General features: G+C 46.9%; 2 protein-coding genes across 3 annotated transcripts; one reads left to right on the forward strand and one right to left on the reverse strand.

The window, feature by feature from the left end:
• Positions 1–13,251: 13,251 nt before the first annotated feature.
• On the forward strand, positions 13,252–974,228 carry GLP1R (glucagon like peptide 1 receptor). Its single transcript, XM_069236652.1, has 12 exons — positions 13,252–13,429; positions 24,407–24,514; positions 303,331–303,449; positions 365,779–365,885; positions 527,615–527,768; positions 536,780–536,939; positions 752,590–752,650; positions 798,402–798,471; positions 840,237–840,325; positions 906,887–907,025; positions 930,501–930,542; positions 973,454–974,228. The coding sequence occupies exons 1-12, from the start codon at positions 13,252–13,254 to the stop codon at positions 973,589–973,591; spliced, it is 1,365 nt and encodes a 454-aa protein (XP_069092753.1). The 3' UTR covers positions 973,592–974,228.
• A 126,437-nt stretch (positions 974,229–1,100,665) lies between these two features.
• On the reverse strand, positions 1,100,666–1,117,361 carry SAYSD1 (SAYSVFN motif domain containing 1). 2 transcript variants are annotated; one of them, XM_069236327.1, is made up of 2 exons: positions 1,116,831–1,117,361; positions 1,100,666–1,102,397 (listed from the first exon to the last, which is right to left on the reverse strand). In XM_069236327.1, the coding sequence occupies exons 1-2, from the start codon at positions 1,116,987–1,116,989 to the stop codon at positions 1,102,062–1,102,064; spliced, it is 495 nt and encodes a 164-aa protein (XP_069092428.1). In that variant the 5' UTR covers positions 1,116,990–1,117,361; the 3' UTR covers positions 1,100,666–1,102,061. The 2 variants fall into 2 exon arrangements, with proteins under 2 accessions (XP_069092428.1, XP_069092429.1); XM_069236328.1 differs by lacking the exon at positions 1,116,831–1,117,361 and adding an exon at positions 1,116,198–1,116,810.
• Positions 1,117,362–1,153,433: the final 36,072 nt, after the last annotated feature.

Below are 1,153,433 nucleotides of genomic sequence, written 5' to 3' on the forward strand. Positions count from 1 at the left end.
AACCCTTGGAGTCACCTTAGGTTCTGGGTTCAAGAGATGCAGGTCCAGTCCTTCCCGCCCAGCCAAGAACGCAGCAGGTCAGTACAGCATGGCAGCAGTCCTTCAGAGCAGTAGTCTAGCAGAGTGGCAGTCCTTTCAGCAGCACTGCAGCCCTTCTTCCTGGTGCAGTATACAGAGGTACAGAAGTGTACTGAAGGTTGGTGTCTGAGGTCCAGTATTTATACCCAGTTGTGCCTTTGAAGTGGGGAGAAGCTTCTAGAGTCAGGCATTTGAAGTGGGCAGGTGCCCTGCCCTCCTGGCCCTGGCTCGAGCCTAACTACAGGGTGTATGCAGCCCTGTGTATAGAGGCAGGGCAAAGCCTATTCAAGTGTAACTGGGGCTGTGCCCAGCTCCATGCTCCCATCCTGCCAGAAATGGCCCTTCCAGGCACACCTAAGCTCCCTATTGGGTTTAGCTGCCTTGGAGGCATGTACAAAGCACAACTGTCAACTATACCCAGTCATGTGACCAGAGACAGGCTGCAGGCACCAAATGGCTAAGGTAAGAAAATGCCAACTTCCTAAAAGTGGCATTTTCAGATTTGCAGTTTAAAATCTGACTTCACCATAAATTAGAATTTTAAATTGTGATTCCAGAGACACCAAACATAAATGATGTATCTCTTCCCATTTGGAAATTACACTTATAAATTGTAATAAGGCAACTCCAATGTTATCCTATAGGATAGATAGGCCTTACAGTAATGAAAAGCAAATCTAAGAGTTTTTCTCTACTAGGACATGTGAAACTTAAAAGTACATGTCCTGCCTTTTAAACACATTCTGGATAGCCCATGGCCCACCCTAGGGGTGCCTTATATGTATTAAAAAGGAAGGGGTAGGATTGGTAAAAAGGATACTTTGCTAGGTTGAACTGGCAGGTTAAAACTGCACATAGTGGCTGCAGTAGCAGGCCTGAGACATGTTTGTAAGGCTACTTAAGTGGGTAAAACATACATGTAGCTTAACTGTGCAGTTGTTCGTAAGCCTATGTAACCATGGTTTAGGGAGTGAGTGACCATACACAATGGTCAGCAGTGGTAAAGTGCACGGAGTCTCAAGACCAACAAAAATGAGATCAGCAGGCATGATGAGATCAACGGAGGAGTAAGGCAAAAGGTTTGGGGGGCGACCACCCTAAGGCTGACAGGTCTCTTCCTGTTATTGCAACCCATCATCAATTGTTTTCCCATCCCTCTGCCTGATCCCTTGTTGTTCCCTACTTGGTTCCCTGGCCTACACACTGATGACTGCTCTTCTTGTGATTCGCTGACACACCTTGAACAAGCTACTTGAGGAAAACAGCAGAACAGCTGTTCTAGATATACAATAGAAATAGCTTCTGTGCAAGTAATATGTACCAATATTAGTGTGACATCTTCCAGAACATATGGAACAGGGGTCTAGCATGTTTTTCGTAGTAAAAGCTACTTATGGTCACAATGAATATCATCCCGAGCTACTAATAGTATTAGAGCTGTAATAGTGACCAGATCAGTCAAGATTACATTAGTAATCCGGCCATTCAAGATTACAAGGCAGGATCACCTCAGTGCATCGGCCAGGGTAGCCAGCAGTGATGGTAAAATGCTTTGTTAGTTTGGAATGCCCTTTACATAGGTAATACATAATAGCTATAGCTTCAATGCCCCTAGCACCAACTAATGCTATTAGAATTACTATTATTTTGGGCACTCAGGTATTTTTCTACAGCCACTATTTTATGAGTTCTGAAAATACACATATTTGCATTTTGAATACACAATTTTCAATTTTGGTATACATATATTAATTCAGCTAAGCAAAAGCTTCTAATTGGACTTCGAAGAGCTACTTTAATGTAACTGGAGAGCTGTCAGGAGCTCATAAGATACTTGTTGGAGAAGCCAGATAGAGAAGTTTCTCACCATCATAACCCAGATTTGACATATTAGTTTAGGACACAGAAAGCAAGTAAAAGCACGTAAAAGTCATTAGACTTTCATAGTGAAAAGACAGATTCAATATGTAAATATGAACTATTAGTTACGAAGCATATGGGAACTTCTCCAGTAATAAGTCTGCAACTTTCCATGTACTGGGAACCAAGAACCCCACTGAAGCATTTGACTCTGTCAAGGTTGCGAGGCAGCACAATCCAGGACGTACTCACGGGAGGTGGTATGGGCCAGTACCCCACACCTCTGGCACACAACAGACAGCTGCCAATAAATCTTTGTCCAGTCAGTGCTTTTTCTAATATAAAGGAAAAGTACTTTATTAAGGATATAGCACTTAATACTAAGGAGCATCGCCCCCCCTCCACTCCCCCTGGCCAAGAGCCAGGCGATAAAAAATAAAACGATAGTTGACTATTGTTTTATTTTTCATCTGCTGGCTCGGCCAGCAGTGCAGGGAGGGGTGGGGCTGCATCATGGGAGGTGGGGGGGGAGGAGAGAGTGCACCTAAGTGTGCATGTGAGTGTTGTCGGCTATCTCAGGCCGGCCAAACACACATACGCACTTAGGTTTCTCCAGCCTGGCTGAGAACCTGCACAGACCCCAGGGCTGTGTCTGAGCGGCAGTCCGAGTCTCTCAGGCCAATCCTGGTGCAGCTTTCATGCTAGGTTTAGTATGAAAGCAGCACCAGGACTGCTGGGGAGCCTGTGCCCCAGTGAATGGTGGGACACTACAAGAAGAGGACCGATGAGCTAGGTGGCAGGACTCAGAGGGAACGAAGGGAAAGGGAAGTTTTATTTTTTATTAATTTTTTCTCATTGTTTCCCTCATCCCCCTCCCCCCATGCTCCCCCCCTTTACATGTGCAGCGCCCACCGCTGGAGTCTTGCTGCTTATTTTGGTTCCCAGGGACTCTGTGGATAGAATACCTGGCAAAGCACAGCTTGGCTCAGTTGCATAGATTTCTTCAGTGCCTCCTGGGGAGATGGACTGCCCCAGGAGGGCCAGTAGCAAAATGTGGAGGGATGCAAATGTGACCCCAAAGGACATTATCCTTTGCTTTGGTCATCAGGGAGATTGGAGCCCATGGGGACATTTGATGCAGGATACAGGAGGAGACTATGCACGTCTGATCTTGGTTGCTCCCCCCGCAAGGGACCAAGGGTTTTCCTTTGTTTTCTCTAGCCCCATAGGGCAGATTTGGATGCTTTTGGTGTCCCTTGGCTCCTGTTGGCCAGCTCTAACCTCCAGGAGTGTTAGTTTTCAGCCTCTTGGCCTCTTAAATTTGCTTTTAGGAGCTGGATTTTTACATTGCTGATCCTTGCTACCTGTCTCCTATTTGTGAACCTTGCAACTCTCCTAGGCTCGGGGTCTTTCTCAGTAGCACCCCGAAGATGCAAAGGCAAAGCCCTCTCTGTGCCTGCACTATCCAGGACTCATTTCCCCTTTCTGGCCTCTTACGGAGCATCTGAACCCGCCAAAGTCAGGGTTTCAATGCTCGGAGGTCACATTCTGGCAGGACCAGCCCACAAAAGATTCAGGGGAGCCCTCCAAGGCCCCCCCAGGTCCATTCCGCTATTGTCCCCAGAGGTTGTAAGGGGGCAGTGCCACTAGCCCTGGAAAATTAAATTGTAGTCCTTGGGTACCATACAAAGTCAGTAGTCCTTGAATCCATCCTTACTGTAAGGGTCAGGTGTCTCCTCTCTTTCAGCTGGACATTACTCTGGCATCGCTCTCCCCACTGTTCTCTAAAGTCTCTCCCTTCTCAGGGGTTTGAAGTGGGTGTGTAAAGTTCAAGAAGGTAGTGTAAGTACGGATTATGTTTTTGGGGAGGTGACTGCCCACTTCAAGGAACAGTCACAGCTGTTGTCAGGGTGAACCATCAAAGTCTCTAAATAACATGAGCTCAACCCTCTGGAAGCCCTGGCACAGAGCAGTCAGGCTTAACTAAGAGGAACATGTGTAGCATATATGCAGTACCAAAACAGTAATAAAGTAGGAACGCAAAACAATAAAAATAGAAAAATAGAGAAGATTTAATAAACAAAATGACACCAAAATGACAAAAACCCAGTAAGTGGAACTGGAGATAGACATTTTTAGGTTTTAAGTAGGAATAGCTCCAAGAAGCATAAAGTGCCAATGATAGTCAATGGTTGAGGTAGACCGGAACCTAGGTGCAATTTGACGCTGACCCTGATGGAGTGCAGGTCGCATACACCAACTAGGTTCAACCTAGTCAAAAATTTTACATTTTGACTTTAGTCCTTTAAGTCCCAATCTACTACAGGTGTATACTCTTAAAACCCTTCAGGACCTCAGGAAAGGCACTGACAGACCCACGGTGTGTCAGACAGAGGCCGACAGCAGGGTCCACTTCAAATCCAGTTGCCACTGGTCAGATAAGTCATTTCAGATACAGGCCTCATGTAGATTGTTGTGTCCTTGTAATTTTAGGAGGTTAGCCTTATGACCCTTAGAGTCCATTTCTTTGTCCTGGGAACAAGAGAGTGCATGTCCAGTCCTTTCAGGGTTGGAGACAGCAGGTTACGTTTCTCTTCTGATCTTCCTTGGTTCTAGGCGTGTTCTGAAGTGGGTGCCTGGAGATGTCACATTTATGCCTGGCACAAGCTAGATGGTGGGAATGACTTCCTGCATACCCTAACCAATGGGATAAAAGTTCCGGGGACGAACCCTACCAACATTGGGCATTTTCAAAATGGTAAAAGTCTTCAGCAACACTAAGCTTGAGCTGGGGTATGTGTGGGGAGTGCACTGCGCTAATCCTGGTGTCCTCCCTCGTCTATTACTGAAATCCAGTTAGGGACAATTACTGTGTCGACAATAAACTCAGAGACAGAAGTCTGATAGAACAAAGCAGGGTTTTCCAGCAACCAGAGAGTAGTGGATAGACAAGAATTGTTTTAAAATCCAGTTTCCTATCCTTCAAAGTGTGCCCCCAGTGCTCTATGTAAAAGCCCAGTAGGCCTGTCAAGCAAGATTGGACACTGTAATGTAAAAAGGAGACCCACTGTGATTGAAGCCTGTCTGTCTGTGGGGACAAAGGGAAGACACTGTTGTGGTGTCAGCTAACATTTGCCTGTGACAGCAGAGGCCTCTTTGAAATTAGTACACATCCTGGGTCCAACCCCAATGGCCATCCTGTCAAGGAAACAACATTACCTCCCCACACTCAAGCCTTTGCCCTCTGCTCCGGGAGCGGTTTTCAAATATTGACTGGCAGAAGTAGGGAAACGAATGCAAATTTAGGCTCCAGGAACTTCAGACATGGAAATGGTAACTTTCAAAAAGGTATGTCCTTAATATTTATTAGAAATCCAACTTCACTTTTGAATTGGATTTTTAATAACTATTGAAAATAGTTGTTTAATTATTTTTCTAGCTATTCTCATTCCTGAGATAGAGTGTTAGGATTTTTAAGCTGTATTCTGGTTTTTCAATTAGGACAGCTAGGCCTGCCACCATGAAAAATTGCTTTTGGCTGTGGGTCACTGTAAGGACATATTATCATTAAACTCCTACATGTACTCCTTTTAAATACCATGCACCTTGCGTTATGGGTGGTGTTGGAAATGGCCCTCTTTACAGGGCCATCCAAAATGTTTGCCTTGCTCCTCCTACTTTCTCTGGATTTTGCATGTTAACCATTGTTAACATTGCTAAAGTGCTTGTGCTCTCTCCCTAAAACATGATTTGATTGCCATGTACCCGATTGTCATATTTAATTTACATGTAAGTCCCTTGTAGAGTGGCATACCCTATACCCAGGGCCAGTAAATTAAATGCTACCAGTGGACCTGCAGCACTTATTATGCCATCCACTTAAGTAGCACTTTAAAACATGTCCCAACCCTGCATTGCAGCCTGAAGGCAGTATCCCACTGCCATGTCGACTTGCATTTAAAACCCTTTGCCAAGCCTTAAACTCACCTTTTATTACATATATTTTATCCCTATGGTAGGCCTTAGGTATCCCATAGGGTAGAGTGCTATGTAATTAAAAGGTAGGACATGTACTTTTTTGTTTTACATGTCCTGGTAGTGAAAACTCCCAAAGTTGTTTTTTCACTGCTGTGAGGCATACCCCTCCCACAGGATAACATTGAGAATTCCTTATTATATTTAATACACTGTAATTCCAAAACCAGAGGTGGTAGATATGTTATGTTTGGTATCTATGAACTTGTAATGATAAACCCTTTTTAAGTCTGATTTATCATTACAAGTTTGAAAATGCCACCTTTAGAAAGTTGGCATTTTCCTGCCCTTGGCCCTGCCCTGCCCTGCCTTAGGTCACATGACTGGGTGTAATTGACAGTCGAGACTTTGTGAATTCACCCCAGATAGTCACACAATAGCAGGATTAGCAGGGCCTGAATGGGCCATTAACTGACCTGATTGGGGGGCAGAGCTCACACAGCCCAACTTACACCTGAATAGGCTGTGCTCTGTTGCCACACAATAAGCTTAATGATCCTGTATTATCAGTGCAGGCAGCTAGGAGCCAGTGCAGGGGATGCAGGAAATTCCTAGAACTTCAGAGAACCCTTCTGGACATATCACCCAATTTCTAGGAGTAGGGCACCAGGATATAAAAAATAGGGCTCTCAGAACTGCTTCTCAGTTCACTACTTGACCTGCGGAAAGGCTCTCAGAGGGCTCCTTGTTGCTGTGACTTCCTGTGCACTCTACGAGTCTGCTTCTGTACCTGGAAGGACTGCTTTGCTGCCTGGAGCCTGCCTTGAACCTTCAGAGGCCAGTCCTGCTGTGGAGCCCTGCAGCTTCACCTGCACCCAGGACTTCAGAAGTGACTCTAAGGGCTAGTTTAGCTGGCCTCCTGTTCAGAGCCACAGGGACATAACAGGCTCCCACCATCTTGAACCTGCACCTGGACCCAGCCTGAGTACGTCTTGAACCCCCAAGAAGTCTCCACCCACTCCTGGACCCATGGTTGTGGTGCTGAAGGTGCCCAGGTGGCCATTATTTTAAACTGAGGGCTTCCTATTTTGAACTTTAAACTTTAAAAAATCATAACTCCAGTTCTACTAATTGGATGTTGGTGATTTTAGTTGTCAAATAGTTTTTTTTAAAGTTTCTCTATTTTTCTAAATGGGTTTGGGATTTTTAATATGTTGTATTTTCACTGTGTTGGTGTTTGTGTACTGCATAAATACTTAACACATTGCTTCTAAGTTTAGCCTGACTGCTTTTGATGCCAAGCTACCCAGGGTTAAGCACAGGTTAAATTAGTGACTTTTTGTAGTTCACCCTGCAAAGGATTGTGGCTGTTGCTTGGCCAGGGCTCACCCCCAGTCAACCAACAACCCAATTTCCCACAGGTGTAATGCTTACATATGGGTGACATTAGTTGTTTTAAAGGGAGTGTAAGAAAGTTACTCTTTTTGCATGTTCATCCCCATGTTTTTGGACTGATGCTGTTGGTTTTTGGACTCTGTGCACTGACTTCCTCCTAACGAGGCACAGTGCATGTTTTCTGACCCCCTTAAAACTTGTCAAATTGGTTAAAATCCTTGATTGGCACATTTAACTTACCTATAAGTCCCTAGTATATGACACCCCATGTGCCCAGGGCCTGTAAGTTAAATGCCACATGTAACTGCATCACCTGTTGTGCCATCACTAAAGTGACCATGTACAGCATGACTTTAGACCTGTCAAAATCCCCCTTTTGATAAGCATAAATAGTAGCAACTCACCCTTAAAGTAGGCCTTATCTGCCCTAAGGCAGGGTGCATTGTATTTAAATATAGGGCACGTGTAATTAATGTTTTCATATGTCCTTACACGGAAAAAGGCCCCAAACCCATTTTTTACTTGAACAAGGCTGGCTGTGCCACATAAAATACTAGATCACTTTATTACACGTAATAGAAGCTAACTTTAGATTGAACTAGCTAGGAAAATACTTCAAACACTCATGTCCATAGTTAAAAAAAAACAACTTAATGATAAAATTAAATGTCTATTTTCTGTCTAAAGCCTCTGGTAGCTTTTTCAAGGTTAATTCGCAACTATCACCCGGCAGCTTGCTGGCTCCTGTGTGGAGGTGGGAATGGCTCCCAGTAAAGGGAACAAAAAGGCCTTGAGTGTGAGGAGGCGTGACCTCCTTCTGACAGGATGGCCTAGGAGATGTGCCCACACACTGCACAAGCTTCAAGGGGCATCCCCTGTCACTGGCAGATGTACCTAGGCCTGCCCTTTCCATTGTCCAGGTAGTCAGTTTGGCACCAATCCTAGTAGGGGAAAACCTTTTTTTTAGACCTGGTGTGCAAGGGGAGTTTCTCATATCCCTAGACACACCTCAGGGGTGTGTCCAGAGCGCTGCCCTGGGGAGGAAAGATTATGCCTTGTTGAAGCTTAGCAGAACAGCGCACCGTGGGATTGTTTAGGGCCAACTCTTCTGGAAATTATGTCAAAGTAGATAGGGTTGCTCCAGAGAACCGATTGGTCAAGCAGTTCCCCAACTACAAGCTACTGCCAACCGCTAATGTGGCACTCCTGAGTATCTTCTGCAGAACACATCTTGACCTGTGGAAGACAGATGAAGGACTGCACCTGCTGTTAACCTTGTGGAGAGAGACTCAAGGGACTGGACCTGCTCCCACTTGAACCCAGGACAGAGACGCGGACTCCGAGGGTCAGCTGGCTGACCTCCTGTTAAGCTAAAGGACCAAAAAAGCTGCAAGAATCCTAGTTTTTCCAAGAGCCCAGCTGAGCAGTTCTAACTGGGTTTGCTCTGAACCCTGCTAGTGGTTTTGGGAGAGTGAGTCCTAACCCCCAAGTGGTGCTCACAAGGTCCCAGCCCCTTTGCTTGTGTTAGAGTGTACTTTTCTGACTCTATAATCTGCACAGCTGGACACTTAAATATATATTTTTTAACTTTTCCTCCAGAGAACCAGCGGAGACCAGAACAGAACCCGCAGCCATGGATGCTGAATTGCAGGTCAAATTCACTCACCAGTTTCTCCAGCTGAAAGGGCGAAAGGAGGTCAACTTCCACAAAAACATTTAGCTCCAAACACAGAGGAATTTCATCAAGGTCGACATTGAACAGCATTTGACCGCTGACGAAACCAGCTAGAAAAATAATTAAACAATTATTTGTTCATTAAATTTTACTCTATTTTCACGATGGAAGTGTGATTTTTATTATGGTATGTTTTCTCTCTTATAACTCTTTTGGTACTGATAAATGCTTTACACATTTCTCCTAAGTTAAGCCTGTGTGCTCTGTGACATAGTTTCCAATAGTTGAGCTCAGGTGTAAATTACTGAGGCCTAATTGGATGCACAGAGTTGTGGCATTATTACTTGGTGACTTACATCCCCTCCCCTTTCACATAATATTACACTTTTTGACAGGGAGGTTTAGAGCTGCTAGAAGGGCTCCAGACCGAAATGGAATTTTTACACTGCTAGAGTCATGTTACACTGGGAGGCCTGCAGCCATGCTTGCACTGCCACTGTAGTGGACGGCCCAATAAGTGCTGCAGTCCTCTATTGGCATTTAGCTTACAGGCCCGGGGTACAATTTGAACCATATACTAGGCACTTATCTGTAAGTTAATTATTCCACTAACGGGTATGCAGTTCAACCACGTTTAAACTGGGAGCACAGGCACCTTTCTGGTTAGCAGGGGTAAAGAGCACAGAGTTCTAAAACCAGCAAAAATATTGGGTCTATCAATAGGCAAAAAAATACGGGGGTGACCACGTAGAAAAGTCAACTTTCCTACAGGTGGGCACTTCTGCCCAGTCCTAGAGTGAAACATCATCACTCCAACCATGCCCCAACCCTTGTTGGCAGTATTATGTGTTATTCTATCATGACAACCTAATTGTCTGCCGTCATCTTGAAAATTATACAGATATAAAATAATCCTAGAAGGGATTAGGGTTACCTCCTTCAGCCGTTGCTGGATATTTGTATATAAAAGGTTGGGTGTTTTTGCTTGACCTTGTGTAGTATTTTTTCTGTGTCCATTGATACCTGTCAATATGTTCAACTGTTTCAGCACTCAAATGTGTGTTTTTCTGTGTACATGGTACCTGTAGTCCGAATACCTGTGTGCATTTGTGCCTTAAGGTATGTTGATTTGTGTGTCTTTATCAGCACATGTAGTTGTTTTCCTATGCATCTGTATGTCAGTGTGTGTGTGTGTGTGTGTGTGTGTATGTGCACGTGCGTGCGCATGAGTGCCTGCAGGCTGGTTTTACTGTTTTAATGTGGTTTGCAAAGGGAGGAACTATCTGAGTGGTATGCAGGGTGCCTCTCTGACCCATCTTCCCACTTAGCCAAAGCGACCTTTCATGCCCCAATAAGATGTCTTCTGCCATGTCCTACAAGTGTTGTCATCAACCTACGTGAGGGCTCGGTGAGCGGAGCAGAGGTTTCTGGGCAGTCGGTGGAAGCTCAGGCGGTTGTTAAGGTAGGCGAGTCCTAGGTCATGGAGGGACTTGGAGACGTGCGTTAGGAACTTGAATTGACATCTCACCTGGACGGGGAGCCAGTAGAGGTTTCTTAGGTGCTGGGAGGTGTGGGTCCTTTTGAGCAGGTTGAGGATCAGTCTTGCTGCTGAGTTCTGGCATTATTACTTGGTGACTTACATCCCCTCCCTTTCACATAATATTACACTTTTTGACAGGGAGGTTTAGAGCTGCTAGAAGGGCTCCAGACCGAAATGGAATTTTTACACTGCTAGAGTCATGTTACACTGGGAGGCCTGCAGCCATGCTTGCACTGCCACTGTAGTGGACGGCCCAATAAGTGCTGCAGTCCTCTATTGGCATTTAGCTTACAGGCCCGGGGTACAATTTGAACCATATACTAGGCACTTATCTGTAAGTTAATTATTCCACTAACGGGTATGCAGTTCAACCACGTTTAAACTGGGAGCACAGGCACCTTTCTGGTTAGCAGGGGTAAAGAGCACAGAGTTCTAAAACCAGCAAAAATATTGGGTCTATCAATAGGCAATAAAATACGGGGGTGACCACGTAGAAAAGTCAACTTTCCTACAGGTGGGCACTTCTGCCCAGTCCTAGAGTGAAACATCATCACTCCAACCATGCCCCAACCCTTGTTGGCAGTATTATGTGTTATTCTATCATGACAACCTAATTGTCTGCCGTCATCTTGAAAATTATACAGATATAAAATAATCCTAGAAGGGATTAGGGTTACCTCCTTCAGCCGTTGCTGGATATTTGTATATAAAAGGTTGGGTGTTTTTGCTTGACCTTGTGTAGTATTTTTTCTGTGTCCATTGATACCTGTCAATATGTTCAACTGTTTCAGCACTCAAATGTGTGTTTTTCTGTGTACATGGACCTGTAGTCCGAATACCTGTGTGCATTTGTGCCTTAAGGTATGTTGATTTGTGTGTCTTTATCAGCACATGTAGTTGTTTTCCTATGCATCTGTATGTCAGTGTGTGTGTGTGTGTGTGTGTGTGTATGTGCACGTGCGTGCGCATGAGTGCCTGCAGGCTGTTTTTACTGTTTTAATGTGGTTTGCAAAGGGAGGAACTATCTGAGTGGTATGCAGGGTGCCTCTCTGACCCATCTTCCCACTTAGCCAAAGCGACCTTTCATGCCCCAATAAGATGTCTTCTGCCATGTCCTACAAGTGTTGTCATCAACCTACGTGAGGGCTCGGTGAGCGGAGCAGAGGTTTCTGGGCAGTCGGTGGAAGCTCAGGCGGTTGTTAAGGTAGGCGAGTCCTAGGTCATGGAGGGACTTGGAGACGTGCGTAAGGAACTTGAATTGACATCTCACCTGGACGGGGAGCCAGTGGAGGTTTCTTAGGTGCTGGGAGGTGTGGGTCCTTTTGAGCAGGTTGAGGATCAGTCTTGCTGCTGAGTTCTGGACCGTCTCGAGTCTTTTCATTAGTGCAGTGTTGGTACCCGCATACAGTGCGTTGCTGTAGTCCAATGTGCTTGTGATGAGAGCTTGCATCACTGTTTTTCTTGTGTTGAGTGGGAGCCACTTGGAGACTTTGCGGAGCTGGTGGAGGCAGGATGTGGTGACTGCATTGACCTGGCGTTTCTTGGAGAGTTTGCTGTCTAGAATTGACACCGATGTTGCAGGCATGTGGGAGGTCTTGCATGTGTGTGTTTCCAGGCCTCTGGGAAAGTGGTCGTGGTTGAAGATGGTGGTAAGCTGGAGGTTGATCACATCGCTTGCTAGGTTGAAGAGTCGGTGAGGGCAGGGGTCGTTGGGTGCCCCCGAGTGGATGGAGTTCATGAGGGCGTTTCTGTTCGGTGCACTGAGTGGGTGGATGGTGGCCATGGTGGGGGTGGTTTCGGGGCAGTCAGCACTAAGAGGGTCAAAGTTTCTGTAGATGGTGTCAATCTTCTTGTGGAAGTGATTGGCGAGGGTGTCACAAAGGTCCTGAGAGGGGGCGTGGAGTTGTCTGTGGCTTGCAGGCGGGTGAACTCATTGACTATAAATGAGTCCTTTGGTGTGGTCGGTGCTGGTCTCGATCCGGCGTGTGAGGGCCTCCTTCTTGGTGGCTTCGAGCTGGTGGTGGTAGTTGTTGAGGGCCGTTTGAATGTGGCCGGTCTAGGTGTTTCTGGTAGCCCGCTACTTTCTTTCCAGTTGTTTGCTCACAGGTGATCCAGGCACTGAATTTCTCTACTGCCAGGTTCAGGTCTGCGGTGTCATTGGGTAGGGTGGTGCATAGGGCGTGTTCCCTGTTGTGTTGGGTGACCTTAGTCCAGCTGCGGTTGGGGACGCTGTGGTTGTTCGGGGTGGTGTGGTGAGGCTAGGGAGAGCAAATGCTGTTGTGGCCCCAGGAGATCTTGTAGGGGTTTTTGGAGACCTGGAATGGAAGAAGGAGCCTGGGCAGACAAGAGCCTGGCAGTGCCTGGCTGGTGAGGCAGCATGGGGAGCTGGCGGTAACCTGCTAGATGTAGAATTACAGACCTCAATAATGTTATCACATGTGCCACAAGTGGCATCATGTGCTCCAGAATACCCTCAAATGCCCCATAGGTGCCATCATAGAGTTGATTCCCACCACCAAATGTTACTAAAGTCCCATAATGGTTTCCTAATATGTTCCAAATTGACTCACATGTGGTCACGAAGAGTCTTGTATTGCTCCAAAATCACCCCTATTCCAAGAGTGCTGTCTTTTGCGTGAAGCCGTCACGCAACAAGAAGGGCACATTCAACCCTGCCATGTCTCTAGGCACTATTGACAAATAATAGATGTTATTGTAACACAACGCAATGGTACTCATCGACCTTGGAAGGATGAAACGCAGAGTGGTTCTACGGCGGTTTGAAACTGTGACCGTAAAGTCAATCAGACATCCCAGGAGAGGTTGTTTTAGTCCACGGAGCCACCAGACCCAGCATCTAGGGTGCGACACAAAAGCCACGGTGAACCCCAAAATGTCATCCAATGGCAAGTATGCTGTCTTTTGTTTGACATCCGTCATCACGTGCCCAATAAATGCCATCCTGTGCACCAGAAACAAAACTGTAGGTTTGTAAAATACTATTGCATGCCATTTTATTATATTAGCATTGGTTTTAGAACCTTGCGCAGAAACCATTGGTTACCATGGCAGCCCATCAAGGGACCATTCAAAGCTCCCTTTATCTAGTATTTTCCTTCCAATCACAGGTGGACGAGGTGAAGGCTTCCTGCCTATATTTTCATAATTTAAAATCTTTCACAAAAGCTAAGTATAATGCAGCGTTAGAAAAGCCATAACATTTCAGCCTCATTCATGAAAAAACAACTTGTCTTTCTGTTCTCAGTGAAGGATTCATAGCCTGCTCTCACAGAATTTGTGTATTCTGAAACATAATATTTATGTTTTATAATAATTTGATGAGTCAGAGCTACCTTAAGTAAGGCAAATGAAAAAATAAAAAACCAAGGGCCAGAGTTACAAGGATCTAGTGCCTCCTTGCGCCATATTAGCGGATTATTATTTTTTTAACGATAATGTGGCTCAAGGAGGCAATTTTCACAGTGCCATCAATTTTTGACCCCTTGCGCCACATTATGCATGCGTCAGGTATAATATATGCAAAAGGGGCGTTCCCCCGTTAGGAAGCCCAAAAAAGCTACAAGATTTCACTGCGTCATTTTTGGTGTCATTTTTAATGCCTGCTCAGAGCAGCCGTTAAAATGACGCACCCATTGAAATCAATTGGCCTCCTTGCACTTTGCTACACTAGTGTCAACATATTTGATGCTAGTGTAGCAAAGCGCCATAATAGCATCAACAATTTTGTTCCGTTAGGTGGGGCAAGGGTGATGCAGGAAAAGTGACGCATCAGTACTGATGCGCCGCTTGCTTGTAAATCTGGCCTGAGTCATTACCCGAGAAAGGACAAACCAAGTCCTGACTGTTTCCAATAGTGGGGCCTCTATTTAACAACATGAGTGAAACGTCTTTGCCAGTACAAAGTCAGTACATCACAAACTGAGAGGCTAGGTTTATAGTTTTTTTAGCTTTTGGAAAAACATATCAACTTTAAAACATAATTTTCAAAACGACAACTTCCTCAACTTATTTCTAAAAAATACTAGTTTTTGACAGCTCTTTGCTCTCTGCACTATCCAGTACCGGGAAGCTGGCCATTCCACATCTACTTCCGGTAGTAAAGAGATTCGCTCTCTCTGCTCTGTAGTAAGTACACTATTTACTCCGCGGAGTGTCTGGCATTGTGCTGAAACAACACCACTTTTGCAAATGGACTGCGTCAATCTAAACTTATTGTGCGATTTATGGTCCCTTACCCATCTTTTTTATAATACGCAGGGCCACTGGAATTAAGCGATTGTGCGACTGTGGTCTTTTTTGTATAATTATAAATTTGACACATAATATATCATCTGCTTCATAAGCTGCAGTTTTTAACAAAAAAATTGTTTCTAGCTCAAAGGGTTAAAATACGACTAAAATGCAGTGACACAATAATAAAGTAATGCTATAACAAAACGTGCTGCATTACGCCACATAAGTTTCCTTTTCTTGCCACATAATTTATTCAACCCTGCTGCATAATTTGGCCCTCTTCTGCTGCATAAATCCAGTGGCCCTGATAATACCCAATTTACTAGATAGAGCTTTCCAGCACACATTTTTATAGTAGCAGGAATGGTTGGAGCCTGAGATGCTGAACACAGAAGATTTTGTGTGCATTGTCCGGTTAAGGGTTAGGGAAAACGGAATGTCACACTTGGGCCGACCATAGAATTTGGGTAGCACCAGTGAACACCCTGTGAAGTTTTCCTTTTGTTGTTCACAAAGTTATTGCACATTCTTGCAACTTCAGGCAATATGCCTAGGACCTCACGGTTTTTGGTCAAAGCCACCAAAATGCAAGTTGCCAGGTTCTAAGGGCCACACACGTACAAGAGATTTTAGCGGTTGCACACAGGGAATCGGGCCGTTTGTGACCGCTAAATAGCCTTTTCATATGTACTAACCCTACTTTGTGATTTGGTGACCTATTACTGAATCGCAAAATAGGGTTTGCGAGTCGGTATTAGGAAGGGGAGTGTTAAGAGCGTCCCTTCCTAATAGCGAGTCGCAGGGTCATGTATGAATATTTCCCGAGTGGAATGCTGTCACAAAACATTCAGATTTTACCGGCTCTGTGAATGGGGCGCAAACATTTTTTAAAGGCAGGAAGTGGTCCCATCTTAAAAAATGAAAAGAAAACAACACATGGGGACGCCCAAAGTATACCTTGCCTTTAATCAAAAATAATTAAGATAATTGTCCATTCAACTGACCAGGGCTCTTGCTAGAAAAAGGCCAGTTGGAGCATAATGTCTCAAATACTTAATGATTAGCCAGTATATCTTTGTTTCCTCTCAATACAAGTCTGTGGAACCTAATCACGTGACAAAAAACGTGTTACTTTCAGCAATAATCTATCTATTCAGCAGGTGGTAGGGCCGTCTCCTAGGAGACGCAAAAGGCATCCTTGAGGAGAACATATAATTCCTATAATACAATGCCAAGCGCAGTATTCTCATAAAATCGTGCTTTCTGTTGACAGATTTGAAAGCAAAATTACACTCCAGAAATGTACAGATGTACAACTTTAAATTGCATGGTTTCTAAGCCTACTACAACCATAAAAATTAGCAAACTTGCTCAAAGCTACTGAATTTTAAACCAATGTCAAAGGACAACTATATTTCATTATTAATTATTGATACATTATTTGTCATATATGTGTACAACATCAGTACTCTAATGGATAGGAATATATGAGTATAATGCCGTAGGATTATATGACTGTGTTTTCCCACCTCCCCTTTATTCCGAGAGGAAACATTCATTAAACAATTCAGGTGAAAAATAGCGTTATCAGTTCCTTTTTACATCTTTGTTGGTATATATATATATATATATATATATATATATATATATATATATATATATATTCATCATTGAAGATGTCATAACTGGTGTAATATGTGGGGTAATTACCAGTGCATGGCGAGGGCACAAGTTATAGTTTCTTGAGATAATTATAAGTGTTGAATTACTATGGTTTTACGTGCGTAAAATCTGAATCTAACTATAACGTCCCTATAACCTTTGTTTTTTAGTGAATTTCCAAGTTTAAAAAAAATTCTATTTCCTAACTATAATGTCTCTGTAACGTTAGTTTTTTTCAGTGAATTTCTACGTAACTTAATGCTATTCCCTAACTATAACGTCCCTATAACCTGTTTGTGCGAGTGGGAGTGTTAGTGGCTGTGTTGGTCTGTGAGTGGGTGTGTGAGTAGCTATAGATGTCTGTACTTGGGTGTGTGTGTGTGGTGTGTGTGTGGTGTGTGTGTGTGAGACTGGCTGTGTGGGTCTGTGAGTGGGTGTACGAGTGGCTGTAGGGAGGGTGTGAGTGGGTGGGTGTGTGACTGCCTCTGTGGGTCTGTGTGTGTGAGTAGTTTTTTGGGTCTCTGAGTGGGTGTGCGAGTGGCTGTATGGGTGTGTGAGTGGTCGTGTGGGTGTGTAAGTGGTTGTGCAAGTTAGTTTGTGAGTGGATGTATATTCTTTAGGTCAAGCATAGCAGCGTGCAAGTTCTGCTTTTCTGACGTGTTGGTATGTATCTGGGTTTTAACCACACCCACCGCACGCCCATCACTATCACTCGTTCTGGGCTTGCCTTTCAAAAATCTTTTGTTATCATTGGTAAATGCTTAACATTTGTCCCTCCATGGGACGGTTGTATTACCGCCTTGGCCATCGACCCTGTTACATGGAAAATTGCACTTTTGCTGATAATTTTGACTGCGAATTAACTTCTTTTTCCTTTGGTGTCTTCTTTGCGCTCATGCTCATGGTGGCTATGGCGCTTTGAATCAGCTCACTTATGTCACCTGTTTTACTTTTTTTATTTTCAGTTTGTGTGGCAAGAAAAGTCCATTTAATAAATTTACAACACTAAAAGTTCTAACTTGAGCAAAGGCAAGACCCATTGCATTGCAAATGCTTGTTTTTAACTGGGATCTGGATCCGCGGATCTGCCGCGGATTCACAGGAGGGTTGCGCTTAGCACCACGTTGGATCTGCGTATCCTCACTCACCCCAAACATTTTGTGGGCAATTCCTTGCTAATGAAGGGTCTCTCAAAGACCCCTCCATTAGTCCTATGGGGTCAGGACATCTCTACCCTGACCTCTTATATCCGAGTTAGACTTTATTTCCCCTCCCCCTCAGGGACCATGTCCAAATTCACAAATGGCAGATGCAATTTTTCTCTCAGGGTGTGGCCAGCCAATCATGGCACTGCTGTTGTCACGTGGATCTGCCAATCCAACACAGTGGATCCACAATTGATCTGCATCTCTAGATATACATAAATCCTTTTTCTTTAATAACTCCAAAACTACTGAACAGATTTGCATCAAATTACAAAAAGCACTCTTTCTGACCAAGATTCAGCCTTCTGCCAAATTTGGTGAAATCCAGTTCAGGGGTCCGGGCTGTATTATGCCTAAAATCCCTTTGGGAAATTACATTGGGGAAAATGTGTTTTGGTACCCCCGGCCCACTCTTGACGCATCACCCTGAAACTTTCCAGACAAAAGCTGAAGTGATTGGCAAACTACTTCTGAAAATTTTGTGAAGATTCATCAAACTTTGCCAAAGTTATTAGCTTCTCCTATGGGAACTAGTTCCTAATTAGAACATTTTATATATATATATATATATATATACACGTACACACACATATATGTATATATATATATATATATATATATATTCACTGAAAAAAACAAAGGTTACAGGGACATTATAGTAGTCTCGTACAACCATAGATATTCAGCAGTTGTAGTTATAGTTCTTTTGAGTAACTATAATTCGCACCCTAAGGTAACTATAACTCGTGCTCCCACCTTGCACAGCTTTTTCTTTAAAAATTTGACTGCTAATGTTTCATTTATACTTTTAAGGATGATATAGAAGTTGTCATGACTGCTGTAATATCTGGGGTAATTAGTAGTGCATGGCAAGGGCCAGTCCCAGCAGTAAACCCCTATAACAACCCAGCCCCACATGGACCTACCTCTGCAGGCCTATCTCGGCCCTGGGGACCCCATTCCCCACGGCCCAATCTAAATATTACATTATTTTGGGGAGGAGGGCCTCCCTTCCCAGGCCGATCTTGGCCGTAGGGACCCCATCACTCGAAGCCTGGCCTAATTTTTTTTTAGGGGGGCACACACCCCCCCCCTCTGCAGGCCGATTTGGCCCCAGGGACCCCACTACCTGGGGCCTGGCCATGTGACCTCGTTGCCCCAGGACACCTAGTCACAATGTTGGAGACCATGGGGGGAGCCTGAAGGCCCCTACAGTCACAGCTGGCTCCCTGCTTCTTGTGGGAGCCAACATTGCAGTCACAGAGAGGGAGCGGCTCCCTCTCTGCGAGAGCAAGCATTTTCTCTGTCTCCCTACCTGCATCTCCACGGGCAGGAAGACAGAGGAAACCTCTGCTCGCAGTGAGGGAGAGCTGATTGACAGCTCTCCCTCGCTGCGAGCAGAGTGTTTGGTGTGACTTGGTGGGAGCTGTCAAAGCTGCCTCCAAGCCACGGCAAACATCTATGTCCTGTGAGTGGGGACCTCAGGACATAGCAGGAGCTGGCCCTAGGGTGTAGTGGTCCCCAGGGGGGCTAAACTGGCCCCTCCAACGTAATTAGTCCCAGGGAGGTGGCGGTCCCCGGGGCTGCAGGGGGGCTACGTGGCCCTCCCGCATACAATTACAGCAATGCCCTGGGGCGGTGGAGGTCCCTGGGGTTGTGGGGTGGGGAAGTCACGCAGTACCCCACATACAATTACAGAAATGCCCCGGGGAGGTGGTGGTCCCCGGGGCTCGAGGGGCCACAACGGACTCCCTTCATTCTTTTATTATAGCCCCAGGGAGGTGGTGGTCCCTGAGGATGCAGGGTGCCGTGCGGCCACCCTGCACAGATCTAAAGTTTAGCCTTGGGGAGGTGGTGGTCCCCAGGGTTTGGGGGTCTGCAACGGACCCTCTTCATTCTTTTATTATAGCCCGGGGAGGTGGTGGTCCCTGGGGATGCGGGGCCACGTGCCCCAGCACTCAATATGTTAAAAGCCCTGCTGGGGAGGTGGTGGGCCCCAGGGCTGTGGGGGGGATAGGCAGCCCCCGCACTCGATTTGATAAAAGCCCAGGGAGGAGTCATTTCCTGGGCAGCGGGAGTGGGCGCTGCTCTGTTCACTTACTATGTCCTAGGTTTGGTAAGGACACAGAAGGGGCATATTGCTCATGCATCTATGCCCACACATACAGTATAGTGCACCCTGCATTAGGGCCAGAAGACCTGCCATAGGGGTGACTTACCTATATTGCATGCAGTGTATAGTGGACAGGGCACACAGGCTGTGTGCCATGTCGAGTTTGCATTTTAGGTTTGCACCAGGACACTTAGCCTGCACTGGCAGTGCTGGGTGTATCTGGATGCAGGGCCCTTGAGGGTGGCACAATCTGTGCTGCTGCCCTCAGGGGCCTACCCTTAGTGCCCCATAGGGTACCTAAGTACCATCTCCTAGGGACTTATAGTGGCTGCTAAGGGTGTTGCTAATTGTGCCAATTCATCACAACAGTTTTGGGAAAGAGATCTGGTCCAGGGAACCTGGTTAGCAGGGGCCCTGGGCACTAACAACTTTGAGGCCACATCAAATACCAGACAAAAAGTGTGGGCTAACCATGACAAAAGAGGCCCTCTCTCACAGACCTTTGATTATTTCGTGCAGACTCAATTTTGTGTTTTGGGAAGGGAATGCTCTCACGGACCATCATGCTAATGGCAGGCACTGGGCCATTTAACTGTGTCTCTGAACATATCTTCACTATATATTCTTTAGGGTATCATTGTTCCTTCCTATTTTACCTGCAGACTCTGAGTGATAAGTGCAATGAAAATGCTGATTGAAAATGCTGATCTACCCCTACGTCTTTGCAAACCCCCTGCACTATTACTGACACAAAGTGTGTTCCATGTTTACTACTGATTTGGTTCAGTACCCCTAACTGAGGGATAAAATCTCTGATCAACTGCTTAGTTACTGTGATGCCACCTACACAGGTAAATGCTTCCAATCACCCTGAGAACTCACAGGCTATCTCTGGGCATACAAATGATCTGCACTGTTAGGCATCTGTATAAAATCCATCTGGATGTGCGTGATGGGGCACCATCGTCAGCAGTGGGCATTAGTGAGTGGTAGGGGTGGCCCTGAACCTTTTTCTGACACTGTGTGACAGGCAGATGGCACAGGACTGGCAATATCTCTGGGCGATGGACAAAAAGAAGGGTGTATACCTATGGGTGCCTGTGGCAGGTATCATGCCAACCATACCAACTTGGGGTTCTCTTTGATACAACCTGCTTTGGGTAGGAGTAGACATTTCAGTGTGTCTACCTGTCCAGTGCTCTTTACACCCTCCCATGGTCCCTTTTACATTGCTGCTTGATCCAGAATTGTTTTTGACTTTCAGGGGATAGCTCCTGCAATTGACACAGATCTGTTATTGTTGATACAGGAAATAGATCAGTTCTCACAACATACATAGCGACATCAGAAGATTTAGACAGTGCAGTGTTCTTGGCAGCTGAATCAGCTAGGGCATTGCCCCTTGAAACATCGTCATGCGGGTGCTGGTGTGCAGTGCACTTCATCACTCTTACCTTTTCTGCTAATTGCAAGACATTTAAAAGGTTTGGACATATCGCCCATTTTTAATAGGCATGCCGGCTGAGGTCATGAAACCCCATAGCAACCATAGGAGCCCAAAGTCATGCATCACTTCAAGCATGTACTCTGAGTCTGTGTATAGAGTAACATCTTTTCTTTAGCTAGGATGCAAGCTCGAGCGACCACAATAAGGTCTTCAAATTGCGTTGATTTCACAATGGATAAACAACAACTCTCCACAACCAACAGCTAGGACACCCTCATCGTTTGTGAGACATAATCCATTCACAAAATATGTAAACTCACAGTAATGGGTACATTAGTCAAATCAATATGGACTTTAGCAGCCAGAATCAAATCATGGGTCTCTCCACTGTCACTAGTGGACATTAGCTAAGCAGGGTTCAAAGCGGGACAATGGCCAAATGCAATATGGAAAGCAGGCAGCAACAAAATTTCACATTGAGACAGTCGGGTGGTGGAGAGGTACTGGGTTTTCGCAGTAAGCAGGAGCGTAACCACAGAATGGGACACAGCAACAGTTAAAGGGGAACTCACACAGTATTTTCAGATGCTTCATCAAGATTTTCTGCCCCTACCACAGACCATAGACATGGTGGTAGCCCAGCCGCAAATGTGCCAAAGTTTGAAGATAAATCAGCTATGGGCTTTTTCTGATCCCCATGTATTTCTACCAGCAGTCCAAGTGCAAAACCATTATGTACATGACTGTGCAATAAAAGGTTTTACAGAATCAGAGAGCTTTAAAGAGAACGTACAAATCACAGTTTCTTTAACTTTTGAAAATGCTTTTTCACCTTTACTAAAACCACTGCAAGGGTCCAGGAATATATTTTCGAACATCCAGTTGCAAAGGCTTTGCTATTTCAGCGTAGCCCAGATCTACTGTTTACAGCTCCCAATCATTCCCAGAAAGCTAGGTACTTGGGAGACAGTTGCAGGATGGGGCAACTTGTGCATGGCTTCAGCTCGTTCAAAGGACAGGTAGCGGTTAGCAACAGAGATTTCATGACTAAGTTATTGCACTTAAGAAAAGCAGAACTGCAGGGTTTTTTTTCTCTTGAAGTCTTGTGCCATTTATTAGCCAGTTCGGTGAAGAGATGGACTGAATCCTCCTTGCGCTGATCTAGAATAACAGATACCAACAATCAATCATCTGCATATTGGAATAAAGTAGAACCCAGGAGGAAAATCAACATGTCAAAATCATCTTTCAGAACCTGTGAAAAGATTGAGGAGTCTCTGTAAATCCTTGCGAGAGTTGGGTCCACAAAAGTTGAGACCCTTGGAATGTGAACGAGAGGAGATACTGACTTTCCTCAAATATGGGGATAGAGAAGAAAGTAGAACAAAGGTCAACCACAGTGAACCAATAGACGTTTGTGGAGATGTAAGAAAAGATGGTGGCAGGATTGTGGATCACCGGCACACTTGGGATAACCAAGCTATTAATAACCCACAGGTCCTAAATAAACCTGTACATGTTGGCTTTCCCCAACCTTCACCTTTATGGGTTCCATCACACAGATGAATCCCACATTGTGGGGCTCTATGGACCACAATGTGGACAGTACCTGTGAAACCAATTTGGTTAAATCAGGAGACATAGCAACCTTGCCCACTTTCCCATTGCAACTCACATCCAAGTGCATGTACCTTACTTTCTTGTTGTTGGGGTATACTCAAAGACACTCCTTCTGGGGCACAAGACACAAGACAAGTAAGTTACATTCTCAATCATCTCCTATCCGGATGACATTTGTGTGCACTCTTTTTAACAACGCATTAGCCACAAACAATTGTAAGCCATGCAAGCAAGAAACACACAAATGATAAGCACGATAAGACTTTACCTATTGGTTCAATACACGGTCATACTTTTAACAAATTCACCAGGTCCAGTAAAAGGGTGTTCTCTGTCCCAGTTCCCATGGAGAAACTTCTCCCTTGCTTCTGGTGTCTGGGGTCATCATGTGGAACTCGGTCCAGCACTCCGCTGACTTCTTTCTGTTGGGGCTATTCCTGCGGTCACATGCACCATCTGTTAAACAATATGTAACACGTTGGGAGGCCTAAAGTCAAAATAGCAAGCAAATTGTGTTACAGAAAGTTGCTACTTTCAGCAAAGATGTATCTAATGAACAGGTGGCACTCTCTTAAGCGCAAGACGTCCTTAAGAAGATAAATACAACAGTAAGCAATTATTCTCCTAAAATACTGCTTCCATTTGCTAAGTTTTAAAACAAGGTTGTACCCCTCAGAAATGTGTGAATGTACAACCATGAATAACATGACTTCTGGGCCTTCCTAAAACCATGAAAATTAGCAGACATGCTTAAAGCTACTAGATATTCAAACCACTATGAAACAACAACCATATCCGAGTATAAATTATCATTCTTTGTCATATATCTGTAAAACAATAATAATCTAATGCATAGGAATATATGTTTAGGTTTTCGCAGCGTTGTATCTAATTAACCAGGATGAGCTAATGGGAGGCAGGAAAAAATATTTGTGAACAAAATACGTCTGTAGTTCACTTTAGTTCTGCGTTAAAGATGCGTGGACGTGTACTCCCCTGAATAGTGCAAAATAGTAATTTCTCAAGACAATCCAATATAAGCCAATAAAGCTACTTTCTGACCACAAGCTTCACTAGATCACAAGTTGCTGCAAAACATAAAGTTCATCACATCACTAGTTGGATTCCGCCAATCGTAGAGCGACCATTTCTAGAGTTGGTGTGTACCGAAAGAGAAGTAGCTGACTTTCCTAATCGCATGGTTAGGATGATGGGTATCGCTATGGTACAGGTCAGCAGATCAGCTGCTGAAAAGAGACATTCAAATTTCAGGTTACAAATTCAAGAACTATTCATGGTCTGAAGAGCGATTGTTGAGCTGAGAGCCTTGAGATGAGGGATATCTCTGAGAGACTGGGAGAGGATGCTCACACCAATGTGACAATGAGAAAAACAGATCAGTGACCAAGGGCGGTGACCAAGACGGACAGACAGAAAATCCTATCCTCCTTCTGTTTCTTTCCCACAAGCCCATGTTGCACATGTGTTAATGATGTATTTTCCTTGGGTTTAACATCCATATTAAACTTTACTGTCTCTATGATGGGTTTTCAGTTATTATCCACTGTTCTCTCTTCCGCAGGCAGGTTCTGTAACAGGACATTTGATGATTATGCCTGCTGGCCTGACGGGGTGCCCGGGACCTATGTGAACGTCAGCTGCCCTTGGTACCTGCCCTGGGCCAACACAGGTAAGGGTTCAATTCAAAACCTCGGCCGACAATGGCCATCATGACCTTCTTTGCGTTTGCATTTGTACCACAAAATGGCAAATGGACACAGCAACAGCTCAGACTACTCAAGGGGCTTAAATGTTTGAGAATGGTCAAGCACCTTGTTTTTAAATAGACCCACATATCCCACTTCTGCCATTTCCTTCTGCTGTAAATAACAAATGTTATTCTCACCCAGATTATATTATTCATTTTATCAACCAGACAATATAAAAAAAAGACTTTGGGCCGGATTTAAGAAAAGTGCTGTTGCCCCCAGTGCAGCACCACTTTTCTTGCGCCCCTTAGTGCCCCCCTAATGCCACCATGTGTGTGCCGTATCGACGATTCGGCGCACCATGGTGCTAGTTAGGGAAACTAGCTTCAACAATTTTCACCTTTGCAGGAATACCGCCAAAAATGTTGACACTAATCCTGCAAAGCCCATTGAGGCCCATTGTAAACAATGCTGTGCCTTCTTTTAACGCCTGCTCTGAGCAGGTGTTAAAAATGCCGAAAAAAATCACGCAAATAAATCTCTTCGATTCCTTTGCACCATTTTTTAGGTCCCCCTTAAAGGGTGAAGGCATAGTGTAGCACACGCATAATTTGGCGCCTCGTTGGGCCATATTAGCATAAAAATAATGATGCTAATGTGTCGCAAGGGGGTGCTGGGACTCTTAAATCTGCATCTTCTTTTCCAGGATTCAAACTTATAACCTTTGAAATATTGGATTTGTCAGCAGTGAACATTTAGCTCACTGACCCATCCTCACAGCGGGTGTGGTAGCCTTCTACTATCCTAGAGGGACATTGCATTTGTGCTATCCAGGGTTGATTATGGTAAAGTCTCGCTGGCAGTCATTCCCTCTGAAGGCCACCCATCAAGCAACTGCACGGTTGACCACTCAACCGGGTCTGGTAAAGATGTTATAAAACCACAAATAAATACATCAATAAAGATAGAAATTCCTACGTACATTTAACAAAGCCCTGGTATACTGACACCCTCCCCAACTCCAAAAAAGTATACATCTGACATCCTGCCATCCTCCACATCAGTCCAAAACATTACCAACCACAAAATAAAAAATATACCTGCCACCCTGCCAACTCCTTCCACTACTCTCTGGATCTCCGCTTCCCATCACCACCTGATGGCGTGTTCTCTGCTGTCACTATGGTTGAACAGCGCCGGGCAGACACGGACAGCAGCTCGGTGAAAGCTGCCAGGTCACAATCTGTGAAGACCTAAGATCTGTGTTAAACGCCAGACTATTGACCTCCCCTCCAATGTCTTCAATGGGTCACCGGAGATCAGGGGAATAAATACCACTGTATTGTCAAAATATACATAGGTAGGTATCATTTACTATTTTAACTTCACACCTTTGTACTTTCTAGATTTATGTAATCAACATGTATAGATGTGGAGTTGAGAAAAACTATAAGAATAGTAAACTTATACTTATCTAACAAACGTATTCTCAGCTCCTCATCTGTGTATCTTGAGGACATGTAACATCAACAGGTGTAGATTTGAAGTTCAGAATAGTAAACCTATACTTACCTAAATAAACTTATTGTTACCTCCGCATCTATGTACCCTGAAGAGATGAATGGTCAACATGTGTAGATTTGAAGTTAAGAATAGTAAAACTATACTTACCTAAATAAACTTATTGTTAACTCTGCATCTATGTACCCTGAAGAAATGCATGGTTAGCAGGTGTAGATTTGAACCTAAATAAACTTATTGTTAACTCCACATCTATGTACCCTGAAGATATGTATGGTCAACAGGTGTGTGTATGAAGTTAAGGATAGTAAACCCATACTTACCTAAATAAACGTATTGTTAACTCTGCATCTATTTACCCTGAATATATGTATGGTCAACAGGTGTGTGTTTGAAGTTAAGAATAGTAAACCTATACTTACCTAAATAAACTTATTGTTAACTATGCATCTATGTACCCTGGAATTATGCATGGTCAACAGGTGTGTGTTTGAAGTTAATAATAGTAAACCCATACTTACCTAAATAAACTTATTGTTAACTCCGCATCTATGTACCCTGAAGATATGCATGGTCAGCAGGTGTAGATTTGAAGTTAAGATTAGTAAACCTATACTTACCTAAATAAACCTATTGTTAACTCTGCATCTGGGTACCCTAAAGATATGTATGGTCCAAAGGTGTGTGTTTGAAGTTAAGAATAGTAAACCTATACTTACCTAAATAAATGTATTCTTAACTCTGCATCTATGTACCCTGAAGATATGCATGGTCAACAGGTGTAGATTTGAACTTAATAATAGTAAACCTATACTTACTTCAATACACTTATTGTTAACTCTGCATCTATGTACCCTGAAGATATGTTTGGTCAACAGGTGTAGATCTGAGGTTAAGAATAGTAAACCTATACTAAACTAAATAAACTTATTGTTACCTTCGCATCTATGTACCCTGAAGATATGAATGTTCAACAGGTGCGAATTTGTTAACTTCGCATCTATGTACCCTGAAGATATGCATGGTCATCAGGTGTAGATTTGAAGTTAAGAATAGTAAACCTATACTTACCTAAATAGACTTATTGTTAACTCCGCATCTATGCACCCTGAAGACATGCATGGTCAACAGGTCTAAATGTTAAGTTAAGAATAGTAAACCTATAATTACCTAAATTAACTTATTTTTACCTCCGCATCTATGTACCCTGAAGATATGTATGGTCAACAGTTGTAGATTTGAAGTTAATAATAGTAAACCTATACTTACTTAAATAAACTTATTGTTAACGCTGCATCTATGTACCCTGAAGATATGTATGGTCAACAGGTGTAGATTTGAAGTTAACAATAGTAAACCTATACTTACCTAAATAAACTTATTGTTACCTCCGCATCTATGTACCCTGAAGAGATGAATGGTCAACATGTGTAGATTTGAAGTTAAGAATAGTAAACCTATACTAACCTAAATAAACATATTGTTAACTCTGCATCTATGTACCCTGAAGATATGAATGGTCAACAGTTGTAGATTTGAAGTAAAAAATAGTAAACCTATACTTACCTAAATAAACGTATTGCTACCTCCGCATCTAAGTACCCTCAAGATATGTATGGTCAGCAGGTGTAGATTTGAAGTTAAGAATAGTAAACCTATACTAACCTAAATAAACTTATTGTTAACTCTGCATCTGTGTACCCTGAAGATATGTATGGTCAACATGTGTAGATAGGCAGTTAACAATAGTAAACCTATGCTTACCTAAATAAACGTATTGTTAACTCTGCATCTATGTACCCTGAAGATATGTATGGTCAACATGTGTAGATATGCAATTAAGAATAGTAAACCTATACTTACCTAAATAAATGTATTCTTAACTCTGCATCTATGTACCCTGAAGATATGCATGGTCAACAGGTGTAGATTTGAACTTAATAATAGTAAACCTATACTTACTTCAATACACTTATTGTTAACTCTGCATCTATGTACCCTGAAGATATGTTTGGTCAACAGGTGTAGATCTGAGGTTAAGAATAGTAAACCTATACTAAACTAAATAAACTTATTGTTACCTTCGCATCTATGTACCCTGAAGATATGAATGTTAAACAGGTGCGAATTTGTTAACTTCGCATCTATGTACCCTGAAGATATGCATGGTCATCAGGTGTAGATTTGAAGTTAAGAATAGTAAACCTATACTTACCTAAATAGACTTATTGTTAACTCCGCATCTATGCACCCTGAAGACATGCATGGTCAACAGGTCTAAATTTTAAGTTAAGAATAGTAAACCTATAATTACCTAAATTAACTTATTTTTACCTCCGCATCTATGTACCCTGAAGATATGTATGGTCAACAGTTGTAGATTTGAAGTTAATAATAGTAAACCTATACTTACTTAAATAAACTTATTGTTAACGCTGCATCTATGTACCCTAAAGATATGTATGGTCAACAGGTGTAGATTTGAAGTTAACAATAGTAAACCTATACTTACCTAAATAAACTTATTGTTACCTCCGCATCTATGTACCCTGAAGAGATGAATGGTCAACATGTGTAGATTTGAAGTTAAGAATAGTAAACCTATACTAACCTAAATAAACATATTGTTAACTCTGCATCTATGTACCCTGAAGATATGAATGGTCAACAGTTGTAGATTTGAAGTTAAAAATAGTAAACCTATACTTACCTAAATAGACGTATTGCTACCTCCGCATCTAAGTACCCTCAAGATATGTATGGTCAGCAGGTGTAGATTTGAAGTTAAGAATAGTAAACCTATACTAACCTAAATAAACTTATTGTTAACTCTGCATCTGTGTACCCTGAAGATATGTATGGTCAACATGTGTAGATAGGCAGTTAAGAATAGTAAACCTATGCTTACCTAAATAAACGTATTGTTAACTCTGCATCTATGTACCCTGAAAATATGTATGGTCAACAGGTGTAGATATGCAATGAAGAATAGTAAACCTATACTAACCTAAATAAACATATTGTTAACTCTGCATCAATGAACCCTGAAGATATGTATGGTCAACAGGTGTAGATTTGCAGTTAAGAATAGTAAACCTATACTTGTCGAAATAAAGTTATTGTTAACTCCGCATCTATGTACCCTGAAGATATGTCTGGTCAACAGGTGTAGATATGCTGTTAAGAATAGTAAATCTATACTTACCTAAATAAACTTATTGTTAACTGCACATCTATGCACCGTGAAGATATGTATGGTCAACAGGTGTAGATTTCAAGTTAAGAATAGTAAACCTATACTTACCTAAATAAACTTATTGTTAACTCCGCATCTATGTACCCTTGAGATATGCATGGTCACAGGTGTAGATTTGAGGTTAGGAATAGGGAACTTATACTTACCTAAATATATTTTTTCTTAACTGCACATCTATGTACCCTGAAGATATATATTATAATGCTATGTAGATATGGATTTAAGAATAGTACATCTACAATTACCTATGTACACTTACGCTGATGCAACTGTGGTATTCTGGAGAGACTAGTTTTGAAGATCGATGTTAAAATTCGATATTCTGGTAGTACACTGTAGAGAGTAGAAATTCGAAAAACTGCACTTGTATGTATACCCCTATGTTTGGGTGTAGATTGTCAAATTTTGGGAGTTCACAAATGTTTTCAAGAGAACTTAAAACATTTGAATTTTCATTTATTGTAAAGTGAAGCCATTTGTGCATGTGTGATTGCAGATAATGTACAACCGTGCATGAGTAAATGGAATTCTGTTAGCTAAACTGTACTTTTTCCTGATATTGCCCTACATCTCGCCATTTTGCTGGGAGTTCCATCCCCATACCTGTCCCACAGATAGGCGTACTCCTGCCCTTGGAGACATAAATCTGTGTCTTTGGGCCTGATTTAGATTTCAGCGGAGAGGTTATTCCATCACAACGATGATGGATAGCCTGTCCATGTAGGAGGCTGGACTGGCTTGTAGTGAGTACCAAGGGGTACTTACACCTTGCACCAAGCCCAGGTATCCCTTATTAGTGTAGAGGGGTGTCTAGCAGCTTAGGCTGATAGAAAAGGTAGCTTAGCAGAGCAGCTTAGGCTGAACTAGGAGACGAGTGAAGCTCCTACAGTACCACTAGTGTCATATGCACAATATCATAAGAAAACACAATACACAGATATACTAAAAATAAAGGTACTTTATTTTTATGACAATATGCCAAAGTATCTCAGTGAGTACCCTCAGTATGAGGATAGCACATATACACAAGATATACGTACACAATACCAAAATATGCAGGAATAGCAATAGAAAACAGTGCAAACAATGTATAGTCACAATAGAATGCAACGGGGGCACATAGGGATAGGGGCAACACAAACCATATACTCTAGAAGTGGAATGCGAACCACGAATGGACCCCAAACCTATGTGACCTTGTAGAGGGTCGCTGGGACTGTAAGAAAACAGTGAGGGTTAGAAAAATAGCCCACCCCAAGACCCTGAAAAGTGAGTGCAAAGTGCACCGAAGTTCCCCAAAGAGCACAGAAGTCGTGATAGGGGAATTCTGCAGGAAAGACCAACACCAGCAATGCAACAACGATGGATTTCCAGACGAGAGTACCTGTGGAACAAGGGGACCAAGTCCAAAAGTCACGATCAAGTCGGGAGTGGGCAGATGCCCAGGAAATGCCAGCTGTGGATGCAAAGAAGCTGCCACTGGATGGTAGAAGCTGAGGATTCTGCATGAACGACAAGGGCTAGAAACTTCCCCTTTGGAGGATGGATGTCCCACGTCGTGAAGAGTCGTGCAGAAGTGTTTTCCCGCAGAAAGACCGCAAACAAGCCTTGCTAGCTGCAAGGGTCGCAGTTAGGGTTTTTTGATGCTGCTATGGCCCAGGAGGGACCAGGATGTCACCAATTGCGTGAGGGGACAGAGGGGGCGCCCAGCAAGACAAGGAGCCCTCTCAGAAGCAGGCAGCACCCGCAGAAGTGCCGGAACAGGCACTACAAAGTGGAATGAAATGGTGCTCACCCGGAGTTGCACAAGAGAGTCCCACGCCGCCGGAGGACAACTCAGGAGGTCATGCAATGCAGGTTAGAGTGCCGTGGACGCAGGCTTGGCTGTGCACAAAGGAAATCTTCGTGGAGTGCACAGGAGCCGGAGTAGCTGCAAAACACGCAGTTCCCAGCAATGCAGTCTGGCGTGGGGAGGCAAGGACTTACCTCCACCAAACTTAGACTGAAGAGTCACTGGACTGTGGGAGTCACTTGGACAGAGTTGCTGAGTTCAAGGGACCTCGCTCGTCATGCTGAGAGGAGACCCAGAGGAACGGTGATGCAGTTCTTTGGTGCCTGTGGTTGCAGGGGGAAGATTACGTCGACCCACAGGAGATTTCTTCGGAGCTTCTGGTGCAGAGAGGAGGCAGACTACCCCCACAGCATGCACCACCAGGAAAACAGTCGAGAAGGCGGCTGGATCAGCGTTACAGTGTTGCAGTAGTCGTCGTTGCTACTTTGTTGCAGTTTTGCAGGCTTCCAGCGCGGTCAGCAGTCGATTCCTTGGCAGAAGGTGGAGAGAGAGATGCAGAGGAACTCTGCTGAGCTCTTGCATTCGTTATCTAAGGAATTCCCCAAAGCAGAGTCCCTAAATAGCCAGAAAAGGAGGTTTGGCTACTTAGGAGAGAGGATAGGCTAGCAACACCTGAAGGAGCCTATCAGAAGGAGTCTCTGACGTCACCTGCTGGCCCTGGCCACTCAGAGCAGTCCAGTGTGCCAGCAGCACCTCTGTTTCCAAGATGGCAGAGGTCTGGAGCACACTGGAGGAGCTCTGGGCACCTCCCAGGGGAGGTGCAGGTCAGGGGAGTGGTCACTCCCCTTTCCTTTGTCCAGTGTCGCGCCAGAGCAGGGCTGAGGGATCCCTGAACCGGTGCAGACTGGCTTATGCAGAGATGGGCACCATCTGTGCCCATGAAAGCATTTCCAGAGGCTGGGGGAGGCTACTCCTCCCCTGCCTTCACACCTTTTTCCAAAGGGAGAGGGTGTAACACCCTCTCTCTGAGGAAGTCCTTTGTTCTGCCTTCCTGGGCCAGGCCAGGCTGGACCCCAGGGGGGCAGAAACCTGTCTGAGGGGTTGGCAGCAGCAGCAGCTGCAGTGAAACCCCAGGAAAGGCAGTTTGGCAGTACCCGGGTTCTGTGCTAGAGACCCGGGGGATCATGGGATTGTCTCACCAATGCCAGGATGGCATTGGTGGGGCAATTCCATGATCTTAGACATGTTACATGGCCATATTCGGAGTTACCATTGTGAAGCTATACATAGGTAGTGACCTATGTATAGTGCACGCGTGTAATGGTGTCCCCGCACTCACAAAGTCCGGGGAATTGGCCCTGAACAATGTGGGGGCACCTTGGCTAGTGCCAGGGTGCCCACACACTAAGTAACTTAGCACCCAACCTTTACCAGGTAAAGGTTAGACATATAGGTGACTTATAAGTTACTTAAGTGCAGTGTAAAATGGCTGTGAAATAACGTGGACGTTATTTCACTCAGGCTGCAGTGGCAGGCCTGTGTAAGAATTGTCAGAGCTCCCTATGGGTGGCAAAAGAAATGCTGCAGCCTATAGGGATCTCCTGGAACCCCACTACCCTGGGTACCTCAGTACCATATACTAGGGAATTATAAGGGTGTTCCAGTATGCCAATGTAAATTGGTAAAATTGGTCACTAGCCTGTTAGTGACAATTTGTACAGAGGGAGCATAACCACTGAGGTTCTGGTTAGCAGAGCCTCAGTGAGACAGTTAGGCACCACACAGGGAACACATACATATGGGTCACAAACTTATGAGCACTGGGGTCCTGGCTAGCAGGGTCCCAGTGACACATAACAAACATACTGAAAACATAGGGTTTTCACTATGAGCACTGGGCCCTGGCTAGCAGGATCCCAGTGAGACAGTGAAAACACCCTGACATACACTCACAAACAGGCCAAAAGTGGGGGTAACAAGGCTAGAAAGAGGCTACTTTCTCACAGTCCACGGTTATCTAAATCCCATCAGGGACATCTTAAGGATTATGGGGGCCCTAGGTGAAGCTTATTTTGGGGGCCCCTGTTTGGAACAGCTTTGAATTGATGTTCCAGTGTCAGCCCTTTCATGTCCTCTTTGCCCAAGTCACTGGCAGAGCGCAGGCACGCCATCCAGATTCTAACTGTGTTGACATCTAGTATTCAGGAACAGCCCACTAACACTGCTGCAAATAATCCCTGTGACACCCTCCCATTCCTCATATGTGAGGTCCTGTTTTGATCTAAAAGAAATCTTTTTTATAAATGTTATATGAAACATAAACATACAGAATGCCTGTGGTAGACTCATGCCATCACCCAACCAAGAATAAATTAAAGAAAAACGGTATTTAAATCTATCTACAGGGAGTGCAGAATTATTAGGCAAGTTGTATTTTTGAGGATTAATTTTATTATTGAACAACAACCATGTTCTCAATGAACCCAAAAAACTCATTAATATCAAAGCTGAATATTTTTGGAAGTAGTTTTTAGTTTGTTTTTAGTTTTAGCTATGTTAGGGGGATATCTGTGTGTGCAGGTGACTATCACTGTGCATAATTATTAGGCAACTTAACAAAAAAAAATATATACCCAGTTCAATTATTTATTATTACCAGTGAAACCAATATAACATCTCAACATTCACAAATATACATTTCTGACATTCAAAAACAAAACAAAAACAAATCAGTGACCAATATAGCCACCTTTCTTTGCAAGGACACTCAAAAGCCTGCCATCCATGGATTCTGTCAGTGTTTTGATCTGTTCACCATCAACATTGCGTGCAGCAGCAACCACAGCCTCCCAGACACTGTTCAGAGAGGTGTACTGTTTTCCCTCCTTGTAAATCTCACATTTGATGATGGACCACAGGTTCTCAATGGGGTTCAGATCAGGTGAACAAGGAGGCCATGTCATTAGATTTCCTTCTTTTATACCCTTTCTTGCCAGCCACGCTGTGGAGTACTTGGACGCGTGTGATGGAGCATTGTCCTGCATGAAAATCATGTTTTTCTTGAAGGATGCAGACTTCTTCCTGTACCACTGCTTGAAGAAGGTGTCTTCCAGGAACTGGCAGTAGGACTGGGAGTTGAGCATGACTCCATCCTCAACCCGAAAAGGCCCCACAAGCTCATCTTTGATGATACCAGCCCAAACCAGTACTCCACCTCCACCTTGCTGGCGTCTGAGTCGGACTGGAGCTCTCTGCCCTTTACCAATCCAGCCACGGGCCCATCCATCTGGCCCATCAAGACTCACTCTCATTTCAACAGTCCATAAAACCTTAGAAAAATCAGTCTTGAGATATTTCTTGGCCCAGTCTTGACGTTTCAGCTTGTGTGTCTTGTTCAGTGGTGGTCGTCTTTCAGCCTTTCTTACCTTGGCCATGTCTCTGAGTATTGCACACCTTGTGCTTTTGGGCACTCCAGTGATGTTGCAGCTCTGAAATATGGCCAAACTGGTGGCAAGTGGCATTGTGGCAGCTGCACGCTTGACTTTTCTCAGTTCATGGGCAGTTATTTTGCGCCTTGGTTTTTCCACACGCTTCTTGCGACCCTGTTGACTATTTTGAATGAAACGCTTGATTGTTCGATGATCACGCTTCAGAAGCTTTGCAATTTTAAGAGTGCTGCGTCCCTCTGCAAGATATCTCACTATTTTTGACTTTTCTGAGCCTGTCAAGTCCTTCTTTTGACCCATTTTGCCAAAGGAAAGGAAGTTGCCTAATAATTATGCACACCTGATATAGGGTGTTGATGTCATTAGACCACACCCCTTCTCATTACAGAGATGCACATCACCTAATATGCTTAATTGGTAGTAGGCTTTCGAGCCTATACAGCTTGGAGTAAGACAACATGCATAAAGAGGATGATGTGGTCAAAATACTCATTTGCCTAATAATTCTGCACTCCCTGTATTTAAGAACTACTCAAGGGCATCAGGGTAGGACTCTGCAGAACAGAGCTGGCTCTATCAGGGGATCCATGAAAGACTGGGGCCCGGGGCCAGAGCCCACTTTGCCCAGGCCTTAAAACGTCTCTGAATCCCATAGGATATACTGGGATTTATATTTCGGCAGACGGACTATCCATCACCGTTGTGAGCAGCAACCCGTCTGCCAAAATCTAAATCAGGCCCTTGTCTATGGTGTGATCAGGGCATGTAAGTTTTACAATACCCGCAGATGCACCAGTTTGTGGGTGTGCACAAACTTTGCAGGGCTCGCCACTCTCCCAGCCCACACAGCAAATTACTGCCACATCACAGCATACCAGACAAGGGTCATGTTATGAGTAAAACGATTACAGAGTTGCATTTCGTGAATTGCAAAAGCGAATAGGCACTTGTAAATGTTGTACCATTTAAGCTGAACTTAACTTGTGCAATGACTTTGTGAACTATGTCCAGTATTTTTAAAATACATACAGGTAGAGATGTGAAAAAGGTAACAACCTTGTCACTGTCACGTGGGGTCAAAAGGTGTGTAATGTCACTTCCGCAGCATTTACATTAATTATTTTTACAAAGTATTTTTATACCAAGAAATCAAAACGTATTATCTACAGCAAGCAAGGGCAGTTTGTTCATTCTTCAAACCTGCACCATCAATTATCTACCGAATTATATGTTTTAACACATCCATGTTATCCCCTAAAGGAAGTTCCTTTTAATACAAATTATGAATATGTAAAATCCATAAAAATACTTTCAGAGCAAATCTACAATGCTGATGGAAAAAGGAGGGATTTAAACAAATTAGCAATGTCCACCTCTTCTTTGATAAATGAGAATGAATGGGCACTGAGGGGGCAATGAAAGCTATGAATATTCAGTTCTATAACTGATGAGATATTTGATAAATGAGGCTACAATGGAATCTGCTAGTTCTAACAGATGTTTCAAAGAAGACAGGAATATTCATAAATTAGGTAAGTGTGGTTCTTCGCAAGGTCACTGCATTCTCCTTATGCTGGTCAGCCTATAGATTATTTGTGTGTGTATTTATTGTGGCTTGTGTAGCGTTGATATATGGCCTTGCAGCCACTTCGGGCGCTTGATTACACAGGAGTTTATGCTGTGGGTTATCACTTACAGAATGGGTAAGTGTCAGCGAGATGAGTTCATATTCTGCTGTATTGTTTCAAGATGTCGGAAATGATTTCAGAATTTCTGCAGCGTTTTAGCAAAGTGTTATACAAAGTTAATGAGATACTGTATTTATCACTGGGGAAAAAGACAAAGGGCCTGATTTAGATGACGGTGGTGATGGTCCTGCTGTCGAGTTTTTGACTGCAAGCCCGTCCGCCGCTTTGACAGTCCGCCCACTATATTTAGATGTTGGTGGTTCAATAGACTTTAACCTGCCCGAGTACCTCCGACTCCTCCATGCATTCCCATCTGCTGCACTGGCACCATAGGAAATTAGGGCGGTACTCCAGCCACACTTACCGCTGAGCAGATTTGGATGTGCCTTACCACCAAGCAAAAATTGGCGGTCCAACCTCCACTTCTGACTTGGCAGATTGGTGGGAGGAAGGGGTTAAAAACTCACCTTTCCTCACGATTCCACTTCCGTTTCTGACCCTCCATTGCTGCTGCCACAGGACCCCGGAGAATGCACAACCCACCCCCCCCCCATCGCTGGACATGACAGTAGGTAACCCGTATTGGCTGTGTACTTTGGGGGGTCACTACACATGGACACAGGACCACTGCAGACATATACATGTCACAGTAAATTCTTTTAATTACTGTACATGCAGATGTCTAGGACACAGGTGGATCAGACATGGATGGGGACACACTGGTACACAAAACATATCGGACACATACACAACTGTCATTATGGTGCCAGTATTCATTGGCAAATGAATGCTGCCACCACAATGATGGTACATTCACACTTGTCAACTGTGTCTATGGGCCTCATTACAACCCTGGCGGTCAAAGACCGCAAGGGCTGTTCTGGAGTTTGTACCGCCAACAGGCTGGCGGTACAAACTTGGGGATTACGACGGCGGCGGATGCGCCGCGGTCGCACCGCCGGGGCCGGCGGTTTCCCGCCACATTGGTCCCGGCGGTTGTAATCCCCTAGGGCAGCGCTGCCCAGGGGATTACGAGTCCCCCTCCCACCAGCCTTTTCATGGCGGTAGGAACCGCCATGAAAAGGCTGGCGGAAAGGGGAGTCGCGGGCCCCTGGGGGCCCCTACACTGCCCATGCCTTTGGCCTCCTGCCACGGCCCCATGGAGCTTTTCACTGTCTGCAAAGCAGACAGTGAAAAGCGCAACGGGTGCAACTGCACCCGTCGCACTGCCGCAACACCGCCGGCTCCATTTGGAATCGGCTCCCTTGTTGCGGCCGACATCCCCGCCGACCCAGCGGGGATGTCTTAATGGCCACCGCGGGGGTGCGGCCACATTGGCGGCCGCACGGTGGATACCACTTTGCGGGCGGCGGTTGTAATGAGGGCCTATGCGTGCACACTGCAAGGGGACCTGTACCTGTCATGTTGTGCTTCGAGTTGTGTGTGTCAGTAGGTACGTGTATGTGTGTGCGATGCGATTGGCTGGGTGAGGTGGAGGGAGGTGTAGTGAGTGATGTGGTTGTGTCAGTATGTATGCCACTTGCATATGGCATGGATGTTGTTGTGTATGTTGTGTTGTGTTGTGTGTTGTGTTGCTGAGTGCAGAATTTAGGTGCATGTTGTTGTATGGTGGTCACTATCATGATGTGTGCAATGATGCTTGTGTGTGTTTCTGTAGGTGAGTATGTAGTTGTGGTTTTGTCATTTGTGGATGCAGTGTCACTAGTGAGTGCATGTTGTGCGATGGATGTACAGGTAAGTGTGTTTACTGTATGTGCACGTTGTGTTGTGATGGGATGGCAATGGATATTGGTGTGTATGTGGTGTGTTGTGTCGTGTGTGATGCAAGGGGATGCATGTGTGAAGGGTGGAGTATGTGTGTGTGACTTACCTGCATTCCACGGCCACTGCCATTGTCCAGTGTCTATTGGGTCCAGAGATGTCCTCCCCATCAACAAACCGCCAGCAGTATACCACCTATCCAACTGTAACATATAAATACTTCCTGTAGGAACCTGCCTTCCTGACTGCTACGGAGCACACTCCATCATGGCGGTCTTCGGCTCAGCCGCAATACATTGAAATACGGCGGGTGGAACACCGTCAACTTGACGGTCTTCTCTGGTCCGCCGCTGTCGCAGCTTGGCAGTAACACCATCAAGATCTAAATCAGGCCCTTAGATTTTGGTGGCTGGGCTACTCTGTCACAATGGTGATGGATATGCCATCCACCGAAATATAAATCCCATTATTTCCTATGGGATTTATATTTCGGCGGATGGGATATCCATCACCGTTGTGACGGAGTAACCCGTTCTTCAAAATCTAAATCAGGCCCAAAGTTAATTAGAGGTAAAGAAGAGATTAAAAAAGGAACAAGATCTTGGAGAAGTCGAGGGTGGAAGGTAAATGAAGGATACACGTGCAACAGGCGCAATCTATTTTTTTTGTTTTTATAAAAAGTTCCCAAAGTAGTGTTTTAAATATTTTGCTTGAATTTCTTGGTGCAAGCCCCACACCAGTAGTGAAGGGGCGGCATTGGTAGATTCACTGTGCAGAGCGGACAGTCATCCATTTGGCAGGGGCTGGGCTACTGCCCCCTCCCTTGTGGGTTTCCCAGCAACTTTTGCCTCCCAGAGAGGTTTACAGCTGAGGTGTCACTGACCGGAAGTGGTCATTAGAAGGGGACGGCTGGTGCAGGGAAGTGAAAAGGCTGAGCAGCCCCTGGGGTACCCTCTTTGTCCCCCGAGGCCTGGCAATGTACAGATCGCTGAAAACCCACTCCCATGGTTGAAAATTACAAATAATAGTAGTTAAGTGCTAGACTGCCCTTTAGTTTATTATCTTCATGAGGGATTATTTTGGTAGGGGGCTGGTTAGAGGGGGGATTGGCCTGCTGGTGGTCCAGGCCTTCTAGCCCTACCTCTGATATTTCTTGGGGTGTGATTGAATCATCATAGAGTGACCCGGGAGGGACAATGCATTAAGCGGTTCCCGGGTTTTTGCCTAATTAGATTGAATGTGTCACTCCGGTCAACATTGCCTGAATATTTAATAACCTTTCTCTTTGTTTCAAGTGATCCAGTGTGGCCAGGCCCCTGGGCCTCTACTGCTCCAAGCCGGATGTAAATAGAAAATGTGTACAACCTGTGAATGCTTGTATCTGTCCTAAGATGTTCATAATAAGCAAGGATCCATGTGATGTGTTATTGTGTTGTCCTGTTACCCTGCTCAGTGTTATGTTCTTATGAAGTAAACTTTGCTACATCCTACTCCAATCGAATTATCTGCATCTCTAATTTTGGTGGGGGTATGTGGCGGGTGAGACAAAGGCATTGCACGAGAAGGCGCACTATACTTAGAGAACAATGTGGTTAAGGTGAAGGCATAGAAATTAGCACATCCTGTCAATCACTGTGACATAATCTATGGGGTCAATATCATGGTGTGTCAACCCATACTACTCCTCAGCGGTCAATACAACATCGATGCTGCTTTGTTGCATGGGGTGATCACATAACTAACCCAGGTTACGGGAGGTGCAGTGTTACACACTTCTTACCTGGGGTGGAGGACCTTGTGCTCACCTGCTTCTTCTGGACCTCCAGCACCCGCATTCGTATGAAACCCACCAGGTCACAACCTGGGGGTGATCACCTCCACCTTCCCGCCTTGCCCCACTGGACTCCAGTACTGCTGTAAGCACAATCAACTATGCATGTTCTGCTCATTCCTGGTCAGCTTGAGAAGCCATTTGGTCGCCTGGTCTTTCCATTCTTTGGTTCCGAATGCCACATGGCCACAGGGCGCTGTGCAAATGATTCACTGCCTCCCACCATTCTAAAGTATCAGTAATGTCGTGAACACCATGAATGATGGTGGCAGGGCCCCTTATGAACCACATCATTTTTTTAAAAAGGTCAAGAATTGCTCTGAATAGCAGAAACTGTCCAGCCAATGTAGCATTTTATAGCCTCAGGGTCTGAAATGTATAAAGTTCGTCTCCATTTATCAGATCTTCTATTGTGGTCACCTCTGGTCCCTCCCACACAGCCTGATCTATTCACTCTGCCAGGCTAACAATGCCGCGTAGTGCTCACAGAGGTGGCTCAAGAATGTTTGCTCAAAGCGGTGCCTCCCCCAGTTCCTCTATCACACAATTTCGTTAGACACGCCTCCTGGAGTTATGCATCACCAATACCTTGTTTATGGAGATATGTGTGTATTTTATACCATTTGACCTGGTTGACTATCACCTTAAGGTTCCATGTAAGGAACTTGTAGGTGTTCGGAAAAGCCACAACAGGGCTGTACTACTTCACCCAATACCAATATTGGAGCCTCACAGGCTCATAACTCACTCTGATAACAGTAACAGCCAGCCATCTTGCAGCCACCGCATCAGTGTTAGGTTCTTGGTATTCACATACCAATGGTCTTTCACAGCAACTCAAACTAGTACAACATTCAAAACACAATCCAAAACAGCTCCCTCCGCAGGGCACAGCTCACAACTACCGCTCCCTCACTTTAAAGCAGCTGAAGTTTGTGTAGAGCATATTTAGGAAGATCAAGTTTTAATGAGCTGCAATAATTTAATTTTGGACCAACGTCAGCTTTTATCGCAGGAAATGTGTATTATGCAGAATGACTGCTAAGAGTTTTCCCAGCTGCTGGAGATTAAGGAAGCATTTGGTGGCCAGTACTGTAATTTGTGATGAACAATCCGATTTTGTGTCAAATATAAACCCCGACTTCTGAACAGCACTCCTGTTACTAGGAATGTTTCTAGGGAGGATGGGCATCAGTGATTTTTCCATGTGGTTGGTGACCTACCTACGATCAGGACTTCTGCTTTATCAGGATTGAGTTTAAGACGGTTATTCTTCATCCCTCCGGGCACAGCTGATGTGTACTTATTAAAAGTATCTTGGGGTGGGGAGACATTCCCGTCCATCCTCAGAAAAATAGGAGCATCATCCTCATAGGTCATCATGTCCAGGTTGGAGGGTCTAATAAGGCATTCTAATGGAGCCACATACACATGAAATAATGGGGGGGCTAGGGATGAACCTTGCGGGACCTCACATTTCAATTTAAGATCTGTTGAAGTGAGAAGGGGCATAAAAGACCAATTGACTACAGTCTTGGAGAAAAGATTTCAACCAGTCAAGCACTAATTCTTTTAACCAGCCTCAGCAAGTGTGGAATGAGACAGTATCAAAAGCTGCGGATAGGGCCAATGAGGTCAGAGTCACTGGTCCACTTCTATGATTGCCCATACTCAAGTGGTTCATGGCTGCTAAAAGAGCCACCTCCGTCTCGTGGTAGGCTCTGAAGCCTGTTAGTCATCCAGGCTATAAAGTCTGTTAATAAACTGTGATAATTGACTGTTCAAATGTTTTAGCATCTGTAAACCTAAGTGTTAGTAAGGACATTGCTCTATAATTATTGCATAAGGATGGGTCGCCAGATGGCTCCTTTAGTAGGTGTCTGACAGTTGCTCTTTTCCAGCCCCTGGAGACTGTCGCAGTTAGGAATGCGCTGTTGTTAATTTCAGTCTTCCTAGGCGCTATGCTCTCTATAGCCAGATGACCGATATTGTCTCTACATGGAACTAACAATGAGCGAGACTTAAGGTTGAGAGCAAACTTACATTCTCTGGTGTCTTTTGTGATTGAACCAGCTGTAGCCTTTTCAGAATTGGCAGCATGTACGTTACTGGTTTGTTGGGTTAATGCCTGTGCCATAAAGGAGGCCAGAATACATCAATCCCCAGATGGACTAGCCTCCATGGGCAATGCAAAGGAAAGGGGAATCCCCACTACTGGCTCAAAAATGTGCATCAAGAACAGAGAAACTCAGAAGAAGCTACGTTGACTCATGGCGGTCTCTCAGTGTCTGCATCAGTTTCTTGGTCTGTGGTGGTACCTGGCGTCATTGCACCTGAGTCGCTCACCTGTGAAGAGGAAGTCTGCTGGTAGATACTCACCACCACATTTGCTTGTTCTGCCATCACCTGCTTCTCCAAAGGGCTGCGCCCACACCTTGATCTCCATCCTTTCTACCTCTGTTTTTTGCTGCAGTAGGGCTTCTGCAAATATCCTGCCAGCTTCAGGCTGACTCCTCTCTGCATCCCTGCGCAGACTTCATGGCCAGCCAGCTCCTCATCCGCGGGCGTGGTGTAAACAGTGACTACTTAGCAGGAATGCCACATCTGGGAGGGGGCAGGAAATGATGTCAATGCAAAGGGCTGCCACAACAGCCAATGGTGAAGTGGATTTTCATATGAGGGCCTCAGGAAGAGAAACCATTCATTCCCAGAGTCCTCACAGACATACGCCTGTGTCCACAGCAGGATGGACACCTGATTCCGGAATAGGGAGAGAAGAGGTTCCCTATTGAGGTGCATTGTAAAGGGGATAGCAGGATCCTTCAACAGAAAAAAGACTTGGGTCACCCACCACAGCAGGCCCAATAGCATATCCTGCAACACAGCTCAGTGCTTGACGGGGCATCACCCACCATGATTCCTCAGGATTATAGCACAGAGGAGAGAACCGCAGAAGCACACGTGGGTCCACCATGTTACCCTGTCATGTTCCAAACTTCAGAAATGTAGACCCCGCAGTATTATATTGTGGAAAACATCTCCAGCAGATGGGGTAGCCGAGGGGTGGCGGGTGTTGGGTGAGGTGATGATAAGTAAGAAAGGTGGCCTTGGATTGGTGACATGGGAGGAGGTGAGTAGAGTCTGAGCTATTGACAGCCAGTTTCCCTTCCCACTGGAGGGGAGGTCCCTGTGAACAGTGGCGGGGCATGAATAGCTGCACTGCCTTCCGCCAGGCAGGCTGAGTGCGACCAACACCTGCCAGGGCACTTTCAAAGAAAATTGTGAAAACAAAAGAGACAAAACGGTGTATTTTATAGCAGAATATTGAGCTAAATTGATTAGAAAGACACGTTTTGAAGGTCATTCTGTGGAAGTAGTTACAAAATATTTTACAATGAAGGCAAGGCGCAGTAGGGTTTGTGGGCAATGGGTTTTCTTGCTGTCATAGATAGATCCCGTGTTCACTGCACCAGTGGACCCAAGCTACACCCGAATAAAGAGCCCTGAACAGGGTGTAACCAGCCTGGTGTTCAGAGAGGACCTGGCTTGGCAGCTCGGGCTGCACTGTTCCCAATGGAGGAGGACGAAGACTTACTTACAGATGGCTGGGTCCATCTGGACCAGTGGGTTTGATGCCATCTCGAACGAGTGCCAGTCGTTGGATTTATTGTAGGGATCCCTCATCATCTTTTGTGTGTGTAATAGATGTGTTTGTATTGCAGCTTGGAAGAATTTTCATTTTTTAATATTGACAAATACTGCACTTCTTGCCTATGTGGAATCTTGGAATGACATCACCTGGTCCCTGTTCCTGGCCCTGTGTTTCTCTGGGTGAGTTTGACATGTTCCCATGTGCCCTGATACAACATGCTTTGTGAGAGAAGGACCCATTCTTTGTGTGGCAGTAATGACAGCCTACTCATGTGCTAGAGAAGAAAAAACACATATCCCGAGACTGTTAAACCTCACAGAAAGGGAGAGAAGCCCACACGAGTGGGAGGAATAACGCAGATTAGGCCTGCAGACAATTCAGTGATTGATTTCAGGCAGTACATGTTTGGGGGCCGACAAAGAACATAATGACATGCATTAGCGCAGTAATTACTACAGTCTCGGACGATAATTGGAGTCATTATTTCTTAATTTCTATTTGTGTTGCTGACAGCAGAAGAAAGAGGCGAGCGCGTGCACGGTGCTGTAGAGGGGTGTGCTTTGCTGACCCTGGGAGAGTGATGGCTGCCGGACAGGCCTCCTCTTCCACCGGGCATTTCCAGGGCGGGCTGGAGCACAGGGGCTGCTGGAGCCCTGCTCTGCCCGCATGAGGGTGCCCTGCATGCCAGAGCCGCCTCTTCTCGTCACTGGCCCTGATTCTGCCACGTCTAGAAGTTAAGCAAAAGTTGTGCACCTCTGTCCTCCATACACCAAGGTGTGCCACACCCCAGCACGCGTGCCACGCAAGATACCCGAGCCAGATGCTGCCAGGAGCAGATGCCTCTGGGGGAGAGATGAAGCAGCCGAGGGCGGGTGGGTACACGGTGGTGAGAGTAGAATGCGGGCAGAGTGCACGTGCATGGCACAGGCTGGATGAGGCTTTGTACAAAAGGCCATTATTTGCTCGGGGTTCCCTACATTTCCCGCTTGGTTTTGCCGGCTCTAGGATTCTGTGTGCTATGAAACTACTCATCTGTGCCACAGCACATGTGCTGTTCCCTTTAGTATATAACAGGTTACCCCCGATTGGCTTAGGGGGTACCCCAAGTGGCTTATTTTACTTTCTAGAAAGGCCATAGTAACTTAGCACAGATTATGCACCAGTGTCGTGGACGTTTAAGATCAAATGTGACAACAGCTTGTATTTACACATCCTACATGCATGACTAGAGTGTGTGGCCTCACAGAACACCACTGGCCTCTGGCTGGACTGCAGTCCATCCGCTCGGAAGGATAAGGGTTCTGCTGTTTGAAAATCTACTTTTAAACATTTTATACATTGGCATAAACATCCCTTTGTGTACCTTGTAAGCCAGGACTGCTTAATGTATGAATGTAGACATTAAACAGACAACAGTCCCAAGGCCAAAAGCTGACAAAACTGTATGTTATTCTGCAGGCCAAACTTCAAGTCCTAATGTGAATAACAATCGCTGTTCGAGTCAGTGTAGGAATATCCTAGAAACGTTAACTTTTAAGAAGTGTATTTTTGTGCTTGTTCACATCAAACTGGAATTAAAGCTGCTTTGCCTGGCTATGTCCATCCAGAAACGGTGATTCCTGTCGCAGATTAGGTGTGACTGCCCCACCTCTGAGGGGGCAGTGGAGCTGCCTCTAGGAGCAGGCAGGCTGGGCTGGGGTAAACAGTGGCCACTTAGCAGGGGTTACTCATCTGGAGGGGGCAGGGAAAGATGGCTCTGCAAAGGGCTCCACAGCAGCCATTGGTGAAGTGGATTTTCCAAACGAGAATCTCAGGAAGACACCATTCATCCTCACAGACACTTGCCTGTGTCCACAGCAAGAGGAACAAGCATTTGCAATGCAATGGGTCTCGCATATTTCGAACAAGTTAATTGTCATGTTTTGACAACAGCGCCCACCAGAAAAAACAAAAAATATGAGTGAAAACTGAGAAAAGATGACTTAACCTAATAAAAAAAAGTTAGCTTAAACAAATAAAACTGTACAATTTTGTGCCTGCTGGGCCCTTTTTTGCCAGTCACAAGCCTTGTTTGCGGGCACTCGAAGTTAGAACAAAATAGTACCTCCATCATATCAGGAGCAGCGGACGGGCACTAACTGAGTTGAAATCAATTAGTGCTTGATCCCTGCTCCACACCAGGAACGGAAATGATGCCAGATGTGCCTTGACGAATTACGAGGCTGTAAATAAGAGTGCCACGCAAACCAACAAATGGTGAGCAACAGGCGGGCTCCAAGCCCTTTACTGATCACAACAGTGTCTCGCATACAAGACGCATGCACAAGCGCACGCACCCGCAGGCTCAACCCTAGAAAACTGATTCCAGAGCAGAGAGAATGTTCCATCATTTCATTTAGGGTGTGTCTGAGAGGGGATACCAGGCTCCTGCGAGGGAAATAAGACGTGGGTCATTGTGAATGGGGCATTCTCAGAGCCTGTACAGCAAAAGGAGGACGGAAGTGATGTAAAATGCCCAGTTTTTTTCAGACTGGCTGGTGTGTCCTCTACTTGAAACTATATAATTAAATACTGTTCCAGTAGAGTGAGTTTCTGTTATTTACATGTAGTTCAGGAGGAGTAAGAACTCAGCAAGCTGAATGGAGGTTTAATAAGGAGGCTGTGGTTTTTCAGACTCTGAAGCCTGGCCAGTTAAGGGGTGTCAGAAGGGGTGTTTCAGTGCTAGCTTGTTCCTTCCCAAACCCTCTGCCTCCTTCGCAGTCAGAAGGGCTGCAGATGGCAGTGCCCTGCAATGCGTAAAGAGCGGTGGCTGGTACCCAGCTGTGGGTCCGGGTGGATCTGGGTAAAGAGGGGATAAGGGCGAGGAGACCCCTAAAAAGAGACGCAGAAGGAACAGGAGATGGAGAGATAGGCACACGATGTCTGTTCCTGTCTCTCTCTCTGTCTCTGGGTTGCACATGCACCATCTCAAGCTTCCCTCACACAAGTCATGGTACAAGCAGCAGCAAGGCAAGTTTCATTTTTAGAGAAAGTGTTGCATTGTGTTGCAAAAATATATTTGTGTAGCGCCTCACACCCCATTGCAGGTCGCCGAAGCGCATTATCAGGCAGGTATCAGGATACACTGTGGAGGAGCGTGTGGTTGGGAGTGTGTTGTATTTGTTGTGAACCTATCTGGAAAATATTTTTCTGTTTTACATGTGTGACCAGAGAGGTGCACTTATCTTGTTGGGATATAGCGCTTACTGGAGAGACGGATGAGGAAATGTGAGAAAACATTGACAAAAAGCATAATTGTAAGAAGCTACCACTTATAATTTACTCTGCAAGTTCTTTGTTATCTTTTTGTTTTTCCATATAATTTTTTTTAATCCACTTTCTGTGCTAACTGTACCTGTAGGGCCTGTGGCTTGTGTGAGTTTTGCGAGCAACAGGGAAGAGAGAGAAGCAAAAGATGATGTAGAGATCCACCTTGCGGTCACCCACTGCGGGTTCGTAAACCTCTAGAGATGGTCAAGGGCATACAGTGGACCTGCAAGGATGGACTCCATCGGAGCCACTGTCGGGTACCAGTTATGTGAGCTAGATCTCTGCGGCTAGTAATTGCCTGTCCATGGTGGCACCGAGCGGCTGATGATGGTGGAATGAGAATACAGCATGGCCAAGAGCAGTTGCGTCAGCTATGGGTGCTTTGCCAGGGCCACTGGCGTGTTTAGGTTTTATGTCCCCTGTACTGAGTGCACTTGGCAGCTGCAACCTCTAGGCCAGAAGAAGACCTCATGTAGTTATCCAGGACCTGTGGTGACTCTTGGACAGTGTGTGTTGGATGGATCCTGACTGATCGGGTGTCATGTTCCAGGGACTTTGGTCACTCCTGGGTTTAGTGCTTTGTAGTGATTAGGACATTTGTTTAATGTTGATATGAGAGAATTCACCTACTGGTATTTTCTTGCAGGAGTAGCTAGTGTTTGACTCTATTCCCTCAGTTTTAGATGATCTTTCATGTTTTGTGCTGCGGCTTGCAATGGAGTCCAGTTTTTGTCGCTTATATGGAGAAAGATGATCCTGGGTGGACATTTATTTAGGGATTGACTGATTATGTAGCAGTAAATCAGTGCTACATGTGTCCTGAAATTCATTTTGCAGTAGAGCATCCCTCCTGTAGACCCCCGGGGTCTGGTGGCTGAATGAGCCAGCTCTGTGTTGGGGGTCCACTGTGAGAGGGTATAAAACACACTCTTTACTTTCACAGGACCGTATGTCAGACTGTTTCCCACATGAAATGTTTACACCAAGGAAACAAAATCAGGTTGTGAGGATCAGTACTTGGGTAATGAGAGTGAAAGTACATTTTCAAGTGGCCTGAAGATTCCTGTAAATATTTTATTTCACTGTGTATGCTTCTCGAGAAGAAACATTAGCATTTTATGTCTGCTTCACCTTGGGCGCGATGTTTCTGAGAATGGCTTCTAGCTCCTTGACTGCAAAGAGGAACAGTGCTAACTTGACTCCACAATACACTACGTTATTCACTTTGCGCTGTGGAACCAACAAATCCAAGCGTGCTGAAAAGGTTGTCCAACTTCCCCCCATTGAGGTGCCCATCCCTAGGAGAGTGTCTGGGCACCAGCTGGTAAGTAGCACTCATGCAGGGAGTGCAGGGTCTCTGGGCATCCTTGAGTACAATTCATTTCACCCACTTTATGGTGATGACTCCTTTCCATGATTAAATCTGTTCTGCACAACTTACAATATAAGTTTCAGCCACAAAAATATCTGATGATCGCCGGAGGCAGCGTGGTAAGTCAGCACTTAGAACAGGTCTGCAGAGAGCACTTTATAATGGTCGCAATCCAGGCGCCTGGGTTTGAGGAGCTGTAGGTACCCCCTATTCCTGTCGGGGCGAGGACTGGGACTGGATGCTTAGCATGAAGAAGCGAGTTCTGATTGGTTGTTTTGATGCAAGTAAATACCTGTCACGCGCAAGTGAGTATAAAAAGCTTTCCCACAGCTAAGAACATGTAAGAAAAATACAATGGGTGTCAGGGATGCCCACATGGCCTGTGGCACATGCTCCAGTGCCTGCTCAACAGATAATTCACATTTTTACATTTTTACCACTATGTTTCATATGACGTGATGCTGTGAAATAAAATGTGGGTTTCCAAACTGGAATATCTTGTGCCATCTGGGGATAATCAATATCCCTCCAGGCATCGATATTTCTCGCTTTTGTACCTAGATGCATCATCCAGTAAAGGTGAAAATGCACAGTTATAAATGGCACTTGGCAAACCAAGCAGAGGGTACTTTGTAGAAAAGCAGAAATCCCCATCTTTGCAGAGTTGGTTCATATTCCAGGTTTAGTATTAACTCAATTCACATCGCATAGTCTGTGGAAAAGGCCCTACTTCCTACCGAGGTTTTTTGACATTGAACAATGTGTCATGGGATGAGGCCGGAGCAGTCAGTGTGTACCTCAGTGACGTCATAAGGGCTACAGAGCCAGGGACTAGCTTACAACACATCAGTGCCTGGTACTGACGTGCAGGAGCCACCCGTCCACAAGCGCAGAAGGCAAGGCGCGTCATGAGATGCCATACACGTGACACACAAACATCCCTGCCCACCCAGCCCCCCTGACCACCTCTATTGCTCTTTAATCTCCCACACACAGTGCCCAGATGTGCTGCTGAACTGTTGGCTGAGGTTGCAATGCAGATGCTAGGGAGGGGCTGACGGGGCCCAAGTTTGAGGCTCTGGGGCCCAGTGTGGTAGACAGGGCTGAGTGGTGATGCGTCTTACCCTCCAGGTGCAGGTGCCAGGCCCACACGTCCCAAGATGTAGCAATGCCAATCGGTCTTGCTTTGCCAATACTTTGGGTCGCTGCTATTGGCTTATTTTACCAAGGCAAATCCATGGACTGTTAAAGATGTGACTAGCTATTGTGTCACAAATCGATCTACATCATTTATCAGCGCATTAATGACATTTATTTTTATCTTGTTTCCAGTATGCTGCGACAGCTTCCTATATCCAGTAATGGATTGCTTTGTACAGATTCTTAACCAAAATGTATATTTTGTCAACAGTTTCCTACATCTCATCAAACTGATGTTCTCACTTGCACTGGTCCTTGTATGGTCTGGGAAATATGTGAGCATCTAGCGAGGGGCTTTGGCTCCACCCACAACTTGGGAGCCAGGAGTACATGTTTTGATTGGGAAGAAGTTGTGTGCTTCCACAAAAAAGTGCTTAATTTCAATGCAGCTATGATCATTTTGTTAATCGTTCCAGCTGCCTAAAATTGAACTTTCAAGGGCACAAACATAACATTGGACTGCTATTAAAACATCTGGGATAACTAGATATTTCTTTCCTCAGGCAGCAACACGGATGGGAGGAGGGCAGTCACTAACCTCCATGGACATTTAGGTCTGAGTGCCAGTGCAACTCTCACTTGATCTTTTAAATTACACCAATATTATTGCACAGTTTTTTGCTTCCACACAAAAACATAACTATTCCCAAGCAATTTACTTGTGTTGCTCACATTACCTTACACAGTCCTTTAAAGCCAGATATACTGCCACTGCCAGTGCTTCTTTAATATAATTTAATATCTGTTTTGGGGTACTCTTTAACTGATAATATTTAATATTTATTGTAATCATTTGATTAATACAATAAATTTACTACTAACTTAAATCTAAGCTATCGGCCAGCGCTAGATGTTTTTCAAATGTGCTGCATTGGCAAAAACAGTTTCAGCAGCTAGCCATCTTGTAAGTCCATTGGTTAAACTTTCAAAATGACTGCCCTGTTGTGGGGTGGGATGCAACAATACGTATGAAAATGTAATGTTCCATACACCCAACATGGCTGTTACATGGAGTTTACACGCAACGTGCCATCCATCTTGAATGTGTAGAAAACAATATTTTCTATACTTTGAAGTTGAAGTAAGCCCAGTAGTGATGAGTGGTGGACGGTGGCAGCAGGGGAGGGGCAGTGGGGGGGATAGACAGATGGGGAGGGGACAGATGTGGAGGAGGGGGAGAAGCAGAGAAGGGGGCAGAGGACCAGAAACTGAGCTGCAGCAGCTGTTGGTGCCTGAGACGATGGAGAAAGCAAGACTGGGGGGTGGGAAGATAGCAAAGGGTGGGGGTTCAGCCACAAGGGGAAGCGTGAGCACATGCTTGCAAAAACTATAAGAAAAAGGAAAGTGCAAGGAAGGAGCAGCATGGGCCGCATTATACAAAGTGCCCCGCTTTATGTGACCCTACAGATAACGCTGGCATACATACAGCGCCAGGGCTATCACCAGAGGGTGTTCTCTCATTTGCCAGGGGGCGTTGGCCCCGTCCATATGAAAAAATCCCTTTGCCTGTGCGCAGCGCCGTATTATAGACGTGGGCACAGAGGCAAAGAAGCACTCAGGAGGCCCGCTGCACCCACCTGCAAGGTGATCTCTAATCCCCCTTAAAAGTGCAGGCGTGTTGCTGCCTGCACAGTGAAACACGTAGCGGCTGCTTCAAAGCCGATCCGTTTTTCGCGTGAGTTCACAGCTGCCCTGGTGACAGCGTATTCCGTGTACTAGGGCGCACTTTCTCTGTTTGACCCAGTGCACCTGTTTTAAGGTGTGCTGTGGTGCAAACAGAGAAAGTGCACCCTATGTGTGATAGGGCCCACGTATGCGCAGTGAGTGGACAGAGAGAGAAGTGGGCTGGAGGAGAGGAATAAGCATGTAAGCGTGGTCTATGCAGGGAGAGCAGAGGACGGAACAGAACATGCACTTCATGGAGTGCTGAGGGAGAATTAAGAACAACTCCTGGGGGAGGCATGCAGAGGAATAGGGTTGAAAGCCCTGAAATAAAGATCAGAGAAGTGAGATGGACAGTCATCCAGTCTTGTAGCAAGGCCACAGAGGATCCCTCTCGTAGTACATTGTTGTGGAGGGATCGCCTTTAGCGCCCTCTCCCTTCCCAGCTTTGCATTTCAATATATTGGCCCTTGGAATAAGGGGACCGGGGCCAGGGCCAGTCTTAGCTGGTGGCACCCGGTGCAACAATCATTTTTGGCGCTCCTCCCCCCCATAGCCTTCTTCTCGGATTCCCTCACTACCACCTGGCAAAAGTGCCCCTCATCTTTCCATAGCCCCCCTTCTCTCACATACATTTAATTTGTTTTAAAGCACTGGTAAAGGCTGGCTTTACTAATAAGAATGTATATTTACCCAAACAAACCCTTTTTAGCAGCATAAAGAATAGAATGAAATACTGGGGGAAAAACATAACTTCCCAGCCTATCTTATGCAGTTTGCGTGCAGCTCTTTGATGGCAGTTCAATAGTCACTGTTCTATATCAGGGCTGTATTTTACCAACTGTTGTAACAAAAATAATCTCTGTGACAAACGCAGTAACCTACTCGGCTACCCACATAAAATACAGATCTGTTCTTTGCTGCAGGTAGATTAACCTCCATGCTACTTTGTGGCGAGTCAAAGCTGCCACCAGACAAAACCCGATCTCTGTCTCTAACAGGAACATTACTCACAAAAGTTATCTTCACATTTTTATTGCTGCCTGAAACCTGGACACACAAGGAACTCTGCAGCAAGTGTTTTTTAAATCTAAGTTGTTGCTCAACACAGCGCCCCCCTGAGGTCAGATTCCCCCTTCCAGGTCAGCGCCCGGTGCCACTGCACCAGGCGCACCACCCTAAAGCCGGTAAGCTCCTCTGGCTGCCCCCTCGTGTGTGACAGCCCTGCAGTGCCTTTCACCTCAGGTGGCATTCCTTCCCATGCCGTCTTCCTTCTGCACAAAGGTCTGACTTTTCAATTTTTTAAAAACACATTTTTTGGTTACAGAAGGGCAGCGCCACACTTTGTATGCAAGGAAGCGCCTGCTGTTAATTCCCTTTTATTGTGCAGTGACCTCGACCCCCCGGAGAGCGACCATCTTAATGCACATCCTGAACAAGAAGGCACTAAAGGCAGCCGTGCCCTCCTGACGGTGCCAACTTACTTAACATGCAGACAGCTCCCTGCACCCTTACATGAAATGCAGGGAGCTCCAGGGCTGTGATAATATATAGGGCCAAAACATAGAAAAGCAGCACACTTGATCACACAGGGATAAATATATGGAGTTTCTTTAGCATTTTCCTGGTCAATTCTTGGCAATTAGTCTTCAGAGCATCTCATACGGTAGAACCAAGGAGGTTTATTGTGCATTTAATTATCCAATATATCTAAAGGCAACTGCTTAAGGAACAATGGGAAGGAACAAGCCCAACTAGGCTGTTAATATTGTGTAGAGAACACAAACCTGTGCATGAAATATGGCACTCACTGTTACCAGCAAAAATACTGAACTCATATAAAAACAAGCATTTGCAATGCAATAGGTCTCTCATATGGTGAACAAGTTAATTGGAATGCGCCATATAATGTTAAGTACGGCGTATTTCTCCCCTTTCCCTATCACGCAGTACAGAACATCACTGACTTGCTGCGTGATTTTTGTTAAATATCACCCCCCCGAAGTGTAATGGCACTTGCACCCATTTTCACAAGAACACTGTGATCTATTGTATCAAAAAGGGCCAAAAGTCAAGCCCCCTCAGACACTGGGTAGAGGTGTGTCAGTCACAAATTGGCCATCACACATTGCCTGACTTAAATGCCATTCATGACATATGATAATCAGTATTTAGCCGGCCACTGGGAAAATAGTGAATTTTCTCTGCTATGTATCCAGCCGCAGGCTAAATAGAGTTTTTTTATTTTTGGGCAGGTGGCCCTGCAAATAGCAGAGAAACGTGACTGTTAACCTAGCCACTCGCAAAAGAAGAGGTTATTTACTATTTGGCTGTTGGCCCTGCAAATAGCAGAGAAACTTCACTATTTATCCGGTTGTCAGCTAATTAATACAGATTCAGCACTGGTTGGCCAGCACCTATGCAAATAGCAGAGAAACTTCACTATTTATCCGGTTGTCGTCTAATTAATACTGATTCGGCACTGGTCGGCCAGTACCTATGCAAATAGCAGAGAAACTTCACTATTTGTCAGCTAATTAATACAGATTCGGCACTGGTTGGCCAGTACCTATGCAAATAGCAGAGAAACTTCACTATTTATCCGGTTGTCGTCTAATTAGTACTGATTCGGCACTGGTCGGCCAGCAGCTATGCAATAGCAGAGAAACTTCACCATTTATCCGGTTGTCGTCTAATTAGTACTGATTCGGCACTGGTCGGCCAGTACCTATGCAAATAGCAGAGAAACTTCACTATTTATCCGGTTGTCGTCTAATTAGTACTGATTCGGCACTGGTCGGCCAGCCGCTATGCAATAGCAGAGAAACTTCACTATTTATCCGGTTGTCGTCTAATTAGTACTGATTCGGCACTGGTCGGCCAGCAGCTATGCAATAGCAGAGAAACTTTACTGGTTAACCAACAGATAGCTAAATAGGAGAGACTCTGCGCTGTTTGCCTAGGAAGCATACAAATTGCAAAGAAACTTCACTATTTATCCGGTTGCTGGCTAAATAGTAGCGATTCTTCAATGTACGACCAGCTACCATGCAAAGTGAGGAAAAACCTAATTTTTTACCTGGCAAGTGGCCAAATAATAGAGATCATGTACTGTGTGGCTGTTCGCCATGCAAACAGCAAAGAGCATTTGGTATTTACCTGGCCTTTGCCTAAATAACAGACATTTTGAACTGTTCACCTGCTGAATGACTAAATAACAAACTTTATGCACATTGGGGGAATATTTACAACCCCCTTGCGCAGCCAGTGTGTCACTTTTTTTGACGCTCCGGCAACGCGGAGTGCAGATCCCTATCTATGAGACCACACAAAGCCACTTTGCGTGGCTTTTCATGGCCTCGTAGCTATGGTGTAAGGCAACGTAGTGCAAGTCGCTGCATTGCCTTACACTGCATCAAGGGGGTGTTCCATGGGCGCTGCTCTGGCTTTTCCCACGCAACACCCATGGGTTTTGACGCATTCCCAGATTTACAAAGATGCGTAAACCTGGGAATGTGTCAAAATCATGCACCTCCCCAGGGGAGGCGTAACAAGGAGAATATCTCAATTTCCGCTTGTTTTTCATTTCTATGCGTGCTGCGTTCTGCAGCACGCATAGAAAGAGGAAAAAGCCTCCAGGGATTGTTTTTTTATAGGAAGATACCCATTCCTGCACAACAACGCAGAGACCCTTGCATGATGGTGCAAGGATGCCTGCGTTGGCGCTTGGCACCAAATTGTGTGCTGGCCGAAAGGAAAGGAATGCACTATATTTCGTAAAAATGATGCAATCTGGCCCTTTCAAAATGGCATAGGGCAGCACAGCAAAAATACTAGCAGTGCTGCCGTATGGCAATTTGTTGTAAGTAAGCCCCTTTGTTTCCAGTAGCAGTCCAAATTGCCAACAAACTTCACTCTTTACCCAGCTAGTGGCAAAATAACGGACAGTTCGCACAATTTGGTCAGAGGCCATGTAGATAGCACATGAACTCCAGAAGACTGAATGCAACATTTGGCCAGTATCCATGCAGACAGCAGGAAAAAAAATGATTACATACCCGGCTGCTGTATTATGTATCTATGTTATTATGCCTAGCGCAGATTTCAATAGGCCCTTACCACCTGGTAGAATTGCAAACAAAGAGTGAACACAATTGTTACCCATCTACTTATGCAAGTTAGTGCTTAAATTATATAAATGTGCACCCACACAGTACTAACTAATGGGTCTAAAGAACCCAACAGCCATCGAAGAGATTTTTGGGAATGTACCTGGGCCAGATGTGGGATTACCAAATGGTTCCATGTTATAAGAAGACCTCCTTTTCTGTCCTGAGTTTTCATGCAACAAATTAGTGCATTCTGGCATTAGTAATTCTGGATCGATTCAATTAAAGAAATCAGAATAAAACACCTCTATAAATGATTTGTAAAAGCAAAGGCCATAGCTGGAAAGTTGTATCCCAGTGATAGGGCGCCATCTGATGTCTGGAGTGATCTTTTCAAAATAGCAACAATTGCATATGTCCCTTTATTTAAGCGATCAATGCAGTACAAGTGAGGGGCTTCATTCCACTCTCACAGCAGAAGGAAGAAAAGCTATATTTCTTAAAATAAAAGTAAAATCTATGTATCTCGCCAAATGACACTCAACGGTTTTGTCGGGTGCCTTTGTAGCTCTGTTCATATGTATCCTATGTATCCTGGAATCGCAAATGGGATTCACCAACAGTGTCCTTCACTGGTTCTCCTCCCACCTTTCCAACCAACTCCAGTTTGTTCACATGGGCACCTCCAAAAGAGCCCATCACATTTGGAGTCCCCCAGGGTTCCCTGCTGTCTAGTGTCATCTTCAATATTTACATGGAGCCGCTTGGTGCTCTACTCACAGATCACAGCAAAAAGAACAGATGACGGACGGAATGCTGAACAATGCAAACATTCACCCCCAGTCACAAAGTTCTGGGTTTAATCCATCGTTTCTTTGACCACTACACCACCCCAGTTTGGACCCAGCCGTATGAAATTCAGTCTTGACCCTGTTCCCCATGGGGTATCACCCTTCATCAGCTAGGCTAGCTTGAATCTAGTGGCGCAGTGAGCACGGGACCCACGTCTTGGCATACCCTTCCCACTTAGGGCAACAAAAGTAAAAAGAACAGATGATGGACGGAATGCTGAGCAATGCAGACATTGACCCCTAGTCGCAAGGATCTGGGTTTAATTCATCATTTTTTGCTTGTTTCTGGTCCAGGAAGGACCTGGCCTGGCAGTTCGGGCTGGACTGTTCCCATGGGGAGCAGGGTCAAGACTGAGTTGCATATGGCTGGGTCCAAACTAGGGTGGCGTGGTGAGGAAAAAAAGGATGGATTTACTCCCAGATCTGTGACTGGGGGTGAATGTTTGCTTTTTTCAGCATTCCGTCCATCATCTGTTCTTTCTACTCACAGGTAACAGCATTGAGATTCACCAATATGCCAATGACACTCAGCTGTACTTAAAAGTCCCCTCTGCTTCAGACATCCGATGCTTCAAACATTGCTTATACATCATCTAGACCAGGATGTTCAGTGTCTGCCGGAAGCTCAACCCAACCAAGACCAATTCCTGTTATTGGCAAAGAACAACAAGCAAGATACAGTATAAACATGACTTAATGACATGCACTTTGATGATTTCGAACCACAACTCTCACTAAATGCCAAACCGTGTGGAGTCACCTTGGACGCCGACCTTTTACGCAAAACAAAAGTAGGGCAACCTGATAACAGTTCTCTCTTCTAAAGAAAGTCAAACTGGTTCTTCCAGGAAGCAACTTCAAAACTGCTGTTCAAGCCCTTGTACTCTTGCACCTGGGTGGTGGTAATGCGCTACTACATGGCCTCCCAGACTCCACACTGCATCATTTAGGGACATCCTATAGGCCCCAACATCCAGGATCTGAAGAAATATGATCGCACCACCCACAACCGGAAGGAACTCCATTGGCTCTCCATTTTGCCAGCCCACACTGTCTTCAAGACCACCTGCATCATTTACAAAGCCATTACCCCCTCTTATCTTGCAAACATACTCACCATCTTTGGTGGTTCTTAGCACACGCTGCAGACTAAGAAGTGTAAAAAAATAAAAGAAAAACCTGCAGCAGCCCTTCTCCACCTCTGGATCCACAATGTGGAACGACTTCGCTGTATCCATCAGGACCGCTCTAATGCTGCTCCAATTTAGGAAAGAGTTGAAGACGCATCCCTTAAAGAACATTGAGTCACAATGCGTTAACCATCCACAACTCAGCTTCCTCTCATAATTCTTACCGAATTTAATCTTGCTTTTGACCATGGACCATGCTCTGTTGCCTTTTGGCTAGGAATGAGCTATAGAAGCACCATATAGATATATTCATACATACATATATAAGTTTGACTGTGTATTAGATATGACTAAATCATTGCGTGGTTGGTAATGACTTTGTAATGGAGTCTAATCCCTTTAAAAAGAAGTGTCAGAGATCGCAAATCAAGGATATGCTCTTTCTACTCTGATTTCCAAATATGGGAGTCTTAAAAGGCAGCACTAGCTTTATAGACCTGTTGACACAGTTAGTGTTCCTAACTAGTCGGTGCAGATTATTTTCTTGTAAAATACCTCATACATTTTTAACACAGAGTGTAACACTGACTTCAAACAACCGGGACTACAGAGTCAACAAATGAAGCCACATAGGGGTCCTGCCACTGAGTCTCAGTGCCTCCTATATTTCCTGCATGTAAATAAGATACATACAGTCTTCCACCAGGCCTCCTTCTGTATCCAGGAGACCAGCAATGAGATGATCTTCCTCCGGAAGTAAACCATCCTTTTGCTGTTCTGTTGTTCGAGGCCCTGATGACTGGGGGACACCCAAATTGTACCCATTCTTAGAGAGTTTGGCTATTTGCCCATCACCCCAGGACATATGGGTATAGGTACTAGAAGCATCAGATTACTATTGCATGGCCGTTGGTTCCCACAGCATATTCTTGCTGTAGTGATACTATTTTGATTCACTCTCTTTTCAACATAGATTATTTTTTTATCAGATTATTATTGATGTATATGTATTCATTTACTTTCTGAGTATGGTTTCTATATGTCTGCATTTATTGTACTTTTTATGTATTGGCCTATTAATGTTGTCATACGTGTAAGAAATTTTTGATTTGATCATATTGTTCATTGTCGTCTAGTTTGACTGTGGTGTGCCTGAATTAGAATATTAGTGTTTTATAAATTTATAAAAAATTTTTTTACTTCATTATTATTTGCCTATTTATAGTATTTAATTAAAGTTTTTCTTGTCGTGATTTTGTTCCCAGTTTTTTCGTGTCATTATTTGATTCTGTCTAGCAGTCCGGCATCATTTCCTTCAATGATCTTAATTTATCAGTCTTCATTTATTAGTCCCTACAGGGCGTTACTTTTGAAGATTATTCGATCTTCAGACAATATATTATTATTGGAGCTCACGTCGTAGTTTCTCCTACTATTGCATGGCACAAGACTTTTAAAGTGTGTCACTGTGGGAAGATGTGGGGACTTTGGTTATTAGCTTTCAGGATCTCCAAGCTGTGGTCTATTGCCTTCTTCGTGTATGGAAGCTCAGTGTGTGTGGTTTACGGATACGGAGTGAAGGGTGATGTACATTTGATCCCTGGTGCGTGCTGCACAAGTTGGTGACCCTCTAGTGGTAGGCTGTCTTAAGTTCTTAAGTCCATGACAGGCCTGCACTTACTGCATCCTAAGCCCACATCATCGAAACTGGTTGAAATGGTGGATGAGGAGAAAGCTGTGGACGTATTCCCTTTGTCGCATTAGGTTTTCTCCTGCATAGTGAAACCCAGTAAACTTGTGCTTCCTATGTTGCTATTGTTTTCCGAGGCAATGAGAAGATATGGCGAAGGCAACCTGACCTGGAATCAACAAAACAACCTTGAACACCCTTGTCTGACCAATCATTCTTGTCTTCAGAATCCTAGAAACTTGGACACCAAAAGAAAGAAGAAATTCTGCAGGATTGTACTAATTTGCTTTGCAAGATTTGGACAGCCTTCTTGTCCACGATTTTTGCCCAAAGCACATCTGGGTCGCCAGATCAAAACAACCCTTTTTGTTCTGCTTGGTTGCAGTTGAGTGGCCTGTGTGGGAAGAATGAGGTATTATGCATTAGGTGGGAAATGTGCGCTAATCATTTCATTGCAAACTCATGATTGTGTTTAAGCATGAAGTGCGGCAGAGTTGTAAGAGAAAAAGAGTTGCATTTTCAGACATGTTCCATCTTCTTGGTGTTTGTCTTTGCTTAGTAGGCTGTGAGTCTAAAGTCCAGCCTGTATCTAAAGTATTCGGTCTCACATGGGAACTTCCGAAGAATGGTCCAATTGTGTGACAACAATCTTGAAGGTGCGCTTATGCATGGAGAGTAGCAGAAAAGTGTAAGACAGAGTGGGTCAAATTTGTGGATATGTATCATCCTCTAATTTGTGTGTGATCATCTGTGTTGGAACAGCAAGGGCTATCCCTCTAATATTAACCTGAACTATACCGTGCAAATGAGACGGTGACAATGAAGTCTGCTCCTGAACCAATTACACTGCTGCATATCCATAGTGACTCAGTTCTTACCCAGTGACCTTTCGGGTATCATGGCAGGCAATATTAGGTTATAAAAACTGAGAATACTTCCTTAAAAAAGATTGATACTATAATGGCTGCTCTTCAGACATCAGCCTGCATGCGTAGCATATTCAACTTAAATGCTTGGGAAAGAACATTAGAAATTAAGAAATCATTGATGTGGAATTCATATACACACCTACATCATCACCAGTTGTCGAATATATAATCTGCAGAAGTAGAAATCAAAGCTTTGTAAAATATTTATTTTTGTTGTGATTTCTAATACTCTACTCACAAACACAAAACTTTCTAAATTAATGTGACATTATTTTTTATTAAAATAAAATGAGACAATTTTTAACTAATTCTTCACAACACTTTTAATAATGATTAACTCATATTTGTTTTATTTTTTAACATTAGGTCCTTGTTTATTTTTTCAATTTAAACTTCAGAAAAATAATGTTTGTTCTATTTAATATAATTCAGTTAATTAAAAATGTAATTAAAATTACATTGATAGTGCTGTACCATTTGTTCTTTGTTTCTTTGTTCTACATTTAAGATAAATATATATCAGTAATTTATATTTAACATAATAATAGCTTTACTGATTTATTATAAAGTTTAATAAACTTTTAAACATTTCTTTACATTTCACCATAGGAAGATCTCCACACGACTGTGGAGTCTCCCTGCGGTAAAGTATATGCATTAGTAATTATTAAAATTGATGTAAAAAAGTAATTAAAAGTGATGTAATTGTATTGTAGTAAATATTACTGTTACATTAATTTATTAATTTAAGAAAGCTGTTGCAATATTTTATTTGTAGATAATAAATGTTTTATTTTTTAGATTTTCTTTTAACATTATTTATATTTATTTATATTGTTAACTATTTTAAAAATGTAGTTTCATTTAACATCATTCCCTCTATGTTTCTATAGGAATGTGTTGCAGTACCAGTGGTTGGCCGACTGTGGTGCTGGACCTCTCCAGTTCTGAGCTGAGGCAATTAACTACTGTTTTGGGGCTCTTTTTGGCTGTTGTAACTTTAAACTTGCAGATGTGAACAACAATAGACTTACTATTTTGTGGGTGGGTTCATGTCCCTCCTTAAGCCCCTCTCCAGCCATTCCTAAACCTCTCCTTACTATCCATAGGCCCCTCCGTGACCCTCCTAAACCCCTACTTAAATTTCCCTAATCCACCTCCCATTTAGTAGTATTTATGACCGTTTTTCCAGCCACTCCCCATGGACCCTCCCACATTTACTACTAAGACGTAAACATACACTTGTGTGAATTTCCCTATAGAAAAGTATAGGGGAGGTAGAGGTGTAGATTTACACTTTTAGGCTTATGAATCGCATTTGTTGTGCTTTAGTAGCAGGGGCGCAGTTTCGGGGGGGGCTGTTTGGGGTGTTACACGCCACTGATAAATGCATTATCTGGTAAATAGTTGGGTACAGGTGATTTCAGCTGGTAATAGCGCAGTGTCGGATTTTTACATTCACACAGTCAAAAACATACACACACTCTCTCCCTCTCTCTGTTTGGAAAGTCTTCAAAAATGTTTGCTATTTTACAAAATATTGTTTTCTCTCACTTAGTGCCCCTACCAAAGAGCATTCCTCTCCCTTCCCATTGCCCCTTGTCCCCTCTTGTGCGCCTTGCCGGACACATAGTGTATTTTAACATTGCATATTAGCGTGATTGTTGGAAAATCTGAATCCCACCCCCCCACTAATCTGACTGATCAAGCTGCGCCGCTGTTTAGTAGACTTATTGTAGTACTACTAAGTATACATCAAAATAGTTTGTGAACAGGCCTCATTATGTTTATATTCGTAGTTAATGCAAATCATTTTACAGCATACATAAACTATAACAACACTTCATAGAATTTAAAGTACTGCTGTAGTAGGTACACACTTTCTGGGTTTGCAAGTATCAGTGGGGTAACAAAGGCCCCGCAGCCCTGTGGTGTGTGGGGCCCCTGAACGCTAGGGGGTCCCCTCAGCACAGTACACTGGGCACGGGTGGCAGGCCCCTGACTGGGTCCAGTAGGCAGGGGGCCAGGTACTTTGCAGGGGTGCCCCCTCAAATTTTGTTACGCCACTAGCAAGTATCCATTGCATTCTGTACAGGGGTGGCGTGTAATATTGACATCATATGCATGAATAATTTTAGACTGCAACTTTCTCAATGGTGTTGTCAAATGGTAATTACAGGCACTGGGATGCGCTTAAACGTCACACCGTGTGACGGTCGCTCATAGAGGGATCTCTGAATCACTGGGGTGGATTTTTGTGATGAGGTAAGTGTTTGTGACACCTCTTTGAAGTCATTAAAGTGTCTGAAGAAAGACGGCTAACAGCCACAGTCCTTTAGAGTAGAATTTAAACTGCAGTTGGGTCTCGAAGCAGACGGTTTGTTGTTTCTTTCTACAGGCTCACATCCACGGATTGCATGATCTCTCAAAAAACCGTTGCCCACTATATTCCCATAAGCCTGCATCATGAGTCGGTTCCCCACAAACCATAAGGTCACTGCGCCCCTAAAGCCCCGCCCCTAGGAAACCAAGGGCTGTACCAGAAACTCCCATTCTCCTCCGCACATTTGGAGGGGTGCCCCTCCTAACAGAGACGGGGGGAGCTGTGTGCTGAGGCTCTTCTGTGGTGGGGGTTGGGAATCAGAGAGGGTAGTGGGCAAGGCTGGACTGGCCATAAAACTGTAAACTTCGCACTTGTATAGCGCACTACTCACCCATTAGGGTAGCAAGGCACTGTATGCATACCGCTGTGGAACCCCTCCTGGCTTTTCCCTGTGAGGGGCCCACTCCTGGAGAACCCCAGGGTGAAGCCAGGTATCCAAGTGCTATCAGGGCCATTGTGGAGATTAAGCAAGCTATTGCCCAGAGTTACAGAGTGGGACCCATTAATTAGATCAGGCACCAAGGCAAGAATTATCTGGTCCAAGGGAATTGAGCCCAAGACCCACTGAGGCGGGAATTGAACCCTGGACCCAGGCCAGATCTCTGCATCAGGGTCTGCCGCTCTAACCATTGTGCCACACTTCTCCACCGTAACAAGCATCAGACGTTTTCTCAGTAGGCTGGAAGAGTGTGGGTTCCCTTTTGTTTCTGGGGGGGCGGTTTTGTAGCAGCGCAGCTGTTTTAGAAGCACTGCAGAGTTCCTTGTATACCCAACACTTACTGTGCAGTTCAGAAGTTACAATCATAATCTAGCACAGTGAGCTATGAGCTGCCATCAAAAAGCTGTATACACACTGCATGGGACAGGTTAAAAGTTATGTTTTTCCCCCAGACTTTAATCAATCTAATTATGCTAAAAATGGTTTGTTTGGGTAGAAATAATTTATTAGTAAAGTCAACCCTAACCACTGTTTTACTTTCTGAATCCTGAGTTTAAGCTTCCCCAGACCAAGCATTCCTAAAAAATGCCCCCAGGAAGGATGATATGTGAGTTCTACACCTTGTGGACCCCTACGTCCTATGTAACATTTTCTATACCCTGATTTACACACGTAGTATGCTTCATTGTCTCTGTATGTGTGCGTGATGTAAAGTCACCTAACACCCTACGCTTGTAAGAGAGGCGCTATAAAACAAATGAAATACTGCAGATAGCAGTGGGGCGACGCTCCTCCACCTTAGCGTAGGAGCCGCCGCTGGGGTGGGGGGAACCCCCTAGCCCCGTTGTAGTGGTAGGCTCACTCACTATGCACCCTTTGGGGGCTCTTTGGGTTCCCAGTCCGGCCCTGGTAGTGAGGGGTGCATCGAGGGTGAAGAGGAGGAGAACACGGTAACTTCACATCCCAGGTTATATTTGCCATTACTTCCTTTCACGTTGCCTTTTTAAAAAGTTTAACACTTTAGCCCTGCCTTTTTTAAAGTATCCCCCATCCTCGTCACCACTCTTCTTCCTTCTCTCATGTTCACTTCCTGCTGGAGGTGGGCTAGACAACAAATTAACAGGATGAGCCGAACCAGAGCAGAGCCAAGGCTTTGGCTTGGCTCTCGGAGCCCATGAACGAGCCAAGCCCTGAACATGTTTGCAATGTAAATCATACAACAAACATCACAGGCCATTTGATGAAGGCAACTCACAGTTTAAAAATTGTATTTCTTTCACATGTGGACCCTTTGACTGAGAAGCACTTATTAAAAGTTAACTTAAAGCCATTCTGGCTCCGCCTCCACTCTGGCAACAGCACCACTAGTGAACTACGAGGCAAGAGAGTTGTCACGTGAGCCCGGCTTGTGGCCTAATTTCTTATAGAGAGAGCAACATTATAGTCTATACAACCAAACGCTTTGGTGGTCATTAGGAGTCTGGCGGTCACTTGACTGCCAGACTCAGGGTGGCGGTCAGACCGGCGCCAATGCGGCGGTCGGAGCACCACATTATAACCAAGGTGGTCGTGCCACGGTCAGACCATCAGCACTGCCGGTCTGGCGGTTGCGCAGTCCTAATCTGCCAGGGCGGGGCTGCAAGCAGCGCTGCCTGGGGATTACAACCTCGTTCTCCGCCAGCGAACAGGCTGGTGGAGAACGGATACAGGTGGACTGCCGATGCACTGTGCATGGGCAGTACAGGGCTCCCCCTGGCTAACACCCTCACAATGTTCACTGTCTGCGATGCACCCTGCATCCAACAGCATTGCCGCTGGCTCAACTGCGAGCCGAAGAGAATGCTGTAGGGTGTTTCCCGCTAGGCCAGCAACTCAGGTTTCTGCCTGCCGACCTAGCGGGAAACTCTTGGGCCCGGCGGGGAGGTAGCAAATATGGCATCAACCTTCCCGTCAGAAGTTCGGTGGATGGCCTAAACTGTCCACCGAACTCATAATCAGGCCCAATATGTTTTTTTACAGCTGGTATTCGGAACTCGGGTTTGTGAAGGTGCTTTCATTTTCGATTGCAAAGAAAAAGCAGGATAGGAAAAATGAAATATTTGCCCAAGAGCACACAATTTAGTTAAGTGGGGAAGCTGAGATTAACGTAGGTTTTCTAATTTCACTTTCTACAAATCAGCCACTAAATGGGTACCTAGGGACTCCCCTGTTACCTCAAATGCTTCTGCTTTGTTTTTACCGCTTTGTACATAAGGGTAGAGCGATCTTTGCAGGCAGGAGGCACATGAGAGCTTGGATCGTCATGGGCTAGAATTTCCCACAGGACTTTGAGCTGAGACAGAACAAGGCTTCAGGCTCAAGTCTGCCTCGAGCTTTTAGAGGCTCGCCCATCCCTACCTCCGACACTCTACTCCTCCCTGCTTAGCAGCTGAAAGGACCTCTGAGTGGTGTAAGCGCTACAGAAGGAGCTACTGCCATGAAGTGACCTGGGTGCACGTCAGGTCGAGGTCGGTCACGCCTCTAAAGCAACTTTTCATTCAGGCAGCCCTTTAGTATGGAAGCTGAGAAAGATCGGTTGTACTCATCTTTAGCATGGCTACTTAAACGTAAAAATGTACTTAAGGGAGTAAGGCATATTTATGCGGGTAGATTACAAACACTGACACTCATTGAACTACATAATGTCCAAACTTTTCTGTTGCACCTCAGAAGTCCAATGTCACATAAAGCCTTAACCGGGCCTGGCAAATTAAAAACATTTAAAATGCCTCCTTCTTAGCTTCTGCTCAGGAAAGGATCAGAGAGCTTTCTCTTTTATAAGCATCTGGAAGTGTAAACCTGGTGAAATAATCAATGCTTAATTTGAGCCGGTGGTTTTTGGTTGCTCAGCACAGGCACTTAATTGCCAGCACCAGTACTTATGACAGTCTGCCACATGGTGGCACTGTTTATCTAATTTAGAGATAAGCACCACCAGAGTTTCATATTAATTCAAGATACATTAATAATGAGTAACACCTGCCACCCAAACCATTCTTATAGCTGCGGAGCCTGGAATAGTCTGAATTCTCACACTTGTAGAAGTGTGATGTTAGTAATTCTTTTGGTACATAATTGGCAGCAGTGGCAATGAGTGGTTCAGGATGCAGTGGCCTCTTGACGTGGGTCCTGGCACCTAGAGGTTTACAAACTAAGCACTGGAAATAATGCAGATATCTGGGCTTTCGCTGCCCCTCGCCAGCTTGCGGTTGCCTGGTGCAGCTGTTTTCCTTTGCTGTGCCTGCTGAAGTGGCAGTCCTGGGGCTGGCAGGGACTTGTTGGTGCACCGCTCACCACCACACGTGCTGCAGTACTGGAGTACTTCAAATAGCAGATGTTATCAACCCCTGAAGAATGAAAGCCCACAGTGGCCCTGTGACCTGGCTCACAAGTGACCCTGTGTCCCTGCTTCTTGTTTTGACCCTTCAAACATGAATTTAGTGGAGTGCGCGTCGGGGGTGCAAAGGGGCATGGCTAAACACATGTGTTCACACCTGGATCCCGCAATAAAAACTTTGAAAGGTGGAGTGCTAAGCATTACCATAAACATTCTGAAAAGATGTAAATATTGCGAATGAAAAATATATTCTATATACAAATATTTGTTAAATCCAGTATTTGCCATTTTATTTTCATTAGAATAGCCTTTTGGCAAACAGAACAGTGCCCTTGATAAGCCTGGTGTCACAGGTCGTGATGGCAGCCACAAAACCCCAAAGTAAGGAGGGTTTAAGAGACGCACTTCCGGTATACTCCTCTCCCTGCCTTCATCCTGAGCCAAGCTGGAGCCTGTTGGGCTGAGGGTGGGACAGAAGTCACCCTGTGATGTCACTGTGCATCCAGAGGCGGGTGATGTCACTTCCGGTGCCTCTGAGCTGCTGCTGAGTTGACAGGCCTGCATTAGGCGGACCGATGAAGTGAGGTCCTTGCTGGAAGAGGGGAGGGCAGCACGGAGAGGGAGGGCAGGCCACTTACAGTGTGCAGCTGGAATGGTGTGCTTGCTGCAGAGATCTGTGTTTTGTCCAGCCACAGTTGTGACGTAACATAACGTAGCCTATAGGGTTAATGCGCCTGCTGCGAAGCACAGCATGTAACATGCAGGTCACAAATTTGATGTTTATGTGGATCGCCCAGTGGGTTACCACTTTTGTCACAGAGGTCCATTTGTTACTTGAGGTTTGTAACTTTCAGTCCTTCTAATGGAGCACAGTGAGCTATGAACTGACATCAAAGCACAATAAGCAAACTGCAAGGTGGGGGTTTAGAGCCTTGTTTGTTTCTCAATATTTTGTTCTTATAAGATTGCTAATAAGGGTTCCTTTGGGTAGTAATAAATTCGTATTAGTGAAGAAACACACACACTGTGTTACAGTGTAAATCCTGAGTTTGTCTTTCTCCAAAGGGGCCAACTTAGAGTTAGGAACGGAGGGTACCCTCTCTGCCGAGCTGAAGGCCCCCCGCCTCGTTTAGAGAGGGTGGACTTTCATTACGTTGACGCGGAGACTGCTCCATCCTCCCCACTGACATAAACCTCCGACGGCCTGACGGAGCAAGAGCCGTGGGAGGTTCGCCAAGTGTCCGCCCGCCTGGTTTAGAGCAAGCCAACACGTGGCCAGGTTTCACTGTCCGTCGCCACCAAGTAAAACCTGAAATGTGATGGGCAGTGAAACTATAAAATGTCTCTTCATCACTGGAAAAAGCTCCCGTGGCAAGGGAACATTATTTTTTTTATTTTCCAAAACAAAATCCCACTTTGGTTTTTTGTTTAGAGAAATAAAAAAAACTTTGTATGTCCGGACCGTTAAACGTACAATGCGTTGACAGGAACTGCCAAGACGGCCGTTTCTGCCAATGCTAGAGATGTACACTGGGCTGGTGGACATCTCAAAATGTGGCGGACGTGGACTCCGCAGGGTGAAGGAGTACTTTACTCCGTCACCCTAATGGAGTACACACCCATTCGCCAAACTCTAAATCAGACTGCAGGTTCTCTTAACATATACTGCCTACCAGTATGGATGGCATGTGACCCCCAACAGCCTGTAGGCCTCATTGTCTTATATAACATTTCTTATATATTGATTGACACACTTGTATTGATTAATTGTGTGATGTAGAGGGATCTGACATCCTACATTGGGATAGATAAAAGAAATGTAGGAGCATACCTATCAAAGTTTTGCATCACCCTTGTGCCACACAAGTTAGCACAAGGGCGATGCAAAACCTAGAATGATATTTACCAAGCCACGCAAGGCCACCTTGCGTGGCTCTGCGTGGTATAGTTGATCTGGAGTAACGCAAGGCAGCGCAAGTCACTGCCTTGTGTTAGTCTGCCCCAGGGACGTGTTGCATGGGTGGAGCGGGGGTGTTCCAATGCATCCACCCATGGATTTTGACGCATTCCCAGATTTACCAAGACTGATACATCTGGGAATGTATCAAAATGGTACGCCTTCCCAGGGGAGGTGTAACTAGGAAAAATATCTTTATTTCTCCTTGTTTTTTCCTCTTTTAACGTGTTCTGCATTCTGCAGCGCACGCAGAAGGAGGAAGAAGCTTCAGAGGACTGTGTGAAGGAAGGTGTCTTCCTGCTCAAAAACAATCCTGTCTGCAAAGCAGGCAGCCTTGCACCATGATTGAAGGATGCCCGCATTGGTGCTAGGCAGCAGTTTGTGTGCCAGCGCAGGCTGAGAGGTGGATTGTGCTGTATGATGTTAAATACGGTGCATTCCTGCCCTCTCCCCTTCACGCAGCGCAGCTCAGCAAGGTGTCTTGCTGCATTGCGTTGCATGAAATAATGATAAATATGGCCCTAAATTAATGTGAGGTGGGCTACGTAGAGATGATGGGCAACATCGAGGGGGGTAGGGAGGGAATCAATGCAGAAGTCATTTGCGGGTTGGGGACACTAACTAAGAATGTCACACCAGGCCTCACCAGTGCTAAAGCCGGCACTGCCTGTATCAGAATGGTTCCCCCTGCAGCTCCTTGAAGGTGTGCTCGAAGGCGCTAGCACTTCCCGTTGCCTCTCTGTTCCACAGTATGTAAATATGCATGAAGGGATTCTAGCAAGGCGATCTCTCTGGACATGTCATACATGCATCGATTGCGTTCAGAAACGCATTAGCCATGCATGCCTCTGTGTGCACGTGCTGGTATGGGGGGGTCGTCACTAAGGTTTCCATCCCAGGTAATCATTGACCATGCATGCCTAAATATGCCTAGTCATTGGTACAGATGACATTGCTGAACATGTATGAGCTGAGACAGCTTTTCTAACCCCAAAAATATATTCTCTATGTGTTACTTGTTGGGTTTAGAAAACTGGGTAATTTTGTTGTGTTTTACCCTGTGCTGAAACCAATCATGGCGTGTACTCTTAGTTTACGTCCAGGGGCGTAGCTTGGTGAGTAAGATTGGGGATGTGGGGTTGTGAGCTCCAGATTCCCCAACAATCAGGCCGGCACATAATGTTAAACCACATTAGGGTACACGAGAGGGGCTTAAGGGGCAGCAGAAAGGGACAGGAATGCAGATTGGTAAGGGTACTGAGAGAAAGCACAATATTTTGTGAAATAACCAACACTTTTTAAGTCGTTCCAAATTGAGAGTGGGAGAGAGTGTAAGGGTTTTTGTCTGTGTGTGTCCAAAAAGTCCTGGTGAAATCCAACAGACACTGCCCATACTCGACTGAAAGCACCTGTACCCAACTATTTATCACATAATACATTTATGAGGGGGTCTAACACCCCAAACATCCCAATACTTCCCCAACACCTGAAGCTATGCCCCTGTTTACATTACTGCTTCCCAAACCGTACTCGTGACACGTTCTGCCCTCTTACCCCTAGGCTGTTCACTAGGAGTGCAAGTGTGTGAGCACTCACAAGGTCACCACCGTGTGCACACTCTGGCCACACCCACTCCTGCAGAAGATTTTTTGCCCACCCGTGATTTTCCCAGTATATGTTTTCCCCCAGGAAGAACCTGGTGAGGAGAGTGGAGAAACAACATTCTATTTTGAGGTTTGAATCATGGAAAGTTGGAAACCTGCGGTTTTCCCATGTCACTCAACTGTGTCCGCGTGACATAACTCAACCCAACAAATTAACACAGACAGACTCTGCTTTACTCCAGTTCTACGTACCTTGAAGATATTGTCATGTGGAGTTGTATATAGTAAAACTTTAATTACCTTGCCTTCGTGGTATTTTTGTCCTCAATATTCTTGACACAATATTTTGTCCCACAATATTTTTGGTTTCTATATTCTGTGTAAACATCATCCAACATGCACTGCTCAGCATTGGTGGGTGGAGTGGGGCATGGGATATATGAGTCCCGCATTATCAGTAAATCATGCATTGGAGCAAAATTGTTGAGCCCAGTTCCCTCGCCTCTTGCTATGAACCCTTATATTTAAGAAAGATTCCAGATTATGTGAATCTCTTTGTAATACCTGAATTATATATCTTAAGGCTCCTTGTGAGACACTTAGGGCCTGATTTTAAAGTCGGTGGAGGGGAATACTCCCTCACAAACATGACTGATATCCCGCCTGTCTTATTACGATTCCCATAGGATATAATGGGATCATATTACGGCGGACAGGATATATGCCATGTTTGTGATGGAGTAACCCCCATCCACCACTCTAAATCTGGCCCTTAGATTAATAATATGTAATGCACAATTTATTCCGCAGTAGTGTGTGTATGCAACAGCATTTTCCTTGTGGAATATAACAAGAGATGAATTTAATTAAAAAAACAAAAACTAAAACTATGGGCCAAATTTAAGAAAAGTGTCGCTGCATTATGTGCAGCGCCACTTTTCTTGCGCCCCATAGCGCCCCCCTAACACCACCATGTGTGCGCCATGTTTAACGTTACGGTGCACCATAGCACAGGTTAGGGACAATAGCGTCATCATTTTTTACACTATTGTAGTACATTGCAGGATTAGCACCAACATTTTGGTGCTAATCCTGGAAGGTACATAGGAGCCCATTAAGGATAATGATGTGCTCCCTTTTAACGCCTGCTCTGTTCCTGCGTTACAAAAAGCTGCTAAAAACGGCGCAGTGGAATCTCATAACGGGGGAACGCCTCCCCTGTATACATTATGCCTGGTGCATGCATAATTTGGCTCAAGGGGTTACAAAGTGGTGCAATGCATGCCACATTAGCCTCATAAAAAATGACACTGATGTGGCGCAAGGAGGCTCTAGGCCTTCTTAAATCTGGGCCTATATGTCCAAGAAATGGTTACTTTACAAGTAGTTTCAATTATTTCTTATCATCCTGTTAAAGATCTGAGGTACTAAGCCCAGAACGGGTGATTTCAGGATGACTGGATGAATTCTGATTTAAAGGGCTCAGGCACAGTTTAGGTGCCACCCAAGAGAGTGCAAAGGTTGTGTAGAAACATCACTTGTGCCTTGATAATGTACTCTTAGCAAAAGGTATCTTCAGACGAAGGGGCAGAGAGGGTCACAAAGACATCCACTCCAAGACATAGATCATTTGAAGGGGATGGTTTCACTCATACCTGCAAAGGCCTAGATTTTCCCCCTTTGTAAACGTTGCACATTTTACTGGTCTCCGTTCATCTCCACTGGAGTGAAGTCCATTTCCACCCTGTTAGAAACCAGCCAAGCCCAGCACGACGGCGCTGTCACTCACCGTACTTGTGTGTTTACTTCACAATTCCGCACCAGAGTCATTCCTGCACAAGGACATCTTAAGGATTTTGGGGGCCCTGGGCCACACTTACTTTGGGGTCCCTGTTAAGAGCAGTTTTAAATTTTTGATCCAGTTTCAGCTCTTTCGTGCCCTCTTTGGCCCGGTCACTGACACTGCACAGACACACTGGTCTAGATTCCAAATCTGTTTACATCTAATATAATACTTCAAATAATATCTGTGACACCTATCAGTTCTCATATGTGAGGTCCTGACACTTTATGGCTGTTGCATGTCTATGATTGATTCTCACACATTTTCTACATCTGTTGAAGAATTATTCAAGATCATGAGGGCAAGACTCTGCAGAACAGAGCTGGCTCTAATTGGGGGCCCCTAAAAAGCCGGGGCCATGGGCCAGACCCCACTTTGCCCGTGCCTTAAAACGTCTCTGCCTACACAAGCCTGGATTTTGCGGGGATTTTCTCTGCAGGTTGACATGACGTAGAATAACCTTCATGAGGTCATTTACACCCACGTGGTAGAACCAGGTGCAAATACTTAGAGTTTGACACTGAGGGCCTGATTACAACCTTGGCGGATGGGATACTCCATCACAAACATGACGGATATCCCGCTCGCCGTTTTACAAGTTCCATAAGATATCATGGAACTTGAAATATCGCCACGGTCGTCATCCGGTCGAGTGTGTTTTGTACCCTACAATGATCTCAGTGGTAGTGACGGGGAATAGTGTGAACAAATGAAGGGAAGGTCTGTGGAAAGACGGGAGCAAGTGACGTTCCACTTCAGTAAGTGATAAAACTGGCACAAAGGCAGTTTGTAGTTTTATTTCCACATATGCCCAACTTACCTTGTAAATATTTTCTGCCAAGAGAAGGTTTTTCAGAACTATTTGTTCATACACAGGGCTTCTGGAACAATGCGATTGGGCAGCCGCAGCAATTTTCGCATAATTATAGCTTTGCAGCATTTGCCACATAATCCATCTTCTGCCACATAATCTACAGATTTAAAAAAAAAATTAAAGTTTGTATCTCAAACGGTTCAAAAGCTACTAAAAATGCAGCGACACGTGTAGCTGCGCAGTGCAAGGCCCTTTACAAAACTGGACTCGTCACCTTTCCATTGCTTATTCGTATAATTGGGTGTGAAACTGGTACATATGAAGTGCAACAAATTCCCAGGTAGAGTTACCAAATTAAAAAATGATGAAATAATGTGCCGCATTATGCCGTATAATTTGTCTTTTTTGCTGCATAATTTGCTCCTCCCTGCCGCATAATTTGGTCCTCTCCTGCCGCATAATTCCAGTGGCCCTGTCTATACATAATAAATTGCGGCAGAAGTCATGATTTTCTTACCAATGTCCTTTGGTAAATGTGTTTGCCAACCACGCTATGTCTGGTACGTTTTCCATACATATTTCCAAAGGTTGAAAAAATGAAACATCTGAATAGTATTTATCATGATATCTTTCATCAGAATTTCATCTGAATTTAAAGAATGTATTTGTTTCACTAGCTGTTTTGACTTGTTCGCTGTATTGTACTGACGGATGACATGTCAATTCTAGTTAAATTGCCAGATTAACATATACAACTGTGACATATGTTGTCAAGGACACTTTGTCGTGAAGAAGGCTTCAGAAACATCTTAGCATCTGTCTGGTATCTGTTGTGAGATGAATGTGGAAGCCATCTCTGCATCAGCACAGGCTGTCCAGAATGCAGGGCGCCTCCCCTCATGGACCTTAAATGAAATGTCACAGATTGAACTCGTGTCTGGGAGAGGATGGCCCAACCAGCCTGGCTTCTGTTCTGCTCTGTAAAGCAGGTTCATTCTTGACTGGATGACAGCCCTGAAGCTGCAGGCTGTCTCAAAAACCTCCAGAAAGTTTTAATATTTATATGGTAATGTGGATCAGATTTATTAAGACAAATCTTTGTCTGGGAAAGGAGAACTGGAGATATTTGTTCATCAAGTTTGTGATCTTGCGCTATAAAATGTTGTTCACTCTGGTCTGACGTCTCCTTCCGCGAGGAACCAGTAGCGCTCCTTTAATGGTCTTCTGTCTCGTACGTCTCACGTCCAAGCATCACAGGTCCTCTTGGAAGGACATCACTCTGCTACCCGGTTGTGTCTTGTGTGCAGAAGGGCGCGTTTGTTGGGAGCAAGCTGGGCAACCTTACCGCCTTCGGCTGGGCCAAACAGGCCAATATGTCCTAAACAATGTTCTGACAGTATCTTACTGACCCCTCCCCCTCCCTTAAACATCTCCCGCCCCAACATTTGACCCCATTACCCAGGTTTCCCAAAACAATGACAACAACTCCCAAAGTTATGGCTTAAGGATTCCATGTGCTCCCCTTTCTGTCTCCTGCCTGCCCTTGGACCAGGTCCTCACCATCCATACCTCTTTCTTTTTCTCTCCACCCCTACTTCCTCTGTTCCCCTCTTTCGTAAACGTATCTGTCTCCATAGGCACTGGATGTAGGGGTGGGGGTGCTGCAGCACCCCCAAAATAGCTATGCTGGAGTACAGAAGGTGAAAAAGCAATAAAGATGCCTTCATATTTTGCTTTTATCTTGACACACTTTGTGGTGTGTTCAAAGACAGAGGTCAAATGTCAGTCTGCCTTCTGACAGGTTGCTGCTTATTCTTTTAACATGGAGATTGGTGTTTATCATATTTCTCTAACTGCAAATTTAGAGCATTTTGTAAGTTAAAATATCCGACAATCTTGCTGGGGTACAGGAAGTGATAAGGGAAAGACTGTAGATGTCAGTTTTATTTCTCACACACAACAAAATGAACACACATACACATGAACTGTACAAATATTGAAAATTATATCAGCGATTAAGAAAATACACACAAAGTCTATGTTTTGTCATTCTGAATTGTGATTAAAACAAAGATTTTTAATTGAATCAAAATAAATCAAGACTCTCTACTTGGTGATGAGCAAACAATAAATATTTGCTGAACATTATAATTTGTGGGCTATGGTTTTATCAGTGAAACTGCATTTGAGGGCAAATTTTGTCGTCATTTCAGTGGAAAATGTGCTGTCTTGAAAAGTAATAGTTTTGCAAAAATATGCTCCAATATGCCTCCCGCTGCATACCACATCCTTAATACTGTACTGCTGAATGGGGGTGGCTCATTTGCTACAGTCCCTATGACTTCAATGATCTAACATTGGTGACAGCACCACCACCCATAAATTGTTCCAGCACCACTGTGTGTCTCTCTCTGTCTTTGTGCCATCAAACTGCTTGGCCTCAAGTGGCAATACTTACTTGAACGCTTCCCACCTGCCCTGCCTGTTCCCAACTTGTTGCCTGTACGAAGGTGGGTGGTGGGCCTTTGCTCCGGCGATGTGGAAAAAAGTGTTTCCCTTCACGCCCAGCATAGTGACACGTTAGGGCGTCACTCCAACGCTTCCTTCTTCTCCAAAACTCCCCTGGTACAGAGGGCGTTTGTGGCACCTCCACCTGAGACCCACTGTGTCCTACAAAGGCAACCCAGAAATCTTCATTGATGTGTTCCTGCTGTAGGACACGGTGAGATCTTCAGAGCCAGCTTGTGATCCAGGCAGAAAAACCCCACATTCTGGACAAATATTAGCAAGTCACGAAAATGCTTGCCAATATGGGAAAAAAGGCAAAACCAATTTCCAGTTAATTAAGAATGCAATATACATTTTAGGAATATACAAGTGCAAATAGAGATTTTTAAGGAGTGTCTAGCAGTGATGGCCTCCTACCCCTAAGGCCACTGCCAATTTAAATCACAGGAGCTGAAAAGCAGTGCTGTGTGATAAATATCCAAGAAGGTTGTAGAGCAAGCACAAGAAGACCTATCCACTGCTCAACCAGCAAGAAAAATAACACAAACAAACATTGGCAAAACCAATGGGTTTGACATATAACTGAAAAGACAATCCAGCCCCCAAAAGCTTTGTAAATGCTTGTAGGTTGTTAGCGGGAAAGTGGTAGCTACCCACAAGAAGCAGGAATGTGCCGAAGAGTGACTCAGCAGCAGGGGGGACCGAGGCTTGGTGCCCCTGAGGAAGACGGCTGCAGGAGAGCGGGTGATGAAGGCAGGAGTGTACAACAGGATGTTTTTGGTTTTTAAAAATATATTTTTATTAACATTTCACTGTCTTACATACAACTTGTAACATCAACTGGTTCCCGTTCAGTTCACAGTCTTCATTGTTAATAGCACAGCGAGCTACTGCATGCTCTAGGATTTACAACATATTGTTCTTTTTCTGTGTGTGACTTCGGAGTAAACGTTCCGGGATGCCTAGTTCGTTTAATTCTCTTGGATACTCACTCTTTCCATGTGCATGCCGTGAACCCAGTTTGTTTGTGTGTCTACATAACAGTCTTAACTAATATTAACTATTATTTTAACGTGATGGCGCTATTGTGAGTAGGTGACTTCAATCGCTGGGATGGGCCCTTTTCCTTCTCCACCGGAGTCGGGCTGGTACCACCACCAATTTATCGTCTCCGCCCGCTCAGTAGTGGGTAGGTGGGCCTCTGGGTCGGGTCTATCTACGCCCTATCGCGCTCAGTTCGGTCCCGCTGCCTCCTCCGCTCTTCCCTCTCGTGTGGCCCCGGCCTCACTCGGCGTCCCCTCCACCACTGGTGTTGTGTCTACCCTGTCCTGCTACCCCATTCCCCGGACCACTGTTCATTCTGGCCCTTCTGTTATTGCCCCCCCTCCCCTTGCCATGCTGTCCCATCCCGTCAGTATTTCTTCCCATGCCGGTGCAATAGGGGTTTGACGTAGGCCCCGCGCTTCCTCACTCTTTAGTACTTGAAGTTCGGCTCTGGCCCACTTCGTCACATCGCGCCTCCACTCACTCGTTGCAGGGCACCTGGGGGATTTCCAACCCATTGTGATCCGTCTCCTATAGAGAACCAGAGCTAGGTCCAGGAAGCGCCCCTTCACCTTCCCAAGTGGGAGACCCGTTTTTAGACCAAGTAAACATGTAATTGGGGACAGGGACAGTTCTACCTCCAACACTCGTGCCACGTCAGCTAGTACCGCGACCCAGCCTTGCTGGAGTTCTGGGCAGCTCCACACCATGTGTTCAAAGTCCGTGTTCACGTCCTCGCACCTGGGGCATGTCTTGGGGGCTCCACCGTAAATTAGCGACAGCCGGTGTGGGGTAAGGTACGTCCTATGTATATAATTGTACTGAATATATCTCAGCCGAGTGTTTCGGGAAACTGTCCGGGGATATGCTAGTGCCCTGGCCCACTCCGCGTCCGTTAACTCCCTTCTCACTGTCCTTTCCCATCTCTCTCTCTGGGGCTGCAGCGAGTCCAATGCTTCCTCATTTTGGGCCCTGTAGATTTTAGCAATTAAGTGGGTGTCCTCCCCAGATGTCAATAGGAGGTGTAATACCCTGTGGGTGGCAGGTTCTGCATTAATCGTTTCCCAGTGTTCTCTTAGGGTGTGTATTAGCTTCCAATATAAGAGGAACTGTCCCCTTGGGACTCCCCCATCTGTTAGGTCAGAGAAGGATCTCAGCACACCCTCCCGGAACAGCTCCCCTACTGTCTCCACGCCAGCTTTCTTTCAGGGTCCCAGCCCCCTGCCCGTCGGACTCATCCCATCTGCACCCTCCCCCAGCACCGAAAGCGGTAACGCTGGGGAGTATGGTGGTCCTACCCCCACTCTTCTCGCGCATCTCTTCCAGCATGCTGCAGCTACTCTTGTCATCAGACTGTCTGCCTGAGGGGTCATCTTTCTGTTTATCATGCGTGCAATAATCCGCTCTATTCCCACCTCTCCGTGGGTGGTGCTCCTGTCCAGTTGTCCCTTTCCAACTAGCCACCCGGATACCCATTGCAGTTGGGATGCCAAGTAGTAGAACTCCAAGTCTGGGACTCCCAGGCCACCCGAGTGGGTCGGCCTGCAGAGGGTCGAGAGTGTTGTGCATCTGCGGCCATCGTCCCATATAAGTTCCCTGAGCAAAGTGTTTCATTCACGGAACCACGCCGATGGGATCAGCAGCGGTAAGTTCGCGAAAAATAAAGTAGGCGGGGTAGTGTTATCATTTTAGACAATGATACTCTGGCCATTATAGTTAGCCTCAAGGAGCGCCAGAACCTCACAGAAGCGCGCAGGGAGCGAAGTGCCCTACCAAGGTTACCGTCACGCAGGTCCCCCACCTCGTGAAACACTTGTATACCCAGTCCTCGGGGCCCAGCCCACGTCCCTCGGGCACGAGGCGGGGCGTTCGCAGCTCGGTAGTATGGGGAAAACAAATGTTTTGTCTCTGTTTAGGTGCAGTCCCAACAGAGTTCTAAAACGCTCCAAGCCACCCAGGGCCCAAGGGAGTCCAGTCTCTCCGTCCTTAAGGTAGATAAGTATATCGTCTGCGTATAGGGAAATGACATGCTCTAATTGTCCCCACTGTACCCCTTTTACCCATGCCGTCCCCTCGCAACTGGGCCGCCAGTGGCTCGATGGCCAGGGCGAATAGTAGTGGCGACAGAGGGCATCCCTGTCTGGTGCCCCTATATATTGGGTAGGTGTCAGATACCGTCCTGCCCGTCCTCACCCTATCCAGGGGGGACGCATATAACAAGTCCACTCATTTTACCCAACCCTCACCCAGCCCCATTTGTCTCATCACTGCTCTCAGATAGTCCCACCTGACCGAGTCAAAGGCTTTTTTGAAGTCTACTGCAAGTAATACTCCCGTTGTGGGTTTCTCTTCCCTGGGCATATGCAGGACAGCGAAGAGGCGCCTTAAGTTGAGGGAGGTACTTCGATTAGGGACAAACCCATTCTGGTCCTCATACACCAGCGTGGGTATGTGGCTAAGCAACCGGTTGGCCAAGATCTTGCTGAGTATTTTAAAATCGCTATTCAGCATTGACAGAGGGCGAAAGTCGGCAACCGAAGCCTCCTTAGATTTCGACTTGGGCAGAGGGACCACCAATGCCTCCCTCAGTGTGCCCGGTAGTTCACCATGGTTCAGTGCCTCAGTGTACATTTCCACCAATCGGGGGGCCAATAGAGTTCCGTACCTTTTGTAAAAGTCCATGGGTAGGCCGTCCGTCCCTGGGGTCTTCCCAGGAGCTAGTTGTGATATAGTGTCACGCACCTCCTCCACCGTCACCGGGCCCCCTAGCTCATCCCGCTCCTCTTTTGTCAGCGTTGACAAGGGGAGTCGTCGCAAGAAACTATCAAGGGCGGGAGCACTAAGTTCACCAGGTTTCCTATATAAGTGAGTGTAGTGTTCTTTGAAAGCATCATTTATAGAGCCCGGGCTATCTCTTCTCTCCCCCTCCTTGTCTAACACACTCGTGATAGGCTCCCCCTCTCCTCTTGGCCTCGCCAGCCATGCCAGCATTCTGCCTGATCTACCCTCCTCTGAATGTAGTGAAGCAAGAAATTTTTGCATATTGTGGCACCGGAGTTGTTCTTCAACCTGGGAATGGGCTCTCTGTGCCTGGGCATATCCCTCCCTCTCCTGTTCGTCTGCTCCCTGTCTCCGCTCCCCCTCATGCATTTCCTTCTCTAGCCTAGTCAGTTCCCGTTCAAGTGTACGTCTCACCCCGGCTGTCTGTCCCATACAGTACCCCCTGGTCGTTACTTTAAGAGTCTCCCACTCTGTGGATCTAGAATCGGTGGATCCCTTATTAATTTTAATATGGTCAGCTAGGTAGAGGCGAAGGTCGTCTCTGTATACCTGGTCTTCTAGGGCAGCAGGGGCCAGTCTCCACATCGGAATGGGGGGCATATCCTCCGTCACTCTCCAAGTCAGTAGTAAGGGGTTGTGATCAGACAGAGTACGTCCCAAATATTCAGAGTGGGCCATTCCCTGCACTAGGGAGGCTGTGCAGACCACTCTATCTATTCTGGTGTGCACTCGGTGGAGGCCTGAATAGTATGAGTAATCATTGTCATTAAGGTGCTGTTCACGCCAGACGTCCACCAGCCCCCAGGTATCCAACCACTCTCTTAGCTTTTTGGCTACCTTACATGTCGTTGCCCCTGGTAGTGGTGGGGTAGATCGGTCCAGGTCTATATCCAGCACGCTATTGAAATCTCCCTCAATTAATAGTCCTCCCATTCACTGACGCGTGAGGTGACCTGATAACCGAGTCATGAAAGGGACCTGATCTTGATTGGGGACGTAGATACAACTCAGGACAATTGGTGTACCATGTAATCTTCCGTCCACGACCACAAACCTGCCTTCGTGATCAATGTTAGTGGATTCTGCTTCAAAGGGGACCCCAGCGCGTACCCAGATCAGCACCCCCCTGGCAAATGCCGAGTATTCTGTGGCGTACACCTGTCCTCTCCATCTGCGCCTTAGCTTTTCCACTTCTCCTTTTGCTAAATGAGTCTCTTGCAGCATCGCCACCTGAATGCCCCTTCTCTTTAAGTAGGACAATATTTTATGTCTTTTAATTGCCGTCCCCATCCCCTGCACATTCAATGTTAGTAGGTTATAGTCTGCCATACAGGTATATTAGTCGCATTACAGCCTTTCCGGCCTGCCCCCGTGGTCAGCATCCCCCTGAGTCTTACTGGATGTCTAACACTGTCCAGCCACATCTCCCAAAGCGCCATCAGAACTAACAATTGCTTGACCCAACTCCCCTCCCCAGGGTGCCTTTCAAACAGAAGGTTGCCCAAAAAACTGTGCAACCGCCCGGAGGGGCCTCATAATCACACTCCTCCCTCACCTCGGGGCCATATTATGTGCTCAGTTATCCAAGTTCGTCCGCCGTCTGCGGGGCCACCCTCGGGCCCGTACCGAGCAGCCCGAGCCCTCCGCCGAGGGCACCGCCGTGTCATCCGATTCTCCGCCCGAACCCTCCGGGAGTGACTCCTCTCTGCTCATGGAGGCAGCTGCCTCCAGTGCTGCCTTCTTCCCCATTTCCTTCTGCGACTGAGTTGGCGCCAAGTGGGGGCGGTTCCTGTTTCCCCGTCTTCCCGAGCCACGGCGGGCCCTCACTCATGTGACATCCCACTTGGGTCCCACGGGCCTCCAGCTATTCCCACGCCTCCTCGGGGGTCTGGAAGAATGTGGTCTTACCGTCCAGGACCACTTTCAATCTGGCCGGGAAGAGAAGCGAGTATTGGATTCCCTCTTCCCTTAAGGCCCTCTTAACTGCCAGGAATGAGGCTCGCTTGGTCTGGACATCCAGCGTGAAGTCCGGGAACAGTGTCACCTCTCCGTTCGCCACCTTAAAGGGGCCTGGCCCTCTGTAGGAGAATGTCTCTGTCTCTGTAGTGCAGCAGCCTGGCGATCACCACGCGGGGAGGCTGGCCCGGGGCGATAGGTCTCGAGGGCACCCGGTGCGCTCGTTCCAGAGTGTAGAAAGGGGTCAGGCTCCCGGTGCAACAGCTGTGCGCAACCACTCCTCAAGGAATTCCGTCATATTCGTGCCCTCCGCCCCCTCCGGAAGTCCCACCACTCGCACATTATTCCTACGGCTTCTCCCTTCCGCATCCTCTGCTCCAGGCGCACAACCCTGTCCGTGAGATACGTCACCTCGGCCCTTAGATCTTTTTGCTTCAGTGCAATTTCAGCAAGGGCGTTCTCTGTTTCCTTTACTCAGTCCACCAGTTTGTGGTGGTCTGCCCTCAGTAGTCCTACTTCAACTGCGACCTGATTGATGTTGCATTGTAGCGTTGTCTTTGTATCTTCAATTGCACCCAGGATCCTGTCTAAGGTGTCCTGTACCTTGGCTTGTGGAGGGTCCTGTGCTTCCCCCCTTTGCGTTCGGTGGGTGTTATACTGTCCATGGCTTTACTTTTATGTCGGTTCTTGGGGAACATTGAGTATTCAGGGGGTTGCACCGCCTGGGCCGGGGCGATGGGCAGACTATTATTGCGGTTTCTCCTCCGCCCGGCTCCTCCCCTCTTAGTCCAACCCGGGTTGGGTTGTGGCCTCTGGCCTACGTCTTCACGGTCTGCTGAGATGCCGCTCAATTAGTCACCTGCATCTAGAAGGCCCTCTGCGTGCTCAGCAAGGATGTGACACTTCCCACCAACTGGCCGTTTCCGTTTACCAGGGCTCGGCGAAGGGCCGGTGCCCCTGCGCTCCCTCTTGTTCTGCGCCGGCGGACGCTCCTGCCCGGGGCCCCCTGCGGTCCACCGAGGTTCTTCTCCTGCTGCCTTCGCTTGGGGGTCCCACCGGGGCCGCTGCTCAACTCTAGCTGTGGCGCCAGGGGAGGCGACGTGTTTCGCTGACTGTTCTGTGCTGGCGCTGCCTCTCTGGATTCCCACTCAGATCGGGTGTGCCCCACCTGGGTCTAGCCCAGGGTCTTCTTTACTTTGGGGGCGCTGGTGTGTCCCGGGGGGCCCCACCACCCCTGTTCTTGTGACTTAGTCCAGCGCCTCCAACTGCCATGCTATTTGGGCTCCCCAGGCCCCTCTCCTCACCTCAAATGCCTGGCCCCACCGCTCGCCTAACAGCTGAGGGTCCCCTCCTCCTATTCCAGGCCAGGGGAGCAGTGCGCTGCGCTCACCCTGCTAGGGGGCACCAGATCCGGGTACCCGCTGCCGCTCCCAGCCAGTCAGTGCCGTTTCCGTCGTTTCCACTGCGCCCAGTAACTTGCTTCCGCGCCCCGCGGGCGCCTGTCCACGTTCCAAACACCAGCCTCCCCGCTGTGCAAAGGCCGCTGGCTCCTCACGCCGCCAGCGCTATCGGGATCCTCTCGGCAGGGTCCGGGCTATGCTCCGCGGCTCCGCGGCTCCCCGCTCAGCACGTCATCGGTTCGCCTCGGGCCAGGCGAGCAGTGCGCAGCGCTCACTCCGCAAGGGGGTAACGGCCTCAGCCGCTTGCCGCCGTCCCCGGCAAGTCAACGCCGCCTCAAGTGTCTCCGGCGCGCTCAGCGGCATGGTTCCGCCCCACGCAGGCAGCGCGTCTGTACTTTAGTCCCCAACCTCCTCACGCGGTCCAGGCCGCCACCTCCCGGGGTCTCCAGCGCACTCAGGACCCACTCAGCAGCGCCCAGAGCGGGCTCCACGGCTCTCCCTCTCGCCCCCTCAGACTCCTCCGCGGTGATGCCCCGGGACCAGGCTTCGGACTCGCAGATAAATTGCAGGCCCCTCCGGAGCGAGAAAATCAAGCGTGCACCATCTTTAGTCGCCCGGCCACGCCCCCCTACAACAGGATGTTGAAGTGGTGGCTGGAGTAGGGAGGTAGGATGGTCCACGAATGTGAGTGATGCAAGATGGAAGTGGTTTACACAAGAGGGGAAGGAGGGAGGCTGCAGGGGGAGCTGCGCTTCTGAGACATGATGGATTCATGGCGGGGGGGACAGGGTTGGACATAAGGAAGCTGCTTCGGGAAAGCAGGAGGAGGCAGGAGAGGGACAGCTGTAATAGCACACAAGGCTGTTTTGCGGGAATGGTGCCAGAATTTTGTATCTTAAATTTTATTTACACAAATATTGCTCCACTGGAGATGATAATAAAATGTTACACCCAATGGTACAACATTTTTGTACCTAGTATTTCTACTACAGTCATTATGTCTGGCAATATTACTGCCAAGCATATTTTGATGATAGGTTTACAAGACAGAGATAGTGGCATATGTAATAGCTATTGTAAGGTGTGTTACCTGTGAAGCAGAGGAAATGGCAAATCACGCTTTAAACAGCACAATAGATCTTACAACTTGTGGGAAGAGGGCTAGGACATTGATGAAAGAATGGGTAGGGGGAATTAGATAGAACTTTAGAGAGACAAACACAGCATTCAGCAAAGTCAGTGAGCGCAGCACATCTGTCATGGAAGGAAATTGACAGTAAAGTTAACTAACTCACTCTTCAGAAACCAACAAACTCCAACATTATCTTGGCAGAAGTCCAAAATGTCAGCGATACACAAAGCTAGAAAATATTTATAATAAAAGTTAAGAAAATTGACACTGTATACAAATGATGCAACTGCATTCTTCAGGCCTTGTCAACCTTGGGAGCAGGGGTGAACTGCAGAAGAGGAGTTCTATGGAGTATCCACTTCTTCACAGAAGAGAAGGTCTGTAGATTGAGAAAAGAAAATGACCCTTTTCGAGAGTCTAGGTAGGTAAGAGTGCTGTGCATGAACTAGCATACAATTAACTAAGGACCAATTTAGTACCACTGATCCCAGCCATCTATCTTCAAGTACCCTGAATGGTGATCACCCAAACAATAAATGCGTTTACCTGTACCCACCATCATGATTCATGTCCACCACAAGGCAACAGTCACTTAGAATTTGCCGCTAATCTGCATTATTACAGATATTCCATTTCCAGTCCGCGGGGTAGGCCAAGACGTTTCCCCTAGAAGGAGATGGGCATTGTTCCTTCTTCCGCATACTGTTGTTGAGGCTTGCAGGTTGTATTTATTTTACCAAAAAGCAAGCAGACCTGTCGAAAAAGTAATTAAAAATACTTTTTCTTTAGTCTTAGTCAAGGTTAACAGAAAAGTTTCAGAAGAATCACGAGATGCGGATGTGTTGTGGAAAGTAACATGTCCTGCTTTCATACTGAATAAGCAGATCACCCAGGCATGAAATCCCAAGTTTACCTAAGCGAGGCCCATCACATCCTGCAGTTTTTCCTTTCACACTCCCTGTGCCCCAGGCTTATTGTTCACTTTAAAACCACCATTCACTTGGCAGTCAGCAAAAGAAAAGCAAACACCCATCACCATGTTAAAAAAATAAGTAGCAATTTGTCAGATGATATAGCCTGCCATTTGACCTCTGTCTTTTAAGAACAATATATGTGATGAGATAAACACAGAAGTTAAAAACATCTTTATTTATTGCTCAGACTTTCCTGACCCACCAAAAATTGGCTCAGGACGCACAGTTTGGAAAACGCTGCACTAAGGTGTTGGTTCCCGCAAAACCATCACAAGTACCAACATAGGCGAGCTGCCAAAGCCACACAGCCTGGTAGGATGCAAGTTACAAGAGGGAGCAGCACCCCACATCCGTGTCCCACAACACCCCACCCGCCGAGGAAAGGACACACAGAGGACTCAGGGAACACGCCTCCTGCAGCAGTCTGCATATGTATTTACATACAGACCCCATGAACGTCTGCTCACCAAAATATTAGCGGTAGTGGAAGTGACATCACGCGCCCTTTGACCTTCAATTCCACACTCACTTGTTCTTACACATGCACACATTATACTTAAACACATACTCTCTCTCACATAAACACAACTCACCAGCCACCACGCACACTCACCCGCCACCACGCACACAACACACATTTACACCTACACACATACTCTCTCTCACATAAACACAACTTACCCGCCACCACGCACACAACACACATTTACACTTACACACATACTCTCTCTCACATAAATACACACTCACCCGCCACCACGCACACAACACACATTTACACTTAAACACACACTCTCTCTCACATAAACACAACTCACCAGCCACCACGCACACTCACCCACCACCACGCACACAACACACATTTACACTTACACACATACTCTCTCTCACATAAATACACACTCACCCACCACCACGCACACAACACACATTTACACTTACACACATACTCTCTCTTACATAAACACAACTCACCAACCACCACGCACACTCACCCGCCACCACGCACATAACACATTTACACTTACACACATACTCTCTCTCACATAAACACAACTCACCCGCCACCACGCACACAACACACATTTACACTTACACACATACTCTCTCTCACATAAATACACACTCACCCACCACCACGCACACAACACACATTTACACTTACACACATACTCTCTCTTACATAAACACAACTCACCAGCCACCACGCACACTCACCAGCCACCATGCACACAGCACATTTACACTTACACACATACTCTCTCTCACATAAACACACACTCACCCGCCACCACACACACAGCACACATTTACACTTACACACATACTCTCTCTTACATAAACACAACTCACCAGCCACCACGCACACTCACCAGCCACCATGCACACAGCACATTTACACTTACACACATACTCTCTCTCACATAAACACAAGTCACCCGCCACCAGGCACACAACACACATTTACACTTACACACATACTCTCTCTTACATAAACACAACTCACCAGCCACCGCGCACACTCACCCGCCACCACGCACACAACACACTTTTACACTTACACATACTCTTTCTCACATAAACGCACACTCACCCGCCACCACGCACACAAATGTAAAAAATTTAAATTAGCACTTGTATAGCGCACTACTCACCCGTTAGGGTCTCAAGGTGCTGTACTCATACCGCTATGGAACCCCTCCTGGCTTTTCCCTGTGAGGCGCCCACTCCTGAGCACCCCCAGGGTGAAGCCAGGCATCCAAGCGCTGTTGGGGCCGTTGTGGAGATTAAGCAAGCTATTGCCCAGAGTTGCAGAGTGGGACCCATGAATTAGATTAGGCACCGAGGCGAGAATTATCTGGTCAAGGGGAATTGAGCCCAAGACCTGCCGAAGCGGGACTTGAACCCTGGTCTTAAGCCAGATCTCTGCTTCAGGGTCTGCCGCTCTAACCATTGAGCCACACTTCTCCACACACATTTACACTTACACACATATTCTCTCTCACATAAACGCACACTCACCCGCCACCACGCACACAACACACATTTAAAAGCACTTTTTTTTACTTACCTCAGCTACCAGGGAAGGCTATATTCCGGCTAACTGTCCTCCATTTGTATTACACTAACAGTGAATAATGAAATATTATTCACTGTTAGTGTAATAAAAACTTTGGGGCCAGGGGGTCGCAAAAACAATGCCAGGGATCGCAAAGAGCAAGCCGACCCCTAAATGAGGTCCATGAGACTCTCCTTACCCAGAGCTACCGACGCCTTTCAGTAGGCATGCAAAGGACTGAGGGTACTTTATAATAAAACATCCATCCCAGCCCTCTCTCTCTGCTCTCCTTACTGACTGAACGGGGCATGCTGGGAATTCTCCAACATGACACCTTCATGGACATTGATGGCAACAGCTTCACATCCAGCCAAATGGACTTCCTTTTTACTTTTTGAAAGGAGTTGGCAGCGCTGGGCAAAGTGGGCTCTGGCCCAGGGCGCCAGCCATTCAGGGGCCCCATAATAGAGCCAGTCCTGTTTTGCAGACAGTCCTACCCTGATGACCTTGAATGATTCTTAAACATAGAATGTTTTAAATACTGTTTTTTTTTCATTTATAAATGCAGTATTTAGGTTTTTCAACAACATGCAAAAACCATAAAAATGTTTTTATTAGATGGAAATAGGACCTCATATATGAGAAATGTAAATGGGTTGCAGAGATTATTTCCAGTTTAATCACAGAGCTGCTGCTGTGTTGAAATGTTGAAAACACACATCACTGGCCCTGAATATTACATGTAAACACATTCTGAGTTTGAACGAGTGTGTCTGTGCACCGTCGGCGACCTGGCCAAAGAGGGGATGAAAGAGCTGAAACTGGATCATAAATTCAAAGTTGTTCTGAACAGGGCCTCCCAAAATATGTGTGGTCTGGGCCCCCGAAATCCATCAGATGCCCTTGTACATGTTTGCAGCTTTACTCTTGGACAAGTCAGTACACATGCCCAGTATGTATTTTGGACCGGGCTGCAAGGTTGCTTTGTCTGATGCACTCCTGTGTGTGATGCCACTTACAGGACAATCGAGAACCACAGTGACGGTGATGCTTCTGTTGTGTCTGCAGTAAACAAGCAACTTTCACCCCCATCCTTAACAACAGGAAACCCTGCGTAAAATCTTAAAAACCCATATAGCCTGCCTACAAAATCCAGACCTTGCTCTGATTGACAAGTCAAGGAAGAGAGCAGAACACACATCATCTCAGTCCTGACAGCTCCCACCGCACCAGGAATCAACACTGCCAAGTGAGAATTAACTCTCTGGTTGAGACACGTCACCCCTACATAATGAGAACGTCAGCACTGTGTGCTCCTAACAGCTTTCATATTACACCTTGAAGAACCGTTTCTAACAAGGTGCTCTAACGTACAGCATCAATTTTAGGACATCCTCATTCCTCACTCCTCATCCCTACTTCTCATTCCTGCTTCTCATCCCTGCTTCTCGTCCATCATCCCTACTTCTCATCCATCATACATCATCCCTACTTCTCATCCATCATCCCTACTTCTCATCCATCATCCTTATTTCTAATCCCTGCATCTCATCCCTGCTTCTCATCCATCATCTCTACTTCTCATCCCTGCTTCTCATCCATCATCCCTACTTCTCATCCGTCATCCATCATCCCCACTTCTCATCCATCATCCCTAATTTTCATCCATCATCATTACTTCTCATCCCTACTTCTCATCCATCATCTCTACTTTTCATCCTTGCTTCTCATCCATCATCCCTACTTCTCATCCATCATAGATTATCCCTACTTCTCATCCATCATCCCTACTTCTCATCCATCATCCTTATTTCTAATCCCTGCATCTCATCCCTGCTTCTCATCCATCATCTCTACTTCTCATCCCTGCTTCTCATCCATCATCCCTACTTCTCATTCATCATATATCATCCCTACTACTCATCCATCATCCCTACTTCTCATCCATCATCCTTACTTCTCATCCCTGCGTCTCATTCCTGCTTCTCATCCATCATCTCTACTTTTCATCCATGCTTCTCATCCATCATCCCTACTTCTCATCCATCATCCCTGCTTCTCATCCATCAAACATCATCCCTACTTCTCATCCATCATCCCTACTTCTCATCCATCATCCATCATCCCTACTTCTCATCCATCATCCTTACTTCTCTTCCATCGTCCCTGCTTCTCATCCCTGCTTTTCATCCATCATCTCTACGTCTTATCCATCAAACATCATCCCTACTTCTCATCCATCATCCCTACTTCTCATCCATCATCCCTACTTCTCTTCCATCATCCCTACTTCTCATCCCTGCATCTCATCCCTACTTCTCATCCATCATCCCTGCTTCTCATCCCTGCTTCTCATCCATCATCCTTACTTCTCATCTATCATCCCTGCTTCTCATCCCTCATTTCTGCTTCTCATCCCTACTTCTGTTCCATCATTCGACTTCTCATCCCTTATCCCTGCTTCTCATCCCTACTTCTCATCCATCTTCCATCATTCCTACTTCTCATGCCTCAGCCATCATCCCTACTCCTCATCCATCATCCCTACTCCTCATTCCTCATCCCTCAGTCATACCAACGCATTTTCAGTTTTATGAAACACACCTTCACACTGATATATATGAAACTGAAACCAGAAACCTTCTTGGTTGATCTGTAGATGACCTCTATAACCCTTTCTCCAAGAGCTGATTTATGGCCCAGGCTGAGGCTCCTTGTATTTCCCAAACCAGCAGAGCTTTCTGCAGAGGCCTGTGTAAACAGAAAAACACTTAGTTAACTAAAATGAAATACTGTGCAGCCTTGAATTCACTAGTAACAAACACACAGTTGCATTTCCTCTCCTCCCTCTTCACCCATCATGTGCAATGAGGAGGCTGTTTTTCACTGAAATAGAATGCAGCTGTCTCTCATAACTCTGATTGGCTGTTCCCAACCAATCTGTGTGAAGGTGTGTTTCACAAATCTGAAAATATGTTGGTATGACTGAGGGAGGAGGAATGAGGAGTAGGGATGATGGTTGAGGAGTAGGGATGATGGCTGAGGCATGAGAAGTAGGAATGATGGATGAGAAGTAGGGATGAGAAGCAGGGATGATGGATGAGAAGTAGGGATAATGGATGAGAAGCAGGGATGATGGATGAGAAGTAGGGATGATATATGATGAATGAGAAGTAGCGATGATGGATGAGAAGTAGGGATGATGGATGAGAAGCAGGGATGAGAAGTAGAGATGATGGATGAGAAGCAGGGATGAGACGCAGGGATGAGAAGTAAGGATGATGGAAGAGAAGTAGGGATGATGGATGAGAAGTAGGGATGATGGATGAGAAGTAGGGATGATGGATGATGGATGAGAAGTAGGGATGATGTATGATGGATGAGAAGTAGGGATGATGGATGAGAAGCAGGAATGAGAAGTAGGAATGAGGAGTGAGGAATGAGGATGTCCTAAAATGCATGGCGTACTAACGAGGGATATCTACCCTGTTCAAAACCAACAGTGCGCCCGGGTGTCTGCGTCCTGACGCACGTGTGCCCGCGATGGAGCAACATCATGGGCTGGTCTGTGTGAACCAGCCTCTGTTTTCAATCCGTGTATCATGTGCTGGTCTGTGTGAGCCAGCCTCTGTTTTGAATCGACAATCTCATGTGCTGGTCTGTGTGAGCCAACCCCTGTTTTCAGTCAGCGACCCCAGGGGCTGGTCTGTGTGAGCCAGCCTCTGTTTTCAATCCATGTATCATGTGCTGGCCCGTGTGAGCCAGCCTCTGTTTTCAATCCATGTATCATGTGCTGGCCTGTGTGAGCCAGCCTCTGTTTTCAATCCATGTATCATGTGCTGGCCTGTGTGAGCCAGCCTCTGTTTTCAATCCATGTATCATGTGCTGGCCTGTGTGAACCAGCCTCTGTTTTCAGTCGGTGATTTCATGGGCTGGTCTGTGTGAGCCAGCCTCTGTTTTCATTCAGTGACCTCATGGGCTGGTCAGTGTGAGCCAGCCTCTGTTTTCAATCCATTACCTCATGGGCTGGTCTGTGTGAACCAGCCTCTGTTTTCAATCCATGTATCATGGGCTGCTCTGTGTGAACCAGCCTCTGGTTTCAATCCAGTGTCCTCGTGAGCTAGTCTGTGTGAGTCAGCCTCTGTTTTCATTCAGCGACCCCAGGGGCTGGTCTGTGTGAACCAGCCTCTGTTTTCAATCCATGCATCATGGGCTGGTCTGTGTGAACCAACCTCTGTTTTCAATCCATGCATCATGGGCTGGTCTGTGTGAACCAGCCTCTGGTTTCAATCCAGTGTCCTCGTGAGCTGGTCTGTGTGTCAGCCTCTGTTTTCATTCAGTGACCTCATGGGCTGGTCAGTGGGAGCCAGCCTCTGTTTTCAATCCATTACCTCATGGGCTGGTCTGTGTGAACCAGCCTCTGTTTTCAATCCATGACCTCATATGCTGGTCTGTGTGAACCAGCCTCTGTTTTCAATCCATGATCTCAGGGGCTGGTCTGTGAGAACCAGCCTCTGTTTTTCAATCCATGACATCATGGGCTAGTCTGTGTGAACCAGCCTCTGTTTTCAATCCATGACCTCATATGCTGGTCTGTGTGAGCCAGCCTCTGTTTTTCAATCCATGACATCATGGGCTCATCTGTGTGAGCCAGCCTCTGTTTTCAATCTGTGACCTCAGGGGCTGATCAGTGTGAGCCAGCCTCTGTTTTCAATCCAGTGCCCTTCTGAGCTGGTCTGTGTGAGCCAGCCTCTGTTTTCAATCCGATCCGTGACCTCATGGTCTGGTCTTTGTAAGCCAACCTCTGTTTTCTATCGGTGACCTCATGGGATGGTCTGTATGAGCCAATGTCTGTTTTTAATCAGTGGTGTTAGTCTGCAGCAGTGAGTCCATTTCTGTGTTTCTTCTGCAGGTTTGAAGGCCCATGCAGGTCTTCTGTGGAATCATATGCTGCTGCAGTGCTTGATTTGTAACATGATGAGGCCTAGAACCTAAATCACTGCTCAAAAGACAGCAGAAGTCCCAGTGCCAAATACCAAGGCTGTGTAGTCCTGGATCCATCTCAGGCCTCTTTAATTCACTTTAGCAACACAAAAGAATGATGGACGGAATGCTGAACAATGCAAACACTCACCCCCAGTCACAGATCTGGGTTTAATCCATCATTTGTTTGTTCATCATGCCACCCCAGTTTGGACTCAACCATATGCAAATCAGTCTTGACCCTGTTCTTCATCAGAACAGTCCAGCCCGAAATACCAAACCAGGTCCTCACTGGACCGGAAACAAGCATCGTGGGACAGGTTTCACCCCCTCATCAACCAGGCTAGCTTGAATCCAGTGGCACAGTGAGCAAGGGACCCACGTCTGGGCATACCCTTCCCACTTAGGGGAACTTTAGCAACACAAAAGGACGATGGACGGAGTGCTGAACAATGCAAACACTCACCCCCAGTAACAGATCTGGGTTTAATCCATCGTTCTTTTGCTCACCATGCCACCCCAGTTTGGACCCAGCCATATGCAAATCAGTCTTGACCCTGTTCTTCATGGGAACAGTCCAGCCCGAACTGCCAAGCCAGGTCCTCAATGGACTGGAAACAAGCATCCTGGGACCGGTTTCAGGGTTTCACACCTCATCAGCCACGGGACCCAGACGTGGGTCCTGCTTCCCATGCCACTGGATTCAAGCTAGCCTGGCTGATGAGGGGTGAAACCCCGAAACCGGTCCCAGGATGCTTGTTTCCAGTCCAGGGAAGACCTGGCCTGGCAGTTCGGGCTGGACTGTTCCCATGGGGCACAGGGTCAAGACTGATTTGCATATGGCTGGGTCCAAACTGGAACGGCATGGGCAGCAAATAAACGATGGATTTAGGCCCAGATCTCTGTACTGTGGGTAAATGTTTGACATTGTTCAGCATTCCGTCCATCACTTGTTCTTTTTGCATTTGTCCCCCTAAATGGGAAGGGTATGCCCTGTTCTTTTTGCATTTGTCGCCCTAAGTGGGAAGGGTATGCCCAGACGTGGGCCCCGTGCTTCCCATGCCACTGGATTAAAGTTAGCCTGGCTGATGAGGGGTGAAACCCTGAAACCAGTCCCAGGATGCTTGTTTCCAGTCCAGGGAAGACCTGGTCTGGCAGTTCGGGCTAGACTGTTCCCATGGGGAACAGGGTCAAGACTGATTTGTATATGGCTGGGTCCAAACTGGAATGGCATGGGCAGCAAAAAAAGGATGGCTTTAGGCCCAGATCTATGTCCGGGGGGTGAATGTTTAACATTGTTCAGTATTCCATCCATCACTTGTTCTTTTTGCATTTGTCGCCCTAAATGGGAAGGGTATGCACAGATGTGGGTCCTGTGCTTCCCATGCCACTGGATTCAAGCTAGCCTTGCTGATGAGGGGTGAAACCCCGAAACCGGTCCCAGGATGCTTGTTTCTAGTCCAGGGAAGACCTGGTTTGGCAGTTCAGGCTAGACTGTTCCCATGGGGAACAGGGTCAAGACTGATTTGCATATGGCTGGATCCAAACTGGAATGGCATGGGCAGCAAAAAAACGATGGCTTTAGGCCCAGATCTCTGTCCAGGGGGTGAATGTTTGACATTGTTCAGCATTCCATCCATCACTTGTTCTTTTTGCATTTGTCGCCCTAAATGGGAAGGGTATGCACAGATGTGGGTCCCGTGCTTCCCATGCCACTGGATTCAAGCTAGCCTTGCTGATGAGGGGTGAAACCCTGAAACCGGTCCCAGGATGCTTGTTTCTAGTCCAGGGAAGACCTGGTTTGGCAGTTCGGGCTAGACTGTTCCCATGGGGAACAGGGTCAAGACTGATTTGCATATGGCTGGGTCCAAACTGGAATGGCATGGGCATCAAAAAAACGATGGCTTTAGGCCCAGATCTCTGTCCGGGGGGTGAATGTTTGACATTGTTCAGCATTCCATCCATCCCTTGTTCTTTTTGCATTTGTCGCCCTAACGTGGGTCCCGTGCTTCCCATGCCACCGGATTCAAGCTAGACTTGCTGATGAGGGGTGAAACCCCGAAACCGGTCCCAGGATGCTTGTTTCCAACCCAGGGAAGACCTGGTCTGGCAGTTCGGGCTAGACTGTTCCCATGGGGAACAGGGTCAAGACTGATTTGCATATGGCTGGGTCCAAACTGGAATGGCATGGGCAGTAACAAAACGATGGCTTTAGGCCCAGATCTCTTTCCGGGGGGGTGAATGTTTGACATTGTTCAGCATTCCATCCATCACTTGTTCTTTTTGCATTTGTCACCCTAAGTGGGAAGGGTATGCCCAGACGTGGGTCCCGTGCTTCCTGTGCCACTGGATTCAAGCTAGCCTGGCTGATGAGGGATGAAAGCCCAGAACTGGTCCCAGGATGCTTGTTTCCAGTCCAGGAAAGACCTGGCCTGGCAGTTCGGGCTGGACTGTTCCCATGGGGAACAGCGTCCAGACTGATTTGCATATGGCTGGGTCCAAACTAGAATGGCATGGGCAGCAAACAAAACGATGGATTTAGGACCAGATCTCTGTACTAGGAGTGAATGTTGGGATTCAAGCTAGTCTGGCTGATGAGGGGTGAAGCCCCGAAACCGTCCCAGGATGCTTGTTTCCAGTCCAGGGAAGACTTGGCCTGGCAGTTCGGGCTGGACTGTTCCCATGGGGAACAGGGTCAAGACTGATTTGCATATGGCTGGGTCCAAACTGGAATGGTGCCACTGGATTCAAGCTAGTCTGGCTGATGAGGGGTGAAGCCCCGAAACCGGTCCCAGGATGCTTGTTTCCAGTCCAGGGAAAACCTGGCCTGGCAGTTCGGGCTGGACTGTTCCCATGGGGAACAGGGTCAAGACTGATTTGCATATGGCTGGGTCCAAACTGGAATGGCATGGGCAGTAAAAAAACGATGGATTTAGGCCCAGATATCTGTACTGAAGGTGAATGTTTGACATTGTTCAGCATTCTGTCCATCACTTGTTCTTTTTGCATTTGTCGCCCTAAGTGGGAAGGGTATGCACAGACGTGGGTCCCATGCTTCCCATGCCACTGGATTCAAGCTAGCCTTGCTGATGAGGGGTGAAACCCCGAAACCGGTCCCAGGATGCTTGTTTCCAGTCCAGGGAAGACCTGGCCTGCCAGTTCGGGCTGCACTGTTCCCATGGGGAACAGCGTCCAGACTGATTTGCATATGGCTGGGTCCAAACTGGAAAGGCATGGGCAGCGAAAAAAACGATGGATTTAGGACCAGATCTCTGTACTGGGAGTGAATGTTGGGATTCAAACTAGCCTGGCTGATGAGGGGTGAAACCCCAAAACCGGTCCCAGGATGCTTGTTTCCAGTCCAGGGAAGACTTGGCCTGGCAGTTCGGGCTGGACTGTTCCCATGGGGAACAGGGTCAAGACTGATTTGCATATGGCTGGGTCCAAACTGGAATGGCATGGGCAGCAAAAAAAACGATGGAATTAGGCCCAGATATCTGTCCGGGGGGTGAATGTTTGACATTGTTCACCATTCCGTCCATCACTTGTTCTTTTTGCATTTGTCGCCCTAAGTGGGAAGGGTATGCCCAGACGTGGGTCACGTGCTTCCCATGCCACTGGATTCAAGCTAGTCTGGCTGAAGAGGGTTGAAGCCCCGAAACCGGTCCCAGGATGCTTGTTTCCAGTCCAGTCCAGGGAAGGCCTGGCCGTTCGGGCTGGACTGTTCCCCTGGGGAACAGGGTCAAGACTGATTTGCATATGGCTGGGTCCAAACTGGAATGGCATGGGCAGCAACAAAACGATGGATTTAGGCCCAGATCTCTGTACTGAGGGTGAATGTTTGACATTGTTCAGCATTCCGTCCATCACTTATTCTTTTTTCTCTTTAATTCACTGCCGGGGGCTCTCTGCCCCCTTCTCTCACATTGCAGGTTCCTGCCTCCTCCCTTGTTGATGGTTTTTTCATCTTCTCTTCCTCGTTCTTTCCTATTTGTGTGTTTTCCCCTCTCTTGCTCTCAGGGATGTATAATAAGGAAAAATGAGTGCCTGTGGGTCCCTCTGGCAACCACAGGCTCAAATTAAGCACTGGGTTGTAATGCAGGAACTGTGCTTATCAGTGGGTTGTGTCATTGTTTCTTTCAAGACAGTTCTCCCTCTATAAGTGACCCTACCAGGCACAACAGTAGTCACTGAGTTTACGTTATGGTCCCAGGTCAACAGCCTTCATTTCTTCCGATGGATTCCACAGGCTGTTTTGATGAGCACGGCAACCGGTACATCATCTCCGACCAAGGTTCCCAAAGATTTGGATGCCTCTGCCTTGTAGGATTCGTTTAGTTGTATTTTCTGCTGACTTCCCACAGTAGTGATGGCCAGTTGTTGTTTCCTCTGGCTTCAGATTGCTATGGTGGCATGGGTCAGGCTTTGACTGGTTCCCCTGACTGCCAGTGCTCACCTTCACTCTGTCCTTCGTTGGGACAACTGGAAGTTCACCCTCGACCGTCAGTGGATTTTCAAGGCATCTTCTCATCATGGGGGTTGGTGGTTATCCCTCAACTGGTCCAGTCTGTGTTCCTGTGCTCCTTCTGAAGATCTCTCTTGAGTAGGGAAACATTGAATGCTTCAGCACTGTCTGTCCCCTTGGGTGATGGGTTTATTCTTGGCCGGCATTGGGAATGCCTGGGTGGATTCTGACTCCTTTTACGCAGTATTGGAATAATTTAGAGGTAATCTCCTTGAGCCATTCAGTTCTTGCTTCTACACATGATCCCTTCCCCTTTAAAGCCGTATGCGGTGGATACTGGATCCAGTGCGCTCATGAAGTACTCAGAGGCGGTCCTGAAGCATGCACCAGTGCACCTCAGACTGTATCTGCTCTGTGTTGGGTAGAGGGTAGAGGGCAGAGGATGCCCTGATGACTGGGGATCACACAAATGAGAGGAAGAGGGAAGGAAATCTGGCACAGGGAGGATGGGGGTTCCCTCACAGAGATGGTGTGGTGGAGAAGGTGGAGAAGGCTGGTGAGAGGGTGTCATCCGAGTGGCTTATCAGAGAGTTCAGCCACAGGAACGTTACCTTGCAATGAGGAGTTGCCTAAAAAGAGGACTCCTCAGTTCCTTCTGGGAGTGTGGAAGGGAAGTGGGATTCTGTTAAGCCCTGGGTTCATAGAAGAAGGCTTGACGTATCTTACTTATGCTTCTTGAGTGGTCTCATGTTCAGGCTGGTGATCCCACTGCCTTGTTTTGTGTGGATTCCACTGGAAGTCATGACCTTGGTTGGCAGGTATCGTTGGGTGGTGGCACTGACTGCCGTGGACACGGTGCAGTGGTGGACTGGTTGGACACAAAGGCTACCTAATTTACAGCTAATTCCCTATGCCCAACCAGCCAAGGGTGGGCAAAGCTTTTAAAAGTCATGTAGAAGCCATGTGCCAACACTATGGCAAGCCATGTCCCAGGCTAACGCAAAACTGTCTAATAGTCATAATACATTCATATAATAATTATAATGGCCACAATCCCATGCCCAGCAAGGGGTAGAATACTTTGCTTGCTAAATACAAATTAAGGCCCAGCAACTGACCCTGTAGCTTCTGGAAAACCTGAAGTCATCAATCGACAGGTTGCATTTCTAACACACACTGACTTCACTTGTCGATTGAGGCAGGTCTTGCTTAACCCTGCTGACCTTGGCGGGTAAGGGTGGGGTGAAGGAGAATATATATATATATATGTATGTATGTATATATATATATATATATATATATATATATATATATATATATATGTGTGTGTGTGTACATATATGTATATGTATGAATGTATATGTGTGTGTGTGTATATATATATATATATATATATATATATATACATATATATATATAGTGGGTTAGCCCCCTTCAGTCCTTGGTTTCATGTGTTTTTCATGGTTTGCCATTGCACACATTTTCTGTCAATCAAGGCCATGGCATTTTGTGGATGGTTACCTTGTCCCAGGTGTGTACATATTTGGCTTTGGTGATGGGGCATTGAGTAGTCCTTTTGTTGGGCTACAGCAAGTGAGCGGTTCTTGAAATACCTAATTTACTTACACAGTGACACTTTAATTACTGGCTTTTGGTTTAGGAAGTATTTGTTGTTTTAATGTGTTCCCTTTTCATAAAGAGACAGCCTATTCACTAATCAGCCTTCCATGTTAATTTATTTTACTGTTGTAAGATTTGAAACTTTTGTGTTCACAAACTAAAGGTATGCACACACATCTGACTCTCAAACATGAAATGAAAATACGAGACATTTTTCATATGTATCTACTATACAATATTTTGCGGCTTATGCCTTTGTCAGTTCAACATTTACAACGCAGACTTCATCTTCTGACTGGTTTCGCACCACTCTTCTTCTTGGGTGCGCCTCAACTCTACAAGTGCAGTCTATTCTGCAAAGAGGCCCCAACCCTAAATTCCCCGATGTGCCCTAGATTTTGCTTCAGGCATGAATCTAGGACAGCTGAGGGCAGCAAACACAGAGTTATTACACTACTTCGAAACCTTCACCTAACACAAATGCAAACCTATTGGCTTTGCCAATGCTTGTTTAAATTTGCATTGTCAATTTATGGACGGCACATTCTCTCTCGCTGTCTGCGTGCTCACTTCCAGTATATTTACTTGGGAATTTGTACCATAATGAACCTACATTGTTTCCATTTTCTCATTTTTTCTGAAATTGCACTTTGGATTAAACATATTATTTTTATAGTATAATCAAATGCATTTCCTTCTGGCTCTGTAGTTTTTATTACCCCTCTCACTGCCAGTGCCTAAATCAATGTTTGTTTTTCAACACATTGCAGACTAGTAGCCTGAAAAAACATATGGAGCCGGCTTGTCTCTCTCGAGCTGATACTAAAGTACGCGCCCCAACTTCCAAATGTTTGTTCATTTCTGCTTTTTGTACCACGTGTGTTTAATAAGAGTATTATGTATTCCGGCAGAAGAATACCAAAGCCTCCTATTATTTCTGAATGTACATTTTAACTATTGGATTTTTAATGTACGAATATGTTATCTTGTAAAAAAAACTGGACAGTTTTTATGCATTCTAACATAACAGAAAATGTAGTCATGTTGTTGTTTCTGACTGCAGGGAACTCTAACAGAACTCTAGCAAGAATATTTAGACCCTGGTGTTAGTGCAGAAGCCGATGCAATGGTATTTGCATTTTTTTTTTTTTCATTAGCGCCCAGTTAAAGCTAAGCACATGGTGTCACTAAAATTAGGTATAAATGTCTCTCGAAGGACAGGACATTTGCCACAGATCCAGGTTTTTTTAGTACCATTCCAGACTGCGTTCTGTAGTGGCCTGGGCTATAAGGTGTCTACAGTTTCTGCTTTGTGCGTTTCTCTTAAATAAATTGTAAAGCTGTTAAAATACAGTGGCAGATTACGTTAAGAAATGGACCCCTAGACAAGAACCCCCTGTAGATGTATTGTCTTGAAGCTTCGATCTTGTCTGCTTGTTCTGACTAAGCCTGAATGAATGACATGAAGAGGATAGTTTATTTATCTAGGGGAAGAAAGGGAAGAGAAGGGGACATTGAAAAATTGTGGGAAAAGGAAAGACCGTGTGAAGAAGTGAGAGAAAACAAGAATATCTTAGACATGTTCACAGTGAACATCAAAAAGTTGCTTGAAGAATCCTTGTACTGCAGCTAAAGGATTCCTATCATCAGGTGTAGGAGGCTGGACTGGCTTGTAGTGAGTACCAAGGGGTACTTGCACCTTGCACCAGGCCCAGTTATCCCTTATTAGTGTATAGGGTGTCTAGCAGCTTAGGCTGATAGATAATGGTAGCTTAGCAGAGCAGCTTAGGCTGAACTAGGAGACGAGTGAAGCTCCTACAGTACCACTTAGTGTCATATGCACAATATCATAAGAAAACACAATACACAGTTATACTAAAAATAAAGGTACTTTATTTTTATGACAATATGCCAAAGTATCTCAGAGTGTACCCTCAGTGAGAGGATAGGAAATATACACAAGATATATGTACACAATACCAAAAATATGCAGTATAGTCTTAGAAAACACTGCAAACAATGTATAGTTACAATAGGATGCAATGGGGACACATAGGGATAGGGGCAACACAAACCATATACTCCAAAAGTGGAATGCGAACCACGAATGGACCCCAAACCTATGTGACCTTGTAGAGGGTCGCTGGGACTATTAGAAAATAGTGGGAGTTAGAAAAATAACCCTCCCCAAGACCCTGAAAAGTGAGTGCAAAGTGCACTAAAGTTTCCCCAAGGACATAGAAGTCGTGATAGAGGAATAATGCAGGAAAGACACAAACCAACAATGCAACAACAATGGATTTCCAATCTAGGGTACCTGTGGAACAAGGGGACCAAGTCCAAAAGTCACAAGCAAGTCGGAGATGGGCATATGCCCAGGAAATGCCAGCTGTGGGTGCAAAGAAGCTTCTACTGGACAGAAGAAGCTGAGGTTTCTGCAGGAACGAAAAGGGCTAGAGACTTCCCCTTTGATGGACTGATCCCTCTCGCCGTGGAGAGTTGTGCTGAAGTGTTTTCCCGCCAAAAGAACGCCAACAAGCCTTGCTAGCTGCAAATCGTGCGGTTAGTGTTTTTGGATGCTGCTGTGGCCCAGGAGGGACCAGGAGGTCGCAAATTGTGCCAGGAGGTAGAGGGGACGTCGAGCAACAGAAGGAGCCCTCTTAGCAGCAGGTAGCACCCGGAGAAGTGCCAGAAACAGGCACTACAAGGATGCGTGAAACGGTACTCACCCGAAGTTACACAAAGGAGTCCCAGGTCACCGGAGACCAACTTAGAAAGTCGTGCAATGCAGGTTAGAGTGCTGTGGACCCAGGCTTGGCTGTGCACAAAGGATTTCCGCCGGAAGTGCACAGGGGCCGGAGTAGCTGCAAAAGTCACGGTTCCCAGCAATGCAGTCTAGCGAGGTGAGGCAAGGACTTACCTCCACCAAACTTGGACTGAAGAGTCACTGGACTGTGGGAGTCACTTGGACAGAGTTGCTGGATTCGAGGGACCTCGCTGGTCGTGCTGAGAGGAGACCCAAGGGACCGGTAATGCAGCTTTTTGGTGCCTGCGGTTGCAGGGGGAAGATTCCGTCGACCCACGGGAGATTTCTTCGGAGCTTCTAGTGCAGAGAGGAGGCAGACTACCCCCACAGCATGCACCACCAGGGAAACAGTCGAGAAGGCGGCAGGATCAGCGTTACAGAGTTGCAGTAGTCGTCTTTGCTACTTTGTTGCAGTGTTGCAGGCTTCCAGCGCGGTCAGCAGTCGATTCCTTGGCAGAAGGTGAAGAGAGAGATGCAGAGGAACTCTGATGAGCTCTTGCATTCGTTATCTAAAGTTTCCCCAGAGACAGAGACCCTAAATAGCCAGAAAATAGGGTTTGGCTACCTAGGAGAGAGGATAGGCTAGCAACACCTGAAGGAGCCTATCAGAAGGAGTCTCTGACGTCACCTGGTGGCACTGGCCACTCAGAGCACTCCAGTGTGCCAGCAGCACCTCTGTTTCCAAGATTGCAGAGGTCTGGAGCACACTGGAGGAGCTCTGGACACCTCCCAGGGGAGGTGCAGGTCAGGGGAGTGGTCACTCCCCTTTCCTTTGTCCAGTTTCGCGCCAGAGCAGGGCTAAGGGGTCCCCTGAACCGGTGTAGACTGGCTTATGCAGAATTGGGCACATCTGTGCCCAAGAAAGCATTTCCAGAGGCTGGGGGAGGCTACTCCTCCCCTGCCTTCACACCATTTTTCAAAGGGAGAGGGTGTAACACCCTCTCTCAGAGGAAGTCCTTTGTTCTGCCATCCTGGGACAAGCCTGGCTTGACCCCAGGAGGGCAGAAACCTGTCTGAGGGGTTGGCAGCAGCAGCAGCTGCAGTGAAACCCCAGAAAAGGCAGTGTGGCAGTACCAGGGTCTGTGCTACAGACTACTGGGATCATGGGATTGTGCCAACTATGCCAGGATGGCATAGAGGGGGCAATTCCATGATCATAGACATGTTACATGGCCATATTCGGAGTTACCATTGTGAAGCTACATATAGGTAGTGACCTATATGTAGTGCACGCGTGTAATGGTGTCCCCGCACTCACAAAGTCAGGGGAATTGGCCCTGAACAATGTGGGGGCACCTTGGCTAGTGCCAGGGTGCCCTCACACTAAGTAACTTTGCACCTAACCTTTACCAGGTAAAGGTTAGACATATAGGTGACTTATAAGTTACTTAAGTGCAGTGTAAAATGGCTGTGAAATAACGTGGACGTTATTTCACTCAGGCTGCAGTGGCAGGCCTGTGTAAGAATTGTCAGAGCTCCCTATGGGTGGCAAAAGAAATGCTGCAGCCCATAGGGATCTCCTGGAACCCCAATACCCTGGGTACCTCAGTACCATATACTAGGGGATTATAAGGGTGTTCCAGTAAGCCAATGTAAATTGGTAAAATTGGTCACTAGCCTGTTAGTGACAATTTGTACAGAGAGAGCATAACCACTGAGGTTCTGGTTAGCAGAGCCTCAGTGAGACAGTTAGGCCCCACACAGGGAACACATACATATAGGCCACAAACTTATGAGCACTGGGGTCCTGACTAGCAGGGTCCCAGTGACACATAACAAACATACTGAAAACATAGGGTTTTCACTATGAGCACTGGGCCCTGGCTAGCAGGATCCCAGTGAGACAGTGAAAACACCCTGACATACACTCACAAACAGGCCAAAAGTGGGGGTAACAAGGCTAGAAAGAGGCTACTTTCTCACACAACCCCCCCCCCCCCAAACGAAGGACAATAAGGCTAACCTTGGCCAGTTGAGACTTTATTGTCTAAGTGGTGATAAGTAGAGAGTAGCTCTGCAATAGACTGGTTACTCCCTTTATCATCCACTATATGGTTACTTCCCTGTGGGGATGTAAACCACCCTGTTTGAAGTTTTTTAGCTAAGCAACAATGTGAAGATGTATTTTCAGAGTTTCTATCAGTAAGTTTTAGTTTAGAGCAGTGGGAATTGTCCACTGAACCTATTTGTAGTGATGGAAATGCCAGACAGGGATGCTGTCTCAGAAAAGCCATAGCTGGGCAAAAACTTTGTCCATATGGCTGGAAGAGAGAACAGGGATGCTGTTTCTCTTGAGTTGGAGCAGGGCAGGGATGCTGTCCTATGAGCTCCACACTAGGGCAGGGATGCTGTCCTAAGTGTTGTGAGGCAGTGCAGGGTTTCTGCACTAAAGTTTCTCTGGGAGGGTTGGAGGGATGCTCCATGTTAACTAAAATGGTGCTCTTTTTGTCACCAATGTTAGTTATCCCACAGAGAGGTACTTCTACCTCAGGGAGTCCAGCTTTGCCAGCTGATGATTCCCTTGGAACAGGTGCCACCCCAGGAGAGGTTTCTCCCACCACAGGAATGGTATCCTGAATGGTAGGGTGGTTAGGGGATACTGTGATACCCTTTTTACCTGTTGATGGAGAGGGATCCTGAGTTTTCAGACCTTCTCTCCTTTGCTTTTTCATTTCAGTAGAAATGAGAGGGAACAATTCCTCTGGGATGCCCAGCATGGCTGCATGGGCATAAAACTCTACATCAGCCCAACCTGAGGCCTCTAGGTCATTACCTAAGAGACAGTCTACAGGTAAGCTAGGTGATACCACCATCTGCTTAGGGCCAGTAACTCCACCCCAACCAAACTGAATTATAGCTAAGGGAAGAAACTTAGTGGAGTTATGGACATCAATAATCTTATACTGTTGTCCAATGATGTGTTGATCAGGGTGCACTAGGTTTTCAGTCACCAAAGTGATACTGGCACCTGTGTCCCTGTAGGCCAAGGCCTCAACACCATTTATTGCAACTGTCTGCCTGTACTTATCCATTGTAAGGGGACAAGCAGCCAGTGTGGCAAGGCCAATGCCACTAGGTGTGACAGAAACTGTCTTGGGACTGACTACCCCAGTTTCTACTATGGACCCATAAGTGAACCCAACTACACCCTTAACTTGACTGTTGCCAGCAGTCCCACCACTAGTACCACTACTGCTAGGGGCACTAGAGCTTGATGTATTAGTGGTGGTAGGCTCAGGGGGTTTACCTGGACAGGACTTATCCCCTGGCTTATGGCCTCTATTTTTACACACAAAGCACCAAGGCTTTTTAAATTGTGTAGGTTGAGAAGAAGAGGAAGAATTTGTTTTATCCCCACCCCCTGAAGAGTGTTTAAGATTTGAAGTGGGATCTTTGGTTTTACCCTTATCCCCATGCTTATCTTGAGATTTTTCACCATCTTTCTTCTTATTGTTCTCTTTGTCACCCCCTGTATGAACTTTTCTGTTCACCCTTGTTCTGACCCATTTGTCTGCCTTCTTTCCCAATTCTTGGGGAGAGGTCAGATCAGAGTCCACCAAGTACTGGTGCAACAAATCAGACACACAATTATTAAGAATATGCTCTCTCAGGATCAAGTTATACAGGCTGTCATAATCAGTAACTTTACTGCCATGTAACCACCCCTCCAAGGCCTTCACTGAATGGTCAATGAAATCAACCCAGTCTTGTGAAGACTCCTTTTTGGTCTCTGTGAACTTTATCCTGTATTGTTCAGTGGTTAAGCCATAACCATCCAGGAGTGCATTCTTAAGAACTGTAAAATTATTGGCATCACTTTCTTTCACAGTAAGGAGCCTATCCCTACCTTTTCCACTAAATGATAGCCATAGGATAGCAGCCCACTGCCTTTGAGGGACATCCTGTACAACACAGGCCCTCTCAAGTGCAGCAAACCACTTGTTAATGTCATCCCCCTCCTTATAAGGGGGAACTATCTTATGCAGATTCCTGGAATCATGCTCTTTTGCAGGATGACTATGGGGAATTCTGCTGCTGCCACCATGGGTTTCTAAACCCATCTTCTGTCTTTCCTTCTCTAGTTCTAAAGACTGTCTATCCAAATCCAGCTGTTGCTTTTTAAGCTTCAGTCTGGTTTGTTCCACCCTCAACTTATTGAGTTCCCTTTCTAACAATCTGTCATCAGGGTTGATGGGAGGGACATTCCTAGATACAGAGGTATGATGGGAATGAACAGAAGGAGACCTGTCCCTTACAGAGGGCACCCTAACAGCTTGGCTGACAGTGTAATGTGAGAGCACATCATCTGTATGATGTGACTCCACCTCAGTAACAACTATGCTAGACTGTCTTGTAATGGGCAGGCTAAGAAGTTTCTTTCCTGAACCTTTTCCTGGGGGAGTCCCTGGATCAGATTGGGAACCATTAGCTACTTTTTCAACAGATGGGGCACTTTTAGCCTTATCCTGTTCTCTAAGCATGTTAAGTAACAATTCCAAGGAAGGATTCTTTCCTACACTCAAACCTCTCTCTATGCAGAGACTCCTTGCTCCTTTCCAGCTAAGGTGATCATATGCAATCTTGGACAGATCAACATTTTGGCCTGTGCCAGACATTTTTAGAGAGAGTTAAAGTGATAGAAAAAGAGAAAAAAGTTTGTCAGAGCTTTTAGAAAGACAGAGAAAAAACTTTTTAAACTTTTTAGAACTTTTTGAAAGTTTAGAAGTACTTTTCAGCACTTTAGAAAAGAGTGAAAATAGGAAATGCAAAACTTTTTAGTTATGTGTACACACACTGAACTTGTTTTGTATATTTTTCTCTTATGAAAAGTACAATGACAAGAGTGGTAAGTAGTCTCAAAGCACTCATCCCACCGCTGCACAACCAATGTAGGAGGCTGGACTGGCTTGTAGTGAGTACCAAGGGGTACATGCACCTTGCACCAGGCCCAGTTATCCCTTATTAGTGTATAGGGTGTCTAGCAGCATAGGCTGATAGATAATGGTAGCTTAGCAGAGCAGCTTAGGCTGAACTAGGAGACGAGTGAAGCTCCTACAGTACCACTTAGTGTCATATGCACAATATCATAAGAAAACACAATACACAGTTATACTAAAAATAAAGGTACTTTATTTTTATGACAATATGCCAAAGTATCTCAGAGTGTACCCTCAGTGAGAGGATAGGAAATATACACAAGATATATGTACACAATACCAAAAATATGCAGTATAGTCTTAGAAAACAGTACAAACAATGTATAGTTACAATAGGATGCAATGGGGACACATAGGGATAGGGGCAACACAAACCATATACTCCAAAAGTGGAATGCGAACCACGAATGGACCCCAAACCTATGTGACCTTGTAGAGGGTCGCTGGGACTATTAGAAAATAGTGAGAGTTAGAAAAATAACCCTCCCCAAGACCCTGAAAAGTGAGTGCAAAGTGCACTAAAGTTCCCCCAAGGACATAAAAGTCGTGATAGAGGAATAATGCAGGAAAGACACAAACCAACAATGCAACAACAATGGATTTCCAATCTAGGGTACCTGTGGAACAAGGGGACCAAGTCCAAAAGTCACAAGCAAGTCGGAGATGGGCATATGCCCAGGTAATGCCAGCTGTGGGTGCAAAGAAGCTTCTACTGGACAGAAGAAGCTGAGGTTTCTGCAAGAACGAAAAGGGCTAGAGACTTCCCCTTTGGTGGACGGATCCCTCTTGCGGTGGAAAGTCGTGCAGAAGTGTTTTCCCGCCAAAAGAACACCAACAAGCCTTGCTAGCTGCAAATCGTGCGGTTAGCGTTTTTGGATGCTGCTGTGGCCCAGGAGGGACCAGGAGGTCGCAAATTGGACCAGGAGGTAGAGGGGACGTCGAGCAAGACAAGGAGCCCTCTTAGCAGCAGGTAGCACCCGGAGAAGTGCCAGAAACAGGCACTACGAGGATGCGTGAAACGGTGCTCACCTGAAGTTACACAAAGGAGTCCCACGTCGCCGGAGACCAACTTAGAAAGTCGTGCAATGCAGGTTAGAGTGCCGTGGACCCAGGCTTGGCTGTGCACAAAGGATTTCCGCCGGAAGTGCACAGGGGCCGGAGTAGCTGCAAAAGTCGCGGTTCCCAGCAATGCAGTCTAGCGAGGTGAGGCAAGGACTTACCTCCACCAAACTTGGACTGAAGAGTCACTGGACTGTGGGAGTCACTTGGACAGAGTTGCTGGATTCGAGGGACCTCGCTCGTCGTGCTGAGAGGAGACCCAAGGGACCGGTAATGCAGCTTTTTGGTGCCTGCGGTTGCAGGGGGAAGATTTTGTCGACCCACGGGAGATTTCTTCGGAGCTTCTAGTGCAGAGAGGAGGCAGACTACCCCCACAGCATGCACCACCAGGAAAACAGTCGAGAAGGCGGCAGGATCAGCGTTACAGAGTTGCAGTAGTCGTCTTTGCTACTTTGTTGCAGTGTTGCAGGCTTCCAGCGCGGTCAGCAGTCGATTCCTTGGCAGAATGTGAAGAGAGAGATGCAGAGGAACTCTGATGAGCTCTTGCATTCGTTATCTAAAGTTTCCCCAGAGACAGAGACCCTAAATAGCCAGAAAAGAGGGTTTGGCTACCTAGGAGAGAGGATAGGCTAGCAACACCTGAAGGAGCCTATCAGAAGGAGTCTCTGACGTCACCTGGTGGCACTGGCCACTCAGAGCAGTCCAGTGTGCCAGAAGCACCTCTGTTTCCAAGATGGCAGAGGTCTGGAGCACACTGGAGGAGCTCTGGACACCTCCCAGGGGAGGTGCAGGTCAGGGGAGTGGTCACTCCCCTTTCCTTTGTCCAGTTTCGCGCCAGAGCAGGGCTAAGGGGTCCCCTGAACCGGTGTAGACTGGCTTATGCAGAATTGGGCACATCTGTGCCCAGGAAAGCATTTCCAGAGGCTGGGGGAGGCTACTCCTCCCCTGCCTTCATACCATTTTCCAAAGGGAGAGGGTGTAACACCCTCTCTCAGAGGAAGTCCTTTGTTCTGCCATCCTGGGACAAGCCTGGCTTGACCCCAGGAGGGCAGAAACCTGTCTGAGGGGTTGGCAGCAGCAGCAGCTGCAGTGAAACCCCAGAAAAGGCAGTTTGGCAGTACCAGGGTCTGTGCTACAGACCACTGGGATCATGGGATTGTGCCAACTATGCCAGGATGGCATAGAGGGGGCAATTCGGTGATCATAGACATGTTACATGGCCATATTCGGAGTTACCATTGTGAAGCTACATATAGGTAGTGACCTATATGTAGTGCACGCGTGTAATGGTGTCCCGCACTCACAAAGTCAGGGGAATTGGCCCTGAACAATGTGGGGGCACCTTGCCTAGTGCCAGGGTGCCCTCACACTAAGTAACTTTGCACCTAACCTTTACCAGGTAAAGGTTAGACATATAGGTGACTTATAAGTTACTTAAGTGCAGTGTAAAATGGCTGTGAAATAACGTGGACGTTATTTCACTCAGGCTGCAGTGGCAGGCCTGTGTAAGAATTGTCAGAGCTCCCTATGGGTGGCATAAGAAATGCTGCAGCCCATAGGGATCTCCTGGAACCCCAATACCCTGGGTACCTCAGTACCATATACTAGGGGATTATAAGGGTGTTCCAGTAAGCCAATGTAAATTGGTAAAATTGGTCACTAGCCTGTTATTGACAATTTGTACAGAGAGAGCATAACCACTGAGGTTCTGGTTAGCAGAGCCTCAGTGAGACAGTTAGGCACCACACAGGGAACACATACATATAGGCCACAAACTTATGAGCACTGGGGTCCTGACTAGCAGGGTCCCAGTGACACATAACAAACATACTGAAAACATAGGGTTTTCACTATGAGCACTGGGCCCTGGCTAGCAGGATCCCAGTGAGACAGTGAAAACACCCTGACATACACTCACAAACAGGCCAAAAGTGGGGGTAACAAGGCTAGAAAGAGGCTACTTTCTCACATCAGGCACAAATGTTTTTTTCATAAAAAGCTTTTTATTGGTTTTATGCAAGACACGGAAACTTCATAACCAGAAGTTCCCTTCTGACAGATCCAATAGATGCACAGTTCTCAAATATGGTGCAGTCATAATCGTCTAGTTACATGGCATTGTCTTTTAAGGCATCACAAGAACCCTGTTGTCTCTACTGATAAATCTTCCCACCAGGGCCCCATATTTTCTTTTATCCGGACATCTCTGGACCAGTACACCGGCTTGTCTGCTTTGAAGCACCTGTCCATGGCCCGTTGCCCGGTCAGTGTTTACCCAGGTGCCGGGCACCACTGGAGGTTCCACTCTGGTTTGTAACAACTCATCACTCTCAGGTGCCAGGCAGAGCCTGTGCTGCTTTCCCTCATACATCTGTGCTGGACAGTCAGGGGCAGTGGTTTCCCTCAGCAACCAGGTTTGGCCTGGTCTTTCCTTTCTCGGGGTCCTTTGTCTTCTTACATTTAAGATTAATATCACCTTTCATTAGGTCCTAACACACTATAATTCCTGTACATTCATTTAGGCCTTCTTGTCCGCTCCTTCAAACTGACTTCTACTCCAATCAAAGTCCTACTTTTGCAACTCTACAGTCTTTCTTTTACTTTTATCAATGGTGTTTAGGTCTGGCTGGACAGCGCTGCTGTCTTATGTCCTATTGTTACTAATTCTTTAAAATATACATCTAGCAGGCTTTGGCTCCACCCTGAGGAGTATCCATTTCACTTCACAATATTATTGTAAAGTCCCAAATCCTGGCTCCATTTTGAACACATTAAATTAGCCTTTACGCCTTTGGTCCACATTCATTCAGCGTGCCCTTACCGTCCACAGAACTTCTGAGGGTGTCAATTCATCGGAACACTGACTTTGCTGTCACGTAAGATGACATAAGTCTGATACGAGCTACACAACAGCTGCTACTCAAGGTTTGACAGAAGAAGAGTAGAATTAACATGTAGACCAAGTTAACGAATTGTCATCATGCTGGTCTAGACCAGTAATGTCTTGGATTATTTGAAAGTCCTCCAATGTAGGCCAAGTCAAGACCCTTGAATTGTCCACTGATTCCGAGAGGTCTTCACACCAGATTATAACAAGAGGTCCTGCCAGACTGTCGTAGCATCCACTCTTACGCTGAGAGTTGATATAGAGAGGAGAGGAGCTAAGTCCAGATAATCGTGTTTTTTTTTCTGAGAGGACACTCTCTCCCAACTGAAGTCTGATAACCACAGCTGATCTGCTGTAACCAGGTATGCCATTTACTGGGTCCCATGAAACACTTGAGGTAAATTAGTTACCCCATGCTCTCATAGTGTAGCGCACAGAAGTAGACTTTGAGGTGGTAGGCTGCTAGGAGCATTCTAAAAATGTTAGAAGTGTTTATTTTATTCTTGCTGCTATCAAAATGCATTAGTGCTGTTTTAATTATATTCTGTGAGGTTATTATTCATGTAGTAAGCAACAGGATGAGACTGTTAAAATAAAGGATATATAAATATATATAGTTACTTCTGTTAGTGAAGTGCTAGAGCGTGATGTTCTAAAGAAAAAAAATGGATTTGAATTACCACTGCATTCCTGGATTTGAATTACCGCTGAATTCCTGGATTAGAATTACCACTACATTCCTGGATTTTAATTACCGCTGCATTCCTGGATTTGAATTACCACTGCATCCCTCAGCCATGTAGACTATGTAGACCTGTGCCAGGGTCCCAGGTTACGGAACAATATTGCCAGTTTCTTGTGTCATTGCAGCTACTACGGAGTGCTTCATTTATCATTCATGAGGGACTATATTACATCTCAAAATTATTCTGAATCATCACACGCTAAATTCTTTATTCCGTAGGATGCGTTCTATAAAGTAGGCAATTGTTTTTTGTTTTTTTCACTGCTACAGGCTTTTTAAAATGTTTACTCGGAACCCAAAATGCATGCCAGATCTATTGGCTTTGTCATTGCCTGTTATGTAGTGCAGACTTGAGGGGAAGCTTTACATACCAACAAGGATGCATGGCCTGTGCGTAGGGTCACATAATACAAGCAGGGTTATATATACCGTTGGGTAAAGAATGTTAAATCACTTTGAAGAGGGGACAGGTTGGCCGGCGGGGGGCATCAGTCCTTGGGTGTTTAGCAGATCGGAAGAAGAGTGCCTTGTGGTCTTGCAAGGACATGCCACACACTTAAAGCATAGGAAGCGATGTTCTGTTTCTGTGACCCTTATTTCAGTCTTTGCAATAGAGGGTCTACATACCCCTCTGGAGATGGTGATCCTTCATGCCAAGGACATGGCGGAAGGGTTGTCGTGCTCTTGAGGAGGTTCCAAGAACACTCACTCTATCATCTGAAGGTCACTCTGCTCTCTTGATGATCCATCGAACACTCTAGAGATAAATATGCAGTCCATGTTGTGGATTTCATGAGCCAATCAAACCATTTAACGGGCACTGCTTAGCTCGTGGACCAGGGAGCTGCCCGGTAGGCTGGTGCGAACCCCTATTTTCAATACACAAGATGACACTGTCTAGCTGATATTGTGCCTTGAGAACACCAACAAATTCAGAATGTTACGCGTCAGAGATACCACGATGAGATGGAATTCATGAGTGTCACCATGAGTCTACGGTTCAAAAGGGCGTGTGTAGAATGACTAGTCAGTCAGAGAAGGCTGGACTGACCTAAAGAGGCCAGGACAGGCAGCTGCGAGCCTCTGTACAGCATGTGTTGACCTGTGGCTGGCAAAAGGTGTTTGATGTTGTCTTGAAGGGGTGGGCATAAGAAATTCCCAGCAGCCTCTCTTTCTGTTATACTAAGGTAAGGAGATTATCTGGCATCTTGCAGTTGCATACTCCTGAGAAGAAACAAAATGTGACATCCAGCCCAAATTACAACCTACACAAACAACAACTCCTGAGTAGAATTACACAGACCAGAAGCAATCGCAAAGTGTCTACCACCGAGCCCCATAAACAGCAACATTGAAACGGTTTAGCCAGCGGCTGGCACTGATCACAATTTTTGGATTTTATCATCTACCTAGACCAGGGATCTTCAAACTACATCCCACAGGCCACATCCGCCCTCCACAGGTTTTTATTCAATGATCAAAGCAAATATATATCCAAGAATAATAACTAGCTGGCACGTTAAAGCATTGTGCCGCTTCTAAGCACTCCAGAGCTAGTGGAAACCAGGCCTGAGCTCTCCAAAGGGGGGTCACCAGGGAGATTACCACTTTCTGTCAGCGAACCTGGGACAAGACTCGAGGGATCATGCTGAAGGGAGGAAATGCATATCCCCGATGTAGGGACCAGTCCTGAAGGAAGGCATCCGTGGCTGCTGCTTCCGGATCTGGTCTCCAACTGAAAAATAACAGAAGATGACAGTTCAGTCTCGAGGCAATAAGGTCGATGGAAAACGGGCCCCACAACTGGTGGAGGTGAAGAAACACTTCTGGGAGGATTCTCCAGTCTCTGCCATCCGCAGGTATCTGGAGTTCCAGTCCGCCACAGTGTTGTTCACTCCCGGAAGGTGTTCCGCAATCACTGAGATGCAGTGCTGAAGACAGAATTGCCAAAACTCTTTGGCAATCTGCGCAAGAATCTGAGATCTCATACCACCCAGTTTGTTCACATACCTGACTGCAGATATGTTGTCCATTCTCAAAAGAATGCAACAATTTGATTTCAGGGGCGACAGACTCCGAATCGCAAAGGAACCGGCAAGTAGTTCCAGGCAGTTGATGTGGAGGTGAAGTTCCTCCTGCGACCAACGACCTCCTGTTGTCAGGGAACCGCAACGAGCTCCCCAGCCCTATCTGCTGGCGTCCGATTCCAGAATCACATCCGGCGAGGAGCCGAATATTGCCCGTCCATTCCAGGCTTCCATGTGGTTCAACCACCACAAGATCTCTGATTGAGCATCCGTCGACAGAGGAACCTTGTCTGAATAAGAAAGGCCCTTCTGAAGGTGAGAAATCTTGAGACGCTGAAGGGCCCTGTAGTGAGGGGGACCCGGAAAAATGGCCTGAATCGAGGAGGATAAAAGACCTACCATCCGGGCTAAGCTCCTCAAGGACACACTCTGTTTGGATAGAAGAAGTCTCAACTCTTTCTTTATATTGCAATCTTCTGGGGAGGAAGAATCAAAAGAGTTTTCACTGAGTCTATTTGGAATCCTAAGAACTCCATCTGTTGGGAGGGAATGAGGCAAGACTTGGGTTGGTTGATCAGAAAACCCAGATTCTGAAGTAGATTGATTGTCCAAGACAAGTGATCTTGCAGGACTAACGGGTCCTGGGCCATAATTATCAGATCGTTGAGATAGATGATTAGGCGAACTCCCTTGCTGCGCAGGGATTCCACTACTGGTCTCATCACCTTGGTGAAGCACCAAGGAGCGGATGAAAGGCCAAAAGGGAGAACCTGAAACTCGAAGCAGTGGTTCATCCAGAAAAACTGAAGAAAGCGTTGATGGGGAGGAAAGATAGGAATGCTTAGGTAGGCGTCTTTTAAATCTAGACGGACCATCCAATCTCCGTCCTGTAGGATGTCTCTTAGGAGGTGGATTCTCTCCATTTTGAAATGCCTGTAAACTATCCAGGCATTGAAATCCTTGAGGTTTCGAACCAGTCTTGAACTGCCACCCTTCTTGTCTACTAGAAAGATGGGGCTGATGAACCCTCTCGGGTGGGGATTTGAAAGGCAAATAGCTCCTTTCTTGAGAAGGGAGCGAATCTCTGAATCTATTACCTCTTGATTACGACGGGAAGAATGAAGAGGGGGATGGAAAGAACGTTGAACTGGGGAAAGATAAAACTCCAGCTTGAAACCCTGAATGGTCTCTAACACCCAAGGGTGCTTGGTTATTTTCTTCCATTCTAATAGACATGTTTGGATCCTGCCCCCCCAGAATTACATCTGAGAAAGGAATGAGTCTCACCTGAAGTGGAGGCATCCTGGGAGGATCCTTGCTGTCCCTTATAAACGTTCTTGCGGAAGCGGGTTCTCCCTCCACGTGGGCAAGAGGGGTAGAAAGTGGAATCCGCTTGTTGGTCTCTGTAGTACCCCCAGCCACGGGCGAAGGAATAGCATCTGGGGCCTTGATAGTAGGAGCAGCCTGACAAGCGACCCCGCATACGTCCGGCCCTCCGAAAAAGAGTCTCTCTGAAAACCTTTTTTAGAGATAACTGAGCCTTGTCCATGGAATTAAAGGTAGCTGCAAACTTAGACAAATCCTTAATGAAAGGAGCACCCGGAGAGGAGACCTTGGGCTGCTTGACCTGCTTCAGAGGAAGCCAGTTCATTGAGCTGGGGATCAATGCGCATTAGGATAGAGCGTCTTCTTTCTGTTGAGATCGTAACGTTTGCATTACCCAGGAGGCAAATAGATCGTTGGGCCCAACCCACTAGGATATCAGGGTCAATGGGGGTGTTCGATTCTTTAGAAATGAAAGCTACTTCTAGAATCTTAGTTAGTGGGCCCGCTAGGTCAAGCAGTTTGTCTTGACACGATCTCCATGCTCGATCTAGGCCCTTCTTGGGGTCCTTTGCCCACTTCTTCATGAACGTGACCATCGTGGGATCAATGTCCGGCGTGTCAGTGACCTTTCCCTCCAGATCTGGTCTAGGGCATTCTGCACGTAGTCTTGCCCTTACTTCCTTGTCACAGCTAGCTCTAATATGCTCTTGCATGTAAAGTGCCACCTCAGGGGGAAGGGTCCAGTTGGAGGATCGAGGGTGGACAATGTCCTCCGGTTTGAAGTTGAGAACTTGAGGAGTCTTGGAGGCCGGGTTCTTAACCTTGTCAGGCCTTTTTTGTGCTTACTAGGGCCCGGCAGCCCACTCCTAGCAGAGTCAGATTCTGAATCTGAAGAGGAATCCGAAGAGGATTGATCAGACGACTGATCTGAATCCTGGGCCTCCTGAGGTTTGGCAGAACTATAACCATGTTCGTTGTGAATGGAGGTGGTTAGTTTGTCAAAGAGTTCTGAATGAGCCCATTTCTTTAGTTTAGATTTGCCCTTGGAGGTAGAGGGGAGGTCTTGATGTGTATCTTTATGGGCATCTTCAGCCGGGGGAATGGGAGGAAACCATCCCTTCTGGCGAGCAAAACTTTCAAAATGTTGTGTAAGGGGTCCCAAGGCTTTAGCCAAAGCCTTATTCACAGATAGCTGAACGCTGTTGTCCAAGGCACCCACAATGTTTTCTTCCAAAGAAGTGGCGTCGTCGCCAAAATATTCCTCCTCCTCATATGAAAATGAGTGAGCCATCTTGATAGACAGTATGGGTAACTGTGATCTGGGGTAGTCAAAGACTACAATCAGGGGGAGTGCGGGACCCCAGCAGGCTAGAAGGCACCAGAATAAATATATAACGTGGAGGGAGCAGCCTGCAGCACTCTAGGCAGAGCCTACGCAAATTATTTCAACCCTGGGCCGACCAGATGGCCCCAGGGCATCAGGGAGCACAAATAATCCTGAAAGGGTGTCAGGATGCTGAGTAGCCGGCTCAGGGAATGCAGCGCTGTCCCAGGGGAACGGAAGAGAGGCAAAATGCTCAGAAAATGCAGCGTTGCCCAGGGGAATCAACGGAGAGGCAGAATGCCTCTAGCGCGCGATCGTTCCTCTTGGCAGACCGCCAAAACCTTGAAAATCAAGGTAATGGGTGAAAATAGGACGGAACGTGTGTGCGTGCGTGCGCGCGTGCGTGTGAATTGCCGGTACTCAGGTCCAAAGGACCGGTTAACTACGGGCAGAGCCTCGTAGAAAACAGCTCCCGCTCCCACTCCACACGATGGTGCCAATAAACGCGAGCGTGCGCTAATAAAGTAATGTAAATCACAAGTAAGCAAATATATTGGAAAAGCACTTAACTGGCTGCGGCAGCAGCAAAGAAAGAGGAAGTTCATTATCCTCGTTGGGTTATATATGTATGGACAGTCTATGGTTATGACGTATTGTATTGAATGTTGGGATATGTTTTGTTTTTGATACTCTCTCCTGATTGGCTGCTGTAGTAGTAAAGCATAGAGAGAGAAGCATAATACGAAGCCTCCAGTCCTGAAATAGAATCAGACGCCACTCGAATGCCTGGGACCCCCCGTTGCCTCCTGACTGCTGTAAGGCTGTGCAAGAACGGGGTTTCCGCAAGGCAAGAGTCAGGCACTAGACCCCAGGACTCCTGCTGTGTTCTGTGGCTGCAGCTGGACCCCCCCTGTAATGTATGGCGCCCATTCACCGTCATCATCATTTATTCACTGTGCTTCTACCAGGCGAGGCGATCTAATGCTTAAAAACACCAGAACAGAAACGCAGTTTCCAGGTTTAGGAAACATCATTTCTCATCCTCCTGATAAATGGAAGCTGCATATTTTGCTCTTTCAGCAGCCTACTGTGGGAGCACTGCATGCACCAGGGCTGGCCTCCCTCTTACAGGTGGAGACAAAGGGGGGCGCCTCTAGGGGGGTGCGAGAGGTGCGGCTGCACTGGGCACTGACTTGGAAGGAGCGCACTGACCTCAGGGGGGCGCTGTGTTGTACAATAACTTACGATCTAAACCACCTGCTGCAAAGTTCCTTGTGCGTCCAGCTCTCAGGCAGCAATAAAAACTTCAAGACAAATCTTGAGATTCATGTTCCTGCTTGAGAGAGAGAGAAATTGAGTTTTATCTAGTGGCAGTTTTGACTCTGTAAAGTAGCGCAGAGGGTTAATGTGCCTGCTGCAAAGAACAGATCAGTATTTTATGTGGTTAGCTGAGTGGATTAGTGAAGCCAGCCTTTACCAGCGGTTTAAAACAAATGATATGTATGTCAGAGAGGGGCTATGGAGAGATGAGGGGCACTTTTGCAGGGTCGTAGTAAGTGAATCCAAACACGTCATCGGCGGGGGCACCAAAAAAGATTATTGCACTGGGTGCCACCAGCGCTAAAGCCCACCCTGAGACAAAGGGTTCCTGCCACAAGATCTTAGTCATCCAAGACTGGTGGCCAGCTTTTTTTGGTACTTTGCTACAGTAAAATACAGTGGTTTATGAAAAAGCGACCATGAAATGAACTATAGTGTGCACTGGTAACCAGGGCTTACGTCTTAGAGTAGATGTGCTGTAAGATATCCCTGGCAGGGTGGTGGCTCCCGAGCCACGGACTGCTGCAGACTCTGAAGTCTGCAGAGGGCATCTTCAGTACTGCCCCCTCCACTGACAAAGAGTGGCAATCATCACACTTGGCCCCAATTATGCCTCTACTGGGCTCGGCAGGTAGTAAACAGGCTCTTCTCAAAAGTATGAAGGGACAGTTATACACAAGACAATTGCATTTACTTCAGTACACACTGCCATCCAGGAATCAATGCAGAGTCCTGCGGCATTCAATTTACCTTTAGAGGCACCTTCTGTGCATTTTATTCCTCATTACGTCCACCCACGCTTACATCATTTTGAAATCTCTTTTGCGCTGGTCCCAAATCTTTCTCAGGGTTCCTCGGTAGGCAGAAAATCATCTTTTTGTCGCCTCCACCTATAGTGAGTGTAGTAGTTTTAGAATGGCTTGATATATACATTAAAGAAGGCTTCAGGCATTCCACAAAGAGCTTGTCCTCCTCAGGGCAAAATTTGCCCACTTAACCCTATCCTACCATGCTGATCACTCATGAATGAGCGGTACCATCTTCTGGCCAGTTGCAGTACTCCGGGGACTCCCTTCCATCTGTGCAGATCGATTAGGTGGCCAAAGGTTTCGAAGGTGGCCGAGAGGTCTGGCACAGTGGTTCCCACCCTTTTGACTACTGTGGAGCCCCACTTTATCATTACTGAAACCTGGGGACCCCACTCACACTGAGTCATTAATGGAAGGAGGGGACCCCGCCTATACATTGTCGATGATTTGAACCGCAAAACAATACACAAAAAATCAAGCATTTCATCAAAACTATACACAAATGATAACACATTTTATTTAATGTGCAAACAAATCAAAATAATTAAAGTTGAAGTTTGGAGCTTTACTAACTTCAGTTGAAGCCACACATTGTCCATATTATTATATTATATTCTGTTTGATGCACTTGCACTGCTCCCACAAATCAATCTGAGGTAAACTAATTACATTTTTTAGCTTCCAATTTCAAATTCCTTGACATTTACAGTACGTTTTAACATTTTCAGTTGTACATTTGGCCATTTTGTTTATATACACTTTAATAACCTGTTAATATTATTTAATTTTCTAAGCAGTTGCGGACCCCCTGAGGAGGGTTTGCGGTCCCCCAGTGGCCCCCGGACCACAGGTTGGGAACCACTGGTCTAGCAGAATCGGGACAGCAGGCTCACCCTCTACTGCCAAAGGTATCCAAAGTGTCCGAGAGGTCTAGCAGAACCAGGAGAGCAGGGTCACTCTTGATTGCCAAATGTATTGAAAGTGACCGAGAGGTCTAGCAGAATCAGGAGAGCAGGGTCACCCTCGACTGCCAAAGGTATCAAAGGGGCCGTGAGGTCTAGCAGAACCAGGAGAGCAGGGTCACCTTCGACTGCCAAAGGTATCCAAGGGACCGTGAGGTCTAGCAGAATCAGGAGAGCAGGGTCACCCTCGACTGCCAAATGTATTGAAATTGGCCAAGAGGTGCAGAAGAATCAGGGAATCAGGTAAGACATTAAACGAGTTTGTCTGTACATCAAGTAAGGCAGGTTCCTCCACTCTACTGAGAGGGAAGCATGATTTCTGTGCTTCTAGTATTCTGTAAGCCAAGGAGTGATGTTGCACCCTTATATCACGAATGTGGATCTCAAACATCGGGGATTCTTCTGACGATCCACATCTGAAATGTGCAGACAAAAAAATGTGGGTTCCATCTACTGCTAGTTCATTTGCCTCTGGCATTAAGCAAGAAATCACAGGCAGACAAGGAGGAGCTGGCTCGTCTAAAACAAGCTCCCGAGGGCAACTACTTGGAGTTGAAGCTTGGCCTGATGTCTGTACTATTCTTTGAACCAAGCCATAGATGAGTGCTTAATTTCAGCCGGTGGTTTCCAGCGCTGGGCACCGGCACTTAATTGTCAACACTGGCCCTTATCGCAACCAGCCACATGGTGGCGCTGTTTATCTAATTTTGTGATGAACACAGCAACAGTTGCTTAAGAACTCTATATACATTAAAATGACTAATACAGCATAATATAACAGAACACAGGAGCATGAGGTAGGTAGGCCGCCTTGTGTGAAAACAAGGTGTGTAGGCGCTGTGGGCCATGTGGGACTGGAGCGGTGCCCGGCTGCAACTTAAGTCTTCTTCAGGTGGGTACTAGCTTCACCTCGAGAAGGCAGGCTGATTATGAGCCCACCGGACCAGATAAGGTGTCGCCTGGAGCGTCCGGCACCAAATGAGGTCACTTCCATCTGAGCTACAGCGTGAAAAAGTTCTAGCTGAAAAGGAGTGTGCACAGTGTGATCCCACAACAAACAGCACTAGTTCCAGAAACTGGAACTTTATTAAAACCTTCTTGCAGCTCACACCACCTAAAAGCTTTGCCCTTGCACTCCTTTCAGCAGTGATATCAATGCGCTTGCAAACAGGCTGACAAAGCACAACTACCATAGGCCAGAGGTTGATAAGGGGCCGCCATTGAACCCCCCACACTCCACCGTTGTCCTTCTCACGAATATTTCTGATGTTGACTGCTTGCAGTACAAAATAAGTTCTTTTGTCGCATTCAATTAAGTTTTGGGTGGCAAGCGTGGAGAAACTTCTGCTGAAATAATTGCTTCTCAAAGCCATTTTTGTCTGCAAGAATTTCTCGAATTAGCCTATTAGCGGATAAGTCTTTTCCAATTACCCCTGCTTAGGATTGCTTTCTACAGATCTGGCGGGCTCCCAGCAGGCGCGCGCGGCCCCCGCGCAGCGAGGTCAATAGTTAGAGGCGACCTTAATGACGCCATCTATCAACCCGTAAAAGCACGCGCTGGGACGCGCCAAGAAGCCCCCGCCCAGGGCCCACAACCCGTTATCGCCAGCCAATGGCGCTGCAAATACTTTATTAGCCGCGGTGGAACTTATTCTTCTGCTAATAGCAACATTTAATACTTTTTTCCCTAACAAATTCAATCTACTGTCCACGTTTTTGCTGCGTCTGGATAAACACATTTGTGGAAGGCGCTCCTCCAGGCCGCCCTCTAGAAGAAATAATTACAATTTATCTTCGTGGAAAAGGACAACATATCACAACCGGTTACTTTTTATGTGAAGAGGAGATGGGGGGCTTTTTGGGGGTGGTGGACCGGTACGGCTGGACCCTGACGGGAGGGAGCTCTGCTGAGCAAACGGTCCTCAAAAAGTGGTACATTTCGGAGCTCCCCTTGGCACCAGTTTAGTCAACGTTTTGCTTTTTCATACACAGTTTGACATTAAGGTTTTTTGTCGGCAGATTGTACCACTGTGAGGCCTCCTGCAGTGCTTAATTTGTGCTCGTTGTTTCCGGTGCTGAGCACCAGAACTTATTTTTGAGGGCCGGGGCTTAGTCTTCTGCCTCAAGCATTTGCTGCGAGCAAAAGACACATATGGGACAGACGGAGGAAGGGAAACACGAAAAAGCGTCGTAAAGAGAAAAAGTAGAAAGCTGCTAGAGTTAGCTGAAGGGGCAGGGAGTGGCTGTAAATGGATTGAAGAGGCCCAAGAAAACTTCAGGATTACTCCGCCTCAGTATTCTGTGTTCACACATTTAATTGCAGCAGCCGCATGTTTAAGAGGAGGGCTTTGGGCACCAGCACCTTTTTATTTACAAATTAAGCACTGGCCTCCTGTAGTCCTATTTCTACTCTGCACCCCTATGTTCGTGTGTTAAATGGTTGGGCCGGTTCCATCGTGCCAAGTCCCCCCTGACAGAAGCGTGCCTGCCATGCACAGAGTGCACATGTGTAAACACTTTTTTACCCTGCCTCACCCCCTCCACCATTTAAGGACTTCCCCCTTTCACCTGGACCTGCCTGGCACAGTGTTCACATCTAGTGCTTATACACAGGCAGGGAGCTATATACACGACCGCCCCGTCATCCTTGGTTGCACATTGTCCCCTATTAGCTCACCAGGACATCCACAGTAGTGTAAGAAACCGCGAGAGGACCCCCTTGCAAAGTATAAGGATGGGCCCCCATCCGGACCTACTCAGGCGCTCCCAGGCCCGAGTGCTGTGCTGAGTCCCCCCCCCCAACCACAGGGGCTGCAGGGGCCTTTGTTACACCACAGGACAGCCGTGCGCTCTGACCCATGTGTCTGAGCTCTGGGACCAGTTTCAGTTTGTGGAGACCCCCTGTGAGTCCCCACCCGGAAGCATGACAAGCAGGGCACAAGTCCTACAAAAGAAGTGGGGGACTAACCAAGTGAGGCAGCATGCAAGTGACATCATGGTGCATGACATCACGGCGTGTGACATCACCCATGGCCTCCCAAGGAGTGGCATTAGATCTGAACACCTCAGACATATGTTTAGCAGTTGTGTCACAACTACATACAAGTGTGTTGCAAGGTTTAACAAGTGAGATTGTGCTTTGTTGTTGTGCCAAAAAAGTCATGCAACCCTGACACAAGATCTGGGCCTCAATTTATGCATTTATTTTATGAAAACTCTGCCCAGCTGTGGATCACAGTAACAATGAGGGTTAATGTGTAATATGCAGATGACAGAGTTGTATTTCATGCAGATAGGTAAGTGGGTTATTGCTTTTAGCACTTAGATCCTTTTGTAACTTGCAGTTCACAACTTGTAACCCTTTAATAAAGCACAGGGAGCTATCAAGGACACGTGACTCCCACACCGTGTAGCCCTCGCTGTGTTATGTAACACATCCTGTACATTGATTTACACACACCATTTACTGTGAATGTATAATGTTTACTTATGATGTAAAGCGCTCGGACACCCTGCATTGGGATGAGTAGCGCTATAAAAAATAAAGCACAATAGTGGTATTTAAATTATTTGTGAAATACTGGGACAGACCAACACATCAGGCATTCTTACAGTGCATGCATATCTCTTATATACAGGACTGGGCAAAAAGATAACCATGCCTCTCTTAAGCACAGGTTAAGTGGTAAGAAGATGTGTGCATTTGTTTCCTCCACTGCAGCGAGGTGTGAGGCCCCAGACAGCATCCAGCCAGGATAATCAAACAAAGGGAGGCCTGGTGGCCCTGAAATTTCGGTCTTTGTCCCGGGCCAGCAAGAATTTAAGATAAGAAAGCCCTCTCCTGTCCTGCTTGTTGATGCTCAGAACCAACAAAAGCACGTGCAGGTGCTGCTTATAGTGCGTGCAGGCGCTGTTTAAAGTGTGTGCAGGTGCTGCTTATAGTGCGTGCAGGCGCTGTTTACAGTGCGTGCAGGCACTGCTTATACTGTGTGCAGGTGCTGCTTAGAGTGCGTGAAGGCGCTGCTTATACTGTGTGCAGGTGTTGCTTAAAGTGCGTGCAGGTGCTGCTTATAGTGCGTGCGGGCGCTGCTGAAACACTGGGACGAATTCACCATATTTTACTGGGGCCCTAGTTCTTGGCAGGGTGGATGGCGTCCACTCTGTTAAAATAGTGGGTGGACACCGTCCACTCACGTGTACCCCCAACTTGCGCCCTGATGACAAGTAAGTATCTGGAAACAGGTTCAGACGTGTACTAGCGCTACTTTGTATGTGAAAGCAGCGGCGGCCACCACAAATCTCAAGGGGAGGGCTGGGGGTAGGGACGGACAGGGGCGATAAAAAATAATTAAAAAACCGTACCTCTTTTTCTGGTGTCCCAGCATTCACTGGGGCACCAGCGCATTCTCCCCAGCAATCCTGGCGCTGCTTTCATGCTAAACCTAGCATGAAAGCAGCATCAGGATTGGTCTGAGCGGCTTGGAGTGCTGTTTAGACACATCCCTGGGGTCTGTGCAGTTTCTTCAGCCTGGCTTTTCAACACAGCCGGGCTGGAGAAACCTAAGTGCACATGTATGTTAGATCCGGCTTAAGACTGCTGGCCAAACACACATGCACACTTAGGTTCACTCTCTCCTCCTTCCTCCCACATCCCGTAGCCCCTCTCCCTGCACATGCCACTGGCTGAGCAAGCCTCTAAAAGATAAAACAATAAACAAATATCATTTTATCTTTCAGCTCCTGCTTAGCCAATGTGGCGACACACCTTCACCATTGTAGAGGGGCTGCCCCTGTGTGAAAAAACTCTAGGAAGCTGTTCTGAACCAGCACTGGCCATCGCACACAGTGCACTCATCATCAAAGACTGAGGTGACCAGATTTTAAAAACCTAAATCTGAGACGTTCCACAAACATAAAAGTAGGACTTGACTCAAATGATAGCACTGCTCACCATAGAGTGACAGAAAATGAGGCGATAAGGGAAATTAAATGCAACTTTTACACAACATTATCTGTAATACTTTCTGATAAGGCTGCAAATGACAAGCTGTTCACCTTCTCTGTAGACATGGCCGTGTACTAAATTCACTGAAATTGCCGTAAGAGTTGAAAACCTGAGCTGTCCCTGTAAATCTCGTACACCCAGTCACCCCAACTGTGACTACATTTCACCCCATAGCAGGACTACAATGGTGCATCTCACAAACCTATAAAACAGATTATAAATTAGAAAGACAAGATCATCCTTGCAGAAATTGTGCTTTTTGCTCCATTTCAGAAAGCTGTGCTAGCCAAAAGAAGACATTAGGGAGACCTCAAGTTGCCCCATGAGTAGCCCAGTCTAGTCTTCTTTGCATTCTGGGAGTTGTAGTTTTGTGCTTATAAAGCTACAACAAAACTGAATGTGCAGAAAGCAAATGATAAAACCACAATGTCTAAGTGTAAATAGGTGGCTCAGAGAAAGAGGGGAAGGTAATGTATACATTTACTAGGATCCACAATAAACCTATTTGCTTTGCCTACCATACAGAAATGAAAAGAAAGCATAAGGGGTCTTTTTTTAAAACAAGACATAGCATTAAAGTTGTGTCACCTTCCCTCATATTGAAACAAACATAGGGGCATATTTCTTAGAAAGTGGCACCGTGTGGCTGCACTGCCTCACTGGGAAAAGGCCGAAATGTGCCGTACTTAAGGCATACAGTACATTCATGACATTTCCCCTGCCTAGCGCCAACAGAGGCACCCTTGCGCCATGGTGCAAGAGTGCCTGCATTGCATGCAAGATTGTTTTTTTGCAGGAAGGGGCACCTTCCTGCACAAAAACAATCATGGGAGGCATATTCCACTATCTTTTTGTGCTGCAGAATGCAGCACACATAAAAAGAGGAAAAACAAGGAGAAAAAAAGATATTTCTCCTCGTTACGCCTTGTTAAGATTTTGGCTAATTTCCAGATTTACAAGTCCTTGTAAATCTGGGATTGCATCAAGATCAATAGGAATTGTATGGGAGCACCCACTGCAACGCCCATGGAACGCCTACCCAGGGCAGAGTAAGGCAACGCAGTGATTTGTGCTGTGTTGCCTTACTCCATATTTTTAGAACCACGCAGAGTGGCTTTGCATGCGTTCAAAAATCTGACTTAGAGGTTTTCATCATGCATATACCATGTTGTGTGGTGCAATTGTGACACAACTCTCCCATAAATATTCCCCATAGTACAAACAGGTGTTTTCATGGAATAACCCCTCTCCTTTTCACACATGCTGTGATGAAGCCGAGGGGGGAGGTGCTGAGGGTCTCCTATGATGCCTGTACGCCCCCCTTTACTTCCGGCCGTGTGACGCAGCAGCACAGCAGGGGACCCTTCTAAACACCTGTAAAACAATTCTACCAAATTATAAAACAAGGTGCGGCCAAGCACTGCCCCAGCGTCTGAAAGCCTTCTCATGCCATTCACCCCAATGGCAAAATAGAGATTGCCCGCATACCACTGACTCCAGAGCTTCAAACACCAGGCCATCAACCGCACAGTTTAACAAGCATTGGCAAAGACAACAGGTCTCGCCTTTAAATGGTGAGTCATCTTACAACATCAGTGCATTCTGGGACTTGTAGTTTTCTGCAATAAATGCATGGTGGCCTGGTTGTGACTGAATGTGTCTTTTTGAACAGTAATTAGAAGTACAGACTGAGCTGCAGTCTTCACTATTGCACGTCTTTGCAATGCTTCATTCTTGGAACTTTTCATCATAATGTTTTCAAGGACGACTTTCTCATTTAGTTAATGTATTGCAGTGACCAAGTGGTCATGTCAAATGCGAAGGGCAGGCTGAAAATAAGTGTTTATGAAACGTCGTTTCAAAGACATATGCTGGAAATATTTCAGTGCAGGCTTCCAAGATAATGGGATATTTAGCAAAGTAGTATTATTTATATATATGGGTCGTGCCACACTCTCCTCCCTGCTTTAAATCTGTTAGCCTGCTGGACAGATAGTTCAATGAGTTTAATGCTCATCACTTGACAAAATGCTGATTTGACAGGTCACAAGTTCAGGACCTAGCAGGCCGGCTAAGCTGAGCACCATAAACTGGGGAATAGGGACATCCGCTATCTACAGCACATGGAGAACGCACATTATTACAAACAAATGCATGCCAAATGTTCTCAGATGCTAATGCAGGTGAATGGAGTTAGGAGACCCTGCAGAGAGAGTCACAGACGGTGCAATCTTGTGTCCCACGATCAGTCGCGGCTCGCGGTGTTAAAGGGGGTGGGGCGGGACGACGCATGTGGGGGGGAATGCAAGGGGGGTGCCGGGGGGAGAAATATTAATTAAAAATAAAAAATAAAAAAAATAAACTTACCTGACGCTGCGTCGCGCCGCAGCCCGCTCCTCTACTGGCTACAGGAAGGCACAGGCTAACAGCCTGCCCTGCGGCCATCGTGACGCTGCTCGGAGCAGCGTCGAGATTGTCTGGGAGCGCCCAGCCAGGGCGCTCCCAGACAGACTGGAAGCCTGCGCAGTCTCTCATCAAGACCAGCAACCGTGTGGCTAGGCTGGAGAGAGCCCTGTGCGCATGTGTGTTTGGCCGGCCTGAGACGTCCGGCCAAACACACACGGGCTGGCCAAACACACATGCGCTCTGAAGGTGAGTGCTAAGCACTCCCCCTCAATATTAGTCACCCCCATGGCCCGGCCCCTTTACAAGGAAAAGATAATCAACACTGTTTATTATCTTTTCCTTGTAAAGGTTTTTGCTGCTGCCACTGCTGGCGGGGGGGGGGGGCGAAAGTCCTCCGCCCTCATGGAGGAGCCGCCCCTGCCCACGATATCGGCTCCTTTTCCACTGTCACCCGGTGAGGAGACAATATTACACGGTGGTAGACAATAATCAAGGCCACTGGAATTATGTGGCACGAGAGGGCCCAAATATGCCACAAGCTTGAGTAAATTATGCAGCAAGAAAAAGCCAATTATGCGGCATAATGCCGCACATTTTGTCTAGTATTACTTAATTATTTCACCATTTTTAGGGTCAAGAGCAAATCGCTCTATCCCTGGTGTAATCTCTCTATGGGCTTGTTACCATGCCCATGTCACTCCCATCAGTTTCATTGGTTTGTGGGCTTGCCTTTTAAAATTTGCTTGATTTAATTAGTGAAAGGCATGCATACGTCATGCCATTTCTAGTGATTAGCCCTCCCCGAACACACCAACCAACTACTGAAAACATACAAGGCTCAATGAGTTCCCATTGGTTTCTGGACTACTTTTTCACTTTATTTAGCAGCGCGATCTTGCTTGCCAGTAGTCGAGCGCTTTGCATGACATCGACCCTATTACATGGATAATTGCACTTTTGCCAGTTATATGGATAATTGCACTTTTGCCGATACGTTTCACTGCGAGCAAAATTCTGTTTCCTTTTGTGTGTATGCTTTGCGCTGATGGCGGCTGTCGGCTCGCTTATGTGAAACTTTTATTTTTCAGTTTATGTGGCAATAAAAGTCCGGTTAGTTATGTGAAACTGTTTTCATTTTCAATTTATGTGGCAAGAAAAGTTAGGAGATTACAATGCTAATAGCTCGAGCTCGAGCAAACACAAGGCCCATTGCATTGCAAATGCTTGCTCATCCTGTTAAGACTGTCTGGGTATTAGCTGCACCATATTAGAACCTGTTTAACATCCAAATATAGAAATAAGGAACAGAAAGTTGACCAGTCAACCTTTGTAAGGGGCCTTCCACCTCACAGCAACTCCTGTCGCTGCATTTTTAGTAACTTTTGAACTGTTTCAGCCTAAAACAATTTTTTTTGTTAAAATCTGCAGATTATGCAGCAGATGATGGAATATGTTGCAAATGCAGCAAATCTATAATCATGTGAAAATGGCACAACCACATAATTTCAGTGGCCCTGACGATAATGGTTGAAAACCCCTGCAGAGAACATTTCCAGCTCACATCTGCCCCCCGGGGCCCTGCTGGGGTGGTCCGACCGCCACATTAAAACCCAGGTGGTCAGACCACCAGGGTTCCACCAGCATCACCAGGTGGCCTGGCAGTAGCCATGAAAAGGCTGGCAGAGCACAGGTGCAGGGGGGCCACGTGGGGCCCCTGCACTACCCATGCACTTGGCATGGGCCTCCCTTCCCAGCACCATCGCAATGTTCACTGTTTGCAGACAGTGAACATTGCGAGGGTGCTGGTGCACCCTGCAGCCTACAGCGTTGCTGCCGGCTCGATTACGAACTGAAGACAATGCTGTAGCCTGTTTCCCACTAGGTCAGCGGGCGGAAACTGAAGCTTCCACCCATCAACCTAGCAAGGAACTCTTTATAACTCCAGTGGGGAGGTCGCCGTGAAGATGGGACCCACCCTATCAGGAGTTTGATGGACGGGCTTTCCCGTCCGCCAAATTCTTAATTAGGCCCAAAATCAGGTCCTTTGTGTGTTCAGTTAAAGTCCGCAGCAGGACATAAAATTTACTCTGCAGTGTCAAGAGACTCTGGCGGAGTGTAAGCTGCACTTTACAAACAGCCCAAAATAATTAAATATAAAGCTCACCAGCAGACAGATAAAGCTGCCTGTGGCGGAGAACTAGAAAGCAACACAGTCCAAACCATTTTTTCCTAATATCTCAACCTTTACAAAGAAACAATGAGCTTCAAGAACACAGGTCCACCAGTGTTCCTGCCCCAATTTACCATGAAATAGATATCATGGCACCAATAATTGCCCCACTGATAATTTTGGCAAATACTTGCATTGTGCAATACCTTCCACCTACTTCTCTTCATAGAAAACTGTCATCAGGTGCAGACTGAGCTGAAGTGCATTTTAGTCGATTTTGATTTTCACAACAAGGTTAATTTAAAGGTTAAAATCATTTAAACTGCATTGTAAGCAAGGAGCAGAGTTATTAGAGGTGCTAAGCCATTGACCCCTCTGATGAGGCCAGACTCCTCTCAGTCCACTGAGACCGAGGATTTCTTTATCCAGCACTGCAGGAAGGATACAGATTCTCTCTCTACATCTGTGGTTCTTAACCTTCTACCTCTGAGGACCCCGACTTAATCACTACTGGAAGCCGGGGGCCCCCACTGAATTATTATTGGAATTGGGGACCCCCACTGAGTTATTACTGGAAGTCAAGGAGCCACTAAATGATACTCAAACAATACAGAAACAATCATTCATCCAACAAATACACAAATGCTGAAATAATTTAATTCACAATCATATAAAACAAAACTGTAATTTTAAGAGGCGGTTTGGAGAGTTTCTAAATTCAACCGAGGCCACTCATCAACCGTACTCTATTCTGTATGATGCACTTGCACTGCTCTCACGAATCATTTTGAGGATATTTACTTCATTTTTAGCCTCCAATTTCAAATTTCTTCACATTTACAGAAGATTTTAAACTTTGAAATTGTATGCTTACCTTCTTTATTTATATACACTTTATTGATCAGTTAATATTATTGAATTTTCTAAGTAGTCGCAGACCCCATGAGTAGGTTGCACGGACCCCCAGGGGTCCCAGACCACAGGTTGGGAATCACTGCTCTGCATGAGGCAGGGCACAAACCTTTCATGCAAGAATGAAAGTCGGTGGAGAGTCTTTTCTCAGGTTTGCGACAAGACGATATCCGCGGATAGAACTTCACAGAGGAATTTGCACCTGTAACTAAGGTGGACTTATTGATGGAGGGGTTGTCATTCAAGGGAGTTATTCCTTTAGAAGAAGCTTATCCTGATGATGCCGTAGACATGAAGGTCTAGAATCAGTGAATAGTACTTCTTCAGCACAGACTTTGAGATTAAGAAAATCACGTACGCTTACTACACAATTCAGTCTCTCCTACAGGACCATCAGTTGCTGCCAGATCAGTTTCAACAGGGAGCTGATTTCACTTCAACTTTATCAATCATGAAACGGCTAGTACATCTTACATGGGATATATCTTCTGAGTTATTACATGTAGCATCACGGTCAGCTATTGCAGGAAGAAGATATGTATGGATGCATTCTTGGAAGGTAAATGCATCCCAGTGGTCTATGTTAATACGTCTGTCACTTTCAGAGAACAAATATTTTTGGTCCAAACCTTGAGGATTCAGTTACAAAAGTCATTTAAAGACCAAAAACTCATAGCTCCAGTGTGACCTCCATTCAAGGATCACTGATTTGCATATAAGAGAGCATTTACTCCATCCTCGGCCCCCAAATCACAGTTTGCTCTTTAGATGAAGGAGTCGTGTCTAGGGGACCCTTCATCAAACAAATTCAGGTTTTACCCATAGTCAACCTAAATTCCTCCTAAAGCATGACTTTAGGCCTCAACTTCGGAGGCTTTGGTTGGTGGACAACTGATTTTATTCAGTTTGGAAGACCTAAATCATGGACAATTGGGCTCTGAAGGTCATACTTGAATGATAGCAATCAATTTCTTGTCTTCTCTGCTCCAGTAGATTTTTTTTGGCAGACGCCAATGTCTCAATGACTTCTTCATTCACAGGCACTGGTAAGGGACACTCGACAATTTGTAAACAAAGCAGCTGATGTACCAGTTCCACTCAAAAAGAGGTATATGAGAGAAATGCCAGTCAGGGGTTGCCAGGGGTCGCATGCCCCTTGCGACCCCGGGCACGGGCTTTGCGACCCCTGGCCCTCATTGTGACCCCTGGCCTCAGAGGTGGCAAAATCAGTGCCAAAAACACAGGGGCAGCTCCACATTCCAAATTTTCAGCATGTTTTACTTTATAATAATAGTGAATATTATTCTGTTCTTCACTATTAGTGAAATAAAACATGGAGCACACCTAGCTGGCACAGAATCTTTTGTGCTAGCTGTAGTAAGTAAAAATATGTTTAAATGCATGTTGAGTGTGTGCTTACAGGTGAGCGTGTGAGCATGTGTCTATATGTTTAAGCATGTGGGTGAGAGTGAAAGTGAGTGAGAATCAGGGACTGGTAGTGAGTGAGATTGTGTGAAATTTAGGCCCCAATTGTCTATTCTTTGATGGAAGGCACTGCAGCACAACAGATGCTGTGCTGACTTGCATCAGAGGGAGAGAGAAGATGCAGCTTATCGACGAAGAGGTGCATTGTTTCCCTCCCTGTGCGATGATGCTCTTTTGGCAGCCATGCTCCAATGCACCCACCCTTGCTCCGTAGTGCAAGGGTGTATCCCTTCTGAAGCATAGGTTTTGCATTGAAAGGGGTAAATTGCAGTACAGCTATGCTTCAAGGCTTTTCCCACCTTCATGTGTGCTGCACAACGCAGCACACACGCAAAGGTCGAAAAACGAGAAGAAATGACATTTCCCCTCATTATGTCTACCTCAAGAAGTCGTAAGATTTTGGCACAACTTCTTCTCTACCAATGTTTGTAGATAGGGATTTGCTTCAAAACTCATAAGTGATTTATGGGAACGCCCATGAACCATCCATGGAACGCCTAATTGATGCAAAATAATCAAAGCAGTGCAAAGCGCAATCTGCGTTACTTTAGCACAGTATTCCATGCGCATCAGGATTTGCATTGGATTTTAAATCCCACCCTAACACTGCGCACCAGATTTACATCACAAACGTGAGCAAACCCAGTGCAAAGAGTTAATAAACCTGGGCCTTGGTGTCAGTAAGAGTGCAGGTGAGTGAGATTAAGAGTGAGTGCGGGTGACTGAGAATGACTAAGAATGTGTAAAGGGGGTGTAAGAGGGTGTGAGAATGATGTTGGGGTCATATGACATGCCTTCCTGGAAAAATTGTGAGTCAAGGGTCAAATGATGTCTGTAGATCGGCGGCGGCTCATCCACTGATTTTGGTACACTCATTTTGGACTCAATCGGACTTGATGATGGGTAAAGTTAGCACTTTTTCTAGAGCACTGGGCGTTGCTGACTCTATGAAGAAAGAGTGGTTTATTGTAATGAGTGCACCCAGTAATTCCTTCTCTTTAGGCATTAGCTTTATTAGATAATGTATAGGACAAGTGAGATGGCTGAGGAGGCAATGGACTGGTTACTTCCCAGTAATCTTCAATCTTACTTGGCCACCCACCACCCTCCTCATAAATAATACAAGCTGGGTGACCAGCTTATTTTCCCTTTATTCTTTAACTGGCAGTAGAGGGGGGCTCTGGGTGTAGGAGGCTGGACTGGCTTGTAGTGAGTACCTAGGGGTACTTACACCTTGCACCAGGCCCAGTTATCCCTTATTAGTGTATAGGGTGTCTAGCAGCTTAGGCTGATAGATAATGGTAGCTTAGCAGAGCAGCTTAGGCTGAACTAGGAGACGCGTGAAGCTACTACAGTACCACAGGTGTCACTTGCACAATATCATAAGAAAACACAATACACAGTTATACTAAAAATAAAGGTACTTTATTTTTATGACAATATGCCAAAGTTTCTTAGAGTGTACCCTCAGTGAGAGGATAGGAAATATACACAAGATATATATACACAATAGCAAAAATATGCAGTATAGTCTAAGAAAACAGTGCAAACAACGTATAGTTACAATAGGATGCAATGGGGACACATAGGGATAGGGGCAACACAAACCATATACTCTAAAAGTGGAATGCGAACCACGAATGGACCCCAAACCTATGTGACCTTGTAGAGGGTCGCTGGGACTATTAGAAAATAGTGAGAGTTAGAAAAATAACCCTCCCCAAGACCCTGAAAAGTGAGTGCAAAGTGCACTAAAGTTCCCCTAGGGACAAAGAAGTCGTGTTAGAGGAATAATGCAGGAAAGACACAAACCAACAATGCAACAACTGTGGATTTCCAATCTAGGGTACCTGTGGAACAAGGGGACCAAGTCCAAAAGTCACAAGCAAGTCGGAGATGGGCATATGCCCAGGAAATGCCATCTGTGGATGCAAAGAAGCTTCTACTGGACAGAAGAAGCTGATGTTTCTGCAGGAACGAAAAGGGCTAGAGACTTGCCCTTTGGTGGACGGATCCCTCTCGCCGTGGAGAGTCGTGCAGAAGTGTTTTCCCGCCGAAAGAACGCCAACAAGCCTTGCTAGCTGCAAATTGTGCGGTTAGCGTTTTTGGATGCTGCTGTGGTCCTGGAGGGACCAAGAGGTCGCAAATTGGACCAGGAGAGAGAGGGGACGTCGTGCAAGACAAGGAGCCCTCTCAGCAGCAGGTAGCACCCGGAGAAGTGCCAGAAACAGGCACTACAAGGATGTGTGAAACGGTGCTCACCCGAAGTTACACAAAGGAGTCCCACGTCGCCGGAGACCAACTTAGAAAGTCATGCAATGCAGGTTAGAGTGCCGTGGACCGAGGCTTGGCTGTGCACAAAGGATTTCCGCCGGAAGTGCACAGGGGCCGGAGTAGCTGCAAAAGTTGCGGTTCCCAGCAATGCAGGCTAGCGAGGTGAGGCAAGGACTTACCTCCACCAAACTTGGACTGAAGAGTAACTGGACTGTGGGAGTCACTTGGACAGAGTTGCTGGATTCGAGGGACCTCGCTCGTCGTGCTGAGAGGAGACCCAAGGGACCGGTAATGCAGCTTTTTGGTGCCTGCGGTTGCAGGGGGAAGATTCCGTCGACCCACGGGAGATTTCTTCAGAGCTTCTAGTGCAGAGAGGAGGCAGACTACCCCCACAGCATGCACAAGCAGGAAAACAGTCGAGAAGGCGGCAGGATCAGCGTTACAGAGTTGCAGTAGTCGTCTTTGCTACTTTGTTGCAGTGTTGCAGGCTTCCAGCGCGGTCAGCAGTCGATTCCTTGGCAGAAGGTGAAGAGAGAGATGCAGAGGAACTCGGATGAGCTCTTGCATTCGTTATCTAAAGTTTCCCCAGAGACAGAGACCCTAAATAGCCAGAAAAGAGGGTTTGGCTACTTAGGAGAGAGGATAGGCTAGCAACACCTGAAGGAGCCTATCAGAAGGAGTCTCTGACGTCACCTGGTGGCACTGGCCACTCAGAGCAGTCCAGTGTGCCAGCAGCACCTCTGTTTCCAAGATAGCAGAGGTCTGGAGCACACTGGAGGAGCTCTGGACACCTCCCAGGGGAGGTGCAGGTCAGGGGAGTGGTCACTCCCCTTTCCTTTGTCCAGTTTCGTGCCAGAGCAGGGCTAAGGGGTCCCCTGAACCGGTGTAGACTGGCTTATGCAGAATTGGGCACATCTGTGCCCAAGAAAGCATTTCCAGAGGCTGGGGGAGGCTACTCCTCCCCTGCCTTCACACCATTTTCCAAAGGGAGAGGGTGTAACACCCTCTCTCAGAGGAAGTCCTTTGTTCTGCCATCCTGGGACAAGCCTGGCTTGACCCCAGGAGGGCAGAAACCTGTCTGAGGGGTTGGCAGCAGCAGCAGCTGCAGTGAAACCCCAGGAAAGGCAGTTTGGCAGTACCAGGGTCTGTGCTACAGACCACTGGGATCATGGAATTGTGCCAACAATGCCAGGATGGCATAGAGGGGGCAATTCCATGATCTTAGACATGTTACATGGCCATAATCAGAGTTACCATTGTGAAGCTACATATAGGTAGTGACCTATATGTAGTGCACGCGTGTAATGGTGTCCCCGCACTCACAAAGTTCAGGGAATTGGCTCTGAACAATGTGGGGGCACCTTGGCTAGTGCCAGGGTGCCCTCACACTAAGTAACTTTGCACCTAACCTTTACCAGGTAAAGATTAGACATATAGGTGACTTATAAATTACTTAAGTGCAGTGTAAAATGGCTGTGAAATAACGTGGACGTTATTTCACTCAGGCTGCAGTGGCAGGCCTGTGTAAGAATTGTCAGAGCTCCCAATGGGTGGCAAAAGAAATGCTGCAGCCCATAGGGATCTCATGGAACCCCAATACCCTGGGTACCTCAGTACCATATACTAGGGAATTATAAGGGTGTTCCAGTAAGCCAATGTAAATTGGTAAAATTGGTCACTAGCCTGTTAGTGACAATTTAGAAAGAAATGAGAGAGCATAACCACTGAGGTTCTGATTAGCAGAGCCTCAGTGAGACAGTTAGTCACTACACAAGTAACACATTCAGGCACACTTATGAGCACTGGGGCCCTGGTGAACAGGGTCCCAGTGACACATACAACTAAAACAACATATATACAGTGAACAAGGGGGGTAACATGCCAGGCAAGATGGTACTTTCCTACAGAACCCCCCCCCCCAAACGAAGGACAATAAGACTAGCCATGACCTGATGAGTCTTCATTGTCTAAGTGGAAATATCTGGAGAGTCCATCTGCATTGGAGTGGCTACTCCCAGGTCTATGTTCCACTGTATAGTCCATTCCCTGTAGGGATATGGACCACCTCAACAATTTATGATTTTCACCTTTCATTTGTTTTAGCCAAAGTAGAGGTTTGTGGTCTGTCTGAACAATGAAGTGAGTGCCAAACAGGTATGGCCTCAACTTCTTCAGAGCCCAGACCACAGCAAAGGCCTCCCTCTCTATGGCAGACCAACGCTTTTCTCTAGGGGTCAACCTCCTACTAATCAAAGCAACAGGTTGATCCTGGCCCTCAGAATTAAGTTGTGATAGGACTGCCCCTACTCCTAATTCAGATGCATCAGTTTGGACATAGAATTTTTTAGAGTAACAAGGGCTTTTCAGGACAGGTGCAGAGCACATGGCCTGCTTCAGCTCTTCAAAAGCTTTCTGACAGTTTGCTGTCCATAATACCTTTTTAGGCATTTTCTTGGATGTGAGGTCATTAAGAGGGGCTGCAATGGAGCCATAGTTCTTAATGAACCTCCTGTAATACCCAGTGAGGCCTAGGAAGGCTCTCACCTGAGTCTGAGTGGTAGGGGGAACCCAATCAATAATTGTTTGGATTTTCCCCTGAAGTGGTGCAATCTGTTCCCCACCAACAAGGTGTCCCAGATAAACCACCTTACCCTGCCCTATCTGGCACTTTGAAGCCTTGATAGTGAGGCCTGCCTTTTGCAGGGCCTCCAAAACTTTCCATAGGTGGACCAGGTGATCATCCCAGCTGGAGCTAAATACAGCTATATCGTCCAAATATGCTGCACTGAAAGCTTCCAGCCCTTGCAGGACTGTATTCACCAACCTCTGAAAAGTGGCAGGTGCATTTTTCAAACCAAAAGGCATTACAGTGAACTGGTAATGGCCTCCAATGGTTTAAAATGCAGTTTTAGGTTTAGCATCTTCTGACAATTTGATCTGCCAATACCCTGCAGTCAAATCAAAAGTGCTTAGATACTTGGCAGATGCCAGTGTATCTATGAGCTCATCTGCCCTGGGTATAGGGTGAGCATCAGTTTTGGTTACCAAGTTGAGACCTCTATAGTCTACACAAAACCGCATTTCCTTCTTTCCATCTTTGGAATGGGGTTTTGGTACAAGTACCACAGGAGAAGCCCATGGACTTTCAGAGTGCTCAACCACTCCTAGTTCTAACATTTTCTGCACCTCTTGCCTTATGCAGTCCGTGACATGGTCAGGCTGCCTATAGATCTTACTTTTGACAGGTAAACTGTCTCCAGTATCTGTAGTGTGCTCACACCAAGAAGTGGTACCTGGCACAGTAGAGAAGAGTTCAGAGAATTGATCTAGGAGATTTATGCAATGGTCTTTCTGCTCAGCAGTAAGACAATCAGCCAAAACTACACCTTCCACAAGAGCATCTTGTTCTGTGGAAGAGAAGAGATCAGGTAGAGGATCACTGTCTTCTTCCTATCCCTCATCAGTTGCCATGAGCAGGGTAAGATCAGCCCTGTCATAGTAGGGTTTCAGGCGGTTTACATGGAGTACCCTAAGGGGACTCCTTGCAGTGCCTAAGTCAACTAAATAGGTGACTTCACCCTTTTTCTCAACAATTGTGTGGGGACCACTCCATTTATCTTGGAGTGCTCTTGGGGCCACAGGCTCCAAGACCCACACTTTCTGCCCTGGTTGGTACTGAACCAAAACAGCCTTCTGATCATGCCATTGCTTCTGGAGCTCTTGGCTGGCCTGAAGGTTTTTACTGCCCTTTTTCATATACTCAGCCATCCTTGATCTGAGGCCAAGTACATAGTCCACAATATCCTGCTTAGGAGCTTTTAAAGGTTGTTCCCAACCCTCCTTTACAAGTGTGAGTGGACCCCTAACAGGGTGTCCAAAAAGAAGTTCAAAGGGGCTGAAGCCCACTCCTTTCTGGGGTACCTCCCTGTAGGCAAAAAGGAGGCATGGTAACAGGATATCCCATCTCCTGCTGAGTTTTTCAGGGAGACCCATATTCATGCCTTTGAGAGTTTTATTAAATCTCTCCACCAGTCCATTTGTTTGTGGGTGATAGGGGGTAGTGAACTTGTAAGTTACACCATACTCCTTCCACGTGGCCTTTAAGTATGCAGACATGAAATTGCTTCCCCTGTCTGATACTACTTCCTTTGGGAAGCCCACCTTGGAAAATATTCCCAGGAGGGCCTTTGCAACTGCAGGAGCTGTAGTGGTCCTTAAAGGAATAGCTTCAGGATATCTTGTGGCATGGTCCACTACCACCAAGATGAATCTATTGCCTGAAGCAGTAGGAGGGTCAAGGGGGCCAACTATGTCAACCCCTACCCTTTCAAAGGGAACCCCAACCACAGGCAGTGGAATAAGGGGTGCCTTTGGAGTGCCACCTGTCTTGCCACTGGCTTTACAGGTTTCACAGGACTTACAAAAATCTTTTGTGTCCTCAGACATTCTAGGCCAATGAAACAAGGGAACAAGTCTGTCCCAGGTTTTCATTTGTCCCAGATGCCCAGCTAGGGGAATGTCGTGGGCAAGAGTTAGGAGGAACTTTCTGTACTCCTGAGGAATCACTAATCTCCTGGCAGCTCCAGGTTTAGGATCCCTATGCTCAGTGTACAAGAGGTTGTCCTCCCAGTAAACTCTGTGAGAGTCACTGACATCACCATTAGCCTGTTTGACAGCTTGCTGTCTTAGACCCTCTAATGTGGGACAGGTTTGCTGTGCCACACTCAGCTCCTCCCTGGCAGGCCCACCTTCACCCAAAAGCTCAGCAGTATCTGCTTCCAGCTCCTCTGGTGTAGGTTCTGCACATGGAGGGAATTCTTCTTCCTCAGAAGTAGAATCCACTGTAGAGGGAGGGATAGTAGGAAGTGTTTTGCTTCTACTAGCCCTAGCTTTAGGGAGCACTTGGTCCATTGTTCCAGGATCCAAGCTTCCCTGTCCTTTTTGCTTTTTGGCCTGAGCCCTGGTTAAAGCAAAAATATGCCCTGGGATGCCCAGCACTGCTGCATGGGCCTCCAACTCCACATCTGACCAAGCTGATGTCTCCAAATCACTTCCTAGTAGACAGTCTACAGGTAAATCTGTGGCTACCACAACTTTCTTTGGACCAGTAACCCCCCCCAGTTAAGATTAACAACAGCCATGGGGTGGCTAAGTGTGTTGTTGTGAGCATCGGTTACTTGGTACTGGTGACCAAGTAGGTGTTGTTCAGGGTGGACCAGTTTCTCTATGACCATAGTCACACTGGCTCCAGTGTCCCTGTAGGCCTGAACCTCAACACCATTTATTAGGGGTAGCTGCTTGTACTTATCCATATTAAGGGGACAAGCAACTAAGGTGGCTAAATCAATAGCCCCCTCAGAGACTAACACAGCCTCTGTGGCCTCCCTAACAAGGCCAACCCCAACTAAGTTACCAATAGTGAGCCCAGCTACTCCCTTGGATTGGCTATTAGTAGGTTTGCTCCCACCACCACTGCTATTAGTAGGGACACTAGGTGTAGCAGTAGGGGTTGTAGTGGTAGGAGGCTTGGTGCTTTTCTTTGGACAACTGGGATCTGTTGTCCAATGGCCTTTTACTTTACATAAATAGCACCATGGTTTCTTTTCTTTGTTTTGATTAAAGGAGGATTTGGACCCACCACCCCCACCAGAGTGTTTTTGTGGGCCTGATGAAGACTCATTTTTAGATTTGTCCCCACCCTTGTCAGAAGACGTACCATCCTTCTTTTTGTTGCCATCTTTGTCACCCCCTGTATGAACTTTTCTGTTCACCCTTGTTCTGACCCATTTGTCTGCCTTCTTTCCCAATTCTTGGGGAGAGGTCAGATCAGAGTCCACCAGGTACTGGTGCAACAAATCAGACACACAATTATTAAGAATATGCTCTCTCAGGATCAAGTTATACAGGCTTTCAAAATCAGTAACTTTATTGCCATTTAACCACCCCTCCAAGGCCTTCACTGAATGGTCAATGAAATCAACCCAGTCTTGTGAAGACTCCTTTTTGGTCTCTCTGAACTTTATCCTGTATTGTTCAGTGGTTAAGCCATAACCATCCAGGAGTGCATTCTTAAGTACTGTAAAATTATTGGCATCACTTTCTTTCACAGTAAGGAGCCTATCCCTACCTTTTCCACTAAATGATAGCCATAGGATAGCAGCCCACTGCCTTTGAGGGACATCCTGTACAACACAGGCCCTCTCAAGTGCAGCAAACCACTTGTTAATGTCATCCCCCTCCTTATAAGGGGGAACTATCTTATGCAGATTCCTGGAATCATGCTCTTTTGCAGGATGACTATGGGGAATACTGCTGCTGCCACCATGGGTTTCTAAACCCAACTTCTGTCTTTCCTTCTCTAATTCTAAAGACTGTCTATCCAAATCCAGCTGTTGCTTTTTAAGCTTCAGTCTGGTTTGTTCCACCCTCAACTTATTGAGTTCCCTTTCTAACAATCTGTCATCTGGGTTGGTGGGAGGGACATTTCTAGATACAGAGGTATGATGGGAATTAACAGAAGGAGACCTGTCCCTTACAGAGGGCACCCTAACAGCTTGGCTGACAGTGTAATGTGAGAGCACATCATCTGTATGATGTGACTCCACCTCAGTACCAACTATGCTAGACTGTCTTGTAATGGGAAGGCTAAGAAGTTTATTTCCTGAACCTTTACCTGGGGGAGTCCCTGGATCAGATTGAGAACCATTAGCTACTTTTTCAACAGATGGGGCACTTTTAGCCTTATCATGTTCTCTAAGCATACTAAAGTAAGAGTTCCAAGGAAGTATTCTTCCCTACACTCAAACCTCTCTCTATGCAGAGACTCCTTGCTCCTTTCCAGCTAAGGTGATCATATGCAATCTTAGACAGGTCAACATTTTGGCCTGTGCCAGACATTTTTAGAGAGAGTTAAAGTGATAGAAAAAGAGAAAAAAGCTTGTCAGAGCTTTTAGAAAGACAGAGAAAAAAACTTTTAAAACTTTTTAGAACTTTTTAGAAAGTTTAGAAGTACTTTTCAGCACTTAGAATAGAGTGAAAAGAGGAAATGCAAAACTTTTTGGCTATGTGTATATACACTGACCTTGTTTTGTATATTTTTCTCTTATGAAAAGTACAATGACAAGAGTTGTAAGTAGTCTCAAAGCACTTATCCCACCGCTGCACAACCAATGTAGGAGGCTGGACTGGCTTGTAGTGAGTACCAAGGGGTACTTGCACCTTGCACCAGGCCCAGTTATCCCTTATTAGTGTATAGGGTGTCTAGCAGCTTAGGCTGATAGATAATGGTAGCTTAGCAGAGCAGCTTAGGCTGAACTAGGAGACGTGTGAAGCTACTACAGTACCACAGGTGTCACTTGCACAATATCATAAGAAAACACAATACACAGTTAAACTAAAAATAAAGGTACTTTATTTTTATGACAATATGCCAAAGTATCTTAGAGTGTACCCTCAGTGAGAGGATAGGAAATATACACAAGATATATATACACAATAGCAAAAATATGCAGTATAGTCTTAGAAAACAGTGCAAACAACGTATAGTTACAATAGGATGCAATGGGGACACATAGGGATAGGGGCAACACAAACCATATACTCCAAAAGTGGAATGCGAACCACGAATGGACCCCAAACCTATGTGACCTTGTAGAGGGTCGCTGGGACTATTAGAAAATAGTGAGAGTTAGAAAAATAACCCTCCCCAAGACCCTGAAAAGTGAGTGCAAAGTGAACTAAAGTTCCCCTAGGGACAAATAAGTCGTGTTAGAGGAATAATGCAGGAAAGACACAAACCAACAATGCAACAACTGTGGATTTCCAATCTAGGGTACCTGTGGAACAAGGGGACCAAGTCTAAAAGTCACAAGCAAGTCGGAGATGGGCATATGCCCAGGAAATGCCAGCTGTGGATGCAAAGAAGCTTCTACTGGACAGAAGAAGCTGATGTTTCTGCAGGAACAAAAAGGGCTAGAGACTTCCCCTTTGGTGAACCGATCCCTCTCGCCGTGGAGAGTCGTGCAGAAGTGTTCTCCCGCCGAAAGAACGCCAACAAGCCTTGCTAGCTGCAAATCGTGCGGTGAGCGTTTTTGGACGCTGCTGTGGCCCTGGAGGGACCAGGAGGTCGCAAATTGGACCAGGAGAGAGAGGGGACGTCGAGCAAGACAAGGAGCCCTCTCGGCAGCAGGTAGCACCCGGAGAAGTGCCAGAAACAGGCACTACGAGGATGCGTGAAACGGTGCTCACCCGAAGTTACACAAAGGAGTCCCACGTCACCGGAGACCAACTTAGAAAGTCGTGCAATGCAGTTTAGAGTGCCGTGGACCCAGGCTTGGCTGTGCACAAAGGATTTCCGCCGGAAGTGCACAGGGGCCGGAGTAGCTGCAAAAGTCGCGGTTCCCAGCAATGCAGTCTAGCGAGGTGAGGCAAGGACTTACCTCCACCAAACTTGGACTGAAGAGTCACTGGACTGTGGGAGTCACTTGGACAGAGTTGCTGGATTCGAGGGACCTCGCTCGTCGTGCTGAGAGGAGACCCAAGGGACTGGTAATGCAGCTTTTTGGTGCCTGCGGTTGCAGGGGGAAGATTCCGTCGACCCACGGGAGATTTCTTCGGAGCTTTTGGTGCAGAGAGGAGGCAGACTACCCCCACAGCATGCACAAGCAGGAAAACAGTCGAGAAGGCGGCAGGATCAGCGTTACAGAGTTGCAGTAGTCGTCTTTGATACTTTGTTGCAGTGTTGCAGGCTTCCACCGCGGTCAGCAGTCGATTCCTTGGCAGAAGGTGAAGAGAGAGATGCAGAGGAACTCGGATGAGCTCTTGCATTCGTTATCTAAAGTTTTCCCAGAGACAGAGACCCTAAATAGCCAGAAAAGAGGGTTTGGCTACTTAGGAGAGAGGATAGGCTAGCAACACCTGAAGGAGCCTATCACAAGGAGTCTCTGATGTCACCTGGTGGCACTGGCCACTCAGAGCAGTCCAGTGTGCCAGCAGCACCTCTGTTTCCAAGATGGGAGAGGTCTGGAGCACACTGGAGGAGCTCTGGACACCTCCCAGGGGAGGTGCAGGTCAGGGGAGTGGTCACTCCCCTTTCCTTTGTCCAGTTTCGCGCCAGAGCAGGGCTAAGGGGTCCCCTGAACCGGTGTAGACTGGCTTATGCAGAATTGGGCACATCTGTGCCCAAGAAAGCATTTCCAGAGGCTGGGGGAGGCTACTCCTCCCCTGCCTTCACACCATTTTCCAAAGGGAGAGGGTGTAACACCCTCTCTCAGAGGAAGTCCTTTGTTCTGCCATCCTGGGACAAGCCTGGCTTGACCCCAGGAGGGCAGAAACCTGTCTGAGGGGTTGGCAGCAGCAGCAGCTGCAGTGAAACCCCAGGAAAGGCAGTTTGGCAGTACCAGGGTCTGAGCGACAGACCACTGGGATCATGGAATTGTGCCAACAATGCCAGGATGGCATAGAGGGGGCAATTCCATGATCTTAGACATGTTACATGGCCATATTCGGAGTTACCATTGTGAAGCTACATATAGGTAGTGACCTATATGTAGTGCACGTGTGTAATGGTGTCCCCGCACTCACAAAGTTCAGGGAATTGGCTCTGAACAATGTGGGGGCACCTTGGCTAGTGCCAGGGTGCCCTCACACTAAGTAACTTTGCACCTAACCTTTACCAGGTAAAGGTTAGACATATAGGTGACTTATAAGTTACTTAAGTGCAGTGTAAAATGGCTGTGAAATAACGTGGACGTTATTTCACTCAGGCTGCAGTGGCAGGCCTGTGTAGGAATTGTCAGAGCTCCCTATGGGTGGCAAAAGAAATGCTGCAGCCCATAGGGATCTCCTGGAACCCCAATACCCTGGGTACCTCAGTACCATATACTAGGGAATTATAAGGGTGTTCCAGTAAGCCAATGTAAATGGGTAAAATTGGTCACTAGCCTGTTAGTGACAATTTAGAAAGAAATGAGAGAGCATAACCACTGAGGTTCTGATTAGCAGAGCCTCAGTGAGACAGTTAGTCACTACACAGGTAACACATTCAGGCACACTTATGAGCACTGGGGCCCTGGTGAACAGGGTCCCAGTGACACATACAACTAAAACAACATATATACAGTGAAAAATGGGGGTAACATGCCAGGCAAGATGGTACTTTCCTACACTGGGGGAGTGAGGGGGTTGCCTCATTTTCTAGGGGAGGGAGCAGAGAGCGCACAGGAGGAACAGGAGGAAGCTTTTCTCTCAATGTCTTGTCCCTGGGCTCCTCTGATCCTGAGTTTGAATCGACGACGGCAGCCTGCTGCAATGGGATGCCTTGGAGAGCCTCTGGAAGTCTTTGTCCTTGACAGTGAGGAGCTCTGGAGCTTTCAGCGGGACAAATCAGCGCAGTCAGCCTGGTTCGTGAGTTGGCGATGATGGCTTGACTCTCCACATGGAGCCTTTCTTCGGGCTTGCAGGTGACGTCTTCCAGCTCTGTTGTGCAGGTTGCTGATTCCACTCTTTTTCCTCTTAGTCAGTATTTCTTTGCGGAGCCTTGAGAGTGCAGCAGGTGCAGTCCTTTTGAGTACAAGCCTTCTGTGATGCAGTCCTCCCCATTTAGTTCCAGGCAGTGTTCTGCGGAGCTCCTGCAGCTCTCCCGTATTTATTCTCTATTCTGGACTGACAAGAGGAGGGCATCCCAACCAATAGGAGTGAAGTTACCTTGCTCTGCTCTGACTACTTTCTGCAAAGACTGGCATATTTTTGACCCAGAATGCACTGTTCTTCAAAAATCAAAATGTAGAAATTCTCTTCTTGATGTGTGTGTCTGTGTAACCAAACCCAAAGGTGTGGCTAACAACTCACTGCACTCCCCTTGCAGTCCCACTCCTAATCTAATTAGGGGGCTCCCATCTTCTGGTGAACAAGGAAGTGGGGGCTGGCCTGGGTCCTTTGACGTTTGTTCTCCTGCCTTTGAAGTCCAACTTATCTTCCCAGCCCACTTCCTCTCCCTGGTTCCTCTGTGAAGCAAACCTACTACCACCAAATGGCTGTATTGTTGCAGTTCCAGGCCTCTTCACAACTACTCAGGGAGCAGCTTGGCTGAGCCTGTCAAATGCTGACCTATCAGAAGGCTGCCACAGGGCTGCTTTAGGTAACTGCAGCTCTGAAACTGCTTTCCTGTAATAATTATAATAAAGCAGACCTTGGCAAGTTGTTGGATTTACTGCAACCATTATTTTCACACTTCAAATGATATTGCTAGCTAGCTTCAATCAAAAGTTAGACTTTAATACGTTTAATAAAGCCTTCCCATGTTAGCCTATGAGGCTAGCAGCACTATAATAGGGGAAAATGACTTTGGCTATTTCTTCCTTACCAGGGCATATAACATATATTTTATATTGTCCCTTCTTTTTATGACAATGCACCATACCCTTGGGGCACCTAGGACAGAACTTAGGTGTGACTTTAATGTAATCAAAAGGTCGTTTCGGACTTTGGAAGTACTTTTAATTCCTAAGTGAAATTTCAACACTGGAGTGGCTCACAATAGGTTGCCTTGGCCAATTAGAATAATACCAATAACCATATATCTTTAGAGCGGTGGTTCCCAACCTTTTGACTTCTGTGGACCTCCACATTATCATTACTGGATCCTGGGGACCCCCACTGAATCATTATTGGAATCTGGGGACCCCCCACTGAGTCAGTACTGGAAGCTGAGGACCTAATCTGTTAATCTTATTGGATTTTCTAAGCAGTCACAGACCGCCTGAGGAGGCTTTGCGGACCTCCTGGGGTCCCCGGACCATAGGTTGGGAACCACTGCTTTAGAGGACAGAGCACTGGCAATGGGCTTGGTGAGACGAGAAGGTAGTGGTGATGTCCATGTCTTGTCATGTGCACCCAGTCCTAACCTCTATCTCCCACAATTCCAAGCTCCTTTTGCAGCAAAGCCTTTCTCAGGTTACTGCAAACCCTCTGCTGCCTTCTTCCGCCTCTATGAGCTTTGTCCCTTCTCCGTGCTACTCCCCTACAGAGACGTGGATTCCTCCACTCTGGCCAAGCTACAAATTGCTTCGCTCCCACCTTTATGGGGGCGCACAGATGCATTTATGGAAATTCTGGACATAAAAGTTTTCAGTTCCAAACAGCCCTGTATGGTATCTCAACTTCAGGAAGAGGAGTGAAAGCTTCTCTTTGTGTTTCCAGCTGTTGCCACTCCCTTCTCAGATGGCAAATCCCCACCGATTGGCCATTGTCAACACGACTCCCGCCTTCCTGCTGCCAGTGGCCAAGCCATCGTCGTGCAGTAAGAGATATGACGCAAGCCAGTTCTACGCCAGTTTACTCCCAGGCAGCACAAAGTACGTTTTTATAAAGTTACTTTTCCATTAACAGTATCAAAATTCATATGTTCACTATTTTATTAGATTTTTTTAAAGTACGTGAAAAATAATTTTGATTGAAACCTCTATTATTTATTCATTGCATGATAAGCCCCTTTTATTTATAATTAGACCTGTTTATGGAAAATATAGCCTTGTCTGAACAGCAACAAACAGCTTTTTGTGTTGCTCACTTGGGGTACTTATGTTTCCTTTATATGTTGCATGCCCCACTCTTATACTTTAAGCATCTAGTTTTGCAGCTGCACAAGACACTCTTTAGGAGTGACGTAGCTTTTCTAAAAATTCAGGATTTCTATATGACAAAGGCAATTTACTTTCCATTTGATACTGCAGTGTTTTTGCACTTCAGCCAAGCCAGAGCACAGTGTTGCTCTCTAGCGCTATATACATATCCGTGGATGTTGTAAGTACACACATGATGTTTAACTTCTACACCAGGGTGCATTTTTATACCACCTATCATAGAACTACTGGAAAATTATACAAGCTAGTTAGGTGAAACCATTTCACAGTATATGTCTTACTTGGTGGTACACAGATCAGCAGTTTCGAAGCACAGAGTACTAAAAGCAGGAGACCAAACAGGAAAAAAATAGAGCACCACTGCAAAAGTGATGTTCTTCTTCACATGTATACACTGAGCAGCAAACCTGCATTAGCGCAGGTTTGCGGCAAAAAGTATAGCGCCGGCTAGCGCCATTCCTAGATGCCGGCCGGGTGCCATATTTAAGGAATGGCGTTAGCTGGCGCTAAGGCCCTGTTAGCGTCCTCTTAAAGGACGCTAACAGGGCCTGGGAGGCATCGGAGGAACCGGGGCTTGTGCGCCAAATTATGGCGCTACACTGTTTAGAGGCAAAAAGATTGCAGAGAATGTGGTTGTCACCGTTCTCGCATGCCTCGTGCTCGTGATGTCGCACGCTCTTGTTATTTTACATAGAGGCATTTGAGAACGGCAACGGTGGAGAAACAGTTGTGGAGACTGACGGAAAAACTGCACGTCTCCCTTGTATGATTATGTACCTTATGGATATGTACCTTATGGAATAAAGCATACTTTGTAATCCTCAACTGTGTTAGCGGAATCTTTACAAAATTGGCGACGAGCGGCGAAACCACCTACCCATTGCGTCGAACAAGATCGCACCAGCCTCCTCAGGGCTGTGTGAAGTTTATGCGGGTGATTTTTCTTTCGGATGCTCCGTTGTTCCGGTGAGCCACTTAGAGTCATTTTCTTTCAAAGCCTTGAAGACCGCACGTAGCTGGTAGCCATTTTGAATTGGGAATTGGGAATCGGCATACAGTGGAAACACGTCATTCCGACGCGCAGCAAGCAGCCATTTTTAATTGGGAATTGACTTATAAGCGATGTTTAAACATGTCATTTGACTTATCTCTGCCAATATTCGACACTAATAAAGCTAATCAGATCATGGATAGACATTACACTGGGGATTCGTACTGTGACATTAATAAGGTGTTATAAGGGGTTATTTTTACACAATTGGAAAAACTTCAAGTAGGGAGACAGTGCAGACACAATGGCTTCGAACAACCCATGGAACTTTTCACCTCCTCAACCATTCGTTCCTGTTTCTGGCACACCTATATTAAAATGGGAAGAGTGGTGTGAATATTTCAAAAATTATATCTCTGCCATTTAGGACGAAGAGGAGCTTTCTGTTGGAAAAAAGTATAGGATCCTTCTACATTGTTTAGGACCAGGAGGTTTGAAGATTTTCAAAAACATTAATAAGAAACCTAGGCAAGCGGGTGAAGGCGACTTGTATGTGAATGCGCTTGAAGACTTAGATAACTACTACAGACCTAGAGTCTGCATAGCTGTGGATCGCTACAAGTTATTTCATTGTAAACAAGGGAAGGATGAACCCGTAGAGGATTATGTATCTGCCTTAAAGAATTTTGCAATTAATTGCAGATTTGGTCAACTACATGATGAGCTTATTCGTGATCAGATCGTTATGCAATCGTCTAACTCGAACATCCAAGATAATCTATGGGCCAAAGGAGAAAGCTTGTTGCAAGAAGTCATTGATATTGTGGAAAGGGCAGAATTGACTGGAAGGTGTGCGAAGGAGGTTTTAAATGAAAATAAAAGTGATTAAACCATAATCGCAAGAGTGAAAGGAAGAAAATTCACCAGAGAATTTAAAAAGAAAGGCACAGGGAAAACAGGAATTGAACAGAAAAATTATCAGTCAGACGATAAAAGGAAGTGTTACAGATGTGGCAGTTATGACCACTTGGCGAACGATAAATGGTGTCCGGCAAGGAAGCAGAAGTGTTCGAAATGTGGAGTTATGGGTCATTTCCAAAAAGTGTGTCAGAGGAAAATTGGAAATTGCAGCAAGGTGTTGGAACTAGAAGACACTAACTCTTCAGATGAAGATGATTTAAACATGTGTATTTTATGTGTAAATTCATCAGATGAAGACACAATTTTGTGCATGGAACAAGAAGAAAAAAATAGAATGAAAAAAACCAAGTTGTGAGATCGTTTTGGGAGGAGTGACTATACGCATCGTAGTAGATTCTGGGTCTCCATATACTATTATTAATCAAAATGTGTGGGAAAGGAATCTCAGACATATTGTGGGTGAAGAGTTATGTTTGCCAGACATAACAATTAAGACATTTACTGGCGAAATCATTGAATTGTTAGGTTTCAAGAAGTTGAAATTCCAATACAAAGACAGAGAAACAATAGGAAAATTGTATATTGCAGTAACAGGTCCCTCTGTTTTGGGCTGAATCGATCAGAGAAAATTGGGCATAGTATTGGATCCTAAGAATCCTGATCCAGTATTGTCTGTACAAACAGGGTTAGGAATTGGTCAACTAGTTCTACAGAAATTTCCTAACGTATTTACGGGAAAGATTGGAAAAATGAAAGGCTTTATGCATCTCATTCATTTAAAAAAGGATGCATAAAGTAAGAAACATTCCCATTGCTTTAAAGGAAGATGTCAAATTGCAATTGGATAAATTGCAGGAGGAGAAAATTATAGAACCCATAGAATCATCAGTGTGGGTGGCCCCATTGGTTGTGGTAAAGAAGGCCAATGGGAATTTACTATAATGCATCGACTTGAGAGATCTTAACAAGAACATACTAGTTGATCAATTCCCCTTACCACATATTAATGAAATGCTGTCACGTACTAGAGGAATGAAATGGTTTTCTTCCATTGATTTAAAAGCGGCTTATCATCAGGTATAGTTACATCCCAGTAGTAGGGACTTGACTGCTTTCGTTACACCCTTTGGGGGTTACAGATTCAGGAGGGTACCATTTGGTTTGGCGTCAGCGGCCGCCATGTTCCAGAGATTAATGAGTTCAATTCTTGCGGGAATTGATAATACAATGGTCTTTCAAGATTATATCCTTATAATGGGGAGGTAAAAAGATGATCACGATCAGACCTTGTTAAGAGTACTAAATGTGTTGGACGAGAAAGGTCTGACGGCAGAATTCAGTAAATGCAAATTTGCATGTGACCATGTCAACTACTTGGGGCATGTAGTATCCGCTCAAGGGATTAAACCAAAGGAAGAGTTATTGTCTGCGATAAGTAAGGCGCCTAATCCTCAGAACAAGGATGAGGTCCGTGCTTTTCTAGGTTTGGTAGAATTCTACTCCAAATTTGTCAAAAACCTTTCTACAAAAACGTATAGTTTAAGACAATTACTTAAAGCAAGAAACAACTTTGTGTGGACAGAGGCGTGTCAAAATGCTTTTGACATGTTAAAAAATGATATTTGCAATGCACCACCATTGCAAGGTTTCGATTCAAGTCTTAAATGTGTTATTACAACTGATGCCAGTTGCAAAGGAATTGGAGCAGTTCTTATCCAAGTTAATAAGAAAGGCTATGAAGATACGATTGCCTTTGCCTCGCGTTCACTAATTCCTACTGAAGAGAAGTATTCAGTTATTGAGCGCGAAGCACTTGCATGTGTATGGGCACTGGAACACTTTAGACAGTATGTGTTGGGAACTACAGTCATCTTAAGGTGTGATCACAAACCACTAGTGAAAGTTTTAACCACAAAGGGGTAGTATAAGGCTTCTCCAAGGCTAGCGAGAATGTCACTACGCTTGTTTGACGACAACTATGTGGTGCAATACTTACCTGGAGTGAAGAACATTGTTGCTGACTTCTTAAGTCGCATGCCCTTGCCATCCAAGAATATCAAAGAAGATGTGAAAGAGGATATGTGGGTGGCTATTGTGGATAAAGGTACATGTCGGGGCATTACACAGGATGAGTGGAATACAGAACAGGACTTGGATGAGGCGATGAAAGAATTGGGTGTCATGATTACTAAAGGGTGGCCATTAAAGAAAATGGTTAACAAGAATTTGTAACCTTTCTGGGAAGTAAGGGATGAATTATCCATGGAAGAAGGTCTATTTCTTAGAAATGGGAAGGTTATACCTCCTATCACCTTAAGGAAGAAAATTCTCGAGATTTGCCATGAAGGCCATCTAGGCATTGGTTAGACAAAGAATAGAGTGACGTATTGGTACTGGTGGCCGGGGCTAGATAAGGAGGTAGAAAAGATGGTGAGAGATTGCCATGTTTGTGAGAATGCGGACAAGACACAGGTGACGTTAAGACCGCCTTTACATCCTATTCCTTCCCCCAACAAGACTTGGGAAAGAGTAGGTATTGATGTCATGGGACCCATAGTAGAAGACGATAAGCAGACCTTCCTACTAGTACTTGTGGATAATTTTTCAAAGTGGCCGGAGGTAGGAATTGTAAGGAAAGCTGATGCAAGTAGTATCATTAAATTTATGGATAGAATTTTCGTAAGAGAGGGTTTACCAAAATGTATTGTGTCTGACAATGGGCCACAATTCACGTCATCAGCTTTCCAAGATTATGTAGGGAGGAATGGAGTCAAACATCATACCACCTCGATTTACCATCCGGCGGGTAACGGTGCTGTCGAAAGGTTTAACTCAAAGGAATGATTCAATTATCTAATTGCAATCATTTAGATTGGGAAACAGAATTATGGAAAACCTTGTGGGCTTTTAGGATTACCACATGTACTAGTACTAATGCAAGTCCATTTGAACTCATGAGGGGTAGGGCTCCCATGTCAAAGGATAATGTAGGTTGGCTCAAAGCTGCCAAAAGGGTAGAATGGAGTCCTGAGGAAGTGAGGACAAATATTGAGAAAGCTCAGGGTAAATATAAGAGGTATTATGATGACATCCACAAGTGTAAGGAGTTTAGGTTATGTGTTGGCGATGCTGTGAGAGTCAAGAGCAATAAACACACAATTAAAGGTAAAAGTAAATGTTCTCCCTAGAGAGTAATTGCAGTGTACAATAATTCAGTGAGACTCAGTGATGGTAAAGTGTGGCACGTATCTGCATTGTCAATGTGTAAGGGTACCAGAGTTCACTCGGGAAAAGAGAATAGTTTTCTGAAGAGTTATAAGTGGAAAGGATGGTTAGAAGGAAAGGATGAGAGGAGAGAAGAACATGACTATCAACGTCAACATAGAGTTGATTCTGGGAGCACTAGTGATTGTTACCTTCTAACTGGTGACCTATGGTCATCTAACAGTTCTAGTGGCTCTAGCGGCTTGGAAGGAATTCCCAGTAGGAGTGGTAGATGGAGTAGATTTGGCAGGTGAATCGTGAAACCATAGAAGTTTGATGACTATTATTCTTAAAAACATTCTTAGAAACAGTTTATTTGAAACATGTTCAACTGTTTTTGTTCATAGGAATATGTTATGTTGTTTATTTTCATATTGTTTTCCATTGTAAAGAGAGAAGATATGTGGTGTATGCAGAGAATGTGGTTGTCACCGTTCTTGAATGCCTCGTACTCGTGATGTCACACGCTCTTGTTATTTTACATAGAGGCATTCGAGAACGGCAACGGTGGAGAAATGGTTGTGGAGACTGACGGAAGAACTGCACGTCTCCCTTGTATGATTATGTACCTTATGGATATGCACCTTATGGAATAAAGCATACTTCGTAATCCTCAACTGTGTTAGCGGAATCTTTACATTCCTGTCTCAGTAAAGACAGGAGCCATGCCCACCACCCCAGTGGCCATGCCCAAGGGACAAATGTCCCCTGGGCATGGCCATTGGGGCCAGGGCCTTGCAGGGGGCCCCAAGTCAGGGTCCCCGAGCGGCATTGAACAGAAAAAAAAATACCTACCCGGACTTACCTTCGGATGGATCCACTATCTGTGGGTGACCTCCTGGTTTGGGTAGGGGTGTCTTTTGGGACAGGGAAGGGCACCTGTGGGCAATTTCCATGGTCTCCGACGATGGAAATCTACCTCCAGGTCCCCTTTGGCCTGCCCATACCAGGCGGTAAATAATGGCGCTAAGCCTGCGTAGCGCCATTATTTAAGGCCCTCCTCTTCCCGTGCGTGATTTTTGCACGGGAGGATAAATAAGGCGCTAGGGCCTTTGAGGCATTTTTTACGCAAGGTAGTTTTCCGAAGGCAAAAAATGTTGTTAACTCCAATATTTTGGTGCTCGACATGTCTAGCGCCAAAATATAAATATGGAGTTAAGTTTGAGCCAGATTTGCGTAAAAAAAATGACGCAAATCCAGCACAAACAGAGTATAAATATGGGCCTGAGAGTTTGCTGATTTTGCCTTTATCAGCTAATTGGTAAGATAAGGAAAGAAAGTGTACCCAGACGCCTATGGGAGATTGCCACTCGCCTCAAAGCTCCCCAACGTGCTAAAGGCACTCAGCCAACACATCAAGCGTTTATATAGTCACAGAACTCCTTTAGGACTTGTAGAACTTCAATTACTTACCCCCATATTGTATGCATTGTACAAGACCAGTTATGGGAGCCCCACAAGCAATTTTCTCCCAATGTTTGGTGTCTTGTTACTGTCTTGTTGCTCGCCTGAGCTATACGACTTTTTTAACACTTCATTTATTAATTTTTAGAGAATCAGTAACACTAACATTAACTTAAATACTTCAAATGAAATAAAGCAAAAATAAACTAAGGGGCATATTTACAATAAAGTGGAGCATTGGTCCCGATGCGCCACTTTTCTTGCGTCGCCCCTACCCCACGTAACGACACCCCGGTTGCGCTGTATTTACAATACGGTGCACCAGGGCGGTTGTTAGGACAATAGCTTCAACATTTTTTAAGCTATTGTGGCGCTTTGCTGCACAAGCATCAAAAATGTTGACACTAGTGCAGCAAAGCACAGGGAGGCCCATTGAATATAATGGGTGCGTCATTTTAATGCCTGCTCTAAGCAGGCGTTACAAATGACAGGAAAATGGCACAGTGGAATGTTGTAAATTTCACTGAACCATTTTTTCGGGCCTCCCTGCATCAGAACACCACCCCCCCTTGCATACATTAGGCCTGACGCAGGCATAATGTGGCGCAAAGGTTTACAAAGTGGTGCAATGCAGGCATTGAGCCACTTTGTAAATATGGCGTGGAAGAAAGATCTCCTTAACGCCACCTTGGCGTAAAAAATAATAATGGTAGGGCGTAGGGAATTGTAAATATGCCCCTCAGCTTCAACACAAAAGCCACCTAAAGTACATCAAATGGATTTGATACGTTTTTGCAGGTTCACCAGAAAATGCCTCTGAGTATTAGATGCCCAGAATGCTCTGGAAAGCGCCGGGTGAAACCAACTCACCAACCTGAGCCAGGAAGGCTGGCAGAATGTGACTCATGCCCCACCTTCGGCATTCTTGGTGACAGTCAGTCCTGTGAGGCTGCAGGATTCGCTTTATTATTACTCGGATCCAGAGCCTGTTTTCCCCATGAATGAACACACAAAAGAAATCCACACTATCGATTTCAAGAGGCTTTATTAAAATGTAATACCATGATCTAGTGCAGACTGCATGAATATATATTATTAGACAAATAAACATTTTGTAATTAAAGAGGAGATTAAACAGCTTTTCGAAACGAGCTGCAACTTTTTAGATAGCCTTCATTAAATCAAAGAAGGCCATTACATGATGAAACCAGCCTATCATGACCTCCCTCCTGCTAGATCTATCTTAGCACCAAGGTGCCCCTCTGAGTTTCCCAGAGGCTTCAACATACATTCCTTGGCTGGATAACAATGTTGTCTCCATTCAGCTACTGTGCTTTCAAAGGTCACACCTTTACTATGGCGTTCTGAGCTGTGAGACGCACAGATAAGTCAGGCTCCAGGAGGCGGTGGGCTTCAGCTAAGATGTCTTCAGTGTGCAGCTCACTTGGAGCTCCCAAGAAAGGCTGTTGATACCTCTCCACAAACATACTTTTGCATCAGACTTAAATATCCTTTTCGTGTTTTATGAAATGCCAGATATTGTATTAATGGCGGAAAATGCAAGAAATAGCATATTGTTTTGCACACTTACCACAAATGTACTAGATAGTGTAACTCACATTAAAACATGAACTTAAGAAATGTATGCACCGTCAGTCTTTAGTAAAACAAATGTTATATGAATAAGATGCACAAGTCATACTAAACAAAAGATGCTTTTATAATGTGACATGCATAATAAATTAAATGCAGTGGGGCAAAAAAACAGGAAATGCAAAACATACGTCAGGTTGAAAAACCTTTCGTGTTTCGTAAATGGATAAGAACTGGGTTTCTCTTCAGATAAGCATTGAAGTCCGACCAAATGTTGGGTCATGCAGCCTACATCAAACATACAGTAGGTTTCCTCAAGTTCAGACTCACCAGGTCCATGAAGCAATCAGAAAGTTTTAGGAACCGGACTTCAAAGTCATCCCACTGGTCGCCACCTCTTAGCTATGTTGGCCACGTAGAACAGAAAAGAACTTCTGGTCGAAGTCTGCAACTGGAACAGCCCCCAAAGCCACGTCTCAGGCTTCATGCTCAGCTAGACTCATCTTAGACACACCTGTACAATCTGTGCCTGGACACAACCATGTTAGGTGCCCCACACTCACAGGCTCATCAGACAAGGACAACATAGCCCTGGTGCAGGCGTTTAAAATGCAGCGATTTATAGGGCAGCTTCTTTGTTTACAAGCAAGCCTTGGCCAACTGCTGCTCAATCGGGTTATCCCAAACTTGATGGGATCCTTGAACACTGAGATGATGAGACCTCATGAAAGTAGCAGAGATTCAAGTGCTCAGAGGGCTTAACATAGTGCTACAAACTGGATTCATCTGGTGCCTTCTAGAAGGTATGGAATATTTTCTTAAGAAAGTTACGTACACGAAAATATTAAAACATAGAAAGTGGAAACACTGTTGTGTGGATCTGAATTGTGATGTCACTCTGGAATGTATATTTATTGGTGGGATATGGAATGTTGGGAAAGAGTTCGAGGGAAGGCAGCACTGAAGTGTGTTGTCTGCTGTATGCTTCCCTGCTGGGGTCATACACTTCTTCAATAAAGACTACTTTTTACAAATACAAGGATCTACAGACCATCCTTACAGATTATGGTGACAAGCTGGCCCAGACACTGAATCTATGCGTTACTTCAGGCATTGACCACAGATTCCCTAACGTTTTGCCAATGTCTGATCAGCACATCCAACGACTACCGACTACCTTGATCTCTGCCTATTTTTATGGTGCCACTGAAAAACATTGCGAGTACTTTAAATTTATCATATGCTTGAACGGTTCTTGTTCTGACCGGACAACCGTTAACGACTGTAGCACTTGTGCACCGGTTTCCTGCATGCGCAAGGCTTCACGTGCACCACCCTCAGTGCACATCGTCTCCAGCTCCACTGTGAAGCAGGCGGTGCACGTTGTGCATCTGCGGAGATGCACATGCCTCATCTAGCCTGCAGCATTCCAGTGACGCATGCAGGATAACCTTCACGCCTCATTTTGTACGTGACAAGGATTTCCTCCATAATTCCGGCTCGTAACCATGGCGACACTCGACGCCTCTCCGTAAGCATGTCACAAGGAAGTTGCCAAGTAACTAAGGGGGCAGACACGCCTCTTTATATTAAATATATGCTTCACAGGTTGTTGGCACAAGCTTATCATAGTGCATCAGGAATTTCACCACATGTTCCACCCTCAGCTCCAGCTCAGCGTTACGCACGCTATACATTTACGACGAGTGAGACTCCACATTTCTTTTCTTACGGGAACTTAAAGAAGTCCTGGACATTTCCTGCCACAAACATATCTCCAATCACCTCAGAGACCTCCAGTTGCTTCCTATCGAGAAAAGAATTAACTTCAAGCTCCTCGTCCACGCTTACAGGGCCCTCCACGACCTAGGACCCGGCTACCTCAACCAATGCATCACCTTCTACTCCTCCACCAGACCTCTCCCCTCCACTCAACTAGCTTTAGCCACAATACCCCACATACGGAAGACCTCGGCAGGAGGAAGATCATTCGCCTACCTCTGGCCAAAGAGCTGGATAACCCTGCCCCTGCACCTCAGGCAGTCACCATTGATACCGCAATTCAGGAAGGACCTTAAAACCAGGCTCTTCAACTGAAGCTAAGAGGACAAACCCCCTTAGCGCCTTGAGACCCCTATGGGTGAGTAGTTGTGTTTTATAAACCCTGATTTAATTTGATTTGATTTTGTGATTGCTCGTTAAAATGGCAAGAATGGTGTGAGTACTTCACAAATTATTTATCTACATTAGATGACGAAGAAGAATTTACGCCTGAAAAGAAGAAAAGAAATGTATTACATTGTTCAGTTCCTTCTAGTTTAAAAATATACAATCATATGGAAAAAAGATCAACTCAAGGGAATGTTTATGTAATGCTTTAGAACATTTAGACAAGTATTTTGCTCCAACTAATTGCACTGGTGTAAACCAATACAAATTATTTTACAGAAAACAAAAGCAAGGGTAATCCATTGATAACTACGTAGCAGTTTTAAAGAATTTGGACTTACATACCGTTTTGGTCCCTTAATTAATGCACTTATTCAGGACCAAATTGTCATGCAATCTACCAATTCAGTTATTCAAGAAAATTGGTGGGCAAAGGGCGAATCTCCACTACAAGAAATAAATGATATTGTAAAATGCGCAGGGTTCACAGGCAGATACGTCCTAGCAGTACTTGCTGAGAACAGCAAAGATTACAATGTGGACACGTTGGCTAAGCCCCATGAAGTTGTCCAAGTCATCAAATAAAGTAAGAAACACAAGTACGAAGATTCAACACGTATGAAAAGTATGGGCAATGACCCAAAAGAAAAATTCTATAACAAGGGTAGTTTGAAGGAGGTTAAATGTTTCAGATGTGGATTCTCAGGACACCTTGCCAATGGCATAAAAAGCACAGCTAGAAGGCAGCATTGCACAGCTTGTGGCATCATTGGCCATTTTAGAAAAGTATGTTGAAAGGTCAAAAGCGGGGCGATAAAATTACTAGATGATGAATCTAGTCAAATTCACAGTCCAGAGACGAAGTTGACAGTACCGTTTGTGCATTTTGAGTGTGGAAGCCAAAGGAGCACATCGTAGAAATGGGGATGAAAAACATAGTAAGAATGTGCTGAATGTGGAACATGATGTGTTACCGAAGGCATACTGAAGCAAACCCAAATGTGAAATATCTATGGGTGGGGTCCAAATATTATTAAAGGCCAATTCTGGTTCTCTGTATTCCTTGATTAATAAAAGTGCATGGGACAAGAAGTTCACACCTGTGTTAGGGAACGATCCTTCACCACCGGATATGTCTCCCAAGAGTTTTACAGGTGATACCCTTAATATACTGGGATACAGGAAGCTTCTCTTTGCTTTTAAAGACAGAGAAGCATTGTGTAAACTTTATGTATCTGACATAGGACCATCTGTCCTGGGCTGGTGGGATCAGGACGAACTTGGGATAGTACTAGATCCCAACAGTTCTGAACCCGTCTGACCATAAGGGACCTAAAGAAGCAAGTTAATGACGATTTGATATCAATTTATCCTGAAGTATTTTCTGATAAATTAGAGTGCTTAAAGGGATTCCAACATAAAATCATATTAAAGGATAAAGCAGTACCGTGTATACATAAGGTCAGACAGAGTCATTTAAACATTAGAGATGAAGTGAAATCCCAACTGGACAAACTGCTAAGTGCAGGAATCATAGAGTCTGTAGAATCTTCTGGCTGGGTGGTACAGATGTTAGTAGTACAACAGGCTAATGGAAAATTACGCCTTTGCGTGGATTCAAGAGATCTAAACAGAACTATCTTAGTGGACCAATTTCCCCTTCCTAAGATTCATGAAATGTTGTCAAAAACTAAGGGAATAAAGTGGTTCACCACCTTAGATGTAAAATCTGCCTGCCGTCAAGTCACACTTCATGCGAGCAGTCGCAGATTTACTGCTTTTATTACACCATTCAGATGCTTCCAATTTGTCCGGGTTCCCTTTGGATTGGCTTCCGCTGCCTCTATGTTTCAACGCCTAATGTATTTAATATTTAAGGACTTAAAGAACGTATTGTTCTTCCAAGACAACATTTTGATAATGGGAAGAGATAAGGAAGACCATGATGCTAATTTGTTTGGGGTGTTGGGAAGATCGAAGGAAAGGGGGTTGAATGTGGAATATAGCAAATGTACGTTGGCCAGGGCTGAGGTATCATATTAGGGCATGAAATCAGCAATAGTGGAATCCTGCCTAAGGCTTCCTTAGTGAGGGCAATACAAGATGCCCCTGCTAGCAAGGAAGGTGTCAGAGCATTCCTCAGTTTAACTGAGCTTTACTCTAACTCCGTCTAAAAACTTTCAAGTAAAACTTTTCCTATCAGACAACTAATCAAAGATACGTGTGAATTTGTGTGGGCGAACTAATGTAATGAAGCTTTTATGTCAATTAAGAGTGACCTCGCATGTGCCCCTCCCTTACAAGGTTTTGACCAGAGTTTACAAAATGTAGTTACCAGAGAGACAAGCAGCAAAGGTCTTGGAGCTATTCTCTTTCAGGTTAATTCACAAGGTAGGGAGTATGTCATTGCGTTTGCTTCACGTTCTTTGTCCCCGCCTGAACATACATACTCAGGGATAGAATGAGAAGCTTGTGTGTGGGGCCTACACCATTTCAGACCCTTCATCTGGGGGCTCTCCAGTAGAGTTAGGCAGTGACCACAAGCCACTTACGAAGGTACTAACCTGCAAGGGTCTGTACAATGCTTCTGGTCTCGCACAAATGCCCATAAAACTATTAGAATACAATTCTGTTGTCAAATATGTTCCCAGTGTTCAAAACAAAATGCAGATTTTCTCAGTTGCATGCCAGTACCAGGACAATCTTGTGATGGGGAAATAGCAAATGATGAGCAATTTGAAGACTTCTGTGTAGTCGACATTTGTGAAGACTTTAGTTGTGTGAAAAAGGGTGAGTGGAAAGAAGCCATAGAAAAAGATTTGGTTTTACAAAAGATTTGTGATTGGGTAAGGTGTGGATGGCCCAACGAAAACAAAATGGATGATGACACACGTGCATTCTGGGAATTGAGAAATGAACTATCTGTAGAGGAGGGAATTGTATTGTGCAGTGGGATAGTGATTCCACCAATCTCCCTAAGAGATAGAGTATTGGAGGTTTGCTATGAAGGACATTTGGGTACTGCGAAAACCAAAAGTAGAGTAAAAGAGTGTTATTGGTGGCCGGGAATTGATGTGGAAGTGGAAAGGAAGGCAAGGGAGTGTGAATTGTGCAATGATTCTGAAAAGCCCCTGATTACACACAAGCCACCTCTGGTAGCTATTAAGACACCTAGCATGCCTTGGGAGTCGTTTTGGGTTGGATATAGTTGGACCTATATCAAACCACTCCAAGGAAAAATATCTGGGTAAGCTATGATGATTTCGCCAAGAGGCCAGAGACTGAAATAGTCTGCAAGGCTGATACTAACAGAGTGGTGAGTTTTGCAGATCAGCGAAGGAATACAAAAATGTATCATCACAGATTCTGGTCCGCAATTTGTAGCAAGTTGTTTGAAAAGTATTTACATAGAAATGCCATTATTCACAACAAAACACCTGTTTATCATCCTGCTGGGAATTGAACAGTCAATGTTGCAACAGTGTTATAAAAACAGTATTCAATTGGCCGAATGTGCAGGGAAATGTTGGGAGAAAGAACTATGGAAAACTGTGTGGACATTAGAGTTACGCCATATTTGTCCATGGGTCAAACTCATGAGGGGAAGACTTCGGTTGAGGAAGGACAATGTGGGGTGGATGGGCAATGCTTCCCGAAACAGTCAAACATAATTTGGATAAAGCAAAAGAGAAGTATAAAAAATATTATGATCAAATATCCAGTTGTAAATTGACGCCTGTGAAGGTGGGAGATCTAGTAAGAATAAAAAAAACAGGGATATACATAAAAGGGGAAGGCAGGTTCTACGATCATGTAAGAGTTGCAAAGGTTTTTTTGTAATTTAGTTTTGTTAGAATATGGCAGGGTCTGGCATTTAAGCAGAGTACCACTTTACAAAGACCAAGGTTCCCTAGTGGAACAGTTGACACATGAGGGCACGGTACATAACATTAAGGATTGGTTGTACGAGGAAAATGAAAACACACAACGACATAATGATAGGGATGAAGGAACGACTAATGTATCCCGGGAGGTTAACCCAAATCTAACTGTTAATACTTCTAGAAGAGAGGTTCAAGTCCCTGGCAGTGTTAAAAGTGGAAGATTTGGCAGAATAATTCACAAATCTTCTAAATTCAATGACAATGTACGCACCCTGTTCACCTGTTGTCATTATTCCGCTTCAGCATCGATTCTGTTCAAGTGAATTCGAATGGGCTGGATCACTCCCTAATCACCAGAAATATAGACCTCTCTGTACATAAGCCTTAAACATGTCTCATCATGTACCTACACTCTCAACTGAGCCCACATTGCATTAAAAAGTGAACACCACTTATCTCAACAGATGTTTGAGGTCTGCATTTATTCAGTGTCTCACCCCCTAATCTCCAGATCCCGGGGGCAGAATGGGTGGGAAGAGGACGGAAAGCACCAGTTCTGCACATACATAAGAGTGATCAGATAGCATCACAGGTAGTATATCACAGCTCGATACATACCTAGTGCAGTAGTCACTCTGAATGATCATATGAGTGATTTAGACCATTTGTAAGTAGTCCTCCCATCACCTTTTGTATGTTTCATATTCATATTATTGTGCAGTGCCTGAATTAGGCTGGGCAGAACTCGCAGGGTTTCACCCCATGGAATTCCACGAAGTTACACAAAACTTGGCGAGATTCCACGGATTTCCTCAAGCAGACAGAATCGGACATGTGGAGTTCTTGCACTGATTTTTAGTTCCAGAAGCTTCTTCCATACTGTAATCAGAACGAATGGCACCATGCAGCGCACCCGAGGGCACTACTTCTTTCTGCGCTTGAGTAGATTTTCTACTCGAGCGGCAGCATTCTCAACGCAAATGGATGTGACCTGCCTCAATTGCCCGCTTTGAGAAATCTCACCATGAAACATTCTAGCACCGAAAATCACACCAGGGGATGCAAATTCTCGCTTGTCAACTTAACATTGGCCAGGCGCATAAGAGAAAAAATTCTACACACGCAGCTATTTGTGGAGATTTACCGGAACTCCACGGTCGAAGTGGAGCAGGCAAAACTCTGCAAACTCCGCTGGTGGAACAGACTTTTTTGCTCACCCTTAGCATTAATTTAAAGAGAGAGTGGATTCCAGAGTTCTGAGACCTGATCAAATAGAGTTCACTGTATAGTATATTTCTTAGATTTCACTGCTCTGTCTCTGACAGAAACAAATACATACTAAGGTATTGCATAGGGCCGAGATCTTTTGAGCTCCTTTCATGTGCTAGTCCTATACAACATTTCTTTTTATTAAATGTATCACATTCTCGCTAAGTTATTAGGTGTAGCCTTTAAGACTGCTTCACTGTCTCACCAGACTATTGTTTTTTCAAACAAAACATAATTAATATACACAGAGGGGTTTTGAGGCAGTGGCCAACTCCCATTGGTCTGTTCAGCTATCATTTATGTTTTGCTTGCACCCACCACATCAAACAGCATGAGGCAGTAGTCAGCCCTCTTCAGCCACTGGTGCACTTCAGTTTGAGTAATAGCATCTGGCAGATCCACATGTGAACATCCATCAAACATTAGTTCACTTCACTTCCTGAACTTGTGGCTAGGGCACAAGTTGGTGGTCCCACTACTTTCACAGGATGGATGCCATCCCCCATGCCAAGAAGTTAGGCCCCAGTGAAATATGATGAAATCGTTCCTGTGTAATTTTCAGACATTGGGATACTTTCAGTAGCACCTGTCTGCTTTCCGTTCCGAGCAGCAATGTTCAAATGGCAAGAGGGCTTTTTTATGTTAGATTCCAGCTGGGCCCAAAGCAAAGGTCGAATTTAAGGGGCCATCAGCCCTCCTTTTGTTTGAGTATGGTCCTGGCTGGGAGCCATCTGGATCTTCACAAGTAGATGCCAATGCAATGGAGGGGAAACAAAGGCACAAGCACTGAAGAGAAACAATAATTTGGAGACAAGCTTTTGTCTTTGTTCAGTTCATGTATATAAGAGATATGCATGCATTGTAAGAATTTCAGATGTATCGGTCTGTATGGGTATTTACACAAATAACAATTTAAATACCACAATTTTGTTTGTATTCAATACTTTTATACTTTTTTGTGTGCAATAAATCACGTGTAGACTTTGTACATTGACAATAAATAATGCAAGTATGTAAATCAGTGTACAGTATGCTTCACATAGGACAATGTGGGTTACAAAGTGTGGGAGTCACATATCTTCCTTCATAGCTCACTGCGCTAGATCAGAAGAACTCAATTTATGAACTGTAAGTAATAAAAGGATCTCTATGTTAAAAGCAGTAAACCACTTACCCTTCTACATAAAATAAAAATCTGTCATTTGCATGTTACACGATGTGCTTTGCAGTAGATACATTGACCCTCGATGCTACTTTGGGTCAAAACTGTGACCATACAAAACAGAGATATCTCCAGCAAGTGCATTAACCGCCATAGTTATCCTACCATTATTATGACTCCCTGAGATTTACTGGGCACACAAAGATCTCTGCAGCAGATGCTTTAACCCCAGAAGATATTTTAAAATACATCCTCTGCAACCAATCAAGCCAGAAAAGATTTACTGTCATGTTTCTCCTTGTTGCCAATTTCTGTGTTGCAGTGTTAAAGTAAAAAAGATAAATGTATAAGCTGACTGTCAGACTGCTTTTCACGATCCTGCCCCTTGTAACGCCACCCCCTTTCATAGCCACACCCTGACCCCCAATTTATAGGTTCCCAAAGTATAGTTTTTCTAATTCCAGCACTGCAGTAAAGATCACACACAGGGCAGTGGCAAGGCTGGAAAACGATTTCAAGCCTGCCTCACATTCGCCCTGTGATTTTTTTTATCATGCCCTGCGCTAGAAGTCTGGAAGAAATTAGCAGGAAAAATATAGAAAAATGTCCACCCAGCAATTCTCGCAGAATGTAGCGTGCTAGTAAACCAGAAGATCAATATTTGTTGCACACCTTTTAAAAAGATGTGCAGCCAGAATGTTGGTCTTTTTGTTTGTAAGCCCCTTCACCTGCTTTAGCATCCTGCACCTTCTGTTCCATTGGAGCTGGAGCACACTCTGCACACAGACAGAAACAGAAAGAAACCAGACGGAGATTGCTAGTCCAGAGGAGCCGACTGTACCCAGGTCTTCATTCCAGCGCTTGGTAAGTACTACTGTCCCAGCCAGAAGTCACCCCATCCCACTGCAAAAGAAATGCTGCATCTTATCTTTGGACAAAATGCTGCACGTGATGGAGCATCTACCAGGCATGAGGCCTGATTCCAAGGAAAGATTTCTGACCCCAAATGCTGGGTCCAACGGTACCATTACAATCGCCCAGCTTCCAGCCTTACTTGCAACCACTAACAACTTTAGAAGTGGGTGAGCTAACAAATGACAGGAAGAGTCCATGTAGGACCTGAGCAATGAAACTGCCAAAAAATCCATGCAAGAAAATATGCAACTGTGGTATAGTTAAAAAAAGTGCAGTTTGTTAAAATACCGAGTGTATCACTGCATTAAAAGGCATTTACTGAAAGTGACATCTTGAATTTAGTGTGAACTTAGAAACATTCATGTCTCCTTGCTTTGACAACAATGCTAATAATACACTAGGAGGTAAGTCATTTGTCGAAAACACCCTAAATGTGACCTACATTTTCATTGTGCCTGGAGCAACATTATAAATATACAAAACAGTAATGGATGGAATGCCTCAATTAATCGCAGCCACTGGAAATCGCATGGGCTGCATTCCATTCCATTGTTATTTTGCACACCATGCCACCTCAGTTTGGACCCAGCCATATGCAAATCATTCGTGACCCTGCTCTAATAGGAATAGTCTAGTCAAACTGCCAAGCTAGGTCCTCCCTGAACCAGAACACAAGCAACCCAGGACCGGTTTCGGTTTTGCCCTAATTATGGGCTGATCAGCTCGGTTCCATTGACACAGTGTGCACAGGACCATCATCTGGGCATACCCGTCCCACGTAGGGAGGCACATAAATATACAGAATAGTGATGGAAGGAATGCTTGATGTGGGTCCCAGACTCACTGTGCCACTAGAACCAAGCTTTACCTGGCTGAAGAGCTCTAACTAGGGTGAAACCGGTCCTAGGTTGGTCAAGCGGGGAAGCCGAAATTTACCTAAGTTTCTGCTTTCACATTGTGTAATTCTGCCACATATTGGGCATTGCTTTCTTTCCCCTGTTTTACATCAAAGGCCAATGCTTTGTCTTTACTTCATGGCGCATGATGTTAGAGTGTGGGTGGCAGACAGAAGGCACTTGCAAGTCATTTTCCATTTCCACATATATGTGGCTAGAATCTTATTATACATGGAGCAACATTATAGTCCACTGAGGTAAACACAAGAGAGATTTGCCTCGGCTCACACAATTTGGTCGTATGTAGAAGCCAAGATTGATCCCAGGTTTTCTGATTTCATATTGTTTGATTCTGCCACTAGAAGGACATATTTTTAAAGCTATTTATTTCATCTATATGGAAATGTGCTGCGCATGGAATAGTGCTCCTGGTGGAGGGGGCTGGTGGCAAAGTTCATTTACTCAATCCTTCAATAAAGGAAGATTTACACTGACAAAAGGCAACATTATTTTATGTGTAGCTTACAAAAGCGTGAGTCTTCTTCCTAAAACAGGCGTGTTGGCACATATACTCCTTGTCCCTTGGCTTCATAATGCAATTCATGATCTCTGCAAGCATGCTGGATGGTTTGCAAACATAGCAAGGATTAAGCTCACCTCGTGTCCCATGCCTTCGCCACTGATCTGTCTGAAAAAGATTCAGCACTGTTTTCTGCAGTTCCTAGGGTCTCACTCCAGCCAATGTACCTATTTCCGAACTTTAGATGTTCCTAATTCTGCTGTGTGGTTTTAATTATATTAGTTTTCCACAATTGTGAAAGTTTGGGCTGGTGTGGCTTTGAGTATCTGCATGCTAAACATAAGTCTGTGCAGGAGTAGACTTTTAACTTAAACAGCTAAATGATCAGTTCACCACTCTGTTCGATATTTTACTTTGTATATTTAAGCTTTTTACAGAACTATAATTCTCCCAGTGTTTTATATATATTTTACTGAAGTTGGCCACTTGATTCTTGGATGCAGATAGGTTCTTTCTGTTTTATGGGTGGCAAGTGCTGGCTGTCCAAGTACCCAAGGACTCTGGCTACTCTAATGGCTGCAGAAACAGCTGTCTAGCAGGCCCCTCAAAAAACTGCAGTGTGTGCATTTTGTGTTAGTGTCTTGATCCGTGCAGGAGATTCTCTCTTAAGGGTTCAGAGACTATATTGGCAATGGTGGGAATCAGATTAGAGAGCAACTGCAACCTGTTCTGAAGGCAGTAAACTCACTACCAATGACTTCTAGTGTCCTTCACGACCATGAACTTGATGACGTCAGCCATATGACCCTATCTTGGTATCACACGCCTTTCTTCACTGATGTTCATAGATCTCACAGACCCTCCACTGCCTCTTTGGAACCCACTGCCATATGTTAACAGATGGCTGACTGTTCATCGACATATGCATGATACTCAGTATAACATGGTCCATAATGGTTGAATGTATAAATTTGCAGAATATCCAGTTATAATTTTATCTCTCACAGGCAATATCATTTTCCATGCTCAGAATGCCAAATGCAGTGTGCAGCTTGAATTTTTTGTTGATAATGGTCAAAGTGTGCTAATAGTGTCATTGCATATGAGGGTGCTATGTTTAGTAGGTTAATATATTTTAGAGGTTTAATATTCAGAATTGTGGTTTCTAGTATTTTAAACCAATGCATGAACTTTCCTTTGTTCTTGGTGCCAGGTTTAGTGTTCCTAGCTTGTAGCACTTAGTGGCTTGTTTACTCTAGCTAACCCAACACCAAACCTCATTTACATTTGGGCTGCTAATCCCTTTAGACAGGGAAGTCAAGTCATAGGCTTACGTATTGATCAGCTTTCATTTGTTAAATCTTGTAATGCTCTCAAATGTACTCATGATCGACCTTCTAAATATATATGTGAGATCTGATGTCACTTGTGATGTCACGTCGTGTGAAGTCCTGGGTTGTGATGCCACTTCCCGTGATACCACGTGCAGTGTCACATGCTATGATGTCACTTGCATACTGCCTAACTTTGTTAGTACCCCCACTTTTTTTAGGACTCGTGCCCGGCTGGTAGAGTAGTCACTCTGCATTTAGGCAGGTTTCTCTCCCAGTGGCAGTGCCTTCCCCAATTCTTAACACATGCAGTGGCAAGAACATGTTTTTTTGCATTCTTTGACTTTCAACTAAGCATATGGTGGACATAGGGCCAGATGTACGTAGATGCAATTTTGCATTTCCTAAATAACGATTCCATAGAAATTGCTATTTAGGAAATACAAAATGATACGTATCAAAATATCAATTTTCTAATAGCGATTCCTATAAAATAGGAATCACTATTAGGAAATCGCAAATAAGAAATCCCATTGCATTTGTTCCAATGGGCTGGCTTTGCATTTCTGAAATAGCAATTTCCTATTAGGAAATCGCTATTTTGGAAATGCAAAATCAAGGATGGCTATGGGCAAAAGGCCCTCCACAATCCACCCCAAAAATAGTGGTGCACATGTAGAGCACACATATGACCTAGGGGCATGTGTCTGCTCTATTGCACTTTTAAAAAAAGCATCTTTGGGTGTTTTTTTTTAATTGCACTTGGTTACCATGGACTTGGAGTCAATGTTAATTGCATTTCCTAAATGCCCAATTTTAATTTAGGAAATGTTTTGTACATCTGAATAGAAATCGCATATAGGTAATCCCTGTTAGCGATTTCCTATTTAGAGGATCGCAAATTGCAATTTCTACTGGGTAGAAATCAGTTTGCGATTTACTAACGGGCTTTGTACATCTGAAAAGCCCATTTAACATTTCTTAATGGCCTGAAATAGCCATTACAGGGCGCGCTCAGCGGTTTCTGGACTCTTTCCATGCAATCAAGCCAGTTTATTACCTGCATTTCACATTTAGTCACTTCAAGAAATGAGTTACCAGTGTTTGTTATTCGTGTGTTACTATGAGCAATGAACCCATTTGCATAGAAAGAGAGAGAGAATGTTAGTTTAGCACAGAAAGAGATGCATGGATCTCTTTTCCAAACACAACACAAGCATTGTGGTTTCCTATAGCCTCCGATGTCCTGCAGTTATATCTTTGAAGACCAGCGTCTGACACAGCTCTTTGCTCTTTCTTTTCATCATGTTTAATCTTTTTTTAATATATATCCCTTCCACTACAGTTTGCAGTGACATCCTGATTTATTCCCAGCCATCAGTCAGGACAGGCCACTTAAGGACCATGATGACTATCTCTGTCTGTGCCCGAGTATGCCTCTAAGAGACCAGAATTGAAAGTAGAGTCCCTAAAATGGATCTGACATCCACTAAAAAAGGGATCATTTCGCAAAAGGTGTTAAAAAAAGATACCAGTTCGGCTGAGCTGCGCGGGCATATTTCCAAAATACAGCGGATTGCAGCGGAACATTTATTTGCCTGATTTCCCAACTGTCACGAACTAATTCAGCAGAAAAGGACACATTTCTTCTTCGGATCGCGCTGATTCTTTAAGGGCCTGACAAAGTTTGGTGGACGTGGTTACACCGTCACAAACGTGATGGATATCCCATCCGCCGTATTACGATTCCGTTATAGCCTATGGAGATCGTAAGACAGCCGATGGGCTATCCGCCATGTTTGTGACGGAGTATTCCACCCGCCAAACTCCAAATCAGGCCCGTAGTTTCTTTTTCGCGCCATACTTTTTCCTCTTTTTGCTTGGCGGTTCTGTGCGTTCTGTCTGTCTTTTGATATTAAAGACGTATTAATTTTAGAAACCAGTATGTAGCAGATCTGTGTCTGCGATCCTTCCATCTCCATGGGCCAGGAGGGGCAGCGGTCCCTTCCTCCATTATTTTCCATGTGCCAGTGGTTCACCATATATAGTGCTGGACGTACTACAAAAGTGTAAGTTACTACAAAAGTGCAGTTTGTGAATACCGAAAAGTAGTACATTTATTCAAATTCAACACTCAAATCAGGTCCATAGCGTTATCGTTCATGTTTCTCTTTCAGTCACTACAGCAAATAAAAGAAGCAAATGAGTCCATTTTCATGAGCACGTTTACTTAAAGGACAGTTAGCGCAGTTGTAAGGGGTTGGTTACTGCTTCCCAATCTCTGCAAACCTAGAATGTCCAGAGACCCTACAAGCAGAAATAAGGAGTCCTGCCAAAAGAGCTGTAGCACACAGCTCTCTCTGTCCTAACAGCACCGATTGACCCTATTGCAGTGTGTGAATCAGGCATCTGCCTTTGCAAGAGCCTGCCCTGCTGCTTCAGTTAAGGTTTGTCCTGTCTACTTTCTCCAAGAAGCCCATGACTTTCATTATGAATCACGACCCACAGAGCAGGGCCATCGTAGCTCTCTTCAGTGAGTTCTTGGGGGCTTACTTATTTATGATTCAGTAATGCAGTGCAGTGCACCAAGCCACCTTGCTCTGCTGCGTGACAGGGAAAGGGCAAGAATGCTCTTTACTTAAAACAATACAGCTCATTCCTGCCTTTTCCCAGCACAGGAGCACAATGTGCACATGGTGCAAGGGTCCCTGCATTGTAAGCAGAATTGTTTTTATGCAGGACAGGACATTTTCCTGCACAAAAACTTTCTCCTGCGGCATATTCCTCTTTCTCTGTGTGCTGCATTTCGCAGCACACATAGAAAGAGGAAATCACATGGAGAAATAAACATATTTCTCGTCGTTACACCTCACCTGGGGAGGTGTAGAAGTTTTGTTGCATTCCCAGGTCTACCATGTGTGGTAAATCTGAGAATGCATAAAAAAATTCCATGGCTGTTGCATGGGGACACCCACGCACCACCCATGGAACGCCTCCCTGGGGCGGTGTAACACGACGCAGTGATTTGCCCTGCATGCGTTACTCTGGATTCATCAAGCCACTCAAGGCCCCGCAAGGTGGTCTTGTGTAGCTGGATTAATCACATTTTGTAGTTACACTGCGCATGCACCACATTGCCTGGGGCACGAGCGACGCAACTCATTTATAAATAAGGCCATCAGTTTGTAGGCTTCCCAGACAATGTTTTTGCAGTCAGCTTTTGGTGGCAATTCTCCATGTACAATGTGGGTCAGTTTGTGCATCTCTGTGTCTGTAACTATGTCTGTATGAATGATGTCTCTGTATGTCAAACATTCACAGATATAAAAAGACCAGATTGATTGTCTTTGTCATTGCTGGTTTTTTAAAAGCAAAGTTTTGATATAGTTTTACTATCCATTTACAGATGAAAGTCGAGTGGAAGTTAAAATTGCTTTACAAAAAATATTGACATTTTTAGTTCCCACCTGGCCAGAGAAAAGCCTATGAAACATTTGGTTTCCAGCGGGGAATTGAAAGGGAATTGGATGCTTCAGTTCAAAGCCTTTGAGAGGATAAAATTATTAGGCTGAGTTATATATTAGTATTAAGCTGCCTTGGGGAAATATGGTAGATGTCCAACAAGCTAGGAGTGCCGACAGGCTTCGACTGGACACGCAATCCTTCAGAAATTCCAAAACTTTATGGCAAGCTTTCACAAGAAACTCATGTGAGAAATTGTATTATTGTTTGAGGGGCTAAAACCCTGCTCAAGCATCAACCACTATCCCTGTCAGGGTGAACCACAAAATGTCACTAAATTATCCTGTGCTTAACCCTCTGGTACCTTGACACAAAAGCAGTCTCACCTAACTTACAGGCAAGTGTGAAGTATTTGTGCAGTACAAAAGCAATACTTAAGTGAAAATACAATGCAAGAAAAATCTGAAACTAATTTAGAAAAATAGATTGTGATAGCATAAATATTTTGAGATCAAAACAACAAGAATCCAATCAGTAGAACTGGAGATGTGCAATTTAAAAGATTAAGATAAAAGTATCGCCAAAACGTGTGAACGGCCAATTGAGGATATCTGGTCATGCTGGACCAGGACGAAGTCACACAAGGCTGACCGGGATGGAGACAAGTTTGGCTGCTGAGGATTGTACCTTATACTCTTGGTACACGGTTTGCGTTGTGTTACTTTGCTAGGCTTGGCGTCATCTGGCAGTGGTTACTGTGAAGCTGCACAGTGAGGCTGCATGGTGTTTTGCATTAATCAGCATCACTTTCTATTAAGCTGTACAACGACACTTTGTGTGGCTTTGCATTGCCTCACGCCAGATTTGGCGGAACCTTCAGTTAGGCTAGGAGAAGTTCTCTCTGATGCAAATCAAGGTCTAGGACCTCAGGAGCCACCTTTGTGGGATCAGGAACTCACTCCAGCCGAGCCAGCAGGGCTCAGGCAGGTCTAGTGCAGATCCAAGTGGGTACAGTGTAGCAGGTCAGTTAGGCAGTTGCAGAGAGGACCATGGAGCTTGTTGTGTCCTTGTAGCTTGGAACAGGAAGTCAGCCACCTGACCGCAGAAGCATGCTGAGGAGGGCATCTGAGGGTCTTATTTTTATATATGGTGGCAGCTTTGAAGTGGGAAAAACTACTCATGATACCCACACACACACACACACACACAGATGATTCTGAAAGTTCTCTACTTCCTGCCCTGGTCCCAGGATCACTGTGATAAAGCTCTGTGTTAGTGCGGAGGCAAACCCTGTTAAAAGGGCAAGTATAGTAGATGACAGCTCTACTGCACCCATCTTGTCAGGATGGCTCATCTTGCCCACACCCAGTCCCTCTTTGTAGCACTGTTTGGAAGGAATATATAATGGCTAACTGCCAACCACGCCTAGTCATGTGACCCAGGACACGGGCTGCAGGCACCAGATAGCTGGCACAAGAAAATGTCAACTTTGTAAAAGTGACATTTTCAGAATTGTGACTTTAAATCCAACTTTACAATTAAAGAGGGTTTTAAATTACAATTCTTTAGAGCACAATCACCTTAGCACTAGTTAGTAGTGGTAAAGAGTACAGAATCCTAAAAGCCTTCAAAATCAGGTTCAGAAAACAGGAGGGGTGAAGACAAAAAGTTTGGGGGTGACTCTTCAGAGAGGATCAGGTCCTCCTAGTGTGAGGGCAAACACCTCCCATGATATCTTCAAAAAAGTACATATGTTTCACCTTTCTCAATGCCACTTGCTCTCTTGAACGCTGAATGAAAAAATATTCAAAGTCATCTTGATATTTTGAATCATAAAATCCGTGAATCTGTGGAAAGATGCTGAGAATTTTATTCCTGTGCCTTGATTGCTTGGAATATTTTTTCAGGTGAACTCCAAAGGTTTCTTTTTCCTTAGACTGCATTCCTCTGTATTCAGCTGTATTTTGCCTAGATAAAATGAGTTATACCTTGTTTCATTACTTCCTATGTAAGTCGGTCTGTTCCTCACTGGGTCTGGTTCATGCTATGTAAAATTGCCAAATAAGTAAATATATAAATGAATGAATAAGACTACAGAGCATTCGCTATACCTGCCCATTAATGTGGTACAGTTTCAAACATCTGGTTCTAAAAATAGGAGGTTGCACATTATTTTTGGTGTGACTTGCATCTGAAGGGTAACTAGTAATTCATTTTGCTTTTCGAGAAGACTCAGTTTTCATTGTGATGTGCAGATGAAATGTGATTATCCTTGTGCGTTCCCTTGGAAATACCGGCACAAGGTGATAGGCAAGTTATATGCTGAGTATTGTTGAGAGATGGCTGTTATACTCCCATTGGAACTTAAATCTTAGCTTTCCACTTGCACTAGTGAATCAATGGTTCAAGAAGAAGCAGATGATGTGATATTTGGAAGTGCCATTTGAAAGTGAGGGCCGAGCGAGTTCCTTGAATTATTGGACCACTTCAGTCTGTAATGCCAGGTCTGGTATCTTATGGGCCTGATTCACAAAGTTAACCTAGAGTCTAATTCACGAAGGTACTTATGTGTAGTAAAGTTACGAGTGCAGAGACTCCGCACTCGTGGCGGAGCCTCCGGACTCTGGGTGGAATGTTCACACTGAAAACTGCAGTGAAGAGATTCAAGTGCAATGAGAAAGCACACACAAAATGGGGGGAAAGCAAGGAGAAAGCACATAAAAAAGGGGCAAAAAGCAAGGAGAAAGTAGTGGAAAAAATTAGGGAAAAGCAAGGAGAAGGTGCACAAAAACAGGGGAAAAGCAAGGAGAAAGCAGTGAAAACAAGGGAAAATCAAGGAGAAGGCACACAAAATGTGGGGGAAGGAGGAAGCACACAAAAATGGGGAAAAGCAAGGACAAAGCAGTAAAAATGGGGGTACAGGAAGGAGAAGGCACTCAAAAAATGGGGCACAAGGCAAGATGAAAGCAGTGAAAATAAGGGAAAAGCCAGGAGAAAGCACGCAAAAAATGGAGGAAAAAGCAAGAAGAAAGCACACAAAAACAGGGAAAGAGCAAGGAGAAAGCAGTGAAAGCAAGGGAAAAGCAAGAAGAGTACAGCCAACAAACAGGGGGAAAATCAAGGAGGAAGCAGTGAAAAGTAGGGAAAAGCAAATAGAAGGCACACAGAAAATGGGGTAACAAGCAAGGAGAAGACAGGCACAAGAGCGATGCAGCAGCAGGGGGAGTGCTGGGCCTGGAACCTGCTGGGAACACTCCCCATTAGTCTTAAAATGCATGGGAACCTGGGACTGCAAGACAAAGGTGTAGTCTACTATAAGAGAACTGGTAGATGTCCAGCGATGAGAGAAATTGCATTGTTGTGCATGCCATTCCACAGGCGGACGGGGCAATCCAGAAGAACCCTAGAGACGCACATCTATCCCATAACACAAACTGGTCCAAAGCTTTGCCCTGAAGATTCGTGGCCTTGGCTCCCCATTGGCTAACACAACAGCTAGTCCCATTGCATCTATTTATGCTAGGCCAGAGGTCCATCTGCTTCTCACTGCTCTGTGACTCCCCGCGTCCAGCAGAGGTGTGAAAGTTTTAGCACAGAAGTCCCCTGCTCTGTTATAAAGGAGGCAAACAGTTTTTGCAGTGGCCGTTCCTGAGTGAGGAGAGTCACAATAACATACCACACTCAAAATGCCATTGCTAAAGCCAATTGGTTCGGCCTTAGCAAGCTAGTGCGATGGTTACATTTGTAATTCTTTTTTATTGCAAGTCAATGCCATTTTATTTTAAGTGTAGGAAAGTTCTCCTTTTTGACCTGGTCACCCCCAAACATTTTGGACAGATTCTGGTGGTTACTGACTCTTGGCTGTGCCCTGGGTACTGCTTACCAGTCCCAGGGCCAATGCTCTGTGTAAAGTAGATATGCAAATTTGGCTAATTATAATTGGTAGTATCAACCTACCAATAAGTCCCTAGTATATGGTATGGCCTGTAGGTTTAGGCACCCCAGCATAGATAGTGCACACATAGGTGCACTGCTGAGGTGCCCAGCATTGTTTTAAGTGCAGGCCTGCCTTGCTGGCTGCTTTTAAACTAAAGTTATATGCAAATTCGACTTAAGAATTAAAAGTACTTCCAAAGTCTTAACCTACCTTATTTTTACATGTGTCACCCCTAAGGTATGCCCTAAGTGCCTCTAGGGTTGGGTGGTACGTAACTATAAGCAGGGACCTTATAAAAATTGTTTTATAAGCCCTGGTGAGGTAAAATAGCCAAATTTGTTTTTCCGTCACTGTAGTGAATGGTCTCCACAGGCTAAAATGGGGAGTCTTTATTTTAATTAATAGAGTACCAATAGGAGCCAGATATTTCGAGTTTGGTATCAAACTGAATGTTATAATAAATACTACAACTTGCCATTGTTGGATTTAATATAACTAGTTCAGGGAAAGAGTTTTTAAACTCTACCTGAAAGTTGCCAACTTCAGCTCTGTAGTGCCCTTCTATGATTGGCCAGCCTCTGGCAGCCTGGCCAGGCTGCCTTGATGAGGTGTGAAGGCCTAGGGTGAACACAAAGGATGTGCCTGGGGTGAGATCTGTCTCAGCAGATGGTGAAACAGTATAGGGGTAGACATCCAAACTGGTCTTCAAAGGCAGGGAAGGACATTTGGTGCAGCTCACGACCTCCACCACTTCCTGCAACCCCAGACAATTAGGCGCCCTCTTGATTAGATTAGGAGAGGGGTATGTTTAGAATTTTTAGCCACACCAGTGGGTGGGCTCAGCTAGATATCTCCAAAAATCAGTTTCAGCCATGTTGAATTTATGAAGAATGTTGCTCCCTGGGATTGATTTTGCTGCACTTCCCAGGAAGTGATCATCAAAGGGGGAAGGAGCCTGTCTGTGATTGGACAGTCAGGCCCCCCCTACTTTCCACCCCAGGAGCAAGCTTAAATATGGCAGAGCTGCACTCTTACCTCAGATCCCTCCAAGGAAGAACATCAGAAGAAGAAAGACTGCCCTGCTGGACCCCTGACCTGCACCTGGACACTGCACTCTGAAGGACTGAACCAGCTGCACACTTGGGCTTGACCACAAGAAGGACTTTGCCTGGCTTCACCTGGTTCAAGAAGGGACTCCCTGCTTGCTACAGGTGAAATATAGCTAACCGAGTCCCTTGCATCAAAGCCTGAAGAAACTGACCAGCTGACCACTGTCCAGTGGTCATTTTGGAGTTTGAGCCAGGCGCACACTGGGAGTTGGAGTCATGGCCCCCAAGGAGCAACTCAGAGCTTCTGGAACCTTGGGGTGAGCTGTGGACTCCTAAAGGACCTTCAAAGACCTTTTGGTAGAAGATCCAGAAGTTTGGAGAACTTTTGGATAAAAGCTCCATAGAGGGACCGACCCACCGTCGAGAGTTGACCGTGACCCTGCCTGATTTGCAGGTTTGTCCTGCTGAAAAGCTCTGGAGGCCCAGACTTCCAGGATTTCACTGGGGGGTCCTGGAAAGGCAATCCAACAATGTCAACTTGAAATCGGCTTGCTGTGGAGGGTCATCCGATGTCGGAGAGAAAAAGCTAAAAAGTTGACTGGGACTTCCAGCACAGTGTATCTGAGGAGGGCTCCAAGGATGTCGGAGCAAGATTTAGCTTTGGCCCAGACGAAGATTTTTATTCTGAAAAATGATCTACGTCCGAACGTAGAAATCTTCACGAAGTCTCCGGTGACTCGTATCCCAAGAGGGCTCCAGGAAGGTCGGATTAGATTGGTGATGTCGTCCCGCTGAAGAAAGTCTTCAAGAAAATGACTAAGTCCAAAGGTAAACTTTTGACCGAGGGCTGCCGCTTTATGTAGCTGAGCAGGGCTCCATTCCGGTCGGCCTGAAACTTTGACTTTGCTCTGGTTGAGGTGCGACCAGATGATCACAATGGCGCTTTTTGTTTCTTTGCTCTAGAAAACAATAATTCTTTACAAATTCATATCTCCAGTTCCCCCTATCTGATTTTATTTGTTTTGGTATCAAATTAAAGATAAAAATAGTCCCTATTTTATAAATAGATTTTGGATTTTTAAGCTGTTTCCTGTGTTTTATTTTATTACTGTTTTGTAATACTTGAATGCTTTACACCTTGTCTCCTAAGTTAAGCCTTGTTGCTCGTTGCCAAGCTACCAAGGGTTGAGCAGGGGTTTATTTATTGAGACCTAACTATACCTAGAGGGAGTTAGTGGCCTATTCCTAAGTGTAGGTACTTACCTGCCCTTACCAATAATCCAATTTCCAACAAAAAGAAACTATGCCACCTAAACATATTGGCCATGTGCTTGCAATAAAAATTTTGAATGAACAAAATAACCACTGTATATAATTTTAATGTAACACTACATGTGCCTTTCAGCAGCCAGGTATTCATAGAACGGGTACAGCAAATCTTTCTAGGTTAATGGCTAAATGCATATAATATGGAAAGAAATGGTACTACTGTAGGAAAGTACCATCTTGCCTGGCATGTTACCCCCATATTTCACTGTATATATGTTGTTTTAGTGTATGTGTCACTGGGACCCTGCCAGCCAGGGCCCCAGTTTTCATAAGTGTGCCCTGTATGTGTTCCCTGTGTGATGACTAACTGTCTCACTGAGGCTCTGCTAACCAGAACCTCAGTGGTTATGCTCTCTCTGCGTTCTAAATTGTCACTAACAGGCTACTGACCAATTTCACCAATTTACATTGGCATACTGGAACACCCTTATAATTCCCTAGTATATGGTAGTATATGGTACTGAGGTACCCAGGGTATTGGGGTTCCAGGAGATCCCTATGGGCTGCAGCATTTCTTTTGCCACCCATAGGGAGATCTGACAATTCTTACACAGGCCTGCCAGTGAAGCCTGAGTGAAATAACGTCCACGTTATTTCACAGCCATTTACCACTGCACTTAAGTAACTTATAAGTCACCTATATATCTAACCTTCACCTGGTGAAGGTTGGGTGCAAAGTTGTGCCAAGCCAAGCTGCCCCCACATTGTTCAGGGCAAATTCCCCAGACTTTGTGAGTGCGGAGACACCATTACACGCGTGCACTGTACATAGGTCTCTACCTATGTACAGCGTCACAATGGTAACTCCGAACATGGCCATGTAATATGTCTAGGATTATGGAATTGTCCCTCCAATGCCAGTCTGGCATTGGGGGGACAATTCCATGATCCCTCGGGTCTCTAGCACAGAGCCCGGGTACTGCCAAACTGCCATTCCTGGGGTTTCACTGCAGCTGCTGCTGCTGCCAACCCCTCAGACAGGTTTCTGCCCTCCTGGGCTCCAGCCAGGCCTGGCCCAGGAAGGCAGAACAAAGGACTTCCTCAGAGAGAGGGTGTTACACCCTCTCCCTTTGGAAATAGGTGTCAGGGCTGGGGAGGAGTAGCCTCCCCCAGCCTCTGGAAATGCTTTGATGGGCACAGATGGTGCCTATCTCTGCATAAGCCAGTCTACACTGGTTCAGGGATCCCCCAGCCCTGCTCTGGCGCGAAACTGGACAAAGGAAAGGGGAGTGACCACTCCCCTGACCTGCACCTCCCAGGGGAGGTGCCCAGAGCTCCTCCAGCGTGCCCCAGACCTCTGCCATCTTGGATTCAGAGGTGTGCTGGCACACTGGACTGCTCTGAGTGGCCAGGGCCAGCAGGTGATGTCAGAGACTCCTTCTGATAGGCTCTTACCTGTGTTACGAGCCTATCCTCCTTCCGAGGTAGCCAAACCTCCTTTTCTGGCTATTTAGGGTCTCTGCTTTGGGGAATTCTTCAGATACCGAATGCACGAGCTCACCAGAGTTTCTCTGCACTTCTCTCTTCACCTTCTGCCAAAGGATTGACCCCTGACTGCTCAGGACGCCTGCAAAACGGCAACAAAGTAGCAAAGACGACTACTGCAACCTTGTATCGCTTCATCCTGCCGTCTTTCTCGCCTGTTTCCTGGTGGTGCATGCTCTGGGGGTAGCCTGCGTCCTTCTTGCACCAGGAGCTCTGAAGAAATCTCCTGTGGGTCGATGGAATCTTCCCCCTGCAACCGCAGGCAACAAAAGACTGCATCACCGGTCCTCTGGGTCCCCTCCCAGCACGACGAGCGTGGTCCCTGGAACTCAGCAACTCTGTCCGAGTGACTCCCACAGTCCAGTGACTCTTCAGTCCAAGTTTGGTGGAGGTAAGTCCTTGCCTCCCCACGCTAGACTGCATTGCTGGGTACCGCGTGATTTGCAGCTGCTCCGGCTCCTGTGCACTCTTACAGGATTTCCTTCGTGCACAGCCAAGCCTGGGTCCCCGACACTCTAACCTGCAGTGCACAACTTTCTGAGTTGTCCTCCGGCGTCGTGGGACTCCCTTTTCTGACTTGGGGTGGACTCCGGTTCACTCCTCTTCTAAGTGCCTGTTCTGGTACTTCTGTGGGTACTGCCTGCTTCTGTGAGGGCTCCCTGACTTGCTAGGAACCCCCTCTGTCTCCTCATCCAAGTGGCGACATCCTGGTCCCTCCTGGGCCACATCAGCATCCAAAAACCCTAACCACGACCCTTGCAGCTAGCAAGGCTTGTTTGCGGTCTTTCTGCGTGGGAACACCTCTGCAAGCTTCTTCACGACGTGGGACATCCATCCTCCAAAGGGGAAGTTCCTAGTCCTCTTCGTTCTTGCAGAACACCAAGCTTCCTCCACCCGGTGGCAGCTTCCTTGCACCCTCAGCTGGCATTTCCTGGGCATCTGCCCTCTCTCGACATTGTCGAGACTCTTGGACTTGGTCCCCTTGTTTCATAGGTACTCAGGTCTGGAAATCCACTGTTGTTGCTTTGCTGGTGTTGGTCTTCCTTGCAGAATCCCCCTATCACGACTTCTGTGCTCTCTGGGGGTTGTAGGTACACTTCACACCTACCTTTCAGGGTCTTGGGGTGAGCTATTTTTCTAACCCTCACTGTTTTCTTACAGTCCCAGTGACCCTCTACAAGCTCACATAGGTTTGGGGTCCATTCGTGGTTCGCATTCCACTTTTGGAGTATATGGTTTGTGTTGCCCCTATACCTATGTGCTCCTATTGCAATCTACTGTAACTTTACATTGCTTGCATTACTTCTTTTGCTATTACTGCATATTTTTGGTATTGTGTACATATATCTTGTGTATATTTGGCATCCTCATACTGAGGGTACTCATTGAGATACTTTTGGCATATTGTCATAAAAATAAAGTACCTTTATTTTTAGTATATCTGTGTATTGTGTTTTCTTATGATATTGTGCATATGACACCAGTGGTATAGTGGGAGCTTTGCATGTCTCCTAGTTCAGCCTAAGCTGCTCTGCTATAGCTACCTTCTATCAGCCTAAGCTGCTAGAAACACCTCTTCAACACTAATAAGGGATAACTGGACCTGGTACAGAGTGTAAGTACCCCTTGGTACCCACTACAGGCCAGGCCAGCCTTCTACAACTACTGGCTTAGAATTACTATAGCCTGAAGTCATGGTACAAGGATGTTTAAATATAATGAAAAAAGATAAAAATGTGAAGAAACAAATTTGCCAGAGCAATGTCTTGACCCACTAGCCCTTACACGGAAATACACTTTTCTGGGCAGATATGCACATTTCATCAAGAAACAACACAGTGTAAGAAAGCCAATGGCTGAAGTGGGCTGACCCGTTGCCCAGGCTTTAATGAGCGGAAGCAAATTGTAAATGACATTTGAACAGACCAATGTATGAAGAGGACTGACCCAAATACCCCTTTGTACGTATGTACATATTGTTACTCACTTTATGTGACGTGAGGCTGGCAAGATAGCTAACGCTGCCTCGAAGGCAGACTTAAAAAATTACGGAAACAGAAGTTTGTCATAGGGCTCCTTAAACTCAGGGCCACTGGAATTATGGGGCAGGGAAGGGCATATTATGCTGCAGGGTTGAATATATTATGTGTCAAGAAAAGGCAAATTATGCAGCATAATGCTGTACATTTTGTAATATTATTAGTTTATTATTTCATAATTTTTAACCTTGGTAGCACTATATGGACATTGGTTACACCTCATTAGTACCAGTTAACATCCAGATATTGCAGTAAGCCATAGAAAAGTGACCAGTACAGCTTGGCAAAGGGCCTTCCACTGAAAGGAAACACATAACACTGCATTTTTTTTAACTTTTGAACAGTTTGAGGCAGAATTTTTTTTTTAACTTAAAATCTGCAGATTATGTATTATGTGGCAAATGCAGCAAATATATAATTATCTGATGTAGGAGGCTGGACTGGCTTGTAGTGAGTACCAAGGGGTACTTGCACCTTGCACCAGGCCCAGTTATCCCTTATTAGTGTATAGGGTGTCTAGCAGCTTAGGCTGATAGATAATGGTAGCTTAGCAGAGCAGCTTAGGCTGAACTAGGAGACGTGTGAAGCTACTACAGTACCACTTAGTGTCATATGCACAATATCATAAGAAAACACAATACACAGTTATACTAAAAATAAAGGTACTTTATTTTTATGACAATATGCCAAAGTATCTTAGAGTGTACCCTCAGTGAGAGGATAGGAAATATACACAAGATATATATACACAATAGCAAAAATATGCAGTATAGTCTTAGAAAACAGTGCAAACAATGTATAGTTACAATAGGATGCAATGGGGAAACATAGGGATAGGGGCAACACAAACCATATACTCCAGAAGTGGAATGCGAACCACGAATGGACCCCAAACCTATGTGACCTTGTAGAGGGTCGCTGGGACTATTAGAAAATAGGGAGAGTTAGAAAAATAACCCTCCCCAAGACCCTGAAAAGTGAGTGCAAAGTGCACTAAAGTTCCCCTAAGGACAAAATAGTCGTGTTAGAGGGAAAATGCAAGGAAAACACAAATCAGCAATGCAACAACGATGGATTCCTGACTGAGGGTACCTGTGGAACAAGGGTACCAAGTCCAAAAGTCACAAGCAGCTCGGAGATGGGCAGATGCCCAAGAAATGCCAGCGGTTGGTGCAAAGAAGCTCTTACTAGGCTGAAGAACTGTGAATACTGCAGGAACGACAAGGGCTAGAGACTTCCCCTTTGGAGGATGGATCCCCCACGCCTTGGAGAGTCGTGCAGAAGTGTTTTCCCGCCGGATGGACGCCAACAAGCCTTGCTACACGCAAATCGTGCATTTGGCGTTTTTGGACGCTGCTGGGGCCCAGGAGGGACCAGGAGGTCGCAAATTGGACCTGCAGAGAGAGGGGACGTCGAGCAAGACAAAGAGCCCTCACTGAAGCAGGTAGCACCCGGAGAAGTGCCAGAAACAGGCACTACGAGGATGCGTGAAACGGTGCTCGCCGAAGTTGCACAAAGGAGTCCCACGTCGCCGGAGACCAACTTAGAAAGTCGTGCAATGCAGGTTAGAGTGCCGTGGACCCAGGCTTGGCTGTGCATGAAGGATTTCCGCCGGAAGTGCACAGGGGCCGGAGTAGCTTGCAAAGTCGCGGTTCCCAGCAATGCAGCCCAGCGAGGTGAGGCAAGGACTTACCTCCACCAAACTTGGGCTGAAGAGTCACTGGACTGTGGGGGTCACTTGGACGGTGTCGCTGGATTCGAGGGACCTCGCTCGTCGTGCTGAGAGGAGACCCAAGGGACCGGTAATGCAGCTTTTTGGTGCCTGCGGTTGCAGGGGGAAGATTCCGTCGACCCACGGGAGATTTCTTCGGAGCTTCTGGTGCAGAGAGGAGGCAGACTACCCCCACAGCATGCACAAGCAGGAAAACAGTCGAGAAGGCGGCAGGATCAGCGTTACAGAGTTGCAGTAGTCGTCTTTGCTACTATGTTGCAGGTTTGCAGGCTTCCAGCGCGGTCAGCGGTCGATTCCTTATCAGAAGGTGAAGAGGGAGATGCAGAGGAACTCGGCTGAGCTCATGCATTCGTTATCTAAAGTTTCCCCAGAGACAGAGACCCTAAATAGCCAGAAAAGAGGGTTTGGCTACCTAGGAGAGAGGAAAGGCTACTAACACCTGAAGGAGCCTATCAGCAGGAGTCTCTGACGTCACCTGGTGGCACTGGCCACTCAGAGCAGTCCAGTGTGCCAGCAGCACCTCTGTTTCCAAGATGGCAGAGGTCTGGAGCACACTGGAGGAGCTCTGGACACCTCCCAGGGGAGGTGCAGGTCAGGGGAGTGGTCACTCCCCTTTCCTTTGTCCAGTTTCGCGCCAGAGCAGGGGCTAAGGGGTCCCTGAACCGGTGTAGACTGGCTTATGCAGAATTGGGCACATCTGTGCCCAACAAAGCATTTCCAGAGGCTGGGGGAGGCTACTCCTCCCCTGCCTTCACACCATTTTCCAAAGGGAGAGGGTGTCACACCCTCTCTCAGAGGAAGTTCTTTGTTCTGCCATCCTGGGCCAGGCCTGGCTGGACCCCAGGAGGGCAGCTGCCTGTCTGAGGGGTTGGCAGCAGCAGCAGCTGCAGAGAAACCCCAGGAAGGGCAGTCTGGCAGTACCAGGGTCTGTGCTACAGACCACTGGGATCATGGAATTGTACCAACAATGCCAGGATGGCATAGAGGGGGCAATTCCATGATCATAGACATGTTACATGGCCATATTCGGAGTTACCATGGTGAAGCTACATATAGGTAGTGACCTATATGTAGTGCACGCGTGTAATGGTGTCCCCGCACTCACAAAGTTCAGTGAATTGGCTCTGAACAATGTGGGGGCACCTTGGCTAGTGCCAGGGTGCCCTCACACTAAGTAACTTTGCACCTAACCTTTACCAGGTAAATGTTAGACATATAGGTGACTTATAAGTTACTTAAGTGCAGTGTAAAATGGCTGTGAAATAACGTGGACGTTATTTCACTCAGGCTGCATTGGCAGGCCTGTGTAAGAATTGTCTGAGCTCCCTATGGGTGGCAAAAGAAATGCTGCAGCCCATAGGGATCTCCTGGAACCCCAATACCCTGGGTACCTCAGTACCATATACTAGGGAATTATAAGGGTGTTCCAGTAAGCCAATGTAAATTGGTAAAAATGGTCACTAGCCTGTCAGTGACAATTTGGAAAGAAATGAGAGAGCATAACCACTGAGGTTCTGATTAGCAGAGCCTCAGTGAGACAGTTAGTCACTACACAGGTAACACATTCAGGCACACTTATGAGCACTGGGGCCCTGGGTTACCAGGGTCCCAGTGACACATACAACTAAAACAACATATATACAGTGAAAAATGGGGGTAACATGCCAGGCAAGATGGTACTTTCCTACATCTGAAAATCGATGTGGCCGCACAATTGCATAATTCCAGTGACCCTGCTTATCCTCAAGTGCCACAAAGAGCACGAAGGGATTTCTAGAGAACATATTATTTGTTTTGAAGTCAAACTCAGGCTAGCCTGTCATAACACTGACTGTCTAACCTTTCACCTTTTTTGAGAACCTGGAAGGGTGCAGTGAATTCTTTTCTTGATGCAAATTAAGCAGACCTTCAGAACCCACAGAGTAAATGGAGAGACCCTGTGCTTTCTCCTACAAAAATATTTTGGGAAACATTTTTTCAATTTTGAATGAGCTAATGGTGAAGCTGTTGTCTATCAGTGTCTCTTTGTTTTTGAAAAAAGAACCCACTTGGTGCTCATTCTGTGGTCAACATTTTGGATCAAATAATTGACACTAACGCAGATATGCACCAAAACGTTTAGCACCGGCCTTCACCATTTCTGTGCACCAGCCAGGCACCATATTTATGGAATGGTGCAAGCCAGTGCAAAGGGTGGGCTAGCGTAAAAAAAGATTACGTTAGTCGTGTGGGGCTGGTGCTATGAAAGAAGGGGGTTTTGCACCAAACAATTATGTTAGGCAGGTTAGAGTAAAAAAAATGACTCCAACCTGCCTAGAGCCATTTTCTGACGCAAAACCTTATACCACATGACTCATGTCTTAGAAATGATAAAGGTCATGCCCACCACCCCAATGGCTAGTACAGGGGCCCAGGGTCCCCTGGGCATGGCCATTGCACCAAGTGCCATGTAGGGAGTCCCAGTTCAGGGCCCCCTATAACACTTTATAAAATAAAATGCAATTCTTACCTGTACTTACCTGAGATGGGGTCCGCCATCATCCGCAGTCCCTCTGGTGTGGGGGGTCACTGGGGCCTGGGGAGGGCACCTGTGGGCTTATTCCACGGTGTTTCACCATGGAAATAGGCCGACAGGTCCCTTAATGCCTGCCCTGACCAAGGTGTTAACAAATGGGGCAAAGCAAGCTTTGCACCATTTTTGACCCCTCCTCCCCCCTGTGCACCATTTTTGCATGGGAGTATAAATATGGCGTTAAGGCCATAAAGTAATTTTTTGCACGGGAGCACCTACCTTTCATCTCATTAAGGCAAGGTAGCTTTCCACTTCCAAAAAATTACTTTAACTCCATAAATTTGGAGCTAAATGGGTCTAGCAGCAAAGTATAAATATGGAGTTAGTTTTGCCCCAAATTAGAGTAAAAGAATGACACTAATTCGGTGCAAACAGAGTATAAATATGCCCCTTGGAGCTTCCATTTAAGGTCCTGGACGTAAGCTGGGTTCAAGGCAGCAGGGAGGAGCCATGAGTAGAAGGTGACTAGCTTATTTTCAGGTTCATAAGAGAAAAATTAGCAATATGCTATGGAAAACTCTATTGATAAAAATTACCATTTAGAAACTAATAAGAGGATCACAGAAGGTGGATGAAATTACAGCTGTCATGTCAACAAGCGCAAAATATATTGGTGATGATGTCATCAAGTGTAAGATGCCATAAGAATAATGTCATCTAATGGAGGCTATCATATTTACCGGAGATATATTTTCTGTTCATTTAATACACACGGTAAATGAGAGTATTTACCTTGTATTGGTTTTGCAAACGGAATATCCTCCCTGGACTAGATGATTTGGCAAGCATCACACAAAAACGGCACGCTAGGACCTCTAGTGACGCGCAGCCTTGGTACACCAGTGTGCTAAGAATGCTTCTTTATAGAACTCAATTAGCAGAAAATAATTACATGTTAGAGCAAGAGATGCAGTATTTATTGCAATATAACAATAGGTTTCCTGCAAATTAACAGAACTCTTTTTTTACTGAATCTGCTCTCGCGGAGCACATAGTCGCTGTAGCGGTTCTCGCTTTGTTTCACCGTGGGCTGCAGCTGAGCTGAGCTGCGCCACATGCAAGGATACAAAGAAACATACAGAATGAGATGTGTTGTGGACACAGCGCCCTCTTACAGTGACAAATATATTTCCTTCCCACCAGGGGCGTAACTTGGTCAGTAAGATTGGGGGGGTGAGCTTCAGATTCTATGTCAGGACCGAAGGCTCTGATTATGCTTCTCTTTCTTTACTCTTTATTTTTCAGCAGCCAATCAAGTAAAGTTGTTCTTTTCTTAAAAATCTTATTTACTTTTATCACAGGTACAAACATATTGATGTGGCGCTGTACACTAAAACACAACAATAGGCTTCCAAAATCGCTCCTTTCAAGTTAGGACTCCTGTGTTCACAGCTTAATAACTTTGAAGGAAGGCCACAGCATGACGAATTGTCGTCAGGTGGATAAATTTTAGCGTAATAAGAGTCAGATTGTATGGCACCATGTACCTTTCATCACTCGGAATAATCTGGTCCATGTGGTTGTATAACAGTGTCTAGGCGTCTCCTAATTAATACCTTGCACCCAGTGGTCAGGGAGCATCACCCCGCCACTTTCTGATATGTCGGTGTTGCCCTCTCCCATCTGCGCCTCGTCCTTTTTTGTGAGAAAGTCCTGGTACGGGTCCGATATATCGCGTGGGCAGCTATAGCTTGGCAAGAGTTTGCTATACAGGTCTGACTGTAGATTACAATATGCCATATCTCTATGCCATTCATGTAGGGTGGGCAGTAAACCACGTGCCCAGCGCATTGCCAACCTGAGCTTTGCCAACATCAAACCTATAGCGGTCAATCTTCTGGTAGCAATTGATATCCGAGTAGTGCCAAAAGCGGGTCTGGATTGAGGCACTCCCCAAAATTTTACCCATTTCGCAGAACATATCATACGAAAAATGTGATACTCCCGGGCAACATTTTCCATGACCACCTCTCAGTCACATGCCCAACCATAGAGACCCAGCTGTATATAACCCTTGTTTCATCTAAACAGCTTCCTCTTTCCTTGCTGCTTCGCCGCCAGTTAAGTGCATTCCTGTGTCTTAACATTTGCATGACTATTGTTGTTTTATTGTAATGCTATGGTTCGTTAATGCCTTGCAAAGGTCTAGATATGGCCCTCCTTAGGAGCGCTAAATTTTATGAACTGTATTTTGCTTACTGTATTTATATATTTTCTGTGCTCTCATCATTTTGTATCTCTTTTAAAAGAGTGACAGCTGCGCGATTCTCAAGGGGGCGTTCTTCCTCCCTGCAGGGCGGTATGCCACCTTTGCTTTCATTAAATGGCGGGGGAGAAAAGGAGAGTGAGGACGTGCAATGGCTCATCGCACAGTCCTCTTTCTCTCATCACTGTTTGGGTACTCGAGCGCATGTGCTACTCGCTGGACTTCCAGTCCCGATGAATGCGGGCTCATTGAATTGCCCGGAACACGGAGGAGATGCACGTGACTGTCTCTAGCCCTGGCCCTTTGATATTCCCCCCATGTCTACGCCCTGAGGTTTTGCCTTTCCCTCACCCAGGGTTGAAATTATTTTCATAGGCTTTGTCTAGAGTCTATTGGGCAGATCCTCCCTCCCTACTTTACTATATCATTATACCATAATAAACCACCTTGTGGTTTCTTCTCTTGATCTGCCTTAGGGGTTTCATTTGCATACTCCCCCTTATTGTTCCTACTGTGTTTGGCTTTGCCTTTCTCTTGCCTTTGGTCCCTACCTCCTGAGGTGTGAATCTCTGCCTTGCAGCCAGTGATGATGTCTGAATATGAGGAGGAATACGTGGAGGATTATTACTATGATGACCCTTCGGGGTCCTTGGTGCAGGACCTTGTAAAAGCGCCTGATGCTGGGTTGAAGCAATCTGTAAACAGAGCCCTTGTGAAGGCGATTAGGCCCCTAAAACATCACCTATATGGGTTCACAAAGTAACAGGGATGGATTCCTCCCCTTCCTTTACACAGTGGCGACGTCCCCTCAGCCTCTCAGGGGCAGAAAAAATCAATGAACCATGAAGGCCCCTAGCGGAAGATTTTGAGAAATTGGCGCAATCGCTAGCGAAGGATTTTAACTGTAGTGTTACTTCTGACCCGATGAACGCTGATCAGCAGGCTGATTCAAGCTCATCCTCATCTTCCCACAGCTCATATCAAGGGGACGGCCCTGGTCCTAGCAAGTGCAAAACAAAGACACATCATTCCAATGTGGTGCAGCAACCTAAGGTCTTTACCTTTGAACCCAGTGATATTATTAACCCTAGATGTACTGTGTGGCTTCCTCCTCCTGAGGTAGTGGATTTACTTATGTGCAGGCTCATATCTGACAAGGTTTTGAAAAAGATGTCAGATCTCAGCTGCGATCGGAGTGCCCTAGACTGCACCCCCCCAAGCAAGCTCACGGACACCCCAGAAATTGATCCTACCTTAGTAACATACCTGAAAAAGTTCTCCAAGGACCCTAAGAAAGGATTTGATCGGGTCTGGCGGAGCTGCCAGGATAAATTGCTGTATGTTTCTGGCCCTCTAACAAAAATCATGGAATTAAGTTACCACACTAAGTAATCACAGACCCCTATCGACCCCGACGTCTTAGTTGGATAGGCCAAACTAGCTTTGTGTCTGCTGGGAAATGCTAATTGCGGTATCTCCAGTGAGCATCACCAAGCCATTCTTTTTAAACTTGACCCAAATCTTATGGACCTCGCTACTTCAGAATCTGGTCCCATAGTTTAGGGCCTGTTGTTTGGCTTACCAGATGCTTCAGGAGGGGAGTGTTCAGCCGTGGCTTCCACTAAGGCCCGCAATGAGGTTTCTATCACAAGGGAAGAGGAGAAAACCAAGATTCCTCTTACAATTACACCTTCTACCCTTCCTGTTCCAGAGCTGGTTGTTTCTGTTCCCAGAAAGGAAGATTCAGAGGGCCACAAGGCTCCTTCCAGGAGTTTGGATCTACAGGTGAGAATAATCCCATTTTCATTTCATTTTCCAGAGGTGATACTGAGGAACAGGACCAGGTTGTTTGTTCACAACTGGTGATGTGTGACTCAAGATCCTTGGGTTCTCAAGACGGTACAGGGTTACAAGTTAGATCTTTACGACTCACCGGTTAAATCTTCCCTCCCTCCTGAGATGTCTTTTTCCCAATGAGATCAAGGCTTAATTTCATAACAGGTGCCCGATCTATTGCACAAGGGCGCTATAGAAGTGTTGCATCCCTAGCCAGGTGATTTTCTCAGCTGCATATTCTTAGTAGAAAAGAAGGGAGGCGGGTCCGGACTGGTACTGAATCTGGAGGATTGGTTGGTCTGGGTCTGGTACTGTCACTTCAAGATGGAAGGTATCTATCTTTTAAGAGATATTCTTCAGGAAGGGGACTGTGTGGACAGAATAGATTTAATAGACACCTATCTAACAATTCCCTATATTCCCACCTCATCTGCATTTTTTTCAGCTCATCTGGCAAGATTGTTGTCATGAATACAAAGTCCTCTCTTTTGGTCTTTCGTTTGCTCCATGGTGCTTCACAAAGACCATGCCACCGGTAGCGGAGTCTCTGAGAGCCCGAGGATTTAGTCATAATGTTTATCTAGCCGACATCATCATTGTGGCTCAGTGTCCTCAATTGGCTCTTACCCATGTAGAGTGGATGATTCTTCCGCTTCCATACCTGAGTTTTCTCATACACTCTCAGAAGTCAATCCTGGTTCCATACCAGCGGTTGGAGTTTTTAGGTTTCCAAGAGGATTCCATTCTCTCCCAACTGATGCTTTCTCCCCTGAAAGTTCGGAACATCAAGAAAGATTTGAAGTCGATGTTAGGCAAATTAGTTGTATCCTTGAGGTTGATAGCCTGCATCGTGGGCCTTTTGGTCTCATCAATCCAAGCCATTTTCCTCAGTCCTCTCTATTACCGGGCACTTCAAAGGCTCAAGATTCAGCATCTCCAAAAGGGTCTCAGTTACTCAGGACAGATTCCTCTGTTGGAAGAGGCGATGCTGCAAATGTCCTGGTGGTTAGCCCACATGGAGACCTGGAATGATAGGGCGATGTTTGGGTCAATGCTGGAGCTAAAAATAGAGTCCGATCCTAGCCTAGGGGTTTGGGGGGCTCGATTTGGTCTGATTTCCATGGGGGGGTTGCTGGTTCAGAACTAGATCTCCATATTAACTGTTTGGAACTCTTAGCAGGTTCCTTTGCGATCCGGAGACTGTCCCCCGAGAAGACTGATTGTTGCATACTTCTTCGTAAGGACAACATTTTGGGGGTACGATATGTGAACAAGTTATGAGGAACAAAGTCTCATCTGCTTGTGGAGATAGCCAAGGATTTTTGGCATTTCTGCCTCCAACACCAGATTTTAGTGGTAGCGGAGTATCTCCGGGTTGGAACAACGTGGTGGAGGACTGGGAGTCCTGGCATCTTCGGGATTTCAGCGATTAGAGACTTCACCCGAATACCACGTGATTCACCATCTTTGGGGACCGTGCTATATAGTCCTGTTTGCTTCATGCCTCAGATGACAAGTTCCAAATTGTTTCAGTTGGCATCCAAATCCGGAGGCCCAATCCACTGACGCATTTCTGCAGGATTGGTCCCCCTTTCTGGGTTACGCCTTTCCCCTTTCATAATGATTCCCAGGGTTTCGCCACAGTTGAGACATTAGAAGGCAGAGTTGATCTTGGTGACTTTGCTGTGGAAAGCACAAGCATGGTTTCTGGTAATTCTTCTGTTGGAACCTCCTTCTGGATCTAGAGGACCTTGCTCATCCACTCATTATGTCGGAACACCGCTCTCTGGTGGCCTGGAGACTTTCCGGGAACGTTGGAGTCTCCAGGACCTTTCTCAAGAAGCTAATGTTTTAATCGGCCAAGCTTGGTCCTCAGGCACACACAAGCGATATGCATCCACGTGGAGCCATTGGTGTAATTGGTGCCATGAATAGAGGACAGATCCCATTGAAGCAGATTGTTGTCTGGTCATACATTTTTTGCCCTCTCTGGCCACCGTGGGAATGGCGTATCGCACTATCAACAATTTTAGATCTTCCTTTTTGGCAGGCCATTTGCCTATCGAGGGTAGGCCAGTTGGGGAACAGCCCATCGTGTGAACGTTGTTGAGAGGTATTCAAATGGTTAACCCTCCTCAACCCAGATAGTCGGTATTAGGGGAGCTAATGTGGTTCTGCGATTTTCAGATTCCTGGCCAGAAAATAGGTATCTTTCTAGGAAGCAGATTTCTGCCAAACTTACCATGCTTTTTGCTTGATCTCTTATAAACATGTGTCCGATGTACGGTCTTTGGATTTGGCTGGAGGAGTATTCTCTCTGGAAGGTGTGACTTTTTCTAATTCATGACGGACTAAATATAATTCCAGGTCAGTATGTTATCCAGCTTTTCCTGATAACTCTAAGCTTTGCGTGGTGCACTGTTTGAAAGTGTACAAGGTGAGTACCGTTGAATTTTACCCTGATATGGGTGGTCAATTGTTAATCGTTTTACAGAAAGTTTTTCGACCAGTTTCTTCTGCTACTCTGGCCAGATGGATGTGGTAGCTCTTGAGTGAGGCAGGTATTGATACATCCGGATTTGGTGCCCACTCTGCTTGAGGGGCTATGGCCTCCAAATGGTTTACTTTCGGTTCTTGTTTAGACAACATCCTAAAGGCGGCTGATTGATCATCAGAGTCTAAGTTTAAGTCATTGTATTACAAACCTGTTGTAGATGTGGCTTCTGTGGTGATGGCTCAACTTTAAACAGGCATAATCGGAGCCTCCGGTCCTGATAATGAAAAAAAACAATTCTAGCATTCTCAACAAGAATATTCAATTCTATTAAGGACACTGAGGCGAGAATTATCCCACCAATTTACTTGCATGTTGTTCTGTACATAGCCATATATTGTTTTTTGCTAAATCGATGTTTGAAATTTTTCCCCTCCCTGATGCCGTTAAGTGATTACTTTATTGTGTCCTTTTTTGGGACGAGTGTTTATGCCTTTAGTATTTTTACTTCCTTATCAGGGAATGAGAACAAGTGAATTGTGCTGCATCGAGGTTCTGGATGTCTGGGAATGTGCATTACTGTCTCCTGTATTTTCCAGGGGATGCTCTTGTCTGCTGTTGGTGTCAGTAGTCATCAGGTTCCTGAGATTTAAAGTCATTGATGCAAGCTCCCATTGGAGCTGTCTGTGAGCTGTTCCTGTTGTTTTTTTGTCCTGTCTTTCCAGGGTCTCAGACTGTTTAACTGTTTTGATGGACTTGTGCAAAGAAAGAGGAAGCAGCTTAGATGCACGAAGGGTTATATAGGGCTGGGTCCCTATGGTTGGGCATGTGACCCAGAGGTGGTCATGGGAAATATAGTGTTGTTAAACTTTTACTTGATTGGCTGCTAAAAATTGAAGAGTAGAGAAAGATAAGCATAATTCTCGCCTCCGTGCCCTTAACAGAATTGAAAATTCTTGTTGCGAATGCTAGATTTTTTTTTTATTTCCCAGCAATCACACTGGTGAAGTGGGTAAAATACATTATCTGAGAAGCAGGAAACAGGGTGGGCTTTAGGGGAAGTGGAAGCCCTATGCTTTTCAATATCTACAGGGCCCCGATAGCCAAGATCATCAAACAACACGGGCTAAACATTTTCTCCTACGCCGACGATACCCAACTGATCCTCTCCCTGTCCAATGAACCTGTAAACGCCAAGAGAAATTTCCATAATGGGATGAGAGCAGTCGCCACCTGGATGGAAGCCAGCTGCCTCAAACTTAACTCAGACAAGATGGAGACCCTCGTAATCGGCTCCACCACTTCTGCCTGGAACAACTCTTGGTGGCCCACCACACTGGGAAACGCCCCCGCTCCCAAGGACCACGCATGCAATCTAGGCATCATCCTGGACTCCTCTCTATCTACTGTATGTCCCGCCAAGTCAATGCCTTCTCGTTGTCATGCTTCCACACCCTCTGACTCTTTAAAAAGATTTTCAAGTGGATCCTCTCTGACACAAGGAAGACAGTCACCCACGCAGTCGTCACTAGCAAACTGGACCACGACAACACACTCTATGCTGGCATCACCAAGACACTACAATCAAGACTACAAAGAATCTAGAATGATGCAGCCATAGTCATCCTGGACATCCCCTGAAACAGCCACATCTCCTCCCACCTCAGAGACCTACACTGGCTCCCAGTCAACAAGCACATCACATACAAACTCCTGATCCACACCTACAAGGCACTGCACAACATAGGACCGGCATAACTCAACCACCCCCTCGCCTTCTACGTACCCAACAGACAACTCCATTGTTCTCATCTCGCCCTCACAGCCTTTCCCAAGATCTGGAAAAGTACAGCAGGAGGAAGACACTTCTCCTTCTTCACAGCACAGACATGGAACACGCTACCTCTCAAACTCAGGCAGACCACATCACTGAAGCAGTTCAGGAAGGACCTCAAGACCAGGCTCTTCGATTGATCAGCACGCCCGCAAACAGAGCCTTGAGACCCTACGGGTGACTAGCCGCGCTTCAGAAATCACTGATTGATTGCTTGTCAACAATGCGTTTCAAAGGTGCTTTGCAAAAACATGGCAAAATCTTTTTATATATCAAAATGCTGATTTCTTTGTTTTATAATATGAGACTGGAATTAAATGGGCTGGTGGGTGGGTGGGGCCTTCCAAAATGCAGGAGGCGAGATTCTGAAGAGACGGGAAACAACGCTGAAGGAGAGCGCTCTGAGCTCAAACAGTAGGAACAATAATAAATGAAGAATTAGAATGTTAGTATTCAAGTTGTTTGAGGAGCTGGAGCAAGAAGCTGTATGTATAAGATCCTTAAACAAAAGGTGTACCTAAAGCGACACAATTTGTGACACATTGACTTCACAATTTGGTGACAATTATATAGGGGAAGAAAAACACGTCAACATACAATATGGTACTGTTCATAAAAGTAACAAAAAGGGGTAAAGCAAGCTTGTCGAGCTGAAACTCTGTGATAAAGAGACTGATGGGAGTAAATAGAGCTGTAACTTATCTGGCAGGCAATATGATCAGTGCATGGGGAGTTGAAGTGCAGTCTTCCCTTTAGGACAATTTATAAACTCGGAAAGAAATTGACTGCTTGACCCATGACTGGTGAAACTTATTGTGTGTTTCAACATCACTCAGATGAGCCCAACTACTAACAGATGACGCAAGGACAAGACTGAAGCAAAGAACCCCAAAGGTCATAAAAAATGGCATTAGGCGGTGCTGTGGCGGCCATCTTTAAAGGTTTGGCAAAGCAGTGAACCAAGCTCAATTCTCCATAAAAACAACATAGAAGCAGTGTGGAGGTGGCGAACTTGGAAAGTTGGGAAGGTTTTCATAAAGGTGCACGGATTGCATGTTGGCAATAAGTGAAACAGTGTGAAACAGCAGGTACGAAGAAGAAGGGTTAATCTTATCGCAAGAAATCAGTGACATGCACACCATAGTGTTTGAAAACTGCATTTTATCTATTTATTCCAAGTCAAGTCCATCAAGAGAGCGGTGATAGGCACACCTTTATAGTTGAATAGTAATCAGTACATTCAAGTTAATCCCATAAAACGATTGGGGATAGGCACACCTCAACATTTAGCAACTGTGTGTTATTCAGTTTTCGTAGCAAATTGATCTTTCTTATTTTAAGACAAAGGGATAGCTGCTTTGAATTTGTAGGTTGCAAGCTATTAAGGATGTAGGAAAGTATCCTCTTTCTTGGCATGGTTACCCACATTTTCTGCCTGATGTCAGCATGTGTCCACTAGGATCTTTCTAACCAGGACACCAGTGGCTATGCTCTCTCTCCTCCAAATTCTGTGCTTATTGTTAACACCCCATATTTGGCATACTGGTGCCCCCATGTAAGTCCCTAGAATATGGTACCCAGGGCGTTGGTGTACCAGGGGATCTCCATGGGCTGCAGCATGTATTATGCTACCCATGGGGAGCCCATGCAAACCTCTCTGAAGGGCTGCCATGGCAGCCTGCATGAAAGGGTGCATGCACCCTTGTCACTACAGGTCACTGAAAGTCACCCCTATGGTAGGCCCTCCTAGCCCAGAGGGCAGGATGCAAGTGTCTGTGTGTGAGGGCACCCCTGCACTAGCAGAGGTGAGCCCACGAGCTTCAGTTCGATTTTCCTGGTCTTCGCGAGTGCGGGGACGTCATTTTATGTCTGTACTGGACATAGGTCACTAACTATGTCCAGCTACATAATGGTGACGCCGAAACCTAGGCATGTTTGGTATCAAACATGTCAGAATCATACCCCAATACTGTTGCCAGTATTGGAAGTATGATTCCATGCACTCTGGGGGCTCCTTAGAGGACCCCCAGCATTGCTCCTACCAGTCTTCCAGGGTTTTCCGGGCAGCCCAAGCTGCTCTCACCCATCAGACAGGTTTTTTTCACTCCTGCTGCTTGAACAGCTCAAGCCCAGGAAGGCAGAACAAAAAAATTCCTTTGGGAGAGGGGGTTACACCCTCTCCCTTTGGAAATAGGTGTTACATGGCTTGGGAGGGGTAGCCTCCCCAAGCCACTGGTATGCTTTGAAGGGCTCATTTGGTGCCCTCCATGCATAAAACAGTCTACACCAGTTCAGGGACCCCTAGTCCCTGCTCTGGTGCGAAACTGGACAATGGAAAGGGGAGTGACCACTCCCCTGTCCATCACCACTCCATGGGCGGTTCCCAGATCTCCTCCAAAGGGTCCCTGGGTTCTGCTATCTTGAAACCAAGGTAGGCAGGGGCCTCTAGGAGCACCTGAGTGGCCAGGTCAGGCAGGTGAAGTCAGAACCCCCTCCCGATGGGTGGTCACCTGGCTAGGCGACCAATCCCCCTTTCAGGGCTATTTAGAGTCTTCCTCTGGGGCAAGTCCTCAGATTAGGCTTGCAAGATTCCAGAAGGACTCCTCTGCAACCTCTGCTTTGACTTCTAGCCACAGAAACTGTGACTGGACCCTCCTGGAAATTACAATCTGCACCCACGACGAAGACTCTGCTTGCAAAATTGTTTCTACTGCTCCTTCCAGCTTCTGCGACATTTCCATGGCTGTACATCCTCTGAGGGCGGCAAGTCTTCAGTTTGCATGAGAAGGAAGAAGGAACCTATCTTGGAGTTTAGGAGTCACTCCCCTGCATCCCCAGGCACAAACTGCAACGACAACTGGCTGCGTGGATCTCCCCTCATTCTGAGCTGCGTGAATCCTGCATTATGCTTGGTGGCCCGGAGTAGTCCTCTTGGTTGTTTCTGCCGACTCTGTCCAACTTTGGTGGAGGTAAGTCCTTGCCTTCCCACACCAGACAGCACCGCGATTCTTGCAGCTACCAAGCCTTGTTGGCATCTCCTCCAATGGATCTTCATGCCCCTTGTGGCCCCAGCCCCCAGCACTCCTTCCTGCGACACACAGCCCTCTGCGTGGTTGTCCTGCGGCGTGGGACCATTCTCCAGTCGTGCTGCATGGGCCCTTCTACGACTTCTGTGTCCCCATCCTGTGGGACTCGTGTGGGTGCTGCCTCTGCTCCTCTGGACTCTCTGTGTCGCTGAGGGTCCCCTGTGACTACCCCTCCTGGGTTGAGTCCTTTTGGGCCTTGCTGGTCCCCACCAGCTCCACTTTCCGCCAACCACAACATTTGCCTTTGCCAAGGCTTGTTGGTGGAATCCTTGCACTTGAACCCGACTGCAATTCTTCTTCCAGCGTGGGATGTCATCTGCATTCTTCAGGAACTCTTCACCAACTCCAGGGCTGCAGTGCTGACCGTTACATCACCGACGACCAACTCCTGTAACCCTAGACTGGTCGGTAGTGGCACCTGCTCCCACTGGTCTCTTCTGTGACTATTGGACTTGGTCCCCTTCTTCCACAGGTCTTTCTCTTCTGGAATCCACCACTGGTTTCTTGAAGTCTTGGTGTTGCATTCTCTTCTTCTTCTTTCTTTTGGGTGGTTTGGGGAAAATCCAACAACCTACTCCTTCTTGGTCGCTGAGGGGCGCTGTGGTACTTACCCCCAGCTCACCTCTACACATCCTACATACCTATGTGGGGGTCCTGCATTTGCATGCCATTTTTTTTGTATATAGTTTGGGCTTCCCCTAGGGTTACTGTTGTCTAATTGCATTTGCACTGTTTTCATACTTTTCTATGCCTATTTTTGATTGCTAGTGTACATATTTAGTGTGTGTACTTACGTCCTATTGTGGAAGTGCCTTTTAGTAATTTTGGTACTGTGTCACTAAAATAATTTATCTTTATTTTTGTAATACTGTGTGGTTCTTTCATGTGTGTAAGTGCTGTGTGACTACAAGTGGTATTGCATGAGCTTTGCATGTCTCCTAGATAAGCCTTGGCTGCTCATCCACAGCTACTTCTAGAGAGCCTGGCTTCTAGACACTGACTACACTATACTAATAAGGGATACCTGGACCTGGTATAAGGTGTAAGTACCATAGGTACCCACCATACACCAGGCCAGCCTCCTACACCTGTTCATGCCATTACAATGCACTTAGGCACTGTAGTTCCTGTCCCACCTGGGCTCACGGTGTTGGAGTCTATTTACAAAGTCCAGTGGGATATCGCATCCTGAGCAGTGGTAGAGTCTATGTACAAAGTTCAAAGCAGGTGCATCAGGAGCAGTGGGGAGTTCACTAAAGGAATTTCTTGGAGGGCATTCAGGCTCGAAGGATAGCAAACCTTCAAAGACTGAGGATGACCTGGATGAAAAAGGCGTCATCCTTGAAGGCCTTGGGGCATCCTAAAGTCTGCTAATAGAACAGCTTCAGGCTTCCCTCTCGTGCCAGGTCTCCATTGCACAGGATTCTCCTCAAGGCCCCTTTTGCTGGACTTTGCAGGGCCTATCGCTGGCTGAGCGAAGGTGTCGTAGAGGAACAGTCAACAGGACCACATCCAAGTCGCGCTTGGAACCACAAGGATGGTTGTCTCAGGGTCTGTGTGCTCTGGCCGTCAGGACTCAGGTGCCTGTATCCGATATTCTTTGGGTGACCAATCTCCACTGCCTCTGACACATCTCTCTAGTCTGGATTCTACTCTCACTGGAATTCCCTTGAGGCCCTTTCCCCTGGATTACCACAGGACTGCGTGGGCTGTGCAAGCCTCTAGTAGGCTGCACAAAGGGGGTCGCTGCAGCACTCCCTACAGAGCCACGTCTAAGCCTTGTGCAGCTCCAAGATGGATAGTACAATGGATGAGTATGCTCTCTACAGCAAGTCTCAGGATCACGGGGGCTCACAGCAGATTTCCAGATGGTCAGCCTCCTATGCTGCCAGGGATGCCTTGTTACCTTTGAGTCTTTTTGCTGACATAATGCTTCATTCTGTTAGTGTAATGCTCCTTAGGTGGTTCGGGTGATGCACCTGGTAAGGCTGATGATCTTACTCTCTGATACTTTGAACAAAAGGTGGCGATGTCTTTCTTGGAGAAGGGATGACTTGAGGGACTTCGTAGCCATGTGCAGTTCTTGCTCGGTGTGTGCAGCTGGCAGCAGGGAAGCTATTGATGTCAAGAAGCCAGTGACAGGTGGCTGGACGGTTGCACTGAGAAGCGTGGGGCCTGGACGCGGTTTGTGCGTGCTGGTGGATTACAGTTGGTCCACCCCGCAGAGCTGTCTTCAGTGACGTCTGTTCACCCCGGTGGCTGGCTTGTGTTGATGGATACCCTCTCTGATGCTGGCACGAGTCCTCAGTCCGATCGCTCTTCTCCCTTTTCTCTGGCACACATGTGATGTTCTTGATCTTCTTTGTGACAGCCTGTCACACACCTCTCTTCTTCGATCCTTCACGACATGGCGCTGTGCTACGTTCCTCTCTCCTCTCCTTTCTATTCTTGAGGTGGCATTGTGCCATGGGTCGCATGTTGCATCACAGGGACTTCTCGCTGGTTGTGTGCTGTGTAGGAGGCTGGACTGGCTTGTAGTGAGTACCAAGGGGTACTTACACCTTGCACCAGGCCCAGTTATCCCTTATTAGTGTATAGGGTGTCTAGCAGCTTAGGCTGATAGATAATGGTAGCTTAGCAGAGCAGCTTAGGCTGAACTAGGAGACGAGTGAAGCTCCTACAGTACCACTAGTGTCATATGCACAATATCATAAGAAAATACAATACACAGATATACTAAAAATAAAGGTACTTTATTTTTATGACAATATGCCAAAAGTATCTCAGTGAGTACCCTCAGTATGAGGATAGCAAATATACACAAGATATATGTACACAATACCAAAATATGCAGTAATAGTGTTAGGAAACAGTGCAAACAATGTATAGTTACAATAGGATGCAATGGGGACACATACGGATAGGGGCAACACAAACCATATACTCCAAAAGTGGAATGCGAACCACGAATGGACCCCAAACCTATGTGACTTTGTAGAGGGTCGCTGGGACTGTAAGAAAACAGTTAGGGTTAGAAAAATAGCCCACCCCAAGACCCTGAAAAGTGAGTGCAAAGTGCACTAAAGTTCCCCAAAGGACTTAGAAGTCGTGATAGGGGAATACTGCAGGAAAAACACAAATCAGCAATGCAACAACGATGGATTTCCAAACGAGGGTACCTGTGGAACAAGGGGACCAAGTACAAAAGTCACAAGCAAGTCGGAGATGGGCAGATGCCCAGGAAATGCCAGCTGTGGGTGCAAAGAAGCTGCTACTGGACAGTAGAAGCTGAGGATTCTGCAGGAACGACAAGGGCTAGAGACTTCCCCTTTGGAGGATGGATCCCCCACGCCGTGGAGAGTCGTGCAGAAGTGTTTTCCTGAAGAAAGACCGCCAACAAGCCTTGCTTGCTGCAAGTCATGCGATTAGCGTTTTTGGATGCTGCTGAGGCCCAGGAGGGACCAGGATGTCGCCAATTGCGTCTGGGGACAGAGGGGGCATCGAGCAAGACAATGAGCCCTCTCAGAAGCAGGCAGCACCCGCAGAAGTGCCGGAGCAGGCACTACGAAATGGAGTGAAACGGTGCTCACCCGAAGTTGCACAAAGGACTCCCACGCCGCCGGAGGACAACTTAGGAGGTCGTGCAATGCAGGTTAGAGTGCCGTGGACCCAGGCTGGACTGTGCACAAAGGATTTCCGCCGCAAGTGCACGGAGGCCGGAGTAGCTGCAAAAGTCGCGGTTCCCAGCAATGCAGTCTGGCGTGGGGAGGCAAGGACTTACCTCCACCAAACTTGGACTGAAGAGTCACTGGACTGTGGGAGTCACTTGGACAGAGTTGCTGGATTCAAGGGACCTCGCTCGTCGTGCTGAGAGGAGACCCAGGGTACCGGTGATGCAGTTCTTTGGTGCCTGCAGTTGCAGGGGGACGATTCCGTCGACCCACGGGAGATTTCTTCGGAGCTTCTAGTGCAGAGAGGAGGCAGACTACCCTCACAGCATGCACCACCAGGAAAGCAGTCGAGAAGGCGTCAGGATTAGCGTTACAGAGTTGCAGTAGTCGTCTTTGCTACTTTGTTGCAGTTTTGCAGGCTTCCAGCGCGGTCAGCAGTCGATTCCTTGGCAGAAGGTGAAGAGAGAGATGCAGAGGAACTCGGATGAGCTCTTGCATTCGTTATCTGAGGAATCCCCAAAGACAGAGACCCTAAATAGCCAGAAAAGAGGGTTTGGCTACTTAGGAGAGAGGATAGGCTAGCAACACCTGAAGGAGCCTCTCAGAAGGAGTCTCTGACGTCACCTGCTGGCACTGGCCACTCAGAGCAGTCCAGTGTGCCAGCAGCACCTCTGTTTCCAAGATGGCAGAGGTCTGGAGCACACTGGAGGAGCTCTGGGCACCTCCCAGGGGAGGTGCAGGTCAGGGGAGTGGTCACTCCCCTTTCCTTTGTCCAGTTTCGCGCCAGAGCAGGGCTGAGGGGTCCCTGAACCGGTGTAGACTGGCTTATGCAGAAATGGGCACCATCTGTGCCCATGAAAGCATTTCCAGAGGCTGGGGGAGGCTACTCCTCCCCTGCCTTCACACCATTTTCCAAAGGGAGAGGGTGTAACACCCTCTCTCAGAGGAAGTCCTTTGTTCTGCCATCCTGGGCCAAGCCTGGCTGGACCCCAGGAGGGCAGAAACCTGTCTGAGGGGTTGGCAGCAGCTGCAGTGAAACCCCGGGAAAGGCAGTTTGGCAGTGCCGGGGTCTGTGCTAGAGACCCGTGGGATCATGGGATTGCACCAACAATGCCAGGATGGCATAGAGGGGGCAATTCCATGATCTTAGACATGTTACATGGCCATATTCGGAGTTACCATTGTGATGCTACATATAGGTAGTGACCTATATGTAGTGCACGCATGTAATGGTGTCCCCGCACTCACAAAGTCCGGGGAATTGGCCCTGAACAATGTCGGGGCACCTTGGCTAGTGCCAGGGTGCCCACACACTAAGGGGGTGATTTGGGGCCAGGGTCGGCGGGAGCACCGCCAACAGGCTGGCGGTGCCCCGCAGGGCATTCTGACCGCGGCGGTTTGGCCGCGGTCAGAAGAGGAAAACCGGCGGTCTCCCGCCGGTTTTCCGCTGCCCTTCGGGATTCAGACACCCCATACCGCCATCCTGTTCCTGGCGGTTCGCCCGCCAGGAACAGGATGGCGGTATGGGGTGTCGTGGGGCCACTGGGGGCCCCTGCAGTGCCCATGGCAATGGCATGGGCACTGCAGGGGCCCCCGTAAGCGGGCCCCACTTTGAATTTCACTGTCTGCATTGCAGACAGTGAAATTCGCGACGGGTGCAACTGCACCCGTCGCACCTTCCCACTCCGCCGGCTCCATTCGGAGCCGGCTTCCTCGTGGGAAGGGTGTTTCCCACTGGGCTGGCGGGAGGCCTTTTGGCGGTTGCCCGCCAGCCCAGTGGGAAACCCAGAATAACCGCAGCGGTCTTCTGACCGCAGTGCAGTATTCTGGAGGGGGGAACTCTGGCGGGCGGCCTCCGCCGCCCGCCAGAGTTAGAATGACCCCCAAAGTAACTTAGCACCCAACCTTTACAGGGTAAAGGTTAGACATATAGGTGACTTATAAGTTACTTAAGTGCAGTGTAAAATGGCTGTGAAATAACGTGGACGTTATTTCACTCAGGCTGCAGTGGCAGGCCTGTGTAAGAATTGTCAGAGCTCCCTATGGGTGGCAAAAGAAATGCTGCAGCCCATAGGGATCTCCTGGAACCCCAATACCCTGGGTACCTCAGTACCATATACTAGGGAATTATAAGGGTGTTCCAGTAAGCCAATGTAAATTGGTAAAATTGGTCACTAGCCTGTTAGTGACAATTTGAAAGAAATGAGCGAGCATAACCACTGAGGTTCTGGTTAGCAGAGCCTCAGTGAGACAGTTAGTCATAACACAGGTAACACATTCAGGCACACTTATGAGCACTGGGGCCCTGGCTGGCAGGGTCCCAGTGACACATACAACTAAAACAACATATATACAGTGAAAAATGGGGGTAACATGCCAGGCAAGATGGTACTTTGCTACACAACCCCCCCCAAACGTAGGACAATAAGACTAGCCATGACCTGATGAGTCTTCATTGTCTAAATGGAAATATCTGGAGAGTCCATCTGCATTGGAGTGGCTACTCCCAGGTCTATGTTCCACTGTATAGTCCATTTCCTGTAGGGATATGGACCACCTCAACAATTTAGGATTTTCACCTTCCATTTGTTTTAGCCAAAGTAGAAGTTTGTGGTCTGTCTGAACAATGAAGTGAGTGCCAAACAGGTATGGCCTCAACTTCTTCAGTGCCCAGACCACAGCAAAGGCCTCCCTCTCTATGGCAGACCAACGCTTATCTCTAGGGGTCAACCTCCTACTAATAAAAGCAACAGGTTGAACCTCAGAATTAAGTTGTGATAGGACTGCCCCTACTCCTAATTCAGATGCATCAGTTTGGACATAGATTTTTTTAGAGTAACAAGGGCTTTTCAGGACCGGTGCAGAGCACATGGCCTGCTTCAGCTCCTCAAAAGCTTTCTGACAGCTAGCTGTCCACAATACCTTCTTAGGCATTTTCTTGGATGTGAGGTCATTAAGAGGGGCTGCAATGGAGCCATAGTTCTTAATGAACCTCCTGTAATACCCAGTGAGGCCTAAAAACGCTCTCACCTGGGTCTGAGTAGTAGGGGGAACCCAATCTATAATAGCTTGGATTTTCCCCTGAAGTGGTGCAATCTGGTCTCCACCAACCAGGTGTCCCAGATAAACCACTTTCCCCTGCCCTATCTGGCACTTTGAAGCCTTGATAGTGAGGCCTGCCTTTTGCAGGGCCTCCAAAACTTTCCATAGGTGGACCAGGTGATCATCCCAACTGGAGCTAAAGACAGCTATATCGTCCAGATATGCTGCACTAAAAGTCTCCAGCCCTTGCAGGACTGTAATCACCAAGCTCTGAAAAGTGGCAGGTGCATTTTTCAATCCAAAAGGCATTACTGTGAATTGGTAATGACCTCCAATGGTTGAAAATGCAGTTTTTGCTTTTGCATCTTCTGATAATTTGATCTGCCAATACCCTGCAGTCAAGTCAAAAGTGCTTAGATACTTGGCAGATGCCAGTGTATCTATGAGCTCATCTGCCCTGGGTATAGGGTGAGCATCAGTTTTGGTTACCTGGTTGAGACCTCTGTAGTCAACACAAAACCGCATTTCCTTCTTTCCATCTTTGGAATGAGGTTTTGGTACAAGTACCACAGGAGAAGCCCATGGACTTTCAGAGTGCTCAACCACTCCCAGTTCTAACATTTTCTGCACCTCTTGCTTTATGCAGTCTCTGACATGGTCAGGCTGCCTATAGATTTTACTTTTGACAGGCAAGCTGTCTCCAGTATCTATAGTGTGCTCACAGCAAGAAGTGGTACCTGGCACAGTAGAGAAGAGTTCAGAAAACTGACCCAGGAGATTTATGCAATGGTCTCTCTGCTCAGCAGTGAGACAATCAGCCAAAACTACACCTTCCACTAGAGCATCTTGCTCTGTGGAAGAGAAGAGATCAGGGAGAGGGTCACTCTCTTCTTCCTGTCCCTCATCAGTTGCCATGAGCAGGGTGAGATCATCCCTGTCATAGTAGGGTTTCAGGCGATTGACATGGAGCACCCTAAGGGGACTCCTGGCAGTGCCTAAGTCAACTAAGTAGGTGACTTCACCCTTTTTCTCAACAATTGTGTGGGGTCCACTCCATTTATCTTGGAGTGCTCTTGGGGCCACAGGCTCCAAGACCCACACTTTCTGCCCTGGTTGGTACTGAACCAAAACAGCCTTCTGGTCATGCCATTGCTTTTGGAGCTCTCGGCTGGCCTGAAGGTTTTTACTGGCCTTTTTCATGTACTCAGCCATCCTTGATCTGAGGTCAAGTACATAATCCACTATATCTTGCTTTGGAGCTTTTAAAGGTTGTTCCCAACCGTCCTTGACAAGTGTTAGTGGACCCCTCACAGGGTGTCCAAAGAGGAGTTCAAAGGGGCTGAAACCCACTCCTTTCTGGGGTACCTCCCTGTAGGCAAAAAGGAGGCATGGTAAAAGGATATCCCATCTCCTGCAGAGTTTGTCAGGGAGTCCCATAATCATGCTTTTGAGAGTTTTGTTAAATCTCTCCACCAATCCATTTGTTTGTGGATGATAGGGTGTAGTGAACTTGTAAGTCACACCACACTCCTTCCACATGGCCTTTAAGTAAGCAGACATGAAATTGCTTCCCCTGTCTGATACTACCTCTTTTGGGAAGCCCACCCTGGAAAATATTCCCAGGAGGGCCTTTGCCACTGCAGGTGCTGTAGTGGTCCTTAGAGGAATAGCTTCAGGATATCTTGTGGCATGGTCCACTACCACCAAGATAAACCTATTGCCTGAAGCAGTAGGAGGGTCAAGGGGGCCAACTATGTCAACCCCTCCCCTTTCAAAGGGAACCCCAACCATAGGCAGTGGAATAAGGGGTGCCTTTGGAGTGCCACCTGTCTTGCCACTGGCTTGACAGGTTTCACAGGACTTGCAAAATTATTTTGTGTCCTCTGACATTCTAGGCAAATGAAACAAGGGAACAATCCTGTCCCAAGTTTTCATTTGTCCCAAATGTCCAGCTAGGGGAATGTGGTGGGCTAGAGTTAGGAGGAACTTTCTGTACCCCTGAGGAATCACTAACCTCCTGGCAGTTCCAGGTTTAGGATCCCTTGCTTCAGTGTACAAGAGGTTGTCCTCCCAGTAAACTCTGTGTGTGTCACTGACATCCCCATTAGCTTGTTTGACAGCTTGCTGTCTTAGACCCTCTAGTGTGGGACAGGTCTGCTGTGCCACACTCAGCTCCTCCCTGGCAGGCCCCCCTTCACCCAAAAGCTCAGCAGTGTCTGCTTCCAGCTCCTCTGGTGTAGGTTCTGCACAGGGTGGAAATTCTTCTTCCTCAGAATTAGAATCCACTGTAGAGGGAGGGATAGTAGGTAGTGCTTTACTTCTACTAGCCCTAGCTTTAGGGAGCACTTGGTCCATTGTTCCAGGATCCAAGTCACCCTGTCCTTTTTGCTTTTTGGCCTGAGCCCTGGTTAAAGCAAAAATATGCCCTGGGATGCCCAGCATTGCTGCATGGGCCTCCAACTCCACATCTGACCAAGCTGATGTCTCCAAATCATTTCCTAGTAGACAGTCTACAGGTAAATCTGAGGCTACCACAACTTTCTTTGGACCAGTAACCCCCCCCCCCCCAGTTGAGATTTACAACAGCCATGGGGTGGCTAAGTGTGTTGTTGTGAGCATCGGTTACTTGGTACTGGTGACCAAGTAGGTGTTGTTCAGGGTGGACCAGTTTCTCTATTACCATTGTAACACTGGCACCAGTGTCCCTGTAGGCCTGAACCTCAACACCATTTATTAGGGGTAGCTGCTTGTACTTATCCATGTTAAGGGGACAAGCAACTAAGGTGGCTAAATCAATAGCCCCCTCAGAGACTAACACAGCCTCTGTGGTCTCCCTAACAAGACCAACCCCAACTAAGTTACCAAAAGTGAGCCCAGCTACTCCCTTGGATTGGCTATTAGTAGGTTTGCTCCCACCACCACTGCTATTAGTAGGGACACTAGGTGTAGCAGTAGGGGTTGTAGTGGTAGGAGGCTTGGTGCTTTTCTTTGGACAACTGGGATCTGTTGTCCAATGGCCTTTTATTTTACATAAATAGCACCATGGTTTCTTTTCTTTGTTTTGATTAGAAGAGGATTTGGGCCCACCACCCCCACCAGAGTGTTTTTGTGGGCCTGATGAAGACTCATTTTTAGATTTGTCCCCACCCGTGTCAGAAGACTTACCATCCTTCTTCTTGTTGCCATCTTTTTCACCCCCTGTATGAACTTTCCTGTTCACCCTTGTTCTGACCCATTTGTCTGCCTTCTTTCCCAATTCTTGGGGAGAGGTCAGATCAGAGTCCACCAGGTACTGGTGCAACAAATCAGACACACAGTTATTAAGTATATGCTCTCTCAAGATCAAGTCATACAGGCTTTCATAATCAGTAACTTTACTGCCATGTAACCACCCCTCCAAGGCCTTCACTGAATGGTCAACAAAATCAACCCAGTCTTGTGAAGACTCCTTTTTGGTCTCTCTGAACTTCATCCTGTACTGTTCAGTGGTTAAGCCATAACCATCCAGGAGTGCATTCTTAAGAACTGCAAAATTATTGGCATCACTTTCTTTTACAGTAAGGAGCCTATCCCTACCCTTTCCACTAAATGATAGCCATAGGATAGCAGCCCACTGCCTGTGAGGGACATTCTGTACAACACATGCCCTCTCAAGTGCAGCAAACCACTTGTTAATGCCATCCCCCTCTTTATAAGGGGAAACTATCTTGTGCAGATTCCTAGAATCATGCTCTTTTGCAGGATGACTATTGGGAATACTGCTGCTGCCACCATGGGTTTCTAAACCCAACTTCTGTCTTTCTTTTTCTAGTTCAAAGGACTGTCTATCCAAATCCAGCTGTTGCTTCTTGAGCTTCAGTCTGGTTTGTTCCACTCTCAATTTATTGAGCTCCCTTTCTAACAATCTGTCATCAGGGTGGGTGGGAGGGACATGTCTAGAAACAGAAGTATGATGAGAATTGACAGAAGGAGACCTATCCCTTACAGAAGGCACCCTAACAGCTTGGTTAACAGAAACATCACTTCTACTGTGGTGAGAAGGAATACTCTTGCTAGGATGTGAGACAACACTATCTGTATGGTGTGACTCTACATCAGTACCAACTATGCTAGGCTGTCTAGTAATGGGCAGGCTAGGAAGTTTCTTTCCTGAATCTTTTCCTAGGGGAGTCCCTGGATCAGATTGGGAACCATTAGCTACTTTTTCAACAGATGGTGCCCATCTGGCCTTATCTTGTTCTTTAAGCATGTTAAGCAATAATTCCAAAGAAGGATTCTTCCCTACACTCAAACCTCTCTCTATGCAGAGACTCCTTGCTCCTTTCCAGCTAAGGTGATCATATGCAAGTTTGGACAGATCAACAGTTTGGCCTGTGCCAGACATTTTTAGAAAGAGTTTAAGTGCCAGAAAAAGAGAAAAAAGTTTTCAGAACTTTTAGAAAGACAGGAAAAAAAACTTTTAAAACTTTTAAAGAACTTTTTGCAAGTTTAGAAGTACTTTTCAGCACTTTTAGAAAAGAAGTGAGAAAAGAAATGCAAAACTTTTTGGTTAGGTGTACATACACTGAACTTGTTTTGTATATTTTTCTCTTATGAAAAGTACAATGACAAAAGTGGTAAGTAGTTACAGAGCACTTATCCCACCACTGCACAACCAATGTAGGAGGCTGGACTGGCTTGTAGTGAGTACCAAGGGGTACTTACACCTTGCACCAGGCCCAGTTATCCCTTATTAGTGTATAGGGTGTCTAGCAGCTTAGGCTGATAGATAATGGTAGCTTAGCAGAGCAGCTTAGGCTGAACTAGGAGACGAGTGAAGCTCCTACAGTACCACTAGTGTCATATGCACAATATCATAAGAAAACACAATACACAGATATACTAAAAATAAAGGTACTTTATTTTTATGACAATATGCCAAAAGTATCTCAGTGAGTACCCTCAGTATGAGGATAGCAAATATACACAAGATATATGTACACAATACCAAAATATGCAGTAATAGTGTTAGAAAACAGTGCAAACAATGTATAGTTACAATAGGATGCAATGGGGACACATAGGGATAGGGGCAACACAAACCATATACTCCAAAAGTGGAATGCGAACCACGAATGGACCCCAAACCTATGTGACCTTGTAGAGGGTCGCTGGGACTGTAAGAAAACAGTTAGGGTTAGAAAAATAGCCCACCCCAAGACCCTGAAAAGTGAGTGCAAAGTGCACTAAAGTTCCCCAAATGACTTAGAAGTCGTGATAGGGGAATACTGCAGGAAAGACACAAATCAGCAATGCAACAACGATGGATTTCCAAACGAGGGTACCTGTGGAACAAGGGGACCAAGTACAAAAGTCACAAGCAAGTCGGAGATGGGCAGATGCCCAGGAAATGCCAGCTGTGGGTGCAAAGAAGCTGCTACTGGACAGTAGAAGCTGAGGATTCTGCAGGAACGACAAGGGCTAGAGACTTCCCCTTTGGAGGATGGATCCCCCACGCCGTGGAGAGTCTGCAGAAGTGTTTTCCTGAAGAAAGACCGCCAACAAGCCTTGCTAGCTGCAAGTCGTGCGATTAGCGTTTTTGGATGCTGCTGAGGCCCTGGAGGGACCAGGATGTCGCCAATTGCGTCTGGGGACAGAGGGGGCGTCGAGCAAGACAAGGAGCCCTCTCAGAAGCAGGCAGCACCCGCAGAAGTGCTGGAGCAGTCACTACAAAATGGAGTGAAACGGTGCTCACCCAAAGTTGCACAAAGGACTCCCACGCCGCCGGAGGACAACTTAGGAGGTCGTGCAATGCAGGTTAGAGTGCCGTGGACCCAGGCTGGACTGTGCACAAAGGATTTCCGCCGGAAGTGCACGGAGGCCGGAGTAGCTGCAAAAGTCGTGGTTCCCAGCAATGCAGTCTGGCATGGGGAGGCAAGGACTTACCTCCACCAAACTTGGACTGAAGAGTCACTGGACTGTGGGAGTCACTTGGACAGAGTTGCTGGATTCAAGGGACCTCGCTCGTCGTGCTGAGAGGAGACCCAGGGTACCGGTGATGCAGTTCTTTGGTGCCTGCAGTTGCAGGGGGACGATTCCGTCGACCCACGGGAGATTTCTTCGGAGCTTCTAGTGCAGAGAGGAGGCAGACTACCCCCACAGCATGCACCACCAGGAAAGCAGTCGAGAAGGCGGCAGGATCAGCGTTACAGAGTTGCAGTAGTCGTCTTTGCTACTTTGTTGCAGTTTTGCAGGCTTCCAGCGCGGTCAGCAGTCGATTCCTTGGCAGAAGGTGAAGAGAGAGATGCAGAGGAACTCGGATGAGCTCTTGGATTCGTTATCTGAGGAATCCCCAAAGACAGAGACCCTAAATAGCCAGAAAAGAGGGTTTGGCTACTTAGGAGAGAGGATAGGCTAGCAACACCTGAAGGAGCCTATCAGAAGGAGTCTCTGACGTCACCTGCTGGCACTGGCCACTCAGAGCAGTCCAGTGTGCCAGCAGCACCTCTGTTTCCAAGATGGCAGAGGTCTGGAGCACACTGGAGGAGCTCTGGGCACCTCCCAGGGGAGGTGCAGGTCAGGGGAGTGGTCACTCCCCTTTCCTTTGTCCAGTTTCGCGCCAGAGCAGGGCTGAGGGGTCCCTGAACCGGTGTAGACTGGCTTATGCAGAAATGGGCACCATCTGTGCCCATGAAAGCATTTCCAGAGGCTGGGGGAGGCTACTCCTCCCCTGCCTTCACACCATTTTCCAAAGGGAGAGGGTGTAACACCCTCTCTCAGAGGAAGTCCTTTGTTCTGCCATCCTGGGCCAAGCCTGGCTGGACCCCAGGAAGGCAGAAACCTGTCTGAGGGGTTGGCAGCAGCAGCAGCTGCAGTGAAACCCCGGGAAAGGCAGTTTGGCAGTGCCAGGGTCTGTGCTAGAGACCCGTGGGATCATGGGATTGCACCAACAATGCCAGGATGGCATAGAGGGAGCAATTCCATGATCTTAGACATGTTACATGGCCATATTCGGAGTTACCATTGTGAAGCTACATATAGGTAGTGACCTATATGTAGTGCACACATGTAATGGTGTCCCCGCACTCACAAAGTCCGGGGAATTGGCCCTGAACAATGTGTGGGCACCTTGGCTAGTGCCAGGGTGCCCACACATTAAGTAACTTAGCACCCAACCTTTACCAGGTAAAGGTTAGACATATAGGTGACTTATAAGTTACTTAAGTGCAGTGTAAAATGGCTGTGAAATAACATGGACGTTATTTCACTCAGGCTGCAGTGGCAGGCCTGTGTAAGAATTGTCAGAGCTCCCTATGGGTGGCAAAAGAAATGCTGCAGCCCATAGGGATCTCCTGGAACCCCAATACCCTGGGTACCTCAGTACCATATACTAGGGAATTATAAGGGTGTTCCAGTAAGCCAATATAAATTGGTAAAATTGGTCACTAGCCTGTTAGTGACAATTTGAAAGAAATGAGAGAGCATAACCAATGAGGTTCTGATTAGCAGAGCCTCAGTGAGACAGTTAGTCATAACACAGGTAACACATTCAGGCACATTTATGAGCACTGGGGCCCTGGCTGGCAGGGTCCCAGTGACACATACAACTAAAACATATATACAGTGAAAAATAGGGGTAACATGCCAGGCAAGATGGTACTTTCCTACATGCTGCATCTCAGATGGTGCATCGCCTTCCGTCCCAGCCTCTTGCAGGCTTAGTCCTGTCAGATAGGACTTGATTCCTTCTCCTCGCAGACCTCTCGCAGGTCCTGTCCCATCCAGGAAAAACTTCTTGGTGCACTGCTCCCTGACTGGAGGGTCGACTCTTCCTTCCTCCTGTCTTCACTTGAGCACGCAGCACTTGCGCCTTGAGACTGCGCCGTTATAGCACTTGCTCTAGCTTCCATTTGGGTGTACTTGGCAGGGGCGGTCACTTCTCATGACATGCTCACTGTAAGGCCAAAAGTGGCCATCTGGTTGGGGTGTGGCTGGTTGGCGCGGCCTCGTTCTCTCAAACATTTTGTCTCGGTCCATAAGGGCTCTCTCTTTCACTTGGGTTCCTGTCCGTTCCATCTGGTTTGATGGTGCAGCCCTCTTTGCACCTCTGACATTGTGTCTTCCTCCGTAGACACTCTTTTTGTTGGTGCTGTTCATGCCTGTTCTCTGGGCCTATGGTGGTGTCCTTCTCCAGGGGGGCTGTACTAGCAGTGCACATTCTCCTCTTGCCCTACGTGGGCATTGCAGCCATTTTAGGCTATGCTGCTTGGCTGGGGCTTCTTTGGGCATAAGCAGCTTCTCTACAGTGGTTCACAGTCTCTCCTCTCAGTCCCTAAGTGCTTTTGAACAGGACAAGGTGCCTTAGGCAATAGATGGGTCATGCTACAGTCACTGCTCTGTATGTTGCTGCCAGCTTCTTGAGGCTCGGGCCATTTTGGACTATGAGGCCTCCGGTATCTCAGAAAACATGGGTGGGTCTTTCAATAGAGGTGCAGCTTCCCTTATTCCTGCACACGAATCTTGACTAGCAGGATTGACGTTGGTTACCTCCTCTTACCCTTGAGACAGCAGTCAGGTGGCCGCAAGGGGTGTGTTGTGGTCTCTCGGTGGGCCCGCATCTTCCTTTTTCATACCACCATGAGCTGCGGCTGCAGTCTCCTTTTTAGAGGCTGTGGCTCCTGTTGTAATCTCTCTGTGGGCTTTTAACCATGCCCACCGCACACCCATCAGTTTCATTGGTTTGTTCGCTTGCCTTTTAAAATTCCCTTTATTTCATTAGTGAAAGGCATGCATACGTCATGCCTTTTCCAGTGTTTAGCCCTCCTCGAGAGCACCAGTAAACTACTGAAAACATATGAGGCTCTGTGTTTTCCACATGGCTTCTGGACTACTTTTTTTTTTTCTTTTCTATGCAGCGTGATCTCACTGGGCAGTAGTTGAACGCTTTGCATGGCATGACCCTGTTACATGGATAATTGCACTTTTGCTAGTTACATGGATAATTGCACTTTTGCCAATACGTATGACTGCAAGCGAACCTCTGCTGCCTTTTGTGTGTCTCCTTTACGCTCATTGCGGCTGTCGGCTCATTTTCATTTGCGGTGACAGAAGACGGTCATCTGTGGGCAAAGGGTGCTCTACGCACTCATTGTTAGTGGCAGGCAGCAGGGCGGCTTGTCACTTGGATACATTTTAGCCCAGTCAGGGCCGAGGTGCAGTGCAGCAAGGGTCCTCCAGGTGAAGCTGTAGCCACCATCCTCGCTCTGCCAACAACGGCCATTGCCCAGTCGGGCTGTTGTGGGGTCTTCCATCTCCTTTCTGCAGTGGCAGTCACTCGGCAATCATGGGCCACACGGGGGTGGAGACTGCAGACAGGGGACTGAGGCTCGCAGTGCAGGCGCCTCATGGAGGCATCTCTCCCCATGCCGATGCAGCCGCCCACATGCCACACAGGTAAGCTGTCTTTTCAACTGTGGCCACTGCAGCCTTATCAAGGCTGCAGGCCATGCCTTTCCTCGCAGGCTTCAGGCTATTTATTGCAGGGGAAAGGGGGGATGCACTGTCACAGGGCTTGTCCTCAGCGGGCGCGGCCTTCTTGTTGTGCCTGTTGGATGCGTGCAAATGCCTCTCACACGTCATTAGTAAAGACGTTTTATCTGCGCTCTCTTCTTCCCTAGGACTCTCTCTCATGGCCCATGGGTCTGCGGGCCCTTCGCCCGACCTGCAACCACATCACTGAGGTCACAGCAACCTAGACAGTCGGTCAACTCTCTTACTCGTGGTACAGACCGCATCTCGGAATGGCACTTCACCCACCTTTTCGCCGCCGGGCAGTATATGGGGGTTCTCCGCTTTTGGGGGAGGGGCAGCACTAGCCAATAAGTTGTCTCGCTGCAGGCAAGCAGGTGCAGGGGCCTCACCAGAGATGCCATGCTGGGTGGCCATCTTGTCGCCCTACACTGGTGGATGTCGCACTGGCCGTGGGTGCGGGCGTGCCTTACATGGAGACTACTCTTCCCCCGTGATGACCAGCAAAGTGTTTGTCAGCACGCATGTGGGTTCGGACCCACTTGTCGCCATGGTTGTGTTTGAGAAACATTTTCAGAACAAAGTGAAATTACATAAAATGGATAGCAAACCAGGGGTTATAGGGGAATTCTTATTAAAATGTTGGGATATTTTGAGACATTTCTAGAATTACAAGTTAGATATATTGTGGGAAAAGTTTTTGGTTCAGTTAAACACAATGATTAACTAGGATGGCTACATGAAAAGTTGGTGAGTGTTACTCTAAATAAAACAAATTCTAGCTTATGCAACAAGAATTTTCAATTCAATTAAGGATACAGAGGCAAGGATTATGCTTCTCTTTCCATGCTTTATTATTTTCCAGCAGCCACTAAAAGTTTATTAAAACACTACACTTCCTAATAAACCCTTTTAGTCATGTGACCAGTCATAGAGAAGTCCCCCTATATAACTCACTGACTGCAGAACACTTCCTCTTTCTTTGCTCCATGAGAGAGAGTTAGCAATCGGAACCTCCACAGAAGTCCATAAACTCGAACAGCAACAACTTCAGCTCCAAAGAGAACTCCTAGGGTAACCAGTCTCTAAACATAGACTTGTTCCTGGATAACAGGAAACTCAGACCAACTGTCCACAATGTGGCCCCTTTAAAAAGAGATCAGAAGGGATGTCGATCCTTTGTCTCCTTGTCCTTCAGGAAAAATGAAAGTCTCCGATCCACTTCGTAACAGACCACAGGTTTATCTTCGAGGAAGACAAACACCTCCAATCATAGATTTCCTCAGTTCCTTTTCTGATCATAACCTGGAAATCCAGAAGAAATAAGAAAAACATAATATCCAGAATGATATTAACAATAGTATCACATAATTCAAGTGGAACTCTCATTGAAATACAGCGAAATATAGGGTGAGTTAACATCATACTATCTGATACACAAGTGAAGACCCAATATTTAACTCATACGTTGAGCTGAAGGGTGGGATAATCCTCACCTCCGTGTCCTTAATAGAATAGAAAATTCTTGTTGCGCAAGTTGAAAATGTTTTATTTTGTGTCAGGATCGGAGGCTCTGATTATGCTTGTTTAAAGCTGATCCACCACAATTGAAGCAATATCCTCAATAGGTTTGTAATGGAAAATCCTGAAAGCTGACTTTGTTGACCAGTCAGCCGCCTTCATGAGATCCTCCAATCGGGACCCTAAGGCAAAGGATTTTGATGCCATGGCTCCTCTGACTAAATGCATGCCAAAAATGTCACTTCCAGCTTCCGAAAGCAACTATCGCATCCATCTAGCCATAGTGGCAGCCACCGCTGGGTTAACAGATTTTTGAAGAGCAACAAGCACCCGTCCTCCAGGATCTCTTCTAAATTCACTTGTAGCAGGTTCATATGCTTTGAGGCATTGCACCACACACATTTTAGAATTATGGGCAAATGCTGGATAGGAAATAGTCCTAATGTTAGTCTTAGGCCATCACGAAATGGAGAAGGAAACCCCCTCGGGTGAAAAAACTCTGCCACCTAAATCCAAACCACTGACATCTGCAACTCTTTTACAGGATATGACACACAAAAGCATGGCCAGTTTGTCCGATAACTGCTCACAAGAAAGGTATATATTCTCCTGCAATCTCTCTAGGAAGGACAAAACCATATTAACATCCCTAAGGGAAGAGGATGATGGCTGTGGTGGTCTAGAAAAATGAATGCCCCTCATAAGTTTACATGCAACCGGGTGCTCACCCACTGGCCTGCCTGAAACAGGTAAGTGACCTGCCGAAATGGCCAACAATAGTTGTTAACTGACATTTAGGCAAGCCCAAAGACCACTAACGAAGCCAGAAAGTTAATCACCAGATTGACTTCAGCTTTAAAGGGGTTGGAATCATGTTCTGAACTTCAGTGCACCCATCTTCTCCAAGCTGAAGCATAACGTTTATGGGTGCCCGAGGCCCATGACTGATTACTGTAGAAGGAAGTGTGTGAAGAAATGCCTGGCATTTGCCAATGACTCCTGAAACCCTCCTTGCTACTAAGCGTAACTGGCCCGTCTATATCAAAGGGTGAGGGTTCCCCAGTGGATCCAGTAACAAATTGTGCCAGATGTGGATGGTCTCAAGAAAGTTCCAGAGCTACATGGAACCATGATTGTGGCCTCCAAAGAGGAGTCACCAAAATCATGTCTGCTTGCTGACAACGTACCTGCTCCAGAACTCTTGGAAGTAGGCTGAAAGGAGAAAAAGCATAACCCACATGGTTGGACAAATCCTGAAGAAATGCATCCATGGCTTTTGCCTCTGGATCGGGTCTCCAACTGAAATACCTGGGTAACTGACGATTGAGACGAGAATGCACAGTTGAGCAAGGACCCCACCGTCGATTGATCCAATGTAACACTCGGGGGTGCAGCTTCCAATCGCTGCAATCCAGAAGAAATCTGGAGTTCCAGTCTGCCACTGAGTTCTTCTGTCCTGGAAGATATTCCACAATCACAGAAATCCAGTATCAAAGGAAAAAGTGCCAAAAATCCTTGGCAATCTCTGCCAGTAACCGTTATTTTGTACCACCCAGTTTGTTGACATATTTGACTGCTAAGATGTTGTCTATCCCCAGCAGAATGCAACAATCTGTCCAAAGGGGTGATAGCCTCTTGATCGCAAACGAGCCCACCAGTAACTCCAGACAGTTTAAGTGGAGACGGAGTTCCTTCTCTGACCAGTGACCCCCTGTGGTCAAGGATCCACAACGGGCTCCCCAGCCCTATCTGCTGGCGTTCAAATCCAGAATGCATCTGGCGAGCTGCCAAAAATCGCCCCCGTTCCAGGCCTCCATATGTTTGAGCAACTACCTCATCTCTGTCCTGGCCTCCTCTGATAGGGGAATTTGTTCTGAGTAAGACAATCCCTTTTGGAGATGAGAGATTTTGAAGAGCTTTGTAGTGGAGAGCTTGATTAGATGACACCAAAAGCCCCACCATCTGCGCCAAGCTCCTCAGAGAAATAGACTGTTTTCTCAGAAGCAGTTGTAACTCCTTTATTTATATTGCAAACTTTCTGCGCAGTAAGAAGCAACTGTGACTGCACTGATTCTATCTGGAAACCCAGGAAGTCCATATTCTGAGATGGAATTGGGCACGATTTGGCTTGGTTGACCAGAAATCCCAGATCCAGCAGCTGAACTGTCCAATACAGCTGAACTGTCCAATACAGGTGCAGGGTCAGCACCCCGGATCTTGGGCAAGGAGAATCCGATCATCAAGGTAAACAATCAAACTCGCTCCCCTGGCGCGATTGGACTCCACCACTGGTCTTATCAGTTTGGTGAAGCACCATGGGGCTGATAAGAAACCGAAAGGGAGGACTTGGAACTCAAAAAATTGGTCTAACTAAAGGAACTGCAGAAATCGCCGATAAGGGGAAAAAATCGGAATGGTCAGATATGCATCTTTTAGGCCCAAACAGACCATCCAGAGTCATGGTGGATGAAATCATCAGGGTACAGCCACAGCTGTTCAGGTCCAGCAAACCTCGATAGCCAGGAAAATGGAGTTGTGGCAGAGAATCGTCTACAGGTCAACACAGTAGGCAACCATCAATGCACAAAGGAGGACATCAGGAAGAGGTGGAACAACCTTGGGGGGAAGGTGCGTTCCATGGCATCACAACACCAGATCACCGTGCACAAGACTGGCGGTGGGCCCCCACCGCCTCCCCCACAGTTCACATCTTGGGAGGAGAAGGGTCTTACACATTCTGCATCCTGAGGGCTTGAATGGAATACCAGGCATAATGGACTCTGGTAAGCACCCATAACTACCATGGCACACAGTTGTCGTGTCCTGCATGCTTCCTTACCACCCAAGTACTCACCAATCCACTGTATGTCTCACCACACCTCCCACCTATACACCTAATGCCCCTCTCCTGCATGCCACACCTCCACCCAACCCAACTGCCCACACAGCCCTTGGCAAAGGCACGCATACCATTGGATAATACCAGCACAACCACTCCCCAATGCACTACCCATCTACGTGAAAACCTGCAATGTCCACATCACATCTCTTGCATGTATGACTGAGGACTACTACATGGCAATGACAGCAATGCAGTGGCACAGCACAATACCAAACGAGGCTAAACACAGCTACAGCACTGTGACTAATCGAATTGGCCACTAATTAGGATCCACAACCCAGAAAATGACCCACCATGGTATGGAATATAAGATGGCATACTCCATGCACAACATGCACAGACAGGACAATTAACCTTGCATACTCACATACCCTCCTCCTAGTGGGACACCATGCTGCAATGTTCAGCCATTTCCTCTCACAACTAGCAACCCTGAATAATCACTAGCTAACAGTGCAGAACAGTCATGTGAAGGCAGTACCAGAACCCATCCACAGAGCCGAAGTTACTAAACCTGAATGGCATCAACCAAAATGGAGTATACTACACATGTCACAGACTACTATCTACCACCAATGGTGTGCTGTGCAGCATCTGTCATTGTCATTGCTGGGAATCATGTCAAGCCACTGTATACATATGATAAAGAGATAACCAAACACATGTTCAATATTTAATTATGTCTCTCACTCGATCCACAGGTACCCCTGCCAGTGCCACCATGGAGAGGATACCAGAGACTGCCAGCCCTCCTCAGGTTGAAGGCCCAAGTGAGGACAACTCTTCTGGCTGTCTGGACACTGACAACCTACCTGGGACACCTGGTCAGTCTACAACTCCCTGCCTCACCCTGCCCACATCAATCCCCCCCAACCCTGTGGCTTCTACATCACAGCCAACCCTTTGTCCCCAAACCTGTGTCCCAAGGACTGTTTAAACTATTGCATGCCCCACAGTACAGGGACCTGAGTCGACCCCTAACACTCCAGACAATGAAGGTCCTGTAAACACTGGAAGTGGGCATACGGTTCCAGGGGCATGGGCACATGGTGGCAAGGGGCAGGGGAGGGAAGCTGTGGGCCAGAAAATGGGGCCCCCAAGGGACTCTACTGATGAGGAAACCACCTCCCAAGTCCTGGGAGCATACCAGCAATCCCAGGACAGGATGGGCCAGATCTTCACCATGTTGGGGGAAAACCAAAGGCTGCAGAGAGATTACCACCAGGACGTCATGCAGCAGTGGCTGGCAGACAGTGCCACCATGGCTCCCATTGCAGGGGTGCTGAGGGACATCTACACCACCCTGTGTGCTTCCTCCATCCACCAGCAAGCCCCTTCCGCTAGCAACATAACATCTGAGCCATCCGCATCAGCGGCAGCAAGTGGAATGGTTGCCGTGCCAGGGGAACCACAACCCTTAGACACCCCTCCCTCTGTAGCTGACAGAGGACGTCCATCCAGACATCTGGCTGGAGCAGATGCCAAGACCCAACCCACTGCCAGGAAGTGATCCTCACCTGATTTGGCTCCCTTGTGTGCCACTGATACACCGTGTTGAATGTTCAATGACATTACTCCATCTCCCCTATTGGCACATGAACACTGGACCTGTGAAACCAACAGCTGTACCTACTCTGATGGTTCCATCCACCATGACCTCACTCATCACCTGCTGGACAATGTATGCACCAGAATTTTTTTGTCACAATTTCATTATGTGCACAATAAACACCATGGAACACAGGTACTGTATATGTGTTGTCATTAAAACAACAACAAAGGTCATGATTGCTAAATTTGATCTGGTTATGCCCCCTTACATCCAGCAGGCAGTGTAATGGACAGCAGAGGGAGGCATCCTCAGGAGGAGACACAATATAACAGATATGCCCCAGGACAGATGTCAGAGTGTCACAAATCCAGGGCACACAAGGGCATAGTCAGTATTCCAACCTGCAAAAAGACAATGGCGGAGAGTACCATCAGGATGCAAGCCATGGAACCACACAAAGCACATATACAGCTCATAGATGTTGTGCCCTGTGTTGAATACCTCCTAAGCAGGGCCCCCAGATATTATCTATAAATCACCAGTCACTGATCATTATTCACAAATCACGTTAGCTTCCATCTGTCATGTACAGCCCTCAATTCTGTAATCATTTACCAATGGCTAATGACTATGAATGCCTCAAGCCATGGGTGGCAGTGGCACATAGTTAAGTACCACAGTCTGTGGGTGGAATGACATGAGAACAGGAGAATGCAGCAAACATAGCTCAATACTGGTCTGTACATTGGAGATGTGAATGTAGGAAACTGCAGGGAGTACACTTGTTAGAGTTGAGACACTTTTACTGTACACCTCCACAACACACACATAGGGGTAGGACCACATTACACCCCCACTGATGAGTCAACTCAGGAGGACTATTGTCAGCAATTAATGTGGATATACAACACTTGCTAACCCACACTCAACGTACCTGTATGTCACTGAAAGTACTCATTGATGAGTGCAGTCCTAGAGTCAGCTGAACCTTCCTCCTCTGCCTCCTCATCACTTGCCATGTCAGCATTACCAGCCACTGGTCCAGCTGCCTCACCCTCATAAGCTACCAATGGTATCTGATGTCTCAGGCTAGATTGTGGAGCATGCAGCAGGCTACTATTATCTGGCATACCTTTTCGGGCGGGTAGAGGAGGGCACCTCCAGATATCTCCAGGCACCTGAATCTGGCCTTCAGGAGGCCAAATGTTCTTTTGATTACACGCCTCATCCTCCTGTGGGCCTTATTGAAACGGAGTTCCCCTTCTGTGGCAGGGTACCTCATTGGTGTCAACAGCCAGGGAAGGTTAGGATAGCCAGAGTCACCTGTGTTGAAAAATGGAAGACCAGTGAAATTACATGTACAGCGCTAGGGAAGAATGTGATGACAGGTGACATAACAGTGAAACATCTTCATATGCATACATACCAAGGAGCCAGGCCCTCTCTGTGTGTAGTCATGCCATCATGTGTAGGGCATTGCTGTTCCTCAAGATGTAGGAGTCATGCACAATGTAGGAAGCTGGCCTGGTGTGTGGTGGGTACCTATGGTACTTACACCTTATACCAGGTCCAGGTATCCCCTATTAGTGTAGTGTAGACAGTGTATAGAAGCCAGACTCTCTTGAAGTAGCTGTGGATGAGCAGCCAAGACCTATCTAAGAGGCATGCAAAGCTCATGCAATACCACTATAGTCACACAGCACTTACACACATGACAAAACCACACAGTGTTACAAAAATAAAGGTACTTTATTTTAGTGTCACAATACCAAAAATTACAACAAAAAAGCAATACTCCCTTAGGAGATAAGTAACACACTAAATATGTACACTAGTAATCAGAAATAGGCATAGAAAAGTGTAGAAAAATGTGCAAATGTAGATAACCAACAGTGACCTTAGGGGGAGCCCAAATCATATACTAAACAAATGGAATGCAAATGTAGGACTCCCACCCAGGTAAGTGGAATGTGTAGAGGGGAACTGTAACACAACACCCCCCAGCGACCACGAAAGCAGGAGTAAATCACTGGAATTTCCGCAAACCACCCAAAAAGAAGGAAAAGAAGACACCCAGACAATACTGCAAGAAACCAGCGATAGATTCCTGGAGATGAAGACCTGTGGAGAGAGGGGATAAAGTCCAAGAGTCACAGTAGAGTCCAGGAGGGGTAGGAGCTACTATCCACCCAGCTGTACTTGCAGGAGTTGCCCAACGGTGATGAAGAACAGGTCAGCACTGCAGCCCAGAAGACTGGAGAGAGTTCCTGACGGATGCAGAAGATGTCCCACGCTAGAGTGAAGATTGCAGACTGGTGTCGGTGCAGGAATTCCAACAACAAGCCTTGGCAAAGGCAAACTCACTGTTAATGGAAAAGTGGTGCTGCCAGGGACCAGCAAGGCTTAGGAGGACTCAACCCAGGAGGGGGAGTCAGAGGAGACCCTCAGCAACACAGAGAGCCCACTTGAGCAGAGACAGCACCCACAGGAGTCCCACATGACAGAGACACAGTAGTCACAGAAGGAGCGCATGCAGCACTACAGAAGAGGATCCCACACCGCAGGAGAAACATACGGAGGGCTGTGCTTTGCCCCCAGAGTAAGACCCTAAATAGCCCTGAAAAGGGGATTGGTCACCTAGCCAGGTAAGCACCTATCAGGAGGGGCCTCTGATGTCACCTGCCTGGACAGGCCACTCAGATACTCCCAGAGGTCCCTGGGAACCTTGGATTCAAGATGGCAGAGGTCTGGGACACACTGGAGGAGCTCTGGGCACCACCCCGGGGTGGTGCTGGACAGGGGAGTGGTCACTCCCCTTTCCATTGTCCAGCTTCGCGCCTGAACTGGTGTAGACTGGTATATGCAGGGAGGGCAACAAATGTGCCCTTCAAAGCATATCAGTGGCTTGGGGAGGCTACCCCTCCCAAACCATGTAACACCTATTTCCAAAGGGAGAGGGTGTAACCCCCCTCTCCCAAAGGAAATCCTTTGTTCTGCCTTCCTGGGCTTGAGCTGTTCAAGCAGCAGGAGGGCAGAAAGCTGTCTGAGGGGTGGCAGCAGCTTGGGCTGCCCGGAAAACCCGGGAAGACTCGTAGGAGCAATGCTGGGGGTCCTCTAAGGAGCCCCCAGAGTGCATGGAATCATACTTCCAATACTGGCAACGGTATTGGGGTATGATTCCGACATGCTTGATACCAAACATGCCTAGGTTTTGAGTTACTATCATGTAGCTGGACATAGGTAGTGACCTATGTCTAGTACACAGGGAAAATGGCGTCCCTGCACGCACAAAGTCCATGAAAATGGCACTGGACTCAGTGGGGGCACCTCTGCTAGTGCAGGGGTGCCCTCACACACAGGTACTTGCACCCTGCCCTCTGGGCAGGAGGACCTGCCATAGGGGTGACTTACAGTGACCTGGTAGTGAAAGGGTGCATGCATCCTTTCATGCAGGCTACAATGGCAAGCCTGCAGAACATGGAATGGGCTCCCTATGGGTGGCATAATACATGCTGCAGCCCATAGGGATCCCCTGGTACTCCAATGCCCTGGGTACCTATGTACCATATACTAGGGACTTACATGGGGTACCAGTATGCGAAATGTGAAATGAAAAAGGTACAAGTTGTGTTTTAAGGGAGAGAGCATAATCACTGGGGTCCTTATTAGCAGGATCCCAGTGAACACATTGAAATACACTGACAACAGGCAGAAAAATAGGGGTGACCATGCCAAGGAAGAGGGCACTTTCCTACACACAGACCCTGGAAACTTGGCTGTGACTTGTGATATGTACTGGTGTGCCAGACATACCACTTGAACATTTATGGAGTGGTAGTTCTTCTTGTTCTCATACACCTGTTCATTGGCATTGGGAGGGACCAGGGCTATATGGGTGCCACCTATGGCCCCTATCACATGAGGGATGTGTCCCATATCATAAAGGTCTACCTTCACATAGGCCAATTCCGCACGTTGGGGGAACCTGATGTAGCTGTCCGGGTGTTTCAACAATGCACACAGTACATCCTTCAACACAAGACTGAAGATGGGGTGAGACATCCCTGCCGTCAAGCCCACTGTATTCTGAAAGGAGACTGTGGCAAGAAAGTGTAGCACTGACAGGACTCGTACTGTGGGAGGGACGCAATAGGGATTGCGTATGGCTGGCAAGAGATGCGGCTCCAACTGTGTACATAGATCCATGATGGTCTGACAATTGACAATAGGTCTGGATGACATGCCTATCCTCCATGGTTGCAAAGTCAACTAGTGGACGGTACACTGGTGGTTGTCTCAATCTCCTCATGGCAGGATATCTAGAGGAGAGAATGTACATTGAGAAAGGCATTTGACACATGTAAGCAGAACATGTCAAAAATGCACACACCTAACACTGTAGGACATGCTTAGCACTGTTGACATATACTATTACGGCCATGCAGAAGTGCTTTGAACACACTCATTGCAGCACATTGCTGTACATGTAAGTCATATAGGAAACGTATCACATGTGTAATGTACCATATATGAGAGACTGAGCTGTCCTGCACTTATCAAAAGAATAGTAATGGGATATACCAATATAGTGCCATCACCTATGTGCCTCTGAGTATCTGAACATGCCCATCATCAGATATACTGCCACATCACGTCACTGTGTCAGGCATCGCACATTTCTTTGCACTACCATGATGACACTACATAGGCATACTCCGCCATTTGGGCGAATATGTGTATGGTGCAGTTATTTTGGCACATCAATGTATTATATGTGCACAAAATGGCAGCCTCCTGTCCTGCTGCACTGGACAGTTGGAAGTGACCTAAGTCTGCCGGCGTATGTCATCAGGGCGGTAGGCAGTCGTAACCATAGTGCTACTTGTCATTGGTTAACATTGCTGCCTATGGCAGACTGAGGCCAATGGCAATGACTTCTGGCGGTGACGGTCCTGTACATGGCAGACGTGACCACCATGTTCTACAGCCTTGCTCATTTGACTCCTAACACTGTTGCTAGCAAGATCTCCACAACCTGAGCTGCTGTGTACTGTCTCTGGGAGACATCATGCCACCTCCTGCAGGTGATAGGGCCCCAGCCTTCACCCCAGAAGAGCTGGAGAAGCTTGTGGTGGAGGTCCTACCCCTGTATGAACAGCTATATGAGGCACCAGAGGAGCAGGTGAGTCCAATGCCATAGTCATGTGTGATAGGGGCTGCGTGTGACGGTGAATCGTGCAAGTGTACCGGTGGGGGAGTATATATATGCAGTGGGCATTAAGTGAAGGCGTGTGAGCAGACAGGATAGTATGTGTGGGCACTTGGTGAGTCAGATGTGTATAGGCCACTCCTGTTGGTATGGTACCAGTGTACATTACATTCTCCTTTTGTCTGTGTCATCCATGCAGGTGAACGCCCATCCAAAGAAAGGGATCTGGCGTGCCATCGCCAAGCAAGTGCGGACCCTGGGGGTCCAAAGCCGGCAGAGCACCCATTGTTGTAAGGTAAGAGGACCTGAGGTGCTGGGCACGGAAGACCGCGGAGGCCCAGCTGGGGATGTCCTCCTAATGAGGGAGGGGTGCCCGTCAGACCCTGACCCCCCTAATGGCCAGCATTTTGGCAGTGGCCTACCCTGAGGTGGATCGGCGTTTGAGGGCAGCACAGCAGCTACAAGGGGGTGAGTACTGACTGTATCCTGGGACTTGGCTTGGGTTGTATGGGATTAGCTTCCTCAATGTAGCTTATATGGTAATGTAGTAAATGCAGCATGTATGTAGACTAGTGGGAATGGCTAGTAACCACCCGACCTGAGTATAATTTGTAGATATGTTTCGTTGGTTTGCTGTCAGTGGATGTACATCTCCCATATCAAGACATCTCCATGTCTGCATTGTGGAGATGGTCTAATGACATTGACACGTGTGACTCCATCCTGCCTTTTCTATGGATGTGAGATTGTGTATCACTCTACCCATTGAGTATGACCTGCTCCATCCATCTGCATTTGAGCATTTGTGGCTCTAAAGTGTCAGTCCACTCCCATCTGTATAGCACACCTGTATAAGGAACTGTGCGACTCTCGTTTTATCACAGGGACTGTATACATCAAGTACTGGTAATGGTATTGACTCCATGTCAGGCAACCAGTACATTACCACCACATGTATGGCCTGCATAGGACTGGACTAATGCCTTGATACTTGTATCACCATATATTGGTCATCTGCTATCTATAGGGTATGTGGAGGCTGCTAAAGTAGGATATTGTGAAATGTATGTTTGATGTGGTGTAATAGCAATCATCAGGCATTTCTAAGTGCTAGACTTGTGGGGTTGAAACCTTGAACCCAAGAGGATAGTATTAGAGGTGGTAAGTGCCTAGGCAGACCTCGTCATTGTCAATATGTAATGTAAATGCCATGTGTGCCAATGCCCTAGCAATTACAGTGCAACATAGCTTAGTTGTTGCCTATATCTTGTCTCACTGGTTACTTGTGGGCACATGTGATGGAGTGGGACAACAACTGATACCCTTGGCCTAGCTGAAGTGAGTGATTAGGACAGGATTGTGTATTATATGACTTATGAGATGGTGATGTGAAATAAGTGTTGTATTTTCTCTCCTGAGGCTGCCCTATATAATAGTGGGATGTGTTGTCAGTGCAAAGGCAGTGATGTTGGTCCATATGTGCATAATGCTTACATATATTTACCAGCTGAGATGTGTATTGTCTGGACTTAGGTACATGTATTCACAGTTCTGAATTGGTGTGAGTGAAGGTGGTATTAACATGTTGTGAATTCCTACTTGTGAAACTGCATGTGTGGTGGTATTGTATGTGGACCATGATGTCCTATGTGTGTTCCTGAAGTTCATCAGTTGTGACAGGGTTGGCATACAGGGGTGGGTAGTAGTAACATGTTGTGACATGATGCAGGAAATGTGTATTGACACCTGAGATAGCCTAGCCAGGATATGTATTGTCACAGATGTGCATGTTTACATGTTTGTATGTGAGGTATATGTTAACCCTCTCTCTCCCTATCTCTCTCTCTTCCTCCCTCGGTCTCTCTCTCTCTCTCTATTTGTGTTGCATCAGCATTGGCAAGCGAAGGAGAAGGGGCACAGGCGAGTGGGGATACTGCTGGCCACGGGACCCAGAGTGCTGCTACCAGCGGCAGCGAGGGACCCAGTGGCACGGAGGGTGAGGATACTGCCACGGGGAGACTGGATCAGCCACGTCATCCTCGGAATCCTCCTCCAGTGGACACTCCCTAGGGGTGGCGGACCCTTCTGGGACCACCCTAGCACCATCTCAGTCCGCCTCCCCCTTACGACCACCACCCTCCCTGTAGCTCCCCACCCAGTAGCCTGTGCCCCCTCACCCAAGAGGGTGGGCATCTTCTTCGCTGCAGGCACCTCTGCCTCTGCTCCGGTCAGCCTTGCTGCCCTCAGTGAGGAGGCTATTGATCTCTTGATTTCCATCTCAGTAGGTCAGTCGACCATTGTGAATGTCATCCACAGACTGGCAGCTCAAGTCCAGCAGAGCAATGCGTTCCTGGAGGGCATTCATGGTGCACTGGCTGGCCTACAGAGATCATTTCAGGCTCTGGCCTCCACACTGACGGCAGCCAGTCACCCTCTGTCTACCGTCACCCCTCCACCTACCTCTTCCCAATCCTAAACCCCTCTTCCCAAACCCAGCCAAAGCACACAGACAGACAAGCATGCATCCACCTCAACATCTAAAGATAGCACGGAAAAACACAAGCACCAGAAGATCCACCAATGGCATGCACAAAAACAACACCCACCTGCAGACACACCTACATCCACTACCTGCACAGACTCCCCTCCCACCCCCACCTTCACAGATACTACACCAGGCACAACTGCAGTCACCTAACCAACATTCATTGATCCAGCCTCAACTCCTATCTTACTCACCACATCAGCAGGCACCACAACCACCGACACACCCACATGCAGCACATCTTCCATACCTGCAGACACCACCCCAACAGACTGACTCACCCATCTAGCATGGCATCTTCCAGCACCCCCCCCCCCAAGACACATAAACACTCGCACTTACCCACCCAACAAACACCGAGCACACACAAGCATTCCTTGCATGCACATGCACCCAAGACATCCACCAAAACACCTCCTACAACCACTCCCTCTGCCTCAACTCCCAGACCTTTTTGCCATGACCGCCCGTGTGTGTAAGAAGCATTTCCTCTCTGAGTTTTCCCTGTTACTCCTCTCCCACCCTGTGATCCCCCCAAACAGCCTGTGTTCCTCCCAAAGTCCAGCCCTTCCACCTCCAAGTCATCCCCTGCCCCCCACTAGTACCCATGCCCCTCCCCCTGCCAAGAAGTCGACCCCTCCCAAGTGTTCCCAGCCCTCCCCTAAAGCTCTCCCTAAGCCCCCCTCCCAAGACCAAGCCCAAGCCCAAAGACCTCCCCTCCGAAACCCAAGACCAAACCCCCCCTGTAATCCCTGAGGTGCCTGCGTGCCCCCTTGATGCCCCTACCCTGTGGAGGTCATATAGCAGTCAGGAGTCATGTAGGGGCACACAGAATTGCCATTTGTGCCTTTAGCACTTTGAACTGGCCAGTGGCCTTCTCTTTGTACATTGTTATTTATTTATTGCCATATATATATATATTTTTAATATATCTCGGCCAACCAGTTGTTGGTTCAATGGTAACATACTTGCCCTGCCTTTCTTTCCACATGGCTGTTTTGTTTTTGGCTGCTTTGGTTTGTGTGCATGTGACGTGTGTGTGTGTTCGTTGTGCTAGCTGTTGTGTCTGGACAGCATGTGTGGGTGTGGCCCTGGCATTTGACCCTCTGTGATGGCTGTGTATCGTTTGTGTTGACATGTGTAATGGTGGTGTTGTGTGCCCTTGTGTGGTTGTTGGGTGCGCATGCGTTGTGTGTTGTGTTAGCGTGGTATGATGTATGCTTCGTCGTATGGCTGTGTGATTATGTATATTGGGTGTAACGTGTTGTTATGTGTTGTAGTATGTATGTGGTGTCATGTGGAGGTGTGTGATGTGTTTGCTTGCCAAAGCGTTTGTGTTGTTGCAGTTGTGGTGTAGTTGTGTGGATCGGTGGTATTGTGTATTGTTGTGTGGGACTGTGCCTGTGCTGTGTGTCTGCGTGTTGGTGTGTGTATTGTATGTGTGTGTTGGAAGTGGTGTGTAGTACGGGTGTGCATGTGCGTATGAGGGTGTGTGGTTTCGTGTGTGTGTCGCCGTCGCCAGCTGTCCCGAATATGTATGTTGTGTGTGCGAGTGTACTTTGGGTTTTCCCTACAGTGTCAGGTAGGTGTGTGTACTCATGGTTGTTGTCATCGTCGTCGTCGCTGGTTCCCGAGTCGTTGTGCGAGCAGGAGCAGTGGGAGGACGTGCAGTTCAGGTTCCAAGGTGGCCCCAAACAGGTATGTGTTCCAGAAGGTGAGCGCCTCCTTTTATAGAGCTGGCGTCCAGGGTTTCCGTGCAGGTGCGACCTTGACCAAACATTGGCGATGTGCAGCTTCATAATATGTCCAGCGAGAACATGGTGTCCGCTGGCCTGAAGGTGCCTACCACCGTCTGTGGCGGCATGACCACACTTGCGGTACTGGCGGTGGTTTGGCTGTCTTCTGTTGGGAAGACCGCCATGGTCATAATTTGGCGGCCTTCTCCGCCGGCCCGTCAGTGGTACGATCGCCGCCGCCAACATGGAGGTCTTGGTACCGCTAAACTCGTAATGACCCCATGTATGTGCTTTTGGGCAGGGGCTCAACGAAGTGTTACACCTCACTAATAAATGTATACTGGAGTAAATGCTCACTGTGCCACTGGAACTAAACTACACCCAACTGAAGAGCCCCAACCAGGATGAAACTGGACTTGGGTTGCATTTGTTCTGGTTCAGGAAGGAGCTGGCCTGGGCTTCAGGCTGGACTGGTTTGCATATAGGTCCAAACTGAGGTGACATGGTGCCTAAAATAATGATGGACTGGGCTGCTGCCATGAGTAACTAGTAGTGGCTGAGATTAATTCATGCATTCCACTCATCACTTTTTTGTATACTTCAGTGTGACATCTTAGATGGGACGGGTATGCCCAGCCTTGGGGTCCTTGCTCACTGTGACATCGGAACCAGGCTACAATTGACAGGATTTGGGATGCTTGTGTTCCAGTTCAGATAGGAACTGACCTGGCAGTTTGGCCTGGACAGTTCCTATTGGTGCAGGGGTAAGACTGGTTTGCATATGGCTGGGTCCAAACTGGGGCGGCATGATGGGCAAATTACGATAGACTGAGATGCAGCCTGAGTAATTACCACTGGCTGAGATTAATTCAAGCATTCCACTTATCATTTTATGTATACTTCAGCGCTCCCATATTAAGTTAAAAAAAAACTTGCCATTTGACTTCATCTGTTCCAACAAATTTGGAAACAGGGTCTATGTAGTCAGGCGACTTCTAGTAGAGTGCAGAATGTCTCCCTGACTATCCACGAGGTTTGCCAACATTCTTGGAGCAACTGTCATTTATGTAGATGGTGGACAGAAGGCCAGTGGCTGTGAGGCTATGACCCCACTCCAGACCACTTCCTCTTCTGTGCATTGAGTGACTGCAATGCACAGGACACACACTGCATCATGCATGCATAACTGGTTAGGTCCAAGGACACAAAATGTATGTATGTATGTATGTCGGATTTATAGAGCGCATTCCGGCTCACGAAGAGCATCGAAGCGCTAGTATAGAAGGTGAGAAAGAAAAACAACGCCAAGGAACCACCCAAAGAAACAGACGATAGAAGGAAAGAAGAATGCCCGGGAAGAAAAAACCCAGAAAGAAACGGAGGCTATCGGGGAAAGAGACATGTTTTGACCAGTTTCCTGAACCTTAGGTAGCAGGGTTCTTGCCTGATATTCAAAGGAAGGGAATTCCAACATTTTGCTGCAGCCACGGTAAACGCTTTATCACCCCATTTGGCTCTGTAGGTGCGAGGGACCTGAATTCTATAGGCATTGGAAGACCTAAGATTTCTCTTAGGAACATGCCAGCAGGGCCTGGTGGTGAGGTATCGAGCACCAATCCCATGAGCTGCTTTGTGAGTCAGACAGAGCGATTTTAAAATGATGCGCTGAGCCACCGGCAGCCAGTGTAGTTGTTTAAGGCTCCCTCTAACTGATGCCCAACGAGAGAGGTTAAGAACCGCCCTAGCAGCCGAATTCTGGACCAGTTGCAACTTGTTAATCAAAGCTTTGTCCAGGTTAAGAAGTAGGGCATTAACATAATCTACTTTCGACTTAACCAATGCTAAAATAGCAGAAACTCTCCTTTCATGTTGGAGATAAGGAAAGATTTTCCTGAGCATTTTAATAAGCCATAGACATGTCTTTAAGGTGTGATTCACCTGACTTTTGAAGGATAAATGATCATTAAAAAAAATACCCAAATTCCTGCTGAGGGTAGTGGGAACAGGAAGGGTACCGCAATCTGTGGGCCACCAACGTGGATTCCATTGCTCTTTTCCCAGCCGAAAACAGAGAATTTCGGTTTTGGTGGCATTAATTTTAAGCCAGTTAGTCTTCATCCAATTGCTGACTGCTTGCATACAATTGTTGAACCGATCCGCAACCTCCTCCCAGGTCTTATTAACTGGGATAATGAGCTGAGTATCATCCGCATAGGAGGTCGGGATAAATCCAAAGAATCAAATCAAATTTGCCAGTGGGGCAACAAACACGTTAAACAAAGTAGGACTCAAAGAAGACCCCTGCGGAATCCCGCAGGGTAGTAAATAAGGTGTAGATCTAAAATTACCACAACTAACAGTGGTCCATCTGTTGGTCAAAAAAGATTCCAGAAGCTTAAGGGCTCACTCTCTAATCCCTACTTGATAAAGGCGGGACATCAATAGATGAGGGGAAATGGTATCAAATGCCGCCGATAGATCTAATAATACTAGAAAGATCCCTAGTCCTTTGTCTGCCAATCTCCGAATAACATCAGAGGATGAAATAAGGGCAGTCTCCGTACTGTGCGCCTTTCTAAAACCATGTTGAGAGGAGTCAAGGCCTCCCACTTCCGCTAAGAATTCTACTAGTTCCATATTCAAGACTTTGTCTATAATCTTTGCCAGAAAAGGAAGAAGCACTATTGTCCGTAAATTGTCTAGATCCTGGCTATCACCATCTTGCTTCTTTTTCAGGGGAACAACTATGGTCTCCTTCCATGGAGAGGGATAAATCCCAGAAATAAGAACCTCCTGAAAAATCGGAACTAAAGTCCGAGCCATCAGGTCTGGAGCCAATTTGAAAATAGAAGGGGGACACGGGTCCAGAGGGGAGCCCGACTTTATTTCAAGAATCATCTTTCTGATACTATCTTGAGTTGGGATATGAAAGTCAGATAGGACTTTACAGCTAGCTTTAGAATCCGGGGACGCCACTAAAAGGAGTTCCCTAGAAACCTCATGAGGAAAAAAATTAGCATGTATTTGGAGAATTTTGTTCTCAAAGTGCCTAGCTACCTTATCGCAGAACTCCTGGGAGTTTTCCAGATCGGATGGCCTATGATTGCAAAACTGGTGCAGTTGGGGTTATATGTAAGAAAATGAAGCACAAATATATTGTGCAAACTAAAGATCGCGGCCAGAATATTGATTACCAAACTATTGTGAAGGTAAGTGTACATAGGGAAGAGTTGATTCACTATTCTTGACTCCACATCTACGTACCTTAATGATATGTATCATCATGGTGCATATAGGGAGCTAAAGTTCCTGTACAAATAAGCATGTGCGCTCCTTGTTTTCATTTTCTCATTTGGACCGAATGGGCTGTTTCACTCTGCAGGGGATGTAGGTCACAAGTCCCTTAATGTGCTCTGCATGTTTCTGACATTGTTCTACAACAGAGTGCTTCCACTAGAGATACACCCAATCTAGTATCTTTTCATCATGAGTGGCTGCTGCAGATCTCTCAGGTTTCCCAGGACCGTACGTGAATAGCTCACCCCAACCACGTTTTTTACTGAAACCACTGAAAGGCAACCACCTTCTGTGTGGGCCACAAAGTAACATGTCAGCAGTCCTATACTCTGTAGGGGCCCGAGGAGGGTGACCACCAATTCTCAGGATAGTAAGAGCAAAAGGAATGGTTCTGGTGAGCGGTGGTGGGGAGCTGTCCATGTGTGCGATGTGTCAGTGTACCATGCAGCAAAACAAGAGACCACATTCACTGACATTTGTTGCACAAAAGCTAGTCACACATCAGGTGAATTCTGGACATTTGGGGCTCCCATACTCAAGGCATTTACATTGATCTCTGTACCTCAAAGAAGGCATTCCAGCTTCCTAACATTATGCACTTACTACATCTGGAGAACAGGCCAGGCCTCCAGATGGTGCACTGCTTCTTGCCATTTGAGAGTCCTCTAAGGGTCCGTGGCTTATATAGGGGTCATTATGTTGTCCTTATAAAAGCTATGAAGCCTTAGAGGCCTCTGAAATTACAGCTGAAACACGTTGACACAAAGGATGCTTAGATAATTATATCATGTGGCATCCTCATTATCTTTCTTTAATCTTACCAGAGGCTCCCTACACTCCCCTACACAACAAGACATATACAAGTGCATCCTCCAGTCAGCCCATCTGGGTATCTAGTGTATCGGGATAAGACCGGATGATGAAGCATGTCACTAATGAACACCTGGACTCTATCCACTTAAAGGTAGAGAAAAGTCTCAGGTTATAATTGAAAATCTTCCAGATTGTCTGCAACATAACCTCAAATATGATTATATTTTTGTTCTCTATTCTAGCTTGGTGAGCTCTAACATTTGGAGATCCTTTACTCTTGAGTACCATATGGAAAGGTATGATACCAATCTGTGCCAGCAGTCAGATTCTCTGGGCAGCCTGGGCTCCTTGATTTGATAGGAGTTAGTTTACAGATGCGTGGGGTTCTTCCTCAAGTGGGTGGGTCCTGGAGAGTTTGCTCCTGGGTTCTGCAGGTCGACTCTCAAGATGCACTCAGCATGCTCTAGATTCAAAGTAGTGAGCTTCTTTTTTGCTGGATGTGCTTGTGATTAATTGTCACAGTGACAGAGTGGAAGGTCCCACCCAAGTTTGCTTACTTCAGTGATTCCACCAATGACCAACAACCAATGAGCACAACACTAGTTAACTACTATTCAACTAAGGAAACTTGAGCAACGGTGTATTAACAACCTAGCAGATCCTTTTGCCATGTGCCAAAGAACAGTAATGGGTTGTTTTCTGAGCCCAATTCCAACTTTTTATGGCGAAACACCGAATAATGAATGAAAATCATGTTTGGAACAACAACGTTCTTTTCACAAGGCACTTGGAAGAAATGCCGGGATAGAGCGCTGGGGGAGCAGGGATCTCAGTTCGGTTATTGGTTTATGAGAAAAATATACCACTCCTCAGGTAGAAATCCCTGCTCTTCTGGTTCTTCTCCTCGGGCCAATAGACCTTTGACGTTGGCTGAGATTAACCAGGAGCTGTACGTCACATTAAATTATCATCACAATCTCTAGTCTAGTATGAGTTAAAGGGTTTTATAAGTCAAATCTTTGGGTACATCATCTTTTTCAAAGTCATCATAGAAATTCAACAACATTAGTTATTAGTTGTCAATAATCATATAAGTAATCAAAAAGTCAATATAAATGCATTAAGCTTGTTCCACGAAGGAAAAAATCCCTATGCTAGAAATTAGAAAGTAAAGGTGTCAGTCTCAGAATCCCATTAAGGAGTTTTGAATTTGACCGTGACCAATGAGCATAAAGTTTTAGCATCAAATATCACCTCAATAACTAATCAAAGCAGAACCTCTCATGAAGAGAGGTTCAAGAAACTGAATAGAGTCGCAGCCCACAAAAAGGCATGAGCAGAGTGGTCTGTGAATGAAAGGGAAGGAATATGGAGTAACCTGCTCCAGGAACACGCGCTATTATGGACAACACATATTTTCAGTGTTGCAGTTCAAGTTTCTTCTTTCTTCAGTCAGCCAACCAGCTTTCGATTCCCTCAAGGCAATGCTTTCACTCTTCTCACCAGGTGCACAACAGTCCACAGACAGCAAGGTCGAATGAAACAATTCATGTCAAATACAACGTACCGTTTCCTTTGCTTTCATATAATGCATTACCTTTAGAAATGCTACATCTTTGCGTGTGAACGTCTTACTGACATCACTAAATTACAAATCTCTATTCAATAGTTAACAATGGTCTTTGTAAAAGTGGAAAGAATGGCAGAATGGAATGAAAACATTGTGTGTAACTATAATTCATTATGAATAACGACCATGGGAAGGCCAGGAAATAAACATTTTGTGTTAGATCAGGATTCTTTAGTCATGTCAGCTTGTCAGAAAATGTTGCTTTAACTATTCAGGCCTAGTACAAGTAAATATATCTGGCTACTACAATTTTTGCATTTAAACACATTTATTTTTCATTGAAGAAAACCTGTTTATTCTCCACAATATTATAAAATGTCATTATTTTCTCAACATTGTAAAACGCACCAGCAGTGCCAGTGCTTGAAAAGTATGATTGTAAACCACTGTTGACAAACAATTTACAGTTAGGGGCTCATTATGAACCTGGGGGTCTTGTGACCTCCAGGTTCACGGATAGAGGTCGGACCGCCCCCAATGCGACGGTCTGAGTGCCATATTACGACCGCAGCAGTCGTGCCTCGGTCGGACCGCGAGCACTGTCAGGATTAGTCGTCCCAGCGGTCTGGCGGTCGTGGTGGTCCTAATCCGCCAGGACAGCGCTGTAAGCAATGCTGCCCTTGGGATTACAACTTTGTTCTCTGCCAGCGATTTCATGGTGGTAGCACTGCCATGAAAAGGCTGGCAGAGAATGGGTGCAGGTAGCATGGGCAGTGCAGGGGCCCCACTGGCCAGCACCCTCCCAATGTTCACTGCCTGCAGACAGTGGATACTGCGAGGGTGCTGGTGCACCCTGCGCTCTACAACATTGCAGTCGGCTCGATTACGAGCTGGAGACAATGCTGTAGGGTGTTTCCCGCTAGGCCAGCGTGTGGAAACTCAGGTTTCCGCCTGCCGACGTAGCGGGAAACTCATAATGGCCCCATTGGGGAGATAGCCACATTTGCGTCAACCTCCCCATCGGAATTTCGGTGGCCGGCTTAAACCGTCCACTGAAATCATAATGAGGCCCTTAACTTGACCATCAAAGTGAGGTCCTAGGATGCTCCAAACAAACACTGAATGGGAAAAAAAAAAAAAAAACAACTACCAAGGATGTGAGAAACAGATGCATCATTTTAAAGAAAAGCTGCCTGTTTGAGCTGGGGAGGGTAACATGAGACAGGGGTAGATTGCTGCATGAGAAATGTGTAGGTGCCAGCGGTCACCTTCCCAACAGTGGTTTGCTTGCATGCTCCTTCGTTCGCACAGTCAAGCAGGCGTCGTCCTTTCACAACTGTCGTCATATTTTTTGGTGTAAAAAATATTACACTGATTGTTTTCACATGTTGCTTTGGAACTCATTTTTTAAATTATTTTAATCTTAACATGCTGAGTAAATTATCCTCAATCCTCAACAGCCCAGGCTGTGAAGAACACAGCACGCCAGGAAGAGCGGCCATTATCTGCATGTGATGCGCAATAAAAGCTCATTATGTAATAAACATGGCCCGCAAGGGCCTATTTCATGGAAGATGAAATCTGAGGTGATAAATGTAAATCATAAAAGCCAGCGGTATGGTGTAGTTACCATATGATGGTTTATTTAGTTCTGTGCCTCCTAGCTGGTTAAAGCAGGGCACACATATCCTCCCTCCGCCACGTTGTTTAGCACCGGGGATACTCCACTGTTTGCAAGACCAGAGGCTATCATTATGCATAATTCTTTACTATACCACACCTCAGCAGCACCTTTAAGGAATGCATATTTGCAATCTTTTGGCACAGGGCATCGCTGTAAGGATACTTGCTGAGCTGCCCTGCATCAAAAGAAAAGGGCAGGAATGGGCAGTATCAATGAGATACAGTGCATTCCTGTCCTTTTTCCCTGCGCTGGTGCACAATGGGCTTTTCAAGAGAAGCATCCTTCCACCATGGTGCAAGGGTTTCTGCGTTGCAGGGATGATCGTTTTTGTGCAGGAAGGGGCACCTTCATGCCCAAAAACAATCATGAGAGGTGTTTTCCTCTTTCTATGTGTGCTGCAGAATTAGGAGAAATAAAGGTATTTCTCCTTGTTGCGTCTCCCTTATCCCTCCCTATTGCAGGGTGAGGCAACGCAGCGCAAGTCGCTGCGTCGCCTCAGTCCATATTTACAAGGCCTTGAAAAGCCACGCAGGGTGGACTTGTAGATATGGCCCGGCAGTGTGCGTTGCCAGACTATCACCAAAAATGACGTTCCAGAATCGCCATGGGGCTTGTAAATAAGTCTCTGAGTATGGGAGCATGATTGGTGTGTTCAATTCGTCACTATAGTAAATAACCTGTTTTCTTTTAATTTTAAATCAGGTGTGAAAAGTAACTTTTGGGCAGAGCTTCAAGTGTGACGAAAAAAGTGTGGCCCTCTAAAAGGAGCCTGGTCTATGTGATGAAGGGTGTAGCTTAAACATGCAAGCTTTATGGTGCCTCAATGCACTTTCTGTTACTCATCCAAATACATAATGCAACTGACATACAACTAAAATGAGCCAGGACTGTTGGCTTTGTCAGTGGTTATTAGCTGGTCAAAGTAGAGGAGTAACAACAATTATTTTGTTGTAAATATTGAGAATGTCTCAATTCTGAATTGGGAGCCTATGAGTTAAACATTACTGAGGGCTCTGGAAAGGGTAGTGGTCTTCAGTCACACCAGATATGTTCACTTTATGTTAAATATGTACGACCTGTTTCTCTCTATGTCTTGTCCAGCAACATCCTAGACCTCATATCTGGCAGGCTTAGGTAAGCAGGATAATGTTGTGACCAGAGGAGATGCTCAGATGCCTCTTTTACAGGGGAGAGAAGGCTTCAATTAAAGAGGCAGTGACGCCCGTTAATGAAGGTAAGAAAAGAAGAGTGACTTCTGAGGGTGGATTTTGGTCGCCCTCACTGAGGAAGAGTGAAGAAAGGGAGAGAACTGCTATGAAAAGAAAAAGAAAAGAGAAACATATTAATATGGACAATATGGAGAATGCACTGTGGTCCTTGCACCTCGCCAAGAGTTATTCATGGAGCCACAAACAGAATTAAGGCCAACTTTGGCATAAGAGAGAAGCAGATCTGTCCTGAAGATGATTATGACTTTGAAAGCATGGAGGAAATTATGAGAACTTGAAGTTTGATGTATACTTTTAAGACCAGAGATTATGGTAAAATGAATAAGGAGTTCTCAGAGGAAGGAGAGAGATAACACTTGAAAGGTTCGGTCAAGAACCAAGAGGGTAATTGTTTGTTAACCCTTGCTCCTTTCTTCATCTGTTATGTGTAGAGTGCTCTGCACCTTCATCCTGGTGAGGAGGATATGTATCCAACCGTACTTTCCAAAGATCCCAACGAGGAGGATGTGTTAGAGGATTCCAGGCAGCCACAGGTTTCTTCCTGCAACGTGAAAGGTCTTGAAGAGGCCAAGCTCACCAAAGCAGAGCTCAGTTGAAGTCAAATACACAAGATGTATGTGAGCTGAGCATTTGGTTTTATCCTTATAAGAGTAGGCGGGAGGTTGAAACTGTATTATCAAGCCTAGGAAGGGATAACAAAAGAGCCAAGGGAGTTGGAAACGGTACAAGGATACAAAGTAAAATAGCAGGAAATTCCTTGACAGAAGAAGTTGCACCTTTTGGAAGAACAGAGATTACTTGTAGGCCTTGTGATTTAGCAGATGTTTGCAAAAGGTGTGATTGTAGACGTTCAGGATTACAGAAAGGCTTAAGTCACTGTTCTTATTTTGGTAGAAAAGAAAGACAGTGGTTGGAGACAGGTGATACATTTGTGTAAGCTGGAGAAATTTGTTCTACATAGACGTTTCAAAGTGGAATGGATACATCTTTTGAGAGACATTCTTCAAGAACTTGATTGGTTTGCAAAGCTAAATTTAATGATGCATACTTCACAGTTCTCAAGGCAGAGGAGATTCTGGTTTTTCTGCAGCTTCGATACCTAGTCAGACTATCATTTTGTGAGTCTACCTTTTAGTCTGTCGTCAGTGCCATGGTGGTTTACAAAAGTGTTAAAACCTCTTATGGCATATCTGGGATCAAGGAGTGTGAGGTCAATAGAGTTTTTATCAAAATCATTCTGGTTATGTCTCAAAAAAGGGAGGAACTTCTGTTTCACGTGGATTAGATGCAAAGCTTACTAGAGAAGTTGGGTTTTTGTAATAAACATGGAGGAGTCTTTTGTGTTCCACCTCAGAACCTCAGGTTCTTCTCATTTCAGGTGGATATTCAAAGGTCATTACTGAGGTTCCCTTCAAAGAAGGTTTAGAAAATAAAACAGGAATTTTCTTTGGTTTTGAGGAAGGATATGTTTACCTCACAGACATAATAGGTTTACAGTCTGCTTCAATTTAGGTTGTTTTTCTTGAATCTTTATATTACAGGGCCTTGAGGAATTTGAAAACAATGAGATTGTACGACGGTCTATTGTAATAAGGGAAGAGTTCCACTGGCTGTTAGAGAATTTGGGAGCATAGAACTGTAGAGTTATTTTTGGAACAAGTTCAACGTTTGTGATAAAACACACGCAAGTCTGACTGGTTGGAGAGCTTAAAAAGGACACAAGAAGACTGGTTGCAAATGAAATATGGAGGAAAAAAGAATACATATCAATGGCTTGAAATTCCAAACAGGTTATTTTGCACTGGCCATCTTTTTAGGGAAAGATGGAAATTGTTCATTGCTGATGAGTAGGGACAATATGACTTCAGTTCGTTACATAAATCGTTTACGAGGTTTGAGTTCAAAAGAGATGTCAGAATTGATGAAGGAGTTTCAGCATTTATGTATTAAGCGCAAGATAGATATTAAGGTGGACTATATGCCACACCTGCAGAATCAGGTAACAGACTGTAACTCAAGGTATCTGAGAGATTGCAGCAAATTGATGCTGAGTCGAGCAAGGTCTCAAACGCTTCAGAGGATGCCTGGTCCGCTTGAAGTGTATCGTTTTGCATGAAGGCTGATAGCACAGTTTGAAACATATTTCAGCTGGAAGCTGTATGCAGATGATTATAAGAGCTCTACAGATGGGCTGTAGGGAAGGTGGACAGGTGATATTTGTAACTCGGTTCTGGGAGTCTCAGCCATGGTTTCCGGGGGCTTTGTAATTGGCAGTGCAGGAATCTTTTTTCGCTTCCAGTAAACCGTCTTTTGCAAGGAATAGTCCAAGCCCCTTGATATACCTCCATAAAAAAGCTACCTCAACCTTTACCGAAAGCAAAACCGAGCAATAATGCAAAAACGCATGAAAGCAAAATAAAGCAAACTTAGCCCTGCATCACTTTAAAGTATTTTTATAGTTGACTACAGTTGAGGTATCATCTCGAAATCCAACTAGACGCTGTTTTTTGCTGTCTGCTTATGCAAGGCTGGATGAGGGGGCTCCTTCACGGGATACATCTATTTAGTGTGCAGTTGTTTTTCACAGCTACTGCCCATAATGTGTCTTTTTTGTGCGTGTGCACTTAACAGTGATTCTGCCCATGCTGAGCCTGCCCGCATGCTGTGTCGATCTTGTTTGAGGAAAACATCAGTACTACTTCTGGACCTGGAATTGTGTGTGATTTTATTTATTTAGGAGTTTTGTCAAAGTGTCAGATGAGAACCTTGAGGCTAAGGTGGCCACCTCACTCCTTGCCATCACCAACACTGGTTTCAATCCTGGACTTTAATGTGCAACCCAAATCTACTCTGTATGGTGTAGTCATAGTTGCTTCCAATGAGTTAACTAGACAAAGACACCATTGATTTGTTGTTTTAATGCCAAGGACTGGAAACAGTGCCCATGGTGATATGAAGAGAGGTGGTCACTCTACTTGTAGCTACAACAAAGCTCTGGAGGAGGCTCAGCAGCTTGGGTATCTTAGGGTGGTACAGGATAAGTTCAACGGTGTTGTGAAGTGACCCTATTCAGTAGTTCAATAATACTCTCTTGTCTGAGATCAGCAGGATGCCTGTCTTGCGAGTTCAGTCTTCATGTGTTTTCTGATATTCCAGAGCTTGTGGCCCTGGATACCCAGGAATCTGCCTCAAAGTTTCTGTCATGTGATTCTTTTGTTGGGTTATTTGACGGTCCATTGATTGAAGGCTCGTGGTTGGAATGTAATGCATGGCTAGCATCTGAAGCTAGCTGGTTTCTTTGTTCCAGTCCGTCTTGGGAGTGATGGAGATCATTTTAAATATAATTCCACTTTACACGTGAGCCAATGAAGGGCTCTCAAGGCCAGTTTCACAAGGTCATTTTATCAGAGGCTGCATCAGAGTTTCGATCCATTGGTTTGTAGACTTTGGGCTTGATTTAGAGTTTGGCGGACGGGTTACTCCATCACAAACATGACGGATATCCCGTCCCCCGTATTACGTTCTCCATAGGCTATTATGGGATCATAATGCAGTGAAAGCGATGCCCATCACTTTTATGACGGCGTAAACCCCTCCACTAAACTCTAAATCAGTGTCCCTGTAACCTATCGCCAAGCTATTTTGGGACCTCAGTGTAGAATTTGCTCTGCTGCTTGTGTTGTACGTTTTGTATCTGTCTGAAGTTAACAATGGTGCCTCCTAAACGGTACCTCTTGATAGGCATGCGTGAAGCTCGCACTGTAGCTGCTGGGGCTCCTCCCGTCCCCTGGAGGAGAAACCTGCTCTGTTGGTGCCTTTTCCATTGCATCCTTTTGCAAGCGTTGAAGTGATCTCTATGGTCCACGGATCATTTAAACTGGGCAGGAACTCAACGTTTCCAATAGTTGAGCCGCTACTGGCTTAGCCATCAAAAGCTCACTTCTGACACCAAAGGAAATGGAGGCCACCCAATTAGGGGATTCCCTATATAGCCATTGCGGCTGGATAACCGTGACCCAGAGAGGGCATGAAAGCAGTCCCGGGTAGAAATGCTCCCAACATTGACCCTGCTGCATTGGGTACATTAGTTTTAAGTTATTTTTGAAGATTTTTGTAGGTCTAGCTGATCATATGTCAGAGCTGTTTTAAGGGAATAGTTTAACTAAAACTTGAATGAGGCCTTTCATTTCAGGGGCAGAATAGGTTTTCCTTTGCCTGTACTGCTACTGCTGAAATGCCTGCTGATAGGTGGGGTAAGTAGTAGTGGCCCACTCAAGGCACCTTGCACTGGGGCCCACTAAGGTTTTGTTACACCACTGTCCAACATCAGTATGACAATTTATTGCAAAGTGTTTGTGAAAGACCACCTCTGTAAATTGCTTGTAGCTGCCAACATTGGAAAGGGGGTCATTCAGTCAAATAAAAATAATTCTCACAGTCTTTCAGATATGAATCCTAGGTTTCTGCTTCCCATGCCAAGAAAATTCATTACTCAAACCCTAGATGAGTTTCTGTCTGTACCAAATAAGGCCCATATTTATACTTTTTTATCGGCGCAAACTTACAAAACACAATTGTATATTGTAAGTTTGCGCCGTATTTGCGTCAAAAAATGACGCAAACGCGGCTCTAAAAAGGTATAAATATGGGCCTAAGTCTGAAATTTGACATGCAAAAAATAATCCTTGTTTTGCGGCTGACCTTGCATTATGCAAGTTCAAAAACTGCCAAATAGAATGCCAGTGTTGTGGGTCACAGAGTGAAGAAATAATATTGAAATTTAAAAGGAGTCAAAAAATATTATAGGAAAATCAAGCTGACCAATCATGTTCCAGGAATCATCCAAGCTAATACGGTGCACTCTACTAGTCTTTGCAAACAATATCCAACCTTCATGTTAGGGGCAATTGACAAAATCAGACAAGATATTGAAGTTGAGACCATTATCCAGCCTATCAACTAAAACATCTACCTTCCAGACGTTTTTGGATGAATGAATGAATTTCATCCAATTTCCAAGACACTTCTAACTGAAATTATAAAGAAGCTGTCCTCCAGGCTCCCCTTTGGACACATGTCATGCAAATCTTCAGGTAGAATTAGCCTTCATCCTGACTGAAGAAATTCAATGTACATTTTCCAGCTGTCTTGAAACAGTAGTAGTCCAGGTATCTGGAAAAAAGAGCGATCAACCCCCTGCTAAAAAAAAACCTTCATAGTCTATGTAGATTCAAGCAATTTTTGGACAATATGCCTTCTTCCCTATCAAGCCAGTATTTGAAAGTGAAACAAACTTGTGTTTGCCTAGCTACAAGAATTTGTTGACTATAACGATCTACTGGAGTGTCAGCAAGCAAGGCTCGTCCAAGTTCTGTTACTGAACTTGTAGTGGTCATAGTACTTGATACTTTACGAAGACTGATGGATGTCAAAGGCCCAGGGGCACTTTTTCTGATAGGCGTATCAGCTGGATTTGACACACTACAAAAAATATCCTGATTGCCAGGCAACTGATATCTGAATCAGAGGGGCAGCCTCACCATCGTTGAATTCAATTTTGAGCAAATGACAACAAATGCACCCTTCTCCTATTTGCCTGTAGAGATAAAGTTTGGAATTCTCCATGGTTCAATCCCACCCCCTCTTCTTTTTAATATGTATATTTATCCCTTCTAATCTTTAACATCAGCATCATCAGAAATAAAGGTTTTTCAGTATGCTGATGAATTTTGATCTGTCTCCAAACACCCACCTGATCAATGAAACAGAGGGCCTGATTTACGTGACGGATATCCCATCTGCCGTATTATGATCCCCATAAGATATAATGGGATCGTAATACGGCGGACAGGATATCCGTCACGTTTCTGATGGAGTAACCCCATTGGCAGACAGCCCTGCGTTCATGACATGGTGGATGTCTATGAATTTTCTAAAGTGTAATTCAAGCAAAATTAAACTCTTTCCAAAATTAAAGCAGATCTCCTCCATTGGGTTGAGGCCCCGGACCGTCCACCTACTCCTTCCACTATTATTCGATGTCGCAATGTCAGAAGAGCAGACCCAAGAGATCAGAGGGCCAGATGTAGCTCTCCTTTCAGGCATCCACAGCTGGCTGGGGAAGGCAAAAGAAGGGAGAAAGACATTATCCTGTTCGAAGCTTGGCAGAGGAAGGCGGCCTTAGGCGCCCATCCTCTGTAACCTGCAGAAAGACACACTCTTGTATTAAAAATACACTTGAAAAACAGACAGATCTTCACCATGAAAACACCCTCAGCAGCGGGTGAAACAAAAACTATTTGGGACCGGTACACTGCCATTTCCATAAGTTTGCATGGACCCGTTTGTGATGGGTGGGATAATGGGTGCCATTTTATAGTGGGTCCACTTTGTCCCATTTTCTTCACTTGTCTTAAAAAGCGTCATGTACTTAACAAGGAATGATTTAAGACTGATTTAAGGGCCAGAAATAGAGTTCACCGGACAGGGTACTCTGTCACAAATGCCATTGGCATAGCCAGTGTGTCATGGTGTGTCATTGACCCTAGTGCAAGGAAGGACATTGGCCCTCTGGATCCTGTCTGAGTTGTAAAAGACATCAGGATTCAATGAGCCCCTCAAGTCTTTAGGCCCCAGTGTCATTGCACCTGCTGCACGAATGAAAGCTACGCCTCTGACTGAGCACCCTGTGGGCCAAACTCTAACACCTCTCCCTCAATTGTGAGTCAGGCAGACCATTAGTTTTCTGACAGAGGTAACACAGCAGGTTCTGCCTGTGAGAAAGTAGCCTCTTTCTAGCATGATTACCCCCACCTTTGGCCTGTTTGTGTCAGTGTGTTTCTACTGTGTCACTGGGATCGTGCTAGTCAGGACCCCAGTGTTCATAGTGAAAACCCTATATGTCAGTGTGTTCATAGTTTGTGGCCTAATGTGTGTGTTGTCAGTTGTGCTTAACTGTGTCACTGAGGCTCTGCTAACCAGATCCTCAGTGCTTATGCTCTCTCTGCTTTTAAGGTTGTCACTATAGGCTAGTGACTCAATTTACCAATTTCAATCGGCACACTGGACACCCCCTTATAAGTCCCTAGTATATGGTACCTAGGTACCCAGGGCATTGGGGGTTCCAGGAGATCCCTATGGGCTGCAGCATTTCCTTTGCCACCCATAAGGAGCTCAGACAACCCCTTTCACAGGACTGCCACTGCAGCCTGTGTGAAATAGTGCACACATTATTTCACAGCCATTTTCACTGCACTTAAGTAACTTATGTCACCTATATGTCTAACCTTCATTTACTGAAGGCTAGGTGCAAAGTTACTAAGTGTGAGGGCACCCTTGCACTAGCAAAGGTGCCCCAACACAGTCCAGGGCCAATTCCCTGGACTTTGTGAGTGCGGGGACACCATTACACGTGTGCACAACATATAGCTCAATACCTATGTGTAGATTCACAATGGTAACCCCGAATATGGCCATGTAAGGTGTCTAAGATCATGGAATTGTCCCCCCATTCCAAATCTGGTATTGGGGAGCCAATTCAATGCATCCTGGGGGCTCCACCATGGACCCCCAATACTACCAAACCAGCTCTCTGAGGCTGGCACTGCAGCTACAGCTGCTGCCACCTCACAAACAGGGTTCTGCCCCCCTGGGGTCTGAGCAGCTCAGTCCCAGGAAGGCAGAACAAAGCATTTCCTTTGAGAGCAGGGTGTTTCACCCTCTCCCTTTGGAAATAGGTGTTACAGGCTGGAGAGGGGTTGCCTCCCCCAGCCTTTGGAAATGCTTTGAAGGGCACAGATGGTGCCCTCCTTGCATAAGCCAGTCTGCACCGATTCAGGAACCCCCAGTCCCTGCTCTGGCATGAAACGCGACAAAGGAAAGGGGAATTACCACTCCCTGTCCATCACCACCCCAGGGGTGGTGCCCAGGGTGGTCCTCCAGTGTGTCCCAGACTTCAGCCATCTTGTGTTCCAAGGTGTGGGGACACTCTGGAGCCCTCTGAGTGGTCAGTGCCAGCAGGTGATGTCAGCGACCCCTCCTGATAGGTCCATACCTGATAAGGTAGCCAATCCCCCTCTCAGGGCTATTTAGGGACTCTCCTGTGGGTTTCTCTTCAGATTCTACTTGCAAGTTTCCAGCAGGAATCCTCTGAAACTACTACTTCATCCTCTGACCTCGAATCGACCGCAGACTTCTCCAGGAACCGCTGTAACAGCAACAAAGAATCCAGAAGGGATTCTTGTTCACCCTGCACAAGAAGGACAGACGAAATCTCCCGTGGAGTTGTGGAGTCACTTCCCGGCTCTTACGGCCATCTTCTAAGTTGACGACCGGTTCTCTTGGACCCCTCTCCTGGTGATGAGCATGCTCCTTGGAACACAGGTGATGGACCCCTTCGACACAGACTGTCCTAAGGTCCTGCTGTCCAAATTTGGAGGGGGTAAGAGCTTGCCTTCCCAGTTAGCGACTGTACCCCTGTGCACCGCATCATCTTCACCTCCTGAGGCCTCTGTGAACTATTTGCAAGAATCCTTCTTGCACAGCCTGGCCCAGATCCCCAGTACTCTATTCTGTGACACTCAACTCGCTGAGTTGTCCTCCGGCGGCGTGGGACCTTCTTTTGTAGTGCTGCAACAACTGTAATTTGCACCTTCTTTGTCCCCATGTCCTGGGACCTCTGTGGGTGCTGCCTGGTCATCTGTGGGTTCCCTCCAGTGTTGGGAGCCCCCTCTGCCTCCTCAGTCCAAGTTGAGGCCTCCAGGTCCCTCCTGGGTCCAGACAGCACCACTTTGACACAAAACGCAATTTTGCTTGAACCAAGGCTTGTTGGACGAATCCAGTGCCGAAACTCACCTGCATCCAACATCTCTTCGTGGGACATCCATTGCATCATGCAGGAACCCACAGCCATTTTCCTTTGGTGCATTTCTGCAGTCTTCTTCCAACCGGGGACTCTTCTTTTGCAGCCTCTTCTAGATTGGCAGGGGCTCCTGTCCTTCCTGGAACTTCTTCCGACTTCTGGACTTGGTCTCCTCTCTTTGCAGGTTTTCAGGTCCAGGAATCCACCAGTTGTTGTTTGCAGTCTTGCTTGGTTCTTGCAATAACTCTAATCACGACTTGAAGTGTGTCCTAAGGAAACTTCCAGTACTTTACTCCTACTTTCCTGGGCTCTGGGGTGGGGTATTTTACTCACCTTTGTGGTATTCTTACTCTCCCAGCGATTCTCTACACACTACACTTATCTAGGGAGGAATTTGTGATTCGCATTCCACTTTCTTAGTATATGGTTTGTGTTGCCCCTAGACCTATTTTCTCCCATTGCATTCTATAGCATTTCCTATTGTTTGCAATATCCCATGTCTAATTACTTACCTTATTTTGGTGTCTAGTGTATATATTGTGTGTAATACTTACCTCCAGAACGAGTATTGCCTCTAAGATATTTTTGGCCTAATACCTAAATAAACTACCCAAATACCCAAATAAACTACCTTTATTTTCGGTAACACTGAGTATTGTCTTTATTTGTGTATAAGTACTGTGTGACTATAAGTGGTATTGCATGACATTTGCATGTCTCCTAGTTCAGCCTAAGCTACTCTACTATAGCTACCTCTATCAACCTAAGCTGCTAGAACACTATTACTTCACTAATAAGGGATAACTGGACCTGGTATAAGGTGTAAGTACCCAAGGTACCCACTACAAACCAGACCAGCCTCCAACACCTCCATCAACAAACCTACTCCAATGACACCAGAGTAGAGGACGTCGGGGTAAAGTCATCAGACCTCCTGCTCTATATAAGACAAATTATGTGAGGGATTTGTTTCTGTCGGTCACTGCCAGTAATAACCTGGCAGTCATGGACAGATGAAAAACTCTCTGGGTATGGATGTAATAATGATTTTCTTTTTCAAAATAAACTTGCACTTTGGGAGTTTGATTTTGAAAAACAAACTGTTTGGTGGTCAGCCAATGAAACTGGCAGCGACTGTCCACCAAAATGTTTGTGCCCTCATAGGAAATGCAGAGGCAATGGTTTCCTTGAAGGTACAGAGATCACCGCTGGACCAGCAGCGATCTCTGAATGTGGCCACCCCGGCTGATGGAGTAAAAAAAAACGGACACCATATTAGGTGAGTGATGGTCTTGCTGGCACTTCCATTATATCAACAGAATTTAACTTGCATTAAGAAACAATTGTCTAAAAGCCTAAAAATACACACACGCACACACATATACACATACCTATTTTATGTAAAAGCATCAATTGTACCAGAAGCCCCTGGCAATGAAGTGGACTACTTATTGTGCGGCTGTGCACATTGTGCAAAAGCAGAATGGCATCAATCATAGTCAGCTAGCTAGTGACTGAAGTGGGCTGCCCCTTTGCCCCATGCTGCAAGCTGTGGTGGGCGGAAGCAAAATGTGAATGAGAGTACAGCAGACCAATAGATGAAGAGGGCAGACAGAAGCCCCGTCAGTATGTAAAGTATACATGATTCTATAAGAAACAAAAGGTCCTGGCTAACCCCTGCCTATAAACAGCCTGGTTCCTTGCAGACCTCTGCCCCACTGATCATCCCTCATGTACAGAGGGTTTATGGGGCAGAGTAGGCACACTTGGGCAAGGTGGCATACTCTGCACAATCTTACTAGCAGCTCCTAGGAAAAGCCCTGGATAATTTTGGAAACATATTACACATGTTGAGGCATGTGATGGCAGCTGTGTAAATGCTGATGTTTTCGTTTTTGGTGCAGTAACTGTGCTTGACCAGTGATTGGTAGAGTGTTGATAAAGGCCACTGTGCCTGGCACTGTAATTAAACTGATGTTATTTCTCCAGGGATGCTGCATCTATGTTTTCCAGTAGGGCACACTGTCAGTAAAGCATCTCTGGCGAAAATACCTGTGGTTGCTGTGGCCCCAGTGTTTGTTTTGAGGCAAATATGTTCTGCTCTGGAGAAATACCGTACAGTAGCATATGTTCAATCAGGATGCTTAATCCTTCTCTCATCAGATTTCTGCATTTGTATTTGAGAAAAATGTTTTTATTAATCTGTCAAGCACTCTCTCACTCACCCAGGGCACTGTGGGGCTGATTTGTAAAGACTTAAGTTTGCTTCACTGTCTCGTCCTGAATGTAACATATGGAACGAATTGAAAAATAACAACACAAAAAGTCACAATCTAAAACATCTGTGCTCAAAGTGTGGAGATGGCAAGCTGCATCCAATAAATAGGTCCCTAAGGTAAACAAGCATTAGCAAAGCCAACAGCTATCACTTTTTAAAATACCATATTTGAATGCCCCTGAACGGCTGCACTCACACTTACCCATTGCAGGCTTCAGTGCCTTGAGCCACCCCAGGGCCCTTGTGCGGGAGAGATACAAGTCTTTGCTGTACCTGGCTGCAGTGCTGCCGCAAGCTGTCACTCCAGGGCCTTGTGCGGGAGAGATACCAGTCTTTGCTGTACCAGGCTGCAGTACTACTGCGAGCTGTCACTCCAGGGCCTTGTGCGGGAGAGATACCACTCTTTGTTGTACCAGGCTGCAGTACTACTGCGAGCTGTCACTCCAGGGCCTTGTGCGGGAGAGATACCAGTCTTTGCTGTACCAGGCTGCAGTACTACTGCGAGCTGTCACTCCAGGGCCTTGTGCGGGAGAGATATCAGTCTTTGTTGTACCAGGCTGCAGTACTACTGCGAGCTGTCACTCCAGGGCCTTGTGCGGGAGAGATACCAGTCTTTGCTGTACCTGGTTGCAGTGCTGCCGCAAGCTGTCACTCCAGGGCCCTTGTGCAGGAGAGATACCAGTCTTTGCTGTACCTGGTTGCAGTGCTGCCGCAAGCTGTCACTCCAGGGCCTTGTGCGGGAGAGATACCAGTCTTTGCTCTACCTGGTTGCAGTACTGCCGCAAGCGGTCACGCCAGGGCCCTTGTGCGGGAGAGATACCAGTCTTTGCTGTACCAGGCTGCAGTACTACCGCAAGCTGTCACTCCAGGGCCCTTGTTCGGGAGAGATACCAGTCTTTGCTGTACCTGGTTGCAGTACTGCCGCAAGCTGTCACTCCAGGGTCCTTGTGCGGGAGAGATACCAGTCTTTGCTGTACCAGGCTGCAGTACTACTGCGAACTGTCACGCCAGGGCCCTTGTGCGGGAGAGATACCAGTCTTGGCTGTACCTGGTTGCAGTACTGCCGCAAGCTGTCACTCCAGGGTCCATGTGCGGGAGAGATATCAGTCTTTGCTGTACCAGGCTGCAGTACTACTGCGAACTGTCATGCCAGGGCCTTGTGCGGGAGAGATACCAGTCCTTGTTGTACCAGGCTGCAGTACTACTGCGAGCTGTCACTCCAGGGCCCTTGTGCGGGAGAGATATCAGTCTTTGTTATACCAGGCTGCAGTACTACTGCGAGCTGTCACTCCAGGGCCTTGTGCGGGAGAGATACCAGTCTTTGCTGTACCTGGTTGCAGTGCTGCTGCAAGCTGTCACTCCAGGGCCTTGTGCGGGAGAGATACCAGTCTTTGCTGTACCTGGTTGCAGTACTACTGCGAGCTGTCATTCCAGGGCCCTTGTGCGGGAGAGATATCAGTCTTTGCTGTACCTGGTTGCAGTACTGCCGCAAGCTGTCACTCCAGGGCCTTGTGCGGGAGAGATACCAGTCCTTGTTGTACCAGGCTGCAGTACTACTGCGAGCTGTCACTCCAGGGCCCTGGTGCGGGAGAGATATCAGTCTTTGTTGTACCAGGCTGCAGTACTACTGCGAGCTGTCACTCCAGGGCCTTGTGCGGGAGAGATATCAGTCTTTGCTGTACCAGGCTGCAGTACTACTGCGAGCTGTCACTCCAGGGCCCTTGTGCGGGAGAGATACCACTCTTTGTTGTACCAGGCTGCAGTACTACTGCGAGCTGTCACTCCAGGGCCTTGTGCGGGAGAGATACCAGTCTTTGCTGTACCTGGTTGCAGTGCTGCCGCAAGCTGTCACTCCAGGGCCTTGTGCGGGAGAGATACCAGTCCTTGTTGTACCAGGCTGCAGTACTACTGCGAGCTGTCACTCCAGGGCCCTTGTGCGGGAGAGATATCAGTCTTTGTTGTACCAGGCTGCAGTACTACTGCGAGCTGTCACTCCAGGGCCTTGTGCGTGAGAGATATCAGTCTTTGCTGTACCAGGCTGCAGTACTACTGCGAACTGTCACTCCAGGGCCCTTGTGCGGGAGAGATACCACTCTTTGCTGTACCAGGCTGCAGTACTACTGCGAGCTGTCACTCCAGGGCCTTGTGCGGGAGAGATACCAGTCTTTGCTGTACCAGGCTGCAGTAATACTGCGAGCTGTCACTCCAGGGCCTTGTGCGGGAGAGATATCAGTCTTTGTTGTACCAGGCTGCAGTACTACTGCGAGCTGTCACTCCAGGGTCCTTGTGCGGGAGAGATCCCAGTCTTTGCTGTACCTGGTTGCAGTGCTGCCGCAAGCTGTCACACCAGGGCCTTGTGTGGGAGAGATACCAGTCTTTGCTGTACCTGGTTGCAGTGCTGCCGCAAGCTGTCACTCCGGGGCCTTGTGTGGGAGAGATACCAGTCTTTGCTGTAGCTGGTTGCAGTGCTGCCGCAAGCTGTCACTCCAGGGCCCTTGTGCGGGAGAGATACCAGTCTTTGCTGTAGCTGGTTGCAGTGCTGCCGCAAGCTGTCACTCCACGGCCTTGTGCGGGATTGATACCAGTCTTTGCTGTACCTGGTTGCAGTACTGCCGCAAGCGGTCACGCCAGGGCCCTTGTGCGGGAGAGATATCAGTCTTTGCTGTACCAGGCTGCAGTACTACCGCGAGCTGTCACTCCAGGGCCCTTGTGCGGGAGAGATACCAGTCTTTGTTGTACCTGGTTGCAGTACTGCCGCAAGCTGTCACTCCAGGGTCCTTGTGCGGGAGAGATGCCAGTCTTTGCTGTACCAGGCTGCAGTACTACTGCGAACTGTCACGCCAGGGCCCTTGTGCGGGAGAGATACCAGTCTTTGCTGTACCTGGTTGCAGTACTGCCGCAAGCTGTCACTCCAGGGTCCTTGTGCGGGAGAGATATCAGTCTTTGCTGTACTAGGCTGCAGTACTACTGCGAACTGTCACGCCAGGGCCCTTGTGCGGGAGAGATACCAGTCTTTGCTGTACCAGGCTGCAGTACTGCCGCAAGCTGTCACTCCAGGGCCTTGTGCGGGAGAGATACCAGTCCTTGTTGTACCAGGCTGCAGTACTACTGCGAGCTGTCACTCCAGGGCCTTGTGCGGGAGAGATACCAGTCTTTGCTGTACCTGGTTGCAGTACTGCCGCAAGCTGTCACTCCAGGGCCTTGTGCGGGAGACATACCAGTCCTTGTTGTACCAGGCTGCAGTACTACTGCGAGCTGTCACTCCAGGGCCCTTGTGCGGGAGAGATATCAGTCTTTGTTGTACCAGGCTGCAGTACTACTGCGAGCTGTCACTCCAGGGCCTTGTGCGGGAGAGATATCAGTCTTTGCTGTACCAGGCTGCAGTACTACTGCGAGCTGTCACTCCAGGGCCCTTGTGCGGGAGAGATACCACTCTTTGTTGTACCAGGCTGCAGTACTACTGCGAGCTGTCACTCCAGGGCCTTGTGATGGAGAGATACCAGTCTTTGCTGTACCTGGTTGCAGTGCTGCTGCAAGCTGTCACTCCAGGGCCTTGTGCGGGAGAGATACCAGTCTTTGCTGTACCTGGTTGCAGTACTACTGCGAGCTGTCACTCCAGGGCCCTTGTGCGGGAGAGATATCAGTCTTTGCTGTACCTGGTTGCAGTACTGCCGCAAGCTGTCACTCCAGGGCCTTGTGCGGGAGAGATACCAGTCCTTGTTGTACCAGGCTGCAGTACTACTGCGAGCTGTCACTCCAGGGCCCTTGTGCGGGAGAGATATCAGTCTTTGTTGTACCAGGCTGCAGTACTACTGCGAGCTGTCACTCCAGGGCCTTGTGCGGGAGAGATATCAGTCTTTGCTGTACCAGGCTGCAGTACTACTGCGAGCTGTCACTCCAGGGCCCTTGTGCGGGAGAGATACCACTCTTTGTTGTACCAGGCTGCAGTACTACTGCGAGCTGTCACTCCAGGGCCTTGTGCGGGAGAGATACCAGTCTTTGCTGTACCTGGTTGCAGTGCTGCCGCAAGCTGTCACTCCAGGGCCTTGTGCGGGAGAGATACCAGTCCTTGTTGTACCAGGCTGCAGTACTACTGCGAGCTGTCACTCCAGGGCCCTTGTGCGGGAGAGATATCAGTCTTTGTTGTACCAGGCTGCAGTACTACTGTGAGCTGTCACTCCAGGGCACTTGTGCGGGGGAGATATCAGTCTTTGTTGTACCAGGCTGCAGTACTACTGCGAGCTGTCACTCCAGGGCCTTGTGCGTGAGAGATATCAGTCTTTGCTGTACCAGGCTGCAGTACTACTGCGAACTGTCACTCCAGGGCCCTTGTGCAGGAGAGATACCACTCTTTGCTGTACCAGGCTGCAGTACTACTGCGAGCTGTCACTCCAGGGCCTTGTGCGGGAGAGATACCAGTCTTTGCTGTACCAGGCTGCAGTAATACTGCGAGCTGTCACTCCAGGGCCTTGTGCGGGAGAGATATCAGTCTTTGTTGTACCAGGCTGCAGTACTACTGCGAGCTGTCACTCCAGGGTCCTTGTGCGGGAGAGATCCCAGTCTTTGCTGTACCTGGTTGCAGTGCTGCCGCAAGCTGTCACACCAGGGCCTTGTGCGGGAGAGATACCAGTCTTTGCTGTACCTGGTTGCAGTGCTGCCGCAAGCTGTCACTCCGGGGCCTTGTGCGGGAGAGATACCAGTCTTTGCTGTAGCTGGTTGCAGTGCTGCCGCAAGCTGTCACTCCAGGGCCCTTGTGCGGGAGAGATACCAGTCTTTGCTGTAGCTGGTTGCAGTGCTGCCGCAAGCTGTCACTCCACGGCCTTGTGCGGGATTGATACCAGTCTTTGCTGTACCTGGTTGCAGTACTGCCGCAAGCGGTCACGCCAGGGCCCTTGTGCGGGAGAGATATCAGTCTTTGCTGTACCAGGCTGCAGTACTACTGCGAGCTGTCACTCCAGGGCCCTTGTGCGGGAGAGATACCAGTCTTTGTTGTACCTGGTTGCAGTACTGCCGCAAGCTGTCACTCCAGGGTCCTTGTGCGGGAGAGATGCCAGTCTTTGCTGTACCAGGCTGCAGTACTACTGCGAACTGTCACGCCAGGGCCCTTGTGCGGGAGAGATACCAGTCTTTGCTGTACCTGGTTGCAGTACTGCCGCAAGCTGTCACTCCAGGGTCCTTGTGCGGGAGAGATATCAGTCTTTGCTGTACCAGGCTGCCGTACTACTGCGAACTGTCACGCCAGGGCCCTTGTGCGGGAGAGATACCAGTCTTTGCTGTACCAGGCTGCAGCACTGCCGCAAGCTGTCACTCCAGGGCCTTGTGCGGGAGAGATACCAGTCCTTGTTGTACCAGGCTGCAGTACTACTGCGAGCTGTCACTCCAGGGCCTTGTGCGGGAGAGATACCAGTCTTTGCTGTACCTGGTTGCAGTACTGCCGCAAGCTGTCACTCCAGGGCCTTGTGCGGGAGACATACCAGTCCTTGTTGTACCAGGCTGCAGTACTACTGCGAGCTGTCACTCCAGGGCCCTTGTGCGGGAGAGATATCAGTCTTTGTTGTACCAGGCTGCAGTACTACTGCGAGCTGTCACTCCAGGGCCTTGTGCGGGAGAGATATCAGTCTTTGCTGTACCAGGCTGCAGTACTACTGCGAGCTGTCACTCCAGGGCCCTTGTGCGGGAGAGATACCACTCTTTGTTGTACCAGGCTGCAGTACTACTGCGAGCTGTCACTCCAGGGCCTTGTGCGGGAGAGATACCAGTCTTTGCTGTACCTGGTTGCAGTGCTGCTGCAAGCTGTCACTCCAGGGCCTTGTGCGGGAGAGATACCAGTCTTTGCTGTACCTGGTTGCAGTACTACTGCGAGCTGTCACTCCAGGGCCCTTGTGCGGGAGAGATATCAGTCTTTGCTGTACCTGGTTGCAGTACTGGCGCAACCTGTCACTCCAGGGCCTTGTGCGGGAGAGATACCAGTCCTTGTTGTACCAGGCTGCAGTACTACTGCGAGCTGTCACTCCAGGGCCCTTGTGCGGGAGAGATATCAGTCTTTGTTGTACCAGGCTGCAGTACTACTGCGAGCTGTCACTCCAGGGCCCTTGTGCGGGAGAGATATCAGTCTTTGCTGTACCAGGCTGCAGTACTACTGCGAGCTGTCACTCCAGGGCCCTTGTGCGGGAGAGATACCACTCTTTGTTGTACCAGGCTGCAGTACTACTGCGAGCTGTCACTCCAGGGCCTTGTGCGGGAGAGATACCAGTCTTTGCTGTACCTGGTTGCAGTGCTGCCGCAAGCTGTCACTCCAGGGCCTTGTGAAGGAGAGATACCAGTCCTTGTTGTACCAGGCTGCAGTACTACTGCGAGCTGTCACTCCAGGGCCCTTGTGCGGGAGAGATATCAGTCTTTGTTGTACCAGGCTGCAGTACTACTGCGAGCTGTCACTCCAGGGCCTTGTGCGTGAGAGATATCAGTCTTTGCTGTACCAGGCTGCAGTACTACTGCGAACTGTCACTCCAGGGCCCTTGTGCGGGAGAGATACCACTCTTTGCTGTGCCAGGCTGCAGTACTACTGCGAGCTGTCACTCCAGGGCCTTGTGCGGGAGAGATACCAGTCTTTGCTGTACCAGGCTGCAGTAATACTGCGAGCTGTCACTCCAGGGCCTTGTGCGGGAGAGATATCAGTCTTTGTTGTACCAGGCTGCAGTACTACTGCGAGCTGTCACTCCAGGGTCCTTGTGCGGGAGAGATCCCAGTCTTTGCTGTACCTGGTTGCAGTGCTGCCGCAAGCTGTCACACCAGGGCCTTGTGCGGGAGAGATATCAGGCTTTGCTGTACCTGGTTGCAGCACTGCCGCAAGCTGTCACTCCAGGGCCCTAGTGCGGGAGAGATATCAGTCTTTGCTGTACCTGGTTGCAGTACTGCCGCGAGCTGTCACTCCAGGGCCTTTGTGCGGGAGAGATACCAGTCTTTGCTGTACCTGGTTGCAGTACTGCCGTGAGCTGTCACTCCAGGGCCCTTGTGCTGGAGAGATACCAGTCTTTGTTGTACCAGGCTGCAGTACTACCGCGAGCTGTCACTCCAGGGCCTTGTGCGGGAGAGATATCAGTCTTTGTTGTACCAGGCTGCAGTACTACTGCGAGCTGTCACTCCAGGGCCCTTGTGCGGGAGAGATATCAGTCTTTGTTGTACCAGGCTGCAGTACTACTGCGAGCTGTCACTCCAGGGCCCTTGTGCGGGAGAGATACCAGTCTTTGCTGTACCTGGTTGCAGTGCTACTGCGAGCTGTCACTCCAGGGCCCTTGTGCGGGAGAGATATCAGTCTTTGTTGTACCAGGCTGCAGTACTACTGCGAGCTGTCACTCCAGGGCCCTTGTGCGGGAGAGATACCAGTCTTTGCTGTACCTGGTTGCAGTGCTGCTGCAAGCTGTCACTCCAGGGCCTTGTGCGGGAGAGATACCAGTCCTTGTTGTACCAGGCTGCAGTACTACTGCGAGCTGTCACTCCAGGGCCCTTGTGCGGGAGAGATATCAGTCTTTGTTGTACCAGGCTGCAGTACTACTGCGAGCTGTCACTCCAGGGCCTTGTGCGGGAGAGATATCAGTCTTTGCTGTACCAGGCTGCAGTACTACTGCGAGCTGTCACTCCAGGGCCCTTGTGCGGGAGAGATACCACTCTTTGTTGTACCAGGCTGCAGTACTACTGCGAGCTGTCACTCCAGGGCCTTGTGCGGGAGAGATACCAGTCTTTGCTGTACCTGGTTGCAGTGCTGCCGCAAGCTGTCACTCCAGGGCCTTGTGCGGGAGAGATACCAGTCCTTGTTGTACCAGGCTGCAGTACTACTGCGAGCTGTCACTCCAGGGCCCTTGTGCGGGAGAGATATCAGTCTTTGTTGTACCAGGCTGCAGTACTACTGCGAGCTGTCACTCCAGGGCCTTGTGCGTGAGAGATATCAGTCTTTGCTGTACCAGGCTGCAGTACTACTGCGAACTGTCACTCCAGGGCCCTTGTGCGGGAGAGATACCACTCTTTGCTGTGCCAGGCTGCAGTACTACTGCGAGCTGTCACTCCAGGGCCTTGTGCGGGAGAGATACCAGTCTTTGCTGTACCAGGCTGCAGTAATACTGCGAGCTGTCACTCCAGGGCCTTGTGCGGGAGAGATCCCAGTCTTTGCTGTACCTGGTTGCAGTGCTGCCGCAAGCTGTCACGCCAGGGCCTTGTGCGGGAGAGATATCAGGCTTTGCTGTACCTGGTTGCAGCACTGCCGCAAGCTGTCACTCCAGGGCCCTAGTGCGGGAGAGATATCAGTCTTTGCTGTACCTGGTTGCAGTACTGCCGCGAGCTGTCACTCCAGGGCCTTTGTGCGGGAGAGATACCAGTCTTTGCTGTACCTGGTTGCAGTACTGCCGCGAGCTGTCACTCCAGGGCCCTTGTGCTGGAGAGATACCAGTCTTTGTTGTACCAGGCTGCAGTACTACCGCGAGCTGTCACTCCAGGGCCTTGTGCGGGAGAGATATCAGTCTTTGTTGTACCAGGCTGCAGTACTACCGCGAGCTGTCACTCCAGGGCCCTTGTGCGGGAGAGATATCAGTCTTTGTTGTACCAGGCTGCAGTACTACTGCGAGCTGTCACTCCAGGGCCCTTGTGCGGGAGAGATACCAGTCTTTGCTGTACCTGGTTGCAGTGCTACTGCGAGCTGTCACTCCAGGGCCCTTGTGCGGGAGAGATATCAGTCTTTGTTGTACCAGGCTGCAGTACTACTGCGAGCTGTCACTCCAGGGCCCTTGTGCGGGAGAGATACCAGTCTTTGCTGTACCTGGTTGCAGTGCTGCTGCAAGCTGTCACTCCAGGGCCTTGTGCGGGAGAGATACCAGTCTTTGTTGTACCAGGCTGCAGTACTACTGCGAGCTGTCACTCCAGGGCCTTGTGCTGGAGAGATCCCAGTCTTTGCTGTACCTGGTTGCAGTACTACTGCGAGCTGTCACTCCAGGGCCTTGTGCGGGAGAGATACCAGTCTTTGCTGTACCTGGTTGCAGTGCTGCCGCAAGCTGTCACTCCAGGGCCCTTGTGCGGGAGAGATATCAGTCTTTGTTGTACCAGGCTGCAGTACTACTGCGAGCTGTCACTCCAGGGCCTTGTGCGTGAGAGATATCAGTCTTTGCTGTACCAGGCTGCAGTACTACTGCGAACTGTCACTCCAGGGCCCTTGTGCGGGAGAGATACCACTCTTTGCTGTACCAGGCTGCAGTACTACTGCGAGCTGTCACTCCAGGGCCTTGTGCGGGAGAGATACCAGTCTTTGCTGTACCAGGCTGCAGTAATACTGCGAGCTGTCACTCCAGGGCCTTGTGCGGGAGAGATATCAGTCTTTGTTGTACCAGGCTGCAGTACTACTGCGAGCTGTCACTCCAGGGTCCTTGTGCGGGAGAGATCCCAGTCTTTGCTGTACCTGGTTGCAGTGCTGCCGCAAGCTGTCACACCAGGGCCTTGTGCGGGAGAGATACCAGTCTTTGCTGTAGCTGGTTGCAGTGCTGCCGCAAGCTGTCACTCCAGGGCCCTTGTGCGGGAGAGATACCAGTCTTTGCTGTAGCTGGTTGCAGTGCTGCCGCAAGCTGTCACTCCACGGCCTTGTGCGGGATTGATACCAGTCTTTGCTGTACCTGGTTGCAGTACTGCCGCAAGCGGTCACGCCAGGGCCCTTGTGCGGGAGAGATATCAGTCTTTGCTGTACCAGGCTGCAGTACTACCGCGAGCTGTCACTCCAGGGCCCTTGTGCGGGAGAGATACCAGTCTTTGTTGTACCTGGTTGCAGTACTGCCGCAAGCTGTCACTCCAGGGTCCTTGTGCGGGAGAGATGCCAGTCTTTGCTGTACCAGGCTGCAGTACTACTGCGAACTGTCACGCCAGGGCCCTTGTGCGGGAGAGATACCAGTCTTTGCTGTACCTGGTTGCAGTACTGCCGCAAGCTGTCACTCCAGGGTCCTTGTGCGGGAGAGATATCAGTCTTTGCTGTACCAGGCTGCCGTACTACTGCGAACTGTCACGCCAGGGCCCTTGTGCGGGAGAGATACCAGTCTTTGCTGTACCAGGCTGCAGCACTGCCGCAAGCTGTCACTCCAGGGCCTTGTGCGGGAGAGATACCAGTCCTTGTTGTACCAGGCTGCAGTACTACTGCGAGCTGTCACTCCAGGGCCTTGTGCGGGAGAGATACCAGTCTTTGCTGTACCTGGTTGCAGTACTGCCGCAAGCTGTCACTCCAGGGCCTTGTGCGGGAGACATACCAGTCCTTGTTGTACCAGGCTGCAGTACTACTGCGAGCTGTCACTCCAGGGCCCTTGTGCGGGAGAGATATCAGTCTTTGTTGTACCAGGCTGCAGTACTACTGCGAGCTGTCACTCCAGGGCCTTGTGCGGGAGAGATATCAGTCTTTGCTGTACCAGGCTGCAGTACTACTGCGAGCTGTCACTCCAGGGCCCTTGTGCGGGAGAGATACCACTCTTTGTTGTACCAGGCTGCAGTACTACTGCGAGCTGTCACTCCAGGGCCTTGTGCGGGAGAGATACCAGTCTTTGCTGTACCTGGTTGCAGTGCTGCTGCAAGCTGTCACTCCAGGGCCTTGTGCGGGAGAGATACCAGTCTTTGCTGTACCTGGTTGCAGTACTACTGCGAGCTGTCACTCCAGGGCCCTTGTGCGGGAGAGATATCAGTCTTTGCTGTACCTGGTTGCAGTACTGCCGCAAGCTGTCACTCCAGGGCCTTGTGCGGGAGAGATACCAGTCCTTGTTGTACCAGGCTGCAGTACTACTGCGAGCTGTCACTCCAGGGCCCTTGTGCGGGAGAGATATCAGTCTTTGTTGTACCAGGCTGCAGTACTACTGCGAGCTGTCACTCCAGGGCCTTGTGCGGGAGAGATATCAGTCTTTGCTGTACCAGGCTGCAGTACTACTGCGAGCTGTCACTCCAGGGCCCTTGTGCGGGAGAGATACCACTCTTTGTTGTACCAGGCTGCAGTACTACTGCGAGCTGTCACTCCAGGGCCTTGTGCGGGAGAGATACCAGTCTTTGCTGTACCTGGTTGCAGTGCTGCCGCAAGCTGTCACTCCAGGGCCTTGTGCGGGAGAGATACCAGTCCTTGTTGTACCAGGCTGCAGTACTACTGCGAGCTGTCACTCCAGGGCCCTTGTGCGGGAGAGATATCAGTCTTTGTTGTACCAGGCTGCAGTACTACTGCGAGCTGTCACTCCAGGGCCTTGTGCTTGAGAGATATCAGTCTTTGCTGTACCAGGCTGCAGTACTACTGCGAACTGTCACTCCAGGGCCCTTGTGCGGGAGAGATACCACTCTTTGCTGTGCCAGGCTGCAGTACTACTGCGAGCTGTCACTCCAGGGCCTTGTGCGGGAGAGATACCAGTCTTTGCTGTACCAGGCTGCAGTAATACTGCGAGCTGTCACTCCAGGGCCTTGTGCGGGAGAGATATCAGTCTTTGTTGTACCAGGCTGCAGTACTACTGCGAGCTGTCACTCCAGGGTCCTTGTGCGGGAGAGATCCCAGTCTTTGCTGTACCTGGTTGCAGTGCTGCCGCAAGCTGTCACACCAGGGCCTTGTGCGGGAGAGATATCAGGCTTTGCTGTACCTGGTTGCAGCACTGCCGCAAGCTGTCACTCCAGGGCCCTAGTGCGGGAGAGATATCAGTCTTTGCTGTACCTGGTTGCAGTACTGCCGCGAGCTGTCACTCCAGGGCCTTTGTGCGGGAGAGATACCAGTCTTTGCTGTACCTGGTTGCAGTACTGCCGCGAGCTGTCACTCCAGGGCCCTTGTGCTGGAGAGATACCAGTCTTTGTTGTACCAGGCTGCAGTACTACCGCGAGCTGTCACTCCAGGGCCTTGTGCGGGAGAGATATCAGTCTTTGTTGTACCAGGCTGCAGTACTACTGCGAGCTGTCACTCCAGGGCCCTTGTGCGGGAGAGATATCAGTCTTTGTTGTACCAGGCTGCAGTACTACTGCGAGCTGTCACTCCAGGGCCCTTGTGCGGGAGAGATACCAGTCTTTGCTGTACCTGGTTGCAGTGCTACTGCGAGCTGTCACTCCAGGGCCCTTGTGCGGGAGAGATATCAGTCTTTGTTGTACCAGGCTGCAGTACTACTGCGAGCTGTCACTCCAGGGCCCTTGTGCGGGAGAGATACCAGTCTTTGCTGTACCTGGTTGCAGTGCTGCTGCAAGCTGTCACTCCAGGGCCTTGTGCGGGAGAGATACCAGTCTTTGTTGTACCAGGCTGCAGTACTACTGCGAGCTGTCACTCCAGGGCCTTGTGCTGGAGAGATCCCAGTCTTTGCTGTACCTGGTTGCAGTACTACTGCGAGCTGTCACTCCAGGGCCTTGTGCGGGAGAGATACCAGTCTTTGCTGTACCTGGTTGCAGTGCTGCCGCAAGCTGTCACTCCAGGGCCTTGTGCGGGAGAGATACCAGTCTTTGCTGTACTTGGTTGCAGTACTACTGCGAGCTGTCACTCCAGGGCCCTTGTGCGGGAGAGATATCAGTTTTTGTTGTAGCAGGCTGCAGTACTACTGCGGGCTGTCACTCCAGGGCCTTGTGCTGGACAGATACCAGTCTTTGCTGTACCAGGCTGCAGTACTACAGCGAGCTGTCACTCCAGGGCCTTGTGCTGGAGAGATACCAGTCTTTGTTTTACCAGGCTGCAGTACTACTGCGAGCTGTCACTCCAGGGCCCTTGTGCGGGAGTGTTATCAGTCTTTGTTGTACCAGGCTGCAGTACTACTGCGAGCTGTCACTCCAGGGCCTTGTGCGGGAGAGATACCAGTCTTTGCTGTACCAGGCTGCAGTACTACTGTGAGCTGTCACTCCAGGGCCTTGTGCGGGAGAGATCCCAGTCTTTGCTGTACCAGGCTGCAGTACTACTGCGGGCTGTCACTCCAGGGCCTTGTGCGGGAGAGATACCAGTCTTTGCTGTACCAGGCTGCACTACTACTGCGGGCTGTCACTCCAGGGCCTTGTGCGGGAGAGATACCAGTCCTTGTTGTACCAGGCTGCAGTACTGCCGCAAGCTGTCACTCCAGGGCCTTGTGCAGGAGAGATACCAGTCCTTGTTGTACCAGGCTGCAGTACTACTGCAAGCTGTCACTCCAGGGTCCGTGTGCGTGAGAGATATCAGTCTTTGTTGTACCAGGCTGCAGTACTACTGCGGGCTGTCACTCCAGGGCCTTGTGCGGGAGAGATACCAGTCTTTGCTGTACCAGGCTGCAGTACTGTCGCAAGCTGTCAGTCCAGGGCCTTGTGCTGGAGAGATACCAGTCTTTGTTGTACCAGGCTGCAGTACTACTGCGAGCTGTCACTCCAGGGCCCTTGTGCGGGAGAGATATCAGTCTTTGTTGTATCAGGCTGCAGTACTACTGCGAGCTGTCACTCCAGGGCCTTGTGCGGGAGAGATACCAGTCTTTACTGTACCAGGCTGCAATACTACTGCGAGCTGTCTCTCCAGGGCCTTGTGCGGGAGAGATATCAGTCTTTGTTGTACCAGGCTGCAGTACTACTGCGAGCTGTCACTCCAGGGTCCTTGTGCGGGAGAGATCTCAGTCTTTGCTGTACCTGGTTGCAGTGCTGCCGCAAGCTGTCACTCCAGGGCCTTGTGCGGGAGAGATACCAGTCTTTGCTGTACCTGGTTGCAGTACTGCCGCAAGCTGTCACTCCAGGGCCCTTGTGCGGGAGAGATACCAGTCTCTGCTGTACCTGGTTGCAGTACTGCCGCAAGCTGTCACTCCAGGGCCCTTGTGCGGGAGAGATATCAGTCTTTGTTGTACCAGGCTGCAGTACTACTGCGAGCTGTCACTCCAGGGCCTTGTGCGGGAGAGATACCAGTCTTTGCTGTACCTGGTTGCAGTGCTACTGCGAGCTGTCACTCCAGGGCCCTTGTGCGGGAGAGATATCCGTCTTTGTTGTACCAGGCTGCAGTACTACTGCGAGCTGTCACTCCAGGGCCCTTGTGCGGGAGAGACACCAGTTTTTGCTTTACCTGGTTGCAGTGCTGCCGCAAGCTGTCACTCCAGGGCCTTGTGCGGGAGAGATACCAGTCTTTGTTGTACCAGGCTGCAGTGCTGCCGCAAGCTGTCACTCCAGGGCCTTGTGCGGGAGAGATACCAGTCTTTGCTGTACTTGGTTGCAGTACTACTGCGAGCTGTCACTCCAGGGCCCTTGTGCGGGAGAGATTTCAGTCTTTGTTGTAGCAGGCTGCAGTACTACTGCGGGCTGTCACTCCAGGGCCTTGTGCTGGAGAGATACCAGTCTTTGCTGTACCAGGCTGCAGTACTACGGCGAGCTGTCACTCCAGGGCCTTGTGCTGGAGAGATACCAGTATTTGTTGTACCAGGCCGCAGTACTACTGCGAGCTGTCACTCCAGGCCCTTGTGCGGGAGAGATACCAGTCTTTGCTGTACCAGGCTGCAGTACTACTGCGAGCTGTCACTCCAGGGCCTTGTGCGGGAGAGATATCAGTCTTTGTTGTACCAGGCTGCAGTACTACTGCGAGCTGTCACCCCAGGGTCCTTGTGCGGGAGAGATCCCAGTCTTTGCTGTACCTGGTTGCAGTGCTGCTGCAAGCTGTCACTCCAGGGCCTTGTGCGGGAGAGATACCAGTCTTTGCTGTACCTGGTTGCAGTACTGCTGCAAGCTGTCACTCCAGGGCCTTGTGCAGGAGAGATACCAGTCTTTGCTGTACCTGGTTGCAGTACTGCCGCAACCTGTCACTCCAGGGCCCTTCTGCGGGAGAGATACCAGTCTTTGCTGTACGTGGTTGCAGTACTGCCGCAAGCGGTCACTCCCGGGCCCTTGTGCGAGAGAGATACCAGTCCTTGTTGTACCAGGCTGCAGTGCTGCCGCAAGCTGTCACTCCAGGGCCTTGTGCGGGAGAGATACCAGTCCTTGTTGTACCAGGCTGCAGTACTACTGCGAGCTGTCACTCCAGGGCCTTGTGCGGGAGAGATATCAGTCTTTGTTGTACCAGGCTGCAGTACTACTGCGGGCTGTCACTCCAGGGCCTTGTGCAGGAGAGATACCAGTCTTTGCTGTACCAGGCTGCAGTACTGCCGCAAGCTGTCACTCCAGGGCCTTGTGCGGGAGAGATACCAGTCTTTGCTGTACCTGGTTGCAGTACTACTGCGAGCTGTCACTCCAGGGCCCTTGTGCGGGAGAGATATCAGTCTTTGTTGTACCAGGCTGCAGTACTACTGCGAGCTGTCACTCCAGGGCCTTGTGCGGGAGAGAAACCAGTCTTTGCTGTACCAGGCTGCAGTACTACTGCGAGCTGTCACTCCAGGGCCTTGTGCGGGAGAGAGATCAGTCTTTGTTGTACCAGGCTGCAGTACTACTGCGAGCTGTCACTCCAGGGTCCTTGTGCGGGAGAGATCCCAGTCTTTGCTGTACCTGGTTGCAGTGCTGCCGCAAGATGTCACTCCAGGGCCTTGTGCGGGAGAGATACCAGTCTTTGCTGTACCTGGTTGCAGTACTGCCGCAAGCGGTCACTCCAGGGCCCTTGTGCGGGAGTGATACCAGTCCTTGTTGTACCAGGCTGCCGTACTACTGCGAGCTGTCACTCCAGGGCCTTGTGCGGGAGAGATACCAGTCCTTGTTGTACCAGGCCGCAGTACTACTGCGAGCTGTCACTCCAGGGCCCTTGTGCGGGAGAGATATCAGTCTTTGTTGTACCAGGCTGCAGTACTACTGCGAGCTGTCACTCCAGGGCCTTGTGCGGGAGAGATACCAGTCTTTGCTGTACCAGGCTGCAGTACTACTGCGAGCTGTCACTCCAGGGCCTTGTGCGGGAGAGATACCAGTCTTTGCTGTACCAGGCTGCAGTACTACTAGGAGCTGTCACTCCAGGGCCTTGTGCGGGAGAGATATCAGTCTTTGCTGTACCAGGCTGCAGTACTACTGCGAGCTGTCACTCCAGGCCCTTGTGCGGGAGAGATACCAGTCTTTGCTGTACCAGGCTGCAGTACTACTGCGAGCTGTCACTCCAGGGCCTTGTGCGGGAGAGATACCAGTCTTTGCTGTACCAGGCTGCAGTACTACTGCGAGCTGTCACTCCCGGGCCTTGTGCGGGAGAGATATCAGTCTTTGTTGTACCAGGCTGCAGTACTACTGCGAGCTGTCACCCCAGGGTCCTTGTGCGCGAGAGATCCCAGTATTTGCTGTACCTGGTTGCAGTGCTGCCGCAAGCTGTCACTCCAGGGCCTTGTGCGGGAGAGAAACCAGTCTTTGCTGTACCTGGTTGCAGTACTGCCGCAAGCTGTCACTCCAGGGCCTTGTGCAGGAGAGATACCAGTCTTTGCTGTACCTGGTTGCAGTACTGCCGCAACCTGTCACTCCAGGGCCCTTCTGCGGGAGAGATACCAGTCTTTGCTGTACCTGGTTGCAGTACTGCCGCAAGCGGTCACGCCAGGGCCCTTGTGCGAGAGAGATACCAGTCCTTGTTGTACCAGGCTGCAGTGCTGCCACAAGCTGTCACTCCAGGGCCTTGTGCGGGAGAGATACCAGTCCTTGTTGTACCAGGCTGCAGTACTACTGCGAGCTGTCACTCCAGGGCCTTGTGCGGGAGAGATATCAGTCTTTGTTGTACCAGGCTGCAGTACTACTGCGAGCTGTCACTCCAGGGCCTTGTGCTGGAGAGATCCCAGTCTTTGCTGTACCTGGTTGCAGTACTACTGCGAGCTGTCACTCCAGGGCCTTGTGCGGGAGAGATATCAGTCTTTGCTGTACCAGGCTGCAGTACTGCCGCAAGCTGTCACTCCAGGGCCTTGTGCGGGAGAGATACCAGTCTTTGCTGTACCTGGTTGCAGTACTACTGCGAGCTGTCACTCCAGGGCCCTTGTGCGGGAGAGATATCAATCTTTGTTGTACCAGGCTGCAGTACTACTGCGAGCTGTCACTCCAGGGCCTTGTGCGGGAGAGATACCAGTCTTTGCTGTACCAGGCTGCAGTACTACTGCGAGCTGTCACTCCAGGGCCTTGTGCGGGAGAGATACCAGTCTTTGCTGTACCTGGTTGCAGTACTGCCGCAAGCGGTCACTCCAGGGCCCTTGTGCGGGAGAGATACCAGTCCTTGTTGTACCGGGCTGCAGTACTACTGCGAGCTGTCACTCCAGGGCCTTGTGCGGGAGAGATATCAGTCTTTGTTGTACCAGGCTGCAGTACTACTGCGAGCTGTCACTCCAGGGCCTTGTGCGGGAGAGATATCAGTCTTTGCTGTACCAGGCTGCAGTACTGCCGCGAGTTGTCACTCCAGGGCCTTGTGCGGGAGAGATACCAGTCCTTGTTGTACCAGGCTGCAGTACTGCCTCAAGATGTCACTCCAGGGCCTTGTGCGGGAGAGATACCAGTCTTTGCTGTACCTGGTTGCAGTACTGCCGCAAGCTGTCACTCCAGGGCCCTTGTGCGGGAGAGATACCAGTCTCTGCTGTACCTGGTTGCAGTACTGCCTCAAGCTGTCACTCCAGGGCCTTGTGCCGGAGAGATACCAGTCTTTGCTGTACCTGGTTGCAGTACTGCCGCAAGCTGTCACTCCAGGGCCCTTGTGCGGGAGAGATACCAGTCTTTGCTGTACCTGGATGCAGTACTGCCACAAGCTGTCACTCCAGGGCCCTTGTCCGGGAGAGATACCAGTCCTTGTTGTACCAGGCTGCAGTGCTGCCACAAGTTGTCACTCCAGGGCCTTGTGCGGGAGAGATACCAGTCCTTGTTGTACCAGGCTGCAGTACTACTGCGAGCTGTCACTCCAGGTCCTTGTGCGGGAGAGATATCAGTCTTTGTTGTACCAGGCTGCAGTACTACTGCGAGCTGTCACTCCAGGGCCTTGTGCGGGAGAGATACCAGTCTTTGCTGTACCAGGCTGCAGTGCTACTGCGACCTGTCACTCCAGGGCCCTTGTGCGGGAGAGATACCACTCCTTGTTGTACCAGGCTGCAGTACTGCCGCAAGCTGTCACTCCAGGGCCTTGTGCGGGAGAGATACCAGTCCTTGTTGTACCAGGCTGCAGTACTGCTGCGAGCTGTCACTCCAGGGCCTTGTGCGGGAGAGATACCAGTCCTTGTTGTACCAGGCTGGAGTACTAACGCGAGCTGTCACTCCAGGGCCTTGTTTGGGAGAGATACCAGTCCTTGTTGTACCAGGCTGCAGTACTACCGCGAGCTGTCACTCCAGGGTCCTTGTGCGGTAGAGATACCAGTCCTTGTTGTACCAGGCTGCAGTACTACTGCGAGCTGTCACTCCAGGGCCTTGTGCGGGAGAGATATCAGTCTTTGTTGTACCAGGCTGCAGTACTGCCGCGAGCTGTCACTCCAGGGCCTTGTGCGGGAGAGATACCAGTCTTTGTTGTACCAGGCTGCAGTACTACTGTGAGCTGTCACTCCAGGGTCCTTGTGCGGGAGAGATATCAGTCTTTGTTGTACCAGGCTGCAGTACTACTGCGGGCTGTCACTCCCGGGCCCTTGTGCGGGAGAGATACCCGTCTTTCTTGTACCAAGCTGCCGTACTACTGCGAGCTGTCACTCCAGGGCCTTGTGCGGGAGAGATACCAGTCTTTGTTCTACCAGGCTGCAGTACTACTGCGAGCTGTCACTCCAGGGCCCTTGTGCAGGAGAGATATCAGTCTTTGTTGTACCAGGCTGCAGTACTACTGCGAGCTGTCACTCCAGGGACCCTGTGCTGGAAAGATACCAGTCTTTTTTGTACCAGGCTGCAGTACTACTGCCAGCTGTCACTCCAGGGACCCTGTGCTGGAAAGATACCAGTCTTTGCTGTACCAGGCTGTAGTACTACTGCGAGCTGTCACTCCAGGGCCTTTGTGCTGGAGAGATACCAGTCTTTGTTGTACCAGGCTGCAGTACTACTGCGAGCTGTCACTCCAGGGCCCTTGTGCGGGAGAGATACCAGTCTTTGCTGTACCTGGTTGCAGTACTGCCGCAAGCTGTCACTCCAGGGCCCTTGTGCGGGAGAGATACCAGTCTTTGTTGTACCAGGCTGCAGTACTGCCGCAAGCTGTCACTCCAGGGCCTTGTGCGGGAGAGATATCAGTCTTTGTTGTACCAGGCTGGAGTACTACTGCGAGCTGTCACTCCAGGGCCTTGTGCGGGAGAGATATCAGTCTTTGTTGTACCAGGCTGGAGTACTACTGCGAGCTGTCACTCCAGGGCCCTTGTGCGGGAGAGATACCCGTCTTTGTTGTACCAGGCTGCAGTACTGCCGCAAGCTGTCACTCCAGGGCCCTCGTGCTGGAGAGATACCAGTCTTTGCTGTAACAGGCTGCAGTACTTTAACATGGTACTATCTTGTAGGCTTCCACCAAAGCCCTCTCTGATTCAGGATACCAGAGAATCCATTAACTGGCCAAATGTACTTCAGTGTCTTTAGTTGAAAATAAGAAGCAACAGTTGCATATAATGTCAACTGTGCTTTTATTTTGAGCACAGCAATTCATAGGATGTGACTTCGGCCTGTAAATTTGCATAATTACTTTGCAAGTGTAATGACTTCAGCATGTGGTGTATGGCCTAAATAAATATCTCAACATTGGTCTATAATTGTAATAGTCACATAGAGTATTTAGTGCATACTGTGTATGTTTTTCATGAAGTCACCCTACTATTTATGGGCAGTGTCAGTCACTTATACTTACAAACTATGTGCCCACTCCTGAAGGACCAGCTCCTTAGCTCTTTCCTAGAACATGCAGATGATGGGGATGAAGATGGCTGATGGCAGGAAAGGGATGTGAATGGGAGTGACAAGACGGGGATCGGGAATGAATGGCAGAAGCAAGAGAGTACCATGGAGGACAGGAGTAGATTGGACAACTTGGGGCAATATACCCTTCCATGAAATGCCAAAGGCTTACTAGACCACCTATCCAAGCAAAAGCAAGCCATGGAAGCCTACAAAAACATGCTTTACATGGGCTAACCAAAATTCAACATTCTCTTCACCATTTGTTTTGTGTAGACAATTTTTAAAGCACTGGTAACATAAGGTCGCTCAGACAGCTAAAGCTGTCTGTAGACATACCTAAAAAGGAAACTTTCCCAAAGTGATTAATAGTAGAAACAACATCCTGTAGGTAATCCAGACTTATGCCTTCTATACTCCATAACGTTGATTCAAGGATCTGAAGATCAACTCGTGGAATTCTTTGAAGGGTATTTTAATGTCTCAAAGGCAGAATTATGAACCGGCCTACTTTCAGTTTGTTCTTGCCCACCACCCAAACTTGACACACACCCAATCAGTGTGAGGTCTGTTTTACGCATGCACCAAATTAACCCTTCCAGATACGGTACCAGAAATAGAAGCTTGTCAGCTGATCAAGATGCTGTCGGTGAAGCTGATCTGAAGAGTATGATTCTGTCAGTTCCTGGCTGCCCTCTTCTCATTCCAAACACCCTGTACTGATAAAGACCTGCCTTGTCTTCCACTACCCAGACCTTGGACTACAGAGTATCTCTAGGATCCTTTATACCTGCTCCTGCAAGCGGATGTCCTCACTGAATTCAATGACAAGCTCCAGATGTCCACATGTGACAATCATCTGTTTGTCAGATACACTCAACTCAAGTCAATGCATGAGTGTCCTTTGTTCCTACTAGCTCTCTTCCAAAATTTTTTCAATAATCCAATATTTCAAGGCTTGAATGAAACAATTCTTCGCTATGAAGCACTCTCTGTGATAAAGAAAGATTCCTGAAACAACGATGACCTTTAAGCGAGTCGCATTTATTGGAGCACTCATACACGCTCCTAACGAACAAAACGCTCCTTATCGTCTCCAATCAGAATGCGTTCCATTCACAACATTCTTAGTTCTACACCTTGTCATAAACATACTATTACACTCTCCCTCAGACTCTTCCTTTCCAAAGACCTGAGATCGGAAACTGTCCCATGGATGACAAGCGGGTCCTCGGCAAGCAAATCATGCAACTCATAAGAGCTTGTAATTACAAGACATATCTGTTGTAATTGACATTAGAACACTGGAATGTTGAGCACTTCATTGAAGACAGTGGAGTGCTCTGGGCCTGTAATGGCTGGTAGAAGCCCGGATCATCAACATTCCAATGTTTGCCTTTCTCAGCTGTTGCTGTGAACAAAGGCCCCACGGAGCCCCAGGGGATTTCAACCCCCGCAGGCTCCGTGAGGCCTCTGTTTTACTATTTTGACTGTTTTACTCATTAGAACTTTCTGCCCTCTATGGGCGGAATGTTCTAATACTCTTATAGCCTGTCGTAGCTGGGCTATACCGGCCTTGTTAACACTGGAGCGGGCCCCTAATGGCCGGTATAGCCCGCTACAACAGACTATAAGGCTATAACCCACACGGTCCAGCGCTCACATTCAACATTCTAACATTGAACATTCTAAAATGAATCAAACAGAAAGACTGTCAATTATAACAATACCTAGCTCTCAGCATCCCCCGCAGTCCTAGAATAAAGTAACCATGCTTCTCTTGCCCAGATCATGATTTGCCCAATACAGACAAACGGGTGCCGTCCACACACATTTCAGCCAAACATTCACAGCCACATCGCGACCCATCCTGAGCAAGGTAGCATGATGCCATTTATGTCTTTAGGAGCACACCAACCTATCTCTGAACCATCCCTGTTGACTCCTAATTACCAGGTGCATGATATTGTGTGCCTCTCAGGGTCACCCTCCTACATCACTTCATGCATCAACAGAAACAGCCCAACCAGGGTCCTCAGATCTTCCTACTCCCAGGCATTTCCAGCTTTTCAAAAAGTCCCTTTGGTACCCAAGTTAAGCCAACCTTCCTCTGCCCTCCCCCCACCACTGTAGACTGAAGAAGGCTTCAAGTGCTTCAGACAAAATGTGAAAACCCCTCTTTTCAATCTCACTGGTTAAAATTATTGCCCCTGGAAAGCCACAAGCATACCTTCCCCTCGTCCACGCCTGTGCACCCCCTCACGGTCCCCTGCACTAGGAAGTGACTCCACATCTAAACCCATAAATAAATAAAAATCAGTGGTGTAGAAAACTTGAGGGGACCCCCCTGTAAAGTACAAGGAAGGGTCCCCCTGCGGACTTATTCAGGAGCTCTCAGGCCAGGGTACTGTGCTGAGGGGATCCTCTGAAGTTCTGGCCCCCCCGCACCACAGCGGCTGCGGTGGCCTTTGTTACATCACTGAATAAAATGCATATATGAAAAAATGGAAGCTGAAAACGTGCTGGGCTGTCTAGCCATACATCATTTAGAATCTTCTCCTTGTTTTTATTTTTGTGATTTTATTTGAGATTGTATTTTTCTCTTCATTTATATTTATTGCGGTACGTGTACCATTTTTTTTGCATAGTACCCTTGCACCTGTGGGCAAGATTGCACTAAATAAGCAGGTATATGAAAAGCGTGTAGGACCTGATTATGAATTAGGAGCAATTTGTTTAACATTATTTGTCGAGTGCAATAAATAGCACTTATTATGAGTTGCATCCTTGAATGGGGAATAACATGCAGATTTTGGTCCTTAACGCGCCAAATCAAATTCAGCATATCCTGTTATGTACTGGGCATTTTTTACCTGATAAATGTTGCCAGTTTTCCCCTTCATTGCAGTTTTTATCGCACCTTGTATATATTATGTGTGATAAAACCACAAAACTCATAATTCCTGCATGTTACAAGGGATTACAACACATAAAAAATGTATCCAGCAACTCGTAACGAGGTCCTAAGTGAATACAGTGGGGGCAATTCAGAGAACTATGCTAGGTACAGAACAAAATCAACTGCACATTACTTTGACTTATAAGAATTTCAGATAAGGAAACTTAATTCCACATAGTTCCTGAATTCCGCAAGCATATTTTGCACATTGCAAAATCCTTACGATTTTAGGGTTATAAATATTAACCCAAGTCACTATTGTAATCACTACTATACATATACATGTGTAAATTAGGACAAAGATCTCGTGCACACGAATTCTAAGAGAATGTCTGTAAATAGGCACAAAGGCCCTCATTACAAGATGGCTGGAAGAGACTGCGCGCTATTAACCACATGTAAATCTGACGTCACAGTCAGAATATATCAGGGGTGATAAATACCCCAATAACACGTTTCTGGGGATACCAAGAGTATGTTGGTGTTACTGCATGCTCCAGTTAATACCAGGAATGTTCCCCAATATATTTCGGCGGGGTTGACCGGTCAATGCTTATCACAAATCTCCTCGCTGCGATAGTGCGTTGACAGCAGTTACCAACCCTATCGCAATTAACTGGGCCTTTTACAATAAGAGCCTTCATGTCCTCCTGCGTTGTGCAGTTGATACATTTTACTTCAAGCCTTTGGACGTATAACTAAACACATGCACAGAAGAGGATTCAAGTGAGAAAAATAAAAGACCAGACCTATAACCCTAATAATGCCCAAGAAAGTCCCTTCACCTCTATGTACCAGTACGCGCAAATATTAATTTTTTTTGTCCTGAAATTGCTTTATTCTTTCTGAAATGTATTTGATTTGCTGTCCCTTGGCTAGGTTCACGCTGTACAAATAATACATACATACATACATATATGCATTCAAACATACATACGTACATACATATACGTGCATGCATGCATATATGCATACATATATGCATTCATACATACATATACATACATGCATACATGCATGCCCGCATACATACATAGATACATACTGATATAAGAATAATTCTGCAAAGATTTTCAGTGGATAGACGGCATATACTGATTATAAATATAACAGAAACAAGCGAAGAGTTTTTATAATCATCAATGATTAAAAATAATATTTAGTCGCCCAAGGATTCATATTTTGCAGGAAGAAGCGGCTGCCCTAATCCTTTCATCCCAGATGTGCCCAATTATTCACGGCCATTGGTCCTCTGAAGCAGATGCCGCCTGCTCCACCAATCGCAATGCACGTGCCGCTGGCCTGCTCCCAATTATGCAAATCACGCTCGGGGTCAGAGGTAAGGAGCTAATACCCAGTGGCAATGGTAACTCCCGAAATCTGATTAAGGAGGGGGGGAAGGGGACTGAATTTATACAGCCCCCCCACCCCCTGCTTTGGACAGGCAAACGTCCTCAGAAGAGATTATGCGAGGTGTGGACAAACGTGATGGGAACCGTAAATGTGCGAATAATCACCCAGGAAAATAAAATGTCATTTCTCACCCTTGAAATATTGAAGACAAACAATAAATTATGCAACAAGACAGCTGAGGAACTGGGGCGGCAGATATTGTATATGCCTGGAGTATCTTTATGGCATACATTGTGAAGAATATTTACGGGAAGACAGGCACTGAGATCAACGCTTCCTCGGCCTCTCTGGGCAGTGAACCAAAAAGTGTATTTTCAAATAAAACGGTGCCCTATAAATATGCAAATGAATTCAAAAGTGGAACTCATGCAACATAAATATGTGGCAAGGATTGTGTAGATTGGAGTCTCCACACTTCATCACGTTTCATTGTAGCACATATTCTGTGGCTACATTTCTGTCTCTTCATTTGTGTATCGCCAAGTGCCACCCAATATTTTGCCTATTTCCACACTCTTTTTGTATTGTCTGTCGTTCGCCTCTCCTCCAGTCTCATGGCTTTTTTATCTCACTCTATGCACTTCATCTTGTTTGATTGTACTTATTAGTTTTCATGCCCCACGCCAAGCACCCCACTGTTCTGTTGTCTCTTTCGGTACATTTTCACTGACCGCCGAGTGAACTAGCCATACACTGCACCATAGCAGTGCCTTACCGGCTCCAAGGAGACCCGCACCGCAGCTGTACGGGAGAAGTATTGAAGGTCAATCAATCAATCAATCTTTTTTTGTAAAGCGCAGCTACTCAGCCGTGATGGTCTCAAGGCGCTGGAAGGTACCCCGCCAAAGCCTTGTTTACTGCCGCACATCCCACAAAAGCCTTGTCTACTGCGTCACATCCCGCCAAAGCCTTGACTACTGCCGCACATCCCGCCAAAGCCTTGTCTACTGCCGCACATCCCGCCAAAGCCTTGACTACTGCCGCACATCCCGTCAAAGCCTTGACTACTGCCGCACATCCCGCCAAAGCCTTGTCTACTGCCGCACATCCCGCCAAAGCCTTGTCTACTGCCGCACATCCCACTAAAGCCTTGTCTACTGCCGCACATCCCGCCAAAGCCTTGTCTACTGCCGCACATCCCACCAAAGCCTTGTCTACTGCCGCACATCCCGCCAAAGCCCCCGCCAAAGCCTTGTCTACTGCCGCACATCCCGCCAAAGCCTTGTCTACTGCCGCACATCCCACTAAAGCCTCGACTACTGCTGCACATCCCGCCAAAGCCTTGTCTACTGCCGCACATCCCGCCAAAGCCCCCGCCAAAGCCTTGTCTACTGCCGCACATCCCGCCAAAGCCTTGTCTACTGCCGCACATCCCGCCAAAGCCTTGACTACTGCTGCACATCCTGTTCAAAGCCTTGTCTACTGCCGCACATCCCGCCAAAGCCCCCGCCAAAGCCTTGTCTACAGCCACGAATCCCGCCAAAGCCTTGTCTACTGCCGCACATCCCACCAAAGCCTTGTCTACAGCCGCGAATCCCGCCAAAGCCTTGACTACTGCTGCACATCCTGTTCAAAGCCTTGTCTACTGCCGCACATCCCGCCAAAGCCCCCGCCAAAGCCTTGACTACTGCCGCACATCCCGCCAAAGCCTTGTCTACTGCCGCACATCCCTCCAAAGCCTTGTCTACTGCCGCACATCCCACCAAAGCCTTGACTACTGCTGCACATCCCGCCAAAGTCCCCGCCAAAGCCTTGTCTACTGCCGCACATCCCACCAAAGCCTTGACTACTGCTGCACATCCTGTTCAAAGCCTTGTCTACTGCGTCACATCCCGCCAAAGCCTTGTCTACTGCCGCACATCCCACCAAAGCCTTGTCTACTGCCGCACATCCCGCCAAAGCCTCGTCTACTGCCGCACATCCCGCCAAAGCCTTGTCTACTGCCGCGCATTCCACCAAAGCCTTGACTACTGCTGCACATCCTGCTGCAGCACAAGTCGGTAAAGGAAGTGGATATTTATCTGGCTGCTGGCCAAATAGTGTATAATCTCTGCTATTTTCCAGGCGGGCAGCAAAATAGAACATAATCTGCTATTAAGATGGCTGCCAGATCAATAGCTGAGACTTCACTGTTTATCCAGCGGCAGGCTGAATTGTAGAAATCATGTACTATTTGACAGGCGTATCGATAATACTGTGAAAGAGGTCTTGTTTTAGCTGGGCACGAGAAAAAGGGGACTCAAGGCAGTGGCAGGGTGGCGGCCATCTTGTAATAGGGTGCAGGAAAGTGTGTGAAGCATTTGAATTCAAGTGCACGGACAAACGTATGTATAAAGGTAAGACCATTAGTTAAGCTAAATTGTTTACAGATAAACAGACAGTAAACTACATTTTGAATGAATGTTTATAGAATATTAAAATAAGACATGCAGGAACCAAACTTCTGTTCCAGGCGGTTCATGCTAAGTACCACACATCTTGAGTTAGTGTTAGAAAGTACCATCTTGCCTGGCATGTTACTCCCATTTTTTACTTGTATGTATGTATGTTTGTTTTTGCCCGTGTCACTGGGATCCTGCTAGCCAGGACCCCAGAGCTCATAAAGTGTGCCCTGTATCTGTTCCCTGTGTGGTGCCTAACAGTATCACTGAGGCTCTGCTAACCAGAACCTCAGTGTTTATGCTCTCTCTGCTTTTAAAATTGTCACTGCAGACTAGTGGCTAATTTTACAAATTCTGATTGGCACACTATAACACCCTTATAATTCCCTAGTATATGATACCTAGGTACCCAGGGTATTGGGGTTCCAGGAGATCACTATGGGCTGCAGCATTTTTTTTCCACCCATAAGGAGCTCAGACAATTCTTACACAGGACTGCCACTGCATCATGAGTAAAATAAAGTCCACATTATTTCACAGCCATTTTACACTGCACTTAAGTAACTTATAAGTCACCTATATGTCTAAACCTCACTTACTGAAGGTTAGGTGCAAAGTTACTTAGTGTGAGGGCACCCTGGCACTAGCCAAGGTGCCCCCACATCATTCAGGGCAAATTGCGGGGACACCATTATACACGTGTGAACAACATATAGGTAACTCTGAACATGGCCATGTAACATGTCTAGGATCATGGAATTGTAACTCCAATACCATTCTGGTATTGCTAGGACAATTCCATGCATCCCCGGGGCTCCAGCATAGAGCCCGGGTACTGCCAAACTAGCTCTCCGGGGTTTTCTCTGCAGGTACTGCTGCTGCCAACCCTCAGACAGGTTTCTGCCCCCCTGGGCCCAGTCCCAGGAAGGCAGAACAAAGGATTTTCTCTGAGAGAGGGTGCTACACCCTCTCCCTTTGGAAATAGGTGTTAAGGGCCTGAGAGGAGTAGCCTCCCCCAGCCTCTGGAAATGCTTTGAAGGGCACAGATGGTGCCCTCCTTGCATAAGCCAGTCTGCACCGGTTCAGGGATCCCCCCAGCCCTGCTCTGGCGCAAAACTGGACAAAGGAAAGGGGAGTGACCACTCCCCTGACCAGTACCTCCCAGGGGAGGTGCCCAGAGCTCCTCCAGTGTGGCCCAGACCTCTGCCATCTTGGATGCAGAGGTGTGAGGGCACAATGGAGACCTCTGAGTGGCCAGTGCCAGCAGGTGACGTCAGAGACCCCTCCTGATAGCTGCTTACGTCTCTCTGTAGCCAATCCTCCTCTGAGGACTATTTAGGGCCTCTCCTGTTGGTTTCTCACCAGATAACAAATGGAAGAGCTCACCAGAGCTCCTCTGCACTTCCCTCTTCGACTTTTGCCAAGGACAGACCGCTGACTGCTCCAGGACACCTGCAAAACCGCAACAAAGTAGCAAGAAGACTACCAGCAACATTGTAGCGCCTCATCCTGCCGGCTTTCTCAACTGTTTCCTGGTGGTGCATGCTCTGAGGGCTGTCTGCCTTCACCCTGCACTGGAAGCCAAGAAGAAATCTCCTGTGGGTCGATGGAATCTTCCCCCTGCCAACACAGGCACCAAACTTCTGCATCACCGGTCCTCTGGGTCCCCTCTCATCTTGACGAGCGTGGTCCCTAAAACACAGGAGCTGGATCCAAGTGTCCCCGACAGTCCAGTGGCCCTTCTGTCCAAATTTGGTGGAGATAAGTCCTTCCCACGCCAGACAGTAAACCTGTGTACTGTGTGAACTGCAGCTGCTAGGGCTTCTCTGCACTTTTGCAAGACTTCCTTTGTGCACAGCGTAGCCCAGGTCCCCAGCACTCTGTCCTGCATTGCCCAACTCACTGAGTTGGACTCCGACTTCGTGGAACCCTCTTTTGTTGTGCTGAGATGACCGCCATGCTCAGAACTTCTGAATGCCCGCTCAGGTGCTTCTGCACGTGCTCCCTGCTTCTGCATGGGCTCTCTGTCTTGCTGAGTGCCCCCTCTGTCTCCTTCTCCAAGGGGCAACCTTCTGGGCCTTTCCTGGCCCTGGCAGCACCCAAAACCTTCAACCGCGACTCTTGCAGCTAACAAGGCTTGTTTGCGATCTTTCTGCATGGAAACAACTTTGCATCCTGTAGCACTCTGTGGGACATCAAATCAAATCAAATCATTAACATTTATAAAGCGCGCTACTCACCCGTGCGGGTCTCAAGGCGCTAGGGGGGAAATAGGGGGGGTTATCGCTGCTCGAACAGCCAAGTCTTTAGGAGTCTCCGGAAAGCGGAGTGGTCCTGGGTGGTCCTGAGGCTGGTGGGGAGGGAGTTCCAGGTCTTGGCCGCCAGGAAGGAGAAAGATCTCCCACCCGCCGTGGAGCGGCGGGTGCGAGGGACGGCAGCAAGTGCGAGGCCAGCGGAGCGGAGGGGGCGGGTGGGGACGTAGAAGCTGAGGCGTCTGTTGAGGTATTCCGGTCCCTTGTTGTGGAGGGCTTTGTGTGCGTGGGTGAGAAGACGGAAGGTGATCCTTTTGCTGACTGGGAGCCAATGCAGGTGTCTCAGGTGTGCGGAGATGTGGCTGTTGCGGGGTACGTCGAGGATGAGGCGGGCCGAGGCGTTTTGGATGCGTTGCAGGCGGTTTTGGAGTTTGGCGGTGGTCCCGGCGTAGAGGGTGTTGCCGTAGTCCAGGTGACTCGTGACAAGGGCGTGGGTCACGGTTTTTCTGGTGTCGGCGGGGATCCAGCGGAAGATCTTGCGGAGCATGCGGAGAGTGAGGAAGCAGGCGGAGGACACGGCGTTGACTTGCTTGGTCATGGTGAGAAGAGGGTCCAAGATGAAGCCGAGGTTGCGGGCGGGCCAGTTTTCTTCACTGTCTTCCTCGCCTAACAAGCCAGGAAGACTCTCCCAGGGTTGGGCTGAGTCTCCTGGGCGTGTGGGCTGGGGGGGGGTTGTGTGAGAAACTGGGGCTGATTGCAGAGGCCCCCTAACTTTTTGCCCCCATTTTCCACTTTATGCTGGTGTTTTCCTGACTCTGATGGTGCCCTGGGTACTGCTAACCAGTCCCAGGGCCTGTGCTCTGTGTAAAATGGATATGCAAATTAGGCTAATTATAATTGGCTAAGTTAACCTACCTATAAGTCCCTAGTATATGGTAGGGCATGTAGGTTTAGGGGCCACAGCATAGGTGGTGCACACCTAGGTGCATTGCTGAGGTGCCCAGTGTCATTTTAAAAGCAAGCCTGCCTTGCTGGCTGCTTTTAAATTAAAGTTATATGCAAATTCGACTTTGGAATTAAAGGTACTTCCAAAGTCTTAAACTACCTTATTTTTACATATAAGTCACCCCTAAGGTGTGCCCTATGTGCCCCTAGGGCTGGGTGCCATGTAACTATAAGCAGGGACTTTATAAAAGTAGATTTATAAGCCCTGGTGAGGTAAAAACAGCCAAACTCGTTTTTCCCTCATTGAAGTAAATGGCCTTCATAGGCTAGAATGGGCAGACTTTATTTAAAATTTTAAAGTCTCCTTAAATGTTACATACCAAGAATTTGGTATCAAATTGATTGTTATAATAAATCCCACAACTTCCAGTTGTTGGATTTAATATAACTAGTGCAGGTAAAAAGTTTAGACTTTACCTAAAAAGTTGCCAATTTCAGCTCTGCATTGTTTTTGCTGCTGTGCTCTGATTGGCCAGCCTGCAGCAGCTTCTGCCAGGCTACTTTAATGAGGTGTGAAGTGGCCTGACTTCACACAAAGGAATGTGCTTGGGGGAGAGAATCTCCCCTCAGCAGATGGGGAAGCAGGAAGGGGGAGGGCTGCCAAACTGGTCTTCAAAGGCAGAGAAGGACATCTGGAGCACCCAGCAACACCCCCACATCCTGCAACCCCAGACAGCTAGGTGCCCCCTTGATTAGATTAGGAGAGGGCAGGAGAGGGGTGTGTTTATGATTTTTAGCCACACCAGTGGGTGGGCTCAGCCAGATCTCTCCTCTAAAAATCAGATTCATCCATTTTGGATTTTTAGAGACTGTTGCCTTCTGGGATGGATTTTTGCCACACTTCCCAGGAAGTGGTCATCACAGGGGGACGACCCTGTCCCTGATTGGAGGACCAGGGCCCCCCTGCTTTTCACCCAGGAGCAAGGATAAAACTGGCAGACCTGCACCCACGCCTCAGATCCCTACCAGATTTCAACAAGAAAGGAACTTAAGGAGAAGAAGGACTGCCCTGCTGGACCCCTGGCCTGCACCTGGAACCTGCACTCAGAAGGACTGCACCAGCTGCACACTTGGGCTTCACCACAAGAAGGACTTTGCCTGGCTTCAACTGGTTCAAGGAGGGACTCCCTGTTTGCTACAGGTGAAAAATTGCTAGCCAGAGTCCCCTGCACCAATTCCTGAAAGAAGCGACCAGCTGACCACTGCCCAGTGGCCAAAAAGGAGTTTGCGCCAGGAGCATTCTGGGAGTTGAAGTCCGCACCCCCAAGGACCATCACAGAACTTCTGGACCCTTGGGGTGAGCTGTGGACCCCAAAAGAACCTTAAAAGAACATCTGGGTGAAGCCCCAGAAGTTTGGAAAAGATTGGAGAAATTTTGGAAAAAAGCTCCATAAAGTGACCGACCCGACGCGGAAATTCTAGACGGCTTGCCTCAACCGCGACCCGGCCTGACTTCGTGGTTCGTCCCGGTAAAGAAAAACATCCAAAAAAGAGACTAAGTCCGAACGTAAAAAGTTGACCGGGACCTTCCAGCCATCGTATCCGAGAAGGGCTCCACGGACATCGGATCAAGATCCAGGTTTACCCCGGTCGAAGGATTTTCATCTCGAAAAAACGACTAAGTCCGAAGGTAAAAATCACCACCAAGGAAACCGACTTCGCGTATCCGGACAAGGGCTCCAGGAGGTCGGATCCAACTGGCAGGTTCGTCCCGGGGAAGAAAAACATCGAAAAAGAGACTAAGTCAGAAGGTAACTTTTTAACCGAGGCCTCCCGCGACTTGTAGCCGAGCAGGGCTCCATCGCGGTCGGCCTGAAAGTTTGACTTTGCCCCGGTCCTGGTGCAACCAGATGACCCGATTGGCGCTTTTTGTTTCTAAGCGCTAGAAAATAATAATACTTTAAAAATTCATATCTCCGGTTCCCCTGAACCGATTTTAATCGTTTTTGTGTCATTTTAAAGATAAAAATATAAGCTATTTTTATAAATTGGTTTTGGATTTTTAAACTGTTTCCTGTGTTTTATTTAATTACTGTTTTGTGATATTTGAATGCTTTACACTTTGTCTCCTAAGTTAAGCCTTGACGCTCGATGCCAAGCTACCAAGGGTAGAGCTGGGATTAATTTACTGAGACCTAACTGTACTTACGTGGAGGTTTGTGGCTTGTTGCTAGGTGTAGGTACCAACCTGCCCTACCAATAACCCATTTTCCAACATAAATCTTCTGACCAAAGGAGAAGTTCCTGGCACCTTCCGTTGTTGCAGAATCTTTGGCTTCTTCCACTCAGAGGCAGCTCTTTTGCACCTTCATCCGGGGTTTAGTGGGCTCCTGCCCCCCGTGGATACTTGTGTGACCCTTGGACTTGGTCCCCTTCCTTTGCAGGTCCTCAGGAATAAGTCTTCAGTGCTGTGCAGTCAGTTGTTGTCTTTGCAGAATCCCCTATCTTGACTTTACTGTCTTTCTGGGGTACTAAGGTAACTTTACTCCTACTTTTCAGGGTCTTGGGGTGGGGTTTCTTGGACACCCTTAGTGTTTTCTTACACTCCCAGCGACCCTCCATACAGTACACTAGGCCTGGGGTCCATTCGTGGTTCGCATTCCACTTTTGGAGTATATGGTTTGTGTTGCCCCTAGGCCTATTGTCTCATATTGCATTCTATTGTGTTCTACAGTGTTTGCACTACTTTTCTAACTGTTTACTTACCTGATTTTGGTTTGTGTGTATATTTTGTGTATTTTACTTACCTCCTTAGGGAAGGTATCCTCTGAGATACTTCTGGCATATTGTCACTAAAATAAAGTACCTTTATTTTTAGTAATCTGAGTGTTGTGTTTCTTATGATATAGTGCTATATGATGTAAGTGGTATAGTAGGAGCTTTGCATGTCTCCTAGTTCAGCCTAAGCTGCTCTGCTATAGCTACCTCTATCAGCCTAAGCTGCAGGAACACTACTAATCTACTAATAAGGGATAACTGGACCTGGCACAAGGTGTAAGTACCACAAGGTACCCACTATAAGCCAGGCCAGCCTCCTAAAGTTGGTGTCCACAACAGCCCTCTTCTATTGTCATGCATTACTAGCACATTAATAGCTTCTGTGTGCTACAATGTGCAGGCGCACAGTGTGCAGAGTGAGGGAGCCAGAGTGTGAGCCAGGCCCAGGAAAGGTGGGTTGCTATGTGGAGTTCTTCTCCTGGCTCAGGTCGGCTCATTTGTTTACTTAAATTAAATTGTAACAAAGTACCATTAAATCAGTAGCAACTTACTGGTCCAGCCCACCCTCTCCTGCCCATGGCATGGTTCATTAGCATGGTTGGTCAGGGGGAACTGGTCAGACCCCCAGTGCTCCTATGGTGTGTGAAGAGTTGTTTCTGTTGCCCGGGCCGACCAAGAGCAGGAGTCTTCCTGGCCCGGGAGCCGGTCGGTGGTGGCCCCAGCCAGGATGACTTCATGCTTAGTCAGCTATGCACTATTCTCTACCACTGAGTATCCTGCTGCTGTAGAGCGTGAAGCACCCTGAGCGGCCAGGCCTCCCAGGGCAGTACTAAGAGCACCCACCGCCTTTGCACTGGTAAGAATCTAGTTCATGGACACTCACAAATATTTTTCTGGGGGTCAAAAACGTATGTCTGTGATATGACTGAGTGCTGCACTGATGCCAACAGGTGGTGATTGGGGTTCTGGGGGAGTGAGGGATTGGTGGTAAACTGGGTGTAGATGAAGCAAACCATATACATCTAGTTGCTGAATTGCACAACGTGAAACCAGAAAACCTGGGATTAATCCTGACCTCCTCACTTAACGAAATTGTGTGATCCTAGGCAATTGTTTTATTTCACTTTCTCTCCTTTTTCTTCAGTATCACATATAAGAGGACCTAAAAAAACATTACATCAGGATGCATGCTGTACAAAAACGTCTCCTTAATAAACTATAATGTTGTTCATGTATCATAGGAAACCAGTCACCCAAAGAGTGGTCATTACAACTGACTTGCCTCTTAGGGGCAGATTTAAGAGCCCCTGGCACCTCCTTGCACCACATTAGCGTTATTTTTTTTAATAAAAAAGGGGCCAAAATCACTGCAGCAAATTTACAAGGTGGCACAATACATGCATTGTGCCACTTTGTAACCCTTTGCTCTGCATTATGCCTGTGCCAGGCATAATGTATGCAGGGGCAGGGCGTTCCCCCATTTGAGGGGGGGTGGGCGAAAAAATGATGCAACGAAATCTAAGAGATTTCTTTGCGTCATTTTGTTTGGCACTTTTAACGCCTGCTCAGAGCAGGCATCAAAAGGAGGCTTCCATTGTTTACAATGGGCCTCGGGTGCTTTGCAGGATTAGCATCAAAATATTTGACGCTAATCTTGCAAAGCTCAGAACTAGTGTTGAAAATGTTGATGCTAGTTCCCTAACTACCGCCATGGTGCACCTTATCTTAGCTGTAGTGCACACATTGTGGCGTTAGGGTGGTGCTAAGGGGCAAAAGAAAAGTGGCGCTACACTGGGTGCAGTGCCACTTTTTTTAAAACAGGCCCTTATTTCACTATCAGCGTTGTTATCAGGCTGTGGGCGGGGAGAATTAATGTTTCTAAATTCATGTTTGAAAACTATCACTTTAAAAATACTTCTCAATACAGTGATATAATCTGAGGTACTAAGGTGAAATAGATCTGCATATTAATGAAATACACCTTTTTAATGTTAAAAACACTTTGGGGGTGATTCTTACTTTGACGGGCGGCGGAGGCCGCCCGCCAAAGTACCGCCGTCAGAACACCGCTGCGCGGTCAAAAGACCGCCGCAGTAATTCTGAGTTTCCCGCTGGGCGGGCGGGCGACCGCCAGAAGGCCGCCCGCCCGCCCAGCGGGAAACCCCCTTCCACGAGGATGCCGGCTCCGAATGGAGCCGGCGGAGTGGAAAGGGTGCGACGGGTGCAGTTGCACCCATCGCGATTTTCAGTGTCTGCCATGCAGACACTGAAAATCTTGGTGGGGCCCCCAGGGGCCCCACGACACCCGTTACCGCCAGCCAGGTCCTGTCGGTCAAAACCTCCAGGACCAGGCTGGCGGTAAGGGGGTCGGAATCCCCATGGCGGCGCTGCCTGCAGCGCCGCCATGGAGGATTCCTCAGGCCAGGGGAAAACCGGCGGGAAACCGCCGGTTTCCCTTTTCTGACTGCGGCTTTACCGCTGCGGTCAGAATTGGCCTGGATGCACCGCCAGCCTGTTGGCGGTGCATCCGCGGTCCCCGGCCCTGGCGGTCCATGACCGCCAGGGTCGGAATGACCCCCTTTATCATATTTTTCACTTTTGCTGCAAGATGTCTTTAAAAATAAAACTGTTCCAAAAGCTAAGCAGTGCTGCACACCGTTTTTACTTCCTTTCCTTAACTTCAATTAGTCTTTAAATAAGCGTTTGTTTATTTAACATCCTTTTGATGTCAGTGCTGATTGGAGTAAAGAGTAGCCCAGTGCTCCTGTTGACCAGAGGACCACATGCAAAGGTCAGGAGGGCTGCATGCGGCATCAGCATGGGGAGTGACAGGAAGTCAGCCGCTGGTGCACATGTGCTCTCCAAGCCCACAGGCACAAGGCAACCTGCAGAAATGAGCTGAGAGAAGGTGTGTCTTAGCCCGGACACTATGCTATGGAACTGGCCTCGGAGGAAAACATCTGGTGCAGGGTCACAGTGGGTGCTGCACTCCAATATGTGATTGTAAGACTTCAGTGCTGGACCTGGTCCTTCTTAGGGGATTTCCCTGAAACTCTTTGTTTTTCCTCCCAGTTTTTTTCTGACTCTCTTTGCGTGTAAGTACAGTGTGAAAGTGTGTGCGCACTTCCTACATATGTTAGAAGTGGCACCTATCACTATGTGCACACGCTTGCTTATTTGTGTTCTCATATATATACTGAGCCTGGCCCAGCGTACCTGGATGTGCCCATTTGCAAATTGGTGTTGTCATGTATATACTGAGCCTGTCATGGCTTACCTATATGTGCACACTTGCACAATAGTGGTTTCATATATACTGAACCTGGCACAGCTTTCCAGCATGTGCACACTTGCACATTGATGTTTTCATATGTATACTGGGCCTGTCACAGCAGGGCAGTATGGGCTCACTTGCACCTTTGTGATGTTCTTAAAACTTTTGTCCAGCCGGCCTCTGCAGGCTTGTGCGTGCGCCAGGGCACAAGTGCCTAGGGAGTGAAGATTAGCCATGTGTGTTTTCACTGCCATTGAGAGCTGCTTTTCTCATAGGTTATTAAGGGGGAAAGTTTACAATTAATCCTGGCTGCAATAGTGAATCGCAGTGGAGCAGCCTCATGATGTTTACTATCATTGGATTCACATTGACAAAACCTTTCCAGTGGCAGAGGTGGCGTTGTCATAAGACCTTGGCAATGCCACTTCTCGAAAGTGGCCATTCTGTGTTCCAAAACCCTTTTTGTGTACCATTTTAATTCAAGCTTCATTTCTTTAGAGGCTGGGGCAAAACATCTGTGCATTCCCCAGCGACAGCTATAAAACGTACGACCTCTGGCATTTGAGGGCTTGGCTGGATAGATTTTAGTGGGAGAGGTTTTAACACTTGGCCCCTCGGATCCAGGTCATGACCCCAGTGAAGATTAAGATCTGCATTCCATGGTCCTATGGCATACAGGATTGAAATCTAGGGGAGACATCTGTGGTTCACAGAGGGACCCTTTGAACCAGCCCCCTTCAAATGGCACACTTCAGTATAACTACAGGTATCACACTTCAGCAACTTAGAGATACACTTGTAGCAACACAGGATGGAGACCCTGAACTGTGTGATGCACACTGCCAGGGGAATTTGTTGTGCACAGGATTATTTACTTCCCTGAGGAGGGACCGCGCACCCTTCCGGCATTGTGGCTGACCTTGGCACACTGCTTGCTGCAGTGTGGCACTCTAAAGTGTGCTCTCCATGGGCTTGTTGGCTTACCCCCTGTTCTTTGTGGAAGTCTTAGGGTCATCAAAGACCTCCTGCAAGGGACTGACGCCTTCTACCTCTGTCATCTGGAGAGCGGTGCCCTCCTAAGCGTCTATGGTACGTCATCTGCTGGATTCCACCGGGTAGCAGCAGTGTGAACGTAGGATTCAGTGTTGCACCTGGAGACCAGATTTTCCTGGTGTGGTGCCTTCAGTGTACTTCCCACATTCAAGGAGTGTGGCCCTTCATCGCAGGGCTATGACAGACATAAGCGTCTGGTTGTGAGCAGATTCGCCAGTTGCGGGACCCAGCGTGGCCCACTTTTGTTGAGTGTGACGGATTTCTCTCCTGCAACACCCAACTGCATGCTCATTGTGTGCGGTGTCCATGTCATTGGTTGTGACCCTTGGGGGTGGGGGCGTACCCGGAGCAGTGCCACATTCTACCTCATGCAGCACTTCTGAACTTACCTCTCTGTGTGTGTGACCGGACCCATCTGGTGAGGCTCACGTCACAGCAAAACAGACATTGTGCCTTATTCTAGGGAGATACAGGATTGGAACTAATCGGTTGCTTGGAATTGTCTGGTGTGACTCAAGTCATCACGCACCAGATGCTGTGCCTCATTCCAGGAAGGTACTGCATTGGTAACTTTTCATGTGCAAGCAGAATTGTCTGGTGCAACTTGTCATCACACACCAGACATTGTGCCTCATTCCAGGAAGGCACTGAATTAGTCACTTTGCGAGTGCAATCGGACTTGTCTGGGGCGACTGAGGTCATCGTGCACCAGACATTGTGCCCATACCAGGAGGACATGAAAATTGGTAACTCTGTGTGGGTGACCATCACGCACCCAACTTTGTGCTTCCTTTCAGAGAGGTCTGGATTTGGTAACTCTTGGTGTGCAACCAGGACGCCTGGGGTGGCCCAAGTCTTTGCGCCCAAGACATGGTGCCTGCGATCCCGGGTAGGCGTGGAATTGGTAATTATTATTGGTATTGGTAATTATTTGTGGATTAGAGTGTCTGGCTTGGCTAGATGCCACTGTGAACTTTGTGTCTCCTAAGGTGATCCCCCCCTGTGCTTTGTAGACTGGGCTCATGCCCGAAGGCCAGTGTGGAGACCCCTCAGTGAACTTCCTGAGTTGTGGCCAAACCTCAATTGTTCGACTGCTGCCTTATCAGCCATTCTCTCTCTCTTTCCCCTTCCTTTGCCCCAGGATCCTGAATAAGTGTAACCACAGACTGTGAGCGGCCTAGAATCCGGAAAGGCTACATCTTTTCTTCTGGGGGCGGTAATTGGTTGGAGGGTGGAGGAAGGTTTGGGTTTGAGAGGAGTCTGCGAACTCAATGACAACTCACCTGCTGAGTGTCAGAGCACCGCATTAGGGTGCTCAACGCGAATGTGTGCAAGTGCATGTATACTAGCCTGCCTGATACCCGTGGCACTGCGTAGCGGTGCAGAACAAGAGTGTGGAGTGATTCCCTGGGAGTAACTATACCGCACGGTGGGGGAGCCGTCCACATTAATTATTATTGCGGTTGCTATTGAGGTTTACTATGCAGCCTAGGCTGTAAAGGTATATTAAAAGTGCTGAGATTCTCTGTATGTACACATTGCTGCCCTCATTGGGAACTGGATGCATCCCATAACTGCGATTGAATAGGGGTCGATCACTATGGTGGGCCTCTTGCTGCCAACATGGTTGCACTGCATGAGGGTGCTGGGAGGGAAGGTATTACTTTTCTCGCATGTACATATTGCTAATTTCATAATAACACAGTTGGGCCTAGTACTACTAGCTATATTTCTAACTTTGATCGATGCCCAGATTTACATGATGTTCGTATTGTGTTAACTAATGTGTGTGATGAATAGAAACTTTATTTACATACACCTCGTGTAAAGTCTCTTTTGTGTTGCTCAGTGTAGTTGTTGTGTGGTAGTGCTGTAGCAATGCTTTAGACATTGCTGTGAGAAAGTAGCCTCTTTCTAGCAGGGGTACCCCCATTTTTGGCCTGTTTGTCAGTGTGTTTGACTGTGTCACAGGACCCCAGTGCTTATGCTCTCTCCCCCTAACATTTGGTTGCTGGATACTGTTAACACAGTATTCCACTCATAACTGGCATACTGGTGCCCCCTTATAAGTCCCTAGTATATGGTACCCAGGTACCCAGGACATTGGGGTTCCAGGGGATCCCTATGGGCTGCAGCATTACTTTTGCCACCCATAGGGAGCCCATGCAAAGCCTTCTACAGGACTGCCAATGCAGCCTTTGTGAAATGGTGCATGCACCATTCCACAGACATTTACACTGCACTTATAAGTCACCCATATACCAGGTCTTCCAACCCTCAAAGCTGAGTACCAGTGTGTGAGGGAACCCTGCACTAGCAGATGTGCCCCTAGGTTGCCCAGGACCATTTTCCCGGACTTTGTTAGTGCGGGGATGACATTTTACGTGTGCACTGGACATAGGTCAATACCTATGTCCAGCTGCACAATGGTAACTCTGAATATGGACATGTACAGTGTCTAACATCTTGGAAATATACCCCAATGCTGATTCTAGCATTGGTTGTGTAATTCCACACACTCTTGGGGCTCCACAGTGGACTTTCAGAACTGCCATACCAGCCTTCTGGGGTTTTCCAGGCAGCCCCAGCTGCTACCACCTCACAGACAGGTTCCTGCCCTCTTGTTGCTCAAGCAGATTAAGCCCAGGAAGGCAGAACAAATTATTTCCTTTGGGAGAGGGGTGTTACACCCTCTCCCTTTGGAAATAGGTGTTACAGGCATGGAAGGGGTAGCCTCCCAGGGCCTCTGGAAATGCTTTGAAGGGCACAGATGGTGCCCTCCTTGCATATTCCAGTATTCAGCAGTTCTGGAACCCCAAGTCCCTGCTCTGGCATGAAACCAGACAAAGGAAAGGGAAATGACCACTCCCTTGTCCATCACCACCCCAGGGGTGGTGTCAGAGCTCCTCCAGAGTGTCCCTGGGTTTTGCCATCTTGGATTCCAAGGTGGTGGGGCACTCTGGGAGCATCTGAGTGGCCAGTGCCAGCAGGTGATGTCAGAGCCCTCCCCTGATAGGTGCTTACCAGTGTAGCTGACCAATCCCTCTTTCAGGGCTATTTAGGATCTCTCTCCTGGGTGTTTCCTCAGATCTGGATTGCAAGACTTCAGCAGAAATCATTTGCATCCGTTATTTCACCTTCTACTGACAAAACTGCATCTGGACCCTCCAGTAACTCTACAAACTGCAACAAAGAAGCAAAGACGACTTCTGCAACATTATATGTTCAGCTCCTGCCAGCAACTGCAACTGTTTCCAGGTTGTGCATCCTCCGAGGACTGCTTGTCTTCAGCCTGCACCAGAAGAATGAAGGAAACTTCCTTGAAGTGAAGGAGTCACTTCCCTGCTTCAGCAGGCACCCCTCTGCAGTGACGACCGGTGGCTTGGGTCCCCTCTTCTGAAGAAGTGCGTGTATCCAGCAACACAGTTGGTGGACTGATGTGGTCCCGACGGTCCTGAAGTCCAGCTGTCCAACTTTGGTGGAGGAAAGAGCTTGCCTCCCCGCGCAAGACAGTACCCCTATGAACCACATGTTTGGCAGTTGCCTAGGCTTTTTGGCATCCTTCTACGAAGTTCTTCGTGCACCATGCAGCTTCCGTCCCCAGCACTCTATCCTGCGATGCATAGCTTCCTGAGTGGTTCTCCGGCGGTGTGGGATCCCTCTGTGTAGTGCTGCGTGGGCCTCCTTTTGCACCTTCTTTGTCCCCATGCTGTGGGACTCCTGTGCGCGCTGCCTGGTCTTCTGAGGGCTCTATGAGTTGCTGAGAGCCCCCTTTATCTCCCCCTCCTGGGTAGAGGCCACCAGGTCTCTCCTGGCATGCAGCACCATTTTCTCCTAACCGCACGTTTTGCATGTGCCAAGGCTTGTTGGCGGAATCCAGTGACGCAATCCAGACTGCAATCATCCATCTGGCATGGGACATCATCTGAACCAACCAGAAACCCACATCTGTCTTCTTGGGTGCAGTACTGACTGTTCTTCTTCACCGGTGTTTCTTCTTTTGCACCTTCATCCGGGTTAGCAGGGGCTCCTGTTCTCCCTGGACTCTCCAGTGCTTCTTGGACTTGGTCCCCTTCTTCCACAGGTCTTCAGGTACAGGAATCCATCATTGGTGTCTTGCAGTCTCTTCTGGTTCTTGCAAAATCTTCTATCACATGTTCTTGTGTGTTCTATGAAACGTACTGTGATTTACTCCTGCTTTTGTGGGCTCTGGGGTGGGTTATATTACTTACCTTTGGTCTTTTCTTACACTCCCAGCTCCCCTCTACGCACTGCACTTACCTTGGTGGGAAACCGACTTTCGCATTCCACTATTTTAGTATATGGTTGGTGTTCCCCCTAGGCCCATTTCTAACTATTGTGATTTTCACTATTTGCATTGTTTTCTGTTTTTACAGCTATTACTGCATTCTAGTGTATATACTGTGTATATTACTTACCTCCTAAGGGAGTATAGTCTTTATTTTCGTAACACTGACTATTTTCTTTCATGTGTGTGAGTACTGTGTGACTACAGTGGTATTGCATGAGCTTTGCATGTCTCCTAGTTAGGCCTTGGCTGCTCATCCACAGCTACCTCTAGAGACAGCTATGCACCTCAGCCATGCACTGCACCACTCATGCTATTCCATTACAGAGGTGCACATGCACAGCTGTGCTAATGCACCTCAGCCATGCACTGCACCACTCCTGCTATTCCATTACAGAGGTGTACCTGCACAGCTATGCTTATGCACCTCAGCCATGCACTGCACCACTCCTGCTATTCCATTACAGGGATACACACTTATACAACTATGCTAATGCACCTCAGCCATGCACTGCAGCACTCCTGCTATTCCATTACAGGGATACACACTTATACAACTATGCTAATGCACCTCATCCATGCACTGCACCACCCCTGCTATTCAATTACAGAGGCACACATGCACTGCTATGCTGATGCACCTCGGCCATGCACTGCACCACCCCTGCTATTCAATTACAGAGGTTCACATGGACAGCTATGCTAATGCACCTCAGCCATGCGCTGCACCACTCCTGCTATTCCATTACAGAGGTGCACATGCACAGCTATGCTAATGCACCTCATCCATGCACTGCACCACTCCTGCTATTCTGTTACAGGGGCACACATGCACAGCTATGCTGATGCACCGCAGCCATGCACTGCACCACTCCTGCTATGCTAATGCACATCAGCCATGCACTGCACCACCCCTGCTATTCCATTACAGAGGTGCACATGCACAGCTATGCTAATGCACCTCAGCCATGCACAGCACCACTCCTGCTATTCCATTACAGAGGTGCACATGCACAGCTATGCTAATGCACCTCAGCCATGCACAGAACCACTCCTGCTATTCTATTACAGGCATACACACTTATACAACTATGCTAATGCACCTCATCCATGCACTGCACCACCCCTGCTATTCAATTACAGAGGCACACATGCACTGCTATGCTGATGCACCTTGGCCATGCACTGCACCACCCCCGCTATTCAATTACAGTGGCACACATGCACAGCTATGCTGATGTCCCTCGGCCATGCACTGCACCACCCCTGCTATTCCAATACAGAGGTGCACATGCACAGCTGTGCTAATGCACCTCATCCATGCACTGCACCACTCATGCTATTCCATTACAGAGGTGCACATGCACAGCTATGCTAATGCACCTCAGCCATGCATAGCACCACTCCTGCTATTCCATTACAGAGATACACACTTATACAACTATGCTAATGCACCTCATACATGCACTGCACCACCCCTGCTATTCAATTACAGAGGCACACATGCACTGCTATGCTGATGCACCTCGGCCATGCACTGCACCACCCCTGCTATTCAATTACAGAGGTTCACATGCACAGCTATGCTAATGCACCTCAGCCATGCGCTGCACCACTCCTGCTATTCCATTACAGAGGTGCACATGCACAGCTATGCTAATGCACCTCAACCATGCACTGCACCACTCCTGCTATTCTGTTACAGGGGCACACATGCACAGCTGTGCTGATGCACCTCGGCCATGCACTGCACCACCCCTGCTATTCAATTACAGAGGCACACATGCACTGCTATGCTGATGCACCTCGGCCATGCACTGCACCACCCCTGCTATTCAATTACAGAGGCACACATGCACAGCTATGCTGATGTCCCTCGGCCATGCACTGCACCACCCCTGCTATTCCATCACAGAGGTGCACATGCACAGCTATGCTAATGCACCTCAGCCATGCACAGCACCACTCCTGCTATTCCATTACAGAGGTGCACATGCACAGCTATGCTAATGCACTTCAGCCATGCACAGCACCACTCCTGCTATTCCATTACAGAGATACACACTTATACAACTATGCTAATGCACCTCATCCATGCACTGCACCACCCCTGCTATTCAATTACAGAGGCACACATGCACTGCTATGCTGATGCACCTCGACCATGCACTGCACCACCCCTGCTATTCAATTACAGAGGTTCACATGCACAGCTATGCTAATGCACCTCAGCCATGCGCTGCACCACTCCTGCTATTCCATTACAGAGGTGCACATGCACAGCTATGCTAATGCACCTCAACCATGCACTGCACCACTCCTGCTATTCTGTTACAGGGGCACATATGCACAGCTGTGCTGATGCACCTCGGCCATGCACTGCACCACCCCTGCTATTCAATTACAGAGGCACACATGCACTGCTATGCTGATGCACCTCGGCCATGCACTGCATCACCCCTGCTATTCAATTACAGAGGCACACATGCACAGCTGTGCTGATGTCCCTCGGCCATGCACTGCACCACCCATGCTATTCCATTACAGAGGTGCACATGCACAGCTGTGCTAATGCACCTCAGCCATGCACTGCACCACTCATGCTATTCCATTACAGAGGTGCACATGCACAGCTATGCTAATGCACCTCAGCCATGCATAGCACCACTCCTGCTATTCCATTACAGGGATACACACTTATACAACTATGCTAATGCACCTCATCCATGCGCTGCACCACTCCTGCTATTCCATTACAGAGGTGCACATGCACAGCTATGCTAATGCACCTCAACCATGCACTGCACCACTCCTGCTATTCTGTTACAGGGGCACACATGCACAGCTGTGCCGATGCACCTCGGCCATGCACTGCACCACCCCTGCTATTCAATTACAGAGGTTCACATGCACAGCTATGCTGATGCACCTCGGCCATGCGCTGCACCACTCCTGCTATTCCAATACAGAGGTGCACATGCACAGCTGTGCTAATGCACCTCATCCATGCACTGCACCACTCATGCTATTCCATTACAGAGGTGCACATGCACAGCTATGCTAATGCACCTCAGCCATGCACTGCACCACTCCTGCTATTCCATTACAGGGATACACACTTATACAACTATGCTAATGCACCTCATCCATGTGCTGCACCACCCCTGCTATTCAATTACAGAGGCACACATGCACTGCTATGCTGATGCACCTCGGCCATGCACTGCACCACCCCTGCTATTCAATTACAGAGGTTCACATGCACAGCTATGCTAATGCACCTCAGCCTTGCGCTGCACCACTCCTGCTATTCCATTACAGAGGTGCACATGCACAGCTATGCTAATGCACCTCAACCATGCACTGCACCACTCCTGCTATTCTGTTACAGGGGCACACATGCACAGCTATGCTGATGCACCGCAGCCATGCACTGCACCACCCCTGCTATTCAATTACAGAGGTTCACATGCACAGCTATGCTGATGCACCTCGGCCATGCACTGCACCACTCCTGCTATTCCATCACAGGGACACACTTACACAGCTCTACCAATGGATCTCAATCATGCCTCCTAGCACCGTTTCTGGGATATATGCACACAGCTATTCCAGTACACATACATCATGCCCTGCTGGGAGCCTTTAATTACCTGCTCTGACCTCACGCACAGCTCTGTCAATGCACATCAATCTGGCCCAGGATATTGGCTGATAGTGAGTCTCTTTTTTCTTTACTGATGGCTTTAAACTCTGACAAAGACCACTTCAAACTGTTTGCAACATTTGGCATTGTTATCTCCAAGAATGGGAAACATGTTTCAATCTGTGTTCATTCTCCATTGCAAATATAAAATCCAATCAATCGTCATGGGAAAGTGGTAAGTACGTGACGTGGCTGCTGACAGCGGTTTACCCCACTAATGTCCAATTTAAAGGACTCTTGATGGGCGATGATAATCCCCTAAGAACCCGTCCAACTAATTTCAGTGCTAATTTCAATGTGAATAGTAAAGCACATTGGGTTTTTACAATAAAAACAAGACAAATATTAATATAAAACCATGTAAGATTGTTAAGGGATTTAAATCATTGCAGAAGAAAAAATGTAATGCTTCAAATCAGTCAATTACGCATTTTTAATAAAAAAATAGAGTAGCTCAGAATAAAATATAAATAATAAAATAGAAGAGCAAAATATAGTTCAGCTCAAATAAAACAAGTCATAAATCAGAGGTCAGGCCGACACAGTTTCATCTCTTAAAATCAGGGACAAGTGAGCCCAGAACCCTCAAGAATAGACTTCTTCTATAATGCAAAATAAAATGAAAAACATACACAAATGAAATTATTTTAAAATCACGGAAACTGGAACGATCAGGCTAAAGGGAGGCCAATACAGTTTCTGGAATCACATTATTCCCACAGGTTCACATAATGCGGTCCCCTCCCTGGTGCACGTCAATAGTACAAATATTGCGGATGGGCTTACTTCATCACAAGTGTGACGTATATCGCATCCGCTAGATTACAACCCCATTACATCCTATGGGAATCGTAATATGGCGAATAGGATATCCTTTACTTTTGTGAGGGAGTAACCAGTCTGCCACACTCTAAATCCGTCCCTAAATTTTTATAACGTTCATGACCCTCCTTTTGAGCACGTTTGAGTACACAGTTCATTTTTAACTTTGTATGGAAGCCCTAATGCTAGTTTGGGCTTCTTTTTAAGATGGAATTGTACTTGCTTAGTGTTTCAGACCTAGCAGTCCAGCAGCACCCGAAAGCAGCAGCAAATTGGGTGTGTAGAGAGACAGGTGGCATCCTTGCCTCCGAGAGTTGGGCAACTACATAAGGCAATTGATACTACAGGGCACAGTGCTTTGGGCACTTGCAGGAGGTAAATTTGGTGAAACACAGTAATGGTGCTTCTGTGGAATAGGGTAAGTGAGTGCAGGAGACAGGTAAGTAATGGATCTGGGTAAATAATGGGGGAAGTGTATATTAACTCAGCTGTCAGCTGAATAAACACATTTTTACACTATTAACCCAATGAGTGGGTTTCAGGCATAGATTCTTATTGGTCCCATTTCATGAGTGGCTCCTTCAGCCACACAGACAATTTAGATACTGACCTAATGTATCTTGGGAATTGTAGTTTCTTTTTTGACATGCTCGGCAGTGTAGTACATGGACTTGTTCTTTAGCTATTTTAGCCATATTTTAGACACGTTATTTTAGCAAACTAGGCCTGCCGTTATGCACTTTAGCCCAGTTACATTTTATTCAGCATCGCTTTATTTTTCTGGAAATAGCCACATTTGCGGTGTTGTTTTATTTTCTCTATCTAGTTGTTCTTTTGCCTAGGAAAGCATTATGTTCTTAGCAGGACATTCATTTCACTTTGTGCTTTCCTCAAGGCTACAGTCAGATAGGGTTCCTGGCAAAAGTGGTATGCTGTGTATCCAACATTCACAGAAACACATATATTCCTATGTGGGGACCATTTCTTAGAATGTCAACTGTTTTATTATAAAAACACTCCTTTGCCCCATGCACGTTAGCGGGAGATTCCAGCCAGATGACCCGACTGCATGCTGATTGCCTCGCTACAGCTGCTTGCTTAGACTGCCGAAACCCTGGCCTACACAGGCACTGTGTCTCTGTAGACTACAGGCTTCCTTACTCGGGTATGAGGGATGATGTCTTCCCAGGCGGGAAACCTGAAGTGCAGAATAGGGCTTATCATGCTGTGCTCTAACATAGATTAGGTAGGAGAACTATATATCACTCCTAGTGACAGTATGGTGGGACTGTTTTTGTGTTTCACTATTCTTGTCACAATCTTCAGATGAGGAGCTGCTAGTTAGCCGGAAAACCCGGATTAGGCCGACAGGTGTCACATGGTGCGGGATCAGACTCAGTCCCCCGCAATACAAGTGATTCTACCACCCAAATCCAGTAGCCTCATTAGGATAGTGAGAACCTATGCGACATGGTGCCCCCAACGTTTGGTCAGACACTAATTTTCAGATCCTCCTAAGTATCTCAGTCTCACTAAAGGCTAAAAGACACCTCGATTCTGTATACGGAGATGACCGTAGTATTGAGGATTTCCTCCTCAGCTAAGTAGGTAGGACCTATCTAATGCTGTAGGTTGTTCAAGCTTGAACCTTAAAAGGAACAATCCCCACTTGGTGTCCTTACCTCTCAACAAATACCTTTTTAGCATTACCATGGCGATCCGCAATGGGTAGCAATTGCAGTAAACATGCGACCACCCCTCAGCACATTTATTGGCAAATGGCCTCACAGGCCAGGGGGGCAGTCACATTTGTTGTTGAGGCTCATCCAGCCTACAGAACAGAAATCTTTTATTCTTGGGTCACTTTTCCAGCAGTTGGTGGGAACACAAATACATTTCATCACTACACACCTGCAAACGTACCTGCACAAAACAGAGCTTATGCATATTTAGAAATACCCTTATCTTATCAAGACCATAACAATTGGCTTGATGGTGCCCTACCATGTACAATATTACACGTTAGGTTAGGTCCTCTGAGCTATGATGGCCCGGCCTGGCCTTTATTGGTCACATATACACCGCACCCCGATGCAGCAACTTCAGCGATAGCTGAGGTTCGCCGCTTACATACAGAGCTCACTGAAATATACAGACTGTTAGTACAGTTTGTAATGCAAACATTAAATACTAACCCAGCACGTGCTGCCCCGGCGCAACCACACGCAGTTACGCCAGGCATTAACCCTGCAACTGGCCATTCGATCATGGGTAAAGTACCTGCCAAACAGGAGGAAATTCCGTTCTGATTAGCTAAAAAAAAAAATAATGCGCTGGAGTTTTTCCTCATACGGGTTCTCAGGATAAACATAGACTTCTCACTATGTGCTTGTCATTTGGGATGGTTCCCATTGTAGATAACTGCAACACATGGGGCTCAGTATTTGCCACGCTCTACACTACCGCACTCGGTTCACCAACACCTGCCAATCTTCCGGAGGTGTTAAAACAAATTCAAGATGAATATGGGCTGCCCCGGCCCTAGATTTGGGGATGCAATTAATGGGCAATTTTGCCACTGTGTTTTCAATCATATTAAGTCATCTTAACGGGGAAGCAGTTGCACTAGCAGTGTGCATGCGGCTCTGGGACGTTCATGTACAGGATCAAGAACTTGACCTGCCAAAGATTATTGCTGAGACCTATTCCAATAGTATTGGCTCAGCAAAAGAAATCTATCTGGAAGCTAAAACACAGGAAGCCAAGGCCCAGGAGGTGGACCATTAGGAGAGCTAGGATGATCAGAGTTAGGAGATCCAGGACAAGAAGAACCAGGACCAGGAAGACCAAAGTCATGAAGACCAGGCTGACCAAGGCGAGAGGGACCAGAAACAAACAGAGAAGGAGGAACAGAAGCAGGAGAAAACAGTAGGGATCCCTGCTTAAAGATAAGAAGGACCAGATGGATGGGGAGTAGGGGAATGAGGACCCAGTGAACTATGGCCCAAAGGGACAGGCAGGTCAGGGCTTGGAGGAACAAAAGGCCCTAGACCACCAAGATAAGGAGATCTAAGAGGGTCAAAGAGCATCGACCTGGATTAAGGGGATGAAGAGGACCAGGGCCAGAAGTAGCAGACACTGGAGGGCAGACCCAAAAGGATCACTTGCAAGCGAACAATGGAGAGGAGGAGCAGGACTACAGAGATCAGATCAAGGGCAGTCAGAGGCAGAAGGACCAGGCCCGGTAAGACCACAATTAGGAAGGACAGGGCTAGCAGGAAAATGAGGCTCTAGATCAACAGGACCAGGAGGAATAAAAAGGGCCAGGAAGGGCAGGCCAAGTAGGACTTGGATAAGAAGGTCTCAGAGAAAATATCGAGGAGGAAAAGAGATGGTTGCAGACTGCACAAGCAATTTTGGAATCAAAGTTTGCATTAGTTAATAGTAGCTCAAAGATTTTCTCAGCAGAATAACTGGATTTCACTATATGCTAATCACATTGTGTTAATACAATTATTCATATAAACTGCAACAAGGAAGGACAGGGCTAGCAAGACGAGGAGGCCGTAGAACAATAGGACCAGAAGAAATAGAAAGGGCCAGGAAGTGCAGGCCTCGTAACACCTGGGTAAGAAGGTCTCGGAGAAAAGGTCAAGGAGGAGGAAAAGATGGTTGTAGACTGTACCAGTCTTTTTTGACCAGGAGTACCAGGGTCAGGGGGGGAAGGACAAGGAAGACCAGACCTAAGAAGACCACTGTTAAGATGACCATGGCAGTGGGGACCATGGTCAGAGGGGCAAGAAGTTAGAGCAAGCAACCAGGAAAGCAGGAGGAAGACCAGCACTAGAAGACCTAATCCAGGAGAACTAGGCAATGGACTATAAGAACTAAGAAGACCATGATTACATTGACCAGGAGGACCAAGAGCAGAAAGATTAGAAACAGGAAGACCAGAGAGCTAGGTAAATTAGGAGGACCAAGGGTCCAGAATTAAGGTGAGGAGGATGAAAAGGACAGGGACCAGAAGCCTGTGAAACAGGAGAACCAGAATACAGAGGACCACGGACAGGAATACCTCGGAATGATGCCCAGATGGATCAGGACCAGGAAGGCAAGAACCCAGAAGTCCTGAGGCTATCTTGAGCAGTAGGTCCTGGGCCATCAGAACTAGGAAAAGTCAGTAAATCAGTGGTTGACCACGACAAATTATTGCAGAAGCACGAAGACAATGAGCAGGAGGGCTACAAGAACAAGGACCAGAAATGTTGGGACCAAATTGAGTAGGACTATGAAGAACATGACCAGGAGGACAATGGCACATAGAACCAGGACACCAGGATAAGCAGGGTGGGTAAGGCCAGTGAGACCATAACCCAGGGCACAAGGATGATCTCAGCAAAGGGGCTAGGTGGAGGAAAATCAGCTGACCAGGAGGACTGGAAACAGGGCTAAAAAGTCATGAAGATCCGGCTATAGGGGACCAGGACCCATAGCACCAATCTGTAGCAGGACTGGGATGAGACAAATTACCTGTAAAAAGGCAAATTAGTCAGGATAACCAAGAGATCTGGACAAGGGTGGCCAGGAGCTACAGATCCAAATTTATCAAGCTCAGGAGGACCGGAACAAGAAGAACAGATACAAGTGTGCCAGGAATAGTGGGTACAGTACCAGGAGGACCAGAAGAACAAATACTAGTATGACCAGGACATGAGAGGTCAGATGAAGCAAGGGGACCTCCGGGACCAGGACCTATGGTACCAGGACAAGGAAATAAAGGCTGAGGAGAGCCAGGGCAAGGTGGCCAGGACCAAGAGGATCAGAAATGTATAGTGCAAGGTGAGTCCAAGACTGGGGGAACCACAACAAGCCAGAGGACAAAGTTTATGATGACCATCATGAGAGAACAAAAACAAGAAGGACTACTAGGACCAAGATCCGATTAGGATGGACAGAAGGACCAGGATTATAAGAACTGGGCCCAGGAGAGTTGAAACTATAAGGACCAGGCACAAAAGGATCAGATCCAGTAGGTACAGAAATACAAGTAGGACAAGGACTAAATGTCCTTCTCTGGTTTCCTGGGAATATTGTTTCTTATTCCAGTGATATTCAGTTCAGTTAGATGTAGTCCCATTTCCTCACAAGTAGGAAATACATTATCCATGATTTGACTGATGGTGGGGATTAGCTGACACCTCCAGATCCTCCCGTCCTTAACCTTCCCCAGAAAATTCTTCCCTGTCCTGAGAGAAAGAAGAGGCAGTGGTCATTTCTGTGGCGTGCTGCCTGACTGTTTATCCTCGCACTTACGAATGACCTCCTTTTGTTCCTTTGGTGATTCATGCCTGAGAGACAGAAGAGGCAGTGATCATATCTGGTGTGTAGCCTGAATGCTTCCCCTCCCCCTTAATAATAACCTTCTTTTATTCCTTTGGTGATTCCTACCTGAGAGAAAGAAGATATGTATGAGGCAAGGACCAAACTCGGTATGCCCAAGAATGGAGCCCTGGTACCATATAAGAACTAACTCAAGGGTTCCGTGAGTCTGTTTTGATACAAGCCTATGCATTCAATCTGAACTTGTTAGGATTTTTGTAAAACAAATAACATAGTGTAAAACAGTTACAAAAGCCTTTTTCTGTGATACAACAAATGATTATTTGTTCATTAAAATCAAATACATTTTCTCCCGGTACTAACTCATATAAATATGAGTGAAGCTGGTGCAGTGCTCAAAAGTGCAAGTGAGGTGAAAATCAATACACATTACACATTCAGGGATGTATAATGTTTAATAAAAGTTTAAGCCGATCCTGTGTACTCCTCTGTAATATCACAAACACCAATCCCTAAATGTTGTGATGTTTCAACCCTTCAAGTTATCCCTGATGATCTCATCGGGGTGTGAAGTGGCACCATCAACCCCCCACACCTCGTCTTCTGAGCAACAGTCCCCCTAATCCAGGAGTACTAGACAATGGAGAACTAAGAAGACCAGAATTACATGGACCAGGGGGACCAGTAACATAAAGATTGGAAACAGGAAAAATAGAGGCCTAGATAAACTAGGGGAGGTGGACCAGGAGGATCAGGGGACCAGAACTAAGATAAGGAGGATGAAAAGGGCTAGGACCGGGAGCCTGTGAAACAGGAGAAACAGGATCCAGAGGACCAGGGACAGTAGTACAAGGGGCATTCTCACAGAGGATAGCTAGCTTGTTAGCAGTCACCAAATCAACCTGCATCATCTAATGGCGTCGTCCCACAGATCATCTACATAAATGGCCAATGCTGCACCCAGAACTTGCGGTCTCATGCTACACACATACTTCTGCTTTTTAACTACTAGCCTTTCTCTCTTTCTTTCGTTCTATTGTGGCCAGTATATATATATATATTGCAGTAAGTCAGGGATGAACCATTTGGCATTTGTGATGCATTATGCCTTGTGTTTTTAACTCATATTTTCTCATGGTCCCTTATGTTATTATTTTCCTCTTTATAATAGCTCTCTCTCAGACTCCCGTATTGTTTTGTGCCCTGATGATGATTTCTGTATTTAGGCAGGGATCGAAACGCCTTTGAATGTAACATGGACATTCCACATACTGTATAGTATTTTGACGGGCCGTGTTGTTCGATATACATGGTGTTCATGCTTTATCGCTTGTTTACCACATATGTGAGAGCACTGAGCATGTTTTTTAATTAGTACCCACTGCGCTGTTGTTTTTATGAACAGTGCCCTATCCTCTCATTCTCTGCTCTTAGCCGTGCACTTTGAGTTGGCTCCTAGATATATGCCTTCCTCTGGAGAATTCTCTTTCTGGATATCAGTTCTGAGTAAGTAGAATTTAGCTTTTCAGCCCTGAACCCCAATCTTCACCAAATCCAGTGCCAGACCAGTTACAACTGGTCAGCTGGTGTGCTTCACAAGAAGAGTCCCTGGGTGCTCCTGAGTTGTCCAATTGAGCCAACCATGGGAATCAGTGATACTGAAACTTTTGTAGAACTAAACACACAAGTTTTGGTTGGGATGGGTCACTCTTCTACCCACAGTTCAGCAGACTCTATCTGCTTCCAAGTCCTGCACCATGAACGTTTGTAGGTCTGGTTATCCTTGTCTTCTGAGACTTACATCTGTGTTCCAGTCAGGGCTCAGAAGCAATCTGGCCCCACACAGACTTCACCCTACTTCACAGACTGAAGTGTTCTGTCAAGCAAATGATAGGCAGAAGTATATCTGTCTTCATTCCAATCAAATCCAGCATTTTTCACTGAACTACCATCAGACATAGCGTGTAGCAGAGGTGGAGGAAACCCTTTATTGCAATTCCCAACAATGTATTACAGCTTCTCCATTATAGCTCCTTTACAGCTTCTTCGTTATGGAAAAGACCCCACTACGTGAGTGTCCGTTCAAGTTTTAATTTTGTAAACCAGTAAGGCCCTGCTCTCAACCCCCATGGTGCCCAAACTCCAGCGTGCACTGCTTTTGGCCGTGTACAGTGTGGGTTGGGCGTAGAGCTTAGTCTGTGGTCAGGTTATGCACCTAGCCCAACCTCCCCCGCCACTGGGCATGACTGACCATGTCATGTAACACTATCAAAGTTGTCATTTTAAGAAAGGCAGACCCACTGGCTTTGTCAAAGGCTCAAAATAGCAAAATAATTGTGGCAGGGCCTATTGGCATTATCAAGGGGTCAGCACATCACCATGTAAAGTAGCCATATTTGTTTTGTGAAAAAGTCACTAATACCATAATCAAATGGATATGTCTGTAACTCATACATTGCAATGTTTAATAATAGTGATTATGATTTAATGTTTTCAATAAAGCCTTTGTAAGAAAACATTAACATGTATTGAGTATTTTTGTAAATATTTTTCATGCCACAAAGGGCATGACTGACCATGTCATGTAACAATATCAAAGGTGTAATTTTAACAAAGGGAGACCTACTGGTTTTGTCTAAGGCTCAAAATAGCAAAATATGTGTGGCAGGGTCTAATGGCATTATCAAGGGGTCAGCACATCACCATATAAAGCAGACCTATTTGCTTTGTGAAAAAGTCTCTAATACCATAATCAAATGTATATTTCTGTCACTCATACATTGCAATGTTTAATAATAGCAATTATGATTAAATGTTTTCAATAAAGCCTTTGTAAGAAAACATTAACATGTATTGAGTATTTTTTTTACATTTTTCATGCCACAAAGGGCAACCATAAAACCAACCACTAGAAGCTCCTGCACTCCAGCTGAAGCGCATGCAGCTCCAGCTTGGAGTGCTTTAAAAAATATGGTAAGCTCTCGAAGGGTCATAGACTCAATGACACAGGAGACTTAGGCCCTCATTATGAACATGGTGGTCTGGGCCGCCATGCCGGCGGTGGCGGCAAGGCAGCCCAGACTGCCATATAATATACATGGCAGAACCGCCATTGGAGTAACTCCGCCACCGCCAGGTTTCCGCCGCCAGGCAGCCTGGTGATGGCGGAGTTACATATGCTGCTGCACCCGCCGCACTGCTACGTTGCTGCTGGCTCCATGTGGAGCCGGCATCAATCTACAGGCCCTGCATTCAGCTGGGCCGGCTGGTGGAAACCCTGCCGGCCCAGCTGAATGTACATTATGTGGCCGGTGGGGTCTTCTACTCGCTGACGGTCTTTTGTTTTCCCGCCGAGTTCATAATGAGGGCCTTACTGTGTTTTTTAATGTTGCTCAGGGGCTGCTGCACTCCCTGAAAACCTCCACAACAGTACAAAAGATGTTTGTTAATGCCACTGCCACATCTAAGGGCACCATGAGCAAGAAAATATATCATTTATAAATAAATGCCTAAGGTCATTATGGGGCACTCCTTACTGCAGCAGGGAATAAGAAATCAGTGGCTCCTCCCTCTTATTCATTATTAATTTTTTAATATGTGTTCTAAATTTTGCGAGTTCCCTGGTGCCCTACTGGGGGAACAGCACTATTGTCTAATGTTGGAGACAGAAGGGGGAGCCCCAAGGTCCCAACGGACCCTGCTGAATCCCCATTTTTTTTTTAGCACACAGTCCCCCATGGCCCACCAACGGAACCCAGAACATAATACTTGTTTGGGGCTGCAGGCCAGCCTAGGGCCTCCATAGCCACTTATGTTCTCGGTTGGTGCCTGCTGCTAAAGCTTAGTATGTAATATCTCTGTGTGCGGCAGCCATGGTGCTGTTTAGCCAAAACGGCTCTGAAGAATTTCAGGACCGTAATTCTAATAAAGAACATAGAGTTACTGGCAAAAAAAGAAAACGATCTTTCAGTGTTTCAGGGAAAGGTAACAGCTAGACAAAAAAATTGGAACTACCTTTTAAATAGCAAATGTTTTTCATCTTTCGTATCTTCAAAAGTCTATCCTTCTCTGCTAGTAATACTAAAGCAAAGCAATGTTAATACCAGCGGGTTGAAGGCTGTAATATGGTGGTATGCTGGTAGAAATTAACCAATTTTTAAAGGATGTGGTGAGGAGGCGTATGGAGGCCTTATGGGAAAGCAAAGGAGGACTGAACGAGGTGGGCAAGGCGGGAAGAGTTCCATGACCAGGTCCCAGCCAGATATTCTGAGAAAGTAACTGTGAATTGCTCTGTCTTAGTCTGTGTGGACCTTTTACTACATGAATATGATGATCTGGGCCTGATTTAGATATTTGGGGACAGGTTGCTCTGTCACAACAGGGACGGGTATTCCATTGACTGAAATCTATGTGCTATGGAATTTAGATTTCAGTGGATGGGATATCCGTCACTGTTGTGATGGAGTAACCCATCCACCAATATCTAAATCAGACCCCATGTCTTGTGATGTATATGTCTCAGATATGCTGGTAACCACTGACAACCTCTTGCCACTCAAAACCTTGTAAAGACTCCAGGTTCATTACTCAAGTGAATACATGCAGATGTGCTGTGGGCTGGCTGCTTTCAGCTATTGCTTATAGAAAGTGTCATGGACATAGGACAGCCCTTCAGTGTTTGGAGTTGTAGGGGCATATTTATGAGCTCAGGGCTCCACCAGAGCATCACTTTTTGTGAACAGTGGAGCAGACTACAAACTCATATATATGAGGCCACGCAAAGCATGGATGTGGAGTACGGCAAGGCAGCGCAAGTCCCTGCGTTGTCTTTCTCTGTGCCAGGGAGGGGTTCCATGGGCGATAGATGGGTTTTCCCACGCAACACCATGAATTTTGACGCATCCCCAGATTTACAAAATCACATAAACCTGGGTAAGCGCTAAAACCTTATCCCTCGCAAGGTGAGGTGTAACAAGGAGAAATATTTTTATTTCTCCTCGAGTTTTCCTCTTTCCATCATGGGCCAGGCAACATAGGGAAAAGAAGTGTGCCCTGTCGCTGGCCCCAGGAGGTTTTCTGACAATGCGAAGAAGCATCGGGCCAAGTACCTCCAGGTCAGACTGCGGGTGGCAATGTTGGGATTATCATCTGTAAAAAAGAGTTTATGCATCCCCTACATGAAGATTTTTAATACTATCTCTTTTTCACATGTGTGTCTGTCACTGACATTACAGCTCACTCTGTACAGAGCTGTAAAATGTACTCTGGTCCTTGGCAGAAGGATGGATGGGCTGTCAGTGGGTGAGGTTAACAACACCTTGGAGGAGGCTTGGCCACAAGTGCTTCTACGTGCTTGGATCCAAGTGTCTGTCACATTGCACTTGCCATAATCCTTTGAGTCTCATGTTTATTTATTACTCAAACAAGATGCATCATATTTCAAAAACCAATTTCACACATACCAGAAATGATTCAGTGGGGGAGGAATCATAAGTTGAACAAATTGTGAATTTGCAGGAAGCGTTACAGAGATTCTACAACAGACCTTGTTGCTCCAGGCTCAATTCACCATTCTAAGGATCAATTTATTTACATTATTTTAAATGAAGGATTTCATTCAGAAAAATTACATCTGGAAGGCAGACAAGAAGATAGCTTATACGAGTTATGTTAATATGTTTTTTGTTGTTGTTGTTTTATAATTGTTATTAAAACATTGTTTAACAAATTTACAACTATTAATTTCAAACAGCCATGATACAATATGACCTTCAGGCTTTAAAAAATCACTGGGGATTCCAGGAAAGTTCAATGTCAGACACGCGAGTCACCTCGAGGGGCGACACTTTTTACGCAATATTTTGTGATGTTTCGTGTATAGAATGTATCAGATCCCCATAAAACTTACTTTTGCTTCAGGAAGCAAAGCTGATTAGCTACTTTCACAAATGTGCACTTTCAGCTCTACTAAGACCAGTAACGAAACTTGAGGTGGACCGCTGCAAAGTACATGGAGGGGGACTCCCCAGCCCACCGCCTAGCATTTTTTCCCACCGCCACATTTTCCAGTGGCGTAACAATAGCCCCCACTACCCCCCGCGCTGCAGTGGGGGCCCCGAGTATAAGGTGGCCGCTCTCAGCAGCACTCAGTCACACACCTAGTACAGATTGGTACTGTGCGCGGGTGGAAGGGCCCCTGGCCTTGAAGCTCCAGAGTGGGTGGGGTGAGGGTGACCCCCACCATGTTTCTTGCAGGGGGCCCTATTTAGTTTTGTTACGCCACTGAAATTTTCTGCTATATTGTGAATGTGTACTGCGCTAAGGGGGCCCTCTGGAGATCGGGCCCCCCCGCACCGCGGGGGCTGCGGGAGCTAATGTTACATCACTGACTAAGACCCCTGTGCTCTTCCCAGACATGCCCCTGGACTCCTCCAGCATGCTGCTCCTGTTCATAAAATCACCTGTGTGTAAGGGAAGACAGGGCTGGCAGTGCATGCAGGGCGGCTCCATCCACCCAGCTTATTCTTATCCCTTGTCTCCTACAAATCACATGGTTTTAAGGAGGTGGATTGGATGTTAGAGGCGTTTCTGTGCTCGCCTTGCTCCCTGTAGAGTCACATTCCACTTATTCCCATTTACTTCTCCAGAAAGTAAAAACCCAGCACCAGGTTCAGGTGACAGTGCACATTAAAAGATTATACAAATAAATACTGCAATTAGGCCTGGGCGTAATTTTAATTATGCTGGAGTAGTCAGAGTAATTTTGCTAATTTCTTGTTACTCTTTCACAGGGAATCGCCAATAAAATGATTGCAGCTGCTCGCGTAATTAAAAATAATTTGGGGGACAACAATCCTAGCAAATCCTAGCACCTTTAACGACCGCTCACTATTTGTGTTCTGCTGCATTTAGTGCTATTTCTTAACACAAAATGCATCTTCGCGTTCATTTTGGATGTGAGGGTGCATTTGCGCTCGAACCCATTTTGGACTTGAGGAGGGCATTCTAGGAGGTTCTTAATAGGAATGGCATGTTAGGTTATTAAAATGGAAATACTTCCCATGCACTTTGCTTGGTAAAATGTAGAAAATACATTGTTTTAAAATTCAACAAAAATTATATAGAAATAAATAATTTATCAAATAAGGAATTCTGGTGCAGTCATTTTGCATCCAGAATTACCAATATCATAGGCATTGGTAATTTCAGGATGCAAAGGTGTCCTGGTAATACATTAAAGCATTCCACATTCTCAGTAAGAATGCACTAAACCTCTTTAGAGAAGGTATATTAAAAGTAGTTATGTCAACTAAGCCTTGGCTCAACCAGTCTTGATTTTCTTGGTGTTCCATGTGAAGTTGGTCAATGCATGTCTGTCCTTTTGTCCCCGGCAGTGCTCCACGGACGTGTCTACCGCTTCTGTACTGTGGAAGGAACATGGCTGCTGCAGGAAAATTCTAGTAAACCATGGAGGAATCTTTCTGAATGTGAAGACAGGCCTCTAAAGGTAAGGGTAGTTTTTCTGCTTCAAGTTTAACATTTTGAAACTGGTTCTTTTGAAACTTTCCATGATATCCCCACACTTTTACTTACACACACACACACACACAATCTCCCTCTCTCTCTCTCCATATTAACGAGATTTCTGTGGGATGGAGGGGCTCCTCGTGTATCTTTGGCCACGTGCTTCATATCTACGTATGAGGGTGGTATAGCTGCGGCAGACCTATACTCGTATTATGTGGCTTCACACTCGCTCGTCATTAGTGACTGGTGGAGTGGCCATCATAGCAATCCTGCCTATGCCACGGAGAGGTGGACGATGGGGGAACCTCCCTACTTGGTCTCTTATACAGTAATTCAAAGCGTAATGACTTCCCCCGGCGACACTGGTGGTGATTAGTCTCTGGCGTGAGGCCCACCGACGAATGGGACTGTGGGGCTCCCTTACAGAAATTACACCCTTATGGCACGGGGCGGTCCTTCAGCAGGTGGCTCAGTTGGAGAGCTTCAGGAGGTGGAACATGATAAGGATTACGTTTTTAGGAGATGTTATGAATGGGCCTCATTTAAAATCCTTTCAGGATTTGTAGAATGAATACCATTTGCACCGCACCCAGTTTCACAAATATCTGCAGTTAAGAGATGCCCTATTGCAGGGTTCTGCAAAGTCGGTCCTGGAGAGCCTGGTCCATGCCAGATTTTTAGCATATCCACATTTAGAAAAAAGATGTTTCAGAAATCTACAGTTTTCTAAATGTGGATATGCTAAAAATCTGGCATGTACCCGACTCTCCACGACCGACTTTGCAGAACTCTGCCGTATTGCAATACATTAGGCCTTTAACTACGCTACTGAAATACACACCCTTGGAGTGTAAGCTATTGCAGGGGATATGGGAGCGCACAAGATATCCAGGATATATCGCTCTTTGCTAATTAGCTCACACACCATAGATGCTCTGAAGCGGTCCTGGGAGAAAGATAATGTAAGTTTAGATGACGATGACTGGGCAGAGGCAATACGGTCGCTTCGTCAGGCGGCTGTCTCCACATGCTTACTCATGATACAATTGAAATATCTCCATAGAGCTTATTATACTAGGCAGCGCCTTTGGCGCATGGGGGTGATAGCCTCACCGCATTGTCTTCGATGCCCGGGGTCAGAGGGTACATTTGCAGACACGGTGGGGGAGTGACCCAGGTTGAAATCATTCTGGAAAAGGGTTATAGTATGTCTTAGTACTGTTTTATTACTACATGTACCATTTGGCCCCAGATCAGCACTCCTGCATGTGATTGAGGGTGTCGGTAGCAGATATCAGAGGGCATTGTTGCTGTTGGGCCTCACCATAGCGAAACGGGACATATCTAAAGCGTGGAAAGCAGTGTTACCCCCTGTGTTGAGCGTTTGGAAGCGCGGCCTGGACCTCTGTATGGCTTTAGAGATCCCTGTATATCAGGCACGGGGATGCCCGCAGACACATTCTAAGATTTGGCAGCGATGGGCGGATTATAGGGGTGTACTTCTGCCCCCGGTGCGGGTGCCTCCATCAGGAACTGATGTATTAACTGTTGCTCTGCAGTAGCTACATTACATGTATGTATTCCACTAACCGCGTTACATATAAGATATGCTGGGGCTGGGTGGGGTGGGGTGAGTGGTATACATGCAGTTTAAGTTTATGTTTAGAAAAGACACACTGTTGCATTGCATTGTGAATTTGTATTATACTCATCTAGCTGCGGCTGGAGTATGTTGGATACTCAAGAAAATATAAAAAAAGCTAAGCTATCACAACTATCACCCATTTTTCTCACATTCAATTTTGTATCTCATACATATACTGTATACAGAAAGCAATCCTTTTTTATGGGTGAGCACAAAGTGCTCCGTCCATTCTGTAATCTCTCTTTGGGCTTCAAACCACGCCCATGTCACGTCAGTCACTTACATTGGTTTGTGGGCTTGCCTTTTAAAATCTGCTTGCTTTCAGTTGTGAAAGGCATGCATACGTCATGCCTTTTCCGTGTTTAGCCCACCTACACAGCACTGGTAAAGTACCAAAAACATAGAGGCTCGATGTTTTCAGCCTGGAGTCCGGACTACTTTATCTGTTTATTTTCCACGCAGAGCCATCACGCTGCATTTTACATAGCGCGATCGCCCTGTGTTTGTTTTTGCTTTACACCGCTAGTAGCTCTAACTCGAACAATTGCGAGACCCGTTGAATTGAAAATGCTTGTTTAAGTTTGCCCTTGAACAGTACATGCATGCATATGTACATAGAAGCCTTTGAGCCAGCCCTCTTCCTTCATTGATCCATTCAATATCAGCCACATTTTGCCAGGTTTACTATTGTTAGTTATTCTGGGAATGTGCCAAAACCATGGGTGGTTGTGTGGGAGTTTCCAAGCCAAGTGGCTCTGTGTGGAATAGTCTTTCTCACTTAGGGGCTTGCTGTGCTGATGCGAGAGCAGCACAAGCCCTAAGTAAATCTGAGCCCTGGTTTCCCCATCCACGTGGGATGTTGTGGCCTGGAAGGATGCAGGCGGTGCCCCTCCCTTTACCTGAGTCAATGTGTGCACTTGCCCCTGAAGCCTCCTTACCTCAAGGGGAGATCAGTTGTGAAAAGCACTGTGACACTGTGACCAGCAAAAGGTCTGTGAACGATGTAAATAACCTTCTGCTCAAGACCATGATTAAGGTTCTGGCAAGCTATTTTTAATAACTTTTTACTATTTTGATATACAAAACCAAACTACAGGCAAGGCCGGTGTTCAGCTTAACTGTGGTAGTGTTTCCCTGAGTGGCAATGCCATTAAACGGTGCATTGTTCACCAGACAGCGTGAAACTGCCCATTTCAAGTCTTAGACTATTAGGGCACCTGGGGGAGTAACTGCCCCCTCATCAGCTCCCTTCATTCATGTATTAAACATGCCCCTTAGGGTCCGTCCTGGTACTAAGTGCCCCCACAGTCCATTCCCGCACATCCTGTTCCATTTTGAGGCAATGCACCCTGTCAATAATAACTGCAAAGTGAGGCTCCATTTTGCCTTTCCAAGACTATAGGGAGCAGTTTTTAATAATTTAAAAAATGGGTAAATAACTTGGACTGTACAAATCACATGTTCCACGGATCCTGTCGAGCTGCATTACCCGGATTCTTCGAATTTGAAGACAGCTCCTAACAGTGAAATAGGATGTTTTCTCCACGTTATGCATTTAAAAGCAGCTTTTTTAAGCATGCCACAGTGGGAAAACATTTACTTCAATGTTCTTTCCTGGAATTAAACTTTCTGAAACTGCACAAAACTATTGTACACACCGAATTGCCAAAGTATCAAATATGTAACTTTCCTGGAAAAAGAAAGGGTTTCTTGTTCGGTGCAGTGGGAGCCTGGTTCTCAGAGCTCAGCTCTCCCAGGGGATAACACACCATCAGTCCAGGGCATGAAATATGAGTGAGATGCAACTGAGAGGTGTGTTTCCATTCACTCGTGTTGCCACTTACTATGGGGTCCTAGTGTATTTCTTTACTCATGGGCGCCCTGTGAGGCAATGAGGGTCACATCATGTAACGCAAAAGTTTAAGTTCCATCGGCGACCTGAAGGTAAAAGACATCTTGAGGTGCAGAGAATCTCGACTGTCGTGACTTGGGATAGATCGGTGTCTGTCCAACTCTCCTTCAAGAGGAGGCGACCTACGGGGCTCTTGGCACTTTCTGTTGCAGCAGCTATGTCTAGGGGAGAGGATGTGGCATGAGGGCCAGAGCAGTCGACTTTAGACCTGGGCAGCCAGGTTCTAGTTTCGGCGTCGGCTCAACACCCTGTGATTCTGGGCAGATCAATGTAAATGATGCTCAAGTAAAGCCTTGTTACGCCTCTGGCGGAATGGTGTAGCATTCCATCTCATCCCCAGGTTCACTACCGTTAGTAAATCTGGGAAGGCACAAAAATCCATGGGTGGACGCGTGGAAATGGTCACACTCCACCCATGGAAAACCTCCCCAACACTACCTTGCGGTACTCTAGATTTATTAAGCCAAGCAGAGCCACCCAAAATATCACCCAAGCCCTTGCATTGCCTTGTGTCACTTGCGTGATGCAGGGCAACGCAAGGGCTTAGTAAATCTGGGCCTATATTTCCAGTGACCTAGCGGCCATCTTGAATGAAGAGCAAGCAGTGTTCTCACCAATGTCCGGCAGATAAAATACAGGAGCGTTAATAATCTGTTATTGGTGTACTGATTCCGGCAAGGCGCTTGACATATCACAGGCCTGATGTACTGTTCTCTGCACCTTCAGACACTGCACTGGTGTACCCTGCAAACAGCCACCCACACTGCACAGTGCATGATGCACTAGTGTGTTACGCTACAAAAGGAGCGCTGTATATGTGCGGCCCTGTGACCCAAATAAAGCCCCTGTGGGTGGCCACAGAATCGAGTTGTTATTTTGTTTTAGTTTTATTTCATTAAAGTTCCTTGAAGCTGTTTGTCCAATAGAAATGCATGCCCAAAATGAGAATGTTCTATTGGGGCACCATGGAAGTCTGTGAAAGGATGAACACATTGTGGAATAAGTAGTTGAGATTTGGGGGCATGCAGAGCTGCAAGGTGAGGAAGTCAGTCAATAGTGTAATGCATCCTAGCAGAAAACGTCCTAGTTAGAAGTTCTTCTGAGCGCAGTGTTCAATATTTCTACGTCTGTTTGAGGGCAGCTCACAGTGGCTACTGTTTATTGAGCTAGAGGAGGCCTCTTCACAAAGCCAAGAGTGTAATACTTCCTTGAACTTCAAGTGCTGTCTCCAACATGTCTACTCAGATTAAACCCCACTGTTAGGTTTCTAGAGTTTTCCACCTAAAATTCTCATTTTTTTCTGAACGCTCTTTAATGCAGTTCTAAGTAGTTAGTATGTCCCTTTTGAAACTTCAAATTGTCTTTGATTTGCCAAAAGTACAATTGTTGTGGCCTCTTGCTATCTAATGCATTCTACCCACTACTTTAGTGTTCCGTGCTGCTCAGCCCGTGAGTGAGGTCACTGTATGGTTGGAATGCTGAGAGTGTTTGCGCTTGGATGAGTGGACAGTTGGAGTGAGAAGGGCTGAGCGGTGGGATGCTGCTCCTGGTGGGGCCTTATCTGTAACCTACAACTAAGCTAATAAACCTACTTCTTTTATAACCCATGAGTAACCATCATTGATTGCACAAATTCCATCTCAATCCAGAAAATAAGAATTTGATAGTTCAGTTATAACCTTTAGGGGACCCCCACATGCTGGTGTCCCCAGAGACCTTTCAGGGCAAGCTAGCATCCTTTCAATTTCCTCGCATCCCAGAGTACCTAACACTTCTGCTACCAGACTGCTTCTCCTGGGTTCCATAAATCTGGATATATAGCCTACAATACTAGGCAGAGAGGTACCGCTGTTCCTGGGCCCGCACTAGGGGACTAGATAACCAGTCCTGGAAGCAATCTTCAGACCAGGAGAGACATAGACAGGCAACCAGCTCTCATCAGCTCTGCAGTGTTTTAAGCAACTCAAAAAAGTAGACAGTTCACCCCGATTAGGCATCTATCAGGAGAATATTTACTTTCAGTGGGTATTTAATTTCCTGAGCAATCCACTCGGTTTTTCCCACGTTAGACAACCGCTCAACGTTTTCTACAATGTGCAGAAGACCTTTATTTGGAGTTGACAAGACTTTATGCCACACACCATTTCTTTCCTGCCCCAGCTTGAGTGGCATTTGACACATCAGCTAGGACCACAGGGGAGCCAATCCACTGTAGTGGTGTCACTGTGAGATGACTATGGTCTCAGCAAGAGACGCCTAGTCAGATTGCTCTCGCCTCAGAAGTATCAACATGATGGGTTGTAAGAGGATGGTTACTGGGACGTTCACAGAAGGTCTTCCCATGAGCCACACTTTCTTCGTGTCACTAACCGACTAGTTAGACATCAGTTTTCCAAAACCGTGAAGCTGTTATTAGCACAGGTTGTGGTTTGGCCAAATCACGCTTGTGAGGGTTTGCAACTAGAGTCCAATATCCTGTACAAACTTTTAAAGCAGTCCTCACGCTTCCCATCAGAGGCAGGATACTCCAAACACCCATTAGACAAGCATTGGCACAGCCAGTAGGTCTGACTTTGGTCACCAGCCATTAGCAATTCTTGTATTGTTTTTATGGTTTTTGAAAAGCTCCATTGTTTAGAAATCTGCCTAGCCGTCATCAAATCAATACAAAAAATGGCTCAAGGCAAAACTGTTTTGTCTTCAAAAAGTACATATTACCATAGTAACTGCTGGCACTGAAGGGAAGTACTTTGTGTGTGGATGTACTCCTTCTGAAGGGGTAGCACGCCGTAACTCATAGAGAAGTGGGCTGAAGCATTTGCCTCTCGGCACATGGGAGTGGATGGGGGAAATATGCTAATGACACAATCACAGACTAAAGGATAAAGTCTGGCTGAAAACTCCTTTCAGTAACTATGTTATACCTAGTTTAAGTAAAATAAAAAAATCTTGGCTAACACAGACCTAAAAAGCCAGATGGTTTGGTGTTGGCTGCCACCCTCTTCCCTTAGAGAAAGAAGGCAAGAAAGAAAACAGGCAAGAAAGACGGGAAGAAAGAAAGGAGGGATGGATGTAAGGAATGAAAAAAAGAACGTAAAAAGGAAGAAAGGCAAGCAAAAAGGCAAGAAAGACAAAAAAGGAAGGAAGGCAAAATTGGAAGGTAGGCAAAAAGGAAGCAAGAATGGAAAACAAAAAAGACAATTTGAAAGGAAGGCAATAAGGAAGACACAAGACAAAAATGGAAGAAAGAAGAAAATAAAGAAACACAAGAAAAAAGGAAAAAAGAAAGTAGGCAAGCAAGAAAGAATAAAATAAAAGAAAGAAGAAAGGAAGGAAAAAAGAAAGACAGAAAGGAGGAAAGGCAAAAGGAAATGAGGCATAAAAGGAAGAAATAAGTAAAGACAAAAGGAAAGAATTCAAAAGAAAATGAAAAAGAAAGAACGAGAATGAAAGAAAGAAAGAAGTAAAAAAGAAAGAGTTAATGAGAAAAGAAAGAGTTAATGAAAAAAGAAAGAAAAAAAGAATGAAGGAGAGAAAGAAGGAAAGAAAAAACAAAAGATGGCAAAAAAGAAAAGACGGCACGAAAGGAAAGAAGTACAAAGGAACAGAGGGAAGAAAACAAGAAGGAAAGAAAGAAGAAAAGGAAAGAAAAGAAAAAGGAAAGGCAAGAAAGAAGGAAAGAAAAAATGCAAAGAAGTAAAAAGAAGTAACGAAAGAATGAAAGAAGGCAACAAAGAAGGAAATACGGAAAGGAAGCTGGTGAAAAAGAAAAGATGAGCGAAGGCAAAAAATAAAAAAGGAAAGAAAATAGGCAAAAGAAGGAAAGACAAAAGGAAAGAAGGCAAAAAAGAAAGGGAAGAATGAAAGAAAGAAAGGTTAACAGAAAGAAGGCAAAAAGAAAAGAAGGAAGGAAAGGAGACAGGAAAGAAGGGGAGAAGGAAGGAAAGAAAAAAGGAAAGATAACATTTAATAAAACAAAAAAGAAGGAAGGAAATAAAGAAAAAGTAAGCAAGAAGGAAGGAAACAAGACAAAAAGAAAGAAGGGAATAAAAAATGAAAAAGGAAAGAAGGCAAACACAAATGAAACAAAACGTGGATAGAGAGGAAGGTGGGGAATGAAGAAACAAAGAAAGAAAGAAGATGGAAATAAGGAAACCGAAATTACACCCCACCTACATTTAAATAAAAGTGTTACAAGTGTGCTGCAAATTTTACATGAAGACGTTTGGTTTTCTTCCTGGGCAAAGTTTATTAAAGAATGATTGGCGAAACCCAGCCCAGGACTACAATATATTATGCTGTGAAACAGCAGCAGTCATATGAACAAAGGCCAATTCCGAAGGAATCTACAACAGCATTGACAAGGGACAGGAAATAATAAAGCTGAAATGTGTCCTCTGCTCACATAAAGAGCTGTTAGAAACAGTGGCACTGAAGGGAACTACCTTGTGTGTGGATGTGCTCATTGTGAAAGAGCGAAATTAAGTCACTCAAAGTGAAGTTGACCAGTGGCTTAAGTAGGCTGTCCCATATTTTTGTGGGAGGAAGCAAAACGTGAATCACAAAGGAACAGGCCAATGGATGAAGAGAGATGGCTCAAAGCCCTTTATGTAAGTAGATTATACAGATTATATTAGTAAAATCAAAAAGTCTTCGTTAACCCCAGGCCTAAAAAGCAGTGGGGCTCAAATAAATACTATGTGCTGATCCAAGATGTGATTAACAATATTGCAAGCAGGAGGGGGCGTGGCCAACAAGATGGCCGACCGGAAGCATTAGAGTGCTCCCGACCCCGGCATCTAAGTCCTGCACCATCCTGCCACCCTGAGGCTCTGCAGACCCGGTGGTCCGGTGGATGAGAGGTGGGGGACTGTTGTGATGGCAGAGTGAAGGACGAAAACGCCGAAAACAAGCCGCGGAGCCGCACCTGTGATGAGTGCCTGACTTCAACACGGCAGCTGCGACAGTGGTTGTGGGCTGGGCCTTCAACATTTAAGGCCCGGGCCCGTAACAGGTGCGCTGATTTGGAAGAGCCTGGTGGGGAAAACCTGATGTGAGGGAAGCGACCCGTTTTGTTGCTTCCTACCTCCCCCCATGCGACGGCACCAGCACAGGCTACGAGGGCCTGGGCGTGGAAGACCACCTGGTGCAGCCTATTGAACCACAGTGAGAGGTGCAGTGAAGGCAAGGGGGGGCCAGCAGAGAGACAGTGGTGCTTATAACTGCGCAGTTGTGGCAGCGTAGGGCGCCCAATTTTGCGTTTAGCCCCGTGAAGCATACCAGAGTCTGGTGAGATATTGTGCTGTGCTGGGGGAGAGGGCTGAGGAGCTCCGGGGGTAGCTGAGGCCCTGTAGTCAGGCCAGTTGCAGTGGACGCGGTCGCCTCCATCTCACTCCCCCTCCCCCTGATTGCCCCAGAGCCAGGAGATGGGTACTTAAACTTTGTGCTGCCCGCCTGAACAGGAAGGTACCTGAGGAGGTGCCAGAGACAGGACCCCAGGAGTGGGCTGTGCTGGACTCGCTGGCTGTTTGGCGCTCATATGACGGAATTGCTTTCTTGCCAGCTGTGACACGACAAAACAAGACTACCAGTGCCTGTGGGATCGGCGGAGTCTGGTGCTTTGAAATTTGCACAATATGGGCAAAGACAGAACAAACAAAGGCGCACAGCAAACCAGGATGGACCAATATACTGCTCAGAGCGCAGGAGGGAGCCTGCAGAAAGACTCACCTGGGCCCACGGATAAGGGAGGTGAAACCACCGGAGCCCAGATCTTGGCAGCTATTGAGGCGTCTGTACAGGCGGTGCAGATGCAAATTGCTGCTATGGCGGTAGATGTTAACTTATTCAGTGCAGTTTTGAGGGTGGTGGCTGAATGCTCGGTGGCCACTGAGCAGCAAGTGACTTGCATACAGACCGACATAGATACGCTGAAAGCCACAGTGGCCATCCTTGAGGCTAAAACACGGAAGGTGGAGGTGTGGGTTGAAGATGCAGAGGAGAGGACAAGGAGATGCAACTTACGAGTAGTGGGCTTCCCGGAGGGAGTGGAAGGGAAGGCCTCGGAGGCCTTTCTAGAGTAGTGGATCAAAAAAAACAATTCCCACTGCTCCCCTATCGCCTGTGTTTGTGGTTGAATGGGCGCACAGGGCCCTTGCCCCCCCTCCACCGCTGGGAGCTCCCCCTAGAACGATTATCGCCAAGATTCTCAACTATAGGGATCGAGACATTATCTTACAGGAAGTGCGCAAACACGGAGACCCAACCTATGAGAGTCACACTATACGGTTCCTTTTGGATTACACTAGGGTGGTACAGCTCCAAATGCAATCGTACATAGGTGTTAAACAAAAACTGAAAGAACTGGGCTACTCTTATATGCTGCTATACCCTGCCAAGTTGAAGGTCCTTCATGCAGGCCGCTCGCATTTTTTCCTGACACCCGAAGCAGTCTGGGACTGGTTGGAACTGAGAACTGGTGAGGAGCCCCGGAAACCCCGCACAGAGGGATTCGCGGGGGGGCCAAAGGGCAGTTGACTCGGAGGCCACTGCACGCAGGAATAACAGGTGCCGCCACACCAGCCGAGGAGTCAGGGTAAGGGTGCCCCCGGATGGCACCCTGAGTCTGGAACGGAAGAGACAGGAGCGTGAGGAGGCCAGATTATTAGTGAAATTTGTCACTTCGGAGGTATTGTCGCGCTCTGGATCACCGCGCGGTGAGGATGGCCTGACACCAGACTCGGACATTGCAGATACCTGAGAGATGCAACCAAAACGCTGATATGGACTGCTAGATCTGGACCCATTCCAGGCTTGAAAATATTGACCCCACCTTATTCAAGCTCTTCTCTCTCTTGCTCTTCCCCCCTTCTTTCCTACTATGCTACCTACCGGTGCTGGGGGAGACGGGGACTCGAGATGGTCACAATGCAAGGGGTGGGGGCGATCTAATTAGCATGCTCCCCCATTTTCTGCCGCAGCTGGCCGTGCCCCTTACCTTCTTGTTGTTTATAATCTTTTTGCAGTAATAGGTCACTATATTTGGGTGCAGTGTGTGCGTGGTTTGGATGGTTGTGTGAGAGGCCTTAGAGAACTACTTGCACGTTGACCGCACCATCTTGAACAGTTCCTTGCTATCAAGTGGGGGTAGTGATTCACACTCCTTCTCCTCTGGATTCTAGAGTTGGTAGTGGGGAGCACACATGGATTGAGCAGACATTAGTTGTGGGAGATGTTTCCCTGGGAAGGATTGGGGATGTTGAATGTGGTTCTGAGTTGTAGTTGGTGTTCTGTTTTATACACATGGGGTACTGTATGCATTGTGAGGAAGAGAGGACATGGAGTTGCACTAATAAGTGCGTGTTGGACCGGAATACACGATTGGGGTGGACACGGACGGGGTGGGGTGGGATGTGGTGGTCGGAGGTGGAGCTGTGACTGTTGGACGACATACCTCAGGATGAGTACCTTAAAGCAAATTGTTACATGGAATGTAAGGGGGCTGAACTCTTTTGTAAAGCGTTATAGAGTACACACCTACCTTAGACGAATAGACACCCAAATTGCCCTCCTACAGGAGACACACTTAATGGATAGTGAAGCATAAAAACTACAGAAAAAGTGACAGGGACAGTTGTACTCGGCGACCTATTCCTCTTATGATAGGGGGGGTCTCTGTCTGGGTTGCCCCTGGGGTGCCTTTCCACTTCAAAAGCCTAGCAGCAGACGTAAAAGTCCGCTATGTATTCTTGGACGGAGAATTGGATGGGTGCAAACTCTGCATCCTGAATATATACACCCCCAACTCGGATGATGAAGAGTTCTTTAAAACACTGCAACAAGAATTAGTACCCTACATGGGAATGTCCGTCATCTGGGCAGGAGACTTTGTGTTCTGGATGGCACACAAAAATAGGAGCTATTTGGAATAGGCTGGATAGCTAAAGGCAGCGATTGTACTGTGAGGGAGACCCCTCGGGGCGCATGCTGGCTTGGGTACGCGAACGGCCTATACCAATAATCCTGTCACTTCAAGGACTGTCCAGGGAGAGGAATTTGGGACAAGTAAATGTGAATCTACTTTTACGGGATCACCTGTAACACATATACAATTCGCCGAAGAGCGAAGATGGCGCCCAGATGTGCAGGTATTTTGACGGGCTCCAAATTCCCCAGCTTATTGAGGCACAGTCTGAGGAGCTAGAGAGGGAAGTAATGCTAGAGGAGCTACAGAAAGCTTTAGGGGCCATGGTGCACGGTAAAACGTCAGGCCCGATCGTATACCAACTGAGTTTTACTGTGCATATTCTGCAACAGTTCTCTCCTGATTACTGGAAACATTCAGCGCAGCCCACGGTGAAGGCTTGCTGCCAACACACATGAGGGAAGCACTGATAGTTATGATACCAAAACCAAGGAAGGATCCGGTGGACCCTGGCTCCTACAAGCCACTATCTATGCTCAATGTCGATGTAACAGTACTTGCAAAAGTACTGACAACCTGTCTACGGCGAGTTGTAACCCATCTAGTATGGGATGACAAATGTAGATTGTTTCCGGGTAGGGTAACCCATATGAATTTGCAGAGGTTATCTCATGTAACACATGAGACGTGCGACTCTGCAGCACACGCCATGCTAGTGGCCCTCGACATAGAAAAGGCGTTTGATACCTTGTCCTGGGACTACCTGTGGGAGGTGCTATGTAGAATGGGCATTGGATTAAAATTCCTGTCATGGGTGCCTCTGCTGTATACGGCGCCGTGGGCATGGGTGTGAATGTGGATGATAGTATCGGATTCCTTTGACATTGAACGGGGCACACGGCAGGGCTGCCCACTGTCGCAGTTGCTGTTTGCGTTGGCGATGAAGCCTCTGGCCATACAACTGAGGGTAGGCTTAAAAAGGTGCGGCATAAGGGTGGGGACCAGAACGCACATCGTATCGCTGTATGCAGACGATGCCCTGGTGCAAGTTACTGACCCGGAATGATCGATTCCGCTTTTGTTACAGATGGTGGCTGACTTCGGAGGGATATCTGGCTTCCAGGTCAATCGTCGGAGCCCCATGGCGTGGCTGACAAAAGTTGAGGCGGCAGCGCTGCCGCCGGTAGGGTTGACATGGGATACCGAGTCCTTTCAGTACTTGAGCATGCAAATAGCCCACTATCCCCAACTTCAATAGGAATTGAACATGGGTAGAGTAATGGATGGCGTCCGAGCCTCTGTTCATTTTTGGATTACCCTCCAACTGTCGGCAGTGGGCAGAATTGCACTTAGTAATATGGTTTTACTCCTGTCATGCCTGTATGTTATGCAAAATTCATTTTATGAGCTTCCTTCCTCTCTGTTTCGACAGATTGATAACTGCTGCCATCCTTAGTCTGGGCAAGTAAGAGATGCAGAGTCAAGGTCTTGAAGTTAGATTTAGCCGACGAGGGATTTGGGCTACCCGACCTCCACCTATACTACATGGCGGGCTTGCTGCAGTAGGCGACCATGTGGTGCAGGGATACCCCCAACTGGGCAAAAGAATTACTAGAAGGTTCTATAGGTATCTCTTGATTACCAGGCTTGCTCATGTGCAGAGCTAGACTACCGCGAGATATCCCCTACCTAGTGTCGCCGGTGGTGCGGATGTGGGAGAAGGCTGTCACACAGGTGTTGCAGAGGGCGCCATATGCATGCCTACTTCTCCTCTGGTGGATTCCCCTTTTGCTAGAGTCTCCGAAGTACTAGATTTTTCAAAATGGCGAGCAGGAGGATGTAATAATGCTGGTGATTTATACAAAAGTGGCGCATTTGTCATGCAAGAGGAGGCTGAGACCCTCTTTGGAATTGACCAGGGCCAATTCCTACAATACGCTAGCCTATCGTGGACGGCTCAGGAGATTTGGACTTTCTTTCCTACGGAACCCACAGAATTCCACTTCGCGAAGGCTATTATAGACCTAGGATGCGATTGTGCACCTACAAGGCCCTAAAAAGAGATAGACAGATTTATATAAACGGGATGAGAGCTATGTGGGAGGCGGACCTGGGATCTCAGCTTACTGATGGGAAGTGGAATAGGGCCTGCTCACTAATGCCAGATTTAAACGGATACATTTTTACTATTTACACAGTGTATATCTGACACAGGAGCACCTTCACAGACTATTCCCAGCACGTTCTGATGGATGTGCTCGATGTGGTGCGACCGCTGCCAATTTTGAACACGTCACATGGACATGTAACTCTATTCTACCTTATTGGCGCCAAATAGTGCGAACACTGAGAGTTGTGACGGCTGTGAAATTGCAGGTAACAATGAGCCATTGCTTGCTGGGCCTCCTCCCAATTCCTAAAATAGGGCGCAAAATGGCATTCAGACTTGCGCAGCTGGGGCTTGTTTTGACTAAGAGGCGCATTGCGATTCGATGGGCAAATCCGACCCCTCCGACACAGGAGGCGTGGTTAACTGACCTCATTAAGTCGGCAACTGAGAAGGAAGGTCACCTCCATAAGATACGTATGGATGCAGAACGAGATCTGGAAGTCTGGTGTGGTATGATCGAAGGGCTGCCTGGTGAGCCTGTGAGGGAATATGGGGACACCTCGGCTGATGAACACCAATAACGAAGTGTGAGTACTAGTATGCACTTTTGGGCGGTAAAGTGGAGGCTTCAGATATGTGGTTGAGTGTGTCTGAACGATGATACGCCCCCTCTCCTGTCTGCTCTGACCTACCTTCCCTCGGCTCCCTCCGCTCCTCGTTCGAACCGCTTAGATAGCCAAGGATTGGGTTCGGCTGACCCAACATAGGGTCTAAGCTGCCTAGATATTGTTGACTGGTCCAGTGGTATGCAGCAGCTGTTCTCCCTTCACGTTTGTATCTGGTAATCTGCACTACAATATCACAGTTTAATTTTTAATTGTTAAAAGTTAATATACTATGCACTGTCTTTGCCCATTAATACTGTAGTCGCGCCAAAACATTGTATAATTACTGTTGTATTGCTCGACCATATGTTTTGTATTGTAACATACCGGAAACGACTGCGAATACGAATAACAGAGTCGACATGGAATAACGTTCTATTCGATGGAACGAGATAAGATGTATGATTTTTGAAGTGAGAATATCATACGGTGCAAACATGAAAAAAAAAAAAACAATATTGCAAGCCAAAGGGTGAAGGTTCTGTAGTAAGGGAAGTCAGTGTCTTCAAGAGACTGATCCAAAGCCCCATTAAAGTGAGTATAAAGCACACTATGTTTACCATGAAAGGTGCATTTGCCCTTCAACATCAAACCAAAAGCACAGGCCAACAATACCATGACGTAAGGTCTGGGTGACAATGCAAATCAGTACAGCTGTCTTATTTTTCCGTCGCCAACCTGTGGGGCTTGATTTTGTACGTTGATTGAGCACATGCTTCATGGCCGGAATGGTGGGGGCTGCTTTTGTTACTGGGGGGCAGTTTTGTAGCAGTGCAGCAGTGTTAAAAGCACTGCAGAGTACCTTGTATATCCAACAGTTTATCGTCAACAATAAAAGTGCCAAGATACCACTGGTTATTAATGTACCTGCTGGCGAGAGATCGGAGTTCTGTCTAGTGGCAGTTTTGTTTCATCTAAGGTAGCTCAGAGGGTTAATATGCGTGCTGCAAAGAACGTGTACTATTGAGATTATTGAACAGTATTATGTGCATAGCTCAGTGGGAAAATGCTTTTATCATAGAAAGCCTTTTGTTACGGAGCAGTTCCTAAGTTACAAACATAATCTAGCACAGTGAGCTATGAGCTGCCATCAAACAGCTGCTTGCAAACTGCATGGTACAGGTTAGAAGGCCATGTTTTTCCCAGTCTTTAAGTATCCTAATTTTGCTAAAAGTCAATCCTAACTACTGTCTTACATTCTGAATCCTGCGTTTATGCTTCACCACACCAAGCACTCTTAAAACATCTACTAGTATGGATGACGTGAATCCTACACCTTGTAGTCCCCTTTGTCTTATGTAACATTTTCTATACACTGATTTACACACATATGATTCATTGTCTCTGTATGTGTGCGTGATGTAAAGCGCTCCAACACCCTACGCTGGTAAGAGAGGCGCTATAAAACAAATGAAACACATGTAAGAGAGAGGCTATGGAGAGATGGGAGGCACTGTTCGAGGCTGATGGTGCGGGAATCATTGAAGAGCCCCAATAATGGTTTCCGTATCCTGGTACTCTGCAAGGTCATCATTTACTATGCTTTGTAAGCTAATACAACTGAATATATAATGAAAAATGTATTGTGGAATGCACCGTTTTGCCATTGTTTTCCGAATTCTCTTGGAGGGGAGAACCCTCTAAGCCTCATTGTAGTGGTCAGGCTCGCTCGCTATTACCCTATGGGGGCTGGTCTAACAAACTTTGCCAGGGCTGCTTTGGGTTCCCAGTCTGATCCTGACATGCATACATGCCAATAGACCTGATTCAGGTGGGAGACTGCTAGAGATGGGATCTCTCGCTGGCAGTCAGTTTACGCCCTGTCCAAGTAGGGACCCTCAATCTTGTCAGGGTAAGGGAGTCACACACCTAAGATAACCCCTGCTTACCCCCTTGGTAGCTTAGCTCAAGCAGTCAGGTTTATCTCAGAGGCAATATGTAAATTATTTGTACACACACACAGTAACACAGTGAAGTCACCACAAAAGCACTCAACACCAGTTTAGAAAAATAGCCAATATTTATCTGCATTAAACAAGACCAAAACGACAAAAATCCAACATACACAAGTAGAGATATCACTTTTTAACGTTTAAAAGAGTCTTTATCCTGAGAAATCAGTGGTTGTATCCTTATAACACACAGTAACTTGGATGCATCAAAAACAAATTAGATGGGGGCAATGGGTCAATACTTTTCCCGCCGGACGGGCGATGCATAGATTCTTTTCCCGCCGGGTTGGCGATGCGCCAATTCTTTTCCTCGCAGGAAAGGCGATGCGTTGAATCTTTACTACAGTGCAGTGTCGATGGAGAAAATGACATCTAAGTGTGATACGTGGAAAATCCAGATGCACTGCAAAGATAAATCCGCACTGAAGCAAGAGATGCATCTAATTCTTAGCCGCGAGTCAGGAGCTGCATTGATTTTTCAGCCGCTAAACAGGTGCTGTGCCGAATTTTCTGCCGCAACAGACCAGTGCATGGATTTTTCTTCTATTGACCAGCTTCCACTTCCAGGAACTGGATTTGGCACCACTTGGCAAGTCAGGACTCTTAGCAGAAGAGCCCAGGCACTGTCAGATGGTCTGTGATGTCCCTGAGTCTTCTTAACAGGAGGCAAGCTTAGTTCAATCCCTTTGAGAGCTGACAGGCCAAACAAACACTCTGGTTTTTAAAACACCAAGCAGCTTTGTTTTGGCTGTCTTTCACCTGAAGTTACCTTTACTTCAACGGACAAAGCGATGAGGAAAATAGATTCCCTTGATTTGATTTTCAAAATCTCCCACTTTTTGGTTCTCATCTATTGGCATGGTTCATTATGCAATACTTGAATACAAGGAGAGCTTGGAAAACTTAAAACATCACTATTTATTATTAGAGTTTAGTAAATAGTTCATTGGTTTATTTAAACATTTTAGAATTACTAAAATAAGAACCTGTTCTATGGTAATGCTAAACACAACTGGCCACACTTGTAAAATCAGTGTTTAATCCTTCGGGTCTTCGAGGACATAGACTATTCATCAGCTTTCCAGTGAACTGCTTTTTATTATGCAGCACGCAAAATAATTTTGTGAGCGGTGTACCCTGAGCACGTCAAGTGACCTCATCCCATGCAGTGACTACAAATCCAGGCTGGGGGTCATATCTGCAAGCCTCATGCGCCGCCGGTGGGTCACTTTTTGTGATGCACCGGTGGCACATAGTACAGACCCATATCTACAAGGCCACGCAAAGCCACTTTGTGTGGCTTTTCATGGCCTTGTTGATATGGAATTAGGCAATGCAGTACAAGTCCCATTGCTGCCTTTCTCTGCACCAAGAAGGCGTTCCATGGGCACTGCGGTGGGTTTTCTCACGCAAAACCCATGGGTTTTGATGCAGTCCCAGATTTACAAGAATCAGTAAGCCTAGGAATGCATCAAAACCATGTGCCTCCCTAGGGCAGGTGGAACAAGAAGAAATATCTTCATTTCTCCCCGTTGTTTCCTCTTTCCATGTGTGCTGCAGTCTGCAGCACACATAGAAAGAGGAAAATGCCCTCTGTATTGTCTTTGTGCAGGAAGGTGTCCTTTCAGCAAAGAAACAATCCTGCCAACAGCACAGACACATTTGCACCATGGTGAAAGGGAGCCTGCGTTGGCGGTAGGCAGCAATCTGGGCGCCAGCACAGGGGGAAAGGACAGGAATGCACTGTATTTTGTAAATATGATGCATTACTGCCCTTTCAAATTGGCGTGGGGCAGCGCAGAAAAAAAACCTAGGGTGCTTCCCTACGCCAACTCCTTGTAAGTATGCTCCTTGGTCTGTAAATAACTTCTAGACAAAACCCATCGCAATGAAACAGAAGAGACCTGAGAGGAAAACCTGCCATTTTCCTTTTTCTAGGATAGTATCTGCCTGTAAAGCTTGATGCCAGAGCCGTCTGGTCTTTGAGAAAGAGAGGACAGAAAGTGGCCTCCCTGACACATAAATAAAGCAGATAGAGAGGATAGATGTGCATTTAGATCGGCGCCCGGGGTGGGCCAAAGCAGCCATTCTGCTTTACAGCCTTCTGACAGAGATTATGGACAAACCTGCTGCTGATGCCATCCAGCCAAAAGCCACAAAAAGGATGTTTCAGATGGCTTGGGAGGAGCATTAGGAATCTGGAAGATGAAAAATGCATTTAGTTTGCTTGCCGGCTACCAGGGCTGGACTGGGGAATCAAAGGCGGGCCTGGCAAAAATGCTCAAACCAGCCCCGCGCCGTTCAGGTGTAGCTCGCCCTTTCCATCCATCTACTATCCATCCATCAATCACCATCCATCCTCTCCTCTCTCCATTTCTGATCACTTCCGCTCTGCCTTCCCCCCTTCTCCATGGGCGTAAATTCACCACAATGCCGGGGGTAGCGGAAGTGACGTCACACGCCATTTCATCTTTACTTTCACCCACACACACATGCCTACACAACCACACATTCACTCACACACACTCTTTTACATAAGCACAGTGTTACCCGCAAGCATGTGCACAACATACACTTAAAAGTGTTTTTTTCTTACCTAGCTTCCAAGGAAGGTCTTGTTTCAGCTAACTGTACTCCATTTTTTATTATAATTGTAATTTAAATTTTATTATTTATATCATTTACTGTTAGTGTAATAAGAAACTGATGGAAAACAAGGAACTGGAGGCCCAAGCAAGGACCATAAGGGGGAGCTGCCCAGTGTTCCTGGCACTGATTTTAGCAACCCTGAGGCCAGGGGTCGTAGAGGCACTACCAGGGGTCGCAAGGGGCAAGCTCGGGGTCACAGCTGCGACCCCTGACTGATGCCCATGCCTCTCTACCTCTTTCACTTGAAGCCTCCTGCTGCAATTAACTTTGAGGAGCTGGGGCAAGTGACAGAGGCACCTGGAGTGGCCCTGGGCTTTCAGAAAGGGGCTGTTTATGGGTCCAGCCCACTGGTGAAATGCCCAGAGGGGTAGAACCCTGTCCGACCCAGCCTGCGACAATGGGTGGGCAGAAACGTAACCACCCTATGCAGGCTGTTTATCAGTGAAAACTGAGCACAGTAGGAATGAGTTGCTAACAGGTAATCAATAAACAGTGTGTGATAATCAATAAACAGTGCGTGGCACGCTGAATGGGGAACGGGGTTATGCCTTAATACCATATCCCTGTGCACACGGCTTTAGGGCAGTGCGACTGGTGCGGCTGCACTGGGCGCTGACCTAGGTGGGGGAGCTCTGAACGCGGGGGGTCTGTGTTTAACAACAACTTACGATTTAAGCACGCCTGCTGCAGAGCCCCTTGTGCATCCAGCTTTCAGGCAGCAATAAAAATGTCAAGATAACTCCTGTGATTAATGTTCCTGCTAGAGAGAGAGGTGGGAGTTTTGTCTAGTGGCAGTTTTCACTCGCCATAAAATAGCGCAGAGGGGCAATAAGCCTGCTGCAAAGAGCGCGTAAGGCGCATATCACAGATGTGTATTTTATGTGGACAGCTCAGTGGATTACTGCTGTTGTCACAGAGATTCTTTTGTTACCACAGTTCATAAGATACAACCCTAGTATAGAACACTGACTGTTACAGACTGTCATCGGAGAGCTGCCGGCAAACTGCATAAAATAGGTTAGGATGTTATGTTTTTTTTTCCCAGTCTTTCATTATCTTTTCGTTATACATTCTTATTTATTTACCAGCGCTTTAAAACAAAAGAAATGTATGTGAGAGAGGGGTTAGGGAGAGATGAGCAACACTTTTGCCCTGTTGTAGTGAGGGAATCCGAGGAGGAGGTCTGGGAGGGGACACTAAAAAGGTTTGTCGGACTGGGCGCCACAAGCATGTGGCGGGCCGACTATCGATGAGCTGGCCCAGCAGTACCCCGGGGGCACCATCACGTCCGGAGTACATGACCCGGAAGTTGTCCATCCGCCAACCACTCAGGAAGCATCTCCGATAGAAGAAGGGATTTTTAAACCCATATCGGGATGTGTTCGAAAGAGGAGACTGTCCGCAGCGACAGCACCAAAGGAATTGGCACATCGCGAGGCCGAACAGCGGAGAAGTGCAGCGGATGCAACAGCGGCGAACGACGTGCCATACGAAGCGGCAAAGAAGGAGAAGACGCCAGGAGAAGGAACACGAAGACGGCGACCCACCCCTCGTCCCAGCATCCAGGTGGAGGAACAGGAGGCAGCAAGGCCAGCAGACCAGCCACACTGGGAAGAGCGTGGCCCTGCCAGGTAAGGTCCTAATATAGAACGAGGGAATAGAAAACAGCAGGACAGGCAGGAGGACAGTATCAGACAAGGCTGGTTATTTTTCTTTGGTTACTTTTCCTTTATTTTGGGGTGTTGATATTTGGTTTCCTGTCAAGATCGTTATGCAGTATAATAACGGCTGTGGAGTGACAGCACAGAAAAAAGTACTATAACTAAAGAAAGTGAAGAGTGATGTCAAACTCTAGCTTTCATTTTTGTATTTTTTTTTTGTGGTTTCTGAATATAGCGTTTTGTCTGAAGTATTAGGGGAATAGGAGGGAAGCAAACCAATCCCCTTGACCAAACCACAGAAAAGAGGAAAGGACAGAAAAGGGTAGAAGATACCATAGAACCAGGAACAGAGACAGGAAAAGGCAGAAGAATACACAGTAGAAGAAAAGAAGACAAGGGAAGATAGAAAACGAGAAAACACAGTACAAGAACTAGAAGAGACGAAGAAACAGTAAGAGGAGAACAGAAATAAAGCAGAGCAAGACAGACCAGGGAACAAAGGGATAATACTTACCTGTCCACTAACAGTCTTTTTCTTCTTCTTCTCCCCATGCGCCTCCTGAGACACCATCTGGAAGGAAAAGAAGAGAGAAAATGAAGACCCCATGAGCCCTCAAAGAAGAACAAGGAGAGGAAAAGACACATACGACAAAAGAAAGAAAGAACAACACAATAAACTACTAGTAAACAGAAAAAACTAATAAAGAATATATAGAATATAACTACTGGCTGTGAGTCTCCCTTACAGTGGCCCTGTGACAATGGTGTCAGAAGTGGGATTTTATTTTGACAATCCCAGAACGTGCAGGGTAACCTAATGGAAGAAAAACCATCCCTTGCTGATATGATAGCCCACTTAGCCGAAGGACAGAGGCACCTCCAGTTGGTTTGGGAGGAGCAATTAAAGGAGTCTCAGGAAGAACGAGAAGCGTTGCAGACTGCATTAAAGTCAGGCCACGATTATTGCGAATAACCAACTGGTGCATGAAACAGCTATTGGGAAGTTAACAGAAACCTTAGCCAGTACTAGGGTACACCCCAATGTTCCAAGCAGTGTCCTCCAAAAATATCAGGACAATGAAGATCCGGATTCTTTCTTCACAAATTTTGAGAGGGTCGCAAGTTCGGCCAATTAGCCAACAGACAAGTGGGGACAGTACATTGCTCCGTTATTAACCGGCAATCTGCTGGCGGCGTATCAGGCCGTAAACCCAGGAGGAGTAACCCCATACAGCGAAATTAAGAAAGCCATTCTTGAACGAGTAGGTCTGGAGCAACAAAGCTATAGAGTTTGGTTTTGTCAGACAAAGTGGACACCACAGGAAAATCCTTGCACCCTTTATTATAGAGTATACCATGCGGCAGGAAAATGGGTAAATCCCGCAGAAACCTACAAAGACGATATGTTTGAAGCTGTGGCTCTGGAGCAATACCTAGACACCCTCCCACCCACTACAAGAAACTGGATCAGACAACATCCTGACCTCAATAACCATACCGCTATAGATCTCGCAGATGCCTTCCACCAAGCTCCTGAGTTTAGGGGGTCTTATCCTAAAAACAATCCTGTACCCTCACGGGCCTCTACTCCTAAACCCCTCCTTGCCAAACCAGTACCAGGTTCTAGTACGGAAAGATCCAGTAACCCTCATCCTCCCTCCTCCAAAGAATTCATGACAGGTCCGCAATGGTTCCATTGTGCCGAATGGGGACATATAGCAAGACACTGCCCACTCAAGAGAGAGAAGGACGGACCTATGGAGATAGGAATGACATGTCTTATGGCTAGGACACAACATGGCAAAGTATACCACCTCCATGTTTGTAAACAAGGAGAGGAGGAGCATACTTATTGATTCTGGGTGCAGTCAAAGTGTGGTGAGTCAGTATATGTAGAACCAGATCAGTGGGGCCCGAATACCCAGGTATTAATTACTTGTGTACATGGAGACAGGAGAACCTACCCTGTTGCCACTATAGAGATAAATTGTAGAGGACAAGAGGAATACCTTCCCATAGGTGTGATTCCAGCTCTAGAGGAAGATATGATTATAGGGACAGACTATGAAGCCTTTCCTCAACTGCTTACCTCTGCAAATCAGGATAATCTTCCTGTGTCTTGGTGGGAAGAAGCTCCCTTTGTATCCTCCAACATAGAGGGATGTAGCCCAAGAAGGAAACTCACTAAAACACAAAAACACAAGCAAAAGCAACTATATCAAAAAGAGACCGCTAATCCCAGCACCCCTTCACCTGAACTTCCAAATACCATAATGTCCATGGCAGGACAATTCCGGCAGGCACAAAGAGAAGATCCTACCTTGAAGAATGCGTTGGAGATAGCGTTATCGCCTGATAACCCGTCGGTAGGTCCTACGTTTAAACTCACCAATGAGTTACTGTATAGAGTGTATCCCGACTCCACTAATCGGAAACCACAGTTGGTAGTTCCCCAAAGCTATCAGGAATAAGTACTCCACTTAACTCACGGGGACAATGGTGAGGGTCTCCTAGGTAGGGAGAAAACTGAGGAGGCTATAATCAAACGATTCTATTGGCCAGAGGTTTACAGCCATATTAGAAAACATTGCCAGGTCTGTCCAAAATGCCAGTAGATAAACCTATTCCCGATCGCACCGTTCCCCTTCAACCGCTTCCTATAATAGAAGTCCCCTTCACAAGAGTAGGAATGGATTTAGTGGGTCCTTTAATCCCTTCTGTAAAGGGGCACCAATATCTATTAGTCATAGTGGATTACGCTACCCGGTATCCTGAGGCCATTCCACTGGCCGACATGACCACCAGCACCATAGCACAGGCCATGATAGAGGTCTTTTCTAGAGTAGGCTTTCCCAAGGAGATCTTTACAGACCCAGGAACTCCATTCATGTCCAGGCTAATGTCCGTGTGTCAAACACTAGGGATAAAAACAAATCAGGACATCAGTCTATCACCCTCAAACAGATGTCTTGTGGAGCGCTACAATAAAACTATCAAAACTTTACTGAGAAAGATCATTAGTGCCTCAGGAAAAAACTGGGAGAAAAAAAGTGCCCCTAGTGCTATACGCCCTCCGAACCCGTATACAGTCATCCACAGGACATAGCTGCTTTGAGCTTCTTTTTGGTTGACAGCCCCGTTCTTTATTAGACATGTTGGCAGAACAATGGGAGAAGACGGAGGAAGAAATTAAGGACACAATACTATTAAGTACCTAGGGTATATCATAGGACATGGAATGATGAGGCCACAAATTGAAAAAGTACAGGCTATCACACAAATACCCCTTCCCCGTCGAAAGAAAGACATCAGGGCTTTCCTGGGGACGGTAGGATATTACAGGCACTTTATTCCTCATTTCTCGGAAGTAGCGCCCCCTCTCACTGATCTATTGGAGAAACATAAACCCAATCACATCAACTCTCTCTCCGACATTGAACAATACAGCTTTCAACAGCTGAAACACCTCCTGATCACTGAAACTGTGGTGTGCTGTCCTGATTATCCGAAACCCTTCCAGGTCCAAACAGATGCCTCCGATCAAGGGCTAGGTGCAGTGTTGTCCCAGAAGGATGAGAATGGAACCTATCACCCCATAGTATATCTGAGTCGAAAACCTTTACCCCACGAGAAACAATATCCGACCCTTGAGAAGGAATGTCTCGCGATCAAATGGGCTATCGAATCCTTATGGTATTACTTATCAGGCCGCCCCTTCACCTTGCTTACTGATCACGCTGCCTTAACCTGGTTGGCACGCCATAAGGATACAAGGCCCGTGTACTCCGTTGGTTTTTGTCACTTCAATCTTTCTCCTTCCAGGTTCTGTATTCACCAGGCTCCCTTCTAACTAATGCGGATTATCTATCCAGATATCCTTCTGGCATGTGGCTCCAACAGCCACTGTCTAAGGGGGGTCTATGTGCCGGGCCGAATATCAATGAGCCGGCCCAGCAGTACCCTGGGGGCACCATCATGTCCGGAGTACATGACTCGGACATGACCGCCAACCACTCAGGAAGCATCTCCGATAGAAGGAGGGATTTTTAAACCCATATCGGGACGTGTTCAAGAGAGGAGACCGTCAGCAGCGACAGCACCAGCAGAAACGTCACATCGCGAGGCCCAACAGCGGAGAAGTGCAGCGGATTCAACAGCGGTGAACTACGTGCCATATGAAGCAGCAAAGAAGGAGAAGACGCCAGTACCAGGAGAAGGAACGCGAAGACGGCGACCCACCCCTTGTCCCAGCGTCCAGGTGGAGGAACAGGAGGCAGCAAGGCCAGCAGACCAGCCACGCTCTGGGGAGAGCGTGGCCCTGCCAGGTAAGGTCCTAATATAGAACGAGGGAATAGAAAACAGCAGGACAGGCGGGAGGACAGTATCAGACAAGGCTGGTTATTTTTCTTTGGTTACTTTTCCTTTATTTTGGGGTGTTGATATTTGGTTTCCTGGCAAGATCGTTATGCAGTAGAGTAACGGCTGTGGAGTGACAGCACAGAAGAAAGTACTATAACTAAAGAAAGTGAAGACTGATGTCAAACTCTAGCTTTCGTTTTTGTATTTCTTTTTTTTTTTTTATTGGTTTCTGAATATAGCGTTTTGTCTGAAGTATTAGGGGAATAGGAGGGAAGGAAACCAATCCCCCGACCTCGACTAAACAACAGAAAAGAGGAAAGGACAGGAAAGGGTAGGAGAAGATACCACAGAACCGGGAACAGAGACAGGAAAAGACAGAAGAATAGACAGTAGAAGAAAAGAAGACAAGGGAAGCTAGAAAACGAGAAAACTCAGTACAAGAATTAGAAGAAAAGAACAAATAGTAAGAGTAGAACAGAAAAAGGAGAGCAAGACAGACCAGGGAACATAGGGATAATACTTACCTGTCCACCAACAGTCTTTTTCTTCTTCTCCCCATGCGCCTCCTGAGACACCATCTGGAAGGAAAAGAAGAGAGAAAACGAAGACACCATCAACCCTCAAAGAAGAACAAGGAGAGGAAAAGACACATACGACAAAAGAAAGAAAGAACAACACAATAACCTACTAATAAACAGCAAAAACTAACAAAGAATATATAGAATATAACCACTGGCTGCGAGTCTCCCTTACGGTGACCCTGTGACACAGCACTACAGCCAGCCTTATCCAAGCCCTCTTCTCACCGGACATTTCACCTGCTAAGAGCTCATGAAATCTCCTAGTGAAAGCTAGGCAGAAAGATGGGGAATCACCGCAGAATCATCTACGGTTACTCTGATTTCTGTTGTGATTTCCCATTTCTCTTGAGATTCTCTGGGTTTCCCCACATCCTTACACTATTATTTTGCGGGATTGATAATTTTGCGGTCAGTGTTCCCAACATATCTGTAATGGAGCCCTTTGTATTTGTGTAATTTGTCTAGTATGGGTCAGCCATTGACAGGGCCTCCTAGCAGCAAAGTCTATCACATGAGTAAAATCATTGGCTTTGTTGATTAATCACAGGTTTTGTTGCTTTTTTATAAAACTGATTTTGTACTTTGTGTTTTTTTTTTTTGTGCTTCGGAATTATGCCACAGAGACGTATACACCTTTCTAGAGTGGTAGCCTCGTCTGCCTTTCAAGAATGCATGCTGAACATTTAAAAATAGACCAGGAACTTGTAGTGTCTTGGGAGTTTTATGACGGAACCGTTTTGTCTCCGAAGGGACTGCGTAGAAGTGTGTCATAGTTGTTAGAGCGGAATGCAATGAATGCTTGGTTTGCAATGTTTAATTTGCGGTTACACGCAGAAGAATAAAGACATGTAATATTCATCTCCATGTGTTGTGTAGTCATTGGTGGGTACCCAGGCAAAGGAGGCCGCTACAAAACCAATGTAATATGCATTCACATAAAAGAATCATTTCAAAAACAGATGCATTTGCCATCCTTAGCCTTAATGGTTGATATTAAATTCTCCAATTACTACCTTAAATTAATCCCCATTCTTAGTCTAAGAAAGGGATGTCTCATGGCTGGATTTGGGAAAAGGGTCGTACATTTTACAGTGTTTGGGAAGCCCAGGTACTCCAGAGTCAATGCTTCTGATGCTTTCTCATCTAGATTAGACTCAGGCTTTCCAAAGAAGCAGATTTGTACCCTATGGAATAGGAGGAAGAGATGATTTTTCTATGTTGGATCAATGTCTCTACTGCAGCCGTCGAGGATGTTCTGGAGACAAATCCTAGATAGATTATGTAACATCAAATGTCTTTATACTTATTAGGAATTTAAGAGCTTGGCATGTTGCTAAAGTATCCTAGGAGCATAGACCTAGCTCATTTCGGACAGCTTGTTCATTGCACAGCTTGATACATAGGACTTCTTTCATAACCAGGTCTCCAACCTCAGGATATTTTAACCACCCCATGTATCATTAACATTTCACAGCCATGCAGCACCTTTGGTACAAGTTTCCCTGCAGTTGCTTTTACCAGAGCTTTCGTGGAAACCGCCCCATACAACTTACTGAAACAAGACAGAGAGACCAGGGAGACAGAGGCATTCAACCTTGATTTCCTGCAGGGTGAACTCCATAAGCCTGAGGTGAAAGCCAACCCCAAATGTTGTTCTTCCTTAACGATCTCCATATTCGCTCCTGCTAGCCACCATGAGCTCAGGATCTTTTTGGACAGACCAACATATTTTTTGTTTTGTGAAAGGGTTGAGTATGTTGGGCCCTCCATTCAGGATTTCTCCTTCAGACACATGCATTTGCCATACACTTTTCACCATATACATAAATCAGGCCTGACTCATTTATCATTGAAAATGTGTCTACATTTGTAGTTTTGCGTGTAGTATTTAGTTATGTGTGCGGGCCGAGGAGCGTTGCCTGATTGAGTGCTATTTGTGTGCACTGCTTAGTTCTCCATTTCAAGCTCACACCACCTCCCTGGGTCAGCATTGGACTACTCTGCCTTGCTATCAAGAGAATCAAGGATTGAAATAGGTACTCGGTCCTCAGTTTAAGGACTCGGCCATGGAGGCTCCATGACACCAGGGATAAAAGGCCCCCATTTATATACTTGGGCCCAGGAACTCCTGATTGCCCAGGGTCTCCATAACTGGATTTCTCACGGGAACTCTAAGGGCTTTGTAGTAACACATGCACATTAGATAATATCCCCTGAAAGGAGAGAATGAAAAATAAAGGAAATCCATATGTATGTACATACAAACTGATAGAAATGTTTCCTGCATGTCTAGATTTCAAATGTTGGCATGTGAGACTAACCGGGGTGAGGGAAGTCCTGCATACATATATGATGGAAGGTCAGACATGCATGGCATGCAATGATGGTTAGGCACTGGGCTAATTCCTTGTTATTATTTTCAGTGTAGACTTAACAAACCCCTGAAATGATCTCTGCTGCTTTTTATTTCTCATATATTTATTCCACTATTATAGCTGAATATCTTCTTACCAATCACAAGATTTCCAAAGCAGGCACCAAAGGTCTAAGATCACTATGCTGAAAACAGCCATATTTTCAGTTTTTTTAATACAAGTGACTGATTTATTTCTAGCCCAGAGGTGCAAAGATAGGAGAGCCTGAGCCAGATCAGATATTCAGAATAACCACTGACCATGTATGTGAGTTCCACAAACATTCATCATGTGTCAATGAATCTCATGTGCATAATCTGAGCAACTGTCATAGATCTGACCCTCCTGTGCCTACGATGGACATCTCCGCTAGGGCAGAAGGCAATTGTGAATATATGTACATGAAGAATATTTAAGAAACTTGCGACAACCTACAGGAAGTAGTTTTCTGACATACTCAGACTTCTTATCTGGTTCTGAAATGTTTACCAAAAACATGGTCATCCAACAATTGATTGGGCAGAGTTATTTCCATGGCTTCTAGTTTCACAGCATTATTCTTCCCTGGCCCTGTGAACATAATCCATAGGGAGGGTGAAACACAAATGCATAACTGCATATGTATGTGAAAGCTGAATATCTCCAGCTGCCTCCATCATAGAAAAATAATCCCATGAAACAAGTACATATTACATTTTAGAATCTATGAAGTTCTTAGCTTAGTTCAATGGAAGTCATAATAGGACATGTTTTATGAAGGGGTCAACTTGTCTTATGTGTCCTTGCCATAAAAGATACATTATTAACCAGGCTATCTACCATTCTATAATCAGCTCCCAATGCTTTTGTGATTTTCGACATTTGTTTTTACCTCTGTTGTAGTTGGAGATTCACAAATATAGTCTCACACTCTGCAATGCTCTGTTGAAATTGGTTTATGAGGACCAACCCACAATTCCTACCTTTTAGGAAAGGTTTCCTTATTCATAAGTGTATGAAACTGGGTTATTGGTTGAGGGGGGAGGGTGGGGACCCTACTTAGGCAGCAACCACAGTCCTTGTCAGGGTGAACCACAAAAATCATTAAATTAACCTGTACCTAATGCTGTGGTAGCTTGGCACAAATGCAGTCAGAATTAACTTAGAGGCACTGTGTAAAGTATTTAAGCTACACATAAACAGTAATAAGGTGAAAACACAAGACAAACTACATCTTAAACAAGTTTAACAAATTACAGAACATTTTATATTTTTATTTTAAAAAATGGCATCAAAACAAATCCAATCAGTAGAATGGGAATTATGAATTTGTAATGTTTTTAATGTTTTTAGTGAAATCAAAGCACTTAAAGATCCTAAAAAATCAAAGCACCAAATGTGGGTATCTGACCGGGGCAAAGTCAGACTTTAAGGCCGACCATGATGGTGTTGGATACAAGGAGTGGATTGGGTCTGGCCTCGTCTTTCCTTTGGACTTAGAAGAAGTTTGAAGAAAAAGACCTGGAGAAGGTAGAGTTCAGCAGGGCAAGACAGCAGGCTGTGCCGAGGAGGAGTTGTGGTCGTCGGGAAGCTGCTGGACGAAGTCTCGGTGAATCCGTCAATGAAGCCAGGAAAAAGGTCCAAGTGGGAAAAGCTGGATTTCTATGCCAAGGAGGTTGTCGTAGTAGATGGGAGGCTGATTGCCGTCAAGCCCAGTGAAGATTTTTTTCTTCAGACTTTTTGGGAAGTCGAAAAGCTGCCAGGAGGATGAAACTGCAGGCTGTAGCCAAAGCGGGCTGCACAAGGCCGGATACCGTCACCGAGAGGTCCTGCTGAACAGAATTTGCTGCTGTGGAGAAGAATGTGGTGAGAGCTACTGCAAAGTCAGGCTCACTGGCGATGCATGCTGGGCAGATCACCTGCAAGTAGATCCCAGCCTTCTGTCAGTTCTCCAGGATCTTTTTGGTGAAAGATTGTCTAAATTCCGGGTTTCCAGGTTAGGCAGGAGCTGCACCTCCAACACCACTTCCATGGGCAAAGACATGGGGGCACCACCTGGGGGGAGGGGTTAGATCTCACTCCATCAGACTGAGTGCATAGTTCAATGCCGCAGGAGCTTGTTATATACCTGTAGCTCACACAAGAGGCCAGCCAACTAGGCCTAGGAGCCGCTTTAGGTGGTCCTGGGTTCAAGGAAATGGTCCAGTCTCCTTCGAACAGCAGCGCAGTACTCTGATAGTAGCAGGGCAATCCTCTTGTGGCTAGGCAGTCATTCAAAAGTCTCCCACAGCTGCAGGAGTGTACTGAATAGTTGTTCTGAGTGTCCAGTATTTATACCTGGTGCCAGTCATGTTGGCGGGGTACACCCTGTCCTACTACCACATTTGGATTTGGAAAGTGCTTTTGTTCCCCTGCCAAGGCTCCGAGTAGCCTGGGGTGATAAAAGGCTAGTGTCAGGGTCCTGTGCATATGTTGGGGGGAAGCCCTTTGAAGTGTAAGTGGGGCAGGGAACAGCTCCACTCCCGGCCATCCTGGTAGGATGGCCCATCCTGCTCACACCTAATCCTCTTTTGTGATACTGTCTGGGAGGAATAACCAAAGCCCAACAGCAGAGCCATTCACAGTCATGTGACCCAGGATACTGACAGAAGGCAGAGATGTTTAGAACAAGAAAATTACAACTTTCTAAAAGAGGCATTTTCGAATTGCGACTTAAAATCAGGCTCTACCATCGTGCCCATCCTGCCTGCATTCAGATCTACCCCTTTCATTGCCGCAGCTTATCCTACATTTGGATCTACCCCTTTCATCGCCGCAGCCCATCCTGCCTGCATTCAGATCTACCCCTTTCATTGCTGTGGCTTATCCTACATTTGGATCTACCCCTTTCATCGCCGCAGCCCATCCTGCCTGCATTCAGATCTTTCCCTTTCATCTCTGTAACCCATCCTGCCTGAATTCAGATCTACTCCTTTCATCGCCGTGGCCCATCCTGCCCACATTCCCACCTACCCCTTTCACTGCTGTGACACATCCTGCTTAAATTCAGATCTACCCTTTTCATCACCACGACCCATCCTTCTGGAATTCAGATCTTTCCCTTTCATCTCTGTAACCCATCCTGCCTGAATTCAGATCTACTCCTTTCATCGCCGTGGCCCATCCTGCCCACATTCCCACCTACCCCTTTCACTGCTGTGACACATCCTGCTTAAATTCAGATCTACCCTTTTCATCACCACGACCCATCCTTCTGGAATTCAGATCTTCCCCTTTCATTGCCATGGCCCAGCCTGCCTGCAATCAGATCTAACCCTTTCATTGCTGTGACCCGCAACTCATCCTGCCTGCATTCAGACCTACACCTTTAATGGCTGTAGCCAGTGGCTCATCTTGCCTGTATTCAGATCTACCCTTCTCATCGCGGTCAATCATCCTGCCTACATTGAGATCTACCCCTTTCATCACTGTGGCCCGTGGTTCACCCTGCCTGCATTCAGATTTATCCCTTCCATCGCCGTGGGTCATCCTGCCTGCATTTGGATCTACTCCTTTCATCGAGGCGGCTCCTCCTGCCTGGATTCAGATCTACACCTTTCATCACCGTTGCCCATTCTGCCTGCATTCAGATCTATCCCTTCCATCGCCGCTGCCCATCCCACCTGCGGTCAGATCTACCCCTTTCATCGCTGCGGCCCATCCTGCCTGCATTCAGATCTACCCCTTTCGTCGCCGCGGCTCATCCTGCCTGCATTCAGATCTACCCCTTTCATCGCCGTGGCTCATCCTGCCTGCATTCAGGTCTACCCCTTTCATCACCGCGGCTCATCATGCCTGCATTCAGATCTACCCCTTTCATCGCTGCGGCCCATCCTGCCTGAATTCAGATCTATCCCTTCCATCGCTGCGGCCCATCCCACCTGCGGTCAGATCTACCCCTTTCATCGTTGCGGCCCATCCTGCCTGCATTCAGATCTACCCCTTTCATCGCTGCGGCCCATCCTGCCTGCATTCAGATCTACCCCTTTCGTCGCCGCGGCTCATCCTGCCTGCATTCAGATCTACCCCTTTCATCGCCGTGGCTCATCCTGCCTGCATTCAGGTCTACCCCTTTCATCACCGCGGCTCATCATGCCTGCATTCAGATCTACCCCTTTCATCGCTGCGGCCCATCCTGCCTGAATTCAGATCTACCCCTTTCATCGCTGCGGCCCATCCCACCTGCGGTCAGATCTACCCCTTTCATCGTTGCGGCCCATCCTGCCTGCATTCAGATCTACCCCTTTCATCGCTGCGGCCCATCCTGCCTGCATTCAGATCTACCCCTTTCGTCGCCGCGGCTCATCCTGCCTGCATTCAGATCTACCCCTTTCATCGCCGTGGCTCATCCTGCCTGCATTCAGGTCTACCCCTTTCATCACCGCGGCTCATCATGCCTGCATTCAGATCTACCCCTTTCATCGCTGCGGCCCATCCTGCCTGAATTCAGATCTACCCCTTTCATCGCTGCGGCCCATCCTGCCTGCATCCAGATCTACCCCTTTCATCGCTGCGGCCCATCCTGCCTGCATCCAGATCTACCCCTTTCATCGCTGCGGCCCATCCTGCCTGAATTCAGATCTACCCCTTTCATCGCTGCGGCCCATCCTGCCTGCATCCAGATCTACCCCTTTCATCGCTGCGGCCCATCCTGCCTGCATCCAGATCTACCCCTTTCATCGCCGCGGCTCATCCTGCCTGCATTCAGATCTACCCCTTTCGTCGCCGCGGCTCATCCTGCCTGCATTCAGATCTACCCCTTTCATCGCCGTGGCTCATCCTGCCTGCATTCAGGTCTACCCCTTTCATCACCGCGGCTCATCATGCCTGCATTCAGATCTACCCCTTTCATCGCTGCGGCCCATCCTGCCTGAATTCAGATCTACCCCTTTCATCGCTGCGGCCCATCCCACCTGCGGTCAGATCTACCCCTTTCATCGTTGCGGCCCATCCTGCCTGCATTCAGATCTACCCCTTTCATCGCTGCGGCCCATCCTGCCTGCATTCAGATCTACCCCTTTCGTCGCCGCGGCTCATCCTGCCTGCATTCAGATCTACCCCTTTCATCGCCGTGGCTCATCCTGCCTGCATTCAGGTCTACCCCTTTCATCACCGCGGCTCATCATGCCTGCATTCAGATCTACCCCTTTCATCGCTGCGGCCCATCCTGCCTGAATTCAGATCTACCCCTTTCATCGCTGCGGCCCATCCTGCCTGCATCCAGATCTACCCCTTTCATCGCTGCTGCCCATCCTGCCTGCATCCAGATCTACCCCTTTCATCGCCGCGGCTCATCCTGCCTGCATTCAGATCTACCCCTTTCATCGCTGCGGCTCATCCTGCCTGCATTCAGATCTACCCCTTTCATCGCCTTGGCTCATCCTGCCTGCATTCAGAAGTCTTGAAGATTGGAGAAGTTACCTCTTCTTCACTTGAAATCACTGCAGACCCAGGGATCGTACTACAAGCCACTCTGGGCCACCTGCCACCTACCTTATTATTGTATTAATCATAATTATTACAATAAATATGAAATAACATCAATTAGAAGGAATGTCCAAAATCACAATTTATGCAATACTTAAAAACCAATATAAGGAGAAAAATTTAGTTAAGATAGTAATGAAGATCACAAGTGATGAGTATAATTAAGAAATCTGTACTAAGTACATCACTTTCAGTGGAAGTAGAAGAGTGCCATGCTGTGGCTGAAGGTTGCCAGGGTCCTGTTTCTGTTGCCGGGCCCCAGCAACATGTATCTGCAACAAGAGGCCTTCTTGGTAGAATAATATCTTGAGGTTTCTATCACCCTCCACCTAGCCTCTGTCACCACAGCTTCCTCCTCCTTGGAGAGCAGCATCCAGTGCTTAATTTGGAGGAAAGGTACGTTCCAGGGCCCTCGTCAGGAGGCCACTGCAGCTTGTGCCTCCTGTTGCCCCTGCCAGCGCTGCTGTTACAGACCACCCAAAGCTATGACAATGATTCGGACAGCAGGTATTAGTAATTGTTATTGTATATTGAATTAAAAAACAACTGTTGTTCTGCTCATTTCAAAATTAGACAGACAGCGCCACCATGTGGCAGACTGTCGCAAGTGGTGGTGTTGATAATTAAATGCTGCTGCCAAGCACCGGAAACCACCGGCTCGAATTAAGCACTGGCAGAATCTCATCTGAAGAGTCCTGGACATGCCTTCCTGTCCAGCCTTACTGGTCTCCTGACTTTGGGTTTCATTAGCAGCACCCCATGTCCCCACAGAAGAGCACCCTATCTGCCTGCACTCCCCATCCACCCAGGCCTTGTGCAGAGAGCCCATGTAGTGGCGTAATGCAAAATTATGTCCCCCCCTTTGCAGAATGTAAAGATGTCCCCCTTTATTCTCCCATATCTCACAGAGGTTCGCTGGTCTTTGGCGAAATTGGGCTTCCCTGAATGGTCGAGGCCCCCCTGAAGGTTTGGGGCCCCCTCTGCATCACAAGGGCTTCAAGGGCCTGTGTTACGCCCCTGCGCAGCAGTACATGTCCACCGTGACTAACACTCCTTTTTCTAAAATCATAAAGTTCAATATTTTGTTTTCTATGTTTAAAGATCTGTATTACTTGCAATGAAAGGCTCATGTGGTCGAAAATGTTAAATTAACTTAAAACACAAAGTTACATCTAATGTGCCAGTCAGAGAAGAAGTGTGCAAACCTGTGCAGAGACGTTTTAAGGCAGAACAAAGTGAGCCAGCTCCCTTGTGTAGAGAGTCTTTCTGTGGTGACCTTGACTAATTCCTAAATGGATTGCTTTAAATACCATTTCCTTTCATTTATTTTTAATGTGGGTGATGTGTGAGTCTATTAAAGATAGTTTGCAGAAAATGTTTGTTTTTGTTTCTTGCAACATCCATAAATAAGCTTTGCTTAGATCATAACAAGACTTCACAGAAATGGAACGATATCACAGAGATTATTTGCAGTAATATCAGTGAGCCATTGAATACAATGGGCCCTTATGTACTCTGCAGGAGTAGCGCCGTATTTTAAATATGACACACACATGGTGGCAGTGGGGGGCGCTAAGGGGCGCAGGGAAAGTGGCGCTGCACTTGGTGCAGCGCTACTTTTCTTAAATCAGCCCCTAAATGTTTATACACCTCTAGCTAATCAAGCCAGTGTCAGGCCTGGCACTGAACAGGACCAGTTCGTGACATGATTAGGCATTCTAAGGGTGAATTCAGCTCTCACGGCCTCACGTCTGCGTACGTTTTCCTTCCCCTTTGAAATATTGCTCATTGTTTGCTGAAGACCCGTCACAGGCCCAAGGAAGGATGGATAGACTGAGTCATAAAAATAAACAGAGACATAAGGAGGGGAAGCCAAGGAGACAGCTGGATAATGACACAATCTGCTAATTGGCACATTTCACACTTCCATAAAATTCAGTGTCTGGGAATTGAGCTCATAAATTAAAGCAGCAAATATAGCGTGTCACCATAATCTGCTCCTTTCATGAATCTCATCTGTCGTCTCTTCTGCTGGTCAGCTCACGGTATGGGACTCACCTGTCTGAATGTGCACTCAAGGCTTCAGGGCTCACCCTCTAGTTGAGTACTGAACATGCCTAGAGGTCATGCTTGATGCTGGAGAACTGTGCACTGGAAAGTGGGAAACTTCATGTGGCGACGTGAACTTTAAAGAGAGAGACAGGCAATGAACATCACATTCTGTATCTAGTGTCATAACGAAAGGTACATGTATGTATGTATGTATATGGTATATGTTGGAAATGGCCCTTTTTGCAGGGTTATCCCTAAACTTTTTGTCTCCTTCCTCCTATCTTTTCTGACCTGTTTTTGTTGGGTTTAGGACTCTGGGCACTTTACCACTGCTAACCAGTGCTAAGGTGTATATGTTATCTATGTAAATTGTATTGGTGATTGGTTTATCCCTGATTGGCATATTTGATTTACTAGTAAGTCCCTAGTAAAGTGCACTAGAGGTACCCAGGTCCTGTAAATCAAATGTGACTAGTGGACCTGCAGCACTGGTTATGCCACCCACATTAGTAGCCCTGTAAACAGGGCTCAGGCCTGTCACTGCATCATCTGTGAGTGTAGTCTTGCACTGCCAATTCGACTTGGCAAGTGTACCCACTTGCCAGGCCTAAACCTTCCCTTTTTATTAATGTAAGACATCTCTAAGATAGGCCCTAGGTAGCCCCGTGGGCAGGGTGCACTGTATGTTAAAGGTGGGACATGCACGATGTGTGTTACATGTCCTAACAGTAAAATACTGCTAAATTCGGTTTTCACTATTGTAAGGCCTATGTCTCTCATAGTTTAACACGGGGCTGCCTTTAAATAACTTTAAATTGGAGATTCCCTTTGGGAGCAGATGGAAATTTGAGTTTGGTGTCTCTGAACTCACAATTTAAAATTACATATTTTTCAGTAAAAGTAGTTTTTTAGATTGTTAGTTTGAAAATGCCACTTTTAGAAAGTGGGCATTTTCCTGCTTTAACCATTCTGTGACTCTGCCTGTTTGTGGATTCCCTGTCTGAGTCAGCTTGACAGTTGGGCTGTTTGTCTCGCTGTCTAAAGGGTATTCACAAAGGGAGCTGGGGTGTAGCCTGCATATCCTGATGAGCCATCTATGCTAGAGTGGAGGGAGGAGTGGTCACTTACACCTGAATGGGCTGTGCCTGCCCTCTCACAATGCAGTCTCCAACCCCCTGGTTAGTGTCTGGGGCCTGGCCTGGGCAAGGCAGGATCTTGTAAACAAGAGAGACTTCCCCTTTTAAGTTTACCAAGTTCAAAGACAGAAATGGGTATAAGTAGTGGACCCAAAACCCCATACTTTAGATTTCTTCCAGATCACTTCTGGAGCTAAGAGGAACCTCTGCCAAGGAGAAGAGCTGAAGAGCTGAGGAGAAGTGCTGCCACTGCCTGTGACTGTGCTTTGTTGGGCTATCCTGCAGTTGCTGCTTCTGCCTGTGAAAGGGGACAAAGACTGGACTTTGTGGTATATTCCTACTTGTGAAGAATCTCCAAGGGCCTGAGTTGAGCTTGCCTCCTGTTTTGAAGTCTCAGGGCCATGAAAGACTTCCTCTGCTAACATCTGGACTCTCTGATGAGACTTCTGCCCTGCCAGGTGGCATCCTATCCAGTTCCTGGGCACTTGAAATGTGAAGTTGGCAGACAAGAGCTGAAAATCCACACACAGAACGCCGTACGGGGACATTTTCGATGCACCACCTGCAACGTGACTGAGAAATGACGCACCTCTGGCTTGGTGGCTAAAATCGACGCTCCACCTGCATCACGGCTGGGAGATCGACACATTGCGGCTGGAGAAACGACATGCAACACCCGCTTGTGGCTGCTGATAACGACGCAAACCCCATGCAGCGCGTTTTCTAACAACATGCAACAGGATTTTCCACGGATCGTCCCTGGGCGTTAAAGGCAACCCGATTCTGTGTGGATCCGAGGTGGTCCATCCGGAAATCAGCATATCAATCTCTTGCGAGGGAGAGAAACAACACATCGCCGATCTGACCAGAGAAGAAACAATGCATGGCCTTTCTTGGGAGGAAGGAATCAACGCATCACTGCCTTTTCTGATGCACGCTCACCCATGTGGCTTTATTTTTTACGCTAACTAGGTACTTTGTGCAAAATCATTGTTTCCATTGTGTTCTATGTAGTAAGACTCATATTCTTTTGAAAATTCATATTTTAACTTGTGTATGTTGGATTTTTGTCATTTTGGTCTTGTTTGATTCAGACAAATATTACATATTTTTCTAAACTTGTGTGGTGTCCATTTAGTAGTGTTTTCACTTTATTAGTGTGTGTGTTGGTACAAATACTTTACACATTGCTTCTGAGATAAGCCTGACTGCTTGTGCCAAGCTACCAAGTGGGTAAACAGGGATTATCTAAGTGTGTTTCTCCATTGCCCTGACTAGAGTGAGGGTCTTTGCTTGGACAGGGGGTAACCAGACTGCCAACCAAAGACCACATTTCTAAAAGTATATATAGCTTGAACCGAGCCCAAAGACAGTGGAGCTCTATATATGTCAGATGCTGTAGAACTGTGCATTGGAAAGTGGGAAACTTTAGGTGGTGATGTGAACTTTAAAGAGACAGAGAGACAGACAGACAATAAACGCCACATTCTGTACATAGTGTCACAACTGAAGGTGTATGTATGTATGTATATGGTATATAGAGAGTAAATAGCCCAAAGGCAGTGGAGAATTGCACATGCCTGATGCCGACAGAACTGAGCATTGGAAAGTGGGAAATTTCAAGTGGTGATGTGAACACAAAACACAGAAAATGAACGCCACATTCTGTACTTAGCCTTATAGCGGAAAGTGCATGTATGTATATGGTATATGTAGCGTGAACCTAGCCCAAAGGTAGTGGAGCGCTGTGCATGTCTGATTCCAACAGAACTGTGCACTGAAAAGTGGGAATCTTCATACGGCGACGTGAACTTTAATGAGGGAGACACTGAAAATGAACGTCACCATCTGTTCATAGTGTCATGGATGAAGGTACATGTATGTATGTATGTATGTATGAATTTATGCATATGGCATATATAGCATGAACCTAGTCCAAAGGCAGTGGAGCGTTGTACATGCCTGATGCTTCTTACTGGATTATACAACATGCTTGAAGGAAAAGTGAGTGTTGGTGCATAGACCGCGATGGCTGCATGTGAGAGTGAGTACCTCTAGGCTGTGAGTTCTGTGTGCCATGATGCCTTCTTCCCCAGGGTCTTCATCCTTGCCTCTTCTTCACTCTCATTCCTTCTCCTGGTTCAAACACTCCCTTCTTACCAACCAGTTGAGCATTCACACTTGTCTAATCGCGATGTACCATCACCCCATCTGATGAGACAGCCTTTTTGGAAACTGTCATTCCTTTCTCAAGAGTTCTTCCTTATTCCATCTCTTGTGTTCCCCATTTTTTCTCTTTGCTGGACTTTTATTTCCATCTCATTCTCCACTTTAATGGTTTGAGGTGGGTTAAGTGCTGCACAAAAGCAAATGATGTGACATAGCATAGCATGACATGGCATGTCAGCAGGCTATAGCTTGATGTAACATAACATAGCATGTCAGCATGTTATAGTATGATGTAACAAAACACAGCAGAGCATGTTGTAACAGCAGAGGTTCCTTCCAGCCTTACTCATTGTACCCAGATGGAAAGGAGCAGGCTTGACCCTATTCTGATAAGTTTTTGGGTTCGAGGCTAGCCCCCAACTTTGTTCAGCATCAATATGGAACTGCTGTGAAACCCACTTGAGGCCGCAGATATCAGTACATTTGTGACACCCAACTTTATCTCACAGAATCATCCGCATGGTTGGATGTCTCATCGTCTCCTCAAGCGCAATCCACCCAAACCTGAGTTTCTGTTTGTTAATGTTCCTCTCCGCATCAGTTCTTAGCTCACTCTTTAACCCAATTTAAACATCTGAGCTACCATCTCTGCATGGATGGAACTTCTGGGCTTCTTGCCTGATTCCGCCCTTTCATTTAAGGCTCACATCAGAAAACTGAGGTCACCCTCCATCCCAGGCTCCGACTTGCGTTCCATGGGTCATTCGTACGTCGTCTCCTGATTGGATAACGGAAATGCTCTCCTCTCATGCCTCCCTGCTTGCTCCTGTCACTCACATCTGTCCATAAAGATGCCACTTGATTTGTCAGGGCATCCCACTGATCTGACCATACTGCCTTTTCCTAAAGCAGATGTTCTGGACCATCCTAAACATTTAGTAGAGAATCTAAAGGTCACTGTCGGCTGGTGGGGGCCAGAAGACATGACCTACTTCTAGTAGATACTCTGAAAGTCTGTCTTGTCAAGGTGTCTACTGAGATCATATTTGCCTCCCAAAACAAAACCTCTTTGGTTCCAGAGTTTAGATTGCCTCACTCCTCTTCTAGGTTTGGGAAAACCAAAAACTAGGCCCAAATTTATGGATGGCCTTTTTTGGTCATTTTTCTGACACTAATGTTGCATTAGATTGCCAAAAACACTGCGCCATATCTACAAAGTGGCACAATGCATGCATTGTGCCACTTTGCAACCCTTTGTGCCACATTATGCATGTTGCATGTATAATGTAGCCAAATGGAGCGTTCCGGCTCAAGGAGGCCCGCAAAAATAGTGCAATAAAACCTACAAGATTTCATTGTGCCATTTTTGGCATAATTTCTTATGCCAGCTGAAAGCAGGTGTTAAAAAGACACACCCGTTGGAATCAATGCGCCTCCTTGTACTTTGCTCCACTAGCGTCAGAATTTTTGACGTTAGTGGAGCAAAGCACCAAAATAGCGTAAAAAATTATGATGCTATTGTTCCTGATACCGCTATGGTGCGCCGTATCTTAATACATGATGGTGTTAGGAGGGCGCAAGAAAAGTGGTGCAGCACTATGCGAAGCGCCACTTTTCTTAAATCTGGGCCCTAATTTCCTCTACTTGGAATTCCTAACATTTAGTTAACTAAATTTGAACCCACAGGTCATCTTCATTTCACCCTTTACCTCAAGTAATTTGTGCGTCCTTTTTTCATGTTAATTTAGGATATTCACCTATATCTCTTTCAGATATCTCATTGAGGGATGCGTCAATGTTTGTGACCATAATCTGGTTTCAAAACTTTGAAAAATTACAGCCGCCCGAGAAGGGGTGGAAACATACTCACAAAGCAAAAGGGGTCCTGCTGGGAGCCCTTACCCTCTGTGAATATAACAGATAGTTTATTGGGGAGTAAATGGTGATCCAGGGGACCACTGCCAACTCTCAAACAAACTTTATAAACTTAATAAACTTTTCTTTGTAAATGCAGTCCTGTTACCTTTAAGGAAAAAGGTCTGCATTTGAAAAAAGAACAGACAGGGTAGCAGATGAATTTCCCACTCTGGTTAGACTTGTTCAGCCATCTTCCCCAGCAGCGTCTGCTCCGTGAAATACTGCTATGGAAAATCTGGCAAAAATTAAGGCACATCTAAGTAACGTCTTGCTAACGTGTGGAGCAGCACCCCCATCATGTTATAGAGGCTACTATGTTGGTACTTCTACTTGTAAGTTACGTTTTTTCTGCCCACTTTTGCTGATGAAACCTCTGCCAATAGTAACAGAGGTTAGGGGATTCTCAACTGAGCCAAAGTGACTCTCCATCTAAATGGCTCCCCCAGTGTAGGATGCAGCCATCTCTTCAGAGAATCACTGCCTCCTTGTGGTGTACTCTAAGGGCCAGATGTAGTAAGCCGTTTGCATGGTGCAAACTGCAAAAATCGCAGTTTGCGCCATGCAAACAGCCTTCTGCGATGCACATTCACAATTTGCGAGTCGCTACCGACTCGCAAAATGTGAATGCGACTCGCAAATAGGAAGGGGTGTCACACTGGTGGTAACTCATTCGCAAAAGGGAAGGGGTCCCTATGGGACCCCTTCCCCTTTGTGAATGTTGCCCACAAGGTTTTTTCAGAGCAGGCAGTGGTCCAATGGACTGCCTACTCTGAAAAAACAAAAACAAATGGTTTCGTTATTTTTTTTATTTTGCAACTCGTTTTCCTTTAAGGAAAACGGGCTGCAAAATAAAAAAATAAAACTGCTTTATTTAAAAAGCTGTCACAGACATGGAGGTCTGCTGACTTCAGCAGGCCACCATCCCTGTGAGTGCAGGGACTCGCTATGGGGTCGCAAAATGCGACCCACCTCATTAATATTTATGAGGTGGGTCTTTGTGACCCCATAGCGAGTCGCAGACGGTGTCTGAGACACCGTTCTGCATCCGCATTTGCGATTCGGAAATTGCAAGTCGCACAGACTCGCAATTTCCGAATCGCAAATGAGGAAGTTGCTACATCTGGCCCTAAATGTGGTAGATCTTTATCCACCCCCTTAGAGGCGGAGGAACGTTTGCAACAACAGTGAAAATAATTTAGTTCCACTAAACTCTAGATTAGGCCACGTGACTTCTAATGAATTTGTTTGACACTTACATTAAATCATTGAAAAATTTCATGAAAACATGACGTTAGGCCTACCAGCCTTCTCCCAATCTTTTGCCTGTTTGCCTCACATTTTTGCTGTATCGTTTTGTTGGCCTTGGGACTCTGACCACTGCTGACCAGAGTAAAATGCAAATGCTTCTCCCCTAAACATGGTAACATTGATGTATACACAATTGCCATTTTTAATTTACTTGTAAGTCCCTTGTAAAGTGGTGTACCTTATACCCAGGGCCAGTAAATCAAATGCTGCTAGTGGGCATGCAGCACTGATTGTGCCACCCACTTCAGTAGCCTTTTAAACATGTCTTAGGCCTTGCAGAGTTTGTGTGTGCAGTTTTACTGCCACTTCGACTTGACATTTAAAACTTCTTGCCAAGCGTTAAACTCACCTTTTATTACATATACATCACCCTTATAGTAAGCCCTAGTTAGCCCAGAGGGTAGGGTGCTATGTAAGTAAAAGGCGGGACCTGTACTTTTAAGTTTTACATGTTCTGGTAGTGAATGACTCCCAAAGTTGTTTTTCACTCCTGTGAGGCCTATTCCTCTCATAGGCCAGCATCAGGAAGTACTTAATATACTATTAAGCTGTACTTCCTGATCAGAAAGGAGCAGCTTTGTCATGTTTCATATCTTTGTAATGCTAATGATAAATCTTCTTTACTAGTAAAGTCAGATTTAACATTACTATTTTATAAATGCTACTTTTAGAAAGTATGTATTTCTCTGCTATTACTGCTCTGTGTGCCTTACAGCCCGTCTCCAATGCATGTCTGAGGTAGGTGACAGCTACACTTTTTGCATTCCCTCTAGATAGCCGCACACACAGGAAGGTTATGTGTGTCTGAGCACTCATCTGCATTCATATGCCATTTGATGGGTCTTACTGGACAGGACGGGTTGAGGTGAGCTGACATTTACACTTGAATAGGGAAGTGCCTGTTCCCACACAAAGGGCTGATTAGCACCTACTGATAGTCTAGAGGCAGGACTGGGATGAAAGGATCTGTGCACTTCAAGGAGCTGTTTAGAAGTCACCTCCACTTCAAAGGCACATTTTGGTATGAGTACTGGACCTGGAAAGAACCCTGCTGGAGTAAGGACTGCTGTGCTGTAAGGATTGCCACTTTGCCTGGACTGAATAGTCTGAGGAATTGCTTCTCTGCTTTGTTGAGCTGCCCCGCTGCCTGCTGATCTCTGCCCAGCTGAGGACAAGGACTGGACTTATCGCACTTAAACCTAGAGTGGCTCCAAGGTTTTCTGAAATTTCAGGGACACAAAAGACTTCTTGCAACTCTCCTGGTGCTGCTGGACTCTCCCATCTGTGAGTCCTACCCTTGCGTGAGGTGCCCCCTCCAGCCCTATGCCTCATAAGTGGATTCGGCAGCTGCTTTCTGCAAAAACCGATGCATCGTTATCACTGCGCTGGTCAGAACCAACATATCACCCTTCAATGCAGAGGCTATTCAGCGACAGCGGCTCTATGTGGCCCGATGATGACATTCTGCGAGGCCCGCGGATAATGCATTGCCTGTATTTCTGTGGAGTCCGATGACAATGTAGTGACCTGGCTGCGTGGAAAAGATCGCCGCATCGTGCCCTCGGCGTCAATACTTTGCTCCATCTAAGGTAATTTTTTAGTGGACCCTGTGTGGATTCTGTAACCAGCCTACCCTTCATCGCAGTAGCCCTAAACTTTGGATTTGCACAGGTTGCTCGCAACCTCAAGTAACCTTTTGACCGCTAGTGACTTCTAAGCACTATTTTTAGTTTATTCTTTAAAAATTCCTATCACAACAGCTTCTTTACTCAGATAAATATTCTCTATTTTTCTAACCCTGTGCGAAGACTTCTGTGTTGTTTCATTGGGTTAGTGTGTGTGTGTTGCACAAATACTTTACACATTGCCTCTTAAGTTAAGCCTGACTGCTCTTTGCCAAGCTACCAAAGGGTGAGCACAGGTTAATTTAAAGTGTCTGACTTACTCTGAGTAGAGTGGTGGTTCCTGCTTGTACAGGGTGCATAATGACAACCAGAAACCCCATTTTTAACACATGACGTAACATATGAGGCTTTATCCTTAGAATGCATGAGGAGCGGTTAGTCTGATTAAAAAGAAAACAGGAAATCAGTGACTTATTTAGTTTCACAAAATTATTTTTGTAAGGTTTCATGACCAAATATCACTTGGTCAGATTCTTAAATCAAAAATTAAAAATAAATGCCAAATAAAAAACTCTCCACAGTTATCTAGTCAAGAGTGCCTGCCTGTCTTCTGTTACAAGGAAAACAGATAAACTGGCAAAGACCCATTTTAGATCAAGAATGTTAAATATAATTTGTCTGTTAAAACTATTGTGTGGACAAAATAATGGGGCACTTACTAATGGGTCAGTACAAATGTTGTGATGGCACGAAAACAATACCAACCCATTTACACTAGTTTCAACCTACTGCATCTATTTTAATAAGACAAATCAAGTTCTAAGGCACACTAGAATATTAATTTCCCTAAACAGTAAGTTGAATTGTTATCAGTTTGGGTTTGAGAGATATTGTCCAAAAGTTGCATTCTGAAACAGCCACTTTATCTGACTAGTTGTGATACAAACAAACTGAACAGTCTGGTAGTGTTGGTGCGCTTTGCTTTGTGCAAATCCGGGGCCCATAATGCGCTCCATGACGAATCTTAATTTATAACTGAGGCTAGCCTCAAAATCAATACATTCCAACAACCTGAAGCACATTAGGCTCCATAGGGAAGACAGAAAGTGGCTAGTTTTTAAACCATGAAGGTTTATTAAAGGGTTAGCAAAGTTACATACTTAAATCATCAATTTGGTTATAAATCAATAATCAGTATGTGAAAGCATCAATGGATATATAGTTCAAAGCATTTCAAAGTCCTAAACATAAAAGTGAATTATTATATATATTATAAAGATATCTCAAAGGGAAATTTAGTAAACTCTGTTCTCCCATAAAGAGAACACCCTTCTCTGCTGAATCTGGGAAAGGTTTTGCTAGTATGTCAGAAAAGAAGGGTTCTGCCAAGGGATCTAAAAGGCACCCGCAGTCTCGCCTACTCAACATTAACTTAAAAAGTACAATTCAAACCTTTGATAGACCTACACGTGGTTCCACGTAATGGACAACCAGGTTTGACGGTATAAACCCGTTATTTTCTCAAGCTCCTACACAATAATGCCACTCTAAGCGTCCTTGAAACTTACAGTGAGATACATTGGATCAAGCTGTGCTTTGCAGGTGCATTGAAACAGCTTGTTAGTACATACTACAAGCATCACTTAAAAACACATTCCACATGAGAACATGAACAAGGACACATTTGCATTGTAAATGCAGAATCAACTTCTAACGGAATAAAGACAGTCACCTGATGTGATACAATATGGTAACCAGATGTTATCCATTTAAAATACAAGCCTACATTTGCTATGGGTCCAAACATGAATAATGCACAATCAATATACTTGTGTGTTACATGCTAATGAAGGGGCGGCTGGTACCCTTTGAAAGTCGTGCGGCGAGTGAAGTGCCCCACCACTTCCCAAAAAACAAAATAACGCCTCATCCCCAAAACTCCATAGTAAACCACCCCTCCCTTCAAAAGGCCAAAATAAAATACCCTGTCCCTCTAAAAGTCTAAATAAAAACATAACCACTAACTACAAAATAAAACACAACCACTGTACTTACATGTGTTACACATTTCAAATAAATTAAATAATACTTACCCATGGGCTGCGCATCCTCCTCAGTGTTCTTCTGCTCCAATGCATGAAGAGCTCCACTAACCAATCCAGATGCTGCTCTCATGCTGTTAACCAGCATAAAAGAAGCGCCTGGATTGGATGGAGCACTCTGGCTGGATGCTCCTTCAGGCCCTGGAGGCGTGTGCCTCGTCTCCACCCAGCTGTTTAAGACAACTGGGTGGAGAGCTTCAAAGTGCGCATGTCACTTTAGCCGGTGCAAAACAGTCAGCCAAAGTGACATGCGCAGTGTCCAATCAACACTGCTTCAGTCCGCCATGCTGCCAGTCTGCAGCAGAGGACATGCCCCGCATGTCTCTGGGCTTGGGCTGCTGCAGTGCTCACATTGGTAAAAATAAAATGCCAATGAAATCTTTTCATTGCCATCACATTTTTTCTGTTTGACTTGCAGCAGGTGGGGGGGGGGCAGCACCAGTAACAACTAAATTATCAGCTTTAAATCAATTACTGCAAGCACTGGAGGCCGCCTGCCAAAGTAACCCCGTCGAAAGACCGCACCGCAGTCAAAAGACCGCGGGGGTCATTTCCACTTTCCCGCTGGGCCGGCGGGCGACCGCCAAAAGGGCGCCCGCCGGCCCAGCGGGAAAGACCCTGCAACAATGAAGCCGGCTCCGAATGGAGCCAGCGGAGTTGCAGGGGTGCGACGGGTGCAGTAGCACCCGTCGCGATTTTCACTGTCTGCAAAGCAGACAGTGAAAATCTTAATGGGGCCCTGTTAGGGGGCCCCTGCACTGCCCTTGCCAGTGGCATGGGCAGGGGCCCCCAGGGGCCCCACGACACCCGTTCCCGCCATCCTGGTTCTGAGGGTGTAAACCGCCAGAAACAGGCTGGCGGGAAGGGGGTCGGAATCCCCATGGCGGCGCTGCAAGCAGCGCCGCCATGGAGGATTCTCCGGGCCAGGGGAAATCCAGCGGGAAACCTCTGGATCCCCTTTTCTGACCGCGGCTTTACCGCCGCGGTCAGAATGGCCCTGGAAGCACCGCCAGCCTGTTGGCGGTGCTTCCGTTGCCCTCCACCCAGGCGGTCATAGACCGCCAGGGTTGGAATGAGGGCCTAACTTTACCTTTGTCAATACTGAAAAGTAGTAAAGTTGGACTTTTGGTCTAAGTTAGACTTTTTGTCTAACTTCACCTTTGTGAATGAAGCCCATATAAAAATTCACAAGCTCATTATATGCAGCATATCAAGTTAACTGCCAGTGTCTCAGAGCTTGAAAGTACAGTCAATGGCTACAGGAAGTGAAGTGGGTTTAGGATCAGTGGTGTAGCTCACCAAAATAAAGATACTGTGCTACCCGTGGGGCCTGCAAGCTCTGGGTCACCTTCTCCACATTCACGAGGGGCCAACTTTGATGATGATAAGGGCACAGAAAGGGGCGCATGCTGACAGGCAAAAAAAGTTTGCTCAGGCTAAGCACGCCTTACTTGACCCGGCATTTTGGCAATTCATGCGTGTGTTCGGCCACAACAATAGCAGCATGGCTGATGAAGAAGCAAAATAATAAAAGTTGGTGTAAAGGGGAGTGTGCTTGCCAGGCATGGTCACAATTCAGCTCATCTGCATCTACAGCGATAAATGTCTTGGACTCTGGTCAGGGGTAGAGAAAGCTCCAAGTAGCTGTGTCAGTTCCTCTGAGCTCCTTTGTCTGGCTGTGGCCTTCCAAACAGACAAAGCCAGGAGAAGCAGCCCAGGTCAGCAGAGCATCAACGTGGCTCTACAGCTTGTTCCTAGCATTAGGAAACAGGCAGCACTCAACTTCATGCTCCAGAACCACCAACAGCAGCAGGGTCCACTCAGGTCAAGGTCCAAATGTATTCACCAGGCTGGAAGAAAGCTCCATCTTGTATGTTCTAGTTCAGGCAGTTGGGTACCTCCGACTGCTAGTAAGAGGGCTGATATAGATATTGGCGGATGGGTTACTCTGTCCCAATGGTGACGGATATTCCATCCGTTTAAATCTAAATCAGATAGGAAATATTGGGATTTAGATTTCGGTGATGTGATATCCATAACTGTTGTGATGGAGTAACCTTTCAGCCAATATCTAAATAAGGCCCAAAGTCTGTGGTTCCTCTAGGGTTACAATAAAAAGTAATTGAGGCTTGGTCACAGTCCTTTGAATGCTTTGCAATGGACATGGTCTACATGCAGATCACCAGCTCCAACCTTTGGGGGTTGGTATAGTGGGACATCTTTGAGGGGCGCTACCTTAAGGCTGCCCTGTATGCAAAAAACAGCACAGGAAGAAATTGTGGGGGATATAATGTCCTCTGTAAGCAGTATACATTCTCCATTGTTTACCTCCCATTCTTCTTTGAAAAGTTTTTGTTCTTGCTATGAGTTACATTTGTGAACATCCAAGAACAAAAAAGATTACAAAATAAAGATTAATAAACACAAATGGGCCCCCATCTGCCCTAAACCTCAGGGCTTAATTTACGTGGCTGGAGGGGAGACCATGGTGGAGTTTGCTTGTGCACAGTTACTACACAGCCATGACCAAAAAAAGCTTCCACCAGCCAGGATGTGAAGAGGGGTTAAGGCAGACTGCCCACTCGAGGCCCCATTGTGGGGGATACTGATAGAGCGTTTCAGCCTAATAAATTACCTGTGCTTTGAACGCTCTTGGGTCGATGAATCTTTTGACCAAGTGGGACTCTCTTCACCCGAGATCAATCAATTTAATCTATTTAATCTAATCAATAATCAATAACGAACATAGGCAATGCCCTGATCAACATAACACTTAACAATTAATCCAGAAAACATTTCGGCGAACCATGACCTTTCGGTCATGAATAACCACACCAGTTTATTCAAAGTTAATGAATTTATTTCCCTATATTAACAAAGCTAGCACAATACAGATGTGTCTTAACACCAAATGATATATGTAAATGAACATTAATAGCTGTCCATAACGGCGGAAAAGATGCAATCTATGCAGCATTTGAATAACAATGCATTCAATAATAGCAACGCAAACTACTAAAACTATAATCTGTAATGAGCTAATTGCATACATTAGTCAGCATAACAAGGTCTCAAATTGCATCGTGCATCAAAAAGAATCCTCATCTAACCTCAAATTAGCATCAGCATGTGGGACTTCATGCAAAAACAATTTAGCAACATTAATTTGGAAAACTCCTAGCTAGGGCTCTTATCAAAAATCAGCAGTTGGTTACCTAAAAGAAACACAATGCAATTGTACAATTTCCTTTCATATTTACCAATTTCAATCAGCATTCAAGGAAGTCTTCGTCTCACAGGTATCGTTTTCGATCAGCATGGGACGGGGCAAAGGGGGCAGGGTGGACGGGGCAATTGCCTCACAGCGGCAAGATGAACTACTACTTCATGCAAAAGGGACAGATCAAAGTTAAAGTCTCTAGGGCAAGAATTTCTTAAAGTCTCTTTCTCTCGATTAGAGAAAGCATCAAAGTCTCATTCAAAATGGCATCGAACACCAATTGGCATCGTAGAAGATGGCAAAATGATGAGGTCGGCAAGATGGGCCATGATGTCTGCAATGTTCTGCAAAATGGCGGGTATCGGGCTACTTTCTTCTCGTGCACCAGGTTTAAATAGACAACAGTTCAAATCCAGTAGGGTCTTCCATTGGAGGGTTCATAGGTTGGCTTCAAATTGTCCAATCAAAAACAACAGTTCTCAAGCTTCTACCTAGGCATACATTATCCTTGGAGACCGGTACGTAAGTTGCAACATATTATACCAATTAACTCACTTTCAGAGCTTCCATTGTCCGCACCTGCAGATTGACCTTGGAGCAAAGAAGAAGATGCCAGGCTGGCACGAAACCTTAAGATAAGCATGTGAACGATCTCAGTGGAAAAGTACAGCTTCAAGCAGAAATACACGTTTATTAGCACATTGGAAAAACACGAGCATCTAAATCGTGAAACAAGGCAACTAGGCCGAAGCCTCCACTAAAGTTATGCTAAGTTAAAACATTTCAAACAAGCAAATACGGTTATGTCGGATTAGTACGATTCTAATACATTACGTTATATAAAGCACGCTTCTAAATGTTGGCGAACTACTCTAAGGGCACATTTTGTCCCCGTACAATCTTCGTTAGTTCGGTTAAAATCACACTTGATTATTGCAGCACTACGTTTATGCACTAATAAATGTAAAACCTTCATTTCCGCGTCATCAATCCCTCCTCTGATGACTACTTGTCATCACACAAAACTATTCCCACAAATTTTATTCCATTAAAATTCTGTCAGTTCTCTTTTCCTTTTAGTTCCCCTTGTTCTTGCTTTGTATTCTTCTGCCATTCTTTTCATCATTTTCTCTTCCTTCCTTCTCTTAATTCTTTCCATTATCATTACTATTCCCCTTTTTATTCCCCAAATCCCAAAAATGCAAATTAGTACTATTAGTATTCCCTGTATTATTTTTAGTAATATTCCATTCTAAATGCCACCAAGCCAATTTCCCACTGAAGCAATTCCCTTTCCAACCTTCTCCCAAACTCCTGGTTCTTTCAGTTCCTTCAAGTCTGCACTCTCTTTTGTTAGATTAGCAAGCATTGTTTTAATCTTCACACTGTTGTCCGGTATATACGTGCAACAGTGACGCGCACCAAGCATTTTGCAAACGCCGCCATCCTTTGCTATAAGAATGTCTAAGGCAAGCCTGTTTTGAAGAGTCATAGCTCTTTCTGCTGCAAGTTCAGCATCCATCAGGATCATAGCACCTGAAAACTTTGTCAACATGTTATCCACTATAGTAGACAACTTTCTTATTTTGATGGAATTCAACACAACTCCTAGTGAAGGAATCATGGCTCCAAATATATCTCCTACCACAGCAGCTGCGGTCTCTCTTTTCTGGATACGATGGGATCCAGACGTCTTTGGAATCATTGATAGGTCATCCAGTTGATAAACCTTTGGGAACACTATACCCAAATAACATCTCCCCCACCACCCTTTTGGAAGACGATAATAGGCATTATGCCCACAAATGTAATATACACCAGGTATGACAGGGTCAAGTCCGTTCAGCATGAATGTCCATTTGGCTTTAAAGATAAACGTATGTTTACATTCACTCGCTCCTACGAAAATGTTATCATAATAAGATTCACCACGATATATACAAAATTTCCCTACATGCCAAGCATCTAAAGCTATTCTTCCTTGTGTTTTTATTGCGGCAAAAGCATAATTATCTACTGAAGTCCTCTTACTTAGCTCTTTTTCTAATTTCGCATTCATTTGTGCTCTTCTATCATCTGTGCGATCTAAAAAGCTTATTTCTACTGCAGTGAGTGAGCATGTAAGGTTTTCCCTATGTGCGTGAGCTGTTTCAAAAGGTTGCATTGGCTCGAAAAATTCCCTCATTATTTTAGCATCCCAATCTTTAGCAATCTGGCTTAGCTGCGTTATTATAGGAACATATGCAAAGGTAACATCATAATTTGAATAAAAATACTGTATGTTAGTCTGACCATAAAATCTAGAAGTTACTATACTACATGTAATCCCGTATGTAAGAGGCATGTGGTGATAAGTCACCCCTTCCTTTACCGATGTCGGTATCTGTGTACACACATAACAATCTTTCGCGTCCATAGTCTCAACATATTCTGTTAGTAGGCGATAGAAAACATTATACGAAAGCTCCTTCTTATCATGTAAGTGTCTCTCATCTAATTCTAGTCTTTTCAATGCGGTTAGTTCAGTGACAGTAACAGGAGCAAAAGTAGAAGCATCAATTTTCTCATTCTCACCCTTTCCACGTGTAGCAAGCACTATTGCCATTATTATTAGTACACATGCAGTTATCAAGCCTATACACGCATATTTAAAATATTTCACTCTACTGTTTTGTGTAGCCATGATCTGTATAGAATCAGAGAGCTAGAAGCACTTATAAAGAAACTATTTAGCAATTTAGTTACAAAGCTGAACGAGCGCAATGTTCACACAGTTTTCTTCAGGAGCCCAGTCACTTATCGGTTAGCAGCATTTGTCTCAATTCGGCAATAACTCAGTCCTTTTTTTTTTTTTTTTTTTTTTTCAAAGTTCAATCAATAACTCAGTCTTTTATCAGTTCAGCAGATGTCTCATCCGGTTTAGATTGTAGCAAGCAATGTCATTTATCACCCTTTCAATCAACAGTGTCCATAAAACTTTTCTTTTCTATTGGTATCTCTTCTTCTTCGTTCTCGAGGCTTAGAGATACAAATTCGTCAGTCCAATCGTCATTGACTGCATATGCCCATTCTGGACCAGAATATCTCCTGTTTGGTATCCTTTTCCTTTTCAATATTGCATCTCTCTTTGATTCTGCTTCACTGGTACTTTCCTCTTTGGCCAAGTCTTTTCCTTCACTTGATGTCGGTGCCACGACAGACACTTCCTTTCTTTTCTCTTTCACTTTTGGCCTTTCTCTGTCGTTCAATTTTTCTCTAGTTCTTAGTTTTATTGGTGATATACTTAGTCTCCTCTTTGCACCGTGTCCACTTGATGGACCTGCGATCTCTTCTGTGGAAGCTTGAACAGTTTCGTTCTGTTCCGCCTTGTCCCCTCCTTCTGGGGAATCAATCAAGTTCTCTTTTTCTTTTTCTGTATCGTCTGCTTCTGGGAAAGCCCTCCTCTGATCAGGCTCTCCTGCTTCTTCACTCTTTCGAGCCCTTCGTCACCGTTACTTTCGTCAGGCTCTTTATCACTTTCAGCTGCTTCAGGCTCTTTGTCACCTTCAGCTGCTTCAGGCTCTTTGCTACCCTCAGCTGCTTCAGGCTCTTTGTCACCTTCAGCTGCTTCGTCGCTGTCTGAGGTTTCTCCTTGGTCTTCCCCAAGTGAATCGGTCGTTTCGTCCTCAGAGAATATCTCTCTCTCTCCTGTTTCTGCCTGTTCGCTTCTAGTTCTGTTTTGCTCTGTCTCAGCGCTCAGCACTTTGTTATCAGAAACTGGCAGTTTCAGCGCTTCAACTTCCTCATCTGTGGGACACAACACTTTCTTTGTATGACTGGCGTGAATCCAGTTGGGAACTCCCGCACACTTCGCAGCGGTAGTGGTCGTCAGGATCACTTGGAAAGGGCCTTTCCAACGGGGTTCCAGACACGACTTCCTCACGTGCTTCTTTATCACGACCCAGTCACCTGCTTTCAGTGTGTGTCCTGGACCTTGGATCGGTGGCAAGGTGGTTGCTTCCACCTGGTGAGAGAAAGAGCGAACCACGTCAGCCAGACCTTTGCAGTAGTCTAATACCATATCATCAGTAATATTCAAAAGCGCGTTTGCGGGAACTGCAGGAAGTCTCATAGCCCTGCCCATGAGAATTTTGTGCGGGAACAATCCAGTCTTTCTGTCAGGGGTGTTTCTCATTGACATTAACACCAAAGGCAATGCGTCAGGCCATTTCAAATTTGTCGATGCACATATTTTCGCCATTCTTGATTTCAGTGTACCATTCATCTGCTCCACCAGTCCTGAGGCTTCAGGGCGATAGCTACAATGCAGTTTTTGCTCAATGTTCAGCGCTGCGCAAAGTAACTTTATTACCTCGTTATTGAAGTGACTTCCTCTATCTGATTCTAAAGAGATCGGGAATCCGAAACGTGGTATCAACTCCCTCAACAATAGTTTTGCAACTGTAAGGCTGTCATTTCTACGTGTGGGGTATGCTTCAATCCAGTGACTAAAAATGCACACAATCACCAACACATACTTCAGACCTCCATGCACAGGCATCTCAATAAAGTCCATCTGCATTCTGCTGAACGGGCCACTCGCCCTACCAATGTGGCTCGCGTTCACAACCGTTCCCTTCCCTGGGTTCATCTGCTGACAAATGACACATCGATGGCAAACTGCTTCTGCAGCTTGACGGAATCTGGGGTTAAACCAATCAGTTTTGAACAATCTTATCATGGCATCTCTCCCTAGGTGAGCCTGCCCATGATAGAACCGCGCTAGCTGCGATAAGAGACTATTTGGCAAAACAAATTTTCCCTCATTTGAAACCCATAACTCATCTGGTCTCTTTGTACATTGTGACTTAATCCAGGAATCTCTTTCATCCTCCCTGACGCTATTCTGTAATGCTTTTAGTTCATCCATTGTATCCACGACCTTCAAGGCAAATGCTTCAGCTGGTTCGAGTTCTGGTTCGCTTATCAAATTCCATTCATCCCTGAGCAATATACAGTTCAAGGCACAAAATCTTGCGACTTGATCCGCATATGCATTTCCCAGAGAAACATAGTCCTGTCCTTTTGTATGAGCACTACACTTTACCACTGCAATTTCGGCTGGCATTTGAATGGCGTGTAACAATTCCCTTATTCTCTCCCTGTTTTTCACTGGGGACCCTGAAGAAGTCAGGAAACCTCTCTGTGACCATAGTTGCCCAAAGTCGTGCACAATTCCAAACCCGTACTGACTATCAGTGTAAATGGTAACTTTCATCAATGTAGACAATTGGCATGCTCTTGTAAGGGCTACAAGCTCTGCTACTTGTGCGGAATAAACTCCTTGGAGCCAGGATGCTTCCAAGACACCTGTTACAGTACATACAGCATATCCTGCTTTCAAAATTCCCATCCCATCTCTTAGACATGAACCATCAACAAAAACAATTTGGTCATTTTCATCAAGCTTAGTATCCTTAATGTCAGGTCGAGGTTTTGTGCAAAATTCAGTCACCTGAAGGCAGTCATGCTCGACGTCTTCAGCGTTCTCAATTTCAGCATTTTCGCCAGGAAGCAAGGTTGCTGGATTCAACGTAGTGCACCTTTTCAGCTGCACATTCGGTGAGCCCAGAATTATTGTCTCATATCTTGTGAGTCTTGCTCCAGTCATGTGTTGCGTTCGGGAGCGGGTCAATAGTATCTCGACTGAGTGAGGGACCATGACTGTTACTGGGTGTCCAATCACTATTCCTTCACTCTGAGTGAGGCTGATACCAACTGCTGCTACGGCGCGCAAACACCCTGGAAGTGCTGCTGCGACCGGATCCAAAGTAGCTGAAAAATACGCTACTGGTCTGTTTATGCCACCATGGGCTTGGGTCAAGACAGACAAAGAACATGCATCACGTTCATGACAAAACAATGTGAAAGGCTTTGTGTAATCAGGCATACCTAAAGCTGGAGCCCTGCACATGCATTCTTTCAATTCAATAAAAGCATCTATCTCATCTCCTTTCAGCTCAATTTGATCCAAGGCATCCTTCTGGGTCAGTTTCAGTAAAGGCTTGGCTAGAGTTGAGAAGTTGGGAATCCACTGGCGACAGTAGCTCACCATTCCCAAAAACTTCCTCACCTCCTTCCTTGTCTTTGGTGGACTCATTTGAAGTACATTTGTTATTCTTTCCTTCATTATTCTCCGTGACCCTTTCTCTATTTGATGACCCAAGTATTTTACTTTCTTCTGACAGAACTGCAACTTGGAAGGAGACACCTTGTGTCCATTCCTTCCCAAATGGTTCAGTAGAACAATGGTATCGGCTGTGCAGCCACTTTCGGTCTTAGATGCAATCAGTAAGTCATCGATGTATTGTACTAGGGTTGACTCGAATGGCAATTCTAATGCTTCCAAGTCTTTCTTTAGAATCTGATTGAATATTGACGGTGACTCAGAAAACCCTTGAGGAATTCGACACCAATTGTAAACTCTGTCTAAGAATTTGAAACAAAAGAGAAATTGGCTGTCCTCATGAAGAGGCACCGAAAAGAATGCTTGTGACAAGTCAATAACTGAGAACCACTCGGCATCGCAGGGGACTTGAAACATTATCACAGCTGGATTCGGTACGACAGGGCAACATTTAACTATAATGTCATTTATTTTCCTCAAGTCCTGCACTATTCGGACCTTTCCACTTGGCTTTATTAGTCCCATGATTGGTGAATTACATGGACTGCTTAACACTTCTTTCAGTACTCCCTGTTTTACAAACTCGTCAATGAGTTGGGCAACTTTCATGAGGGTGTCTTGTGCCATGTGGTATTGTGGGGTCTGAGGAAAGGTTACATTGGGTTTTACAGTCACTTTCACTGGTTCCACTCCTTTCATCAATCCCACCTCTTTTCCTGTCATATCCCACACTTCCTTTCCGACTGTTTCCCGTAATTCAGCTGGAATATCTTCTTCAGTTATCATCGGGAAAAGGTTAATCAGAGGATACTCTTCATCGACAGTTTCCATCTCATCCCCTTCTACACTGTCCTCTTCTTCCCCATCACTGCTCGTCTGAATTCTAATTCCATTGTTCGAACACATAATCGAACATCCCAATTTGCACAATAGGTCTCTCCCTAACAGTGCTATCGGGCTTGAGTCACATACCACAAATTTATGTAACCCTTGATAGTTACCAATGCTGACTGGTACTGGATCTGTTATTGGGTTCGTCAGGTGCCTGTTTGCTACTCCCACCACTTGAACTGTTTTCCCTGAGAGTGGCAAATTTGGTACTTCAATGCTCCTAACAGTTGAACGTGTGGCTCCTGTGTCGACCAAGAATGAAACACTATGACCCATAACTCTTCCCTCCACATATGGGCCCTTTTGATCAACTTCCAAGGATGCTGCAAGCACACAATTTCCCTCCTCATCTGAACTTTCACTCTCCCATACATTGTTTATTCCATTCTCACTGTGTAATGGGAACTGTTGTACTGTGCCATTTGTACTCATCACCTGACCCGAGACCTGTGGAGGAACCATCACTTGCTGCTGACTCATTGGTGCCAAAGGTATTTGCATTTGCTGATTAGGTACCATGGGAAACTGCTGTTGCATTGGCTGCATTTGCGTCATCTGCATATGGGGCATCTGCATCTGCTGCGGCTGCATGGGCTGTAATCCCCGCAGCTGATTTATGGTCTGAAAATTTGGGTTTGGACCTCTCATTTTCGGTCCCCTCATTGTCTGGAATGCATTGACATCATTGTTTTGCTGACCAACACCTGCACCTTCCTGCACCACCATCGGACACTCGCGTTTCCAATGACCGACGATTCCGCACACGTGACACGGCATCACCCTTTTCAATGCCTGCACACCATTCGGAGTCACAACAGTGTTCAAATCCGGACCATTATTCCCAAAACCTCCTCTGCCTCTGCCTCTCGCCTGTGGCTGAAACATCATAGTTCCCTGCGGCTGCGGCTGCGGTATCTGCTGTTGGAACCCTTGCAGCCTTTGCAGACCTGTCTGAGCTGCTTTAAGTTGCATCATCATCACTTTCTCTTTCAACCTTTTCTGTTTCACTTCAATTTCGTCGCTACAGTATTTCGCATAATTCAACACCTCATCAATCGGTTTCGACTGCCAACAAATCAAATGCGTCTTTATCATCTGACTTATCTCTGGTCTCAGCCCTTCCACAAATCTAAACACGAAATGAAGCATGTCCTTCGCCTCTATTGTTTCCGTGCCACTGTAGTTCTTGAACGCCTTCAACAACCTCTCATAGTAACCATGAATCGACTCTTTAGCCTCTTGGGCAGTTCGATCAATCTTCTGCCAATCCACATTTTTCGCGGCAACCTTCGTCTTCAAATGCTCAATCACCTTATAGTACAAGCTCATCACCATAGGTGATGGTGCACCCGTATCCCTGTCTCTCTCTGGTTCACTTGTCGGCCAACCTACAGCTCTTTTGCAATCCTCCCACAAATCTGCCGGAACCACAATCTCAAAGAGGGTGTTCAGGTCTTCCCAAAGACATTTTGCAAGCTTCACAAACCTATCAGTCTGTTGATACCATTCTATCGGTTTCTCTCTCAGTTTGGGAAAATCATCCGTAAAAGACTGAATGTCGCTTCTGTGCCACGGTACATGTATTAATTTCCCCCCTGCTGTCTCCCTCATTGGTAACATGGTTATTGCATCACTACTCTGTGGCCTTTTCTCATTGTGCTCTGGAGCACTGTCTTTCTTCTTTTCCTTTCTCTTTACCCATCTGCTTTCCCATTTGTCTAAGCACCTCCACACTTGGGCACTCTGCAGCAATTCTCTAAGGTGCGTTTTCATGCCTGCTGACCTCATGTGTTCAAAGTCTATGGTCCCGAAATCCAATCTATAGCTCCTGCTCAAGTGTTTTGTCTTGTCTATCTCAACCCCGTTTTTGTCAGCTATTTCTTGCAACCTTCTATGTACCTTGTTCACTTCTCTCGTAATCCTGGGACATAGATACCTCAGCTCTTCTTCCGAGTAGGACTCTAACCTATTCACACCCATAGTCCCTTCCACCAATTCTTGTGCTTCCATGTTCAACCTGACCCTATTCAGATAGTCTTCTCCCTTCCCACTGGCTGAGCTTTGTGTGGAATTCAGACTGTTGAACCACTGTGTCAGCTGTTGCGCATTCAACCCCATCAGTGTAGCATTCACATCAACTGCCATTGATGATTGCGGCAACTTTTCAGTGTTCGATGATAGCGGTATCATCAGTGGGGGACTCGACCTCACCACTGTTGACTGAGCACATATGGGACTAAACTCCATCAAGGACCCAGATCCAGTTGGCAGAGCCGCTATCGGAGTTGTCTCTGGAGTGTTTTGAATGCACCTCCTTTCCATCCCACTCTGCACCATTGATCCTTGACTGCTCATACCTGAGTTAGGCTGAATGTACAAAGGTACCGGTGGACCTACAGTAATGGGTAGGGATATCGCATCTGCGTTCTGTCCATTCCCCATGTTCTGAGACATGTTCATTCCCACACTATGGGTCATCATTGCCGGCATGCCCATCTGACTCCCCGTCATCTGAGCATGTGCGGTTCCCCCCTGCATCTGCTTTTGAGGAATCAAAAACTGGGTTGATTCAGCTTGTGCCAATGTTGGGTTGCGACCATTCTGTACTCCCATTACGGTTGGATCTAGGATCATTCCCGTACTGTTGTCACTGCTGTAGTACCTTGGGACCTGCGGCTGATAATTTTCTGCTGTTTTCAATATCGGCACATCTGGATATATTCTCCTAACCTGCGGTATCTGCGGGGTGAACAGTAAACTCGGGTCCTTAGATCCCGATGGCGTTCCTGAACTCGGAGTTTCATTATTCTGTACCGGTGCCAGAGGGGCAGAACTGGTACTTGGACCTTGTCCACTCTCTGCATAAGGTGGTGGACGGTCGTTCAGCAATTGCATGATTAACTCCTCATCCTCTAACTCCTCTTCTCTTCTCAACTTTTCCTCGTCCTCTCTATCTTTGGAACACCTCCTGTTTGTCTTACAGGTAACTTTCTTGCCTGTCGTCTCTTCTTCCTTAGCAATTGCGGGAAACAATTTTATCCCCTGCAATACATCTGACCTCCACACCTTCTGTGCATTATCCCACCTAGCGTCCGCTAGTGTCTTTTCTACCTTTCTTATCCTGGTCTCGAACTTATTTTGCTGTTGCTGTCTAGCCATTAGTTCCCAAATCGCTAGAGCCTCAAACTGTGCTGGCCTTGGAGGTACCTTCATGTCGTACATCGCGAATCTCAAATTCTCTAGGATCCTTATATTGAATGTCCCATGGATCGGGAACGCTACGCTCCCATGTTTCTCTGTCAGCTTGTGCCATTGCTTTAGCCAAAGGCACGGAGCTACCCCTTTTTCCTCCATTACAATGTAAGCTGGTGTACCTTCGGGTGGCGTCTCCTCTCCTACGCTCGCTTTAATGTAAGACTCCCCCTTCATCGCACTCTTTAATGCTTTAAAAAATTTCATTTTCTCGTCTTTTATTTCACAAAGTTTGTAATCAATAAGTGACTTTGATTCCCGGAATACTCTTCGCTTGCCTTTCCCCTTCCAATCGGGCCCCACGGACTGCGTCCAATCCGTGCGCGACCCTTCTCTGCAACCAACCTATCCCAGCGCGGCTCCTAGTGACGTCACACTCACACACACTGCGGCTGACAAAGCCTCACGGCTAGTCCTCCTTCACTCAGCTCCTCTCGTAACAACTTCTGGCATGTATCGCGAGCAACCAAATAATAATAAAACAGATCTGTCGGTTTACTACAGGAAGGGTAACACAATCGCTTCAGGACCTTAGGGATTTTTCACTAGCCTCGGCAGTTATTCCATCTTTCTGGGTCCCCACTTTCGCAAGCAAATCTGACCCGCAGACTCTGCTCTCAACTTGTCAATGATCTATTCTAGTGCACTTAGAATTTTGTCAAAGCCCGAAGTCGAAGTTTTCTTTCACTCCCTTAACACACGTACCGACTCGTTGACCACGCCCGGTCGACCTATTAAACCGACCAGACCACAACATAAAACAAGTGTCTCATACACTTTTCAACTTACTCCGGAGTCTCTTGACCTCGCAGGGCCCGTCTCAACAACAACAACCACGTGGACCTTTTTCTGCACAAAGCGCCACATGCACATGAAGTTCGACGACTTCCCTACTCTCACACTCGGAGTCGCACCTCCGCTATTCTCTAAAATCCTCGCAACCTTTTCAAACAATCTGCGGCAATAAGCTGTGCAAGCGCAAAACCCTAACTTCACTCATACCGTCACTAGTACCGCCAACGCCGATTTCACACCTCCATTCTCTCCATTCGCAAGCTCCGAGATCCCGGGAAAGTCGCGGGGGACCTAGCCCATCATCATTTTCTCAATCTGTTTTACCCAAGAAAATCTAATTCAACACCATATACCTCTCGAGCGGGGTCCCAAAAGTCTAAACCGTCCTCTGCTACCATCTACTGATAGAGCGTTTCAGCCTAATAAATTACCTGTGCTTTGAACGCTCTTGGGTCGATGAATCTTTTGACCAAGTGGGACTCTCTTCACCCGAGATCAATCAATTTAATCTATTTAATCTAATCAATAATCAATAACGAACATAGGCAATGCCCTGATCAACATAACACTTAACAATTAATCCAGAAAACATTTCGGCGAACCATGACCTTTCGGTCATGAATAACCACACCAGTTTATTCAAAGTTAATGAATTTATTTCCCTATATTAACAAAGCTAGCACAATATAGATGTGTCTTAACACCAAATGATATATGTAAATGAACATTAATAGCTGTCCATAACGGCGGAAAAGATGCAATCTATGCAGCATTTGAATAACAATGCATTCAATAATAGCAACGCAAACTACTAAAACTATAATCTGTAATGAGCTAATTGCATACATTAGTCAGCATAACAAGGTCTCAAATTGCATCGTGCATCAAAAAGAATCCTCATCTAACCTCAAATTAGCATCAGCATGTGGGACTTCATGCAAAAACAATTTAGCAACATTAATTTGGAAAACTCCTAGCTAGGGCTCTTATCAAAAATCAGCAGTTGGTTACCTAAAAGAAACACAATGCAATTGTACAATTTCCTTTCATATTTACCAATTTCAATCAGCATTCAAGGAAGTCTTCGTCTCACAGGTATCGTTTTCGATCAGCATGGGATGGGGCTAAGGGGGCAGGGTGGACGGGGCAATTGCCTCACAGCGGCAAGATGAACTACTACTTCATGCAAAAGGGACAGATCAAAGTTAAAGTCTCTAGGGCAAGAATTTCTTAAAGTCTCTTTCTCTCGATTAGAGAAAGCATCAAAGTCTCATTCAAAATGGCATCGAACACCAATTGGCATCGTAGAAGATGGCAAAATGATGAGGTCGGCAAGATGGGCCATGATGTCTGCAATGTTCTGCAAAATGGCGGGTATCGGGCTACTTTCTTCTCGTGCACCAGGTTTAAATAGACAACAGTTCAAATCCAGTAGGGTCTTCCATTGGAGGGTTCATAGGTTGGCTTCAAATTGTCCAATCAAAAACAACAGTTCTCAAGCTTCTACCTAGGCATACATTATCCTTGGAGACGGGTACGTAAGTTGCAACATATTATACCAATTAACTCACTTTCAGAGCTTCCATTGTCCGCACCTGCAGATTGACCTTGGAGCAAAGAAGAAGATGCCAGGCTGGCACGAAACCTTAAGATAAGCATGTGAACGATCTCAGTGGAAAAGTACAGCTTCAAGCAGAAATACACGTTTATTAGCACATTGGAAAAACACGAGCATCTAAATCGTGAGACAAGGCAACTAGGCTGAAGCCTCCACTAAAGTTATGCTAAGTTAAAACATTTCAAACAAGCAAATACGGTTATGTCGGATTAGTACGATTCTAATACATTACGTTATATAAAGCACGCTTCTAAATGTTGGCGAACTACCCTAAGGGCACATTTTGTCCCCGTACAATCTTCGTTAGTTCGGTTAAAATCACACTTGATTATTGCAGCACTACGTTTATGCACTAATAAATGTAAAACCTTCATTTCCGCGTCATCAATACCAAAGGAGATATCTCCTTCTCTTGGCACACCAGGTCTGCAATTTGAGGTGTCTCTATGGCTCAAACTCCAAAAATGTTGGCCACAAGCAAAAATGCAGCTGAGCCATGCGACAAAAGCTGAAGGTGCGATGAGTTGCAAAGCCATCTGGTGTGGTTCTGGCCTTTTGTCACAAAACCAGGGTACTGAGTCGTATTTAGCCTACTGCCTCAGTGTTCGAGAACAAGGCTGGTCAGTATTGAAGCTTCAAGAAAGGAGAGGCTTGAATAACCATGTGTCTTGTCTTTGGTTCTTTCAGAAACCTCCTGAAGAGTTGCTGCTGTCCCTGTCTGTCATCTGGACCATCGGGTATGCACTCTCCTTCTCGGCACTAATCATAGCAGCGGTGATCCTGCTGGCATTCAGGTACCAGAGAAACATGTCTGAACCTAGCATCTATGGTCTTTGAATACTACACTGGGACATTTGTAACCTGCAATGCAGTCATTGCACTTACTCGGTTGTAACATACATTTCATGTGCATTTTTATACAATATGTACAATATATTGTCTATACTCACCTGTACAGAACTTGTGAACATTTGTAGAATATACTTTCTCAGATTAACACACGAAGAAAGGAAAATAACAAACCTTGTTTCTTGCTCCTCCGGAAGAACTTGTGCATTCCATGACTTGTCTGCTAACCCCTTTTTTGACACTGTTTGACACTGAACTTTCCCTAGGCCAGTGCATGCCTAGCAGTCTGCTCAAAAGAGGTAAAGAGGTAACCAAGTGCAAACTTGGCTCAGCTTTAGTATAGTGTCCTGAGCGGCAAGGCAGGAGTAGATGGGTCTGGCAGTGGATTGATGCAATGCTTGATTGTCTTCAACAGCTTTCTGTTTCTGTAAGTGGCTTCATTGATGGTGTTGCAATGTACTTTGCTTCCACTTATGTTGTGAGCTGTCTCTCTGCTGAGCGGAAGGACTTCAGTATCAAGAGATCCTCAGGAGTTATGTTTTTCTTCCATTTTCTTTCTTTTCTCCCAATGAATTGTTTATTCTTATCAAGGTCCTCAGACTTCTGTGGTGCTGAAGGCTTTGTCTTGTGTGTTGTAATTGGTGTGTGGATGTTCACCTAGATTTCCATACAATTGCTGAAGTTGTTCGAAGGTGTCAGACATGGAGTGACAGAGATGAGTACAAGCATTAAGTTGTCTATGGAGAAGTCTTTGAAGGGTCTGAAAGTTTGGTCTCCTCTTTTGTGTTTACCTTGGTTTGTGGTGAGGATGCTAAGCATGGAGAAAGGACTAGCAAAAGTGGTGGTCCAGTAGAGAGGTATGGGTGGTTTGCACAGGATTGTTGGTGGTATTGAGAAGGCAAGGCTGATAATGTCCTTTGGAGAGGGTTGGTTATGTGATGTTCTGTACTATGCTGAATGTATTAATGAGGTCGAAGGGGTCTTTTTTTTCAGCTTGTGATGCCTAGGAGGTTGAGGTCACCCAAGAGGGTGGCATGGGCTTGCTGGATGGACAAGGTGGTGAGGAGATCTATGAATTAATCAATGAACTCCTTGTTCTGCCTGAGGGGGGCTTGAAGATGAGATGAAAGTTGATAGTCTGGGTTATAGGAGGTCGGCAATGGCATGCAAGCAGCTCCAGGGTGTTAAGTGTTACTAGTGTGCCTAGGGTGCAGGACGAGGACGAATTATGGATGACAGCAAGGCCTACTCCTTTCCTTTTGTGTACGGTCCACACAAAGGATGCTGTAGCCTTTGGGAAGAACGTCTAGGATATGCAAAGATGTGAGTGGGAAACATGTTTCTGATTGGGTTTATGTGGTGTGCAAATGCTGTTTGAGTGACTGAGTTGTCTACGTCTGACTGTGATTGTGTGGGTGAAGAACACTTTATCTTGCCTTGTGATTCTCAGTAGAATGGGGGTCTGGCCCCAGGCCCAAACAGACGATACCATTGTCTGTGTCTGCCATTTGCTGGGAATTGCCAGTGTAGGAGGCTGGACTGGCTTGTAGTGAGTACCAAGGGGTACTTGCACCTTGCACCAGGCTCAGTTATCCCTTATTAGTGTATAGGGTGTCTAGCAGCATAGGCTGACAGATAATGGTAGCTTAGCAGAGCAGCTTAGGCTGAACTAGGAGACGTGTGAAGCTACTACAGTACCACTTAGTGTCATATGCACAATATCATAAGAAAACACAATACACAGTTATACTAAAAAGAAAGGTACTTTATTTTTATGACAATATGCCAAAGTATCTTAGAGTGTACCCTCAGTGAGAGGATAGGAAATATACACAAGATATATATACACAATAGCAAAAATATGCAGTATAGTCTTAGAAAACAGTGCAAACAATGTATAGTTACAATAGGATGCAATGGGGACACATAGGGATAGGGGCAACAAAAACCATATACTCCAAAAGTGGAATGCGAACCACGAATGGACCCCAAACCTATGTGACCTTGTAGAGGGTCGCTGGGACTATTAGAAAATAGTGAGAGTTAGAAAAATAACCCTCCCCAAGACCCTGAAAAGTGAGTGCAAAGTGCACTAAAGTTCCCCTAAGGATAAAGAAGTCGTGTTAGAGGAATAATGCAGGAAAGACACAAACCAACAATGCAATAACAATGGATTTCCAATCTAGGGTACCTGTGGAACAAGGGGACCAAGTCCAAAAGTCACAAGCAAGTCGGAGATGGGCATATGCCCAGGAAATGCCAGCTGTGGATGCAAAGAAGCTTCTACTGGACAGAAGAAGCTGAGTTTTCTGCAGGAACGAAAAGGGCTAGAGACTTCCCCTTTGGTGGACGGATCCCGCTCGCCATGGAGAGTCGTGCAGAAGTGTTTTCCCGCCGAAAGAACGCCAACAAGCCTTGCTAGCTGCAAATCATGCGGTTAGCGTTTTTGGACGCTGCTGTGGCCCAGGAAGGACCAGGATGTCGCAAATTGCGCCAGGAGGTAGAGGGGACGTCGAGCAAGACAAGGAGCCCTCTCAGCAGCAGGTAGCACCCAGAGAAGTGCCAGAAACAGGCACTACGAGGATGCGTGAAACGGTGCTCAGCCGAAGTTACACAAAGGAGTCCCACGTCGCCGGAGACCAACTTAGAAAGTCGTGCAATGCAGGTTAGAGTGCCGTGGACCCAGGCTTGGCTGTGCACAAAGGATTTCTGCCGGAAGTGCACAGGGGCCGGAGTAGCTGCAAAATTCGCGTTTCCCAGCAATGCAGTCTAGCGAGGTGAGGCAAGGACTTACCTCCACCAAACTTGGACTGAAGAGTCACTGGACTGTGGGGGCCACTTGGACAGAGTTGCTGGATTCGAGGGACCTCGCTCGCCATGCTGAGAGGAGACCCAAGGGACCGGTATTGTAGCTTTTTGGTTCCTGCGGTTGCAGGGGGAAGATTCCGTCGACCCACGGGAGATTTCTTCGGAGCTTCTAGTGCAGAGAGGAGGCAGACTACCCCCACAGCATGCACCACCAGGAAAACAGGCGAGAAGGCGGCAGGATCAGCGTTACAGAGTTGCAGTAGTCGTCTTTGCTACTATGTTGCAGGTTTGCAGGCTTCCAGCGCGGTCAGCAGTCGATTCCTTGGCAGAAGGTGAAGAGAGAGATGCAGAGGAACTCGGCTGAGCTGTTGCATTCGTTATCTAAGGAATCCCAAGAGACAGAGACCCTAAATAGCCAGAAAAGAGGGTTTGGCTACCTAGGAGAGAGGATAGGCTAGCAACACCTGAAGGAGCCTATCAGAAGGAGTCTCTGACGTCACCTGTTGGCACTGGCCACTCAGAGCAGTCCAGTGTGCCAGCAGCACCTCTGTTTCCAAGATGGCAGAGGTCTGGAGCACACTGGAGGAGCTCTGGGCACCTCCCAGGGGAGGTACAGGTCAGGGGAGTGGTCACTCCCCTTTCCTTTGTCCAGTTTCGCGCCAGAGCAGGGCTAAGGGGTCCCTGAACCGGTGTAGACTGGCTTATGCAGAAATGGGCACCAAAAGTGCCCATGAAAGCATTTCCAGAGGCTGGGGGAGGCTACTCCTCCCCTGCCTTCACACCATTTTCCAAAGGGAGAGGGTGTAACACCCTCTCTCAGAGGAAGTTCTTTGTTCTGCCATCCTGGGCCAGGCCTGGCTGGACCCCAGGAGGGCAGATGCCTGTCTGAGGGGTTGGCAGCAGCAGCAGCTGCAGTGAAACCCCGGGAAAGGCAGTTTGGCAGTACCAGGGTCTGTGCTACAGACCACTGGGATCATGGGATTGTGCCAACTATGCCAGGATGGCATAGAGGGGGCAATTCCATGATCATAGACATGTTACATGGCCATATTCGGAGTTACCATTGTGATGCTACATATAGGTAGTGACCTATATGTAGTGCACACATGTAATGGTGTCCCCGCACTCACAAAGTCCGGGGAATTGGCCCTGAACAATGTGGGGGCACCTTGGCTAGTGCCAGGGTGCCCTCACACTAAGTAACTTTGCACCTAACCTTTACCAGGTAAAGGTTAGACATATAGGTGACTTATAAGTTACTTAAGTGCAGTGTAAAATGGCTGTGAAATAACGTGGACGTTATTTCACTCAGGCTGCAGTGGCAGGCCTGTGTAAGAATTGTCAGAGCTCCCTATGGGTGGCAAAAGAAATGCTGCAGCCCATAGGGATCTCCTGGAACCCCAATACCCTGGGTACCTCAGTACCATATACTAGGGAATTATAAGGGTGTTCCAGTAAGCCAATGTAAATTGGTAAAATTGGTCACTAGCCTGTTAGTGACAATTTGAAAGAAATGAGAGAGCATAACCACTGAGGTTCTGATTAGCAGAGCCTCAGTGAGACAGTTAGGCATCACACAGGGAACACATACCTATAGGTCACAAACTTATGAGCACTGGGGTCCTGACTAGCAGGGTCCCAGTGACACATAACAAACATACTGAAAACATAGGGTTTTCACTATGAGCACTGGGCCCTGGCTAGCAGGATCCCAGTGAGACAGTGAAAACACCCTGACCTACACTCACAAACAGGCCAAAAGTGGGGGTAACAAGGCTAGAAAGAGGCTACTTTCTCACACAACCCCCTCCCAAACGAAGGACAATAAGGCTAACCTTGGCCAGTTGAGACTTTATTGTCTAAGAGGTGATAAGTAGAGAGTAGCTCTGCAATAGACTGGTTACTCCCTTTATCATCCACTATATGGTTACTTCCCTGTGGGGATGTAAACCACCCTGTTTGAAGTTTTTTAGCTAAGCAACAATGTGAAGATGTATTTTCAGAGTTTCTATCAGTAAGTTTTAGTTTAGAGCAGTGGGAATTGTCCACTGAACCTATTTGTAGTGATGGAAATGCCAGACAGGGATGCTGTCTCAGAAAAGCCATAGCTGGGCAAAAACTTTGTCCATATGGCTGGAAGAGAGAACAGGGATGCTGTTTCTCTTGGGTTGGAGCAGGACAGGGATGCTGTCCTAAGAGCTCCACACTAGGGCAGGGATGCTGTCTTAAGTGTTGTGAGGCAGTGCAGTGTTTCTGCACTAAAGTTTCTCTGGGAGGGTTGGAGGGATGCTCCATGTTAACTAAAATGGTGCTCTTTTTCTCACCAATGTTAGTTATCCCACAGAGAGGTACTTCTACCTCAGGGAGTCCAGCTTTGCCAGCTGATGATTCCCTTGGAACAGGTGCCACCCCAGGAGAGGTTTCTCCCACCACAGGAATGGTATCCTGAATGGTAGGGTGGTTAGGGGATACTGTGATACCCTTTTTACCTGTTGATGGAGAGGGATCCTGAGTTTTCAGGCCTTCTCTCCTTTGCTTTTTCATTTCAGTAGAAATGAGAGGGAACAATTCCTCTGGGATGCACAGCATGGCTGCATGGGCATAAAACTCTACATCAGCCCAACCTGAGGCCTCTAGGTCATTACCTAAGAGACAATCTACAGGTAAGCTAGGTGATACCACCACCTGCTTAGGGCCAGTAACTCCACCCCAACTAAACTGAATTATAGCTAAGGGAAGAAACTTAGTGGAGTTATGGACATCAATAATCTTATACTGTTGTCCAATGATGTGTTGATCAGGGTGCACTAGGTTTTCAGTCACCAAAGTGATACTGGCACCTGTGTCCCTGTAGGCCAAAGCCTCAACACCATTTATTGAAACTGTCTGCCTGTACTTATCCATTGTAAGGGGACAAGCAGCCAGTGTGGCAAGGCCAATGCCACTAGGTGTGACAGAAACTGTCTTGGGACTGACTACCCCAGTTTCTACTATGGACCCATAAGTGAACCCAACTTCACCCTTAACTTGACTGTTGCCAGCAGTCCCACCACTAGTACCACTACTGCTAGGGGCACTAGAGCTTGATGTATTAGTGGTGGTAGGCTCAGGGGGTTTACCTGGACAGGACTTAACCCCTGGCCTATGGCCTCTGTTTTTACACACAAAGCACCAAGGCTTTTTAAATTGTGTAGGTTGAGAAGAAGAGGAAGGATTTGTTTTATCCCCACCCCCTGAAGAGTGTTTAAGATTTGTAGTGGGATCTTTGGTTTTCCCCTTATCCCCATGCTTATCTTGAGATTTTTCACCATCTTTCTTCTTATTGTTCTCTTTGTCACCCCCTGTATGAACTTTTCTGTTCACCCTTGTTCTGACCCATTTGTCTGCCTTCTTTCCCAATTCTTGGGGAGAGGTCAGATCAGAGTCCACCAAGTACTGGTGCAACAAATCAGACACACAATTATTAAGAATATGCTCTCTCAGGATCAAGTTATACAGGCTGTCATAATCAGTAACTTTACTGCCATGTAACCACCCCTCCAAGGCCTTCACTGAATGGTCAATGAAATCAACCCAGTCTTGTGAAGACTCCTTTTTGGTCTCTCTGAACTTTATCCTGTATTGTTCAGTGGTTAAGCCATAACCATCAAGGAGTGCATTCTTAAGAAGTTTGTAATCATTAGCTTCATTTTCTTTTACAGTAAGGAGCCTATCCCTACCTTTTCCACTAAATGATAGCCATAGGATAGCAGCCCACTGCCTTTGAGGGACATCCTGTACAGCACAGGCCCTCTCAAGTGCAGCAAACCACTTGTTAATGTCATCCCCCTCCTTATAAGGGGGAACTATCTTGTGCAGATTCCTGGAATCATGCTCTTTTGCAGGATGACTATGGGGAATACTGCTGCTGCCACCATGGGTTTCTAAACCCAGTTTCTGTCTCTCCTTCTCTACTTCTAAAGTCTGTCTATCCAAATCCAGCTGTTGCTTCTTGAGCTTCAGTCTGGTTTGTTCCACTCTCAATCTATTGAGTTCCCTTTCTAACAATCTGTCATCAGGGTGGGTGGGAGGGACATGCCTTGAAACAGAAGTATGGTGAGAATGGACAGAAGGAGACCTGTCCCTTACAGAGGGCACCCTAACAGCTTGGCTAACAGAAACATCAGTACCACTGTGGTGAGAATAAATGCTTTTGCTATGATGTGAGACAACACTATTTGTATGGTGTGGCTCTTCATCATTACCAACTATGCTAGACTGTCTAGTAATGGGCAGGCTAGGAAGTTTCTTTCCTGAATCTTTTCCTGGGGGAGTCCCTGGATCAGATTGGGAACCATTAGCTACTTTTTCTACAGATGGGGCACTTCTAGCCTTATCCTGTTCTCTAAGCATGTTAAGTAACAGTTCCAAGGAACGATTCTTCCCTACACTCAAACCTCTCTCTATGCAGAGACTCCTTGCTCCTTTCCAGCTAAGGTGATCATATGCAAGTTTGGACAGATCAACATTTTGGCCTGTGCCAGACTTTTATAGAGAGAGTTAAAGTGATAGAAAAAGAGAAAAAAGTTTGTCAGAGCTTTTTAGAAAGAATGGAAAAAAAACTTTAAAAACTTTTTAGAACTTTTTAGGAAGTTAGAAGTACTTTTCAGCACTTAGAAAAGAGGAAATGCAAAACTTTTTGGTTATGTGTATATACACTGAACTTGTTTTGTATATTTTTCTCTTATGAAAAGTACAATGACAAGAGTGGTAAGTAGTCTCACAGCACTTATCCCACCGCTGCACAACCAATGTAGGAGGCTGGACTGGCTTGTAGTGAGTACCAAGGGGTACTTGCACCTTGCACCAGGCCCAGTTATCCCTTATTAGTGTATAGGGTGTCTAGCAGCATAGGCTGATAGATAATGGTAGCTTAGCAGAGCAGCTTAGGCTGAACTAGGAGACGTGTGAAGCTACTACAGTACCACTTAGTGTCATATGCACAATATCATAAGAAAACACAATACACAGTTATACTAAAAATAAAGGTACTTTATTTTTATGACAATATGCCAAAGTATCTTAGAGTGTACCCTCAGTGAGAGGATAGGAAATATACACAAGATATATATACACAATAGCAAAAATATGCAGTATAGTCTTAGAAAACAGTGCAAACAATGTATAGTTACAATAGGATGCAATGGGGACACATAGGGATAGGGGCAACACAAACCATATACTCCAAAAGTGGAATGCGAACCACGAATGGACCCCAAACCTATGTGACCTTGTAGAGGGTCGCTGGGACTATTAGAAAATAGTGAGAGTTAGAAAAATAACCCTCCCCAAGACCCTGAAAAGTGAGTGCAAAGTGCACTAAAGTTCCCCTAAGGATAAAGAAGTCGTGTTAGAGGAATAATGCAGGAAAGACACAAACCAACAATGCAATAACGATGGATTTCCAATCTAGGGTACCTGTGGAACAAGGGGACCAAGTCCAAAAGTCACAAGCATGTTGGAGATGGGCATATGCCCAGGAAATGCCAGCTGTGGATGCAAAGAAGCTTCTACTGGACAGAAGAAGCTGAGGTTTCTGCAGGAACGAAAAGGGCTAGAGACTTCCCCTTTGGTGGACGGATCCCTCTCGCCGTGGAGAGTCGTGCAGAAGTGTTTTCCCGCCGAAAGAACGCCAACAAGCCTTGCTAGCTGCAAATCGTGCGGTTAGCGTTTTTGGACGCTGCTGTGGCCCTGGAGGGACCAGGAGGTCGCAAATTGGACCAGGAGAGAGAGGGGACGTCGAGCAAGACAAGGAGCCCTCTCAGCAGCAGGTAGCACCCGGAGAAGTGCCAGAAACAGGCACTACGAGGATGCGTGAAACGGTGCTCACCTGAAGTTACACAAAGGAGTCCCACGTCGCCGGAGACCAACTTAGAAATTCGTGCAATGCAGGTTAGAGTGCCGTTGACCCAGGCTTGGCTGTTGTAGGAAAGTACCATCTTGCCTGGCATGTTACCCCCATTTTTCACTGTATATATGTTGTTTTAGTTGTATGTGTCACTGGGACCCTGGTAACCCAGGGCCCCAGTGCTCATAAGTGTGCCTGAATGTGTTACCTGTGTAGTGACTAACTGTCTCACTGAGGCTCTGCTAATCAGAACCTCAGTGGGTATGCTCTCTCATTTCTTTCCAAATTGTCACTAACAGGCTAGTGACCATTTTTACCAATTTACATTGGCTTACTGGAACACCCTTATAATTCCCTAGTATATGGTACTGAGGTACCCAGGGTATTGGGGTTCCAGGAGATCCCTATGGGCTGCAGCATTTCTTTTGCCACCCATGGGGAGCTCTGACAATTCTTACACAGGCCTGCCACTGCAGCCTGAGTGAAATAACGTCCACGTTATTTCACAGCCATTTTACACTGCACTTAAGTAACTTATAAGTCACCTATATGTCTAACCTTTACCTGGTAAAGGTTAGGTGCAAAGTTACTTAGTGTGAGGGCACCCTGGCACTAGCCAAGGTGCCCCCACATTGTTCAGGGCCAATTTCCCTGACTTTGTGAGTGCGGGGACACCATTACACGCGTGCACTACATATAGGTCACTACCTATATGTAGCTATACAATGGTAACTCCGAATATGGCCATGTAACATGTCTATGATCATGGAATTGCCCCCTCTATGCCATCCTGGCATAGTTGGCACAATCCCATGATCCCAGTGGTCTGTAGCACAGACCCTGGTACTGCCAAACTGCCCTTCCTGGGGTTTCACTGCAGCTGCTGCTGCTGCCAACCCCTCAGACAGGCATCTGCCCTCCTGGGGTCCAGCCAGGCCTGGCCCAGGATGGCAGAACAAAGAACTTCCTCTGAGAGAGGGTGTGACACCCTCTCCCTTTGGAAAATGGTTTGAAGGCAGGGGAGGAGTAGCCTCCCCCAGCCTCTGGAAATTCTTTCTTGGGCACAGATGTGCCCAATTCTGCATAAGCCAGTCTACACCGGTTCAGGGGACCCCTTAGCCCTGCTCTGGCGCGAAACTGGACAAAGGAAAGGGGAGTGACCACTCCCCTGACCTGCACCTCCCCTGGGAGGTGTCCAGAGCTCCTCCAGTGTGCTCCAGACCTCTGCCATCTTGGAAACAGAGGTGCTGCTGGCACACTGGACTGCTCTGAGTGGCCAGTGCCACCAGGTGACGTCAGAGACTCCTTGTGATAGGCTCCTTCAGGTGTTGCTAGCCTATCCTCTCTCCTAAGTAGCCAAACCCTCTTTTCTGTCTATTTAGGGTCTCTGTCTCTGGGGAAACTTTAGATAACGAATGCAAGAGCTCATCCGAGTTCCTCTGCATCTCGCTCTTCACCTTCTGCCAAGGAATCGACTGCTGACCGCGCTGGAAGCCTGCAAAACTGCAACATAGTAGCAAAGACGACTACTGCAACTCTGTAACGCTGATCCTGCCGCCTTCTCGACTGTTTTCCTGGTGGTGCATGCTGTGGGGGTAGTCTGCCTCCTCTCTGCACTAGAAGCTCCGAAGAAATCTCCCGTGGGTCGACGGAATCTTCCCCCTGCAACCGCAGGCACCAAAAAGCTGCATTACCGGTCCCTTGGGTCTCCTCTCAGCACGACGAGCGAGGTCCCTCGAATCCAGCAACTCTGTCCAAGTGGCCCCCACAGTCCAGTGACTCTTCAGTCCAAGTTTGGTGGAGGTAAGTCCTTGCCTCACCTCGCTAGACTGCATTGCTGGGAACCGCGACTTTTGCAGCTACTCCGGCCTTCGTGCACTTCCGGCGGAAATCCTTTGTGCACAGTCCAGCCTGGGTCCACAGCACTCTAACCTGCATTGCATGACCTCCTAAGTTGTTCTCCGGCGACGTGGGACTTCTTTGTGCGACTTCGGGTGAGCACCGTTTCACGCATCCTCGTAGTGCCTGTTTCTGGCACTTCTTCAGGTGCTACCTGCTGCTAAGAGGGCTCCTTGTCTTGCTCGACGGCCCCTCTACCTCCTGGTCCAATTTGCGACCTCCTGGTCCCTCCTGGGCCACAGCAGCATCCAAAAATGCTAACCGCATGATTTGCAGCTAGCAAGGCTTGTTGGCGTTCTTTCGGCGGGAAAACACTTCTGCACGACTCTACAAGGCGAGAGGGATCCGTCCTCCAAAGGGGAAGTCTCTAGCCCTTTGCGTTCCTGCAGAAACCTCAGCTTCTTCTGTCCAGTAGAAGCTTCTTTGCACCCGCAGCTGGCATTTCCTGGGCATCTGCCCATCTCCAACTTGCTTGTGACTTTTGGACTTGGTCCCCTTGTTCCACAGGTACCTTAGATTGGAAATCCACAGTTGTTGCATTGTTGGTTTGTGTCTTTCCTGCATTATTCCTCTAACACGACTTCTTTGTCCTTAGGGGAACTTTAGTGCACTTTGCACTCACTTTTCAGGGTCTTGGGGAGGGTTATTTTTCTAACTCTCACTATTTTCTAATAGTCCCAGCGACCCTCTACAAGGTCACATAGGTTTGGGGTCCATTCGTGGTTCGCATTCCACTTTTGGAGTATATGGTTTGTGTTGCCCCTATCCCTATGTTTCCCCATTGCATCCTATTGTAACTATACATTGTTTGCACTGTTTTCTAAGACTATACTGCATATTTTTGCTATTGTGTATATATATCTTGTGTATATTTCCTATCCTCTCACTGAGGGTACACTCTAAGATACTTTGGCATATTGTCATAAAAATAAAGTACCTTTATTTTTAGTATAACTGTGTATTGTGTTTTCTTATGATATTGTGCATATGACACTAAGTGGTACTGTAGTAGCTTCACACGTCTCCTAGTTCAGCCTAAGCTGCTCTGCTAAGCTACCATTATCTATCAGCCTAAGCTGCTAGACACCCTATACACTAATAAGGGATAACTGGGCCTAGTGCAAGGTGCAAGTACCCCTTGGTACTCACTACAAGCCAGTCCAGCCTCCTACAGCTGTGCACAAAGGATTTCCGCCGGAAGTGCACAGGGGCCGGAGTAGCTGCAAAAGTCGCGGTTCCCAGCAATGCAGTCTAGCGAGGTGAGGCAAGGACTTACCTCCACCAAACTTGGACTGAAGAGTCACTGGACTGTGGGAGTCACTTGGACAGAGTTGCTGGATTCGAGGGACCTCGCTCGTCGTGCTGAGAGGAGACCCAAGGGACCGGTATTGCAGCTTTTTGGTGCCTGCGGTTGCAGGGGGAAGATTCCGTCGACCCACGGGAGATTTCTTCGGAGCTTCTAGTGCAGAGAGGAGGCAGACTACCCCCACAGCATGTACCACCAGGAAAACAGTTGAGAAGGCGGCAGGATCAGCGTTACAGAGTTGCAGTAGTCGTCTTTGCTACTATGTTGCAGGTTTGCAGGCTTCCAGCGCGGTCAGCAGTCGATTCCTTGGCAGAAGGTGAAGAGAGAGATGCAGAGGAACTCGGCTGAGCTCTTGCATTCGTTATCTAAGGAATCCCAAGAGACAGAGACCCTAAATAGCCAGAAAAGAGGGTTTGGCTACCTAGGAGAGAGGATAGGCTAGCAACACCTGAAGGAGCCTATCAGAAGGAGTCTCTGACGTCACCTGTTGGCACTGGCCACTCAGAGCAGTCCAGTGTGCCAGAAGCACCTCTGTTTCCAAGATGGCAGAGGTCTGGAGCACACTGGAGGAGCTCTGGGCACCTCCCAGGGGAGGTACAGGTCAGGGGAGTGGTCACTCCCCTTTCCTTTGTCCAGTTTCGCGCAAGAGCAGGGCTAAGGGGTCCCTGAACCGGTGTAGACTGGCTTATGCAGAAATGGGCACCAAAAGTGCCCATGAAAGCATTTCCAGAGGCTGGGGGAGGCTACTCCTCCCCTGCCTTCACACCATTTTCCAAAGGGAGAGGGTGTAACACCCTCTCTCAGAGGAAGTTCTTTGTTCTGCCATCCTGGGCCAGGCCTGGCTGGACCCCAGGAGGGCAGATGCCTGTCTGAGGGGTTGGCAGCAGCAGCAGCTGCAGTGAAACCCCGGGAAAGGCAGTTTGGCAGTACCAGGGTCTGTGCTACAGACCACTGGGATCATGGGATTGTGCCAACTATGCCAGGATGGCATAGAGGGGGCAATTCCATGATCATAGACATGTTACATGGCCATATTCGGAGTTACCATTGTGAAGCTACATATAGGTAGTGACCTATATGTAGTGCACACGTGTAATGGTGTCCCCGCACTCACAAAGTCCGGGGAATTGGCCCTGAACAATGTGGGGGCACCTTGGCTAGTGCCAGGGTGCCCTCACACTAAGTAACTTTGCACCTAACCTTTACCAGGTAAAGGTTAGACATATAGGTGACTTATAAGTTACTTAAGTGCAGTGTAAAATGGCTGTGAAATAACGTGGACGTTATTTCACTCAGGCTGCAGTGGCAGGCCTGTGTAAGAATTGTCAGAGCTCCCTATGGGTGGCAAAAGAAATGCTGCAGCCCATAGGGATCTCCTGGAACCCCAATACCCTGGGTACCTCAGTACCATATACTAGGGAATTATAAGGGTGTTCCAGTAAGCCAATGTAAATTGGTAAAATTGGTCACTAGCCTGTTAGTGACAATTTGAAAGAAATGAGAGAGCATAACCACTGAGGTTCTGATTAGCAGAGCCTCAGTGAGACAGTTAGGCATCACACAGGGAACACATACCTATAGGTCACAAACTTATGAGCACTGGGGTCCTGACTAGCAGGGTCCCAGTGACACATAACAAACATACTGAAAACATAGGGTTTTCACTATGAGCACTGGGCCCTGGCTAGCAGGATCCCAGTGAGACAGTGAAAACACCCTGACATACACTCACAAACAGGCCAAAAGTGGGGGTAACAAAGCTAGAAAGAGGCTACTTTCTCACAGCCAGGCAATGGGACACCCTGGAAAGTTGACAGAAGTAGGGGGAAGGCAGGAAGTGATGTCATTTCTTGTGTAGATGCATGATCGGAAGGGCAATGATGTCACTTTCTGTGCTGGTGGATGATGGTAAATTATGTCCTCTTTCTTGACTTTTTTGTTCGATGACAATTTTGGTGGGAAACCAGTGATATCACTTTTTGTGCAGATAGATGATGGGAAATGCAGTGGTGTTGCTTCCTGTGCAGATGGATGATGGGGAATGAAGTCCTCTTGCTTGGCTTCCTCTTTTAGAGATGGTTTTGGCTGGAAACCAGTGATGTCTCTTCTTGTGCAGATAGATGATGGGAAATGCAGTGGTGTCACTTCTTCTGCAGACGGGTGATGGGAAATTTAGTTTTTTTGCTTGATTTCATTTAATTTTGCTTTTGGTGGGTAACCAGTGATGTCACTTCCTGTGTTGATGAGTAATGGGAAATGCAATGACATCACTTCCTGTCAGATGGATGATGGAAGTAAGGCACCTGGGCAACTTTTCGAAAGTTGTTCATATACTATACACACTACCATCAGTAAGAGTGAAGACCGGATCCCTCATTTGTGACCCCATCCCTATAGGCAGGGGCATGCGCCAGGGATGCCTGTTATCCCCGCAGCTGTTCTCACTGGCGGTGTAGCCTCTGGTGGCACACCTTCGTCGATTGGGTCAAAAGTGGGGCATACCCCTTGGAGACTGTACCCACTCTGTCTCTCTCTATGCTGATGACCTTCTAGCCTATCTGACAGACATAACGCACATCCATGAGTTGATCACTTGTGCTCTTGTTTAGTTTGCCTTTCTAACAGGCCTTCAAGTCAACTGGGCCAAATCTTAGCTCTTCCCACTCTACCCCCATGCCTCGAATCCTGGGATAACCTCAGTTTCATCTCTATTAGCCTAGCAGCCCCACATGTTTAGAAACCTGGTTCTCCAAATATATAATTCGCCGATGGACCTCCTGGAGGGCAACTTGACACACGCAGTCACATCTCTACATGCCCAGATGTCCTTCTGGCAGACCGTGCCTTTATCTGTGGCGGGCACAGCGGCATTATTAAAGAAGTGGTATTCCCAAGACACCTGTATTATTTTGTAAACCTGCAGCTATATGTCCACACTTCCTTTTTCCGCTCTTTCGAGAGAATAATCAGGAACTTTATATGGAATTCTTCTAGATGCCATGTATCACTCATTAAGCTATAAAAACCCACGGATTGGAGAGGCCTGGCGATCCTCAACTTTGAGCACTATTATTTAGCATCACAACTTCAGTGGGTTGCAAAATGGCTCGCAGCCCTGCAACTCACAGACACTGCTATACTACTAGCGGCATGGACGCTGGATAAGGTCCTTAGGTTGTTCCGCTCCTGTGCTCAGCCCTAGCATCCCCAACCGACTTTAGGCATGGCCTAGTCCTCCCAAAATTGTTCACACCTTACGCCCTGACGCTTCTGGGAACCAACAAGGAAATCACTTCACCACTGTCTTGGAACTATCCGCGTGAACTGCAGCAGGGGTCCAATCGATGAGCGACCTCTCAAAAGACGGAACACTCCTGTCCTATGATGCACTAGTGGAGGAGGCTGGCCTTCCCCTGGCCATTTCCTGCCACACCATCGCTTGTCCGAGAACTTCGACGCAAGTGGGGGGACATTACCAGCGAGCCCCAGTGCACTCACATCATGGGCCCGAGACGTCATTTGGTGCGCTGGTTAGCTGGATCACTAGGAACACACGCAGCCCCAGCGCTCACATCCCTGCATGAGCGGGGAAGCCAAACCTAAACCGCCCCTGCTCCGATAAGTAGTGGTTTCCCATACTAGAAAGCCCCGCCCAGATACCGCGAAACACACGGATCTGACTGATCCAGTTATGTATAGTACACAGGGCCTACCTTACTCCATCTAATACAAACAGATACTTTAACTGCGTAATTGCCGCCTACCCGTGCTGCAAGGGAGTGAATGCGGACATTGTACACATGCTCTGGGCTTGCCTCAGTTTACTAGCCTACGGAATGAGATAACATGCTGTTTAACACGATGCACTGATAGCACATTATCTAACAAGTGGGAAGTGTGCATACTGGGTGTATATATCAGAAAGAAAAATATAGGCCTCATTTGTGAAAAGTGAGCACCGCCTTTTTGTCATTTTTTTACGCAAAAGCGGCGCAAACTTACAAAATATAATTAGACTTTTTAAGTTTATGCCGCTTTTGTGTCAAAAAATTATGCAAAGGCGGCGCTAACTTTGCATAAATCAGGCCCATAATGCTGCGTCTCCCTTCATTGATTTGGGATTCATTTTATCGAAACAGCTATTCACCTGCAGATGGAAATCCTCCGATTGACCGCACCCCGTAGCTTGTCTACGATCACTCACAAAGTGGGTGCAGACTGAGAGCCTGATTACAACTTTGGAGGAGGTGTTAATCTGTCCCAAAAGTGACGGTAAAGTGACGGATATACCACCAGCCGTATTACGAGTCCATTATATTCTATGGAACTCGTAATACGGCTGGTGGTATATCCGTCACTTTACCGTCACGTTTGGGATGGATTAACACCTCCTCCAAAGTTGTAATCAGGCCCTAAGTGTGGCATTACCCAGGAAGGACGCTATGGGATTACGCAGGCGCCCCGCTGCCAGTAGCTGGGACACCATACTGGCAGGCCTTTACACAGACATACCTGATGCATCCCAACGGAGAGTCTCCCAGCAGCTGCGTGCTGACTCTATAGATGGGGATATTTAAACAGACTGGCACTCTGTCTTGGCCTATTACGCCCTGCACACAATGAAAAACATGGCCCTATAGACTAACTTGACTTCTGTACAGGGGTGGCGTGCTGACACGAACATCCTTTTCTTGGACAGCTGTGAGTGACGTGTAGCTATGTGGGGTTTAGCATGAGAGTTAATGTTGTATAACCTCCCATCCCAGTTTAGTTGGTCCATGACGGTCCCACCAGTTCCACACACTGATTATTGCACACTGTTAGAACCAGCACTCAATAGATGTCGTCTCTTAGTGCCAACTGCAACAAGGACTGCAATTGCTCTGATTGCATACCTCAAGCATTCCATCTAGTAGAGTATAGCTTAAGACCTGCTACCTCAAGCATCCCATCTAGTAGAGTATAGCTTAAGACCTGTACAGACTATCTGGGTATAATTTCATGCGGATGCCAATCGCTGAAGATCTCATGACTGGTCCGCTCCTATGATCATGACGAAATGTTTTGAACAAACTGTTCAGACACGTGGTCATATTATGATGCTTTATTGCCATATATATGTATACATGTAGTCTTGCAATAAGAAAACTTCCACAAAAAAGCAATAAACATATTTGAACAGTCTCAGGCTAGCTTCCTGATGCAAAGGGCCCAGAGTGGGCAAACATACCGTTGACATCAGACACCAGTGAAAATACCACAGAGGACCACTTCAGGAAGAAGAATGCCCTTTTCATGAAGAGGATCCAAGTGGCAGCTGCCCAGCAATTTCCTCCAATGAACCTCACACCTTCAAGTCTTGTGGAACAGTCAAGGGTGGTGCTGGTCTAGTTAAAGAAAAATATGGTCCTATTGGAGGAATGCAAATAGCCAATCATAAAACACTTCTCACACTCAACACACGAGCATCATTGTAAGAAAAATGAAAGTGACAGGGAGTACTTTCTGGATAAGGGCCTTTCTAAAAATGAAAATCTCCTACAGGACCGGCAGTTCTTACCAAAATGTGTGTTTGGGATAGGAGTAAGGAAGCCCCCTGCAGATTTCTGAAGCCAGAATGTAAACCAGAATGCTTGATGGTGGCACCTCTGGTAAGTCAGGAGGCCATACCTCAGCAGTGTGACTAGTGACAAAGACTCCTTGTAAATCCCAAGTCACAGCTGATCGTTCAAACCTGGCTTCCGCTGTCCAGGGTTAAACAAACCTCAACACTTGCTGACTTAGTGTATCCATAAGGAGAAGATACCTCCTCAGGGAGGCTGACTCCATTGCTTATTCCCACTGACTACCTGGATTGCTTAATGACTTTCTCACCAAGACAGTGTGGTCCTTTTTTGCAGTATGCTATAGTACAAGGGATTTACATACTAGGTTAGTTTATAAAATTATTTATATGTGTGCTTTGCCTGATAACAGATGTATTAATACTTTTTTTTTTTTTTACAAACTAGTGTGAACAATTCACAAAGCTGTCTAAACATATTTTAGGTGGTTGTAGAGTTGTATGGGATTGATGTGACGCGTGTTGTGTGGACAGAAGTGATTGAGGACTGAAATGGTTTATAATAGTAGGGCCTGCAGATAGTGTTGTCAATAGAGGAACAACAAATTATATTTCTACACTGTTGCAATTAGAGACGTTTATAAAGACTGAGTGCTCGGATCTGAAAAGCAATCTGAATTAAAAGACACAGTGAATGTACTACTAATGCAGGGTCAGGTCTGCAGGTGAAATTGCATCTGCACTCGGGTAGAATCTCCACACTTGGGGCAGAATCCTTACCCCAAATGCAGAGATTCCACTCTGCACCTAGAGTGGATTCTCTGCACTCGGAGTCAGACTCTCTGCACCCCGAGTGGAATTTCTGCACTAGTGGATCTCTACTCTGAGTGCGGAGATTCCACCCCGAGTGCTGACGTAAATATCCTACTCGTAACTTACCTCTGTGATTACTGAAAAATCGTAAACTTAGACTTTTGGTCTAAACTTAGACTTTTAGTCTAAATTTAGACCAAAAGTCTAAGTTTACCTTTGTGAATCAGGCCCATTGTTTTCTAAAATCATTTTATAAAGAGGAATGTAATGTTTAAATCGGGTCCGGAGGAGTCTTTGAGCCATGTTTCAGAATTAATCACAGTATCAATATTATCATTGATGAGAATATCTGCTACTTAATATTATCGTTGACGAGAATTTCTGCTATTCAATATTATCATTAATTAGAATATATGCTATTCAATATTATTGTTGATGAGAATATCTGTTATTGAATATTATCATTGATGTGAATATCTGCTATTCAATATTATCACTGATGAAATATCTGCTATTTAAAATGATCATTGATGAGAATATCTGCTACTCAATATTATCGTTGATGACAGTCTCTGCTATTGAATATTATCACTGATGAGAATATCTGCTATTCACTATTGTCAACAATGAGACTATCTGCTATTGAATATTATCAGTGATGAGAACATCTGCTATTTCAAGGCCATGTTTGGGGAACAAACAGACTTACGGGATGGCAATTTGAGCAGACAATAGGTGTCAGATAAAGAAATATCATCCTGAGAGCTGGAGATGTCTTAATGGCTCTTGGTCTCTTGTTATGTTATGTTATATTGATTTGAATAGCGCACTAATCACCCAGGATGGTATCCAGGCACTTGAATCTATTGGTCTCTTCAAGGGACAATAAAGGAAATATGGAAAGGGATACTTACCAGTCAAGAGGGTTTAAGGGCCAGAGGTACATAGTTATGGTTACATTTCAGGCACAGATGGACATAGATGAACCTGCCTTTGGTGAACATTTGCGATGACACTGGTGCGCCCCCTGCTTTTGTGCATTCAGCACCATTTTGTGGATCCCCAGCAGGAGAGAGAAGCCACTGTTTGTGCCTTGCTTTTTTCCCTGGTTATTTCGCCCCTTGGGTGCTCCCCCTCGCTCCCCCTTGCCGATCTCCCCCTGCCGCTGCCTCCCTGCGGCCCGCCCCCCTCGCGCCCCCATTCGCCGCTCCCTCCCGCCTCCCAGCTGCTCCGACCTCCCCCCTCCCTTCTCAATGGCTGGCGCTGCGCGTCGCGAGTGAGCGACCTCTGACCTGATTTAGGTCTAGAGCTCGCCCCCCACGTCCGCAGCACCACCCTGCTGTCTCGTGCCCCTGAACCCTGCCCACGCTGCTGCTAGCGTGTTCGAGGCCCGTGTGCCACTTTTCGCCGTCCTGTTAGTGTTTGTTCTATTTTTCAGCGCCTCGCCTCCTTGCGCTTTTGCCCCCGTTGTGCCCCTTCTGACTGCTGTACCCCGATTGTAATTTGTGCCATAATTGTATTTGGTGACTGTTTGTAAAGTTTTCCTTACTGTTTGTGCCTTGCTTTTTTCCCTGGTTACTTCGCCCCTTGGGTGCTCCCCCTCGCTCCCCATTGCCGATCTCCCCCTGCCGCTGCCTCCCGCCTCCCAGCTGCTCCTCCCTCCCCCCTCCCTTCTTAATGGCTGGCGCTGCGCTGGCTTCAGCGACACCATCTCCGACCTCGCAAGCACCCACGCTCTCGCATCTTCAGATTACATCCTCCTGGGAGACCTCAACTTCCACCTGGAGAACAACAATGACGCCAACACCGCATCACTGACCACCAACCTCTCCAACCTCGGACTCCGTCAACTGGTCAACACACCCACCCACATTGCCGGCCACACCCTTGACCCACTCTTCACTGCAAGCAACCACATCTCATTCAGCCACACCTCCGAACTCCACTTAACCGACCACCACTGCGTCCATTTCACCTTCAAGAAAAACACCGAACACCACCGCACCCCACTACTGCCTCACCGCCACTGGGGAAAAGTCACCGAAGACCAACTAGCCAGCACCCTCGACAAAAACCCACCACCCGACCCCACCGACCCGGACTTCGCCGCCATCAACCTCCAACAATGGATCCTCAACTGCGCCAACATCCTAGCACCACTCAAGAGACCCACCATCAACCAAGAAAATTAAAAACCAGCCTGGTTCACAGACGAACTGACCACCTCCAAACGCACCTGCCAGAAACTCAAGAAAAAATGGATCCTCAAGCGCACACCCGACAACCTTGCTACCCTCAAGGAAGCCAACCGCGAACACCACCAACTGATCCGACTCACCAAACGCTCCCACTTCACAGAACGCCTTAACAACAACGCACACGACTGCAAGGAACTCTTCTGCATCGTGAAGGAGCTCTCCAACCCCAATGCCAACGTCAATGACGTCCCACCATCCCAGAAACTCTGCGACGATCTCTCCACCTTCTTCTACCAGAAAATCGCAGCCATCCACGACAGCTTCAACACTGCACTTCCACCTGACCCCACCCCCAAGAACTCCTCCCACGCTGACCGCCTCACCACCTGGACCCACGTAGACGACGCCGAAACACTAAAGACCATGAACTCCATCCACTCAGGATCTCCCTCAGACCCCTGCCCACATCACGTCTTCAACAAAGCCGACGTCACCATCGCCCCCAAACTCCGCAAGATCATCAACCTTTCCTTCGACACAGCTACCTTCCCGGACAGCTGGAAGCACGCAGAAATCCAACCCCTCCTCAAGAAACCTAAGGCTGACCCCAACGATCTCAAAAACTTCCGACCGATCTCCCTCCTCCCTTTCCCAGCGAAAGTCATCGAAAAGATCGTCAACGCACAGCTCTCCCACTACCTCGAAGACAACTCCATCCTAGACCCCTCCCAATCCGGTTTCAGACGCAACCACAGCACAGAGACTGCACTCCTCGCCGCCACAGATGACATCAGACAACAAATGGACAACGGCGAAACTTCAGCCCTCATCCTCCTAGACCTCTCCGCTGCCTTCGACACGGTCTGCCACCGCACCCTACTAAATCGCCTCCACGAAGCCGGTATCCAAGACAAAGCCCTCAACTGGATCTCCTCTTTTCTCTCCGACAGAACCCAGAGATTCCGACTCTCACCCTACCGCTCCGAAGCCACCAACCTCATCTGCTGCGTCCCCCAAGGCTCCTCGCTAAGCCCAACGCTATTCAACGTCTACATGGCCCCCCTCGCACAACTGGCCCGTCAGCACAACCTCAGCATCCTCTCCTACGCCGACGACACCCAGCTCGTCCTCTCCCTGACCAAAGATCCGCACAACTAAACTCCGACAAAACGGAAGTCCTCATCCTCGGCCGCTCCCCCTCAGCCTGGAACGACTCTTGGTGGCCCACCGCCCTGGGACCCCCACCCACCCCAGCCAGCCACGCACGAAACCTCGGCTTCATCCTCGACTCCGCTCTCACCATGACCAAACAGGTCAACGCAGTCTCTTCCTCCTGTTTCAACACCCTCCGCATGCTCCGCAGAATCTTCAAGTGGATTCCAACAGGAACCAGAAAGACAGTGACCCAAGCCCTCGTCAGCAGCAGACTCGACTACGGCAACGCACTCTACACAGGCATCCCAACTAAAGACATCCAACGTCTCCAACGCATCCAGAACGCATCCGCCCGCCTGATCCTCAACATACCCCGCCGATGTCACATCTCCCACCACCTGAAGGACCTCCCTTGGCTCCCCGTGGACAAGAGGATCACCTTTAAACTCCTCACCCACGCACACAAGGCACTACACGACACCGGACCCACCTACCTGAACAGCAGACTCAACTTCTACGTTCCCTCACGCCAACTACGCTCTGCCAACCTTGCCCTCGCCATCGTTCCCCGAATCCAGCACAAGACCTCTGGCGGCAGATCCTTCTCCTACCTCGCCGCCAAGACCTGGAACTCACTCCCGACCTCACTACGCCAGGCCCAGGACCTCCTCACCTTCAGGAGACTCCTCAAGACATGGCTCTTTGAACGATAGCAGCTACCCTTCCCCTCCCCCTAGCGCCTCGAAACCCTAACGGGTACATAGCACGCTTTATAAATCTATTGTTTGATTGATTGATTGATTGAAGAGGAGGCAAGAGCCATTTCTGGGCACTGGGCATACTGCTCAGGAGTCCAAAGATTAAAAGAGCAAAGCTAGGTAAGCCGACAGAATCCTACAAGTGGAATTAAAACAATAATTAGTTTTACTTACAGGAGGAAAGAGTGCTAGGAATTCAGCCGACCCGTCAGAATATCTCTTACTCTTACAGGACAAAGATAAGGGATTCCTCCAGTAACTTGCAAAGTAAGTATACACACGAACCTTTGCTTTCTACAATAATTAATACTTTTGAATTATGAATTTGAATTTTCATCACTATATTAATGAATAATAGGGAAATGTAATATTCTTAGAGTGAATAAAATATAGATCACATTGTTCATCAAACGTTATCTCACCAGGTAATCAATAAGTCACTATTTGAGTGACAGCATCATATTTTTACAGCACTCCACTTCCTTTGGCTAGGTTGGCACTGTACAAATACCTTATGCATACGTTAATACATGCATAGCATTATTCAGTTTGTTGTCGAGTAGTGTAATACCCATGCAGACTTACAGACCAAAGGGAATTCTTTCAGTTATAAGCCTGAACAGACAGTATGCCTCTTGTTAGAAATGGGGTCTCTAGTTGGCAGTGGTTTGCACCTTGTCCAAGTCGGGACCATCATTAAGGGAATCACACAGCTAAGATAACCCCTGCTCACCTCCTTGGTAGCTTGGCACGAGCAGTAAGGCTTATCTCAGAGGCAATATCTAAAGTATTTGTACACACACACAGTAACACAGTGAAAAATACCACAAAAGTACTCCACACCAGTTTATAAAAATAGCCAATATTTATCTGAGTAAAACAAGACCACAACAACAAAAACCCAACATACACAAATAAAGATATCACTTTTTAAAGGTTTTAATGAGTCTTAAATCATGGGAAACAAAGATTGCATCTTTTTAGCAAAAAGTACCTGGGATGCGCCAAAAACAGAAAAAAAAGTAAAGCAATGCATCAGTTCCTTTCTGCGAAGGGGAGGTGATGTGTCAATTCTTTCCTCGCGTGAGAGGCGATGCAGTGGTTCCTTATTGGCAGGGGGGGTGATGCGTTGATTCTTTCCTCGCAGGAAAGGTGATGCGTTGATTTCAGACATGCAGCCTCGGCTCCTTACTGTGGTGCGGGATAGATGAGAAATTGATGCCCCAGGGACAATGCATGGAAAATCCAAATGCGCTGTGTTAATGGAGCCGCGGTGAAAGAGTGAGGAAGAACATAGAGGCGAGCTGACCCAGTAATTGGTGACAGTCCCTCTGCTGCTCTAGGGTCAGAGCAGGGGAGAGATTCACACCTTCCACTGACCCATCCTGCTCTTTGTAAGACAGGAGGTCAGGGAGAGGCTCACTCTCCTCTTCCACCCCATCATCTGTGACCAAGAGCATGATCAACTCAGACCTATCAAGGTGTGGCTTGAGGCAATTCATGTACGGGACCTTCAAAGGGTTCCTAGGAGTCTGCATGTCCAGAACCTTCAAAGGGTCCCTAGGAGTCTGCATGCCCACCAGGTAGGTGACATTACTCTTGCGCTCCTTCACCTCAAACGGCCCAGACCAACGGTCTTGGAGAGCACAGGGCTCAAATGGGTCAATGTGAGAAAGTAGCCTCTTTCTAGCCTTGTTACCCCCACTTTTGGCCTGTTTGTGAGTATATGTCAGGGTGTTTTCACTGTCTCACTGCGATCCTGCTAGCCAGGGCCCAGTGCTCATAGTGAAAACCCTATGTTTTCAGTATGTTTGCTATGTGTCACTGGGACCCTGCTAGCCAGGACCCCACTGCTCATAAGTTTGTGGCCTATATGTATGTGTTCCCTGTGTGATGCCTAACTGTCTCACTGAGGCTCTGCTAACCAGAACCTCAGTGGTTATGCTCTCTCTGCTTTCCAAATTGTCACTAACAGGCTAGTGACCAATTTCACCAATTCACATTGGCATACTGGTACACCCATATAATTCCCTAGTATATGGTACTGAGGTTCCCAGGGTATTGGGGTTCCAGGAGATCCCTATGGGCTGCAGCATTTCTTTTGCCACCCATAGGGAGCTCTGACAATTCTTACACAGGCCTGCCACTGCAGCCTGAGTGAAATAACGTCCACCTTATTTCACAGCCATTTACCACTGCACTTAAATAACTTATAAATCACCTATATGTCTAACCTTCACCTGGTGAAGGTTGGGAGCAAAGTTACTTAGTGTGTGGGTACCCTGGCACTAGCCAAGATGCCCCCACATTGTTCAGGGCAAATTCCCCAGACTTTGTGAGTGCGGGGACACCATTGCACGCGTGCACTATACATAGGTCACTACCTATGTATAGCGTCACAATGGTAACTCCGAACATGGCCATGTAACATGTCTAAGATCATGGAATTGTCACCCCAATGCCATTCTGGCATTGGGGGAACAATTCCATGATCCCCCGGGTCTCTAGCACAGAACCTGGGTACTGCCAAACTGCCTTTTCAGGGTTTGCACTGCAGCTGCTGTTGCTGCCAACCCCTCAGACAGGTTTCTGCCCCCCTGGGGTCCAGGCAGCCCTGGCCCAGGAAGGCAGAACAAAGGATTTCCTCTGAGAGAGGGTGTAACACCCTCGCCCTTTGGAAATAGGTGTGAAGGCTGGGGAGGAGTAGCCTCCCCCAGCCTCTGGAAATGCTTTGATGGGCACAGATGCTGCCCATCTCTGCATAAGCCAGTCTACACCGGTTTAGGGATCCTCCAGCCCTGCTCTGACACGAAACTGGACAAAGGAAAGGGGAGTGACCACTCCCCTGACCTGCAACTACCAGGGGAGGTGCCCAGAGCTCCTCCAGTGTGCTCCAGACAGCTGCCATCTTGGAAACAGAGGTGTTGCTGGCACACTGGACTGCTCTGAGTGGCCAGTGCCATCAGGTGACGTCAGAGACTCCTTCTGATAGGCTCTTACCTTTCTTACTAGCCTATCCTCCTTCCTAGGTAGCCAAACCTCCTTTTCTGGCTATTTAGGGTCTCTGCTTTGGGGAATTCTTCAGATACCGAATGCAAGAGCTCACCAGAGTTCCTCTGCACTTCTCTCTTCACCTTCTGCCAAAGGATCGACCGCTGACTGCTCAGGACGCCTGCAAAACCGCAACAAAGTAGCAAAGACGACTACTGCAACCTTGTATCGCTCATCCTGCCGCTTTCTCGCCTGTTTCCTGGTGGTGCATGCTCTGGGGGTAGCCTGCCTCCTTCTTGCACCAGGAGTTCTGAAGAAATCTCCTGTGGGATGACGGAATCTTCCCCCTGCAACCGCAGACAACAAAAGACTGCATCACCGGTCCTCTGGGTCCCCTCTCAGCACGACGAGCGTGGTCCCTGGAACTCAGCAACTCTGTACAAGTGACTCCCACAGTCCAGTGGCTCTTCAGTCCAAGTTTGGTGGAGGTAAGTCCTTGCCTCCCCACGCTAGACTGCATTGCTGGGTACCGCGTGATTTGCACCTGCTCTGGCTCCTGTGCACTCTTCCAGGATTTCCTTCATGCACAGCCAAGCCTGGGTCCACGACACTCTAACCTGCAGTGCACAACCTTCTGAGTTGTCCTCCGGCGTCGTGGGACTCCCTTTTGTGTCTTCGGGTGGACTCCGGTTAACTCCTCTTCCAAGTGCCTGTTCCGGTACTTCTGCGGGTGCTGCCTGCTTCTGTGAGGGCTTCCCGCCTTGCTGGGCGCCTCCTCTGTCTCCTCATCCAAGTGGTGACATCCTGGTCCCTCCTGGGCCACAGCAGCATCCAAAAACCCTAACCGTGACCCTTGCAGCTAGCAAGGCTTGTTTGCGGTCTTTCTGCGTGGGAACACCTCTGCAAGCTTCTTCACAACGTGGGTGTAGGAGGCTGGACTGGCTTGTAGTGAGTACCAAGGGGTACTTGCACCTTGCACCAGGCCCAGTTATCCCTTATTAGTGTATAGGGTGTCTAGCAGCTTAGGCTGATAGATAATGGTAGCTTAGCAGAGCAGCTTAGGCTGAACTAGGAGACGTGTGAAGCTACTACAGTACCACTTAGTGTCATATGCACAATATCATAAGAAAACACAATACACAGTTATACTAAAAATAAAGGTACTTTATTTTTATGACAATATGCCAAAGTATCTTAGAGTGTACCCTCAGTGAGAGGATAGGAAATATACACAAGATATATATACACAATAGCAAAAATATGCAGTATAGTCTAAGAAAACAGTGCAAACAATGTATAGTTACAATAGGATGCAATGGGGAAACATAGGGATAGGGGCAACACAAACCATATACTCCAAAAGTGGAATGCGAACCACGAATGGACCCCAAACCTATGTGACCTTGTAGAGGGTCGCTGGGACTATTAGAAAATAGTGAGAGTTAGAAAAATAACCCTCCCCAAGACCCTGAAAAGTGAGTGCAAAGTGCACTAAAGTTCCCCTAAGGACAAAGAAGTCGTGTTAGAGGAATAATGTAGGAAGGACACAAACCAACAATGCAACAACGATGGATTTCCAATCTAGGGTACCTGTGGAACAAGGGGACCAAGTCCAAAAGTCACAAGCAAGTCGGAGATGGGCAGATGCCCAGGAAATGCCAGCTGCGGGTGCAAAGAAGCTTCTATTGGACAGAAGAAGCCAAGGTTTCTGCAGGAACAAAAAGGGCTAGAGACTTCCCCTTTGGTGGACGGATCCCTCTCGCCGTGGAGAGTCGTGCAGAAGTGTTTTCCCGCCGAAAGAACGCCAACAAGCCTTGCTAGCTGCAAATCGTGCGGTTAGCGTTTTTGGATGCTGGTGTGGCCCAGGAGGGACCAGGAGGTCGCAAATTGGACCAGGAGGTAGAGGGGACGTCGAGCAAGACAAGGAGCCCTCTTAGCAGCAGATAGCACCCGGAGAAGTGCCAGAAACAGGCACTACAAGGATGCGTGAAATGGTGCTCACCCGAAGTTACACAAAGGAGTCCCACGTCGCCGGAGACCAACTTAGAAAGTCGTGCAATGCAGTTTAGAGTGCCGTGGACCCAGGCTGGGCTGTGCACAAAGGATTTCCACCGGAAGTGCACAGGGGCCGGAGTAGCTGCAAAAGTCGCGGTTCCCAGCAATGCAGTCTAGCGAGGTGAGGCAAGGACTTACCTCCACCAAACTTGGACTGAAGAGTCACTGGACTGTGGGGGTCACTTGGACAGAGTTGCTGGATTCGAGGGACCTCGCTCGTCGTGCTGAGAGGAGACCAAAGAGACCGGTAATGCAGCTTTTTGGTGCCTGCGGTTGCAGGGGGAAGATTCCGTCGACCCACAGGAGATTTCTTCGGAGCTTCTAGTGCAGAGAGGAGGCAGACTACCCCCACAGCATGCACCACCAGGAAAACAGTCGAGAAGGCGGCAGGATCAGCGTTACAGAGTTGCAGTAGTCGTCTTTGCTACTATGTTGCAGTTTTGCAGGCTTCCAGCGCGGTCAGCAGTCGATTCCTTGGCAGAAGGTGAAGAGAGAGATGCAGAGGAACTCGGATGAGCTCTTGCATTCGTTATCTAAAGTTTCCCCAGAGACAGAGACCCTAAATAGCCAGAAAAGAGGGTTTGGCTACCTAGGAGAGAGGATAGGCTACTAACACCTGAAGGAGCCTATCAGAAGGAGTCTCTGACGTCACCTGGTGGCACTGGCCACTCAGAGCAGTCCAGTGTGCCAGCAACACCTCTGTTTCCAAGATGGCAGAGGTCTGGAGCACACTGGAGGAGCTCTGGACACCTCCCAGGGGAGGTGCAGGTCAGGGGAGTGGTCACTCCCCTTTCCTTTGTCCAGTTTCGCGCCAGAGCAGGGCTAAGGGGTCCCCTGAACCGGTGTAGACTGGCTTATGCAGAATTGTGCCCAACAAAGCATTTCCAGAGGCTGGCGGAGGCTACTCCTCCCCTGCCTTCACACCATTTTCCAAAGGGAGAGGGTGTCACACCCTCTCTCAGAGGAAGTTCTTTGTTCTGCCATCCTGGGCCAGGCCTGGCTGGACCCCAGGAGGGCAGATGCCTGTCTGAGGGGTTGGCAGCAGCAGCAGCTGCAGTGAAACCCCAGGAAGGGCAGTTTGGCAGTACCAGGGTCTGTGCTACAGACCACTGGGATCATGGGATTGTGCCAACTATGCCAGGATGGCATAGAGGGGGAAATTCCATGATCATAGACATGTTACATGGTCATATTCGGAGTTACCATTGTGAAGCTACATATAGGTAGTGACCTATATGTAGTGCACGCGTGTAATGGTGTCCCCGCACTCACAAAGTTCAGGGAATTGGCTCTGAACAATGTGGGGGCACCTTGGCTAGTGCCAGGGTGCCCTCACACTAAGTAACTTTGCACCTAACCTTTACCAGGTAAAGGTTAGACATATAGGTGACTTATAAGTTACTTAAGTGCAGTGTAAAATGGCTGTGAAATAACGTGGACGTTATTTCACTCAGGCTGCAGTGGCAGGCCTGTGTAAGAATTGTCAGAGCTCCCTATGGGTGGCAAAAGAAATGCTGCAGCCCATAGGGATCTCCTGGAACCCCAATACCCTGGGTACCTCAGTACCATATACTAGGGAATTATAAGGGTGCTCCAGTAAGCCAATGTAAATTGGTAAAAATGGTCACTAGCCTGTTAGTGACAATTTGGAAAGAAATGAGAGAGCATAACCACTGAGGTTCTGATTAGCAGAACCTCAGTGAGACAGTTAGTCACTACACAGGTAACACATTCAGGCACACTTATGAGCACTGGGGCCCTGGGTTACCAGGGTCCCAGTGACACATACAACTAAAACAACATATATACAGTGAAAAATGGGGGTAACATGCCAGGCAAGATGGTACTTTCCTACACTCCTTTAATCAAAACAAAGAAAAGAAACCATGGTGCTATTTATGTAAAGTAAAAGGCCATTGAACAACAGATCCCAGTTGTCCAAAGAAAAGCACCAAGCCTCCTACCACTACAACCCCTACTGCTACACCTAGTGTCCCTACTAATAGCAGTGGTGGTGGTGGGAGCAAACCTACTAATAGCCAATCCAAGGGAGTAGCTGGGCTCACTATTGGTAACTTAGTTGGGGTTGGCCTTGTTAGGGAGGCCACAGAGGCTGTGTTAGTCTTTGAGGGGGCTATTGATTTAGCCACCTTAGTAGCTTGTCCCAGGTGTTAGTAGCCTATCCTCTCTCCTAGGTAGCCAAACCCTCTTTTCTGGCTATTTAGGGTCTCTGTCTCTGGGGAAACTTTAGATAACGAATGCAAGAGCTCAGCCGAGTTACTCTGCATCTCTCTCTTCACCTTCTGATAAGGAATCGACTGCTGACCGCGCTGGAAGCCTGCAAACCTGCAACATAGTAGCAAAGACGACTACTGCAACTCTGTAACGCTGATCCTGCCGCCTTCTCGACTGTTTTCCTGTCTGTGCATGCTGTGGGGGTAGTCTGCCTCCTCTCTGCACCAGAAGCTCCGAAGAAATCTCCCGTGGGTCGACGGAATCTTCCCCCTACAATCGCAGGCACCAAAAAGCTGCATTACTGGTCCCTTGGGTCTCCTCTCAGCACGACGAGCGAGGTCCCTCGAATCCAGCGACTCTGTCCAAGTGACCCTCACAGTCCAGTGACTCTTCAGTCCAAGTTTGGTGGAGGTAAGTCCTTGCCTCACCTCGCTGGGCTGCATTGCTGGGAACCGCGACTTTTGCAGCTACTCCGGCCCCTGTGCACTTCCGGCGGAAATCCTTTGTGCACAGCCAAGCCTGGGTCCACGGCACTCGAACCTGCATTGCACGACTTTCTAAGTTGGTCTCCGGCGACGTGGGACTCCTTTGTGCAACTTCGGCGAGCACTGTTTCATGCATCCTCGTAGTGCCTATTTCTGGCACTTCTCCGGGTGCTACTGGCTTCAGAGAGGGCTCCTTGTCTTGCTCGATGTCCCCTCTCTCTGCTGGTCCAATTTGCGATCTCCTGGTCCCTCCTGGGCCTCAGCAGCGTCCAAAAACACTAACCGCACGATTTGCAGCTAGCAAGGCTTGTTGGCGTTCTTTCGGCGGGAAAACACTTCTGCACGACTCTCCACGGCGAGAGGGATCCGTCCACCAAAGGGGAAGTCTCTAGCCCTTTTTGTTCCTGCAGAAACCTTGGCTTCTTCTGTCCAATAGAAGCTTCTTTGCACCCGCAGCTGGCATTTCCTGGGCATCTGCCCATCTCCGACTTGCTTGTGACTTTTGGACTTGGTCCCCTTGTTCCACAGGTACCCTAGATTGGAAATCCACAGTTGTTGCATTGCTGGTTTGTGTCTTTCCTGCATTATTCCTCTAACACGACTTCTTTGTCCTTAGGGGAACTTTAGTGCACTTTGCACTCACTTTTCAGGGTCTTGGGGAGGGTTATTTTTCTAACTCTCACTATTTTCTAATAGTCCCAGCGACCCTCTACAAGGTCACATAGGTTTGGGGTCCATTCGTGGTTCGCATTCCACTTTTGGAGTATATGGTTTGTGTTGCCCCTATCCCTATGTTTCCCCATTGCATCCTATTGTAACTATACATTGTTTGCACTGTTTTCTTAGACTATACTGCATATTTTTGCTATTGTGTATATATATCTTGTGTATATTTCCTATCCTCTCACTGAGGGTACACTCTAAGATACTTTGGCATATTGTCATAAAAATAAAGTACCTTTATTTTTAGTATAACTGTGTATTGTGTTTTCTTATGATATTGTGCATATGACACTAAGTGGTACTGTAGTAGCTTCACACGTCTCCTAGTTCAGCCTAAGCTGCTCTGCTAAGCTACCATTATCTATCAGCCTAAGCTGCTAGACACCCTATACACTAATAAGGGATAACTGGGCCTGGTGCAAGGTGCAAGTACCCCTTGGTACTCACTACAAGCCAGTCCAGCCTCCTACATTGGTTGTGCAGCGGTGGGATAAGTGCTTTGAGACTACTTACCACTCTTGTCATTGTACTTTTCATAAGAGAAAAATATACAAAACAAGGTCAGTGTATATACACATAGCCAAAAAGTTTTGCATTTCCTCTTTTCACTCTTTTCTAAGTGCTGAAAAGTACTTCTAACTTTCTAAAAAGTTCTAAAAAGCTTTAAAAGGTTTTTTCTCTGTCTTTCTAAAAGCTCTGACAAACTTTTTATCTTTTACTATCACTTTAACTCTCTCTAAAAATGTCTGGCACAGGCCAAAATGTTGATCTGTCCAAACTTTCATATGATCACCTTAGCTGGAAAGGAGCAAGGAATCTCTGCATAGAGAGAGGTTTGAGTGTAGGGAAGAATCCTTCCTTAGAACTGTTAATTAACATGCTTAGAGTACAGGATAAGGCCATAAGTGCCCAATCTGTAGAAAAAGTAGCTAATGGTTCTCAATCAGATCCAGGGACTCCCCCAGGAAAAGATTCAGGAAAGAAACTTCCTAGCCTGCCCATTACTAGACAGTCTAGCATAGTTGGTAATGATGATGAGCCACACCATATAAATAGTGTTGTCTCACATCATAGCAAAAGCATTTATTCTCACCATACTGGTAGTGATGTTTCTGTTAGCCAAGCTGTTAGGGTGGCTTCTGTAAGGGACAGGTCTCCTTCTGTCCATTCTCACCATACTTCTGTTTCAAAGCATGTCCCTCCCACCCACCCTGATGACAGATTGTTAGAAAGGGAGCTCAATAGATTGAGAGTGGAACAAACCAGACTGAAGCTCAAGAAGCAACAGCTGGATTTGGATAAACAGACTTTAGAAGTAGAGAAGGAGAGACAGAAACTGGGTTTAGAAACCCATGGTGGCAGCAGCAGTATTCCCCATAGTCATCCTGTAAAAGAGCATGATTCCAGGAATCTGCACAAGATAGTTCCCCCTTATAATGAGGGGGATGACATTAACAAGTGGTTTGCTGCACTTGAGAGGGCCTGTGTTGTACAGGATGTCCCTCAAAGGCAGTGGGCTGCTATCCTATGGCTATCATTTAGTGGAAAAGGTAGGGATAGGCTCCTTACTGTGAAAGAAAATGATGCTAATAATTTCCAAGTTCTTAAGAATGCACTCCTGGATGGTTATGGCTTAACCACTGAACAATACAGGATAAAGTTCAGAGAGACCAAAAAGGAGTCTTCACAAGACTGGGTTGATTTCATTGACCATTCAGTGAAGGCCTTGGAGGGGTGGTTACATGGCAGTAAAGTTACTGATTATGACAGCCTGTATAACTTGATCCTGAGAGAGCATATTCTTAATAATTGTGTGTCTGCTTTGTTGCACCAGTACTTGGTGGACTCTGATCTGACCTCTCCCCAAGAATTGGGAAAGAAGGCAGACAAATGGGTCAGAACAAGGGTGAACAGAAAAGTTCATACAGGGGGTGACAAAGATGGCAACAAAAAGAAGGATGGTAAGTCTTCTGACAAGGGTGGGGACAAATCTAAAAATGAGTCTTCATCAGGCCCACAAAAACACTCTGGTGGGGGTGGTGGGCCCAAATCCTCTTTTAATCAGAACAAGGAAAAGAAACCATGGTGCTATTTATGTAAAATAAAAGGCCATTGGACAACAGATCCCAGTTGTCCAAAGAAAGGCACCAAGCCTCCTACCACCACAACCCCTACTGCTACACCTAGTGTCCCTACTAATAGCAGTGGTGGTGGGAGCAAACCTACTAATAGCCAATCCAAGGGAGTAGCTGGGCTCACTATTGGTAACTTAGTTGGGGTTGGCCTTATTAGGGAGGCCACAGAGGCTGTGTTAGTCTCTGAGGGGGCTATTGATTTAGCCACCTTAGTTGCTTGTCCCCTTAATATGGATAAGTACAAGCAGCTACCCCTAATAAATGGTGTTGAGGTTCAGGCCTACAGGGACACTGGTGCCAGTGTGACTATGGTCATAGAGAAACTGGTCCACCCTGAACAACACCTACTTGGTCACCAGTACCAAGGAACCGATGCTCACAACAACACACTTAGCCACCCCATGGCTGTTATTTATCTCAACTGGGGGGGGGGTTACTGGTCCAAAGAAAGTTGTGGTAGCTTCAGCTTTACCTGTAGACTGTCTATTAGGGAATGATTTGGAGACATCAGCTTGGTCAGATGTGGAGTTGGAGGCCCATGCAGCAATGCTGGGCATCCCAGGGCATATTTTTGCTTTGACAAGGGCTCAGGCCAAAAAGCAAAAAGGACAGGGAAGCTTGGATCCTAGAACAATGGACCAAGTGCTCCCTAAAGCTAGGGCTAGTAGAAGCAAACCACTTCCTACTATCCCTCCCTCTACAGTGGATTCTACTTCTGAGGAAGAAGAATTCCCTCCCTGTGCAGAACCTACAACAGAGGAGCTGGAAGCAGACACTGCTGAGCTTTTGGGTGAAGGGGGGCCTGCCAGAGAGGAGCTGAGTGTGGCACAGCAAACCTGTCCCACATTAGAGGGTCTCAGACAGCAAGCTGTCAAACAGGCTAATGGGGATGTCAGTGACTCTCACAGAGTTTACTGGGAGGACAACCTCTTGTACACTGAGCATAGGGATCCTAAACCTGGAGCTGCCAGGAGATTAGTGATTCCTCAGGAGTACCGAAAGTTCCTCCTAACCCTGGCACATGACATTCCCCTAGCTGGGCACCTGGGTCAAATGAAAACTTGGGACAGACTGGTTCCATTGTTTCATTGGCCTAGGATGTCTGAGGACACAAAGGAATTTTGTAAGTCCTGTGAAACCTGTCAAGCCAGTGGCAAGACAGGTGGCACCCCAAAGGCACCCCTTATTCCACTGCCTGTGGTTGGGGTTCCCTTTGAAAGGGTAGGGGTTGACATAGTTGGCCCCCTTGACCCTCCTACTGCTTCAGGCAATAGATTTATCTTGGTGGTAGTGGACCATGCCACAAGATATCCTGAAGCTATTCCTTTAAGGACCACTACATCACCTGCAGTGGCAAAGGCCCTCCTGGGAATATTTTCCAGGGTGGGCTTCCCAAAGGAAGTAGTATCAGACAGGGGAAGCAATTTCATGTCTGCATACTTAAAGGCCATGTGGAAGGAGTGTGGTGTAACGTACAAGTTCACAACACCCTATCATCCACAAACAAATGGACTGGTGGAGAGATTTAATAAAACTCTCTAAGGCATGATTATGGGTCTCCCTGAAAAACTCCGCAGGAGATGGGATATCCTTCTACCATGCCTCCTTTTTGCCTACAGGGAGGTACCCCAGAAAGGAGTGGGCTTCAGCCCCTTTGAACTTCTTTTTGGACACCCTGTTAGGGGTCCACTCACACTTGTAAAGGAGGGTTGGGAACAACCTTTAAAAGCTCCTAAGCAGGATATTGTGGATTATGTACTTGGCCTCAGATCAAGGATGGCTGAGTACATGAAAAAGGCCAGTAAAAACGTTCAGGCCAGCCAAGAGCTCCAGAAGCAATGGCATGATCAGAAGGCTGTTTTGGTTCAGTACCAACCAGGGCAGAAAGTGTGGGTCTTGGAGCCTGTGGCCCCAAGAATCAAATCAAATCAAATCAAATCATTAACATTTATAAAGCGCGCTACTCACCCGTGCGGGTCTCAAGGCGCTAGGGGGGAAAAAAGGGGGGGTTATCGCTGCTCGAACAGCCAAGTCTTTAGGAGTCTCCGGAAAGCGGAGTGGTCCTGGGTGGTCCTGAGGCTGGTGGGGAGGGAGTTCCAGGTCTTGGCCGCCAGGAAGGAGAAAGATCTCCCACCCGCCGTGGAGCGGCGGGTGCGAGGGACGGCAGCAAGTGCAAGGCCAGCGGAGCGGAGGGGGCGGGTGGGGACGTAGAAGCTGAGGTGTCTGTTGAGGTATTCCGGTCCCTTGTTGTGGAGGGCTTTGTGTGCGTGGGTGAGAAGACGGAAGGTGATCCTTTTGCTGACTGGGAGCCAATGCAGGTGTCTCAGGTGTGCGGAGATGTGGCTGTTGCGGGGTACGTCGAGGATGAGGCGGGCCGAGGCGTTTTGGATGCGTTGCAGGCGGTTTTGGAGTTTGGCGGTGGTCCCGGCGTAGAGGGTGTTGCCGTAGTCCAGGCGACTCGTGACAAGGGCGTGGGTCACGGTTTTTCTGGTGTCGGCGGGGATCCAGCGGAAGATCTTGCGGAGCATGCGGAGAGTGAGGAAGCAGGCGGAGGACACGGCGTTGACTTGCTTGGTCATGGTGAGAAGAGGGTCCAAGATGAAGCCGAGGTTGCGGGCGTGGTCTGCGGGGGTCGGTGCGGTGCCGAGGGCCGTGGGCCACCAGGAGTCGTCCCAGGCGGACGGGGTGTTGCCGAGGATGAGGACTTCCGTTTTTTCAGAGTTCAGCTTTAGGCGGCTGAGCCTCATCCAATCTGCGACGTCCTTCATACCCTCTTGTAGGTTGGTCTTGGCGCTGGCGGGGTCCTTGGTGAGGGAGAGTACAAGTTGGGTGTCGTCGGCGTAGGAGGTGATGATGATGTCGTGCTTGCGTACGATGTCGGCGAGGGGGCTCATGTAGACATTGAAGAGTGTCGGGCTGAGCGATGAGCCTTGAGGTACGCCGCAGATGATCTTGGTGGGTTCTGAGCGAAACGGAGGGAGGTAAACTCTTTGGGAGCGGTTAGCGAGGAAGGAGGCGATCCAGTCCAGGGCCTGGCCTTGGATCCCGGTGGAGCGTAGGCGGGTGATTAGGGTGCGGTGACAGACGGTGTCAAAGGCAGCCGAGAGGTCGAGGAGAATGAGGGCGACTGTTTCACCGTTGTCCATCAGGGTTCTGATGTCGTCTGTGACTGAGATGAGGGCGGTTTCCGTGCTGTGGTTGGTTCGGAATCCGGTTTGTGAAGGGTCGAGCAGGTTGTTGTCTTCCAGGAAGGTGGTCAGCTGTTTGTTGACGGTCTTTTCTATTACCTTGGCTGGGAAAGGTAGAAGAGAGATGGGGCGGAAGTTTTTCAGGTCGCTTGGGTCAGCCGTAGGTTTCTTTAGTAGGGCGTTGACTTCAGCGTGCTTCCAGCATTCGGGGAAGGTAGCAGAAGAAAAAGAAGAGTTGATGACGGTCTGGAGGTGCGGGGCGATGATGTCGTCGGCTTTGTTAAAGATGAAGTGCGGGCAGGGGTCCGAAGGGGCGCCGGAGTGGATAGAGTTCATGATGGATTTGGTTTCTTCCGTGTTGATGTGGGTCCAGTTGTTGAGGGTGATGTCCGGGGAAGCGGGTTCAGTGGTGTATGGTTGGGTCTGGTGTCCGAAGCTGTCGTGGAGGTCGCTGATCTTGCGATGGAAGAAAGTGGCGAGGGATTCGCACAAATCCTGTGAGGGCGTGACGGCGTTGGCGCTGGCGCTGGGGTTGGAGAACTCTTTGACGATGCTGAAGAGTTCTCTGCTGTTGTGGCTGTTTTTGTCTAGTCTGTCGGTGAAAAAGTTCCTTTTGGCAGTGCGGATCAGGTGGTGGTGTTCGCGTGTAGCGTTCTTGAGGGCGGTCATGTTGTCCGCGGTGTGGTCCTTGCGCCAGGCCTTCTCAAGGGCACGACAAGTTTTCTTTGATTCTTTGAGGGTGTCAGAGAACCAGAGAGGTTTTTTGGTGTTGGTCTGTCGATGCGTGCGTTTGAGGGGAGCAAGGTTGTCAGCGCAGTTGGAGATCCAGTTTGTGAGGTTGAGAGCTGCGTCGTTGGGGTCGGTGGTGAGGGTGGGTTGGTTGGCGGCGAGAGCGGAGAAGAGTTGCTCTTCAGGGATCTTGTTCCACTGTCGACGAGGGGTGGGTTGAGTGCGGAGGTGGGAGGTCTCGCGTCGGAATGTGAAGTGGACGCAGCTGTGGTCGGTCCAGTGTAGGGCAGAGGTGTGGCTGAAGAAGACGTGTTTGCTGGCGGAGAAGATAGGGTCGAGCGTGTGTCCGGCGATGTGGGTGGCGGTGTTCACCAGTTGTTTGAGGCCGAGGTTGGCGAGGTTGTCGAGCAGGGTGGTGGTGTTGGGGTCGTTGTTTTGTTCCAGATGGAAGTTGAGGTCGCCTAGGAGGATGTAGTCCGGAGAGGCGAGGGCGTGCGGGGAGATGAAGTCGGCGATGGCGTCGCTGAAAGAGGCGCGAGGTCCGGGAGGACGGTAGACGAGGGATCCTCTGAGGGTGGTCCTTGGGTCGGTGCGAATCTGAAAATGCAGGTGTTCAGCGGCGAGGGGGGGGTCTTCGGTGGAGGTGGTGACGCTGATGGAGTCTTTGAAGATGATGGCGACACCTCCTCCTACTTGGTTGGTGCGGTCTTTTCTGGAGATCTTGTAGCCTTCGGGGATGGCGGTAGCGATGTCTGGAGCAGAGGAGGCGTTCATCCATGTCTCCGTGATGAAGGCGACGTCCGGGGCTGTGGAGTCCAGGAGGTCCCAAAGTTCAACGGCTTGCTTGTGGACGGAACGAGCGTTGATCAGGATGCACTTGAGGTGGTTGATGGCGCGTGGGCTTGTGGTCGTGGTAGTTGCGTGGCGGAAGATGCGTTTGCAGGAGTTGCAGGCGAAGGGTCCATGGGTGCGTTTGGGGTGAGCTAGGAAGCAGGTTTTGGAGCGCCCTGGGTTGAGGGCGTGGAGGGTGGTGGGGTCGTAGCGGATCAGCGGGGCTTGGGGGAGCTGGGGACCAGGGGTCGTGGCGCTGGGCGCGGGCCAGGCGCGGACGGGCGCAGACGGGCTCGCCTCTGGCGCGCCTCCGGCGCGGTCGCGCAGCGGCCGCCATAAGAGGTAGGAGGGGGGGGAGGGGTCAGCTGGGGGCGAATGGGAGCTGGGGGGCGGGGGCGTGCAGGAGGTCGCGGCGGGAAAGCGCGAGGGAGGGGGGGGGGACAGGGACAAGAGCACTCCAAGATAAATGGAGTGGTCCCCACACAATTGTTGAAAAGAAGGGAGAAGTCACCTATTTAGTTGACTTAGGCACTGCCAGGAGTCCCCTTAGGGTGCTCCATGTCAACCGCCTGAAACCCTACTATGACAGGGCTGATCTCACCCTGCTCATGGCAACTGATGAGGGACAGGAAGAAGACAGTGATCCTCTACCTGATCTCTTCTCTTCCACAGAACAAGATGCTCTTGTGGAAGGTGTAGTTTTGGCTGATTGTCTTACTGCTGAGCAGAAAGACAATTGCATAAATCTCCTAGATCAATTCTCTGAACTCTTCTCTACTGTGCCAGGTACCACTTCTTGGTGTGAGCACACTATAGATACTGGAGACAGTTTACCTGTCAAAAGTAAGATCTATAGGCAGCCTGACCATGTCAGGGACTGCATAAAGCAAGAGGTCCAGAAAATGTTAGAACTAGGAGTGGTTGAGCACTCTGACAGTCCATGGGCTTCTCCTGTGGTACTGGTACCAAAACCCCATTCCAAAGATGGAAAGAAGGAAATGCGGTTTTGTGTAGACTATAGAGGTCTCAACTTGGTAACCAAAACTGATGCTCACCCTATACCCAGGGCAGATGAGCTCATAGATACACTGGCATCTGCCAAGTATCTAAGCACTTTTGACTTGACTGCAGGGTATTGGCAGATCAAATTGTCAGAAGATGCTAAACCTAAGACTGCATTTTCAACCATTGGAGGACATTACCAGTTTACTGTAATGCCTTTTGGTTTGAAAAATGCACCTGCCACTTTTCAGAGGTTGGTGAACACAGTCCTGCAAGGGCTGGAAGCTTTCAGTGCAGCATATTTGGACGATATAGCTGTCTTTAGCTCCAGCTGGGATGATCACCTGGTCCACCTATGGAAAGTTTTGGAGGCCCTGCAAAAGGCAGGCCTCACTATCAAGGCTTCAAAGTGCCAGATAGGGCAGGGTAAGGTGGTTTATCTGGGACACCTTGTTGGTGGGGAACAGATTGCACCACTTCAGGGGAAAATCCAAACAATTATTGATTGGGTTCCCCCTACCACTCAGACTCAGGTGAGAACCTTCCTAGGCCTCACTGGGTATTACAGGAGGTTCATTAAGAACTATGGCTCCATTGTAACACCCCTCTTAATGACCTCACATCCAAGAAAATGCCTAAAAAGGTATTATGGACAGCAAACTGTCAGAAAGCTTTTGAGGAGCTGAAGCAGGCCATGTGCTCTGCACCTGTCCTGAAAAGCCCTTGTTACTCTAAAAAATTCTATGTCCAAACTGATGCATCTGAATTAGGAGTAGGGGCAGTCCTATCACAACTTAATTCTGAGGGCCAGGATCAACCTGTTGCTTTTATTAGTAGGAGGTTGACCCCTAGAGAAAAGCGTTGGTCTGCCATTGAGAGGGAGGCCTTTGCTGTGGTCTGGGCTCTGAAGAAGTTGAGGCCATACCTGTTTGGCACTCACTTCATTGTTCAGACAGACCACAAACCTCTACTTTGGCTAAAACAAATGAAAGGTGAAAATCCTATATTGTTGAGGTGGTCCATATCCCTACAGGGAATGGACTATACAGTGGAACATAGACCTGGGAGTAGCCACTCCAATGCAGATGGACTCTCCAGATATTTCCACTTAGACAATGAAGACTCATCAGGTCATGGCTAGTCTTATTGTCCTTCGTTTGGGGGGGGGTTGTGTAGGAAAGTACCATCTTGCCTGGCATGTTACCCCCATTCTTCACTGTATATATGTTGTTTTAGTTGTATGTGTCACTGGGACCCTGGTAACCCAGGGCCCCAGTGCTCATAAGTGTGCCTGAATGTGTTACCTGTGTAGTGACTAACTGTCTCACTGAGGTTCTGCTAATCAGAACCTCAGTGGTTATGCTCTCTCATTTCTTTCCAAATTGTCACTAACAGGCTAGTGACCATTTTTACCAATTTACATTGGCTTACTGGAGCACCCTTGTAATTCCCTAGTATATGGTACTGAGGTACCCAGGGTATTGGGGTTCCAGGAGATCCCTATGGGCTGCAGCATTTCTTTTGCCACCCATAGGGAGCTCTGACAATTCTTACACAGGCCTGCCACTGCAGCCTGAGTGAAATAACGTCCACGTTATTTCACAGCCATTTTACACTGCACTTAAGTAACTTGTAAGTCACCTATATGTCTAACCTTTACCTAGTAAAGGTTAGGTGCAAAGTTACTTAGTGTGAGGGCACCCTGGCACTAGCCAAGGTGCCCCCACATTGTTCAGAGCCAATTCCCTGAACTTTGTGAGTGCGGGGACCCCATTACACGCGTGCACTACATATAGGTCACTACCTATATGTAGCTTCACAATGGTAACTCCGAATATGGCCATGTAACATGTCTATGATCATGGAATTTCCCCCTCTATGCCATCCTGGCATAGTTGGCACAATCCCATGATCCCAGTGGTCTGTAGCACAGACCCTGGTACTGCCAAACTGCCCTTCCTGGGGTTTCACTGCAGCTGCTGCCAACCCCTCAGACAGGCATCTGCCCTCCTGGAGTCCAGCCAGGCCTGGCCCAGGATGGCAGAACAAAGAACTTCCTCTGAGAGAGGGTGTGACACCCTCTCCCTTTGGAAAATGGTGTGAAGGCAGGGGAGGAGTAGCCTCCCCCAGCCTCTGGAAATGCTTTGTTGGGCACAGAGGTGCCCAATTCTGCATAAGCCAGTCTACACCGGTTCAGGGGACCCCTTAGCCCTGCTCTGGCGCGAAACTGGAAAAAGGAAAGGGGAGTGACCACTCCCCTGACCTGCACCTCCCCTGGGAGGTGTCCAGAGCTCCTCCAGTGTGCTCCAGACCTCTGCCATCTTGGAAACAGAGGTGCTGCTGGCACACTGGACTGCTCTGAGTGGCCAGTGCCACCAGGTGACGTCAGAGACTCCTTCTGATAGGCTCCTTCAGGTGTTAGTAGCCTATCCTCTCTCCTAGGTAGCCAAACCCTCTTTTCTGGCTATTTAGGGTCTCTGTCTCTGGGGAAACTTTAGATAACGAATGCAAGAGCTCAGCCGAGTTCCTCTGCATCTCTCTTCACCTTCTGATAAGGAATCGACTGCTGACCGCGCTGGAAGCCTGCAAACCTGCAACATAGTAGCAAAGACGACTACTGCAACTCTGTAACGCTGATCCTGCCGCCTTCTCGACTGTTTTCCTGTCTGTGCATGCTGTGGGGGTAGTCTGCCTCCTCTCTGCACCAGAAGCTCCGAAGAAATCTCCTGTGGGTCGACGGAATCTTCCCCCTGCAACCGCAGGCACCAAAAAGCTGCATTACCGGTCCCTTGGGTCTCCTCTCAGCACAACGAGCGAGGTCCCTCGAATCCAGCAACTCTGTCCAAGTGACTCCCACAGTCCAGTGACTCTTCAGTCCAAGTTTGGTGGAGGTAAGTCCTTGCCTCACCTCGCTGGGCTGCATTGCTGGGAACCGCGACTTTTGCAGCTACTCCGGCCCCTGTGCACTTCCGGCGGAAATCCTTTGTGCACAGCCAAGCCTGGGTCCACGGCACTCTAACCTGCATTGCACGACTTTCTAAGTTGGTCTCCGGCGACGTGGGACTCCTTTGTGCAACTTCGGCGAGCACCGTTTCACGCATCTTCGTAGTGCCTATTTCTGGCACTTCTCCGGGTGCTACCGGCTTCAGAGAGGGCTCCTTGTCTTGCTCGACGTCCCCTCTCTCTGCTGGTCCAATTTGCGACCTCCTGGTCCCTCCTGGGCCTCAGCAGCGTCCAAAAACGCTAACCGCACGATTTGCAGCTAGCAAGGCTTGTTGGCATTCTTTCGGCGGGAAAACACTTCTGCACGACTCTCCACCTCAAGAGGGATCCGTCCTCCAAAGGGGAAGTCTCTAGCCCTTTTCGTTCCTGCAGAAACCTCGGCTTCTTCTGTCCAGTAGAAGCTTCTTTGCACCCGCAGCTGGCATTTCCTGGGCATCTGCCCATCTCCGACTTGCTTGTGACTTTTGGACTTGGTCCCCTTGTTCCACAGGTACCCTAGATTGGAAATCCACAGTTGTTGCATTGCTGGTTTGTGTCTTTCCTGCATTATTCCTCTAACACGACTTCTTTGTCCTTAGGGGAACTTTAGTGCACTTTTCACTCACTTTTCAGGGTCTTGGGGAGGGTTATTTTTCTAACTCTCACTATTTTCTAATAGTCCCAGCGACCCTCTACAAGGTCACATAGGTTTGGGGTCCATTCGTGGTTCGCATTCCACTTTTGGAGTATATGGTTTGTGTTGCCCCTATCCCTATGTTTCCCCATTGCATCCTATTGTAACTATACATTGTTTGCACTGTTTTCTAAGACTATACTGCATATTTTTGCTATTGTGTATATATATCTTGTGTATATTTCCTATCCTCTCACTGAGGGTACACTCTAAGATACTTTGGCATATTGTCATAAAAATAAAGTACCTTTATTTTTAGTATAACTGTGTATTGTGTTTTCTTATGATATTGTGCATATGACACTAAGTGGTACTGTAGTAGCTTCACACGTCTCCTAGTTCAGCCTAAGCTGCTCTGCTAAGCTACCATTATCTATCAGCCTAAGCTGCTAGACACCCTATACACTAATAAGGGATAACTGGGCCTGGTGCAAGGTGCAAGTACCCCTTGGTACTCACTACAAGCCAGTCCAGCCTCCTACATTGGTTGTGCAGCGGTGGGATAAGTGCTTTGAGACTACTTACCACTCTTGTCATTGTACTTTTCATAAGAGAAAAATATACAAAACAAGTTCAGTGTGTGTACACATAGCTAAAAAGTTTTGCATTTCCTCTTTTCACTCTTTTCTAAAGTGCTGAAAAGTACTTCTAAACTTTCAAAAAGTTCTTAAAAGTTTTTAAAGTTTTTTTTCTGTCTTTCTAAAAAGTTCTGAAAACTTTTTTCTCTTTTTCTATCACTTTAACTCTCTCTAAAAATGTCTGGCACAGGCCAAAATGTTGATCTGTCCAAACTTGCATATGATCACCTTAGCTGGAAAGGAGCAAGGAGTCTCTGCATAGAGAGAGGTTTGAGTGTAGGGAAGAATCCTTCCTGGGAATTGTTACTTAACATGCTTAGAGAACAAGATAAGGCTAGAAGTGCCCCATCTGTTGAAAAAGTAGCTAATGGTTCCCAATCGGATCCAGGGACTCCCCCAGGAACAGATTCAGGAAAGAAACTCCCTAGCCTGCCCATTACTAGACAGTCTAGCATAGTTGGTAATGATGGAGAGCCACACCATACAAACAGTGTTGTCTCACATCATAGCAAAAGCATTTATTCACACCACAGTGGTACTGATGTTTCTGTTAGCCAAGCTGTTAGGGTGCCCTCTGTAAGGGACAGGTCTCCTTCTGTTCATTCCCATCACACCTCTGTATCTAGGAATGTCCCCCCCACCAACCCTGATGACAGATTGTTAGAGAGGGAACTCAATAAGTTGAGGGTGGATAATCAATAATTGTTTGGATTTTCCCCTGAAGTGGTGCAATCTGTTCCCCACCAACAAGGTGTCCCAGATAAACCACCTTACCCTGCCCTATCTGGCACTTTGAAGCCTTGATAGTGAGGCCTGCCTTTTGCAGGGCCTCCAAAACTTTCCATAGGTGGACCAGGTGATCATCCCAGCTGGAGCTAAAGACAGCTATATCGTCCAAATATGCTGCACTGAAAGCTTCCAGCCCTTGCAGGACTGTGTTCACCAACCTCTGAAAAGTGGCAGGTGCATTTTTCAAACCAAAAGGCATTACAGTAAACTGGTAATGTCCTCCAATGGTAGAAAATGCAGTCTTAGGTTTAGCATCTTCTGACAATTTGATCTGCCAATACCCTGCAGTCAAATCAAAAGTGCTTAGATACTTGGCAGATGCCAGTGTATCTATGAGCTCATCTGCCCTGGGTATAGGGTGAGCATCAGTTTTGGTTACCAAGTTGAGACCTCTATAGTCTACACAAAACCGCATTTCCTTCTTTCCATCTTTGGAATGGGGTTTTGGTACCAGTACCACAGGAGAAGCCCATGGACTGTCAGAGTGCTCAACCACTCCTAGTTCTAACATTTTCTGGACCTCTTGCTTTATGCAGTCCCTGACATGGTCAGGCTGCCTATAGATCTTACTTTTGACAGGTAAACTGTCTCCAGTATCTATAGTGTGCTCACACCAAGAAGTGGTACCTGGCACAGTAGAGAAGAGTTCAGAGAATTGATCTAGGAGATTTATGCAATTGTCTTTCTGCTCAGCAGTAAGACAATCAGCCAAAACTACACCTTCCACAAGAGCATCTTGTTCTGTGGAAGAGAAGAGATCAGGTAGAGGATCACTGTCTTCTTCCTGTCCCTCATCAGTTGCCATGAGCAGGGTGAGATCAGCCCTGTCATAGTAGGGTTTCAGGCGGTTGACATGGAGCACCCTAAGGGGACTCCTGGCAGTGCCTAAGTCAACTAAATAGGTGACTTCTCCCTTCTTTTCAACAATTGTGTGGGGACCACTCCATTTATCTTGGAGTGCTCTTGGGGCCACAGGCTCCAAGACCCACACTTTCTGCCCTGGTTGGTACTGAACCAAAACAGCCCTCTGATCATGCCATTGCTTCTGGAGCTCTTGGCTGGCCTGAACGTTTTTACTGGCCCTTTTCATGTACTCAGCCATCCTTGATCTGAGGCCAAGTACATAATCCACAATATCCTGCTTAGGAGCTTTTAAAGGTTGTTCCCAACCCTCCTTTACAAGTGTGAGTGGACCCCTAACAGGGTGTCCAAAAAGAAGTTCAAAGGGGCTGAAGCCCACTCCTTTCTGGGGTACCTCCCTGTAGGCAAAAAGGAGGCATGGTAGAAGGATATCCCATCTCCTGCGGAGTTTTTCAGGGAGACCCATAATCATGCCTTTGAGAGTTTTATTAAATCTCTCCACCAGTCCATTTGTTTGTGGATGATAGGGTGTTGTGAACTTGTACGTTACACCACACTCCTTCCACATGGCCTTTAAGTATGCAGACATGAAATTGCTTCCCCTGTCTGATACTACTTCCTTTGGGAAGCCCACCCTGGAAAATATTCCCAGGAGGGCCTTTGCCACTGCAGGTGATGTAGTGGTCCTTAAAGGAATAGCTTCAGGATATCTTGTGGCATGGTCCACTACCACCAAGATAAATCTATTGCCCGAAGCAGTAGGAGGGTCAAGGGGGCCAACTATGTCAACCCCTACCCTTTCAAAGGGAACCCCAACCACAGGCAGTGGAATAAGGGGTGCCTTTGGGGTGCCACCTGTCTTGCCACTGGCTTGACAGGTTTCACAGGACTTACAAAATTCCTTTGTGTCCTCAGACATCCTAGGCCAATGAAACAATGGAACCAGTCTGTCCCAAGTTTTCATTTGACCCAGGTGCCCAGCTAGGGGAATGTCATGTGCCAGGGTTAGGAGGAACTTTCGGTACTCCTGAGGAATCACTAATCTCCTGGCAGCTCCAGGTTTAGGATCCCTATGCTCAGTGTACAAGAGGTTGTCCTCCCAGTAAACTCTGTGAGAGTCACTGACATCCCCATTAGCCTGTTTGACAGCTTGCTGTCTGAGACCCTCTAATGTGGGACAGGTTTGCTGTGCCACACTCAGCTCCTCTCTGGCAGGCCCCCCTTCACCCAAAAGCTCAGCAGTGTCTGCTTCCAGCTCCTCTGTTGTAGGTTCTGCACAGGGAGGGAATTCTTCTTCCTCAGAAGTAGAATCCACTGTAGAGGGAGGGATAGTAGGAAGTGGTTTGCTTCTACTAGCCCTAGCTTTAGGGAGCACTTGGTCCATTGTTCTAGGATCCAAGCTTCCCTGTCCTTTTTGCTTTTTGGCCTGAGCCCTTGTCAAAGCAAAAATATGCCCTGGGATGCCCAGCATTGCTGCATGGGCCTCCAACTCCACATCTGACCAAGCTGATGTCTCCAAATCATTCCCTAATAGACAGTCTACAGGTAAATCTGAAGCTACCACAACTTTCTTTGGACCAGTAACCCCCCCCCCCAGTTGAGATAAACAACAGCCATGGGGTGGCTAAGTGTGTTGTTGTGAGCATCGGTTCCTTGGTACTGGTGACCAAGTAGGTGTTGTTCAGGGTGGACCAGTTTCTCTATGACCATAGTCACACTGGCACCAGTGTCCCTGTAGGCCTGAACCTCAACACCATTTATTAGGGGTAGCTGCTTGTACTTATCCATATTAAGGGGACAAGCAACTAAGGTGGCTAAATCAATAGCCCCCTCAGAGACTAACACAGCCTCTGTGGCCTCCCTAATAAGGCCAACCCCAACTAAGTTACCAATAGTGAGCCCAGCTACTCCCTTGGATTGGCTATTAGTAGGTTTGCTCCCACCACCACTGCTATTAGTAGGGACACTAGGTGTAGCAGTAGGGGTTGTGGTGGTAGGAGGCTTGGTACCTTTCTTTGGACAACTGGGATCTGTTGTCCAATGGCCTTTTATTTTACATACATAGCACCATGGTTTCTTTTCCTTGTTCTGATTAAAAGAGGATTTGGGCCCACCACCCCCACCAGAGTGTTTTTGTGGGCCTGATGAAGACTCATTTTTAGATTTGTCCCCACCCTTGTCAGAAGACTTACCATCCTTCTTTTTGTTGCCATCTTTGTCACCCCCTGTATGAACTTTTCTGTTCACCCTTGTTCTGACCCATTTGTCTGCCTTCTTTCCCAATTCTTGGGGAGAGGTCAGATCAGAGTCCACCAAGTACTGGTGCAACAAATCAGACACACAATTATTAAGAATATGCTCTCTCAGGATCAAGTTATACAGGCTGTCATAATCAGTAACTTTACTGCCATGTAACCACCCCTCCAAGGCCTTCACTGAATGGTCAATTAAATCAACCCAGTCTTGTGAAGACTCCTTTTTGGTCTCTCTGAACTTTATCCTGTATTGTTCAGTGGTTAAGCCATAACCATCCAGGAGTGCATTCTTAAGAACTTGGAAATTATTAGCATCATTTTCTTTCACAGTAAGGAGCCTATCCCTACCTTTTCCACTAAATGATAGCCATAGGATAGCAGCCCACTGCCTTTGAGGGACATCCTGTACAACACAGGCCCTCTCAAGTGCAGCAAACCACTTGTTAATGTCATCCCCCTCCTTATAAGGGGGAACTATCTTGTGCAGATTCCTGGAATCATGCTCTTTTACAGGATGACTATGGGGAATACTGCTGCTGCCACCATGGGTTTCTAAACCCAGTTTCTGCCTCTCCTTCTCTACTTCTAAAGTCTGTCTATCCAAATCCAGCTGTTGTTCTTGAGCTTCAGTCTGGTTTGTTCCACTCTCAATCTATTGAGCTCCCTTTCTAACAATCTGTCATCAGGGTGGGTGGGAGGGACATGCTTTGAAACAGAAGTATGGTGAGAATGGACAGAAGGAGACCTGTCCCTTACAGAAGCCACCCTAACAGCTTGGCTAACAGAAACATCACTACCAGTATGGTGAGAATAAATGCTTTTGCTATGATGTGAGACAACACTATTTATATGGTGTGGCTCATCATCATTACCAACTATGCTAGACTGTCTAGTAATGGGCAGGCTAGGAAGTTTCTTTCCTGAATCTTTTCCTGGGGGAGTCCCTGGATCTGATTGAGAACCATTAGCTACTTTTTCTACAGATTGGGCACTTATGGCCTTATCCTGTACTCTAAGCATGTTAATAAACAGTTCTAAGGAAGGATTCTTCCCTACACTCAAACCTCTCTCTATGCAGAGATTCCTTGCTCCTTTCCAGCTAAGGTGATCATATGCAAGTTTGGACAGATCAACATTTTGGCCTGTGCCAGACATTTTTAGAGAGAGTTAAAGTGATAGTGAAAGATAAAAAGTTTGTCAGAGCTTTTAGAAAGACAGAAAAAAACTTTTTAAGCTTTTTAGAACTTTTTAGAAAGTTAGAAGTACTTTTCAGCACTTAGAAAAGAGTGAAAAGAGGAAATGCAAAACTTTTTGGCTATGTGTATATACACTGACCTTGTTTTGTATATTTTTCTCTTATGAAAAGTACAATGACAAGAGTGGTAAGTAGTCTCAAAGCACTTATCCCACCGCTGCACAACCAATGTAGGAGGCTGGACTGGCTTGTAGTGAGTACCAAGGGGTACTTGCACCTTGCACCAGGCCCAGTTATCCCTTATTAGTGTATAGGGTGTCTAGCAGCTTAGGCTGATAGATAATGGTAGCTTAGCAGAGCAGCTTGGGCTGAACTAGGAGACGTGTGAAGCTACTACAGTACCACTTAGTGTCATATGCACAATATCATAAGAAAACACAATACACAGATATACTAAAAATAAAGGTACTTTATTTTTATGATAATATGCCAAAAGTATCTCAGTATCTCAGTATGAGGATGCCAAATATACACAAGATATATGTACACAATACCAAAAATATGCAGTAATAGCAAAAGGAAGTAATGCAAGCAATGTAAAGTTACAGTAGATTGCAATAGATGCACATAGGTATAGGGGCAACACAAACCATATACTCCAAAAGTGGAATGCGAATCACGAGTGGACCCCAAACCTATGTGAGCTTGTAGAGGGTCACTGGGACTGTAAGAAAACAGTGAGGGTTAGAAAAATAGCCCACCCCAAGACCCTGAAAAGTAGGTGTAAAGTGCACCTATAACCCCCAGAGAGCACAGAAGTCGTGATAGGGGGTTTCTGCAAGGAAGACCAACACCAGCATAGCAACAACAGTGGATTTCCGGACCTGAGTACCTGTGAAACAAGGGGACCAAGTCCAAGAGTCGCGACAATGTTGAGAGTGGGCAGATGCCCAGGAAATGCCAGCTGAGGGTGCAAAGAAGCTGCCACCGGATGGAAGAAGCTTTGGTTTCTGCAAGAAAGAAGAGGACTAGGAACTTCCCCTTTGGAGGATGGATGTCCCACTGTAGGAAAGTACCATCTTGCCTGGCATGTTACCCCCATTTTTCACTGTATATATGTTGTTTTAGTTGTATGTGTCACTGGGACCCTGGTAACCCAGGGCCCCAGTGCTCATAAGTGTGCCTGAATGTGTTACCTGTGTAGTGACTAACTGTCTCACTGAGGCTCTGCTAATCAGAACCTCAGTGGTTATGCTCTCTCATTTCTTTCCAAATTGTCACTAACAGGCTAGTGACCATTTTTACCAATTTACATTGGCTTACTGTAGGAAAGTACCATCTTGCCTGGCATGTTACCCCCATTTTTCACTGTATATATGTTGTTTTAGTTGTATGTGTCACTGGGACCCTGGTAACCCAGGGCCCCAGTGCTCATAAGTGTGCCTGAATGTGTTACCTGTGTAGTGACTAACTGTCTCACTGAGGCTCTGCTAATCAGAACCTCAGTGGTTATGCTCTCTCATTTCTTTCTAAATTGTCACTAACAGGCTAGTGACCAATTTTACCAATTTACATTGGCTTACTGGATCACCCTTATAATTCCCTAGTATATGGTACTGAGGTACCCAGGGTATTGGGGTTCCAGGAGATCCCTATGGGCTGCAGCATTTCTTTTGCCACCCATAGGGAGCTCTGACAATTCTTACACAGGCCTGCCACTGCAGCCTGGGTGAAATAACGTCCACGTTATTTCACAGCCATTTTACACTGCACTTAAGTAACTTATAAGTCACCTATATGTCTAACCTTTACCTGGTAAAAGTTAGGTGCAAAGTTACTTAGTGTGAGGGCACCCTGGCACTAGCCAAGGTGCCCCCACATTGTTCAGAGCCAATTCACTGAACTTTGTGAGTGCGGGGACACCATTACACGCGTGCACTATATATAGGTCACTACCTATATGTAGCTTCACCATGGTAACTCCGAATATGGCCATGTAACATGTCTATGATCATGGAATTGCCCCCTCTATGCCATCCTGGCATTGTTGGTACGATTCCATGATCCCAGTGGTCTGTAGCACAGACCCTGGTACTGCCAGACTGCCCTTCCTGGGGTTTCTCTGCAGCTGCTGCCAACCCCTCAGACAGGCAGCTGCCCTCCTGGGGTCCAGCCAGGCCTGGCCCAGGATGGCAGAACAAAGAACTTCCTCTGAGAGAGGGTGTGACACCCTCTCCCTTTGGAAAATGGTGTGAAGGCAGGGGAGGAGTAGCCTCCCCCAGCCTCTGGAAATGCTTTGTTGGGCACAGATGTGCCCAATTCTGCATAAGCCAGTCTACACCGGTTCAGGGACCCCTTAGCCCCTGCTCTGGCGCGAAACTGGACAAAGGAAAGGGGAGTGACCACTCCCCTGACCTGCACCTCCCCTGGGAGGTGTCCAGAGCTCCTCCAGTGTGCTCCAGACCTCTGCCATCTTGGAAACAGAGGTGCTGCTGGCACACTGGACTGCTCTGAGTGGCCAGTGCCACCAGGTGACGTCAGAGACTCCTGCTGATAGGCTCCTTCAGGTGTTAGTAGCCTTTCCTCTCTCCTAGGTAGCCAAACCCTCTTTTCTGGCTATTTAGGGTCTCTGTCTCTGGGGAAACTTTAGATAACGAATGCATGAGCTCAGCCGAGTTCCTCTGCATCTCCCTCTTCACCTTCTGATAAGGAATCGACCGCTGACCGCGCTGGAAGCCTGCAAACCTGCAACATAGTAGCAAAGACGACTACTGCAACTCTGTAACGCTGATACTGCCGCCTTCTCGACTGTTTTCCTGCTTGTGCATGCTGTGGGGGTAGTCTGCCTCCTCTCTGCACCAGAAGCTCCGAAGAAATCTCCCGTGGGTCGACGGAATCTTCCCCCTGCAACCGCAGGCACCAAAAAGCTGCATTACCGGTCCCTTGGGTCTCCTCTCAGCACGACGAGCGAGGTCCCTCGAATCCAGCGACACCGTCCAAGTGACCCCCACAGTCCAGTGACTCTTCAGCCCAAGTTTGGTGGAGGTAAGTCCTTGCCTCACCTCGCTGGGCTGCATTGCTGGGAACCGCGACTTTGCAAGCTACTCCGGCCCCTGTGCACTTCCGGCGGAAATCCTTCGTGCACAGCCAAGCCTGGGTCCACGGCACTCTAACCTGCATTGCATGACTTTCTAAGTTGGTCTCCGACGACGTGGGACTCCTTTGTGCAACTTCGGCGAGCACCGTTTCACGCATCCTCGTAGTGCCTGTTTCTGGCACTTCTCCGGGTACTACCTGCTTCAGTGAGGGCTCTTTGTCTTGCTCGACGTCCCCTCTCTCTGCAGGTCCAATTTGCGACCTCCTTGTCCCTCCTGGGCCCCAGCAGCGTCCAAAAACGCCAAACGCACGATTTGCGTGTAGCAAGGCTTGTTGGCGTCCATCCGGCGGGAAAACACTTCTGTACGACTCTCCAAGACGTGGGGGATCCATCCTCCAAAGGGGAAGTCTCTAGCCCTTGTCGTTCCTGCAGTATTCACAGTTCTTCAGCCTAGTAAGAGCTTCTTTGCACCAACCGCTGGCATTTCTTGGGCATCTGCCCATCTCCGAGTTGCTTGTGACTTTTGGACTTGGTCCCCTTGTTCCACAGGTACCCTCAGTCAGGAATCCATCGTTGTTGCATTGCTGATTTGTGTTTTCCTTGCATTTTCCCTCTAACACGACTATTTTGTCCTTAGGGGAACTTTAGTGCACTTTGCACTCACTTTTCAGGGTCTTGGGGAGGGTTATTTTTCTAACTCTCACTATTTTCTAATAGTCCCAGCGACCCTCTACAAGGTCACATAGGTTTGGGGTCCATTCGTGGTTCACATTCCACTTTTGGAGTATATGGTTAGTGTTGCCCCTATCCCTATGTTTCCCCATTGCATCCTATTGTAACTATACATTGTTTGCACTGTTTTCTAAGACTATACTGCATATTTCTGCTATTGTGTATATATATCTTGTGTATATTTCCTATCCTCTCACTGAGGGTACACTCTAAGATACTTTGGCATATTGTCATAAAAATAAAGTACCTTTATTTTTAGTATAACTGTGTATTGTGTTTTCTTATGATATTGTGCATATGACACTAAGTGGTACTGTAGTAGCTTCACACGTCTCCTAGTTCAGCCTAAGCTGCTCTGCTAAGCTACCATTATCTATCAGCCTAAGCTGCTAGACACCCTATACACTAATAAGGGATAACTGGGCCTGGTGCAAGGTGGAAGTACCCCTTGGTACTCACTACAAGCCAGTCCAGCCTCCTACATTGGTTGTGCAGTGGTGGGATAAGTGCTTGAGACTACTTACCACTCTTGTCATTGTACTTTTCATAAGAGAAAAATATACAAAACAAGGTCAGTGTATATACACATAGCCAAAAAGTTTTGCATTTCCTCTTTTCACTCTTTTCTAAGTGCTGAAAAGTACTTCTAAACTTTCAAAAAGTTCTTAAAAGTTTAAAAAGTTTTTTCTGTCTTTCCAAAAAGTTCTGAAAACTTTTTTTTCTTTTTCTATCACTTTAACTCTCTCTAAAAAATGTCTGGCACAGGAAAAAATGTTGAACTGTCCAAACTTGCATATGATCACCTTAGCTGGAAAGGAGCAAGGAGTCTCTGCATAGAGAGAGGTTTGAGTGTAGGGAAGAATCCTTCCTTAGAACTGTTAATTAATATGCTTAGAGTACAGGATAAGGCCATAAGTGCCCAATCTGTAGAAAAAGTAGCTAATGGTTCTCAATCTGATCCAGGGACTCCCCCAGGAAAAGGTTCAGGAAAGAAACTTCTCAGCCTGCCCATTACTAGACAGTCTAGCATAGTTGGTACAGAGGTTGAATCACACCATACTGATGATGTGATCTCACATTATGCTGGTAGCCAAGCTGTTAGGGTGCCCTCTGTAAGGGACAGGTCTCCTTCTGTTCATTCCCATCATACCTCTGTATCTAGAAATGTCCCTCCCACCCACCCTGATGACAGATTGTTAGAAAGGGAGCTCAATAGATTGAGAGTGGAACAAACCAGACTGAAGCTCAAGAAGCAACAGCTGGATTTGGGTAGACAGTCTTTAGAAATAGAGAGGGAAAGACAGAAGTTGGGTTTAGATACCCATGGTGGCAGCAGCAGTATTCCCCATAGTCATCCTGCAAAAGAGCATGATTCCAGGAATCTGCACAAGATAGTTCCCCCTTACAAAGAGGGGGATGACATTAACAAGTGGTTTGCTGCACTTGAGAGGGCCTGTGCTGTACAGGATGTCCCTCAAAAGCAGTGGGCTGCTATCCTATGGCTATCATTTACTGGAAAAGGTAGGGATAGGCTCCTTACTGTAAAAGAAAATGATGCTAATAATTTCCAAGTTCTTAAGAATGCACTCCTGGATGGTTATGGCTTAACCACTGAACAGTACAGGATAAAGTTCAGAGAGACCAAAAAGGAGTCTTCACAAGACTGGGTTGATTTCATTGACCAGGCAGTGAAGGCCTTGGAGGGGTGGTTACATGGCAGTAAAGTTACTGATTATGACAGCCTGTATAACTTGATCCTGAGAGAGCATATTCTTAATAATTGTGTGTCTGATTTGTTGCACCAGTACTTGGTGGACTCTGATCTGACCTCTCCCCAAGAATTGGGAAAGAAGGCAGACAAATGGGTCAGAACAAGAGTGAACAGAAAAGTTCATACAGGGGGTGACAAAGATGGCAACAAAAAGAAGGATGGTAAGTCTTCTGACAAGGGTGGGGACAAATCTAAAAATGAGTCTTCATCAGGCCCACAAAAACACTCTGGTGGGGGTGGTGGGCCCAAATCCTCCTTTAATCAGAACAAGGAAAAGAAACCATGGTGCTATTTATGTAAAATAAAAGGCCATTGGACAACAGATCCCAGTTGTCCAAAGAAAGGCACCACAGCTCCTACCACTACAACCCCTACTGCTACACCTAGTGTCCCTACTAATAGCAGTGGTGGTGGGAGCAAACCTACTAATAGCCAATCCAAGGGAGTAGCTGGGCTCACTTTTGGTAATTTAGTTGGGGTTGGTCTGATTAGGGAGACCACAGAGGCTACTTTAGTCTCTGAAGGGGCTATTGATTTAGCCACTTGGGTTGCTTGCCCCCATAACTTGGAGAAGTACAAGCAACTAACCCTAATAAATGGTGTTGAGGTCCAGGCCTACAGGGACACAGGTGCCAGTGTCACAATGGTGATTGAGAAACTGGTGCACCCTGAACAACACATACTTGGACACCAGTACCAAGTAACCGATGCTCACAACATAACACAAAGCCACCCCATGGCTGTTGTAAATCTCAACTGAGGGGGGGGTATCTGGTCCAAAGAAAGTTGTGGTAGCTTCAGATTTACCTGTAGACTGTCTATTAGGGAATGATTTGGAGACATCAGCTTGGTCAGATGTGGAGTTGGAGGCCCATGCAGCAATGCTGGGCATCCCAGGGCATATTTTTGCTTTGACAAGGGCTCAGGCCAAAAAGCAAAAAGGACAGGGAAGCTTGGATCCTGGAACAATGGACCAAGTGCTCCCTAAAGCTAGGGCTAGTAGAAGCAAACCACTTCCTACTATCCCTCCCTCTACAGTGGATTCTACTTCTGAGGAAGAAGAATTCCCTCCCTGTGCAGAACCTACACCAGAGGAGCTGGAAGCAGACACTGCTGAGCTTTTGGGTGAAGGGGGGCCTGCCAGAGAGGAGCTGAGTGTGGCACAGCAAACCTGTCCCACATTAGAGGGTCTCAGACAGCAAGCTGTCAAACAGGCTAATGGGGATGTCAGTGACTCTCACAGAGTTTACTGGGAGGACAACCTCTTGTACACTGAGCATAGGGATCCTAAACCTGGAGCTGCCAGGAGATTAGTGATCCCTCAGGAGTACAGAAAGTTCCTCCTAACACTGGCACATGACATTCCCTTAGCTGGGCACCTGGGTCAAATGAAAACTTGGGACAGATTGGTACCATTGTTTCATTGACCTAGGATGTCTGAGGACACAAAGGAATTTTGTAAGTCCTGTGAAACCTGTCAAGCCAGTGGCAAGACAGGTGGCACTCCAAAGGCACCCCTTATCCCACTGCCTGTGGTTGGGGTTCCCTTTGAAAGGGTAGGGGTTGACATAGTTGGCCCCCTTGACCCTCCTACTGCTTCAGGCAATAGGTTTATCTTGGTGGTAGTGGACCATGCCACAAGATATCCTGAAGCTATTCCTTTAAGGACCACTACAGCTCCTGCAGTGGCAAAGGCCCTCCTGGGAATATTTTCCAGGGTGGGCTTCCCAAAGGAAGTAGTATCAGACAGAGGAAGCAATTTCATGTCTGCATACTTAAAGGCCATGTGGAAGGAGTGTGGTGTAACTTACAAGTTCACAACACCCTATCATCCACAAACAAATGGACTGGTGGAGAGATTTAACAAAACTCTCAAAGGCATGATTATGGGACTCCCTGAAAAACTCCGCAGGAGATGGGATATCCTTCTACCATGCCTCCTTTTTGCCTACAGGGAGGTACCCCAGAAAGGAGTGGGCTTCAGCCCCTTTGAACTTCTTTTTGGACACCCTGTTAGGGGTCCACTCACACTTGTAAAGGAGGGTTGGGAACAACCTTTAAAAGCTCCTAAGCAGGATATTGTGGACTATGTACTTGGCCTCAGATCAAGGATGGCTGAGTACATGAAAAAGGCCAGTAAAAACCTTCAGGCCAGCCAAGAGCTCCAGAAGCAATGGCATGATCAGAAGGCTGTTTTGGTTCAGTACCAACCAGGGCAGAAAGTGTGGGTCTTGGAGCCTGTGGCCCCAAGAGCACTCCAAGATAAATGGAGTGGACCCCACACAATTGTTGAAAAGAAGGGTGAAGTCACCTACTTGGTTGACTTAGGCACTGCAAGGAGTCCCCTTAGGGTGCTCCATGTCAACCGCCTGAAACCCTACTATGACAGGGCTGATCTCACCCTGCTCATGGCAACAGATGAGGGACAGGAAGAAGACAGTGATCCTCTACCTGATCTCTTCTCTTCCACAGATCAAGATGCTCTTGTGGAAGGTGTAGTTTTGGCTGATTGTCTTACTGCTGAGCAGAAAGATAATTGCATAAATCTCCTAGGACAATTTTCAGAACTCTTCTCCATTGTGCCAGGCACCACTTCTTGGTGTGAGCACACTATAGATACTGGAGACAGTTTACCTGTCAAAAGTAAGATCTATAGGCAGCCTGACCATGTCAGGTACTGCATAAAGCAAGAAGTTCAGAAAATGTTGGAACTAGGAGTGGTTGAGCACTCTGACAGTCCATGGGCTTCTCCTGTGGTACTGGTACCAAAACCCAATTCTAAAGATGGAAAGAAAGAAATGCGGTTTTGTGTAGACTATAGAGGTCTCAACTTGGTAACCAAAACTGATGCTCACCCTATACCCAGGGCAGATGAGCTCATAGATACACTGGCATCTGCCAAGTATCTAAGCACTTTTGATTTGACTGCAGGGTATTGGCAGATCAAATTGTCAGAAGATGCTAAACCTAAGACTGCATTTTCTACCATTGGAGGACATTACCAGTTTACTGTAATGCCTTTTGGTTTGAAAAATGCACCTGCCACTTTTCAGAGGTTGGTGAACACAGTCCTGCAAGGGCTGGAAGCTTTCAGTGCAGCATATTTGGACGATATAGCTGTCTTTAGCTCCAGCTGGGATGATCACCTGGTCCACCTATGGAAAGTTTTGGAGGCCCTGCAAAAGGCAGGCCTCACTATCAAGGCTTCAAAGTGCCAGATAGGGCAGGGTAAGGTGGTTTATCTGGGACACCTTGTTGGTGGGGAACAGATTGCACCACTTCAGGGGAAAATCCAAACTATTATTGATTGGGTTCCCCCTACCACACAGACTCAGGTGAGAGCCTTCCTAGGCCTCACTGGGTATTACAGGAGGTTCATTAAGAACTATGGCTCCATTGCAGCCCCTCTTAATGACCTCACTTCCAAGAAAATGCCTAAAAAGGTATTGTGGACAGCAACCTGTCAGAAAGCTTTTGAGGAGCTGAAGCAGGCCATGTGCTCTGCACCTGTCCTGAAAAGCCCTTGTTACTCTAAAAAATTCTATGTCCAAACTGATGCATCTGAATTAGGAGTAGGGGCAGTCCTATCACAACTTAATTCTGAGGGCCAGGATCAACCTGTTGCTTTTATTAGTAGAAGGTTAACCCCTAGAGAAAAGCGTTGGTCTGCCATTGAGAGGGAGGCCTTTGCTGTGGTCTGGGCTCTGAAGAAGTTGAGGCCATACCTGTTTGGCACTCACTTCATTGTTCAGACAGACCACAAACCTCTACTTTGGCTAAAACAAATGAAAGGTGAAAATCCTAAATTGTTGAGGTGGTCCATATCCCTACAGGGAATGGACTATACAGTGGAACATAGACCTGGGAGTAGCCACTCCAATGCAGATGGACTCTCCAGATATTTCCACTTAGACAATGAAGACTCATCAGGTAATGGCTAGTCTTATTGTCCTTCGTTTGGGGGGGGGTTGTGTAGGAAAGTACCATCTTGCCTGGCATGTTACCCCCATTTTTCACTGTATATATGTTGTTTTAGTTGTATGTGTCACTGGGACCCTGGTAACCCAGGGCCCCAGTGCTCATAAGTGTGCCTGAATGTGTTACCTGTGTAGTGACTAACTATCTCACTGAGGCTCTGCTAATCAGAACCTCAGTGGTTATGCTCTCTCATTTCTTTCTAAATTGTCACTAACAGGCTAGTGACCAATTTTACCAATTTACATTGGCTTACTGGAACACCCTTATAATTCCCTAGTATATGGTACTGAGGTACCCAGGGTATTGGGGTTCCAGGAGATCCCTATGGGCTGCAGCATTTCTTTTGCCACCCATAGGGAGCTCTGACAATTCTTACACAGGCCTGCCACTGCAGCCTGGGTGAAATAACGTCCACGTTATTTCACAGCCATTTTACACTGCACTTAAGTAACTTATAAGTCACCTATATGTCTAACCTTTACCTGGTAAAGGTTAGGTGCAAAGTTACTTAGTGTGAGGGCACCCTGGCACTAGCCAAGGTGCCCCCACATTGTTCAGAGCCAATTCACTGAACTTTGTGAGTGCGGGGACACCATTACACGCGTGCACTACATATAGGTCACTACCTATATGTAGCTTCACCATGGTAACTCCGAATATGGCCATGTAACATGTCTATGATCATGGAATTGCCCCCTCTATGCCATCCTGGCATTGTTGGTACAATTCCATGATCCCAGTGGTCTGTAGCACAGACCCTGGTACTGCCAGACTGCCCTTCCTGGGGTTTCTCTGCAGCTGCTGCTGCTGCCAACCCCTCAGACAGGCAGCTGCCCTCCTGGGGTCCAGCCAGGCCTGGCCCAGGATGGCAGAACAAAGAACTTCCTCTGAGAGAGGGTGTGACACCCTCTCCCTTTGGAAAATGGTGTGAAGGCAGGGGAGGAGTAGCCTCCCCCAGCCTCTGGAAATGCTTTGTTGGGCACAGATGTGCCCAATTCTGCATAAGCCAGTCTACACCGGTTCAGGGACCCCTTAGCCCCTGCTCTGGCGCGAAACTGGACAAAGGAAAGGGGAGTGACCACTCCCCTGACCTGCACCTCCCCTGGGAGGTGTCCAGAGCTCCTCCAGTGTGCTCCAGACCTCTGCCATCTTGGAAACAGAGGTGCTGCTGGCACACTGGACTGCTCTGAGTGGCCAGTGCCACCAGGTGACGTCAGAGACTCCTGCTGATAGGCTCCTTCAGGTGTTAGTAGCCTTTCCTCTCTCCTAGGTAGCCAAACCCTCTTTTCTGGCTATTTAGGGTCTCTGTCTCTGGGGAAACTTTAGATAACGAATGCATGAGCTCAGCCGAGTTCCTCTGCATCTCCCTCTTCACCTTCTGATAAGGAATCGACCGCTGACCGCGCTGGAAGCCTGCAAACCTGCAACATAGTAGCAAAGACGACTACTGCAACTCTGTAACGCTGATCCTGCCGCCTTCTCGACTGTTTTCCTGCTTGTGCATGCTGTGGGGGTAGTCTGCCTCCTCTCTGCACCAGAAGCTCCGAAGAAATCTCCCGTGGGTCGACGGAATCTTCCCCCTGCAACCGCAGGCACCAAAAAGCTGCATTACCGGTCCCTTGGGTCTCCTCTCAGCACGACGAGCGAGGTCCCTCGAATCCAGCGACACCGTCCAAGTGACCCCCACAGTCCAGTGACTCTTCAGCCCAAGTTTGGTGGAGGTAAGTCCTTGCCTCACCTCGCTGGGCTGCATTGCTGGGAACCGCGACTTTGCAAGCTACTCCGGCCCCTGTGCACTTCCGGCGGAAATCCTTCGTGCACAGCCAAGCCTGGGTCCACGGCACTCGAACCTGCATTGCACGACTTTCTAAGTTGGTCTCCGGCGACGTGGGACTCCTTTGTGCAATTTCGGCGAGCACCGTTTCACGCATCCTCGTAGTGCCTGTTTCTGGCACTTCTCCGGGTGCTACCTGCTTCAGTGAGGGCTCTTTGTCTTGCTCGACGTCCCCTCTCTCTGCAGGTCCAATTTGCGACCTCCTGGTCCCTCCTGGGCCCCAGCAGCGTCCAAAAACGCCAAACGCACGATTTGCGTGTAGCAAGGCTTGTTGGCGTCCATCCGGCGGGAAAACACTTCTGCACGACTCTCCAAGGCGTGGGGGATCCATCCTCCAAAGGGGAAGTCTCTAGCCCTTGTCGTTCCTGCAGTATTCACAGTTCTTCAGCCTAGTAAGAGCTTCTTTGCACCAACCGCTGGCATTTTTTTGGGCATCTGCCCATCTCCGAGTTGCTTGTGACTTTTGGACTTGGTCCCCTTGTTCCACAGGTACCCTCAGTCAGGAATCCATCGTTGTTGCATTGCTGATTTGTGTTTTCCTTGCATTTTCCCTCTAACACGACTATTTTGTCCTTAGGGGAACTTTAGTGCACTTTGCACTCACTTTTCAGGGTCTTGGGGAGGGTTATTTTTCTAACTCTCACTATTTTCTAATAGTCCCAGCGACCCTCTACAAGGTCACATAGGTTTGGGGTCCATTCGTGGTTCACATTCCACTTTTGGAGTATATGGTTTGTGTTGCCCTATCCCTATGTTTCCCCATTGCATCCTATTGTAACTATACATTGTTTGCACTGTTTTCTAAGACTATACTGCATATTTTTGCTATTGTGTATATATATCTTGTGTATATTTCCTATCCTCTCACTGAGGGTACACTCTAAGATACTTTGGCATATTGTCATAAAAATAAAGTACCTTTATTTTTAGTATAACTGTGTATTGTGTTTTCTTATGATATTGTGCATATGACACTAAGTGGTACTGTAGTAGCTTCACACGTCTCCTAGTTCAGCCTAAGCTGCTCTGCTAAGCTACCATTATCTATCAGCCTAAGCTGCTAGACACCCTATACACTAATAAGGGATAACTGGGCCTGGTGCAAGGTGCAAGTACCCCTTGGTACTCACTACAAGCCAGTCCAGCCTCCTACACTTACTGGAACACCCTTATAATTCCCTAGTATATGGTACTGAGGTACCCAGGGTATTTGGGTTCCAGGAGATCCCTATGGGCTGCAGCATTTCTTTTGCCACCCATAGGGAGCTCTGACAATTCTTACACAGGCCTGCCACTGCAGCCTGAGTGAAATAACGTCCACGTTATTTCACAGCCATTTTACACTGCACTTAAGTAACTTATAAGTCACCTATATGTCTAACCTTTACCTGGTAAAGGTTAGGTGCAAAGTTACTTAGTGTGAGGGCACTAGCCAAGGTGCCTCCACATTGTTCAGAGCCAATTCCCTGAACTTTGTGAGTGCGGGGACACCATTACACGCGTGCACAACATATAGGTCACTACCTATATGTAGCTTCACAATGGTAACTCCGAATATGGCCATGTAACATGTCTATGATCATGGAATTGCCCCCTCTATGCCATCCTGGCATAGTTGGCACAATCCCATGATCCCAGTGGTCTGTAGCACAGACCCTGGTACTGCCAAACTGCCCTTCCTGGGGTTTCACTGCAGCTGCTGCTGCTGCCAACCCCTCAGACAGGCATCTGCCCTCCTGGGGTCCAGCCAGGCCTGGCCCAGGATGGCAGAACAAAGAACTTCCTCTGAGAGAGGGTGTGACACCCTCTCCCTTTGGAAAATGGTGTGAAGGCAGGGGAGGAGTAGCCTCCCCCAGCCTCTGGAAATGCTTTGTTGGGCACAGAGGATTCTGCATAAGCCAGTCTACACCGGTTCAGGGGACCCCTTAGCCCTGCTCTGGCGCGAAACTGGACAAAGGAAAGGGGAGTGACCACTCCCCTGACCTGCACCTCCCCTGGGAGGTGTCCAGAGCTCCTCCAGTGTGCTCCAGACCTCTGCCATCTTGGAAACAGAGGTGCTGCTGGCACACTGGACTGCTCTGAGTGGCCAGTGCCACCAGGTGACGTCAGAGACTCCTTGTGATAGGCTCCTTCAGGTGTTGCTAGCCTATCCTCTCTCCTAGGTAGCCAAACCCTATTTTCTGGCTATTTAGGGTCTCTGTCTCTGGGGAAACTTTAGATAACGAATGCAAGAGCTCATCTGAGTTCCTCTGCATCTCTCTCTTCACCTTCTGCCAAGGAATCGACTGCTGACCGCGCTGGAAGCCTGCAAACCTGCAACATAGTAGCAAAGACGACTACTGCAACTCTGTAACGCTGATCCTGCCGCCTTCTCGACTGTTTTCCTGCTTGTGCATGCTGTGGGGGTAGTCTGCCTCCTCTCTGCACCAGAAGCTCCGAAGAAATCTCCCGTGGGTCGACGGAATCTTCCCCCTGCAACCGCAGGCACCAAAAAGCTGCATTACCGGTCCCTTGGGTCTCCTCTCAGCACGACGAGCGAGGTCCCTCGAATCCAGTGACTCTGTCCAAGTGACCCCCACAGTCCAGTGACTCTTCAGTCCAAGTTTGGTGGAGGTAAGTCCTTGCCTCACCTCGCTGGGCTGCATTGCTGGGAACCGCGACTTTTGCAGCTAATCCGGCCCCTGTGCACTTCCGGCGGAAATCCTTCGTGCACAGCCAAGCCTGGGTCCACGGCACTCTAACCTGCATTGCACGACTTTCTAAGTTGGTCTCCGGCGACGTGGGACTCCTTTGTGCGACTTCGGATGAGCACCGTTTCACGCATCCTCGTAGTGCCTGTTTCTGGCACTTTTCTGGGTGCTACCTGCTGCTAAGAGGGCTCCTTGTCTTGCTCGACGTCCCCTCTCTCTCCTGGTCCAATTTGCGACCTCCTGGTCCCTCCAGGGCCACAGCAGCGTCCAAAAACGCTAACCGCATGATTTGCAGCTAGCAAGGCTTGTTGGCGTTCTTTCGGCGGGAAAACACTTCTGCACGACTCTCCACGGCGAGAGGGATCCGTCCACCAAAGGGGAAGTCTCTAGCCCTTTTCGTTCCTGCAGAAACCTCAGCTTCTTCTGTCCAGTAGAAGCTTCTTTGCACCCGCAGCTGGCATTTCTTGGGCATCTGCCCATCTCCGACTTGCTTGTGACTTTTGGACTTGGTCCCCTTGTTCCACAGGTACCCTCGATTGGAAATCCACAGTTGTTGCATTGTTGGTTTGTGTCTTTCCTGCATTATTCCTCTAACACGACTTCTTTGTCCTAAGGGGAACTTTAGTGCACTTTGCACTCACTTTTCAGGGTCTTGGGGAGGGTTATTTTTCTAACTCTCACTATTTTCTAATAGTCCCAGCGACCCTCTACAAGGTCACATAGGTTTGGGGTCCATTCGTGGTTCGCATTCCACTTTTGGAGTATATGGTTTGTGTTGCCCCTATCCCTATGTTTCCCCATTGCATCCTATTGTAACTATACATTGTTTGCACTGTTTTCTAAGACTATACTGCATATTTTTGCTATTGTGTATATATATCTTGTGTATATTTCCTATCCTCTCACTGAGGGTACACTCTAAGATACTTTGGCATATTGTCATAAAAATAAAGTACCTTTATTTTTAGTATAACTGTGTATTGTGTTTTCTTATGATATTGTGCATATGACACTAAGTGGTACTGTAGTAGCTTCACACGTCTCCTAGTTCAGCCTAAGCTGCTCTGCTAAGCTACCATTATCTATCAGCCTAAGCTGCTAGACACCCTATACATTAATAAGGGATAACTGGGCCTGGTGCAAGGTGCAAGTACCCCTTGGTACTCACTACAAGCCAGTCCAGCCTCCTACAACCTTACCCTGCCCTATCTGGCACTTTGAAGCCTTGATAGTGAGGCCTGCCTTTTGTAGGGCCTCCAAAACTTTCCATAGGTGGACCAGGTGATCATCCCAGCTGGAGCTAAAGACAGCTATATCGTCCAAATATGCTGCACTGAAAGCCTCCAGCCCTTGCAGGACTGTGTTCACCAACCTTTGAAAAGTGGCAGGTGCATTTTTCAAACCAAAAGGCATTACAGTAAACTGGTAATGGCCTCCAATGGTTGAAAATGCAGTTTTAGGTTTAGCATCTTCTGACAATTTGATCTGCCAATACCCTGCAGTCAAATCAAAAGTGCTTAGATACTTGGCAGATGCCAGTGTATATATGAGCTCATCTGCCCTGGGTATAGGGTGAGCATCAGTTTTGGTTACCAGGTTGAGACCTCTATAGTCTACACAAAACCGCATTTCCTTCTTTCCATCTTTGGAATGGGGTTTTGGTACAAGTACCACAGGAGAAGCCCATGGACTTTCAGAGTGCTCAACCACTCCTAGTTCTAACATTTTCTGCACCTCTTGCTTTATGCAGTCCCTGACATGGTCAGGCTGCCTATAGATCTTACTTTTGACAGGGAAACTGTCTCCAGTATCTATAGTGTGCTCACACCAAGAAGTGGTACCTGGCACAGTAGAGAAGAGTTCAGAGAATTGATCTAGGAGATTTATGCAATGGTCTTTCTGCTCAGCAGTAAGACAATCAGCCAAAACTACACCTTCCACAAGAGCATCTTGTTCTGTGGAAGAGAAGAGATCAGGTAGAGGATCACTGTCTTCTTCCTGTCCCTCATCAGTTGCCATGAGCAGGGTGAGATCAGCCCTGTCATAGTAGGGTTTCAGGCGGTTTACATGGAGTACCCTAAGGGGACTCCTTGCAGTGCCTAAGTCAACTAAATAGGTGACTTCACCCTTTTTCTCAACAACTGTGTGGGGACCACTCCATTTATCTTGGAGTGCTCTTGGGGCCACAGGCTCCAAGACCCACACTTTCTGCCCTGGTTGGTACTGAACCAAAACAGCCTTCTGATCATGCCATTGCTTCTGGAGCTCTTGGCTGGCCTGAAGGTTTTTGCTGGCCTTTTTCATGTACTCAGCCATCCTTGATCTGAGGCCAAGTACATAATCCACAATATCCTGCTTAGGAGCTTTTAAAGGTTGTTCCCAACCCTCCTTTACAAGTGTGAGTGGACCCCTAACAGGGTGACCAAAAAGAAGTTCAAAGGGGCTGAAGCCCACTCCTTTCTGGGGTACCTCCCTGTAGGCAAAAAGGAGGCATGGTAACAGGATATCCCATCTCCTGCGGAGTTTTTCAGGGAGACCCATAATCATGCCTTTGAGAGTTTTATTAAATCTCTCCACCAGTCCATTTGTTTGTGGATGATAGGGTGTAGTGAACTTGTAAGTTACACCACACTCCTTCCACATGGCCTTTAAGTATGCAGACATGAAATTGCTTCCCCTGTCTGATTCTACTTCCTTTGTGAAGCCCACCCTAGAAAATATTCCCAGGAGGGCCTTTGCCACTGCAGGTGCTGTAGTGGTCCTTAAAGGAATTGCTTCAGGGTATCTTGTGGCATGGTCCACTACCACCAAGATAAACCTATTGCCTGAAGCAGTAGGAGGGTCAAGGGGGCCAACTATGTCAACCCCTACCCTTTCAAAGGGAACCCCAACCACAGGCAGTGGGATAAGGGGTGCCTTTGGAGTGCCACCTGTCTTGCCACTGGCTTGACAGGTTTCACAGGACTTACAAAAATCTTTTGTGTCCTCAGACATCCTAGGCCAATGAAACAAGGGGACAAGTCTGTCCCAAGTTTTCATTTGTCCCAGGTGTCCAGCTAGGGGAATGTCGTGGGCTAGAGTTAGGAGGAACTTTCTGTACTCCTGAGGAATCACTAATCTCCTGGCAGCTCCAGGTTTAGGATCCCTATACTCAGTGTACAAGAGGTTGTCCTCCCAGTAAACTCTGTGAGAGTCACTGACATCCCCATTAGCCTGTTTGACAGCTTGCTGTCTTAGACCCTCTAGTGTGGGACAGGTTTGCTGTGCCACACTCAGCTCTTCCCTGGCAGGCCCCCCTTCACCCAAAAGCTCAGCAGTGTCTGCTTCAAGCTCCTCTGGTGTAGGTTCTGCACAGGGAGGGAATTCTTCTTCCTCAGAAGTAGAATCCACTGTAGAGGGAGGGATAGTAGGAAGTGGTTTGCTTCTACTAGCCCTAGCTTTAGGGAGCACTTGGTCCATTGTTCCAGGATCCAAGCTTCCCTGTCCTTTTTGCTTTTTGGCCTGAGCCCTTGTCGAAGCAAAAATATGCCCTGGGATGCCCAGCATTGCTGCATGGGCCTCCAACTCCACATCTGACCAAGCTGATGTCTCCGAATCATTTCCTAGTAGACAGTCTACAGGTAAATCTGTGGCTACCACAACTTTCTTTGGACCAGTAACCCCGCCCCAGTTGAGATTAACAACAGCCATGGGGTGGCTAAGTGTGTTGTTGTGAGCATCGGTTACTTGGTACTGGTGACCAAGTAGGTGTTGTTCAGGGTGGACCAGTTTCTCTATGACCATAGTCACACTGGCTCCAGTGTCCCTGTAGGCCTGAATCTCAACACCATTTATTAGGGGTAGCTGCTTGTACTTATCCATATTAAGGGGACAAGCAACTAAGGTGGCTAAATCAATAGCCCCCTCAGAGACTAACACAGCCTCTGTGGCCTCCCTAACTAGGCCAACCCCAACTAAGTTACCAATAGTGAGCCCAGCTACTCCCTTGGATTGGCTATTAGTAGGTTTGCTCCCACCACCACTGCTATTAGTAGGGACACTAGGTGTAGCAGTAGGGGTTGTAGTGGTAGGAGGCTTGGTGCTTTTCTTTGGACAACTGGGATCTGTTGTCCAATGGCCTTTTACTTTACATAAATAGCACCATGGTTTCTTTTCTTTGTTTTGATTAAAGGAGGATTTGGACCCACCACCCCCACCAGAGTGTTTTTGTGGGCCTGATGAAGACTCATTTTTAGATTTGTCCCCACCCTTGTCAGAAGACTTACCATCCTTCTTTTTGTTGCCATCTTTGTCACCCCCTGTATGAACTTTTCTGTTCACCCTTGTTCTGACCCATTTGTCTGCCTTCTTTCCCAATTCTTGGGGAGAGGTCAGATCAGAGTCCACCAAGTACTGGTGCAACAAATCAGACACACAATTATTAAGAATATGCTCTCTCAGGATCAAGTTATACAGGCTGTCATAATCAGTAACTTTACTGCCATGTAACCAACCCTCCAAGGCCTTCACTGAATGGTCAATGAAATCAACCCAGTCTTGTGAAGACTCCTTTTTGGTCTCTCTGAACTTTATCCTGTATTGTTCAGTGGTTAAGCCATAACCATCCAGGAGTGCATTCTTAAGAACTGTAAAATTATTGGCATCACTTTCTTTCACAGTAAGGAGCCTATCCCTACCTTTTCCACTAAATGATAGCCATAGGATAGCAGCCCACTGCCTTTGAGGGACATCCTGTACAACACAGGCCCTCTCAAGTGCAGCAAACCACTTGTTAATGTCATCCCCCTCCTTATAAGGGGGAACTATCTTGTACAGATTCCTGGAATCATGCTCTTTTGCAGGATGACTATGGGGAATACTGCTGCTGCCACCATGGGTTTCAAAACCCAACTTCTGTCTTTCCTTCTCTAATTCTAAAGACTGTCTATCCAAATCCAGCTGTTGCTTTTTAAGCTTCAGTCTGGTTTGTTCCACCCTCAACTTATTGAGTTCCCTTTCTAACAATCTGTCATCAGGGTTGGTGGGAGGGACATTTCTAGATACAGAGGTATGATGGGAATGAACAGAAGGAGACCTGTCCCTTACAGAGGGCACCCTAACAGCTTGGCTGACAGTGTAATGTGAGAGCACACCATCTGTATGATGTGACTCCACCTCAGTACCAACTATGCTAGACTGTCTAGTAATGGGCAGGCTAGAAAGTTTCTTTCCTGAATCTTTTCCTGGGGAGTCCCTGGATCAGATTGGGAACCATTAGCTACTTTTTCAACAGATGGGGCACTTTTAGCCTTATCTTGTTCTCTAAGCATGTTAAGTAACAATTCCAAGGAAGGATTCTTCCCTACACTCAAACCTCTCTCTATGCAGAGACTCCTTGCTCCTTTCCAGCTAAGGTGATCATATGCAAGTTTGGACAGATCAACATTTTGGCCTGTCCCAGACATTTTTAGAGAGAGTTAAAGTGATAGAAAAAGAGAAAAAAGTTTTCAGAACTTTTAGAAAGACAGAAAAAAAAACTTTTTAAACTTTTTAGAACTTTTTAGAAAGTTTAGAAGTACTTTTCAGCACTTAGAAAAGAGTGAAAAGAGGAAATGCAAAACTTTTTGGTTATGTGTATATACACTGAACTTGTTTTGTATATTTTTCTCTTATGAAAAGTACAATGACAAGAGTGGTAAGTAGTCTCAAAGCACTTATCCCACCGCTGCACAACCAATGTAGGAGGCTGGACTGGCTTGTAGTGAGTACCAAGGGGTACTATCACCTTGCACCAGGCCCAGTTATCCCTTATTAGTGTATAGGGTGTCTAGCAGCTTAGGCTGATAGATAATGGTAGCTTAGCAGAGCAGCTTAGGCTGAACTAGGAGACGTGTGAAGCTACTACAGTACCACTTAGTGTCATATGCACAATATCATAAGAAAACACAATACACAGTTATACTAAAAATAAAGGTACTTTATTTTTATGACAATATGCCAAAGTATCTTAGAGTGTACCCTCAGTGAGAGGATAGGAAATATACACAAGATATATATACACAATACCAAAAATATGCAGTATAGTCTTAGAAAACAGTGCAAACAATGTATAGTTACAATAGGATGCAATGGGGACACATAGGGATAGGGGCAACACAAACCATATACTCCAAAAGTGGAATGCGAACCACGAATGGACCCCAAACCTATGTGACCTTGTAGAGGGTCGCTGGGACTATTAGAAAATAGTGAGAGTTAGAAAAATAACCCTCCCCAAGACCCTGAAAAGTGAGTGCAAAGTGCACTAAAGTTCCCCTAAGGATAAAGAAGTCGTGTTAGAGGAATAATGCAGGAAAGACACAAACCAACAATGCAACAACGATGGATTTCCAATCTAGGGTACCTGTGGAACAAGGGGACCAAGTCCAAAAGTCACAAGCAAGTCGAAGATGGGCATATGCCCAGGAAATGCCAGCTGTGGATGCAAAGAAGCTTCTACTGGACAGAAGAAGCTGAGGTTTCTGCAGGAACGAAAAGGGCTAGAGACTTCCCCTTTGGTGGACGGATCCCTCTCGCCGTGGAGAGTCGTGCAGAAGTGTTTTCCCGCCGAAAGAACGCCAACAAGCCTTGCTAGCTGCAAATCGTGCGGTTAGCGTTTTTTGGACGCTGCTGTGGCCCAGGAGGGACCAGGAGGTCGCAAATTGGACCAGGAGGTAGAGGGGACGTCGCGCAAGACAAGGAGCCCTCTTAGCAGAAGGTAGCACCCGGAGAAGTGCCAGAAACATGCACTACGAGGATGCGTGAAACGGTGCTCGCCGAAGTTGCACAAAGGAGTCCCACGTCGCCGGAGAACAACTTAGGAGGTGGTGCAATGCAGGTTAGAGTGCCGTGGACCCAGGCTGGACTGTGCACAAAGGATTTCCGCCGTAAGTGCACGGAGGCCGGAGTAGCTGCAAAAGTCGCGGTTCCCAGCAATGCAGTCTAGCGAGGTGAGGCAAGGACTTACCTCCACCAAACTTGGACTGAAGAGTCACTGGACTGTGGGAGTCACTTGGACAGAGTTGCTGGATTCGAGGGACCTCGCTCGTCGTGCTGAGAGGAGACCCAAGGGACCGGTAATGCAGCTTTTTGGTGCCTGCGGTTGCAGGGGGAAGATTCCGTCGACCCACAGGAGATTTCTTCGGAGCTTCTAGTGCAGAGAGGAGGCAGACTACCCCCACAGCATGCACCACCAGGAAAGCAGTCGAGAAGGCGGCAGGATCAGCGTTACAGACTTGCAGTAGTCGTCTTTGCTACTATGTTGCAGTTTTGCAGGCTTCCAGCGCGGTCAGCAGTCGATTCCTTGGCAGAAGGTGAAGAGAGAGATGCAGAGGAACTCGGATGAGCTCTTGCATTCGTTATCTAAAGTTTCCCCAGAGACAGAGACCCTAAATAGCCAGAAAAGAGGGTTTGGCTACCTAGGAGAGAGGATAGGCTAGCAACACCTGGAGGAGCCTATCAGAAGGAGTCTCTGACGTCACCTGGTGGCACTGGCCACTCAGAGCAGTCCAGTGTGCCAGCAGCACCTCTGTTTCCAAGATGGCAGAGGTCTGGAGCACACTGGAGGAGCTCTGGACACCTCTCAGGGGAGGTGCAGGTCAGGGGAGTGGTCACTCCCCTTTCCTTTGTCCAGTTTCGCGCCAGAGGAGGGCTAAGGGGTCCCCTGAACCGGTGTAGACTGGCTTATGCAGAATTGGGCACATCTGTGCCCAAGAAAGCATTTCCAGAGGCTGGGGGAGGCTACTCCTCCCCTGCCTTCACACCATTTTCCAAAGGGAGAGGGTGTAACACCCTCTCTCAGAGGAAGTCCTTTGTTCTGCCATCCTGGGCCAGGCCTGGCTGGACCCCAGGAGGGCAGCTGCCTGTCTGAGGGGTTGGCAGCAGCAGCAGCTGCAGTGAAACCCCAGGAAAGGTAGTTTGGCAGTACCAGGGCCTGTGCTACAGACCACTGGGATCATGGGATTGGGCCAACTATGCCAGGATGGTATAGAGGGGGCAATTCCATGATCATAGACATGTTACATGGCCATATTCGGAGTTACCATTGTGAAGCTACATATAGGTAGTGACCTATATGTAGTGCACGCGTGTAATGGTGTCCCCGCACTCACAAAGTCCGGGGAATTGGCCCTGAACAATGTGGGGGCACGTTGGCTAGTGCCAGGGTGCCCTCACACTAAGTAACTTTGCACCTAACCTTTACCAGGTAAAGGTTAGACATATAGGTGACTTATAAGTTACTTAAGTGCAGTGTAAAATGGCTGTGAAATAACGTGGACGTTATTTCACTCAGGCTGCAGTGGCAGGCCTGTGTAAGAATTGTCAGAGCTCCCTATGGGTGGCAAAAGAAATGCTGCAGCCCATAGGGATCTCCTGGAACCCCAATACCCTGGGTACCTCAGTACCATATACTAGGGAATTGTAAGGGTGTTCCAGTAAGCCAATGTAAATTGGTAAAATTGGTCACTAGCCTGTTAGTGACAATTTGGAAAGAAATGAGAGAGCATAACCACTGAGGTTCTGATTAGCAGAGCCTCAGTGAGACAGTTAGTCACTACACAGGTAACACATTCAGGCACACTTATGAGCACTGGGGCCCTGGGTTACCAGGGTCCCAGTGACACATACAACTAAAACAACATATATACAGTGAAAAATGGGGGTAACATGCCAGGCAAGATGGTACTTTCCTACAACTGGTTACTCCCTTTATCATCCACTATATGGTTACTTCCCTGTGGGGATGTAAACCACCCTGTTTGAAGTTTTTTAGCTAAGCAACAATGTGAAGATATATTTTCAGAGTTTCTATCAGTAAGTTTTAGTTTAGAGCAGTGGGAATTATCCACTGAACCTATTTCTAGTGGAGAGAATGCCAGACAGGTATGCTGTCTCAGTAAAGCCATAGCTGGGCAATAACTTTGTCCATATGGCTGGAAGAGAGAACAGGGATGCTGTTTCTCTTTAGTTGGAGCAGGGCAGGGATGCTGTCCTATGAGCTCTACACTAGGGCAGGGATGCTGTCCTAAGTGTTGTGAGGCAGTGCAGGGTTTCTGCACTAAAGTTTCTCTGGGAGGGTTGGAGGGATGCTCCATGTTAACTAAAATGGTGCTCTTTTTCTCACCAATGTTAGTTATCCCACAGAGAGGTACTTCCACCTCAGGGAGTACAGCTATGCCAGCTGATGATTCCCTTGGAACAGGTGCCACCCCAGGAGAGGTTTCTCCCACCACAGGAATGGTATCCTGAATGGCAGGGTGGTTAGGGGATACCGTGATACCCTTTTTACCTGTTGTTGGAGAGGGATCCTGAGTTTTCAGGCCTTCTCTCATTTGCTTTTTCATTTCAGTAGAAATGAGAGGGAACAATTCCTCAGGGATACACAGCATGGCTGCATGGGTATAAAACTCTACATCAGCCCAACCTGAGGCCTCTAGGTCATTACCTAAGAGACAGTCTACAGGTAAACTAGGTGACACTACCACCTGCTTAGGGCCAGCAACTCCACCCCAATTAAGCTGAACTATAGCTAAGGGAAGAAACTTAGTGGAGTTATGGACATCAATAATCTTATACTGTTGTCCAATAATGTGTTGTTCAGGAGCCACAAGGTTTTTAGTCACTAAAGTGATACTGGCACCTGTGTCCCTGTAGGCCTGAGCCTCAACACCATTTATTGTAACTGTCTGCCTGTACTTATCCATTGTAAGGGGACAAGCAGCCAGTGTGGCAAGGCCAATGCCACTAGGTGTGACAGAAACTGTCTTGGGACTGACTACCCCAGTTTCTATGATGGACCCATAAGTGAACCCAACTACACCCTTAACTTGACTGGTGCCAGCAGTCCCCCCACTAGTACCACTACTGCTAGGGGCACTAGAGCTTGATGTATTAGTGGTGGTAGGCTCAGGGGGTTTACCTGGACAGGACTTATCCCCTGGCCTATGGCCTCCGTTTTTACACACAAAGCACAAAGGCTTTTTTATGTGTGTGGGTTGAGAAGAAGAGGAAGAATTTGTTTTATCCCCACCCCCTGAAGAGTGTTTAGGACTTGAAGAAGGATCTTTGGTTTTACCCTTGTCCCTATGCTTATCCTGAGATTTCTCACCATCTTTCTTCTTGCCATCCTTGTCACCACCTGTATGAACTTTTCTGTTCACTCTTGTTCTGACCCATTTGTCTGCCTTCTTTCCCAATTCTTGGGGAGAGGTCAGATCTGAGTCCACTAGGTACTGGTGCAACAAATCAGACACACAATTATTAAGAATATGCTCTCTCAGGATTAGGTTATACAGGCTTTCATAGTCAGAAACTTTACTGCCATGTAACCACCCCTCCAAGGCCTTCACTGAATGGTCAACAAAGTCTACCTAGTCTTGTGAAGACTCCTTTTTGGTTTCTCTGAACTTGATCCTGTACTGTTCAGTGGTTAAGCCATAACCATCTAGGAGTGCATTCTTAAGAACTGTAAAATTATTGGCATCACTTTCTTTAACAGTAAGGAGCCTATCCCTACCCTTTCCACTGAAAGATAGCCATAGGATAGCAGCCCACTGCCTTTGAGGGACATCCTGTACAGCACAGGCCCTCTCAAGTGCAGTAAACCACTTGTTAATGTCATCCCCCTCCTTGTAGGGGGGAACTATCTTGTGCAGCTTCCTAGAATCATGCTCTTTTGCAGGATGACTATTTGGAATACTGCTGCTGCCACCATGGGGTCAAAACCCCAACCTCTGTCTTTCTTTTTCTAAGTCAAATGCTTCCCTGTCTAGATCCAGCTGTTACTTTTTAAGCTTCAGCCTGGACTCTTCCACTCTCAATCTATTGAGTTCCCTTTCTAACAATCTGTCTTCAGGGAGGGTGGGTTGGGCATGCCTCGACACAGAAGAATGGTGTGAATGGACAGAGGGAGACCTGTCCCTAACAGATGGCACTCTAACATTCTGGCCTACAGAAGTAACACTCCTACTGTGATGGGAACTCACATTAGTACCAGCCATGCTAGGTGGCTTGCTAGGGGGCAGGCTGGGAAGGTTCCCTTCTAACTCTCTTACTAGGTGTGCCCCAGAGTCAGAGTGTGAACCATCAGCTAATTTCTCAACAGAGGTGCCAACTAAGGTCTTATCCTGTTCAATGAGCATATTAACTAACAGTTCTCTTGAGGGATTCTTCCCTACCCCTAAACCTCTTTCAATGCAGAGACTCCTTGCTCCTTTCCAGCTAAGGTGATCATATGCAAGTTTAGTCAGATCAACAGTTTGACCTATACCAGACATTATAGAAAAGGTTTAAGGGACAGAAAAAGAAAGAAAAAAAAGTTTTCAGGTCTTTTTAAGGAACAGAAAAAAACTTTTAAAACTTTTTAAGAACTTTTTGAAAGTTTAGAAGTAATTTTCAGCACTTAGAAAAGGAGTGAGAGAAGAAAAGCAAAACCTTTTGGTTAGGTGTACATACACTGAACTTGTTTTGTATATTTTTCTCTTATGAAAAGTACAATATGACAAAGTGGTAAGTAGTTGCAAGTACTTATCCCACCGCTGCACAACCAATGTAGGAGGCTGGCCTGGTTTGTAGTGGGTACCAAGGGGTACTTACACTCTGCACCAGGTCCAGGTGTCCCTTATTAGTGTAGAGGGGTATCTAGCAGCTTAGGCTGATAGAAAATGGTAGCTTAGCAGAGCAGCTTAGGCTGAACTAGGAGACGAGTGAAGCTCCTACAGTACCACTAGTGTCATATGCACAATATCATAAGAAAACACAATACACAGATATACTAAAAATAAAGGTACTTTATTTTTATGACAATATGCCAAAGTATCTCAGTGAGTACCCTCAGTATGAGGATAGCAAATATACACAAGATATATGTACACAATACCAAAATATGCAGTAATAGCAATAGAAAACAGTGCAACCAATGTATAGTCACAATAGAATGCAATGGGAGCACATAGAGATAGGGGCAACACAAACCATATACTCTAGAAGTGGAATGCGAACCACGAATGGACCCCAAACCTATGTGAGCTTGTAGAGGGTCGCTGGGACTGTAAGAAAACAGTGAGGGTTAGAAAAATAGCCCACCCCAAGACCCTGAAAAGTGGGTGCAAAGTGCACCTAAGTTCCCCAGAGAGCACAGAAGTCGTGATAGGGGAATTCTGCAAGAAATACCAACACCAGCAATGCAACAACAATGGATTTCCAGACGAGAGTACCTGTGGAACAAGGGGACCAAGTCCAAAAGTCACGATCAAGTCAGGAGTGGGCAAATGCCCAGGAAATGCCAGCTGTGGGTGCAAAGAAGCTGCCACCGGATGGTAGAAGCTGTGGATTCTGCAAGAACGACAAGGGCTAGAAACTTCCCCTTTGGAGGATGGATGTCCCACGTGGTGTAGAAGCTTGCAGAGGTATTTTCGTGCAGAAAGACCGCAAAACAAGGCCTTGCTAGCTGCAAGGGTCGCGGTTAGGGTTTTTGGATGCTGCTGTGGCCCAGGAGGGACCAGGATGTAGCCAATTGCGTGAGGAGACAGAGGGGGCGTCCAGCAAGACAAAGAGCCCACTCAGAAGCAAGCAGCACCCGCAGAAGTGCCAGAACAGGCACTACGGAGTGGAGTGAACCGGAGCTCACCCGAAGTCACAAAGGAAGGTCCCACGACGCTGGAGGACAACTCAGGAGGTCGTGCACTGCAGGTTAGAGTGCCGGGGACCCAGGCTTGGCTGTGCACAAAGAAAATCCTGGAAGAGTGCACAGGAGCCGGAGCAGCTGCAAAACACGCGGTTCCCAGCAATGCAGTCTAGCGTGGGGAGGCAAGGACTTACCTCCACCAAACTTGGACTGAAGAGTCACTGGACTGTGGGAGTCACTTGGACAGAGTTGCTGAGTTCAAGGGACCTCGCTCGTCGTGCTGAGAGGAGACCCCGAGGACTGGTGAAGCAGTTCTTTGGTGCCTGCGGTTGCAGGGGGAAGATTCCGTCGACCCACAGGAGATTTCTTCAGAGCTTCTAGTGCAGAGAGGAGGCAGACTACCCCCACAGCATGCACCACCAGGAAAACAGCCGAGAAGGCGGCAGGATCAGCGTTACAAGGTCGAAGTAGTCGTCTTTGCTACTTTGTTGCAGTTTTGCAGGCTTCCAGCGCGGTCAGCAGTCGATTCCTTGGCAGAAGGTGAAGAGAGAGATGCAGAGGAACTCTGATGAGCTCTTTCATTCGTTATCTAAAGAATTCCCCCCCAAAGCAGAGACCCTAAATAGCCAGAAAAGGAGGTTTGACTACTTAGGAGAGAGGATAGGCTAGCAACACCTGGAGGAGCCTATCAGAAGGAGTCTCTGACGTCACCTGCTGGCCCTGGCCACTCAGAGCAGTTCAGTGTGCCAGCAGCACCTCTGTTTCCAAGATGGCAGAGGTCTGGAGCACACTGGAGGAGCTCTGAGCACCTCCCAGGGGAGGTGCAGGTCAGGGGAGTGGTCAATCCCCTTTCCTTTGTCCAGTTTCGCGCCTGAGCAGGGCTGGGGGATTCCTGAACCGGTGTAGACTGGCTTATGCAGAGATGGGCACCATCTGTGCCCATCAAAGCATTTCCAGAGGCTGGGGGAGGCTACTCCTCCCCAGCCCTGACACCTTTTTCCAAAGGGAGAGGGTGTAACACCCTCTCTCTGAGGATGTCCTTTGTTCTGCCTTCCTGGGCCAAGCCTGTCTGGCCCCCAGGAGGGCAGAAACCTGTCTGAGGGGTTGGCAGCCGCAGCAGCTGCAGTGAAACCCCAGGAAAGGCAGTTTGGCAGTACCCGGGTCTGTGCTAGAGACCCGGGGGATCATGGGATTGTCTCCCCAATACCAGGATGCATTGGGGGGGGGCAATTCCATGATCTTAGACATGTTACATGGCCATGTTCGGAGTTACCATTGTGAAGCTATACATAGGTAGTGACCTATGTATAGTGCACGCGTGTAATGGTGTCCCCGCACTCACAAAGTCCGAGGAATTTGCCCTGAACAATGTGGGGGCACCTTGGCTAGTGCCAGGGTGCCCACACACTAAGTAACTTAGCACTCAACCTTTACCAGGTAAAGGTTAGACATATAGGTGACTTATAAGTTACTTAAGTGCAGTGGTAAATGGCTGTGAAAAAACGTGGACGTTATTTCACTCAGGTTGCAGTGGCAGGCCTGTGTAAGAATTGTCAGAGCTCCCTATGGGTGGCAAAAGAAATGCTGCAGCCCATAGGGATCTCCTGGAACCCCAATACCCTGGGTACCTCAGTACCATATACTAGGGAATTATAAGGGTGTTCCAGTATGCCAATGTAAATTGGTGAAATTGGTCACTAGCCTGTTAGTGACAATTTGTATAGAGAGAGCATAACCACTGAGGTTCTGATTAGCAGAGCCTCAGTGAGACAGTTAATCACTACACAGGTAACACATTCAGGCACACTTATGAGCACTGGGGCCCTGGGTTACCAGGGTCCCAGTGACACATACAACTAAAACAACATATATACAGTGAAAAATGGGGGTAACATGCCAGGCAAGATGGTACTTTCCTACAACTGGTTACTCCCTTTATCATCCACTATATGGTTACTTCCCTGTGGGGATGTAAACCACCCTGTTTGAAGTTTTTTAGCTAAGCAACAATGTGAAGATATATTTTCAGAGTTTCTATCAGTAAGTTTTAGTTTAGAGCAGTGGGAATTATCCACTGAACCTATTTCTAGTGGTGAGAATGCCAGACAGGTATGCTGTCTCAGTAAAGCCATAGCTGGGCAAAAACTTTGTCCATATGGCTGGAAGAGAGAACAGGGATGCTGTTTCTCTTTAGTTGGAGCAGGGCAGGGATGCTGTCCTATGAGCTCTACACTAGGGCAGGGATGCTGTCCTACGTGTTGTGAGGCAGTGCAGGGTTTCTGCACTAAAGTTTCTCTGGGAGGGTTGGAGGGATGCTCCATGTTAACTAAAATGGTGCTCTTTTTCTCACCAATGTTAGTTATCCCACAGAGAGGTACTTCCACCTCAGGGAGTACAGCTATGCCAGCTGATGATTCCCTTGGAACAGGTGCCACCCCAGGAGAGGTTTCTCCCACCACAGGAATGGTATCCTGAATGGCAGGGTGGTTAGGGGATACCGTGATACCCTTTTTACCTGTTGTTGGAGAGGGATCCTGAGTTTTCAGGCCTTCTCTCATTTGCTTTTTCATTTCAGTAGAAATGAGAGGGAACAATTCCTCAGGGATACCCAGCATGGCTGCATGGGTATAAAACTCTACATCAGCCCAACCTGAGGCCTCTAGGTCATTACCTAAGAGACAGTCTACAGGTAAACTAGGTGACACTACCACCTGCTTAGGGCCAGCAACTCCACCCCAATTAAGCTGAACTATAGCTAAGGGAAGAAACTTAGTGGAGTTATGGACATCAATAATCTTATACTGTTGTCCAATAATGTGTTGTTCAGGAGCCACAAGGTTTTCAGTCACTAAAGTGATACTGGCACCTGTGTCCCTGTAGGCCTGAGCCTCAACACCATTTATTGTAACTGTCTGCCTGTACTTATCCATTGTTAGGGGACAAGCAGCCAGTGTGGCAAGGCCAATGCCACTAGGTGTGACAGAAACTGTCTTGGGACTGACTACCCCAGTTTCTATGATGGACCCATAAGTGAACCCAACTACACCCTTAACTTGACTGTTGCCAGCAGTCCCCCACTAGTACCACTACTGCTAGGGGCACTAGAGCTTGATGTATTAGTGGTGGTAGGCTCAGGGGGTTTACCTGGACAGGACTTATCCCCTGGCCTCCGTTTTTACACACAAAGCACCAAGGCTTTTTTATGTGTGTGGGTTGAGAAGAAGAGGAAGAATTTGTTTTATCCCCACCCCCTGAAGAGTGTTTAGGACTTGAAGAAGGATCTTTGGTTTTACCCTTGTCCCTATGCTTATCCTGAGATTTCTCACCATCTTTCTTCTTGCCATCCTTGTCACCACCTGTATGAACTTTTCTGTTCACTCTTGTTCTGACCCATTTGTCTGCCTTCTTTCCCAATTCTTGGGGAGAGGTCAGATCTGAGTCCACTAGGTACTGGTGCAACAAATCAGACACACAATTATTAAGAATATGCTCTCTCAGGATTAGGTTATACAGGCTTTCATAGTCAGAAACTTTACTGCCATGTAACCACCCCTCCAAGGCCTTCACTGAATGGTCAACAAAGTCTACCTAGTCTTGTGAAGACTCCTTTTTGGTTTCTCTGAACTTGATCCTGTACTGTTCAGTGGTTAAGCCATAACCATCTAGGAGTGCATTCTTAAGAACTGTAAAATTATTGGCATCACTTTCTTTAACAGTAAGGAGCCTATCCCTACCCTTTCCACTGAAAGATAGCCATAGGATAGCAGCCCACTGCCTTTGAGGGACATCCTGTACAGCACACGCCCTCTCAAGTGCAGTAAACCACTTGTTAATGTCACCCCCCTCCTTGTAAGGGGGAACTATCTTGTGCAGCTTCCTAGAATCATGCTCTTTTGCAGGATGACTATTTGGAATACTGCTGCTGCCACCATGGGGTCAAAACCCCAACCTCTGTCTTTCTTTTTCTAAGTCAAATGCTTCCCTGTCTAGATCCAGCTGTTACTTTTTAAGCTTCAGCCTGGACTCTTCCACTCTCAATCTATTGAGTTCCCTTTCTAACAATCTGTCTTCAGGGAGGGTGGATTGGGCATGCCTCGACACAGAAGAATGGTGTGAATGGACAGAGGGAGACCTGTCCCTAACAGATGGCACTCTAACATTCTGGCCTACAGAAGTAACACTCCTACTGTGATGGGAACTCACATTAGTACCAGCCATGCTAGGTGGCTTGCTAGGGGGCAGGCTGGGAAGGTTCCCTTCTAACTCTCTTACTAGGTGTGCCCCAGAGTCAGAGTGTGAACCATCAGCTAATTTCTCAACAGAGGTGCCAACTAAGGTCTTATCCTGTTCAATGAGCATAATAACTAACAGTTCTCTTGAGGGATTCTTCCCTACCCCTAAACCTCTTTCAATGCAGAGACTCCTTGCTCCTTTCCAGCTAAGGTGATCATATGCAAGTTTAGTCAGATCAACAGTTTGACCTATACCAGACATTATAGAATAGGTTTAAGGGACAGAAAAAGAAAGAACAAAAAGTTTTCAGGTCTTTTTAAGGAACAGAAAAAAACTTTTAAAACTTTTAAAGAACTTTTTGAAAGTTTAGAAGTAATTTTCAGCACTTAGAAAAGGAGTAAGAGAAGAAAAGCAAAACCTTTTGGTTAGGTGTACATACACTGAACTTGTTTTGTATATTTTTCTCTTATGAAAAGTACAATATGACAAAGTGGTAAGTAGTTGCAAGTACTTATCCCACCGCTGCACAACCAATGTAGGAGGCTGGCCTGGTTTGTAGTGGGTACCAAGGGGTACTTACACTCTGCACCAGGTCCAGGTGTCCCTTATTAGTGTAGAGGGGTATCTAGCAGCTTAGGCTGATAGAAAATGGTAGCTTAGCAGAGCAGCTTAGGCTGAACTAGGAGACGAGTGAAGCTCCTACAGTACCACTAGTGTCATATGCACAATATCATAAGAAAACACAATACACAGATATATTTTATGACAATATGCCAAAGTATCTCAGTGAGTACCCTCAGTATGAGGATAGCAAATATACACAAGATATATGTACACAATACCAAAATATGCAGTAATAGCAATAGAAAACAGTGCAACCAATGTATAGTCACAATAGAATGCAATGGGAGCACATAGGGATAGGGGCAACACAAACCATATACTCTAGAAGTGGAATGCGAACCACGAATGGACCCCAAACCTATGTGAGCTTGTAGAGGGTCGCTGGGACTGTAAGAAAACAGTGAGGGTTAGAAAAATAGCCCACCCCAAGACCCTGAAAAGTGGGTGCAAAGTGCACCTAAGTTCCCCAGAGAGCACAGAAGTCGTGATAGGGGAATTCTGCAAGAAATACCAACACCAGCAATGCAACAACAATGGATTTCCAGACGAGAGTACCTGTGGAACAAGGGGACCAAGTCCAAAAGTCACGATCAAGTCAGGAGTGGGCAAATGCCCAGGAAATGCCAGCTGTGGGTGCAAAGAAGCTACCACCGGATGGTAGAAGCTGTGGATTCTGCAAGAACGACAAGGGCTAGAAACTTCCCCTTTGGAGGATGGATGTCCCACGTGGTGTAGAAGCTTGCAGAGGTATTTTCGTGCAGAAAGACCGCAAACAAGCCTTGCTAGCTGCAAGGGTCGCGGTTAGGGTTTTTGGATGCTGCTGTGGCCCAGGAGGGACCAGGATGTAGCCAATTGCGTGAGGAGACAGAGGGGGCGTCCAGCAAGACAAAGAGCCCACTCAGAAGCAAGCAGCACCCGCAGAAGTGCCAGAACAGGCACTACGGAGTGGAGGGAACCGGAGCTCACCCGAAGTCACAAAGGAAGGTCCCACGACGCTGGAGGACAACTCAGGAGGTCGTGCACTGCAGGTTAGAGTGCCAGGGACCCAGGCTTGGCTGTGCACAAAGGAAATCCTGGAAGAGTGCACAGGAGCCGGAGCAGCTGCAAAACACGCGGTTCCCAGCAATGCAGTCTAGCGTGGGGAGGCAAGGACTTACCTCCACCAAACTTGGACTGAAGAGTCACTGGACTGTGGGAGTCACTTGGACAGAGTTGCTGAGTTCAAGGGACCTCGCTCGTCGTGCTGAGAGGAGACCCCGAGGACTGGTGAAGCAGTTCTTTGGTGTAGGAAAGTACCATCTTGCCTGGCATGTTACCCCCATTTTTCACTGTATATATGTTGTTTTAGTTGTATGTGTCACTGGGACCCTGGTAACCCAGGGCCCCAGTGCTCATAAGTGTGCCTGAATGTGTTACATGTGTAGTGACTAACTGTCTCACTGAGGCTCTGCTAATCAGAACCTCAGTGGTTATGCTCTCTCATTTCTTTCCAAATTGTCACTAACAGGCTAGTGACCATTTTTACCAATTTACATTGGCTTACTGGAACACCCTTATAATTCCCTAGTATATGGTACTGAGGTACCCAGGGTATTGGGGTTCCAGGAGATCCCTATGGGCTGCAGCATTTCTTTTGCCACCCATAGGGAGCTCTGACAATTCTTACACAGGTCTGCCACTGCAGCCTCAGTGAAACAACGTCCACGTTATTTCACAGCCATTTTACACTGCACTTAAGTAACTTATAAGTCACCTATATGTCTAACCTTTACCTAGTAAAGGTTAGGTGCAAAGTTACTTAGTGTGTGGGCACCCTGGCACTAGCCAAGGTGCCCCCACATGGTTCAGAGCCAATTCCCTGAACTTTGTGAGTGCGGGGACACCATTACACGGGTGCACTACATATAGGTCACTACCTATATGTAGCTTCACAATGGTAACTCCGAATATGGCCATGTAACATGTCTATGATCATGGAATTGCCCCCTCTATGCCATCCTGGCATAGTTGGCACAATCCCATGATCCCAGTGGTCTGTAGCACAGACCCTGGTACTGCCAAACTGCCCTTCCTGGGGTTTCACTGCAGCTGCTGCTGCTGCCAGCCCCTCAGACAGGCAGCTGCCCTCCTGGGGTCCAGCCAGGCCTGGCCCAGGATGGCAGAACAAAGGACTTCCTCTGAGAGAGGGTGTTACACCCTCTCCCTTTGGAAAATGGTGTGAAGGCAGGGGAGGAGTAGCCTCCCCCAGCCTCTGGAAGTGCTTTGTTGGGCACAGAGGTGCCCAATTCTGCATAAGCCAGTCTACACCGTTTCAGGGGACCCCTTAGCCCTGCTCTGGCGCGAAACTGGACAAAGGAAAGGGGAGTGACCACTCCCCTGACCTGCACCTCCCCTGGGAGGTGTCCAGAGCTCCTCCAGTGTGCTCCAGACCTCTGCCATCTTGGAAACAGAGGTGCTGCTGGCACACTGGACTGCTCTGAGTGGCCAGTGCCACCAGGTGACGTCAGAGACTCCTTCTGATAGGCTCCTTCAGGTGTTAGTAGCCTATCCTCTCTCCTAGGTAGCCAAACCCTCTTTTCTGGCTATTTAGGGTCTCTGTCTCTGGGGAAACTTTAGATAACGAATGCATGAGCTCAGCCGAGTTCCTCTGCATCTCTCTCTTCACCTTCTGATAAGGAATCGACTGCTGACCGCGCTGGAAGCCTGCAAACCCGCAACATAGTAGCAAAGACGACTACTGCAACTCTGTAACGCTGATCCTGCCGCCTTCTCGACTGTTTTCCTGCTTGTGCATGCTGTGGGGGTAGTCTGCCTCCTCTCTGCACCAGAAGCTCTGAAGAAATCTCCCGTGGGTCGACTGAATCTTCCCCCTGCAACCGCAGGCACCAAAAAGCTGCATTTCCGGTCCCTTGGGTCTCCTCTCAGCACAACGAGCGAGGTCCCTTGCATCCAGCAGCTCTGTCCAAGAGACTGCCACAGTCCAGTGACTCTTCAGTCCGAGTTTGGTGGAGGTAAGTCCTTGCCTCCCCACTCCAGACTGCATTGTTGGTAACCGCGACTTTTGCAACTTCTCCGGCCCCTGTGCACTTCCGGCGGAAATCCTTTGTGCACAGCCAAGCCTGGGTCCACGGCACTCTAACCTGCATTGCACGACTTTCTAAGTTGGTCTCCGGCGACGTGGGACTCCTTTGTGCAACTTCGGCGAGCACCGTTTCACGCATCCTCGTAGTGCCTGTTTCTGGCACTTCTCCGGATGCTACCGGCTTCAGAGAGGGCTCCTTGTCTTGCTCGACGTCCCCTCTCTCTGCTGGTCCAATTTGCGACCTCCTGGTCCCTCCTAGGCCTCAGCAGCGTCCAAAAACGTTAACCGCACGATTTGCAGCTAGCAAGGCTTGTTGGCGTTCTTTCGGCGGGAAAACACATCTGCACCACTCTCCACAGCGAGAGGGATCCGTCCACCAAAGGGGAAGTCTCTAACCCTTTTCGTTCCTGCAGAAACCTCAGCTTTTTCTGTCCAGTAGAAGCTTCTTTGCACCCGCAGCTGGCATTTCCTGGGCATTTGCCCATCTCCGACTTGCTTGTGACTTTTGGACTTGGTCCCCTTGTTCCACAGGTACCCTAGATTGGAAATCCACAGTTGTTGCATTGCTGGTTTGTGTCTTTCCTGCATTATTCCTCTAACACGACTTCTTTGTCCTTAGGGGAACTTTAGTGCACTTTGCACTCACTTTTCAGGGTCTTGGGGAGGGTTATTTTTCTACCTCTCACTATTTTCTAATAGTCCCAGCGACCCTCTACAAGGTCACATAGGTTTGGGGTCCATTCGTGGTTCGCATTCCACTTTTGGAGTATATGGTTTGTGTTGCCCCTATCCTTATGTTTCCCCATTGCATCCTATTGTAACTATACATTGTTTGCACTGTTTTCTAAGACTATACTGCATATTTTTGCTATTGTGTATATATATCTTGTGTATATTTCCTATCCTCTCACTGAGGGTACACTCTAAGATACTTTGGCATATTGTCATAAAAATAAAGTACCTTTATTTTTAGTATAACTGTGTATTGTGTTTTCTTATGATATTGTGCATATGACACTAAGTGGTACTGTAGTAGCTTCACACGTCTCCTAGTTCAGCCTAAGCTGCTCTGCTAAGCTACCATTATCTATCAGCCTAAGCTGCTAGACACCCTATACACTAATAAGGGATAACTGGGCCTGGTGCAAGGTGCAAGTACCCCTTGGTACTCACTACAAGCCAGTCCAGCCTCCTACATTGGTTGTGCAGCGGTGGGATAAGTGCTTTGAGACTACTTACCACTCTTGTCATTGTACTTTTCATAAGAGAAAAATATACAAAACAAGGTCAGTGTATATACACATAGCCAAAAAGTTTTGCATTTCCTCTTTTCACTCTTTTCTAAGTGCTGAAAAGTACTTCTAACTTTCTAAAAAGTTCTAAAAAGTTTAAAAAGTTTTTTTTCTCTGTCTTTCTAAAAGCTCTGACAAACTTTTTTTTCTTTTACTATCACTTTAACTCTCTCTAAAAATGTCTGGCACAGGCCAAAATGTTGATCTGTCCAAACTTGCATATGATCACCTTAGCTGGAAAGGAGCAAGGAGTCTCTGCATAGAGAGAGGTTTGAGTGTAGGGAAGAATCCTTCCTTGAACTGTTAATTAACATGCTTAGAGTACAGGATAAGGCCATAAGTGCCCAATCTGTAGAAAAAGTAGCTAATGGTTCTCAATCTGATCCAGGGACTCCCCCAGGAAAAGATTCAGGAAAGAAACTTCCTAGCCTGCCCATTACTAGACAGTCTAGCATAGTTGGTAATGATGATGAGCCACACCATATAAATAGTGTTGTCTCACATCATAGCAAAAGCATTTATTCTCACCATACTGGTAGTGATGTTTCTGTTAGCCAAGCTGTTAGGGTGGCTTCTGTAAGGGACAGGTCTCCTTCTGTCCATTCTCACCATACTTCTGTTTCAAGGCCTGTCCCTCCCACCCACCCTGATGACAGATTGTTAGAAAGGGAGCTCAATAGATTGAGAGTGGAACAAACCAGACTGAAGCTCAAGAAGCAACAGCTGGATTTGGATAGACAGACTTTAGAAGTAGAGAAGGAGAGACAGAAACTGGGTTTAGAAACCCATGGTGGCAGCAGCAGTATTCCCCATAGTCATCCTGCAAAAGAGCATGATTCCAGGAATCTGCACCAGATAGTTCCCCCTTATAAGGAGGGGGATGACATTAACAAGTGGTTTGCTGCACTTGAGAGGGCCTGTGTTGTACAGGATGTCCCTCAAAGGCAGTGGGCTGCTATCCTATGGCTATCATTTAGTGGAAAAGGTAGGGATAGGCTCCTTACTGTGAAATAAAATGATGCTAATAATTTCCAAGTTCTTAAGAATGCACTCCTGGATGGTTATGGCTTAACCACTGAACAGTACAGGATAAAGTTCAGAGAGACCAAAAAGGAGTCTTCACAAGACTGGGTTGATTTCATTGACCATTCAGTGAAGGCCTTGGAGGGGTGGTTACATGGCAGTAAGGTTACTGACTTTGAAAGCCTGTATAACTTGATCCTGAGAGAGCATATTCTTAATAATTGTGTGTCTGATTTGTTGCACCAGTACTTGGTGGACTCTGATCTGACCTCTCCCCAAGAATTGGGAAAGAAGGCAGACAAATGGGTCAGAACAAGAGTGAACAGAAAAGTTCATACAGGGGGTGACAAAGATGGCAACAAAAAGAAGGATGGTAAGTCTTCTGACAAGGGTGGGGACAAATCTAAAAATGAGTCTTCATCAGGCCCACAAAAACACTCTGGTGGGGGTGGTGGGCCCAAATCCTCTTTTAATCAGAACAAGGAAAAGAAACCATGGTGCTATTTATGTAAAATAAAAGGCCATTGGACAACAGATCCCAGTTGTCCAAAGAAAGGCACCAAGCCTCCTACCACTACAACCCCTACTGCTACACCTAGTGTCCCTACTAATAGCAGTGGTGGTGGGAGCAAACCTACTAATAGCCAATCCAAGGGAGTAGCTGGGCTCACTATTGGTAACTTAGTTGGGGTTGGCCTTGTTAGGGAGGCCACAGAGGCTGTGTTAGTCTCTGAGGGGGCTATTGATTTAGCCACCTTAGTTGCTTGTCCCCTTAATATGGATAAGTACAAGCAGCTACCCCTAATAAATGGTGTTGAGGTTCAAGCCTACAGGGACACTGGTGCCAGTGTGACTATGGTCATAGAGAAACTGGTCCACCCTGAACAACACCTACTTGGTCACAAGTACCAAGTAACCGATGCTCACAACAACACACTTAGCCACCCCATGGCTGTTGTAAATCTCAACTGGGGGGGGGTTACTGGTCCAAAGAAAGTTGTGGTAGCTTTAGATTTACCTGTAGACTGTCTATTAGGGAATGATTTGGAGGCATCAGCTTGGTCAGATGTGGAGTTGGAGGCCCATGCAGCAATGCTGGGCATCCCAGGGCATATTTTTGCTTTGACAAGGGCTCAGGCCAAAAAGCAAAAAGGACAGGGAAGCTTGGATCCTGGAACAATGGACCAAGTGCTCCCTAAAGCTAGGGCTAGTAGAAGCAAACCACTTCCTACTATCCCTCCCTCTACAGTGGATTCTACTTCTGAGGAAGAAGAATTCCCTCCCTGTGCAGAACCTACACCAGAGGAGCTGGAAGCAGACACTGCTGAGCTTTTGGGTGAAGGGGGGCCTGCCAGAGAGGAGCTGAGTGTGGCACAGCAAACCTGTCCCACATTAGAGGGTCTCAGACAGCAAGCTGTCAAACAGGCTAATGGGGATGTCAGTGACTCTCACAGAGTTTACTGGGAGGACAACCTCTTGTACACTGAGCATAGGGATCCTAAACCTGGAGCTGCCAGGAGATTAGTGATTCCTCAGGAGTACAGAAAGTTCCTCCTAACGCTGGCACATGACATTCCCCTAGCTGGGCACCTGGGTCAAATGAAAACTTGGGACAGACTGGTTCCATTGTTTCATTGGCCTAGGATGTCTGAGGACACAAAGGAATTTTGTAAGTCCTGTGAAACCTGTCAAGCCAGTGGCAAGACAGGTGGCACACCAAAGGCACCCCTTATTCCACTGCCTGTGGTTGGGGTTCCCTTTGAAAGGGTAGGGGTTGACATAGTTGGCCCCCTTGACCCTCCTACTGCTTCAGGCAATAGGTTTATCTTGGTGGTAGTGGACCATGCCACAAGATATCCTGAAGCTATTCCTTTAAGGACCACTACAGCACCTGCAGTGGCAAAGGCCCTCCTGGGAATATTTTCCAGGGTGGGCTTCCCAAAGGAAGTGGTATCAGACAGAGGAAGCAATTTCATGTCTGCATACTTAAAGGCCATGTGGAAGGAGTGTGGTGTAACGTACAAGTTCACAACACCCTATCATCCACAAACAAATGGACTGGTGGAGAGATTTAATAAAACTCTCAAAGGCATGATTATGGGTCTCCCTGAAAAACTCTGCAGGAGATGGGATATCCTTCTACCATGCCTCCTTTTTGCCTACAGGGAGGTACCCCAGAAAGGAGTGGGCTTCAGCCCCTTTGAACTTCTTTTTGGACACCCTGTTAGGGGTCCACTCACACTTGTAAAGGAGGGTTGGGAACAACCTTTAAAAGCTCCTAAGCAGGATATTGTGGATTATGTACTTGGCCTCAGATCAAGGATGGCTGAGTACATGAAAAAGGCCAGTAAAAACCTTCAGGCCAGCCAAGAGCTCCAGAAGCAATGGCATGATCAGAAGGCTGTTTTGGTTCAGTACCAACCAGGGCAGAAAGTGTGGGTCTTGGAGCCTGTGGCCCCAAGAGCACTCCAAGATAAATGGAGTGGTCCCCACACAATTGTTGAAAAGAAGGGAGAAGTCACCTATTTAGTTGACTTAGGCACTGCCAGGAGTCCCCTTAGGGTGCTCCATGTCAACCGCCTGAAACCCTACTATGACAGGGCTGATCTCACCCTGCTCATGGCAACTGATGAGGGACAGGAAGAAGACAGTGATCCTCTACCTGATCTCTTCTCTTCCACAGAACAAGATGCTCTTGTGGAAGGTGTAGTTTTGGCTGATTGTCTTACTGCTGAGCAGAAAGATAATTGCATAAATCTCCTAGATCAATTCTCTGAACTCTTCTCTACTGTGCCAGGTACCACTTCTTGGTGTGAGCACACTATAGATACTGGAGACAGTTTACCTGTCAAAAGTAAGATCTATAGGCAGCCTGACCATGTCAGGGACTGCATAAAGCAAGAGGTCCAGAAAATGTTAGAACTAGGAGTGGTTGAGCACTCTGACAGTCCATGGGCTTCTCCTGTGGTACTGGTACCAAAACCCCATTCCAAAGATGGAAAGAAGGAAATGCGGTTTTGTGTAGACTATAGAGGTCTCAACTTAGTAACCAAAACTGATGCTCACCCTATACCCAGGGCAGATGAGCTCATAGATACACTGGCATCTGCCAAGTATCTAAGCACTTTTGATTTGACTGCAGGGTATTGGCAGATCAAATTGTCAGAAGATGCTAAACCTAAGACTGCATTTTCTACCATTGGAGGACATTACCAGTTTACTGTAATGCCTTTTGGTTTGAAAAATGCACCTGCCACTTTTCAGAGGTTGGTGAACACAGTCCTGCAAGGGCTGGAAGCTTTCAGTGCAGCATATTTGGACGATATAGCTGTCTTTAGCTCCAGCTGGGATGATCACCTGGTCCACCTATGGAAAGTTTTGGAGGCCCTGCAAAAGGCAGGCCTCACTATCAAGGCTTCAAAGTGCCAGATAGGGCAGGGTAAGGTGGTTTATCTGGGACACCTTGTTGGTGGGGAACAGATTGCACCACTTCAGGGGAAAATCCAAACAATTATTGATTGGGTTCCCCCTACCACTCAGACTCAGGTGAGAGCCTTCCTACGCCTCACTGGGTATTACAGGAGGTTCATTAAGAACTATGGCTCCATTGCAGCCCCTCTTAATGACCACACATCCAAGAAAATGCCTAAAAAGGTATTATGGAGAGCAAACTGTCAGAAAGCTTTTGAGGAGCTGAAGCAGGCCATGTGCTCTGCACCTGTCCTGAAAAGCCCTTGTTACTCTAAAAAATTCTATGTCCAAACTGATGCATCTGAATTAGGAGTAGGGGCAGTCCTATCACAACTTAATTCTGAGGGCCAGGATCAACCTGTTGCTTTTATTAGTAGGAGGTTGACCCCTAGAGAAAAGCGTTGGTCTGCCATTGAGAGGGAGGCCTTTGCTGTGGTCTGGGCACTGAAGAAGTTGAGGCCATACCTGTTTGGCACTCACTTCATTGTTCAGACAGACCACAAACCTCTACTTTGGCTAAAACAAATGAAAGGTGAAAATCCTAAATTGTTGAGGTGGTCCATATCCCTACAGGGAATGGACTATACAGTGGAACATAGACCTGGGAGTAGCCACTCCAATGCAGATGGACTCTCCAGATATTTCCACTTAGACAATGAAGACTCATCAGGTCATGGCTAGTCTTATTGTCCTTCGTTTGGGGGGGGGTTGTGTAGGAAAGTACCATCTTGCCTGGCATGTTACCCCCATTTTCACTGTATATATGTTGTTTTAGTTGTATGTGTCACTGGGACCCTGGTAACCCAGGGCCCCAGTGCTCATAAGTGTGCCTGAATGTGTTACCTGTGTAGTGACTAACTGTCTCACTGAGGCTCTGCTAATCAGAACCTCAGTGGTTATGCTCTCTCATTTCTTTCCAAATTGTCACTAACAGGCTAGTGACCATTTTTACCAATTTACATTGGCTTACTGGAACACCCTTATAATTCCCTAGTATATGGTACTGAGGTACCCAGGGTATTGAGGTTCCAGGAGATCCCTATGGGCTGCAGCATTTCTTTTGCCACCCATAGGGAGCTCTGACAATTCTTACACAGGCCTGCCACTGCAGCCTGAGTGAAACAACGTCCACGTTATTTCACAGCCATTTTACACTGCATTTAAGTAACTTATAAGTCACCTATATGTCTAACCTTTACCTGGTAAAGGTTAGGTGCAAAGTTACTTAGTGTGAGGGCACCCTGGCACTAGCCAAGGTGCCCCCACATTGTTCAGAGCCAATTCCCTGAACTTTGTGAGTGCGGGGACACCATTACACGCGTGCACTACATATAGGTCACTACCTATATGTAGCTTCACAATGGTAACTCCGAATATGGCCATGTAACATGTCTATGATCATGGAATTGCCCCCTCTATGCCATCCTGGCATAGTTGGCACAATCCCATGATCCCAGTGGTCTGTAGCACAGACCCTGGTACTGCCAAACTGCCCTTCCTGGGGTTTCACTGCAGCTGCTGCTGCTGCCAGCCCCTCAGACAGGCAGCTGCCCTCCTGGGGTCCAGCCAGGCCTGGCCCAGGATGGCAGAACAAAGGACTTCCTCTGAGAGAGGGTGTTACACCCTCTCCCTTTGGAAAATGGTGTGAAGGCAGGGGAGGAGTAGCCTCCCCCAGCCTCTGGAAATGCTTTGTTGGGCACAGAGGTGCCCAATTCTGCATAAGCCAGTCTACACCGGTTCAGGGGACCCCTTAGCCCTGCTCTGGCGCGAAACTGGACAAAGGAAAGGGGAGTGACCACTCCCCTGACCTGCACCTCCCCTGGGAGGTGTCCAGAGCTCCTCCATTGTGCTCCAGACCTCTGCCATCTTGGAAACAGAGGTGCTGCTGGCACACTGGACTGCTCTGAGTGGCCAGTGCCACCAGGTGACGTCAGAGACTCCTTCTGATAGGCTCCTTCAGGTGTTAGTAGCCTATCCTCTCTCCTAGGTAGCCAAACCCTCTTTTCTGGCTATTTAGGGTCTCTGTCTCTGGGGAAACTTTAGATAACAAATGCATGAGCTCAGCCGAGTTCCTCTGCATCTCTCTCTTCACCTTCTGATAAGGAATCGACTGCTGACCGCGCTGGAAGCCTGCAAACCTGCAACATAGTAGCAAAGACGACTACTGCAACTCTGTAACGCTGATCCTGCTGCCTTCTCGACTGTTTTCCTGCTTGTGCATGCTGTGGGGGTAGTCTGCCTCCTCTCTGCACCAGAAGCTCCGAAGAAATCTCCCGTGGGTCGACTGAATCTTCCCCCTGCAACCGCAGGCACCAAAAAACTGCATTACCGGTCCCTTGGGTCTCCTCTCAGCACGACGAGCGAGGTCCCTTGCATCCAGCAACTCTGTCCAAGAGACTGCCACAGTCCAGTGACTTTTCATTCCGAGTTTGGTGGAGGTAAGTCCTTGCCTCCCCACTCCAGACTGCATTGTTGGTAACCGCGACTTTTGCAACTTCTCCGGCCCCTGTGCACTTCCGGCGGAAATCCTTTGTGCACAACCAAGCCTGGGTCCACGGCACTCTAACCTGCATTGCACGACTTTCTAAGTTGGTCTCCGGCGACGTGGGACTCCTTTGTGCAACTTCGGCGAGCACCGTTTCACGCATCCTCGTAGTGCCTGTTTCTGGCATTTCTCCGGATGCTACCGGCTTCAGAGAGGGCTCCTTGTCTTGCTCGACGTCCCCTCTCTCTGCTGGTCCAATTTGCGACCTCCTGGTCCCTCCTGGGCCTCAGCAGCGTCCAAAAACGCTAACCGCACGATTTGCAGCTAGCAAGGCTTGTTGGCATTCTTTCGGCGGGAAAACACTTCTGCACAACTCTCCTCGGCGAGAGGAATCCGTCCACCAAAGGGGAAGTCTCTAACCCTTTTCGTTCCTGCAGAAACCTCAGCTTCTTCTGTCCAGTAGAAGCTTCTTTGCACCCGCACCTGGCATTTCCTGGGCATTTGCCCATCTCCGACTTGCTTGTGACTTTTGGACTTGGTCCCCTTGTTCCACAGGTACCCTAGATTGGAAATCCACAGTTGTTGCATTGCTGGTTTGTGTCTTTCCTGCATTATTCCTCTAACACGACTTCTTTGTCCTTAGGGGAACTTTAGTGCACTTTGCACTCACTTTTCAGGGTCTTGGGGAGGGTTATTTTTCTAACTCTCACTATTTTCTAATAGTCCCAGCGACCCTCTACAAGGTCACATAGGTTTGGGGTCCATTCGTGGTTCGCATTCCACTTTTGGAGTATATGGTTTGTGTTGCCCCTATCCCTATGTTTCCCCATTGCATCCTATTGTAACTATACATTGTTTGCACTGTTTTCTAAGACTATACTGCATATTTTTGCTATTGTGTATATATATCTTGTGTATATTTCCTATCCTCTCACTGAGGGTACACTCTAAGATACTTTGGCATATTGTCATAAAAATAAAGTACCTTTATTTTTAGTATAACTGTGTATTGTGTTTTCTTATGATATTGTGCATATGACACTAAGTGGTACTGTAGTAGCTTCACACGTCTCCTAGTTCAGCCTAAGCTGCTCTGCTAAGCTACCATTATCTATCAGCCTAAGCTGCTAGACACCCTATACACTAATAAGGGATAACTGAGCCTGGTGCAAGGTGCAAGTACCCCTTGGTACTCACTACAAGCCAGTCCAGCCTCCTACATTTGGTGCCTGCGGTTGCAGGGGGAAGATTCCGTCGACCCACAGGAGATTTCTTCGGAGCTTCTAGTGCAGAGAGGAGGCAGACTACCCCCACAGCATGCACCACCAGGAAAACAGCCGAGAAGGCGGCAGGATCAGCGTTACAAGGTCGAAGTAGTCGTCTTTGCTACTTTGTTGCAGTTTTGCAGGCTTCCAGCGCGGTCAGCAGTCGATTCCTTGGCAGAAGGTGAAGAGAGAGATGCAGAGGAACTCTGATGAGCTCTTTCATTCGTTATCTAAAGAATTCCCCAAAGCAGAGACCCTAAATAGCCAGAAAAGGAGGTTTGACTACTTAGGAGAGAGGATAGGCTAGCAACACCTGGAGGAGCCTATCAGAAGGAGTCTCTGACGTCACCTGCTGCCCTGGCCACTCAGAGCAGTTCAGTGTGCCAGCAGCACCTCTGTTTCCAAGATGGCAGAGGTCTGGAGCACACTGGAGGAGCTCTGAGCACCTCCCAGGGGAGGTGCAGGTCAGGGGAGTGGTCACTCCCCTTTCCTTTGTCCAGTTTCGCGCCTGAGCAGGGCTGGGGGATTCCTGAACCGGTGTAGACTGGCTTATGCAGAGATGGGCACCATCTGTGCCCATCAAAGCATTTCCAGAGGCTGGGGGAGGCTACTCCTCCCCAGCCCTGACACCTTTTTCCAAAGGGAGAGGGTGTAACACCCTCTCTCTGAGGATGTCCTTTGTTCTGCCTTCCTGGGCCAAGCCTGGCTGGACCCCAGGAGGGCAGAAACCTGTCTGAGGGGTTGGCAGCCGCAGCAGCTGCAGTGAAACCCCAGGAAAGGCAGTTTGGCAGTACCCGGGTCTGTGCTACAGACCCGGGGGATCATGGGATTGTCTCCCCAATACCAGGATGGCATTGGGGGGGGCAATTCCATGATCTTAGACATGTTACATGGCCATGTTCGGAGTTACCATTGTGAAGCTATACATAGGTAGTGACCTATGTATAGTGCACGCGTGTAATGGTGTCCCCGCACTCACAAAGTCCGGGGAATTGGCCCTGAACAATGTGGGGGCACGTTGGCTAGTGCCAGGGTGCCCTCACACTAAGTAACTTTGCACCTAACCTTTACCAGGTAAAGGTTAGACATATAGGTGACTTATAAGTTACTTAAGTGCAGTGTAAAATGGCTGTGGAAAAACGTGGACGTTATTTCACTCAGGTTGCAGTGGCAGGCCTGTGTAAGAATTGTCAGAGCTCCCTATGGGTGGCAAAAGAAATGCTGCAGCCCATAGGTATCTCCTGGAACCCCAATACCCTGGGTACCTCAGTACCATATACTAGAGAATTATAAGGGTGTTCCAGTATGCCAATGTAAATTGGTGAAATTGGTCACTAGCCTGTTAGTGACAATTTGTATAGAGAGAGCATAACCACTGAGGTTCTGGTTAGCAGAGCCTCAGTGAGACAGTTAGGCATCACACAGGGAACACATACATATAGGTCACCAACTTATGGGCACAGATGCTGCCCATCTCTGCATAAGCCAGTCTACACTGGTTTAGGTATCCCCCAGCCCTGCTCTGACACGAAACTGGACAAAGGAAAGGGGAGTGACCACTCCCCTGACCTGCACCTCCCAGGGGAGGTGCCCAGAGCTCCTCCAGTGTGCTCCAGACCTCTGCCATCTTGGAAACAGAGGTGTTGCTGGCACACTGGACTGCTCTGAGTGGCCAGTGCCATCAGGTGACGTCAGAGACTCCTTCTGATAGGCTCTTACCTTTCTTACTAGCCTATCCTCCTTCCTAGGTAGCCAAACCTCCTTTTCTGGCTATTTAGGGTCTCTGCTTTGGGGAATTCTTCAGATACCGAATGCAAGAGCTCACCAGAGTTCCTCTGCACTTCTCTCTTCACCTTCTGCCAAAGGATCGACCGCTGACTGCTCAGGACGCCTGCAAAACCGCAACAAAGTAGCAAAGACGACTACTGCAACCTTGTATCGCTCATCCTGCCGCTTTCTCACCTGTTTCCTGGTGGTGCATACTCTGGGGGTAGCCTGCCTCCTTCTTGCACCAGGAGCTCTGAAGAAATCTCCTGTGGGACGACGGAATCTTCCCCCTGCAACCGCAGGCAACAAAAGACTGCATCACCGGTCCTCTGGGTCCCCTCTCACCACGACGAGCGTGGTCCCTGGAACTCAGCAACTCTGTCCAAGTGACTCCCACAGTCCAGTGGCTCTTCAGTCCAGGTTTGGTGGAGGTAAGTCCTTGCCTCCCCACGCTAGACTGCATTGCTGGGTACCGCATGATTTGCACCTGCTCCGGCTCTTGTGCACTCTTCCAGGATTTCCTTCGTGCACAGCCAAGCCTGGGTCCACGACACTCTAACCTGCAGTGCACAACCTTCTGAGTTGTCCTCCGGCATCGTGGGACTCCCTTTTGTGTCTTCGGGTGGACTCCGGTTTACTCCTCTTCCAAGTGCTGGTTCCGGTACTTCTGCGGGTGCTGCCTGCTTCTGTGAGGGTTCCCTGACTTGCTGGGCGCCTCCTCTGTCTCCTCATCCAAGTGCCGACATCCTGGTCCCTCCTGGGCCCCAGCAGCACCCAAACCCCTAACCGTGACCCTTGCAGCTAGCAAGGCTTGTTTGCGGTTTTTCTGCGTGGGAACACCTCTGCAAGCTTCTTCACGATGTGGGACATCCATCCTCCAAAGGGGAAGTTCCTAGTCCTCTTCGTTCTTGCAGAAACCAAAGCTTCTTCCATCCGGTGGCAGCTTCTTTGCACCCTCAGCTGGCATTTCCTGGGCATCTGCCCACTCTCAACATTGTCGCGACTCTTGGACTTGGTCCCCTTGTTTCACAGGTACTCAGGTCTGGAAATCCACTGTTGTTGCTTTGCTGGTGTTGGTCTTCCTTGCAGAAACCCCCTATCACGACTTCTGTGCTCTCTGGGGGTTATAGGTGCACTTTACACCTACTTTTCAGGGTCTTGGGTTGGGCTATTTTTCTAACCCTCACTGTTTTCTTACAGTCCCAGCGACCCTCTACAAACTCACATAGGTTTGGGGTCCATTCGTGGTTCGCATTCCACTTTTGGAGTATATGGTTTGTGTTGCCCCTATACCTATGTGCTTCTATTGCAATCTACTGTAACTTTACATTGCTTGCATTACTTCCTTTTGCTATTACTGCATATTTTTGGTATTGTGTACATATATCTTGTGTATATTTGGCATCCTCATACTGAGGGTACTCACTGAGATACTTTTGTTATATTGTCATAAAAATAAAGTCCCTTTATTTTTAGTATATCTGTGTATTGTGTTTTCTTATGATATTGTGCATATGACACCAGTGGTATAGTAGGAGCTTTGCATGTCTCCTAGTTCAGCCTAAGCTGCTCTCCTATAGCTACCTTCTATCAGTCTAAGCTGCTAGAAACACCTCTTCTACACTAATAAGGGATAACTGGACCTGGTGCAGAGTGTAAGTACCCCTTGGTACCCACTACAAGCCAGGCCAGCCTAATACAGTCAATCAGCAAAAAACCTTCTGGCCCGGTTAAAACTCAACTAGTGTGGTTATCTGGTCATACCAGCATTTCATATCCTCTTGGCTAGCTTACCGATTCTCCTGGGTGAGTTTCTGGAAGCGGGCTGTCTGGCCCCTGAAGGCAAGCATGCAAATGAATACATCCTGGGGTGGCTTCTTAGGAGCTTGCTCCCAGCCCTCCTTCTCCAAACTGAAAGGGCCTCTCACAGGGTACCCATACAGAAGTTCAAAAGGGCTAAAGCCAGACCCCTTCTGCTGTACCTTCCTGTAGGCATACAACAGGCATGGTAACAGGATGTCCCACTTACGCCTCATAGGTTCTGAGAGACCCATAATCATGTCATTCAGTGTACTTTTGAAACTTTCAACCAACCTATTGCTTTGGGGGTGGAAAGGCGTGGTGAACTTGTGGGTAACACCACACGCCTTCCATATGGCTTTCATGTACAACGACCTAAAATTGGTACCCCGGTCAGATACCACCTCCTTGGGGAAACTCACATGGCTAAAGATCCCCATAAGTGTCCTACTCACTGTGGGTGCAGTCACTGTTACTGGATAGCTTCCAGATGCCAAGTGGCATGGCCCACCAAGACTAGGTTAAACCTGTTTCCCATGGCTGTTTTGGGATCCAGAGGCCCCACAATGTCAAAGCCCACCCACTCAAAAGGGGTGTTCATGACTAGGGGTGGGTGGTGGACTTTGCACCGCCCACGGTCTAGCAAAGTTTTGCCACTCCGTGCTTCACTTGGCGCATGGAGTTTGGCAGCAAAACTCTGCTCTGTCACATGGTGAGTTCAGTTTACTGGCACCTCCTACCACCCTTAATTACCACTCCATTGGGACTTCCTCCTCCTCCATCCTTCCTGCTTCTTCTCAGAGGGTATGCCCTCACCATTGTTGATCAATCACAGAGCGCAGTGGCGCATCACTTGATCTCTGAACTCAGCAACATAGCAACAGTTGGAGTTGACAGCAACCGTCGCATAGCTACCATGCATGCTGACATCCCAGACCCTGAAGTGGAGGAGATGGCGGACACCCCCTTGCCCTTTAAGGCCCTGCACCCGCCCCTGGCCTCCTTAGCCTGCCTCTCCCTCCGAGAAGAAGCCGACCCTGATACCTATACTGAGGCACCCATGCCGCCTCTCCCTCTGAGAAAATGCTGCTCTTTTTGGCTGGATGCTTGTTCCGGCGCCAATACTAGGGCTGCCCCAGGCCTCGGGCTGCTTGATGCGAAGTGGCGCGAGACCCATCTCTCCGATGTAACTTTATCTTCCCCTCTGGAAGGATGGGGGGCTCTCTGGCTTCAGCTGGAACCCTTTACAGTTATGTTGTGCATTCAACAAGGACTTTCGTCTTAAGGTAAGGTTTCTGGCAGCAACAACTCAATGTTGATTGAGGGGAGAGGTTAATGGGTGTTATTTGACTGATGAGACCCGGCTTACTTAAGCACGAGCTAAGAACACTCCACATCGCTCCCATTGAGCATGTCTAAAAAACACATTTCGTCAGTTACCATTGCAGTTATCAATGTATACTCTAAACCATAAGTATGAGTTTTCTGTAACCATTGTTTGAATCAAAAAGCACGACAAAGCAAATATAATTTGCATTAGTAAAGCATATTCTCTCAGAGCAGTGCGCACTGTAATGTAATCAGTATCTGTACCATGAGCATGTGCAGTTTTGATCCTGCTAGGGAAGATTAGTGTCCACTGTTTTGGGCATGTGTTCTTGGAGTATAAACTGACACTCCACGCTTTGTTCACACATAGGAAGCTGTCCGTTTTGTAGGTTTTAGTAAACACCGCAGACTTTTCAGTGTTTACTCAGCTTGAAGTAAACAGTCATGCTGGTGAGTGGGACTCCGCCACTCCACGGAATTGGGCAGAGTTTTTAGCTAAGTCTGTGGAATTCCACAGAGTGCAACTTTGCAAGTTCCGCCCAGTACTACTCACAACAGGAAATGGTTAAAGAGTAGCCTTGCACCTTTTCCCAGATTTGCCACTCGCCTGGCAGGTTTGACAAGTCCTGCAGAATGCATATGAGGTCTTCCTCATTTAGGGCCAATAGAAGTGGGTAACAAGCCTGTCAAAGGTCCTGTCCTGCCCCAACTGACCTGCCAGTGGCACATTATGAGTCAGATCCAGTAGCAAGGCTCTGAAAACCTGCGGTCCCACCGGCACATGGGCTGCCCCAGGTTCACCAACCGTAGGCTCGCTATACAGAAGATCATTCTCCCACTAAATCAGGTGAAATCCAGAGGCATCACCAGCTGCCTGGGCCTCAGCCTGTTTCCGAAGGCCCTCAAGAGTGGGGCATGCTTTCTGCACTGCGCAGAACTTATCCCTGGTGGGGCCTCCTTCCCACTGCCAATGGGTCAGCTCAGATAGGTTCCCCACTTTGCCTCAGGTTCAGCCTCTTCCTGGACCGTGGGAATCTCAGGCAAGGGTTTCCTGTGCCCCTTGGTCCTCCCCCTCCTGGCAGGCACCCGGGCCACTGTTTCAGGCTCCAGCTCCTTCTGATCACCCTCTCTGGCGGCCATGGACCATGTGGTCATGCATGCCCACTCTGGCAATCCTAACATCTCTAAGTGCAACCTGAGCACCACCTCCTTCCAGGAGGTATGGCCCATTTCATTCCCTAGCAGACAGTCATTAGGCATGGATGGACTCACAGCTACCCTCAAGGAATCTGAGACCACCCACCCTTCAAAGGGAACCTGAGCTACCAAGCATTGGCGCTCACTGTTGACTACTGCTACAACCTGGTGGGCCACATTAGGGATTACCTGCTCCTCAGACACCAAATGAGAGCAGATAGTTGTCATACTAGCTCCTGTGTCTCTCAGAGCCTCTACCCACATCCCATTGATGGTCATCCACTGCCTTTACTTTTTAGTGTGGTCAGGCATGAGGGTTCTCTGGACCACCTACCCTCACCCAGGGAGACTAGGGTCAACTAGGCTGGCTCCTCACCACTAACTGGGGCCAACTCCTCCCCAATCGCTGCACTTGCCACTCCTAGTGTTTTCCCACTGGTGGGGAGCTGTGCCTGCTTGGGACAATTAGGAATCCCCCAAAATGCCCTTCCTGGCCACAGGTGAAACACTTCAGGGGTCCCTTCCCTGCATGCTTTCCTGAAGGGAACCAACTTTTCTTTTGAACGGAGGGTTGGGAATCCTTACCCTGAGAATTGGTTTGGGACCCTTTTGAGAACTCCTTGCAGTTATCCTTGTCCCATCCCTCCTTCTTCTGTCGGGGACCCTGCCCACCCTTGGCTGAGTCTCCCACATACAACTTCTTTTGTACCCTGGTCCTGAGCCGGTAGTCCATCTTCTTGGCAAGCATCGCCGGGTCAGTAAGCTTGCTGTCAATCAAGTGCTAGCACAGCTCTGGAAAACAAGGACTAGTGCTCCCATGCAATCAAATTGTACAGCCCCTGATAGTCTGTTAACTCACTGCCCTTCACCCAACCATCCAGTGCTCTGCAGAAAGAATCAATATATTCCACCCAAGTTGGGGACCCAAGCTTGGTACCTTCCCTAAACTTTACCCTATAACTCTCTGGGGTGAGACCATACTTCCTGGTCAGGGCGTCCTTCATGGCTGGGTACCTCATCTGATCCTCTACTTTTAAGGCCAAAAAAGGTGTCCCTCCCCTCCACTGAGAAATACTTCCACAGGCCTGCCCCCTCATCTCTCTCAAAGACCCCATGCATTCTCAATGACACCTCATGACCCCTGAACCACTGCTGTATGTCATACCCCACAACAAAATCCTTCACCACACACTTGGGTATATGCACCTTTCCCTCAGACAGCTCTGGAGAACCTATGCTACCATCTGTGCGGGACCTGCTTTTTAGATCCAGCTCCTTCAAGCTCAGGTCTTGAGCTAAGAGCATTGCATTCTCCTTTATGGCGATTTTCTCTTTCTCTGCCTCTCTTTTGAACCTGACTAGTTCCAACTAAAGCTCCATCTCATGCTTCATCTTGAGCTTCTCCAGCTCCATTTGGAGCCTCCCGCCTGTCCTCCAGCTCCTCTGGGGTCAGACCTCTTGAGAAAACTCTGCTGCTTGCCCTGAAAGGTGCTCTACTCCAAGGCAGATCCTGATTCTCTATCAAATCATCCTGCAGGTTTTTGTTCTCTCCCTCCACAATAGCATTCTCCTCCCCTGTATGCTCGTCAGCCTCCTTTGCTGCCAACTAGGCCCTCAACATTTTTTGCAGCTCCTCATTTTTATTGAGGCCTTTAACAGTACATTTAAGCTCCTTGCGGAACTTTTTGAGCTAAGGCACCAAATAGGTCTCCAACCTCTCCTGCTCAAACACCAACTCTGCAGCTCCACTGATGGCTCACCAGACTGAGACATGATTGTGAATCAAAGTCAAACGTTGCAAAAAGAGAAAAATCTAACCAATACGTTAGGGTGTAATGGTCTGCGATATGGAAGTAGTGTACACCAATCACTGTATGTAAAATACAAATCCAAATTCTATCCTCACCGCTGATCACCTATGTTAGAAATAGGGTCTCTAGTTGGTAGTTGTTTGCACCCTGTCCCAGTAGGGACCCTCACTCTAGTCAGGGTAAGAGAATCACACAGCTAAGATCACCACTGCTCACCCCTTTGGTAGCTTGGCACCTCAAAAGTACTCCACAACAGTTTAAAAAAATATATAATATTTATTTGAATAAAACAAGATCAAAATGACAAAAATGCAACGTACAGAAGTAAAGATATTACTTTTTATAGGTTTCAATGAGTCTTCATCCATAGGAATCAATAGTTGTATCTTTTTAGTACAAGGTACGTGGGATGCATCAAAAGTGCGGGCCGCAGGGGAGGTGGGATGCCGAAAAGCAAAGTGATGCATCGGTTCCTTACTGCACAGGGGAGGTCATGCATCGATTCTTTCCTCACAGAAAAGGTGATGCTTCGGTTCCTTATTGGCAGTAGAGGTGATGCGTCAATTCTTTCCTTGCTGAAAAGGCGATACATTGATTTCCGAACACTCAGCCTCTGTTCCTTACTGCAGTGCGGGGTCGATGAGATATTGACGCCCTAGGGATGATGTGTGGAAAATCCAGACGCGGGCTGTGTTGATGGAACCGTGGTGAAACAGGTGCTGCGTCTATTTTGCAGCCGAGAGACAGGTGCTGCGTCAATTCTTCACTCGTGGGACAGGTGCTCCTTCGATTTTTCTGCCGCAACGAGTCAGTGCATGGATTTTCTCCTTCAGGTCACCAGCTTATACTTCCAAGAGCCCAGGGCCTGGAGTTGGCACCAGTTGGCAAGTCAGGACTCTCAGCAGAAAAGCTCAGGCACTGGCAGATGAAGTCTTTAATGTCCCTGAGACTTCTTAACATGAGGCAAGCTCAGTTCAAGCCTTTGGAGAACCTTAGAAAGCAGGATGTAAAGTCCAGTCCTTCCACTCCCCGGACAGAAGCAGCAAGCAGCAGGTCAGCACCACAATGCGGCAGTCCCTCCTATGGCATCTAGTTCTTCTTCCTGTCAGTCCTCAGTCCAGAAGTGTCCTAACTTTGTGGGGTCAGAGGTCCAGTACTTACACCCATTTCTATCTTTGAAGTAGGCAAACTTCAAAGAAAAGTCTTTGTTGAGCACAAGAACCTGCCTTTCCTGTCCTGGCCCCAGACACACTCCAGGGTGTCGAGACTGCTTTGTGTACATAGCCCTATTCAGTTGCAAGTGTCAGCTCCTCCCACCACTCTAACTCAGGAAGACCCATCAGGATGTGCAGGGCACACCTCATCTCCCTTTATGTGACTGTATAGAGTGAATTCACAAACAGCCCAACTGTCATCCTGACCCAGACATGTATTCCACAGACAGGCAGAGGCACAGAATGGTTCAGCAAGAACTGGCCCACTTTCTAAAAATGGCATTTTCAAACTTACAATTTAAAAAACAGCTTCACCAAAAGATGAATTTTTAAATTGTGAGATCAAAGACACCATCTCTATCTGCTCCCAATGGAAAATTACACTTAAAAGACACTTTCAAGGCCATCCCCAAGTTAACCTATGGGAGGGATAGGCCTTGCAAGAGTGAAAACCGAATTTACCAGTAGTTCACTACCAGGACATGTAAAACACACCAGTGCATGTCCTACGTTTAAAATACACTGCACCTTTCCCATAGGTCTGCCTGGGGCCTACCTCAGAGGTGACTTACAAGTAGTAAAAGAAACGGTTTGGGCCTGGCAAGTGGGTACACTTGCCAGGCCAAATTGGCAGTTTACAACTGCCCACACGGTGTAGGAAAGTACCATCTTGCCTGGCATGTTACCCCCATTTTTACTTGTGTGTCAGTTTGTTTTGCCTGTCTCACTCGGATCCTGCTAGCCAGGACCCAAGTGCTCATAGTTTGTGGCCTGAATGTGTAACCTGTGTGTTGCCTAACTGTGTCACTGAGGCTCTCCTAACCAGAACCTCAGTGCTTATGCTCTCTCTGCTTTTAAAATTGTCACTGCAGGCTAGTGATCTTTTTCACCAATTCTGATTGGCACACTGGAACACCCTTATAATTCCCTAGTATATGGTACCTAGGTACCCAGGGTATTGGGGTTCCAGGAGATCCCTTTGGGCTGCAGCATTTATTTTTGCCACCCATAGGGAGCTCAGAAAATTCTTACACAGGACTACCACTGCAGCCTGAGTGAAATAATGTCCATGTTATTTCACAGCCATTTTACACTGCACTTAGGTAACATATAAGTCACCTATATGTCTAACCCTCACCTAGTGAAGGTTAGGTGCAAAGTTACTAAGTGTGAGGGCACTCTGGCACTAGCCAAGGTGCCCCCACATAGTTCAGGTCAATTTCCCCAGACTTTGTGAGTGCGGGGACACCATTACATGCGTGCACTACATATAGGTCAATACCTATATGTAGCTTCACAATGGTAACTCCAAATATGGCCATGTAACATTTCTAAGATCATAGAATTGTACCCCCATGCCAACCTTTGTGAGTGCGGGAACACCATTACACACATGCACTACATATAGGTCAATACCTATATGTAGCTTCACAATGGTAACTACAAATATGGCCATGTAACATTTCTAAGATCATGGAATTGTTCCCCCATGCCAAATCTGGTATTGGGGTGCCAATCCCATGCATCCCCGGGGCTCCAGCATGGACTCCGGGTACTGCCAAACTAGCTCTCTGGGGTTTTCTCTGCAACTAACGCTGCTGCCAACCCCTCAGACAGGCTTCTGCCCTCCTGGGGTCTGGGCAGCCCAGTCCCAGGAAGGCAGAACAAAGGATTTCCTCTGAGAGAGGGTGTTACACCCTCTCCCTTTGGATATAGGTGTTAAGGGCCTGAGAGGAGTAGCCTCTCCTGGCCTCTGGGAATGCTTTGAAGGGCACTGATGGTGCCCTCCTTGCATAAACCAGTCTACACCGGTTCAGGGATCCCCCAGCCCCTGCTCTGGCGTGAAACTGGACAAAGAAAAGGGGAGTGACCACTCCCCTGTCCATCACCACCCCAGGGGTGGTGGCCAGAGCTCCTCCAGTGTGTCCCAGACCTCTGCCATCTTGAATGCAGAGGTGTAAGGGCACAATGGATGCCTCTGAGTGGCCAGTGCCAGCAGGTGACGTCAGAGACCGCTCCTGATAGGTGCTTACCTGATTAGGTGGCCAATCCTCCTCTGAGGGCTATTTAGGGTCTCTCTTGTGGGTTTCTTGTCAGATAACGAATGCAAGAGCTCACTAGAGTTCCTCTGCATCTCCCTCTTCGACTTCTGCCAAAGATCGACCGCTGACTGCTCCAGGATGCCTTCAAAACCGCAACAAAGTAGCAAGATGACTACCAGCAACATTGTAGCCCCTAATCCTGCCAGATTTCTCGACTGTTTCCTGGTGGTGCATGCTCTGAGGGCTGTCTGCTTTCACCCTGCACTGGAAGCCAAGAAGAAATATCCCGTGGGTCGACGGAATCTTCCCCCTGCTAACGCGGGCACCAAATGTCTGCTTCACTGGTTTTCTGGGTCCCCTCTCATCTCAACAAGCGTGGTCCCTGGAACACAGGAGCTTGATCCAAGTGACCTCGACAGTTCAGTGGTCCTTCTGTCCAAATTTGGTGGAGTTAAGTCTTTGCCTCCCCACGCCATCCAGTAATCCTGTGTACTGCGTGAACTGCAGCTGCTAGGGCTTCTGTGCACTTTTGGAAGGAATCCTTCGTGCACAGCATAGCACAGGTCCCTAGCACTCTGTCCTGCATTGCTCAACTTGCTGAGTTGACCACCGGCTTCGTGGGACCCTCCTTTGTAGTGTAAGGACGACTGCCTTGCTCAGATTTCTTGAATGCCTGTTCAAGTAGTTCTGCGGGTGCTGCCTGCTTCTGCATGGGCTCTCTGTGCTGCTGAGCGCCCCCTCTGTCTCCTCCTCCAAGGGGCAACCTCTTGGTCCTTCCTGGGCCTGGGCAGCACCCATTTTCTTCAACCAGAACCTTTGCAGCTAGCAAGGCTTGTTTGTGGTCTTTCTGCGTGGAAACAACTCTGCATTCTCCAGCACACCGTGGGACATCTTCTGTGCAAAGGAGAAGTTATTGGCATCTTCCGTTGTTGCAGAATCTTCAGCTTCTTCCATCCGGAGGCAGCCATTTTGCACCTTCTTCCAGGGTTTAGTGGGCTCCTGCCCCCCCGGACACTTTCGTGACTCTTGGATTTGGTCCCCTTCCTTTACAGGTCCTCAGGTCCAGGAATCTGTCTTCAGTGCTTTGCAGTCAGTTGTTGTCTTTGCAGAATCTCCTATCACGACTTTAGTGTGTTTCTGGGGAAGTAGGGTAACTTTACTCCTACTTTTCAGGGTCTTGGGGTGGGGTTTCTTGGACAACCGTAGTGTTTTCTTACACTCCCAGTTACCCTCTACACACTACACTAGGCCTGGGGTCCATTTGTGGTTCACATTCCACTTTCTTAGTATATGGTTTGTGTTGCCCCTAGGCCTATTGTGTGCTATTGCGTCCTATTGCACTCTACAGTGTTTGCACTACTTTTCTAACTGTGTACTTACCTGATTTTGGTTTGTGTGTATATTTTGTGTATTTTACTTACCTCCTAAGGGAGTATATCCTCCGAGATATTTTTGGCACATTGTCACTAAAATAAAGTACCTTTATTTTTAGTAACACTGAGTATTGTGATTCTTATGATATAGTGCTATATGATATAAGTGGTATAGTAGGAGCTTTGCATGTCTCCTAGTTCAGCCTTGGCTGCTCTGCTATAGCTACCACTATCAGCCTAAGCTGCTAGAACACTACTAATCTACTAATAAGGGATAACTGGGCCTGGCACAAGGTGTAAGTACCATCAGGTACCCACTATAAGCCAGGCCGACCTCCTACACACGGACACTGCAGTGGCAGGACTGAGCCATGTTTACAGGGCTCCTCGTGTGGGTGGCACAATCAGTGCTGCAGGCCCGCTAGTGGCATTTGATTTACAGGCCCTGGGCACACATAGTGCACAAGAGTACTACTCAGAAGTGTTGGTACTCTCCTATTAAAAGTATTGCTGCCCCGCTGAGAGCAGCAGGTACTCTCCCTCTCAAATTTAACAAGTGCCTGTACTCAGTACTCCGCAGTACCTGTCCATTTAAAGTACTACCCTCGTGAGCTGGTTTCACTGCCTGCTACTCACTAGTTCTGGAGAGTTTATACTCCTTTTTCTCCTTTATATTTCAGAGGATCAAGTGGGGGTTACTCACCCGGAACCCCATCTTTTCAATATCCGGGTACGACAATGCTTTTGCTTGAAGTACACAGGAGTGCATTAGTTTTTCTTACTTTTTGACCCTTGAAGCCCATTAGCAGGGAGCTCAGAACCTATTACAGGGTCATTTTGCAGAACAGCCCAGCCTCTGCACTGCTGACATGCTGTCGGAAACTGAAAAACTACCCTTCGGCTCAAGCAGCTCAGGAGAGATGTGGCAATTTGTGCACACACAACATTCTGCCAGTCTGCACAACATAAAGCTAAAAATAGCCTTACTTTTATTTTCAGGCTTGGTGCTCAGGTCCAGTGCACCTCTCTTAAGTAAGCATAACTTTTTGTAAAATGTATTTGTTAAAATAAGATAATTGGGAAAACAAAGTCACACCTTTTTCGATGCTCTACACAAACCGTGGAATGCTAGCGAAGTGCCATTACACCTGTGCAACAAACCTCGAGATGGCGTCCACTGATCCCTGAGAGCTGGGGGGGCACATGGCGCCTCGGTCGCCTGCAATAAACCTGCCGCCCCCGTCGAGCCAGGAGGTGCAGGGGCTGCTTAATGCCTCTGAACGGTTCTCTTACCTCCATTTCCTCGAGTTTCATTTGATTTTCTGATTGCCTTTCTGTCTTCAGGGGCACAAGACCAGGCTGGGGGCGCCGCAGGCAGAGTCAAGTACAGGTGTTCTCAAGCCTAATGGAAATCTCTTGTCACATTTGCAGCACTGATCATTCTGCATGTGCAGCTAACTGGACATCAGTCGTCTGCCCCTGAAGTTCTGGGAACAACTAAGATCTGTCAGCCAGCGCTGGGCTGTCAGTAGGCTAGCATTAACGCCTGTTCTTTACGGCTTGCGATACCCATTGTGTCGTGTGAGCTTGAAATCTAAGGGTTGACAAATTCTGGACGTGGTGAGGGCTCTAGGAGGCCAAGTTGTGCAGTAGCCTTACAGCCAGCTCTCACACCAAGAGACCTCTCTCACAACAGAACAACAAGAGACGGGCATTACCTTTCAGGTGTCATGTATCTTCAGGTTCTGCGATCAGTTGTCACGACACAACACAGCACCAAAGTTTAACTTAAAAACTATCATCACCTTCGAGGTATGTCTGGAGAGGAGAATCCTCCAGTGATCTTGGAAGAGCGTGGGGGTTGGTCGAGGACCAAAAAACGATCAAAGTTTAAAGGGATCACAAAGAGTGTTGCTCGATAGAGCCCCATTTCCAGTTGAATGCAAAAAGAACAGACGATGGACAGAATGCTGAACAAATCAAACCTTCACCCCCAGTCAGATCTCGGTTACTCCATCATTTTTTTCGCTCGCTACACCATTCCAGTTTGGACTCAGCCATGTGCAAATCAGTCTTGACTCTGCTCCCCATGGGAACAGTCCAGCCCGAACTGCCAGGCCAGGTCCTCCCTGGACCAGAAACAAGCATCCTGGGACCGGTTTCAGGGTATCACCCTTCATCAGCCAGGCTAGCTTGAATCCAGTGGCATAGTGAGCACGGGACCCACGTCTGGGGATATCAAGTGCACCTAGGGCAACAAAAGCAAACAAACACAAATGATGGACTGAATGTGGAACCAATCAAACATTCACCCCCCAGTCACAGATCTGGGTTTAATCCATCAATTCTTTTGCTCACCATGTCACCCCAGTTTGGACCCAGCTGTATGCAAAATCCATCTTGACCCTGTTTCCCATGGGAACAGTCCAGCCCGAACTTCCAGGCCAGGTCCTCCCTGGACCAGAAACAAGCATCCTGGGACCGGTTTCAGGGTATCACCCTTCATCAGCGAGGCTAGCTTGAATCTGGTGACACAGCGAGCATCCAGTTGAGGCATCAATAAATAAATCATTGGTGCTACCACAGCACGGGTGCATCGTCCATGCTCCCTGGATCCAGTAACATAACTCATAGGTGACGAGGACTAATGGAGACTTTCAGAGATGCCGGCATGTGATGAACGGCAGTCGCAGCTACCCTGCGTGCGCAACAGAGCAGACATGAGCGGCTCCATTTGTTATAACAAAATGTTGTTTTTTACTGAAACGTAACAAACGCCTTAAAATGGAATTTTGAAATGAAAGGTATAGAGACGAAAGGATACAGAGAATTGTTAAAGCAAAAGCATCATTAGAACACAATAGATTTTACTCGCTCCCTATTTCCTGAACTTGGCCTTGATCAAAGCTCTGCATTGACTTTGCTTTTTCAAGACACTGTTTGTTTTAGCAAGAGCAATACATGCACTCCTGTCCCCTGTTTCTCCTTTTAACAATCACAGCTGCCCCAGTGCTCAGTGTGCAGGGCTGCTGGCGTGTGTGGCAGGGATTTCCTGGTACGTTCCATACATTACATACGCAGACCTAATTGTGTGCCAGCATGAAGGGCACTAGCATGTTAAAGTACGTATGTGCAAGACTTAGGGCCTAGGGAAATAAAATTCTAAATAGTGATTCCAAGGTGTGAAAGATCACCCTATTCATTTAGCTGCAGGTTGCCTTCAGTCACACTAACAAAAGTAACACAGCAGAAAGACATACTCTCTTGTCCTGCATGCAGTGATTAGCACTGCAGGGTCATCTGGCTTTGCAGAGAACACGCGTGAAAATAGGGGGGCTGCAGAGTTCTTTTTACAGTTACTTGCCTTTTAAGGTCCAACTGCATTAAAAGGATTGTTCATGTTCTTGTTCTGAAGGGCAGATATTAGAGCCTGCACAGACCCCAAGAAACGTGGGAGTGATAGACACAAACTACATGTATAGACTGATTACTAGAGGGGACATGACAGATCCTCAGTTTCCTACTGCAGGCCTGACAGCTTCCTGACTATGCAAGGATAGTCACATGGTTTGGCATATTGTAGTTATGGGGATTACTAATAGTTCATACAAGGCGATACCCCTGAGGCTGCTAGGGAGAGATCAGACTAATCTATCAGGGGAAGTACGGATGTGTGATGTAAAATGTTTGGGTTTTCCTGATGTTTTACACAATAACTGCTGAGAGTACCATTATAATTACCATCAATCTGATACATAAGATTTATGTGGTAATAGTACATACTAAATATCCCTATAGAGTAAAATACCACCAACTGTGCGCGTCTCCAAGAACTACCATCACCTTCTAGATATGTCTGGAGAGGAGAATGCTGCAGGTATCTTGGAAGAGCCTGGGGACTGGACCAGGAACTAAAACCATTTAGAGCTCAAAGGGTTCACAAAGTTGCCTTCATCTTCACCATCTGGCAACTCTCTTGGTGACCCTAAATTATGACCTTCTCTTTCACCCTGGCTAAAGTAACTTTGAACCTTGGGGTTCAAGGTCACATTATTTCATTATTTAGATGCTACTGTTGTAAGGGTTTCCACAAACGTGATTTCTTTAAGTTAGAACTTTAAGAAGGATTTAGCCCTATATATCTCCTAGTATCAATATTCCTGTAGTAAATGCTCTGGTCCAAGATGGACTGGGCTGAACTATGCCAATGCACTCTATCTTGCTGCCCTTGAAAATTTTCTCCATCAATTCCAGCTTATCGAGTTAAGCAGCACTGGGTGACCAAGTCAGGTATATGTGCCAACTTGACTTCACTGCTGAGAGAGTCACTTTGGCCCCACATCAGTTTTAGGATCACCTTTAAATCTCTGATGCTTCCAGGGGCCAGGGTTGGGGTCCGCACATCCAGTATAACGTATGTATAGCTCCCCTGCAGATATGGGTTTCTCTGGCAGGATTGTCTGGTTCATAACACTCTGAATCTGTATGAGCCCAACTTGTCATAGAGAACAGTGGGAAACACCTGTCCGTAAACCTTTCTTTTCTCCGTAGGGAGATTAACATGTATTATCCTCTTCGGCTCAAGAGATCGAACCGGATATGCCCTCCTAACCCGGCAGATTTAGAACACTGTGTTTAAAATTTGATTTCTTAAGGCTGCCTGTGGCTTTAAAACCAACCAGATTAGTTTAACTGTCCTGATGGGTACACTTTATCTCATCATTGTGACATGTTAATCATTAAATTGTTCCTTTTTAACTAAATTGGTTTGAATATTTTTCCACATAAAACGTTGCTTTTCCTCCTGCCCACTAAGGCTGCTGCTTTATCTGACACCATTCAATTGTGCAAAGTCTTTATCTGCCAATACTTGTGTGTGAAGTCTCTTCAGTAATCCCTCTGAGGTCTAAGAGCTGTGGGCACTCAGCTTCCAAGCACATTTTTCAGGCTACTGACCTTTTTCACTTTACAGCATTGAATTACTGTTTCTCAGGATATCACTCCTTTTATAGATTTTATTGATTTTTAAATTTGTGACGTGATAGCCCAGATTGGAGCGGTGGAGAGGTTGTGATTATTGCACGGTGAGCTGTTAATTGAATAAAGCCCCATTTGCCCACAGCTGGGACCGAAAGACATTAGCAGTAGGACTAAACGTTGGTGTCAAGCAGTGATTTTTATTTTTTATCTCAGTCAATAGACCACCTCACTCTGCCTCTAGCCATCTCTAGACTTTGGTAAAGAAAATTGCAGTGTTCACCCTCCAGAAAGAAAACCTTATTATCTCACTGGACTTTAATTTATAGTTCGATTCCCCAGTTGGCTCCACCCAATGTTTGTTTAATGATCTCTTCCATGGACTAGCCGGCTGGCAAAACCTTTCACCTTATAGGTTCCCGTTAGTCTAAAATCTCAAGTAGCCTATTTAGAGGTTCTGAAACTTGAATGGGGGAAAACATTAAGATCCCAATATTAGAACCTCGCAATCTTTTATGTGAAAGCAGCCTGTGCTTATAAATAAAAAATAAACAAAGGCAAGCAAGCATTGTTCTTTGAATTTCTCAATCTGGCTCCCAACCTAGCTAATACATTTTCAGTATTGTCTCGTCCTTCTCCCATTACCTGTATGAGATGTGGTATGATTTTTTTAAAGATAAAAGGGCCTGATTTAGATGTTGGCTGATAAGTTACTCCACCACAAAAGTGATGGATATCCCATCTGCCGATATATGAATCCCATAGGATATAATGGAATTTATATTTTGAAGGACGAGATATCCATCACCTGTGTAACGGAGTAACCCATCCGCCAATATCTGAACCAGGCCCCAAATCATCACAATGAGTGAGGCTGTTCTGAATGACAATATTCACAGGCCAGGTATTACAATCAGTATTGCACAAGAGGCCCTAAAACTCACCTTCTGATCTTATTTCAGCAAGAATTCTGAAATGTCTTCTTATGCAGAAGTTGATTCTTCTTAAACCTTTGTTGCTAGGCCCACTTATGCATGGTACTTTTCCCTCCGTCTGGAAATCAGTGATTGTTAAATCAATACTGAAGAAAACCCACATTTGACCCTTCTGATCTGGGCAACTTCCTCCCAACATCCCTTGCTTCCATTCTCAAGTGAACTTCTATAAACACTAGGTCTACTCCAATTGAACATAGTTCTCTATTTGATGTGTTTCAAGCAGGATTTCGACCGGGACACAATACTGACCCGGTGGTACTAGCCACTGTGGATGATCTGAGGAGAACTGTTACCCCACAAGAAGTTGGAATTCTGACCCTGTTGTATATTTCTGCAGCTTTAATACTGTTGATCATAACATTATATTCTCCACTTTGGAAGAAGCTGGATATTGAGATACTGTCCGCCAAAGGGTTAAGGTCCTGACATAGAATTCGGCAGGCGGGTTACTTCATCACCCACGTGACATATATCCCATCCGCCTTATTATGAGTGTATTATATGCTATGGCAGTTTTTTAAAGGTGAAAGGGATATCCATCAGTGACAGTGAATCCATCCGCAGAGCTCTAAATCTGACCCTAAGTCTTTTCATCCTGATAGAAATCAACAGATGAGGGGGAGTCTCCTTTTCACTTAGGTTTGAAACCACTTACCCACAGGGCCCCTCAAGGATCTGATCTGTTACCTTTTTAGTTAAATTTGTTTCTACGCCCTCCTGCATCACTTCAGTACAGGCTGGGCGACAGGCGACAGGATTTTTGCTGTTCCTCGTTTTGGAAAAGAACATCCACCTGGACAAGATCATTTCCGTGTTGCAGTTCGTTAGTGGATGTCAATAATTTTTTTGCCTTTGAATTCGGCAAAGACTGAATTCCTGGTGGTGCCTTCATCTTCACGATCTGGCAGCTGCTTTGTCACCCTAAGTTATGAACTTTTCTTTCACCATGGCAAAAGTAGCTTTGAACCTGAAAGTTCATGGTTAGATTGTTTCGTTATTTAGACGCTAATGTTGTAAGTTTCCAAAAATTGTTTTCTTCAACTTTTGAAAGGATGTAGCCCTATATTCCACCTACTATAAATGGGCTAGGTGTACAAAAGGCCTTTTGCATTTCTTAACGGGCCGAATCGCAATTTTGACCGATCAAGAAATGCAAAACAGGCTTTTCCTATGTACAGCGGCCTCTAGGGAATTGCAAAATGCAATTTCTACCCTATAGAAATCACATTTTTCGATTCCCTAAATAGGAAATCTTGGGCCATGAACGAAGCATTTTCTGAAAGCAAAATGAGCATTTAGGAAATGCAAATACCATTGACTTTAAATCGATGGTAACCATGTGCATTTTTAACAAAGCACCTGTAGGAAAGTACCATCTTGCCTGGCATGTTACCCCCATTTTTCACTGTATATATGTTGTTTTAGTTGTATGTGTCACTGGGACCCTGTTCACCAGGACCCCAGTGCTCATAAGTGTGCCTGAATGTGTTACCTGTGTAGTGACTAACTGTCTCACTGAGGCTCTGCTAATCAGAACCTCAGTGGTTATGCTCTCTCATTTCTTTCCAAATTGTCACTAACAGGCTAGTGACTAATTTTACCAATTTACATTGGCTTACTGGAACACCCTTATAATTCCCTAGTATATGGTACTGAGGTACCCAGGGTATTGGGGTTCCAGGAGATCCCTATGGGCTGCAGCATTTCTTTTGCCACCCATAGGGAGCTCTGACAATTCTTACACAGGCCTGCCACTGCAGCCTGAGTGAAATAACGTCCACGTTATTTCACAGCCATTTTACACTGCACTTAAGTAACTTATAAGTCACCTATATGTCTAACCTTTACCTGGTAAAGGTTAGGTGCAAAGTTACTTAGTGTGAGGGCACCCTGGCACTAGCCAAGGTGCCCCCACATTGTTCAGGGCCAATTCCCCGGACTTTGTGAGTGCGGGGACACCATTACACGCGTGCACTACATATAGGTCACTACCTATATGTAGCTTCACAATGGTAACTCCGAATATGGCCATGTAACATGTCTATGATCATGGAATTGCCCCCTCTATACCATCCTGGCATAGTTGGCACAATCCCATGATCCCAGTGGTCTGTAGCACAGACCCTGGTACTGCCAAACTGCCCTTCCTGGGGTTTCACTGCAGCTGCTGCTGCTGCCAACCCCTCAGACAGGCATCTGTCCTCCTGGGGTCCAGCCAGGCCTGGCCCAGGATGGCAGAACAAAGGACTTCCTCTGAGAGAGGGTGTTACACCCTCTCCCTTTGGAAAATGGTGTGAAGGCAGGGGAGGAGTAGCCTCCCCCAGCCTCTGGAAATGCTTTCTTGGGCACAGATGTGCCCAATTCTGCATAAGCCAGTCTACACTGGTTCAGGGGACCCCTTAGCCCTGCTCTGGCGCAAAACTGGACAAAGGAAAGGGGAGTGACCACTCCCCTGACCTGCACCTCCCCTGGGAGGTGTCCAGAGCTCCTCCAGTGTGCTCCAGACCTTTGCCATCTTGGAAACAGAGGTGCTGCTGGCACACTGGACTGCTCTGAGTGGCCAGTGCCACCAGGTGACGTCAGAGACTCCTTCTGATAGGCTCCTTCAGGTGTTAGTAGCCTATCCTCTCTCCTAGGTAGCCAAACCCTCTTTTCTGGCTATTTAGGGTCTCTGTCTCTGGGGAAACTTTAGATAACGAATGCAAGAGCTCATCCGAGTTCCTCTGCATCTCTCTCTTCACCTTCTGCCAAGGAATCGACTGCTGACCGCGCTGGAAGCCGGCAAACCTGCAACATAGTAGCAAAGACGACTACTGCAACTCTGTAACGCTGATCCTGCCGCCTTCTCGACTGTTTTCCTGGTGGTGCATGCTGTGGGGGTAGTCTGCCTCCTCTCTGCACTAGAAGCTCCGAAGAAATCTCCCGTGGGTCGACGGAATCTTCCCCCTGCAACCGCAGGCACCAAAAAGCTGCATTACCGGTCCCTTGGGTCTCCACTCAGCACGACGAGCGAGGTCCCTCGAATCCAGCAACTCTGTCCAAGTGACCCCCACAGTCCAGTGACTCTTCAGTCCAAGTTTGGTGGAGGTAAGTCCTTGCCTCACCTCGCTAGACTGCATTGCTTTGAACCGTGACTTTTGCAGCTACTCCGGCCTCCGTGCACTTCTGGCGGAAATCCTTTGTGCACAGTCCAGCCTGGGTCCACGGCACTCTAACCTGCATTGCACGACCTCCTAAGTTGTTCTCCGGGGACGTGGGACTTCTTTGTGCGACTTCGGGTGAGCACCATTTCACGCATCCTTGTAGTGCCTGTTTCTGGCACTTCTCCGGGTGCTACCTGCTGCTAAGAGGGCTCCTTGTCTTGCTCGACGTCCCCTCTACCTCCTGGTCCAATTTGCGACCTCCTGGTCCCTCCTGGGCCACAGCAGCGTCCAAAAACACTAACCGCACGATTTGCAGCTAGCAAGGCTTGTTGGCGTTCTTTTGGCGGTAAAACACTTCTGCACGACTCTCCACGGCGAGAGGGATACGTCCACCAAAGGGGAAGTCTCTAGCCCTTTTCGTTCCTGCAGAAACCTCAGCTTCTTCTGTCCAGTAGAAGCTTCTTTGCACCCACAGCTGGCATTTCCTGGGCATCTGCCCATCTCCGACTTGCTTGTGACTTTTGGACTTGGTCCCCTTGTTCCACAGGTACCCTAGATTGGAAATCCATCGTTGTTGCATTGTTGGTTTGTGTCTTTCCTGCATTATTCCTCTAACACAACTTCTTTATCCTTAGGGGAACTTTAGTGCACTTTGCACTCACTTTTCAGGGTCTTGGGGAGGGTTATTTTTCTAACTCTCTCTATTTTCTAATAGTCCCAGCGACCCTCTACAAGGTCACATAGGTTTGGGGTCCATTCGTGGTTCGCATTCCACTTTTGGAATGTATGGTTTGTGTTGCCCCTATCCCTATGTGTCTCCATTGCATCCTATTGTAACTATACATTGTTTGCACTGTTTTCTAAGACTATACTGCATATTTTTGGTATTGTGTATATATATCTTGTGTATATTTCCTATCCTCTCACTGAGGGTACACTCTAAGATACTTTGGCATATTGTCATAAAAATAAAGTACCTTTATTTTTAGTATAACTGTGTATTGTGTTTTCTTATGATATTGTGCATATGACACTAGGTGGTACTGTAGTAGCTTCACACGTCTCCTAGTTCAGCCTAAGCTGCTCTGCTAAGCTACCATTATCTATCAGCCTAAGCTGCTAGACACCCTATACACTAATAAGGGATAACTGGGCCTGGTGCAAGGTGCAAGTACCCCTTGGTACTCACTACAAGCCAGTCCAGCCTCCTACATTGGTTGTGCAGCGCTGGGATAAGTGCTTTGAGACTGCTTACCACTCTTGTCATTGTACTTTTCATAAGAGAAAAATATACAAAACAAGTTCAGTGTATATACACATAGCCAAAAAGTTTTGCATTTCCTCTTTTCACTCTTTTCTAAGTGCTGAAAAGTACTTCTAAACTTTCTAAAAAGTTTAAAAGTTTTTTTTCTCTGTCTTTCTAAAAGCTCTGAAAAACTTTTTTCTCTTTTTCTATCACTTTAACTCTCTCTAAAAATGTCTGGCACAGGCCAAAATGTTGATCTGTCCAAACTTGCATATGATCACCTTAGCTGGAAAGGAGCAAGGAGTCTCTGCATAGAGAGAGGTTTGAGTGTAGGGAAGAATCCTTCCTTGGAATTGTTACTTAACATGCTTAGAGAACAAGATAAGGCTAGAAGTGCCCCATCTGTTGAAAAAGTAGCTAATGGTTCACAATCTGATCCAGGGACTCCCCCAGGAAAAGATTCAGGAAAGAAACGTCCTAGCCTGCCCATTACTAGACAGTCTAGCATAGTTGGTAATGATGGAGAGCCACACCATACAAATAGTGTTGTCTCACATCATAGCAAAAGCATTTATTCACACCACAGTGGTACTGATGTTTCTGTTAGCCAAGCTGTTAGGGTGCCCTCTGTAAGGGACAGGTCTCCTTCTGTCCATTCTCACCATACTTCTGTTTCAAGGCATGTCCCTCCCACCCACCCTGATAACAGATTGTTAGAAAGGGAGCTCAATAGATAGAGAGTGGAACACACCAGACTGAAGCTCAAGAAGCAACAGCTGGATTTGGATAGACAGACTTTAGAAGTAGAGAAGGAGAGACAGAAACTGGGTTTAGAAACCCATGGTGGCAGCAGCAGTATTCCCCATAGTCATCCTGCTAAAGAGCATGATTCCAGGAATCTGCATAAGATAGTTCCCCCTTATAAGGAGGGGGATGACATTAACAAGTGGTTTGCTGCACTTGAGAGGGCCTGTGTTGTACAGGATGTCCCTCAAAGGCAGTGGGCTGCTATCCTATGGCTATCATTTAGTGGTAAAGGTAGGGATAGGCTCCTTACTGTGAAAGAAAGTGATGCCAATAATTTTACAGTTCTTAAGAATGCACTCCTGGATGGTTATGGCTTAACCACTGAACAGTACAGGATAAAGTTCAGAGAGACCAAAAAGGAGTCTTCACAAGACTGGGTTGATTTCATTGACCATTCAGTGAAGGCCTTGGAGGGGTGGTTACATGGCAGTAAAGTTACTGATTATGACAGCCTGTATAACTTGTTCCTGAGAGAGCATATTCTTAATAATTGTGTGTCTGATTTGTTGCACCAGTACTTGGTGGACTCTGATCTGACCTCTCCCCAAGAATTGGGAAAGAAGGCAGACAAATGGGTCAGAACAAGTGTGAACAGAAAAGTTCATACAGGGGGTGACAAAGATGGCAACAAAAAGAAGGATGGTAAGTCTTCTGACAAGGGTGGGGACAAATCTAAAAATTAGTCTTCATCAGGCCCACAAAAACACTCTGGTGGGGGTGGTGGGTCCAAATCCTCCTTTAATCAAAACAAAGAAAAGAAACCATGGTGCTATTTCTGTAAAATAAAAGGCCATTGGACAACAGATCCCAGTTGTCCAAAGAAAAGCACCAAGCCTCCTACCACTACAACCCCTACTGCTACCCCTAGTGTCCCTACTAATAGCAGTGGTGGTGGGAGCAAACCTACTAATAGACAATCCAAGGGAGTAGCTGGGCTCACTATTGGTAACTTAGTTGGAGTTGGCCTTGTTAGGGAGGCCACAGAGGCTGTGTTAGTCTCTGAGGGGGCTATTGATTTAGCCACCTTAGTTGCTTGTCCCCTTAATATGGATAAGTACAAGCAGCTACCCCTAATAAATGGTGTTGAGGTTCAGGCCTACAGGGACACTGGAGCCAGTGTGACTATGGTCATAGAGAAACTGGTCCACCCTGAACAACACCTACTTGGTCACCAGTACCAAGTAACCGATGCTCACAACAACACACTTAGCCACCCCATGGCTGTTGTTAATCTCAACTGGGGGGGGTTACTGGTCCAAAGAAAGTTGTGGTAGCCACAGATTTACCTGTAGACTGTCTACTAGGAAATTATTTGGAGACATCAGCTTGGTCAGATGTGGAGTTGGAGGCCCATGCAGCAATGCTGGGCATCCCAGGGCATATTTTTGCTTTAACCAGGGCTCAGGCCAAAAAGCAAAAAGGACAGGGAAGCTTGGATCCTGGAACAATGGACCAAGTGCTCCCTAAAGCTAGGGCTAGTAAAAGCAAACCACTTCCTACTATCCCTCCCTCTACAGTGGATTCACCTTCAGAGGAAGAAGAATTCCCTCGCTGTGCAGAACCTACACCAGAGGAGCTTGAAGCAGACACTGCTGAGCTTTCGGGTGAAGGGGGGCCTGCCAGGGAGGAGCTGAGTGTGGCACAGCAAACCTGACCCACACTAGAGGGTCTAAGACAGGAAGCTGTCAAACAGGCTAATGGGGATGTCAGTGACTCTCACAGAGTTTACTGGGAGGACAACCTCTTGTACACTGAGCATAGGGATCCTAAACCTGGAGCTGCACGGAGATTAGTGATTCCTCAGGAGTACAGAAAGTTCCTCCTAACTCTAGCCCACGACATTCCCCTAGCTGGACACCTGGGACAAATGAAAACTTGGGACAGACTTGTCCCCTTGTTTCATTGGCCTAGGATGTCTGAGGACACAAAGGAATTTTGTAAGTCCTGTGAAACCTGTCAAGCCAATGGCAAGACAGGTGGCACCCCAAAGGCACCCCTTATCCCACTGCCTGTGGTGGGGGTTCCCTTTGAAAGGGTAGGGGTTGACATAGTTGGCCCCCTTGACCCTCCTACTGCTTCAGGCAATAGGTTTATCTTGGTGGTAGTGGACCATGCCACAAGATATCCTGAAGCTATTCCTTTAAGGACCACTACAGCACCTGCAGTGGCAAAGGCCCTCCTGGGAATATTTTCCAAGGTGGGCTTCCCAAAGGAAGTAGTATCAGACAGGGGAAGCAATTTCATGTCTGCATACTTAAAGGCCATGTGGAAGGAGTGTGGTGTAACTTACAAGTTCACAACACCCTATCATCCACAAACAAATGGACTGGTGGAGAGATTTAATAAAACTCTCAAAGGCATGATTATGGGTCTCCCTGAAAAACTCCGCAGGAGATGGGATATCCTTCTACCATGCCTCCTTTTTGCCTACAGGGAGGTACCCCAGAAAGGAGTGGGCTTCAGCCCCTTTGAACTTCGTTTTGGACACCCTGTTAGGGGTCCACTCACACTTGTAAAGGAGGGTTGGGAACAACCTTTAAAAGCTCCTAAGCAGGATATTGTGGATTATGTACTTGGCCTCAGATCAAGGATGGCTGAGTACATGAAAAAGGCCAGCAAAAACCTTCAGGCCAGCCAAGAGCTCCAGAAGCAATGGCATGATCAGAAGGCTGTTTTGGTTCAGTACCAACCAGGGCAGAAAGTGTGGGTCTTGGAGCCTGTGGCCCCAAGAGCACTCCAAGATAAATGGAGTGGTCCCCACACAATTGTTGAGAAAAAGGGTGAAGTCACCTATTTAGTTGACTTAGGCACTGCAAGGAGTCCCCTTAGGGTACTCCATGTAAACCGCCTGAAACCCTACTATGACAGGGCTGATCTCACCCTGCTCATGGCAACTGATGAGGGACAGGAAGAAGACAGTGATCCTCTACCTGATCTCTTCTCTTCCACAGAACAAGATGCTCTTGTGGAAGGTGTAGTTTTGGCTGATTGTCTTACTGCTGAGCAGAAAGACCATTGCATAAATCTCCTAGATCAATTCTCTGAACTCTTCTCTACTGTGCCAGGTACCACTTCTTGGTGTGAGCACACTATAGATACTGGAGACAGTTTACCTGTCAAAAGTAAGATCTATAGGCAGCCTGACCATGTCAGGGACTGCATAAAGCAAGAGGTGCAGAAAATGTTAGAACTAGGAGTGGTTGAGCACTCTGAAAGTCCATGGGCTTCTCCTGTGGTACTTGTACCAAAACCCCATTCCAAAGATGGAAAGAAGGAAATGCGGTTTTGTGTAGACTATAGAGGTCTCAACCTGGTAACCAAAACTGATGCTCACCCTATACCCAGGGCAGATGAGCTCATAGATACACTGGCATCTGCCAAGTATCTAAGCACTTTTGATTTGACTGCAGGGTATTGGCAGATCAAATTGTCAGAAGATGCTAAACCTAAAACTGCATTTTCAACCATTGGAGGCCATTACCAGTTTACTGTAATGCCTTTTGGATTGAAAAATGCACCTGCCACTTTTCAGAGGTTGGTGAACACAGTCCTGCAAGGGCTGGAAGCTTTCAGTGCAGCATATTTGGACGATATAGCTGTCTTTAGCTCCAGCTGGGATGATCACCTGGTCCACCTATGGAAAGTTTTGGAGGCCCTGCAAAAGGCAGGCCTCACTATCAAGGCTTCAAAGTGCCAGATAGGGCAGGGTAAGGTGGTTTATCTGGGACACCTTGTTGGTGGGGAACAGATTGCACCACTTCAGGGGAAAATCCAAACAATTATTGATTGGGTTCCCCCTACCACTCAGACTCAGGTGAGAGCCTCCCTAGGCCTCACTGGGTATTACAGGAGGTTCATTAAGAACTATGGCTCCATTGCAGCCCCTCTTAATGACCTCACATCCAAGAAAATGCCTAAAAAGGTATTATGGACAGCAAACTGTCAGAAAGCTTTTGAGGAGCTGAAGCAGGCCATGTGCTCTGCACCTGTCCTGAAAAGCCCTTGTTACTCTAAAAACTTATATGTCCAAACTGATGCATCTGAATTAGGAGTAGGGGCAGTCCTATCACAACTTAATTCTGAGGGCCAGGATCAACCTGTTGCTTTTATTAGTAGGAGGTTGACCCCTAGAGAAAAGCGTTGGTCTGCCATAGAGAGGGAGGCCTTTGCTGTGGTCTGGGCTCTGAAGAAGTTGAGGCCATACCTGTTTGGCACTCACTTCATTGTTCAGACAGACCACAAACCTCTACTTTGGCTAAAACAAATGAAAGGTGAAAATCCTAAATTGTTGAGGTGGTCCATATCCCTACAGGGAATGGACTATACAGTGGAACATAGACCTGGGAGTAGCCACTCCAATGCAGATGGACTCTCCAGATATTTCCACTTAGACAATGAAGACTCATCAGGTCATGGCTAGTCTTATTGTCCTTCGTTTGGGGGGGGGGGGTTGTGTAGGAAAGTACCATCTTGCCTGGCATGTTACCCCCATTTTTCACTGTATATATGTTGTTTTAGTTGTATGTGTCACTGGGACCCTGTTCACCAGGACCCCAGTGCTCATAAGTGTGCCTGAATGTGTTACCTGTGTAGTGACTAACTGTCTCACTGAGGCTCTGCTAATCAGAACCTCAGTGGTTATGCTCTCTCATTTCTTTCCAAATTGTCACTAACAGGCTAGTGACTAATTTTACCAATTTACATTGGCTTACTGGAACACCCTTATAATTCCCTAGTATATGGTACTGAGGTACCCAGGGCATTGGGGTTCCAGGAGATCCCTATGGGCTGCAGCATTTCTTTTGCCACCCATAGGGAGCTCTGACAATTCTTACACAGGCCTGCCACTGCAGCCTGAGTGAAATAACGTCCACGTTATTTCACAGCCATTTTACACTGCACTTAAGTAACTTATAAGTCACCTATATGTCTAACCTTTACCTGGTAAAGGTTAGGTGCAAACTTACTTAGTGTGAGGGCACCCTGGCACTAGCCAAGGTGCCCCCACATTGTTCAGGGCCAATTCCCCGGACTTTGTGAGTGTGGGGACACCATTACACGCGTGCACTACATATAGGTCACTACCTATATGTAGCTTCACAATGGTAACTCCGAATATTGCCATGTAACATGTCTATAATCATGGAATTGCCCCCTCTATACCATCCTGGCATAGTTGGCACAATCCCATGATCTCAGTGGTCTGTAGCACAGACCCTGGTACTGCCAAACTGCCCTTCCTGGGGTTTCACTGCAGCTGCTGCTGCTGCCAACCCCTCAGACAGGCATCTGCCCTCCTGGGGTCCAGCCAGGCCTGGCCCAGGATGGCAGAACAAAGGACTTCCTCTGAGAGAGGGTGTTACACCCTCTCCCTTTGGAAAATGGTGTGAAGGCAGGGGATGAGTAGCCTCCCCCAGCCTCTGGAAATGCTTTCTTGGGCACAGATGTGCCCAATTCTGCATAAGCCAGTCTACACCGGTTCAGGGGACCCCTTAGCCCTGCTCTGGCGCGAAACTGGACAAAGGAAAGGGGAGTGACCACTCCCCTGACCTGCACCTCCCCTGGGAGGTGTCCAGAGCTCCTCCAGTGTGCTCCAGACCTCTGCCATCTTGGAAACAGAGGTGCTGCTGGCACACTGGACTGCTCTGAGTGGCCAGTGCCACCAGGTGACGTCAGAGACTCCTTCTGATAGGCTCCTTCAGGTGTTAGTAGCCTATCCTCTCTCCTAGGTAGCCAAACCCTCTTTTCTGGCTATGTAGGGTCTCTGTCTCTGGGGAAACTTTAGATAACGAATGCAAGAGCTCATCCGAGTTCCTCTGCATCTCTCTCTTCACCTTCTGCCAAGGAATCGACTGCTGACCGCGCTGGAAGCCTGCAAACTTGCAACATAGTAGCAAAGACGACTACTGCAACTCTGTAACGCTGATCCTGCCGCCTTCTCGACTGTTTTCCTGGTGGTGCATGCTGTGGGGGTAGTCTGCCTCCTCTCTGCACTAGAAGCTCCGAAGAAATCTCCCGTGGGTCGACGGAATCTTCCCCCTGCAACCGCAGGCACCAAAAAGCTGCATTACCGGTCCCTTGGGTCTCCTCTCAGCATGACGAGCGAGGTCCCTCGAATCCAGCAACTCTGTCCAAGTGACCCCCACAGTCCAGTGACTCTTCAGTCCAAGTTTGGTGGAGGTAAGTCCTTGCCTCACCTCGCTAGACTGCATTGCTGGGAACCGCGACTTTTGCAGCTACTCCGGCCTCTGTGCACTTCCGGCAGAAATCCTTTGTGCACAGTCCAGCCTGGGTCCACGGCACTCTAACCTGCATTGCACGACCTCCTAAGTTGTTCTCCGGCAACGTGGGACTTCTTTGTGCGACTTCGGGTGAGCACCGTTTCACGCATCCTCGTAGTGCCTGTTTCTGGCACTTCTCCGGGTGCTACCTGCTGCTAAGAAGGCTCCTTGTCTTGCTCGAAGTCCCCTCTACCTCCTGGTCCAATTTGCGACCTCCTGGTCCCTCCTGGGCCACAGCAGCGTCCAAAAACGCTAACCGCACGATTTGCAGCTAGCAAGGCTTGTTGGCGTTCTTTCGGCGGGGAAACACTTCTGCACGACTCTCCACGGCGAGAGGGATCCGTCCACCAAAGGGGAAGTCTCTAGCCCTTTTCGTTCTTGCAGAAACCTCAGCTTCTTCTGTCCAGTAGAAGCTTCTTTGCACCCACAGCTGGCATTTCCTGGGCATCTGCCCATCTCCGACTTGCTTGTGACTTTTGGACTTGGTCCCCTTGTTCCACAGGTACCCTAGATTGGAAATCCATCGTTGTTGCATTGTTGGTTTGTGTCTTTCCTGCATTATTCCTCTAACACAACTTCTGTATCCTTAGGGGAACTTTAGTGCACTTTGCACTCACTTTTCAGGGTCTTGGGGAGGGTTATTTTTCTAACTCTCACTATTTTCTAATAGTCCCAGCGACCCTCTACAAGGTCACATAGGTTTGGGGTCCATTCGTGGTTCGTATTCCGCTTTTGGAGTATATGCTTTGTGTTGCCCTTATCCCTATGTGTCCCCATTGCATCCTATTGTAACTATACATTGTTTGCACTGTTTTCTAAGACTATACTGCATATTTTTGGTATTGTGTATATATATCTTGTGTATATTTCCTATCCTCTCACTGAGGGTACACTCTAAGATACTTTGGCATATTGTCATAAAAATAAAGTACCTTCATTTTTAGTATAACTGTGTATTGTGTTTTCTTATGATATTGTGCATATGACACTAGGTGGTACTGTAGTAGCTTCACACGTCTCCTAGTTCAGCCTAAGCTGCTCTGCTAAGCTACCATTATCTATCAGCCTATGCTGCTAGACACCCTATACACTAATAAGGGATAACTGGGCCTGGTGCAAGGTGCAAGTACCCCTTGGTACTCACTACAAGCCAGTCCAGCCTCCTACAGCACCTGAAGATGCTTTTTTATAATGCAGTAGACCACACACATGTCCCTTGGGAATATGTGTGTTCTACACGTGCACCACTATTTTTGGGGTGCATTTCGGGGGGCATTTTACCCATACCCATCCTTGATTTTGCATTTCCCAAATAGGAAATCGCTATTTTCGAAATGCAAAACTGTCCCACTGGCACAAATGGCATGGGATTCCTTATTTGCGATTTCCTAATAAAGATTCCTACATTGTAGGAATCTCTATTAGGAAATCGGTATCTTGGTACATAGCGTTTTGTATTTCCTAAATAGCGATTTCTATGAAGTCGCTATTTAGGAAATGCAAAGTTGCATCTACGTACATCTGGCCCCATATTCCTGTAGTAAAGGCTCTGGTTCAAGATGAACTGGGCTGAACTATGCCATTGCAATGTATCCTGTTGCCCTTGAAAAATGTCTCCATCAATTCCAGCTTATTGAGCTAAGCAGCACGTTTGTTGACCAATCCAGCTATATTTGCCCACTTGACTCCACTGCTGAGATATACACATTGTCTCTAGGATCATCTTTAAATCTATGATGATTGTACGTAGGGCTTACTTTGCCAGTGTGTAGGAAAGTACCATCTTGCCTGGCATGTTACCCCCATTTTTCACTGTATATATGTTTTTTTAGTTGTATGTGTCACTGGGACCCTGGCATCCAGGGCCCCAGTGCTCATAAGTGTGCCTGAATGTGTTACCTGTGTAATGACTAACTGTCTCACTGAGGCTCTGCTAATCAGAACCTCAGTGGTTATGCTCTCTCATTTCTTTCTAAATTGTCACTAACAGGCTAGTGACCAATTTTACCAATTTACATTGGCTTACTGGAACACCCTTATAATTCCCTAGTATATGGTACTGAGGTACCCAGGGTATTGGGGTTCCAGGAGATCCCTATGGGCTGCAGCATTTCTTTTGCCACCCATAGGGAGCTCTGACAATTCTTACACAGGCCTGCCACTGCAGCCTGAGTGAAATAACGTCCACGTTATTTCACAGCCATTTTACACTGCACTTAAGTAACTTATAAGTCACCTATATGTCTAACCTTTACCTGGTAAAGGTTAGGTGCAAAGTTACTTAGTGTGAGTGCACCCTGGCACTAGCCAAGGTGCCCCCACATTGTTCAGGGCCAATTCCCCGGACTTTGTGAGTGCGGGGACACCATTACACGTGTGCACTACATATAGGTCACTACCTATATGTAGCTGCACAATGGTAACTCCGAATATGGCCATGTAACATGTCTATGATCATGGAATTGCCCCCTCTATGCCATCCTGGCATAGTTGGCACAATCCCATGATCCCAGTGGTCTGTAGCACAGACCCTGGTACTGCCAAACTGCCTTTCCTGGGGTTTCACTGCAGTTTCTGCTGCTGCCAACCCCTCAGACAGGCTTCTGCCCTCCTGGGGTCCAGCCAGGCCTGGCCCAGGATGGCAGAACAAAGGACTTCCTCTGAGAGAGGGTGTTACACCCTCTCCCTTTGGAAAATGGTGTGAAGGCAGGGGAGGAGTAGCCTCCCCCAGCCTCTGGAAATGCTTTCCTGGGCACAGATGTGCCCAATTCTGCATAAGCCAGTCTACACCGGTTCAGGGGACCCCTTAGCCCTGCTCTGGCGCGAAACTGGACAAAGGAAAGGGGAGTGACCACTCCCCTGACCTGCACCTCCCCTGGGAGGTGTCCAGAGCTCCTCCAGTGTGCTCCAGACCTCTGCCATCTTGGAAACAGAGGTGCTGCTGGCACACTGGACTGCTCTGAGTGGCCAGTGCCACCAGGTGACATCAGAGACTCCTTCTGATAGGCTCCTTCAGGTGTTGCTAGCCTATCCTCTCTCCTAGGTAGCCAAACCCTCTTTTCTGGCTATTTAGGGTCTCTGTCTCTGGGGAAACTTTAGATAACGAATGCAAGAGCTCATCCGAGTTCCTCTGCATCTCTCTCTTCACCTTCTGCCAAGGAATCGACTGCTGACCGCGCTGGAAGCCTGCAAAACTGCAACATAGTAGCAAAGACGACTACTGCAACTCTGTAACGCTGATCCTGCCGCCTTCTCGACTGTTTTCCTGGTGGTGCATGCTGTGGGGGTAGTCTGCCTCCTCTCTGCACTAGAAGCTCCGAAGAAATCTCCAGTGGGTCGACGGAATCTTCCCCCTGCAACCGCAGGCACCAAAAAGCTGCATTACCGGTCCCTTGGGTCTCCTCTCAGCATGACGAGCGAGGTCCCTCGAATCCAGCAACTCTGTCCAAGTGACTCCCACAGTCCAGTGACTCTTCAGTCCAAGTTTGGTGGAGGTAAGTCCTTGCCTCCCCACACCAGACTGCATTGCTGGGAACCGCGACTTTTGCAGCTACTCCGGCCCCTGTGCACTTCCGGCAGAAATCCTTTGTGCACAGCCAAGCCTGGGTCCACGGCACTCTAACCTGCATTGCACGACTTTCTAAGTTGGTCTCCGGCGACGTGGGACTCCTTTGTGTAACTTCGGGTGAGCACCGTTTCACGCATCCTTGTAGTGCCTGTTTCTGGCACTTTTCTGGGTGCTACCTGCTGCTGAGAGGGCTCCTTGTCTTGCTCGACATCCCCTCTACCACCTGGCGCAATTTGCGACACCCTGGTCCTTCCTGGGCCACAGCAGCGTCCAAAAACGCTAACTGCATAATTTGCAGCTAGCAAGGCTTGTTGGCGTTCTTCCGGCAGGAAAACACTTCTGCACAACTCTCCACGGCGTGAGGGATCTGTCCTCCAAAGGGGAAGTCTCTAGCCCTTATCGTTCCTGCAGAAACCTCAGCTTCGTCTGTCCAGTAGAAGCTTCTTTGCACCCACAGCTGGCATTTCCTCGGCATCTGCCCATCTCCGACTTGCTTGTGACTTTTGGACTTGGTCCCCTTGTTCCACAGGTACCCTCGACTGGAAATCCATCGTTGTTGCATTGTTGGTTTGTGTCTTTCCTGCCTTATTCCCCTATCACGACTTCTTTGTCCTTTGGGGAACTTTAGTGCACTTTGCACTCACTTTTCAGGGTCTTGGGGTGGGCTATTTTTCTAACCCTTACTATTTTCTAATAGTCCCAGCGACCCTCTACAAGGTCACATAGGTTTGGGGTCCATTCGTGGTTCGCATTCCACTTTTGGAGTATATGGTTTGTGTTGCCCCTATCTCTATGTGTCCCCATTGCATCCTATTGTAACTATACATTGTTTGCACTGTTTTCTAAGACTATACTGCATATTTCTGGTATTGTGTATATATATCTTGTGTATATTTCCTATCCTCTCACTGAGGGTACACTCTGAGATACTTTGGCATATTGTCATAAAAATAAAGTACCTTTATTTTTAGTATAACTGTGTATTGTGTTTTCTTATGATATTGTGCATATGACACTAAGTGGTACTGTAGGAGCTTCACTCGTCTCCTAGTTCAGCCTAAGCTGCTCTGCTAAGCTACCATTATCTATCAGCCTATGCTGCTAGACACCCTATACACTAATAAGGGATAACTGGGCCTGGTGCAAGGTGCAAGTACCCCTTGGTACTCACTACAAGCCAGTCCAGCCTCCTACATTGGTTGTGCAGCGCTGGGATAAGTGCTTTGAGACTACTTACCACTCTTGTCATTGTACTTTTCATAGGAGAAAAATATACAAAACAAGTTCAGTGTATATACACATAACCAAAAAGTTTTGCATTTTCTCTTCTCACTCTTTTCTAAATGCTGAAAAGTACTTCTAAACTTTCTAAAAAGTTCTAAAAAGTTTAACAAGTTTTTTTCTGTCTTTCTAAAAAGTTCTGAAAACTTTTTTCTCTTTTTCTATCACTTTAACTCTCTCTAAAAATGTCTGGCACAGGCCAAAATGTTGATCTGTCTAAACTTGCATATGATCACCTTAGCTGGAAAGGAGCAAGGAGTCTCTGCATAGAGAGAGGTTTGAGTGTAGGGAAGAATTCTTCCTTGGAATTGTTACTTAACATGCTTATAGAACAAGATAAGGCTAAAAGTGCCCCATCTGTTGAAAAAGTAGCTAATGGTTCACAATCTGATCCAGGGACTCCCCCAGGAAAAGATTTAGGAAAGAAACTTTCTAGCCTGCCCATTACTAGACAGTCTAGCATAGTTGGTACTGAGGTGGAGTCACATCATACAGATGGTGTGCTCTCACATTACACTGTCAGCCAAGCTGTTAGGGTGTCCTCTGTAAGGGACAGGTCTCCTTCTGTCCATTCTCATCATACTTCTGTGTCTAAAAATGTCCCTCCCACCAACCCTGATGACAGAATGTTAGAGAGGGAACTCAATAAGTTGAGGGTGGAACAAACCAGACTGAAGCTTAAAAAGCAACAGCTGGATTTGGATAGACAGTCTTTAGAACTAGAGAAGGAAAGACAGAAGTTGGGTTTTGAAACCCATGGTGGCAGCAGCAGTATTCCCCATAGTCATCCTGCAAAAGAGCATGATTCCAGGAATCTGCATAAGATAGTTCCCCCTTATAAGGAGGGGGATGACATTAACAAGTGGTTTGCTGCACTTGAGAGGGCCTGTGTTGTACAGGATGTCCCTCAAAGGCACTGGGCTGCTATTCTATGGCTATCATTTAGTGGAAAAGGTAGGGATAGGTTCCTTACTGTGAAAGAAAGTGATGCCAATAATTTTACAGTTCTTAAGAATGCACTCCTGGATGGTCATGGCTTAACCACTGAACAATACAGGATAAAGTTCAGAGAGACCAAAAAGGAGTCTTCATAAGACTGGGTTGATTTCATTGACCATTCAGTGAAGGCCTTGGAGGGGTGGTTACATGGCAGTAAAGTTACTGATTATGACAGCCTGTATAACTTGATCCTGAGAGAGCATATTCTTAATAATTGTGTGTCTGATTTGTTGCACCAGTACTTGGTGGACTCTGATCTGACCTCTCCCCAAGAATTGGGAAAGAAGGCAGACAAATGGGTCAGAACAAGGGTGAACAGAAAAGTTCATACAGGGGGTGACAAAGATGGCAACAAAAAGAAGGATGGTAAGTCTTCTGACAAGGGTGGGGACAAAGCTAAAAATGAGTCTTCATCAGGCCCACAAAAACACTCTGGTGGGGGTGGTGGGCCCAAATCCTCTTTTAATCAAAACAAAGAAAAGAAACCATGGTGCTGTTTATGTAAAGTAAAAGGCCATTGGACAACAGATCCCAGTTGTCCAAAGAAAAGCACCAAGCCTCCTACCACTACAACCCCTACTGCTACCCCTAGTGTCCCTACTAATAGCAGTGGTGGTGGGAGCAAACCTACTAATAGCCAATCCAAGGGAGTAGCTGGGCTCACTATTGGTAACTTAGTTGGGGTTGGTCTGGTTAGGGAGACCACTGAGGCTATACTAGTCTCTGAGGGGGTGTGAGAAGGTAGCCTCTTTCTAGCCTTGTTACCCCCACTTTTGGCCTGTTTGTGAGTGTATGTCAGGGTGTTTGTCACTGTTTTCACTGTCTCACTGGGATCCTGATAGCCAGGCCTCAGTGCTCATAGTGAAAACACTATGTTTTCAGTATGGTTGTTATGTGTCACTGGGATCCTGCTGGTCAGGACCCCAGTGCACATAGGTTTGTGGCCTATATGTATGTGTCACTGGGACCCTGTCACACAGGGCCCCAGTGCTCATAGGTGTGCATGTATATGTTCCCTGTGTGGTGCCTAACTGTCTCACGGAGGCTCTGCTAACCAGAACCTCAGTGGTTATGCTCTCTCATTACTTTCAAATTGTCACTAACAGGCTAGTGACCAATTTTACCAATTTACATTGGCTTACTGGAACACCCTTATAATTCCCTAGTATATGGTACTGAGGTACCCAGGGTATTGGGGTTCCAGGAGATCCCTATGGGCTGCAGCATTTCTTTTGCCACCCATAGGGAGCTCTGACAATTCTTACACAGGCCTGCCACTGCAGCCTGAGTGAAATAACGTCCACGTTATTTCACAGCCATTTTACACTGCACTTAAGTAACTTATAAGTCACCTATATGTCTAACCCTTACCTGGTAAAGGTTAGGTGCAAAGTTACTTAGTGTGAGGGCACCCTGGCACTAGCCAAGGTGCCCCCACATTGTTCAGAGCCAATTCACTGAACTTTGTGAGTGCGGGGACACCATTACACGCGTGCACTACATATAGGTCACTACCTATATGTAGCTTCACCATGGTAACTCCGAATATGGCCATGTAACATGTCTATGATCATGGAATTGCCCCCTCTATGCCATCCTAGCATTGTTGGTACAATTCCATGATCCCAGTGGTCTGTAGCACAGACCCTGGTACTGCCAAACTGCCCTTCCTGGGGTTTCTCTGCAGCTGCTGCTGCTGCCAACCCCTCAGACAGGCATCTGCCCTCCTGGGGTCCAGCCAGGCCTGGCCCAGGATGGCAGAACAAAGAACTTCCTCTGAGAGAGGGTGTAACACCCTCTCCCTTTGGAAAATGGTGTGAAGGCAGGGGAGGAGTAGCCTCCCCCAGCCTCTGGAAATGCTTTGTTGGGCACAGAGGTGCCCAATTCTGCATAAGCCAGTCTACACCGGTTCAGGGACCCCTTAGCCCCTGCTCTGGCGCGAAACTGGACAAAGGAAAGGGGAGTGACCACTCCCCTGACCTGCACCTCCCCTGGGAGGTGTCCAGAGCTCCTCCAGTGTGCTCCAGACCTCTGCCATCTTGGAAACAGAGGTGCTGCTGGCACACTGGACTGCTCTGAGTGGCCAGTGCCACCAGGTGACGTCAGAGACTCCTTGTGATAGGCTCCTTCAGGTGTTAGTAGCCTTTCCTCTCTCCTAGGTAGCCAAACCCTCTTTTCTGGCTATTTAGGGTCTCTGTCTCTGGGGAAACTTTAGATAACGAATGCATGAGCTCAGCCGAGTTCCTCTGCATCTCCCTCTTCACCTTCTGATAAGGAATCGACCGCTGACCGCGCTGGAAGCCTGCAAACCTGCAACATAGTAGCAAAGACGACTACTGCAACTCTGTAACGCTGATCCTGCCGCCTTCTCGACTGTTTTCCTGCTTGTGCATGCTGTGGGGGTAGTCTGCCTCCTCTCTGCACCAGAAGCTCCGAAGAAATCTCCCGTGGGTCGACGGAATCTTCCCCCTGCAACCGCAGGCACCAAAAAGCTGCATCTCCGGTCCCTTGGGTCTCCTCTCAGCACGACGAGCGAGGTCCCTCGAATCCAGCGACACCGTCCAAGTGACCCCCACAGTCCATTGACTCTTCAGCCCAAGTTTGGTGGAGGTAAGTCCTTGCCTCACCTCGCTGGGCTGCATTGCTGGGAACCGCGACTTTGCAGCTACTCCGGCCCCTGTGCACTTCCGGCGGAAATCCTTCGTGCACAGCCAAGCCTGGGTCCACAGCACTCTAACCTGCATTGCACGACTTTCTAAGTTGGTCTCCGGCGACGTGGGACTCCTTTGTGCAACTTCGGCGAGCACTGTTTCACGCATCCTCGTAGTGCCTGTTTCTGGCACTTCTCTGGGTGCTATCTACGTCAGTGAGGGCTCTTTGTCTTGCTCGACGTCCCCTCTCTCGGCAGGTCCAATTTGCGACCTCCTGGTCCCTCCTGGGCCCCAGCAGCGTCCAAAAACGCCAAACGCACGATTTGCGTGTAGCAAGGCTTGTTGGCGTCTTTCCGGCAGGAAAACACTTCTGCACGACTCTCCAAGGCGAGAGGGATCCGTCCACCAAAGGGGAAGTCTCTAGCCCTTTTCGTTCCTGCAGAAACCTCAGCTTCTTCTGTCCAGTCAAAGCTTCTTTGCACCCGCAGCTGGCATTTCCTGGGCATCTGCCCATCTCCGACTTGCTTGTGACTTTTGGACTTGGTCCCCTTGTTCCACAGGTACCCTAGATTGGAAATCCACAGTTGTTGCATTGCTGGTTTGTGTCTTTCCTGCATTATTCCTCTAACACGACTACTTTGTCCTTAGGGGAACTTTGGTGCACTTTGCACTCACTTTTCAGGGTCTTGGGGAGGGTTATTTTGCTAACTCTCACTATTGTCTAATAGTCCCAGCGACCCTCTACAAGGTCACATAGGTTTGGGGTCCATTCGTGGTTCGCATTCCACTTTTGGAGTATATGGTTTGTGTTGCCCCTATCCCTATGTTTCCCCATTGCATCCTATTGTAACTATACATTGTTTGCACTGTTTTCTAAGACTATACTGCATATTTTTGCTATTGTGTATATATATCTTGTGTTTATTTCCTATCCTCTCACTGAGGGTACACTCTAAGATACTTTGGCATATTGTCATAAAAATAAAGTACCTTTATTTTTAGTATAACTGTGTATTGTGTTTTCTTATGATATTGTGCATATGACACTAAGTGGTACTGTAGTAGCTTCACACGTCTCCTAGTTCAGCCTAAGCTGCTCTGCTAAGCTACCATTATCTATCAGCCTAAGCTGCTAGACACCCTATACACTAATAAGGGATAACTGGGCCTGGTGCAAGGTGCAAGTACCCCTTGGTACTCACTACAAGCCAGTCCAGCCTCCTACATTGGTTGTGCAGTGGTGGGATAAGTGCTTGAGACTACTTACCACTCTTGTCATTGTACTTTTCATAAGAGAAAAATATACAAAACAAGGTCAGTGTATATACACATAGCCAAAAAGTTTTGCATTTCCTCTTTTCACTCTTTTCTAAGTGCTGAAAAGTATTTCTAAACTTTCAAAAAGTTCTTAAAAGTTTAAAAAGTTTTTTCTGTCTTTCCAAAAAGTTCTGAAAACTTTTTTCTCTTTTTCTATCACTTTAACTCTCTCTAAAAAATGTCTGGCACAGGAAAAAATGTTGAACTGTCCAAACTTGCATATGATCACCTTAGCTGGAAAGGAGCAAGGAGTCTCTGCATAGAGAGAGGTTTGAGTGTAGGGAAGAATCCTTCTTTAGAACTGTTAATGAATATGCTTAGAGTACAGGATAAGGCCATAAGTGCCCAATCTGTAGAAAAAGTAGCTAATGGTTCTCAATCTGATCCAGGGACTCCCCCAGGAAAAGGTTCAGGAAAGAAACTTCTCAGCCTGCCCATTACTAGACAGTCTAGCATAGTTGGTACAGAGGTTGAATCACACCATACTAATGGTGTGCTCTCACATTATACTGGTAGCCAAGCTGTTAGGGTGCCCTCTGTAAGGGACAGGTCTCCTTCTGTTCATTCCCATCATACCTCTGTATCTAGAAATGTCCCTCCCACCCACCCTGATGACAGATTGTTAGAAAGGGAGCTCAATAGATTGAGAGTGGAACAAACCAGACTGAAGCTCAAGAAGCAACAGCTGGATTTGGATAGACAGTCTTTAGAAATAGAGAAGGAAAGACAGAAGTTGGGTTTAGATACCCATGGTGGCAGCAGCAGTATTCCCCATAGTCATCCTGCAAAAGAGCATGATTCCAGGAATCTGCACAAGATAGTTCCCCCTTATAAGGAGGGGGATGACATTAACAAGTGGTTTGCTGCACTTGAGAGGGCCTGTGCTGTACAGGATGTCCCTCAAAGGCAGTGGGCTGCTATCCTATGGCTATCATTTAGTGGAAAAGGTAGGGATAGGCTCCTTACTGTGAAAGAAAATGATGCCAATAATTTTACAGTTCTTAAGAATGCACTCCTGGATGGTTATGGCTTAACCACTGAACAGTACAGGATAAAGTTCAGAGAGACCAAAAAGGAGTCTTCACAAGACTGGGTTGATTTCATTGACCATTCAGTGAAGGCCTTGGAGGGGTGGTTACATGGCAGTAAAGTTACTGATTATGAAAGCCTGTATAACACAATCCTGAGAGAGCATATACTTAATAATTGTGTGTCTGATTTGTTGCACCAGTACCTGGTAGACTCTGATCTGACCTCTCCCCAAGAATTGGGAAAGAAGGCAGACAAATGGGTCAGAACAAGGGTGAACAGAAAAGTTCATACAGGGGGTGACAAAGATGGCAATAAGAAGAAAGATGGTGAAAAATCTCAAGATAAGCATGGGGATAAGGGTAAAACCAAAGATCCCACTTCAAATCTTAAACACTCTTCAGAGGGTGGGGATAAAACAAAGTCTTCCTCTTCTTCCCAACCTGCACACATTAAAAAGCCTTGGTGCTTTGTGTGTAAAAACAGAGGCCATAGGCCAGGGGATAGGTCCTGTCCAGGTAAACCCCCTGAGCCTACCACCACTAATACATCAAGCTCTAGTGCCCCTAGCAGTAGTGGTACTAGTGGTGGGACTGCTGGCAACAGTCAAGCAAAGGGTGTAGTTGGGTTCACTTATGGGTCCATAGTGGAAACTGATGTAATCAGTCCCAAGACAGTTTCTGTCACACCTAGTGGCATTGGCCTTGCCACACTGGCTGCTTGTCCCCTTACAATGGATAAGTACAGGCAGACAGTTTCAATAAATGGTGTTGAGGCCTTGGCCTACAGGGACACAGGTGCCAGTTTCACTTTGGTGACTGAAAACCTAGTGCCTCCTGAACAACACATCATTGGACAACAGTATAAGATTATTGATGTCCATAACTCCACTAAGTTTCTTCCCTTAGCTATAATTCAGTTTAGTTAGGGTGGAGTTACTGGCCCTAAGCAGGTGGTGGTATCACCTAGCTTACCTGTAGACTGTCTCTTAGGTAATGACCTAGAGGCCTCAGGTTGGGCTGATGTAGAGTTTTATGCCCATGCAGCCATGCTGGGCATCCCTGAGGAATTGTTCCCTCTCATTTCAAGTGAAATGAAAAAGCAAAGGAGAGAAGGCCTGAAAACTCAGGATTCCTCTCCATCAACAGGTAAAAAGGGTATCACAGTATCCCCTAACCACCCTACCATTCAGGATACCATTCCTGTGGTGGGAGAAACCTCTCCTGGGGTGGCACCTGTTCCAAGGGAATCATCAGCTGGCAAAGCTGGACTCCCTGAGGTGGAAGTACCTCTCTGTGGGATAACTAACATTGGTGAGAAAAACAGCACCATTTTAGTTAACATGGAGCATCCCTCCAACCCTCCCAGAGAAACTTTAGTGCATAAACCCTGCACTACCTCACAACACTTAGGACAGCATCCCTGCCCTAGTGTGGAGCTCATAGGACAGAATCCCTGCCCTGCTCCAACTCAAGAGAAACAGCATCCCTGTTCTCTCTTCCAGCCAAATGGACAAAGTTTTTGCCCAGCTATGGCTTTACTGAGACAGCATCCCTGTCTGGCATTTCCATCATTACAAATAGGTTCAGTGGATAATTCCCACTGCTCTAAACTAAAACTTACTGATAGAAACTCTGAAAATACATCTTCACATTGTTGGTTAGCTAAAAAACTTCAAACAGGGTGGTTTACATCCCCACAGGGCAGTAACCATATAGTGGATGATAAAGGGAGTAACCAGTCTATTGCAGAGCTACTCTCTACTTATCACCACTTAGACAATAAAGTCTCAACTGGCCAAGGTTAGCCTTCTTGTCCTTCGTTTGGGGGGGGGTTGTGTGAGAAGGTAGCCTCTTTCTAGCCTTGTTACCCCCACTTTTGGCCTGTTTGTGAGTGTATGTCAGGGTGTTTGTCACTGTTTTCACTGTCTCACTGGGATCCTGATAGCCAGGCCTCAGTGCTCATAGTGAAAACACTATGTTTTCAGTATGGTTGTTATGTGTCACTGGGATCCTGCTGGTCAGGACCCCAGTGCACATAGGTTTGTGGCCTATATGTATGTGTCACTGGGACCCTGTCACACAGGGCCCCAGTGCTCATAGGTGTGCATGTATATGTTCCCTGTGTGGTGCCTAACTGTCTCACTGAGGCTCTGCTAACCAGAACCTCAGTGGTTATGCTCTCTCATTACTTTCAAATTGTCACTAACATGCTAGTGACCAATTTTACCAATTTACATTGGCTTACTGGAACACCCTTATAATTCCCTAGTATATGGTACTGAGGTACCCAGGGTATTGGGGTTCCAGGAGATCCCTATGGGCTGCAGCATTTCTTTTGCCACCCATAGGGAGCTCTGACAATTCTTACACAGGCCTGCCACTGCAGCCTGAGTGAAATAACGTCCACGTTATTTCACAGCCATTTTACACTGCACTTAAGTAACTTATAAGTCACCTATATGTCTAACCCTTACCTGGTAAAGGTTAGGTGCAAAGTTACTTAGTGTGAGGGCACCCTGGCACTAGCCAAGGTGCCCCCACATTGTTCAGAGCCAATTCACTGAACTTTGTGAGTGCGGGGACACCATTACACGCGTGCACTACATATAGGTCACTACCTATATGTAGCTTCACCATGGTAACTCCGAATATGGCCATGTAACATGTCTATGATCATGGAATTGCCCCCTCTATGCCATCCTAGCATTGTTGGTACAATTCCATGATCCCAGTGGTCTGTAGCACAGACCCTGGTACTGCCAAACTGCCCTTCCTGGGGTTTCTCTGCAGCTGCTGCTGCTGCCAACCCCTCAGACAGGCATCTGCCCTCCTGGGGTCCAGCCAGGCCTGGCCCAGGATGGCAGAACAAAGAACTTCCTCTGAGAGAGGGTGTAACACCCTCTCCCTTTGGAAAATGGTGTGAAGGCAGGGGAGGAGTAGCCTCCCCCAGCCTCTGGAAATGCTTTGTTGGGCACAGAGGTGCCCAATTCTGCATAAGCCAGTCTACACCGGTTCAGGGACCCCTTAGCCCCTGCTCTGGCGCGAAACTGGACAAAGGAAAGGGGAGTGACCACTCCCCTGACCTGCACCTCCCCTGGGAGGTGTCCAGAGCTCCTCCAGTGTGCTCCAGACCTCTGCCATCTTGGAAACAGAGGTGCTGCTGGCACACTGGACTGCTCTGAGTGGCCAGTGCCACCAGGTGACGTCAGAGACTCCTTGTGATAGGCTCCTTCAGGTGTTAGTAGCCTTTCCTCTCTCCTAGGTAGCCAAACCCTCTTTTCTGGCTATTTAGGGTCTCTGTCTCTGGGGAAACTTTAGATAACGAATGCATGAGCTCAGCCGAGTTCCTCTGCATCTCCCTCTTCACCTTCTGATAAGGAATCGACCGCTGACCGCGCTGGAAGCCTGCAAACCTGCAACATAGTAGCAAAGACGACTACTGCAACTCTGTAACGCTGATCCTGCCGCCTTCTCGACTGTTTTCCTGCTTGTGCATGCTGTGGGGGTAGTCTGCCTCCTCTCTGCACCAGAAGCTCCGAAGAAATCTCCCGTGGGTCGACGGAATCTTCCCCCTGCAACCGCAGGCACCAAAAAGCTGCATCTCCGGTCCCTTGGGTCTCCTCTCAGCACGACGAGCGAGGTCCCTCGAATCCAGCGACACCGTCCAAGTGACCCCCACAGTCCAGTGACTCTTCAGCCCAAGTTTGGTGGAGGTAAGTCCTTGCCTCACCTCGCTGGGCTGCATTGCTGGGAACCGCGACTTTGCAGCTACTCCGGCCCCTGTGCACTTCCGGCGGAAATCCTTCGTGCACAGCCAAGCCTGGGTCCACAGCACTCTAACCTGCATTGCACGACTTTCTAAGTTGGTCTCCGGCGACGTGGGACTCCTTTGTGCAACTTCGGCGAGCACTGTTTCACGCATCCTCGTAGTGCCTGTTTCTGGCACTTCTCTGGGTGCTATCTACGTCAGTGAGGGCTCTTTGTCTTGCTCGACGTCCCCTCTCTCGGCAGGTCCAATTTGCGACCTCCTGGTCCCTCCTGGGCCCCAGCAGCGTCCAAAAACGCCAAACGCACGATTTGCGTGTAGCAAGGCTTGTTGGCGTCTTTCCGGCAGGAAAACACTTCTGCACGACTCTCCAAGGCGAGAGGGATCCGTCCACCAAAGGGGAAGTCTCTAGCCCTTTTCGTTCCTGCAGAAACCTCAGCTTCTTCTGTCCAGTCAAAGCTTCTTTGCACCCACAGCTGGCATTTCCTGGGCATCTGCCCATCTCCGACTTGCTTGTGACTTTTGGACTTGGTCCCCTTGTTCCACAGGTACCCTAGATTGGAAATCCACAGTTGTTGCATTGCTGGTTTGTGTCTTTCCTGCATTATTCCTCTAACACGACTACTTTGTCCTTAGGGGAACTTTGGTGCACTTTGCACTCACTTTTCAGGGTCTTGGGGAGGGTTATTTTGCTAACTCTCACTATTGTCTAATAGTCCCAGCGACCCTCTACAAGGTCACATAGGTTTGGGGTCCATTCGTGGTTCGCATTCCACTTTTGGAGTATATGGTTTGTGTTGCCCCTATCCCTATGTTTCCCCATTGCATCCTATTGTAACTATACATTGTTTGCACTGTTTTCTAAGACTATACTGCATATTTTTGCTATTGTGTATATATATCTTGTGTTTATTTCCTATCCTCTCACTGAGGGTACACTCTAAGATACTTTGGCATATTGTCATAAAAATAAAGTACCTTTATTTTTAGTATAACTGTGTATTGTGTTTTCTTATGATATTGTGCATATGACACTAAGTGGTACTGTAGTAGCTTCACACGTCTCCTAGTTCAGCCTAAGCTGCTCTGCTAAGCTACCATTATCTATCAGCCTAAGCTGCTAGACACCCTATACACTAATAAGGGATAACTGGGCCTGGTGCAAGGTGCAAGTACCCCTTGGTACTCACTACAAGCCAGTCCAGCCTCCTACAGGGGGCTATTGATTTAGCCACCTTAGTTGTTTGTCCCCTTAATATGGATAAGTACAAGCAGCTACCCCTAATAAATGGTGTTGAGGTTCAGGCCTACAGGGACACTGGTGCCAGTGTGACTATGGTCATAGAGAAACTGGTCCACCCTGAACAACACCTACTTGGTCACCAGTACCAAGTAACCGATGCTCACAACAACACACTTAGCCACCCCATGGCTGTTGTTAATCTCAACTGGGGGGGGGGGGGTTACTGGTCCAAAGAAAGTTGTGGTAGCCACAGATTTACCTGTACACTGTCTACTAGGAAATGATTTGGAGACATCAGCTTGGTCAGATGTTGAGCTGGAGGCCCATGCAGCAATGCTGGGCATCCCAGGGCATATTTTTGCTTTAACCAGGGCTCAGGCCAAAAAGCAAAAAGGACAGGGAAGCTTGGATCCTGGAACAATGGACCAAGTGCTCCCTAAAGCTAGGGCTAGTAGAAGCAAACCACTTCCTACTATCCCTCCCTCTACAGTGGATTCTACTTCTGAGGAAGAAGAATTTCCAACCTGTGCAGAACCTGTACCAGAGGAGCTGGAAGCAGACACTGCTGAGCTTTTGGGTGAAGGGGGGCCTGCCAGGGAGGAGCTGAGTGTGGCAGAGCAGACCTGTCCCACACTAGAGGGTCTAAGACAGCAAGCTGTCAAACAGGTTAATGGGGATGTCAGTGACTCTCACAGAGTTTACTGGGAGGACAATCTCTTGTACACTGAAGCAAGGGATCCTAAACCTGGAACTGCCAGGAGGTTAGTGATTCCTCAGGAGTACAGGAAGTTCCTCCTAACTCTAGCCCACGACATTCCCCTAGCTGGACACCTGGGACAAATGAAAACTTGGGACAGACTTGTTCCCCTGTTTCATTGGCCTAGGATGTCTGAGGACACAAAGGAATTTTGTAAGTCCTGTGAAACCTGTCAAGCCAGTGGCAAGACAGGTGGCACTCCAAAGGCACCCCTTATTCCACTGCCTGTGGTTGGGGTTCCCTTTGAAAGGGTAGGGGTTGACATAGTTGGCCCCCTTGACCCTCCTACTGCTTCAGGCAATAGGTTTATCTTAGTGGTAGTGGACCATGCCACAAGATATCCTGAAGCAATTCCTTTAAGGACCACTACAGCACCTGCAGTGGCAAAGGCCCTCCTGGGAATATTTTCTAGGGTGGGCTTCCCAAAGGAAGTAGTATCAGACAGGGGAAGCAATTTCATGTCTGCATACTTAAAGGCCATGTGGAAGGAGTGTGGTGTAACTTACAAGTTCACTACACCCTATCATCCACAAACAAATGGACTGGTGGAGAGATTTAACAAAACTCTCAAAGGCATGATTATGGGTCTCCCTGAAAAACTCCGCAGGAGATGGGATATCCTGTTACCATGCCTCCTTTTTGCCTACAGGGAGGTACCCCAGAAAGGAGTGGGCTTCAGCCCCTTTGAACTCCTCTTTGGTCACCCTGTTAGGGGTCCACTAACACTTGTCAAGGAGGGTTGGGAACAACCTTTAAAAGCTCCAAAGCAAGATATTGTGGATTATGTACTTGGCCTCAGATCAAGGATGGCTGAGTATATGAAAAAGGCCAGTAAAAACCTTCAGGCCAGCCAAGAGCTCCAGAAGCAATGGCATGATCAGAAGGCTGTTTTGGTTCAGTACAAACCAGGGCAGAAAGTGTGGGTCTTGGAGCCTGTGGCCCCAAGAGCACTCCAAGATAAATGGAGTGGTCCCCACACAATTGTTGAGAAAAAGGGTGAAGTCACCTATTTAGTTGACTTAGGTACTGCCAGGAGTCCCCTTAGGGTGCTCCATGTCAACCGCCTGAAACCCTACTATGACAGGTCTGATCTCACCCTGCTGATGGCAACTGATGAGGGACAGGAAGAAGACAGTGATCCTCTACCTGATCTCTTCTCTTCCACAGAACAAGATGCTCTTGTGGAAGGTGTAGTTTTGGCTGATTGTCTTACTGCTGATCAGAAAGACCATTGCATAAATCTCCTGGGTCAGTTTTCTGAACTCTTCTCTACTGTGCCAGGTACCACTTCTTGGTGTGAGCACACTATAGATACTGGAGACAGTTTACCTGTCAAAAGTAAGATCTATAGGCAGCCTGACCATGTCAGGGACTGCATAAAGCAAGAGGTGCAGAAAATGTTAGAACTGGGAGTGGTTGAGCACTCTGAAAGTCCATGGGCTTATCCTGTGGTACTTGTACCAAAACCCCATTCCAAAGATGGAAAGAAGGAAATGCGGTTTTGTGTAGATTATAGAGGTCTCAACCAGGTAACCAAAACATATGCTCACCCTATACCCAGGGCAGATGAGCTCATAGATACACTGGCATCTGCCAAGTATCTAAGCACTTTTGATTTGACTGCAGGGTATTGGCAGATCAAATTGTCAGAAGATGCTAAACCTAAAACTGCATTTTCAACCATTGGAGGCCATAACCAATTTACAGTAATGCCTTTTGGTTTGAAAAATGCACCTGCCACTTTTCAAAGGTTGGTGAACACAGTCCTGCAAGGGCTGGAAGCTTTCAGTGCAGCATATTTGGACGATATAGCTGTCTTTAGCTCCAGCTGGGATGATCACCTGGTCCACCTATGGAAAGTTTTAGAGGCCCTGCAAAAGGCAGGCCTCACTATCAAGGCTTCAAAGTGCCAGATAGGGCAGGGTAAGGTGGTTTATCTGGGACACCTTGTTGGTGGGGAACAGATTGCACCACTTCAGGGGAAAATCGAAACAATTATTGATTGGGTTCCCCCTACCACTCACACTCAAGTGAGAGCCTTCCTAGGCCTCACTGGGTATTACAGGAGGTTCATTAAGAACTGTGAGAAGGTAGCCTCTTTCTAGCCTTGTTACCCCCACTTTTGGCCTGTTTGTGAGTGTATGTCAGGGTGTTTGTCACTGTTTTCACTGTCTCACTGGGATCCTGATAGCCAGGCCTCAGTGCTCATAGTGAAAACACTATGTTTTCAGTATGTTTGTTATGTGTCACTGGGATCCTGCTTGTCAGGACCCCAGTGCTCATAGGTTTGTGGCCTATATGTATGTGTCACTGGGACCCTGTCACACAGGGCCCCAGTGCTCATAGGCGTGCATGTATATGTTCCCTGTGTGGTGCCTAACTGTCTCACTGAGGCTCTGCTAACCAGAACCTCAGTGGTTATGCTCTCTCATTACTTCCAAATTGTCACTGACAGGCTAGTGACCATTTTACCAATTTACATTGGCTTACTGGAACACCCTTATAATTCCCTAGTATATGGTACTGAGGTACCCAGGGTATTGGGGTTCCAGGAGATCCCTATGGGCTGCAGCATTTCTTTTGCCACCCATAGGGAGCTCTGACAATTCTTACACAGGCCTGCCACTGCAGCCTGAGTGAAATAACGTCCACGGTATTTCACAGCCATTTTACACTACACTTAAGTAACTTATAAGTCACCTATATGTCTAACCTTTACCTGGTAAAGGTTAGGTGCAGAGTTACTTAGTGTGAGGGCACCCTGGCACTAGCCAAGGTGCCCCCACATTGTTCAGAGCCAATTCACTGAACTTTGTGAGTGCGGGGACACCATTACACGCGTGCACTACATATAGGTCACTACCTATATGTAGCTTCACCATGGTAACTCCGAATATGGCCATGTAACATGTCTATGATCATGGAATTGCCCCCTCTATGCCATCCTGGCATTGTTGGTACAATTCCATGATCCCAGTGGTCTGTAGCACAGACCCTGGTACTGCCAGACTGCCCTTCCTGGGGTTTCACTGCAGCTGCTGCTGCTGCCAACCCCTCAGACAGGCAGCTGCCCTCCTGGGGTCCAGCCAGGCCTGGCCCAGGATGGCAGAACAAAGAACTTCCTCTGAGAGAGGGTGTGACACCCTCTCCCTTTGGAAAATGGTGTGAAGGCAGGGGAGGAGTAGCCTCCCCCAGCCTCTGGAAATGCTTTGTTGGGCACAGATGTGCCCAATTCTGCATAAGCCAGTCTACACCGGTTCAGGGACCCCTTAGCCCCTGCTCTGGCGCGAAACTGGACAAAGGAAAGGGGAGTGACCACTCCCCTGACCTGCACCTCCCCTGGGAGGTGTCCAGAGCTCCTCCAGTGTGCTCCAGACCTCTGCCATCTTGGAAACAGAGATGCTGCTGGCACACTGGACTGCTCTGAGTGGCCAGTGCCACCAGGTGACGTCAGAGACTCCTTGTGATAGGCTCCTTCAGGTGTTAGTAGCCTTTCCTCTCTCCTAGGTAGCCAAACCCTCTTTTCTGGCTATTTAGGGTCTCTGTCTCTGGGGAAACTTTAGATAACGAATGCATGAGCTCAGCCGAGTTCCTCTGCATCTCCCTCTTCACCTTCTGATAAGGAATCGACCGCTGACCGCGCTGGAAGCCTGCAAACCTGCAACATAGTAGCAAAGACGACTACTGCAACTCTGTAACGCTGATCCTGCCGCCTTCTCGACTGTTTTCCTGCTTGTGCATGCTGTGGGGGTAGTCTGCCTCCTCTCTGCACCAGAAGCTCCGAAGAAATCTCCCGTGGGTCGACGGAATCTTCCCCCTGCAACCGCAGGCACCAAAAAGCTGCATTTCCGGTCCCTTGGGTCTCCTCTCAGCACGACGAGCAAGGTCCCTCGAATCCAGCGACACCGTCCAAGTGACCGCCACAGTCCAGTGACTCTTCAGCCCAAGTTTGGTGGAGGTAAGTCCTTGCCTCACCTCGCTGGGCTGCATTGCTGGGAACCGCGACTTTGCAAGCTACTCCGGCCCCTGTGCACTTCCGGCGGAAATCCTTCGTGCACAGCCAAGCCTGGGTCCACGGCACTCTAACCTGCATTGCACGACTTTCTAAGTTGGTCTCCGGCGACGTGGGACTCCTTTGTGCAACTTCGGCGAGCACCGTTTCACGCATCCTCTTAGTGCCTGTTTCTGGCACTTCTCCGGGTGCTACCTGCTTCAGTGAGGGCTCTTTGTCTTGCTCGACGTCCCCTCTCTCTGCAGGTCCAATTTGCGACCTCCTGGTCCCTCCTGGGCCCCAGCAGCGTCCAAAAACGCCAAACGCACGATTTGCGTGTAGCAAGGCTTGTTGGCGTCCATCCGGCGGGAAAACACTTCTGCACGACTCTCCAAGGCGTGGGGGATCCATCCTCCAAAGGGGAAGTCTCTAGCCCTTGTCGTTCCTGCAGTATTCACAGTTCTTCAGCCTAGTAAGAGCTTCTTTGCACCAACCGCTGGCATTTCTTGGGCATCTGCCCATCTCCGAGCTGCTTGTAACTTTTGGACTTGGTCCCCTTGTTCCACAGGTACCCTCAGTCAGGAATCCATCGTTGTTGCATTGCTGATTTGTGTTTTCCTTGCATTTTCCCTCTAACACGACTATTTTGTCCTTAGGGGAACTTTGGTGCACTTTGCACTCACTTTTCAGGGTCTTGGGGAGGGTTATTTTTCTAACTCTCACTATTTTCTGATAGTCCCAGCGACCCTCTACAAGGTCACATAGGTTTGGGGTCCATTCGTGGTTCACATTCCACTTTTGGAGTATATGGTTTGTGTTGCCCCTATCCCTATGTTTCCCCATTGCATCCTATTGTAACTATACATTGTTTGCACTGTTTTCTAAGACTATACTGCATATTTTTGCTATTGTGTATATATATCTTGTGTATATTTCCTATCCTCTCACTGAGGGTACACTCTAAGATACTTTGGCATATTGTCATAAAAATAAAGTACCTTTATTTTTAGTATAACTGTGTATTGTGTTTTCTTATGATATTGTGCATATGACACTAGGTGGTACTGTAGTAGCTTCACACGTCTCCTAGTTCAGCCTGAGCTGCTTTGCTAAGCTACCATTATCTATCAGCCTAAGCTGCTAGACACCCTATACACTAATAAGGGATAACTGGGCCTGGTGCAAGGTGCAAGTACCCCTTGGTACTCACTACAAGCCAGTCCAGCCTCCTACATTGGTTGTGCAGTGGTGGGATAAGTGCTTGAGACTACTTACCACTCTTGTCATTGTACTTTTCATAAGAGAAAAATATACAAAACAAGGTCAGTGTGTATACACATAGCCAAAAAGTTTTGCATTTCCTCTTTTCACTCTTTTCTAAGTGCTGAAAAGTACTACTAAACTTTCAAAAAGTTCTTAAAAGTTTAAAAAGTTTTTTTCTGTCTTTACAAAAAGTTCTGAAAACTTTTTTCTCTTTGTCTATCACTTTAACTCTCTCTAAAAATGTCTGGCACAGGCCAAAATGTTGAACTGTCCAAACTTGCATATGATCACCTTAGCTGGAAAGGAGCAAGGAGTCTCTGCATAGAGAGAGGTTTGAGTGTAGGGAAGAATCCTTCCTTAGAACTGTTAATTAATATGCTTAGAGTACAGGATAAGGCCATAAGTGCCCAATCTGTAGAAACAGTAGCTAATGGTTCTCAATCTGATCCAGGGACTCCCCCAGGAAAAGGTTCAGGAAAGAAACTTCTCAGCCTGCCCATTACTAGACAGTCTAGCATAGTTGGTACAGAGGTTGAATCACACCATACTGATGATGTGATCTCACATTATGCTGGTAGCCAAGCTGTTAGGGTGCCCTCTGTAAGGGACAGGTCTCCTTCTGTTCATTCCCATCATACCTCTGTATCTAGAAATGTCCCTCCCACCCACCCTGATGACAGATTGTTAGAAAGGGAGCTCAATAGATTGAGAGTGGAACAAACCAGACTGAAGCTCAAGAAGCAACAGCTGGATTTGGATAGACAGTCTTTAGAAATAGAGAGGGAAAGACAGAAGTTGGGTTTAGATACCCATGGTGGCAGCAGCAGTATTCCCCATAGTCATCCTGCAAAAGAGCATGATTCCAGGAATCTGCACAAGATAGTTCCCCCTTATAAGGAGGGGGATGACATTAACAAGTGGTTTGCTGCACTTGAGAGGGCCTGTGTTGTACAGGATGTCCCTCAAAGGCAGTGGGCTGCTATCCTATGGCTATCATTTAGTGGAAAGGGTAGGGATAGACTCCTTACTGTGAAAGAAAGTGATGCCAATAATTTTACAGTTCTTAAGAATGCACTCCTGGATGGTTATGGCTTAACCACTGAACAGTACAGGATAAAGTTCAGAGAGACCAAAAAGGAGTCTTCACAAGACTGGGTTGATTTCATTGACCATTCAGTGAAGGCCTTGGAGGGGTGGTTACTTGGCAGTAAAGTTACTGATTATGAAAGCCTGTATAACACAATCCTGAGAGAGCATATACTTAATAATTGTGTGTCTGATTTGTTGCACCAGTACCTGGTAGACTCTGATCTGACCTCTCCCCAAGAATTGGGAAAGAAGGCAGACAAATGGGTCAGAACAAGGGTGAACAGAAAAGTTCATACAGGGGGTGACAAAGATGGCAATAAGAAGAAAGATGGTGAAAAATCTCAAGATAAGCATGGGGATAAGGGTAAAACCAAAGATCCCACTTCAAATCTTAAACACTCTTCAGAGGGTGGGGATAAAACAAATTCTTCCTCTTCTTCCCAACCTGCACACATTAAAAAGCCTTGGTGCTTTGTGTGTAAAAATAGAGGCCATAGGCCAGGGGATAAGTCCTGTCCAGGTAAACCCCCTGAGCCTACCACCACTAATACATCAAGCTCTAGTGCCCCTAGCAGTAGTGGTACTAGTGGTGGGACTGCTGGCAACAGTCAAGCAAAGGGTGTAGTTGGGTTCACTTATGGGTCCATAGTGGAAACTGATGTAATCAGTCCCAAGACAGTTTCTGTCACACCTAGTGGCACTGGCCTTGCCACACTGGCTGCTTGTCCCCTTACAATGGATAAGTACAGGCAGACAGTTTCAATAAATGGTGTTGAGGCCTTGGCCTACAGGGACACAGGTGCCAGTTTCACTTTGGTGACTGAAAACCTAGTGCCTCCTGAACAACACATCATTGGACAACAGTATAAGATTATTGATGTCCATAACTCCACTAAGTTTCTTCCCTTAGCTATAATTCAGTTTAGTTGGGGTGGAGTTACTGGCCCTAAGCAGGTGGTGGTATCACCTAGCTTACCTGTAGACTGTCTCTTAGGTAATGACCTAGAGGCCTCAGGTTGGGCTGATGTAGAGTTTTATGCCCATGCAGCCATGCTGGGCATCCCTGAGGAATTGTTCCCTCTCATTTCTACTGAAATGAAAAAGCAAAGGAGAGAAGGCCTGAAAACTCAGGATCCCTCTCCATCAACAGGTAAAAAGGGTATCACAGTATCCCCTAACCACCCTACCATTCAGGATACCATTCCTGTGGTGGGAGAAACCTCTCCTGGGGTGGCACCTGTTCTAAGGGAATCATCAGCTGGCAAAGCTGGACTCCCTGAGGTGGAAGTACCTCTCTGTGGGATAACTAACATTGGTGAGAAAAACAGCACCATTTTAGTTAACATGGAGCATCCCTCCAACCCTTCCAGAGAAACTTTAGTGCAGAAACCCTGCACTACCTCACAACACTTAGGACAGCATCCCTGCCCTAGTGTGGAGCTCATAGGACAGCATCCCTGCCCTGCTCCAACTCAAGAGAAACAGCATCCCTGTTCTCTCTTCCAGCCAGATGGACAAAGTTTTTGCCCAGCTATGGCTTTTCTGAGACAGCATCCCTGTCTGGCATTTCCATCACTACAAATAGGTTCAGTGGACAATTCCCACTGCTCTAAACTAAAACTTACTGATAGAAACTCTGAAAATACATCTTCACATTGTTGCTTAGCTAAAAAACTTCAAACAGGGTGGTTTACATCCCCACAGGGAAGTAACCATATAGTGGATGATAAAGGGAGTAACCAGTCTATTGCAGAGCTACTCTCTACTTATCACCACTTAGACAATAAAGTCTCAACTGGCCAAGGTTAGCCTTATTGTCCTTCGTTTGGGGGGGGGTTGTGTGAGAAGGTAGCCTCTTTCTAGCCTTGTTACCCCCACTTTTGGCCTGTTTGTGAGTGTATGTCAGGGTGTTTGTCACTGTTTTCACTGTCTCACTGGGATCCTGATAGCCAGGCCTCAGTGCTCATAGTGAAAACACTATGTTTTCAGTATGTTTGTTATGTGTCACTGGGATCCTGCTTGTCAGGACCCCAGTGCTCATAGGTTTGTGGCCTATATGTATGTGTCACTGGGACCCTGTCACACAGGGCCCCAGTGCTCATAGGCGTGCATGTATATGTTCCCTGTGTGGTGCCTAACTGTCTCACTGAGGCTCTGCTAACCAGAACCTCAGTGGTTATGCTCTCTCATTACTTCCAAATTGTCACTGACAGGCTAATGACCATTTTACCAATTTACATTGGCTTACTGGAACACCCTTATAATTCCCTAGTATATGGTACTGAGGTACCCAGGGTATTGGGGTTCCAGGAGATCCCTATGGGCTGCAGCATTTCTTTTGCCACCCATAGGGAGCTCTGACAATTCTTACACAGGCCTGCCACTGCAGCCTGAGTGAAATAACGTCCACGGTATTTCACAGCCATTTTACACTACACTTAAGTAACTTATAAGTCACCTATATGTCTAACCTTTACCTGGTAAAGGTTAGGTGCAGAGTTACTTAGTGTGAGGGCACCCTGGCACTAGCCAAGGTGCCCCCACATTGTTCAGAGCCAATTCACTGAACTTTGTGAGTGCGGGGACACCATTACACGCGTGCACTACATATAGGTCACTACCTATATGTAGCTTCACCATGGTAACTCCGAATATGGCCATGTAACATGTCTATGATCATGGAATTGCCCCCTCTATGCCATCCTGGCATTGTTGGTACAATTCCATGATCCCAGTGGTCTGTAGCACAGACCCTGGTACTGCCAGACTGCCCTTCCTGGGGTTTCACTGCAGCTGCTGCTGCTGCCAACCCCTCAGACAGGCAGCTGCCCTCCTGGGGTCCAGCCAGGCCTGGCCCAGGATGGCAGAACAAAGAACTTCCTCTGAGAGAGGGTGTGACACCCTCTCCCTTTGGAAAATGGTGTGAAGGCAGGGGAGGAGTAGCCTCCCCCAGCCTCTGGAAATGCTTTGTTGGGCACAGATGTGCCCAATTCTGCATAAGCCAGTCTACACCGGTTCAGGGACCCCTTAGCCCCTGCTCTGGCGCGAAACTGGACAAAGGAAAGGGGAGTGACCACTCCCCTGACCTGCACCTCCCCTGGGAGGTGTCCAGAGCTCCTCCAGTGTGCTCCAGACCTCTGCCATCTTGGAAACAGAGATGCTGCTGGCACACTGGACTGCTCTGAGTGGCCAGTGCCACCAGGTGACGTCAGAGACTCCTTGTGATAGGCTCCTTCAGGTGTTAGTAGCCTTTCCTCTCTCCTAGGTAGCCAAACCCTCTTTTCTGGCTATTTAGGGTCTCTGTCTCTGGGGAAACTTTAGATAACGAATGCATGAGCTCAGCCGAGTTCCTCTGCATCTCCCTCTTCACCTTCTGATAAGGAATCGACCGCTGACCGCGCTGGAAGCCTGCAAACCTGCAACATAGTAGCAAAGACGACTACTGCAACTCTGTAACGCTGATCCTGCCGCCTTCTCGACTGTTTTCCTGCTTGTGCATGCTGTGGGGGTAGTCTGCCTCCTCTCTGCACCAGAAGCTCCGAAGAAATCTCCCGTGGGTCGACGGAATCTTCCCCCTGCAACCGCAGGCACCAAAAAGCTGCATTTCCGGTCCCTTGGGTCTCCTCTCAGCACGACGAGCAAGGTCCCTCGAATCCAGCGACACCGTCCAAGTGACCGCCACAGTCCAGTGACTCTTCAGCCCAAGTTTGGTGGAGGTAAGTCCTTGCCTCACCTCGCTGGGCTGCATTGCTGGGAACCGCGACTTTGCAAGCTACTCCGGCCCCTGTGCACTTCCGGCGGAAATCCTTCGTGCACAGCCAAGCCTGGGTCCACGGCACTCTAACCTGCATTGCACGACTTTCTAAGTTGGTCTCCGGCGACGTGGGACTCCTTTGTGCAACTTCGGCGAGCACCGTTTCACGCATCCTCTTAGTGCCTGTTTCTGGCACTTCTCCGGGTGCTACCTGCTTCAGTGAGGGCTCTTTGTCTTGCTCGACGTCCCCTCTCTCTGCAGGTCCAATTTGCGACCTCCTGGTCCCTCCTGGGCCCCAGCAGCGTCCAAAAACGCCAAACGCACGATTTGCGTGTAGCAAGGCTTGTTGGCGTCCATCCGGCGGGAAAACACTTCTGCACGACTCTCCAAGGCGTGGGGGATCCATCCTCCAAAGGGGAAGTCTCTAGCCCTTGTCGTTCCTGCAGTATTCACAGTTCTTCAGCCTAGTAAGAGCTTCTTTGCACCAACCGCTGGCATTTCTTGGGCATCTGCCCATCTCCGAGCTGCTTGTAACTTTTGGACTTGGTCCCCTTGTTCCACAGGTACCCTCAGTCAGGAATCCATCGTTGTTGCATTGCTGATTTGTGTTTTCCTTGCATTTTCCCTCTAACACGACTATTTTGTCCTTAGGGGAACTTTGGTGCACTTTGCACTCACTTTTCAGGGTCTTGGGGAGGGTTATTTTTCTAACTCTCACTATTTTCTGATAGTCCCAGCGACCCTCTACAAGGTCACATAGGTTTGGGGTCCATTCGTGGTTCACATTCCACTTTTGGAGTATATGGTTTGTGTTGCCCCTATCCCTATGTTTCCCCATTGCATCCTATTGTAACTATACATTGTTTGCACTGTTTTCTAAGACTATACTGCATATTTTTGCTATTGTGTATATATATCTTGTGTATATTTCCTATCCTCTCACTGAGGGTACACTCTAAGATACTTTGGCATATTGTCATAAAAATAAAGTACCTTTATTTTTAGTATAACTGTGTATTGTGTTTTCTTATGATATTGTGCATATGACACTAGGTGGTACTGTAGTAGCTTCACACGTCTCCTAGTTCAGCCTGAGCTGCTTTGCTAAGCTACCATTATCTATCAGCCTAAGCTGCTAGACACCCTATACACTAATAAGGGATAACTGGGCCTGGTGCAAGGTGCAAGTACCCCTTGGTACTCACTACAAGCCAGTCCAGCCTCCTACAAGAACTATGGCTCCATTGCAGCCCCTCTTAATGACCTCACATCCAAGAAAATGCCTAAAAAGGTATTATGGACAGCAAACTGTCAGAAAGCTTTTGAGGAGCTGAAGCAGGCCATGTGCTCTGCACCTGTCCTGAAAAGCCCTTGTTACTCTAAAAAATTCTATGTCCAAACTGATGCATTTGAATTAGGAGTAGGGGCAGTCCTATCACAACTTAATTCTGAGGGCCAGGATCAACCTGTCGCTTTTATTAGTAGGAGGTTGACCCCTAGAGAAAAGCGTTGGTCTGCCATAGAAAGGGAGGCCTTTGCTGTGGTCTGGGCTCTGAAGAAGTTGAGGCCATACCTGTTTGGCACTCACTTCATTGTTCAGACAGACCACAAACCTCTACTTTGGCTAAAACAAATGAAAGGTGAAAATCCTAAATTATTGAGGTGGTCCATATCCCTACAGGGAATGGACTATACAGTGGAACATAGACCTGGGAGTAGCCACTCCAATGCAGATGGACTCTCCAGATATTTCCACTTAGACAATGAAGACTCATCAGGTCATGGCTAGTCTTATTGTCCTTCGTTTGGGGGGGGTTGTGTAGGAAAGTACCATCTTGTCTGGCATGTTACCCCCATTTTTCACTGTATATATGTTGTTTTAGTTGTATGTGTCACTGGGACCCTGGCATCCAGGGCCCCAGTGCTCATAAGTGTGCCTGAATGTGTTACCTGTGTAGTGACTAACTGTCTCACTGAGGCTCTGCTAATCAGAACCTCAGTGGTTATGCTCTCTCATTTCTTTCTAAATTGTCACTAACAGGGTAGTGACCAATTTTACCAATTTACATTGTCTTACTCGAACACCCTTATAATTCCCTAGTATATGGTACTGAGGTACCCAGGGTATTGGGGTTCCAGGAGATCCCTATGGGCTGCAGCATTTCTTTTGCCACCCATAGGGAGCTCTGACAATTCTTACACAGGCCTGCCACTGCAGCCTGAGTGAAATAACGTCCACGTTATTTCACAGCCATTTTACACTGCACTTAAGTAACTTATAAGTCACCTATATGTCTAATATGGTAAAGGTTAGGTGCAAAGTTACTTAGTGTGAGGGCACCCTGGCACTAGCCAAGGTGCCCCCACATTGTTCAGGGCCAATTCCCCGGACTTTGTGAGTGCGGGGACACCATTACACGCGTGCACTACATATAGGTCACTACCTATATGTAGCTTCACATTGGTAACTCCGAATATGGCCATGTAACATGTCTATGATCATGGAATTGCCCCCTCTATGCCATCCTGGCATAGTTGTCACAATCCCATGATCCCAGTGGTCTGTAGAACAGACCCTGGTACTGCCAAACTGCCTTTCCTGGGGTTTCACTGCAGCTGCTGCTGCTGCCAACCCCTCAGACAGGCTTCTGCCCTCCTGGGGTCCAGCCAGGCCTGGCCCAGGATGGCAGAACAAAGGACTTCCTCTGAGAGAGGGTGTTACACCCTCTCCCTTTGGAAAATGGTGTGAAGGCAGGGGAGGAATAGCCTCCCCCAGCCTCTGGAAATGCTTTCTTGGGCACAGATGTGCCCATTTCTGCATAAGCCAGTCTACACCGGTTCAGGGGACCCCTTAGCCCTGCTCTGGCGCGAAACTGGACAAAGGAAAGGGGAGTGACCACTCCCCTGACCTGCACCTCCCCTGGGAGGTGTCCAGAGCTCCTCCAGTGTGCTCCAGACCTCTGCCATCTTGGAAACAGAGGTGCTGCTGGCACACTGGACTGCTCTGAGTGGCCAGTGCCACCAGGTGACGTCAGAGACTCCTTCTGATAGGCTCCTTCAGGTGTTGCTAGCCTATCCTCTCTCCTAGGTAGCCAAACCCTCTTTTCTGGCTATTTAGGGTCTCTGTCTCTGGGGAAACTTTAGATAACGAATGCAAGAGCTCATCCGAGTTCCTCTGCATCTCTCTCTTCACCTTCTGCCAAGGAATCGACTGCTGACTGCGCTGGAAGCCTGCAAAACTGCAACATAGTAGCAAAGACGACTACTGCAACTCTGTAACGCTGATCCTGCCGCCTTCTCGACTGTTTTCCTGGTGGTGCATGCTGTGGGGGTAGTCTGCCTCCTCTCTGCACTAGAAGCTCCGAAGAAATCTCCCGTGGGTTGACGGAATCTTCCCCCTGCAACCGCAGGCACCGAAAAGCTGCATTACCAGTCCCTTGGCTCTCCTCTCAGCACGACGAGCGAGGTCCCTCGAATCCAGCAACTCTGTCCAAGTGACTCCCACAGTCCAGTGACTCTTCAGTCCAAGTTTGGTGGAGGTAAGTCCTTGCCTCCCCACGCCAGACTGCATTGCTGGGAACTGCGACTTTTGCAGCTACTCCGGCCCCTGTGCACTTGCGGCGGAAATCCTTTGTGCACAGCCAAGCCTGGGTCCACGGCACTCTAACCTGCATTGCACGACTTTCTAAGTTGGTCTCCGGCGACGTGGGACTCCTTTGTGTAACTTCGGGTGAGCACCATTTCACGCATCCTCGTAGTGCCTGTTTCTGGCACTTCTCCGGGTGCTACCTGCTGATGATAGGGCTTCTTGTCTTGCTCGACGTCCCCTCTACCCCCTGGCGCAATTTGCGACACCCTGGTCCTTCCTGGGCCACAGCAGCGTCCAAAAATGCTAACCGCACGATTTGCAGCTAGCAAGGCTTGTTGGCGTTCTTTCGGCGGGAAAACACTTCTGCACGACTCTCCACGGCGTGAGGGATTTGTCCTCCAAAGGGGAAGTCTCTAGCCCTTGTCGTTCCTGCAGAAACCTCAGCTTCTTCTGTCCAGTAGAAGCTTCTTTGCACCCACAGCTGGCATTTCCTGGGCATCTGCCCAACTCCGACTTGCTTGTGACTTTTGGACTTGGTGCCCTTGTTCCACAGGTACCCTCGACTGGAAATCCATCGTTGTTGCATTGTTGGTTTGTGTCTTTCCTGCCTTATTCCCCTATCACGACTTCTTTGTCCTTTGGGGAACTTTAGTGCACTTTGCACTCACTTTTCAGGGTCTTGGGGTGGGCTATTTTTCTAACCCTTACTATTTTCTAATAGTCCCAGCGACCCTCTACAAGGTCACATAGGTTTGGGGTCCATTCGTGGTTCGCATTCCACTTTTGGAGTATATGGTTTGTGTTGCCCCTATCCCTATGTGTCCCCATTGCATCCTATTGTAACTATACATTGTTTGCACTGTTTTCTAAGACTATACTGCATATTTCTGGTATTGTGTATATATATCTTGTGTATATTTCCTATCCTCTCACTGAGGGTACACTCTGAGATACTTTGGCATATTGTCATAAAAATAAAGTACCTTTATTTTTAGTATAACTGTGTATTGTGTTTTCTTATGATATTGTGCATATGACACTAAGTGGTACTGTAGGAGCTTCACTCGTCTCCTAGTTCAGCCTAAGCTGCTCTGCTAAGCTACCATTATCTATCAGCCTATGCTGCTAGACACCCTATACACTAATAAGGGATAACTGGGCCTGGTGCAAGGTGCAAGTACCCCTTGGTACTCACTACAAGCCAGTCCAGCCTCCTACACAATGCACTTACCTTCTTCTCTAAAATATCCACTTTACATAGTCCCTCTCCTCATCGCAGATCTGACAATCGCTTCCTTCTTGATGCCCGGAGAGCGTGTTCTTTGGTAACTGAAGTTTTTCGATAGCAGGCACCAGATAGTGGACAGACCTCCTCTGGCCCTTTGACCAGAACTTAACCTTGTTTTCTTTAGATGTCACTTTAAAAATTGCCTTTTCAAGCTATATTCCTTTTTAGGTTAGTAGTAGTTATATCCAGTTATGTTGTTTAGCACCGAGAACCTTTGTCACACATTGGACTTTATAAATAAATAGAACATAGGATGGCAAATTTGTCCTATGACTTGACCAATCTCCTCAATTTACGAAATCTAATTTTCAGCTTTGTCTTCTTAAGGTGGCCTTGTGGGTAAAAAAAAAACCTTACGCTAAATGCACGAACATTTAATTTTGATCAGTGGCAACTGAATTGTTGGCCTGCTGAGTTAGGCTCTCTGTCTGTACCCTCTTACTCTGCTAAAAATCTGGAAGCCTTTTTTGACTGCCAGGAATCTTTTTAGTTCAAGTAAACAAAGTCTGTTCTGCCTGAGACTGATCAAGAAAATCCTGAATCCTTCCTAACCACTACCAAAAAACTGGCATTCAAGCTGTTGTACTTTCTAGGCTTAACTATGCTATTTTCTTTTATCTTAGTCTTCCAAAATACATGATTCATCATCTTCAGATCACAGTTCAGTTCCCAGGCGTGTTCTCAGGCTCTTCCATGGTTCATACATAACAGAAGGTCTGTGCCATCTACTCTGGGCTGCTTGTTTGAGGTTCTCTGCTTTTGTCATGGGGCCTTTTATGCGCAGCTTACTTGGAGTACATTTATATCTTATGCACTTTCTCGTACTCTTCGCTTTTCTTTCCATGATCCTTTTTCAGATTCCCACAATACAGAATAAACATAAATGATAAAGCTCTTTCCTTCTGTGCGTCAAGGAGATAGAATTTACTTCCTCTGTCATTTCCCTGCAAATCTGTCTTCTCTTCAATAAACAACTTAAAACTATTTTTTTCTTCTTCTTTTGGCCTGTCAGTGGTTCTCTAGTTGGTCTCTTCTATCTGCACAAGCCCATCTCATGGTGTAGCAGTGTGTTTTTCACGTAGATACAGTCATCAACAAGTATAGCTGCTACATGAGTGGACTCCCAGGGTTCTTCTTTGATCGAGATCCCTTGAGAAGCTTCATATGTTTCATCTTCTGCATTCATTTACCATTACAGACTTTTGACTAGTGAACTTGCTGCAGTTTTCAGTACTAGAGTGTTCTCTGCTATGAAGGAATATGTACAAACTCTTTCATTAAATGGGTGTCTAGCAGCAGTTTCCACTCTTAGAGTGATTTCTTGCAGCAGTTTCTACTCTTAGGGTGGTTTCATCGTGCAGCAGTTTCCATTGTTAGTGTGGTTTCTTCCTGCAGCAGTTTTCACTCTTAGGGCGGTTTCATCGTGCAGCAGTTTCCACTGTAAGAGTGGTTTCTTGCAACAGTTTCCACTGTTAGTGTGTTTTCTTCTTGCAGCAGTTTACACTGTTAGTGTGGTTTCTTGCAGCAGTTTCCACTATTAGTGTGGTTTCTTCTTGCATCAGTCTCCACTGTTGGTGTGGTTTCGTGCAGCAGTTTTCACTGTTGGTGTGGTTTCTTGCAGCAGTCTCCACTGTTGTTGTGGTTTCTAGCAGCAGATTCCACTGTTAGTGTGGTTTCTTCTTGCAGCAGTTTCCATTGTTAGTGTGGTTTCTTGCAGCAGTTTCCACTGTTAGTATCTTTTCTTCTTGCAGCAGTTTCCACTGTTAGAGTGGTTTCTTTGAGCAGTTTCCATTATTAGCACAGATTCTTGCAGCAGTTTCCACTCCTAGTGTAGTTTCTTGCAGGAGATTCCACTATTAGCACAGATTCCTGCAGCAGTTTCCACTGTTAGTATGTTTTCTTCTTGCAGCACTTTCCACTGTTAGAGTTGTTTCTTGGAGCAGTTTCCACTGTTAGTGTGGATTCTCCTTGCAGCAGTTTCCACTCTTAGTGAAGTTTCTTGCAGGAGTTTCCACTGTTAGTGTGGTTTCTTCTTGCAGCAGTTCCTACAGTTAGTTTGGTTTCTTGCAGCAGTTTCCACTGTTAGTGTGATTTCTTCTTGCAGCAGTTTGCAGTTAGTGTGGTTTCTTGGAGCAGTTTCCACTGTTAGTGTAGTTTCTTGCAAACATTTCCATTGTTAGTGTGGATTCTTCTTGCAGCAGTTTCCACTGTTAGTGAAGTTTCTTGCAGCAGTTTCCACTGTTAGTGTGGTTTCTTGGAGCAGTTTCCACTGTTAGTGTAGTTTCTTGCAAACGTTCCCATTGTTAGTGTGGTTTCTTCTTTTAGCAGGTTCCACTGTTGGTGTGGTTTCTTGGAGCCGTTTCCACTGTTAGTGTGGATTTTTCTTGCGGCAGTTTCCACTCTTAGTGTAGTTTCTTGCAGGAGTTTCCACTGTTAGTGTGGTTTCTTCTTGCAGCAGTTCCTACAGTTAGTTTGGTTTCTTGCAACAGTTTCCACTGTTAGTGTGGTTTCTTTTTGCAGCAGTTTTCACTGTTAGTGTGGTTTCTTCTTGCAGCAGTTTCCACTGTTAGTGTGGTTTCTTGGAGCAGTTTCCCCTCTTAGTGAAGTTTCTTGCTGACGTTTCCACTGATAGTGTGGTTTCTTCTTGCAGCAGTTTCCATTGTTAGTGTGGTTTCTTGCAGCAGTTTCCACTGTTAATATGTTTTCTTCTTGCAGCAGTTTCCACTGTTAGGGTGGTTTATTTGAGAAGTTTACACTATTAGCGCAGATTCTTGCAGCATTTTCCACTCTTAGTGTAGTTTCTAGCAGGAGTTTCCACTATTAGCACAGATTCTTGCAGGAGTTTCCACTGTTAGTATGTTTTCTTCTTGCAGCAGTTTCCACTGTTAGTGTGGTTTCTTGGAGCAGTTTCCACTGTTAGTGTGGATTCTTCTTGCAGCAGTTTCCACTCTTAGTGTAGTTTCTTGCAGGAGTTTCCACTGTTAGTGTGATTTCTTCTTGCAGCAGTTTCCACTGTTAGTGTGGTTTCTTGGAGCAGTTAACACTGTTAGTGTAGTTTCCTGCAAACGTTTCCATTGTTAGTGTGGTTTCTTCTTTTAGCAGGTTCCACTGTTGGTGTGGTTTCTTGGAGCAGTTTCCACTGTTAGTGTGGATTTTTCTTGCAGCAGTTTCCACTCTTAGTTTAGTTTCTTGTAGGAGTTTCCACTGTTAGTGGGGTTTCTTCTTGTAGCAGTTTCTACAGTTAGTTTGGTTTCTTGCAGCAGTTTCCACTGTTAGTGTGGTTTCTTGGAGCAGTTTCCACTGTTAGTGTAGTTTTTTGCAGACGTTTCCATTGTTAGTGTGGTTTCTTCTTTTTGCAGGTTCCACTGTTGATGTGGTTTCCTGCAGCAGCAGGTTCCACTGATAGTGTGGTTTCTTGGAGCAGTTTCCACTGTTAGTGTAGTTTCTTGCAAACATTTCAATTGTTAGTGTGGTTTCTTCTTTTAGCAGGTTCCACTGTTGGTGTGGTTTCTTGGAGCAGTTTCCACTGTTAGTGTGGATTTTTCTTGCAGCAGTTTCCACTCTTAGTTTAGTTTCTTGCAAGAGTTTCCACTGTTAGTGTGATTTCTTCTTGCAGCAGTTTATACAGTTAGTTTGGTTTCTTTCAGCAGGTTCCACTGATAGTGTGGTTTCTTGGAGCAGTTTCCACTGTTAGTGTAGTTTTTTGCAGACGTTTCCATTGTTAGTGTGGTTTCTTCTTTTTGCAGGTTCCACTGTTGGTGTGGTTTCCTGCAGCAGCAGGTTCCACTGATAGTGTGGTTTCTTGGAGCAGTTTCCACTGTTTGTGTAGTTTCTTGCAAACATTTCAATTGTTAGTGTGGTTTCTTCTTTTAGCAGGCTTCACTGTTGGTGTGGTTTCTTGGAGTAGTTTCCACTGTTAGTGTGGATTTGTCTTGCAGCAGATTCCTCTCTTAGTTTAGTTTCTTGCAAGAGTTTCCACTGTTAGTGGGGTGTCTTCTTGTAGCAGTTTCTACAGTTAGTTTGGTTTCTTGCAGCAGTTTCCACTGTTAGTGTGGTTTCATGGAGCAGTTTCCACTCTTAGTGAAGTTTCTTGCAGACGTTTCCACTCTTAGTGTGGTTTCTTCTTTTAGCAGGTTCCACTGTTGGTGTGGTTTCCTGCAACAGCAGGTTCCACTGTTGGTGTGGTTTCTTGCAGCAGAAGGTTTGTAGGAAAGTACCATCTTGCCTGGCATGTTACCCCCATATTTCACCGTATATATGTTGTTTTAGTTGTATGTGTCACTGGGACCCTGCCAGCCAGGGCCCCAGTGCTCATAAGTGTGCCCTATATGTGTTACCTGTGTTATGACTAACTGTCTCACTGAGGCTCTGCTATCCAGAACCTCAGTGGTTATGCTCTCTCATTCTCTTTCCAAATTGTCACTATCAGGCTAGTGACCAATTTCACCAATTTACATTGGCATGCTGGAACACCCTTATAATTCCCTAGTATATGGTACTGAGGTACCCAGGGTATTGGGGTTCCAGGAGATCCCTATGGGCTGCAGCATTTCTTGTGCCACCCATAGGGAGATCTGACAATTCTTACACAGGCCTGCCAGTGCAGCCTGAGTGAAATAACGTCCACGTTATTTCACAGCCATTTACCACTGCACTTAAGTAACTTATAAGTCACCTATATGTCTAACCTTTACCTGGTAAAGGTTGGGTGCTAAGTTACTTAGTGTGTGGGCACCCTGGCACTAGCCAAGGTGCTCCCACATTGTTCAGGGCAAATTCCCAGGACTTTGTGAGTGCGGGGACACCATTACACGCGTGCACTATACATATGTCACGACATATGTGTAGCGTCACAATGGTAACTCCGAACATGGCCATGTAACATGTCTAGGATCATGGAATTGTCACGGCATTGGGGAGACAATTCCATGATCCCCCGAGTCTCTAGCTCAGACCCAGGTACTGCCAAACTACCTTTCCCGGGGTTTCACTGCAGCTGCTGCTGCTGCCAACCCCTCAGACAGGTTTCTGCCCTCCTGGGGTCCAGCCAGGCATGGCCCAGGAAGGCAGAACAAAGGACTTCCTCAGAGAGAGGGTGTTACACCCTCTCCCTTTGGAAAAAGGTGTCAGGGCTGGGGAGGAGTAGCCTCCCCCACCCTCTGGAAATGCTTTGATGGGCACAGATGGTGCCCATCTCTGCATAAGCCAGTCTGCACCGGTTCAGGGATCCCTCAGCCCTGCTCTGGCGCGAAACTGGACAAAGGAAAGGGGAGTGACCACTCCCTTGACCTGCACCTCCCCTGGGAGGTGCCCAGAGCTCCTCCAGTGTGCTCCAGACCTCTGCCATCGTGCAAACAGAGGTGCTGCTGGCACACTGGACTGCTCTGAGTGGCCAGTGCCAGCAGGTGACGTCAGAGACTCCTTCTGATAGGCTCCTTCAGGTGTTGCTAGCCTATCCTCTCTCCTGAGTAGCCAAACCCTCTTTTCTGGCTATTTAGGGTCTCTGCTTTGGGGAATTCCTTAGATAACGAATGCAAGAGCTCATCAGAGTTCCTCTGCATCTCTCTCTTCACCTTCTGCCAAGGAATCGACTGCTGACCGCACTGGAAGCCTGCAAAACTGCAACAAAGTAGCAAAGACGACTACTGCGACCTTGTAACGCTGATCCTGCCGCCTTCTCGACTCTTTTCCTGGTGGTGCATGCTGTGGGGGTAGTCTGCCTCCTGTCTGCACTAGAAGCTCCGAAGAAATCTCCTGTGGGTCGACGGAATCTTCCCCCTGCAACCGCAGGCACCAAAGAACTGCTTCACTGGTCCTCTGGGTCTCCTCTCAGCACGACGAGCGAGGTCCCTTGAACTCAGCAACTCTGTCCAAGTGACTCCCACAGTCCAGTGACTCTTCAGTCCAAGTTTGGTGGAGGAAAGTCCTTGCCTTCCCACGCTACACTGCATTGCTGGGAACCGTGTGTTTTGCAGCTACTCCAGCTCCTGTGCACTCACCGAGGATTTCCTTTGTGCACAGCCAAGCCTGGGTCACCAGCACTCTAACCTGCATTGCACAACCTCCTGAGTTGTCCTCCGGCGGTGTGGGACTCTCTCGTGTAACTTCGGGTGAGCACTGTTTCACTCCACTTCGTAGTGCCTGTTCCGGCACTTCTCCGGGTGCTGCTTGCTTCTGAGAGGGCTCCTTGTCTTGCTGGACGCCCCCTCTGTCCCCTCACGCAATTGGCGACATCCTGGTCCCTCCTGGGCCACAGCAGCATCCAAAAACCCTAACTGCAACCTTTGCAGCTAGCAAGGCTTGTTTGCGGTCTCTCTGCAGGAAAACACTTCTGCACGACCCTTCACGACGTGGGACATCCATCCTCCAAAGGGGAAGTTTCTAGCCCTTGTCGTTCTTGCAGAATCCTCAGCTTCTACCATCCAGTGGCAGCTTCTTTGCACCCACAGCTGGCATTTCCTGGGCATCTGACCAGTCCCGACTTGATCGTGACTTTTGGACTTGGTCCCCTTGTTCCACAGGTACTCTCGTCTGGAAATCCATTGTTGTTGCATTGCTGGTGTTGGTCTTTCCTGCAGAATTCCCCTATCACGACTTCTGTGCTCTTTGGGGAACTTAGGTGCACTTTGCACCCACTTTTCAGGGTCTTGGGGTGGGCTATTTTTCTAACCCTCACTGTTTCCTTACAGTCCCAGCGACCCTCTACAAGGTCACATAGGTTTGGGGTCCATTCGTGATTCGCATTCCACTTCTAGAGTATATGGTTTGTGTTGCACCCTATCCCTATGTGCCCCCATTGCATTCTATTGTGACTATACATTGTTTGCACTGTTTTCTATTGCTATTACTGCATATTTTGGTATTGTGTACATATATCTTGTGTATATTTGCTATCCTCATACTGAGGGTACTCACTGAGATACTTTGGCATATTGTCATAAAAATAAAGTACCTTTATTTTGAGTATATCTGTGTATTGTGTTTTCTTATGATATTGTGCATATGAAACTAGTGGTACTGTAGGAGCTTCACTCGTCTCCTAGTTCAGCCTGAGCTGCTCTGCTAAGCTACCATTATCTATCAGCCTAAGCTGCTAGACACCCTATACACTAATAAGGGATAACTGGGCCTGGCGCAAGGTGCAAGTACCCCTTGGTACTCACTACAAGCCAGTCCAGCCTCCTACAAGGTTCCACTGATAGTGTGGTTTCTTCTCATTGTGTCTCAGCTTTTTCATGCTTGGGAATTCCTAATTCAGTCATGACTGAAATAAAGAAGTAAAAAAAGAAGTGATGCCCAAGTTACACACTGATGTTCTCACCTAATTCATCATCTTTTCAATCATCACTTTCTTCTCTGTCTCCTGTTAGTGGGACTGCCGGGCAGACTCGACAGGGAAAGGAGGTTTTTGATCAGCTTAATGATATTCAGATGTGCTGGGGAGACAGCATTATTATACCTGGTGGGAGCAGCAGGACAGATGTTTAGCTTTCTAGCTTGATTTAGAGGCAGTGATTGTGCAGGAGGACTCTCCTCGCAACCGAAACGAGCAAGGGAGGACTCAGAGTAATGGAATTACCGGTAAGTAATAGAACATTCCTAATCAATCTGAGGAGAAACAACAATAATGTTCAACATATTACATTTTTTATGAAACTTTTTCTTCCATCCATTGTTTCCTCAACAGTAGTTTGAAAAGATGAAGATTGTCTCCTCATACTAAACAACCTCAAAGTCATCACTGCTGTTTCTCTGTATCCTTCATAGACATTTGCACTGCACCAGAAACTACATCCATCTGAATCTTTTCGCCTCCTTCATCCTGCGAGCCCTGTCGGTCTTCATTAAGGATTCTGTCTTGAAATGGATGTACAGCACCGCCACCCACGGCCACCAGTGGGATGGGCTCATTTCATACCAGGTAAGTCTCTAGTCCTTCTCATATCTGTATCTTTTCAGTGTCCCAGGAGCTGGGCCTGGGGGACAGGGCTGCTTTCTAAATTATGAGCCATCCAGCTCTCTCAGCCGGCTGATTGAGCTCCTGGGGGCAGTGCTTAATTTGAGCCGGTGTTTTCCGGTGCTTGACACCAGCACTTCATTGTTAGCACCGGCACTAGCGCAGGTTGTCTGATTTACAGATGAGCACAAGTACTGTTGTTTATTAGTTGAATATACATTAAAAATACTCATCCCTGCCGCAGAAGCCATTCTTACAGCTTTGGGAGTCTGGAATGCTCACACTTGTAGGTGTGTGATGGTTAGTAGTTGTGTTGGTTCTGTCATTGGCAGCGCTGCGGGGGCAATAGGCGGTGCCAGCTGCAGGGGCCTCCTGCTGAGGCCCTGGCACTTTCTTTCTCACAGATTGAGCACTGACTGTGACACTGTCTGATTAAGAACAGATTTAAATGTGACAAATAGAAGGGTATGTGGATGGTGCGGAAACAGGGACAGGGATGCAACATGAAGACATCTCCCACTCTGATCTGAGCATTGTTACTAAAGTATATTCCTTCTTTACTTGATAAAAAAGTCATTCTTTGAACGTACCAACCAACTAGCACACTCCTGTAGCTGAACTGATTTAAAGTGACTCTATACATTGTTAAAACTACCCTTTAATCTGTTGCAAACATACTATTTATTTACAGTAAATTCTCCAAATGTGTTATGTCCAATTCTGTGTTTGATGTATTTATTTTATTGGTTGTGTTTGTTGGATGATCTCATTTAGGGCACTGTCTCAGAGTGCTGATAAAAGGTCATCACCAATTATCTAGATGCACAACTGTTTTCTGTGTCTATTACACAAAACTCCCAGTTGGAAAGTTAGAAATAAGCAATGACTGTCGGTTTTGGGAAAACCTTTTGCAGTGTTTGCTAGGAGGATAAGTGAAATGTTTTTTGCTTTCTGTTTCTATACTTGGGAGCAGATTTGGGATGGTCAACCACAAATAGGATTTTTCTGTCACTTTTGTTTCTGCTGTTGGCATTCCAAGTAATTGCTTGCTGGGTAATTGCAAAGACTTTTCAGTTTCTTGCTGCATGACATGCAGAGGATACCCTCGCATCGGAAATAATCTACAAGCTCCTGTAGATGTTCCTTGCAAGCATCACGACTGATCAAGACAACCTCTGTTGTGGAGCCGCAGGAGAGCGTGTTGCCGTGAACACTTGAATAATTAAACACTGCACAACTGCACTGTGTGTGCCTCTCTCCTTGACGTTTGGGTGGAATATGAATAAATATATCTATCTATATATGGCCAACTTCTTCTGAGTCCAAGAGAAAGGCACACATGCTTCAATTTTGCTGATGACTCACCTTGGTCTCTTTGCACATACGCAACCAGGCATAGGTTTGTATCACTCCTACTGTACACAACCATGAACAGGGTTTTATCACTCCTCCATACACAACCAGGCATAGGTTTGTATCACTCCTACTGTACACAACCATGCACAGGGTTTTATCACTCCTCCATACACAACCAGGCATAGGTTTATCACTCCTCCCATACACAACCAGGCATAGGTATGTATCACTCCTACTGTACACAACCATGAACAGGGTTTTATCACTCCTCCCATACACAACCAGGCGTAGGTTTGTATCACTCCTACTGTACACAACCATGTACAGGGTTTTATCACTCCTCCATACACAACCAGGCGTAGGTTTGTATCACTCCTACTGTACACAACCATGTACAGGGTTTTATCACTCCTCCATACACAACCAGGCATAGGTTTGTATCACTCCTACTGTACACAACCAGGCACAGGTTTGTATCACTCCTCCCATACACAACCAGGCATAGGTTTGTATCACTCCTACTGTACACAACCATGCACAGGGTTTTATCACTCCTCCCATACACAACCAGGCATAGGTTTGTATCACTCCTCCCATACACAACCAGGCACAGGTTTGTATCACTCCTACTGTACACAACCATGTACAGGGTTTTATTACTCCTCCATACACAACCAGGCATAGGTTTGTATCACTCCTACTGTACACAACCATGCACAGGGTTTTATCACTCCTCCCATACACAACCAGGCATAGGGTTTTATCACTCCTACTGTACACAACCATGTACAGGGTTTTATCACTCCTCCATACACAACCAGGCATAGGTTTGTATCACTCCTACTGTACACAACCATGCACAGGGTTTTATCACTCCTCCCATACACAACCAGGCATAGGTTTGTATCACTCCTACTGTACACAACCATGTACAGGGTTTTATCACTCCTCCCATACACAACCAGGCATAGATTTGTATCACTCCTACTGTACACAACCATGCACAGGGTTTTATCACTCCTCCCATACACAACCAGGCATAGGGTTTTATCACTCCTACTGTACACAACGAGGTATAGGTTTTTATACTCCACCAGTACACAACCATATACAGGGTTTTATCACTCCTACTGTACACAACCATATACAGGGTTTTATCACACCTCCCATACACAACCAAGCACCAGTTTTTATCACTCCTCCCATGCACAACCAGGCATGTGTTTATCACTCCTCCCGTGCACAACAAGCATAGGTTTTTATCACTCCTCTCGTACACAACCAGGAATGTGTTTTTATCACTTCTCCTGTGCACAACCAGGCATGTGTTTATCACTCCTCCCATGCACAACCAAGCAATTGTTTTTATCACTCCTCCCATGGACAACCAGGCATGTGTTTTTATCACTCCTCCCGTGCACAACCAAGCACAGGTTTTTATCGCTCCTCTTGTACACAACTAGGCATGTGTTTATCAGTCCTCCCATACACAACCAGCCATGTGATTTTATCACTCCTCCCATGAACAACTAGGCATGTGTTTATCACTCCTCCCATGCACAACCAGGCAATTGTTTTTATCACTCCTCCCATGCACAACCAGGCATGTGTTTATCACTCCTCCCGTGCACAACCGGCATGCGTTTTCACTCCTCCTGAGCACAACCAGGCATGCGTTTTTATCACTCCTCCCATACACAACCAGGCATAGGTATGTATCACTCCTACTGTACACAACCATGAACAGGGTTTTATCACTCCTCCATACACAACCAGGCATAGGTTTGTATCACTCCTACTGTACACAACCATGCACAGGGTTTTATCACTCCTCCCATACACAACCAGGCATAGGTTTGTATCACTCCTACTGTACACAACCATGAACAGGGTTTTATCACTCCTCCCATACACAACCAGGCATAGGTTTGTATCACTCCTACTGTACACAACCATGAACAGGGTTTTATCACTCCTCCCATACACAACCAGGCATAGGTTTGTATCACTCCTACTGTACACAACCATGAACAGGGTTTTATCACTCCTCCCATACACAACCAGGCATAGGTTTGTATCACTCCTACTGTACACAACCATGAACAGGGTTTTATCACTCCTCCATACACAACCAGGCATAGGTTTGTATCACTCCTACTGTACACAACCATGCACAGGGTTTTATCACTCCTCCCATACACAACCAGGCATAGGTTTGTATCACTCCTACTGTACACAACCATGAACAGGGTTTTATCACTCCTCCCATACACAACCAGGCATAGGTTTGTATCACTCCTACTGTACACAACCATGAACAGGGTTTTATCACTCCTCCATACACAACCAGGCATAGGTTTGTATCACTCCTACTGTACACAACCATGCACAGGGTTTTATCACTCCTCCCATACACAACCAGGCATAGGTTTATCACTCCTCCCATACACAACCAGGCATAGGTATGTATCACTCCTACTGTACACAACCATGAACAGGGTTTTATCACTCCTCCCATACACAACCAGGCGTAGGTTTGTATCACTCCTACTGTACACAACCATGTACAGGGTTTTATCACTCCTCCATACACAACCAGGCGTAGGTTTGTATCACTCCTACTGTACACAACCATGTACAGGGTTTTATCACTCCTCCATACACAACCAGGCATAGGTTTGTATCACTCCTACTGTACACAACCAGGCACAGGTTTGTATCACTCCTCCCATACACAACCAGGCATAGGTTTGTATCACTCCTACTGTACACAACCATGCACAGGGTTTTATCACTCCTCCCATACACAACCAGGCATAGGTTTGTATCACTCCTCCCATACACAACCAGGCACAGGTTTGTATCACTCCTACTGTACACAACCATGTACAGGGTTTTATTACTCCTCCATACACAACCAGGCATAGGTTTGTATCACTCCTACTGTACACAACCATGCACAGGGTTTTATCACTCCTCCCATACACAACCAGGCATAGGGTTTTATCACTCCTACTGTACACAACCATGTACAGGGTTTTATCACTCCTCCATACACAACCAGGCATAGGTTTGTATCACTCCTACTGTACACAACCATGCACAGGGTTTTATCACTCCTCCCATACACAACCAGGCATAGGTTTGTATCACTCCTACTGTACACAACCATGTACAGGGTTTTATCACTCCTCCCATACACAACCAGGCATAGATTTGTATCACTCCTACTGTACACAACCATGCACAGGGTTTTATCACTCCTCCCATACACAACCAGGCATAGGGTTTTATCACTCCTACTGTACACAACGAGGTATAGGTTTTTATACTCCACCAGTACACAACCATATACAGGGTTTTATCACTTCTACTGTACACAACCATATACAGGGTTTTATCACACCTCCCATACACAACCAAGCACCAGTTTTTATCACTCCTCCCATGCACAACCAGGCATGTGTTTATCACTCCTCCCGTGCACAACAAGCATAGGTTTTTATCACTCCTCTCGTACACAACCAGGAATGTGTTTTTATCACTTCTCCTGTGCACAACCAGGCATGTGTTTATCACTCCTCCCATGCACAACCAAGCAATTGTTTTTATCACTCCTCCCATGGACAACCAGGCATGTGTTTTTATCACTCCTCCCGTGCACAACCAAGCACAGGTTTTTATCGCTCCTCTTGTACACAACTAGGCATGTGTTTATCAGTCCTCCCATACACAACCAGCCATGTGATTTTATCACTCCTCCCATGAACAACTAGGCATGTGTTTATCACTCCTCCCATGCACAACCAGGCAATTGTTTTTATCACTCCTCCCATGCACAACCAGGCATGTGTTTATCACTCCTCCCGTGCACAACCGGCATGCGTTTTCACTCCTCCTGAGCACAACCAGGCATGCGTTTTTATCACTCCTCCCGTGCACAACCAGGCATGTGTTTTTGTCACCCCTCCCGTGCACAACCAAGCATAGGTTTTTATTACTGCTCTTGTACACAGCCAGGCATGTGTTTTTCTCACTCCTTGTAGGAAAGTACCATCTTCTTGGCAAGTTACCCCCAATTTCTGCCTGATGTCAGTGTTTGACAGTGTCACTGGGATCTTGCTAACCAGGACCCCAGTGCTCATGCTCTTTCTCCTCTAAATGTTTTTACTGCATATTGGTAATCCAGTATTTCATCCCAAATTGGCATACTGGTCACCCCTTATAAGTCTCTAGTATATGGTACTTAGGTAACCCCTGCATTAGGGTTCCAGGCAATCACTGGGGGCTGCAGCATTTCTTTTGACACCCATAGGGAGCCCATTCAAAGGCTTCTACAGGACTGCCACTGCAGCCTGTGTGAAATGGTGCATGCACCCTTTCACTGCCATTTACACTGCACCAGGTCACTTATAAGTCACCCATATACCAAGCCTTCCTACCCTGATGACTGGGTGCAGCGTACCTGTGTGTGAGGGCCCCCCTGCACTAGCAGAGGTGCCCCCACATCGTCCAGGACCATTTCCACAGACTTTGTAGTGTGGGGATGTCATTTTACACGTGCACTGGACATAGGTTAATACCTATATCCAGCTTCACACTGATAACTCCGAATATGGGCATGTAAGGTGTCTAACATCTTGCAATTATACCCCAATGCTGATTCTAACATTGGTTGTATAATTCCACGCACTCTGGGGGCTCCACAGTGGACCCCCAGTACTGCCAGCCTTCTGAGGTTTTCCAGGCAGCCCCCGCTGCTGCCACCTCACAGACAGGTTACTGCCCTCCTGATGCTCAAGAAGCTCGAGCCCAAGGAGGCAGAACAATGCATTTCCTTTGGGAGAGGGGTGTTACACCCTCTCCCTTTGGAAATAGGTGTTACAGGCTTCGGAGGCGTAGCCTCCCAGAGCCTCTGGAAATACTTTAAAGGGCACAGATGGTGCCCTCCTTGCATAATCCAGTATACACCGGTTCAGGGACCCCAGTCCCTGCTCTAACTGGACAAATGAAAGGGGAGTGGCCAGTCCCCTGTCCATCACCACCCCAGGGGTGGTGCCCAGAGCTCCTCCATAGTGTTCCTGGGTTTTGCCATCTTGGATTCCAAGGTGGTGGGGAACTCTGAGAGCATCTGAGTGGCCAGTGCCAGCAGGTGACGTCAGAGCCCTCTCCTGATAGGTGCTTACCTGTGTAGCCGACCAGTCCCCCTTTCAGGGATATTTAGGGTCTCTCCTCTGGGTGTTTCCTCAGATTCGGATTGGAAGACTCCAGCAGGAATCCTCTGCATCCTTCACTTCACCTTCTATCGACGAAACTGAATTTGGACCCTCCAGGAACTCTACAAACTGCAACAAAGAAGCAAAGATGTCTTCTGCAACATTGTATCTTCAGCTCCTGCCAGCAACTCCAACTGTTTCCCAGACGTGCATCCTGAGAGGACTGCCTGTCTTCAGGCTGCACCAGAAGAACGAAGGAATCTCCCTTGAAGTGATGGAGTCACTTCCCTGCTTCAGCAGGCACCCATCTGCAGCGACGACCAGTGGCTTGGTTCCCCTCTCCTGAAGAAGTGTGTTGATCCAGCAACACGGGTGGTGGACTGAAATGGTCCCGATGGTCCTGAAGTCCAGCTGTCCAATTTTGGTGGAGGTAAGAACTTGCCTCCCCACGCACGACAGTACCCCTGTGCACCTCATGTTGTGCAGTTGCCAAGGCTTGGTGGCATCCTTCCACAAAGTTCTTTGTGCACCGTGCAGCTCCGGCCCCCAGCACTCCTTCCTCCAACGGCACAGGATCCCTTTGTGTAGTGCTGCGTGGGCCTCCTTTTGCACCTTCTTTGTCCCTGTGCTGTGGGACTCCTGTGCATGTTGCCTAGTCTTCTGCAGGCTCTCTGAGTTGCTGAGGGCCCCCTCTGCCTCCCCCTCTTGGGTAGAGTCCACCAGGTCCCTCATGGTCCCGGGCAGCGCCATTTTACGCTAACTGTGAGCTTTGCGTGTGCCAAGGCTTGTTGGCGGAATCCAGCGACGCAAACCAGACTGCAATCATCCATCCGGCATGGGACATCATCTACACCAACCAGGAACCCGCATCTGTCTTCTTGGGTGCAATACTGACTGTTCTTCTTCACCGGTGGTTCTTCTTTTGCACCTTCATCCGGGTTAGCAGGGGCTCCTGTTCACCCTGGACTCTTCAGTGCTTTTTGGACTTGGTCCCCTTCTTCCACAGGCCTTCAGGTCCAGGAATCCATCATTGGTGTCTTGCAGTCTCTTCCTGGTCTTGCAAAATCTTCTATCACATGTTCTTGTGTGTTCTAGGAAATTTACTGTGATTTACTCCTGCTTTCCTGGGCTCTGGGGTGGGTTCTATTACTCACCTTTGGTGTTTTCTTACACTCCCAGCACCCCTCTCCACACCACACTTGCCTAGGTGGGAAACCGACTTCTGCATTCCACTATTTTAGTATATGGTTTGTGTTCCCCGAGGCCCATTTCTAACTATTGTGGTTTTCACTATTTGCACTGTTCTGTAACTGTTTTACAGCTAATTCTGCATTAGTGTATATACTGTATTAGTGTATATACTGTGCATATTACTTACCTCATAAGGGAGTATAGTCTCTAAGATATTTTGGCATTGGTGTCACCAAAATAAAGTACCTTTATTTTTGTAACACTGAGTATTGTCTTTCATGTGTGTAAGTACTGTGTGACTACAGTGGTATTGTTTGAGCTTTGAATGACTCCTAGTTAGGCCTTGGCTGCTCATCCACACTACCCCTGGAGAGCCTGGCTTCTACACACTGACTGCATTTCACTAATAAGGGATAACTGGACCTGGTGTAAGTACCTTTGGTACCCACTACAAACCAGGCCAGCCTCCTACACTCCTCCCATGCACAACCAGGCATGTGTTTTTATCACTCCTCCCACACACAACCAGGCATAGGTTTTTATCACTCCTCTCGTACACAACCAGGCCTGTGTTTTTACCACTCCTCCCATGCACAACCAGGCATGTGTTTTATCACTCCTTCCATGCACAACCATATATAGATTTTTATCACTCCTCCCATGCACAACCAGGCATAGGTTTGTTAGCACTCCTCCTGTACACAAACAGATATAGGTTTTTATCACTCCTCCCATACACAACCAGGCATAGAGCTTCATTCATTGCCCATCTGTCCTCAACCTGGCACCAGGCTTTATCACTCCTACCCCAGAACCAGGCATATAGGACTTTAAAAACAAAGGCTTTTATTTCCGAAAAGTATCCACAGAAGATTTTTTGCTTCTAAAAAACGAAAAGGGTGCAATTTTATTTCAAAGGTATAGGTAATAGATTTTACACTGTTTCAATTGTAAAATGTTCACTGCCTATCTACCTTTGTATTTCAATAAAATCCAAAGTGTAATAATTTTTCAATGTCTTTATTTGTGCGAATTGGTATGGAGCAATATATCAGAGGAGCATCAAGGCAGAGTGAATTGAATTATCTACATTTATCAATTTCATGTGCTGGTTATAACATGTGATGCCTCTTAGAAGTGCCTGGCTGGAGAGTGTGCATGTCACACAGCAGCACATCCCTGCTACAGCATCTGCTCTCTCTCCCACTCCAGGAGTCCCTGAGCTGCAGGCTGGTCTTCGTGATGATGCAGTACTGCGTGGCAGCCAATTACTACTGGCTACTGGTGGAAGGCGCCTACCTGCACACACTCCTGGTTCTGTCCGGCTTCTCCGAACAAAGAATATTTAGGCTGTATCTCTGTGTTGGATGGGGTAAGTACTGGGATCTTGCCTTCTAAAGGTACCCAAAAGTTATGTGGATCCACACTATTGTGGTCTCTGATTTATTTCTGGCCAAATTATCAAAAATGGGTGTTTTTCTTCAGTTTGGTACATGGATATTTAAGAGCTGGCTCTCACCTTAGAACAAGTTCATAGTAATAAGAAGTACAAAATAAAAAGTAAAACAAACTACAAACAGTCATTTGAGTCCAGCGGGATGAGGTGGAATCCGCCAGCCTTTATTCTTCAATCGCAATTCTGGAAAAAATGATTCAAGTAAATAATTTCCCTAAATTTCCTGTATCGAGGTAGCATGGCGCAGCTCTAATCTGGGGACCCATGGTGTTCCACATTTGGGGCCTAGTACTCTTAAGCAAAGGCCGCCATTGTTTCCCATTGTATCGGCGTTGTAGGATCAGGTGAAGTGGAGCAGATTGAATGTTCTTGGTGGTGTTGACAGAGATTATACTTTTTCAGATAAGAAACCAGACAGTAAGCAGATTGCTAACACAATTAGACAACAGTAACACACAATAAAATGTTTTTCAACATTTCCCCTTCATGGTTGTCTTCTAGACACCCCAGGTTGTAGCTGTGCTTGACTCATAGAGATTGTTATACTGAATGGGCACTGATGGAGGGGCGGACGACAACAAAGGAATATCTGGATTTTGCTGTAAAAACTCTATATTAACAAAGCTGACTTGCACTTATCCTTTTCTGATGGTGTGGATCAGAAGGAATGTTGGTTCCTGACAGGTGGTCCACGACCCCCTTGTGCAGGTACTCTTAGGGGCATATTTATACCCTGTTTGAGCCAAATTTGCACCATTTTATTATGCAAATTCTGCGCAAACCAATATTTATATTTTGACGTTAGACACGTCTAACGTCAAAATATAGGAGTTTGCACCATTTTTTGGATGCTTGCACCTCCCTTGTGTCAATGAGATGCAAGGTAGGCGTTCCCATCTTAAAAATGGGGCTATCCCCATAGCCCTATATTTATACCCTCGTGCTAAAATGGCACACAGGTGGGAGGAGGGGCTAAATAATGGTGCAAATCTTGCTTTGCACCCTTATTTTACACCTGGGTCAGACCAGGCGTTAGGGGACCTGTGGATCCATTTCCATGGTCAGACAACATGGAACGGGTCCAAAGGTGCCCTTCCCAAGCCTCAGGAACACCCCCACCCATACCAGAGGGACACCAGGGGATGGGGGTCCCCATCTCAGGTAAGTATTGGTAAGTATGGTTTAAATTTTTTTTTTAAGTGCCATCGGCGGCCCTAACATTGGGCGTCCTGCATGGCACAGGGTTCAATGTCCATGCCCTGGAGACACTTGTCCTCTGTGCGGGCCATTGGGGTGGTGGGCATGACTCCTGTCTTTCCTAAGACAGGAGTCATGTTTTGGTGGTTGAGTGCCAGGAGATGGCGCTAGTCTGGTTAGAGGCATTTTCTTTTGCCTCTAATCACAACCCCCCCCTTCCCTATGGCCACCCCCACCTGGCTAGCGTCTTCTTCTAAGACGCTAGCCCAAGTTTACCGCTGTCTTGCGACATTCAATAAATACGGCGCTTGGCTGGCATTTTTAAATGACGCAAGCTGACGCTAAACTTTTTGCTGCAATATTGCATTAGCGCAGTTTTGCTGCAAAAAGCATAAATATGGGTGTTAATCTGCAGAAACTTGAAAGTTGAGTCCTCACATAGGGGACACATATCAACATTGAGGAGCATGTGGAGATCGGCGAAGCCCTCAGCAATAGCTAGACCCATGGCACTTTGTAGGACGAAGGACTTCCATCGCCCAATGTACATCAATTTTCCAGAAGAAATACCTGAACAATGATAGTGCATTGAGTGACACCCACCACTGTAGACAAACAAACCTAACAGGAAGCCACTGTCAAGGTGTCACAATCTGTAGAGCAGAGAAGAAGACCCTGCACTGTTTTGTCTTCACATAGAAGAGAGAAGATCGTTAATAGTGGTGACTAACGGGGCCTATCGCCATGGGCCAAAGAAAAGCATGACTGGACCGAATCCAACATGCGATGGGTCTCCAGTTGGGCAATGGACTTAAAATAAACTTTATTGTAAAATATTGCATATTTCCTGTGAAGGGACTACATTTCCACATCGTTATTTCAATTGAGAACTTTCAGACATATGTGCAAAACGTCTGGGCCATATGTATGAAACTTTCAATTTGCATTTACTAAATAACCACTCCTAAGAAATCACTATATAGGAAATAGAATATGCAATGTACTAAAATTGTGATTTCCTAATAGTATATCTATGGAGTCGCAATCCCTAATAGGAAATCGCAATTTTGGAAAAGCAAAACCTTCCCTACCTATGGGCCTAAGCCCCCCTTAAATCTAAGGGGAGAAAATTGGCACCTTCAAAGCACTCCTATGCACTTGGTTGAAGTACATACTTCAAGGCACTGCAAAATGTGCATTTTGCGTGCCTTTTTGGAATTTGCACATATTTACAATTGAATTGGGTTCAATGGTAATAGCATTTCCTGGATGCCTATTTTGCATTTAGGAAATGCTTTGTACACGTGTTTAGGTAGTCACAAACAGGAAATCCCTATTTGCGATTTCCCATTTTGTAAATCGCAAAATGAGATTTCTACAGGGTAAAAATCGCAGTGTGCAACGCCAAAGAGGCCATTGTACATTGGAAAAGGCTGTTTTGCATTTCTTAACAGGTGACATTGTGATTCTATCCTTTATGAAAGCTTTTGTACATAGGGGCCTTAGTACCTATATGCAGTAAACAATGTAGATTTTTTGTTACTTTGAGGGTGACATCTGACTCTGGCAATTTTGTTTCGTTGTATTCTATGTTTTTTAAAAGCTTTTTAGACCTCGTTGTCGCCAGCTCTTGCTTCTACTTTGACAGTTATACATCAATTAAAGGGTGTCCAATATACTACTATGCTTTGACATGTATTGCAGACATTTGTGTGGTGCCCTCTTGTGGCACGACAGTTCAATTACCTTTTAAACTCGAGATGGGATTTCAATTTCAGGCCCATATTTATACTTTTTTAGCGCTGCATTTGCGTCATTTTTTGACGCAAAAGTGGCGCCAACTTACAAAATATAATTGTATTTTGTAAGATGGCGCCACTTTTGCGTCAAAAAGCGTCGCAAATGCGGTGCTAAAAAAGTATAAATATGGGTCTCAGTGCGATACTTTTTCTGTGGGAGACGGATTACCTGCACTTTTACCACTAAGCCAAAATTCGTATATTTTACTTTTAGATGCATTAAATTTGGAAAAGTCTCTTTTAGCTAAAATCAGTTAGGCACATTGCCTCACTGGCCCCTAATAGTGAAGAAAAAAAACACATGCTCTTCATTCCGCGGCTTCATGATTCATTGTACATTAATTATTTCCCGCAGTAATGTATGGCATAAATAAATGCTCCATCTGATTTCATAAAATGTTCCTGGTAATTATGCCTTAATGGTGACACAGCTCGTAATTAAAATGCTTTAGTGCGCCAATATTTTCATTTTACTTGTAAGCTGCGGGGTCTTCAGGGGAGCTGTTATTGGTGTCATTTTGAATACTTATCTGATAAAATTCATTTCCAATCACTGCACAACCACTTTGCTGCGGAATACAACGGGGGCACCGTGGCGCTATAGTGCAAGGGTGCCTGGGTAGGCGCTAGGCAGCCCATACGGCGACAGTGGAGGGAGAAACCAGATCTGTGCCATTTCTTTGAAAATTTGGCACAATTCTGCTATCTTCCTTTCACGCAACACAGCTCAGCAACTTCACTTCACGTTTTAAGGCGCGGGAATAGTGGGTTCTGGCCCCTGGGGGGCAGGGGAGGTGCAACTTTGGTCTACAGAGCTTATTGCTTTGAATAATTCTTAGATACTTTTAAATACCTTTTTCATGTTTTATTTTTATTGTGGGTGATGTGTGAGAGTCTAATACAGACGTTTTGCAGAGAACTGTTGTCTTTGTGTTTCATGGAATATCTATAAAAAAGTTTATTTTACATCAAAACAGGGGACCTCACACATGAGAATTGGGAGGGTGTCCCAGATATTAGTTGCGGTGATATTACTGAGCTGCTGCTGTGTTACAAAATTGAAAAGACACATCAGTACCCCCAACTATTAGATGTAAACACATTTAGAATTTAGACCAGTTTGTGTCACCGTCAGTGACCGGACCAAGGAGGGCCTGAAAGTGCTGAAATTGGATCATAAATTCAAAGCTGTTTCGAGCAGAGGCCCCCAATGTATGCTTGGCCTGGGCCCCCAAAATCCTTAAGATGTGCCTGCGTAGTATTTACGTGGGGCAAACAACCCCTAGTGTGGCCCTCAGAGCCCTAGAGTCTTTCTTCAGTTTTCATCTAGCATACCTAGAATGCCTGATGAGGGCGTGAGGTGATATTGTAACCTGTGTGGGACTCCTTGGGTGTTGTGAGGACCAGAGCAATGTTTTACTCTTGTCGCTGTGGACCTCGAGCTATGACAAAGTGTGCCAGGTTGCAAGACACACATGGTTGTGTTCAGGAAAGCCCAGCTTTTAGCTCTGCTTGGTTTGAAAATATTTTGGTAGTGAATGGACATTCATGGACCAACAAAGGACCCCTGGTTAAAACTGTGTTAACAAAGCTTGCTTTGTGAGTTGTGCTCGAGTTAGAGGGGTGTTTCGGTCTTGTCCCCGTCAGATGTGTCTCTAGAAGTGAATTTTAGAGGGTGATGGGACACACATTTGGCCATAGATAAAACTGGTGGGACCGCCTACAAGGGTTATATGTATGTCTGTATGTATGTGTATATGTATCTATAAATATTTGTTCATACACACATTCATGTATATGTAAACATGTATATGTATAGTCACTGAAAAAACAAAGGTTAACATAATGTTACAATTAGTTACATTTCCCAGTGACAACATTAACGTTTTGATCTAAACAAAACACAGAAGTTCAGCAGTTATAGGTGTATATATATGGTATAAATCTTTGTATTGAAGAGTAACTCTGTGTGCAGGTGACAGTTGACCTGCGTTCATTATGTTCTACAGAGGTTTGTTGGTACTGCAGAAAAGGTTTCTAGCATGGCGAAGATTCTACGTACTACATACTAAGGGGCAGATTTATCAATGAGTTGCGTCATCCTTGCACCACGCAAGCGGACGCAAGGGCAATGCACCTACACGGTCATATATATCAAGCCACACAAGGCCACCTTGCATAGCACTGCGTGGCTTGATAAATCTAGAGTGTGGGTGCTCCTATGCAGCCACCTATGGATTTTGGCGTTTTCCCACATTTACCATTACTGGTTGACCTGAGAATGCATCAGAATGCAACGCCTCCCTAGGTGAGGCGTAACAAGGAGGAACAACTTCATTTCTCCTCATTATATCCTCTTTCTATGTGTGCTACGTTCTGCAGCACATAGAGATGAGGAAAACATCTCAGAGGGTTGTTTTTGTTCAGGAAAGTGTCCCTTCCTGCGGAAAAATAATCTCTTCTGCAGTGCAGGTACCCTTGTACCAGTGCTCAAGGGTGCCTGTGTTAACTCTCGACAGCACATTGTGCGGCAGCACAAGGAAAGGACAGGAATGCGGCGTATAATATTAAATATGTTCCATTTCTGCTGTTTCACGCAGTGCAGCAGGGTGGCTTGCTGTGCTGCATGAAAGTTTGATAAATATGCCCCTGAGGATTGTAAGCAGCCTTGAGTTATTAGATAGAATTGTCTCAGCATGACAGTTTCTACTCAACATAGTAGACTGTGTGCACCAGGCACTAACCTATGCACATGTGCTTGTTTTGCTTCAGAATCATCAGGCACAGTTAGCCTCTTTTATGCTTTTGATTTGTTTTTGATGGGACCTTTATAAGCAAGCTAGCAACACACTAAGAGCAAAAACATTTACATTGGTCAAAAAATCTGTGCGCCCTGACTCTAACTCAGTGGCGTGTGGGGGAACTAGGGACAGAAGGCTGTACTTTCACATATATGAAGCAGGGTCTGCTTGCCAAAAAAGAGACCAAGGACAGAATGCAGACAGTTACAGACCTTACTTTCAGTTTGCTATTTCCCACTCCAAAGAGGCACAGAGACAGATGTTTAGTTTATGTTATAGTTTTCTACAGCAACACTGTACTACGGAGGTATCGCAGTGCTTTACAGGTCAACAAACTATTTAACTTATATTCATTTAAATGGAAGGGGTGGGAGATATAGTCAAACAGTAGAATTTAGTTAGGGAAAGAGAGGACAGCCCAGAAGGGTGTGACGAATGGGAGAGAGATGTGGAGAGGTTCAGATGTGCCATTTCACCCTATAGAAAGTAATTTGAGAAAGACCAAAGACGAAACAGACATAAATACAGAATTATTTTCTTACCGTATGAGCGACCACCGCATTGTTACAGACTCACAACTTGCCTCTTACCTTGTAAGTTTTAACTGCAGGAAGGTCAGTGACCGAATGGGTACAGAGACAAAACAGTACCACAAGATGGATATATAAGGATTATGGGCTGCATTACAAGTGTGGCGGTCCAAGGACCGCCACACTCGCGTTGACAGTTGGACCAAGCAACAGAGGTGGTCCGACCACCCAATTACAACCCTGGCGGACAGACCCACCAGGGGACCGCCCTCCCGCCAGGAACATGTTTCCTCATGGCATGACGGCAGTCAGGCTTGTAACCAGCCAGGTTGGGACTGAACTCGGTGCCGCCTGGCTGATTACAACCCCTCTTTCCACCAGCCAAAAGGCTGGTGGAAAGCCAGGGGCTACAGGGGAGCTCCTGCACTGCTCCCCTTCCCAGCACACTTGGCATGTGTAAAAATGTAAATTAGCACTTGTATAGCGCACTACTCACCCGTTAGGGTCTCAAGGCGCTGTACTCATACCGCTATGGAACCCCTCCTGGCTTTTCCCTGTGAAGCCAGGCATCCAAGCGCTGTTGGGGCCGTTGTGGAGATTAAGCAAGCTATTGCCCAGAGTTGCAGAGTGGGACCCATGAATTAGATTAGGCACCGAGGCGAGAATTATCTGGTCAAGGGGAATTGAGCCCAAGACCTGCCGAAGCGGGACTTGAACCCTGGTCTTGAGCCAGATCTCTGCTTCAGGGTCTGCCGCTCTAACCATTGAGCCACACTTCTCCACAAAGACAGTGTTCATTCCGAAGGTGCTGCAGTGCTAGGATATTGGCCTTGATTCCCTAAAAGGTGCCAAGATCAATATCCTAACACTGTTCCCACTGTCAGCCTAGAGGGAACACGTATTACGATGTTACCGCCGGCCAGCCTGGTGGGAACATTGTAATACGCTCGGGGGGAATGTCACTGCTTACCCTAGCTTGCCCTTTGTCGGGAATCAGGCGTGTCTGGCAGGGGGATCATCCTATTGTCACACAATTATGGAAAAAATATACATACATATATACATAGCAGCAGATTCTGAAATCCAGACGTCAGTGTTAGTGTCTCTTTTTCCTATATAGAGTGTCCTATTATTAAGTTTTTAGTCCCGGACAGATTAATTGTTTCGCCGATCTATTATGTGGGCACAACCAGTGCCTCAAAAGACATGCACAACACCAACTCAAGCCTTAAATAAGTCAGAGAAATGACAGGTTTAAAAACCTCTTTAAAGGTTGTGTACTTATAAAACCCTGCTAACTTGTGACAGTGACACTTCCCAAAAATTGGTCAGTGTAGATAAAGGAAAGAACATATAAAGCACCCATCAAGGGTTCAATTCATGTTCATTATTCCTGTGCACCACAAGCTCAAGCACTCGACGAATCATTGAGCCTGTGAGTTTGAAAAATTTCCCCAAGGTCCATATAATCATAAGCTCTCACCAGTGGTTCATTTAAGATTCCATTATACCTGTACACCACACACTCGAGCCCTCGACAAATCATTGAGCCTGCAAGGTTCACATAATCATACGCTCCCACCAAGGGTTCAGATGAGGTTCCATTATACCTCTACACAACACACTCGAACCCTCGACAAATCATTGAGCCTGCAAGGTTCATATAATCATACGCTCATACTAAGGGTTCAATTGAGGTTCCATAATATGTGTACACCACACACTCGAGCCCTAGATGAATCATTGAGCCTGCAAGTTTGAAAAACCTCCCCAAGGTTCATATAATCATATGGTCTCGTCAATGGTTCAATTGAGGTTCCATTATACCTGTACACCACACACTCGAGCCCTCAACACGTCATTGAGCCTGCAAGCATGAAAAACCTCACGAAGGTTCATATAATCATAGTAGCCGGCCAAAGTTAGACCCCCAACAAGGGTTCTTGCCTCTTCAATATCCCAGATGTTAAAAAATACTTTTATAATGATAAAACGGCCAGGTGCCATTCCTTAATTCATACATCCTGTGGTTATCCAGGTATTACCGCGCAAAACCCTCAACAACAGCAGCTTTATACGCCGAAGGAAAAGAAAATCAAAGACATCATTTTAGGTGTGAAAGGATTACATGTTCACGCACTCATGTCAGATTCCACCCCCCCGGGTGAAGCACCCTCTGTAGTATTTATACTCCAAGGAAAGAGTCCCGTCTCGTCACCTAGACATGCTACCCGGACCGCCGCCGAACGGCCTGTGTTTCCAAGGGCCCCGTACTGCGGGCAGGAGATGCCACAATTAGGTCTTCCTGTGCATGCTTCCAGGGGTGTCAGGAGATGATGTCTTCGTGTGCGCGCTTCCAAGGTGTCAGGAGATGATGTCTTCGTGTGTGCGCTCCCAAGGTGTCAGGAGATGATGTCTTCTGTGCATGCTCCCAGGGGTGTCAGGAGATGATGTCTTTGTGTGTGCGCTCCCAAGGATGTCAGGAGATTATGGGGGTCATTACAACCCTGGCGGACGGTGTTAAAGCGGCGGTAATACCGCGAACAGGCTGGCGAAAAAAAAAGGGAATTATGACCGTGGCGGAAACCGCCAACATAGACAGCCACTTTAACACTCCGACCGCCATGGCGGTACAGACAAGCAGCGCGGCGGTCACCGCCAACAGACAGGCGGAAGACAAAGTACCGCCCACAGTATTACAACAGGCCAATCTGCCACCTTTTCCGGGGCGGATTCACCGTGGATAAAAACACAACGGAAACAGCCATTTCAATGGGAAAACGCTCACCTTAACACACTCCACGAGGAAGGAGGGCACCATGGAGCCGGAACTCCAAATACTCCCTGCGATAGTGTTCCTGCTCCTCTATGAACATCAGCAACGCCGGCGCCGAAGACAGCGGTGAGTACTGCACCTACGACATAGGGGAGGGGGAGGCAAAAGTCAGGGACACACACACGCAACACCCCCACCCCCACCCGACCCTCGCACACTACAACACACACACCAATGCATTTCCAAACATCACAGTAACAACCCCCAACCCCCCCGGAAGAATGCAAAGACAAAAGGAAATGAGTGCAACCATTGTAATGTATCAAAATACAGTAAGCTAATATATACAGAAATATATATACATTCCAAAAATATACATCACGATTAGTAGTGCAGGTATGCACTATTCAATGTCTGTGGACCACTGGGCCCAAAATGCATGGGCGAGACCCACACAAGATACCTGTCCAGAAACGGAGAGAACACAGAAGGGGCATCAGATAGAAATACAACAGGCACCTCAGGGGGAAGGGAAGGGGGGGCACCTCAGCCGGATGACAGCACTGCGCCAGATCCACGACGGGGCTCCATGCCCATTGATGTATCCTGGGGAGTGCAAAGCCACAGTCTCTCAAGTCTCTACAGTGGGTGGTTTGCCCACTGTATCATCCTGGGGAGTGCAAAGTCACAGTCTCTCAAGTCTCTACAGTGGGTGGTTTGCCCACTGTACCATCCTGGGGAGTGCAAAGCCACAGTCTCTCAAGTCTCTACAGTGGGTGGTTTCCTGGGGAGTGCAAAGCCACAGTCTCTCAAGTCTCTACAGTGGGTGGGTTGCCCACTGTACCATCCTGGGGAGTGCAAAGCCACAGTCTCTCAAGTCTCTACAGTGGGTGGTTTGCCCACTGTACCATCCTGGGGAGTGCAAAGCCACAGTCTCTCAAGTCTCTACAGTGGGTGGTTTCCTGGGGAGTGCAAAGCCACAGTCTCTCAAGTCTCTACAGTGGGTGGTTTGCCCACTGTACCATCCTGGGGAGTGCAAAGCCACAGTCTCTCAAATCTCTACAGTGGGTGGTTTGCCCACTGTTCAATCCTGGGGAGTGCAAAGCCTCAGTCTCTCAAGTGGATAACAGTCTCCACTGGTTCTGTAGGGGGACTGGTGCCCAGAGTGCTTCATCCTGTGCAGGACAGACGGAGTGGATGCAGGTCTCCACTGGTTCTGGAGGGGGGACTGGTGCCCAGAGTGCTTCATCCTGTGCAGGACAGACGGAGTGGATGCAGGTCTCCACTGGTTCTGGAGGGGGACCGGTGCCCAGAGTGCCGCACTCTCCCTGGGACAGTCCCAGTTCTGTCACTGCCCCTGCCGCACATGGGCTAGTGATGCTTGTGTTGGCGGTGCTTGCCCTGTTCAGCGGTGCTTGCCCTGTTCAGCGGTGCTTGCCATGGCAGTCTTTGCCCTGTTCAGCGGTGCTTGACTTTGCTGTCTCTGATCAGTTCAGCGGTGCTTGCCATGGCGGTCTTTGCCCTGTTCAGCGGTGCTTGCCATGGCGGTCTTTGCCCTGTTCAGCGGTGCTTGACTTTGCTGTCTCTGACCTGTGCAGCGGTGTGTGCCATGGCGGTCCCTCATTGCCCAGCGGGGCTGTGGCTTCCGGGGCCCTCCTGGGCACTGACTCTGGTGGTGGTCTCCTGACCAGTGACGATTGTGCTGCCCTCCTGGGTACTGACTCTGGCGGTGGTCTCCTGACCAGTGACGATGGGGCTGGCGGTGGCGTCCTGGGCAGCGGGGATGATGGCGGCCTTCTCCGCCGTGCTGCTCTTCCCATACTTTGGCGCTTTCTTCTGCCCTTTCCCCACCTTGGGAGGAGTCACAGCTGACTCGACACTCCCCCCCGGGACCCTTGTGAGCGGCTTTGCCTGCAGGAATCTTCACCCTCTCCCGTCGGGCACTGTCCAACTTCTGGTGCTTCACAGGGGGGGGACTGGCTGTGCTTTGGCTCGTGTCACACTGGCTGCCCTGGTGCCTGGTGCACTCCACATACCTCTAACAGGCACCACTGGTACCGGACATTTTTTGGCTGAGGTGCTACTACGGGACCGATGAATTGGAGGGGGGTGGTCGTCAACGTTGCTCAGGAAAAGTTTCTGACGAACACTGGGACGGGTAGCTGGAGGGGGTCTGGGAGAGGAGGAAGAAGAGGTGGTTGTAGGAGGTGTAACTTTTGATGATTTGGGTGCAGGTGCATGTTCTGGAGACTGTCGTGAGGTGGATGGATGTTGGGTGTGTGTGTGCCCGCGTTTGTGTACTTTGGGAGGGGGCGTCACAGACACACTGGGAGAGGACACAGGGGACGTGTAAATGGTAGTGGGGGTGGTGAGTGCAGGTGAGCGGGGTGTGGTGCTGGGTGTTCTGGTGCGAGTCCTAGTGGCTGTAGTGGTAGTGCATGCAGGTGAGAGTGTAGACGACACTGGGAGGGAGGAGGGAGACGCAAGGAGGGGGACACAGTGGAGGCAGTGGATGTTGCTGTGTCTGTATGTGGGTGATGCTTGTGTGAGTGCCTGTGGGATGTGTAGTGCCTATGTTTGCCTGAGCTGCCCTTGTGTGTTGAGGTGTGTGCAGACTGGTCTGTAGGTGGGCTTGGGATAGGCTGAGGTAGAGGGGATTGGGTCTGGGTGGAGGAAGTTGGAAGGGGGAGGCTAGACATAGGGACAATGGCTGCCATCAGTGCTGAGGCCAGAGATTGCAGGGTTCGATGATGGGCAGCCTGACCAGAATGAATGCCCTCCAGGAATGCATTAGTGTGTTGCAACTCCCTTTCTACACCCTGGATGGCATTCACAATGGTAGACTGCCCAACAGTGAGTGACCTGAGGAGGTAAATGGCCTCCTCACTGAGGGCAGCAGAGGTGACAGGGGCAGGGGTGAAGGTGATGCCCACCCTCCTGGGTGAGCGGGCACGGGGCGAAGGCTGAGGGGCTGCTGGGAGGGCGATGCTGGTAGGGGGGGTGGCGGCTGTACCTGTAGAAGTGGTGCCGCCACCACAAGGGAGCTCCCATCGGAGGACGAGTCCGTGTCGCTGGTTGCTGATCCGGTCACCGCCGTGAAGCTCCCCTCGCCCTCCATCCCACTGGCGTATTCGTAGTCCGTAGTGTAGCCCTCCATGGCCATGTGGGATGCAGTCCCCTCGTGCTCCGGTGCCACTGTACCTCCGCCTGATGATGCTGATGCACAAAAGACCGGGGAGAGCACAAAAAGGGGTTGGGAAACAGAAGAAAGACAGGTTGAGTGCATGCCTTACCGCTACCGTTGGCGGACAATACAGACACAGCAGCCCCCTGCACTACGCCGCACTCTTGGGCTCTACAGATGCAGTTCCTAGGATATGGTCTACATGGCTATGGTGGACATCTGCACACATAGATGACAGAGGGGCATGTATACCTGTACTTGGCACTCTACAGAGGTGGGGTGGAGTGGCACATAGCCTGCATTACGGAGGGGCCTAGCCTACGGAACTCGCCCTGGCCTAGGGAAACCCACAGCCCTCTTCCCCCACCCAGACACCTCCACTGCGTGCAAAGTCAGCAGAATGAGAGTGTACTCACCCCCTTGTGGCTGCTGTGATGCCCTCATGCGCCCATCCAACTCAGGATAGGCCACCGCCAGGATCCGGAACATCAGGGGGGTCATGGTGCGACGGGCACCCCTCCCACGTTGGGAGGCCATCCCCAGCTGAGCCTCCGCCGTCTTCTTGCTCCAGCGGCGAATGTCCTCCCATCTTTTACGGCAGTGGGTGCTCCGTCTCTGGTGGACCCCCAGGGTCCGGATGACCTTGGTGATGGCACGCCAAATATCCTTCTTCTGGTGGGCGCTGACCTACATGACATGTACAGGGGAAGAAGAGAAGTCATTAACAACTGCACCGTCGAAGTGAGTGGCCCACATCCCTGCCCTTGCCATGTGGCACATGCATTCACACTCCTTCATGCTCGCAGAACTCAGCGCCCTTCCTTCTTACATCCAGCCCTCTCCACACAGGCATATCCCATACAAGTTGCACCCTATGTGCTCACCTGTTGGTCTGGAGGACCGTAGAGTAGCGTGTACTGGGGGAGGACCCCGTCCACGAGCTTCTCCAACTCCTGTGCAGTGAAGGCAGGGGCCCTTTCCCCAGACACACAAGCCATTGTCTCTTCCAGACCGAGGTCACAGCAGCACTTGCAGTGTAGGTCCTCTCCTGTCGAAGATCAGGTATTGAGTGATTGAACAGATAGAAAATGGCGGTCACGTCCACGGCGGTGACGTCCACGGCGGTGCGTATCATCACCGCCAGCGCACTGCGTCATTGGCTCCTGGGACATAGGGTCCAATGTTAACCCATGCAGCATTGCGCAGCGGTCTACGACCGCCTACCGCGACGGTGTACAACGCCAGCCCAGTTACCTCACATCCCATTGTCCCAGTTTAGTGGTCAGGCAGCCCCCATTTCAGGGTCCCACATGGCTTCATTTTCAACTGCGTCAAACATACCTAGGCCTGGACTCAACACACATACAGACAACTTTTTGGAGTTTGTTTTGTGTTCTGTGTAGATGTGGTTACATACCTCTGAATTGCTTGACTCTGTGCTCGCTGTTGTCCTTCCTAGGCACGGTCAGCTGGGACATGAGGAGATGGCGGAATCCTCCGGTGTACTGACCGCTGGTGGACCTGTTGACAATGGAGGAGTGACATTTAATCATCACCTACAGGTTTGACCGTGCCACAATCCAGGAACTGTGTACCCAGTTGGAGCCTGACCTTATGTCACCAATCTGCCATCCCACAGGAATCCCCCCTCAAGTGCAGGTGCTATCAGTGCTCCATTTCCTAGCAAGTGGGTAATTTCAAACAACAGTGGCCATGGCATCAGGGATGTCCCAGCCTATGTTTTCCAACGTGTTGTCCAGAGTGTTGTCTGCCCTGCTGAAACACATGAGGAGCTACATCGTTTTCCCTCAGGTGGAGGATTTGGCTACAGTTAAAGGTGACTTCTATGCCCTGGGACATATCCCTAACATCATAGGTGCCATTGATGGGTCCTATGTAGCTCTGGTCCCCCACCACAGGAGTGAACAGGTGTACAGAAACAGGAAGAGTTATCATTCTATGAATGTACAGATGGTATGTGTGAGAAAGTAGCCTCTTTCTAGCCTTATTACCCCCACTTTTAGCTTGTTTGTGAGTGTATGTCAGGGTGTTTTCACTGTCTCACTGGGATCCTGCTAGCCAGGGCCCAGTGCTCATAGTGAAAACCCTATGTTTTCAGTATGTTTGTTATGTGTCACTGGGACCCTGCTAGTCAGGACCCCAGTGCTCATAAGTTTGTGACCTATATGTATGTGTTCCCTGTGTGATGCCTAACTGTCTCACTGAGGCTCTGCTAACCAGAACCTCAGTGGTTATGCTCTCTCTGAACAAATTGTCACTAACAGGCTTGTGACCAATTTCACCAATTTACATTGGCATACTGGAACACCCTTATAATTCCCTAGTATATGGTACTGAGGTACCCAGGGTATTGGGGTTCCAGGAGATCCCTATGGGCTGCAGCATTTCTTTTGCCACCCATAGGGAGCTCTGACAATTCTTACACAGGCCTGCCACTGCAGCCTGAGTGAAATAACATCCACGTTATTTCACAGCCATTTACCTGCACTTAAGTAACTTATAAGTCACCTATATGTCTAACCTTTACCTGGTAAAGGTTGGGTGCTAAGTTACTTAGTGTGTGGGCACCCTGGCACTAGCCAAGGTGCCCCCACATTGTTCAGGGCAAATTCCCCGGACTTTGTGAGTGCGGGGACACCATTACACGCGTGCACTATACATATGTCACCACATATGTATAGCGTCACAATGGTAACTCCGAACATGGCCATGTATTCTGGCATTAGGGAGACAATTCCATGATCCCCCGCGTCTCTAGCACAGACCCGGGTACTGCCAAACTACCTTTCCCGGGGTTTCACTGCAGCTGCTGCTGCTGCCAACCCCTCAGACAGGTTTCTGCCCTCCTGGGGTCCAGCCAGGCTTGGCCCAGGAAGGCAGAACAAAGGACTTCCTCAGAGAGAGGGTTTTACACCCTCTCCCTTTGGAAAAAGGTGTCAGGGCTGGGGAGGAGTAGCCTCCCCCAGCCTCTGGAAATGCTTTGATGGGCACAGATGGTGCCCATCTCTGCATAAGCCAGTCTACACCGGTTCAGGGATCCCCCAGCCCTGCTCTGGCGTGAAACTGGACAAAGGAAAGGGGAGTGACCACTCCCCTGACCTGCACCTCCCAGGGGAGGTGCCCAGAGCTCCTCCAGTGTGCTCCAGACCTCTGCCATCTTGGAAACAGAGGTGCTGCTGGCACACTGGACTGCTCTGAGTGGCAGGCGCCAGCAGGTGACATCAGAGACTCCTTCTGATAGGCTCTTACCTGTGTTACTAGTCTATCCTCCTTCCTAAGTAGCCAAACCTCCTTTTCTGGCTATTTAGGGTCTATGCTTTGGGGAATTCTTTAGATAACGAATGCAAGAGCTCATCAGAGTTCCTCTGCATCTCTCTCTTCACCTTCTGCCAAGGAATCGACCGCTGACTGCTCAGGACGCCTGCAAAACTGCAACAAAGTAGCAAAGACGACTACTGCGACCTTGTAACACTGATCCGGCCGCCTTCTCAACTGTTTTCCTGGTGGTGCATGCTGTGGGGGTAGTCTGTCTCCTCTCTGCACTAGAAGCTCCGAAGAAATCTCCAGTGGGTCGACGGAATCTTCCCCCTGCAACCGCAGGCACCAAAAGACTGCATCACCGGTCCTCTGGGTCCCCTCTCAGCATGACGAGCGTGGTCCCTGGAACTCAGCAACTCTGTCCAAGTGACTCCCACAGTCCAGTGACTCTTCAGTCCAAGTTTGGTGGAGGTAAGTCCTTGCCTTCCCACGCTAGACTGCATTGCTGGGTACCGCGTGATTTGCAGCTGCTCCGGCTCCTGTGCACTCTTCCAGGATTTCCTTTGTGCACAGCCAAGCCTGGGTCCCCGGCACTCTAACCTGCAGTGCACGACCTCCTGAGTTGTCCTCCGGCGTCGTGGGACCTTCTTTTGTGACTTCGGGTGAGCTCCAGTTCACTCTTCTTCGTAGTGCCTGTTCCGGCACTTCTGCGGGTGCTGCTTGCTTCTGAGTGGGCTCTTGTCTTGCTGGACGCCCCCTCTGTCTCCTCACACAATTGGCGACATCCTGCTCCCTCCTGGGCCACAGCAGCATCCAAAAACCCTAACCGCGACCTTTGCAGCTAGCAAGGCTTGTTTGCGGTCTTTCTGCACGGAAACACCTCTGCAAGCTTCTTCACGACGTGGGACATCCATCCTCCAAAGGGGAAGTTTCTAGCCCTCTTCGTTCTTGCAGAATCTACAGCTTCTACCATCCGGTGGCAGCTTCATTGCACCCACAGCTGGCATTTCCTGGGCATCTGCCCCCTCCCGACTTGATAGTGACTCTTGTATTTGGTCCCCTTGTTCCACAGGTACTCTCGTCTGGAAATCCATTGTTGTTGCATTGCTGGTGTTGGTCTTCCTTGCAGAATTCCCCTATCACGACTTCTGTGCTCTCTGGGGAGCTTAGGTGCACTTTGCACCCACTTTTCAGGGTCTTGGGGTGGGCTATTTTTCTAACCCTCACTGTTTTCTTACAGTCCCAGCGACCCTCTACAAGCTCACATAGGTTTGGGGTCCATTCGTGGTTCGCATTCCACTTCTAGAGTATATGGTTTGTGTTGCCCCTATACCTATGTGCTCCCATTGCAATCTATTGTGACTATACATTGCTTGCACTGTTTTCTATTACTATTACTGCATATTTTGGTATTGTGTACATATATCTTGTGTATATTTGCTATCCTCATACTACTCACTGAGATACTTTGGCATATTGTCATAAAAATAAAGTACCTTTATTTTTAGTATATCTGTGTACTGTGTTTTCTTATGATATTGTGCATATGACACCAGTGGTATAGTAGGAGCTTCACACGTCTCCTAGTTCAGCCTAAGCTGCTCTGCTAAGCTACCTTTTCTATCAGCCTAAGCTGCTAGACACCTCTTCTACACTAATAAGGGATAACTGGACCTGGTGCAGAGTGTAAGTACCCCTTGGTACCACTACAAACCAGGCCAGCCTCCTACAGTATGTTTGGCAGATCAGTACACCTCCAAGGTAAATGCTATGTTCCCTGGCTCAGTGCATGAAGCCTACATCCTGCGGAATAGCAGCATCCCTTATGTGATGGGTCAACTCCAGAGGCATCGGGTGTGGCTATTAGGGGACTCTGGTTACCCCAACCTGTCATGGCTATTGACCCCAGTGAGGAATCCCAGGGCAGAGGAACGCTACAATGAGGCCCATGGGCGGACTAGGAGGGTGATCGAACGCACCTTTGGCCTCCTGAAGGCCAGATTCAGGTGCCTCCATATGACAGGTGGTTCCGGATTCTACTCACCAAGGAAGGTGTGCCAGATCATCATCGCCTGCTCTATGCTTCACAATCTTGCTTTGCAACGCCAGGTGCCTTTTCTGCAGGAGGATGGTCCAGATGACGGTGTTGTGGCAGCTGTGGAGCCTGTGTACAGTGATGAGGAGGAAGCAGAAGAAGAAGACATTGACAACAGGGACTCAGTCATACAGCAATATTTCCAGTGACACACAGGTGAGAACACTTTCTTTACTAATACATTTACTTTCACACTTCTACCTCTATCCTGTCTGTCAATTTCAAGCAGTATTTGGTAACTGAGTTGTACATTTCCATTACGGTTTCACAGGTGTGGTTACCAATGTGTGTCATCTGCTTGCATCCTTCATGGACTTGTGATGTGTGACATAGGTCATAGCTAATACACCTTTTCTAAATCACAGACTGACTCCAGATTGTTTTGTGGTTCAAGGGTGTTTATTGAAGTGCTAATTATTGGAGGTGGTGGAAAAATGGTGATGGGTGATGGTGGAGGAATGTCCATGGCAGAGTCCAGTCTATTAGTCTCACAGGTGCACTGCCCATATGGGCATAGGAAGTGGAGCTGGGGCAGTTCCAATATTGACAGGGTTACAAAGTGGGACAGTGGGTTGACAATCAGGGTGGTCTCATTTTTTGGCGGGGGTCTTGCCATCGTGCTCTGTCCTGTTCCTGGATCTTAGGGACCGCTTGCGGGGTGGTTCTCAATCTGCAATGGGTGGGGTGCTGGTGTGGTGGTCCTGTGGCGGGGCGTCCTGTCCACTAGCGCCGGCGGAGGTGGTGGGCAGTTCATCGTCCATGCTAGTGTCAGGGGCCCCTTGTAGTGCCACGGTGTCCCTCATGGTGTTCTGAATGTCCTTCAGCACCCCTACGATGGTGCCCAGGGCGGAGCTGATGGTTCTGAGTTCCTCCCTGAACCCCAAATACTGTTCCTCTTGCATGCGCTGGGTCTCCTGAAACTTGGCCAATACCGTCGCCATCGTCTCCTGGGAGTGGTGGTATGCTCCCATGATGAAGGAGAGGGCCTCGTGGAGAGTGGGTTCCCATGGCCTGTCCGCCCCCTGTCGCACGGCAGCCCTCCCAGTTCCCCTGTGTTCCTGGGCCTCCGTCCCCTGGACCGTGTGCCCACTGCCACTGCCCCCAGGTCCCTGTTGTTGTTGGGGTGGTGGGTTATCCTGGGTTCCCTGTAGTGGTGGACACACAGCTGATTGACGTGTCCTGGGGACGAAGGTATGGGCCCGCTGGGTGGGTGCTGTACTGGTGTTTCCAGAGGGTGGAAGGGCAGTGTTGGGCTGTGCCTGTGCGAGGGGAACCGAATGTCCCGAGGCGCACGATGGTCCGGGCTGGTCATCTGGATCCAGTTGGCCAGAGCTGCTATCATCACTGTGGGCCTCTTCTGTGGGTGTGGTAGAGATGTCTGGACCCTCCTGTCTGATGACGTTAGGTAGTGGTCCTGCAGGGGTATAAAAGCATGATTATTGCATCTGTGTGTGTCATGGTGTGCAATGGGTGGGTGAGCGTGTACCCCAGTGCTAGCATTCCTGTGTGGGGGCTTGTGTGATGATGGTTAGGGGTTGTTATGGGTATGTGCAGTGGGCATGCTTTAGTGATGGGTGTCCATGCTTTGTTGTGTCATGCAGGGCTTGGTGTTGGGATGTGTGGTTTGTGTTATTAGTACATTAGTGAGGAGTTGGAGTGATAGGGGAGGGGGTGAGGGTGGGGGGGTGTGATAGCATGCAGGTAGGGTGGGGGATATGATAGTTAAGATTTGACTTACCAGTGTCCATTCCTCCACCGACTCCTCCGAGGCCCTCAGGATGCATAATGGTCAAGACCTGCTCCTCCCATGTTAGTTGTGGGGGAGGAGGTGGGGGTCCGCTGCCAGTCCTCTGAACCGCGATGTTGTGCCTGGAGACCACGGAACGCACCTTCCCCCGTAGGTCGTTCCACCTCTTCCTGATGTCCTCCCGATTTCTTGGGTGCTGTCCCACTGCGTTGACCCTGTCCATCTTCCGAGCTACAGAGGTGTGCTGCACCTGTGATCCAAATAGCTGTGGCTCTACCCGTACGATTTCCTCCACCATGACCCTGAGCTCCTCTTCCGAAAACCTGGGGTGTCTTTGGCGTGCCATTGGGTGGCGAAGGTGATGTGTGGGGTGGTGTATGTGGTGATGAGTGTGGTGATTGTAGGAGGCTGGACTGGCTTGTAGTGAGTACCAAGGGGTACTTACACCTTGCACCAGGCCCAGGTATCCCTTATTAGTGTATAGGGGTGTCTAGCAGCTTAGACTGATAGAAAAGGTAGCTTAGCAGAGCAGCTTAGGCTGAACTAGGAGACGAGTGAAGCTCCTACAGTATCACTAGTGTCATATGCACAATATCATAAGAAAACACAATACACAGATATACTAAAAATAAAGGTACTTTATTTTTATGACAATATGCCAAAAGTATCTCAGTGAGTACCCTCAGTATGAGGATAGCAAATATACACAAGATATATGTACACAATACCAAAATATGCAGTAATAGCAATAGAAAACAGTGCAAACAATGTATAGTCACAATAGGATGCAATAGGGGCACATAGGGATAGGGGCAACACAAACCATATACTCTAGAAGTGGAATGCGAAACACGAATAGACCCCAAACCTATGTGACCTTGTAGAGGGTCGCTGGGACTGTAAGAAAACAGTGAGGGTTAGAAAAATAGCCCACCCCAAGACCCTGAAAAGTGAGTGCAAAGTGCACTGAAGTTCCCCAAAGAGCACAGAAGTCGTGATAGGGGAATTCTGCAGGAAAGACCAACACCAGCAATGCAACAACAATGGATTTCCAGACGAGAGTACCTGTGGAACAAGGGGACCAAGTACAAAAGTCACGATCAAGTTGGGAGTGGGCAGATGCCCAGGAAATGCCAGCTGTGGGTGCAAAGAAGCTGCCACCGGATGGTAGAAGCTGAGGATTCTGCAAGAACGACAAGGGCTAGAAACTTCCCCTTTAGAGGACGGATGTCCCACGTCGTGAAGAGTCGTGCAGAAGTGTTTTCCTGCGGAAAGACCGTAAACAAGCCTTGCTAGCTGCAAAGCACGCGGTTGGGGTTTTTGGATGCTGCTGTGGCCCAGGAGGGACCAGGATGTCACCAATTGCGTGAGGGGACAGAGGGGGCGTCCAGCAATACAAGGAGCCCTCTCAGAAGCAAGCAGCACCCGCAGAAGTGCCGGAACAGGCACTACAAAGTGGAGTGAAACAGTGCTCACCCGAAGTTGCACAAGAGAGTCCCACGCCGCCGGAGGACAACTCAGGAGGTCGTGCACTGCAGGTTAGAGTGCCGTGGACCCAGGCTTGGCTGTGCACAAAGGAAATCCTGGAAAAGTGCACAGGAGCCGGAGTAGCTGCAAAACATGCGGTTCCCAGCAATGCAGTCTGGCGTGGGGAGGCAAGGACTTACCTCCACCAAACTTGGACTAAATAGTCACTGGACTGTGGGAGTCACTTGGACAGAGATGCTGAGTTCAAGGGACCTCGCTCGTCGTGCTGAGAGGAGACCCAGAGGACCGGTGTTGCAGTTCTTTGGTGCCTGCGGTTGCAGGGGGAAGATTCCGTCGACCCATGGGAGATTTCTTCGGAGCTTCTAGTGCAGAGAGGAGGCAGACTACCCCCACAGCATGCACCACCAGGAAAACAGTCGAGAAGGCGGCAGGATCAGTGTTACAAGGTCGCAGTAGTCATCTTTGCTACTTTGTTGCAGTTTTACAGGCTTCCAGCGCGGTCAGCAGTCGATTCCTTGGCAGAAGGTGAAGAGAGAGATGCAGAGGAACTCTGATGAGCTCTTGCATTCGTTATCTAAGGAATTCCCCAAAGCAGAGACCCTAAATAGCCAGAAAAGAGGGTTTGGCTACTTAGGAGAGAGGATAGGCTAGCAACACCTGAAGGAGCCTATCAGAAGGAGTCTCTGACGTCACCTGCTGGCCCTGGCCACTCAGAGCAGTCCAGTGTGCCAGCAGCACCTCTGTTTCCAAGATGGCAGAGATCTGGAGCACACTGGAGGAGCTCTGGGCACCTCCCAGGGGAGGTGCAGATCAGGGGACTGGTCACTCCCCTTTCCTTTGTCCAGTTTCGCGCCAGAGCAGGGCTGAGGGGTCCCTGAACCGGTGTAGACTGGCTTATGCAGAAATGGGCACCATCTGTGCCCATTACTAGACAGTCTAGCATAGTTGGTAATGATGATGAGCCACACCATATAAATAGTGTTGTCTCACATCATAGCAAAAGCATTTATTCTCACCATACTGGTAGTGATGTTTCTGTTAGCCAAGCTGTTAGGGTGGCTTCTGTAAGGGACAGGTCTCCTTCTGTCCATTCTCACCATACTTCTGTTTCAAGGCATGTCCCTCCCACCCACCCTGATGACAGATTGTTAGAAAGGGAGCTCAATAGATTGAGAGTGGAACAAACCAGACTGAAGCTCAAGAAGCAACAGCTGGATTTGGATAGACAGACTTTAGAAGTAGAGAAGGAGAGACAGAAACTGGGTTTAGAAACCCATGGTGGCAGCAGCAGTATTCCCCATAGTCATCCTGCAAAAGAGCATGATTCCAGGAATCTGCACAAGATAGTTCCCCCTTATAAGGAGGGGGATGACATTAACAAGTGGTTTGCTGCACTTGAGAGGGCCTGTGTTGTACAGGATGTCCCTCAAAGGCAGTGGGCTGCTATCCTATGGCTATCATTTAGTGGAAAAGGTAGGGATAGGCTCCTTACTGTGAAAGAAAATGATGCTAATCATTTCCAAGTTCTTAAGAATGCACTCCTGGATGGTTATGGCTTAATCACTGAACAGTACAGGATAAAGTTCAGAGAGACCAAAAAGGAGTCTTCACAAGACTGGGTTGATTTCATTGACCATTCAGTGAAGGCCTTGGAGGGGTGGTTACATGGCAGTAAGGTTACTGACTTTGAAAGCCTGTATAACTTGATCCTGAGAGAGCATATTCTTAATAATTGTTTGTCTGATTTGTTGCACCAGTACTTGGTGGACTCTGATCTGACCTCTCCCCAAGAATTGGGAAAGAAGGCAGACAAATGGGTCAGAACAAGAGTGAACAGAAAAGGTCATACAGGGGGTGACAAAGATGGCAACAAAAAGAAGGATGGTAAGTCTTCTGACAAGGGTGGGGACAAATCTAAAAATGAGTCTTCATCAGGCCCACAAAAACACTCTGGTGGGGGTGGTGGGCCCAAATCCTCTTTTAATCAGAACAAGGAAAAGAAACCATGGTGCTATTTATGTAAAATAAAAGGCCATTGGACAACAGATCCCAGTTGTCCAAAGAAAGGCACCAAGCCTCCTACCACTACAACCCCTACTGCTACACCTAGTGTCCCTACTAATAGCAGTGGTGGTGGGAGGAAGCCTACTAATAGCCAATCCAAGGGAGTAGCTGGGCTCACTATTGGTAACTTAGTTGGGGTTGGCCTTGTTAGGGAGGCCACAGAGGCTGTGTTAGTCTCTGAGGGGGCTATTGATTTAGCCACCTTAGTTGCTTGTCCCCTTAATATGGATAAGTACAAGCAGCTACCCCTAATAAATGGTGTTGAGGTTCAGGCCTACAGGGACACTGGTGCCAGTGTGACTATGGTCATAGAGAAACTGGTCCACCCTGAACAACACCTACTTGGTCACCAGTACCAAGTAACCGATGCTCACAACAACACACTTAGCCACCCCATGGCTGTTGTTAATCTCAACTGGGGGGGGGTTACTGGTCCAAAGAAAGTTGTGGTAGCTTCAGATTTACCTGTAGACTGTCTATTAGGGAATGATTTGGAGACATCAGCTTGGTCAGATGTGGAGTTGGAGGCCCATGCAGCAATGCTGGGCATCCCAGGGCATATTTTTGCTTTGACAAGGGCTCAGGCCAAAAAGCAAAAAGGACAGGGAAGCTTGGATCCTGGAACAATGGACCAAGTACTCCCTAAAGCTAGGGCTAGTAGAAGCAAACCACTTCCTACTACCCCTCCCTCTACAGTGGATTCAACTTCTGAGGAAGAAGAATTCCCTCCCTGTGCAGAACCTACACCAGAGGAGCTGGAAGCAGACACTGCTGAGCTTTTGGGTGAAGGGGGGCCTGCCAGAGAGGAGCTGAGTGTGGCACAGCAAACCTGTCCCACATTAGAGGGTCTCAGACAGCAAGCTGTCAAACAGGCTAATGGGGATGTCAGTGACTCTCACAGAGTTTACTGGGAGGACAACCTCTTGTACACTGAGCATAGGGATCCTAAACCTGGAGCTGCCAGGAGATTAGTGATTCCTCAGGAGTACAGAAAGTTCCTCCTAACACTGGCACATGACATTCCCCTAGCTGGGCACCTGGGTCAAATGAAAACTTGGGACAGACTGGTTCCATTGTTTCATTGGCCTAGGATGTCTGAGGACACAAAGGAATTTTGTAAGCCCTGTGAAACCTGTCAAGCCAGTGGCAAGACAGATGGCACCCCAAAGGCACCCCTTATTCCACTGCCTGTGGTTGGGGTTCCCTTTGAAAGGGTAGGGGTTGACATAGTTGGCCCCCTTGACCCTCCTACTGCTTCAGGCAATAGATTTATCTTGGTGGTAGTGGACCATGCCACAAGATATCCTGAAGCTATTCCTTTAAGGACCACTACAGCACCTGCAGTGGCAAAGGCCCTCCTAGGAATATTTTCCAGGGTGGGCTTCCCAAAGGAAGTGGTATCAGACAGGGGAAGCAATTTCATGTCTGCATACTTAAAGGCCATGTGGAAGGAGTGTGGTGTAACATACAAGTTCACAACACCCTATCATCCACAAACAAATGGACTGGTGGAGAGATTTAATAAAACTCTCAAAGGCATGATTATGGGTCTCCCTGAAAAACTCCGCAGGAGATGGGATATCCTTCTACCATGCCTCCTTTTTGCCTAGAGGGAGGTACCCCAGAAAGGAGTGGGCTTCAGCCCCTTTGAACTTCTTTTTGGACACCCTGTTAGGGGTCCACTCACACTTGTAAAGGAGGGTTGGGAACAACCTTTAAAAGCTCCTAAGCAGGATATTGTGGATTATGTACTTGGCCTCAGATCAAGGATGGCTGAGTACATGAAAAAGGCCAGTAAAAACCTTCAGGCCAGCCAAGAGCTCCAGAAGCAATGGCATGATCAGAAGGCTGTTTTGGTTCAGTACCAACCAGGGCAGAAAGTGTGGGTCTTGGAGCCTGTGGCCCCAAGAGCACTCCAAGATAAATGGAGTGGTCCCCACACAATTGTTGAAAAGAAAGGAGAAGTCACCTATTTAGTTGACTTAGGCACTGCCAGGAGTCCACTTAGGGTGCTCCATGTCAACCGCCTGAAACCCTACTATGACAGGGCTGATCTCACCCTGCTCATGGCAACTGATGAGGGACAGGAAGAAGACAGTGATCCTCTACCTGATCTCTTCTCTTCCACAGAACAAGATGCTCTTGTGGAAGGTGTAGTTTTGGCTGATTGTCTTACTGCTGAGCAGAAAGATAATTGCATAAATCTCCTAGATCAATTCTCTGAACTCTTCTCTACTGTGCCAGGTACCACTTCTTGGTGTGAGCACACTATAGATACTGGAGACAGTTTACCTGTCAAAAGTAAGATCTATAGGCAGCCTGACCATGTCAGGGACTGCATAAAGCAAGAGGTCCAGAAAATGTTAGAACTAGGAGTGGTTGAGCACTCTGACAGTCCATGGGCTTCTCCTGTGGTACTGGTACCAAAACCCCATTCCAAAGATGGAAAGAAGGAAATGCGGTTTTGTGTAGACTATAGAGGTCTCAACTTGGTAACCAAAACTGATGCTCACCCTATACCCAGGGCAGATGAGCTCATAGATACACTGGCATCTGCCAAGTATCTAAGCACTTTTGATTTGACTGCAGGGTATTGGCAGATCAAATTGTCAGAAGATGCTAAACCTAAGACTGCATTTTCTACCATTGGAGGACATTACCAGTTTACTGTAATGCCTTTTGGTTTGAAAAATGCACCTGCCACTTTTCAGAGGTTGGTGAACACAGTCCTGCAAGGGCTGGAAGCTTTCAGTGCAGCATATTTGGACGATATAGCTGTCTTTAGCTCCAGCTGGGATGATCACCTGGTCCACCTATGGAAAGTTTTGGAGGCCCTGCAAAAGGCAGGCCTCACTATCAAGGCTTCAAAGTGCCAGATAGGGCAGGGTAAGGTGGTTTATCTGGGACACCTTGTTGGTGGGGAACAGATTGCACCACTTCAGGGGAAAATCCAAACAATTATTGATTGGGTTCCCCCTACCACTCAGACTCAGGTGAGAGCCTTCCTAGGCCTCACTGGGTATTACAGGAGGTTCATTAAGAACTATGGCTCCATTGCAGCCCCTCTTAATGACCTCACATCCAAGAAAATGCCTAAAAAGGTATTATGGACAGCAAACTGTCAGAAAGCTTTTGAGGAGCTGAAGCAGGCCATGTGCTCTGCACCTGTCCTGAAAAGCCCTTGTACTCTAAAAAATTCTATGTCCAAACTGATGCATCTGAATTAGGAGTAGGGGCAGTCCTATCACAACTTAATTCTGAGGGCCAGGATCAACCTGTTGCTTTTATTAGTAGAAGGTTGACCCCTAGAGAAAAGCGTTGGTCTGCCATAGAGAGGGAGGCCTTTGCTGTGGTCTGGGCTCTGAAGAAGTTGAGGCCATACCTGTTTGGCACTCACTTCATTGTTCAGACAGACCACAAACCTCTACTTTGGCTAAAACAAATGAAAGGTGAAAATCCTAAATTGTTGAGGTGGTCCATATCCCTACAGGGAATGGACTATACAGTGGAACATAGACCTGGGAGTAGCCACTCCAATGCAGATGGACTCTCCAGATATTTCCACTTAGACAATGAAGACTCATCAGGTCATGGCTAGTCTTATTGTCCTTCGTTTGGGGGGGGGTTGTGTAGGAAAGTACCATCTTGCCTGGCATGTTACCCCCATTTTTCACTGTATATATGTTGTTTTAGTTGTATGTGTCACTGGGACCCTGGTAACCCAGGGCCCCAGTGCTCATAAGTGTGCCTGAATGTGTTACCTGTGTAGTGACTAACTGTCTCACTGAGGCTCTGCTAATCAGAACCTCAGTGGTTATGCTCTCTCATTTCTTTCCAAATTGTCACTAACAGGCTAGTGACCATTTTTACCAATTTACATTGGCTTACTGGAACACCCTTATAATTCCCTAGTATATGGTACTGAGGTACCCAGGGTATTGGGGTTCCAGGAGATCCCTATGGGCTGCAGCATTTCTTTTGCCACCCATAGGGAGCTCTGACAATTCTTACACAGGCCTGCCACTGCAGCCTGAGTGAAATAACGTCCACGTTATTTCACAGCCATTTTACACTGCACTTAAGTAACTTATAAGTCACCTATATGTCTAACCTTTACCTGGTAAAGGTTAGGTGCAAAGTTACTTAGTGTGAGGGCACCCTGGCACTAGCCAAGGTGCCCCCACATTGTTCAGAGCCAATTCCCTGAACTTTGTGAGTGCGGGGACACCATTACACGCGTGCACTACATATAGGTCACTACCTATATGTAGCTTCACAATGGTAACTCCGAATATGGCCATGTAACATGTCTATGATCATGGAATTGCCCCCTCTATGCCATCCTAGCATAGTTGACACAATCCCATGATCCCAGTGGTCTGTAGCACAGACCCTGGTACTGCCAAACTGCCCTTCCTGGGGTTTCACTGCAGCTGCTGCTGCTGCCAACCCCTCAGACAGGCATCTGCCCTCCTGGGGTCCAGCCAGGCCTGGCCCAGGATGGCAGAACAAAGAACTTCCTCTGAGAGAGGGTGTGACACCCTCTCCCTTTGGAAAATGGTGTGAAGGCAGGGGAGGAGTAGCCTCCCCCAGCCTCTGGAAATGCTTTGTTGGGCACAGATGTGCCCAATTCTGCATAAGCCAGTCTACACCGGTTCAGGGGACCCCTTAGCCCTGCTCTGGCGCGAAACTGGACAAAGGAAAGGGGAGTGACCACTCCCCTGACCTGCACCTCCCCTGGGAGGTGTCCAGAGCTCCTCCAGTGTGCTCCAGACCTCTGCCATCTTGGAAACAGAGGTGCTGCTGGCACACTGGACTGCTCTGAGTGGCCAGTGCCACCAGGTGACGTCAGAGACTCCTTCTGATAGGCTCCTTCAGGTGTTAGTAGCCTATCCTCTCTCCTAGGTAGCCAAACCCTCTTTTCTGGCTATTTAGGGTCTCTGTCTCTGGGGAAACTTCAGATAACGAATGCATGAGCTCAGCCGAGTTCCTCTGCATCTCTCTCTTCACCTTCTGATAAGGAATCGACTGCTGACCGCGCTGGAAGCCTGCAAACCTGCAACATAGTAGCAAAGACGACTACTGCAACTCTGTAACGCTGATCCTGACGCCTTCTCGACTGTTTTCCTGCTTGTCCATGCTGTGGGGGTAGTCTGCCTCCTCTCTGCACCAGAAGCTCCGAAGAAATCTCCTGTGGGTCGACGGAATCTTCCCCCTGCAACCGCAGGCACCAAAAAGCTGCATTACCGGTCCCTTGGGTCTCCTCTCAGCACAACAAGCGAGGTCCCTCGAATCCAGCAACTCTGTCCAGGTGACCCCCACAGTCCAGTGACTCTTCAGTCCAAGTTTGGTGGAGGTAAGTCCTTGCCTCACCTCGCTGGGCTGCATTGCTGGGAACCGCGACTTTGCAGCTACTCCGGCCCCTGTGCACTTCCGGCAGAAATCCTTTGTGCACAGCCAAGCCTGGGTCCACGGCACTCTAACCTGCATTGCACGACTTTCTAAGTTGGTCTCCGGCGACGTGGGACTCCTTTGTGCAACTTCGGCGAGCACCGTTTCACACATCCTCGTAGTGCCTGTTTCTGGCACTTCTCCGGGTGCTACCGGCTTCAGAGAGGGCTCCTTGTCTTGCTCGACGTCCCCTCTCTCTGCTGGTCCAATTTGCGACCTTCTGGTCCCTTCTGGTCCTCAACAGCGTCCAAAAACGCTAACCGCACGATTTGCAGCTAGCAAGGCTTGTTGGCATTCTTTCGGCAGGAAAACACTTCTGCACGACTCTCCACGGCGAGTGGGATCCGTCCACCAAAGGGGAAGTCTCTAGCCCTTTTCGTTCCTGCAGAAACCTCAGCTTCTTCTGTCCAGTAGAAGCTTCTTTGCACCCGCAGCTGGCATTTCCTGGGCATTTGCCCATCTCCGACTTGCTTGTGACTTTTGGACTTGGTCCCCTTGTTCCACAGGTACCCTAGATTGGAAATCCACAGTTGTTGCATTGCTGGTTTGTGTCTTTCCTGCATTATTCCTCTAACACGACTACTTTGTCCTTAGGGGAACTTTAGTGCACTTTGCACTCACTTTTCAGGGTCTTGGGGAGGGTTATTTTTCTAACTCTCACTATTTTCTAATAGTCCCAGCGACCCTCTACAAGGTCACATAGGTTTGGGGTCCATTCGTGGTTCGCATTCCACTTTTGGAGTATATGGTTTGTGTTGCCCCTATCCCTATGTTTCCCCATTGCATCCTATTGTAACTATACATTGTTTGCACTGTTTTCTAAGACTATACTGCATATTTTTGCTATTGTGTATATATATCTTGTGTATATTTCCTATCCTCTCACTGAGGGTACACTCTAAGATACTTTGGCATATTGTCATAAAAATAAAGTACCTTTATTTTTAGTATAACTGTGTATTGTGTTTTCTTATGATATTGTGCATATGACACTAAGTGGTACTGTAGTAGCTTCACACGTCTCCTAGTTCAGCCTAAGCTGCTCTGCTAAGCTACCATTATCTATCAGCCTAAGCTGCTAGACACCCTATACACTAATAAGGGATAACTGGGCCTGGTGCAAGGTGCAAGTACCCCTTGGTGCTCACTACAAGCCAGTCCAGCCTCCTACAGTTTTATATTGTTTTGGGTGTATGGGAGTGGTGTTTGTATGTGTATCAGGTGTGTGTATTGTAATGTGGCGGTGTTCTGGAGATGTGTGTGTATTTTGAGCGCGGCGGTGTGTACCGCCAATGGAATACCACGGTTGAAAGACCGCCACGTGGATTCGTGGGTCTTAATAGCGTGGGCGTGTTTCTGTTGGCGTGATGGTGGAGGATTTGTTTTCTCCACTTTATCACCTTTGGTGTGGCGGACTTGTGTGGGTGTCTGAATTTCGGCGGATTCCGTGATGTGTGTCATAATAGCTGTGGCGGAATTCCACAGCCGTGGCGGTGTATTGGCGGTCTTCTGCACACCAGTAAGCGGCTTTTACCGCCAATGTTGTAATGACCCCCTATGTCTTCTGTGCACGCTCCCAAGGTGTCAGGAGATGATGTCTTCTGTGCACGCTCCCAAGGTGTCAGGAGATTATGTCTTCTGTGCGCGCCCCCAAGGGTGTCAGGAGATGATGTCTTCTGTGCGCGCTCCCAAGGTTTCAGGAGATGATGTCTTCTGTGCGCGCTCCCAAGGGTGTCAGGAGTTGATGTTTTCCTGTGCGCGCTCCCAGGGGTGTCAGGAGATGATGTCTTCCGGTGCGCGCTCCTAGGGGTGTCAGGAGATGATGTCTTCCTGTGCACGCTCCCAGGGGTGTCAGGAGATGATGTCTTCCTGTGCGCGCTCCCAAGGGTGTCAGAAGATGATGTCTTCTGTGTGCGCTCCCAAGATGTCAGGAGATGATGTCTTCTGTGCGCACTCCCAAGGGTGTCAAAGATGATGTCTTCCGTGCGCGCTCCCAAGGTGTCAGGAGATGATGTCTTCTGTGCGCGCTCCCAAGGGGGTCAGGAGATGATGTCTTCTGTGCGCGCTCCCAGGGGTGTCAGGAGATGATGTCTTCGTGTGTGCGCTCCCAAGGGTGTCAGGAGATGATGTCTTCTGTGCACACTCCCAAGGTGTCAGGAGATGATGACTTCTGTGCGCGCTCCCAAGGGTGTCAGGAGATGATGTCTTGTGTGCACACTCCCAAGGTGTCAGGCGATGATGTCTTCTGTGCCCGCTCCCAAGGGTGTCAGGAGATGATGTCTTCGTGTGTGCGCTCCCAGGGGTGTCAGGAGATGATGTCTTCTGTGCACACTCCTTAGGTGTCAGGAGATGATGTCTTCTGTGCGCGCTCCCAAGAGCGTCAGGAGATGATGTTTTCGTGTGTGCGCCCCCAAGGGTGTCAGGAGATGATGTCTTCCTGTGCGCGCTCCCAAGGTGTCAGGAGATGATGTCTTCCTGTGCGCGCTCCCAAGGGTATTAGGAAACGATGTCTTCGTGTGTGCGCTCCCAAGGGTGTCAGGAGATGATGTCTTCCTGTGCGTGCCCCCAAGGTGTCAGGAGATGATGTCTTCTGTGCCCACTCCCAAGGATGTCAGGAGATGATGTCTTCCTGTGCGCACTCCGGGGGGTGTCAGGAGATGATGTCTTCCAGTGTGCGCTCCCAGGGGTGTCAGGAGATGATGTCTTCCTGTGCGCTCTCCCAGGGGTGTAAGGAGATTATATCTTCCTGTGCGCGCTCCCAAGGGTGTCAGAGATGATGTCTTCCGTGCGCACTCCCAAGGTGTCAGGAGATGATGTCCTCTGTGTGCGCTCCCAAGGGTGTCAGGAGATGATGTCTTCGTGTGTGCACTCCCAAGGGTGTCAGGAGATGATGTCTTCTGTGCACACTCCCAAGGTGTCAGGAGATGATGTCTTCGTGTGTGCGCTCCCAAGGGTGTCAGAAGATGATGTCTTCCTGTGCGCGCTCCCAAGGTGTCAGGAGATGATGTCTTCCTGTGCGCGCTCCCAAGGGTGTCAGGAGATGATGTCTTCGTGTGTGCGCTCCCAAGGGTGTCAGGAGATGATGTCTTCCTGTGCGCGCTCCCAAGGGTGTCAGAAGGTGATGTCTTCGTGTGGGCGCTCCCAAGGTGTCAGGAGATGATGTCTTCCTGTGCGTGCCCTCAAGGGTGTCAGGAGATGATGTCTTCTGTGCGCGCTCCCAGGGGTGTCAGGAGATGATGTCTTTGTGTGTGCGCTCCCAAGAGAGTCAGGAGATGATGTCTTCCTGTGCGCGCTCCCAAGGGTGTCAGGAGATGATGTCTTCGTGTGTGCGCTCCCAAGGGTGTCAGGAGATGATGTTTTCTGTGCACACTCCCAAGGTGTCAGGAGATAATGGGGGTCATTACAACATTGGCGGTATAAGGTGCTTACCGCCGTGCAGAAGACCGCCAATACACTGCCGCGGCGACGGTAGAGCGCCACAGCTATTATGACACACATCACGGAATCCGCCGAAATTTAGACACCCACACAACCCCGCCACACCAAAGGTCAGCGATAAACATGGGGAAACAAATCCTCCACCTCCACACCAACAGAAACACGCCCATACTATTACGACCCACGAATCCATGCGGTGGTCTTTCAACCGCGGTATTCCATTGCCGGTACACACCGCCGTGCTCAAAATACACACACATCTCCAAAACACCGCCACATTGGACAATTCCAAATACACACACCTGATACACATACAAACAACACTCCCACACACCCAACACAATATAAAACACACACCCACATCACCCACAAACCCCTACAACCAGAAATTCTGAGAGAAGGCCAGAGAGAGAGCACAGCTATTGACAACCCCATCACACAGAGGCACACAACACCATCACCCACACAACATCCACGCACAAAACACCACATACCACTACACTCACCACACTCATCACCACATACACCACATACACCACCCCACACCTCACACACACCACCCCATGTCACGCCAAAGACACCCCCGCTTCTCCGAGGAGGAGCTCAGGGTCATGGTGGAGGAAATCGTACGGGTAGAGCCACAGCTATTTGGCTCACAGGTACAGCACACATCAATAGCCAGGAAGATGGAGCTATGGCGCAGAATAGTGGACAGGGTGAACGCCGTGGGACAGCACCCAAGAAATAGGGAGGACATCAGGAAGAGGTGGAACGACCTACGGGGGAAGGTGCGTTCCGTGGTATCCAGGCGCAACATCGCGGTGCAGCGGACTGGCGGCGGACCCCCACCTCCTCCCCCACAACTAACAACATGGGAGGAGCAAGTCTTGACCATCTTGCATCCTGAGGGCCTCGGAGGAGTCGGTGGAGGATGGGACACTGGTAAGTCAAATCTTAACTATCACATCCCCCACCCTACCTGCATGCTATCACACACCACCACCCTCACACCCTCCCCTATCACCCCAAATCCTCAGTAATGTACCCATAACACAAACCACCCATCCCAACACCAAGCCCTGCATGACACAACTAAGCATGGGCACCCCTCACTAAAGCATGCTCACTGCACATACCCAGAACACCCCCCCAACCATCATCACACAAGCCCCCACACAGGAATGCTTGCACTGGGGTACACAAACACCCACCCATTGCACACCATGAAACCCACACATGCAATAATCATGTTCTCATACCCCTGCAGGAACCCGAAGGACCGTCACCACACCAGAGGGTCCAGACAACACCACTCCACCCCCAGAAGAGGCCCACAGTGATGACAGCAGCTCAGCCCTACTGGATCTTGATGACCAGCCCGGACCATCATGGGCCTCAGGACAGTCGGTTCCCCTTGCCCAGCCACAGCCCAACACCGAGCTGCCACCCTCTGGTAACACCAGCACAGCACCCACCCAGCGGGCCCAAACCTCCCTACCCAGGACAGGTCAATCAGCGGTGTGTCCACCACTACAGGGCACCCAGGCTAACCCACCACCCCAACAACAACAGGGACCTGGGAGCAGTGGTAGTGGGCACAGGAACATAGGGGAACTGGGAGGGCTGCTGTGCAACAGAGGGAGGACAGGCCAAGGGAACCAACTCTCCACGAGGCCCTCTCCTCCATCATGGGAGCATACCACCACTCCCAGGAGACGATGGCGACGGTCCTGGGCAAGTTGCAGGAGACCCTGCGCCTGCAGGAGGAGCAGTATTTGGGGTTCAGGGAGGAGCTCAGGACCATCGGCCCCACCCTGGGTACCATCGTAGGGGTGCTGACGGACATTCAAAAGACCTTGAGGGACACCGTGGCACTCCAAGGGGCCCCTGACACTAGCCATGACGATGAACTGCCCACCACCTCCGCCGGCGCTAGTGGACAGGACGCCCCACCTCAGGACCACCACACCAGCACCCCACCCCCTGCAGACGGACAACCACCACGCAAGCGGTCCCTGAGATCCAGGAACAGGACAGAGCAAGATGGCAAGACCCCCGCCAGGAAATAAGACCACCCTGATTGTCCTCCCACTGTCCCACTTTGTTACCCTGTCCATATTCGAACTGCCCCAGCTCCACTTCCTATGCCCAGATGGGCAGTGCACCTGTGAGACTAATAGACTGGACTTTGCCATGGACATTCCTCCACCATCACCCATCACCATTTTACAACCCCCCTTCATTTTTGAGCACGTAAATAAACACCCTTGAAACACCAAAAAATCTGTAGTCAGTCTATGATTTGGTACTTTGTATTATCAATCACAGTGTCATAATGGGTTACCCGTTGTAAGGCTAACATACCTATGTCACACATCACAAGCCCTTGAAGGATGCAAGCAGTTGACACGTAGGTTACCACACTTGTGAAATTGAAATGGAAGGGTACAACTCAATTAACAAATAGTGAAATGTAGGTACAGGATAGAGGTAGACGTGTGAAAGTTAATGTAATGTTAAACCAGAAAATGTTCTCACCTGTGTGTCACTGGAAATATTGCTGTATGACTGAATCCCTGTTGTCGTTTTCTTCTTCCTCAGCTTCATCCTCATCACTGTCCACAGGCTCCACAGCTGCTCCACAGCTGCTACAACACCGTCATCTGAATCATCCTCCTGCAGAAAAGGCACCTGGCGTCACAATGCCAAATTATGGAGCATGGAGCAGGCGACAATGATGTCGTACACCTTCTTCGGTGAGTAGAATAGGGATCCACCTGTCATATGGAGGCACCTGAACCTGGCCTTAAGGAGGCCGAAGGTGAGTTCGATAACCCTCCTAGTCCGCCCATGGGCATCATTGTACTGTTCCTCTGCCCTGGTCCTGGGATTCCTCACTGGGGTCAATAGCCATGACAGGTAGGGGTAACCAGAGTCCCCCAATAGCCATACACGGTGCCTCTGGAGTTGACCCATTATATCAGGGATGCTGCTATTGCGCAGGATGTAGGCGTCATGCACTGAGCCAGGGAACATAGCATTTACATGCAAGATGTACTGGTCTGCCAAACAGACCATCTGGACATTCATAGAATGATAACTCTTCCAGTTCCTGTACACCTGTTCACTCCTGCGGGGGGACCAGAGCTACATGGGTCCCATCAATGGCACCTATGACGTTGGGGATATGTCCAAGGGCATAGAAGTCACCTTTCACTGTAGGTAAATCCTCCACCTGAGGGAATATGATGTATCTCCTTACGTGTTTCAGCAGGGCAGACAACACTCTGGACAAGACGTTGGAAAACATAGGCTGGGACATCCCTGATGCCATGGCCACTGTTGTCTGAAATGACCCACTTGCAAGGAAATGGAGCACTGACAGCACCTGCACGTCAGGGGGGATTCCAGTCGGATGGCGGATCGGTGACATCAGGTCTGGCTCCAACTGGGTACATAGTTCCTGGATAGTGGCACGGTCAAACCTGTAGGTGACGATGACATGTCTTTCTTCCATTGTCAACAGGTCCACCAGCGTTCGGTACACCGGAGGATTCCGCCATCTTCTCATATGTCCCAGCTGACGGTGCCTACGAAAGACAACAGCGAAGAACCAGTCATTAATCCTCCAGGTATGTACCCACTGTTACACACAAGACTACACCAGACACAAAACCCTTCCTGTATGTGTGTTGAGTGTAGGCCTAGCTATGTGTGACGCAGTAGTAAATGAAGCCATGTGGGCCCCTGAAATGGCGGCTGCCTCACCTCTAAACTGGGACAATGGGATTTTGGGGTAACTGCGCTGGCGTTGCACACCATTGTGGTAGGCGGTCGTAGACCGCGGCGCAATGCTGCATTGGTTAACATTGGACCCTATGGGTCCCAGGAGCCAATGAACAGGTGCGCTGGCGGTGATGATGCGCACCGCCGCAGACGTCACCGCCGCGGACATCACCGCCATTTTCTATCTCTTCAATCACTAGATACCTGACCTTCGACAGGAGAGGACCTACACTGCTAGTGCTGCTGTGACCTCGGTCTGGAAGCGACAATGGCTGCTGCTTCTGGGGAAAGGGCCCCTGCCTTCACTGCACAGGAGTTGGAAAACCTTGTGGATGGGGTCCTCCCCCAGTACACGCTACTCTACGGTCCTCCAGACCAACAGGTTAGTACAGAGGGAGCACGTTGTATGGGCTAGGCCTGGGTGGAGAGGGCTGGGTGGAAGAGGGAAAGGGGCAGAGTACATAGAACAGTTATGCATGGGAATGAATGGGCCACATGGCCAGAGTAGGGAGGGGGCCACTCACATTGACGGTGCAGCTGCTAATGACTGTACCTCTTCCCTTGTGCATGTCATGTAGGTCAGCGCCCACCAGAAGAGGGACATTTGGCGTGCCATCGCCAAGGAGGTCCGGACCCAGGGGGCCCACCAGAGACGGGGCACCCACTGCCGCAAGAGATGGGAGGACATTCGCCGCTGCAGCAAGAAGACGGCGGAGGCTCAGCTGGGGATGGCCTCCCAACGTGGGATGGGTGCCCGTCGCACCATCACCCCCCTGATGTTCCGGATCCTGGCGGTGGCCTACCCGGAGTTGGATGGGCGCTTGGGGACATCACAGCAGACACAAGGGGGTGAGTACAACCTCATTCTGCGGACTTTACGTGCAGTGGGGGGGTCTGGGTGGGGGAGGTGGGCTGTGGGTGTCCCTAGGCCAGGGCGAATTCGGTAGGCAAGGCCCCTCCGTAATGTAGGCCATGTGGCACTCTATCCCACCTCACCAGAGTGCCAAGTTGAGGTATAGTTGCCCCTGTGGCATCCATGTGCGTAGATGTCCACCATTGCCATGTAGGCCATATCCCAGAAATTGCATGTGCAGAGGGCAGGAGCACGGCGTGCATCCGGCTGCTGCGTCTGTCTTGTCCGCCAACGGTAGCGTAATGCCATGCACTCAAACTCTCTTTCTTCTGTCTCCCCCCCTTTTCCTGCTCTCCCTGTCCTTTTGTACATCAGCATCATCAGGCGGAGGTACAGTGGCACCGGAGCACAAGGGAGCTGCATCCCACATGGCCATGGAGGGCCACACCACAGACTCTGAATGCACCAGTGGGACGGAGGGCGAGCTTCACGTCGGCCACCGGATCACCAACCAGCGACACGGACTCGTTCACCGATGGGAGCTCCCCTGTGGTGGCGGCACCATCTGTGCGCCCCACTTCTACAGGTACAGCCGCCACCTCCCCTACCAGCACCGCCCTCCCAGCAGCCCCTCAGCGTTCGCCCCGTGCCCGCTCACCCAGGAGGGTGGGCATCACCTTCGCCCCAGGCACCTCAGGCCCTGCCCCAGTCACCCCTGCTGCCCTCAGTGAGGAGGCCATTGACCTCCTCAGGTCACTCACTGTTGGGCAGTCTACCATTGTGAATGCCATCCAGGGTGTAGAACGAGAGTTGCAACACGGTAATGCATTCCTGGAGGGCATTCATTCTGGTCAGGCTGTCCTTCAGCGAACCCTGCAATCTCTGGCCCCAACACTGATGGCAGCCATTGTCCCTGTGTCCAGCCTCCCCCCTCCAGCTTCCTCCACCCAGACCCAATCCCCTGTACCCCAGCCCATCCCAAGCACACCTACAGACCAGCATGCACACAAGTCAACACACACAAGTAGCTCAAGCAAACATAGGCACCACACACACCACAGGCACTCACGCAAGCCTCACCCACATACAGACACAGCAACATCCACTGTCTCCACTGTGTCCCCCTCCTCCTCTTCTCCCTCCTCCCTCCCAGTCTCGTCTACACACACACCTGTATGAACCACATCTAAAGGCACTAGGACTCGCACCAGGAGACCCAGCACCACAAGCCGCTCACCTGCACTCACCACCTCCACTCCCATTTACACGTCCCCTGTGTCCTCTCCCAGTATGTCTGTGACGCCCCCTCCCAAAGTACACAAACGCCGGCAATCACTCACCAAACATCCATCCACCTCACGACAGCCTCCAGTACCTGCACCCAAAACACCTAAAGTGACACCTCCTACAACCACCTCCTCTTCCTCCACTCCCAGACCCCCTCCAGCTACCCATCCCAGTGTCCGTCAGAAACTGTCCCTATGTCAAATTGACCTTTATGCCCCACCCTCCAATTCATCAGTCCCGTCGTAGCGCCTCAGCCAAAAAGCCTCCAATACCAGTGGTGCCTGGTCAAGGTTTGTGGAGTGCACCGGCCACCAGGGCAGGCAGTAGGACCCGGAGCCAAGGCACTGGCAGCCCACCTCCTGTAAAGGCTCTAAAATTGGAGTGGACGACGGGACCGTGTTAAGACTCGTGGTGGGACAACAAGTGACATGGGTTCGAAGGGGATTGGTGAGTCAGCTGTAACTCAAACAAAGGTGGGGAAGGTCTAGAGGAAGTCTGCCCAGCCTGTTGTGAGTGTCACAGCGGAGAAGTGCACCATCATTTCCGGCGGTCCAGACACAACCGCCAGCACCGTCGTCACTGGTCCAGAGACCACCGCCACCGCCTGAGTCACAGCCCAGGAGGGCCCAGCTATCGTCACTGGTCAGGAGACCACCGCCGGAGTCACAGCCCAGGAGGGCCCAAGTATCGTCACTGGTCCAGAGACCACCGCCAGAGTCACAGCCCAGGAGGGCACAAGTATTGTCACTGGTCAGGAGACCACCGCCACCGCCGGAGTCACAGCCCAGGAGGGCCCAAGTATCGTCACTGGTCCAGAGACCACCGCCGGAGTCACAGCCCAGGAGGGCCCAAGTATCGTCACTGGTCCAGAGACCACTGCCAGAGTCACAGCCCAGGAGGGCCCAAGTATCATCACTGGTCCAAAGACCACCGCCAGAGTCACAGCCCAGTAGGGCCCAAGTATCGTCACTGGTCAGGAGACCACCGCAGGAGTCACAGCCCAGGAGGGCCCAAGTATCATCACTGGTCCAGAAACCACCGCCGGAGTCACAGCCCAGGAGGGGCCCGGATGCCACAGCCCCACTGGGCAATGATGGAACGTCATGCCACCCACCAATGCTCATTGTAGAGAACGTCATGCCACCCACCAATGCCCATTGGAGAGAACGTCATGCCACACACCAATGCCCAGTGTAGAGATCGTCATGCCACACACCAATGTCCGTATCAGAACCGCCATGGCAAAGCACCGCTGAACAGTCCAGAACCGCCATGGCAAAGGTCCGCTGAACAGTCCAGAACCGCCATGGGCAAAGCACCGCTGAACAGGGCAAAGACCGCCATGTCAAAGCACCGCTGAACAGGGCAAAGACTGCCATGGCAAAGCACCGGTAAACAGTCCAGAACCGCCATGGCAAAGCACCGCTGAACAGTCCATAGACCGCCATGGCAAAGCACCGCTGAACAGTCCAGAACCGCCATGTCAAAGCACCGCTGAACAGGGCAAAGACCGCCATGGCAAAGCACCGCTGAACAGTCCAGAACCGCCATGGCAAAGCACCGCGGAACAGTCCAGAACCACCATGGCAAAGCACCGCTGAACAGGGCATGCACCGTGTAGGAATGAAAAGGCCGCCACCTCAGGCATCCTTCTCCAATGTGCAGCTGGGACAATGACAGGACATGAACTTTCACGGGGAGACTCATCCAGTCTGGGCACCAGTCCCCCCAGTACCAGTAGAGAAATGCATCTACTTGAGAGACTGTGGCTTTGCACTCCCCAGGATGGCACAGTGGGGAACCCACCCACTGTAGAGACTTGAGACACTGTGGCTTTGCACTCCCCAGGATGGCACAGTAGGCAACCCACCCACTGTATAGACTTGAGAGACTGTGGCTTTGCACTCCCCAGGATGGCAGAGTGGGCAAGCCACCCACTGTAGAGACTTGAGAGACTGTGGCTTTGCACTCCCCAGGATACATCAATGGGCATGGAGCCCCGTTGTGGATCTGGCTTCGCATTCATCTGGCTGAGGTGCCCCCTCTTCCCTTCCCCCTGTAGTGTTTCTATCTGATGCCCCTGCAGTGTTCTCTCCGATTTTGGTCAGGTATAGTTTGTGGGCCTCGCCCATGCATTTTTGGACTGTTGGTGCACGGACATTGTTGTGTACATATCTGTACTACTTCTCGGATTGTATGTGTAAATAAGAGTGATTTTGAGATATATATATATGTATATTTTTGTATGAAATGTATATTGGCACATTACAATGTTTGACCGAATTTCGCATTGTCTTTTCATTCTTCCGGGGGGATTGTGGGATGTTACTGTGATTTTTGTGAATGCATTTGTGTGTATGTTGTAATATGCGAGGGTGGGGGTGGGGGTGTTTGGTGGGTGTCCCCCTAACTTTTGCCTCTCCCCTCCCTGTGTCGTAGATGCAGTACTCACTGGTGTCTTCGTCGCCTACGTAGCTGTTGGTTGTAGAGGAGCAGAAAGACAAGGGCAGGTAGGATTTGTAATTCGGCCTCCATGGTGTCCTCCTTCCTCGTGGATGTATGTTGAGGTGAGCGTTTTCCCATAGCAAAAGCTGTTTCCGCCGTGTTTTTATCCACGGTGAATCCGCCCCAGAAAAGGTGGCGGATTGGCGGGTTGTAATAGTGTGGGCGGTACATTGTCTCCCGCCTGTCTGTTGGCGGTGACCGCCGCGCTGCTTGTCTGTACTGCCGTGGCGGGCGGTGTTTTAAAGTGGCTGTCTTTGTTGGGGGTTACCGCCAGGGTCATAATTCCCTTTTTTTGTCCACCGCCCTGTTTGCGGTATTTCCGCAGCTTTAACACCATCCGCCAGGGTTGTAATGACCACCAATGTCTTCCTGTGCGCGCTCCCAAGGGTGTCAGAAGATGATGTCTTCATGTGTGCGCTCCCAAGGGTGTCATGAGATGATGTCTTCCTGTGCGTGCCCCCAAGGTGTCAGGAGATGATGTCTTCTGTGCGCACTCCCAAGGGTGTCAGGAGATGATGTCTTCATGCGTGCGCTCCCAAGGGTGTCAGGAGATGATGTCTTCGTGTGTGCGATCCCAAGGGTGTGAGGAGATGATGTCTTTGTGTGCGCGCTCCCAAGGGTGTCAGGAGATGATGTCTTCCTGTGCGCGCTCTCAGGGATGTCAGGAGATGATGTCTTTGTGTGTGCGCTCCCAAGGGTGTCAGGAGATGATGTCTTCCTGTGCGCACTCCCAAGGTGCCAGGAGATGATGTCTTTGTGTGTGCGATCCCAAGGGTGTCAGGAGATGATGTCTTCCTGTGCGTACTCCCAAGGTGTCAGGAGATGATGTCTTCCTGTGCACGCTCCCAGGGATGTCAGGAGATGATGTCTTCCTGCGCGCACTCCCAATGGTGTCAGGAGATGATGTCTTCCTGTGCGCACTCCCAGGGGTGTCAGGAGATGATGTCTTCCTGTGCATGCTCCCAAGGGTGTCAGGAGAAGTAGTTCTACGGGCCCATTCGATTTGATGCAATATATATTCAGGGCTTCGGTTACATTTACCAGAGTTTTTGGAGCACCTATGAATAGGCTTGTAAGTGATCTTTTATAAAATCATTTCCCCTGATGGTCTTGCTGTCCACAGGCCCCAGGAATGCAGGAGATGCAGTTCTCCGGGACCTTTTGATGTGGTACGCATATAGATGCAAGTCTTAGGTTACATTAAGGATGTTTTTTGTGCACAAGTGAAAAGCTGTGTGATTGGGCACACACGAAAAGGCATGTGAGTGATTTCTTAAAAAACATTTTTCCTGGAACCTGTTTGCATCTTCTAGGGCCAACGAGGTTGGTATCCACCTGCCAAAGCTCCTTCCTACTGACCCCATCGTTATTTTCTCCTGTTTGAATGTCCTTGTATGGTGACATCCTCTGGCTCTTCTGTGTGCTCAGTGGATACCGACCTGTATTTCATCTCATGCATCAGTGGTCTGTTATGTATATGAATGACTGCTGGGCCTTTTATCCTGATGTCAGTTGTGTCCATGGAATCTTATCGTTCAGCCCAGTGGTTGTGCTAGATAGTCTATAAATCCATCTTTGTTCCTATCTAAGAAGTTGTTCTTCAGGTACCACTTGAGAACATTTTTCAATGATGCACAAGGTGAGTGCCCTGGTGCCCACCGAGGACACTCACCATATCCTCTTTGGGGGCCACGGGGGCAGCCCCAAGTCTCCTGTGGCCCCAGCTGGCTCCCTGCTTCCACAGGAAGCTGGCATTGCTTCGGCCCACAGGGAGCAGCTAATAACGCTGCTGCCGGCGAGCAGGAGGAATATTTAGATCTGTTCCCGAAACAGATTTAAAGTCTGCTCCCGGCAGGCGAGAGCATTTTTTTTAAAACTCCCACCAGATGGAAGCAGACTTGGCCTTTGCGCCTGCTTGGCAGGAGATTTAATAATGTTCCTGCCAACCAAAAGCAAACCCAGATTTCCCTGCTCACGCTGCTGTGGGCAGGAAAACTGCTATGTCTCAGGTGTGGGCACCTGGGACTTATCTGCTGACTGGCCCCAGGTGTAGGCTCCTCATGGCCATTAGCTACTCAGGGAAGGGAGCTGTGTGCCCCCCTGCCTTAAAGGAATCAGCCTCAGAGGTGGGCTCACCAAGGCCTTTCCAGGCTTGGGGAGGGGGGACGCGCCACCCCCTCACCATTTTTTGCATTTTTGGTTCCAGGGTTGAGCTTCCTGGAGCATTTTCAGGCTCAGGGAGGGGGGCCAAATTCCCTCACGATAAAGATGAATGTCTTCCCCAAGGGTGGGCTCCCTGGGGCCTCAAATGGGTATGGGGGGTATGCAGCCTTCTTCCCCATAAACGTTGTTTTGGCACTGGGGGTAGACTCCCCATTTCTAATAATAAATAAATGTGGCCCGGTGGCCATTATTTTTCCGATCCAGCAAAAGTCTTGAGCGATTATGGCAATTTTTGCCATTTTATCTTATTTTTTGGCCCCAGGGGGAGGCCCCCAAGAAGACGGATGCGGGTTCTTGGTTGGTGAAGATGATGTCCCATGCTGGATGGAAGATTGCAGTCTGGTTTGCATCGCTGGATTCTGCCAACAAGCCTTAGCACACGCAAAGCTTGCAGTTACTGGAAAATGACGCTGCCCGGGACCAGGAGGGACCTGGTGGCCTCTACCTAGGAGAGGGAGACAGAGGGGGCTCTCAGCAACTGAGAGAGCCCTCAGAAGACCAGGCAGCGTGCACAAGAGTCCCACAGCACAGGGACGAAGAGGATGCAAATGGAGGCCCATGCAGCACAACACAAAGGGATTCCACGCCACTGGAGAACCACTCAGGAAGCTGTGCGTCACAGGAAGGAGTGCTGGGGGTCAGCGCTGTGCTGTGCACGAAGAACTTCGTGGAAGATCACACACAAGCCTTGGCAACTGCAATTCACGCAGTGCACGGGGGTACTGTCTTACCTCCACCACAGCTGGACCTTAGGACCATCGGGACAACTTCAGTCCACGACCGATTTTGCTGGATCCACACACTTCATCAGGAGAGGGGACCTATGCCACTGGTCTTCGCTGCAGTGGGGTGCCTGCTGAAGCAGGGAAGTGACCCCTTCACTTCAAGGGAGATTCCTTCGTTCTTCTGGTGCAGGCTGAGGACAGGCAGTCCTCGGAGGATGCATCACCTGGAAACAGTTGCAGTTACTGGCAGGACATGAAGATACAATGTTGCAGAAGTCATCTTTGCTTCTTTGTTGCATTTTGTAGAGTTCCTGGAGGTTCCAGATGCAGTTTTGTCGGTAGAAGGTGAAGTAAAGGATGCAGAGGATTCCTGCTGGAGTCTTGAATCAAAATCTGAGGACACACTCAGGAGAGAGACCCTAAATAGCCCTGAAAGGGGGATTGACCAGCTACACAGGTAAGCAACTATCAGAGGAAGGCTCTGACGTCACCTGCTGGCACTGACCACTCAGATGCTCCCAAAGTGCCCCACCACCTTGGAATCCAAGATAGCAAAACCCAGGGACACTCTGGAGGAGCTCTGGACACCACCCCTGGGGTGGTGGTGGACAGGGGAGTGGTCACTCCCCTTTCCTTTGTCCAGTTTCACGCCAGAGCAGGGACTGGGGGTCCCTGAACTGGTGTAGACTGGATTATGCAAGTAAGGCACCATCTGACCCCTTCAAAGCATTTCCAGAGGCTCTGGGAGGCTACCCCTCCCATGCCTGTAACAACTATTTCCAAAGGGAGAGGGTGTAACACCCCTTTCCCAAAGGAAATGCTTTGTTCTGCCTTTCTGGCCTTGAGCTGCTCAAGCAACAGGAGGGCAGAAACCTGTCTGCATGGCAGCAGCAGCTGGGGCTGCCTGGAAAACCTCAGAAGGCTGGTATATCAGTACTGGGGGGTCCCCTGTGGAGCCCCCAGAGTGCCTGGAATTGTAAAACCAATACTATAATCAGTATTGGGGTACAATTCCCAGATGTTAGACACCAAACATGGCCATATTCGGAGTTACCATTGTGAAGCTGGACATAGGTGTTGACCTATGTCCAGTGCACACGTAAAATGGCATCCCCACACTCACAAAGTCTGGATAAATGGTCCTGGACGACGTGGGGGCACCTCTGCTAGTGCAGGGGTGCCCTCATATATAGGTACTTTGCACCCAGCCCTCAGGGCTGGAAGGCCTGACATATAGGTGACTTATAAGTGACCTGGTGCAGTGTAAATGGCAGTGAAAGGGTGCATGCACCATTTCACACAAGCTGCAATGGCAGTCCTGTAGAAGCCTTTGCATGGGCTCACTATGGGTGGCAAAAGTAATGCTGCAGCCCATAGGGATCCCCTGGAACCCCAATGCCCTGGGTACCTAAGTACCATCTGCTAGGGACTTATAAGGGGGCACCAGTATGCCAATTTGGGATTAAATACTGGGTTACCAGTATGTAGTGACACATTTCAGAGGAGAGAGAGCATAAGCACTGGGGTCCTGGTTAGCAGGACTCCAGTGACACAGTCAAACACACTGCCATCAGGCAGAAATTGGGGGTAACATGCCAAAAAGAGGGTGCTTTCCTAAAAACATAATCTGAAAGTGACATACTTTTAAATTCTTCTGAAAATGTATAAGGGAACCCCACCTGGAAGACCAATCATTTTGGGCATTGGTTCCCTCCTAGAGCCTTTGTCAAAGTTCACTGACCATTTTTTGAGGACATTGGTGAGCCAGATGCCATCATACATGAAGGATATAAAAGACAAAATACAAAATCTGACTTTTGAACCAGGTGTGGATCTATTCTTCACCTTGGATGTGGAGGCTCTATACACGAACATTCCTCAGGAGGCTTCTCTCTCCTCTCTCCTGGAATCACTACTAAATGAGGTGGAAGGGGACCCTATAATATCAAAGGGTTTTGTTCTTGATTGTGCTCATATAGCACTCACTTGGCATTATTATTTGAAAAAGGTTACTACCTCCAAACACATGGGACTTCCATGGGAGCCCCAACTATAGTCTGCTTCTACGTCCACGGCTTCGAGCAAAAACATATCTACATGAACACCAATCTCTTCAGCACAAACATAAGACTTTGAAAGCGATTTATTGATGACGTATTGGTTCTCTGGTGATGCACTGAAGAAGAAGCCTTATGTTTTGCAAACTGGTTGAACAAGATGAATTCTTGCGATTCACAATTAACATCAACAAAGAATCAATCACATTTCTACACTTAAGAATTTGGTCTCAAGATAATACCCTACTACTGAGGTCCACCACAAACCAACTGAAGTAAACAACTTACTGAGTTACAACATCTTCCATCGAAATCTTTGAAGCATAACCTCCCTGTGGGCCAGATTCTTCATCTGCGCAGTAACTGCACGGATAAAGGCACTTATGATGAACATGCTGAACGGCTGACCAAAAAACTGGAGGCAAATTCATAGCCCAACGTTTGGTTAGGAAAAGTGAAAAATGAGCAAGAAACAACCTCAGAGAATCACTGTTACAGACTTTTAAAAAACCTGAGAACCACCGGCTGGTCTGCGTAACCACTTTTGGCACACACTCTAACCAGACGAAAAAAATAATTAAAAGAAACTGGAGGGTTCACAAATCAGGAATTCAAGAAACCTATGTTTGCCTTTAAGAAAGGGAAATTACTGAGGAACCTTCTGGTGCTTACGAGACCAAAACAACAAACCCACATCAACCCCGGTATAAACACAATATGGCACTTACCACCAGTCTTGGGCCATTTTCCAGCGCGGGCACTGCAACCTCTGTCCCCTGACTCAAGCAACAAAAGAACTTAACCTTGGCCTTCAGACGCCTTGGGTTTTGAAAAACCACCCAATTTGTGTCAGCAATAATGTGGTGTATATTTTAATATGTACATGAGGTCTACAAGATGTAGGCATGACAATGAGAAAATTAAGGGTCCGCTTCAATTAACATCGAACCACCTTCAGGTATAAAAAAACGAGTAACGGGATGATGCACGACTTCAGATCCGCTGGACACACGGAGAATGACTTCTCAAGGCCCTTTGAAATGCAGATGGGTCTCGGGGGTTGGGATCCCCCTGAGTCAAAACAGGCCTGTAGGCTGCATGCTCTCCCTTCAAAATGGCACCGGACCCAGGAGATGCGGCCCCATGGGTCAAAATCAGCTCAGAGAGGGGGGCCACGTTCCCCCCTCTCCCTACAAATAACTGGGCCCCAGGGATGGGGTCCCCAGGGCTAAAGTCAGCCCAGGTAGATTTGGCCACGTGCCTCCTACCTATAAAACTTTCACTGGGCCTTGGGGGATGGGGCCCCTGGGGTCAAAAGGGGCCTTGGGGGACGGGGGAGTGTGGGGATCAGTCTCCACCCTTTCAGAGTTGGTTTTGGCTACAAGTGGTTTTTAAATCACTGAAAAAAAGAATAAAGAATTAATTCGTTTTTCAAACTGGAATCTTATTTTCCTTTTATGTAAAGGGTGATACCCTGGGCTATGCTGAATGGACTTATATTCATATTAAAATACATACAGCTTTGTGATAGAATAATTCTAATAAAAAATAAAATGAAATAGCCTAACGTGCATGATCCCAAGCATTAAAAAATATATTAGAAAGAAATGTACAAAAATTAAATTAATTTATAAATGAAATACTACTCATAACAATATGCCCCTCAACGAATATATCATATTTATATTTGACTCCTAAAATCATGTTCCACTCTAAACCCCACAACCCATGGTATAAAAATGTTAGCTCTACAGATTTTAAACATATCTAAAAATGAATTAAAAAATAAATAAATTATTCTTCATAATAAAAATAATAATGTTTTAAATGTTTTTAAAAAAGGTAAATAAAATTCAACCCATCCTAATTCTCAAAACGACCCCAAATAAAAAGGAAAAAAAAAAAAAAAAAAATATTATTGCATCAAAATATATCAATAAAGAGAAAAGCTACCTCATTAAAAATAGTTATATTAAGTACCACAATAGTTTAGTAAACCGTTTTTGTAAACATCAATATTATTGCCAAAGAAATACAGTTAATCTCCATATTACGTTCTTTGATATTTTGCAGTCTTGATATTTTGACCATAATACCATAATATCAGAGTCAAATGATGGTTTGGAGTCGATATTCAAGTACCATATCATTGGTGTTATAATATTTAGACAGTGACTAGAAACTGTAAATTAAAGTTTGCTAGCTGTCGTATGGCTAGATGGGTGTAGGTGGCCCTTGCTCTACCAAATATCTACATTTTAATGTGTAGGCTGTTTGGTTATGGAGGCTAGCTGCACATATTCCTAAGGGCTGATTATGAGTCTGGGGGTCACAAGACCACTAGACTCGCGGTGGCGGTCGGACCGCTGCAACTGTGGGAGTCTGACCGCCACATTACGAGGTTGGCAGGCAGACCTGCCAACCTACCGCCGTCTCTGCCAGGATCCAAGATCGTGATGGGCTGACGGAGGTCCTGGTTGTAATCAGCCATGGAGGCGCTGAACTCAGCTCCCCCCAGCTGATTACAACCTTGTTCTCTGCTAAACTTTTCCTGGCAGTTTCACCACCATGAAAAGGCTGGCAGGGAACAAGTGCAGGGGGCCACAGAGGGGCCCAAGCTTTGCCCATGCCTAGGGCTTGGACAGTGCAGGGGTCCCCCTGCCCAGCACCCTTGAAATGCTCACTGTCTGCTGTGCAGACAGTGCACATTTCAATGGTGCTGGTGCACCCTGCATGCGGCAGCATTGCTATCAGCTCATTTATAAGCGCGGAACAATGCTGACGCGACTTTAACACTGAGCTGACCGGCAGAAAACTTGGTTTCCGCCATTCAGTCCAGTGGGAAAGTTGTAATGGTGCCGGAGGGGAGACTGCCAGCACCATGACGCCTCCTCATCGGGAGTTTGGAGGACGGATGTTTCTGTCCGCCAAACTCCTAATTACCCCCTAAGTCAATGCTTCCTTTCATGAATTCAAGAGATAATATTTTACAAATATTACCTTATTAGGTAGACATATTTTTATTTTTTTAGATTTATTTTTGGTTTTATGAAGCACAGATTTAAGCCATGTGCATTTCAGTGCTTTGAACATATCCTCGGGTGAATGCAGCCAGTAATACAGTCAATTATATTACATACAGGTAGGGCATATGATTTTTCTATTTATAGGGTAGAGCAGTTCAATTTCCATTATCAAATGCTTCATACACTTTAGATTTGAATTTCATTTTGCACAGACTATTGCAAAAAATCTTCACTTTTTTTGTTAGCAGTTTCATTACAACTTTGTGCAGTATTGTAATCTTTGTTATTATATATAGGGAATATTTCTGGTACGAGTCAGACTAACCCTCACAGGGCATTTTTGCAATGGGAAGTAAGAGGGCATAGGCCTAGTAAGAATATGATCATGGTTCAGGTATTCAAAGAAACCATTTTTGTTGTAGTTGTTTTGCCTATTTAATATTTGAACAGTTGTTTGGGGCAGTGGAGAAGGCAGTGGCACAAGGGGATTTGACTGACTAGTCTGCTTGTGTCTGAAACATCATGGATATAGAAGAATTCCTCTTGGTTCCCTTGAGTCTATAATGCAGGGGCATTCACTGTCGAACTCTTCTAGGTTCCCATCCTCTTACCTGTACTACAGTGATCAATATGACTTAGTACGTATTGTAGAACAAGTTGTTCCTATCAAATCATTATAGAATATATCATCACCACCATCATTTGACGAAGGGCCTTATTTTGAGTTTGGCAGACGTGACGGATATCCAGTCTGCCCTATTACAATCCCATTATATTCTATGGGAATCATAATACGGTGGATGGGATATCCGTCACGTTCGTGACAGAGTAACCCGTCCTCCAAACGCTAAATCAGGCCCTAAGACTACATTTATATTGAACCCTTTATGAGAACTCATGCTCCACTGTGCAATTATAGTGATAAGATAAGCATTTAACAATTCTCAGAGAACACATTTTTAAAGCAAATTCTAAGGCTAGTTGCTCGAGCACATATGTTACTGTACAGAGGCATTCACAAACATTAGACACACAGGACCACAGTCACAAAGATAAGTTGCCATGTGTAGATCTCCTGGAACATAGACCTGCACCTAGGTATACATCTCCTTGTGGATGGAACTCACCATTGCCAAAGGCCTGATTCACAAACTGCATTTTGTCCTGCATTTAGTAGGTTGTAAATTCCTACTCCAGTAGTGCTACCTACACGCTACACAAACCTATGACCGGAGATCTCAGCCATGGCGGCAGGGATCTCTGCACATGTATGCATACTACTTGGAATAAATGTTGGAGGGACCGGGATAGTGGTGGCAAAATGGGGAATAATTACTCAGAAATGGTTTTGGTTAAGGGACATTTATGGAGTGGTTTGTAATGCAAAAGACACACACAAGAAAGTAAGACGATCACAATTCGCTAAATACATTTCTAAAGTTACTACAGCCTTAAAAGTGTCACAACAGTCTAACATGTACACTGGCCAAGCCTTGGAGCAACACATGGTCCAGCAAGATGCTTTCATAGAAAAGAATGGAGGAAGGAAACTATGCATAATGAAAGGTATCCACTTGTGCATTCTATTGCAATAAAGTGCTTCCTATTTGTCAAGCAGTGATCACAAATACTAACCTATTCCTTCATGGAGCCTTGATGATAGTGTCAGAACGCTAGCCCTTGATCTATTTTCATAAATTAAGTGCAAAAACATACAAAGAGGACATTTTCTCCCTCATGGAGATAGAGAAAAAAACCTCAGATCATCGATCCACTGATGAAGCGGGCATAGTTCATTGTATGATTACCATCACTTGTAAATCAGTATCTTTTGTTTTCATAATTCAAACACAGTTGTACGGTGAAACTAACGGGGAAAACGTCTTTGGCATTGACAGAGGTTTGAGGTATTCAAGAGGAGGAGATAGAACACTGCGGGCCAGATGTACCAAAACATTTTACCCATTCTGTGTCTATGGGAAAAAGCTTTCGTACATATGGCCCTACATCTTCACAGACTAGAATCCAGGCATATTATTGCCCTACAGACTAAGGGCCTCATTATGAGGCTGGCAGTCACAAGACCACCAGCCTTGCAGTGGTGGTCGGACCGCCTCGAATGTGGCAGTTTGACTGCTAAATTAAAAGTTTGATGGTTGGACCGCCGTCTTCACCAGAATCCTAGATGCCAACGGGGTGACTGCGGTCTTGGTTGCAATCAGCCAGGGTGGCACTGAATTCAGCGCCACGCAGCTGATTACAACCTTGTTCTCCACCAGCCTTTTCATGGTAGTTTCACCATTTAAAGGCTGGTGGAGAGCAAGTTCTGGGGGCCACAGGGGGGCCTCTGCACTGCCCATGACCATGGCATGGCAGTACAGGGGCCCCCATGCCCAGGACAATTGGAATGCACACTGTCTGCTTTAGGGCGGACATGGTAATGCAAAAGACGCACCTGCAAGAAAGTAAGACCATTGCAAAGACCATGCGCAGTGTCTGCTTTGCAGACAGTGCACATTCAAGGGTGCTGAACAGCCCCCTCTGTGTTACGAGATAGCACTTGGCTCCTTTAAGGGAGCCTAGTGCTATCTCATAGCACTGCTTCCACCTGTCAGATCGGCAGGAATGCTCTATCATGGTGGTGGCATCCTCCCCGTGAGTTTGGTGGTCCCGCGTTGGGACCGCCAAACTTGTAATGAGCCCCTTAGGACCTGGGAGGTCTCAACTTGGATGAAAAGCTGACAATACATCTGTAAATATTGCTTTTTTCTCTTTTTTTTATGCAACCTTGTCTAGTGAGTTGTAAAATTTCACTTGCACTGTATTTTATTGCTGAGGGATATATTTTTTGAGAAACTGATGGGCTGCCACAGTTAAGTAATTTACTGTTTATTTATATGTATTTTATGGAACTTTGTGGTTAATTAATTTTAACCGAATAAAGAATTTTGATGATGATGAAGTCATTAATTGAGAAGTATGAAGATGTAATGGAAGTAGATTTTGGGTACAAACAGACAGTATAACACATCAAGAATGATCAGTGAAAAATAATTGAAATTGCCCAATAAGGCGTGGTTGAAGTAATTGAACTGGGCATGTGGTGGAGCCTCTACTTCTGTTTCTGATGAAATACTAAAATACCCACTAAGCCTTGATTGAACAAAATAATGAGATACTATGTCAAGTGAATGTTTTCAGTGCAAATGTAAAACTTGCACATATGAAAGACAGTTTACTGTTCAACTGTGATAGAAATATGAAAGACAAAAGATGATAATTTACAAATGATGTTATTCTATCAATGAGCTATACTCGCTTTATCAATGGATAGATAATCTGAAAATATGTCCTCTATCTCCTTGAGGAAGACAAGTTCTCTTTCTGTGTTTTTGTACTTAGCTTATAAAAATAGGTAAAGGACTAAAGTTTTGACACTGTGATAAAGGTTCCATGTAGGAACCGTAACAATTTGGTGTTTGTGACCATTGTCTGGTGAATAAAAAGCAGTTTTAGGGAATAAAGTGTGCATCTGCATATCGGTTGTTATTCATTGTTGATCCTGGCTATCCCATTATCTCTCTCAATGACATAGCCACTGAGATACTATCTTTATTTGTTGCCTATCACCTCCAGCCCATAGCCTAGGAACTTCCATGATTTGTTAAAGATATCTGTCACTTCCTTGAGAGTACTGAAAAATTAAACAAAGCTCACACATTTGGTTATGGCACTCCTGGCTACATTTGGGCCCGTATTTATACTTTTTGACGCTAAACTGCGCTAACGCAGTTTAGCGTCAAAAAGTTTAGCGCCGGCTAACGCCATTCTGAAGCGCCATGCGGGCGCCGTATTTATTGAATGGCGTTAGCCGGCGCTAGCAGACCGGCGCTGCCTGGAAAAAAACCACGTACACCAGGCAGCGCCGGCATTGGGGAAAATGGCGTTAGGGCGTCTTAAAAATGGTGCAAGTCAGGTTGACGCAAAAAAATCGCCTCCACCCGATTTGCGCCATTTTTAACGACGCCCAGACGCCATTTACATGACTCCTGTCTTAGTAAAGACAGGAGTCATGCCCCCTTGCCCAATGGCCATGCCCAGCGGACTTATGTCCCCTGGGCATGGTCATTGGGCATTGAGGCATGTAGGGGGGCACAAATCAGGCCCCCCTATGCCAAAAAAAAATATAAAAAAATAAAAAATTATACTTACCTGAACTTACCTGAATGTCCCTGGGATGGGTCCCTCCATCCTTGGGTGTCCTCCTGGGGTGGGCAAGGGTGGCAGGGGGGGTCCCTGGGGGCATGGGAGGGCAGCTGTGGACTCATTTTGAGCCCACAGGTCCCTTAACGCCTGCCCTGACCCAGGCGTTAAAAAGAGGCGCAAATGCGGGGTTTTTTGCCCCGCCTACTCCCGGGCGTGATTTTTGCCCGGGAGTATAAATACGACGCATTTGTGTCGCAGTCATTTTTTGGGACGGGAACGCCTACCTTGCATCTCATTAACGCAAGGAAGGCGTTCACGCAAAAAAATGACGCTCTTTCCTCATACTTTGGCGCTAGACGCGTCTAACGCCAAAGTATAAATATGGCGTTAGTTTTGCGCCGAATTTGCGTCGAAAAAAACGACGCTAATTTGGCGCAAATGGAGTATAAATATGCCCCTTGATGTTACATAATTATACAACATATCACATGAGAATGGCCTTATGGCATTATCCTAAGCTCTTAATGAAATAACTATGAAAACGCTATCAACTAAAGTTCTTACCAACCTTCCAAGAGCTATCCTTAAATGCAACAATTTTACCTTTAATGGTAAGCATCTGCAGAAACAAGGCACTTCCATGGGCACTCGGATTGCTCCATTCTATGCGAATATCTTCATGGGCTAGCGAGAGCACCATACACTTGCTATTGTTAGCATCATCAAACTACTGTTCTTGCTAAGATAGATTGATTATATATTTTGAGTATGGAATGCAGGAAGTAGACAATTGGAAGAATTAAAAGTTCATATCAACAGTATCCCTCCTACAATCAAATTCACCAGCTGCATTACTAAACACATGAATCATCTTCCTTTTCTGTGTGTGCTACTTACAGTTTACAAACATAAAATTGCAACTGAACTACACTACAAGCCTACAGATGCTCATTGTATCAAAAATGGACATTGTGTCACCCTTACTACACCAAACTCAGCATCATCTGCAGCCAAGCACTCAAAATAAGATGCATCTGCAACAATGAGGACACTTGTATGGAACATCTACAGGAGCATGCTAGAATCACTTATTTGAAATACCAACAACAGAAACAAAAGTAACAAAGCCCTATCTGTGGTTGACTATTAGCCATCAGCTGCCAAATTACAAAAACATAATTTAAAAAAATGCCTTATTATACATCTGCAAAAACTACAAAAGGTTTATTCAAAAACCATCAGTCACTACTTATAGCAGACCTTCCAATTTACAAGCTCTTATTGTGAGAGCTGAACGCAAGCAAGCTGTAAAAAAAATGCAGGGGTTCACTTTTGTGATTCTGAAAGGTGCCTCTTGTGTAAATACCTTTTACAAACATCCTCAGTAACAAGTTCTGTTAGAAGGAGAACCAATGACAGATGACAGAATCTTACAAGTAGATCAACATGCATTATGTATGTGATTCAGTGCCTACTTCAAAACTGTAAAAGACAATAAGTAGGCCTAACTTGGAATGACCGCAATAAACAATCCAGGAACCACAAATCAGCAATAGCTGATAAAAAATCTTTACCGGCCTTGTTAGAAATGGAGTCTTTGGTTGGCATTTAGGTTACCCCCTGCCCAAGCAAGGACCCTCTCTCTAGTCTGGTAAATCACACACAATCCAAATTATCCTGTGCCCACCCTCTGGTAGCTTGGCACTGAGCAGTCAGGCTTAACTTAGAAGGCAATGTGTAAAGTATTTGTGCAATAAAGCATGCAATAACCCGGTATAAACACGCCATAAATACACCACACAAGCTTAGAAAAATATAGAATATTTATCTGGGTAAAATAATGTCAAAATGATCAAGATTTGCAATAGGTACAAGTTGAAATATGACTTTTGTAATGATAAGATGAGGTTTAAGGTCTTAAAGGCAACAATGGTCTCCTGCAAGCACAAAGTACCTGGTTTGCATCTAAATTATCTGCATGGGACTGCAGAGGAGGAGACACGTGGAAAACGGGGAAGTGTGCGTTGGTTTCTCCAGGCACACACAGATGATGCGTTAATGTTTTTCCACGCAGCAAGGGCTTTGCGTTGATTTCCAGTGTGCAGGCTTGGATCCTCTTTGGGTTGCAGTGTATTTGGAGACCCCGGGGATGATACAGAGAAATCCTGGGTGTGCAGGGCGAAGTCACAAGAGCTGCATCCATCTGGGGAAATTTCGGTTGCACGGCAGGCGCTGCGTTGATTCCTCTCGCATGAAATTGAGTTGGGTCGTGTTCCGGCTCAGCGATGCGTTGATCCAGTGGGCTGTGCGTCAAAGTTCCGGTTGCAACGCTGGCGCTACATCGGACTCCACTCGGGGAGCTGGGCTGTTTTGTTTCGGGTAGGCGATGCAGTGATTTTCTCACTGCAGGGCATACTGTGAAGTCTTTTTGGCTCTGAGACTTAGGAAACAGGAGGCAAGCTCAATCCAACCCTTTGGATAGCACTTCTCAGCAGAGACAGAGGGCAGCAAGGCAGCAGGGCAACAGCAAGGCAGTAGTCCTTTATAGCAAAGCAGTCCAGGTGAGTCCTTTGGGCAGCCATACAGCTTCTCTTAGCAGGTTGCAGGTTCTGGTTCAGAGTTTCTTTCCCAGAAGGGATCTTGTCAAGAAGTGTCTGAGTTGGTAGGGTCAGAGACCCGGTTTAAATACCCAAATATGCCTTTGAAGTGGGGGAGACTTCAAAGAGTGGCTTAGAAGTGTACAAGGTCCCCTTTCAGTTCCATCCTGTCTGCCAGTGTCCCAGTAGGGGATTTGGCAGTTCATTGTGTGAGGGCAGGCCATTATCCTTTGACATGCAAGTGTCAGGCCCTCTACCCTCCCAGCCCAGGAAGACCCATTCAGTATGCAAATGTATGCAGGTGTACCTGAGCATCATGTGCTTGGGGTTGTCTGAGTGAAATGCACAAGGTAGCTGTAAATTAAACTAGCCAGACGTGGATTGTAAGACACAGAAGGATGTAAGTGCAGAGAAATGCTCACTTTCTAAAAGTGGCATTTCTAAAATAGTAATATTAAGTCCAACTTCACCAGTCAGCAGGATTTTGTATTACCATTCTGGCCATACTAAATATGACCTTGTTACACCTTTCAGATCAGAATCTACCACTCAAAGAGGATATGAGGGTAGCCCTAATGCTAGCCTATGGAAGGAGCAGGCCTCACAGCAGTGTAAAACGAATTTAGGAGTTTCACACTACCAGGACATATAAACTACACAGGTACATGTCCTGCCTTTTCTCTACATAGCACCCTGCCCTATGGGTTACATAGGGCATACCTTGGGGGTGACTTATATGTAAAAAAAGGGGAGTTTAAAGCTTGGCAAGTACTTTTAAATGCCAAGTCGAACTGGCAGCAAAACTGCACACACAGTCCTTGCTATGGCAGGCCTGAGACATGGTTAAGGGCCTACTTATGTGGTTGGCACAATTACTGCTGCAGGCCCACTGGTAACATTGAATCTACAGGCCCTGGGCACATGTAGTGCACTTTACTAGGGACTTATAAGTAAATTAAATAAGACAATTGGGTATGAGCGCTATGTTTTAAGGGAGAGAGCATATGCACTTTAGCACTGGTTAGCAGTGGTAACGTGCACAGAGTCCTAAAACCAGCAAAAACAGTGTCAAAAAAGTGGAGGGAGCCAGGCAGAAAGTTGAGGGTGACCACCCTAAGGTTGTCAGGTCTTACAGGCCTGTAGTAAATTATGTTAAACTTGTGGACCATTTGCTACCAGATTTGAAGATTTCCCATGTGCAGCATGTCTTAGAGGAACAACTACTGTACTCCAGAAAAACATCTGGATGTACCATTTAAAATCTTTGCATCCAAATGAACTGAACATCACTGACAATACCAGCTGATTACTGCGTAACTCAAGATAACTCAAGAATGCACTGACTCTACATTCCAAGTTGAATCTTCACTCCTGATACTTTTTGAAAATCCAACAATGTCAACTGTACAGTCACTGAGCAATCAATCTTGTACTACCTGAGGAAGGTGGAAGCCAAAACGTTATAGTGGAAATGTATTTTTGTTCTTTTGTGAGCCCATCTGTTTGAGTCACTTCTGGGATATTTCATTTCTTTGCGGCTCATTGTATTATTTGGGATCCACATTTATGTCCTGCCGGGCTGTATTTTTTTGTGATCCTTTATATATACACATGCGGGGGTCAAGAATAAGGGAGGTCCCCCAAAAAAGTGTTTTCCCCATGCTATTTCCCATAGGAGTGGTAGACAGTGATACAGAAAATCTGGGTGAACAGGAATACAATAATATTTTCAGAAACCCTGAGCCTTACATAACAAACATGCTTTTTATGACTTTGTGTAAATGCATTCATCATGTTTTAGAAATTAAAGTTAATAAATTAGTGATATATTGACATTTGGTCCCAGGGGAGCCCTACTGTACTGCAAATGAAAAAAATTGAGTGATCTGATTGGCCGAGATGACTTTTCTCCTGTCAGCTGTTTGGTCCCGTGGGACCGAGTGCTCTGATTGGCTATCCTAAACATTGAGAAAAATGTTGTGGCCGCCATTGCAGGACAAGGGACTCAGTTCATGTGTCTTGAGGTTGTCTGGTCCATGTGGTGGGGTCAATTGAAAAAAATAAAAGAATCCCAAGCCATGCACAGCAATAATTTAAGAAATAGAAATCCACAGGAAAAAAAGCAAAGGTTAAATTGACGTTATAGTTAGGAATGATAATAAGATCTTAATTTATGTCAAAAAAATAGAACTTAACTGAAATAAACAAAGGTTAAAGTGACATTATAGTTGGGTAATGTAATAAGATCATGCTTTATGTTAAAAAAAAACACTGAAATAAACAAAGTTATAGTTAGGTACGGTAATAATGTCTAACTTTACATTAAAGAAACCTGTAGAAAGTCGCTGAAAAAAAAGAAAGATTAAAGTGATGTCATAGTTAGGCCTTGTGATAATATAAACAAGTATTTTAACTATACAGTCACTTTAACCTTTGTTTTTTTCAGTGAATTTCTAGGATTTTTTAACGTAAAAATATAGATAATGTATTATTATTGGTTATTTTTTTAAATGAATAATAGAATTAATTAACAAATTAATTAAACTTTTATATATATATATTTTTTTTTAGATTAAATGGATTACTCTTAAGCAAGATTACTAAAAATTAAATAAAAATGTTAGTGCGGGTGGATATTTTTTAAAGTAATTATTTTAAAATAATATTTATAATTTTAATAGTATATTTAAACTATGTTCATAGTTAATACACAGTTTGGTCAGTTAATGTGCTGTACCATTTTATTTTATTTGTTCCAGGTAGAAATACATTTTTTAATTCATTAACAATTATATTATACTTTAAATTATTTCTAATAAAAAAAACAACAATAGTAAACTTTATTACATTTCCCTATACTTTCTGATAGAGAGATCTCAATCCCAATAGTGGATTTCCACCAACAGGTCCACACTTAATACTATTGGCTAGTAGTTCTAGTAGTCACTCATAAATTCTGTCAGAGTAGGCTAAAGCCCAGCGTTTGTGGGGTGGAGGCAGGTAAATATATTAATCTTGGTGTGAATCTCGACTGGGAAATTGTAACTAGCAAATGAGTGTTAAATTACACCTAGGCGTAGAAGTAGATCTACACATTAGTAAATGTAATGTATATATATTTATCTTTATGAATCGATCTCTGATGTGTAGTTTTACATCTATAAGCAGACTTATGAATCTATGGAAATCTCCAACACCTCAATGAAGATCTCCCTGCTTCTCGTGGGGTGGGGGGAAGATCTCCCTGAAAAAGTAATAAAGTTAGAAAAATAATTTTAAATTGAAAAAATTATGTTTATTTATTCAATTAAAATATTAAAACTCATTTCCCTAACTCCTATTGACCTAGGATCCCATAGTTACAAGCAAAAGAACACCTGCACTGAAAATTTACATATCATTAAATGTTAACATAAGCAATTATTTTTATTTATATTTAAATTATTTTTAAATCTATAATAAATGTAAAATTTTCCACCCTCGCCCTTATAGTTTCACTTGTGTTCAATGTGTCTCTGACTTGTACGAAAGTTACATGTTGTGTTATTTGTGATTTAATTAAAAAATAGATTAGCATTTACAAAATATTTTATTTAAATGTTTTTGAATATATTCTGAAACCCCTCCTTCAAATTCTGTCAACCCCTCTCATTTTGTAGCAATTATTCTCCATTTTTCAACCTCCCACATGTACTACTAAATCCTGTGGTTATGTGTGCAGACATCTCTACTACCAAGGCGGAGATCTCTGTACAGAAATTATACTGAAGGTGAAGATCTCCAGTTAGAGGTTTGTGATTCACATTGTGAATTACATAAAGTAGTATTAGTTTACATAGTCCAAAACTGCAGGTATGAATAGGCCCCACATTTCTGCAATTAGAATTACAGAAATCGTATGCATAGGAAAGGAAGAAAGTCTTAATTTTTACAGATATTTAATTACAAGGACTTAGGATAATAGAGGACATTTCCTAAATGTTATACTAGAGCTGCTAAAATGATGACCATTATCAGGAATCTGCTGTTTCTCCTTGAGACCAGGTATTCCACATTTAAAGAGCAGGACCACATCCCATTTAGCACAGCAATAGTCTTTTGACTGTCAGTTTTTTTAATTTGGCACAACAAGATAAACAAAATGTAGTTATAAATAAAACTGTCAATATTGGTTCCTACTACCAGGCTTAATACTGGTGAGCCTTCTCATTTCTGAATTTCGTCCTCTCATTTGTACATTTTAGAAAGCTGTACTTATTCAACTAAATGCAATACAAATTTATTGATGTTATGAAGAAGGTCACTTTCCTTTTGAATGGCTGAAACTAAGTGCATTTCTTACCATTCTATGACGTATTTATTTTCTGAAGGCTATCTCAAAAAGTTTATTTTAATACTTGTAAACACCTATGTGCTTGTTGCGGATTGCTGAACCTACACTTTGGGGGTTATTCTAACTTTGGAGGAGTGTTAATCCGTCCCAAAAGTGACGGTAAAGTGACGGATATACCACCAGCCGTATTACGAGTTCCATAGGATATAATGGACTCGTAATACGGCTGGTGGTAAATCCGTCACTTTTCCGTCACTTTTGGGACGGATTAACACCTCCTCCAAAGTTAGAATAACCCCCTTTGTGTGTGCATGTTGGTTTGATTAAGGTTGTAATAAATGTTGTATTAGTCCATATAAATGATGGTGTTGATATAGTGTGTACTTTTGTTATAATTTTAAATGCATCTGAGGCTTTTGTTGATCTGTGATGAAGGCCCAAGATCAACTCACTTTTACAACTAAAAGATAGAGTGATTTTGGTTATTAAGGCCTTCACTGTGAGAAAAAGTAAAATGTATTTGTAGTAAATCTGCAAAATCTCCATTGAGATGCAAAACAATGGTTGCCATTGGATGCATGGCCTCAACCTTCTGCTTACTTAAACAGGACATGCTGTCACTGACTGATGAGAGTAATGTGCCAGGCTGTGCATTGGATGTTTAAACACAGAAATGACTCAAAGGACATCTTTTACAGATATGAGTGGAGCCCGGCTGGAAATGTTTTAGCCAAAAAGGTTCAGCCAGACTTGTAGGGTTTTCTTTTTTGCTGGAACATTTCTGGTTGTGCTTCAACCTCTCATCAACAGAAGAGGACCTCGAAGGAGCAGGTTGTTAAGGTATCTTTTAATACATGTTTCTCTATTTTTATACTATTTTGACTAAATTGCTGAGTCAAAGACAACAACTTTAAGGGGCAGCATTCAGTTGGTAATGTTTCTGTACATCATAAGCTAAGTCTGGATTAGTGCTTGGAACTGAGTTGTACACATGATGACAGCACTTTGCTAAATCCATTAATCATGCAGAGAAACACATATTTATTTATGTTCTACTAGGAGCATCTTATGTTCCCTTTATCTGTTCTCAGACTTAAAGTCTCCCCATCAAAACATCGCTTTACCTGTGGAGTATCTCGGAATACATACAATAGCTCATTTTGGCATCCACACAATAAATTCAGCAGACCTTGAAAAAAATGGGGTTTCTTTGCAAAGCCACTTTGAGTAAGTAAAATACAACTCCTGAAAAAACTTTTAATGTACTCTTACATTCCTTTCTGAGTTAGCTCCAAGACATCTAAAATTAGGATATTCAGGGAATATTCATCCAACAAAAATATAGAGTAAGGATTGTACCTTCTTTGTACTTTTACTAATAGGGAAGTCCTATTCCCAATGACAAGTAAGAGAATACTCCAGTAGCACTATTTCCCTAATCATAAAGGCTTTTGTAAATCAGCCCCAAAGTTTTAAATTGGACTTCCCCTGAACTGTCTTTCAGTGAAGAAGTACTACTTTTTTTGGAAAACATGCCATCACTTCCTATAATATATTGAAACCTATTTCCAACAGCTATTTTGGAGTATGTAAAGTGAATTTTTACTGCTTTACTACTTTGATTCAGAATCCTTCAACCAGAGATCTTTTCTGTGCGGAAGTATTCACCTGATGGCTGGAGAGGTATAGGTTTTGATTGTAAATGTGGGATAGACAAGAAGGAGAGGTGGGTAAATGGAGAAATTTATGAGGTTTAGGTACCTAAAAGGGGGTTATAGAGGATCATGCCAAAGCAAAAACACACCAACAGATGCGTAAGACAGTTATACGCACCTACATCTACTTCCGTAGTACTACTGTCAAAGCACGCTTACATGTAGTCCACCAAGCCTTGAAATAGGTAAAGCACCACACATGGCCAGGCAATGATACTGAATCACAGCATCAGTGGAGGCAGGGAATAACACTAATGCTAACAATAGATAGGAATACATATAATAAAATAAATAAAAACTACATTAAAATGTACATTTCATTTATTTTTTTATATATTAAATGTTATACTTTTAAAATAAATATGTAGTCATTACATTTTAAATTAATTAAATTATTAAATTAGATGTTAATTTAATTTAAAAAGTAACTTTAAAAAATAACTGTAAAATAATACGAGCATAAAAGACAACTTGCCAGCAATCTTGTAATATACAACTTATACTACAAATGGAAATTAAAATTGTAATAAATGTATTGTTCTTAAAAAAATAAATTAAATATATAATTTACACTTAAATGATAATTAATCTAGTTGTTAAATGTTTGACCTGGTTTGTTTTGTATGTTGTTAGTGTGGCAGTCTTAGGTGAAGAAGAGTTAGGGGTGTATATATATATGTCTATGTCTTTGAACTCGAAAAAGACCAGACGGTCGAAACGCGTCGTTCATTTTATTTTTCCAGCTTGAACTTGAAATAAACGTGAGAATTATCACCCCTAATGGAGTGCACTGCTAATTTTTGATTAATAACATTGTTGTGGGTTGGCTCGCCTCAGCAGTAGCACCGGTAATTGGAGCGCGGTGCCTTTTCTGAGCCTTTTTGTTTTCCATATATATATATATACACACACACACACACACACATATAAACGCATATACACACATATACACACACACACTTTTTAGACTTTTTATTTAACTTTATTAATGTTACTATTACTTTCTGTAGGGAGATCTCTGCCTCGGTGGTAGAGATCTCTACAAACAGCTGGAAATTTTTTTTTAGTAACTTTGGGCCTCATTAGGAGTTTGACGAATGGTTTTCACCGTCCACCGAACTTCTGACTGGGAGGTTGCTGCCACACTGGCTACCTCTCCATTGGACCCATTAAGTTTGCTGCTAGGCTGGAGGGCGGAGACCTAGGTTTCCACCTGCCAGCCTCGAGAAACAAGCTATAGCATTGTCTCCGGCTCGTTATCGAGCCAGCAGTAATGCTCTAGCCAGCAGGGTGCACAAGCACCCTTGCAATGTTCACTGTCTGCAAAAGCAGACAGTGAACATTGCAAGAGTGCTGGGCGGGGGGGCCCTGCACATGGCACATGGGCAGTGCAGGGGCCTTCCTGTGGCCCCCTGCACATGCTTTTGGCCAGCCTTTTCATGGCAGTTTTACCACTATGAAAAGGCTGGCAGAGAACGAGGTTGTAATCCACAGGGCAGTGCTGCATGCAGTGCTGCCCTGGCTGATTAGGATCTCCGCCACCTCCAGACCGCCAGGATCCAAGATCCTGGTGGAGCTGGCGGTTCCCTGGCATTCAGACCGCCAGGGTTGTTATGCGGCAGTCGGACCGCAGAATAGGCGTGGTCCAGACCACCACCGTGAGTAAATGAGGCCCTTTGCATTTGTAAATTTTGGTGTAGGAGTCTCCCCTCCATCCTTTTAAGAGGTGAAGACCAGTAAATCTAAATCTATTCGGAGTTCTGTCACAGCCTTATTTGGAGCTGTGTGGGAGGAAAACATTCCGAAGCAAATCCACTTCTCTTTACCAAGTAAAAAGTGTGGGCCTCATTTACAAGAATCCAACACATTGCCATCAATGCATCAGATTTCTTGTGCTTCCCACACATCTGCTTACTACGCCATGGATGCGCATGTTTTCACAGATGCGTCAGAAATTCAGACACAGCTGTTGGCACTAAACTCACACATTACTGGAGTAGCATTGTTAAACTGACGCAACTTCAGTAATGCGAATAGTCTCCCATAGGAAAAAAGCCATGCATCAATTTTACGCCTGCTCTGCGGTGGTGAAATTTTGATAAAGTGAAGTCGCAGAATAGCAAAGTGAAAAGTAAATTTAACTGCGTCAGTTCTGCATGACTTTTCTCGTGGGAACGCCTGCCCTGCGTACATTATTCCTGGAGCAGGTATAATGTGACGCAGAGCTTTACAAACTGATGGATTGGGCCCAATGCATCAGTTTGTAAATATGGAGCACTGCTAGCTCCACTGCTGCGTAAAAACAAATGAAGCAGCTGTGGCGCAGAAGGCTTGAAAATGAGGCCCGGTAATCGGAGAAAGAGGAATCTTCACTCCACTAATTTCTATAGGGGAAAATGGAGATGGGAAAAAGAGACCCACACTGGAGTACATGTCATATCTCTCACGCATTTTAGAGGTTTCAAACCACAAGCTTGCATGCTCTTTCTAGTAGGTCTTTAAAGAACCACACACACCACTCATACAGCAAGTCTATTTGATTAGTAGTAGCGGTGGTGTTAGCATACTAGAAAGCAACAATTCCAAAACCCTTTGCTGTTACCTGATGCTCCGTGATGGAATGATGATAATGAATCCAGGAAATAACCTGTTACCTTTCCTGGGGTTGGGAATACTAGAAGATGCTAGGAGGTGGTGGTCCCATGGAACATCACACCACAGGAGTAATTCAATGGAGTGAAGAAACAACAAAAAGTAAACATGAGGGAAATGGTTAGAACAAAACAAAGTCTCAAGGAAACACCACCATGGTGATAGAACTAAGCAAGTGGGAGCGTTACAACTGAGCAGTTACAAGGCAACTTGCTACAGCTACCCGCTACTGCAGACTGATTAGCTGATCTTCTGTGTTTGACCCAGAAGAGCTAGCTCGTGACCCTCAACCCCAGTCCACCATGGACCAGTGTCCACAGTCTCCACAGTCTCCACAGCCTCTACACCCCCTATGTTTTCATCCTGCCCTTTCCCAGGTTCTTCTCCTTCAAGTAAGTGAATGTCATTGTCTCTTTTCCTGCGTCATAGCAAGGTCTCCATACAGAATTTCATAAATTGTAAAGAAATCCAAAGTACATATTGTTCATCTTGCAAAGATTATCCTTTGTACAATTTAAAACAGTTATATTTTGAGCCTCCTGGCTTCCAGATACAAAAAAGGGATTTTGTAATAGCAAATTAAACTAGAGCAAATGAAATACCATTGCTTACTTAACATTCCATAGCAGTTAGAAATTGGAAATCACATTTATTTCCATTCAGAAGGTGTCTGTAGGTGTCGCTGTCACCTGCCAGGATGCACTAGATTTGCAATCCAGATCCAGTGGGAGTCACGTGAGTTTCCACTAGGGTTTTGCTAAATTTGCTTAGTGTAATTATGTGAACTTTTGGCAAAATTAAGCAAAATTATTAATAATTATGCAAAATGCAAATCCGTCACTTTGCGTTGTATTTTAACATGGAATGCGTTCTTGCCTCAATTTTTAGCACGTGAACGCATTTAAACTAAACAGAGCGAACTACAGCTGCATACATTCTGTTCTACACAGTAAGGGGGTCATTCTGACTCCCGCCGGCCACGGTATCCGCAGGGCCGGCGGGAGCCGCCAGAATACCGCTGCGCGGTCAGAAGACCGCCGCGGTTATTCTGAGTTTCCTGCTGGGCTGGCGGGCGACCGCCAGAAGGCCGCCAGCCAGCCCAGAGGGAAACCCCCTTCCATGAGGATGCCGGCTCCGAATGGAGCCGGCGGAGTGGAAGGGGTGCGACGGGTGCAGTTGCACCCGTCGCGATTTTCAGTGTCTGCATGGCAGACACTGAAAATCTTGGTGGGGCCCTGTTACGGGGGCCCCTGCAGTGCCCATGCCACAGGCATGGGCACTGCAGGGGCCCCCTGGGGCCCCACGACACCCCTTACCGCCATCCTGTTCCTGGCGGCCAAAACTGCCAGTAACAGGATGGCGGTAAGGGGGTTGGAATCCCCATGGCGGCGCAGCAAGCTGCGCCGCCGTGGAGGATTCCCCAGGGCAGCGGGAAACCGGCGGTACACCGCCGGTTTCCTGTTTCTGACCGCGGCTGTACCGCCGCGGTCAGAAAGCCCAGGAATGCACCGCCAGCCTGTTGGCGGTGCATCCGCGGTCCCCGGCCCTGGCGGATTTTACCGCCAGGGTCGGAATGACCCCCTAAATGTTTACAGCAAATGGCGCATTTTATAGCTGTTTACTGCAATTGCCACGTACTTCCATGAAATGGAGTGATTTCAGGAATTTCATCTAAAAAGCTTAACACAAAATTCCTAAAACTATGAAAATTGCACTGGTATAACTTAAATTTCACCCATGCCTATTTTTCATATTTCCCCGAACCCATTGTGAACTCAACACTAATAACATGCAAGTTAGAAGTAGATCCTTGGAAATGGGGACACAGCAACAATGAGAAAACTGAGACATTGGATATTGTCACACTGCCTGGTTGCCCAGTTGGGCTTAAGCTGCACTGCGTGGGACCTGGTACAAGACAAGAGAAGACTTTCAATAGGGTTGTGTTATCGGCTTTGGCATCTAACCTCTGATTTATATTATACACCTGCTGGTACTCTATATTTCCAACCCTCTAGTGATACATTTTTTCAAGTCTCCTTGTAATCAGGGCCAGAAGGTTCTTCTTGAACCTCAGACAAGCACAGTTTTGGTCCAACTACCAGCTTGAACTGGAGACACGGACACTCTGTGACCCACGCATGTCTCACAACTTACCTAGCGATAATGCATGTTCGGTAATGATCAACTCCTACAGAAAAGAATGTATTTTATTTGATTTTGGGTTATAGGAACACATGTCCTCAAGGGACACACATACACAAGAAGTCCACATTATAAGTTTAAAAGGCTTTATTACTCGGTTAAAGCCTGTTTTTAGTGCTGAATATATGAAAAAGTGTAATTGTATGGTGAGTAACCTAAGGACAATACATCTAAATATTATGAACTTTGGCAACATGATTGATGACAACCTTGTATGCAGTCTGTGATGGAATCAATCTATCAGTTCCCTTTTTCCATAGTATGATCTAATGTGTAGTTAAAATTACAAAAGATGATGGGAGATGTGCTTGCAATAAGTCTAACCACTGGCAATCACTCATGGTAGCTTTACAACCCATTATTTGTTTGCCCAACATGCCACCTCCGATTCTACCCAGCCAAATGCAAGTCAGGCTTGAGCCTTCTCCAATAGGAACAGTCCAGCTCAAACTGCAAGTCAAGTTCTGTGTGAACTGGAGCACAGGCAACCCAAGACCGGTTTCACTCTGATTAACCCAAGACCAGTTTCACTCTGATTAACCCAAGACCGGTTTCACTCTGATTGGGGCTCTTCATTCGGGTCTAGTTTGGATCCACTGCCACAGTGAGTACGGGACCCACACCTGGGCATATCTTTGCCCACTTAGGGCATTACATCAAACACACAAAAGGAGATGGTAAGAATGCTTGCAATAAGTCTAACCACTGGCAATCACCCAGGATAGCAATCCAGCCCATCATTCCTTTGCCGACCATGCCACCTCAGTCTGGTCCCAGCCAAATGCAAATCAGTCTTGACCCTACAACTCATGGGAACAGTCCAGCCCGAACTGCCAAGCCAGGTCCTCACTGAAGCAGAACACAAACAACCTACGACCAATTCCACCCTGATAAGGGCTAGACAGCCAGTTAGAGCTTGGTCCCAGTGCCATAGTGGGTATGGGGACTACGTCTAGCCAATCTTTATTAGCATAGTTACATGAAGCACACAAAAGGAAGGAGATGAGAGTAATGCCTGTTAAAAGTCTAACCACAGGTTAGCTTTCTAACAAATTGTTCTTTTCCCACAATGCCACCTTAGTTTGGATGCAGCCATTTTCAAATTATTCTTGAACCTGTTCCAGTAGGAACAGTCAAACCTGAAATGCCAGGCCAGGTCCTCCATAAACCGGAACACATGCAGCCTAAAACTCAAGTAGGGTGAAAGCAGCCTGGGTTTGCTTGTGGTGCCTTGTGGAGACGGTCTCATCTGGCGGTTTGTGACAGACTGTTCCCATGAGGAGCATGTTCAGTACTGATTTGCATAAGAAGCACCTTTGTCCAGAGTAGTATGATTGGCTAAAACTGTTGAAATGGAATGTGGCCCAGATCGATTGCCGGTGGCTGGGATTCATTCATGCATTCCACCCATCAGCTTCTTCTTGTTCCAAATGTGTACATTAGCAAAAAATGTTGCCAAAGACCAGAGCTTCCTAAATAGCATGCATGCACGCCTGTGCATTACATTCAGATATCCCCCCTGCCTGTCAGGCAAGGATAGTCTTTGTCTATGGTTTGTAGGTGACAGCAGACATGTGCCCCAGCAGCAGCTAGATGCTGTTTGGATTTTTTCTTAGACTAAGAAGAAATCCCAATAGTGTCTGTCTTCTTGCTGGCTCCTGGGTTCTTCTAGCACTTAGGAAAACCTATCAAAACCAGACATTTCCGAACACTAGACAGTGAACGAGTCATTAGGGGTGTGTATTGTGTGGATACCACCAGCATTCCATACACAGGTCAAACATTGGTTAAAACTTTCTCACATTTCTATGTCGGAATATTCTGGGGTTTGAAGGAACAGCAGAGCCCCCACCACCCAGTCTTCCCAATTTTCTACCAATAAAACAGTAGCTCATACAAATGGGTCGGCTTGTTGTACTTGACAGGACCAATTTCCGGCAGTGTGAAGTCAATATATTGTGAATGTGGCTTGCACACAGTATGAATTTTGGCCTATTTCCATCCCATACATGTGGGTTAACTGTTTGAACATTGGCTAGTAGGACTTTTGCCATTTACCTGAATTTCTGGAGTTTTCTGTCACAGACATTAAAGAAATTGTGTATTTTTTTCGTTTATATAAACAGGTGTTTTTCCGGTGGTTATGGCTATTAAAATATGTTGGGTTTCATACAAGCCACATCACTGTTTATTTCCCCATTGCCTCTGGTTTTCATAAATGTATGGGGCTGGAAGTTTCCTCTGGGTGATTCCTGAGGAATCAGCCCCCATCAAAAACCCTTCCTGCTGTCTATTGTCTGGAAACTCATGCATGTCTGATGATCTCATACATTGAGGACGCATGGGAACGCAGGATCTGGTATTGGCATGGATAGGTGACTGTCTGAGGAAGACTAAAGGAAACTTTCATATTTTGGTGAATAAAATGCTGAAAACCTGACAACCATCTTCTTTGCACACTGTTGCTACCAACCAATCAGGGATGACAATTGTATTAGGTTTTCACAAAGCCCAGGGGTGTCATTTGAAAACAAAAAAACAAAGTAGCGTAAAATGGCATTTCACTTGTATGTGCTTTCTAATGTTTTCAAATACATTGAACTGATGAGGTCCCTGAAGTGATAGAAAACCCATAGATATCTAGTACTGCTATCCTAAGGTGTCCCAGAGGAACAAAGTCAGCAGACAGGCCTTGGCAGGGTTCCTGTGCATGGGACAATTGCGGGGTTTGCCATGTTTTAGGATGCTGGAAATCTGAAAAAGGTCACATTCATTGCAATCTCCTGGCCTCATAACCAGTATGAGAAGGGCCTTGAAGCAAGTGGAAGAAACCTTAGGATGTTGGATGTTATTTTGTTTAAGTTTAGATACTATCCAAAAGACATGAACATACCAAAAGACAGGTAGCCTAAACAGCAGTTTCGCATACACTTGCTTTCCAAATTTCCAAAATACACTGCACCAAGATTATCACCTATGGACATCCAGAACCTATAAGAAACCCATACACGGCTGCGACACCACGCCTAAATTAGGAGAACCAGGGGAACAAAGTTGGGAGTCAGGCTTTAGCAAGGATAAAAAAATGGATAAAAAGATTTGCATGGATGCACAAAAATAACTAAAAATGTACATGGGAGCTGCCGGGAGGGCTTTCTGTAATAGCTGGCGACTGGAGTGATGTGATGAGCATTGACAGGTGGCGGGCCAGGGTTGGCGAGGCAGACGCAGACAAGTCCAGATTGGGTTCGCTAGTGTCCACCCTGGGCTGGACTGATGAGTGGATGGTATGTCATCCTGCCAATGTGGGGTTCACTCGACAGTCCACGGGTCCTTTTCAGGGCTAGAGCATTTATTATTCCCCAGAAGCCATTCACATACACTTAAACACGTGGACATTTTGCAAAGAGGATTGTCTGATCATGACCTGGTAGCCCTTAAACTTCATGTTGGCCCTGAATGTCCACCATTCCGATGGAGCAGGTCGCCTTGGCATCTACAGAACCCAACATATAAAACGCTCCTACACGCTCTCTCGTTGAATATTTCTCCCTTAATGTGGATACAGTGTCCTCTAATGTAGTGCTTTGGAAGCCATCAAGCCAACACAAATGGGGGAAAGATATTAGCAATTGCGCTGGTGGACCTAAACGCAAAACTCACACATTGGTAGTTCTAGAGGGTCAAATGCGTACCCTAGAGGAGACCGGCTGCCGAAGGGGAGGTGGGGTGGCACAGCATCAGCTAAATCTGATTTAAACAGCAGTACCATCAATTTCTTCTCGACAATGCTAAGCATGCGTGGCAGGCTGCCCAGAGACGCATTTACCTACGGGGGGACAAGTCAAGTAATATGCTGCATAGGCTCTGCCAGGCTACTAATGCAGTCTCCCTAGTACCTATGATACGGGACATCAGGGGCGAACTGTTGTCTAATCCAAGAGAGGTAGCCCAATGATTTGTGCCATTTTATTGTGAATTATAAGCCTGACGAGACACAGTTGACATGGATCAAATAACCAAGTTTGTTCAGGCCATGCCCCTACAAGTTCTGTCTGACACTGCCCGTGCTCAGTTGGACGAGAAGATCACTGAAGGGGAGTTAGCCGCCTCCCTGGCGGATTTGCGAACCGGGAAAGCCTCAGGGCCTAATGGGTTCCCTTGTGAATTTCTTAAATCATATATGCCGCAACTCGGGGAACACTTGTTGGGGACCATCCACTCGCCGCTCAAGAGTACAGTGTTCCCATAGGATTGGAGACATGCAGAAATTGAGGTGTTCGTTAAACCGGGCAGCCCACCTGAAGAGAACGCATCATACCACCCCATATCTCACCTCAACACAGAGGTGAAAGTCCTGGCTCAAACATTGGCCAACAGATTAACAAGATATATGCCAGACCTGGTTCACCCAGATCAGGCTGGATTTATGCCACGTAGGGCGACATGCCACAAGGTGGACCGCCTGGAGGGACCGGCATCAGTGTTGCTGGCTGACATGGAAAAAAGCCTTTGATTTGGTCAGCTGGGAATATTTATTTGCTCTTCTTCAAAACATCAATCTCAGCCTCCAATATTTGTCCTATGTCAGCCTCCTCTATCCTGGCCTGACTGCTTCAGTTTGTGTGGCTGGCGCAGTTTCTACTCTATTTCAGATCCACAGAGCCATGAGGCAGGGCTATCCTTTGTCTCCTGTGTTGTTTGCCCTGGCCCTAGAACCCCTGGCAGCGTGGGTGAGGGTAGATGCCCAGGTGAGAGATGGATGCTTCAGTACTGCAACAGAATAGCATTGTACGCAGACGATGTATTGTACTTCCTTATCAATCTAGAGACTTCTGGTCCCCGTGTTCTGTAGATCATGCAGGTCTTTGGTTGAGACCCCTGGGCTATCAATGAACATTAGAAATCTGTGGTGTTCCCTGTGGGCAGTTTCACTGGCAATATGGAGTGGGCAGATGAGCTGACGCAGGCTATCATTGGATTTAAATACCTGTGAGTGTTTGTCTCCCCGGATGCTGATTCATTGTGGACCCGAAACATTAGTCCACTACTCACACGCGTTAAGGAGGAGGTGAAGGCATGGTCTCCGATGCTGCTGTATTTATTGGGCCGATCGGCAGTCTTCAAAATGGTCTCGCCCCCTTGTATGGTGCACCAGCTCCAGAACTTCTCTTACATCATTGCCACTGCATGGTTACAACAGGCGAATTCTGTTTTATATCAGTTTTTATGGGATGGTGGCTCAGTGCACATCGCCTTTCGAACCTGTTTTCAGTCCACATGTTGCAGGGGTATTGCTGCGCCCGATATACACACACTACAGCACGTGCCACTTGCTAATCATTAATGACTGGTGATATGGCACTCAAGGCGACCCAGCATATGAGACGGAGAGCTGGGCGATGAGTGACATGCCACTCCTAGACTTCCTCTACAATGGGAGAGGGCTGAACCCTCTTCCTCCAGCAACACAAGTAGTAATATCTTTATGGAGGTGTTCTCTTCAGCAGAGGGGATGATGGGGAAGATTGATACTGGAGACCCCCTTGTCTCGGGGCATCCTTCTTCGACAGGTAGCTTCACTGCTTAGGTTCCAGTGATGGGATGATCCACACTATATCCACACTGCGCGATGTTATGAGCCGCACTGTCTTCAAGTCATTTCAGGAAATGCAAGCTGACTTCCAACTCCATCTTATTTACAATTCTGTCACGCAATACCCCCCCATCTACACAAACTTTGGGAGATTCCTGACTTCAGCCCATTGGAGGGCAAGCTCTTTATGGGGGATTTAGGCTCTCATAAGCTCACACAACTCTACCAGTCATTAGTCACGACTGGCTCTACTACCCTGCCAACTCTCCAGGTGACATGACTGCAAAACATTGACAATGTCGATGCAGATGATTGGACAGAGGCCCTCGGGGCCCAAAGCGAGGTTGCTGTATCCTCTCATCTCCGTTTGATTCAATTCAAATACTTGCATAGGGCATATTACACCAGTTGTGGGGTGTGGGCCTTGTGGGCTCTCGCTCTGTCTCAGTTGTAGGATAGAAGAGGGCACCTTCATACATACTGTTGGGGTTGCTCAAAATTTAAATAATTTTGGAGGGGGGTGACGTCCTGCCTGGCAGCAGTGCTTGCCTGGGAGATCCCCCTAAACCCAAAATTGATCCTCCTTCATAGTACAGACACATTGGAGGGGAACCGATATAAACGGCATTTGTTACTTCTGGGGCTCACATTGGTGAAATGAGATTGCCAGAATGTGGAAAGCCGACTTTCCACCTACAGTGGGGGCGTGGAAGAGGGGAATGGATCATTGCATGGGTCTTGAGATTGCATTGTTTTAAGGTAGGGGCTGCCCACAAGAAACACCGGAAGATATGGCAGCACTGGGTTGATTACTGGGTTTAGCCCCGATATGCACTACTGAGGGCCAACTAGGTATCAAGGTACAGATGTATGGTGCTATAACATGAGAGATCTAGGTGGGGTCAGGGTACGACTGTGCAATGTTTTTGTATGTTTCCTGTTGTTTACGGGTATTCATCCTGTATTTCTTGATACTCTGGGCCATATTTATACTTTTTGACGCAAAACTGCGCTAACGCAGTTTTGCGCCAAAAAAATTAGCGCCGGCTAACGCCATTCTGAAGCGCCATGCGGGCGCCGTATTTATTGAATGGCGTTAGCCGGCGTTAGCCGACCGGCGCTGCCAGGTGTGCGTGAAAAAAAACGACGTACACCAGGCAGCGCCGGCGTAGGGAAAAATGGCGTTTGGGCGTACCAAAATGGGGCAAGTCAGGCTGAGGCAAAAAAATCGTCTTAACCCGATTTGCGCCATTTTTTTGGGGCGCCCAGACGCCATTAACATGACTCCTGTCTTAGCAAAGACAGGAGTCATGCCCCCTTGCCCAATGGCCATGCCCAGGTGACTTATGTCCCCTGGGCATGGTCATTGGGCATAGTGGCATGTAGGGGTGCACAAATCAGGCCCCCCTATGCCACAATTTTTTTTAAAAAAAATACTTACCACAACTTACCTTTTCTTCCCTGGGATGGGTCCCTCCATCCTTGGGTGTCCTCCTGGTGTGGGCTAGGGTGGCAGGGGGTGTCCCTGGGGGCAGGGGAGGGCACCTCTGGGCTCATTCTGAGCCCACAGGTCCCTTAACGCCTGCCCTGACCCAGGCGTTAAAAAGAGGCGCAAATGCTGGGTTTTTTGCCCCGCCCACTCCCGGGCGTCATTTTTGCCCGGGAGTATAAATACCACGCACATGCCTGGGAGTCATTTTTTAAGACGGGAATGCCTACCTTGCATCTCATTAACGCAAGGAAGGTGTTCACGGCAAAAAATGACGCTAACTCCATGAACTTTGGCGCTAGACGCGTCTAACGCCAAAGTATAAATATGGAGTTAGTTTTGCGTCGAATTTGCGTCGAAAAAAACGACGCAAATTCGGCGCAAACGGAGTATAAATATGCCCCTCTGTGTCGCAGACCGCCTTGGTCTTGCTATTTTGTCAAAACCAAATAAAATGTGTTAATAATTTTTTTTTACATGTGTTTAAGTAAATTAACACTGATTTTTTGAAAAAGGACTGAACAGAGGTGCACAAGCTACCCAGCAGTGACAGGGTATATATCAAAATGGATAAAACCTGTGCATTACTGGATAGCTTTCAAATGAATTCTGCTTGCATGCAATCAAAGCTCCAAAATAATGTCCACTCCCTTGCAGATAAGATGTAAAAACAAACACAGATAAGCCCTCAGAGGGCCCTCTCTTTGTCCTTGACTGTTGAGCCTGGACCATAAATTCCTGAAACTCTGGAACAGGCTGTGAAGTGAGGAGCCACATCTCATGAAGATAATCTGTACCACAGGTTCATTCTCAAATTGTGATAAAGCATCTATATTCCAGGACAACAATTTCATTCTTGAGTTGGTTATTTCATAAGATCTTGGTGGCTCATAAATGGACAAATAGGGCCTTATTAAATGTCCACGGACGGGTTACTACATCACAAAGATGATATATAGTCCATCCGCCGAAATATAGATCCCATTATATCCTGTTGGATTTATATTTTGGTGGGCGGGCGGCGGGCTTTCTGTCACCATTGTGAAGGAGTAACCCACCTGCCGACATCTAAATCAGGCCTCTAGTCTGATAGGTGCTCTTGTTGACGTAAGATCGTAACAGCCAAACTCCAATGACCAGCCTGAACTTTTGTACTCTTAATTACATTTATTGTCTTCTTCTAGAACTTTTGCTTTTACAGTTCTCAGATTAGTGTGTACTATATCGCTGTTCTCACTGTTCCCCTTTGCACCACTCAGAACCATAGAAGTACGGTGTTGCTTGGTTTGAAACAATTACTATAGAAAAATCTTGGAGTATTTTTCTAGCTGTAGCCTAGTAACAGCAATGCACCATGATGCACAAAACATGACTCGCTTAAAATGAATTTGTCCAGGGAAAATGAACTCCATGGCACAGTCTCTAGAATCTTAGATTTTTCTTGCTGTTTAACTTTAGATTTTGTTGAGGTTGCTATGTTGTTCTAGTCTCTTATTGCTGTCTGAGTAGGTCACATTACCATATACCATTCTACGTGGGCTCTAAGTAGTTCCTTATTTTCAAGAAACCCTTAGTAATTTAATAGTAATTTACTGGGATCATATATGGATCAATAGGAAAAAAAGCATAAAAGTCCTGAATGAAATCATCCTCTTATAAAAAATCCAGAAGGTATTTCTATCTTGGTTTCAAATAGGACATTAACGTAAGTTACAGGTAATCTATTGGTTTTCAATGGTTGCTGTCACATGCTCTGCCCTTATTGTCTGGAGGTCATGCTACCTTACTAAGGGTCATGTAAATCTGTTCTATTGGAAACAGACTATTTTCATTGTTGAGTGAAAGATTTAAAATCTTCTTGTAAGAACCACATGAAAATTCAGTAGGAACGATACAAGAATTGCATGAAAGATACATAGTAGATTGCAAAATTCTTCCTACAAGCTGCGTGAAGTGACTCAGCATTCAACATTTGACTCTGTCCTGCATCTCCTTGAACAAAATTTGCCACTAACAAATGTAGTTAAAAGATCCCCTCAGAATATGTTGCCCTTTTCCTTGTAACAGAGGTAAGAAACACTTTTTATGTTAAAGTCCAATTTAATGTTCTCTTTCAAAAAATAATCAACATTGTTGGTCATTTACTCTATGAAATCTGAACAAAAGCAGCCGCTGCGCAACTTTCTGCAAGCTTCACCAAGAACGCTGAGAAGATGCATGAGGATGAGCTTTTAACGGACTGATTAAGAAGACTTCTGCAACTTTGTCACTAAAACTACTTAAGCGTTTGGTGGACTAGTCCATCTAGTGGATAGGACAGACACTGAAGGTTCAAGCTCTGCTTGTTTAATTGGTACCACTACAATCCCACTCACTTTTTATCCAACAGTTCCTCCTTTGTGGTGGTTTCTGATGTGAAGTGCACATTCCAATCACCTATATCATCTATATTCCTTAGGATATTTATACTGGGCATTTATACTTTTTTCCTTTCAATATATGCATCAATACAATGTATTCTACTGATGTACATCAGCTGATGGACTGTCTCACTGTGTTTGTAAAACTTAACTTAGAAGGAACTTATGGCTTTATTTAGAGTTCGGCAGGCGAGTTACTCCATCACAAAACGAACGGGTATCCCATCCAGCGTACTGCAAGTGCCATTGGGTATAATGCACTTTTCATACGGTGGACGGGATATCTGTCACACCTATGATGGAGTAACCAGTCCACTGAACTCTAAATCAGGCCCTTAATTTTTTCCTGTTCCCGCCCTGCTTTAATGCCCCCACTGTCCTCCATTTATATTTGTTTTCACTTGCACCATTGATGAAATCCCTGGATTTCACCTTATATTAATCTTTTATTATCAGGCAGATAGTTTATCTTCTTTCACATCTTTTATCTATTTAGTACTAAAATCAAACCAAGTCTTGCCTCATCAGGCCTTCCGTAGCACTGCCACTTTCAGTGGGAGAGGGAGGTAATATGAGAATTACACGCTTATTCCCACACGCCTTGGAATGTGGTTTCGCATTCTGCTGCTCGGGTGCAAAAAATTAAATTACGTAACAAGGGAAGGACTGGCCTTCTGGGGCACTGGGAAAACACCCAGGAGGCTGAGGCCCGGAGGGCTGCTTTAGGGAGAACCTGGACAGAAGGATCACAAACTGCCCTGAGGGAACACATCCCATTTTTGGTTGACACATGTAGGTGCATATTTAAGAAAAGCGGTGCTGCGCACAGTGGAGCTCCACTTTTCTTGCGCCCCCTTTAGCACCCCCCTAGCACTAAAATAATTAAAATACGGCGCACCATGGCGCAGGGTAGGGGCAAGAGCGTCATTTGTTTTTAATGCTATTGATGTACTCTGCATGAGTAGCACCAAAATCAATGTGATCAATGCCATGTCCCCTTTTACTGCCTGCTCTGAGCAGACGTTAAAAGTGCAGAGTAAAATAATGCAAGGAAATCTCTTAGATTTTCTTGCACCATTTTTTTTGCCCCTCCCCCCCAACAGGGGAACACCCCCCTTGCATACATTATGCCTGGCGCAGGCACAATGTAGCGCAAAGTGTTACAAAGTGGCACAATTCATGCATCGCGCCACTTTGTAAATATGGCGTGGCGTTTTTGGTCTTCTAATGCCACATTAGTGTAAAAAAATGACGCTAATGTGGCGTTAGAATGGCGCTAGGAGCTCTTAAATCAGCCCCATAGTTTGTTCAGCTCCAACAAGTCCCACAGGGGGGGCAGACTTACCAGCTTCACTCACTCCATAGAATATGAGGCTGACAAGAGCACATTTTCCAGCGTTTTAGGTAGGAGTTCACCACAGTACATCATCCCAATTTTATTTTCTTGCCAGAAAAGTCTGATGCACGATCACAAACATGGTCATACGACAGTCATCCATTGCAGAGCAGAGGATAACCGGCGATTGCCTTGGCCCGTCAATGGACATGAAAATGTAACTTCCAGCAATTTCCTAGAAATTACTAATGTTGATGCTGTCCCCAATGCATTTTGGGCAAATAAATTCTTTGGGGCGAGAGGGCATGAGCAATTGCAAATTAGACTAATTAAGTAGTAGTTGTAGTAATTTGTTGGACAGGTACGCCATCACAAATATCATGGATATCCCTTCCACCTTATACCGTGTGACATAGGGCCTGATTTATATATTGGTGGAGGGAGTATTCCATCGCAATGTCAATGGAATTTCCTCCCCACCAATACAGTGGTCCACCCGCTAAATTTAATTGCAAGCGGACCTAAAGTTTGGCCACAATGGAAACTACTCCATCTCTGCTGTGGCAAAACTTCTCTGATGGCTCTGGGAAGTAAGGGCCATCGGAAAAATGGCCACATGTCTTCCCACCCAATTTATAGGAGCGGACATGTAGTCGTGGACATGTAGTCATATTTTACTGTTTCGTACGGTAAAACCATTATAATGCTCCCCCACCGTGGGAAAAGCCTCCCATGGCAAGGGTAGCATTACTTTTTTTCTCTTTAAAAAGAAAATCACATTTTGAAAAGAAAAAAGAATACTGTTTGCTACAGGGCTGCATCCTTCCGACGCAACCCTGTAGCAAACAGTAAAATGCATTCACAAAAACCGCTGTGACAGCGGTTCCTGTCAGGCCTTTATAAATGACTGCCTCCTTGGTGGTCATTTATAAATTAGGTGGGTGGCCTCTCTAACATGGGGACAGAGTCATTTACTCCATCCTCGTATCGGACCTACTGGCCGTCCGCCCAGGTATAAATCTGGGCATTGCATATAATGCACTTGTAATACCGAGGTTGTGATATCCGACACGTTTATGGTGGTGCAGCCCATCCATCAACCTCTAAATTAGACTGTAAGGGCCACATGTATAAAGGTCATCGTTTCTGATGACCAAATAGTAAATGTTTGTATTTCACTATTTGGTAATCGAAAACACCAATGTACAAATGTGTCTTTGACAGATTTTGCAAATCCCAGTGACTGCATTGCCTTCCTCTGCGTCAGGGGGCGTTTCAAGGGCGCTGTTCCATAGGCGTTGCGGTGGGTGTTCTCTCGCAACATTCATGGATTTTGACGCATCCCCAGATTTACCAACACTGGTAAACCAGAGGATGCACCAAAGCGTTACGCCTCCCCAGGTGAGGTGTAACAAGGAGGAATATCTTTATTTCGCCTCTTTTTTTCAGCTTTCTATGTATGCTGCATTCTGCAGCACACATAGAAAGAAGAAAAGGCCTCCTGAGATTGACTTTGTGCAGGAATGTGCCCTTTCCTGCACAAAAACAATCCTGCCAACAATGCATGCAGACACCCGTGCACCATCGTGCAAGGGTCCCTGTGTTGGAGTTAGGCAGCCCATTGTGCGCCAGCGCAGGAGGAAAAGACAGGAATGCGCTCAGTTCCTTAAATACAGCATATTCCTACCCGTTCCAAGTGACGCAGCATAGAAAAAAAGTGACTTGCTTCTCTGCACTGCACCACTTTTTTGTAAATCTGGCCCTCTGCTTCTAGCCTAATGCACAGAAGGGTCTACTATCAGAAATTGATCTCACTACATGGGCATACCTGTTCAACTCACAGCAGAGTTATGGAATGGAAATGCCACATAAACACCTTGTAAACATGGAAATGTCACAAATAAGTAATCTGACATCTTGGCAGCTGTTTATGTACTATTTTCCTAGTGCCTGCTTGTAGGAGGCTGGCCTGGCTTGTAGTGGGTACCAAGGGGTACTTACACTCTGTGCCAGGTCCAGTTATCCCTTATTAGTGTAGAAGAGGTGTTTCTAGCCGCTTCGGCTGATAGAAGGTAGCTATAGCAGAGCAGCTTAGGCTGAACTAGGAGACATGCAAAGTTCCTACTATACCACTGGTGTCATATGCACAATATCATAAGAAAACACAATACACAGATATACTAAAAATAAAGGTACTTTATTTTTATGACAATATGCCAAAAGTATCTCAGTGAGTACCCTCAGTATGAGGATGCCAAATATACACAAGATATATGTACACAATACCAAAAATATGCAGTAATAGCAAAAGGAAGTAATGCAAGCAGTGTAAAATTACAATGTATTGCAATAGGAGTACATAGGTATAGGGGCAACACAAACCATATACTCCAAAAGTGGAATGCGAATAACGTATGGACCCCAAACCTATGTGAGCTCGTAGAGGGTCGCTGGGACTGTAAGAAAACAGTGAGGGTTAGAAAAATAGCCCACCCCAAGACCCTGAAAAGTAGGTGTAAGGTGCACCTATATTCCCCAGAGAGCACAGAAGTCGTGATAGGGGATTTCTGCAAGAAAGACCAACACCAGCAATGCAACCAAAGTGGATTTCCGGACGAGAGTACCTGTGGAACAAGGGGACCAAGTCCAAGAGTCGCGACAAAGTCGAGATTGGGCAGATGCCAAGGAAATGCCAGCTGAGGGTGCAAAGAAGCTGCCACCGGATGGTAGAAGCTGTGGATTCTGCAAGAACGAAGAGGGCTAGAAACTTTCCCTTTGGAGGATGGATGTCCCACGTCGTGAAGAAGCTTGCAGAGGTGTTCCCATGCAGAAAGACCGCAAACAAGCCTTGCTAGCTGCAAGGGTCGCGGTTACGATTTTTGGATGCTGCTGTGGCCCAGGAGGGACCAGGATATCGCCACTTGGATGAGGAGACAGAGGGGGCGCCCAGCAAGTCAGGAAACCCTCACAGAAGCAGGCAGCACCCGCAGAAGTGCCGGAACAGGCACTACAAAGAGGAGTGAACCGGAGCTCACCCGAAGACACAAAAGGGAGTCCCACGACACCGGAGGACAACTCAGGAGGTTGTGCACTGCAGGTTAGAGTGTTGGGGACCCAGGCTTGGCTGTGCACGAAGGAAATCCTAGAAGAGTGCACAGGAGCCGGAGCAGCTGCAAATCACGCGATACCCAGCAATGCAGTCTAGCGTGGGGAGCCAAGGACTTACCTCCATCAAACTTAGACTGAAGAGTCAATGGACTGTGGGAGTCACTTGGACAGAGTTGCTGAGTTCCAGGGACCAGGCTCGTAGTGCTGAGAGGGGACCCAGAGGACCGGTGATGCAGTCTTTTGTTGCCTGCGGTTGCAGGGGGAAGATTCCGTCGACCCACAAGAGATTTCTTCAGAGCTCCTAGTGCAGAGAGGAGGCAGGCTACCCCCAGAGCATGCACTACCAGGAAACAGGCGAGAAGGCGGCAGGATCAGCGATACAAGGTTGCAGTAGTCGTCTTTGCTACTTTGTTGCAGTTTTGCAGGCGTCCTGAGCAGTCAGCGGTCGATCCTTTGGCAGAAGGTGAAGAGAGAGATGCAGAGGAACTCTGATGAGCTCTTGCATTCGTTATCTAAAGAATTCCTCAAAGCAGAGACCCTAAATATCCAGAAAAGGAGGTTTGGCTACTTAGGAAGAAGGATAGGCTAGCAACCTACAACATATGTATAGTGCACGCGTGTAATGGTGTCCCCGCACTCACAAAGTCCGGGGAATTTGCCCTGAACGATGTGGGGGCACATTGGCTAGTGCCAGGGTGCCCACACACTAAGTAACTTAGCACCCAACCTTCACCAGGTGAAGGTTAGACATATAGGTGACTTATAAGTTACTTAAGTGCAGTGTAAAATGGCTGTGAAATAATGTGGGGATTATTTCACTCAGGCTGCAGTGGCAGGCCTGTGTAAGAATTGTCAGAGCTCCCTACGGGTGGCAAAAGAAATGCTGCAGCCCATAGGGATCTCCTGGAACCCCAATACCCTGGGTACCTCAGTACCACATACTAGGGAATTATAAGGGTTTTCCAGTATGCCAATGTGAATTGGTGAAATTGGTCACTAGCCTGTTAGTGACAATTTAGAAAGCAGAGAGAGCATAACCACTGAGGTTCTGGTTAGCAGAGCCTCAGTGAGACAGTTAGTCATCACACAGGGAACACATACAGGGCACACTTATGAGCACTGGGGCCCTGGCTGGCAGGGTCCCAGTGACACATACACTAAAACAACATATATACAGTGAAATATGGGGGTAACATGCCAGGCAAGATGGTACTTTCCTACACAACCCCCCCCCAAACGAAGGACAATAAGACTAGCCATGACCTGATGAGTCTTCATTGTCTAAGTGGAAATATCTGGAGAGTCCATCTGCATTGGAGTGGGTACTCCCAGGTCTATGTTCCACTGTATAGTCCATTCCCTGTAGGGATATGGACCACCTCAACAATTTAGGGTTTTCACCTTTCATTTGTTTTAGCCAAAGTAGAGGTTTGTGGTCTGTCTGAACAATGAAGTGAGTGCCAAACAGGTATGGCCTCAACTTCTTCAGTGCCCAGACCACAGCAAAGGCCTCCCTCTCTATGGCAGACCAACGCTTTTCTCTAGGGGTCAACCTCCTGCTGCTAAAAGCAACAGGTTGATCCTGGCCCTCAGAATTGAGTTGTGATAAGACTGCCCCTACCCCTAATTCAGATGCATCAGTTTGAACAATGAATTTTTTGGAGTAACATGGGCTTTTTAGGACAGGTGCAGTGCACATGGCCTGTTTCAGCTCCTCAAAAGCTTTCTGACAGCTAGCTGTCCACAATATCTTTTTAGGCATTTTCTTAGAAGTGAGGTCATTAAGATGGGCTGCAATGGAGCCATAGTTCTTTATGAACCTCCTGTAATACCCAGTGAGGCCTAAGAAGGCTCTCACCTGGGTCTGAGGTGTAGGGGGAACCCAATCTATAATAGTTTGGATTTTCCCCTGAAGTGGTGCAATCTGGTCTCCACCTACCAGGTGTCCCAGATAAACCACTTTCCCCTGACCTATCTGGCACTTTGAAGCCTTGATAGTGAGGCCTGCCTTTTGCAGGGCCTCCAAAACTTTCCATAGGTGGACCAGGTGATCATCCCAGGTTGAGCTAAATACAGCTATATCGTCCAGATATGCTGCACTAAAAGACTCCAACCCTTGCAGGACTGTATTCACCAACCTCTGAAAAGTGGCAGGTGCATTTTTCAAACCAAAGGGCATTACTGTGAATTGGTAGTGCCCTTCAATAGTCGAAAATGCAGTTTTTGCTTTAGCATCCTTTGATAACTTGATCTGCCAATACCCTGCAGTCAAATCAAAGGTGCTTAGATACTTGGCAGATGCCAGTGTATCTATGAGCTCATCTGCCCTGGGTATAGGGTGAGCATCAGTTTTTGTTACCTGGTTGAGACCTCTGTAATCTACACAAAACCTCATTTCTCTTTTCCCATCTTTAGAGTGAGGCTTTGGTACAAGCACCACAGGAAAGGCCCATGGGCTTTCAGAATGTTCAACCACTCCCAGTTCAAGCATTTTCTGAACCTCTTGTTTTATGCAGTCCCTGACATGGTCAGGCTGCCTATAGATTTTACTTTTGACAGGCATGCTGTCTCCAGTATCTATAGTGTGCTCACACCAAGAAGTGGTGCCTGGCACAGTAGAAAAGAGTTCAGAAAACTGGCCCAGGAGATTTATGCAGTGGTCTTTCTGCTCAGCAGTAAGACAGTCTGCTAAAACTATACCTTCCACTAGAGCATCTTGTTCTGTGGAAGAGAAGAGATCAGGGAGAGGGTCACTCTCTTCTTCCTGTCCTTCATCTGTTGCCATGAGCAGGGTGAGATCAGCCCTGTCATAGTAGGGTTTTAGGCGATTGACATGGAGCACCCTAAGGGGACTCCTGGCAGTGCCCAAGTCAACCAAGTAGGTGACTTCTCCCTTCTTTTCAACAATGATGTGGGGTCCACTCCATTTGTCTTGGAGTGCTCTTGGGGCCACAGTCTCCAAGACCCACACCTTCTGTCCTGGTTGGTACTGAATCAGAACAGCCTTCTGGTCATGCCATTGCTTTTGGAGCTCTTGGCTGGCCTGAAGGTTTTTACTGGCCTTTTTCATGTACTCAGCCATTCTGGATCTTAGGCCGAGTACATAGTCCACTATGTCTTGCTTAGGAGCTTTTAAAGGTTGTTCCCAACCCTCCTTGACAAGTGTTAGGGGACCTCTTACAGGGTGTCCAAATAGGAGTTCAAAAGGGCTGAAGCCCACTCCTTTCTGGGGTTCCTCCCTGTAAGCAAAAAGGAGGCAAAGTAACAGCACATCCCATCTCCTCCTGAGTTTTTCAGGGAGTCCCATTATCATTCCTTTGAGAGTTTTATTAAACCTCTCTACCAGTCCATTTGTTTGTGGATGATAAGGTGTGGTGAATTTGTATGTTACACCACATTCCTTCCACATTGCCTTCAAGTATGCAGACATAAAGTTGCTCCCCCTGTCTGATACCACCTCTTTTGGGAAACCCACCCTGGAAAACATTCCCAGGAGGGCCTTTGCCACTGCAGGTGCTGTAGTGGTCCTAAGAGGAATAGCTTCAGGATATCTTGTGGCATGGTCCACTACCACCAAGATAAATCCATTGCCTGAAGCAGTAGAAGGGTCAAGGGGGCCAACTATGTCAACCCCTACCCTTTCAAAGGGAACCCTAACCACAGGCAGTGGAATAAGGGGAGCCTTTGGGGTGCCACAAGTCTTGCCACTTGCTTGACAGGTGACACAGGACTTACAAAAATCTTTTGTGTCCTCTGACATTCTAGGCCAATGAAACAGGGGGACAAGCGTTTCCCATGTTTTAATTTGCCCTAAATGCCCAGCCAAGGGAATGTCGTGGGCTAGAGTTAGGAGGAACTCTCTGTATTGCAGGGGAATGACCAATCTCCTGGCTGCTCCAGGTATAGGGTCCTTTGCCTCTGTATACAAGAGGTTGTCCTCCCAGTAAACTCTATGTGAGTCACTGACATCCCCATTTTGCTGTTTGACAGCTTGCTGTCTTAGACCCTCTAATGTGGGACAGGTTTGCTGTGCCATACTCAGCTCATCCCTGGCAGGCCCCCCTCCACCCAAAAGCTCAGCAGTGTCTGCTTCCAGCTCCTCTGGTGACGGTTCTGCACAGGGGGGAAATTCTTCTTCCTCAGAAGTTGAATCATCTGTAGAGGGAGGGATAGTGGGTAGGGATTTACCCTTACTAACCCTAGCTTTAGGGAGCACTTGGTCCATTGTTCCAGGATCCAAGTCACCCTGTCCTTTTTGCTTTTAGGCCTGAGCCCTTGTCAAAGCAAAAATATGCCCAGGAATGCCCAGCATTGCTGCATGAGCCTCCAACTCCACTTCTGCCCAAGCTGATGTCTCTAAATCATTCCCTAGTAGACAGTCTACAGGTAAATCTGAGGCAACCACAACTTTCTTTGGACCAGTAACCCCCCCCAGTTGAGATTCACAACAGCCATGGGGTGGCTAAGAGTGTTGTTATGAGCGTCTGTCACTTGGTACTGGTGACCAAGTAGGTGTTGTTCAGGGTGTACCAGTTTCTCTATTACCATGGTAACACTGGCACCTGTGTCCCTGTAGGCCTGAACCTCAACACCATTGATTAGGGGACGTTGCTTGTACTTATCCATATTAAGGGGACAAGCAACCAAGGTGGCCAAATCAATGGCACCTTCAGGGACTAACACAGCCTCTGTGGTCTTCCTAACAAGACCAACCCCAACTAAATTACCAAAAGTGAGCCCAGCTACTCCCTTGGATTGGCTATTAGTAGGTTTGCTCCCACTACCACTGCTATTACTAGGGGCACTAGGTGTAGCAGTAGGGGTTGTGGTAGTGGGAGGCTTGGTGCTTTTCTTTGGACAACTGGCATCAGTTGTCCAATGGCCTTTTACTTTACATAAATAGCACCATGGTTTCTTTACTTGATTAGAAGAGGATTTGGGCCCACCACCCCCACCAGAGTGTTTTTGTGGGCCTGATGAAGGCTCATTTTTAGATTTTTCCCCACCCTTGTCTGAAGAATTACCATCCTTCTTCTTGCCATCCTTGTCACCCCCTGTATGAACTTTTCTGTTCACTCTTGTTCTGACCCATTTATCTGCCTTCTTTCCCAATTCTTGGGGAGAGGTCAGATCTGAGTCCACTAGATATTGGTGTAACAAATCAGACACACAGTTATTCAGAATATGCTCTCTCAAGATTAGATTATACAGGCTTTCATAGTCAGAAAATTTACTGCCATGTAACCACCCCTCCAAGGCCTTCACTGAATAGTCAACAAAGTCTACCCAGTCTTGTGAGGACTCTTTTCTGGTTTCTCTGAACTTAATCCTGTATTGTTCAGTGGTTAAGCCAAATCCATCCAAGAGTGCATTCTTCAAAACTGTAAAATTATTGGCATCACTTTCTTTCACAGTAAGGAGCCTATCCCTACCCTTTCCATTGAAAGATAGCCATAGGATAGCAGCCCACTGCCGTTGAGGGACCCCCTGTACAACACAGGCCCTCTCAAGTGCAGCAAACCACTTGTTAATGTCATCCCCCTCCTTGTAAGGGGGAACAATCTTATGCAGATTCTTAGAATCATGCTCTTTCACAGGATTACTATCTGGAATACTGCTGCTGCCACCATGGGGTCCAAACCCCAACCTCTGTCTTTCTTTTTCTAAGTCTAAAGATTCCCTGTCTAGAGCCAGCTGTTGCTGTTTAAGCTTCAGCCTAGTCTCTTCCACTCTCAATCTATTGAGCTCCCTTTCTAACATTCTGTCATCAGGGTGGGTGGGTTGGGCATACTTTGACACAGAAGAATGATGTGAATGAACAGAGGGTGAGTTGTCCCTAACAATTGGCACTCTAACAACCTGGCCTGCAGGAATGACATTCCTACTGTGATGAGAGCTCACATTAGTACCAGTTATGCTAGGTGGTCTGCTAAGGGGCATGTTGGGAAGGATACCATCTAACACTCTCCCTAGGGGTGACCCAGAGTCAGAGTGTGAACCATCTCCTAACTTCTCAACTGATGTGCCAGCTAAGGCCTTATCATTTTCAATGAGTATATTATTTAACAATTCTCTAGAGGGATTCTTCCCTACCCCTAAACCTCTATCAATGCAGAGACTCCTCAAACCTTTCCAGCTAAGGTGGTCATAAGCTGTGCTGACCAGATCAAGAGTAGGACCTGTGCCAGACATGATAGAGAAGGTTTAGGGACAGATAAAAGAAAGAAAAAGTTTCAGGACTTTTTAAGGACACAGAACAAAACTTTTTCAACTTTTTAGAAACTTTTTGAAAGTTTAGAGGTACTTTTCAGCACTTAGTAAATAGAGTAAGAGAAGAAAAGCAAAACTTTTTGGTTAGGTGTACATACACTGAACTTGTTTTGTATATTTTTCTCTTATGAAAAGTACAATATGACAAAGTTTTAAGCAGTTACAAGTACTTATCCCACGACTGCACAACCAATGTAGGAGGCTGGCCTGGCTTGTAGTGGGTACCAAGGGGTACTTACACTCTGTGCCAGGTCCAGTTATCCCTTATTAGTGTAGAAGAGGTGTTTCTAGCAGCTTAGGCTGATAGAAGGTAGCTATAGCAGAGCAGCTTAGGCTTAACTAGGAGACATGCAAAGTTCCTACTATACCACTGGTGTCATATGCACAATATCATAAGAAAACACAATACACAGATATACTAAAAATAAAGGTACTTTATTTTTATGACAATATGCCAAAAGTATCTCAGTGAGTACCCTCAGTATGAGGATGCCAAATATACACAAGATATATGTACACAATACCAAAAATATGCAGTAATAGCAATAGGAAGTAATGCAAGCAGTGTAAAATTACAATGTATTGCAATAGGAGCACATAGGTATAGGGGCAACACAAACCATATACTCCAAAAGTGGAATGCGAATAACATATGGACCCCAAACCTATGTGAGCTCGTAGAGGGTCGCTGGGACTGTAAGAAAACAGTGAGGGTTAGAAAAATAGCCCACCCCAAGACCCTGAAAAGTAGGTGTAAAGTGCACCTATATTCCCCAGAGAGCACAAAAGTCGTGATAGGGGATTTCTGCAAGAAAGACCAACACCAGCTATGCAACCAAAGTGGATTTCTGGACGAGAGTACCTGTGGAACAAGGGGACCAAGTCCAAGAGTCGCGACAAAGTCGAGATTGGGCAGATGCCCAGGAAATGCCAGCTGAGGGTGCAAAGAAGCTGCCACCGGATGGTAGAAGCTGTGGATTCTGCAAGAACGAAGAGGGCTAGAAACTTCCCCTTTGGAGAATGGATGTCCAACGTCGTGAAGAAGCTTGCAGATGTGTTCAAACGCAGAAAGACCGCAAACAAGCCTTGCTAGCTGCAAGGGTCGCGGTTAGGGTTTTTGGATGCTGCTGTGGCCCAGGAGGGATCAGGATATCGCCACTTGGATGAGAAGACAGAGGGGGTGCCCAGTAAGTCAGGAAGCCCTCACAGAAGCAGGCAGCACCCGCAGAAGTGCCAGAACAGGCACTACAAAGAGGAGTGAACTGGAGCTCACCGGAAGACACAAAAGGGAGTCCCACGACGCCGGAGGACAACTCAGGAGGTTGTGCACTGCAGGTTAGAGTGTCGGGGACCCAGGCTTGGCTGTGCATGAAGGAAATCCTGGAAGAGTGCACAGGAGCCGGAGCAGCTGCAAATCACGCGATACCCAGCAATGCAGTCTAGCGTGGGGATGCAAGGACTTACCTCCACCAAACTTGGACTGAAGAGTCACTGGACTGTGGGAGTCACTTGGACAGAGTTGTTGAGTTCCAGGGACCACGCTTGTTGTGCTGAGAGGGGACCCAGAGGACCGGTGATGCAGTCTTTTGTTGCCTGCGGTTGCAGGGGGAAGATTCCGTCGACCCACGGGAGATTTCTTCAGAGCTCCTAGTGCAGAGAGGAGGCAGGCTACCCCCAGAGCATGCACCACCAGGAAACAGTCGAGAAGGCGGCAGGATCAGCGATACAAGGTTGCAGTAGTGGTCTTTGCTACTTTGTTGCGGTTTTGCAGGCGTCCTGAGCATTCAACGGTCGATCCTTTGGCAGAAGGTGAAGAGAGAGATGCAGAGGAACTCTGATGAGCTCTTGCATTCGTTATCTAAAGAATTCCCCAAAGCAGAGACCCTAAATAGCCAGAAAAGGAGGTTTGGCTACTTAGGAAGGAGGATAGGCTAGCAACACAGGTAAGAGCCTATCAGGAGGAGTCTCTGACGTCACCTGCTGGCACTGGCCACTCAGAGCAGTCCAGTGTGCCAGCAGCACCTCTGTTTCCAAGATGGCAGAGGTCTGGAGCACACTGGAGGAGCTCTGGGCACCTCCCCTGGGAGGTGCAGGTCAGGGGAGTGGTCACTCCCCTTTCCTTTGTCCAGTTTTGCGCCAGAGCAGGGCTGGTGGATCCCTGAACCGGTGTAGACTGGCTTATGCAGAGATGGGCACCATCTGTGACCATCAAAGCATTTCCAGAGGCTGGGGGAGGCTACTCCTCCCCAGCCCTGACACCTTTTTCCAAAGGGAGAGGGTGTAACACCCTCTCTCTGAGGAAGTCCTTTGTTCTGCCTTCCTGGGCCAAGCCTGGCTGGACCCCAGGAGGGCAGAAACCTGTCTATGGGGTTGGCAGCAGCAGCAGCTGCAGTGAAATCCAGGGAAAGGTAGTTTGGCAGTACCCGGGTCTGTGCTAGAGACTCAGGGGATCATGGAATTGTCTCCCCAATGCCAGGATGGCATTGGGGTGGCAATTCCATGATCTTAGACATGTTACATGGCCATGTTCGGAGTTACCATTGTGACGCTATACATAGGTAGTGACCTATGTATAGTTCACGCGTGTAATGGTGTCCCCGCACTCACAAAGTCCAGGGAATTTGCCCTGAACGATGTGGGGGCACGTTGGCTAGTGCCAGGGTGCCGACACACTAAGTAACTTGGCACCCAACCTTCACCAGGTGAAGGTTAGACATATAGGTGACTGATAAGTTGCTAAAGTGCAGTGTAAAAAGGCTGTGAAATAATGTGGACATTATTTCACTCAGGCTGCAGTGGCAGGCCTGCGTAAGAATTGTCAGAGCTCCCTATGGTTGGCAAAAGAAATGCTGCAGCCCATAGGGATCTCCTGGAACCCCAATACCCTGGGTACCTCAGTACCATATACTAGGGAATTATAAGGGTGTTCCAGTATGCCAATGTGAATTGGTGAAATTGGTCACTAGCCTGTTAGTGACAATTTAGAAAGCAGAGAGAGCATAACCACTGAGGTTCTGCTTAGCAGAGCCTCAGTGAGACAGTTAGTCATCACACAGGGAACACATACAGGGCACACTTATGAGCACTGGGGCCCTGCCTGGCAGGGTCCCAGTGACACATACACTAAAACAACATATATACAGTGAAATATGGGGGTAACATGCCAGACAAGATCGTACTTTCCTACACTGCTGCTTACTATTAACACAGCAAAGAGTACATGGCCTGGGCTGGATGGACCATAATTGCACCAGAGTCTGCATGATTTTAGGATACAGCAAGTCTGGAGAAAGCGTAATGCAGTGTTCTTCAGTCCGGCTTGAACAAATGGTGCCAACTTTAAACAAGGCCACTGGTATTATGTGGCAGAGGAGGACCAAATTATGCGGCATGGTTGACTAAATCATGCGGCAAGAAACAGCAAATTATGCTGCATATTTTGTTATACTATTACCTCACTTTTTGGCATTTTTGCACCTGGTAAGATTGTCTAAGAAAAAAGTTCACCTTAATTAGTACCAGTTTAACACCCACATACAGCAATTAGCAACTGAAAGACGACCACTCAACGTTTGCGAAAAGCGTTCGGGTTCGCAGGAACCCGAGTTGCCATAATTATTGTAACGTTTGAGCTGGAAGCAATTTTTTTGTTGTTAAAATCTGTAGATAATGCGGAAGATGATGGATTATGTGGCAAATATGGCAAAACCATAATTATGCAAAAATCGCCGCAGCTGCAGAACCGCATAATTCCAGTGGCTCTGACTATAAAAATTAGAACTAGAGAGCTGAAGTAAGATTTCTCATCACATTTTATCCGCCCTCAAATGAACTTTTTTCACCTGATGATTTGATAAAAGTGAACTCTGCTGGTGTTAGTTGTCTGTGCTTGTTTACCTTTATGTCGCAGGGCCCACGGGCACGTACACAATACGGGGGGTCGAAGTTCAGCATATATTCCATCTGTCTTTTTAAAGAATGGCTGGTGGTGGTTCAGGTGCTCACTCATTCTGAACCCTCAAATAGAAATATGTCTTAAAAGAAGAAATGATAAATATGCTGGGTGAGAAGTGCCTCGTGCAGGGCAGGAGGCTCGCGCTGCTGGTTTACATCAAGTCACTGGCAGGGTCCGGAGAGGCAATTTAAAAGGTGCCGCGGTGCCTGCCAAGGTTGCTGGCAAGAAGGGCTTGTTTTCTGCCGAGCCGCGTGAAACCCTTTTGGAAATAAATTACATGTTTCCTCGTTCACTCAGTCACGCGTCTGCGTCAGTAAAAGCAACGATCCCTCTTTCCAAACAGATTTTTATAAATCGAATTTTATTTCTTGTTGTATGGGTTCTACAGTTAGATAGATTTGCGACATTTGTGGAATGCACAAGAATCACAAAGTACTTTTTTAGCAGATTTTTGTCTACTCACTAATCCGCACACCTGAGGTGGTTTGAGGCAGAAAACCCCTTCTTTATCCTTTGAAGGTGCAAGTACCCCAGAACTGTATTTTTATTTGGAGGTCACTTTTTCCGGCTGAGAAGCGCTCATGTGTGCTTCTGGTGATATTGAGCTGTTTCAACATTTTTCCCACACACTATTAACACACTGAGAAAGTAGCCTCTTTCTAGCTTGGTTACCCCCATTATTGGCCTGTTTGTCCTGTTAACCAGGACCCCAGTGCTTATGCTCTCTCTGTTCCAACATTTCACACTACATACTGGTAACCCAGTATTTCATCCCAAATTGGCATACTTGTGCCCCCTTATAAGTCCCTGGTATATGGTACCTAGGTACCCAGGGCATTGGGTTCCAGGGATCCCTGTGGGTTGCAGTATTTCTTTTGCCACCATAGGGAGCCCATGCCAAGGCTTCTACAGGACTGCCACTGCAGCCTGTGTGAAATGGTGCATGCACCCTTTCACTGCCATTTACACTGCACCAGGTCACTTATAAGTCACCTAGATGTCAGGCCTTCTAACCCTGAAGGCTGGGTGCAAAGTACCTGTGTGTGAGGGCACCCGTGCACTAGCAGAGGTGCCCTCATGTCGTCGAGGACCATTTTCCCAGACTTCGTGAGTGCGGGGACGCCATTTTACGCGTGCACTGGACATAGGTCACTACCTATGTCCAGCTTCACAATGGTAACTCCAAATATGGCCATGTAAGGTGTCTAACACCTGGGAATTGTACCCAATACTGATTCAATTATTGGTTTTACAATTCCATGCACTTTGGGGGCTCCACAGTGGACCCCCAGTACTGCCATACCAGCATTCTGAGGTTTTCCAGGCAGCCCCAGCTGCTGCCCCTCCTGTTGCTCAAGCAGCTCGAGCTCAGGAAGGCAGAACAAAGCATTTCCTATGGGAGAGGGGTGTTATACCCTCTCTCTTTGGAAATAGGCATTACAGGCATGGGAGGGGTAGCCTCCCGGAGCCTCTGGAAATGCTTTGAAGGGCACAGATGGTGCCCTCCTTGCATAATCCAGTCTACACCGGTTCAGGGACCCCCAGTCCCTGCTCTGGTGCGAAACTGGACAAAGGAAAGGGGAGTGACCACCACCCTGTCCATCACCACCCCAGGGGTGGTGCCCAGAGCTCCTCCAGAGTGTCCCTGGGTTTTGCCATCTTGGATTCCAAGGTGGTGGGGCACTCTGGGAGCATCTGAGTGGCCAGTGCCAGCAGGTGGCGTCAAAGCCCTCCCCTGATAGGTGCTTACCTGTGTAGCTGACCAATCCCCCTTTCAGGGCAATTTAGGGTCTCTACTCTGGGTGTTTCCTCAGATTCGGATTGCAAGACTCCAGCAGGAATCCTCTGCATCCTTTACTTCATCTTCTACCGACGGAACTGCATCTGGACCCTCCAGGAACTCTACAAACTGCAACAAAGAAGCGAAGGCAACTTCTGCAACATTGTGGGGGTCATTCTGACCCTGACGGGCGGCGGAGGCCGCCCGCCAGAGTTCCCCCCTCCGAAATACCGCTCCGCGGTCGAAAGACCGCGGAGGGTATTCTAAGTTTTTCCCTGGGCTGGCGGGCGGTCGCCAAAAGACCGCCCGCCAGCCCAGGGAAAAACTCCCTTCCCACGAGGATGCCGGCTCGTAATCGAGCCGGCGGAGTGGGAAGGTGCGACGGGTGCTGTTGCACCCGTCGCGTATTTCACTGTCTGCCAAGCAGACAGTGAAATACTTGTAGGGGCCCTCTTACGGGGGCCCCTGCAGTGCCCATGCCAGTGGCATGGGCACTGCAGGGGCCCCCAGGGGCCCCGCGACCCCCCCTACCGCCATCCGGTTCCCGGCGGGCGGACCGCCGGGAACTGGATGGCGGTAGGGGGGGTCGGAATCCCCTCGGCGGCGCAGCTAGCTGTGCCGCCTTGGAGGATTCAAAAGGGCGGCGGTACACTGACAGGAGACCGCCAGTGTTGCCGGTCCGACCGCGGCTTTACCGCCGCGGTCAGAATGCCCTGCGGGGCACCGCCGGCCTGTCGGCGGTGCTCCCGCCGACCCTGGCCCCGGCGGTCTAAGACCGCCGGGGTCAGAATGACCCCCTGTATCTTTAGCTCCTGCCAGCAACTGCAACTGTTTCTAGGTCGTGCATCCTCCGAGGACTGCCTGCCTTCAGCCTGCACCAGAAGAACTAAAGGAATCTCCTGTGGACTTCTCTGCTCCAGCAGGCACCTCTTTGCAGCGACAACCGCTGGTGTGGGTCCGCTCTCCTGATGACGAGCGTGGATCCAGCAACACAGGTGGTAGACTAAAGTGACCCAGACAGTCCCAAGGTCCAACTGTCCAACTTTGGTGGAGGTAAGAGCTTGCCTCCCCACACAAGACAGTACCACGTGCACCACGTGTCTTGCAGTTGCCAAGGCTTGTGTATGACCCTCCAGGAAGTTCTTTGTGTACAGCGCAGCTTAGGCTCCCAGCACTCCATCCTGTGACACACATCTTCCTAAGTGGTTCTCCGGCGGCGTGGGATCCCTTTGTGTTGTGCTGCGTGGGCCTCCATTTGCACCTTCTTTGTCCCCATGCTGTGGGACTCCTTTGTGCACTGCCTGGTCTTCTGAGGGCTCTCTGAGTTGCTGAGAGCCCCTTCTGCCTCCCCCTCCTGGGTAGAGGCCACCAGGTCCCTCCCGGTCCCGGGCAGCGCCATTTACCGCTAACCGCAAGCTTTGCGGCTGCCAAGGCTTGTTGGCAGATTCTAGCGACGCAAACCAGACTGCAATCACCCATCCAGCATGGGACATCTTCTGCACCAACTAAGAACCCGCATCTGTCTTCTTGAGTGCATAACTGACTTTGTTTTCTCACCAGTGGTTCCACTTTTGCACCTTCATCCGGGTTGGCAGGGGCTACTATTCTCCCTGGACTCTTCAGTGCTTCTTGGACTTGGTCCCCTTCTTCCACAGGTCTTAAGGTCCAGGAATCCATCGGTGGTGTCTTGCAGTCTCTTCTGGTTCTTGCATAATCTTCTATCACAAGTTCTTGTGTATTCTAGGAAACGTACTGTGATTTACTCCTGTTTTCCTGGGCTCTGGGGTGGGTTCTATTGCTTTTGGTGCTTTCTTACACTCCCAGCGCCCCTCTACACACTACACTTGCCTAGGTGGGAAACCGACTTTCGCATTCCACTATTTTAGTATATGGTTGGTGTTCCCCCAGGCCCATTTGAACCTATTGTGATTTTCACTATTTGCACTGTTTTCTGTTTTTACAGCTATTTGTGCATTCTAGTGTATATACTGTGTATATTACTTACCTCCTAAGGGAGTATAGCCTCTAAGGTATTTTTGGCATTGTGTCACTAAAAATAAAGTACCTTTATTTTTGTAACACTGAGTATTTTTTTTCATGTGTGTGAGAACTGTGTGACTACAGTGGTATTGCAAGTGCTTTGCATGTCTCCTAGTTCAGCCTTGGCTGCTCAGCTACAGCTACCCCTAGGCAGCCTGGCTTCTAGACACTGACTGCATTTCACTAATAAGGGATAACTGGACCTGGTATAATGTGTAAGTACCTTTGGTACCCACTACAAACCAGGTCAGCCTCCTACACACACTGATCCCAAAGTTTTTTTGAATAGTTTTAGTTGTGTAAACGTGATGGCGAAACATATTTGAAAGTTTGGTCACTAGCCACAAACTTTTCCAAAAGCGAACCCCTCCACCTCCTGTTGTATCATTCTTGGTTCCACTCAACCTTAAACCTCTGACAACAAAAATCTGCCTTGCAGCAGTAGTTGTATATGTTTTGTTTAGTTTATGTTTAGTTTAGTCAAGTTTAGTTTAGTTTGGATTAGTTATGTTTTTTTATGTTCAGTTTAGTTATGTTAAGTTTAGCTATGAATAGTTATGTTTCATTTAGTTATGTTTAGTATGGTTGAGTAATGTCTATTTTAGTTACGTTTAGTTGAGTTATGTTTATTTTAGTTATGTTTATTTTAGTTTAGTTTAGTTATGTTTAGTTATGTTTAGTTTAGTTGTGTTTAGTTTAGTTATGTTTAGTTTAGGTATGTTTAGTTTAGTTATGTTTAGTTTAGATTAGTTATATTTAGTTTAGTTGAATAATGTTTACTTTAGATATGTTTAGTTTAGTTATCTTTAGTTTAGTTATGTTTACTTTATGGGTGTTTACTTTTTAGTTTAGTTATGTTTAGATTAGCTATGTTTAGTTATGTTTATTTTAGTTATGCCTATTTTAGGGTAGTTATGTTTAGTTGAGTAATGTTTAGTTTAGTTACATTTAGTTTAGTTGAGTTATGTTTAGTTTACTTTATGTTTAGTTTAGTTGTGTTTAGTTATGTTTAATTTAGGTATGTTTAGTTTAATTATGTTTAGTTTAGATTAGTTATGTTTAGTTTAATTGAATAATGTTTATTTTAGGTATGTTTAGTTTAGTTATCTTTAGTTTATTTATGTTTACTTTAGGGATGTTTACTTTTTTCGTTTAGTTATGTTTAGCTTAGCTATGTTTAGTTATGTTTAGTTTAGTTATGGTTGGTTTAGGGTAGTTAAGTTTAGTTGAGTGATGTTTTTTTAGTTATGTTTAGTAGAGTAATGTTTAGTCTAGTTATCTTTAGTTGAGTTATGTTTAGTTTATTTTCGTTTAGTTATGATTAGTTTAGCTTAGTTTAGTTATCCTTAGTTTAATTTAGTTATGTTTAGTTTAGTTTAGGTATGTTTTGTTATGTTATGTGTTTATGTTATGTGGATTTGTAGAGTGCACATCTCACATGGGACAATATACAGGCGCTAGGCAAGAAGAGGAGTGAGCTAGCTAAGCTAACATCCAGGTGAAGAGCCAGGTCCTCAGTTTCTTGCAGAATTCAAAGACTGAGGAGACATTGCCGATGTTCACGGGCGGTTGTTTCAGGTCTTGGGTGCGGATTCGGTGGATGTGAGGGAACAGGAGACCGTCCATGTTGTAAATCTATGCAGTCGTTGGTTGTATCATTACTTTTTATTTGTCCTTGTGAAGAAGACTTTTCTGCAAATAAGTGAAACATCAGTATGCAAAACGTTTTGTGAATTAGGCCTTCATTATATTCGCTCCTCGGTACTTACAGACCATAAAGTGTGGTGCTCGCAGTCAGACGCAGACCTGGTACCAACCCCACATCTCCTTGGCCTTCTGCTCTTTCCATCATCCACCTGGCACCGCTGACTTCGACCTCCCAGATGGGCCAATGTCCAGCACTTCCTGCCTCCCAGTTGTGGGCAGTGTATCGACTCCACACCCCTTGCTGGCGCAGGGGCAAGCTTGGTCAGGAAGATTGGGGCATTAGGGGGTACTTAAAATATTTTGTAAAATGACCAACATATTAAGAGCTTCAAAACAGAGAATAGAGAGTTAGAGAGAGAGTGTGTGTGTGTGTGTGTGTGTGGGTGGGTGTGTGTGTGTGTGTGGGGGTGGGTTTGTGTTTTGGGTTGGGTGTGTGTGTGTGTGTGTGTGGGTGGGGAGGTGTGTGTGTATGTGTGTGTGTGGGTTGGTGTGTGTGTGTGTGTGAGTGTGTGTGTGTGGGTGTGTGTGGGTGGGTGGGTTGGGTGTGTGTGTGTGTGTGTGTGTTTTAGTCTGTGCGTGCATGTAAAAATCCTAGGTGAAATCTGACAGCCACCTCACCCATACCAACTGAAAGCACTGGTTCCCAACTACTTACCACATAATACATTTATTGGGGGAGTGCAACACCCCTTGAAGCTACGGGCCTGTGCTAGCGGTCTGTCTCCGAGACTTTCAGGTGCCCTGTTCGTTCCTGTTCCAATGACTGCACTTCACCAATCAGTGCTTGTGACTTCAGCCTCCCGGCTTACCCATGCAAGGTCCTTCCATCAAGCCCTGTGAGTGCCATGAGGCCCTTTCTTGCATCAGAGTGGGCACAGTGATTCATAATCTGGCACATGCCCCCCACTCCAGGAGTACTTTGGACTGCATCATTGAAATGGTACCCTTACATGTCCATTAGCCTCACACGTCCCCAGCACCCTTTACCATGTCCATTGTCTTTCCTTTGCCACCATTTTTATCCGCAGGAAAAGGTTGCGCCTTGTGCAGAGTTTGTGAGGTGTCCCCGTTTACCTTCTCTTGAGCCAAACAAAAATCTGCACCATTAAATAATTTCATCCACAGCAGGAGAATGTCCACCCTCATCGAATCCGCCGAGCTGGAAGATGTGTGCAAGTGTTTGCCCGTTTACCACTGAGTGACGCAGGAAAGCACTAATTGTTTGCTTGGCAGTATTTCTTAGGCAGAACCATTTTATCAGCGGGAATAAGTCTAGGAACAACAAATACTGATGCACAAGTCACAATATTCATGCAGGAGTGCAAAGCAAAAAAATGTAGGTAGACCATCTTGAAGACCACAAAAAGGGAAAAAATATTCGGACAGCCCTGTACATTTTAGATGGAGAATATGGCAATAACCTATGTCTTGTTACAACTATCAAGCAAATATGAACAACTGCAAACGTGCCTTCTGACAGAAAGCAGGTCTTGTAAATCCTTTTTCAAAGCGTTTCAGTTTCTCATGGTCTCAGCCAGGTTTGCTGTGGATCATTCTTACCTCACACTCCATAAACTACCACCTGTAGCACCAATCGACCAAAACCCCTCCTCTCAAAATCAAGGTGGGCATATGAATGTGCCACTTCCCTCCTTGACCTCTGGGTGCCTGTCTTCCACACTGAGAGGGCACTCACCGGAGAGGGTATCCCTTCTTGACATCTAGGTGCCCCTCTCTCACACACTAAGGGGTGGCACCCACCTGAGAGGGTATGCAGTTGGCACCTCACTTCTTGACCTCTAGGTGCCCCTCTCTCACACACTGAGGGGGCACCCACCTGAGAGGGTTTGCAGGTGGCACCTCCCTTCTTGACATCTAGGTGCCCCTCTCTCACACACTGAGGGGTGGCACCCACCTGAGAGGGTATGCAGGTGGCACCTCCCTTCTTGACATCTAGGTGCCCCTCTCTCACACACTGAGGGGTGGCCCCCACAGAAGAGGGTGTGCAGGTGTCACCTCCATCTTTGACCTCTGGGTGCCCCTGTTTAACACACTGAGGGGTGGCACCCACCTCAGAGGGTATGCAGGTGCCATCTCCCTCTTAGGCCTGTAGGTGCCCCTCTTTCCCACACTGAGGATGGCGCCCACCTGCGAGGGTAAGTAGGTGTCACTTTCCTCCTTGACCTCTAGGTACTCTTCTTTCACACACTGAGAGGGATACCCACCTGACAAGGTATGCATATGCCACTTCCCTCCATGACCTCTATGTGCCCCTTTTTCACAATCTGAGGGGTGGCACCCACCTGAGAGGGTTAGCAGGTGTCACTTCCCTCCTTGATCTCTAGGTGTCAGTATTTCACAGACTCGGGGGGGCACACACCTGGGGGGATGTGTGCATATGACAATTCCCTCCATGACCTCTTTGTGCCCCTTTTTCACAATCTGAGGGGTGGCACCCACCTGAGAGGGTTAGCAGGTGTCACTTCCCTCCTTGATCTCTAGGTGTCAGTATTTCACAGACTCGGGGGGCACACACCTGGGGGGATGTGTGCATATGACAATTCCCTCCATGACCTCTTTGTGCCCCTTTTTCACAATCTGAGGGGTGGCACCCACCTGAGAGGGTAAGCAGGTGTCACTTCCCTCCTTGCTCTCTAAGTGTCCATATTGCACACTCTGAGGGGTGGCAGCCACCTGAGATGGTAAGCAGGTGTCACTTCCCTCCTTGACCTCTAGGTACTCTTCTTTCACACACTGAGGTGGGCACCCACCTGACACGGTATGCGGGTGCCACTTCCCTCCATGACCTCTGTGTACCACGTTTTCACACTTGGAGGGGTGGCACCCACCTGAGAGGGTAAGCAGGTGTCACTTCCCTCCTTGATCTCTAAGTGTCCGTATTTCAAAGGTTTGGGGGGGCACCCACCTGTGGGGTGGTGTGCATATGCCATTTCCCTCCTTCACATCTAGGTGTCCATATTTCACACTCTGGGGGGTGGCACCCACCTGAGAGGGTAAGCAGGTGTCACTTCCCTCCTTGATCTCTAAGTGTCCATTTTCCACTGGCTCGGGGGCAACCACCTGTGGGGTCATGTGCATATGCCACTCCCCTCCTTGATCTCTGGGTGCCTGTATTTCACACACTGAGAGGGGCACCCACCTGACAAGATATGCAGGTGCCACTTCCCTCCTGGCCTGCTAGGTGCCCCTCTTTCACACACTGAGGGGTGGCACCCACCTGAGAGGATATGCAGGCGTCACTTCCCTCCTTGATCTTTAGGTACCCATATTTCACACACTGCGGGGGGCACCCACCTGATAAGGTATGCATTTGCCACTTCCATGACCTCTATGTGCCCCTTTTTCATAATCTGAGGGGTGGCACCGACCTGAGAGGGTAAGGAGGTGTCACTTCCCTCCTTGATCTCTAGGTGTCAGTATTTCACAGACACGGGAGGCACCCACCTGAGAGGGTATGCAGGCGTCACTGCCCTCCTTCTCCACTAGAGGTCCTTCCTTCAGTCGCTCTGTTTGTCAGTTAACTTGAATGAATGAATGTAAAATATTCTGGCCTAGTGCTCTTCACTCCAAACTGTGAAGGACAAGTGCAAGGGAGCTGAGGATTAGAGGGTGGAGCAGAAGAGCTGTGTTGTGGTTAAGGAAAGTAGGGAATGGGGTTTCCAGCCTTTGTTTATCAAAACTTTAATAATACAAACATGTTTCCTCGGTGGATCAGGGGACATGTGTTGACCGGTGCATGAGTGTTGAGGAATGAAGGTGGGTATCTGATTTTGTTGGCACAGTGGTGGAGGTGTTTAAAGAGACAGCATTTGGCTATTGGTAGCCAGTGAAGAGCGACCAACTGAGATGAAAGGGGAATATGTACTAATGTTTTTTCACAAATATATAATGGTCAAATTCTGAGACTGTCCAAGTGAGGCACAAGGGCAAGCTAGGTGTTCTAGATGGGTCTGAGGCCCAACATAAATAAATCAACATGAGACTCAGAGTCATAAAAGTATCTGGAAAAGGCAGAGCCACAGGCAATAAATGTTTTAATGGCAGTATGGACATTTGTTGACGTGTCACTCCTTCCTGCCGTTAGTGATACAATAGTTGTCCAATACCTTTAGGCTCCCTGTTATGTCCTCTCTTGCATGCCATCTGTGCATATTACCAGTGTTCCATAGCACAAGTGATTATTGTTGGGGCTGGGCTGATGACAACTAGGGGTAGGCAGTGAACTCCGCTCGCAGAGTTTGTGGAGTTTTCCTTACTCCACTTAGAGCGCGGTTTCCTCATTCGGGCTCGCCAACATTACGTTGCTGAGCACTAGCGAGGAAAACGTACTCCAGACTGTAGGAAAGTAGCCTCTTTTTAGCTTGGTTATCTCCACTCTTTGCCTGTTATCAGTATATTTTGACTGTGTTCACTGGGATCCTGCTAACCAAGACCCCAGTGACTGTGCTCTCTCCTTTTACATTTGGTTGCTTTGACCACACACACACCTCATTTGGCATACTGATGCCCCCTTGTAAGTCCCTAGTATATGGTACCCAGGACATAGAGGCACCAGGGGTCCGCCATGTGCTGCAGCATGCATTATGCTACCCATGGGAGACCATGCAAAATGTATCTGCAGGCGTGCCATTGTAGCCTATGTGAAAAGGTGCACAGACCCTTTCACTACTGGTCACTGCACGAGTTCACTGTAAGTCACCCCTATGACACGCCCTCCTAGCTCAGAGGGCAGGGTGCAGGTACCTGTGTGTGAGGGCACCCCTGCATGAGCAGAGGTGCCCCCATGAACTCCAGCTCCATTTTCATGGACTTGAGTGCAGGGATGCCATTTTACGTGTGTACTGGACAAAGGTCACTACCTATGTCCAGCTACATAATGGTAACTCCCAACCTAGGCATTGTTGGTATTAAACATGTTTGAATCATACCCCATTGCTGTTGCCAGTATTGGAAGTATGATTCCATGCACGCTGGGAGCTCCTTAGAGGACCCTCGGCATTGCACCTACCAATACCTAAGGTATTGCAGGTAAGTACTTTAGGAACTTTGAATAATCACAATAGCATATATACTTTTTACATAAAACACATATAACTATTTTAAAAGTGGACACAGTGCAATTTTCACAGTTCCTAGGGGAGGTAAGTTATTGTTAGTTCTTGCAGGTAAGTAAACCACCTACGGGGTTCAAATTGGGGTCCAAGGTAGCCCACCGTTGGGGGTTCAGGGCAACCCCAAAGTTACCACACCAGCAGCTCAGGGCCGGTCAGGTGCAGAGGTCAAAGAGGTGCCCAAAACACATAGGCTTCAATGGAGAAGGGGGTGCCCCGGTTCCAGTCTGCCAGCAGGGAAGTACCTGCGACTTCGAAGGGCAGACCAGGGGGGTTTTGTAGGGCACCGGGGGGGACACAAGCAGGCACAGAAAGTACACCCTCAGCGGCACCGGGGCGGCCAGGTGCAGAGTGCAAACAGGCATCGGGTTTTCAATAGGATTGAATGGGTAGACCCGGGGGTCTCTTCAGCGATGCAGGCAGGCACTGGGGGCTCCTCGGGGTAGCCACCACCTGGGCTAGGCAGAGGGTCGCCTGGGGTCACTCCTGCACTGGAGTTCAGTTCCTTCAGGTCCTGGGGGCTGCGGGTGCAGTGTGGTTTCCAGGCGTCAGGTTCCTTGAAACAGGTAGTGGCAGTCAAGGGGAGCCTCTGGATTTCCTCTGCAGGCGTCGCTGTGGGGGCTCAGGGGGGTCAACTCTGGCTACTCACCGGCTCGCAGTCGCCAGGGAGTCCTCCCTGTAGAGTGAGTTTTCCGCAGGTAGAGCCGGGGGCGTCGGGTGCAGAGTGGAAAGTCTCCCGCTCCCGCCGGGAAACGTGTGGTCTTTAAAAGTTGCTTCTTCGTTGCAAAGTTGCAGGTTTTTTTAACAGGGCTGCTGTTCTCTGGAGCTTCTTGGTCCTTTTAGATGCAGGGTAGTCCTCTGAGGCTTCAGAGGTCGCTGGACCCTGGGGGATGTGTCGCTGTTGCAGTTTTTCTTGAAGTGGGGAGACAGGCTGGTAGGGCTGGGGCCAAAGCAGTTGGTGTCTGCGTCTTCTCTGCAGGGCTTCAGGTCAGCAGTCCTTCTTTGTCGTCAGGTTGCAGGAATCTATCTTCCTCGGTTCTGGGTGCCCCTAAATACTCAATTTAGGGGTGTGTTTAGGTCTGGGAGGTTAGTAGCCAGTGGCTACTAGCCCTGAGGGTGGCTACACCCTCTTTGTGCCTCCTCCCTGCGGGGAGGGGGCACATCCCTAATCCTATTGGGGGAATCCTCTATCTGCAAGATGGAGGATTTCTAAAAGTCAGAGTCACCTCAGCTCAAGACACCTTAGGGGCTGTCCTGACTGTCGGAGTGACTCCTCCTTGTTTTTCTCATTATCTCCTCCAGCCTTGCTGCCAAAAGTGGGGGCAGTGGCCGGAGGGGCGGGCATCTCCACTAGCTGGGATGCCCTGTGGCGCTGTAACAAAGGGGGTGAGCCTTTGAGGCTCACCGCCAGGTGTTACAGTTCCTGCAGGGGGAGGTGAGAAGCACCTCCACCCAGTACAGGCTTTGTTCCTGGCCACAGAGTGACAAAGGCACTCTCCCCTTGTGGCCAGCAACATGTCTGGTGTGTGGCAGGCTGGCAAAACTAGTCAGCCCACACTGGAGTCGGGTATGTTTTCAGGGGGCATCTCTAAGATGCCCTCTGGGTCTATTTTTACAATAAAGTGCACACTGGCATCAGTGTTCATTTATTGTGCTGAGAAGTTTGATACCAAACTTCACAGTTTTTAGTGTAGCAATTATGGTGCTGTGGAGTTCGTGTTTGACAGACTCCCAGACCATATACTCCTATGGCTACCCTGCACTTACAATGTCTAAGGTTTTGCTTAGACACTGTAGGGGCATAGTGCTCATGCACCTATGCCCTCACCTGTGGTATAGTGCACCCTGCCTTAGGGCTGTAAGGCCTGCTAGAGGGGTGACTTACCTATGCCACAGGCAGTGTGAGGTTGGCATGGCACCCTGAGGGGAGTGCCATGTCGACTTAGTCATTTTCTCCCCACCAGCACACACAAGCTGGTAAGCAGTGTGTCTGTGCTGAGTGAGGGGTCCCTAGGGTGGCATAAGATATGCTGAAGCCCTTAGAGACCTTCCCTGGCATCAGGGCCCTTGGTACCAGGGGTACCAGTTACAAGGGACTTACCTGGGTGCCAGGGATGTGCCAATTGTGGGTGGAGACAAAGGTACAGGTTAGGGAAAGAACACTGGTGCTGGGGCCTGGTTAGCAGGCCTCAGCACACTTTCAAATCATAACTTGGCATCAGCAAAGGCAAAAAGTCAGGGGGTAACCATGCCAAGGAGGCATTTCCTTACAAGTCACAATTCCAAAAATGGCACTTTTAGAAAGTTGGCATTTTCTTGTCCTAACCATATACTGCCTGTTACCTGTGTCCTGGTCACATGACTGTAAATAGCTTGAAAGATGACCATTGTGTATTCCTCCCAGGCAGTGAGACAAAGGGGGTCTAGTGGTTGGCAGGATGGGCCATCCTTCCAGGATAGCTGTTACCTCTCCCACTTCGATTTTAAAGGGCAGTCTCCAGCACACAGACACAGTGGGACACAACACCAGTCTTTTCTCACCCCAGACTACATGGAACCTTGGCAGGCAAAGGGAAGAACTTTCCAGAACCAGATGTGGGGGAAACCAGGATGTCACCCCTCTTCAAAGGTTGCCATGAGGTATAAATATTGGCCTTCCTGAATTACCTTCTCAGTACACTCCTGGACTTGTGGAATACAGGAGAAGGACTACCTTGTCCCCCAGAGGGCTGCTCTACTGCTGAGGCCTGCCTTGCTCTTCAGAGGACTGTCCTGCTGCTACCAGAGGACTTCCCTCCTGAGCAGCTTTAAGGGTCAGTTGGCTGACCTCTTGTTATGAACTACAGGAAAACAACAAGCTCCAGAGCCCTTCCTGCAATTGCCCAGCTGACCTGCTGCAACTGGACCTGCCTGGACCACCAACTGGACCTGCTGGAGCCTTGCTGGCCTCTGCTAGAGTGAATCTTTAGCCCCAAGAGGTGTCTTCACAGGTCCTTGTCAGAAAGTACCCTCTTTCTTGGCATGGTTGCCTGATATCAGTGTGCTTGACTGTGTTCACTGGGATCCTGCTAACCAGGACCCCAGTGATAATGCTCTTTTTCCCAAAACTCTGTATTTCATCCACAATTGGCACACTGGTGCCCCATTATAAGTCCCTAGTATACGGTACCTATGTACCCAGGGCATTGGGGTTCCAGGGGATCCCTACCAGTTGCAGCATATCTTTTGCAACCCATAGGGAGCCTAAGCAAAGGGTTCTGCAGGACTACTATTGCAGACTGCATGAAAAGGGGCAAGCACCCTTTCCCTGCCACTTTTCACTGCACCAGGTCACTTATAAATCGCCCCTATAGCAGGCCTTCCAGCCCAGAGGGCAGGGTGCAAAGTACCTGTGTGTGTGGGCACCCCTGCATAAACCAGTGTGCACCGGTTCAGGTACCCGCAGTCCTTGCTCTGGCATGAAAATGGACAAAGGAAAGAGAGCTGACCACTCCCCTGTCCATCACCACCCCAGGGGTGGTGCTCAGAGCTCCTCCAGAGGGACCCTGGGTTTTGCCATCCTGGGTTCAAGGTTGGCAGGGAACTCTGGGAGCATCTGAGGAGCCAGTGCCAGGAGGTGATGTCAGAGCCCCCTCCTGATAGGTGATCACCTAGCTAGGTGACCAATACCCCTTTCAGGGCTATTTAGAGTCTCTCTCTTGGGTGGTTCCTCAGAATCAGATTGCAAGACTCCAGCAGGAATCCTGTGCCCTCCTAACTTCAACGCCTGACCAAAGAAACTGCATCTGGATGCTCCAGGGCCCAGCAAGCTGCAACAAAGAAGCAATATGCCTTCTGCAACATTGTATCCATGGCTCCTTCCAGCAACTGTAAAATGTTTCCAGTCTTGCATCCTCTGAGGACAGCCCATCTTCAGCCTACATCAGAAGGAAGAAGGAATCTCCCTTGGGGTGAAGGAGTCACTCCCTTGCTTTTGCAGGCACCAACTGCGATGATGACTGGCTGTGTGGATCCCCTGTCCTGCTTAGTTGCGTGGAACCTGCATCATGGGTGGTGGACTGAAGTGGTCCCAACAGTCCTCCCTTCCAGCTGTCCAACTTGGGTGGAGGTAAGCCTTTGCCTGCCCACATAGGACATTACCCCTGTGCACCATGTCCTTTGCAGCTGCCAAGGCTTGTTGGCATCCTTTCCACAAGATCTTCAGGTATCTTGAAGCTCCAGCCCCCAGCACTCAGTCCTGTGACGCACAGCTCCCTGAGTGGATCTCCGGCGGCGTGGGAGTCTGTTTCGTAGTGCAGCGTGGGCCTCCTCTGCGACTCTCCTGTCCTGTGGGACTCCAGTGGGTGCTGCCTGGCTTCTGTGGGCTCTCTGTGTTGCTGAGGGCCCCCTCTGACTCCCTCTCCGGGGTAGAATCCAGCTGGTCCTTCCTGGTCCCCGGCAGTTCCACTTTCTGCTAACCTCAAGTTTTGCATGTGCCAAGGCTTGTTGGCAAAACACAAAGGGCTAGATGTAGCAAAATAACATTTTGCGACTTGCAAATTGCGAGTACTAGCGACTCGCAATTTGCAACTCGCAAAATGTTATGCAGAAAGGTGTCTCAGACACCTTCTGCGACTCGCTATGGGGTCGCAAAGACCCACCTCATTAATATTAATGAGGTGGGTCGCAAATTGCGGCCCCATACCGAGTCTAGGCACTCGCAAACATGGAGGCCTGCTGTCGTCAGCAGACCTCCATGTTCGTGACTGCTTTCAATAAAGCAGTTTTTTTTTTTTAAGTGTAGCCCGTTTTCCTTAAAGGAAAACAAGCTGCACTTAAAAAAAAAAACGAAACCTTTAGTTTCGTTTTTTTTTCAGGGCAGGTAGTGGTCCCTTGGACCACTACCTACCCTCAAAAAATATTTGTGGGTCCATTCACAAAGTGGAAGGGGTCCCATGGGGACCCCTTCCAATTTGCGAGTGGGTTACCATCCACTTGAAGTGGATGGTAACTGCGGCACCATTTGCGACCGCATATGCGGTCGCAAATGGTATTGCATACCACTCGGAATCGCAAATAGGAAGGGAACACCCCTTCCTATTTGCGATTCTGAAATGCATATTGCGAGTCGGTCCCGACTCGCAATATGCATTTCTACATAGCAAAGAGGCATTTGCGCCTTGCAAACAGCGATTTTCGCCGTTTGCGAGGCGCAAATGCTTTGCTACATCTGGCCCCTAGACACAAACCAGACTGCAATCCTCCTTCCAGCGTGGGACATCACCTGCATCCTCCAGGAACCCGACTTCGTCTTCTTGGGTGCAGTGCTGACTCTTCTTCTACACTGGTGGTTCACTTCTGCACCTTTATCCTGGTGGGTAGGGGCTCCTGCCCTTCCTGGACTCTGCTGTGCTTCTTGGACTTCGTTCCCTTTTCCACAGGTCCTCTTGTTCAGGAATCCACTGTTGGTGTCTTGCAGTCTCTTCTGGGTTTTGCATTATTGTTTTTTAACTGTTTTTATGCCTTTTTCCGCATACTACTTTATATAGTTTGTGTATTACGTACCTTCTAAGGGAGTATGGTATTTTTGGTATTTGTGTCACCAGAATAAAGTACCTTTTGTAACACTGAGTGTTTTCTTTCATGTGTGTGAGTACTGTGTGACTACAGTGGTATTGCATGAGCTTTGCATGTCTTCTAGATAAGCGTTGGCTGCTCATCCGCAGCTACCCCTAGAGAGCCTGGCTTCTAGACACTGACCACCCACACTACATTAAGAAGGGATACCTGGACCTGGTACGAGGTGTAAGTACCATAGGTACCCACCACACACCAGGCCAGCCTCCTACAGTCCTGGACTATTGGCTGGTATCAGAGTGAACGCCTCCTTTTGAAGAAAGAAGATATCCTGAAGTTTTTGGCTCTTTATGACCATGAACTGACCCGTTTGTGCCGAGACCACGATGACCACCAACATAAAGCACTGGAGAACCTGACTCTTTGTGCTACAGTGACTGCCATCAACGACTGGCAACAGGAGATCTGTATTTTGTGCTGCAGCAATGACACCCACGGTGACCACCAATATGAAGCTCTAGAAACAACCATCTGTGACTCCCGAATGGATCTTTGCACTACAGTGACAACCATTCACGATGCCAGACCTCCTCTTCGTTCTACAGCAATGACCATCTGCAGCACTCTCCCTGATCCTCGCGGCTTCCTCCACCGTAAACTGGACTTTTTTGCCCACACTTTGAGAAGTTAACTTTTGAAGCGCGACTTACCTGGTCCCTGTATGTGGCCACGTTCCATGTTGTTGGCCTGAATTTGTGACTTTCCTCTAGTCTAGCACGACTAGATGACCACAAGTGACTCTTTGTGCTTTTAGGTCCTATATCTACTTAATACTTTGAAATTGCATATCTCTGGTTTTACTGATTTAATTTTTGTCATTCTGGTATCATTTTATTTAACAAATTGTACTCTATTTTTCTAAATTGGTGTGGGATTTTCTTATGCTTTGTTTTCACTGTATTACTGTTTGTGTGCTGCATAAATATTTAACACATTACCTCTGAGTTAAGCCTGACTGTTTTTGAGCCAAGCTACTCAAAGGTTGCGGACAGGATTTTTTTGTGACTTTTGTGGTTCCCCCTGACAAGGATTGTGGCTGTTGTTTGAGTAGGGGTTTCACCCCCTCAATCAGTAACCCAACATCTTACAGACCCCCTTCTCCAAATAATACTTACTGTAAAGTAGTTGATGATCACAGCTCTCCACAACTTAACCACCAATATTTCCATATGTTTAGAATCATTTTTATGCTACTATCAGCATAAGCTCTGATACATGTGCCTCTCTGCTCTGTTTACTTTGAAGGCAGGGCCATAGTGCAATCAGCAATGTAGGCAATGACACAAAAAATGTGGCAGCATGCCAACCTGTCTCTGGCATTTCTAAAATATTTCAAAGTAATCTGAATTTACGTCACAGAGACAGAAAGCAACATAACAGATTTTTGTGTAAATATTAGCATTTTCATTCATAGTCACTGAGCTATCAGGTTACGTAATTTCCTAAATATTGTACACATCTTGGCTCGTATTCACTCATAATATTATGGCTAGGATCTCGTGTTCTAATTTTGTAATTAGTAATGCATTTCTAGAGCAGCAGGGGTTTAGGTTCCCAAATGTCATAGACCTCCAGCATCATGGTTTTACTCTTGGAATCAGGCTGTCCACGTGCTGTGCCAATTCTGAAGATACATTTAAATTCTGAAGTATAGTGGCAGCCATGACGATGTGTATCAAATGAGAGGGTTTACATATTGCACCCAAAGGGGAAACTAATCTAGTATTCCTTGTATCACATGATGCATCTCACTGCTTTGCAAATGCCAAGATATTTCAGACAGGCAGGTAGTTACAGAAACACATTTCTGTGTTTGCTATAAAGATTATCCCTACACAACTAATTTACTCAAGTTGTGCAGAAAAGATCCCGTGTTTTCTCTCTTCCGTCTGAGGTATAGTTCTAGCATGGCCAGCTTTAGCGAAAATCGTTTTTGGCTCTCTCACCTCCTCGGATTCCCTCACTACCACCAGGCAACGGTGCCCTCATCCCTCCATAGCCCCTCTCTCAGATATATTTCATTTGTTTTAAAGCGCTGGTAAAGGCTGGCTTTACTAATCCACTCAGATATCCACATAAAATACAGATCTGTTCTTTGCAGCAGGCTTATTAGCCCTCTAAGCTATTTTATGGCGAGTCCAAACTGCCAATAGACAATCCTCCCATATCTCTCTTTAGCAGGAACATTCATCACATGCGTTATCTTGACATTTTTATGGCTGCCTGAGAGCTGGGCGCACAAAGAACTCTGAAGCAGCTGCTTTTAAATCATAAGTTATTCCTAAACACAGCGCCCCCCTCGCACTCCCCCAGATCAGTGCCTCCCCTCCAGGTCAGCACCCAGTGCGGACGCACCTGTCGCACTGCCCCAAAGCTGGCCCTGAGTTCAAATCTCATTCAGTGTGTCCTCAATGAACAAACTTGGTTCATGGACAAATCCTAATGCATTAGCTCCAACATCGGGATCAACCTAAATTTTGTGCATATAGGACATGGTCTGAAATGTAGGTATGTGCATGTTTAAAGACTCACCAGGATTTTTGGTGTTGAATGCACAGTGGATGGCTTGTGTTGTACTTCAGCATGTAGCGCTGTGATGCCCTTTGCTGTGGCGACTGTTCTCAGTGCTTAATTTGAGCCGGTGGTTACCGGTGTGGGGCACCATCACTTATTTTTCTACCTCAATCATTTACTGTGAACAAAAGACACATTTGAGTAAGATGGAGGAAAAGAAAAACGAAAAAGCGTTTGAAAGGAAGAGAGCTGCAAAAGTGAGCTGAAGGGGCAGGGAGTGGCTGTAAATGGATCAAAGAGGCCCGAGGTGGCTTCAGGATTACGCTGCCTCAGTATTCAGTGCTCGCACATTTAATTGCAGCAGCCGAGCGTTTCAGAGGAGAGCTTCGGGCGCCAGCACGCTTTTATTTACAAATTTAGACTGCCTGTTGTAATTCAGCGCTACATTAGCACATAAACGTTACTGCAATGCTAAACTGTCCCAGGAAATGCCAAGTTATCCTGCTGAATAAATACAGGCTCTTCATGCACCTGGTACTGACAGAAGCTTTGAAGCTGCAGGGGCTGCTGCAGTGTCCTGTAGAGTGGCTTAAGGTGTGTTTTAAGTTTAAGTTTTAAGGAGTGTTTTAAAGAGGCTTGTACTGGGTCATGGACTAGTCACAGTTGTTTGCTATGTTGGGCTGCGCGTGTGGGAGCTGCATCGTGCACCTTCTTACTTCAATGACAAAAACGGTCAACCTAGAATCAGGGAAGCAGGGAGAGCGTGGGGAACAAACAGAGACACCAACTGCAGCTCTACTAACGTGGTCTACGTGACAGCGTGGCCCTGCGAGCTCCGCCACGTGGGCGTCACAAGTCACGGAGGGTATGCAGGTGCCATCTCCCTCTTAGGCCTGTAGGTGCCCCTCTTTCCCACACTGAGGATGGCGCCCACCTGCGAGGGTAAGTAGGTGTCACTTTCCTCCTTGACCTCTAGGTACTCTTCTTTCACACACTGAGAGGGATACCCACCTGACAAGGTATGCATATGCCACTTCCCTCCATGACCTCTATGTGCCCCTTTTTCACAATCTGAGGGGTGGCACCCACCTGAGAGGGTTAGCAGGTGTCACTTCCCTCCTTGATCTCTAGGTGTCAGTATTTCACAGACTCGGGGGGGCACACACCTGGGGGGATGTGTGCATATGACAATTCCCTCCATGACCTCTTTGTGCCCCTTTTTCACAATCTGAGGGGTGGCACCCACCTGAGAGGGTTAGCAGGTGTCACTTCCCTCCTTGATCTCTAGGTGTCAGTATTTCACAGACTCGGGGGGCACACACCTGGGGGGATGTGTGCATATGACAATTCCTCAGCACACTCAGACAGGCCTCAGCACACTTTCAAATCATAACTTGGCATCAGCAAAGGCAAAAAGTCAGGGGGTAACCATGCCAAGGAGGCATTTCCTTACAAGTCACAATTCCAAAAATGGCACTTTTAGAAAGTTGGCATTTTCTTGTCCTAACCATATACTGCCTGTTACCTGTGTCCTGGTCACATGACTGTAAATAGCTTGAAAGATGACCATTGTGTATTCCTCCCAGGCAGTGAGACAAAGGGGGTCTAGTGGTTGGCAGGATGGGCCATCCTTCCAGGATAGCTGTTACCTCTCCCACTTCGATTTTAAAGGGCAGTCTCCAGCACACAGACACAGTGGGACACAACACCAGTCTTTTCTCACCCCAGACTACATGGAACCTTGGCAGGCAAAGGGAAGAACTTTCCAGAACCAGATGTGGGGGAAACCAGGATGTCACCCCTCTTCAAAGGTTGCCATGAGGTATAAATATTGGCCTTCCTGAATTACCTTCTCAGTACACTCCTGGACTTGTGGAATACAGGAGAAGGACTACCTTGTCCCCCAGAGGGCTGCTCTACTGCTGAGGCCTGCCTTGCTCTTCAGAGGACTGTCCTGCTGCTACCAGAGGACTTCCCTCCTGAGCAGCTTTAAGGGTCAGTTGGCTGACCTCTTGTTATGAACTACAGGAAAACAACAAGCTCCAGAGCCCTTCCTGCAATTGCCCAGCTGACCTGCTGCAACTGGACCTGCCTGGACCACCAACTGGACCTGCTGGAGCCTTGCTGGCCTCTGCTAGAGTGAATCTTTAGCCCCAAGAGGTGTCTTCACAGGTCCTTGTCAGAAAGTACCCTCTTTCTTGGCATGGTTGCCTGATATCAGTGTGCTTGACTGTGTTCACTGGGATCCTGCTAACCAGGACCCCAGTGATAATGCTCTTTTTCCCAAAACTCTGTATTTCATCCACAATTGGCACACTGGTGCCCCATTATAAGTCCCTAGTATACGGTACCTATGTACCCAGGGCATTGGGGTTCCAGGGGATCCCTACCAGTTGCAGCATATCTTTTGCAACCCATAGGGAGCCTAAGCAAAGGGTTCTGCAGGACTACTATTGCAGACTGCATGAAAAGGGGCAAGCACCCTTTCCCTGCCACTTTTCACTGCACCAGGTCACTTATAAATCGCCCCTATAGCAGGCCTTCCAGCCCAGAGGGCAGGGTGCAAAGTACCTGTGTGTGTGGGCACCCCTGCATAAACCAGTGTGCACCGGTTCAGGTACCCGCAGTCCTTGCTCTGGCATGAAAATGGACAAAGGAAAGAGAGCTGACCACTCCCCTGTCCATCACCACCCCAGGGGTGGTGCTCAGAGCTCCTCCAGAGGGACCCTGGGTTTTGCCATCCTGGGTTCAAGGTTGGCAGGGAACTCTGGGAGCATCTGAGGAGCCAGTGCCAGGAGGTGATGTCAGAGCCCCCTCCTGATAGGTGATCACCTAGCTAGGTGACCAATACCCCTTTCAGGGCTATTTAGAGTCTCTCTCTTGGGTGGTTCCTCAGAATCAGATTGCAAGACTCCAGCAGGAATCCTGTGCCCTCCTAACTTCAACGCCTGACCAAAGAAACTGCATCTGGATGCTCCAGGGCCCAGCAAGCTGCAACAAAGAAGCAATATGCCTTCTGCAACATTGTATCCATGGCTCCTTCCAGCAACTGTAAAATGTTTCCAGTCTTGCATCCTCTGAGGACAGCCCATCTTCAGCCTACATCAGAAGGAAGAAGGAATCTCCCTTGGGGTGAAGGAGTCACTCCCTTGCTTTTGCAGGCACCAACTGCGATGATGACTGGCTGTGTGGATCCCCTGTCCTGCTTAGTTGCGTGGAACCTGCATCATGGGTGGTGGACTGAAGTGGTCCCAACAGTCCTCCCTTCCAGCTGTCCAACTTGGGTGGAGGTAAGCCTTTGCCTGCCCACATAGGACATTACCCCTGTGCACCATGTCCTTTGCAGCTGCCAAGGCTTGTTGGCATCCTTTCCACAAGATCTTCAGGTATCTTGAAGCTCCAGCCCCCAGCACTCAGTCCTGTGACGCACAGCTCCCTGAGTGGATCTCCGGCGGCGTGGGAGTCTGTTTCGTAGTGCAGCGTGGGCCTCCTCTGCGACTCTCCTGTCCTGTGGGACTCCAGTGGGTGCTGCCTGGCTTCTGTGGGCTCTCTGTGTTGCTGAGGGCCCCCTCTGACTCCCTCTCCGGGGTAGAATCCAGCTGGTCCTTCCTGGTCCCCGGCAGTTCCACTTTCTGCTAACCTCAAGTTTTGCATGTGCCAAGGCTTGTTGGCAAAACACAAAGGGCTAGATGTAGCAAAATAACATTTTGCGACTTGCAAATTGCGAGTACTAGCGACTCGCAATTTGCAACTCGCAAAATGTTATGCAGAAAGGTGTCTCAGACACCTTCTGCGACTCGCTATGGGGTCGCAAAGACCCACCTCATTAATATTAATGAGGTGGGTCGCAAATTGCGGCCCCATACCGAGTCTAGGCACTCGCAAACATGGAGGCCTGCTGTCGTCAGCAGACCTCCATGTTCGTGACTGCTTTCAATAAAGCAGTTTTTTTTTTTTAAGTGTAGCCCGTTTTCCTTAAAGGAAAACGAGCTGCACTTAAAAAAAAAAACGAAACCTTTAGTTTCGTTTTTTTTTCAGGGCAGGTAGTGGTCCCTTGGACCACTACCTACCCTCAAAAAATATTTGTGGGTCCATTCACAAAGTGGAAGGGGTCCCATGGGGACCCCTTCCAATTTGCGAGTGGGTTACCATCCACTTGAAGTGGATGGTAACTGCGGCACCATTTGCGACCGCATATGCGGTCGCAAATGGTATTGCATACCACTCGGAATCGCAAATAGGAAGGGAACACCCCTTCCTATTTGCGATTCTGAAATGCATATTGCGAGTCGGTCCCGACTCGCAATATGCATTTCTACATAGCAAAGAGGCATTTGCGCCTCGCAAACAGCGATTTTCGCCGTTTGCGAGGCGCAAATGCTTTGCTACATCTGGCCCCTAGACACAAACCAGACTGCAATCCTCCTTCCAGCGTGGGACATCACCTGCATCCTCCAGGAACCCGACTTCGTCTTCTTGGGTGCAGTGCTGACTCTTCTTCTACACTGGTGGTTCACTTCTGCACCTTTATCCTGGTGGGTAGGGGCTCCTGCCCTTCCTGGACTCTGCTGTGCTTCTTGGACTTCGTTCCCTTTTCCACAGGTCCTCTTGTTCAGGAATCCACTGTTGGTGTCTTGCAGTCTCTTCTGGGTTTTGCATTATTGTTTTTTAACTGTTTTTATGCCTTTTTCCGCATACTACTTTATATAGTTTGTGTATTACGTACCTTCTAAGGGAGTATGGTATTTTTGGTATTTGTGTCACCAGAATAAAGTACCTTTTGTAACACTGAGTGTTTTCTTTCATGTGTGTGAGTACTGTGTGACTACAGTGGTATTGCATGAGCTTTGCATGTCTTCTAGATAAGCGTTGGCTGCTCATCCGCAGCTACCCCTAGAGAGCCTGGCTTCTAGACACTGACCACCCACACTACATTAAGAAGGGATACCTGGACCTGGTACGAGGTGTAAGTACCATAGGTACCCACCACACACCAGGCCAGCCTCCTACAGTCCTGGACTATTGGCTGGTATCAGAGTGAACGCCTCCTTTTGAAGAAAGAAGATATCCTGAAGTTTTTGGCTCTTTATGACCATGAACTGACCCGTTTGTGCCGAGACCACGATGACCACCAACATAAAGCACTGGAGAACCTGACTCTTTGTGCTACAGTGACTGCCATCAACGACTGGCAACAGGAGATCTGTATTTTGTGCTGCAGCAATGACACCCACGGTGACCACCAATATGAAGCTCTAGAAACAACCATCTGTGACTCCCGAATGGATCTTTGCACTACAGTGACAACCATTCACGATGCCAGACCTCCTCTTCGTTCTACAGCAATGACCATCTGCAGCACTCTCCCTGATCCTCGCGGCTTCCTCCACCGTAAACTGGACTTTTTTGCCCACACTTTGAGAAGTTAACTTTTGAAGCGCGACTTACCTGGTCCCTGTATGTGGCCACGTTCCATGTTGTTGGCCTGAATTTGTGACTTTCCTCTAGTCTAGCACGACTAGATGACCACAAGTGACTCTTTGTGCTTTTAGGTCCTATATCTACTTAATACTTTGAAATTGCATATCTCTGGTTTTACTGATTTAATTTTTGTCATTCTGGTATCATTTTATTTAACAAATTGTACTCTATTTTTCTAAATTGGTGTGGGATTTTCTTATGCTTTGTTTTCACTGTATTACTGTTTGTGTGCTGCATAAATATTTAACACATTACCTCTGAGTTAAGCCTGACTGTTTTTGAGCCAAGCTACTCAAAGGTTGCGGACAGGATTTTTTTGTGACTTTTGTGGTTCCCCCTGACAAGGATTGTGGCTGTTGTTTGAGTAGGGGTTTCACCCCCTCAATCAGTAACCCAACATCTTACAGACCCCCTTCTCCAAATAATACTTACTGTAAAGTAGTTGATGATCACAGCTCTCCACAACTTAACCACCAATATTTCCATATGTTTAGAATCATTTTTATGCTACTATCAGCATAAGCTCTGATACATGTGCCTCTCTGCTCTGTTTACTTTGAAGGCAGGGCCATAGTGCAATCAGCAATGTAGGCAATGACACAAAAAATGTGGCAGCATGCCAACCTGTCTCTGGCATTTCTAAAATATTTCAAAGTAATCTGAATTTACGTCACAGAGACAGAAAGCAACATAACAGATTTTTGTGTAAATATTAGCATTTTCATTCATAGTCACTGAGCTATCAGGTTACGTAATTTCCTAAATATTGTACACATCTTGGCTCGTATTCACTCATAATATTATGGCTAGGATCTCGTGTTCTAATTTTGTAATTAGTAATGCATTTCTAGAGCAGCAGGGGTTTAGGTTCCCAAATGTCATAGACCTCCAGCATCATGGTTTTACTCTTGGAATCAGGCTGTCCACGTGCTGTGCCAATTCTGAAGATACATTTAAATTCTGAAGTATAGTGGCAGCCATGACGATGTGTATCAAATGAGAGGGTTTACATATTGCACCCAAAGGGGAAACTAATCTAGTATTCCTTGTATCACATGATGCATCTCACTGCTTTGCAAATGCCAAGATATTTCAGACAGGCAGGTAGTTACAGAAACACATTTCTGTGTTTGCTATAAAGATTATCCCTACACAACTAATTTACTCAAGTTGTGCAGAAAAGATCCCGTGTTTTCTCTCTTCCGTCTGAGGTATAGTTCTAGCATGGCCAGCTTTAGCGAAAATCGTTTTTGGCTCTCTCACCTCCTCGGATTCCCTCACTACCACCAGGCAACGGTGCCCTCATCCCTCCATAGCCCCTCTCTCAGATATATTTCATTTGTTTTAAAGCGCTGGTAAAGGCTGGCTTTACTAATCCACTCAGATATCCACATAAAATACAGATCTGTTCTTTGCAGCAGGCTTATTAGCCCTCTAAGCTATTTTATGGCGAGTCCAAACTGCCAATAGACAATCCTCCCATATCTCTCTTTAGCAGGAACATTCATCACATGCGTTATCTTGACATTTTTATGGCTGCCTGAGAGCTGGGCGCACAAAGAACTCTGAAGCAGCTGCTTTTAAATCATAAGTTATTCCTAAACACAGCGCCCCCCTCGCACTCCCCCAGATCAGTGCCTCCCCTCCAGGTCAGCACCCAGTGCGGACGCACCTGTCGCACTGCCCCAAAGCTGGCCCTGAGTTCAAATCTCATTCAGTGTGTCCTCAATGAACAAACTTGGTTCATGGACAAATCCTAATGCATTAGCTCCAACATCGGGATCAACCTAAATTTTGTGCATATAGGACATGGTCTGAAATGTAGGTATGTGCATGTTTAAAGACTCACCAGGATTTTTGGTGTTGAATGCACAGTGGATGGCTTGTGTTGTACTTCAGCATGTAGCGCTGTGATGCCCTTTGCTGTGGCGACTGTTCTCAGTGCTTAATTTGAGCCGGTGGTTACCGGTGTGGGGCACCATCACTTATTTTTCTACCTCAATCATTTACTGTGAACAAAAGACACATTTGAGTAAGATGGAGGAAAAGAAAAACGAAAAAGCGTTTGAAAGGAAGAGAGCTGCAAAAGTGAGCTGAAGGGGCAGGGAGTGGCTGTAAATGGATCAAAGAGGCCCGAGGTGGCTTCAGGATTACGCTGCCTCAGTATTCAGTGCTCGCACATTTAATTGCAGCAGCCGAGCGTTTCAGAGGAGAGCTTCGGGCGCCAGCACGCTTTTATTTACAAATTTAGACTGCCTGTTGTAATTCAGCGCTACATTAGCACATAAACGTTACTGCAATGCTAAACTGTCCCAGGAAATGCCAAGTTATCCTGCTGAATAAATACAGGCTCTTCATGCACCTGGTACTGACAGAAGCTTTGAAGCTGCAGGGGCTGCTGCAGTGTCCTGTAGAGTGGCTTAAGGTGTGTTTTAAGTTTAAGTTTTAAGGAGTGTTTTAAAGAGGCTTGTACTGGGTCATGGACTAGTCACAGTTGTTTGCTATGTTGGGCTGCGCGTGTGGGAGCTGCATCGTGCACCTTCTTACTTCAATGACAAAAACGCTCAACCTAGAATCAGGGAAGCAGGGAGAGCGTGGGGAACAAACAGAGACACCAACTGAAGCTCTACTAACGTGGTCTACGTGACAGCGTGGCCCTGCGAGCTCCGCCACGTGGGCGTCACAAGTCACGGATCTGCGAGCACCGGAGCAGCATCCCATGAAGAGCAACACCACCAAGATGGCAGACGATTTCCTCAGAGAAGGCCACACAACCAACCACATGAGGTGGGCTGTCAAAGGACCTTCGAATAATCCAGAGGACCTCCTGTTCGAGAAGGAACAGCAGTGGATTTACCACTTGTCCACTCCCAGAACAGAATTACTATACCCTGGAACATCAGGGTACCCCATCAGTAATCACTCCCTCTTACACATGCATTGCCATCAATGAGCCCTCATCCCTCCCAATGACTGAGTCAGGAGGTGAGATTACAACACTACTCATCACCAAAGTGCTGTCTACAGTCATACACAGTGGTACAAGGTAGCCTGAGACTTACAACACATGAGCTGTTCTTTGACCAACAGACATACTGATACATACATTACTATCGCCCTCGTCCCTAATAATGTGTATTTTGGATACTGACAATTACAAGCAAAAACTAACAATAATCGGCACAATTATTTCACATGATACATGCATCCTGTGAATGCCTATCTGCATTTTTACCCCTTGTTCCTATGTTCTGTTGCCACATTGGTCAGAAAACAAAGGAGGCCCCATATCCACACTGCCTCTGGGCGGGTGAGCAAGCTCACAAGGAGCGTGCCACACCCATTGGCAGCTTGCTAGAGGGAAAAGGGGCAGGGTGGTGCGTTGTGGGGGGGGGGGGGGGGGCAACAACTAAAAAATATTTAATAATTTGTTTTTAAACGTACCATTCGGGCCACTCCGATCCACTTCTCTCCTCCACTGCAGGCACAGGCTCCCAGCCTGCCCTGCGTCGAATCCTAATGCTGCTTTCATGCCGGCTGGACAAACATACATGCGCACTGAGGAGGAGTGCTGTGTACTCCCCCTCAGTCCCTGTCCATGCCCGTGGCCCTGCCCCTTTCTCAAGAAAACAATAATAAACATAGTTTATTATGGGTTTACTGTAAAAGTTTTGTACCTGCTGCTGCTGGTGTGGGTTGGGGGGTAATGTTCCATAGCGGAGGACCTGCCCCTGGTCACACCTATAACCCTTTGCTGGACACACGTTGTCCAGTGCATGGTGTATACCAGCATCTACACGCAGACGCTGACATGTTCAGCTCTGATATGCCGGTGGGACTATCTAGCCCACTCCGGTTACAGGGTGAGTAACATCCAGATCTCTTTAGGACAGTAAAGGTACTGAGATAGGCGAGACTACCTTGATGAATTAAGTCTGGTGTGAGGGCTGCAGGGACTTGACCTATATTGCCGGAGCAGAACATGATTTAGATTCCGGCAATATTTGGGCACAATTATTGGGGCACTACGTGATAATTACCATTAATCTCGCAGTGTGTGACTGCAAGCTCCACCCCCGTGGGATGATCCATGTCGCCAAAGATAAAAGCGATATATGTAGGTTCAGGAGGACAGTGACATTTCGACTTGCACAAATGTTTTTATTTCACCTTAAGCCTCAGGTTGCGATGCACGAGCGCATGTGTTGCATTATCCCTGCCATATCCCACACATGAACGAGCTTCTCAGGGAGGCACTTACCTCCCCCCACATGGAGGCATAAATAAACAACACCTTACTGCATGATATTCTTCGTGAAGGGTGATAGTGTGTAGTTACCACACGTGTGCATATTTGATGTGGAGAAAGTGCACAAGCATGATGGGCACAGTTGCATGGCACTAGTACGCTGCAATGTAATTTCTACGTATATAATGCAGTGATGTTTGAATATGGCCTTTTAATGTTCACCCTAGAGTATTGAGAAGGTTGGTAAAAATCGTATGTTACGAACCATGAGCACCAATATCGCATGCCTTACCACCATGCCTCTTAGCCACCATTGGCTAGGTTTTTTCCTAGCAACCTTGTCCTGAAGAAAGATATTGGGACCCAGCCAGGATGTTTATTTGGCTGAAACATATTGACATAGGATGTGGAAGACCATGATAATCTCACATCACATTTACTATCACCAGTTTTACCCCCTACCCAAGGTATCCACGATCGAAAACCTGCTCTGCTGTAATTCAGGCATGGCAGCACACCTGAGATGGACTAGGTGTCTTGGGTGGGAACCCAGTGATGAAGCATGCCACTAACTAGGTTGCTGGGTGAGGGTTCTTTTAACAAACCTAGGCCCGGATTTAAGAGGGCCTACCACAGCTTTGCACCACATTAGCACAATTGTTCGGAAGTTACTGTGGCCCAACGAGGCCAAAATCACAGTGCCAGATTTTCAAAGTGGTGCAATGCATGCTGTGCACCACTTTGTAACTACCTGGGCCACATTATGCCTGTGCCAGGTCCTTTGGGGGGGGCAAAAAAATGGCGCAAAGAAATCTAAAAAGATTTTTTCCTGCATTTTTAACACCTGCTCAGAGCAGGCGTTAAAAGGGTGCACGCCATTGGTTACTATGTTCAGGGTTAGCGCCAAAAATATGATGCTATTGCCCCCTACCCTGTGCCATGGTGTGCCGAATTTAAATACGACGCACACATGGTGGCAGTAGGGGGCTCTAAGGGGCGCAAGGAAAGTGGCACTGCTCTGGGTGCAGCACCACTTTTCTTAAATCTGCCCCCTATTGTTTTTTTTGCTCTCTTGAGACAGGAGGGAAAGGCATTCTTGATGATATATATGAGTGGTAGCAAGCTCGTTTTAATTTGAAGGTTATGTTTGGGCTGCTACTGCAGCTTTTGTCAGCTACATGTACCCTTTCGTATACATTAGTGGCTGACCTAATGACAGCCATGTGCTCCGATACCAGCTGGTGCAAAAACAATAGATGATGGATGGAATACAGAACAAATCAAACATTCACTCCCAGTCACAGATCTGGGTTTAATCCATCAGTTATTTTGCTTGCCATGCCATTTTAGTTTGGACCCAGCCATATGCAAATCATTCTTGACCCTGTTCCCCATGGCAATAGACCAGCCCAAACTTCCAGGCCAGGTCTTCCCTGGACCACAAACACGCATCCTGGGATTGGTTTCAGGGTATTTCCCTTCAGCAGCCAGGATAGTTTGAATCTGGTGGCAGAGCAAGCACAGGACCCACGTTGGGGCATACCCTTCCCACTTGGGGTGACAAATGCAAAAACAACAGAAGATGGACGGAATGCAGAACAAATCAAACATTCACTCCCAGTCACAGATCTGGGTTTAATCCATCAGTTTTTTTGCTTGCCATGCCATTTCAGTTTGGACCCAGCCATATGCAAATCATTCTTGACCCTGTTCCCCATGGCAACAGTCCAGCCCGAACTGCCAGGCCAGGTCTTCCCTGGACCAGAAACACGCATCCTGGGACTGGTTTCAGGGTGTTTCCCTTCAGCAGCCAGGCTAGTTTGAATCTGGTGGCAGAGCCAGCATGGGACCCACGTCTGGGCATACCCTTCCCACTTAGGGCAACAAATGCAAAAACAACAGGTGATGGACGAATGCAGAACAAATCAATCTTTCACCCCCAGTCACTGATCTGGTAGCAGGTTCAGTAAACAGGATATTGGATTAAGACAGAGTGCCATTTTGTTGTGACCTGAGGAGCAAACCAAAATTTATATTCACCTCAAGAGAGAAACTGGCGGCCTTGTAGCTCTATATTCGCAGTACTGTGGTGAGGAGTGAAGGAGCCACAGCCCAGCCCCAACGAGCAGCTCGTGCAGCACCACCGCCCTGTGTCTTACATTCATGAGAGAATTTAAAGCTGCAGCCAGCAAACACACTGAGGGGTAACAAAACATAAATAACTAATCATACCAGAGCCCAAGAACCCAGAACCAGGTCATGTCCTAGAAATAGGACTACAATTCACAAAAAGTATTTGGTGTCTTTATAGTGCGTGAAACCCATCAATACTTAAACTGCAAATACATAAAAGGCCCTTGATATGTTTTCTGCATTATCATATATCTATAATGTTTCTTTGAGTCCTGCATTTCTTTTTCTTTTTTATGGTTGTTGGCCCAGATGTCCAGGCTGCGGTATCTTCATCGTGCGACTCTGGACCCAACCGCTCACAGTGCGAATTGTGACCCACAAAAGATCAACAGCAAGTGGTGATGCTACAAACACTTGCACTGCACTGAAGGTTCACTAAAGGTATACATACACAATAACCTATGGAGGATGATTTGAGCTGGACCAACCAGGCTGGCCGACAGTCACTGCCATTTAGGAACCCACCCGGGGGCCTGAACAGAGGAACAAGAGAGTTGCCATGGGGCATCATCGTCTCTTCAGCAGGGGCCTCCCCGCCTGAGACCCTGACGGTGCCACCAGAGGGGAGGAGGGCAGTAGCAAGGAAAAAAGAGGGTTAACTCAGTAATGTGAAAAATAGTGCGGGCTGGAAGATAGAAGGGAGGCATATAGGGCACCAGCTCTGAATCTTCCTCTTATCCCTGCTTTCCTCAGTGCCTCTTAGTAGCAAGATTCCCACCCCATTACTATGGTGATGGCTCACTCTGCTCTCACCTTGCTCGCAAATCACTTCTCCAAATCTGAAGTCAATATATTTAAGATCCCCTATCCTCTGAATCTCTCAAAATACTTGATGTAATACTTTAAACACGAGTCCCTGAGAGAAATTTCAGAAACCCTATTCGCAGAGTAATACCATCTCATTCAGAAAGAAAACCCGACCTCCTCCTCTTCGGGCTCAACACAGAACTATAGTCCAGCTCTTTACAAAAAAATATCCACGTCTCCTCACTGACAAACATTTGCTTTGGAGATGAACCACCCAACCGCTTAAATGTTAACCTTTCGATCTCCATCTTTATCAATGGGAACATCACGTTCCAAGCAAATGTCAAGGGACAGCACCTCCACTATGGCAGAGGAGTGTTGTTCCGCCAACCCCCAGCAGCAGCAACTGCAAAACTCTCTGCCAGCCAATCATACATGCGCAGTAGGCTCTCTCCAACTCAGCACTGTGTTGCCGGGTGGGAGAGAGCAGGCAGAGACTCTCACTTTGCCTCACAGCATCCAGGCCGAGCGCTCCGCCCAACCCTAACGCTGCTTTCATGCTAGCAGCATGGAAGCAGCATTAGGATTGGACGCAGGGCAGGCTGGAAGCCTGTGCCTGCAGTGGAGGACCAGAGCGTATTGGAGCGGCGAGAAATATACGTTTTTTAAAATTATTACATATATTTATTTTTGTTGTCTCCCCCTTACTCACCGCCCTGCCTCTTTTCCCTTCCGCGAGCCATGACTGCAAATGACACAAGCTTGGTCATGATCGACCATCTCTTTCTTCTCTGACTCACAAACATCCTACTCTAGACAATAACCAACCCACTCTGCTCACACCCCCTTAATTCCCTGCTCACTAGACTTCTTCACTCCATGGCCTGACAGTCACTAACAACAACTCCCTTCCTTCGGAGCTGCTCTATCTCAACACTCTCAAATCCACTCCCCCATCAGAACATCTTGATTAGCTTATTTTTACCCCCAACAACATGCCTCCCTTATCCACCCCTTATCCCATATTGCCCTGCACCCCCTTTCATTTACCTCCCACTTCCACATTCCTCTCTCCCCACACCCCACTTGCTGGGTTATCCTCATGGCACTGTACTGGCTTCGTCCCTACAAAACTCTCCCAATTTCTTACTCTTACTCTTTGACCCTCCCCTTTCCCGGCCTCTATTCCCATATTACAGCATCTTTCCCCCAACAATCCAGTATTACCCAGTCAACCCCTCCACCCCTTTCAACCACTCTGACATCTCTCCCCAACTACCAGATTTTAACTAGCCAGCCTCCCCACCCCAGCACTCTGTCTACATCTCCTACCCTCCTCCTGTCGCCAACCACCCGCTCCCAATATTTAACCTCTTCTGGTTCTCACCTCCCATGCTGGGCTCTTCCCCTTTTCCTCCTCATTTGTTCTACCAACAGTAGATCTGAAGCATACGCTTAACTTGAGACCTGACTTGAAAGTTCAACACCTTCTCCCAAATGCCGTGCCCCCATCTCAGAACTCCTGTCCTTTTTTTCCATCTGGCAAAGAAAGTTCTCATCCTTATGCAAACCTTCTCTCTGCTCAGTGATTCACTTGCCTACAACATCATCAACACCTCCTCTGAATAACAGCCCACAGAGGCTCAGTATTTTCAGAGACAATGTCAGAGATAACCGCTTCCTTTAACCCAGTCGGACGTATTCCTCCCTCGAACAGAAAGGCCTGTGCACACGCACTGAAAGCAATGACAATCCCAAATCCATTGACAAGTAGCCACACAACCAAGTCCAAGGCAACCTCCCCGTTTCCACCACCATCACAAACACAGATCCCCTGAAGCACCCAAAATCACCCAAACCTTATCCAGGGTGCCACGCCTAGTCACCCTGTGCGTAATCTCACCAGCTCTTCTTTCAGATGCATGCTTGATAACTGCAGCTCAGCAGCTAAACACTGCCTTGAGATTTCAGAAGCATCACAAGCTTCAACCTGGACATTATCTGTCTCACTGAAACCTGGCTAAATGATTCCAGCAAACAATATTCTGGACCTTCTTTTGCCTCCATTCTCCTCTATTCTTCCCTGCGACCAGGAAGACAGGCACAGTGGGTTTTTTAGCAGCTATTCACTAAAAGTCGCTGAGTTACAGGCCTCTTCCCTTGAACCACTTTCACGCCTCCCGCACTGCCTCCAATCTCAGAGTGAACATTGTTTATCATCTCTGTGCAAAATGAACACTTTTATCAAAGAATGCATGGAGTTTATCACATCCCAGTTATTTAGCTCTGCCATTATCATCTTTCCTCTGTGACTTCAATCTTCCCTGGGGTACCAAGGGCAGCTAATCAATAGGCACCCTCTTTTTAGCAAAAATGATCTCCTGCAACATTGCCAAACACCCACACATTGCAAGGATTTCAATCTGGATCTGATCATATACAAAGTTCCACACCAAACAACCGAAGATCCCATTCCGGTGGATTGGTCTGACCGCTTTCTGGCCTGAATCTGCTCCACAGTAGCTTTTGTCTACACAAACATCTCTGGTCAATCAAATAAGGAGAAAATCTGGTTTAGGGACACAGAATACCTCAATATTAAGGTCCTTGTGCCTTAATCTCACCTCTGTAGTTCCCTTAGTTGCCACAGAAAAATGTTAGACCTGCATTCGCACCTTGGTAGAGGAATGTACACCCCTCAAATGCAAGCACAGGTGACCCAAACCTTCTCTACATTGGTTTTCAAAAGACCTTAGTGAGGAAAGGAAGTACTTCATAGAGTTTGCGAAAGTATAGAGAAAATCACTCACTTTGCTGAGTCTGGTTAGGCCTAGAACCATGAGAAAAAGCTACAAAGACCACATTTTCACAGCCAAGTCAACACACTTTAGACACAGCAAAGAACAGACCTAAACTTCTATTGGAGGCAAGTGAGCAGGAAAACAACCCTTGATCTAAAAAAAAGATGTTCTCTGATACCCTCTGCAAAGACATACAGGCCCTCATTACAACCTTGGCAGACGGGGGAGGCCGCTCGCCAAGGTTGGACCGCTGAGCGTCCGCTTAAGCGGCCGCAATCCCGCTGGACGCATTACGGCATTCCCGCTGGGCCGGCGGGCGGAAACAGAGTTTCTGCCCGCCGGCCTAGCGGGGATGTCGGCCGTAACATTGGAGCTGGCTCCTAATGGAGCTGTCAATGTTGCGGACGTGCAGACAATGAAAAGTAGGGTGGGGATGTGCCCAGGGGCCCCGCGACTCCCCTTCCCACCAGCCTTTCCATGGCAGTCTCTACCGCCATGGATAGGCTGGTGGGAAGGGGAGTCGTAATCCCCTGGGCAGCACTGCAAGCAGCGCTGTCCTGGCGGATTAAAACCACTGGGACAACCATGGCGGGAAACCGCCGGTCCCGGCGGTGCGACCGCAGCACGGCAGATTGTACCGCCAGCCTGTTGGCGGTACAGTCACCAAAACAGCCCCGGTGGTCTTTGGCCGCCAGGGTTGTAATGAGGCCCATAGAGGTTTTCAACAACATACGAAGGCCATAGACATTTCCCAGTCAGTTTTCTCTGACACTATAGTCGGGGATCATTTAACTTGCAAAGCACAGGGGTCCTGGTGTCTTTTTTGCACCAGTTTCAGAATTAGAACCAGTGAAGACCATAACTAAGGGTAAACTGTTGAAACACCTTTCTGATGCTATTCCTGGTTCAATCAGTAAAGATCACACTAAATGGGCCCTCCACATTTGGTCCACCCTGGTCAACTGTACTCTCCAACAAGTTTCTTTCCCAGACTCTCCAAAGGTTGGCCAAATCTATCTTCTTTTAAAGAAATGATCACTGTGCCCGATGACCTAAAAACATTTCGCCCGGTTTCCAATCTTTGCTTCTTAAGTAAGGTGGTAGAGAGGTGCACAGACTCCCACCTGTCATCGGACAACTATGCAAAAATTATCCTAGACATTCTCCAGTCTGACATTATACAGAGTTACAATCCAACATATAGCTATACAGAGGGGATAAATATATATTTAAAAATCAATTAATCACTGGAAGCAATTACTATCTTTACCATTCCAATTATTTATTAGTTTTTTGTCTCTCTTTGTCTTGCTCTCATAAATAAAATTTGAACATTACAACACAATACACATGACTAAATCACAAACAATATATACAAACAATTACCCATACACAAATAATAAACATATAACACTTAACATACAGTGTTCTAAAACAATATTCAAAAAAAGTATTTTTTGCACTGAAATCTTTCAATTTATAAGCTGCAAAACCTTTTCCCGGCAGGAATTATTGTAATATGAGGTAATGATGTTTAGTATCGCCTTTCCTAGGTTCTTTGTTGCTGATGCTTATATACAATACAATCCCATTTTCATTGTCTCATTGTTCCATAATTCCAAAAACATTCCTCAAAAGTATAGTCGACGCGTTTCGGCCTTTCACCTTCTGGCCTCTTCAGGACATCAAAGACAGTGCCTATATATACAATTTTACAATATGTTACTCACTGATCAAAAAAAGTCAGGATCATGTAACAATCATTGCCACCAGGGCTACTAAAAAACCCTGTTCACCATTACATTTATACCATGTGTTTGCCATCCTTAGCCATATATCCAACCACAAAAACATATAACCATAAAAACCACAGAAACACAAAAAGGACTGTGACATTCCCATCAAATCATGCTCATTTGATTTACATTCTACTACAATGATGTGCGTTCCTAGTAAGTGCCCAACTTAATGAGTACATGCTTTATAACCCATATCAAACACCTCCAAGTGTTTGCCAACACACCTCCTTTATATATCAAGCTGTCCTTGTACTCTTCCTTATTTTTATTATTATTTAACCAATACACCAAGACATTAGCTGACCTTATCCTTTAAAAGTGGAGTTCATTTTCATACAACTTTTGCTGACGGCGGTCGCCGTTCCTTCAATATATATTTCTTTTTCGCTAGAAACATCATTAGAATGTTAAAAATCATTATTTTCATAAGTCTCAATTCATACTATACTTATAAATTCAGTAACGCCCAATTTCTACTTACAGATTGCACTCGATTTCTTTTTTATATATGAGAGCACTCCACTTGTGGATGCCTTCCTTTTCCACCGGTTTTGCCACTAAGCTATGCGAATCACTTGTATTTAGTTCCGCATGTGCATTTCAGCTACCGCAATTGGAACTAATTATATCTGGCAAAGAAAGGAAAGAAGGAGCACTTCCTTTCGTGTGCCAACCACACTTATGTTACCGTGGCGGCCATTTTAGCATGTCGTTTCTCAAAACTATAAGCTTCACTGCTAAAGTCTTGCCACTTTGCCTCTGTCCCAAATGTAAAAATCAAGTACAAATAGTAATACTAATAATAATAAAGAGACCTGTGTGAACCAGCAGAACCCAATTAAATTGAAATAAACTGGAATGAAGGCAACCCCTAAAATTTCTTTGTTGTTAATCCTTAATTAGTGCCCACATCTTGTTAAGGTCATTCATACCTCTTCTGGCATTACCATGCTTTTCAATTAATATTGCATCCATTCTAGCTAATTTGCTGTTTGTACTTTTTCTGCCACATATAGAATTGACCATCTTATATCTTCATCTTTGTGGCCTTTTTCTATATAGTGGCCAACCAGTGGTGCACTCCGTACTTCACATCTAATCCTAGACATGTGTTGCAAAATACGCACTTTTACTGATTGTGTGGTCTTACTTATATATGTCAGCATTATACAGAGTTACAGCACCAAGACTAAAAATCATCATTGATGACTCGCTCAGCATCTTTGACATAGAAACTCATGTCTTGTTCATGATCTCTCGGTTGCCTTTTGTACAGTCAACTACCATGCTTTTAACAGCATTCTTTTGGAATCAAATGGACATCAATGGAGTAGATCTTGATTGGTTTACCTTTCTGATGGACCGTTCACAAGATGTGAAAGATAGGAGCTCTGTCCCTAATCAAGTCAGCCTACAAGAAGAGGTTCCTCGAGACTCTATCATGTCACCAACCAGATTCAACCTTTATCTTAATCCACTCTGTGAGACCCTTGGGCACTCTGGAATCCTCTTTCACATGTATGCTGATGATACCCTGAGTCATTTGAAAGTCTAGTCCCTAGATGACATTACCCTTCTCTCCAATGGCGTTACAAACCTTCAAACATGGATGTCAACTCACCACCTTAATCTTGATCCTGTGAAAACAGAAATCCTTGTTATATATCTGAAGAAATTCAAACAACCTGTACAAGAATGGATCTTATGTCATGTTATGTTATAGGAACTTGTAGAGCGCATGGCTTCCCATAAGCCTCCCAGCGCTAGTCGCAGACCTTAAAGACACAGACTGAGGAAAAAGCTTTAAAACAGCTAAGTTTTGAGTGAGCGACAGAAGGTAAGTTCATGGCTAGTTCTTCAAAGGCCAAGAGGAAGAGAATTCCACAATTTGGCTCTGAGATACGTCATAGATTTTCGGCCCCATTTGGATTTTTTTACTATGGGGATTAAGGCTAAGGCAGCTGATGAGGACCTGAGATATCTGATGGGCTTATGGAAAGAAGCAAGGGGCCTTAAAAAAGGGGGGCCTTTGTTGTATAGTGCCCTGTGGATACAACACAACGTTTAAAACGTTTTAAACTTTATACGTTGTTCCACTGGGAGCCAGTGCAGAGAAGAAATGGCCGATTTGGCAGATTCATGCCTGGCTATGTCAAAGAGGAGACGGGCAGCAGTGTTCTGCACCACCTGTAGCTTCTTTTTCACATATTTCAGGGCACCAAGATACAAGGTATTACCATAGTGTAAACGGGAAATAATGAGCGCCTGGATGATAAGTCTCTTTGCAGTGGGTGGAAGTATTTTAAACACCTTCTTTAGGAGCCTGAATGCACCAAAGCAAATGGAATACATTTTCTTAACCTGATGATCCATGGTAAGCCATTGATCAAGCCAAACACCTAGGCTCTTGATTGTGAGGGGGGAAATCCCCTAGCAAGTGCAACAAAGGGAATTGAGACCTGGCCGAGAGCAATGTCCTAGAATCATTACCTCTGTCTTGTCTCCATTTAGCTTAAGTTTACATTCGGACATCCATTCCGACACTGCCTGTGGGCAGGGGGAGAGTGACGACTCATAAGAACTGTGCCTAGTAGAGAATGAGACCACCAACTGGGTGTCGTCTGCATATGACACTAACGAAAGACCATATGTCTCCACTATCTTTGCTAGTGGAGACATATAGATGTTAAATAACATGGGGCTGAGAGACCTGAGGCATTCCACAGCTGCTCTTAAAGCAGCTGGAGAAACATTACTGATCTAGTACCTGAAATGATCTCTCTAAAAAGGAGGAGAGCCATCTTAGTGTGCTGCCTGTAACTCCAATCTCCCTCATTCTTAGAAGTAAAATGTTGTGATCGACAGTGTCGAACACAGCGCTAAAATCAAGAAGAATAATAGCCGACACAGATCCCTGATCAAGACGCTTCCTCACCTCTTCCGTAACTCCAATTAGAGCTGATTCTGTACTGTGTAGAGAGCTAAAGCCCATTTGAGAGGGATGAAGAATATTGTTGTCTTCAAGGAAATCTGAGAGTTGTGCATTGACATGTTCTTCAACTATCTTAAAAAGAGCTGGCAGCAAGGAGATGGGCCTATAATTATTGAGCACAGTTGCGTCTAGATGAGGTTTACTCAGCAGGGGTTTGAAGATAGCATGTTTCCACTGGTCCGGGATAATGCTACTAGATAGCGAAGAGTTCAGAAGGTCGGTTAAAACTGGAACTATGACAGAGGACCCTAGTGCTAATATTGCAGGGGGAGCAGGATCGAGTGGGGAACCAGCCTTGAGGGTAGAAAGTATTTCAGAAACCAAGTCCAAGGAGAGAGGCGAAAACTGTGAAAGCACCACAGAGCCATTAAAACATTCCTCTCCAAGGGATTGAGAGCAGAGGGTGCCAGTCGGGAAGTCAGAATAAATGTCTGAGGTTTGTTGCTGAAAACATAATGCCAGATTGTTGTTGTGTTCTTCGGAGGCTTCAACAAGTTCACTGTGAGAGTAGGGATAAGCAATTTCTCTGAGTAGATGAAAAATCTCTTTAGGAGAGTTGGAGCTCTGTTCTATTTTGGTAGCATAGTATGTACTTTGAGCTAATTTAATTTCCGCATGAAACAGTCTCATAGCTTTCCTATATTCTTCTTTCAGAGAAATATCCGATGATTTTCTCCATCTTCTTTCCAGGCGTCTGCATCCCCTCTTAAGTTGTAGAAGATGGGAGAACCAAGGGGCGCCTTTTTTCAGACGGCCCCCAGACTTAGTAGTATAGGGAAGGAGAGTGTCTAAGCTTTTGATGATCCAGTCGTTAAATAAATCTAAAGGACAGGCCTTATTCTCCAGTAAGGAGGGTTTCAGACTCTCCAAAGTGATCATTCAGTTCCTGGCTTTGAGTGTATGCCAGCGCCTATAAGGTTGGGTTATAATTTGGGAAGATCTACCCATGACAGAGGTGGCCAAATTAAGGTAAATTAAGAAGTGATCTGACCAGGCCAGAGAAATAGGGGGCAAGGAAGTTAGGCCAACTACACTAATGAAGACTGGATCGATGGTGCGACCTTCGTTATGTGTGGCACCTCTGACCAACTGTGTTAGCTCCAAAGCGGCCATGTCAGTCAGAAGAACTTTAGCAGCAGCGTTATCTTGATTTTCTGCACAAATATTAAAGTCACCAAGGATTAGAAGGATTGGAAGAAGTTGGATTTTTTGCATGTTAATTCAGCGGCCTGCTCAGAAAATGATTGTAAAACATTTTGTACGGAACCAGGAGGGCAATACACGAGGACTCCTGAGAAAGTGCAATGGGGATAGAACCCCTCCCTACCTCGGAGTGCCAGGCCACCATTGCTCAGAACGCCAAGTCGTGTGTCTTCATCCTCAACAGTCGGCTCAACCACGAGTGGCAAATAGTGACCATTGCCAAGAGCACCCATTTCAAACTAAAGCTTGTCTGGGGGATCAGCTCATTCTGTAACAGGGCTCAGAATCAGTTATTGAGGTGTTGGTTCTCTCCAGACTATACAATGGGAAATCACTCCTATTAGGCATCCCAGAACGCACTTAACTACTATCAAAGCAGTTCTACATGCTGCAGCCCGTGTTGTTACTATTCCTCGAATGGCTTCCTGTTGATGCAAGGGATCAATTTAAAACTAACTGCCACACGCACAAGGCCCTGCATTCCTCTTCACTCACTTACCTAACTGAAAAAATTCAAATCTCAGGCACAGAAGGGGGTTTGAGAAATGAATGCAGAATCCCATCTCCTGGAGCCTCCAATCTTCAAAGAAGAAAGTGCATTGATTGGCAACTTTATGTGAACTTGTGCAGATTAGTGGGTGAATGCAAGAATGGCTGAATAGTTGGATGAGGGAATGGATGGATTAATGAATAGCTACATGAATGCATGAATGAATGAATGAATGATTGAATGGCCATGGATTGATGAAGGAAGGGTTGTATTATAGAAAGCATTGATCTATGCACACAATCTATGCAATCATCCATCCATTCATGCGTCCACCCATTGACTCATTCGCATATACACCCTTCCACACAACCACACAACCACACACAAACTCGAATCCAAATATAAAAACACCAGCCCCGGAGGCTTTTGCAGTGCTTGTGAGATGGGAACAGTGGCGCACTCTGTACTAGAGGCAGTGGGGTATAAATATCTTGCACATTTTCTACACAGATTTCAAGATTCCAGCGCTTGTAAGATCATGGATGCTGACTCTACACAAACTCTTTAAGGTCTTTTCCATCATTGTTTGACTTGAGAGTAGACAGTGGGCAGCTGAGATTAACAACTTTCGCGTTTTCAGATTATTTTATATCCTGATGAGGAAGGAGGTTGGCCATCAACTGCCCTACTGCCACATGGCTTTCCATGACGGAGAGAGCTGCTGTGTATCAAATTCAGCATGCATCACACACATGATCCTGCTTAACCCTCTGGTAACTTAGCTTAAAAGTAGTCTTAACTTAGAGGCAATGTGTAAAGTATTTATGCTGCACTTCAAACAGTAATAAAGTACAAAAGCAACACAAGAAGAATCCCACACCAATTTAGAAAACTAGAGTACAATTTAATAAATTATTTGAGATCAAAACCACAAAATGCAACCAGTAGAACTTGAAATATGCAGTTTACATTTTTTAAGTGAAGATAGTGTCTAGAAGCACAGAGCGCCAAGTGTCTGATTGCACAAGACCAGGACAAAGTCACAAATTCAGGCCAACTACGATGGAGCGTTGGCTGGAGACAGGGACCACGTTAGGTCTGCTAAACAAAGCACCTTACATCCTTATGTGCATAGCGCTGCAAGATCCCACGTCGCAGATGCGGTGCATAGTGGTGGTTCTGAGGAGCTGCGAAGCTGCATTGATGAGTCCTCTGTCATCATGGAGGATGCCATTGATGAGGGGCTTGTGTACGAAGGCCTACATTGAGGATGCATTGCACGACGGCAGTTCTAAGGAGATCGCAGGCTGCGATTCGAGGTCTGGCATCGGAGATGCGTGTTTCCGTGGCAGCTCCAAAGCGGATGCAAGAATATGTGTCACCTGCATTAGTTCTCCTTACAGGACCACAGCTGGGTTGGCAGAGCACCTTCAGGCCCACTTTCAAGGGTCCAGGAATGGGGTGGCAAAACCTGGGAGTAGGACTCACAGCAGACAGAATCCAGGTGCTGGGTTCAAGGTGATTGGATCCTTTTTTTGTCCTTGATCTAGAGGCCATCCATCTAGCCCTTGGAGTCACTTTGGTGGTCCTGGGATCACAATGCAGGTCAGCAGGGCAACAGAGTAGAAGTCTGTAGGAAACTGGCCCTTGTTGCAAATACCCTCCCCCCTCACACACACACACTTTTTGCCCAATATTGATGCTTACTTGACTGAGAGTGTGCTGGGATCCTGCTAACCATGCAGTGTTCTTTCTCTAAAAATGTACTATTGTCTCCACAATTGGCACACCCGTGGCACACAGATAAGTCCCTTGTAAAAGGTACCAGTGGTACTGTTAGACCTGACAGCCTTAGGGTGGTCACCCCTAACTTTTTGCCTACCTCCCTCCACTTTTTGGACACTGTTTTTGCTGTTTTTTAGACTCTGCGCACTCTACCACTGCTAACCAGTGCTAAAGTGCACATGCTCTCTCCCTTTAAACAAGGTAGCATTGGATCATACCCAATTGGACTATTTAATTTACTTATAAGTCCCTAGTAGAGTGCACTATATGTGCCCAGGGCCTGTAGATTAAATGCTAGTAGTGGGCCTGCAGCACTGATTGTGCCACCCACTTAAGTAGCCCCTTAACCTTGTCCCAGGCCTGCTATTGCAAGGCCTGTGTGTGCAGTTTCACTGCCAACTCGACTTGGCATTTAAAAGTACTTGCCAAGCCTAAAACTCCCCTTTTTCTACATATAAGTATGCCCTAGGTAACCCATAGGGCAGGGTACTGTGTAGGCAAAAGGCAGGACATGTACCTATGTAGTTTACATGTCCTGGTAGTGTAAAACTCCTAAATTCGTTTTTACACTGCTGTGAGGCCTGCTCCCTTAATAGGCTAACATTGGGGCTGCCCTCATACATTGTTTGAGTGGTAGCTGCTGATCTGAAAGGAGCAGGAAGGTCATATTTAGTATGGCCAGAATGGTGATATAAAATCCTGCTGACTGGTGAAGTTGGATTTAATATTACTATTTTGGAAATGCCACTTTTAGAAAGTGAGCATTTCTTTGCACTTAAATCTTTCTGTGCCTTACAATCCACGTCTGGCTGGGTTTAGTTGACAGCTCCTTGTGCTTTCACTCAGACACACCCCAAACACAGGGTACTCAGCCTCACTTGCATATATCTGCATTTTGAATGGGTCTTCCTGGGCTGGGAGGGTGGAGGGCCTGCTCTCACACAAAGTACTGCTACACCCACTACTGGGACCCTGGCAGACAGGATTGAACTGAAAGGGGACCTGGTGCACTTCTAAGCCACTCTTTGAAGTCTCCCCCACTTCAAAGGCACGTTTGAGTATATAAACAGGGCCTCTGCCCCTTCCAACTCAGACACTTCCTGGAGAAGAAAACTGGAACCAGAACCTGCATCCTGCCAAGAAGAAATGCCTGGCTGCCCAAAGGATTCACCTGACTACTTTCTGTGAGGGACCGCTGCCTTGCTGTTGCCCTGCTGCCTTGCTGCTCTCTGGCTGTGATGAAGAAGTGCTCCCCAAGGGCTTGGATAGAGCTTGCCTCCTGTTCCCTGAAGTCTCAGGACCAAAAAGACTTCACTCTTGCAACTGGACTGAAATTCACCGCAAGCCAAACCGGAACACCGCAGCGCGACTTCGCAAAGAGAAGATTGACGCAGCGGATGCGTTGCGATTGGAACTTCGACGCACGGCCCACCGGATCGACGCACAGCCGACCTGGGACGACGCAGCGCGACTTCCAGAGGGCAATCGACGCAGCACCTGCAGTGCGGGAGAAAATTCCACGCAACGCCCACCCGGTCGACGCAGCGATTGTGACTTTGCTCCGCAAGCCCAGGATTCCACGCACAGACCCCGGGCGTCTGAAAACACCGCAACCCGAAGAGGATCCATGACTGAGCGACGGAAATCGATGCACAGCCATCCCTGCGTGGAAACTAAATGACGCATCGCCGTGTGCAGCCTGAGAAATCAACGCACACAACTTTGTTTCCATGCTTCTCCTCCTCTGTGGCCCTTTGCAGGGATTTTTCACGCAAACCAGGTACTTATTGCTTGAAAAAGACTTTGTTTGCTTTAAAAAGACTTAAAACACTTTATATCACTTTTCAGTGATATCTCTACATTTACTTATTGCATCTTTGATCGTTTTGAGCTGCAAATATCCAGATAAATATTATATATTTTTCTAAACACTGTTTGGTGTATTTTTGTGGTGTTATATGGTGTTATTGTATGATTTATTGCACAAATACTTTACATATTGCCTTCTAAGTTAAGCCTGACTGCTCAGTGCCAAGCTACCAGAGGATGGGCACAGGATAGTTTGGATTGTGTGTGACTTACCCTGACTAGAGTGAGGGTCCTTGCTTAGACAGGGGGTAACCTGACTGCCAACCAAAGACCCCATTTCTAACAGGTACCAAGGGCCCTGTGACCAGGGAAGGTCCCTAAGGGCTGCAGCCTGTGTTGTGTGACCCTAAGGGACTCCTCACCTAACACATGCACACTGCCATTGCAGATTGTGTGTGTTGGTGGGGAGAAAAAGGCAAAGTCGACATGGCATACTCCTCAGGATGCCATGCACACAAAACACTGCCTGTGGCATAGGTAAATCACTCCTCTAGCAGGCCTTAAAGCCCTAAGGCAGGTTGCACTATACCACAGGTGAGGGCATAGCTGCATGAGCAATTGCCCCTACAGTGTCTAAGCCCATTTTTAGACATTGTAAGTACAGTGTGGCCATATTAAGTATATGGTCTGGGAGTTTGTCATTACGAACTCCACAGTTCCATAATGGCTGGGAAGTTTGCTATCAAACTTCTCAGCACAATAAACCCACACTGATGCCAGTGTTGGATTTATTCTAAAAAGCACGCAGAGGGCATCTTAGAGATGCCCCCTGTATTTTTACCAAATCATTCAGTGCAGGACTGACTGGTCTGTATCAGCCTGCCACTAGCAGACAAGTTTCTGACCCCATGGGGTGAGGGCCTTTGTGCTCTCTGAGGCCAGAAACAAAGCCTGCTCTGGGTGGAGGTGCTTCACACCTCCTCCCTGCAGGAACTGTCACACCTGGCAGGGAGCCTCAAAGGCTCAGGCCTCGTGTTACAGTGCCCCAGGGCACTCCAGCTAGTGGAGATGCCCGCACCCGGACAAAGCCCCACTTTTGACAGCCAATTCGGCGGGAAAATTAAGAAAAACAAGGAGGAGTGACCACTTCATCTGAGACTGCCCCTAAGTTGTCCAGAGCTGAAGTACCACTCCCTGTAGAATCTTCCATCATAGTTTGGAGGACAGGGACCAATAGGGTTAGGTCTGTGACCCGCCCCCCCCCAAAGGGAGTGGACACAAGAAGGGTGTAGCCACCCTCAGGGACAGTAGCCATTGGCTACTGCCCTCTGACCCCTGTATCGCCACTAAATCTTGTATTTAAGGGCTTCCCTGAACCCAGTTCACTAGATTCCTGGTGACCTGACAAGAAAGACTGCATAACTGAAACCCCCAGCAAAGAAAAGGAAGACTACAATTGCTTTGGTCCCAGCCCTACCGACCTGTCTCCTGCTTCAAAGAAGCTGCACAAGAACAGCAACGCATCCAGCGGGACCAGCGACCTCTGCCAAGCTCCAGAGGACTGCCCTGCACCCAACAGGACCAAGAACTCCTGTGGACAGTGGCCCTGTCCAAAAAGAAACCAACAACCAAGGACTCCAGCCTCACTCCGAATGCATGAGTCCTGCCCACTCTGCACCCGGTGCCCACGGCCCGTATCCAGGTGGCCCAACCAGGTAGAGAGGATCCCCAGGTTATTCTGAGCAAGTGCCCACCCTGGCTTGACCTCTCTACCCATTCACGACGACGCCTGTAGAGGGAATCCCAAGGAACCCCCTGACCACGAAAGCTCTGGACGAAGATTTCTGACGCCTAAAGACATACTGTACCAGCAGCCCCCAAGCCTTGGAGAACCCGACCTCTGGTGCAGCAATGATCAGCAGGCGGCCCTCCTTACTGTTCAGCCTGTGGGGTGCCCGAGACAACCTCCTGGACCTCGCCTGCAGCCTCTGAGTGACCCCCAGTATCCCCTCATAGAGAATCATTGGAGACCCAACATCTTGTTTGCACACTGCACCCGGCCGCCCCATCGCCGCTGAGGGTGTATGTTTGGTGCCTACTTGTGCCCCCCCAGTGCTCCTCTAAACCCCCGAGGTCTACCCTCCAAAGACCCGGGTACTTACCTGCCTGCAGATCTGAAACCGAGTGCCCCCGTCTCCATAGGAGCCCATGTTAATTTTGCCTACGGTTTGACTTCTGCACCCAGCTGGCCCCATTTTGAGGGTGGTGGGTGTTTGGGATTAGCTTGAACCCCGACATGTGGACTTCCTAACCCCCGGAGACTGGAACTGTAAGTGTTGTACTTACCTGTAAATCAAACTAACTTTTCTTCCCCCCGGAACTGTTTCTGAAAATTGCACTGTCAATGTTTAAAACAGTTAGTTGCCAATACTGTATATCTTATACATTTCAAACAAAGTGCTAATGATACATGTGTGCAATACAAAACTATTTAAGTACTTTCCTGCAAATTGAATCTTGTGGTTCTAAAAATGAATTAAGAAAATATATTTTTGCTACATAAAAACCATTGGTCTGGAGTTAAGTCATTGAGTGTGTGTTTCTTCTATTTTCTGTGTGTGTACAACAAATGCTTTGCACTACCCTCTGATAAGCCTAACTGCTCCACCACAATCCCACAAAAGAGAGCATTAGTATTATCTACTTTAGCCTCTGTTAAGCCTCTGGGGAACCCCTGGACTCTGTGCACACTATATCTCATTTTGATATACTATATACAAAGCCAGCTTCCTACACAGTCCTTCTTGCAGAGCAGCACAGCAATCCTGACTCTTCCCCAGGTCCAGAGGTGTACTAAAGAGTTGGGTTTGAGGGTCCATTATTTATACCTGGTGCCAGCTTTGAGGTTCGAGAAAGTTCTGGAAGGTTCTACCCCCAGAGGTGTCTGGAATTTCCTGCCTCCCTGCCCTGGTCCCAGATTGTCGGGGGCACAAAAGAGTAGTATCAAACCCTTTGTGAGTGCGCTCAGGCAAAGCCACTGTGATGTTCAAGTATGGTAGGTGACAGCACCTCGCCCTCATCAAGTCAGAACTGGCCCATTGTGCCAACACCTCTTGCTCTTTGTCTCTCTCTCTGGGGGCAATACACTAAGACAAACTACCAGCTACGCCTAGTCATGTGACCCAGGATACAGGCTGCATGCACTAAATGGCTAAGACAAGAAAATACCAACTTTTTAAAGTGACATTATGAGAAGTGTGGCTTAAAATCCAACTTTACCATTGAAGAGGGTTTTGATTTACAATTATTTTAGACACCAGTCTACATATTCCTACATCCTTCCAATTGAAAGTTCTCACTTATTGAATGCAATACGTTAATCTAATGTTATCCCATGGGAGAGTTAGGCCTTGCAGTAGTGAAAAACGAATTTAAGACATTTTCACTGACAGGACATTTGAAAACTGTACATGCAGGCTGCAATGACAGACCTGGCATGTTTAAAAGGCTACTTAAGTAAGTGGCACAATCAATGCTGCAGACTGACTATTAGCACAGACCATGTAGTACAACTTTACTAGGGACTTACAAGTAAATATAAGGTGCCAATTGGGTGTAAGCCGATTTGCCATGTTTAAGGGAGAGAGCACAATCACTTTAGCACTGGTTAGCAGTGATAAAGTGTGCCAAGTCCCAAAAAGCCAACAAAAACGGGTTCAGAAAACAGGAGGGTGAAGGCAAAAAGTTTGAGGGTGACCCTGTAGTTAGGGCCAAGTCCAACAGTGGCATATTTTATTTTGTATAAGGAATGCTGACTATGAGTCTTCTTCCAGCGACGGGATACCCGCTGGCCAGCTGCACACGTTATAAATCCGATTTGATTGATGAGCACTTACTTGAAGGTAAAATTGGTTGCTTTGGAATCTGAAATAGATGCAATTTTTTGTTAATTTGTAAAATAAAGAGTGCCAGTGCCCAAAGCTCTGCTCAGAAGCCCACAGCCGGCGCTATCAAAAGTTGGTGCGCTGAACACCAAGGCTGTGCAGTCTAGAATCCAAATCTCTTCAATCTACTACCAGAAACACTCTGCTCCTTATATCTCTCTTGCTGGTTCCTGCTTTCTCCATTTGTGATGGTTATTCAGTTTGTCTCTTCCTCCGCCTTTCCTGTGTGTTTGATTTTCCCTCTCTTCCCCCGGCCAATGTCTGATGAAGGAAAATAAGTGCTGCTGCTTAAAAATGAGTGCCGGTGGTTCCCACCGACAACCACTGGCTCAAATTAAGCACTGGTAATACAACTTTTCAAAACAGTACCTTCTAGGCGTATTGAGCTATTCAAAAAGAAGTTTTCAGTTTTGGGAGGTATATATATATATATATATATAGATATATATATATATATATGATTAATGTCATATTTTCAGATTAATTAAAGGAGGTAGTGCAGACTTTATGACATCTGAAACACACACACACACATACACCCACCCACACACACTCACTCTCAAACACACACACCCTCACACACACACAAACCCCTCCCACCTCCCTCTGCAGCAGGCCCATTACCCGACAGAGCCATCTTGCTGTTTACAGAGCACACCCCCTGCTGGTTTCTGCCTTTAAGTCTACTTGCATCTGGATGGAGGGGCCTCTGCTAGGAGTCTAAGGTACTGCAGCTTGTTACAGGCAAATGTTGATTGCAGCTTTAAGCCTATGCAAATGTATTTGACAAAATGTATATATTTTTTTAAAGCAAGACCTATTTACTTTACCAGTGCATTGGAAGCAAATGCAGGAAATTAGTAATGTATTTAGCAATTTGAAAGGACCACAGCTTCAATTAGGTGCAGATTCGATCAAGTCAATAGGCGGCCTATATAAAACACTATGGGGCATATTTATACTTTTTGCCACAAAACTTTGCTAACGCAGTTTTGCGGCAAAATTCTTAACGCCTGTTAGCACCATTCAGTAGCGGCAGCTGTGCGCCATATCTATGGAATGGTGCATGCCGGCGCTAAGGATAGGCTAGCGTCTAAAGAGAAGACGCTAGCCTGGGGGGGGTGGCGGTAGGAAAGAAGGCGCCAGGGGGTCAGAAATGACACTAGGCTGGTTAGCAGCAATAAATATGCTAGCCTAGTGTCATTTCCTGATGCACTAGCACCCAAAAATGACTGCTGGTGGGGGGGCGACGCTCCTCCGCCCTTAAGGAGGAGCCGTCCCTGGGGATACCCCAAGAGATAGTACCACTGTTCTTCCGAGTACTCTGGGATAAGATCCAGTATCTTGCGGATTGTTCTTAATAAGCCGAATCAGATGGCAGACACTTTTATTGCTTGAGCATCCAATATATAGTAACTAGCAGTTAACCGGGCTCAGGTTCAGAATAGGGCTGTTAAAAAGGGAACAAAACTGAAATTTCAAACTATGAAATAAAGAAATGCTGAAATTGGCATCAATGAGGGATAGCCAGGCCTAGCAGCTGCTACGACTGACTTGCTCCTCGGTACCTCTCCAATCAATCAATCAATCAGTATTTGTAAAGCACGGCTACTCACCCGTGAGGGTCTCAAGGCGCTGGGGGGGGAGGGGAGAGGCCTCATCCGAAGAACCCCTGGCACTGCCCTGGTCATTCCAGGTCTCAGGGGTTATAGAGTCAGCTGGAGGGACAGAAAGTAAACAGGTCTCCAGGAGCCTTGGTCACTTCCTGTAGTTTGCACTCACTGTCCTCTCCTTAAATCCTCAGCAGCAGGCAGAGACCCTCTGTACGTACTCATTCATGTGCTTATTAGCCCAGGTAGCCATGGTGTCAGGCCCAGCTTCAAGTGTATTAGCAGAGCTGTGTGTAGGGCCAAGGTTAGATCAAGGTAGAGGTGCATTAATAGAGCTAAGTGTCTGATCTGAGGAATGCAGGTCACAAGTAGAGCTGTATGTCGGGGTGGGTAGGTCAAGGCTAGCACGTACTGGTAAAACTGTGGAGCTGTGGTGTTCAGGACAAGATAGAGGGAGCTGTAGTGTTCAAGACAGGGTAGAGTGGAGCTGTGGTGTTCAGCACAGGATAGAGGGAGCTGTGGTGTGTAGGGCAGAATAGAGTAAAGCTGAGGTGTTCAGGACAGGATAGAGTGGAGCTGTGGTGTTCAGGACAGGATAAAGTAGAGCTGAGGTGCTCAGGGCAGTGTAGAGTGGAGCTGTGGTGTTCAGGACATGCTAGAGTGGATCTGTGGTGTTCAGGACAGGCTAGAATGGAGCTGTGGTATTTAGTACGGGATAGAGTGGAGCTGTGCTGTTCAGGACAGGATAGAGGGAGCTGTAGTGTTCAGGACAGGATAGAGGGAGCTGTGGTGTTCAGGACAGGACAGAGTGGAGCTGTTGTGTTCCGGACAGGATAGAGATGCAGTGGTAGGGCTGTCTGTAAAAGCAGCAGAATGAAAGTCTGGAATAATGTACACTGGTGGAGCTGTGTACAACAGAGGATGAAGGTCTGAGCTGAGGTGTAGCTGTACAGCTGTGATTTCTAACAGGTGATGCACATGAGAATCGGGAAGAGCTGTGTATGCAGACCGGTGGTTGGGGAAGGCAGCTCAGAGTTGGGGTGCAGTGTTGCTGCAGTGCGATAAAGCAGGCGTTCAGATCGGAAATAGGGTAAATTTTCTGAGCTGTGCAGAGTGATGAATTAGGGGTGCAGATCAGGAATGGGGTACGTTATCTGAGCTGTGCAGTGCGATAAAGCAGGGGTTCAGATCAGCAATGGGGTACATTATCTGAGCTATGCAGTGGGGTGAAGCAAGGGCGCAGATCAGGAATGGGGTACGTTATCCGAGCTGGCAGTGCGGTGAAGTAGGGGTGTAGATCAGGAATGGGGTACGTTATCTGAGCTGTACAGTGCGGTGAAGTAGGGGCGCAGATCAAGAATGGGGTACGTTGTCTGAGCTATGCAGTGCGATGAAGCAGGGTGCAAATCAGGAATGGGGTACGTTATCTGAGCTGTGCAGTGCGATGAAGCAGGGGTGCAGACCACAAATGGGGTACGTTATCCGAGCTGTACAGTAAGATGAAGCAGGAGTGCTGATGAGAAATGGGGTAGGTTATCGGAGCTGTGCAGTGCGATGAAGCAGGGGTGCAGGTCAGGAATGGGGTACATTATCTGAGCTGTTCAATGCGATGAAGCGGGGGTGCAGATCAGGAATGGGGTACGTTATCTCAGCTGTGCAGTCCGATGAAGCGGGGTGCAGATCACAAATGGGGTACGTTATCTGAGCTGTGCAGTATGATAAAGAGGGGTTTTGATGAGAAATGGGGTACGTTATCTGAGCTGTGCAGTGCGATGAAGCAGGGGTGCAGATCACAAATGAGGTACGTTATCTGAGATGTGCAGTACGATGAAGCAGGGGTGCAGATGAGAAATATGGTACGTTATCTGAGCTGTTCAGTGCCCTGAAGGAGGGGCGCAGATCAGGAATGGGGTACATTATCTGAGCTGTGGCTGTAGGAGCAGGGGTGCAGATCAGGAATGGGGTGCATTATCTGAGCTGTGCCTGTGGGGGCATAGACCAGGGTGAGATGCATTATCTGAGCTGCGCCTGTAGGAGCAGGGGGCATGGACCAGGGTGAGGTGCATTATCTGAGCTGTGCCTGTGGGAGCAGGGGTGCAGTTCAGGAGTGGCGTACATTATCTGAGCTGTGCTTGTAGGAGCAGGGGGGTGTGGACCAGGGTGAGGTACATTATCTGAGCTGTGCCTATAGGAGCAGGAGGGCGTGGACCAGGGTGAGGTGCATTATCTGAGCTGTGCCTGTAGGAGCAGGGGGCATGGACCAGGGTGAGGTGCATTATCTGAGCTGTGCCTGTAGGAGCAGGGGGCATGGACTAGGGTGAGGTGCATTATTTGAGCTGTGCCTGCAGGAACGGGGGGCAGATCAGGAGTGGCGTACATTATCTGAGCTGTACCTGTAGGAGCAGGGGTGCACATCAGGAGTAGCGTACATTATCTGAGCTGTGCCTGTGGGAACAGGGGGCATGGACCAGGGTGAGGTGCATTATCTGAGCTGTGCCTGTAGGAGCAGGAGGGCATGGACCAGGGTGAGGTGCATTATCTGAGCTGTGCCTGTAGGTCAGGGGTGCAGATCAGGAATGGGGTACATTATCTGAGTTGTGCCTGTGGGGGCAAGGACCAGGGTGAGGTGCATTATCTGAACTGTGCCTATAGGAGCAGGAGGGTGTGGACCAGGGTGAGGTGCATTATCTGAGCTGTGCCTGTGGGGGCATGGACCAGGCTGAGGTGCATTATCTGAGCTGTGCCTGTAGGCGCAGGGGGCATGGACCAGGATGAGGTGCATTATCTGAGCTGTGCCTGTAAGAGCAGGGGTGCAGATCAGGAATGGGGTACATTATTTGAGCTGTGCCTGTAGGAGCAGGGGGCATGGACCAGGGTGAGGTGCATTATCTGAGCTGTGCCTTCAGGAGCAGGGGTGAGATGAGGAATGGGGTACATTACCTGAGCTGTGCCTGTAGGAGCAGGGGTGAGATGAGGAATGGGGTACGCATCTGAGCTGTGCCTGTGGGGCCATTGACCAGGGTGAGGTGCATTATCTGAGCTGTGCTTGTAGGAGCAGAGGTGCAGATCAGGAATGGGGTACATTATCTGAGCTGTGGCTGTAGGAGCAGGGGTGAGATGAGGAATGGGGTACATATCTGAGCTGTGCCTGTGGGGGCATGGACCACGGTGAGGTGCATTAGAAGAGCTGTGCCTGTATGAGCGGGGTGCAGACGAGGAATGGGGTACATTATCTGAGCTGTGCCTGTAAGGGCATGGACCAGGGTGAGGTGCATTATTTGAGCTGTGCCTGTAGGAGCACGGGGCATGGACCAGGGTGAGGTGCATTAGAAGAGCTGTGCCTGTAGGAGCTCGGGGCATGGACCAGGGTGAGGTGCATTAGAAGAGCTGTGCCTTCAGGAGCAGGGGTGAGATGAGGAATGGGGTACATTATCTGAGCTGTGCCTGTAGGAGCAGGGGTGAGATGAGGAATGGGGTACCTTATCTGAGCTGTGCCTGTGGGTGCAGGGGTGCAGATGAGGAATGGGGTACGTTGTCTGAGCTGTGCCTGTGCGAGCAGGGGTGCAGATCAGGAATGGGGTACATTATCTTGAGCTGTGCCCGTGGGAGCAGGGGTGCAGATGAGGAATGGGGTACATTGTCTGAGCTGTGCCTGTGGGAGCAGGGGTGCAGATCAGGAGTGGCGTACATTATCTGAGTTGTGCCTGTGGGGGCATGGACCAGGGTGAGGTGCATTAGAAGAGCTGTGCCTGTAGGAGAAGGGGGCGTGGACCAGGATGAGGTGCATTACCTGAGCTGTGCTTGTAGGAGCAGGGGTGAGATGGGGTACATATCTGAGCTGTGCTTGTGGGGGCATGGACCACGGTGAGGTGCATTATCTTAGCTGTGCCTGTAGGAGCAGGGGTGCAGATCAGGAGTGGCGTACATTATCTGAGCTGTGCCTGTGGGGCATGGACCAGGGTGAGGTGCATTAGAAGAGCTGTGCCTTCAGGAGCAGGGGTGAGATGAGGAATGGGGTACATTATCTGAGCTGTGCCTGTAGGAGCATGGGTGAGATGAGGAATGGGGTACATATCTGAGCTGTGCCTGTGGGGGCATGGACCAGGGTGAGGTGCATTATCTGAGCTGTGCCTGTAGGTCAGGGGTGCAGATCAGGAATGGGGTACATTATCTGAGTTGTGCCTGTGGGGGCAAGGACCAGGGTGAGGTGCATTATCTGAACTGTGCCTATAGGAGCAGGAGGGTGTGGACCAGGGTGAGGTGCATTATCTGAGCTGTGCCTGTGGGGGCATGGACCAGGGTGAGGTGCATTATCTGAGCTGTGCCTGTAGGCGCAGGGGGCATGGACCAGGATGAGGTGCATTATCTGAGCTGTGCCTGTAAGAGCAGGGGTGCAGATCAGGAATGGGGTACATTATTTGAGCTGTGCCTGTAGGAGCAGGGGGCATGGACCAGGGTGAGGTGCATTATCTGAGCTGTGCCTTCAGGAGCAGGGGTGAGATGAGGAATGGGGTACATTACCTGAGCTGTGCCTGTAGGAGCAGGGGTGAGATGAGGAATGGGGTACGCATCTGAGCTGTGCCTGTGGGGCCATTGACCAGGGTGAGGTGCATTATCTGAGCTGTGCTTGTAGGAGCAGAGGTGCAGATCAGGAATGGGGTACATTATCTGAGCTGTGGCTGTAGGAGCAGGGGTGAGATGAGGAATGGGGTACATATCTGAGCTGTGCCTGTGGGGGCATGGACCACGGTGAGGTGCATTAGAAGAGCTGTGCCTGTAGGAGCGGGGTGCAGACGAGGAATGGGGTACATTATCTGAGCTGTGCCTGTAAGGGCATGGACCAGGGTGAGGTGCATTATTTGAGCTGTGCCTGTAGGAGCACGGGGCATGGACCAGGGTGAGGTGCATTAGAAGAGCTGTGCCTGTAGGAGCTCGGGGCATGGACCAGGGTGAGGTGCATTAGAAGAGCTGTGCCTTCAGGAGCAGGGGTGAGATGAGGAATGGGGTACATTATCTGAGCTGTGCCTGTAGGAGCAGGGGTGAGATGAGGAATGGGGTACCTTATCTGAGCTGTGCCTGTGGGTGCAGGGGTGCAGATGAGGAATGGGGTACGTTGTCTGAGCTGTGCCTGTGCGAGCAGGGGTGCAGATCAGGAATGGGGTACATTATCTTGAGCTGTGCCCGTGGGAGCAGGGGTGCAGATGAGGAATGGGGTACATTGTCTGAGCTGTGCCTGTGGGAGCAGGGGTGCAGATCAGGAGTGGCGTACATTATCTGAGTTGTGCCTGTGGGGGCATGGACCAGGGTGAGGTGCATTAGAAGAGCTGTGCCTGTAGGAGAAGGGGGCGTGGACCAGGATGAGGTGCATTACCTGAGCTGTGCTTGTAGGAGCAGGGGTGAGATGGGGTACATATCTGAGCTGTGCTTGTGGGGGCATGGACCACGGTGAGGTGCATTATCTTAGCTGTGCCTGTAGGAGCAGGGGTGCAGATCAGGAGTGGCGTACATTATCTGAGCTGTGCCTGTGGGGCATGGACCAGGGTGAGGTGCATTAGAAGAGCTGTGCCTTCAGGAGCAGGGGTGAGATGAGGAATGGGGTACATTATCTGAGCTGTGCCTGTAGGAGCATGGGTGAGATGAGGAATGGGGTACATATCTGAGCTGTGCCTGTGGGGGCATGGACCAGGGTGAGGTGCATTAGAAGAGCTGAGCCTGTAGGAGCGGGGTGCAGACGAGGAATGGGGTACATTATCTGAGCTGTGCTGGTAGGAGCAGGGGTGCAGATGAGGAATGGGGTACATATCTGAGTTGTGCCTGTGGGGGCATGGACCAGGGTGAGGTGCATTAGAAGAGCTGTGCTTGTACGAGCAGGGGTGCAGATGAGGAATGGGGTACATATCTGAGCTGTGCCTGTAGGGACATGGACCAGGGTGAGGTGCATTAGAAGAGCTGTACCTGTAGGAGCAGGGGTGCAGATGAGTAATGGGGTGCATTATCTGAGCTGTGCCTGTAGGAGCTGGTGTGAGATGAGGAATGGGGTTCAGTATCTGAGCTGTGCCTGTAGGAGCAGGGGTGCAGATCAGGAATGGGGCACATTATCTGAGCTGTACCTGTAGGAGCAGGGGTGAGATGAGGAATGGGGTACATTATCTGAGCTGTGCCTGTAGGAGCAGGGGTGCAGATCAGGAATGGGGTACTGTAGGAGGCTGGACTGGCTTGTAGTGAGTACCAAGGGGTACTTGCACCTTGCACCAGGCCCAGTTATCCCTTATTAGTGTATAGGGTGTCTAGCAGCTTAGGCTGATAGATAATGGTAGCTTAGCAGAGCAGCTTAGGCTGAACTAGGAGACGTGTGAAGCTACTACAGTACCACTTAGTGTCATATGCACAATATCATAAGAAAACACAATACACAGTTATACTAAAAATAAAGGTACTTTATTTTTATGACAATATGCCAAAGTATCTTAGAGTGTACCCTCAGTGAGAGGATAGGAAATATACACAAGATATATATACACAATAGCAAACATATGCAGTATAGTCTTAGAAAACAGTGCAAACAATGTATAGTTACAATAGGATGCAATGGGGAAACATAGGGATAGGGGCAACACAAACCATATACTCCAAAAGTGGAATGCGAACCACGAATGGACCCCAAACCTATGTGACCTTGTAGAGGGTCGCTGGGACTATTAGAAAATAGTGAGAGTTAGAAAAATAACCCTCCCCAAGACCCTGAAAAGTGAGTGCAAAGTGCACTAAAGTTCCCCTAAGGACAAAGTAGTTGTGTTAGAGGAATAATGCAGGAAAGACACAAACCAGCAATGCAACAACTGTGGATTTCCAATCTAGGGTACCTGTGGAACAAGGGGACCAAGTCCAAAAGTCACAAGCAAGTCGGAGATGGGCAGATGCCCAGGAAATGCCAGCTGCGGGTGGAAAGAAGCTTCTACTGGACAGAAGAAGCTGAGGTTTCTGCAGGAACGAAAAGGGCTAGAGACTTCCCCTTTGGTGGACGGATCCCTCTCGCCTTGGAGAGTCGTGCAGAAGTGTTTTCCCGCCAAAAGGACGCCAACAAGCCTTGCTAGTCGCAAATTGTGCGTTTGGCGTTTTTGGACGCTGCTGGGGCCCAGGAGGGACCAGGAGGTCGCAAATTGGACGTGAAGAGAGAGGGGACGTCGAGCAAGACAAAGAGCCCTCACTGAACCAGGTAGCACCCGGAGAAGTGCCAGAAACAGGCACTACAAGGATGCGTGAAACGGTGCTCGCCGAAGTTGCACAAAGGAGTCCCACGTCGCCGGAGACCAACTTAGAAAGTCGTGCAATGCAGGTTAGAGTGCCGTGGACCCAGGCTTGGGTGTGCACAAAGGATTTCCGCCGGAAGTGCACAGGGGCCGGAGTAGCTGCAAAGTCGCGGTTCCCAGCAATGCAGCCCAGCGAGGTGAGGCAAGGACTTACCTCCTCCAAACTTGGACTGAAGAGTTACTGGACTGTGGGGGTCACTTGGACAGAGTCGCTGGATTCGAGGGACCTCGCTCGTTGTGCTGAGAGGAGACCCAAGGGACCGGTAATGCAGCTTTTTGGTGCCTGCGGTTGCAGGGGGAAGATTCCGTCGACCCACGGGAGATTTCTTCTGAGCTTCTGGTGCAGAGAGGAGGCAGGCTACCCCCACAGCATGCACAAGCAGGAAAACAGTCGAGAAGGCGGCAGGATCAGCGTTACAGAGTTGCAGTAGTCGTCTTTGCTACTATGTTGCAGGTTTGCAGGCTTCCAGGGCGGTCAGCAGTCGATTCCTTATCAGAAGGTGAAGAGAGAGATGCAGAGGAACTCGGATGAGCTCTTGCATTCGTTATCTACCGTTTCCCCAGAGACAGAGACCCTAAATAGCCAGAAAAGAGGGTTTGGCTACCTAGGAGAGAGGATAGGCTACTAACACCTGAAGGAGCCTATCAGCAGGAGTCTCTGACGTCACCTGGTGGCACTGGCCACTCAGAGCAGTCCAGTGTGCCAGCAGCACCTCTGTTTCCAAGATGGCAGAGGTCTGGAGCACACTGGAGGAGCTCTGGACACCTCCCAGGGGAGGTGCAGGTCAGGGGAGTGGTCACTCCCCTTTCCTTTGTCCAGTTTCGCGCCAGAGCAGGGGCTAAGGGCTCCCTGAACCGGTGTAGACTGGCTTATGCAGAATTGGGCACATCTGTGCCCAAGAAAGCATTTCCAGAGGCTGGGGGAGGCTACTCCTCCCCTGCCTTCACACCATTTTCCAAAGGGAGAGGGTGTCACACCCTCTCTCAGAGGAAGTTCTTTGTTCTGCCATCCTGGGCCAGGCCTGGCTGGACCCCAGGAGGGCAGATGCCTGTCTGAGGGGTTGGCAGCAGCAGCAGCTGCAGTGAAACCCCAGGAAGGGCAGTTTGGCAGTACCAGGGTCTGTGCTACAGACCACTGGGATCATGGGATTGTGCCAACTATGCCAGGATGGCATAGAGGGGGCAATTCCATGATCATAGACATGTTACATGGCCATATTCGGAGTTACCATTGTGAAGCTACATATAGGTAGTGACCTATATGTAGTGCACGCGTGTAATGGTGTCCCCGCACTCACAAAGTTCAGGGAATTGGCTCTGAACAATGTGGGGGCACCTTGGCTAGTGCCAGGGTGCCCTCACACTAAGTAACTTTGCACCTAACCTTTACCAGGTAAAGGTTAGACATATAGGTGACTTATAAGTTACTTAAGTGCAGTGTAAAATGGCTGTGAAATAACGTGGACGTTATTTCACTCATGTTATTTCACTCAGGCTGCAGTGGCAGGCCTGTGTAAGAATTGTCAGAGCTCCCTATGGGTGGCAAAAGAAATGCTGCAGCCCATAGGGATCTCCTGGAACCCCAATACCCTGGGTACCTCAGTACCATATACTAGGGAATTATAAGGGTGTTCCAGTAAGCCAATGTAAATTGGTAAAAATGGTCACTAGCCTGTTAGTGACAATTTGGAAAGAAATGAGAGAGCATAACCACTGAGGTTCTGATTAGCAGAGCCTCAGTGAGACAGTTCGTCACTACACAGGTAACACATTCAGGCACACTTATGAGCACTGGGGCCCTGGGTTACCAGGGTCCCAGTGACACATACAACTAAAACAACATATATACAGTGAAAAATGGGGGTAACATGCCAGGCAAGATGGTACTTTCCTACAGGTACATTATCTGAGCTGTGCCTGTAGGAGCAGGGGTGAGATGAGGAATGGGGTACATATCTGAGCTGGGCCTGTAGGGACGTGGAACACGGTGAGGTGCATTAGAAGAGCTGTGTGAAGGATTAGAGTAAAACAGAGGCACAGAATGTTCGCAGCCCTCGTCTCAGTACAGTGGCCCTCGTGTGTCTGCAGAGACAATGCTTGTGTTGTAAACAAACAGAGCAGAAGATGAAAGTACCAGCGGGAGAGATCCCTACTGGTAAAGGTCACCATTAACAACACACCACCTCTGGGGAGCAGCGTTTGTTGCCAGTTCCGGATTATTGAGTCTAATCCCCCGTGCACATCTCCCCTTCCTTTCTAATTGCTCGTCACCAGCCATGTCATTGTAATTAGTGCCAAGAGATCTCGCAGCCCTGCAAAGAGTGAATTTATGTATAAAGAAAGGGCAAAATGTGTACAACTCCAGGGAATAAATCCAAGCCGAACAGCAGTATTGATAGAGCATCACTAGAGGAGCCGTGCACCAATCAGAAGTCATCACTCAAGTCAACAATGTAGGGGCACCCGCGCCGACACGCGACCTCACCAGAACACACAATGGCACAACATAGACCAGTTGGTGCTCAATGCCCACTGCGTGTTATTTTTATGAGGAACACAGCTGCAAAAAACAACTGTAAAGAGGGACTACTTTTCAAAGAGTTCTCTGAAATATTCAGTAGCAGGATACAACTCATCCAATCAGAACACTTTGAGAGCCAAATGGGCAGGCTATCACAAGAATAAGGAGGAAACCGTCAAATCAGGAGCAGACAACTACAATAGGCAACACAGACGTCCAATCATTATCAAGCGGTTGACCCAAAGCCCTTTCTAAGTATATATTGTGTATTTCAAACAAACTGCCTGCAGCCAGCACCTAAAATGAAAGACAACACTACACATTTTAAATAATTTTTATGGGCCAAACATACATTTGGTGTTTATGATACGTTATTTTTGGGTTACTGATTTTAAAGGAATATACATTTGTTAAATAAAAAATAGCACACTGGGAAGCCCAAAATTCTAACATACGTTTAAGGTAATTATAGCAACCAGTACAGCAAATAACCAACCAGAGCTCTCACCCTAAAAGGTCAGCTGGAGCACGTCATGCTAAAATGCATGTGACTGTGGAGAGTATAACACACCTTTCCCTCCATGCAAGTCTATAGAGCATCACCGCATTACAGAAACTTGCTACTTCAGCTAATGAGCAGATGGCAGGACCTTCTGGTGGAGAAAGTGTGAGGTATCTTTGAAACTAAGATACAAGTATATGAACACACTGCTGAATTCAATAAATTCCTAAAATCACATTTCTGGTTCCCAATACTGAAAACAAGGCTATGCTTTATTACAAGATGCAGGACATGTGCAAATGTACTACCTTAACTAAAATGTCTTCTAGGTTTTTGAGTCATGAAACTTAGCATTTGAAGCTAATGGACACTCCTGATTAATAGAAAATGATATCTATATTACGTCATAAAACATATCCTCGCATATTGGGGATGTTGTGATATATAGATGCAGGGAACATTAACGTTAAAGACGATAGAAATACATGATTATGTTCTAAACGTTTATATCTTTTATTTGCTATCAATTGTTACTGCCAATAAATCACAGTAATACAAGGAGAGGTGTAACACAGAGACCACAGCCAGCACACATCGGATAGATTCCTGCACCACTGCGTTTGATTCTTTCTTACCAACCAATTGCAAACTAATTCCAGGGAACAGACCCGTACTACATTCTAATCTGTTATATGCAGAGGTGGCCGCAAATGTCAAAACGGGGTCAGAGGGATGACGAGGACGGGGGGAACAATAATTAAACAAATTACTTACTGTTCCGCTGTTCCCGCCGCCATTGTCTCCTGCCGCCTCGCTCCTCTGCTCTGATGGTGTCCCAGCATTCACTGGGACACCTGCACAGGCTCCCCAACTATCCTGGTGCTGCTCTCGTGCTAAACCTAGCATGAAAGCAGCATCAGGATTGGTCTGAGCGGCTTGGACTGCCACTCAGACACTGCCCTGGGGGCTGTGCAACAGAGCCGTGTTGGAGAAACATAAGTGCGCATGTGTGTTTCGCCAGCCTAAGATGGTTGGCCAAACACACATGCACACTTAGAATTGCAAAGACGCCACTCCCCCTCCCCCTTCCACCTTCCGTGGCCAAGCCCCACCCCTCCTTTCAATGCTGGCTGAGGCATCAGATTAAAAACAAAATAATGTAAAAGTATCATTTCATTTTTCATCTCCTGGGTTTTAGCCAGGGGCGCGATGCTCCTCCCCCATTCCAGAGGTGTTGCCCTTGGTTATATGAAATAATGTGTTGTTTTAAAGCAGAACTTTCTTGTGTGCTTTTCTCAGACCTTTACCCAGAAAATTCCCAAACTGGTTACTATAGGGTTTTGATTCAACACTGTGTTGGCTGAAGAATAATTCAGAGTTGCGTTGTTGATGAAGCTTCAAACATGAAATTAAATAGAGAACATGCTGCGTAAACCAGAAGGGAAGCCTTGCCACACATTATCCAAATATTCTGCAATCCCTGTGGATCTGTAACAAATATTGTGTTTCTGTGAGAGCCAGCAGGCACAGGAACAGAACGGTCTCAGTTAAAGACAGGGATGATGGACGGAGTGAGCATCGAGACACAAACAAAGCTGAATCGCTAAATGTGGCAGTGAAAACCCCTCTGCCAGAGGACTATCTGTCATGCAGCACATGGCGGAGGAGAGCCTGCAGCAATGGAAGATCCCTGCACGGCAGCCGCATCACTCATAACACAAGCTGCGCGCGCGTGCGTGCGTGCGTGAAAGATGATGTGTACCGTATGGATGCAGGACAGCCATCGATGAAGGGAACTCTGCAAGTGAGCGACAATCGTGCACAGTAACACAAACATCTGATTACATAGAATTAATGGAGGGCTAGAGGAGCTGAGGTGGAGGCAGGGGGGCATATTTACAAGAATAGTGGCGCAGGGCTGCGCAGCAAGTTACCTGGCTTCCCTGTATCACAGGGAAAGGGCAGAATACATGATATTTACAAAATACAGTGCATTTCTCTCCTTTTCCTTGGGCTGGAGTCCTCTTGGCTGCCTAGCACCAATGCAGGTACCCTTGCACCACGGTGCAAGGGTGCCTGCGTTGCATGCAAGATTATTTTTGTGCACACAGGGACACCTTCCTGCACAAAAACAATCCATGGAGCCTTTTTCCTAAGTGGATGCAGCACACATAGAAGAGGAAAAACTAGGAGAAATAAAGATAGTTCTCCTCACAACGCCTCCCCTGGGGAGGCATATGATTTTGATGCATTCCCAGGTTTACTTCTCCTTGTAAGTCTGGGAATGCGTCAAAACCTGTGGGTGTTGCATGGGGAAACCCATCGCAACACCCATGGAAAGTCCCTCCTGATGCAGAGTAAGGCGACTCAGCGACTTGATTTGCCTTGCATTACTCCATATCTACGAGGCCATGAAAAACCAGGCAAATTGGCTTTGTGTGGCCTCATAGATATGGGTCTGCAGTCTGTGCCGCAGGAGTGTCAAAAATAGTGACGCTCCGGTGGCACACGGGCTTGTAAATATGCCTGAGAGTTTACATCTGTACAGCATGTCAAATGTAAATGCACAACTTATATTTGGAGTGAAGTCACATTTAAGCTTTATAACAGTGCTAAGAAAACTATGATTTTTGTCTTAATTTCATCCAGGCCGAATTGCTGCTTGGCTTGTTGCTTGCCCTGCATGTATTTACATTATTTTTGCAGTTTTATATAGCACAAACCTGGCTCAAGAACATTAGTGCAGTACCCCTTCCTGCACAGAAATGACCCTGACCATACCGCAGAGACCCTTGCACTTGTTGGTGCTAGGCATAAAAAATTGTGCCAGCACCAGCAGTACGGCACAAAGTGTGCCAGCCCATTTATTTGAAGACATGATGCAGTTTTACTTTCTCCGCGTGACACAATGAAGTGCAGCAACTTTGCTTGACGCGCTCAGGTGTGCCACCTGTTAGTAAATCCCACCTTCAATATTTTTGCATCTTGAGGAACTGCAGGTCTGCGAAAGAATTTGGAAGATTTTGGATCTGACTGAAGAAAGACCTCTAGTAGTGACTACAGGTTTGTGAATATATGTGTATGTGTGTGTTTGTGTGCGCATGCACAAGTGTATGCGGTCATGCATGCGTGTGTGTGTGCGCACATGGGGGTTTGTATATATACTGAAAAAAAACAAATGGTAAAGTGCCAATATAGTTAGGTGAAAAGTTAAGTGACAAGGTAATGTTTTATACTAAAAAAAACACTGAAGTTCACCAGTTTTAGTTATCTCTAGTGCTTAAGCTCTAAGGTAACTATAGACCGCACCCTTGACAGGCATGGCTAATTTCCCCACATTTTATGTCAGTCATGACATGTAAAATGCCATAATTGATAACATCACTGCACCATTCGAAATAGCATTATTGCTGACAAAACTAGATGGCGAGGGTCACTGAAACCCCTGACACGTGTTTTCAATCTAGTTAGAGCTCATCAGATAGATTTCGGTTTTTTTCAGCTCTGTGTGGGTGGCACTTTTGAACCCTTTTTTGCATGTGTATGTATATATATATATATATATATATATATATATATATATTCAATTTAAAAACCAAAGGTTACAAGGACATTATAGTACCTTTCAAACATACAAAACCCTAGAAATTCATCTGTTAGAGTTATTTCAAGTAATTATAACTCATGCCCTAAGGCAGTGGTTCCCAACCTTTTGATTTCTGTGGACCCCCACTTTAACATTAATGGAACCCAGGGACCCCCACTGAATCATCATGGGAATCCGGGGACATCCGCCTGAGTCATTACTGGAAGCTGGGGACCTAATTTGTCAATATTTGTTAATATTTTTTAATTTTCTAGGCTCTCGCGGACCCCCTGAGAAGTCTTCCCGGACCCCCAGGGGTCCCCGGACCACAGGTTGGGAACCACTGCCCTAAGGTAACTATACATTGCACCGTCACCATGCACAGTCTTCTCATCAATAATTTTACTTCAAATGATACAGTGATATTATCAATGATGTCACAGAAAATGTCTTGAGTGATGTAATATCTGGGGTAATTAGCAGTGCATGGTGAGGGAGCGAGCTATAGTTACATTAGGCCACCAGTTATAGATACTTGAGGTAACTCTAACTATGACAGCTGAATTTCTATTGTTTGTACTTTTGAAATATGAACCTAACTATAACGTTCCTGTAACCTTTAATTTTTTAAGTGAATTTCTATTATTTTTTAAATTCTATTTCCTAACTATAATGCCCCTGTAACTGATTTTTTCAGTGAATTTCAGTTTTTTAAAAGATTAAGTAATCTTAATTCTAATTAGTTTATGTTAATCCAAAGGCCGAGAGAGGTGGGCGTTGGCCAACCCCCCTATAAACACAAACCCAGTACAACACACATCTTTTGGCCGTACGTGTAAGGATTGTGCGCAAGGCCTGGCCTGCAGCCAAGCCAGATGGCCAACCCCCTTTAACCACTCAAACTTGTGCCTAGCCTTGTTCAGCGGGGCTGGCCACAGGGCCTGGCCTGGCCTGGCCTGCAGCCTACCCCCTATAACCACCCAACCCCATACCACTCATGAAGTGCTTCTTTGTTTGATGGAGATGTGGTCATATTCCTGTGCATCAAGAACATTTCTCCAAAATGGGCAGGAGATGCGTTCAGGGGGTCCTTTTAGTAAGCTGCCCATCATCCTGGAAAAATGACAGGAAGACATTGCATACCACTAATGTATATGGGGTGGTGCCAAAAGGGCGGGAAGCTAGGCCATTTTGCATACTTGTAGTTTTTAAAAGGGAGAACATGATCTCTGGCACATGTTAAGAAATAACCTAATTGTCACAATCATTACATGAGATCCTGCTCTCGAAAAAAAGCAAGGATGCAAACACCTCCATCAAGGATTACAGATAACTTTTCAAGATGGGAATGCAGAGAAAAACACTTGCTTTGCCTTGACCATGTGCAAGAAAGTAGGATGATAACTACTTTACAGAAGTGGAGCTTCAACTTGGGCACATGCTCTATTTATATCTGTAGGTGCTTCCCGTAATTTTTGTGAAATGTGCTTTGTTCCACAATGAATCCTGCCCTGCATATTTGTATAAGAAGAGGCCACTTTAGTTTTGTTTACACATCTCAGGGACCGTGGGGGGAGCCTCAAGGCATTGCTCCCACATGCAGCTTTGTGTGTGCCAGAGCAATATTTTCATATTTTTCATGCGGGCAGGGAAAGAAATCAAAACTCTGCTTCCAGCAAGGGGAACATTTTCACAGCTCCAGTAAGCTGGAAGTGGACTGTTTGCTTTTGCTTGGCGGGAGCTATCACAGCTCCTGCCAAGCAAAAGCAAACAGCTATTTACCGAGGGTGGGCACCTCAGGAGACAGCAGGAGCTGGCCCTGTGGGGATGGCGGTCCTCAGGGCCATAAATGGCTTCACAAGGGGGCCCTCTTCTTTGATTTGCACGGGTCAGCCCCGTGGAGGTGTTGTTCTACAGGCCGGTATATGGCCCGGGAGGGAGGGCCACACGGTCCCCTTCTTTTTTAAAATTAGGATTTGGCCCCAAGGAGGTGGTGGTTCCTGGAGCCAGGGGACTGAATGAACCCCCTTCTTCATCCCACATTTTGCCCGAGGGAGGTGGTGGTGACTGAGGCATTTGAAAGCATCAGGAGGGGGGGTCTGTGTGGCACCTCTCCTTTTTGACAAAAAGCCCCAGGAGGTGGTGGTCCCCGGGACCTGAGGGGGGTCCTCACAGCCCCCCATATATTTTTTATGTGTAGCCATAGGGAGTTAGTGGTTCCCGAGGCATTAAAAAGCCCTTGGAAGGAGCTCCATACTCCCCCCTACAATTTTTTATAAACTGTGCATGCCCCCGGGACCTGGCCCACCAGGAGGCTACATTAAAGACAATCGCGGGAGACCGCTTGCGGGAGCCCGGTAGACCATGATTTGTTTTTTTTTATTCTCTGAGAAATTCACAGAAATCCACAAACTTTGTCATGAATTTTAAAAAAATGCTGTTTTGCCCTGGTGGGACTCCAGGGGGACTCTGGGAACATGGTTAGCGGATTAGGGTATCCGTACCCTGCCCCCCGTTCTTTTTTTAGCATTTTTTTAATTTTTGGGGAACCCGGAGGAAGTTGAGTCCCAAAATGGCTGCCAACAGTTCCTAGTTGAAATATTGGCAGTGAATCAGATCTCTGCACATGATTGGGAGCATTCGCGAATTTGTCATGACCTTGGATATACAAATTTGGATAATTTCTCAAAAATTAATGAACGGATTTACACCAAATGAGAAAAAGCATGCTTTCTGAACCAAGAGCTACTTTTCTGCCAAATTTGGTCTAATTCTGTCTAGCGGTACGGGCTGTAGTCAAGTCTAAATTCTCTATGGGAATCAACATGAGATACACACTTTTTTTGACTCCCCCCTTTTTCTCAGCCCCCGCTTGACAGATCATCCCAAAACTTTCCTTGCACAACAAAACCCAACTTGACACTTTTATAGAAAATTTCATGAAGATGCATCAAACGGCACCAAAGATATAGCCAAATCAAAAAACCTTTTCCTATGGAAACTAGGTCCTAATTATAAATACCTACTGGCAATGTAAAAGCGTAATTGTTTTGCCAATAACTTTTGCGCCATTTGACGCATCTTCACAAAATTTTCAAAACTAATATGACAGTGGGTTTAGCTGCTCTCTTGAAAGTTCCAGAGTGGCCTGTCAAGCGGCAACAGATAAAATGGGGGTGCGGGGCTCCTAAAATGCGTTTTCCCCATGCATTTTCCCATAGGGATTTTGAATACAACTACAGGCCAAACCGCTGGACGGAATTACACCAAATTTGGCAGAAGGCTAGCTCTTGGTCCGAGAACATGCTTTCTATAATTTGGTTTAAGTTTCTTCAGTAGTTTTTTACCTATTAAAGGAAAAATACATTTGTATATCTGGGGGGAGCCTAAGCACAGATCTCATGGTGAGATCTGATTGGGTGTTGGCACTTAAACCAGGAAGTGCTGGCAGCCATTTTGGGACCAATGTACATGCTAGCACTCATTGAAATGCATTGTAATGTATGGCAAGTTTTGAGGGTCACAAAAAGGAGAACATAGAAAGGGTGATAACACATTTTAATCACAATATAAATCATTTGTTGCTAGGTGATTTTATCCCGTAAAAACGACTTCTGCTGGGATTTCATGAATCATGTTTGAGAGAAAACTGTTTTCTCATGATTTTTCCACAGAGGTTATGGAAGGTGCTCCAGATGCTAAAATGAGAATATATTTTATGTAAATTCACACTAGCTTTCTCAGCCATATGAGAATGAAGTCTGACATTCTCAGTAAAAACATGAACTTACAACAGGAGCAGCCTATCAGTTGATTGGCTTGAGTCCTACTGCAGCCTCCCAGAGTGTTATAAAGAACAACTATAGCGCTTACAGTCTACTTATGACAAAAGTGTGGCACACCTGGAGCCATCTGCCTTGAGTCAAACTGGTAAAACCTAAAAGATTTAGAAAGGAACAAAATGAGGGGGTTCATTTTGTCATACAAATTATGGTTAGTGTTGTAGAAAGAAAAATTAGGACACATTTTAAGTGAGTTCTCAATAATCTTCCTCTTCTATTTCATTAACCCATTCGCTACCAGGCCTTTTCCCCTCCTGTGCCGAGCCTTTTTTTGGCTATTTGGGGCAGTTTGCGCTTAGGCCCTCATAACGTTTTGTTCACATAAGCTACCCCGCCAAATTTGCGTCCTTTTTTTCCAACATCCTAGGGATTTTAGAGGTACCCAGACTTTGTGGGTTCCCCTGAAGGAGACCAGGAAATTAGCCAAAATTCAGAGAAAATGTATTTTTTTTCTCAAAAAAATGGGAAAAAAGGGCTGCAGAAGAAGGCTCGTGGTTCTTCCCCAGAAAATGGCATCAACAAAGGGTCTGCGGTGGTAAGATCACCATCTTCCCAGCTTTCAGGAACAGGCAGACTTGAATTAGCAAACCCCATTTTTCAACACAATTTTGACATTTTACTGCGACATTCCCCATTTTTACTATTTTTTGTGCTTTCAGCCTCTTCCAGTTAGTGACCGAAATGGGTGAGAAACCAATGCTGGATCCCAGAAAGCTAAACATTTCTGGAAAGTAGACAACATTCTAAATTCAGCAAGGGGTCATTTGTGTACATCCTACAAGTGTTTCCTACAGAAAATAACAGCTGAAATAAAAGAACATTGAAATTGAGGTAAAAAAGCAGCCATTTTTCTCCACATTTTACTCTGTAACTTTTTCCTGCGATGTCAGATTTTTTAAAGCAATACACCTTTACATCAGCTGGACTCTTCTGGTTGCGGGGATATATAGGGCTTGTAGGTTCATCAAGAACCCTAGGTACCCAGAGCCAATAAATGAGCTGCACCTTGCAATGGGTTTTCATTCTATCCCAGGTATACAGTAATTCATTTGCTGAATATAAAAAGTGAAAAATAGGTATCAAGAAAACCTTTGTATTTCCAAAATGGCCACAAGATAAGGTGTTGAGAAGCAGTGGTTATTTGCACATCTCTGAATTCCGGGGTGCCCATACTAGCATGTGAATTACAGGGCATTTCTCAAATAGACATCTTTTTACACACTGTCTTACATTTGGAAGGAAAAAATGGAGAGAAAGACAAGGGCAATAACACTTGTTTTGCTATTCTGTGTTCCCCCAAGTCTCCCGATAAAAATGGTACCTCATTTGCGTGGGTAGGCCTAGTGCCCGCGACAGGAAATGCCTCAAAACACAATGTGGACACATCACATTTTCACAAAGAAAACATAGCTATTTTTTGCAAAGTGCCTAGCTGTGGATTTTGGCCTCTAGCTCAGCCGGCACCTAGGGAAACCTAGCAAACCTGCGCAGTTTTGAAAACTAGACACCTAGGGGAATCAAGGATGGGGTGACTTGTGGGGCTCTGACCAGTTTCTGTTACCCAGAATCCTTTGCAAACCTCAAAATGTGGCCAAAAAACACTTTTCCCCCTCATTTCTGTGACAGAAAGTTCTGGAATCAGAGAGGAGCCACAAATTTCCTTCCACCCAGCGTTCACCCAAGTCTCCCAATAAAAATGGTACCTCACTTGTGGGGGTAGGCCCAGCGCCCGTGGCAGGAAATGCCCCAAAACACTATCTGGACACATCAAAATTATCAAATACAAAACTACCTGTTTTTGCAGGGGCACCTTCGTTTTTGGTCCTGGGCTCAGCAGCCATCTAGGGAAACCTACCAAACCCAGACATTTATGAAAACTAGACACCCGAGGGAGTCCCGGTAGGTGTGACTTGTGTGGATCCCCCAATGTTTTCTTACCCAGAATCCTCAGCAAACCTCAAATTTTGCTAAAAAAATCACATTTTTCCAACATTTCTGTTTGGGATTACCGCACTGGGACAAATTTCATACCACCCAACGTTCCCCTCAGTCTCCCGGTAACAATTATACCTCATTTGTGTAGGTGGGCCAAGTGCTTGTAAAAGGGAAGAGCCAAAAACATGTCGATAATCAGGGGGAACCAAAGGGGGTCCAAAAGGGCAGTTTTAAAAAAAACAATTTTAGGCTGACAAGTGCAGCAGAATTTTTATCGGTATAGATGAGACAATGCTGGGTGTTAGGAATTTTGTGGATTCCTGCAGATTCCAGAAGGTTCCATCACAAAAACGTGGGAAAAATGTGTGATTTCCAGCCAAGTTGGAGGTTTGCAGGGCATTGTGGGTACGAAAATGGTACAGGATGCATGTGAAACACACCACCCTGGAATCACCCAGATGTTTAGTTTTCAGATGTGTCTAGGTCTTGTGGATTTTTCTACATGGCAGCGTCCCATAGTCCATAAAGTACAGCCCTCACCATTCCAAGTGGGACGATTTTGAGAGTTAGCCAAGCTCTCATGGCCCAAATGTAAAACCAAAGCCTAAAATAATCAAATGTCTTCTTGCTTGCTGTGGGATAAGATGTTTTAGTGTGTGGGGGTAGAGCTGAAATACTGTTACCCCCTTCAGTTGGGGTGGGGGCATAACCAGGCCCATACTGGTTGGTAGCCACCATCCCAATATTTAATTTTTTTAATACCCTGGCATCTAGTAGACTTTCTGCCCCCCTGGCTGTAGATCAGGGGTAATTGCCCCATCTGCCCACTGGTGGGCAGAGCAAATTTGGTCCCATTTTATCCCCCTGAAGGGGGGCAGATATCGCCAACAGTAATGTGCCCCCATGGGGAGCAACCTTTACCTAAGGGGCTGGCCCCTAAAGAAAATACACACACACCAATCCCTGGTGCCTAAGTGGTTTCTCCTCCCCGGGGGCAATCGGCTTAATAGAAATACGCCGATCTGCCACCAAGGGGAGCAGAAATGGGCAAAAATAAATCCCCCCCCCCCGGGGAGCGACCCTTGCCTAAGGGGCCGCTCCCCAACTCTAAAAAAAAACAAAAAAAAAAAAAAAATGATCCCTGGCGCCTAGTGGTTTCTGTCCCCCTAATAACAATAGGCCAATCTGCCCCCGGGGGTGGGGGGGCAGAAATGGCATAAAATAAATTTGCCCCCCAGGGGAGCGATCCTTGCCTAAGGGGTCGCTCCCCTTCTGTGAATTCACCATTAAAAAAAACTCCCTGGTGTCTAGTGGTAACAGAAATCGGCCGATCTGCCCCCAAGGGCCTAAATGGCCTAAATGTAATTTGCCCCCTAGGGATCGAACCTTGCCTAAGGGGTCGCTCACCAACTCTAAATAAACAAAACAACAAAAAAAAATGATCTCTGGTGCCTAGTGGTTTCTGTCCCCCTGGGCGGCAGATCGGCCTAACAACGTCGAGCTTATGACAAAACTCAAACCTGGTTCCCCAGTTGCAAAGTCTGCAGCTCTGGCCATAATGGCATGGAATTCAGATAGGCAGGGTGGAGGTTGCAGGGATAGGTGGCAGTCATCTGACTGTCCTAGGCAGGGGGCCAGGGCAGTGGCAGCTCAACAGAACACTCAGAGTAGATAGGAGTGACAGTGACAGGTCCAAGGAGCATGGTGGGCAAAAAGGAGAGAGCAGGGGCAGGCACACAGACTTCAAGGGCAGAGGGAAGGGTGTGGGGCAGCAAGCTAAGCACAGAGGCTAGGTAGGAGGGCAATGATGGGACATAGAATTGGGCAACAGAGAGAAGGAGGAGTGGGAAGGGACATCAAGCCAAATGGAGGGCAGTGGAAGCACATCAGACCATGCAGGGCAGGAGGGAGGGGACTGGGAGGGGACCGGTGCATGGACTGAGACAACAGAGGATAGGGAGGAGGTGGATGGGGCAGCAAGGCAACTGTTCAGGGCAGGCAGGAAGGGCAGTGGCAGAAGAACAGCCACACAGGACTCTAATGAGGGAGCAGGGGCATAGACTGGGACAATGGATGGCAAGTAGGGCAGGAGCAGAAAACTAGGATAGGGGTCAGCATAATGCCAGTCCAGGCATTTTATTTAACGTAAAAAAACAGTAGAATTCACTGAACAAAACAAACGTTACAGGGACGTTATAGTTAGGAAATAGATTTTTTTTAAACTTAGAAATTCACTAATAAAACAAAGGGGAGGTTATATTTCGGTTCTGATTTTACATGCACAGAACCACAGAAATTCAGCTGTTATAACTATAACTCGTGCCATTAGGTAACTATAACTCACTCCCTTGCTATGCACTGCTAATTACCCCAGATATTACATCACTCATGACATCTTCTATGACATCATTAATAATATCACTGTAACAGTTGCAGTAAAATTATTGATGAGAAAACTACATGGTGAGGGCACGAGTTATAGTTACTTGAAATAACTATAACATCTGAATTTCGATGGTTTTGTGTGTGTAAAATCTGAAACTCACTATAACGTCCATGTAACCTTTGTTTTTTTGGGTGAATATGTATATATATATATATATATATGTATATATATATATATAAATAAAACAATAAAATAAAATAAAAAATAAAAATAAAATATATATATATATATAAATATATATATATATATATATATATATATATATACACACACACACACACATGTATGTATATACATTCACTGAAAAAAGCAAAGGTTAAAGCTCTAGTTTTACCAATGTCCTCCACAATATCCCTAATTTTATTTTTCCTTCCCCATTCTTCCCTTTCTATGTCATCTACAATTTTTTCTTCTTCGGTTGTTCCTGTTGACCTGTTATAAGAAAAAAACAAATAACAGGAAAAAATATAAAAATATATAAAGAAAGAACATTCTTGTAAGAACTAGCCAAATATTTCCACCAATTAAGAGCTTGTGTTAATATTAACCAAGTGAAGAGTGAGAGTTGTAAGTGTCATGTAGCTGGCTGTTATGTGATTCTTGCTTGATCACTTATGGTTTCTGCATTCAAGTATGTTTTAGTATACTTTTAAGAGGTGTCATTCACCAGGTATTGTAGTTGACATGTATATGTGATTTTTGGATACTACACTGCTGTGTTGTATACTCTGTAACACTATACGGAAGTACAGTGTAATGGTGTACAGTGGAATATGATGGTCAATAGTAAAGTGGCATGAGTTACACTTGAGTGATGTGCAATACATCTGGGTTTTAATGTGTACAATGGAGTACTTTCCCAAGCAATGCATAGATAAATGTCACAGAAATGTAAGACACTAATATAGTGTAGAAAGTATAGCATTAACATAAGTCAAGCTATACCATTTCTTCCTATTATTTTCTTCTCAGAGATAAGTAACAATCTAGTTACTGAAATATGTCATATTTAGAACATAAGGAGTTCAGGATGATCATATTTTCCAAGTTACCTTGAAATACTAGTAAAAAACACTATTGGATTGTGGACCCCCCCCCCCACACCCCCCCCCCCAGAAATGCTGTGCATTTTCAACTGTTCACACCTCTATCTAAGAAACATCCTAAATACAAAACCATACAAAGAAACTAACAGTTACAAATTTCTTCTAATGTCATCAAAATCAACCATGCAAGTTTACATAGTTACAAATCTACTGAAATGTAAAAGCCTAATAGTACAATAAGTTTGCACATTTATTACAATGGTAACAGTATGACTTAGAATGTTGGTTGTCAAATCAATAGGTCAAATCAACAAGTAGCTGTCCTTTAAATTTAAATTTCTGGTTAGTCTGTGCTTATGAGTAAAACAATCATCATCACATTCCATCTAACCTGTGTTGTTATTTAAATTCACAGTATAATGTCCTTATGCTTCAGTCTCTCGTTGTTAATAAAAGAATAGCAGTGCAAGTGTAGGAGGCTGTCCTGGCTTGTAGTGGGTACCAAGGGGTACTTACACTCTGCACCAGGTCCAGTTATTCCTTATTAGTGTAGAAGAGGTGTTTCTAGCAGCTTAGGCTGATAGAAGGTAGCTATGGCAAAGCAGCTTAGGCTGAACTAGGAGACATGCAAAGCTCCTACTATACCACTGGTGTCATATGCACAATATTATAAGAAAACACAATACACAGATATACTAAAAATAAAGGTACTTTATTTTTATGACAATATGCCAAAAGTATCTCAGTGAGTACCCTCAGTATGAGGATAGCAAATATACACAAGATATATGTACACAATACCAAAAATATGCAGTAATAGCAAAAGGAAGTAATGCAAGCAGTGTATAGTTACAATAGATTGCAATAGGAGCACATAGGTATAGTGGCAACACAAACCATATACTCCAAAAGTGGAATGCGAATAACGTATAGACCCCAAACCTATGTGAGCTTGTAGAGGGTCGCTGGGACTGTAAGAAAACAGTGAGGGTTAGAAAAATAGCCCACCCCAAGACCCTGAAAAGTAGGTGTAAAGTGCACCTATATTCCCCAGAGAGCACAGAAGTCGTGATAGGGGAATTCTGCAAGGAAGACCAACACCAGCAATGCAATCAAAGTGGATTTCCGGACAAGAGTACCTGTGGAACAAGGGGACCAAGTCCAAGAGTCGCGACAAAGTCGAGATTGGGCAGATGCCCAGGAAATGCCAGCTGAGGGTGCAAAGAAGCTGCCACCGGATGGTAGAAGCTGTGGATTCTGCAAGAATGAAGAGGGCTAGAAACTTCCCCTTTGGAGGATGGATGTCCCACGCCGTGAAGAAGCTTGCAGAGGTGTTCCCATGCAGAAAGACCGCAAACAAGCCTTGCTAGCTAGAAGGGTCGAGGTTAGGGATGCTGCTGTGGCCCAGGAGGGACCAGGATGTCGCCAATTGCGTGAGGAGACAGAGGGGGCGCCCAGCAAGACAGGGAGCCCTCACAGGAGCAGGCAGCACCCGCAGAAGTGCCAGAACAGGCACTACAAAGAAAAGTGAACTGGAGCTCACCCGAAGTCACAAAAGGAGATCCCACGACGCCGGAGGACAACTCAGGAGGTTGTGCACTGCAGGTTAGAGTGTCGGGGACCCAGGCTTGGCTGTGCACAAAGGAAATCCTGGAAGAGTGCACAGGAGCCGGAGTAGCTGCAAATCACGCGGTACCCAGCAATGTAGTCTAGCGTGGGGAGGCAAGGACTTACCTCCACCAAACTTGGACTGAAGAGTCACTGGACTGGGGGAGTCACTTGGACAGAGTTGCTGAGTTCCAGGGACCACGCTCGTCGTGCTGAGAGGGGACCCAGAGGACCGGTGATGCAGTCTTTTGTTGCCTGCGGTTTCAGGGGGAAGATTCCGTCGACCCACGGGAGATTCCTTCGGAGCTTCTAGTGCAGAGAGGAGGCAGACTACCCCCACAGCATGCACCACCAGGAAAACAGTCGAGAAGGCAGCAGGATCAGCGATACAAGGTTGCAGTAGTCGTCTTTGATACTTTGTTGCGGTTTTGCAGGCTTCCTGAGCAGTCAGCGGTCGATTCCATGGCAGAAGGTGAAGAGAGAGATGCAGAGGAACTCTGATGAGCTCTTGCATTCGTTATCTAAAGAATTCCCCAAAGCAGAGACCCTAAATAGCCAGAAAAGGAGGTTTGGCTACTTAGGAAGGAAGATAGGCTAGCAACACAGGTAAGAGCCTATCAGGAGGAGTCTCTGACATCACCTGCTGGCACTGGCCACTCAGAGCAGTCCAGTGTGCCAGCAGCACCTCTGTTTCCAAGATGGCAGAGGTCTGGAGCACACTGGAGGAGCTCTGGGCACCTCCCCTGGAAGGTGCAGGTCAGGGGAGTGGTCACTCCCCTTTCCTTTGTCCAGTTTCGTGCCAGAGCAGGGCTGGGGGATCCCTGAACCGGTGCAGACTGGCTTATGCAGAGATAGGCACCATCTGTGCCCATGAAAGCATTTCCACAGGCTGGGGGAGGCTACTCCTCCCCAGCCCTGACACCTTTTTCCAAAGGGAGAGGGTGTAACACCCTCTCTCTGAGGAAGTCCTTTGTTCTGCCTTCCTGGGCCAGGCCTGGCTGGACCCCAGGAGGGCAGAAACCTGTCTGAGGGGTTGGCAGCAGCAGCAGCTGCAGTGAAACCCCGGGAAAGGTAGTTTGGCAGTACCCGGGTCTGTGCTAGAGACTCGGGGGATCATGGAATTGTCTCCCCAATGCCAGAATGGCATTGGGGTGACAATTCCATGATCTTAGACATGTTACATGGCCATGTTCGGAGTTACCATTGTGACGCTGTACATAGGTAGTGACCTATGTCCAGTGCACGCGTGTAATGGTGTCCCCGCACTCACAAAGTCCGGGGAATTTGCCCTGAACGATGTGGGGGCACCTTGGCTAGTGCCAGGGTGCCCACACACTAAGTAACTTAGCACCTAACCTTTACCAGGTAAAGGTTAGACATATAGGTGACTTATAAGTTACTTAAGTGCAGTGGAAAATGGCTGTGAAATAACGTGGACGTTATTTCACTCAGGCTGCAGTTGCAGGCCTGTGTAAGAATTGTCAGAGCTTCCTATGTGTGGCAAAAGAAATGCTGCAGCCCATAGGGATCTCCTGGAACCCCAATACCCTGGGTACCTCAGTACCATATACTAGGGAACTATAAGGGTGTTCCAGTAAGCCAATGTAAATTGGTAAAATTGGTCACTAGCCTGTTAGTGACAATTTGTACAGAGAGAGCAGCATAACCACTGAGGTTCTGGTTAGCAGAGCCTCAGTGAGACAGTTAGGCATCACACAGGGAACACATACATATAGGCCACAAACTTATGAGCACTGGGGTCCTGACTAGCAGGGTCCCAGTGATACATAACAAACATACTGAAAACATAGGGTTTTCACTATGAGCACTGGGCCCTGGCTAGCAGGATCCCAGTGATACAGTGAAAACACCCTGACATACACTCACAAACAGGCCAAAAGTGGGGTTAACAAGGCTAGAAAGATGCTTCTTTCTCACAGCAAGTGAAAGTAAAACCTGTAGTAGAAGTTTGAGAAACAGTAAAGTTAGAAATGCATGTATTGATTTTAATGTTATTCACTATGCGTCTTTGAATCATCAAAATCAAATATTTGGTTACCATTGTTAAATGAAGGGTAGACACTAGTTCTCATTAACAGTTTGACCAGAAGTCATTTTTAAATAGAACTGATTTGTAGTTAGGTATTAGCATATATACAAATCTTTCAAAATCTGTAACAGTGGAGTTGAATCTAGGCAATGCAAACATTCATGTTCCCAGATGTAGCTTAGACGGAAGAGGTCAAAATTTGTGTGTGTTTCATTAGCTATTATTCATAGAACAACGATTTAGATTTCCTGAGCAACTTGTTGTTGAATAAAAATGTATAGCATCAGTGCACATATCTACCGTGTCTCTAATGGGACTTGTAGGATGGCATATATGTGCCTCTGGCACTATTTTATGATGAAGATTTGAAGTGTTGCAGAAAGCTTGATGTACATGTTGCTATTACTTCTTTACTGACAGTAACCGTAAAAGTATATTGAGAATGGCATTGCTATAGCAATTAACTTCATTTTAATTATTAGAACGATATTCTGTAATTTCTGTGTATTTTGGTTTCTGTTTTTTTTTTCTTTTGAGGTTGTTCCAAATTTTCCTCATAATTGTAGTCACATACAATTTTTCTATTGAACACATTTTTAGTTTTGTAAAAATTGGATATTCACTCAGCTGAGGAGTGTATTTGGTGACACAGCTACTGTCTGCATTAATTGTTGTGTCATCAAAATCTATAATATTTAGACCAGTCATAGTTTTTATGCGAGATAGAACAGTGCATGCCATTTCCTCTTTGAATACTGTAGACCCAATATTAATTATTGTAGAATCTAAACAAAGTCCTGTGATTTGTTTACTGTACCCACATAAGCCACAGGAACAGGAAAACATTCTTTGCAAATATATAAACCTTTGATAAGTACAAATCTTGATTTTTTGTGGCCTTCAATGTGGACATGTTTAACCACAATACATTTACTCTCTGCATCATTTGCAGATTTCAGAAAGTTCATTACAAATCCCTTGGCTTCATTTACAAGTCTTTCTTCTATGTAAATTGTGATGTAAGAATTACATAACAACTTTTACAAGGATGTAAATCTTTTCAATCCTCCTGAACGTGACACAGATAGTTCTGTATTTCATCATTTTGTTTCTAAACATTTGGTAATAGGGGTGTTTACTCTGTGACTCTCTACTTTCTCTTTACAAGGGAGAAGTACAATTGGTTGTTTTTCCAGATGTAGCATTTCATTTCAGCATATGCTTGAAGAATTAGCATTAAACCAGCCAAGGATTGTGATTGTGAAAGAAGATAATGCATTAATTATGGAGGTGAACAGGGTTAGGAAACCATGTAGTTGTACTTTGTAATATTTATGCATATTGTTCATCCTTAGCTTGCCGCATATTCTTGGTTACGTCTTTATATCTACAATTCAACCAATTGTCGACATTCTTTATACTTTCTAATGAATTGCGACTTTGCTCCTGCAATAGTTTTTTGATAATTGGTTCACCTTTCTCAGACGTAAGTTGTAATAAATCTCCAAAAGCAATGGCATGTTCCCTCCATACAGGATGTCATGAAAACAAATGCCAGTATTTATTTGGAAACCATGCTGACTTCATTGGTGATTAAAATATAAACAATTGACAGTTTTCTAAAACTCTCCAAGGTTCTTGAAATGCATCAGTATTTGATTCCAAGTATTCCAATTTGTTGTGGTGCTCCACAGGCAGTAGATGATGTAATGTAATGCCTTTATGTTATGTGCTGCTAATCTATGTAGGAGCAGTACCTACACATGATAAATTTGAATTTGTAACTTTATGGACGTAAGCAGTAATTATTTTGATAAGAAAGCTTTTTCCAGTTCCAGCTTGGCTGCTGACATATTGTAATTTAGGTTCAAGAGTACTGCTGTCACATAATCCATTTTCATGTTGAAGTCCATGATCTACTCTTAATTTTAATGTATATTTGTAGTTGGTCTGAATTTAATTGTGATACTAAGTGATCCAAATTCTCCATGTTCTTTTTAACTTTGTCCATTGCATGTTCAACATCATCTATGGCAACCATAGGCTCATGAACTGCCTGGTGCTCTTTTTCTAACCCATGCTAAAATACTAGCCTTTGTGTGCAGCTACTGGGCTCCAGACGGCTCAGAACCGGTAACACATGAGATCCTTCAGGCTGTTCATACGATGGGACACGGTAGGCATATAGTCAGCTGGCTATATCGAGGACTCTGTGCACATCTCAACACACATTTAGATTTTCTCAAAACAAAATGATATTGGAAGGGACCTGACACCTAAGGAATGGACCTTCCTACTTCAATACGCTCAAAAAGTTTTCTGCATTTCTAGATTAAAGCTGATGCAATGGGCCTCATTACGACTTTGGTGGTTGTCTCGGAAGACCGCGGTGGTGGCAACTGCCAAGAGGCCGCCATGTTGTCAGACATCCAACTGCCGCATTATGACTCACACCATGAAGCCCGCCAAAAAACACCACAAATCCGACACTGCTAGTACATTGGAGGGCAGAAAAGAGGCAGTTCCACCACCTGCACTGCCACTCCAACACTTTTCCACCCACCAGATTATGGGCCACATATCAGCAGAGCGGTTCTTTGATGGCGGAAAACTATTGGCGGTGCAAAACGTCGCGCTCAGAATCCACCACTGTCAGAACACAACACCACATTGGATAGTTTGAATATCCCGTACCTAACACACATACACACCAGACACACCTATTCACTGCACTATATAACAAACCCTAACACAACCCACAATCCTTTGCAACAAAATCGATGCACACATACACAGAGAAGAGCCAAATACACACATATAGCACTGTTACACCATAGGCGCAGATACACATCTCACCCAGCACACACAACACAACTTCACTACCAACAAAAAACAAACACACCATACGCCTCCATCACCCACTAAGCACCACCCACACCCCACCAATCACCACACACTGCACCCTTATACACACAACCCCCTCCAACCTACAACACAACCACCACCATGTCCACACAAAAGCACCCACGGTTCACAGATGATGAGGTGAGGGTCACGGTGGGTGAAATCGTCAGGGTAGAGCCACAACTCTTTGAAGCACATGTCCAGCAAACCTCCATTGCCAGGAAAATGGAGTTGTGGCACAGAATAGTCAACAGGGTCAAGTAGGCAGCAATCCATGCACAGGGGAGGACATCAGGAAACGGTGGAACGACCTCAGAGGGAAGGTGCGTTCCATGGCATCACTACATCAGATCGCTCTGTACAAGACTGGCGGTTGGCCTCCACCTCCTCCCCCACAATTCACATCTTGGGAGGAGAAGGTTTTGAACATCTTGCATCCTGAGGGCCTGACTGGAATAGCTGGCGGACTGGATTCTAGTAAGTAAACATAACCTCCATGTCACACAATTGTCTTGTACTGCATACTTCTTCAGCACCCATATACTCCCCAATGTACTGCATGTCTCCCTACACATCCTACCTATCCACCTAATGCCCCTCTCCTGCATGCCACACCTCCACCCAGCCCAAATGTCCACACAGGTCTTGGCAAAGGCACGCCTAGCAAGGGCTAAAACTAACACTACGACTCTCACAATGCACCAGCCCATCTACCCGAGCACTTGGAATGTGCACATCACGTCCCTTGCATGAAGGACAATTGGACTAGCCATACTAACTAGATGAAATGACAGAGGACCACTACATGGCAATGACAGCAATGCAATGGAACAACACAATGCCAAACAGGGCTAAACATAGCTGCAGCACTGTGACTAATCAGTTGGCCACCAATCAGGATCGACAACCCAGAAAGTCAGCCACCATGGTTTGGTATGTCAGATGGCATACTCCATGCACATGCACAGACAGCTGAGTAAACCTTGCACACTCCCATACCCTCCACCCTCTGGGACATCATGCTGCTATGTCCAGCCTTCTACCAGTCGCAACTACCAGGGCTGAATAGCCACTAGCTAACAGTGCAGACCAGTCATGTGAACTATCAGTCCGTACCAGTACCCATCCACACAGCCTGATATGCCAAACCTGAATGACACCTACCTAAATGGAGTATGGAACACATGTCACACACCACTACCCAGCACCAATGGTATGCTGCGCAGCATCCGTCATTTTCATTGCTGGGAATCATGTCAAGCCACTGTATGCAGATAAGAAAGAGTGAACCAAACACATCTTCTATATGTAAAACCCTCTCACACTCCATCCAGAGGTACCCCTGCCAGTGCCGCCATGGAGAGGATACCAGAGACTACCAGCCCGCCACAGGATGAAGGCCCCAGTGAGGACAACACACCTGGATGTCTGGACACTGACAACTTTCCTGGCCCATCCGGGACACCTGGTCAGTCTACCACTCCCTGCCTCACCCGGCCAACATCAATCCCCCCAAACCCAGTGGCCTCAACATTACAGTCTACCCTTCGGTCCCAAACCTGTGTCCCAAGGGCAGATCAATCTATTGTGTGCCCCACAGTATAGGGACCTGAGTCGACCCCTCACACCCCAGACAATGAAGGTCCTGTGAAGACTGGGAGTGGGCACACCATGTCAGGGGCATGGGCACATGGGGCATGAGAGGGAAGCTGTGGGTCAGAGGATGGGGCCCCAAGAGACTCGACTGACCAGGCTACCATCTCCTAAGTCCTGGGAGCATACCAGCAATCCCAGGACAGGATGGGCCAGATCATAACCATATTGGGGGAAAACCAAAGGCTGAAGAGGGAATACCACAAGGAGGTCATGTAGCAGTGGCTGGCCCACAATGCCACCATGGCCCCCATTGCAGGGGTGCTGAGGGATATCAACACCACCCTGCGTGCTTCCTCCACCCACCAGCAGGCCCCTTCTGCTAGTAACATAACATCAGACCCATCAACATCAGCGGTAGCCAGTGGAATGGAGGCCCTGCCAGGGGAGCCACAGGCCTCAACACCCCACCCTCTGTAGCTGATGAATCCCCTGCAAACGTGGACGTCCACCCAGACATCCAGCTGGAGCAGATGGCAAGACCACACCCACTGGCAGAAAGTGACCCTCACCTGATTTGTCTCCCTTGTGTGCCACTGAGACAGCCTGTAGACTGTTCAGTGACATAACCCCATCTTCCCATTGGCAATTAGACACTGGACCTGTGCAGCCAACAGCTGTATCGCCTACTCTGATGGTTTCATCTATCATGACCCCACTCATCACCTCTTGGACAATCTGTGCACCATATATATGTTATCACCATTTCAATATATGCACAATAAACCCCAATGGAACACAGATACTGTATAAGTGTCTTCATTACAACATCACCAAAAGTCATGATTGCCATATATGAGATGGCTATGCACACCTGCATCCACCACGCAGAGTAATGGATAGGAGAGGGAGACATCCTCAGCAGGAGACACGTTACATAAGATATGTTCCAGGATACATGTCAGACAGTCCACAATCCTGAGCCACATAAGAGACTAGTCAGCATGCAAACCCGTAAAAAGACAATTACAGAGAGTACTATCAGAATGGAAGGCATGGAGCCACACAAAGCACATATGCAGCATATAGAGGTCGTCCCCAGTGTACATTACCACCTAACCATGGTCCCCATGAGATTACCTACAGTACACCAGTCACAGAATATCCATCATGGAGCACTGTAGCTGCATCTGCAATTTACAGCTCTCAATTCTCTAATCATTCAGCAATGGCAAGTGACCATAAAAGCCCAAGCCATAGGTAGCAGAGGCACGTGTATCCTTAACACAGTCAGTAGGTGGAATGTCATGACTACAGGAGAATGCAGCCCACATTGCTCATAACTGGTCTGTACAATGGAGATTACAATCCAGGACACTTCAGTGGGTACACTTGTTAGATATGCGAAAATGTTACTGTGCACATGACATACAAACAGTCTGCTCCCCCAACACACACATAGAGATAGGAACACATTACACCACCACTGATGAGTAAACTCTGTAGGACTATTTCAGCATTTGATGTGGACATTCAACACTTGCCAAACCAAAATCACCATACCTGTTTGTCACTGGAAGTACTGGTTGATGAGCTTAGTTCTAGGGTCAGTTGCACCTTCCTCCTCTGCCTCCTCATCACTTGCCATGTCAGCATTACCAGCTACTGGTCCAGCTGCCTCACCTTCATCAGCTAGCAATGGTATTAGGCGTCTCAGGGCTAGACGGTGGAGCATGCAGCAGGCTACTACTATCTGCCATACCTTTTGCGGTGAGTAGAGGAGGGCACCTCCAGATAAGTCCACACACTTGAATCTGGCTTTCAGGAGGCCAAATGTCCTTTCGATTACACGTCTCGTCCTCCCTTGGGCCTCATTGAAATGGACATCCCCATCCGTGGCAGGGTACCTCAGTGGTGTCAGCTGCCAACAGCTGCCAGGGAAGGTTAGGATAACCAGAGTCACCTGTGTGAACAAATGTAGGACCCTTAATATAACAGGTATAGTGACAGGGAAGAACATGATGACAGATGCAACCACAATGAACCACAGTCACATGGATACATATCAAGAAGCCAGGTCCTCTCTGTGTGTATTTGTGCCATCATGTGTGGGACATTTCTATTCCTCAAAATGAAGGAGTTGTGTGCAGATCCAGGAAACGTGGCTGTGACCTGTGAGATGTACTGGTCTGCCAGACACACCAGCTGAACATTGAGGCAGTGGTCGTCTTTCCTGTTCCTATACACCTGCTCATTGGCACTGGAAGGCACAAGAGCAATATGGGTGCCATCAGTGGCCCCTATCACATGACGGATGTGTCCCATATCATAAAAGTCTGCCTTCACATGGGCCAAACCCGCACGTTGGGGAAATCTGATTTATCTGTTCATGTGTTTCAACCGTGCATCCTTCAACACTAGACTGAGCATTGCCTGTGACATCCCTGCCGCCAAACCCACAGTATTCTGAAAGGAGCCTGTGGCAAGAAAGTGCAGCACTGACAGGACTCGTACTGTGGGAGGGATGCAATAGGGATTGCATATGGCTGGTAACAGATCAGGCTCCAACTGTGTACATAGATCCATTATGGTCTGACGACTCAGACCATAGGTCAGTATGATATGCTTGTCCTCCAGGGTTGCCAGGTCAACTAGTGGACGGTACACTGGTGGTTGTCTCATTCTCCTCATGGCATCAAATCTAGGTAGAGAGGAGAGAATGAACATTGAGAAAAGGAGTTTACACATGTCAGCTAAACATTGCTAAATTTGCACACGCCTAACACTGTTGGACATGCATAGCACTGCAGACATATACAAAAATGGGAATACAGATGGGCTTTGGACATCAGCCTTTCAGCACAATGCTGAATGTGTAGGTCGTTTAGGACACATGTCACATGTGTCAGCACTACCATGATGGCACAATATGGGCTTACTCCCCAATTTGTCTTAATATGTATATGGCGGACATAAATTGGCACATCAGTGCACAAAATGGCAGCCGCCTGTCCTGTAGCACTGGACAGATAGAAGTGACCTAACTCCACTGGCCCATGTCATCATGGCGGTAGGCGGTCGCTATCGGCGTGCAACTTGTCTTTGGTTAACATTGCTGTCTATGGGGGATTGCGGCTAGTGGTGATGACCGCCGGCGGTGACGGTCCTGTACACTGTGGCCGTGAACGCCATTTTCTGCAAACTTTCTCACTTGACTCCTGACACTGTTTCCAGCAAGACCTCCATGACCTGAACTGCTGTGTACTGTCTCTGGGAGCCATGATGCCACGTCCTGTAGGTGATAGGTCCCCAGCTTTCACACTGGAAGAGCTGGAGAAGCTTGTGGATGGGTCCTCCCCCTGTATGGACAGCTATATGGGGCACCAGAGGAACAGGTGAGCCCAATGCCATAGTCATGTGTGAAAGGGGTGCGTGTGACGGTGTGCGTGGTAAGTGTGCCAGTGAAGGAGTACAGATGCCAGCAGAGGGCATGATGTGAAGGCGTGTGGGCAGTGAGGATGGGTATGTGTGGGCACTTGGTGAGTCTGAATTGTCTAGGCCTCTCCTGTTAGTATGGTGCCAGTCTACATGACTTTCTCCTTTTGTTTGTGTCATCCATGCAGGTGAACGCCCATCAGAAGAAAGTGATCTGGCGTGCCATCGCCAAGGAAGTGCAGACCCTGGGAGTCCATAGCTGGCGGAGCACCCATTGTTGCAAGCGGTGAGAGGACCTGAGATGCTGGGCCTGGAAGACCGCAGAGGTCCAGCTGGGGATGTCCTCTCAACGAGGGAGGGCTGCCCGTCGGACCTTAACTCCCCTAATGGCCTCCATATTGGAAGTGGCCTACCCTGAGGTGGATGGGCTTTTGAGGGCAGCACAGCAGCCACAAGGGGGTAAGTACTGACTGTAACCTGGGACTTGCATAGAGTTAATGGTATTAGCTGCTTCACTGTGGCTATAGTGACAATTTACTCAATGCTACATGAAAATAGACTTAGGGAAAATGGATAGTTACCACCCGGCCTGTGCATTACTTGTAGATGTGTCTTGATGGTTTGCTGTCAGTGGATGTACCTCTTCCATATCCACTGCTCTCCATGTCTGCATTGTGGAGATGGTCTCATCAGAATGGCACATGTGTGACTCCATTCTGCCTTTACTATGGATGTGAGCTTGTGTCCCACCCTAGCCATTGAGTATTACCTCCTCCATCCCTTGACATTAGATCATTTGTTGATCAAGGTGTCATTTAACTCCCATTTGTATGGCACAGCTGTATATGCAAAAGTGTGACTATAGTCATCAGATACTGGTAATGGTGTGAGTCAGCAATTACATGTCCACCCCATATATGGCTTGTGTATGACTGGCTTTACAGTTGTGTTCCCATATATTGGTAATCTGCTACCACATGATGTGTGTGCAGACATTCTGTGGTGGTGATCATGTGGATGACTCCAGTGGTGCAGACTTACTGAGATGTTGATGTGGATGTCAGGGATGGCACACAGTGGTGGGTATTGGTGACTGCTGTGACATGCTGTAGGACATGTGTATTGGCACCTGAGATTGCCTAGGCAGGATATGTATTGTGACAGATGTACTTGCTTACAAGTGTGTGTGTGATGGATGTGTTAACCCTCTCTCTCCCTATCACTCTCCTTCCCTCCTTTTCTCTCTCTATTTGTGTGCATCAGCATGTGAAGGAAAAGGGGCACAGGTGAGTGGGGATGCTGCAGGCCCCGGGACCCAGAGTGCTGCTACCAGCAACAGCGAGGGACCCAGTGGCACGGAGGGCAAGGGGAATGCCACGGAGGAGACCTGATCTTCACCATCATCCCTAGAATCCTCCTCCAGTGAACACTCCCTGGTGGTGGCTGATCATTCTGGGACCATTGTCCGGCACCCCCTTACTACCACTGCCCTCCCTGTAGCTCCCCACCCAGTTGCCCAGGCCCGCTAACCCAGGAGGGTGGGCGTCTCCCTTGCCGCAGGCACCTTTGCTCCTGCCCCAGTCAGCCCTGCTGCCCTCAGTGAGGAGGCTATTGACCTCCTCAGGTCAATCTCTGTGGGTCAGTTGACCATCGTGAATGCCATCCAGGGACTGGCAGCTCAAGTCCACCAGAGCAACCCGTTCCTGGAGGGCATTCACGGTGCACTGGCTGGCCTACAGAGATCCTTTCAGGCTCTGGCCTCCACACTGATGCAGCCAGTCACCCTTTGTCCTCCGTCCCACCTCCGCCGACCTCTATCCAAACCCCTCTTCCCAAACCCAGCCAAAGCACACAGACACACAAGCAAGCATCCACCTCAACAGCCAAAAGTACCACTGACAAACACAAGCACCACAAGACCCATCACCGGCATGCACACAAACAACACCCACCTGCAGACACACCAACATCCACTACCTGCACCAACTCCCCCACCCCCCTTGCTTCACAGACACTACACCAGACATACCTGCAGCCACCACACTAACTTTGACAGATCCAGCCACAACTCCTATCTCACCCACAGTCAGCACACTAGCAGACCCCAAACATCCTCCCCAATCACCACATCCACAGCCACCACAACCACCGACACACCCACTTGTAGCACCTCTACCATACCTGCAGTCACCATCCCAACAGACAGTCACCCATCCAGCATGGCATCTCCAGCAGCTCCACCCCCCTCCTCCCAAAACACAGAAACGCCCACACTCGCCCACCCAGTAGACACCCTCATTCATTTCACGCATTTGCACCCAAGACATCTACATCAACACCTCCAACAACCACTCCCTCTACCTCCACAAACCCTTTTGCCATGACCACCCTGTGTGTCTAAAAAGCATTTCCTCTTAGAGTTTTCCCTGTTGCCTACTCCACTTCCACCCAGTGATACCCCCAAACAGTGTGGGACCCTCCCCAAGTCCAGCCCTTTCATCTCCAAGTCCTCCCCTGCCCCTCTGCTAGTACCATTGCCCCTCCCCCTGCCAAGAAGTCAACCCCTCCCAAACCCAAGCCCAAGGACCCTCCTCCTAAGCCCAAACCCAAAGACCCCTCTCCCAAACCCAAACCCCTCCATTTTGCCCCCAAACCCCAAGGTGCCTGCCTGCCCCCTTGATGCCCCTACCCTGTGGAGGTCATTTGGCAGTCAGGAGTCAAGTTGGAGCACACAGAGGTGCCATTTGTGCCTTTTGTTACATTGGACTGCCCAATGGGCTGAGATATGTAAATAGTTGAATATATTTTATTCACATATTGAACATTCTTTTTAATACATCTGGGCCAACCTGTTGTTGGCTTCAATGGTAACATACTTGTTTTGCCTTTCTTTTTTTCTTTCTTCGGTTTGTTTGTGTGTGTGTGTGGGGGGGGGGTTTGTGCTAGCTGTGGTGTCTGTAGTGTCTGGTCTGCATGTGTATGTGGCCCTGGCGTTTGTGCTGCTCGATGGCTGTGTATTGTGTCTAGGATATGGTTGTGGTAGGTACATGCATGTGTGTTGTTAATTGTGTATTGTTTGTGTTGAGATGTACAATTGTGTTGTGTGTCCTTTTGTGGTTGTTGTGTGTGTGTGCGTGTGATGGATATGTCAGACACATTGGCCCTCATTCGGACCTCCGCCGCCCGCCAAAGTCCCGCCGTCAAAATACCGTACCGCGGTCGCAAGACCGCGGCAGGTATTTTGACTTTTCCCCTGGGCTGACGGGCGGCCGCCGAAAGGCCGCCCGCCAGCCCAGGGGAAAACGACCTTCCCACCATGAAGCCGGCTCGTAATCGAGCCGGCGGAGTGGGAAGGTGCGACGGGTGCTACTGCACCCGTCGCGTATTTCACTGTCTGCTATGCAGACAGTGAAATACTAGCGGGGCCCTCTTACGGGGGCCCCTGCAGTGCCCATGCCATTGGCATGGGCACTGCAGGGGCCCCCAGGGGCCCCGCGACCCCCCCTACCGCCATCCGGTTCCCGGCGGGAGAACCGCCGGGAACTGGATGGCGGTAGGGGGGGTCGGTATCCCCTCGGCGGCGCAGCTAGCTGCGCCGCCTTGGAGGATTCCAATGGGCGGCGGTACACTGGCGGGAGACCGCCAGTGTTGCCGGTCCGACCGCGGCTTTACCGCCGCGGTCGGAATGCCCATTGGAGCTCCGCCGGCTTGTCGGCGGTGCTCCCGCGGTCCACCAACCCGGCGGTCATTGACCGCCGCGGTTGGAATGAGGGCCTTTGTGTTAGCGTGGTATGACATATTTCGTTGTATGGCTGTGTGATTGTGTATATTGTATGTTAGGTGTAGTTGCGTGTTGTAGTATGTATGTGGTGTCATGTAGAGGTGTGTACTGAAATTGCTTGACGAAACATTTGTGTAGTTACGGTTGTGTTGCTGTGTGTATCAGTGCTGTTGTTTATTGTTGTGTTCAACTGTGCCGGTACTGTTTATCTGAGAGTTGCTGTGTGTCTTGCATGTGTGTGTTGGCCGTGGTGTGTGTAGAACGGGTATGTGTGTATGGGGGTGTAGTTACATGTGTGTATCATGTCGCCTGCCACCCCGGATGTGTATGTTGTGTGTGCATGTGTACTTTGGGTGTTCCCTAAAGTGTCAGGTAGGTGTGTGTACTCACGGTTGTTGTCTTTGTCACCGCTGCTGGTTCCGGAGTTGTCGTGCGAGCAGGAGCATTGGGAGGGCCTCCAGTTCGGGTTCCATGGCGGCTCCTATCTGGTATGTGTTCCTGAAGGTGAGTATCTCATTTTATAGAGATGGTGTCCACCAGGGTTTTCGTGGTGGTTCGACCGAGGCGGAAACCTTGGCCGCGTGCAGCCTCATAATGTGTCCGGCGGAAACATGGTCCCCGCCAGCCTGAAGGTGTCTACCGCTGTCCGTGGCGACATGCCAGCACTGGCGGTAGTTTGGCTTTCTTCTGTTGGAAAGACCACCATTCTCATTATGTGACAGTCTTCTCTGACAGCCCATTGGTGGTACAACCACCGGCGCAGACGACATGGCGGTCTTGGAACTGACAGACTCGTAATGACCCCCAATTATTCCTCTTTCATATTGTACATCTCACACAGCACAGACTTAACACAATACACCCCACGGCATGGGCTCACTGTCCTCGGTATGATACTCCTGATACTGACTGCCTTCATATGATCTGGGCGTGCCCTTCGCTCTCACAGTACTGGTCTGGAATAGAGGCACCATTAACAGATATCACAGGTGTTGCTATGGAGCTAATACCCGATTATTTTTTATTAGGACTATACCCTAGACCACAAGGCTCTAAAGTGACTTCACACTTGGTGGACCTTGCTACGCTTTTAGCTTTTGGGATACATTGTTGGAAACATTTAGAACACAGAGTGAGACTGAGGGGTCGGAATACTGAAACTAGTGGTGCTATTAGCGAAGCGCTCTGGGCAAGTGGAAGGCTTAGGTCCTCAGTTCTTTATACTAACAGATTCAGGAGGTCCCCCTCCTCACCCCTGCCTACCTCCCCATACCAGCAAGTGGTTACCAAGTAGACAGCCTCATACAGGCTCAGCAGCCTCAGCAGGAATAAGCACACAGGCCCCCACTTTGTTTGTTTGTTTTTCCCCAGATTAAATTGGACTTGTTACCTACATTGGTTTAGCTACCAAATCAGATGGCAGAAGCTAGTTGGGGAGTTGGTGGGTGCGGGTTGGCTTTATATTTTATGGCAATATTGGATTGCGCTGATGTTGGACTGATCCATTTAACTGTCCGATTATCAGGACTACATGTTACTCCCACTTTTATGTACACCAGCGTACCTGTGTAATACAATGGTAATGGAATTCTTGTCAAAATGCCAATAATGGTTGTGTTTAAAAAAAAAATCTATGGCAACCATAGTTTCATTGTCAGTTATTGGTGTCCAAGTGGGTCATCAGTAGGGGTGGGTGATATACTCTGCTCCACCGGTGGGATTGTCAGAGTTTTGGCCACTCCACAGTATGCTTGTAATGCGGAGTTCAAGCCAAATTCTACCAATCACCACACAGCAGAGTTTTCTCAGTGCAGCTCGTGAACTGTAAGTTGGCGAGCAAGGTTTGGTATCCCCCAGAGTGATTTTCGGTCACTAGGAGAGCACCTGGTGAGATTTTTCTAACACGGGTGGTCACAACTGTTCACGGTCACAAAACTGCAAGTAGAAATCTACTTGAGGGGCAGCAAAATCAACTTGAGAAGCTGTGTTGTGCCATTCACGCTGGAGAATGAGCTTCCCATGCTAAATCACTGTGTGAGTAGGGTGACATGCCTATTTTCACCTGTTCATGAAATTCCACAGAATCTTGCAGAGTTTTTGTGGCACTCTACGATTTCTGCCCAGGCCTAGTCATCAGTCAATCCTAGAAGCGAAACTTTTATTAGTTGATGCAGTATTGCATTGTACTTTGGCATTAATGTTATTCTCTTTACTGTTTCCTGCTCAAACATTTATAAATATGTCAAATTGGGGGATTACAATTGCATTCTTGTATACATTGAATTATGTTTTTTAGGACTCAAAGGGCCCTATATTGTCTTTTCCTTTGCGCCACAGCTTAAATAGTTGTACAGGTGCTAAATAGTAGATTCTTTTTTTGTCCTGTGTCACAACTGAATTTTCAATGATTAATCCAGTGTTGATATGTTCTGCTGCATTATATTTATACATGTGGAACTGAGCAACTTCATATAGCGATAGGTTTTCTAAGAAAGGGCTTCCGTTTGGGTAATATGAAGCAAACATATTGGTTTTTAAAATGCCTTTGATACCAAATCAAAATGTGCAAGATATTCAGTTTCAGGTTGGCTTTTCAGAACTCTTCAGCATACTGATGACAGTCCTAAACCAAGCCACAGACTAGTCCGGGATTTATTGTATGAGCTTGAAGAACTCATAACTAATAACCTCTTGGTGGGATAACATTTTAAGGCTAAATTGGTACAACCTTTTATTTGAAGATTGCTTTGCAGATATTTCTTTCCATGCTTCCTTCATTACTTTCTTTCGGCTTTTGTAATGTAGGAAGTAACATGATGTGCAACCACTGTAGAGTTATCTACAACAAATTGTATAGGCATGTTAGCATCCCACGTATGTAGAATTTAAGTGTTGTAGTCATTGCTCTGTTGCGATCTTTGTTATCTCCTAAGATTGTTAGTATTCTTTGCTGATATCCCTCTAACTGCGTGTCTTACAGGTGACTTGAAATTGTTGACTCTTCCTTTTTGAAGGCTTGGTCTGGGAAATCCAAACCAACACTTAGAGTAATGTTTTGGTTTGTTCTGATATTTTCTTTAAGCAGTATTTGCCACACTTATGTGATTGATAATTGAACACTTGGTCAAAGAGTTTCTGATTATCTTCTTTCTTTGGGATATCGCAAGTAACATAACATTCACTTCATATATAAGAGATTCATCAGAGTCATATCCGAGCTGAGAAGCATCCTTTACCCATAGAAACATATGAATATGTGGTGCACCTCTGTGTGATACTCCTTGTTGCAAAATCAATCAAGTATCACTCCAACAGGATTTTTGTTTTTGTTGGTTAATTATTGAAGCATTGTTTACAAACATTAGCAGGATCTAAAAAAACATAATTCTGCAGGTGTTTTGGTGTCAATATTAGCATTTGCTTCCAGTAGAAATTGATACAAATTGTCCCATATGCAGTTCAAATAACGTGCAACAGCATAAGAAGTGATGGAAAATTCACTTTCATAGAGTAGTGTGAAATGTGAGAAATGTTTTGACAAAAATGTGGATCTTCTAAATATAATCTGGTTGTTCTCTATTCTAATGCAGATATTTGGACAGAATGATTATCATACTGGCCACCTTTCTCAGCAGGAAATCAATGTGGATATCATCTGGCTTCTAAAGTTTTTTCCCAGACACTAATAGTCTCTCCTCTACCTTCCTTCATCAATAAAGTTCTACAGCATCACCCATTATTTCTCTTGACTATAGTGGGTGTATACTATAAGGTATTTGTTCTACTTTGTCCTGATTAATTGGTTCAAATTGTCCATTACCAATTTCTTTCTGAAACGATAAGTAGGTAGAAGTGATGAAGTGAGAAATGTCCAAATCTTTATAGTGCATGTTGTTTTTCTGAAGGCAAGATATTGCTTTCTGCGCTTTGTCAATGCCTACTAGTTGTTGCCAATTTATTTTGTCTTTTTTAAGTACTCCATTGACTAAAACCACTTAAAGGTTACTCTAATTTGTGTTGTATCCAAAGAGGTTTTATGCTTTTGGTAAAATCGAATGGATGGAAGGAAAATAACTTTTCCTTTGAGTGAATGTCATTGTTCATGTGTCTGGATTCTTCCATATTTTGTTTGCATCCTAATAGCCTGGAAAGATGTACAGTTTGAATTAAAATGTTTTCCTATAAATTAAATTGCATTTGTTCTGATGGAATTAGATACATTCCAAATTGTTGTGAATCACACAAGAAGGCATTCAGCTATGGTCTAGTTTTCCTAGGCAGTTTTCCTAGACAGTAATTGCAGATTATCTGATAGCCGCAAACATCATATTTTTCTTCCATAAATAGAGAAGTACATTTTCCATGCTATTCTCTGTCTTTATAATTGGTGTAGTCAATCAAAGCATTTTTTCGTTCATTCTGAGTGAAAACAACCTCTTGACAAATATTAGTTTAAGAAAGTGCATCAAAGTATTTAGATTCTGTGTAGTCCATAATACTGTTAATTTACGACGGACTGCAGTGCAATAGAGCAGAATGTAGTTGTTTCAACTGCTTTGATGGGGTTTGCACAAAAAAAATTGTGCACACAATTTTTCTTATTGTGTAATAGATATTGTGCATTACTGTAACAAATTGGGTTATTGGGTTATTGTTTGAGGTGGTGAAACCCTTTTCAAGCAGCAACCACAGATCTTCTCAGTGTAAAGTCACATGCAAACTCTAAATTAACCTGTGCTCTTCCCTCGAGTAGCTTGGCCAGAGCAGTCAGGCTTAACTCAGAGGCAAAGTGTAAAGTATTTGTGCAGCACATCAAACAGTAACACAGTGAAGACATATCACAAAAAGATCCCACACCATTTTAGAAATATAGAATTATATGTAATAAATAAAACAAGACCAAAATTATAAAAATCCAATCTGTAGAACCGGAGATATGCAATTTTACACTTTTCAGTGACAATAGCCCTAAAAAGCACAAAGTGCCTACTGTGGATATCTGGTCGCATCACACTAGGAAAAAGTCACAGGTTGAGGCCAAATGCGATGGAGTAAGAGCAGGCTATTGGGACTCAGTTAGGCTTACTGAACAAGTGTACCTTAAATACTGGTATGCAGACCATTGTGAAGATCAACCTCAAATATGTGTTGCACAGCTGAAATTATATGTTGGTTCCGAGGTGCAGAAGGGCTGGGATGCAAGGTCTTTGCTATTGAGGATCCCATCGACAAAGGCATGATCCATAGAGACTGGGAGAGTACTTTAAGCCCACTTCCAAGGGTCCAGGTCTGGGGCGGCACCACTTGGCAGGGTAGACCCACAAATGAAATAGTCCAGGTGCATGTACAAGTTGGATGAAAGCCTTTCGTGTCCCTGAAACTTCAGATCAGGAGGCTAGCCAGCTAGACCTTGGAGTCACTATGTGGTCCTGGGTTCAATAGGTGCAGGTCCAGTGCTTCTCACCCAGGCAAAAGGGCAGCAGTGAGCAGTCCAACAGAGTGGCAGTTCTTGCAGCAGCACAGCAGTCCTTCTTCCTGGCAGAGTATTCAAAGATCAAGAAGTGCACTAAAGAGGATGTGTCTGAGGCCCCATATTTATACCTTGTGCCCTTCCTATGGAAAGTGGGCGAAGCGTCTAGAGATTTCCCTTTGAAGTCCGAAGTCATCCTGCCTTCCCTGTCCTGGCTGCAGACTAACTACTGGGGGCATGCAGAACACAGCTTATTCAAGTGTATTTAGTGCTGTGCACAGCTCTCCTCTCCCATCATGCCAGTGATGTCCCATCCAGCCACACCTAAGCTCTCTATTGTGTGTGGCTGTCTAGAAGAAATACACAAAGCCCAACTGTAAGCTACACCCAGTCTTGTGACCCAGAGATAGACTATAGACCCTTAGGACCTCATTACGGGTTTGACAGAGGGGATTACTCCATCACAAACGTGACGGATATCCCACCCGCCGTATTACAAGTTCCATCATATCCTATGGAACTTGTAATACAGCGGGCGGGATATCCGTCACGTTTATGATGGAGTAATCCCCTCCACCAAACTCGTAATGAGGCCCTAATGACTAAGGCAGGAAAATACCAACATTCTATAAAGGACATTTTCAAAATTGTAATTTAAAATCCAACTTTAACACAAAAGAGGATTTTTCATTACAATTCCAAAGACTTATCAAACATGAACTGGTTACATGCTCTCATTTGGACATTACTGCTTATTGAATGTAATAAGATAACTCCAACATTATCCTATGGGAGAGGTAACCTTTCAGTAATGAAAAACAAATTTGAGATATTTTCACTACCAGGACATGTAAAACTAAAAGGTGCAGTACATTGCGCCCTGCCCTCTAGCTGTCCAGGGCCTACCCTAGGATGACTTATATGTATTAGAAAGGAAGGTTTGGGCCTGGCAAAACATGTATGATGCCAGACTGAAATGGCAGTTTAAAAGTACACAGGCAGGCCTGAGACATGTTTAGAGGGCTATTTAAGTGGGTAGATGTCCACAAGCAGCATTTAATTTGCGGGCTCTGGGTACACGTAGTACAACATTACTAGGGAATTTCAAGTAAATTAAATATGCCATTTGGGTATAAGCCAATGTTACTGTTTTTTTAAGAAATGAGAACAAGCACTTTCACACTGGTTAGCAGTGGTAAAGTGCACAGAGGCCTAGGCCTGCAAAAATAATTTCAGCAAAAAAGTGTCGGATAAAGGCAAAAGGTTTAGGGGCGACCCTGTAGAGAGGGCCAGATCCAGTAATTACACTTACCAGTAATATTATTTTTCAGCAGGCATCCTTCTTCTCTGTTTTGTATATTTTTAATGTTTCTCTCTGTGTTGTACAATGTCCATTTTTCTTTCATGAGGTATCATTTTGTAGGTATTGTCTAAATTGTTTTTTAAAATGTACAAATCTTTAAAAACAAATGTATCCTACTGTCACATACTTTGTTACAGTGGCTTATTTATACCTGGACTGTACAGCATAGGTATGTGTTGTATTTCCTATGTAAAGACAGAACTCAGTCGAACTGTGCTCTGATCTAGATGGCACCCATTTAATTTTGGAAGGGCTTGGATTAACGAACCATATTGTGTTTAGTCATCGCCAGAGTAGTACCACAGTACTACCACAGCAACAACTAAGCTTTTCTGCCCTACAGCTTATCTACTCCTGAAGCAATTCACTTCAGACAACAAAACGGATCATCCATACAGCCCAATCAACGTTCATGGCAAATTTAATTACAATCTGTTCATCCATTTTTGTGATACACATGAGTATAAAGTCTTTGAACTGGTTCCCAAATCTGATGAGAAAAACACCACATAGTATTAAAAAGTATCTACTGATAATAGTGTCCTCTCTGTACAGCACTTGTCAACAAAGACACTATTCACTTAAAATAACCAAGGTCTGAAGGTACTAAAGATCATAGTACCTGCAGCCTTCATACTATTGTGAAAACTTTACAGATGGCCCATCTTCTGAAGCAGAAGAAGCACATGCACATGGTCTTCTATTTTATGTAGAAATTGTCATGCTGAGAAGATTCTGTCTTATAACCCAAGGCTGCCTAAAATAATTAGTATGTGCAATGTAGACTATTTGCCCTGTTGGAAACTTTTTCTGCAGAACCAAAAATGTTTGTGGACCATTCTGGCACAAGTCGTCAACTGTCATCTGCATACAGAGTTACTCTTCAATACAAATATTTATAATGTGTTCAGTACCTCTACACTCCTATGATGTGTTAGGAGCACATGTGTTTTGTCAACACTTACACCCATTAGCTGGATACAGGCTGTACAAAATAAGATAGAAAACTAATATGGTAGCTACCCGCCACTATATAAACTATAAAACAAATGAACACACTCATTGGATGATGTCATCAGTGATGTCATCTCTGATGTAATTTAAGATGTCATCCTTGAGGTCATAAATAGTGTCATAGAATATGTCATGGGTGATGTAATATGTGGGGTCATAAGCAGTGTATGGCAGGAAGCATATTATAGTTAGCTCTGGTAACTGTAGCAGGTGAATTTCTGTCTTTTTTTTTAGTTCTAAACATTAAAGTTGTCACTGAGGTATTCACCTAATATAACGTCACTTTAACCTTTGGTGTTTTTAAGTAAATATATATAAATAGGAAAGGAAATTTATATATACTTTTTTTGTTTTCATTTAAATTAAACCTTAAAAATTCACTGAAGAAACAAAAGTTAAAGTAACATTATAGTTAAGTGAATATGTCAGTGATACCATTAAAGCCTTGATCTTAGAAAAACCACAGAAATTCACCAGTTAAAGTTAGCAACGCTAACTTGTGCCCCCTGCATGCACTACGAATTACCTCACTTATTACATCACTCATTACATGTTTTATGACATCACTGATGACATTTCCAATAACATCATTGATGACATCACTGATGACATCATCCAAGCCTCTTTAATACTCATTGTTCGAGAAGCAACAGTAGCATTATTGCTACGAAAGCAAGTGCAAAAAAGCTCAGAATAATTTGAAGCATCATTACTGCTATCATACACACAACTCCCATAGGTAAAGGAAGCTTGTTGTATTTGTAACTATATCATCCACTTCATGGGTAGCTGAGTTCATGTTGACTATGAACTACACAAAAAAGGGTACTCTATCCTGCACATGGTGTTCAACCTGTATACATCTGTTCTGTGAAAACCAGGTTCCTCCAGATACTGAAGCCCTGTTACATAACGAATGCCCAACTACAGGAACTTACCTGTATCGAACCACTGACAGTCACTGAACCTACTTGAGAAATGAGGTGGATATAAATAGAAAAGTGAGTAATAGTAATGTTGTTTACTCTGTGGAGAGAGTTTACTGTGTACTACACAGTTTTCAGACAGTAAAACTCTCATGAGACATACACCACAGAGTATTAAAAAGTATCCACTAAGAAAAGTGTGCACTCTATGCAAATGTTGTCCAAAGAGCGATGATTCACTTAAAAAAAACAAGCTCTGAAGGTTTTAAAGGTCATATTACGTGCAGCCTTCATATTATGGTGAAAACGTTACAAGTAGCCTATCTTGTGAAGTAAAACAAGCTTGTGTACATAGATTAGATGCACACACAGAGATTGGTGCACACAGTCTTTTATGTTAAGTAGAAATTGTCATGCTGAGACGATTCTATCTAATAACTCACTGCTGCTTTCAATACTTAGTAAGTAGTGCGTAGAATCTTTGCCCTGCTGGAAACGTTTTCTGCAGTAACAAAAAAACTTGTGCGGAAGATAATGAACACAAGTGATCAGCTGTCACCTGCACACAGAGCTACTCTTCAATACAAAGATTTATATTGTGTTTAATACCTCTACAAATCTATAATGCTTTATGAGAGCATGCATTTTGTAAACACTCATACAAATTAGCTGGACAGAGGCTGTACAAAATTCGGTAGAAAAGTAACATGGTAGTTACCAGCCACGCTGCAAACAATAAAACAAATGATCACACTCATTGGATGATGTCATCATTGATGTAATCAGTGATGTTATCAATGATGTCACTTGACGTGACATCAGTGATGACATAAATAATGTCATAGAACATGCCATAAGTGATGTAATATGTCAGGTCATAAGCAGTGCATGGCGGGGGCGCAAGTTTAGTTAGTTCTGCTCACTATCACTGCTTAATTTCAGTCCTCTGTCTCAGATGACGAGTGTTCGTAGTAGGGTGTGCGGAGAGGGGCGGCCCTTTCCTCTGAGACCTCTCTCTCCGATGGCCAGTGTGCATAGTAGGGGGTGTATATGGACTGGCTTCTACTGACAGACCTCTCTTCAGTTGGCGGGTGTGCTTATTAGGCTGTGTGCGAAGAGAGAGTGACTTCTCCATTGAGACATCTCTCAGATGATGAGTGTGCATAGTGGTGAGTCGAAAAGCACTGCCCTTTCCTCTCAGACCTCTCTCTTAGATGACATTTACGCATATTAGAGTGTGTACATGGATGATCCTCTCCTGTCAGACCTCTCTTTCTCAGATGATGGGTGTGTGCAGTAGAGTGTGTGGATGGACTGCCCTCTGGTATCAGACATCTCTCTCAGAGAGGACCAACTTCCAATTTCTGACCTCTCTTTAGACGACGTGTGTGAGTTTTATTGTGTAGTGAGTGGCTGCCCTCTCCTGTCAGATGTCTCTCTCAGATGATGGGGGTGCATAGTAGGGTATGTGGCTAGACTACCCTCTGCTATCAGACATCTCTTTCAGTTGACGGGTGTTCATAGTCTCCTCTCCTTTGACACCTCTCCGTCAGATGACAAGTGTGTGTAGTAGGCTGCAGGGAGGGACTGACCTCTGCTTTGACACCTCGCATCAGATGACAGGTGTACGTAGTAGTAAGTTTGGAGAGGCTAGCCTCCGCTGTCAGACATCTCTCCCAGAGGATGTGTGTGCATAGTAGTAAGTGTGGAGGGGCTAGCCTCTCCTGTCACACCTCTCTCTCAGATGATGGGTGTGGGTAGTAGTAAGTGTGGAGGTTCTAGACTCTGCTGTCAGACATCTCTCCCAGATGATGGGTGTGCATAGTAGTAAGTGTGGAGGGGCTAGCTTCTGCTGTCAGACATCTCTCCCAGATGATGGGTGTGCATAACAGTAAATGTGGAGGGGCTAGCCTATCCTGTTACACCTCTCTCTCAGATGATGGGTGTGCATAGTAGTAAGTGTGGAGGGGCTAGCTTCTGCTGTCAGACATCTCTCCCAGATGATGGGTGTGCATAACAGTAAGTGTGGAGGGGGCTAGCTTCTGATGTCAGACATCTCTCTCACATGATGGGTGTGCATAACAGTAAGTGTGGAGGTTCTAGCCTCTGCTGTCAGATATCTCTCCCAGATGATGGGTGTGCATAACAGTAAGTGTAGAGGGGCTAGCCTCTGCTGTCAGACATCTCTCCCAGATGATGGGTGTGCATAACAGTAAGTGTGTAGGGGGCTAGCCTCTTCTGTCAGACATCTCTCCCGGATGGCAGCTGTGCTTCATATGGTGTAAGGAGGACCTGGCCTCTGCTTTCAGGCCTTTCCTGAAATGGCAGGTGTGCATAGTAGAGCGTATGGAGGGACTAGCCTCTCCTTTCACATCTGTCTCTCAGATGTCAAGCGTGTGTAGTATTAAGTGTGGAGGGACTAGCCTCTCCTGTCAGATCACTCTCTCAGATGAGAGGTGTGCGTAGCAGTTTGTAGGGAGTGACAGGCCTTTCCTGTTCTGAACCTTAGCTCGTGCCTGACGTTCTTACGTTTGGCTCATGGAAGAGAACTAAAATTCTCACCCTTGGCTCGTGCCTGACAATCTGACCCTTGGCTCGTGGCATAGACTTAAAGTTCTGAACCTTGGCTCACGCCTAATGTTCTGAACCTTGTTTGTAGAGTAGACCTAAAGTACTGACCCTTGGTTCACGCCTGACATTCTGACCCTTGGCTCATTGCGCTAGACCTAAAGTTCTGAACCTTGGCTCACGCCTAATGTTCTGAACCTGGTTTGTAGAGTAGACCTAAAGTACTGACCCTTGGCTCACGCCTGACATTCTGACCCTTGGCTCATTGCGCTAGACCTAAAGTTCTGAACCTTAGCTCACGCCTGACGTTCTGACACTTGGCTTGTGGCATAGACCTAAAAGTCTCACCCTTGGCGCGCGCCTAATGTTCTGACCCTTGGTTCGTGGAGTAGACCTAAAGTACTGACCTTTGGCTCACACCTGACATTCTGACCCTTGGCTCATTGAATAGACCTAAAGTTCTGACCTTTGGCTTGCGCCTGACGTTCTCACCCTTGACTCATGGAGTAGACCTAAAGTTCTGACCATTGGCTCTCGCCTGATGTTCTAACCCTTGCCTCGCAGCACAGGCCTGTCATTCTGGCCCTTGGCTTGAGGCGCTGACCTAACATTCACACTTAACATTCTGACTGTTGGCCAGGGGCATCACAGTTGTGTAAAGGTGGGCAGCTCAAGAGTCACAGACAGTGTCAGGTGCAGAGTGAAGATCCAGAATGCTAGGGTTTGCAATGCTACAGTCAGTAGTGTTAAATGGTCACTGTGGCCGGTCTAATGGCTTTGCTAGTTTTTTTTTAAATAAATTGATTAAAATACTAATAATACTAATTACTACATACAAGCATAGGCAGCACAACCGGAGCGAAATTCACATATCAATACAATCGACCTCGATCAGACCCCCAGCTACCAAGTTTCCCAGGTCCATGCGTGATGTACTGCTTCAGTCCAGATTTTTTCCTTTGATTTCTGGGGCTTGTAGTCCTGTTTATAATGGAATAAACAATCAATCAATCAATCAATCACATTTATAAAGCGCGCTACTCACCCATAAGGGTCTCAAGGCGCTGGGGGGGAGGGGGTCAGTGCTCGAAGAGCCAGGTCTTGAGCTGCCTTCTGAAGGGGAGGTGTTCGGGTATGGCGCGAAGGTGACTGGGCAGGGAGTTCCAGGTCTTCGCTGCCAGAAAAGAGAAGGATTTTCCTCCGGCGGTGGTTTTGCGGATGCGGGGAACGGCTGCCAAGGCCTGACCGGTGGAGCGCAGAGTGGGCGGAGGAGTGTAGAAGGAGACGCAGGAGTTGATGAGTTTGGGTCCGAGGTTGTAGAGGGCTTTGTGTGCGTGGGTGAGGAGTCTGAAGGTGATCCTCTTGTTGACCGGGAGCCAATGGAGTTTTCTCAGGTGTCCGGAGATGTGGTGGTGGCGAGGTATGTCCAGGATGAGTCGTGCTGCGGCGTTCTGGATCCGTTGAAGTTTCCTCTGCAGCTTGGTGGTGATGCCGGCGTACAGAGTGTTCCCGTAGTCCAGGCGGCTGGTGACGAGGGCGTGGGTGACGGTCTTCCTGGTGTCGATGGGGATCCAGCGGAAGATCTTGCGGAGCATGCGGAGGGTGTTGAAGCACGCTGAGGTCACCGAGTTGACCTGTCTGGTCATCGAGAGGGAGGAGTCCAGGATGAAGCCGAGGTTGCGTGCGTGGTTGGTCGGTTGGGGAGTGCTGCCTAGGGCGGGGGGCCACCAGGAGTCGTCCCATGCGGAGGGGGTAGGGCCGAGGATGAGGACCTCCGTTTTATCTGTGTTCAGTTTCAGTCGGCTGTCTGTCATCCAGGTCGCTACTTCCTTCATGCCGTCGTGCAGTCTGGTCCTTGCTGATGTGGGGTTGTTGGTGAGGGATAAGATGAGCTGGGTGTCGTCGGCGTAGGATATGATGTCGAGTCCGTGTTTGCGTGCGATGTTTGCCAGGGGGGTCATGTAGACGTTGAATAGGGTGGGGCTGAGGGAGGATCCTTGGGGTACGCCGCAGATGATCTCCGTGGCTGCGGATCTGAAGGGGGGGAGGCGGACTCTCTGGGTCCTTCCGGAGAGGAAGGAGATGACCCATTCCAGGGCCTTGCCTCTGATGCCGGCGCTGCAGAGGCGGTCTATCAGGGTGCGGTGGCAGACCGTGTCGAAGGCTGCAGAGAGATCCAGGAGAATGAGGGCCACGGTTTTACCCTTGTCGGTCAGGGCTCGGATGTCGTCCGTGGCTGCGATGAGGGCGGTTTCGGTGCTGTGGTTGGCCCTGAATCCGAACTGAGTGGAGTCGAGGGAGTCGGAGGTTTCCAGGGCGGCGGTGAGTTGAGCGTTGACGATTTTCTCAATCACTTTGGCGGGGAACGGTAGGAGGGAGATAGGCCGGAAGTTTTTGAGTTCGGTGGGGTCTGCTGTAGGTTTCTTTAAGAGGGCGTTGAGTTCTGCGTGTTTCCAGCTTTCAGGGAAGGTCGCAGTGGTGAGGGAGGCGTTGATGACGTCTCGGAGGTGGGGTGCGATGATGTTGTCGGCCTTGTTGTAAATGTGGTGAGGACAGGGGTCGGAGGGTGATCCCGAGTGGGTCGAGTTCATGACGCGGGTGGTTTCCTCGGTGGTGGTAGGGTTCCAGGCGAGGATGGTGGAGATGTCGTTTGCGGCTTCCGGGGGCGGGTTCATGTTGGTGGTCGTGAAGCTGTTGTAGATGTCGGCGATCTTACGGTGGAAGAAGGTCGCGAGGGAGTCGCAGAGGTCCTGAGAGGGAGGGATGGGGTTGGTTTCTGCGTCCGGGTTGGAGAGCTCTTTGACGATGCCAAATAGTTCCTTGCTGTTGTGGGCGTTGTTGTCAAGTCTGTTCTGGTAGGCTGTTTTTCGTGCGGTGCGGAGGCGTTGGTGGTGTTGGCGGGTGGTGTCCTTGAGAGCTGTCAGGTTTTCCTCTGTTGGGTTGAGACGCCATGTCTTCTCGCGGAGGCGGCATTCTTTCTTGGAGTTTTTGAGTTCGGTGGTGAACCAGGAGTTTTTCTTGTGGTTGTTGGTGTTGGTTTGGATCTTCAGAGGGGCCAGGAGGTTGGCGCAGTCGGAGATCCAGTTGGTGAGGTTGTTGGCGGCCTCGTTGGGGTTGCTGGTGCTGGTGGGTTGGTTCAGGGAAAGCGTTGCTGCGAGTTGTTCTGTGGTGATTCGGTTCCAGTGTCTTTTTGGTGGTTGCCGGGTGTGGTGATGCACGGTGGTTTTCTTGAAGCTGAAGTGGACGCAGCTGTGGTCCGACCATGTGAGTTCGGTGGTGTGGCTGAAGGTGATGTGTTTGCTTGAGGAGAAGATGGGGTCGAGCGTGTGTCCGGCGTAGTGGGTGGGGGTGTTGACCAGTTGTTTCAGTCCCAGGTTGGCGAGGTTGTCTAGAACGGCGGTGGTGTTGTTGTCGGTGTGGTTCTCCAGGTGAAAGTTGAGGTCTCCTAGGAGGATGTAGTCGGTGGATGAGAGTGCGTGGGGGTTGACGAAGTCTGCGATGTCTTCGCTGAACTTGGTGCGGGGTCCTGGTGGTCTGTACATGAGGGTGCCTCTTAGGGTTGTCTTGGGGTCGATGTGGATCGCGAAGTGGAGGTGTTCGGCGTCGGGAAGTGAGTTGTCGGTGTGGGTCGAGATGCTGATGGAGCTTTTGTGTGCGATGGCGATGCCTCCTCCGGTGCGGTTGAAGCGGTCTCTCCGGATGATTTTGTAGCCGTCGGGGATGGCTATGGCGATGTCGGGTGCCGAGGAGGGGTTCATCCAGGTCTCGGTGAGGAAGGCGATGTCTGGGTTCGTTGAGTTGATGAGGTTCCACAGTTCGATGGCGTGCCTGTGGACGGAGCGGGTGTTGACCAGGATGCATTTGAGGTTGCTTCCGGGGGCGTCGTTCTTGGTGGTGGCGGTGTGGGTCCTTAGGCAGGTGAAGCGGCAGTTGCTGCAGGTGAAGGGTCCGTGGGTTCGTTTGGGGGTGGCGCGGTAGCAGCCCGGCGCGCGGCCGGGGTTGAGGTTGGCGAGGGTGGCGGAGTCATAGGTCAGGCGGGGGCGCGGGGGCCAGGGGTTCGGGCGCTGGGCGCGGTCGAGGCGCGGATGGGCGCAGACGGGCTTGCCTTAGGCGCGCCTTCGGCGCGCCAGCGGCGCGCCCGCTGCGCGGCCTCGCAGCGGCCGCCATTTAAGGGGTAGGTGGGGAGGCGGGGTCAGCTGGGAGGCGGGAGGTGGGCGGGCAGGGGAGCTGGAAGCGGGAAAAAAGAGCGGCAAAAAAGAGCGGCAAAAAAGAGCGGCAAAAACGGCGGGAAAAGCGCGGTAGGAGCGGCGGGAAAAAGCGGCAAGACGGCGAAAAGGGAACAAGAGCCTACTAAAATCTACTAAAAGGAGGGGCTGAGAGGGGAGGACGGCACACGGCACTCGGGGGCACACGCACGGGATACAAGGAGAGAAAAGGGAATTTCAGTCACTCGGGGGCACACGCACGGGATACAAGGAGAGAAAAGGGATTTTCAGTCAGCACCAGCACAAGCACAAGCACTCGGGGTACACGGGCAAGAAGGGGGGGGCACACTCACAGGAGAGGAAGGCAGTCAGGGACTGGAGGCGCTGCGTGAGCAGGGGAGCGACCTACCCGAGGGTCAGTGGTCGCTACCTCTGCCTCGCAGCGGCCGCCATTTAAGGGGTAGGTGGGGAGGCGGGGTCAGCTGGGAGGCGGGAGGTGGGCGGGCAGGGGAGCTGGAAGCGGGAAAAAAGAGCGGGAAAAAAGAGCGGGAAAAAAGAGCGGGAAAAACGGCGGGAAAAGCGCAGTAGGAGCGGCGGGAAAAAGCGGCAAGACGGCGAAAAGGGAACAAGAGCCTACTAAAATCTACTAAAAGGAGGGGCTGAGAGGGGAGGACGGCGCACGGCACTCGGGGGCACACGCACGGGATACAAGGAGAGAAAAGGGAATTTCAGTCACTCGGGGGCACACGCACGGGATACAAGGAGAGAAAAGGGATTTTCAGTCAGCACCAGCACAAGCACAAGCACTCGGGGTACACGGGCAAGAAGGGGGGGGCACACTCACAGGAGAGGAAGGCAGTCAGGGACTGGAGGCGCTGCGTGAGCAGGGGAGCGACCTACCCGAGGGTCAGTGGTCGCTACCTCTGCCTCGCAGCGGCCGCCATTTAAGGGGTAGGTGGGGAGGCGGGGTCAGCTGGGAGGCGGGAGGTGGGCGGGCAGGGGAGCTGGAAGCGGGAAAAAAGAGCGGGAAAAAAGAGCGGGAAAAAAGAGCGGGAAAAACGGCGGGAAAAGCGCAGTAGGAGCGGCGGGAAAAAGCGGCAAGACGGCGAAAAGGGAACAAGAGCCTACTAAAATCTACTAAAAGGAGGGGCTGAGAGGGGAGGACGGCGCACGGCACTCGGGGGCACACGCACGGGATACAAGGAGAGAAAAGGGAATTTCAGTCACTCGGGGGCACACGCACGGGATACAAGGAGAGAAAAGGGATTTTCAGTCAGCACCAGCACAAGCACAAGCACTCGGGGTACACGGGCAAGAAGGGGGGGGCACACTCACAGGAGAGGAAGGCAGTCAGGGACTGGAGGCGCTGCGTGAGCAGGGGAGCGACCTACCCGAGGGTCAGTGGTCGCTCAAGACTACAAGACTACAAGACTACAAGTCCCAGAATTGAGAGAAAAAAAAAAACTGGAAAACACATCACGAATGGAACTAGTAAACTTGGCAGGGCTGGACCTTAGTGGCACTCTTGAAAGCGAGGATTGCTTCAGACACGAGTGTCCAATACAGCAGGAAACATATTAAAATATTAAGGATATTGTATTTAAATGTATGAATGTTTTACATGATTTGCCTTGTCTTTTTCAGCTTTATTTCGCTTCACTGAAGATCACTTCTTCTTCCCTTGCACGCCTCCACTTCCATCTGTTTTTTTCCAGCATAAATCTTTTGCTGGAACCTAACATTGGCTCCACTTAGAGCCAATGTTCTTTTCTTTCCTCTGACCTCAGTTCACCATTGTGCGATCGGGGCGTGGCAGATTTCCATTTCATTGCCACTGCCTGCTTGGCCATGAGTCGTAGCTTTCCATGTTTGGGAGGAGCTGCCCCAGCAGGCACTGGTGCACTGCGTCAAGTGCTCTCAGCCCATGTTGGTTTAAGTTACCTCTGTTGTGGTATGTGTCCCATCTGTGTCCGGTGTAGTTAAGTTGAAACTGTAGCATCAAATAAAAAAAGCAAACAGATACTCTTGGTGAAAAAAACAGTCTTGTTCTTCATTGTGTTTTTTTCAAGAGGCATTGGTTCGTAGTGCGGCTCACACTAGTTGCCAGCGCGCCTGCTTCGTTTGCAGGCACTTTTTGGCTGAAGCGTGCGGTGAACAATCTTCGTTTAGTCCTTCAAAGCAATTATTCTCAGGTTTTCAATTCCTGGATTTACTGTGGAGATATTCAATTATTTGAAGTTTTCACCTTGAGGTTTTGTATCTTTTTACTCAATACATTAGCTTGTAGGCTTAATTTGTCAGGTCACGCGGTGGAATTTAGACGCAGCCTAGCTTCTTTGTAGCCCTGTTGTTAGGCATTGAGGGCCATATTTATACTCCGTTTGCGCCGAAATTGCGTCGTTTTTTTTGACGCAATTTCGACGCAAAACTAACGCCAACTAACGCCATATTTATACTATGGCGTTAGAGGCGAATAGCGCCAAAGTTCCCGGAATGTGCGTCATTTTTTAGCGTGAACCCCTTCCTTGCGTTAATGATATGCAAGGGAGGCGTTCCCGTCTAAAAAATGACTCCCAGGCCTTTACGTGGTATTTATACTCCCGGGCAAAAGAGACGCCCGGGAGTTGGCGTGGCTAAAAACGGCGCATTTGCGCCACTTTTTAACGCCTGCTCAGGGCAGGCGTTAAGGGGCCTGTGGGCTCAAAATGAGCCCACAGGTGCCCTCCCATGCCCCCAGGGACCCCCCCTGCCACCCTTGCCCACCCCAGGAGGACCCCCAAGGATGGAGGGACCCACCCCAGGGACATTCAGGTAAGTTCAGGTAAGTATAATTTTTTTAATTTTTTTTTTGGCATAGGGGGGCCTCATTTGTGCCCCCCTACATGCCACAATGCCCAATGACCATGCCCAGGGGACAGAAGTCCCCTGGGCATGGCCATTGGGCAAGGGGGCATGACTCCTATCTTTACAATGATAGGAGTCATGTTGATGGGGGATGGGCGTCGAAAATAAATGGCGCAAGTCGGGTTAAGACGATTTTTTCGACGTAACCTGACTTGCCCCATTTTAAGACGCCCATGCGCCATTTTCCCCCTACGCCGGCGCTGTCTGGTCTACGTGGTTTTTTCCCACGGAAACCAGGCAGCGCCGGTCTGATTGCGCCGTCTAACGCCATTCCATAAATACGGCGCCCGCATGGCGCTTCAGAATGGCGTTAGACGGCGCAAAACTTTTTGACGCTAAACTGCGTTAGCGCAGTTTAGCGTCAAAAAGTATAAATATGGGCCTGAATCTTCCCATAACAATGTTGCCAAATGAGTCTTTAAGAAGAGAAAAAAGCAAACAAACAGAAGATATTTTTATTGCCGTGCGCGGTCAGGGAACATTTGTATTTCTGTATTGACAATTGCAGACACCGCTCAGCTCTTTGTTTAAGATAGACCAGTTTAAGAATGATGATTGAAACAAACAGTCAATTTTGAAGAACTTAAAAGATACGCTTTCATAACTCATATTAGAAGACTTACTTCTTGCGAAGGCCGTCAACATGTTCTCCCCGTTACATGTCTTCCAATAAATGCTCAAGTTGCAGTCACGCCAGCAAGTGTATAGTTTCTGCTGTGTGGCTTGATAATTTGAATCACCTCTGGCACTTCTGTTTGGCACCTTTGGGCATCTTGTTAATTAGAACAAGACCAAAGCAAACGTCATTTGTCAATGGTCAGGCCAGGGGGATCTTGGTTAGTGTAGTTTGTAATTCTGGTACACTTCCTTCTCGTGTGTGTTTGGGATCTTGACATAGCAAAGTAAGTCGTCCCTCACAGCAGATGTTTGTTAAATATTTGCTAGCACAATGTGTTTTCAATTTACACATTTTCTCTCACACTCTTGAGCTTGTTCACGTGAATCACAGGGGTGCTAGTCAATGTGGTCAAAGATTAGTTTATACTCACATCAGTGTTCTAAAGTGTTTGAGGCCTCAGTGTGCTTTGTTTTTACAAAATGGTGTTCACGGATGATGTTCACTTTACAGAACTAAGCATATTTGTAGCCTGGTGAATTTGGCTGGTAAATTTGATCTTTCCTTGGAATTATAACCTTTGTAGTTCAGAGATTTCGGCCCATATTTATACTTTTTGACGCTAAACTGCGCTAACGCAGTTTAGCGTCAAAAAATTTTGCGCCGTCTAACGCCATTCTGAAGCGCCATGCGGGCGCCGTATTTATGGAATGGCGTTAGATGGCGCAATCAGACCGGCGCTGCCTGGTGTGCGTGGAAAAAAACCACGTAGACCAGGCAGCGCCGGCGTTGGGAAAAAATGACGTTAGGGCGTCTTAAAATGGCGCAAGTCAGGTTGACGCTAAAAAATCGTCTTAACCCGATTTGCGCCATTTTTTCGACGCCCAGACGCCATTTCATGACTCCTGTCTTAGTAAAGACAGGAGTCATGCCCCCTTGCCCAATGGCCATGCCCAGGGGACTTGTGTCCCCTGGGCATGGTCATTGGGCATAGTGGCATGTAGGGGGGCACAAATAAGGCCCCCCTATGCCACAATAAAAATAAAAAAATAAAAAAAATTATACTTACCTGAACTTACCTGTACTTCACTGGGATGGGTCCCTCCATCCTTGGGTGTCCTCCTGGGGTGGGCAGGGGTTGCAGGGGATGTCCCTGGGGGCAGGGGAGGGCACCTGTGGGCTCATTCTGAGCCCACAGATCCCTTAACGCCTACCCTGACCCAGGCGTTAAATTCAGGCGCAAATGTGGTTTTTTTTGACCCGCCACATCCCGGGCGTGATTTTTGCCCGGGAGTATAAATACGACGCATTTGCGTCGCCGTCATTTTTTTAGACGGGAACGCCTTCCTTGCATCTCATTAACGCAAGGAAGGCGTTCACGCAAAAAAATGACGCTCTTTCTTCATACTTTGGCGCTAGAGGCGTCTAACGCCAAAGTATAAATATGGTGTTAGTTTTGCGACGAATTTGCGTCGAAAAAAACGACGCAAATTCGGCGCAAACGGAGTATAAATACGGGCCTTCATGTATACCCTCTATGGTTGTGTTGAAGTGGTTGTTTTCGGGAAGGGTCCTCTCTGAGTATCCACCTCTAGATTTGGGCTGGACAACCATCAGGACCGTCCACTTGAAGCCTTTTCAGTATGTCTCATCTCCTCAAAATGACTCACCAGGGGTGCTGAGACAATTTTGCCACAAATTTGTGATTAATGCTGAATGATCCATGGTATTATCTCCTGATTGGTTTTGCCGATGTAGAGTTTCTGGCAAGGACAGATGATGCCATGAACTACATTTGTTTTCCGACAGTTTGAGAATGCGGTGTGTCTCCATTGTGTGTTCTCCAATTGGAATTCAGACCTTTCTAATGTTTGGTTGAATGCAATACATGTACCATATTTGTGGTGTCTTTCAAGGGGAGATAACATCCAGTGTTGCCTCAAATTACTTTTGGTTAGCATCAGAGGAATATATGTCGAACTAGATGTTTTCCTATACTTGCATTCTTCTTAAGTACAAACAGCGGGCACTCGAACATGCTCTCCAATTTGGGTGTTAAATGCAAATTTTGAAGTATGATTTTTTTTAATGGGTTGTTTGGGTACAGTACCTGGAAACACCACCCAGTTTATTAGACATGGTTCTATCTCTCTTTATGACACTGTTGTTCTTGCTCATACTGAACTTAGTATCAGGTTATCTAGTGTTCAACCATAATTGAAATTGATTCAAAGCTTCTTCATCCCCAGTCCAGATGCACAAGATGTCATCCATGAATGTGAGCAACTTTGTCACATTATTTCAGAAACGACTGTTACTGTACACAAATTTATCTTCGAACTGGACCATGTACAGTATTGCCATCTCTGGAGCGAAGGAAAATTCCATTGCAATCTCTTTGATCTGGAAGAAGTCCTTCTCAAACTTGAAATAGTTTCTCTTTAGTGCTAGATGATCCAGCTCTAGTATAACTTGTGTATATACTCTATGTGGAATTCTATGTGGTCTTGATCTTGCCTCTAGATACATTTCTGTGGCCTCTAGGTGCCATCTTGAGGAATTTGTGTGTAAATGGAAACTACGTCGAAGGTGACAAGCCACTGTGCATTGGTATCAAATTTAAAACCTTCTATATTATTAAAGGAATCCATTGTGTCCTACAGATATGATGGTACTTCTTTTTAAGAAAGGCTTTAAGAAGGTGTCAACATATTGTGAGATAGGTTTAAGTATCGGGTCACACCCCAAGATACTAGGTCGCCCCGGGATTTGTTTTTTCGTCGTTATGTACCTTCAGAAGAAATTACTGAAATTTGAGGGTTCAATTTTTTGAGAAAGTCAAACTCTTGTGAACCAATAAAGCCATTATCAAAAGCCTCTTGGAGAGCTCCAAAAAATTCTCCTTGAATTGTTTTGTTTGGATCTGTTGGAGTTTTTTAGTAGAATTTCTGATGCAAAATCTGCTATTGGCCTTCTCTGATGTCATTATCTTTTGACCAAATGACCACTTTTATAAGCCGGTTTTATTATAATTGTTTTGTCATTTTGCAAAGCATGAAGAGGTTTTTGTTGATTTTTTGTTATGTTATTTTTGCAGAATTCTTTTTTGCTTTCTAGTTGACTGATGGCCGAAAAAACAGATTGTTTCAAAACTGTCACTTCCTTTGGGATATTGTTTGGAAGTGGGCAGAGGGTTAACCTATTGCATAGGCCTGATGGTTCATTTGCTTGATGGCATTTGTGGTTCATGGGAAATGCTTTCAAGTGGATCTTCCAAAAGAATTCAAGAGCCTCAGTTTTTAGACATACAAAATCTCTGTGTTTTTAGGGGACAAGGGACAATACCTTTTCAAGTATAGCTACCTCTTCAGTGGTGAAACTTTGGGAGGACAGGTTGACAATGGACAGCTGCATTCATTTTTGAAGAACTGCTGTCTTATGTGCATGTCCCATGGCTGATTGTTGAGTCTGTATCTTCCTCTGCTTCTTTGTTGGCCTCTTGCTAAAAACGCAGGCTGTCTTTTAACGTTAAAGTTCTGGTTGGAAGACCCTTCACCAGTGTCAGACTCAACACCTGATTCTGAAGAGGAGGTTTCAGGGAAAGTAATAAATCCTGGTTTGGATCTTCCTTGATAATCAGGAAGTGTCCCTCCAGAATCTGGTTTAGAGTAGAAATCTTCCTTTAGATAAGGATAAACCTTTTCCAAATTAAGGCCCTCATTACAACATTGGCGGGCTGCTACTGCCGCCCGCCAAGTTGTAACCGCCGTCCGCGGTGGCCATTTGGACACCCCCGCTGGGCCGGCCGGCGGAAACCGAGTTTCCGCCCTCCGGCCCAGCGGGGATCTCGGCCACAACACAGGAGCCGGTTCCAAATGGAGCCGGCGGTGTTGTGGCTGTGCGACGGGTGCAGTTGCACCCGTCGCGCTTTTCAAAGCTCCATGGGGCCCTATCAGGGGGCCCCTGCACTGCCCATGCCGGTGGCATGGGCAGTGCAGGGGCCCGCGACTCCCCTTTCTGCCAGCCTTTTCCTGGCGGAAAAGGCTGGCGGGAGGGGGACTCGTAATCCCCTGGGCAGCACTGCAAGCAGCGCTGCCCTGGTGGATTACAACCGCCGGGGCCATTGTGGCAGAAAACCACCGGCCACGGCGGTGCGACCGTGGCGCTACCGCCACGGTTGTAATACACCAGGAAGCACCGCCAGCCTGTTGGCGGTGCTTCCGTCAAAACAGTGCCTAAATGTCTTCTCATCTATTTTCAATTTTCTGTTTTATTGATTAATGGTAAAATCCTTGAATTTGTTGATTTCGTTTTCAATTTTTTCCAGTGGTGCCTTAGCTTCTGTACTGTATGAGTGTCTTTAATAGCTTGTTCTAGTAATAGAATCTCATCCAAATGTTTTTCACATAGTTGCTGGGCCGTTCCAATAGATAGATCCGTTGAATCATGACTGCATTTGGTTCCAATGAAATTAAATCCTTTGCAGTATTCCGGGTCCTCTGTGAACATTACTGGTGTATTGCGCACCTGAAGGCCCCATAGCATTCTCCCTGCTTTGAGATTTCCTAGTAAAAAAGTAACTGTGGAGCTCTGTTTTATTTACTTTACTTATAAATTGTGTTAGTTTCTCAACTTTCTTTTGTTGTTTCGCAAAAGAACCTAATGTAATGTATATTCAAATCACTTTTCTTGCCTCGGTTGCCTTGACTGAGGGGGCCAACGAGAGGTCTGTGTTCTTCACACTAGAAGGGCACTGTTAGCACTAAGTACTTGGAAGCACCAAGCTGATCGATGAGCTCATCAGCTCTGGGGATAGGGTGTGTGTCAGTCCTGGTGACTGGATTGAGCCCATGGTAGTCCACACAGAACCTAATTTCAGGTGTGACACCTGGAAGGACAGCCTTGGGGACCAACACCACTGGGCTGGACGGAAGGCTGTGTTAGGGCTCAATCACCCATAGCACTAGCATCTTGGATACTTCTCCCTTAAGGCTGGCTCCCACTTTTTCAGGCAACCTGTACATTTTGTTCTTCACAAGTGTGCTGTCCTCAGTATCAATATCATAAGTATACCATGCAGTGAGTACTGGTGTAAGGGAGAGCAAAGAGGCAAACTGGCCCAGCAACTGGCCGCAAACTCTCTGTTGGTCTAGGGTCAGTGTAGGGGAGGGACTGAGCCCCTCCACTGACCAATCCTGCTCCTTGAGAGGTCGTGGAGAGGTTCACTTCCTCTTCCACCCTATCATCTGTAAACAAAAGCATGGTAATCTCAGACCTCTTAAAATGGGGCTTGAGGTGAATAACATGCTGGACCTTCAAAAGGTTCCTAGCATTCTTGAGATCCACCAAGTGTGTGACATCAACCTTGTGGTCCTTTACCTCATAAGGCCCAGACCATTGGCATTGCAGGGCCCAGGGCTCCATGGGCTCCATTACTCACACTTTTTAGCCACGCTGAAACTCAACCAGAGCTGGCTAGCTTCTGTATTCTCCTGTGCAAGTTTCCGTAAGCGGGCTGTCTGGTTTGTGAATGGCAGCATTTAGCTAACTACATCCTGGGGCGATTCCTTGGGAGTTTGTGCTCAGCCTTCCTTAACCGAGTTGAAAGGTCCTCTCACAGGTTGCCCGTACAGAAGTTCACAAGGGCTGAAGCTAATCCCCTTCTGTGGTACCTCCCTGTAGGCCAGTAAAAGACATGGCTTGAGGCAGTCCCACTAACACCTCATGGCTTCAGGTAGACCGATAATCATGCCTTTGAGGGTACTGTTGAACCTTTCAAACTACCCGTTGATTTGGGGTGGTCAGAAGTAAAGAACTTGTAGGTTACCCCACAGCCCTTCCACATGACCTTCATGTAGTTAGAGGAAGTTGGTACCCTGGTCACACACCACATCCTTCGGGAAACCCACACAGTTAAAGATTCCCATCAGAGCTTTGGCCTCAGCAGGTGAAGTCACAGCCCTCAGAAGGATAGCTTCTGGGTAGGGCAGGTAGGGCAGGACCTACAGTACACATCTAAGGCCTTCCTCATTTGAGGCCAATAGAAGAAGGTAACAAGCCTGTCAAAGGTCTTGTCTTGCCCCAAATGGCCTGTCAGTGGCACATCATGAGCCAGCCTTGTAGGAAGGCCCTGAATCACTGAGGTACCACGAAGCATGTCCAGGTTCAGGAGCCTTAGGCCTTAGGCTCACTATACAAGAGACCATTCTCTCAGTAAATGAGGTGCTTGCCAGAGGTATAACCAGCTGCCTGGGCCACAGCCTGATGCCAAAGATCCACAAGAGTAGGACACTGGTTGTGCACCTTGCAGAACTCTTCCCTGGTGGGACTCTGTGCTTGCTGCCAGTTGGACATCTCAGGCAGGTTCCCCAGTTCAGCCACTTTCTCCCCTGGAGGTACTTGGGTGTTTCCCTTAGGTTCAGCCTCCTCCTGGATCATGGGAGTTACAGGAGCAGGTTTACCATACCCCTTGCCCTTCCTCTTTATGGCAGGACCCTGGGCCATTCTTCCAAACTCCAGGTCCTCCTAATCACGCTCTTGGGTTGTCATGGACTTTGTGGTCATGCACACTCACTCAGGTAACCCCAACATTCCCAAGTGTGACCTGAACTCCACTTCCTTCCAGGTGGTATGCTCCAGGTTGTTACCAAGCAGACAATCCACAGGCATGAAAGGATTCACAACTACCCTGAAGGAACCTAAGACCCTCATTCAAATGGAACCAGAGCGACTGGATAGTGGCTCTCACTTTTGGCAGCAGCAACAACTTGGTGGAACACATTAGGGACTACCTACTCTGAAGACACCAGATGACACCTGACAGTTGTTATACTGGCACCTGTGTCTCTCAGAGCCTCCACCCTCTGCCCATTGATGGTGACCCACTGACTGTACTAGTATTGGCAAGCATGTGGGTTCTCTGCACCACCTCTCTGAAACCCAGGGACTCTGGGATAACCTCTATGCTGTCTCCCAAACTACCTGGGAAAGTCTCTTCCCCAAGCACTACACTAGCCAACCCCAGTGACTGCCCACCTTTGTGGGGTTGTGTCTGCTTGGGACACTTTGCATCTCCTTTGTAGTGTCCTTTCTGCTGACACTCATAGCACTTAGGGGGTGCTTTCCCTGAAGACATACTATCAGAGAACCACTTCTTCGTCTCAGCAGGAGGATGGGAGCCTTACCCACATGACTAGTTTGTGGCCCTTAAGAGAGAGCACCTTGCTATTAGTTTGTCCACCCATTCTTTTGGTGATGACCCTGCCCACTCTTGTGGTGATCCCCCAGATACCTTCTTGTGGACCCTGGTGCTGACCCAGCGGTTCACCTCCTTAGCAATCTACCTGAGGTCAGAGAGCTTACTATCAACAAGGTGTTGGCACATATCTGGAAAGCAAAGACAGAACAGGTGCTCTTTTGCAAACAAACTATGCAGCTCCTGGTAATCTTAAACCTCACTGCCCTTCACCCAACCATCCAGTGCCTTGCAAAAAGTATTCACACACACCACCTAGGTCTGTTAGGATAGCTTCTAACTCTCCATAAACATTCGTCTGTATATTTCTAGGGTCAGACCAAACTGCCTGATCAGGGCCTCTCCATCATGGGGAGATACCTGTCATCCTGTCTCTCTCTTCTAGTGCCAGTAGAGTGTCCCTCCCCTCACTAGGTATGTGCCTCCACAGACTAGCTCCTCAATCCTCCTCATGGACCTTGTGGATCTGTGAAGCAGTCTCATAGGCCTCAGACCATCTATATATGTCGCCTCACCCCACAAAGTCAGACACAAAACCCTTGGGTATGTGGACACTCCTGTCAGGGGGAACAGAAGAAACGCTGCCACCATTTTGTCTGGACTGCACTCTCCTGGCTTTTAAGCCCAGCCCTTTCAGTCTCAGTTTATGAGCCAACATGATTTTCCTCTCTTCCATAGACTCCCTTTTCTCCTTTAAGACTCTCTCCGCCTTTTTCTTCTCCACTTTGAGCTTAGCCAGCTTCAATTTCAATTTTCTCTCCTCCCTATGTCCTCCAGCTCCTCTGGGGACAGGCCTCTAGATGAAATGGTGCTCTCTGCACTGGGGGGGAACCTCCTCTCCATTGGCTCCCTGCTCACCGGCAGTCCCAGGGAAATCCTGATCCACATAAGCCTCTATTATCTGATCCTCCTCCTCTTCTGGGGTCAGAGGTGCATCCTGGACTTCTAACCAGGCCCTCAACACCTTTTGCAGCTCCATCTTCCTGATGAAGCCTCTTGCAGAAAGCCCAAACCTCTTGCAGAAATCCTTGAGCTGGGCCACAATGTAACCCTCCAGCTTGGCCAACTCACTGTCCATCTTTGCAGGTGCAGGTGCAGTTGTGCGACCTCCAGTCAGAGACATGATTTTGGTGGAAAACAAAAATGGTAATCAGGGAGATTAGAAAACTTAAAAGTGGCAATTGGGATGGGAAGGAAGAAAATAAATATCAATCAAGAAGAGTTGATTTGAATTGGTCTTAGATATGGAGTGGTAGTATACACTAGATGACTGTAAGGCACCGCACAAAAAAAAGTCCTATCCTCACCGCTGATCACCAATGTTAGAAATGGGGTCTCTAGTTTGCAGAGATAGGCACTCTGTCCAAGTAGGGACCACAAACCTTGTCAGAGTAAATCAGCTACACACCCTAAACTAATCTGTGCTCAACCACTGGTAGCTTGGCACAAAGCAGTCAGGATTAACTTAAGAGGCAATGTGTAAAGTATTTGTGCAACACTTAAATCAGTAACACAGTGAAAATTGCTAAAGTAAGAAAATGCCAACTTTCTAAAAGTTTCATTTTCAGACCTACAATTTAAAGTCTAGCCACCATAAATTAGGATTTTAAATTGTGATTCCAGAGACTCCAGACTTGGGAGTCCCATCCCTTCCCAATTGGAAATTTCACTTCTAAATCGTAATAAGGCAATCTCAATGTTAACGTATGGGAGAGATAGGCCTTGCTGTAATGAAAAACAAACTTAAGAGTTGTTCACTACCTGGACATGCAAAACTTAAAAATACATGTCCAACTTTTCAAATATGGTGCACCCCGCCCATAGCGCTGTCCAGGGCCTACGTTAGGGGTGACTAACATGTAATAAAAAGGAAGGTTTGTGTCCTTCCAGGTCATCACTGCAGTTTTAAACTGCCCAGACAGGCTCTGCAATGGCTGGCCAGAGCCATGTTTAAAAGGCTACTGATGTGGGTGGCACAATCAGTGTTGCAGACCCACTAGAAGCACTTAGGGGCATATTTATACTCTGTTTGCTCTGAATTTGAGTAAAAAAAAATTACGCAAATTCGGCGCAAACCTAACACCATATTTATACTTTGACACCCGACCCCGCGAACGTCAAAATTCAGCAGTGTGCGTCATTTTCTGGATGCGTGAAACCGCCTTGTGTTAATGGCATGCAAGGTAGGCGTTCCCGTCTAAAAAATGACTTCAAGGCATGTGCGCCTTATTTATACTCCTGCGTCATTTTGACGCACAGGAGGGGACGGGCCTTTAAAAATGGCGCCAAGCCTGATTTACCCCGTTTTTTAATGCCTGGGTGAGGGCAGGCGTTAAGGGACCTGTGGGCTCATTTCCATGGTCTCTGACCATGGAAGCAGTCCACAGGTGCCCTTCCCTGCCCCCAGGGACACCCCCTGCCACCCTCGCCCACCCCTGGAGGACACCCATGGATGTAGGTACAGGTAAGTAGAGGTAAGTATTTTTTTTGTTTTTTAAGTGGCATCGGGGGACCTAACTTGGGCCCCCCTACATGCCACTGTGCCCAATGACCATACCCAGGGGACAGAAATCCCCTGGGCATGGCCATTGGGCAGGGGGGCAGGACTCCTGTCTTTCCTAAGACAGAAGTCATTTCAATGGGGGTTGTACGGCAAAAAATGGCACAAGTCCGGTTAGAGCCATGATTTTTTACTCTAACCTGACTTGCATCATTTTTTGACGCACAACCCCCATTCTTCCCTATGCCTGCGTTGCCCGGTTAGAGTCATTTAGTTTTACTCTAACCAGGCGGCAGCTCCGGCTAACGTCAATCCATAAATAAGGCGCCCGCCTGGTGCGTTGGAATGGCGTTAGCCGGCGGTAAAGTTTTTGACGTTTGCGTCAAAAAGTATATATATGGGCCTTAATTTACAGGGCCTGGACACATGTAGTGCGCTTTACTACGGACTTATTAGTAAATTAAATATGCCATTTGTGGATACACCAACAGTAACAATGGCAACATGTTTTAGGGAAAGAGCGCATGTACTTTAGCACTGGTCAGCAGTGGTAAAGTGCCCAGATTCCTAAAGCCAGCAAAAATGAAGTCAACAAGGTAGTCAAAAACAGGAGGTGAGAAGGCAAAAAGTCAGGGGAAACCATGCCAAGGATGCCAGGTGTAACAGCCACGCATTGGAGTTGTGCCGCTGGGTAGTAGCGTGTGGAATTCAGAGCACCCATACCACCATTGGAGGGAGGGAGGGAGGGAGCTGCAATGTACTCTCTCTTCCTGCCCATGTCCCTGATCAGATCGAGTAATTAAGAATCCAGGTGGTGAAGAGTGCATCCAGGGGTTGCGACTGAGAGATTTGTGAATCAGTAGAGGAATCGATGCAGCATCACCATTTTTGATGGAGCCACCCGACCCGCCACTGACAATGGGAAAGTCGTACAGAAGGAGATCTGTGACCTCAAGGACCACACTGTTCTACCTAGGCTTCCCTTAAGGAGATCTGCCTCTTTGTGATATATTTGAATCCCCAGATATTTAAACATTTGTGAGGACCATGTTAGGCTCTCATTTCCCTGCTGGATCCACTGTGTGGAGAGCTGCTCTGTAAATGGGAAGAAGACAAGGGATTTAGGGCCATATTTATACTTTTTGACGCAAAACTGCGCTAACGCAGTTTTGCGTCAAAAAAATTAGCGCCGGCTAACGCCATTCTGAAGCACCATGCGGGCGCCGTATTTATTCAAGGACCTTAGCCGGCGTTAGCCGCCGGCGCTGCCTGGTGTGCGTGAAAAAAAATTACGTACACCAGGCAGCGCCGGCGTAGGGGAATATGGAGCTTGGGCGCCAAAAAATGGGGCAAGTCAGGCTGAGGCAAATTTTTCGCCTCAACCCGATTTGCGCCATTTTTTCCGACTCCCAACCCCCATTGAAATGACTCCTGTCTTAGCAAAGACAGGAGTCATGCCCCCTTGCCCAATGGCCATGCCCAGGGGACTTCTGTCCCCTGGGCATGGTCATTGGGCATAGTGGCATGTAGGAGGGCACAAATCAGGCCCCCCTATGCCACAATTTAAAAAAAAAAAAAATACTTACCTGAACTTACCTTAATGTCCCTGGGATGGGTCCCTCCAGCCTTGGGCGTCCTCCTGGGGTTGGCAAGGGTGACAGGGGGGGTCCCTGGGGGCATGGGATTGCACCTCTGGGCTCCTTCTGAGCCCACAGGTCCCTTAATGCCTGCCCTGACCAGGCGCTAAAAAACGGCGCAAAAGCGGCTGGACGTCATTTTTTTTGACCCGCCCACTCCCGGGTGTGAATTTTGCCCGGGAGTGTAAATACGGCGCACATGCCTCGGAGTAAATTTTTTAGATGGGAATGCCTACCTTGCATATCATTAACGCAAGGTAGGTGTCCACGCAAAAAAATGACGCAAACTCCATGGACTTTGGCGCTAGAAGCGTCTAACGCCAAAGTATAAATATGGAGTTAGTTTTGCGTCGGAATTGCGTAAAAAAAAAACAACGCAATTCCGACGCAAACAGAGTATAAATATGCCCCTTAGTGTAGTTTACTTTGAGGCTTGAGATCTCGCCAAAGACATTCAGAATTGAAGTAACTTGGGTGAGATCTCCATAAACGTTGAGGAGTTAGAGTATCATGTCATCTGCATAGAGGGAGATGAGATGCGTCTGCATTCCCAGAGGTATGCCCCAGCTCCAACCCCCAGATTGGGAGTTCTAGCACCAGTACAACTAATAACGGGGACAGGAGATATCCTTACCGGGTGCTCCTAAATATGGACTAGGTTTCTGATATATGGCAGCTCGTCCTGGCCATAGCCATGGGGTTGGCACAGAAGAGCCATATCCATCCTGGGATTTGCGAGGTCAAGCCATATCGCAGAAGGGCCAAGAACATGTAATCCCAGATTATCAAGTCAAATGCCTTTTCAGGTAAAGGGAAAGGCAGGCCGCATTGGGCCAAGATTTGGGGCCTGTTCCATAACTGAATACAAACATTGTATGTTTAATGAGGTATTTCAGCGTGGAATAAAGCAGGTGTAGGCTAAACACATGGAGTTTGACTTTGTGGAATTCTGTGGAGTTACATAAAAACTTCACAAGATTCCAAGGAATTCCTCCAATGAGGTTGGGGGAAAATATGCTCATCGTACTGCCTGTGATGCACTTTAGCGGCAGTAGTACCAGCAGTACCGAAAAATCAGCACAAACTGCACCATGCGGTGCTCAAGAGCGCCGGGCCATTCAAGTTGATTTTGCTTCCGCTCAAGTAGAAAATCAGTGGCTGGAGTGGGCTGACTATTGCTCCATGCTATATTCAGTCATGGCTTAATCTAAGCCGTGATATGTATTTATGTGTATTATATTTATTTGTAAGACTATTGTTAATTAGAAGAGCCTGAATGTACATCAGATTACAGATATGTACTAAAAAATTACAATTGGCAAATATGTACACAACCTCTCTTAAGAGGGCCTAACAAGAATTCTGTCATATGTTCCTGGATTGCAGATCCAGTGGGAGTGATGAACAGATCTGCACTTTACCAGATCTGTATTGAAACCTTCATAATTGATATGTTAAGATTAGCAGTATACCCAGGGAAAGATGAGTGGGATAAAAGAAAAAACAGATACTATATGCTATCTTCCCAAGTTGTAGTGGATAAGCTGAAAACAAGATTACCTCTTCAATATCATGTCTGTAATGAGCACTCATCTGCACTAGTCTCTATGATAAATGATATGCATTCAAAATATCTTAAATATCTGGCTCTCTGCGGTATTGGTAAAACTCTAGTTATTCCTTGAACTGAAATGTAACAAATTCTATGAGATTTATTTAATAGGTGTTTCGCAATGTTAATCTCTCTCTCTAGTAAACACAACTATCTTATGTGCTTGTTTCATACTCTCTAAACTTTCTTTTATATACATAAGCCCATATTTATAGAAAATGACAGAGCACAACACTGCACCAAAATTGGCAGCGTCGCACTCCGTCATTTTCACAACGCAAGGATACACCATATTTAATTGAATACGGCGCATCCCTGTGTTGTCCCCTGCGCTAGCGCTAAATTTAGCTGCCAACGCAGGCATCCTTGCACCATCGTGCCAGGATGCCTGTATTGAGGGGTGTGATTGTTTATGTGCAGAAAGGTGTCCCTTCCTGCACATAAACAATCACTAATGGCGCTTTGGCACTTCTGTGTGTGCTGCAGGATGCAGTGTCATTTTCAAATGAGTGTTTATGTGCAGGAAGGGACACCATACTGCACATAAATAATAATTTCTGGTATTTTGCTCTTTCTATGCGTGCTGCAGAATGCAGCACACATAGAAAAAGCAAAAAACAAGGAGGAATAAAAGTATTCCTCCTCATTGCGCCATGCTGACGCCACCCCTGGGGTGACGTAAGATGTTGGCGCTGCCACAGATTTACAAAAACTCGTAAATCTAAGGCAGCGTCAAAATGCAATGGGTGTTGCTGTGGCACGCACACAGCAACACCCATTGCACACCCCTTCCATGCAAAGGGTTGCGTGTGAAGGGGTCGTACTTGCAAGGTGGCGTTAAGCCACAAATAGAGGCCTAACGTCACCTTGTAAGTGCGGCGCAGGGCACAGCGCCACTGAAGCATCACAAAAAGTGACGCTTCGGTGGCGCGAGGGGCTCATAAATATGCCCCTAAGACTGCTTTCCCAACTGTAGTGTTAGCAAACACTAGCTAGGATTGTGTAGTTCATACTAACACTAATGAAACACTCTTTTAAGCACATGCCACTACCTTGGACACTTATGAACCTTAAATTATCAACAGTCTTTAAATATGTTGAGGACCTTTTCCATTTGTCAAATTGCTTAAAATCCATTAGGGAAACAGGACTGAATAATAATTTATAATTAGTTAGGGGACTTTAGAAAAATATTTTGAACTAAAGTTTGTTTTCAAAACATAATGTGATTTATTGGAATACTTCTCTGGAGTGTGCTTCAAACTCTTTCTCGTGGCTTCAAGGGAAAAAACAGTCTCCCAAGAGACAGCAGGGTCTAGGATACAGGAACATCATATCTTGTTTGCTTTGCAAGGATGCTGTGGACCGTGCTGCACTTCTATTTGATATCTTCAGAATGGCCACAGATTTTTCCAAACATTGATAGTTCTTTGGCCTTATGAGAAATGCAGTTTCTGATTCACATTTCAGGCATCTAGGCTTACTGCATGCTTCATCCTCCTGTGTCTGCTCTAAGTGGTGCCAGCATTTTCAGTGCACCGCAAACCTCTCCTTGCCTGGTACAAATGTAACACGTGTGTGTTTAGTGTATTATGCTCACTCATCCAAAGAGTGAAGGGAAGAGACTTGAAGTCCTTATTACCTGCAGATCATGAATGGTATGCCCTGAGCCAAGAGAAAGATCAGAGTTTATCCAGCTTTGTGCAGTTTTAGAAGGGGAGTATGTCCGGGGTGCACTACTATTCAGCACATTGCTGCAGCCTGCACCATGTTGAGAGTGGACTTTCAGATTGTTAGAGTCGCTCTGTAGTCTCTGTAGACATGGGGCTCTGGAGGGTTCTCATATGAAGAAGGGATGGCACAGATTGCAAAAGGCAGGCCTCCAGAAAATCGCATTGTGTATGCAATGTGAAACTTCTGCTTCTTCTTCATGGGAGAAAAAGCAAGGGTGCCATAAGCAGAGTTTGACTATATAAAGTATCTGATACAAAATAGTGTTCTCTCCATTGGGAGTTATTGGAATGTCCCAACCCAAGGTATGGCAGAGTCTGTTCCTATGAGGGCAGTTACTCTTTAGGCATATTCAAGGCATTTCTTCCATAGTCTTTTTATCATTCTCTTTACGATCCTCAAACCTCTTGTTAGGCCTCGCATCCTTCCCCTGACTTTTTGCCTTCTGACCTCCTGTTTTTTTAACTTCATTTCTGCTCGCGTTAGGATTCTGTGCACCTAACAACTGCTAACCATTGCTAAAGTGCAGGTGCTCTGCATTCTAAAACATGGTGACATTGCCTTATCCACAATTGGCATATTTAATTTACTTGTAAGTCACTAGTAAAGTGCACTACATGTGCCCAGGGTATGTAAATTAAGTGCTACTGGTGGGCCTGCAGCACTGATAGTGGCAACCACAACAGTTGCCCTTTAAATATGTCTCAAGCCTGCCACTGCAGAGCCCTTGTGTGCAGGTTTAAACTGACCTTTTCGACCTGGCAAAGTGGACCCACTTGCCAGGCACAAACCTTCCTTTAGATTACATATAAGTCACCCCCAAGGAGGCCCTAGCTAGCTCGAAGGGCAGGGTGCAGTGCATTTAAAAATTTGGACATGTAGTTTTAAGTTTTACATGTCCTGTTAGTGAAAAAACGGGCTGTGGCTGTCCCCACACAAAGAGCTGCATAACCCCCTGTAGAGTGTCTGGAGCCAGGAAAGGAAAGGCAGGGACTTTGAGCACTTCAAGGGCCTCTCTTTGAAGTCTCCCTCACTACAAAGGCTCCCTTTGGTATAAGTACAGGACCCCAAACCCAACCAAATCCAGATCTGAGGACATTCTGCCAGGAAGGAGGACTGCTGTGCTGGAGGGACTGCCACTCTTCTGAACTGCTTTGCTGTGTGCGATTGCTACCTCTTGCCTGGGAGTGAAAAGGACTGAATTCTCTACCTCCTCACATGAACCAAGTGACTCAAAGGGCCGGCTGGCTTGCCTTCTGTTCTGAAGTTTCAGGGCCATCAAAGTCTTCTCCCCCCCATTTCTGCTGTAGTTGTTGGACTCTGCCAACTGTGACTCCTGTCATGCCAAGAGGTGCCAATCCATTCTTGGGCCTTGAAAGTGGACACTGCAGCTGCTTTTCTGCAAAAACCGACACATTGAAGCCTTTGTGGCAAACAGAACTGTTGCATGCTTCCTCCACGCTGACACATTGCCACTGAGGTCGTGGACTTCACATCAACTTCCCTGCGTGGCTCAACAATAATGTATTGAATCACACGCAGAGGGCTCGACGTCGTACTTCGAGGACACCACTTTGATGACTGTGTGGCTCAACAAAGATGCATCCCCTGGACTGCGCGGATCAGAACCAGAATCATCAGTCAATAACTACATCAATTACTGAAAGAAGTTTTTTTCTCTTTTGTGGGTGTTTTGTCCTAGTTTTGTCCTTCTAACGGACACACAAAATAGGATCATGGTCGTGACAAGTGGACCCTTGCCCACTGATTGTGGCATGCTTCATAGAGTGGTGTCCACATTCAAGCCATGTATTTGGCTGAATGGGCTTAACCAAGTTGGCAACTCTTACAGAGCTAAAGCTGATGGGCATTCCTCTGCTGCCCCAGTGGGCTACCCACTTAAATGACCATTAGTCTGTAGGGAAAAGTTTTAAATCATTGACTAGTCTTTATGAAAACACGGTTATGCATTTTAAATGCTATAAATATTCTTCCATCTGGACATATAATTGTTTCATTCAGCAGGACAGCATTTCGATTTATGGAGAAGATAGCAAATAGCTGCATTTTTGTTCTCACTGCCTGACTATACGCAGGATCTGTTTACTCACTGATATTTCTGTTTAAAATGAAGTTCAAAGCTCACTCCTTTAAGAATTCAAGTTGGATTTACTTGTTTGCAAAATTCAACGTCTGCAGGTGCCAGGTTCAGTGCCTGGCAGGATTGACTAGCAAGGCCAAGTAGAGTTTGGCAGAACAAGATATACACTATAAACACAACATCCCGATCCATTCAGAGGTAGGGGAACCACTGAGTTTTCACTGGTGGGACCTAAGCTGGCTCTGCCGTAGCACCTTTGACTCAGTGGTGCACCCACAAGTGGATGCTGGGTCTTAGTGCCTGAGCACTAGAGCAGGGCACGTGTTCTGTCACTGGTTAGTCTTGTCTCTGATTGGGAAAATTTTACAAATGCTATGATGCAAATTGGCCTCAGGTCCAAAACTAATATCATTTGAAGAACAATCTCCTGATTTTGGAGTTTGTTATTCAACAACATAATCATTTCTTGGGCTGGTGCAACAGATGTGGTGCCTGCTCAGGAAATCATCACTGCCTCAGCGGTTTCACTGAAGACACAGATCATCCTTTCTTGACATCTGGCGGGTAGAACTCCCCCATTGGAGCAGAAGCCATAACTTATCCCTTACCTGGTGGGCTGGCAAGCAGCTCTTCAAGTTTTAAATGAGGCCCTACATTTTCAGTAATTCCAAAATGTACAACAGAAGTAATTTATATTTTGGTAATAATAATGGGCCTGATTTAGAACTCGGCAGACAAGTTACTCTGTCACACGGTGAGCGATATCCCGTCCGCCAACATCTAAATCCTATAGAATATAATGGGATTTAGACATCGGCGGACGGGATATCCATCACCAGAAGGAGTAACCTTTCCACCAAGCTCTAAATCAGACCCAATGACTAATAATGTCATTGCACTGCCAACGAAATCCAGTTCAATGCTATGACAGTGCAGATGTTACTCTTCTACTTTTTGCTGTGTTTTTTTCATGAATAAATTCTCTGTCAACATATCTTTATTTGTCTCTTTCTCTGTTAGGTGTGCCGGTGCTCTTTGTTGTGCCCTGGGGTATAGTGAAGTACCTTTACGAAGATGAAGGGTTTGTTCAGAGTTCCAATTTGTATTATTTTCCTGTGTGTTTATGTGTCTGAATTGCCAAGGCTGTGCCCATTAAGGATAAATATGCATTCTATACAATCAACAGTGTTTTCCGTTCTCTCAGAATATTCTTCTTGGTTGGAAACCTACCATTATTTGTGAAGCCTCGTCTTCCAAAGTTACAGTTTTCACACATCTCTTAGCCTGAGATCTCTCAAGCAGCAAGTCGTTCCTCTATCTGTTTCTATGACTCTCTAACTCAAATTCTCTTTCTCTTTTCTTTTGTATTTATCGCTCTGTTTGTCAGGATTCCATCATCCAGCCACTAAGCGGCTGATGATGGCTGTGTGATGTCCTGCCTTCGGATCTGACCATGCCAGTACACTCTCCAACACACAGCGCACCTTGCGCCACATTGCATTCTACTCTTGGCTTTCCTTTTACCAACCTGGTGCATTGTGGGACATGTCGTTTCTCCTATTGCCAAACCATGCACCAGTCATGTCTTGGTGATGGTACTCCATTTTGCCTCATGGTTCCTGATTCCTACACATACTCCAGCTCATTCCTCGACTTATCACACTCTCAACTCAATTTCTGCACTACATTCTTAGTTTCACCTGCTTCCCTCTTTGTGACTGCTGGCTTCCTTAGCCTTCCCTTCTCTATGTTCCGACGTAGTCTTCCCTTCATTGGTGGTTCCCTGATTCCCTGTATCTGGTGATGACTCAGACCTGGCTCACGCTGTGTACCTGTGCTCCTCCCAGGCTCATTTTAAGTCCATAACTGGTTTCAGCCACTGGATTCCTGATGTAATCTTTGCATTTTCTTCTTATGTACTCCCCGTTGCATTCCATAGCTCGTATATTCATTTATTTGAATACATATTTTTCATTTATAAATACACATTGCATTTAGTATTGTTCACACATATAAACCATATAACATTTCTTTTAATATAATTTAATGGTTCATGTATGTATTCACATGATTTATTATGCATTAGCTAATTTAAGTGAAGGTGCAATACAACTAATATGTTAATTCTTGCCTTTGACATAGACATTCTATGTGATGCCTACCCTTTTTAAAATAATGAGAAGGATGTATTTAAGCTGGCTACAGACAAAGAGAAGGCAGAGGGGAAATCTTTGACTTTCTAGGATACCAGATCAAGTGAGCATAAGCTGTTAACACTCTTTGCGAAGACAACTGGCTAGTATCTTGTAGCTATCCTACTCTTATCAGCTTGCTGTGAGGCCATATCTACCGAGCAGAGATAGACACGACCTTCTTCACACAGACTGACACCTCTGTTGCTCAACTGCAGTATATCAGTCAGAGACAATCTTAGAAACTCACACAGGCCTTTTTGCTGCTAAGACAGCTTAGCTAGGGGCAAGAAAGAAGAAATTGAAGATAGATTCAATCTTTTCATGCAAGAGAATTCTGATTTCTAAACCACCATTATAATGTTGCAAGTTTTTTTTTATACATTACCTAAGTTTTGTACATTTTGTAGTTATAACTGTACTAATTTTCTGCACTAGGATAGGACATTGATATTTGTAAAATCATGAAAACCTGAACGTGTCTATTCATGGTGAAAAGAGATTTAGAACACAGCAAATAATCCTCTGAACTCTCACAGAACTGATTGTTACCCATATTGCACCTTCCTCTTCTAATGTGCAGATGGGTCGTGGGCTACAGTCCACCAGGTATCCTGTCTCTAGTTGCTAAGTTAGCTTTGAGTATACACTTTCACCAAAGGGAATAGAAAACTTAAATTCCAGGCAGTATTTTGTATGAAATCAAAACATCATCCAGTCCAATACATTTAATGGAAAGTTCAACTTGGGCCATCTTTCATGTCCAAAATGACCTCCTTACAACACTGCGGTCTCTGGGCTTAACTGCCCAACACTCACCTAGCTTCAGCTTCTCCCTCTTGATCCATATACATATGCCTAGTGTCCCCCCACCGCATCCCTGACAATGCATCAAATGTTTGAAATATTCAGGGGGATGTTGGTGGGTACCAAAGCTGAGTACCATGGAAGCTGAATGCCCTGCTTCCTATATGTAGTCATTCTGACCTTCCAATAGTTTTCAAAAACACTCAAACTACACACTCAGGGCCTGATTCACTAAGGTAAACTTAGACATGTCGTCTAGGGGCCTGATTCACAAAGGTATTTGCATGTAGTAAAGTTACGACTGCGGAGTCTCCGCACTTGGGCCGGAATCTGCTCACTGAGAACTGCAGTGAGGAGATTCCACCCTGAGTGCTGAGGCTCCACAGTCGTAACTTTAACACACGTAAATACCTTTGTGAATCAGTCCTAACTTTTAACTTTTAACTTTTAACTTTTCTAAGGTAGACTTCAGGTTTAAACCTAAACTTCAGGTCTAAAGTTAGACTTCAGGTCTAAGTTTACTTTTGTGAATCGGGCCCTCACTTTCTCACATGCAAACAAAGGCATGTACTCAGTTAAATGATGCTCAATCACACATATTCATTGACACTCAATGAAACATTTACTCATACACAACTGTATTAGGTAAGTGAGTCAGGTGGAAGGTAAGTGAGAGGTGATCCTCACTGTCATGGTCACATACCCAATAATGACTAAACACACAAGTGGGTGTATGTGTTGTGCATATGTGTATATGGAGATTAGTATGCATTTCTTTGTCATGTTGTGTGTATCTGCTCACATGCATGCACATGTGTGCAAGTGTGTGAGTTTTGTAGATTGTGAAAGAGGCCACTGCAATACTGGCACCCACCACAATAGTTAGAAGGTGACGATAAGTTTTATGGAAAATCATTACACACTGCGGGTTCTGATACTCTGGAGTACAAAAGGCAGTGTCAGTGCTATAAAAGAACAAAAAGATTGATTAGATTGCTTAAACATGTTAAAATATCGATGGATATGCAAGGCTGTATTGTTAGATGGTTAAGCAATCTCATCAGATGCCACAGATGGGCCTGTACTTGGGTGTTTCATTTTGTATTGAACATTTGAAACCAATGTCTACTATAAAGCTGCATCTTCTGGGCATATTATAGCTGTTCTTGAGCTTTTGATGGCAATATCTAGATATGTCAGTACTTATCCATGTACAAAGTGGTATTTTACGGTAATGTAGACATTTGGTGTAGCAATTAGTTATACCATGGGTTGTATGACATTACAACGAATGTCTGTACAGCGTATGTCTTTCCCATACGTCCATTACCATGCAAGTCATTACCACGCATATGCCTCCACCTAGGAACAATGCAGAAAGGACCTACCTATACAGGGAGTGCAGAATTATTAGGCAAATGAGTATTTTGACCACATCATCCTCTTTATGCATGTTGTCTTACTCCAAGCTGTATAGGCTCGAAAGCCTACTACCAATTAAGCATATTAGGTGATGTGCATCTCTGTAATGAGAAGGGGTGTGGTCTAATGACATCAACACCCTATATCAGGTGTGCATAATTATTAGGCAACTTCCTTTCCTTTGGCAAAATGGGTCAAAAGAAGGACTTGACAGGCTCAGAAAAGTCAAAAATAGTGAGATATCTTGCAGAGGGATGCAGCACTCTTAAAATTGCAGAGCTTCTGAAGCGTGATCATCGAACAATCAAGCGTTTCATTCAAAATAGTCAACAGGGTCGCAAGAAGCGTGTGGAAAAACCAAGGTGCAAAATAACTGCCCATGAACTGAGAAAAGTCAAGCGTGCAGCTGCCACGATGCCACTTGCCACCAGTTTGGCCGTATTTCAGAGCTGCAACATCACTGGAGTGCCCAAAAGCACAAGGTGTGAAATACTCAGAGACATGGCCAAGGTAAGAAAGGCTGAAAGACGACCACCACTGAACAAGACACACAAGCTGAAACGTCAAGACTGGGCCAAGAAATATCTCAAGACTGATTTTTATAAGGTTTTATGGACTGATGAAATGAGAGTGAGTCTTGATGGGCCAGATGGATGGGCCCGTGGCTGGATTGGTAAAGGGCAGAGAGCTCCAGTCCGACTCAGACGCCAGCAAGGTGGAGGTGGAGTACTGGTTTGGGCTGGTATCATCAAAGATGAGCTTGTGGGGCCTTTTCGGGTTGAGGATGGAGTCAAGCTCAACTCCCAGTCCTACTGCCAGTTCCTGGAAGACACCTTCTTCAAGCAGTGGTACAGGAAGAAGTCTGCATCCTTCAAGAAAAACATGATTTTCATGCAGGACAATGCTCCATCACACGTGTCCAAGTACTCCACAGCGTGGCTGGCAAGAAAGGGTATAAAAGAAGGAAATCTAATGACATGGCCTCCTTGTTCACCTGATCTGAACCCCATTGAGAACCTGTGGTCCATCATCAAATGTGAGATTTACAAGGAGGGAAAACAGTACACCTCTCTGAACAGTGTCTGGGAGGCTGTGGTTGCTGCTGCACGCAATGTTGATGGTGAACAGGTCAAAACACTGACAGAATCCATGGATGGCAGGCTTTTGAGTGTCCTTGCAAAGAAAGGTGGCTATATTGGTCACTGATTTGTTTTTGTTTTGTTTTTGAATGTCAGAAATTTATATTTGTGAATGTTGAGATGTTATATTGGTTTCACTGGTAATAATAAATAATTGAAATGGGTATATATTTTTTTTTGTTAAGTTGCCTAATAATTATGCACAGTAATAGTCACCTGCACACACAGATATCCCCCTAACATAGCTAAAACTAAAAACAAACTAAAAACTACTTCCAAAAATATTCAGCTTTGATATTAATGAGTTTTTTGGGTTCATTGAGAACATGGTTGTTGTTCAATAATAACATTAATCCTCAAAAATACAACTTGCCTAATAATTCTGCACTCCCTGTATAGGGTACCTACATTACTGTTCACATATGTTTTGGAGATTGTGTGGTCTGTCGGAATGACTAGTGGTCAAACCTGGAGGATTGGCCAAACGCCTGCAAGGCCAGGGTGATGACAGACAGTTCCTTCCACTCTGAAGGCCTGAGCAGGTCCAGCTCTGATAATCAACCCTGGGTTGAGAGGCTACCACGAGTCGCTCCCCAACCCAGAACTGAAGCACCTGCAGTGAAGAAAAAAGGCTGTAACAGAACCACCAAGACACCTACACACAAGTTTTATGGCAGTAACCACCACTGAAGCTCTCCACGGATTCCAGTCGAGGCCAGACACACTCTTTTGATCCCTCTTAGAATCTACTGGAAACAAAATTCAGCTGTAGCTGTGAAAAACACTGTTTATCTTGGAGCAGGCACACTACTAATTTGCATATAGCTGGGTCCTAACTGAAGCGGCGTGGTGTGCAAAATAATGACGGACTGGGATGAGGCCCGAGTAATTACCAGTGACTGAGATTAATTCAAGCATTCCATCCATCACTTTTTATGTACTTTAGCACATCTGGTATGGAGCATCCAGCTTTCCCCTCAGGCTCTAAACACAAAGGCAACACTAAAGTAATTATAAAGCGAAAACAACAACACTACCACTGAAGGGAACTACCTTGTGTGGATGTGCTCCTTGTGAAAGAGCAGAAATGCAGTAATTCAAAGTGAAGTTAACCAGTGGCTGAAGTAGGCTGACCCATTCCCCCATGCTGTATGCTGTAGTGAGCAGAAGCAAAATGTGAATGACACAACAAAAGATCAATGGATGAAGACAGGTAACTGAAAGCCTTTATACTTGAGTATATTATGCATATAATTTTAGGAAAATCAAAACATCTTGGCTAACGCTGGACCTAAACAATATATAATCATCAATTACAAAACTCGGCAATAAGTTGATTTTACTAAAATAGAAACGAAAAATAACAAATCAGTAAGGGCAGACTCCTGAAACAGTGCAAGGACAAAAAAAGGTACTATATCCCACAAGAGAAGGGTGCCTGAACTGAGAGTGCACTAAAAAAACTCTCAGCATGGGGAAAACAGCAGAGACATGGCTAGTGGGTGGGGCTAGACTCCTAGGCGTGGAGACACATAGGCACCTGCCTTCTGACAAACTCAAAATCACATTCATAGGCCCTCGTTACAAATTAAGGTCTAGGACTTCATTTCAACATTGGCAGTAAAAACCGCCTACTGCTGCGGTGAAGGCCTCCATCATACCACTGCGGCGGCGACCGTCCGTCCGCCAGATTATGAGCACTGCCTGACTTCCACCACAATAAGGGCGGAAACCTGGCAGTGTTCATACTGGCGGACGGTGGGGACCTAGCACTGCTACCACCAGCACGGCCCTGCCAGTACCACGCCGCCAGTCGTATTTTGAGCTGAAATACGGCCTGGCGGTGTTCTGCTGGCGGGGCGCTGCTACCGGTAATAGCGCCCCTTCCCGTTCCCTGCTGGAAGACCTCCTCGCCCAAGGTAAATCAGGCTTTCGACAGGGGAGTTGGGTGTTGTGTGTGTGTGTCTGAGTGTGTGAGTGCGTGTGTGAATGTGTCTGTGTGTGATGTGTTGTATGCATGGTTGTATGCATGTAGGTGAATGCGTGTATGAATGGTGAAGTGAGTGCGTGTCTGCATGTCAGTGTGCCTGTGTGTAAGAATGTGTGTGAGTATGTCTGGACGAATGCGTGTATGCCAGTGATCGAGTGAATGTGTGTATGCCAGTGAATGAGTGCACGCGTGTGTGGTTGTGGGTGGTGGGGGCAGGTGTGTGGTAGGTGCATGTCTGCGTGTGTGTGCGTGTAGGGGGGTAGGGAGTGTTTGAATCGGGGACTGGAGATGGGTGTTTGGATGGAGGGAGGTGGGGGTGTGAGGTGTGTGTTGGGGGGGTGGGGGAGCCGGCTACCGGTGACAGGGAAGGAATTCCCTGTCACTGGTTGGGCCTACCGCCATGGTTTTCATGGCGTTGCTAACACCATGGAAACCATGGCGGTAGGCAGGCTCATTATGCCGCCGGCGGTACTCTGTGGGCCGCAGGGTCAGAGATTGATATCTACGGCCCTGCTGCTCATACTGCCATAATATGGAAAATACAATTACCCAATAGTGTGGTATTTACCACACATGGAAATTATAATTACCCAAGAGTGTGGTCTTTACCACACAAGGAAAATACAATAACAAGCCAGCACCTGGTTGACTGATTTATGAAGCACGCAAATACACAGAGACGTTTGAAGGCCTGAGCAAAGTGGGCCCTGGCCCAGGGCCCCCAGCCTTTCAGGGGTGGGCCCTGCTACAGCCAGCTCTGTTCTGCACAGAGGCTCTTGCCCTAATGTCCTTGAATAATTCTTAAACAGATTGTTTAAAATACCCTTTTCTTTTATTTTTAATATGGGTGATCTGTGAAAGTCATGTGTTTATGTTTCATGCAACATCCATAAAAAAGTTTCTTTTAGTTCAAAACAGGAACTCACATATGAGAAATAGGAGGGAGTAAGAGAAAGTATTTGCAGTAAAATTAGAGCAATATTGAAAACACAGATCACAATCCCTGAATATCAGATGTAAACACATTTAGAATTTGGATGAGTGTGTCTGTGCACTGTCAGTGACCTGGCCAAAGAGGGCATGAAAGAGCCGAAACTGGATCATAAAACAGAAAGCTATTGCGTACAGGGGCCCCCAGCCTATGTTTGGCACAGAGACCCTAAACTCCTTAAGATGCCCCTGCAAATGCTCTAGGACTGAACATTCTAAACCATCCTGTGATTATCAAGGAATTTGAAACTGAAGGCTAAAATGTAAATTAGTCTCCTCAGATTGATTCATGGGAGCAGCATGATTTTAGAAACGCTCCAACCTTCCTATTAAAATTTAAAATTGTATTTTTTTATTTTATTTGTTTGCAAATTAAATAAAATGTGTTATCATTTGTGTATGTGGTTGATGAACACTTGTTTCCGTATTTTTTTGTATTATTTTGCGGTTCAGTTCCTCAACAATGTTTAGGCCGGGGTCCCCGGCTTCCAGTAGTGACTCAGTGGGGGGGTCCCCAGAATCCAATAATTATTCAATGGGAGTCCCAGTCCTCCACTCATGATAAAGTGGGGGGCCACAGAAGTCAAAAGGTTGGAGTATCCTGGCTTTAGGAGAGAAGTAACAGGCTGGAAAAAGGAGGAAGTTACTGAGAGAAGATATGATTTCTTAGCAACTAGTGGAATGATAGAAAATTAGGTTGCGAGTGCAGTTTTAGCTGGAGACTACTCCAGAAAAACTGTGATATGACCGAAACAGCTTCTCCTACCTCCAGAGATTTTTTAAAGAAAGGCATGGCCAAGGTAAAAAGAATACGAGGACCTGGCAACAAGGGTAGGTTTATAGAACACAAACAGAGTAGACATGTAGGTTTTGGATGGAGTGAGGCACACTGCCTTATGACAAATGCAAAGTTCTTTGAAAAGGAAACTTTTTGACATGGGTAGCTAATGGAGGGAGAAAAGGAGAGGAGTGGCTTTTGAATATTTAGGGTCACAGAAAATCTGGTGAGCCATAGCAATTCATAAGGGTTGAAGTTGATTCACAGAGGAAGCAGAAATACCAACCTATAAGGAATTTAAATAATCCAGCCTGCTCAGGATTAATGATTTGAGGAGAATCTTCCCGGAGGCCACAAAATAGCATCCTCCCCAGCCTGGGTACCAGCCAATGACTACGCCACACTTTGCGTGAAACTGCAAACTCAACACTCTAAACCTGCATTCACTTCACCACATTCTAACACTTATGTCACTGTTCTACGGAGTCCACCAGGAGCCAAAAGGGCTCTGTCATTACTATCTCACACAACACTACACAAAAGAAGGGGAGGGGTGATTTTTCCTAATGCCTTCATCACACTGAGTGTGTGGAAAGAGAACTAGGCCACCAGTGAGATGACCAGAGGTCACATTGGTCCAAAACCAGTACTTCCGTGTTGTCTGCATTAAGAGAGAGGGAATTATTCTTCATCCAGGTGGCGAGATCAAACACACAGGATTGACAGAGATTTTGAATATCTGAAAGAGAATTTCTAGTCTTGAAGATAATCCTCTGTGTGGAGACGAAAAATAGCAGTCCCAAACAGGTCACCTGGGGCTGTATTACACCTATGTCACATTTTCCTTGTTTGCATCAGGCAAACCTTTCAAATGGTGCACCCTGCGCAAAGAAGGAGAATGCGCCGTACTAGACCGAATGCGCTGCCCCCAAGGCAGCTGCAAACTTGTGCTGCCCTGGGGCAGCGCATTCAAGTGAAAAATTGAGCGGCCCGTCCGTGTTTCCCTGTGCAGGTTGCAAACCACCTGCCCTTTTAAGGGGGGGAGAGAGATCCACTTGAGGCGGGTGGAGTGAGGACTGCACCAGCCTGCAAAGGGATGTCTGGGGCTGCACCTCCTGACAGCCTCTCAGCTTCTACACAAGCATCTATAATGCGGCATGGGTACAGAGGCAAAGGGATTCCCTCATTGAGGGAACACGCTCTGATGATAGCGCTGGCTCTATATGTGAGCCAGCACTGTTGGTATTACAAAAGAGGCCGCACAAGTGTCTGTGGCCCCTTCGGTAATACCAAAATGCCTGGGGTACGAAAATCGGGCGCAAACTACCCGTGGGCACTTTATGTAATATGGCTCTAGGTTGTCAGGACGAGCAAAATAACTATTTTTTTAAAAAGCAGGTCTGAGAGAAGATCCCTGGGGAATACCACATTAAAAAGGTTTAAAGGAATAGTGTGAGGTAGCCAAAAAAACAGCTTGAGCTCATCCCTTAAAAAGGCATCAAATCCAGCTCAGTACTATTCTCCTTGTGCCCATCTACCTCCCCCTGGTTGGCAAGAAGTCATGGGCGACTGTGTCACAAGTAGCCAATGGATGAGGATGGCACTGTGGCTCTCCTTCAGGGTGAGTCTTATGTCATTTATTGACACACTCACTACTGTCTTGGTGCTTAAGGCAGGGTGGAAGGCTGACTGATGTGGCTGGAGCAGAATGTGAGGCTCCAAAAACCTCATAAGCGGATTGTAGGAAAATGACACTGTTGGCAGGGGCACCCCCCACTTTTTGCCTAGTGTTGCTGCCAGCTTTGATTGGAAGTGTGTTGGCACCCTGCTAACCAGGCCCCAGCACCAGTGTTCTTTCCCTAAAACTGTACCTTTGTTTCCACAATTGGCACAGCCCTGACACACAGTTAAGTCCCTTGTGAAAGGTACTCCTGCTACCAAGGGCCCTGTGGCCAGAGAAGGTCCCTAAGGGCTGCAGCATGTATTATGCCACCCTCAGGGACCCCTCACTCAGTGCATGCACACTGCTTTGCAGCTTGTGTGTGCTGGTGGGGAGAAAAGAGAAAGTCGACATGGCACTCCCCTCAGAGTTCCATGCTCACAAACCACTGCCAGTGGTATAGGAAAGTCACCCCTATTGCAGGCCTTACAGCCCTAAGGCAGGGTGCACTATACCACAGGTGAGGGCATAGCTGCATGGGCACTATGCCCTTACAGTGTCTAAGTCAATCCTTAGACATTGTAAGTGCAGAGTAGCCTTACTGAGTATCTGGTCTGGGAGTTTGTCATTACAAACTCCACAGCACCATTATGGCTACACTGAATACTGGGAAGTTTGATATCAAACTTCTCAGCACAATAAACCCACACTGATGCCAGTGTGGGATTTATTGAGAAATGCACACAGAGTGCATCTTAGAGATGTCCCCTGTATGTATGCCCAACTGCTAGTGCAAGGCTGGCCAGTTTCTGCCAGCCTCCCACTTTCAGACGAGTTTCTGACCACATGGGGTGAGTTCCTTTGTGCACTCTGTGGTCAGAAACAAAGCCTGTCCTGGGTGGAGGCGCTTCACACCTTCCCCTGCAGGAACTGTAACACCTGGTGGTGAGCCTCAAAGGCTTAAGCCTGGTGTTACAATGCCCCAGGGCACTCCAGCTAGTGGAGATGCCCGCCCACTGGACGAGCCTCCACTTTTTGGTGGCAAGTCCGGAGGGATAATGAGAAAAACAAGGAGGAGTCACCCCCTCAGCCAGGTCCACCCCTAAGGTGACCAGAGCTGAAGTAACCCCTTCCTTGAGAAATCCTCCATCTTGCTTTGGAGGATTAGGACCAATAGGGATAGGGATGTGCTCCCCTCCCCAGAGTGGGTGGGCACAAGGAGGGTGTAGCCACCCTCAGGGACAGTAGCCATTGGCTACTGTCCTCTTACCCTAACACACCCCATAATTTAGTATTTAGGGGCGACCATGAACCCAGCTCTTCAAATTCCTGATGACCTCACAAGAAGAAGAAGGACAGCTGAACTGAAAACCCAGCAGAGAAGAAAAGGAGACATCACCGAGGACCAAGAACTCCCATGGGCAGCGGCTCTGCCCAACAAGAATAAAAGACTTCCATCTTTGAAAGAACTCCCACCTCACTCCAGATGCGTGAGTCCACAACACTCTGCACCCGACGCCCCAGCCCGTGTCCAGAGAAACCAACTATCCAGAGAGTACCCCCAGGCAACTCCGACGACGTGTCCGCCCTGGGCTGACCTTCCTACAACGCCACGACGACGCCTGCAGAGGGAAGCCCGAGGACCCCCCTGACCGCGACTGCCCGGGACAAAGATATCAGATGCCTGGAAGAAGCACTTCACCTGCAGCCCCCAGGTCTGTGAGAAACCAACCACCGGTGCAGCAACGACCAGCAGGCGGCCCTCAACCTTTCCCAGTTGGTGGCTTGCCCGAGAGGCCATGCAGCACCTAAGTGACCCCTGGGTCCCTCCATAGTGTTCTATTGAGAACCCGACCCCCTGTTTGCACACTGCACCCGGCTGCCCTGTGCCGCTGAGGGTGTGGTTTGAGTGCCTACTTGGGGCCCCTCCAGTACTTCTCCAAACCCCCCTGGTCTGCCCTCTGACAACGCAGGTACTTACCTGCAAGCAGACTGGAACTGGAGTACCCCCTGTCTCCTTAGGGGCCCACGTTATTTTGGCTCCTGTTTGACCTCTGCACCTGACCGGCCCTGTGTTGCTGGTCCTGGGTGTTTGTGGTTGACTTGAACCCCCAATGGTGGACTACCTATACCCCAGAGATTGAACCCATAAGATTGGTACTTACCTCTGCAATTGTTCTGTACTTACCTCCCCCAGGAACTGTTGAAAATGACAGTGTCCACTTTTAAAATAGCTTTTTGCCATTTTAATGAAAACTGTGTACAATATTGAATCTATTCAAAATCTCAACTACTACTATGCAAAGTACCTTTCATTTAATGTATTTGCCTGCTCAATTAATCTTGTGGTTCTAAAAATACATTAAAAAAATAATATTTTTCTATATAAAAACCTATTGGCCTGGAGTTAAGTCATTGAGTGTGTGTTTTCACTTATTGCTTGTGTGTGTACAACAAATGCTTAACACTAACACCCTCTGATAAGCCTCACTGCTCGACCACACTACCACAAATAGGGCATTAGTATTATCTATTATTGCCTCAGTCAAGCCTCTTGGGGAACCCCTGGACTTAGTGCACATTATGGCCCTCATTACGACCCTGGCGGTCAGTGGTAATTTGGGGAAAGGTACTGCCAACAGGCGGGTGGTACCTTTTCCCAAATTATGACATTGGCGGTTTGGCTCAAGCCAAACCGCCAATCTACCACTCCGTCTGCCAGGGTGGTAATGGCCACTAGGCTGGAGACTTCAGTCTCCAGCCCGGTGGCCGTCACAAACCTACCATCAGGATTATGACCCTGCCTACCACCATGGTTTTCGTGGCAAGCATACTGCCATGAAAACCATGGCAGTAGGCACTATCAGTGCCAGGGAATTCCTTCCCTGGCACTGATAGGGGTCTCCCCCGCCCCCCAGAGGCCTCCCCCACCCCACCCTCACCCTCCCTCTCCTGGCCCCCCTGCACATCTCCTCACCCACCCGCATGCATGCAGTCATAAACACATGAGCAATAATACAGCCTGGCTGTGTTCCGCTGGCGGAAGCTGCTGCTGAGAGCAGCACCGTGTCCCGTCTCCAGCCGGAGGACCCCCTGCAAGCAGGTAATTCAGGTTCTCTGACAGGAGATGCGGTGGGGGTGTTGTGTGTGGGGGGGTGTCTGTTTATGGCTGTGTGCATGCGGGGTGTGAGTCCCCTTGAATGAGTGCGTGAATGCCTGCATGTGAGTGTACGTGTGTTTTGTGTGTGCATGTGTGCGCCAAAGTATGTTGGTGTGTGTTGCGGTGTGTGGGTATATATGTGTGCATGTGTGGGTGGATATCGGTATGCATGTGTGTATGTGTGTATGTGTGTGCGGGTGTGGAGATGTGCAGGGGCCAGGAATGGGAGGAGGAGGGCGGGAGATCACTGCTGCCCTGTTATGATATCAGGTCCTGTGTGCCCCGCATCCAGTCACAGATGGCCTCATATGAAGTCAGGTCCAGTAAGCCATGCATCAAGTCACAGATGTCCTTCTATGGTATCAGGTCCTACGTGCCCCCCTGTCAAGTCACACATGTCCTGCTATGGTGTCAGGTCCTGTGAACCCTGTATCATGCTACATATGTCCTGCTAGGGTATCAGGTCCTGCGTGCCCTGTGCCAAGTCACAGATGTCCTGCTATGGCATCAGGCTCTGTGTGCCCCACATCAAGTCACAGATGTCCTGCTATGGTGTCAACTAATGTGTGTGCTTTGTATCATGTGACAGATGTCCTGCTATGGTAACAGGTCTTGTGTGCCTTGTATCATGTGACAGATGTCCTGCTATGATGTCAGGTCCTGCGTGCTCTGCATTAAGTCACAGATATTCTGCTTAGGTGTGAGGTCCTTCATGCCTTGCATCAAGTCACAGATGTCCTGCTGTGGTGTCAGGTCCTGCGTGACCTGTATGATGTCACAGATATCCTGCTTTGGTGTTAGGTCCTGCATGCCCTACGTCAAGGCACAAATGTTCTGCTAGGGTGTCAGGTCCTGTGAGCTCTGTATCATGTCACAGATATTCTGCTTTGGTGTTAGGTTCTGCATGCCCCGCATCAAGTCACAGGGTCTTGTGTGGCCCGTATTATGTCACAGATATCCTGATTTGGTGTTAGACCCTGTGTGCCCGTGTCAAGTCACAGATGTGCTGCTATGGTGTCAGGTCCTGTGTGCCCACGTCAAGCCACAGAATTCCTGCTAAGGTATCATGTCCTGAAAGCCCTGTATCATGTCACTGATGTCCTGCAAGGGTATCAGGTCCTGCATGCCCCACATCAAGTCACAGATGTCCGGCTGTGGTATTAGGTCCTGTGTGACCTGTACCATGTCACAGATATCCTGCTTTGGTGCTAGGTCCTGTGTGCCCTGCCTCAAGTCACAGATGTGCTGCTAGGGTATCGGGTCCTGTGAGCCCTGTATCATGTCACAGATGCCCTGCTATGGCATCAGGTCCTGTGTGCCCCATGTCAAGTCACAGATGTCCTGCTAGGGTATCAGGTCCTGTGAGCCCTGTATCATGTACAGATATGCTGCTTCAGTGTTAAGTCCTGCGTGTCCCCTATCAAGTCACAGATGTGCTGCTTTGGTGTTAGGTCCTGCCTGCCATGCGTCAAGTCACAGATATCCTGCTAGGGTATTAGGTTCTGTGAGGCCTTTATCATGTCACCAATGTCTTGCTATGGAATTAGGTCCTGTGTGCCCCGTGTCAAGTTGCAGATGTGGTGCTTTGGTGTTAGGTTCTGCGTGCTGTGTGTCAGGTCACAGATGTCCTGCTATGTTGTCAGGTCCTGTGTGCCCTGTATCAAGTCACAGATGTCCTGCTATGATGTCAGGTCCTGTTTGCCCCGTGTCATGTCAAAGATGTCCTGCTATGATGTCAGGTCCTGTTTGCCCTGTGTGATGTCAAAGATGTCCTGCTAGGGTATCAGGTCCTGAGTGCCCCACGTCAAGTCACAGATATCCTGCTATGGTGTCAGGTCCTCTGTGTCCGCTGCCTCCTGTCAGGTACCTGGACGGCTTCATCCTTCAGGTCCAGATTCTTTGATCAAACCTTCTTGCCTCCTACCCCTTACACTCCTAGGTCCACATTGCCCCCATTACATCCCTAGCTCCTTCTTTGTCATAGTGCAGTAGTACTCCACCCTCTTCAAACTGAGAACTGCCCAAGCAGTAGTGGCCTCTAATATGCATGAATCAAGGTGCAGAACACTTTGCTCCTGGTTGTGTCTGGACTATTTGAGTGATGCACAAAGTGCTTAGCTCCTTCCTTGGGAAGTGTATGAGTGTCTGCATGACTCATTGCAAACCAAAGCCCACAGATTGTTTTATTTGAGTAGTACACGCACTGGCCAATCACTATACTACACACCACTCCGCACACTTTTTCAAGTGAGTCCTTGAGATGTACCTCAGTGTCACTGACATCTGAGCACTCTGGTGAACACAGACATGCACCAAATGCGATTTTCGGCCTTTTGCTGTTATTCAGTCAATCAGTCAGGATTTGTAAAGTGCTGCTAATCACCCAACAGGTTATTCAGCCACTTTCAGGTCCTAGAGACTCCCTCTAACAACTAGCTCCTGAAGGCCCTTTGGAAGGAGAAAGTGCTCAAAAATGGGGGAAAACACTAAGAGAAAGCAGTTAAATGAGGGAAAAACAAGGAGAAGGCACTCAAAAAGAGGGGGGAAAAGCAAGAAGAAAGCAGGAGCGAGAGCACTACAGGGAGAGCTGGGACTGGGACCTGCGTCGTGATGGGGCATCTTGAAGGCTAATGCTGCCCATAGTCAGTTTCTGGAATGCTGCACAAAAGAATAGGAACATCCATTTCCAGTCCCCGCTGGCACTCATCTGTAGAGGTGCCAGTGTATGGGGAAAACAATGCCAAAGTGTAAACGTAGGAAAGCAAGAAACTCCTCTAGCCATGGGTGGGCACTCAGTGAGACTCAGCTGAGGGCTCCTAACAAACAGTTTGCAGACCCCCCACCATGCACCAAACATGGGGGGTTATTCTAACTTTGGAGGAGTGTTAATCCGTCCCAAAAGTGACGGTAAAGTGACGGATATACCACCAGCCGTATTACGAGTTCCATAGGATATAATGGAGTCGTAATAAGTCTGGTGGTAAATCCGTCACTTTTCCGTCACTTTTGGGACGGATTAACACCTCCTCCAAAGTTAGAATAACCCCCATGGTGTACTGCCAAGAGCAGTGTCTTCAATCCTAGATGTCAGCAAAACTTCAGTTCATAGCCACCCAGCTGGTAGGTCAGTGTGCCTCTTAGAGGTGTGTTGTACTTCACAACTCGAGTGTCACAGCTCCTGTGCTGCTCTGCTGCAGATCTGTGGGACGCAGGGCAATATTTCTTGTATTAATATTTAAGTAGCATCATAAACCTGTTCCTCCATCCTGTAATGCCCAGAGAGGCAGCAGTAAGCCCTCAGTCCACCATGGTCTCCTCTGTTAGGAGCTCTGTCCACCAGGCTGTAAATCTCCTTCACCGCAGTAACTATCTAGTGCTGGACATTAAACTATCTATAAAGCAGATGGGGGAGCTCTGTGGGGACAGGTTTGTTACACTACAGGTTTGTTACACTGCAGTGTCAGGTTTGTTACACTGCGGTGGAAGGTTTGTTATACTGCAGTCACAGGTTTTTTACACTGCGGTGTCAGGTTTGTTACACTGCAGTGACATGTTTGTTACAGTGCGGTGACAGGTTTGTTATACTGCGGTGATAGGTTTGTTACAGTGCAGTGGCTGGTTTATTACAGTGCAGTATCAAGTTTGTTACACTGCGGCAACAGGTTTTATTGCAGTGCGGTGTCAGGTTTGTTACAAAACAGTGACAGGTTTGTTGCACTGTGCTGACAGGTTTGTTACGCTGCGTTGTCAGGTTTCTTACAGTGTGGTGACAGGTGTGTTACACTGCAGTGACAGGTTTATTAAAGTGCGGTGTCAGGTGTGCTACACTGTGATGTCAGTTTTGTTACGGTGCAGTAACAGGTTTGTTACACTGTGGTGACAGGTTTTTTACACTGCAGTGACAGGTTTGTTACACTGCAGTGACAGGTTTGTACAGTGGGGTTACAGGTTTGTTACACTGCGGTGTCAGGTTTGTTACACTGCGGTGACAGGTGCTACACTACGGTGACAGGTTTATTACAGTGCGGTGTCAGGTTTGTTACACTGTAGTGTCAGGTTTGTTATGGTGCAGTGAAAAGATGCAGTGACAGGTTTGTTGCAGTGCAGTGACAGTTTTGTTACACTGCAGTGACAAGTTTGTTACACTACGGTGACATGTTTGTTACACTGCGGTGTCAGGTGTGTGTGGTGTCGGGTTTGTGCGGTGACAGGTTTGTTACACTGCGGTGACAGGTTTGTTACAGTGTGGTGACAGGTTTGTTACAGTGCTGTGCCAGGTTTGTTACAGTGACGTGACAGGGTTGTTAAGGTGCAGTTACAGGTTTGTTACACTGATGTGTTAGGTTTGTTACACTGCGGTGACAGGTTTGGTACAGTATGGGTACACGTTTTTTACACTTTGGTGTCAGGTTTGCAACACTGCAGTGTTAGGTTTGTTGTGGTGCAGTGACAGGTTAATTACACTGTGGTGACAGGTTGGTTATGACAGGTTTATTAGACTGCATTGTCAGGTTTGTTACAACGCAGTGACAGGTGTTACACTGCGGTGACAGGTTTATTATAGTGCAGTGTCAGGGTTGTTACACGGTGGTGACAGGTTTGTTACACTCTGGTGTCAGGTTTGTTACAGTGCGGTGACAGGTTTGGTAGACTGCTTGACAGGTTTCTTATAGTGCAGTGACAGGTTTGTTACACTATGGTGACAGGTTTGCCGTACTGCGGTGACAGGTTTGTTACATTGTCGTGGCAGGTTTGTTACAGTGCGGTTACATGCTTGTTACAGTGCAGTATCAGGTTTGTTACACTACAGCGTCAGGTTCGTTACAGTGCAGTGACAGGTTTGTTACGCTGCGGTGGCAGATTTGTTACACTGCGGTGACAGATTTGTTACAATGCGGTGACAGGTGTCTTACAGTGCGTTGTCAGGTTTGTTACAGTGCGGTTTCAGGTTTGTTGCACTGCACTGTCAGGTTTATTAGCCTGTGCTGTCAGGTTTGTTACACTGTGGTGACAGGTTTGTTACAGTGCAGTGACATGTTTGGTACACTGTGGTGTCAGGTTTGTTACACTGCAGCGACAGGTTTGTTAACTGCGGTGTCAGGTTTGCTACATTGTGGTGTCAGGTTTGTTATGTGCAGTGAACAAGGTGAAGTGACAGGTTTGTTACTGTGCAGTGGCAGGCATGTTACACTGCAGTGTCAGATTAGTTACACTGTGGTGTCAGGGTTGTTACAATGAGGTGACAGGTTTGTTACACTGCAGTGTCAGGTTTGTTACAGTGCAGTGACAGGTTTGTTACAGTGTGGTGACAGGTTTGTTGCACTGCAGTGTCAGGTGTGTTACACTGTGGTGTCAGGTTTTTTTCCTGTGCGGTGTCAAGTTTGTGACACTGCGGTGGCAGGTTTGTTACAGTGCGATGTTAGGTTTGTTACAGTGCAGTGACAGGTTTGTTACACTGCAGGGTCAGGTTTGTTACACTGAGGTGTCAGATTTTTTGTATTGCAGCGTTTGTTATTCTGCGGTGATATGTTTGTTACTGTTGAGTGGTAGGTTTGCTACAGTGCGGTTACAGGTTTGTTACAGTGCAGTGACAGGTTTGTTACACTGCCGTGTCAGGTTTGTTATAGTGCAGTGAAAGGTTTGTTAAAGTGCGGTGACAGGTTTGTTGCACTGCGGTGTCAGGCGTGTTACAGTGTGGTGTGAGGTTTGTGACACTGCAGTGACAGGTTTGTTACAGTGCGGTGTTAGGTTTGTTACACTGCAGTGAAAAGTTTGTTACACTGCGGTATTAGGTTTGTTACACTGCAGGGGCAGGCTTGTTACACTGCAGTGTCAGATTAGTTACACTGTGGTGTCAGGGTTGTTACAATGAGGTGACAGGTTTGTTATACTGCAGTGTTAGGTTTGTTACAGTGCAGTGACAGGTTTGTTACAGTGTGGTGACAGGTTTGTTGCACTGCGGTGTCAGGTGTGTTACACTGTGGTGTCAGTTTTTTTTACTGTGCGGTGTCAGGTTTGTGACACTGCGGTGACAGGTTTGTTCCAATGCGATGTCAGGTGTGTTACAGTGCAGTGACAGGTTTGTTACACTGCAGGGTCAGGTTTGTTACACTGAGGTGTCAGATTTGTTGTATTGCAGCGTTTGTTATGCTGCGTTGATATGTTTGTTACTCTTAAGTGGTAGGTTTGTTACAGTGCGGTTACAGGTTTGTTACAGTGCAGTGACAGGTTTGTTACACTGCAGTGTCAGGTTTGTTATAGTACAGTGCCAGGTTTGTTACAGTGCGGTGTCAGGTTTGTGACACTGCAGTGACAGGTTTGTTACAGTGCAGTGTTAGGTTTGTTACACTGCAGTGAAAAGTTTGTTACACTGCGGTATGAGGTTTGTTACACTGCGGTGTCAGATTTGTTATATTGCAGTGACAGGTTCATTACAGTCTGGTGACAGGTTTGTTACACTGCATTGTCAGGTTTCTTACAATGTAGTGACATGTTTATTACACTGCAGTGACAGATTTGGGGGCAGGTTTGTTACAGTGCTTTCACAGGTTTGTTACACTATGCTGTCAGGTTTGTTACAGTGCGGTGACAGGTTTGTTACATTATGGTGACAGGTTTGTTGCACTGCTCTGTGAGGTTTGTTACAGTGAGGTGACAGGTTTTTTACACCGTGGTGACAGGTTTGTTACAGTGCAGTGACAGGTTTGGTACACTGCGGTGTCAGGTTTGGTACACTGCGGTGTCAGGTTTTTTACACTGCAGTGACATGTTTGTTACACTGCAGTGACAGGTTTGTACAGTGGGGTTACAGGTTTGTTACACTGTGGTGTCAGGTTTGTTATGGTGCAGTGAACAAGGTGCGGTGACAGGTGTTACACTGCGGCAACAGGTTTATTACAGGGCGGTAAGAGGTTTGTTACATTGCAGTGTCAGGTTTGTTACGGTAAAGTGACAGGTTCGGTACACTGTGCTGACAGGTTTGTTACACTGCGTTGTCAGGTTTCTTACAGTGTGGTGGCAGGCTTGTTACACTGCAGTGACAGGTTTGTTACACTGCGGTGACAGGTTTGTTATGGAGCAGTGGCATGTTCATTACACTGTGGTGTCAGATTTGGTGGCAGGTTTGTTACAGTGCTGTCACAGGTTTGTTACACCGTGGTGACATGTTTGTTACCGTGCGGTTACAGGTTTGTTACACTGGTGTGTCAGGATTGCCACACTGTGGTGTCAGGCTTGTTATGGTGCAGTGAACAAGGTGCGGTGAAAGGTTTGTTGTGGTGACAGGTGTTACACTGCGGCAACAGGTTTATTACAGGGCGGTGTCAGGTTTCTTACAATGCAGTGTCAGGTTTGCTACATTGCGGTGTCAGGTTTGTTACGGTAAAGTGACAGGTTTGTTACACTGTGCTGACAGGTTTGTTACATTACGTTGTCAGGTTTCTTACAGTGTGGTGGCAGGCTTGTTACACTGCAGTGACAGGTTTGTTACACTGCGGTGACAGGTTTGTTATGGTGCCGTGACATGTTCATTATACTGTAATGACAGGTTTGTTACACTGCGGTGTCAGGTTTGTTATAGTGCGGTGACAGGTTTGTTACACTGTGGTGACAGGTTTGTTACACTGCAGTGTCAGGTTTGTTATAGTGCAGTGACAGGTTTGTTAAAGTGCGGTGACAGGTTTGTTGCACTGCGGTGTCATGCGTGTTACACTGTAGTGTCAGGTTTGTTACAGTGCGGTGTCAGGTTTGTGACACTGCAGTGACAGGTTTGTTACACTGCAGTGAAAAGTTTGTTACACTGCGGTATGAGGTTTGTTACACTGCAGGGTCAGGTTTGTTACACTGCGGTGTCAGATTTGTTATATTGCAGTGACAGGTTAATTACAGTCTGGTGACAGGTTTGTTACACTGCATTGTCAGGTTTCTTACAATGTAGTGACATGTTTATTAGACTGCAGTGACAGATTTGGTGGCAGGTTTGTTACAGTGCTGTCACAGGTTTGTTACACTATGCTGTCAGGTTTGTTACAGTGCAGTGACAGGTTTGTTACATTATGGTGACAGGTTTGTTGCACTGCTCTGTTAGGTTTGTTACAGTGAGGTAACAGGTTTGTTACACCGTGGTGACAGGTTTGTTACAGTGCAGTGACAGGTTTGGTACTCTGCGGTGTCAGGTTTGGTACACTGCGGTGTCAGGTTTGTTACACTGCAGTGACAGGTTTGTTACCGTGCGGTTCCAGGTTTGTTACACTGCTGTGTCAGTTTTGCTACACTGTGGTGTTAGGTTTGTTATGGTGCAGTGAACAAGGTGCGGTGACAGGTTTGTTGCGGTGACAGGTGTTACACTACGGCAACAGGTTTATTACAGGGAGGTGAGAGGTTTGTTACATTGCAGTGTCTGGTTTGTTACGGTAAAGTGACAGGTTTGTTACACTGTGCTAACAGGTTTGTTACACTGCGTTGTCAGGTTTCTTACAGTGTGGTGGCAGGCTTGTTACACTGCAGTGATAGGTTTGTTACACTGCGGTGACAGGTTTGTTATGAAGCAGTGGCATGTTCATTACACTGTGGTGACAGATTTGGTGGCAGGTTTGTTACAGTGCTGTCACAGGTTTGTTACACCGTGGTGACATATTTGTTACAGTGTAGTGACAGGTTCGGTACACTGCGGTGTCAAGTTTGGTACACTGCGATGTCAGGTTTGTTACACTGCAGTGACAGGTTTGTTACCATGCGGTTACAGGTTTGTTACACTGGTGTGTCAGGATTGCTACACTGTGGTGTCAGGCTTGTTATGGTGCAGTGAACAAGGTGCGGTGAAAGGTTTGTTGCGGTGACAGGTGTTACACTGCGGCAACAGGTTTATTATGGGGCAGTGTCAGGTTTGTTACATTGCAGTGTCAGGTTTGCTACATTGCGCTGTCAGGTTTGTTAGAGTAAAGTGACAGGTTTGTTACTCTGTGCTGACAGGTTTGTTACACTGCGTTGTCAGGTTTCTTACAGTGTGGTGGCAGGCTTGTTACCCTGCAGTGATAGGTTTGTTACACTGCGGTGTCAGGTTTGTTACAGTGCGGTAACAGGTTTGTTACACTATGGTAACAGGTTTGTTACACTGCTCTGTGAGGTTTGTTACAGTGCGGTGACGGGACTGTTACACTGGGGTGACAGGTTTGTTAAAGTGCAGTGACAACTTTGGTACAGTGCGGTGTCAGGTTTGTTAACTTGCAGTGACAGGTTTGTTACCGTGCAGTTACAGGTTTGTTACACTGCGGTGTCAGGTTTGCTACACTGTGGTGTCAGGTTTGTTATGGTGCAGTGAACAAGGTGCAGTGACAGGTTTGTTTTAGTGCAGTGGCAGGTTTGTTACACTGCAGTGTCAGATTGGTTACACTGTGTTGTCAGGTTTGTTACACTGAGGTGACAGGTTTGTTACAGTGCAGTGACAGGTTTGTTACACTGCAGTGTCTGTTTGTTACAGTGCGGTGACAGGTTTGTTACAGTGCGGTGACAGGTTTGTTGCACTGCAGTGTCAGGTGTGTTACACTGTGGTGTCAGGTTTGTTACAGTGCGGTGTCAGGTTTGTTACAGTGCAGTGTCAGGTTTGTTACACTGTGGTATGCGGTTTGTTACACTGCAGGGTCAGGTTTGTTACACTGCAGTGTCAGATTTGTTATAGTGCAGTGTTTGTTGTTCTGCGGTTATATGTTTGTTACAGTTGTGTGGTGGGTTTGTTACAGTGCTGTTACAGGTTTGTTACACTGCAGTGTCAGGTTTGCTACATTGCGGTGTCAGGTTTGTTAAGGTGTAGTGACATGTTCAGTACACTGTGGTGACAGGTTTGTTACACTGCGCTGTCAGGTTTGTTACAGTGTAGTTACAGGTTTGTTACAGTGTGGTGGCAGGTTTGTTACAGTGCGGTTACAGGTTTGTTCCACTGCGGTATCAGGTTTGTTACAGTGCGGTGAAAGGTGTTACTCTTCGGTGACAGGTTTATTACAGTGTGGTGTCAGGTTTGCTACATTGCGGTGTCTTGTTTGTTATGGTGCAGTGACAAGTTCATTAAACTGGAGTGACAAGTTTGTTATACTGCATTGTCAGGTTTGTTACAATGCAGTGTCAGGTGTATTACACTGTGGTGACAGGTTTGTTACAGTGCAGTCACATGTTTGTTACACTGTGGTGTCAGTTTTGTTACACTGCAGTGACAGGTTTGTTACAGTGTGGTGTCAGGTTTGTTACAGTGCGGTGACAGGTTTCTTATACTGCGGTGACAGATTTGTTAAAGCTTGGTGACAGGTTTGTAACACTGCAGTGAAAGGTTTGTTACAGTGTGGTGTCAGGTTTGTTAAAGTGTGGTTACAGGTTGGTTATTCTGCGGTGATAGGTTTGTTACAATGCAGTGGCAGGTTTGTTACAGTGCAGTTACAGGTTTGTAACACCATGGCGTCAGGTTTGTTTCACTGTGGTGACAGGTGTTACACTGCAGTGACTGGTTTATTACAGTGCAGTATCAGGTTTGCTGCACTGCGGTGTCAGGTTTGTTACGGTGCAGTGACATGCTTTTTACACTTTGGTGCCAGGTTTTTTACACTGTGGTGTCAGGTGTTACACTGCGGTGACCGGTTTGTTACACTGGGGTGACAGGTTTGTTACAGTGCAGTGAGAGGTTCATTAGACTGTGGTGAAAGGTTTGTTACACTGCCTTATCAGGTTTCTTACCTTGTGGTGACAGGTTTGTTACCCTGCAGTGACAGGTTTGTTACCCTGCAGTGACAGGTTTGTTACAGTGTGGTCACAGGTTTGGTACAGTGTGGCAGCAGGTTTCTTATAGTGCAGTCACAGGTTTGTTACTCTGTGGTGTCATGTGTGTTACACTGCGGTGACAGGTGTGTTACCCTGTAGGAGGCTGGCCTGGTTTGTAGTGGTACCAAGGGGTACTTACACTCTGCACCAGGTCCAGTTATCCCTTATTAGTGTAGAAGAGGTGTTTCTAGCAGCTTAGGCTGATAGAAAAGGTAGCTTAGCAGAGCAGCTTAGGCTGAACTAGGAGACATGTAAAGCTCCTACTATACCACTGGTGTCATATGCACAATATCATAAGAAAACACAATACACAGATATACTAAAAATAAAGGTACTAAATGTTTAAGACAATATGCCAAAAGTATCTCAGTGAGTACCCTCAGTATGAGGATAGCAAATATACACAAGATATATGTACACTAGACCAAAATTATGCAGTAATAGCAATAGAAAGCAATGCAGGCAATGTACAGTCACAATAGATTGCAATGAGAGCACATAGGTATAGGGGCAACACAAACCATATACTCTAGAAGTGGAATGTGAACCACAAATGGACCCCAAACCTATGTGAGCTTGTGGAGGGTCGCTGGGACTGTAAGAAAACAGTGAGGGTTAGGAAAATAGCCCACCCTAAGACCCTAAAAAGTAGGTGTAAAGTGCACCTAAGTTCCCCAGAGAGCACAGAAGTCGTGATAGGGGGATTCTGCAAGGAAGACCAACACCAGCAATGCAACAACGATGGATTTCCAGACGAGAGTACCTGTGGAACAAGGGGACCAAGTCCAAGAGTCACACTCAAGTCGGGAGTGGGCAGATGCCCAGGAAATGCCAGCTGTGGGTGCAAAGAAGCTGCCACCGAATGGTAGAAGCTGAGGATTCTGCAAGAACGAAGAGGACTAGGAACTTCCCCTTTGGAGGATGGATGTCCCACGTCGTGAAGAAGCTTGCAGAGGTGTTCCCACGCAGAAAGACCGCAAACAAGCCTTGCTTGCTGCAAGGGTCGCGGTTAGGGTTTTTGGATGCTGCTGTGGCCCAGGAGGGACCAGGATGTCGCCAATTGCGTGAGGAGACAGAGGGGGCGCCTCGAAAGACAAGGAGCCCACTCAGAAGCAAGCAGCACCCGCAGAAGTGCCGGAACAGGCACTACGAAGAACAGTGAACTGGAGCTCACCCGAAGTCACAAAAGAAGGTCCCACGATGCCGGAGGACAACTCAGGAGGTCGTGCACTGCAGGTTAGAGTGTCAGGGACCCATGCTTGGCTGTGCACATAGGAAATCCTGGAAGAGTGCACAGGAGCCAGAGCAGCTGCAAATCACGCGGTACCCAGCAATTCAGTCTAGCGTGGGGAGGCAAGGACTTACCTCCACCAAACTTGGACTGAAGAGTCACTGGACTGTGGGAGTCACTTGGACAGAGTTGCTGAGTTCAAGGGACCACGCTCATCGTGCTGAGAGGGGACCCAGTGACAGGTTTGTTACAGTGTGATGACAGGTTTGTTACACTGCGGTGGCAGTTTTTTTACAGTGCAGTGTCAGGTTTTTTACAGTGCGGTGACAGGTTTGTTACACTGCGGTGTCAGGTTTGTTACAGTGCGGTGACAGGTTTGTTACAGTGTAGTTATAGGTTTTTTACAGTGTGGTGTCAGGTTTGTTACAGTGCGGTTACAGGTTTGTTCCACTGCGGTATCAGGTTTGTTACACTGCGGTGAAAGTTTTGTTACAGTACGGTGACAGGTTTGTTAGACTGCGATGACAGGTGTGTTACAGTGCTGTGACAGGTTTTTTGCACTGCAGTGACAGGTTTGTTACAGTGTGGTTACAGGTTTGTTACACTGTGTGTCAGGTGTGTGACAGTGCTGTGTCATTTTTTTTTACAGTGGGTTGTCAGTTTTGTACACTGTGTTGTCAAGTTTGTTACATTGCATTGTCAAGTTTCTTGCAGTCCGATGACAGGTGTTACACTGCGGTGAAAGGTATATTACAGTGAGGTGACAGGTTTGTTACACTGCAGTTTCGGGTTTGCTACAATGCAGTGTCAGGTTACGGTGCATTCACACGTTCCTTACACTGCGGTGATAGGTTTGTTACATTGCACTGTCAGGTTTGTTACAGTGTGGTGACATGTTTATTGCACTGTGGTGAAAGGTTTGTTACAGTGCGGTGTCAGATTTGTTACACTGCAGTGACAGGTTTGTTAAAGTGCAGTGTCAGGTTTTTTACAATGCGACGACAGGTGTGTTACAGTGCGGTGACCGGTTTGTTACACTGTGGTGACAGGTTTTTTACAGTGCATTGACAGGTTTGTTACACTGCAGTGTCAGGGTTGTTACACTGTGGTGACAAGTTTGTTAAAGTGTGGTGTCAGGTTTTTTACAGTGCAGTGACTGAAGTTACAATACGACAACAGGTTTATTACAGGGCGGTGTCAGGTTACACTGCAGTGTCAGTTTTGGTACACTGTGGTGTCAGATTTATTATGGTGTTGTGACAGGTTTGTAACACTGCGGTGACAGGTTTGTTACAGTGCGCTGTTAGGTTTCTTACTCTGGGGTGTAAGGTTTGTTACACTGCAGTGTCAGGTGTTATGGTATTGTGACAGGTTTATTATACTGTGGTGACAGGTTTGTTACAGTGCAGTGACAGGTTTGTTACAATGCAGTGCCAGGTTGGTCACAGTGAGGTGGCAGGTTTGTTACACTGCGGTGATAGGTTTTTTACAGTGCGGTGTCAGGTTTGTTACACTGTGTCTATGCAAGGCCTTCAAAGAATGACTCCAGGGCCCAGAGAAGACACACTCCTATCTTCAGGGATCCCTGCTTGGAGAACAGGTGTGTGTTGGTGAAACATTTCAGTGTACAACTCTCACTCCTCATTCTGGGGTGCTTGAGGTTGAAATATGTCCCGAACTTTGTCAAAGGGCCCTTATTGCCCAAAATGTGACCCTGCAGGACCAGAATATTAGCTGTTTGCCCTGCCGAGGCCTCATTCAGCCATTACCAGAGGATCTCACAGGTAAACAAAGTGGAGATTAGACTCCTTGGCATATGGGGAGAGAGAATTCCTGCTTAAGACATTGCAAGCTCTTCTTGTAGGCCACGCACAAGGTCAGGCTCCAACTTCCGCAGGAAAGTGGACAGTCTCAGCCTCTGATTAGGTGGCATCTCATGGCACGGCCAGCCCACTCATGTGTTGAACCCCTAAAGGTGGAAAAGAGGGTCTCGCGTACCATGTGAGGAGCATTCTAGGGAGGTTCAGCTATGCATTACAGGCCCGCTGGTGTGATCCTAACACCTCATAAGGATATATTAAGGTTTCTGCTGCCTGACTCTTAAAAAGGGAACTTAGTGGTTCTTTGCGTGGGAGGGTGCGAGGATGAATGTGACCAAGGTCACTTCTCTTCCAGAACCATCCCGCACCTGAGACATCCCAGACTTAAGGCCTACTTTAGAGTTTGGCAGACGGGTTACTCTGTCTCAAACATGACGGAAATCCCAGTGTATTACGATTCCATTATATCCTATGGAAATTGTAATATGGGGGCGGGAAATTGGTCACATGTGTGTTGGAGTAACCCCTCCGCCAAGATATAAATCAGGCCCCATGTCTTCTAGACATGTTCAGCTGGAGTTTAAGGTTTGACTCAAGTTGTGGATTTTAATGCATATGGACCCCTCAAACTGCACATCTATTGCTACCTGAGCTGTATTCTGAGCAGGGGGAGTCCATCTGTTCCCCCAGCCGCGCATTTTGTAGCTTGTAGGAGTTAGCCGCCATTAACACGTCTGCTCAATCTCGGGACGGGCAGCTTATTCTTGCCTTTGGTGAGTGCAGTTGCACACAGATGAGTTGCCAAAGTGCCCTCCCATGCAAAGGTAGCCTGCAAGTTAGGGGCAGATAAATGCCCCATTGTTGTTTATTCCTATTAACTGTGATGCTTGCAAACATTATTGACAACAGCGCATTCCTAACCCTTTAACAGAATGTGTATGGTAAATGCTTCTGGTGATGTTTAGTTTATTGTGAATGTTTACATTTTTATAAAACTGATGTTTGCAAGACGGATGATGAGAGTTGTGCACAGAGGACACCCTGTACCCCACACACACTTCTTAATCTGCTTTGCTTTACATTAGGGTCTTTCTGAAGGCAAGCCGCATGGCTTCCTGCCCAAGAGGCCCCTAAAGGATGTAAGTAGGGTCTCTGTGTTGACAGAGGTCCCTACATTGCATTCTTGGGAGAGCACATTTCCAGCATCCTCCTGGAAAAGAGAAGATCTACACCAGACTCTTTGAATGAAACTCTGAACTTATAAGGTGCGCCTCCTGAGGGTTGGCACTGGGCAGCTGACAACCTCTGCCAACCTCTCCGACTGTCTGTCTGATGTTTGGAATATAACCTAGGAGTGCCCTTCTCCTCACTGAGCATCTTTTGGACAGTGGCCCTGCCTTTATCCTTTGTGTGCTGCTGTAAGACTGAAGAACAGCTGAACTTCCTGTCTGCTTCGGTCCGTGTCTGCATGGAAGCACCCAGCCACCCCAAGGTGACTGGAGAAGCTGACTCAGCACATGTACACTAAAGCCTGCTCCCCCTATTAACAGAGACAGGAAAAGTTTACTCAGGACATATACACTGACTGAAGCCTGCTCTGCCCTTTACCACGGAGCAGAGAAGCTGACTCATCACATGTACAATGAAGTCTGCTCTGCCTATTAGCAGAGACTGTACAAGCTGACCCAGAATGTTTATATTGAAGCCCGCTCTGCCCTTTACTAGAGACAGGAGAAGCTGACCCAGCACATTTACTCTGAAGCCTGCTCTGTCTATTAGCAGAGACAGGAGAAGCTGACCCAGCAGTGTTTATGCATACGCCTCCTTTACCCTTTTCCAGAGACAGGAAAAGCTGAACCAGCATATTCACAATTAAACCTGCTCTGCCCTTTACCACAGACCAGAGAAGCTAACCCAGAAGTTTACACCGACTAAAGCCTGCTCAGTCCTTTACCAGAGAAAGAAGAAGCTAACCCAGCACATGTACACTGAAGCCTGCTCAGGCCTTCACCAGAGAAAGGAGAAGCTGACTCAGCACATTTACAATGAAGCCTGATCTCCCCTTTACCAGAGACAGGAAAAGCTGAACCAGCATACTCACAGTGAAACCTGCTCTGCCCTTCACCATAGACCAGAGAAGCTAACCCAGCAGATTGACACTGACTGAAGCCTGCTCTGCCCTTTACCAGAGAAAGGAGAAGCTGACTCAGCACATTTACACTGAAGCCTGCTCAGTCCTTCACCAGAGAAAGGAGAAGCTGACCCAGCACATGTACACTGAAGCCTGCTCAGCCCTTTACCAGAGAAAAGAGAAGCTGATTCATCACATTTATACTGAAGTCTTTTCTGCCCTTTACCTGAAAAAGAAGAAGCTGACTCAGCACATTTACATTGCAGCCTGATCTGCCCTTTACCAGAGACCGGGGAAGCCGACCCAGCATGTTTATACTGAAGGCTGCTCAGCCCTTTACCAGAGAAAGGAGAAGCTGACCCAGCACATGTACACTGAAGCCTGCTCTGCCCTTTACCAGAGACAGGAGAAGCTGACCCAGCACATGTACACTGAAGCTTGCTCTGCCCTTTACCAATGAAAAGAGAAGCTGATTCAGCACATTTATACTGAAGTTTCCTCTGCCCTTAACCTTAGAAAGAAGAAGCTGACTCAGCACATTTACATTGAAGCCTGCGCAGTCCTTCACCAGAGAAAGGAGAAGCTGACCCAGCAGGTTTACACTGAAGCCTGCTCTGCCCTTTACTAGAGACCGGAGAAGCTGACCCAGCACGTTTACACTGAAGCCTGCTCTGCCCTTTACCAGAGAAAAGAGAAGCTGATTCAGCACATTTATACTGAAGTTTCCTCTGCCCTTAACCTTAGAAAGAAGAAGCTGACTCAGCACATTTACATTGAAGCCTGCGCAGCCCTTTACCAGAGAAAGGAGAAGCTGACCCAGCACATGTACACTGAAGCCTGCTCTGCCCTTTACCAGAGACAGGAGAAGCTGACCCAGCACATGTACACTGAAGCTTGCTCTGCCCTTTACCAGTGAAAAGAGAAGCTGATTCAGCACATTTATACTGAAGTTTCCTCTGCCCTTAACCTTAGAAAGAAGAAGCTGACTCAGCACATTTACATTGAAGCCTGCGCAGTCCTTCACCAGAGAAAGGAGAAGCTGACCCAGCAGGTTTACACTGAAGCCTGCTCTGCCCTTTACTAGAGACAGGAGAAGCTGACCCAGCAGGTTTACACTGAAGCCTGCTCTGCCCTTTACTAGAGACCGGAGAGGCTGACCCAGCACGTTTACACTGAAGCCTGCTCTGCCCTTTACCAGAGAAAAGAGAAGCTGACTCAGCACATTTACATTGAAGCCTGCGCTGCCCTTTACTAGAGACAGGAGAAGCTGACCCAGCAGGTTTACACTGAAGCCTGCTCTGCCCTTTACTAGAGACCGGAGAAGCTGACCCAGCACGTTTACACTGAAGCCTACTCTGCCCTTTACTAGAGACCGGAGAAGCTGACCCAGCACGTTTACACTGAAGCCTGCTCTGTCCTTTACTAGAGACCGGAGAAGCTGACCCAGCACGTTTACACTGAAGCCTGCTCTGTCCTTTACCAGAGACTGGAGAGGCTGACTCAGCACGTTTACACTGAAGCCTGCTCTGCCCTTTACCAGAGAAAAGAGAAGCTGATTCAGCACATTTATACTGAAGTTTCCTCTGCCCTTAACCTTAGAAAGAAGAAGCTGACTCAGCACATTTACATTGAAGCCTGCGCAGTCCTTCACCAGAGAAAGGAGAAGCTGACCCAGCAGGTTTACACTGAAGCCTGCTCTGCCCTTTACTAGAGACAGGAGAAGCTGACCCAGCAGGTTTACACTGAAGCCTGCTCTGCCCTTTACTAGAGACCGGAGAGGCTGACCCAGCACGTTTACACTGAAGCCTACTCTGCCCTTTACTAGAGACCGGAGAAGCTGACCCAGCACGTTTACTCTGAAGCCTGCTCTGTCCTTTACTAGAGACCGGAGAAGCTGACCCAGCACGTTTACACTGAAGCCTGCTCTGTCCTTTACCAGAGACTGGAGAGGCTGACTCAGCACGTTTACACTGAAGCCTGCTCTGCCCTTTACCAGAGACTGGAGAGGCTGACTCAGCACATGTACACTCAGCACATGCAGAAGATCACAGACATCCACGAGTCCCCTGGAGCCTCTCACCAGAGAAGAAAGGGGGGCGATTGACTGATGCATGTGCAGGTGAGAGTGAGCGGTGACTTCTCCTGGCAGCACTCTCTTCCTCGCACTATCTTTGTTATTTTCTTTGGTTCACCATTCATTGCCAGTAGTTCAGCTTCTAGCTGGCCATCCCACTGCCTGCATCCAGAGAGACCCTTAGGGCCCTCCTTAGAGGTTTGTCAGAATAGGGTGGGGTGAGGCGTGAGGTAAATACCTCCTATTCTAAGTTTTCAATGGGAAAATGAGGCCTATGATGTGGGATCGGTTATGAACACACAAAACTCTGCATATTTTGCATTTTTTCCATACCCCATCCCTCCCACCTTCCCCTGATAGATCTTGGCAGGTTGGGACTGTCGTAAATTATTAGGGGAAAGCTGTGAGTCTGTGATAGTTATACCAGCATGCGTCTGGTACTTAGGGGCATATTTACAATATTTTGGCGCGGGCAGCGCCACAAGGCTTATTGCTGTGCTGCCCCGCGTCAAAAGAAAAGGGCAGGAATGCACACTCCTGTCCTCTTCCACTGAGCTGGCGCACAATTGGCTGCCATGCACCAACGCAGGCACCCTTGCACCATGGTGTAGGAATGATTGTTTTTGTGCAAGAATGGAAGTGTTTCCCTCCTTTTATGTGTTCTGCAAAATGCAGCATACATGGAAAGAGGAAAAACAAGGAAAAATAAAGTTATTTCTCTTCGTCACGCTTCCCCTGGAAAGACGCAGGCTTTTGACGCATTCCCAGGTTTACAAATCCTTGTAAATCTGGGAATGCGTCAAAATCTCTGGGTGTTGGATGGGAAAACCCACCGTATTGCCCATGAACGCCTCTTTGACGCCACATAAGGCAAAGCAGCAACTTGCGCTGCATTGCAGCGGTCGCCAACGAGTAGCTTGTGAGCTACTAGTAGCTCTCGAGCTACCCATAAGTTGCTCTCCTGTGTGTGCTCAGCCTACAAAACTGAAAAGTTTATATTTAAAACAAACATGTAAACTTGTCTGATGTGGTCAGTATTAAAATTATAATAATATTCATAGCTCTGGATTGCTTTCATCAACATAAGTAGCTTTCACTACAAAAAAGGTTGGAGACCTCTGGTGCTTACCCCATATCTACAAGGCCATGGAAGGTCAAGCAAAGTGGCTTTGCGTGGCCTTGTAGATATGGGTCAGCAGCCTGTACCGCCGGTGCATCTAAAAAAGTGACGGAATGGCATCGTAATGCCTCCAAGTCCTTAACTTGTAATGCGTGCCATAGTCTGTGATGAGTCCTGTGGTCCCATTGGAATGGGCCAGATTGTGTCTGTCCACTTTGTACAACATTTGTAGAAAACGCACGTACTTCAAGACGCTGCCCTCTGCCTTTGCAAGTGGCAGATACATAATAACTTTATTGATGTTGTTTTCACACCTTACCATGACATTTTAAACATTTACCTATGTCTAGGTTCACAAACTTGCTACAAAGTCATCATTTAGGCAGGAAGTTTGTTTGTCTCCTTTGTTAGAGTATCCTGTGTGTTTCCAATGTTGTTTGGAAACCTCAAGCATTGACAAATTTTTGTTCCAGGTGTGTTCCGACCTTTGAGATCATTAGAACTTTTCAAACACCAGAACTCTGTGAACCTCAAATGCAGTATGAAGCCAGGGGCCCTGGCTTTCATTGCTATGGGGCCCTGGCTTTCATTGCTATGTGGCTTTATCAATGTATTTGTTGAGTATTGTATTGTGTTCCCTTTGTGTAATATGTTTGGATCCTTCCATTTACACTGTAAGCATTTTTTGTTTATATTCATGTAGAGTCCAAGAGGCTTTGTGAGTCAACTTTCTGCTACAGATGAAGAGTTGGTAGTCTGGTTACTAGAGACCCTCCACCTCCAGCTTTCTTACTTTAGGGTGTGTGGGACACCAGCTGCAGTGTGTCTCAAAATTGATCCTGCCACGTTCACAGAGCAGTGGTAACTTTCCTTCCTGATGAGGTGGTGCGGTCTCTCGGTTTCTTCACACACCTAAGCACCTATGCAGCAGAGGTTTAGTTATCATGACACACACATTAGTGTTGAACCCTTTTCCAGTATCTGCTCATCACAGATCTGGCTTCCAAATATTCACACTATTGGATTCCTATGTTTTAGCAAAGGACCAACACCAACAAAAAAGTGTCCACCAACAAATGATTGAATGAATGAAGAAACTTTCATAAGACAGCTTTGTGAACTTGATCCACTCAAGGTTAAAAGTAGCATTTGAACAAGTATTAAATAAAACCTATAAATACAACCTATATTCTTGTGGCTTTCTTCAGAAGCATGGGTGATTAGTTGAAAAAGAGATCAGCTGTAACTTCAGTTCTAAGGTACGTACCTTCTTTTGAGTGTCACATAATTCTGAGGATGTGGAGGTGTTTTTTGTTGTAGCTCAAGGAGGGTTACCGTGTTTTGTTTTGATGCTTAGATGTTTATGTGTAGTTACGCTTACATATTTGTGGGTAAGGGATCCTGCACTTTGAAGGTATGCTGGTCACTGGGTGCATGGAGTTACATTGCTTTTTCAAGTTAGAGGTCTGAGATAGTATTTTTGACTTTTTGGAGATGAGAGATTATTTGCTAGACTTGGGTAGAGGACATTTCTAGGGCAGAGATGGGTCACAGACGTTCTCACCGCTGTTGGCTGCTGGTTGTGGATCAGGACGGTGATAATGCAAAGGGAATTAACAGAGGTTGGTAAGTGTTGGAAGAAAACCACTAATCATATCTGGGGGTCACTCATCAATTGCAAAATTCCACAGATCCATAGGCTTTTGACCTTAAAGGTTAAGTAATGGTATTGGTTATCACAGATTTCTGTGACATCACAATTGACTTGGCTTGAAGCTGCATCTCTGGTGATATCGCTGAATGTTTCATTAGCTGAATACAAGATGAATATTAGTTCTTTTTGCGTTTCATATATTATTTAAAGCTACATCTTGAGTGAATCTAAGGAAAATATGTGCCCATGATTGGGTTCTTGTACAAACATATTCAGTTAATCTAAGGAAAATGTGTGACTCTGATCGAGTTCTTATAATGTGTGTCTTTGGTGTGATGCACACATAATGCTTGTCATTGCGTATCTTCTATCAGAATGTAGAATGCATGCAGAAGTATGGTTTGCTTTGGTTCCTTCTGAGGCAGGTTGGTCTTGGTCACCGCTAACACGAGAGCTGTAGTGATGGTTTTCCTGTTGTTTTGAATAGGATATTTTTCACATTACTGAAGACCTTTTGATTTCATATGTGGCCACTCACCTCTTCACGCGCACAGCATTCATGTTACCATCTTTTCAGACTGTGATGATTTTACTGCCTTCGCCCATACAATTTGTCAGCTAATTGTTAACTTTTGTGCTGTGGAGATCAAAAAGCACTGTAGACATTCAGAGTGATTCCATGCATCAGAGCATCACCACACTAAGGTACCAATAGACCATGCTGAGGAGCTGTCATGAGCTTCTCACCGCCAAAGGTTGTTTAGGGGTTTTGCACACCACTCAGAAGAACCAGGTTTGAGCATGATGAGAGCACCAGACTAGGAACCTCAGGCAATGTAGGACTTGTACACCACCCCATTACCACAAAATACAAGGTGGGAGTGCCTTCAATGTCTGGTGCATGAGTAAGAGATCTAGAGCAATTACCAAATGTTGGCTTGACTAAGAGATCCTTTTGCATTGTGGGCACACTAGAGAGAATCTTAAGGGATCTAAGGTTTAATCTATTAGGAGTGAGTGTCTAACTCTCTTTTACATGGGTCAGAAAGTGTCCACCTAATAGAAGGATCATCTAATTTCTTAAATATCAGCTGTGAATGGTAACTTATTACAATTGCTTTGTCTTGTGATTTATTGTGGTTATTTTTTATCTTTGCACCATCAGATGCAGATGTATTTTAATCTACTCCACATAATCATGGCATTGGTCTGCTTACCACAGTCCCCATGTACCTCACAGACTGAGGTGAATTACTGATACTTTGAGTCCAATGTAAAAGCTTTTCAAAACCTTTTAGGACGATTTTGTCTCTCACTTGAAGAGTTAAATCTCCAAAAACAACCCTCAAGACACCTTGCAATCAAGCTACAGATCCAACTGCAGCACGGAGACCGTTGTCCTTAATACGAGTGGTCTGTTTGCACATTGATACCATCAACCACACCCTGATTCTTAGTACCCTGCAATACCAATTGGGAGTCGGAGGAGACACACGCTGTGTTCGTTCACCTATTTGCAAATCACTCCCAACAAGTAGGTGTAATGTAAGGTGGATTTGTAGAGTGCTGCTTATCACGCGTGAGGGTATCCAGGCACTGAGATCCCTTAAAGATATCATACGGCCTCTCCCGCTTGTCTTCACCTCACCCTGAGGTTCCAGGTTTCATCAGTTATTGAGTATTGAGGTATCTTGGTGAGAACCACTGGTATCCTTTCACACAAGTGTGCTGATGACACTGCACTCTACCTCAAAATCACCTCTGAGTCAGATATTCCTAACTTGATCTCTAGTCTCAACAAAATTCAGAGCTGAATGCCTTAAAGCATAATGCGCTCCAGCAAAACAGAATTCCTGTTCATCTCCCCCAAATTCCCTTTGTCCTCAGCCACCCCCAAAGTTTAATATTCTCTGGTCTCTATATATAATCCACCAGAAAAAATACATTTCTGGCCTTCTTCCATCATATTCTCAACCTTTCCAGGAGCTCACAGTACCACCCACAACTCCTAAAAAGCATGCTAAATAAATTCCAAACCAGACTTAAAAGGGCATATTTATCAAAATGTCACTCAACGCAGTGTAGCAAGACACCTAGCTGTGCTGCGTTGCTGGCAAGGAGGGGGCATATTTAAAATTATATGGTGCATTCCTCTCCTCTCCTTGTCCTATGTGCTGCCTAGCGCCCACACAGGCACCCCTTCACCATGGTGCAAGGGTGCCTGCATTGCAGACAAGATTTTGTTGTGCAGGAAAGGACACCTTCCTGCACAAAAATAATCTTGGGAGACTCCCTATGATCAAATTTGCTTTTGTCTAAAGGATTCTCCACAGAGCTGCTAGATTAGACTTTGGCATTCGCAATTTTTATCACATTTGCTTTTCTTGACAGCTCTTCAATGGTTTCCCCTGAGAAAAGGTGCCACTTTGAAATGACATGTTTGATCTTAAGGCCCTACATACTGAGATCCTATTCTAACAGATCTGGAAATTCATCATCTCTGGAGGATGTCGCTCCCTATGTAGTACGGAAATCCTACAATTGAAAGCTCTCATCTTCGTGAAGCAGAACACATTGAATCATTTATTTGCGGGCTCTGCTCCCGATATCTGGAGCTCTCTCCTTCCTGAGTTCAATTTCACCCACTGACCCTGCAGTTCAAGTTAATCTAAAACTTCTATTAATCAACCAGTACCTACCCACTTCCTGAACACAGTATATCCTACAATATTCAGCGCCTGTATCGCATGCTGGATGAAATGGATAAGGCTCTGTTACCTGAGGCCGTTGTCCTTTCCATAGGTATCCTGAAGGTCTTCACACCCATAGTTGGGATTACCTGCGAGATGTCATGACTAGAATGTTCTTGGGAGACAGCTTGAAAATTGGGCTGCATTGCTCCATGCTGGTGCACGGGCGCGGGTACACATGGACAAGTGCATTTCTGATCTCTATGAGGTATGCTGGGGCATAAGGTAAGGGTGATCTCTCTCCCCCTTGCTCTTTACTTTTGAGGCAGAACTACATCGAACTTCACGACGCAGAGCACATTTGCTCCCTTTACGCAAAAGATATGTTGATCTTTTCCAGGAATCCCTGAATGAGAGTCCCATCGAGTGTCGTATTCCTGGATGACTTTGTACTGGTCTCTGGCCTCAGCACGAATTGGCAATAAATCCTGTACTTTCCTGGTCTCCCCGGTCTGCAGACTCCCCCTGATTAGGGACAGAGTGCTGCTGGTGGGGGCCCAAGCTATAGTTTCCTCAGGGCATGAATTATAGTTACTTGAGATAACTATAAGTATAACGGCTGAACTCCCATGGTTCTGTGTGTGTAAAATCTGAACCTAACCATAACGCCCCTGTAACTTTTCATTTTTGAGTGAATATATATATATAATTTTATATATTTTACCTATTGGCAGTGGCCAGTAGGTAGTTATAATTAGAACTAACTTTTCCCATAAACAAAGTGGTTTTTGTTTTCTAATAACTTTGGCCCAGTTTGATGAATCACGACGAAATTTTCAAAACTCGCACGGTTGTTAGTTCAGCTGCTGTCTCAAATGCTTCGTGGTGATTAGTCAAGCGGGGACTGAGAAAAACAGGGGGTCCCAAAATGTTTTTTCCGCATGCAGTATCTATAGGTATTTTTCATTTTTTGAACATGACTACAGCCCAAACCGCTGAACAGGCTTACATCAAATTTGGCAGAAAGCTAGAGCTTGGTCCAAAAAGATCTCTTTTTGTTATTTGGTGTAATCTTTTCAGTAGTTTTGGAATTATTAAAGAAATTTAAATATAGATATCTAGGTACGCAGATCTTTTGCAGATTCTACGCGGGTACCCATGTATCTGGGTGAAAAGCAAGGCCCTGATTGGCTGGCTGCAACCTGAAAGGAAAGATGCAGCTGCCATTTTATTTCTTGGCTGGACCCCCTGAAACATAAATAAAAACACATAGAAGGGGTCAGGGTATAGGTGTCCTTACCCCACAGACCACATGAAAGGGTCTCTGAAGGATCCCTCATGGGCAGAAAATTTCCCTTTTTTTATTGGTGATCTATGGAATGACTGCAGCACACAGTGCGACCCCCAGTATAAATCTGCAATGGATCCACAGATCTGAAGCCCAATGTAAAAAAAAAAACTCCCTCACTCACGCACCATACCCCTGCTGCACACAGCCAAAGGTCATAGGAAATGTGGGGTTGGATGCATGCGGCCAACCCCTGCTGCACACAGCCAAAGCTGTTTGTATTAATGTACAATAATTATATATTACTTTTTGTAGAAATTCAGTGAAAACCAAAGGATATAAGGACGTTATAGTTAGGTTCACATTTTACCCACATAAAACCATAAAAATTCAGCAGTTGTAGTTATACTTATATTTAAACTTATCTGAAGAAACTGTAACTCATGCAGTTAAGTAACTTTAGGCAATGAGTTATAGTTTCTTTACACATAAGTACAACTATAAAAGCTGAATTTCTATGGTTTTGTGTGGGCAAACCTAACTATAATGTCCCTGTAACTTCTGGTTTCTTCACTGAATTGTCATATATACATATTGCCAGTAGGTAATTATAGTTAGGACCTAGTTTCCATAGAAAATGTTTTTTTTGACTTGCCTCTATCTTTGACACCGTTTGACTTGTTGTACATGGGACGTTTTGGGATGATCTGTCAAGCAGGAACAGAGAAAAAGGGGGTAAAAAAAGTGTGTTTCCCATGTTAATATCCATAGACTCTTTAGACATGCCTGCAGCATGACCCCCTGGACGGAATTACACCAAATTTTGCAAAACAGTAGCTTTTGGTATGGAGATCACCCTTTTCTTTAATTTGGTGTAAATCCGTTCAGTAGTTTTTGAGATATTAAAGGGAAAAGACATTTGCGGATCCAGAGAGATCTCCTGCTGAGATCTGATTGGTTGCTAGCACTTCGAACAAGAGGTGTTGGCTAAAATGTGGGCAGGAAAAGAGATGAAAACATTGCTCCCACACGCAGGGAGCTGCTATTTGCAGCAGGTCCCTGTGTGCAGGAGTAATGCCAGCTCCGGCAGGAGACGGGAGCTGCTGGGACCACGGGGCCCTTCAGGCTTCCCCAGCGGCCCCAATAACTTTTAAAACATGTGACCAGGCCCTGGGGGATGGGGTCCCCGCACCCAAAATCGACCTAAGGAAAGAGGCCATGTGGCCCCTCTCCATTTAAAAAAAAAAACTTATCTGGCCCCGGGGAGGTGGTGGTCCCTCTATAAATATTTTTAAATAGCTTCCAGGAGGTCTTGGATCTGGGGGCGCAGGAGATTCCACGTGGCACCCCACATAGTTTTTAAAACGTAGCCTTGGGGAGGTGGTGGTCCCCAGGTACCAGGGGAGGTCAGTGAGGCCCCCACATATTTTTTTTATGTTGTCCCAGGGAGGTGGTGTAACCCAGGACCTGGGGGGTCTGCGTAGCCCCCCTAATTTTTTTTAATTACGCAGCCCCTGGGAGGTGGTTGCCACTGGGTCTGAGGGGGGTATGCACGGCCCCCCCATGTCTTTTTTATGTAGGCCTGGTGAGGTAGTGGTCACCACGGCCCAGAGGGGTCTGTATGGCCCCCCCACATATTTTTTATTATGCAGCCCCAGGCAGGTGGTGGTCCAAAGGCCTGGGGGGGTCCTTGAAGCACCCCATATATTTATTTAATGTTGCCTTGGTGAGGTGGTGGTCCCTGGAGCCCGAGAAGGGTTCACGTGAGCCCCCCCCCCAACATTTTTATTTGGGAGCCCCAGGGAGGTAATGGTCACCAGAGGTGGGTGGGCCCATTTGGCCTGCCTAAATATATATATTTAATGTTGCCCTCATTAAGCTCCAAACCCTTTCAGCTGTGGGTGCACGGGGTTTGGAGCTTAAAGGAGGTTGACCATGGCCAGGCCCTGCGGCCAACCCCCACCACATACATCCAAAGGCCATGAGCAGTAGTGGTTGGAGTAATGTATCAAAATTACTTTAAGTTAAAAAAAACAGAAATTCACTTAAAAAAAATCAGAGGTTACGGAGACGTTATAGTTAGGAAACAGAAGTTTAAAAAAACATAGAAATTCACTTAAAAAACCAAAGGTTACAGGGACGTTATAGTTAGGTTCAGATTTTAAATGTACAAAAACATAGAAATGCAGCTGTTATAGTTAGAGTAATTTCAAGTAACTACAACTCGTGCCCTAAGGTAACTATAACTCCAGTCCTCTCCATGCACTGCTATTTACACCAGATATTACAGCACTCATGTCATCTTTTATAACACCATTGATAATGTCTCTGTAGCTTTTTCAGTAAAATTATTGATGAGAAAACTGTGCACGGTGGGGGCACAAGTTATAGTTACCTTAGGACACGAGTTATAGCTACTTGAAATAACTCTAACTATAATAGTTGAATTTCTAAGATTTTGTACGTTTAAAATATCAGCCTAACTATAACGTCCTTGTAACCTTTGTTTTTTTAAGTGAATATATATATACACATATAGTTAGGAGTTGTAATATTATTAAAACCGCTGTTCTAAAATAAAATTCATCAGTTAGAGTTTACTGTGCAAACTATGGCTCGCGCCCTCTCCATGCACTGCTTATGACCTCACAAATTGCATCACACATGAAAGGTTAATTGACATTCTTGATGACATCACTGATGAAATCTAAAATGACATAATTGATGACATTACTGATGACATCATACATTGTGACACCATCCAATGAGGTTTTTGCCTTTTAATAATTCCACATACTAAAGGGGTGGACAATGTTCTTTACATTTTAATTGGATTACCCACATTACTTCACGATCCGTAATGTTAAGTGAAGAGGTTGACAGGTATACATTTCCCACTGTAAAGACGTTTTTTTCCAGGCTCTCTAGATTATATTCCATAGTTTAGTAAGATAAACTGCATACTTTTGTGAGGTCAGAGTGACATACAACCTTAGAGCCATGGTTACAAACATCAGTTAAAGATAAACCACTTGTAAGTGAAGTTCTGGAAATACACATCCACACTTTATAAATGTTGTTGCTACATAGAGTGTTTCTATGCGCTGCGTTACAACTATTTACTATGGGCACCTGCCTACATATCCACTGGTGGATTATCTATTGTCAGAATACGTTTTACTCATTCTTACAGATTTTTTGGAAAAGGTGTTGGCTTGAAGCCTCATCCTAATTTCAAACGTAACTCTGCAACCCACATTCGGAGCACTGAGCCTTTATCTTGTTTGACAGGGAGTAATATTTGCACCCCAAGTATTATTGATTCATAAATGGTGCAGGACATAACTTTCAAAATGTACAGTCATGTTCGCATCTAAGTCTTACACTATATTAATGCGTTAGATCCTCACGTAACTCATACTGCATATGACAGTACTGGTATTTGTGATGTCATCAATAGTGTCATTGGGCTTGTCATCAGTGATTCCATCAAGTGATGTCATGACTGAAGTAATATTTGTAGTCATAAGCAGTGCGTGGAGGGGCGCAAGCTACAGGAAGCTCAGTAAACTATGGTGAAATTCAGTCGTTCTTTTTGTTTAAACCAATAGGGTTTATATTATTAAAAGGACTAATTATAATATCACTTAAACCTTTGTTTTTTTGTGAATTTCTAGTTTTTTTTTTCAACGTAAGGTTAGATAATGTTACTGTAGAAAACTATAAGGGTCTTTAAACTTTTTTTTTCTTCAGTGGATTTCTACGTTTTTTTTTAATTTAAAGGAAGATCTTATTACTATGTCTAATTATAATGGCACTTTAACCTATGTTTTTTCAGTGATTTTCAGTTTTTTTATCATAATCACCCAACTCACTCAATGAGTATGGCTTTTGACTGAGCATAGAGGAGGGTTGGACACAGAACCTGGCCTGGGGCCTGGCCCTGTGCCCAACCAAAGCACCATCTCTGGCCAACCCCCATGGTCACTCAACCCCCAATGGACAACTCACCCTAATTTCTTTCCCCCCCACTGTACAGCAGTGCTCCCAGAGGAGAAAACGCAAGAGCCACACTGGATCGCGCAAAGTACCTCCTGAGAGGCCTCACAGGGTCCCCTAGTAGTACAGCGGAACCCGCTGCATGATTGTTTTTTTAATTCGGGCCCATGGGGTCTCTTTGAAACTCCCACCCCCACACAAAAGGGCCATGGGGGGTCAGGCTAGGGAGTCAGGGTACTCTGCCTCGCTTATACTGTATTTTTTCCTTAATGTTAGGAGAAGGTGAACAAGTCCCGGTGCACTGTAATGGTGGTCACAACGTTTTTTTTACGTGTTACGGCCTGCCAATCAGATCACACATTACCACAGGACTTGGACCATGCCAGCAAGACCATGATTGCCGAGAGGAAAAAAATCAGCCAATCAGAACGCTTTAATTTTTTAATTTGCTGTACGGCATGAGTCCTGTGGGACAACGGTCCAAATATCAATAACTTTTGAGCCTTAGTTTCTCAAAAATCTCTGAACGGATTTACACCAAATCACAAAAAGCATGCTTCCTGAGTACAGATCTAGCTTTCTGTCAAATTTTGAGAAATTCTGTTGAGTCATTTTTTTCTAAAATACTTTCTAAAATGCCGGTTGGAAATTGCATGGGGAAAACAGGTTCGGGGACCGCCACCCCCTTTTTCTCATCTCCGACAGATCACCCTGAAACTTTCCAGGAAGAAGCTGAGGTGAAGAATCGTCAAATGGCAACTAAGCTATAAGGAAACAAAAAATGCTTTTCCTATGGAAACTATGAATACCCAGTGGTGACAACACTGAGTGATATATATGTCTATATATTTCTCGTGCAGTGAAGTAACTATAACTTGCGCCCTCGCCATGGACTGCTAATTACCTCCAATATTACATCACTCATGACATATTCTATAACACCATTGATAACATCACTGCAGCACTGTTCATGGCAGCGCCGCGAGTTAGAGTTATTTTATTTCAGTTAATACACAATGGTCTAAACGAAGAAAACCACTGAAATTTACCTGTTATAGTTAGAGTTATCTCAAATAACTATTGCTCGTGCCCTAATGTAACTATAACTCGTGCCCTCGCCAAGCACAGTTCTGTTATCTCTGATGCCATTTCAGATGTCATTAGGAATGTTATCAATTAAGTAATTGAACATGTCATAAGTGATGCAAGATGTGAGGGTACAGGCACTTCATGGCAAGGGCCCTTTATAGTTACTTTAGGGCACGAGCTATGGTTTCTTAAGATTACTATAGCTGGTGCATTTCATTGCTTTTGTTAGTTGAAAACATGTTTAAACTGACATAAAGTAACTAACTTGTGTGCCGCCATGCACAGTGTTGTAGTGACATTATCACGTGTAAAGCAAGATAATATACCGTTCCTAACTATAACGTATTTCAACCTTTTATTTTCAGTCACTTCTTGTGTTTTTTAACATCTAAAAGATGTTCATTGGTGTGTGCAGCGTGGGGTTGAGCACAGGGCATGTGCCCAAGCCCCCTCAGGTGTCAAGCCCCTCAGCGGCCGTGTGCAGCATAGAATTGGGCACCTAACGCCCATGGGTGACCAGCCCCTCTCTACCCCCATTCCTCCCTAAGATTTTGATGCCCTTTCACGTTGGCCAGTCAGTCCCCTTGCCTGCATGTTTTGCTCTGTCTCATCCCTCAAAGAGGAAGAGAGGCTTCATTGCCTTGGTCCAAAGAGGATATTGAGCTTTTAAATTGACTGGGCAAAAGATCATTTGGGGGACGATCAGACCTTCTTCATCTTCTCTTGTGCAAACAAGGGCAGGGTGGGATCAAACAGGAGCCTATGAAGGTGGCTAGTCCTCTGCATTAAGATGTGCTGCGCACTTGCCAAAAATGAGTCCCACAGTGGCCCGAGATCCCATTCCACCAGGACTAAGAGCAGTGTAACAGTATTGGTATGAGAAGTGCCTGTTCTTGATATCTTTCGGGGTACAGTGTGGGCATCAGTACATATGTACATGCCTCACTACTACCTTGGCAGCCAGGTCATGAGAAGTTCACTTTGTTCACATGGTCATTCAGGAATATTTGGACTCTGTCCACTCGCAGACCCTCCACTTTTGAAAGTTACTTCTTTGGTATCTATTCTAAAGGTGAGGCATCTGCAGTTAGAAGTATCTTTAGAAGGAACAAGTTACTTACCTTTGATAATGCTCTTTCTGGTGGATACTACAGATCCCTCCCCATCCCTGTTCTGTAGAGGGGCCTCGTTAACATTTAAAAATAACCCGAGTTAGACATCGGCACACTGTCACCAACAATTGTGCTACTGTCCGTGTTTGAAGATGCAGAAAGGGAAGGAGACGAAGGTTCACGGGCGCTGTTTATATGCGGCTCCTCTCTGTCGCTTCCAGGCAGTTTGGAGGTAACTGCTTGAGTGCGAGAGCACTGCTGTTAGAGTCCCCAGGATCTAGTCTTGTGCCTGGGAATATTCTAAAGGTAAGGAATATGTGGTTTGATAGAGCATCCACCAGAAGGAGCTTTACCCAATGTGAGTTTTTCAATCACCTCATCCCCACCAAGAAACCCAAGGCTTTCTGCTGACAGAAAGGCCAACAGACCAACAACCAGGCCAAGGAGACTAATAGCTGTGTGTCCATCTTTGAGCTAGTACAATTCTTCCACATCCACTGACACTATTAGGGTTTTTCGGGAGCCAGTCTATTGAAAGAATGTTTTTGGAAGGTTATCTGTGGGTTGAATTGAAACTGTAGGATAAATGTTTCAGTGATGGGTAGAGTGGGTGAGGTGCCTGTACATTATGTAATTGTATTTCATGTAGATATATGAGATATAGGCCCTCATTACAACCTCGGCAGTCTTTTGAAAAGACCGCTGAGGCTGCGGGAGCCAGAATACCATCAGTGCCGGCAGTATTTCTGGCTTCCTATTATGACTTTTCCGCTGGGCCAGTGGACGGTAACAGTGTTACAGTCCGCTGGCCCAGCGGAAAAGTCACATCAACATTGCTGCCGGCTCGTAATAGAGCCGACGGCAATGCTGATATGCAGCGGGTGCAGTAGCACCCATCGTGCATTTCACTGTCCGAAATTCAGGCAGTGAAATGCGCAACGGGGCTATGCCTGGGAGCCCCTGCACTGCCCATGCCAAGTCCATGGGCATTGTAGGGGCCCCCAGGGGCACCCCAAGTCCCCCTTACCGCCAGCCTATCCATGGCCATGGCCAGGCTGGCGGTCGGGACTCATAATCCCCAGGGCAGCGGTGCTTGCACTGCTGCCCTGGGGATTATGACCGCCAGGCGAAAGCCTGGCGGTATAGTGGAGGGGCTGGCGGTATGGCGTGGCTATTGCACCACGGTCATAATAGCTGGCGGAACACCACCAGCCTGTTGGCGGCGTTACCGCCAGCTTACCGCCGGCCGCCAGGGTCATAATGAGGCCCATAGTCCTTAGGTATTAGAAGATGCTTCCCTGATTTACTGATAATGTACCAGCACGCCTCTCACCCATTCCCCATCCAGGCGTGGGGCCTGGTGGTACATTGACAGGTCCGGCTTCTCATGATGGTGCAGATGCTGGTACTGTGACCATACCTGGAGGGTGATGGAAGACTGATGTTTGCTTCTCAAACGCTAAGCTGCAGACAGCAGTGCGCAGGCAGGGATTGGCGCGGGGCTCTGTGCCTATGTTCCCCTGAGGACACAGGCTCTCCGCTGCCCCTCTGAAGCCACAAAGCCCCCATCTTCACACACACCGAGCTGGGAGAGGGTTCATGTCTGAACTACAAAAGAGCAGGGTGATGTGACGCACGTCCCAGATGTAGTAACATGTTTTTACTTTTGTCTCTCCCTCTCAGCTGCTGGACACGTAATTACAACATGAATTACTGGCTGATCATCAGGATCCCGATTCTAGCAGCCATTGGGGTGAGTGATGGCGGATGCACACTGCAATTAAACACTTACAGGTCTAGAGCGATGATTCACTCAGCTGTTATCATGTCTAACGCAGGCCAGGTGCACAGACAAAGGAGGGAAATTGGGTCTGCAGGACAAATGAGAGCAGGTCCTCATTCTTCTACCAAGAGCACCTCCCATTTCAGACCACAGGGACATGTGGTTTAGGTCTGGCTGCAAACAGCTTTTGCTGTCTGGAGCCCCATGAAATCTTTTCCCCCCAAAAAAAACTTTGCACCTGTTTGTAATAGTTTGCAGTGCATGGATGGGCTGTCCATCAAGGCCATGGCTTTTCAGGGCAGGGTTAGTTGTCCCATTTGAGCTCCCATTAGGTTGTGGTTTTGGAGCATCAAGTAGTGCTACTGTTAGACTGCAGATGCCAAATGACATGCAGCTTGTAATTGAAGCCCATTGTGGGTCTTTTGGTTTACTTACTTTTCTGGATCAGCAACACTGGAATTGCTGATTTAGCGCAGATCTGTTTAGTAAGTGGGTGCTGCATGAATGCTGCAGCCTGATACAAAGGGTTGCCCTTCCTTTTGTTCAGTAAAGACTTGCTTGCACAACAGCTTTGTAGAAAATGCACCAAAAGGTCATTTCTGTATGTCCCCCTTTTGTGGCCATTTAACAAAGTAAAGACTTCTACCCACATAGGCTTTGTTAAAAATGCAACAAAAATACTAGTCTGTTTTTCACTGCTATTGCCACATTGTTATTAAACAACACATACAGTTCTCTTGTGAATAAAATCTGCAGATGCTAACAAGATCCCTACGTTAAACAATTGTTTTTGCACACAGACCATGCACTTTGCCCTAACAGTAATCTTTGTAAATATATAATCAAAAATCTACACATCAGTTTTTTTTCACAAACAGTATTATACCAAACTATGAACATCTTATTTCAGCTAATAGTTTTGCACAACTATGCCACACACATTAAATATCCACCACTTTCAAGGTGCACAAACTCCTCTTTTACTAACAGGTGTACATGCATACATACATGAATACACATGTGCCTTCTTGTATACTGCTGCTTAACCTAACCACCCTTTCTTTCCTAAAACTTGTTCATGACCTCCTCGTCCGTCATCCATGTCCATTCCTTAGATGGTTCCTGCCTCCAGGTGCAGACACAATATACCAATCTAAACAAACACAAAACACCAACAGCTTCCGCCCAGGCCTTCCACCCTCTCCTGTGTCGCTGCAGAGCAGGGGGTTGGGACATAAGCAGTGCTTAATTTGTAAACAAATAAGTGTCCGGTCCCTCTTCAGAAGGCCACTGCAGCTTGCACAAAACATTGCCCCTGCCGGGGTTGCCTGTGATAGTACCAGCACAACTACATCAACACACTCATAAAAGTGCAACAATTCGGGATGGCTTTGGTAGCAGGTAATAGTCATTTCTAATATTTATTGAATTCATAAACAACTGCTGTGGTGCTCAGTTCTAAATTAGAGCTACAGTGCCACCATGTGGCGCACATTCACAAGCACCAGTGCTGGTGCCGAGCACCGGAAACCACTGGCTCAAATTAAGCACTGGACATGAGTATTTGCCATTCCCTCATCATGGGGGAAGCTGAGTCAGTTTTTTGAGAGATGTGCTGTTTCATTGTCTTAGAGACCAATGTAAAAAGGAAGGGCCTCTGCTGGTCTTTGTAACTTTGGACAGCATGTGCAGCCTGCAAGACTGAGACTGGGCTTTGCCTCGATTTTCCTTAATGGACCACTAAAATGCTCCAAAACCTGGCACGTTATAGAAGACTGCCCTGACACTCTTGTGTCTCAGTATTCAGAGAGGAACCACTGATGCGTGATTCCCCAACCTCTGCCTGTTCTTCAAGAAATGAACCAACAGGCTAGGACTGCAACTTTACAAACTATGTAGGTGGGAGATATATGAGGACCGGGAGGAGCCCAGCTGTGGCTGCCAACTAGGAGGAGTGACAGGGTGTGGGCAAATAGGTGGTGAGTAGGTGCATGCATGCAAGGCGAGTGGCAACTATAAATAAAAAGGAATAGCCATTTACCTTGCTTGCTGCACAATCTCCAACAGTCCAACGTCCTCCTCTCTCCGGTCCGTGTTTTACTTCTGCCTCCTCCATACTCCGCGAGCTCCAGCCAATTCCCCTAACCAGTCCTGGTGCTGCTCTCATACTGGTAACCAGCATGAGAGAAGCACCAGCATTGAAGGGAGCGGCCTCTCCCAGCCCTCTCAGGAGCACTGGTGCTTTCTTTACCCCAGACAGCTGGGTTAGAGTGGTTTAAAATGCACGTCTGGCTGGCGATCGCAAGACAGTCGACTAAAGAGACATGCACACTTTAAACCTAAGTGCACAGCTAGCCCACGGCTCCTCCCTGCTGCAGCAATGGTGCTGCCCCTCCCTGACAGTTTGGGATGGGTTGCTGAAAAATAAAATGGTAATAAATTAACTTCATTACCATTTTATTTTTAATCTCTGGGGATTTTCTGGATGGGCATTTTTGATACTGGGGCGACGCTTCTACACCCCACAGGGGACGCGCTGAAACTTTCTTGCCGGGATTCGAGGAGGAGGAGGTGGGCAGCAGCTGTGTGCTGCCATCAATCAGGGCAGGAGCCCTTTAAAAACTCGCAAGCGCTCCCGCTCCGCGGGACGCGCTGAAACTTTCTTGCCGGGATTCGAGGAGGAGGAGGTGGGCAGCAGCTGTGTGCTGCCATCAATCAGGGCAGGAGCCCTTTAAAAACTCGCAAGCGCTCCCGCTCCGCGGGACGCGCTGAAACTTTCTTGCCGGGATTCGAGGAGGAGGAGGTGGGCAGCAGCTGTGTGCTGCCATCAATCAGGGCAGGAGCCCTTTAAAAACTCGCAAGCGCTCCCGCTCCGCGGGACGCGCTGAAACTTTCTTGCCGGGATTCGAGGAGGAGGAGGTGGGCAGCAGCTGTGTGCTGCCATCAATCAGGGCAGGAGCCCTTTAAAAACTCGCAAGCGCTCCCGCTCCGCGGGACGCGCTGAAACTTTCTTGCCGGGATTCGAGGAGGAGGAGGTGGGCAGCAGCTGTGTGCTGCCATCAATCAGGGCAGGAGCCCTTTAAAAACTCGCAAGCGCTCCCGCTCCGCGGGACGCGCGCGGGCGGCGCGCGGGCAAAGCCCGGGCCAAGGGCGGGCCCGTCCTTGCCCGTCATTGCCAGGAAGAGGCAGGGCAGGGCCACCCCCCTGACATTTACTTTAAACTGTGGTCCCAGATAACCACTTTTTATTTGACTGCCCGAAGGACAAACTCAAGCCTATTTACACTGTGGTGGGGTAGCTTTCCCCCAAAGCTCTAGGCCTCTACCTAGTTAGTGGTCAATTTCCAATATTAACCTGCCTTTGCTCGCCCCGCTGTGATTTTACTTGATTCTCCCACTAAATCCAAGACCCCTGGTTCTTAGCAAAATGGATCGACGACGCGGGGGGGGGTTGGATGGGAAATTGCACTCTAACCAAACCCTGGACGGCTTTTTACAAAAGGCCGTTGGGGAACTTGAAAGAGAAATAGAACTAGTACAAGGTCGTCTTGCTGTCCCTCCTTCTGCATCCATTAGCTCAGCCCATGATAGCCCAGTCTCACAGCCCCACCCGCGACTAGAGCTCCAGTCTGCCCCGATTATCCATTCCCCTTCTCCGTCCAAAATTTTTCAAGAGATCCAAGATGATACTCCAATTGCACCTGCCATTTGTGCCGCATCAACTTCATTGGCCCAGTGTCCCCCTATAGAAGGTTCCCTTACTTTAACTGAATCTAATACCAAAGGGAAAAGGAAGCGTAGGGAACCTGTCCTCAAAAATAAACGATCTAGAACCTTGAGTCCCTCCAATCTGGCCCAATCTTCTATTAATGAAATGGCATCAATCTCCTTACACAATACCAATAACTCCCATGCAAACGACTTTATTAGGGATCTCATAAGAGATGAGCTCTCTAAACTACTTCTTCCTATCTCCAACCGTCTCCAAAGAATTGAGGACAAACTTGAAAGTCTTACGAGCAGTCAGCCACCAACAATTTCTTTACCTGTAGAAATTCATCCTAATCATGACTCTACTGTTGCCATTAGTCACACAGGCCAAATTCCCAAAACTTTTCCTCCTACTCTAAATCACGTCTGGCCTAGCCCTGCTAAAACCCCCAGCATCCTGACGAACAAACCCCATATGGCCTTAGCTCCCTTATTAAAAGGAACCGCCTCATGGAACAATCCAGCAACTAATTCACGAGACGGCCCCCCCTTTAGGGAATCCTCACAGCCAGCATACCAGAAGAAGAATAAGAGTTGGGACTCTCATGAACCCAAAGTGCTTCATTTACCACCTGAATCATGCCCTTATGTTCTTATTATATCAAATGTTCCTGAACTCAAACCTTATTTTTCCGAATCCTTCACCGAACTCAAAAATAAGGTTATCCACTGGTTGCATGTGAATGCGGGGTTTGCTTTTTCCATGTCATCTTCAATACTGATGGTGAGAAGGGTAGGGTGGGTGGGCCCTCTAGCGAAGATCGGTTTTGGGGATTGTATTGTCATTAATTTTAATTCTCCCGATCTAGTCCAACGACTTTCTCTTAATGCCAACAGACTTTACCCTACAACTGGCAAAACTTCTCTTTGCAGGTTACAAGTGTTCTATCCTCCTTCTATGTCGTCCCGGAGTACTCAATCACCACCATTACACGGGGCCGGCTCGGCCTCTCACACACTGCCTACCCCTGTAATTGGTTCTAGACGTCCTCTATCCTCCCTCTCCGAGGCAGACTGACTAGGAGATGCCTTTCAGGATGCGGTTTTGTCTAACTGCGAAGCTGAGTCCATTTGCCCTATTGGTCTTAACATCTCGGCCGATTTTGTTGTCCCGGGTTCACCCAATAGTTTAATATGCCAAGCATCTGAGGAATGTATTTCTAATCAGTCAAACGCTCCCTATACCTTGGGTCACATCTGCATGGCCAACCCATCAAATCCTAACACTATTGAGGATATACCCAGCGAGGTTTTAAAGACTCAGAGTGAGAAACCTTCTGATCTTAATCCACCCGAGGGAAGCACCATGGTCCTTGACAGTCCCTCCCCTAGTACTCCATATGCCCAGAATAGAGTTGGGTCCTCATGCCCAGAGGATCTCGATAAGGTGCTCAGCTGGAATATAGCTGGATTGGAAAGTAAATTACACAGCCCAGGTTGGGGTAACCTTATTGATGATCACTTGATTTGTCTTTTTCAAGAAACATGGGCATTAGAACCCAAATACAGACTCGGTTTTAAAAGCTTCTGGGTTCCGGCCCGTAAGTCATCTTCTGGGAGACCTTCGGGAGGGTTGCTCGTGTGGCTAAATATTTCTCTCAGGTGCAAGATAGAAGAATTAGACACTGGTTGCCCGGACTTGCAAGCCCTATTGTTAATGATTTCTGAAGAAAAACCCCTCCTTTTAATTAATATCTATAACAGGAATGTGAGTCCCAACTCTGAGTCTGACGTTCTGTCAAACTTGGACTATGTTCTTAAAAGTAATTCCCCCTCTTTTGTTTTAATTGGTGGAGATTTTAATGTTACCTTCGAACCTAATCCTTTAGTCCAAGGAATCTGTAAAGAAGAGGATGCCCATTGGGGCATCCCCCAGTTAGTCTCCAACAAAAAACCAAGATTGAACAAATCTGCACGCTTTTTGGCTGACATCGCACTAGCTCATGGCCTCCGAGCCTGTAATGGCCGCTCACACTCGGATGCTATTTTGCGACCCACTTTTAGGCGCGGAGTACATAGCAGTCGCATTGACTACATACTTCTTGATATCCGTCTTTGGTGTTACATGGTAGATATGAGGGTAGATGAGCAGCCTGTGAGCGACCACGATCCCCTGATTCTATCAACCAGAGGTCTTTTTCCTTCGTTTATAGTGCCTCACTCTAGGTCCAACGTGTCCCAACTGGCCCTAACCAATAATAGACGCAATCTAAAATGGGAATCTGTTATCTCCTCCCCTAATCATTTAGCATCTATCTACAGTTTGCTTGTGAATCAAATGGAGTGTATGATCCGGTTAGATGAGTCCGAGGAGGGCGATAGCCTTCTTACAGCCCACACTGATCTGTTCCAATCTTTAAAACAATTTTTTACAAAAGAGTCTGTTAACAATTCCAATAAAAAACACAATGCCCCTTGGTTCAATAATTCCTGCAGATCAGCACAACTAGCCCTCCTGGATGCAATTAAAGAAGGCCATGCTGCGACGTTGAGAATAGCCACTGCCGCTTATAAGAAGGAATGCTCAAAGGCACGCAGAAGTTGGGAGGAGGCCAGATGGGCCACTATCCTGGTTTCAGCCTCATCTAATAATACTTCCAAGTTTTGGAAACTAATAGCTGATAATGACAGTGACTCTCCAGCCGCGCCTGGCTCTACAATCCTCTCAGCAACTTGGGTAGAGCATTTTGGGCAACTTTATGGAGGTCCACCAGATGTTTCTCTGTGGCCCCCCAATGATTCATCAAACCAAGAGATCATTCCAATTTCTTTTTCTCTTTCCGAAACTAGAGCTGCAATAGACTCCCTGAAATGGGGGAAGGCGCCTGGCCCAGATAAAATTCCAGGTGATCTATATAAATCTAGACCTGATATATGGGCTCCCTACCTCAATTTTATCTGCAATACTATTGCAGCAGGCGCTCCAGTTCCATCTACTTGGAAAGGGGCAGAAATTGTACCGATCTTCAAAAAAGGAAATCCAAACATTCCGGCTAACTACCGTCCAATTAGTCTCCTCGATAACTTCCAACAAATTTATGCTAAACATCTTCTGTCCCACCTTGAGGAATGGATTATTGAGTCTAAAGCCCTTTCTGATTTACAAGCGGGCTTCAGACCCGCTGTGAGCACAGTTGACCAAGCTCTAAGATTTATGTCAATAAAATGGAAGAATGTTGACCTGGGGGGGGGCAACCTTTACGTGGTCTTTATAGACCTAAGAGCTGCATTTGACCTGATCCCCAGGAATCTGCTGTGGTCAACATTATTAAACATGGGAGTGCCATTTGGCCTCCTGAAACTCATAGCCCAGTTGCACCAAAATACCTTTGCCCAAATCAGGTGTGGACAAGGGGGCGAGCTGACTGACCCTGTAGCTATCAAAAAAGGAGTTAGACAAGGTTGTGTTTTGGCACCTACTCTTTTTCTGCTTTACATCAATAATTGCATCCACTACCTAGAGAACTGCATAAATGATTCTCCAAAACTAGGTGGGAAAAAAATCCCCTGCCTGCTTTATGCAGATGATACGATCCTACTATCAAAATCACCAATGGGAATTCAACACCTAATTAACCAGTTCTGTGCTTACTGTAGTGATTATGGTTTAGATGTAAATATTAAGAAAACTAAATTTATGATATTCACTACCTCTAAAAAACGACTGCGTACTAATATTGAGATGAATTCGACCCCATTGGAGAAAGTTGAAGAGTTTGATTATTTGGGTTTCAGATTATCTACATCGGGCAAATGGAAAGCAGCTATTGACAAGGGGGCTCTGATCATAAGCCAAAGAGGTGGGGCCTTAGTCCGCAGATCTAGAAAGGCACCGAGCCCCCCTCTGAACATTCTTGCGGAGATTTATAATGTTCAAATCAGAGCAGCAGCCCTATATGGAGCGGAACTTTGGGGGTCCCACAAAAACCTGGACATTCTGCAAACTAAGGAAAATATCTTCCTTAGGCAGGTGTCCAGGCTAGGTACGGGCACTCCAATGACCCCTTTAAGGCTTGACCTTGGTTTAAATGGCATTAAAACTATAGCGGCCTTAAGACCCCTTTCCTACTGGATTCGTCTATGGAAATCTGCTGAACTAGAACCATATAGGCTGGCTGTAAGAGAGTTGATAGCCGCCCCTAAGGCACTGGAGAGAATCCCTTGGCTGAAAGAGATGAAAACTGCCTGGGACAAAATGGGTCTTCCCCATTATTGGAATCACCCGGATCAAATCCCTGACAAGGCTAGGAGATTTGTTACGAACAGATATTGGGAGAAAGTTAACGAAGATTCCCTGCACCAAAAGAGGGCGGGTAGGTTAACTATGGATTTTCTCCAAATTAAGCATGAACCCTGGGCTGAGATTTTCCTGAACCTCCCTATCCCTCCGTATGCCCGTGCTCTATACCTGCAGTTAAGATATGGCACATTGCCTACCAATGGTTTCACGGCCCATTGGCCATCTAACATCGCTACAAATGATAGGTGTATCTTCTGTCAACTTTGCAAAGAAACATCAGAGCATGTATTATTCTTCTGCCCTTTGTACAAGACACCAAGAAAGAGGTGGATTATTCCCCTCTGTAAACACATGTCATTTCAGGACAGAGTAACAGCCATTAGAATCTGTACGCATGATTCTTCTCCCAGGGTTGCCATTCCAGTTACCAAATATTTATCGGAGGCCTGGTACATCCGTCGCAAGTTCATAGCATCCAAAGGCTCCTGAGCCATTTCTATATTTGTTTTCAGAAGGATTTTAATCTTCTTTTTTTATCCTTTTTGTATTGTTTTTAGTTGGAAATTCCATTATGAATTTGTTGCTTTCCCTATGACTACCAAGACTGCACAAGCCCATATAGCCTTCTCATATAGTTATCCTGTTGTTTTCTTTGATTGGTACTCTGATAATGTCGACTTTTAGTCCAATCAGACTATCTTCTGTCTTTTTTGTCTTTTGGTTGTGCATACTGGTCCTCCAGACAAAAAAGTCTTATACTTCAGTTTTTAGCCCTGTCCCCTTTTTTACTATATTTATTCATGTTTTATTTTATTGTATTTATATATTTGATGAAATGCTTTGTTTTGTTATTCTTATTGTTACACTGTTTTGATGTCTATTGGTTTTACATTGTTACCATGTTTTTATTACATCCCTTTTTAAGTATGATTGTTATTTTTATTTTAAATGGTCTAGATTTCTAGACCGAATGAACTTAATAAATACACCCCACAGGAGGAACCGTTCCTGGAGGATCCACTAGAGGGGTATATATTATGGCTAATTTTGTTCAAGGGGCTTATCTATCAACCATCCTTCAGCATTTGTTTAGAAAATTGCTTTTTCATAGCCTGAGCAGGAGGAATGGATGGTTTCCTTTTCCAAGAGGAAACAAAGAGCCTTACACTGCATGATATAGTTCATACTGTCCCTAGGGTGCTTTCTAGGGAACGGAAGGAAGTGGATCATCCAGGGACTTGCTGAAGAGTGCCCCCTACTGATGAAAGTGGACTCTTTGATGAAGGGCTTATCTTCTCACAAGACTATAATTTTCTAAAGAGGCTTTCTCTTCTGATACAGTCAAGAAGTTAGAATAACCCTGCTGACCTTTTGACAAACCCAATGTGTGTTTAATGCTTTCACATTGCAATGTCTGAATTTATGAAATATACATTTGATTATAGTGAATGGTGACATTTGACAAAGCCAAAAGGTCTGCCTTATACATGTTGATGTGCTTACTCCTTTATAAAGCCAAAAGGCCATCTGCTTTTTATTATTTTGACCCTTTTACAAAGCCAGTTGACCTGCCTTACTTAAAATTACACCCCTTTTATATTGTTATATGGCATAGTCAGCCATGTGCAGCAGTAGGGGTTTGGGTGCACGGCTTAAACAAAGGAATGGCCGGGCATGGTTGGGCTTGGGTGGCAATGGCCCTGCGCTGGAGGGGTTTTGGCACCCGAAGGGGGGTTGGGTGCAGGCTGTGTCCAACCCCATGTCGCAAATGGCTGAAGGTTGTATGCAGTGGGGAGGTTGGGTGCCGGAGGGGGGTTGGGCACACGGCCTGGCTGTGGGCAAGACCCTTCTCCCAACCCCATGCAGTGCATGGCAATAGACATGTTACTTTACATTAAAAAAATATAGAAACTCAACGAAAAAAACAAAGATTAAAATAACGTGATAGTTAAGAATTGAAATAATATTTTACTTTACATTTTATTTAAACATATAAATTCACAGAAAAAAATTAAAGGTTCAAGGTTATAGTTACGTGAAAATGTCAGTTAAAACATGTTATTTAAATAAATAAAACCACTGAAATTCACCAGTTATACCTATTTTAAGTAACTATACGTAGTGCCCTAAAGAAACTTTAAGTCGTGCTGTGACTCTGCTCATCTAAACACCTCACATATTGCACAACTCTTCGAGGTGCTATGACATCATTGATAACAACGCTGCAACATCTGAAATGACATCATTGATGACATCACTGTGCATGGTGGAGTATGAGTTGTAGTTACTTTAAGACAAGAGTTATAATTAGTATGACTGGTGAATTTCAATGGCTTTGTCCAGGTAAAATATAATATTTTATCTAAAATAGAAAAATACAGCTATGTTTACAAAACAAAAACAAAAAAAACTGAAAATTGCCATAACAAGTGCCCCCTCATGCACTGCTATGACCTCAACTACTTAAATCACTTATGACATGCTAACTACCATAATTGCTGACAACACTGATGACATCGTCCATGACACTGCTGATAATATTAGTTATTATTTTTCTAATTATATGAATGGCTGATTTAGATATATTTATAGTAAACAGAATGTACTTACATGTAATATGACTAAAGCCTATTTTTGATGTAGTTTTTGTGACAGTATAAAAAAGTAAATATTTGATTTTTATTTGTTAAGTATCTCATTATAAACATAATGCCAGATCTCCTATTTAATAATAGGTGAATGTTTGCATGATGGTTATACAGGTGTCTGTGGTACTTTCTTTGACTGTATACTGAGGCAGAGATATGGGCTTTTGAGACTGGTTTGTCATTACTTAAGTATATGTTAATGTATGTGTCCTTGTTTGTGGTGATTTAATTCACTCTATCTGTGCCTTTGTATTCATCATTGGATGTGTGCGCTAGTTGAATGTTTACATTCAATGGGAGTGTTTCTAACTAATTTCATGTGTGTTGTGTAATACGATATTGGGTATTTTTACAGCAGTTGTATGGTGTGTGAAACAGTGGGTGTCTTTATTTATGTTGTTTGGTTTCCAGTGGTTTACAACAGTTGTGATCAGTCTTAATATTGTGCATTTTCTGCATGTGTTATGAAACATACTTTATTTCTGATACAATCATAGAAAAAACATTGTTTTTATAGGAGTGGTAACAGTATTATTACATGATGTATTCATAGATAGATGATGAGACAATAGTTCTGTAATTAGTATATGATTAGTTATAACATGAATTGTTCGTTAAATCATTAGTGTCTGTGAGACACTTAGTAAACAATGATCTAATTCAAAGTAGGAAGATCACCGCCAGGAAGTGGTTGAAGGGTTTACGTGTCTCAGAGATCTGGCGAGTTATGCCATTGGGAGCTTTGAGCCTGATTTTGACTTTGGCAGATGGGGTTTTACTCTATTAGAGCAACAGAGTAAAGTACTCCTTCTCACTGACAAAGTGCCTGCCAAAGTTCAAAATGTCTGCCGGCCCAGCGGACATCTCTAGCACTGGCATGAACTGTTGTCAATACATTGTAAGATTTACAGAGAGGCAAAATGGAGCCGCACGTTGTTAGACCTGACATGCCATAGGGTGGTCACCCCTAACTTTTTGCCTGCCTCCCTTCACAGCTACCAGAGGGTGGGCACAGGATAATTTTGGCTTGTGTGTGACTTAACCTGACTAGAGTGAGGGTTCTTGCTTGGACAGAGGGTAACCTGACTGCCAACCAAAAACCCAATTTCTAACACACGGCAAGCTTGCAATTTTACAAAACAAAAACCCAGAATAGGATTTTGTTTTGCAAAATCAAAAAAACAATGAGCCCCTGCCAAGAAGAGCATTTTACACTTTTCACTGCCCTAGGTTTTACCTGGCGGTGACGGGCAGTGAAAGCTGTCCAGGTGTTTGTCCACTCTATTTGGGTGAGTGAACTCATGGCCAAACCTCCAATGGTCCTTACTCTGTCAGGTTCTCTGTGGTCTATATTGCATTAGAGAAGGAGTGCAGACGAAGTAGTCTCCGCCAACAACATAATGAAGGTCTGTCCAACTCTAAGAGTCGGGCATACCTTCAGTTTGGGGGAAAAGGTACATTCTTGCCATTGTGATGGAGGGCCCTGTCTGCCAAATTCTAAATCAGGTCCTAAATCCTGGTAGGGTGGCATGAGCTGGACAGATTAAAGGGTAGACACCAGACGAAGCATGATCCACTGGTCCTCCAAGTTGGGCACAATGCTAACAACCTTCTCCCATAAAAAAAGCATTTGTTAAGAAAACAGCAGCAATAACCATTAAATCTTCCTGGGAACAAAGGACTTCCAGAGTCTCTGAATGAAACATACATGACCGTAGTCAAAGCCACAAGGAAACTACTGACAGGATGACTGAAGTTCTGAGAGCCAAGTGCAAGACCAGAATCAGATTTTAGAAAGTACAGACCATGGATGAAACAGGAAAGCTGGCTCAAGTAACATCTGAGGTGAAGCACTACAATCTGCACATCTGGAGAGAAGGGAGTGAAAGTTGGTGGACTGCATCTGTCAGAATGAAAACCACAATTGGAGAGACGGTACTTTACTTAGGAAGGAATGATGAGCAACATCACAAGGAGCAGCCATAATATTCGGCAAGAAGAAATGTCTAAATGAGTGGAAGCCAAACCACAGTAGACTAGTGACAGCCTGTTTAGAATGCAGACGCAAAGCAACTCCAGTGCTATGCTTCAACAAATGACGCAGAGGAAACAGGCAGGACTATTCTACCAACCGATGAAAGCTGAGCTTAAAGCAATGCCAAACTTCAACCTGAAGATTGTGATAGGGGACTTTAATGCTAAAGTGGGAAATGACAACACAGACCTTGACAAAACCATTGTAAAGCAAGGTTGCGGTGCAACGAACGAAAATGGAGGAAGATTGTTGGAATTTTGCACCACAAATGCTCTGGTCATCCTAGGAACTTCCTTCCTCAACCATAATATTCACTGTGAGAAAGTAGCCTCTTTCTAGCCTTGTTACCCCCACTTTTGGCCTGCTTGTGAGTATATGTCAGGGTGTTTTCACTGTCTCACTGGGATCCTGCTAGCCAGGGCCCGGTGCTCATAGTGAAAACCCTATGTTTTCAGTATGTTTGTTATGTGTCACTGGGACCCTGCTAGCCAGGACCCCGGTGCTCATAAGTTTGTGACCTATATGTATGTGTTCCCTGTGTGATGCCTAACTGTCTCACTGAGGCTCTGCTAACCAGAACCTCAGTGGTTATGCTCTTTCTTTACAAATTGTCACTAACAGGCTAGTGACCAATTTCACCAATTTACATTGGCATACTGGAACACCCTTATAATTCCCTAGTATATGGTACTGAGGTACCCAGGGTATTGGGGTTCCAGGAGATCCCTATGGGCTGCAGCATTTCTTTTGCCACCCATAGAGAGCTCTGACAATTCTTACACAGGCCTGCCATTGCAGCCTGAGTGAAATAACGTCCACGTTATTTCACAGCCATTTACCACTGCACTTAAGTAACTTATAAGTCACCTATATGTCTAACCTTTACCTGGTAAAGGTTGGGTGCTAAGTTACTTAGTGTGTGGTGTAGGAGGCTGGACTGGCTTGTAGTGAGTACCAAGGGGTACTTACACCTTGCACCAGGCCCAGTTATCCCTTATTAGTGTATAGGGTGTCTAGCAACTTAGGCTGATAGATAATGGTAGCTTAGCAGAGCAGCTTAGGCTGAACTAGGAGACGAGTGAAGCTCCTACAGTACCACTAGTGTCATATGCACAATAGCATAAGAAAACACAATACACAGATATACTAAAAATAAAGGTACTTTATTTTTATGACAATATGCCAAAAATATCTCAGTGAGTACCCTCAGTATGAGGATAGCAAATATATACACAATACCAAAAATATGCAGTATAGTATTAGAAAACAGTGCAAACAATGTATAGTTACAATAGGATGCAAGGGGGACACATAGGGATAGGGGCAACACAAACCATATACTCCAAAAGTGGAATGCGAACGACGAATGGACCCCAAACCTATGTGACCTTGTAGAGGGTCGCTGGGACTGCAAGAAAACAGTCAGGGTTAGAAAAATAGCCCACCCCAAGACCCTGAAAAGTGAGTGCAAAGTGCACTAAAGTTCCCCAAAGAGCACAGAAGTCGTGATAGGGGAATTCTGCAGGAAAGACACAAATCAGCAATGCAACAACGATGGATTTCCAAACGAGGGTACCTGTGGAACAAGGAGACCAAGTCCAAAAGTCACAAGCAAGTCGGAGATGGGCAGATGCCCAGGAAATGCCAGCTGTGGGTGCAAAGAGGCTGCTACTGGACAGTAGGAGCTGAAGATTCTGCGGGAACAACAAGGGCTAGAGACCTCCCCTTTAGAGGATGGATGCCCCACGCCGTGGAAAGTCGTGTAGAAGTGTTTTCCTGAAGAAAGACCGCAAACAAGCCTTGCTAGCTGCAAGTCGTGCGGTTAGGGTTTTTGGATGCTGCTGTGGCCCAGGAGGGACCAGGATGTCGCCAATTGCGTCAGGGGACAGAGGAGGCGCCCAGCAAGACAAGGAGCCCTCTCACAAGCAGGCAGCACCCGCAGAAGTGCCAGAACAGGCACTACGAAGAGGAGTGAAACGGTGCTCACCCGAAGTCGCACAAAGGAGTCCCACGTCGCCGGAGGACAACTTAGAAAGTCGTGCAATGCAGGTTAGAGTGCCGTGGACCCAGGCTTGGCTGTGCACAAAGGATTTCCGCCGGAAGTGCACAGAGGCCGGAGTAGCTGCAAAAGTTGCGGTTCCCAGCAATGCAGTCTGGCGTGGGGAGGCAAGGACTTACCTGCACCAAACTTGGACTGAAGAGTCACTGGACTGTGGGAGTCACTTGGACAGAGTTGCTGGATTCAAGGGACCTCACTCGTCGTGCTGAGAGGAGACCCAGGGTACCGGTGATGCAGTTCTTTGGTGCCTGCGGTTGCAGGGGGACGATTCCGTTGACCCACGGGAGATTTCTTCAGAGCTTCTAGTGCAGAGAGGAGGCAGACTACCCCCACAGCATGCACCACCAGGAAAGCAGTCGAAAAGGCGGCAGGATCAGCGTTACAGAGTTGCAGTAGTCGTCTTCGCTACTTTGTTGCAGTTTTGCAGGCTTCCAGCGCGGTCAGCAGTCGATTCCTTGGCAGAAGGTGAAGAGAGAGATGCAGAGGAACTCTGATGAGCTCTTGCATTCGTTATCTAAGGAATTCCCCAAAGCAGAGACCCTAAATAGCCAGAAAAGAGGGTTTGGCTACTTAGAAGAGAAGATAGGCTAGCAACACCTGAAGGAGCCTATGAGAAGGAGTCTCTGACGTCACCTGCTGGCACTGGCCACTCAGAGCAGTCCAGTGTGCCAGCAGCACCTCTGTTTCCAAGATGGCAGAGGTCTGGAGCACACTGGAGGAGCTCTGGGCACCTCCCAGGGGAGGTGCAGGTCAGGGGAGTGGTCACTCCCCTTTCCTTTGTCCAGTTTCGCGCCAGAGCAGGGCTGAGGGGTCCCTGAACCGGTGTAGACTGGCTTATGCGGAAATGGGCACCATGTGTGCCCATGAAAGCATTTCCAGAGGCTGGGGGAGGCTACTCCTCCCCTGCCTTCACACCATTTTCCAAAGGGAGAGGGTGTAACACCCTCTCTCTGAGGAAGTCCTTTGTTCTGCCTTCCTGGGCCAGGCCTGGCTGGACCCCAGGAGGGCAGAAACCTGTCTGAGGGGTTGGCAGCAGCAGCAGCTGCAGTGAAACCCCTGAAAAGGCAGTTTGGCAGTACTCGGGTCTGTGCTACAGACCCGTGGGATCATGGGATTGTACCAACAATGCCAGGATGGCATAGAGGGGGCAATTCCATGATCATAGACATGTTACATGGCCATATTCGGAGTTACCATTGTGAAGCTACACATAGGTAGTGACCTATATGTAGTGCACACGTGTAATGGTGTCCCCGCACTCACAAAGTCCGGGGAATTGGCCCTGATCAATGTGGGGGCACCTTGGCTAGTGCCAGGGTGCCCACACACTAAGTAACTTAGCACCCAACGTTTACCAGGTAAAGGTTAGACATATAGGTGACTTATAAGTTACTTAAGTGCAGTGTAAAATGGCTGTGAAATAACATGGACGTTATTTCACTCAGGCTGCAGTGGCAGGCCTGTGTAAGAATTGTCAGAGCTCCCTATGGGTGGCAAAAGAAATGCTGCAGCCCATAGGGATCTCCTGGAACCCCAATACCCTGGGTACCTCAGTACCATATACTAGGGAATTATAAGGGTGTTCCAGTATGCCAATGTAAATTGGTGAAATTGGTCACTAGCCTGTTAGTGACAATTTGTACAGAGAGAGCATAACCACTGAGGTTCTGGTTAGCAGAGCCTCAGTGAGACAGTTAGGCACCACACAGGGAACACATACATATAGGCCACAAACTTATGAGCACTTGGTTCCTGACTAGCAGGGTCCCAGTGACACATAACCAACATACTGAAAACATAGGGTTTTCACTATGAGCACTGGGCCCTGGCTAGCAGGATCCCAGTGAGACAGTGAAAACACCCTGACATACACTCACAAACAGGCCAAAAGTGGGGGTAACAAGGCTAGAAAGAGGCTACTTTCTCACACAACCCCCCCCCCCAAACGAAGGACAATAAGGCTAACCTTGGCCAGTTGAGACTTTATTGTCTAAGTGGTGATAAGTAGAGAGTAGCTCTGCAATAGACTGGTTACTCCCTTTATCATCCACTATATGGTTACTTCCCTGTGGGGATGTAAACCACCCTGTTTGAAGTTTTTTAGCTAAGCAACAATGTGAAGATGTATTTTCTGAGTTTCTATCAGTAAGTTTTAGTTTAGAGCAGTGGGGATTGTCCACTGAACCTATTTTTGTAGTGATGGAAATGCCAGACAGGGATGCTGTCTCAGAAAAGCCATAGCTGGGCAAAAACTTTGTCCATATGGCTGGAAGAGAGAACAGGGATGCTGTTTCTCTTGAGTTGGAGCAGGGCAGGGATGCTGTCCTATGAGCTCCACACTAGGGCAGAGATGCTGTCCTAAGTGTTGTGAGGCAGTGCAGGGTTTCTGCACTAAAGTTTCTCTGGGACGGTTGGAGGGATGCTTCATGTTAACTAAAATGGTGCTCTTTTTCTCACCAATGTTAGTTATCCCACAGAGAGGTACTTCTACCTCAGGGAGTCCAGCTTTGCCAGCTGATGATTCCCTTGGAACAGGTGCCACCCCAGGAGAGGTTTCTCCCACCACAGGAATGGTATTCTGAATGGTAGGGTGGTTAGGGGATACTGTGATACCCTTTTTACCTGTTGATGGAGAGGGATCCTGAGTTTTCAGGCCTTCTCTTCTCTCCTTTGCTTTTTCTTTTCAGTAGAAATGAGAGGGAACAATTCCTCAGGGATGCCCAGCATGGCTGCATGGGCATAAAACTCTACATCAGCCCAACCTGAGGCCTCTAGGTCATTACCTAAGAGACAGTCTACAGGTAAGCTAGGTGATACCACCACCTGCTTAGGGCCAGTAACTCCACCCCAACTAAACTGTATTATAGCTAAGGGAAGAAACTTAGTGGAGTTATGGACATCAATAATCTTATACTGTTGTCCAATGATGTGTTGTTCAGGATGCACTAGGTTTTCAGTCACCAAAGTGATACTGGCACCTGTGTCCCTGTAGGCCAAGGCCTCAACACCATTTATTGAAACTGTCTGCCTGTACTTATCCATTGTAAGGGGACAAGCAGCCAGTGTGGCAAGGCCAGTGCCACTAGGTGTGACAGAAACTGTCTTGGGACTGACTACCCCAGTTTCTATGATGGACCCATAAGTGAACCCAACTACACCCTTTGCTTGACTGTTGCCAGAAGTCCCATCACTAGTACCACTACTGCTAGGGGCACTAGAGCTTGATGTATTAGTGGTGGTAGGCTCAGGGGGTTTACCTGGACAGGACTTATCCCCTGGCCTATGGCCTCTGTTTTTACACACAAAGCACCAAGGCTTTTTAATGTGTGTGGGTTGAGAAGAGAAGGAAGAATTTGTTTTATCCCCACCCTCTGAAGAGTATTTAAGATTTGAAGTGGGATCGTTGGTTTTACCCTTATCCCCATGCTTATCTTGAGATTTTTCACCATCTTTCTTCTTGCTATCCTTGTCACCACCTGTATGAACTTTTCTGTTCACTCTTGTTCTGACCCATTTGTCTGCCTTCTTTCCCAATTCTTGGGGAAAGGTCAGATCTGAGTCCACTAGATACTGGTGCAACAAATCAGACACACAATTATTAAGTATATGCTCTCTCAGGATTATGTTATATAGGCTTTCATAGTCAGTCACTTTACTGCCATGTAACCACCCCTCCAAGGCCTTCGCTGAATGGTCAACAAAGTCTACCAGTCTTGTGAAGACTCCTTTTTGGTTTCTCTGAACTTCATCCTGTACTGTTCAGTGGTTAAGCCATAACCATCTAGGAGTGCATTCTTAAGAACTGCAAAATTATTGGCATCACTTTCTTTCACAGTAAGGAGCCTATCCCTACCCTTTCCACTAAATGATAGCCATAGGATAGCAGCCCACTGCCTTTGAGGGACATCCTGTACAACACAGGCCCTCTCAAGTGCAGCAGACCACTTGTTAATGTCATCCCCCTCCTTGTAAGGGGGAACTATCTTATGCAGATTCCTACAATCATGCTCTTTTGCAGGATGACTATGGGGAATACTGCTGCTGCCACCATGGGTTTCTAAACCCAATTTCTGTCTTTCCCTTTCCACCTCTAAGGACTGCCTATCCAAATCCAGTTGTTGCTTCTTGAGCTTCAGTCTGGTTTGTTCCACTCTCAATCTATTGAGCTCCCTTTCTAACACTCTGTCATCAGGGTGGGTGGGTGAGGCATGTCTAGAGACAGAAGTATGCTGAGATAGAACAGAAGGAGACCTGGCCCTAACAGAAGGCACCCTAATAGCTTGACTAACAGAAACAGCACTTCTACTATGATGAGAAGGGATACTCTTACTGTGATGTGAGACCACACTATCAGTATGGTGTGACTCTACATCAGTACCAGCTATGCTAGGTGGTTTGCTAGGGGGCAGGCTTGGAAGTTTCCCTCCCACATCTTTTGCTAGGGGTGCCCCAGAATCAGAGTGGGAACCATCAGCTAACTTTTCCACAGGAGTGCCAGCTCTGGCCTTATCCTGTTCAACAAGCATATTTACCAACAGTTCTCTAGAGGGATTCTTCCTTACACTTAAACCTCTTTCTATGCAGAGACTCCTTGCTCCTTTCCAGCTAAGGTGATCATAAGCAAGTTTGGACAGATCAACAGTTTGGCCTGTGCCAGACATTTTAGAAAGTGTTTAAGTGATAAAAAAAGGAAGAAAAAGATTTTCAGAACTTTTAGAAAGACAGAAAAAAAAAACTTTTAAAACTTTTAAAGAACTTTTTAGAAAGTTAGAGGTACTTTTCAGCACTTTAGAAAAGAAGTGAGAAAAGAAATGCAAAACTTTTTGGTTAGGTGTACATACACTGAACTTGTTTTGTATATTTTTCTCTTATGAAAAGTACAATGACAAAAGTGGTAAGTAGTTACAAAGCACTTATCCCACCACTGCACAACCAATGTAGGAGGCTGGACTGGCTTGTAGTGAGTACCAAGGGGTACTTACACCTTGCACCAGGCCCAGTTATCCCTTATTAGTGTATAGGGTGTCTAGCAGCTTAGGCTGATAGATAATGGTAGCTTAGCAGAGCAGCTTAGGCTGAACTAGGAGACGAGTGAAGCTCCTACAGTACCACTAGTGTCATATGCTCAATATCATAAGAAAACACAATACACAGATATACTAAAAATTAAGGTACTTTATTTTTATGACAATATGCCAAAAATATCTCAGTGAGTACCCTCAGTATGAGGACAGCAAATATACACAAGATATATGTACACAATACCAAAAATATGCAGTATAGTATTAGAAAACAGTGCAAACAATGTATAGTTACAATAGGATGCAATGGGGACACATAGGGATAGGGGCAACACAAACCATATACTCCAAAAGTGGAATGCGAACCACGAATGGACCCCAAACCTATGTGACCTTGTAGAGGGTCGCTGGGACTGTAAGAAAACAGTGAGGTTTAGAAAAATAGCCCACCCCAAGACCCTGAAAAGTGAGTGCAAAGTGCACTAAAGTTCCCCAAAGAGCACAGAAGTCGTGATAGGGGAATTCTGCAGGAAAGACACAAATCAGCAATGCAACAACAATGGATTTCCAAACGAGGGTACCTGTGGAACAAGGGGACCAAGTCCAAAAGTCACAAGCAAGTCGGAGATGGGCAGATGCCCAGGAAATGCCAGCTGTGGGTGCAAAGAGGCTGCTACTGGACAGTAGGAGCTGAAGATTCTGCAGGAACGACAAGGGCTAGAGACTTCCCCTTTGGAGGATGGATGCCCCACGCCGTGGAGAGTTGTGCAGAAGTGTTTTCCTGAAGAAAGACCGCAAACAAGCCTTGCTAGCTGCAAGTCGTGCTTTTGGGGTTTTTGGATGCTGCTGTGGCCCAGGAGGGACCAGGATGTCGCCAATTGCGTCAGGGGACAGAGGGGGCGCCCAGCAAGACAAGGAGCCCTCTCAGAAGCAGGCAGCACCCGCAGAAGTGCCGGAACAGGCACTACGAAGAGGAGTGAAACGGTGCTCACCCGAAGTCGCACAAAGGAGTCCCACGTCGCCGGAGGACAACTTAGAAAGTCGTGCAATGCAGGTTAGAGTGCTGTGGACCCAGGCTTGGCTGTGCATGAAGGATTTCCGCCGGAAGTGCACAGAGGCCGGAGTAGCTGCAAAAGTCGCGGTTCCCAGCAATGCAGTCTGGCGTGGGGAGGCAAGGACTTACCTCCACCAAACTTGGACTGAAGAGTCACTGGACTGTGGGAGTCACTTGGACAGAGTTGCTGGATTCAAGGGACCTCGCTCGTTGTGCTGAGAGGAGACCCAGGGTACTGGTGATGCAGTTCTTTGGTGCCTGCGGTTGCAGGGGGACAATTCCGTCGACCCACGGGAGATTTCTTCGGAGCTTCTAGTGCAGAGAGGAGGCAGACTACCCCCACAGCATGCACCACCAGGAAAGCAGTCGAGAAGGCGGCAGGATCAGCGTTACAGAGTTGCAGTAGTCGTCTTCGCTACTTTGTTGCAGTTTTGCAGGCTTCCATTGCGGTCAGCAGTCGATTCCTTGGCAGAAGGTGAAGAGAGAGATGCAGAGGAACTCTGATGAGCTCTTGCATTCGTTATCTAAGGAATTCCCCAAAGCAGAGACCCTAAATAGCCAGAAAGAGGGTTTGGCTACTTAGGAGAGAAGATAGGCTAGCAACACCTGAAGGAGCCTATGAGAAGGAGTCTCTGACGTCACCTGCTGGCACTGGCCACTCAGAGCAGTCCAGTGTGCCAGCAGCACCTCTGTTTCCAAGATGGCAGAGGTCTGGCGCACACTGGAGGAGCTCTGGGCACCTCCCAGGGGAGGTGCAGGTCAGGGGAGTGGTCACTCCCCTTTCCTTTGTCCAGTTTCGCGCCAGAGCAGGGCTGAGGGGTCCCTGAACCGGTGTAGACTGGCTTATGCAGAAATGGGCACCATGTGTGCCCGTGAAAGCATTTCCAGAGGCTGGGGGCGGCTACTCCTCCCCTGCCTTCACACCATTTTCCAAAGTGAGAGGGTTTAACACCCTCTCTCTGAGGAAGTCCTTTGTTCTGCCTTCCTGGGCCAAGCCTGGCTGGACCGCAGGAGGGCAGAAACCTGTCTGAGGGGTTGGCAGCAGCTGCAGGGAAACCCATGCAAAGGCAGTTTGCCAGTACCCGGGTCTGTGCTACAGACCCGTGGGATCATGGGATTGTACCAACAATGCCAGGATGGCATAGAGGGGGCAATTCCATGATCATAGACATGTTACATGGAATGCAAGAGCTCATCAGAGTTCCTCTGCATCTCTCTCTTCACCTTCTGCCAAGGAATCAACCGCTGACTGCTCTGGAAGCCTGCAAAACTGCAACAAAGTAGCAAAGATGACTACTGCGACCTTGTAACGCTGATCTGGCCGCCTTCTCGACTGTTTTCCTGGTGGTGCATGCTGTGGGGGTAGTCTGCCTCCTCTCTGCACTAGAAGCTCCGAAGAAATCTCCTGTGGGTCGACGGAATCTTCCCCCTGCAACCGCAGGCACCAAAAGACTGCAACACCGGTCCTCTGGGTCCGCTCTCAGCACGACGAGCATGGTCCGTGGAACTCAGCAACTCTGTCCAAGTGACTCCCACAGTGTAGTGACTCTTCAGTCCAAGTTTGGTGGAGGTAAGTCCTTGCCTCCCCAAGCTAGACTGCATTGCTGGGTACTGCGTGATTTGCAGCTGCTCCGGCTCCTGTGCACTCTTCCAGGATTTCCTTTGTGCACAGCCAAGCCTGGGTCCCCGACACTCTAACCTGCAGTGCACGACCTCCTGAGTTGTCCTTCGGCGTCGTGGGACCTTCTTTTGTGACTTTGGGTGAGCTCCGGTTCACTCTTCTTCGTAGTGCCTGTTCCGGCACTTTTGCGGGTGCTGCTTGCTTCTGAGTGGGCTCTTTGTCTTGCTGGACGCCCCCTCTGTCTCCTCACGCAATTGGCGACATCCTGGTCCCTCCTGGGCCACAGCAGCATCCAAAAACCCTAACGGCGACCCTTGCAGCTAGCAAGGCTTGTTTGCGGCCTTTCTGCACGGAAACACCTCTGCAAGCTTCTTCACGACGTGGGACATCCATCCTCCAAAGGGGAAGTTCCTAGTCCTCTTCGTTCTTGCAGAATCCACAGCTTCTACCATCCAGTGGCAGCTTCTTTGCACCCACAGCTGGCATTTCCTGGGCATCTGCCCACTCCCGACTTGATCGTGACTCTTGGACTTGGTCCCCTTGTTCCACAGGTACTCTCGTCAGGAAATCCATCGTTGTTGCATTGCTGGTGTTGGTCTTCCTTGCAGAACTCCCCTATCACGACTTCTGTGCTCTTTGGGGAACTTAGGTGCACTTTGCACCCACTTTTCAGGGTCTTGGGGTGGGCTATTTTTCTAACCCTCACTGTTTTCTTACAGTCCCAGTGACCCTCTACAAGGTCACATAGGTTTGGGGTCCATTCGTGGTTCGCATTCCACTTCTAGAGTATATGGTTTGTGTTGCCCCTATCCCTATGTGCTCTCATTGCAATCTATTGTGACTGTACATTGCTTGCATTGCTTTCTATTGCTATTACTGCATAATTTTGGTCTTGTGTACATATATCTTGTGTATATTTGCTATCCTCATACTGAGGGTACTCACTGAGATACTTTTGGCATATTGTCATAAAAATAAAGTACTTTTATTTTTAGTATATCTGTGTATTGTGTTTTCTTATGATATTGTGCATATGACACCAGTGGTGTAGTAGGAGCTTTACAGGCCTCCTAGTTCAGCCTAAGCTGCTTTGCTAAGCTACCTTTTCTATCAGCCTAAGCTGCTAGACACCTCTTCTACACTAATAAGGGATACCTGGACCTGGTGCAGAGTGTAAGTACCCCTTGGTACCACTACAAGCCAGGCCAGCCTCCTACATTCACAAACTAACTTGTTGCCCACCAGTGGCAGAGGCAGAAACAGGATTTACCACCTGGTGGTAGGCAACACTTGTAGACACTCGCTGCAAGATGTCAGAGTGAGAAAGGGAGCACACATCAGCAGTGATCATCCTCTAGTGACCACTCCTGTGACGCTGACGCACAGAAAAAATGAATGTCAAACATGAGTGTGGGAAGCCGGCTCTATATAGTGCACTAAAATGAAGTACACTATGCAGAGTCCAAAGGTTTGCAAAGGCAGGATCCGATAGGTCTAGTGTACCTTTTGTGGTAGTGCGGGCGAGCAGCTAGGCTTGTCAAGGAGTCGTGTTAAACACTTGTTGTACTCACATAGACAATGAATGAGACACACTCAAAGAATAAATCCGAGACCAATTAAGAAAAATAACAGTTTCTTTTATATATGCTTTGACCAAAGAACTTCATTATAAGGTAAGCAGTTTCAAAATTAAAAAATTAAAAATACTTTGCTGTTTAAAAAATCGACACAGTGCAATATTTTAGAGTCTTCAATGATAGCCTAGAGAAAGAAAACAAGAATGCAGTTTATCAGGTAAGTTCACAACTTACAACCCCAGTCCTCAGTATTTCAGGCTAGCAACGAGCACGGTTCAGGTTCTTACCAAATGTTGTTGCCCAGTGTTAGTCAATGTAGATGAGGGGGACTGAAGGCGTGCTTCTCCTAGGTAAGTACAGGCATGTCAGAGGTTGGTCTCCGGGGCTTGAGGCAAGCACCGTGGGCACAAGCAAGCATCAAACTTGCACCCTCAGTGGCACAGGGGCACCGGCTGCAGAGTGCCAACACTGCACCGGGCTCACAGTTAGTCAATGCAGAAGATAATTTTCAGAAATACGCTGCACGCTCTGGCCAGGGGGCCGGGAGAGGCCAACCCACATCTGACCAGGTAAGTTGAGATGTCAGAGGCCGTAGGAACACTGACGGTCCAGCTCCCCAAGGCCCAGGGGCTCCGAATGGAGGGGTGTCTTTTGGCATCAGAATCAGCCTACTGGGCAGTTTGTGGTCAGGGGGAGCCCTCGAATTTAGGCTGCAGGCATTGCTGTGGAGTCCGGCACTGGTCAGCCCACAATGGACTCTGGGTCACACATGCTGGGGCACCTTCACTGGACTGGTGGGCCACTTGGACTCAGCCCGTGGGTGTTGGGTGCAGAGGTGGTTCCAGGCGGCGTTTCCGTGGTTCCTCAGGCAGACTTCTTTCTTCTTTGGAGATGTTTCTTTTGGACAGGTCCGCTATCCACAGGAGTTCTTGTTCTTTATTGAAGGCAGGCAGTCCTCCCAAGGCTTTGGAGGTTGCTGGGCTGCAGGACAGTTCACTTCTAGTCACAGGTTCTTTGAAGACTGTGGACAGGCCGGTGGGGATGGGGCCAAGTCAGCCTAATTCCTTCCATTTAAAATGGAGGAATATAAAAAGTAGTGTCTAATTCAGCTCATCCACCCTAGGGGTGGGACTGGCATGATGTGGGCACACCTCCTAATTTACCTAAATTTCCTGACAGTCCTGCCCCCAAACGTGGGGTCAGGAACTGAGGGTTGGCCTCCTCCACCATTTGGAAAGGCCTGGTTTGCACTTCAAAGGCGGCAAGGCCTTTCAAGATCCCGGTCCTGGAATGTCCATGCTGCCTGGGAGAGGAGGCCACACCTCTGCCTAGAGTAGAGCATTGGCTCTCACCTCAGGGGGCCAGAACTCTGTCTAAAGTGGCTGCACTAGTTCGGACCAGTCAGTGCCCACTCTAGGAGTTGGTAGGTTTCAATGGGGCACCTCTGAGGTGCACTCTGAGTGGATGTATTAATAAATCCATCACTGGATTCAGTGAGGGTTTATTAGTACGAGATGTTTGATACCAAACATCCCTATTGTCAGTGAAGCCATCATGTAGCTGGGGAACTCGTAATGATCAGTGTCCAGCACATGTACTTAAAATGGCTAAACTGATCACTTACTGTGTCTGAGAATCGACAAAGACATAGCAGGGGCACATCTGCTCATGCATGGATGCCCTCACATGTAATATAATGCACCCTGCCTTTAGGCCTTTAAGGCTTACATATATTGCATGCAGTGTGCAGGGGGCAGGACACACAGGCTGTGTGCCATGCCATGTTTTCATTTTAGGTCTGCACCAAGACACGCAGCCTGCGAAGGCAGCACAATGTGCACTTAAGTTAGAGGGTCCCTGATGGTGCCACAATCTGTGCTGCAGCCCTCAGGTGCCTTCCTTTAGTACCCCATGCCCTAGGTACCAGGAGTGCCATTTACTAGAGACTTACAGTGGTAGCTAAAGGTTTGCCAATTGGGAAAAATGACTTTTCAGTTTTAGGAAAATAAATCTGGCAATGGGGATCTGTTTAGCAGGGACCCAGTGCACTTTCAGTTGAAATTGCACCAGAAACCAGGCAAAAAGTAGGAGGTGGGTGACCATGTCAAAAGAGGCATGTTCCTACAATGAGGATGACAAGACTATGATGTGGCAAAATTAAAGGACCTCCAAGACCGAGATGGCATCCATCTGACAAATCACAAACAGGTTACAAGCCCTGGCAGACACAGAAGATCAGTCTGAGCCAGTTGCAGGCACAGTCAAAAAGAAATGGAAACAGGCCTCTTCAATATATGTGAAGCGCAGTGAAGCATGCCTGGGGACCAAATCAAGGAACACAAAAGAATGGATGAGACAAGACACATGACTACCTATTGGACAGGAGAGTAGCAAAAAATAAACTTTTGGAGGCCAAATTTGAGAGGCTGCAGGAGATATACACGCAACAGTACATAGAAATGAACAGAGCAGTCAAAAGAATGACAAAAGGCAGACAAGTGGGCGAACACCATTAACTTTGCCAGCCAATCAGAGGCTGCAGCCAGTAAAGGAGAAAGGGGGAGGATCTTCAAAGAAGTCTTGAAGAAATCACTTCCAGCAAATGAACCTGACATCCAAGAAGTAGATACAGACTTTGATGTGAACTCCACCCCACCACAGAAAGAATGCATTGTTGCTATCACCCAATCTCTCAAGATGGAAACTCTTCTGGCTAGGACAACCTGAATGCAGAAGTGTTCAAGGCAGACCTTGAAACCTCAGCCAAGATCATCCAGCCACTGTTTACATTGATTTGGGAGGGAAAGAAAGCACCAGACGACTGGAACAAAGGTATAATCATTAAGGTTCCAAAGAAGGGAGCATTAACCAAGTATAACAACTAGCATGAAATCACCCTTCTGCTAATTCGAGAACAGGCTGGATTCCACAAGGGCAGAGGGTATGTTGTTTGGATCTTTATACAACATCAGAGAGCAGTGCAGGGAGTGACAGAGACAACGATACATCAACTTCATTGATTTTGAGAAGGCCTTTGGAAGTATACACTGTGACAGCATCTGGTCTATACATAGAGCCTGTGGCATACTGCAGCCAAAGAGTCGATGATGAGGTTGAAGATAGTGAGTATCGCTACGAAGTCAAGAACGGTGTGAGACAGGGATGCGTGATGTCAGTGTAGCTCTTCGGTCTAGTCATCCCCTTTTTAATGCAGCGTACAACAAAAGACCAAGCCAGAGGCATGGGATAGACCTTATTCTGTATTAGAACATTGGAATGTTGGGAGCTCCACTGAAAACAATGGAGTGTTCCGGGCTTCTAATGGCCGGTAGAAGCCCGGAGCTTCAACATTCCAATGTCCTTCACAGCTATTGCTGTGAACAAAGGCCTCAGAGAACCGAGGGGATTTTAACCCCCTCGGGCTCCTTGAGACCTTCGTTTTGGTAATTTGAACATTCTGCCCTCTAAGGGGGGAATGTTCTAATAGCCTTAGAGCCCGCCATAGCAGGCTATACTGACCATTAAAGGCCGGCTCCCTTGTTAAAGGTTTTAACCTTTAACTGCCGGTATAGCCCGCTACGGCAAGCTCTAAGGCTATATTCCTATTCTGTAACGAGGTACAACACCAGCAACAACAAAAGTTAAAGACAAATCACACAAAAATAGCAGACTTGTTTTATCTAGCCACAAAACATGAAAAGTAAATAACTGCACACTGTAAAAAGATACATATGAATACACAAGAAACATTGTGGGAGTTGCACAAATACAGAATTCTAACAACACAATGGACTAGAGAGGAAAAACTTGGTATAAAAAGAAAACGAAAAATAATGAAATCTTAAAAAAAAAATAGAGAACAGGATTATACACATATCAAAAGTCATAAACCAAGACTTCACATAAAAAAATCACAAAAAGACCACTATTAACACAAAATAACCAATCAGGGATTTTCTCAGCTATGCCAATGGTGATGTCATAAATGATGTCATCAGTATCACTTTTGATGCCATCAGTGATGTCATAGGAAGCACAAGATGTTTCTCCTGCGAACCATTACTGGCAAATTTCTGCTATTTTGCATGTTTGCGCTAGAGCTAAAACTGTGTTTTCTTTCAATGAAGCATATTATAGTGCCCTTTGATTGGCAGAGGGAGTTTTTTCTTCCGTCAGTTTTTTCAGGAACATAGAACTCAGACTGGTCCTGTGGCATTAAACCTAAGTAGATAAAATTACAAGTAAATAAATAATTTACCTAATAATCATTTAAATATTTAATTCACATTTTAAAAATGATTTTTTTTTTGATAAACACATTTTTATTATTTTCTGAAAAAATAAAGAAGAAAGATAAAAGTAAAAGAAAAAGAGCACACAGAGCAGAGAGTGTTCATGGTACGTTGTGGCAATGCAGTAAAAATCAGTAGCAGCAATAACAATAACAATGACAATTACAGTTCCCCGGCAACAGCGATACTGGGACAGAAGTTCGGGCCAGGGGTAGACCACAGCATAAGTTCCAGTGCGACAGTCTGAGACCCTTCCCCATCCCCTTTTATCACATCATATCCACCCATTTCCCCCATATCTTCTCAAATTTCCAGGGGCAACCTCTGGATTCATATACCACTTTCTCCTGGCTAGCGCACCAGTCAACTCCCTTTCTCCATTTTCAGAGTGATGGGCCTTCGGGAGAGCTCAAAGTCGCGGCTATATCTCTCTTGGCGATTAACAGGGCCGTGGCGACCAGGGCCCGTTGCGCCCGTGATCCTCCCATCTCCTCCATCACCCCCAACAGGACCATTTTTGTAGAGTTCTGTATCTCTATCCCCAAGGCTCTACCCAGCTCCTGGAGCACCCCACCCCAGAAGGGCCGTATCACCGACAGGACCAGACCATGTGGAAAAAATCCGCCAGCCCGTTTGGGCATCGTGGGCACTGGGGGGAGGGGTGGAGGCCTGCTCGGTGTAGCCTGGTTGGTGCTAGGTAAGCACCGTGCAAATAATAGAATTGCACTGTGCGGAGCCTAGCTGACACCGCAAGTGACCTGGGTGCCATCATGGCTTCTCTCCTCTCCGTGTCTTCCAAGGCCCCAATGCATGACTCCGATCTAGTTCTAACGGGTCCCAAATCTCCGGGAGCGTTGTTTATTAGCGTTTTATAGATTTGGGAGACGCCTTTCCCCCCCAGGTTTTCCATGAGTAGTTTGGCCTCTAATGGGTTGAATTCTGGGAGAGGGCCTGCAGCTGGTAAGTGGACCCTCAGGGCATGTCTAAGCTGGAGGTATCTGAATAACTGTGTTTGGGCAAGTTGAAAGTCCCCCTGTAGTTCTTGGAATGATTTCATAGCTTCTCCCAACCACACATCTCCTACCAGGGAGATACCCACCAAGTCCCATTCTGCGAATCCCTCCAGTGCTGCAGTTGCGCTTAACCATTTCCCTCGCCACAATGGTGTCTGGCGGGTAACAACGGCGTTCCAGCAGGTGAATCTTAAGGCAGCACGCCAAGCTAAGAAGACCGCCCTTGTTACTTCTCCAGCCTCTCGGGGGAGGGGCGTTCCATACATCACATTTAGAAGGTGTGGGAATCCCAAGAGCTCCAACTCCACCCGATAGGCTGGGCCCCCCCAACCCCTGTTGAACCAATCATGGATCACTATTAATTGGGTGGCCAGATAGTACAGGTAAGGGTCTGAAGCGCCCAGACCTCCATCGTATATCCCTCTTCTGCAGTGTTGGGCCGCTACTCGGTGTCTGGTACCCTTCCAGAGAAACAGCCCTGTAGCGCTGCCCAGAGCCTTGAACCAGGAGCGGGGGATAGGTAGTGGAAAGTTCTGAAAAGTGTATAGGAGCCTTGGCAGGATCATCATTTTGTATAGGGCTACTCGACCCATTACATTCAGCGGCAGAGTATGCCATCTCTGTAGGTCTGTCTTGATGCGTGTTAACAACGGCGACAGGTTTTTGGCCCACGTCATTTCAGGCAGTAGGGACACCCAGATACCCAAGTACTTGAAGCTGAGTCTGCGCAGAGGTATCCTGTCCTGCCAATCAAAGCAGTCCCGAGAACTTGCCAGCGGGATCAGTACTGACTTGGCAGGATTCATCCTTAGTCCCGAAGCTTGCTTGTAACGGCGCAAAAGGTTAAGACTATGTGGAACCGTTATGCTGGGCTCCTCCATATATAGTAGGACGTCATCAGCATAGAGCGCTATTCTGTCTTCTTGTGAGTGACCCCAGTTCCATCCTCGATATATCGGGTAGGATCTAATCATCTGGGCTAGGGGTTTGATAGCTAGGGTAAACAGAAGGGGGGACAAGGGACATCCCTGCCGTGTGCCCCGATGAATCTCCAAGGTTGAGGACAGGGTCCCATTGACCTGCACCCAGGCAGTAGGGCTGACGTATAGTGCCTGAACCAGACGACAGAACCTCGGACCCAGGTCCGAGCGACGAAGCACCAACAGGAGAAATCCCCAGTCAACCGAGTCAAATGCTTTTTCAAAGTCGATGAGTAAAAGGGTAAGGTCTCGGGGTAGTCGGCGACGTTCGGCCAGGGCTACGTGTAGCCGACGGATACAGTGTCAGGTACTACAAGTAGCCATGAACCCACATTGGTCTGGGTGTATTAGATGAGGCAGAACCCTCTTGAGACAGGCGGCGAGGATGGCGGTAAAGATTTTGATTTCAGTATTAATCAGTGAGATCGGCATATAGTCAGCACAGCGCAGCGAGGGAGGTTGGGTTTTGGGGAGCACTACAATGGTAGCGGCATCTAATTCTGGTGGGATGGTACCGTTGTTTTCTACGTCTGTAAAGGGTTTTAGTAAGTATGGTATTAACTCCTCCCTGAAAGCTTTGTAAATTTCTGAGGGGAACCCGTCAGGACCCGGGGTTTTCCCAGTGCCTAGTGTAGAAATAGCTGCTTGTATTTCCTCCATGCTGATAGGGTCAGGCAACCGAGGGAGGGGGACCTCATCCAACAATCGGCAGGCCAAACCCAGGTCGACCATATCTGAAGCTTGATATAGTGTTCGATAGTATGTGGCGAAGGCATTCACTATTTCTGTGTGTTTCGCTATGAGATTACCATCCCTGTCCTGAATTTCTGGGACGATCCTGGAGGCCTGGTGATGAGACACCAGCCAGTATAGCATTTTCCCCGTTTTGTCTCCCCACCCATAGATTTTCGCTGTGTTTGCCCTCCACAAGTGTTTCGCCGCCTCTAGGGACTGGTCTCTAATTTCGTCACGTATTAGGAATAGTTGCCGCGCTACCCTTTTGCTTGGGTGGGTTTCTTCCTCGTCTTCAAGGCCCGTGGCCCGAAGCTCCAACTGTTCGATATGTTGGGCCCGTGCGCGTTCTTGGCCTCCTATCAAGTTTCTTGCCGTACCGTTCAGCACTGTCTTACCCGCTGCCCATAGAGTGCCTTCGGAGGCCACCGACCCTTCATTTAAGTCAAAGTATTCCTGTATTGCCTTTCGCAGCTGATCAGTATAGTTCGTATCTTGGAGGTACCAAGCATTCAACTGCCACATAGGACGGGTCTGAGACTGCGTTGGACCCATAATAAATCAAAGCGGAGCGTGGTCAGAGATTCCCCTTGCCAGTATTTCAATGTGAGAGAGGGCTGTGCAGTCTGTGCTCGGGAGCAGCACCAGGTCTATCCTGGATTGTGAGCCATGGGCTGCTGAAGTGTGGGTAAATTGTCGCCATCTTGGGTGCCATACCCGCCAAGCATCGCAGAGCCCCGTTGCTGAGAGCCACCCCGTGAGCCCTCCCGCAGCCATGTGCCTGTGTGTGGAAAGTGGACCGGCTACATCCATAGCCGGGTTTGGGGTAGCATTAAAATCGCCTCCCACCATCGTGAGCCCTGGCGGTAGGTCCCGGAGCAGCTGGGAGAGATCCTCAAGGGTTTTGCGGACCAATGGGGGGGAGCGTAAACATTAACCACACTAATCGTATTCCCTTAAATCTTACCTGTGATGGCTATATAACGTCCCTGTTGGTCTCTCCGCACTTGGATGCTTGTCATGGGGAACAATCAGTGTAATAATATGGCCACCCCCCTCGAGCCACGTGTGACCCCAGCATTATGTACCCTGTCAAATCCTTTACGGATCAAGAAGGGGCAGTTCTCTCCCAAGAGATGAGTTTCTTGCAACAGGAGTACCTCTGGTTTATATCGGTGTATATATGTAAACATAGCAGTACGTTTAATCTTGGCCAGGAGACCGTTGACATTCCAGGAGATAACTGGTGTCTGACTCATGGGGGTATGTGTATGGAAAGATTCTGTTGTGACTATTAGGACCTCCCTTTGTCGGACCTGGGAATACTGGGGAGCCCTTGTCAGGTCCCTGACCTTGAGGAGCATAGGCCTCTCTGATGTCAGTGGAATCTCTATTTTCTCTGCTCTGAATGCTAAATATAAAACAAATATGGTATGGTACTCTAATCTCTAAACATAGTAACTTTGGCCTTTGGAACTAGGCCAGAACACCCTCTCCCTCCAACTCCCTCCCCACCCCATACTTCCCCCCAGAAGCATCTGTCGCCCATATGTACCATCTCACTTCTGAAACTAGTGAGATGAACCCTCAACTGATAGGGTGGTGGTGGCGGAAGTGATGGACCCCTCCATGTTTCCGGATCCAGTCTAAGTAACACATAGTGAACGTTAGTAAGTTAGTCTCGGTTTAGCTTAGGCCCCATCAGCCCAGCAGTATCTTTCTATCCGAAAGACTTCATGCCGGCAGAATCACAGTTCTGGGCTGCGGGATAAGTCTGTGTCCTCCAGAGGCCCCAAGCAGGCCCTTTCCTCTCCCAATGGGTCAGGATCCCTCCCAGCATGTCCAGAGCCCCCATCGGAGCGCGGGCTTCGTGGTTCCACCCGGTGGGCCCCCAGTGGCAACCTCGAAGGAGATCTGCATGATGTGTTGCGCCGTCCTGAGCGCGTGCGACGTCGTCGGTCGGTCCGCTGATCCCCTTGACGATTCGGCTGCGAGCCCCGCAGGGATCCAGCCCCATCTGTGCAACGACCCAAAGGAACCTCTTCTGTCAGCCAGGTCCAAGCCGTGGTCGGGTGGTAAAAAAAATGGGTCTTGTTTCTGTAGATTAAGCGGAGTCGCGCCGGAAACAGGAGACGGTATTGAATGTCCATAGCTCTTAATTTTTGTTTCACATCAGTGAATGAGCGCTGCTGTTGTTGAACTTCTCTCGTGTAGTCTGGGAAAAGGAGGAATTCGCTCCGTTGCAGATGAGGTCTCCTTTCACATGTGCCTCTTGCAGCACCGCGCTCCTGTCTTTAAAGTTGAAGAGACGGAGTATCACCAATCTGGGCGTGTAGCCCGGAGGAGTTTTCGATTGCAGGGCCCTGTGGGCTCGTTCGATCTCGAACCATGGTATGAGGTGATCAGTTGGCATCTAGGAGCTGAACCAATCTTCCAGGTATTGGGCCAGCGAAGATTCTGCCGTGTTTTCAGGAAGGCCCATAAAGCGGAGGTTATTGCGTCTGGATCTATTCTCTGCATCTTCGGTTCTCCGGTGTAGCTCTGAGGTGCAAGCCGTCAGAGCAGAGACTTGAGCTTTGATGGCGGTCAAAGCTTCTGTGATTCAGGCCGTAGCGTTGCGGATGTCTTGCCGAACCAGGGCCACGTCCACCCTAACCTCCCTTATTTTAGATTCAACGACCTCTTGTGATGCTTGGATCGTCGCCAGATCTCCAGATATTGCCTGTGCTTTGCCACTCCCGCTGGGGCGCGATCTTCTGTCCGGGACCCGGTGGCACCCGTGGTAAATTGGTCCATACGTGTCTGCGCCAATGCATACCGCGCCGGTTTTTCTTTGCCCATGACGGTGCGAACGTGGTCCCAGTCTCGCAGGACCGTCAGATGCTGAAAGTACAGTGCAACCCGGCGGGATCACTGCATATGATTACAAAGCCAGGGGTGTCCAATTTGGGGGCCAGTTCCTCTGTGCCCATCCACAGTCCGTAGATCGCCAGGCAGTCCTGGGGCCCAAGGAGGCCACAGCCCCCAGACCACCAGCTCAGGCCAGTCGAGTGGTTGGTGTTCCCAGGAGGGGGCCCGTCCCCCGGTCAGGGTCTCCAACCGTCCCCGGGGCGACCACAGGCCTCGGGCCCACACCCGGGGGAAAGAAGGAGAGCTGACTGCCGCCCCTCAGTCCGGGGGCACGGTTGTAGGCGGGGAGGAACAGATGGGGAATTATCTCTTGTCCCACAATATCGAGGGTTTTAGTTCAGTGTCTAAGTGGGTGCCCCGGTCTGCGGCTCTCCTTCGATTGGCGCCTCTTCGGATTCCACGTTGATGGGGTGTAGCGCTCCTCGTTTATGGGGGCGCCGTCAGGCATGCGCCGGTCCCGCCGCGTCCCGGCCTCTCTCCGCAGTGCGCCATGTTATTTATTCCCGGCCCAGGTCTGGGGCCCAAGTCGCCGCAAAGAGACTTCTGGCCCGCCTCAGGTCCAAGCATTTATGTGGACGCAAGCTGCCGGCGCGTCTCGGAACCCCGGGCCTCACTCGCCGTCCGCCATGTTAGGAGCAGGCAGCCTCAGCGTCCCGGTGTGTGCCGTTCACGGCGAAAGTTTGGAAATGATAATTATCTTGTCTCGGGAGGGCAGCAGAGTCTCAGGGGTTATTCCGTGGCTGTGATGGGGCCGGATGGAGTGTTTGTAAGAGGCGGATGACTGAGGGGTCCGGAGCACTATGAAAGTGCGACCACCATCTTGACGCCTCGGCCACGCCCCCCTTAAAAATGAATTTACATTAAAACTAAATATATTACAATTTTATTAACTTCCCACCATATTTCACTAAAAGACGAAATACATTATAAATTACTAATTAAATTTAACCGCTTAGGTGCGGGCGGCGGCCGCTTACTGCTTTGATGGGGAAAACGGCCTTTCTCACGTTCGGGAAGGCCTCGTAAGAAAGGGGAGACACTCCCCTTTCTTACGAGGCCTTCCTGAAAGTGTTTCCTGGCCCCCGGTCGCAGCTGTGCTGCGATCGGGGGCCAGGAAACACTTTCAGGTTTCCTGGCCCCCCGATCGCAGCACAGCTGCGATCGGGGGGCCAGGAAACACTTTGAAAAGGCCTCTTAAGAAAGGGGAGACTCTCCCCTTTCTTACGAGGCCTTCTCAAAGTGTTTCCTGGCCCCCGATCGCAGCACAGCTGCGATCGGGGGCCAGGAAACACCACTAGACGCCACTAGACGCCAGGGATTTCACTTTGGGGGGGCGGCCCCCTCGGAATAAAAAAAAAAAAGGTAGGTGCCCCCTGGCCATTTTGGCCCCCAAGGAAACCATACAACAACTAAAAAAAATAGATCTATATATAGATCTATATTTATATATCTATGTAGATAGATATATCTATGTACATGGATATATCTATAGATATATCTATGTACATAGATATATATATATATATAGAGGTAGATCTATATATACCAAAGAGATTTATAAAGTGTGCTACTCACCTGTGAGGGTCTCAAGGCGCTTGGGAGGGGGCGGGGGGAGGGAAAGGGACTGGGAGGTTCACTGTTCGAAAAGCCAGGTTTTGAGGCCCTTCCTGAAAAGAAGTAGGTTTTGGGTCTTGCGAAGGTGGGTTGTGAGGGCGTTCCAGGTTTTGGGTGCAAGGTAGGAGAAGGATCTGCCCCCGGTGGTGGTGTGTTTGATGCGGGGGACAGAGGCGAGAGAGAGGTCAGCTGAGCGGACGTTTCGTGTGGGGGTGTGGAAGGTGACTCTCGTTGAGGTAGGCAGGGTCTGTGTTGTGGAGTGATTTGTGTGCGAGGATGAGGATCTTGAAGGTGATCCTTTTGTCAATGGGGAGCCAGTGGAGGGATTTGAGGTGTGGAGAGATGTGTTCGTGTCGGCGGAGGTCGAGGATGAGTCGTGCTGCTGAGTTCTAGATGCGTGTAGTTTGCGCTTGAGTTTTAGAGTGGTGCCGGCGTAGAGGGCGTTTCCGTAATCAAGCCTGCTGCTGATGTGTGCGTGAGTGACAGTTTTTCTGGTCTCTGTGGGGATCCATTTGAATGTTTTTCAGTATACGGAGTGTGTTGAAGCATGAGGAGGTGAGAGCGTTGATTTGTTGGGTCATCGAGAGGGAGGAGTCTAGGATGATGCTGAGGTTGCGTGCGTGGTTGGCGGGGGTGGGTGCAGGGCCTAGCGTGGTGGGCCACCATGAGGGGTCCCAGGTGTTTTTGTGTGGGCCAAAGAGGATTATTTTGGTTTTGCTTGAGTTGAGTTTCAGGTGATTGGCTGTCATATATATATCACTTTTGTCAATATGTGTGTGGTTTCCCTGGGGGGAAAAGGGTCCGACTTGTCTAGTGGCAGTTTTAGTGCCATAAAGAAGCGCAGAAGGTTTATATGCCTACTGCAAAGAGCAAATCTGTATTTTATGTAAATAGCTGAGTACATTAGCAAAGTCTATGGAGAGATGAAGGGCACTTTTGCTGGGTGGTAATGAGGGAATCCGAGGAGGAGGGAGTGGGAGCACCAATAATGATTGTTGGACTGGGCGCAGGAGGTGCTAAAGACTGTGACGAATGGTATGTGACAAGGTGTTTTTTGAGTGTCTTGAAAGTACGTGCTGATTGAGGGAAGAAGCGCAGGTAAGGTGGCCTCTACTGTTGCACGTATCTCACACACCATCGATTTTGTGACTGTCTACGTAGGCTAGTGTTTTAGAGCAACAGTTTAGCCAATAGCAGAGATGGCATCTTGATGGATGACTGCTGCCTACACTCGGGTTATAGAGGACCGCTCTGACATAGGATCAGAGACTGAGACATCAGATACTGAGACAGCATCTGAGGGATAGGACAATGGCGCAGACTCTGGGAGTGATTTTTCAGTCAGAGGAGTCCCATTCGATAACTCCTCTTCCAGTACATTATGAGGGAGGTGATGAGGACAGTCCTGCTGTCCCTTCGCAAGCTGTTTGTGCAACTGGGTAATAGTGGGTTAGACCAACCCAGAGAGCAGGTGAATGCGGCGGCAAGCAGAGAGAGAGTGCTCTCTTGGGAGCTCCCCAATTTAGTTCAGCCCCAAATTCCACCACCCAAATCATATTGTGGAGACATCAAAATTATCCATGGCAAAACAAACTGGTTTTGTAAGGCAGGCACCTGTGTTTTTGGTCCTGGATTCGGCGGCCATATAGAGAAACACACTAAACCCAAACATTTCTGGAAACTAGACATTCGGGGGAGTCCACAGAGGTGTGACTTGTGTGGCTTCCCCAAAGTTTTCTTACCCAGAATACCCGGCAAAGCTGAAATGTTGAAAAAAAACTCAATTTTTCTCGCATTTCTGTCACACAAACTACAGGAATATGCTGGGATCCACAATATTCCTACCACCCAGTGACTCCTCACCTGTCCTGATAAAAACACTACCCCACTTGAGTGCCTACACCTAGTGCACCAGGCCTAACCACACAAGTGAGGTATCATTTTTATCGGGAGGCTTGGGGGAACGCTGGGTGGAAGGAAATTTGTGGCTCCTCTCAGATTCCGGAACTTTCTGTCACCGAAATGTGAGGAAAACTTGTTTTTTTAGCCACTTTTTGAGGTTTGCAAAGGATTCTGGGTAACAGAACCTGGTCCGAGCCCCGCAAGTCACCCCTCCTTGGATTCCCCTAGGTCTCTAGTTTTCAAAAATGTACAGGTTTGGTAGGTTTCCCTAGGTGCCGGCTGAGCTAGAGGCCAAAATCTACAGGTAGGCACTTTGCAAAAAACAGCTCTGTTTTCTGTGATGTGTCCACGTTGTGTTTTGGGGCATTTCCTGTCGAGGGCGCTAGGCCTACCCACACAAGTGAGGTATCATTTTTATCGGGAGACTTGGGGGGACGCTGGGTGGAAGGAAATTTGAGGCTCCTCTCAGATTCCAGAACTTTCTGTCACCGAAATGTGAGGAAAACTTGTTTTTTTAGCCACTTTTTGAGGTTTGCAAAGGATTCTGGGTAACAGAACCTGGTCAGAGCCCCGCGAGTCACCCCATCTTGGATTCGCCTAGGTCTCTAGTTTTCAAAAATGTACAGGTTTGGTAGGTTTCCCTAGGTGCCGGCTGAGCTAGAGGCCAAAATCTACAGGTAGGCACTTTGCAAAAAACAGCTCTGTTTTCTGTGATGTGTCCACGTTGTGTTTTGGGCATTTCCTGTCGCGGGCGCTAGGCCTACCCACACAAGTGAGGTATCATTTTTATCGGGAGACTTGGGGGGACGCTGGGTGGAAGGAAATTTGAGGCTCCTCTCAGATTCCAGAACTTTCTGTCACCGAAATTTGAGGAAAACTTGTTTTTTTAGCCACTTTTTGAGGTTTGCAAAGGATTCTGGGTAACAGAACCTGGTCAGAGCCCCGCGAGTCACCCCATCCTGGATTCCCCTAGGTCACTAGTTTTCAAAAATGTACAGGTTTGGTAGGTTTCCCTAGGTGCCGGCTGAGCTAGAGGCCAAAATCTACAGGTAGGCACTTTGCAAAAAACAGCTCTGTTTTCTGTGATGTGTCCACGTTGTGTTTTGGGGCATTTCCTGTCGCGGGCGCTAGGCCTACCCACACAAGTGAGGTATCATTTTTATCGGGAGACTTGGGGGGACGCTGGGTGGAAGGAAATTTGAGGCTCCTCTCAGATTCCAGAACTTTCTGTCACCGAAATGTGAGGAAAACTTGTTTTTTTAGCCACTTTTTGAGGTTTGCAAAGGATTCTGGGTAACAGAACCTGGTCAGAGCCCCGCGAGTCACCCCATCTTGGATTCCCCTAGGTCTCTAGTTTTCAAAAATGTACAGGTTTGGTAGGTTTCCCTAGGTGCCGGCTGAGCTAGAGGCCAAAATCTACAGGTAGGCACTTTGCTAAAAACAGCTCTGTTTTCTTTGATGTGTCCACGTTGTGTTTTGGGGCATTTCCTATCGCGGGCGCTAGGCCTACCCACACAAGTGAGGTATCATTTTTATCGGGAGACTTGGGGGGACGCTGGGTGGAAGGAAATTTGAGGCTCCTCTCAGATTCCAGAACTTTCTGTCACCGAAATGTGAGGAAAACTTGTTTTTTTAGCCACTTTTTGAGGTTTGCAAAGGATTCTGGGTAACAGAACCTGGTCAGAGCCCCGCGAGTCACCCCATCTTGGATTCCCCTAGGTCTCTAGTTTTCAAAAATGTACAGGTTTGGTAGGTTTCCCTAGGTGCCGGCTGAGCTAGAGGCCAAAATCTACAGGTAGGCACTTTGCAAAAAACAGCTCTGTTTTCTGTGATGTGTCCACGTTGTGTTTTGGGGCATTTCCTGTCGCGGGCGCTAGGCCTACCCACACAAGTGAGGTATCATTTTTATCGGGAGACTTGGGGGGACGCTGGGTGGAAGGAAATTTGAGGCTCCTCTCAGATTCCAGAACTTTCTGTCACCGAAATGTGAGGAAAACTTGTTTTTTTAGCCACTTTTTGAGGTTTGCAAAGGATTCTGGGTAACAGAACCTGGTCAGAGCCCCGCGAGTCACCCCATCTTGGATTCCCCTAGGTCTCTAGTTTTCAAAAATGTACAGGTTTGGTAGGTTTCCCTAGGTGCCGGCTGAGCTAGAGGCCAAAATCTACAGGTAGGCACTTTGCAAAAAACAGCTCTGTTTTCTGTGATGTGTCCACGTTGTGTTTTGGGGCATTTCCTGTCGCGGGCGCTAGGCCTACCCACACAAGTGAGGTATCATTTTTATCGGGAGACTTGGGGGGACGCTGGGTGGAAGGAAATTTGAGGCTCCTCTCAGATTCCAGAACTTTCTGTCACCGAAATGTGAGGAAAACTTGTTTTTTTAGCCACTTTTTGAGGTTTGCAAAGGATTCTGGGTAACAGAACCTGGTCAGAGCCCCGCGAGTCACCCCATCTTGGATTCCCCTAGGTCTCTAGTTTTCAAAAATGTACAGGTTTGGTAGGTTTCCCTATGTGCCGGCTGAGCTAGAGGCCATAATCTACAGGTAGGCACTTTGCAAAAAAACAGCTCTATATTTTGTGAAAAAATGGGATGTGTCCACGTTGTGTTTTGGGGCATTTCCTGTCGCGGGCGCTAGGCCTACCCACACAAGTGAGGTATCATTTTTATCGGGAGACTTGGGGGAACATAGAATAGCAAAACAAGTGTTATTGCCCCTTATCTTTCTCTACATTTTTTCCTTCCAAATATAAGAGAGTGTGTAAAAAAGACGTCTATTTGAGAAATGCCCTGCAATTCATATGCTAGTATGGGCACCTCGGAATTCAAAGATGTGCAAATAACCACTGCTCCTCAAAACCTTATCTTGATCCCATTTTGGAAATGCAAAGGTTTTCTTGATACCTCTTTTTCACTCCTCATATTTCAGCAAATGAATTGCTGTATACCCAGTATAGAATGAAAACCAACTGCAGGGTGCACCTCATTTATTGGCTCTGGGTACCTAGGGTTCTTGATGAACCTATAAGCCCTTTATATCCCCACAACCAGAAGAGTCCAGCAGACAAAACGGTATATTGCTTTCAGAAATCTGACATCGCAGGAAAAAGTTACAGAGTAAAACATAAAGAAAAATGGCTGTTGTTTTCAGCTCAATTTCAATATTTTTTTATTTCAGCTGTTATTTTCTGTAGGAAAACCTTGTAGGATCTACACAAATGACCCCTTGCTGAATTCAGAATTTTGTCTAGTTTTCAGAAATGTTTAGCTTTCCGGGATCCAGCATTGGTTTCACACCCATTCATGTCACTAACTGGAAGGAGGTTGAAAGCACCAAAAATAGTAAAAATGCCAAATTTGTGTTGGAAAATGTGGTTTTCTGATTCAAGTCTGCCCGTTCCTGAAAGGTGGGAAGATAGTGATTTCAGCACCAGAAACCCTTTGTTGATGGCATTTTCAGGGAAAAAACCACAAGCCTTCTTCGGCGGCCCTTTTTTCCCATTTTTTTGGAAAGAACTAAATTTTCACTGTATTTTGGCTATTTTCTTGGTCTCCTCCAGGGTAAACCACAAACTCTGGGTACCATTAGAATCCCTAGGATGTTGGAAAAAAAGGACGCAAATGTGGCGTGGTTAGCTTATGTGGACAAAAAGTTATGAAGCCCTAAGCGCGAACTACCCCAAATAGCCAAAAAAGGGCTCAGCACTGGGGGGGAAAAGGCCCAGCAGCTAAGGGGTTAAAAAATGAAATTACACATTTAAAATTGCAAATTATATTGTAAGGCAATTATAACAATTATACTAATAATGCTAACACCTTATGAGAAGTTGCCACACCTCAAAGTATTTTGTGCATGTGTAAATGATGCTTTGGGCACCTTTTAAGTACCAGATTTTCAGTATTGCAAAAGAGAATTGTGAAAGAGCTGAAGGATTTAATAAGTGCTTGCAATGATGAAGATAAACTAGTCTGTTTACTGTTTGTTGTTTCCAAATAATTTATCTGTAGGTATGGTGTATGTTTTAAATATTGTAATCTAATTTTGAATGAAATGGGTAAATAAACTTTTGATTTTTCTATGAGATGTATGTTGAGAAATAGTTGTGTATTGTAAAGTAATGGAACGGTACAACAGAGTAAACCTGTACAGGTGCTTAACTCCCATTTTTCAGACCAAATGTTTAAGTTGCAGATGTGCATTGCTTGCCTGCTTATATTGTAGTAACCTTTGCACAGCACATGATAATCTGTACTTCTGTGTCTTCCCTTAGCTAAATTTTCTGATCTTCATCAGAGTACTTTGCATCATCATCTCCAAACTGCAAGCCAACCTCATGTGCAAGACGGACACAAAATGTAGGTAAGTGTGAGGTCATGTCTTGTGTTCATGGACCCACTGGTGTTAAAGAATGCAGTGGCAGCTGCCGCCAATTGAGGATGGCGGGGTGGAGGGAGGACTGTTGGTGGGGGGTTTAAAAAAAACTTACCTGCCTGATGCTCCTGTCGCGTTGGCTCTCATTGTACCAATGAGGCTGCTGGATTTGGGCAGCAGCATCACCTGAATTGTGGGCAACTGAGTCCAGACCCACACCATGTGAGAACTGTCAGCCTAATCAGTTTCCAGCCAACTAGCAGCACCTCATCTCTGCCCAAAAGCAGGGACGACTTGTGGCAACTGGGTGCATGACGTTGTGACTTCTCAGGGAAATCATGGTGGATCAGATCTCATCCTTTTCTCTAAGTTACATTAGTCTCACACATGCAAAGACAAACAGAGGCAAGAAATGGCTCAAAAAGATTTATTGCATCAGCTGTGTCTTAGATAAATTAACATGAAATGCAATAATTAGAACGATGAAACATGCTAGAAGCAAAACGGTGACAAGAAAAGTGAAACACAGGAATGTCCCACCATACTTTCACTATGCAAGACATATGTAATTCCTACCTAACCTATATTACAGCACAGCAGGATAAGCCCTAATCTGCCCCTCAGGATTCCCCCGGGGAAGACATCATCCCCCATACCTGAATATGACAGTAGTGAAGAAGCCTGTTATCTATAGAGACACCATCCCCATATAGGCCAGGGAACCAGTGCTCTCAGCGAGCAGCTGTAATAAAGTCAGACAGCATGCAGATGTGATCATCTGGCTGAAATCTCTCGCTCAGATGCATGGGACAGGGAAATGTTTTCATAATAAAACAACTGATGTAATGAGAAAGTGTCCCCATGTAAAAATATGTGTGTTTCTTTGAATGTTAGAGATGCAATGTACCACTTGTGCCGACAATCCTATCTCTCTGCAGCCTTGAAGAAAGCAGAGTGAAAGAATGTCGTGCTAAGAAATGTAATGCTTTCCTAGGTGAAAGGACAACAAGATAAAGGATAGATAAAACACCACCATGAATGTGGCCAATTCAAAAAATATAAAAATTAAATAAAATGAAACGTTACTAGGCTAAAGGGCACAAGCAGCAGCGCGCACAGGCCTAGTGGCTAAAATAACGTGCCCACAGACCTCACTAAAATGGCTCTACAATACTCCAGCTGCCGGCTATCTCCGAGACGCTCCTCTCTTCCCAGCACTGGGGCCCAACGCACAGGCTCCCAATCCAGATGCTGCTCTTATGCTAAAGCAAGCATGAGAGCAGCTCTGGGATTGGCCTGAGCGGACTGGTTTGACGTTCCCTCAGGCACAGGGAGCCTGTGCCATTTCTCCAACCCGGCTGTGTAAGATGGCCGGCCAAACTGGCATGCCTACTTACAAGTGCACTCCACTTCTTCTTCCTGACATGGCCCCACCCCGCTCTGTACTGCCATGGCTCAGTCAAACAGTGATAATTATTTGTCACTGCCGACTGAGCAGAGGAGCAATGCTCCTCCTCTATCATGGGGGAGCCACCTCTGACTCCTTCGCAATAGTAGAGCGTAGCCCCACTGGCAAAGAGCCAGCAACTGAAAAATAAAACAACATCTTTTTTTATTTTTCAGCTGCTAGCACAGCTGAGCCAGTCTGTGAAGGGAGGGGCGGGGCTGGGCCGTGGGAATGGAGGGGAGGAGGAGGAGTGGAGTGAGCGCACTAAGTGCGCATGTCAGTTTGGCCGGCCATTTTGGGCCAGCCAAACTGATGTGCACACTTAGGTTTCTCCAACTCGGTGGTGCAACACAGCAGGGTTTGAGAAACTGCACAGACTCCAAATGAAGTGTCCAAGCGGCAGACCAAGCGGCTCTGACCAATCCTGACACAGCTCGAATGCTAGGTATAGCATGAGAGCGGCGCCAGGATTGCATGGGGAGCCTGTGTTGGTGTCCCAGGGACTGCTGGGACCCCATCAGAAGAGAAGCACGAGGCGCCCGGCGGTATCAGGACAGGTATGTTTATTTATTTTTTTAATTGTTATTTTTGAGATTTGCAGCGGCCGCCGTTGGTGAAATGCAGTTTGTGAGAGCAGTTTTCATGCCTAAAGAATCACTGTTGTCTCTCAGTTGGAGCAGCAATACTCTTACACAACTACTACACTGAGATTCTCTCAGCCAGCGTTCCTTCTGACAGTGCTAGCCACATCTCCTCAGGACATATTTATGGGCAATTGGCGTAGGGCAGAGCTGCAAGTCACCTTGCTGCAGTGCTCAACGCCAAAGTGAAAGGTCAGGAATGCACAGTATTTATGAAATACAGTGCATTCCTGTTCTTTCCCTCTGCTCAGGTGCCGTTTTGGCTGCCTAGCACCAAACCAGACACCCTTGCACCATTGTGCAAGGGTTTCTGCATTACATGCAGGATTCCTTTGTGCAATAAGGGACATCTTCCTGCACAAAAACACTCCCAAATGGCGTTTTCCTCTTTCTATGTGTGCTTATGGAATGCAGCACACGTGGGAAGAGGAAAAAACGAGGAGCAATACAAATATTTCTCCTTGTTATGACTGCTCTGGGGAGGCGTAAGGTTTTGGCACTCCCCAGGTTTCCATCATCAGGTAACTCTGGGGCAGCATCAAAATTCATGGGGGCTGCATGGGAAAACCCACTGCAATGCCCATGGAATGCCCCCCTTGCACAAAGTAAAGCAATGCAGCGATTTGCACTGCTTTGTCTTACTACATCCCCATGAGGCCATGAAAAACCAAGAAAAGTCGCTTTGCGTGGCCTCATAGTTATGGTTGAGGGACTTGCGCTGCCCGAGCATCAAAACAAGTGACGCTCCGGTGGCGCAAGTGTCTCACAAATATGCCCGCTCATGTCTCACCTGGTGCCACGCAGAGCGAGCTTGGAATATGCACCTCGTTCACCAGGAGGATTGCGGGTAAAAAGCCTTTTGTAACGGGAGGGCAAAGGAAAGTGCACACACAAGAAATGTGTTTGCACTTTCTGCTAAGGAGAGGGCCTACAGGCATATCTCACCCTTTTCAGTTCTTTGCAAGCCCCTTCAAACAGATCCTTCAACCATCCAAGTGCAAGAGAAGGAGCACATGTGTGCAGGTGCGCGTGAGTCACAGGTGTGCGTGAGTCACAGGTGTGTGTGACGTACGTCTGTGGTTATAGCCTCACTGACTTCAATTTTGAATGTGTTCAAACCAAGACTACGCAGCTTTGGTATTCAATACCCCAACCTCAAGGGCGTAGCTTGGTCACTAAGGCCCTGATTTAGATTTCGGCAGACGGTTTACTCCCCGTCTGCCGAAATCTAAATCAGGCCCTAAGGTTGTGGGGGAGGCGGGAGCCTCAGATTTACTAACAGTGAGGCTGGCATTGATTGTTTAAATAGATTATACCACAAGCAGGGTGCATGAGAGGGGTCTGTGGGGCAGTGGAAAGGGAGAGGAATATGGATTGGTAGGAGTACTAAGAGAGAAAACACAATGAGCCTCATTTAGGAGGCGCCTGGTGCAGGACGGTGCTGCACTGCCCTGCGGCACCAGGAAAGGGCCGAAATGCGCCATATTTATACAAAAAGGTGCATTTCTGATCCCTCTCCCGGCACTGGTGGACAAACTGCTGCCTAGCACCAACGCATGCACCCTTGTACCATGTTGCAAGCATGCCTTCATTGCAAGGATGATTGTGTCTGTGGTGGAAGGAACACCTTCCTACACAAAAACAATCACAAGAGATGTTTTCCTCTTTCTATGTGTGCTGCAGAATGCAGCACTCATAGAGAGAGGAAAAATGGAGAAAGTAAAGATATTTCTCCCTGTTGCGTCACTCTTATGCCACCTCTGAGGTGGCCTAGGAATCTGACGTATTCCCTGATTTGTAAATCTGGGAATGCATCAGATTCCTTCTGGTTTCATGGGAGTGGCGTGAGAACACCCCAAGCAACACCCATGAAACACCCCTTTTACGCAGTGTTGTGTGTGAAAGGGGTCCATATTTACAAGGCCATGAAAAGCCACACAAGGTGGATTTGCGTGGCCTTGTAAATATAGGCTGGCATACTGCTCCTGTGGCACAGGGCATGGTTAATGAGGCCTAATATTTTGTAAAATAATCTGTATTTCTGAGGACTGCAAAAACAAAGATGGAGTGTGTGTGCGTTTTGATCTGTGTGTATGTAAAAAACCTTGGTGAAATCTGACTGACATCTCACAATACCCCACTGAAAGCGTCTGTACCCAACTATTTATCAAATAATACATTTATTAGGGGGGTGTAACAGCCCAAACATCCCCCGAAGCTACACTCCTGCCCGAGCTTCAATCAGCACTGGCAGATTTCTGAACAAAACTTTGAGTCCAGGCACTTATTCTTTCACAGATTAGGTGATGCATCAAACTCATAATTGATTCTCCGGAAAGTTCACTTCTGAGTTTCAAAATAGACTTTTACCCTTTATTTTATGAGACAGTATTGTCAGGACATTTTCCTATATGTCTTACGACCCGCAGTTCCACCTACGTGGCTGTAAATGGATTATTGTGAGAGGTGGAGGTTGAGATGCAGCAATTACTGGACTACCTGTCACCACCGCAGAGCAGCAGAATAGATAAATCACAGCAGGATATTGAATTAATAAAATATGAGAAATCAAAGGGGAGAGAGAATCGACCTCAGCTCCATCTGTGATGGTGTTTCCAGCTTTATTTAAGTAAGTGCATGGTCTCTGCATCTCATGGTCTCTATACAAAGTTTGACCAGCCCACCCATTGCTCTACACAATCTAGGGGCACAGTTGTCAATTCAAAATATCTATGTACAGCTGTATTTATTTATTAGGGTGTTTCGACTTGGCACTCCTAAATAAATACAGATACATATACGTACAGGGGTGGCTTTAGCGCTGGTGGCGCTCGGTGCGTCAGTATTTTTTGGAGCCCCCTCACATGACCTCCTCCTCGGATTCCCTCACTAAAACCCAGCAAAAGTGCCCCTCATCTCTCCACAGCCCTCCTCTCACATACACTTCATTTGATTTAAAGCGCTGGTAAAGGCTGGCTTTATTAATCCACTCAGTTATCCACATAAAATACAGATCTGTTCTTTGCAGCAGGCACATTAACCTTCTGCGCTACTTTATGGTGAGTCCAAACTGCCACTCTATCTCTCTCTATCAAGAACATTAATCACAAGAGTTAACTTGACATTTTTATTGCTACCTGAAAGCTGGAAAGGAAGTCTGCTTTTAAATCTTAAGTTATTGCTAAACACAGCACCCTCCCTGAGGTTAGTGCCTCCCCCTCCAGGTCAATGCTCAGTGCAACCGCACCGGTCCCACTGCCCTAAAGCCGGCCCTGCGTATGTAGGTCCCACATGAAAGGTCATCGTGTAGGAAGTGGAACCGTATGGGGTGTCAGGAGCAGTACCTGGGATACCATACAATATAATATCAAAGTGGTCCTGATGGTGGAACAATCACAGAACCCATCGGCCACTGGGCTTAAAGTGCTTCTGCCCCCCCGACGCATGCCGTGCCCTGGGCTACTGCATTGTGGGAGATGGACACTGATGATCCTCTGGGCAGCTGTCAGGCTCCTCTGCTGTGAGGTGGTTGTTCTTGAGGGCTGGGTTGAAGGTCTTCAGAGGAGTAGGGCAGCACCCCAGGAAGCAGTGCAGGGCAGCATTGGGCATGAATCCCGGGGTTGATACACGATCCTGAATGATGCTTCAGATCTTCCTCCAGTGAATCAGCACATTTACAGATGGCTCTGCACCGCTCTAGGGGTTGCTGAGTTGGTGACATTGCGTCTTTGGAAGTCGTCTCTAACACCCACTCTGCAGACCTGGTTGGACAACATGTATGATGTGGCATGCTTTGAATACCATATTTTTAACCTACATCACAGATTGCAGATATTTGATGAGGTTTGGAACCCTTTTCTTAAGGATTCAAATGTCAAGTTCAACTACTCCATTAAGGTGATGACCTTGAACAACTAACATTTCACGTTCCATACAGACCCCTATGCTTCCATCTTTGGTCTTCGTTTCCTGAGATTTCCTCAGTCTTTGACATCAGTGTTGACTATGATTGTTTTGTTAGATAGAAGCTGTGGGGTTAATTAATTCCTCCTTTCATCCTCGCTGCAAGTGCGTGTTTCTGTTTTCGATTTTCGGTTTTCCGTTTCTTTTTCCTTCTCCGCTTCTTCCCTTTTGGTTGTGGAGTCCATTTTACATCATTTTAATTGATTTTTACTATCAGTTGTTAATTATCTTAAAAAAGATAAGGTCTTCAGTTGGAACTTAGGGTTAGCATTCTACTTTGGTGACTTTCTCGCCCTGTGAGGCGACTGGTTTTTGAATTTTTAATTGTACAATTCTTGTTGCAGTAATGAGAAAAACTCAATAGCTAATTGAATTAATGATGCATCAGCACTGGGTCAGGTTGCAGGCGTCACTGGCCACACCATGCACTGATCATAAGTTCTGGATGACGAGGCTGTATGGGTGACTCACAGGTGAGAGCCAACTGTTGTGTTTGTGGGATGGGGGGAGTGAGGAGACAGAAACATTGCATTTGGAAGCATAAGTATTGTGGGAGGGAAATGGTACTGTGTGCCTGCTGGGTGGGTACAAATGGACTGCCTGACTCTTGCAATAGATAAGGAGATGGGCATTTTGAGATCTGGCTTTGGAAAATGTGTGTGCAAGGAGGCATGATGTACCACCACACACTGCACATGAGTAGTGTACGACTAAACGCTGAATGTTCCTCCCAACATCCACGACCTGGCTCTGGTGGGTACCACAAGGGATGCTTAGCTCATTGCATCAGTGGCAGCAGGCTGCAGGCAATTGTCTTTTTTATTATCCCTGTAATATAGGAGTTTTCTATTACACACCAATGCTATACGCCCAATGTGCCCATCAGTGCAGCCTTTTGTAACCAAACAAATCCTTGGGAGAGAACAACCCTCTGTAACACCTTCTTGAAATCCTACAAAGTTTTGACAAGAGGTACTGACCGAATGTCCCTATACAAGCACCATACAAACACACTTATTACCCTTCTGCGTATGAGCCACACACCGCATAGCAGCTGCCCACACCCTGGCCACGCTGTCCACACTGGTCATGACTACTGTGGTGCAGTGACAGAGACTGATGTACTGTTGTCTGTGGGAGACTTGTGTGGAGCATTTCTATCAGTAGAATACACACATTTAAGTGTCTTCAGGGGCAGCACAGGGTATCTAAGAAGAAGGAGGCATCTTTAGCTTGGATACGGGATGCTGGAATAGAAAGTTTGAATCAGACATTGATGAGATGTCACTTCAGGGGCTAAGGGGAAGCGAGGATGGGCAGACAATGGGGGTCATTCTGACCCCGGCGGCCAGGGTCGGCGGGAGCACCTCCGACAGACCGGCGGTGCCCCGCAGGGCATTCTGACAGCGGCGGTTCGGCCGTGGTCAGATGCGGGAAACCGGCGGTCTCCCGCCGGTTTCCCGCTCCGCCGCCATGGGGATTCTGACACCCCGCCAGGGTCTCCCGCCAGGAACAGGATGGCGGTAGGGGGTGCCGCAGGGCCCCTGCAGTGCCCATGCCAATGGCATGGGCACTGCAGGGGCCCCCGTAAGAGGGCCCCACAAAGTATTTCAGTGTCTGCTATGCAGACACTGAAATACGCGACGGGTGCCACTGCACCCGTCGCACCTTCCCACTACGCCAGCTCAATTCTGAGCCGGCGTCCTCGTGGGAAGGTTGATTTGCCCTGGGCTGGCGGGCGGCCTTTTGGCGGCCGCCTGCCAGCCCAGGGCAAATCCCAAAATACCCTCAGCGGTCTTTCGACCGCGGAGCGGTATTTTGGTGGGGGAACTTTGGCGGGCGGCCTCCGCCGCCCACCGAAGTTAGAATCACCCCCAAAGTGTAAAAGTGTTTATACACATGGACAGGGTCTTTACATTCCAGGCAACAAACCTGGCAGAAGTGTGATGGAGGGATGTGATAGTTTGTGATGCAGCAAACTGCAGAAGGCCTGGCTCCCCATGACCAACGTATGTCCTTGGTAGAGTCACCCCCGTCAATGCTTCCCAGTCACACCGCCCACGTGTGGAAATAAACATTCAGCATAGATTCTCCACTTGTCTTCATAAAAGCACTCCCACTATTCAATCATAACTACATTCCACACTGACACCGAAAACAGTTGTATTTATTTCATTTATGTGACTGTTTTCTATGGAGCATCAAATGAAAAATAATGATCCAAGATGGCAAATAATGTTCCAAGATGGCAAGCGTTATTTTCTATACTTCCAATATGGCCCCCACGTTGCATCTACAGGCACAGTAATGGCAGCCTTGGAAGTATAGAAAATACAATTCCAAAATGACTCTCTAACTATGACAAACTTTTACTAGCAATGGCAAAGCCAACAGCAGCAACCAAAAAGGCACTGGCAACGCTAAGCCGTTTGGCTTTGTCAATGTTTGTTTCAATATGCAGCATTACTTTATGCAAGGCTAGTACTGGAAATACTGTATGATCCACCGGTCGGGTAAACCATTTGGTTCAGGTCACAAAAGGGAGCTGTGGCAAAGGCAATGTAGATGTCACAGAATATGGATTGTGGACTGATTACTACAAGAAAGAGAAGCAGAATGTGGAGGCAAACCAGAGAAAGGACCTGATACATTAATCAAGACATTGAGGACAAGGTCCCAGACACCCTATTGGAACTTCTTGGGGAGAACAATCATTGAACAAATACACTTATTTTGTAACATAGTTATAATGGTGGCCAGATGCAATGTTATACCAAATTGGAACAATGCCATCGTTCCAAGGGTGGAGGACTGTGAAATTAACGTAGACTGGGCATTACAGCCACAAAAATATGGTGGGCGTGGGAAGCCCAGGTCGATGACATGGCCTGAGAGCCCAGGTCTGGGGTGCCGAGACAGACCACACAGAAGATTCTTCGGGTGGATGGGAGGAAGACGGATTAAGTTTCCAGCTGAGACTCGGTGGAGGTAGGACAACTGTCCAATGTTGGGAAAACAAGGTGTGACAATGGGGAGAAAGTGTATGATTGCCGGCCAAGTATCTTCACAGTTTTACCCCTGAGGGGTGTTAAGTTTGGAGCATTTGAAGAATCAATAAACCTATGTTTAAAAAAAAGACATTAAAGATAGTCATCCTATTCAAAGTAGAAATGTTGTCCTAATTGAGTGGGTTTAATGGCCAATATTTTAACTAACACTAGGCGTTCACTGTGGCCCAGTAGGCTCAGCCGAGCAATATTTAAGGTACATCAGCATTGTTCCATGGCAGTAAACATTTACTCCAACTCTTAATCTCAGCTTCCTTCTCTCCTCATCCTTCTCTGTACAAGCTTTTAAGTCTAAGCCTTTTAAGGAATCTTGGGTCTTCATAGTCATATATCATAAATCTGTTTACCATCCTGGTGATCTTCCCCAGTTACTCTCTGATTAATATAAGTATCTCCACTTCACCTACATTTAGTAGCTTGAGGATGTGTTTATTCAAACCATCTTTGTCATCCTAGCCTCTTATCCTTATTGGTTTGCGGAAGAAACAATGTCACACGTTGCTCGGTGCACAGTATTCCATGTTTCTTCAGGTAACTTGTGGCTACTTAGCAGACATTCACAACCTGAAGTGATGATGCCCTGGGATACCTTGATACTCTTCTTTTCTCTCCCCCCTCCTTTTGAATCTCACTGTGCTTGTACCATGACTCCCTTATACATCTAGGGCAGGACTTTACATTGCTCAATTCACCTAGAGGCTGTAGGTTGAGGGGCTGTCCTCATTGAGACCTCAACTCACCTGTGTTGATTTGGCAACCTCTCTTACCTTTCATTGTTTGTTTTAAGTGATGTTCTGGTGCACCTGCTGGGGGATTCCCCATGTTCTTTCATCTTTGAACCCTTAATGTTTGACCATGTGTGGTCCATTGTTTTCTAGAGTCTCAACAGAATCCGGTTCAACCTTTGGCACTGTGTGGGCATCTACGTAGCCTTCAGCATCATATTACTATAGATTTTTTCTCCGACCTTCCAGCTTCCATAATGGAGCTTGTCTGCTTCTAATTCACCATGTCTTTTGAAGTGACTTGGACCTACCAAAATGATGAAAAACAGTCTTCCTACTAAAATGGACTGTCACAGGGCGGCCCCATCACCTATACTGTTCTGGTTTTTGGTCATGCTGTGAATCTCCATGAGGATTCTCTCTCCACTGAGCCATCTTTCATCTAATGTACCTTTAACTAACCATGTCAGCAGCAGGAATACACTTAGAATACAGGCACCTACAAGTCTTCTGGCAGCTCGCCCAAACGCTCATGTCCTCGAGGCCCATTTCTCGGTAACACAGATTCACCACCCTGATGGGAGACTCACTGGCCTAGGAATGACTCCCGTAGTTTTGGACGCTCTCAAAAGTACAGGATGCCCCCAGCAGTGCTTTAAGAAAGCACTACAGTGAATGTGTATTCTGAAGCAGGGGCTCCTACAGAACGTGGATGGGACAGGTTGTCCTGTCCATCCTCTTCCTTCCACTTCCAAACTCCAACTCCCCTAGCTCTAACAAGCCTGGGTATTTCTCTGCTGTCACAAAGCACTACATAAGCACTAAGGGGCATATTTAAGAGACATTTGTGTCATGCTTACACCACGCATCGTGATACATGTGTGACACAAACCTCTAAGTCATATTTTTGAAGCCATGCTAAGCCACCTTGCATGGCTTTGAGTGGCTCAAAAAATATGGAGTACTGCAGTGCAAACCGCTGCACTGCATGACTCTACGTAAGCGAGGCATTCTATGGGAACTGTATGGATGTTCTCACACAACGCTCATGGTTTCCGACACATTTCCGGATTTACCAAACCTGGTAAACCTGGGAATATGCTATAAAGATACGCCTCACCAGGAGAGCTGTAACAAAGAGAAATACTTTAATTTCTCCTTGTTACTTTCTTTCTATGTGTGCTGCATTCTGCATCACATCTAGATAGAGGAATGTGCCTCTCAAGAGTGTTTCTGAGCAGGAAGGTGCACCTTCCTGCACAAAAACAATCCAACATACAATGCAGGCACCCTTGCACCATGGTGCAAGGGTTCATGTGTTGGAGCAAGGCAGCCCATTGTGTACCAGTGCAGGGGAAAGAACAGGAATGCTCTGTATGCATTAAATACTCTGCATTCCTGCCCTTTCACAAGGACACAGCGCAGCAAGGTGACTCGCAGCTCAGCACGGTGACTTGCTGCGTTTCTATGCACAACGTTCCCAAAAATATGGCACTACGACTGCACCGCTAACCCCACTCATGATGCATGTCTTCATGTTCAAGGCATACAATGATCTCTATTCCCCATACCTCCAGTGGGCTCCTTACACCCTCCATAAAATCCTGGGTGAAAAGCCCAAAAAGTAAGATTCGGCTCATGGATTCACCTGCTCAATTGGTGGAATATTCCATTGCACCACTCACTTGTTTATAGGCGTAAACATCTATGGATTGCAATTTACCATAGAAATCAGGTGATAAGAACTAAAGGCATTTTTATTCCTAACTTTTTTCAGGAAAACACCCATATTAAACTATTTCCAAGAAGGAGAAACAGGTTCCTGTTCTTGGATTCGAAGAAACATTTTGACCAAAAGCTGTTCTCATTTAGGAAAAAGCTGAAGACGCATCTCTTTCAACTACACTAGATCACAGTTCATGAACCGTCCACAACTCAGCTTCCCCTCCTTCTATTACTCGCTGACTTTAAGATTGCCTTTGACCACGCACAGCCCTCTGCTGCCTTTTGGCTAGGTTTGCACTGTAGAAATAACACATATGTAATACATATACATAGCAATATTGGAGTTAAGATTATTTGTAATAATTTATACAATTCATCAGCAAGATCATCTATGCCTGGTGTTGTGCTATTGAATAGATGCCTAATACATCCTTATTCTACCATAGAGAGATTTTCTACTAAAGTGCCTCACTCTGAAAAGAAGAGGTTTTTAATAAATCAATCTTTAGAATGTGTGCTCAAATTTAGGGCCTAATTTAGAGATTGGTGGAGGGGTTACTCCGTCACAAAAGTTGACAGATATCCTGTCCGCCATATTACTGGTTCCATGGGCTGTAGTGGAATTGTAATACCGCAGATCCTGTCCGCCATATTACTGGTTCCATAGGCTGTAGTGGAATTGTAATACCGCAGATGGGATATCCATCACGTTTGTGATGGAGTAACACCCTCTGCCGGAATCTAAATCAGGCCCCTGATCTTTCCAATATTCTCCAAAGAGATCGTGTATCGCTTCTTGTCTCTCAAATAATTGACCTGCAGAAAGATCTTTCATTTTCAGTAACAAGATTTTGAATTCTCCGTTAGGTGTTCCTTGATGCATGTATTGTGGGGCTAGTATTTTCCCAGTTTTTCCATAGTTCTCATAGATAGGGAGTTTCTGTTTGCTTTCTATTTACAACCCACTTTTGTAAGGTTATAGTGGACGTGCATCTACCCCTCATGACCTTCTTTGAATACTTTTATGATACTTGTATTAACCCAAAGTGGGCCATTGTGGATGCCTGTGCATCATCACCGGCTATCTAACAAAACAACTCATTGTTAAACCTAGGTGTAACTTCCAAGACCTATTGTTTTTGCCTTTGCTTGCTGTTCATGCACTATTAAAGGTTGGTTGTTTCTCCCTGAACAATAGCTCTTTGATCATCCCACATGGTCCACCAGTCCCAAGCCTTTAAATCTTTTTAGAAATTCTTCCACAAAATTGTATGTATGTGTTATATATTTTTAGTCTTCTAATAGCGTAAGTTCCAAAAGCACCTCTCGAGCAATGGCAACTTGTCTAAGAGAGACCAATTCTACATTTCTTCTGCATCCCTTGGGCCCAATACAATGACTATACATAGGACAGCAACCTTACCCATTCCCTCTAACCACATGAAGAAGAGCAAACCCCCAAAGGTGTCCCAATTCTTGCATCAAGTGGGCTGTGTGCAAAAGACAAAGTATAAAATGAAGAGAGAAACTCACTATAACCCACGTGTTGGTACCACTGCCAGACTACAGGCACCATGGCAACCTCCACTACCAACAGGATCCTTCTCAGTTGTCTGGAGGACTGTCCTTACTTCCTGGTTCACATCATCTTTTCCTGCATCCAGCCGGAGCCTTAAAGGATGGAAATGATGGAGACGGATTGTTGTAGATGCACTAAGGTGGGCATGTACCTTTACGAATGCCATGATCTCCTCCTAAATTTGACAGAGCTGTCAATCTCTCAAACACCTTCCTTGACAAGACTAACACTAATGGGCAGCTGTGTATGTGCGCACATCACCCAAAATGTTTCTCACTTTGCTAGAATATTACAAGATCTTTCATTTTATTTTATTTAGCAAAGGTTCCTTTGTCCAGGCCTGAGGTACTTGGGTGCTTCACAAAAACAGCATGCCATCAGAAAAAGAACAAATTAGATAAAACCAACCAAGCCGCTGCCAAAGAGAAAGAAAAACAAGTACATGATAAGAAAAACAATCAAAATGCAACCCATAAATCAGCCAGGTAAGAAGCAAAGTTGTTTTCTTTTTCTTTTAGTTAATGCATCAGTCTTTTTCTCCAGACCAGCAGCTACAGAAAGCACCTGGGTCTGAAAAGGGAGAATTAAGGATATCCATGTAGCCTGGGACCCTAGGCATGTGTCTGTGATGGAAAGTAGCCTCATTAAGTATCAGGATAGCCCTAGGCCAGCAGTCCAGGCTCAGGCCAGGAGAACAGACTTAAAGCAAGTCGAGCTACAGTACAAAAACAGCTGCAAAAAAATCAAAGTCCAGCCGTAGTTGTGTTTACGAAACATTTTAAAGTGTAAAGCCACTGGGCAGGTACCCAGGCCCAGCTCCTTCCTTATCTGGACTGGTCCGCTGATTAGTTAAGATCCTTTCGGACCCAGCTGTATGCTCGTTGCTGACCTTTCACTCTCCTTCTGTACTCTCTCTCAATCACCCTTTCACTTTTGCTCTTTTTCAGCATTGCCTCTCTTTGTCTCTCTATGCCCCTTTTTGCCTTTCCACTTGTGTTTTCCTTGCTCTCACTCTTGCTCTTTCCAGTTTTTGACTCTCTTTTTCTCCCTGAGCCTCTTGTTTCCCATTCACTCATGTTTTCACTGCACTCACTCTTGCCCGTCTCAGTTTTTGTCTCTCTCGGTCTCGTTTGACCTCTCTTTTGCCTTTTCACTCATGCCTTTGCCTTTCCGCTTTTTGTCTCCTTTCACCTATTTTTGCCTCTTTTGCCTTTTTTGCTTTTTCTCACCCCTTTTTGCTGATCCCACCTCCATTCACCTGCTGCCACCAGCAAAAACACCACCGAAAGGACAGCATACAAAACGACACTCAATCAACCACCAACAATGGGAAACAAATAAAAAAGTACTTGCAGCAAGAATTGAAACCAACCCCTACAAGAACAAGGACCCCTTCCCAATCCCCAAGGAATTCTCCAACCCCTCACCCGCAGCAAAAAGTGTCACCCCTTTGCAAGTATTCTGTGACAACCTCACTGATTGTCTTCCACTACAAGTCAGCGAAGATCTACCGACACATCAAACCTCAACCCAAGCCCTCTAATTTCGTCAGTCCCCTCACCCCAACAACCAGCACAACAGACACCCAGCTGACCCAATGGAGCCAACTCACTCATCAGGACTCATCCCCCATCATGAAGACAGTTCACTCAGGGACCCCCACTGACCCTACTCTCACCACATCTTCTACTTTTGTGGACCCAAGGTTAGCCTCAAACTTGCGAACATCATCAACACCTCAACCTTCACCACCACCCTCCCACAGAACTGGAAACACGCATAGGTAAACGTCCTCCTAAAGAAACCATTGGACGACCCCAACAACCTCAAAAGCTACTGACCCATGTCACTACTACCTATCCTAGCTAAAGTCATGGAGAAAGCAATCAACCAGCTTCTCTCCAAGGACCTAAAAAGACTACCTATGTCTGGACAGCTCACAATCCAGGTTTTTCAGCAACCACAGCACCAAAATGGCCCTTATCGCAGTCACGGACAACCTCCATGCCATACTCAACCAAGACAAGACAGCTACTCTCATCCTCCTTGACCTTTCAGCAGCGTTTGATGTTCGGCGTCTGACTCTGGGGGGCAGCACTCAAGTGGATCACCTCCTTTCTCCCAGGAAGAACCCAAAGAGTATGCCTTCCTCCTTTCACCTCCAAACCAAATGAAATCATCTGTGGAGTCCCACAGGGATCTACTCTCACCCCATCCTATTTAACACCTACATTAGTCCACTAGGCAACATCGCCAGATATCACAGACTCAACATCATCTCCTATACTGACAACACGCAACTCACCCTCTCCCACTCTGAAGATCCCACCAATACCAGGAACAACTTCCACAACTGCATGATCAGCATCGTGGTCTGGATGAAGGAAAACTGGCTGGAATTCCACATGACAAGTTGGAGGTGCTGATTTTCAGAAGTAAGAACTTCCCATGGAACTCCTAATGGTAGCCCTCTGAGCTCGGTCCCAGACCGACCCCGACTGAGCATGTCAGAAATCTCAGAATCCTCCTCAACAGCAACCTCTCCATAGTATCACAAATCAGTGCTGTCCTCCTGCTACTTCATCCTACACATGATATGCAAGATTTTCATGTGGCTCCCCCAGAACTAAAGGAGCACCATCACCAAAGCTCTCATCACAAGCAGACTGGATTACAGCAATGCATTCTATGTAGGAATACCAGCCCACCTCCTCCAAAGACTCCAGACCATTCTGAATGCTGCTGTCAGACTCCTCCTTGACCTCCCTTGTTGCCCCCACACCATCCCCCACTTCAGGCAGCTGGACTGGCCCCTCACACATGCATTCAAGGCACTACGCAACACCTGATCCTCCTAGCTCAACCACTGCCCCCACTTCCAGCAACCCTACAGGCACCTTCGCTCTGCCTCTCTCCCACTCGCCCACGCACCCTGCGTACACAGAAGCAGAGCCAGAGACCAATTCTTCTCCCACCTTGTAGCAAAGTCCTGGAATGACCTCCATCTCCACATCAGGACCTCCACATTGCTATTGGAATTCCAAAAGAAGCTGAAGACGTAGCTCTTCGACTAGTACACAAGTCCCTGCATCGTCTGAAGCCAGACTCTGATACCTGGATACCCTCACCGGTGATAAGCTGCACTCTACAAATCCTCTAACATAACACAACAACAGAATTCAAAGCCATGAGTATAACAACATATTACACTACAAGTGGTAAATCAAATGACAACAACTGCACAATGAATACAGAGTGTTCTATGCACGATACACAGTGGCACACCTGTATAGTATTAGAAAACAAAGACCTATGGCAATGCAGATTGTGTAATAACCTGATTAATAGTAGGTCACAAATATCAGAGGGAATCCTGTGTCAACATGCATAACACCAAAACCATTTAGTTCTGGAACATTTCTAAGGTTAAACTTTGCTCTCAAGCGTCGGATCAGTACGCTTCCTCCCGCCAAAATGGTTACTTTGTTATAAGAGCCAGTAACATTTACAATTTATGACCCTATTGCTTGCAAACTGTGGAAGCAAAATATAAACAGAGAAAAACAAATGACAAATCATTGGCAAGTTACTAAGTAACCTGCAATTTAAGGGGGCGAGGTTCTGAAGAGTGTGTTTACTAGCGCCAAGAAGGTAATTGAACCAACTTCCTGGATTTCGGGTTAGTGGGCTCGACTGCAGTATCACTAGCTTGTAATCTGAGGCTTTACATCCATTGTAAGCCACTTTAAATGCAGGAGTTCCACTTCGGATCCTGTCTGACCCCCAGAAAAGACCCACACACAACTACCCCAAACTTAACTTGTTGTGAAGGGGTACCTTTATCTGGGATTTGCTGGTGTCATTTCTCCTACTTCCAGCACTTCCCAAAGAGCTCTCAAGTTTACGTTTTCCATGTGTGAGTAGACCCCCCCAGTACAGGACTACAAATCCCAATATTCAATGCAAAAAAATAGATTGGATGAGCTGCTCATGCATGGAACTGGGTAACCTGATACCTGCCTGTATCAAGGGATGAGCTGGTGTATTGGCAGCGCCCAAGAACCAGTGTCCGCTTTGTTTCCATGCTATAATCCTTCCCTTGTAACTGACCTCTGAGTTTACAAATCTTTCCTTAAAAGATTCACTGCATTCGTACCGGAATGGGAAGAAATGAGTCTGCTACCATGCAGTAGTCACCAGAAGGGCTCAAACTGTAAACACATACATATGGCCCTTGTTTATGCCCGAGCTAAGAAGCTCCTGGCTTTAGGGCCTGATTTAGATATTGTCTGACAAGTTACTCTGTCACAACGTTGACAGATATCCCTTCCGCCAAAATTTAAATCCCAATATTTCCTATGGGATGTAGATTTTCCATAGGATATAATGGGATTTTGATTTCAGTCAACGAGGTATCTGTCACTGTTGTGGCGGAGTAACTCGCCCACCAATATCTAAATCAGGCCTTTTCAGCATTTTACACCTGTCTCTTGGTTTTACTGTACACAGCGTTTCTCTGATTAATGACTATATGGGTTCAATTACACCAGCTCGCATGTTCTCAGGAGTGTTCCTGACACTTGTACTGGTGTGGTACTGGACTTTTTACATGTTTGCTGCTGAGTGCAAGAGAGAGATGACGCCACAGAAAACCGAGGAGCGGGTTAGCGGAAGCAACAGGGAGTGGGTTAGGGAATGGGGATAAAATAAAAATAAAGCCGGGTGGTGGTGAAAGGAAAAGGATGGGGGAAGTAGCATATGAGAGAGAGCAATACAGGGGGAGGGAGAAACACACACAGGAGAGAGCACCATGGAGTGCGGGCGAGAATTTTGCGGGAGAGGAGGACACGAGGGAGAGAGCTGGAAAAACAAGCACTTTGCTGGAGAGCTTAACAAAAATGAAAAAAATAGTTCCCTGAAGGTGAGCAATGAACGAATGCATATCATCCAATGAAAAAGATGGTAAAGAGGTTATTCTCCTATAAATGGACCAATAGAAGAAGAGAAGCCATTGAAAAAGAAGCAAGTAAACGAGAGTGACAATAAAGCTAACAATGGTAAGTATATCTGGCAACTTAAAAAAAAGTTTGATAATTTAACCAGGTGGGTGGGCTTATGGAAGGGGTGGGGTCTTGTGCCGAGAAATACCCCTCTAAGAGACACTCTCTCCCTCTATTCCCCGCTCCAAAAAAACAAGAAAAAGAGCAAAGCATTTCTGAGACTTCTGCCGCCGATGTCATGGGGTGTTTTCACTCCCATTAATGGACATCGGCTGTAAAAATCTCCCCCAACTGTGCAGTGGTTTCCACTTGTTTTCCCTCCCACTGTGTGATATTGGCTCCTCAACGGGTGACCCTTGAGTAGGGATCTAATATGATGTGACACATGGTGGCAATGTGTGAGTTAGAAGGTGTGGCTTTGCAATGGGAGGGGCTGTAAACCCACTGTACATTTTTGGTAGAGCCACCAAAAGGTCTCTCGCAACCAAACAGCTTTACATAAAAAGCAGAGGATATTTTGCAACAACAAAAAAACTCCTAGTAGCACATAAGTCTTAGGACACAGTGCGCTAATTTAGGTAACTAAGTAGAAGCTAGTTGGCTATGCTGAGGAAAGGTATTAGCTACTGGAGGGATATAGGAAGCATAGGAAAAAAAGGAAGTAAAAGCCTTGCAAGAGACTATCAATTTAACAGAAGTGAAAGAGCATGAGAAAAATGCACTGCTTTAAACTGGGTCTCTTCCCATACTAGAATTCAAACCTTGTGCCACACAGATGAAAATCAGGAACCTTAAAAGTTATACCGAAAGGGGGAGTGCATTTTCACCTCAGTGGAAATCTGCTCATAATAACAAATGCTGGTGCGGTGTGGGAGTGTGCATGCCAATTACCACCCAGCTCATCTGCATTTTGTCGCAGTGTAATTCTTGGGCTGCCCTCTTCTGCTCCCTTGTTATGACGTCGGGTGCTGCTAGGTACTGTGGCCCGTGTCTTTGGAGTACTTGAGCTGGCTGGGGCTTCCACGCAGAGAAACTCAGTAGCAACACCCGAGCAGGCCAGGAGGGCTGTAGTGAGTCCTTTTGGCTTTCTCCATGCCAAGAGAAAGTAGGGAGTACTTAGCACCACAAACTAGAATCACCACTAGCAGTGCAGTCCTCACAGGTCCAAGTCCAAAGGTTGTCCTACAAGCTGGAAGCAATCACCAGTCTACATGTCCAGGTTCAGGCGTCCAAGGCTTGTGCGGAGAGGATGAAGGGGGCTAACTTTCCCAACTGAGTGGAGGTAAGCCTTTGCCTGCCCACGCAGAACAGTACCCCTGTGCACCATGTCCTTTGCAGTGGCCAAGGCTTGTTGGCATCCTTCATCCAATATCTTCAGGCTTCCTCAAGCTCCAGCCCCCAGCCCTCCTTCCTGTGATGCACAGGTCCCTGAGTGGTTCTCTGGCGGCGTGGGAGCCTTTCTCGTAGTTCTGCATGGGCCTCTTCTGCGACTCTCCTGTCCCCAGTCTGTGGGACTCCTGTGGAAGCTGCCTGGGCTTCTGTGGGCTTTCTGTGTCACTGAGGACCCCCTCTTACTCCCCCCCTAGGTAGAGTCCACCTGGCCCTTCCTGGTCCCCGGCAGCTCCATTTTCCGCTAAACCTGACTTTTGCGTGTGCCAAGGCTTGTTGGCAGAATCCAAAGACGCAAACCCGACTGCAATCCTCCTTCTGCCGTAGAACATCATCTGCATCCTCCAGGAACCCGACTTTGTCTTCTTGGGTGCAGTGCTGACTCTTCTTCTTCACCGGTGGTTCACTTCTTGCACCTTTATTCTTTTGGGTAGAGGCTCCTGCCCTCCCTGGACTCTGCTGTGCTTCTTGGACTTGGTCCCCTTCTTCCACAGGCCTTCTTGTCCAGGAATCCACTGTTGGTGTCTTGAAGTCTCTTCAGGGTTTTACATAAGTCATTTTCTCTTCTTTGTTTGTGTTCTGGGAAAGTTACTGTGATTTACTCCTGCTTTCCCGGTCGCTGGGTTGGGTTGTGGTACTTACCGCTGGGCTTTCTTAGCACTCCCAGCTTCCCTCTACACACTACACTTACCTAGGTGGGGGACAGACTTTCGCATTCCACTTTCTTAGTACATGGTTTGTGTCCCCCCAGGCCTATTTCTAACTATTGTGATTCTCACTATTTGCATTGTTTTCTAACTGTTTTTATGCCTATTTCTGCATATTGGTGTGTATAATTTGTGTGCTACTTACCTCTTAATGGAGAATAGCCTCTATGGTATTTTTGGTATTTGTGTCACCAAAATACAGTACCTTTATTTTTGTAACACTGAGGCCCTCATTACAACCCTGGGGGTCGCTGTTAAAGCTTCGGTAATACCGCCAACAGGCTGGAGGTAAAAAAAAATGGGATCACGACCACGGCGGAACCCGCCAACACAGACAACCACTTTAACACACCGATCGCAACAGACAGACGGAAGACAATGTACCACTCACCGTATTACAAGGCACCAATCCGCCAGCTTTTCTGGGGTGGTACCAACGACATCAAAAGCACGGCGGAAACAGTACACTGAAGGGGAACCACTCACCTTTCTACACTCAACGAAGAGCCAGGACGCCATGGAGCCCGAACTGCAGGTCCTCCCCATGCTGGTGTATCTGCTAATACACCAGGAATTTGAAAGAAGGCGGCGGTGACGACGACGGTGAGTACTGCACCTAGCACACAGGGGAGGAGGGGAGGAAAAAGAGAGTGACACACACACGCAACACGCAACACCCCCACCCTCACCCACAACACCATACACAATAACAGTTCCAAAAACATCACAGATGCACCCCGTAACCCCCTGGAAGAACGCAAGGACAAAAGGAATTGAGTGTAAATAGTAATATTTAGAAAATGTATATAAAGTTAATGATTGCAAACAACTGTATACACAAATATGTACAATATGTACAGAGGGCCGTAAACTGTCCATTGCAAATGTCCTTGGACCAGTGGGCCAAGAAATCATGAGCCAAGCCCACACTTGACTCCTGCCTCAAAACGGAGAGAACACTGCAGGGGCATCAGGTCGAAAAAACACAGGCACCTCAGGGAGAAGGGTAGGTGGGGCACCTCACCCGGAAGATGGTACTACGCCACTGCTCCTCGAGGGAGCAACATGCCCACAGCGATGTCCTGGGGAGTGCAAAGCCACAGTCTCCCAAGTGGGTGGTTTGCCCACTGCTTGGTCCTGGGGAGTGCAAAGCCACAGTCTCTCAAGTCTCTCAAGTGGGTGGTATGCCCACTGCTTGGTCCTGGGGAGAGCAAAGCCACAGTCTCTCAAGTCTCTCAAGTGGGTGGTTTGCCCACTGCTTGGTCCTAGGGAGTGCAAAGCCACAGTCTCTCAAGTCTCTCAAGTGGGTGGTTTGCCCACTGCTTGGTCCTGGGGTGTGCAAGGCCATAGTCTCTCAAGTGGGTGACATGCTTCATCCTGCCAAGGATTGGGTGAGTGGATGCATTTCTCCACTGGTTCTGGAGGGGGCCTTGTGCCCAGTCTGCTTCATCCTGCCAAGGATTGGGTGAGTGGATGCATTTCTCCACTGGTTCTGGAGGGGGCCTTGTGCCCAGTCTGCTTCATCCTGCCAAGGATTGGGTGAGTGGATGCATTTCTCCACTGGTTCTGGAGGGGGCCTTGTGCCCATTGATGCTGCACCTGGGATGTGGCAGTTCACATTCCCTCACCAGGGTGTCTGAGGCACGAGATGTGCAGGGAACAGGTAGCATGATACTCCATGGAGGCAGAGACAGACTCCATCCTGCGGCGACTTAGGCTGCAAACTGCTGGTAGTGCCAGTGCTGGTGGTGGTGCCTCAAGTGGTGGGTGCAGGGTCCAGGACGTCTCCTACAGCCTCGGACAGCTGCCCACTGAGGATGCTGCTGATGTCCGATGTAGTGGCACCGGCTGGGCATGTGGCGGTGCATATGGCAGTGGAGATGCTGCTGGTGTTGCCCGTGGTACAGGTGCTGGTAGTAGTGGAGGGAGACACCAGTCTGTATCCAGCAGCCTCGTACGGCTGCCCGCTGGGGATGATGCTGCTGTCTGTCGTTGTGGCAGCGGCAGTGCAGGGGGTGGGCAGATGGCGGTGCAGGTGGCAGTTGTTGCGGCAGTACTTCCGTGGTACAGGTTGCTGGCCTGTCAGGACAAATGGTGGTCACCAGTCCCTCACTGGGATGCTGCAAGCCCTGAAGTGCCTTGCCTCTGCTTTTTTGTCCCTTCCCCGCCTTGGTAGTCGCTGCTGGGCCCTTGGCACTGTCCTCCTTTATTTTGGATGAGGCCTTGCTAGGTGGGTGGTGCGTCTTGTCCTTGCTGCATGCCGGCCCCTTCTTAACCTTGGCAGTTGGTGGAATCGGGTGGTCTCTTGCATTGGTAGGTTGCACACTGCCAGCCCTGACGGGTGCCCTCATCAATCCTCTCAGACTTACAGGGACCACAGTGGACGCAGACTTGGTGGCTGAGGGGCTGGCCTGGGATCTAGACATCCTGGCCCTAGGGGACAGACGGGGGTGGAGGCATAGGGAAGAGGTCAACGTTAGCCAGGAAAAGTTACTTTGACATACTGGGATAAGAAGATGGAGGGGGTGTGGGAGTGGAGGAAGAGGTAGTGGTTGTAGGAGGTGTACATCTGCTGAGTTTGGGTGAAGGTGCATGGGCTGGAGGCTGTTGTGAGGTGGATGGCTGTTGAGTGGGTGTGTGCCTACGTTTGTGTACTTTGGGAAGAGGGCTCACAGACACACTGGGAGAGGACACAGGGGACGTGTGCATGGTTGTGGGGGTGCTGATTGCTCGTGAGGGGTGTGTTGTGATGGGCGTGCTGGTGATGGAGGCTGTGGCTGCTGATGTAGTGCATGCAAGTGTGAGTGGAGACACTACTGGGAGGGAGGTGGACGAAGAGGAGGAGGGGGACACAGTGGAGGAAGTGGATGTTGGTATGTGTGCATGGGTATGGTGCTTGTGTGAGTGCCTGTGTGATGATGTGTGGTGCTTATGTTTTCCTGAGCCACTTTTGTGTGTTGATGTGTGTGCATGCTGGTCTGAAGGTGTGCTTGGGTCGGGGTACTGGAAGTTGGAGGGGGGAGGCTGGACACAGGGACAATGGCTGCCATCAGTGCTGAGGCCAGAGCCTGAAATGATCTCTGTTGGGCCGCCACACCAAAATGAATGCCCTCCAGGTATGCATTTGTTTGTTGCAAATGCCTCTCGACACCCTGGATGGCATTCAGAATGGTTGACTGCCCAACAGTGAGGGATCTCAGGAGTTCAATAGCCTCCTCACTGAGGGTAGCAGGGCTGACTGGGGCAGGGCCTGAGGTGCCGGGGGCGAAGGAGCTGCCCACCCTCCTGGGTGAGCGGGCATGGGAAACACGCTGAGGGGGAGCTGGGAGGGTGGTGCTGGTAGGGGGGTTGGCGGCTGTACCTATTGTTGGGGTGGGCACAGAGGTGTCCTCCACCGCCAGGGAGCTTCCATCGGAGGAGGAGTCGCTGTCACTCGTATCCCCTCCTGTCCCCGTTGTGGAGCTCCCCTCGCCCTCCGTCCCACTGGTGCCTTCACCCTCAGTGGATTTGCCCTCATGGGCCATGTGGGATGCAGCTCCCTCCGTTGCCGATGCCTCTGCTCCTCCGCCAGATGATGCTAATGCATACAAGGACAGGGTGACAAAACAAAAAGGGGGGGAGAGACAGAGGATACACTTGGTCAATGCCAGCAACACCACTACCGTTGGCGTACACAACACACACTGTGCTGCCCTATGCACTAGGCCATGCCCAACCAGTCACTAAGGTAGTCACAAACCCATGGGGTACAATGCCTAATGCCGGCATCTGCACACCTGACACCCACAGGACCCTGCCCAGTAGTACTTGGTCACTTGTACCATTGGGGTAGGAGTGCTTCAGAGCCTGCAAACAAGGGACCTACCCTGCCATGATCGCCCTGGCCTAGGGGCACCCACATCCCACATCCCCCACCCAGCTAGTTCCTAAAGCGTGCAAAGTCAGCTTTCTGAATCTGTACTCACCCCCTTGTGGCTGCTGTGATGACCTCAAGCGCCCATCCAACTCCGGATAGGCCACCGCCAGGAATCAGAACATCAGGGGGGTCATGGTGCGACGGGCACCCCTTTCACGTTGGGAGGCCAGCCCCAGCTGGGCCTCTGCCGTCTTCTTGGTCCAGCGGTGCAAGTCCTCCCATCTCTTGCAGCAGTGGGTGCTCTGCCTGTGATAGACCCCGAAGGTCCGCACCTCCTTGACGATGGCATGCCAAATACCCTTTTTCTGGTGGGCACTGACCTAGAGGGAAAAGACAGTGGAAAATATAAGTACTCACCCGTCCGGTCCGTCATACTCATTACAATGACCACCTCTCATGCAGCATTCAGGCCAGGACGCCTTAGCACCCCCCAACATGTGCCTTACATACACACCACGCAAAACAGGCATTGGCGCACACATCATGCTCACAGTGTACTCACCTGTTTGTCTGGAGGACCGCAGAGTAACGTGTACTGGGAGAGGACCCCATCCACCAGTTTCTCCAACTCCTCCGCAGTGAAGGCAGGGGCCCTTTCCCCAGACACTCTAGCCATTGTCGCTTCCAGAATCAGGTCACAGCAGCACTTGCAGTGTAGGTCCTTTCCTGTTGATGGTCAGGTAGCAAGTGAGTGAATAGCTAGAAAATGGCGGTGACGTCCGCAGCGGTGCGTACCATCACCGCCGGCGTACATCGCCATTGGCTCCTGGGACCCATAACCAATGCGGAGTTGCGCGGTGGTCATCTACTGCCTACCGCGATGCAGCACAACGCCAGCGCAGTTACCTAATTTCCCCTTGTCCCTCCTCACAGGTCAGGCAGCTGCCATTTCAGGGGGGCACATGGCATGGCACCTAACTGCGTCACAGCACATATTGGCACATATACTGACTCTCGAATTCACACACCGCTTCTATGACATAAATTCTGAAACAGTTGTGCTATCTATGTGGTAAATGACATTCTGCTCACTGTTCTCCTCCATAGGCTACAACCGCTGAGGCAGATGATGAGATGGCAGCACCGTTTGGTGTACAGACCCCTGGTGGACCTGTCGACAATGGAGGACAGACACATTATCATCACATACAGACTTGATCATGCCACAATCCAAGAACTGTGTGCCCAGTTGCAGCCAGGCCTGATGTCAGCTATCCGCCAGCCCACAGGAATCCCCCCTCTAGTGCAGGTCCTGTCAGTGCTCCATTTCCTGGCAAGTGGTTCTTTTCAAACAACAGTGGCCATGGCATCAGGAATGTCTCAGTCAATGTTCTCCAACGTGTTGACCAGAGTGTTGTCTGCCCTGCTGAAACACATGCGTAGCTACATCGTCTTCCACCAGGTGGAGGATTTGGCCACAGTGAAAACTGACTTCTATGCCCTGGGACATATCCCCAACATCATTGGTGCCATTGATGGTACATATATGGCATTTGTCCCCCCCGCAGAAATGAACAGGTCTACAGGAATAGAAAAAGCTATCATTCAATGAATGTGCAAATGGTGTGTTTGGCGGACAGGTACATCTCCCATGTGAATGCCAAACATCCTGGCTCTGTGCACGACGCCTATGTCTTGAGGAATAGCAGCATCCCTTACTCCAACTCCAGAGGCACTGGGTGTGGCTATTAGGTGAGGCCAAGGTCCCCACACAGTATAAGTTGGGGTCTGAGTATGGGGTTGTCCCTAAGGGTTAGTGTGCGTCTAACAGTTGTCCCTCGATATTCACAGGTGACTCTGGTTACCCCAACCTCTCATGGCTACTGACCCCAGTGAGGAATCCCAGGACAAGGGCAGAGGAACGTTACAATGAGAAACATGGGCGAAAAAGGAGGATTATTGAGAGGACCTTCAGCCTCCTGAAGGCCAGGTTCAGGAGCCTCCATCTGACAGGTGGATCCCTGTACTACTCACCGAAGAAGGTGTGCCAGATCATCGTGGCATGCTGTATGTTGCACAACCTGGTCCTGAGACGCCAGGTGCCTTTTCTGCTGGAGGATGAGCAGTGATGGTCTTGTGGCAGCGGTGAAGCCTGTGGACAGTGAGGAAGAGAAGGCAGATGAAGAAGATGTGGACAACAGAACAAACATTATACAGCAGTACTTCCAGTGACACACAGGTAAGAGACTGTAACTCAACTTTACTTTTCAGTAATCTTTTGGACATTGTACATGGCAGCCTCTGTCTATGGCCACTGACTGTTCCCTTTGGATTCCCTTTTTTCAGATCTGTGTGCCCCATTGTGGCTCCTGCTATATGTACTGCTGCCCACCAACTGTCATTGGTGTTGGTATAATTCAAAGAACATAGACCTTGCAATGCTTTGAGAATGTTGTAAGAATACATCTTTCCAATCATTACACTGACTCCAGTATGATTTATATTTCAATGGTGTTTATTTTTTGTGCCAACTAGTATGGGGGTAAGTGAAAGGAGCTGGGGTGATGATGGAGGAAGGTCCAGGGTAGAGTCCAGTCTCTTGGTATCACAGGTGCATTGTCCAATGGGGCATAGGAAGGGGAGTAAGGGAGTTCAAGGTGGACCGGGTGACAGAGTGGGATAGAAGGGTGACAATCAGGAGAGTCCTGGTTCCTGGTGGGGGTCTTGGCAATGTTCTCTTTCTTCTGCCTGTATCGCAGGGACCGTTTGCAGGGTGGTTCTCATCTGCAGGGGGTGGGGTGCTGGTGGCCTGTTGGTCCTGTGGCAGGGCCTCCTGTCCAGTAGCGCCGGCGGAGGTGGAAGGCTGTTCCTCGGTTTGGCTAGTGTCAGGGGCCCTTTGTTGTGCCACTGCCTCCCTCATGGTCTTGCCCATGTCACCCAGCACCCCTGCTATGGTGACCAGGATGGTGTAGATTTTTGTGAGGTCCTCCCTGATCCCCAAGTACTATCCCTCCTGCAGCCGCTGGGTCTCCTGTAACTTGGCCAGTAGCATGCCCATTGTCTCCTGGGAATGGTGGTATGCTCCCATGATGTTTGAGAGTGTCTCGTGGAGGGTCGGTTCCCTGGGCCTGTCCTCACCCTGTCGCATAGCAGTCCTCCCAGCTTCCCTGGTGTCCTGTGCCTCTGTCCCCTGAACCGTTTGCCCAATGCCACTGACCCAGGTCCCTGATCGTCCTGTGTTTGTGGGGCTGCCTGGGGTCCCTGTATTAGTGGACACACTGCTGATTGACGTGACCTGGGGACAGAGGGATGGGCCCGCTGGGTGGGTGCTGTGCTAGTGTTTCCTGAGGGGGAGGCTCTGTGGTGGGACTGTGGCAGGGGAACTGACTGTCCAGAGGTCCCTGATGGGCCAGGTTGGTCATCGTGATCCGGGCATGCAGAGCTGCTGTCATCTCTGTGGGCCTCTTCTGGGGGGGGGGGGGGGGGGCTGGTTGTTGGTGGCACCTCCTCTCCGGTGACGTTGGGTAGGGGTCTTGTTGGGATGCATTGTTATTGTATCTGTGTGTGCCATCTTGTGCAATGGGTGTGTTTCCCTGTATAATTGTGCTTTCCCTGTCGCCTTGGCCTTGTGTGAGTCCTGATTGTGTGGGCTGGGTGAGTCTCTCCACTGGGCATGCTGTGGTGATATGTGTCCATGCAGGGCTGTGATTTGTGTCCATGCATTGTTGTTGCATGCAGGGCTTGGTATTGGAATGGGTGGGTTGTGATGGTGGGGTGTATGTGAAGTGATGGAGTGATGGGAGTGAGGGTACGGGTGGGGGTATGTGATGACATGCAGGTAGGGTGGGGGGATATAGTGGTAAAGATTCGACTTACCAGATTCCAGTCCTCCTGCTACTCCTGTGAGGCCCTCAGGATGCATGATCGCCAAGACTTGCTCTTCCCATGTTGTTAGTTGTGTGGGAGGAGGTGGGGTTCCACCGCCAGTCCTCTGTCCAGCAATCTGGTGTCTTGAAACCACGGAACACACCTTCCCCCGTAGGTCATTCCACCTCTTCCTGATGTCATCCCTGGTTCTTGGATGCTGTCCCACAGCATTGACCCTGTCCACGATTCTCTGCCATAGCTCCATCTTCCTAGCAATGGATGTCTGCCGCACTTGTGATCCGAATAGCTGTGGCTCTACCCAGATGATTTCCTCAACCATGACCCTTAGCTCCTCCTCAGAAAACCTGGGGTGTCTTTGGGGTGCCATGGATGTGTTGTGAGTGATATGTGTGAGGTGATGTGTGGGGTGATGTGTTGGGTTGCATACTGTGATGTGCGTGGATGGTGTATGGGTGATGGTGTTCTGTGCCTCTGATTGGGTGTGCGCTCTTTGCTTGTCTCTCTGTGCTTGGTCACTTTTTTTTCGTTGTAAGGGGTTGTGGGTAGTGTGGGTGTGTGTTTTATAGTGTTGTGAGTGTGTGGTGTGTGTATGTGTGTCAGGTGTGTGTATTTTGAATTGTCCAATGTGGTGTGGTTTTGTAAGTGTGTGTGTATTTTGAGCCCGGTGGTGTGTACCGCCAATGGTTTACCGCGGTTGAAAGACCGCTGAGTTGATTCGTGGGTCATGATACTGTGGGCGTATTCCTGTTGGCGTATTCCTGTTGGCGTTACGGTGTGGGTTTTGATATCACCAGTTTATCACTGACCTTTGGTGTGGCGGACTTGTGTGGGTGTCTGTACTGTGGCAGTATTCTCTGTGTGGGTCATAATACCCTAGCGGAATACCACTGGGGTCATAGTATGTTGGTGGCCGTCGGCACGGCGGTAAGCGGGATTTACCGCCAGGGTTGTAATGAGGGCCTGAGTGTTTTCTTTCATGTGTGTATGTACTAAGGACCTCATTACAACCCTGGCAGACGGCAGTATTTTGGAGAAAGGTACTGCCACAGGCAGGCAAAATATGACATTGGTGGTTTGGTTCAAGCCAAACCGCCAGTGTACCACTCCGACCGCCAGGACGGTAACAGCCGCCGGGCTGGAGACTTGAGTCTCCAGCCAGACGGCCGTCACTGTCCCACCCGCGGGACCCCACCTACCGCCATGGTTTTCGTGGCTTTCTTACTGCCACGAAAACTGTGGTGGTAGGCACTATCAGTGCCAGGGAATTCCTTCCCTGACACTGATAGGGGTCTCCACCACCCCCCTCCCTCTCCCTAGAGACATCTCCCATCCTCCCCTCCCCACCCCCCACGACATACATGCACATTCATGCACCAACATACACACGCATACACACACTCATACCTACATTCACCTACGCATGCATACATACATTCACACACATCCACACACACTGACATACATACAAGCACCCACGCATTCACACAACACCACATACACGCACTCACACCCAATCATGCACACATGCATTCCACACACCACACATCTGCATGCACGCACACATAAACATACACCCACACCCCCACAAACACACACAACACCCCCCTCCCCTATCGCAGCACCCGACGTACCTGCTTGCAGGGGGTCCTCCGGCAGGAGACGGATGTGGCACTGCTGCTAGCAGCAGCACCGGCCAGCAGAACACCGCCAGGCCGTATCATGTGTCATGATACAGTCTGCGGCGGTCTACTGGCGTGGCGCTGCTGCTGGCAGCAGTGCCACCTTACTGCCGTCCGCCGCCATGACCGTAGCTGGAATTCCACCAGCCCTCTGGCGGAATTCCAGCTATGGTCATAATATGGCGGACGGTAGGTAGCCATGGTGACGGTGTTTTGGCGGCTGTCGCCGCGGCAGTAGGCGGTCATTACTGCCAATGACATAATGAGGGCCTAAGTGTGACTGCAGTGGTATTGCATGAGATATGCATGTCTCCTAGATAAGCGTTGGCTGCTCATCCACAGCTACCTCTAGAGAGCCTGGCTTCTAGACACTGACTACACTACACTAAAAAGGGACATGCTCCACCCAGCAGAGGAGGTAAGGTGCTTGTCCTGCTCACTTGTGGTTATTTTGTTGCCATCCATTAGATTGCTCTAAGTAAAAGTAAAGAATATGAGGTGTAAACATCACTGGTAATCTTCAACTGTACTCTACGAATCAAAAGTTGGTAATACGTTTCCATTAATAGCAAATGCACCTATTAATTTTATTCTTTACCATGATTAGTGTGATGTTCGCAACCGGTCAAACATGCAACTAGGCTCTTTCTCACAGCATCGGAGAAAACAGGGCGACGCACACAGATTACTGGTCTTGCAGGTGTGGCCTCAAGCGAACACACTGCTGTTTATTTATGCCCTTGGGGTGAATGGAGCTACATTGTATCGAAGGGGCCGGGTGGCACGCTAAATCCCACCCTACCTTCATTTAACCAAACTCAACTCTAGGGCAATCACACTGAGCAATAATCTCAAAAAGGAGGGACAGGGAGAATTATGGTCCAGTGCACTGTCTCCCAACAGACTACTAACAACAAGCAGAGTGCACTGTTCCAAAGGGGGGCACAGGGAACCCAAAGATTTTAGGAGCAAGAGCCCTCACACACCCAGTAGGGTGTCATGCTTCATCATTGGGAGATGCTCCTCATCAGACTGGCGCTGCAATGTCTTACGGGCTCCCCAGTGAGGGGGCTCTTTCCCGGAGATCTTTTATGCAGGTTGCCAAGAGGGTATCCAGGCAGACTCGCGTCAAAAACAGGAGAGAGAAAAAAGAATAATTGGTTCTAAACCTCAATGCCTGAGTAATTTACTGACGGAAATCAGAGGTCTGGACCAAGATTAAAAACAATGCGAAAGTGTCCATGTGAGGTATAATGCTCAACCACTTTCTGAAAATAAGTCAGGGCGAGAGAATTATCACTTGGCCTCTAGACATGGGTCAACATGTTTCGCGTCTGTTGGTCCAAAAGGATCCAATAATGCTTCATCAGGACCAAAAAGAGAAACAACCTTCTCCTGAGAAATATTTAGAAAATCGACCTATAAGGTCTCTATGAAAGGACAAAGAAGGGTTTAAGTTACCCTTCAAGTAACTTACATTCAAGTCTATTGTCCATCCGGTCACCTAAACATACGGTCGCCCTGTAGAATTTTTTTTTAAAATTAGAAAAAAAGAGTGTATTTATAAATTCAAGCACAACCCATGTTCAAGAAAAGTGCACACATAAATGTAGAAACCATCATGCACAATAAAGAATCATTCAAGGCTTACCATCCCAGATTTTAGGACAAGGCTCCCTGGGAAGAGAAGGCCTAGGACTGTGGCTGTGTTAGTGCAGCCGTCCGTACTCCTTGCACCTACCCCGGCCGTTCTTCCCACAATGACGTCTGTCTGGGTCCCCGGTCGTTATTTAAACCCAGGCAGATGCGGGAACCTCGTATTTCCGGGAGGCATTCGGCAAAGAGTAAAAACAAAAGGCGGCTCAACTAGCGCCGACTTCCTGAGGGTATGGCACAGAAATAGACAAAGGACCACAATTACACAGGTCTTGCCAGGTGCCATGTTGGAAGTCAGAAAAATGCTCTCAGTTACTAAATCAAAGTTGATAAAAAAAAACTGGTAACAGATCTAATTTTGAAAAACGTGGGATTGTAATATAATTTACTCTCGTCCCACCATGAATCCACCTCATCCCCAGTATTTACAGAGGGGGGGAGAAAACAAACTGTGGGGCATACAAATCAAGAATATAGACATGCTACTTGATTTAATGTGGTGTAAGTATGTAATCAAGATATTAACCAGAAATGTTCTGAGTTGAGAAGCCAGGGTGATCTAATACTCCATAGGTGGGAGTTGGTACTAAATCAATATCATAGTCTCAGTGGAAGAAAGTTACAAATTGGCAACACTGGTGACTGGTGGCTAAAGGGAGTGATCCCATGTCAATCCAATGGGATTACATTCGAAGTAGGTCATTGGGAAAGGGAAAGCCAAGGTATGTCATCATTTAGCCCAGTGGCATGAGTCTTAAGTCTGAAAACCCAGCGTTGTTCCAGTCTGTACAGAGAAAGCGCACTGTTGGTTCCCAGTTTGGGGGTGTCCAACACTGACCATACAAGATCATCAGGAGTGTGTGGTGCGGATAAGTATTGAGCACATAGTTTAGTTGTCATACGTCCACATCTAATATTGCTCCTGTGTTCACTGATTCTCGTCTTCACCGGTCTGGTTGTCATACCGATGTACCGTAAATTGCAAGGGCAAGTAATCATGTAGATGCTATTTCTGGTGTTACAGTTAGTGTGTTTGGTAAGATGCCACTGTCCAAAGGGGGGTAAATCTAGAGATTTGAAATGTCTGGTAAGTAGGCAGACACTACATTGGCCACATGGGTAGTGGCCCTACACGGGGGGAAGATTCCAAAGGGTCGTCTGAGTGGTATCCCTTGTATTGATGCGGGGACGAGTATGTACCACCATATCTTTGATATTGTGTGTTCTTTTGAAAGCAAATAGTGGTTTCGGTATCGACTCTCCCCCGCTATTTAGGATCGACCATCTAGAGTTGATTATTTTTTAAATCTGATTGGATAAAGGGGTGAAGGTAGAAACACAGGTCATGCGCATCTGTGGTGCCTTATTGTTAGTCTGAAGGAGGGCCTCCCGATTGTTGTTTCTGGCCCTTTTCTGGGCCTGATTAACGATACGGGGTGGATATTGACGTGCATGTAGTTTGACCTCCAAGTCTCCAGCTTGCAGCTCATGAACATTAGATGAACTTGCGTTGTGTCTCAGTCGTAGAAATTGTCCAAAAGGTAGATTCTCCCGCAGGGATTTGGGGTGATGACTATCAAATAGAAGTAAACTGTTGCGATCCGTCGGCATATGATAGGTGCTTGTAAAAAGTTTGCCCTGGTTAATGTTGATCAGGAGATCTAGAAAGGCTACCTGGGTAGATGAAACCGTTGAGGTGAATTTTAAAAAGGGGTTGAGTGAATTTATCCATTCTGTAAATACAGGGACTTCGGATAAAGGACCCTGCCACACAATCAAGATGTCGTCAATATAGTGACGCCAAAGTATAAAGAAGTTGGAAAAAAGGTTCGAGGTAGTGAGAATAAATTGTTTCTTGAAGCTGTACATATAGAGGCAAGCAAGACTAGGCACAAAGGTGCTGCCCATTGAAGTGCCCCGGACTTGATGAAAGAGCTGATCCTCGAACTGGAAAAAGTTTTCTGTCATAGCTAATCTAGTGCATTGCATGATGAAAGTAACCGGGGAAGATAAATTCCCAGGGGCTTCTTGTAGGGCTGTTTCTACTACTTGCAATGTTGCTTCCTGTGGAATATTGGTGTATAAGGCCTCAACGTCAAGGGTAATCAAACGTTGTACCTCCTCTGTGTTGTTGATGTTCTCAATCAAGTTCAAGACATCTTTAGTGTCCTGTAAATAGGTGGATGATCCTTTGACCAGTGGATGTAGGAAGTGATCACAGAAGGTGGATAATGGTTCCAGTAAAGACCGCAAGCCAGAAACTATCGGTCGTCCTGGGGGTGGATGTGTCCCTTTGTGGATCTTCGGTAAACAGTACAAATATGGGACCCGGGGGTTGGAGGTATCCAGGAAAGCAGTCTCTTTAGGAGAGATCCAGGAGTGGTTCAGCGCCTCCTCTACCATAATCCTGATCTGTGTTTGAAGTCTCGGAGTAGGGTCCGTGGAAATGGGAACGTAATATGAGGCATCACTCAAAAGGCGTAGACATTCTTGTCCATAGTCCTCTGTGTTCAATATGACTATAGCACCACCCTTATCGGCTTGCTTGATAACAATGCTTTCATCATTGGCCAATGTCCCTAAAGCTTTCTTTTCAGGGGTAGACATATGGTGAACGGATGTTTCGGACGTAAATTGGAAATATCTGACAGCACCGCCTTCTCAAATGTGAAGACTTCACAAGGTATTGCTGTAAAGGGGGGAACAAAGGTAGAAGGTTTTCACAGGCCATAATCCTGAATGGGTGGCTCCATGGGTCTGTTCTGGAAAAAGACATGTAGGTGTATTTTGCGAAACAATTGAGACAGTTCACAGTTGAGTCTGAAAAATTATTTCGTCGGGGTCGGGACAAAGCCCCATCCCCGGTTCAGAATGCGAATCTCCTCATCAGAAAGTTGTCTTGAAGATAGATTCACCACTAAATTCTCTGAGGTGGGTTTTTTCCTTTGCTCCTGGTCACCATCTGTGGCTCTTCTCTGGTCCACTGCACGTGCTTGCCTCTGCCTCTCCTTCTGCCTCTTACTCTGCCCCGTCCGCGGCCTAAAAAAGGCATGTATGGTATTGGAGGCCGTGGCTGAAAAAAGGATACGGTGTCTGCCAGGACATGGGATGATTGGCTGGGAAAGGAGGGTAAGGGTAATAGGCTTGGGGGGGATTCTCATCTGTACTCCAACTGTCTGAGGAGGAGCTATTGCTGTTATTGCGTTGTTTCTTGGAAGAGGTCTGTGAATCATCAGATGAGCATGACTGAGTATCCCCTTCAAAGTCTTCTTGAATATAAGGATAGACTTTTTCTTTGCTGAACTTGTTGATATCTTTTTGCAGTTTGGAGATCTTTTGGTGAGTTAAAAACTCCTTAATTTCATTTAGTTCGGTATTGATATCAGCCAGGCGGCTTTTGAAGGCTGCCAAGGTGACAGTAGTTTTCAAAGTGCTCTCTAGAAGATTAATTTGTATTGTAATGGAGTCAGCCAGACGCCTGGAAGTATTGATAATCAGAACTAGCCAGTCCCTTGTGCATTTCCAGGCTATCTGGGCCCAATCTTTTCTGAAAGGGAGATCTTGGAGAAAAATTCTGGGTATAGTAGATACAAGTAAGCCGTTAGGGGCTATATTAGCTCATAGATACTCGGTCATTATAGTCCCGTGCATAATGGTCTTAATCAGTTCACGTTTCAGTGTGGACAACTTGTCCCAGTCTTCTTTCAGACTGCCTGAAGGTGCAGATCCATCATTATTCAGGATTGAAGGGGTTTGCAGGATTGCTGCTACCACATCTTCATCAAAACTCAGCCCTTGAAAATCCTCCATAGTTGAGAGGAGGCAAGGTCAGGATAGTTAAACTAAAAAAAGTTACTCCGAAGGAGTGGAAGAAGTCCCACAGCACGGCTGCTGTACTTACACAATCTCAAAAAGGAGGGACAGGGAGAATTATGGCCCAGTGCAATGTCTCCCAACAGACTACTAACAACAAGCAGAGTGCACTGTTCCAAAGGGGGGCACAGGGAACCCAAAGATTTTAGGAGCAAGAGCCCTCACACAACCAGTAGGGTGTCATGCTTCATCATTGGGAGATGCTCCTCGTCAGACCGGCGCTGCAATGTCTGACGGGCTCCCCAGTGAGGGGGCTCTTTGCCGGAGATCTTTTATGCAGGTTGCCAAGAGGGTATCCAGGCAGACTCACTTCAAAAACAGGAGAGAGAAAAAAATAACATTGATTCTAAACCTCAATGCCTGAGTAATTTACTGATGGAAATCAGAGGTCTGGACCAAGATTAAAAACAATGCGAAAGTGTCCATGTGAGGTATAATGCTCAACCACTTTCTGAAAATAAGTCAGGGCGAGAGAATTATCACTAGGCCTCTAGACATGGGTCAACATGTTTTGCGTCTGTTGGTCCAAAAGGATCCAATGACACTTCATCAGGACCATAAAGAGAAACAACCTTCTCCTAAGAAATATTTAGAAAATCGACCCTATAAGGTCTCTATGAAAGGACAAAGAAGGGTTAAAGTTACCCTTCAAGTAACTTACATTGAAATCTATTGTCCATCCGGTCACCTAAACATACGGTCGCCCTGTAGAATTTTATTTTTTTTATTTAGAAAAAAAGAGTGTGTTTATAAATTCAAGCACAACCTGTGTTCAAGAAAAGTGCACACATGAATGTGGAAACCATTATGCACAATAAAGAATGATTCAAGGCTTACCATCCCAGATTTAGGACAAGGCTCCCTGGGAAGAGAAGGCCTAGGACTGTGGCTGTGTTAGTGCAGCCGTCTGTACTCCTTGCACCTACCCCGGCCGTTTGTCCCGCAATGACGTCTGTCTGGGTCCCCGGTCGTTATTTAAACCCAGGCAGATGCGGACGCCTACATGTCTTTTTCCAGAACAGACCCATGGAGCCACCCCTTCAGGATTCTGGCCTGCAAAAACCTTCTACCTTTGTTCCCCCCCTTACAGCAATACCTTGTGAAGTCTTCACATTTGAGAAGGCGGTGTTGTCAGTTATTTCCAATTTACGTCCGAAACATCCGTTCATCAATATATCTACCCCTCAAAAGAAAGTTTTAGGGACATTGGCCAAAGATGAAAGCATTGTTATCAAGCAAGCCGATAAGGGTGGTGCTATAGTCATAATGAACACAAAGGACTATAGACAAGAAAGTCTACGCCTTTTGAGTGATGCCTCATATTATGTTCCAATTTCCACGGACCCTACTCCGAGACTTCAAACAAAGATCAGGATTATGGTAGAGGAGGCGCTGAACCACTCCTGGATCTCTCCTAAAGAGGCTGCTTTCTTGGATACCTCCAACCCCCGGGTCCCATATTCTTACTGTTTACCAAAGATCCACAAAGGGACACATCCACCCCCAGGACGACCGATAGTTTCTGGCTTGGGGTCTTTACTGGAACCATTATCCATCTTCTGTGATCACTTCCTACAGCCACTCGTCAAAGGATCATCCACCTATTTACAGGACACTAAAGATGTCTTGAACTTGATTGAGAACATCAACAACACAGAGGAGGTACAATGTTTGATTACCCTTGACGTCGAGGCCTTATACACCAATAATCCACAGGAAGCAACATTGCAAGTAGTAGAAACAGCCCGACAAGAAGCCCCTGGGAATTTATCTTCCCCGGTTACTTTCATCATGCAATGCGCTAGATTAGCTATGACGGAAAACTTTTTCCAGTTCAAGGATCAGCTCTTTCATCAAGTCCGGGGTACTTCAATGGGCAGCACCTTTGCGCCTAGTCTTGCTTGCCTCTATATGTACAGCTTCGAGAAACAATTTATTCTCACTACCTCGAACCCTTTTTCCAACTTCATTATACTTTGGCGTCGCTATATTGACGACATCTTGATTGAGTGGCAGGGTCCTTCATCCATAGTCCCTGTATTTACAGAATGGATAAATTCACTCAACCCCTTTTTGAAATTCACCTCAACGGTTTCATCTACCCAGGTAGTCTTTCTAGATCTCCTGCTCAACATTAGCCAGGGCAAACTTTTTACAAGCACCGATCATAAGCCGACGGGTCGCAACAGTTTACTTCTATTTGATAGTCATCACCCCAAATCCCTGCGGGAGAATCTACCTTTTGGACAATTTCTACAGCTGAGACGCAACGCAAGTTCATCTAATGTTTATGAGATGCAAGCTGGAGACTTGGAGGTCAAACTACATGCACGTCAATATCCACCCCGTATCGTTAATCAGGCCCGGAAAAGGGCCAGAAACAACAATCGGGAGGCCCTCCTTCAGACTAACAATAAGGCACAACAGATGCGCATGACCTGTGTTTCTACCTTCACCCCTTTATCCAATCAGATTAAAAAAATAATCAACTCTAGATGGTCGATCCTAAATAGCGGGGGAGAGTCGATATCGAAACCACTATTTGCTTTCAAAAGAACACACAATATCAAAGATATGGTGGTACATACTCGTCCCCGCATCAATACAAGGGATACCACTCAGACAACCCTTTGGAATCTTCCCCGCGTGAAGGGCCACTACCCATGTGGCCAATGTAGTGTCAGCCCACTTACCAGACATTTCAAATCTCTAGATTTGCCCCCCTTTGGACAGTGGCATCTTACCAAACACACCAACTGTAACACCAAAAATTGCATCTACATGCTACTTGCCCTTGCAATTTACGGTACATCGGTATGACAACCAGACCGGTGAAGACGAGAACCAGTGAACACAGGAGCAATATTAGATGTGGACCTGTGACAACTAAACTATATGCTCAATACTTATCCGCACCACACACTCCCGATGATCTCGTATGGACAGTGTTGGACACCCCCAAACTGGGAACCAACAGTGCGCTTTCTCTGTACAGACTGGAACAACGCTGGGTTTTCAGACTTAAGACTCATGCCACTGGGCTAAATGATGACATACCTTGGGTTTCCCTTTCCCAATGACCTACTTCTCTGGCGAATGTAATCCCATTGGATTGACATGGGATCACTCCCTTTAGCCACCAGTCACCAGTGTTGCCAATTTGTAACTTTCTTCCACTGAGACTATGATATTGATTTAGTACCAACTCCAACCTATGGAGTATTAGATCACCCTGGCTTCTCAACTCAGAACATTTCTGGTTAATATCTTGATTACTTACTTACACCACATTAAATCAAGTAGCATTTCTATATTATTGATTTGTATACCCCACAGTTTGTTTTCTCTCCCCCTCTGTAAATACTGGGGATGAGGAGGATTCATGGTGGGACGAGAGTAAATTATATTACAATCCCACGTTTTTCAAAATTAGATCTGTTACCAGGTTTTTTGATCAACTTTAATTTAGTAACTGAGAGCGTTTTTCTGACTTCCAACATGGCACCCGGCAAGACCTGTGTAATTGTGGTCCTTTGTCTATTTCTGTGCCATACCCTCAGGAAGTCGGCTCTAGTTGAGCCGTCTTTTGTTTTTACTCTTTGCCGAATGCCTCCCGGAAATACGAGGTTCCCGCGTCTGCCTGGGTTTAAATAACGACCGGGGACCCAGACAGACGTCATTGTGGGAAGAACGGCCGGGGTAGGTGCAAGGAGTACGGACAGCTGCACTAACACAGCCACAGTCCTAGGCCTTCTCTTCCCAGGGAGCCTTGTCCTAAAATCTGGGATGGTAAGCCTTGAATGATTCTTTATTGTGCATGATGGTTTCCACATTCATGTGTGCACTTTTCTTGAACACGGGTTGTGCTTGAATTTATAAACACACTCTTTTTTTCTAATTTTTTAAAAAAAAATCTACAGGGCGACCGTATGTTTAGGTGACCGGATAGACAATAGACTTCAATGTAAGTTACTTGAAGGGTAACTTAAACCCTTCTTTGTCCTTTCATAGAGACCTTATAGGGTCGATTTTCCAAATATTTCTCAGGAGAAGGCTGTTTCTCTTTTTGGGCTTGATGAAGCGTCATTGGATCCTTTTGGAACAACAGACGTGAAACATGTTGACCCATGTCTAGAGGCCTAGTGATAATTCTCTCACCCTGACTTATTTTCAGAAAGTGGTTGAGCATTATACCTCACATGGACACTTTCGCATTGTTTTTAATCTTGGTCCAGACCTCTGATTTCCGTCAGTAAATTACTCAGGCATTGAGGTTTAGAACCAATTTTATTTTTTTCTCTCTCCTGTTTTTGACGCGAGTCTGCCTGGATACCCTCCTGGCAACCTGCATAATAGATCTCCGGGAAAGAGCCCCCTCACTGGGGAGCCCGTAAGACATTGCAGCGCCGGTCTGACGAGGAGCCTCTCCCAATGATGAAGCATGACACCCTACTGGGTGTGCGAGGGCTCTTGCTCCTAAAATCTTTGGGTTCCCTGTGCCCCCCTTTGGAACAGTGCATTCTGCTTGTTGTTAGCAATCACACTGAGCAGATATAGTCCCACAGCTTCTGGCTTAGTTCCGGGTTTGGGCAAAGTCTACACCCGTGGCTCCGGACCCCTTTGTCACCTCCAGTAGCCTGAAAGCTGGCTATAACATCTGACTAGGCAGAGATGCCCACAGGTGGAGGGGCTGTCGCAGACACGGGTCAGTGATCTGTGGCTGTGACGCTGGAATTACCATACTTCACTGGAGCATTTCCACCAGGAGTGCTTGGCGCTGTCAGCCCTTCCCAGTTTGCGCCATTGGCTTCTCCTGGGTCACTACTTTGCTGCCCCGCCGGGGTAGCCACCTGCTTAAACAAGGAGACATTGCTGGCTACCAAGTCTGGCACCACTGGACAGTGACCATAGTGCCTTGAATGTTCACAACCAACCAGATCTATTTCTCTAAAGGTGTGTGGAACTTCCAACCAGGATGGTGGTCTCTGGTCACATGATGACTCGGTTTCCTACACCCAAGTCTGATGCCACTGCCCTTCTGTCTTGGCTCGCTTGATTGTTGGTGATCCTTCTCTTTCCTTGTGAGGCTTGAGTATCCAAGGTAGTGGGATTCCAGTGGGGACCCATGGGGATAATGTCTTGGGTTGGTCACCGAAACAGTAGGTCCATCGGAGCACAGTTTGTGGTGCTATGTGGAGTCTGTCCAGGGGGCTTGATTCAAGGTGCACATAAAGCATTCTACTTCGCCGTTGGCCTGAGGATATTGCAAACTCCCTTTCTGGTGTTTGATGTCAAGTGATGCAAGGTACTCTTGAAATTCTTGCCTCAGAAATGGCGGCCCATTATCCATCCTCCTTTCCTCAGGAAAGCCTATAAGGGCAAACACTTTCTCCAGAATCTGTTTTACTTTTGAGAATGCAGTTGACTGTACGAGCTTGACTATAGGATACTTCATGTGGAAGTTGAAAAACACTGCCGTGAGCTGGGAATATGGAAAGCTTTCAAAATCCATACTCATTTTTGACCAGGACTTCAAGCATGGTTCTTCTGTGATCACTGGTGCTGGTGGTGGTTCCCCACTGGTGATAGCATAGAAGTGACAACCGTGCACTTTCTTGTCCACCCATGTGTCCATTCTGGCAAACCACACTTTGTCCCTCAGCCTCACTTTGGTTTGGAGCACCCCCTGGTTGCCTTGATGAGCCATATCAGCCATTCTGGCTCACAGACATCGGGGAAGCACAATCTGATGCCCCCTGAGCAACAGGCCTTCGCTGGTGCTCAATTTGTCTCTGACCATCAGAGCTCGCCCATGGTTGCTTGCTCCGTGGGTGTCAGCCATTTCGATCCATCAAGCTGTTTTCAGAAAAGAGCTTCTTTAGCGTTGGAGAGGCTCACATCTGCCAGGGTCCCCTTCTTGATTTTCTCACATGGTGTTCTTCAAGTGTATCGGAGAAGACCTGGAGACTGTCACTGATGCTTAATACCCCCCACCAGGCCAGAGAGGGTCTCTCAGATGATGTTTTGAAACACCTCTGGTGCTGAGGTATGCCTAAGTTGAGTCTCTGATACCTACGGAGGCCTACGTGAGTTGAGAATGTGATGATGTAGCCGCTAGCTGGCTCTAGCTTCAGCTAATGGTAGCCCGCATTAAGGTCGAGCTTGGAGAACCATTGGGCGCGTTCAGGTCCGCCACAATGTCATCTATTGTTGGTGTAAAGTGTTGTTCCGGTTGACAGTACAATCATTAGTGGCGAAACCTAAAGTGTGGGGCCGTTGTCCTTTTCTATGACTCACTGTTGTTCCAATTCCCACAGTTCTTTCTCCGCTTGTGGTTGCAGGAGAAAAGGGACCTTCCTTTGACAAAGCGCCATAGGCCTTATAGTATGATCGATGTGCAGACGAACCTGCATGCCCTTCAGCCACCCAAGGCCTTTGAACAGCTAGGGAATTTCCTACATGATGGTAGTGGCATGTGACTTGGGGACCTGTCTTGCAAAGAAGATGAGCCATCAGGTCCTCCTCCGTGTGGCAGCCTAGAAAGGTAACCATGTCCCCTTTGGTGACAAGGAACTGGGCTTGCAACAGTCATCATAGAGGTTCCTGTGATTTCTACAGTGCATATGGGTGGTGGCCGGTCCTAGTTGACCCCTTGTTTTCATCGTCATCATTCCCAGGATGTGAGCTCTGCATGCCACTCTCTGAGGAGCCCTCTGTCTCCCTCTCGTCAAACAACAGCTGTTGCAGAGAGGCCACTGTCATGCCCTGGTATCCAGGCCTGGGCCCCTGTCTTTGTCTCTGGCACACCTGCTGCCCTGGCTGGGGTCACACCTCTCGCCAAGGCCAACTCCATGTCATTGACCCAGCTTTTTGCGAGTTCATACAAACTTGCAAGTACCAGGATGTCATCCAGTGATATCCCTGGCTGGAGTAAGATGAGACGCCTCAGGACTGCAGATGAGCAGCCCTGTGTCAGCTCGGCTTGTATCCCTTCAGGCTGATTGATGTTGACGCACTAGCTCACCAGCTTCCTGAGACATGTGTAGAGCACGTCGACCGACGTATCCTCTGTCTGTCAAACCTGCCACAGTTAGAAACGGTCATAGTCTGGGTTGAGCTGAGGATCGAAATGCTGGTTCAGTGCTACTGCAGCATCAAAATCAGTGTTGCCACCCGTGTTGGGCAGATTCTCAAACAAGTTGTATAGTTCCGCCCCACCAAATTGTAGCAACAGCAACCGCTTCATAGCCTCATCAGTTTCATGAGTGGTGCAGAAAAAATGTGTAACCATCCAACGCAGGATCGCCATCTTGATGCTGCTGTGAATGGGTCCATCAGCTCACCAAAGGGTGGTAGTGCTGTGACCGACGAGTCCACATGGGGAGCGGGGAGCGGCAGGGCCTGGTTCTGCTGTTGGTCTGTCATTGTGACAGCTGTCTTTCATCTGCTGGCTAACACCCTCTTTCTCTGGTTGCGAGACAGGGAGTCACAACCCCCGGCAGTGTTGTGTAACCATTTTAGTTACAGCTTCATGCACGTTATTTTAGCAAAACCAGGCCTGCAGCTGTGCACTTTAACCTAGATATATTTTATTCAGCTTCATTCATTATAATAACAATGGCCATATTTGCGGTCTTGTTTTATTTTTCTCTATCTAGCTGTTCTTTGCCTAGACCAGCACTGCGTTCTTAAACAAGACATTTCTTTCACTCTGTGCTTCTCTCAAGGCTGCAGTAAGATAGGTTGCCGGTAAACATGTTAACGCTTTGTCTCTGGTATTCATAAAAACATACACATCCTTACGTAGGGACATTTTCTCAGAACATCAGCTGGTTTATTATAAAAACACTTCCCTGTCCCACACACGTTAGAGGGAGATTCCAGCCAGATGACCACGACTGTATGCTGATTGCTGAACGCTTCGCTACAGCTGCTTATGCAGACTTCAGGCCTCTTGCTCAGGTATGAGGAATGATGTCTTCCCAGGGGAACCTGAAGGGCAGAGCTAGAGCTTAACATGCTGTGCTCTAATATAGCCTAGGTAGGAATTATACTAAGGACTCTATTCACAATATGGTGGCATTATTTTTATGCTTTACTCTTCTCGTCACAATTTTAATCCTGTCATGCTTCAATGTCCAGGTTATTGCAGTACATGCCTTATTATCTAAGATGCCGTGCTTCATTAAAACCTTATTGAAACATACACTGCCTCTGCTTGTCCTTGTATATGTGAGACTAATGTAAATGAGAGAAACAGATGCGATCTGAGTGACCACTATTTCCCTGAGGAGTCAATTGTGTCATGAGTTCGGCTGCCCAATCATCCCTGCTCTTGGGTAGAGATGAGGCACTGCTAGTTAGCCGGAGAAAAACCGGGATTAGGCCAACATGTGTCACCTGTAGTGGGTTAGACTCAGTCCCGCACACCGCAGGCGATTCTGCCTCACAAATCCAGTAGTCTCATTAGATGAATGAGAGCCTACGCGACAGTGAGTGGCACTGCACTGGCTGACAGCTGCCTTCCCTTGCTTGGGATATTCTGCGCACCACACCCTCTTTGCAGGCCCTGTTCCTTGAAGGGACATGTCCAGTTATGCTTGGGCCAATAGCACAGCCTCGTCCCTTATCTTGAACACATCACATGCCCACATGGGTGTGGGAAAAACCAAAAGTTCAGCATGCCTTCCAGTCAATAGGTGGCACTATCTCATGCTCTCTCTCTTCTCTGGCGAGTTCTCCGCTCCAGGGTGCTTAGCTGGGGTGCTAGGTGCTGAGCAGAATGTTGACAGGGTGGGATAGTGTCCTCTGTGCCGCCTTATGTTGTGAGGTCCCCCACCACACACTGCAGGCCTCTGCTTCCACCCTTACATCGAGTTCTTGCTATTCACCAACAGTCAGTAGGTGGAATGTCTTCTTTGATAGTTTAAAAAAATATTTGCTGCACAGGCTTGATCAGGGCCTGTACACCACCATCAGGCCCTTCTTCCACGCAAGCCATGCAGCCAGTGGGACTGAGTGGAGAAGCTCAGGCACCACGGGGACAGATCTCCCGCTTCCCGCCCGCAGCCACAGCAGGGGCTCGAGTCTGCCAACCACACCACAGCGCAAGGTGTCGCACAATTCAGCTGCACTCTGAGCCTCGCTTCAATGCAGGTGGGACTGACCTGGCAGCACGTCTGTGTCACAATCATCCTACTCACAAGTGTGATGTACGCTGCCTGGCAAACACAGTGCGAGGCCCTTACTCACAGCATTGGAGTAAACAGGATGACTTACACAGATCACTGGTCTTGCAGGTGTGGCCACAAACAACCACACTGCCATTTATTTATGCCCTTGGGCTGCGCCTGGCCCTCAGTTTGAATACAGCTTCTTTCTATCATAGAGGTTTCATTATTTCCTTCACTGGTATCAACTTCTGTGTCCCTAAATCCTTCTGTTTTATATACGTAAGGTAATCCAGAGTTCCCAGGTGATCAGCACCATGCCTTGTTCCACACCTCTCAGTGTGCTACCCTAATAACTCCCCCCACTATCCCAACTCACAAAGTCCTTGTAAATATCACCGGCCACAATTAGCAGCAGTGGGACACGGGCAATGGGCATTGTATGCTGCTGTCACCCAAGCCGCCTGATCCTAATGATATCGACAAGGGAGTGGTGAGAGCAGCTTCTTGCACGCATGTGCCCAGACGGGCGTCAGCACCTGCATGGGATGAGCATGGCTTGCGGCTTCATGGCTTGTTGGGCTTCCATTGTCAGAAGTTGCCTAGCTTTGGACACAGGATTCCAGAGAGTGTAGTGAAGAGCAAGGATGCCGTTGAAATGTGGCCCCTTGGCCTCTCTGTGAGAACAATGATTTGGCAAGCTGTAGTTGGTGCAGGGATCCACAGATCTTTCTTCTCTTTGCTGATATCATAGGGCGTTTGCTTTAAGTCCCAGTCTGGAGACAAAAAGGATTCCATGTCCAGCATGCAGATCCTAAGCATACCCTTAGCCAAAACACTAGTGACATCCTGTCATGGAATTTCATCTCATTTAATTTCTGAGCCTCTCCTTGTTCCCTAGTCTAAGGTGTTTCCATGTAGCATTTTTAAGTGTGATTCAGTCTCAATAACTTATATCTCAAACTCTTGCCTTTCACTCCCCAGTTCACCTGAATTTTGCTTGCCTGTTTCTAATATTCATCTTCAGTGACCAGGTTTTGTGTGTGTTGGAAAGGCTCAACCAAAGCCAGGGGTCCAGCTGCAGGGATTGTGTGTGCTCAGCTCTTTCCTAAATTGGAGCAGTTGTGTTCAAAATATTTTAATCTATTTCTTTGGGAGAACAAATAGACATATGGAGCACATCATTTAAACAATAACTATACTATATCTGCAACTTCCATTTAGGGTAGATAATATAATAGATGCAAAAAAAATTTATTCCATATACCTAAAATGCTAATGCCCAGAGGCCTACCAGATAAAAAGCATGTCGCTGACCAAGGAGAACATAAAATATATAACATAAAGATGATTTAAATTGTAGCAACATACTTATCAAAAGACTCCCAAATCAGAGAACGAGTTGAAAGATTATTGGTTAAGGTGGTATCAATCCCACACCATATGAATAATATCCACTCCTCCATGCATGAACAGATAAAGAAGTCACATCCTTCTGATTATTTAGAGTTGGTTTGATTGATGAATAAATCAAAAAGCCACATACTGTCATAACCAGATATGATAATGAGTAATTAAGAACACTTAATTTATATATGATTAAATTAAAGGAATTTGGAAGAGTAAGATTAAATATTTTTGAAACCCACCACTTCAGACCAAATTAAAAAAAAAAATTGAACAATCAAAAGGTAGGTGTTTCAGAGAAACCATCCCTCTTATGTAATGCCAACAATCAGATGTATTCAGCATTTTTGCTTTAAATACTTTAAATAATTTAAAGGGGTTAAACAATAATTATTGAATATAAATAAATAAGTCTGTCAAAAAGACTTTGGTAGTCAAGTACTGAAATATTACATGATCATATCTGTCTCCATTGATCTATGTAAATGTATTAAGTGTAGTATTCAAAAACGTATTGCATTTGTGTAAATGTGTGTGAATTGGTGAAAATTATTTTCTATAAACCGTAGAGGAGAGAGGGCCAGCAATTCTATTAATATCAAGACAAAGCTCTGTATCAGAAATGTTTGCATGTGGAATAGAAATAATATTTCTATTAAATATAGAGCTACATAGTAATTCATATTTATGATACTTTGAAGAGGGAATATGAAATTTAGTTTGTAAAACCAAAAAAGAAAAACATATTGCCTTGACGTAAGTCTTGAATTTAGAAAATATCAGTATTAATCCAGACTTTCCAAAATGATAGCTTTTTTCAGTTTAAACAAGGAACTGTGGCATGATGATGTTTATGTGAATATTTTAAGCTGATATTTAGTATCAAGTTCAAGTAGAGCATATTTTGTAGCTGCAATGAAAGGAACTCTCCTCTCTAACCTTTCTTTTAGTGATAGTTAAACTCACAGTAAATGAAGGGGTTTGCATAGATTTTGCCCATTTAGGCAATAAAGTTGAGTCAAGAGTTTGAAACGATAATGAGCATTGTGCAACCAAAAAGGTCTAATAATACTTTTTAAAATCTGGAATACCTACACTACCATCATTTTTAATAGATTGCAAGGATCCACAGTAAATGCAGAAGACTTTATTCCAGGTACAGTTCACAAATATTTTGTTTACATTTTTGAACAAACTAAAAGGAATGCATACTCGGAGCATTGATAACAAATGCAATACTAGAGGGAAAATAAAAATGTTAATAGCTTTAACGCTACTCCACCAGTATTAGTGAAGAGAGGACTATTTAACTCATTCTTCCTTAACTTTCGAAAGTAGTTTTCCACAATTTAAATCTACTGTTTTTTCATAGAAATATAAAAAAAAATCTTAACAACCATGCATTAAAGAATGCCAATATTAAGCAATATATTCTGAGTACAAAAAAAAGTTAAGTAAAAAAATAAAAAATTCAGAAACTAGAGCACATGTATTAATAATCTGGAGTACGATTTTAATCTTCTAGTCAAAATATTATAAGACATCATCTGCATATGCAGATGCTTTTAAAACTATATCATGTTTTCTTAAGGCCTTGCGATGAGTTAAAGATGTATATCCCATTTCTATATAAATTAAAAGAAGAGGTGACATTAACATACATTTTTGCTGTGGAAGGAGCATATGATGCCTGAACTATAAGTAAAAAATAGGATAACAATGAAAAAAATAAAAATAAAAATTACCAATTCCCCTTATTGAATGTTTTTTCAGCATTTACAGCAACTAAAACAATAGAAGCCTTAATGTTATTCTTCATAGAGAGAACATGACAGAAAAGCCTAGTACTGTGAGAACATAATCTGGCTTTCATATATTCTGTGTATATTATAGATTTAATGGCTGCATTGGTCTTCTCTAATTGTATAGGCGCATCCGAATATTTCTAATCTGATTGAGTTAGAGGAGGGAGATTGCAATAAATTAACATTTTTCAGTTGAGATATCCTGAAAACTCTGGGGTTTATTATACAGATTAGAACAAAATGCTCTAAATTCTTTTGCTATATCAGAAGCAGATATGACTAATTTATCACCAGATATTTTAATCAAATGAATTATATTTTTATCTTTTTAAATATATAATTATAAAACATTTGCCCATGTTAACACTAAAGTGATGTTTCTCTAGAAATACATATAAAAGCTATTTTTCTAAGTAGAGCCTATATTCATTTTTAGGTCTGGCAGTGACCAAGACCTTCTGATTTTACTAAAATATGTATAATATACTTACATATAGGGGTTTTCAGCCACCTCTCTTCATCTATCTGTTGTGTCATTCACACTTTGCTTCAATCCACTACAGCATATAGCAAGGGGGTCGGCCTACTTCAGCGACTGGTTAACTTCACTTTGAGTGACTGCATTTTTACTCTTTCACACGGAGCACATTCACACACAGCTAGTTTCTATCACTGCCAGTGTTTTTGTTTCCACCTTATAATTACTTTAGAGTGGACTTTGACTTTAGGACCTGATGTGACAGCAGGACAAGTCTGATGCACCTTCCATCTTTATCAGATCCCATCTCCTGCCAATGTGGTTGTAAACTCCTTTTGGAGTGTTTTGCTTTTCTGAATGCTGCTATTTCACAGCAGACCAGATCAGATTGTGTACATGTGAAACTGTTCTGCATTAAGGAATCCTCTTTCTTTCTTCCTATTTATCTTTGTTTCTTGGTTCTTTCTTTCTTTCTTTCTTTCTTTCTTTCTTTCTTTCTTTTCTTCTTTCTTTCTTCTTTCTTTCTTTCTTTCTATCTTCCTTTTCCTTTCCATGTTCTTCCTTTCCTTCTCTTTCCTTTTCTCATTCTTTCTTTCTCTTTATTTCCTTTTTTCTTTTGCTTACCTTCTTTCATTCTTGCCTTCTCTCATTCCTTTTTTAATTCATGTCTTCTCTCATTCCTTCTTTCTTTCTTTCTTTCCTTCTCTTGATTTCTTTATGGCCTTCTTTCCCTCTCTCTCCTTCTCTCTTTGTTTCTCTTTCTTCTTCAGGGCCTATATTTGTATCCAGCTTCTTTTACCCTAGGTCATAGATCTGAAATATGATTGTGAATGGCCAGTTTCTTTCATAAAGTCTTGATAAATAACATTTTTATTGCCTTCTACCTTCAAGGATGAAATTTCTCTAACAACTTTCTGAATGAGCACCAGATGCTGACATCTAAAACTTTAAATATACCTTGCCTAAGCTAAGATATGTTCAGCTTTGAGTGTGAAGGGATATGGTAACCTTTATCAGTCTCAAATCTGTCAGGTATTCTTTTGTTAGTAGCAAAGATAATAAGTTCTCCAAATAAGTTCTGCAGTGTTGACCCACTACATTCTTTGGCAAATTAAAAATCTGCAAATTATATTGACGATTTCTGTTTTCTAAATCAAGCAGTAATGTTTTCATAGGTGGAATCTGATTGACCATAGATGTTAAATGATGAATTGCTGTTATCTCTTATTTTAATTTCTTTATCTGATAATTTTATAGTTAGCGCCACTAAGTCTCTGTCGATATGTTTATTATCAGAACAAATGGTATCAGTATTTTTTATTTCACGTGAATTTTTTCCAAACGTTTTTCAAATGATGATTCCTGTGTGGTGTCTGCCACATGGGGGGTGGGCGTATGGGGGGGTGCATATAAACCACATCCAATTAGTAGAAAACATCTTCTTTAAAAAGCTCCTGGTGGTTCCATGCAGTTGCCCTAATTCTATGGCCCATGATGAGTTGGGCATCCCTTACATAGGAGACACAATTAAATTGGCCCATTTATCCCTCCGGGGCTCGATTTGGGTGATGGAGTAAACCCATTAAACCAACTTATCATTGAGGAGTGTTTGAAACTGGATGCAGTCAGCGATATCCCCTGGTTTGCTTATGTGAGAGCAACTTTGGAGGAAATTGGGCTATTGGACTTGTAGGCTTCCCTGGTCTTCTGTAAGGATTGATCTAAGGCAAAATTAAAAGAAATGTTTATTGCCAATGCTGAGGTAATGAGAGCGAGGGCCAATAGACCAAAAGCAATGGTCTCTTTTAACAAACTAGTTTCCCTGCAGGAAGGCCTTCAACCTTATCTCTCTTCAATCCAATATCAGCAACATTGATTTGTTTTAACCAGATTTCGGTTTAATTATCCTCCTCTCTTGGTTGGCCATCCTGCTGACTGCCCCTCGTTATCTGATTTAGGCCCTTGCGCCTGTGATGGAGTGTCAATCCAGTCTAGTTTGCACATTATGGGGAAGATTTAAGAGCTCCTAGCACCACCGGAGAGGCACTTTTCGTGATGCTCTGGGGGCGCTAACCACTGCTCCATATTTACAAAGAGGTGGACCACCACTTTTTGTGGCGTTACGCCTTTTTGTACATATGGGCCCCTCTGATGCCGTTTTCTGTGGCAGAGGGGCGTGCAATGGGTGTTGCAGTGGGTGTTCTACTGCAACACCCATTGTTTTGGACGCTGCTCTAGATTTACGAGTAATAGTAAATCTGTGGCAGCAACAAAAACTAACACCACCCCAAGGGTGAATGATTTTATTCCTCCTCGATTTTTTTTTACATTTCTGCTGCCTTTTCTTTGTGTGCTGCATTATTCAGCACACATAGAAGAACCAAATGCCGTGGATGATTGCTTATGTGCAGGAAGGTGTCCCTTCCTGCACATACACAATCATTCAAAAATGACGCTATGCATTCTGCAGCACACATAGAAGTACCGCATCACCATTATAGTTTACGTGCAGGAAGGGATACCTTCCTGCACATAAACAATCTATCCCCTCAACGCAGACACCTTGCACTATGGTGCAAGGATGCCTGTGTTGGTGCGGGGGAAACACAGGGGTGCTCCGTGTTCCTGTAAATACAGTGCATCCCTGGGTTTCATAAGTGGCGCAGCGTGGCACTGCTATTTTTGGTCTGCTACTCTGTGGCGCTTTATATATGGCAGATTATGAAATTAAGGAAAAGTTTTGGCAAGTAGGCGATAGAGATGCTCCGTCTATTGATCAACACATATTGTTGGTGGGTTGAAAAAGCTGTATTGTTCACTATTGTATGTGAAAATGTATGATAATGGCAGGTATAGTCTAAAGATACTTGGCTGTTGTTTTTAACTATGTTTTTATTGTGGATATTCTTTTTTATATGTCTGCTTATTAATTCTTTTATGCGGCAGACATGCTGCAAATAAAGATTCTTTTGATTTGACTTGATCATTGCTGTGGCCTGATGGCTTTGGATTTAACAGGAGGCAGAGATGAAATTTGCTTTCCTTTATATGGAAAAGGCTGTGCAGGTTTTATTTCAGCCTTTGTGACAGACATGCTGTTCATTAGCTTAAACAGCAGTTGAAAGGATCATGTAATAGGTCATTATAGACTCTAAAGGCCTGATTTAGAGTTTGACAGACAGAGTACTCTGCCACAAAAGATGCTGAGTACGCCGCCCTCATCTTAATCATCTGCCCCCTGTCTTAAGACTCAGGCAGACCTTCATGTTCCCAACTAGGACTGTGTGAAATGTTAAGAATGCAGGAGTAATCTTAGTCATTTTTGTAACTTTACATTAGTTTTTTTGCCACAAAATTGCCAAAAAGTATGCAAGTCCTCTCATTCGGGTAACTACGCACACTTTGGCACAAAAGTCCTACCGCAGGATCACAGGAACAGGCTGCTGTTTTTGTTCTGTTGTATTGAGTGCTACTTTCTTACTGCAAAATGCATCCTCAAATCCATTTTGGATGCAAGGGTCTATTTTGCATAAATGCTGGGCTATGCTCCTTGTGTAATTCTGTGTAATCTCATTTAATGTTGTTGTAATTTTCCATAATTTTAGTACAGCATATTATGTGACTTACTACCACCCGTATTTCCAATGGTGGTGTCCCCAGGTGGGTCCCCCATTGGAAGCTCAAAAGCAAAAAAATATTCAGAGAAGGTAATTAGCCAAAGAAGGAAACATGAGAAGAAAACATTATATCACAGATGTAGGGGTGGGAGTTTTATATAGCAACACGCTGCACACTTACTTCAAAAAAGGAAAACAAAATAAAGTTACAGGAAAACAGTGCCAAAACACCCCTAGAAGAGCCCACTCCTTGAATGCAGCCACAGAGAAGAGCCAGTGCATAAGGTCCCAGATGAACAGGTCATGTGAAGACAACCGGACCAATCCGTCAGATCCTGCAGAGGACTGCAGTTCTATCTGTCAAGCTGGTAAAGTTGAGAAGTACACCCTAATTCATCCACATAAATATCAGCGATCAAGTAATCGACGTAGAACTTACACCGTGGTGGCCATCTTGGAGCACGCTACCAATCCCTCCCAATAGAACTGTCTGCTTCTTTAGTGCAAATGGCAGCCCACACGGATACAACAACATTGTTCCGGATACTGGGTGCATGATTGGAAAATGCCTATTGTCTTGATATTTCTGTTGGGCACTTCTTCATCTCCAGTGTAAGCGTGTCCTAGCTGTGGGTGTGCCGAGAGGTAGGAGGGTGACACACAGGACCAGAGGGACTAGCAACTAACATCAAACACACAAAAGGTGATGGGAGGAATGTTTGCAATTTGTGGAACTTCTGGCAATCACTCGGGATAGCATTCCAAACCATTGTTCTTCTGCCCACCATGCCACCTCAGATTACACACAGCAGTGGGAAGATCAGTCTTGGTCCTGCTCCCATAAGAACAGTCCAGTCGAACTGCCAAGCCAGGTCCTCTCTGAACTGAAACAAAAGCAACTCAAAAGTGTGTTTGGGCTGATTGGGCTTCTTGAATCAGGCAGAGCTTGGTGACAGTAACACATTGAGCAAGGGACCCATATCTGGAAAGACAAGCAATTAAAGCAGGAATTCCCCCTACTGCTAATCCTAAACCCATCCTTAATCCCATCCAGCATGTCTGATATTAACACTCTTGCCCTGCAAAGAGGCCTAAAGAAGGCATGCTCACTGGTGGATCAGTCATCAATGAAGGCAAACCAGGACAGTAAGATATCGCAAAGCAACTAAAAACCACCCTCCTAAGGGAGCCAACCTTCAGAGACAGATATATATAGGATCTACATAACAACATCGGCTACAGCATTCTTGGAAGATCAACAATGAGGATTCGGCTTGGTTGTGGAAGAAAAGAGTGAGAGTTCACAGTCATTCTCTAATGCAAGCTTAAAATACCAACCCTGCCCCTCCTCAAAGTCACAGTCTCCCCTGCCATCTTGTACAAAACTGCTGGCTCTCGTTCAGTCTCAAAAAACACTAAAACTAGAAATTAGAAACCATATGAAAGGCTTGAAAAGAGAAAAGCTTAAAGAAAATGTCAGTCAATGTGACTGACTTCAAGGAGGACAACTTTAAGGCCAAGGATATCTTAGACACGATTAACAAAGTCAACATCTGCTCTACAAGCAGCCAACTTCCAGTCTCCTAGAGATAAAATGTGTTCTAGTGAAAATTGTGCAGAACAAAATGCTAGTGGCCACCCGAAGGATTCAATTAGGGGCCCAAATCCATACGAGGTACCCTCCAGAGTAAATCCACACAAAGGATATGAGCCCAAGAAGGTCAGGATTATAAATTTTACTTAAATCACTGATACAGCTGAATAGGAGCTGAAAGGAAGCCACATGGTGGAAAACTCCTGGCAATCCAAGGCGCCCAAACAAACTGATAGAAGCCTGAATACCGAGATCCAAATCCACCTTGCCACTGCTCAAAGACAAAAAGATATGGTGTCTGAAAAATGACTCAAAGATATGTCCATCCTCAATGTACCCAGTAGGTGGAACAGGGAGTCCCTGGGTGCCCTCTGGTGAAAACGTGTGTACTGAATAAGAGTAACTTTTCATATCTATGTCTGGACCCAAGACTTCAAAGTTTTAATGAGAAATAATACCCTAAGATGGGATATAACAACTGACTTCATAGGCTATGGGAATAGCAACCTCCTAGACTTCATGGATAGACCGTAGCCTGTAGGATGGAGTGATTTCTGTGAGAATACTCCCCTCTATCCTTAAAGTATAGTTTTGAGGGAACTATGCCACCAGTGATCTTCGATTTCTATTAAGGAAACAACTCTGGCCAATCCATCTGTTTTTTTCAAACTCTGACAGTTCTTTGTGTTTTTGCAATAAATATTGATAACATTGAAAATAATCATATAAATGTATGTCATATTTCTTACAAATTATGTTATATCTTGTTTTATTTGTACAGATTTTTTCCACTCAGGATCCACCAGTCACTGACAGGAACATGGTGAACATCACCATTCTTACAGACAGATGAGCGAGTGAGAAGGTAGAGAGTGGTGGATCTTTCAGTGGTGTGTGTAGGCAGGTCGGCTCCTCTTCAGTGCTGTCGGACTCCTCTCCAGAGCGTTGGATCACTTAGTCCTATGTGTAATTCTTAGCTTGCAACACCTAATAATTGATCTTTGACTTTGGCTACTTGAAATGCATTGCCGTCTCTGTGCTGCGGCACCTGCAGCAGGGATGCAGGACTTTATGCTAGAACCATCACCCAATACATCTGCTGATGACAATGTTCCTGCTGCTACTCACACTGGCTGCTGGCAGTGAGAGCTTTATTATTTTTGAAGCATGCCAAAGATACAATCCCAAACACCCTGATTGAAATATGTGCTCAGTAGGTCTTTCCAAACATTTTTAAAATCATCAACACCTCTCTGGAAGGAGACACGGTCCCCTCATCATTTCAGTCTGGCTAAATCAGTCCCTTATCAAGAAACTTAAGTTTCACCCTGTTAGGTTATAGATTTACAGGCCAGTAGCCAAGCCGCCTTTCCTGAGCAGGATCACTAAGAAAGCTGTCTCATGTCAACTTCCAGCCCACGTCTCTGAAGTCAATCTATTAATCTCATACCAGTAAGGAGTCTTCCGAAATATTGCACTTACACCTCAACTCTGCAGACACCTGATGACTCGCTCAAAGTGATGCATGAAAGGGAAGCCTGACCGCTGATCCTATTGCACTCTTATATACTTGTGAAAGCTCTTGGTGCTAAGTTACAGGACAAAAACATCCCACGTCTACAATGTATATCCAATGAGCTCTCCTTATATGGCCCGAAAACTATTCCTACTTCCCTACTTGAAGGGCCACCCGCAGTTCAGGAATAGGTCGTATCTCTCTGGGGTTCTCTCCGGTTTTAGGCCCCTATTTTAAATCACTTGTTTTGATTATTTATTCATCAACATGTTCATACGTCTGGACACATCTCTAGACTAACAAAAACTCACTCTTTCAGCTTCTCATACTGAAAAAGGTGAAACCTCTCATCCCTACTTCATATTTTATGTCAGGAAGACATGTGCTAAAGCTACCATATCTGGGGAAAGGAAATGCAGTACGTGTAGGTCCCCAAACTCTCTACTGTTTTCCTCTCCTCATCGCCATCCTACACTCTGCAGCTCATTTAGCCACCAGAGCAAAGAAGTCATAACACGTCACCCCCATCATAAAAGAACCATACTGCTCTCTTTGGAACCTGGAATTAAATTAAATTCAGAATAGCTTACATAACCTTCCAAGTTCTTTGTGCTGGCCTCCCTTAACTTCATACAAGAGGAGCCCTGAGGTCGGCAAGGAACAAAATCTGCTCCTTATTAGAGGTATCTTCAGGCCAAGCAGCCCAAAGCCTAAAACCAAACCTTCTCCTCCTTGGCTCCCCATGTGAAACTAAAGGTATCACACTTTTCCTCTCAGGCTGTCTATGCCACCTCTTTCTTGTTGTTCTTTTGATACACCTGTTTATCTGTTCCTCTGACAAGAAAAAATGCTTTAGATGGATCTTTAACTCTTTTCTGAATTAGAGCAGCATTGGGAGTGGTCCTGGTGGATACAGGAATGTTGTTCTAGATCCTGGGTGCATAAATTGAAAGGGACTGCTGCCTTGTTATTTTTATTTTTTACACTTCTTGGTCTGCAGTTTGATGGAGTCCTGGTTGAGAGTGTGCTGAGCACCACCAAAGATGGGGCGCTTGTTGCCAAATAAGCAGGGGATGTTGTCCCTGATGGCTTTGTAAATGACGCAGCTGGTTTTGAAGATGGTGTGGCCCGTCAAGGGGAGCCAAAAGAGTTCTATCAGGGAGGGGGTGATTTTATCTTATTTCTTCAGGTACTGGATGAGATGTGTTGTCTAATAATAACAACAATATTAATAATAATATTAATAATTTAAATAATAATAATAATACTAGTTCTTTTCCAGAGTGAGAACCCCTCTGCCCTCCAGCCGTCTCGCTAAAGCCTGGTGTTATGAGCGTAATTTGAAGATACAAAAGCTGAGCCCAGCAGAACATCTTCAATGTAGACAGGTTGAGGGATTCTCATCTAAGAAGGTTGCTATTGTAGGCGGAGCTTGTGTGTTAATCAATAATTATCCAATTCAATTAGAATACTAAGAAATGTAAACAGGAGCAAGCAGTCACATCTCTGTATTGCATTGGTCTATTCGAGTTGCCTAAAAGTACCCTTGGCGGTGAGGCGGTGGCTACGTAACCCCTCTGCCATCTACTTGTGGAAGCCACTAATAGAAAGAGAAATGATGAAATACGAATACCCAAAAATGGACGTGAGTTTAAATAAATAGAAAGTTGTTTGTTCCATGCCTTGGCAATAACAAAAATAATTTGGTGAAACAATAAATGGAGTAATGACAGGTGTAGAAAGGTACCTGGCCAATGAGAGGCCATATTAGAGCAGACACTGGTTCCTTCCTGTGCCAGTCACTGGGCAAAGCAATGCAGTGCTCAATCAAGAGAATCCAGGAATCCTGGACTCTGGTGAAATTTAGCAATTAGATGCTGAATCTCAATTATTACTTACTAAAATTGAGCCTTAAATGAGCCTTAGAAGATAAGCACTATTTCAACTAGAACATCTGCTCCATCTAATCTTTGTAAATACTCAATAAACTCTAGATCCTCAAGAACATCTGCTCCATCTAATCTCTGTAAATACTAAAAAGCTCTAATTCCTCAAGAACATCTGCTCCCTCTAATCTCTTGAAATACTCAATAAACTCTAATTCCTCAAGAGCATCTGCTCCATCTAATCTCTGTAAATAGTTAATCAACGGTTTACTACTCACACAAAAAAGTTAACTGTAGCAATTGAAATTTAGTTTAACTTTTTTCAATAAAGTGTCAACTCTAAGTGCCTAAGTATATTGAGCATTTTAGTGGAGGTTTGTAAGGAACTGCAAAGGGTTAAAGTTAGGCAATAAGGGGGTTACATTTATGCCTTGAAATAGATGAAAAGCTCAGGAGCCGTTCATGGTGGAGGCTTTGGAGGAGCAGGGAACTGTCATCTGGAGGTAGGTGTAGGAAAGTACTATTTTGCCTGGCATGTTACCCCCATATTTCACTGTATATATGTTGTTTTAGTGTATGTGTCACTGGGACCCTGCCAGCCAGGGCCCCAGTGTGAGAAGGTAGCCTCTTTCTAGCCTTGTTACCCCCACTTTTGGCCTGTTTGTGAGTGTATGTCAGGGTGTTTGTCACTGTTTTCACTGTCTCACTGGGATCCTGATAGCCAGGCCTCAGTGCTCATAGTGAAAACACTATGGTTTCAGTATGTTTGTTATGTGTCACTGGGATCCTGCTGGTCAGGACCCCAGTGCTCATAGGTTTGTGGCCTATATGTATGTGTCACTGGGACCCTGTCACACAGGGCCCCAGTGCTCATAAGTGTGCATGTATATGTTCCCTGTGTGGTGCCTAACTGTCTCACTGAGGCTCTGCTAACCAGAACCTCAGTGGTTATGCTCTCTCATTTCTTTCCAAATTGTCACTGACAGGCTAGTGACCATTTTTACCAATTTACATTGGCTTACTGGAACACCCTTATAATTCCCTAGTATATGGTACTGAGGTACCCAGGGTATTGGGGTTCCAGGAGATCCCTATGGGCTGCAGCATTTCTTTTGCCACCCATAGGGAGCTCTGACAAATCTTACACAGGCCTGCCACTGCAGCCTGAGTGAAATAACGTCCACGTTATTTCACAGCCATTTTACACTGCACTTAAGTAACTTATAAGTCACCTATATGTCTAACCTTTACCTGGTAAAGGTTAGGTGCAAAGTTACTTAGTGTGAGGGCACCCTGGCACTAGCCAAGGTGCCCCCACATTGTTCAGAGCCAATTCACTGAAATTTGTGAGTGCGGGGACACCATTACACGCGTGCACTACATATAGGTCACTACCTATATGTAGCTTCACCATGGTAACTCCGAATATGGCCATGTAACATGTCTATGATCATGGAATTGCCCCCTCTATGCCATCCTGGCATTGTTGGTACAATTCCATGATCCCAGTGGTCTGTAGCACAGACCCTGGTACTGCCAGACTGCCCTTCCTGGGGTTTCTCTGCAGCTGCTGCTGCTGCCAACCCCTCAGACAGGCAGCTGCCCTCCTGGGGTCCAGCCAGGCCTGGCCCAGGATGGCAGAACAAAGAACTTCCTCTGAGAGAGGGTGTGACACCCTCTCCATTTGGAAAATGGTGTGAAGGCAGGGGAGGAGTAGCCTCCCCCAGCCTCTGGAAATGCTTTGTTGGGCACAGATGTGCCCAATTCTGCATAAGCCAGTCTACACCGGTTCAGGGACCCCTTAGCCCCTGCTCTGGCGCGAAACTGGACAAAGGAAAGGGGAGTGACCACTCCCCTGACCTGCACCTCCCCTGGGAGGTGTCCAGAGCTCCTCCAGTGTGCTCCAGACCTCTGCCATCTTGGAAACAGAGGTGCTGCTGGCACACTGGACTGCTCTGAGTGGCCAGTGCCACCAGGTGAAATCAGAGACTCCTGCTGATAGGCTCCTTCAGGTGTTAGTAGCCTTTCCTCTCTCCTAGGTAGCCAAACCCTCTTTTCTGGCTATTTAGGGTCTCTGTCTCTGGGGAAACTTTAGATAACGAATGCATGAGCTCAGCCGAGTTCCTCTGCATCTCTCTCTTCACCTTCTGATAAGGAAACGACCGCTGACCGCGCTGGAAGCCTGCAAACCTGCAACATAGTAGCAGAGACGACTACTGCAACTCTGTAACGCTGATCCTGCCGCCTTCTCGACTGTTTTCCTGCTTGTGCATGCTGTGGGGGTAGCCTGCCTCCTCTCTGCACCAGAAGCTCCGAAGAAATCTCCCGTGGGTCGACGGAATCTTCCCCCTGCAACCGCAGGCACCAAAAAGCTGCATTACCGGTCCCTTGGGTCTCCTCTCAGCACGACGAGCGAGGTCCCTCGAATCCAGCGACGCTGTCCAAGTGACCCCCACAGTCCAGTGACTCTTCAGCCCAAGTTTGGTGAAGGTAAGTCCTTGCCTCACCTCGCTGGGCTGCATTGCTGGGAACCGCGACTTTACAGCTACTCCGGCCCCTGTGCACTTCCGGCGGAAATCCTTCGTGCACAGCCAAGCCTGGGTCCACGGCACTCTAACCTGCATTGCACGACTTTCTAAGTTGGTCTCCGGCGACGTGGGACTCCTTTGTGCAACTTCGGCGAGCACCGTTTCACGCATCCTCGTAGTGCCTGTTTCTGGCACTTCTCCGGGTGCTACCTGGTTCAGTGAGGGCTCTTTGTCTTGCTCGACGTCCCCTCTCTCTACAGGTCCAATTTGCGACCTCCTGGTCCCTCCTGGGCCCCAGCAGCGTCCAAAAACGCCAAACGCACGATTTGCGTCTAGCAAGGCTTGTTGGCGTCCTTCCGGCAGGAAAACACTTCTGCACGACTCTCCAAGGCGAGAGGGATCCGTCCACCAAAGGGGAAGTCTCTAGCCCTTTTCGTTCCTGCAGAAACCTCAGCTTCTTCTGTCCAGTCGAAGCTTCTTTGCACCCGCAGCTGGCATTTCCTGGGCATCTGCCCATCTCCGACTTGCTTGTGACTTTTGGACTTGGTCCCCTTGTTCCACAGGTACCCTAGATTGGAAATCCACAGTTGTTGCATTGCTGGTTTGTGTCTTTCCTGCATTATTCCTCTAACACGACTCTTTTGTCCTTAGGGGAACTTTAGTGCACTTTGCACTCACTTTTCAGGGTCTTGGGGAGGGTTATTTTTCTAACTCTCACTATTTTCTAATAGTCCCAGCGACCCTCTACAAGGTCACATAGGTTTGGGGTCCATTCGTGGTTCGCATTCCACTTTTGGAGTATATGGTTTGTGTTGCCCCTATCCCTATGTTTCCCCATTGCATCCTATTGTAACTAAACATTGTTTGCACTGTTTTCTAAGACTATACTGCATATTTTTGCTATTGTGTATATATATCTTGTGTATATTTCCTATCCTCTCACTGAGGGTACACTCTAAGATACTTTGGCATATTGTCATAAAAATAAAGTACCTTTATTTTTAGTATAACTGTGTATTGTGTTTTCTTATGATATTGTGCATATGACACTAAGTGGTACTGTAGTAGCTTCACACGTCTCCTAGTTCAGCCTAAGCTGCTCTGCTAAGCTACCATTATCTATCAGCCTAAGCTGCTAGACACCCTATACACTAATAAGGGATAACTGGGCCTGGTGCAAGGTGCAAGTACCCCTTGGTACTCACTACAAGCCAGTCCAGCCTCCTACACCCAGTGCTCATAAGTGTGCCCTGTATGTGTTCCCTGTGTGATGACTAACTGTCTCACTGAGGCTCTTCTAACCAGAACCTCAGTGGTTATGCTCTCTCTGCTTTCTAAATTGTCACTAACAGGCTAGTGACCAATTTCACCAATTCACATTGGCATACTGGAACACCCTTATAATTCCCTAACATATGGTACTGAGGTACCCAGGGTATTGGGGTTCCAGGAGATCCCTATGGGCTGCAGCATTTCTTTTGCCACCCATAGGGAGCTCTAACAATTCTTACACAGGCCTGCCACTGCAGCCTGAGTGAAATAACGTCCACGTTATTTCACAGCCATTTACCACTGCACTTAAGTAACTTATAAGTCACCTATATGTCTAACCTTCACCTGGTGAAGGTTGGGTGCTAAGTTACTTAGTGTGTGGGCACCCTGGCAGTAGCCAAGGTGCCCCCACATCGTTCAGGGCAAATTTCCCGGACTTTGTTAGTGCGGGGACACCATTTCACGCTTGCACTATACATAGGTCACTACCTATGTATAGCGTCACAATGGTAACTCCCAACATGGCCATGTAACATGTCTAAGAACATGGAATTGTCACCCCAATGCCATTCTGGCATTGGGGAGACAATTCCATGATCCCCCGAGTCTCTAGCACAGACCCGGGTACTGCCAAACTACCTTTCCCGGGGTTTCACTGCAGCTGCTGCTGCTGCCAACCCCTCAGACAGGTTTCTGCCCTCCTGGGGTCCAGCCAGGCCTGGCCCAGGAAGGCAGAACAAAGGACTTCCTCAGAGAGAGTGTGTTACACCCCCTCCCTTTGGAAAAAGGTGTCAGGGCTGGGGAGGAGTAGCCTCCCCCAGCCTCTGGAAATGCTTTGATGGGCACAGATGGTGCCCATCTCTGCATAAGCCAGTCTACACTGGTTCAGGGATCCCCCAGCCCTGCTCTGGCGCGAAACTGGACAAAGGAAAGGGGAGTGACCAGAGCTCCTCCAGTGTGCTCCAGACCTCTGCCATCTTGGAAACAGAGGTGTTGCTGGCAGTGCCATCAGGTGACGTCAGAGACTCCTTCTGATAGGCTCTTACCTGTGTTACTAGCCTATCCTCCTTCCTAGGTAGCCAAACCTCCTTTTCTGGCTAGTTAGGGTCTCTGCTTTGGGGAATTCTTCAGATACCGAATGCAAGAGCTCACCAGAGTTCCTCTGCATCTCTCTCTTCACCTTCTGCCAAAGGATCAACCGCTGACCTCTCAGGACGCCTGCAAAACCGCAACAAAGTAGCAAAGATGACTACTGCAACCTTGTATCGCTGATCCTGCCGCCTTCTCGACTGTTTCCTGGTGGTGCATGCTCTGGAGGTAGCCTGCCTCCTTTCTGCACCAGGAGCTCTGAAGAAATCTCCCGTGGGACGATGGAATCTTCCCCCTGCAACCGCAGGCAACGAAAAGAATGCATCGCCGGTCCTCTGGGTCCTCTCTCAGCACGACGAGCGTGGTCCCTGGAACTCAGCAACTCTGTCCAAGTGACTCCCACAGTCCAGTGACTCTTCAGTCCAAGTTTGGGGGAGGTAAGTCCTTGCCTCCCCACGCTAGACTGCATTGCTGGGTACTGCGTGATTTGCAGCTACTCCGGCTCCTGTGCACTCTTTCAGGATTTCCTTTGTGCACATCCAAGCCTGGGTCCCCGACACTCTAACCTGCAGTGCACAACCTTCTGAGTTGTCCTACGGCGTCGTGGGACTCCCTTTTGTGACTTCGGGTGGACTCCGGTTCACTCTTCTTCTAAGTGCCTGTTCCGGTACTTCTGTGGGTGCTGCCTGCTTCTGTGAGGGCTCCCTGACTTGCTGGGCACCCCCTCTGTCTCCTCATCCAAGTGGCGACATCCTGGTCCCTCCTGGGCCACAGCAGCATCCAAAAACCCTAACCGCGACCCTTGCAGCTAGCAAGGCTTGTTTGCGGTCTTTCTGCACGGAAATACCTCTGCAAGCTTCTTCACGACGTGGGACATCCATCCTCCAAGGGGGAAGTTTCTAGCCCTTGTCGTTCTTGCAGAATCCACAGCTTCTACCATCCGTGGCAGCTTCTTTGCACCCTCAGCTGGCATTTCCTGGGCATCTGCCCACTCTCGACATTGTCGCGACTCTTGGACTTGGTCCCCTTGTTCCACAGGTACTCAGGTCCAGAAATCCACTTTGGTTGCTTTGCTGGTGTTGGTCTTCCTTGCAGAAACCCCCTATCACGACTTCTGTGCTCTCTGGGGGTTATAGGTGCACTTTACACCTACTTTTCAGGGTCTTGGGGTGGGCTATTTTTCTAACCCTCACTGTTTTCTTACAGTCCCAGCGATCCTCTACAAGCTCACATAGGTTTGGGGTCCATTCATGGTTCGCATTCCACTTTTGGAGTATATGGTTTATGTTGCCGCTATACCTATGTGCTCCTATTGCAATCTACTGTAACTACATTGCTTGCATTACTTCCTTTTGCTATTACTGCATATTTTTGGTATTGTGTACATATATCTTGTGTATATTTGGCATCCTCATACTGAAAGTACTCACTGAGATACTTTTGGCATATTGTCATAAAAATAAAGTACCTTTATTTTTAGTATATCTGTGTATTGTGTTTTCTTATGATATTGTGCATATGACACCAGTGGTATAGTAGAAGCTTTGCATGTCTCCTAGTTCAGCCTAAGCTGCTCTGCTATAGCTACCTTCTATCAGCCTAAGCTGATAGAAACACCTCTTCTATACTAATAAGGGATATCTGGACCTGGTACAGAGAGTAAGTACCCCTTGGTACCCACTACAAGCCAGGCCAGCCTGCTACAGTAGGTCCTTACAGCGTGCCTACAGGGACCAACTTACTTCTAGGCACAAAAGGGAAGCAGCAGTGTATTAGCGGGCACGCTTCCGGGCTGCAGAGTGAGAGGAGGACAAGAGCAAGAGCCACACAGAGGCAGGCGCGCAACTTGTGGGTCACACCGTTCCCACGTCCCATGCTTTTCGTGCGTTCTCTTTCAGATGCGTTTCCTTCTTGTTCCTTCCGGTCACAAGAGGCTGAAGGTCCAGTGTTTGAGTCCTCTCCCTCAATACTCCAGCTGGCTGTGGCCGCTGGGGGACTAGTCATAGAAGCGACACCATGACCTGTCAGTAAACTTCCAGCCAGAAACCTAGATAGTTTCTGTATAGAGGGGCGGAGCTTGCATCTTGGACTTTGATTCTTTTTTGTTATAACCCAAAGCAGGCTTCCTCAAACCTGAGCCCAAGCTGTTGTGAAGTTTGATTGACCGTAGAGAGCTCCAGTGTCTCTCAGTCCCCTACCCCTTTTACCCCAAGGTACGGTCCTCCCCTGACTGTAGTTCAGTCGGTCTGGTGAATGAGGGCGCTGTAGCCTCCTTCCCAGCCCGGGTGCATGCAAAGGAGCACGCTGCGGAGCTCTAGACTAGACATCTTTATTCCTCTGCATACGATCACACACTCAGGGCCGGCTTTAGGGCTGGTGGCGTCTGGTGCAGCAATCTTTTTGGTGCCCCCCCATGAGCTCTTCCTTGGATTCCCTCACTACCACCAGGCAAAAGTGCCCTTCTCTCTCCATAGTCTCTCTCTCTCACATACATTTAATTTGTTTTAAAGCGCTGGTAAAGGCTGGCTTTACTAATCAACTCAGCTATCCACATAAAATACAAATCTGTTCTTTGCAGCAGGCACATTAACCCTCAGCACTACATTATTTACCACCTCCCAGCAAGTCACGTGATCTCTCTCATAGGTCTGCTCAGAACCGCAATGCTCCTAGCACACCAAGGGCCTCATTTACAAGGATCTGGCGCATCAGCTCTGATGTGCCAGTTTACTTGTGTCACTCTGCGCCCCCTTAACGACACAGCATTTATAAAAGAGCTCACCATGGCACTCGTTGAACAACTGCATCAACATTTTTGATGCAGTTGTGATGCTTTGCTGGACTAGCATTGAAAATGTTGACGTTAGTCCAGCAGAACTTGGGGAGGCCCATTGAAAAGAGCCTAGCGTCAGTTTAATGCCTGCCCTGGGCAGGCGTTAAAAAATGACACTAGAATGGTTCAGTGAAATCCTGTAGCTTTCACTACGCCATTTTTTGGGCCTCCCCGCACGCGAACGCCTCCCTTGCATACATTATACCTGCCGCAGGTGTAATGTGGCACAGGGGTTTACAAACTGGTGCAATGGTGACATTGTGCCAGTTTCTAAACATGGCACAGGGTGGGGGACTGCTTTGCGCCGCCGTAGCATAAAAAAATGAGGCTACGGTGGCGCAAGGCGCTTGCAAATGAGCCCCCTAGTCTCACAGCACTACAGGTGCATTGACAGCTTTGTCCAGTGACTACTGATTCTATCAGTTTTGCGATGTTCATTTTGATATGAGTACGTTTTTAAAGTGTTTTGCAGGCAGCACATGGGTGGAACCACAACACACAGAAATGGATTGATAACAAGAGCCAAGATTATATCTGTATGGCAAGGGTAACCACCTTTACTGACAGAAACCACAAACCAGCCCCGGTCATCCATGTGGTGAGACAAGGAGATGAACTGTGTGCTGTGCCCTGGGAGAATAGGCCATTTTTTCTCACACTAACCTTTAAGGGACTTAATTTATTTTGAAGAACAGTTAAATACATGTGTCAACCCCAGTGCAACGCAAAGAAACCTTTTTCTGTTGCTTTCTGGCATTAAAAACTGTCAGTGTAAATCTGGAAAGAGCTGTGGGCTGTGACCGCCAATATCTTAACTTCATGTTATTGTTGGGGGGACCTGCTGTAGAAACATAAGGCGCGGACAGATTTATAGGATGTGGAAAAATGCAAAGGCAGAGGAAGTGCAGTTCAATACTGACTGCAAGAACATCTTGAATACATATACACAGATGGAGTCAGAATGACAACTCTCTGTAACATACAGAAACAAGAACTGACAAATCAAATAGGCCTGGCTTTTGTAATTGGCAGGGACATGTATAAGTGTAGGTATAGCACATATAAGTTGGCCATGTGGATGCAGACAGCACACACAGGCACCTATGCAGATTTGTGCCCATTGCCATGTGGGTAAAGGACAGAGCAAAGGAATCCCCCGCACCCCAGGGGTTGGCTCGGGGAAGGGAGGAAGTCAGACTATACAAGAAAATTACTGTAATGCTAAGACCAGCCTGGTGCTGAGGGGACACCGGCTAGCCTTGAGCTGCCCCAGCCCACCGCACATGGACCGGGCCCGCTAGACCAACAGCCACCTAGTGTCTGCCTAACATCAGCCGTGCCCTAGCCTACATCAACCCATTCTCTCTGTTTGATTCTCTCAGGCACAGGGGTCTCCTGCTGGTGGCTCACTTAAAGAAAAGTAAGAAAGCCCCAGGAAACCAGGAGGAAACTTGTTTGCACAATTAGACAACCAGCGCTGCATAGCAATGTCATAGCAAAGATGACAACGTGGGCCTCCTTTCTACAAGAGGGTCCCCCCTGTGTCTATCTGGGGACACCAGCACTTGGGCTGTGAACATACCACTAGATTGCCTAAGTAATACATTCATTCTTGGTATCCCAGAGAAACACAGGAGGGACCCTCCCGAGTCTATCTGGGGACACGAACACTTGGCCTGTGAACATACCACTAAATTGCCTAAGTAATACATTCATTGCTGGTGTCCTCAGAGAGATACAGGAGGCACCCGCGTTTTGGAAAGGGACCCACATTGGACTCTGTGCACATATCTAATCCTGACGCTGGTCCTCGTGGGCATATAGGGTTGTCCTTGTCATTTATTACGCAGATCAAAAATGTGTTTTTTGTGTACCTACATTGACCTAAGGTGCACAGAAACCTTTGAATTTAGGTCGCCCGATGAGTTGGACTAGAAGTGAGAGAACATGAAAAGCACTGGAAAGTTACCTCTGGACAACTCAAGGTTTGCTTTTTGTCACAAAAGATTGAAGCGCTCTATTGGGTGCAGCTGTTTACTTATATATTTGTTTATTAGAGGAGGTTGTACCCTGATTGGGCGCTCATTTGTCACTTCATGTTTATATTGACCCCAGTATCTTCTCTCCTTTCATGTTTGCTGTCTCCTCACCCTCACAGATTGGCCAAGTCCACCTTGACGCTCATCCCACTCTTGGGTACCCACGAAGTCATCTTCGCCTTCATTACGGATGAGCACGCGAAGGGCAGGCTGCGATATGTGAAGCTGTTCTTTGAGGTGTCCTTCACGTCCTTTCAGGTAAGCGTAGGAGGACTTGCTTCTGTCCTTCCTCCGTTTCTTCTACTTCTGTGGTTCTCCGCTTCCAAAACAAACCACTTACACTGGAAGGTTCAGCTCAGGAACTCCTGGGCCTTCAAGATGGCCATAATTATGGGTTGGCAGATTAAAATTGTATCCATCGACTAAGGTGCAGGAGGGAAATCAAACTTAGGACACCTGTGGCAGTGTGCTTATCACTGAGGTTAGTCTGAGGGACCCTTAAAAGTCTCTTTTATTCCAAAGGCCAGTAAAGCACTCAGAACATCATTATCAGTCTGCAAATGTTGGTGCTGGGCAGATTGCAGGCTCAGATAAATAGGAATGTATGAACAAAGCTATCTATTTTCTCCACCTTTCTATTTAATGAGATATAGATAAATGGGACTTAAATAATTTCAATAAAACACACAAGTGGGTTCCTCGCACGCAAAAACAGCTGCAACAAATGGCGCCAGTGTGCTAATGTCCTAATAGTCTGGTACCCCTTGCCACGAAGGGTTACGGATAATAATTTACATTTTTGCCCACATCATTTTTTTATGTTTTTTTCTGACATTTCACGTGATTACACGAAAGCAATCTAAGCAAATTTCGCACACACCTACTTTCTTCATACTAGCGCCGGCCGCGACAGCGCAGATATGACAGCACTCCCATTCATGAGCACACTCCTGTCTATGTCACTTTGAGAGTGATGCAACACCTGTTGTCAGCCAGCAGTGCTACTGGATGGAAGCTAGTGTTTCACAAAGCAGATCCTCATCCTCGTTGATTACACATGCACACTGCCTTGTCTTCTTGATATTGATCCCCGGGGATCAATGCTTAATTTGTGCTTGTTTTTTCCGGTGCTGAGCACCGGCACTTATTTTTGAGGGCCGGCACTTATTCTTCTGCCTCAAGCATTTGCTGCGAGCAAAAGACACATATGGGAAAGACGGAGGAAGAGAAAAACGAAAGAGCATCACAAAGGGAGAAAGCAGAACTCTGCCAGAGTGAGCTGAAGGGGCAGGGAGTGGTTTTAAATGGATTGAAGGGGCCCGAGATGGCTTCAGGATTGCGCTGCCTCAGTATTCCGTGCTTGCACATTAAATGCAGCGGCTGCGAGTTTCAGAGGTGGGATTTCTGCACTGGCACGTTTTTATTTGCAAATTAAGCACTGCCAGGGATGCTTGATCTCCATGGTTCTATTTCTAAACCCTTGGGTGTAGCACCCATTAGTCCAAAGGACCTATAGATTTCAGCTGAAAGTGTAATACCGGAGTTAACAGTGAACCCCTTGGGGCCCCCCAAGAACGACAGAGGAAGGTTTCCAAACCATGAAAGTTTTTTAGCATATTAATCAAATTGCAAAATTCTCGATCAATCATTATCCATAAATCATCGAAAACTCTGGAAGATTAATCAGATCAATCAGAGTGCAATTGGGTTTTTGTAGCATAAATCACACACATAATGTCAAATGCAAAGGAAAGGCAGCTTCAGTTCCTTAAAGTACCTTCCTTAAGGCTAAACTAGAGATGCATAAAGTGGCCTTGGGGAAGTCTAAACAGAAGGTGTTAGTGCAACATATTCTAAACTGAACCAAGTGAAATACAAAATCTCAGATAAAAGAGGTGTATAGCAGAGTCAGAGACTAAGGCCCATATTTATACTTTTTTAGCGCCACATGTTCGTCATTTTTTGACGCAAAAGCGGCGCAAACTTACAAAATACCATTATATTTTGTAAGTTTGCGCTGCTTTTGTGTCCAAAAATGATGCACATGCGATGCAAAAAAAGTATAAATATGGGCCTAGGTCCCTCCTCCATGAAGTCAGGAAAGGGCCTGATTTGCGTCTGCTAAGAACACATAGTTAAAACATTTTAATTCACCCAAAATAACTTCCTACCAGCTCCCCAGCTGTGAGGCCCGGTCAGGATGCTGTCTTCTTGGAGCAGGTAAAATAACCTGGTTTCCACCGTCGAACAAAGGTGCACCTGTACACCCGTCGCAGGGTGAGGCGACGCAGCGACTTCCGCTGCGTTGCCTCAGTCCATATTTACAAGGCCATGAAAAGCCACGGCCTTGTAAGTGTGTCTCTGCATTGGCACCGCCAGACCATCACTAAAAATGACATTACAGCAGAGCAATGAGCCCAGTAAATATGGCCCTTTGTCTACAAAGCAAAAATATATTTTTGGTCCTAAAAGGCCTTGCACTACTTTTTGTGTGGAAGTGCTCCTTGTGAACTAGCCGAATGCTGTCACTGGCAGTGAAGTCAGCCAATGGCTGAAGTGGGCTGACCCACGGCCCCATGATGTATGCGGATGTGAAGAAGCATGCACACGATGCAGCCCAGTGAATGGAGAGGGCTCACTGAAAGCCAGTATAAGTAAATGTATTATACATATAATGTTGGTAAAATCAAAAGGTGTTTCCTAAAGAGACATAAAAAGGGGCCTACAGCCACATAGAATATTTAAAAGAGTTTCTTTTGCAGTTAGACAAAATCTCTTTTCTGTTGTTCCACATGATAGGCGATAGTGCAGCTCATAAACTTCCTAATAGGAATTTGTAGAAAGAAAGAGGAATTATTCTACGTCTCGAACGTGACGCACCAGGGTCTCACAGGGCTTTTAAATAAACCCCTCTTTTCTGAAAAGACCAAACCCCAGTCTCATGTGACTGGCCCGTGCATGGTGAAAGGTTAAAGATGGCTCTTAAAAATTACACCCAGCTTTATCTAACTACGAACCCAGCTTTCCTGGAAAGGCCTCCAGCCCACAGGCGAAAAAAGGGAGAAATTTGCCCCTTATGAATTCCATAATAATGAAAAGGGTGGACGACTCCCCGACAACGAGTGTAGTTTGAAACGGCCCAAAACGTAATGATAACCACATTAGCATAAACTGCAAATCTTCGGTGACCCCGTTACCGTAGAACTGTGCAAACTTCACAGTACGCAGCAGAATTTTATTTCATAAATAATATTATCTATTTTTCCTTCTGAAGTTTGCAATCTTTTTCAAACTTTATCAAACTTCAGGATGGACAAACTGCAATATTTAACTCTGAACCGCCAATCACATCACAAGCAACAAAAAACGGGCTTAGAAGGAAGCAAGCTTTGCCTGGCTCTGAAGCGCGCAGTGTAAGCCTCTGGGGACACGTCGGCGTCTATGCGCTCGTTTTGTACCTAGTGAGCAGTCACGACTCCTTGATTCGCTCTCCCCGACTCGCCGTGATTGCATCCTGCGCGGTCCTCGACTGTTCCTGCCCGTCTGTGAATTGATGCTCCGGGTCCGCCGCTGTCACTTGCAAAGACTCTAATAGGCATGTGTAGAAACTGCAGTCAAAATAGCAATGTTCAAGTCACCGTGAGCCCCGACTGAAGAGCGTTGCATCCCTCGACAGGTCTATGGTGGCGGGAGGCAGGCTCATGACTGTGGGGGCGGAGGCGCGCAATTCTCCAGGAACACTCGGTCAGGCGTGAGGAGAACATTGCGGGATCCGGGAGGGGCCACGAAATAGACTGCGCGTGGGAGGAGCAGAGGTAACTGAGGGAAGTGGTCCTGGCCCCACCACAGCTCTCAGCCCAGGGAATATTCATAAAACTTCCTTTCCGTCAGCTGTTTGTGATCTGATCCAATTCTCAAACTGCCTTTTCACCAGAGACATGTCTAGGCCAGTGGTTCTCAACCTGTGGTCCGGGGACCCCTGGGGGTCCGCGCAACCTCCTCCGCGACTGCTTAGAACATTAAATAATATTAACAGATTAGGTCCCCAGCTTTCAGGAATGACTCAGCGAGGGGTCCCATATTCCAATTATGAGTCAGTGGGGGTCCCCAGATTCCAGTAATGATAAAGTGGGGGTCCACAGAAGCCAAAAGGTTGGGAGCCGCTGGTCTAGGCCATTACTTTGCACAGGTGGCTGGTGGGAGAGTGCACCAAACTTATCGGCCGCAAATCCTATCTTTTCAGTATCTCATTATTTTCTTCCTATTTTTTATTACTGAAAAATTGGTTCCCTGAATTGAAGTATTTGAGGTACACACCTTGATTGATCGTTTGAGTTGTTTTCAAAAGTTTTAATATGCATATGCAAAGTGCTCACCCCAGATCCTAAATCTTAACAACAGATGAAAGACTATGGATTGTGAGTCTCACGAGGACCTCCTTTTCAAGAGGCCTGCGCGACCGAAGCATCACTTTTATAGGTGCTCCCGTGGCGCCGGCATCTCAATCATATCTATGAGGTGACGCAAAGCCTCCCTGCGTAGCTTTTCATGGCCTCATAGATATGGAGAAAGGCACGGCTGTGCAGGTCGCTACATTGCCTTACTCTACGCCAAGGAGGAGTTCCATGGGTGTTCCGGTGAGTTTTTCCCATGCAACACTCATAGGTTTTGGCACAATCCCAGATTTACAAGGGTCTGTAAACCCGGGAATGCGTCAAGATTTTACGCCTCCCTCGGGAAGGTGCAAGGAGGAGAAATAACATTATTTCTTCTTCTTGTTTCTTTTTTCTGTGTATCCTGCATTCTGCAGCACACATGGAAAGAGGAAAACACCTCTAACCACTAACCAGGACCCCAGTGATTGTCCTCTCTCCTATAAATTTGGTTGCCTTGGTACCCTTTACACTCCATAATTGGCATACTGGTGTACCCCTGTCAGTCCCTAGTATATGGTACTTAGGTACCCAGGGCATTGGTACACTAGGGGTCCCCCTTAGGCTGCAGCATGTATTATGCCACCCACGGAAGCCCATGCAAACTGTCTGCAGGCCTGCCATTTGCAGCCTGCGTGAAAAGTTACATGCACCCTTTCACTGCTGGTCACTACACAAGATCACTGTAACTCAACCCTATGCTAGGCCCTTGCAGCCCTAAGGGCAGGGTGCAGGTCTCTGTGTGTGTGGGCACCCCTGCAGGAGTAGAGGTGCTCCTACGAACTCCAGTTCCAATTCCCTGGACTTCGTAAGTGCAGGGAAGCCATTTTAGCTATGTACAGCTACATAATGGTAGCTCTGAACCTAGGCATTTTTGGTATCAAACATGTTGGAATCATACCCCAACACTAATGCCAGTGGCATGGTGCCATGCACTCTGTGGGCTCCTTAGAGGACCTCTCAGTATTGCTCCTACCAGTCTTCCAAGGTCTGTGAGCAGCCCATGCTGCTGCAGCCCCTCAGACAGGATTCTACCCTCCTGCTGCTTGACCAGCTCAAGCAGGGGAAAGCAGAAAAAATAATTTTCTATGCGAGAAGGGCACAGCCCTCCCCCCCTTGGAAATAGGTGGTACAAAGCTGGGGAGGGGTAGCTTGCTTTGAAGGGCACATTTGGTGCCTTCCTTGTATAATCCGGTTTGCAACAGTCCAGGGACCCCCAGTCCCTGCTCTGGCGTGAAACAGGACAAAGGAAAGGGGAGCGCTGCTCCAGGTGGCCACTTGATTCCACCATCTTGAAACCAAGATAGGCAGAGGCTCCTGGGGGTATCTGAGTGGTCAGGTTAGATAGCTGACGTCAGTGATCCACTCTTATAGATGGTCACCATGCAAAGTGACCAAGCCCCTTTTTGGGCTATTTAGGGACCCCCTTGCGGGTGAGTCCCCAGAATCGGCCTGCAAGACTCCTCCAGGACTCCTCTGCAATGACCTCTTCTGCTCTTGGCCACCGGAACCACTTCTGGACTTCACAGGAACCGAGCAAGACTGCAACACTGAGACGACCTTGCCCTGCAACATTGTTTCCACGGCTCCTGTCAGCAGTTTGCAACATTTCCCCTGCTGTGCATACCCTGGGGTCAGCAAGACCTCAGCTGCGCAATGAAGGAATAAGGAATGTCCTTTGGAGTGAAAGAATAACTCCCCTGCATCTGCAGGCACCTAAGGCAATTAGGTCTGGCTGCTGAGATATGCTGTTCTCTCGACCTGCGAAGATTCTCCAACACAGGTGATGGCTCTGAGGGGTCCTCTGGGTCCTCTCTGCCTTCTTCCGAACTTGGGAGACGGTAAGCCCTTGCCGGTTCCTCCGGGACAGAATCCCTATGTAAATCAACTGCTGCAGCAAACGAGTCTTGTTGACTCCTGCTCCAAGGGATCTTCAGGCTCCAAGTAGCCCCGACCCCAGCACTCTACCTGTGCAATGACAGTCTCCTCTCTGCTGCTCCAGAGACGTGGGACTCCTCTTCAGGTGTGCTGTCTGGGTCTCACTGCGACCTACTGTGCCTGCTGCCAGTGGGTTGCTCGTTGGGGGGGTCCAATTGTTTCTACTGGATCTCCTTTCTGCTTAGGGTCAGCCCGGACTCCCCTCCAAGGGTCGAGTCCCCAGGACCCTGTTGGTCCTCTCCAGCCCTGCAAATCTTCTTCAGCTACAACTTGCATTTGCTTGTGCTTGTTGGTGGTTCTCCTGACCAGTGACTCATGTGCAATCTGTCAACCATCGAGGGACAGCTCCTAGATGACTCCAGGGACTCCTCTGCAGCTTCTGGACTCCACAGCTTGCCTTCACCCATACCCGTCGTCTTGGATCTTCACCCACAGAAGGGTGGGCATTGCCTCCTGCCCCATATGGACGTTCCTACGTGGACTGCACTGTGTCCCCTTCTTTTACAGGTCCTCTTCATCCAGAATCCACCATTGGGTTCCACCGGTCTGGTCCTGTTCTTGCATTGTTCCAATTCCAAGTCCCCATGTTAGCCTATGAGATGACCAGGCAACTTATCTCTGCTCTCCTGGTCGCTTGGAGTCTTCTAGACACTCACCTCTTGGGGTTCCATTCTCTCCTAGCCCTTGGCTAACAACTGCATATCCTCTAGTGGAGGACCCATTCTCGCATTCCACTATTTTAGTATAAGGTTTGCCCCCCCTATATAGCCCTTGCTATTTTTTGCTATTTCTAATGTTTTTCTGCTAATCCCTAGTACTTACCTGTGTATATTTTGTGTGTGCTTACCTCCAGAAAGGGGGGATCACCTATAGTATAGTATTCTAGTTCATTGTTACTATAACAAAGTACCTTTATTTTTGCAACACTGTGTGGTTCCTTTTATGTGTTATAAGTTACGGTGTGACTGCTGTGGTATTGCAAGAGCTGCACACTTCTCCTAGATAAGTTTTTGCTGCTCACCACAGCTACCACTACAGAGCCCTGACTTCCTAGACACTGTAACACTATCTAATAGGGGTTGCCTAGACATGGTATAAGGTGCCAACACCACAGGTGTCCACCACACACCACGCCGGCCTCCTACACACCTCAGGGGAGGTGCAAGGGAGGCAAAACAAGGAGAAATAACATTATTTCTCCTAGTTTTTTCCTCTTTCCTTGTGTGCTGAATTCTGGAGGCTCAACAGCAACACACCAATAAAGTTTTGCAAAAACTAGAACAGAACAAACATTGGCAAGCCCAAAACTCTGGCGGCAAACAACAGTCCTATTGCCACTGCCAATGCTTGCTTTTAAAGTGGGGAATTCGTACTTGCCAGGAAGTGACACATTTCTGTTTGAGTTGTGATATTTCATGTGCCCTGGCCAGAGCAGTGAAATATTTTGCTGCAGCCACTAAACATTTTAACAACCAAAGGTTAGTCGGCCATTAATGAGTAATTTTATGGAATCTGTCGAATTGTATCTGTTTTGCTCAAAGACTCATTGAGTTTGATCAAATATGTATATTGTATAACCTTTTCTTTTATTGTAGATTGCATTTTAGTCCAAAATGTTTATGCAACAGTGTGTTTACCAGGACGAGCAGTACGTTTGGCTTCTTTACACTTGATAGTGTTGGTTACACGGATTGCATTGATGATTGTTCAATGATTTTAACTATGCAATGGGCATGGATTCCAATTGACTTCATAAGACAAGCAGCCTCATTCAACAAAGAGTACAGCCAGGAGCACATTATTGTACCCTGGTGATGAGCAGTCAAGGGCAAATGATGGGCTGAAAGGATGAATTCCATATTTCACAAGTGGCGAGACAAAACTTGAGGGGGGTGCCTTGCAAAGAACATGGAGGGCACCCCTCCCTGGATTCAGTCAGGAGGTCTCAGGCCAGGGTAGTGTGTGCTGAAGGGGGACCCTGGAGCTCAGAGCCCACTGCAGGGCCTGAGGTGACCTATGTTACGCCACTGTATTTCACTCGAAGACTGTGTCCCATGGAGACTTGCTCATGGTACATGTCCATCTTTGGGGCCATAAATCTGTCTCCCCTACTTCTCGTTCTTGGGCACAGTATAGTCTTTGTTTTGATCCAGGGCACTCCATTGTGCCACGTTCCCAGTGTTCTTACCTGCTGCCAGATTTTTCAGTCCCTCTAGTTTTACCCTTCGCATTTGAACTCCTTGATTTAATGAAGGCTGAAGTGAACTTTGAACAGCATCTAATGCCCAATGTGGGTAAGACAGCAGTGGGTGAACTCTTAGTGGAACCTTTGCTGAATATGCTAGGCTTTGACTATCGTACTAAATTGTGACCTTAACAATAAGACATTAATAATAGGCACCCCCCAGGTTCTTTCCTGTAGACAATCATGATGAAAGTGGGTTGATACGTTTTGGCCATTGACTTGGAGGACCAGGACTTTATTTACTAAGAGCATGTCAATTTTATCTCCATTGTGTTTTAAATAGTTGGCCTGCATCCTAACATCAAGGCAAATAGGGGCTTTTTCAAACTGTGTCTGATATTTGAGATGGTGCAGTCCAGATACCACACCACCAGTTACAAGAATACACTTTATCTGGTACACCAAAGCAGAGGCTTGCAAGGCTCATAATGCAGTGCACAGAGAAAGAGGCAAAAACGAGCAGAAATAAAGTTATTTCTCCTAGGTATGCCTCCTTTGGGGAGGCATACAGTTTTGACACATTCCCAGGTTTACAGATCCTTGAAATCTGGGAATGTGTCAAAACCAATGGGTGTTCCATGGGAAAACCCACTACAACGCCCATGGAATGCCTCCTTGACGTAGAGCAAGGCAACGCAGCCCTTTGCGCTGCCTTGCTGTACTCCGTATCTATGAGGCCATGAAAAGCCACGCAGGGTGGCTTTGTGTCACCTCCTAGATAGGACTGAAATGCCTGCGCCACCATAGGTCCATAAAAAGTGACGCTTTGGCAGCCCAGACCTCTTGTTAATGAGGCCCCCTGTGTTTGCAAGTAGACCCCCCACCGGCCATTTTTGAATATTAATCCTTAATCAACTTCCTTCTTTTTGAAATTCATTTTGTGCTTTCTACTGCAATACTCTTTGGGGTATTGGATGCTGTTAGACCTGACAATCTTGGCATGGTCTCCCCTGCCTTTTTTGCCTCTGCTTCCCATGTTTTGACTGTGCGCTGGACTCTGTTTTTGCTGTTTTTGGTACTCTGGGCACTTAACCAATGCTGACCAGTGCTCCCTGTGTAAAATGTATGTGTAATTGGCTTTTCCATGATTGGCATATTTGATTTACTAGTAGGTCCCTAGTAAAGTGCACTAGATGTGCCCAGGGCCTGTAAATCAAATGTTGCTAGTGGGCCTGCAGAACTGATTGTGCCAACCACATAAGTAGCCCTGTATACATAGCTCAAACTTGTCACTGCAGTGTCTGTGTGTGCAATTCTAAACTGCCAATTCGACCTGGCAAGTGTATCCACTTGGCAGGCCCAAACCTTCCCTTTTTTTACATGTAAGGCACCCCTAAGGTAGGCCCTAGGTAGCCTCATGGGCGGGGTGCAGTGTATGTTAAAGGTGGGACATGTACTGATGTGTTTTACATGTTCTTAGAGTGAAATACTGCTTATTCGGTTTTCACTGTTGCAAGGCCTATGCATCTGATAGGTTAACATTGGGACTGCCTTTAAACATCCTTAAAGTGCAGTTCCCTTTGAGAGAAGAAAGAGATGTGGAGTTTGGGGTCTCTGAACTCACAGTTTAAAAATACATCTTTTGGTAAAGTTGTTTTTAAACTGTCAATTTGAAAATGCCACTTTTAGAAAGGAGGCATTTTCTGCTTAAACCATTCTGTGACTCTGCTGCTTATGTATTCCTTGTCTGAGTCACACTGCCAGTTGGGCTGTTCGTGAATCGCCTCTAGACAGTGACACAAAGGGAGCAGGGGTGTAGCCTGCATATCTTGATGGGCCATCTGGGCTAGAGTGGAGGGAGGAGTGGTCACTTACACTTGAAAGGGCTGTGCCTGCCCTAACACCACGCAGTCTCCAAACCCCTGGTGTGAGTCTAGAGCCAGGCGTGGGCAAGGCAGGATCTTGCGAACAACAGAGACTTTCATTTGAAGCATACCACCTTCAAAGGCAGAAAGGGGTATAAGTAGTGGACCCAAAATCCTAGATTTTCAGATTACTTCTGGATTCAAGAGGAACCTCTGCCAAGAAGAAGAGCTGAAGAGCTGGAGGAGAATTACTGCCCCTTTCCCTGTGACTGTGCTTTGCTGGGTTGGCCTGCAGTTGCTGCTTCAGCCTGAAAGAGGACAAAGACTGGACTTTGTGGTATATTCCTGCTTGTGAAAAATCTCCAAGGGCTTAGACTGAGCTTGCCTCCTGTTTTGAAGTCTAAGGACCATCAAAGACTTCCTCTGCCAGCACCTGGACTCTCTTCTGAGACTCCTGCCCTGCTAAGTGTTGCCCTAGCTAGTCCCTGGGCCCTTGAAAGGTAAAGCTGGTAGAACAAGGACTGAAGTCCACGCACAGGGAGCCGTGCAGGGAACATTTTGATGCACCACCTGCAAAGCGGCTGTAAAAATGGCGCGCCACCCACCTCATGGCTGATTTCAACACATCACTTGCATTGCAGCTGGAGAAACAATGCAACACCGGCTTGCGGCTGCTCATAACGACGCAAACCCCATGCAGCACTGTTTTCCATCAACGTGCAGCCAGATTTTTCACGCAACATTGCTGGGTGAACCTGTGCGGATCTGAGGCGTCTTGTCTGGAAATTGACGCATTGCTCTCTTGCCAGAGAGAAAAACAACGCATCGCCTAATCGTCCCAAGAAGAAACGATTTACGGCCTTACTTGTGAGTAAGTAATCGACGCATCGCTGACTTTTCTGACGCATGCTCGCTTGTGCAGCTTGATTTTTGACGCAAACCAGCTACTTTGTGAAACAACAACATTTCCATTGTTTTCTATGTAGTAAGACTCTTTTTATTTTAAAAAATCATATCTTGACTTGCGTATGTTGGACTTTTGTCATTTTTGTCTTGTTTGATTTAGATAAATATTGCCTATTTTTCTAAACCAGTGTTGTGTCCATTTTGTGGTGTTTTCACTGTATTACTGTGTGTGTTGGTACAAATACTTTACACATTGCCTTTGAGATAAGCCTGACTGCATGTGCCAAGCTACCAAGGGGGTGAGCAGGGGTTATCTAAGTGCGTATCTCCAGTGCCCTGACTAGAGTGAGGGTCCCTGCTTGAACAGAGTGTAAACTGACTGCCATCCAGAGACCCCATTTCTAACAAATGCACTATACAAAGAGAAAAACAATCAATACATTTCTATGTACTTGATCCACTGACTGAGTCTTTTGATTAACTTTTACTCACAGTCGATTCTTTGTGTTTGTGCTTGTTTTACTGCTTTTAATTGTTCAGAAGCACATCTTAGGACATCGCATTACTCACTAACACTACCTGTACATTGTCTTTTGTTATTGTCCTGCACCTTGTCAAAGAGAAAGGAACAAACACAAGGATGGTGAGCTCTCCAATGGCAGCCCTTTCTTGAGGAGCACCAGTAGGGTGCATTAGCCATGTCAGGCTGCTTGCCTCTGGCCTCGCAATCAGAGGTGAGCTAACTATCACAGCGCTGAAGTGAGATTGGCTGCAGTTACACATAGGCAATGTTTTACCATAGGTATGTGAAGACCCTGATCTGGATGGTGCCCCGCATGGTGGAAACGAGGATCACTTCCATGCACAAATGCACTGAAGCACAAATGTGTCAATGCAGAAATGTGTCCGCACACAAATGTGCCCATGCAGAAATGTGGCCGCACACAAACGCACCCATGCAGAAATGTGGCCGCACACAAACGCACCCATGCAGAAATGTGCCTGCACACAAATGCACCCATGCAGAAATGTGCTCACGCACAAATGTGCCCATGCAGAAATGTGCCCACCCACCGGGCCTGATTCTGGGTAAAGGTTTGTGTTCCAGTTGTAGAACACTTGGAAATTATTGATAAAGTGACTCTACTTTGAGGCACGTACTACAATCACGGAGAAGTCCTAATGATGCCATACTACTAGATTATGGCATCACTAGTGCTCCTTCTATGCACAGTTTGGCAGGTTGTTAGTTATAGAATATACGTGGCGGACATTTTTACATCCTGGGGTACCTGTGAACACCTAAATCGTATTATCTTGCATTACTGTAAGTGTAACCTAGTCCATCCACTGTTTTTGCTGAAGCCAACATTACAGTGATCTCAGGCTGGGCACCTGTTTGTTTTCTGTTAGAATTAAACACATGATCAGCAACTGACCCTTGTGTACAGTAGGGTATACGTTTGACTCTTGCCTTCTGTCTATGATCTTGCTCTCCTAAGTGTTGATGGAGAGACCCCTGGCTGGTTGAATATATGGTCCCACGGATTATTATTTCTTTCAGAATCCAAAAGGCATATGAGCAGATTTTATTCGAAACATCACTTTGTGGGCCACATGGTCATGGGCCCTCACATGCATCTATACTAAGAACAGGGCCATGCGGCGATAACCACAATGTACGTGCCACTTGTCTGTAGGTCATCCATTGAGACACTGCTATGGGAAGCTGAAAAAAATAATAAGCATGGAAGCTGAAAACAGATGTGGTGCCTTGTTACTCCCCATTCTACACCTTCTTTTGCGCCATGGTGTGTTGCGCTGGGCTACGTGGATGGTTTCGGTAGCATTGCAACACTTGCACTGCATAATCGCTGTGCTCTGGACCACTGCTCCCATCCAGTATTCAGGCATCATTGCACTGCAGCATGAGGTAGCTACTGTTGGCTTCGGCTACTACACCAGCCAAAAACACCTTTTGCTGTGGATTTCCAGGCTCAATTGATATCAGACCTCACAAGTGGTTTCGCCCATCACTGTGTGATTTCCATTATCTGTGGGTGTCTGGGGTGAAGGCCCTCAAGCGTACACATTTGAGGATATTCACCTGCACTTTTCAATGACCGAGGTAACTTTGTTTCCAGGTAGAGAAAGGGAAGGGAACGCCTCCAACCTAATAGGAGTATTGAGGGGGCCGGGGGTGGGGGTGTGGGGTTCTGTGGAGGGAAAACATTTTCTTTGATGTGAAAAACAGAAGCACCTTTGAGTCAAATTTTATGGGACAGAAGGTAAACCTACCATTCTTCACTGGGAACTTAATAATTTTAATACTCATGTCTACGACTTACATAGGCCATCAAGGAGTACTTCTGCAATTCTTTTCAAATTTCAAAAAAGTTAGAAACGTACTCTAAGTGTAGGCATAACCGTAATGTAGTAAACTTTAGAGATATGTTCAAAAGAAGACACAGGGATAAGTCTTCCAGGTGGCATAGTAATGCCATGACGTGTCCCGTCATTGAGGCTTGTGCAAGGAAGGGGCTGGTATCTTCTCAGCCTGCAATCAGGGCCTCATTTACAAGCCCTCTGCGCCACCGCTGTGTCATTTTTTTGACACAGCAATGGCACTAGGAGTGCTCTAACTGCTCCATATTTACACACTGACACATTGGGCCCAACGCATCAGTTTGCAAAGGCCTGTGTCACATTATACCTGCACCAGGTATAATGTATGCAGTGTCAGCGTTCCAACAGAAAAAGACACGCAAAACTAACGCAGTGAAATTTACAACTTTTCACTGCGTCATTCTACATATTCAATGCATCAAAATGTTACCGCCTGCTCAGAGCAGGTATAAAATTGATGCAGGGCTTTTTCTTATGGGACTCCCCTCGCAGTGCTGGAGTTGCGTCAGTTTAACAACTCAACTCCAGCAATGTGTCAGTTTAGCACCAACAGATGCGTCAGAATTTCGGACGCATCTGTGGAAACGTGCACCATGGATCTCTGTATTGTTAATGCAATGCATCCATAGCATGGAGTCATTAGGGGATGTGGGACAGATGCAAGAAATCTGACACATGGATGCCGATGCATCAGATTCTTGTAAATGAGGCCCTAAGTGTTTTTCCAGGACAAAGATTTGAATGCCTGTGCAACAAGTCTTCTGAAGCTTGCTCCAGGATCTGCCCACTAGTGTTCTAGAGTTTGAACCATTTTGGAAGGTAGATGCGGTAGCAAAGCGTATGTGCTTGGTTCAGCCAGGCAGAATCGAAGTCCAGTTTACGCTCGTTCACGCTCCATGGTCCTGATTCTGCAGATATGTTCAGCTAGGCAGCCAACTGTGCACTAGTGCAGGGGGAAGGGACAGAAGTGCACTGTATTTCGTAAATACAGTGCATTTCTGCCCTTTCCCTGTGGCGCACAGCAGCACAGCAAGGTGACTTGCTGCACCGCCCTGTGCCACTTTGTTGTAAATATGCCCCAAAGTTTAATTCCACACCCTTCTCTGTACTTTAGGCGGAATTCCTAAGTATCAAACTCTTTCTGGACTTGGTCAATCACTTTGATACATTTGTTTATGAACACGTTTGTAGTTTCATTCCTCAGAAACACTTCATGTGTATTTACTTCACTCACAAGCACAGCATTTTCATTTATTGTTTTCACGAGCATTTGCTTCAAACACAAGCACTGCATTTCCTCCACTCACGACCACAGCATATGCAGTTCTTTCACTCACAAGCACTGCATTTATTTCTTTTAAAAGCATTTGTTTCACTCTCAACCACTGCTTTTATATTTGCTTTAATCACAAGCACTGCACTGTTATTTGTCTCACTCGCAAGCACTGCACTGTTATTTGTCTCACTCGCAAGCACTGCACTGTTATTTGTCTCACTCGCAAGCACTGCACTGTTATTTGTCTCACTCGCAAGCACTGCACTGTTATTTGTGTCACTCGCAAGCACTGCACTGTTATTTGTCTCACTCGCAAGCACTGCACTGTTATTTGTGTCACTCGCAAGCACTGCATTGTGTTTATTTCGTTCGCAAACAGTGGATTTCTCTCAGTCACAAGAACTACATTTACCTCCTTCACAAGCATAATATTTGCATTTGCTTCACTCGCAAGCTCGCATTACAGAAGTCACTGACTGCATGAAAGCCAAGAGCCTGAAGCTCAGTACGGAGCAGACAGAAATAGTGATCATTTGTAAGAAAACCTCACCGTGGGACTCTAACTGGTGGCCGGCTGAACTCGGACTCACACCTATATCCAGAACCCACACCAGAAACCTCCGTTTAATCAACAACAGCAAACTGGACCTGACCACACCAGTCAATGCAGTCACTGCACCCTGCCTCCACACCCTGACGGTGCTGAGAAAGATCTTCAAATGACAAAAACTGTCACTCACACCCTGATCACCATCAGGTTGGACTACGAGACCACCATCTACACCGGGATCACCCAGCAACTCACTACAACACTACAAACTGTCCAGAACTCGGCAGCCAGACTCAGTCTGAACCTCCCACACAGAACACACATCAGACCACACCTCACGGAGCTCCACTGGCTCCTGATACACAAATGTGCCCACTTCAAACTCCTCACACACATTCAAGGCACTCCACAGCTCGGGCCCCACCTATGAGAGCAGTCGTATCTCCTCCCACGAACCACCCAGACACCTTTGCTCTGCAGGACTCCTATTTGCATACATTCTACACATAGACAGATCAGGAGAACGGGCATTCTCTTACATTGCTCCCAAAGCGCGGAACAACCCCCTGCTCTACATCACGGCCTTTTCCTCTCTTCTTGAATTCCTCAAGAAGCTGAAGGCCTGGCTTTCCAGTTAACTAACCTACTATAGCGAGACTAGACATGCACGCCTGCTCAGCGGCAGATGAGATACCCTCATGGGCGATAGTGCGCTATACACATATACATAACATAACAACTGCTTCACTCACAAGCACCGCATTTGCATTTGTTTCACTTTCAAGCACTCCATTTGCTCTTCTCACAAGCTCCGCTTTACTTTTACTCACAGACACTGAATTTGAGTCAGCCTTTTGCACTGTATATGTGTTTGCTGTTCTCACACTCGCTGTATGTGCATGCATGTCCTTTACAAATACCGCATGTGCTTGATCCACCAGCACTGCACTGTTATTTGCTTTCCTCACATTGTATTTGCATTTGCTTTTATCACAGGTCCTACATGTTTATTAAGAATATATCTTATGCAAAGGTTGTCCATTACCTTTCCTTTCTTCCAAGGCACAGTTTGTGAATGTTTTGCCAGTTGCCAGTGAACATACTTGTTTGCGACTCACATTCTGTGAGTTACAAATGTGCATGTACTTTTCCGAAGTTCCTTTTCAAGTGTCTCATAATAAAGTTTCAACTGAACTTATGGATTTGACTCAATGCATTAATATACAAACATCATGACTGTATGAAGCATCAAATATGAATTTTTGATTCATGGTGGGCCTACCAATCTCTTTCTCAGTGTTATGGATTTCTACTGAGGTTAATTGGTCTATACCTCGTTTTGGGAGCTCACAACTGATTAAAAAGGGGAATTCTATTGGAAGACAGGGCTGGACCATTGTTTTCTTTCGGACATTTCCAAAGTATGCAGTTTTGACTCACAGTCAAGGGCTCTCTCCATGAACAGGGCACATGTCCAGTGATTACAGTAACCCAGGTGAGCCAGGAGGGCAAAAAAGAGGTCATCAAAGTGCTAGCAGACTGCCCAAGCCCAGTGGATTAAGCAGGGCCCGTCTCAGTGCTGGTGGCACCTGGTGCAACAATTATTTTTGGCAACCCTCCCACATGACCTCCTTCCTCACTACCACCCAACACAATTGCCCCTCATCTCTCCCAAGCTCCTATCTCACATACAAATCATTTGTTTTAAAACCCTGGTAAAGGCTGGCTTTACTAATCCACTTCGTTATCCACATAAAATGAAGATCTTTTATTTGCAGCAGACATGTTAACCCTCTGAGCTACATTATGGGAGTCAAAACTGCCACTAGACAAAACTCCATCTTTTTTTCTACCAGGAACATTAATCACAAAAGTTATCTTGACATTTTTGTTTCTTCCTGAAAACAGAGCACAAGGAACTTTGCAGGAGATGTTTTAAATCTTAACTTATTTATAAATAGAGTGCCCCCCTGAGGTCAGTGACACCCCCCTCCAGGTCAGCACCCAGTGCGGTCACACTGGCCACGCTGCCCTAAAGCCGGTCCTGGGATTCAGCATTTCATGTACCACAGCCAGTGCTACAGAGAGATTTATTCAATGCTTCCGGGTCTGACTTTATTCCCAGGAACAGTGATATAAGTGAGTGAAGCAAGGTAACTGCTCTCATTGTTTTTGGAGGGTTCTGGAGGAGGGCTTGTGAGACAGTACAATGCCTTCATTGTGTGTCAGGCAAGACTGGCCATCTCCAGGGGTGTGCTGGGTTCAGCCTCTCTAAGGACATTCAGTACTTAGGGCCTCATTATGACCCTGGCTGTCTGAAGACCACCAGGGCAAAGGTGGTGGTTTCACCAACAGGCTGGCAGTGAAGACCGCCACATTATGAGTGTGGCAAGTTGGTCTCTGCCAATCCACCACATCTCCATTCATACCGCCAGGGTGGTGTGAGCCGCCGGGCCGGAGATGAGCATCTCTGATCCGACGGTCCACAGAAGACCGCGGACGGTATTAGGAGCTGCCTTTCCACCAGGGTTTCCGTGGCGGTAGCACCACCACGAAAACCCTGGCAGAACGGTTACCTTTGACAGGGAGTTTCTTCCCTGTCACCGGTAGACGACTCCCCCACCCCCCAGCAAGCACTAAACCCCCCTCCATGCACAGCGCCCACCTCCCTCCTCCCCCTGCCTTCTCCTTTCACAGCACCCCGACCCTGCATACATGCACAAGCGCCCCCTCCCCGCATACATGCACAGTGTCCCCCTACCAGCATACATGCACAGCACCCCCTCCTCGCATACATGCACAGCACCCCCTCCTCGCATACATGCACAGCACCCCCCTCCCCGCATACATGCACACGCACACAGACACCCACACGCATCATGCATACACTCATTCAGCTACACTTACATACACGCGTTCACTCACACGCATCTATATCCGCAATCACCTCAGCACTCAAAGACGCATGCACACACCCATCTAAACACACATACTCACACCCATCCAAACACGCATACACACATCCATCCAAACATGCGTACTCACACCCATCCAAACATGCATACTCACAAGCAGACAAACATGCATTCACCACAAAAACTCATACTCACATACACACAAGCATACACACTTACATGCATGCACACACTCACTTCTACATTAAGACAGGCATACACCCACGCATACATACATTCATGCACACACACAGACAACACATACGCACACACAACACCCCCAACCCTGTCGAACGCCCAACTTACCTTATCCGGTGAGGAGGTCATCTGGCAGGGAACGGGCGCTTCCACTGCCTGCAGCGCCCCGCCATCAGGACACCACCAGGCCATATTATTTCACATAATACGGCGGGCGGAGTTCTTCTGGCGGGGCAGGCCGGTGGTAGAACCGCCCCAGCACCTCCGTCTGCCAGCACAACTACTGCTGGATTCCCGCCAAAAATGTGGTGGTAATCCAGCAGTATCTGTGATACGGTGGGCGGTCTTCTGCCGCCTATGGCTTTGGCGACCTTCAAGGAAGACCGCCAAAGTCATAATGAGGGCCTTAATTTGTAAAACGTTAAGTACCAGAGCCCTCATCAGGAGGCCACTAATGCTTCCACCACCCATTGCCCCTGGATGTGCTGCCAATGGCAGTACCAAAACAACTACTAACCTTCAAACTCCTACAAGTGTGACAGTTCAGACTATTCCAGGTCCCTAATGCTATAAGAATGGCATGGGTGGCAGGTATAAGTCATTTACAATGTATGTTGAAGTAATAAACAGCATTTGTTTTGCACATCTATAAATTGGACAAAGAGCGCCCCAATGTGGCAGGCTTTCATAAGTGCTGGTGTTGACAATTGAGTGCCGGTGTCGAGCACCAGAAACCCCTGGCTCAAATTAAGACACTTTGAAATCTGTGGCACAGCCACTAATTTATATGCACAGCTTCAAGAAGAATGGCAGGAATTTCCAAGGATATGTTGGCGTGCACCTCATCAAACTAGAAATGTCCTAAAACTAGCTGGCACCTGGCTCAAGATGCACCAGGTCACTGACGGAGTCAGGGGTGTGACTGGGACTGGAATGTGACAAAGACAGCAAGGGAGACAGGATCTGGAACTGTGACAGGGATGGGGCGGGTGACAGGAACTGGAACTGTGGCAGGGATGGGCCGGGTGAAAGGATCTGGAACTGTGACAGGGATGGGGTGGATGACAGGGACTGTAACTGTGACAGGGATGGGCGGGTAACAGGGACTGGAACTGTGACAGGGATGGGAAGGGTGACAGGGAGTGGAACTGTGACAGAGATGGGCAGGTGACAGGGACTCGAACTATTACAGGGATGTTGTCCGGGATGGGGAGGGTGACCGGGACCGCAACTGTGACAGGGATGGGCAGGTGACAGGGAGTGGAACTGAGTCAGGGATGGGGAGGGTGACAGGGACTGTGACAGGGATGGGCAGGTGACAGGGAGTGGAACTGAGTCAGGGATGGGGAGGGTGACAGGGACTGTGACAGGGATGGGCAGGTGACAGGGAGTGGAACTGAGTCAGGGATGGGGAGGGTGACAGGGACTGTGACAGGGATGGGGTGACAAGGACTTTAACTGTGACAGGGATGCGGCGGGTGACAGGGAATGGACATAGCTGCCAAGTTTTCAGTTTGCCTGTGTGTGACATTCCCCTGTGTGTGATGCGTTTATGTGTGACATTTCAAGCCTTGTGTGTGACACTTTGAGTGACACTTTATTGTGAGTGAAATAAGACAGCATCCATGTCAAGAGATGATTTTTTCTCATATGTGATGGGCATTAATGTGTGAATTGAACCGAGGCACTTTACATGAGAATCAGATACGTCTTTATTTAGCAGGAGTAAGTTAGTTGGTTTGCTCAGAATCACAGAATGCTGAGCCGAGGCCTGGATTCAAGTCTTCTTCTATGTTTCTAAAGTGACAGTTCTGCTCCCTAGGCCACATCTCTTTCCGCCTCCTCCTCTCCCCCTACAGTTCTCCAGTTAGGACCCTCTTTTACCAGTTTAGACCGACCAAGCTTTTGGAGTATATTTAGAAGCTTCATTTTGTGGTTGGACATCCACACCTGTTTGATACCAAGGTCTGAGCGAGAGGTGCTTTAGGACATTAATTCGGGGGAGTGTGGTTATTTGTTTAGGTCTTCAAATCTCTGTAGTTCCCTTGGCTGAGTTATGAGTTTATGTGTTAGTGGGATATTTCTCGTAATATACCGAGAATCCTATACCTCCCATTGTACACCTGCACCACCTTGTGGCCGTTGATAAACAGTACTCGGAGCTCCGCTTTTATCCTTCCCAGCGGAACTACACGGTTTTATCACACTTCAGGACACGGTTCTTTTGCATGGCAATCTCAGGCATTGCGCTAAAGCGGGAAAATTACAGAAAATGCATTATTCTAACGCAAGATGCGTGGCACTTGGCAGGGCTGACTGGAACTGTGATTGGGATGGGGCGAGTGACAGTGACTGTATCTGTGACAGGGAAGGGGAAGATGACAGGGACTGGAACTGTGACAAGGATGGGAGGTGACAGGGACTGGAACTGCCACAGGGTTGGGCAGGTGAAAGGGACTGGGTGTGAGAGGGAAAGTGACTGGGGTTGGAGTGGTGCCAGGGCCTGGTGACTTGGCACTTTACACCCCTGAACACACCATTATCACTACCCAAAGTCTCACTACAAATCTACTTCGACCCCATCCCTCTGTCTCCAGTGTCCTAATGGCTACAACCCTACCACAGTCCCGCTACCCCCACCTCACTTCCCACCTGTACAACATATACCCAACCCCGCGCATTACTATCTGCCATAACCCTGCCGGTGTTCCCAACTTCACTACCCAGCAGTCCTGACAGCCTGACTCCACACTCCCACCCCTGCGGAGACCACAGTAGACTTTCTACAATATACAGCTGGCGAAAGCAAAGGGAAAGAATCCGCCCCAGCCCTGCCGGCCCCAGCAAGTGCTACACTCTTCTTTGTAACTGTGCCGCCTGGCCCTCCCTCCTGCCCCCTCTCACACTCCCCCACCTGGCCTCACTTCTCTGCCTCTTTCATCCCTTCCGGTCCCAAGGCCTTCAGCTCTCTGGATATTCAAGATGGAGTCTGAAAGCACCGCAGTCTAACCTGGTGTGAGCATGTTATAACATAAATGTTAGCATAAATGAATTTGTCGCCTGCCACTAGCAGAAGAGAGAGAGAATTCACCAGGCCTGCTGAGTTTCCCAGGTCCATTGGTGATGTACTGTCCCAGTCCAGGTTTTATTCCTTTGAAATCTGGTTCTTGTAGTCCTGGTTACTCCATTATAAATTAGCATTACAAGTCCCAGAATTAAAGGTAAAAAAAACTGGCCTGGATCAGCACATCATGCATGGACCTGGAAAACTTGGCAGCTATGAGACGCTGCACCTGTTGCACTCTAGACTGTCCCCTGGCTGTACCAAATGGCCTACCCACTCCAGGTCTTGATCCTGCCGGGGCCCTGCACACACCAAGGAGAGAAAAACCATGCATTGCACAGCATTTAGATTAATGTGCAAGTAACTCCTTTAAAAATTGAAATCACCAGTGCAAGGGCAGGTAGTACAACTTTTGCAAATACATTGCTTTGAGTTTTCAGCTTAAATCTGTGCAATTTCTCTCTTTATTTGAATTTTCACATGTTGATGGCCGGGGGAGGAGGGTGCCCCTGAGGGCTCCAAAAACAAACATCAAGCCAGGGAGGGCTGGCACCTTGGGTCCCATATTGCACCCGCTGCTGGCTTTTATTTATTATTGAGATGTTCTTTGTGTTGACATTTATATCCGAATGGGTGATTTCTTTCATTATGAAGATTTTTTTACCACCAAAAAGGGAACCAGTGCTCAGGATGCGCAGTGGATTCCCCACATTAAAATTAACTTTTTGTTGCATACTTACCTTCCACTTAGGACCCTCAAGAGACTGGACATGGGTAGGGTCCCCGAGTCAGACATGGGTGCAGACCCTGAGGTAGACATGGGTGCAGATTCTGAGGTAGACATGGGTGCAAACTCTGAGGCAGACATGGGTGCAGACCCTAAGGTAGACATGGGTGCAGGCCCTGAGGTAGACGTGGGTGCAGATCCTGAGATAAACACGGGTGCAGAGCCTGAGGTAGACACAGGTGCAGGCCCAGAGGTAGACATGAGTGCAGAGTCTGTGGTAGACATGGGTGCAGACTCTGACGTAGACATGGGCACAGACCCTGATATATAAATGGGTACAGATCCTGAGGTAGACATGGGTGCAGACCCAGAGGTAGACACGAGTGCAGTCTCTTAGGCAGACATTGGTGCAGACCCTGAGGTAGACGTGGGTGCAAACCCTGGGGCAGATGTAGGTGCAGACCCTGGGGTAGACATGGGAGCAGAGCCTGAGGTAGACTTGGGTGCAGAGTCTGAGTTAGACATGGGTGCAGGCCCTGAGGTAGACATGGGTGCAGACCATGAGGTAGACATGGGTGCGACCTTGGATAAGGCATGAGTGCAAGCCCTGAGGTAGACATGAGTGCAGACCCTGCAGTAGACATGGGTATGGACCCTGAGACAGACATGGGTATAGGCCCTGGGGTAGACCTGGCTGCTGAGCCTGAGGTAACCATGGGTGCAAACCGTGAGGTAGACATGGGTTCAGTCCCTAGGGTAGACATGGGTGCGGACCGTAAGGTAGACATGGGTGACGACCCTGAGGAAGACATTGGCACAGAACTTGAGGAAGACATTGGTACAGAACTTGAGGTAGACATGGGTGCAGACTTTGAGGTAGACTTTGGTGCAGGTCCTGAGGTAGACATGGGTGCAGAGCCTGAGGTGAACATGGGTGCAGGCCCTGGGGTAGACATGTGTGCAGACCCTGGGGTAGACATGGGTGCGGATCCTGAGGTAGACATGGGCACAGACCCTGAGGTAGACATGGGTGCAGGCCCTGAGGTAGACATGGGTGGAGACCCGGAGGTACACAGGGGTGCAGAGAAATGTCCATTTGGCCGGATATTTTAACATTAAACTCAAACTTGCAGTTAAAAGATATGCCTTTTATCCATTTCCACTGTACCTTCTTTTCAGCTCACACTGAGGCTCTGGAGGCGCATTAATATTTGCCTTTTTTTTATTCCAGGGACTTATGGTTGCCATTCTGTACTGCTTCATCAACAATGAGGTAAGAACCTGTGTGTAGACCCCTGTACACCAACTACATGTTGTGATGTGAAATAGGCAGTTCCTTCCAGCACTGCATTATATTGTGTTGGTTTTTGTAAAGCACTTCCATACTCCTTGCAAGGCCCCTTACAGAGTGGTTACATTGCTACTTTTTAAATGTATATAGTGCTTCATACCCCTGACAAAGCTGTGTGGTGCTTTGATTTATAGTGTGTGGCCTTTAGAAGGCTTGGTTGGCTTGGTTGAAAGGGTGGTGGTTGTAACTTGGCCTGCGTGGAACATACTGATGCATGAGGTATGAGGACTTGGAAAAAAGTAAGCATGGTGATATGAAATGCTGTGGTACATCAGCATGGGATGCTACAGAGAGTGTGAGACTAGACACAGATGCACACGCATCTATTTATCATCTTCATGAGTGGACTATGTCATAAGTAGAACTGCCATTAATGTGCATCTGTTGGGTCCTCCAAGGATATATCTTATATGGAGTCCATACAGGAGCCAAACAAGTCTTACCCACTAAACTGATTATTAAGATACCAAGGGAGTACTGGATGCAGTCCATCTAAAATTAACAAGGCCCAAATCTCATTAAGGCATTGTTACACGTCCATTGGTGTACTTTATGGATTCACTCCGGAGCGACAGGCGCTCGACTTGCTGGAGACATTGTTAAGCCACCAAGTTGGTCTGATATGGAGTATAGGAAGAAGCGACAGGGTCCACACCCAAATGGGCATTCTTAAGTCACCAAGGGAGTACTATTTGGAGCCCACCCATAAGCAACAGAAGACGAATCTCTATCAGAGCATATAATGGAAAGGTACATTAACATTTAGCTGTAGAAACAATGGCAGGTGCAAGGGGAAGTAATGGCCAAAACCCTTGGCATGACTGAGGTTAAAACAAGAGGAGGATGCAGCCTGGTTCCAAGGGCACAGTGAGCAAGAAACCCATTTCTGGGCATGTCCTTGGCCACTTAGGGTTGCTTGGGTAGCATGCCAACCCATTGTTGTTTTGCCCACCTTGTTTCCTCAGTTGGTTTTAATTAGGCCAGCTAAATTTACTACAGCTTCTCTGCTGTTTCTGGTACCTAGGACAAATAGGGAACTGCGCTCCATATAGATTACTGTGCACTGACCAAAATCACAGTGAAAAATAAAATATATCCATTGCCACTCATCCCCATACTCTTGTGCCAAATGAAAGAAGACTCTATATACACGAATACATCGTAGATATCAAAGAAAAGCATATCAATTTGTAAGAGTCTGGAATGGCAAAAAATGGAAAATGCTTGTCATTAATCCACTGGTTATTCACCTTTTTTGGTACCTCTAGATTTCATCCTACATTACTAACTTTGGTTTTTCTAAACTCTGCCAAGTACCTTCTATTACTGAAATAGTTTAGGGTGTTCAAAGCACTTTTAGCAAATTAAATTTAGAACATGCTAAAAGTGAATACAAGTAACAAGATGATAAGTATTGTCAAACTGGACCTCAGTACAGAAGCGATGACCGTATTTGGCTTCTATGCAGCATCTTAAATTTAAGCACAGAGACAAATTTCACCCAGGTTTTATTGGCCATTATTGGGTAGCTAAGAAAGTGGGGCCAGTAACGTACCAGTTAGCTACCATAAAAAGTTATCCAGTATTTCTCTTTTGGAGCCAGCAAAGCCGCCAGACTGAAGTAGACCTCCAATTGCAAGGAGTCACTGAATATGAGGTAAGAAAAACCTTAGATTCCCATCCCTATAAGGAAAGACTGTGGTATTCAATATTCTGATATTGTTGTGGACCAGAAGACTCTTAGCAGCTAATTAGAAGCTGCTTGTCCCACCGGCGCATTATTTTTTTAAACGCACTGGCAGCAGGCCCATATCTACAAGGCCACGCAAAGCCACTTTGCATGGCTTTTCACGGCCTTGCAGATATGGAGTCAGGCAACTCAGCGCAAGTCGCTGCGTTGTCTTATTATGTGTCAAAGAGGTGTTGCATGGATGTTGCTGTGGGTTTTCACACGCAACACCCATGGATTTTCATGCATTCCCAGAATAACAATGATTTGTAAACCTGTGAATGCATCAAATGCCTACGCATCCCCAGGGGAGGCGTAATGAGGAGAAATAACTTTATTTCTCCTTGTTTTTCCTTCTGCAGCAAACATGGAAGGAGAAAAATGCCTCTATTGATTGTTTTTGTGCAAGAAGGTGTCCCTTCTGGCCCGAAAACAATCATTCCTACAACGCAGACACCATAGTGCTAGGTGCCTGTGTTGGTGCCTGGAAGCCAATTGTGCACCAGTGCAGTGGAAGGGGTTAGGAATGCGCCATATCTTATAGACATGGCACATTCCTACCCTTTTCTTTAGACACAGGGCAGTGCAGCAAGAAGCCTGGCGGTGCTGCCCTGCGCCAAATTATTGTAACTAAGCCCCCTACTAACAAGCAACTGCTGTACATGCTCCTAGCTAATGCAAACATTTCAGAAAATGTATCCCCCACACCCTAATCCTGGCCTGGGAGTAACACCTGGAGGTGAGTATACTGTCAGCAATGAGAAAGTTCTGGTATTGGTATCAAGATGAGAATACTCATACTGGTGCATGGTAACACTTGGGCAGGAAGCCTGCCTCAGTAAAAAGAGACATTGTGCAAGATAAATTTTGGCTCAAAATGAGCAAAATATAGTTAGCTTTGCATTGGGGTACCTTAATACTCTGGGGCTACAAATCCATTGAGAACATGCACAGCAGCCGTCTTCAAGGGGTAATGGTATAGAGAGGCCATGACCAAGATTGAGCTCCTCAGTATTTGGTGTCATTCCTTAAAGAAAAAGGATCTGCAGAGAGATGCTCTTGCTCAACACTGAAATTTGGAAGAAGGACCACGTGTGAAGGGATACCGCACCAGTTGAATCAAGCTGGTAGGAACGTTCATGACACAATGTCCACATGTTTTGACATTTTGCATCTGAGATTAGTCAGGTCATAGTCACCAACGAGAACATTACTCAAAATGCACACATGTGGCGGTTCCCAAAGAGAATACAAATTTTAAAATAGCCAGAAATACCTTGTGACAGTTGTTAAAAACTACAAGAAATTTGTCAGAAGAAATAATTAAAAGAACTCAGAGTGAATAATCTCAAGGTCGTTAGACTGTCTTGCAATTGAAATTGCTCCTGTTCGAAGAAAGACTGACATCATAGTTCAGTGAATATTTTGGGGAAACTCTGGGGCCTATCCACAAAGATAAATTTACACATGAGTAAATATGCAAATGTACATTTACTCTTCCATTTTATAGTAACTTTGCCACGTTTGGTTATTTACCATTTCTGAGTGTAAAATTACACAAAGTGTAGATAAACATGTCTCTACTCCTGAATTCAGCGGTGAAGACATATTTACAGAGTGTAAATTTACTACTAGTATGTCTTCAGACATAGACGGAAATCTCTGCCACCAAGGCGGAGCTCTCCCTATAACAGAGTGTAGGGAAATATATAAAAATATTTGTAAAACCTTTATTAAACTTGAAAAAAAATACTAAAAATATTTTATGTTACATATGAATGTAAACTAATTTTACATATTTGAATTAAATAGAACACAATAAATAGAATGAAATAAAAAAAGTGCTTCAGCGCTATTAGCTAAGTTTTGAATTAAATATTTAATTAATTTAATTACATTAAATTAAATTAAAACATTGTTAAAGGTTTATTTTTTTAAAGTCCACATAAACTAAAATGTCTATATTTATGTATTATGTATTAAAAGGTATTAAAACCTATGTATAGAATTAAATAATACAATCGTTTTCACAAAATAGATATATTTATTTTAAGATGGAATGGGTATCAAAATATCTGAACATAAAATAGTATTTTTTCATTTATATATATTTTAACATTAACTCAAACATATGTTTTTTAACAAATTGAAATAAATTAATTTATTGTAGTATTATTTCCTATGGGGTTCTATTGTAATGTCCTGCCTCCATTATTTTCTATGGGACAGTGTTGCAGTACCAGTGACTGACCTTATGTGGTGCTGGGCTTCGTCCAGATCTGAGCTAGAGTACATTTAGCAGTGCTTTTGGTCATATTTGGAGGTAGTAACTTTAGAAAAGCAGTTTGTGAATAAAAATGGGCTTACTCTTTTGTGGTTGGGTGTCTGTCCCTTTTTAAATATCCCCTTAGCCCTTCCTAAACCCCTCCCATTTAGTAGAAAATACTCCCTATTCTCCTGCTACTCCTGGTCTCTCCATGATTTACTACTACGTAGTAAACCTACGTATGTGAAGATCTCCCCATACAAAAGATAGGAGTGGTGGTGTGGAGATTTCCACTTGTAGGTTTGTGAATTGCATTATGTAGTGTGTAAGTAGTACTACCGTGGTACTAATTTATGTACTACAAATAGCAGTTTGTGGATCAGGCCCAACAGATGCTGTGGTATTATAGGCTCACAGAAACAGGTTAATGTGAGGTCCCGTGGCAGGACAGGGGATGCATCTCACACCCAAAGAGAAACCTGAACTATCTCCTCTGGTGTGGCCACCACTGCCCATCTTGGTAACCATGGCTAACGGACATCCATGTTCTAGTTAAAAGACGGCCTCAAAACATAATATACATTCTCCTGTCATCCCCCAGTCACCTTCAGTATTCAGAACCACATGTCTTTCAATTGGACATCTGGTACCTCACTGTAGAAGGCTGGCCTGGTTTGTAGTGGGTACCCAAGGAATTCACACCTTATACCAGGTCCAGTTATCCCTCATTAGTGAAATGGAGGCAGTGTCTAGAAGCGAGGCCCTCTAGAGGTAGCTGTAGCTGAGCAGCCAAGGCTTATCTAGGAGACATGCAAGGCTCAGGAAATACAACTGTAGTCACACAGTACTCACACACATGAAAGAAAATACTCAGTGTTACAAAAATAAAGGTACTTTATTTTGGTGACACAAATGCCAAAAATACCATAGTGACTATACTCCCTTAGGAGGTACGTACTACACAAATTATATACACTAGTATGCAAAAACAGGTGTAAAACAGTTTGAAAACAGTGCAATTAGTGAAAATCAAAATAGTTAGAAATGGGCCTGGGAGAACACAAACCATATACTAAGAAAGTGGAATGCGAATGTCGGTTTCCAACCTAGGCAAGTGTAGTGTGTAGAGGGGCGCTGGGTGTACTAGAAAACACCAAAGGTAAGTACTAGAACCAACCCCAGAGCACAGGAAACCAGGAGTAAAACACAGTAACTTTCTTAGAACACACAGAAACATGAGAAAGAAGATTATGCAAGAACCGGAAGAGACTGCAAGACACCAACAGTGGATTTCTGGACCTGTGGAATAAGGGGACCAAGTCCAAGAAGCACAGAAGAGTCCAGGGAGAATAGGAGCCCCTGCTAACCCAAATAAAGGTGCAAAAGAAGAACCACTGGTGAAGAAGAACAGTCAGTACTGCACCCAAGAAGACGGAGTCGGGCTCCTGGTTGGTGCAAGTGATGTCCCACGCTGGATGGACGATTGCAGTCTGGTTTGCATTGATGGTGTCTGCCAACAAGCCTTGGCACACGCAAAGCTCACTGTTAGCGGAAAATGGTGCTGCTTTGAACCAGGAAGGACCAGGTGGACTCTACCCAAGAGAGAGAGTCAGAGGGGGCTCCCAGCAACTCAGAGAGCCCACAGAAGCCCAGGCAATGTACACAGGAGTCCCACAGAACGGGCACAAAGGAGGTGCAAAAGAAGGCCCACGCAGCACTACGACAAAGATTCCCATGCCGCCGGATAACCACTCAGGAAAATGTGCGTAGCAGGATAGAGTGCTGGGGGCCGGAGCTGCATGGTGCACGAAGAACTTCGTAGAAAGATGACAAGTCTTGGGAACCACAGAAAACATGGTGCACAGGGGTACTGTCTTGCGTGGGGAGGCAAGAGCTTACCCCCACCAAAGTTGGACAGTAGGATGTCAGGACCACTTCAGTCCACCACCCGTGATGCAGGATCCACGCAGCTCATCAGGAGAGGGGATCCACGCAGCCAGTCGTCATTGCAGGAGGTGCCTGCTGAAGCAGGGGAGTGACTCCTTCACCCAAGGGAGATTCCTTTGCTCTTCTGGTGCAGGCTGAAGACAGGCTGTCCTCTGAGGATGCACGACCGGGAAATAGTTGCAGTTGCTGGCAGGAGCTGAAGATACAATGTTGCAGAAGTTGTCTTTGCTTCTTTGTTGCAGTTTGTAGAGTTGCTCGAGGGTCCAAATGCAGTTTCTTCGGTGAGAAGGTGAAGTGGAGGATGCAGAGGATTCCTGCTGGAGTCTTGCAATCCGAATCTGAAGTACCACCCAAAAGAGAGACCCTAAATAGACCTGAAAGAGGGATTGGTCACCTAGCCAGGTAAGCACCTATCAGGGGAGAGCTCTGACGTCACCTGCTGGCACTTGCCACTCAGATGCTCCCAGAGTTCCCTGCCAACATTGAATCCAAGATGGCAAAACCCAGGGACCCGCTGGAGGAGCTCTGAGCACCACCCCTGGGTTGGTGATGGACAGGGGAGTAATCACTCCCATTTCCTTTGTCCAGTTTCAAGCCAGAACAGGTACTGGGGTCCCTGCACTGGTGTAGACTGGATCATGCAAGGAGGGCACCAAATGTGCCCTTCAAAGCATTTCCAGTGGCTTGGGGAGGCTACCCCTCGCAAGGCTGTAACACCTATTTCCAAAGGGAGAGTGTATAATACCCCTCTCCCAAAGGAAATGCTTTGTTCTGCCTTCCTGGGCTCGAGCAACAGGAGGGCAGAAACCTTTCTGAGAGGTGACAGCAGTTGGAGCTGCCTGGAAAATCTCAGAAGGCTGTAATGGCAGTACTGGGGGTCCTCTAAGGAGCCCCCAGAGTGCATGGAATCATACAACCAATGCTTGCAAAAGCATGGAGGTATGATTCCTGTTACCATTATGTAGCTGGCATAGGTAGTGACCTATGTCCAGTACATGCATAAAATGGCATCCTTGCACTCACGAAGTTCCGAAAAATGGTCCTGGAGGTCGTGGGGGCACCTCTGCTTGTGCAGGTGTGTCCTCACACACAGGTACTCTGCACCCTGCCCTCAGGGCTGGAGGGCCTGCTTTAGGGGTGAATTAGAAAGTGGCCTGGTGCAGTGTAAATGGCAGTGAAAGGGTGCATGCACCTTTTCACGCACGCTGCAGTGGCAGTCCTGCAGAAGCCTTTGCATGGGCTCCCTATTGGTGGCAAAAGATATGCTGCAGCCCACAGGGATCACTGAGAACCCCATTGCCCTGGGTACCTAGGTACCATATACTGGGGACTTACAAGGGGGCACCAGTATGCCAATTGTGGGTGAAATACTGGGTTCCCAGTATTCAACAACCAAATTTAGAGGAGAAAGAGCATAATCACTGGGGTCCTGGTTAGCAGGATCCCAGTGAACACAGTCAAGCACACTGACATCAGTCAGAAAATGGTGGTAACCATGGCAAAAAGAGGGTACTTTCCTACACTCACTATCACCGAGGACAGGGACAAGATGTAAGATGCCTCCAAACTCCACATTGAGTCCTGTACACAATGAATAACACTATGGGAGGTGCATACAATTATAATAGGATGCTTGATAGCTAGTACAGTCAGAGGGAGAGGAAACAGAAATACAGTATCCTAGAAAAAGGATCTAGAAGTCCCTTGACAGGGCTGGGGAATGTTAAAGCAACTTTTAAGGGAAAAAGAAGACTATAGAATGTTAATAAGCAAGTGTTGTGCAATGTCATCTTAAGGACTTTTGGGGGTGCTGGGCAAGACATATTTTTGAGATGCTGGTTTGGGGCAACTTTGAATTCTTTACATGTTTTTTGCAAATTCAGGCCTGAAAGTTAAATAATGCTGGCAGTCTGAGGCACAGGTGTGCAGACAAAGTGGAAGTGGTTGAAAATGAGAAATAGTGCTGATATAGAAAGACAAATACTTTCCTGAGGGGGGTGAAACTCTACCCAAGCAGTAACCACAATCCTTGCCAGAGTAAGGCACAAGCAAACTCCAAATTAACCTGTGCTGTACCCTCTGATAGCTAAGCACAATGTAGTAAGGCTTCGCCTAGAAGCAATATGGAAAGTACTTATGCAGCACTTAAAACAGTAATAAAGGGAAAACAAAACACAAAAAATCCCACACCAATTAGGAAAAAATAGAGCAAAAATGAATATATAATTTGGCACAAAAAATCCAATCAGTAGAACTGGAGATATGTAATTTAGAACATTTAATTGATAATAGCGCCAAAAAGCCCGAAGTGCCACTTGCAGCTATCTGGTCGTGCAAGACTGGGAGAAAGTCACAAGTTCAGGCCAACAGCATTGGAGAGTGAGTCAGATACAGTGACCAGGTTAGTTCCTCTGAAAAGTTACCTTCTCAGGCCAACGCAAAGAATCATGTTCAAGTGGAAGGAGACTGTAAGAAGCAGGGAAGGTTGCAGACTCTCATCATTGTAGCATGAACAGCAGGTTCGGCATCGGTGACGGTCATCACTCTACTGCAAAGATCCTGTTGCCATGAGTAGTTAATATAGTAGCGTGAAGGATCGGGTACACAAAACTTTGCATTGGGCAGTGCGAGCAACAAGGTTTTGGCACCAACGGGCCAGTTCACAGTCACGAGGAGCCCTAAAAATTCAGGTTCAGCTCCACTAAGGCCACACCAAGGGACCAGGACCTGAGACCTGAGTGTCAACACCTGGGGATCAAGGTCTTACTCCAGCTGGATCTGGGTGCTGGCTCAAGTGGTTGGGAGCCTGTTATCTCCTTGTGGCTCTGTACAGAGGGCCTGCAGACTAGCCCTTGGGGTCACTCCAGGAGTCTTGGGTTCAGATGCAGGTTTCAGATGCAGGCCCAATCCCTCTGATTGATATAGAGGGCAACAGGGCAGCAAGGAGGCGATCAAGCAAGGTTGTAGCCCAACAGTGCAGCAGTCCAGCAGACTGGCAGACCTTAAAGCAGCACAGCAGTTCTTCTTCCTGGCAGAGTCTTCACAGGCCCAGAAGTGAACTAAAGAGTTGGTGTCTGAGGTCCAAAATGTATACCAAGTGCCTCCTTTAAAGTGGGAGAAGTTCTAGAGGTTTATTTTAGAAGAGCACAGGTTTATTGCCTTCCCTGCCCTGGCTTCTTACTAACTAAAGGGGGCATGCAGCCCTTTATGTGGAGGTAGGGTACAGCCTATTCAAGTGTAAGTAGGCTGTGCCCAGCTCCACCCTCTCATCCTGCCAATGATGCCCCATCCAGGCACACCTAAGCTCTCTATTGTGTGTGGCTGTCTAGGAGGAATACCCAAAGAGCAACTGTCAGCTACACCCAGTCATGTGACCCAGTGACAGGCTTTAGGAACTAAGGGCCTCATTAAAGTGGCGCTCGTACCGCCAACAGGCTGGTGGTACGAATCGGCATATTATGACCGCGGTGGTATGTCCCAGCGGTCAGAAAGCAGCGCTGCCCCGGGGATTTTGACTCCCCTTACCGCGAGCCTGTCCATGGCGGTAGACACCATCATGGAAAGGCTGGCGGTAAGGGGAGATGTGGGGCCCCTGGGGGCCCCTGCACTGCCCATGCACTTGGCATGGGCAGTGCAGGGCCCCCCAGGCACAGCCCCGTCGTGATTTTCACTGTCGGCCTGGCTGACAGTGAAAAGCGCGATGGGTGCTGCTGCACCCGCCGCACCGCCACATTGTCGCCAGCTCCATTAGAAGCCAGCTGCAATGTTACGGCCGACATCCCCGCTGGGCCGGCGGGCGGAAACAGACCCCCCTGCCCAGCAGGTCGGCGGGTTTCCGGGCGCATGGGCGGTCGACTGGCGGTTCAGACTTAAGGTTGAAATGAGGGCCTAAATGGCTTGGGCAGGAAAATGTCAAAAAATTGCATTTTCAAAATTGTAACTTAAAATTCGACTTTACCATAAAAGAGGATTTTTCATTACAATTCCAAAGACATCAAATATGAACTGGCAACCTGTCCCCATTTGGAAGTTGCAGCTTATTAAATGTAGTAAGATAAATCCAGTGTTATCCTATGGGAGAGGTAGGCCTTGCAGTAGTGAGTGAAAAACAGATTTAAAGAGTTTGTCACTACCAGGGTATGTAAAATTACAAAAAGTACATATCCAACTTTTTAAATACACTGCACCCTACCCTCCGGGCTGTCCAGGGCTTACCTTTGGGGTGACATATATGCATAAAAAGGGAAAGTTTGGGCCTGGCAAAAGCTTTTTTTTGCCAGGTAGAAATGGCAGTTTAAAACTGAACACAGGCTGCAATGGCAGGCCAGAGACATGTTTAAAGAGCTTCTTAAATGGGTGGCCTAATAAGTGCTGCAGTCCCACTAGCAGCATTTGATTCACATGCCCTGGGCATATGTAGTACCAGTTTACTACAGACTTATAAGTAGGGGTGGGCGGAGCTAATGCTGTTCTACTTTGTGGAATTTGGCAGAGTTTACTAAAAACTCTGCTGAATTCCACAGAGTTCCACGTGCGGCAGAGTGCCACCTGCCCTACCACCTTGGCCTGAATGCGCCTGATCTCAGAAGCGCCAAGCAGGTTCGGGCTGCCTGACCCTGCTTAGTGCTTCTGAGATCTGGTGCATTCAAGCCAGGGTGGTATGCCGTAGTCAGCGAAAGCTGCCATTTCGGGCCTTTTGTGCTGACACAGCCCACTGGCCTGCTGCTCTCCACACCTGCACACTTCCCTTCACCAACTACCCTCCTTCACAAACTTACTACGGAGGGCCAAGCACACCCCCTTTCTTGCACCAGCCTTGCAACTGCTTCCTCCGCACTTACACACAGCCTCAGACTGCCCTTGCTTTAGGGCCCAGCACTACCAGCAGCGTACCAGCTCACCACTAGCAGCCTAGTATTTTCACAGTGTGTCTAGCCTTGCTTGCCACTGGGCTCTAAGGTACTCTATCAGGCCACACACATCTGTATCTGGCAGGGGCTGCCGGACTACCACTCAGCAGCTGATGCTCCAATGGTGTCCCACTCGCTTTGCAGCCTCAGCACCGTACCGCATAACACCACTTCCTTTCCCAGGGACTCTGGGAAGGCAGGTTCTTTTGAAGTGGAGCTGTGACCTGACGTTTCCTTTTTTTTTACTAGCACAGACCCCACTCACATGCAAATACTGTCCATGCTCAGTGCCGGCCCCCATGTGCACATAGAAGAGAAAGTGAAACGTAGGTCTTACCTGGGTCCAGGATCCTTGTTGTCAATAGCCTGGATCTCTGCTTCCCTCTGCCCACTGCTCACGGGCTGCTGAGGATAGTGAAAGGAGGGAGGCTAGATCCGGAGCTGGTACCAGTGCAGCCACTCAGCAGCAGCTTGCAGCAGCTCCCAGTGTAAAGTGCAGCCTAGTTATGGGCCACACAGCACAAGCGCAGACTGTCTGTACTTGCACTGTGTGGCCCATAACTTGGCTGCAGTGCACGCCGGTGAGCTCTGCTCCGCTGCCGGGGCTAACGGAGTTTTTGGCTGAACTATGCACTCCTTGGAGCGCAGAGTGCCAAAAACTCAGTTACCTCCTCCAGTGGATTGGAGCTTACCACCCACCCCTAATTATAAGTAAATTAAATATGCCAGTTGGGTGTAAGCCAATTGTACCATGTTTCCATGTTTCAAGAAGAGAGCACAAGCACTTTAGCACTGGCTATCATTGATAAAGTGTGCAGAGTCCTAAAGGCCAACAAAAATGGGTTCAGAAAACCGGAGGGTGAAGGCAAAACGTTTGGGGGCTGACTCTGCAGAGCAGGCCAAGTCCAACACCCACTTTGCCCATGTCTTAAAATGTCTGTGGGCTAGAACTCAATATTTGCACTTTCACACACACACAGAAAGTTGTATGAAGTAGGAAATAAAGCTGGGGCTATTAGTGCGGCTCCATGAAAAGGTAAAACGTATAACACATATATATATATTATATTACAGGTGTCTTCAACAAGTACCTTGTGAGCTACCAGTAGCTCTCCAGCTCCCTGTGTGCAGTCCAGCCTAGTACTATAGAAGCTTTTGCTTGGTTGACTTATCATATGTATGACAAAATTTAAAAGCATTTATATTTAAAATGAAAATCTGTTTATTTTTAGTACTAACAAGATGTCTATTGGAGAAACATGGTTGAATTTTCAAAATGTATTTAAATCCATTGGTTGACTTGGAGAGATTTATTATTCACATTAATACCTTGGTGCCAGAGTGTTGCAGCTACAGCTGTTTTGTATTACCTATTGTGAGGCATGCAACCCTTCCTAATGCACTGATCTGATCACTGCTGACAATCTTGGATGGCGTGGTCACTACTGCATCACTCATATTAGGAGATCAGGATGATTTTCATTGAACATAAGAAGCTCTTGTTACAGGCAAGGTTGGAGACCCGGGTTGTATCAGATACCACTCAGGATGGCAGATAGATCAGGACGTTGCAGATGCATTTGCCATTTACCTTCAAGTACTCAACAGTTCCAAGATAGATTCAATGTCTGAGAAAGTGCCAGGCTGTTTAGCACACTACAAGACCTCATTGAACGTGAGCCAGAGGGTGAAATCACAATTACACAGGATAGGGCACCGATTATCCACCTTCAGTCTGAGAAGATATCGGGTCCCAATAGACTACCGGCTAAAATGTACAGAAGATTGGCGAATACTGCCGCAACTCCACTGTGGAGTGTGTTTTCTAAGCACAAGAAGATGCAAATTGGAGATAAACCTGAGAGCTGGCAGAATAGTCTTACAACTTTAGGGGTAGAAAGCAAGAGAAAATATTCCTTGTACCACCTGATCTCCTTTAAAAGGGTGAAATCCTTGCATATATCTTGGTTTATAGACTGTTACCAATTTAACACTGCAAAGTCCACCCAGATCAACCTGGTACATGCCTAAGAGATCCAGTAGACTCAATCTTCGTAGGTTGTATAAGAATCAATATTACGCCAAGAAGGTCTCAGAAGTAGTAGCGTTAGCATCACTAGACGTTAACAAGGAATACAACTATGTTCAATGGAATTGCATTCCAGCCTCCAGATCTTTTCTTATATTTAATTCAGGACTGCAACTATGTTATTCAATCTGTGATTTCTAAAGCACTGCTAATCAGCGGTAGGGTCTCAAGGCACTGTTTGCAGGCGTGCTGCTCAGTCGAAGAGCCAGGTCATGAGGTCCTTTCTGAACTGCTTCAATGATGTGGTCTACCTGAGCTTGAGAGGTAGCGTGTTCCATGTCTGGGCTGCAAGGTAGGAGAAGGATCTTCCTCCTTCTTTGCTTTTCGGGATCTTGGGAGCGGCTGCAAGGGTGAGATAAGTTCTGTCGTTTTTCAGCTCCCTTGGGTCTGTGGTGGGTTTCTTGAGCAGCGGGTTGATATTGGCGTGCTTCCAATCTGATGGGAAGGTGGAGGTCTCGAAGGATCGGTTGATAGTTCGGCAGAGCTCAGGTGCTATGGTGGCGGTGTCCAGGTTGAAGATGTAATGAGGGCACAGATCCGAGGGTGCTCTCAAGTGGATGGAGTTCATGAGTCTTTCAGTGTCCACTTTGGTGATGGGAGTCCAAGAGTCAGGATCTGGTGTATTGCTGGGTCCGTGGTGGTGTTTGTGGGCGGTATTGGTGGGTTTTGGTTCTTGAAGCTTTTGTAAATGTCCTAGATTTTTCAGTGGAAAAAGGTGGTGAGGTCCTCACAGATGTCTTGGGAGGGAGGAATGGATGAGATGTCTGTCCTGGGGTTCGTGAACTCTATGATGATGGCGAAGAGCTCTTTGCTGTTGTGAGTGCAGGTGCTGAGGCGTTCTTGAATGGCAGCTTTTTTGGTAGCTCTGATGTTCTGGTGATGCGTGGTGACTGCGTTTGTAAGAGAAGGCCTCTTTTTGCATAGTTAGCCCCCACTTTTTGCCTGATGTTGATGTGTTCTAGAAGTTGGTAGTGCCCGGGGCCCCTGCTAACCAGGTTCCCTGGGCCAGAGCTCTTTCCCTAAATCTGCTGTGATGCTTGGCACAATTGAATACACTCTTACATATCCCCGTAAGACCCTAGTAAATGGATACCCCAGGACCCAGGGCATGAGATAATAGGAGTAGGCCCCTGAGGGCAGCAACACTGATTGTGTCATCCTCTAGGGCCCTGCACTCAGGTACCCCCAGCACTGCCAGTGCAGGCTGAGTGTACTGGGGCAAACCTAAAAAGACAAACTCAACATGGCACATCCTCTGTGTGCCCTGTCCACCCTACACTGCATATGTTATGGATAAGTCACCTCTCTAGTAGGCCTTATAGCCCTAGGGCAGGGTGCACCATACTAAATGTGAGTGCATAATTGCATGAGCAATATAACCCCACTGTGTCCTTGTCAAACCTGGGACAGAGTGAACAGAGCAGCCATTTAAAGTACATTTCCTGGACATTGGTCAAACACGGGTTCCCCAGCTACATGATGGCCACTTTGTAGCCTGGGTTGTTTGGTATCAACTCAGAATATTAAATCCATACTGGCACCAGTGTTGGATGTAACCCTAAATGTACACAGGGGTCACCTTAGAGGTGCCTCCTGCAAAAGCTAACCCTAACTGGCATAGTTGCTGATTGGTTCCATCCAGCCTGCCACTCCAGTCGGCCAATATACAAACCTGATGGAGAGCCATGGCTCTCTGGTTTGCAAGACAATGCCCTTCCTCGGTGGAGGAGCTAACACCCTTTCCATCAGGAATGTGCAACACCCTGGCGGTGAGCTTCAAAGGGCTATTTCCCCTGAATCTCGAACCCCCAGGCCTGCTGCTAGCAGCAGATGGCTTCCCCCTTTGCAAATCCCCACTTTTGGTGGGAGCAAAGGCGGGAAACCAGACAAAGGGTAGGAGGATTGGCCTCACTGAGCATGCACCACCCCTAGGGGCTTACAGGCGAAGTGGACCCTCCATCTAATTTTCCTCCATGTTGGATGGTAAAACAATATCCAATAGAGGGATAGTGGCATGCAGTGTTCTTTGTGAAGGTAAAGTGGACACACTTGTGGTTGGTCCAATGATGTTCGGAGGTGTGAGAAATGGTGATGTTGTTCCCTGCTAAGAAGATGGGGTCGAGAATGTGTCTAGCTCTGTGGGTGGGGACGTGGGGTGGGGATGAGTAGGATGTAGTCAGAGGAGGTGAGCGCTGGTGGGGGCGACGAGGTTGACGATGTCTTCGCAGAATTGAAGTTGGGATCCGGGTGGCCTGTAGATGAGCGAGCCACAGAGGGAGGAGTTGGTGTTGGTTTGATTCTGGAAGTGTAGGTGTTCATGGGTAGGCTGAGACAGTGACTCATTGGTGGTTGTCAGACGGAGGGTGTTCTTGTAGACTATGGAAATGCCTCCTCCAGGCCGGTTGGCTCTGTCCATGTGGATGATTTTGTAGTTGTCCTGGATGGCCGGTCAGCTGGAAAGAGGGAGGGCTGGAAAAGTGCTTCACAGGGAGAAAGGGGGTTGGGGCAGCAGGGGCAGCAGCGGCATGGGAAAAACGCAGGAAGAGTGAAGGGAGAGCGGAAGAGACAAGAAGGAAAAAATGGAATAAAACACAGAAAAAATAAAACAGAAGTAAAAAACTGAAGAAAATCCAGGAGTAAAGAGAGACAGAAGATACTTGTATGCAGATGGGCACTAGGCCACCAGGGATGAGGCGCAGGCGGAGGCCTGCGGGTTGAAGTGGGGCTCGATCTGAGGGTCAGGAAGGCTCTCAGTTCACTCGAGGCAGCAGCAGCAGCAACAGGTGGAGCTGCACAGAGGAGGGCCACAGATGCTGACCAGGAGGTCAGAGGAGCCACCCTTTCAGTGCGCAGCTGCCGCCATTAAGAAGAGGAGGGAGGCGGGGGGTCTGGTCAGCTGGGAGGCGGGAGGGTGGGAAAAGCACTGCGCAGGGAGTGAGGGGGGCAGGGCCGTAGAGGCAGCAGAGGCGCAGGAAAGATGCAGGGAGAGTGAAGGGTGAGAGAAAGACACAAGAAGGAAAAAATTAAATAAAAGATAGAAAAAATAAAACAGAAGTAAATCAGAAGTAAAAGCGGGAGTAAAGAGAGACAGAAGATACCTACATGCAGATGGCCACCTGGGATAAGGCGCAGGTGGGAGCCTGCGGGTGGAGGTAGGCCTTGAACTGAGGGTCAGGCAGGCTCTCAGTTAGCTTAGGGCAGAGGCAGCAGCAGCAACAGGTGGAGCTGCACAGAGGAGGGCACAGAGGAGGTCAGCGGAGTCGCTATATAACAACCAGACCACTAATTAGTTACAAATAAGGTTATATCATTTTATTAGTCTTCTTTTTTTTTTTTTTCCTTCTTGTTCCTTTTTGTTTTCCTCCCTCCTTACAAAACAATAAAACACAAATTGCTGTATATTCGAGGCACTGTTTTGTATTTTCTTTTACAATGTATATTGATTTACAGTGCACAAATTTTCTTGTTTATTAATGCTCTCTGCTTTATTTTAATATATTCACTTGCACTTCTTTACAATATTATCTAAATCAATAGATATGTTTATTATGTACTTTTGTTATAATTATTTAAACAAAGCTTTCTTAAACTTATTTTTTTTCTTCTCTGGATCAGTTGTTCCGTGGTTCTCTGTCTCTCTGTAGTGCCGAGATGACAACTAAGAGATCCATACAGCGGTAAAACCTAATAAACATGAATGGAGATGTAGTATAAGTTTTACACTGACTTGAACATTCGAAAAAAAGTGAATATGATAAAACAGCAAAACAAATTGGAGTCTTGCGGAGGGGCGCAGAGGTGCCAATCAAAGGCGACGCTGCTCGCAGTTGTGCATACGTAGTGGTGTAACAGGCGCGCGCTCGGCCACGAGCCGCCTCGCGATCGTTACCATTCCGCAGAGTAATTCAGGTCGAGGCGCCTGCGCCATTTTCAGCGGAAGGTTCCAGAAGGACTATCTTAATTAAATCCCAAGGGGTGGGCGGCAGTTTTCTACCAACGAAGGAAGCAAATGAACATACATTAAATAATAAACACTGAATTAACCAGTTACTACCTCGTGAGCCAGACCCTCATTAAAATCCACATTTCATTCAGCTCTCATATATATTAGATATTTATTCTTCAATTTAGAGGTATGCAAGGTGAGGCTAAGGCCTTGGACCAATACCAATATCTGATAGGCAGCAGGTCACAGCCGGTCTTAAATATGGAATAAAACCAGTGCTTTCTTATCAGAGGCCTCAGGAGCCATCTCTCTCGGCATAGCACTAGGCTGTTACTGGACAGGGGTCAGGAATATAGTTTCCACCTTTCCCCGAAAAAAGTACTGTCCATTTGTTCACGATTTACATTCTGCAAAGGCCCAGACATGAGGCTCTATCAGAACCTTATATAAATTTGTATGTATTTATTTTTAACATTGGTTTTCTATTTTGCTTACTTTAATTGTCTGGTTGGGGCCTTTAAGGCAGCTGTTTTCTAGTTGTATTTATGGTTTAAAGTATGCACCAATAAGGGGGAAAATACCAACTTTAGGTCATTTTCCAAATTTTTGTACCAGCAGGGAAATTAAAATACTAGTTATGACAGTCTAAAAATGGCTGGTTGGCAAACCTAGGCAGGAAATGACAAATCACTGTTTGGAAGCTGCAGTACTCATTGTTTTTTTATTCTATATTGTTAACACAGGCAGGAGGCTTCCCTTCCTCAGGTAGCACACATACAAAGTCAGGCACAGCAGATTAACAGGGATGCACAGAGAGCTCAAACATAAATCAGGCTGGGATATACATGTGCAACCTGCTGCTTAGGTCCTGTACTTGGGGAAGGAACTTGAGAGAACACTCGAGCAATTCTCAAAACTATGGGGCATATTTATGAAGGGAGTAGCGTCACTCTTGCACCACGCAACGTGGCACAAGCACAACGCAAGCCAAAAATGTAATTGATGAAGCCAGGCAAGACCACCTTGCATGGCACTGAGTGGCTCCATAAATCTGGAGTAACGCAATGCAGCGCAAATCACTGCTCTGTCAGTGTGCCCCATGGAGGTGTTCCAAGGGTGTTCCAGGGGTGTTCCCACACAACATCCTTGGATTTCGACGCATTCCCAGGTTTACCATAAGTGATAGACCTAGGGATGCTCCAAAACTGTTACTTCTCCCTTGGCGCAACGAGGAGAAATATCTTTATGACTCTGCAGCACACATAGAAAGAGGAAAATGTTTCTGGATTGTTTTCCTGGAGGAAGGTGTCCCTTCCTCCACATAAACATACCTGCCTGCAACACAGGCCCCCTTGCACAACGGTGCCTGCGTTGGTGCTAGGCTGCCAAAACGGCGTCAGTGTAGGGACAAAGGTGGGAATGTGTGCCGTATTCTTTTAAATTCGGTGATTTGCAGCCCTTTTCCTGTGGCATAGCGCAGCAAGGTGGCTTGCTGTGCTGCGCCACAAAGTCATAAATATGTCCGTACATGTGCAAGGTTGCCTTATTTGCTCAAATAGGGGTTTGAACAAACATAGCAACAACTTTGCATTTCTCAAAAGTTGGTGTTGCACTTTTAAGGGGATTGTTCACTTGAAGATATTCATATAAGAAAATGTTTGAGAATGGAGGGGCATGAGTGGGCAAAAATGTAGAAGACGTGAAACAAACAATTATCAAGTGCTCCTGGACTGGATCTGTTTCTTTGCATGCATCTTATAAAGGTGAGTGTTCTGCACACAAAAAATGGAACTGACAGTAGTTTTCCAGGAGTACTTGGAAGCCTCCAACAGTCTTAGGAATTCCAAAACCAGGGGCGTCTCCTCCGTTAGGGCGGAGGAGCGTCGCCCCCGCCAGCAGCAGCCGCTGCAAACCTTTAACAACCAAACAATAATAAACCATGTTTATTATCATTTGGTTGTTGAAGGGGCAGGGCCATGGGGTATGACGAGGACGAGGGGTGTGCACTGTGCTCTCCCCTCAGTGCGCATGTGTGTTTGGCCGGCCGTCTCGGGCTGGCCAAATACATATGCACACAGGGCTGTCTCCAGCCCAGCTACACAGTTGCCGGGCTGGAGAGAGCTTGCGCAGGCTCCCAGTCTGAGTGGGAGTGCCCTGGCTGGGCGCTCCCAGCCAATCCTGGCGCTGCTTTGAGCAGCATCAGGATCGGCGCAGGGCAGGCTGGGAGCCTGTGCCTGTCTGGACCGACAGAATAGAGCGGAGCGGCACAGCTCAGGAGCGGAGCAGCTAAGTTTTATTTTTTTATATAAAAAAAAAAATGTATTGTCCCACAACACCCCCCTGCCACGCTCTGCGCCGTCCCACCCATTTTAATCCCCGTGAGCCGCAACTGTCCAAAACATCAGAAATGTTCCCACATGTGAGGATGGAAACCTGCAGGTTAATCTTCCCAACGTGTTTTTCCTACGAATTGAGCTCAGAACCGGTGCTGTAAATAATATGAAAGCTCTGAATTCAGTATTGCATGAGATGAGAATGATGTGGTCTTTACATGTCTTTGTCTATGTATCTGTGACCTGGATAGTGTAGTATTCTGTTCATTTAGAGAAGGTCCCTTCAGTAATATATAGGATTATATATGGGTAACAGTGAATTACAGGAATGTTTTTCACTGAGGGATTGTGAGTGGTGTTTGGACAAAATATAAATTTACAAAATATTGAGTTGCAGAAGTAGAGTCTCTAAGCAGGCGCTAAAGGTGATGCTAGAAATGGCGCAATGGAATCTTGTAGATTCCATTGCGCCATGTTTAGCGACCCTCTAATGAGGGAACGTCCCCTTTGCAAACATCATGCATATATTATGCATGATGTGGCGCAAAGGGTTTACAAGGTGGCGTCTGTAAATATGGCACTATAGATGTGGCGCGAAGGGGCGCAAGAGCCTTGTAAATCTGGCCCTAAATTTTACCCCTCCTGAGGCCAACGCTTTCCCTACTATTGCACCAACTGAAGTGGGAATAGGACATTTTACCCCTTCTGAGTCCAACACTTTCCCTACTGTTGCATCAACTTGAGAGGGAATAGTAAATTTTACCCCTCCTGCAAATAAATACACGATTCCCAAACATACTATTCTGGTAAAGCAGGGCTTACTATGGTGTAGAGGTATTTTCAGTGTGATTGTTAGAAGTGGGGTGGGGGTTTGAAGATTATTTGGATCCCCTTCCCTTTTGACAACATACGCCCAGCGAGGGTATATGTGACAAAAGATGTTAGTGATGGCCCATTACAGAGCAGCTCAGGGTCACTCATTTTTTCAGCTTAAAACAGAGCACTTTAATCAGCATAATGCTTCTTTTAGCCAGAGCCTGCCCCACCCCCCACCACCTAGGATCATTTCAGGCCACCCCGGGGGGAGCAGCCCCCACTTTGAAGACCCCTGCCATAAAGCAAGCATCTGTCTCTCTCTTAATGCGTTCAGGGGCTTGGCAGAAGCTTTAAGGTGATATCCAGACCATTATATTTCACAAAAGCAGACAGTCTGTGAAATGTATCTCACTGAGTGGGCTTCACTGCTTTGTCCTACTCGAGGAGAAGTGGCACTCGAAGTAAAGCATCACACATGAGCACCCTGAAAGCCTGCAAATGTCACAGATTGAATATTCGGCAGCCATGGTTAACACGTGAGGGCCCTTAAATTTAAGTCAATAGTTTAATTATTTATTTTAGTAGGAAAAAACACCTTTTTTTTCCTGATTAGTGTAAGCGCAAATGTAATACAAAATGCTGTCCTCAGTCTCTGGATCGGGCCCCTATTTGCACACCAGAAGATCTTAATGGAATGTCCACACCTTCAGCTGCAAACGTTCAACCAGGTCAACGAATCAGGGACTGTTTGGCCCTGGTGCGTATTTTTAGTTTCATAGGGGCATATTGAAAGGGAAGTGGCACGGCACAGCGCCACAATTGACAGCGCCCCACTGTGTCACTTCTGAAACGCAGGGATGCACCGCATTTACACAAATACGCCACACCCCTGTGTTTTCCCTAGTGCTGGTGCTAAATTTAGTTGCCTACAGCCAATGCAGTGCAAGGGTGCTTCCGTTGCAGGGAAGGATTGTTTATGTGCAGGAAGGAGTTGCTTCCTGCGCATAAACAGTCTACAGTGGTGATTTGTTACTCCTCTGTGTGCTTCAGAATGCAGCACACATAGAAGTAGCAAATCATTATTATTCAAAGAGTATTTATGTGTAGGAAGGGACACCTTCCAGCATATAAACAATCATTCATGGTATTTTGCTCTTCATATGTGTGTTGCAGAATGCAGCACACATAGAATAAGCAAAAACGAGGAGAAATAAAATTATTTCTCCTTGCTATGCCTTGCTAAAACCACCCCTGGGGTGGCATTAGTTTTTGGCACTGCCTCAGATTTATGTTTCCTTGTGGATCTGGGGCAGCGTCAAACACAGTGGGTATTGTGTGGGTACTCCCACAGCCACACCCATTGCACGCCCCTCTGCTGCAGAAAACTGCATCGCAGGAGCCCATATTTACAAGGCGGTGTTAAGCCTCGCAAAGTGGCATAACGCCACCTTGTAAATATGGTGCAGGGCACAGCACCACCAGAGCGACGCACAAAGTGACACTCCGGTGGCACTAGGGGCTTGTAAATATGCCCCATAGTGTTTATGTGCTGATACAGATTACCGGTTATACTTATTTTTAAAGTACTAATAGCAATAGTGATAATAATATTAATAAAATAATAATAGTGATGGTATTTAATATTATTATTATTATTATTGCTGTTGTTATTATTACTCTAATATAATACTAACAACAGTAATTAACATTCTTATTATTATAATTATTATATTGATAATAATAATATTGATAATAATAAAAATGATAAAAAATAATAGTAATAATAATAATAATAATAATGTTAGGCATTCTCATTATAGTCATTAGTAATATTTTATTAGTATCAATATGAAAATATTAGCAACAACAACAGTAATAATAATAGAATAATATTGTAAGTATTTATTATTATTATCATTATTATTATTACTATTGATAATAATAATAATAATAATAATAATAATAATAATTATAATAATAATTATTATCATAATAATAATTAGTTTTTAGGCAACTTATTCCCATAAAACATTAAGACTAGGGGCCTGATTCTGAGTTATCGCCGTGGTGATATTCTTTCCCCCCTGACCCAGAACGGTCGGCGTCTGCGCATCCGAAACTACCAGGTCCCCCTGTATCTCTAGATCTGGGATAGATGACCCATGTTGTCCCCTGTGTGACTCTTAATGCAGGTTGCACAGGGGCAGCGGCTGCAGGAAGGGGTGGAGCCCACCCCGCCCCACCACTGCAAGCACAGAGGGGAGAGCTAATAACACCCCCCGAATCCAAATACTGCCTCCCACTTCTCCGCTCATGTCCCATCTCTCCTGTCCCCCTCCAACAATACGTGCCTGGCCAGGGTAAGAGGCAGTTGCTGTAGGAAAGGGCAGGGCCCACCCTAGCCCCATCTCTGCAAGCACAGAGAGGGGAGCTGATAACACCCACCCACACTCCAAATACTGCCTCCCACCTCTCCGCTCCTGTCCCCTCTCTCCTGTCTCCCCCAACAACACGTGCCTGGCCAGGGTAAGAGACAGTGACTAAAGGAAGGGGCGGAGCCCACCCCAGCCCCACCTCTGCAAGCACAGAGGGGGGAGATGATAACACTCCACCCCCCAGACTCCAAATACTGCCTCCCACCTCTTCGCTCCTGTCCCCTCTCTCCTTTCCCCCCCCCAACAACATGTGCCTGGCCAGGGTAAGAGGCCCAGGGCAGACAGCAGCACTCCCCTTCAGCCCCCAGACTGCCCCTTGACACCTGCTCCTTTTTACCACCTGCTCAGAAAACATGGTAAATGAGAGTGGTAAGCAGTCCGGGAATGGGAAACTATATAGTGTATGACCCAGAAAAAATAGGGTCTGCATAGCTATTCCTCAGCCGGTGTAATTGGTAATGGGGTACTGCAGGCGGGGAACTATCATTAAGCAATGGTTATTCAGGGTCTGCTAATTGCAGCCCTCTGAGCCCAACAACTAGTAATTAGGCCCTGTGTGGTATGTTGTTCATGCCTCAGATTGCGAGTCTCATGTTTGTTTCCTCTCCCTGCTTCCACTGCCTCCTCTCGCCACACACACTTCTTCAGCCTGCATCTCCCCTGCTTCTGGCTCTGATAATCCAACTATTTCTTAATTATATCTAAGACTCCAGGCAGTGTTCTATTGAACTCAGGTGTTAGCTCACACCCACTATGCTCGATTTGGAAATCATGTTGTTACATTATTTTCATTTCATATGAAAGACGTCCCAGGCTGGAGGGTTTCTAGCACTTGCAGAGCGCAACCAATTGTTGACATCTCTGCTATCCAGTTATCACTGCGCGCTGTCACTGAGATGATAGAAGCAGCCTTCTTTCATCACATATTGATTAGAAACTCTAGTGTGACCATCTCAGAAATCCATGCCATGCCCTAAGCTGTTATGGAGTAACGTGGGAAGGCATAGTTCTCTGTAGAGCAGTGGTAACAAAGGGCCTGACCAAGTGGAGGCACCCGCACCGGGGCCATTGTGGTGGTGTGGTCCCAGTATCTAAGAAGTTCACACCATCGGCTGTTGTGAAGAAGGGCAGTTAGGCATAGTCCTCCATAAAGCAGTCGTAACAAAGGGCCTGACCAAGTAGAGGGGTTGCACTGGTGCCATTGTGGTGGTGGTTGTCCCAGCACCTAAGTAGTCCATGCCCTGGGCTGTTGTAGAGAAGGGTGGTTAGGCATAGTCCTCCCTAAAGCAGCAGGGTCTGACAAAACACATCTCCGTAGAGGTGCCATTGTGGTGATGGTGGTCCCACCTACACCACACGGTTAGAGGAAGGCCTGCAACTGTCCTTTTGCACCTGAGGTAGTTTCCACCGGCAGCAGTGAAATATATCTCATTCATGTACATGTTACTGAGAAAAGTATTGCATAACTTCTGCTTATGGAGGATGTGAGTAACAATGAAAGGGTAGGAGGTCCCAGTGCCATAACCATAACAAATAGTGTATCATTAATATTTTTGATTTGGTTAGTTTTGTACTAACTCTGTATTTCTTCAATTCATCTTCTTAACTCATGTAGGCAAATAAATTATATTTTTAAAATTCTCAAAAAGTTCCGGGAATAGGCCTAGGAAGTTGCAGAAGTTTCTGCATTCCAGGGGTCCCCCCATCCTTAACATTCAGCACTGAGTAATTGCAGTAGGTGTGAATTAAACCCTGTCTTAATACCTAGCAAAGGTGCCTTCTGTCTAATAATTAGAATGCCTTGCCATTTTGGGTGTGTTCCCTCCCCATTTCCACCTTGAGGCAAGATTGATTCACTTTCTTTCTAGAAGTAAGCGGGTACCCACAAACTTGCAAGCTGTAATTTTATGTTTGAGAAAATCAATTTGCAAGTGTAGTTGAACATTTTGAGGCATATTTAAGTGAGGCTTGCACTGCAGTTATGTCACTTTTATGGATCAAATCTATTTATTAGTTTTCAATTTTCTATTTCAAATTCAAACATCGCATATGCAATAAAACACTATAGTGCGAGAAGACTCAGTAACATCTTGCATAAAGCGAAACAATAGAAAATAAAATTAGTAATTAATGCAACTACATTTCCCCGCTGCCAGCTAGCCATTCCATGATCATACCCTCCCAGGCTCTGATACCCAGTGGAAGTAGTAATATAAACATCTCTCTTCACAGGTACCTTCCCTTACAATCAGGCCAGGTTCAAAACCCTCAAATAAACTGGACATGTCAGCTCTGCGAACTCTTCGGACAAAATACTCAAAAATGGTTGCCAGAGATCCCTAAAGTCCTCAGCTCGCTGCTGAGATGTCAGGCTGAGCTTTTCCATAGCAAGGATAAACCAAAGTCTGTGCAGCCACGAGACTGTTGTCGGGATTCGCTCTGTCCCCCAGTGAGATAACAACAACTGAACTGCTGCGTTCAAGGCTAGAGCCATCTGTCGACCTCTCAATGATCTCAGGGGGAATGACAGAGAATTGGGAAGGCCCAGCAAAACATATGCAGGAAATCTAGGGATCTGAGTATCAAAGGCCCTGTCCACCGTGTCTAGTAAATCCTTCCAATACCTATATAATTTGGGACAGTGCCATAATAAACGCACAAGTGTACCTCCGCCCCCACAACCCCTCCAGCAGAAACTAGATTTATCAGGATCCCAGGCGTGAATCCTACTTGGGGTATAGTACCAGGAGAAGGCCACTTTATAGGCTGTCTCAGTACCTGCTGAGTGGTAAGCTGTGTGATGCGCCCTATAGAAGACACTCTCCCACTCGTCTTCCGATAACTCTCTCTCGAGTTCCCTCTCCCATCTCAGCTGCCCCTTAGTCTTGGTCGGGCGAACCGCCCCCCGTAGAAGGACATAGAGCTCAGAAACCACGCACTTGTCATCCTTTTTCATTAGAGTCCATTTTTCATACGGTGTTAATGGCCTATCTATTAATGACCTGTTGGCCGGAAGCAGGGCCCAGTGTCTTATTTGATAGTACATCATCCTGTCAGCTTCGGTTAGGCCGTATAGCTCCCTCATCCGGTGAAAAGGGATGACCCCCTGCTCATCAAATAAAAACCCCACCCTCTTGCAGCTCCCCTCATACCACCGACGCAATGCTTCAAACTGTAAGCCCGGGCCAAAGTCGGGGTTTGCGCCCAGAGGGGTAATTGGAGACGGAAATGTCGTCAAGCCCGCTGCGGCGGCCACCCGACCCCACACTCTCATCGAAATCCCCGTGATCGGAGATATATACAATCCCTGTGCTCTGTGACGGCGCCTAAGCCAAGGTTCTTTACATATATGAGAGCCCGCTACCGCTTGGTCCATGAAACTCCAAAGCTTCTCGGAGGACGGGCGGCTCCATTCCAAGAGGAAACGCAACTGAGCAGCTTGGAAGTATCGAAGAAGACAGGGTACCGCCAGTCCCCCTTCTCTCTTGGGGCGATACAGGGTCTGCCCGGATAACCGCGCCGTCCTCCCTTCCCATATAAATCTTAGCACCGCCACTTGGAGGGTCGCTATCGTCCGCGGTGGGGGCTCTAACGGTAGCGCCTGAAACAGATACAATATGCGTGGTAGAATGGTCATCTTCACTGCTGCGACCCTACCCAACCAGGACCATTTAAGTTTCCCCGACGCCTCTAAGTCTCGGTGGACCTCCTGAGTCAGTTTCGCATAATTCACCGTCACTGTGCGAGCGACTGTAGATCCCAACTCGATCCCCAAATATGGGAGCCCCGTGGAGGACCACGTGAAGCGGAATCGGGCCTTCAGGTCTCGCTCCTGTTCCGCACTAATAAACTTGCTCATAGCCTGCGATTTAAGCATATTCATTCGGAACCCCGAGACCTGCCCAAATTCCTCCAGGACACCCATTAGCGCGGGAGCGAAGTCGTCGACTCCGCCAGAGTAAGAATGACATCATCCGCGTAAAGTGATATGAGATGTTCGTCTCCCCCAAACTTCACGCCCCTAATCTGAGGATTATCCCGAAGCCTCTGCGCCATAGGCTCCATATAGAGCGCAAAAAGAATGGGCGAAAGCGGACACCCCTGTCTGGTGTCTCTATGGACTGCAAACGGCAAGGAAAGTATCCCATTAACCCGTACCGCCGCCCGAGGCGCTTGATAAATGCACCGAATCCATGCCATAAAGCCGGGTCCCAAACCAAAGCGCTCAAGCACCTGGAACAGGTCTGGCCAGTGAACCCTGTTGAATGCCTTTTCAGCGTCGATGGAGAAAAAGAGCGCCGCCCTATGAGAGCGTTCGGTATTATCCAAGAGGTGAAGCAATCGCTTGGTATTATCGCTAAACTGCCTATGCAGTATAAATCCCGCCTGGTCAGGATCCACGAGCCCCGGCATATAATAGTTAAGACGATGTGCCAAGATGCCAGTAAATAATTTAGCGTCAATATTCAGAGGGGAAATCGGCCTAAACGAGGCACATTCCTCAGGATCTTTCCCCGGCTTCGGGATAACTACGATAGTCGCGTCTAACGTACTAGGTGTAAGAACGCCGGTTTGACGAAAGGAGTTAAAGAGTCGCACCAAGACGGGAACAAGTTCCCCACAAAAAAGATTTATAAAAAAGGGTTGAGAATCCATCAGGACCAAGTGACTTCCCAGTCTGCAGCCGAGCGATCGCTGAAATAACCTCTTCCGCCCTTATAGGTAAATCTAGCGCGGTTGCCTCTTTCAAAGACAGGGGAGTGATTGCTATATCCTCTAGGAAGGATTCTGGGGTTAAGGCACCGGGCTCTTCAGCCCTGTATAGATTCCAATAGAATTCTGCGAAAGCCTGCGCTATTTGGTCACTGAAGTGTGCTTCTGTTCCAGAGGGGGAGCGCACCATTTTTATCATTGATGCTGCTCGCTGCGCTCTTAGCCTATGTGCCAGCAACTTCCCACACTTATTGCTTTCTACGTAGTACTTATGTTTAACCCCTTCCCCGCCACGGACGTAATGGTTACGTCCATGGCAGCGCCCGTGTGGCGCCATGGACGTAACCATTACGTCCTGAATGCTTCCCTCGGGAGAAGCGCTAGCGCTCCTCCCGAGGGCCACCCCCCTAGGTCAGGGCTGACCGGGGAATCCCTTCCCCTTCCACCCCCGACCCCCCCCCACCCCCCATGTGACGTCAGCGCGCGCGCGCGCGCTGATGTGTCACAGGGGCCTCCCTCGTCGCGCTGGAAGCTCTGCTTCCATCGCGATTGAAAAAGAAATGCAAAAGCATTTCTTTTTCAATCACTTGGGAGGCCCGGAGGGGCTTCAAAGGGAAGGAAAAGTATTTCCTTCCCTTTGAAGTCCCTCCGAGGGTTTCAAAAGCCGGATTGCTTGCAATCCGGCTTTTGAAACCCCACTAGACACCAGGGATTTTTTTTTTTTCTTTGAAATTGACAAAAGGGAGCGACCCCTTGGGCAAGGGTCGCTCCCAGGGGGGGCATTTTTTTGAAAAGGCCTTTTCTGCCCCCCCTGGGGGCAGATCGGCCTTATTAGGCCAATCTGCCCCCAGGGGGGGCAGAAACCTCTAGGCACCAGGGACCATTTTTTTTTTTGTTTCATTTTTTTTTATTGAGGTGGGGAGCGACCCCTTAGGCAAGGGTCGCTCCCCTTGGGGGAAAATTATATTTTGGCCATTTCTGCCCCCCTTGGGGGCAGATTGGCCTATTTTGATGAGGCCAATCTGCCCCCAAGGGGGGTAGAAACCACTAGACACCAGGGATTTTTTTTATTTTTTATTGTTATTGACAAAAGGGAGCGACCCCTTGGGCAAGGGTCGCTCCCAGGGGGGGCATATTTTCAGGAAGGCCTTTTCTGCCCCCCCTGGGGGCAGATCGGCCTACTATTAGGCCGATCTGCCCCCAGGGGGGGCAGAAACCTCTAGGCACCAGGGACCATTTTTTTTTTTTTGTTTCATTTTTTTTTTTTTTGGTGGGGAGCGACCCCTTAGGCAAGGGTCGCTCCCCTTGGGGGAAAATTATATTTTGGCCATTTCTGCCTCCCTTGGGGGCAGATTGGCCTATTTTGATGAGGCCAATCTGCCCCCAAGGGGGGTAGAAACCACTAGACACCAGGGAGTTTTTTCTTTGTGTGAATTTCACGCAAAGGGAGCGACCCCTTAGGCAAGGGTCGCTCCCTGGGGGGGAGGGCAATTTATTTTAGGCCATTTCTGCCCCCCCTGGGGGCAGATCGGCCTATTATTAGGCCGATCTGCCCCCAGGGGGGGAAGAAACCTCTAGGCGCCAGGGCAAAATTTTTTTTTTTTTTTTTTTTTTTTGTTCTTTCTTTTTTTTAGAGATGGGGAGCGACCCATCAGGCAAGGGTCGCTCCCCTGGGGGGCAAATTGTATTTAGACCATTTCTGCCCCCCTGGGGCAGATTGGCCGATTTTAGGTCAATCTGCCCCCAAGGGGGCAGAAACCACTAGGCACCGGGGATTTGTTTTTTGGCGCCAATGTCACGCAGGGGGAGCGACCCCGTAGGCAAGGGTCGCTCCCGGGGGGCGGGGGGTGGGGGTTGGGGGGGCAAATTTATTTTAGGCCATTTCTGCCCCCCTGGGGACAGATCGGCCTATTATTAGGCCGAACTGCCCCCGGGGGGGGGGGGGGGGCAGAACACTCTAGGCGCCAGGGCAATTTTTTTTTTGTGTTTTTTTTTTTTTGTTGTTTCTTTTTTTTAGAGATGGGGAGCGACCCATCAGGCAAGGGTCGCTCCCCTGGGGGGGCAAATTGTATTTAGACCATTTCTGCCCCCCTGGGGGCAGATTGGCCAATTTTAGGTCAATCTGCCCCCAAGGGGGCAGAAACCACTAGGCACCGGGGATTTGTTTTTTGGCGCCAATGTCACGCAGGGGGAGCGACCCCGTAGGCAAGGGTCGCTCCCGGGGGGGGGGTGGGGGGGCAAATTTATTTTAGGCCATTTCTGCCCCCCCGGGGGACAGATCGGCCTATTATTAGGCCGAACTGCCCCCCGGGGGGGGCAGAACACTCTAGGCGCCAGGGCAATATTTTTTTTGTGTTTTTTTTTTTTGTTGTTTCTTTTTTTAGAGATGGGGAGCGACCCATCAGGCAAGGGTCGCTCCCCTGGGGGGGCAAATTGTATTTCGACCATTTCTGCCCCCCTGGGGGCAGATTGGCCAATTTTAGGTCAATCTGCCCCCAAGGGGGCAGAAACCACTAGGCACCGGGGATTTGTTTTTTGGCGCCAATGTCACGCAGGGGGAGCGACCCCGTAGGCAAGGGTTGCTCCCGGGGGGGGGTGGGGGGGGTTGGGGGGGCAAATTTATTTTAGGCCATTTCTGCCCCCCCGGGGGACAGATCGGCCTATTATTAGGCCGAACTGCCCCCCGGGGGGGGGGGGGCAGAACACTCTAGGCGCCAGGACGATTTTTCTTTTGTGTTTTTTTTTTTTGTTGTTTCTTTTTTTAGAGATGGGGAGCGACCCATCAGGCAAGGGTCGCTCCCCTGGGGGGGCAAATTGTATTTAGACCATTTCTGCCCCCCTGGGGGCAGATTGGCCAATTTTAGGTCAAATTCTGTCAAAATCTGTTTTCTGTGAAAAAATATGTTGTGTCCACGTTGTGTTTTGGGCCATTTCCTTTTGTGGGCGCTAGGCCTACCCACAGAAGTGATGTACCATTTTTATCGAGAGACTTAGGGGAACGCTGGGTGGAAGGAAATTTGTGGCTCCTCTCAGATTCCAGAACTTTCTGTCACCGAAATGAGAGGAAAAAGTGTTTTTTGGGCCAAATTTTGATGTTTGCAAAGGATTCTGGGTAACATAACCTGGTCAGAGCCCCGCAAGTCACCCCATCTTGGATTCCCCTGGGTTTCTAGTTTTCAAAAATGCACTGGTTTGCTAGGTTTCCTCAGGTGTCGGCTGAGCTACAGGCCAAAATCCACAGGTAGGCACTGCTTTTTATAAAAAAATGTGATGTGTCCACGTTGTGTTTTGGGCCCTTTCCTTTCGTGGGCGCTAGTCCTACCCACACAAGTGATGTATCATTTTTATCGGGAGACTTGGGGGAACGCTGGGTAGAAGGAAATGTGTGGCTCCTCTCAGATTCCAGAACTTTCTGCCACAGAAATGTGAGTAACATGTGTATTTTTAGCCAAATTTTGAGGTTTGCAAAGGATTCTGGGTAACAGAACCTGGTCCGAGCCCCGCAAGTCACCCCTCCTTGGATTCCCCTAGGTCTCTAGTTTTCAGAAATGCACAGGTTTGGTAGGTTTCCCTAGGTGCCGGCTGAGCTAGAGGCCAAAATCTACAGGTAGGCACTTCGCAAAAAACACCTCTGTTTTTTTCCAAAATGTAGGATGTGTCCACGTTGCGCTTTGGGGTGTTTCCTGTCGCCGGCGCTAGGCCTACCCACGCAAGTGAGGTATCATTTTTATCGGGAGACTTGGGGGAACGCTGAGTGGAAGGAAATTTGTAGCTCCTCTCAGATTCCAGAACTTTCTGCCACAGAAATGTGAGTAACATGTGTATTTTTAGCCAAATTTTGAGGTTTGCAAAGGATTCTGGGTAACAGAACCTGGTCCGAGCCCCGCAAGTCACCCCTCCTTGGATTCCCCTAGGTCTCTAGTTTTCAGAAATGCACAGGTTTGGTAGGTTTCCCTAGGTGCCGGCTGAGCTAGAGGCCAAAATCTACAGGTAGGCACTTCGCAAAAAACACCTCTGTTTTTTTCCAAAATTTAGGATGTGTCCACGTTGCGCTTTGGGGTGTTTCCTGTCGCCGGCGCTAGGCCTACCCACGCAAGTGAGGTATCATTTTTATCAGGAGACTTGGGGGAACGCTGGGTGGAAGGAAATTTGTAGCTCCTCTCAGATTCCAGAACTTTCTGCCACAGAAATGTGAGGGACATGTGTTTTTTTAGCCAAATTTTGAGGTTTGCAAAGGATTCTGGGTAACAGAACCTGGTCCGAGCCCCGCAAGTCACCCCTCCTTGGATTCCCCTAGGTCTCTAGTTTTCAGAAATGCACAGGTTTGGTAGGTTTCCCTAGGTGCCGGCTGAGCTAGAGGCCAAAATCTACAGGTAGGCACTTCGCAAAAAACACCTCTGTTTTTTTCCAAAATTTAGGATGTGTCCACGTTGCGCTTTGGGGTGTTTCCTGTCGCCGGCGCTAGGCCTACCCACGCAAGTGAGGTATCATTTTTATCGGGAGACTTGGGGGAACGCTGGGTGGAAGGAAATGTGTGGCTCCTCTCAGATTCCAGAACTTTCTGCCACAGAAATGTGAGTAACATGTGTATTTTTAGCCAAATTTTGAGGTTTGCAAAGGATTCTGGGTAACAGAACCTGGTCCGAGCCCCGCAAGTCACCCCTCCTTGGATTCCCCTAGGTCTCTAGTTTTCAGAAATGCACAGGTTTGGTAGGTTTCCCTAGGTGCCGGCTGAGCTAGAGGCCAAAATCTACAGGTAGGCACTTCGCAAAAAACACCTCTGTTTTTTTCCAAAATGTAGGATGTGTCCACGTTGCGCTTTGGGGTGTTTCCTGTCGCCGGCGCTAGGCCTACCCACGCAAGTGAGGTATCATTTTTATCGGGAGACTTGGGGGAACGCTGAGTGGAAGGAAATTTGTAGCTCCTCTCAGATTCCAGAACTTTCTGCCACAGAAATGTGAGTAACGTGTATTTTTAGCCAAATTTTGAGGTTTGCAAAGGATTCTGGGTAACAGAACCTGGTCCGAGCCCCGCAAGTCACCCCTCCTTGGATTCCCCTAGGTCTCTAGTTTTCAGAAATGCAGAGGTTTGGTAGGTTTCCCTAGGTGCCGGCTGAGCTAGAGGCCAAAATCTACAGGTAGGCACTTCGCAAAAAACACCTCTGTTTTTTTCCAAAATTTAGGATGTGTCCACGTTGCGCTTTGGGGTGTTTCCTGTCGCCGGCGCTAGGCCTACCCACGCAAGTGAGGTATCATTTTTATCAGGAGACTTGGGGGAACGCTGGGTGGAAGGAAATTTGTAGCTCCTCTCAGATTCCAGAACTTTCTGCCACAGAAATGTGAGGGACATGTGTTTTTTTAGCCAAATTTTGAGGTTTGCAAAGGATTCTGGGTAACAGAACCTGGTCCGAGCCCCGCAAGTCACCCCTCCTTGGATTCCCCTAGGTCTCTAGTTTTCAGAAATGCACAGGTTTGGTAGGTTTCCCTAGGTGCCGGCTGAGCTAGAGGCCAAAATCTAAAGGTAGGCACTTCGCAATAAACACCTCTGTTTTTTTCCAAAATTTAGGATGTGTCCACGTTGCGCTTTGGGGTGTTTCCTGTCGCCGGCGCTAGGCCTACCCACGCAAGTGAGGTATCATTTTTATCGGGAGACTTGGGGGAACGCTGGGTGGAAGAAAATTTGTAGCTCCTCTCAGATTCAAGAACTTTCTGCCACAGAAATGTGAGGGACATGTGTTTTTTTAGCCAAATTTTGAGGTTTGCAAAGGATTCTGGGTAACAGAACCTGGTCCGAGCCCCGCAAGTCACCCCTCCTTGGATTCCCCTAGGTCTCTAGTTTTCAGAAATGCACAGGTTTGGTAGGTTTCCCTAGGTGGCGGCTGAGCTAGAGGCCAAAATCTACAGGTAGTCACTTTGCTAAAAACAGCTCTGTTTTCTGTGATATGTCCACGTTGTGTTTTGGGGCATATCCTGTCGCGGGCGCTAGGCCTACCCACACAAGTGAGGTATCATTTTTATCGGGAGACGTGGGGGAACGCTGGGTGGAAGGAAATTTGTGGCTCCTCTCAGATTCCAGAACTTTCTGCCACAGAAATGTGAGGAACATGTGTTTTTTTAGCCAAATTTTGAGGTTTGCAAAGGATTCTGGGTAACAGAACCTGGTCCGAGCCCCGCAAGTCACCCCTCCTTGGATCCCCCTAGGTCTCTAGTTTTCAGAAATGCACAGGTTTGGTAGGTTTCCCTAGGTGGCAGCTGAGCTAGAGGCCAAAATCTACAGGTAGTCACTTTGCTAAAAATAGCTCTGTTTTCTGTGATATGTCCACGTTGTGTTTTGGGGCATATCCTGTCGCGGGCGCTAGGCCTACCCACACAAGTGAGGTATCATTTTTATCGGGAGACGTGGGGGAACGTTAGGTGGAAGGAAATTTGTGGCTCCTCTCAGATTCCAGAACTTTCTGCCACAGAAATGTGAGGAACATGTGTTTTTTTAGCCAAATTTTGAGGTTTGCAAAGGATTCTGGGTAACCGAACCTGGTCCGAGCCACACAAGTCACCCCTCCTTGGATTCCCCTAGGTCTCTAGTTTTCAGAAATGCACAGGTTTGGTAGGTTTCCCTAGGTGGCGGCTGAGCTAGAGGCCAAAATCTACAGGTAGTCACTTTGCTAAAAACAGCTCTGTTTTCTGTGATGTGTCCAGGTTGTGTTTTGGGGCATATCCTGTCGCGGGCGCTAGGCCTACCCACACAAGTGAGGTATCATTTTTATCGGGAGACGTGGGGGAATGCTGGGTGGAAGGAAATTTGTCGCTCCTCTCAGATTCCAGAACTTTCTGCCACAGAAATGTGAGGAACATGTGTTTTTTTAGCCAAATTTTGAGGTTTGCAAAGGATTCTGGGTAACAGAACCTGGTCCGAGCCACACAAGTCACCCCTCCTTGGATTCCCCTAGGTCTCTAGTTTTCAGAAATGCACAGGTTTGGTAGGTTTCCCTAGGTGGCGGCTGAGCTAGAGGCCAAAATCTACAGGTAGTCACTTTGCTAAAAACAGCTCTGTTTTCTGTGATGTGTCCACGTTGTGTTTTGGGGCATATCCTGTCGCTGGCGCTAGGCCTACCCAAACAAGTGAGGTATCATTTTTATCGGGAGACTTGGGGGAACATAGAATAGCAAAACAAGTGTTATTGCCCCTTGTCTTTCTCTACATTTATTCCTTCCAAATATAGGGGTGTGTGTAAAAAAGACATCTATTTGAGAAATTCCATGTAATTCACGTGCTACTATGGTCACCCCGGAATTCAGAGTTGTGCAAATAACCACTGCTCCTCAACACCTTATCTTGTGCCCTTTCTGGAAATGCAAAGGTTTTCTTGATAGCTATTTTTTACTCCTTATATTTCAGCAAATGAATTACTGTATACCCGGTATAGAATGAAAACGCACTGCAGGGTGCAGCTCATTTATTGGCTCTGGGTTCCTCGGGTTCTTGATGAACCTACAAACCCTATATATCCCCGCAACCAGAGGAGTCCAGGAGACGTAACGGTATATTGCTTTCGATAATCTGACATTGCAGGGAAAAGTTACAGAGTAAAAAGTAGAGAAAAATTGATGTTTTTTTCACCTCAATTTCAATATTTTTCTTTTTCAGCTGTTATTTTCTGTAGGAAGCCCTTGTAGGATCTACACAAATGACCCCTTGCTGAATTCAGAATTTTGTCTACTTTTCAGAAATGTTTAGGTTTCTGGGATCCAGCATTGGATCATGACCATTCCTGTCACTGACTGGAAGGAGGCTGAAAGCAAAAAAATTGCACAAATGGGGTATGCCCCAGTAAAATGCCAAAATTGGGTTGAAAAAATGGGTTTTCGGATTCAAGTCTGCCTGTTCCTGAAAGCTGGGAAGCTGCTGAGTTTAGCACCGCAAACCCTTTGTTGATGCCATTTTCAGGGGAAAAACCACAAGCCTTCTTCTGCAGCCACTTTTTCCAATTTTTTTGAAAAAAACAAAATTTTCCCTGTATTTTGGCCAATTTCTTGGCCTCTTTCAGGGGAACCCACAAAGTCTGGGTACCTCCAGAATCCCTAGGATGTTGGAAAAAAAGGACGCAAATTTGGCTTGGTTAGCTTGTGTGGACAAAAAGTTATGCGGGCCTAAGCGCGAACTGCCCCAAATAGGCAAAAAAAGGCCTGGCACAGGAGGGGGAAAAGGCCTGGCAGCGAAGTGGTTAAGGCGGGCTACCGCGTACTCTGCCCTATCCCAATCCAATCTACTCAGCTGTTTTCGCACCTTCTTGAGCTCTCGCCATATTCTAGGAGCACCCGTACGTTTCTGAGAGCGCTCCAACACCCTTACTCGCTGTTCTAGGTCCCCCCTAAGTCTACTCCTTGCCTTATTATCTCTAGAGGAAAGGGACATCACTTCACCTCTCACCACAGCCTTCAGTGCCTCCCACAGTGTTGCAATGCTTACCATCCCATCGTCATTAAAACTAAGGTAGTCTGTTATTGCCCCTCGAATCGTCTCTACCGTCTCAGCGTTCTGAAGCATCGAATCCCTAAATCGCCATCCCGATGTACCAACCCTCTCCACGTCCACGTGGATCTCGACTGTAATGGGGGCATGATCTGAGAGGGCCCGCTGCTCAATCTCTGCGTCTCTAACCCTAGAGAGAAGCTCCTGTGATGCCAGAAAGAGGTCCAACCTAGCGTATGTTTTGGTTGCTGAAGAGTAGAAGGAGTAGTCCCTCAACGAGGGGTGCACACTTCTCCAGACATCCACTAGACCACACTCGCTGAGCCATTGCCTCCCTGCGTCCGAAAGAGACCCCGTCTGCCCGTGTCGCTGACCTGAGCGATCCAGGGCCCCATCCATCACAAGATTAAAATTGCCCCCCAGCAAGACAGCACCGTCAGGGGATTGGAGCAGCGGAGTCAAAGACTGTCTCAGGAAGAGTTCTTGTTGGGAATAAGTGCATAAAGGGAAGTGATCATGAAGGAAAAACCTCCCAGTTTAAGTCTCATAGCCAAAAGCCTCCCTGGGATCTCTTGCAGTTATGATATCACTTCCCCCTGGAATGAACGTGATAGAAGTATCGCCACCCCTGTATGCTTTGATGGTAACGAGGACCAGAACTGTCTGTGGAACCACTTAGAACGCATACAGTAGGTGTCATTCAAGACAAGGTGCGTTTCCTGCAAGAGACATACATGACTCTCCGATCTCTCTAGAGCCGACAAGATGGCAAGTCTCTTAGTAGGATTGTTGAGCCCCCTCACATTTAAACTTAAACATTTAATGATCATAGCCTATACTGAGGAGAGCCAGCAGAGAGGCCGGGGCACAGCAGAGGGCTACCCCCTACTTTAACATCTAGACCACCTAGAGCAATCAGGCCAGAGAGCGTTTCCATAAAAAGCCAACATCGCAGGGAAACACAACAACAAACAAATGATAAGCACAACAGGTGCGTAGAACACAGAAGTCCTCGATTGTCTACAACCACGAGGTGCGATTTCCGCGGGGCAGTATATCCAACCAGATCGAGTGTTCAGATCCACAGCCTCCGCCGCCCCAACCCGCTTCAACAGTCAATATATTGTTAGCGATGCGGCCAGTAGCAAACCCGGTCGCCCCCGGGGGACCAAACTAGGTCGAAGTTCCGGCAGCCACATTGTTCAAGGAGGCCTCTCTCTAGAACCTCAACTCCGAGGCCGTCGGGCGCTGCAGCTTCCTTTTCGTTTCTTTCCTCCGCCAACGAGGAGTGCCCCGCGCCGGCAGAGCCGCCCCCCCCGTTCGACTCACAGCCAGCCAGGTCCTCCAGACCCAGGACGCGGCCAGCCTCCAAGACGGTTTTCACCTGCCGAACCTGCTCCTCCCAACGGAAAACCAGTCGGAACGGGTGGCCCCAGGAATATGACACGTTGTGTGCCCGCAAGTGATCCGTGATCGGTCTAAACTCTCTCCTCCTCTGCAGGGTCCACGCCGACAGATCTTGAAATAGATGAAGTTCATGCCCACGAAAGTGTACACTCTGGAGATTGCGGGCCCGCTGTAGAATCTTTTCTTTAAGGACATAATTATGGAGACAGGCTAAGATGTCAGGGGGGCGATCTCCAGGCCCTCCAGCGCGCCCTACTCGATGTACCCGGTCCAGGGCCACCTCCTGTGTCTCGTCCGCACCAAGCAAGGAGCGAAACAGGTCCACTTCGTAGCCCACGATGTCCTCCTTTTCAACCTCAGCCGGGGCCCCTCTAATGCGAATATTTTGCCGCCGTGAACGATTTTCCAGGTCTTCAACCGCCATCTGGAGAAGGTCCTGCTGCTCTCGGAGACAGACCACCTCCTGTTGTAGGCCCGCAACCTCCTCGCCGCGCAGGATCTCATTATCTTCTAGCTGCGAAACACGCTCGCCCAAGGAGGAGACCTCACCCCACAACTCCTTCAGCTCCTGTGAGATGTCCCTGCGCAGCTCTTGGATGTCTCCCCGAAGCGACTCAAACAAGGAGGTCAAAAAGCCCCATGTGACAGGAGAAGACTCCGCTAGATCCGTCTCCCCGCGGCTCTCCGGGGCCCTCATCTCAGGTAAGTCCTCCGCCGCCATCCCAGAAGTCGGGTGCGTCCCTGCCAGCATGTCCCTCACCGAGCGCTCGCGCTTCGACTTTGACGCCGCCATGGTACGCCGGTCTGGTCACTCCACGCCGCAGCTCTGCCCCGGGAAATCCAGGGTCTCCGTCCGGGGCCGATTAGTATGGTCCCCCCAGTCCGGGACCGCGCCCAGGTCCAACCTCCAGCGGCCTCCTCCGCGACAGTCAACTCTTGGGTCCCTTCCTCAGAACCACAGGGCCACGATCATCAAAGACTCAAATAATGGGGTGAGGCCAGACCCCTAGGCCCCTACCTTCTGCTGGGGGCCCGCAGCTCCAACGGTCCACTCCAAGGCCCCAATGTGAGGAGGCCTTGCCTGTCCCCCTCAATCTGCCACACAAGAGGGAGCACCCTCGCCCCCAGGCGCCCAGGTCAGCAGGCACCAGGTCCTCACAGGCCGATCCACCTGATAAGGGGCCCAGGGTAATCCCCAGGCCCTCCGCTCCTCGACGCTCAACCCAGAGGAGCCGCCAGGCAGAGGTCCGTTCCGCGGCCCAGGCTGCCTCCTGCACTGCTCTGCAGCCCCGCCCCTACTACAGGGCCGAGGCCAGCTCCCCTCGCGGGAGCAGCACACTCCATTCGCGGCTGCCACCAAGCGAGGCAAACCCCCAGGGGCACCTCACACTACGGGGGGAGCCTCCAGGCTACCCCCCCCCCCCTGCGGGCCACAAAGCACCAAGCTGGATCGGGGCGGCGGAGCGCTAGCAGACACATCTTAGCGCTCCGCCATCTTGGCCACGCCCCCTTATGTCACTGTTAATGAGGTACTGGTAGTGCAAACCTTTCAACCATATCTATTAGGCCACGCAAAGCCACTTTGTGTGTCTTTTCATGGTGTCATAGATATGAGGTAGGCAAGGTACCACAAATCACAGCGTTGCCTTACTCTGCGCAAGGGAGGCGTTTCATGGATATTGCACTGGGTTTTCTCATGCAACACCTGTGGATTTTGATGCATCCCCAGATTTACAAGAGCCTGTTTACCTGAGGATGCGCCAAAAACGATCACCTCCCCAGGGGAGGCGCAGTGGGGACAAATATCTTTATTTCTCCTCATTTTTTCCTCTTTGTATGTGAGATGTATTCAGCCGCACGCATACAGAGGGACAAAACTCCTAGGATTGCTTTTGTGCAGGAAAGTGCCCCTTCCTACATGTAAACACCTTCCCTGAGCAGGCGTTAAAAATGCTGAAAAAAATGATGCAGAGAAATTTAATTTGTGCCATTTTTTCGGCACCGGGGAATGCCCCCCTGCTTACGTTATGCCTGGTGCCTGGCGCAGGCATAATGTGGCACAAAGGGTTACAAAGTGGCGCAACGCTTGCATTGCACCACTTACTAAATCTGGCGCAGTGTTTTGCCATAACATTGCCACATTAGTAGGAAGAAAATGAAGCTAATGTGGTAATATTATGGAGCAAGGTGCCCTTGAATCTGCCCCAAAGAGTTTAAAAAGGCACATGCTGGCTCTGTGGAGCCACATCATGAAAGAAGCAGTGACCGAAAGGAGTTGGAGCTGTGCTGCTCCAGTACTGGCTTCACAGGCAAGCCTAAAAAGAAGTTCTTGGCTCTATAAGGCAATGAAAAACAAAGTGCCTTTCATCTCCTTTTTCATCACTGTACCTCTGGCGGCTCTGGATTGGCATGTGCCACCCGCACACTCTAGCCTGACTGCCATTCGCTTTATCTGTACTAACCATAACATGAGAGCCCTAAAACATCCAGTAATCTAAGGCAGCGGTGTCCACTCTTTGTCCATGAGGGATGGATCCAGCCACATTTACATCCTGTCCACATTGAATACATTTGCTTACAATTACTCTAAAAAAGAATCTTTTATATACTTGTTATTTTGATACTCTGACTCGGCATGGATGAGTCTGTTCTGGGCCTTTGGTGGGCACCCGCAACCTTAGTCATATCATGTTCTGGGCCTTTGGTGGGCACCCGCAACCTTAGTCATATCATGTTCTGGGCCTTTGGTGGGCACCCGCAACCTTAGTCATATCATGTTCTGGGCCTTTGGTGGGCACCCGCAACCTTGGTCATATCATGTTCTGGGCCTTTGGTGGGCACCCGCAACCTTAGTCATATCAGGCAATTTACTTGCTGCCCAATCTGTGTGTAAGGCACTAAGGGCCTGATTCTAACTTTGGAGGACGGTGTTAAACCGTCCCAAAAGTGGCGGATATACCACCTACCGTATTACGAGTTCATTATATCCTATGGAACTCGTAATACGGTAGGTGGTATATCCGCCACTTTTGGGACGGTTTAACACCGTCCTCCAAAGTTAGAATCAGGCCCTAACTCCTGAACTCTTAGTATCCTCCATTTTTATTTTGTACTGCTTTGTGCAGACTCATTGCTGTAGATTCACCAAAGGGCAGGGATAGCAACCGCTGCCTGTTCACCTTGTGACCCTCATCGGGCCCCATGACAAAGACCTGTTTTATTCTGAAAAGGCTGGGGAGGGTAAGGAGTGAAAAGTACAGAACATAATCTGGGTAGCAGCTGTTACACTTGTCTAGTCTTGTCTAGATAACAATTGTACTACTGAATATAAACACCTGCAATATTGTCGCAATCTAATACCAAGGAGAGAATATCGAGGGACAAAATATCGAAAGGTAACTGCATATAGCAGTTGTTCCCAACCTTTTGACTCGTGAGGACCCCCCACTGAATCACTACTGGAAGCCAGGTACCCCCAAGCAATTTGTACGATTTAAATTTCAAACATTAAAACAGTAATTTGCAAAAAATACACAAATAAGCACACACCAAACAAATACTCGAGTTACTAAACATATAATTATTTTATATTGAAAATATGCAAAAATCCAAAGATTTTAATGGGAAGATTGGCACTGCATCTGAACTACTGACTTTTCAATTTAGGGAAGATGAATCCTCGGGTCAGATTCTACATTTCCCAAGCCTTTTCTGTTTCTAATTTTAGGTACATAAGATCTGAGAAGTTTTTTCACATAAAAATATGAGGTGGGGAAAGGAAGTAAAACCATAAGGGACTCTCTTCTCTCCATAACCTCTCGGTCAGATGTAATTCATTTGTGTTATAGCCCCTCTCACACAAGTGTAGGGTGTTGGAGCACTTTACAGGGGACTACAAGATGTAGGATTCACATGTCATCTATACTGACAGGCATTTTCTAAGAGTGATTGGTCTGGAGAAGCACAAACTCGGGATTCAGAACATAACACAGTGGTTAGCATTGACTTTAATAATAAGAATGTATGTCTATGCAAGCAAATCTTTTTTAGCAGCATGAAGATGATGGAAGAAATGGGAAAAACATCTTTCTAATTTGTGCCATGCAGTTTGGATGCAGCTCTTTGATGGCAGTTTATAGCTCACTGTGCTACATTACGATTGTAATTTATGAACTACCCAGTGGCAAAACAATCTGTGTCACAAAAGCAGTAACCCACTGTGCTATGCACATAAAATACTGTTCTTTCCATGATACACGTTCTTTGCCACAGGCATAGTAACCATCTGTGCTACATTAGATGAGTCAAAACTGCTACCAGACAAAACTCCCATCTCTCTCAGGCAGGAACATTAATCACCAGAGTTAGCTTGACACTTTTACTTTTGCCAGATAGCTGCTGGATGTACAAGAAAATTTGCAGCGCTTATAAAACTGCTGCATAAATGAAGTGTTAAATACAAAAACAAGCATGTGTTTCTGAGAGGCCCAGCTGGAGAAGTGCCTTCCTGCCGGCCCAGGCCTGCGGACCTCCTGGGAATGTGTCACCGACCCCTGGGGGTCCACGGACCACAGATTGGGAACCCCTGATGTAAAGAATAAAACTTTCCTGGAGGAGTTATTTACACATTTCATTTGTGTTGGTCACATGATCCAACTAAAATCAGTAAAAATACCATAGAATAGAAAAAAGCAGAAACGTACTCAAAGTGAAAAAGATATATTGGTATGTTACATAGAACCAAATGAATCAATCAATGAAAGCATCTCAATAAATCAACACTGTCGCCCCCACAAATACAAGATCATCTATAGACAAAATTCATATAACTTAAATTCAGGGATCTTCGAGAGGCGTAGACTCCTCTTAACTTGAACTCGCTGCCCATTCTAACAATGAGCTGTATTGCTGTCGGAGTTGACGGTAGCAGTTCTCCATCTTTGAATATTTTTTCTTGGCTGGCCTTTAACCTACCTTCATTTTTGTTTGGGGTTTTGATGTCTTGTGCAATTGCTTTTGCACTTTGAGTTGTTGCACTTTGAGGCCCTTTCAACACTGAGGGCCTCATTACGACTTCGGCGGTCTTTATACTGCTAGGGTCGCTGTGGCAGTCTGGCTGGCGCCAGAGCGGTGGTGCAACCGCTTTTGCGGTAGTCTGACCGCCACATTATGACCATTGCGGTTACGCCACAGGCGTACCGCCAGCACTGACAGTTTCCTTCCACAGGAGGGACTGGTGGTGCTGGCGATCCTAATCCTCCAGGGCAGCGCTACATGCAGCGCAACCCTGGGGATTACGACGCCCCCTATCCTCCAGCTTTTACATGGCGATAGCAAATGAAATTTTTAAATAACTCCTCCAGGAACATTTTGTTGTTTGCATATTGCATTAACCAGTTCTCTGGGTGAATATTGGTTTGTCCTGTCTACCTTTTAAAGCTATATGTGGCATTTAGGTACATATATGTGGAGTTAAATGTAGAAAATCTAGACTTACATGTCAATATTTTATTTTCAATATTCTGTTCTCAATATTCTGTCCCATTAATATTGTTGATTTGATATTCAGGGGGCATGCCCTCATTAATGTTCAAGTATAGTATGTGCATGCACATTACATGGCGTACTCGGGATTCTGAAAACCATTGTGAAAGTTTGCATTACTAACTCGTATTGATCAAGGACGTTTATGATAAACAACTGAAGGGTGATGAGTCTCTTCCCGTAGGGGAGCACCTAGCCTCATGCGTATCTTCTTTCTTGATTGACACAGGTTCAGGCGGAGTTCCAGAAGAAGTGGAAACGCTGGCGACTGTCACACGTCTACAGCCCGAGAGACAGCAGCATGAAACCGCTCAAGTGCCAGACCAACAGCATCAGCAGCGGTGGCACTGTCGGGAGCAGCGTGTAAGCCATTGGTCACCGAGAGGCAGTATCTTCAATTATGCTCATCACCATCCGAGAAGGCAGTTTACTCATGAGGCACCTTAGATGTATCAATGATGCATGGACAACCCACCAACATCCTACCTACAGCCGGAAGTGAGAGTCACATTGGCAAAACTCCACATGTCTCCAGTGGGAAGGAGCCTCTTCATTCAAACATTTTTAAACTGAGGACATTGAGATTGCATGTGTTGTTTCCTAATGCACAAGACAGCATCTATGTCTGTACTCAAGATACAGGGCTATGTCTAGCAGCGAAGAATGAGGCCTGCCAAAAATGTTTCCTCGTCGTAAGGTCAGTCAGTTGTGATTCTTCCAGAGAGGCGACCCTGATGTAAGTTGTGGAGATAGAACGGATGTTACTGGAGTTCATACTCACTTCTCCAAGGGAAATATAATTAACTGGTTAATGAAAGGTTTGGCTTAATCCAGTCCAGTTATCGTTGTCACCTGAAGCAAGTGAGTGAAGATGTAAGGTATGGGAGACCTTCTACAAAAGGCAGTCACCTCAGGCTGGAGCATTACCATCCACGGTATAGCGGGCACGTGCGTAAGGGTTGCCACCTCTGCATGGGAGTTCAGTCTAGGCTGCAGTGCTCAAGGAGATGGTGATCTCCACCATCTGGGTTCACAGAGAGGATTCTTGGCAACATGTGTCACCAGATCTATTGAAACAGATAAAGATAGAATGGAGTGATGTAAAAGCAGGATTATGATGGAACACCACCAGCAACAAAAGATGTGAAAAGTAAGGTGTGGCTCAGATGTCTTAGGGTTAACGAGCAATGATGCAAGGCCTGTATTTGGAAGCCGCAATATTCATCATGTTGCTCTATGACATTGTTTCACCTAAGACTTATTAGATCACATATGTTTTTTTTCCTTCTGATATGTAGGTTGGCACACTTGGTCGTATTTAGTTGTAGTTTTACGTGAAGAAAAAGGTACAGGTATATACTTAGACTCAAATAGGCTAAGACCACCTACATCTGCAATACAAGAGTATAAGAATTATTTTTTGATTTTCCTAGAGGGCACTGAAGTTATTGTAACTATACTGAAATCTTCGCCTTCAAGGCGTGATGTTTCTGGCCTACAGACAGCGTTATTAGTTTCTTGTCAATGGACAATGACTAATCCAATCAAAGAAAAATTAGACATTACATAACTATGAACCAGTTCTGTCTTAATGCCAGCAAGATATAAATTCTACTGGGTGTTCCCTAAGGCTGTTCTCTTTCCTCCCACTATTTAATGTTTACATGATTCTTCTTGAAAATTTGATTACTGCTCGTATGAAATGTATGCAAATGATATGCAGATTTTTAGTAGACTTCCATGCTGATTTCTTTAGTAATGTGTAACTCATGCCATGTCTAAGAGAAATTAGACATTAGGTCACGCATTTATGAAATTGTCACACAACAGGTCACCTTGCGTGACAGGGAAAGGGCAGGATTGTATTGTATTTAAAATAATACGGTGCATTCCTGCCTTTACCCAGTGCTGGCACACGTTTGGCTGCCAGGCAACAATGCAGGCACTCTTGCACCCGGGTGCAAGAGTGCCTGTGTTGCAGATAGGATTCTTTTTGTACAGGAAGGGACACCTTCCTACACAAAAACAATCCCCTGAGGCATGTATCTCTTTCCATGTGTGCTGAAGAATGCAGCACACATAGAAAGAGAAAAAACTAAGAGAAATAAACATATTTCTCCTCCTTCCGTCTCACCCAGGGAGGCGTAGCAGTTCTGGCTCATTCCCATGATTACTACTTACGGTAAATCTGGGAATGGGTCAAAATCCATGGGTGCTCTGTGGGAACAGCCACACACCATCTTTGGAATGCCTCCCTGGGGCAAAGACTTGCACAGTGCTGCGTTACTCCAGATTTACCATGCCAGGAGGCCTTGAATGACTTGATAAATCAAACTTAAGGGTTGCATTGCTTTTACAATCCTTTGCATGACGCAAAAGCTATGCAACCCATTTGGTAAATATGCCCTCAGATGACTCAACTAGCAAAATAGAAATTCTACTGTCAGGCTTTAAGCAAACATGTGGAGTTTTGGCCTCCTAATATCAATGCAGTTCAGACCCTAGAAGAATTATCTGACACAACATAATCCGTGGTTACTAAACCACCAGTGTGACTAAAGCTGAACATTGTTGCCTATCCAGCCTATAGGAAAAGGCCTCTTTACTGCGGATCGCTCTCTTATTTTTATTAATTGATTCATTTATTTTTTCCCCAGAGTACTGCAATGCTTTGCTATTTCTAGAAGCACTACTAAATTCAATTTCAATCAGCTGCAAGTAAGTCAAAATTGAGCAATTGGAATAGGCTGTGCCCTCTGAAAACCTCACCATCTGTCAGATAAATTGCTTGCCTGATTGGCTATTAAGGAGACATTCCCACCTTAGAGGTTTGCTTTTTTATTTGGAAACTTATCATGCTTAGAGCTCTAAGTATTGGATGGGCACTTTACAACATACAAAACATATCACAAAGCTTCGTCCAGAAACTGACCTGAAACTGGGCTCAGATTTACTGAGGTGATGCAAGGACAAAGCAAAGGCCTCCGCGAGATTTACTAAGCCATAGAGGGGGCGATTTGCCCCTCCTCGCATGACGTTGTAAAGAACCACAATGCAACGCACTTCACAGTGCTAGGCGTTCCGTCGGTGAAGCATTAGCGTTCCCATGTGTTTACCCATGAAATTTGATGCAGTCCCAGATTTATTAAAACTAGTGAACCTGGGATTGGGACAAAATCAGAACTTATCACAGAGAGGTGTTACGATGAGAAATATCTTTATATCTCCTCATTACTTCCTCTTTTCACATTGGCTGCATTCTGCAGCACACACGGACAGAGGCAATTGTCTCTAAAAATTACTTTTGTGCAGAAAGTTATCCCTTCTTGCACAAAAACTATCCTCTGTCCTGCCGTAGTGCAAACACCTTTGCACCATGGTGCAAGGGTGCCAGCCTTGGCACTCGGCAGCACACCATGTGCAGCTGTAGAGGGTAGCAGAAGTGCGCCAAACCACAATAGATATGACACATTACTGCACTCTCCCTTTCAAACAACGCAGCACAACTTTGCTTGCTGCCCTGCGTTGGGTGAAACATGCCCCCTGACTTCTGCCAGACGGGAGCATAATTGATTTGTTGGTAAATGCTGAGAGTAGCTGAAGTCATTGTATCGAATGCCCCCAGTATTCATTATACTTTTCTGCTTAATTCCTTTAAGAATATATTAAGAGGTTAGCTCTGGGGGCCTTAATTCTTTTAAATTTTTTTAATTTGAAATCATTTTTTTGCTGCTATTTGAGTTTCATGTTATAATTCTGTTATGATTGTATTGTCTGCTAACTTTTATTTTTATGTATGCACTATGAACCTTGTCTGTTTGACATATGTGCTGTAAAACTTTAATAAATACAGAAGCAAAATTTCTTCTACAAGTGCACTGGCATAGAAGAAAAAATTTCATCTGTTATCTACATACTTTAAATATAGCAGACAATAGTCATTTAATAATTCACTGCATGAATTAGAGTTGGTGGGATTTTTGAAAATAAACACTAACTTGAATCCGTGTTAAGATTTGATTGTATTTATAAAATGTAGTGCTGTTTTGCATATACATACAACCTGCTTTAAGACTGTAAATCATTAAATATTTAAACAATACAAAAAACATTAATATACTTATTATACTTCACTCCAACCCACAAATCTGAATTACATGAAAATTTGGATAATTTGGATTTTACAACTCAGAATTCCAACGATCATACCCACTGTATAGATTGTATGAAATAAATTGAGTGTAGGCTAAACAGGAGATCACGCAAAGGCAACCAAAAACGTAGGCCAGCTGAAGTAGATGTGTTGACTTTTTAAGAGTATGGCTAATTTATTTTATTTTCAGAGATATAAATTGGTTTCCTCTTGAATCAGATTGTACTGTTGAGTTATTAATAACCTTTCTGAAGTAAAGGAATATTACTCAATTTTTCTGCTTAAATTTTGCCGCCTATTGACTTCCGATGGTAAATATGGATGGATCGACCGTAGCCAATCTTGTATAAATATATTGCATTACATTCAGGAAGCATGTTAATGGACTCAGATTCAAAATCATATAGGCCCTGATTTACAACTCGATGAACAGGTCTCTCGGTCACAGCAGAGACAGATATCGTGTCCGGCAAAATCTAAATACCATTCTATCCTATGGGTTTGCGATTTTGGCAGATCAGATATTCGTCACTGTTGTAATGGAGTAACAAGTCTGCCAAGTTCTAAATCAGACTCATAGTAAGAAAACACCCCTGTCACATACTTTCATAAACCCACATATAAATTGTTTTCTCTCTTCACTGATCCATCAAACACTTTACTGGTTTAGATGCTACCTTTACAAATGAGGATGTCAAGAGGTTATGTGTCTCTCCAAATGCTTGGCTTGCTGCTACATGGTCTGACTTGCACCTTGGCTGCACGACTTACCGTGACCATTGACTAATGCACTTTCCCAGGAATGCACTTGTTTCCATAGATATTTGGCAAGCATCTTCTCCATACAAATGCCACGCATTAAAATCTCTGCTTTGCTAAATATTTTGTGCTGCTAACTTGAAGTGGATCTACATAATATTCCACTTGTAACGTTTAAATCCTTGTTGTGCTTTCTTTGTTAATATTTCAGATTATGAAATATATATATATATTTTTGAAAAAGTTAAATAACTAACAGCTTCTTTCAGCACTATGGGCATTTCCATGCTTAAATTTCTATATTTATGCTTGATGGATTGTTTGAAAATTGTAAATGCGTTTGTTGTACATTGAAGATTTGTGTTAGTCTGGAGCCAGAAGGAGCAGAGTAAAACATCTGCAAACATCTTGAAACTGCAAAGCCATTGAACTTTATACTTTGTATGTGAGTCATCTCAATGTACCCAAAGATATTGCTACTTATGAACACAAATTACCAAACAGAGTTGAGGTAAATTTATGATCCCAAGCAGTGGGGTGATTGTTATGCATATTGATGACATGGTATTGCCCATTCAAGGAAATTGGCAATTTGCCAATCACTTACCGCCATTGAAATATTTTTGTCTTGATGTTGTCGTACCACTGCGTTACTATACTGTTCTGGTTCTACATACATCAAATTACACTTCTTAGGAATTACAGTGACGGCAACAAACCTCAACATCCTGGTTAGGGTGTTTTATGGAGGACTGGACAGTGTTCATTAGCAGGGGTGATACCTCAAGCAGAAGGACCAGAACATCTGCAGAGGCCCATCCCTCCCTTACGGATACATATAAAGTTCAAATGTGCAGAGGGAAAGTGTAGGTGTCTCCAGTAGAAGTCATTGGTAACTTTTCCACTCTAATGTCCACCAGCGTGGAAGTCTTGTCCCCTTTATATGTCTCCATTGTAGTTTCCAGATTGCTCCTATCCATGACATAAGACCTCATCATGCAAATATGGAGAACTTTTAAATAAAGCAATCCCCAATTAAAAAAATATGAATGTAGAATAGAAGCAAAATGGATTCCATTTTAAGTTACAATAACGAACATATATATTTTGCAGTTACTTATTTTTAAAAACAATGGGGTGAAGGTTTGAAAAATGTTAGAGTTAGGGTTATGATTCAAGTTAGGGTAACAATGGGCCAGATGTATGATTCTGGCCCATTGCGATTCGGTAATTGCGATTTTTAAGAAATCGCAATTACCGACTCGCAAAGGGCCATGTATCACATTTGCGATTCAATAATTGCGATTTCTTAAAAATCGCAAATGCAATTACCGAATCGCAAATTGCGATACTGGCCCCATTCGCAGCTATGGGCCTGTTGGCCCATAGCTGCGAATTTTTTGCATTTCCTAAAATGCGATTTCTGAACCAGAAATCGCAATTTGGGAAATGCAAAAGGCCAGGGTGCTAGGGGCCTAAGGCCCCCTCTCCTGCACCCCAATTTTTTTTTTTTTACCATGTAAAGTACACACATGCCAAAAGGGCATGTGTGCTTTACATATTACATTTTAAAATGCAGTTTTACTGCATTTTTAAATTTTGCACCAGGTTACCACCTGGTTGCAGACAATGGTATTTTGCATGTGCAAAATACCATTCTGCGAAAAATCGTAATGTGCGATTTTTTGCGATCTGGATTTTGCGAATCGCAAACTGCGATTCGCAAAATCCAGGTCGCAACGCAGAAAATCGCAATTTTTGCGATTTTCATTTTGTGATCTGCGAATGCCTTTGATGCATTGCAGACCCCAATTTTGCACTTGCAAACGGCCGATTTCGCCGTTTGCGAGTGCAAAATATTTTGATACATCTGGCCCAATATGATTTAAGTAGTTTGGGGAATGGCAGAAAGATCAGGGTTAGAGATAGGGTATTATGTTTAGAATTAGATTCGATGAATATACTTTCCTACATACTAGATGCACTCTAGACTAGATGCATCTTCACTGCAACACGATGTGTGATTTAGAGCACTTATGTATTCCCTACAGAGAGCTCATCAGACGTGTATTAGGTTACTAAGGTTTTCTCTTTAAAAACAAAGGTGCACTTAAAGGGCAATGTAAGTTATACTAAAGTATTTGAGAGCTGGTGTGACACATACAAGTCACAGCAGACGTTTCTGGGTATAAGGCGACAGATTGCTTATCCTTGTTCGTGCAAATAAAACATACTGTTCATGAATGTACACAAAATACATTTTAGTTTCAGTGCTGATTCTTTGCATGCACTCTGGTGTCAGTGGAATGTAACTCACATGCATATCAGATCTCTGTACATACATCTAGAGATAAATGTATTTGCTATTTATTTTTTTCATGCAAAACAAAATCAATTGTTTGACAAATAAAACTTTCAAATGGATCTTCACATTGTGTGGATCTTTGTCATTTCTGGAGTGTGTACAAAATCTTTCTACTCCTGCATGGATTGTTTTTGTGCAGGAATGTGTCCCAAAGAACCTCAGTGTCAAATTAACATTATCTGCTGTTCCACCAGCAAGACGCACGTGGCTCTTTAAATGCTCCTCAATCTCAGCTTACACCACACATACTGTTCTGATACTGGGACGTACATACAACCCTAAGACACCCGTAAACAGTGCTTTAAACGGGCAGGTACTGTCCAGTGCTGAGAACCTGCACTGTTTTATTTGAAGTGGAGAGGACCTGCACTGCTGCAATACATTTAATGGGAGAGTACCTGCACTTCTCAGGAGTGAACAGGCACTCTAAATGGAGAGTGCATGACCTTCTATATTTCCATTTAAAGCACTGACGATAGGTCTTATCCCCCGGTACCACTGCTATGCTTGTGCTGGAACTAATAAACAGCTGTGCTAATGCAGTTCAATCTTAAGACATTCCACCTTGCTTTACCATTACTAATGCCTGTATGAAGCTGGCTCTGTATATCCTATATCAAAATGAGATATAGGCCCTCATTCTGACCTTGGCGGTCTTTTCGCAAGACCGCCGAGTTACCGCCGCGGTAAAGACCGCCGACCGCGGCGGTATGCCGCTGCGCGTATTCCGACCGCTGGGAGCGTTCCGCCGGAATACCGCCAGCAGCCACACTGGCGGTCGGCGGGAAAGTGGAGACTGGTCAACCTCCACCGCCACGCCAGCAGAACACCGCCCCCAGAATTACGACCCACATTTCTGTGTGGCGGTCTTCTGTTGGCGGTCTTCTGTTGGCGGTCACGTCCCTATGGCTCCCGTCGCCTCCCGGAGGACCAACGCACAAGGTAAGTTGATCGTCCGTGAGGGGAGGGGGTGGGGGGGTGTTGTGTGATGTGTGCGTGCATGGGGGTGTGCGTGTGAGTGTGTAGAGGGGGTGTGTGAGTGCGTGCATGCGGGCGGGGATTGCTGCTGTGCCTATGGGCAATGTGTGTAGTTCGGCGGCTGCGCATGTCGGCATGTATGTGTGCGGGTATGTGTCCCCGTTGTGTATGTGTGTGTGTAGGGGTGTGTATATGTGCATGTTGGGGGTGTGTGCATGTCGGGGTGCATGTATGTGCATGTCGGGGTGGGGGTGGGGAGGGGGTTCGTACCACCTCTGGGGGGTGGCAGGGGGGTGGAGGGTGTGGGGGGAGGACTCGGGGGGGCAGTGGGGGGTGGGGGAGACCCCTATCAGTGCCAGGGAAGGAATTCCCTGGCCCCGATAGTGCCTACCGCCATGGTTCGCATGGCGGTTCCCGAACGCAAGAAACCGCGGCGGTAAGCAGGGTCATGATAGCGTTGGCGGTCTTGGGTCGACCGCCGGACCGGAGTGCGCAGACTCCAGCCCGTCGGTCATGACCGCCGTGGCTGTCGGAGTGGGGAAGTGGCGGTCGGTCGCGGCGGGGACCGCCGCGGTCAGAATGCCATTTTTAATACCGCCGGTCTGTTCGCGGTCCGACCGCCGCCTCTCCGCCGACCGCCAAGGTCAGAATGAGGGCCATAGTGTGCACAGAACAAAGACCCTTTGTTTTTGTCCTTAGGTGTCTCACCACCCTTCCCCTGAGGAGGCTTTGTGACCCCTTTCTTTTGGTCACCCCCTGTGGAAGTCTTGGTCACCCTAGTCTTGACCCAATGGTCCGCCTTCTTTCCCAATTCTTAGGGAGAAATTGGACCTAGGTCTAGCAGATGTTGATGCAAATTGTCATTGAAGCAGTTACTTAACAGGTGTTCCTTCATAAACAAATTCTAAAGCCAATCATAGTCATGCACTCTACTGCCAGTTATCCAACCATCCAGTGTTTTCACTGAGTAGTCAACAAAATCAACCCAGGTCTGGCTCGATGTTTTGTGAGCCCCCCTTAACCTAATTCTATACTCCTCAGTGAAGAATCCAAAGCCCTCAATCAGGGTAGCCTTCATGTGGTCATAGGATTCTGCATCTTTACCTGTGAGTGTGAGTAGTCTCTCCCTACACTTACCAGTCAACAGTTCCCAAAGGAGAGCTCCCCAGTGAGATCCATTTAACTTTCTGGTTGCACAGGCCCTCTCAAAGGCTGTGGACCACTTGGTGACATTATCACCCCCTTCATATTTTGAGACAATACCTTTGGGGATTTTTAGGATATAAGTATTCTCTCTAACCCTATTTGTATTGCTGCCACCATTAATGGGTGCTAAGCCCATTTCTCCTCTCTCCCTTTCTATATCCAGGAGTTGATGCTCCAAAACTAACCTTTTGGCCATCTTGCTAAAAAGATGTCCTCTTCATTGAGGCTGTCCCCAATGTTCCCAGAGGAGCTGGACTCCCCTGTGGAAGATCCAGATCCAGTTAGCACTATTCTTGGAGACAGGGATCTTGGGACCCTGGTATCCCTAGGTATTGAGGAAGGGGGAGGTCATCGTCCTCATCTCTAACATCTTCCCTGTATAAGTGAAGTTTTTCCTCCATAGTACGGTGGTCCCTGGTGTACTCTGCCAAGAGCTACTGGAGCTGCTTGATCTTGGTAGGGCTGGAACCTGTTTTAATCTTTTTCAGCGTACAGAGGGACCTTAACTCTGCCATCCCTAGGTGGAGGTGAGGGGTGAGGTTCAGTTCCATCATGATTTCCTCTGAGCTGCTCATAATGTTACTAAAAGTTGGGATTACTTTTTAGAAACTAAAAACTACTTCTAGTAACTAAATCCTAACTTTAAAATAACTCTTAAACCTCAAAAGAGATGCTAAGGGGACTTAACCAAGACCCTAGCAGGACTTTTAAAAATTTGGAAAACTATGCCAGATTCAAAAATCATTTTTCTAAAGGCAATTTTGGAATTTAGTTGTGTGATCAGGTATTGGTTGAGTAGTCCAGTAAATGCAAAGTTGTAGACCGCACCGCTGATCCACCAATGTAGGAAACTGGCTCTCTATATACTATATCAAAACGAATGAGAGGCTTAACAGAGGCTAAAGTTGATAATACTAATGCTCTCTTTTGTGGTAGTGTGGTCGAGCAGTTAGGCTTATCAGTGGGTAGTGCAAAGCATTTGTTGCACACACACAGACAATAGAAGAAGCGCACACTTAATGACTTAACTCCAGACCAATGGTTTTCATATGGCAAAAATATCCTTTCTTGATTTATTTTTAGAACCACAAGATTCAAGTTGTAGGTAAGTACTTCAATAGATTCGTATTTCACACATGTATCAACAGTACTTTGTTTGAAATCGATAAGTTGTACAGTTTTTGAAATGTTGGCAATAATCTGTTTTAAGACAGTGCAATTTTCAGAAACAGTTCCTGGGGGGAAGAAATGTTAGATCGTTTTACATGGAAGTACAACACTTACAGTTCCAGTCTGTGGGGGGTTAGGAAGTCCACAGGTTGGGGTTCAAGTTAACCCCAAACACCCATCACGAGCAATATGGGGCCGGCCGGGTGCAGAGGTCAAAGTGTAGGCAAAATTAACATGGGCTCCTATGGAGACTGGGGGCACTCGGTTTCAGATCTGCAAGCAGGTAAGTACCCTTGACTTCGTAGGGCAGACCTAGGGGGTTTAGAGAAGCAGTGGGGGGGCCACAAGTAGGCAACAAACATACACCCTCAGTGGCACTGGGGCGGCCGGGTGCAGTGTGCAAACAAGGTGTCGGGTCTCCAATGATTCTCTATGAGGGGACCCTGAGGGTCGCTCAGAGCCTACAGGTGAGGTCCAGGGGGTCGTCTCAGGGAAACCACAGGCTGGACAGCGAGTAGGGCCACCTGCTGAACTAGCTGCATTGGGTGTTAGTTTCTCCAAGGTCTGAGGGCTGCGGGTGCAGTAGGTCTTTAGGCGTCAGATATCTTCGTCCGGAGCTTTCGTGGTCAGGGGGGGTCCTCAGGATTCCCTCTGAAGGCGTCGTCATAGAGAGGTTAACCCAGGGTGGGCACTTGCTCGGAATTGCTTGGGGATCCTCTCTAGCTGGTTGGGCCACCTCGACACGGGCCAAGGGCGTCGGGTGCAGAGTGGTTAGGACTCAAAAAATTAGGAGTGAGGTTGGAGTCCTTAGTTGTTTGTTTCTTCTTGGACAGGGCCGCTGTCCACAGATGTTCTTGGTCCTTTTGGGTGCAGGGCAGTCCTCTGGAGCTTGGCAGGGGTCACTGGTCCAGCTGGATGCGTTACTGTTCTTTTGCAGGTTCTTTGAAGCAGGCGACAGGCCGGTTGGGCTGGGGCCAAATCCTTTGTTGTCTTCCTTCTTCTCTGCTGGGGGTTTCAGCTAAGCAGTCCTTCTTCTTCTTGTCAGGTTGCCAGGACTCTGGTGAGCTGGGTTCAGGGAGGCCCTTTAATCCTGTATTTAGGGGGGTGTTAAGGTCAGAGGGCAGGAGCCAATGGCTACTGTCCCTGAGGATGGCTACACCCTCCTTGTGCCCACTCCCTTTGGGAAGGGGGGCACAAACCTAATCCTATTGGTCCCTGTCCTCCAAACCAAGATGGAGGATTCTGCAGGGAGGGGATCACCCTCAGCTCTGGACACCCTAGGGGTGGTCCCGGCTGGGGTGGTCATTCCTCTCTGTTTTCCCTAATTTTCCCGCCAGACTTGCCGCCAAAAGTGGAGCTTTTTCTGGGGTGCAGGCAACTCCACCAGCTGGAGTGCCCTGGGGCACTATAATCCAAGGCTCGATCCTTTGAGACTCACCACCAGGTGTTACAGTTCCTTCAGGGGGGAGGTATGAAGCCCCTCCACCCAGGGCAGGCTTTGTTTCTGACCACAGAGTGTACAAAGGCTCTCCCCCATGTGGTCACAAACTTGTCTGAAAATGGCAGGCTGGCACAGACCAATCAGTCCTACAATAGCAGTTTGGCTAACATGCAGGGGGCATCTCTAAGGTGCCCTCTGTGTGCCCTCTGTGTGCATTTTTTATAAATCCCACACTGGCATCAGTGGGGGTTTATTGTGCTGAGAGGTTTGATATCAAACATTCCAGTATTCAGTGAAGCCATTATTGAGCTGTGGAGTTTGTAATGACAAACTCCCAGACCATTAACTCAATATGGCTACACTGCACTTACAATGTCTAAGAATGGGTTTAGACACTGTAGGCGCATATTGATCATGCAGCTGTGCCCTCACCTGTGGTATAGTGCACTCTGCCTTAGGGCTGTAAGGCCTGCTAGAGGGGTGTCTTACCTATGCCATAGGCAGTGGATTGTGGGCATGGCACCCTGAGAGGGAAAGGCAGTGTACATGTTCTGGGTGAGGGGTCCCCTAAGGTGGCATAATACATGCTGCAGCCCTTGAGGACCTTCCCTGGCCACAGGGCCCTTGGTACCATGGGTACTTTTTCCAAGGGACTTAACTGTGTGCCAGGGTTGTGCCAACTGTGGAGTCAAAGGTACAGATTTTGGGAAAGAACACTAGTGCTGGGGCCTGGTTAGCAAGATGCCAGCACACTTTCAATCTAATTTGGCATCAACAATAGGCAAAAAATGGGGGGTAACTATGCCAACAGTGGCACTTTCCTACTGTGCCCAATCACCATTCTGCAATTGCTCCTCAGTCTTAAGAGGTTACTCCTCTTGATATTGACTACTAATACCCACTCAAAGTTCCGCAAATGTGCCCCTATGAACACTCACATTACTCTTCTTTGATAATGAGGACTTACAGAGGCCTGCCAAAGTACTTCAACCCTAGCCTGTGAAACACCATTCTTGCAGACCACAACTTCACACACATATTTATCAGTGTACTCCAGCCATAACCCTGTAAATCTTTTGTGTATCCCTGGTGTTATATGGCCTGTTATATCGCAGTTTGCTTAGCGTGCTAGACAGCAGTCTTATGCTATGTGTCAGCGTGCTTGGCAAGCTAGGGGCCTCATTACAAGAACCTAACCCATCGGCTCTGATGTGTCAGATTTCTTGTGCTGCCCTACGACCTCCTAACAACGCCATGGATGCTCTGTATTTTCAATACAGAGCTCCATGGTGCATGTTTTCACAGATGCGTCAGCAATTCTGGTGCATCTGTGGTGCTAAATTGTCACATTGCTGGACTAGCGTAAACAAAAATGACATTACTCCAGCAATGTGAGCAAGGCTCCCATAGAGAAAAACCCTGTGTCAGTATAACACCTGCTCTTAGCAGAACGACACAGTGAAATGTAAATTTCACTGCACCACGTCTGTGTGGCTTTTCCCCAGGGAACGTCTACCTTGCATACATTACATCTGGCGCAGGTATAATGTGACGCAAGGCTTGGCAAACTGACACATTGGGCCCAATGGGTCAGTTTGTAAATGTGGAGCACTGTTTGCCCCACAGTGGCTTAAAAAAAAAATTATGGAACGGTGGTGCAAAGGCCTTGTACCATGAGTCCCTAGAACCCACATTTGTGTCACTAATTCACATTATCATGCAGTGCCCAGTAAGGCGTGTCTCTGTGAGAAACACTATCGCCAGGGCATTCCCCTTCCACAGTGGTGTCATACCCTCTAGATCATGGGTACTCACAAACATTTTCCCAGGGGCCACAAAGTTTGGTCTGTGGTGTGACAGAGGGCCGCACTGATGCTAGCAGTGTGACGATCAAAGGGAAGAGGGGGCTCTGGATGGGGAGGGGTTGTGGCATTATGGTGGGTGTAGGGGGCTAGATCTAGTGGCTGAATCGCTCAATGTGAAACCAGAAAATGTGGCATTAATCCCAGCTTCCCCACTTTACCTAAATGTGTGATCCTAGGCAATTGTTTTATTTCACGTTCCCTTCATTTTCTTCATTATTGTATGTAGGAGGACTTCACAATGCATGACTTCAGTATGTGCGCTGTGCAAAGCCTTCTCCTGTGTTTGACTTAATAAACTATGAAGTTGTTCATGTATAATAGCAAATCAGGCCAATCAGAGAGTGCAGATAACTGATTTGCCTCTTAATTCACCCTTGGCATTGTTATCAAGGTGGGGGGAAGAATGAATGTTTCTGAATTTATGTTTGAAATCTATTGTTCTTAAAAAAAAACCACTTCTCCATGCACTGATATCATCTGATGTTGTAAAATGAAATGGTCCTGCATGTAAATGAAATACACTTTTTGAATTTTTGAGAACCCTTATCATAGTTGCAGACATTTGCTGCAAGATCTCTTAAAAAATGAAAGTGTTCCTGCAGTTAAGCGGTTCAGGACAAATTCCTTACTTCCTTTCTTTATCTTCAATAGTGTTTAAATAATGTATTGCCTGTTGAGTCGAGTAAACTCAACTGGGGGTGGGAATAAAAAAAAACACTTACCTGAAGCATGCCGCCTCAGTGTTCCTCGCTGCCTCGGTGCTTATCTGCTTCTTCTCTCCACATCCAATCCAGATGCTTCCCTTATGGTGTTGCCCAGCATGAGAGAAGCGCCTGGATTGGTCTGAGGGGCTGAAATGCCACTCAGTTGAGGACTGGGAGCCTGCAATAGTTCTTCGCCTGGGCTGCCCAGTGCAGAACGGCCAGCCGAACTGACATGCTCACTTAGGGCCAGATTTAAGAAAAGTGACGTTGCACCCATCGTAGCATCAATTTTCTTGCATCCCTTAGCGCCCCTCTAATGCTTAGTTAGGGAACTAGCATCAAAAATGTTTACGCTAATTTGCAGCTTTGCAGGATTAACGTAAAAAATGTTGACATTAATCCTGCAAAGCCCAATGAGGCCCATTATGAATAACGTTGTGCCTCCTTTTAACGCCTGCTCTGAGCAGTTATGAAAAGTGCCCCAAAAAAAAATGGTTCAAAGAAATCTCTTAGATTTCTTTGTGAAGTTTTTTCAGCACCCCCCCCCCCCAATGGGGAAATGCCACCTTTGTATACATTATGCCTGGCACATGCATAATGTAGTGCAAAGGGTTCCAAAGTGGCACAATGCATGAATCTGGTGCAGCGTTTTTGTCCTTCTAACGCCACGTTAGCATAACAAAAATGGCGATGTGTTGTTAGATGGCGCAAGGGGCTCTTAAATCTGCCCCTTGCAGAGTACACTACTCCTCCTTCCCCTGGTGACGACGAGGATGGCCCTGCCCCACCCTACACTCGGCCAACTGGCCAAGGAAGAGGCAAAAATAAAATGATAAAAAAGACGTTCTTCAGCCATAATGGAGGGGCCGCCCCTGGCTGCTCATGTCAACAGCTTGGACACTGAGTGCCGGGAACTGGGTTGGCAGTTTGATGCCAGGTATGGGCAACTCCCTCATTCCAGGTATGAGTTACATGGCCACTTCAGAGACATCAGGTGCCCAAGGGCAAATGTAAGTCACCTACTCCAGAGACATCAACATGGCCCATGCCAAGCGTAACTCACCCACTACAGAGACATCAAACTGACACGTCAAGTGTAATTCACCCATCCACGACATCATACTTCCACTTGCCAAGTGTGAGTAATTCATGCACTGCAGAAACACCAAGCTGCCCCATGGCTGGTGCAACACATCCATTGCAGAGACATCAAGCTTTCCCGGGCCTGTTGTAACTAACTTAACTGTTGCAGAGATAGCAAAGTGCCCCATAGCAGGTGTGACTAATTTACGAAATCCAGAGTGTGGGTAACTCGCCTGCTCCAGAGACTTCAATCTCTCCCACGGCAGGTGTGATTTACCACCTTCACGTTATAGCTTTGCAACCAGTTCCATCTCTCCACTCTCTTCAAGGCCCTCTCCTTGCATCCACAATTACGGTCACCTTATCCTCGTCAACACTCTCTTTGCATCCCTATTTCTGTCCTTCCACCCTCTCTGAGGCCCCTCATTGCATTCCTTGTGCATCTGCCCTCTTTGATGTTCTCTTTATATACATTCTGGGGGTCATTCCTACATTGGCGGGCGGCGGTCGCGGCCCGCCAAGCGGGAACCGCCAAATGACCACACCGCGGTCAAAAGACCTCGGCGGCCATTCTGGCTTTCCCGCTGGGCCGGCAGGCGACCGCCAGAAGGCTGCCCGCCGGCCCAGCGGGAAACCCCCTTCTACGAGGATGCCGGCTCCGAATGGAGCCGGCGGAGTCGAAGGGGTGCGACGGGTGCAGTGGCACCCGTCGTGATTTTCAGTGTCTGCTTTGCAGACACTGAAAATCTTAGTGGGGCCCTGTTAGGGGGCCCCTGCAGTGCCCATGCCAGTGGCATGGGCACTGCAGGGGCCCCCAGGGGCCCCACGACACCCGTTACCGCCATCCTGTTCCTGGCGGTGAAAACCGCCAGGAACAGGATGGCGGTAAGGGGGTCGGAATCCCCATGGCGGCGCTGCAAGCAGCGCCACCATGGAGGATTCCCTGGGCCAGGGGTAAACCGGCGGGAAACCGCCGGTTGCCCTTTTCTGACCGCGGCTTTACTGCCGCGGTCAGAATGGCCAAGGAAGCACCGCCAGCCTGTTGGCGGTGCTTCCCTAATTTTAGCCCTGGCGGTCGCCGACCGCCAGGGTTAGAATGACCCCCTCTGTCTCTTTGCTGCCTTCACTGTGCACTGCACAGATACTGCCATCTCTGGGTATATACACTTCTGTCCTCCATCCTCTTTTCCCTATGTCTTGCACCACAGTTCTGCTCCTCCGCCCTCTTCCAGTGCCCTCTCTCAGTAGTGTAATGCAGAAAGATGGGCCTCACTGTGGTCAGACTGAGATAAGCGACCCCTGGTTCTCCCATATCTCACAGATATTCCTTGAGTTTGGACTGAATTGGGGAACCTCCTCAAAGGTTGGGACCCCTGTACCGCAGGGCCTGCAGGGAACTGTATTACGCTTCTACACTCTAGCCATTCTTAAGTCTTAACCCTCGCCCACGCTCCCACAGTATACTAATGTCCCGCCCTCTCCGGTGACACCCCCTTATTATGCACTTATACTAACGACGCAGCATGCCCTCTCACTCACCCTATGTGCCTTAACAGCTGCACCCTCTAAGCTCATGAGGGACCTACGAGCTGTGAAAAGGCCAAATTCAGCGGATGCTCATTGTACAGATTCACATGTCCAATAAAATAAATGCCTTTCTGGACGTTAGAATGGTCACTAGCTCCTAAAACCAAGATTTTTACCTGATGGTTTATACAAGTGCCTATGGATGGTTCATTTCACAGCATTCCACTCAAGATAGCTGTCTCAGATATTTACATACTTACTCACAGTCCTAGTTTCATCTCTTGGGCAGGGACTTCCTAAACTCCTCCCTGTTGCACGCATAGATCCTAATAACGAAGGAGCACCTTCTACAAGAAGCAGATCTGTTAGGGGGATAGCAAGCCCAAACTGTGTTGTAAAATGCACCATTATTGCAATTTTTTTTCCTCCAAATTTTCTTGGGAGGAGAACCCCACCAAGATCCCCTTGCAATGGTCAGGCTCTCTCACTGCGCTCGCTCGCTACACACAGTATGAGGACTAGTTTGTCTTATTTTTTGTGTTCTCTGATCTCTATTCTTTTTATGTGTTCTTCGTAAGAATGTCTCTGGGCATGACTGGGTAAACTGGTCCACTAAAAGTTTATCATTTATACCTTTGAATATATAATGAAAAATATGTTGTAGAATACACCATTTCTTTTATTTTCCCCAAATTTCTTGGGGGGGGCATCCCCCCTCCTCACGCTCCCCTTGAAGTGGTCAGGCTTGCCCGCTGCGCTCATTCGCTGTGCAGCATATGAGGGCTGGTCTGACAAACTTTGCCAGGGCTATTTTGGGTTCCAAGTCCAGCCCTGACAATGGGAAGCTGAATATGAGGTCAGAAAATGTTTAGAAGACTCTTGGCAACCAGCAACTGCTGTACATGTTCCTCAGCTTATGTAAACTAGGCAGAAATGGATTCCCCTTGCCCCAGTCCTGGCCCAGGGGTAACATCTGGAGGTGAGTATACTGTCAGGAATGAGAAAGTTCAGGTATTGGTATCAAAAGACAAACATTCAATGAGAATACTCATAACTGTGCATGGCAACACTGGGACAGGAAGCTTGTCCCAGTAAAAACAAAACACTGTGGCAAGATCCATCTTGGCCCAAAAAGGGCAAAATATTATTGCCATTGCTTTGGGGTACCTTAATACTTTGAGACTACAAATCCCATGAGAACAAGCGCAGCAGCCATCTTCAAGCGGTAATGGTGTAGGAAGGCCATGCCCAAGACTGAGCAGCTCAGTGTTTGGTGTCATTCCTCGAAGATATATTTTTATAGAGTGTAAACTGACTACTAGTATATGTTCACAATTAGATGGAGATCTCTGCCACTGAGGCGGAGAGCTCCCTATGGCAGAGTGTAGGTAAATATGTACAAATACTTGAAAAAAAGTTTATTAAACTTAAAAGAAAATACTAAATATATTTTATGTTACAAATTAAGGTAAACTAATGTTACATATTTGTTGTAAATAGAATGCAATAAATAGAATGAATTTAAAAAGTGCTACAGCACTATAGCTTAATTTTGAATTAAATAGTTAAATACATAAATATATACATATGTATATATATATATATAATAATTAAACGAAAAGCTTTTTAAAGGTTTATATTAAAAAAAACACCTAAAGTAAAATGTTTATATTTATTTATTATGCATTAAAAGTAATTAAAACCTCCGTATAGAATTAAGTTTTTTTTAACAAAATAGATATTTTACTTTTAAATAAAATGGGTCTTACAATATTTTAACATCAAACATTTTTTTTTATTTATATATATTTTAACATTACGTTAAAAATATATATTTTTAAAAATCTTAAATAAATTAATTTATTTTACCATTAATTCCTGTGGGGTTCGATTTTAAGTCCCTGCCTCCATTATTTTCTATGGGACAGTGTTGCAGTACCAGTGACAGGCCATATGTGGTATTGGGCTTACTCCAGATCTGAGCTAGAGTACATTTAGTACTGCTTTGGGTCTTTTGTGACTGTAGTAACTTTAGAAAAGCAGTTTAAGAATAGAAATGGGTTCCCTCTTTTGTGGCCATCCCTCTTTAAATTTCCCCTTAGCCCTTCCTAAACCCCTCCCATTTAGTAGTAAATTTCCCTATTCTCTGGCCACTCATTGTGCTCTTTCCTTGATTTGCTACTGAGTAGTAAACTTACATATGTGAAGATCTCCCCATACAAAAGATAGGAGTGGTGGTGTGGAGATTTCCACTTGTAGGTTTGTGAATTGCATTTTGTAGTGTGTAAGTAGTACTACTGTGATACTGCTTTATGTACTCGCTTGATGTCAGGTCCCATGGATGGACAGGGGATGTATCTCACACCCAAAGAGAAAGCTGAACTATCCCGTCTGGTGTGGTCGCCACTGCCCATCTTGGTAACCATGGCTACCTGACATCCACGTCGTAGTTAAAAAGCGGACTCAGGACATCATACACATCCTCCTGTCATCCACCAGTCACCTCCAGTATTGAGTACCACATGTACAGCAATTGGGCATGTGGTACCTCACTGGCGAGGAGGGCAGGGAATAGGTGTAAAAGGTCCAAACTCCACTTTGCAGAAATTGTGAATACTGTACACAGAGGATAACAATATGGGAGGTGCATACAATTGTAAGAGAATGCTTGACATTGAGTACAGTCGGAGGAAGAGGAAACAGGAATGCAATGTCCTAAAAAAAAGGATCTAGAAGACTCTTGACAGGGTAATCCTTGGGAATGTTTAAGCGACAATTAAGGGAAACAAATAAGACTACAGAATGTTAATAGACAAGGGTAGTATTATGTCATCATAAGGATTTTGCTCTGGACAAGACATATTTTTGAAGGCCTGGTTCGGGGTAACTTTGAATTGTATTACACGTTTTTTTGCTAATTCAGGCCTGCAAGACACCAAACAATATTGACAGTCTGAGGTAAAGGTAGGGAGACAAAGTAGAAGTGGTTGAAAATGAGAAACAGTGTTGGTATAGAAAGACAAATGCTTTACCAGAGAGTCCCTTTGAAGATGGAGCCCTGAGTAATTGCCCACTGTGAGAAATTGAGTTAGTGGTTGAGGGGAGTGAAACTCTACTCAAGCAGTAACCACAGTCCTTGTCAGAGTGAGGCAAATGTAAACCCCAAATTAACCTCTCTGGTAGTTTTGCACAAAGTAGAACAGCTTAACTTAGAAGCAATGTGTAAAGTATTTGTGCAGCACTTCAAAAAGGAATAAAGTGAAAACACAACACAAGAAAATTCCCACATCAATTTGGAAAAATAGAGTGAAAAGTAATAAATAATTTGACACAAAAGAGCTAGAAATCCAATCAGTAAATTCGGAGGTGTGCAATTTTAATTATTTAAATGAAAATAGTGCCAAATAGCCCAAAGCATCATTTGCGGCTATCTGATCGTGCGAGACCAGGAGAAAGTCACAAGTTCAAGCCGACAGCGTTGGAGAGCAGGTCAGATACAGGGACCACGTTAGCCCCTCTGAAAAGTTACCAGTACAAAGAATTCCATTCAAGTTGGAGGGGGCTGCGAGAAGCAGGGAAGCGTCGCAGACTGTCATCATTGTAACATGAATAGCAGGCTGGGCGTTGATGATAGTTGTTGCTGTAGCTCAAAGACTCTGTTGCCATCGAGGATGGACAGCCGGAGTTTCATGGTCGTGTTCCCTGCAAGCGGTTGATGCTGTAACGTGAAGGATCAGGTTTATGAAACCACATTAGTGGGCAGTGTGAGAGACAAGGTTTTGGCACCATAGGGCTCAATCACAGTCGCAAAGAGCCCTAAAACTTAAATTTAGCTCCACTGAAGCCTCACCAAGGGTCTTGTACTTGAGTGGCACCACTTGGGGGTCAGGGTCTTACTGCAGCTGGATCTGGGTGCTGGTTCGGGTGGTTGGAAGCCGTTATGTCCCTGTGGCTCTAAACAGGAGGCCAGTAGACTAGCTCCTCGAGTGACTACACGAGACTTGGATTCAGATGCAGGTTCAGGTGCAAGCCCAATCCCTCTGACTGGGGCAGAAGGGCAACAGGGCAGAAAGGGAGCAATCCATCAAGGTAGTAGTCCAGCAGGACAGCAGACTGGCAGTCCTTTCAGCAGCACAGCAGTCCTTTTCCTGGCAGAGTCTCCGCAGGTTCAAAAGTGTACTAAAGAGTTGGGCCAATATTGATAGGCTTTGTGGCTCAGGGCAACGCAGCAAGTCACATTGCAGCACTGCCCTGCGTCACAAGGAAAGGGCAGGAATGTGTAATATTTATCCAATATGGTGCATTCCTGTCCTTTACCCCTGTGCTGGTGCCCTTTGAGCTAACTAGCACCAACACAGACACCCTTGCACCCTGGTGGAAGGATGCCTTTTCCCCTGTGCTGGTGCCCTTTGAGCTACCTAGCACCAACACAGACACCCATGCACCATGGTGCAAGGCTGCCTGTGTTGCATGCAGGATTGTTTTTATGCAGGAAGGGGCGCCTTCCTGCACAAAAACAATCAAACAATCCTGAGGCATTTTGCTCTTTGCAGGACACAGCAAAAGAATGCAGCAAACATAAAAAGGGGAAAAAACTAGGAGAAATAAACATATTCCTCCTCATTAGGCAATAACTGTATCTTTTTGGCACAGTTCCAGCTTTACAAGTTTTTGTAAATCTCGGAATGCATCAAAATCCATAGATGTTGTGTGGGAACACCCACTCTGCACCCATGGAAATGCCTCCTTGGCATAGATGTAACACAACGATTTGCACTGTATTACAATGCTCAAGATTTATAAAACCATGCAGGGCCATGCAAGATGGCCTTGAATTGCTTCATAAATCTCACTTAAGGTTTATGTCGCTCATGCACCATGTTGCGTGGTGCAACAACAACGCAAACCAGGCCATAAATGTGTCCGGTGGTGCCTGAGGTCCAATATTTATACCAGGTGCCTACTTTGAAGTGGGAGAAGTTTCTAGAGGTTTCTTTTTGAAATGCACAGATTTTCAGCTTCCCCTGCTCTGCCTCCAGACTAACTACAGGGGGCATGCAGCCCTTTGTGTGGAGGCAGGACACAGCCTATTCAAGTATAAGTAGGCTGTGCCCAGTTCCGCCCTCCCATCCTTGCAAGTGACGGCTTATACAGACTGTCTAGAAGAAATACACAAAGAGCAACTGTCAGCCACACCAAGTCATATGACCCAGTGACAGGCTGCAGGAACTAAATGGCTAGGGCAGGAATTTTGTATTACAATTCCAAAGACATCAAACATGAACTTGTTTTATGTTCCCATTTGGAAGTTGCAGCTTATTAAATGTAATAAGGTTACTCCAAAGGTATCCTATAGGAGAGGTAGGCCTTGCAGTAGTGAGTGAAAAACAAATGTATGACTTTTTCAGTACCAGGGCATGTTACATTTAACAGTACATGTCCAGCTTTTCAAATATACTGCACCCTACCCTCTGCCTGTCCAGGGCTTACCTTAGGAGTGACATATATATTAAAAAGGAAAGTTTTAGCCTGGCAAAAGCTTTCTTTTGCCAGGGCTGCAATGACAGACCTGAGACATGTTTAAAGGGTTACTTAGTGGGTGGTGCCATTTGTACTGCAGGATCACTAGCAGCATTTAATTCACAGGCTCCTTGGCACATGTCTCACCACTTTACTAGGGACTTATAAGTAAATTAAGTATGCCAGTCGGGCGTAAGCTAATTGCACCATGTTTCAAGGAGAAAGCACAAGCACATTAGCACTGGCTAGCAGTGGTAAAGTGCTCAGAGTCCTAAAGGTGATCAAAAATGGGTTCAGAAAACAGGAGAATGAAGTCAAAAAGTTTGGGGGAAGATTCTACAGAGCGGGCTGAGTCCAATACCCACTTTGCCTATGCCTTAAAATGTCTCTGGGCTAGGATACAATGTTTACACTTTCATATGCACACATAAGGTTATATGAAGTAGAAAATAAAGCTGGGGCTGCTAGTGTGGCTTCAGAAAATGGTAAAATGTGCAAGACATGTACATGTTGTACTAGATACCCCACAGGATGACGGATAAGGGATCAGGAAGGTGCAGATGCATTTGCCATTTACTTTCAAGTGCTCTACAGTTCCAAGATAGATTCAATGGCAGAGAACGTGTCAGGTTTTTTAGCACACTATAAGACCTCATTTAAAGTGAGCCAGAGAGTGAAATCACATTTACAAAGGTGGGGCCACTGATTATCCACCTTCAGTCTGAGAAGATATCGGATCCCAATAGACCACCATCTGAAATCTACAAAAGATTGGCAAATACTGCCACGACTCCACTGTGGAGTATGCTGGAGAAGATGCAAATTGCAGATAGACCTGAGAATTGGCAGAATAGTCTTACACATAAGGAATGGAAAGCAAGAGAGAAATATTCCTCATACCACCTGATCGCCTTTAAAAGGTTGAAGTCCTTGCAAATGTCTTGGTTTATAGACTGCTCCCAATTCAACCCAGATCAGACTGGGTACATGCCTAACAGATCCAGAAGACTCAGGGGGTTATTACAACTTTGGAGGAGGTGTTAATCCATCCCAAAAGTGACGGTAAAGTGACGGATATACCACCAGCCGTATTAAGAGTTCCATAGGATATAATGGACCAGTAATACGGCTGGTGGTATATCCGTCACTTTACCGTCACTTTTGGGACAGATTAACACCTCCTCCAAAGTTGTAATAACCCCCTCAATCTTTATAGGTTGTATATCAATCAATATTACGCCAAGAAGATCCCAGAAGTAGTAGAGTTACCATCACTAGATGTTAAGAACACATTCAGTTCTGTTCAATGTCTATTTCTATTTTCTACTCTGGAACAGAGAGTATTTTGGTCCTTATTTCCAATCCTGAATAATCGCTATATAATACACCAATTAAAACACTCAGGATTGATGCTACATGTTGCAATGAATATCACTGTACACAGACAGTATTATGCTATGTTGTTAAGCCTATGAAATATTGCAGTGGTTGAAATCAATATTTGAAGTGTTCAAATGCCTTCAAGATTCCAAATAAACTAGTTTAATATCTTTATTAGTTTCTCTGACAATGCGGTCGCTCCTGAATAACACTCCCAAGGTCCTGATTGGTTGAAACAAACTATTTTAAGTATCTAGATGTCGAGATTTCAACAGACTGTGACACCTTCTTCTCTGACAATTTGAACTCCCTCCTGCATAGACTGAGTGCAAGCAGTTCTAGTTGGAAAAAACAATTTCACGCATTATATGCATGAGTAGCCCTATTTAAAATGTTCGCCCACCTACAACTCCTATTCATACTACGCAAGTGCTCCTATGAAATCCATAATGACTTCTTCAAAAAACATACATGACTTTGTGAGATTATGTGGCCTGTCTAGCTCTACCGAATGGGAGGTTATTCCATGGAACAGGAGGGAGAAGATGGTTATCATGCCGAAACAAAACAACTCACACATGTATGTATGTACCTTGGAAGTATAGCTTGGTCTCCAAACAACAATAGGAATTTTAAATGGTGTGACGTTTCTTGATGTGATGCACCTATTGTAACTGAGTGTCCAGTGGATATTGATCATTAAGAAGACTATACATAATCATTCTAGTGATCCTGATGAAGCAACTCTAAAATTGTGAAACACGTGTCGCCCTTCTTTCTGTTTTATATAAAGATTAGCTCACAGCTCCAAAATTAACTTGGAATAAACAACATCAAAACTTTCTGAAAAACTCTAAAGACAACCTGTGTTGTGTCTGCTACTATTTCGGATCGCAAACATTGGCTATTTATTTTGCTTATCTTTTGTCCCTCTTGGAGAGCTTGTAGTGGCACTGGTCCGACTCATCCTTGTACTTCCATGATATATCTATGAGCTACATGATGGTCAGCCAGGTGGCAAACTACAATCAGCTAATGCTGTCTTACTAAAAGTGTGGTAAGAAAACACTGGAGACATGTGATGGGAGCGGGTGTTGACACTGTGGTTTGGTTCCTGACTGCAGGGTCTGAATATGCTGATAGGCTTTAAATGCTGAGATGAGATTGGTATATCTATGTTGGGCCAGATGTGGAGCAACAATGACATAAAGCCATTCACCCAACTACAGAGTATTCTTTAGGCACCTTCCATACATTAGATGCAAAACTAGCACAGTCATACCAGACAAATCCCTACTAGAGAGAAAAGTGCTTGAACGAAGAGAAGGTTAGCAAGTCTCTTTGTTAATTTGTGTGTGGCGCTTTGTGCGATTTGTGCTCACAAATTGCCCACATGGTTGTTGGTATAAGGGCCCTGCGTAGTTTAAGACTCCAGAGTATTGGTTATTGTACAAGTGTATGAGACACTTCGTTGATGTTGTTTTTTGCCTGTTTAATGCGTCAATCGTGTGTGGGTGACAAATCTGTAGAGTGTGAGCTTTATGACAGTGTTAGTTTCCAAGGAGATCTGGTGATTCCTAAGTGCAACACGAGGATCTGATGATCAGTTGAGAATAAAATTTGCTGGTCGAATTTTGCTTGGGAATCAGGGAAACTGAGATCAAATGGGTATCTGTTAGGGCTAAAAGCCGCAGTTTAAGAGTCAGTAAGGTGTCTGAAGCGATTGTGTTTCCTACCTGTAGTAAACACGCAAGTTTGGTATTGATTTTTCTTTATTGCTCGCAATATTTGCATTTAGTTTTGAGTGGATCTGATTTGAAAGAGACAAGCCGTAGGGCTTTGTCAGCTGATGTACGTGTGAGTGTGACGTCACTAGAGCCGCGCTGGGATAGGTTGACTAGTGAGAAAAGCCACAAAAGGATTGGTGGACAACCATGAAGCGTTAGTGGCTGAGAAAGGCAAGCAAAAATTATTTTGGGATTCAAATCTACTTCCTGATTTGAATGAAGAGCAGTTTAAAGCCAAAATGAAAAATTTCAAAGCATTAAAGAGTGCCTTAGGGGAGATGCGTTCATCCCAGTTATAAAAGGAGAAATTACACCCCCAGAAGGTACACCCGCATATATCGTATTTGAGGAACAAGGTGCTGCGCCATGTCTTTGGTTAAAACAATGGTGCAAAGATACAGAAAAAGAAGGGAGCTTAGCGTTTTGAGCCCATGGAACATTTAATTTGAGAGATTTGAGAATCTTAGAGAATTTGAGGAGAGTGCTGTATGATTCGAAACCTCCTCCGAGTCCTGCCCAGTTAGAAGCATTAGCTATTTGGAAGTTAGTGGCCAGACAGCAGCAGCAACTGAAGTTTGAGAGGAGAATGAGAAAAGCAGAGAAAACTTTAGCTGAGGACAGATGGGATAGAGAGCAGAAATTTTGGAGAACTGAGACTTTACAAGGAATTAGATGTTTCTGGAAATACAAGAGAATGACAGCCATATCAAACAGAAGTCCAAAAAGAAGGGTTTGTATGCTTCCGAGGAAAAAGAGCAAGAGGCAAAAGAGTCTAGAAAATCCTTGATCTATGATGAAGACTCAGATGATGATAAGTTTATCTTGCAATTATTGAGAAGTCGTCCCCCACCACATGCAGCACATGAGACAGGTCCACGTACTAGTGCCGATCCTACTGCTCCAGGACCTACTGAAGCAACACTAAACCAAGTACATATAAGTCATATTGGGCCAGATGTAGCAAATTGGCAATTTGCGACTTGCAAATTGCGAGTCCCTGCGACTCGCAATTTGCAAGTCGCAAATTGCTATGCAGTACGGTGTCTCAGACACCGACTGCGACTCGCTATGGGGTCGCAATGACCCACCTCATGAATATTCATGAGGTGGGTCGCAAATTGCGGCCCCATAGCGAGTATAGGCACTCGCTAACATGGAGGCCTGCTGACGTCAGCAGACCTCCATGTTCGTGACTGCTTTGAAATAAAGCAGTTTTTTTTTTTTTAAGTGTAGCCCGTTTTCCTTACAGGAAAACGAGCTGCACTTAAAAAAAAACGAAACCTTTAGTTTCGGTATTTTTTCAGGGCAGGGAGTGGTCCCTTGGACCACTCCCTGCCCTGAAAAAATATTTTTGGGTCCAATCACAAACTGGAAGGGGTCCCATGGGGACCCCTTCCAATTTGCGAGTGGGTTACCATCCACTTAAAGTGGATGGTAACTGCGATGCCATTTGCGACCGCGTACGCGGTCGCAAATGGTATTGCATCCCACTGCGACTCGCAAATAGGAAGGGAACACCCCTTCCTATTTGCGAGTCGGAAATGCATATTGCGAGTCGGTAACGACTCGCAATATGCATTTCTGCATAGCAAACCCACGTTTGCGACTCGCAAACGGCGATTTTCGCCGTTTGCGACTCGCAAATGGTTTGCTACATCTGGCCCATTGTCCCTACCACTTCCACAATTCAGGCTCCTAGGCCGCAGGTTGACATACCCAGGATTTATCCAGATGACCCTATTGTAAGTAAAACACCAAGTTTAATAGTGCCGACAGGACAAGCGTCCCAAATGAGACAGGTTTACCAGAAGCCGACATTGATTCAAATAGAATCTACACCTAGTTTAATTATCCCCAATGCAAGCCCACACAATCCCAAGATACACACCCGTAACTATGCCACAGACAAATACATCTGCATTGACAAATAAAAATACAGGAATAGTGTACCCTAGAGATCAGAACGTCCAACCGAGTCCAGACACTGTGTCAGTCCCTGTTACTCTTGGTCCCGTTATACCATTGTTTATGCAGGAAAATAATAAGAGCCATGAACAGAAATTTTTAAATTTGAGTGCAGAATTGGAGAGATTTAAGATGTAATGTAAATACAGGGATTTTGATTCCAATGAACAAAAAATTTGACATGACAGGTCCATTAATCAACTTGAATTATTCCAGGACTCCACCAAATATCTTGGGGAGACCAGACATAGGTTCTAACCCGTTCTTGGTGACACCAGAGACACCATGTTTAACTTTACAACAAATACCCAGTGTAAGCAATAACAATATCTCATTGCAAGGTTTGACCGCCTAGCAATTAGCCGAATGGATGGAAAAGTTGAGTAGCACACCAGGAGATTCCAATGCAGGAAGTCCACTAAGCTTGACCAGGCTTAAATTGGAAGTAGAAGAATTAATTGAGGGAACAATTGAATTAAACAGAATTGATTGACATAGTGAAGATGAATTGTGCTTCTTCTGCAAATTAGTTGCCAACAAAGCAGGTTTGGTTACTCAAGAAATTAGCAGACCTGACAGACAAATAAGACATAGTGATTGGGACAACGAAGCATTTAAGAAAAATTGAATGGTTAGAATTTGACTCAAAAGATATTGAGAACCTGAGAATACTGGGAATGAAAATTCACATTAGAGAATTAATCCAGAGCATTCAGACATGGGGAACATTAGATAAATGGGAAGGCAGATGGGTAAAGAAAAGAGACAAAAAGAAAAATGAGCCTGCAAATTTAACTGCAAGTACACAGCAGACTGACGGTCTAGTAAAAACACTACCAATGAGAGAACTTCCGGGAGGGAATTTTGTGCATGTCCCTTGGAGCAGAAGTGACATTTTATCATTCACAATGACTACCCGAGATTGAGGGAGAAACCAGTGGAATGGTACCAACAAACAGATAGGTTTGTGAAACTTGCAAAATGCCTGTTGGAGATTTGAATGCACTGTTGGAAATAGTGGTTCTAGCTGATTTATGGGTGGAATGCAAAAGGAGTATAGACTGGCCCTTGAGAGATCCCCCATGAGACCCGTCCACAGGTGCCCCATCTCCTGATGTAATGAAATACTATTACAAAGTGATTGAACTCTTGAAAACAAGAATTTCTCCAAAAAATATTGACTGGCAGAGAACAGACGGGGCAGCACAGGAAGAAAAAGAGTCCATACATGCGTACTACGAGAGATTGTTGCAGGCCTTCAAACATTACAGTGGTACAGAAACAACTAAGTCGAAAGACATGATTAATTTTGTGTTCAGATTTGTGGAAGGGTTGAGACCTGAAATTGGCCAGATGATGAAGTCATTTGATCTGCTGGCAAGCGAAGCCGATTGATGAGGTGTTGCAGTCTGCAAAGTACTGCAGTGATGAAATTGAGTTGAAGCAGAGAAAGGTGAAAGAGAAAGCAATGGTGATGCAGATTAAAGCTGCACAACCAGGAATACAGGGAGTTTTTTCACAGCATTATCAGCAGGGAAGCATGTTGTGCCAGAATAAGCGCAAGAAAAATGGTGCTGCACTGTGTGCAGTGCCACTTTTCTTACACATGCCCCTTTGTATCCCCGAAGTTGCCCATTGTCCCATCCTTACCCACCCTCCCTCTTTCTCGCCCCGTTATCGCTCGCCTTTCCTCCTTCTGTTGCTCTGTTTTTGCCTCGTACCTAAACATCCTCCCTCCTCCTGCTGTTGCTCCGGCTGCACCCTCCTCTTTCCGTCGTTCTCTGCTTTCACCCTTCCTCCCACCTTCTGTTGTTCCCTGTGGCTGCCCTGTACCCCCATTCTGCCCTAGCTCCTTCCATTGTTTCCCTCGCCCCATTCATTTCCCCCTCCTGTTGTTGCCGTCACACCCGCCCGGAAAAGAAAAAAAAACGCTGTGACTTGATCACCGTGGGCTTTTTTTCCCTGCACCTGCCCTCCATGTTGCCTCATGCCCGCCCTCCTCCCCGCCAGCAATTAAAAAAAGTGATAAGACACGGCCAGCGCTGTAGTAGAGCCTGGCTAAATATTGACCGGGCCAGTCCCTCATGTAGGCAAGAACTATTGGGTTTGCCCGTGCTTGTTCTGGACATGATGTGATGGAATGATTTTTTATTTTTTATTAAGTATGTTAAAAGAAAGAGACTTCCATTCGGAGCAAAACAAAATCCACATTTTCCCCCTTCAACCTGTGTTTTTTGGTCCAGTCACCATATCATGGAGCTGCCAGGCCCTGGGCTCCCCTAGCCTGGGGCCTGGAGTGGACGCCGCCAAATCCTTTCATTTGCAACAGAAATATCATGTGGACCATTTCCATTGTTCTCTGTCTCTCTCTAGTGCTAAGTGGACCTGTACGTGATCCATTCACCGGTTTCTAAGACCCAAATAAACAGGAATCAAAACGTAGTATAAGTTTTACATTTGACTCGTATATTTGAAAATAATTAAAAAAGGAATATGATTAAAATGCAATAAAAAACTGGAGTCAGGGGGGGTGTGGCCTGAGCGTCAAGATGGCGGCTGCACCTTAAAGGTGCTCCGGACCCCTCCGTCATCCGCTCGGGAATCGCGCACAAATCGGCCCCACCCGGAGGAGGGACGAGACGGAGAAAGATCGGGGCAACCTCTGGAGCAGAGGAGTTGTGGTCCGGTGCTCGAGGGCCCGGGAGGAGCGAAGAACGGACGGAGCGGCCCGCACGCAAAATGGCGGGCGCTCAGACCGCATAATCGCCACCGGTGAAGCGGCGGCGACCGGAGGCGACCGGCCTGAAGGGGGAAAAATCCAAAGACGGCGCATAGATCTGACGATAACGGGCAGGCTGGGGAGGAGAGAGGAGGTCCTCGGATTCGGATGCCCCGCGCCCAACTGACAGGTACGGAGAAGACAGAAAGCAGTGAAGCCGGGAGGCCTCGGCTGGGGAGGGCCCGATCCCCCATGGACGGCGAAGAAGTGGCGCTGAATCAGAGGGACTGAAACAGGCCTGGAGATCCCGAGAGTGCTGGGAACACCCTGAAGGACAGGGGTGGATGGCGGGGACCTTTTCATCGCTTCCTCATTGCCCCCCCTTTTGTGTCTGGGGACAGGGGGAGAGTGAGTTATCGTTTCCTCGCCGCCCCCCCTCCCCCCCTTTTCTCGTGATTAACAGTCCTCGACCACGAGGAAAAAAAGATCCGAGGTGGACAAGGTGATGAATGGAGCCTTTCGGCAAGGCTGACATAAAGAAAGGCTGAGGCCCACGGGACGAAAGGACGAACTTTGACACACCAGCAGAAGTGAGCACATGGGCAGAAACGGGAACTCCGGGAGAAACTGAAGAAGAAGCGGCAAGGAAATATCCCGCAAGCAGGCCCAACAAGGTAGTTAAATGGGCAAAGATAGGCAAACCCGCCCCGCCGCGGCGCAGACGCGCATTGATCAATTCGCCACGGGGCCCAACGGAGCCTCGAAAGAAGACCGAAAGACCAGCAGTAATGACGAGAATCAAACCGGGAACAGCGATCTGGCAACTATTCTTCAAGCAATACACTCCTCCCAAGAGGCGGTGGAGGGCAAAATTGGGGAAGTAAGGGTGGACGTGGCCCTGGTGCGCCAGGACCTTCGCAATGCGACAGCGAGGATTGCAGAAGCGGAGTCCAGGATCTCTACGGTGGAAGACGAGCTGACGACCCTTAAAGCACAGGTATCAACTTTAACAACCCGGACAGCGGAACTATATCGAAGGGCAGAGGATGCCGAAAATAGATCCCGCCGCAACAACCTCAGAATTGTGGGACTGCCCGAAAACACAGCCGCGTCCTCTCTGACCATATTCCTGGAGGACTGGTTCCGGTCTTGGCTGCCCCGGGATCTTCTGACACCCTGGTTTGCGATCGAACGTGCCCATCGGGCCCTACAAGCCAGACCCCCACCAGGCTCTCCACCGAGGCCAGTGATCCTTAGACTCTTTAACTTTAGAGACAGGGATGCGATTCTCCAGGTGGCAAGAACAAAAGGAGAGCTGTATTGTGATGGGTCCAAAGTTATGGTGTTTCCGGATTACACTAAAGACGTTCAAATGCAACGCCGTTCGTTTATAGAAATAAAACAAAAACTAAGGGCGATGGAAGTTCCGTACCGTCTCCTCTTCCCGGCCAAACTAAGGGTGGTTCACAGCAACAAGACTCACTTCTTTGAATCCCCAGATCAGGCCTGGAGGTGGTTGACCGAAGAGGTCCTGATGGGCCCTAATGAGGGAGAACGACGACTGGCACTCTCGGGCCAGCAAGGGAGCAACCGGCAGCGACAGCCACGGAGGTCTCGCCAAAGAACTCGTTCCAGGAGGCGCAGGGAGGGGGGGGGGGACGATCTCGGGCTCCCCTCGAGGATCCGCTGAGGAATCAACCCAAAGACAGGGGGTAGAAGTGAGACCGAGAGACATAGAAATGAACCAGACCCCCCCGGATCCTAGAGAACTGCTCCCCGGAACTGTAGATGACACGGATCTCTCACAGAGTCCAGTGATCTGAGTCCTCCTCCGGAGAGGGGGAGAAAGGAAAGATAGACTTGAAAGGCCAGAGACCAAGGAGAAGGTCGTCAGGCTTGGAGTCAAGCATTACACACTTAAGCACTTCTTAATCCGAAAAAGTGGAGGGGTCCACCAAAGCTCAGACACAAGCAGTTAGCAGCTTGTTATGTTTGGGAACAGGCTGTTGGTATTGGGCGACAGATGCTTCTGGGGGGAAGTATGGGGTGGGTTGGGAGTTGGGGGGCATGTTTGGTTCTTTCCAGCCAGCAGGCTGTTGTTATTGTGCGAAATAGTCAATGTAGGTTTAGGGTCTCTAATACCGGCAGGGAACAATAGTGATAGGACACTCAGGCACAGAAAGGCCTGGAAGGATCCAGGGGAGAGGCTGCGGGGTCTGGGGCGGGGATGGATGAGAGGGAAAGAATGGGGATGACTCACATAATATCGTGGAACGTCAACGGGCTCCTTGACAAGATTAAGAGATCAGCAGTACTCACCTACATTCATAGACACAAACCTAACATACTTCTGATGCAGGAAACACACCTCTTGGGGAACCAGTGCTCCTTCTTAGCCCGCAAGGGATTTGACAGGGTATTCCATGCAGGGTTTACAAGAGGCTCAAGGGGGGTTGCTGTACTGCTACATCACTCCCTACCCCTGGTGGTGAGACAAGAATGGAGAGACCCGTTGGGGAGGTACATGGCAATCTCAGGCTTGGTAGAAGGCCAGACAATGAATATCGTGAGCGCTTATGCTCCCCCGAACTTGGTGCGCAAAACTCTAGAAGATTTGACAAGGTTACTAGCAGAATTACCCCCCGGGAAAACGGTAATAGGGGGCGATTTCAACGCAGTCCCAAACCCAGATCTAGATACAAGCGGGGGACCTTTGACACATAGACAGGCACTGTCCAATAGTCTGGAAGGATGGATGGCATCAACAGGGCTCTGCGATGCTTGGAGGGTGTGGCACCCGAGAAGCAACCAATTCACGCATAGGTCTGCAGCCCACAACACACAGTCCAGAATAGACTTGGTATTGGTATCAGTCAGGGATTGTGGACACCTCACTCACATCGAGATCCTACCGCGCGGGATCTCAGACCACGCGCCGGTTCGGCTTAAGATGGGCCTGGCTGAACCGCTGATCCGCCCCATATGGAGACTAAACGCATGGCATTTGCAAGATGAGGAAGTAGTAGATAGTTTAAAGGTGTCGTTGCGTGACTACTTCATCACTAATGAGGGCTCGGTGAGATCACCAGGAATCCTATGGGCTGCAAGTAAGGTAGTAATGAGAGGGATAGCCAAAGGTCTGATCCATGCTCGGGAACACGCCCGCAACTCCAGAATCACACAACTGGAGGCCCGTGCCACTCTTCTGGAGAGAGAACAGGAATCTCACTCAGACGAACAAATAACCAGAAACCTCTTGTTGATTCAAGAAGAAATACGCAGCCTATCCCTAGAAACGGCAAAACACATGTGGCGGGCCTCTACGGCTCGAGTATACGGTTGGGGTAATAAAACAGGGAAATTACTGTATTGGTTGGTTTCCCAACAACAGGCTCCCCGAATCGTCCCTGAGATAGACAATGAACGGGGAGAACGAGTGGTGGAGCTCCAGGAGGTGGCCGAAACATTCGCCAAACACTATACGACCCTATACCAAGCCACAAGTTCAGAGGTTGGGGACTCTCCAGACTGATCCTTGGGGGTTGGGTCATTCCCGACTCTGCCTACGGTGGACATACGGGCTCTGGAGGAACAGTTCACGGAAGCGGAAATTAGCGAGGCCATAGCGGCAATGGGGGTGGGGAAAACTTCAGGACCCGATGGGTTTCCCCCAGAATACTATAAAAGATTTAGGGAAGAGCTGGTCCCCCATCTAATGAATCTCTATGCTGAGGTGGACCAAAAGGGCTTCTTTCCAGATTGTCTAGACATTGCCACCATTGTTGTGTTGCCTAAGACCCAGCCCCCCTCCCTCTCCTGCGCAGGCTACAGACCCATATCTCTTATAAATAGTGAAATAAAGATCTATGCCACAATGTTGGCCTCCCGCCTTAAAAGGGTGATGCCCTTACTGGTGCACCCAGACCAATGCGGCTTAATGACCGGACGTAGCACACGCCATTGTATTCGAAGGCTCCAAGTGGCTCTTGCAGGACGTCACCGTTTACCCCAGCAACTAGCTCTCCTATTCATCGATTTTGAAAAGGCATTTGACTCAGTGAACTGGGAATTCCTTTTCGCGGTACTCCGGCGGGCAGGCTTTGGGCCACGATTTCGCAGACTGGTCCGGGCCCTGTACACCAGACCCATGGCGCGGGTGCGGGTCAATGGAGTTTTGTCCTCGGCCTTTCCGATACAACGGGGAACGAGACAGGGCTGCCCCCTCTCTCCTCTCCTCTTTGCTCTGGCCATTGAGCCTTTGGCGAGAGTGCTGAGAGAGGATCCGATTTACCAGGGTTGGAGATGGGGCCCCTCTTATGAAGATTGAGTGGCCTTATACGCGGATGATGTCCTGCTGTACATGGCGAACCCGGGAGTGACCGGACCCCGGAGCTTCCAGTTATTGCGACACTTCGAAGAGATCTCGGGGCTCAAAATGAACCCGTCCAAATCGGTGCTGGTCCCACTGACGCAGTCGAGAGACTGCTTTGACTGTCAGGAGACGGTTCCTCTGCGTCGGCTAAGTTTTAAATACTTGGGGATATGGGTTGCACTGCTCCCTGAGTTGTCCTGGTCCCTGAATCTAAATCCACTGATGTCTCGTATACGGGAAGACCTTAGGCATTGGCAGTCTCTACCGCTGAATATTCTGGGCCGTATTGCCTTGTACAAGATGATGATCCTACCTCGCCTCTTATACGTGGTCCAGAACTTACCATTTAACATTCCACGGGCGTGGTTTAAAAAACTGGACGAAATCACCACCTCCTTTACATGGGGGGGAGCGAGACATAAAGTAGCAACCCGGAACTGCCAAAGAGACATATATGACGGGGGGTTGGGCATGGTTGACCCATACCTGTATTACCTGGCAACACAGCTCCTGGTGGTACATGATTGGTTCAACGGAGGCTGGTCAGATCCAGCATATCAGGTGGAATTAGACGCCTTGGGATTTCCCCATATCCTGGATGTGCTATATGGGGCTCCAATCCCCTTGAATCTAGAGCCCATCACTAGAGCGGTATTTTTGGCATGGAGAGCGGCTCTGAGACATACCGGTTGGAGCAAAGTGGTCACTCGGCAAACACCGCTGTGGCATGGCAGATGGTTGAGAGAGACGGCCGGGTTGGAGGGGTTCGGGAATTGGGACACATTGGGAATATCCTTAGTTGGGGACGTATGGAAAGGAAGCCTGATGAAATCCTTTGATGAAATGCAGCAAGAATTCCAACTATCCCCGAAACAATTCTTTAAATATCTCCAGCTCCGACATGCCCTCACTAAGCACTTGAAAGAAATATCCCATATACCAGAGTTCAATCCGGTAGAAGCCAAAACAATAATGGGCAATCTGGGGAGGAAGGGGGTCTCTCAAATCTACAAAATGCTGATCTCAAACGCTCCAGGGGATCTGGGTCATCTTAAGAAGGGCTGGGAGAAATGGGTGGGTCCACTTGAAGAAGAAGACTGGGTGGAGGCACTGATGGCCCCCCGAATGCTGGTAATGTCGATGAGGTTAAGGGTGACACAATTCTTCTATCTACACAAAGCATACCTAACTCCAGACAGAATGTACAAAATGGGTGCCCTTGACTCTGGTCGATGCCCAAGATGCAAGGAAGACAGAGCTGACTTTTATCACATGATATGGTCCTGCCCAGTGATCCAGAGGTTCTGGAAGGGGATAAATCAAGAGCTGAATAAAGCCTTGGGATCACCACAGGTACTGACTCCCAAAACGATACTAGTAGGGTTGATGAATGATATGGAGGGAATTAGAGCAGATAAAACATTGGTCGGTATAGCGACTGCGGTAGCAAAGAGAGATATAGCAGCTGCATGGAAGACTATCAAAGGTCCTTCTCTTCAGAAATGGAGGACGGGGTGGACTGGTGTGCAGCCCAAGAAAAAGTGGTGTATGAATCAAGGTGATGCCCTCACAAGTATGAAAGAATATGGGGGAAATGGGTGGGACTCCTAAGCTAAGATATGGGGCTTAGAATATATGTGTACCCTCGTTCTTCCTTCCTTGTTTTTACCCTGGCAAAATGTGATGAAGTGATTTCTTACAGTTGTCTGAAGCATTGAAAGATCAGATCAGAATTTATTGTCCAACCGGTGTGAAAGAGATCAAGTTTTGCTAGTTATTTGTTGGTCCTAATTTGTACCTTTTACAAAACAATAAAAATTTGATTATAAAAAAAAAAAAAAAAATTGAGTCAGGCTTGCAGGAGAAGCGTCGCATGTTTAAACGTGGGTTTTGCTGGTTGATGCTCAGTAACAGGCGCTATTCTTCGGTCTGGTGCAGCGATGAGCATGTCACCTCGTGCCACCGGAGCATCCTTGCAAGGATGCGGAGGTGTCAATCAAAGGCGACGCTGCTCACAGTCGTGCATACGTAATGGTGTAACAGCCGCGCGCTCGGCCACGAGCCGCCTCGCGATCAGAGATGTTCTAGGGCCTGGGCAAAGTGGGCTCTGGCCTTGGGCCCCAGCCTTTCAGGGGGCCCTGAGAGAGCCTGCTCTGTTCTCCAGAGTCCTACCCTGATGCCCTTGAATAATTCTTAAACAGATTCTTTTAAATGCAATTTTTCTTTCATATATGTTTAAGGTGGCTGATTTGCCAGGGTCTATTAAAGGCATTTTGCAGAGAAATGTGTTTATCTTTAGTGCAACAGCCATAAAAAGAGTTTCTTTCAGATTAAAACAGGATCTCACACATGAGAAATGGAAGGGTGACACAGAGATTATTTGCAGTAATATTAGTGAGCTGCTGCTCTGTTACAATATTGAAAACACGTCCCTATCCCTGAATATTACATGTAAACACATGTAGAAGTTGGACACGTGTGTGTGCACTGTCAGTGACCTGGCCAAAGAGGGCATGAAAGAGATGAAACCGCATCATAAATTCAAAGCTGTTCCAAATGGGGGCCTGCAAATTATGTTTGGCCATTGGCCCCCAAAATCCATAAAATGTCCCTGCTTGTGATCATTACCATTCCTCTGAATAATTCAGATCGAGGCGCATCTGCCATTTTCAGCGGAAGGTTCCAGAAAGACTATGATAATTGAATCCCAAGGGGTGGGCAGTAGTTTTTTACCAATGAAGTAAACACATGCACGTAGATTAAATAATAAACACTGTGTTATCTCTGCCTGTACTACCTTGTGATGCAGAACCTCATTAAAAAGCACATTTCATTCAGATTTTACATAAATTAGATATTTATTCTACAATTTAAAAGTATCTAAGGTGAGCCTGAGACCCACGTTGTAAAATGGCCTTGCATCAAAACCGGGGCCTCATTTACGAGGCCTTTGAACCACTGTTGCATCATTTTGTTTTTACGCAGCGGCGGTGCTAACAGTGCTCTGCACTGCTCCAGATTTACAAACTGAACCATTCGGCCCTGTGTGTCTGTTTGTAAACCCTTATGTCACATTATACCTGAGCCAGGTATAATCTATGCAGGGGAGGCGTTCCCACAGGAAAAGCCACGCAGAACGGAGGCAGTGAAATTTCCAGCTTTTCACTGCGTCATTCTGAGGCTTCACTGCATCAGAATTTCACTGCCTGCTCAGAGCAGATGTAACATTGATGCAGGTCTTTTCTCTATGAGGGCCTCCTTGCATTGCTGGAGTAGCACAATTTTAGGATGGTATCCACCAATGCATGAGTTTAGCACCAGCAGATGCGTCAGAATTTCTGACGCATCTATAAAGTGTGCACCATGGAGCTCTGTATTGTAAATACAGTGCATCCATGGCGTCATTAGGGAATCTTAGGGTAGCACAAGAGATCTGATGCATCGGGCCGATGCGTCAGATTCTTGCAAATGAGGTCCCCGGTATCTGTTAGGCAGCAAGTCACAGCCAGTCTTAAATATGGAATAAAAGCAGTGGTTTTCCCATGAGAGGCCTCAAAGGAGCCATTTTCTCAGGATTGCAAGATGATGGATTTAGATTTTGAGAGTATCTGCAGGAGGAGCAAGGGCTGCGGGTGTCTTAAGTTGTACCACAGGTAAGGCACAGACATAGCACGAGGCTGTTACTAGGCAGGGGTCAAGAATATGGTTTCCACCTTTCCCAGAGAAAAATACCGGCCATTTGTTCATGGTTTAAGATACTGCAAAGCCCCAGACATGATACTTTAATAGAATGGTATATAAAATTGTCAGTATTCGTTTTTAACATCGTTTTTTTATTTTGTTTACTTTAGTTATCCGTCAGGGGTCGTTAAGGCACCTGTAGAACGCATTTTAAAATGTTTTCTTATTGTATTTAAGATTTAGAGTATGTACTAATAAGGGGAAAAATACCAGCTTTAGGTAATTTTCCTAATTTTTGTACCAGCAGCGACATTAAATACTGGTCATGACAGTCTCAAAATGGCTAGGTGGCAAACCTAGGAAGAAAGTGACAAATCGCTTTTTGGAAGCTGCAGTACTCATTGTGTTTTTTTTGTATACCATTTACACTTGTAGGAAGCATGAGCGGGTCGGCCACAAATCTCAAGGGGGTGGGTAGGGTGTGGGCAGGGTGGTGGGTGTCATGGGATGGGGGGATAAATAAAAATGAAAAATAAACTTACCTTTCCTGATGCTGCCAGCTGCCTTGCGCTCCTCTTCTGATGGTGTGCTAGCAGTCTGTGGGACACCAGCAAAGGAACCCCACGCAATCCTGGTGCTGCTCTCATGCTGCATCTAGCATGAGAGCAGAGTCAGAATTGGTCAGAACGACTTGGTCTGCCACTCAGACACTGCATTGGAGTTTGTGCAGTTTCTTCAACCCAGCTGTGTAACACAGCCAGGTTGGAGAAACCTAAGTGTGCATGACAGTTTGGACGGCCTAAGACGGCCGATCAAACTAACATGCACACTTAGTGCACTCCACACCTACTTCCCCCTCACGACCCAGCCCCGTTCCTCCCTGCACACACTGGCACGGCTGAGCCAGCAGCTGAAAAATAAAACAAAATATCATTTTATTTCTCAGCTGCTGGCTCATAGCCAGTGGGGTGACGACGCTCCTCCACCATAGCGGAGGAACCGCTACTGGTAGGAAGCAGGTACCCTTCCTCAGGGAGCACACCTACAAAGTCACGCACAGCAGAGTAAGGGGTGATCAGAGAGCACACATATAAGTTAGGCTGGGCTAAAAATGTGCAAGCTGCTGCTTAGGTTCTATCCTTTGGGAAGGCGGGAATCGGATCAGGGAGCTTGGGAGAACACTCATGCAATTCTCAAAACTATGGGGCATATTTATGAAGGAAGTTGCATTGTTCTTGCACCACGCAATGTGATGCAAGTGCGACGCAAGCACAAAATGCTATTTATGAACCCTCACAAGGCCCCCTTGCATGACCCTGAGCGGCTTCATAAATCTTGAGTAACGCAACACAGCTCAAATTTCTGCACTGCATTACTTTGCCACAGGGAGGCGTTCCATGGGTGTTGCATCGGAGTTGTCACACAACATCTATGGATTTTGATACATTTCCAGATTTACCAGAAGTCGCAGACCTTGGGACTTCTATGTCTCCCCAGTGAGGCGCAACAAAGAGAAAGATCTTAATTTCTCTGTTTTTTCCTCTTTCTGCAGCACACATGCTTTCTACTCTGGAAGGGAGTTCCAACTCGGGGTCAAGTATTCCCCTCTCTGCTGAGTGCTGCACCTTAGGGAGGATCTCTTTTTGCTCTTCTACCTCATCATCTCCTTCTGTGGCTCCAACCAATGACTGCTGAGCTTCCGCCAAAGCCCTAAGTGTTTTTTGGGGACCCGCCTCCTTGGTGGTGTTCTTCACTGGAAGTTCCCTCCTGCAGAGCTCATTGAGCTGGGACATAGGGTAGACATCCATATTAGCCAACTTGAATTCCATGATTGCAGGTATGGTTTCCGACACAACAATAAGAGGAAGAATTTGGGAAAAAGAAACAAAAGCCAATTAAGGAGAGTTTAAACTCAAATTGTATGGCATTGAACAAACGTAAGGCCTAATCCTCATCGCTGATCCCCAATGTAAGAAATCGGGTGGTCCCTTGACTGGGGTGTGAACCCTGGTCAGGTAGCAACCACAATCCTTGTCATGGTGAGGCACAAACCAGCCCTAAATTAACTTGTGTTCAACCCTCTGGTAGCTCAGCAACACTTTAGCAGTAATAAAGTGAAAATCACCACACAAAAAGGATCCCATATCAAGTTAGAAAAATAGAGTTATTTCTGATATTTAAAACAAGACCAAAACGGCATAAATCCAATTAGTAGGACCAGAGAAATGCAATTTTGAATTTTTTAGTAAAATTAATGCCAAAAAACACAAAGCGCCAACTGTGGTTATCTGTTTGCGCCAAACCAGCATAAAGTCCGACCACGATGGAGCCTGGGCCAGCTACCAGGACCCAGGTAGGCCTGCTGAACGAGTACCTTAAATACTGGTTTGTGGGGTGTTGCGAGGATCCGCGTCGAAGATGTGTTATGCAGGCAAGGCAATCCATCAGTTCTGACATATGCCAAGGCTGCCATGCGAGATCCTGTGTCATCATTAAGGCTCCCGTCGACGGGGGCTTATAATGCAAATCTTGGAGTTGAGGATGCACCACACAGTCAAAGCCATGCATCTGTTCTAAGTAGCTGTGAGGCTGTAATGTGGAGCCCAGCATCGTCGTCAAAGTTGCCATTGACGAGGGATGTAAGAACCTGAACTGAGGGTGCGTCGCACAGTGGCTGTTCTGATGAGGCTGCGGGCTGCGAAGGTGATGCAGATTTTTGTGACGGGTCCAATCCATGCAACAGCAGCAATGCTTTGGTTCTGCTTAGGGTTGTGTTGTGCAGCAGAGGAGAAGTGTCAGTTCCACTGGATCCACAGAGGCTGGCGGAGCACCACTTGGTGGGGTAGTCTCACAGATGGCAGAGTCCAGATGCAGGGTTGCTGGAAGCTTGTTATGACCTTAAGGCTTCAGATCAAGAACAAGAGACCAGCCAACTGGCCCTTGGAGTCACTCTGAAGTCATCCTTGGAGTCACTCTGGGTTCTGGGTTCAAGAGATGCAGGTCCAGTCCTTCTCACCTAGACAAGAGAGCAGCAGGTCAACACAGCAGATCCCTCCCACCCTGCCAGCGATAACCCAACCAGGCACACCTAAGCTCCCCATTATGTGTGGCTATCTCGGAGGAATACACAAAGCTCACCTGTCAACTACACCCAGTCTTGTGACCCAGTGACAGGCCGCAGGCACCGAATGGTAACTTTCTAAAAGTTATAGAAAGGTAAAGAGCTAAGAAGGGAATCTTTCAAAGAACCATTGATAATCAACTCTTGCCAAATGAATTGTATGTTCACTTAATGATGAGGGGCAAAAACAAATCAGAGATCATGTTATTATAATAAATATTCAAAGAAAACCAATAAAATTATAAGAAAAGACAGAAACAGGTGTAAATAATGATTGAGTTGCACAAACCAATCTATTAAAAAAGAATAGGAATAAGGGGGTATAAAACAAACAATTTCCAGAAATACAACATTACTGTATAATCATTGTCCAGTAAGCTAAGTGTTACAAGAACACATATGTCGGTGTAATATCTGTTAGTCGCCTAGAGGTTGAACCGGTCTTGGTAGATGTCACTGAAGGGCATTTGTGAGTAGCAGGTGTGGCGTGACGCAAGATGCAGGGCGAGAAGATGAGATGGGTTGGTCCCAGTTGTCAATGGGAGGGGACTCGTCAGTCCACAGAATCCTAGCTGTTGGTCTTGAATGATGCCAAAGGGGTAGTGGCAATGCCTTGTATCTGAGACAGGCACCATGTATGATGTGCATATTTGATGATGATCTCACTCACTGATTTGTCTGCGCAATCAGTCAGTAGATTTGTAGAGTGCTTCTGACCCACGCCCTCGTCACGAGCCGCCTGGACTACGGCAACACCCTCTACGCCGGGACCACAGCCAAACTCCAAAACCGCCTCCAACGCATCCAAAACGCCTCGGCCCGCCTCATCCTCGACGTACCCCGCAACAGCCACATCTCCGCCCACCTGAGACACCTGCATTGGCTCCCAGTCAGCAAAAGGATCACCTTCCGTCTTCTCACCCACGCACACAAAGCCCTCCACAACAAGGGACCGGAATACCTCAACAGACGCCTCAGCTTCTACGTCCCCACCCGCCCCCTCCGCTCCGCTGGCCTCGCACTTGCTGCCGTCCCTCGCACCCGCCGCTCCACGGCGGGTGGGAGATCTTTCTCCTTCCTGGCGGCCAAGACCTGGAACTCCCTCCCCACCAGCCTCAGGACCACCCAGGACCACTCCGCTTTCCGGAGACTCCTAAAGACTTGGCTGTTCGAGCAGCGATAACCCCCCCTTTCCCCCCTAGCGCCTTGAGACCCGCACGGGTGAGTAGCGCGCTTTATAAATGTTAATGATTTGATTTGATTTGATTTCTTGTCACCCATGAGAGTATCCAGGCACTGTGCTCAACAGTTCCAAGCTAGAAGAAATGGGGAAAAACGTTGCAAAGAGGGGTGACAGTAGTGAGTGTCTTTAGCTGAGGCTGGCACTGTGGCACCAAATCATGGCTGTGACAACAGAAGGCCTGTACAATATGTCCTAAATCAAGGACAGGACTTGGATGGCATCTGTCTCTGCCCTCATGCGTTCAGGGGCTTGGCAGAAGCTTTAAGGTGATCTCTAGACCATTATATTTCACAAAAGCAGACAGTCTGTGAAATGTATCTCACTGAGTGGGCTTCACTGCTTTGTCCTACTCGAGGAGAAGTGGCACTCGAAGTAAAGCATCACACATGAGCACCCTGAAAGCCTGCAAACGTCACAGATTGAACATTTGGCAGCCATGGTTAACGCGTGAGGGCCCTTGAAACCGAGTCAAGAGTTTAATTCATTTTTTAACTTTTTTACGTAGAGAAACACCTTGTTTTCCAGATTAGTGTAAGCGCAAATAAAATAAGAACATGCTGTCCCCTCCCTGGACAGGGCCCTTACTTGCACCCCAGAAGATCCCACTAACTGGAGTGTCTGCACCTCCAGCTGCAAACATCCAACCCGGTCAAGGAAGCAGGCAGGACTAGTTTTACTTGCAGAGTCTTTATGTGCTAATACAGATTAGCGATTACCAATACTTGTACAATAAAAATAGCAATAAGAATAGCGATAATGCTAATAATAAACGTAGTAATAAGAAGAATAGCATTAATAATACTCATAATAACAATAGTAATTCAATAATAACAATAATAGTTATAGTAATTATTATTGCTATTATTATCATTATTATTATCATCATCATTATGAAAATAATGATAGTATGTAATAATAATAGTGATAATAATGTTAATAAGAGAATAATAACACTAATAATATCAATAATGCTCATGTTAGTTATTATTATGAAAATCATAATAATAGTGATGATAATAATAAGAATAATACTAATGAAAGTTATTCTTCTTCTTACTATGATGATGATTATTATTATTATTATTATTATTATTATTATTAATGAGTAGTTTTTAGGCAACTTATTCCCATAAAACATTAAGACCAGGGGCCTGATTCTGAGTTATCGCCGTGGTGATATTCTTTCCCCCCTGACCCAGAGCGGTCGGCGTCTGCGCATCCGAAACTACCAGGTCCCCCTGTATCTCTAGATCTGGGATAGATGACCCATCTTGTCCCTCGTGTGACTCTGAATCCAGGCTGCACAGGGGCAGCGGCTGCAGGAAGGGGCAGAGCCCACACCGCCCCACCTCTGCAATCACAGAGGGGGGAGCTGATAACTCCCCCCCGCCGGACTCCAAATACTAATTTCCACCTCTCCACTCATGTCCCCTCTCTCCCGTCCCCATCAGCAGCACATGCATGCCCAGGGTAAGAGGCAGCAGCTGCAGGAAGGGGTGGAGGCCACCCCGCCTGACCTCTGCAAGCACAGTGGTGAGAGCTGATAACACCCCTCCCCCCTGCCGGACTCCAAATACTTCATCCCACCTCTCCACTCATGTCCCCTCTCTCCCGTCCCCATCAGCAGCACATGCCTGGCCAGGGTAAGGGCAGCGGCCGCAGGAAGGAGTGGAGGCCACCCCGCCTGACCTCTGCAAGCACAGAGGGGGGAGATGATAACACCCTTCCCCCCCGCCGGACTCCAAATACTGCCTCCCATCTCTCCACTCATGTCCCCTCTCTCCTATCCCCATCAGCAGCACATGCATGCCCAGGGTAAGAGGCAGCAGCTGTAGGAAGGGGCCGAGCCACCCCCACCCGACCTCTGCAAGTACAGAGGGGGGAGCTGATAACACCCCCGACTCCAATTTCTGCCTCCCACCTCTCCACTCATGTCGCCTCTTTCCTATAATAATAACAATAATAATAATTAGTTTTTGCAATTTATTTCCATAAAACATTAAGACCATGGGCCTGATTCTGAGTTATCGCCGTGGTGATATTGTTTCCCCCCTGACCCTGAGCCGCCGGCGCCTGCGCATCCGAAACTACCAGGTCCCCCTGTATCTCTAGACGACCCATCTTGTCCCGCGTGTGACTCTGAATCCAGGCTGCCCAGGGCAGCGGCTGCAGGAAGGGGCAGAGCCCACACCGTCCCACCTCTGCAATCACAGAGGGGGGAGATGATAACACCCTCCCAGACTCCAAATACTACTTTCCACCTCTCCTCTCATGTCCCCTCTCTCCTGTCCCCCTCCCTCCAGCAGCACGTGCCTGGCCAGGGTAAGAGGCAGTGGCGTAATGCAACTTGAGGGCGCCTCTGTGAAGTACAGGGAGTCACCCCTCCAGTCTTACTCAGGAGGAAACAGGCCCGGGTACTGTGCTGAGAGGGCCCCCTGGAGCTTGGGGGACTGCACCGCAGGGGCTGCAGGAGCCTTTGTTATGCCACTGGTAATCGGCGGAGGGCAGGCAGCACTCCTACTCAGCCCCAGACTGCCCCTTGACCCCTGGTCCCTTTTACTACCTTCATAGAAAACATGGTAAATGAGGGTGTAAACAGACCAGATTTTGGACAACTATACAAATATGACCCAGAAAAAATAGGGTCTGCATAGTTATTCCTCATTTTAGCCTGTTTAGCTGCTAATTGGACAATGCAAGTGAGAAACTGCCATTCAGAATTGGTAAATTAGGGTCTGCTAATTCCAGCCCACTGAACCTCACAATTTTGATTAGACACAGTGTGGTATGTTGTTCATGCCTCAGATTACAAGTCTCATTTTTTTTCCTGTCCCTGCTTTCACTGACTCCTCCCGCCACACACACTTGCAGCAGTCAGTGCCTTCAGCTTGGATCTCCCCTGCTTCGGCCTGTGATAATCCAACTATTTTTCCATTATATCTAAGACTCTGGGCAGTATTCTATTAAAGTCAGGTGTATTCTCGTAACCACTACACTGGATTTGGAAATCTTGTTGTTACACTATTTTTATTTAATATAATGGACACTCCAGGCTGGGGTTTTATAGCACTTGCAGAGCGCAGCCACTTGTTGACATCTCTGCTATAGAGTTATCAATGCGCGCTGTCACTCTGATGATAGAAGCAGCCTTCTTCCATCACCTATTGATTAGAAACTCTAGTGTACGCATCTGAGAAGTCCACGCCAGGGGCTGTTGTGGAGAAAGGTGGGAAGGCACAGTCCTCCGTAAAGCAGTGGTAACAAAGGGCCTGACCAAGCAGAGGTACTGCACTGGTGCTCTTGTGGTGGTGGGGCCCCACATTTAAGACGTCCACACCATGGACTGTTGTGGAGAAGGGTGGGTAGGCATAGTCTGCCGTAAAGCAGTTGTAACAAAGGGTCTGCTCAATTAGAGGCACCGCAGTAGTGCCATTGTGGTGGTGCTGGTCCCAGCATCTAAGAAGCCCACACTGTGGTCTGTTGTGGAGAAGGATGGTAAGGAATAGTCTTCTGTAAAACAGCAGTAACAAAAGGCCTGACCAAGCAGAGGCGCCGGCCAGTGCCATTGTGGTGGTTGTGGTCCAAGCATCTAAGAAGTCCACGCCATAGTCTGTTGTGGAGAAAGGTGGTTAGGCATACCCCTCTCTAAAGCAGAAGTAACAAAGGGCCTAACCAAGCAGAGGTGCTGCACCAGTGCCATTGTGGTGGTGGTCCCACCTCCCCCACGTGGTCGGAGTAAGGCCTGCTGCTGTGCTTTTCCACCTGCGGTACTTTACACAGGAAGCAATTAAATATATCTCATTTATGTATATGTTACTGGGAAATGTATTGCATAACTTCTGCATATGGAGAAGGTGAGTAACAATGAGAGGGGAGGTTCAGCCCCATGCCCATAACCAATAGTGTATCATGAATATTTTAGATTTGGTTAATTTTGTACTAACTCTGTATTTCTTCAATTCACCTTATTGTGCGGCCATATTTTGACCAATAATCAATGTAGGAAAGTGCCCCTTTTGGCATGGTAACCCCCTTACTTTTCTCTTGATATCTGATGCTAATTTGAGTGAGTGTGTGCTGGGATCCTGCTAACCAAGCCCCACCACCTGTGTTTTTCCCTAAACTGTACAATGTCTTTCACAATCGGCACACCCCTGGACACAACTGAGTCCCTTGTAAAAGATACCAGTGGTACCAAGGGCCCTGTGACTAGGTAAGGTCCCTAAGGGCAGCAGCATGTATTGTGCCACCCTTTGGGACCCCTCACCAAACACATGGACACTGCCATTGCAGATTTTGTGTGTTGGTGGGGAGAAAAAGGTAAAGTTGACATGGCAACCCTTCCTGGGTGCCATGCCCACAAACCACTGCCTGTGGCATAGGAAGGTCACCCCTCTATCAGGCCTTACAGCCCTAAAGCAGGTGAGGTGAGGGCATAGCTGCATGAGCAATATGCACCTACAGTGTCTAATTGTACATTGTAAGTGCAGTGTAGGCATATTTACTACATGGGCTGGGAGGTGGTCATTACGAACTCCACAGCTCCAGGATGGCTTCACTGAATGCTGGTATCAAACTACTCAGCTCAATAAACCCACACTGATGTAAGTGTTGGATTCATTGAAAAGAAATGCACACTGAGGGCATCTTAGAGATGCCCCCTGAAAATCACCCAACTCTCTTGTGTGTGGCTGACTGGTTTCTGCCAGCCTGCCGCCAGCACCAGCAGACAAGAATCTGAGAGCCTTTGTAATCTTAGGAGTCAGGAACAAAGCCTGCTCTGGGTGGAGGTGCTTCACACCTCCCCCCTACAGGAAAAGCAATACATGGCAGTGAGCCTCAAAGGCTCCTGCCTTTTGTTGTGCTGACACAGGGCACTCCAGCTAGTGGAGATGCCCGCCCCACCTCCCCCGGACCAAGCTCCACTTCTGGCACCAGGTATGGTGGAACAATTAGTAAACTGGAGAAGGAGTGAACACCTCTGCTGGGACCACCTCTAGGGTGCCAGATCTGAGGTGAACCTCTTCAGAATCCTCCATCTTGCTTGTGGAGGACGTTAGGCAATAGTGTTAGGAATGTGCCCCCTTCCCAAAGGGGGTGGGCACAGGAAGGGTGTAGCCACCCGCAGGGTCAGCAGCCATTGGCTACTGCCCTCTGACCACTGTAACACCCCTAAATCTAGTATGTAGGGGCACCCCTGAACCTTGCTCTTCAGATTCCTGGCAACCTAAAGAAGAAGAAGGACTGAAGAGCCACATCAGCAGTGAAGTCTCCAGACAACTGACTTGGACCCAGCCCTACCGGCCTCTCTGCAGCTCCAAGTCTCCTGCTACAAGAAGATAACTCATCCTACAGGACCAGCGGCCTCTCAAACCCTCAAACGTTTGCCCTCCTTCCCTGAAGCCCAGATCTCCCGAGGACAACGGCCCTGTTCACAAAGAAACCTCCAACAAGGACTCCAGAGCCCTCTGGATCTGCGAGTCCTGCCCACTCTGCACCCGACTCCCACGGCCCGAATCCAGAGGGCCCTCCAGACCAGAGAGAGTCCCCAGGCAATACTGACCTTTAGCCTACCCCATGTTGCCCCCCCCTCACCCAAACAATGACACCGGCAGCCTGAATCCAGAGGACCCCTCTGACCACAACCGGATCCGGGGAAGATACCCAAAGCTTAAAGGTACCCGTGCACTTCGAGCCCCCTGGCCTTTTGGAACTCAGCTGATGGTCCACCAATGTCCAGAGGGATCCCAACTTACCTGTCCAGCTGTTGATCTTCATCAGCCGACTCCCTGGACCAAAACTGCAGCCTCTTTGTAAACCCGGAGTTCCTCATTGAAAAGCATTGGACGTCCAATGCTGTGTTTGCACCTGGCGTCCCAGTGCCACTGAGGGTGAATGTTTGCTGCTGACCTGTGCCCCCCCTTGCTGATCGAAACCCCTGGGGCCTATGCCCTGAAACCTACTTACCTGCAATCTGTTTCCGTCCAAGCACCCCAGTCTCCACTGGTTTCCATTGGGTGCCCTACACCAATTTTGACCTCTGCACCTGGCCAGCCCCTTGTTGCAGGTGGTGCACCCTTGGGGGTAGATTTACAAGAAGTGGAGCATCAGTCCCGATGCACCACTTTTCTTGCATCCCCCACCACTACCTAACGACACCATGGTTGCGCCGTATTTATAATATGGTGCACCATGGCGGCTGTTAGCACAATAGCGTCAACATTTTTGACGCTATTGTGCCGCTTTGCTGCACTAGTGCCAAAAATGTTTATGCTAGTGCAGGAAAGCACAGGGAGGCCAATAGGTTACTATTGGTGCGTCATTTTAACTCCTGATCTAAGCAGGCATTAAAAATGACAGAAAATATGGTGCAGTGAAATGTTGTAAATTTCACTGCACCTTTTTTTTGGGGCCTCCCTGTGTCGGAACACTCACCCTTGCTTACATTATGCCTGATGCACGCATAATTTGGCCCATTGGTTTACAAAGTGGTGCCATGGAGGCATTGTGCCAGTTTATAAATCTGGTGTGGGTAAAAGGCCACCTTAGCATTAAAAAAATTATGCTATGGTAAAGCAAGGTGGCATAAGGGGCTTGTAAATATGCCCCTTGGTGTCTTCCTAAACTTTGCCCTGTGGACACCCTAACTCCCGAAGACTGGGACTGTAAGTTGAGTACTTACCTGTAACCTGTGCTTGTACTTTTCCTCCCCTAAAACTGCATTGCCTTCAATTATTTTTGCCTTGCCTACTTTGGCATTTAAAAAGTATTACTTACCTGAAACATGTGTAACCTGTGAATTCCAAACAATTTGATACTTGAAAGTGATACATACTTGGAACTGTACTTACCTGCAACAAAGATCCTTTTGGTTCTAGAAATAAAGCAACCACGTATATTTTTTATACCTAAACATTGGCCTGGAGTTAATCATTGAGTGTGTGCTTCATTTCTTCACTGTGCGTGTGCAACAAATGCTTAGCACTACCCTCTGATTTGCGTAGCTGTTCGACCACACTACCACAACTAGAGCATTAGAAGTATCTACTTTGGCCTCTGTAAAGCCTCTTTGGGAACCCCTGGACTCTGTGCACACTATACCTCACTTTGGTATAATATAGACAGAAGCAGCTTCCTACAATCAATTTCACTCATGTAGCCAAATAAATTATATTTTTAAGCTCCTAAAAAATTCAGGGAATAGTCATAGGACGTTGCAGCAGTTTCCTCTTTCCAGGAGTTCCCCCATGCTTAACATGCATGCATGAGTAATTGCAGTATGTGTGAATTATTGTCCGTTTAATACATATTGGGTGTGTTCCCGTTCCCTCCCCATTTCCACCATCAAATGAGATTGATCCACTTTGCAGAAGTGTTTATCCAAAAACTTGCAAGCTGTAATCTGTCTGAGAAAATCAATTTGCACTCAAAGATGAACATTTTTTAAAAAATTTTTTATCATTTGTTTATTAATTAAAAAAGAAAAACAATTCCATCAAGGAAGCCTGATGGGCTGCAATTAGCAATTGATCCTAACATTGAACAAGTAGTCACAATAAGACGATAATACATGTACCCAGTCCCATTGGACTCAGCGGGACAGTTCGCTGTTCGTTCTTCTGTACGTGCAGTCCGTCCTTTACAAACACTGTACAATATCCATGTGGGTCAAGGTTCGGAAGTTCGACCTCTCATTAAGAGTTAGCACCTCATATTATTACCCATAGGCAAGTGTGCCATTAGCTGCGGCTGATACAATATCTCGGTTGTGCATTACACATCGGGTAATATTCGTATCTCCACGAGCAGTCAAGACATCTGGGTGCACTCGCAGATAACGGCGCAGAGGTTCCCAGATGTCGTCGGGCCTAGCGCCCAGAGGCAACGCCTCAGCAAATATCATTAGTTGATCATTACAATAATAGTAGGTCTGTGATCCATTCCTTACATTCGGGCGCGCGCCCTCTTCCCCAGCGGCGGACAATTCTGCGTTTTGCAAGTAATAAGGGCAATGTTACAAATCTGCTGTAGCAGGATTCGATCTGCTGTGAGTAACCTAATAATGCTAGTAGTGGTGAAAACGAACTGCTGAGTTATTCATGTCTTGCAGTGCGTGCTCGGCTTTCCACCGCACCCTCTCCACCGCATCCTCTCCACCGCACCCTCTCCACCGCACCCTCTCCACCGCATCCTCTCCACCGCATCCCCTCCACCGCACCCTCTCCACCGCATCCTCTCCACCGCACCCTCTCCACCGCACCCTCTCCACCGCATCCTCTCCACCGCATCCCCTCCACCGCACCCTCTCCACCGCATCCTCTCCACCGCACCCTCTCCACCGCATCCTCTCCACCGCACCCTCTCCACCGCATCCTCTCCACCGCATCCCCTCCACCGCACCCTCTCCACCGCACCCTCTCCACCGCACCCTCTCCACCGCACCCTCTACTCCGCATCCTCTCCACCGCACCCTCTCCACCGCATCCTCTCCACCGCACCCTCTCCACCGCACCCTCTCCACCGCACCCTCTCCACCGCATCCTCTCCACCGCACCCTCTCCACCGCACCCTCTCCACCGCATCCTCTCCACCGCACCCTCTCCACCGCACCCTCTCCACCGCACCCCCTCCACCGCATCCTCTCCACCGCACCCTCTCCACCGCACCCTCTCCACCGCATCCTCTCCACCGCATCATCCACCGCACCCTCTCCACCGCACCCTCTCCACCGCACCCTCTCCACCGCACCCTCTCCACCGCATCCTCTCCACCGCACCCTCTCCACCGCATCCCCTCCACCGCACCCTCTCCACCGCATCCTCTCCACCGCATCCCCTCCACCGCATCCCCTCCACCGCACCCTCTCCACCGCATCCCCTCCACCGCATCCCCTCCACCGCATCCTCTCCACCGCATCCTCTCCACCGCACCCTCTCCACCGCATCCTCTCCACCGCACCCTCTCCACCGCACCCTCTCCACCGCATCCCCTCCACCGCACCCTCTCCACCGCATCCCCTCCACCGCATCCTCTCCACCGCATCCTCTCCACCGCATCCCCTCCACCGCATCCTCTCCACCGCATCCCCTCCACCGCATCCTCTCCACCGCACCCTCTCCACCGCACCCTCTCCACCGCATCCTCTCCACCGCATCGTTGGCACCTGCTATCGGAATGGACGACATATTCGCACAGCTTATATTTAGTGTAATAGACTCAATGCAGAAATGTATGATGCGAAGGCGACTGCTGGAAGTAACATATTCAGTGTGTGGGTACCAAGATTCCCAAATATCATCTGTCAGCTCAGAGTTTAATTCTGTCGCCCTTTTCTCACGGGCCCTGTTCCGTGCAGTGGGGGTTTCGATGAATGCAGCGCGGTGAAGCGCGGAGACAAATCGTCTCGATGTTTTCGCGTGTAGCACAGTGTGTAACCTATTTAGTGGCATATTTAAGAGCCCCTAGCGCCATCTAAGTCCCGCCATGGCATCATTTTTGTGATGCTAAGGCACGCTGTGAGAAAGTAGCCTCTTTCTAGCCTTGTTACCCCCACTTTTGGCCTGTTTGTGAGTGTATGTCAGGGTGTTTTCACTGTCTCACTGGGATCCTGCTAGCCAGGGCCCAGTGCTCATAGTGAAAACCCTATGTTTTCAGTATGTTTGTTATGTGTCACTGGGATCCTGCTGGTCAGGACCCCAGTGCTCATAGGTTTGTGACCTATATGTATGTGTTCCCTGTGTGATGCCTAACTGTCTCACTGAGGCTCTGCTAACCAGAACCTCAGTGGTTATGCTCTCTCATTTCTTTCCAAATTGTCACTAACAGGCTAGTGACCAATTTCACCAATTTACATTGGCATACTGGAACACCCTTATAATCCCCTAGTATATGGTACTGAGGTACCCAGGGTATTGGGGTTCCAGGAGATCCCTATGGGCTGCAGCATTTCTTTTGCCAGCCATAGGTAGCTCTGACAATTCTTACACAGGCCTGCCACTGCAGCCTGAGTGAAATAACATCCACGTTATTTCACAGCCATTTACCACTCCACTTAAGTAACTTATAAGTCACCTATATGTCTCACCTTTACCTGGTAAAGGTTGGGTGCTAAGTTACTTAGTGTGTGGGCACCCATGACAATTCCATGATCCCCAGAGTCTCTAGCACAGACCCGGGTACTGCCAAACTACCTTTCCCGGGGTTTCACTGCAGCTGCTGCTGCCAACCCCTCAGACAGGTTTCTGCCCTCCTGGGGTCCAGCCAGGCTTGGCCCAGGAAGGCAGAACAAAGGACTTCCTCAGAGAGAGGGTGTTACACTCTCTCCCTTTGGAATAAGGTGTCAGGGCTGGGGAGGAGTAGCCTCCCCCAGCCTCTGGAAATGCTTTGATGGGCACAGATGGTGCCTATCTCTGCATAAGCCAGTCTACGCCAGTTCAGGGATCCCCCAGCCCTGCTCTGGAGCGAAACTGGACAAAGGAAAGGGGAGTGACCCCTCCCCTGACCTGCATCTCCCCTGGGAGGTGCCCAGAGCTCCTCCAGTGTGCTCCAGACCTCTGCCATCTTGGAAACAGAGGTGCTGCTGGCACACTGGACTGCTCTGAGTGGCCAGGGCCAGCAGGTGACATCAGAGACTCCTTCTGATAGGCTCTTACCTGTGTTGCTAGCCTATCCTCCTTCCTAAGTAGCCAAACCTCCTTTTCTGGCTATTTAGGGTCTCTGCTTTGGGGAATTCTTTAGATAACTAATGCAAGAGCTCATCAGAGTTCCTCTGCATCTCTCTTCACCTTCTGCCAAGGAATCAACTGCTGACCGCGCTGGAATCCTGCAAAACTGCAACAAAGTAGCAAAGACGACTACTGCAACCTTGTATCGCTAATCCTGCCGCCTTCTCAATTGTTTTCCTGGTGGTGCATGCTGTGGGGGTAGTCTGCCTCCTCTCTGCACTAGAAGCTCCGAAGAAATCTCCCGTGGGTCGACGGAATCTTCCCCCTGCAACCGCAGGCACTAAAAGACTGCATCACCGGTCCTCTGGGTCCCCTCTCAGCACGACGAGCGTGGTCCCTGGAACTCAGCATCTTTGTCCAAGTGACTCCCACAGTCCAGTGACTCTTCAGTCCAAGTTTGGTGGAGGTAAGTCCTTGCCTCACCACGCTAGACTGCATTGCTGGGTACCACGTGATTTGCAGTTGCTCCGGCTCCTGTGCACTCTTCCAGGATTTCCTTTGTGCACAGCCAAGCCTGGCTCCCGACACTCTAACCTGCAGTGCACGACCTCCTGAGTTGTCCTCCGGCGTCGTGGTACCGTCCTTTGTGACTTCGGGTGAGCTCCGGTTCACTCTTCTTCGTAGTGCCTGTTCTGGCACTTTTGCTGGTGCTGCCTGCTTCTGAGTGGGCTCCTTGTCTTGCTCTGTGCCCCCTCTGTCTCCTCACGCAATTGGCGACATCCTGGTCCCTCCTGGGCCACAGCAGCATCCAAAAACCCAAACAGCAACCCTTGCAGCTAGCAAGGCTTGTTTGCGGTCTTTCTGCACGGAAACACCTCTGCAAGCTTCTTCACGACGTGGGACATCCATCCTCCAAAGGGGAAGTTCCTAGTCCTCTTAGTTCTTGCAGAATCCACAGCTTCTACCATCCAGTGGCAGCTTCTTTGCACTCACAGCTGGCATTTCCTGGGCATCTGCCCACTCCCGACTTGATCGTGACTTTTGGACTTGGTCCCCTTGTTCCACAGGTACTCTCGTCCGGAAATCCATCGTTGTTGCATTGCTGGTGTTGGTCTTCCTTGCAGAATTCCCCTATCACGACTTCTGTGCTCTCTGGGGAACTAAGGTGCACTTTGCACCCACTTTTCAGGGTCTTGGGGTGGGCTATTTTTCTAACCCTCACTGTTTTCTTACAGTCCCAGCGGCCCTCTAAATGCTCACATAGGTTTGGGGTCCATACGTTATTCGCATTCCACTTTTGGAGTATATGGTTTGTGTTGCCCCTATACCTATGTGCTCTCATTGCAATCTATTGTGACTGTACATTGCTTGCATTGCTTTCTATTGCTATTACTGCATATTTTTGGTATTGTGTACATATATCTTGTGTATATTTGCTATCCTCATACTGAGGGTACTCACTGAGATACTTTTGGCATATTGTCATAAAAATAAAGTACCTTTATTTTTAGTATATCTGTGTATTGTGTTTTCTTATGATATTGTGCATATGACACCAGTGGTATAGTAGGAGCTTCACACGTCTCCTAGTTCAGCCTAAGCTGCTCTGCTAAGCTACCTTTTCTATCAGCCTAAGCTGCTAGACACCTCTTCTACACTAATAAGGGATAACTGGACCTGGTGCAGAGTGTAAGTACCCCTTGGTACCACTACAAACCAGGCCAGCCTCCTACATTGGTTGTGCAGCGGTGGGATAAGTACTTGCAACTACTTACCAGTTTGTAGTCAAAACAGTGCTGGTTAGGAAGAAATTCATAGGATTTAGGGCGCTCACAGAACGTCCATTAAAATCAAAACATTCCGTTCATGGCACGGTGCTTCTGACAAGAGGATCTTCCTTAGTCCTCCAATGTCTCAAGGGAAACAAAACAGCAAAAAAACAGATGTCAGAGCACTCATGATATCAAATTAGAAGTAAGTTCAAATGTCCAATCTCCTTGGTGAAAGTACGACAAACACGTGTTTGTCTCAGAGTCCAGTTTAATTCATAGTGTTCTATTGTTCTCCACAAGAACAGCCAACACGTGTTTCATCCTCTGAGAAGTTTCTCTCTTGAGGACTTCATCAGGGCTGAAAATAAATAATAATAATGTCTATATATGTTGTACAGAACTAAAATTAGAGCAGAAAATTGGGACAAATACACTTGAATATATTAGAGTGACAATGGTGCAATGAACAGAAATATAAATATTGTGACTTATGTGAAAACCAACAGACAAACAGATCAATTGATCTGTTTGTATATATTACATCTCATAATTCTAACAACACCAAGGGAAAACCCCCTGATCAGTAAAGTATTTTGTGTCACACATCAGATATAATATAAAAGAGTCAAAGTGCCGAAGGTACATGTAGTAAGAATGTGCACGTCACCATTGAATAACCAAAAGCTTGATAAAATTCCAGGTGAGTATAGCCGAAAGGGACCCCGATTAATGCGAAATAAGATAGTTAAGAATTATAGGTAGTACCAAAGATTGGAGCCAAGGAAAAAATCCTATATTAAACATCAATCAAATATGTATAATTAGGCTAGAGCATACCTTCATTATAATTGGATTATGAAGTTGAGAAATTCTCAATAATTAAGTGAAAAGTCTGAGAAGAGAAAAAGGGGAAAACACGCCATATCAGCCAAAGTCCCTAAGTGAGTAAGGGATATTTAACCATCATCAAGTGTTATTCCCTGAATAAAAAGGGGCGAGATAACCTCCACTAACCTTAATGTCATATAATCAGTCCAAAACAATTCTTATAACGAGATAGTCTCCGTCTGTATCTAAGATGGAGTGAAGAACACATGAACAGTAATGTGATCAACCCCGTAGTATAGAGTTTCAAATGTCTTTGAAAAGATTTAAGAGTCGAAAACCCGAATGTCATGGGGATGTCCAGAACCTGGACACTCGAACACTCACCTCTCGGTTGGTATCTAAATTCTATTTGGGTTCGGGAAACCGCCGCGTGGTCCGATACACCCTGCAGCGTTTCCGTATCTTAGAACAGCATTGTATCTGAGCGTCCAGGAAATGGACGTGGATTTAACGTCTGCCCGCGTTGAGTGTAAAAATAGAGAAAGGGCTCCGACTATCTAGCCCGGGCGCCATATTGGAGTGTCTCTAATACTATGAGTTGAGACATAAGTCCTATCTAATAGTTAAATTGCTGGTCTATATATGTAAGAGCAAGAAGTAAGGAGCAAAGAAATCGGGCGCCATATTGAAATGTCTAGCCTAGTTTATAAGGATAAAATCCATTACCGTATATCCTCGTATGGGTCTATATGTCTTTAGAGAATGTCCAATAAGTCGAAATGGGAGGTATAAGGGGTCAGAAGGAATCAGAAAGAAGGTCATATAGATAACCATCTATGTAATTATCCAAGAGATACATATAAACGAGAAAACACTACTGTTGTGTGAGCACGACCAGTACAGAGTTCTTCCTTGTGACAGTGACGCTATTGGGATCAGTACAGGAAGGGATAAGAGGATAAAAAAATCGATATGCTGCCACAAAGGGGGGACGATAGTAACGTGCAACATTCGAACCACATGTAACCATGTGACAAATAAAGAGGCAAAGTAGAGTCAAAACGACATTATATTGAGAATCGCAATATTGTTGTGTCCTCCATATTAGTAATGAAATATAAACATTTTATGCTAAGTATCTAACGTACAATGCACGGTCCAAGTAATCGATATGCTGCCACAAAAGGGGGACGATGGTAACGTGCAACACTAGAATCACATGTAACCATGTAACATATAAGGAGGCAAAATAAAGTCAGAACGACATTATACTGAGAATCCCAATATTGTTGTGTCCTCCATATTAGTAGTGAAGTATAAACATTATATGCTAAGAGTCTAACGTACATAGCACGGTCCAAAAAATTGGAGCTGTGTAAGAATCGACTATGAGTATGTTAAAAAGACATAGATAAAAGCCTCATACAGTACACGCGGTGATGAGTGTCCAGTCAAAACAAGTGATTGTAAGTATGATTCTGCATACAATAATGACAAGAAATAAGTAGAGGTGTATTACTAGTGGACTAACATTGCTAATGCATTGGTTATGATGGTTCACAGGAAGGCCAAGTACATATTAGTCTAATCAGAGAATAAATTTAAGGACAATAAATCAATCCCCTAAGTAGTATTCCATCTCAAAATTGGTGTTTAGGCCATCTTCCACAGCTCTGAGTTTTAAAATCCAATAACATTCCCTTTTTCTGAGCGCTAGCTCTCTGTTTCCTCCCCTAGGGTCTCTTTTAATGTAATCAAATCCAAAAAACTCGAATCCACAGTGGTTGTTGTGTTCAGGGCAATGTCGCATGTGGTTCACTATAGGGTATCTCCCATCATCCTGTCTCAGGGCTCTGAAATGTTCACTTGCCCTGATTTTGAGTGGTCTGATAGTGCTGCCTATATAATACAGGCCACACTTGCAAATGATCATATATACAACAAAATTACTGTCACATGTGATATTGTAGTTAATGTTGTATGTCATACGAGTTGAGCTCATAAATGAGGTGATACCTGACTTTGCCCATCTGCACATGCCACAATGTCCGCATTTAAAAAAACCTTTATTGCGGTTGCTCAGCCAATTGCCGAGATTCTGTTTAATGCGAAAGCTAGGGCATAGAATATTTTTGAGAGTTCTGCCCCTTCTAAACGTAAAAACCGGGGTTCTAGGGATCACTGTTCTCAGATTAGGATCAGCTCTGAGAATATCCCAATGTCTGTTCATACATTTCTTAAGGAGCGTCGCTGGTTTCGTATAGTTGACTATACATCTGATAGTATTGTCCCTAGGTCTAGATTTGTGACAAAGTGTGTCTGATCTCTGAAGACGTATTGCCCTGGTACGGGCATTATTAATCACATTTGAAGAGTACCCTCGTGTTTTAAATCTGTTGCTCATATCCTTGATACATATATCAAAGTCTTCTTCAAGGCTACAGTTGCGTCTAGCCCTTACCATCTCACCATAAGGTATTGAATTAATTTGGTGGATTGGATGTGCGCTATTGGCATGTAATATAGAGTTACAAGAGGTGCTTTTTCTATAAAGACGACTTTCTATTTTGTTGTTTTGGATGAACAATTCCACATCCAGGAAAGCAATTTTTGATATACTATGTTCGGATGTGAAATGAATATTGTAATCATTATTGTTAAGGTACAAAACAAATTCATTCAATTTTTGTAGATCACCTGTCCAGATCATCAGGCAATCGTCGATATATCTACCCCAATAGAGTATGTCCGACATCCAGGCACTACCCTCTTTGCTCCAGATTTTATTTAGCTCAAAAAGTCCCATAAAGAGATTTGCGTAAGCTGGCGAGAATTTAGACCCCATAGCGACACCTTGTCTCTGGCGGTACCATTAATTTCAACAACCACTGTGGATTCGAGTTTTTTGGATTTGATTACATTAAAAGAGACCCTAGGGGAGGAAACAGAGAGCTAGCGCTCAGAAAAAGGGAATGTTATTGGATTTTAAAACTCAGAGCTGTGGAAGATGGCCTAAACACCAATTTTGAGATGGAATACTACTTAGGGGATTGATTTATTGTCCTTAAATTTATTCTCTGATTAGACTAATATGTACTTGGCCTTCCTGTGAACCATCATAACCAATGCATTAGCAATGTTAGTCCACTAGTAATACACCTCTACTTATTTCTTGTCATTATTGTATGCAGAATCATACTTACAATCACTTGTTTTGACTGGACACTCATCACCGCGTGTACTGTATGAGGCTTTTATCTATGTCTTTTTAACATACTCATAGTCGATTCTTACACAGCTCCAATTTTTTGGACCGTGCTATGTACGTTAGACTCTTAGCATATAATGTTTATACTTCACTACTAATATGGAGGACACAACAATATTGGGATTCTCAGTATAATGTCGTTCTGACTTTATTTTGCCTCCTTATATGTTACATGTGATTCTAGTGTTGCACGTTACCATCGTCCCCCTTTTGTGGCAGCATATCGATTACTTGGACCGTGCATTGTACGTTAGATACTTAGCATAAAATGTTTATATTTCATTACTAATATGGAGGACACAACAATATTGCGATTCTCAATATAATGTCGTTTTGACTCTACTTTGCCTCTTTATTTGTCACATGGTTACATGTGGTTCGAATGTTGCACGTTACTATCGTCCCCCCTTTGTGGCAGCATATCGATTTTTTTATCCTCTTATCCCTTCCTGTACTGATCCCAATAGCGTCACTGTCACAAGGAAGAACTCTGTACTGGTCGTGCTCACACAACAGTAGTGTTTTCTCGTTTATATGTATCTCTTGGATAATTACATAGATGGTTATCTATATGACCTTCTTTCTGATTCCTTCTGACCCCTTATACCTCCCATTTCGACTTATTGGACATTCTCTAAAGACATATAGACCCATACGAGGATATACGGTAATGGATTTTATCCTTATAAACTAGGCTAGACATTTCAATATGGCGCCCGATTTCTTTACTCCTTACTTCTTGCTCTTACATATATAGACCAGCGATTTAACTATTAGATAGGACTTATGTCTCAACTCATAGTATTAGAGACACTCCAATATGGCGCCCGGGCTAGATAGTCGGAGCCCTTTCTCTATTTTTACACTCAACGCGGGCAGACGTTAAATCCACGTCCATTTCCTGGACGCTCAGATACAATGCTGTTCTAAGATACGGAAACGCTGCAGGGTGTATCGGACCACGCGGCGGTTTCCCGAACCCAAATAGAATTTAGATACCAACCGAGAGGTGAGTGTTCGAGTGTCCAGGTTCTGGACATCCCCATGACATTCGGGTTTTCGACTCTTAAATCTTTTCAAAGACATTTGAAACTCTATACTACGGGGTTGATCACATTACTGTTCATGTGTTCTTCACTCCATCTTAGATACAGACGGAGACTATCTCGTTATAAGAATTGTTTTGGACTGATTATATGACATTAAGGTTAGTGGAGGTTATCTCGCCCCTTTTTATTCAGGGAATAACACTTGATGATGGTTAAATATCCCTTACTCACTTAGGGACTTTGGCTGATATGGCGTGTTTTCCCCTTTTTCTCTTCTCAGACTTTTCACTTAATTATTGAGAATTTCTCAACTTCATAATCCAATTATAATGAAGGTATGCTCTAGCCTAATTATACATATTTGATTGATGTTTAATATAGGATTTTTTCCTTGGCTCCAATCTTTGGTACTACCTATAATTCTTAACTATCTTATTTCGCATTAATCGGGGTCCCTTTCGGCTATACTCACCTGGAATTTTATCAAGCTTTTGGTTATTCAATGGTGACGTGCACATTCTTACTACATGTACCTTCGGCACTTTGACTCTTTTATATTATATCTGATGTGTGACACAAAATACTTTACTGATCAGGGGGTTTTCCCTTGGTGTTGTTAGAATTATGAGATGTAATATATACAAACAGATCAATTGATCTGTTTGTCTGTTGGTTTTCACATAAGTCACAATATTTATATTTCTGTTCATTGCACCATTGTCACTCTAATATATTCAAGTGTATTTGTCCCAATTTTCTGCTCTAATTTTAGTTCTGTACAACATATATAGACATTATTATTATTTATTTTCAGCCCTGATGAAGTCCTCAAGAGAGAAACTTCTCAGAGGATGAAACACGTGTTGGCTGTTCTTGTGGAGAACAATAGAACACTATGAATTAAACTGGACTCTGAGACAAACACGTGTTTGTCGTACTTTCACCAAGGAGATTGGACATTTGAACTTACTTCTAATTTGATATCATGAGTGCTCTGACATCTGTTTTTTTGCTGTTTTGTTTCCCTTGAGACATTGGAGGACTAAGGAAGATCCTCTTGTCAGAAGCACCGTGCCATGAACGGAATGTTTTGATTTTAATGGACGTTCTGTGAGCGCCCTAAATCCTATGAATTTCTTCCTAACCAGCACTGTTTTGACTACATTGTGTTACATAGGGGTGCTGCTCCAGACCCATTTATTCAATAATTTATTGTATATTACTTACCTTGTACCCTATACTGCAGTTATGGACCGTGACAAATTAGCAGCAGACATCTTTGGGAACTTAGAGCAGACAGGGACTATACTTCAACCACAAGGAATAAATACCTCACACAACAAAATGGGGTTACGTGATAAATTCTTTAAATTAGAGAAATTAAAGAAACAGGAGGTGTCGAAATGGTGGGATGGGGCCACCTTAAAACAATATATTAAACTGAACAGGATACCAAGGGGGCTGAGGTCACACATCTTTCCCACTTTTGATGACCTTGATCCGGATCTCCTGGACAATTGGGAACAAGAATTAGTGTCAAGTTCATTCAGACTTATGAATATCCTGATAGAAAACTCAGAAAGGAAGGTCACTAAACTCCAAATAGAGATTGAAAAATTGGAAACAGATATTAAGAATATGAATTTGGAAGAACCAACGGCCAAAAATTATAAAATTTTAAATGAAATCATAAATATACACCAGAATGAGGTCGCACAGAGAAAAGCACGTAAACTCAGACGAGATGAGTCAGACTATAAAAACGGTAGGATTTTCACATTCTCGCGCAAATATGACCACTTGATCAAAAGGATTGAATCCCCACAGAACTATGAAGCGGGCTCCTCATCCTCTCTAAACAGTGTATCCACTAATAACAGCGAGATGAGCGGTTGCTCAAATACATCTAGACATGACTTAACAACACAACAAGGTACTCCCTCTTTTTTAGCAGAGGTCCAGAGAATACGACAGGGACAGTGGGAGACAAATCGACGCCTGGTAGATCCAGGAAAACCAGACGGGGTGGGAGAGGCAGACAACACAGATTTAAAGAAAGGACTGAAAACACACTCTTGGAACAGGGGGAAATAGGAAACTCTGTCAACAACGACATTAACATCATTAACCTTTCCAATCTTGAACTCTCTAATCATGACTTAACACTTCTCAGCAAAGGTCTGGGTTTCTGTCCAGGTGAGGCTGGAGACTTTCAGAGTACCAAAATTGACTTTTACAAATTCATTAGACGTCTGAAATTGAAAAAACATTTTATGAACCAACCAGACTATAAACAAAAAGATACTCTAGTAGACGCCCTTAATGAGGGCCACCCTCTATCCATTAAGGATATACAAGACACGGCTACTTTACTGTCTATTGCCAATTACGAACAAGATCCGACTACCTTAACACAGATCTTAACAGATCTGGATATCCCATCAGAAACACTCCCTAGTGGACTAAGGAATAAATCTACCTGGACTCCAACCCTTGTGAAGGACAACTGTATAGACACTTTCTTCAAGATGGTTTGGTGCGACCTCAATAGGGTAGAATTAAAGAATACTACTCGGACAAGTGTCTGGCACCGTAACCTGAGCCAAACAGAAATGAGTAATCTGAAACAACTATGTAGCAACGAAGATATTACCATAAAGGAGGCAGATAAAGGGGGTAATATTGTGATTATGAACACCTCAGATTATGAACAGGAGATCTTTAGACAATTAGGAGACATTACTTGTTATGAGAAGATCCTCTCAGATCCTATACCCGCACTGTCTAACAAAATCAACAAATTCTTACAAGAGTGCCTAAACCAGTCTCTCCTCAAGGAAGAGGAATACATGTACCTCCGTGTTCACAGACCCAGGAATCCCTGTATTTACATACTGCCTAAAATACATAAGAACACTACATCCCCCCCAGGTAGGCCCATTGTATCAGGCATCGGAAGTCCCACAGAACGTCTTTCGGAGTATGTTGACATTTTCTTACAACCATTTGTAATTAACTTACCATCTTACATTAAGGATACCAAACACATACTTAGCCTACTAACGGATATGATATGGGAACCAGGTATGATCCTAGTTACACTAGATGTTACCTCGTTATACACCAGTATCAATCACGAACAAGGGAAGGAAGCTCTGCGACATTTTCTTTACAGGAGACCTGCGAGACTTTATGACCACACAACTATGTTAATTAATATGGTGGATCTGATTTTAAACGACAATGTTTTTTTATTCAAAAATGAATGGTACCGCCAGAGACAAGGTGTCGCTATGGGGTCTAAATTCTCGCCAGCTTACGCAAATCTCTTTATGGGACTTTTTGAGCTAAATAAAATCTGGAGCAAAGAGGGTAGTGCCTGGATGTCGGACATACTCTATTGGGGTAGATATATCGACGATTGCCTGATGATCTGGACAGGTGATCTACAAAAATTGAATGAATTTGTTTTGTACCTTAACAATAATGATTACAATATTCATTTCACATCCGAACATAGTATATCAAAAATTGCTTTCCTGGATGTGGAATTGTTCATCCAAAACAACAAAATAGAAAGTCGTCTTTATAGAAAAAGCACCTCTTGTAACTCTATATTACATGCCAATAGCGCACATCCAATCCACCAAATTAATTCAATACCTTATGGTGAGATGGTAAGGGCTAGACGCAACTGTAGCCTTGAAGAAGACTTTGATATATGTATCAAGGATATGAGCAACAGATTTAAAACACGAGGGTACTCTTCAAATGTGATTAATAATGCCCGTACCAGGGCAATACGTCTTCAGAGATCAGACACACTTTGTCACAAATCTAGACCTAGAGACAATACTATCAGATGTATAGTCAACTATACGAAACCAGCGACGCTCCTTAAGAAATGTATGAACAGACATTGGGATATTCTCAGAGCTGATCCTAATCTGAGAACAGTGATCCCTAGAACCCCGGTTTTTACGTTTAGAAGGGGCAGAACTCTCAAAAATATTCTATGCCCTAGCTTTCGCATTAAACAGAATCTCGGCAATTGGCTGAGCAACCGCAATAAAGGTTTTTTTAAATGCGGACATTGTGGCATGTGCAGATGGGCAAAGTCAGGTATCACCTCATTTATGAGCTCAACTCGTATGACATACAACATTAACTACAATATCACATGTGACAGTAATTTTGTTGTATATATGATCATTTGCAAGTGTGGCCTGTATTATATAGGCAGCACTATCAGACCACTCAAAATCAGGGCAAGTGAACATTTCAGAGCCCTGAGACAGGATGATGGGAGATACCCTATAGTGAACCACATGCGACATTGCCCTGAACACAACAACCACTGTGGATTCGAGTTTTTTGGATTTGATTACATTAAAAGAGACCCTAGGGGAGGAAACAGAGAGCTAGCGCTCAGAAAAAGGGAATGTTATTGGATTTTAAAACTCAGAGCTGTGGAAGATGGCCTAAACACCAATTTTGAGATGGAATACTACTTAGGGGATTGATTTATTGTCCTTAAATTTATTCTCTGATTAGACTAATATGTACTTGGCCTTCCTGTGAACCATCATAACCAATGCATTAGCAATGTTAGTCCACTAGTAATACACCTCTACTTATTTCTTGTCATTATTGTATGCAGAATCATACTTACAATCACTTGTTTTGACTGGACACTCATCACCGCGTGTACTGTATGAGGCTTTTATCTATGTCTTTTTAACATACTCATAGTCGATTCTTACACAGCTCCAATTTTTTGGACCGTGCTATGTACGTTAGACTCTTAGCATATAATGTTTATACTTCACTACTAATATGGAGGACACAACAATATTGGGATTCTCAGTATAATGTCGTTCTGACTTTATTTTGCCTCCTTATATGTTACATGTGATTCTAGTGTTGCACGTTACCATCGTCCCCCTTTTGTGGCAGCATATCGATTACTTGGACCGTGCATTGTACGTTAGATACTTAGCATAAAATGTTTATATTTCATTACTAATATGGAGGACACAACAATATTGCGATTCTCAATATAATGTCGTTTTGACTCTACTTTGCCTCTTTATTTGTCACATGGTTACATGTGGTTCGAATGTTGCACGTTACTATCGTCCCCCCTTTGTGGCAGCATATCGATTTTTTTATCCTCTTATCCCTTCCTGTACTGATCCCAATAGCGTCACTGTCACAAGGAAGAACTCTGTACTGGTCGTGCTCACACAACAGTAGTGTTTTCTCGTTTATATGTATCTCTTGGATAATTACATAGATGGTTATCTATATGACCTTCTTTCTGATTCCTTCTGACCCCTTATACCTCCCATTTCGACTTATTGGACATTCTCTAAAGACATATAGACCCATACGAGGATATACGGTAATGGATTTTATCCTTATAAACTAGGCTAGACATTTCAATATGGCGCCCGATTTCTTTGCTCCTTACTTCTTGCTCTTACATATATAGACCAGCAATTTAACTATTAGATAGGACTTATGTCTCAACTCATAGTATTAGAGACACTCCAATATGGCGCCCGGGCTAGATAGTCGGAGCCCTTTCTCTATTTTTACACTCAACGCGGGCAGACGTTAAATCCACGTCCATTTCCTGGACGCTCAGATACAATGCTGTTCTAAGATACGGAAACGCTGCAGGGTGTATCGGACCACGCGGCGGTTTCCCGAACCCAAATAGAATTTAGATACCAACCGAGAGGTGAGTGTTCGAGTGTCCAGGTTCTGGACATCCCCATGACATTCGGGTTTTCGACTTTTAAATCTTTTCAAAGACATTTGAAACTCTATACTACGGGGTTGATCACATTACTGTTCATGTGTTCTTCACTCCATCTTAGATACAGACGGAGACTATCTCGTTATAAGAATTGTTTTGGACTGATTATATGACATTAAGGTTAGTGGAGGTTATCTCGCCCCTTTTTATTCAGGGAATAACACTTGATGATGGTTAAATATCCCTTACTCACTTAGGGACTTTGGCTGATATGGCGTGTTTTCCCCTTTTTCTCTTCTCAGACTTTTCACTTAATTATTGAGAATTTCTCAACTTCATAATCCAATTATAATGAAGGTATGCTCTAGCCTAATTATACATATTTGATTGATGTTTAATATAGGATTTTTTCCTTGGCTCCAATCTTTGGTACTACCTATAATTCTTAACTATCTTATTTCGCATTAATCGGGGTCCCTTTCGGCTATACTCACCTGGAATTTTATCAAGCTTTTGGTTATTCAATGGTGACGTGCACATTCTTACTACATGTACCTTCGGCACTTTGACTCTTTTATATTATATCTGATGTGTGACACAAAATTCTTTACTGATCAGGGGGTTTTCCCTTGGTGTTGTTAGAATTATGAGATGTAATATATACAAACAGATTAATTGATCTGTTTGTCTGTTGGTTTTCACATAAGTCACAATATTTATATTTCTGTTCATTGCACCATTGTCACTCTAATATATTCAAGTGTATTTGTCCCAATTTTCTGCTCTAATTTTAGTTCTGTACAACATATATAGACATTATTATTATTTATTTTCAGCCCTGATGAAGTCCTCAAGAGAGAAACTTCTCAGAGGATGAAACACGTGTTGGCTGTTCTTGTGGAGAACAATAGAACACTATGAATTAAACTGGACTCTGAGACAAACACGTGTTTGTCGTACTTTCACCAAGGAGATTGGACATTTGAACTTACTTCTAATTTGATATCATGAGTGCTCTGACATCTGTTTTTTTACTTACCAGTTTGTCATTTTGTACTTTTCATAAGAGAAAAATATACAAAACAAGTTCAGTGTATATACACCTAACCAAAAAGTTTTGCTTTTCTCTCCTTACTCTATTGCTAAGTGCTGAAAAGTACCTCTAAAACTTTCAAAAAGTTCTTAAAAGTTGAAAAAGTTTTTTTCTGTTCCTTAAAAAGTTCTGAAACTTTTTCTTTCTTTTTCTGTCCCTTAAACCCTTTTCTATCATGTCTGCTACAGGTCAAACTCTGGATCTGACCAGCACTGCTTATGACCACCTTAGCTGGAAAGGTGCAAGGAGTCTCTGCATTGATAGAGGTTTAGGGGTAGGGAAGAATCCCTCTAGAGAATTGTTGGTTAATATGCTCATTGAACATGATAAGGCCATAGCTGGCACATCAGGTGACAGATTAGCTGATAGTTCACACTCTGACTCTGGGGTAGCCCCAGTAAAAGTGTTAGATGGGAACCTTCCCAACCTGCCCCTTAGCAGGCCACCTAGCAGGGCTGGTACTTATGTGAGTTCTCATCACAGTAGGGAGATTACTCCTTTAGGCCAGGTTGTTAGAGTGCCATCTGTTAGGGACAGGTCTCCCTCTGTCCATTCACACCATTCTTCTGTGTCTAAGCATGCCCAACCCACCCACCCTGATGACAGAGTGTTAGAAAGGGAACTCAATAGATTGAGAGTGGAAGAGTCCAGGCTAAAGCTGAAAAAGCAACAGCTGGATCTAAACAGGGAAGCATTTGACTTAGAAAAAGAAAGGCAGAGGTTGGGGTTTGGACCCCATGGTGGCAGCAGCAGTATTACAGATAGTAATCCTGTAAAAGAGCATGATTCTAGGAATCTGCACAAGATAGTTCCCCCTTACAAGGAGGGGGATGACATTAACAAGTGGTTTGCTGCACTTGAGAGGGCCTGTGTTGTACAAGGGGTCCCTCAAAGGCAGTGGGCTGCTATCCTATGGCTATCTTTCAGTGGAAAGGGTAGGGATAGACTCCTTACTGTGAAGGAAAGAGATGCCAACAATTTTACAGTTCTTAAGAATGCACTCCTAGATGGTTATGGCTTAACCACTGAACAGTACAGGATCAAGTTCAGAGAAACCAAAAAGGAGTCTTCACAAGACTGGGTAGACTTTGTTGACCATTCAGTGAAGGCCTTGGAGGGGTGGTTACATGGCAGTAAAGTTTCTATGAAAGCCTGTATAACTTAATCCTGAGAGAGCATATTCTTAATAATTGTGTGTCTGATTTGTTACACCAATATCTAGTGGACTCAGATCTGACCTCTCCCCAAGAATTGGGAAAGAAGGCAGACAAATGGGTCAGAACAAGAGTGAACAGAAAAGTTCATACAGGTGGTGACAAGGATGGCAAGAAGAAAGATGGTGAGAAATCTCAGGATAAGCATGGGGATAAGGGTAAAACCAAAGATCCTTCTTCAAATCCTAAACACTCTTCAGGGGGTGGGGATAAAACAAATTCTTCCTCTTCTTCACAACCTGCACACATTAAAAAGCCTTGGTGCTTTGTGTGTAAAAATAGAGGCCATAGGCAAGGGGATAAGTCCTGTCCAGGTAAACCCCCTGAGCCTACCACCACTAATACATCAAGCTCTAGTGCCCCTAGCAGTAGTGGTACTAGTGGTGGGACTGCTGGCAACAGTCAAGCTAAGGGTGTAGTTGGGTTCACTTATGGGTCCATCATAGAAACTGGGGTAGTCAGTCCCAAGACAGTTTCTGTCACACCTAGTGGCATTGGCCTTGCCACACTGGCTGCTTGTCATCTTACAATGGATAAGTACAGGCAGACAGTTTCAATAAATGGTGTTGAGGCCCAGGCCTACAGGGACACAGGTGCCAGTATCACTTTGGTGACTGAAAACCTAGTGGCCCCTGAACAACACATCATTGGACAACAGTATAAGATTATTGATGTCCATAACTCCACTAAGTTTCTTCCCTTAGCTATATTTCAGCTTAGTTGGGGTGGAGTTACTGGCCCTAAGCAGGTGGTAGTGTCACCTAGCTTACCTGTAGACTGTCTCTTAGGTACTTAGGCCTCAGGTTGGGCTGATGTAGAGTTTTATACCCATGCAGCCATGCTGGGTATCCCTGAGGAATTGTTCCCTCTCATTTCTACTGAAATGAAAAAGCAAAGGAGAGAAGGCCTGAAAACTCAGGATCCCTCTCCACAACAGGTAAAAAGGGTATCACAGTATCCCCTAACCACCCTGCCATTCAGGATACCATTCCTGTGGTGGGAGAAATCTCACCTGGGGTGCACCTGTTCCAAGGGAATCATCAGCTGGCATAGCTGTACTCCCTGAGGTGGAAGTACCTCTCTGTGGGATAACTAATATTGGTGAGAAAAAACAGCACCATGTTAGTTAACCTGGAGCATCCCTCCAACCCTCCCAGAGAAACTTTAGTGCAGAAACCCTGCACTGCCTCACAACACTTAGGACAGCATCCCTGCCCTAGTGTGGAGCTCATAGGACAGCATCCCTGCCCTGCTCCAACTCAAGAGAAACAGCATCCCTGTTCTCTCTTCCAGCCATATGGACAAAGTTTTTGACCAGCTATGGCTTTTCTGAGACAGCATCCCTGTCTGGCATTCTCATCACTAGGAATAGGTTCAGTGGATAATTCCCACTGCTCTAAACTAAAACTTACTGATAGAAACTCAGAAAATATATCTTCACATTGTTGCTTAGCTAAAAAACTTCAAACAGGGTGGTTTACATCCCCACAGGGAGGTAACCATATAGTGGATGATAAAGGGAGTAACCAGTCTATTGCAGAGCTACTCTCTACTTATCACCACTTAGACAATAAAGTCTCAACTGGCCAAGGTTAGCCTTATTGTCCTTCGTTGGGGGGGGGGGGGGGTTGTGTGAGAAAGTAGCCTCTTTCTAGCCTTGTTACCCCCACTTTGGGCCTGTTTGTGAGTGTATGTCAGGGTGTTTTCACTGTCTCACTGGGATCCTGCTAGCCAGGGCCCAGTGCTCATAGTGAAAACCCTATGTTTTCAGTATGTTTGTTATGTGTCACTGGGACCCTGCTAGTCAGGACCCCAGTGCTCATAAGTTTGTGACCTATATGTACGTGTTCCCTGTGTGATGCCTAACTGTCTCACTGAGGCTCTGCTAACCAGAACCTCAGTGGTTATGCTCTCTCATTTCTTTCCAAATTGTCACTAACAGGCTAGTGACCAATTTCACCAATTTACATTGGCATACTGGAACACCCTTATAGTTCCCTAGTATATGGTACCGAGGTACCCAGGGTATTGGGGTTCCAGGAGATCCCTATGGGCTGCAGCATTTCTTTTGCCACCCATAGGGAGCTCTGGCAATTCTTACACAGGCCTGCCCCTGCAGCCTGAGTGAAATAACGTCCACGTTATTTCACAGCCATTTACCACTGCACTTAAGTAACTTATAAGTCACCTATATGTCTAACCTTTACCTGGTAAAGGTTGGGTGCTAAGTTACTTAGTGTGTGGGCACCCTGGCACTAGCCAAGGTGCCCCCACATTGTTCAGGGCAAATTCCCCAGATTTTGTGAGTGCGGGGACACCATTACACGCGTGCACTATACATATGTCACAACATATGTATAGCATCACAATGGTAACTCCGAACATGGCCATGTAACATGTCTAAAATCATGGAATTGTCACCCCAATGCCATTCTGGCATTGGGGAGACAATTCCATGATCCCCCGAGTCTCTAGCACAGACCCGGGTACTGCCAAACTACCTTTCCCGGGGTTTCACTGCAGCTGCTGCTGCTGCCAACCCCTCAGACAGGTTTCTGCCCTCCTGGGGTCCAGCCAGGCTTGGCCCAGGAAGGCACAACAAAGGACTTCCTCAGAGAGAGGGTGTTACACCCTCTCCCTTTGGAATAACGTGTCAGGGCTGGGGAGGAGTAGCCTCCCCCAGCCTCTGGAAATGCTTTGATGGGCACAGATGGTGCCCATCTCTGCATAAGCCAGTCTACACCGGTTCAGGGATCCCCCAGCCCTGCTCTGGCGCGAAACTGGACAAAGGAAAGGGGAGTGACGACTCCCCTGACCTGCACCTCCCCTGGGAGGTGCCCAGAGCTCCTCCAGTGTGCTCCAGACCTCTGCCATCTTGGAAACAGAGGTGCTGCTGGCACACTGGACTGCTCTGAGTGGCCAGGGCCAGCAGGTGACGTCAGAGACTCCTTCTGATAGGCTCTTACCTGTGTTGCTAGCCTATCCTCCTTCCTAAGTAGCCAAACCTCCTTTTCTGGCTATTTAGGGTCTCTGCTTTGGGGAATTCTTTAGATAACTAATGCAAGAGCTCATCAGAGTTCCTCTGCATCTCTCTCTTCACCTTCTGCCAAGGAATCGACTGCTGATCGCACTGGAAGCCTGCAAAACCGCAACAAAGTAGCAAAGATGACTACTGCAACCTTGTATCGCTGATCCTGCCGCCTTCTCGACTGTTTTCCTGGTGGTGCATGCTGTGGGGGCAGTCTGCCTCCTCTCTGCACTAGAAGCTCCGAAGAAATCTCCTGTGGGTCGACGGAATCTTCCCCCTGCAACCGCAGGCAACGAAAGACTGCATCACCGGTCCTCTGGGTCCCCTCTCAGCACGACGAGCGTGGTCCCTGGAACTCAGCAACTCTGTCCAAGTGACTCCCACAGTCCAGTGACTCTTCAGTCCAAGTTTGGTGGAGGTAAGTCCTTGCCTCACCACACTAGACTGCATTGCTGGGTACCACGTGATTTGCAGTTGCTCCGGCTCCTGCGCACTCTTCCAGGATTTCCTTTGTGCACAGCCAAGCCTGGGTCCCCGACACTCTAACCTGCAGTGCACGACCTCCTGAGTTGTCCTCCGGCGTCGTGGGACCTTCCTTTGTGACTACTGGTGAGCTCCGGTTCACTCTTCTTCGTAGTGCCTGTTCCAGCACTTCTGCGGGTGCTGCCTGCTTCTGAGTGGGTTCCTTGTCTTGCTGGGCGCCCCCTCTGTCTCCTCAAGAAAATTGTTGAATGTATAGTCGTAAGTCGTTTCTATGTTTTCTCTTTTGTCTTTTCTAGAGCTATGATTGCCCTTGTTTCAGTCCTGATGAGGCCTTAAATCAGCAGGCCGAAACGCGTCGACCTTTTTGTTTTTGCAAGTGTATTGGGTTGGGTAAATAATGAACTAGTTTGAAAAATTTAAGACGCATTGTATTATACTTGTTGAAAAGAAATACACAACATTTTGATGATGCAAAAAAAACCTAATACCTCAGCATAAAAAAGTGGATCACATGTGGAGTGATAACAAGTGACCACTATGCAAATAGAAAGGGCATTATTTTTAAGATGATTTTATGGTAATTCTGCAATGTTAGCTATCCTGTATGTCTTGTTAAATGTCATTTGGTGTATTGTTACCGTGTTATCAGTTACAAGTGTTAGATCACCTTAAGTCCTTTTTGGCTATTTAATTGATTAAATAAATAAATGTTAAAAATAAATAAATTCAGAAGTAACAGTATATAGGACTGTTATTATAATTTAAGATGTAATTTGTCTCTACCTGCCACCTTTTTTGTATTAATGGTATATTGACCCTAGGCAAAGTAGAGTTATAGGGTGCCCCCTTGTTGCTGTAGTTTCCCCATTGCAAACTAGAGCTGCACCGTCAGTCAATGTCAGATGTGGGCGATGCTGGCCTGGATGTGTCATTGCTCGTGTCCCTTCGCTGCAATCCAATACCTTTTGCTCTCAGAAAGTTTTGGGCTTGTTGTGGAGTGGTGAACATGTGCTCCTTTCCTTTGTAGGTTATTTTCAATTAAGCTAGATAGAGCATTGCATATGGTACTTGTGCCTGCCGTAATTTCTGCCTACCTGGTAGAAATGTTTTCCACGCCACTTGCATCATGATAGTAAAATCCGGATAGATCGACACTGCGCGCCCATCAAATGTCAGGGGTTATTGTTCTCTTGCCAGTTTGAGTGCCACATCACGATCTTCGTAGTTTAAGAACATAGCAATTATTTGGCGGGCAGGAGCACACAATGGCTGTTTGGTCATGAGCGATCTGTGAGCCCTTTCAACTATAAACATTTTGGAAAAAGAGTCAGCACCAAATAACGTGAGGTATAGGCTCTTCACATAATCCTACCTCTTTCCTGTATTGGCTGTTTCGGGTACTCCCAAAATGCGCAGATTATTGCGGTGCGATCTTGCTTCCAAATCTTAATTTTTGGCTGCAATGGTTCAGAGCACTTTTTCATGTGCAGCATTTTTTCACTGTGAGTGGCCACAGTGTCTTCAACATTTGACAGTCGCTGTTCCTCCTCCTTCAGTCAACCAATATGCTTCTCCAGTTTATGTGCCAGAGTCAAGTCTAGTACACATTGCATCCATCTTCCCTTCTATAGAAGACAGACTGCTGTATTGCGATGATCAAGGTTTTCATTTTCGTATCGTCTTGTGAATGCTCAGTTGTCCTATCTTGAGCGTCAGCTGGACCCTCCTCTTCGGAGATCAGTTTCGTTGAGCGACGTGTGTCGAACTGGAGTTTGGATTGTCTTCCTTCCATTTCCCCCATGGCTGCTTATATGCATGGTTCCCCAGTTCTAGCCCAAGCATGTACAGCAGTTCGTAAGTGCCAGTACTGCTTGCAGATTTCCCCTCTTTTTCTGTATTGACTGCTCCTGGGAGAGAAAAGGTTTACTTGCCTAGACGTGCAACTGGCCCACTGGCACACAAGGCCTTGCTATGAGACGGTCCTGCAGTTGCTAGAGGGTGCACCGTCCTCTATGTGTACTGTATTTATGGTAATGCTGTCAGAAAGTGGCGGTGTTTATTTCTGAAAGTTTTTGTGAGCCCCGGCCATCTTCGTCTCAGTTCTCATACATGGGTCTCATTTGTTCATCCAGTCTTATCACTCTGGAGGGTAGGCCTTTATTCATGTTATGGGCGGGGGGACCTCCCCTTCACAGGTCATTCAGTAGGCATCCAGTTAGTCAAGCGTATCCATTCTCTGAGCTGTATGAGTCTCCTTAATAGCTGTACCCGGCTGTAGCATGAGGCCGTGTAATTTCCCCCTTACAATTCTCCTTATGAGCTCGGCGATCATGGATTCTTCGCAGTGGCTTCGTTACTCGGCGCCGTGCAATTTCAGGAGCGTGATTGCAGCCGCCTAGAAGACACTATCGGCCGACCAAAGCCACTTCACCACATTTCTCATGTCTTCATGGTGGAGCATGAGTTGGTTCAGTCGCGCTTGCCTTGCTTGGTTTTACATCAACACCAAACTTTGCGTGGCTTTGCATGGCCTCATAGATATGCAAGAAGACAAGGTGGCCCAAATCACTGCGTTGACTTACTCTGCTCCAGGGAGGCATTCCATAGGCATTGTGGTGGATGTTCTCATGCAACACCCTTAGATTTTGACACATCCCCAGATTAACAAGACCTTGTATACCCAGGGATGCGATAAAACCTTACGCCTCCCCAGAGGCGGCGGAACAAGGAGAAATATGTTTTTTTCTCCTATTGTTCCTCTTTCAATGTGCCAGGAAGGTGCCCATTCCAGCACAAAAACAATCCAGCATGCAAAGCTGACACAATGCTGCAAGGGTGCCTGCGTTGGTGCTAGGCTGCCAAAACTGCACCAGCGCAATGGGAAAGGACAGGAATGCATTGTATGCCAAATTTACAACACATTCCTGCCTGTAGGAAGCTGACCTTGTGTGTGTGAGTGGTGGGCACCTATGATACTTACACCTTATACCAGGTCCAGGTATCCCCTCTTAATGTAGTCAGTGTCAGTGTCAGTGTCAGTGTCTAGAAACCAGCCTCTTTAGGGGTAGCTGTGAATGAGCAGCCAAGGTTTATCTAGGAGACATGCAAAGCTCATGCAATACCACTGTAGTCATACAGCACTTACACACATGAAAGAAAACACTCAGTTGTACAAAAATAAAGGTACTTTATTTTTGGCGCGTCACCACAAACTACTAGACAGGTGTCCCACCCTTCGGAGGTAAGTAATACACTAAATATATACACTAGCTGTTAGACTTGGCATCCTTGCGGTGGTCTCCCCTAACTTTTTGCCTCTGCTTCCCATGTTTTGACTGTGTGCTAGACTCTGATTTTGCTGTTTTTGTTACTCTGGTCACTTTATCACTGCTAACCAGTGCTAAGGTACGAGTGCTCCTATGTAAAATGTATGTGTAATTGCTTTTCCATGATTGGCATATTTGATTTACTAGTAAGTCCCTAGGACAGTGCACTAGATGTGCCCAGGGCCTGTAAATCAAATGCTACTAGTGAGCCTGCAGCACTGGTTGTACCACCCACATTAGTGGCCCTGTAAACATGGCTCAGACCTGTCACTGCGGTGTCTGTGTGTGCAGTTTTTAAACTGCCAATTCGACTTGGCAAGTGTTCCCACTGGCCAGGCCTAAACCTTCCCTTTTCTTACATGTAAGACACCCCTAAGGTAGGCCCTAGGTAGCCCCATGGGCAGAGTGCAGTGTATGGTTAAGGTATGACATATACTAATGTGTTTTATATGTCCTGACAGTGAAATACTGCCAAATTCCATTTTCACTGTGCAAGGCCTATCTCTCTCATAGGTTAACATGGGGGCTGCCTTTAAATATTATTAAAGTGCAGATTCCCTTTGGGAGCAGATAGAAATTTGGAGTTTAGGGTCTCTGAACTCACAATTTAAAAATACATCTTTTATTAAAGTTTGTTTTTAAATTGTGTGTTTGAAAATGCCACTTTTAGAGAGTAGGCATTTTCTTGCTTAAACCATTCTGTGACTCTGCCTGTTTGTGTATTGCCTGTCTGGGTCAGGCTGACAGTTGGGCTGTTTGTGAATCTCCTCTAGACAGTGACACAAAGGGGGCCGGGGTGTAGCCTGCATATCCTAATGAGCTATCTGGGCTAGAGTGAAGGGAGAAGTGGTCACTTACACCTGAATGGGCTGTGCCTGCCCTCACACAATGCAGTCTCCAACCCACTGGTGTGTGTCTGGGGCCTGGACTGGGCAACACAGGATCTTACAAACAAGAGATTTTCCTTTGAAGTTTGCCTACTTCAAAGGCAGAAAGGGATATAAGTAGTGGACCCAAAACCCCTGGAAATTAGGTCACTTCTGGAATCAAGAGGAATCTCTGCCAAGAAGAAGAGCTTAAGAACTGAGGAAAAGTGCTGCCTCTGTCTGTGATTATGCTTTGTGGGATATCCTGCAGTTGCTGCTTCTGCCTGTGAAAGGGGACAAAGACTGGACTTTGTTGTGCATTCCTGCTTGAGAAGAATCTCTGAGGGCTTGAACTGAGGTTGACTCCTGTTGAAGTCTCAGGGCCATCAAAGACTTCCTCTGCAGGACCTGGACTCTCTGCTGAGACCCCTGCCCTGCCATGTGGTGCCCTATTCAGTCCCTGGGCCCTTGAAAGATGAAGTTGGTGACAAGAACTGAAGATCCATGCATTGAATGCTGTGCGGAGAAATTTACAACACACCTTCCGCAACGCAGCTGATACTCAATGTTCCGCCGGCTTCACGGCTGAAATCGACGCCCCACCTGCATTGCAGCTGGGAGATCGAGGCAACGCGGTTGGAGAAATGACGCGCAACACCCGCTTACGGAGGCTGATGACGATGCAAACCCCACGCAGTGCTGTTTTCTGACATTGTCCCTAAGCGTCAAAGTCAACAGACTCTGGGCGGATCGGAGGTGCCCCGTCTGGAAATCAGCGCATCGCTTTCCTGTGAGGGAGAAAAACAACGCATCGCCGACCCGACCGGAAAAGGAAACGACACACAGCCTCACTTGCGAGTAAGCAATCTGCCATAGCTACCCTTTTCTCAAGCACGCTCACCCGTGCAGCTTTATTTTTTACACTAACCAGGTACTTTGTATAACAACAGCATTCTCACTGTTTTCTAAGGATTAAGACTCTTATTCTTTTGAAAATTCATATCTTGACTTGTGTAAGTTCGATTTTTGTCGTTTTGGTCAGATAAATATTACCTATTTTTCTAAACCTGTGTTATGTCATTTTGTAGTGGTTCACTGTATTACTGTCTGTGTTGGTACAAATACTTTACATATTGCTTCTGAAGTTAAGCCAGCCTGCTCGAAGCCGCAGAAGAGTTCCTGATGTATGCAGAAGATGTCCAATGCTGGAAGGAAGATTGCAGATAGGTGTTGGTGCAGGATTTCCACCAACAAGCCTTGGCAAAGGCAAACTTGCAGTTAGTGGAAAAGAGGTGCTACCTGGGACCAGCAAGGCCCAGGAGGACTCAACCCAAGAGGGGGAGTCACAGGGGATCCTCAGCATCGCAGAGAGTCAACAGGAGTGGACGCAGCACCCACAGGAGTCCCACAGGACAGGGACACAGGAGTCGCTGAAGGAGCCCATGCAGTACTACAAAAGAGGATCCCACGCCGCAATGAGAACCACGCAGGAAGCTGTGCTTTGCAGGATGGAGTACTGGGGGCAGGAGCTACACGTCACCTGAAGGTCCCTTGGAGGAGATGCAAACAAACCTTGGCAGCTGAAAGAGATGTGGTGCACAAGGGTGCTGTGCTGCGTGGGAAAGCAAAAACTTAACTCCACCAAAGTTGGACAGCTGGCAGAGAGGACCAAGAGGAATACCTTGGACCACCACCCATGATGCAGGATTCACAGAGCTCAGCCGGAGAGGGGCTCCCCGCAGCCGGTCGTCACTTGTCGTAGGTGCCTGCGGTTGCAGGGGAGTGACTCCTTCACTCCGAGGGAGATTCCTTTTTCTTCTTGTGCAGACTGAAGAGTTGCGGTCTTCTGAGGATGCATGACGAGGGAACTGTTGCAAAGCTGGCAGGAGCCCTAGAAGCAATGTTGCTGAAGAGTCCTTTCTTCTTGGAAGTAGCTTGTTGGGTCCTTGAGGTTCCAGTTGCGGACCTGGGGCGAGAACTCAAAGTAGAGGTTGCAGAGGAGTCCTGCTGGAATCTTGCGAGCCGAATCTGAGGACCCACCCAAGAGAGAGACCCTAAATAGCCCTAAAGGGGGATTGGTCACCTAACCAGGTGAACACCTACCAGGAGGGGGCTTTGACGTCACCTGCCTGGCCTGGCCACACAGATGATCTGTACTAACCATAAAATGAGCCCTTTAATATCCAGTGATTTAAGGCAGCGGTACCCTGTGTTGGTCCATGATGGCTTGATAAGGCCATATTTCCATCCTATCCATATGGGATACATTTGCATAGAATTAATCTAAAAAGGAATCATTTACCTATTTGTTATTTTGAAACTATGACTCTGCATGGATGAGTCTGTTCTTAGCCTTCGGGAGACACCTGCATCCTTTGTCATATCAGACAATTTGCCCATTCTATATGTATGTCACTAACTTCTACAGTCTAGGTGCCTCATTTACAAGGATTGACTTGTCGCTACGTTGCAGCAGCAATGTGTCAAAATCACTTGTGCTGCATGAAGACAGGTTACAATGACATGGATGTGCCGTATTTACAATTCTCAATACTAAATACTGACGCATCCGAGGGAAGGATGCCGCAATGCATCCCACCAAAAAGTAACACATTTGTGATGTTGGGCTTAGAACTAGCACAACTTCTGCAATGCTTTAAAAACACATAGGCAATGCATCAGTTCTGACTGATGCAAGTAGTCTTATGTGTGGGGACCAATATAATAAAGTATAAGATGATGGAAAAGTCATCTTTTACTCTATTACATTGGTCCTGGATGTACAGTATGTGTGACATATTGAGTGACACTGTCATGTGAGTTGATGCATGTATGTAGTGTAATGTAAAGTGGCAAATAATGTGTTACCTACCTTTTGTGTGTACTTAACTGTTGTGCATTGGAGTAGGCTTAGCTGGACTTGGGGACCCATTCCTGTATGGAGATGTAACAATCCTGGCCTGTCCCTTCCATGGAGTGTCACATTGCATTGCTGCAGAAGATGTTGATATCTCAGGTGGCATGGTCCAAGGTTGGTCAAGGGGTAGTTCAACATGATTGCCATGTGTAGGCCTACTATAGGTTGAGGGGATTTGGTTTAATAACTTATTCCAGTGTGTTAGGTGAGTTCCACTGGCCAGATTCCTATTGAAAAGCCACTGCGTCACTTCCTACGCCTGAGTTAAGGAGGCGTAGGGATTTTGATGCATTCCAGGCTAAAAGTGACAGATCTCAAAGATGCGTCACACATTGGAAAACTTTTAAACATCACTGCGTCAGTCCGAATTGAGTTTTACGAATGAACGCCTACCCTGCATACATTATAAACTGCGTGGCGCAGCTGGTTCCATCAAAATCTGATGCATTGGGCCCAATGCAATGTTTTGTACACATGGGGCAGCATGAAGCAGAGAATGCAACACTAGTGCATAAAAAAAAAATGCAATGGCGGTGCAAGCTCTTTGTAAATATGTCCCTTGGTAACATCCATTTTTAGTTTGTATACTTTGTGGAGACTCATTGCTGTAGATCCACCAAAATTCTGGAGGTATTTTTGTCTTGATGTTGTCATACCACTGTGTTACTATACTGTTCTGGTTCTACATACATCAAAGTACACTTTTTAGGAATTACAATGACGGCAACAAACTTCAACATCCTGATTAGGGTGTTTTATGGAGGACTGGACAGTGTTCATTAGCAGGGGTAATACATCAAGCAGAAGGACCAGAACGTCTGCAGAGGCCCATCCTTCCCTTATGGATACATATAAAGTTCAAATGTGCAGAGGGAAAGTGTAGGTGTCTCCAGTAGAAGTAATTGGTAACTTTTCAACTCAAATGTCCACCAGCTCGGAAGTCTTGTCCTCCTTATATGTCTCCATTGTAGTTTCCAGATTGCTCCAATCCATGACATAAGACCTCATCATGCAAATATGGAGAACTTTTAAATAAAGCAATCCTCAATTAAAAAAAATACGAATGTAGAATAGTAGCAAAATGGATTCCATTTTAAGGTACAATAATGAACATATAATATATTAATATATTTTGCAGTTACTTTTTTTAAAAACAATGGGGTGAATGTTTGAAAAATGTGAGAGTAAGGGTTATGGTTCAAGTTAGGGTAACAATATGATTTAGGTAGTTTGGGGAATCAGGGTTAGAGATAGGGTATTAGGTTTAGAATTAGATTCAATGAATATACCTTACTGCATAATAGGATGTGTTATAAGGTCTTCGCTGCAGCACAACTTGTGGTTTAGAGCACTTATTGTAGGTGCCTGCGGTTGCAGGGGGAAGATTCCGTCGACCCACGGGAGATTTCTTCGGAGCTTCTGGTGCAGAGAGGAGGCAGACTACCCCCACAGCATGCACAAGCAGGAAAACAGTCGAGAAGGCGGCAGGATCAGCGTTACAGAGTTGCAGTAGTCGTCTTTGCTACTATGTTGCAGGTTTGCAGGCTTCCAGCGCGGTCAGCAGTCGATTCCTTGGCAGAAGGTGAAGAGAGAGATGCAGAGGAACTCGGATGAGCTCTTGCATTCGTTATCTAAAGTTTCCCCAGAGACAGAGACCCTAAATAGCCAGAAAAGAGGGTTTGGCTACCTAGGAGAGAGGATAGGCTACTAACACCTGAAGGAGCCTATCAGAAGGAGTCTCTGACGTCACCTGGTGGCACTGGCCACTCAGAGCAGTCCAGTGTGCCAGCAACACCTCTGTTTTCAAGATGGCAAAGGTCTGGAGCACACTGGAGGAGCTCTGGACACCTCCCAGGGGAGGTGCAGGTCAGGGGAGTGGTCACTCCCCTTTCCTTTGTCCAGTTTCGCGCCAGAGCAGGGCTAAGGGGTCCCCTGAACCGGTGTAGACTGGCTTATGCAGAATTGGGCACATCTGTGCCCAACAAAGCATTTCCAGAGGCTGGGGGAGGCTACTCCTCCCCTGCCTTCACACCATTTTCCAAAGGGAGAGGGTGTAACACCCTCTCTCAGAGGAAGTCCTTTGTTCTGCCATCCTGGGCCAGGCCTGGCTGGACCCCAGGAGGGCAGATGCCTGTCTGAGGGGTTGGCAGCAGCAGCAGCTGCAGTGAAACCCCAGGAAGGGCAGTTTGGCAGTACCAGGGTCTGTGCTACAGACCACTGGGATCATGGGATTGTGCCAACTATGCCAGGATGGCATAGAGGGGGCAATTCCATGATCATAGACATGTTACATGGCCATATTCGGAGTTACCATTGTGAAGCTACATATAGGTAGTGACCTATATGTAGTGCATGCGTGTAATGGTGTCCCCGCACTCACAAAGTTCAGGGAATTGGCTCTGAACAATGTGGGGGCACCTTGGCTAGTGCCAGGGTGCCCTCACACTAAGTAACTTTGCACCTAACCTTTACCAGGTAAAGGTTAGACATATAGGTGACTTAAGTGCAGTGTAAAATGGCTGTGAAATAACGTGGACGTTATTTCACTCAGGCTGCAGTGGCAGGCCTGTGTAAGAATTGTCAGAGCTCCCTATGGGTGGCAAAAGAAATGCTGCAGCCCATAGGGATCTCCTGGAATCCCAATACCCTGGGTACCTCAGTACCATATACTAGGGAATTATAAGGGTGTTCCAGTAAGCCAATGTAAATTGGTAAAAATGGTCACTAGCCTGTTAGTGACAATTTGGAAAGAAATGAGAGAGCATAACCACTGAGGTTCTGATTAGCAGAGCCTCAGTGAGACAGTTAGTCACTACACAGGTAACACATTCAGGCACACTTATGAGCAGTGGGGCCCTGGGTTACCAGGGTCCCAGTGACACATACAACTAAAACAACATATATACAGTGAAAAATGGGGGTAACATGCCAGGCAAGATGGTACTTTCCTACACAACACCCCCCCAAACGAAGGACAATAAGACTAGCCATGACCTGATGAGTCGTCATTGTCTAAGTGGAAATATCTGGAGAGTCCATCTGCATTGGAGTGGCTACTCCCAGGTCTATGTTCCACTGTATAGTCCATTCCCTGTAGGGATATGGACCACCTCAATAATTTAGGATTTTCACCTTTCATTTGTTTTAGCCAAAGTAGAGGTTTGTGGTCTGTCTGAACAATGAAGTGAGTGCCAAACAGGTATGGCCTCAACTTCTTCAGTGCCCAGACCACAGCAAAGGCCTCCCTCTCAATGGCAGACCAACGCTTTTCTCTAGGGGTCAACCTCCTACTAATAAAAGCAACAGTTTGATCCTGGCCCTCAGAATTAAGTTGTGATAGGACTGCCCCTACTCCTAATTCAGATGCATCAGTTTGGACATAGAATTTTTTAGAGTAACAAGGGCTTTTCAGGACAGGTGCAGAGCACATGGCCTGCTTCAGCTCCTCAAAAGCTTTCTGACAGTTTGCTGTCCATAATACCTTTTTAGGCATCTTTTTGGAAGTGAGGTCATTAAGAGGGGCTGCAATGGAACCATAGTTCTTAATGAACCTCCTGTAATACCCAGTGAGGCCTAGGAAGGCTCTCACCTGAGTCTGAGTGGTAGGGGGAACCCAATCAATAATTGTTTGGATTTTCCCCTGAAGTGGTGCAATCTGTTCCCCACCAACAAGGTGTCCCAGATAAACCACCTTACCCTGCCCTATCTGGCACTTTGAAGCCTTGATAGTGAGGCCTGCCTTTTGCAGGGCCTCCAAAACTTTCCATAGGTGGACCAGGTGATCATCCCAGCTGGAGCTAAAGACAGCTATATCGTCCAAATATGCTGCACTGAAAGCTTCCAGCCCTTGCAGGACTGTGTTCACCAACCTCTGAAAAGTGGCAGGTGCATTTTTCAAACCAAAAGGCATTACAGTAAACTGGTAATGTCCTCCAATGGTTGAAAATGCAGTCTTAGGTTTAGCATCTTCTGACAATTTGATCTGCCAATACCCTGCAGTCAAGTCAAAAGTGCTTAGATACTTGGCAGATGCCAGTGTATCTATGAGCTCCTCTGCCCTGGGTATAGGGTGAGCATCAGTTTTGGTTACCAAGTTGAGACCTCTATAGTCTACACAAAACCGCATTTCCTTCTTTCCATCTTTGGAATGGGGTTTTGGTACCAGTACCACAGGAGAAGCCCATGGACTGTCAGAGTGCTCAACCACTCCTAGTTCTAACATTTTCTGGACCTCTTGCTTTATGCAGTCCCTGACATGGTCAGGCTGCCTATAGATCTTACTTTTGACAGGTAAACTGTCTCCAGTATCTATAGTGTGCTCACACCAAGAAGTGGTACCTGGCACAGTAGAGAAGAGTTCAGAGAATTGATCTAGGAGGTTTATGCAATTGTCTTTCTGCTCAGCAGTAAGACAATCAGCCAAAACTACACCTTCCACCAGAGAATCTTGTTCTGTGGAAGAGAAGAGATCTGGTAGAGGATCACTGTCTTCTTCCTGTCCCTCATCTGTTGCCATGAGCAGGGTGAGATCAGCCCTGTCATAGTAGGGTTTCAGGTGGTTAACATGGAGCACCCTAAGGGGACTCCTGGCAGTGCCTAAGTCAACTAAATAGGTGACTTCTCCCTTCTTTTCAACAATTGTGTGGGGTCCACTCCATTTATCTTGGAGTGCTCTTGGGGCCACAGGCTCCAAGACCCACACTTTCTGCCCTGGTTGGTACTGAACCAAAACAGCCTTCTGATCATGCCATTGCTTCTGGAGCTCTTGGCTGGCCTGAAGGTTTTTGCTGGCCTTTTTCATGTACTCAGCCATCCTTGATCTGAGGCCAAGTACATAATCCACAATATCCTGCTTAGGAGCTTTTAAAGGTTGTTCCCAACTCTCCTTTACAAGTGTGAGTGGACCCCTAACAGGGTGTCCAAAAAGAAGTTCAAAGGGGCTGAAGCCCACTCCTTTCTGGGGTACCTCCCTGTAGGCAAAAAGGAGGCATGGTAGAAGGATATCCCATCTCCTGCGGAGTTTTTCAGGGAGACCCATAATCATGCCTTTGAGAGTTTTATTAAATCTCTCCACCAGTCCATTTGTTTGTGGATGATAGGGTGTTGTGAACTTTTACGTTACACCACACTCCTTCCACATGGCCTTTAAGTATGCAGACATGAAATTGCTTCCCCTGTCTGATACTACTTCCTTTGGGAAGCCCACCCTGGAAAATATTCCCAGGAGGGCCTTTGCCACTGCAGGTGCTGTAGTGGTCCTTAAAGGAATAGCTTCAGGATATCTTGTGGCATGGTCCACTACCACTAAGATAAACCTATTGCCTGAAGCAGTAGGAGGGTCAAGGGGGCCAACTATGTCAACCCCTACCCTTTCAAAGGGAACCCCAACCACAGGCAGTGGAATAAGGGGTGACTTTGGGGTGCCACCTGTCTTGCCACTGGCTTGACAGGTTTCACAGGACTTACAAAATTCCTTTGTGTCCTCAGACATCCTAGGCCAATGAAACAATGGAACCAATCTGTCCCAAGTTTTCATTTGACCCAGGTGTCCAGCTAGGGGAATGTCATGTGCCAGGGTTAGGAGGAACTTTCTGTACTCCTGAGGAATCACTAATCTCCTGGCAGCTCCAGGTTTAGGATCCCTATGCTCAGTGTACAAGAGGTTGTCCTCCCAGTAAACTCTGTGAGAGTCACTGACATCCCCATTAGCCTGTTTGACAGCTTGCTGTCTGAGACCCTCTAATGTGGGACAGGTTTGCTGTGCCACACTCAGCTCCTCTCTGGCAGGCCCCCCTTCACCCAAAAGCTCAGCAGTGTCTGCTTCCAGCTCCTCTGGTGTAGGTTCTGCACAGGGAGGGAATTCTTCTTCCTCAGAAGTAGAATCCACTGTAGAGGGAGGGATAGTAGGAAGTGGTTTGCTTCTACTAGCCCTAGCTTTAGGGAGCACTTGGTCCATTGTTCCAGGATCCAAGCTTCCCTGTCCTTTTTGCTTTTTGGCCTGAGCCCTTGTCAAAGCAAAAATATGCCCTGGGATGCCCAGCATTGCTGCATGGGCCTCCAACTCCACATCTGACCAAGCTGATGTCTCCAAATCATTCCCTAATAGACAGTCTACAGGTAAATCTGAAGCTACCAAAACTTTCTTTGGACCAGTAACCCCCCCCCCAGTTGAGATTTACAACAGCCATGGGGTGGCTAAGTGTGTTGTTGTGAGCATCGGTTACTTGGTACTGGTGACCAAGTAGGTTTTGTTCAGGGTGGACCAGTTTCTCTATGACCATAGTCACACTGGCACCAGTGTCCCTGTAGGCCTGAACCTCAACACCATTTATTAGGGGTAGCTGCTTGTACTTATCCATATTAAGGGGACAAGCAACTAAGGTGGCTAAATCAATAGCCCCCTCAGAGACTAACACAGCCTCTGTGGCCTCCCTAACAAGGCCAACCCCAACTAAGTTACCAATAGTGAGCCCAGCTACTCCCTTGGATTGGCTATTAGTAGGTTTGCTCCCACCACCACTGCTATTAGTAGGGACACTAGGTGTAGCAGTAGGGGTTGTAGTGGTAGGAGGCTTGGTGCCTTTCTTTGGACAACTGGGATCTGTTGTCCAATGGCCTTTTATTTTACATAAATAGCACCATGGTTTCTTTTCCTTGTTCTGATTAAAAGAGGATTTGGGCCCACCACCCCCACCAGAGTGTTTTTGTGGGCCTGATGAAGACTCATTTTTAGATTTGTCCCCACCCTTGTCAGAAGATTTACCATCCTTCTTTTTGTTGCCATCTTTGTCACCCCCTGTATGAACTTTTCTGTTCACCCTTGTTCTGACCCATTTGTCTGCCTTCTTTCCCAATTCTTGGGGAGAGGTCAGATCAGAGTCCACCAAGTACTGGTGCAACAAATCAGACACACAATTATTAAGAATATGCTGTCTCAGGATCAAGTTATACAGGCTGTCATAATCAGTAACTTTACTGCCATGTAACCACCCCTCCAAGGCCTTCACTGAATGGTCAATGAAATCAACCCAGTCTTGTGAAGACTCCTTTTTGGTCTCTCTGAACTTTATCCTGTATTGTTCAGTGGTTAAGCCATAACCATCCAGGAGTGCATTCTTAAGAACTTGGAAATTATTAGCATCATTTTCTTTCACAGTAAGGAGCCTATCCCTACCTTTTCCACTAAATGATAGCCATAGGATAGCAGCCCACTGCCTTTGAGGGACATCCTGTACAACACAGGCCCTCTCAAGTGCAGCAAACCACTTGTTAATGTCATCCCCCTCCTTATAAGGGGGAACTATCTTGTGCAGATTCCTGGAATCATGCTCTTTTGCAGGATGACTATGGGGAATACTGCTGCTGCCACCATGGGTTTCTAAACCCAGTTTCTGTCTCTCCTTCTCTACTTCTAAAGTCTGTCTATCCAAATCCAGCTGTTGCTTCTTGAGCTTCAGTCTGGTTTGTTCCACTCTCAATCTATTGAGCTCCCTTTCTAACAATCTGTCATCAGGGTGGGTGGGAGGGACATGCCTTGAAACAGAAGTATGGTGAGAATGGACAGAAGGAGACCTGTCCCTTACAGAGGCCACCCTAACAGCTTGGCTAACAGAAACATCACTACCAGTATGGTGAGAATAAATGCTTTTGCTATGATGTGAGACAACACTATTTGTATGGTGTGGCTCATCATCATTACCAACTATGCTAGACTGTCTAGTAATGGGCAGGCTAGGAAGTTTATTTCCTGAATCTTTTCCTGGGGGAGTCCCTGGATCAGATTGAGAACCATTAGCTACTTTTTCAACAGATGGGGCACTTCTAGCCTTATCCTGTTCTCTAAGCATGTTAAGTAACAGTTCCAAGGAAGGATTCTTCCCTACACTCAAACCTCTCTCTACACAGAGACTCCTTGCTCCTTTCCAGCTAAGGTGGTCATATGCAAGTTTGGACAGATCAACATTTTGGCCTGTGCCAGACATTTTTAGAGAGAGTTAAAGTGATAGTAAAAGATAAAAAGTTTGTCAGAGCTTTTAGAAAGACAGAGAAAAAAAAACTTTTAAAACTTTTTAGAACTTTTTAGAAAGTTAGAAGTACTTTTCAGCACTTAGAAAAGAGTGAAAAGAGGAAATGCAAAACTTTTTGGCTATGTGTATATACACTGACCTTGTTTTGTATATTTTTCTCTTATGAAAAGTACAATGACAAGAGTGGTAAGTAGTCTCAAAGCACTTATCCCACCGCTGCACAACCAATGTAGGAGGCTGGACTGGCTTGTAGTGAGTACCAAGGGGTACTTGCACCTTGCACCTTGCACCAGGCCCAGTTATCCCTTATTAGTGTATAGGGTGTCTAGCAGCTTAGGCTGATAGATAATGGTAGCTTAGCAGAGCAGCTTAGGCTGAACTAGGAGACGTGTGAAGCTACAGTACCACTTAGTGTCATATGCACAATATCATAAGAAAACACAATACACAGTTATACTAAAAAATAAAGGTACTTTATTTTTATGACAATATGCCAAAGTATCTTAGAGTGTACCCTCAGTGAGAGGATAGCAAATATACACAAGATATATATACACAATAGCAAAAATATGCAGTATAGTCTTAGAAAACAGTGCAAACAATGTATAGTTACAATAGGATGCAATGGGGAAACATAGGGATAGGGGCAACTCAAACCATATACTCCAAAAGTGGAATGCGAACCACGAATGGACCCCAAACCTATGTGACCTTGTAGAGGGTCGCTGGGACTATTAGAAAATAGTGAGAGTTAGAAAAATAACCCTCCCCAAGACCCTGAACAGTGAGTGCAAAGTGCACTAAAGTTCCCCTAAGGACAAAGAAGTTGTGTTAGAGGAATAATACAGGAAAGACACAAACCAACAATGCAACAACTGTGGATTTCCAATCTAGGGTACCTGTGGAACAAGGGGACCAAGTCCAAAAGTCACAAGCAAGTCGGAGATGGGCATATGCCCAGGAAATGCCAGCTGCGGGTGCAAAGAAGCTTCTACTGGACAGAAGAAGCTGAGGTTTCTGCAGGAACGAAAAGGGCTAGAGACTTCCCCTTTGGTGGACGGATCCCTCTCGCCGTGGAGAGTCGTGCAGAAGTGTTTTCCCGCCGAAAGAACGCCAACAAGCCTTGCTAGCTGCAAATCGTGCGGTTAGCGTTTTTGGACGCTGCTGTGGCCCTGGAGGGACCAGGAGGTCGCAAATTGGACCAGGAGAGAGAGGGGACGTCGAGCAAGACAAGGTGCCCTCTCAGCAGCAGGTAGCACCCGGAGAAGTGCCAGAAACAGGCACTACGAGGATGCGTGAAACGGTGCTCACCCAAAGTTGCACAAACGAGTCCCACGTCGCCGGAGACCAACTTAGAAAGTCGTGCAGTGCAGGTTAGAGTGCCGTGGACCCCGGCTTGGCTGTGCACGAAGGATTTCCGCCGGAAGTGCACAGGGGCCGGAGTAGCTGCAAAAGTCGCGGTTCCCAGCAATGCAGCCCAGCGAGGTGAGGCAAGGACTTACCTCCACCAAACTTGGACTGAAGAGTCACTGGACCGTGGGGGCCACTTGGACAGAGTTGCTGGATTCGAGGGACCTCGCTCGTCGTGCTGAGAGGAGACCCAAGGGACCGGTAATGCAGCTTTTTGGTGCCTGCGGTTGCAGGGGGAAGATTCCGTCGACCCACGGGAGATTTCTTCGGAGCTTCTGGTGCAGAGAGGAGGCAGACTACCCCCACAGCATGCACAAGCAGGAAAACAGTCGAGAAGGCGGCAGGATCAGCGTTACAGAGTTGCAGTAGTCGTCTTTGCTACTATGTTGCAGGTTTGCAGGCTTCCAGCGCGGTCAGCAGTCGATTCCTTGGCAGAAGGTGAAGAGAGAGATGCAGAGGAACTCGGATGAGCTCTTGCATTCGTTATCTAAAGTTTCCCCAGAGACAGAGACCCTAAATAGCCAGAAAAGAGGGTTTGGCTACCTAGGAGAGAGGATAGGCTACTAACACCTGAAGGAGCCTATCAGAAGGAGTCTCTGACGTCACCTGGTGGCACTGGCCATTCAGAGCAGTCCAGTGTGCCAGCAACACCTCTGTTTCCAAGATGGCAGAGGTCTGGAGCACACTGGAGGAGCTCTGGACACCTCCCAGGGGAGGTGCAGGTCAGGGGAGTGGTCACTCCCCTTTCCTTTGTCCAGTTTCACGCCAGAGCAGGGCTAAGGGGTCCCCTGAACCGGTGTAGACTGGCTTATGCAGAATTGGGCACATCTGTGCCCAACAAAGCATTTCCAGAGGCTGGGGGAGGCTACTCCTCCCCTGCCTTCACACCATTTTCCAAAGGGAGAGGGTGTAACACCCTCTCTCAGAGGAAGTCCTTTGTTCTGCCATCCTGGGCCAGGCCTGGCTGGACCCCAGGAGGGCAGATGCCTGTCTGAGGGGTTGGCAGCAGCTGCAGTGAAACCCCAGGAAGGGCAGTTTGGCAGTACCAGGGTCTGTGCTACAGACCACTGGGATCATGGGATTGTGCCAACTATGCCAGGATGGCATAGAGGGGGCAATTCCATGATCATAGACATGTTACATGGCCATATTCGGAGTTACCATTGTGAAGCTACATATAGGTAGTGACCTAAATGTAGTGCACGCGTGTAATGGTGTCCCCGCACTCACAAAGTTCAGGGAATTGGCTCTGAACAATGTGGGGGCACCTTGGCTAGTGCCAGGGTGCCCTCACACTAAGTAACTTTGCACCTAACCTTTACCAGGTAAAGGTTAGACATATAGGTGACTTATAAGTTACTTAAGTGCAGTGTAAAATGGCTGTGAAATAACGTGGACGTTATTTCACTCATGCTGCAGTGGCAGGCCTGTGTAAGAATTGTCAGAGCTCCCTATGGGTGGCAAAAGAAATGCTGCAGCCCATAGGGATCTCCTGGAACCCCAATACCCTGGGTACCTCAGTACCATATACTAGGGAATTATAAGGGTGTTCCAGTAAGCCAATGTAAATTGGTAAAAATGGTCACTAGCCTGTTAGTGACAATTTGGAAAGAAATGAGAGAGCATAACCACTGAGGTTCTGATTAGCAGAGCCTCAGTGAGACAGTTAGTCACTACACAGGTAACACATTCAGGCACACTTATGAGCACTGGGGCCCTGGGTTACCAGGGTCCCAGTGACACATACAACTAAAACAACATATATACAGTGAAAAATGGGGGTAACATGCCAGGCAAGATGGTACTTTCCTACACTTATGTACTCCCTACAGGGAGCTCATCAGATTTGGATTAGGCTATTATAAGGTTTTCTCTTTAAAAACAAAGATGCACTGAAAGGGGAATGTAATAATTTATACTAAAGTATTTGAGAGCTGGTGTGACACATACAAGTTACAGCAGAAGTTTCTGGGTATAGAGTCACGGATTGCTAATCCTTGATGGCGCACATAAAATGTACTGTTCACGAATGCACACAAAATACATTTTAGTTTCAGTGCTGACTCTTTGCATGCACTCTGGTATCAGTGGAATGTAACTCACATGCATATCAGATCTCTGTACATACATCTAAAGATAAATGTTTGTGCTATTTATTTTTTCATGCAAAACAAAACAAGTTGTTTGACGAATAAAACTTTCAAATGGATCTTCACATTGTGTGGATCTGTGTCATTTTCGGAGTGTGTACAAAGTAAAGTGATGGTGACTCAAGTAAGATAAAACCAATGCAAGAGCACAGAATCTATCACTGTCCAATCCCCAGGCACCTGAGGGATAACAAGTGAAAAATAATGTTCCTTCCTCACTAAAGACAGGTAAGTGCCTGGGCTGTGAGGGGAGGCCTTTACTCACACAAGAACACAAGAGCTTTAACGTATCATATATCTTAATGTGTTAAGAAATTAGATGCTATTATTCACAAGATTCTGTAATAAAGTGCATTATTAGTTTGTAATACCAGGCACACACTGTCATTTTTACATTTACAATTTGCAGATTTCTGTCTGCAGAGTAGATTATATCCATCAGCTAATTACAATGAACATTCTATTCCTATTACTCTAGAGGACTTATTTACAATATAATGGCGCAAGGATTCTTCCACCGCTGCCCTGCATCAAATGAAAAGGGCAGGAATGTGCCATATCTATGAGATAAGGCGCATTCCTGTCGTCTTCCATTGCGCTGGCGCACAATTGCTCTCATGCACCAATGCAGACATCCTTCCACCATTGTGCAAGGGTGTTTGCTTTGTAGGAATGATTGTTTTTGTGCAGGAAACGACACCTTCCTGCACAAAAACAATCAATGAAGGTGTTTTGCTCTTTCTATGTGTGCAGCAAAATGCAGCACACATAGAAAGAGGGAAAAACTAGGGAGGCGCCTGGCGCCTGGGGAGGCTTAGGCCTTTGACGCATTTTCAGGTTTAGAAATCCTTGTAAATCTGGGAAAGCATCAAAATCCATGGGTGTTGCGTGGAAACACCAACAGCAACGCCCATGGAACGCCTCTTTGATGCAGAGTAAGGCAACTCAGTAACTTGTGCTCCATTGCCTTTCTCCATATCTACAAGCCCTGCAGCCTGCCCCACCGGTGTGTCAAAAAAAGTGATGCACCGGCAGCGCAACGCTGCTTGTAAATATGCTGCGTACTCTCAGCTGTGATAGGGAAATTACTACTCATGTTGTGATACTTATGCCATTCCCATATCATCTATTTAAAGGATATTTTTTTCAAATATTTGTTAATTTAAGACTACATTTTCAGTGGCTTTAACTCAGCAGGGAGACGGGGAGAGCTTCAAGCACCACCAACGTCTCCTTTTTCGGTCTCGCCTTTCAGACTGTGTTTAGCTGTCTGTAGGTGAAAGCAGCTTGTGGACCATTCCAGTAACCTGTAGTGGGCTCAGAGCCCATGCACTGCTTACCATGTGTTAGCTTGATTGTTATTCTCATTTGTCTGCTTCTTATTGGATGGCTGGTGTTCCTGTTCTTGCGTTTGTCCCTCCCCTGGAGCATAGCCTCTTTACCATCTTTTTAAGGGAACTGCTTTTTTATTTCTTTCAACACTCCATGAGAATGCATGTGTTTTCAGCCTCTCTCTGTTACCTTATACCTCATCAGAAAGGTGCGTACCTGGGGAATACTATTGCATCCAGAAGCAGTTGCGTCATTGTGCCTTTTTATTTACACTTTATTTCTTTTGCTGATGCTACACATCATTGCTAAAAAACATTTGGCTTTTTGCAACAACTGGCCAAGCCAAACGGTTTGGACCTAATGTTTTTGCCAATGCTTGTTACCTAAAGTTGTTACTAATTTCCATATGTTATTAGCTCTGTGCTTTCTGTTTTACATCCTCCCTGTACAGGCTGGAGCCTAGAAGAAATATTAACCACTATTGAGGACTAAATTCCAGGGATTTAAACTGAAAATTTAACCATGCACGTGTATCATATGAGAGACAAGGCTGCCCTGTGAGTCCTCAATTTAATATTTCGCTGTGTTTATCTGCAGAGGAAGAAATTGTCCCTGTAGTAAAGGGAAAGACAGAAATAGACTCTTTCTCCTGGTACAGCAAACTCTGTGCGATGTTGAATGGTTTGCGGCCATCTAATGAATTATCCACCTCATAGTGGGTACCCCTGTTACAATAGAAAATGGATAACTGTGGGACCATTGGCGCCTGCGGGACATCCTGTGGTTGTGCAGCGCAGTGCCTGCTGGTCTTCAGGCAATCCGTTCAAGTGCTCAACAGCAGCTCCGGGCTGGCTGGTTAACTGGAACCCAGCCTGAGCACTTCCTGTAGACTGGATCACAGCACCTGTCAAGCCAAATCCTTGTTTATAAATGCCACGCTAAGCTCTAGAAACCAACCAATAAAGTGGTTCTTGTCTAATCTGAAATGCATCTGAAATATCGTGGGCCCGATTCACAAAGGTAAACTTAGACCAAAAGTCTACGTTTACACCAAAAGCACTATAAGTAAAGTTAGACTTTTGGTCTAGGTTTAGACCAAAAGTCTAACTTTGCTAAACTTAGACTTTTGGTGTGAACTTAGACTTTTGGTCTACGTTATTCTTTGTGAATCAGGCCTGTTGTTTTTACTGCTTGGGAACGTCATTTGCATATCAATGTTTTCAGTCTAATTAAGAGGTCCAAAATGTTCCTTGGATAGGTGGAAAATACTCTTTTGTAGGACCAGACTACCAGACAGTACATCTGTCTGGTTTTCTAAAGGCACCTTGGGGACATTCAGAAAGCTGACCTAGGAATGTATTCTGGCCAACTCTTGCCATTGGCTTTGTGGTTTGTAACTCACATTTTCTTGCTTCCCATTTGCGTGCTTTATTTGTTTTGGACAGCTTGAGTATGTACCTTCCCTTGCCAAAACCTTATTTACAGTATCCTTCTGAGTGCTCCATTTCTGTAAACAGAAATCTTGCTGGAAACTCGTGGTAGGAAACAGTTTTCTTCTTGCTCATGACAACATTTAAATGAACTGTGTAAGTATTTCAGAATATATTAGAATTAGGATCACAAATGAAGCACATTTTTTGTTATTTCTGAAGTGTATTGGAAAAGAATACTTTAATATGATATAAACAAATCATTACACTTGGTGATAGAATTTCCACACATTTTCGTCTGTGCACTGTCTATTTTGATTAGTAAAACTGTCGACTATGCAAATGTAATGGTCATTTTAATAAAAAATGTGTTGTCTGTAATGTCAGTCCATTCTACACCCCTCCCCTCTACTCTGCACCATTCCACACCACTGCTCTCTACTCCGCACCACTCCACTATAGTTCACTCCACTGCAGTCTGCAACACTCTATTCTACGCCACTTCATGCAACGTGGTGGAAGAGCAATGCAAACCTTAAGTGACATTTATAAAGCCACACAAGGTGGCCTTGCATAGCCCTGCATGGCTTCTTAAATATCGAGTAATGTAATGGAGCACAAATTGCTGTTACATTACTCTGCACCAGAGAGGTGTTTCCATGGGTGTTGCATGGGTGTTCCCATGCAACATCCATAGGTTTTGACGCATTCCCAGATGTATCATATCTTGTAAACCAAGGAATGCACCAAAAAGGTATGCTTCCCCAGGAGATTCTGCAGCATACATAGAAAGAGGAAAAAGCCTCTCAGGAATGCTTTTGTGCAGGAAGGTATCCCTTCCTAAACAAAAACAATTCTGCATGCAACGCAGGCACACTTGCACCTTTGTGTAAGGGTGCCTGCATTGGCGCTAGGCTGCTAAAAGTGCACCAGCGCAGGGGGAAAGGACAGGAATGTGCTGTACTGGATAAACACAGTACATTCCTGCCCTTTCCCTGTGACACTGGTCAACGCAGCTAGGTGACTTGCTGCGTGCTGCCCTGTGGCACAAAGGTCATGTCACTGCTCTCTAGGCCACTGCACCCACCTCTGCATTACTGTGCTCTACACCACTGCTCTCTACGTCACTCTACACCACTGCACTCTGACACTCTACTCTGCAATACTCCACTCTATTCTACTCCACTCTGTGCAACTGAACTCTATGCCACTATACTCTACTCTGCAGCACTCTATGCTACTGCACTTTATGCCACTTAACTCTACACTGCGCCACTGTCCTCTGCATCACTGAACTTTACACCACTCCACTCTGCACCACTCTACGCCACTGAACTCTATGCCACTGCACTCAACTCTACGCCACTCTGCACCACTGAACTTTGTACCACTCTACTCTGCACCAGGCCACTCTGCGCTACTGCACTTTGTACCACTGTACTGTACTATGCACCACTCTAACCCACGGCTCTGCATTCTACGATGTTGCATTGAACATGGCTGAATTCAATACCATTGCACTCAATGCCACTGCAGTCTATGCCACTATACTCTGCAACACTCTTTGCCAATGCACTCTACAACAGTCCACTCTACTCTATGCCACTCTACACAACTCCACCCTATGCCACTCCAATACACAACACTCTCAGCCACTCCACTCTTCAGCATTGCACTCCATGACACTCCACAGCACTTTCCTTCACGCAACTAACTTTTAGCCAAACTGAACAGCAACCACACTGGTGTACAACATGGATAAAATACATTGGCAAAGTCAATAGCTCCTGCATGGGTGAGACCGTTTGGCTTTGCCAATGCTTGTTTCAGTTCTGGCTTGACAGCGCATCTGTCGCCAGACCTCTTGTGATCAGAGCCAAACTGGGACTAAATATAGACCCAGGCACCAAATTAAAAGTAACCCCCGTTAGCAAGTCCTGTGCCAGATTTATGAATATTTGACGCAGTGCAACTAAGCAAACAGCTTGCTGCTCTGCGTCAAACGGAGAGGGAAGGAATACACCATATTTATAAATATAGGGAGCATTTGGGCTCTCTTTCCCCTAGCACACTTGTGGCTGCCTAGCGCCAATATGGTCACCCTTGCGTCTTGCTGAAAGGGTGCCTCTGTTGCAAGCACAATTGTTTTTGTGCAGGAAGGGACACCCTTGACACAGAAGCAATCCTCAGAGGCGTGTTCCTCTTGCTATGTGTGCTGCACCATGCTTAGAAATAGGAATCAATGAAGAGACAGTAAGATATTTCTTCTCATTGCGCCTCCGTCGGGAAGGCGTACAGTTTTGATGCATTGCTAGGTTTAGCAGTCTTAGTAAAGCTGGGAATGCACCAAAATATGTCGGTGGATGCGTGGGAACACCTCCACTCCACTCATGGACCGCCTTCCCAGGGCACACTAAGGCAACTTGTGGAGCTTTGCATTACTCCAAATTTACCAAGCGACGCAGAGCAACACAAGGTGGCCTTGCATGGCTAGGGAAATTCCGCTTTAAGGATTGAGTTTAGTCACTTGAGCTGTAGGACACAAACATATGTACGGAGGCTGTGGTCCCTGCTTGAATGGCTTTCTTACCACAATCTCTCCTTTTCCCATCTCGTACTGGCCTTTCCATACCTCATTGTTTGTGGTCTCATCCACTTCACACCGTGCCTTTTGCATTCCAGCTTTCCTCCGTTCACCTCCACGGTTTCCCACCGTGCCCCTCACTGCTTTCCCAACCATCGCGTGTCACATTCACTGCGTTACTCGTGTCCAAGTCCCACACCTGTTGCTTCTCGCTCATCTATTTTCCTGCCAGAATGTCTTCTTCACGCGCTCTGGCTGCTTGCCACTTCAGACCGCCTGGATCCATTACTCCACTGCTCTAAAATTGCTCTCAATAGGTGCTCTTAAATCCTCGCCCTCTACACTTCCGCCCCTCCCCAACTCTGTTGCTTTTCCATTTTATTCTGCTCTGTGGCTTTCTGGCTGGATCTCTAGGGGTAGATTTACAAAGATGTCACACAATGCAGCACAGCAACCAAAGTTGCTGCATCAATGAGAAGGAGAGAGCAGGAAAGCAAAATATCTACTAAGATATGCCTCTTCCCTGCGCACTCCCGGGCTCTGGTGCACGATCAGCCTGCCTGGTGTTACTGCTGCACTTGGAATGAAGTTGCTGTGATGTGCTATAGTGTGTTTCTCTGGCTTCTGCAGCACACAGTCAAGGAGAGACATGTTTGCTTATTTCCATTGATGAGGTTCTCAAATAAAACTTTCCAACGTAACCAGTGTATGTCCCTTTCTCAAGGCCCTTTTCCTGGCTCACTGGACTGCATTCATTCCCTATAGTTTGCAGTTCTTGTAACCAGTGCGCCCTGCCATCTCAGGATGACATTAGCACAGAGTGGGCAGAATCCATATTATTGTAGCGGGATAGCGCTTAGATGTTAAGGCACTAAACGTTTCAGAAAGCTGTGCTCGGATTTGCTGAGTATAGTTCTTGTGTCCACCCCATGATGAGTTTCTATGCAAGAAAACTATATATAAACTCTTCACTTTGGGGGTGAGCCGGAGCTTTCCTGAAAATTTTCCATTGCCACTAGGCATGTTGTCTGTTTTCTGATTGGTTGGTTTTGCTGTTCACTTGGGACCTAGAAATGTATTATTCCGTACTTTATCCTGTATTTCCCTATTTACCAAGAGCCTTTAAGACAATGACCTAATACGTTTGCTTTCTATGATTTCTGTATCACACTTTTTGAATTTCTAAATTTAATCTTTAAAATTCCTGCATTAGAACTCAATTATTGAGCATGTCCTTACTTAATGACCTGTATTTTTGAGGTGCTGTAAGGTGCCTTATCTCAGGGACACACTGCCTCCTGACATGAAGTTTAACATGGTGTCCAATTCATACACCCATGGGCGTGCTATGGAGGTAATATATTGGGGTGAACACTTTTAGGGGTCCCCCGTACACACACTAGCACCACGCACACACCTTTGTACCATAATGCAACGGTGTCTGCATCACGCCTGACACATGTTTTGTACTGGGAATGTACCATTCCGGTTCAAAATACTATGGTTGGGCTAATTTAAAAAAAATTCCAACTTTGGATGTGTGCTGTACTGTGCATCCCCCATGCAAAGTGGGAAAAGGTAGGAGAAATAAACGCATTTCTCCCTTTTAACGCCAGTTTCAAAGAGGCATTAGTTTCTGGTGCAAAGCCCTGTCTACTATTATTGGAAGAGAGGGTTTTGTGCCAAAACCCATAGGTGGTTGGATGGAAACGCCTGTGTACCACCCATTGAGGCCCCCGATTCAAACTAACGTAAAGCAGCACAGGCATTTTTTAGAAAATACATTCAAAATAGAGATTTCTACACATGGTTTGCGACACTTTGTGAGCAAACCCAGTGCAGAAGGTTCGCAATTCTGCCCCAAACCTATCCCTCGCCACACTCTTTTTGATTTCCTCTATCGATGTGCCCCTGGCACACCTTCTCTTCTCCTTGCTCTTCCACCCCATGATGACTTTCACCACCCTCCTAATATTCTCACATGCCATTGCTCTCCCATCCTGCAACATTCTGTTTTCCTTATCACTTTTTTGGGAGAAACCCTCCAAAAGGTGGGAAAAGCAAACGATTATCATTAAAGTCTCCCAAGTGAACCAAACAATAAAGGAAAGAAAAATGGTTAAAAAACGAATTGGGTTCAATGCCTCCATTTGTAACCCCATTGAAATCCACACTACAGTGTGCACACATCCAAGGCATCCAGAAATGGTACCAAAAGGTTCACAGAATTATCCAGTAAAAGTCACCACTAGAAGATGCACACAAAGTTGGGGGTGCTTGGAGGGGCAACAGCGACTAAGACAATAAGAGGACATACCCCCAAAATACTGAACGTGTATGTAAGTGAAGAGTCAATCTGCACCTCAAAGAAAAATGTTGCAGCAAAATGCCATAATTCAGGGCGCAAAACCCATGCAATCCACTGAAAGCAACAAAATGTAAACTGAAAATACCTGCAAATGTGGTACAATTTTCTCACCAGAGACAGGAATGAAGCATACTGCTAATCTGCAGCAAGTGAGTGCTTCGAAGTCTAACCTCTGCTGTCAAGTCGGCACTTGATGCACAGAAAGTGTTAAACTTCCAACAAGGCCTATCTTGCCCTCCTTTCTTACGAGGCTGAACATTGAGTACTACCATATTAGACAATAGTACCATCAGTGTGCCAGGGTGAGCGCTGAGTGAATGGTGTGCCTTTTTGAATGCAGGGTGAATGGTGTGCCTTTTTGAGTGCAGGGTGAATGGTGTGCCTTTCTAAATGCAGGGTGAATGGGCTGCCTGGGTGAGTGCAGGGTGCATGGTATGCCTGGGTGAGTGCATGGTGCATGGTGTGTCTGGGTGAGTGCTGGGTGAATGGTGTGCCTGAGTGAGTGCTGGGTGAATGGTGTGCCTGAGTGGGTGCAGGGTGAATGGTGTGCCTGGGTGAGTGCAGGGTGAATGGTGTGCCTTTGTAAATACAGGGTGAATGGGGTGCCTGGGTGAGTGCAGAGTGCATGGTATGCCTGGGTGAGTGCTGGGTGAGCGATGTGCCTGAGTGAGTGCAGGGTGAATGGTGTGCCTTTGTAAGTGCAGGGTGAATGGTGTGCCTGGATTAGAGCAGAGTAAATGGTATGTCTGGGTGAATGCAGAGTGGATGGTGTGTCTGGGTGAGTGCAGAGTGAATGGCGTGCCTGGGTGAGTGCAGAGTGGATGGTGTTTCCGTGTGAGTGCAGTAGGAATGGTTTGCCTGAGTGAGTGCAGGGTGAATGGTGTGTCTGGGTGAGTGCTGGGTGCATGTTGTGTCTAAATGAGTGTAGGGTGAATGGTTTGCCTGGGTAAATGTAGGGTGAATTGTGTGCCTAGAAGAGTGTACAGTGAATATTGTGCCTTTGAAAGTCCAGGCTGAATGGTGTGCCTGGAGAGTAAAGGATGTATAGTGTGCCTGGGCGAGGGTAGGCTGAATGGTGTGCCTGTGTGAGTGTAGGCTGAATGGTGTGCCTGAGTGAGTGCAGATTGAATGGTGTGCCTGGGTGAGTGCTGCATGAATAGTGTGGCTGGTGAGTGCAGAGTGAATGGTATGCCTGGGTGTGTGTAAGGTGAATGGTGTGTCTGGGTGAGTGCAGGGTGCATAGCATGCATGGGGGAGAGCCACACAGTGTGCCTGGGTGACTGCAGGGTGAATGGTATGCCTTTGTAAGTGCAGGGTGAGTGGTGTTTTGGGGTGACTGCAGTGTGAATGGTGTGCCTGAGTGAGTGTAGGAAAAATGGTGTACCTGGGTGAGTGCTGGGTAAAAGGTGTGCCTGGGTGAGTGCTGGGTGAAAGGTGTGCCTAGGTGTGTGCTGGGTTAGTGGTGTGCCTGGGTGAGTGGTGGGTTAGTGATGTACCTGGGTGAGTGAAGGGTGACCATTGTGCCTCTATGAGTGCAGGGTGAATGGTGTGCCTTTGTAAGTGCAGGGTGAATGGTGTGCCTGGGTGAGTGCTGGGTGAATGGTGTGCTTGGGTGAGTGCTGGGTGAATGATGTGACTCATGAGAGCAGGGTGAATGATGTGACTCATGAGAGCAGGGTGAATGGTGTGCCTTTGTGAGAGCAGGGTGAATGGTGTGCCTGGGTGAGTACAAGGCAAATGTTGTGCCTTTGTAAGTGCATGGTGAATGGTTTGCCTGGGTGACAGTAGGGTGATTGGTGTGCCTGGGTGAGTGCAAGGTAAATGGTGTGCCTTTGTGAGGGCAGGGTGAATGGTGTGCCTGGGTGAGTGCAGGATCGACTTGTGTGCATGGGTGAGAGCAGGGTGAATAGTGTGCCACTGTAAGTGCTGGGTGAATGGTGTGCCTTTACGAGTGCATTTTGAATGGTGTGCATGGGTGAGAGTAGGGTGAATGGTGTGCCTGGGTCAGTGCAGGTTGAAGGGTGTGCCTCAGTGAGTGTAAGGTGAATGGTGTGCCTGGGTGAGTGTAAGGTGAATGGTGTGCCTGGGTGAGTGCAGGGTGAATGGTGTGCATTTGTGAGTGCAGGGTGAATGGTGTGCCTTTGAAAGTGCAGGGTGAATGGTGTGCCTGGGTGAGTGCAGGGTGAATGGTGTATCTGGGAGAGTGCAGGGTGAATGGTGTGCCTAGGAGAGTCTAGGGTCAATGGTGTGCCAGAGTGTAGCAGTGCAGGCTGAATGGTGTGCCTGGAGATTGTACACCATTCAGTGACCTCTGGTCAGCGTTTGTGTTGCTCCCCCCCTCTGCATTCTGTGAGGCTGCCTGGCTCTGTATTTGAAGCCGTCATCCACCCTCAGGCACCCGTCTGCATCTCAACCCTGGTGGTCAGTGGTGGCCTTCTGTCTTTCACTCTGCTGCCTTTCAGCCTCTCTGGACCCTTTTTCTGCCTTTTTGCTTTTTTCACTTTTCTCATCTTTTCTCCCTCTTTTTCTATCATTTTCCATCCTATTTGCCAATTCCCCTGTTCCGCTGCTGCCCCTGTGGCCCTGCCCCCACCCCCGTTAGCGCTGCTATTCCCGCCCTCCCACCTCCCAGCTGACCGACCCCTCTCTCCTTCTTAATGGCAGCTGCTGCTCAGCTGCACCGCTGGTGCGCCGAAGGTGCACCAAAGGCAAGCCTGTCTGCACCTGACCGTTCCCTGGACCGCACCCAGCGCCACAGACCCTGGTTCCTGCACCATCCATTGATACGACGCCAGCACCCTGAATGCCCTCAACACCGTAGGCTCTGACGCATACCACCATGCTTTACCAAACGACACTCAAGGCCCACTCTCCTGCCGCAACTGCACCTTTACCTGCTTCCGCACACCAAACCACCCCACCTCGAGCCCACCCGAACACCTCAAGTGCATACTACTCAATACCCGCTCCCCCGTCAAACACACAACATGGTAGAAGTAAGGGATCTACTTGACTCACAAAGCTCTGGATAACCTACACCTCGTCCACGGACATTGCCACTACCATTTCCAACGGCTACATGATTATCCTTAAAGACTGTGTCAACCGACCAGGAGGAGGCATCGCCATTGTCTACAAAAACACGCTCTGCCTCATGACCAGCGTCGATGCCTAGGCCCTGGTCTCTGCTGCCGAACACCTACACTTCCAAATCCAGACCGTCCCGAACACCACTCTCAGCTGCACACTCATCTTCAGACTTCCCAGACCCCGCCTCGCATTCAGTGAAGCCCTTGCTGACCTCATCGCTCCCTACGCAGTCACCTCAACAAATTACATCCTCCTCGGTGACCTTAACTTTCACCTCGACAGCCACAATGACCCAAGCACCTCATCTCTCATGGAGAACCTCACCACCCTTGACTCAAACAACTGGTCAACCTCCCCACACACTCATCAGGACACCCCCTCGACCCCGTCTTCTCAGCAGGAAACAACATCTCCCTCTCACACACCTCCGGACACCACTATACTGACTACCACTGCATCCACTTCTCATTCACCACCACTCATACACCATCATGCCCTCTGCCCCCATACAGATATTGGAGCAAGGCTACCGAAGCCCAGCTCACTGACACACTTAGTGTCTGTGGTCCAGTGGTGGGGAATGGCTAACACCTCGGCACGCAATATCCACCACTGGATCGCTGACTGCGCCAACACCCTAGGCCCCCCTAAGGAAAACTGCTGGCTATCAGCACTAGAGGAAACGTGCTGAGGAAACCCAGTTGGTTCTGATTCAATCTCCAAGAATCGAAGCGCACCTGCAGATGACTAGAGCGGAAGTGGAGAAACAGCAAGAGGCTGACAGACTGAATAGCCTACAAAGATGCAGTCGTCTTACATCACCAGCACATTAGATCCTTCAGAAAGTCAGCCATTCAGGAGTGCATCAACAACAACGCACACAACAGCAAGGAGATCTTCACCATAGTTAAGGAATTCACTGATCCCAGCACAGACACCCCCCCCTCAGGACCTTTGCGACAACCTCACCACATTTTTTCACTGAAAAAGCCAGGATATCTATGAAGGATTTGAGAGCCAAGCACCTCCACGAACCCCAACACTTTGCTGACCCTGAGCCACTGGACCCTCATCACCACAGAAGACACCCAAAAACTCAAGAGCTCTATCCACTCAGGGGCACCCTCAGGCCCATGCCCACACCACATTTTTAACTGAGCCCACACCATCATTGCCCCTGAACTGGGCCAAACAATCAACAGCTCCTTTGAGAATGCCACCTTCCCGGACGATTGGAACCCTCTACTGAAGAAACACTCCGCTGACCCCAGGGATATAAAAAACTACAGACCAATCTTATTGCTCCCCTTCCTGGCCAAGGTAATCAAAAAATCTATCAAACATGCAGCTCATGGAGTTCCTCGAGCAAAACCACATCCTAGACCCCTCACAAACCGGATTCAGGAGCAATCATAGGACCAAAACTGCCCTCCTCGCACCCACGGATGACATCCGTACCCTACTGGACCACAGAGAAACAGCTGCTGCCCTCATCCTCCTCGACCTCTCTGCAGCATTCAACACCATCTCCCACACCATTTATGCAATAGACTACTCTGTGAAAAGCCCTTGGGGTGGATCTGCTCCTTCCTCACTGGAAGAACCCAGAGAGTCAGACTCTCACCATTCACCTCAGAACCAACAGAAACCAGCTGTGGCGTACCCCAGGGCTCCTCCCTCAGCCCCACCCTCTTTAATATCTACATGGCCCTGCTTGCCAAAATCATCAGACACCACGGTCTCAACATTGTCTCCTACACAGACAACACATAGCTAATTCTATCCCTTACCGATGAACCATCAACAGCCAAGAGCAACTTCCACAACGGATTGAAAGCAGTCGCCGACTGGATAAAGGACAGCTGCCTAAAGCTCAACTTGGACAAGACAGAGATCCTCATACTGGGCCCCACATCCACAACCTAGGAGGACTCCTGGTGGACTGCAGCCCATGGAACTGCCCCTGCCCCCAAAACCTCGCATCCAACCTTAGCATCATTCTCGACTCCTTGCTGTCCATGGCCCGCCAAGTCACTGATGTCTCATCGTCGTGCTTGCACACACTTCGTCTTCTCCGGAAGATCTTCAAGTGGATCCCCAGCGAAACAAGAAGGGCAGTCACCCACGCACTCATCAGCAGCAAACTCTACTATGACAACGCACTCTCGGCCGGCATCATGAAGAAACTTCAAATAAGACTCCATAGAATACAGAACGCACCAGCCAGACTCATCCTAGACATCCCCTGCCATGGCCACATTTCTGCCCACCTGAGAAACCTGCACTGGCTCCCCATCAACAAACGCTTAACCTCCTGACACACTTTTACAAAGCCCTGCAAAACATTGGACCAGCCTACCTCTGCCACTGCCTATCCTTCTATGCCCCCTCCAGACAACTCCGCTCAACTGCCCCTCCCATCACCCCTAGAATCAGGAAGCACACAGCAGGAGGTAGATCCTTCTCCAACCTCGCTGCACAGACCTGGAAAACGCTGCCACTCCACCTCATGCAGTCCCCGTCGTTGAATCAGTTCAAGAAGGACCTCAAGACCTGGCTCTTCAACTGATCAGGGCCCCCTCACCAGCGCCTTAAGACCTCACAGGTGACAAGTTGCGCTATACAAATAATTGATTCATTGATTGATAGGGTGGGTGGTGTGCCTGGGTGAGTGCAGGGTGAATGGTGTGCCTTTGGAAGTGCGGGGTGAATGATGCACCTGGGTGAGTGAAGGGTGAATGGTGCGCCTGGGTGAGTGAAGGGTGAATGGTGTGCCTGGGAGAGTGTGGGTGAATGGTGTGCCTGGGTGAGAGCAGCGTGGAGTGCCTTTTGTGAGTGCAGGATGAATGACGTGTCTGGGTGAGTGCACTGTGAATGGTGTGCCTGGCTGAGTGCAAGCTGAATGGGGTGCCTGGGTGAGTGCAGGGCGAATGGTGTGCCTGGGTGAGTGCAGGGCGAATGGTGTGCGTGGGTGAGTGCAGGGTGAATGGTGTGCCTAGGAGAGTGCAGGGTGAATGGTGTGCCTAGTTGAGAGTAGGGTGAATGGTGTGCCTGGGAGATTGCTGGGTGAATGGTGTGCCTGGCTAAGTGCTGAGTGAATCGTATACCTGGGTGATTACAGGGTGAATAATGCATCTGGGTGAGTGTAGGGTGAGTTGTGTGCCTGGGTGAAAGCTGGGTCAGTGGTGTGTCTTTCTGAGTGCAGGATGAATGGTGTGTCTGGGTGACTGCAGTGTGAATGGTGTGCCTGGGTGGGTGAATGGTGTGCCTGGTTGAGTGCAGAGTGAATGGTGTGTCTTTGTAACAGCAGGCTGAATGGTGTGCCTGGGTGAGTGGTGTGCCCGGGTAAGTGTAGGGTGAATGAGTGAATGGTGTGCCTTGGAGAGTGTAGGGTGAAAGGTGTGGCTATGTGACTGCAGGGTGCCTGGATGAGTGAAGAGTGAATGGTGTGTCTGGGTGAGTGCAGGGTGAACAGTATGCCTTTGTAAGTACAGGGTGAATGGTATACCTTTGCGAATGCAGAGTGAATGGTGTGCCTGGTTGAGTTCAGGGTGAATGGTGTGCCTCAGTGAGTGAAGGGTGAATGGTGTGCCATTTTGAGTGGAGAGTGAATGGCATGCCTTGGTGAGAGCAGCGTGAAAGGTGCGCCTGGTTGAGTACAGGGTGAATGGTGTGTGTTTTTTGTAAGTGAAGGATAAATGGTTATTGGGTACGTGGAGGCTGAATGGTGTGCCTGGGGACTGCAGGGTAAATGGTGTGCCTGAGTGAGTGCTGAGTGAAAGGAGTGCATGGGTGAGTGCTGGGTGAATGATGTGTCTGGGCGAGCGCTGGGTGAATTATGTGCTCGGTGAATGCTGGGTGAGCGATGTGCCTGGGTGAGTGCAGGGTGAACCATGTGCCTCTATGAGTGCTGGGTGAATGGTGTGCATTTGTAAGTACAGGGTGAATGGTGTGCCTTTCTAAGTGTGGGGGAATAGTGTGCCTGCGCGTGAGCAGGGTGAATAGTATGCATGGGTAAGTGCAGGGTGAATGATGTGCCTGGGCGAGACTGTAGGGTGAATGGTGTGCCTGTGTAAGATCACGGTGAACAGTGTGACTTTGTGAGTGTGGGGTGAATTATGTGCCTGGGTGAGTGCAAGGTGCATGATGTGCCTGGGTGAGTGCGGGGTGAATGCTGTGGCTGGGTGAGCTCAGCGTGAATTGCATGCCTTTATTAGTACAGGAAGAATGGTGTGGCTGGGTGAGTGCAGTGAATGGTATGCCTGGGTGAGAGCTGGGAGAATGGGGTTTCTGGGTGAGTCCTGGGTGAATGGTGTGCCTGGGTGAGAGCAGGGTGAATGGCGTGCACGGGTGAGTGCAGGGTGAATGGCGTGCACGGGTGAGTGCAGGGTGAATGGCGCGCACGGGTGAGTGCAGGGTGGAGAGTGTACCTGGGTGAGTGAAGAGTAAATGGTGTGCCTTTGAAAGAGCAGGGTGAATGGTGCACCTTGGTGAAAATAGGGTCAATGGTGTGCCTTGGAGAGTGTAGGGTGAAAGCTGTGGCTCTGTGACTACAGGGTGAATGGCTTGCCTGGATGAGTGAAGAGTGAATGTGCGACTGGGTGAAGGCAGCATGAGTGGTGTGACTTGGTGAGTGCAATGTGAACAGTGTGCCTTTGTAAGTGCAGGGTGAATAGTGTGCCTGAGTGAGTGCAGGGTGAATGGTGTGCCTGGCTGAGTGCAGGGTGAATGGTGTGCTTGAGTGAGAGCAGGGTGAATGGCGTGTCTGGATGAGTGCAGGGTGAATGGTGTGCCTGGGTGAGAGCAGGGTGAATGGCATGCTTTTGTGAGTGTAGGGTGAATGACGTGCCTGGGTGAGTGAAGAGTGAATGGGGTGCCTTTATAAGTGCTGGGTGAATGATGTGTCTTTGTATGTGCTGGGTGAATGATGTGCCTTGGTAAGTGCACTGTGAATGGTTTGCCTGGGTGAGACTGTAGGGTAAATGGTGTGCCTGTGTGAGACCAGGGTGAATGATGTGCTTTTGTGAGTGTGGGGTGAATGATGTATCTTTATGGGTGCAGGGTGAATGATGTGCCTGGGTGAGTGCAAGGTGAATGCTGTGGTTGGGTGAGCTCAGGGCGAATGGCGTGCCTTTATGAGTACAGGGTGAATGGTGTGCCTGGGCAAGTGCAGCGTGAATGGTGTGGCTGGGTGAGTGCAGGGTGAATAGCGTGCCTGGGTGAGTGAAGAGTGAAAGGTGTGCCTTTGTAAGAACAGAGTGAATAGTGTGTCTGGATGAGAGTAGGATGAATCTTGCGCCTGGGTGAAAATAGGGTCATTGGTGTGCCTTGGTGAGTGCCGAGTGAATGATGTGCTTGAGGAGAGCAGGGTGAATTGTGTGCCTGTGTAAATGTAGGGTGAATGGTGTGCCTGAGTGAGTGCAGGGTGAATAGTGTGCTAAGTGAGTTCACAGTGAATGGTGCGTTGGGTGAGTGTAGGGTGAATGGCGTGCCTGGGTGAGTGCAGGAGGAATGGCCTGCCTGGGTGAGTGCAGCATGAATGACATGCCTGGATGAATGAAGGGTGAATGGCTTGCCTGGGTGAGTGCAGGGTGCATGGCATGCCTGGGTGAGTGCAGGGTGAATGGAGTGCCAGGGTGGGTGCATGGTATGCCTTTGTAAATGCAGGGTGAATGGTGTGCCTGGATAAGAGCAGGGTGAATGGTGGGCCTTTGTATGTGCAGGGAGAATGGTGTGTTTAGGTAAGTGCAGGGTGCATGGTATGCCTGGGTGAGTGCAGTGTAAATGGTGTGCCTGGGTGTGATCAGGGTGAATGGTGTGCCTGGGTGAGCGCAGGGTGAAGGGTGTGCCTGGGTGAGTGAAGAGTGAATGGTGTGGCTTTGTAAGAGCATGGTGAACGGTGTGCCTGGGTGAGAGCAGGGTGAATGCTGCGCATTGGTGAGTGCAGGGTGAATGGTGTGCCTGGGTGAGTGCAGGGTGAGCAGTGTGCCTCTATGAGTGCAGGAAGAATGGTGTGTTTGGGTAAGTGCAGGGTGAATGGTGTGCCTGGGGCTTCAGAAAGTTTTATGCCGGATCACAGACAAGATTTCATCCTCTCCACAAATCGACATAGAAAAACTCTTTCCAAGTCTGATGATGTACACTGCAGGAATATCTGTCTTATCTCATGGTCACATGTTTGAATCCTGATCGGTCCACTCAGCCTTTTGAGGTTGATAAAATGAGCACCACTGAGTTGGGTAATAATAAATATGTTATTTAAGCATCATAAGACCATTCAGGTGAACATGCACTTTACAAATACACGTTATTTTATTTTACAGATTTTTTTAAGAATAGTGGCAAGCTGAAGAATCGCCAAATTTGGCTTCACCTAGGCAAGACTTAACATTTTCCCCGATATTGCCTTCAGCATTCAAAAGTAGATTGAGATAGAACTTCAGCCTTGCTTACGTCAAGACATCTTTAAACCAGCTTAAGGGCTCACACCCTGGGTGTAACCCATCATACACCTGAGCCAAGAAGACAAGCAAGCAAAATGGCACGCATCGGTGTTTATAAGAGTCAACATATTCAAGAAGCCAAACAGATTGAAGATATGATACACCACCTTAATGGCACCTAGGTATTTTCCAGTCTCAGCAAATGTTATCAACTGTTTGAAGCTGAAGTGTTGGGGTGCATCACAACATTTGCCACTCGCTGTGGGATCTAGCAAGATAAGTATCTGAGATTTGGTGTCTCCTCTGCAGCTGGAACATTCCAGGAGTTGCGTATTCAAGGCATTCCTAACTGCCTCGATTGCAGTGATGATATCCTAGTCTTTAGACAAATCACAAAACTACTCAAAGTCTGCTAGGAAAGTGCCAACTTTTAAAGTCCATCTTCTCAAAAGATGGCCTGTGTCCTTACCCAGGCCAAGGTTCTGCGTTGGCACAAGCATGACAGCCCATTGCCAGCCTTCCACTCATTCCTAGGACCAGACAGTTGTAACTCCAGATACTTGCTGGACTTTGCGTCAATCAGCGCACGCTTAAGAGATCTTGCCAAGAAGGGCCAATCTTTAAATGGTCCCTGAAATGTCGAGCTGCTTTTGAAAACACTTGTACAAAGATAACAAAGGCTGAAACCTGCCATGTTTTCATTCAGCTGTACACACTGAACTTGAAGTTGATTCCACCTCTGTGGGCTTAGAAACAATCATTTAGCAAAGGGACCATGATCCTGAAGGCCCCCAATGAGTAACTGCATATGTCAGTTGCACCTCAAGCCAAATTAGCTTACTCCCATGCACAGCAAGGAAGCCTTGCAGTGGTTAGGGCCTGTGAGCACTTTCACTTCCTTTATGGCAAATTATTGACCATATTCATTGATCATCGGGCATTGGTCACACATTTTGGTAATCCCAAGCCCAAAATGCCACAAAGATAGAAAGATGGGGTCTCCGTCTACAACATTACAAATTCAAGATTCTTCATAGACCCGGAAAAGGGAAAAATCCTGCTAATCTTTATTCCTGATTAACTCTTCAGATGCCTGGCACAGCTCCCTCTGTTGTTGATGAATATCGATGACACTTAGGGGGCATATTTAGAATGCCCAAGCGCCACCTTGCGGCACATTAACGTAATTGTTTTTTATGTTAATGTGGCCCAACGAGGCTGAAATACCCGCACCTTATTTACAGGGTGGCGCAATGCATGCATTGCGCCACCCTGTAAGTCTTTGCACTACATTATGCCTGCGCCAGGCATAATGTATGCAAAGGAGGCGTTTCCCTCAAGAGCAGGCGTTAAAAGGGGGTTTCCATTCTTTAGAATGGGCCCCTATGTACTCTGCAGGAGTAGCGCCAATATTTTGGCGCTACTCCTGCAGTGTACATCAATAGCATCATGAAAAACGACGCTATTACCCCCTACCCTGCACCATGGCGCCCCGTATTTTAAATATGGCGCACACAGAGTGGCGGTAGGGGGGTGCTAATGGGCACAGGGAAAGTAGCGCTGCACTCAGTGCAGAGCCACTTTCCATAAATCTGCTCCTCAATGTGACAATCATAGCCATTAGCAAAAAAAAGTAAAGAGAGCTGGTTCACACATATTTACAATACCTCACTCTGCAGGGACAGAACTTCACAAACATGGACGACATAAAACATGCTCGCCAGGGTCATCTATAAAGCAAGTTAGAGGATCTGACCGCTTTTCGATATGTAGAGGGGGGAGCTAGCTTGTCATACCAATGGACTAACACTCAGAGGCACCTGTCTGATTAGCCCTCGTCAGGGACATCTTAAACATTTGGGGTGCCATGGGCCAAACATATTTTGGGGGCCCTTATTCAGGACAGCTTTGAATTTATGATCCAGTTTCAGCTGTTTCATGCCCTCTTTGGCCAGCTCACTGACAGCGCTATGCATTCCAAATTCTATTTGTGTTGGTATATAATATTGAGGGATAGTCCCTTGTGTCTCTCAAGACCTTGTGATCTATGTTGCTCATGAAGGACATCAAGGTGTGGTGGCAACCAAGAGACTGTTCAGATAAACATGTAGAAATGAAATAAAACAAATCTTGTGTCTATCAGACTGCAAGGAGTGCTCCCCTGAAACTCTTCAGATGTCACCACTTCCCACATAGGTGTGAAGTGGCGATCGATGTCTTTGAATCCTTCGCAACTGGACAATATTTGTTAGTCGTCACTGACAAATGCTCACTATGTCCTGAGGTCATGCCTGTGCATAGCACTGATTCTGAGGTACCAGCTCTTAACACAGTCTCTTCCAAGTTAGGTCTTCCCAAATAATGAAGTCAAACAATGGTTCACCTTTTTCAGGGGTACAGTTCAGAGTTTACTGACCGCATAGGTTCTATGCACAAGAAAAATACAACACTATGGCCACAAGCTAATAGAATAATGGTAGGATTAGTGGCTATGGTCAAGAAGGCACTCTAAGCCATAAAAAACAACATTTCAATCTCAGGAATGTTATATCAAACTTTTACAGGTGTGACTCCGGTAGAACTATTTTTTTGGGAACGAGATTTACACAACAATTCCTCATCTAGTGGAAGACCCTGGCCCAGATTCTCAAAGGTTCAAGCCTGCTTTTTTTAACACTAAACTCCTGCTAAACATTTTTGGCATTCACAAACCAACGCAAATAGGCATTTGCGTTGGTTTGTATGGCAGAGTAACGCAAAGCAAGGCTTTGCGTTACTTTGCGCCAAGGGGGCATTACATGGTTGGTACATGGGTGTACATGTGCTACTACCCATGCTTTTTTACACTAAACCCTAATCTGAAGCATCCGAAGAAAGGGTTTAGTGCCAAAAAATTAACACATTTGAAGCGCAAAACGGAGAAATGTTTTCATTTCTCCCTGCTTTTCCGACTTTGCATGTGTGCTGCAGTGTACAGCACACATCCAAAAAGGGGAAAAACATTTGCACTTGTCTAGGCATAGTATTTTGAGCAGGAAGGGAACCATGCCTGTACAGAACCTATGTTAGACTCATACATACACCCTACCAATATGGTGCTAAGGAGTATGCGTGGGGCACGGCAGCTGAAATCAGCACCGGCGCTAGGGAGAGGGGAGGAGTGTGCCATTTCTATGTGAATATGGTGCTCTCCTGGTCACACAATGCAGCACAGCTTTTTTTGGGCTGCAGCACTGCACTGTGTGACAGCTTTCAGAATATGGGTCCCTGACTCTGGTGTGGAACCAGAGATATGACTTAGAAATGAAGGGCCAAATTAATAGCCTGGTTTGCATTCTGAGCGACTCAAACCTTAAGTGAGATTTATGAAGCCATTCAGGGCCACATTGCTCCAGGGAGACGTTTCCATAGGTGTTCCCACACAACATCCATGGATATTGACACATACCTAGATTTACAAGAACTTGTAAACCTGGGAATGCGCCAGAATGATACGCCTCCCCAGGAGGCACGTAATGAGGAGAAATATCTTTATTTCTCCTTGTTTTTTCCCCTTTTCGCATAGAAAGAGGAAAAAGCCTCTCAGGATTGCTTTTGTGGAGGAAGGTGCCCCCGTACTCTAAAACATGGTACCATGGGCCTAACCACAACTGGCATATTTAATTTACTTGTAAGTTCCTCATAAAGTCTACTAGGTGTGCCCAGGGACTGTAAATTAAATGCTACTAGTGGGCCTGCGTCACCGATTGTGCCACCCACTACAGTAGCCTTTAAACATGTCTCACCCCTGCCACTTCAGAGCCGGTATATGCAGTTTTACCACTTCGACCTGGTTTAAGTGTACCAACCTTTTTATTTACACATAAGTCACCTGTAAGGTAGGTTGTGGTTAGCCCCAAGGGAAGGGTACAGTGTATTCAAAAAGCTGGGCATGTACTTTTTAGTTTGTCATGTCCAGGTAGTAAAAAAAACTCTTAAATTCATTTGTTTCTCCCATAGGCTAACATTGGGATTGCCTTAAAACATCTTTTAGGTGTAATTTCCAATTGGGAAGAGATTGAAATATGGAAGTTCATGTCTCAGATTAAAATCACAATTTACGGTGAATTGGATTTTAAATTGTAAGTCTGAAAATGCCACTTTTAGAAAGTTGGCATTTTTTTTTTACTTTAACCATCCTGTGCCCTAGCCTGTCTCTGAATACACACCTGGGCTGGGTTGAGTGATAGCTACACTCTGTGAATTCCCTCTAGACAGCCACAAACACAGTACACTCAGCTGCATCTGCACCAGCAACCTCCAACAAGATGCTGGCAATCTATCCAAATGGATCCTCAACAGCGTAAACAAAGCCTCCAGAAGATCCAGCAAACTGCCAGGTGGTTCACCCCAGAGCTACACACTCAAAATAGAATACAAACGGCTAGAAAGACAGTGACGCAGTAGCAAAGGCCTCGCATACCGCGCCCCTTTTTAAAGACGCCCTGAACAAATATCAGTACTGCATCAGAGAAGCAAAATGTTGCCCTACTCAGCCACATAGAGGAGAGCACCAACCACCCCAAGGAACTGTTCAAGATCGGCAAAGAGTTCTCAAGCCCAGCAGCCACCGAAAACACTATCCAAACCTCTAACACCCTCACTAGCCGACTACTTCCACGACAAAATCACAGCCATCTACAGAAACTTTCACCCCAACCCACCAGCAACGATCACCTACTGACTCCGCAGGGTGACTCCCCCAGCCACCTCATAACTGACTGGAAGCCACTATCCAGCCAGAAAACAGCCGCCCACATGACCGTCACCCACCACGGATCACCCAACAACTGGTACCCACATTACATCTTCATCCTGGGCCATATGGAAATCAACAGCATCCTCTCTCCCATCCTCAACACCTCCATCATGACTACCACCATCTCCGAAGCATAAAAACAAGCTGGGGTCAAGCTGCTCCTGAAAAATCCTCCCACCAGTGAGCTCGAAAACTGCCACCCCATCTCTCTGCTCCCTTTCCCAGCGAAGGTCCTGGAAAAAGCCATCAACAAACAGCTCTCCGATCACCTGGAAAGACACAACCTACTAGACTCCTACCAATGCAGCTTCCGCTCCAACCAAAGCACCAAGACCACCCTCATCGCCGCAACGGATGACATCGGATCACTCCTCAACCACAGAGAGAAGGCCACCTTGATCCTCCTAGACCTCTCTACCGCGTTCCAAACCATCTCAAACTACACCCTCACGTCCAGACTCCATCACATCGGAATCCAAAACAATGCACTCAAATGGATCCACGCCTTCATCACAGGCCACACCCAGTGTCCACCTCTCACATTTCACCTCAGAACCAAATAGCAACATATACGGCGTCCCCCACGGTTCCTCCCTCAGCCCACCCTTTTCAACATCTATGTGGTGCCATGGGACGAGATTGTTTGTTCCCAAGGACTCAATATCATTTCATATGCTGATGACACCCAACTCATCCTTTCTCTATCGGAAGACCATGCCACCCCATGAGACATATTCAGCAACACCATGACACACTTCGCCGATTGGATGAAATCCAAATGTTTGAAACTGAACACGGCAATGACAGAGGTGATCATATTCGGAAACAGCACCTTCCCTTGGGACAACCCCTGGTGGCCCTCCACACTCGGACAGCCCCCAACCCTGACTGACCACACCTGCAATCTCAGGATCATCAGACAGCAAACTCACCCTCAAATAGCAAATAAACGCAGTGGCTTCCTCCAGTTTACACAACCTCTGAATGCTAAGGAAGAGCTTAAGATGGATTCCCATGGAAACCAGAGAGCCAAGCCATCATCACCAGCAGACTAGACTATGGAAATGCCCTCTACCTCAGACTCCCTGCCCAGCTCCTACACCGCCTCCGGACCATCCAGAACACAGCAGCATGACTCGTGATGGACCTCTTCAGACAGACCCACAGCACTGCCCACCCAGGGGTCTCCACTGGCTGCCTGTGCACAAGAGGTGCAAATTAAAGGTTCTTACCATTGCATAAAAGCCTTCCACAACATCGGACCCAATCTTAATCAAACACAGACTCTCCTTCAGCCCACCAGGGAACTCCATTCAACAACTCGTGCCCTCGCGCATGTCCCAAGAATTTGTCGCAGCTGCAGCGAAGGAAGCTCCTTCTCCTACCTCACTGCCAAAATCTGGAATAAACTCCCCTCCCACCTGCGCACCTCGCACACCCTCCTCAACATCAGGAAAAAGCTCAAGACATGACTCTTTGAGGACTAGCTACTGACTCACAACAACCCTCAGCGTCTGGATACCCCCCGGGGTGATAAGGTGAAAAGCTGATAAGCCGTGCTTTACAAATCGAATGATTGATTGATTCATTCATTCGTTCATTCATCTGCATACTGATGGGCAGAGGATAGGGGAGGGATTGACACTTGCATTTCAATAGGTTGTGTCCTGGCTCCATACAAAGGACTGAGTACCCCCATAGAGAGTCTGGCACACACAGCTGGAATGAAAGGGACCCTTGTGCACTTCAGAGACCTCCTTTGATGTCTCCCTCACATCAAAAGCTTTTTTTAGTAAAAGTACTGGACCCTAAACCCCATCAAACTAGTTCACTTGGGGGCCCTGGGGAGTCTCTGCAACTAAGAAGAACTACGCTGCCAGGAGGGACTGCCACTGCTTTGCTGTGTTGGCCTACTGCATGCTGACTGCTGTGCTGCCTGGAGGAACTGACTGTCTCCTCTGCAGTGAGAGAGGACTTGACCTGACCTCTACTACCTTTGCTTCACACCAGATCTCTAAGGGCTTGCTGGCTTGCCCCCTGTTCTTTTCAAGGTATCAGACATCAAAGACCTTGCGATCAACTTCGTACTTCCTTCCTGCTTAAGCTTTTTTGACAAGGACCTGCACTCCACTTTGGGGAGAATCAAATCATCGTATAGTAAATGATCACCCTTCTGCCCCAGTGCATGTGTAGGGGATCTTCAGCATTGTGCAATTAGTGCTAACTCACGTCTTTGACGCAGGAGCGCATGTTGAGCACTTCATCACTTTTCTGCACTGGTGCATGTGTAATGCTTCATCGCTCGCCCACAGCAGCCCGTGTAGCGCACTTCATCACCCCTCTGCACCGGCACGTGTAGAATATCACTGCTTTTCTCCACCAGCACATGTAGCGCACTTCATTGCTTTCCTGCACCGTTGCGGGTCTCACTCCTGACTGCGGCACTGAGGAAGGCCGGCTCGGGGAAGCAAAAGGGTTTCCTGGCAATGGGGCCACCTGCCAACATCAGCTCTGGTCTGCCTTAAACACAGTGAACCCCTAGGAATCATCCTGGCCGGCGAAGCCAGTGTGGCTGCTACGGGTTGCCCCAAGTCATGCTGAACTTGGTGTTGAGATTCACTAATCAGTTGGTAGACCGCGACAAAGCCCATAAACCTGAGTGCTTCCCCAAACTAACTTCTAAAGAATATTACCATAGTTCCCTTAAAGGAAGCACCTGCATAATTTTGTGAGCACTGCGATTTTCCAGAACCAGGAACTACTAACTTTAAGAACTGCATATCACGTGATGTACTGATTGGATTTTTGTCGTTTTGGTCTCTTAACTCGGACAATCTTTATTTTCCCAAACTGGTATGGAGCCTTTTTGTGGCGTCTTTCACTGTGTTACTGTAATTAAGTGTTGCATAAATACTTTGGACATTGCCTCTTAAGTTAAGCCTGACTGCTCTGGGCCAAGCTAGCAGAGGGTGAGCACAGGTTAATTTAGCGATTGTATCTGACTTACCCTGATTAGGGTAGTGGTCCCTGCTTGGACAGGGTGCATACCTCTGCCAAATAGAGACCCAATTTCTAACATCCCCTAAGAGATCCTATGTGGTGTCGCTCGAAAGAGCTCAGGCCCAAGAGGAAGAGGAGGCCAAGGATAGATTTGTGAAGCGATCAGTGTTAACAAAACATTTAAGGAAGAACTTAGTTGTTTCCGAGGCCATAGCAGAAATTTATATGGATGACTTTTTTGGCCAGTACCAAAGGAAAGAGCCTGAAAGTTTGCAGCTAAACTTAGCAATAAGGGAGCTGGTAACTAATGAATGGAAGAAGGTGGACAAGCAAATTATTTCCCGCTTTTTTGTTGAGAAGATGTCCATTTCTGGATTTTGCTGAGGAGTTTCCTTAGCAAGTGGAAGTGCCTCTTAGGGCACAATAATTTCAGAAAAAGCCTTACCTTTCGATCCAGTTGATAAGAAGGTCGAACTGACAGTGAAAAGAAGATATTCTGCTGCGCATTTCAGGGCAGAACAGCAGCTTATGTCGGTTACACTATGTAGTCCTTGTTAAAGGACTTCTAGAAGCTACCAGAGCAAATGGAGCAAGGGCCGGACATTTTGCCAACCATTTTGATGATGGAGCAAGAGACCCGCTTCTTCTCTGACATATCTTGTGATTCACTGGAAGCATCAGTGGCGGCTGCAGGATCGCCAATAGCAGCGAGGAGGTAGCTATGGATGAGGTTGTGGAAGACAGATGCAACGCAAAAGAACATCTTTATGCATAGCCAGGTCACAATAGTGAAGCTGTTCGGTACAGAGCTGGAAACCGTTGTCGAGAAATCAATGGAGAATAACAAATTGACGACTCTTGTAAACACCCCCCTCTTCTCCTGAAAAAGGGACATTTTTCTGAGCAAAGAGGCTGTTTAGAGCAGACTTTTGGCAGAGGATGTGCTGGCCCTTTCCTGGAAGTGGACCTGGCCAGGGAGTCCCTGCCTCTAGGAAGTCCTGGCCCCAGGTTGCAGGAGCGTGCACAATTAATGCACCAAGATATGAATCTTGGGTAGCTGCAGGTGGGTGTAGGAGGCTGGACTGGCTTGTAGTGAGTACCAAGGGGTACTTGCACCTTGCACCAGGCCCAGTTATCCCTTATTAGTGTATAGGGTGTCTAGCAGCTTAGGCTGATAGATAATGGTAGCTTAGCAGAGCAGCTTAGGCTGAACTAGGAGACGTGTGAAGCTACTACAGTACCACTTAGTGTCATATGCACAATATCATAAGAAAACACAATACACAGTTATACTAAAAATAAAGGTACTTTATTTTTATGACAATATGCCAAAGTATCTTAGAGTGTACCCTCAGTGAGAGGATAGGAAATATACACAAGATATATATACACGATAGCAAAAATATGCAGTATAGTCTTAGAAAACAGTGCAAACAATGTATAGTTACAATAGGATGCAATGGGGAAACATAGGAATAGGGGCAACACAAACCATATACTCCAAAAGTGGAATGCGAACCACGAATGGACCCCAAACCTATGTGACCTTGTAGAGGGTCGCTGGGACTATTAGAAAATAGTGAGAGTTAGAAAAATAACCCTCCCCAAGACCCTGAAAAGTGAGTGCAAAGTGCACTAAAGTTCCCCTAAGGACAAAGAAGTCGTGTTAGAGGAATAATGCAGGAAAGACCCACCCAGCAATGCAACAACTGTGGATTTCCAATCTAGGGTACCTGTGGAACAAGGGGACCAAGTCCAAAAGTCACAAGCAAGTCGGAGATGGGCAGATGCCCAGGAAATGCCAGCTGCGGGTGCAAAGAAGCTTCTACTGGACAGAAGAAGCTGAGGTTTCTGCAGGAACGAAAAGGGCTAGAGACTTCCCCTTTGGTGGACGGATCCCTCTCGCCGTGGAGAGTCGTGCAGAAGTGTTTTCCCGCCGAAAGAACGCCAACAAGCCTTGCTAGCTGCAAATCGTGCGGTTAGCGTTTTTGGACGCTGCCGAGGCCCAGGAGGGACCAGGAGGTCGCAAATTGGACCAGCAGAGAGAGGGGACGTCGAGCAAGACAAGGAGCCCTCTCTGAAGCAGGTAGCACCCGGAGAAGTGCCAGAAACAGGCACTACGAGGATGCGTGAAACGGTGCTCGCCGAAGTTGCACAAAGGAGTCCCACGTCGCCGGAGACCAACTTAGAAAGTCGTGCAATGCAGGTTAGAGTGCCGTGGACCCAGGCTTGGCTGTGCACAAAGGATTTCCGCCGGAAGTGCACAGGGGCCGGAGTAGCTGCAAAGTCGCGGTTCCCAGCAATGCAGCCCAGCGAGGTGAGGCAAGGACTTACCTCCACCAAACTTGGACTGAAGAGTCACTGGACTGTGGGGGTCACTTGGACAGAGTCGCTGGATTCGAGGGACCTCGCTCGTCGTGCTGAGAGGAGACCCAAGGGACAGGTAATGCAGCTTTTTGGTGCTTGCGGTTGCAGGGGGAAGATTCTGTCGACCCACGGGAGATTTCTTCGGAGCTTCTGGTGCAGAGAGGAGGCAGACTACCCCCACAGCATGCACAAGCAGGAAAACAGTCGAGAAGGCGGCAGGATCAGCGTTACAGAGTTGCAGTAGTCGTCTTTGCTACTATGTTGCAGGTTTGCAGGCTTCCAGCGCGGTCAGCAGTCGATTCCTTATCAGAAGGTGAAGAGAGAGATGCAGAGGAACTCGGCTGAGCTCATGCATTCGTTATCTAAAGTTTCCCCAGAGACAGAGACCCTAAATAGCCAGAAAAGAGGGTTTGGCTACCTAGGAGAGAGGATAGGCTAGCAACACCTGAAGGAGCCAATCACAAGGAGTCTCTGACGTCACCTGGTGGCACTGGCCACTCAGAGCAGTCCAGTGTGCCAGCAGCACCTCTGTTTCCAAGATGGCAGAGGTCTGGAGCACACTGGAGGAGCTCTGGACACCTCCCAGGGGAGGTGCAGGTCAGGGGAGTGGTCACTCCCCTTTCCTTTGTCCAGTTTCGCGCCAGAGCAGGGGCTAAGGGGTCCCTGAACCGGTGTAGACTGGCTTATGCAGAATTGGGCACATCTGTGCCCAACAAAGCATTTCCAGAGGCTGGGGGAGGCTACTCCTCCCCTGCCTTCACACCATTTTCCAAAGGGAGAGGGTGTCACACCCTCTCTCAGAGGAAGTTCTTTGTTCTGCCATCCTGGGCCAGGCCTGGCTGGACCCCAGGAGGGCAGATGCCTGTCTGAGGGGTTGGCAGCAGCAGCAGCTGCAGTGAAACCCCAGGAAGGGCAGTTTGGCAGTACCAGGGTCTGTGCTACAGACCACTGGGATCATGGAATTGTACCAACAATGCCAGGATGGCATAGAGGGGGCAATTCCATGATCTTAGACATGTTACATGGCCATATTCGGAGTTACCATTGTGAAGCTACATATAGGTAGTGACCTATATGTAGTGCACGCGTGTAATGGTGTCCCCGCACTCACAAAGTTCAGGGAATTGGCTCTGAACAATGTGGGGGCACCTTGGCTAGTGCCAGGGTGCCCTCACACTAAGTAACTTTGCACCTAACCTTTACCAGGTAAAGGTTAGACATATAGGTGACTTATAAGTTACTTAAGTGCAGTGTAAAATGGCTGTGAAATAACGTGGACGTTATTTCACTCAGGCAGCAGTGGCAGGCCTGTGTAAGAATTGTCAGAGCTCCCTATGGGTGGCAAAAGAAATGCTGCAGGCCATAGGGATCTCCTGGAACCCCAATACCCTGGGTACCTCAGTACCATATACTAGGGAATTATAAGGGTGTTCCAGTAAGCCAATGTAAATTGGTAAAAATGGTCACTAGCCTGTTAGTGACAATTTTGAAAGAAATGAGAGAGCATAACCACTGAGGTTCTGATTAGCAGAGCCTCAGTGAGACAGTTAGGCACTACACAGGGAACACACACATATAGGCCACAAACTTATGAGCACTGGGGTCCTGACTAGCAGGGTCCCAGTGACACATAACAAACATACTGAAAACATAGGGTTTTCACTATGAGCACTGGGCCCTGGCTGGCAGGATCCCAGTGAGACAGTGAAAACACCCTGACATACACTCACAAACAGGCCAAAAGTGGGGGTAACAAGGCTAGAAAGAGGCTACTTTCTCACACAACCCCCCCCCCCAAACGAAGGACAATAAGGCTAACCTTGGCCAGTTGAGACTTTATTGTCTAAGTGGTGATAAGTAGAGAGTAGCTCTGCAATAGACTGGTTACTCCCTTTATCATCCACTATATGGTTACTTCCCTGTGGGGATGTAAACCACCCTGTTTGAAGTTTTTTAGCTAAGCAACAATGTGAAGATGTATTTTCAGAGTTTCTATCAGTAAGTTTTAGTTTAGAGCAGTGGGAATTGTCCACTGAACCTATTTGTAGTGATGGAAATGCCAGACAGGGATGCTGTCTCAGAAAAGCCATAGCTGGGCAAAAACGTTGTCCATATGGCAGGAAGAGAGAACAGGGATGCTGTTTCTCTTAGGTTGGAGCAGGGCAGGGATGCTGTCCTATCAGCTCCACACTAGGGCAGGGATGCTGTCCTAAGTGTTGTGAGGCAGTGCAGAGTTTCTGCACTAAAGTTTCTCTGGGAGGGTTGGAGGGATGCTCCATGTTAACTAAAATGGTGCTCTTTTTCTCACCAATGTTAGTTATCCCACAGAGAGGTACTTCTACCTCAGGGAGTACAGATTTGCCAGCTGATGATTCCCTTGGAACAGGTGCCACCCCAGGAGAGGTTTCTCCCACCACAGGAATGGTATCCTGAATGGTAGGGTGGTTAGGGGATACTGTGATACCCTTTTTACCTGTTGATGGAGAGGGATCCTGAGTTTTCAGGCCTTCTCTCCTTTGCTTTTTCATTTCAGTAGAAATGAGAGGGAACAATTCCTCTGGGATGCCCAGCATGGCTGCATGGGCATAAAACTCTACCTCAGCCCAACCTGAGGCCTCTAGGTCATTACCTAAGAGACAGTCTACAGGTAAGCTAGGTGATACCACCACCTGCTTAGGGCCAGTAACTCCACCCCAACTAAACTGAATTATAGCTAAGGGAAGAAACTTAGTGGAGTTATGGACATCAATAATCTTATACTGTTGTCCAATGATGTGTTGATCAGGGTGCACTAGGTTTTCAGTCACCAAAGTGATACTGGCACCTGTGTCCCTGTAGGCCAAGGCCTCAACGCCATTTATTGAAACTGTCTGCCTGTACTTATCCATTGTAAGGGGACAAGCAGCCAGTGTGGCAAGGCCAATGCCACTAGGTGTGACAGAAACTGTCTTGGGAGTGACTACCCCAGTTTCTACTATGGACCCAAAAGTGAACCCAACTACACCCTTAACTTGACTGTTGCCAGCAGTCCCACCACTAGTACCACTACTGCTAGGGGCACTAGAGCTTGATGTATTAGTGGTGGTAGGCTCAGGGGGTTTACCTGGACAGGACTTATCCCCTGGCCTATGGCCTCTGTTTTTACACACAAAGCACCAAGGTTTTTTAATGTGTGCAGGTTGGGAAGAAGAGGAAGAATTTGTTTTATCCCCACCCTCTGAAGAGTGTTTAAGATTTGAAGTGGGATCTTTCGTTTTACCCTTATCCCCATGTTTATCTTGAGATTTTTCACCATCTTTCTTCTTATTGCCATCGTTGTCACCCCTGTATGAACTTTTCTGTTCACCCTTGTTCTGACCCATTTGTCTGCCTTCTTTCCCAATTCTTGGGGAGAGGTCAGATCAGAGTCTAGCAGGTACTGGTGCAACAAATCAGACACACAATTATTAAGTATATGCTCTCTCAGGATTGTGTTATACAGGCTTTCATAATCAGTAACTTTACTGCCATGTAACCACCCCTCCAAGGCCTTCACTGAATGGTCAATGAAATCAACCCAGTCTTGTGAAGACTCCTTTTTGGTCTCTCTGAACTTTATCCTGTACTGTTCAGTGGTTAAGCCATAACCATCCAGGAGTGCATTCTTAAGAACTTGGAAATTATTAGCATCATTTTCTTTCACAGTAAGGAGCCTATCCCTACCTTTTCCACTAAATGATAGCCATAGGATAGCAGCCCACTGCCTTTGAGGGACATCCTGTACAACACAGGCCCTCTCAAGTGCAGCAAACCACTTGTTAATGTCATCCCCCTCCTTATAAGGGGGAACTATCTTATGCAGATTCCTGGAATCATGCTCTTTTGCAGGATGACTATGGGGAATACTGCTGCTGCCACCATGGGTTTCTAAACCCAGTTTCTGTCTCTCCTCTACTTCTAAAGTCTGTCTATCCAAATCCAGCTGTTGCTTCTTGAGCTTCAGTCTGGTTTGTTCCACTCTCAATCTATTGAGCTCCCTTTCTAACAATCTGTCATCAGGGTGGGTGGGAGGCACATGCCTTGAAACAGAAGTATGGTGAGAATGGACAGAATGAGACCTGTCCCTTACAGAAGCCACCCTAACAGCTTGGCTAACAGAAACATCACTACCAGTATGGTGAGAATAAATGCTTTTGCTATGATGTGAGACAACACTATTTATATGGTGTGGCTCATCATCATTACCAACTATGCTAGACTGTCTAGTAATGGGCAGGCTAGGAAGTTTCTTTCCTGAATCTTTTCCTGGGGGAGTCCCTGGATCAGATTGAGAACCATTAGCTACTTTTTCACCAGATTGGGCACTTATGGCCTTATCCTGTACTCTAAGCATGTTAATTAACAGTTCTAAGGAAGGATTCTTCCCTACACTCAAACCTCTCTCTATGCAGAGACTCCTTGCTCCTTTCCAGCTAAGGTGATCATATGCAAGTTTGGACAGATCAACATTTTGGCCTGTGCCAGACATTTTTAGAGAGAGTTAAAGTGATAGTAAAAGATAAAAAGTTTGTCAGAGCTTTTAGAAAGACAGAGAAAAAAACTTTTTAAACTTTTTAGAAAGTTAGAAGTACTTTTCAGCACTTAGAAAAGAGTGAAAAGAGGAAATGCAAAACTTTTTGGCTATGTGTATATACACTGACTTTGTTTTGTATATTTTTCTCTTATGAAAAGTACAATGACAAGAGTGGTAAGTAGTCTCAAAGCACTTATCCCACCGCTGCACAACCAATGTAGGAGGCTGGACTGGCTTGTAGTGAGTACCAAGGGGTACTTGCACCTTGCACCAGGCCCAGTTATCCCTTATTAGTGTATAGGGTGTCTAGCAGCTTAGGCTGATAGATAATGGTAGCTTAGCAGAGCAGCTTAGGCTGAACTAGGAGACGTGTGAAGCTACTACAGTACCACTTAGTGTCATATGCACAATATCATAAGAAAACACAATACACAGTTATACTAAAAATAAAGGTACTTTATTTTTATGACAATATGCCAAAGTATCTTAGAGTGTACCCTCAGTGAGAGGATAGGAAATATACACAAGATATATATACACAATAGCAAAAATATGCAGTATAGTCTTAGAAAACAGTGCAAACAATGTATAGTTACAATAGGATGCAATGGGGAAACATAGGGATAGGGGCAACACAAACCATATACTCCAAAAGTGGAATGCGAACCACAAATGGACCCCAAACCTATGTGACCTTGTAGAGGGTCGCTGGGACTATTAGAAAATAGTGAGAGTTAGAAAAATAACCCTCCCCAAGACCCTGAAAAGTGAGTGCAAAGTGCACTAAAGTTCCCCTAAGGACAAAGAAGTCGTGTTAGAGGAATAATGCAGGAAAGACACAAACCAGCAATGCAACAACTGTGGATTTCCAATCTAGGGTACCTGTGGAACAGGGGGACCAAGTCCAAAAGTCACAAGCAAGTCGGAGATGGGCAGATGCCCAGGAAATGCCAGCTGCGGGTGCAAAGAAGCTTCTACTGGACAGAAGAAGCTGAGGTTTCTGCAGGAACGAAAAGGGCTAGAGACTTCCCCTTTGGTGGACGGATCCCTCTCGCCGTGGAGAGTCGTGCAGAAGTGTTTTCCCGCCGAAAGAACGCCAATAAGCCTTGGTAGCTGCAAATCGTGCGGTTAGCGTTTTTGGACGCTGCTGAGGCCCAGGAGGTCGCAAATTGGACCAGCAGAGAGAGGGGACGTCGAGCAAGACAAGGAGCCCTCTCTGAAGCAGGTAGCACCCGGAGAAGTGCCAGAAACAGGCACTACGAGGATGCGTGAAACGGTGCTCGCCGAAGTTGCACAAAGGAGTCCCACGTCGCCGGAGACCAACTTAGAAAGTCGTGCAATGCAGGTTAGAGTGCCGTGGACCCAGGCTTGGCTGTGCACAAAGGATTTCCGCCGGAAATGCACAGGGGCCGGAGTAGCTGTAAAGTCGCGGTTCCCAGCAATGCAGCCCAGCGAGGTGAGGCAAGGACTTACCTCCACCAAACTTGGACTGAAGAGTCACTGGACTGTGGGGGTCACTTGGACAGAGTCGCTGGATTGGAGGGACCTCGCTCGTCGTGCTGAGAGGAGACCCAAGGGACCGGTAATGCAGCTTTTTGGTGCCTGCGGTTGCAGGGGGAAGATTCCGTCGACCCACGGGAGATTTCTTCAGAGCTTCTGGTGCAGAGAGGAGGCAGACTACCCCCACAGCATGCACAAGCAGGAAAACAGTCGAGAAGGCGGCAGGATCAGCGTTACAGAGTTGCAGTAGTCGTCTTTGCTACTATGTTGCAGGTTTGCAGGCTTCCAGCGCGGTCAGCAGTCGATTCCTTATCAGAAGGTGAAGAGAGAGATGCAGAGGAACTCGGCTGAGCTCATGCATTCGTTATCTAAAGTTTCCCCAGAGACAGAGACCCTAAATAGCCAGAAAAGAGGGTTTGGCTACCTAGGAGAGAGGATAGGCTAGCAACACCTGAAGGAGCCTATCACAAGGAGTCTCTGACGTCACCTGGTGGCACTGGCCACTCAGAGCAGTTCAGTGTGCCAGCAGCACCTCTGTTTCCAAGATGGCAGAGGTCTGGAGCACACTGGAGGAGCTCTGGACACCTCCCAGGGGAGGTGCAGGTCAGGGGAGTGGTCACTCCCCTTTCCTTTGTCCAGTTTCGCGCCAGAGCAGGGGCTAAGGGGTCCCTGAACCGGTGTAGACTGGCTTATGCAGAATTGGGCACATCTGTGCCCAACAAAGCATTTCCAGAGGCTGGGGGAGGCTACTCCTCCCCTGCCTTCACACCATTTTCCAAAGGGAGAGGGTGTCACACCCTCTCTCAGAGGAAGTTCTTTGTTCTGCCATCCTGGGCCAGGCCTGGCTGGACCCCAGGAGGGCAGATGCCTGTCTGAGGGGTTGGCAGCAGCAGCAGCTGCAGTGAAACCCCAGGAAGGGCAGTTTGGCAGTACCAGGGTCTGTGCTACAGACCACTGGGATCATGGAATTATACCAACAATGCCAGGATGGCATAGAGGGGGCAATTCCATGATCTTAGACATGTTACATGGCCATATTCGGAGTTACCATTGTGAAGCTACATATAGGTAGTGACCTATATGTAGTGCACACGTGTAATGGTGTCCCCGCACTCATAAAGTTCAGGGAATTGGCTCTGAACAATGTGGGGGCACCTTGGCTAGTGCCAGGGTGCCCTCACACTAAGTAACTTTGCACCTAACCTTTACCAGGTAAAGGTTAGACATATAGGTGACTTATAAGTTACTTAAGTGCAGTGTAAAATGGCTGTGAAATAACGTGGACGTTATTTCACTCAGGCTGCAGTGGCAGGCCTGTGTAAGAATTGTCAGAGCTCCCTATGGGTGGCAAAAGAAATGCTGCAGCCCATAGGGATCTCCTGGAACCCCAATACCCTGGGTACCTCAGTACCATATACTAGGGAATTATAAGGGTGTTCCAGTAAGCCAATGTAAATTGGTAAAAATGGTCACTAGCCTGTTAGTGACAATTTTGAAAGAAATGAGAGAGCATAACCACTGAGGTTCTGATTAGCAGTGCCTCAGTGAGACAGTTAGGCACTACACAGGGAACACACACATATAGGCCACAAACTTATGAGCACTGGGGTCCTGACTAGCAGGGTCCCAGTGACACATAACAAACATACTGAAAACATAGGGTTTTCACTATGAGCACTGGGCCCTGGCTGGCAGGATCCCAGTGAGACAGTGAAAACACCCTGACATACACTCACAAACAGGCCAAAAGTGGGGGTAACAAGGCTAGAAAGAGGCTACTTTCTCACAGTGGGTGGCAGAATGCTGAAATTGCATGACAAGTGCAAAGCTTCTGTGACGGACCAATGCGTAGTGGAAATTGTCTAACAGGATTATCGGATACCGTTGCAAGAAAGACTGGTCGTATTTTTTCACCCTAGGCCAATGTCCAAGGCTCCACCTAAATGGAAGGCACTGTTGGAAGTAATCTATGGCTTGTGGCTGAAGAATGTAATAAAGTCATCCCTGAGGGCTGTTAGTGGGAGTAACTCATGCTAAAGCCTTGTGGGCTTCCCTTACCTTGAAGACTGGCTCTTTCCTTCTTCATGTTTTTAGGGAAGCACAATAAGTGGAGGGATTTTGGGGTATTGGAAGAACACAGGTTTTTGCGAAACCGCAGGAAACCTCTCCATCTGACTCCAACTGAGGACGTGCGGTATAGAGGCTCACTCTTCAGGACAAACTTGGGCAGGGTGCCAACAGCCAGGCAGCAGAAAATGACATTTTATTTAATCCTGTTTGGCAAAAGAATCCCCAAGAGTGAGGAAATGATTGACAGTACAAAGGTTGATGGTTTCAGAAGTGCTGATTATACCACAAGTGAGGGCACCTCTCTGTCCGCTGGTCACCCATCTGTTGAACCAATGGGAGCTCAAACCAATGCAGTACAAGAACAAGATCCCGGTGGGCAATGCTGAGCAAGAACTGCAGTTTAGGGTGGATCAGTTGAATTTACCTAAAGCGGTCTCTATGGAGTACTCTCCCAAAATCTTGACCATGGATGCAAGTGGGATAGGTTGGAGACATTCTGGACTGTCAGCTGATCCAGGGAATCTGGTCTGTGGTACAAAAGCAGTTGGGGAGAGTTGGAGACAGTACACTAAGTGCTTCTACATTTCTCCCCAGTTCTGAAGGGACACAATATTTGATAAAAAACAAGACAACAATGTGGTGGAAGCCTAAATGAACCGTGCAGGGGGCTTAAGAGTGGAATCATTGTTGTCTCTGGTGCAGGAGATATTCTCCTGGGCAGAAATCAATCTCCTGTCTCTTCAAGCAGATCACTTTCGAGGCAGGGAGACCCAGCTTGTAGATCATTTGAGCAGGGTTTTCCAATCTTCAGTGGAGCCGGTGCAGGCATCAGTTGCTTTGGAATTTCTCTTCATGGCACTTTTCTGCTTTTCATACTAACAAATCCAATTTCTAGCACATGGTTGCATGTTTTCTAGCGCCTTCCCTGAAGTTATAGAAAAAATAAATTCAGTGACTTTCGTGCAATCCTTTCAACAAAATTCTATATATAAAATAACCCAGGACAATATTTGCCAAGAACCGACAAGCAGAACAACAAACCAATCCTTTACTGTGTGTTTTTAAAATATGTATCGACAACATGATCATTTCCCTACCTTTTTCAAACATTTAACAGTGTGTCCACTTCTTTTCACTTTGTCTTGATAGGAGTGTTCAGTGCCGCACAGCAAGGCCATTCTAATTCAACCAAGGTTAATAATGCATGACGGTTGGAGATCGAATTCCATTGACACAACATGAACTACTACAAAAGGTGGGTGCAGTGTAACTTTAAATTCCCTCCATTATTTAGATGGGTCACTCTTTCCCATCTAGGCAAGGAGGGCTAGCTTCTTATTTTCATTAAACAGTGAACACCGTTAACACCAAATATTGTGAATGTTATTATGTAGTTACTGACATTGACTTAAGCATTTAAAAATGTAGTGGTCCTGGAGCTTAACACAATTAATGAGTTTGCAAAACTTGTTTAGTTAGAGGCAAACTATAACTGAAATACACTGCATAGAACTAAAATACAATCAATGTTCCAAGCTAACCGTCTGCACAGTTAATAACATACAATGCAGATGACCTCCCAATGTTTATGGAATAACAGAATGTCCAGCAGCAAAGTTGCATTACCAGTATACATCGATGCAACAGCGGCTTCTCCATAAGGGTAGAGAAGCTTCGTCTCACTAACAAAAACGCCCCCAGAAAGCCCCAGAGATTAAAATTAAAATGGTTATAAAGGTAATTTATTACCATTTTATTTCTCACCAACCCATCCCGAACTGAGTGTCAGGAGGGGGCAGGGTCATTGCAGGGAGGAGTGGTGGGTTGTGCAATCAAGTTTAGAGTGTGCATGTCACTTTGGCCAGCTGCTTTCCAACAGCCAGCCAGACATGCGCATTTTAAAAAACTCTCTAACCCAGCTGCTTTAGAATTCTAGTTTGAGAGCAAGCACAGCCCTCCAGTGCCCTTGAAAGCGCTGAAAGGCCACTCCATCCAATCCTGGTGCTTCTCTCATGCTGGTTATAAGCATGACAGCAGCACCAGGATTGGTTAGGGGAGATGGCTGGGGCCAGCGCTGAAGCCTGGAGGAGACAGAGAAGAAGAACACCGGAACGGAGCTAGGAGGACGCGTCCAGCAGCAAGCAAAGTAAGTAACTATTTCTTTATTTTAGTATATAGGTGCCTTTTGTGTAGAGACGCCCACCCACCACCCATGTGCCAGCCCCACCAGTCTCCGTAGTATGTACTGATGTATAAAACGCATCCAGCAACTGCTCTGTCTGCCATTCTTTGCAAGTTGACATGACTTTCAAAGAGGTGTTGGTCCTTTGGTCTTGCCTAGTATTAAGGCACACAAAGTGATGCTTTTTGTTTATTTCGCAGCCAACCTTCTGGGAAATGAAGACCTAAAAACCAAGCAAGGGTCGATACTGTAGTTCCCTTTCAAGCTGTTCAGCAGTCAGAGTTCCTTGGATGGACTCACAACCTGGGTTGAAGACCGAGTATGCACTCTTCTCCCCGGGTTTCTTCTCTCCAGGCCCACGCATTCCTTCATATATCCAATAAAACATGGACAGAACAAAGTACACCAGGCCAAACTCCAGTTCCACAAACAGGCCCAGAAGAACCAACCAGAGGAGAAACTTTAGAAGAAGCGTCTTTGTTAGTAGAGAGCTAACCGGCTTTGACTGCTGAGGGTATGAACCATCTTCAAAAGAACTGGTCGGGAGTACTGGTGCTATCTAGAACACAAGAGAAGCCAATTAGCGGAGGGAATACTGGAAATCAGAGAAACACTTCTTGAAAACACGCCGAAAGGCAAGAACAAATGTTGGGAAATGTTTAAATATAATCTGGTTACTGTACCCATGTCTCGTTTGCATATGACTTTAGAAGCAGGAATAAAGAGAAACAGGCTACACAAAAAACAAACCTGATCCACACATATTTAAATGGAATAACACCTTTGGCTACCATTCCTTGAATCTAATAAATGAACTAATAAAAAAATAAATTCAAGGTTAAAAGTTCCTAAAGGGAACATGTCAACACATTGAAGGCAAAACAAATTATCAGATTGTTTTTTTTCTAAGCTGGTTGTTAGTTTTGTATTTTAGACACAGGGGAGGTTTTCAAGAGTAAATACCAAGAAGCATGAACTACTTAGTGACACAATTGTTAAAGGTGGGAACAGGAGTATGGGGAAAACTGAAGGGGGTGCGTCATTTGATGGACTGAGAGAACACAGCAGGCAGCCCACTAAGGTGATACAATACCAACAGACATTGAGTATTTCTTAAAACCTTTAGGATGGAGGCATTGAAAAGAGGGACGACGACATATAATGACCATCTCCCCCCTACAGCTGATCCTCCCTGAAGGACAGAGGCAGAGAGGGAAATACTGTGCACAAGCTTAAATGCCAAGCACACAGCTAGAGCATGCATAACAAAAATCCATTCAAACAGTGACGCGAGAACTGACAATGGACCTTTTCTGCAGATACTGAGCCCGCTATTGTCTCCTTAGTGTCCCAAGGACTAAGGTACCAGTGCATGCTTGATCCTCAGAGAGTAGCTGACATGCGCAGGCAACGGTGTGACTCAGGCTGGGGTGCAGGTGGAGCATGACACGGTAATCACAAACAATAAAAGGACAATGACCACTCAGTGCTATTTCTTTTAAGGATGAATACAACTTTAATAAGCAGGAAGTAGGGGAAACTCACAAATAAAAGAAGAAAACAGACCCACAGACATTTTTGCCAAGTATTTCAGTGCCATTCAACAAGAAATTCCTGTTGTACTAATGCGTTGGGCTCAGCAGAAACCTACGGCACTGTGATTATGAAGATTTGGCAATCAAAGATCTGGATCTGTCCTTGGAAGCTGGCAATAGTGTCGTGGAGTTGCAGTAACCGCTCCAGGACTTGGCTCACCTTTCCTCAACTTCCCATGACAGAACATCTCTTGCCAATATTAGAAAGTGGGTTTTGCCAATTCTGAAGTCCCTAACCAAAATTTACAATGCATTCAAGTGAACAAAAATATCATGTTGTGTACCTGGTTCATAAAAGAGTGTTTTCTGTGGCACGCAAAAGTGGTTGTCTGTGCCGGAGAGCTCCATGGGTGGTTATACTTTGTGGATGAACACAAACTACTGTTGAAATGACTAGATCGGCTCTGATGAGGGCTGATGTTACAGTTCAGAGAATCAATGCATGCTGGTCTGAAAAACAGTCTCTGCCATTTGTAGTCCTCACAAATGTTCTTCCTAAACTTTGTGGGAGAATCATTCATTACCGCATGATCCTTGCATAAAGAAAGGGTGTTTCAGTCCTTCAGATGATGCACGCTGAGCACATGGGCCATGACACAGCAAATCAATGCTCTAACCTCCTCCTGCTTCCACACACTCCGCACCCTAAAAAAATCCTTCAAATGGATCCCCCCAGAAACCAGAAAGACAGTCACCCACGCACCCATCAGCAGCAGACTGGACTACGGCAACGCCCTCTATGCCGGCACCACACTCAAACTGAAACGCAAACTCCAAAGAATCCAGAACACAGCCGCGCGCCTCGTCCTTGGCCTCCCCCGACACGAACGAATCTCACCACACCTCAAATCCCTACACTGGCTCCCCATAGACAAGAGAATCACATTCAAGATCCTCATCCACGCACACAAATCCCTCCACAACACCGGCCCAACCTACCTCAATGAAAGAGTAAACTTCCACACTCCCACACGCAACCTCCAATCAGCCGACCTCGCCCTAGCCACAGTCCCCTGCATCCAGCACACCACCACAGGAGGCAGGTCTTTCTCCTACCTCGCCCCCAAAACCTGGAACTCCCTCCCCACCAACCTTCGCAAAACAAAGACCTACTGGTCTTCAGAAAGAACCTTAAGACTTGGCTGTTCGACCAGTGACCATCCCTGGCACCCCCCCATCCTTCCCCCCCAGCGCCTTAAGACCCTCACAGGTGAGTAGCACGCTCTACAAATTTCTTTGATTGATTGATTGATGGGCCAAGTAGCCTCTATCATCCTTGGGTAGGGTGTGGTGAGAATCTGTCTGATGGTGATCAAAAAGAACAAGCTCACAAGAGAAAGACATCTCAAGCACCCCTTTGGTCTTCGTCTTGGACTGTCAGTTTTGATTAGCTGAGTTACAAGTCCCTGTGGTTCCTAAGCTTAGTTGACCAGGCCTAACAAGGCTGGGATGGCAACAGCTGTGGCACTGGTAACACTCCTCTCTGCTGCACACTCTTCTTTTGGAGTCGAAATGAGTAACCTAACTAGACATGGGATCTTATCAGAAACTTCTTTCTGCTCCTGAAGAAGAGAGAAGGTCATAGAGAAGCCCAGTGGGGTTGGTACTGACATTTTGTGCTGGCTTGTTCGGCAGGGACCGCTATAAAATAATATAGAATTGCCTGGTGAAGATCCAGGGCCTGCTGCGAGGCAGAGGGATGGCTGGATAAAGATTTTAGCTCAACAACATGTAGATGAACACCACAAGCGCTTGTCCGAAATGCGCATCCTGGGTCGGCAACACAGGGGAGCAGTAGACAGACATCATCTAAATCTGCATTTACTGTGTCCTTGACTCGCTTTCTGCATTTCAGTGGCAGATAATGCACAAAGCTGCAGCCAAGGATAGTCTGAAATGTACCTTGGTTGATGTAAGATCAATCCGAGCTCATGATATTGAGCTGAAAAGATCCACAGACTGTAATCTACATCTTATCTTTATCACTGAAGCTTGGCTGCAGGAAGCCTTTGGTCCCAACATTATTATCTGGCAGACCCACCTGAGACACATGATATTTTTAGATTTGCCATTTTATGGGAGAAAAGGGGAGGGGTTCACTCTAATCAACTCTTCACACAACCTTATAAGCTCCGTTATCATAAATAATTATATTTTTACGTCTGAACTGATGGAACAATCCCTGTCTTTGTCTCTTTTGGGGGTATTTTCATTTGTGGTTTACAAACTCAGCAGACAAAGGAGCATGTGAAGTCTCCTACCTCTTAGGAAGCTTAGTGCTCAGTCGGATTGTAATTTCACAAACTCACATGGAGGGGAACACTTTCGACAGGATCATGACTAATACAGTTCTGGGCATGTATGCAGGAATAATCAACCTCAACCGCACAATCCATCATCTTCTGTACATACACAACTCCATCTAATGATCAAAAAACAGTCTAAAGAAATAATCCCAATATAAGATCATTCTCCCAAGAAGAGATCTGAGTAGAGTAACCCCAACTTAGGGTGAGTCTGGTCTGATAGTGCGTCCAGCTACAACTTTACCCTTAAGAATTATTGAAATACAGTCGCCCCTTTGAAATCTGCTAGAACCATATGGGCTGGATAAACGGTTTGCACAGGAATTCAAAAGATAGGAAAATGAATCCAAAAACCTTTTAAGAAAAAGCCAAAACGATAAACCAGAGGACCGACTTGGAGAAAAATAATAAAAATCTTAACACAGAATCCTGTGTATGAAAGATATAAGAAGGGAATAACAAGATTCAAATATGAATATATTAAAACAAATAAAAAAATAAAAATAAACAAAGCGAAAGAGATTTTTAAAACCATTGTGTATTTGGCACGATCCAAGAAACTAGACAATGTCCGGAATTATTTGTGACACTATACAGGATTATTTCTCCAATGACATGCTTAATACAACAGGATGATACAGAAAAGGCCAAATACCTTGAGGCACTTGGCCATAAAGAATCAGTATCCCTCCAAGCTGGAAATAGGCAAACCTTGTGCTTTAAAGAAATCACCAATGGCAACGTTACTGGTCATTTCACGATTTTTGAAGAAGTTCGATCATAACATTCCAGCTCTGAAGGGACTCCTCCTTCGGACGAATATCATCTTCATAACTAGCTTAATCACCTAAAAGGCCATAAGAAACAAAACCCCAATATACCTGGCAAAGTACACCACCTCAGACAGACATCCCCAGACTTAAAACGAAGATGTACAATAGGAAAAAATTCAGAAGCCAGGTGTTTGGTTTCCACACAGCCAAGCCTAGGAAACACCATCCCCGCTGACAATAGAAGTGCCCTGATCCTCCTCCAATCAATTCAGGAAGAAAGCGAAGACACATCACTTCAAGTACTGTTACCCTACCTCAGCAGTAGAATTCACTTATTACCTGCTTCATTGGGCACAAGCTCATGATTCAACACTCGCTTGGTTCCCAGCGCTACACAAGAACTTTTACGCACCGTTTCAAACAGTGGACTGGTGTTCAGTCAGATTATAAACTAACACACTCACAAGGAAGAGCAGATCTTGGACCGGATCGTGTTCTTGAATAATGTTTACTTCAATTCTGGAGGAAAGCGATTGCAAGAGCTCCAGTTCCTTTTCCATGATGGCTGACGGCGCATGGATGAGGAGAGTCCAGGTGCTACCGGCAGACAGGATAAAAGCTCATGCTCCACTACATGCAGTCCAAACAGTGCTTGTTGTGCCACAGCCATGCACTGAGTTCCAATACGCAGAGAGCATATGAATATGGTAAACTGGCATGCCACACGATGTACTGCAGGACTCTTTTGCAGGATGATGGCAAGTGAGGAAGAAGCGGTGCTTCAGGTCACTTCCCTGGATTAGGACCTCTATCATCATGCACCACTGCAATGTGTCTCAGATGTCTAGCAGCTGGTCTACCAGACACAAAAAGATAAGTGCCTGGATTATCAGGGCATCCCTCTTCTCCTGCAACTCTCTACTCCCCCACAGTTACCACTAACACTCTAAGAGCAGGATCATCCAATTTCAGTTTCCTGAAGCAATCCCTACTCCTGTGAAGGAGATAAGAGCTTAGGAGTCCACATTCTTTCCTATTCCATTGCTATGATGCTTCATAGAGGAAGGGGACACACCAATGCTGATGGGCTCTTTAGAGAAGGATACAAAGCGGGCTATGGGCCTAATGGTCTCTCATTCCTAAATCTGGCAATGTGGCACAAAGGGTGTGTTTGTTTTATCCGAAGGATGATATCTGAGGAATTCAGCAAGAAGCTATTAACAATCCTTAATGCAATTAGTATTAATCGAACTGGCCAATGTTCCTCTTTCAACAGCCTCATGACGTTAGTTATCTTTTTCTTCCCCACACGTGAAATGCTAATAAAGGTGTTATCCGGGTCAAGAACATGAAATCTATAAGCCACTTTGGAAACTTACCATGGCCTCCCACCCTTCCTGTTGTGATCGACATCTGTAAAGACAGGACCATGTTGTCTGTGGCCACTGAACACTTCTCCTGGACCAGGTAAAACTGACCCATGAGGGAGGACAGGGTGTTGTGACAAACCCCGTGATTGGCCTCTCTACCACTACTGGGTTTCATTATTTCTTCTCATGATAATAATTTTTTCCAGTGACAAGACATTAGGGTCAGACAGGGTAAAAATCACATCTACACTTAGTAATGTTTTTCAGGTGCACCAGAATCCAAATCTTGAAAGCTCACAGAGGCTACATTGCAACACTTTCCAGGGTAGGCAATCCTAGATTCAGTCACAAGGTCCAAGGGGGTAATTTCCCAAATGCACATTATTATGCAGACGTGCATTGGTTTCTCCATGTCACATGCTTAGATTCCTGTTGGGGGTGTCACCTTTAAAATAGCAACGTTCCATGGGTTGCTGAATCTTTTATTTATTTGCATCTTTTATCTCCAGCTCAAAGAGGTCCTGCCACTTTTAGTCGAGGCGCTTCTTCTTCCAGTAGGTGCACATCCCCATTGCTTGGAGTGCGGTCACTATGTCCACCAGATGCACTGCTGTTGTGTGGCTTCTCTCTTTAGAAGAGACGCCTTTCCCTTGAAAGTTACATTGACAGTGTTCTAGTTATCCGCTCCTAGTCACAGAAGGGCCATTCTGGAGAGCAAATGCTGCAGGGACATGGGACAGTGATAATCACTGCTTTGTTTGTAAAATACTGTTCTTGTCTATATTAAAGTATCTGTCTTTATAAAGTAAACCAATGACATGCAATCCTTTATTAAAGGATTTTAAAGTGTCTTACAATACCCTGAGTGTCTGAACCTACATACCCTCCTCGAGTGGCCTCAGACCGCTCTGCCTCGTTACCACACAGTGAAGTACTAAAGAGCAGTCCCTCGTTGATCCATCATTACCAGTGCATTCATCTCGATAACAGCTTATTTACAACTTGCACCTCAGCCACATCCGCTGCCAGATAGTAAACAAGCATTTGCAATGCAGTAGGTCTCACATTTTCTTGAGTTATAGCTACTGACATTGTAAATTCATAACCGGACTTTTCTTGCACATAAATTGGTCAACCCTGCCTCATAATTTCATCTTTTCCTGCCATATAATTCTACTTGCCCTGCATAAAACTAAAGCACTTCCATTTACCTTCTTTCTCTATCTGCAGCAAAAAATGAAAATGTTGCTATTTAGCAGTGTTTAATTGGGCAAAGCTTAATTGAAGCACGCTAATGTGTTTACTGAAAGCAAATATTGTAGGAAAGTACACTGTTTTTGTCGTGGTTACCCCCATGTTCTGCCTGATGGCAGGTTGCTTGACTGTGTTCACTGGGATCCTGCTAACCAGGATCCCAGAGATTATGATCTCTCTCCTCTAACTTTGGTTGCTTCATACTTGTAACCCAGTATTTCACCCACAATTGGCATACTGGTCCCAACTTATAAGTCTCTAGTATATGGTACCTAGGTACCCAGGGCATTGGGGCTTCAGGGGATCCCTATGGGCTACAGCATATATTTTGCCACCCATGGATAGGCCATGCAAAGGCTTCTGCAGGGCTGCCATTGCAGCCTGCGTGCAAAGGTGCATGCACCCTTTCACTGCCATTTACACTGCACCAGGTCACATATAAGTCACCCCTATGGTACGCCCTCCAGCCCTGAGGGCTGGCTGCAGAGTACCTGCGTGTGAGGGCACCCCTGCAATAGCAGAGGTGCCCCACCACCTCCAGGACCATTTTCCAGGACTTTGTGAGTGCAGGAACGCCATTTTATGCGTGTACTGGATATAGGTCACTACCTATGTCCAGCTACATAATGGTAACCCGGAACATAGGCATGTTTGGAATCAAACATGTTGGAATCCTACCCCAAAGGCTTTTGCAAACAGTGGTTGTATGATTCCATGCACTCTGGGGGCTCCTTAGAGGACCCCCAGTATTGCCATTTCAGCCTTCTGAGGGATTCCAGGCAGCCCAGGCTGCTGCCACCACCCAGACAGGTTTCTGCCCTCCTGTTGCTTGAAAAGCTCAAGCCCAGGAAGGCAGAACAAAGGATTTCCTTTGGGAGAGGGGTATTACACCCTCTCCCTTTGGAAATAGGTGTTACAGGCTTGGGAGGAGTAGCCTCCCCAAGCCCTGGAAATGCTTTGAAGGGCACATTTGGTGCCCTCCTTGCATAATCCAGTCTACACCAGTTAAGGGACCCCCAGTTCCTGCTCTGGCACGAAACTGGACCAAGGAAAGAGGAGTGACCACTCCCCTGTCCATCACCACCCCAGGGGTGGTGCTCAGAGCTCCTCCAGAGGGTCCCTGGGTACTGCCATCTTGTTTCCAAGGATGGCAGGGAATTCTTGGAGCATCTAAGTGTCCAGTGCCAGCAGGTAACGTCAGAGCCCTCCCCTGATAGGAGCTTACCTGGTTAGGTGACCAATCCCTCTTTCAGGGCTATTTAGGATCTCTTCTTTGGGTGATTCTTCAGATCTGGATTGCAAGACTCCAGCAGGATTCCTCTGCATCCTCCACTTCACCTTCTCACCGAAGAAACTGCATCTGGACCCTCCAGGAACTCTACAAACTGCGACAAAGAGGCCAAGACGAATTCTGCAACTTTGTATCTTCAGTTCCTGCCAGAAACTGCAACTGATTCCCAGTTGTGCATCCTCAGAGGACAGCCTGTCTTCAGCCTGCGCCAAAAGAGCAAAGGAATCTCCCTAGGGGTGAAGGTATCACTCCCCCGACCAGTGCCGTGGATCCCCACACCTGCTGAGCTGTGTAGATCCTGCATCACGGCTGGTGGACTGAAGTGGTCCTGACGTCCTACTGTCCAACTTTGGTGGAGGTAAGAGCTTGCCTTGCCACACAAGACAGTACCCCCATGCACCGCGTGTTTTGCAGTTGCCAAGGCTTGTTGGTGTCCTTCCACGAAGTTCTTTGTGCACTGTGCAGCTCCAGCCCCCAGCACTCCATCCTGTGACGCTCAGCTTCCTGAGTGGTTGTCCGGCGGCATGGGAGCCTTTGTTATAGTGCTGCATGGGCCTCCTTTTGCACCTTCTTTGTCCCTGTGCTGTGGGACTCCTGTGCCTGGTCTTCTGTGGGCTCTCTGAGTTGCTGAGAGACCCCTGTGATTCCCCCTCCTGGGTAGAGTCCACCTGGTCCTGGGCAGCACCATTTTCAGCTAACCATGAGCTTTGCGTTTACCAAGGCTTGTGTGTAGACTTCGGCGACGCAAACCAGACTGCAATCTTCCATCCAGCGTGGGACATCACTTGCACCAACCAGGAACCCGACGCTGTCTTCTTGGGTACAATCCTGACAGTTCTTCTCCACTGGTGGTTCTTCTTTTGCACCTTCATCCAGGTTAGTAGGGTTTCCTGTTCTTCCTGGACTCTTCTGTGCTTCTTGGACTTGGTACCCTTCTTCCACAGGTCATCAGATCCAGGAATCCACTGTTGGTGTCTTGCAGTCTCTTCTGGTTCTTGCATAATCTTTTTTCTCATGTCTGTGTGTCTTCTGGGAAAGTTACTGTGTTTTACTCCTGCTTTCCTGGGTACTGGGGGGGTTCTAGTACTTACATTTGGGGGTTTCTAGTACTCCCAGCACCACTCTCCACACTACATTTGCCTAGGTGGAAAACCGACATTCGCATTCCATTTATTTAGTATATGGTTTGTGTTCCCCCTAGGCCCATTTCTAACTATTGTGATTTTCACTAATTGCACTGTTTTCTTGCCTATTTCTGCATACTAGTGTATGTCATTTGTGTATTACTTACCTCCTAAGAGAGTATAGTCTCTATGGTATTTTTGGTATTTGTGTCACCAACATAAAGTACCTTTATTTTTGTAACACTGAGTATTTTCTTTCATGTGTGTAAGTACTGTGTGACTGCAGTGATATTGCATGAGCTTTGCGTGTCTCCTAGTTAGGCCTTTGCTACTCCTCCACAGTACCCCTAGAGAGCCTGGCTTCTAGACACTGTCTACATTTCACTAATAAGGGATACCTGGACCTGGTATAATGTGTTTAAGTACCACAGGTATCCACCACAAACCAGGCCAGCTTCCTACAAATATGTGCTTACAAAATACACAATTTCCACTTAAAAACTATAGTTGAACCGCGGAACACACTGGCCACAGAAAATAAATATTTTTTATAAGCTAATGCCTGCATATTAATACAATTCTTTCTTTTTAATATTTATGTTTACGTGTTGTTTTACTGGTGTGTCCCATATGGTGTTTGGCTGCATTTTACACTGTTTAGGTGTGATTAACTCCCCAAAGTTTTATAGCATTTGATAACATCGCTGCTGTCTACAGAGCAAGCCAGACATTTACAGTCTTTCATCCGGGTGATGCTGCCCTTTCACAAACACATACATGCTAGTGTTTCTGCTCTCTGCTTTTGTTTTTCACATTAAACTTTCACCTCCCCAACAGTCTTTTTTATGTTGATTTGCTGTATTTCACAGTGTTTATGAGCAAAGAGTGACTCATGTCACTGTGTTCAAAAATATTTTCTGCAACATGATAACATCTTGCTGTTTAAACTTCCAGCCTGACAGCTTGTTTATAGTTTGGAGCGGAAGGGCATTTTCACATGTTAGAATTTGCATTTCTAATAAATTATTCTTTACTTTGCCCACAGTATATCAGTGAGGCAGAAAAATAACTGATATCCCTTTAACAAAAATTTGAGCCCTGCATCGGAACTCACCAGCTCAAATTAAGCACTGCAAACACAACAAGTGTGTCTTCTTTAGATCAAGCTGTTACTCTACACAGAAGGCTGATTTATTCTTCGTTGATAGCTAAGCCATGAGCTTTATGTTTTTAGCTTACGAGAACCACAATTGCCTTATTAGTATAAACGAAAAGTATGTTTTTTCTAGGTTCAGTTATCACTTTACACCGCACGCTAATAACTGCTGCATATGCTTTTACGAGTACTGAATACTGAAGCAGGCTAATTTGAAATTGCAAAGAAGCAAATTTTCCGTTGTTTGTGGTGCGCTTTCGTTTTGGTTTTGTTATGACTTTCCCAAGTATCTCTTTTGGTCATACTAAATGCAGCGCTGTAAGCAAGAGATGAAGCTTGGAATTATTATGAGGCAGTGCAGAGAGTTAAAGTGGCTATTGCAAAGAACGTGTTGTACGCAGATCACAGACTGCATTTAATTTTTAAATGGTAAAATAACTCTGGAGAGAGAACGTACTTTTCTCTAGTGGATGCTTGGACTAATTATAAGGTAGCGCAGAAGGTTAATGTGCCTGCTGCGAGGAACATGAACTAGTCATATCAGAACTAGCAACTAATGTAACAAGCTCACACGAAAGGCGATATTTATGGGCTGCAGGCAAGCAGCGGAAACTTCCCTGGAAGAACAGATGGGGATGGTTTTCGTTAAAGCTCTTGTTTTTTAAAGCGATTGAAACCGGGGGCCGGCTCAGCAACCTTCGCTCCTGATAGGCAGGGAGGATTTTGGTTTGTGCGCCGTTTCTAAGCAGTACCGTAGTACCCCCATAGTGAAAAACAAAAGAGGGCAGAAAAGGCATACGACAGAAATAAGTACAACACACGCCAAAGACATGATCAGTAAACAACTAATTAAAAAAAATGAAAGTAATACGGTTTCACATAAGTGAGCCGACGGCTGCCATGAGCATCAGCATGAAGAGACACAAAAGGAAAAAGAAGTTCGCTCGCAGTCGAACATATCAGCATAAGTGCAATTAGCCAAGTAACAGGAGCGATGGCCAAGGCGTTAACAAAACCGCCCTAAGGAGGGACAAAGGTAAAGCATTTACCAACAAAATGAAAGGATTTTTTGAAAGGTAAGCCCATCAACGATTGACAGTGATGGGCGTGCGGTGGGTGTTGTTAAAAGCCCAGATACATACCAACACGTCGGAAAATCAGCGCTTGTACGCTGCTGTTCTCAATCTAAAAACCACAGCAGTTAACCTGAGGGCTCCCAAAAGAAGAAGAAAGTGATACTGTCACAGGACAACATTGAGCTACGCTTTGTATGTGAATGCTATATAGGGTTTGGTATCATATCTTGTACCCAGATGGTGCTGGCTGGGACCCCAGTGGTGAATTACAGGACCGACCATGGTGCCCAGTAGCCTACCATTGTCTCAGGGCACAATAAAGAGAACTCAAAAGTGGAACTTTTACATGAAGTTCTACAGCAAGCTTTCTGCAGCCTTTTCAGTATTAAAGTATTGTGAACACTTGATAAAAGCGGTTATTTTGTCTTAACAACTTTTCTAGTTTGGCTGAGACATTCTTACCATGCTCAGTAATTCTGTAACCAAACTACTTAAGCATACTGCTTGTATTTCAGCAGTCAGGTACAGCAAGATGTGATATATGTTTTTCTTTAAGATAATTTACTTCAATACCTCTCCATCTCTCATTACGGATACACTTAAAATATGAGTGGGCTTTACCAGGTCATATATATATTTTGGTACAGTAAGGAGCAAAGTCTACTTGGTATTCCCCAAAACGTCAGTGTATGCAGTAAGTATGTTATCCGATAAATACCAAACACCTTGTTATCGGATTAGATCATTTCAGCCTACTTGTAATCAGGCCCCTAGAGAGGAATCATGCTCTCCACTGTATCTTTCAATCTCCTTTTGTTGGGAGCACTGCAAACTCTTCTCTGACCTACAAGTGGGGGTCCGTGCCTTACTCTAGAAGTGAAGGGGGACTACACTATTCCATTCTGACAGATTTGGGGAACAGCCTTGCTCTCCTCTTGGCTGCGGGTTTGTGCATCCTCTATCTCAGTGATACTCAACCTAGGGCCCAGGGCCACATACAGCCCTCCTGACCTTTACATGCGGCCCCCTGGGCAACACCAGCACTGGACTCAACTCAGCACTAACATTAAAAATATGTTAAACAGGCATGCATTTATTTAGAGATTAATGTAAGATAAAAAAGGAAGTAACTAGAGTGTCCTGCACTCTTACATGTAGAAACACCTTCATTTAAAAAAAATATCTTGTAGGAAAAGTATAAAAGCATGATAAAGTATATTAGAATTTGAAACGGAGTATATCATTAACATACAGAACTCTTTCACTTTAGTGCATCAGATTATATCAGTGAATTGAGAAGCATTTTTTAATGATAGTTTAGAAACATTAATTTAGAACCTTTTGTTCTTCCCCACAACCCTGAGAGCAATGCCAATAGTGAACTAAGAGGCAAGTTAGTTGTTATGTGCACTCTTTGGGTAGCCTGCGATTATATTATACAAAAACAACATTATAACTTGTTAAATCAACCACCGGAGATTTTGTGCAGCACACATCCTGAAGTCATGTATTTTGAGATCCTCATAAGTGATAATGAAGGCAAAGAAGTGAAATAAGACCGATAATGAAGAAAAAGAGGGAAAGAGAAATCCTCATAAGTGATAATGAAGGCAAAGAAGTGAAATAAAACCGATAATGAAGAAAAAGAGGGAAAGAGAATAAAAGAATTGCCTGGGATCACCCGATTAGTTTAAGTAAAGAACCCGGGATTAATTCCAAAGGGTTTGGCTTCACATTGTGCAGTTCGGACACTGGGTGAATATGTTTGCCTTCCCTAGACCCACCACACCGTCAATATAGCCCAACCACCACCCTGTTGGCATCAGTGCGACCCTCGGTCCCATCCCAGACCAAACTTTGTGACCCCTGAGAAAATGTTTGAGAGTACCCATGTTCTAGCTAGTGGGAGTGTTGAATGCAGACTGCTTGGCTAGTGGCTCTGTGTAGAGCGAATTAAGAGACTGTTCCTGCCTCCGAGACCTGTAGCCCCAGTTGGCAGAAAGCGTGCCTGGTGGCTTGCGGTGCTCCCTCCTGGCACAGGGTGTGCTGGAGGAATAATAGGAGCTCACAAGCCTGCCTTCACTAAGAGGAAAGGGCAACTTATGACAGCTATCCGGTCAGCTACAAGATTCTGACAAGCTGGCCCTTCTCTAGGAAGTTAAGCAGGAAAAATCTTTAGACGACCAGTGCAAGGTTGAAGAAACTGAACGGGTACTGCTGTTTGAAGAGGAGTGTTACTCTGTTGTCTATTTTAAAGTAAACAAACAGTCTGTCTGTCCAGTGTCATCAGAATAACCTCAAACTCCCAAGTCCCTTTGTTCTGTACACATCTGGCATGTACATTAATAAGCAATCACCAGGATCACTGGGCAAAAGGCTGCAGTCCCTCCTTGAAAGCAATGCCCGTGGATTACCTGCTGGCCCCACCACGGAGGAGAAGGCAACTCTTCATAAAATGTCAATGTGTGATGATGTAATGTTGACAGCTTAAAGTGAATAAACACAGCAAAGGTGTCTCCTGGGGGCTTCATCAGAGATGCGACGAATTTACCGTATTTGATAGTTTGAGTCTGGTATATTCAACAGCCGGCTTTCACTTCAATGAAGCACCCTATTCTGTTCTGGGGGGCTCTGAGCTCTTGTCTGGGGCGGCGGGCTCTGCTCTCCCCTCTGTGCTCGCCATCACGGTTGGAAGTTGGGGGAGTGGGAATAGTTCTGCTCGTTCTCCTGTTCTGGACACACAATCTCCCCCCTAAATGTGCATTTACGGGTGGCCCATATGGGCCAGTCTCTATTCTCTTGTGTGCAAAGCTCACAAGTTTCCGTCTAAGGTTGTGCTGTGCATTCTGGGAACTGTGGTCCAGATTTTATAATGCCGTACGCGGGACTACAAGTCCCAGTGTGCACCGCACATTGCTGGACCCGGATAAACCACTGGGCCGGACCCGCCCCCTCTCGTGCGCTGTGGCCGCAGGGCTGAGTCTTTGCCGTGGCTCTGGGGTCTCTGCCCCCTCCGGGACGGGCTCATCCCTCCTGCGGGTCCTCACCTCCGGCCTGAGCGGCTCCTTCCTCTCCTCCGGCTCCAGAGGCGGGCCCCGGTCCTCCCCGCGAGCGGTCCCCATCCCGTAGCACGGCTGGGCTGCCCCGTCTCCGCCGAGGTTAGCCCTTCTCTGCGCGGCTCTGAACTCTGCCAAACGCCGCTCCATCGGCTGCGCCAGCTCAGCATTAGCGGCCTGTCAACAGAGCGGAGGCGAGCTTCCGCCTAACGCCGCACACTCCGCGGAGCGCAGTGCACCGCTGCCCAATCCTTCATGGCCGCCTGTCACCAGAACACGTACAAGATGAGCTTCCGCCTAACGCCGCACACTCCGCGGAGCTCAGTGAACCGCCGCCCAATCCTTCATGGCCGCCTGTCACCAGAACAGGTACAAGATGAGCTTCCGCCTAACGCCGCACACTCCGCGGAGCTCAGTGAACCGCCGCCCAATCCTTCATGGCCGCCTGTCACCAGAACAGGTACAAGATGAGCTTCCGCCTAATGCAGCACACTCCGTGGAACTCAAAGCGCCGCTGCCCAATCCTTCATGGCCGCCTGTCAACGGTACAGTCACAACTCGAACTTCCGCCTAACTGTGCACACTTCGCAGAGCTCAATGCATCTCTGCCCAATCCTTCATGGCCGCCTCTCAACGGTACAGTCACAACTCGAACTTCCGCCTAACTGTGCACACTTCGCAGAGCTCAATGCATCTCTGCCCAATCCTTCATGGCCGCCTGTCAACAGACCAGGTGAGCTTCGCCTAACGCAGCACGCCCCGCAGAACTCAATGCATCTTTGGCCAATTCTACGTCAGGCCCGGAGGCTCAGGTTATGCTGCTCTTTCCATGCTTTATTTTTCTCAGCAGCCAAAAGAAAAAGATTTTATATTTACATTTCCCATAACTCCAATAATCATGTGACCAACCATAGAGATAGTCCACATATATAAACTCCTGAGATCATAAGACCTCCTCTTTCTTTGCTGCTCCGCAGCTAAAGTACACCCTCATTACTTGTTGATAATTGAATTTGTGATTGTTTAGCTCGTCGCTCTGGGAGCGCTACTGATGGTTATTTTGTGTTTGTTTTGTACAGTTATTTATTTATTTAGGCAGCGCTTCCACCTCCCGGGACGCGAAAACGTTTGTCCTCCCTCTAATTGTGGAGCGGTAGAGGGAGCAGAGATGCGGCCGCCATCTCAGGTTGGTCGCATCTCTTTGTTCTAGTCCTCCGGGACATTTTGGCACATGCTCGCATGTTGGTCTTCTCCCGCGAGTTCTGGAGCTCTTACGCAGCGTTAATGGTGAGCTTCACCGTTTTAAGCCATTTCTTCTCCCCAGAAGTCAATTTTATTTCTCTTAGTGCCATATTTATAGCTCCCTACGCCCTGTCGTATCAGAGTGGACCCGGGGTTGTAAAATTGAGCACAGGCTTTACCTAGAGTACTTCAGGCACCTCCCTCCACAGCTTAATTATAATATCTGCCCCTGTTGGGGTTTGCACTCCCCCTGATTGGTACTGTAGTACATCTATATATATATCTACTGTATCATGGCCCAGTATGATCCTTATGAGGAGGACAGAGGTATCCCCCTTCTTTTGAAGAAAGCCTGTTAGAGGCTTTAGATTCTAACATACAATTGTCTGTCAAAGCTCTGGCCAGAGATCTGGGCCACCTGACCCCTCATCTAAAGGGCTTCGCTCGCCAGCAAGGTTGGTTACCTCCGCTGACTACGTCTGCTGATCCTAACCCCACATCTGCCTCACGTGCAAATGGAAAAAGCAAAGGTAAATCTAAGGCAAAGAAGTGGCATTCTGAGGCTTTTGAGAAGTTGTCTACAACAGTTATGAATGAACATCGATACAGCCACGTCCAGCCACAGACATCCTCGGCTGATGACCCTTCAAAATACTGGACCTTTCTGGGTCAGATTCATCCAAAGGATACTCTGATAGTGATCAGGACGACACTCCTGGGCCTAGCAGGAAATTGAGTCATGGCTCAAGGAGTGGACTCCGTGCCTAGACCCCCTAAGGTACTTACGTTTGACCCTCCCTCCGATATTATCCACCCCGTTCCACTAATTCGTTCCCTCTCCCGGATGTTGCACGCTATGTACAAGTACATTTAAGGCAAGGGTTTGACAAAGAGGTCAGGGTGAGGCTGAAATCTGAATGTCCTAGACCGGATCTGGATGGCAAAGTAGCGGACACTCCTGAAGTTGACCCAACCATGGTCAATTTTATGAAAAAATGGGCCAAAGACCCCAAAAAAGGACTGGACAGAGCCTGGCAGTCTTGTCAGAATAAATTGTTGGATATTTCAGGTCCCATTACAAAAATATTAGAATTAGGTTTTCTTGCCAAGGAGTCCGGTGATCAGGTGGATCCAGATGTTTTGATTGACTGGCACAACACACAGTATGTCAGTAGGGTAATGTCAATGTTGCCATGTCCACTGAGCGGCGTTCAATATTCCTGCGTATTGACTCAAAGTTAACTGATCTCGCTTTCTCCAAATCTGGACCAATAGCCCAGGGGTTGTTATTTGGGGGTCCCTTTGTGAAGGACCCCCAAAATTCACCTGTCTTTAAAGAAAGTTTTCCGCAACACGCTTTTTGGAAGGGCTGGACGTTATAGAGCCGTTCGTCAGGTTGCAGATTTTACCAGGGCTCCCAGCGTGAGGCCTTCTACAGATCTCACAACTCCTGGCAAGGTCAAGCCTCAGACCAAACCTTCTACCCTACCAGACCTCGGGGAGGTAATCAAATATTCCGTCAAGGCAGAGGCTATCAAAGAAGCAACCAAGACACAGGATATTCAGGGGAGGATTTTACCCTCTTCAGAGGTAGTTTTGGGGGAGACGCATTCAATTGTTCATACACAATTGGATGGGCATTACTCAGGATGCCTGGGTACTAGAGTCAGTCCAGGGCTTCAAACTGGAATCTTACATGTCTCCAGTCCAAGATGCGCGCCCTTGGGAAATATTTTTTTCCCTACAAGAGCAAGAACTCATAGCAGAGGAAAATTGTTCCCTGTTGCGAAAAGGCGCCGTTTGTCCTTCTTCTCCCCATCCTGGGGGTTTCATCAGCAATGTCTTTTCAGTCAGCAAAAAAGATGGGGGCTCTTGTTTAGTTATTAACTTGAAAAGCTTCAATTCTTGGCTCATATACCGACACTCCAAGATGGAGGGTATTCCATTTCCTAAGAGATCTGCTCCAGGAGGGCAATTGGATGGTGAGTCTGGATTTGAAAGATTACCTGTCAGTTCTCATCTTCACTCCTCACAGGCGCTTTCTTCAATTCTTTTGGCAAGGGCAATATTACGAATCCAAAGTCCTTCCGTTTGGCCTTTTAAAGGCCCCATGGTGACCGGTGGCAGAAGCCCTTCGCGCCAGGAGCGTCAGGTTAATCATTTACTTTGACGATTTAATTCTAATGGCACAAGATCCCCAGACAGTACTCCTTCATCTATCCTGGACAATCCAATTGTTGCTGGAACTTGGATTTGTCATCAACCAAACAAAGTCATCCCTGTTTCTTTCTCAGCAGATGGAATTTTTATGATTTCAGTTAGATTCGGTATTGTCCGAGTTAGTTCTCCCTCCTCAAAAGATTCGGAATATCAAGAAGGAGTTGAGATCTGCATTGCAAGACCAGACAATATTGTTGAGATCTGTAGCTCGGATTGTGGATCTCCTGGCCACGTCTGTTCAGGCCATATTCCCAGGACCCCCTCATTACAGGGCTCTTCAACGCTTCAAAATTCAACAGTTACAGAAGGGGTTGTCTTATTCGGATCAGATTCAACTCTCGACAGAGGCCAGACTGGAAATTAATTGGTGGTTGAACCACATGGAAGCATGGAATGTCAGGCCTCAGATGTAATTCTGGAATCAGATGCCAGCAGGTGGGGTTGGGGTACCAGATGTGGACCCCTCTCCACAGGAGGCCGCTGGACGGAGAACGAGCTTCAACTTCACATCAATTGTCTGGAGTTGGTAGCGGGCTCCTTTTAGATCAGGAACATTTCCCCAATCAAGTCGGACTGTTGCATTCTGTTGAGGATGGACAACGTATCCGCAGTCCGTTATGTCAACAGACTGGGGGGCACGAAGTCCTGCATGTTAGCAGAGACTGCCAAGGTTTTCTGGCATTTTTGTCCAGATTTCGGTCATTGCAGATTACCTCCCGGGTAGGAAGAACTCTGTGGTGGATTGGTATTCCCGGCATCTCTGGGATTTTAGTGATTGGAGGTTACATCCGAAAACTTTCAGACAGCTCAATCACCTTTGGGGTCCTTGTTCATTTTGCCTCATGACCAATCGTCAGATTCCGGCCTTCTTCAGTTGGTGTCTGGATCCGGAGGTTTTGGCGACGGATACGTTCCTGCAGGACTGGTCTCCACACAGAGGATACGCATTTCCGCCCTTCAGAATGATGCCCAGAGTCGTATCCCTGGTGAGTCGTCAGAAGATCGACCTAGTCTTAGTCACTCCGTTATGGAGGGCAGAGCCATGGTTTCCCTTAGCTTTGGAAATGTCATGCGACTTTCCTCTTCTGATACCTCATCTTCCGAATCTGTTGCAGGACCCAGTAGGCCATCCACATCCTCTTATCTCATCCAATCAACTCCAGTCGGTGGCCTGGAAGGTTTCGGGGATAGATGGACGTTTCCAGGTAGTTCAGCAAAGGCTGCAGCCTTTATGAACCAGCCCTGGTCCAGAAATACCCATAAGCGTTATGCTTCGGCATGGAAGAGATGGGTTTGCTGGTGTAGCGAGAGGAGCTTGGATCCCTTTCAAGCAGATGTATGTTCAGTAATTAATTTTTTGTCATCTTTAGCTGCATCTGGACTGTCTTATAGATCAGTAAACAATTACAGATCGGCTATTTTGGCAGGCCTTGTGCTGGTTCATGGTAAACCGGTCAGAGACGATCCCCTGGTGTGTAAATTGCTGATGGGTATTAATTTTTCCAATCCTCCACAAGCTAAATATTCTTCCTTATGGGATGCAAATGTAGTACTCAGGTTTTTGAAATCCTGGCCTGATAAATACTTATCACGTAAGCAGTTAGCAGCTAAATTGACTATGCTGTTATGTTTGATTTCTTGCAAAAGAGTGTCAGACGTTCGAGCTTTAGATCACAGGGGTCCCCATTTTTCCCCAGAGGGTGTGAGCTTTACAGTTTCTAGAAGGACCAAAACTAATATCAGGTCTGTCTCATATCCTCCGTTCCCTAATGATTACAAATTGTATGTGGTACAATGCCTCAGGGCTTATGGTGAATTCCGGGCGGATCCGGAGGGGCAGTTACTGATTGCCTTACAAAAGCCTTTTAAACCTGTTACATCTGCCACATTGGCTAGATAGCTGTGCTAGCTTCTTTCTGAAGCGGGAATGGACACTTCTATTTTCGGAGCTCATTTAATCAGAGGCGCTATGGCATTCAAATCTTTTAACCTAGGATCTCGCGCAGCGGACTGGTCATCTGAATCCACCTTTAAATCATTTTATTATATACCCGTGGTAGATGTTGCGTCAATAGCGGCGGCTCAGCTTTAAGCAAGCATAATCTGCACCTCCGGGCCTGACATAGAATAAAAAGAATTCTAGCTATCGCGTCAAGAATTTTCAATTCTATTAAAGACACGGAGGGGAGGATTATCCCACCCTAATGATTTATGAGAACTTATGTAAGGTATAAGTATATTGTTTATATGAATATTCATAATGCAAAGAAATTGTTATACCCACCTGTTCATTTGTTGTTTGGAAATTGAGGGAATGGCTGTTATGGCTTTACTTTGTATTCTCAGGCACTGAGCAGAAGCAACCTTGAGGAAACGGACTTTCGCCAGAGTTTGTTTTCACGGGGTGTCGTCTACGTTCAGAAACATATGGAATTGGATCACCTCTTCTGGGTTTCCAGGTTCGGGTCCGGTTCGGACAGTTCGACTGAACCTCAAACAAGGAGAAGTTTTGGTGTTCTTTTTCCTGCTTCGGGTTGAAGACCTTTCTGGTGTTCTTGTAAGACTGTTTCAGCTTATTAACAACTCCAGTTCTAATTTTGTTTATATGCAAAGAAAGATGAAGTCTTATGATGCCAGGAGTTTATATATGTGGACCATCTCTATGGTTGGTCACATGGTTGTTGAAGTTATGGGGAATGTAGTTATAAAATCTCTCTCTTTTAATTGGCTGCTGAGAAGAATAAAGAATGGAAAGAGAAGCATAATCCTCCCCTCCGTGTCCTTAATAGAATTGAAAATTCTTGACGCGATAAATATAATTTATTTTATCCTCCATGCCCTCTTCCGTGACGTCAAGAAAGAGCACACTCATCTGGTGCTCAAATCAAAACAAAATAAAATGCAGCACACAGCGTCTTACTACCTCCATGATGGTTGAGGATATACCGAGTGGTGGACAGCATGTCTTTTTAATAACACAAACTCGACCGAAGATAAGGGAGCGCTCTATATGCTCACCTGTTACATTACAAAAAAACACATTCAGTTTTTGTCTTGGTTTATTGGTTAGGCACCAGAAGATTGTGTGATTTGCCCAGAAGCACAGTATGCTGAGCTGAGGCCGAACCTCAAACCTGTATACATCCCAACATTTTAGAAGGGGAGAATGGGAGATTTAAAAAATATAATCGAGAGATTATATTATTCTTGTTTACTTTTTACTGAAGCAGAGGCAATTTGAGGGGGTAGACTGCTAAAATAAAGCCATTTTTCGCTTTAAAAAAATCAGGAGTCTGTCTAAATTGGATCTATACCTGGTATGTACCTGGTTCCAAGTTGTAAAGGCAGCAGCTCTGGCCCTAACAACAGTGCTTAATATGAGCCATTGGTTTCCAGTGCTTGGCATCAGCACCAGCACTTATTTGTTAGCTCTGGTTCTAGTGCGAGTCCACCACATGGTGACAATGTCTGCCTAATTGTTAGATGAGCACAACAACAGGGTTTAATTAGTCAATATACATTGACAAAAAAAAAACAGTACCTGCCGCTCATGCCATTATTATACCTTTGGATGGCCTAGAATAAGCTGAATTGCCATACTTGTAGAAGTGCAGTGGTTAATATTTCAATTGGTACTGCTTTTGGCAGTGGTAATGGGTGATGCAGGTGTCGTAGTTTGGACTCTTGCTCTGGGCAAGACTGCTGGTTTAAGGATGACATTACTTTTGTGTGTAGGCGACTGCGTCTTTCCTACAACAAGTCGCAACTATTATCCTAACCTTACCGGCTCACTAGCAGCACCTCACCAGAAACTCAATAATAAAAGGTGATTTATGGCAGCCGTTTACGCATGGACTCAAAAATAAGACATCTCAGGGATTGTCGTGGTTAAACGGAGATTACCCTTTTCTCACAGATATATTATGTCTCATACAAACACAGACCATGACACAGATGCAGTAAAGTTATTATAGCTTTTTATTCAATATAACTGCAATTTGCGATAAGTTGCATGGACTGCAATGATTAGGATAATGAATATAGCAAGTAACAGTATTGTGAAGACGAGTCATTGTTACGAAGACCCCCACCATTTTGCAATACATAGAAAAGATAGATGAGATGTAAGATTCCCTACTATCCTAAGAAAAAGGCCTAACCTCCTACCTAAAGGAGAGCTGGGTTAGTTAAACCTAATATGCCAATGCCGTGTCTGAGAGGAGCCCCCAACCCTCATTACCTTGGAATGAGGTCTCTATCTCAGACTCCGCAGGGACACGAAGACTGGGTCAGCGTCAAGACGACTGCAGCATCGGTATCAGCGATGGCCTCTGGTCGGAATCCCTCTGATTATCTGTCGAAAGTGTGATGTATTTATACAGATCTACAAGGTCTCCTGACGTAAGTGTATTTCTAAACAATAGAAAACAGGCATGCTTGGGACGGCAATTAATATCAATAATCCCTCGAAAGTATAGAGAGGGAAAATCCCTAAGTGTGAACACCTACTGTTTGTTTGTCTTTGGTGCTTGATCTTGGCGCGGTGACACTGATTTTTTTTTTTTTTTTTTTAAGATCTCTTTTATTGCTTTATAATTGCATGAACGCATACAAAAACGAATAACTTCCCATCTTTTTGTAACTCCCTCTCCCCCTCCGTGTCCCCTTTCGCACTTCCCATCAATTATACAGAGGTATTTGTTCGGTTCACAAATGAATTACTTATTTGGTCTCTTGTACGATCTTCAACAGGAATGTCTTGAACAATTATACATGATCTGTTTCTGGTAAATCTGCCTCCGCATCAGAGTTAGAAGTGTCAGGTGTTCTAAAATTCTCCAGTATCATGTTCCAGTGCTGAGCATTGTCTCTAGTTCCTACGCCCCTGAGTGTTTCCCTTAGTAATACTGTCCCTTCAGTTTCCGCCCACTTGATTAATGCATTTCTCTAACGATTTATCTGTGGTCCCTTCGGATCTTTCCAGTGTGAAGTTATTTCTCTCCTTGCAAGTATCAAAGCCAGGTCTATGAATCTGCTTGTGATTTTATGCTTGCTGGGGCGAGGAAAATCTCCCAAAACCGCCACCATGGCTGATCGGGATAATTTTCTGCCCGTGCAAGTGGAGAGTGCTTCAAATATCCTCATCCAGTAGTCCCCGATTAGTGGGCAACTCCAGAGCATGTGCAACAACCCTGCTGCTAGTTCTGCACATCGGGGGCAGCTGGCATTTTCTACACCATAAATCTTTGATATCATATAGGGGGTTAAGTAAGCTCTGTGATAAACATATATGTTTATTAATTTAAACCTGGCATTTCTGGAAACTGTATATATGTGTGTGTTTATTCTGGTCCACTGTGTGTCATCTATTGTAACATCCAGTTCCCCCTGCCATTTGGTCTTAAGCTTATTTAAGGGAAGACATATGCTGGTTGGTTAGAGATGTATATATCCCTGAAATCAACTTCCCTTGGTCTCCTATAGTGCATATTTGGTCACAGGTGTTATGTCTGGGGGGCTCTTCTAGTCCTGTACCCCATTGTCTACGAAGAGTCCTAGCAATTGCGTTAAAGGTTAGGAACAGCCCTGGTGGTATCTGGAACCTTTCCTGCAGTTCTGCATAAGTGCACAGTTTCCCGTTATTATATAGAGCCCCTATGGTCTCGATCTGAAGTGCCATGAATTGGGTGATACCCCTTATTACATGATTACCTGTGACGGTTCCTATACAGATCAGGGGGGCCTCTGGCGAGTACGGTGTTCTAGTGTGTGTTTGTTTTAGGTATTGTTCCCAGCAGTGACGTGATGCTTCCCATTCTATCGGAAGTGTTTTATTCTGTTTCTTGGGGTTTAGTAGAATGCCCAGAATTCTATCACGGGGGCAGTGGAGAGGGGTTCTCAGTGCTTCCCCTACTGGGGGTGCTCTGATGAATCGCGCCAGCCATTGGAGTTGGCTCGCCCAATAGTATAATTCAAAGTCAGGAACAGCCAAACCACCCTCTGCTGTTGTTCTCTGGAGGGTGCGCAATGCTATCCTTTGTCTGTTGGTTCCCCATATAAATCCTGTAATCAAGGACGAAATTGTTTTAAATACCACTCTCGGTATAATGAGTGGGATGGTTGGAAAATAATATAACATTCTAGGTAACACTATCATCTTAATCAGTGCAACTCTCCCAGTAACCGCTAGTGGGAGTGTCTGCCAGAATATCATGCTGTTTTTGATACTCCTAATTGTGCTCTGAATGTTCCCTTCTAGTAAATCCTCAGCGGAGTGATAGATATTGACCCCTAAATATTTGAATGTGGACGGGGACCACGGAAGACCCCGATTGTCCATTGGTTCTTCGATACCCCTAGCAGCTGGAAAAATGGACGACTTCCCCCAGTTTATCAGGAGTCCAGATGCGGCTCCAAAGTTGTCTAACATTGTCATTGCTCCTGGTAGATCGGTCTCTGCGTTCCGGAGGAAGAGTAACATGTCATCTGCATAGAGAGCAATATGATGCGTCCAAGCATTGATTGTAATGCCTTCGTAGAACCTCTGGGACCTAGCTGATTGGGCGAGAGGTTCAACTGCCAATGCAAAAAGCAAAGGTGAAAGCGGGCATCCCTGTCTTGTATCCCTACCTATGGCAAAGGAAGGGGATATTGTACGGCCAGTGCGTACTCTCGCTGTGGGGTTTGTGTAGAAAAGCCTCGTCCATTTGACAAATCCTTCTCCTAGTCCTAGCTGCAGCATCACTCGTTCTAGGTAGTCCCATCGTAGGCTATCAAAAGCCTTCTCGACATCTATAGAGATGATTACTGCTCTATTTGCGTCAGGGGGTAGGGCATGAAGGAGTGAGATCAATCGACGGATACTTTGGGCAGTGCTTCTCTTTGGGATGAATCCCGATTGGTCCTGATGGATTAATGAGGACATATATGGTAAAAGTCTATTAGCTAGTACCCTGCTTAGTATTTTATAATCTAAGTTCAACATTGATAGTGGGCGGTATGATCGAACCTCTGTGGGGGGTTTGGTAGGTTTCAGAAGGGGAATCGTTATTGCCTCTGTAGTGGAAGGAGGTAAGCTGTTGTTATTCCATGCCTCTGCATATAAGATGCTGAGCTGGGAGGTTAATGAGTCCTGATATGTAAGGTAGAACTCCAGAGGGAGACCATCTGCTCCCGGTACCTTGCCCCTTGCCATACTCTGGATTGCAGCCTTTATTTCTGTAAGTGATATGGGAGTCGCCAGGGCTATTCTATCTTCCCCTTACAATGCTGGGAGGTTGAGGTTCCCCAGATCTTGTAATTGAGCGTCGCTGAGTTTTTGGAGGGAGGCGCATACAGCTCTGAGTAATATTTAAGAAAGGTGGTATTGATCTCCTTCTGTCCATATACTTTTATACCCGGGGTGGTCTCCAACTCCACCACTATGGTTTGAAGTTGGGGCGGTTTGGCCAGCCATGCCAGTAGGGCGCCTGCTCTGTCGCCCTCTGTATGTTGCTTCTGCAAGAATTGTTTGTAATCGAAACATGACAATCTAGTGTTAGTTTCTATTATTCTAGTCCTTGTCTCTTCTAGTTGTGTTGAGAGGTCGGGTTGTGATGGGTGCTTACGTTCGAGTTCCCTAAGGGAATTCTCGAGATCGGTTAGTTCTGTCTCTAGCACTTTCCGTACTCCCACAGTAGTGCTAATACAATATCCCCTGATCACTGTTTTAAAGGATTCCCATTCGACAGATCTGGATGAGGCAGTTCCAGCATTGTTCTCGAAGAATTCCGTAATCTGCGTGCCCAGTTGGGTTCTAAAAGCTTTGTCTTCAAGTGACTCTGCTCTCAGGCGTCAAGTGGGAATCAAAGGTCTTTCGCCGCACCAGGCCAAAGAGATCAATAAGGGATTATGATCTGAGATGGTGCGGCCAAGATACTCGGCCTTCGCCACCACCGATTGCACCTCTGGAGATGCCAGAAAGGTGTCCAGTCGTACATGCAGGTCGTGAACTGCTGAATAAAAAGAGTATTCTCTATTGGGGGAATTAAGTTTGCGCCAACAATCCGTTAATTGCCAGTGTTTTTGCCACTGCTGGAAGTGCAGTGCTGTTTTATGAGTTACGGATTGTGACAATGGTGGGTGCGATCTATCCATTGCGGTATCCACTACACAATTAAAGTCTCCTCCTGTTAATGTAGTGCTAGCGAGAAGTGTGCTCATGGTCAGTGATAATCTGTCTAGGAATTTTCCCTGTTCGTGATTTGGGGCGTATAGTCCCGCAAGAGTTATCTCTCTCCCGTCCAATCTACCAGATATTACTACGTATCTCCCCTCAGTGTCGATCAAGGTATGAAGAACCTGTAATGGAACGCCTGGTCTGATCCATATCAACACTCCCCTCGCAAATGCTGAGTGGTTAGTGGCGAATATTTGTCCCCTCCAGCGCTTTTTCAAGGCCTTGATCTCCTGCTCCAACAAGTGAGTTTCTTGTAAGATAGCTATGTGCACTCCCCTTCGTTTAAGAAAGCTGTGAACTTTGTACCTCTTGGACATGTTATTTAGGCCCCTGACATTCCATGTGATTATCTTGTATTCTGTGGTCATAATTTAGGGAGGGGTGTGGAGACGGTCCGCTAACACTGCTCTATTACTACTACTGGACAAATATATTGAGTCTTGTAATCTAAGGTGTGAACCGTTTGGGCTGTGAGATAGATGTGCCTGATAAACCCTGAAGACAACACAACCAAAATCAAACCCCCTTTGTAACTCCCTCTCCCCAGGACCGGTACCTACAACTCTCCCCGTCCAAACCATTACAACTATTGTAATCCTAATTATCAACCTATTGGAGGGAGGCGTGCCAGAGACCAAGAGGCAGCGTCCCGGACTCTCCCCCAGGCCCGATTATATGTAATGTGCTGGTTAAGAAATGACATCTAGGTTCCTATAGCTCTATATTTACGGTTGGGTCTTATCAATGTCCCTAAACAGATTGAGATTCCCCCACAATTGTCCGCTCACTTGCCAACTTGTTCTTTTAGCGAGGTCAGATAATCTCGTCTGCCGTTCCTGGGGTGATCAAAGGCAAGCCGACGAGAGTGTCCTGGGAGGATATTGAGGACTGTTCGCAGTTTGAGTCAACGTCTGATGTAGCATCTGGGGTCCGGCGTATGTGGAAGTCTCCCCCGCTTAATGCTGCTGCTTTTTCCACCGCATCACGCATCTCCTGTTGTGATTGATGTTTCGATGGAGCCGCTTCTGTGGTCTTTTTCCGGGATCTGCTACGTTTCTTCCCTGGGTTTCGGAATGTCCGGTCGCGGGTTGCTCTGCAGTGGATGTTCAGCGATTCAAGCCATTCCATCGCCAGCTGAGGTGTGAGAAAAAAGTGGGTTCTGTTATCGTATTCCACTCGGAGTTTTGCCGGAAAGAGCATGGCATATTTTATACCATGCTCTCGCATGGTTCGTTTTACTGCGATGTAGGATGCCCTTTGCGCCTGTGTTTCTCTCATAAAGTCTGGGAATATCATAACCTTTTGGCCATCCAATTGAATCTCACCTAGCTGGCGGGATTGTGATAGTACGTAGTTTCTATCTTTGTGGTGGAGTAATCTAGCGATTATTGGCCGTGGCCTGACTCCTGGTGGGGGTGGTCCGCCAGGGATCCTGTGGGCACGTTCCACCGCAAAGAATGGTGAGAAGCCCTCTGATGCTATCGTGTCTCTGAGCCACTGTTCTAGGAATACTTCTATATTAGCTGCGGAGGCCTCCGCCCCCTCTGGAACCCCCACTAATCTGATGTTGTTCCGTTGGGCTCGGTTTTCTGCATCCTCTGCCCTTGCCTCCAATGTTTTCAGCCGGGTGGTCAGGTCTTTGATTTCTGAGGATGAGCCTTTGTGCTCCGCTAATACTCCTGACAACGTGGTCTCGTGCAAACCCACCGTTTCTTTTAATTTACGGTGGTCGTCTCGCAAAAGTATCGTATCGATTTTACGCTCAAGCGCTTCCCGGGAATCTTTAATAGCCAGTAGCACAGTGTCCAGAGTTGTTTCTTGTTGTTCGTGCCCTGTTTGCGATTCTCTGGCGGGCGTTGGGGGTGGATTCTCAGTGTGCGGGGAGTCCCCCGCTGGTGATTTATCTTGCTTTTTTGGTTTTACCATTGTAACAGGTCTCAGACGCTTCTCTTCACTTTTTGAGATCTTAGGTTGTTATTATGGCAGTATCTAAGCTTTGGGCCTGGATTGTGGCCCGAGGGCGCTGCCCTACACTGTATTCGCTGATGTTCCGTACTGTTGCTCTCGTCGTTAGTGGCAAAAGTGACGGAGTCCTTTTCACTCTTCAATGGATCGAGGGCTGCGGCTGTAGCTGATTTCCTGCTCCATCGCGGCCGCCATTTTATGTCGTGGCAGCTGCAAACTTGTCAGGGGGAGTTTTTTTGGGGGGGCGATCTCTGCCCCAAAGTGGAGCGCCGCGGTTCCTACTTGTGCTGTATATTCTCCGATCACTTCTCTACAATTTTTAAGACCTCTGGTCGTTATTATGGCAGGATTTAAGCTTCGGGCCTGGATTGTGGCTTGAGGGCGCCACCTTACTCGCATTCGCTGATGTTCCGCTTCGTAATTTTGTTCTCACCATTGGTGGTGAAGGTGTCTGAGCCCCTTGTATTCCTCGATGGATGGCGTGAGGGTCCCCACCTCCACGAGACCCTCGTGTCCTTACAACCGAGGGCCGCGGCCGCAGCGAGCTCTCTGTTCTGTTGCGGCTGCCATTTTGGGTTGCGGCAGACGCAAAGTTTTCGGGGGGAGCTTTCCGGGTGATCTCTGCTCCAGGGTGGGGCGCCGCGGCTCCTACTTGTGCTGTATATTCTCAGATCGCTTCTCTTCAATCCCCAAGACCTCCGGTCGTCACTATGGCAGGTTTTAAACTTCGGCCTGGATTGTGGTCCAGAGGCCCCACGCTATGCCGCTTTCGCTGATGTTCCGCTTCATACTGTTGCTCTCGCCGTTTGTGGCGAAGGTGTCTGAGCCCCTCGTATCCTCCAACGAATGATGTGGGGGCCCTCACCTCCACGGGACCTTCGTACCTTCTCAGCCGCGGACTGCGGCTGCAGCGGGTTCACTGCTCTGTCGTGGCCGGCATTTTAGGTCACGGCAGCCGCGGAGTTGTCGGGGGGAGTTTTCTTGGTAAACTCTGCCCCAAAATGTATCGCCTCGGTCTCTACTTGTGCTGTATATTATCCGATCACTTCTCTTCAACTTTTAAGACCTCCGGTCGTTATTATGGCAGGATTTAAGCTTCGGGCCTAGATTGTGGTCCGAGAGCGCCGCACTACGAGTGCAGCTCCATTGGTCCCAGGCCACGCCCCCCACGGTGACACTGATAATGTAACTCATAACAAGTGGCCTACCTATAAACAAGGCAGCCATCTTAGAAAAAATAAATAATTAAATGGGCTAAGACAGAGCAAGCTAAGTAGGTTAAAAGTCACTAGGTGACGGCGGCACGAGTCTGCAAGCCAGAGGCTAAGCTAACTCCTGCTATCCTATTAAAACGAACTAGGATTCACTACACCCTCCCCATTGCCGTAACAGGTATGATGAAGGTACAGGAACCCAAATGCTAAAAAAAATTGCTCCTGAACTAAAAGCTAAATGCTAAAACAAGCCAAAAAAGCATTCACAGGTGTTAAAAATGTTAAAACAAATCTGTTTAAAAATACATACAGCGATGTTAATGTCAACTATGACAAGTACAGCGTGCAACAGCAAATGTCAATTTAATTGCATAATTTGGAATCGGGAAATGGCAAGTCAATTCATCAAATTATGTGTTATACGCATGATCTTGCAGAATGTCATTGAAGTCACCAGTCGAGGATCTCAAAAATGAGTCAACATTGTCCGAAGTTAAGTCTAGTGCTGGGCGTACAAACGGATCCACAGAGCAGAAGTGAGCCGGATTTCCTGGTGTATCGTTACTTGTTGCAGTGTCCTCATCCATGGTAGATCTCACAACGGAAGGCTCATAGGTGGCCTCGCGGAGCAACCTCAGTCTCAAGGGGCATGACCGTGTATGAACCCTCATCGGGGACATCAGCAGTTCGTGGTCCACAGGAGATGTCGGTGCAACAGCAAGACAGACCATAGGCAGATGTTCAAAGAGACACCATATGCAGCGGAAGACTGGTTGTACACACCAGAGAAGTGGCCGAAATGACAACGACAAGCTCCAGTTCCACCAGCAAAGGTGCACTAAAGATCCGAACCATGCGCTCACGGCACAGTGGAGTTGGTGGGAGCGGCTCCATTGCTCTGTGTTGCTGGAAAGAAACAACCACTGCGAATCAGAAGAAATAGCAGTAGTAGTCAGCCAATTAAAGCCAAAATAATTGGAAAGCCACCAAACACACTTGAAAAGAGAGAATGGATGGCTGACGGGATGGCTCCGAAGACAGTCTGGAAGATGGACACGAAACCAGACCCGACAGCCTTAAAGAAATGAACAATCCCAGTGGTGCTTGAAGCATTGAATATTCTGGATACCAGCTCTCCAAAGTGTTTGGGGAAATTGGTATTTGAAAGGGATTGTATCTTGGCTGATGATCTCGCAATCTGGAGAGCATACGTCTCTTTTGCGGATGTCAAGGCGACCTGTTTCTGAAACAATAGCGCCTTTAGCCTACTCAGCTTGTCATAGTTCACATTAGTAGTATCTATGTGGGGCCACATGTCAGATACTTTTATCTCTCGTGTGGGGGGAAACAAAACATGTCCACAACACGTAACGACCTTCGTGACTGAGATTGCGTAGGCAATTCCAGGTCGCATGCCGCAACAGCTTTGATCGTTCAGTACCACATAACTGCCATTGGAAAGTACATGAAATACTGGACGAATCAAGGGGACGGGAGTACCCTTCAGAAAACAGGCCAAATTTGCGACCCCCGCATTGCAAAGACCGTGAAGAGACACCTGTTTGCATATCATAGAATGACGAACAGCAGTCTCACACTCACTTTTTCTAAGAAAGACCTCCCTTTCACCGTTCAGACCTCTATAATCAAATGGAAACTCCCACTCTTCCTTAATAAAGCTATCTCCTAGCTGCTCATATCGTCCCACTGCAAGATGTTTCAGGCAGCTCGAAAAACTAAAGGTCGAAATCGGTAAATTAATAATGCCGTGTAGGAGCCAGATAGTTGAAGGACTCTCTGCTACCGTGAAGGGCAACTTATCTAATTTCTCTACTTGAAGCAGGGTGAAAGTAGCCTCCCTTTTAGCCATGGTCTCTTGTTCCCTGTAAAAATTAAAAGCAGTGAAGAATTCACTCCCATTAATATACCTCAGTGGAATGTGGCCACCTTTCAGTGTCTGTAATGTCCAACCCAGCTGCATGATGGAACGTAGCTGTGTTTGCCCATGATATAACCGGGACAAGTCAGTCTGAGTGATATCAATAGCAGACAACACTATGGGGGTCATTCTGACCCTGGCGGCCGGTGACCGCCAGGGTCACCGACCACGGGAGCACCGCCAACAGGCTAGCGGTGCTCCCTCGAGCATTCTGACCGCGGCGGTTCAGCCGCGGTCAGAAACGGAAAGTCGGCGGTCTCCCGCCGACTTTCCGCTGCTCGGGAGAATCCTCCATGGCGGCGGAGCGCGCTCCGCCGCCATGGGGATTCTGACACCCCCTACCGCCATCCTGTTCCTGGCGGGGGATGGCGGTAGGGGGTGCCGCGGGGCCCCTGGGGGCCCCTGCAGTGCCCATGCCGTAAGAGGGCCCCGCAAAGTATTTCAGTGTCTGCATTCGGAGCCGGCATCCTCGTTGCAGGGGCATTTCCGCTGGGCCGGCGGGCGCTCTTTTGGAGAGTGCCCGCCGGCCCAGCGGAAATGTAAGAATGGCCGCCGCGGTCTTTTGACCGCGGTGCGGTCATTTGTCGGCGGGACTGTGGCGGGCGGCCTCGGCCGCCCGCCACAGTCAGAATCACCCCCTATATTCGATAGTGAATAAATCCTGTTAGACAGCGTGTTCATGCCATTGTCGACAACAGCTAATGTTTTTTCCAAATTGTCCTTATCTAGTTGCCTTAAACGTGCAGCAGCCTCGATCTTCGAAAGTTTCCAAATTTCATTGTACATAGCATATAAAAACCGTTTCGAGCTCTGTTTTCTAGTACCTAGCAGAAAATCCTGTAAGTCTATACTGTCGGAAAGAGTGTTCAGGTGTTTCTTAACCGCTGTTAACGTGTTTGTTTGCACCCATTGCTGGCACAGCTTACCCACACTGTATGTTGTAACTATACCTGTATGTTGACCTGATATAAAGCGAGGGTCAGGCCTGTTTATTGAAAAAACCCCTGAAGAGTTCAAGAAACGCCTTTGACACTCATTAGTGTCGGTGGGCCATACCAACCACCCGCCGGTACTGGAAAGTGAAGAATTATAGGTACCAGCCTTAACCATTGCATCTAGCCTGTCCTCTGTGATATTAAGGAAGTGTTGCCAATCTTTAAATTTTGCCGGCATAGGGATACTGGGCGTGTTTAGATCTTTAATTTTTGCTAACCCCAGACAGGATGTCTGCTCAATAGTATCATTTAAGAAAATCATTTGCACAGGAATTAGGCATGCTCGAAACAAAGCCTCCCTACCCTGTATCTGCCAATCTTGTGTTCCCCATACACTTTTCAAGTCAATAATGCTCTTCCAATATTCGTAACCCTCATTCGAGAGCCGGGAAACAAAGGGATCAGAATAAATCAGTGTTGTATCCGTTAGCAAAATTTTCTTAATTTGTGCCGGAGGTATTTTAAAATAATACGACTCTGCTTTTTTTGTATCAAGCCCAGAAAAGTATGTAAATTTATCGCTATAACACTTTGGACTCCCCACCTGTGGTGTCGAACAGTGTTCCCACTGTGTGTAGTTCAAGAGAGGCCTATATCTAGTGGCACGGTGTAGGTAGTGATGTCCCCAATTGGTATAACAGAACATTTCCCCATTATTAATTGTACAATCATATACATCATCACTTTCAAAAGCGGAATAGTCCTTCATTTCAGTTAGCATGGAATCAACTGTTTGGACATCCCAATCATCGGAGACAACGTTAGGTGTAATAACATCAGACATTGAAATTTTGAACACGTATGGCATTTGAATAATCTCTGTAGGCCCGTATATATCGAATGGAACTTTGTCCCACACAATCCCATCAGTAATTGGTATTGCTGTAATATTTACAGGGGACAAATCTCTTTGGACCTTATGTGAAGAATGATGTGGTGTTAAAATTTAATCAGGCTCCACTGAGGAGCGATCAGGAATATAGTGACCATTTATAAGCAAAAAGAAAACAGTCACAAAACCAATCCATAAAAATTATGCAATAAATGTCAAACAGAACCATAAATAGTTCCATGGGTAGATCAAATAGTTATTTTTAAGCCATTGAAACAGCTTACTACTTTTTTAAATGTTGTCAATCACTGTAGAGGATGAATCCGAAGAAAAATCATCAATGTCAATGAAATAGCCAGAGGTAGTCTCTGCAAGCACAGGAGCCAGTATATTCTGATCCACAGCACGTGGAGGCTCTTGATAGACGACGTCATTAGTCGTGGAAGTGTTCGTGCAAAATACAGCCAAATCTTGAAGCGGGGTGGTCACTGAAGATTTGACTGGAACCAACAAAAGCTCATTTTCCGCCCGCCCCATGATCGAGGGAGTGTCTGGAACAGCAGTCGACATAGTTGTATAGTCAGTAGTAGTGATGTTCATCCTACTATGTAGATGGATGTCCCGTTGGGTAGTGAGAGGGGATCGGGAACCACCTAAGGGACCTCCTGGTCTACTGTGATGGATCGGCCACATGGTGTAATTTGATGTCATCAATGGAGATTAATCTGTTCGATTTAGAACCAGACAGTGGCGGTAAGATGACAGTCCTGGTGCCTTTTATTCCCAAGACTGGTACAGGTGCTCTGTATGATGGACCGAACTCCTTTTTCACAGCGATCTTCTCACAAACCAGATCCCCTACGTTAGGAATCCAGCCAGTCGAAGTTTTCGCCAATTCCCTTATTCCTAAAGTGGCAGCACTTGCAGATGATTTATCATCACAAAATTGTTGAAGCTCCTGTAAAACAGTGAGACGTTCTTTTATGTCAAATGGTGTTTCTGCTGCCACCATACCAGGGGCATCAAGATCTGGGACATACATAGGTATCCCAAAGAGAACCTCATATGGAGAGCGTCCCCCCAAGGACTGTCTTGGCAGATTATTCAGTGCTCTCTGGACCCCATACAGGTGGTGTAACCAACTGCGGCCTGAACCTAATACTCGAGCTGTTAAGGACTGCTTTAGATCACGATTCCGCCTCTCCACGACCTAATTTCCCTCGGGATGGTATGGTGAGGAGTAATGGAGTTCAGCACCCATCGTCCCCATGGTGTCCCTGAATGCCTTACAGGCAAATGCAGGGCCCTGGTCCGAATGGAATGCTGCAACCGCATATGTACCGATAAAGATCAGCAAATCTTTTATAACAGTCCGGGCGTCAGCCGACCGCTGTGGCCATACCCACAGGAATCTAGAACAGGAATCCACTAAAATGTATTTTTATGCACCATCAGGCAGTAAGGGACCACAATGGTCTAGGTCCACACACTAAGAGGGATGTCTGTGGAGGGCGTTTGATATTAGAGCTCTTAATCTGCTGGCAAATGTCACAGCAAAGGACATACTGCTTAGTTCGTCTCCACAGACCAGGCCACCAGTATCGTTGCTGTAGCATTGTTATCGTGGCCTATATACCAGCATGTGCAGAAGCGACACCCTCATGTGCGGCTGCAATCAGCTCTAATCTCTGGTCTTCATTGGGGATCACTCCATCTCCAACCCCAGGAATCGTTGTATAAGCAACATTCTGCGCACTGATATGGTAAGTATAGTTTGTAGGGTATCCTTTCGGAAGGGTCTTGCCTGCAGCCGAAGCTTTAACGGCAATCAGTATTTCATTATCCAATCTCATCCGAGAACGAGTCACTGCAGCCACAGAAGCCGTAGCTACCGATGCTTTGGCCGCTTCATCAGCCAATGTATTACCGGCAACGTGTATTCCTACACGTTGGTGTCCTAATGTATGAACTACATGGACACATGGTAGCTTATCCTTTAGATCAGCCACCCTTCCCCACAATATTTTGTGTTTAATGGTGTTCCCTTTAGAATCCCTAAACCCGTTCAGCTTCCAATGATTGAGATATTCATTGTATGACTGGACGCAGTAATATGAATCACAGACTATCAAAGTCTGGCTTCCTGTCTCAGTATGTTCGAGCGCTAGAATAAGAGCTTTAAGCTCAGCCAACTGGGCTGTGCAGTCCCCTAATGTCTGCGTGTAGGTATTGTGAGGGTGGAAAACTCCATCTTCCATCACTCCCCACACGGCTGCGCAAGCTGCCGAGTATTGATGTTTAGTACCTACAGCAGGTTGTGCTGATCCGTCAGTATAAATGATAGTATTATAACTGTCTAGTGGCAAGATATTTAGAGGAGCGGGGTACTCTTGTTCATACTGGAGAAATTCTTGTGTTTGAAGTCTTGGATCGAATACATAATCGACATCAGTGGCGGTCAGAGACGTTGCCCATTGAATCCAGCATGGATGTAATGCCTTAGCGTTAGGAACGCTCGCTTTAGTAACAGCCTCTAAGGCCGGCACTGGGGAGACAACAATAATGCATTTCCCCTGGGCAAGTGGCCTCTCTTTTATGACGGCCATCTGAACTGCTGTCAGAATCTTTTCTGTAGGAGCAAAATGTTGTTCAGCATTTGAATATAAATGTGATTTATATGCCATCGGCACTGTGTCATCCTCATTAAAGGTGACATAAGTAAATCCAAGGGCACCAGCAATTATTCTGATGACCAAATTTGTTTTATTGTCACATGTGTGTAAGTGTTTAGCTTCTAGCATGTCCCGTTGCATGTCCCTAAGGATGTGTGTATGTTCAATCGTCCATCGACTGCTAGAAAAATTGGGCTGAATTAAGTCATAAAGTGGCTTGATGCGTTCTGCATAATCTGGAATGTATGTTCTGCCAAAATTGAAGAAACCCAGTAATGATGGTAATTTCTTAAGTGTGTTCGGAGGCTGTAGTTGAGCACACTTTTCTAGGAAGTGCGGGGCCAGGCTCTTTCCCTCATTTGATAGCTCATATCCCAGGAACAATACACTAAGAAAGGCTATCTTGCTTTTCTTAAAATTAAATTTATAACCGAGGTCTGCAAATCCCAAAATGATCCGATCGACCCTCGCAAGGTGAAAGTCGAGGGCGTCGTCATTGAGATAGATATCATCCACATAGGACAATGCATCGGAATCAAGCTCGTGCAAAATTTATGTTACACGGGCTGAAAACAGGCCTGGGCTATTTTTATAGCCTTGAGGTAAACGACAAAAGCGTTTGAGAGCCAAATGAAAATGCACTTAGGTCCCTACTTTCATGTGTTAAATTCTGACAGAAAAATCCATTAGATATATCCAATGTAGTTTTATATTTTTTTACGCACTATATTGTTTATCAATGCTGTACTATGTGAGTTTTGTATAGTGTACGTGCGTGTATAACTATTTAAGTGTCTATAATCCACTACTATTCTATATGAATGATCTGGCTTTGCAACGGGGAATAATGGATTATTCATCGCAGACGTACAGGGCTCAATTACTCCCTGGTACTCAAGTTGTGATAGTATCTCCTTCACCGGAGCTTTTTCTTCATGTTTAACAGGGTATTGTGGCTGCGGTTGGGGTGTAGACCTAACGGGAATAATATGACAAGGAGACTCTTTGTCCCAACCTACATGATTACGGGATAGTGCAGGTGCCTGCGCTAAAGCCCATTCAGCAGCATAGGCTCCTTTTGCTGCTTCCGGAACAAGATCGGATAAAGAAGGCAAAATGACATCTTCCCCATGCGGGAGCTTGCGGACGTGTTCAGGTGGCCAGTCTCTCTCGGCCAATAGGATATCACTAGTAAGTTCATCCCAAAATATCACACTAATAGTGCGTTTCACATCTCCCTCTATTTGAATTGTTAAATAATAAACCCTATTGGGGGGAAGAACGCGGCCATCCGCTGTTTCAACCGCGATGTAATCGCTAGTTGCTGTCGCATCCAGATGATCTTTCAGACTCTGGCGACATATCGTGACCTCTGCCGCGCTGTCTAACAGAGTCACTGCCCACCTCTTGTTCCTCAACAGCGTTCTCAATACTACTGGCATTTTTAACTGTCAGTGCTGCCACCTTCTTTTTAAACTGTGGCTTTTGCTGAGGAGTTTTTTCTTCTTTTTTAATGGTAGACTGTGGTGAGTCCTTCTTTTCTTTCACGTATTCCGGACGTCGATCTTGGCGGCCCCCTCTCTCGCTACGTCTATCCGGTGCGTCCTGAAAGGAACAAGAGGGACGTGAATCAGTATATCTGTCTGGAGTTTTAATGTTCTCCCTATATCTGAGATTATACCTCCTTTCGGAGTTCTCCGGGTGTGGAGAATCAGCTCTCTTATTTCTTCTTTCTTTGAAATCTTTTTGTTTGTCCCAGTGCTTCTTAGAGCCCTCTTGTGCCTGCTTTGTACCCTCCTTCTGGGCGGTACTTTGTAACTCCAATTTTTTAGGTTTAGCTCCCAAACTATCCCGTCCTATACTAGTATAGGTATCGGAAATTATTTTCGGTAGCTGTCTCGCCTGTTCCTGGTTTGGAGTTTCCCGGAGACGCTGGCGAATTACCAGTGCTACCGCTTCCCCTTTAATATTACTCAGAATTATTGAGGATACGGCGTCAAAGTTATGCATTAATTTCTTCCCCAGATCCAGGGCTGGTGCAGCCCCATGTTCATTTTGTATTTGTTTTAACACTTCCGGTAAAGTGGCAAGTGTCGGGGTACCATGTGTGGTAGTATAAACGGCAGCGAAGACTGTATCCCATGTGGCATGTTCCCTACTATCCTAACAAAAAAAAAGGCCTAACCTCCTACCTAAAGGAGAGCTGGGTTCGTTAAACCTAATCTGCCAGTGCTGTGTCCATGAGAGGAGCCCCCAACCCTCATTACCTTGGAGTGAGGTCTCTATCTCAGACTCCGCAGGGACATGAAGACTGGGTCAGCGTCAAGATGACTGCAGCATCGGTATCAGCGATGGTGGCGATGCCCTCTGGTCGGAATCCCTCTGATTATCTGTCTTAAGTGTGATGTATTTATACAGATCTACAAGGTCCCCTAGACGTAAGTGCATTCCTAAACAATAGATAACAGGCATGCTTGGGACGGCAATTAATATCACCAATCCCTCGAAAGTATAGAGAGGGAAAATCCCTAAGTGTGAACAGCTACTGTTTGTTTGTCTTTGGTGCTTGATCTTGACGCCTTGGCGCGGTGACACTGATAATGTAACTCCTAACAGGTGGCCTAACTATAAACAAGGCAGCCATCTTAGAAGAAAGAAATAATTAAATGGGCTAAGACAGAGCAAGCTAAGTAGGTTAAAAGTCACTAGGTGACGGGGGCACAAGTCTACAAGCCAGAGGCTAAGCTTACTCCTGCTATCCCATTAAAACGAACTAGGATTCACTACATAGGCTGCTGTGGCCTACTGAGAAGGGCCCTGGCACTTACCTTTTTCTACAAATCAAGCGCCACATCCTCTTCACATAAAAATGTTCTTTTAAACAACTAAAAAGCTGTGCACTGTGGAGTCCGTCTGGACTCATTTTAGTGTTTCTGCCAGTCACTCTGCTGAGGGCAGCCTTGCACACTCACCCCACACCCATCCAGCACATGCGTCACCAGTCAGGTGACTCTGCATATAAACGTTGCCGGACACACGTGCTCTGGGACAGTTATAAGAACCACAATTATGTGTCCATGTCGTTACTTATTAGTAGCATGAGGGCCCAGGGCCCCCATCAATTCTTTGGCGACGAGTGGGACTGCCTCACGCGTGAGCTGACTGCAGCCCTGTCGCTCCTCGAGGGACAATGCAAAAGGGGACACCCTCATTTTCTGCCAGCTAGAAGTCCACCAGCGTAGGGCAACAGGATAGACACCCAGCACTGACACCGTTGTCCCTGGGGAGGCCCCTGCAGCTGCCCGCCTGCGGTGCAACAGTTTACCAACCAGTGATTGTAGGAGGCTGGCCTGCCTTATAGTGGGTACCTTGTGGTACTTACACCTTGTGCCAGGTCCAGTTATCCCTTATTAGTAGATTAGTAGTGTCCTAGCAGCTAGGCTGATAGAGGTAGCTATAGCAGAGCAGCTTAGTCTGAACTAGGAGGCATGCAAAGCTCCTACTATACCACTTATATCATATAGCACTATTTCATAAGAAATCACTATACTCAGAGTTACTAAAAGTAAAGGTACTTTATTTTAGTGACAATATGCCAAAAGTATCTCAGAGGATATACTCTCTTAGGAGGTAAGTAATATACACAAAATATATACACACAAACCAAAATCAGGTAAGTAACAGAAAAGTAGTACAAACACTGTAGAACACTATAAAATGCAATAGGGGGCAACACAAACCATATACTCAAAAGTGGAATGCGAACCGCAAATAGACGCCAGGCCTAGTGTAGTGTGTAGAGGGTCGCTGGGAGTGTAAGAAAACACTAAGGGTGTCCAAGATACCCCAACCCAAGACCCTGAAAAGTAGGAGTAAAGTTACTCTACTACCCCAGAAAGACAGTAAAGTCGAGATAGGGGATTCTGCAAGGAATACAACTGACTCCAAAACACTGAAGACGGATTCCTGGACCCGAGTACCTGTAAAGGAAGGGGACCAAGTCCAAGAGTCACGCAAGTGTCGAGGGGGGGCAGGAGCCCACTAACCCCGGATAAAGGTGCAAAAGGGCTGCCTCCGGGTGGAAGAAGCCGAAGATTCTGCAACAACAGAAGGTGCCAGGAACTTCTCCTTTGGTCAGAAGATGTCCCACGGCGTGCTGGAGGATGCAGAGTTTTTTCCTGCAGAAAGAACGCAAACAAGCCTTGCTAGCTGCAAGAGTCGCGGTTGAGGATTTTGGGTGATGCTAGGGCCCAGGAAGGACCAGGAGGTCGCCCCTTGGAGGAGGAGACAGAGGGGGCGCTCAGCAACACAGAGAGCCCACGCAGAAGCAGGCAGCACCCGCAGAAGCACCTGAACAGGCACTAAGAAGATCTGAGGACAACAGTCGACTCAGAGCCACAAAAGAGGGTCCCACGACGTCGGCGTCCACCTCAGTGAGTTGGGTAATGCAGGACGGAGTGCTGGGGACCTGGGCTAGGCTGTGCACAAAGGAAGTCTTGCAAAAATGCACAGAAGCCCGAGCAGCTGCAGTTCACGCAGTACACAGGATTACTGTCTGGCGTGGTGAGGCAAGGACTTACCTCCACCAAATTTGGACAAAAGGGCCACTGTACTGTCGAAGACACTTGGACCCAGCTCCTGTGTTCCAGGGACCACACTCGTCAGGATGAGAGGGGACCCAGAGGACCGGAGATGCAGAAGTTTGGTGCCTGCGTTAGTAGGGGGAAGATTCCATCGACCCACAGGAGATTTCTTCTTGGCTTCCAGTGCAGGGTGAAGGCAGACAGCCCTCAGAGCATGCACCACCAGGAAACAGTCGAGAGAGCTGGCAGGATGAGGCGCTACAATGTTGCTGGTAGTCTTCTTGCTACTTTGTTGCGGTTATGCAGGCGTCCTGGAGCAGTCAGCGGTCGATCCTTGGCAGAAGTCGAAGAGGGAAGTGCAGAGGAACTCTGGTGAGCTCTTGCATTCGTTATCTGGTGAGATACCCACAGGAGAGACCCTAAATAGCCCACAGAGGAGGATTGGCTAAGAGAGAGGTAAGCACCTATCAGGAGGAGTCTCTGATGTCACCTGCTGACACTGGCCACTCAGAACTGCCCATTGTGCCCTCACACCTCAGCATCCAAGATGGCAGAGGTCTGGGACACACTGGAGGAGCTCTGGGCACCTCCCCTGGGAGGTGCTGGTCAGGGGAGTGGTCTCTCCCCTTTCCTTTGTCCAGTTTCACGCCAGAGCAGGGCTGGGGGGGATCCCTGAACCGGTGTAAACTGGCTTTTGCAAGGAGGGCATCATCTGTGCCCTTCAAAGCATTTCCAGGAGAGGCTACTCCTCCCAGGCCCTTCACATCTATTTCCAAAGGGAGAGGGTGTAACACCCTCTCTCAGAGGAAATCCTTTGTTCTGCCTTCCAGGGGTTGGCAGCAGCGGTAGCTGCAGTGGAGACCCCGGAAAGTTAGTTTGGCAGTACCCGGGCTCTATGCTGGAGACCCGGGGATGCATGGAATTGTCCCCCCAACACCAGAATGGTATTGGGGTGACAATTCCATGATCCTAGACGTGTTATATGGCCATGTTCGGAGTTAACATTGTGACGCTACATATAGCTATTGACCTATATGTAGTGCATGCGTGTAATGGTGTCCCCGCACTCACAAAGTCCGGGGAATTTGCCCTGAACAATGTGGGGGCATTTGGCTAGTGCCAGGGTGCCCACACACTAAGTAACTTTGCACCTAACCTTCGCCAGGTGGGGGTTAGACATATAGGTGACTTATAACTTACTTAAGTGCAGTGTAAAAGGGCTGTGAAATAACGTGGACGTTATTTCACGCAGGCTGCAGTGACAGTCCTGTGTAAGAATTGTCTGAGCTCCCTATGGGTGGCAAAAGAAATGCTGCAGCCCATAGGGATCTCCTGGAACCCCTACCCTGGGTACCATATACTAGGGAATTATAAGGGTGTTCCAGTGCGCCAATCAGAATTGGTCAAATTAGTCACTAGCCTGCAGTGACAATTTTAAAAGCAGAGAGAGCATAAACATTGAGGTCCTGGTTAGCAGAGACTCAGTGATACATTTAGGCACCACACAGGGAACACATACAGGGCATACTTTATGAGCACTGGGGTCCTGACTAGCAGGATCCCAGTGACACATAGGCAAAAACAAACAAACATACATACAGTAAAAATGGGGGTAACATGCCAGGCAAGATGGTACTTTCCTACACAACCCCTGTCCCCCCAAACGAGGGACAATAAGGCTAACCTTGCCCAGATGAGTCTTCATTGTCTAAGTGGAAATATCTGGAGAGTCCATCTGCATTGGAGTGGGTACTCCCAGGTCTATGTTCCACTGTATAGTCCATTCCCTGTAGGGATATGGACCACCTCAACAATTTAGGGTTTTCAGCTTTCATTTGTTTTAGCCAAAGTAGAGGTTTGTGGTCTGTCTGAACAATAAAGTGAGTACCAAACAGGTATGGTCTCAACTTTTTCAGTGCCCAGACCACAGCAAAGGCCTCCCTCTCTATGGCACACCAACACTTTTCTCTAGGGGTCAACCTCCTGCTGATAAAAGCAACAGGTTGATCCTGGCCCTCAGTGTTCAGCTGTGATAGCACTGCCCCAACCCCTAATTCAGAAGCATCTGTCTGGACTATGAAGTTCTTGGAGTAGCAAGGGCTTTTTAGGAAAGGTGCAGAGCACATGGCCTGTTTGAGCTCATCAAAAGCTTTTTGACAGGTAGCTGTCCACAATACCTATTTAGGAATCTTTTTGCTAGTGACATCATTAAGAGGAGCTGCTATGGAGCCATAATTCTTGATGAATCTCCTATAGTACCCTGTGAGGCCTAAAAAGGCTCTCACCTGGGTTTGAGTTGTAGGGGGAGCCCATTCCATAATGGTCTGGATCTTCCCCTGCAGTGGTGCAATCTGTTCCCCACCTACCAGGTGGCCCAGATAAACCACTTTCCCCTGCCCTATCTGGCACTTTGAGTCCTTGATAGTGAGGCCTGTCTTTTGCAGGGCCTCCAAAACGTTCCACAGATGGACCAGGTGATCATCCCAGGTGGAGCTAAAGACAGCTATATCATCTAGATATGCTGCACTAAAAGCCTCCAACCCTTACAGGACTGTGTTCACCAACCTTTGAAAAGTGGCAGGTGCATTTTTCAGGCCAAAGGGCATTACTGTGAACTGGTAATGGCCTCCAATGGTTGAAAATGCAGTTTTAGGTTTAGCATCTTCTGATAACCTAATTTGCCAATACCCTGTAGTTAGATCAAAAGTGCTTAGATACTTGGCAGAAGCCAGTGTATCTATGAGCTCATCTGACCTGGGTATAGGGTGAGCATCTGTCTTGGTTACTTGGTTGAGCCCCCTAAAGTCAACACAAAACCTCATCTCTCTTTTTCTATCCTTACTGTGAGGTTTAGGGACAAGCACCACTGGGCTAGCCCATGGGCTTTCTGAAGGCTCAATCACTCCTAAGTCTAACATTTTCTGAACCTCTTGTTTAATGCAGTCCCTGACATGGTCAGGCTGTCTATAAATCTTACTTTTGACAGGTAAACTGTCTCCAGTATTGATTGTGTGCTCACACCAAGTAGTGGTACCTTATATCAGTGAGGAGAGTTCAGAAAACTGACTTAAAATATTTACACAGTTATCTTTCTGCTCTGCAGTAAGACAATCTGCAAGTTCTACTCCCTCCACTAAGACATCAGCTTAAGTGGTGGAGAAGAGATCAGGGAGAGGGTCACTCCCTGCTTCCTGTCCCTCATCAGTTGCCATGAGCAGGGCGAGATCAGCCCTGTCATAGTAGGGTTTCAGGCGGTTGACACTGAGTACCCAAAGGGGACTCCTGGCAGTGCCAAGGTCTACCAAATAGGTAACCTCACCCTTATTCTCAACAATTAGATAGGGTCCACTCCGTTTGTCCTGGAGTGTTATTGGGGCCACAGGCTCCAATACCTACACCTTCCAACCTGGGTGGTACTGAGTCAGGACAGCCTTCTGGTCATGCCATTGCTTTTGCAGCTCCTTCCTGGCCTCAAGGTTTTTACTGGCCTTTTTCATGTACTCAGCCATTCTTGATCTTAGGCCAAGCACATAGTCCACAATGTCCTGTTTAGGAGCTTTTAAAGGTTGTCCCCAACCCTCCTTAACATGTGCAGGGGGACCTCTTACAGGGTGCCCAAAGAGGAGTTCAAAGGAGCTAAAGCCCACTCCTTTTTGGGGTACCTCCCTGTAAGCAAAAAGGAGGCAAGGTAAGAGGACATCACATCTCCTTCTAAGTTTTTCAGGTAGTCCCATTATCATACCTTTGAGAGTTTTATTAAACCTCTCAACCAGACCAGTTGTTTGTGGATGGTAAGGAGTAGTAAACTTGTAGGTTACACCACACTCCTTCCTCATTGCCTTGGGATATGCAGACTTGAAGTTACTACCTCTGTCTAACACCACTTCCTTAGGGAAACCCACTCTGGAAAAGATTCCCAGGAGGGCCTTTGCCACTGCAGGAGCTGTAGTGGTCCTTAAAGGGATGGCTTCAGGGCACCTAGTGGCATGGTCCACTACCACCAGGATAAACCTATTGCCTGAAGCTGTTGGAGGGTCAAGGGGGCCAACTATGTCAACCCCTACCCTTTCAAAGGGCACCCCAACCACTGGGAGTGGAATTAAGGGGGCCTTTGGAGTGCCACCAGTCTTGCCACTGGCTTGGTAGGTCACACAAGAGCGACAAAACTCTTTAGTGGCCTCTGACATATGAGGCCAGTGAAAGAGGGGAACAAGTCTGTCCCAATTTTTACTTTGGCCCAAATGTGGAATGCGAACCACGAATGGACCCCAGGCCTAGTGTAGTGTGTAGGGGGTCGCTGGGAGTGTAAGAAAACACTAAGGGTGTCCCAGATAGCCCACCCCAAGACCCTGAAAAGTAGGAGTAAAGTTACCCTACTACCCCGGAAAGACAGTAAAGTCGAGATAGGGGATTCTGCAAGGACAACAACTGACTACAAAACACTGAAGACGGATTCCTGGACCTGAGGACCTGTAAAGGAAGGGGACCAAGTCCAAGAGTCACGCAAGTGTCCAGGGGGGGCAGGAGCCCACTAAACCCTGGATAAAGGTGCAAAAGGGCTGCCTCCAGGTGGAAGAAGCCGAAGATTCTGCAACAACGGAAGGTGTCAGGAACTTCTTCTTTGGTCAGAAGATGTCCCACGGAGTGCTGGAGGATGCAGAGTTGTTTCCACGCAGAAAGACCGCAAACAAGCCTTGCTAGCTGCAAGAGTCACAGTTGAGGATTTTGGGTGCTGCTAGGGCCCAGGAAGGACCAGGATGTCGCCCCTTGGAGGAGGAGACCGAGGGGGTACTCAGCTACAGAGAGAGCCCACGCAGAAGCGGCAGCACCCGCAGAAGCACCTGAATACGGCACTTAGAAAATCTGAGGACAATGGTCGACTCAGAGCCACAAAAGAGGGTCCCACGACGTCGGAGTCCTCCTCAGCGAGTTGGGCAATGCAGGACGGAGGGCTGGGGACTTGGTCTAGGCTGTGCATGAAGGAAGTTTTGCGAAAGTGCACAGAAGCCAGAGCAGCTGCAGTTCACGCAGTACACAGGATTACTGTCTGGCGTGGTGAGGCAAGGACTTACCTCCACCAAATTTGGACAGAAGGGCCACTGGACTGTCGAAGACACTTGGACCCAGCTCCTGTGTTCCAGGGACCATGCTCGTCAGGATGAGAAGGGACCCAGAGGACCGGTGATGCAGAAGTTTGGTGCCTGCGTTAGCAGGGGGACGATTCCGTCGACCCACGGGAGATTTATTCTTGGCTTCCAGTGCAGGGTGAAGGCAGACAGCCCTCAGAGCATGCACCACCAGGAAACAGTCGAGAAAGCCATCAGGATGAGGCGCTACAGTGTTGCTGGTGGTCTTCTTGCTGCTTTGTTGCAGTTATGCAGGCGTCCTGGAGCAGTCAGCGGTTGATCCTTGGCAGAAGTCGAAGAGCGAAGTGCAGAGGAACTCTGGTGAGCTCTTGCATTCGTTATCTGGTGAGATGCCCACAGAGGAGGATTGGCTACAGAGAGAGGTAAGCACCTATCAGGAGGGGTCTCTAAAGTCACCTGCTGGCACTGGCCACTCAGAGCTGCCCATTGTGCCTTCACACCTCTGCATCCAAAATGGCAGAGGTCTGGGACACACTGGAGGAGCTCTGGGCACCTCCCCTGGGAGTTGCTGATCAGGGGAGTGGTCACTCCCCCTTTCCTTTGTCCAGTTTTTCGCCAGAGCAGGGCTGGGGGGGATACCTGAACCGGTGTAGGCTGGCTTATGCAAGGAGGGCACCATCTGTGCCCTTCAAAGCATTTCCAGAGGCCAGGAGAGGCTACTCCTCCCAGGCCCTTCATACCTATCTCCAAAGGGAGAGGGTGTAACACCCTCGCTCAGAGGAAATCCTTTGTTCTGCCTTCCTGGGACCAGGCTGCCCAGGCCCCAAGGGGGGCAGAAACCTGTCTGAAGGGTTGGCAGCAGCGGTAGCTGCAGTGGAGACCCCGAAAAGTTAGTTTGGCAGTACCCGGGCTCTATGCCGGAGACCCGGGGATGCATGGAATTGTCACCCCAATACCAGAATGGTATTGGGGTGACAATCCAATGATCCTAGACATATTACATGGCCATGTTCGGAGTTACCATGGTGGCGCTACATATAGGTAGTGACCTATATGTAGTGCATGTGTGTAATGGTGTCCCCGCACTCACAAAGTCCGGGGAATTTGCCCTCAACAATGTGGGGGCACCTTGGCTAGTGCCAGGGTGCCCACACACTAATTAACTTTGCACCTAACCTTCACCAGGTGAGGGTTAGACATATAGGTGGCTTATAAGTTACTTAAGTGCAGTGTAAAATGGCTGTGAAATAACGTGGATGTTATTTCACTCAGGCTGTACTGGCAGGCCTGTGTAAGAATTGTCTGAGCTCCCTATGGATGGCAAAAGAAATGCTGCAGCCCGTAGGGATCTACTGGAATCCCAATACCCTGCTTACCTAGGTACCATATACTAGGGAATCATAAGGGTGTTCCAGTGTGCCAATCAGAATTGGTAAAATTAGTCACTAGCCTGCAGTGACAATTTTAAAAGCAGAGAGAGCATAAACACTGAGGTCCTGTTTAGCAGAGCCTCAGTGAGACAGTTAGGCACCACACAGGGAACACATACAGGGCATACTTTATGAGCACTGGGGTCCTGACTAGTAGGATCCCAGTGACACATAGGCAAAAACAAACAAACAAACAAACAAACAAACAAACAAACAAACAAACAAACAAACATACATACATACAGTAAAAATGGGGGTAACATGCCAGGCAAGATGGTACTGTCCTACAGTGATACCCCCAGAAGTGGGCAAGCCCATCTACTGCCCGGCAGTGAAATGGTGGGAGAAGCGCCCTTCCACAGCGCGGTCTGTGTATCGAGTGAGAACAGCAGACCGAGTGTCCAGGTTGCCATGACCCTGGTGATGCAGTTGCAGATTGGGCGCAGTGCCCGTGGACTCATGGGGCATGAGAGAGAGCCCCAGAGAGGAAGAAAGCTGAAGAGGATCTCCTCAAATGAGGTGCCCTTACCTGTGACAGCAGTAGCCTCCTGACACGGCCTGCAATTTTGACCTGGGTTAGAGTGTGAGCCCCCTGCTGCCCTCACAAAACCCCGTTGCTGTGTTCCGGACCAGGAGGTCTGTGCCGCAAACAAGAAGACCCCATGAGGGCGAAGAGACTGCAGAGCAGTTAAGCAGAAGACATTGCACCCCTGCCCCTCCCATCATCACTCAACTGATGCCAGTGAGGGGTCAGCTGGTGTGAAGAGGCGCTGTGGCCTGCCGAGAAGCGTCCCGCTGCGTGTGCGTGTTGCCGGCAGTTGGAGGGGCACTGCTGCACCGTCCCGAGTGCTGCTCCCCCCTTTTTTCTTCACCGGTTCCAGCAGCTCCCTTAAGTGGCGACATGCCCGCTGCCCTAAGACAGCCGCTGCAAGTCCAGGAAAAGTGGCTGAAACGCCACCTTAGTAGGCTCTAATTAAGAAGTCGGCAGTGCAGTTGAATGCCCCCACTCACCTGTGCACCCCTCAGTGCAGGAAGAAGGTGTGGCGGCCCCACCCGAAGCATCTTCAGGCTGTCATCGGAGAGAAGACTGTGCCAGCACCCCTTCTGAGTGCGTCACAGTAGCTGGGGCTGTGATGCTAGAGAAGCTGCCAAGACAGTGAAAGGAGTGGCAGCGGTTCCACCTAGTGGTGTTTTGCTGCACCGCGCCGAGCCCAGGGAACAAAATGTCTGCAAAAGAGAAAGTAGCAGCTGCAGAAGAGAAAGAGCAAGGAAAACAGCTAGACCAGGGCACTCCGAAGTCAAAAATAAGTCCATGTAAGTCAAGTTGCCGAAGAAATTTTATTCCTCTGAGAACGGCAAAAGGAAATAGTGTTCAATAGATATACAAGTCCATAAATGACATAACAGAAAACAGCCAACACATGTTTCGTCCTATCTGACTTTTTCAAGGCTGAAATAAAACAGATAGGAACTCAGAAACTATGGTGGAGGACAGATGCTGTGCGAAAAATACTGCTTCTGTTGAATTTACAGATCAAGTCGTATATATCGAAAATAGAATATTTCAGTGCGAAAATCCATAGTGTTATAAATCAATGAGCTTCAAAAATTAAAGACAACTAGCGTTCGGTGTAGTCTCAAATTTGAGAAGGAAATATACTGTAGGTCTGAAACTGGACCAGTATCTGTATGTTCACCCGTCCAGCGTGTGAGGCGGGGAATTACTTGAGTGTCACGGTTGCAACGTAGCGCATGATAACGCTGCCAGCGATGGGTGCAACGAAGAGAAAGAGCGACCTGCATGAAAAAAATTATTGACGGTGCAAGCGACTACAGAGGATAATGATTCCCCAGTGCCTCAAGTAGAACCGCCCTACCAACAGGACACTACTGTTTGGCCCCTACAATGAACAGATTGGCCAAGTGAGCACCACATGCCCAAAGTGGACTGCCTACCAAGAGACTGATGACCCCCACAAAGAGCCCCAGATGCCCAAAGCTGCTCCAGCCAACCAGCAAAGCCTATGAAGGCTGCAAGCCCCACATGGGGCACCAGGAGAACGGGCAGGGCATGCGTTGCCCGTAGCGGCTGTTTGCCGCCACCAACAGCGAAAAGATTTCACCACATGCTCTTAGCAGTAAACGGCCACCACCGCAGGCCCTGAGAACGGGCATGAATAGCGCCAGCGAAAGAGCGCCCATGGAGTAAGAGACAATGTCAGAGGTTCACAGAGGGCAGCATTGGTGAACCTGACAGCACAGGCAGGAGCCTGAGAGAAAAACATAGCCCTCGGAGAGCGAGATGCAACACCAGTGAGAAGAGGACACGCATCTGCCACACTGCATTATCAGATGGCCACCGTTGGCCCATCGTTGAGCAGGTCACGAGGAATGAATGACCCTGCCAAGTAAACCGACAGAGGCAAGAGCAAGTGCTCCAACAGCACAGTCTCGAGGCACAAGCCCTGCGCCCTCAAGTGAAGACAAGAAGGAGGAAAGGTGACCCTCCATTTAAGGAGCGGACCACCAAGAAGACCCCAGAAGGGACCAGACATGCGAGAGGTCCACAAAAAGAACAAATTAAGTCCTACCACCAGGACTAAGCCTGTGAGAGGTCCATGTGGTGCAACATGTGATCTGTGGCGCAACGCCACATCAAGAACGTAATAAGACGAGATAGGAACGTGGCACGACGTAAAGGATTGAAGAAGAAAGGGTGTGACAGACCTGTCACACAGAAAATCCGGAATACCACAGGTGCGCAAGAGAAGGGGAGAAAAGCGATAAGACTGAGACTGAGGGCTCATACCAGTATTAGAGAGGGCATCCGTCAACACAAGCCAGCCACCGCGATGAACAGACGTCACTGATACCAGCTCCACGGGTGGACCAACTGTAGGAGGCTGGACTGGCTTGTAGTGAGTACCAAGGGGTACTTACACCTTGCACCAGGCCCAGTTATCCCTTATGAGTGTATAGGGTGTCTAGCAGCTTAGGCTGATAGATAATGGTAGCTTAGCAGAGCAGCTTAGGCTGAACTAGGAGACGAGTGAAGCTCCTACAGTACCACTAGTGTCATATGCACAATATCATAAGAAAACACAATACACAGATATACTAAAAATAAAGGTACTTTATTTTTATGACAATATGCCAAAAGTATCTCAGTGAGTACCCTCAGTATGAGGATAGCAAATATACACAAGATATATGTACACAATACCAAAAATATGCAGTATAGTATTAGAAAACAGTGCAAACAATGTATAGTTACAATAGGATGCAATGGGGACACTTAGGGATAGGGGCAACACAAACCATATACTCCAAAAGTGGAATGCGAACCACGAATGGACCTCAAACCTATGTGACCTTGTAGAGGGTCGCTGGGACTGTAAGAAAACAGTGAAGGTTAGAAAAATAGCCCACCCCAAGACCCTGAAAAGTGAGTGCAAAGTGCACTAAAGTTCCCCAAAGGACATAGAAGTCGTGATAGGGGAATTCTGCAGGAAAGACACAAACCAGCAATGCAACAACGATGGATTTCCAGTCGAGGGTACCTGTGGAACAAGGGGACCAAGTCCAAAAGTCACAAGCAAGTCGGAGATGGGCAGATGCCCAGGAAATGCCAGCTGTGGATGCAAAGAAGCTGCTACTGGACAGTAGAAGCTGAAGGTTCTGCAGGAACGACAAGGGCTAGGAACTTCCCCTTTGGAGGACGGATCCCTCATGCCGTGGAGAGTTGTGCAGAAGTGTTTTCCTGAAGAAAGACCACAAACAAGCCTTGCTAGCTGCAAGTCGTGCGGTTAGGGTTTTTGGATGCTGCTGTGGCCCAGGAGGGACCAGGATGTCGCCAATTGCGTCTGGGGACAGAGGGGGCGTCGAGCAAGACAAGGAGCCCTCTCAGAAGCAGGCAGCACCCGCAGAAGTGCCGGAACAGGCACTACGAAGTGGAGTGAAACGGTGCTCACCCGAAGTTGCACAAAGGAGTCCCACGCCGCCGGAGGACAACTTAGGAGGTCGTGCAATGCAGGTTAGAGTGCCGTGGACCCAGGCTGGACTGTGCACAAAGGATTTCCGCCGGATGTGCACGGAGGCCGGAGTAGCTGCAAAAGTCGCGGTTCCCAGCAATGCAGTCTGGCGTGGGGAGGCAAGGACTTACATCCACCAAACTTGGACTGAAGAGTCACTGGACTG

Source organism: Pleurodeles waltl, chromosome 5 (genome assembly GCF_031143425.1).
Source record: "Pleurodeles waltl isolate 20211129_DDA chromosome 5, aPleWal1.hap1.20221129, whole genome shotgun sequence".
Lineage (NCBI taxonomy): Eukaryota > Metazoa > Chordata > Amphibia > Caudata > Salamandridae > Pleurodeles > Pleurodeles waltl.

Bases quoted from the DNA above. Each gene is read 5' to 3' on its own strand.
- SAYSD1 (XM_069236327.1), bottom strand. From the start codon at position 1,116,989: ATGGAGCGGCGTTTGGCAGAGTTCAGAGCCGCGCAGAGAAGGGCTAAC. The intron at 1,102,398-1,116,830 runs GTGAGGACCCGC...CTTGTGTTCTAG, and splicing joins AGGAGCCGCTCAGGCCGGAG to ATAGCACCAGTACTCCCGAC.
- GLP1R (XM_069236652.1), top strand. From the start codon at position 13,252: ATGGTACTCATCGACCTTGGAAGGATGAAACGCAGAGTGGTTCTACGG. The intron at 752,651-798,401 runs GTTTGTTCAGAG...TCTCCCTCTCAG, and splicing joins TACCTTTACGAAGATGAAGG to CTGCTGGACACGTAATTACA. The intron at 840,326-906,886 runs GTAAGTGTGAGG...TCACCCTCACAG, and splicing joins AAGACGGACACAAAATGTAG to ATTGGCCAAGTCCACCTTGA.